The following is a 1,118,934-nucleotide window of genomic DNA, read 5'->3' on the forward strand; positions in this document are numbered from 1 at the left end:
CAGATGTGACACTGTGATGATAATAAAAGGATGCAGCCATCTTTATAAAGCCAAATCTCAGGTGAAATGTTAACCCTCCTCTACAAAACAATGGGTTACTAAGTCAACATACATCTTCGACATTTCATATTCTGGCGATATTTTGACTATTTATGTTTGTCTTTATACAGAAAAAAATATTAACAAGATATAAAATTTGTCCCGGGGCCCTCTGGTTGAGCTGACACGGGATGACCCGAATGTGTTTTCGCAGTGAAGCGTTCATCTATCTGCTGATGTCTGTCTGATAAATGATGCATATAAACAATGGGCTTTATGACTTAGATTACACAGCACAAAATATATCTTTTGTCCTCTATTGTGCATGCAAAGCTGACAGAAGAAGGAACAAAAGAACAAAACCCAAAGTGCCAGTTCCCTTCTGGCTATTGAGACGAATATAACGTCAGTAATAAAGACGTAGATATACAGTATATTACTCTGTACTGTACATAGCCAAAACCCACTCATGGGTATAAGTGGAAAAACATATCAAACAGCTGCCGGAAGAAAAATGATGGGACATGGCTCAAATTTTCCTACCATATTTATTTTAGCAAACTAATACACTCCAAAGTCATGCTCAGTGGTGTGTGTGTGCTCACCTTTAGTCGACTGAACCATCAACACAATACTGTTACTGACAATCATTCAGTTGCATTGTCCTTTGCCCACTTTTAGGCTCCTACCCAGGCACTCCCCATCATCCCGTCACCTTCTTCCGGCGCCATGGATGCATCAGGAGGATGCAGGGACAGCTGCCTGAACGAGGAGAACTTGCCGCAGATGGACGGCACGTGTGACGCGTGTGAACCGGACGAGCCTCAGCCGGCCGCTTGGGTTTGCACACACTGCCGCTTCGCCTTCTGCAGCAGCCATGCAGACAGACACTCCCAGAGCACCGGACATCAGCTCCACCCGTACTGCGCTCCGGAGCCTCAGCCGTCAGAGAGCGGAGCGGAGGCAGCCGCCGCACCGGAGGAGCCGCAGATCCACACCGGAGCAGGGAAGAGGGAAACCGTGACAGTGGAGAGACTGAGGTGTAAGGAGCACGATCAGGAGGGGTCGCTCTACTGTAAAAATGACCAGCGGATCATCTGTGTGGTGTGTGCGGTGCAGGGGGACCACAGAGAACACGAGATCATCACCCTCAGAGAGGCATACATGTGGCAGAAGGTCAGTCCTGACTCACACTTATGCACACTCACTCACTCACTCACTCTCACACACACACACACACTCACTCACAGTGTTGACACTGGTGTGTTTGTGTTTCAGAGCAGGGAAGGCATTGACCTGCTGGAGCACACGCATGAAATATCAGAGCGGATCAAGAACAAGTGGATCGGCCCAGACGTGAGTCCCTCCGTGTGCCTAACAAGATTTAAAATAGACGTGTGTATTTCAACGTCTTCAGTGGTGTGTCAGTAAAGCGTGAGCCTTAAAGGGATAGTTCACCCTAAAATGATGTGATGTTTATCTGCTCACCCCAGGGCGTCTGAGATGTAGGTGTGTTTGTTTCTTCAGGAGAACACAAATTAAGATTTTTAACTCCAACCATTGCTCGTATAATGCATGTCAATGGGGTGTATTTCTATGAGAATAAAACATTTCTATGGGTAGGGTTAGGGGTAGGGAGGGCTTTTATTGTCCCATTAAGGTGGCATCCATTTAATAATTTTAATAAATATAATCATTTACACTCTGTTATTATTGCATCCGGTTAATGTACAACAATACTGAGCTGAAAATATTATACATTTGTCAAAATAAAGTATAAATAGCATCTAATTACTATTTACACATATTGTGTGAATAGTATACATAATACATATAAATACATATAGTCTAAATATCATCTATCGCTAAGAAAATGTGTTATGTTCGCCTTTCAGTGCAAAATAGCCACTGCTATAATAAAATCAGAGGTGCAAATAGCTCACCTTATTGTCAGAGGCCATTTACACTAACTCCGCCCACTGACGTCTGACTGGGCCAGCAACTATTTACAGATATTGAAAAGAAAATGCTGCTGTTTTTTGTAAATAGAATGTATAACTATTAAATTAAGTGTAAATTAGGGATGCACAATATGCAGGTCCCGCCTATTTGGCCACCATACCATCCAATATATTTATAGACGTTGTACACCGACTCATGTGTCATTCCTATTTTGCACCCGCGCAAAGCGCGCTTTTCCCTCCACAGAAGCACGTCACTAAACTAGTGAATGAACTTGCGCTCCCTGGGCGGTTCAGCGCAAAAAAGGAGGCGTGTTCCGGCGCAAACAATCCCTGGTGCTATTTTGCTGTTCCATTAAACAATTGCGCCACTGACCAGAAAAAACCTGGTCTAAAGTCAGTGGCGTGTTGCACGTTGTTCGATATTTTAAGGGCGCATGCTTGACCATAATGTATAGCGTGCACAACGCGCATACACTTTGCTCATGTAATCTACACAGATGCAACAGTTATTTTTGCAAATCATAAATTGTTACGCTAAAAAAATATTAACACATGAGATGACGGAAATCATTGTGGTGTGCTGGCTTCAGGTCCTGAGTAGAGGCAGATCCACCTCCTGTTACACGGCGTGCCCGATTGATGCTGGCAAGCTTGGACTTTCCCCGTCTTCTGATGTCATTGTAGCGCTTGCGGCACTGGTGCGACGTCCTGGGGATGCCAGCTGATGAAACAATTGTGGCTATTTCCTCCCACGCCTGTTTAACCGACGCTCTTTTGGGTGGGTTTCACCCATCTGCATACAACACAACTCCTCTGTCTTTCACTGCTCTTCAAGAACATCAGTCTCCTCGGCTGTGAACCGCTCCTGGCGTGCGTCTGGTAAATACGCCATAATAATAGCGATCCATAATGGAACTTGCGCAGCTGCTTTTAAAGGGAATGTTGGATGACGCTCTGATTGGTTTATTCACGTTACGCCCAAACCACACCTATGAATAATGAAGCTACTTCAGACCAACCCATTTTAGATTTGCGCCGGGCGCGAGAGCCATTTATCCCGCCGGGAAAATAGCAACAGCGCCGAGACCCGCCCACAAAGTTACTTGCGCTTCAGGCTTTGACACTTGCATTTCAGATCGTTAAAATAGGGCCCTTAGTGTTATTGTTATCGCCCGATAAGACAATTTGGCCGATATATTAAATAATGTATTTATCTTTCAGCTGACACTTGGTGGCACCATGATGCTTATGAACTGCTTGAAATATGATTGAAATCATTTAAAAAATGAAAATACTGTTTGAAAAAACCTCTATTGCTTGTTTGCTCATAGAGGAGTTTGGAGGAGCTGGAGCAGTTTGTGAACGAGCAGTTCGATGAGCTGCACAAGCTGGTCCGGAGGGAGGAGTGGCGCGTCCTACACCTGGTGGATCTGAAGGAGGCCTTCCTCACCGCCCAGACCGGAGAGAAGATTTCTGAGATTAGTGCCCACACAGAAAAGCTTCAGGAGGAAATGGACTCCATCACGCAGCAGCTGAGTGCCCTGGATCAGATGGAGAAGGACGGAGTCGCGTCCATGTCCCTCGCCCCGCTGTTGGCCAGCGCACCTCCACCTCCACCTGAAGCTCTCCTGGACCCCGTTCCACTGGTCAGTCAAGTCGGCTTCACTCCTGTAGAGCGTTTCACAAACCCACATTCAGACGTCGCTTCAGTCGTAATGTGTGAAGAGGTTTGGGCTGGTTAGCTTGGATGAGTACATTTACACATTTGGCATATGTCTGCATTGCATTCAAGGTATGAACTACATTAACACAAGAACAAATTACATTTACAGATCAGGCATAACATTATGAGCACTGACAAGTGAAGTGAATAACACTGATGATCTCTTCATCAGCTGTTAGTGGGTAGAATATATTAGACAGCAAGTGAACATTTTGTCCTCAGAGTTGATGTGTGTGAAGCAGGAGAAATGGGCAAGCGTAAGGATTTGAGTGAGTTTGGCCAGATTGTGACGGCTAGACGACTGGGTCAGAGCATCTCCAAAACTGCAGCTCTTGTGGGCTGTTCCCGGTCTGCAGTGGTCAGTATCTATCAAAAGTGCTCCAAGGAAGGAACAGTGGAGAACCGGCCACAGGGTCATGGGCGGCCAAGGCTCATTGATGCACGTGTATTCACTGGTGACTGTGGCTCTCCCAGCAGAATAATGCTCCTGACACAAAAGCACAAATGCTTCAAGAATGGTTTGAGGAGCACAAGTTTAGCACGAGTTTAAGGCCAACTTGGCCTCCAAATTCCCCAGATCTCAATCCAATCGAGCATCTGTGGGATGAGCTGAACAAACAAGTCAGATCCATGGAGGCCTGACCTCACAACTTACAGGACTTAAAGGATCTGCTGCTAACATCTTGGTGCCAGATACCACAGCACGCCTTCAGGGGTCCAGAGGAGTCCATGCCTTGACAGGTCAGGGGGGAACAACACAATATTAGGTCATAATGTTATGCCTGATTGGTATATATGGATACTCAGCAGACATATTTGATAGTCAATGTATCCAAATAATGTTGGCTTTGGTGGAGAGAGGAGCAACTCTGGTCCTGCAGTGTTTAATCAAACACATCTGCCTCTGTTTGAAAGTTAGTGTGCATCTGCTAAATGGCTACCAAGCAACCAACGGTAACTGTCCAGGAACCACTGGAAGAAATCAAGAAGCCCTTAACGGGGAAGAAGAGTTTTAGATAAGGGCTGAAATCACAGAACAGGCATGACCAAAAGCTTCAGCATGGAGATAAGCTGTATGGCAGCTAGCTAATAACACATTACTGTATGATTACACACTTTTGAAACTCTTGTGATCGCAGAGCTGGTGTAAATAGAGTATTTTGAATATTGTAGGCAGGGAAACGCAGCTCTACTGGTCTCAATGCCATTGTCAGCCCTGGCACGCTGGTCCTTGTCTGGAGTGTGTGATATAGCTATCCTGACAAACCAGACCCACAACAAGATGTTGATCTGGGAACTCACCATTGGCAGGGCTCAATCCGAGGGGCGGGATAAAAGGTTGTCTTTGAGATTCCCTCTGCACACGATAGGAGAGCGCTACAACCAACCAGAGCAACAAAGAAGGTGAAGCGGAGCTAGTTGATAGATTTCCCTTTAACTGTATCCGGTCAGAAAAACTCTGAACACATCTTCCCTTCTTAAGAATGACTTCAGTGCCGTTCTTTGTTCTTTTCTCAGAGAAAAGCTGAACTCAAGTCTTCCAGAGTCGCGGTCAAAGCTGATTCGAAAGACCGCCGCCGTTCACCAGTTTCTATATTTACTAGAAGAACGCAAACGCAACTCGGCCGTCGTCATTATGTTAAGCCTGGCACACCGACTCTATACACGATGTGATTGGCCTGACCAGAGTTTGTTTTTTCTATTTCGCACGTCTATATGGAGAGTTGCTAGACGACACTCGAGGCAAATTATATTTGCTGCTGCTAGGGTGCGTCTAGATTTCTATGCTATGATATATAGCAGAAGAACAGGCATTTCACATGAATAACTTATTTTCTTCGCTCTGTTTTTCAGATTCCTGATTTGAGACTAAGGTAAGATATTTGAAATGATCTGTTTCTGTAACTGCCAGGTACCATTTAAAAATGTGTGTATATATATATATATATATACATATATATATATATATATATATATATATATATATATATATATATATATATATATATATATATATAAGGGACCCGTGCTGGCAAAATGAGTAGGAATGCACACAGGATAATTATGAGCTACAGGCAAAACAAGTGGAAAATGTCAATTTTGGTTGATTTGAGGTTTTCACAGTATCTTTATTTGTAAGTTTTCTGAAATGAGGACCTTTACCTTGTCCATGAAACGTTTTCTCTGCTTGCTTCTTGAAGACTGGCCCTTCCTCTCAACATAAGCACAGCTTTATGAATATTCATGGCGGATTCTAAGTGACATGAGATTTACAATCTCACGCTAATGTAAATGAACCAATCGAAGCGTGCGCACAAAGATGCCACAATCCAGATATACACAGAATAACAGCACTTCAGAATATCTGTCATGGCGAGTATTCACACACACACCATCCGTTGTGTCTTAAGTGAACGTTTGGGAAAAACATCTGATATGTAACATTATATTAGATCTGTGCATCGCAGTAGGTCTTATTATATAGGCTGTCTGTTTCATTAATGTTAATCCAACAATTGTGGCATCATGAATTACGTTGCATATATATTTCTCCTATAGATATGGGTATTGACCGGGTGTGTGTGCCAATTGTTAAGGTATGGTTGCTGGTGATTACGTATTGGGACCTTTAGAGAACTTTAACTCGACTTTTCTCAAAATGGACTTTGCTGACTCTATCGACTTCAAACAGGAGTCATATTTTGTCTGATTGCAACAAATCATGAATAATTTTGAAGTTTGAAAATAACAGTAACTCAATTGTGACTAGTTTTTCCAGCACGAGTTACATGTACAGAGAACTGGGCCTTGATGCTGATTGTAAATGGCCATGGTTTGCTCACAACATACCAACAGCTGGACATCATTTGTTGGATACTAACTGTGGGGTGATTGAAGACGGACACAGTGGGTGTGCAGGCTTTTAGAAATACTGAGGTCCCAAATTTGAGAATCTGAAGTCTTCCTTATTCTTTCAAGTTGACAGTCCTGTACATTTCTGAAAAGTTTGGAGCTCGTGAATGTTGCATTTGTAGACCTTCCCCTTCAGATCCTGGGGAACTCCAGAGAAGAGGATTTGGCAGGGAGTCAGACCGTGTTTAGTTTGGCAGTGGAGGAGAATCTGGCAGTGTGTGTGGCCATTATCTCACCAGAGTCCACCAGATCAGTCCCGGTTCTCCATCCCTAACCGCTGTTATAACAGCGCTCCGTGACTCCACATCACTTCTGGACAGTTCATTGGGAATTTTTGACCTCCGAGTTTGAAATTCCTCTGCCTGTTTCTGTGTTTTGTTAAAGTTTGACTGTAATTGTATAATTCATGAGTCTTCCTTCCTCTTACAGAGCAGTCAATCACAGAATGGACATGGAAGATCCTTCAGGAGATGAAAAGAGAGGAGACGCATATATCGGACATACCCCCTGATGAGTACCAAGTCTCCGGCTTTCTCCTCTCATGAGAAAACTATGCCTAGAGCTGAATGTAAATGTGCTCACCGTGTTTCTTTATTTCAGTTTTATCTTTAACCAATGTATTTCTTTTTATCGAAGGTAATAAAATAACATGGGAAGCTGAAACACTACATTTTAAATTTTTTGTACTTTGCATTGTTTTAAAGGAAAGAAATCTCTCTTGGTAACCTTTTATTTGCTGTATTTATCCTGATTTGACGAGGTGGTTCCTGAAGTACGGTCTCATATCATACACACTTCCCTTCACATCCTCATGCTCTGCTTTGACTCTGATCCAGCTTAAACAGACTGGGTTATATATTTGGCCAGTTCATTGTTTCTAGTCCATTTGTCGGCTCCTTTTTCCTTTATCAGAAAGAAATGTAAATTGTCCGGGGTCACGGATATATTCCAGCCCTGATCGTAAGCTTCTGCTGAACCACGTCTTGTGTTTGCAGGTCAGTGTGTTGGTCTGGAGTCGGATGGTGTGTGTTTTCCTCAGCAGTTTTGAGTGTATTTCTGGGTCTGTCAGTGCTGCATCTTCTCTCTTTAATAACTAAACGATGCTTTGCTTTGGGAAAAAATGGCATTATATATTTGATATGGTCAGTGTTTGATATGGACCCCGCGTTGTTTTTTAATGGAAAACTATGCCTTAACATTACTTCTGCTTTACTTTGCTTTTTTCCACCTGAGCTGGGCGTGCTTTTAATCTGTCTTTGAGGTTTAGATCCTCATTCACCCTGTGTATTTCCTGTTCTGTTCCTCGTCGGTTTTCGTTTGTGTGAACGTGTCCTAAACCATCTCTGTTTGTTATTTGGATTAAAGCTCTCCTTCGCTGTGTACTTTCTGCAGCCACCACCGCCTCACAAGGTGTATTTCACACCACAGGTGAATAACTTAAAGTTATAAGTAATGCGTTACTTGAAAAAAGTAATCTGATTGTGTTATGTGCATTGCTTGTAAATAATGTTTCCCCATGTGGTCTTGGATATTGAGTGCACTGACCTCTGCAACAGAATCTGTGAACCAAACTTCTGCGTTTGTTCCAGTAAAGAAATGAAGAAAAGAGTATTTTGACGTTTCAAGGCTAACGTGTGATTTTAATATTGCCATGAATGTGAGGTAAACTCCCAGAAAGCACACACACCATGTGGAAAGTCTGACTTCTGGCTTAGCATACACACATAACATGTTATGTTTGTGTCATTAATAGACTGATGATTTCATTACCTCGACACACACTGACTCTGAACTCCTGCCATCATGTGATCAAGCTGATGATGATAATGATATTACTGATTTCAAAATAAAAGCTTCAGTGCTTTTGTGGAAAGAATGCAAACGAGTCCCGCCTCCACTCACTCAGTCACTCATTCAGGCTACACCAGGGCTCTCAAGTCTCACGCATTGGGCGTGAGACACACGCATTTCAACCCGTTCACACGCTCACACGCCACACCTTGTATTTCTCACGCAGAGAAATCGCCAGGGTAACACGCGCGCTGTTAGAGGAATCAAGCGAGTTCCCCATAGAGTTCTGACGGCCCTGCCACTCACCAGTTAATCTAATAAAAATAGAGACCGAACAGCCAATCATAAAATAGATTTGCTGTATCTGGGTAAGATACAGATATTCCCTCCACCCAATAACGTTTACGTTCTGATTCCAACGTCACATTCTGTGATTCACGCACGGCCTCGCTCATTAAATCAAGTGCTCGCTGAAGTACTGTTAGTTGGCAACTACAAACCCCGATGACAGATGCAGAGACACAAAGATAACGGTGTCAAGTTAAGTTTCTGACAGCACTTTGTGTTTTCTGTTTTTAATCCCTCAACAAAACTTAAAGGAAGCTTGTCTCAATCATGATTTGCATGAAATGCATTTTGCTATACGTTATTCTCTCACTCAGTGAACATCTGTGCTCTTCTGCACTCGTGAATGCGGTGATGGACAGCTTGTTCTCATTCGACTGGTGTTTGGATGTGATTTTTTTTTTTTAACTCACTTTCATTAATTAATTTATTAAAAGTAACTCCATTTTGTAAGATCATTTTCATTTCAAACATCACGAGGCAGACGATATTAGTGATCAAATACAGTCGAGTTATTAACACGCTCCACAGCACCACCCAGTGGATTTAGTTATAACTGCGAGATTTAGAGGGATGTATAATGGATTCACTGCATTTAGGCCAGCGAAGCAATATAGTAAAATTTCAATATTATTTTTATTTTTCAAACATTAATTACAGATCGAATATATTCGTGCTCACCCCTATTTATGGAGGCTGAAGTGTAGCGATATAAAATTTGCAATGCAATATGTAAAATGGCAATGCATTTCAAAATTTACATTTTCCATACCATGTGTGCAACATTTGGAGCAAAATAATAATTCAAATTGAATAATATAATTTACATTTGCTATTTCCTACACTAGTTTTAACATAAAATTTAAATGTAAATTGTATATTGTAGGCTAATACTTTATATAAGTCGCAAAATTAAAATTAAAATGTATTACAGAAATAATTAGATGTGTTTAACATGTTCAAGCAATTCCAAAAATTATGCCACATCACCGCACTAGCCATTATTTTTAATGGAATGGAGACATAGGTGTTATTCAAGCAGTAATTCAATTTTCCATGGTGGCAAAACATTTTTTTTTTTACATTTTATTTTAACTGAATTCAGAAATGCTTTTGAAATTAAAAACTTTGCTTTTAATAAACAAAATACATATTTGAAATAAAGACTGTTTGGAGTTGTGTGCTCCGTCCCCTGAATCCACAGCCTTTGTTGGTATTTTGAGTGTACACAAATAAAAGTAGACTGTTTATAATTATGTCTTGTACTTAGCCTATCTGTATGGCAAAAAAAATGATGGGGTATTGGTGTGGGAGTTGTTTCCGCTGTCATAAAGAGAGGAAAAAATACAACCATACTGACATAGCAAACAATAATCATAGGCAGCTTGTCTAAGATTATTTGAGAGTAAAATAATCTCTGTTGTAAACCACAGCTCACTTCAGCGCGACCGTGCTCATGTTAAGGTGCCACCAACCTCTGGGCTGAAGGCCTCAAAAACCAACACCAATAAACAACACTAACCATTCTCTCTCACTCTCTCTCTCACAAATACACATACACACTAATTAAATACATATTTATTTTATTTGTACGAATTTGTCATTTTTCATATCAGACCCCCGTACCCAGCCAAACCCACGGCCGAAATCTCACTCTGAACTCAGTTCAAAACTTGAGAGCCCTGCTACACAACGACAAGTGCAAATACTGCTTTAATTCAGCCATATGACATTAAAACCACAGGCAGTTCCTGTGTGACATGCACAAACAATCTGAGAAAACTGCCCATGCTTTCTTGCATACTTTGTACGGACACAGACTGATAGTGATTTAATGAGAGAGAATAATTATGTGACTATCCCTATGAAATGAACAATTAGATGACAACAGTAGTGCCTCATCTTGAAGCTTTTAGACCTCACTTTTTGTTTTATAGCAGTCGTGTTCAATCTTGCATTAGCTAACATGACTTAACAAGGAGCAAAACATTTTTTAAGCATTTATTAATCTTGTAATTTAAGTAACTAAAAATCAAATTGTTTGTTGTTTGTTCTCGTACACCAGAAAACTTTGTATAATGTATAACACTAGATTCTTGAGGGTTTTGTGTCTACATCAGACATATAGGGTCAACTTGAAGCAGTACCTTTTCAGAATATGAGAATGGTATATGCATTTAACATATAAGATTAAAAACCTAAAAGTTATACGTGTCATAGTGATTGATGCAACAATAATGTTAATGCTGAATATGCAAGGGTTATTAGCAAAAAAGTAATTTCCTAGTCATAGTACCATCGCCATCTTGAGAGCCTAGCATTTGGTATCGAGCCTCATTTCATGCCATGTTTCGTGCCGTGCAGCTCTGCAGATATTTCCATAGCCCACACAATACAGACGGATTCAAAGCAGCTTCAACACACGTTAATGTTGAAAAATTCATATATAATAACACAAAGGTGAAGCGGTGTATCGCTCCTTCCGGACCCATCGCACCACAATCCAGACTAATGTGTGAATCCTCTCGCCGGTGTTATTTGGTGAGAGCAGTATTAAAATAGATGAATGAATGTGCGCTAACTGCCTTAGAGAAATGTTACAATATTAAACATTTAATTTATCTTAAACAGGAATGTGTTGACATAACTTTGGCATGAATGTGTAAATTACAAACATGTAAAATGACACAATAATGACTATATATTGACGAATGAATATGTAGATTGTGATGCGATTGGTCAGTTCTCACGCGGTCACTATTGGTCATGCGTGTTGGATTAATAAACGAGTTTAGATCAGTTTATCTCTTCTCCTGTCTCTGAACATGTCCAGATGTTGAAATCATACAGACCAGCACAAATATACATAACCAGAAGAATCGACACACTGCTAAAAAATGCATTTCTTACGTAGTATTTTGTGCTGTTTCTATTTCAAACATCAAAATATTCTGCCCCACTTTATATTAGGTGGCCTTAAGTACTATGTACTTACATCAAAAAATAGGTACAATGTACTTACTGTGTTCAAATTGTATTGCAAAACACCTTTGCTGATATTGAGGTGAGATACGGGTAGAGTTAGGGTCAGGTGAGGTGGTGTGTGTCAGTTTAAGGGTAGAGTTAGGGTCAGGTGTGGTGGTGTGGGTCAGTTTAAGGGTAGAGTTAGGGTCAGGTGTGGTGGTGTGGGTCAGTTTAAGGGTAGAGTTAGGGTCAGGTGTGGTGGTGTGGGTCAGTTTAAGGGTAGAGTTAGGGACAGGTGTGGTGGTGTGAGTCAGTTTAAGGATAGAGTTAGGGACAGGTGAGGTGGTGTGGGTCAGTTTAAGGGTAGAGTTAGGGTCAGGTGTGGTGGTGTGAGTCAGTTTAAGGATAGAGTTAGGGACAGGTGAGGTGGTGTGGGTCAGTTTAAGGGTAGAGTTAGGGTCAGGTGTGGTGGTGTGGGTCAGTTTAAGGGTAGAGTTAGGGTCAGGTGTGGTGGTGTGGGTCAGTTTAAGGGTAGAGTTAGGGTCAGGTGTGGTGGTGTGAGTCAGTTTAAGGATAGAGTTAGGGACAGGTGAGGTGGTGTGGGTCAGTTTAAGGGTAGAGTTAGGGTCAGGTGTGGTGGTGTGGGTCAGTTTAAGGGTAGAGTTAGGGTCAGGTGTGGTGGTGTGGGTCAGTTTAAGGGTAGAGTTAGGGTCAGGTGTGGTGGTGTGGGTCAGTTTAAGGGTAGAGTTAGGGTCAGGTGAGGTGGTGTGGGTCAGTTTAAGGGTAGAGTTAGGGTCAGGTGTGGTGGTGTGGGTCAGTTTAAGGGTAGAGTTAGGGTCAGGTGTGGTGGTGTGGGTCAGTTTAAGGGTAGAGTTAGGGTCAGGTGTGGTGGTGTGGGTCAGTTTAAGGGTAAAGTTAGGGACAGGTGTGGTGGTGTGGGTCAGTTTAAGGGTAGAGTTAGGGTCAGGTGTGGTGGTGTGGGTCAGTTTAAGGGTAGAGTTAGGGTCAGGTGTGGTGGTGTGGGTCAGTTTAAGGGTAAAGTTAGGGACAGGTGTGGTGGTGTGGGTCAGTTTAAGGGTAGAGTTAGGGACAGGTGTGGTGGTGAGGGTCAGTTTAAGGGTAGAGTTAGGGTCAGGTGTGGTGGTGTGGGTCAGTTTAAGGGTAAAGTTAGGGACAGGTGTGGTGGTGTGGGTCAGTTTAAGGGTAGAGTTAGGGACAGGTGTGGTGGTGTGGGTCAGTTTAAGGGTAGAGTTAGGGTCAGGTGTGGTGGTGTGGGTCAGTTTAAGGGTAGAGTTAGGGTCAGGTGTGGTGGTGTGGGTCAGTTTAAGGGTAGGGTTAGGGACAGGTGTGGTGGTGTGGGTCAGTTTAAGGGTAAAGTTAGGGTCAGGTGTGGTGGTGTGGGTCAGTTTAAGGGTAGAGTTAGGGTCAGGTGTGGTGGTGTGGGTCAGTTTAAGGGTAGGGTTAGGGACAGGTGTGGTGGTGTGGGTCAGTTTAAGGGTAGAGTTAGGGACAGGTGTGGTGGTGTGGGTCAGTTTAAGGGTAGAGTTAGGGACAGGTGTGGTGGTGTGGGTCAGTTTAAGGGTAAAGTTAGGGACAGGTGTGGTGGTGTGGGTCAGTTTAAGGGTAGAGTTAGGGACAGGTGTGGTGGTGTGGGTCAGTTTAAGGGTAGAGTTAGGGTCAGGTGTGGTGGTGTGGGTCAGTTTAAGGGTAGGGTTAGGGTCAGGTGTGGTGGTGTGGGTCAGTTTAAGGGTAGAGTTAGGGTCAGGTGTGGTGGTGTGGGTCAGTTTAAGGGTAGAGTTAGGGACAGGTGTGGTGGTGTGGGTCAGTTTAAGGGTAGAGTTAGGGACAGGTGAGGTGGTGTGGGTCAGTTTAAGGGCAGAGTTAGGGACAGGTGTGGTGGTGTGGGTCAGTTTAAGGGTAGAGTTAGGGACAGGTGTGGTGGTGTGGGTCAGTTTAAGGGTATAGTTAGGGTCAGGTGTGGTGGTGTGGGTCAGTTTAAGGGTAGAGTTAGGGTCAGGTGAGGTGGTGTGTGTGAGTTTAAAAGTGCCAACTGTGTAATTACAAATGTAACTACATTTTTAAAAATGTAAGTACAATGTAAAAACATGTATGTACTCAATAAGTGCATTGTATCAAATGATTAATTACAATGTTAGTACATAGTAGTTAAGGCCACCTAATATAAAGTGGGTCCAAATATTCTTTAAACGAGAAGTATTTTCTAAACAAGCAAAGATGAATGTCTTGTTATGGGGAAAATAACTCAAAATGAAAAGAGTTTACTTAAAATAAGCAAACCAATCTGCCAAAGGGGTGAGCAAAATAATCTAAATTCAAACAGAAATGATTAAGATTATTTTGCTTACTCATTGGCAGATTATATCTTATTTTAAACAAAACCCTCTTCATTTTGAGTTATCCCCAAAACAAGACAAAAAACGTTTGCTGGTCTAGTAAATGCTTCCTAATGTAAGAATTTTTAGATATTTGGACTAAAAACAAGAAAAATAATACTCAGTAAGAAAAGCATTTATTGAGGTGCGGTGTTCAATTACATCTGTTCAGTTAACTGTGACTCAGTTCAGATCAATAACTGTGTGTGTGTGTGTGTGTGTGTGTGTGTGTGTGTGTGTGTGTGTGTGTGTGTGTGTTATATTTATGTGCTTTTCTGTAATGGGCCGGTTTGTTGTAAGTGTTTCGTGTTGTAGTACTCAAGACCGGTCCTGGCCTTTTTGAAGGTCTTGTGTCAAAAATGTCACCAGAATTATTACAAATGCTCACAAAATTCAAGATATTGTTGCAAAAAGGTACTTGTATGAGATCTGAATTGTAGTATTATAACATGATATAACTATGCAATATCACAAGAGCAAGACAGCTGTTTTTACAAATTTGAGCATGACTGCAAACAAGATTGTTTTTATACAAACATTCAATAAAAATTATTGTCAACATCATTTATTAACGCTTTTATAATTTACCAATTCAGACGCATCTTCTGTAGCACTTCATTTGATTGGTGACAGCTCTGCATAGTGTCTTATTCTAATGAAGTCATTTCTCTGCAGTTATGTGGATCTGAACTTCAGGTGTGCTGGTCTTGACCCAGTCTCAGATTAGCTTAAAGGGGTTATAATCGCATAAACTTACAACAGATTCAATTAATCACAACAATTTGTTACATTTTTTAATGATCAAATCACACAAAAAAAGTACTCCAAAGCCTAAAAAGACTCGATTAATTGTCTGACTAATGTGGTACTGGTGGCAGCCCCGTCTACAGAAGGATATCTGCTGGTGTAGTGTGAGTGCAGTCAGACCAGTAATATTCCTGAAGTGTCCCCAGCTACACAAGCCCAAAGGTGCCTGAGCCCACACTCCATCAGTGACCGAATGGAGAAGAGAACGGTGTAATTATTTCGTTTTTTGCGCACTAACTCTATTCTGGCCTCTTCATCAATGATTGTAGAGCCGCTGTAGTGAGATGGGCTTTGTAACGACGTCTTTAGTGCCTTTATGGGTCTTGAGAGAGGAAATGACATTGGTGTCAATGAAGGCCTTTCTGAGCCATCGGATTGCAACACTAATATCTTCATCTGTGTGTGAAGATGAGCGGAGGTCTGACGGCTGGACAACCACAGGAGGAATTCATCACACAATTTTTCGGTGAACTATCCCTTGAAGGACAAAAAAAATTTCCCCACTGAAACCCATTTGAATGGAATTTTAATCCCTGAACTATAAAACGATGCCGTGGTAATAGGCTGTTGGCAAAGCTTCAAAATTAGACATTGTATTATTATTTACCAGATGGAGGCATTTGCTCAGGTTTGGCCTATAAAGCAAACACTCGCTTTATATTATAGAGCCAACTGGATAAATGATGCATAACTGTGTGTGTGTTGGTATGGATGTCATAGAGTGTGTGTGTGTCTGCGCGTGTGTGTTGGTATGGATGTCAGAGTGTGGTTTGGATGTGTAGTAAAACGCATTTGCGTGTGTGTGTGTGTGTGTGTGTGTGTGTGTGTGTGTGTTAGTTTCTGAGAGAGAGAAACTCTACTGCACATCTCAAACCTGATCCAATGGGAGAACCCAAACACTCAAGCTCACTTTCTGACATATCATCATGATATATGGAGCTCGTTAAGATTCAGGGCTTTGATTTTCTAGCAGTTTTAGAGTTCAACATGTTTAATAAAATACACATTTAATATAAAATAATGTATATAAACTCTTTAACACAACAATACTCTGCCAAGGGTCTTCTTTAAAATGAAACTAAGCTTAAGTAGAATATTATTATTATTATTATTATTATTTTTGACATGGATGTTTATGTCCTTTTTTGTAACTTTTTTAAATGGATGCACAAGTTGTCCTGGCTGAAATCACAGTCTCCGCCTTTACCGCTGCTCCACACCAGCCTGTCCTGACCTCCTCCTCCTCCTCCTCCTCCTCCTCCTCCTCCTCCTCCTCCTCCTCCTCCTGATCCAGGGCTGTCCCAACAGCTCGAGCCCACCTCCCGCTCTCAGCGCACGGACACACGGACACACCGACGCGCTGACGGCTTTGGGACAGACGCGTTAGATTCGGCGAGCTTTAGCCCCGCCGCGGGCCGGTCCGTCGGGGAATGATGTGGGTTTGGTACTTCCTGCTCGGTTCGGGCTCGGGCACGGGCTCTGGATCAGTCGGTGAGTCGCTGCCTTCATCCATTGTTTCTCCCGTAGCGCCATTAGTGCGGCAGTTGTTGTAGTGTTTCTTCGCAGCTGTTGCGTCTCCTACACTCGCTCTTACGGGACAGTCGTAACTTTTGTTGCGTTGAGTAACGGGTTAGTGGAGCCGGTATCAACGTGCGCGCGCCTGCTCGCTCCCGGGGACTTGGTTTTTTTTTCGTTGTGTGAACCGAGAGTTTGTGATTTACTGCGTGGACGCAGGAGTTGACATGCACGAGCTCGTTATAAAGAAACAGCCTTAGTGTTTCACATTAGTTTTAAAGCTCGCCAAATACTACGCGCTATCAATGATAGTGCTAACGTGTTCACCAACGCTCGATCGTGACGTGTCGGTACTCATTCTCACATCAGATGTAGTAAGTGCATGTGTGTGTGTGCGTGCGCGCGCGCGCTGAAGGTCAGCAACACCATGCAATGGTCCAAACACTAACAGAGCTACTGATTAAAAACTAATCGAGAAGACAAGGAGCTGAACACGTTTTAGGCTTTAACACACAGCTGAACTGAGTCAGAACTGCTTTATGGGAAATATTTTGGCATTTATTATTTTCTGCTGGAATTTGCTGTTGATGGAAACCCAACCCAATCTCCTGCCACTGCGCATCTGTAGTTCCTGCTTTCATTTCACAGCTCTTTACGCAAGAACACTTTTTTTAGGGATTTCTCCACACACACACACACACACACACACACACACACACACGCGCGCGCGTCTGATTTGCAGTGTCCAGTTACATGGCATTAATCGATTGGCAGGAAGTGGCAGAACTTCTAAACCCACTGAGACACTCAAATGAACCAAATGGATTTTAAATCAATATAGTGTGACGAATTATTATTCCTTGTTTATTTATTTGTCAAGGACTAAGCATAAAAAAATCTCACCAAAGAAATGCCTTGCACCAGGTTTAGGTGCACTATGTAATTTACAGGCAAGTAATCCAAAAACTAAGAGACAAGACAAGACACCAGGGAAAACACTCAGAAAGGCAGTTATACAGCAAACCAGACTGGCACTGAATGAATGCAATAACCTAGCCTGATGCCAGCCGAATTTAGCCCCGCCCATAAATGTTTTAGGTCGGGCAGTTCGGTCTGGCCTCAATCCATAGAGGAGTAATTATCCTCGAACAGAAACTGTTCGGACCAATGAGATCATCAGGGCGGGCTTTAGCCGATGACGGCTATATATCACATAATAGTCGCTTCAACCCGCGGACATAGAAAACAACCCGCGGGAAAAAACACGGATTTGGCAACACGGTGCAGTTGAGCTCTAGTGACATTTGACAATGCGTCGCTCCGTTGCTCTGATTGGTTGTCGGTCTATCCAATTGATGTCTTTCCTGGTTGGGTTGAAACACCCCATAATCACAGCCCAATGGAGCATCAGACTCATATTCTGACTAGAATTGAGTATGACCACGTCAGGCTAGCAATAACCAGGCTCAGTGGCGTAACTTAGTGATGGCGGGCCCCTGGGCAGGCTATCACGACGGGCCCCTGGGCTGCACAAGGCAGGCTCAGCCCCCAGTAAGGGGATGAAAAAAAACAACACTTTAGTTTAGGGTCCAATTCTATAAGGATATCAGCTGTTTAATATTACTTATTAATCAAATATTAAGACCTTATTCTGTATGACCATATTGTAGGGCCTACATCCCTTAATCATAATAAAGGTACTGTTTTATAATCACTGAGATTACAAACGTGAGGTCGTTAGGGGGGTTCGGGGAACAGTTTGATTTCTAAGATCTACATATGTGCACTTTAATATGTTCTAAAGGCCAACAAATGAGCTAACAATTGCTTAAAACCTTCTCAGTGACTGATATAGTTTGAATTTTTTTTTGCCAGAAAGTAAATCTGATGAACTGATATTTATGTTTTATGAATCATTTTCGTACATTTACATTTACATTTATGCATTTAGCAGCCGCTTTTATCCAAAGCGACTTACAACTCAGGAGAACAGGAAGCGATCCGTCAAGAAGAGGCAACGAAACACAAAAAGTGCCCTAAATACCAAGATTTGTACACTACTCAGAGTAGCAAAAACCAGAAAAGGGAAGAAGAAAGGAGAAATAGAGGAGGAAAGAGTTTTTTTATTTTTTATTTTTATTTTATTTTTTAAAGCCATGCTCATGGTAGCCATGGCACACACCCATTAGGCTACTAATCTAATGCCAAAACAGGCAGAAAAAGCTTTTTTAATTTACTGAAGGCTACAAATGGAATTGATTTAGACCAACTAAAACCAGTAGCTTAGGTTTGGTATAGTTGTTTTCCCGTGCGTCTCTCTGCAACACAAACATTTAAACATTTTAGTATATGAACAGTTTTAAACACACTTATCTTAGTTCACATTAATTGGTCAGCAATGATTTACATTCAATTGTATTGCTTTTTATTACAGACTTTAAATAAAGGTCCATCTGTCCATTTTGCTTTATTCGTATTATGTTCAATGTGATATTTGCACTTGTTTAGCACTGTTAAGGTTTTGCATTCAGGGATGAAGTTTGGCAACAGCGGCAATAAGACTGAGTCTTGCACATTTCCCAGCATTAGGGATTACTCCTCTACATTACACCAAAACTGTGTCTGATGCCTCTGAAAACATCATCCTCAAAGCCCTGTCTGAGGACCAATCTATCGGTCTCTCCTGGAGACTACCAGGAGTGCTCAAAAGGTGTCCTTATCCAGTCAAGTTCAGAAGTCTGAACCCCAATGTCTGGAAAGTATGACTTGCACTCGAGAGTAAAGTTTGTTCACATGTGTCTGTCCTGTCTGCAGTCTGTTTAAATGCACATGTTCATCTGAGGGAAACTATTGAAATTTCAAAGGTCAATGCTCTTATGAAAGCGGAAACTAGATCAGACAGTTGTAGGACAGGTGAGTCTTTGCCTAGTGCAGGTCATTGAGCCTGCTGGAAGCATCCGGCAGGTAAGTTCAGCTGTAGTCCTTCAGCAGGTCTGTGCTAAAAAACGAGTGCTCAGAGAGGAAACCGCAGACATGCTCCCGTAACTCAAACAGGGTCTGAAGAGTTGTTCCTCTCGAGAGCCAGCGTGCATCAGTACGTAACAGAGATTGCTGTTTATGGACTGCATTTATAGCGCTTTCAACAGACCCTATGGCCATCCAAAGGGCTATACATTTTCCTCTCACATTCACCAACAGCGATGTAAGCCATGTAAGGTGCCAAGGGTTAGGTGTCTTGCTCATGGAAAACTCAACAATAGTTCAGGTGGAACCGGGGATCGAACCACCAACCTTCTGGTTTGTAGACAACCTACATGAACCACCGAGCCACTGCCGCCCCTCAAACAGCCTGGCATTCAGTGGTCTTGGATTTGATGAGATTCATGATTTTAGCAGTGTCATTAAGGACTTGTTTGTTCGTTTTGAAGCTAAAGCCGCGCTGTGAATTACGCAGTTCATTACTTTAGTGCCGGGCGGGGTGTGCCTGTTCCACACGTGGGATTAATCCACAGAAAAGTATATGTTCATTGATATCATCCTTGTCCTTGTAGTGAACAAATGCAACCAATTGTGATTCGCCACTAAAGGAACAATAGTTCCTCAGCAGATGAATATGTTTTTTTAGATTGAGCAGGGATTCCTCATGACAGGCTGGACATTTGTCTGGACTCTTCTGGAGCCAGAATGTGTTCTGTGGCGATATCTACACATGAAGAAAGATGTGGATGGTTTCACTGCGTGGTTGGACAGACGTGGTTATGACTGTGCTGATATTGATGTGTCTTTGTGTTGTCCATTGTTCTGAGCGTTTCTGGTGGGCCGTAATTTTCTTGGCTCATGTCAGGCCAGCTCTGCATATTGGCTGCGCTGTTCTCGGCGAGCTGTTATGAGCTGCTCCTGTGAAAATATTTTTGCAGATATGAAAATGCATCTACAGTTACTTGAAATTTAACCTAATATTTTCTGATTTTGATCCTTATATTACTGTTAATATATGATAAAATTATGTGTCAGTTTGTGATAGTAAAATGTTAATTTTTTTAATGATTGTACGGCCGCTAGGGGTCTGCGTCCCCCGTTTGAGAAACACTGCCCTGAGACCATATACAGCTGTACCTTTACTTCACATGAGTGAGATCCTCTCTACTATTGCACATAGATTGCACAAAGATGGCAGAAGAACATACACAAGCATTTGCAAAGAAAAGAAAAACACTTTAGTTTAGTCAAATGAAGCACTAAAGAAACTCTGCCAGGCCAGAGGAAACAGTTCAACGTGCAGTGAATTATTTTCCTTGGCATTCACATTTGCTTCAAGTCATGTGACAAACCACCAGCCTTCAGAGCAGCAGGAGTACATGATACAACCTTTGCATTTTTCTTATGTCTGTGTATGGCTGGGTATTGACTAGCGATGGGCATACATTTTTCATTTCGAATGTTCATAGGTTTTAAAAACAATTAATCGAGTACTCGGGGGAGGCATATGTGGGGGCGGGGTATGGCCGTCATGGAGATAATGAAAATATCTGAAGACTGTAAGAATATAAAAATATGACATGAAAACCAGAACACGTGATTAGAACACTCTTAGATTATGATGCAGCAATTTTATTGATAAAGAAGCATCTGAAAAGGAATAGCTGTCCGAGGTGAAGAATGACTTTATGCCAATGAGAGAGTAAATTTCTATAAAGTTCTGTTTATGGCAGGTTTGTGATTTATTTTAATATAGGCCTACATTATTAGAGTATCTATTCTTGCCGTGACTGTTTTGCATGACGGGACATCGCTCAACACGATGCATGAAATCTTTAAATCCTACTCAGTCAACTAAACTAATGGGCAGCAAATCTTTCACTATCTTTTCAGCAATTAGCTGTGCCATCATGCCGGTTCTGCCTGCGTTGCATTTTGGTCTTACGGCAAATGATGCAATGCTTGTCTTACCGCTCTGTTATCCCCAGTCAGTTTATATACAAATGTTAGATGGTAGCTCACACTTGTTGTATATTTGTGTGACAGCTTGGCGCTGCACAGCTCGCACTGAACTGTAGATTCATCAACCTTTTCAAAGTGAAGCCAAACATCGCTACATGACTTCGAGGCCATTCTCTCTTTCTCATGTCTTTTGACGCATGCTGTGGCGAGCTAAACGATCAGAGCTTAGCTCGCCACCCAAAGTCCTGCTATAACCAGTCAGGAGAAGGAGGGAAAAAAACAGAAAAAAACCCATTACGCTGTCACGGTTGAGTAATCGAGTACTTGGTCACTGTTGCACATCCCTAGTATTGACACAAATTTCATGATTCGTTTGAATATTGGGTGTGTACCAAAATTCATACTACTAATTGAAGTTTTGTAGGTGGGACTATGGAGCCATTTTGCCACACCTAATACTGGAACCCATATCAGACTTACATTTTCACCACTTTTGACGCATGTGCAAAGTTTCTTGAGTTCTCGAGCATGTTTAGACCCTCAAAAATGCAATTAATTTCAGAGAAGAATAATAATAGACTATCCGATGACAAAACACAACAAGGCCAAACGTATGTGACTCTGACATTGAGGCTACTCAAATAACTTGAGAAAGGTTATTCCCTCAGTTCAACTGAGTAATGGGGGAATTGTTTAATTGAGTTTCCCTAAAATGATCTTGTTATTGAATTAACTCAAATATTTAAGTACAGATAACTTAAAAAGGCAAAGAGACTAAACTCAAGCTTTCCAGTTTATGTATTGTTGTTTATTTGTATTTAATAATCCATAAATCTTTAAAACAAGTATTGTTTTTCAAATCAACAGGTTTATTAGGTTTATACTACATTCACATTAATTTAACAGAAATAATGTTTATAACAGAAAGCTCATTTTTAACAGTAACATTTTCAAACGGCATGTTAACAGTCACCGAAATGTAAATCTGTTTGGAGAATAGACATTTGCACAGTAACAGTGAATGGTAGTGTGCAAAAATGAATGTTAACCAAACTGCTGGTTTGCCAAGGACTGTGTTTTATGCTGCAGGCCTTTCTGCCCCATGGGAAGTAGAGATTAGTTGGGGTAATTGAGGGGTAATGCATGAATTAGTCTGAACAGAAGCCACATTGCTTCAGGAAGGTCATGTATATTGTCCATCACCACTTTTCCCTCAATCACTATTCTAATCGAGGAGGGAGACAAATTCAGAGTCGAGAGAGTCGTCCCATCTTTAACCAATACAATCCACACCGGCACATAAACATGAATTAACATAAACAAATTAATTTGCATGCATGCAAGCTCATGCACATTTCAAGCACAGATTGAGATGGTGTGTGTGTGTGTGTGTGTGCAGTGTTTCCCACAGAATTAGATTTGATCTGTGGTAGTGTGGTGTCTAGGGGGGGGGGGGGGGGGTCAACAAAAAAGTGTTAAATATTTAGTAATTTTTATTGACACGCACATATTTAATTAGCAAAACAGAGTCAGATAACTTAACAGGCATTGCTTCGCTGAGTGCTCCACAGACTAGCGACAAATCTTGCACCCTTTGTTTGGACATTTAATTTTTCGTGGCTTTTTGAAAAAATACTCCAATACCCTATCATAAGGGAAGGCCTCAGGACAGGGTCCATTGATTGAGATCCTCAAACAAGCAGCCAGGTGTTCTCCTTGCAACTGATTTCTGAAGTCTGTTTTCACCTTAGGACAGAGCAAAAAACTATAATTTACCACAAAATGCACTAAAATAAATAAAATGAATAATTATTTGTTGTGCTTGTCAAATTGAAGTTCTTGCCCTGTTCATTGTTGAAAAATCGCGTTCACAGTTTACACTGGAAACTGGAATTACTAGTGCAATGCCTGCAAGAAGGCTCAGGCAGGGGTAGAGGTTGGCCCACTCATCAGTCTCACTCGCCAGCAGTCTTAGGATCTCCTCCTGGTCTTTGTTCTTGAAACAACATTTGGTTTACCATCGTGGCATTAGTGTGTTGTGTTGGTATTGTGAACCATAGTTTAATTTAGTAATCATTTTAATAGACCCACCTTGAATGCCCCAGTGAGAACATGATTCTTGAAAGAGAACCACTCTGTTCCTCTGTTCCTCTTACTGCAGTACCTCATTTTCCTGTTCAGGGCTAAATTTCCTGGCAAGAGTCTGCAGCTGAGAGATCTTTATTATATCATCTTCTGGAGTAGCTCTACCAAGCAGTCCCAAAACACTGAAGGCCCCAAGGATGTCCAGAGCATGGAACCGTCTGTCCAGGTGTGTTTCCAGGCCAGTGATGTAAGGGTGGATTGACCTACAATGAACAGACCATCAACATCTTTTTAGGGAGAGCCTGCACACAGTCATTAAAGGACCTCAAAATGAAAATTTCCTAAATATTTACTCACTCCAATGCCACCCAGATATCATGTCTTTCTTTCCTCAGTGGAAGAGAAATTAAGTTTTTTTAGGAAAGCATTTCTGGATGTTTCTCCACAGAATGGGCTTAAATGGCAACCAAATTGTAGAAGTCCAAATCAATGCAGTTTCAACGGGTCATGCAGAAATGTTTTCCTACAAAAATGTAATTTCTCTTTCACTCATATCTAGGTGGCATTGGGGTGATTAAATGTTTAGAAATGTTTTAATTTTGAGGTGGACTAATCCTTTAAGGGGCAGGCCATAGAGGACCATTTAGAAGAGGAAAAGGAAAATTCATTAGTTTTAAGGCATTTACCTCTCGCTGTAATCTGGCCCACAGCTCCTCCCTCGACACTTCGTGGACATCTTGCCCTCTCCTTTTCCTCTCCTCCTCATGCTTTATATTGAAGGCGCCAAGTCCTTGTGGATAATTGAGGTCCTGATGAAGTTGAGACAGGTGATATGTAGCTGCTCCTTGATATGTAGAAAGTTGACGTGCTTTTTGAAAGACTTTGGACAGGCATGTGAGGTGTGGTAAAGCATCAGTTTGGAGGTAAACTGCTGCCACAAATCTGTATGTAGCACAGAATGTGTAAAGGCCCTTTGCCCCTGGACATCTTCTCAGCTCTTCCTCCTCTGCCAATGCTCCATGGACTGCGCTGAGGTTCCTCTGTAGGGTCTCGATGGCTTTGTGCTGAGAGAGCCAGCGTGTGTCCTTCACTTCCTGGAAAGTTTGCAATTGAAGACTGATCATTGGTTATTAATTGACAGAAGATAACTACAATGGTATCAAATTACTATTACCTTTATTTTCAAATCACTGACTCCCAGGGTGGCGGATGCTGCTTTGAGTGTTGCAGTACGATTTGCACTGTTTCTAAAATATAAATGAAGTTCTTGGAGGTGGTCCCTGAAAGTGGCCATGTACCTTACATCATTTGATGAGTCCTTGCAGTCAATCTGTGGGCAGCACAAGCTACAGACACAATCTTTGGAAAACTGTCTTTAAGTTGCTTTGCAACTCCATTCACACGACCTGAATATAAATAAAATAATTTAGCGAAAATCATGGGATACAAAAAATAAAACAATCTCACATGAGCATCAAATAATTACCTGTCATAACGGCTGCCCCGTCAGTCCCGAGTCCATATAGTCTTTCTGTTGGGAGGCCTTTCTTCAAGATAACATTCTTGACAGCTGCGACAATAGTGTCTGCTTTGCCATCAGCAATAGGAACCAAATCCAGGAAGTGATTAAACACAAGTCCCTCTTTATCTATGGATCTGAAAGAAAGCATAGGCAAGTAGAATTCACAGTTCATTAACAGCACCCAGAATTTATGGGATTTACATCAAACTAAATAAATGTTCCCAAACCGGACATGCAAGTCAAGTTGCCTGCCGACTGACATCAGTAGTCTCATCAACTTCCAGGCTAATTCCCTGTGATGATTTAATTTGAGTTAGAATTGGCTCCTCTATGACCTCCGCTGAGACCTCAAGCATGTCGTCAATAATACGATGAGACCTATAGTTATTCCTCCTGTCAATCTTGACATTGAGAAAAGGGGAAAAAAGGACTGTAATTTTTATTTATTAATGTAAAGATTAAATTTAATCTTAAGTAATACCTAGGTGACCTTTACCTTTAATTTCCTGAAGTAGTCGCACCCTAGAAGCTCAGCAAGGCTCAAAAGTTTTGGATAATTTGTGTGGTGGGCTATTTCATTTTTTACAAGCCACTTGAACCCACCAATGACTGCGTCATGCTCCAAAACAATAGTGGGCTCAAACGAGTTTATGATGGAGATGCCTGTGACAAAATTATTATAAAACTATTTGAAAACTAAAAGTTTATACTTGTTTTTGAAATTGGAACCTTCCAGAGGCAAGAGATGCCTGGCATCTGAGACTGTCCTGCTGGTGCTCCATAGTGATGTGACGTTACAATAGTCTTTTCTGTATATAACGGCTCCAACCTCAACAAAAGCCCTATTTGCGCGGCCTGTCTTAGGTCTTGTCAAATCCAGGTCCTGTCTTGTGTTGTCTGCATAGTCGACAACACATTCCTAAAACAAACAAACAAACAAACACAGCAGTCAAAGAATTAAAAATGACTAAAATAATGAAATAAAAATATCATTTTCGTTATTGTTTCATGATTACACAAATGATGCAGTTTTTAAATTTACCATGCTGTGTGAGGTACCGCCAACTCTTAAATTGAGGCATCTTTAGCCACTCTGGATCAAATCCAGTGCCTCTGTGCTTGCTGTCCTGTCTACAAGTCACAGACAAATAGAAATGGGACTTATCTTCCTGAAAAATCTGCTTTTCTGACCTGCCCTGCTTCTACACCTCCCTGTGTTTGCTGTTAACCTCACCTGTTGCTTCAGCCCTACCGGGCTCACCCACAGCAGCAGCATGTTGGCTGCAGTCCTCCTCTCCTACATCTCTCTCTACAGCTAACGTTCCCTGCGCCTCTCTTGCTTCTTCAGCAGCGCTGTATGAAGCCTGGAAATATTCAAAATAAATTAACCGAATAGCTTATCACAAAGGTCGGAATAATGATCTTCCACATGTTTTTCTCTGCTTTGCTAATACCTCTGGTCCAGACTGTATTTGCTCCTCTGGACGAGCCTTTTTAAATCGTTTAAAATATTTTTCAATATTCGTCTGGATTGAGGGAGCAAACAGTCTGCGCTATGATTAAATACTTAAACATTAACGGTATGTAGTAAGGGCAGTCGATATTAACAGCTTACAGTGTGTTAACATTATGTATAACTTACATGTTGTACCTGTTATTCTCATGTAAACATAGCTAATTATTAGCTAGGCTCCTTAATGCTTGCTAATGTGTTTAGCAAGACTCTTCAGTTAATTCCACTATATCTTTTACCTCCTATCAGTTTTTCCCAAAACTTGGGAGGAAGTGTATATGGCCCACACACACACAGCTTAGTGGTGGCCACTACAGGAAGTACTGTAGACAAAGGGATGATCTCAGGAACTATGAGTCCCCCCGTGTATAGAAGTGTGGAGAAGGGGTGGTGGAGGGATGCTGATAAACTGCCAACGAACAGCGGTAAGACTGCTGTATTTACACCCCTCTGATCATTGATTGGCTAAATGCTCTCCTCTTATCTTAATTATCAGAATGTGCTCCTCCTGAACTTTGTTAATAAAACTTCATATGATGAACCAATCAGCAGAAGATCAATTTACTGAGCCAGAGTCTAGTGAGGGGTGTGGTTGTCACGTATCTGTCTGTTTCTGTTGTGTTTTTTGCTTTGGTCATATGTTCCTTTGTCTCAGTTTGCCTTCATTAGTCTAGTTCTGTGTCACCTGTGCCCCTCGTTAAATCAGTCATCTGGGTTTAAAGTTCCTCTTGTTCCCTCTGTCTTGGTCCGGTCACCGTTATGTTATACCACCCGCTATGCAATCCCTGTATGTGTTTTTGAACCTTCCCTCAGTAAACTTTGTTTGAGATACTCCTCTGCCTCTCCTTGTCTTCCTGCCTGAGCCAAACCGTAACAGTGGTGAGGCAATAAACGAGACATCTTTTCCTTTGATGCTATGAGTGTGTACGACGTAAAGACAGTGCTTTACCTGTTGAAAGTCACATCTTGAGCCTGAATGACGATGATACTGAACTAACATAGACAATGAAGATTACCATTCTCGATTACATCACTGCCAAATATCAGGATCCCACCACTGATGACCTGCTGGATATGTCTTCGCTTGTTGATCCCAGGTTCAAACTCCAACTCACTGACAGTAACAAGATAGAGGGAACACAAGGCTGAGCTGTGTCTGAGTCTTTGCTGACCATACAGATCACTGCCTAATGCAGAACAAACACCTCCCAAGAAAGCAAATAAATTGAAGGGCTACCTGTCCACACGAATGCAGATAGTGAGGTGCATCCTCTGGAAAGGAGGAAAGGCAAACTTTTCAAGAGTTAACCAACTTACTAGAAAGTATTTGTGAAACAAGTGTTCCCTCAGAAAGAGCCTTCAGCACTGGTGGTTGTATTGTCACATGCCAAATGGCGATTATCATGCCAGATAAAGTCAATCAACTGGATGATAAATACTTTGCATTATTTTATGAGGAGTTAATACGTAGGAAGGTTATGTTCTAAAGCGGCTAAGTTTCAGAAATATTTGTTCACCTTTGGTTGATTACGGAAGGTAGTTTATATTTTGTATTGGACTTTTTTTAGGCTGTTTATTTAGGGGTTTTACCTTTTAGGATTTATGCTAAAGTCTCTTTTATTTTACAAAACCAAGTTCAATTTTTATTTAATGTTAAAAATTTGTTGAAAATGTAGTGCAATGTTGTTGCAATCCAATTGCATTGTTGAAATGCAATTGTGCAGTTACATTTTTTATATATAACCTTTTTTTAAATAAATATATTGACAAATTTTAATTTAGTTTTTGCTGCATCTGTTTGTATATTTTATACTTCTCATGCTAGATGCTACCTCAAAAAAATAGAAAAGGGAAAATAAAGTGCTGACCCAGGTTTTGTGGAGGATCTGTGTCTAATAAGCTGACTGTTGCAGCTGTTGCCAATGTTCATTTTGTCATGGGAAGTCTTTGATTTTAATTGAATGCAAATCTTGTTAAATGTTCTTACTTTACAGAATTGCACTTGGTTAAAATATGTTTGAAAACATACTTTGGCCTAAATGGTCTGTCTTTCTTTTTTTGTACCTTGTAGGGCTATATGAAACTTATAAAAGTCTTAAAAACCAACATGAAGATGAGTTGAGATAAAATCGTGATATTTTAGTTCATCTAAAAGTCTGCAAAACCAACAACAAAAGTAATGAAACATCTTGAAATCAGCAGGTCCCTTCCTCCTCAAGTGCCTTTAGCGTCCTTTAAAAGGGGTGCAAATACTTTCACTTTTTGTAATTTGAGAACAGCTTTACTTGAAGTTCCCAATGGATTAGCAAATTCAAGATCACGAGTATAGAGAATTAGTGGTAATCTCTGTTTTCCATTTGAGAGAAGAGGATTCTCCTGACAGTAAGAACCATCTTGATAAGATGAATATTATTAAGGTTTCTCATGTTGTGGTGCTGTGAGTTTTATCTACAACATCTGTTTTCTTCAGCAACTCTCGCATGACAGGAAGGATAGGTGCATAAATGGTTTGCTGCTTCCATTATGTATTTGACAGGCTTTATGAATGGAATTATCTTCAAAATATGATTTTCTCCTTTTGGCAACTGACAAATGTGCTTCATGTGTGACTGATTGGTGAAGCACATTACATTCAGATACTGACAATCTCTCTGAAAACAGAGATTATATTGCAGTTGCTCCTGTAGTGATTAGCGCTTCAGCCAGGATGACTGACTGTCCTTCATAGGCTTTTCAAAATCTGAGTCAGTGTCACTATTCTGGAAATCATAGTCACACCTAACTGCAACGTGTGGATTGTAGTCTGATGCAGTCTGATGATATCTGCATTTGTGAGAATTGAATGTTGGGTATATGTTAGTTTTGAATGTGGTCAGTTGTGGTCAGAATTATTGGCACTCCTGGTAAATATGATCAAAGATGGCTGTAAAAATAAATCTGTTCTTCCAGTTCCACGGGAGTATTTTATGAGCAAACACAAAGGCCATCCATCACAATGAGTAAAACCATAGAATATAGTTCTGATGTTCAACAAAAGATTGAAGTGTCACAAAATAGAAAGTGGATGTAGGAAAATAGCTAAAGCATTGACAATCCCCATTTGCACCATCAGGGCAATAATTAAGAAGTTAACTACAGATGTTCTGAATCTGCCTGGAGGAAGATGCGTGTCTATATCGTCCTAATGCACAAGAGGAGAAGAGTTTAAGCGAACAAAGGCTCTCAAAGGGTCACAGATGGAGAATTGCAGAGATTAGTTCAGAGGTCGAAAATTCAAACAAGCCCTACATCACCACATGTGGTTTGTAAGGGTTTCAAGAAAAATCCTCGCTCATCCAGAAACAAACTAAATATACCGCTGGATCCTTAAAGTTTTGGCCTATAATTTTTTTTTGCTGGAGGTCCTGGACATCTTGTTCAGATACATGTCATGAATTCTAACAAACACCAACAGATAAACACAATCAAAACCTGACCTCTTCTGCTCGAAATCTTATAATGGGCCGTGGTTTAGTTTAGTTTAACTTTATTATACATTCTGTTTGTCACAAAGTGAAAATTTGTCTTTGACACCAGTGACATGGACATATCTACGTCAGTGTTAAGCACTATTTCCATCAATCCTTACACATTTAAAAAAATCCATAATTTTTCCATGAAATAATCAAATAAGCCTTGAAGTGAGTGTTATTTCTGTCCAGTGATCTAATATTACTTTCAAAATTACGTTTATTGTATATTATTGTTCCTAAGTATTTAAATTTTGAGACCTGCTCAACTTTGTCTTTTTATAATGGCTGGTTTGAAGAGTATGAGGAGCAGTTGATTTCTTTCTGCCATATCATCTTCATACTTTATGAGGGTTTGATCTTCTATCAGGACAACGATCCAAAACAAACATCAAAACAAAAATAGGTCACGGAGCACAAATGAAGCTTCTTCCATGGCCGTCCCAGTCCCCTGACCTGAACTCTATGGAGAATGAGTGATGAACTGAAGAGAAGAAAAGAGCTGGGAACTGATGGCCTAGAAATCTAGACGCACCCTAGCGTCAGCAAATTTAATTTCCTGCAAGTGTCGTCTAGGAACTCTCAATACCCATCTGAGCTGTATTCCTCAGAATCTGGACGGCCCAATCACATCGTGTATAGAGTCGGCGGGCGGGGCCATAATGACGACGGCCGAGTTGCGTTTGCGTGCTTCTAGTTAACACAGAAACTGGCGAACGGCGGCGGTCTTTCGAATCAGCTTTGACCGCGACTCTGGAAGACTTGAGCTAAGCTTTTCTCTGAGAAAAGAACAAAGAACGGCACTGAAGTCATTCTTAAGAAGGGAAGATGTGTTTGGAGTTTAGCCGACCGGATACGGCGAATGTTTAATCAGTCAGCGAGCTCTGCTTCACCTTCGTTGCTCTGGTTGGTGTAGAGCTATCCTATCGCGTGCAGAGGGAGTTTGAAAGAAAACCGTTTATCCTGCCCCTCGGATTGAGCCGTCAATGGTGAGTTTCCAGACCAAACATCTTGATGTGGGTCTGGCTTGTCAGGCTAGGGAACTGAAGGATCTGGAGAGATTCTGTATGAAGGAACTCAGAGCTGTTATCTTGGCAAAAGGAGGTTGCAGAAACTATTTAATAAAATGGGGCCAGTTATTATGGCCAACATGTTTTGGAGAGAAGCATTTATTTCATAATGTGACTTACCCCTTTACTTTCAATTATTTTACTTCTTTCAAAGGATAGATTTTGGGTATTTCTTTTATTTAATATCAAAAGGATAAACAATGCATATTTATTCTTACAGACATCTTTGATTATATTTACCAGGGATGCCAATAATTCTGACCACAACTACATGTCAAATGTCCTCTTAGCTGAAGAAACTCCGCAGATCAGTAAAACTGCACAGGGACAGTAAAAAGCAGAAACCTTTGCCATCTCCTGATGAGAATCAGCTCTTCACTTGAGTGAAAGCTTGTGAGGTGAATCATCAGGGAATTCAGAGTGTTAAATGTGCATGCACATGGGCCATTTAAGCATGGAAGAGGAGAAACTTGAGTACGGGCCATGCTTGAGCCGATAATATGCAGGTAAATTAACTTTACTGGAGCCTGTAAAATGGCAAAATTTACCTTTCCACATGTCTGGTTTGTGAAAGTGGAAATTTGTGGAATGGAACTTAATTTTACTGGTATGATTACTGCATTAACTGTTTGCTTCTCAAACAAGTGAAAACTATTTGGAAGCGCAATAACAATGCTATAACGTCAGAAGCGTAAACTTGTTATCTTTCAGCGACACAAGCAAAGCAGCTCTCTCCTACTAAACCAGGGGTGTCAAACTCAGGTATACATGTTGGGGTATACACCACATCGATGTAAAAATAATTGTTTTTCCATTGCGTTTTACTCGTTCTCCGTGAGAACGAGTAAAAATGCTGTATTCTTCTGCCCGGCCAGAAGGTGGCGATGTCTTTTTGTAAAGAAACACTATGGGCTCTATTTTAACGATCTGAAACGCAAGTGTCAAAGCGCAAAGCGCAAGTAACTTTGTGGGCGGGTCTCGGCGCTGTTGCTATTTTCCCGGCAGGATAAATGGCTCTTGCGCCATCTAAAATGGGTTGGTCTGAAGTAGCTTCATTATTCATAGGTGTGGTTTGGGCGTAACGCGAATAAACCAATCAGAGCGTCATCCAACATTCCCTTTAAAAGCGCACCTGCTTTTAAAGGGAATGTTGGATGACGCTCTGATTGGTTTATTGCGCACCTGCAAGTTCCATTATGGATTGCTATTATTATGGCTATATGCTATTATTTACCAGGCGCACGCCAGGAGCGGTTCACAGCCGACGTGACTGATGTTCTTGTAAGAGCAGTGAAAGACAGAAAAGTTGTGTTGGGGATGGGAGAAACACACCCAAAATAGCGTCGGTTAAACAGTTTTTCAGTCGATTTTTTTTCCTGGTTCTTGACGGACAAACCAATTTGTCAGATGTCCTTATATACATATATGTCTTGCCACTATTGGGCAAACAAGTCTGATCCTTAACTACAATTGAATAATTTGTAAGCTAGATTTATGCCTATTTTTTCACATCTTCGTCGCACACCACTATGATTTCTGTCATCTCATGTGTTAATATTTTTTTAGTGTAACAATTTATGATTTGCAAAAATAACTTGCATCTGTGTAGATTACATGAGCAAAGTGTATGCGCGTTGTGCACGCTATACATTATGGTCAAGCATGCGCCCTTAAAATATCATAATGAACAACGCGCCACTGACTTTAGACTAGGTTTTGAGGAAATGGAACAGCAAAATAGCACCAGGGATTGTTTGCGCCGGAACACGCCTCCTTTTTTGCGCTGAACCGCCCAGGGAGCGCAAGTTCATTCACTAGTTTAATGACGTGCTTCTGTGGAGGGAAAAGCGCGCTTTGCACGGGTGCAAAATAGGAATGACACATGCGTCGGTGTACAAAGTCAATTGCGCTGGGTGCAAGATAGGGCCCACTGTGTCTATAGACTGAACATGCAATATGCAAGCTTGGCGTCACGGTTTTCACAAATTCACATTTTTTTGTTTACACAGAGATGAAAATGGTATTGTTTTAAACTATAAACTGTAAAAACTTGCATGTGACCTAAGTTTTTTTTAACTAATTGTGTCTGGAATCTTGTTTCTAGTATCGTTTCATCAGTCATATAATTTACAATAGAAAGATTGTAAATAGAACTGTTTCTTTTCTTCAGATTGCCAGCTTCTTCCTGGAAATAACTTTACGACAGAGTGCAACATTCCAGGAAACTTTATGTGTGGGGACGGCGAGTGTATTCCTGGAGGCTGGCAGTGTGACGGCTTTCCAGACTGCTTCGACAAGAGCGACGAGAAGGGTTGCCGTAAGTCTTACTGTCTCTGCACACAGAGCTGGACAATTCTGGTAGTTTATGTCCACTTTGGCTCAAAAAATCATTGCTTATGTACCAATTAGTTCAAAGGGGATTATGTATAATTAACTGTGATAAATATTGGGATCAACTGTAAGAATTAACTAATGTAGACGTATTACTATTACAGTCAAATAGTGTGCTTGTTGCTTCAGTGTAATCAGTTATTCCCCAATAATGACTGTCATCAGTAGCAGTGGTGAATAATGACCACTCATCCAGGTATTTGAATTTGTGTCTCGTATCACACTGCAGACACACTCTCACTTTCCTGTTTCATTCAAACACAGCTGCTGTGTGTTGCGCATATGTTTTTGACTGGATTTAAAATGGATTTGGTGAATTTGGAGTAAAATGAAATCAGAGGATTTGGAGAAACTAGAGTATGAATAGTAGGCCTACGGTAATATTGTTGCACTATGCAAATTATTTAATATAACCTGCTCATGATTGAAATAAAATAAAGCAATTAATAAAAAGTTATCAAAAATGTCTTATTTCATGAACACATGGACCCTTTTCACAGCGTTTTAAAGCAATGATGAATCAGATACCAGGTGGATAGGGTTGGAGTCAATACCTCCTCACTGAAGTCCATCAGCCAGTCCTCGGTTTTTGTTCTCTCGGTCGCTGGTCTCTGGTCTCTGAGACTCCTCTTCCGGGGCGCTGGTCTCTGGGGCTCCTCTTCCGGGGCGCTGGTCTCTGGGGCTCCTCTTCCGGAGCGCTGGTGTCTGAGACTCCTCTTCCGGGGCGCTGGTCTCTGGGGCTCCCCTTACGGGGCGCTGGTCTCTGGGGCTCCTCTTCCGGAGCGCTGGTTTCTGAGACTCCTCTTCCGGGGCGCTGGTCTCTGGAGCTCCTCTTCCGGAGCGCTGGTTTCTGAGACTCCTCTTCCGGGGCGCTGGTCTCTGGGGCTCCTCTTCCGGGGCGCTGGTCTCTGGGGCTCCTCTTCCGGGGCGCTGGTTTCTGGGGCTCCTCTTCCGGAGCGCTGGTCTCTGGGGCTCCTCTTCCGGGGCGCTGGTCTCTGAGGCTCCTCTTCCGGGGCGCTGGTCTCTGGGGCTCCTCTTCCGGGGCGCTGGTCTCTGGGGCTCCTCTTCCGGGGCATTGGTCTTTGGGGCTCCTCTTCCGGGGCGCTGGTCTCTGGGGCTCCTCTTCCGGAGCGGTGGTCTCTGGGGCTCCTCTTCCGGGGGGCTGGTCTCTGGGGCTCCTCTTCCGGAGTGCTGGTCTCTTGGGCTCCTCTTCCGGGGCGCTGGTCTCTGGGGCTCCTCTTCCGGGGCGCTGGTCTCTGGGGCTCCTCTTCCGGAGCGCTGGTCTCTGGGGCTCCTCTTCCGGGGCGCTGGTCTCTGCGGCTCCTCTTCTGGGACGCTGGTCTCTGGGGCTCCTCTTCCGGAGCGCTGGTCTCTGGGGCTCCTCTTCCGGGGCGCTGGTCTCTGCGGCTCCTCTTCCGGGACGCTGGTCTCTGGGGCTCCTCTTCCGGGGCGCTGGTCTCTGGGGCTCCTCTTCCGGGGCGCTGGTCTCTGGGGCTCCTCTTCCGGGGCGCTGGTCTCTGGGGCTCCTCTTCCGGGACGCTGGTCTCTGGGGCTCCTCTTCCGGGGCGCTGGTCTCTGCGGCTCCTCTTCCGGGACGCTGGTCTCTGCGGCTCCTCTTCCGGGACGCTGGTCTCTGGGGCTCCTCTTCCGGGGCGCTGGTCTCTGCGGCTCCTCTTCCGGGACGCTGGTCTCTGGGGCTCCTCTTCCGGGGCGCTGGTCTCTGCGGCTCCTCTTCCGGGACGCTGGTCTCTGCGGCTCCTCTTCCGGGGCGCTGGTCTCTGGGGCTCCTCTTCCGGGGCGCTGGTCTCTGCGGCTCCTCTTCCGGGACGCTGGTCTCTGCGGCTCCTCTTCCGGGACGCTGGTCTCTGGGGCTCCTCTTCCGGGGCGCTGGGCTCCGGGGCTCCTCTTCCGGGGCGCTGGTCTCTGGGGCTCCTCTTCTGTGGCGCTGGTCTCTGAGACTCCTCTTCCAGGGAGCTGGTCTCTGGGGCTCCTCTTCTGGGGCGCCGGTCTCTGGGGCTCCTCTTCCGGGGCGCTGGTCTCTGGGGCTCCTCTTCTGTGGCGCTGGTCTCTGAGACTCCTCTTCCAGGGAGCTGGTCTCTGGGGCTCCTCTTCCGGGGCGCTGGTCTCTGGGGCTCCTCTTCCGGGGCGCTGGTCTCTGGGGCTCCTCTTCTGTGGCGCTGGTCTCTGAGACTCCTCTTCCAGGGAGCTGGTCTCTGGGGCTCCTCTTCTGGGGTGCTGGTCTTTGGGGCTCCTCTTCAAGGGCGCTGGTAAGCCCTGTTCTCTTATCCTCGAGCTCTGGCTCACTCGTCAGAGTCTGCGGGGGCTCATGCGAATTCCCTGCGATCGAAGGCGTTAAATCTGGCTCTGGGTCTGGCTGTTTGTGGTCCCATTGTGGATTCTGTATAAGGCAGAAATATTTATATGCAATACAAAAGACAATGTACGCAATAACCATTACCATAGTAAACATGGTAAATACAACCTCTTGAAGAAACCAAACAAATCATATAATCACAAATCACAATTGTGTATTTATTTTATCTGTCTGAAGTCCATATTTACCTTTGCATGTCATGAAATAACGTCCAGTTCAGTCAGTTTTTTCTGGAGCTTTATCTGTTTCTCTGACTAAATTCAACTGTATTGGAACTGTCACTGGAGAGAGTGCTAAAGCTCCTCAGGTCATATTTTGGTGGAACATTTGTAGAAATTATCATTATTTCTATATATGATGTAAAAATACTGTCCTGTACTGTCCTTCTGGCTCCTCCACAGTGGAAAGTGTGGTTTTGGGCTCTATGTTACAGGTCCATGGCTATTAGAAGCCCTGGCTCACACAGGCCAGACGGAGGAAAAGTGACTATTGGCTCATTGTTTGATTGTTCTCATGTGTTTCTTGTTTGGCATTAGTCCTTGTGTATATATAGCCTCATGTTACCATTGTTTCTGGTCTAGCTTTGTTTTGTGTAACTGTTTTTTGGTTAGTTTTGCCATGTTATGTCAAGCCATGTCTGGCCAAGTTAAGTTGCTCTTCCAAGTCTTTTGTTTATTTTATGTTTATTGTATTTGATTATGCGTTTTAAATAAACTGCACATGGGTTCAGTTAACTCGCCTACAGTGGACTTACTTACAGATAAGCAGTATCACATGAGCAAGAGTGCTGTTTTTCCCTAACATCAGCACAACTGCAAATGGGAACTTTATACAGCAAGTCAATACTGCGTGGCCTCTCAGCTGAATAAAAAAACTCAAACTTTAAATTGATTGCAGCGTTGCAGTAAAGTGAAGTAGATTGCATATTTATAGATGTATTATATGTTGCATTATGTTCATTAATATGACTGCTGTAGTCTTCATAGAAATTGCACGTCTTCATGTGCTTTGTTCCCTAATGAATCAGCCGTGTGAATGAATCTGTACAATATATAACTCAATCTCTCTCTCATTGAATTTATTTTCATATTTCAATATTTAAAAAATATATATAAATAATCTCATAGTACTATGTATGTGATTGTAATTGTAGTGTAAATACATTTAAATGCTGATTTGGTTCCACTTCTGCCATGCGAAAATTGATTTTCTTGATACAATTTTCATGTGTTTGGTTAAAGCCTATAGGGTCTTATTCTTCCTGAATTTGTTGATTAATTATCAGAATTGGCATAAAAGTTGATGCATACATCTAATAAGATTAGAAAAAAAATCCCTTGTAAAAATGCTCCTGTAAATAATTTTACGGTGGCAAATATCACCTCTTAATGTTCTATAATTCTACATTTCTGTAATTACTGACCAATGCGCAGAATATATGAAAAGCTTTGGGAGAGAGATGTACACAACAGGACTAGGCCAGCCAAGATACCAGCAAAAAATCATCAAAACATTGTCTAATAATTACTATTGACAAAATCACAGAATATAGAGATCAGTGGATGTGTTAGACTTTTAGACGGGGTCGTAAAAATTATGTCATTTATTATTACCCCATCTTTTTAATTGTTATATTTTAATAAGACATTTAATAGCTTTGTTTTTCTTCATGACCTTATAGGACGAGCATATAGGCTAGATCATGCATTTATTGATTTATGAACAGATGCACACAGAATGCAATTTTATGTTAACTGGCCTTTACACAACAGATCACTCAATAAGAAACCTGAGAAATCTGAAGCATTGAGCAAATGCTGTTTCATCGGTGAGAGTATTGGCTTGGGCCGTGAGCTCTGTGAGCGGAGAGTTCACTCAGACTCTATCTCCAGACTTAGATGCAGACAACTACAAACAATGGGTGCGTTTACATGCACACCAGTAAGATGATAACTCACAAATATCAGCTTATTGAAATAATCAGTTTTCCCCTTTTACATGCAACTGACAACGCAAGTAAACCGCGTTTACATGACTTTATTAATAAACCGGGTTATTTCCTTGTAGTGACTTCAAACATAATAACGTCCGTATCTGACTCTGAGCTTTTCAAATGTTATGTCAGTTGTGATTTTAAATAAATTGTGTACTGTGTCAGCGGGAGATTTACGGCTCATATTATCCCTCATCAGTTCCAGATGCAGCGTTCTGACTGAACCTCTTCTACTTCTGCTGACTGAGATGAGAACACATCTTTACAGTGTTCTGGGTCTTAAATGAGTCAGCGTTTGTGATATATGTCCTTATTTCATGCAAAACGCTAACTCGCTCTGTCTGGATGATAAACTGATTATTTCAATAAGCTGATATTTGTGAGTTATCATCTTACTGGTGTGCATGTAAAGGCACCCATTGTTTGTAGTTGTCTGCATGGATCATTGTTGGCTTATTAGGCATAATCGGCTTAAGAACGTGCATGTAAACACACCCACTAGTCTATAAAGTTAGAACAACAAAGGGGTAGTGTTTTTAGGAAGTCTTTGTAGAATGTCCTGTATGTATGGCTTGCTATTGCAGCTGTTTTCTGTAATGCAGGATCTTCAGTAGGAGGTTCTCACAGTATTGTATCTAATGTTTGACACATATTCTGTTTGACAAAAGTTACAGTATGTCTGTGGAACTGGTCAAACTTAATTATTTTATGTATTAGAAGACATCTTAAGACAATAGTGTGTCACCCAAATGACTGCTCAGCCAAATGCAAACCCACATTTTTATCTCTATTTCTCTCTCTCTCCGTCACAGTGAAGGTGAAGTCAAAGTGTGCACCCACATTCTTTGCTTGTGCAAACGGGGTCCACTGCATTATTGGCCGCTTCCAGTGTAATGGCTTCAGGGACTGTCCCGATGGCAGCGATGAAGACAACTGCAGTGAGTATCCAGTGCTCATGCTTATAATGCATACATTTGCACAGAAACATCAACCATGGTTTTAAATAAAGGAACAAAAAACATTTAAATGATTAGTTTAGGACTATACAATTATTATTATATCTATGAAATAATTCCAGTAACACTATAAGCTAATCTCTAAATCTCTCCCCCCACAGCTAACCCTCTGGTGTGTTCATCCGCACGCTTCCACTGTCACAACGGTCGGTGTGTAGATCGCAGTTTTCTCTGCAATGGACAGGATAACTGTCATGATAACAGTGATGAAGAGAACTGCCTTACAACAGCAGGTACAGTCATACCCTACAAAAACACGTCTGCACTCCGGACGCAATGCAGGATTTGAATCACCTTTAAGGTGATTTGTTAATACATGTTTATTTTAATGCCAACATTACGCTGTCACTTTAATTCAGCGCATCCAAGACAGCAACAAATAGACTCGTTGCGGAAACGATCGCCGCACTGCTCTATACGTACCGCTCCTGGAACGGTTCGCACCGCATACGCACTGCGAACAGAATGTGTGCAACGGGCATCATTGAAGCAGCGCTCCGGTCTTACTGTGCGTTCACACCGCCGGCGGCGAGAGCGTCAAGCTGGCCGGAAGTCATTCATTTTCAATGGGAGCCGGGCGGCGAGCTCCGGCGAGAGCGGCGCGGCGCGTCTTGGACGATTTGGGCGTCGAGGAGAGTTGAAATCAGCTCAACTTTATGGTAATGAGCTATGACACGGTTCGGCGGCAACAGGCGGCAACCAGTCAGAATGTAGAAGTGCTCCGCTTGAGAGAAATCCAGAGAACGCAGGCCTGTAAACTTTGGTTCCGACCACATTAGTTCCCAAGCAATTTGTAGGAGAGGTTGATCATTGCTGTGTGGGTTTCCTTATCATTTATGACAAGATCATTCATAGTGATGTGTAATTTGTTAAGAAGTCGCGCAACACTATTTTATAGGCGCTAGAACGCTCGTTGTTCAGCGGGTGTGCAATTAATTCTTACTTTCACATTTAAACGATTTCATGAAGTTAATTTATACCCTACTTGTGGTCAGTATATCCATCAACATGCTTGTTTGATTTGCGGCCTCTTTAAATACAGTTTAAAAAAAGAAAAAACATTCGATCTACGTCAGAGCGGCAGCACGTCCACGGAGCTTCCTACAGCGTCGTTGTCAGGGCGGCAAGAGCGAATTTTGACGCTCTCGCCGGCGGCGGTGTGAACGCACGGTTAGCGGTCTGAAAGCTGCCGCAGTTCACACCAATGCAACGAGACGGTGCGGTGCATCATCCTGATAGCACACGACTCTTTGTACTTTTGTCCAACTTACGACTTTTCAGCTACTTTTGGTAGCTTTTGGTAGCTGGATATATAAAATTTGTTGCTTCTAGATATGAATGAGGATACGGCTATTGATAAATCAAATGGTTATTGTTGTTCTTATCATTTAGGGGGGCTTAGGAACATTTTGGGGTAGCGTCAGCCCCCCTAAAATAGGTCCCATGACGTCCCTGCTTTATATGTGATATAAGTTGCTTTGAATGCAAGCTTCTCTAAATGTGTAACAATAGTCATGTGTTCACTGAAAGAATCATTTAATATTTACAGTATTCAGAGAAAGTTTAAACTGTAAGGACAAACTGTTGCAGTTTTATAGCCACTTTATTTTTATTTTTTTAAAGAAATGTAGCCTACACAAAAGCATATACGAAAAGATGAGGATTAGCATTGCATTCTGATAGATCGGGGTATATATCTTGAGAATTTACCCAAGGGTACTTCTTTATGGTATTTTTTTGTTTTTTTGTTTGCATGTATGTTCCAATTTATTTACTTGGCTATTTATCTAAAATAGTCTTTGAAATAATCTAAAATTATTCCCGATTCCTCCCAGAATACCCGGGACAGGACGTTGTGACTCTAGACTACCGGCTCCGCTATTACCCCAGCATCACATATGCAGTCATTGGCAGTGCCATCATCTTTGTCCTGGTAGTGGCTCTTCTGGCCCTCGTCCTGCACCACCAGAGAAAGCGAAGTGTCCTGCTGCCTCAGGGGGTCTACAGACGCGCCTGCCACCAATCGCTCCTGCTGTCCCGGCTTGTCATAGTGGACAGAGGACACGTCCGTCCTGGAGGCCTTGACCTTTCACCCCAGTGTCCGTCCCCATCAGAGGCGTTCAACTCAATCCACAGTCTCCAGCTGCACTCTCATTCACAGTATCCTCCAACCGCCATGGACCTGCCTCCTACATACTCACAGGCTGTGCTGGATGTTGGGTATGCTTATGAACACTACAAATTAAACATGTCAAATTTTTCTAGTTAAATGTCAAGCTTTTCCCACATTGCTGGGTATCAAATAGGGATTGAGTGATAGATTTTTGATGGCTGATGTCAGTGTCTTAAAAAGCAAGCCAGTGGCCAAACATAAAGCTGATACACTATATTGCCAAAAGTGTTGTGACGCCTGCTTCTACACACACATGAGCTCCCCATTGTTAACCCGTAGGGTTTAATCTGGCGTCGGCCCACCCTCTCTAACAGCTCCAGCTCTTCTGGGAAAGCTTTCCGAGTCTATATTAATTCATTCATTCATTTATATTAACATAAATTAATACGTTCCTTTGTTTTTTAATTATTCATTAAACTGATTAATCATAATTAACTGCCATTAAAAACACTTTTTTATATTACTTCCAAATTAATGTAGAAACAACATAAATATTTGTTAATTTAATTATTAATTCACACTTAAACAAAATAACACCTTAACATTTATTAAGCTTCAAAAAATATAACTTTTAATTTTTTAATTAAAATTAACAAATTTTTCAATTTAATTAACTCGCATAAACCCATGATACATTTCATTTGTACCAGTGCTCAAGAACTTAACAAGAATGAAAATATAGATAAATTGTTATCTGTTTGCACTGCATAAGTTATGCATTATATATAGATTAATCCTTATTAAAGGGACTAAAGTTATTAAGTGAGCAGAGCATATTTAGTGAGCAATTACTTGTGTTCTTTACATTGTCCTTATAAATGGTTACTGTCACTTTAAAAGATCTTCCACTGACGGCTGTCACACATAATGCGTATCTCACACACGTCTCATTTTCTCACACCTCTTTAAACTCATTTAAGACGTTATTTAACTTTTAAAAGGCTGTTAAGAAACTTAACAAAACTGGCATCTTGGCATAATTGTGTGTGTTATTGTTCGTTAAAGCGCGAAAGAGGACTTGAATCTGGGCGTTGTGTGAGTTTTTCATACAGCACGTTCTCTTTGTCTTGTCACTCTTAAATGGTTTAAAAGCATTTGCACGAAAAAGCTCATGATCATATAATGTAACACTAGTCAGGGAATTACGGTAGAGAGATTTACCAGTGGAGTCTTCTTCCGTTTCTACTAATGATGGTTGATACAACTTCCCGGGCCCTGCGCAGATATCAACAGCGCATCTAGGTTTCCAGGTCGAGGCCACTGGTTTAAATTTGTGTGATGTGTCGATTGTATGATTCGCCTTTTCATACAAGACCTGGCAACTGAACAACCTTGGAATAACATATGTGTGATTATTGAAAGAACGAGGTTTGGGCCATACAAATTACGGGAGATGTCCGGGAGAAATTACAAAACGGGAGGGGGGCGGGAGATGGGTGTGAAATACGGGAGACTCCCGGCAAAAACAGGAGTGTTGACAGGTGTGCTGTACAGTCGTTCTGGAGAAAACAGTGATGTTATCAGCTTATTTTAATTTATCATATAGCAACAATGTTGGCAGATCAGTATTATAGATTATAGAATTAAATAAGACCTAATTAATAAATTGTATTTGTATATTTAGTAAGAAGATAAACCTTATGGGGGAGGGGTTTCTGATCTGAATTAGAGTTTGGTGTATCTATATTGAAAGCTCTATGTTTGATCATTTTAAAGTATGGTGGTATATGGGTATGTCAAAATAACTGCAATAGTTACCTGAGAACAAACCTGTGAAGGTGATTTCATCTGTTTAATAATAACTTGCTCTGTCCTGCGACATAATCATATCTCATGTTATGAAGCTCTGTCTTTTCTTTGTTCCTCCAGTCGCCCCTCATGGTTTGACCTGCCACCTCCTCCTTACCCTCCAGAGACTGCAGCTCGGTCTGAGAGAGAACCGCCGGTCTATGAAGAGACAGTGGACTCCACAGAATCAGATCCGTCTCAAACCCGGAGCAACAACACCAGCACTGAGTCCAGCCGTGCACCGGAGCCTCCGCTGTAAATCCCGAGGACGTGGACGGCTTGTGCATTACGCAAATCTCTGAGCAAAGTGTTCAGAAAGACAAGCATTGAGGATGGCCATGCTCGCAGGATTCACAAAGCACTTGTAGGGCATGTCAGTGGCGCCATCTGGTGGCCAGTGAACTGCATTACGCTTATCGTTACCAATGACATGGCAGTCAAGAAAAAGCTCTATACAGATGGTACTCGTCCAGCTTTTTACAATTGCTGCAATGTACAAATGACACTCTAATGAGTAATGCTATAAGACTTTCACTTCGTGAGAGCTAAAGGTGTCAAAGGTTATTCCCATCACTGACAGTTTGAGATTGAGGCGTGTTCAATCATTTCCAAGTGGCAGTTGTTCTACTATTTAATTATTGTCCGTGTACATAGAGTTCAGTGTTTGCATTCCCTGTGAGTTTGATATTAATAGAGGAATGCAGGAATTGTTTTTGTGAGGAGGGCATTTCTTTAAGTGTATGGACATGTTGGATCAACTTCACTTATTATAATTTATGCTCTAATTCTGTTATGCTCTTCACACACAGCACTGGGAACAGTTGTTAAATGTAATGGCTGATCTCTTCTGTCTCTCATCCAGACAGATTTACAACCAACCTGCAGCCTTACTAAACACCCTGATTATTATAGCTTAATAAAACAGTAATAATAACAGTTATTTTATAAAACAGAATTATGGGATGAACCAATTAACCTTTTTCTGCGGCAGCAGTCAACTCAACGAACCGTCCTAAACAAAACATAAATGAGCTTCCCATCAGTGTATGCGACTGATGGCAGTGTGTGCCCTGCTCTACTCACATTCCTTTCTACACAACTGGCAGATTTGTGGTAAACTTTATAAACTTTCAAGCTTTCTTAGAGCCGACAAAACAGATCTAATACATTACAGAATTTAGAACTAAATTAAAATGTTTTTTTGCAAACCTTTAGCACATTCGTTCTCAAACTTTAAAAGCAAAGTCTCTTTAAACGCAAGCTTAAGGACATTACACTAAAAAACACACCAGATTTTGATAAATATCAATAACCCATTAGTAGAAGTGTTGTAGTCCAAAAACACATCATTTTACAAACTAACAGTGCACACTAATATCCAATAAATACATATATTTATAATTTTGACCATTTTTAATGTATCCCATCCTTTTAGAAGTGCTTAAACGACTGTGATTAGATTGATTATCAATACAATGCTCAACTGAGCGCTGAATCCTCTCTTAAAGCTCCTCTGTAGAAACTCGACCTCACGGACAGTAAGGGCAGAATATGTTCCCATTGCTGATTGCTCTTTTTTTTCTGCATGGGATTACATTTATTGTGAGCACTTGTAAAACCTTATCAGCTGTAAATGTCATGCAGATACATAAATATATTCTTACTGTAATCAGATATGATAAATAAAACAATCTGAATAAAATGATCTGAAATGAAATGTATTAATAATTGAATGGTCATCTTGCGTAGCAGAAGAAACACAGGCCTACACTCTTCGTGTGTTAAAGTCGTCTGTGATTTTTACCTTTGTATAGCATCCAAGGCTGACACTAAAAGTAAACTCGAAAAAGTTGCTTTTGATCGATTCAGATGTAAATATTTAGCCAGACAACAGAAGACTGGCATGAATTGAAAAATCTAATTCTACTTGATTTTTTGATATATACAAGTCATTGTACTATACACAGATCAGGCATAACATTATGATTGTGTTGGTCCCCCTTTTGCTGACCTGTTGAGGTATGGACTCCACTAGACCCCTGAAGGTGTGCTGTGGTATCTGACACTGTTAGCAGCAGATCCTTTGAGTCCTGTAAGTTGCGATGCTACCCCAAACTGAAATGCTCACGATGATCCTGGTTCAACATTAGCGAATCTACCCCAAACTGAAATGCTCACGATGATCCTGGATCAACATTAGCGAATCTACCCCAAACTGAAATGCTCACGATGATCCTGGATCAACATTAGCGAATCTACCCCAAACTGAAATGATCATGATGATCCTGGATCAACATTAGCGAATCTACCCCAAACTGAAATGCTCACGATGATCCTGGATCAACATTAGCGAATCTACCCCAAACTGAAATGCTCACGATGATCCTGGATCAACATTAGATAATCTACCCCAAACTGAAATGATCGTGATGATCCTGGATCAACATTAGCGAATCTACCCCAAACTGAAATGATCGTGATGATCCTGGATCAACATTAGCGAATCTACCCCAAACTGAAATGATCGTGATGATCCTGGATCAACATTAGCGAATCTACCCCAAACTGAAATGATCGTGATGATCCTGGATCAACATTAGCGAATCTACCGCAAACTGAAATGATCGTGATGATCCTGGATCAACATTAGCGAATCTACCCCAAACTGAAATGATCGTGATGATCCTGGATCAACATTAGCGAATCTACCCCAAACTGAAATGATCATGATGATCCTGGATCAACATTAGATAATCTACCCCAAACTGAAATGATCATGATGATCCTGGATCAACATTAGCGATGCTACCCCAAACTGAAATGCTCACGATGATCCTGGTTCAACATTAGTGAATCTACCCCAAACTGAAATGCTCACGATGATCCTGGATCAACATTAGCGAATCTACCCCAAACTGAAATGCTCACGATGATCCTGGATCAACATTAGCGAATCTACCCCAAACTGAAATGATCATGATGATCCTGGATCAACATTAGCGAATCTACCCCAAACTGAAATGCTCACGATGATCCTGGATCAACATTAGCGAATCTACCCCAAACTGAAATGCTCACGATGATCCTGGATCAACATTAGCGAATCTACCCCAAACTGAAATGATCGTGATGATCCTGGATCAACATTAGCGAATCTACCCCAAACTGAAATGATCGTGATGATCCTGGATCAACATTAGCGAATCTACCCCAAACTGAAATGATCGTGATGATCCTGGATCAACATTAGCGAATCTACCCCAAACTGAAATGATCGTGATGATCCTGGATCAACATTAGCGAATCTACCCCAAACTGAAATGATCGTGATGATCCTGGATCAACATTAGCGAATCTACCCCAAACTGAAATGATCGTGATGATCCTGGATCAACATTAGCGAATCTACCCCAAACTGAAATGATCGTGATGATCCTGGATCAACATTAGCGAATCTACCCCAAACTGAAATGATCGTGATGATCCTGGATCAACATTAGCGAATCTACCCCAAACTGAAATGATCATGATGATCCTGGATCAACATTAGCGAATCTACCCCAAACTGAAATGATCATGATGATCCTGGATCAACATTAGATAATCTACCCCAAACTGAAATGATCATGATGATCCTGGATCAACATTAGATAATCTACCCCAAACTGAAATGATCGTGATGATCCTGGATCAACATTAGCAAGGCAAGGCAAGGCAAGGCAAGTTTATTTGTATAGCACATTTCATACCCAATGGCAATTCAAAGTGCTTTACATAGAAATTAATTAAAATAGTGGTAGCAAATGCATGAGAAAAAAAACAATACCATATGGACGAATAAAGAATTAAAAACAAGCATAGTTAAAACAGTCGTAAAGATATAGTAATTAAAATAATAATAATAATTAAAAAAAAAAAAAAAAAAAAAAAAAAAAAAAGATAAAATAAAATAAAATGGTCAGATCCACAATAATGATCTGATATAAAAATAAACATTCTTCAGTTTACAGCCTACATACATGTACCATCTTAATTAGAACACCTCTCATTCATTTCTTTCTCAAACACGTTCATAACATCCATTTTAATCACTATTCCCTGATTTTTACTCAGGAACCTTCTTGTTAAAACCCTTACTCACTCATCATACCCTCCACAGATTTACACATACTCAAACCTTATTGTAAAACTTACTATTTCCATCAAACCCAGTTTTCACTCGTCATATTCAACTCAAAAGAACATATAAAATAAACAATAACCAGAGATAAGAACAAAGGTAAACTAAAATAATTATAAAAAGAATAAAGAGATAAGATAGGGTGCAATCAGTCGGACATACAGTGCTCAGAGCTCATTCAGTAAATGCACAGCTGAACAGATGTGTTTTGAGTCTGGATTTGAATGTGGCTACTGTTGGAGCACATCTGATCTGTTCAGGAAGCTGGTTCCAACTGCGGCTGGCATAATAGCTAAAGGCAGACTCTCCTTGCTTTGAGTGAACTCTTGGTATTTCTAACTGACTTGATCCTGCTGATCTGAGTGATCTGTTGGGTTTGTATTTAATCAGCATATCTGCGATGTATTGGGGTCCTAGCTCATTGAGTGATTTATAAACAAGTAATAGTACTTTAAAATCGATCCTAAATGTAACTGGAAGCCAGTGTAAAGACCTGAGGACTGGTGTGATATGGTCATATTTTCTGGTTCTACTCACAATCCTGGCAGCAGCGTTCTGTATGAGCTGCAGCTGTCTAATGGTCTTTTTAGGAAGGCCAGTGAGAAGGCCGTTACAATAGTCCACCCTACTGGTGATGAAAGCATGAACCAGTTTCTCTAAGTCTTGCCTGGAGACAAAACATCTAATCCTTGCAATATTTTTCAGATGATAGTATGCTGATTTAGTTATTGCTTTGACATGACTACTGAAACTCAGGTCGGACTGTAAAATCACTCCAAGATTCCTGACTTGATTTTTTGTTATCAGGCCTTTAGCCTCAAGATATGCGTTCACCTTGAGAATTTCATCTTTGTTTCCAAATGTAGTGATTTCGGTTTTGTCTTTGTTTAACTGAAGATAGTTTTGGCACATCCAGTTGTTAACTTCATCAATGCATTTGCACAGGGAGTCAATGGGGCTGTAGTCATTAGGTGATAGTGCTAAGTAGAGCTGGGTGTCGTCAGCATAGCTGTGGTAAGCAATATTGTTCTTTTTCATTATTTGGCTCAGTGGCAGCATATACAGGTTAAACAGGAGAGGTGCTAGAATTGACCCTTGTGGGACTCCGCATGTCATGGACGTCCACTCAGACTTATGGTCTCCTATACTCACATAATAACCTCTCCCTTCTAAGTATGATCTGAACCATTTGAGGACCATCCCAGAAAGCCCAACCCAGTTTTCCAGCCTGTCTAGAAGTATGTTGTGGTCAACAGTATCGAATGCGGCACTGAGATCCAGTTGTACCAGAATTGATGTTTTGCCTGTATCAGTGTTTAAGCGAATATCATTTATAATCTTTATGAGCGCTGTCTCTGTACTGTGATGTGGACGGAAACCAGATTGAAAATTGTCAAAGTATCCATTTGAGTGTAAGAATTTGTTCAACTGATTGAAAACAACTTTTTCAATGATTTTGCCTATGAAGGGGAGATTTGAGATTGGTCTGTAGTTGCTCAGTATGGAGTTATCCAGATTTCTCTTTTTCAGAAGAGGCTTAACTATTGCAGTTTTAAGGGCGGTTGGAAAAGTCCCATAGAGGAGTGAGGAGTTTACCACTTCTAGGAGATCTGCTTCTAAACAGTTAAACACACTTTTGAAGAAAGAAGTGGGGAGTGTGTCTAGGGCACAGGTTGATGTTTTAAGATGCTGTACTGTGTCTTCTAAAATTTTGCAGTCAATAGCGTCAAAATCTGACATGGTAATTTTCCGAGGGTTTGGTATGATCTGACTGACCCCAGAGCAACTAGAGGATGTGCTGATCGCCTTTCTGATATTATTGATTTTCTCTGAGAAGTAGGAAGCAAACTCACTGCATTTACTGTCTGAGAGCATTTCACTAGGAGTCTGACTCGGGGGGTTTGTTAGTCTCTCGACAGTAGCAAAAAGAGTGCGCGTGTTGTTTATGTTTCTGTTTATAATATTTGAGAAGAAGGTCTGTCTAGCTTTGCCTAGTTCAACATTGAAAGCATGAAGGGTGTCTTTATAGATGTTATAATGGACTACAAGTTTTGTCTTCCGCCACATGCGTTCAGATTTTCTGCATTGTCTTTTCATTATTTGAACTGCTGTTGAGTTTCTCCAAGGTGCTTTTTGTTTGGTACTCTTTTTCCTGACTTTTAGAGGAGCAATATCATCCATTACACTCTTAACTTTTGAGTTAAAGGAGTCAAGGAGAAAATCAACAGAGTCTGCAGATATGCTTGGTGTTAGAGATAAAGCCTTCATAAACAGCACATTAGTGTTCTCATTTAAGCATCGCTTTTTGACAGAGACAGATCCAGCTTCAATGGCAGGAGTGATTGATATATCAAAGAAAATACAGAAATGATCAGACAGTGCCACATCCTTAATAACAATTGATGAAATGTTTAGACCCTTACTGATAAGTAAATCTAGAGTGTGTCCACGATTGTGTGTGGGTCCATTTACATGCTGTGTCAAATCAAAAGTGTTAAGAACAGTCATGAGCTCTTTTGTTTTACTGGATTCAATATTGTCTATGTGAATGTTAAAATCCCCAGCAATAGCAAAACAGTCAAACTCTGAGGAAATTATTGATAACAGTTCTGTAAAGTCCTCAGTGAAGCCCGCAGAGTATTTCGGAGGCCTATAAATAATGATAAGCAGGATGCGTGGAGAACCTTTTAACACAATACCAAGATATTCTAGAGACAAATAGTCACCAAATGATACTTGCTTACATTGATAGAAATCTTTAAAAAGAGCAGCAACACCCCCACCTCTCCTAACAGATCTGCAAACACTCATAAAAGTAAAGTTAGGAGGGGCTGCTTCATTTAGGACTGTTGCACTACAGTTTTCTTCTAGCCACGTTTCATTTAGAAGCAGAAAGTCTAGGTTGTTAGTGGTTATTAAGTCATTGACTAGAAATGATTTGTTCTTAAGTGAACGGATGTTTAAAAGCGCTAACTTAACAGTAATAATTTTTTTCTCCACATTAATCCTATTTTGGCAGGTAACAGGCAGCAGATTATATTGGTTTGTTAAACGGCCTGACAAGGCCTTAGACTTTCTTTCACGTAACAGAACAGAGATAGAGAAAGAGGCAGGCACACTGGGTTCCCCCTTGTTTTGTAAACATTTGATAAAGTTACTGTTATCATAGCGGGGACCCAAAACACATCACTGAGAGCTGGAATCAGTTGTTTTTGGTTCACCTACAACAGATGGAGGCGGGTGTGGGCCCTGACGTTGTGACCGAAGAAATCTCACAGGAGGAGGGCGAGGACGAGCTGGGCCCACAGGCTTTGGTGTTTGTGGGGCTCCACGAGTTTTGGTCGATATTTGGGGGCTCATAGCGATCGAGTGTGATAGTCTGATTCCAGCATGAACCAAGTCCTCCATTTTCTCTGAGAAGCTCAGATGCGGGGATGCTGGAGAGAGGAATGACATGTCCGGTGAGAGGGGCTGTTTCTCTGGTGTTATCGGAAGCTGAAATATGTTGTCCTGGCTTCCCTGTCCATTTTCCAGAAAATCATCCTTGGGTGCTGAATCTTGGAGCAGATCTAATCCTTCACAGTCAGTCTGTGGTGAGCTCTGTGGGCAGGGCTCAGCTGGGAGTGTGTCCGTGAGCAATTGTTGTTGTGGGGGCGTGGTCTTATCATTGTCCTTGTGGGATGTGTCAGCCACATGTCCATTCAGCTGCTGAAAAGAAGTCCTGTGGTCGTCCATACTCTGTATCCGGTTGAGTTGGTTAGAACACACAGCTGAAGGATGATGAAGGGAAAAATAAATATTGTCCTTTAACACTCTTGCACCAAGTTTGTTTGGGTGGTGGCCATTTGATGTAAACAATTGTCTCTGGCTCCAGAAGAGATTAAAGTTGTCGATGAAATTCACTCCCTTCATCATGCAGGTTTTTTGCAGCCATGTATTAAGCCCAAGCAACCGTGAGAATCTATTTGTTCCTCTTGCTGGCAGTGGTCCACTGATGAACGGCTGAGCTTTCAGTTTGCTAAGTGTTTCAAAAAGTTCATTGAAATCCCTTTTAATGAGTTCTGACTGCTCTCTCTGAATATCGTTCTTTCCTACATGAATGATAAGTCGATTTGCTGTCTTGTGTTTTATCAGGATGTTCTGAATTTCCCTGTTTACATCAGAAATGGTTGCTTGTGGAAGGCAGCATGTAGTTGTATCTCTGCTGCTAATGTTTCTGACTGTGGAATCACCCACTATCAGAGTCCTTGGCTCGGCTGTGCTCTGAGCTGAGGGCCGCTGTCTGCTCGACCTTGAGCGCCTGTTAGCATTAGTGTTAGCTGTGGGCTGATGCAATCCGTGTTCGATCACATTCATCACGTTTGAGGATTCATCACCCTCATTCATTAATACTTCAAATCTGTTTTCAAGATGTATCGATGGTGGTCGGAAACTACTGTTTGCAATCCTTGTGTCTGGGGTAGAGCATGCTACTGCAGCAATATATGAAGCTCGTGACAATCTGACGTCTCGAGTGTGTTTGGGTCTTGCCCCCTGTTTGTGCCATCGATTAATGTGTTGATCAGTTACTTGTTTCTCTATCTGTTGAGTAGCACTAAATTTACGGGACTCACCAGCTGTGTGCAGAGGACGTTCGTGATGAAGCTCTGCTGTGTGATTCGTCCGGTTTGGTAGTTGCGCAAATAACTTTGTTTCAAGAACTGCAATCCGTTGTGAAAGTCTGTGGCAGTTTGTGCAGCAAGTAGATTCTTGAACTAAAAGAGGCATTTTCTTATCCTTTCGATAGTAGGCAGCTGTGTTTTCCCTTCCGGAATGTAAGCTGATGGAAGGGAGAGGCTGGTCGAATGAAGTGTTCGCTTTTTTGTAGTAATCCAGTCTCCAGAGTTTCAAGTTTTATCAAAAAAGTTAAGCTTTGCTGTTTGAGCGCTGTGTTGATTTGCTGAAGTTGAAGTTATGAGATAAAATATAGAAGCGATAGAGCAAAGCGCGGAGCAGTAAGCAAGAGCGTCCGAACAGTAGCGAAGCAGGAAGCAGGGAGCGAATCTACCCCAAACTGAAATGATCGTGATGATCCTGGATCAACATTAGATCATCTACCCCAAACTGAAATGATCGTGATGATCCTGGATCAACATTAGCGAATCTACCCCAAACTGAAATGATCGTGATGATCCTGGATCAACATTAGCGAATCTACCCCAAACTGAAATGATCGTGATGATCCTGGATCAACATTAGCGAATCTACCCCAAACTGAAATGCTCACGATGATCCTGGATCAACATTAGCGAATCTACCCCAAACTGAAATGATCGTGATGATCCTGGATCAACATTAGCGAATCTACCCCAAACTGAAATGATCGTGATGAACCTGGATCAACATTAGCGAATCTACCCCAAACTGAAATGATCGTGATGATCCTGGATCAACATTAGCGAATCTACCCCAAACTGAAATGATCGTGATGATCCTGGATCAACATTAGCGAATCTACCCCAAACTGAAATGCTCACGATGATCCTGGATCAACATTAGCGAATCTACCCCAAACTGAAATGATCGTGATGATCCTGGATCAACATTAGCGAATCTACCCCAAACTGAAATGATCGTGATGATCCTGGATCAACATTAGCGAATCTACCCCAAACTGAAATGATCGTGATGATCCTGGATCAACATTAGCGAATCTACCCCAAACTGAAATGATCGTGATGATCCTGGATCAACATTAGATAATCTACCCCAAACTGAAATGATCGTGATGATCCTGGATCAACATTAGCGAATCTACCCCAAACTGAAATGATCGTGATGATCCTGGATCAACATTAGCGAATCTACCCCAAACTGAAATGATCATGATGATCCTGGATCAACATTAGCGAATCTACCCCAAACTGAAATGATCATGATGATCCTGGATCAACATTAGATAATCTACCCCAAACTGAAATGATCATGATGATCCTGGATCAACATTAGATAATCTACCCCAAACTGAAATGATCATGATGATCCTGGATCAACATTAGCGAATCTACCCCAAACTGAAATGATCGTGATGATCCTGGATCAACATTAGCGAATCTACCCCAAACTGAAATGATCATGATGATCCTGGATCAACATTAGCGAAACTACCCCAAACTGAAATGATCATGATGATCCTGGATCAACATTAGATAATCTACCCCAAACTGAAATGATCATGATGATCCTGGATCAACATTAGATAATCTACCCCAAACTGAAATGATCATGATGATCCTGGATCAACATTAGCGAATCTACCCCAAACTGAAATGATCGTGATGATCCTGGATCAACATTAGCGAATCTACCCCAAACTGAAATGATCATGATGATCCTGGATCAACATTAGCGAATCTACCCCAAACTGAAATGATCGTGATGATCCTGGATCAACATTAGATCATCTACCCCAAACTGAAATGATCGTGATGATCCTGGATCAACATTAGCGAATCTACCCCAAACTGAAATGATCGTGATGATCCTGGATCAACATTAGCGAATCTACCCCAAACTGAAATGATCGTGATGATCCTGGATCAACATTAGCGAATCTACCCCAAACTGAAATGATCGTGATGATCCTGGATCAACATTAGAGAATCTACCCCAAACTGAAATGATCGTGATGATCCTGGATCAACATTAGAGAATCTACCCCAAACTGAAATGATCGTGATGATCCTGGATCAACATTAGCGAATCTACCCCAAACTGAAATGATCGTGATGATCCTGGATCAACATTTATGAATGAATCTACCCCAAACTGAAATGATCATGATGATCCTGTATCAACATTAGAGAATCTACCCCAAACTGAAATGATCGTGATGATCCTGGATCAACATTAGCGAATCTACCCCAAACTGAAATGATCGTGATGATCCTGGATCAACATTTATGAATGAATCTACCCCAAACTGAAATGATCGTGATGATCCTGGATCAACATTAGAGAATCTACCCCAAACTGAAATGATCATGATGATTCTGGATCAACATTAGCGAATCTACCCCAAACTGAAATGATCATGATGATTCTGGATCAACATTAGCGAATCTACCCCAAACTGAAATGATCGTGATGATCCTGGATCAACATTAGAGAATCTACCCCAAACTGAAATGATCGTGATGATCCTGGATCAACATTAGCGAATCTACCCCAAACTGAAATGATCGTGATGATCCTGGATCAACATTTATGAATGAATCTACCCCAAACTGAAATGATCATGATGATCCTGGATCAACATTAGAGAATCTACCCCAAACTGAAATGATCGTGATGATCCTGGATCAACATTAGCGAATCTACCCCAAACTGAAATGATCGTGATGATCCTGGATCAACATTTATGAATGAATCTACCCCAAACTGAAATGATCGTGATGATCCTGGATCAACATTAGCGAATCTACCCCAAACTGAAATGATCATGATGATCCTGGATCAATATTAGCGAATCTACCCCAAACTGAAATGATCGTGATGATCCTGGATCAACATTAGTGAATCTACCCCAAACTGAAATGATCGTGATGATCCTGGATCAACATTAGCGAATCTACCCCAAACTGAAATGATCATGATGATCCTGGATCAACATTAGTGAATCTACCCCAAACTGAAATGATCGTGATGATCCTGGATCAACATTAGCGAATCTACCCCAAACTGAAATGATCATGATGATCCTGGATCAACATTAGCGAATCTACCCCATACTGAAATGCTCACGATGATCCTGGATCAACATTAGCGAATCTACCCCAAACTGAAATGCTCACGATGATCCTGGATCAACATTAGCGAATCTACCCCAAACTGAAATGATCATGATGATCCTGGATCAACATTAGCGAATCTACCCCAAACTGAAATGCTCACGATGATCCTGGATCAACATTAGTGAATCTACCCCATACTGAAATGCTCACGATGATCCTGGATCAACATTAGCGAATCTACCCCAAACTGAAATGCTCACGATGATCCTGGATCAACATTAGATAATCTACCCTGTATTAAAAAGCAATTATCAAAATATTGATTACAGTCAGATTTTAAAAAGCAATTATTCTACTTTTTTTATTTTTATGTCATATTTTTTCACACTTTATTCAGACTAAAATAATAGCATACTGTTTTAAAGATCAGGAATTAATTACATTTTTAAACATTATAATTTTTTTTATAAAGTTGTTATACTAAATATGAAATGTGTATTTGTGTGTAAATGTAGGAGAGAAGGAATACCGTTAGGGGATTGGAGTAAAGTAAACTCAGCTTTTAGCTATTAGCTAAACGGCACATGGTTGTTGGGTGTGCTCTGGGTTGCATGACATTATGCCATTTAAGTGTTCTAATTGAAGACTTTGTAGTGAATAAATTACATTTACATTGCCATAGTTTTAGCTGCAGAGAGGGTCAAAGAAAGAGTACAGAAAAAGTCAAAAAGGGGTTACTTAAACTAAGAGACAATGCAGAATTTTTATTTATAGCATAGACAATGGATATCGTAACTACATAAAATGTAGTCAAACTATAGACATTGTTTCTGTTCTTTCTAATGATTATATACTCCACAATTTAATGTACAAAGAAAACTTAACTTCTGGAATCTGGCCTTATTCAGAAACAGAGAAACAAACAATATAATCCAAGAACTACACAGACTTGGATATATTTTATGGTTCTGGGCCCCACTAATAGTGAACAATAAATGTAATACAGTGATATGTAAAAGATCCAAAACAGGCTTATAACAGATCTTAAAAATGTGCATAAACAATTCATCACACATTTAAAAAATAAAAAATAAAAATTGGTTCCTTTCAGACATCAGGGGAGCCATATAAATGAAAGCAGTATCCTGGAAATCCACAGACCTAGCCTCTCTCCCATGGTATCCAGAATCACAGAGCTAAAAGAGAAAAAATACAACAATACATTAATTTATGCCATCAGATTATCCTTAACCAAAAGCAGAGGGCAGTCGAAACAAATATATAAACAAACAAGTGTTTTGTTTAAGTATGTATTGCAACCAAATATGACAATACTTAAATATTAATTGTTTTATCATTAAGTTTAAAAAAATAATATTTAGGAATCAACATTTATTCATACTTTGTTTACTGATCTATTTGGTTACACTTTATTTTGATAGTCCACTTTAAACATTCTACTAACTATAAGTAACTTTGCAACTATATGTCAGCTAACTCTCATTAGAGTATTACTAGACTATCAGTAGACTGGTAGGTTATGGTTAGGTGTTGGGGTTCGGGCTAATGGAATAAGTTGAATTGTAGTTTCCAAGTTACTTATAGTCAGTAGAATACCTGTTGGGGGACCAACAAAATAAAGTTTTAGTAAATATTAATCAGACAGTCTACAAATACTCTAATGACCGTTAGTTGACATGTAGTTGCAAAGTTACTTCTAGTTAGTAGAATATCTAAAGTGGACTATCAAAATAAAGTGTTACCCTATATTTAGTTGGGTATCACTTTAGTTTAGGGTCCAATTCTTACTATGAATGAGTTGCTCATATTAATATATATGCATATTACTAGGATATTGGCTGTATATTAATACATGTAAAACACATATTAATGCCTTATTGTTCATGACCTTATTCTAAATCACATAATCCTACCCAATACATAAACTTAACATCTACCTTCTATTAATAAGCAGTCATAATGAGTTTATTGAGTTTGTAGTTGCAAAGATAATGCAAAGCTGAATTTTCATCGGCCCTTACTCCAGTCTTCAGTGTCACATTATTCTAATAAGCTGATTTGCTGATCAAGAAACATTTATTATTATTATTATCAATGTTGAAATCAATGTTGTATTTTTTTGCTGTTGCCAGGATTATTTGATGAATAGAAAGTTCAAAAGACCAACATTTATCTACCATAGAAATCATTTGTAACATTATACAATGCTATTTGGGCTTCTTAAGAATTTATTAGGAAAGAAAAGAATACTTTTATTCAGCAAGGATGAATGACATTGATTAAAAGTGAGTGTATCAATATTTATAATGTTACAAAAGATCATATTTCGAATAAATGCTATTCCTTTTAACTTTTTATTCATCAAAGAATCCTGATATTATTATTTTTTTTTTTTTTACACAACTAACTGCCAATGTACAGAGCAAATGGGATGCAGTGGTGTAAAACACGCCGCCACTGGACCCTAGAGTAGTGGAGACATGTTCTCTGGAGTGATCAAACACATTTTTCTGTCTGCCAATCCCATAGACGAGTCTGGGTTTAAATAAACCCTCAGGGCCCGAACCGGACACGAGGAACAGTCTCCTTTCTTCCACCGTCACGTGGGGCGGGGGATGAAATGCCTGAAGGACCAAGGACCTGACCACACTGGACAGGACCTTAGGCACTTTGGACTAGGTCTAGGGTGCAGTATGGTTATGACTCCTCCAGGGGGCAAACTCCAGGCCGGTTGGCGTAATTGCCAAGGCCTGAAGATCCCCCACTCTCCTAAGAGAGGTAATAGCTAGGAGGAATACTACTTTAAGCATCAGATTCTTGGGTTCTGCCAATTCCAGTGGTTTGAAGGGGGCCTCAGCCAGACCCTCGAGCACCACTGCCAGATCCCATGTTGGTACTCTGTTACGGACTACAGGTCTCATCCTCCACGCTCCACAGAGGAAACGTACAACCAAATGGTGCCTACCCAGAGGCCCATCACTTAACGGAGTGTGGAAAGCTCCAATAGCTGCCATATACACCTTAAGTGTGGACGGGGTAAGCCCTGCAGAGAAACAATTTTGGAGGAACTCTAGGACTGAAGCCACTGGTCAGTTAACTGGGTCCACCTCACGTTCTCTACACCAAGTAGCAAAAACCCCAGCGGGGCTGGATGCGTGAGGGAGAACCACAGTGGACAGTGGGACGTCTCTTGTGACGTGAACAGATCCACTTCCACTGGGCCGAACATGCTGCATATTGACTCCACCAACTCTGGGTGGAGCCGCCATTCCCTGGGCCTCAGCCCCTGACAGTATGTCTGCCCCCTGATTCTGAATCCCCGGGATATACATTGCCCTGAGGGATAACAGTTTCCCTTGTGACCAACGGAGAATGAGATGCGCCAATTTGCATAGGGGGCGCGATCTCAACCCCCCCTGGCGGTTTAGGTACACCACGACTGCCATATTGTTCGTACGGACCAGAACGTGGTGCCCGCAAAGTTCCAGGAAGAAACTCCTCAGAGCTCTGTAGACCAACATCATTTCTAGGCAATTTATGTGCCAGGTGGAATGAAGGTCCTCCCATGGACCCCTCGCAAAGTGGCCTTCAATGACCGCACCCCAACCAGTGAGGGAGACATCTGTTGAAATGGTTTTCCGGCAAAACATGATGCTCCCAGCACTGGCCCTTGGGACAGAAACCAAATTTTCTTCCATATAAATAGAGCACGAAGCCATTTGCGCATTCCCCTGATCATACGGAACGGGTTCCCTCTGGGGGAAAACCCTTTGGTTTTTAGCCACCACTGTAGGGCCCTCATTTGTTGCAGGCTGAATGGAATGACGTTGGAAGCTGCTGCTAGATGCCCCAATACTTTCTGTTTTAGAGGGGAAAGAGCTAGACCGAACGGAAGCACCCGATATTGGTACGCTTTGCCCCCGAAAGCGAACCTCAGAAACTTCCTGTGGCAGGGAAGGATGGAGACATGAAAATAGGTATCTTTTAAATCTATCGTGACGAACCAGTCCTTGGGCTGGATCTGACTCATGATGGTGGGAATAGTTAACATCTTGAACCTGAATCTCCTTAGAGATCGGTTCAGATACCGCAGATCTAAAATTGGCCGAAGCCCTCCATCCTTTTTTGGAACTATAAAGTACCAGCTGTAGAACCCGGCCTCCCTCTCCAACGGTGGGACCCGTTCTATGGCTCCCTTTGTCAGCAAGGATTCTACTTCTTGTTCCATTACCCGAAGCCGCAGGACCCATGTGGATATATTCGGAAGGCATTTCCATGCGCCGAGATAATCTACTAATGGAATCAGCCTCTCAAGGCTGGTCTCGGGTATTAATTGAACCTCGTGTTTCGCTCCCTGAAGCGGATGCCCGGCAGAGAGCTGAATACGATTTTCGGTATGCAGACACACGTGCTGCCCAGTCGCAGGTCTTTCTCGAGGCGACTGGAGCCCCAACTGTCCATGGGAAAACGATGTGGCCCGTTACCACATCGGTTTGTCATCGAGAGTGCCGCGCGAGAGAGCTCTAGAGGCGACGCTCTCTTTTTGCACCTGATGGTGTGAGGAGCTGGCTGACAGCTGAGGCTGCCCACTAGTGGTAGCCTTTCCAGATTTAGGCCAACGAGGGAGGAAATGTCGAAAGGCCGCTGATTGTTTCTTCGCCTCCTGAAACCTGTCAACGACCTTAATTAACGGCATCGCCGAACAGACCAGAAGGCGAGATCGGGGAATCCAGGAGAAATGTTTTATCTTTCTCCTTCATCCCCAATAGACTAAGCCATAGGTGTTTCTTCGGGCCGTCTCCTTGGTGACGCGGAAAGACAAATCAGCAGCTTTTCTGAGTTCGAGGATATCTTCCAGAGAGGGACCCTCACCCTCGTCTAACTCTTTGAGGAGGTCAGCCTGGTAGACCTGCTAGATAGATAACGTGTGCAGAGAACTACCAGCCCGACTCGCCGCCATATATGCCCTGCCTACCAATGCCGATGTGTCCCTGTATGGTTTGGTGGGCAGTACCGGGACTTTCAGGGATGATGCCGATTCGGGTGACAGATAGCCAGCTAGAGCATCTTAGATAGAGATAGAGAGCTTGTGTCTTTCTTGTGGCCACTCGAAATTTAATTTGGCCACAGCACGGGTCAGCATCTCTATAAACTCCTCTTGGGTTCCCGCAATAAAGCGGGGACACGGGTGCACGGGTGCACACATCTCTTAAATTCGGTCGCCATATCTTTCTTTTTTATATATATATTTATATAGGGGACAAACAACAATAAATAGACAGACAGTTTCAAACACAGAGCGTTATGCTGAAGAGCCGGGCTCGTTATGCTGAAGAGCCGGACAATGCGCCGGGCTCCCCTATGTAGCTTCCGGGTGTGCCATCACATCTACGTCATGACGTAGCACCAATAAGGATTGGACTAATCTTATTCATACTTCAGATGCGTTGATGCTTAGGGAGCATCCCCAAATTTGTTGTTCCGATGCAGTGCGAAGTTCCCTCGATATAGGGAACATCCATCACACTATTACACCACCACCACCAGCCTGCACAGTGGTAACAAGGCATGATGGATCCATGTTCTCATTCTGCTTATACCAAATCGAGACTCAGCAGGCCAGGCAACATTTTTCCAGTCTTCAACTGTCCAATTTTGGTGAGCTTGTGCAAATTGTAGCCTATTTCTCCTATTTGTAGTGGAGATGAGTGGTATCCTTGTGCATGTTGTGGCTTCACAAATGCTTTGCTTTATACCTTGGTGGTTATTTCAGTCAAAGCTGCTCTTCTATCAGCTTGAATTAGTCTACCTATTCTCCTCTGACCTCTAGCATCAACAAGGCATTGTCGCCCACAGAACTGCCACATACTGGATGTTTTTTTCCTTTTCACACCATTCTTTGTCAACTCTAGAAATTGTTGTGCGTGAAAGTCCCAGTAACTGAACAGATTGTGAAATACTCAGACCGGCCCGTCTGTCACCAACAACCATGCCACGCTCTAAATTGCTTAAATCACCTTTGTTTCCCATTCTGACATTCAGTTTGGAGTTCAGGAGATTGTCTTGACCAGGACCACACACCTAAATGCATTGAAGCAACTGCCATGCGATTGGTTGATTAGATAATTGCTTTAATGAAAAATTGAACAGGTGTTCCTAATAATCCTTGCGGGTGAGTGTGTATATATATATATATATATATATATATATATATATATATATATATATATATATATATATATATATATATATATATATATAATTGAAGCATAACTGTTTTATAATTGGAAAACTTTTTTATGAAATTGAAAAAAATATATATTGTAATGATACACTGGTTATTTGAAGTGGATTTTGTGTGTTTTTTAGAATATGAAACACTGTTGCATTGCTAATGAGAAAATATACTGTACAATATCCCAAGTATACATCAGTTGTATAAATGTGTTTTACTCACCTTGACAGACAACTCCAGCATCTTCACCGTGCACACAGTTATGTGATCCCCATGCATTTGATGAACAGTTTGCCAGTGTAGATTCATTCCCACGACACTGGACATCATCCAGCCATATTTGTCCAGAACCTTGTCCAAAGTAAGCATTACTCTTTGCCTCTATAACACTCCCACAGCCCAGTTCTCGACACACCACTGCCGCGTCTGCAGAATCCCACAGATCATCACACACTGTTCCCCATGTTCCATTATGGAGAACCTCCACTCTTCCAGAACAGAGGTTGGATCCATTCACCAGCTTGACAGCTATTAGTCAAAAAATATTTAAGATAGAAAAACAGATTATTAGTTTTTTTTTAAATGTTTTTTTTGTTTGTTTGTATTTTTGATGAGACAACGTTTTAACAATATTGCACAAACGTTTTAACTCCTCAGCCTCATTACCTTTGACTTCTGGCTGCGAGACGGTCATGTCCAATGTCGCTTTTACAGGATAAAGAAATTACAAATACACAACAATGTTAGGTTCATATGAAGATGTTGATGTGTCAGATTGATCGCAGTGCGTGTCATGTTTTTCAGTGCAAGTTGTAAGAAAAGCAGATCTGGTTTTAATTCAGAGGTGTTTAATTACCTGTCTGTGGTGCTGCACTAGTCTACAAAAAATGTGGCCGCCTTCTCTTATTGTATTGGTCAAAAAGAAGGACGGTAGCCTCTGTATGTGTGTTGACTACTGTCGACTTAACTCGAAGATCCGCAAGGATGCTTTTTGAAAGCTGAGGGATTTAATGTAAAACTGGAAAAAAATGTCTACACCGTGTGATTCCGCGTGTATGTCTATGCCTAAATGAACCATCATCTCCACGTGTATGTCTACGCCATGTGATTCCGCCAACCTAATCTCACAGAATTAATATTTATAGCCTCATTTTATATTTTGGAGCAACTAACTACACTCCTACCCTAAACCTACCCACTCTTAACAATAAAAAACACGTAACAGGCAAATTAATGTACAGTCACATGTATTTATTGCAAAAACGGACCAAAAAATTATGATCGCGCCCCTTTGTGAACAGAACGCACACACACTCGTTAATATTTTTGATTCAAATAATACAGGGGGCTTCTACGTCATTCGTATAATTCGGGTTCGGACATTTCACGATTACCCCTTTGTTCTGGAACTTGCTGACCGCTCCTAAGCCACGCCCCCGTCCCACGGACCCGTTATTCGCCCGATTACCCGCTATTCCGGGCCAATGATCAGGTGACCCCCTGACCGCTCCTAAGCCATGCCCCCGTCCTGCGGAACAACTATTTGACCGATTACCCACTATATTGGTCGAATGAACAGGTGACCCCCCCTGACCGCTCCTAAGCCACGCCCCCATCCCACGGAACCCCTATTTGACTGATTACCCGCTATATTGGTCAAATGATTAGGTGACCCCCCTGACCGCTCCCAGGCCACGCCCCCATCCCACGGAACTGTTATTTGACCGATTACCCGCTATTTTTACGCGGCGCTCCCGTTCGGAGACGAAAGGTCGTGGGGACCCGGGACTCGGGATTCCGGCTCTCGGGGGGGGCCCCGTCATGGAAGTGCAAATCTCTACGGTGGTGTGATTTCTTTTTACAATAAGAGGGGGGGGGGCAGCGGCACCTTTACAGCAAGACCCCAGTGCCCCCTATAGGAACCCAAAGTTTCGAGCCTCTAGCGCCCCCACAGGCCGAGACACGGGGCCCAACAGAAAAGGGTGCACTTCAGAAGGAAGAGTCCCAGAGGCTTGTGACTCTGAGGTCCGAGAGGGCCCCTAGGGTCCCTGCACCACTCCTAAGGACGAACCGCTGGGACCTTCTCTTGCCGAGATAAAGGCCCTTTTCTCCAAAAGTCCCTTGTGTATAATTGGGATTATCTCGGAAGGAGAGCCGAGTTTGAGCTCCAAACTCCGGGCACTTGGAGGACTCTGGGGGCCCCTTCTAACCCCACCGTCCCCAGCTCTGGGGGCCTCCGGTTTCCGAGATACGGTCACTTCCGGTCCAGCTTTGAGGGGCCGTTTCTCAGAAACCAAACCGAGTTGGAGCTCCAAATTTCTGGTGCTGGGAGAATTCCTAAGGGACCTTCCAACCCCATCGTCCCCAGCTCCTGGGACCTTCGGTTTCCGAGATACGGTCACTTCCGGTCCAGCTTAGAGGGGCCGTTTCTTGGAAACCAAACCGAGTTGGAGCTCCAAATTTCTGGTGCTCGGAGAAGCCCTAGGGGCCCTTCCAACCCCACCGTCCCCAGCTCCCGGGACCACTGCGTTCCCGAGAAATAAGGCCAAGAATCCACATTTTTAACCGCCCATTACTCCCGAACCACGGGGCCCAGGAACTCGGGGGTAGGCTTGCTTGACACGGGGAGGGCTGCAGATTTCCAACAAGCCCCCACATGAGCATCGGGGCCTCTGCGTTCCCGAACAGGAGTCAAAAATACAAAGACGTACAGATTCCCAATTACGTAATGGCTGTCAAATAACTGACTCCAGGACATAGTGTTCATAGATGATATTGCACATTTAATATACATTTTTATGGATGAAAACCCCTCTACTGTACAGGGCACACTCAAACAAACACACTCATCTAACTTTTAGGTGTTTTGAGTGCTTCATTTGCATAGAAAAGGCAGGTCCGTGGACCCGTTATTTGGGGCCACAGCATAAATTTGAAAATGGACGTTTTTATGCTCGTGACAGCTCGTCGGCCGCCCGGTTGCGCACACCAGGGACATAAATGGCCCGAAGCGACCTCAGACACTTCTGACTCCAGAGGAGGAGATGGCGGGCGAGCTGCGACATGCAACGGGAGCGTAGACCACCTTGACGGTTGATGTACGCAATGGTCGCAGTGTTGCGTACGGACCAGTACATCTTTGCCCCGTAACCGGCCTTTGAGGCGGCTCAGTACACAATGTACTGCTAGCAACTCAAGGCAATTGATATGCCAATGCGAAGGAACCCGGTATCTGACCACGGGCTGAAGGTTTTGCGGCAGGACGGAGTGATGCTCACCCGGTAAGTGCCGCGTGTCCACGCCCATCTCGGGACTCGGTCGTGAAGCCAATGCTGAAGCGGTCTCATATGAAGCAAGCCGAGCGGAGTTACTGCCGCCGCGGCCACCATATGCCCCAGGAGCCTCTGAAATTTTTTCAGTGGAACCGCCATCCTGCCCTGAAACGTGTTCAGGCAGTTCAGCATTGAATGGACGCACTCCTTCGTGAGACGCGCGGTCTGCTTGACCGAATCCAACTCCATACCGAGAAAAGAGACCCTCTGCATGGGGGCGAGTTTGCTCTTTTCCCAGTTGACCTGAAGACCTAACTGGCTGAGGTGTCTGAGCACCAAGTCCCTGTGTTCGCACTACAGCTCCCGGGACTGTGCAAGGATGAGCCAGTCGTCGAGATAGTTAGAATGCGAACGCCCGGTTCTCTCATGGGCACAAGGGCCCCCTCCATGACCTTCGTAAAGACACGGGGGGACAGGGCCAGCCCAAAGGGTAGGACTTTGTACTGATATGCTCGCCCCTCGAACGCAAAGCGCAGGAACGGCCTGTGTTGGGGGAGAATCAAGACATGAAAGTACGCGTCCTTCAGGTCGATCGCTGCAAACCAATCTTGGGGACGGATGCACTCGTAAATGCGTTTCTGAGTGAGCATCTTGAACGCTAGGCTGTGAAGGCTCCGATTCAGTACTCGCAGGTCCAAGATTGGCCATAACCAATTGGTTTTCTTTGGGTACAATGAAGTACGGACTGTAGAAGCCTGTCTTCATATCGGCTGGAGGGACCGGCTCTATCGTGTCCTTCGCCAGTAGGACTGCGACCTCCACACACTGGACATGGGCGTCCGCAGTTTTCATAGCGGACTGAATCTTATAGCTGAGCCTGATGGTCTGAATGAGCCGGCGAGACAGACTGGGGAGCTCTAACCAGGCTCGCAGAGACCGAACAAGCGGGAACATCAGGACCACCGGCGTACCCACCATGGGGCAGCGAGGTGGAATACAGGCACCGGCCTGGGGCGGCTGTCTCGTGGAGGCGGCCCGCAGTGAGGTGTGAATGTGCTGTGCAACACATACCTGATTCCACGGAGAGCAGAGGGTCCGTGAGGAGGCTGTGGTGCATCCCTGCGTCATCCGCTGCTGCCTGCTGGCGAAACAGGAGGAGGATGAGTGTGGTCCGGCGTTTGACTAGCCACAACTCTCCAAGCCCCCTGAGGACCCAGAGATAGAGGAACTGCTTTATTTTTTTTTATTTTTTTGAGAATTTGGGTACCACTGGTTGTGACCAGCGGCAGACCAGAATTTAGACTCAAAACATTCTCCACCCGGCCCTCTTCCGGGGAAAAGCAGCCCCGCCCATCTCCAGGTCACCCGTCTCAGAGGTGATGTTTCACCGACCGCTTAAACAGCAGTAGAGACGGGTGGCGTCGTCCTCCTGCAGCGAACACAGTAGAGCAGACTGTGCCGAGGGCTTTTTTCCTCTTTTTTTTTTTTTTGAAGGGGCGACGCCCTTGGCGACAAGCAGACTGAGGGGCGGCCCATGAGGCGCTCTGATGGTACGTCAGGGGAAGCTCTTGATTTCCTCAGCCCACTACCAACTGCAAAGAACTGCTGGGCTCAGTTCTCAACAGTGTCGCCGAAATGGCCACCTTGTGAGATGGAAGCATCGTGAAGCGTACTTTGACGACCACTCGCATCTCAGCAAGGCAAGCCAGGGGGCGTTTCTGGACCACAGAGGTGGACATCGTCTGGCCGAGGGCCTGCGCCATGACCTGATCACGGTTAGTCAACATGCGCAGCTCAACCCCGACTCAGAACTACCCTCATGCATTAAGAGTGCAGGGCGGAGGTGGTCTGCGTACAGCCACCCCACCGAGGAGGGTAGTGAGGGAGGAAAAACTTATGCAGTGCTGGCCCCTTTGCCATTCCATATCCGAAGTAGTTCCATACTGCCAAGTTTTACATGCACATCTGGGATTGATCCCAGGAAGCATGGCTATTGACTCTGAATCTGATTCAGCAAAGCACACACCATTACAGTGGGCTCAGCATCATCTTCATTCCCAGAGCACAACAGCCCTCTCTCCGATGTAGCGATTGACATCTGATCCTCAGCTGGAGCCCTGATGCTAGGTTCCCCCCTAAGAAGGACCAGCAACTCCATCCAGAAGCTGCACAGCTTGCAGTGCGCTAGAGGGGGAGGGGCCCCAGGGGGTTGGATCCCCGAAGAAGCCCCACCCACCTCAGGTCACCCCAGCCATTACACCAAAGTAGACCTCTCCTGTTGGCCACCAGGGAGGGCGCTACAACGGGAAATCGGCCAGGGGACAGCGCACATAGAGCGGCAAACGAGCGCTGGGTTGCCGTGACAACGCGCGCTGCAGCTTAGCCGCTCGATGGCACACGACACGCAGAGAAGCGAGAGGTCCGTCCGGGTTTCCCCCGGCAGCAGCTCTCGCTGAACTCCACGGTCTCCCAGAGTGTCGAGCAGACCAACAACAAAGGGGACTCAAGCTTCCCGGAGAAAGAAGAGTCGCGACCGGCGTGCCGATGTGGTCATGTTCCCATTTGAAAACATGAACCACCCACGAACGCAGTCTCAGCATGCAGCCCAGACATGTGAAACAGTGCTCGTGGCCGTCAGTGAGGACAGGGAACAACTGTAACCAGAAACACACAGGTAGATTGTCATCTTTAAAAAGACGCAAGCTCTACCTGTGTAGCTCTTTTAGGGAAAATGCTCTCTGGTGTGCTGAAGCACACAGGGGATAGTCGCGGCGACACAGACAGGGAATTCATGCAGCCTGTCATGCATGCTCTCTTTCTCATAGAAGGCGATCTCTTACCAGCCGTGAAAACGGCCTTTCAGCGCTCTAAACAGCGCACCAGACCAGCTGTGAGAACAGCCTTTTGTTTTTGCTCAATAAAACAATCGAAAGTGAAAGAGAGAAAATCGACCCCGCTGCAATGCCGTCACTCCAACACCAAATGAGGAGAGATTCACCCGAAGAGCTTGACTCGTTATAATGTTAACACATTCTTGTAGAGAGTGATTTCAGGACGATCCATTCACCACTCGGCTCCGAAGCAAAAGGCTAATTTGATGCAAGCACCTGTGCCTCATTTATACCCGCGCTGCGTGGCATGAGCAGCTGGTGAAATCATTGCATGCCAATGTGCATTGGCTCGTTTAGTTACACTCGAAGTGGATTGGCTCTCGCTAGCGAGATTCCTATTCGTTGGTACTCCGACGTGGCGTCGAGAGTGACCGACTGAATGGGAACCGATGTTACGAAAGTAATCGAGTTTTCCCAGTTGGTCTCCCATCCAGGTACTAACCAGGCTCAGCCCTGCTTAGCTTCAGTGGGAAACCAGTCTTGAGCTACAGGGTGATATGGCTGCTGGCAAATGGGTAGGTTTAGGGAACAGTTTGAGTTACGCGTTCAAAATGTGTCTGAATATGTGTGTCTGTGTGTCCACAAGGTAACGTTAAATGGATTTATAAACATACTAAATTATGTTTTTTTTTGAAAATGTAAAAATGCAGAATGTTTCTTGTGATGGGTAGGTTTAGGGGCTGTGTGTGTGTGATGGGTAGGTTTAGGGTTAGGGGCAGTGTAGGAGGATATATTATTTATTCACAGTCACGAGTAACATCATCAGATTTCTGGCAAGGTGTGGGAGTGTTTGTGCATGTGGACTGAGAAATCCTGAATCTCTCCTCGTTTGGTGTTGGAGTGACGGCATTGCAGTGGGGACGAATTTCTCTCTTTCACTTTCGATTGTTTTATTGAACAAAAACAAAAGGCTGATCTCACAGCTGGTCTGGTGCGCTGTTTAGAGCGTTGAAAGGCCATTTTCACGGCTGGTAAGAGATCGCCTTCTATGAGAAAGAGAGCGTGCATGACAGGCTGCACGAATTCCCTGTTTGTGTTTCCGCGACTATCCCCTGTGTGCTTCAGCACCCCAGAGAGCATTTTCCCTAAAAGAGCTACACAGGTATTGGGTAGGTTTAAGGGCTGTGTGTGTGTGATGGGTAGGTTTAGGGTTAGGGGCAGTGTAGGAGGATAGAATGGAATGGCATTGATAAACACGCTAAAAAGCGATTATGCGTCTTGATAGCACGCCAAAATGGCATACAAATTGACGTGTCATACATACGCCATTTCATGAGATCAGTCTGAGTATTCTAGCCCCTGGTGTGGCACAGTCGGTTATCATTGGAGGTGTGGTTTAAGCCTACCCTCTGGGGATGGGTTATCTTTATGGGTAACTCCCCTCCCTGATATATCAAATTGTGGCGTGATTCCATGGGAGTGATTTTCTCTCTGCCACACATGGTCTTTCCCAGACAAAGTTCAAAATTAAGCTAAATGTACTCATAGCTTTGAATGACTTTTCCCAAGATCACCACCAGATCTGGGGTGCTTCCCAATTCTTATTTGTGCATCCTCGCTTCCTTTCCTAGCTTCCTTTCCTCGCGCCTTATCTCCGCCCCTTCAGGATGCGAGGGAAGGATGCAAGGAAAAGATGTGAGGACGGAGAAATTGAATCAAGTAAAATTATATATCCTTGCTCCCTTTAACGTAACTTCAAAGCACCGTCAGTTAATGATGACTCTACACCGCTGGATTAAGTCGGGATTCTTGAACATAAGAGATAACTATTTATATTGTGAGTTTCAGCCTCCACAAAATACCACATTTGTCCATATTTTAATTAATATTAAAAGGTTATTATTAACAATGAATTCCAGTTATTAACTGATTTTTATTTGTTGTATAGTATTAGTTTCTATTTGTTTCTCTATTTGTTTCTTTAATTTTCTTGTGCTTTAATATAATCCCGGAACTGTCAGGTTTTGTTATTTGACAAACATTTGTGTCTTATACATTTAAACATAATAATAATGATGAATAAACTGTGGCACAATATGAAGGGGGAGGATAATTAATGCTTGCGTCACGTTTAGTCGATAAAAAAATTCCGCAAAGGATACACCTGTGTATCCTCACTCAAGTGCAACTAGAGAATTGAGATCTTCCACAAGATGGCTGAGCTCCATCGGTTTCCAGCACATAGGATGGAGGAGAGAGCAAACGAGGAGGGATATTGAGAAGACCCCCTGGTTCTAATTCAAAGGTGTATAATTACCTGTCCGTGGTGCTGTACTAGTTCGTGTCTGGCCTATTACAGAAAGAGAGCGATGATTAGAGTCCATTACAGTTCGGGAAATGGATTTATTCCTTTGCATGGTCTTTCCTAGACAAAATTTCAAATTTCTAAATAAAGCTAAATGTACTCATAGATTTGATGGACTTTTACCAAAATCACCACCAGATCTGGTTCTAATTCAAAGGTATATAATTACCTGTCCGTGGTGCTGCACTAGTTGGTGTCTGGCCTATTACAGAAAGAGAGAGATGATTACATTCTATTACAGTTCCAGAAATGGTTTTGTTAATTTGCATGTGTAGCCAATAGTGATATTTTTCTTTAAAGGTTGGTGGAGTGATGGGGGCATGTGCTGCTCACATGTTTTATTTGGCCTATAAAGGCTGTGGTTGGCGTTAAAGATATGTGCGTTTCATAGTCACGAGTTACGTCATCAGATTTCTGGCAAGGTGTGGGTGTGTTTGTGCATGTGGACAGAGAAATCCTGTGGCACCTTGTTTGCATCCCGTAATTGTACTTGATTTTAATGCCTTGAAGTTTCCTGTGTAACGCAGGACATTCAAACCGTTAACCACGTAGGTGGAGGCAGAGGCACTGAGATGTTGCAGTGGGTTTGGCATTGGGGCTTCTGTGTCTGCATGCTCATATATTGTCATTACTGCCTCCCATGGAGCAGTGTGGTGCAGAGGACTTCTTTATGCAGCACCTTGTTTGACCAGCTGCCAGATCGGCTGTTTTGCACCTGTGGACTATTGAGTGTTCAGGAATCGGGCCTGCTTTATACTGTTGACATTGTACGTGTTTCAGTGACAGACACCGAGGAGTATCAGCCAAGCGGTAGTTTGGTGGGCCGCAAAATATTGCACTTCAACTAAATACCCCAGCCAACACGCCCATGTGGGGCCCAAAGGGATTGCATATGGGCTGATATCTGGGGCCCACCTGAGTCCCCACATGGATTAGCCCAGATGGGTTAATGTTGGGTCTCTTGATAGGCTAACACAATAATTAACCAAGGTAACACCCATTTGGGGCCTACATGGGTTAGCCCGGATGGCTTGATGATGGGCTCATACCTGGCCCATATAGGTAGCCCAGGTAGCACCTATTTGGGGCCTACATGGGACTACCCATATGGGTTGATGACGGGACCAAGATAGGTGTTATGTAGGGCTCTTATGGGCCACAACAGGTATATAGAGATTATGATTATATATAGGTTACCATATTTTCTGTTTGGGTTATCTTATAGTAAAACCCTAAATAATAACATGACATGTTATCCACTAACTACACAAACATGTTAAAGGTATTCAATGAACAGAAACCAGTATTTCATGCTTTAGTTTATCATGCAAGATCCATTTGGAAGTATTTGAAAATGACTTACTACATTTACAACTTTATAATACAAAAGTATCAAAAAGTATAGTCTAAGACAAATGTATTTCACAAACAAATCAAAGACAAACAGTGCAGCTCCTCACTCCTCTGTCAGTCAGCGCTCTCCCAACAGCCCTTTGAAAAAGACCAAACAAATGAATCAACCATTGTGCCACTTTTTTATTGCCTTTTTCATAGTTAAAGCCTTTTGGTACCCCACGTCAAGTTGATCTAGATTAAATACTGAGAAGGGACAGAAAAAAAACAGATGGCGAAGAAACGACACATACTAACTGCCAAATAATTAAGAATTAAGGTGAAGAATTAAGGGTGAGACCATCAGAAACCCTTTAGTCTCCAGTACCACAATTTTACAGAACTGCAACCTACCTGGAGTCTCCAGAAGTCCAAGATGTCAGGATCTCAGAGACTTCATTTAAAGAATCCTAAAAAAATGATCCCACTTAATAAGAATCACAAGCAGGTGTGTTGTAAAATACATGGTTATGGCGTCAAACCGGTCTTAGGCCCCGTTCACACCGCAAGTCCTAATGCTCAATTCTGATTTTTTGCTCAGATCTGATTGTTTGGCTGCTCACATTACCTTTTAAAATGTGGCCTAAATCTGATTCGAGTGTGAACTGTTTCAGGTTTCAAACTAACCCGCATGTGCAAAAGAACAATATTAATGACATCAGATGCAGCACGATGTTGCACTAAAGTTCGGGAGGTTCTGGAGGAAGTAAGCATTTTCGCTTTTATTTAAACATGTTTGTGTAATGGAGGCCATAACATTAAAATGAGCAGGTGCTGAAGAGGAGAAGAATGAAAAGAAAGAGAGCTAAATTGGTTATTTTGGCCTTTTGTCACCTTCCTTTGGCACTGAAGCCACGTTTTTCTGTGTCCCCGTTCTTCCATTTCGTGTGCTTTCAAAAACGGAGCGGTTACGGAAGGATCCTTCTAGTTTTGCTTGAACTGAAGTATCTCCCCATATACAAATTAGGTTTAACACCTCACTCTCCCTACACTGACTTGCTCCATCGCTGTTCTCCATGGGCTAACTCGCTGGTGCATAATTGTGACAAATGTCGACATAGATTTACGTAAAATACGCATCATATCCGCATCAAATCTGCTTTGGTTGTTCACACTGCGGCCGCATTGGAAAAAAATCAGATCTGGGTCTGATTCAGGACCACATATGTATGTGGTCTGAATCTGATTTGAAAAAATCAGATCTGGGCTAGATTTGAGTGTTCACACTACTGTCTGACCTGGTCACTTGACCCCCCAAAAAATTAGATTTGGGCCACTTTTGCCTGCAGTGTGAACGTGGCCTTAGAGTACCCCCAGCCCTGCAGATTTTGTATGTCTCCCTATATCTGACATGCCCAGGTTTTGCAGCCTCTACTTATTAGCTCATGAGTTGAATCAGGTGTGATAGATGAGGGAGACATACAAAATTATATAATTAATTATAAAGTGAAGATCCTGGTGTAACCTAATTATAAGGACTCAGTATATCCAAATCCTCCTAAAGACATTACAAATGATTTGGAACAGTACTCTAAAGCAGTGGTTTTCAAACCTGTCCTGGAGGCACCCCAGCCCTGCACATTTTGTATGTCTCCATTATCAGACACACCAATTTAGTTCTTGCAGTCTCTACTAAAGAGCTGATGAGTTGAATCAGGTGTGATAAATATGACCAGCAGCCATATCACCCTGTAGTCCAAGACTGGTTTACCACTGAAGCTAAGCAGGGCTGAGCCTGGTCAGTACCTGGATGGGAGACCAACTGGGAAAACCAGGTTGCTGCTGGTAGAGGTGTTAGTGAGGCCAGCAGGGGGTGCTCACCCCAGTATAGTGATGGGGACACTATACTGTCAAAGAGCTCAGTCCTTTGGATGAGACGTTAAACCGAGGTCCTGACTCTCTGTGGTCGTTAAAAATCCCAGGATGTCCTTCGATAAAGAGTAAGGGTGTAACCCCGGCATCCTGGCCAAATTTGCCCATTGGCCCCTGTCCATCATGGCCTCCTAATAATCCCCATATATAATGATTGGCTTCATCACTTCATTCTCCTCTCCACCAAAAGCTTGTGTTTTCTTGCGCAATATGGCTGCTGTCGCATCATCCAGGTTGGTGCTGCACATTAGTGGTGGTTGAGGAGATTCCCCCTTCTATGTAAAAGCGCTTTGAGTGCCTAGAAAAGCGCTATATGAATGTAACAAATTATTATTATGAGGGAGACGCAGGGCCGGTGTGCCTCTAGGGCAGGTGTGAAAACCACTGCTCTAAAGTGTTACTACACGTCCTTATAAAAAAAGTAGCATATTGTGACAAAGTTCATTATTTTCCATAATGCAATGATAAAAATTACAATTTCATATATTTTAGATTCATTGCACACCAACTGAAATATCCCAGGTCTTTTATTGTTTTAATACTGATGATTTTGGCATACAGCTAAAATGTTTTGGATATTTCATCCGACCAATAAAAGAAAAGTGTTTTTAATACAAAAAAAGTCAACCTTCAAATAATCATGTTATGCACTCAATACTTGGTGGGGAATCCTTTAGCAGAAATGACTGCTTCAATGCGGCGTGGCATGGAGGCGATCAGCCTGTGGCACTGCTGAGGTGTTCTGGAGGCCCAGGAGGCATGTGGCAGGTTGTGCTGAAAAACCAAAACTTCCTCTCCATAAAGCTTTTCAGCAGATGGAAGCATGAAGTGCTCCAAAATCTCCTGCTAGCTAGCTGCATTGACCCTGCCCTTGATAAAACACAGCGGACCAACACCAGCAGCTGACATGGCACCCCAGACCATCACTGACTGTGGGTACTTGACACTGGACTTCAGGCATTTTGGCATTTCCTTCTCCCCAGTCTTCCTCCAGACTCTGGCACCTTGATTTCCGAATGACATGCAAAATTTGCTTTCATCCGAAAAAAGTACTTTGGACCACTGAGCAACAGTCCAGTGCTGCTTCTCTGTAGCCCAAAAGTGGCTTGACCTGGGGAATGCGGCACCTGTAGCCCATTTCCTGCACATGCCTGTGCACGGTGGCTCTGGATGTTTCTACTCCAGACTCAGTCCACTGCTTCCGCAGGTCCCCTAAGGTCTGGAATCGGTCCTTCTCCACAATCTTCCTCAGGGTCCGCTCACCTCTTCTCGTTGTGCAGCCTTTTTTGCCACACTTTTTCCTTCCCACAGACTTCCCACTGAGGTGCCTTGATACAGCACTCTGGGAACAGCCTATTCGTTCAGAAATGTCTTTCTGTGTCTTCCCCTCTCGCTTGAGGGTGTCAATGATGGTCTTCTGGACAGCAGTCAGGTCGGCAGTCTTACCCATGATTGCGGTTTTTGAGTAATGAACCAAGCTGGGAGTTTTTAAAAGCCTCAGGAATCTTTTGCAGGTGTTTAGAGTTAATTAGTTGATAAAGATGATTAGGTTTATAGCTCGTTTAGAGAACCTTTTCATGATATGCACATTTTTTGAGACAGGAATTTTTCACGAGCTGCCAAAACCATCAGGATCTAAACAATAAAAGACCTGAAATATTTCAGTTGGTGTGCAATGAATCTAAAATATGTGAATGTTAAATTTTTATCATTACACTATGGAAAATAATGAACTTTATCCCAATATGCTAATTTTTTTAGAAGGACCTGTATATTGAATATCTTTTGTTTGCATTTGTTATTTAAATTAGCACAAAATAAAAAGGAAAAAAGCGCAGGCAGCTGAGTGAGGAGATGGATAAAGCTCCTCAGATCTCATTGCTCAGTGGAAACTAGTTGTTCTGTGAAAAAAATAAACATTTATTAAAGAGCTATGGAAAATTAAACATTTAAGAATGGAAATATTTCACTCAATGTGCAAACTTTTAGAGCTAAAATGGTTCTTTCATGGCTAGGGTTGGGAACCGAGAACTGGTTCTTATGCAGAACCGATACTGATTTTTGAAAAATACTGGAACCGCGCAAAATTCCTGAGTGTCGGTTCCGAAAACGGTTCTGGTGCAAGTGTGTGCCAAGCGCTGGGAGTATAGCCGCGAGCCGCGAGCCGTGCTCTCGCTCTCTCTGTCTCTCTCTCTCTCTCTCACACACACACACACACACACACACACACACACACACACACACACACACACACACACACACACACACACACACACACACACACACTCACACACTCACACACTCACACTGTCTTAGCGCTGCCACCTCCCTTCCCCTCATGTCACTTTTTTAAAATCCCCCACAGCGCGAGTCCCGCAAACGCGGCGCTGAGGAGCTTGTTTGTAATCTGAGGACAATGGCTCATTAGTTTCGAAATGGTTTGGGTACAAGCTGATCGCGTTGAAAATAAAGGCATTTGTCTAGCGTTAGAAGTTCATTTGAAACATTGCCGCGGCTCATTTAAGAAAATGACAGCTCTGAAGAGACGCCTCTTTAGTTCGAGGTAAGTTAGTGCTAACAATAATACAGAAAGACGATCAACACCTTATGTGTTACCACTGAAATATCGATGTAATATAATTCCAAATGTAAGCCCATCTTATGCGGAATGCACACTTCATACTGTTGTCTGCTCTGGCTCTAGCCTCGAGTGTTTTAGCCTGTTTACTTTTTGCAAACCTTGTGAGCACACAAACGCTGCAACCTCGCGCCAAATGTTTTTATTGGTTTATTAAATACAAACAGGAGAGTTATGAAAAATTGAGTGCGAAGGATATTTTCACTTCACACAAAAAGATTTTGGAATGAGACGGCTAACTGTAGTAGCGTTTAGTCCACTGTCTATAATAGCCTAATTTAGAGATCACTTTTTTTTTAAACCGACAACCGACAACTTTTAACGTTGATCAACCATGGGTCAAACGGTCATCGGTTAACTAAAACAGAGAGAGAAAATGTAATAAGTTCAGAGGTGTAAATTTGAACATGTTAATTTTAATTTCCATAAATTCCATATGGCTCGATTAATCCTGTAATATATGTATAGTACAGGACTTTTTTTTGTTGACATTGCCAACCTGTAAATTCATTTGAGAGCAAGTAATAAACACAAAAAAGGATTGTTTAAAGTTGCGTATTGTGCCTTTTTCCTTTACCACTATTTGTTTAATAATTTTAATGGAACCGGAATCGGAACCGGAATCGTTAGGCGGAATCGGAACCGGAACTGGAACCGGAACCGGAAAATTACTCACGATTCCCAACCCTATTCATGCCGCTGTTCTGCGATCACAAAATAAACTTTTTTTGCCTTTTTCTCTGCTCTTGATGCCTGTTACCACTATATGGCAGAATATTTAGTAAAATTGCAATTGTCCTGGCCTTTTAAGACTTTGATTAGATTGAAGTCACATTGTGTTTAAGTGTCAAAATAACAATACAAATTTATTTCAAAGGTGATATTTGTGTACTGTCTACCCATATAATCAACCTTTGGAATTTACTGTGTTTACACTTGTCTTGACTGTGAATGAGTTAGACCACTGAGTAGCCCATTTTCAACCCATGTACTAATTTTCCATTAGTGAACCAAGTAGGTCCCACATGGGGAGCCCAGCTGGTTCAACCAAGTGGGCCCCAGATAAAATGCCCATTTCGAGCACATGCCCACTCTGTACCCCTGTAGCCCATGTTTAACCCATGTGGGCCCCACATACACGTGTTGGCTGGGACTGTACATTGCCTTGTTGAAGGTTTCGAGAGATATAATTGTGTATGAATATTGTATTTGTTTATTGTTCTATATTATTTGATGGTTCTGATAAAGTAAAACATTTTGTGCTTTATTTCTGTTTCACGTCTTGACTCATCCGTAATCAAACCTGCGTGCCTTAGTTTTTCCTTGTAATGGGCAATTCCCCCGGTATTCTAGCCCCCTCCCTGATTAAAGGACATCTCCGGTGAGAAATGAACCTAGGGGTAATTAACACATGGTTACCAAGTAGATCGTAATCGAATGTAGCAAGTTTTATCCTCTTCCCTGCAGTGTCTCCCCTGCAGTGTTTGAACGATTTAAACCTGTGTCTTTATCACTCCTTTCTGAAGTGGTGCAGGGGATGTCGCCCACCAACTGCCCCCTCGATATTATTCCAACCAAGGTGCTCAAACAGGTCTTTGATACTGTCGGGCCATGCGTCCTCTCGCTCATTAACGGGGTTCTCCACTCAGGGATTGTCCCAACCATCTTCTAAAAAACAACAACCTGGATCCCGACATTTTGTCTAATTTTAGACCTGTCTCTCTTTGACCATTTTTATCAAAGGTCCTAGAAAAAGTTGTTCTATCACAGTTACAGCCTTTTTTTAGAAAATAACTCGATTTTAGAAAAGTTTCAATCTGGTCACGACATAGCACTGCATAACTCTGTGCTGCTGAAAGTCCACAACGACATCCTTTTATCCCTTGATGCCAAAAGATCTGTGCTGTTGGTGATGCTGGATCTAACAGCAGTTTTTGACACTGTGGACCATTCAGTCCTTATCGCCCGCCTTGCTCAACAGGTCGTTCTCAAGTGTTCAGTCCTGCAGTGGTTTTGCTCCTACTTGAACAACAGGAGCTTTTCTGTTATGATCGATTAATTTTTGCTGCTCCTCTGTCCTCTGGAGTGCCACAAGGATCCATTCTTGGCCCTGTTCTATTTTCACTGTACATATTGCCTCTTGGTTCCATCATTGCCAAGCACAATCTTTCTTTCCACCTAAAGACCTCCAGGTCTATATGCCTGTGCTTCCAAATGATGGTTCAGCTCTAGACTCCTTGCATAGTTGCCTGTCTGATAATAAACAATGGCTTTCACGAAACTTTCTTCATCTGAATGAGAGTAAAAAGGAATACATTATTTTTGGTTCCTCTGTTTTACACCCTGATACATCATCAAACACAACCCCTCAAGTTAGTGAGGCAATAAAGAATCTGGGGCTGATTTTTGACATCTGAATTTTAAAAAACAAATTAACTCTATAGTAAAAGCAAGCTTTTTCCAGCTGCAACTTTTATCCAAAGTAAAGCCTTTTCTGTGCCACAGTGATCTAGAAAAGGCAATTCATGCTTTTATCAGCTCACACATTGATTACTGTAACGCACTCTACATTGGCATCACACAGTCTTCACTCCATCGTCTCCAACTGGTACAGAATGCAGATGCTCGCCTTCTAACCAATACATCTAGACACAGCCACATTAGCCCAGTTCTCTGTTCTCTCCACTGGCTCCCAGTTCGTTTTTAATATTTTAATGTTTGCCTTTAAAGCTCTTAATGGCCTTGCGCCACCTTTTTTTTTCAGAGATTTTAAGTGTCCACCGTCCAAACAAAGGCTAGTTGTTCCGAGGTCCCGGTACAAGCAGTGGGGCGATCGTTCATTTGCTTTTGTTGCTCCAACACTTTAGAACACTTTACCTGTAGACCTGCATGCTCTTACTGACCTGGCCCTGTTCAAGTCCAGGTTAAAAACACATTTATTTAGACTGGCCTTTAACACACTGTAGCACTGTGTCACTGACTACGTTTACATGGACAACAATACTCTGATATAAATCTGATTAAGACAATACTCTGATTAAGAGGCTACCATGTAGACAGCGATTTCTAATTAACTTAATCTGATTAAAGTCATAATCTAACTAAACATAAATCGGATTAAGACATGTGGAGTATGCCTATTTTAGTCACATTATCGGAGACATGTACACACCTTAATCCAACTATTAATGTCGTGTCGGAGATTTCGCCGCATTTTGTGACAGGACACATAACGTTACGCACAACAGAGGAGTGCAGAGGGGGGGCTTTGTGGGTTCGAGCCTCTGCCCTTTTTGAAAATTAATCAAAAGTGCCCCTTTCAACAATCATCGATAATATTGTGGCCAATAAAACATAATTGGAATTACAATTAATATAACAAGGTCTACAAACCAGTAACAAATGGCGGAAAAGTCCCGTTTATCTTTATCGTATCTGTCAGTCTGAAATGTCGTTGCTATAACGTGTTGCTATGGGCGGTGTGTGTTTTACTTGACTGTTCGTTCTGAAAACTGCGTCCTCTCTCTATATTTTTATTTTTGTTGTAATTATTATGCTCATTGTAAAAGTAAAATACAATAATTTTGTATCTGTAATCGCGAACCAGATGGGTCATTCAGTGAACGCCTGTGGCTTGACGGCAGGAAAAACAATCCAAACAGTCACGAGTTTTAAACCTTTTTCATCATTAATCAAAGCTATTATTATAAATGTAGGAGGTCAATAATGAGGAAAGAGGGGCAGTGTCTCTTCAAAAGAACAGAAAGAGACAATACATAATATTACAAAAATAAATCAACATAAATATATATAAAACATTATAAAAACGCATGTTTTTTATACTTCATAATCTAAAGTAACCCTGTCCAACAGCGACACCCGCAGGTGAAGTTAGCGGGTTTCCTGAGCCCATTAAATTAACAGACCTGCCAAAGTCACGCTATGATTGGATGTTGGAGACCATAGCGTGGCATGGCGACGTAATGACGTGCCATAATCGATCTATGTTCTATCACATGTAAAACAGGAAGTACTCTAAAAGCAACTCATGTAAACACCTTAATCAGAATATTGTCTTATTTAGAATAAGGTCAATAATTAGATTACTGCTGTCCATGTAAACGTAGTCACTGTGTCGGCGCTGCTAGGGGAGGGGGTACTGTCACCGTTCATGAATTCATTGGTTCATTCTGTCTGTGTGTGTGTGTGTGTGTGTGTGTGGGTGGAGAGTAAGTGGGAGACATGGTTTCTGATTACCTGTTTATCAGATCACCACCACCACCTGCTGCACCTGATTACCGGGTCTACATTATGGCTTGCTAACCACCCTGTCTTTGTCAGATTGTTTGATGTTGTTCCATGGTCATGACCTGTTCTCCTCCCAATTTATCCGGTGTTTGCTGTTCTCGTGGATTCTGTTTGTGTTAAAAGCCTGTCTACATTGTCTGACTAACAAATTACTGACTGTGGTGATATAAGATGGAACCAGCCTAACGTCTGACCTCCTTCATATCTGCTATCTGTGCTCTGAGAAAATAAAGATCTTGTATTGCACTCGCTATTGAATCCGCTTCTGTTTCATGACAATAACAGTTCCAGAAATGGATTTCATCCTTTGCATGATCTTTCCCAGACAAAGTTATGAAGTTCTAAATGAAGCTAAATGTATCTACTAAATGTATGTAAACTTATAGCTTTTGATTGATTTTTCCGAAGATTACCACCAGATTTGGTCTAATTCAAAGGTGTATAATTACCCGTACGTGGTGCTGCACTAGTTGGTTTCTGGCCTATTATAGAAAGAGAGAGATGATTACAGTCTATTACAGTTCCAGAAATGGATTTCTTCATTTGCATGGTGAATTTCCCAGACAAAGTTATAATGTTCTAAATTAAGCTAAATTCATTCATAGCTCTGATTGACTTTTCCCAAGATCACCTCCAGATTTGGTTCTAATTCAAAGGTTATATAATTATGTAATTATTAATGTATAATTACCTGTCTGTGGTGCAGCACTAGTTGGTGTCTGGCCTATTACAGAAAGAGAGATGATTACAATCTATTTCAGTTCCAAAAATGGATTTCTTCCTTTCCATGGTCTTAACCAGACAAAGTTACAAAGTTCTAAATGAAGCTAAATGCACTCATAGCTTTAATTTACTTTTCCCAAGATCACCTCCAGATCTGGTTCTAATTTAAAGGTGTATAATTACCCGTCCGTGGTGCTGAACTAGTTGGTGTCTGGCCTATTACAGAAAGAGAGAGATGATTACAGTATATTACAGTTTCAGAAACAAATTTCGTCATTTGCATGTTCTTTTCCATTAAAAAAGTTACAAAGTCCTAAATTAAGCTACATGTACTCATAGCTTTAATTGACTTTTCTCAAGATCACCTCCAGATCTGGTTCTAATGCAAAGGTGTATAATTACCTGTCCGTGGTGCTGCACTAGTTGGTGTCTGGCCTATTATAGAAAGAGAGAGAGATGATTACAGTCTATAACAGTTCCAGAAATGGATTTCATCCTTTGCATGGTCTTTCCCAGACAAAGTTACGAAGTTCTAAATGAAGCTAAATGTACTCATAGCTTTTGATTGACTTTTCCCAAGATCACCACCAGATGTGAGGAGGTTGCTAGGCAACGTGGGGGAGAGGACGCTGGCGTTGTCTGTTCGCCGCTTCTCCACCCACAAATCATGTTAATGTACTATTAGATTTAGATTTTATTTTATTTCCTTATGTTTGTGACTAGTCTAACAGTCAGAGCTACAATTGGGACTGTTACTGATTGCTGGCAGCCACTGAGAGGACGTTGTTCGTCTCTTCACCGTTTTCCACCGCTTCTCTAATGTTTATGTTTGAATTGCTGCGGTTGGTTCTGGTTTGGAGGACATTTGATGTTTCTCGCCGCAGCTGCTGACTGGTGGTCTCCCTTGGGCTTAAGCTGCATGGTGGCTGAAGTTTGCACCGGGCTAGCGTCATCCGGGCTCTCGTCATCGGCGTCCGGCATGATGTTGGGATGTTCCGCTTCTCGGCTGCGCCGCTGTTCCGTCCTGCATTGCGGCTGTGGAGCGGCTTGGACTTCTGCGCCGACCCCGCTGTGTCCACAGAAGTGACCGGAAAAATGTTCTGCCTCCTGCATGGTGCTGCGGCGATCCCCATCGTTTGAATCGTCATGGAGACCCATCATCTGGTCTTCAGCTGTCGTGCCTCAACGATGTCATCGGGACACACTGCCGCTGGGGGAAATCTGAAACATGGAGTGGACCACAGTGTGCTGCGGAGCTAACAGAGACTTCCACCATCAGCTGTTTTCTGTTCACCATCAGCTCTGTTTCTGTTCACCATCAGCTCTGTTTCTGTTCACCATCAGCTCTGTTTCTGTTCACCATCAGCTGTGTTTCTGTTCTGTTTTTTGTGTTGGTTGATTGTTTGTAGTATTCTATATTTTTACTTGTTATTCATTTTTTTGTTATTTTTTCCCCCCTTTGTTGCACATTGAGATTCTTCGGAATGAAAAGTGCATTATAAATAAAATCTATTATTATTATTATTATTATTGTGTTCTAATGCAAAGGTGTATAATTACCCGTGCGTGGTGCTGCACTAGTTGGTTTCTGGCCTATTATAGAAAGAGAGAGATGATTACAGTCTATTACAGTCTATTACAGTACCAGAAATGGATTTCTTCATTTTCATGGTCTTACCCAGACAAAGTTACAAACTTATATTTTAAGCTAAATTCATTCATAGCTCTGATTGACTTTTCCCAAGATCACCACCAGATCTGGTTCTAATTCAAAGGTGTATAATTACCTGTCTGTGGTGCTGCACTAGTTGGTGTCTGGCCTATTACAGATAGAGACATGATTACAGTTTACTATAGTTCCAGAAACAAATTTCTTCATTTGTATGTTCTTTCCCAGACAAAGTTACAAATTTCTAAATGAAGCTAAATGTACTTATAGCTTTTGATTGACTTTTCCCAAGATTACCACCAGTTCTAATGTTCTTCACTATATGATAAATGAAAATAAGCTGATAACATCACTGTTTTCTCCAGAACGACTGTACAGCCAAATCTAATTTTGTTGCAATATTATCCTGTTTGACACTGTGAAGCTGCTTTGACACAATTGTGATCGTAAAAGCGCTATATAAATAAAGTTGATTGATTGATTGATTAATGCAAAGGTATATAATTACCCGTCCGTGGTGCTGAACTTGTTGGTGTCTGGCCTATTACAGAGAGAGAGAGAGAGAGAGAGAGAGAGAGAGAGAGAGAGAGAGAGAGAGAGAGAGAGAGAGAGAGAGAGAGAGATGATTACAGTCTATTACAGTTCCAGAAATGGATTTCATCCTGTGCATGATCTTTCCCAGACAAAGTTACAAAATTCTAAATGAAGCTAAATATACTTATAGCTTTTGAATGACTTTTCCCAAGATTACCACCAGATTTGTTCTAATTCAAAGGTGTATAATTACCCGTCCGTGGTGCTGAACTAGTTGGTGTCTGACCTATTACAGAAAGAGAGAGATGATTACAGTATATTACAGTTCCAGAAACAAATTTCTTACATTTTACATTTACATTTATGCATTTAGCAGACGCTTATATCCAAAGCCACTTACAACTCAGGAGAACAGGAAGCGATCCGTCAAGAAGAGACAACGAAACACAAAAAGTGCCCTAAATACCAAGATTTGTATACCGCTCAGAGTAGCAAAAACCAGCAAAGGGAAGAAGAAAGGAGAAATAGAGGAGGAAAGAGGGTTCCCTTTCGGGGAACTCGAGCTGCGTCGAAACGCTGTGAGAACGCCTCTGCATTAATGCGTCGTGAAGCGCCTGTAGAACCATTCCATCGGAAAAAAGATCGATCGTCGGCGTGATGACGTCATCGACCGGAAGCTATAAAACGTCCGTGAAAACAAACAGGAACTAGCTTCTGAGCCTTCAGCAAGCGATCTGTGTGAACCTGTCTGTCTATTTGGTGTTTTTGTCTGTCTATTACAAGAGTTTTTCCACCCTTTTTGTTAAATATTCCACATATATTAACAGATTTTCTAGACGAGTGGAAACGTCTATCAAATATATCTCGTTGGGTCCTGCAGATAATAGAAAGGGGGTACGCCATTCAATTCAAAAGTCGGCCACCTCCTTTCAGCGGTGTCCTACCTACAGAGGTGGGCCCGGAGCAGGCTCTGGTAATGGCACAGGAAGTACAGACACTCCTGCAAAAAGGGGCTATAGAGAGGGTTCCCCCTCCCAGCAGGGAGTCTGGGTTTTACAGCCGTTACTTCATCGTGCTGAAGAAGGATGGGGGCTTACGCCCGATATTAGATCTGCGTCTACTAAATCGCTCGGTGGCCAAGCTCAAGTTCAAGATGCTCACACTCAGACAGATTGTATCGCAGATCAAACTAGAGGATTGGTTTGTCACCATAGACCTCAAAGATGCGTATTTTCATGTCTCCATCCTTCCACATCACAGGAAGTTCCTCAGGTTTGCCTTCAGGGGAGAGGCATACCAATATCGAGTACTTCCTTTCGGTCTAGCACTGTCACCCCGCACATTCACCAAGTGTGTGGATGCAGCTCTGGCGCCGTTGCGTCTGCAGAGCATCCGCATACTGAATTATATCGACGACTGGCTGATTCTAGCGAATACAGAGCAGATGGCAGTTCAGCATCGAGATGCTGTTCTCGCGCATATGTCGAAATTGGGGTTGAGGCTGAACGCCAAGAAGAGTGTGCTTTCTCCGGCTCAGAGAACCACTTTTCTAGGTGTGAACTGGGATTCGGTAATAATGCGGGCGCAATTATCGCCAACACGCATAGCATTGATCATGGCAGCAGTCAAAGAACAGAAGCCGTCACTGTGAAACAGTTCCAGAAACTGTTAGGTCTCATGGCAGCAGCGTCCAACGTTTTACCCCTTGGCCTACTGTACATGAGGCCACTGCAGTGGTGGCTCAAAACAAAGGGATTCTCCCCGAGGGGAAATCCGCTCCGCACGATCACAGTCACGCGGCGATGCCTACGTGCTCTGGTCATGTGGAAAAACCCGGGGGTTTTATCTCAGGGTCCCGTGTTAGGGGCTCATGTTCGTCGCGTAACACTAATGACAGATGCCTCTCTCACGGGCTGGGGGGCGACCATGAGTGGTCGCTCATCCCAGGGTCTATGGCAGGAACATCAGGGGCACTGGCACATAAATCGGCTAGAGATGCTCGCAGTGTTTCTGGCATTGAAACAGTTCCTGCCCGACCTCAGGGGCCACCATGTGCTAGTCAGGTCAGACAACACATCGGTGGTCGCCTATATAAATCATCAGGGGGGTCTGAGGTCCCGTCCGTTGGACAAATTGGCACATCGGATCCTCCTGTGGGCCCAAGGGAAATTGCTGTCAATCAGGGCAGTATATATCCCGGGGGTCCTGAATCAGGAAGCAGACAGCCTGTCGAGGCAGGGGCCGAGGCCCGGGGAATGGAGACTCCACCCAGAGGTGGGGGAGCTCCTGTGGAAGGTTTATGGGAGAGCAGAAATAGACCTATTTGCTTCGGCGGAGAATTCCCACTGCCCGCAGTGGTTTTCTCTGACCCATCCAGCCCCGCTGGGGTTGGATGCCATGGTACAGGAGTGGCCGAGGCTACCCCTGTACGCCTTCCCCCCGATTGTCTTGCTTCCAGGAGTTCTGGAGAGGGTACGCCGGGACGGGACCCAGGTAATTCTAGTGGCTCCGTACTGGCCGACCAGAGTGTGGTTTTCGGACCTAATATCTCTCCTGGAAGGCTCTCCGATGGAGATTCCGACCAGGAGGGATCTACTCTCTCAGGCGGGCGGGAGATTCCTGCACCCACGCCCGGAGATGTGGAAACTATGGGCCTGGCCTCTGAGGGGGCTAGGCTCATAGAGGAAGGTCTCTCGGCCGAGGTCGTAGAGACCATCCTTCACTCCAGAGCTCCATCCACGAGGAAGCTGTACGCTCTGAAATGGAAACTTTTCTCAGCATGGTGCAGAGAACGCCAGTGGGCCGCCGTTCGAACCTTTAGAGGAGGTTTCGGACAAGTTCCTCACCCTAAAAACCATCTTTCTTTTGGCCATTTCATCTCTCAAAAGAATAGGAGATATTCAGTCCCTGTCTGTAGGGCCCTCATGTTTGGAGTTTGCGCCGGGGATGGTGAAAGCTTTTCTACATCCCAGGCCGGGTTATGTCCCCAAGGTTCCTACGAGCCCACGGGGCCCCATTACTCTCTAAGACTTCTGTCCTCCTCCATTCAAGACGTCAGACCAGGAAAGATTAAATCTGCTGTGCCCTGTGAGGGCGTTGGATACATATGTCCACAGAGCTGCCCTGTGGAGAAAATCTGATCAGTTATTTGTCTGTTTCGGACCCCCTAAGAAGGAAGCCCCAGTATCCAAGCAGAGGATGAGCAAGTGGGTGGTCGAGGCCATCTCACTTGCTTACGAGGCGGCCGGGCAGCCGTCTCCACTGGCTGTCCGGGCGCATTCTACCAGGGGTATGGCTGCTTCGAAAGCACTTTTGTCGGGGGCTTCCCTCCACGATATCTGCAACGCGGCCGGTTGGTCGTCTCCGCTAACCTTCGTCAGGTTCTTCGAACTAGACCTGGCATCTACTGTTGGGGCGCAGGTTCTCTCGTAACCGTGTGCGCTTCGGTTTCACACATACGAGACACTTGGTCCTATGGCGATGTGGGTATAAGCGTTCTCACAGCGTTTCGACGCAGCTCGAGTTCCCCGAAAGGGAACGTCTCGGTTACTTATGTAACCCTAGTTCCCTGAGGGAACGAGACGCTGCGTCGCTTTGCCATACTCCCGGCGTGTCCGTGATCACTTACTTCAGGCTTTATCAGAAGTTAGTTCCTGTTTGTTTTCACGGACGTTTTATAGCTTCCGGTCGATGACGTCATCACGCCGACGATCAATCTTTTTTCCGATGGAATGGTTCTACAGGCGCTTCACGACGCATTAACGCAGAGGCGTTCTCACAGCGTTTCGACGCAGCGTCTCGTTCCCTCAGGGAACTAGGGTTACATACGTAACCGAGACGTTTTTTTTATGTAAGGTTAAGTGCTCGTGGAAGAGATGAGTTTTTACCTGTCTTTTGAATGAAGCAAGTGATTCTGTCGTGCGTATGGAGGATGGAAGATCGTTCCACCAACCAGGAACAATGAAAGAAAAAGTTCTAGAGAGGGATTCCATGCCTCTCTGTGATGGTACCTCAGCTAATGAGCAAAGGCTTCTGGTGGGGGTGTAGAGTCGTAGGAGTGAGTCGAAGTATGCGGGTGCTGCGCTTGTGGAAGATCCATAAGCAAGAGTCAGGGCTTTGAATTTGATCCGGGCAGCGAGTGGTAGCCAATGCAGAGAGATGAATAGAGGTGTGACATGAGCCCTTTTGGGCTCATTGAATACAAGACGTGCTGCAGCGTTCTGGATCATTTGCAGCGGTTTGATTGCACGAGATGGAAGTCCAGCCAGAAGCGCATTGAAATAGTCAAGTCTAGAAATGACCAGGGCTTAAACAAGAAGCTGTGTTGCATGCTCCGTAAGGAACGGTCTGATTTTCCTGATGTTGTGCAATGCAAACCTGCATGACCGAGCTGTCTCTGAGATGTGGTCTTTGAAGGACAGCTGGTCATCAAAGATTACTCCAAGATTTCTGACCGACCCTGAAGGAGTAATCAAAGATGAACCTAGCTGGATGGTAAAATCGTGTTGTATGGTCAGATTACCAGGGAAAACAAGCAGCTTAGTCTTTGCTAGATTGAGCTGCAGGTGATGTTTTTTCATCAATGCCGAGATGTCCGCCAGACAGCTTGAGATTTGTGCAGCTACTGTAGGATCATCTGGTTGAAATGAGAGGTAGAGCTGTGTGTCATCAGCATAACAATGATATGAGAGACCATGTGCCTGAATGATGGGTCCCAATGATGTAGTGTAAATGGAGAAGGGGAGAGGTCCAAGCCCTGAGGAACCCCCGTGGTCAGTTGATGTGTTTTGGATACCTCTCCTCTAAAGGCAACCTTAAAAGACCTACCTGTGAGATAGGACTCAAACAAGTGGAGAGGAGTCCCTGTGATGCCCAGAGATGACAGAGATGAGAGGGTGGACAGAAGAATCTGATGATTCACAGTGTCAAAGCCAGCAGACAGATCAAGGAGGATGAGGACTGATGATTTAGCCAGCCGCAGGGCTTCAGTAACTGACAATAATGCCGTCTCAGTTGAGTGGCCCTTTTTGAAGCCTGACTGGTTTACGTCCAGTTGATTAGACTGTGAGAGGAAAGATGAGACCTGGTTGAACACAACTCTTTTAAAGTGTTTTCGCAATGAATGGTAGGAGAGAAATAGGTCTGTAGTTCTCTACAAGTGATGTGTCTAATGTGGGTTTTTTAAGCAGTGGGGTTACCCGAGCCTGCTTGAATGTGGTGGGGAAGATGCCAGTGGTGAGAGATGTGTTGATGATGTGTGTGAGTGCTGGTAAGAGTGTAGGGGAGATGGCTTGTAGAAGATGTGAGGGGATGGGATCTAGAGGGCAGGTAGTGGGATGGCTGGAGAGGAGAAGCTTAGATACTTCATCCTCAGTGAGTGTAGAGAAGGAGGAGAGAAGATGTTTGGCTGTGGATGTGGCTGATTCAAAAGTGTGTGTGTGGCGGTGTGAACTGACTGCTGATGAGTGTGGTTTTATCTGTGAAAAAATTGGCAAGATCGTCTGCAGATAGAGAGGTGGTGGAGGGGGACAGAGCAGGGAGTTGAAAGTTCTGAAAAGTGTGCGTGAGTCTGAGGTGCTGTTGATTTTGTTGTGAAAATGTGAGGATTTAGCTGTATGGGCGTCCTGTGAGAAGGAAATGAACAGAGATTGATACTTACTCAGGTCAGATGGGTCATTTGATTTGCACCATTTTCTCTCTGCTGCCCTAAGTTTGGTCTGGTGTTCACGAAGAACATCAGATAACCAAGGGTAAGAGGGAGTAGTGCGAGCTGGCCTAGAAGACAGAGGGCAGATAGTATCTAGACAAGAGGTTAAAGTAGAACATAAAGTGTCTGTTGCAGTGTTGACATCCATAGAGGAGAAATGTGTGGGTGACAGAAGAGAGGATGACACAACGGAGGAGAGGTGAGAGGGAGAAAGAGAACGCAGGTTTCCTCTGAAACTAACTGGTAGAGGAAGTGGGAGTGTATGAGTAGTAAGATGTAGATTAAATGTGATGAAGTAATGATCAGAGAAGTGTAAGGGTTTGACCAAAGTGTTTTCTGTAGTGCAGTTGCGTATGTAGACGAGGTCAAGTTGGTTGCCAGATTTGTGTGTGTGTGAGGTAGTAAGGAGTTTGAGATCGAATGAGGAGAGAAGGGAGAGAAAATCTGTAGCATACGGTTTGTCCAGGTGGATGTTAAAATCACCAAGGATTACAAGTGGGCTGCCATCCTCAGGGAATGAGGATAGCAGTACGTCTAGTTCCTCAACAAAGGTGCCCAATTGACCTGGAGGGTGGTAAATGACTACAAGATGGATTTTAGCAGGAGCTGTAACTGTAATAGCATGGTATTCAAATGAGTTGTTATTACAGAGAGAGGTGTGGGTTGAGTATTTCCAATTGTTTGTGATAAGAAAACCTGTGCCTCCACCTCTGCCAGTGTGGCGAGGGGTGTGTGAGAAAGAGAAATTGTTAGAGAGAGCAGCAGGAGTTGCTGAGTCTACTGGACGGATCCAGGTCTCAGTCAAGGCCAAGATATTCAGATTGGAATGAGTGGCAAAGGCTGGAATGAAGTCAGTTTTGTTTACAGCTGACTGACAATTCCATAGACCCAGAGAAAAGGAGGGAGGAATATTAGTAGAGGAAGGAATAGGACGCAGATTAGCAGTGTTGCGCTGCCGTCTGTGTCTGATAGGGTTAGAAATAGTGGGTATGTATTGAAAGCACATTGTGAGAAAAGAGAGAAGGAAAAAGAGGATAGAGAAATAAATACTTAAGTCCTTACTCTGTGTTCGTTCTACGGTCGAGTCGATTGTAGGTAGAATCAAAAAAAGATGTCTGTACACTTGTCGGTCTTCACACGAGGCGGCTGAACACGAGGGCTGAATGCTCCCGCTGACGCTACCGCGACAGCGCTGATACGTTTATTAAATACACACTGATCACTACTTCAGTGAGAACAGGTGTGGATGCTTTTATAATTATCCCAAAGATTAATCAACGCAACAGGCTGCCAATGACTCAAATCGAAACCACTCACTTCCTGTGCTAAAAGCCAACAATTATTATTTGATAACGGCTGACAACTGCGTACAGCACGCTTCAAACTGCCCTGGTTAAAGTGCAATTGTAAATAGCTCACGTAATAAAGTTATGAATAGAAGAAATAAGTGCAAAATCGAAATGTCCTAAATTAAGCTACATGTACTCATAGCTTTTGATTGACTTTTCCCAAGATCACCTCCAGATTTGTTCTAATTCAAAGGTGTATAGTTACCCGTACGTGGTGTTGCACTAGTTGGTGTCTGGCCTATTACAGAAAGAGAGAGAGAGATAATTACAGTCCATAACAGTTCCAGAAATTGATTTAATCCTTTCCATGGTCTTTCCCAGACAAAGTTACACATTTCTAAATGAAGCTAAATGTACTTATAGCTTTTGATTGACTTTTCCCAAGATTACCACCAGATTTGTTCTAATTCAAATGTGTATAATTACCCGTCCGTGGTGCTGCACTAGTTGGTGTCTGGCCTATTACAGAAAGAGAATGATGATTACAGTATATTACAGTTCCAGAAACAAATTTCTTCATTTGCATGGTCTTTCCCATACAAAGTTACAAAGTCCTAAATTAAGCTACATGTACTCATAGCTTTGATTGAATTTTCCCAAGATCACCTCCAGATCTGGTTTTAATTCAAAGGTGTATAATTACCTGTCCGTGGTGCTGCACTAGTTGGTGTCTGGCCTATTATAGAAAGAGAGAGAGATGATTACAGTCCATAACAGTTCCAGAAATGGATTTCATCCTTTGCATGGTCTTACCCAGACAAAGTTACAAAGTTCTAAATGAAGCTAAATGTACTCATAGCGTTTGAATGACTTTTCCCAAGATTACCACCAGATTTTTTCTAATGCAAATGTGTATAATTACCCGTACGTGGTGTTGTACTTGTTGGTGTCTGGCCTATTACAGAAAGAGAGAGATGATTACAGTTTATTACAGTTCCAAAAATTGATTTCTTCCATTCCATGGTCTTTCCCATACAAAGTTACAAAGTCCTAAATTAACCTACATGTACTCATAGCTTTTGATTGACTTTTCCCAAGATCACCTCCAGATTTGTTCTAATTCAAAGGTGTATAATTACCCGTACGTGGTGTTGTACTAGTTGGTGTCTGGCCTATTACAGAAAGAGAGAGATGATTTCAGTATATTACAGTTGCAGAAACAAATTTCTTCATCTGCATGGTCTTTCCCATACAAAGTTACAAAGTCCTAAATTAAGCTACATGTACTCATAGCTTTTGATTGACTTTTCCCAAGATCACCTCCAGATTTGTTCTAATTCAAAGGTGTATAATTACCCGTACGTGGTGTTGTACTAGTTGGTGTCTGGCCTATTACAGGGTGTGTATGTCTGTATATGTAAATGGATAGGAAGACCATTCACTCAAATCCTACACATTGGTAACTATAATGCTATGAATACTGTACGGATTACATATTTAGGATGTATGACAATTTAAACAATCACAACAGAGGGATGAAGGGTCTCACGTTTTCCAGCTGGAATGTACGCGGAGTAAATAATCCAGTCAAGAGGGGTAAAGTTCTGTCCCATCTAAAATCACTGACCTCAGACATTATGTTCCTACAGAAAACCCACTTGAAGAATGGGTCTCATTGCAGGTTAAAAGCAAATTGGATGGGGGAAGTTTACCACTCAAACTTTTCATCCAAAGCAAGAGGTGTGGCCATTCTACTGAGAAAAGGTGTGCCCTTTTTGCAGAAAAAAACAATTACTGATAAAGAGGGCCGTTATATTATAGTGATTGTTGAAATCCATAATATGTCCCTCACCCTAGTAAATATACAGTCTTGTTCAAAATAATAGCAGTACAATGTGACTAACCAGAATAATCAAGGTTTTTAGTATATTTTTTTATTGCTACGTGGCAAACAAGTTACCAGTAGGTTCAGTAGATTCTCAGAAAACAAATGAGACCCAGCATTCATGATATGCACGCTCTTAAGGCTGTGCAATTGGGCAATTGGTTGAATTAGTTGAAAGGGGTGTGTTCAAAAAAATAGCAGTGTGGCATTCAATCCCTGAGGTCATCAATTTTGTGAAGAAACAGGTGTGAATCAGGTGGCCCCTATTTAAGGATGAAGCCAACACTTGTTGAACATGCATTTGAAAGCTGAGGAAAATGGGTCGTTCAAGACATTGTTCAGAAGAACAGCGTACTTTGATTAAAAAGTTGATTAGAGAGGGGAAAACCTATAAAGAGGTGCAAAGAATGATAGGCTGTTCAGCTAAAATGATCTCCAATGCCTTAAAATGGAGAGCAAAACCAGAGAGACGTGGAAGAAAACGGAAGACAACCATCAAAATGGATAGAAGAATAACCAGAATGGCAAAGGCTCAGCCAATGATCACCTCCAGGATGATCAAAGACAGTCTGGAGTTACCTGTAAGTACTGTGACAGTTAGAAGACGTCTGTGTGAAGCTAATCTATTTTCAAGAATCCCCCGCAAAGTCCCTCTGTTAAAAAAAAGGCATGTGCAGAAGAGGTTACAATTTGCCAAAGAACACATCAACTGGCCTAAAGAGAAATGGAGGAACATTTTGTGGACTGATGAGAGTAAAATTGTTCTTTTTGGGTCCAAGGGCCACAGGCAGTTTGTGAGACGACCCCCAAACTCTGAATTCAAGCCACAGTACACAGTGAAGACAGTGAAGCATGGAGGTGCAAGCATCATGATATGGGCATGTTTCTCCTACTATGGTGTTGGGCCTATTTATCGCATACCAGGGATCATGGATCAGTTTGCATATGTTAAAATACTTGAAGAGGTCATGTTGCCCTATGCTGAAGAGGATATGCCCTTGAAACGGTTGTTTCAACAAGACAATGACCCAAAACACACTAGTAAACGGGCAAAGTCTCAACAAAATTAATGTTATGGAGTGGCCAGCCCAATCTCCAGACCTTAATCCAATTGAGAACTTGTGGGGTGATAACAAAAATGCTGTTTCTGAAGCAAAACCAAGAAATGTAAATGAATTGTGGAATGTTGTTAAAGAATCATGGAGTGGAATAACAGCTGAGAGGTGCCACAAGTTGGTTGACTCCATGCCACACAGATGTCAAGCAGTTTTAAAAAACTGTGGTCATACAACTAAATATTAGTTTAGTGATTCACAGGATTTAAAAAAAAATGTTTGTACAAAATAGTTTTGAGTTTGTACAGTCAAAGGTAGACACTGCTATTTTTTTGAACACACCCCTTTCAACTAATTGCCCAATTGCACAGCCTTAAGAGCGTGCATATCATGAATGCTGGGTCTTGTTTGTTTTCTGACAATCTACTGAACCTACTGGTAACTTGTTTGCCACGAAGCAATAAAAAATATAATGAAAACCTTGATTATTCTGGTTAGTCACATTGTACTGCTATTATTTTGAACAAGACTGTATATGCTCCCAACATAGATAACCCCATATTCTTTCAGAAAGTTTTTTCACTGATACCAGATATCTCACAAACACACTTGATAATAGGGGGTGACTTTAATACTGTCCTCGACACATATCTTGATAGGTCCTCCACGAAGAGACTCCCAAGAAACGCCCCCAGGGAATTTTTAAATACGATCATTAATAACACGAATGTACTGGATATATGGAGAGCGATGAACCCTACAGGCAGAGAATACTCATTTTATTCACCTGTACACAACTCCTACAGTAGGATAGACTACTTCCTAGTAGACTCCAGACTCATACCATCCACAATGAATGCTAGATATCACAGTATTGTGATTTAAGATCACAGCCCACTCACCTTTTCGGTGTGTTTCGACCACGTAGTTAAGCCACACACCTTTTGGAAATTGAACTCACATTTACTCACTGAAAATACATTTTGCGAATACTTGAAAGACCAGATTTTGTTATACTTTGAAGTAAACGATAACCCTGATACCTCTCCCCCCATCCTCTGGGAAGCATTAAAGGCTTATATAAGAGGTTGTATCATCTCGTTTGAAGCTTCTAGGCGAAAAGTAAATAAGACCAAATTAAAAGAGTTAGAAGATCAAATGAAATTACTTGACATAGAAAATGCACACTCCCCCTCTACTATATTGCACAGGAAAATAGCAACACTTAAGTATGAATATAACAAAATTATCTCTGCAAAACTAAGTAAAGCATTCCTCTATACTAAGCAAAAATATTTTGAATTTGGTGACAAACCGACACAAACTTCTAGCTAGACAACTCAGAAAAATGGAAAGCGACAGAACGATTCACAAGGTAAAAACCCAAAATAATACAATACTTACAAAGCCTAAAGATATCAATGACAGGTTTCTGGAATTTTATACTGATTTGTATACCTCAAAGAATACTTCAGCCTCTGTAACTATTAATGCATTTTTAGATAAATGTGAGCTTCCCAGATTGAGCGAGAAAGATTTTGATTCTTTGGATTCTGACCTTACATGTGCAGAGGTCCGGAGTGCCATTGCCTCCCTAAAGAGTAATAAGACACCCGGTCCTGATGGACTTCCAGGGGAACTATACAAAACATTCAGTGAAATTCTATCCCCTTATCTGTTGAAATTATATGAACATGCCCAGGTACAGGGTATTTTACCCCCCACCTTAACTGAGGCTGTGATTACATTAATTCACAAAAAAGGGAAGGACTCACAGGAAGTAGGTACTTATCGTCCGATCTCTCTCCTTAATGTTGATGGGAAATTATTTGCCAAAATACTGGCTAACAGGTTGAATCCTCTATTGGAAAAGCTAATTGATATAGACCAGACGGGTTTCATACCAAATATGAGTGCTACTTTCAATCTTAGACGTCTTTTTGATATTATATATACAAAGAGAGGTCCACCTACTGATCTAGTCATACTTACACTTGACGCCGAAAAGGCATTTGACCAGATTGAGTGGTGTTATTTATTTGAAGTTCTTAATAGGTTTAATTTCGGAAATAAGTTCCTGTCACTAATTAAACTAATTTACAAGAATCCTACAGCTCAAATCCTAACAATATCCTCCCCGTTTAGCTTACATAGAGGGACAAGGCAGGGTTGTCCACTATCCCCTTTGATTTTTGCGCTAGCTATTGAACCTCTAGCCCAATGTATCAGAATGGAACCCCAGATTTATGGATACTCGACTAAAGACACAAATCATAAGATATCATTATATGCAGATGACATCCTTTTACACATAAGGCAGCCTCAAATTACCATACCAAATCTTCTCGACAAAATCAATCTGTTTGGGACCTTTTCGGGTTATCGGATCAATTGGACTAAAAGCGTTTTAATGCCAGTCTATATGAATGACTTAGCACACTTAGATCACTTTCCATTTGCAGTCTCTCCCGAAAAATGTACCTATTTGGAGATAGAAGTGACAAGGCAATATTCATCTCTATTCCAGGCAAACTTCCCCCCTCTAATAGAGCGATTACAGACTAAAATGTAATTCTGGGACATGCTTCCAATCTCTTTAATTGGGAGAATTAATGCCCTAAAGATGATTTTCCTCCCGCAATTGCTATACCGATTTCAAAACATCCCAATATTTATAAAAAAAAATCATTTTTTAAACACCTAGATTCTTTAATAGTTCCTTTTCTGTTGGGACACAAAGTTCACAGAATAAGTAAAAAGCATCTGTGTAGGCCAAAGCCAAAGGGAGGATTGGCACTCCCAGACTTTTTGCTATATTACTGGGCTTCAGCGATTAAGATATTTACCTTTTGGTTGGACACATCAGTACCAATGTCTGATTGGCTATGGCTTGAGCGGGAAGACTGCCATCCGTATTCTATGGCCGCGATCCTACTAGCTCCGGCTGCGGTTAATAAGTCCCTATATAATAACAATCCCATAATACATAGCATGATCTGCACCTGGAAACGAATCAAGACCACCTTTAATCTTAAACCAATCTCTCTTCTGTTACCCATCACGAGAAATCCCACATTTGCCCCCTCCAATCTGGATGGAGCCTTTTCCACATGGAGTGAGAGGGGTGTCCACTGTATTGGTGACTTATACATAGGAGGCGTATTTGCTTCATTCACACAATTACAGAGGAAGTATGAGCTGGGGAATAATAACTTCTTTTGTTACCTACAAGTTAGGGACTACGTTCGGAAATACTTAAGAGAATTTGAGACTGAATCAAAATCTGAAATAGATGACTGTCTGAAATTGTCTCCTAACGAAAACAAACTAATATCCTGCATCTATAACAATCTCTTATTAATAAGCTCCCCATCGACTGAAAATTATAAACGTAAGTGGGAAGAGGAACTTGATGAAATTATTCCAGATGATTTATGGGAAGAAAGTCTTGAAAACATACATAATTGTTCAGATAACGCAAGACATTGTCTTGTCCAATTTAAAATTATACATAGGCTTCATTACTCAAAGGAGAAATTACATAACATATACCCAGAAGTATCACCTATGTGTGATAAGTGCCACTCTTCCAAAGCAACACTTCTCCATAGTTTTGCTCTATGCCCAAGGGTTCAAGTATTCTGGATTGATATATGCAACATTATGTCTGAGGTCATAAACACTTCAATTAAACCTGAGCCCCTGCTCATCATTCTTGGAATATCTGAGACATTCAGGAAATTGAGTGTATGTCAGCAGCGTTTTCTCTCTTATTGTTTCATAATAGCAAAGAGATTGATCCTCATCCTATGGAAGGGCGCAACTGTACCTACCTCAAAGATGTGGTTAGATGATTTAACTAACACACTTCACTTAGAAAGGATAAGGTATATGCTGAGGGACAGGCTCAACTTATTCAACAAAACATGGAAACCCCTCATATCATACCTAAAATTTACACAACAGTCAGCATCCTAGCACATGATATATGACAATTGTAGTGGTTTTTGAGTGAAGGTCTTCATGAGGAAGGGTGGGTAGGGAGTAGATAGATGGGAAAGGGATAGACGAGTGGATAAGGGGTGGGACGGCTTGGGTAATTGTGGTTAGCCTGATGATTTTTATTTTTATTTTTTTATTTTGTATTGCTGTTACTTGTTTAAATGTTTTAATGTTGTATTATTTAAGCTTACTGTTATTAGATATTTATTTATTTATTTTTAATATCTAATTTGTTATTATTATTGTTACTTACTTAACTTAAATTTATTTTTATTTTTGAATTATAAAAAAGTCTCAGAATGTATAAGTGAATTGTATGTTTAATTGTATGCTTTAATAAAAAGATGTTTGACAAAAATGGATTTCTTCCTTTCCATGGTCTTTCCCAGACAAAGTTACACATTTCTAAATGAAGCTAAATGTACTTATAGCTTTTGAATGACTTTTCCCAAGATTACCACCAGATTTTTTTCTAATTCAAATGTGTATAATTACCCGTACGTGGTGTTGTACTAGTTGGTGTCTGGCCTATTACAGAAAGAGAGAGATGATTTCAGTATATTACAGTTGCAGAAACAAATTTCTTCATCTGCATGGTCTTTCCCATACAAAGTTACAAAGTCCTAAATTAAGCTACATGTACTCATAGCTTTTGATTGACTTTTCCCAAGATCACCTCCAGATCTGGTTCTAATTCAAAGGTGTATAATTACCCGTACGTGGTGCGGCACTAGTTTGTGTCTGGCCTATTATAGAAAGAAAGAGATGATTATAGTCTATTACAGTTCAAAAAACAAATTTCTTCCTTTCCATGGTCTTTCCCATACAAAGTTACAAAGCCCTAAATTAAGCTACATGTACTCATAGCTTTTGATTGACTTTTCCCAAGATCACCTCCAGATCTGGTTCTAATGAAAAGGTGTATAATTACCCGTCCGTGGAGCTGAACTAGTTGGTGTCTGGCCTATTATAGAAAGAAAGAGATGATTATAGTCTATTACAGTTCAAGAAACAAATTTCTTCCTTTCCATGGTCTTTCCCATACAAAGTTACAAAGTCATAAATTAAGCTACATGTACTCATAGCTTTTGATTGACTTTTCCCAAGATCACCTCCAGATTTGTTCTAATTCAAAGGTGTATAATTACCCGTACGTGGTGTTGCACTAGTTGGTTTCTGGCCTATTATAGTAAGAGAGAGATGATTACAGTCTATTACAGTTCCAGAAATGGATTTCTTCATTTGCATGGTCTTACCCAGACAAAGATACAAAGTTATAAACTAAGTTAAATTCATTCATAGCTCTGATTGACTTTTCCCAAGATCCCCACCAGATCTGGTTCTAATTCAAAGGTGTATAATTACCTGTCTGTGGTGCTACGGTAGTTGGTGTCTGGCCTATTACAGAAAGAGAGAGATGATTACAGTTTATAACAGTTCCAAAAATGGATTTCTTCCTTTCCATGGACTTTCCCAGACAAAGTTACAAAGTTCTAAATTTAGCTAAATGTACTCATAGCCTTTAATTGACTTTTCCTAAGATAACCACCAGCTCTGGTTCTAATTCAAAGGTGTATTACCTGTCCGTGGTGCTGCACTAGTTGGTGTCTGGCCTATCACAGAAAGAGAGACATGATTACAGTCTATTACAGTTCCAGAAATTGATTTCTTCCTTTGCATGGTCTTACCCAGACATAGTTACAAAGTTCTAAATGAACTCATCGCTTTTGATTGACTTTTCTCAAGATCACCATCAGATCTGTTCTAATTCAAAGGTGTATAATTACCTGTCCATGGTGCTGCACTAGATGGAATCTGGCCTATTACAAAAAGAGAGAGATGAGTACAGTTTATAACAGTTCCAGAAATGGATTTCTTCATTTGCATGGTCTTTCCCAGACAAAGTTACAAAGTTCTAAATGAGGCTAAATACATTCATAGCTCTGATTGACTTTTCCCAAGATCACCACCAGATCTGGTTCTAATTTAAAGGTGTATAATTACCTGTCTGTGGTGCTGCACTAGTTGGTGTCTGGCCTATTACAGAAAGAGAGAGATTTCTCTGAATGTGCACAAAATTGAAATGGACATTGATGACATCAGAACAAAGTACACTTGGTTTTATCTGAAGTCAGCCATCTTGGATGGAATGTGCTTTTTTTCTACACTGTTTTGAGGGGTCTTACCGTGGCTAAAAACTCATGAAGGTAAACAGATACATTTGTCTTAGGATAGCTTTTGATTTGATACTGCATTTGAGGAGAGACATGCCTCATCTACTCCACATTGCCTCCCAATTAGGAAAATGCATATTGGATACCTTTGAGAAAAGAGAAGTATCATAGAAGCTTAGCAACATTTAGCAATTCTTTGGTTGTTTGTTTTAGGTGTGACCAGTGGACTCCATAGTGCCCTCTGACATTTTCAAATTAATTAATATAAATCCTTTGCCCGGACTCATTAGCACTCACTGTTTACACCTTTGTCTCCTTACCTTATTACCTCTGCCTATTTGTACCATGTTCACTCTGTCATTCACTAAGAAGTATTGGTTTGTTGTAATACTGCATTTCCGAGCATTTTCCCTGGTTTCTTGTCTGTTGGTTGGGATTACTTTAGCCTGGCTCTGCCCTCCTACGTACTTCCGCTCAATTTTCATTTTCCATCAGTATTACGTCTGGGACTGCTGTGTAGTAGTAGGTTTTCTCCGAAAAAAATTTTACCGGTCCAATCAGCGAACAGAGGGAGTGGCTGAGAACGATGACGTTCATGTTGAGTGCTAGTTTGAGATGTAGTTCAGTAATGGTGGCAGAGAAAGATGCAAACTAAACCATTCGTTGCATTGTGGCACCACTGCTGAATTTCCAGAATTTAAAGCCCTGAGCAATAACAGTCTTTGCTGGGGTTTGTTGGTGTAGATCGCTTCGTTAGTGATGAAGGAGTTGGCTAAAGCTATTCGGACGGTAACTGTTTCTTGTGGGGTCAGAAGATATTGCCATCATTTAAGTTACAGGGACTGGTCAGTTATTTTATTGCCGTCAGTCTCTCACCACCCGCCTAAAAATCCCCGGCCGAGTTACCAACTGCTTTTGACAAACGCAAGGTTGTGTTGATGTAATAGCTCTCCGAATCCACATCTCTGAGTTTTCGACAATATATAACTTCAAAATTCACAGTTTGTAATCATTTTTGAACACTGCAAAAGACCATACAGTTGCTTTGCTGTTATTAAGATGCATTTCTAGACTTGTATTTCCTTAAAATGCTGGCAAGTATTTAGAAGTGCAATATATTTCATCACCGCTCAAACAAATTAAAATAAAAGCACTTAAACATTTGAATTGGTCCATTACTTATTGCAGCATTTATTATCATTCCAAGCATATGACATTTTATTTACTGGATACAATGATGTTACGGACCACGTGAGCGTCGCATTCCCGATCACAAAACTCTCCTCTCCACCGTGGCATGAATAAATCACAATCCGAATGCACGAGTTTTAGGTTTTATCCTATAGTCATATTACTGAGGTATTACTGCACTTTTATTTTGTTGGAGTTCCATGAGTGAAACAGGCGAAGGGCGCATGACATACGTCACGATCAAACGTTAACAATTGGTTATGCAAATCCAGAGTGGCTCAGGGCAGATCCAATAGTTTTATACCTCAACAGGTTGCCGCCTTTGCGGAAATAAACCCTTGTCAATGGAGAGTGGCCAGACTCTATGTACAAATGAAATGTACGAAAGTCTGGTAAAACCAGGCTAGGATTACTTGCCCACTCCTTGGATTACCTGTTTGCCTGTCTCTCCTGTCTTGCTTGCCTTTTTGGACTGCTTGCCTGTGTATGACCTTTTGCCTGCTTTTGACTATGATTGTAGATTACCCTCTGAATAAATTCTGCATTTGGATCCTACCTTCTGTCTCAGAGCGGTTCATTACAGAAGACTTAACGATTAGGAATCCAGCAGCATGATTCCTGAGTGGTGACTATCTGAGCCACTCAGATTGATCATGCCTTTGCATGATCCTAATTGGTCTAAAATTACGCTGACATTGCATTGCAACTGAGCGGCTCTGCTTTCACAGTGGATGTCATGAAGGAGGATCATAACATTTCTACTGCATCTGCCAAGCCTGTGTCGTCAGACAAGATGTTTGTTATTCCAGAGTCTTGTCCTATCATTGCTGACCTTCCAGAGCCTCAGCAGACCTTTCAGGACCTTCAGCTGCCACAGACACTACACCAGAGTTACCAACCTTCATAGGGGCCTCACCACAGTCTTCAGCTGTCATGGACGCCCCATCTGTGTTCCCGGTGCACATAAGTTCTGCGCATGAAGACATTATGGCTTTCCCTAGGCTCTTGAGATTTGCTTCAAGTCTGGAGGATGCATCGCTTATGTCAGTGTGAGTAGCTGGCATCTATGCAGTAAAGCCAAGCCTTCGGGTCTCTGAGATGGTTCCGGCCCATGTGCCGAGTCCATGGCCTCCTGTCACGGGTCCAGAGAGGGCTCTGCCTCCAGTCACGAGTCCAGAGAGGGCTCTGTCTCCTGTCACGAGTCCAGAAAGGGCTCTGCCTTCTGTCATGAGTCCAGAGAGGGCTCCAGCCCCCGTCACGAGTCCAGAGAGGGCTCCGTCTCCTGTCACGAATCTAGAGAGGGCTGCGCCTCCTGTCACGAGTCCAGAGAGGACTCCGTCTCCTGTCATGAGTCCAGAGAGGGCTCTGGCCCCTGTCACAAGCCCAGAGAGGGCTCCGCCTCCTGTCACAAGTCCAGAGAGGACTCCGCCTCCTGTCACGAGTCCAGAGAGGACTCCGCCTCCTGGTCTTCAGCCTCGTCTGTGCTGCTGTGGTGGTCATCTGCTCCACCATGGAGGTCTTCAACCTCGCTTGCGCTGCTGTGGTGGTCGACTGCTTTGTCACAGGGGTCTTCAACCTCTCCTGCGCTGCTTTGGTGGTCATCTGCTCCACTGTGGGGATCTTCAACCTCACCTGCACTGCTGTTGTGGTCATCTACTCTGCAATGGGGGTCTTCAACCACGCCTGCGCTGCTGTGGTGGTCGTCTGCTCTGCCGTGGGGGTCTTCAACCTCTCCTGTGCTGCTGTTGTGGTCATGTCCTCTGCCGTGGGGGCCTTCAAGACCATCTGCACTTCCACCCTGTCATCTGTCCGGCCTTCCTCACCCTGGTCATCTGCCCAGCCTTCCTTGTTCTTGTCATCAGCCCAACATTCTCTACCCTGGGTGTTTGCTTTGCCTGAGTCTCCCGGCCCTCTTCCACTATGCGGTCCTGGCCCTTCATCCCGCCCCCGTGTCCGTCTCCATTCAACCTCCCTCCAGGACAATTTTAGGAGGGTCTGGAAGTCGCTCTTTTGAGGGGGACTTTTTTCACAATTCACCAGTGTGAGTGCCCGTGATCACAACAAGAGGACCCTTCAACCCAGACAAATTGTGACAGTCAGAAAGCGCTAGGTTGTGCCCCGTTCTCCCCTACTTGCAGTTTATTAACTAGTCTTTCACCTGCTTAATTCATACTCTATTGTTCCCGTTCAAGGAACTCAAGCTGCGTCTCCGCTCTGGAAATGCCTCTGCGTGATTGCGTCGTGAAGCACATATGTAATCAGTCCAATGGAGAGACGGAACGTCGTAGGCTGGTGACGTCATCGACCCAGAAACTATAAAGCCTGCCAGCAAACACACGCCCCCAGCTTCTGTTGCCCTCATCAACCGCTCTATGTTTCATTGTCCAAACTGTCTCTGTGTTGTGTCTGACTTCAGACTTTGTTTTGTTTTTCACAAAATACACACATTACTGACAGTGAGAGATTATGGTGAACGAACATTCGTTCAGAAGGTGTGTTCCTCCCTGCTCGCGCTTCCTTACGAGCGGGGATACACACCCGATGTGCGTTGTTTGTTTGGGTGAGCAGCACGCGCAGTCGGCACTCGAGGGTGCCGGCTGCGAACATTTTGAGGCTCTGCCTCTCCGCGTGCTGCGATCCCACCGGGCGCTCTTCGAGGAGGGCGTCCCGGGTTGTGTTCCCCGCGGCACGGGCCCCACTGCTGCCGAGGCACAGCGGAAGTTAATGTCATGGATGGATCTAATGGAGGGGTTTGAGACGAGCCCCACCCTTTCTCAGCCTTCACCTGTTATATCCACGGCTGTTTCTCCGGGTTCGGGAGCCCGCTCTGCGGTTTCTCCCGCCTAGGGTGCGGCCGCGGTGCTGCAGTTATCTTCCTCCGAGGAGGTTGATGTCTGCAGTATCGATGCAGGGGTTGAAGATTCGCCATTTCAAACCCCCGCGAGTGAGGAGCTAGTGGAGTTCTGAGCAGGGCTGTGGCTAGATTAAGTATTGACTGGCCAAATGAACAGCAGGAGCGCACCTCAGTAAAAAGCAGGGGGTGGAAGAGACGCTCACGAGCCATCTCTCTCCCGATTCGGCATCAGCCATTAAATCTCCCGCTTTGCCCACTAAGCCATTAAAGTCAACATCTGCTTTAGTGGGTAAAGCATACTCGGCAGCAGGTCAGGCCGCCACATGTCTGCATACAATGGCTATTATGCAGGCATACCAGGCTGACCTGCTGAAGGACCTGGGGAAATGTGATGAGATCGGGCTGATATAGTTCATGAGCTCTGATCCTCTGCAGATTTAGCCCTCCATGCCACTAAGGAGACGCCAAATGTATTGGCTGTTCTATGGCAGCCCTGGTGGCCTTCTTTGGTTAAATCTGACCAAGTTCAAGGAGAAGGACAAGATATTTTTGCTTGATGCACCGCTGTCTCCTGAGGGTCTGTTCGGTGACGTTACTACCATTACTACCGTCACCGACAGGTTCCAGGAGGCAAAAAGCAGGCAGCGGCGCTGAAGCAGTTCCTTCCCCGTAAACCCCAGGCCTCATCTGCTGCTGTGAGAGAGCCGCAGATGCAGAGTGCTAGCTCCTCCCATCGAGCGCAGCAAAAGCAGAGCGTCGCCACCCGCACACCCCTGCAGAAATCATACAGACTCTCCTACGGAAAGAGGCGATAGAAAGAGTCCCTCTGCCGGACAGAGAGTCAGGGTTTTACAGCCGGTTCTTCATAGTGCCAAAGAAGGATGGGGGGCTTCCTGAAGAGAGATTCAGGAAGTATCTTCACGTCCTGAACCACTCGGTGGCAAAACTCAAGTTCAGGATGCTCAAACTCAAACAAATTGAGTCACAGATCAGGTCCGAGGACTGGTTTGTGACCATAGATCTAAAATATGCATACTTTTCATGTCTCCATCCTTCCGCAGCACAGAAAGTATCTGAGGTTCGATTTCAGGGGAGAAGTGCACCAATATGGGGTACTTCTCTTCGGTCTAGCCCTCTCACCGCGCACGTTCACGAAGTGTGTGGACGTGGCATTAGTCCCTTTGTGGATGCAGGGGATTCGGATCCTCAATTACATCGACGATTGGTTGATTCTCGCTCATTCAGCTCGTGTGGCGGCCCAGCATCGAGATGCTGTGCTCGCTGATATGAGGGGGTTGGGGCTGAGGCTCAACTCCAAGAAGAGCGTGCTTTCCCCAGTCCAGAGGATCACGTATTTGGGGGTGTTTTGCAATTCAGTTTCTATGCAATTTATCATATAAATTGTCTAGAAATGTTGGCCGTTTTTCAGGCTCTGAAACACTTCTTGCCATATATCAGGGGTCACCATGTGCTAGTTCGCACAGACAACTCATCGGTGGTCTCCTACATCAACCATAGGGGGTCTGAGGTCTCGTACGGTATACAAACTGGCCCGTCAGATCCTCCTGTGGGCCCAAGGGAAACTGTGCTCGGTGAGGGCAGTTTACATCCCGGGGGACCTGAATGTGGAGGCAGACATCCTGTCGAGACAGGGGCCAAGGCCCAGGGAATGGAGACTCCACACCGAGGTGGTGGAGCTCTTATGGGAAAGTTCGGCAGGGCGCAGGTTGACCTGTTCGCTACTCAGGAGAATACACACTGTCATCTGTGGTTCTCCCTAGTGCAGCCAGCTCCTCTCGGTCTGGCTGCTCCTGTACGCTTTCCCCCCAATTGGTCTGCTTCCGGGAGTTCTAGAGAGGGTGCGCCGGGACGGGGTTCGTCTACTGCTAGTAGCCCCGTTTTGGCCGGCCCAAGCTTGGTTTTCAGACATAGTGTCTCTCCTTGATGGCTCTCCACTGGAGATTCAGCTCAGGAGGGACCTTCTCTCTTAGGCGGGCGGGGCCGTTCTGCACCCTCACCCAGAGCTGTGGAAACTGTGGGCTTGGCCTCTGAGGGGGCCCAGCTCATAAGTTCTGGTCTCTCAACGGAGGTTGTTGAGACCATTCTACACTCTAGAGCTCCCTCAAAGGGGAATCTTTATGCTTTAAAATGGAGACTCTTCACCTTATGGTGCAGAGATCGCCTGTGGGACCCAGTTAACTGCCCTGCGAGCGCAGTGCTGGAGTTCCTGCAGGAGAGATTCTCCTCCGGGCTAGCTTCCTCCACTTTTAAGGTGTATGTGGCAGCCCTAGCAGCCTACCACTCTCCTTTGGGTGGGGTGACTTTGGAGCGACACACTCTCATAACCCGCTTCCTCCATGGGATGTTGAGGTTAAGACCTGCAGTACGCACCAGGGTCCTGCAAGGCCTGTCAGGGGCTCCCTTTGAGCCCCTGGACTCAGTTTCTGAGTGGTTCCTCACCCTCAAAACTATTTTTCTTCTGGCTATTTCCTCCTTGAAGAGAATAGGAGATCTGCAAGCCCTCTCTGTGGCACCCTCGTGCTTGGAATTTGCGCCCGGTATGGCTAAGGCGTTCCTTCACCCGAGGCCGGGCTATATTCCTAAGGTTCCTTCAAATCCCATGTGACCTATCGTGCTCCAGGCCTTTTATCCTCCTCCATTTGTGACGTCAGACCAGGAAACACTTAATCTCCTTTGCCCGGTTTGGGCTCTTGATACGTCCATCGAGCTGCCCTGTGGAGGAAGTTCGAACAACTGTTTGTGTGCTACAGGCCACCCTCGAGGGGGGGTCCGCTGTCAAAGCAGAGGATGAGCAAGTGGGTGGTCGAGGCCATCTCACTCGCTTATGTGGCGGTCGGGCAGCCTTCTCCTTTGGCTGTGTGGGCCCACTCTACCCAGGGTATGGCGGCCTCTCAGGCTCTCTTGGCAGGGGCCTCCCTGCAAGATGTATGTGATGCGGCAGGGTGGTCTTCGCCTCATACCTTTGTCAGGTTCTAGGAACTAGACATAAATTCTACTCCTGGGGCTCGGGTGCTCGCTCCTTAGACAATTCAACAGGTGGGCACCTGGCTTGTATGGGGACGTGGGAATTCTCATTCCCAGAGCGGTGACGCAGCTCGAGTTCCTTGAACGGGAACGTCCCGGTTACGTCTGTAACCTTAGTTCCCAGAATAGGAACGAGACGCTGCGTCACCTGGCCATACTCCCCGCATGCCCTCTAGCAGCTTGTTTCAGGCCTTCTCAGAAGCTGGGTGTCTGTGTTTGCCGGCAGGCTTTATAGTTTCCAGGTCGATGACGTCACCCGCCTATGACGTTCTGTCTCTCCATTGGACTGATTACATACGTGCTTCACGACGCAATCACGCAGAGGCGTTCAGAACCAACTTGTGTCCTTACTTTCCATGATTGGTCACATATTCCTATTTAATAATTGTTTAATTGGCGCGTCATCCTCAATAAACATATCTCTTGCGTGATACCTCAAACTTTTGAATATTCTGATCTAATATGATTTCTGACCTGTAAGGTTGCCAGAATAATAATCATACACTGTTTGTAAATAGGCCAGAGGAGAACTGGCACCCTGACTGAGCCTGGTTTCTCCCAAGGTTTATTTTTTTCCATGATGCTCTGATTAAGTTTGGATTCCTTGCCAATACGGAAGCGGAAGTACCGCATATCGCTTTCAACTTCGGAGCCGAACATTGCTGTTACCAGCCTTTTGTTTTGTCTGATTTACGAGAGTGTTTACTGATGAGTCTGCTCAAGGAAAGGTTCCAGTGGTTGCTTCATTCGGCGCGGGTGTGATGGCATGTTACAGTGAATTGCCGCTGGATAGAAACAAAAGCTGTTTTCACAGCTCGCTGGTCATTCCATTGAGTGCTCACAGCAGGCTTGCACACACGAATCACTGTGAGCTGCAGCCACCTTCCCTGTGCGCTTCAGCACTAATTGAGCAGTTTTCCTTTCTAAAAGAGCTACACGACCCTGCGTCTTTTTCAAGATGTCATTCAAACCGTGTTTCTGGATGCCATCGTTTTCTGTCCCCAGTTGACGGACACGATCTCTGCCGTATCTCGGGATGGCCCGTGCTGGTTCTCAGCGCCCCGCCCCAGTACCATCCAGAAGTGCATCACGACCTCACAAAGCTTTGGATGGCGCCTTACAATGCTAGACACTGATTCGTCTGTCCTCACTACCCTCGATGGTGGCGCGACTAAGGGTTATGTGGAGATCCCCCCAGTGGAGCGGTCGGTAGCGATGCAGCTGTGTCCTAAGACCACTACTGACTGGCGGGGAAATCCGCATCTCCCCTCCCGGGTGTGTAAGTTCTCATCCGGTCTAACGGGCAAGGCTTACACAGCCTGTGGGGAAGCCACATCATATTTGCACGCCATGGCGCTCCTGCAGGTCTCAAGGAAATGCACAAGGGTAGTTCTGACCGGGGGGTTATGCAGGAACAGTGTACCACTACGGACCTCGCCCTCCGGGCGACAAAAGTCACCGCATGCACCCTGGGTTGGGCGATGTCCCCATGGTCCAAGAGGGCCACCTGTGGCTGAACCTGGCAGATATGCGTGAGACAAAGTGTGGTTTGCCGGCCTCTTCGGCGATGCCATTGAGAGCTTCGCCCAGCAGTTCTCGGTGGCCCAGAAGCAGACGGAGGCTATCAAAAACGGAGGCATCCTGCCCCGGCACCCGCTGCAGTCGCTGCCCACAAGCAGGGTTCTGGATGTAAGGGTGCCGCCCAAACTTGCTCAGGGTCCCGCGAAGTCTGCAGGCAAGCGCAGAGGCAAGCGGTCCTGATACAGGCAGCCCAGGGAGAAGAGGAGCTGTTCTAGGGGAGGTGGTGTCCACACCCCTCCTCCCCCTGGGCAACACCAACATCCTGCCACTGGCTCTCTGGAGTCCAGTGGTACCCACATTCTCAATAAATAAGCAGTTTCCTCCCACCCTGGGCCCCCAGAGGATCAGGTTGGCAGTGGCCTTGCCACTCATTTCCTTCCCTCTCCCCCTTGCCTGGGGGCAGCAGTATGGGCACCGAGAACGCCCCCGGGCCTTCTCACCCATGCTCTGCCCCACCGTGGAGTACTCCCGCAAAACTCCGGGCCGCCTCCAGGCCTCCCAAGTTGGGTCTGAGTACTCCACTTCGCTGCCTCACCCCTGGTACGTCAGTGGTGCCATTGGTCCCCCTTGTTCAGTTTTTGGTGGCCTGGCTAGATCTCCCCAGGCCGTCTCGATGGCACATCCGTACCATTGGACTCAGCTATGTGATTCAGTTCGCTCACCGGCCTCCCAAGTACAAGGGCATTCTTTTTACCACAGTGCGGAGCGGCGATGCCCATGTCTTGCAGTCAGAGATCGATGTTCTACTGGCAAAGGACGCGATTGAACCGGTTCCTCCAGCCAATATGAGGTCTGGGTTCTACAGCCCCTACTTCATTGTACCCAAGAAGGGGGTGGGTTAAGACCGATCTTGGACCTGCGCATTCTGAATCGGGCCCTGCACAAGCTCCCGTTCAGAATGTTAATGCAGAAACGCATTGTCGAATGCATCCGTCCCAAAAGATTGGTTTGCAGTGATCGACCTGAAGGACGTGTACTTTCATGTCTCTATCCTTCCTTGACACAGACCGTTCCTACACTTTGCGTTCGAGGAGAAGGCATATCAGTACAAAGTCCTTTGGGCTGTCCCTGTCGCCTCGCATCTTCACGAAAGTCACGGAGGAAGCCATTGTTCCGCTCAGAGAATGCGGTGTTTGCATCCTCAATATTATACTGGCCCAGTCTCGGGATCAGTCTCAGTGACTCCTACCTGTCGCCTAAGTAATGCATGAGGGACTTTTTTTCAATGACATTACTACATTTATTATCTTATTACATAGAATCATACAACGACTATACATAATCTTGAATATAATGTATAATATTGCAATGGGGGAATATTTGTGGGTCCTGATAATAATACACAAATAATATTATTATCTTATCTAAATAATATTATTATATTATTTAATAATATTATTATATTATTTATAATATTATTATAATTATCTAAATAATATTATTATCAAATAATATTATATATATATATATATATATATATATATATATATATATATATATATATATATATATAATTATATATATAATATATATATATATATATATATATATATATATATATATATATATATATAATAATAATAGATTTTATTTATAATGCACTTTTCATTCCGAAGAATCTCAAAGTGCAACAAAGGGGGGGGGGGGAAATAACAACAAAAAATGAATAACAAGTAAAACTAAATATAGAATACTACAGACAATCAACCAACACAGAAAACAGAACAGAAACAGAGCTGATGGTGAACAGAAACAGAGCTGATGGTGGACAGAAAACAGCTGATGGTGGAAGTCTCTGTTAGCTCCGCAGCACACTGTGGTCCACTCCATGTTTCAGATTTCTCCCAGCGGCAGTGTCCCGATGACATCGCCGAGGCACGACAGCTGAAGTCCAGATGATGGGTCTTCTTCATGATGATTCAAACGATGGGGATCGCTGCAGCACCATGCAGGAGGCAGAACATTCCTCCGGGCACTTCTGTGGACACACCGGGGCCGGCGCAGATGTCCAAGCCGCTCCACGGTCGCAATGCAGGACGGAACAGCGGCGCAGCCGAGAAGCAGAACATCCCAACATCATGCCGGACGCCGACGACGAGAGCCCGGATGACGCTAGCCCGGTGCAAACTTCAGCCACCATGCAGCCCAAGCCCAAGGGAGACCACCAGTGAGCACCCGCGGCGAGAAACATCAAATGTCCTCCAAACCAGAAACCAACCACAGCAATTCAAACGTAAACATTAGAGAAGCGGTTGAAAACGGCGAAACGACGAACAACGTCCTCTCAGTGGCTGCCAGCAATCAGCAACAGTCCCAATTGTAGCTCTGACTGTTAGACTAGTCACAAACATAAGGAAATAAAATAAAATGTAAATCTAATAGTACATTAACATGATTTGTTGTGGGTGGAGAAGCGGCGAACAGACAACGCCAGCGTCCTCTCCCGCACGTTGCCTAGCAACCTTCTATATATATATATATATATATATATATATATATATATATATATATATATATATCAGTGGCGGCTACTGGTCTGTCAGAGAGGGGAAGCTCATTTTCGGCCAATTGTCTTATTTATTTAAAAGTAAATTCTGCCCAACGTTCCTTTTCAAGAAAATTGTCTTTTACCCTGTGAATGAATGAAAGATCTAAAAAAATATTAAACTCTGTAAAACTGAAACAAGGAATGTGGTGTATAATTGTGTGAAATTTATGATGAAAATCAAGCAATTTCGGCAAACAAATATCAAAGAAACAGGTTGCAGCAGTTTTTATTTCGACTGAATTTGAGAAATCCGCGATGGGACTGAGAGTGAATAGCTTCAGTGATTCCTTATAGTACAGAATCGCTGTCAGTCAAAAGAAGACGCAGTCTCTCGACAGACCCTCCAATCATCACGCAGAAGCTCGGGCCAGCCCACTCCCCATTCACTCCCAGAGATGCTGAGCGTCCGTGGGCGGGACATAATCGCAGCGTTTATCCAATGACCATCTAGTTTCGAAGCGCTGAAAAAAACGTTCAAAGCAGCCCCATTGAAGTCAATGGACGCTGGGCTTCAATAGGGAAATGCACTGTGACGCTGCGGGAATGTATGAGAAGGAAATCGAGTCAGCCGACCTGCTATATGTAACTGATTCTGAACGAACTCGTCTTTGAGATGAACGTTTTCTAACGCATTTTTAGTCAATACAATGTTAATATAATAGTACATATTTGACCATTAATTTTGTGACATTATAAGGGAAGCCAAGCTTCCCTTGCAGTATTAAAGAAATCGCCACTGATATATATAGGGATACATATCGTATCGTGAGTTCAGTATCGAGATAGATATCGAATCGTGACAAGTGTATAATTATACCCCTAACGTTAATCCAAGCCGTAGTTGTAGCTGTTTTTGAAGTCCGTCAAATAACGTGCTCCACACGGCTCCGATGGGTTAATAGAGCCTTCTGATTCGAATCGATGCGTTTGTGTAAGAAAAATATCCATATTTAAAACTTTATAAAGGAAACCCGCCTTGAAGTCTTCATCTTGTGGCTGTTGAATACTTAACAGCCATGGGTTACAATTGGTGCCAGCGTTAAGCATAGAAGTAGTACCGGTCAAGATAACTCGTAGTACCCGGATGAGCGGTTGTTATCTGGGAATAACATACTGCTGCGCGCATTAACCAATCAGAATCAAGTTTTTCACAGAGCCAAGTAATAAGTTTACTGAATGTTTCAATGTTGATGGAAATGATTTGATTCTTAAAATCAAATGGGTTAGATCAAAATCAAATTCTTAAAATCAAACCCTAACCCTAACCCAAATGCTGTCAACTGAACTTAATTTGTACTGAACCTTGAACATTCTTTTAAAAAGGGATAATTCCTCCCAAAGCAAATCTGGTGGTGACGCTGAAATGTAAGTTTATACTGAAAACACAGTCTGAGTGGAAAATTACCTGGTGTCAAATACAGAATATATGCATTATAATTTAATAATATATCATGCTAACACCAGACTCTTGGTCACACTTCTTTATTTCTAGAGCTGTAAAACCCTCACCATTAATCAGCAGCAGTAGAGACACACACAATGAGATTAGACCCCTCATTATGAGAAACTTCACCTCCTGTACCTGCACATTTATATGAACACACACAAACACACACATAAATAATATATAAACACAAACATATATAATAAATAGTCTAAAAATACAACATTAATGTACATACACATTTTTGCAAAAAAAGTGCAATTACAACTTTTGGAAGCATTGGTATATATATATATATATATATATATATATACATATATATATATATATATATATATATATATATATATATATATATATATATATATATATATATATATATATACATACATTTAATAATAATAATAATTAAAGCTGCAAGCAGCATTTAGCGGGGTTCAAGCCTTTAAGGCCTTTAAAGCACATAGGCATTAAAGACATTAAGTTTTATTTAGCAAGATTTTAAACACTGAAATAATAGATGGAAAAGTCCATTCACAGCCAATATAGGCAATTTACCATAGGAAATGCATGGTTTTTAAAGCTTTTTAACAGTTATAGCGCCACCTATAGTCCGATCTCTTTAAAACTTTGCATGCTTCATCAGCATGTCATGCCACATATACCCAACAATTTTCGTGAATTTTTGAGCTTCCCTTTTTGGTTAGCGCCAACTAGTGGCCGATTTCTTTCAAAATTCTTACAGACCTCTAGGACCATGAGTCAAACATGCCCACCGAGTTTCGTTCCGATCGACCTCCGTTAACCCCATCTAATAGGTGCTCAAAATTAATTGGCTGATGGCGGCCATGTTTTTTGAGATACACCAATGTCCTCATAGACTTATATAGTAACTTGGGCCAAGACACTGCATACCAATTTTCAGGTCAATCGGACTAGCGGTCGTTGTTTTTTTCACATTATAGCGCCACCAACTGGTCAAACGTCGCGATTTTTTTATCGAGACCAAAAAATGAGCCCATACACATGTGTACCAAGTTTGGTGAAGATATCTCATTTCCGTCTTGAGTTATAGCCTTTTTAGTAAAATAGGCTCCGCCCACAACATTCTTTTCCCACCCCTTAGCAACCGTAAATCGAAATTTCTACTTTTCTCAATGAATATTGATATTCAGACTACAGAGAACATTTTGGCACTGGTTTGGTTCCGATTGGGCAAAAAACCAGAGACTAGTTCGCAAAAGTAGGTATTTAAAGCATTTGACGCCTTTTGCATGAAAGGTTTTTAAGCACTGAATGAATTTGAGAGATATCAGGTGAAATGAAGTGATAAACTGACAAAATGTGATTTTTAAATGTTATAATAGTGACTTTACAAAGTCTAAATATGAATTATAGAACAAAATGACTAATTTAACCAGTAGGGTGGCAGCAGAGAAACATTCATTGGCTCAGTTTCATTTACCATGATTCTATTATGATTTACCATAGTTTACCACAATTTACCACATTCTAGTATGATTAACCATGATTATTTTGTGATTTACTATAGTTTACCACAATCTAGTATGATTTACCATGATTTTATTGTGATTTACCATAGTTTACCATGTTGTATTATGATTTACCATGATTCTAGCATATTTTACCATGTTCTAGCATGGTTTACCATGATTTACCACGTTTTAGTATGATTTACTATGATTCTATTGTGATTTACCATAGTTTAACATGATTTACCACGTTCTAGAATGATGTACCATGATTCTATTGTGATTTACCATAGTTTACCATAATTTACCACGTTGTATTATGATTTACCATGATTCTAGCATATATTACCATGATTTACCACGTTCTAGCATGGTTTACCATGATTTACCACGTTCTAGAATGATATACCATGATTCTATTGTGATTTACCATAGTTTACCATGATTTACCATGATTTTATTGTGATTTACAATAGTTTACCATGGTGTATTATGATTTACCATGATTCTAGCATATTTTACCATGATTTACCATGTTCTAGCATGGTTTACCGTGATTTACCATAGTTTACCATGATTTACCACGTTGTATTATGATTTACCATGATTCTAGCATATATTACCATGATTTACCATGTTTTATTATGATTTACCATGATTCTATTGTGATTTACCATAGTTTACCATGATTTACCACGTTCTAGAATGATTTACCATGATTCTAGCATATATTACTATGATTTACCACGTTCTAGTATGATTTACCATGATTCTAGCATGGTTTACCATAGTTTAACATGATTTACCATGTTCTGGCATGGTTTACCATGATTTACCACGTTCTAGTATGATTTACTATGATTCTATAGTGATTTACCATAGTTTACCATGATTTACCACAATTTACCACATTGTAGTATGATTTACTATGATTCTATTGTGATTTACCACGTTCTAGTATGAACAAATTAATTGGTCAACATTGTCAAAATGTCATTTGCAATGTAGTTATAATGATTTTCTAAACTGGCTTACTGACCAGAATGAACCAATGAGTGGTCTTCTGCTGCCCTCTGGTGGCCGTTTATTATAGCAATTTTTGGGAACACACCATTTAAAGCAATGGTACCTCATCACATTTCTCACTTTTATAGAGGCATATATTGCCCGATCTCCATGAAATTTTTCATGCTTCTTTAGAGTAATATTCTGCACGTGCCCACCTATTTTTGTGAAGTTTGTAGTTTTCATTCAGGATTAATAGGTTTTTGAGCATGCTTTGCCAGGCCCCCTCTTTTTAAATGACCCTGTTATAGTCATCCAAATTCAAAAGTTCAACTTTTTTTCAATGAATATTTATCTAGAGCGTCTAGAGAATTGTCCTAGATTGGTTTGGTTCCGATCGGGGAAAAAACCAGGGACTAGTTTGCAAAAGTATGTTTTTAACATAGTTGCAAATATTTAATTAATGATATGATTGACAGCAATAGTTCTAGAGACAAAGTTGTTCAACATGAGGAGATCGATCAGGTGATATGCATATTTTGTGGATGGGTGCCACACCACGTGATTACAGAGCCATAAAACTCGTTAGCGCCAACTAGTGGCTGATTTCTTTCAAAATTCTTACAGACCTCTAAGGCCATGAGTCAAACATGCCAATCAAGTTTTGTTCCGATCAGCCTTCGTTACCCTTGTCTTATAGGTGCTCAAATTTCATTGGCCGATAGCGGCCATATTTTTTGAGATACTTCAATGTCCTCATAGACATACATGGTACCTTGGGCCAAGACACTGCATACCAATTTTCAGGTCAATCGGACTAGTGGTCGTGTGGTTATAGCTATTTTCATGTTTTTTTCACATTATAGCGCCACCAAGTGGTCAATCGTCGCAATTTTTTTATCGAGACCAAAAAATGATCCCATACACATGTGATCCAAGTTTGGTGAAGATATCTCATTTCATTTTTGAGTTATAGTTTTTTTAGTAAAATAGGCTCCGCCCTGAGCGTCCATTTTGAATCCACTTATCTTTCGTGAATCGAAATTTCAACTTTTTCTCAATGAATATTAATATTGAGACTACAGACAACATTTTGGCACTGGTTTGGTTCCGATCGGTCAAAAAACCAGGGACTAGTTCGCAAAAGTAGGTTTTTGACATAATTCAAAATGGCGGAAAATTTTTAATGACGGAAATGAAATCGGAGATATACGTTTTGTTCGTCATGGTCTCAGCTTTCCAATGATATAAGATACTTGACCCTTAGGAGCAACGGTTTAGGAGTTATGAGCTCTTTCGCGCTTTTGGTGGCTATAGCGCCACCTATGGGCCAATCTGGCTCATAATTTGATAACCTCTCCTCGATTTTTGTACTACCTATTGGCCAAGTTTCAAGTCTCTAGCCCTTACAGTTTGGTCTGCACGATGCGTTTTTCGGCTGAATAATAATAATAATAATTAAAGCTGCAAGCAGCATTTGAGCGGGGTTCAAGCATTTAAGGGCTTTTGAGCACATAGGCATTAAAGACATTACGTTTTATTTAGCAAGATTTTAAACACTGAAATAATAGATGGAAAAGTCCATTCACAGCCAATATAGGCAATTTACCATAGGAAATGCATGGTTTTTAAAGCTTTTTAACAGTTATAGCGCCACCTATAGTCCGATCTCTTTAAAACTTTGCATGCTTCATCAGCATGTCATGCCACATATACCCAACAATTTTCGTGAATTTTTGAGCTTCCCTTTTGGGTTAGCGCCAACTAGTGGCTGATTTCTTTCAAAATTCTTACAGACCTCTAGGACCATGAGTCAAACATGTCCACTGAGTTTCGTTCCGATCGACCTCCGTTAACCCCATCTAATAGGTGCTCAAAATTCATTGGCTGATGGCGGCCATGTTTTTTGAGATACACCAATGTCCTCATAGACTTATAAAGTAACTTGGGCCAAGACACTGCATATCAATTTTCAGGTCAATCGGACAAGCGGTCGTTGTTTTTTTCACATTATAGCGCCACCAACTGGTCAAACGTCGCGATTTTTTTATCGAGACCAATAATTGAGCCCATACACATGTGTTCCAAGATTGGTGTAGATATCTCATTTCCTTCTTAAGTTATAGCCTTTTTAGTAAAATAGGCTCCTCCCACAACATTCTTTTTCCACCCCTTAGCAACCGTAAATTGAAATTTCAACTTTTTCTCAATGAATATTGATTTTCAGACAACAGAGAACATTTTGGCACTGGTTTGGTTCTGATTGGGCAAAAAACCAGGGACTAGTTCGCAAAAGTAAGTTTTTAACATAATTGCAAATATTGAATTAATGATTTGACTGACAGCAATGGTTCTAGAGGCAAAGTTGTTCAGTATGAGGAGATCTATCACATGATATGCATATTTTGTGGATGGGTGCCACACCACGTGATTACAGAGCCATACAAATCTTTAGCGCCAACTAGTGGCCGATTTCTTTCAAAATTCTTACAGACCTCTAGGGCCATGAGTCAAACATGCCCATCAAGTTTTGTTCCGATCAGCCTCCGTTAACCTTGTCTTATAGGTGCTCAAACTTCATTGGCCGATAGCGGCCATGTTTTTTGAGATACGCCGATGTTCTCATAGACATACATGGGGCCTTGGACCAAGACACTGCTTTCCCATTTTCAAGTCAATAAGACTAACGGTCAGGTGGTTATACCCCTTTTTATGTTTTTTTCATGTTATAGCGCCACCATGTGGCCAATCGTCGCGATCTTTTTAACGTGACCAAGGACTGAGCTCATAAATATGTGTACCAAGTTTGGTAAAGATATCTCATTTCCTTCTTGAGTTATAGCCTTATTATTAAAATAGGCTCCGCCCTGAACGTCCATTTTGACGCCCTTTAGCAAACATGAATCGAAATTTCAACTTTTTTTCAATGAATATTGATATTCAGTCTCCAGAGAACATTTCTGCACTGGTTTGGTTCCGATTGGTCAAAAAACCAGGGACTAGTTCGCAAAAGTAGATTTTCGACAAAATTCAAAATGGCGGACAAATTTTCATGACGGAAATGAAATCGGAGATACACGTTTTGTTCGTCATGGTCTCAGCTTTCCAATGATATAAGACACTTGACCCTTAGGAGCAATGGTTTAGGAGTTATGAGCCCTTTCGCGCTTTTGGTTGCTATAGCGCCACCTATGGGCCAATCTGGCTCATAATTTGATAACCTCTCCTCGATTTTTGGACTACCTGTTGACAAAGTTTGAAGCCTCTAGCATTTACGGTTTGGTCTGCACGATCGCTTTTACGGCAGAAGAATAATAATAATAATAATAATAATTAAAGCTTTTTAACAGTTATAGCGCCACCTATAGTCCGATCTCTTTAAAACTTTGCATGCTTCATCAGCATGTCATGCCACATATACCCAACAATTTTCGTGAATTTTTGAGCTTCCCTTTTGGGTTAGCGCCAACTAGTGGCCGATTTCTTTCAAAATTCTTACACACCTCTAGGACCATGAGTCAAACATGTCCACTGAGTTTCGTTCCGATCGACCTCTGTTAATCCCATCTAATAGGTGCTCAAAATTCATTGACTGATGGCGGCCATGTTTTTTGAGATACACCAATGTCCTCATATACTTATATAGTACCTTGGGCCAAGACACTGCATACCAATTTTCAGGTCAATCGGACTAACGGTCGTTGTTTTTTTCACATTATAGCGCCACCAACTGGTCAAACGTCGCAATTTTTTTATCGAGACCAAAAAATGAGCCCATACACATGTGTACCAAGTTTGGTGAAGATATCTCATTTCCTTCTTAAGTTATAGTCTTTTTAGTAAAATAGGCTCCGCCCACAACATTCTTTTTCCACCCCTTAGCAACCGCATTAAAGACATTAAGTTTTATTTAGCAAGATTTTAAACACTGAAATAATAGATGGAAAAGTCCATTTACAGCCAATATAGGCAATTTACCATAGGAAATGCATGGTTTTTAAAGCTTTTTAACAGTTATAGCGCCACCTATAGTCCGATCTCTTTAAAACTTTGCATACTTCATCAGCATGTCATGCCACATATACCCAACAATTTTCGTGAATTTTTGAGCTTCCCTTTTGGGTTAGCGCCAACTAGTGGCCGATTTCTTTCAAAATTCTTACAGACCTCTAGGACCATGAGTCAAACATGTCCACTGAGTTTCGTTCCGATCGACCTCCGTTAACCCCATCTAATAGGTGCTCAAAATTCATTGGCTGATGGCGGCCATGTTTTTTGAGATACACCAATGTCCTCATAGACTTATATAGTACCTTGGGCCAAGACACTGCATACCAATTTTCAGGTCAATCGGACTAGCGGTCATGTGGTTATAGCTATTTTCATGTTTTTTTTCACATTATAGCGCCACCAAGTGGTCAATCGTCACGATTTTTTTATCGAGACCAAAGAATAATTCCACACACACATGTACCAAGTTTGGTGAAGATATCTCATTTCATTTTTGAGTTATAGTCTTTTTAGTAAAATAGGCTCCGCCCTGAGCGTCCATTTTGATCCCCTTATCTTTCGTGAATCGAAATTTCAACTTTTTCTCAATGAAAGTTGATATACAGACTACAGGCAACATTTTGGCACTGGTTTGGTTCCGATCGGTCAAAAAACCAGGGACTAGTTCGTAAAAGTAGGTTTTCAACAAAATTCAAAATGGCGGAAAATTTTTCATGACGGAAATAAAATCGGAGATATACGTTTTGTTCGCCAAGGTCTCAGCTTTCCAATGATATAAGACACTTGAGTGTGGACCAAACGGTTTAGGAGTTATGAGCCATTTTGCGCAATTGATTGCTATAGCGCCACCTATAGGCCAATCTGGCTCATAATTTGATAACCTTTCCTCGATTTTTGTACTACCTATTGACAAAGTTTCAAGTTTCCAGCCCTTACGGTTTGGTCTGCACGATGCGTTTTTCGGCTGAATAATAATAATAATAATAATTAAAGCTGCAAGCAGCATTTAGCGGGGTTCAAGCCTTTAAGGCTTTTTAAGCACATAGGCATTAAAGACATTAAGTTTTATTTAGCAAGATTTTAAACACTAAAATAATAGATGGAAAAGTCCATTTACAGCCAAAATAGGCAATTTACCATAGGAAATGCATGGTTTTTAAAGCTTTTTAACAGTTATAGCGCCACATATAGTCCGATCTTTGTAAAACTTTGCATGCTTCATCAGCATGGTATGCCACATATACCCAACAATTTTCGTGAAGTTTTGAGTTTTCCCTTAGGATTTATAGGCTTTTGAGTGTATTTTGCCACGCCTCTTTTCTAACTGGCCCTGTTATAGCCATCCAAATGCAAAAGTTCAACTTTTTTTCAATGAATATTTATCTAGACAGTCTAGAGAATTGACCTAGACTGGTTTGGTTCCGGTCGGGCAAAAAACCAGGGACTAGTTCGCAAAAGTAGGTTTTTAACATAATTGCAAATATTTAATTAATGATTTGATTGACAGCAATGGTTCTAGAGGCAAAGTTGTTCAGCATGAGGATATCTATCAAATGATATGCATATTTTGCCAATGTGTGCAACACCACGTGATTACAGCACCATAAAACTCGTTTGCGCCAACTAGTGGCCGATTTCTTTCAAAATTCTTACAGACCTCTAGGACCATGAGTAAAACATGCCCACCGCGTTTCGTTCCGATCGACCTCTGTTAACCCCATCTAATAGGTGCTTAAAATTCATTGGCCGATGGCGGCCATGTTTTTTTAGATACGCCAATGTCCTCATAGAAATACATGGGGCCTTGGGCCAAGACACTGCATACTAATTTTCAGGTCAATCGGACTAGCGGTCGTGTGGTTATAGCTTTTTTCATGTTTTTTTCACATTATAGCGCCACCAAGTGGCCAATCGTCGCAATTTTTTTATCGTGACCTCAAATTGAGCCGATACACATGTGTACCAAGTTTGGTGACGATATCTCATTTCCTTCTTGAGTTATAGCCTTTTTAGCAAAATAGGCTCCGCCCTGAATGTCCATTTTGAAGCCAATTAGCAAAAATGAATCGAAATTTCAACTTTTTTTCAATAACTATTGATAATTAGCCACCAGAGAACATTTTGACACTGGTTTGGTTCCGATCGGTCTAAAAACCAGGGACTAGTTCTCAAAAATAGGTTTCAGACATACTCCAAAATGGCGGACATTTTAAGACGAAACAAAAAAATTCCCGCTTACAGTTTTTTCGTCTTGGCCCAAGGATTTCAAAAGTATAAATCATTTGAGTCTACGACCACCGGTTTATGAGAAAAGCTCACAAATGTAAAATTTTTTGGTTTTTTGCGCTATAGCGCCACCTATTGGCCGATTGGGCTCATATTTTGATAACCTCTCCTCGATTTTTGGACTACCTTCGGGTAAATTTTCAAGTCTCTAGCCCTTACGGTTTGGGCTGCACAACGCGTTTTATCGGAGAATAATAATAATAATAATAAAAATCAGTACAATTACAATAGGGTTTCAGCACTTCGTGCTTGAACCCCTAATAATAATAAAAATCAGTACAATTACAATAGGGTTTCAGCACTTCGTGCTTGAACCCCTAATTAAAGCTGCAAGCAGCATTTAGCGGGGTTCAAGCCTTTAAGGCCTTTTAAGCACATAGGCATTAAAGACATTAAGTTTTATTTAGCAAGATTTTAAACACTAAAATAATAGATGGAAATGTCCATTTACAGCCAATATGGGCAATTTACCATAGGAAATGCATGGTTTTTAAAGCTTTTTAACACTTATAGCGCCACCTATACTCCGATCTTTGTAAAACGTTGCATGCTTCATTAGCATGGTATGCCACACATACCCAACAATTTTCGTGAAGTTTTGAGTTTTCCCTTAGGATTTATAGGCTTTTGAGTATATTTTGCCACGCCTCTTTTCTAATTGGCCCTGTTATAGCCTTTCAAATGCAAAAGTTCAACTTTTTTTCAATGAATATTTATCTAGAGAGTCTATAGAATTGTACTAGACTGGTTTTGTTCCGGTCGGGCAAAAAACCAGGGACTAGTTCGCAAAAGTAGGTTTTTAACATAATTGCAAATATTTAATTAACGATTTGATTGACAGCACTGGTTCTAGAGGCAAAGTTGTTCAGCATGAGGAGATCTATCAAATGATATGCATATTTTGCCGATGTGTGCAACACCACGTGATTACAGAGCCATAAAACTCGTTAGCGCCAACTAGTGGCCGATTTCTTTCAAAATTCTTACAGACCTCTAGGACCATTAGTCAAACATGTCCACTGAGTTTCGTTCCGATCGACCTCCGTTAACCCCATCTAATAGGTGCTCAAAATTCATTGGCTGATGGCGGCCATGTTTTTTGAGATACACCAATGTCCTCATAGACTTATATAGTAACTTCGGCCAAGACACTGCATATCAATTTTCAGGTCAATCGGACTAGCGGTCGTGTGGTTATAGCTATTTTCATGTTTTTTTCACATTATAGCGCCACCAAGTGGTCAATCGTCACGATTTTTTTACCGAGACCAAAGAATGAGCCCATACACACATGTACCAAGTTTGGTGAAGATATCTCATTTCGTTTTTGAGTTATAGTCTTTTTAGTAAAATAGGCTCCGCCCTGAGCGTCCATTTTGATACCCTTATCTTTCGTGAATCGAAATTTCAACTTTTTCTCAATGAATGTTGATATACAGACTACAGGCAACATTTTGGCACTGGTTTAGTTCCGATCGGTCAAAAAACCAGGGACTAGTTCGTAAAAGTAGGTTTTCAACAAAATTCAAAATGGCGGAAAATTTTTAATGACGGAAATGAAATCGGAGATATACGTTTTGTTCGCCAAGGGCTCAGCTTTCCAATGATATAAGACACTTGAGTGTGGACCAAACGGTTTAGGAGTTAGAAGCCATTTCGCGCAATTGATTGCTATAGCGCCACCTATAGGCCAATCTGGCTCATAATTTGATAACCTTTCCTCGATTTTTGTACTACCTATTGACAAAGTTTCAAGTTTCCAGCCCTCACGGTTTGGTCTGCACGATGCGTTTTTCGGCTGAATAATAATAATAATAATAATAATAATAAAAATCAGTACAAATACAATAGGTGTTCAGCACTTCGTGCTTGAACCCCTAATAATAATAATAATAAAAATCAGTACAAATACAATAGGTGTTCAGCACTTCGTGCTTGAACCCCTAATAAAAATCAATACAATTACAATAGGTGTTCAGCACTTCGTGCTTGAACCCCTAATAATAATAATAATAATTAAAGCTGCGAGCAGCATTTAGCGGGGTTCAAGCCATTTAAGGTCTTTAAGCATTTGACACCTTTTGCATGAAAGGCTTTTAAGCACTGAATGAATTTGAGAGATATCAGGTGAAATGAAGTAATAAACTGACAAAATGTGATTTTAAATATTATAATAGTGACTTTATAAAGTCTAAATATGAATTGATCAGGAGAGTGCAGATAATCATACTGCTGTGGTTTGGTTCCGATCAGGCAAAAAACCTAGGACTAGTTTAGAGGCAAAGTTGTTCAGTATGAGAAGATCTATCATAATATATGCATATTATGTGGCTGTTTTAACCCCACCTGATTACAGAGATGGAAAATACCATTTACAGGCAATTCACCATAGGGAATACATGGTTTTCAAAGCTTTTTAACACTTATAGCGCCCCCTATACTCCGATCTCCATAAAACTTTGCATGTGTCTTCAACATGTTATGCCACATATACCCAACAATTTTCGTGAAGTTTTGAGTTTCCTCTTAGGATTTATAGGCTTTTGAGTGTATTTTGCCACGCCTCTTTTCTAAATGGCTCTGTTATAGCCATCCAAATGCAAGAAATCAACTTTTTTTTGATAATTATTGATCTAGAGAGTCCAGAGAATTGTCCTAGACTGGTTTGGTTCTGATTGCGCAAAAAACCAGGGACTAGTTCGCAAAAGTAGGTTTTTAACATTATAGCAAATATTTATTTAACAATTTGATTGACCGAAATGGTTTTAGAGGCAAAGTTGTTCAACATGAGGAGATCTATCATATGATATGCATATTTTGCCGATGTGTGCAACACCACGTGATTGCAGAGCCATAAAACTCGTTAGCGCCAACTAGTGGCCGATTTCTTTCAAAATTTTTACAGACCTCTAGGACCATGAGTCAAACATGCCTACTGAGTTTTGTTCCGGTCGACCTCCGTTAACCCTGTCTAATAGGTGCTCAAATTTCATTGGCCGATGGCGGCCATGTTTTTTTAGATACGCCAATGTTCTCATAGACAAACATGGTACCTTGGGCCAAGACACTGCTTACCAATTTTCAAGTCAATCAGACTAGCGGTCGCGTGGTTATAGCCCTTTTTGTGTTTTTTCCATGTTATAGCGCCACCAAGTGGCCAATCGTCGCGATTTTTTTATCGTGACCAAAGACTGAGCCCATAAACATGTGTACCAAGTTTGGTGAAGATATCTCATTTCTTGCTGGAGTTATAGCCTCTTTAGTAAAATAGGCTCCGCCTTAAATGTACATTTCCACGCCCCTTTTCGTTCATGAGTCAAAATTTCAACTTTTTTTGATAATTATTGATACTCAGTCTAGAGAGAACATTTTGGCACTGGTTTGGTTCTGATATGTCAAAAAACCAGGGACTAGTTCGCAAAAGTAGGTTTTTGACAAAATTCAAAATGGCGGAAAAATTTGCATACCGGAAATGAAATCGGAGATATACGTTTTGTTCGCCAAGGTCTCAGCTTTCCAATGATATAAGACACTTGACCCTTAGGATGAACGGTTTAGGAGTTATGAGCCATTTCGCGTTTTTGGTTGCTGTAGCGCCACCTATTGGCCAATCTGGCTCATAATTTGATAACCTCTCCTCGATTTTTGGACTACCTATTGACAAAGTTTGAAGTCTCTAGCATTTACGGTTTGGTCTGCACGATGAGTTTTACGGCAGAATAATAATAATAATAATAATAATAATTAAAGCTGCAAGCAGCATTTAGCGGGGTTCAAGCTTTTAAGGCCTTTTAAGCACAGAGGCATTAAAGACATTAAGTTTTATTTAGCAAGATTTTAAACACTGAAATAATAGATGGAAAAGTCCATTTACAGCCAATATAGGCAATTTACCATAGGAAATGCATGGTTTTTAAAGCTTTTTCACAGTTATAGCGCCACCTATAGTCCGATTTCTTTAAAACTTTGCATGCTTTATCAGCATGTTATGCCACATGTACCCAACAATTTTCGTGAAGTTTTGAGTTTTCCCTTAGGATTTATAGGCTTTTGAGTGTATTTTGCCACACCTCTTTTATAAATGGCCCTGTTATAGCCATCCAAATGCAAAAGTTCAACTTTTTTTCAATGAATATTTATCTAGAGAGTCTAGAGACTTGTCCTAGACTGGTTTGGTTCCGATTGGGCAAAAAACAAGGGACTAGTTTGCAAAAGTAGGTTTTTAACATAATAGTGAATATTTAATTAACAATTTGATTGACAGAAATGATTCTAGAGGCAAAGTTGTTCAGCATGAGGAGTTCTATCAAATGATATGCATATTTTGCAGATGTGTGCAACACCACGTGATTACAGAGCCATAAAACTCATTAGCGCCAACTAGTGGCCGATTTCTTTCAAAATTCTTACAGACCTCTAGGACCATGAGTCAAACATGCCCATCAAGTTTCGTTCCGATCGGCCTTCGTTAACCCCATCTAATAGGTGCTCAAATGTAATTGGCCGATGGCGGCCATGTTTTTTGAGATACGCCAATGTCCTCATAGACATACATGGTACCTTGGGCGAAGACACTGCATGCCAATTTTCAGGTCAATCGGACTAGCGGTCTTGTGGTTATAGCTATTTTCATGTTTTTTTCACATTATAGCGCCACCCAGTGGCCAATCGTCGCGATTTTTTTATCGTGACCTCAAATTGAGCTGATACACATGTGTACCAAGTTTGGTGACGATATCTCATTTCCTTCTTGAGTTATAGCCTTTTTAGCAAAATAGGCTCCGCCCTGAATGTCCATTTTGAAGCCAATTAGCAAAAATGAATCGAAATTTCAACTTTTTTTCGATAACTATTGATAATTAGCCACCAGAGAACATTTTGACACTGGTTTGGTTCCGATCGGTCTAAAAACCAGGGACTAGTTCTCAAAAATAGGTTTCAGACATACTCCAAAATGGCGGACATTTTAAGACGAAACAAAAAAATTCCCGCTTACAGTTTTTTCGTCTTGGCCCAAGGATTTCAAAAGTATAAATCATTTGAGTCTACGACCACCGGTTTATGAGAAAAGCTCACAAATGTAAAAAAATTTGGTTTTTTGCGCTATAGCGCCACCTATTGGCCGATTGGGCTCATATTTTGATAACCTCTCCTCGATTTTTGGACTACCTTCGGGTAAATTTTCAAGTCTCTAGCCCTTACGGTTTGGGCTGCACAACGCGTTTTATCGGAGAATAATAATAATAATAATTAAAGCTGCGAGCAGCATTTAGCGGGGTTCAAGCCATTTAAGGTCTTTAAGCATTTGACACCTTTTGCATGAAAGGCTTTAAAGCACTGATTGAATTTGAGAGATATCAGGTGAAATGAAGTGATAAACTGACAAAATGTGATTTTAAATATTATAATAGTGACTTTATAAAGTCTAAATATGAATTGATCAGGAGAGTGCAGAGAATCATACTGCTGTGGTTTGGTTGCGATCAGGCAAAAAACCTAGGACTAGTTTGCAAAACGAGGTTTTTAACATAATTGTGAATATTTAAATAAAGATTTGATTGACAGTATCGGTTATAGAGGCAAAGTTGTTCAGTATGAGAAGATCTATCATAATATATGCATATTATGTGGCTGTTTTAACCCCACCTGTTTACAGAGATTCACCATAGGGAATACATGGTTTTCAAAGCTTTTTAACACTTATAGCGCCCCCTATACTCCGATCTCCATAAAACTTTGCATGTGTCTTCAACATGTTATGCCACATATACCCAACAATTTTCGTGAAGTTTTGAGTTTCCCCTTAGGATTTATAGGCTTTTGAGTGTATTTTGCCACGCCTCTTTTCTAAATGGCCCTGTTATAGCCATCCAAATGCAAAAAATCAACTTTTTTTGATAATTATTGATCTAGAGAGTCCAGAGAATTGTCCTAGACTGGTTTGGTTCTGATTGGGCAAAAAACCAGGGACTAGTTCGCAAAAGTAGGTTTTTAACATTATTGCAAATATTTATTTAACGATTTTATTGACAGAAATGGTTCTAGAGGCAAAGTTGTTCAACATGAGGAGATCTATCATATGATATGCATATTTTGCCGATGTGTGCAACATCACGTGATTGCAGAGCCATAAAACTCGTTAGCGTCAACTAGTGGCCGATTTCTTTCAAAATTCTTACAAACCTCTAGGACCAGGAGTCAAACATGCCTACTGAGTTTCGTTCCGATCGACCTCCGTTAACCCTGTCTAATAGGTGCTCAAATTTCACTGGCCGATGGCGGCCATGTTTTTTGAGATACACCAATGTTCTTATAGACAGACATGGTACCTTGGGCCAAGACACTGTTTACCAATTTTCAAGTCAATCGGACTAGCGGTCGCGTGGTTATAGCCCTTTTTGTGTTTTTTCCATGTTATAGCGCCACCAAGTGGCCAATCGTCGCGATTTTTTTATCGTGACCAAAGACTGAGCCAATAAACATGTGTACCAAGTTTGGTGAAGATATCTCATTTCTTGCTGGAGTTATAGCCTCTTTAATAAAATAGGCTCCGCCTTAAATGTACATTTCCACACCCCTTTTCGTTCATGAGTCAAAATTTCAACTTTTTTTTTGATAATTATTGATACTCAGACTAGAGAGAACATTTTGGCACTGGTTTGGTTCTGATATGTCAAAAAACCAGGGACTAGTTTGCAAAAGTAGGTTTTTGACAAAATTCAAAATGGCGGAAAAATTTGCATACCGGAAATGAAATCGGAGATATACGTTTTGTTCGTCATGGTCTCAGCTTTCCAATGATATAAGACACTTGACCCTTAGGATGAACGGTTTAGGAGTTATGAGCCATTTCGTGTTTTTGGTTGCTGTAGCGCCACCTATTGGCCAATCTGGCTCATAATTTGATAACCTCTCCTCGATTTTTGGACTACCTATTGACAAAGTTTGAAGTCTCTAGCATTTAGGTTTGGTCTGCACGATGAGTTTTACGACACACACACACACACACACACACACACACACACACACACACACACACACACACTTCTGTTTTACATATGAATAAATTAAATAATGCTTATATAGATATTTGAAATAAATGATAGATAACAAATTGCTTATTTCATGTTTTCCCCTTTAATTTCAGGTGTTATTTTATTTGTAATGTAATATTATTGTTAAAAAAAACATACATCAAACTGGTAACATTGAGAACCTTTTATTTGCAATATTATTTTAATAATTTTAAAACGTTTATTTATATGCTTTGTGAGCAGAATCAACCAATGAGTGGTCTTCTGCTGCCCTCTGGTGGTTTTGTAATTGTAAGGGATATGTAATAGTCACATTTTCCATGTTAACTCATTTAAACTTTAATTTAGTTGCAGATATATTTGAAATAAATTATTTTGACAAAATGTGATTGTAAATGTTGTAATAGTGACTTTATAATGTCTAAATAGGAATTATAGAACATGATAAGTAAATAGTATTACAAAATGACTATATGAGCCAGCAGGTGGCAGCAGAGCACCACTCATTGGCTCAGTTTCATTTTAAATGGGGTTTTTTTTATTTAATGGGCATATTTTCCAAGTTAATGCCATCAAACATGCTTTAGTCACATGCACATGTTGTTGAAGATATAGATATTTGAAATAAATGATAGGTAACAAATAGCTTATTCCAGGTTTTCCCATTTTAAAACATTTTCAGGCATTATTTTAATTGTAATATAATAATGATTTGTAAAACATAAATCAACTGAACAAATTAATTGGTAACACTGACAAAATGTCATTTGCAATGCTAATATAATGGGTTTTTTTTAAGTTAATGCTTAGTGGACAGAATGATTCAATGACTGGTCCTCTGCTGCCCTCTGGTGGCAATTTTAGGTAATATGCCATATACACATTTGCACTGTCACTTTTTTTACTGTTATAGAGGCATCTAATGCTCGATCTCCATGAGAAGTTGCATGCTTCTTTAGAGTCACATGTTGCATTTGCCCACCTATTTTTGTGAAGTTTTGAGTTTTTGTTCAGGATTAATAGGCTTGTGAGCATGTTTTACCACGGTTGGCTACCCAAAGTGTAAAGTTCAACATGTTTTTGATAACTATTGATCAGGAGAGTCCAGAGAATCATACTGCTGTGGTTTGGTTCCGATCAGGCAAAAAAACAAGGACTAGTTTGCAAAAGGAGGTTTTTTAACATAATTGTGAATATTTAAATAAAGATTTGATTGACAGTATTGGTTAATAATGATAATAATAATGCGTTCGATTTATATAGTGCTTTTCAAGGCACTCAAAGCGCTTTACATTGAAGGGGGGAATCTCCTCAACCACCACCATCTGGTTATAGAGGCAAAGTTGTTCAGTATGAGAAGATCTATCATAATATATGCATATTATGTGCCTGTTTTTATCCACACTTGATTACAGAGATGGAAAATACCATTTACAGCCAATACAGGCAATTGACCATAGAGAACGGGATACGAATAAGTGCATATTATAATACTTTTGCACAATTAGTTAATATTAATAGCATATTTTGTTTTGCCCTTTAATATGTTTTTGCTTCATTAGAAATATATATATATATATATATATGTGTGTGTGTGTGTGTGTGTGTGTGTGTGTGTATGTATGTATGTATGTATATATTTATATATATATATAATTCTAATATTCTGATTCATTTTCCAAGTTGGAAACTGCTTATTAATATTTTTTCATAAACTGTGATACTTTTTAATAATACTTTGATGAATTAAAAAAAAGAAGCAAATGTTATACAACTAGAAATCTTTTGTAACAACAATAAACACTACTGGTCAGTAATGTGGGGTCAGTCATTTTTTTTCTATCTTTTTTTGAAATAAATCAATAATTTTATTCAGCAAGGATGTATTAAATTGATAAAGATTGATAGTAAAGGAGATTTATATTATTTATATTGTTTTTATTTTGAATAAATGCAGTTCTTTTGAACCTTTTATTCATCAAATATATTAGGCAGCAGAAGTGCTCCAACACTCATAATGAATCCTCATCTGAGAATGATTTCTGAAGGATTATGATCACTGAAGACTGGAGGAACCATCCTGAACATTCAGCTTTGATCACAGAAATAAATGATCATTTAAAGTAGAATACATTGAAAACCAAATATTTTAAATTGTAATAATATCGTAATATTAAAAAAAATCTGTATTTTTGATCAAATAAATGCAGGCTCTATGAGCAGAAGAAACTTCTTTCAAAAACATTACAAATAGTAATGTGTCCAAACTTTTGGCCTGTACTGTATATGTTTGAAATAAATGACAGATAGCATAACAAAATGAATAATCTTGTTTTTAAAATCTCAAGTCTTGTTTTTATAAAATCATTTTGAGGTTTCATTGTATTTATAATGTGTGTAATTATAACTCCATCCACTAGAGGGTGTGTGTTTTGTTGTCAGAGAAAATGTCTTTCCGTTTTGTCAGGAAAGGAATCCATTTTATCTACTCGCTGGATGACAGGTAAGCTGAGCGATGTTACTGCTGTCTCTGCAATCTTAATCATCTGTTCATTAATGTTAGTCATCTATGATATTTAAGGCCAGTTTAAGTTGTTTTTACTCTGTTTGTATGTTTTGTGGTTGTATTTTGTAATTAATTAAATGTATAAAACCATTCGTTTTGTTTCAGTACTAGATTCGTGAAGTTCACCCGATCAGCATTTTGTTTAGGATTAATAAATTCAATTCGTCGTATTGAGAGGTTCGGAAAGTATGATTGTAATGGGTCATTGCTTCACATGAGTGGTAAAATCTGCATGAATGGTGCGGTGCGTGATATTAAAACTAGTTAAGCTGGGAAAGAAGTCAATACGTGCTCGCGATGATCATGACCAGCGCGTGACCCCGAATTCAGCTTGAAAGTTCAAATAAAAAAACATAGCTAGTATTGGCTAGTATTAAATACACTTATTGGCTAGTATTAAATACAGGTATTGGCTAGTAGTAAATACAGTCGTTTATGTCTTGAGTGAACAAACGGTTGAGAATGTACGTGTATCAGTAATTGTTTGCTTATTTGATCAGTGTACATTATGAGGTTTTAAAATGACAGCTCCAAAACATTTGCAGTTTTCTGTGTCCTTAAAGGGGTACTTCAGCGCTGGGAAGATTAATCTGTATTTAAACTGGATCATTAATGTATTAGAAATGTGAAATTATTTTTGAATTCGGTGCTTTCTTGACTGAGAAAACACAGAAAATTATTTTTTGTGTCATGGTGATGAAATATAACAATTTGCTTTGCTGCCCTATGAGGCCACGCCCAAAGCCACCTACTGAATCGCTGTGACTGGATTACTTTCCTGTGTTCATTTTCACAAAATCAGTTCAGTTAGAGAAGAGACACTACAATTAAAAGCTGAACCTGTCTGTTCATTAAAATGTGAGTTAGCCGCTGATGGAGTGTCAGAAACGCAGCAGGAGTCAATTACATTCATCGTGATGAATGAGCTGAATCATTTGAATATATTCCATGGTTTCTATTGATTGAAAGCTGTATGCTAATCGCTGAAGTAACCCTTTAACAGGTATTTAAAAAAAGTAGCTGCTCTTGATAGAATAAGTTTAGTAGCCTAAATAAGAATCAATGTATATTTATTCCATACATACAGAGAGTATGATTTTATTATTATTAATACATTTTTAGTTGCATACAGTATTTAGATTAACTTAAAGTTAAAGTAATGGTTAAATGTGTTGCTATTGATTGCCATTTATTTAGTTTGTAATTTGGTCGTGATCTAGAAAACTTAAATATATAAATGTATATTATTGTTGGGCAATGAAATTGCTCTTATTGTGGAATAAGATTTATTGTGGTAATATTAATCAGCCTTATTCAGAACACAAATTAAGAGTATTATATTTATTTTAATGCATGTTTATAATCACATCTATTGATTGAATGTGAAGTGTACTTCATAATTTGATATTTAGTTAAATGTAATGGATTTTATGTTGTTTTAATGTTTTCCCTTTTATGTTGCAGAAATCTCTAACCTGATTTAAGGTAAGATGTTATCTTGGTTTTGTTTGTGATGATATTGTAATGATAACATTGTGTTGAATAAGTGAATGTTTAACAATATTTTTAATAAAAAAGCATATTGTTAGGATTTGGGGACGAAATGAGCCCGGTGCTAAATTATGAAAGGCCGCAGTATTGATAAACTCTGATGCTATCGGTTCTGCTGTCAGTACTGGAGCAATGAAGAAAATACACTTAATATTTATAATTATTTGTGTGTTTGTTTTATTGTATATTTACTGTATTTATTGGACCATATGTTTGTACTTTGTTTCTTGTTCTTATATGCATATATAAAACAAAGAATGCATGTAAATGCACTGGTGATAGATGATTTATATTAGTTTTGTTTAAACATTGCTGTTTATTTTGCTATAGATATTTCACATGTTCAGATTTTAAAGCCCCTGCAACCCGTTCCTGACTTGAGAATCGTAGCAGTGTGTAAGTGCTGATCTGAGAAGAACTGCTGCAAGGTGAATATACAGTCTATACCAAAACTACTGTTTTGATCAACTTAGAAATTAAATAAGCTGTTCCTGAAAATATCATGCATTATTGATAATTCTTTTTTATTTTTAGTTCGACTGTTTTACAATCCATGCATTGTGTTTCCAAACTTGAGAATAATACAGTGAAGACAGCAATTATGTGATGAACATGTTTCAACGTGATTCATTTTATGAATCACAACCGCTGTACGTTCGGTCCGATTTGGTGAACTGGTTTGACAGGTTCACTAAAAAGAACTGGTTAAAAAGAACAATTGGTTTGCGAACTGGAAATCACTAGCAAGCTGCAGCACTGTCAGTCCAGAAAGAGGCGGAGAGCTGGGGAAAGATTGCTGAGAAAGTGTTATTGTATCGAGTTTTCGAGAGCGCTGTGAGCGCGAGTTTATTTTGTTTGTATCTGAGAGCTCTGAATATACACAAGTGAATTTTGCAACTTTATTTCTCTCACAAAATGCTTTCACCACAACTCACAACAAAAACGACATCGACATGAATACAGAAAGAGCTTCTGTTGTTTGTCATTCATTATAACGGCAGTTTGGACAAGTGTGCACTGCAGATATACGTGTGATTGACAGATCCAAACATTATAAAGAGTGTTCTCTGATTGCTCTCTGTAGTTGAATCATTTAAATAACAGATTTGTTTCATGCTACTAAAAGAAATGATGTGAAGTTGATGGTTTTAGTCACTGGCATGAGTCACTGATGCATCAAGACGGCCAGCAGCTGGACTGACAGTTTTAAATGATTTAGAAAGAAGTCTGTGTGAACTTGAATGATTAGCTACAGATCAGAAATCACTGATCCCAGATCAGGCATTAATGAACACTGTTACTCACTGTTTGTGGTGGTGCTGTCGAATCCATATGGTAAAGCCTAAGCTGCTGACATCGCGACTGATAAACTGAATCCATTTTCTACTAATTCTCTGGGCGGGCGAAGCAGAGGAAGGGGAGGTAACCTTTCCTGATGACGTCATAACAGGAGAATTCAAGGTCAAATCATCTCTCATTTTATCAAAGGCAGTGAAAGACAGCCAGAAGTCGCTTTACACCGATCAAAATTTCTAGCCACTTGGGGACAATATTCAAGCTAGCGGAACTCATATTAATGTTGAAAAACCTCATAAAATAAATTATTTTTTAAAATTTTATTACATTCAATGATTTTATTATTTATGATGATGTAAATAATAAATAAACATTTAAAGTGTGTATGCTGTTTAAAGTAAACATTGTTAATAAAAAAGATCAAGTGATACCAACTATCTAGGCATAATTATTATTATAAGGAGAAACATATTACATAGAGACATAGCTGAATTTGTACAACATTAGCCTAATATATTTCTGTTTATTTGTTCACGTTAATGGGTTTCTGTGAAGACCTGTGTTTTCTCAAATGAAACGATAAAATCTAATAAAAGACGGTTTTATGCGTTCATGTACTCATAAAGTGACACAGCAGATATTAAAAAGACTGAGTGAGTGTCGTGTGTGTGCGTTCATTACACCCGCTCATTAGCGCCCGTCATGCACATACAGACAGAACATGCAGCAGCGGGAGTAATATGTAAACAGTATTTTTCAATTTAATATTCCTGTACAACAGTATATATTCAGCTACAGTCTGGAGCTCTGCGTTTAGATAAAACATGGAAGCCACTGAAGAACAGAGCTGCAAGTACGCCTAAGTATAAAAATATATCGATACTTTGTTTTAAAGTATCAATAATGTCTCGTGGCCAGAAATGTCACGATAAATCAACATATCAATTTTTTTTTTAGCACCCGTACTGTCTTGTGTTTGTGAATTAATTCATTTGTGTCTTTGTTTTGTTTTTTTGTGTGTGTACAGATGCCGCGCACAAAGCAGTCTCAGCGATCCCAGGCAGCCAGGAAGAGGATGGCGGACCGGATGGCTGCTGATCCTGAAGAGGCTCTGCCACCTCTTAAAAAATTGGCAGAATTATCTGAACGTTGTGTACATCACAACGTGTTAAAAAAACAATCTAAACATGAATCTAAACATGAATCTAAACATGAATCTAAACATGAATCTAAACATGAATCTAAACATGAATCTAAACATGGTCTGAAAAACTTTGAAAAGCCAACGAAAAGTCTTAAAAATCCTCTGACAACTATGATTGACAAGTCATTTTCTGAATTTGTACCTGAAACGTCTGTACCATCCACCTCTACGTCTACAGATAATGAAAACATTACCTTGGAAGATGTTTCTGATTTATTTCCACAAACATCCTATTTAAGAGGGTCTTTCCATCAAGGCCATTACCGGTTTGGCTCCAATAGAAGCAAGCAATGTGCTACAAATAGTTTATGTGCAATCTTGATGTGTAAGGTTAAAAATGTGTTGAGATGGACCCAAAATGATCTGAATGCTGTTCTGATACAAGGAGATAAACTGTACAGTGCCATGAGAGATGCAAGCAAAATTAATGATCCGATACAAGGCTTTATACAAGTTTTGGAGCTTCCTGACACACACATGTTAAATAATTGTAGTTTTTCAATAAACTATGGTGAATCATTTTCAGGTTTGTTTGGTGTTGATTTCTATGACGAAGGTCTGCAAGGCTTTGCCATGTCATTTGATGAAGCTATAACTCGAGCATTCCAGAGGTTTGATGCCTGTTTGGTAAATATTAACCTAAACATATGTGCAGCTGTCAGAGAAGGATCGTGGTATGCAGTGATTGATCCACATTCACGACAATGTGATGGAACATGTACAGCTGATGGTAAAAGTATAGTGGCTTTCTATGCCAATATACAGTCTTTGCTTACTCATTTCAGGAAACTTGGTGTGTCTTTGAATGCAAATAATGTTCCATTTGAGGTTACTGGAGTCAATGCAAATAAGATAAATCAGCATGATTGCTTGGTTTACGATTCAGTGATGGAGGAAAATGCTGAAACAGAAAGAGTACGTAAACTTGTCAAATCAGAAGTTGATATTAGTTGCAGGCACTCTTTGCCTGATGCTATAACCACAGAGGGAATCCTTGTGAATGATACGTGTACAGAAAAGAAAACTGGAATATCTTTTGAATACTCAAGAAATGATAATGCAGATGATTTTGAATTTATTTCACAAACTGGCAGTGTTTCTTTTCAGTTTTGTCCATTAGCAGTGGAACAACAAAAAAGTATTTGTTTGAAGCTGAACATTGTACACGTTGTAAAAGAACAGAGTAAAATGAATGAGATTGCTGAAATGGTTGAACCTTGTGAAACCAAAGATATTGTGGCTGATGGTAACTGCTTTTTTAGAGCAATAGCTTATGCTGTTAGTGGAAGTGAACAAGAACATCGAAAAATGAGACTTGCTTTAGTAACGCACATACTACAGAATGAAGGACGATACATTCAGTATCTCAGACATGGACACACTTCTATTGCAAGCTATATTGCCACTTCAAGAATGAAATATGTTGGAACTTGGGCAACAGAGCTGGAAATACAAGCAGCCAGTGATTTAATTGGTGTGGACATATTTACTTATAGTCAAGATAAATGGCTTAAATATTCACCTTCACATTTGTCATCTAATAGACATAGATGTCAATACCACGGAATTTACTTGAAACATGTAAATAACTGTCACTATGAAGTTGTTGTATGTGTAAAAAGAACAGATGGTAGCTGTGCTTCCATTTGTAAATCATCATTTGAAGATTCAATGTTAAATGCTAACTCAGACCCACGTAAGCTATATAGACAAAAAGTCCAATACAATAATAACCAGGACTTAAAACACAGAAAAAAAAATTCTGTAAACAAAAGATATCATGATGATGAAACTTACAAAAAGAAACTAATGACATGCAGCACTGAAAAGTACAATAAAAATGAACAGCATCAAGAACAAGTAAAACAATATAGCACAGATAAATACAGAGATAATACCTCCCATAGGGAGTCAGTCAAAAAGTACAGTGTGGACAAATACAGTGACAATACCTCCCATAGGGAGTCAGTCAAAAAGTACAGTGTGGACAAATACAGTGACAATACCTCCCATAGGGAGTCAGTCAAAAAGTACAGTGTGGACAAATACAGTGACAATACCTCCCATAGGGAGTCAGTCAAAAAGTACAGTGTGGACAAATACAGTGACAATACCTCCCATAGGGAGTCAGTCAAAAAGTACAGTGTGGACAAATACAGTGACAATACCTCCCATAGGGAGTCAGTCAAAAAGTACAGTGTGGACAAATACAGTGACAATACCTCCCATAGGGAGTCAGTCAAAAAGTACAGTGTGGACAAATACAGTGACAATACCTCCCATAGGGAGTCAGTCAAAAAGTACAGTGTGGACAAATACAGTGACAATACCTCCCATAGGGAGTCAGTCAAAAAGTACAGTGTTGACAAATACAACGACAATGAAATACACAAAAACAAATTGATAGATTACAACAAACAGAAGTATAAACATGATATAAGATTTGCCAATAGTATTAAAATGAGAAATGCTGAAAGTCGAATTGAGGCAGAGATCAAAAGGAAAGAGATTGACTGTGTAATTGAACAATTTAAACAAAAAATATCTATAGGTCCTGAGTATGTATGTTCAGTTTGTCATCGTTGCTGCTTTAAAATGCAGGTGAAATACTGTAAAATAAATAAATATGTACAAAAATCGGTCCATGCTGGCTATATTGCAAACAAATGTATAACGCATAATTATTTGCATAACTGTAATAAAGGCTGCAGTGAACAATGTATTTATAAAAATACCCCAGCTGAATCTCTGTGGATTTGTCACACATGTGATAGAAAGATTAGTGAAGGTAAAATGCCTGCTGAAAGTGTAGCAAATAATCTTGCTCTGGATCCAATTCCTGTTGAATTGAGCCGTTTAAACTCTCTTGAGCAACATTTAATAGCGAAACATATCCCATTCATGAAGATGCTCGCGTTGCCACGCGGCGGACAAAATGGCGTACATGGCCCCATAACATGTGTTCCGTCTAATGTGACAGATGTGGTAAATGTATTACCAAGATCAGAAAATGATGATTTAATGATACGAGTAAAACTTAAGAGGAAATTAACGTACAAAGGACATTATGAATTTAAATTTGTGCACACTGATCATGTCAAAAATGCTTTGGAATACTTAAAAGAAAATAACAAATGGTATACAGATGTAGAATTTAATGAAACTTGGATTAATCCTCTGAGTAAAACTGAAGAACAGGTTAATGATACAACTGAAAACACTGAACATGATTTGGATGGATGTCAGGACACATGTGTCGATAAAGAGCAAAATATTGAGAATCAGGATGAAGAAATCACTGATGAAACACTTCATGATCGACAGCAACATGGTTTGTTTATGGATTCGTGTTTACAGCCAGTAGATATTGCACAAGAGGTTTTAGATCAACATTTTGATGGCATTATGTCACTTGCACCAGCAGAGGGCAATAATCCAGTGAGAATATTAATGGATGAAACCAATGAAGCCAAATGTTTTCCAGTTCTCTTCCCAAAAGGAACAGGAACATTTCATGATCAACGACCTGAAAAATTAACGCTGTCTAGATACTTAAATAATAGAATCCTAAATGCAGATGGACGGTTTGCTCAAAACCTAGATTACATCTTTTATGGACAATATTTGTCTGAGCTTAATCAAGTTATTTCAAATGTATCTATTGCTTTACGGAAAGGTCATGACACAAGCAACAAAACAAAAATTACTGCAGAAATGCTAACAAACAAAGAGTCACTGCAAAAGATTTTAAATTTTGATCAGGGGTATAAATTCTTGAAGCCAGTAAGAGGGAGTCCTGTTTTTTGGCAAAGCGTTCAAAAAGATTTGTTTGCAATGGTGAGACAATTAGGTATCCCAACATGGTTTTGCTCATTTTCATCAGCAGACTTGCGATGGACAGAACTAATGCAATCTATTATTAAACAAGAGGGTTGTCAAACTCCTATTGATGAATTGGACTGGTCTGATAGATGTGGGATGCTTAAACGCAATCCTGTAACTGCTGCCAGAATGTTTGATCATCGATTTCATTGCTTTCTAAAAGATGTGATCATGTCACCAGCACAGCCAATCGGAAAAATAATAGATTATTTCTATCGAATTGAATTTCAGCAGCGTGGATCTCCTCATACACATTGTCTTTTTTGGGTTGACAATGCACCTCAAGTAGACAGAGATGATGATGATGAAGTTGTAGCATTTGTTGATCAATATGTCACTTGTGAAATGCCACCTGAACAGCAAAAGGAAATGCATGAAATTGTGAGCACTGTCCAACAACACAGCAAAAGACATTCAAAAACATGTAAAAAGAAAGGAACTGTGTGTAGATTTAACTTTCCACGTCCACCTAGCAAAAATACATTCATTACAAGAAGCAGCAAAAGTGATAAAGATGAAAAAAAGACAGATGATGAAAAAAATGAAAGTAAATGCAAAAGGACAAACAACTGCCAAGAAATATCAAAAGAGTTAGCTGAAGCTATAATGAAAAGAGTGAGAGAATGTTTGTTAAATAGTGATGCTGTCTTTGACTCAGTTGATGCTATGTTTGCATCTATTGGTATAAATCAAGAGACATTTGAAATGGCTTATAATAAAATGACGAAGAAAACAAGTGTTGTGTTGAAAAGAAAGCCAAATGATGTATGGGTGAATCAATATAATCCAGATCTTTTACGATGCTGGAATGCAAACATGGACATACAATTTGTTGTTGATGCTTACTCTTGTATAGTCTATATAATTTCCTATATTTCTAAAGCAGAAAGAGAAATGGGATTGCTGCTGGCTAACGCTCAAAAAGAAGCACACAATCAAGGTAATATGGATGCAAAACAGGCTTTAAGAAAACTAGGAAGTGTGTTTTTACATAATCGAGAGGTCTCAGCTCAAGAGAGTGTGTATCGACTAACTAACATGAATCTAAAAGAAGGATCAAGAAAAGTGGTGTTTATTCCAACTGGTACTAATCAAATAAGAATGAGTTTACCCTTAAACACCATACATAAAAAAGCTGAATGTGGAGAACATGACGGTGATGGCATATGGATGAAAAGCATCTCAGACAGATACAGAGCCCGTCCACATACAGAAGAATTTAGTGGAATGTGTTTAGCAACCTTTGCATCAGACTACAGAGTTTTGACTGCTTCTGAAAAATGTCCAGACAGAGTAAGACTGGAACATGATATGGGGTTTGTGAGAAAAAGAACTCGTACAGACTCTGCCATTGTGCGATATGCTCGTTTTTCGCCAACTAAAAATTCAGAAAATTATCATCAAAGTATTTTAGAATTATTTTTGCCTCATTATGTGCGAGATCAATTGAAACCAACACATTTTAATACACATAAGGATTTTTATGAGACTGGATTTGTAACAATTTTAAATGATGAGCTTGAGTCAGTTAAAATGATAGTGGACACTAACATGGGAAAATTTGAAAAAGAAGCAGACACAATACAAAGAGCTCAAGAAGATTTAGAACAACATGGACCAATGGAAGATGCTTGGGCGCAAATCTGTCCAGAAGCAGAACTTGAACGTCTAGAATGTCTGGAGAGTAAGAAAGAACAGGTAGTAACAGAAGAAGGTGATGATATCATTCCTGATCTATTACCAAATGTAGGTACTTTCAAGGTAGAAAACAATCCATCAGCGATGACAAAGCAAGATGCCATGGGTTTACTGCGTTCTTTGAATGAAAAGCAGTCAGAAATATTTTACAAAGTGCGGCAATGGTGTTTAGCAAAAGTACAAGGTGAAAACCCAGATCCATTCCATGTGTTCATATCTGGTCCAGGAGGTGTTGGAAAGTCAGTACTGATTAAAGCCATCTATTATGAAGCCTCTCGAATTCTTTCGAAGTTAACAGACAACCCAGATGAGACACATGTGTTATTAACTGCCCCTACCGGTGTGTCAGCCTACCAGATTAATGGATCTACTATACATTCTAGTCTCTGCATCGGAATAAATGCTTCTCTGCCATATCAGCCACTTGGAGATGAAAAAATTAATTCCTTGAGAGTCAGATTTGGAAAACTACAAATATTAATAATTGATGAAATTTCAATGGTTGACCATAAACTTCTAGCATATATTCATGGAAGATTGAGACAAATCAAACAAACAGGAGATTACTCTGCATTTGGAAAAGTTTCTGTGATAGCAGTTGGAGATTTTTATCAGCTGTCTCCTGTAAAAGGAAAACCACTATACACTGAACCCATGAACAGTGTCAATCTTTGGGAAACTAACTTCAGTTTTATTGAACTTACAGAGATTATGCGCCAGAAGGACAAACAGTTTGCAGAATTATTAAATCGTTTAAGGCTACGTAAGAAAGATGAAGCAATGCTTGAAGAAGATATTGCAATGCTAAAAACATGTGAAACAGGTGATGGTGATGAGAGTACAGATATCCATATTTATGCAACTAATAGTGAGGTTGATGAACATAACCTTAAAATGGTGCACAAAATATGCTCTGACACGGTTACTGTTAATGCCCAAGATTTTGAAAGAAATGCTAAAACTGGCCGAATGGAAAAAAAGGATGGGTTTCATCTCAGAGTTCACAACAGTTCTTTGGAAAAATCCCTTGAATTAGCAATCGATGCTCGAGTAATGCTACTGAAAAATATCAACATATCAGATGGTTTGGTGAATGGAATTTTTGGAACACTTAAAGAGTTCTGTTATGAAAATGATGAAATATTTCCATCAAAAATATACATTGAATTTGACAATGAACGAGCTGGTAAAGAAGCTAGAGGTAGATATCCATGTTTGAGACCTGGACTGGAGAATAGCACACCAATTGAGCCTGAAGAAGAGAAAGTGACAAGCAGTGGTGGTGTCAGAAGACAGTTTCCTTTGAGATTGGCCTGGGCTTCCACAGTTCACAAAGTGCAAGGTCTGACAGTGAACAAAGCTGTTGTTTCATTGAAAAAGATATTTGCTCCAGGACAAGCATATGTAGCATTAAGTCGAGTTACCTCTCTTGATGGACTCATAATAGAAGATTTCAAAGAAAAAGCTATTTATGCAAAAGACAACATTCAGGAAGCTCTACAAAGAATGCCTCCGTTCATTGATCCATGTGAAACCATAGAAAATGTAATTTTTCAAATGATGTTACACAATGTCCAAGGGCTAATTCCACATATTTCAGATATTCGGCAAGACAATAGATATTGTAAAGCAGATATGATTTGTGTAACAGAGACGTGGCTAAAACCAAACTATTTTGAGAACGATATCAGTCTTTCTGGATTTAATTTCCATAGCAAATCACGAAGTGTTGCATATGACACAAGTGAAGATGTTTTTGATAAACTAAAAGAAGAAAATCATGGTGGTGTTGGCATATATCACAGAGAGAATGTAAAAGCTGCTTTAGTTAATTTACCATGTATTAACATTGAATGTCTAATGTGCAATATACAAGACGTCAACACAACTGTGGCAGTCGTATACAGACCACCATCATATACCATGGCATTATTTAGAGAGCACTTGATTACCTTAATTAATCAAATACACTGCTTATCAGGTGGCAAAATAATTCTAGGAGACTTCAATGAAAACATTTTCAATAAATCAACAATTCATGATGTTATGCAGCATTTTGGCTTCACACAAATAGTGGAAAATGCAACAACTGAAAATGGCACATTAATTGACCATGTATATATTAAAGATATTGACTTGGATAAAATAAAGATTAATATAATGCCCACATACTTCAGCTATCATGACTGTGTTGTGCTCAAGTGGCTATTATAATGAATCTTCCAATCAGATGGGGGGTGGGGGGTGGGGGAAGGGGGGTTGTTGGGATACAGAAATGGATGTTTAATACTGGACAGTCTCTCTGGGAATGCTGCTTTCACGTGCTATCGGAATTAGCGTAAATCAATTTACTTAGTTGGAAATTTAACATGAACAATGAACAAAACAAAAACAACAACAACAATATATATATATATATATATATATATATATATATATATATATATAATAAAAATCAACTACAAAATATTGCTCAAAAAGATTAACAAAATAAATAGGCAAAAATCACCTTGCTTTCCATCAAAAATCCTATTTTTCTTGCCAATAAAATGCATGAACATGCCAAAATAATAATCATGACTTAAGAAGTCAGAAATAGGACAATTCCGATAGCACGTGAAAGCAGCATTAGTCATGGGGATTGTTAGTGGGTGTTAAGGCCATGTACAGTACATTTCCATATTCATGTTACATTTTATAATGAACTGTTAATGTTTTATTATTTAAAAATACAATATATATATATAATTAAAAAAAGACATTTATTCATTGGCCTTAACACCTGAAACATTCTATTAGTTTCCTTTTTCATTGATACATTGATTGATTGATTAATTAATTAATTCATTCATTCGTTCATTTATTCATTCATTCATTCATTCATTCATTCATTCATTCATTCCTTCATCCTGTTTATTTCTTTCTTTTGTGGGTAATTGTTCAAAATGTTTATATATGTCCTTTTACAATAAATTTGTATGGAGACTTGCATCATACAGTTAGCACTAATGAAATTTACTTTAGCGTACTTTAAAAGGCGGTGTAAAAAAATTGAACCAATTATTTACAGCGAAACAATGAATGGGAAGATATGTTAAGAAGAAAGGAAAAAGAAAAATTATCTTTAAGAAATATTGGACTATCTTTGACTATCTGCCTCAACCATAAGAAAAATCCAGGCGACAGCTGCTTCAGGCAAATACTCCAAATCAGATGGCCAGTAAACATTAGTAACAGGGAATTGTGAGAGAGAACCAGACAGCAGCCTGTAGAGAAAAAATCCTCCAAAGAAGATGGGGCTGGATTGGCCAAACTCTCAAAAAACCTGCTAACAGCATTATTACATAAGTGTGGACCTGGAACCCTCAAGGCGAGAGAAAAAGTGGCCGCCCCCCAAACACCTGGTGACAAGACTTGAATTCCAAGGAAATGGGACTGTCATGGGGACAACTGGAGAAAGTAGCTCAGGACCAGAACTGTTGGAGAGCTTTTGTTGACAACCTATGTCCCAAATTGGAGTAGAGGCGAATGATGATGATGATGATGATGAGACTATCTTTACTCCTTCATTCTCCTCATATTCCAATACTTCAAATATTCATAAACAGGTAAGACAGTGTTTATCTTTTAAATTGGTTATAACATATATTAACATAATATGCCTCTATTTATATGTTTGTGTTATAAGAATATTGTATTAAATAAATGGTTGCTTTAACCATACACATACATATATTAATTACATCCTCATTGTCTATATGTACATCAAATGTCTTATGCTGCTTTGATGAACACTTTATTTTCATTATTAGGACAATATTTAACTAGAACCAGCTGAAGATTGTATTTTATGCAAATCAAGTAAACAGTTTGGCAGCAGAGAACAATGTCCAGATCCTTACACCATCACCATTGTGGATTGTTTATTCAAGGCAAGTCATGGATTCCTGCTGTCTTTATCAAATATGGACCCTACATCTGTAAGGCTCAGTTCAGCAGCAATTCAGATTCATCAGAGTACATGGTAAATTATTCCCAGTTCATTTTTGTGACTTTGAGTTCATTGCAGCTTTAGCTTTCTGTTCTTGTCTTTCAACAAAAGATCAACATAGTCTAGTAATTTTACATTAACATGTATTGAACATTCTGATATGCTGACCATTCTGAAATGTTTATCTCAGTTGTATCTGACCGACTTTTTGTGTTTGACAGAGGCCAATGTCATCTGTCATTGAGGGTCACACTGTCATCATTGAGGATTGTCTATGAGCTGAGCGGCCACTGAATAATTGTCATGGGATGAGCTGGATTATGCCACATTAAAAGATCTTCACTTTCCACTGGTTCCAACTTCCAATCTCCAAGTTACAGCATATCTTCATCTCTGCTGGTTCAGCCCAGTCATTAGATGTCTTCTTTGCCACTGCTTCAGTCCACTCCCAATTCATCTTCATCACCGCTATTCCTGCCCAGCTCCAAATGTATTTTGCTGCAGCTGATCAAGTCTCCTTTGTCATCATCTCAGCCTGGCTCTACACTGTTCACAACTACACCTATGTCAGTCTGGCTGCTGGTTCACCCTACCTCCTACGTCCATCAGTTCGGTCGTGTTCCATCATCTTCTCTTAGTCACTCTTTGCCTCCTCCCTCCATTGCATCCTGCCTGACTTCTTCCTCCATCATCTCTACTGTGATGTTTTATTTTGTCAGATCCTGGGTCTCATTGGTCATTGACTCCTCATTGCGAACCTGTTACTTCTATCCAGCATGAGCGCAACTTTTTTGGTACTGTGAGTTTTACGGTTATGTCACAATATTATTTGGTTTACTTACTCATGATCTCTAGTTTAACTTTGTCTGTCACCACTTGCCCAAATTCTTGTTTGTTGTTAGAGTTTTTTATTGTTATTTATTTATTTATTTATTTTTTTGTTTTTGTTTTAATGTAGGCATACCCTACCACACGACCTTACTTTCAGCTCTGCTGTTTCATGTGTATTTGCCTGAACACCTTAAATAACTTCTTAGACATAAGTATTAAAGATTCTCTTGAAGAATGTGGACTTTTCTTTTAATATTTATCGCTTTTAGATATACTTCATTGAATATGTTATTTTTGCTTTTAAAATGTAATTTCTCTTCAATGCACTTAAAAGGAATTAAATAATGGTTTATTTTTATTTTATTTGAGGGTTGTTTTTAATTAATTTGTGTATTTTGTACTATTTAACAAATATGCTTTTTAATTGAATGTGTTAATTTTGCTTTTAAAATGTGATTTTTCTTCAATGAATTGAAATGGAATGAATGAATGGTTTATTTTGTTATTGTTGATATTTGATATTGTTATTGTTGATGCAATATAGTTTTGAACATATACTGACACAAACTCTTTGCCACTTTCATATGTGCAAACAATTTAAATTGAATGAATGAATGATTGAATATACTACTGAACTTTTGAATATTTTTCAAATATTTTCTTAAATGTGTTTAAAATATATTATTCTTTAATTTTTGCTTTTTTTGGTTATTATTTGACATTTTTTAAATATTGATATGTACTATTTTACATTTTATTTCTAGATGCTCTCATTTCAAATCTTACTACTTCACAATTATGGATTTTCATTTAATATGTGATTAAAAACATTTTTAACACAAACATATACTTTAATATGCAAAATAATTAAATTGAATGAATTATTTATTTCTTATTATTTCATATTCTTATATTATGCATTTTGTTATTCTGTCTTTAAAATGTTAAATAAATTTTGGTTTCTTTGACTTTTTAAATTTTTTCTTCTTTTCATTCTATATACTTTATGGCACATTTTCCATATTACATCAAATACATGTGCTTACACACATTTTGTTGTAGATATAGATAGATTAAATAAATGATAGGTAAAAAAATGCTTATTACAGGTTTCTGTTTAAAAAATTATCTTCAGTTTTCATTGTAATCATGTAATATTATTGAAAAACATTCCTCAAATGAACAATAAATGAGATAAAGATTTGTAATGTTATTTATTGATTTTATAAACTTTCAATATTATTTGAAATAAAAACATGTAGTTACAATATTAATGAGCGCAATGAAAAAATTAAGTGATACTCTAAGCATTTGACACCTTTTGCATGAACGGCTTTTAAGCACTGAATGAATTTGAGAGATATCAGGTGAAATGAAGTGATAAACTGACAAAATGTGATTTTAAATATTATAATAGTGACTTTATAAAGTCTAAATATTAATTGATCAGGAGAGTGCAGAGAATCATACTGCTGTGGTTTGGTTCCGATCAGGCAGACTAGTTTGCAAAACGAGGTTTTTAACATAATTGTGAATATTTAAATAAAGATTTGATTGACAGTATTGGTTATAGAGGCAAAGTTGTTCAGTATGAGAAGATCTATCATAATATATGCATATTATGTGGCTGTTTTAACCCCACCTAATTACAGAGATGGAAAATACAATTAACAGGCAATTCACCATAGGGAATACATGGTTTTCAAAGCTTTTTAACACTTATAGCGCCCCCTATTCTCCGATCTCCATAAAACTTTGCATGTGTCTTCAACATGTTATGCCACATATACCCAACAATTTTCGTAAAGTTTTGAGTTTCCCCTCATGATTTATAGGCTTTTGAGTGTATTTTGCCACGCCTCTTTTCTAAATGGCCCTGTTATAGCCATCCAAATGCAAAAAATCAACTTTTTTTTGATAATTATTGATCTAGAGAGTCCAGAGAATTGTCCTAGACTGGTTTGGTTCTGATTGGGCAAAAAACCAGGGACTAGTTCGCAAAAGTAGGTTTTTAACATAATTGCAAATATTTATTTAACGATTTGATTGACAGCAATGGTTCTAGAGGCAAAGTTGTTCAACATGAGGAGATCTATCATATGATATGCATATTTTTCCGATGTGTGCAACACCACGTGATTGCAGAGCCATAAAACTCGTTAGCGCCAACTAGTGGCCGATTTCGTTCAAAATTCTTACAGACCTCTAGGACCATGAGTCAAACATGCCCACTGAGTTTCGTTTCGATCGACCTACGTTAACCCTGTCTAATAGGTGCTCAAATTTCATTGGCCGATGGCGGCCATGTTTTTTGAGATACGCCAATGTTCTCATAGAGAGACATGGTACCTTGGGCCAAGACACCACATACCAATTTTCAAGTCAATCGGACTAGCGGTCGCGTGGTTATAGCCCTTTTTGTGTTTTTTCGATGTTATAGCGCCACCAAGTGGCCAATCGTCGCGATTTTTTTATAGTGACCAAAGACTGAGCCCATAAACATGTGTACCAAGTTTGGTAATGATATCTCATTTCTTGCTGGAGTTATAGCCTCTTTAGTAAAATAGGCTCCGCCTTAAATGTACATTTCCACGCCCCTTTTCGTTCATGAGTCAAAATTTCAACTTTTTTTTGATAATTATTGATACTCAGACGAGAGAGAACATTTTGGCACTGGTTTGGTTCTGATATGTCAAAAAACCAGGGACTAGTTCGCAAAAGTAGGTTTTTGACAAAATTCAAAATGGCGGAAAAATTTGCATACCGGAAATGAAATCGGAGATATACGTTTTGTTCGCCAAGGTCTCAGCTTTCCAATGATATAAGACACTTGACCCTTAGGACAAACGGTTTAGGAGTTATGAGCCATTTCGCGTTTTTGGTTGCTGTAGCGCCACCTATTGGCCAATCTGGCTCATAATTTGATAACCTCTCCTCGATTTTTGGACTACCTATTGACAAAGTTTGAAGTCTCTAGCATTTACGGTTTGGTCTGCACAATGAGTTTTACGGCAGAATAATAATAATAATAATAATAATAATAATAATAATTAAAGCTGCAAGCAGCATTTAGCGGGGTTCAAGCCTTTAAGGCCTTTAAAGCACATAGGCATTATAGACATTAAGTTTTATTTAGCAAGATTTTAAACACTGAAATAATAGAAGGAAAAGTCCATTCACAGCCAATATAGGCAATTTACCATAGAAAATGCATGGTTTTTAAAGCTTTTTAACAGTTATAGCGCCACCTATAGTCCGATCTCTTTAAAACTTTGCATGCTTCATCAGCATGTCATGCCACATATACCCAACAATTTTCGTGAATTTTTGAGCTTCCCTTTTTGGTTAGCGCCAACTAGTGGCCGATTTCTTTCAAAATTCTTACAGACCTCTAGGACCATGATTCAAACATGCCCACCGAGTTTCGTTCCAATTGACCTCCGTTAACCCCATCTAATAGGTGCTCAAAATTCATTGGCTGATGGCGGCCATGTTTTTTGAGATACACCAATGTCCTCATAGACTTATATAGTAACTTGGGCCAAGACACTGCATACCAATTTTCAGGTCAATCGGACTAGCGGTCGTTGTTTTTTTCACATTATAGCGCCACCAACTGGTCAAACGTCGCGATTTTTTTATCGAGACCAAAAAATGAGCCCATACACATGTGTACCAAGTTTGGTGAAGATATCTCATTTCCTTCTTAAGTTATAGCCTTTTTAGTAAAATAGGCTCCGCCCACAACATTCTTTTTCCACCCCTTAGCAACCGTAAATCGAAATTTCAACTTTTCTCAATGAATATTGATATTCAGACTACAGAGAACATTTTGGCACTGGTTTGGTTCCGATTGGGCAAAAAACCAGGGACTAGTTTGCAAAAGTAGGTATTTAAAGCATTTGACGCCTTTTGCATGAAAGGTTTTTAAGCACTGAATGAATTTGAGAGATATCAGGTGAAATGAAGTGATAAACTGACAAAATGTGATTTTTAAATGTTATAATGGTGACTTTATAAAGTCTAAATATGAATTATAGAACAAAATGACTAATTTAACCAGTAGGGTGGCAGCAGAGAAACATTCATTGGCTCAGTTTCATTTACCATGATTCTATTATGATTTACCATAGTTTACCACAATTTACCACATTCTAGTATGATTAACCATGATTATTTTGTGATTTACTATAGTTTACCACAATCTAGTATGATTTACCATGATTTTATTGTGATTTACCATAGTTTACCATGTTGTATTATGATTTACCATGATTCTAGCACATTTTATCATGATTTACCATGTTCTAGCATGGTTTACCATGATTTACCACGTTTTAGTATGATTTACTATGATTCTATTGTGATTTACCATAGTTTACCATGATTTACCACGTTCTAGAATGATGTACCATGATTCTATTGTGATTTACCATAGTTTACCATGATTTACCACGTTGTATTATGATTTACCATGATTCTAGCATATATTACCATGGTTTACCACATTCTAGCATGGTTTACCATGATTTACCACATTCTAGCATGGTTTACCATGATTTACCACGTTCTAGAATGATGTACTATGATTCTATTGTGATTTACCATAGTTTACCATGATTTACCATGATTTTATTGTGATTTACCATAGTTTACCATGGTGTATTATGATTTACCATGATTCTAGCATATTTTACCATGATTTACCATGTTCTAGCATGGTTTACCGTGATTTACCATAGTTTACCATGATTTACCACGTTGTATTATGATTTACCATGATTCTAGCATATATTACCATGATTTACCATGTTTTATTATGATTTACCATGATTCTAGCATATATTACCATGATTTACCACATTCTAGAATGATTTTCCATGATTCTATTGTGATTTACCATAGTTTACCATGATTTACCACGTTGTATTATGATTTACCATGATTCTATAATATATTACCATGATTTACCACATTCTAGAATGATTTACCATGATTCTATTGTGATTTACCATAGTTTACCATGATTTACCACGTTCTAGAATGATTTACCATGATTCTAGCATATATTACTATGATTTACCACGTTCTAGTATGATTTACCATGATTCTAGCATATATTACCATGATTTACCACGTTCTAGTATGATTTACCAAGATTCTAGCGTATATTACTATGATTTACCATGTTCTAGTATGATTTACCATCATTCTAGCATATATTACTATGATTTACCACGTTCTAGTATGATTTACCATGATTCTAGCATATATTACTATGATTTACCATGTTCTAGTATGATTTACCATGATTCTAGCATGGTTTACCATAGTTTAACATGATTTACCATGTTCTGGCATGGTTTACCATGATTTACCACGTTCTAGTATGATTTACTATGATTCTATAGTGATTTACCATAGTTTACCATGATTTACCACAATTTACCACATTGTAGTATGATTTACCATGATTCTATGGTGATTTACCACGTTCTAGTATGAACAAATTAATTGGTCAACATTGTCAAAATGTCATTTGCAATGTAGTTATAATGATTTTCTAAACTGGCTTACTGACCAGAATGAACCAATGAGTGGTCTTCTGCTGCCCTCTGGTGGCCGTTTATTATAGCAATTTTTGGGAACACACCATTTAAAGCAATGGTACCTCATCACATTTCTCACTTTTATAGAGGCATATATTGCCCGATCGCCATGAAATTTTTCATGCTTCTTTAGAGTAATATTCTGCACGTGCCCACCTATTTTTGTGAAGTTTGTAGTTTTCATTCAGGATTAATAGGTTTTTGAGCATGCTTTGCCAGGCTCCCTCTTTTTAAATGACCCTGTTATAGTCATCCAAATTCAAAAGTTCAACTTTTTTTTCAATGAATATTTATCTAGAGAGTCTAGAGAATTGCCCTAGATTGGTTTGGTTCCGATCGGGGAAAAAACCAGGGACTAGTTTGCAAAAGTATGTTTTTAACATAGTTGCAAATATTTAATTAATGATATGATTGACAGCAATAGTTCTAGAGGCAAAGTTGTTCAACATGAGGAGATCTATCAGGTGATATGCATATTTTGTGGATGGGTGCCACACCACGTGATTACAGAGCCATAAAACTCGTTAGCGCCAACTAGTGGCCGATTTCTTTCAAAATTCTTACAGACCTCTAGGGCCATGAGTCAAACATGCCCATCAAGTTTTGTTTCGATCAGCCTTCGTTACCCTTGTCTTATAGGTGCTCAAATTTCATTGGCCAATAGCGGCCATATTTTTTGAGATACGCCAATGTCCTCATAGACATACATGGTACCTTGGGCCAAGACACTGCATACCAATTTTCAGGTCAATCGGACTAGCGGTCCTGTGGTTATAGCTATTTTCATGTTTTTTTCACATTATAGCGCCACCAAGTGGTCAATCGTCGCGATTTTTTTATCGAGACCAAAGAATGATCCCATACACATGTGATCCAAGTTTGGTGAAGATATCTCATTTCGTTTTTGAGTTATAGTTTTTTTAGTAAAATAGGCTCCGCCCTGAGCGTCCATTTTGAATCCACTTATCTTTCGTGAATCGAAATTTCAACTTTTTGTCAATGAATATTGATAGTCAGACTACAGACAACATTTCTGCACAGGTTTGGTTGCAATTGGTCAAAAAACCAGGGACTAGTTCGCAAAAGTAGGTTTTTGACAAAATTCAAAATGGCGGAAAATTTTTAATGACGGAAATGAAATCGGAGATATACGTTTTGTTCGTCATGGTCTCAGCTTTCCAATGATATAAGACACTTGACCCTTAGGAGCAACGGTTTAGGAGTTATGAGCCCTTTCGCGCTTTTGGTTGCTATAGCGCCACCTATGGGCCAATCTGGCTCATAATTTGATAACCTCTCCTCGATTTTTGGACTACCTATTGGCCAAGTTTCAAGTCTCTAGCCCTTACAGTTTGGTCTGCACGATGCGTTTTTCGGCTGAATAATAATAATAATAATAATAATTAAAGCTGCAAGCAGCATTTAGCGGGGTTCAAGCCTTTAAGGCCTTTAAAGCACATAGGCATTAAAGACATTAAGTTTTATTTAGCAAGTTTTTAAACACTGAAATAATAGATGGAAAAGTCCATTTACAGCCAATATAGGCAATTTACCATAGGAAATGCATGGTTTTTAAAGCTTTTTGACAGTTATAGCGCCACCTATAGTCCGATCTCTTTAAAACTTTGCATGCTTCATCAGCATGTTATGCCACATGTACCCAACAATTTTCGTGAAGTTTTGAGTTTCCCCTTAGGATTTATAGGTTTTTGAGCGTATTTTGCCACGCCTCTTTTTTAAACGGCCCTAGTATAGCCATCCAAATGTAAAAGTTCAATTTTTTTTCAATGATTATTGATCTAGAGAGTCCAGAAAATTATCCTAGACTAGTTTGGTTTCGATCGGGCAAAAAACCAGGGACTAGTTTGCAAAAGTAGGTTTTTAACATAATTACGAAAATTTAATTAATAATTTGATTGACAGCAACAGTTCTAGAGGCAAAGTTGTTCAGTATGAGGAGATCTATCATATGATATGCATATTTTGTGGATGGGTGCCACACCACGTGATAACAGAGCCATAAAACTCGTTAGCACCAACTAGTGGCCGATTTCTTTCAAAATTCTTACAGACCTCTAGGACCATGAGTCAAACATGTCCACTGAGTTTCATTCCGATCGGCCTCTGTTAACCCCGTCTAATAGGTGCTCGAATTCATTGGCCGATGGCGGCCATGTTTTTTGAGATACACCAATGTCCTCATAGACTTATATAGTACCTTGGGCCAAGACACTGCATACCAATTTTCAGGTCAATCGGACTAGTGGTCGTGTGGTTATAGCTATTTTCATGTTTTTTTCACATTATAGCGCCACCAAGTGGTCAATCGTCGCGATTTTTTTATCGAGACCAGAGAATGAGCCCATACACATGTGTACCAAGTTTGGTGAAGATATCTCATTTCATTTTTGAGTTATAGTCTTTTTAGTAAAATAGGCTCCGCCCTCAGCGTCCATTTTGATCCTCTTATCTTCCGTGAATCGAAATTTCAACTTTTTCTCAATGAATGTTCATACTCAGACTACAGACAACATTTTGGCACTGGTTTGGTTCCGATCGGTCAAAAAACCAGGGACTAGTTCGTAAAAGTAGGTTTTCAACAAAATTCAAAATGGCGGAAAATTTTTAATGACGGAAATGAAATCGGAGATATACGTTTTGTTTGCCAAGGTCTCAGCTTTCCAATGATATAAGACACTTGAGTGTGGACCAAACGGTTTAGGAGTTATGAGCCATTTTGCGCAATTGATTGCTATAGCGCCACCTATAGGCCAATCTGGCTCATAATTTGATAACCTTTCCTCGATTTTTGTACTACCTATTGACAAAGTTTCAAGTTTCCAGCCCTTACGGTTTGGTCTGCACGATGCGTTTTTCGGCTGAATAATAATAATAATAAAAATCAGTACAAATACAATAGGTGTTCAGCACTTCGTGCTTGAACCCCTAATAATAAAAATCAGTACAAATACAATAGGTGTTCAGCACTTCGTGCTTGAACCCCTAATAATAATAAAAATCAGCACAATTACAATAGGGTTTCAGCACTTCGTGCTTGAACCCCTAACTAGGACTAGTTTAGAGGCAAAGTTGTTCAGTATGAGAAGATCTATCATAATATATGCATATTATGTGGCTGTTTTAACCCCACTTGATTACAGAGATGGAAAATACCATTTACAGGCAATTCACCATAGGGAATACATGGTTTTCAAAGCTTTTTAACACTTATAGCGCCCCCTATACTCCGATCTCCATAAAACTTTGCATGTGTCTTCAACATGGTATGCCACATATACCCAACAATTTCCGTGAAGTTTTGAGTTTTCCCTTAGGATTTATAGGCTTTTGAGTGTATTTTGCCACGCCTCTTTTCTAAATGGCTCTGTTATAGCCATCCAAATGCAAAAAATCAACTTTTTTTTGATAATTATTGATCTAGAGAGTCCAGAGAATTGTCCTAGACTGGTTTGGTTCCGGTCGGGCAAAAAACCAGGGACTAGTTCGCAAAAGTAGGTTTTTAACATAATTGCAAATATTTATTTAATGATTTGATTGACAGCAATGGTTCTGGAGGCAAAGTTGTTCAACATGAGGAGATCTATCATATGATATGCATATTTTGCCGATGTGTGCAACGCCACGTGATTGCAGAGCCATAAAACTCGTTAGCGCCAGCTAGTGGCCGATTTCTTTCAAAATTCTTACAGACCTCTAGGACCATGAGTTAAACATGCCCACTGAGTTTTGTTCCGATCGACCTTCGTTAACCCTGTCTAATAGGTGCTCAAATTTCATTGGCTGATGGCGGCCATGTTTTTTGAGATACGCCAATGTTCTCATAGACAGACATGGTACCTTGGGCCAAGACATTGCATACCAATTTTCCAGTCAATCGGACTAGCGGTCGCGTGGTTATAGCCCTTTTTGTGTTTTTTCCATGTTATAGCGCCACCAAGTGGCCAATCGTCGCGATTTTTTTATCGTGACCAAAGACTGAGCCCATACACATGTGTACCAAGTTTGGTGAAGATATCTCATTTCTTGCTGGAGTTATAGCCTCTTTAGTAAAATAGGCTCCGCCTTAAATGTACATTTCCACGCCCCTTTTCGTTCATGAGTCAAAATTTCAACTTTTTTTGATAATTATTGATATTCAGACTAGAGAGAACATTTTGGCACTGGTTTGGTTCTGATATGTCAAAAAACCAGGGACTAGTTCGCAAAAGTAGGTTTTTGACAAAATTCAAAATGGCGGAAAAATTTGCATACCGGAAATGAAATCGGAGATATACGTTTTGTTCGTCATGGTCTCAGCTTTCCAATGATATAAGACACTTGACCCTTAGGATGAACGGTTTAGGAGTTATGAGCCATTTCGCGTTTTTGGTTGCTGTAGCGCCACCTATTGGCCAATCTGGCTCATAATTTGATAACCTCTCCTCGATTTTTGGACTACCTATTGACAAAGTTTGAAGTCTCTAGCATTTACGGTTTGGTCTGCACGATGAGTTTTACGGCAGAATAATAATAATAATAATAATAATAATAATAATAATAAAAATCAGCACAAATACAATAGGTGTTCAGCACTTCGTGCTTGAACCCCTAATAAAAATCAGTACAATTACAATAGGGTTTCAGCACTTCGTGCTTGAACCCCTAATAAAAATCAGTACAATTACAATAGGGTTTCAGCACTTCGTGCTTGAACCCCTAAAAATCAGTACAAATACAATAGGTGTTCAGCACTTCGTGCTTGAACCCCTAATAATAGTAATTAAAATGGGATGAAATACAGAAAAGTCTTTTTACCAGAGATAAATGCAGAGCAGATCAAACTCAAGGAGATTCTCTCTTCAGCAGCGTGCTCAGACACTAGTGATGTTGAACTGAAGGTGTCAGAGTCCGATCAGTGCCTTTATTTATAAATGTGGGCAGACCATGACTTAATCTAGAACGAACAAATCCTTTTGTATTGTCTCAATCACTCAACAATAACTCAAACCAGTTTTTCCATTCCATACTTATTGTGTTTGTCAGATGTTATGTTTCTCTATAGCTGACATTTAGGTGAAAAATGCTTTTTCACTTTATACTTGAATAGATGTGCATGTGATATGATATGAATACGAGATACTCAAGGGAATCAGAATCATAAAGAGACTCTGTCTCACAAGCGTATTGTCATCTTGAATGAATGAATGAATGAATGAGGCATTTATATAGCGCTTTCACAAGTGTTCTACACTCATGTCAGGGGTCTCTCCTCAACCACCACCAGTGTGCAGCATCAACTTGGATGATGCGATGGCAGCCACAGTACAATGGCGCCAATGCGCTCACCACACACCAGCGACAGGTGGAGAGGAAAGAGGGTGATAGAGCCAATTCAGTGGATGAGGACAGTTATTAGGAGGGAACGAGGGAATTTGGCCAGGACACCGGGGTTACACCCCTGTCCTTTTACGAGAAGTGCCATGGGAGATTTAATGACCACAGAGAGTCAGGACCTCGGTTTAACGTCTCATCCGAAGGACGGTGCTCTTTTGACAGTACAGTGTCCCATCACTATACTGGGGTGTTAGGACCCAAACAGACCACAGGGTGAGCACACCTCTACCAGCAGCTACCTAGTTTTCCCAGTTGGTCTCCCACCCTGCTTAGCTTCAGTGGGAAACCAGTCTTGGGCTATAGGGTGATATGCCTGCTGGCATACCTTATGACCTGATTGTCATATTCCTCATCGCAAGTTATCAGATGTTTTTTTCAGTTATTTAGCATTATAAAAGTCACCTTTATTCATATAGCGATTTTTAGAATGGAAATTGTTTCAAAGCAGCTTCCCAGTGGTAACAGGAAAATAATGCAACAGAATTTATTTCAGCTATACAGCCGTTTCAGACAAAATGGTGATGTCATCAGCTCCTTTGAACTATCATATAGTGTCAATGTAGGCAGATCAATAACATAGTTGAATATTTAATGTCCCCCAACTGAGCAAGTCAAAAGCGACGGTGACAAGGAAACAAAACTCTGTCAGGTCACAGAATAAAGAAAAAAACCTTGGGAGAAACCAGGCTCAGCTCACAAGGTGTCCTTTATTGTGAAGCACAATTGATGATTGGTCCAGTTCCATGTCCATCATAATGAATGATCTCAATCAGCAACTAATCACAGCACCTAAAACTGAATGACAGAGTAGAACAGAAAAGAGAGACAAGCAAACCATAGTGAAGGGTAGAAACACAACAACCAATAACAAAAGGGGGAGGAAAACCAATTAAATCACGTAACACTGCCTCAAGCGGATGGACGAGAGGACGGTGGGGGCCATCCGGTCCTGGCCCATCCCCATTAACATTAAACAGCTCCAACGATTCCTAGGATTTGCAAACTTCTACTGTCGCTTCATCCAGCACTACAGCTCCATCGCCAGTCCCCTCCCTCATTTCCTCTGAAACCAGCCCAAGTCTCTGTCCTGGACCCCGCAGCCACACAAGCCTTTGAAGCCCTCAAGACTGCCTTTACCACTACTCCCCTCCTAGTTCATCCAGATCCAGAGCTCCCATTTGTTGTGGAGGTGGACACTTCCAGCACCGGAGTGGGAGCTGTGTTATCACAGCAGCAGGGGAATGGGCCATGCGCCTTCTTCTCCCGCAAGCTTAGCCCGGTGGAGGTCCACTAAGACAGCGGGAACTGGGAGCTTCTTGCCATCAAGCTTGCCCTAGACGAGTGGAGGCATTGGTTGGAAGGTGCTCAACATTAATTCATCTTCCTCACCGACCATAAGAACTTGGTTTTATCTGAGAGATGCAAAAAGGTTGAACCCACGCCTAGCATGATGGGCACTCTAATTCAGCAGATTCCATTTCACCATTTTGTATCGCCCAGGATGCAAGGATGTTAAGGCACGCCCTGTCTCGCATCCATAGTCCAGAGGAAAAGGTAAAGGATCCTGAGCCCATCCTTCCTGACCACCTCTTCGTTAACCCCATCGTCTGGTCTGCAGAAACCCAGCCCTCTTCCAATGCCTTCACCCTACTCCAGCGGGCTTGCAATATGTTACCCACACTCGTCGCACTTCCCTCATTCACTCCTCGCATACTTCTCTGGGCATTGGCCACCCGGGGGTCAATTAAACCCTCTGGCTGCTTAAACAGTGCTTCTGGTGGCCTCGCATGGCATCCAACATCAGAAGGTACGTGCAGGGATGCCGAGACTGCTCTATATCCAAGAGCCCCCGCCATCTTCCCTTCGGTAAACCCATCCTCTGCATTTTCCTAACCGACCTTGTTCACACCTGGGAGTGGACTTAATCATGGACCTTCCTCCCTCTGAGAACAACACATGTATCCTGGAAGTGGTTGACCATTTCGCGAAGTCCTGCTGCCTGATTCACTTCCCAGGACTACCAACCACCATGGAGAAAGCTGAGATTATGTTCAACCACGTATTCAGATACTTCGGCATTCCAGAAGATATCGTCTTGGACCATGATCCCAAGATTGTGTCCAGGGACTGGAAGGCCTTTCCCCAACTCCTGGGTGTGACTATCAGCCTCTCCCCGGGATACCATCCTCAGTCGAATGGTCAGACAGATAGGAAGATCAAGGAGATTCCCAACTGCTACGCACCATTCCCCTGTCTCCATCTCCTTGGCTCCAACGTTCTGCTCTCCTGGTTCTCCTGCAAAGACATTACGTGTTATCTGGTTTGGTTATCTGCATTACCCTGCCATTCTGCTACTTCTCTGCTCATATGATTCACTCCGCTCACTGACATTTAATAAACTTTCTTAATACCATCATGTGCTATGCATGTATCTGTCCCGTAACAGTAAGAGGTAACTGTCCAGAAGGTATTTATCAGTGAATTACTGCTTTCAAGAACATCTAATAAAAAATATTTTTAATTGACAGAACTGTCTCAGTCCTCTCTGGGTAGAGCAAACCTATAAGCGTTTACATTTCCTTGGGTGAAAGTCCCAAGGTGGTATAGCTGGCTACGTAAGAGTTTATCTGAGATTTTGCTTACCGTTGACTTTTGTTTATTTTGGTTATTAGTCTTTATTCACCTTTCCATCTCGCCACATATATTTCCCATGAATTTTGTGGTCATGATAACATGCACTCTTCATCTCTGATGCAGATATTTAAAACTGCTGTCCGTAACTAATAAGTGTTTATATTGGGACTATTTCAGACCAGTCTGGTAGGACCCGCTGGAGAGGAGCACAGTTCCTGCATGACTCGCCATAGACATAAACAGATGTATTGTGGCAATTTGTCCTTAACTTAAATCAAAAAATTTAAGTGAGGCCTCTGACTCACCTAAAGATTGTATCTTACGCAGGATACAATAAATTCAATGTCCAGGCAAACATATTGTTCATGCGGTTAATTTCCATTTGAGGAAGCATACAAACAGGGTGTCTGCAGCCTCTCTTTCCCTAGTAAAAAACCAACAACCTTTCCCAGTGCCTGCTCGTCCTAAGTGTAATCACCAATTTACAAACAGGTGCTCAGTACTATCAAAATAAAAGTCCCCAAAAAATGGCTCAAATTGATAAAAATAATATCATTAACGTTCTGTATCTATATCAATAAAACAATCATGCAAATTAAAGCAAAACAAAAGTAAAACAAAATAACTGTAAAGACAAAAACAAAAACAATACTTAGTTAAAGTAAAACAAAATAAAGTAATTTAATTATTAACTTAATTATAAAACAAGAAAATAGCTCCAACAAGATATAAGATCAAATAACACAAATACGAGTCGGGACAATATGAATTACCAAACTCTATGAAAACAGGTCTTTTGGATAATTAACTTGCCAAACCAAAACTAACCCAGAAGGGTTTTGTTGTTGTTTAATGATTTGTATGAAAGGTGGTGTAAGTGTTTTTTTCAAAACATCTTTATAAAACTGACTCGGCAAGTACAAAAACAAACTGATAGCCAATCAGCAGAAAGCACTCAGTGCATGTCATTATTTAAAAATCATGACACTAGATGGACATTACAGAAACAGAGAGATGGCAGATAAAACAAAATGTCTGTGGAACAAAAGAAGGAATTCTTGCCTGATTTTTTGATCCGGCAAAAAGTGTTATTTTTTCAGCGCTGGAGAGAACTCAAGGAGCATATGAAGACCTGCAATCAGACGTAAAGGTACACAGTTGATAGACATAGTCGTTGCCTGTGTTACGTATATATGTGGGGCAGAGCTATCAACATAGGGGTGTGGTTGTTTTGATTATTTGAAATATCAACTGCAGTTACCAGAAAGCACTTACCCCACTTTGAAGATGTCAATTAAAGCAGTGGTTCCGTGTTTTTTTTTTCTAGGCTTGGTTGTGTTTATGGGATACAGTTTAACATATATTAATACTGCTTTTTTTTTGCTTTTTTTTAAAGCCGTATTTTTTCTTATATTTGTCTCCACTGTCCTTTGAATGGCACATTTGCTTCCTGCTTCTATGAAGCCCATCCCTCCGAAAAATGCAATGGTCTTAGATTGGTTAGATTGCCAAATGTAGTTTCCTGTATTTTTATTGGCTGAAGTGCCTAGAACAGGTTGTCCAGAAACGCCACGCCCCTTACCATTACGGGCTGAAGTCACATCTACGGTGACTAGCAAGGGTTTATGATGTCACCAACCCAGGAAGAAGCTCGTTGTAGTCCAAAACGGGCATTTTTGTAGGCAATAAACTGCCATAGCTTTAAAAGACAATATCTCTGTTTGCATTGAACTTTCAGCGCTGTAACTTTGCAGATTTTTTATGCTCAAGCAGCGACATTACACAGTTAACTACAGTTACAAAAGTGAAATTGCATGCAACCACCCCTTTAAGGTTATTGTTTGATTTTAATATTTTTGTTTGTTTGTTTGATTGGTTTTGTTTTTCATTCACAAAGGTAGAATTATCCCATGGGATCTTGATATTCAATATATACTTATAAAGATGGACACTGAATGGCATCAGGATCTTATTTTTCTTTTGTGAAAAGGTTGTTTGTAATTTCTTTTCTTTTGAAGTCTTAATTGTCTTTTGTATGATTATTCGTTTAAATTAAGTGTAAATTAAAGATTGGTCATGCACATTTTTTCATTTGATTGGAAAATCTGTTGAACATTTACAATACACATTTTGTATGTGACAGCGATGGACATAAATCAAAAGGCCTTTAGTTTGACCTAGCACCAGCCTCCTCATAATCTACTGGTAATAATGATTTAATCAAATCTAACATTTTATTTGTCAAGTAAAAAGGTATCATTCCATTTATAAAATTAAATATTTAGGTGCCATTAAGGATTAATAATTACATAAAATCAATTTCTCAAAGAATTAATCTAAGAGTAAGAAATGCATAAGCAATTTTGTGACAAACAAGACAGTTTTCTGAGTGTAAAAACCCAAGACAGCACAGTATGTGTGTGTGTGTGTGTGTGTGTGTATGTGTGTGTGTGTGTGTGTGTGTGTGTGTGTGTTCGTGTGTGTGTGTGTGTGTGTGTGTGGGGGGGGGGGGGGGGGGGGGGACTTTCCCATAAAAACCCAGATCAGAACAAAAGGGCTTTAAACATTTATTGCACAATCACCTGGTCTGTGGGAAGAGGTTTATCAGATATCTTGACAAGACACCACCCAAAAGGAGAACAGAATACTCCTAAGTTTTCAATCTTTCTCATAATGCCATTGACTGCAGTGAAATCGAGACAGTATTACCAAGTTCACCGACATTTAAAATGATACCAAACATAAAAGGGGAAAAAACAATAGATTTAAAAGACACGTCATGTATGAAATATATAGGCATTCTTAGTGAATGTTCAGGGGAAAAGGAAAGGGAGTAGGTAGATGGAGGTTTAACTACACAGTAACAAATGAGTAATGTATTATTAACACTCTAGTAACTACTATTAACTAATAAAAAACTGATTAATAAATGAGTAAGTAACAGTGATCAGTGGAATGTGGTTGTTCATTGAAACGCATTGTAGTTATATTGACCTACTGTTAAGAACTTTTACAAGTTGCTGCTCCAAAACACATTGGCCCTCATTTATCAATCTTGCGTAGAAACGGGTGTATATGTTGGCGTAAGATTATGCTTACACTCCTCTCACCGCCTGATTTATGAAGCTGTGCGTACCTCTGCAATCCAGGTGTACGCAATACTTGCCCTTGATAAATCCCACGGCTGAAAACGATCGTCATTAGAATAACACGCCCCTATATATTCAAGTCTCCGCCTCCCGCACGCCCTCATTTTACGCCATGGACAAACAGAAGACGGCAAAGAAACGAAACTTCTCCGACGTGGAGATCGGGCGCGCTCAATCATCTCTTTAGTCCACTTAGTCAGGGCACTGATTAGGACATAAGTCAACGGGCTGACTCCCTGATCAGTGCTCTGACTACTGAACTATTGAGATGATTGAGACGCGCCCATCGAGATCACCAGGGAAGTGGAAAAAAAAACCCGAAATTGTTTTATTTGGGAGTTTAAAGAGTGGAATTAAAGGCACCCACAAAAACAAAATATGGACCCAAATTACGAGTACTCTTAATAGTGTAGAGGTTGAGAAGCACACTCCAGCAGTTTAAATAGCTGTTTGGATGATAAATTACCATCACAATGCATTATTTTACAGCACGTTTTGAAACAATTAGCATTTAATTTCGTATCACGGCACATGTATTGGGGTGTACGACAGTGATGATGATGTGATGTGGAGTAAGATTCATTCACATTAATAATTACATGACAGTTTGTAAGATTCTTCTTCTTCTTCTTTTTATGATTATTATTCTTAATGACGCTTGTTATTTAGAAGAAAATGTCGTTATTATTGATTTTATTATTATTTAAAAGAAGAAGGCCATTTTTATTATTTTGTCAGTCTGAATTATTTTAGTCCCAGTGCGTGCGCAGCTGCCGGGCCAGGAACCGTCAGATAAAGCGCACAGGCTCGCGACTGGAGGAATACATATGCCTACAGATCAAACACTTTGGTAAAGTCACACAAATTAAACATTGACGTTCATGTTACACAAAAATAAACACTAAATGTTGTTGTTGTGGTTTTTAACAGTGGGTCATATAGCATATCTTGTCAGTGCGTTTTGTGGTGTTAGGAATTGTTTTTCTGCGCATTTTCCCACTAACTCAAACGTGCGTACACCACCTCCTGAGCTGGCGTAGGATTTGAGCGTGCCGTACGCCAACGTCCATATTGATAAATCTCAAAGTCACCGTGGGTTTGGGTGTACGCAAGGTGTACGCTGGAAATTTGGTGTACGCACTTTTGATAAATGAGGGCCAATGTAGAAACAAAATATTTTCCTTAAAGGTAGGGTAGGTAGGACTGATCTCAGGGGCGTAGCCATCTTTTCAGGAGTGAGGGGGACAGAAATGTCGTAATACCATTTTTTTTGGACCGATATAATTTATCGCATCTCTTGCTTTTAATTTGGTTAGATATAAAATACACTGCTGAACAATAATCTCTAATATCTCTAATATTTTTCTCCTATATTTTATGCCAATTTTATGATTGGTTTACTACAAACACTTGTGCATTAAGTCTCCATAGATTTTATGCAAAGTAAAAAAAAAAAAAAAAAAAATATATATATATATATATATATATATATATATATATATATATATATATATATATATATATATATATATATATATATATACAATGAGAATGTACAACATGAATCCACTTTCCAAACTGTTTTTGTGTTTTTGTCTTACCCTGAATCATTATGGTTCACTTATAATAAGTATTTATATTGGGACTATTTCAGGCCAGACTGGTAGGTACCGCTGCGGAGGAGCACAGTCCCTGCGTGATCCGCCAGAGAGAAGTAGCTCCGGCTGCAATGTTCTTCCGCAAGACGCATGCAGTTCTGTTTATTAACCACTAGAGCGCAAAAGGTTACGGACTGCAGCTTTAATGTAGGCTACATATATCATAAAATGTCAAAGTCTGCAAATACAGTCATGAAGCACAATCGCTACTCATCATCAGTCCTAGCTATTAACTATTACGGCGTTCATTACAAAACCGTCATGAAGAAGCATGTGTTCACTCTAACATTTTCATCTTAAATTTTCGCCTACAAATTAGAAGAATTAATGACATTTCATTTTCACTCCATTTCATATGTTATAACCACATTATCATGAAGATTAAATCCAACAGTGTTATTTGTAGTGGTTGTGTTAGGCTATATACATGTAGCAAAATTCAAAATGTATTTAAAAAAAATATATAGTAATAATGATCAGCACTCCCTTACAGTCACATCGTCCACAACAGGAGCGCAGAAGGAGATGGCGCAACTACATGTGATACAGAATAGCATGAAATACCCTTTTATTAGAGAACTGCACAAAACAGTGTAAAAACAAAATATTTACCTCAATGTAGGCTGCATATAGGCTATCATAAAATGTCAAAGTCTGCAAATACAGTCATGAAGCACAATCGCTCATCAGTCCTAACTATTACGGTGTTCATTACAAAACGGTAAATTTTTGCCTACAAATTAATTCTAAATTTATGGGTGGGATCAAGGATTGATTTGTGATTGTTTATTCATGATTATTGTCTACTCCATGACTGTACTTACACCATCACACTATTGTTTAATGTAAGTATGTTTTAAAGTTTATTTATTTATTTTTGATTTCCTTTCAGGAGCTGGGGTGCCACAGGTGAAGGATCTCTTGTGGTGGTGGGGCTCCTCCAACGTTTGCCATGTGACACTTTTGAAGAGTTTTGGTTGTATAGAGAGTGCTTTCGGATAACTAGCTTAGTGATGACTCCTCCTGTGGTGAACCTCAGCCCTGTAAGTTTGTGTTCTTGTGAGTTGTGCAAATATTAGTTATGTAAAGTGTTGTGTTTGTGTCTTTGTTGTTGTTCTCCTCTAAAAAGCCACCAGGCGATGCCCTTTGTACAACGGATCCTATTTTAATGTGATTTTTCTTCTTTGAATCAAACCTTATATAACAAAAAAATAAAATAAATAAATTATACAATACCAAGGTTTTCTGCCTAACTTCTCAAATAGGAGAGTCAAACCTGTGTGACCTAATAACAATCTTTTAGGTGTCATTAATATTTCCCTGGGTCAAATTCCCAAGGGTGGTGTAGTCAAAAGTCCTTGTGTCGGAAAACCTGTACCACCCCGTCACATTATGTCATGTTGCAGAGATGTACGTTAAGGATATCACACAAGTTGAAAGTGTGCTGCACATGATTTCGTTCTGATGAAAGTGAACATGCTGAACACGCTATGGCTATCTTATACTCACTTGAAAAAGGTTTAACAATTTTTTGGGCTGAGATAAATAATTCTGAAATTGAGGGGTATTGCATACTTAATTGTACAAGTAGTGAAATATATTGTATAAAACTGGAAAAATCTTGTCCCGTCTTTATTATACACTTTATCAAAACAACTGTTATTTGGTTAAGGAAAATTTGCTCATGAAGTCAAAGATGGGTTACGCAAACTAAGAGATGATGCAGAATATTTATTTATAGCATAGACAATGGATACATACATTGTAACTATATAATGTTATAAACCTGTAGACATTTGTTCTGTTCTTCCTAATGATTATACCCCACTCTATAATGTGAAAAGAAAACTTAACCTCTGGAATCTGTCCTTCTTCAGTAACAGAGAAACAAACAATATAATCCAGGAACTGCACAGACTTGGATATATTCTGTAGTTCTGGGCCCCAATAATAGTGAACAATAAATGTAATACAGTGATATGTAAAAGATCCAAAAGAGGCTTAGAAAAGATCTTAAAAATGTGCATAAACAATACATCACACACTTCTAAAATATTTTTTCTTTCTTTCCAGAAACCATCAGGGGATCCAAAGATATGAAAGCACTGTCATGGAAATCCACAGACCTGCCCTCTCTCCAGGTATCCAGAATCACAGAGCTATAAGAGAAAAAAAATACATGATAATGATCCCATTCTTAAAGGGGTACTGATGATGATGATGAATGTGTATTTAAATTAGGACATGTATGTAGTAGAAATATCAAATTATTTTAGAAGTTGGTGCCCTCTAAACTGAGAAATGCCAGGAAATGTATTGTTGGTTCATGTGGCTGATAGGCACTATCTGGCAGAATGTACTTGCTGCCATACGAGGCCACTCCCAAGCCAGGGCTACCGGTTACATCACTTGACCACCGCCGCACCGCCACCACCATAGATTACATTTTTATAGTAATAAAATGATTTAGTTCAGTTAGATGACAGACACTACCATTAAAAACTAGATATTTCTTTTCAATACAGTGTGAGCCGATCGAAAGTAGGGATGCACCGAATGTTCGGCAACCGAAATTATTTGGCCGAAAATAGCCAAAAAAAGCACTTTCGGTATTCGGCTGAATAAGTAAAAAGGCCGAATCATTTTTGCCGAACAATGACGTTTTTAATGACGCGATCAAATAGTAACCCACGTAGAGAGAGAGGCGGGCGCTTTATGCAGCAAACATGTCAGCAGTGTGGAAGCACTGTTTAGAGCTGCATCTCATGTACTCGATGAGAAGAGGAACCGACTTTCATGTGAGAAAGCAGAGAAGCTACTTTTCATAAAGAAGAACCTGCCACTTTTCCTGAAGAAGTAGGCTAAGTAGGCTTATGTCTAGGACAGTTATTTATTTGTTGTGGGTTCATCCACCTTTTTTGCACTATTCAATGCACATTTGATGTTGTAGACATACAGAGTGTATTTTTGTTATGTGATTTATTTCTCTGAAAAGCAACACAAAATAGTAAAAAGCAAATTTTTACTATTTAATTATTGTAATGGTAAAAAAATGGCCAAATAAATGGAAAAAATGCGAAACACCGCGTTCGGTATTCGGCCTTCGGCCAAGCATTTCATTATTATTCGGTTTCGGCTTCGGCCAAGCATTTCATTATTATTCGGTTTCGGCTTCGGCCAAGCATTTCATTATTATTCGGTTTCGGCTTCGAATTTCATTTCGGTGCATCCCTATTCGAAAGTCATAGCACAAACACAGCGGGAGGCAGCTTTTATTCATCACGAGAGTGAAGAGCTGAGCTAAGCACGGAATTCATTCACTGTTGCACAGTAATTCATGGTGCGTGTACAGTCTGGCACGCTTTCAGATCATGCCTATGGAAACTTAACTTAGGAATCCATTGAAAAACCCTGCTTTGCTCCACAACGCTAGGTTATGAATGCCCGAGTGGCTGTGCACATTCTGTGAGTGCGATCCCACCCCCTATGAAAACGGGATGAAAACATGCAGAACTAGCTACTTCTACTGGCTGTAGTCTTTAGCCTCTGGCCAAAAAAGCCCCGAGGACCCCCTAAATCTGAGGATTTTTTCGAGACATAAAATACATACATCTCTCATCTTAGGGGGATATAGCATGATCTAGCTAAGCAACCAAGTGTTTTGTGTTAGGACATACAGCAACAAAATATTAATTTAAGTTTTATCATTACATTTCAACGATTCAACATTTATTAATACCTTTTTTATTGATATGTTTAGTTGGATCTCAATATTGGGTAATGCTTTAGATTAGGGTCCAATTCTTACTATGAACGAGTTGCTTATTATCATGCATATTACTGTGATATTGGCTGTTTATTTATACATATAAAGCACATATTTATGCCTTATTCTCCATTACCATATACATAATCCTACCCAACACCTAAAGTTAATAAAGTACCTTACTATTAATAAGCAGTATTTATGAGCTAATTGATTTCATAGTTTATAGTTAGTTAATAGGGGTGCAACGATTCGTTTTAACAACAATTCGATTTCAAGTCACTGAATCGATTTCGGATCATATCGTTCTAAATGAAACAATATTGTCCTTAAATCGTATCGACAACCTCAAATCGCGATACGAATCGAATTGTTGTTAAAATGAATCGTTACACCCCTATTAATAGTGAGGACTGGGCCCTAATCTAAAGTGTGACCTGACATCAACATTAATTATTATTTACAAAATAATATGATAAAAGGGCTGACTCTCTCTCTCTCTCTCTCTCTCTCTCTCTCTCTCTCTCTCTCTCTCTCTCTCTCTATATATATATATATATATATATATATATATATATATATATATATATATATATATATATATATATATATATATAAATATATATGTGTGTGATCCTTCAGAAATTATTATAATATGCTGATTTGCTGCTTAAGAAACATACATTATCATCAATGTTGAAATCAATGTTGGAATTTATTTTTTTGCCAGGATTCTTTGATGAATAGAAAGTTCAAAAGAACAGCATTTATCTGAAATATAAACATTTTGTAGTCTTAAACACTATTGTTTCCAGTTTGGCAGCCGCCACTGGACTCTAGAGCAGTGAGACGTGTTCTCTGAGCGACCAATCATGGATCAGTCTGACAATCCCATGGACGAGTCTGGGTTTGGCGGTCGCCAGGAGAACGGGACTTGCCTAACTCCATTGTGCCAAGTGTAAAGCTTGGTAGAGGGGGAATTATGGAGTGCGGTGTTTTTCAGGGGTTGGGCTTGGCCATAGTTCCAGTGAAAGGAACTTTGTGGGAACAGTTTGGGGATGGCCCCTTCCTGTCCCAACATGACTGGACACCAGTTCACAAGGAAATGTCCATATATATATATATATATATATATATATATATATATATATATATATATATATATATATATATATATATATATATATATTAGGGGTGTAATGGTTCACAAAATTCACGGTTCGGTACGGTTCGGTATGTTTTAGATACAGCAAAAAGAAAAATTCTCGTCAGAATTCCAATTCTCTTTGTTTACTCTTTAATAGAAGTCAGGTAGCCTACTAGCCTACATTTAAACAACATTTTATTAAATTCATTTATTCATATTTATATACTTTAGATTTAGCTCACACAAGTGGCAAAACATTTAAACATAGGTTATAGCCTTAAATCACAAAATTTGAAATGAGAAACTTACAATAGTCTATTCAAAAACAGCCGACTCTAGTCTTTACTTTCGTTTTTACACCCTTTTAAAAGAAATCCTGCAGGTCAAAAATAACTTTGCTTTTCACCGCCAAGAAAGTATGAGTGCTCTCCATTATGGCACTTTTTTTTTTAACCTAAATGCCAGGAAAGGTGTCGTTTTGTATCTTTACTTGAAAAAAAGCCATGTGTTGACTTTGAAACAAGAGTATATTTTAAATGATATTCATCTGTGGTGAAATGACTAGATTTTCGCGTCAGTACATGTTTATTTTAATGCGAACAATGTTCTATCACTTTAATGCAGCAACGCAGCGCAGCAAAAAATAGACTCGGTACGAAAACGATCGCCGCACTGCTGCAGACGCAACGCTCCTGGAACGGACTGACGGACAGCACCCGCGTGCAGTGTAGCTGTCATCCGTTAACATGGGTACGGAAAAAAATACGCACCGCACACGCACTGCAGACGGAGTATGTGTGTGAAACGGGCGTTAGGTCTCATATCTGCGGCTATAAATGGACCACTCGCCGCGGTGATGTCTTTTGCCATTTAAATAAGTTGGAAATGTCTGTCTAAATGCTGCGGGGATAGTTTGTGGGATAGCTTGTGGCTGTTTCTTCTTTTTATCGTCTTATTGTCGGCGTAAATGAGTTGATTGACATGACATGAATTATTCCCGCTGCTGTAGCCTACCATCAGCAAATGCGACAAACTGTTGTTTTTTAATCCATCACTCTTGCCAACAACATCATAGCTTACAAAGAATCCAAAGTTCACCCAAACACACCAGACCTGTTGGTTATTGGAGGATCTTCTATTTCTGGTTTGTTAAACGCAATAGCCATTTTGCCACGAGCATTCAGCACGTAGCCTACTGAGTAAGCGAGCACCTGACTGAGCAGCCTAAAACATATTTGGTGTTTTTATTTTCTTTCACTTCGGCGGTGTCAGGGGCATTGGCTGTTATGTCGTTTTGGTTATTGGGCTACCTTGTTGAACCCATATTATTATATTTCACACACTTTTTTTATTTTCCAAATCTAATTAATTAGTCCAAGAACCGTTCGGTACATAATGCGTACCGCGTACCGAACCGAAAGCCTCTTACCGAACGGTTCAATACGAATACGCGTATCGTTACACCCCTAATATATATATATATATATATATATATGTATATATATATATATATATATATATATATATATATATATATATATATATATATATATAAGGAAGAATTTACAACAGACCATTGAATTGATGAAAATGAATGCACACCCAAGGTGGTAAGACTTCAGATATGCATGGTAAGTGGAAACAGTTTATTTATTCAGTACATTGGTTTTCTGTGTTTGTTTTGCCAATATTTATTTATGAAAATGAATCTGCATGCTTCTATTGATTGGGAAATTAACACTAAAAAACAACAGATCAATGTAACGTCACTCCAGCAGAGGGAGCCCTTGCCTTAGTACTGACAGTGCCGCCCCCTCTGCTTCTACTCTCATTTCCTGTTTGTGCTGTATTTAGGAAGAGGCCGTGCTTTTGGTTCAGTGTGAAGTTTTGCCAGTTTGACTGCCTTACCAAGCGTCTTCAAGAGTTACCTGGCTGATTGCTTGTGTATGATTCTGCCTCTTTCCTGACTTACGTTTGTTTGATTTTACCCTTGCATAGGTTGCCTAGTTTGGATTGATAACTGTGTTTGGACCTTTTGCCTGCCTACTCATCTCTGCCTTTTGGATCACCCTGGTGAATGTTACTGATCGGTCTGCTTTTGGGCCGTTTCTGTCCCTAATTCTTTCTGTTAATAAAATTCCGCAAATGGATTTGAATGCCAACTCAGCCTCTTTGTTAAAATCAAACACAAAATGGCTTGTAAGCAGGAGCCAGGACAAGATTCACAAAGGTGCATGTTTAATTCTGCAATTATCTAAAGTGTTAAAAATTCATTAACAACTTGGATTGTCTTTCAACCAATCAGAATTAAGCTGTAAACTTCAGTTAAACAGTTGTGACTCAGGCATGAGAGAGAGGCAGGTGTTTTTGTTTTGTTTTTTGTTTTGTTTAAATTTGCATCAAAAAATAATAATTATGATGGCGAAGAATGTGGCATTTGTGTTTTTATTAAATACTCTTGGTGTAAAAACTACACTGTAAAAGATACAGTATTTACTCCTGATGATTTCTTCATTTGCACTATATTTCCCACAGTGACAGTGATATTCAAACGGATGCTAAACAAGAAATCTAAATGTACTCATAGCCTTTGATCAACTGTTCCTAAGTTCACCACCGGTATAGCCAAACAAATGTACTCAACAGAATTATGTGCATGCCATTGGTGAGCTTGACCCCATAATTGAGGCATAAATGTTGTATAATTAAAAAACTTTGTTGTGCAATTGAAAAAAAACAACAACAAAAAACATTAAATACTATAATGATACACTGGTTCTTTTAAGTAGATAATGTTATTTAGAACATGAAACACTTTTGTATTGCTAATGAGAACATATTATATACAACATCCCAAGTATACAGTTGTATAAATGTGTTTGACTCACCTTGGCAGACGACTCCAGCATCTTCACCGTGCACACAGTCATGTGATCCCCATTCTCTTGATGAACAGTTTGCCAGTGTAGATTCATTCCCACTACACTGGACATCATCCAGCCATATTTGTCCAGAACCTTGTCCAAAGTAAGCATTACTCTTTGCCTCTATAACACTCCCACAGCCCAGTTCTCGACACACCACTGCCGCGTCTGCAGAATCCCACAGATCATCACACACTGTTCCCCATATTCCTTTATGAAGAATCTCCACTCTTCCAGAACAGAGGTTAGATCCATTCACCAACTTGACAGCTAGTAATCACAAAAAAATAAAAATAAATAGAAGAACAGTTTTTTTTTTTTTTTGATGCGATAACAGACAACGTGGTATTGACCGTGGAGTTTCATCCTCCTCAGCATCATTACCTTTAACTCCTGGCTGTGAGGCAGTCATGTTCAATGTCGCTGTTGCAGCAGAAAAAAAATTACACACAAATGCACAACAATGTTAGGTTTAAATTAAGATATTGATGCATCAGATTGATTGCAATGCTTCATGTTTTTCTATTCAAACAAATGTTTAAGGCTGTTTTACAAGTTGTGAGAAAAGCAGATCTGATTCGAATTCAAAGGTGTATAATTACCTGTCCGGGGTGTTGCACTAGTTTGTGTTGGGCCTATTACAGACAGAGAAAGATGACTAAAGTCTTTTACAGTTCCAGAAACGGATTTCTTCATTTGAATGGTCTTTTCCAGACAAAGTTACAAAGTTCTAAATGAGGCTAAATGTTCTCATAGCTTTTGATTGACTTTTCCCAAGATCACCTCCAAATCTGGTTCTAATTCAAAGGTGTATAATTACCTGTCCGTGGTGTTGCACGAGTTGGTGTCTGACCTATTACAAAAAAAGAGAAAGATGATTAAAGTCTATTACAGAAACAGAATGGAGTTCTTCATTTGCATAGTCTTTCCCAGTGTTGTGTTAAATGACTCGCCAAGTTCCCCATATGATATAGTGACTTCTCATGATAATTCCATGTCAAAAATTGTGATTGATATGAGTTATGACTTATATACTTATATTTGACTTGTATGTTCAAGACCTGCAGAAACAGCACAACAAAAAATCCAAGAAAGAGATCCGCAAAGAAAAGAAGAGGAATTGGAAAAAGAAGATCAAATGTGAACCAGGGTCAGGAAACCTTTCTACAGAGAGGAACACTTGGGGTTACTTGACTGTAACCCTGTTCCCTGATAAAGCGGAAACAAGATGCTGCATAAGTGTATGCATATGGGAAGTGTCTGATCACGACCAGCTTTGAAAATAGTGTGAAAACACATCAATGAAATTGACCTGGAGGTATTATAGCCTTGGTCGGTGACGTCATCAGCGCACCTGCCGGGGCTATAAATAGATGAGCTCCAGCTCTAGCCATCAGATCTCTTTAGTTTGAAGACCAGTCCTGGAGCATCATCAGCACGGGCTAGCGATACAGCATCTTGTTCTGCTTTATCAGGGAACCGGGTTACAGTCAAGTAACCCCAAGTGTTCCCTTTCAAAAGCTACACTCAATGCTGCATAAGCTTATGCATTTGGGAACGAGAATAGACACACCGCCGTGCTTGATGCTGACCCCTTACGGTTGTGTACGTGTGCAGAAGGATGCAAGAGGCCTTAGACATTAGCTTGTGATGTCGACTCAAGTACATGAGAGTCCAGAGTAGCATGAGTATCCAAGCTATAAAATGTTATGAATGTGTGCAGAGAGGACCAACCTGCTGCATCACAAACACTTTGTAAGGGAGCACCCCTTGCTAATGCATTAGAAGAGGCGACTCCCCTGGTGGAGTGAGTTCTTAATCCTATAGGTGAAGCTTGACCGTGTGCCTCATAGGCAAGAGCAATGGCATCCCTGACTCAATGTGACATTGTCTGTTTAGTGACGGCAGAACCTCTGTTATGGCCCCCATGGCAAACAAACAAATGCTCTGACTTAAGCTATTGGTTAATGCGGTGGATGTAGGCCTGAAGAGCACCAACTGGACAGTCTACGAAGTCTCTCCTGATCCGGCATTCCGAATGGCGGAGGGAAGAAGGTTTCAAGAGTGACAGGATGCACAGTCGAGAAAGGAACCTTAGGAAGGTAGTCAGGATGCCGATGCAAAAACACTTTCACCCTTCCTGGGGCAAAGTCTAAGCAGGGTGGCGATATTGACACACCCTGCATATCTCTGCATATCCCTGCATATCCCTGCATATTATTTTTAGAGAAGTTATTGCCATAAGAAAACCCATCTTTAGGGCGGTTCAAAGCAGGTCTCAACCAAACCCTCGAGGACTAAATAGCTAAGTCTTATGAAGGGATCTTGGTTCTTAAAGGGGGCTTCAACTGCCTGGCCTTTACGAATGAAGTGAGCAAGCAGAAGATGCCTCCCGAGCGGCACCCCATCCACCAGGGCATGGCAAGGCGATGGAGCAGCCACATAAACCCCAAGAGTGGAGGGACAAGAGCCTGACAACAATTTTTCTTGCAGAAAATCGAGAACTTAAGCAACCTGGTAGTTGACTGGGTCTGTATTATGTGACGCACACCACCTTTCAAAGACACCCCATTTATTGGCGTAAACCTTCCGAGTGGAGGAAGCCCTAGCACTTATAATGGTCTCAATAACCACAGGTGAAGGCCCAGTGTCACTCAGTTGGTGCCCATCAGGGGCCAAACATGAAGGTTACACAGGTCAAGCCTGGGATGGAAAATCATGCCCTCACAAGGTCCTTCCTCGCCGAAATCGCCCATTGCGAGCAGTTGAGGAGAGACATTATCTCCAAGAAGCGCACTCTGTTCAGCCAACGTGGCGCTATCAATAGGAGTCAAGACCCTTGTTGGCGAACCCTGGCTAGAACTCCTGGGAGCAGAGCGACTGGAGGGGCCATGTATGAACCATCGCATCCAAACCCAGTGGAGCTGGGTGACAAAGAGCACTGTCCGATAAGAGGCTTCCGCTCTGTAAAATCTGGTCCAGATCTGCTTGACTACTAGTTTCCATATCCCTATCTGTAAATTCTGTCTGGACTGTAAATCTGCACCCACATTCGACTGCCCCGGGATGTAAACTGCTCTGGGTGACATGAGCTTGTCCTGGGCCTAGAGAAGGATCTGTCTCACTATCCTGTTTAGATTGCGTGATCGCAGACCTCCCTGGTGATTTATATATGAGACTGTCGCTGTGTTGTCCAACCGCACTAGGACATAACAGCCCCTCAATTGGGGGAGAAAGTATTTCAGTGCCAGAAATACAGCCATCAACTCGAGGCAATTGATGTGCCAATTGAGCTGATGACCCTCCCGTTCCCCTTGTGCCCAGCCTGTCAGGGAAGCGTCCATCGTTAGCAGTTTGCGTCAACAAGGTACGCCTAGAGTGGGACCCAAGGTAAGGAATCGGGGTCTGAGCAACATAGTTAGTGTACAAAGCCGTCACCTTTATTAGCCTCTGGGGGTTGGCCCTTGGATGAAACCCCTTGGCTCTGAGCCACAACTGAAATGTGCAACAGCCCCATATGGATCACTGTGGATGACGAAGCCATGAAACCTACCAATCTTTGACAATGATGAATAGTAAGATCTTGACCAACCTGACTTTGCTTAGGATTTGTAGAATGGTCTCGACTCGAGTGGGAGACAGTTGTGCCCGCATCGTGATCGAATCCCAAACTATCCCCAGATAAGTCGTTCTCTAGACTGGAGAAAAAACACTTTTCTTGGCGTTAAATCTCAGCCCGAGAGAAACTAGATGAGCTAGCAAAATATAATAATAATAATAATAGTAGTAGTAGTAATAATAATAGTAATAATAATAATAGACTTAAAAAATCTATTTTTTTATAACGCACTTTTCATTCCAAAGAATCTAAAAGTTCAACAAAGGGAAAAATTCTCTCTCCCGCCGCCGATCGTCAAGCTTACTGCGTTTGGGGATATCTTGCTCAAGGGCCAGTCAATCTGCAACCTGGCCACTGTGTGAGTAACCACTTCCAATTATTCCTCGACAGCCTTGTTACCATGCGAGGAATGCTCAGAAAGTGGCTGCTTGAAGACCGCAGACCCAAGAGATAACTCTTCCTCATCCCGAGCATGAGCCAAAGAGGCACCGCAGTGCGCTTCAGGATCTTGTGGAGAGAGATGTGGATCTGGTAACCAAGCAGTCAAAAGGGACGGACCCATCTCCTGCTCTTTAGCCAAATCCATCCTAGAGCCACATGCTTGTAATGTGGGTGCGGACTGAAAGAAGCCAAGCCGAGCACGCAGCATCCTCACTGTGAACAGTTCACAATGCTGGCACTTGCCTGACTCCAGTGCAGCAACCGCGTGCTCTTCCCCCAACACACTAAGAAGTAATCGTGTGTCCACGTTCGCTATCGGGCGAGAGAATGGAGGCGCACAATGCTTCTGCTGACTCATTTCTCTTTACACTTGCTTCAGACAGAGAGGAAATAGAGACATTTCTGCACTCTATCAGTTGAAAAATAACTCCTGACAAGATCTCGAGTTGAGTTTTAAAGAGAAAAGAGAGAGATTTCAGAAAAAGATTTGTAGAGACTTGTTCACACAACAAAAACACAGAAATGCTCTGAAAACAAAAAGACCTGATAGCTAGAGCTGGAGCTCATCTATTTATAGCCTCGGCAGGTGAGCTGATGACGTCACCGACCGAGGCTATAATACCTCCTGGACAATTTCATTGACGTGTTTTCACACTATTTTCACAGTTGGTCATGATAAGACACTTCCCATATGTATAAGCTTATGCAGCATTGAGTGTAGCTTTTGAAAGGGAACACGAATAATGAGATTGCTAAGAAAGATTAAAAGATCTTACAGAGTGTTATCACTTTATTTAAATGATGTTGGTTCACGAAAAGTTTGGTGGGGAAATTAAACAGGTGGTGTGTAAAGTTGTCTGAAGATGTATCCGGTTAAAGCGATAGGGTTTTATATCATATAAGATAAGATAAGATCATATATGAGTGGGTATTTTTATAGTCTATACTACAAATTTTTAAGTAGGTGTTTTGCAGCTTTTGCAACAAGCTTTGAAGTGCATTAAGATGACGTATGTGTTACATGCTAGTGCAAGTGGGAGTTAAGCCTAGTTCAGACTGCATGATTTTCAAATTTTTCGGGTCACTGCTCTTTTCCCACTGCATGACTATCTGGGGTATAATTCAGTCACTGCTGTGTTTACACTGCATGATGGATCGGCGACAGTGCTTCACACTGTATGACTATACAAGAGGAAGAATCGCAGACAACTCTCTCTCTCAAAGTCATTTACTTATCCCTGAGACTATCGCCAGAATGGTCTCGACTTGTGCGGTGGATAATTGTGCCCTCATCGAAATCGAATCTCATAGTATCCCCAGAAAACTCATCTTCTGGGCTGGCGTCAACACACTCTTTTTCGTGTTGAGTCTCAGTCCCAAGAACCGAATGTGTGCCAGAACGACATCTCGATGCCGAACTGCCATTTCGTACGACTGTGCCAGTATTAACCAGTCGTCGATATAATTTAATACACGAATACCCTGAGGTCTCAGTGGAGCCAAAGCTACATCCATGCATTTGGTGAACATGCGAGGAGAAAGAGCTAGGTCAAACAGAAGTACTCTGTATTGGTATGCTTCGCCCCCGAAAGCGAACATCAGAAACTTCCTGTGACATGGAAGGATAGAAATGTGAAAATAGGCGTCTTTCAGATCTATCGTGACGAACCAGTCCTTGGGCTGGATTTGACTCACAATGGTGGGAATGGTCAACATCTTGAACCTGAATCTCCTCAGAGACCGGTTCAGATACCTTAGATCTAAAATCGGCCGAAGCCCTCCATCCTTTATGGGAACTATAAAGTACCCGGCCTCCCTCTCCGACGGCGAGACCCTTTCTATGGCTCCCTTTGTCAGCAAGGATATTACTTCTTGTTCCATTACCCGAACCCGCTCTGGCACCACTGCAGTCCATGTCACCCCATTGAATTTTGGAGGAGGGTGACCAAACTGCAGTCTGTACCCTATTTCTACAGTACGCAGGACCCATGTTGATATCGCCAATGTCACGTGATTTCAGCAGTTTGCTAGTTTGACACGCGATCCGAATCTTAAAACCTTGACCGTTTGATTTTTTATTTGAGGTTTGAAAACAAAACCTTCGTTCATCATCGGAACACAGTTTAAGATATCTTATATTTTAGTCCCAGAGCATAATGCAGTCAATGCACACTTTACTGTCCATGTCTAGAAAGCTAATAAAAACATCATCAAAGTAGTCCATATGTGACATCAGTTGGTTGATTAGAGTCTCTTGAAGCATCAAAAATACATTTTGGTCCAAAAATAACAAAAACTACGATTTTATTCAGCATTGTGTTTCTGTCCACCATAGACCGTAAACAATATGGACAAGTCATCTTCAATGCCTCCCACTGACGAAAAGTTAAGTGTTATTTGCTTATAGAAAAAAAGGATGAATTCCCACATATCTGCAATGCCTTTTGATTATTTGATCAAAACTTCTCTCATGGTACACTTACGCACCCACACATTCGAGAGAAGTGCCAATCATATGCATATTCCATTTTATCATAAGTGTGGGGACTTGCAATGGTCTGTCTTGTTCTTGGTCTTGACTTGGTCTCGACCCTTCAAAGTCTTGGTCTCATCATGGTCTCGGTTATGTGGTCTTGACTACAACACTAGCAGATCTTATGATTTTTACTGGTTTTGGAGATATGTGTTCTGTATAATTTAGTCATACTATATGGGTGAAAATACTACACCAGGCAAAGTTACAAAGTTCTAAATTAAGGTATGTAAATGTAATCATAACTTTTGATTGACTGTTCCCAAAATCACCACCCGATCTGGTTCTAATTCAAAGTTGTATAATTACCTGTCTGTGGTGCTGCACTAGTTTGTGTCTGGCCTATTACTGAAAGAGAAAGATGATTACAGTAACAGAATGGATTTTTTCATTTTCATGGTCTTTCCCACACTTAAAATTATATTCAAAATGTTTTTATTTTATTTATTATTCTTTAAACCATTGGCGTTCAACATGCTAAAAAAGTCAATTGCAAAGATGCCAAGCATGAATTCATTTAGCCCATGGTATCAACTGGGCAAGAGTTACAACGTTCTAAATGAAAGTAAATGTACTCATAGCCTGTCATGTGGTTGGTCATGACAAAGACACTGACAGGTTATGATGTATTGGTTTATGTCAAGTTGTCATAACAAAGACAACTCCGAAATGTCATCATTGCATTAAAAATTACGTAATTAAGCGAATGACACTTAATGACAGTTGTTATAAACATGCATAAAAACTCCTTCATATTCATGACACGTGTCATGTCATGATTATGAAGGTGTCATGTCAGTCTTATGCACACCCCTTCAAGTAAAGTGTTACCCAAGATGGATTGCTGCATCATCCTGATCTCTTCCGTGTCTCTGCTGAGAGACGCTTCAGCAGTGGATCATCTGTGTGGGCTCAGGCAGAACGTTCGCCCGCTGGAGAGGTATGTGAAGGAATTTGCTGAGCTGTCTAGGTTGGTTAACTGGCAAGATGCTCCTTTGACGTGTTTTTTTCTGATGGGTCTGGACAAGGACACTATTCGCTTTATTGAACCTGCCTGTTCCTTTTCCCTAGTTGAGTTGATGAATCGGATTCTGTTTTATTATTGTTCTGTTTTCGAAGTTGAAGAGGTTCAAGAAAGGAAGTGTTTTCCTCGTCCAGTCCCCTCAGAAAAGTCTCCCTGTATAGTCTTGCCTGCCCCAAAGCCCAAAAGGGGGAGGAAGAGGGCCACCATAATGCGCCTCTGCATGATTGCGTCGTGAAGCACGTGTGAATTCAGTCGAAAGATGGAACGTCATAGGCGGGTGTTGCCACTCGCACTTCCCCTCAGAAAGGTGGGGCGGTTGGCGGCAGCCTCGGGCGCAATCTCACTAAGGTAAGACGGATCTGAGGACCATCATTATCTCGAAGAAGGCTGTGTCTAAGAAGCTCTGACACCTTAGTGCCCAGGGCAGTTAGCCCAACCAACCCCCCCCCCCAATGTTATGCCTGATCAGTGTATACTGTACATCCTCCCAAGTATACATCAGTATAAATGTGTTTGACTCACCTTGGCAGACGACTCCAGCATCTTCATGGTGCCCACAGTTATGTGATCCCCATGCATTTGATGAGCAGTTTGTCAGTGTAGATTCATTCCCACGGCACTGGACATCATCCAGCCATATTTGTCCAGAACCTTGTCCAAAGTAAGCATTACTCTTTGCCTCTATAACACTCCCACAGCCCAGTTCTCGACACACCACTGCCGCGTCTGCAGAATCCCACAGATCATCACACACTGTTCCCCATATTCCATTATGGAGAATCTCCACTCTTCCAGAACAGCGGTTGGGTCCATTCACCAACTTTACAGCTATTGGTCACAAAACAAGTTAAGATACAAGAACAGATTATTAGATTTAAAAAAAAAAAAATAAATAATTTAATTTTAATAGATAACAAAGAAATAAAAGTGGAGTTTCATCCTCCTCACCATCATTGCCAATAGCATTTGTTTATTTGCATTCCTATTTATTGATATTCATTATTAGCATTGTTTTATTCTTGCTTAATAGGGGTGTAACGATACACTCGTGTCACAATTCAATATGTGTCTCGATACTGAACTCGCGTTACGATATGTATCCCAATATTTTAAGCAAAAATAAAGATTTTTTTTTAATTTATTTTATTTTTGTTATTATTATTATTATTATTATTTATTATTATTTGTGTTTTATTATCAGGACCCACAAATATTCCCACATTAAATTATTATACATATTCAACATTATGTATAGTTGTTGTATGATTGTATGTAATGTAATAAGATTAATAATGTAAATAACTTATTACATATTTTCCCCCTCATGCATTACTCACGTTTTCAATGCAGGCAGCATCTCTCCCCATGCCTGCTATACCCTGCCTCTCCCGCTATTAATGCAGTATGTAAGAATGAACCATTTGAAATGGTTTGAATAATCATAATACTAAAACTAAATGTGATCTGGTGATTTAAATGATGATTGCGCTTTGACTTCGAGGAGTGTCGCTGTTTGCGCTCTCACTGAGGAGCGCCGTTCCGCCAGCGCGTGCACTTCAGATGATCAATGCAATCCGTCACAGTTCTAATCGCAAAACAGCTCAACAGAATGACCGCTCTCAAACTGTAAACATTTAATTCATTACTCTCTCTAATGTTGTTATCGTGTGTCACGCAATAATTTGAACGTCCGTGTTTACTACAGTATGTGCGTCGTGTTAAATATATTCATCACATAAAGCCATTGTGTCTCTTCAGAGGACTTGAAGACTAAAGAAGATTTGGATTCGACACTCGTTAAATTATATTTACATACCTTTATGACATTCTTTGCATCTTTTAAGTTTGAGAGGAATGGACTTTAAAAATGTAGGGACAGAAATCCCTCAAGTTTCATAAAGAATATCTTCATTTGTGTTTGGAAATTAAATAAAAAACGACATGATGATGAGTACATGATGACAGAGTTTACATTTGTGGTAGCCTACATTTGCTAATTTGTGTTTGGGTGAATTATACCTTATAAATAGGCCTACTACAGCAAGTTGAGCCTTGGACAAAACAACTCTATATCACGAATGATATCGTTTCCATCAACGATACATATCATCATATTTTTATATTGTGGTATATCGTTTAAAGATATACCGTTACACCCCTATTGCTTAATCTGAGATTTTTATTGTTTGGTATTTTATTAGCTGTGCTTAGCTATAGGTCTTAATGTTTCACTTTGTCCCATGTTTACCTCAGTACTTTATTTCGTTTCTCTCATGTACTCATGTAATGAAATGACAACAAACAATCCTTTAATCCTTGAACCATTTTCAGAGACTTTGGTATTGTTGTATATTATCAGTATATGATTTTCAAACTTGAATTACAGGTAATTTAGCTGATGTTAGTTAATAACAACAAACCTTTCATTCATTTATTAGTTTGATACTACATAAGGTTCTTCGCTTTATTAGATTCAGAGGAACAACAATTTATCTTTCCATAAGATCATATAACTCTACCATAGCCAAAGCCTACTTAATCACTTTTATTTTTTTATGCCTTTAATGCACTTTATTCCTTTATAATTTTTGGTGTTAATTTAGTAGTCGTGCTGATTTACTCTTGTTTATCTTTCTGTTAATAAAATGTATTTTCCTACACTTGTGTCGTCCTTGTGTTGATAATACAGTAAAGAGGCTCTGCAAGTTAATAATGTCTCACCAATCTTTCAGATAATTCGGTTGACCAACTCCCTCCAGTTTACATTAATCCCAAATGATTGAACAGGCCCCTGATGGGAGTGTTCTCATACTGCTAAAGTAAAAATCCTTGACTGGGGCCTTGGACTAAGAGAGGGGCAATTGATCATAACTGGCCACACCATAAATTATGTGTGATCCATAAATTACAACATCTGTGGTGAAAAGAGCACCAATCACAACACACCAGTTATATAAATGTGTTTGACTCACCTTGGCAGACGACTCCAGCATCTTCATGGTGCCCACAGTTATGTGATCCCCATGCATTTGATGAACAGTTTGTCAGTGTAGATTCATTCCCACGGCACTGGACATCATCCAGCCATATTTGTCCAGAACCTTGTCCAAAGTAAGCATTACTCTTTGCCTCTATAACACTCCCACAGCCCAGTTCTCTACACACCACTGCCGCGTCTGCAGAATCCCACAGATCATCACACACTGTTCCCCATATTCCATTATGGAGAATCTCCACTCTTCCAGAACAGAGGTTGGGTCCATTCACCAACTTTACAGCTATTAGTCACAAAACAATTAAGATAGAAGAACAGATTATTAGTTTTTCATTGTTTATTATTTTTTTGTTTGGTTGTATATTCAATGAGATACAAACAAAGTGTTAACAATAGTGGAGTTTCATCCTCCTCAGCATCATTACCTTTGACACCTGGCTGCGAGGAAGTCATGTTCAATGTCGCTGTTGCAGCAGAAAAAAAATGAACACACAAATACACAACAATGATAGGTTTAGATAAAGATGTTGATGCATCAGATTGATTGCAGTGATTCATGTTTTTCAGTTCAAACAAATGTTGGGAGAAAAGCAGATCTGGTTCTAATTCAAAGGTGTATCATTACCTGTCCGTGGTGTTGCACTAGTTGGTGTCTGGCCTATTACAGAAAGAGAGAGAGAGGATTCAAGTCTTTTACAGTTCCAGAAACTGATTTCTTCATTTGAATGGTTTTTCCCAGACAAAGTTACAAAGTTCTAAATGAGGCTAAATGTTCTCATAGCTTTTGATTGACTTTTCCCAAGAACACCTCCAGGTCTGGTTCTAATTCAAAGGTGTATAATTACCTGTCCGTGGTGCTGCACTAGTTGATGTTTGGCCTACTACAAAAAGAGAAAGATGATTAAAGTCTATTACAGAAACAGAATGTAGTTCTTCATTTGCATAGTCTTTGTGTTAAATGACCCGCCATGTTCCCCAAATAATATAGTGACTTCTTATGATAATTCCATGTCAAAAATTGTGATTGATATGAGTGACTAGGATGTTCAAGACCTGCAGAAGCAGCATGACAAAAAGTCCAAGAAAGAGATCCGCAAAGAAAGGAATACACTTAAACCTCAGATTCAATAATATGAATAAATCCACCCAACGGTGCCCTAAATATATACTAAGGTATTGTGTACATTTTCATGTAACTTGTGAAGTTTCTCTGTACGCTAGACATGTATCACATATGAATCTTTACTATCTTCTACTCCCATCATGGGAATAGCAAGCTGTTTGATGTCTATGTGATGGATAAATTAATTCTCATCATTTTGATGCAAGGTAAATTTGTGTAAAATAGGAATGTTTTTTTTTTTTTTTTTAAGTGTTTAATTGGACATTAAGCTAATGATACGCATGAACAGAAGTGGGCAGGACACCCACCCACAAAAATATCTTGTTGGCCGGAGACGTCCCCAAGGAGGGACCTTGGGGCCTGTTTAAAACTCCCAGGCAAACAAGAAATCTTCTTTTTTGTTTGTTTGCTTCGTGCTTATACTGACTGCCGTGGTTGTGCGGTGACTTCTGCTTTCATCGTGCAGGCCTTTCCTGCCTGCACGCAGCGTCCTCCGAGCTACCCAGAGCTCTTCACCACCCTTCAAACCTCGTTTGAACCTCGCCGGAAAAAACTTCCTGGAGTCCGCACAGCCGACTCAGGGACCCCCGTCGCATAGCAACCAGCTAACGCTATCCAGGATCCAGCTTTTATCCTGCAAAACCAACTATCTGTCCCTCTGAACACAACAACTGACTACCAGCAAACTGATCGATTGTGTTACCTAAGCTCACAAACAGTGAACATAAAATTGATATTTTTGTAGTTGTAACGGGTAATATCCCGATTCAAGATTGATAATTGTGGTGTTGCAAGCAGCGGGGCGAGGGACTGCGAGAGCGGGCCGGTGATTAACGTTCACGAGTGCCAGCTGCGTGGCACACCGGTCTCGTCTGGCGGCCATGTGACGGGAGCATAAAAGGAGGAACGAAGGCAGCGCAAGACGAGAGAGGACCAGGCCTGGATTTTATGTTTAGTTTTGTTTATGTGTTTGTGGGCAGTTGTCCGTGAGGGGCTGCCCACGTTTTATTTTGTGTGTTCGTGGGCAGTCGTCCGTGAGGGGCTGCCCGCGGTTTTACTTTCATTTTGTTTATTTATTTTGAACAAATGTTTTTGAAACGTAAAAAAAAAAAAAAAAAATCTGGTACGGTTCCCAGACACACTGCCGTTCGGCCCTCCGCCCGCTGAGAGGCTCTTCCTCGCGGTGCTGTGCGATGGCACTGGACGCCTGGTGGGCAGCTCGATCCTCCTCCGCCCCCTGGCGGCTGGCGGTGACTCCTCCTTCTGAGGGACCCGGCGGCGAGCCCCGCGCTCCCTGCTTCTCCCCTCTCAGCCGGATGGCAGCAGGCTCCGGCCCACGGCAAGCGCGGCGACTCCTCCGCTCCCTCTCGGAAGGCAGCCACCCCACCTCGACCCAGGGGCACGGCAGCGAGTTCTCTGTCCCACCTTTCTCGCTCCAGCACCATCGCCTCGGGCAGCTCTCGCGGTCCCTCGCCCCGCTGCTTGCCACACCACAATAATGTACTCTAAATTCAACGTATCACTGGACGAATAGTTATTAAAGTGTTAAATATTAATTTTAAATCATTTAATATGTATTATGGTTCCTTTCACTGTAATTCCATACCCCTTTGAGTTATTTGATCCGAATCAATTCCTTACAAAGGTGCAAAGCATACCGGCAAACAGACGCCGCTAGCTTCTGTTGTCTTCAACAAGCACTCTGTGTAACATTGTCCTTTGTCAGCTCTGTGTTTGTGTCTGAGCTTAGACTTTTTTGTTTTCATATAACAAATTTGCAAAACTTACTGACAAACTAAAAGAGAGACACTAGGGCGACTGAATAGCATTACTGAAAGTGTGTTTCTCCCTAATCCCGTTATATCTCGCGTAGGGATACACATTTCATGTGCTTTGTGCCGTGGCTCACATTCTCTGTGGCTTAAGCCCCACTGTTGCTGAGGCGCGGCGGCAGCTTATGTTGTGGGGTTTTCAAAAGGACTTGTCAAAGGGCTTCGAGACAGGCCAGCCCTTTCTCTGCCTTCACCTGGAAGGTCTAGTGCTGCTTCTCTGGGTTCGGGAGCCCACACTGGGGTTTCTCTTGCCCAGGGGGTGTGGCTTCGGTGCTATTATTGTCTAGCTTTGAGTAGGTGGATGTCTGTAGCGTTGATGCAGTGCTTGAAGACTTGCCACTTCAAATACCTGCTAGTGAGAAACTCATGGAGGTTCTAAGCAGAGTGGTGGTCAAATATAATTAATATAGTGGTCTATATCAAAAAGAAGGGAAAAAAAGATAAAAGTTAAAAAGCAGGCTCAGTTACAGTTAAAAGCAGGCTTATGAGCGCTTCCTCTCAGTGCTCTGCTCAGTCTCAATGGGACTTGCTGTTTTCACTTCCCCACTGTGTTAATTCGCCATGCGGCGAGGGACCAGGAGAGTGGGCCGGTGGCTGATACTGAGCGCCAGCTGCGCGACACACTGGTCTCATCTCACCATGGTGGAGTGACAGGAGTATAAAAGGAGGAGCAAAGACAGTGGAAGACGAGAGAGGCCCAGGCCTGGACTTTATGTTGAGTTTTGTTATGTGTGTGGTTTACTTTTATTTTGTTTATTTATTTAATTAAAGCTATTGAACGTTCGCCGGTTCCCGCCTCCTTCTTTCCCATTTCTATGAACGTTATTGTGTTGGTGCCGAAGCCTGGGAGGAAGGAGGGACATGCTGTCGAAGAGCCCTTGCTGCTGAGGGGCATCGTGGTGCTGAGGAGTTCGGGCAGCGCGGATGGAGAAGGACCGCGAGTGGCTGCCCGAGGCGGTGGTGCTGAGTGAAGACAGTCTCGGGAGTACCCCTCGGCCTGCCCCTGATGGGGGTATGTGGCAAGCAGCGAGGCGAGGGACCATGAGAGCGGGCCGGTGGCGAGTGATAATGAGCGGCAGCAGCGCGACACACCGGTCTCGTCTCACCATGGTGGAGTGACGGGAGTATAAAAGGAGGAGCAAAGACAGTGGAAGACGAGAGAGGACCAGGCCTGGACTTTATGTTGAGTTCGCTATATCGAGGGAACTTCGCACTGCGTCGGAAGGACGAATTTGGGGATACTCCCTTAGCAACAGCGCATCTGAAGCCTGAATTAAACTATTCCAATCTTGATTGTTGTTGCGTCATGACGTAGATGTGATGGCATAAACGGAAGTTACATAAGGGGGGCCAGCACATAGTAACGTCAAAAAAAAAAAAAATAATAATAATAATAATAATAATAATAATATATATATATATATATATATATATATATATATATATATATATATATATATATATATATATATATATATATATGTATTGTGTGAGCCGCATGCGCAAAGAGGCCGGCCAGCCCCATCTGTCTCGCTTCTGTTTAGGCAGTGTGCGGCGACATAAATCAGTGGGCTCGCTAATGAACTTATCAGCGGGTCTTGGGACTGCTGAGGCACCATCTCAGTCCTCGCTGTTAATTCAGATGTTCTCCTTTCCCGTGTGGAAGCCCGCTATGTGGCTTCTTTCCCCGGGGTGGAGAACCCGATGCTTGAGCCCTCTGACCTGCACAGCATCGAGGCGGGTGAGGTTAAGCAACAAACACGCTACTTCATTCATAAAATAAGAGCACTCGGGCAGTTCTCGAGGGGGCTGCCTGTAGTGATTCTGTGTTCTCCGTCCCCGTGCGGAAGCCCGCGTTGCAGCTTCTTCCCCCGGATAGAGAACCAGATGCTTGAGTAGTTTAATTCCGAGGAATTAGACGTACTCAGCATCGAAGGAGTGAAGTAAATGAGAGCTTGCCACTTCATAATGCAAGGCTCGATCTTGCATTGCTGAGGCAGCGTGTAGATTACGGGTCTGCAATAAAATAAGTTTGAACTCACGCAAATGGTGTACATGTGATACTGTTTGGTGCGAGGCAGCAGTCAGCTCCTGAGGGTGCCGGCTGTGTTTATTGAGAAGTATCTTGACGCTTGCGCTTCTTGAAATGGTTGCGCATTTCAGCCTCGCTCCTGTGGTCATTTATCTCAAGGGATGAAAGCTAAATATGCTGTAGGCCTAATCGGATCGAATCTCACGTTTGTCGAGACAGCGTGTAGTTGACGATTCTGTATGAATAAATATTCGAACAGTATTGACTGGTGGTGATTATGGCCGAATTTTATTTCTGAGGAATTAAAATTAATTAAATGTTATCTGACTTTGAGGAGTTAGATATGTTTATTCAGTCTATCATTTAGATCATGTTCATTAATGGGTGATTATGGTGGCATTTAATTCTGAGGGATTAAATGGGATTTATCTGAAGTAGATATTTTATGTCTATCATCCAAATCGTGTTCACTTATCTAAATATTAATCTATCTATCTATCTATCTATCTATCTATCTATCTATCTATCTATCTATCTATCTATCTATCTATCTATCTATCTATATATATATATATATATATATATATATATATATAAGAAAATCTTCCGGAGAGTGATCGAGGTTGCTTCCTCTGTGGAGTTTTTTTGGAAGTCGATGCTGCGATCCACCATCCACGACGCTCAGACCACATCGATTTCCAGTGAATGCATGCTGCTCCAGCCGGCTCTAGAAGACTTGCAGCTGGGCAGCAAACGTGTTTGTACACCGAAAATCCTCCCCGACTAAGCTCTGCTGGGTGGCTACTTCAGGGGGTCGGGCAGGAGGCTCGGTGGGTACCGGAGGCCAGCATCGATTGACTGGATCCCCTAGTAGAGTATCTCGGGGCATGTTTATGCCTCCCGAATATATTTACTTTGGCTCTGTGTACCATGGACAAAAGGGTACAGACTGCAGTTCAGTGTTCCACCACTGAGGTTCATCGGTGTGGTTTGGACTGTGGTGTGCCCAGCTCAGTCCCTCTCCCATGGCGTGATCGAGGTCGCCTCTTCTGTGGCGTCTTATCGAAGTATATATATATACTTGGTAACACTTTACTTGAAGGGGTGTGCATAAGACTGACATGATACCTTCATAATCATGACATGACACGTGTCATGAATATGAAGGAGTTTTATGCATGTTTATGACAACTGTCATTAAGTGTCATTCGCTTAATTATGTCATTTTTAATGCAATGATGACATTTCGGAGTTGTCTTTGTTATGACAACTTGACATAAACCAATACATCACAACCTGTCAGTGTCTTTGTCATGACAACTTGACATTGCCAATACAACATAACCTGTCATAAACAGACATGAAATGACATAGCAGATTAATTATCAAATTTAAGAAACTACTTTGCTTTTTGGGTTTACATTACATTAGTTGCTAGGCAACGTGGGGGAGAGGATGCTGGCGTTGTCTGTTCGCCGCTTCTCCACCCACAAATCATGTTAACTTTACTATTAAATTTAGATTTTATTTTATTTTCTTATGTTTGTGACTAGTCTAACAGAGCTACTATTGGGACTGTTGCTGATTGCTGGCAGCCACTGAGAGGACGTTGTTTGGCGTTTTTTCACCGCTTCTCTTCTGTTTTTGTTTGAATTTGTGGTTGGTTTTGGTTTGAAGGACATTTGATGTTGCTCGCTGTGGCTGCTCTCTCTTCTGGGTGTCGGCTGCTCACTGGTGGTCTCCCTCGGGCTTGAGCTGCATGGTGGCTGAAGTTTGCACCGGGCTAGCGTCATCAGCGTCCGGCATGATGTTGAGATGTAATTTTGACTTGTTATTCATGTATTGTTATTTTTTCCCTTTGTCGCACTTTGAGATTCTTCGGAATGAAAAGTGCGTTATAAATAAAATCTATTATTATTATTATTATTAAACTGTCATGTGGTTGGTTTTGACGTTGGCTGTCATTAGGCTATTATAATGTCATGATTTTTTTATAAAATTAATTTGTCATTTACATGTCATTAAGTGTCAATACTCTGTCAAAATATTTTATAACATTGTCATGAATATATTTCTTGACCTAAACTACAGTGGTACAAGTTGAATTTGTCATTAACATGTCATTAAGTGTCAATACTCTGTCAAATTATTTTATAACAGTGTCATGAATATTTAGCTTGACCTGAAATATGGCATCATAGAGGAAATCATAAAGTCATTAAAAACTATTAATATAACTCAAAATGATAGAGTGGCATAGACATATACACCTATATGATGATGTCTATGGTGGCACCACTGGTTATGTGTACGCTGTAACAGTTGTTGACAGAGCCTCAGTCAGGTTAGTTTGTTTAGGTGTTTAATGTCAATTTAGTTTGCAGTAAGTAAAAACAATTCACAACAACGTTATTTTGGGTTTAATATACTTTATTTAAACTTTCGCTCACTCTTTAACGAATAGTTTGAGTTTATTCTTACCATTCCATTTGTTATGGTGGAGTCTCGTGTGCTGGTGCACCGTCAAAAGGGGTTCGGGCGGAAACGTTGGCCCTATATATAATGTTCCGGCCTAGGCTCTAGCCACAACCATTCCTTTGTTCAGCCCGGGGTGGGGCTCTAAATACTATTTCTCTTATTTTTATACATCGGAAGATAATTTATAAAGTGAAGTCATTTGACAAAGTGTTATTTTTCTGTGTTTGTTTATGTGTGTATATGATGTTGATCTATATATATGTTTATTTTGTGTAATGGCCAATATTTGTGTACGTGTTTTCCCCTTTTTGCGTTAATTGGTGCTGGTCACCTGTGTATAAATTCATGCCTTGTGTTTTTAAGAGTCAGTTCTGTGAGAGGGCAGGTCTTAAAAATTAAATGATTGATTTTATTTCTCGAAAAATAAAAATTGTCATCTTGGGTGAAATTGTCTATTATTTAACCTTCTGTTGAAGCTAGATGAGGAAACTTAAAAAATAAAATAAAACATTGTGAACTGAAAAATATTAATGATGCTGTTATTAAAAAATAATTTGACAGCGTATTAACACCTAATTACATTTTAATGACAAATTAAACTTTTGCCACTGAAAAAAATGTATGACATTATAATGGCCTCAGTCAACATCAAAACCAACCACATGGCAGTTTAAGGTTAACCCTATAAGCTAAGTAAGTTTCTTAAATTTGATAATCTGTTATGTCATGTTTATGACAGGTTATGTTGTCTTGGTAATGTCAAGTTGTCATGACAAAGACACTGACAGGTTATGATGTATTGGTTTATGTCAAGTTGTCATAACAAAGACAACTCCGAAATGTCATCATTGCATTAAAAATGACATAATTAAGCGAATGACACTTAATGACAGTTGTCATAAACATGCATAATAACTCCTTCATATTCTTGACACGTGTCATGTCATGATTATGAAGGTGTCATGTCAGTCTTATGCACACCCCTTCAAGTAAAGTGTTACCATACTTCGATAAGATGCCACGGAAGAGGCGTCTTATCGAATATATAAGGGATGCAACAAAACAGTTAATTGACGGTTCAATACATACCTCGTTTTTTTACCACAATTTTCGGTTCGGTTCGTTTTTTTCCTATTCTATTCTTAGGCGACAGGAACAGAAAGAGGTTAAGGAGAAAATGTTTTTATTGTAATACTCTTTATATATAATATAATAAATATAATAAAATATAATAAATCTTTATATATATATAAAGATTTACAGTGGCAGCTTAGAGATGTACAGTAGCATTTAAGAATGAAATTGAATGAATGTACGCTAAAATTAATGCTACATGGTCTTCAATTTACAATATACAGTTATTGAAAGCTACTGTATTATTACTTTATTTACAGTATTAGCGCAGTACGACTATATAGTCCAGTAATCACGTGCCTGACAGGCGCGTGCGCTCAGTGAATGTAAAATGCGAAAAATAAAGTGAGATAAATATTTCAAACGAAGAGAATAGAAATAATGATTTAAATGCAAAACCGAAAAAACGCGATTCATCAGCACGTATTGAACCATGAATGAACGTACTGAATGGTTCAATATTATATTGAGTATTGTGGCATCCCTAATATATATATATATATATATATATATATATATATATATATATATATATATATATATATATAGAGAGAGAGAGAGAGAGAGAGAGAGAGAGAGGAAGAGAGAGAGAGAGAGAGAGAGAGAGAGAGAGAATGTACTCAGCAGCAAGCTAAGCCGTTGCATTCCTGCACACTGTGGCTTTCGTGCAGGCCTATTAGGCTGGCCGATGTAAGAGCTGGGAAAAGGCCAGGGGATCAGAGTGAGCTCTGATCTCCCTCAGATTTAGCTACCGGGCACTAAAAGCAAAGTTCAAGTCTGTAGCCTCAGGTCTCCTCTGCTGCTGTGCGGGAGCAGAGGACAGCGAGTACGAGCTCCTCACACCAGACGCAGCAAAATTAGAATGTTGCCACTCGCACTTCCCCTCAGAAAGGTAGGGCGGTTGGTAGCGGCCTTGGGCGCAATCTTCCTAAGGTAAGACGGATCTGAGGACCGTCATTATCTCGAAGAAGGCTGTGTGTCTAAGAAGCCCTGACGCCTTATTGCCCAGGGCAGTAACGTTCATTCCCTATTTAAGGAACTAAGGTTAAAGTCATAACCGAGACGTTCTATTCACTTCACCAGTCATAATGTTATGCCTGATCAGTGTATACTGTACAACATCCCAAGTATACATCAGTATAAATGTGTTTGACTCACCTTGGCAGACGACTCCAGCATCTTCACCGTGCACACAGTTATGTGATCCCCATGCATTTGATGAACAGTTTGTCAGTGTAGATTCATTCCCACGGCACTGGACATCATCCAGCCATATTTGTCCAGAACCTTGTCCAAAGTAAGCATTACTCTTTGCCTCTATAACACTCCCACAGCCCAGTTCTCGACACACCACTGCTGCGTCTGCAGAATCCCACAGATCATCACACACTGTTCCCCATATTCCATTATGGAGAATCTCCACTCTTCCAGAACAGCGGTTGGGTCCATTCACCAACTTTACAGCTATTAGTCACAAAACAATTAAGAGAGAAGAACAGATTATTAGATTTTTTTTGTTGGTTATTTTTTTGTTGGTTATTTTTTATTTTTTAATAGATAAAGAAATAAAAGTGGAGTTTCATCCTCCTCACCATCATTGCCAATAGCATTTGTCTATTTACATTCCTATTTATTGATATTCATTATTAGCATTGTCTTATTCTTGCTTAATAGGGGTGTAACGATACACTCGTGTCACGATTCGATATTTATCTCGAGCCCAAGACTGGTTTCCCACTGAAGCTAAGCAGGGCTGAGCCTGGTCAGTACCTGGATGGGAGACCAAATGGGAAAACCAGGTAGCTGCTGGTAGAGGTGTTAGTGAGGCCAGCAGGGGGCGCTCACCCTGTGGTCTGTGTGGGTCCTAACACCCCAGTATAGTGATGGGGACACTATACTGTCAATGAGCACCATCTTTCGGATGAGACGTTAAACCGAGGTCCCGACTCTCTGTGGTCGTTAAATATCCCAGGATGTCCTGCGATAAAGAGTAGGGGTGTAACCCCGGCATCCTGGCCAAATTTGCCCATTGGCCCCTGTCCATCATGGCCTCATAATAATCCCCATATAATGATTGCCAAAAACACTCGGTCTCCGTTCCACCAATCAGCTGGTGTGTGGTGAGCGTTCTGGCGCAATATGGCTGCCGTCGCATCATCCAGGTGGGTGCTGCACATTGGTGGTGGCTGAGGAGATTCCCCCCTCTATATAAAGCACTTTGGGTGTCTAGAAAAGCACTATATAAATGTAATGAATTATACATTTTTTTTTTACACTTGTGTCACGATTCGCTATGTATCTTGATACTGAACTCACTTATTTATTAACTCACTTACTTATTAAGATATGTATCCCGATAGTTTAAGCCAAAATAAAGATTTTTTTTATATTATTATATATTATTATTTGTGTTTTATTATCAGGACCCACAGATATTCCCCCATTAAATAATTATACATATTCAACATTATGTATTGTTGTTGTATGATTGTATGTAATAAGATTAATAATGTAATAATGTAAATAACTCTGTCAACGTACATATTTTCCCCCTCATGCATTACTCACATTTTAAATGCAGGCAGCATCTCTCCCCATGCCTGCTATGCCCTGCCTCTCCCGCTATTAATGCAGTATGTAAGAATGAACCATCTGAAATGCTTTGAATAATCATAATACTAAAACTAAATGTGATCTGGTGATTTAAATGATGATTGCGCTTTGACTTCGAGGAGTGTCGCTGTTTGCGCTCTCACTGAGGAGCGCCGTTCCGCCAGCGCGTGCACTTCAGATGATCAATGCAATCCGTCACAGTTCTAGTCGCAAAACAGCTCAACAGAATGACCGCTCTCAAACTGTAAACATTTAATTCATACAAGAATTTTAATTCTGCAATTACTCCCTCTAATGTTGTTATTGCTTTGAGAGGAATGGACTTTAAAAAATGTAGGGACAGAAATCCCTCTGGTTTCATAAAGAATATCTTCATTTGTGTTTGGAAATTAAATAAAAAACGACATGATGATGAGTACATGATGACAGAGTTTACATTTGTGGTAGCCTACATTTGCTAATTTGTGTTTGGGTGAATTATACCTTATAAATAGGCCTACTACAGCAAGTTGAGCCTTGGACAAAACAACTCTATATCACGAATGATATCGTTTCCATCAACGATACATATCATCATATTTTTATATTGTGATATATCGTTTAAAGATATATCGTTACACCCCTATTGCTTAATCTGAGATTTTTATTGTTTGTTATTTTATTAGCTGTGCTTAGCTATAGGTCTTAGATCTTTTTTCTCGTTTCACTTTGTCCCATGTTCACCTCAGTACTTTATTTTGTTTCTCTCATGTACTCATGTAATGAAATGACAACAAACAATAATTTAATCCTTGAACCATTTTCAGAGACTTTGGTATTTTTGTATTTCCCTTTCGAAAGGGAACTCGAGCTGCGTCAGCTTCGGGGAAGACCTCCAGCGTGACCGGTGTCTGTGCTACTATCAAATCACAGCAATCCTATTGACCGGTGACAGCCTATGATGTCAAGGTGCGACCAGGAAGTATATAAGGGCGCCTTGCAAACATGACACCAGCTTCTTCATCTTCAGGGACTGTTTTTGTCTGAATGCTTCAAGTCAAAGGTAATCCAGATTCATTTATTTTCTGCCTGGGATTAAGAGCATGCACAATCAAGCTCTTGTGGAGTCATTTGTTCGATTGTGTGTAATGTGAGCGTGGTTTTCAATCCGAGATTGCTCCGTTCTCGTCATGCGCTCTTCCTGAGGGGAGAGCGTTTTTGCATCTGAGAGAAGTGATGTGGTCCCCGCTCACGCCGAGGCTGAGTGCGGATGCGCGTCACAGTCCCTCGGATGGGGTCGCCGATCGCCGCGAGGGGATGTTTCACTCCGGCGATCTAGCGACTGATGAGGTTAATCACAAATTCTCGTAGGGATGGCTGGGGAGAAGGGAAATAAATTTCTCGGCCATCCTGACCGTGTATGCTGAGCCGATGGCTGTTACGAGTGCGCTGCATGCGGGCTGCGGCCGTCATGCGGGCGCATTAAAGAAGAGATCACTCGTTTAAACGGAACGATCGATTTCTCCCCGGCCATAAAACCATCGGCTCAGTTGAGTTTTTCCATTCCTTCCTGATCTCCTGACTGAGATCGTGAGGGTATGGAAGAACCCATATTCAGTGTATTCACGGACATCAGCGGGTGGTAAACGCTGATGTTCGGAGGATGGGTGGATATGGGTATGTGTTCTCGCCCCGGATTGTCGTTAAGAATAATCTAGAAAGATCCGGGTAGGCGGGGACACTAAGAGCTCCAACCCTGCCATCTGAGCTTCTTTCAACTATGTTTCAAGAAGTTTAGATGGCGGGGCATACACGGCAGCGGGTCAGCCTGGTGCTACTTTTACGCCATGTCGGTGTTGCAAGTGTACTGGGAAGACCTGCTGAGGGATCTCAATCAGGGAAAATACCCTGACGCGCTGCGCAGCCGTGCGCCATATCAGCGATAGCAGGGCCTGAGGGCCAGTGTCGCAGAAGCGCGGGTGGTGGTATCCGAGGACCCGCACACCGCTGAGATCCGGGTCCCAGGCAGGCGGGAGGCGTCACAGTATACGGACCAGTGATGGGGCCTGAGTGCCAACATCACCTCTCGTGCTCCCCGCGGTTAAGGGTGGGGCGCAAAGAGGCGGACTCCCAGAGAAGAGGAATAGTATCACAACGCTGTTGGCGTGGATGAAATATCCCTCCCTTAGGTGGGTGAGTTAAGAATTACATCTAATTTACTGCTCTTCTTCATTGTCTCCTCAGGCACTTCTTACATCCGGCCCTGAGTGGGGCCGTGACAATGATACTCTAGATCCCGCCTGGCTGGGCTGTGAGAAGCGCACCCTCAGGCGGTTGCGCTCCTAAGCATACATACTGTGAGTAAAACTTATGCACGGATATTGTCGCGTGCAGGAGGCGAGCTGGTAAGTCCCCCTTATGAGGAAAACATTTATTCTTGATGTTGTGTGAGACTTCATGCTCCCTGCCGAGGGTTTGGGGATCACGGTATCGTGGAGGACACCATAGGGCCCTGTAGTTCCCCTGTCCAGTGGCTAGAACTATTTTCTAGATGCCATTATGTGGTATGTTTAGAGCTAGCTTTGCTAGGAGAGAATAGCCGCCGTTGTATGTACAGCTGTGCGAACAGTTTTTGCCTTCTCTCTGTGTGATGAAGCAGTAATTGAGGCAACCGCTCATTCTTGTGGGAATGTGCTGTTGTTTCAGGCGAGTGTGCTCTCCTAGTCAAACAGGAAGCTCTTGGCCACCCCAGGGTAAAGCGGTTAGCATTGCCCCTCGTGGAATTTCATAGACGGGCGGGTGAGTTCAGGCTGATGCACGAACTACAGATTTATATCTAGCCTCGCAGGGCTTGGACGGAGTACTATTGAGGTTTTTTCGCTCCCCCGAGCCGCGGATAATACTCTTATGCAGGCTGGCCCTCTCCGGGGCTTTTTCGGGATGTGGGGCATTTCTTTCCAAAGAAGGAAAGTAATTTTCGCCCGAGGCCCTCTGTTTGAAATATTGCAGGGCTTTTTATTTCGCATCCCTATTCAGCCTCCTCTTACATTAGAGTCGTCCGGCCAAGGCCCGCCCCCTTCTCAGTGTTTTGGTTTTTTTAGTAATGCAGGTTGGTGTGAAGCAGAATGAACAGCCACTTAGCCAGTGGTCGTGGAGCGGGGTTTGGCATCCCATGCTTGTACGTGGGTGGGCTAGTTTTGCAAAATAAACACTTTCCAGAGCTTGTTGTGGCCGCCACCTTCTGGCGGCACCTGGCCCCATCCTGGAGGATGTTGGGCTGGTGGGTAGCATATTTGTGAATTTGCCCTCTGCTCTGTGTCTTCTGCTCCACCTTTTAGGGCTCGGGTTGAGCTGCACTCGCAACCTGCGTGCTTCGTGATGGTTCGGTCGGATGCTGACCCTGGAAGCCGAAGCATTGCCATGGCTGACGCCCTAGCGTGAACGGCAGGCCGCTGCATGAAGGAAGAGCGGCCACCCCGACGCAGATGACGTAAGTTGTACTCCCCTCGCTTTGAGGGTCTAGGTACTTTCTGCTGAATACACTGCTTTTGGCAATGTCTTTAGGTCTATGTCTGTAGGCACTGCCGGATGGGACTGCGTTATCGCATGGAGGAGCCTCAGCAGGCCTCCTTGCGGGTGAGTCGCGACATCGGGCCAATGTGCGCCTGGGAGGAATATCCCTGACAATGTCGGCTTCAGCAGTACCTCGTCGACAAGCAGGCCCCTTATGGCCTCCCTGGGGATGAGTCCCCAGGTGGTAACTGGGTGTCTAGTTCTTCGTCAGCCAAGCAGACAGCCACTGTCAGCCCGACTTGGAGCGGCCAGCATTCATCCAACCTGCCAGCGAGCATTCGTCGCTGGCATGGCTACAAGCCCAGTTAGTAGGCCTCCCTAGGCCTCCCTGAGGGCCTGCTGGGGTGCAGCAGGCCTTGCCGGGCTTCCCTTGAGAGGGTATTCCCGTGCTTCAGGTGTTGGATGGCAGGTAGTAGGCCTCACCAGGCCTCCCTGAGGGCCTGCTGTGGTAGCAGTAGGCCTCGTCTGGCTTCCCCCGAGGGGGTGTTTCTGGGCTTCAGTCACTGGATGAAAGGTAGTAGGCCTCGCAGGGCCTCCCTGAGGGCCTTCTGGGATGCAGCAGGCCTCATCTGGCTTCCCCTGAGGGGGTACTCCAGGTTATCAGCACTAGATGACAGGTAGTAGGCCTCATCAGGCCTCCCTGAGGGCCTGCTGAGGTACAGCAGGCCTCCTCTGGCCTCCCCTGAGGGGGTGTCCCTGGGCTCCAGTCACCAGATGGCAGGTAGCAGGCCTCACCAGGCCTCCCGGAGGTTCTGCTGGGTTGCAGCAGGCCTCATCCGGCTTCACCTGAGGGGGTGATCCAGGGCCTCGGCCACTGGGTGACAGGAAGTAGGCCTCTCTAGGCCTCCCGGAGGGTGAGTCCCGGTTCCCAGTTCCTATGACAGTGAGCATGGTTGCTAGCCAGGGCAGCTAGCATGGTCTGCTATCAGGTAGCAGGCCTCACCAGGCCTCCCTGAGGTCATTCCCCGGCCTCAGTGCCGGCTACGAGTAGCCTGGCAGGTAGTAGGCCCTGTGGGGCCTCCCTGGGGGGAACGAGTTCCTTGGACGGAGACACATAACTGGCTCAAGATGACAGCTAGTGGTTCCTGCCATCAGGCTTCGGTCCTAGCCGGCAGCACCTTATGGCGGTCACATACTCTAGCATGACGAGATGACACTGCTGCTATGCGATCCCTACAGGACAGGGGTCTGCATAGGTTGCCTACAGCATGGTACCTACCAGGCAGGTTTAGGAGCTCCCCTCTCATGAGGGTCGTCTGTGAGCTCACGGCGGCCTGGACCTGATCAGTTGGTTGTAGGCCGCGGGGCCTCCCTGTGAGATCAGCCTGTAGGCCTTCTCAGGCCTCCTGAGCACCCCTGTAATGTATGTGTTCAGTAGATCCTAGGATCGAGCAGCTAACTCCCCTTGCTAGCAAGGGTCGGAAAGCACTACGCTGAGCACTGTTCTCCAGGATAGCCCGTCTCTGAAGTCCGGCCTGAGGCGGACACTGCCAGGTTGCAGTCCCTCAGCTGGATGCCTCTCCAGAGGTGAGTTTCCAGAGGCTCTGTATTTTAACAGATAGGACTGGCCGACGGAAGCGTCCCGCATAGTGACGCCAGGTCAGGCCTCCCTGGTGGCATTTGGTGAAGTTCTTCCCGAATAGTGACTGGCTGGGGCACCCTGGGGCCCCCTAGCCACATTCCCTTAAAGGAACCCCTTCTGTCGAACAGGTTGGTTCCAGGCCTTTAAGCGGCCGGGGTAGGCTCGGGCTCGGGCTATGACCGTAGGGAATGCTGTCACTGACAGCCTAATGTGACCAAAGGGGGAGTGTTTCAGGCATTTCAGTTGAATTTGCTTGTCCTGACAGTTGTCACTGCCAGTAGGCATGCACTCCCCTCGGCATGGCGGCGTGGGTATATCGTTCCCCATAGCATCAAGCTGACACAGCTCGAGTTCCCTTTCGAAAGGGAATGTCCCCGGTTACGATAGTAACCTTAGTTCCCTTAAAACAGGGAACGAGATGCTGCGTCACTTTGCCATGCCTCGGGGCCTGCCTGCGAACAGTCCCTTCAGACGAAGAAGCTGTTGTCATGTTTGCAAGGTGCCCTTATATACTTCCTGGTCGCACCTTGATGACATCATAGGCTGTCGCCGGTCAATAGGATTGCTGTGATTTGATAGTAGCTCAAACACCGGTCACGCGGGAGGTGTTCCCCGTAGCGTCAAGCTGATGCAGCGTCTCGTTCCCTGTTCTCAGGGAACTAAGTTTACAGTCGTAACCGGGGACAATTATCAGTATATGATTTTCAACTTTAATTACACGTAATTTAGCTGATGTTAGTTAATAACAACAAACCTTTCATTCATTTATTAGTTTGATACTACATACGGTTCTTTGCTTTATTAGATTCAGAGGAACAACAATTTATCTTTCCATAAGATCATATAACTCTTCCATAGCCAAGGCCTACTTAATCACTTTTATTTGTATGCCTTTAATGCACTTTATTCCTTATAATTTATGGTGTTAATTTAGTAGTCATGCTGATTTACTCTTGTTTATCTTTCTGTTAATAACATTTATTTTCTTACACTTGTGTTGTCCTTGTGTTGATAATACAGTAAAGAGACTCTGCAAGTTAATAATGTCTTACCAATCTTTCAGATAATTCGGTTGACCAACTCCCTCCAGTTTACATTAATCCCAAATGATTGAACAGGCCCCTGATGGGAGTGTTCTCATACTGCTAAAGTAAAAATCCTTGACTGGGGCCTTGGACTAAGCGAGGGGCAATTGATCATAACTGGCCACACCATAAATTATGTTTGATCCATAAAATACAATATCTGTGGTGAAAAGAGCACCAATCACAACACACCAGTTATATAAATGTGTTTGACTCACCTTGGCAGACGACTCCAGCATCTTCACCGTGCACACAGTCATGTGATCCCCATGCATTTGATGAACAGTTTGCTAGTGTAGATTCACTCCCACTACACTGGACATTATCCAACCATATTTGTCCAGAACCTTGTCCAAAGTAAGCATTACTCTTTGCCTCTATAACACTCCCACAGCCCAGTTCTCGACACACCACTGCCGCGTCTGCAGAATCCCACAGATCATCACACACTGTTCCCCATATTCCATTATGGAGAATCTCCACTCTTCCAGAACAGAGGTTGGGTCCATTCACCAACTTTACAGCTATTAGTCACAAAACAATTAAGATAGAAGAACCGATTATTCGTTTTTTGTTGTTTATTATTATTTTGTTTGTTTGTTTGTATATTTGATGAGATACAATCAAAGTGTTAACAATAGTAGAGTTTCATCCTCCTCAGCATCATTACCTTTGACACCTGGCTGCGAGGAAGTCATGTTCAATGTCGCTGTTGCAGCAGAAAAAAAATGAACACACAAATACACAACAATGGTAGGTTTAGATAAAGATGTTGATGCATCAGATTGATTGCAGTGATTCATGTTTTTCAGTTCAAACAAATGTTGGGAGAAAAGCAGATCTGGTTCTAATTCAAAGGTGTATAATTACCTGTCCGTGGTGTTGCACTAGTTGGTGTCTGGCCTATTACAGAAAGAGAGAGAGAGTATTTAAGTCTTTTAAAGTTCCAGAAACTGATTTCTTCATTTGATTGTTTTTTCCCAGACAAAGTTACAAAGTTCTAAATGAGGCTAAATGTTCTCATAGCTTTTGATTGACTTTTTCCAAGAACACCTCCAGATCTGGTTCTAATTCAAAGGTGTATAATTACCTGTCCGTGGTGCTGCACTAGTTGATGTTTGGCCTACTACAAAAAGAGAAAGATGATTAAAGTATATTACAGAAACAGAATGGAGTTCTTCATTTGCATAGTCTTTCCCAGTGTTGTGTTAAATGACCCGCCAAGTTCCCCATATGATATAGTGACTTCTCATGATAATTCCATGTCAAAAATTGTGATTGATATGAGTGACTCGTATGTTCAAGACCGGCAGAAGCAGCATGACAAAAAGTCTAAGAAAGAGATCCACAAAGAAAGGAATACACTTAAACCCTAGATTCAATAATATGAATAAATCCACCCATCGGTGCCCTAAGGTATCATGTACATTTTCATGTAACTTGTGAAGTTTCTCTGTACGCTAGATATGTATTACATATGAATCTTTACTATCTTCTACTCCCATCATGGGAATAGCAAGCTGTTTGATGTCTATGTGATGGATACATTTATTCTCATCATTTTGATGCAAGGTAAATTTGTCAGAGGTGGAGGCTTGAGTAGTTTAATTCCGAGGAATTAGACGTACTCAGCATCGAAGGAGTGAAGTAAATGAGAGCTCACCACTTCATAATGCAAGGCTCGATCTTGCGTTGCTGAGGCAGCGTGTAGATTACGGGTCTGCAATAAAATAAGTTTGAACTCACGCAAATGGTGTACATGTGATACTGTTTGGTGCGAGGCAGCAGTCAGCTCCTGAGGGTGCCGGCTGTGTTTATTGAGAAGTATCTTGACGCTTGCGCTTCTTGAAATGGTTGCGCATTTCAGCCTCGCTCCTGTGGTCATTTATCTCAAGGGATGAAAGCTAAATATGTTGTAGGCCTAATCGGATCGAATCTCACGTTTGCCGAGACAGCGTGTAGTTGACGATTCTGTATGAATAAATATTAAAACAGTATTGACTGGTGGTGATTATGGCCGAATTTTATTTCTGAGGAATTAAAATTAATTAAATGTTTTCTGACTTTGAGAAGATAGATATGTTTATTCAGTCTATCATTTAGATCATGTTCATTAATGGGTGATTATGGTGGCATTTAATTCTGAGGGATTAAATGGGATTTATCTGAAGTAGATATTTTATGTCTATCATCCAAATCGTGTTCACTTATCTATATATTAATATATATATATATATATATATATATATATATATATATATATATATATATATATATATATATATATATATATATATATACAGTATTGTATAATATAAAATATATATATATATATATATATATATATATATATATAAAGATTTACAGTGGCAGCTTAGAGATGTACAATAGCATTTAAGTATGAAATTGAATGAATGTAGGCTAAAATTAATACTACATGGTCTTCAATTTACAATATACAGTTATTTGAAAGCTACTGTATTATTATTTTATTCAAGAGCAGTGAGTGCTTTTTTTTCCCCTTGTCTATTTTAATACCACTAATACCGCTATAATTTTAAAGGTGAACTGTCCCTTTAAGGACAAGTGTTCACAATCACTAGCACTGCATGAAAAGTGGGATTTTCGTCAGTAAGCGGCACTGTAGATTGTCGTGGAAGATCAGGTTTACGACTGCACACGGCAGTTTGCAGGCGACACCGAAAACTGCCGTGAATTGTCAGAAATTGACGTGGGCCTTGCTTGGCAGTTGTCCCCCCCAAGACCCCCCTTCCCTTAACTCCAGGGGAGGCTTTAACATGTAAATGAACATGCTGTGAGCTATACAAATGCAAATCAGGGTAGCAGGAGTTTTAACCCATGTGACATTTTTCTAAAAGGTATTAACTTCCTTCTAAGAAAATCTCTTAGATAGATCAGGCTCAGTATAGCCTAATTGTAAAATCTTAAACTTAAGCTTGAATTTATATATTTGATGATAGTATTCTAGATTATTTATTGTGTGTCATTTGCAATCAGTCCCCGTGAATTCAGTGCGACTCGCAATTTTGACCAATCACCGCAACTTTTACCAATCATTGCGGTCTCCTGCTAATAAGCGGCGTCATACATCAGCAAACTTTATATATCATATATCAATGCCTGTCAAAATTAACGTGTTAACGCAAATTAATTTTAACAGCACTATATGTATATATATATATATATATATATATATATATATATATATATATATATATATATATATATATATATATATATATATATATATATATACAGGGGCGCACATTAACTTTTTTGCTCACCGGCCACTGTGGCTAGTGGTTTTCCAAAGTAACTAGCCACTCAGCATTTTCACTGACCACAATTTTGCTGTTTGGAAATTACATTGTATATGTTTAAAGTTGACTTTGGCATGTGTAAATTACTTGATTTTGAATCATTTTACTTTATTTAGAAGATTTAAAACCCTTTCAAACTTTCAAATGCAGAATGACCCCCCAAATCTTGTATATCAGCTGGGATGTGCAGGTGGGCAAGGGGTGGGCAATATAATAGATTATAATAGAATATAATAGGCTAATATGAGAAAGGTAATATGACAGGCTATGAGTTATTTTAGTTAGCATCTTAATTTAATCTTTGTTTTATTATTTTATTAGTTCATTAACTAATTGTTATTGCTTCACTCTGCTTCTTAGCAAGGCTTTCCTCCTCTTCAGTCACATACTCATCCTATGGAAATGTTAAGTACACATTTAAAACTCACGCAATGCCCATACTCATCACCTCAAACGGCCATACTTAGAGCATGAATATGTCCATTTGAGAGTGAAAAGACCATCATTATTATGGCTATTTGAGTATGAAAAGCCCACCATTAATATGGCCATTTAAGTATGAAAAGATTTTAAAACTGTAGTTCCCTTTCGAAAGGGAACTCGCGCTGCGTCAGCTGACGCTACGGGGAACGCCTTCAGCGTGACAGGTGTCTGAAATCGCTATCAAATCACAATCCTACTGACCGTCGGCAGCTGGTGATGTCATCACCGTGCGACCAGGAAGTATAAAAAGGCACCGTGCCAACATGACAACATCCTTTCGTCTTCAGGGACTGTTTTGTCTGGTTTGCTGGAAAGTCAGAATGAAGTGCACACGTAAAGTGAAGGGAGCGTACAGGAAGTGCGCTGATCCGTGTCCCAGGTTTCTTACGCCTGAGGACACACACACCCTTTGTGTGCTCTGCCTGGGGGAAGAGCACGCGCGGGAGGTTCTCGAGGGGGCCTCCTGCGCGAACTGCGAGCGTTTTCCGTTGAGGACGCTCCGCTCTCGCCTGGCCTTCTTCTCGAGGGAAGAAGAGCCAGCATCTGGGAGCGGTCCCGCTCAAGCTGAGGCTGAGCGGCACCGTCTGTCCTGGGGCTCCCAGATGGACCTGGCTCATCGTCTGGAGAGTACAGTTCTCGCGGATGATCAGCCAGGTCGCGAGAGCAGGCTGACGGAGGAGGAGTCGGATGGAGACTCCTCCTCGTCGTCAGCCAATGCTCTTCCGGTCGATCAGAGGATGGCTGTGGATGAGGGGGAAAATGAAGCTGAGGCTGAATCCTCCCAGCCATCCTGCCCCGTGTATGGGGAGCTGTACGATGTGATGGGGCGCACGGCGCTGAGACTTCAGCTGCCGTGGCAGAGAGCCAGGGGAGGGGCCGCCCGCCCTGACAGATTGGGCGATCGGTTTCTCCCCGACCATAGCCGCCCAGCTCCCGGGAGCCTTCCATTCCTCCCCGACCTTCACGAGCAGGTCGTGGGGGCATGGAAGAAACCCTACTCGGCGCGAATCCATCGGCATCAGCGGTTTAACTTCGCTGATGTCGAGGGATTGGCCGAGGCAGGGTATGTGTCGATGCCGCCCATCGATGAGACGTTCGCGAACTATCTCGCGTCTGGGCGGCCATCGACACTAAGAGCTCCTGCCCTGCCGTCTAAACCATTAAAGACGACCTCACGTCTTAACGGCAGGGCATACACGTCGGCGGGTCAGGCGGCGGCGGCCTTGCACACAATGGCAGTGTTGCAGGCCTATCAGGCCGATCTTGCTGAGGGACCTCGATCAGGGGGAGGGCCTACCCCCTGATGCGATGGCTGAGTTGCGCCGCACCACGGATCTCTCTCTCCGGGCGGCCAAACACACAGCAGTCGCCATCGGACGGTCGATGGCGGCTATGGTCGCCACGGAGAGGCATCTGTGGCTGAACCTGGCGGACATCGGGGGGAAAGAAAAGGCTTTTCTCCTTGATGCCCCGGTCTCGCCCTCTGAGCTTTTCGGCACCTCCGTCGAGGCGGTGGTGGGAAAGTTCAGAGAGGCGAGGGCGCGCTCAGCGGCATATAGAACGTGTATTCCGCTGAGGTCCGGGGCGGCGCCCAGGCAGGAGGGTGTCCCTGGCCCTTCGAGGTCCGAGGATCATCGATTGGGCCAACGCAGCAGCGTAGCCTCTCGGTCGCCCCCTCCGTGGAGGAGTAGGACGCAGAAGAGGCGGGACACCTGCAACAGGAGGAGGGACATCGGGGAGAAGAGCCGCTTCCAGCGCCGGAAGCGGGGTGGTGAGTCTCCGCCCCCGAGGGCGCGGAAGTGATGTAAATGTGTCCCCTCCTTTGTTTTTCTGTTGTGTTTCTTTTCTCTCCCCGGGCGCGCTTCACACCAGGCCACGCGGGCCGATGATGAGCGGATGTGAGACTCTGACGGCCTGCCAGGCCGGTGTGTGCTCTGCCCGCACACAGTGCATCGTCTCTGGGAATAGCGGGATTTCGCGGCCGCCTCCAAAATCGGCCTTGTTTGAGAATGAAGTACCCCACCCTCAGGTTAGTGCGCAGAAGCATGCATGTTACATGAAGCGATGAGGCACTGAAGACAGCGGGTGAGTCCCCTTTTAGGGCAAACATTCTTCTTTTAAATGCCGTATGTTTGGACTCTATGCTTCCCTGAGGGATATTTTGTCTACAAAAGATGAAGAAAAGTGTAACAGTGGGCCTGTAGTTCCCCGGTAAACGTGGCTAGAACGATGTTTTGTATAAACACAGTGTGTTTATGTAGGCTGTATGTTTGCTAATGTAGCAACAGTAGTTTATAGGGCTGTTTCTCTTCTGGATATGTGTAATATGAGCAGTTGAGGCCACCGCACATGCCGCGGGCAGGTAGCGGCGATATAAACTGACGTATGTTCTCCTGGCGAACGTTTTTAGCTGTAGCCACCTCTGGGTAGCGTTGGCACCTCTGCTAGTGAAATATCTAGATGAATTTGTGAGGTTAGGCTAGCGCATGAACTACAGGTCTGTCCCAGCCCTGTTTAGGGCCGTTGTGTGTGGGATTATCAGACCGATGCTAGTGCATCAAGTTGGCCTAGGCTGTTGATGGGATAACGGTGGCGTCTCGCGGTGGCATATCGCCCTGGCAGTTGCCCCGGGCTCCTGTCGGTAGTCCCGCAGGAGCTTTATATCCCTACCCGGCCTCCCTGCAGTAGGGTCGTCCGGCCAATGCTCACCCCCCTTCTGCATTTGGGGGTTATTATTTATGCATAAAGGTGTTAAGCAGAATGAATCGCGACTCAGCCAGTGGTCGTGGGGACGGGGTAGGCATCTCTTCGCGGTGCGCAGTTAGACTGGTTTTGCTAGCCCCGCCCCCCAGAGCTAGTGCGGCCGCCACTTCTGGGCGGCCCCCCGGCTTGGTTCAGGAAATGGCCGGTTATGTGTGTGTTCAATATCTTTCACTTTTTGCTCTGTGTCTTCTGCTTCACCTTTTAGGCTCGGGTCGAGCTGTACTTCGCAACCATCTGAAAGCATCGGTTGGTAGGATGCTCCCCTGGAGTCGAAACACTGTCACGGCTGACGCCCTTGCGCGGACGGCGGACCGCTGGACGGCCAGACGGCCGCCCTGGAGGCAGGTGGCGTAAGTTGTACTCCCCTCGCTTTAGAGGGTTCAAGGCGTTTTATGCTGAGTGCACTGCTGTGGGCATTGTGTTTTAGGTCCACGCTGGTAGGCGCTGCCTGAGAGACTGCGCCGTCGCAGAAGGCTGCTATGGGCCGCTGGGGCGGACCGACTATAGAAGGCTGGCTGGCGGGAGACGCCAGCCGAGGCAGTCCGGGCAGTTAACTCTGGGTCAGGTGGTAGGCCTCAGTAGGCCTCCCTGCGGGTGAGTTCCGACATCGTGGCCCATGTGAGCGGGGAGGGTTCTCCCCAACGATGTCGGCTGCAGCAGAAACCTCGTCATAAGTAGGCCCCTAACGGCCTCCCTGGGGATGAGTCCCCAGGTAGTGACTGGATACCCAGTCCTCATCAGCCAGCAGACAGCCACTGTCAGCCACTGTCACTGTCACTGTGAGGGGGTGACCTAGGGTTCCGACCATTGGTTGACAGGATCTAGGCCGCTTTAGGCCTCCTGTAGGGTGAGCCCCGGTTCCCAGGTCTTGCAACAGTGTGCGTGGGTGTTAGCCAGGCGGCTAGCATGGTCTGCTATCAGGGACGGGCCGCTTCAGGCCGTCCTATGGTCGTTTCCCGGCCCTGCGGGGTTTCCGGTGGGATTTGCCATCGGATAAGCACCGTCTGTCACCAATCTAATAGGGAGCTGCCATTCGGCAATAGGCCTCTCCAGGCCGCCCTAAAAGGACCGGACTGTACGTGGCATCAAACAGGCCTCCCTGGAGGCGAGCCCCGGGAACACAACAGCTCCCGACAGTTTGCACGTTGGCTGGCAGGAAGTACGCCGCTCTAGGCCGCCTGAGGGTGAGCCCCCGAGCTGGGACGCTCGGTAGGCCAGTGTATTATGCTGTCAGGCCTTTTTGGGCCTTTTTGGGGAGGGATTCCCGGACCAGGTCTCGGTGACAAGCTAGCTATTAGCATGGGTGGCTTCTGGCATTATAGCCTCATGAGCCCCCTGAGGAACCAGTAGAGCCACCTGCCTGCAGGCCGCCTGAGGGTGAGCCCCGAGCTGGGACGCTCGCTAGGCCAGTGTATTATGCTGTCAGGCCTTTTTGGACCTTTTTGGGAAAGGATTCCCGGACCAAAGGTCTCGGTGACAAGCTAGCCATTAGCATGGGTGGCTTCTGGCGTTATAGCCTCATGAGCCTCCTGAGGAACCAGTAAAGCCACCTTCCTGCGGCTCTTAACAGATAACAGCTAATAGCGAACACTAACGGTGCCAGGTAGAGGCGCCTCCTGGCCTCCCTGGGGGGGAAACGGTTCCCCTAAGCGGGAACGTAGAACTGGCTTTGGGCTGACAGCTAGCGGCTGCCTGCCGTTGAGTCCCGGCCTGGGCCGGTATAACTCAGTGGCGGGCTCGTGCCCTAGCACAACTAGACTCCGTTTCTGCTGCGCAGTCCCTTCAGGACAGGGAACTGGCTAGCCTACAGCATGGTTTACCTACCAAGCTGGCTTAAGAGCTCCCCTCATTGAGGGTCGTCTGCGAGCTTACGGCCGCTTGAGTCTGATCAGACGGGCAGGCCCCCCTCGGGGCCTCCCGGGTAGATCAGTTACCTCACATGTGATTGGAGGAGCCCGACGAGCCTTCTAACCCCCGTCCAATCACATGCGAGGGAATGGGCAGGACGACTCATACAGCAGTGGTTGCAAGACGAGCATAAACAGACGTTTTCACTCCTGTACTCAAACCCTTTCCTCCATTCCCTGTGTTTTTGCTACTTTGCTGTTTTGTGATCTACAATGGCTGGACGGCGTCTCCCCTTCAACTCCTCTGCATGGACGCGATCAACCCCTTTCAGCCAGTCAGCAGACCGGCGGGAAGAAACAGCTGAATGCTATCATTGAGCTATCTCGTCAGCTTGCACAGTTTGCTGCCGATTTTAACGAGCAGTTCACTTTAGCAATCCCCAGGTTGCTGTCCATAGATGATAGGTTGCTTGCTTTGGAGTCGAAAAACTGTGTGGAAGATACTAACTTTAAGAAGAGAAGACGAGTGCCCAGTCCTAAGATTGCGGTAAGACTGTTATCTAAGCTAAAGTAACCTAAAGCAAAGCTTTTTAAGTAGCACAAGCTGAAATTAGCCTTGTAAAAGAACAAATGTAAGTTGCTTTATAAAAGTGTTTTCTTTTTCTGGTCATTTTACAGGAAGCAGTACGCCGTCTTCACAACTTCGTCATAACACTCATTTAATTGTTTTCCAGCTGCATGTAAGACATAGAGACAGTACGCAGGAGCTTCAGGTACAAACATCCAGTTCTTGCATCGCAAGCAGAAGCTGTGAAGAGTTCAGCTTGGAGTTGATTGAGAAGAAAGAGGGTAAGATTTATTAGATTAGATCCGTTTTTGGTCAGTGTGACTATTTTTCAGGTGCATTTTACGCAGTACATCGCGCAATACTGATTGTCTTTATTGGTTGTTTTTACAGCTGCTACAAGCAAGAAAGAGTGTGTTAGCTGAGGATGAGGTGGGCCTTTGGAAGTGCGCTACCATAGACCTGATGTCTGATGAGGAAGACCGCATCGTTGGCCCGGTGTCTGGATGGACTGTTCGACCAGCCAGGAGCTCGCCGAGCTCTGTGCCACGCTGCAATCGAGATTAGAGGCGATTCCAAAGTACAGGGCAACGCACGACAGACGTCTGAAAAATGGACTGAAATCAGACAGAATGGCGCTAGTTACCTACAGCTCTGAAGCAGAAAACAGAGACTTCATGGTGCTGTAGGATTTTAGGCTTCTCGTGAGCTTCCTATTGTTGTGTGGGCAGATCTCAAACGTTTTGCATTTGGTTGTGTGTTTTTGTTCGTTCTAATAAAGCTCTTTCTTTGAATAAACTGCACGTCCCTGGCATATTTTCCTTTCCTCAATAAATGAATGTCCTTGATGGTTATAATAGCGTAGTCCATAGGATAACAATGACATGAATATAAAACATAATAGCATATCACATGAATATGAATATATAAAATTAAAAAATAATATGCAAATCATAATTTTACATATATATATATATATATATATATATATATATGTTTGTGTGTGTGTGTGTGTGTGTGTGTGTGTGTAAAATTATTATAATTTGGGGGTTTAAATGTATTAATTTATTACCCAGGTTGACCAATAGTAACAGATCTGCCAACCAATCACGAGTGATATTTCTTGTTTCAATGTAGTAGTTTCAACCAATATTGAGTGAGGAAATTCAAGCCATTCCGGCAAGGCGCCGCCCAGAGCTGCTATTCATATGCTAATTAGAGCCATTAACGCCGGGGCCAGCATGCCTCCGCAAGCTCCACATACGTCATGGTTCGTTTCCGTCAATATGTGGCACAGACGAACGCGATGGTCACAGACTATAAACTGACGTTAATTGTCGAAAATCAGGGAGACTGAAACTCCCCGATGCAGTGATGACCAGGCCGAGGTAAGTGTACTGCATCGTGTGCTGTATATATATATATATATATATATATATATACAGCACACGATGCAGCACACGATGCAGTACATATATATATATATACATATATATGTATATATATATGTATATATATATATATATATATATCAGGGTTTCCGTTGTCCGGTAATTACCGGACATTGGCCGGGAAAAAAAAAAAATGTCCGACAAAATGAAATCTTTTCGGTCAAATTGTCAGATTAAAACTGCCTCTTATCGATACCGTAAGCCTGCGGCGTGATGCCCTCGCTGTCATGACAGCGCTCCGTGGCTATGGAGGATTGCAATTCTCCACAGCCTGCGAAGCAGAGTAGGCCTATGTGAGCGGAGTGGAGTGAGGAGTGGAGCGGTGAGATTTTGAATGGAGTGAGGAGCGATTTTTTTAAAAGTCGGAGCGTTGAGGTTTTTACTCGCTCCGAGAGAGCTCCACTACCGCTCCATCACGAGAACAATTTATGACAACGGGCCGGCACAGCACTACATTTTTCGCCAGAACTAGAGCGTAGATCGGCTCAAAAAAATAAAGCCCAACCCTACCCGAGCCCATGCACCCAAGAGACCGGCCCTGCCCGTGTAAGTATCGAGAACGAGCCTGTAATGACTAATTAGCGGAGCGGAGCCGGTGTGATCAGCTTAGTCCGCAGGCGCGTGCTCATGAACCCGCCGGTAAAATGATGTTCGTTCAAATCCAGCTCAGACATGACATAAATCTGTAGCTTACTATACTTGTTTTAGCCATTAAACAATGTTTTTTTTTTTTCATATTTATGTTTAAATATTATAATATTATTTTTAGATTTCATCTGATTATGATATAGGCTATAAGTGCAAAGATGCAAGTGGGTCAGAAATGATTTTGGTGGTTATATTTAGTTTAATATTAAGTTTTGTTTTGTAAAAAGCCTTTCTTTCGTTTTGTACAAATTGTCTCTTAATTTTAATAAAGGTTTCTTCGGTTAATTGCATGTATTTAATAAATAGCCTAAGAAATAAATAAGTAGACTAGGTCCGGAAGCCATCGCTTTCATTGCTCATGAACTGAAGCGCGTCTCTAATAAACTGAAACACAGCAGGCTTGCCTCACAGACATGAGGAATATGTAGCCAAATATGTGTAGAAACGAAAAGATTTAAATAAGCATAGTGCAGTGTTCAGAACTCACGGTAAACAACCAGCTTGATACAGATGATCACGGCGATGGGCATGAGCGGGATGTTAAAGTTTAAGGGATTTTTTTTTTAACCTTCTACTGAATATGATCGGGTACAAGCAAATTTTAAACAGGTAGCCTAGCACTTATTCACACACGTAATTTTGTGAATAAGTAATTTTGTCGTTTTCTCTAATGATTTCAAAAACATCTTGTAGTGCTTACCTTACAGTTATCAGTACTGTTATATTCTATTATATGATTTTGTCATTTCACACGGTGGCCAATTTAAATGTTACCAACTAAATGAGACATACTGAGTTTATAATTAAATGTATTAATTGCGTTTAATTATTGCATCTAAACACAATAGTGTTGTGCCAAGATTTTTCACGTGAATAAAGGCAAATAGATTTGCACACTTTGCTTAATCACTGGTCTAGTCTGTTAAACTTGTCAGAAGTTCTCGTTTCTAATCTGCCCTCGTAGCCTATTTTTTCTCTCATCAAAACCGAATAGCCTACCATCAGTGGTTGTACATCAAGAGCAGGAACAGTTTTTGTGCATTTTGTTTCGCGATCTGACCGGAACAAACAGAAAGTCTCTGCAACGGCGTTAAGCGTTAGATTAAAGCACTCGCCTGTGTGAAGACTGCATGAGTCGCGAGAGAAATCTGCAGCACTGATAACAGCGGCAACGAGCGCCTGATCGCCTCTTATTTAACAAACGAATGAAATGATACTCTTCTAGTTAACCAGAGATGTTTTGTTTGTATTAGTTAGGTTAATTCGTGAAGCAAGATGTTTTAAAAAAAGTGGTGGGGACATGTCCCACCTGTGTCACATGCCTGTCCTGTCTTGTGTGCACATGTGGGTTTTGTCATGTCTCCGGTCTACTGTCAACCCCGCCCTTCTTGTTATCTGATTATTGGTTTATTTGCCCCACCTGTTCTCCCTCATTATCTGCCTTGTTTGTTCCCTTTATAATCTCCTTGTGTTTGTCAGTCTGTGTTGGATCCTTGTGTAATGTCTGCGTCTCCCGTTCCCCCAGTGACTTCTGTTGGTATGTTTTGAGTTTTAGTTTATGTTCTATTATGTGTTTTGCCCCCTCGTGGGTGTTTGTTTTGTATTTGTTTTATTTGTTATAAATAAATATATCCTTTTCTGCACTTGAGTCCTCGCACCATTTCCTTTGTGTGTACGTGACAGAAGGATCCAACCATACAATGAGGACTCAGCAGAGAAGTTCTCCCTCGGTGCCAGTTCCGGGTGTCCCGAGTCCGGGAATCCCGAGTCCGGACATGGCCTGGAGGGCCGTAATGGGAGGGTTTGTGGTGGCAGTCCTGCATGCTTGGGAAAAGCACAGGGTGTCATCCACCACTCCGGTGGTCCCAGTGCCGGTGGATCGTGTTCCGGTGGTCCCTGTGCCGGTGGATCATGTTCCGGTGGTCCCTGTGCCGGTGGACTCCGTTCCGGTGGTCCCGAGTCCGGAAACGGCCTGGAGGGCTGTGATGGGATGCTTTGTGGTGGCAGTCCTGCATGCGTGGAAGGAGCACAGGGCTTTATCCGAAGCCCCGGAGGCAGTTCCGGTGGTCCCAGTTCCGGTGGATCGTGTTCCGGTGGTCCCAGTTCCGGCAGATCATGTTCCGGTGGTCCCAATGCCAGCAGATCGTATTCCGGTGGTCCCAGTGCCGGTGGATACTGCTGGACTGGAGAAGTTTCCCCAACGCCCTGCCTGCGTCGCTGAGGCGCCCTGCTCTCCCTGCGCCGCTGAGGCGCCCTGCTCTCCCTGCGCCGCTGAGGCGCCCTGCTCTCCCTGCGCCGCTGAGGCGCCCTGCTCTCCCTGCGCCGCTGAGGCGCCCTGCTCTCCCTGCGCCGCTGAGGCGCCCTGCTCTCCCTGCGCCCCTGAGCAGTCCTGCTCTCCCTGCGCCCCTGAGCAGTCCTGCTCTCCCTGCGGCGTCCTGCTCTCCGTGCGCCGCTGAGGCGTCCTGCTCTCCGTGCGCCGCTGAGGCGTCCTGCTCTCCGTGCGCCGCTGAGGCGTCCTGCTCTCCGTGCGCCGCTGAGGCGTCCTGCTCTCCGTGCGCCGCTGAGGCGTCCTGCTCTCACCGCTCCTCCCTGGCGCCCCCTGCACTCACCGCGCCACCCAGGAGTCCTGCTCTCACCGCGCCGCCCTGGCCGCCTGAACTCGGTGGGCCTCCCGACCTCAGCGGGCCGTCCTGGCCATTCGAACTTTGTGTGCCACCGTGGCCTCTTGAACTTTTTGTTTTCCTTGTCCCTCCCTTGTTTACCCCTCCCTTGTCTGTTTCTTCCTGGTCAGTCCCTCCCGTGCCCCCCTGGTCAGTCCCTCCCGTGCCCCCCTGGTCTGTCCCTCCCGTGCCCCCCTGGTCTGTCCCTCCCGTGCCCCCCTGGTCTGTCCCTCCCGTGCCCCCCTGGTCTGTCCCTCCCGTGCCCCCCTGGTCTGTCCCTCCCGTGCCCCCCTGGTCTGTCCCTCCCGTCCCGCCCTGGTCTGTCCCGCCCGTCCCTAGTGGAGCGTCTGGTAGCCGCTCCTTAAGGAGGGGGTAATGTCACATGCCTGTCCTGTCTTGTGTGCACATGTGGGTTTTGTCATGTCTCCGGTCTACTGTCAACCCCGCCCTTCTTGTTATCTGATTATTGGTTTATTTGCCCCACCTGTTCTCCCTCATTATCTGCCTTGTTTGTTCCCTTTATAATCTCCTTGTGTTTGTCAGTCTGTGTTGGATCCTTGTGTAATGTCTGCGTCTCCCGTTCCCCCAGTGACTTCTGTTGGTATGTTTTGAGTTTTAGTTTATGTTCTATTATGTGTTTTGCCCCCTCGTGGGTGTTTGTTTTGTATTTGTTTTATTTGTTATAAATAAATATATCCTTTTCTGCACTTGAGTCCTCGCACCATTTCCTTTGTGTGTACGTGACAACCCGCAAATTACGCCTATGAGTTAATTGGTTGATTGACGCCAATCGGACGTTCATGTTTTTTTCCGTCTATTTGAAAGTTAGACTAATAAACATGTTGCATATACGGCCTGATTATGTCATTTTTTTAAAGTCACATAAACTGCTTTCACGAGTTTTTGACCGGCATATCATCAAAATGTCCGGAAAACGAAACCTCTGCCGGTCACTTTGACCGGCACCATTTTTTTCTAGCGGAAACTCTGATATATATATATATAGAGAGAGAGAGAGAGAGAGAACGAGAACTCAGCAACAAGCTAAGCCGTTGCATTCCTGCACACTGTGGCTTTCGTGCAGGCCTATTAGGCTGCCCGATGTAAGATCTGGGAAAAAGCCAGGGGATCAGAGTGAGCTCTGATCTCCCTCAGATTTAGCTACCGGGCACTAAAAGCAAAGTTCAAGTCTGTAGCCTCAGGTCTCCTCTGCTGCTGTGCGGGAGCAGAGGACAGCGAGTACGAGCTCCTCACACCAGACGCAGCAAAATTAGAATGTTGCCACTCGCACTTCCCCTGAGAAAGGTGGGGCGGTTGGTGGCAGCCTCGGGCGCAATCTTCCTAAGGTAAGATGGATCTGAGGACCGTCATTATCTCGAAGAAGGCTGTGTGTCTAAGAAGCCCTGACGCCTTAGTGCCCAGGGCAGTAACGTTCATTCCCTATTTAAAGGGGGGGTGAAACACTCAGTTTCAGTCAGTGTCATGTCAATCTTGAGTACCTATAGAGTAGCATTGCATCCTGCATATCTCCGAAAAGTCTTTATTTTTTAATAATTATATAAGAAAGATGTGCTGTTCCGAGTCTTTCCGAAAAAAGCCGAGCGGGTGGGGGCGTGTCGTGTGAGCGGAGCTAAATAATGACGTGTGCAGCAGCGCGCTGTGTGTTGAGTCGAGTGCGTCATCCCTAACAGCGGGAAAAAAACTTTATTCAAAATAAAAATATGGCTTTTAATCAGATACAGCCATACATCTATGATCCGGAATCAGACCCAGAGGCTGCAGTTGAACAGGAGCAGCAGCAAAAACGACTAGAGCAGGACGTCTCTATGTGGTACAAGTTATACACTAACTATATAATATGCTTAGCGGCTTGTGTTATTTACATATTTATACTTGAATTATATCGTCGTATTTTTGTCTTTGAAGGTGTACATGTGGGAAGTGCAGTTGTGCACGTGTGTTTGTGTGTTTACGCGTGGTTTGTGTAGACAGTAAGCGGACTAAAAAAAACACAGACATTTGAAGCAGTCTCACTCACCCTTCTAACGTTGGGACTGCTCCATCCTTCAGCATTAGGCGATTGGGAAAATCCGGCGTCGAGCTGGGCCTTGTTTATGAAACAGTCGGCACCGAAATGCAGCGAACAGATATAAACATTCGCGCAACTCAGTTGCTGATCCGGAAAAGCAAATTACATTCACTGTTGCCTTAACGCGGGGTTTTTGGCGAATCTGTGCAGGACTGTCTTGGTCTGGCAACCAAAAACGCACTTTTTTGGTGACATTGTTATGTGCTATGTGTAATTGTCACCTGTCCAGCATCCTACAAGCCAGCGCTTTGATGGGCGTAGGCTGTTGCTTTCGCTCTCTCCCTCGCTCTCTCTCACGCGCTTCCGGTAGAATTGTCCGTAAGGCCCATACAAGGAAATTCCGCCCCCATTAACGTCAAAGGGGACGCATGATCTCAAAAAACTTGCCGAAACTTATGACTAACCGGAAGTAGTATTTTTGACAAAGAAATACTCCCATCAAACGTCCACCTTAACTTTTGAAACTTTGTCTATGTTTAGTATGGGATTCCAAGTCTTTAACAGTGTAAAAAGATCAGTATGCATGAAACAGCATTTCACCCCCCCTTTAAGGAACTAAGGTTAAAGTCATAACCGAGACGTTCTATTCACTTCACCAGTCATAATGTTATGCCTGATCAGTGTATACTGTACAACATCCCAAGTATACATCAGTATAAATGTGTTTGACTCACCTTGGCAGACGACTCCAGCATCTTCACCGTGCACACAGTTATGTGATCCCCATGCATTTGATGAACAGTTTGTCAGTGTAGATTCATTCCCACGGCACTGGACATCATCCAGCCATATTTGTCCAGAACCTTGTCCAAAGTAAGCATTACTCTTTGCCTCTATAACACTCCCACAGCCCAGTTCTCGACACACCACTGCCGCGTCTGCAGAATCCCACAGATCATCACACACTGTTCCCCATATTCCATTATGGAGAATCTCCACTCTTCCAGAACAGCGGTTGGGTCCATTCACCAACTTTACAGCTATTAGTCACAAAACAAGTTAAGATACAAGAACAGATTATTAGATTTTTTTTTGTTGGTTATTTTTTTGTTAGTTATTTTTTATTTTTTAATAGATAAAGAAATAAAAGTGGAGTTTCATCCTCCTCACCATCATTGCCAAAAGAATTTGTCTATTTACGTTCCTATTTATTGATATTCATTATTAGCATTGTCTTATTCTTGCTTAATTGGGGTGTAACGATACACTCGTGTCACGATTCGATATTTATCTCGAGCCCAAGACTGGTTTCCCACTGAAGCTAAGCAGGGCTGAGCCTTGTCAGTACCTGGATGGGAGACCAAATGGGAAAACCAGGTTTCTGCCGGTAGAGGTGTTAGTGAGGCCAGCAGGGGGCGCTCACCCTGTGGTCTGTGTGGGTTCTAACACCCCAGTATAGTGATGGGGACACTATACTGTCAATGAGCACCATCTTTCGGATGAGACGTTAAACCGAGGTCCTGACTCTCTGTGGTCATTAAAAATCCCAGGATGTCCTTCGATAAAGAGTAGGGGTGTAACCCCGGCATCCTGGCCAAATTTGCCCACTGGCCCCTGTCCATCATGGCCTCCAAATAATCCCCATATAATGATTGCCGTAATCACTCGGCCTCCTTTCCACCAATCAGCTGGTGTGTGGTGAGCGTTCTGGCGCAATATGGCTGCCGTCGCATCATCCAGGTGGGTGCTGCACATTGGTGGTGGCTGAGGAGATTCCCCCCTCTATATAAAGCACTTTGGGTGTCTAGAAAAGCGTAAATGTAATGAATTATAAATTTATTTTTTTACACTCGTGTCACGATTCGATATGTATCTCGATACTGAACATACGTTAAGATATGTATCTCGATATTTTAAGCCAAAATAAAGATTTTTTGTTAATGTTTTTTATATATATTTTTATTTTATATTATTATATATTATTATTTGTGTTTTATTATCAGGACCCACAGATATTCCCCCATTAAATAATTATACATATTCAACATTATGTATAGTTGTTGTATGATTGTATGTAATAAGATTAATAATATAATAATGTAAATAACTCCGCAAAGGTACATATGTTCCCCCTCATGCATTACTCACGTTTTCAATGCAGGCAGCATCTCTCCCCATGCCTGCTATGCCCTGCCTCTCCCGCTATTAATGCAGTATGTAAGGATGAACCATCTGAAATGCTTTGAATAATCATTTTAGCGAGCAGCGGGGCGAGGGACCGCGAGAGCGGGCCGGTGACGAGTGGTAATGAGTACCAGCTGCGTGACACACCGGTCTCGTCTCGCGGCCAAGGGACGGGAGCATAAAAGGAGGAGCGAAGGCAGCGGAAATACGAGAGAGGACCAGCCCTGGATTTATGTTATGTTTTGTTTACGTTTTATTATGTGTGTGTGGGCAGTCGTCCGTGAGGGGCTGCCCACGTTTTATCTGTGTGTGTGTGTGGGCAGTCGTCTGTGAGGGGCTGCACACGTTTTATGTTTGTGTGTGTGTGGACAGTCGACCGTGAGGGGCTGCCCGTGGTTGTACTTTCGTTTTGTTTATTTATTTTTATATTAAAAAAGTTTGTTGAACGTTAAAAAAAATAAAAAATAAAAAAAAGATTCCCAGACACTCTGCCGTTCGGCCCTCCGCCCACCGAGAGGCTCTTCCTCGCGGTGCTGTGCGATGGCACTGGACGCTTGGTGGACAGCTCGATCCTCCTCCGCCCTCCCTGGCGGCCGGCGGTGACTCCTCCTTCTGAGGGACCCGGCAGCGAGCCCCGCGCTCCCTGCTCCTCCCTTATCCTGCGGACTGCAGTAGGCTCCGGCTCACATCAAGCGCAGCGACTCCTCCGCTCCCTTTTGGACGGCAGCCACCCCACCTTGATCCAGGGGCACGACAGCGAGGTCTCTGTCCCACCTTTCTCGCTCCAGCACCATCGCCCAGGTCAGCCCTCGTGGTCCTCATTCATCCACGCTGCCCGACCTCCTCAGCACCGCGATCCCCCTCAGCCCCTCAGCAGCGAGGGCTCTTCGACAGCATGTCCCTCCTTCCTCCCGGGTTTTAGCACCAGTGTAACGAGGTTCTTTGATGGAAGGAAGGAGGCGGGAACCGGCGAACGTTCAAAAACTTTAATTCAAAATAAATAAACAAAACGAAAGTAAAACCGTGGGCAGCCCCTCGCGGACTACTGTCCGCACATACAGACATAATTAAACATGTGCAGCCCCTCACGGACGACTGCCCACACACACATAATAAACCGTAAACAAAACTCAACATAAAATCCAAGCCTGGTCCTCTCTCGTCTTCCGCTGCTTTCGCTCCTCCTTTTATGCTCCCGTCCCTTGGCCGCGAGACGAGACCGGTGTGTCACGCAGCTGGTACTCATTACCACTCATCACAGGCCTGCTCTCGCGGTCCCTCGCCCCGCTGCTCGCCACAATCATACTACTAAAACTAAATGTGATCTGGTGATTTAAATGATGATTGCGCTTTGACCTTGAGGAGTGTCGCTGTTTGCGCTCTCACTGAGGAGCGCCGTTCCGCCAGCGCGTGCACTTCAGATGATCAATGCAATCCGTCACAGTTCTAATCGCAAAACAGCTCAACAGAATGACCGCTCTCAAACTGTAAACATTTAATTCATACAAGAATTTTAATTCTTCAATTACTCCCTCTAATGTTGTTATTGCTTTGAGAGGAATGGACTTTAAAAAATGTAGGGACAGAAATCCCTCTGGTTTCATAAATAATATCTTCATTTGTGTTTGGAAATTAAATAAAAAACGACATGATGATGAGTACATGATGACAGAGTTTACATTTGTGGTAGCCTACATTTGCTAATTTGTGTTTGGGTGAATTATACCTTATAAATAGGCCTACTACAGCAAGTTGAGCCTTGGATAAAACAACTCTATATCACGAATGATATCGTTTCCATCAACAATACATATCATCATATTTTTATATTGTGGTATATCGTTTAAAGATATATCGTTACACCCCTATTGCTTAATCTGAGATTTTTATTGTTTGTTATGGTATTTTATTAGCTGTGCTTAGCTATAGGTCTTAATGTTTCACTTTGTCCCATGTTTACCTCAGTACTTTATTTCGTTTCTCTCATGTACTCATGTAATGAAATGACAACAAACAATCTTTTAATCCTTGAACCATTTTCAGAGACTTGTTATTGGTATTGTTGTATATTATCAGTATATGATTTTCAAACTTGAATTACAGGTAATTTAGCTGATGTTAGTTAATAACAACAAACCTTTCATTCATTTATTAGTTTGATACTACATAAGGTTCTTCGCTTTATTAGATTCAGAGGAACAACAATTTATCCTTCCATACTTTATGCACTTTATTCCTTAATAATTTTTGGTGTTAATTTAGTAGTCGTGCTGATTTACTCTTGTTTATCTTTCTGTTAATAAAATGTATTTTCCTACACTTGTGTCGTCCTTGTGTTGATAATACAGTAAAGAGACTCTGCAAGTTAATAATGTCTCACCAATCTTTCAGATAATTCGGTTGACCAACTCCCTCCAGTTTACATTAATCCCAAATGATTGAACAGGCCCCTGATGGGAGTGTTCTCATACTGCTAAAGTAAAAATCCTTGACTGGGGCCTTGGACTAAGAGAGGGGCAATTGATCATAACTGGCCACACCTTAAATGATGTTTGATCCATAAATTACAATATCTGTGGTGAGATGAGCACCAATCACAACACACCAGTTGTATAAATGTGTTTGACTCACCTTGGCAGACGACTCCAGCATCTTCACCGTGCACACAGTTATGTGATCCCCATGCATTTGATGAACAGTTTGCCAGTGTAGATTCATTCCCACGGCACTGGACATCATCCAGCCATATTTGTCCAGAACCTTGTCCAAAGTAAGCATTACTCTTTGCCTCTATAACACTCCCACAGCCCAGTTCTCGACACACCACTGCCGCGTCTGCAGAATCCCACAGATCATCACACACTGTTCCCCATATTCCATTATGGAGAATCTCCACTCTTCCAGAACAGAGGTTGGGTCCATTCACCAACTTTACAGCTATTAGTCACAAAACAATTAAGATAGAGGAACAGATTATTTTTTTGTTGTTTATTATTTTTTTGTTTGTTTGTTTGTATATTTGATGAGATACAAAGTGTTAAATGGTCATGAAACCCCAAAACACTTTTTTTTAGATATAAACAGATATGTGTAGGAAGTGGAATTTAAGAGTTATAATGTTCTATGACTTTAAATAGGATGTGGGATAATATCGCGAGAATGCGCCCCGCGATTTAGATCGCGGGAGAAAATCAATCTGGGCAGTTGTGATAGTACAGGGGAAGAGATGAGTTGCACTCTTTAATCTGCTGCGGCCATTCTCTGAATTGTTCAATAAACAAGTTTTGTCATCACCGGAGCTCCTTGTCAGTGTCCTCCCTACAGTGGTGATAACCCAATAAAAGGAACGAAGCCAAGAACCCGCGGAACAGCGCTGGGTAAGAGAATTAAAGATAGAGGATACCACACGCGCGTTACACTGGTGGCAGCGGTGGTTGGCTTGTTTTCTGTTGGGACGCTTTTTTTTTCCCCCCCGTATTGAACGACGTGGATATCGCCGCATTAACCTGCAGAGCCGTTTAAATACTGTTTAATTTTTTTCACGTGCTCTCTTTTTTTGCAAGTTCGGATTACGTGCACACACATCCCCCCCCCCCCCGCGTTTAAAATGGCGGACGACGAGAATGACGCAGCTGCAGTGCAGAGAGACAGACACGCAGCAGATGAAGCAAGTTCACATTTGCCATTTAAAATTGATCTTCCTGCTCACTTTTCTGGAGATGGTAAAGAGCCTTTTAGTGCATGGATACAGAGATTTGAAGTAGCGCTAAATGTCTCAGCTGTACCACTGGATAAGGCCAAACTTCTCCCAGTAAAGCTTACTGGTTCAGCATTTGCATACTGGCAGTCCCTCTCTCCTGGGGTGAAAGCTGACTATAATTTGACTAAAGCTAGTTTGAGCACTGTTTTTGGACGTACAACTTTTTTGGCCACATTTCAGACTTTTTTGAATGCTCGTCCCCGTAAACCACAAGAACCTCTTGAAGTTTATGCTGCTGAGCTCACAAATCTAGTGATTGAAGCATTTCCTCAGTACGATACAGCAGCACGGAATTGTGAAATTTTTCGCAGATTTGTGACTGGCTTAGATCCATCACTTCAACTGAAAATTCATGAGCACGGGGCTGTAACTTTAGACAATGCCTTGAAAGTGGCCACTCAATGTGAACGTGCTCAGTTGGCCATTAGTGTTGCTAACCCGTCACCTGTAATGCCTGTGACAGTAAATTCACAACCATCGGCCAACACAGTGACTGCAACTCACATCGCTGAACTAGCATCAGCCATTGCTGAACTCCGAACTGACCTGCATTCCTTACGTCAGTCTCACCTGCGACGAACTGATGAGCGCATGGACCAGCTCTCGCGGCGGATTTCCAGCCTTCAGGATGATGTGACATCTTCCACACACTCTCCACGTCAGACATGCGCAGCTGTGGACTACGACATCACCGCACGCCATCGCCAGCCTGATTGGGACGATCATCATTACCGCCGGGAGGATCATCACTACCACCAGGACTGCTGCTGCTCTTCACAACGTACACAGCGAAGTCGACAACAACACCCTCAGGATGACTGCTGTCCTCCACGAAGCTACCATGGCCGTTCAGAAAATGATCGAGCACTTCCTAAGGATGACTTCTCCTGCCAAAGACAGTGCAGCTACTCCCCTTCCTCCCGCAGTCGTGAGTCACAAGTTTCTCACACTACACAATCTGACCAATACACCCCCCATAAACATCATTATGGTAGCTCTAGCTCTGACCGCTCGCCTACACGAGGCCGCCGGCCTGAATTAGAATATGAACACAGAACCCGTTATGCTCGTTCACCCTCACCAAGGCCACAGTACAGAACTTCCAGTTACCACAGACACAGCTCTCCATCGCCACCCCCCCATTCCCAAAGTTCTCCCAGATCACCTACACGACATGTACATTTCTCCCAATCTCACAAGGTGACGACCCCTTCCTCACCACATTGGGGAAACGAGTAGAAGCTGTCATTGGGGACCAAATGCCAGCTTCATCCCAAATAATGGTCCAATCTGGTACAGTCAGTCTTAAATCTACTCCACCTACACCATTCATTCAAATTGCACTGGCGGGTAACGAACTCCATGCTTTGGTTGATACTGGGTCAGGTCTGTCCCTCATTACTGATGACTGTCGGAGATCGATTCCAGTTTTGTCTACCCAGCCTATCGGTAAGTCATTTGTGTTAGCGTCATCTGTAACTGGACAGTTATTAGACATAATTGGCTCTGTGGTAGCTCCCATACATATTGGAGATGTAAAATTTTCTCATGTTTTCCATGTGGTACGCACAGCTACGCATCCTGTTCTAATAGGATGGGATTTCTTAATTGAACACACTGTCACTATTGACATACCACATGCACGTTTACAACTGTATAACACATCAGTTCCTCTTTCACCACCCCAATCACTGATTCCAGTACAAAGTTCTGCTGTCAGCGTCGCTCAGGTGACCATTCCGCCTATGTCAGAGATGGCAATCCCAATTTCTGTCAGAGACAATGGTGTAGCGAATCCTTTCACAGACATGTATGTTGGTATACTGGAACCTCAGCCCCCTCCAGTCGTGACTTTAGGCGTTGCTCGAACACTGACATCGGTTCAAAAGGGAAGGGGCATTGTTAGAGTGGTTAACCCGACTAACGAAACGGTCTCTCTTGAGGCTGGATGTCCATTAGGTCAGGTTTTCTCTGTCACTGGCAGTACACTTGATGAGTATGCATTAGTCTCAGCTGTGACTACTTCCACAGAAGCTGCCCATCCAGTGCCTGAGGTGCATTTGGAGGATACACACTTAAACACGGAAGAACAGGCACAGCTTAAAAGCCTGCTGACAGAGTTCGCTAACATTTTTAGCTCACATTCTCATGACTATGGGAAAACCAACCTGATTGCACATAGTATCAACACGGGTGACGCTACCCCAATAAAACTGCGCCCTTATAGAACGTCACCAGCTACTCAAGCAGTATTACAACAAGAGGTGTCGAGGCTTTTGGACCACAATATCATCGAGGAATCTCACAGTCCGTGGTCAGCTCCGGTTGTGCTTGTACGGAAAAAGGATGGCACACACCGGTTCTGTGTAGATTACAGACGTCTCAATGACGTCACGATCAAAGATTCACACCCTCTTCCTCGGGTGGATGATACCCTCGATAGACTTTCTGGGGCCAGAGTGTTTAGCACAATTGATTTAACTGCTGGGTACTGGCAAATACCACTCAATCCTGACGACAAAGAAAAAACGGCTTTCTCCACTGGTACAGGCCTATATCAATTCCGTATGATGCCAATGGGAATTTCAAATGCCCCGCCCAGTTTCCAGCGCTTAATGGAGCTTGTACTTCGGGGTCTGCACTGGAGTATTTGTTTAATCTACTTAGACGATATTATTGTCTACAGTGCTGATTTCCCACAACACCTTCAGCATCTGCGTGAAGTTTTTCAGCGATTCCGTACTTCTGGACTCAAACTTAAGCCGTCCAAGTGTCATCTGGCATGTTCTTCTGTTACTTTCCTGGGCCACCGTGTTTCGAGTGCTGGTGTTGAGCCAGACCCATCTAACATAGACAAAGTCAAGACATGGCCAATTCCAACATCAGCCACGCAGGTCAGGGCTTTCCTGGGTCTGTGCTCATACTATCGTCGATTCATTAGACAGTTTGCACGCACAGCTGAACCCTTGTACCATCTCACACACAAAGGAGTATCATTCTCTTGGTCGACAGAAGCAAACGAAGCTTTCAGTGTACTGAAGCAGGAACTGACGTCACAACCAATTATGGCATTTCCAAATTTTTCAAATCCCTTCATTCTTTACACTGATGCTTCCCTTCATTCACTGGGTTCTGTTCTTTCACAACAAGTGGAAGGAAAGGAGCATGTCATTGCATATGCCAGCCATGTGCTGTCTGCCTCTGAAAGAAAATGGTCTACCTTTGATCGGGAATTGTATGCCATTGTGTGGTCAGTCCGTCATTTCCGGCACTATCTTGCTTGTCACCCATTCACCATCGTTACTGATCATAAGCCTTTGGTCGGTCTCAAGAAACTTCCTTTAGATCATGACCCTACAGGTAGACGAGCGCGTTGGGCTATAGAATTGGAGCTTTATGACTGGCATGTCATTCACCGTAATGGAGCTAAACACCTTAATGCAGACGCTATGTCTAGGCGGCCAGAGACTGATCCTTTGGAACTGGACAGGTATCGTCAGAGCGATACATCTACTGTCTCGGCAGCAACTCAGACCACATCAATAGCTTTGGAGGCAAAACCGATGTCAGCACACTCCCAAACACTGCCCACGGACAAAAATGCCCCTTTGCCCATGCTTGTTCCAAACCACACAACATCAAATCTAGTTCAAATCCAAAGTGATTGGAACGTCATGGGACAACAAAAGTCAGACCCAGATTTAGCTGTAGTTCTCTCTTGGATGGAAACAGGACGTAGACCCCCCTTATGGAGGCTACGTGACGCCTCATCATACCTCAGAAAACTCTGGGCACAGTTTAGTCGCCTCGTCATTCATAATGGAGTGTTATGCAGACATTTACGCAATTCTTTAGGTGACAATGCCTTGCAAGTTGTCATTCCTACATTGCTGATTCCTGAGATCCTCAGTCATGTCCATGGACACCCTTCAGTGGGTCATTATGGTTTGGCCAAAACGTTGGACAGAGCCATGCGGTCCTTTTACTGGCCTTACATGTCGTCAGACATTGCTAAACATTGCTCCCAATGTGCTGCTTGTCAGTCAAGGCGTTCTCCTGTGCCCCGACCACAGGCACCACTCATTCCAATCTCTCCTGACCGTCCATTTCAAATAGTGGCCGCAGACATAACAGAGTTGCCAATTTCTACCAAGGGTAACCGTTATGTTCTAGTAATGATGGACCTGTACACAAAGTTTGTCAACCTCTACCCACTGAAGGATCAAACGGCTGTCTCAGTAGCAGGCTGCATCTTTGACCACTACATTCCACAACATGGTGTCCCTGAGGCCCTACACTCTGACCAGGGCAGACAGTTTGAATCCGACCTAATAAAGCACCTTTGTAATTTGCTATCAATCAAGAAGCTTCGTACGTCCCCTTATCACGCCCAATGCGACGGGGCCGTTGAGCGCTTTAATCGTACTCTGAAAGATGAACTTTCCAAACATCTATTTGCGTCGGGCACAGAGTGGGACGAACACCTCCCGCAGGTGGCATTGGCTTATAACACCACCAAGCACACTAGTACGGGATTGACACCCTTCTTTTTGGTTCATGGCCGTGAGGCACGCATTTCCCTGGACACACTGCTCCAGGATAATAATGCTCTTAGTACAGCGACAGCGGGCACGCCAGCAGCATATGCTAACAAGCTGCGCAAAAGATTGACCTCTGCTTACCGTTCTGCAACTGCTTACCGAGACAGGGCGCAAGAACAACAACGCCTGAACTACGATCGTCATTTAAAATACACTCCTTATAAACGTGGTGACTTGGTGCTAGTGGATGATCCTGCCCACCGACACAACAAACTGTGTCCACGTTGGGTGGGCCCCTATGAGATTTTACAACCAATATGCCCCTCTGGTATTTCCACCCCTGTTAATTTTGAAGTACGGGATGTATCCAGACCTTGTGCAAAAGCAAAAATCATTCATTACAATCGCATGAAACCTTACATCACAGACTCGAAGAACACACACGCCCTTACTCCCCCTTCCTGCCCTGTTAAGCCGAATACCCTGAATACATTATCAGGACTCCTCCCACCTCACACTACACCGGTGACACCGGGACTCCCTGCACCCCAGGTTCCATTGGAGTCCACACCATTTCCCCAGTTGCAACCTCACATTCAACAACCCAGCACCCCACAACCCTCCAGCTCTACTCAAAATGCACAGGACAGCCATGTTACCCTGAACCCTGAACTGCTTCCTCTAACACTGTGCACACCTGAAGCTGGACCATCAACAGGTGCTTATGAGGTTCCTGACACTCCAGTGTCTACTCGGGATCTGCTCCCCAGGACACGCCGGCTGCCTTACCATTTGAAGGACTTTGCACTTTACTGATTTGCTAAATGTTCTTTGTTATCATGTGTTCTTTATATCATGTGCAAAGTTGAATCAATGGGAATCTTTATTTAGAGCATGCTTATGTGTATATGTATGTATGTGTATATATATATATATATATGTATATGTGTATGTATATGTATATATATAAATATATATGTATATTGATGCTTTTAGGGGTCTATTCAAGTTATATGTTTTAGTATTGCTAAACATGTTTTTGTTAATTTCAACCCCCCTTTGATACAGATGTTGGAAAACATTTTATTAAGAAAAAGAAATGGTGGTTGTCTTAAGGACTATGTTATAGAAATGAGGACATTTCTTGTTGGGTAAGGGAGTATTATGTAGGAAGTGGAATTTAAGAGTTATAATGTTCTATGACTTTAAATAGGATGTGGGATAATATCGCGAGAATGCGCCCCGCGATTTAGATCGCGGGAGAAAATCAATCTGGGCAGTTGTGATAGTACAGGGGAAGAGATGAGATGCACTCTTTAATCTGCTGCGGCCATTCTCTGAATTGTTCAATAAACAAGTTTTGTCATCACCGGAGCTCCTTGTCAGTGTCCTCCCTACAGTGGTGATAACCCAATAAAAGGAACGAAGCCAAGAACCCGCGGAACAGCGCTGGGTAAGAGAATTAAAGATAGAGGATACCACACGCGCGTTACATATGTATAGGTTGTACATCATTGAAAAAACTAAAGGTACTCATTATTCTAATTCATAAGTGAAACATATTTATTTTTGCATTTTTCAGAACTGCAGATTTCTGTTTTCCAGTTTGAAAAGTTTAGTCGGAGCAACGTCACGGAATCAGACGTCAGCGCGGGCTTTCCGGTCCATGTATGAGCTGGTGGGGACATGCTGACATCGACCGCTCCGAGCGATTCTCGATATATATTCATGACATAAAGCTCATTCAGTCCAATCCCAGCGATGTAGTATGCATACAAGATAATTTAGTTAATATACATGAGATAGTCAAGAATTCTGTCAGGCTCCTCATCTTCCATCATTATTGTATTTTAGGAAAGTTTTGAAAGCAGCGTACGAAAAGTCAAGGAGGAAAGTGAGGCGTTGTGCTGATACGAAGTAACGTGGGCGCCGAGTGAGCTGTAACCGGGCGCCGTCTGCTGAAGCCTTTGCTACCAAAGGCTCGGTAAAGTAAAATTAACCTGAGGAATCGCACGCCGAACCTGCAAGTGTTGACCATCTCATTTATGTCAGGAGTGCAAAATAACCGATCTATAGGCTAATGAACAATATTTTCGATGAAATAACAAGAATCAAAAGCCACCTTTTCGTTTTATTTGTGGTCATAGCCATGCACTAAACCGCATGTGTTCGGGCTCTAAGTGAAACAGCATGCTGCATATTTGGACAAATATAGATTTAGCTGCCGAGTGATAGACAGCGCGGATCGTCAAGGCAACCGAGCGCGTCGCTCTGTGATTCAGATGCGCGGGAAAGACTATGAAACCTCAAACCCCTTCGCTTTTACCGATTTAGAATTATGCTGCCTTCACGTGCCATCGGAAATTGTATCATTCCGACTTCTGAAGTCGTGATTATGAAATCATTGCATTCAAGTTTCAAAATGTGAGAGCGTTCATGTGCAATTTTTACCTAGGAAACTCGTATTTACGATAACTCCGAGAGCACCTGAAGGCAGCATTACACCTCTATCGCATTGCAAGCATGTTTGTGAGTGGTTCATGTTCTCTTAGTCTTATCACGTCGGCGCGTTGTTCATCTCGCCAAACAGCGTGCATATTTGGACAAATATAGTTTAATTATCACGTTTGCAAAATATTTTGTCATACAGAATAACATTTATTTTCATTTCTCACTGAATGCTGATTTGAAGAGGTGAAAAACTTGTGTTCTCTGTTGCACGCCACTTAATGTCTCATAGATCTCTCATTCGCTGTACTCATCCCTCATTTAATCTCACTGTTGTAAACAATGCCAACTGCAACCAAGAACATGTCTCAGAACCGCTGTAACTGCTGCTGTTGGTATCGCTAATCTTAATGCACATAATGACACTCTCCTATTTATGCAAACCATTCCCTCTTTCCACACAATACCCATCCCACCTTTTCACAGTCGACCACTCCCCTTTTAACAAGCCTTTTCAAATCGAAGGTGTGAAAAAACACAGCTGCAGCAGGGGGGTTTCATGACCCTTTAACAATAGTAGAGTTTCATCCTCCTCAGCATCATTACCTTTGACACCTGGCTGCGAGGAAGTCATGTTCAATGTCGCTGTTTCAGCAGAAAAAAAAAAATGAACACACAAATACACACCAATGATAGGTTTAGATAAAGATGTTGATGCATCAGATTGATTGCAGTGCTTCATGTTTTTCAGTTCAAACAAATGTTGGGAGAAAAGCAGATCTGGTTCTAATTCAAAGGTGTATCATTACCTGTCCGTGGTGTTGCACTAGTTGGTGTCTGGCCTATTACAGAAAGAGAGAGAGAGTATTCAAGTCTTTTACAGTTCCAGAAACTGATTTCTTCATTTGAATGTTTTTTTTTCCCAGACAAAGTTACAAAGTTCTAAATGAGGCTAAATGTTCTCATAGCTTTTGATTGACTTTTCCCAAGAACACCTCCAGGTCTGGTTCTAATTCAAAGGTGTATAATTACCTGTCCGTGGTGCTGCACTAGTTGATGTTTGGCCTACTACAAAAAGAGAAAGATGATTAAAATTTATTATAGAAACAGAATGGAGCTCTTCATTTGCATAGTCTTTCCCAGTGTTGTGTTAAATGACCCGCTAACTTCCCCAAATGATATATTGACTTCTCATGATAATTACATGTCAGAAATTGTGATTAATATGCGTGACTTGTACTGTATGTTCAAGTCCTGCAGAAGCAGCACGACAAAAAGTCCAAGAAAGAGATCCGCAAAGAAAAGAAGAAGATCAAGCATGAACCAGGGCCAGGAGACCTTTCTACAGAGGGGAACACGAATGATGAGATTGCTAAGAAAGATTGAGATATTTATTACATATCACACCTGTCCCGGACTCCATTTCCCATGATCCTCCCTGACCCAAACCTGAACTTACTTCCTGTTCATCTCTCCCGCTCTCCCCGGATTCCCTGCATCTGGTCCTCATCATCTACGCTCCCTTAATATTGAACTCACTCCCAGCAATTCATGTGTGTTCTAATGTTAATCCTAATGTTGCTTTGTTCCTCAGTGTTGATAACGTGTGTGTTGTGGTCATTGTATTAATAAGGCCGTTTTTGTGGAAGCTCCGAATCTTCTCTTCCCTGCTGTATGACACATCCTTAACAGAAGAACGGACTAAACTGCCAGGACTTCCACTACAAGATGGATTGCTGCGTCACCCTGATCTCTTCCATGTCTCCACTGAGAGACTCTTCAGTGGTGGATCACCTGTGTGGGCTCAGGCAGGACGTACGCCCTCTGGAGAGGTACGTGGTGGAATTTGCTGAGCTGTCTAGGTTAATTGGCCAGATACTCCTTTGAAAAAGTTTTTTCTGATGGGCCTGGATGAGGACACTATTCGTTTTGTTGAACATGCCTGTTCCTTTTCCCAAGTCAAGTCGATAAATCTGATTCAGTTTTTAAATTGTTCTTAATTCAAAGTTGGAGAGGTTCAAGAAAGAAAGTGTCTATCTCGTCTGGTCCCCTCAGAAAAAACACACGGTCTAGTCAGTTCACCCACATCCATTTTCCTCCCCCTATCCCTCCAGTGTGTCTCCCTGTATAGTCTGGCCTGCCCCAAAGACCAAAAAGGGGAGGAGGAGGGCCACTGCAAAGCGCCTCTGCATGATTGCGTCATGAAACACGTGTGTAATCAGTCCAATGGAAAGATGTATAACTGGTGTGAAATTATTTATTGATTTGTTTTGACTTTTGTATTTTTTCTTCTATATTCGATTTTTTTATGGTTTATACTAATGTTTATTTATATCTTGTAAACAGAAGGGTTTAATGTACTTCACAAAATTAAATCCTGCGAAATCACTCACACTTCCCCTGAGAAAGGTGGGGAGGTTGGCGGCGGCCTCGGGCGCAATCTTCCTAAGGTAAGACGGATCTGAGGACCATCATTATCTCGAAGAAGGCACGCAGCCTAAGAAGCTCTTTTATAGAAGCCTATAAAATCTAAGAAGCTCTGACACCCCCCCGAGGCCAGGTCTTGCTTCAGCCTTTCTACAGAAGCTCGCAGCGTCTGTTTGCCAGTATGCTTTGTACCTTGCGGATCTATGATGTCACTCACCTATGGCGTTTCATCTCTCCATTGGACTGATTAAACACGTGCTTCACGATGCAATCACGCAGAGGCATTCACAAAGCGGTGACGCAGCGTCTCATTCCCTATTTAGGGAACTAAGGTTACAGTCATAACCGAGATGTTCTATTCACTTCACCATTTACATTTACATTTACATTTAATCATTTAGCAGACACACAAATACACACCAATGATAGGTTTAGATAAAGATGTTGATGCATCAGATTGATTGCAGTGCTTCATGTTTTTCAGTTCAAACAAATGTTGGGAGAAAAGCAGATCTGGTTCTAATTCAAAGGTGTATCATTACCTGTCCGTGGTGTTGCACTAGTTGGTGTCTGGCCTATTACAGAAAGAGAGAGAGAGTATTCAAGTCTTTTACAGTTCCAGAAACTGATTTCTTCATTTGAATCGTTTTTCCCAGACAAAGTTACAAAGTTCTAAATGAGGCTAAATGTTCTCATAGCTTTTGATTGACTTTTCCCAAGAACACCTTCAGGTCTGGTTCTAATTCAAAGGTGTATAATTACCTGTCCGTGGTGCTGCACTAGTTGATGTTTGGCCTACTACAAAAAGAGAAAGATGATTAAAATTTATTATAGAAACAGAATGGAGCTCTTCATTTGCATGGTCTTTCCCAGTGTTATGTTAAATGACCCGCTAACTTCCCCAAATGATATATTGACTTCTCATGATAATTACATGTCAGAAATTGTGATTAATATGCGTGACTTGTACTGTATGTTCAAGTCCTGCAGAAGCAGCACGACAAAAAGTCCAAGAAAGAGATCCGCAAAGAAAAGAAGAAGATCAAGCATGAACCAGGGCCAGGAGACCTTTCTACAGAGGGGAACACGAATGATGAGATTGCTAAGAAAGATTGAGATATTTATTACATATCACACCTGTCCCGGACTCCATTTCCCATGATCCTCCCTGACCCAAACCTGAACTCACTTCCTGTTCATCTCTCCCGCTCTCCCCGGATTCCCTGCATCTGGTCCTCATCATCTACGCTCCCTTAATATTGAACTCACTCCCAGCACTTCATGTGTGTTCTAATGTTAATCCTAATGTTGCTTTGTTCCTCAGTGTTGATAACGTGTGTGTTGTGGTCATTGTATTAATAAGGCCGTTTTTGTGGAAGCTCCGAATCTTCTCTTCCCTGCTGTATGACACATCCTTAACAGAAGAACGGACTAAACTGCCAGGACTTCCACTACAAGATGGATTGCTGCGTCACCCTGATCTCTTCCATGTCTCCACTGAGAGACTCTTCAGTGGTGGATCACCTGTGTGGGCTCAGGCAGGACGTACGCCCTCTGGAGAGGTACGTGGTGGAATTTGCTGAGCTGTCTAGGTTAATTGGCCAGATACTCCTTTGAAAAAGTTTTTTCTGATGGGCCTGGATGAGGACACTATTCGTTTTGTTGAACACGCCTGTTCCTTTTCCCAAGTCAAGTCGATAAATCTGATTCAGTTTTTAAATTGTTCTTAATTCAAAGTTGGAGAGGTTGAAGAAAGAAAGTGTCTATCTCGTCTGGTCCCCTCAGAAAAAACACACGGTCTAGTCAGTCCACCCACATCCATTTTCCTCCCCCTATCCCTCCAGTGTGTCTCCCTGTATAGTCTGGCCTGCCCCAAAGACCAAAAAGTGGAGGAGGAGGGCCACTGCAAAGCGCCTCTGCATGATTGCGTCATGAAACACGTGTGTAATCAGTCCAATGGAAAGATGTATAACTGGTGTGAAATTATTTATTGATTTGTTTTGACTTTTGTATTTTTTCTTCTATATTCTATTTTTTTATGGTTTATACTAATGTGTATTTATATCTTGTAAACAGAAGGGTTTAATGTACTTCATAAAATTAAATCCTGCGAAATCACTCACACTTCCCCTGAGAAAGGTGGGGAGGTTTGGTGGCGGCCTCGGGCGCAATCTTCCTAAGGTAAGACGGATCTGAGGACCATCATTATCTCGAAGAAGGCACGCAGCCTAAGAAGCTCTTTTATAGAAGCCTATAAAATCTAAGAAGCTCTGACACCCCCTCGAGTTCAGGTCTTGCTTCAGCCTTTCTACAGAAGCTAGCAGCGTCTGTTTGCCAGTATGCTTTGTACCTTGCGGATCTATGATGTCACTCACCTATGGCGTTTCATCTCTCCATTGGACTGATTAAACACGTGCTTCACGATGCAATCATGCAGAGGCATTCACAAAGCGGTGACGCAGCGTCTCATTCCCTATTTAGGGAACTAAGGTTACAGTCATAACCGAGACGTTCTATTCACTTCACCATTTACATTTACATTTACATTTAATCATTTAGCAGACGCTTTTATCCAAAGCGACTTACAAAAAAGGGGAGAGTAATAGAAGCAACGGAACAGACAAGGCCAAAAACCTGTAAGAGCTGTAAGAAATCTCAATTAATTAGCACAATACACAACAATTTTTATTTTTATTTTTATTTTTTTAAAGACAGACATCTACAACAAAAACTCACGTCCGCAAAGTGCCGAACACTGGATTTTGATAGCTATGATAACAACCCATTAGGACTAAGGCTGTTGCCCCAGCTGTTGTCGTTAATGCAGATTCAGTGGCCCAATGGGTTGGTTTTGTATTCTAGCTAAACGCGCAGCAATAGCCATCTACAACAAAAACTCACGTACGCAATATACAGAACACTGGATTCTGATAGTTATGATAACTATGTAACATACCCGCCTGAAGGCACAAATCCGGATGAGAGACGTAGATATGATCCAGGAGTGTGCGCTTTTGGTCGTTGCTGTGGTGATCAGTAAGTGCTATTCTGTATTGGTCAAGTGCAAATTGAAAAGATGTGTCTTAAGATGTTTTTTAAGAATGGCTACAGACTCGGCAGCACGAATTGAGATCGGCAGGTCATTCCACCAGGTGGGAACGGTCCAGGAAAATGTCCGTGAGAGCGATTTCATGCCTCTTTGGGATGGAACCACGAGGCGCCGCTCGCTCGCAGAACGCAAGCTTCTGGAGGGTGTGTAAGTCTGAGCAAGTGAATTTAGGTATATTGGTGCAGAGCCAGAGGTTGTTTTGTAGGCGATAACTAGTGCCTTGAATTTGATGCGAGCAGCCATTGGCAACCAGTGCAGTTTGATGAAGAGAGGCGTAACATGCGCTCTCTTCGGCTCATTAAAGACCACTCTCGCCGCTGCATTCTGGATCAGCTGCAAGGGTTTGATAGTGCATGCTGGAAGCCCAGCCAGAAGAGCATTACAATAATCCAGTCTGGAGAGAACAAGAGCTTGAACCAGGAGTTGTGCAGCCTGTTCTGATAGGAAGGGTCTAATCTTTCTAATGTTGTATAAAGCAAATCTGCAGGACCGGGCTGTTGCAGTTATGTGGTCAGTGAAGTTTAACTGGTCATCAATCACAACTCCAAGGTTTCTTGCTGTCCTTGATGGAGTTATGGTCGATGAACCAAGCTGAATGGAGAAATTTTGATGAAGTGCTGGGTTGGTTGAGAAAACAAGTAATTCTGTCTTTGCAAGATTGAGTTTAAGATGATGCTCTTTCATCCAGTCAGAAATGTCTGTCAGACAGGCAGCGATACGAACACTGACTGTAGGATCATCTGGTTGAAATGAGAAGTAGAGTTGAGTGTCATCAGCATAGCAGTGATAGGAGAAGCCGTGTTTCTGAATGACAGAACCTAATGATGACATGTAGATGGAGAAGAGATCCCCGTCCTCTTAAGTGTTGACAGGAGGATCTGGTGGTTAACTGTGTCAAAAGCAGCAGACAGATCCAGCAGAATGAGCACTGAGGATTTGGAAGCTGCTTTTGCCAGTCTCAGTGCCTCAGTTACCGAGAGCAAGGCAGTCTCGGTCGAATGGCCGCTTTTGAAGCCGGATTGGTTGTTGTCTAGGAGGTTGTCCCGTTCAAGAAACATAGAGAGTTGATTGAACACAACTCGCTCAAGGGTCTTTGCAATGAAAGGCAGAAGGGATACCGGTCGGTAGTTTTCTAAAAGTGCTGGATTCAGAGAGGGTTTCTTAAGCAGTGGGGTTACCCGAGCCTGCTTAAATGCTGTGGGAAAGGTGCCCGTGTGAAGAGAAGTGTTGACAATGTGAGTGAGTGCAGGAGTGATTGAAGAAGAAATAGCCTGAAGGAGGTGAGTGGGAATAGGATCAAGTGGACAGGTAGTAGGGTGATTGGAAAGGATGAGTTTAGAAATATCTGCCTCGGAGAGTGGAGAGAAGGATGGAAGCGTGTTCGTGTTAGTTGTTGAGATGTGCGTGTCAGTTAGTGATGAGGAGAACTGTTTGCTAATGAGAGCTGTTTTGTTGGTGAAAAATGATGCAAAGTCATCAGCTGTAAGAGTTGATGAAGGAGGGGAGTAGGAGGACAAAGGAGAGAGGAGAATGTTTTAAAGAGTTGGCGAGAGTCAGAGCAATTGTTGATTTTGTTGTGGTAGTATGTTGTTTTAGCAGTGGAGACATTTGTAGAGAAAGAAGAGAGAAGAGACTGATAAAAGGCAAGGTCAGTATTGTTTTTAGATTTATGCCATTTCCTCTCTGCCGCCCTGAGTCCAGAGCGATGTTCACGGAGAACTTCAGACAGCCAGGGGGCAGATGGGGTGGGGCGGGCTGGTCTGGATGAAAGGGGGCAAAAACTGTCTAAGGAGGATGTTAGAGTGGAGCAAAGAGTGTCGGTAGCACTGTTAGTGTCCAGTGCTGAGAACTGAGCAGGTGGAGAGAGTGAAGATGAAACCATAGTGGATCACCAGTCATAATGTTATGCCTGATCAGTGTATACTGTACAACATCCCAAGTATACATCAGTATAAATGTGTTTGACTCACCTTGGCAGACGACTCCAGCATCTTCACCGTGCCCACAGTCATGTGATCCCCATGCATTTGATGAGCAGTTTGTCAGTGTAGATTCATTCCCACGGCACTGGACATTATCCAGCCATATTTGTCCAGAACCTTGTCCAAAGTAAGCATTACTCTTTGCCTCTATAACACTCCCACAGCCCAGTTCTCGACACACCACTGCTGCGTCTGCAGAATCCCACAGATCATCACACACTGTTCCCCATATTCCATTATGGAGAATCTCCACTCTTCCAGAACAGCGGTTGGGTCCATTCACCAACTTTACAGCTATTAGTCAAAAAAACAATTAAGATAGAAGAACAGATTATTATATATTTTTTTGTTGGTTATTTTATTTTTATTTTTTCAAATTTTAATAGATAACAAAGAAATAAAAGTGGAGTTTCATCCTCCTCACCATCATTGCCAATAACATTTGTCTGTTTACATTCCTATTTATTGATATTCATTATTAGCATTGTTTTATTCTTGCTTAATCTGAGATTTTTATTGTTTGTTATGGTATTTTACTAGCTGTGCTTTGCTATAGGTCTTAATGTTTCACTTTGTCCCATGTTTACCTCAGTACTTTATTTCGTTTCTCTCATGTACTCATGTAATGAAATGACAATAAATAATCCTTTAATCCTTGAACCATTTTCAGAGACTTTGGCATTGTTGTATATTATCAGTATATGATTTTCAAACTTGAATTACAGGTAATTTAGCTGATGTTAGTTAATAACAACAAACCTTTCATTCATTTATTAGTTTGATACTACATAAGGTTCTTCGCTTTATTAGATTCAGAGGAACAACAATTTATCTTTCCATGAGATCATATAACTCTACCATAGCCAAAGCCTACTTAATCAATTTTATTTTTATGCCTTTAATGCACTTTATTCCTTATAATTTATGGTGTTAATTTAGTAGTCGTGCTGATTTACTCTTGTTTATCTTTCTGTTAATAACATTTATTTTCCTACACCTGTGTCGTCCTTGTGTCGACAATACAGTAAAGAGGCTCTGCAAGTTAATAATGTCTCACCAATCTTTCAGATAATTCGGTTGACCAACTCCCTCCAGTTTACATTAATCCCAAATGATTGAACAGGCCCTGATGAGAGTGTTCTCATACTGCTAAATCCTTGACTGGGGCCTTGGACTAAGAGAGGGGCAATTGATCATAACTGGCCACACCTTAAATTATGTGTGATCCATAAAATACAATTTGTGGTGAGATGAGCACCAATCACAACACACCAGTTATATAAATGTGTTTGACCCACCTTGGCAGACGACTCCAGCATCTTCACCGTGCACACAGTCATGTGATCCCCATGCATTTGATGAACAGTTCGCCAGTGTAGATTCACTCCCACTACACTGGACATTATCCAACCATATTTGTCCAGAACCTTGTCCAAAGTAAGCATTACTCTTTGCCTCTATAACACTCCCACAGCCCAGTTCTCGACACACCACTGCCGCGTCTGCAGAATCCCACTGATCATCACACACTGTTCCCCATATTCCATTATGGAGAATCTCCACTCTTCCAGAACAGAGGTTGGGTCCATTCACCAACTTTACAGCTATTAGTCACAAAACAATTAAGATAGAAGAACCGATTATTCGTTTTTCATTGTTTATTATTTTTTTGTTTGGTTGTATATTCAATGAGATACAAACAAAGTGTTAACAATAGTGGAGTTTCATCCTCCTCAGCATCATTACCTTTGACACCTGGCTGCGAGGCAGTCGTGCTCAATGTCGCTGTTGCAGCAGAAAAAAAAAATGAACACACAAATACACAACAATGATAGGTTTAGATAAAGATGTTGATGCATCAGATTGATTGCAGTGCTTCATGTTTTTCAGTTCAAACAAATGTTGGGAGAAAAGCAGATCTGGTTCTAATTCAAAGGTGTATCATTACCTGTCCGTGGTGTTGCACTAGTTGGTGTCTGGCCTATTACAGAAAGAGAGAGAGAGTATTCAAGTCTTTTAAAGTTCCAGAAACTGATTTCTTCATTTGAATGGTTTTTCCCAGACAAAGTTACAAAGTTCTAAATGAGGCTAAATGTTCTCATAGCTTTTGATTGACTTTTCCCAAGAACACCTCCAGGTCTGGTTCTAATTCAAAGGTGTATAATTACCTGTCCGTGGTGCTGCACTAGTTGATGTTTGGCCTACTACAAAAAGAGAAAGATGATTAAAATATATTATAGAAACAGAATGGAGCTCTTCATTTGCATGGTCTTTCCCAGTGTTGTGTTAAATGACCCGCTAACTTCCCCAAATGATATATTGACTTCTCATGATAATTACATGTCAGAAATTGTGATTAATATGCGTGACTTGTACTGTATGTTCAAGTCCTGCAGAAGCAGCACGACAAAAAGTCCAAGAAAGAGATCCGCAAAGAAAAGAAGAAGATCAAGCATGAACCAGGGCCAGGAGACCTTTCTACAGAGGGAAACACGAATGATGAGATTGCTAAGAAAGATTGAGATATTTATTACATATCACACCTGTCCCGGACTCCATTTCCCATGATCCTCCCTGACCCAAACCTGAACTCACTTCCTGTTCATCTCTCCCGCTCTCCACGGATTCCCTGCATCTGGTCCTCATCATCTACGCTCCCTTAATATTGAACTCACTCCCAGCACTTCATGTGTGTTCTAATGTTAATCCTAATGTTGCTTTGTTCCTCAGTGTTGATAACGTGTGTGTTGTGGTCATTGTATTAATAAGGCCGTTTTTGTGGAAGCTCCGAATCTTCTCTTCCCTGCTGTATGACACATCCTTAACAGAAGAACGGACTAAACTGCCAGGACTTCCACTATACAAGATGGATTGCTGCGTCACCCTGATCTCTTCCATGTCTCCACTGAGAGACTCTTCAGTTGTGGATCACCTGTGTGGGCTCAGGCAGGACGTACGCCCTCTGGAGAGGTATGTGGTGGAATTTGCTGAGCTGTCTAGGTTAAATGGCCAGATACTCCTTTGAAAAAGTTTTTTCTGATGGGCCTGGATGAGGACACTATTCGTTTTGTTGAACACGCCTGTTCCTTTTCCCAAGTCAAGTCGATAAATCTGATTCAGTTTTTAAATTGTTCTTAATTCAAAGTTGGAGAGTTTGAAGAAAGAAAGTGTCTATCTCGTCTGGTCCCCTCAGAAAAAACACACAGTCTAGTCAGTCCACCCACATCCTTTTTCCTCCCCCTATCCCTCCAGTGTGTCTCCCTGTATAGTCTGGCCTGCCCCAAAGACCAAAAAGGGGAGGAGGAGGGCCACTGCAAAGCGCCTCTGCATGATTGCGTCATGAAACACGTGTGTAATCAGTCCAATGGAAAGATGTATAACTGGTGTGAAATTATTTATTGATTTGTTTTGACTTTTGTATTTTTTCTTCTATATTCTATTTTTTTATGGTTTATACTAATGTTTATTTATATCTTGTAAACAGAAGGGTTTAATGTACTTCATAAAATTAAATCCTGCGAAATCACTCACACTTCCCCTGAGAAAGGTGGGGAGGTTGGCGGCGGCCTCGGGCCCAATCTTCCTAAGGTAAGACGGATCTGAGGACCATCATTATCTCGAAGAAGGCACGCAGCCTAAGAAGCTCTTTTATAGAAGCCTATAAAATCTAAGAAGCTCTGACACCCCCCCGAGGCCAGGTCTTGCTTCAGCCTTTCTACAGAAGCTAGCAGCGTCTGTTTGCCAGTATGCTTTGTACCTTGCGGATCTATGATGTCACTCACCTATGGCGTTTCATCTCTCCATTGGACTGATTAAACACGTGCTTCACGATGCAATCACGCAGAGGCATTCACAAAGCGGTGACGCAGCGTCTTATTCCCTATTTAGGGAACTAAGGTTACAGTCATAACCGAGACGTTCTATTCACTTCACCATTTACATGTACATTTACATTTAATCATTTAGCAGACGCTTTTATCCAAAGCGACTTACAAAAAAGGGGAGAGTAATAGAAGCAACGGAACAGACAAGGCCAAAAACCTGTAAGAGCTGTAAGAAATCTCAATTAATTAGCACAATATACAACAATTTTTTTTTTATTATTTTTTTTTTTTAAAGACAGACATCTACAACAAAAACTCACGTCCGCAAAGTGCCGAACACTGGATTTTGATAGCTATGATAACAACCCATTAGGACTAAGGCTGTTGCCCCAGCTGTTGTCGTTAATGCAGATTCAGTGGCCCAATGGGTTGGTTTTGTATTCTAGCTAAACGCGCAGCAATAGCCATCTACAACAAAAACTCACGTACGCAATATACAGAACACTGGATTCTGATAGTTATGATAACTATGTAACATACCCGCCTGAAGGCACAAATCCGGATGAGAGACATAGATATGATCCAGGAGTGTGCGCTTTTGGTCGTTGCTGTGGTGATCAGTAAGTGCTATTCTGTATTGGTCAAGTGCAAATTGAAAAGATGTGTCTTAAGATGTTTTTTAAGAATGGCTACAGACTCGGCAGCACGAATTGAGATCGGCAGGTCATTCCACCAGGTGGGAACGGTCCAGGAAAATGTCCGTGAGAGCGATTTCATGCCTCTTTGGGATGGAACCACGAGGCGCCGCTCGCTCGCAGAACGCAAGCTTCTGGAGGGTGTGTAAGTCTGAGCAAGTGAATTTAGGTATATTGGTGCAGAGCCAGAGGTTGTTTTGTAGGCGATAACTAGTGCCTTGAATTTGATGCGAGCAGCCATTGGCAACCAGTGCAGTTTGATGAAGAGAGGCGTAACATGCGCTCTCTTCGGCTCATTAAAGACCACTCTCGCCGCTGCATTCTGGATCAGCTGCAAGGGTTTGATAGTGCATGCTGGAAGCCCAGCCAGAAGAGCATTACAATAATCCAGTCTGGAGAGAACAAGAGCTTGAACCAGGAGTTGTGCAGCCTGTTCTGATAGGAAGGGTCTAATCTTTCTAATGTTGTATAAAGCAAATCTGCAGGACCGGGCTGTTGCAGTTATGTGGTCAGTGAAGTTTAACTGGTCATCAATCACAACTCCAAGGTTTCTTGCTGTCCTTGATGGAGTTATGGTCGATGAACCAAGCTGAATGGAGAAATTTTGATGAAGTGCTGGGTTGGTTGAGAAAACAAGTAATTCTGTCTTTGCAAGATTGAGTTTAAGATGATGCTCTTTCATCCAGTCAGAAATGTCTGTCAGACAGGCAGCGATACGAACACTGACTGTAGGATCATCTGGTTGAAATGAGAAGTAGAGTTGAGTGTCATCCGCATAGCAGTGATAGGAGAAGCCGTGTTTCTGAATGACAGAACCTAATGATGACATGTAGATGGAGAAGAGAAGTGGTCCAAGGACTGAGCCCTGTGGAACCCCAGTAGCTAGATGATGTGACTTAGACACTTCACCTCTCCATGACACCCTGTAGGACCTACCAGAGAGGTAAGACCTGAACCACTGGAGAGCAGATCCTGAGATCCCCGTCCTCTTAAGTGTTGACAGGAGGATCTGGTGGTTAACTGTGTCAAAAGCAGCAGACAGATCCAGCAGAATGAGCACTGAGGATTTGGAAGCTGCTTTTGCCAGTCTCAGTGCCTCAGTTACCGAGAGCAAGGCAGTCTCGGTCGAATGGCCGCTTTTGAAGCCGGATTGGTTGTTGTCTAGGAGGTTGTCCCGTTCAAGAAACATAGAGAGTTGATTGAACACAACTCGCTCAAGGGTCTTTGCAATGAAAGGCAGAAGGGATACCGGTCGGTAGTTTTCTAAAAGTGCTGGATTCAGAGAGGGTTTCTTAAGCAGTGGGGTTACCCGAGCCTGCTTAAATGCTGTGGGAAAGGTGCCCGTGTGAAGAGAAGTGTTGACAATGTGAGTGAGTGCAGGAGTGATTGAAGAAGAAATAGCCTGAAGGAGGTGAGTGGGAATAGGATCAAGTGGACAGGTAGTAGGGTGATTGGAAAGGATGAGTTTAGAAATATCTGCCTCGGAGAGTGGAGAGAAGGATGGAAGCGTGTTCGTGTTAGTTGTTGAGATGTGCGTGTCAGTTAGTGATGAGGAGAACTGTTTGCTAATGAGAGCTGTTTTGTTGGTGAAAAATGATGCAAAGTCATCAGCTGTAAGAGTTGATGAAGGAGGGGGAGTAGGAGGACAAAGGAGAGAGGAGAATGTTTTAAAGAGTTGGCGAGAGTCAGAGCAATTGTTGATTTTGTTGTGGTAGTATGTTGTTTTAGCAGTGGAGACATTTGTAGAGAAAGAAGAGAGAAGAGACTGATAAAAGGCAAGGTCAGTATTGTTTTTAGATTTATGCCATTTCCTCTCTGCCGCCCTGAGTCCAGAGCGATGTTCACGGAGAACTTCAGACAGCCAGGGGGCAGATGGGGTGGGGCGGGCTGGTCTGGATGAAAGGGGGCAAAAACTGTCTAAGGAGGATGTTAGAGTGGAGCAAAGAGTGTCGGTAGCACTGTTAGTGTCCAGTGCTGAGAACTGAGCAGGTGGAGGGAGTGAAGATGAAACCATAGTGGATCACCAGTCATAATGTTATGCCTGATCAGTGTATACTGTACAACATCCCAAGTATACATCAGTATAAATGTGTTTGACTCACCTTGGCAGACGACTCCAGCATCTTCACCGTGCCCACAGTCATGTGATCCCCATGCATTTGATGAGCAGTTTGTCAGTGTAGATTCGTTCCCACGGCACTGGACATTATCCAGCCATATTTGTCCAGAACCTTGTCCAAAGTAAGCATTACTCTTTGCCTCTATAACACTCCCACAGCCCAGTTCTCTACACACCACTGCCGCGTCTGCAGAATCCCACAGATCATCACACACTGTTCCCCATATTCCATTATGGAGAATCTCCACTCTTCCAGAACAGCGGTTGGGTCCATTCACCAACTTTACAGCTATTAGTCAAAAAAACAATTAAGATAGAAGAACAGATTATTATATATTTTTTTGTTGGTTATTTTATTTTTATTTTTTCAAATTTTAATAGATAACAAAGAAATAAAAGTGGAGTTTCATCCTCCTCACCATCATTGCCAATAACATTTGTCTGTTTACATTCCTATTTATTGATATTCATTATTAGCATTGTTTTATTCTTGCTTAATCTGAGATTTTTATTGTTTGTTATGGTATTTTATTAGCTGTGCTTAGCTATAGGTCTTAATGTTTCACTTTGTCCCATGTTTACCTCAGTACTTTATTTCGTTTCTCTCATGTACTCATGTAATGAAATGACAATAAATAATCCTTTAATCCTTGAACCATTTTCAGAGACTTTGGCATTGTTGTATATTATCAGTATATGATTTTCAAACTTGAATTACAGGTAATTTAGCTGATGTTAGTTAATAACAACAAACCTTTCATTCATTTATTAGTTTGATACTACATAAGCTTTATTAGATTCAGAGGAACAACAATTTATCTTTCCATGAGATCATATAACTCTACCATAGCCAAAGCCTACTTAATCAATTTTATTTTTATGCCTTTAATGCACTTTATTCCTTATAATTTATGGTGTTAATTTAGTAGTCGTGCTGATTTACTCTTGTTTATCTTTCTGTTAATAACATTTATTTTCCTACACCTGTGTCGTCCTTGTGTCGACAATACAGTAAAGAGGCTTTGCAAGTTAATAATGTCTCACCAATCTTTCAGATAATTCGGTTGACCAACTCCCTCCAGTTTACATTAATCCCAAATGATTGAACAGGCCCTGATGAGAGTGTTCTCATACTGCTAAATCCTTGACTGGGCAATTGATCATAACTGGCCACACCTTAAATTATGTGTGATCCATAAAATACAATTTGTGGTGAGATGAGCACCAATCACAACACACCAGTTATATAAATGTGTTTGACCCACCTTGGCAGACGACTCCAGCATCTTCACCGTGCACACAGTCATGTGATCCCCATGCATTTGATGAACAGTTCGCCAGTGTAGATTCACTCCCACTACACTGGACATTATCCAACCATATTTGTCCAGAACCTTGTCCAAAGTAAGCATTACTCTTTGCCTCTATAACACTCCCACAGCCCAGTTCTCGACACACCACTGCCGCGTCTGCAGAATCCCAAAGATCATCACACACTGTTCCCCATATTCCATTATGGAGAATCTCCACTCTTCCAGAACAGAGGTTGGGTCCATTCACCAACTTTACAGCTATTAGTCACAAAACAATTAAGATAGAAGAACAGATTATTAGTTTTTTGTTGTTTATTATTATTTTTTTGTTTGGTTGTATATTCAATGAGATACAAACAAAGTGTTAACAATAGTGGAGTTTCATCCTCCTCAGCATCATTACCTTTGATACCTGGCTGCGAGGCAGTCGTGCTCAATGTCGCTGTTGCAGCAGAAAAAAAAAATGAACACACAAATACACAACAATGATAGGTTTAGATAAAGATGTTGATGCATCAGATTGATTGCAGTGCTTCATGTTTTTCAGTTCAAACAAATGTTGGGAGAAAAGCAGATCTGGTTCTAATTCAAAGGTGTATCATTACCTGTCCGTGGTGCTGCACTAGTTGATGTTTGGCCTACTACAAAAAGAGAAAGATGATTAAAATATATTATAGAAACAGAATGGAGCTCTTCATTTGCATGGTCTTTCCCAGTGTTGTGTTAAATGACCCGCTAACTTCCCCAAATGATATATTGATTTCTCATGATAATTACATGTCAGAAATTGTGATTAATATGCGTGACTTGTACTGTATGTTCAAGTCCTGCAGAAGCAGCACGACAAAAAGTCCAAGAAAGAGATCCGCAAAGAAAAGAAGAAGATCAAGCATGAACCAGGGCCAGGAGACCTTTCTACAGAGGGGAACACGAATGATGAGATTGCTAAGAAAGATTGAGATATTTATTACATATCACACCTGTCCCGGACTCCATTTCCCATGATCCTCCCTGACCCAAACCTGAACTCACTTCCTGTTCATCTCTCCCGCTCTCCCCGGATTCCCTGCATCTGGTCCTCATCATCTACGCTCCCTTAATATTGAACTCACTCCCAGCACTTCATGTGTGTTCTAATGTTAATCCTAATGTTGCTTTGTTCCTCAGTGTTGATAACGTGTGTGTTGTGGTCATTGTATTAATAAGGCCGTTTTTGTGGAAGCTCCGAATCTTCTCTTCCCTGCTGTATGACACATCCTTAACAGAAGAACGGACTAAACTGCCAGGACTTCCACTACAAGTTGGATTGCTGCGTCACCCTGATCTCTTCCATGTCTCCACTGAGAGACTCTTCAGTGGTGGATCACCTGTGTGGGCTCAGGCAGGACGTACGCCCTCTGGAGAGGTACGTGGTGGAATTTGCTGAGCTGTCTAGGTTAATTGGCCAGATACTCCTTTGAAAAAGTTTTTTCTGATGGGCCTGGATGAGGACACTATTCGTTTTGTTGAACACGCCTGTTCCTTTTCCCAAGTCAAGTCGATAAATCTGATTCAGTTTTTAAATTGTTCTTAATTCAAAGTTGGAGAGGTTCAAGAAAGAAAGTGTCTATCTCGTCTGGTCCCCTCAGAAAAACACACGGTCTAGTCAGTTCACCCACATCCATTTTCCTCCCCCTATCCCTCCAGTGTGTCTCCCTGTATAGTCTGGCCTGCCCCAAAGACCAAAAAGGGGAGGAGGAGGGCCACTGCAAAGCGCCTCTGCATGATTGCGTCATGAAACACGTGTGTAATCAGTCCAATGGAAAGATGTATAACTGGTGTGAAATTATTTATTGATTTGTTTTGACTTTTGTATTTTTTCTTCTATATTATATTTTTTTATGGTTTATACTAATGTTTATTTATATCTTGTAAACAGAAGGGTTTAATGTACTTCACAAAATTAAATCCTGCGAAATCACTCACACTTCCCCTGAGAAAGGTGGGGAGGTTGGCGGCGGCCTCGGGCGCAATCTTCCTAAGGTAAGACGGATCTGAGGACCATCATTATCTCGAAGAAGGCACGCAGCCTAAGAAGCTCTTTTATAGAAGCCTATAAAATCTAAGAAGCTCTGACACCCCCCCGAGGCCAGGTCTTGCTTCAGCCTTTCTACAGAAGCTAGCAGCGTCTGTTTGCCAGTATGCTTTGTACCTTGCGGATCTATGATGTCACTCACCTATGGCGTTTCATCTCTCCATTGGACTGATTAAACACGTGCTTCACGATGCAATCATGCAGAGGCATTCACAAAGTGGTGACGCAGCGTCTCATTCCCTATTTAGGGAACTAAGTTTACAGTCATAACAGAGACGTTCTATTCACTTCACCAGTCATAATGTTATGCCTGATCAGTGTATACTGTACAACATCCCAAGTATACATCAGTATAAATGTGTTTGACTCACCTTGGCAGACGACTCCAGCATCTTCATGATGCCTACAGTCATGTGATCCCCATGCATTTGATGAGCAGTTTGTCAGTGTAGATTCATTCCCACGGCACTGGACATTATCCAACCATATTTGTCCAGAACCTTGTCCAAAGTAAGCATTACTCTTTGCCTCTATAACACTCCCACAGCCCAGTTCTCTACACACCACTGCCGCGTCTGCAGAATCCCACAGATCATCACACACTGTTCCCCATATTCCATTATGGAGAATCTCCACTCTTCCAGAACAGCGGTTGGGTCCATTCACCAACTTTACAGCTATTAGTCAAAAAAACAATTAAGAGAGAAGAACAGATTATTCGATTTTTTTTGTTGGTTATTTTTTTGTTAGTTATTTTTTATTTTTTAATAGATAAAGAAATAAAAGTGGAGTTTCATCCTCCTCACCATCATTGCCAATAACATTTGTCTGTTTACATTCCTATTTATTGATATTCATTATTAGCATTGTCTTATTCTTTCTTAATCTGAGATTTTTATTGTTTGTTATGGTATTTTATTAGCTGTGCTTAGCTATAGGTCTTAATGTTTCACTTTGTCCCATGTTTACCTCAGTACTTTATTTCGTTTCTCTCATGTACTCATGTAATGAAATGACAACAAACAATCCTTTAATCCTTGAACCATTTTCAGAGACTTTGGTATTGTTGTATATTATCAGTATATGATTTTCAAACTTGAATTACAGGTAATTTAGCTGATGTTAGTTAATAACAACAAACCTTTCATTCATTTATTAGTTTGATACTACATAAGGTTCTTCGCTTTATTAGATTCAGAGGAACAACAATGTATCTTTCCATAAGATCATATAACTCTACCATAGCCAAAGCCTACTTAATCAATTTTATTTTTATGCCTCTAATGAACTTTATTCCTTATAATTTATGGTGTTAATTTAGTAGTCGTGCTGATTTACTCTTGTTTATCTTTCTGTTAATAAAATGTATTTTCTTACACTTGTGTCGTCCTTGTGTTGATAATACAGTAAAGAGGCTCTGCAAGTTAATAATGTCTCACCAATCTTTCAGATAATTCGGTTGACCAACTCCCTCCAGTTTACATTAATCCCAAATGATTGAACAGGCCCCTGATGGGAGTGTTCTCATACTGCTAAATCCTTGACTGGGGCCTTGGACTAAGAGAGGGGCAATTGATCATAACTGATCACACCTTAAATTATGTGTGATCCATAAAATACAATATCTGTGGTGAGATGAGCACCAATCACAACACACCAGTTATATAAATGTGTTTGACCCACCTTGGCAGACGACTCCAGCATCTTCACCGTGCACACAGTCATGTGATCCCCATGCATTTGATGAACAGTTCGCCAGTGTAGATTCACTCCCACTACACTGGACATTATCCAACCATATTTGTCCAGAACCTTGTCCAAAGTAAGCATTACTCTTTGCCTCTATAACACTCCCACAGCCCAGTTCTCGACACACCACTGCCGCGTCTGCAGAATCCCACAGATCATCACACACTGTTCCCCATATTCCATTATGGAGAATCTCCACTCTTCCAGAACAGAGGTTGGGTCCATTCACCAACTTTACAGCTATTAGTCACAAAACAATTAAGATAGAAGAACCGATTATTCGTTTTTCATTGTTTATTATTTTTTTGTTTGGTTGTATATTCAATGAGATACAAACAAAGTGTTAACAATAGTGGAGTTTCATCCTCCTCAGCATCATTACCTTTGACACCTGCCTGCGAGGCAGTCGTGCTCAATGTCGCTGTTGCAGCAGAAAAAAAAAATGAACACACAAATACACACAAATGATAGGTTTAGATAAAGATGTTGATGCATCAGATTGATTGCAGTGCTTCATGTTTTTCAGTTCAAACAAATGTTGGGAGAAAAGCAGATCTGGTTCTAATTCAAAGGTGTATCATTACCTGTCCGTGGTGTTGCACTAGTTGGTGTCTGGCCTATTACAGAAAGAGAGAGAGAGAGTATTCAAGTCTTTTACAGTTCCAGAAACGGATTTCTTCATTTGAATGGTCTTTCCTAGACAAAGTTACAAAGTTCTAAATGAGGCTAAATGTTCTCTTAGCATTTGATTGACTTTTCCCAAGAACACCTCCAGGTCTGGTTCTAATTCAAAGGTGTATAATTACCTGTCCGTGGTGCGGCACTAGTTTGTGCTGGGCCTATTACAAAAAGAGAAAGATGATTAAAGTATATTACAGAAACAGAATGGAGCTCTTCATTTGCATGGTCTTTCCCAGTGTTGTGTTAAATGACCCGCCAAGTTCCCACAATTATATAGTGACTTCTCATGATAATTCCATGTCAAAAATTGTGATTGATATGAGTGACTCGTATGTTCAAGACCTGCAGAAGCAGCACAAGAAAAAGTCCAAGAAAGAGATCCGCAAAGAAAAGTAGTGGTATCGGAAAAGAAGATCAAGCATGAACCAGGGTCAGGAGACCTTTCTACAGAGGGGAACATGATGAGATTGCTAAGAAAGATTGAGAGATCTTACAGTTATCACTTTATTTAAATGATGTTGGTTCACAAAAAGTTTGATGGGGAAATTTAACAGGTAGTGTGTAAAGGAAGAGTGTTGCATCCGATTAAAGCGATAGGGTGTTTTTACAGATATGCTACAAGTTTTTTTGTGGGTGTTTTTCAGCTTTTTCAACAAGCTTTGAAGTGCATAAAGATGACATATGTGTTACATGCTAGTGCAGGTGGGAGTTAGACAAGCTTTTATTTTTACCTTTTAAGGTCCATAATGGAGGATCTTTTTTATCCTGTTTCAATAAAAGTGTGACACATATTCGTGTTCAAGGCCAAACTTCGTGGTGAAGACTACACGTGTTTATGTTGTAATTTTTAGGCTGAAACTTTGCTAAGTAAAGAAAAGCCTTGAATGGGGCAATTCTCTTTTCTACCTCAGGTAGAAGTAGCAAGTGAGTTCCCTTTATCGAGGGAACTTCACACTGCGTCGGAACGACGAAATGGGGATGCTCCCTAAGCATCAGCGGCTCTGAAGTCTGAATTGAAACTAGACCAATCCGATTGGCGTGCGTGATGACGTCATTGTGACGGCGTACCCGGAAGTATAAAAGGGGAGCCGGCGCATAATGGCGGCAGTCTTTGCTCTTCAGCAGACGCTCTCTGTTACATTGTCTGTCTATTTACTGTTGTTCTGTCCAGTTGCGATTGATTGTGTGATTGAGTAGTTTAAAAAGTGTGAAAGAGAAAGTATGGAAAGAGAGTTCAAGCAGTGTGTGCATCCTTGCCCTCGTTACATCTCGGGCTCGGATACACACATGCTTTGTGTGCAGTGTCTGGGTGTTCAGCACGCTCGGGCGGCTCTCGAGGGAGCCGCCTGTGAACATTGCGAGCAGCTGACACTCAGACTGCTCCGCTCTCGGCTGGCCGTGTTCGATGAGACCGGCCAGCCTCGGCGGCTCGGCGTCGCAGATCATGGGGCTCACAGCGGGACTTGTCAGAGGGTTTTGGGACTGCTGCGGCACCTTCCCAATCCTCCTCTGACAGTTCTGATGATCTTCCTCCCTGTGTGGAAGCCCGCTCTGTGGCATCTTCCCCCGGGGGGGAGGGTCAGATGCTTGTTCTCTCCGGTTCTGAGGAGCTGGAGGGCGCGGGCATCGAAGCGGGGGATGAAGCGGGAATCTGTACGTTTCATCCGCCCGCCCATGAGGAGCTGGTTGAGGTGTTGACCCGGGCGGTGGCCAAATTAAAGATCGAGTGGCCACAAGAAACGCAGGAAGTCCAGCCACCCAGCAGGCTGGACGACCGGTTTCTTTCGCACCGGGTCCAAACACCGCGCCGGGGCTTACCTTTCTTCCCAGATCTGCACGCTGAGGTGTGCAGATCGTGGAAGAAGCCCTACTCCTCGCGTGTTTCCAATCCCCCAGTGTTGGATTATTCCAATGTCCTGGGGGCACGCGAGGCGGGCTATGGGGCGATGCCGCGGGTGGAAAATGCTCTCGCGAGCTATCTTTCGCCCGAATCGGCATCGTCCCTGAAAGCTCCGGTGCTGCCCACCAAGCCATGTCGTGACACCTCGGCTTTGGTTGGCAAGGCTTATATGGCGGCTGGGCGGGCTGGTAGTTCCCTGCACACCCTTTCCATTCTGCAGGCCTACCAGGCCGACCTCCTGAAAGAGTTGGACGAGGGGGAAGGTCCCTCTCCGGAGGACATTTTAGAGCTGCGGAAGGCCACAGATTTGTCTCTCCGCATTACCAAGGAGACGGCCCGTGCCATTGGCCGCTCCTTAGCTGGCATGGTAACTGTGGAGAGACATCTCTGGCTGAATTTGTCGGGGATAAAGGAGAAAGATAGATCTTTTCTCCTTGACTCCCTGATCTCGCCTTCTGGTTTGTTTGGGGACGCGGTAAACGCTGTGGTCTCCAGACACCAGGAGGCGAAGAAGCAGTCAGCGACCTTCCAGCAATTCCTCCTTCGCCGCTTTAAACCAGGGAAGGCTGGCCCTAGCGGGCAGCCTCAGCCGTCTGCCAGCTCCTCGCATCGGCAGATGCAAAAGGAGAGTGTCCCCTCTAGAGCCCCTCCTCCGGGAGCCTGGCAACAGAGGCGGTGCTCTCACCAGCAGCCAACCGCTCCTAAGGGCGATCTACGGAACGTCCTTCAGGCGCGGAAGGCTGCCGGGAAGAAGTCCTAGCCACGGCAGGGCTTCTAAGTGCGGTCCCTCCCACGAAGAGACAACCGAGGTTGTTTTCTTCGGGGCGCCCTGGGGAAATCAATGTGGTAATCCCGCCGTCTATGACGCTTCGGGCCACATCGATTTCCCCCGAACGCATGCTGCCCCAACCGCCTCTGGAAAGACCTGCGGTGGGACAGCTTGCGCGTCCGCACATAGAGACTCATTCCCAGCTTCTCCCTGCCGGTCAGCCGCTTCAGGGGGTTGGGGACGAGCCTCGTGTAACACCCGACGCCAGCCTCGAGAGGGCTGGTTCCCTTAGTAGATTATCTCGGCGCATGGAAATGCCTTCCGAGTATTTCTACTTGGGTCCTGCGTACTGTAGAGAGAGGTTACAGACTGCAGTTCGGTCACCCTCCTCCGAAATTCAGGGGGTTAAACTGGACTGCAGTGGTACCAGAGCAGGCTCGGGTAATGGAGCTAGAAGTAAAAACCTTACTGGCGAAGGGAGCCATAGAACAGGTTCCTCCGCTGGAAAGGGAGTCCGGGTTCTACAGCCGGTACTTTATAGTTCCCAAAAAGGATGGGGGGTTACGTCCAATTCTAGATCTGCGGCATTTGAATCGGTCTCTAAGGAGGTTCAGATTCAAAATGCTCACGATCCCCACCATCGTGAGTCAGATCCAGTCCGAGGACTGGTTTGTCACGATAGATCTGAGGGACGCATATTTTCATATCCCCATCCTTCCGTGTCACAGGAAGTACCTGAGGTTCGCTTTCGGGGGCGAAGCATACCAATATCGAGTACTTCCCTTCGGCCTAGCCCTCTCCCCACGCACTTTCACGAAATGCATGGATGCAGCTCTAGCTCCGATGAGGCTTCTGGGCATCCGTGTACTGAATTACATCGACGACTGGCTCATATTGGCCCAGTCGTACGATATGGCAGTTCGGCATCGAGATGTCGTTCTGACCCATATAAAGTGCTTGGGGCTGAGACTCAACACGAAGAAGAGCGTGTTGACGCCATCCCAGAGGATTACGTTCCTAGGGATAGTATGGGATTCGACTACGATGCGGGCACAATTGTCTCCCGTGCGAGTCGAGACCGTACGGGCGATGGTCTTGGGAATAAGGCTAGGCCACAGCATCACTGTGAAGCGCTTTCAGAGAGTGCTGGGGCACATGGCGGCAGCGTCCAACGTGATACCGTTCGGCCTGCTGCACATGAGACCCCTCCAGTGGTGGCTGAAAACCAAGGGGTTTTCCCCCAGAGGGAATCCATTCCGTATGATCAGGGTAACGCGCAGATGCCTTCGTTCCCAAGTCATATGGAAGAAACCTTGGTTTCTGTCCCAGGGGCCAGTGTTGGGAGCGTCCTGTTGCCGGAGATCCGTTTCAACAGACGCCTCCCTCACTGGTTGGGGCGCGGTCATGGACGGCCGCTTTGCGAGGGGCCCGTGGGAGGGCCGTCATTCCTCCTGGCACATCAACTGCCTGGAGATGATGGCGGTCTACAAAGCTCTCAGGAGCTTTTTCCCGGACCTCCGCGGCCAACATGTCCTGGTACGGACAGACAATACGGCTGTCGTTGCGTACCTCAATCACCAGGGAGGGTTGAGATCGCGCCCTCTATGCAGACTGGCGCATCTGATTCTCCTATGGTCCCAAGGGAAACTGTTGTCCATCAGGGCAATGTTTGTCCCAGGGGTTCAAAATCAGGGAGCAGACATCCTGTCAAGGCAGGGGCTGAGGCCCGGGGAGTGTTGGCTCCACCCACATGTGGTGGGGGCCATATGCGAGAGGTTCGGCCCAGTGGAAGTGGACCTGTTTGCGTCTCGAGAGACGTCCCACTGTCCACTGTGGTTTTCCCTCACGCATCCAGCCCTGCTGGGGTTGGATGCCATGGTGCAGACGTGGCCGAGGCTGCGTCTGTACGCTTTTCCCCCGATCGCTCTGCTCCCGGGAGTCCTGGAGAGGGTTCGTCAACAGGGGGTCAGCCTACTTCTAGTGGCGCCCCGTTGGCCGACCCGAGTTTGGTTCTCAGACATCATAGTTCTGCTGGCAGGTCAACCATGGTAGATTCCTCTGAGGAGGGATCTCCTGTCTCAGGCGGCGGGCACAATATTTCACCCCCGACCAGAGATTTGGAACCTTTGGGTCTGGCCCCTGAAGGGGCCAGGTACCTAGAGGCTGGCCTGTCGGCAGGGGTGGTAGAGACCTTACTCAGCTCCAGGGCTCCATCTACTAGGAGACTGTACAGCCTCAAGTGGAATGTCTTTTCCACTTGGTGCGGGGAACGTGAGGTGGACCCAGTTAACTGCCCGGTGGCTTCAGTGCTGGAGTTCCTCCAAGATCGTTTCTCTGCGGGTCTGACCCCGTCCACACTCAAGGTGTACGTGGCTCCCATTGCGGCTTTCCACACACCTCTGGGTGATGGGCCTTTGGGTAGGCACCAGCTGGTTGTACAGTTCCTCCGTGGGGCTCGGAGGATGAGGCCTGTGGCTCAGTCCAGAGTTCCTACATGGGACTTGGCAGTGGTTCTCGGAGGGTTGGCTGAGGCCCCCTTCGAGCCACTGGAGCAGAACCAAAACACCTGACTTTTAAAGTAGCTTTTCTCCTCGCTATTACCTCTCTTAGGAGAGTGGGAGATCTCCAGGCCTTGGCGGTAACGCCAACTTGCCTGGAGTTTGCCCCGGGTGGAGTAAAAGCTATTTTACGTCCTAGGCCGGGTTACGTACCTAAGGTCCCATCAAGGGTCCCATCAGGTCACTGGTTCTGCAGGCATTTCATCCTCCGCCTCACGTGACAGCGGAAGAAGGGAGACTTCACCTACTCTGCCCGGTTAGGGCACTTAGAGTCTATTTGGAGAAGTCTGCACAATGGAGGAGATCTCAGCAGCTGTTAGTGTGTTTTGGTTCACCTAAGAAAGGGTTGCCTGCTTCTACTCAGACAATCAGTAATTGGATTGTCCAGGCAATAACCATGGCCTATCGGGTGCGCAGTTTGCCTTCACCCTTGGCCGTGAGGGCTCATTCCACCAGAGGCATGGCCTCTTCAGTGGCCCTCCTTTCTGGGGTCCCCTTGCAGGATATCTGTGAGGCGGCTGGGTGGGCCACCCCGCACACCTTTATCAGGTTTTACAGCCTGGATCTCCCTGCGACGCCTGGCGCTAGGGTGCTCCAGTCCTAGTTGTGCCTGGTCTCCGGCTTCACACTAGGGCAGGCGCTACCCTCGGTGTGGCCTAGTGGGTACTCATCCCCATTTCGTCGTTCCGACGCAGTGTGAAGTTCCCTCGATAAAGGGAACGGCTCGGGTTATGTATATAACCCTTGTTCCCTGAGAGGGAACGAGCACTGCGTCGCGCCGCCACACCTCGGCACGCCTGGAGCGCATGCTTCAGAGCAAATAACTGCCGCCATTATGCGCCGGCTCCCCTTTTATACTTCCGGGTACGCCGTCACAATGACGTCATCACGCACGCCAATCGGATTGGTCTAGTTTCTATTCAGAGCCGCTGATGCTTAGGGAGCATCCCCATTTCGTCGTTCCGACGCAGTGCTCGTTCCCTCTCAGGGAACAAGGGTTATATACATAACCCGAGCCGTTTTCTTGAGTGCTGTGACATATTTCCACATGAAATAGAACATTGAATAGAGGGCAGGGTTTGACTTCAGCACTCTTCCTCTCCATCTCTCATTCATAGCAGACTAACAGTTGGAGGGGAGTGGTTAAGCATTTTCAAACCTAAGCCATCAAACTGCCATCATCTGAGAAGGAATGCCATTTTCAGACCGGAAGTTACTTTTCAAATTTTGATTAAAGATTACAGCGACAAACAATATTTCACATGCACAGATTAATTGTTCACCCTAAGACCTTTAATATGTGCTAACAAAGTAAACAGGGTAAATTTTGATTTAATGAGGACTTTAAACATACCTATTACCTGAACCTGGATATTAAATTCCATCGTGCTTCATAGAGGACTGGACCTTGATTGAGCTTGGTACAGAATATCTCAGATATTTCTAACCATTGGGCAGCGCTCCTGAACTTAAAGGTAAGAGCAGATCTTATGATTTGTGCTGGTTTTGGAGATATATAATATATATAAGCTACTAAAGTTATTCAGTCAAGAACAACAAGTTTTCTTTTGTTGTTTGATTCATATTAACAGCATATATAGCAGTAGGTACTGTATATTGCACTGCTTTCACTTTAGTAACTTCACACATATCTAATATACACACAAGATTTCTGTAACTTGCTGCATATGTCCACAGTAGGGCTGAAACGATTCACAGAGTAACTCGCATTACTTGAATTCAAAAAATCCTCGAGGCAAAGTCATTCTTCAGGATGTGAAGCTGAACATTTATCTTTCATTTGCGGCAGTTTGCGCATCAGCTAAGGAGATATGAGATATACATGAACACGAATACATGAACACGATGGAGTTTGCAACTTTGAACATGGATCACTGTCATTGTGATGTTTGGAAATCTTTAATGAGACTATATATACTTGATAATATCTTCGAAATGCACCACTAAAATGTTCTTGATTTGTGTAATTTAAATATCACACTTTAATCATATTTATAGCTATTAACTTAAAGGGATACTTCACCGCTTTTTCATATTAAACTATGTTATTCCCTTAACTAAAACAAGTTGATAAGTACCTCTCTCATCTCAATGTGTGCTCTGACACGCGGTGAAATTCTGATAGCATTTAGCTTAGCCCACTAAGCCCAGTTCATTCACTATGATACCAAACAGAGATCAAGTAAGAAGTGACCAAATACCTCCACATTTTCCCTATTTAAATACAGTTACACAAATAGTTGAACCATCAAGTATGGTGACATGAAATAAAACGATGAAAAATCAACATTCTCAACATTGACATCTCAACATTGATTCAATGATATTTTAGTTGATGCATTAACATTGATTCAACGCTGATTCACTGTTTGTCTGCTATCTGGGATAGCACTTCTGAGAGTACTTCAACTCTGCGCAGTAAAAAGTCCCGGCTGAAACATCCTCCCTTACATCTCCCCCTCCCTCTCTCATTTCTGTCAATCGGGGGAGGGGTTTGCTGTATCAAGCTGTATCTACGAAGAGTGTCTCGAGGAGGATCGCTCTCTTACCTGGGTGCTGGTGTGACAGCGCGAGTCAGCGATTGGCCACTGCAACATTCCCTTGTTCCTGAGTTGGTTGGCTAGGCGCTTCCGATCTTTGAGTGCTCACACGCAGACTTGCAATTGGACTGCTGTGAGCTGTCTCACAGCTATCTCCCTGAGTGCACCAAAAGAGCATTTCCTTCTAAAAGACCAACACGGTTTAACCCTGCATCTTTTACAAGATGTCATTCAATCCGTGTGTTCCTGGTTGCGGTTGTTTCCTGTCCTCATTTGACGGCCACGATCTCTCTCATGTGTACACATGTGAGATTGCTTTTGTGTGTGGTCTGTGGTTGTCACAGCAACCCTGCTCATCAATCGGCGCTCTAGATGCACGGTCAAGATGATGAAACCTCAAATGTGGTTGAGTCCCTTTGCCTATTCCCCAATCTAGTTCCTTTTCTGGTTCATCAGAAAAGGGCTACTTTGGTTAATAAGCCATGGTGACCTGAGGATTACAGTGGGGCCGGGTACATCTCTGTGGGCCCCCAATCCTCCATCGCATCATTAGCATGTTGGGACTGTGTTTGTGGGTGGTTCATGTTCTCTCAGGAGAACATATCCATGTCGGGTGCTGTTTGTCTTTTTCATAGGAGCTTGAGCGTTCACTGTCTCACATGCCTGCTGGTAGCTTACAGATGAGATTGCTGGTCCTTAAAAAAAAAGGGGGACCTAGCGTTTCATTTGGGGCTCTGTCAGAGGTCAGATGTCAATTGCTGCATCGGAGAGGGGAAATATGGAACACCAAAAGGGCCATAATCTGTATAAGTGTTTTCCCTCTCTCACTACCCTCTGTCATGCATGCACGAGGGTAGTCCCGACCCAGGGGTTGTGCAGGAACTCTGTGGAGTGTTGGAACTCCCTGGGTCAGGCAATGTCCACACTAGTGGTCAAGGAATGTCACGTGGGGCTAAACCTGGCAGATATGCATGAGCCCAACAAAGTTCGGTTTCTCAATGCCCCTGTCTGTGGTGGGCCTCTTCGGCGACGCCATCAAAAACTTTGCGCATCAGTTCTTGTTGGCCCAGCAGCTGAAGAAGGCAAAAAAAAAAAAAAAAACATCCAGCCCCGACGACCAGCTGCTGCCTTCACCCAGTTGTCGGTTGCAGCGCCTTCTCAAGCTTGTCGCCGAGGGCATCCCACTGCATCCGCCTCCGCCCCTGCTAAAGCCAAGCAGCAGCCTCCACCTGGGCAGCAGGTGGCCGGGCACAGGTATGGCGCCCAAAGGTGGGACACTGCCCATCGCCCGGAGAGCGAGTTCCAACACTGCACAGTTCCTTCATAACCTCTGGGTCGGTACTACCCTTGTGCATGCATGACAGATGGTAGTGAGAGAGGGAAAACAACAGGCCTGCGCAAGCGGCCCTGAAATGGGTAGCCCAGTGAGAAGAGGATATGCTCTCGGGGAGGGGGTGTCCGCACCCCTCCTTCCCCCAGAAGAGGACTGGGGGAGCACACATTTTGGTTTCGGTCCTGCCACTGACTCTCCGGAGTCCAGTGGTACTCACATTCTTAATAGAAGAGCAGTTTTCCTCCCTCCCTGAGCTCCAAGAGGGTTAGGGTGGCAGTGTGCGACGCCTTCGGGCCTTGCCACTCCTTTCCTCCCCTCTTCTCGCCAGGGGGCAGCAGTGTGGGCACTGAGGATGCCACCAGGCCTTCTCACTCACACTCGGCCCCACCCTGGAATACTCAGACAAAATTCCAGGCAGCCTCTGGGCCACCGAGACGGGGCTCTATGACAGTACAGTGTCCCCATCGATATACTGGGGCACTAGGACCCACATGGAACACAATGTGAGCACCCCCTGCTGGCCTCACTAACACCTCTACCAGCAGCTACCTGGTTTTCCCAGTTGGTCTCCTATCCAGGTACTGACCTGGCTGCTGGTTTAATTATGTCTTGGCCCTGGACAGGACGTGGAGGTTCTAGTTGGCCTACCACAGGCAGTGGTAGACACCATCACTTCTGTTAGATCCCCCTCTATGAGGTGCCTCTATGCTCTGAAGTGGAACCTGTTTGTTGAGTGGTGCTCTTCCCGAGAAGTTCCCCGAAAGTGTTCGATTGGTGCTTTCCTTCCTGCAAGATGGGTTGGAGCAAAGTCTGTCTCCCACCATCCTCAAAATGTGCGTCGCAGCTATAGCAGCATATCACGACACTGTCGAAGGTAACTTCGTCATGTTCCTTAGAGGTGTAAGGACACTAAACCCACCTCGCCCAAACTCCATACCCTCTTGGGACTTAAATCTGGTGCTTATGGTACTTCAGAGTCCTCCCTTCAAGCTATTGCAGTCAGTCGAGTTGAACATCCTGTCCATGAAAACAGTGCTCCTTAACGCATTGCCCTCTGTCAAGAGAGTAAGGGATCTGCATGCACTGTCAGTCAGCGAATCATGCCTAGAGTTTGGCCCGGGTAATCCTCACATTATCCTGAGACCAGGATACGTGCCCAAGGTTCCCACCACTCCCTTCCGGGACCAGCTGGTGAACCTGCAAGCCTCGGAGGAGGCAGACCCAGCCCTAGCTTTGTTTTGTCCTGTCCGCACCCTGCACACTTATGTTGACCGGACTCAAAGCTTCAGGATCTCAGAGCAGCTCTTCATCTGTTATGGAGATCAGCAGAGGTAAAGAGAAAGAGCTGTCTCCAAGCAGAGGTTAACCCACTGGATAGTGGATGATATCATCTTAGCATACCAATTGCAAGACGTGCCTTGCCCGTTCATAGTGCAGGCACACTCAACTTGGAGTTCATCCTGGGCATTGGCTCAAGGCGCGTCGATTACAGGTATATGTAGAGCTGTGGGCTGGGTGACATCTGACACGTTCGCTAGATTTTATAGCCTCTGTGTAAATCTTTGAGCAAGAGCGCATTGAATCACTGCAAACAAAAGCCGAGCTGGTGTGCGAGTGCAAGTTCGGGGGCAACGTGGAGGCAGGGTGGGGAGTCAAAATGAGGTCAAAACCTCTGGTGCCTAAAGGGTTAATAGCTTACTCACAGACGCTGACATCCAGCTCTCTGTGCGCATGCGTCTGGTGTGTTTAAGTTCAGCGTGATAAGGCGCAATGTCACATGAGCATGTACACGATAGAGTTGATCGTTGAAACAAACAGATGTATCATGTTTCAGTTTTCATTTGTGTGTTCATGAGCTGTGAAGGTTCCGCCCTCTTTAAAGGAGACACACACAAAACTTTTTCTTCAACCCCAAAATTGGCAATTTCGAAATGGTATATTAAATGATCTGTTAAGAATTTTTATCTTAAACTTCACAGGCACAAAAAGGGGCATAATAGGTGCCCTTTAAACTATCCCCGTTGATCAAGTCTCTTGTGCAGTAGAAAATACAGAGCAGACTCCACAGACCAATGTTCAATCTTAAAAGATTGAGCTTGGTCTGGTGATAAGCAGACAAAATATCACCACCAAATCTGATTCTAATTCATAGGTGTGCAATTACCTGTCCGTGATGCTGAACTACTTTGTGTCTGGCCTATTACAGAAGGAGAGAGATGATTAAAGTCTATTACAGTTCCAGAAACAAATTTCTTCATTTGAATGGTCTTTCCCAGACAAAGTTGCACAGTTCTAAATTAAGCTAAATGTACATCAATAGCTTTTGATTGACTTTCCCCAATATCACCTATATCTGCCGATGATGATGAAATCAGTTTCTGAAACTCTAAAATACTTTAATCATCTCTCTCTTTTTTAAAAGGCCAGAAACAAACTAGTGCACCATCACAGACAGGTAATTATACACCTTTGAAAATCAGATTTGGTGGCGATCATTTGTCTGGCTAACACCAGACCAAGCTGAATCTTTTAAGATTGAACATTGGTATGGGGAGTCTGCTCTGTTTTTTCTGCTGGACAAGATGCGGCGTGATCAATGGGCATAGTTTAAATGATTCTGTACACAATTTCGCCATGTACCTCAGGCTAGATATAACCTGTGCATATTTCTATCCTGCTTCTATTACAAATTTGCGGGGACCAATCACAAACTGGCTTATCCACCTGGCGCACTATTGGCGGTTTTAACACAATGATGCATAGAGAAGAGATGGATCGTTGGTCCGATTGGTTAAAGGACTATCCAATTTTGTACAGAATCATTTGAACTATGCCTGTTGATCATGCCGCATCATGTGCAGTAGAAAATACAGAGCAGACTCCCCACACCAATGATTAATCTTAAAAGATTGAGCGTGGTCTGTTGATAACCAGACAAATGATTGTCACCAAATCTGATTTTAATTCAAAGGTGTATAATTACTTGTCTGTGATGGTACACTAGTTTGTGTATGGCTTTTTAAAGAAAGAGAGAGAAGATTCAATTATTTTAGAGTTTCAGAAACTAATTTCATCATTTGCATGTTCTTTCCCAGACAAAGTTTCAAAGTTATAAATGAAGCTAGATGTACTCATAGCTTTTGATTGACTTTTCCCAAAATCACCCAGACTTGGTAATTGCAGCCCTATCTGCAGACGATTTGATTTTGCCATGTACCTCAGGCTGGAAACCTGTACATATTTCTATCCTGCTTCTGTTACAAATTTGCAGGGACCAATCACAAACTGTACTATCCACCTGGTGCGCTATTAGCGGGTTTAACACAATGACGCATAGAGAAGCGATGGATCGTTGGTCCGGTTCGTTGAAGGACTATCTTATTGTGTACAGAGGCATTTGAACTATGGCCGCTAATCACGCCTCTTTTGCAGTAGAAAATACAGAGCAGATTCCCCAGACTAATGATCAATCTTAAAAGATTGATCTTGGTCTGGTGATAGCCAGACAAAAGAGTATCAGATCTGGTTCTATACAACAAATTTCTTAATTTTAATGAATTGTTTGTCCCAGATAGAGGTATGCGATACCGCTAGATTTGGTATCGATCCGATACCAAGTAAATACAGGGCCAGTATCGCCGATACCGATACCAATACCGATACTTTTTAATAATTAAGGTGAATGCATCTTCAACCTAAATCTATATTAATTTTCATGACTTTTAATTTGTTTTTGTGATTTGCATTTTGGGTTATTAATCAGTACTACAAAAACTTTTATTCAGAAACAACTTTTGGTTACTTCTGTTTTATTTAAATAAACAAAGTTACAAAATGATTACTTCACAAATATAAAAAATGTAAAAACAAATTCTCTTTTCAAGTAGCATGTTAACAAAAAATGTTTCTCCTCTTTAGTGCACTTCTTTACAAGATTTTTTTCTTAAATAAACAAAGTCACAAAGTTTTACTTCACAATAAATATAAAAAATGTAAAACAAATTCGCCTTGTAATACGATATAATGCTGAACATTAAAATGCGCGGCTGAGCGGCGCGCGTGCCTGACTGCTGGTGGTAGCGCTAGTGGTGAGTCACGTGACGGTACAAAACAGGAGAGGGGGAGGAGAGCAGTGTCGAGCACGAGCAGCACACTGTCTTGAGAGCTTGCTCTGCTCTGTGACAGCAGCAGCATTTTGACAAACACGGCCAGGTCGCAAAACGAGAGAAACTGACACTTAAGTATCGATATTTTCACGTTGGTATTGATCAATACCGATACCAACGTTGGTATCGATATTATCGATATTAGTATCGATCTGCCCACCTCTAGTCCCAGACAAAGTTACACAGTTCTAAATGAAGCTAAATGTACTCATAGTTTTTGATTTACTTTTCCCAAGATCACCTAGACTGGGTAAACCCAGCCTGATCTGCCAGCGATTTGATTTCGCCCTGCATATTTGTGCAAACCTGCAAACCTGTGCATATTTATACCCTGCTTTTTTACAAGATTGAGCTTGGCCTGGTGATAGCCAGAAAAAAGACCACCACCAGATCTGATTCTAATTCAAATGTGTGTAATTACCTGTACGTGGTGCTGCACTAGTTGGTGTCTGGCCTATTACAGAAAGAGAGAGATGATTAATGTATATTACAGTTCCAGAAACAGATTTATTAATTTGCATTGCCTCTCCCAGACAAAGCTATAAAGTTCTAAATGAAGCTAAATGTACCCATAGCTTTTGATGGACTTTTCCCAAGATCACCTAGACTGGGTAAATGCAGCCCGATATGCCGGCGATTTGATTTCACCCTGCAGCTCAGGCTGGAAACCTGTGCATATTCCTATCCTGCTTCTGTTACAAATTTGAGGAAACAATCACAAACTGGCTTATCCACGTGGCATTCTGTTGGCGGGCTTAACACAATGATGGTTAGAGAAACAATGGATCATTGGTCCAAGTAGAAAGGACTTTATTAGTCAAGGACTGCCCAAAGAGATTTTGACAGTCATGTAACGCAGCTGATTACATTTCAGCGAATGCTAACACTGCAGCTGCCAGTATGCAGGAAAGGAGAGAAGAGGCTGACTTTTTTGATGGATGTCAAAGTAGAAGACTCTTCACAACTCTGAATAAACCACTTTTATAAGGAAACAGTGGTAACACTTTACAATAAGGGTGCACTAATATGCATTAATTCATGCTTAATTAATGCACAGGTAGTCATGAGTTAGTGTATTACTAATGGTGAACTAACCCATTTATTAATGATTACTGCATCAGCAACCGATTAAGATTCTACATGATTAATAGATTAAGTAATCATTAAATTGTTATTAATTAAATATGTCATAATGTATTAATTCCTTAATAACATATTATATTAACTAATAATTTAAATTAACGTGTTATTTGATTTCTTCCCTTCTTAAGCTCCTTGTGTTTGTCAGTCCTGGTCGGATCGTTGTACTGTCTACGTGTCCCGTTTTCCCCGTGACCCTTCCTGGTATGTGTTTTGTATGTTATTATTCTGTTTATGTGTTCCCCCCCCCCCCCCCCCTTGTGGGTTTTTGCTTTAAGTTTGTTTTATTTGTTAATAAATATCTCCTTTTTTGCACTTGGATCCTCGCACCAGTTTTTCTTTGTATCACCTGTGACATAACGATCCAACCATAGAGGATTCAGCAAGAGGATTTTTTGTTGTTGTTTTCTTTGTTTGTTTGCTCTTTGGACTATGGAGCTAACCAGGCATGTACAGGTGATGCGGCAGGTGAACTCTAAATACATCCGCCAACAGGGGGCGGGTGTAAGAGAGTTCGCCTGCCAATTCCTTATTGAGGTGCATCACATGTACCTCAATGAGACAGAGAAGGCAGAGGTGTTTAACCTCTGCCTGGACATGCATCTCAGCCCCATGGAGGTTGAGAGAATGGGAACCCCGGACTTTTGGGAGTTTGTGGAACGGCTGGACTCCAGTCCCTTTAGGACCAGGGGCCGGATAGCTCCGGTGGTTCCTGTTCCGGTGGTCCCAGTACCAGTGGATCGTATGCCGGTGGTCCCTGTGCCGGTGGATCGTGTCTCGGTGGTCCCAATTCCGGTGGATTGTGTGCCGGTGGTGCCAGTTCCAATGGATTGTGTGTCGGTGGTCCCAGTGCCGGTGGATCATGTGCCGGTAGTCCCAGTGCCGGTGGACTCTGTGCCGGTCCCAGTTCCGGTGCTCCCAGTTCCAATGGACTCTGTGCCGGTCCCAGTTCTGGTGCTCCCAGTTCCGGTGGACTCTGTGCCGGACATGCTACTCAGGCGTCCTGCTCTGCCTGCGCCCTGGACACCTAAACTTTGCAGGCCATCATGCCCCCTTGAACTTTTTATTTTCCATATTCCTCCCTTGTTTACCCCTCCCTTGTCTGTTCCTTCCTTGTCTGTTTCCCCTGTCCCTCCCGTGCCCCCCTGGTCTGTCCCTCCCGTCCCGCCCTGGTCTGTCCCTCCCATCCCGTCCCGCCCTGGTCTGTCCCTCCCGTCTCGCCCTGGTCTGTCCCACCAGTCCCGCCCTGGTCAGTCCCTCCTGTCCCGCCCTGGTCTGTCCCACCAGTCCCGCCCTGGTCAGTCCCTCCTGTCCCGCCCTAGTCTGTCCCTCCTGTCCCCCCCTGGTCAGTCCCTCCTGTTCCGCCCTGGTCAGTCCCTCCTGTCCCGCCCTGGTCAGTCCCTCCTGTCCCACTCTGGTCTGTCCCTCCTGTCCCGCCCTGGTCAGTACCTCCTGTCCCGCCCTGGTCTGTTTCTCCCATCCCTGTCCCTAGTGGAGCGTCTGGTAATGTCACATGCCTGTCCTGTCTTGTGTGCACATGTGAGCATGTGCTCATGTCTGTTAGATCCCTCCCCCCTTGTTATCTCATTATTGGTTTCATTTGTCCCACCTGTTCCCTCTTGATTTCTTCCCTTCTTAAGCTCCTTGTGTTTGTCAGTCCTGGTCGGATCGTTGTACTGTCTACGTGTCCCGTTTTCCCCGTGACCCTTCCTGGTATGTGTTTTGTATGTTATTATTCTGTTTATGTGTTTCCCCCCTCGTGGGTTTTTGCTTTAAGTTTGTTTTAATTGTTAATAAATATCTCCTTTTTTGCACTTGGATCCTCGCACCAGTTTTTCTTTGTATCACCTGTGACAATAATGACAATTTTATAAATCATTAGCTAAGGATTAATTAAAGCAGACAACTGGAAGTTGAAATGCATGGCTTTTAAGCCTTGTGGTAATAAACACGTTAACTTAAATAATTAGTTAATTCAATTGTGGCAAGCAGTGGGGCGAGGGACCGTGAGACCGGGCCGGTGACGAGTGCTAATGAGTGCTAATGAGTGCCAGCTGCGCGCCACACCGGTCTCGTCTCGCGGCCGAGTGACGGGAGCATAAAAGGAGTAGCGAAGGCAGCGGAAGACGAGAGAGGACCAGGCCTGAATTTTATGTTATGTTTTATTTACGTTTTGTTGTGTGTGTGTGGGCAGTCGTCCGTTAGGGGCTGCACCCATATATTAGTGCACCCATATTGTAAAGTGTTACCGAAACAGCTTATTATTTAATAAATTGACTGCCTGTCTGCTAATCTTCAGCATGTTTTACAAGAAACATTGCATTTGTTGGGATATGTAGATTTTACTATGACAAACAGGTTATTTTTATAAGAGACAGCTGAGAAGGGAATATCTCGACAGACAGGATTTATTTATGGGGTTACCAGAGTTATATTGTCAAAAGAAAGTCAAAAATACAGATGTTTTCTTTCTTTAGTATTCAGGTTTTACCAGTTATCAGTTTTACCACATAAGAATAGCAGTGACTTTTATAACTGCATGTATGCACACAATACTGATATTAGGTATTTTAATGAATAAAGAGTAAATTAATTAAATCAAATTATTATGTTATACTGTATGATGTTTATTGGAAAAAAGTAGCCTATTTTGTCTATCACTGCCAGGTTAGTATTGTGTTGTTAACTTAAGTGACTGCTGTCTGCCTAATGATGATGATATAACACATTTTTGTTAGGTAAAACAATACATATAACAAACTGTCCTCCAAAAAACAACAACTCTATAGGTCATTCCCTTTCATTCAGTCACTCAGAGTAATGTCAGTGACTAACAAATGGGGATTTCGCTTAGAAGCCAATCATCTTCGAGACCTTAGAAACACCCAATGACAATGCCAATACCATGGGCATGCGAGATTTGCATGCGTAACTCCACCTACCCACATGGCTATATAAGGAAATAGCTGGCTTGATCGCATTATGTTTCTGCTTCGGAGCCACGAGCATCTCTTCACTCCTGCAAGCCTGAATTCGGAAGTCCTCTCTTCAGTCTCCGAGACGAGCGGTTCTCCAGGCTGTTGGTGTAACGGAACATTCCAGCAATCTCATATTGCTTGCCTGCTGATCTGTGCAGTGATCTGCAACAGCTGTGTGTGTTTTCCCTGGGTGCTTCGGCACTCTGCAGAGCTTTCCTCTCACAAAAGAGCTTTCATGTGGCACGTCTTTTTCAAGACGGTTGGCCCGCGCACTTCCGGATGCAATCAATATCTGTTGCTGTCTTTGGGCACATTTACTGCTCAACGTGTTTCGGCTTCAACACGTTTGGACAGTATTTGTGGATGTGCTGTGTTCCCTCTGTGGGAACATAACCATTGCGATGCTGTGGTCGGGACTCAATGATCTCTGTAAAGAGTGAGTCCCCTCTGCCACACCCCGATCTACCGTCTCTGAGACAGGTGGTACTTTGGCTGGTGGACAGGGTGACCTGAGGGCGGTGCTGTGGTATAAAGAACCCCGACAATCATTTCTCGAGCCACTCCTGCCCTCTTGCACATCGCTTCCCGTGAGTGTTAGACTGAAGTGGCGGGAACGTTCTACTGATGCCGCGTTTGTTTCGTTAACACTCCAGATAGCGGCGAGATGTTGATTGCCGCATCTCAAGGTGGGCTAGAGGAGGTGGGCTAGAGTCCTTTGGGGATGACGATTCGGCTATGCTCCGCCTCCGGGTGTGTAAGCACTGCTTGGATCTGACCTAGAGTTGACAGCCAAGTTATCTCGGGCAGCAGCGGGCCTCGGGCTAGTGTGTAACTCCACCCTGTCATGAGTGCTCGCAGTTGGGCGGTTGGGCACCTGACAGCTACAGGGCCCCAAACCAATGCCACTTTGCTTCCGAGATGCATGAGAAGCGCACACGGTCTAGGAGATCCTCGTGTCTTCCCGTGACCGTTCGGTGGCCTCCTCTGTCTCCTCTGCCCTCGATGGGGTCCCAGCCTAACACTAGATACACTGGGGTCCCTCCCCCTCAGTCGAACACTCTGTTGCGCACTACGGTGTCCATGGAGTGCTTTGACCTGACGCGGTGAGGCTATCCTAAGCACCCTCCCAAAGCCTGTCAGCTTGTTTATTTTGGTGGCGTATATCATCAGGGCTACGGGGTAAGCCGCCGGCCCTATGTGTATGCACGAGGACAGAGCTGATCCAGGGCTCATCAACGAGCTGCGTGCCAGCACCGATCCCGCCCCCGGGGCCGTAAAGGTGACCACACGCCACCTGGGTCAGGAGATGTCCACAGCTGTGGTCCGGTAAAGAGAAATGGCCTCACCTGGTCGATATGGGAAGGCTGAGTGAGCCCGACTCCTCAACTCGCCCATATCCCAGGCTGGCCTCTTTGGCGGTGCGGTCAGACTCAGGCGGTTAATACATACTGCCCGGGCGGCCAGTTGCTGCACCCAGCTGCCAGCTCAGTCACCTCAGCCTTCTCGCCGCTGAGCTATCTCACTGTCAGGCTATCTCTGTTCCCTCCCCTCCCCTCTCCCGCCCTGCCCCAACAGCAGTCTTCACCGGGGCCGTGCACTGGAGGTGGTTGCAGGATGTCGCCCAGTCCGCTCAAGTCCCGCAGCTGCCTAAACTCCAGTTGCAGTAGTATTGTTGACAAAAACAACTCAGAGATGGGTTCCAGTTCTTTCAGTGGATGGTAGCAGGGCCTCTCCTTCCCCCGGTGGAGGGTGGGGGGGAAATCCTTCCGCTGCTTGCCCCTAAGCTGGCTGCGCCTAGAAAAAGAACTCATGTCCCCATCTCTGAGCCCCAGAGAACTGTGACAGCAGTGTGTGCCGCCCATGGGACCCCTGAACGCATTGGCCTCCATTAAGAGGGTAGGGGACCTGCAGGCATTTTCGGTTGATGAAGCGTGCCTGGAATTCGGGCAGGGTGACTCTCATGTGATCTGGAGACCCCGGCCTGGATATGTGCCCAAGGTTCCCACCACTCTGTTCAGAGACCAGGTGGTGAACCTGCAAGCGCTGCCTTTGGAGGAGGCAGACCCAGCCTTGGCACTGCTCTGTCTAGTACGCTCTCTCTGTGCTTACGTAGACAGGATGTGGTCTGAAGTCCTCAGACCAGCTCTTTGTCTGTTATGGTGGCAAGCTGAAAGTGAAGGCTCTCTCAAAGCAAAGGTTGTCCCACTGGATAATGGACGCCATTGTTTTGGCTTACCAGACGCTGGGGCTTTCATGCCCCCTTGGGGTCAGGGCACACTCCACTCGGACATCGCTTCGCTAACAGACATTTGCAGAGCTGCAGGCTGGGCGACATCAAACACATTCGCCAGATTCTACAATCTCCGAGTGGAGCCTGTGTCCAACTAGGTATTTGCCTCTACAAATGGCTGGTAATGGACTAGGCTCAGGTGTCTTCGCTTGCTCACCATTCCACTCCACGGACTGGATACGTGCAATATTTTCCTCAGGTGAACTTTCCTGAAGCCCTGAGCTCCTCCAGCACTGACGATGCTGATGCCAGTAGTCTGCCCAATGTAGCCCAGACACTCGTGTCCGGCTATGTGCCTCCATGTGCATGGTTCCCCCTCCGGGCAACGCCCACATGTATGTTTCCACCGTAAGCCTCCCTGAGCGGGTGTCTTCCCTTGGCAAGCTTGCCGCCCCCTTGGGTTAAAAATGCACCTGTGGCTGGTACCCCAGTGATCTTCCATATGCAGCCCTTAGCGGGTCATATGTGTATTCCCTAAATCCTCCCTATGGGAGGCATTTTTTGCGCATATCTCCACCTGGAATATGCTTCCCAGTGTACCTTGGTATTCCTGTGATAAGTGGCAGTCCTTCGCACAGGGCACTGGAAGACAGCCAAATGGCGTGATTAAATTGGGACCCTCATTCGTCAGTCAATGATGTTACTCAGAGTGACTGAGCGAAAGGGTACGTCTCAGTTACGTATGTAACCCTCGTTCCCTGAGAAGGGAACGGAGACCTAACGTCCCTCTGCCACATCCGCTGTACTGCTGGAACGGCTGAGAGTTTAGTCTTGGCTCCTTAGCAGATAAACATAATGGGATCTTGCCAGCTACTTCCTTCCATGTGGGTAGGCGGAGTTACGCATGCAAATCTCACATGCCCATGGCATTGGCACTGCCAATGGGAGTTTTCTAAGATCTCGAAGATGATTTGCTTCTAAGCAAAACCCTCATTCGTCAGTCACTGACGTGACGTTTTTCAAGCCCCTTATTATGACCTATATTTATGTTTTAAAGTCATGCGCCTAACAAGATGTGTCTTGTTACATCTGACGTCATGAAATGACGTATGCCTGTCATTACCAATTAAAATGCATGTTCCATTTGTCAATTTTTCCATTTAGCAAACAACTATTATTTACAACTACACCCATCCCTAAGCCTAACCAGTGATTTATTTTGCATACACATTTTATGAGCACATGTGTTACCTGGGATTGAACTTACGATCGCATAATCACATTTTGTTGTATATTGCAACGCTTTACCAATTGCGCTATGCAAAACCTGATATATTATGCAGATAAAAGGTAAAAATGCTTTAAAATGAAAGTGTCCTTCTCTCAATAGGAGCACAACTTTAGAAAACGCACCTATCAGTCGTATTTCATGAATTATAATATTGTCAATAGGGGCGAAACTTTAGTAAACGCTCCTATGGGTCGTATTTCAAGGAAGTGACAAACGACCTATATAGGCGTATTGGTTGGAGGACATGTTGCATATAATGAATTAATTAAATATTTATAAAATTACAATTTTTTTTGGTGTACTCTTAAATGGGGTTTAATTCGCCCTGCAGTGAACTTTGACACTAATAGAGATATGTGTGCTCTTTTTCTGCTCAGTAAAGCTCAATTCACAAACAATGAAATCCTATTGTATGTTTACTAGCTATAAAACACCAGATGTAGAACATTATTCACAAGACCAACACGTTAATAAAGTAAACTGTAACAGACTGTCATAAAACTTATACTTAGCCATCACACTCAGTGTTCCCTCTAAAATATTTTCTTTATTGGGAAGACAGTTTGATTACCTGAGCAAAAACATTCTTACCCACTTTATATTAGGTGGCCTTAACTAAAATAATCATTTGATACAATGCACCTATTGTGTACTTACGTTTTTACATCGTACTTATATTTAAAAAAATACCTCCATGTATTTTCATTTATAAATATAGCTGCAAGCAGCCATTATCGGGGCCAAGCGCAAAGAAGAAGACATGCCAGCATGGCTGGAAGTCTCAAGCCAACTGCAACTATGAGCCATTAAAGACCTATTAAGTTGATTTGTGGCAAAATAGCAGTACAATTTTAAAAACAGTCAATAATAATGATTTAATGGTTTATCACTTTCGACCAATAGGTGGTACTGTTACGAAACTGATGTGGTGTAGTCAGATTGACGTGACAATGACACACGCAAAGTTTGGTGTCAATATGTCAAACCATTGCAGACACACAGCCTCAAGAGTAATTTTTGCATCATGGCTCAACTCTGTTGCAACTATAAACATTGGTTTACTTTTATTTGTAATGCTAAGAAAGAGTGAATCTCTCATGTATGATATATATTAAATGTGTGAAATACGGACTTTTCGCCTTCAAGCTCTTTATTTTCATGATTCAATTTAAGTAACTGGGGCAAAGCGCTATAACAGTCTGGGAGCAACAAGACAAGAAGTTATTAAGAATTGCTAGAGGTGTGCAGTTTCAACCATATGAAGAAGATTAAATATTATAATTAATAAGAGTCGAATAAATTACCTGGCATTAATCCATTGATTATTCCACCTGTTAAATAGAAAAATATATGTTTTATGTTTTAATAATAGCAAAGCATAGTTCGTTTATTTATTTAAAATGTGTGTCATTCTAACGCCAGACTCTTGGTCACACTTCTGTATTGCTCGAGCTGTAAAATCCTCACCATTAATCAGCAGCAGTAGAGACACACACAATGAGATTAGACCCCTCATTATGAGAAACTTCACCTCCTGTACCTTTACACACACACACACACACACACACACACACACACACACACACACACACACACACACACACACACATTTATATATATATATATATATATATATATATATATATATATATATATATATATATATATATATATATATATATATAGTGCAAATACATATATTTGGAACAAGCATTGACAAGATGAAATACAGAAAAGCCATTTTACCAGAGATGAGTGGTGAACAGAGCAAATTCAGGAAGATTCTCTATTGAACAGCTTCACTAGAACACAGTAATGTTTAACTGGAGGTGTCAGAATCTTATCTGTGCCTTTATTTATAAATGTGGGCAGACCATGACAAACTAGAATCAAAATACCTTAAACCAGTTTATACCTGTCAGATGGGTTTCCTTGTATAGCTGACCAGCAGTTGCTTAAACTTAGCCACTATGTTAAGACTGTGTCTTAAGCACTAATTCGTCCAACTTGCAATTATAAAATGTAATCAGTCTTACTTTTCTAATTCAAATAGAAAAGATCTACCATTTTATGTAAATGATTTTAAAAAGTTAGGACCAGTCTTAAAGAAAAAAAAGTGATGGCCTACTTTTAAGACTAAGTCTAAGTGGTTTATGCAACCGGCCCTATTGTCTATTATGATCTATTCACAATATATGTGAATAGATGTGCATGTAGATGGAATGATTGGTACTCAAGGAAATCAGAATCATAAAGAGACCTGTTCTCACATACACTAGTAGTTTGAAAGATTATATATATATATATACTGTAAAAAAAAATTGATTAACTTAAAAAAGTAAGTAACCTGGTTGCCTTAAAATTTGGAGTTTATTGAAATAAAAAATTTGAATTGATACAATGAAGGAACTTTGTTTAATAAATTGAAACTCAAAATATTATTGTATCTAAACCACATAAAAAAATATGATAAATCATACATCCTGCAATCATTTGGCATGTTTCACTGCGTCATCAGAAATAAAACACACACAATGACACAATATGCTTACAAAATCTGTTAATAATATTTTAATAACGGTTGTCGAATCTCAAAAAATGTTCATTGTATTAACTCAAAATTTTAATTTCAATGAACTTCAATGAATTTTAAGGCAACCAGGTAACTTTTTTTTAAATAATTTTTTACAGTATATATATATATATATATATATATATATATATATATATATATATATATATATATATATATATATATATATATATATATATATATATATAACTTTTTCTGAATAAGAGAGAGAGTGTAAGATGAATCATCGAATAATTTATTGATTCGGATCTTTGAATCTCGTTCAGCAAAATGAACAAATCTTTTTTTCTTTTCTTCATTTAATTTAGTTAATTTAAACAGAATCTAATTAAAATGTTACATGTTAAATTTTCCAACACATTAACTACTTTTGGAATAAAAAATAAACTATAAGTTAATGCAGCCATTGCCAAACTTTGAGAAAGAAATGATTCAATAGTTGCTTAGCTAGATCTTCAGGCTTTGTAGGCAGTCTGTTAGTTCACCTTGCCTGGTGATTCAACTCGTTCTTTCTTTTGTCCCTTCACATTTAATTACATCTGGAATTTAGTTTCCTGGAATTATAAGTTCACCTTTCGTGTCTTCGGGTTCGAGCTGTTAGTTCCGTCATCATGTCTGATCTGGGCCATGACTGCATCTTATGCATGACTGATTCCTGGTTAACTGTCTTGCAACATATACAACGTATTATCAGTGTTGGGCAGTAGCGGGCTACAAGTAGCAATGCTACTAGATTAACAAAAAATGTTCAGTAGCCTGTAAGTAGCGGAGCTGAGCGGTGTGACGGATGCTCAGCACAATAATGAACTCTATGCAGCTTCTCCAATCATGATCTGCCCACCGGTAAAACAACTCTCGCTCAAATCCACTCAGACATGACATGAAGGCTCTCTGTACTGTAGTTTCATATTTATGTTTAAATAGTATGTTATGGTAACACTTTACTTCAAGGGGTGTGCATAAGACTGACATGACACCTTCATAATCATAACATGACACGTTGTCTTTGTTATGACAACTTGACATAAACCAATATATCATGACCTCTCAGTGTCTTTGTCACGACAAATTGACATTACCAAGAAAACATAACCTGTCATTAACATGACATGAAAATGGCATTGCAGATTAATTATCAAATTTAAGAAACTACTTAGCTTTTTGGGTTTACATTACATTAGTTGCTAGGTAACGTGGGGGAGAGGACGCTGGCGTTGTCTGTTCGCCGCTTCTCCCACAAATCATGTTATCTGTACTATTAAATTTAGATTTTATTTTATTTTCTTATGTTTGTGACTAGTCTAACAGTCAAAGCTACAATTGGGACTGTTGCTGATTGCTGGCAGCCACTGAGAGGACGTTGTTCGCCGTTCGCCGTTTTCCACCGCTTCTCTGCTATTTTTGTTTGAATTGTTGTGGTTGGTTCTGGTTTGGAGTACGTTTCGTGTTGCTCGCTGCGGCTGCTCTCTCTTCTGGGTGTCGGCTGCTCACTGGTGGTCTCTCTCGGGCTTGAACTGCATGGTGGCTGAAGTTTGCAACGGGCTAGCGTCATCAGCGTCCGGCGTGATGTTGGGATGTTCTGCTTCTCGGCCGTTGAGTCTCAGCTGCGTCGCTGTTCTGTTTTGCTTTGCGGTCGTGGAACGGCTTGGACTACTCCGACGACCCCAGTGTGTCCACAGAGGTATCTGGAGAGCTTTATTTGCCTCCTGCATGGTGCTGCTGCGATCCCCATCATCTGGTCTTCAGCTGTCATGCCTTGACGACGTCATCAGGACAGCGCTGGGAGAAATGTAAAACATGGAGTGGACCCCAGTGTGCTGTGAAGCTTACAGAGACTTCCACCATCAGCTCTGTTTTCTGTCCAGAAAAGCTTTTAACTGTTATGTGTTGGTTGATTTTTTTTGTATTATTCTATATTTTTACTTGTTATTCATTTTTTGCAATTTTTCCCCTTTGTTGCACTTCGGAATAAAAAGTGTGTTATAAATAAAATCTATTATTATTATTATTATTATTATTATTAAACTGTCATGTGGTTGGTTTTGACGTTGGCTGTCATTAGGCTATTATAATGTCAGGATTTTTTTAATAAATTGAATTTGTCATTAACATGTCATTAAGTGTCAATACTGTGTCAAATTATTTCACAACGGTGTCATGAATATATTTCTTGACCTAAACTACAGTGGTACAAGTTGAATTTGTCATTAACATGTCATTAAGTGTCAATACTCTGTCAAATTATGTTATAACAGTGTCATGAATATTTAGCTTGACCTGAAATATGGCATCATAGAGGAAATCATAAAGTCATTAAAAACTATTAATATAACTCAAAATGATAGAGTGGCATAGACATATACACCTGATCAAGGTCAAGTCAAGGTCAAGGTAAACTTATTGTCCCACAAGGGGAAATTCATATGGTCATTAATTCATTACTATGATGTCTATTGTGGCACCACTGGTTATGTGTACGCTGTAACAGTTGTTGACAGAGCCTCAGTCAGGTTAGTTTGTTTAGGTGTTTTATGTCAATTTAGTTTGCAGTAAGTAAAAAAAATCACAACAACATTAGTTTGGGTTTAATATACTTTATTTAAACTTTCGCTCACTCTTTAACAAATAGTTTGAGTTGATTCTTACCATCTTTGTTTGTCTGTTTGTATATATTGTGACGAGCACTCCCAGAGGAATCAGCGTCGCCCTGGCAACCAACGGAGAACACCTGCACCTCCTCGTCACCGGCTGATCGGTCACAGCTGCTCCCCATCAGCCCGCATGCTCTTAAGGAGCACACGTTGCACTGAGAAGGGGCGCTTGAAGCAAATGCAACGCTGTGCTAATCTCTCTCTCATCTCTTCACAGAAAGCAGCGAGTGACCGACAGCCCAACCACTTTGGAGCACGTCTGGGCACCCACTTTCACTTTCCCAAGAGGCGGAGAGCACGACGAGCACACCGGAAGCACAGGCCACCTGAACCCGGAGCAGCACACTTTCACCAGGCACCTCACCACCCTCAATAAAACCACCCTCCGGGGCTTTGATTTTCACATACCTCTTGTCGAGTGATTCTTCACCCCGTGACAGTGGTGGAGAATGCGGGCAAGACAGTGAAGAATCACCGACGAGATCACCGCTCCAACACCAAAAAAAAAAATAAAAAAAAAAAAAAATTTCCCCTCTTTCTCTCTGTTTATTTCACCAGCACCACCGAAGGCGGCACGCGCGTCCCCGCGATGGAGGACGTCTTACAACGCCTCGCTGAAGTAAGCATCCGCCAGCAGCAAATAGCTGAACATCTCGCCACTCGCCTGGGTCGGACGGAGGATGAACTCGCCGCCATCCGGGCGACCGCAGCACAGCGGGTTCCGCTACCAGAGCCTCGGGCGCAGGCCATCCGCCTGTTACCCAAGATGACAGCTGATGACGACGTAGAGGCCTTCCTCCAGGTCTTCGAAAACACCGCCCACCGAGAGGGATGCGAGAGATCCTGGCGAGACTGGGCCTCTCCCCGGTGTGCGCGGCCCAACAGTTCCATGAGTGGGAATACAAGCCCCGGGTGCCAGCCCGTGCCCAGGCCGCCGAACTCAGCCGCATCGCTCAGCACTGGCTGTTAGACGGAGGTCCCACCGCAGCGCAAGTAGCGGAACGGGTGGTCGTCGATCGCCTCCTGCGCGCCCTGCCTCGCGCCCAACGACAAGCCGTCGGCATGAGGAACCCACGTGGCGTCCAGAAACTAGTGGACGCGATCGAGCTGGCGGATGCTGTCCATTCCAGCGGGGCCGGGGACCGCCTGCCGCCATTTCCCCGGAGGGTGGTCCAGGAGCGACGCCCGCTCGAAGGCACCGCGCGACCAATCAGCAGGCCGACGGTTCCCCCGCCACGAGACGAGCCCATGCCAAGTGCAGATACACCATCACCTCCGCGAGCCTGGCTGGCAGGCTGCATCCTCCATCAACGAGTGCCGGCGGGAGCCCCCGAAGCAGAGGTGAAGGTTGATGGGAAGCGGTTCCGGGCGCTGTTGGACTCAGGCAGCGCGGTCACCCTCATGCAGTCGCGTCTGTGTGCCCGTCGAAGCGGCCCGGAAAATTTCCTACCGATCACATGTGTGCACGGAGACACTCGCCAAGTACCGGCCCGGGAGATGGTCATTTCGTCCCCCCAGGGGACCTGGCCGGTGGAAGTAGGCCTGGTGAAGGACCTGCCGGTGGCTGTGCTGCTTGGAAGGGACTGGCCCGGCTTCGAGAAGCTACTGTCCGCCTCTACGCAGCCTGCCAGCCAAAAGGGGAATCGTCGAAGACCGAGGCGGCCGTCTGGACCCCGCCGCCGACCCGCCCTGCTCGTCTCCGACAGTGGGAGAGAAGGTGAGGCCCCCTCCCAATCTACTAATCTGTTTTATGATGTGTACCAACAGGCTGCTGGAGGGGGCTCTTTCGCCAAGGAACAGCGGGAGGACGACCGACTCAAGCACTGTTGGGGCCAGGTGCGAGTAGTAGATGGAGAAGACGTCCTCCCCCGGCCTCACCCTCTCCCACATTTTGTTGTCGAGAATGGCCTGCTGTATTGTGTCGCCCAGCGAAGGGGGGAGGAGAAAAAATTACTAGTTGTACCTCGGGCCAAGACTGAGACCATCCTGGAACTGGCCCATTCCCACCCCATGGCAGGCCACCTCGCGGCAGCCAATACCGCTCAACGCATCCGCGATCGCTTCCATTGGCCGGGCCTGGACGCCGAAGTAAAGCGGTTTTGCCAAGCCTGAACCCGGAGCAGCACACTTTCACCAGGCACCTCACCACCCTCAATAAAACCACCCTCCGGGGCTTTGATTTTCACATACCTCTTGTCGAGTGATTCTTCACCCCGTGACAATATATATATATATATATATATATATATATATATATATATATATATATATATATATATGTGTGTTTATTTTGTGTAAGGGCCATTATTTGTGTACGTGTTTTCCACTTTTTGCGTTAATTGGCACTGGTCACCAGTTTATAAATTCATGCCTTGTGTTTTTAAGAGTCAGTGATGTTCTGTGAGAATTAAATGATTGATTTTATTTCTCAAACTCCTGTTCATATTTGTTGAAGCTGGTGGAGGAAACTTAAAAAATAAAATAAAAAAAAACATTATTTAATACTAAAAAATATAGATGATAGCCTAGAAATCTAGACACACCCTAGCGGCAGCAAATCTAATCTGCCCACGAGTGTCGTCTAGCAACTCTCAATACCCTTCTGAGCTGTAAATGACAAACTCTTTCCAGGCCAATCACTTCGTGTATAGAGTCATGGTCATGATGGTGCCAGTGTGTGTTGCTTGCCGTCTGTCACTGCTCGCGCTGTGTGTTTGTGCTGTTTATATCGCTTGTTGTTCAAAATTTCAACTCTCTATTGGTGTATGATCACCAAACATTACTGGATCTTCGAGTCTTAGCCAAAGATTTAGGGAAGTTTGATAATGGTAGTCAAAAGACATTGCCCCCGCTCCTATCCGGGATCCCAGCTTACCTCTGCTGCCCCCCTGCCCTACATCCGTGGCGTAAGGGCCATCGCCGCAGAAGTAAATGTGTTGGTCGGCTGGTGAGGATGAACGTTTGCTTGGCACACTTTTCCATGGCTTCCTGGACTGAGTACCAAGCGGTGCCTCGCGCATTCTTTTTCTCAGCTTTAAAAAAAAATAAAAATAAAAGGGGGATTGGATTTCCTCTGTATGACTGCGACGTGACTGTGTGTTGGCGAGTCCAGTGCTTTCTCTGAACTAGTACCGCATGACTGCTGTTATTTGAACTCTCCGTGAACGTTGGGCCGAGGTGGCGGAATAGCAACTATTTATAAAAATGTTTAAAAATGTAAACGGCTATCGTTATAATCCTCGTTCGGCAGCTTTGAACTGAGCTTATTTGATCTGGCCCGTTCAATATAATAAGGACTTTATACATTATTTTTCTGTTTTCCTGTCTGAAATTATGCCAAAATACGACCGGGTCCTTATAGTTGTCCTGATAACTCATTAGCATAGGACTTTCTATACCTCATTGATCTTTTAATATTGTGCAGTCTATGTCTGGTCCTACACAGGAACGCGGACACACACTCAATCTTGTGTTTTCTTTTGGTTTGCCTGTTCTTAATCTAGAGATCTGTGACACACTGTTTTCTGACCATATGCCTGTAGTATTTGAGATTGATCTGGCTTGGAATGCAGTTGAACCTTGCACTGCTGCTCGGCGCTGTCATATTAGTAACCTTTTCCACTGCTGTTCAATTCTCGTTCATCTTCAGTCAGAACTGTGCCATACCGGAGTCTATATGTAATGATTCAGATAAGCTTAGCTCATGGTTGCACTCCACCTGCCAAACTGTTATAGAAACTGTGGCTCCTTTGAAAAACAGGCTGCCTAAAACTAAATCTGAGGCCTGGCTGAATGACATGGCTCGTGTTGTCAGATGTGAGTGCCGTAGAGCTGAGCGTAACTGGACAAACTGCATACATCGTTTCAAATGCTAAATAGTGATGTCCGGTTCGCGAACGAATCGTTCTTTTTAACCGGATCTTTATAGTGAACCGGTCGAACCAGTTCACCAAATCGGACTGAATCGTTCTAAACGGTTCGCGTCTCAAATCAGCGCTGATCCCACAAGTTACTGTAGATATTAACTTTCTGCCATCAGTGACAGTCTCTCAAACTAGAAATAAAACTAATATCTTGAAGTAGATGCCTTAACTCCAATCGTTAGCTGAACTGAGACATGTTTTGCTGAGAGATCTGATGAACTCACGAGCAGCTGATACTGAGCATGCGCGTGTAACCGAACGTACCGGTTCTCGGATCAGCCGTACAGAATCGAAAACCGTTTCTGTCGGACACGTTCGATACGGAGAACCGATGAGCCGCTGAGCTGCGCATGCGTGTTATTTGTTCAGAGGAACGAAATACAGTGTATTTAAAACTAATCACGTTTGGAAACATCATAACAAAGCTGTCACTGTATTATTTTAAAGTTTTGGAAACAATGGATTGTAAAACGGTCAAATTAAACATTTATTTGTTTTATCAATAATGCAGGATATTTTCAGGAACAGCTTTTATCTAATTTAATTTCTAAGTCGATACAGATTTTAAAATACATGTAATCAAAACAGTAGGTTTGATATAGACTATTCCGCTTGCAGCAGTTCGCAGCACACACACACACACACACGTGCACACACACACACACACACTGATACAGCGGTTCTCGAGTCAGCTCGACCGGTTGCAACGGATCACCGGTACAGAATCGAGAACCGTTTCTATCGGACACGTTCGATCTTTCGGATCACCGGTACAGAATCGAGAACCGTTTCTATCGGACACGTTCGATCTTTCGGATCACCGGTACAGAATCGAGAACCGTTTCTATCGGACACGTTTGATCTTTCGGATCACCGGTACAGAATCGAGAACTGTTTCTATCGGACACGTTCGATCTTTCGGACATGTTCGATTCTGAGAACCGATGAGCTGAGATACTGAGCATGCATGAGAGCGTTGTAACCGAACTGTTTCTCTCGGACAGCTGATGCTGATAATACATGAGCTCGGGTGAACTGAGGATTTGTTTAAGTAGGCCTATTATGTCAATGTATGTTTATTTAATCCGTGTAAAACATCAGTGTTTGCACGACAGTGACAGTCTCTCAAACTAGAAATAAAACTAATACCTTGAAGTAGATGTTGTAACAATCGATTCAGTTCGATTTGGTGAACTGTATTTAGTGCTGTTGCAAAACATAAATGAAAAAATGTTTCCAAGATGATGATGATGTCAATTATAATTATTACTATACTACGTTTTGATTACAAATACTTTATATGGATGTGTTTGAATGTATTTTCATCCGCCGGGATGATAGAAATGACGTCATTACGTAAAGACGTAAAAGAACCGGTGATCCGGTTTTTTTAACCGGATCATGGAAACGAACTGTCCGAAAGAACCGGTTCGCGGAAAAGAACCGAACTTCCCATCACTAATGCTAAAGGACTGCTGGAGTCATTATCAGACAACTGTGAAAGATGCCATTTATTTAAAAAAAAAATCTTAAAAAAAGATAGTTTACAGTCAATTACTGGCCTTTTTGAAATACCATAATATTCTCAAAGGTTTTCCAGTCTGGTTTTAAATTTTTGCACAGCACAGAATCCACTCTGGTTTTTTATTATATTTTTTTAGCTACTGACTCTGGTGATTGTGTTATTCTTGTACTTCTTTATTTAACTGCTATGTTTGACACAGTGGACCATGAAATCCTGATCTCTCATTTGGAACAGTGGGTGGGCATCAAGGGCATGGCGCTTAAATGGTTTAGGTCCTACTTGGAAGGTCGGACTTTCCATGTCAGCTGGGGTGACTGAATCCTCCTCTGCTCCTCTCTCTTGTGGGGTCCCACAGGGTTCGGTTTCAGGCCCTCTTCTCTTCTCTCTTTGCATGCTCCCGCTTGGCTCTATAATTAGGAAGCATGGCATTTTAATTCCACTGTTATGGGAATGATACTCAGGTTTATGTCTCTCTTTAAAAAAATGGCACTGGCAGAATGCTACTCGAGTGTCTTAATGACATAAAGGCCTGGATGTCTCTTAATTTTTTTAGTTATAACCCCATGCCTGTCAAAGATTGCAGACAGCCCCAGATTACTATAGTTCAATATTCACTGCTCGTTAAAGGGATTCCCTGGTGTTGAGACTTGTATGGCTTAATATAACATAAATTATGTCTCTTACTGAATTATGTAGTAGAAAACTCATGAAAGATCTACGTTATTTAAAAAAATGATTTTATATTTGGACTAAGGGCGGCGCCATTTTGTTTGCGTTCTAGGTTGATGACGTAGAATGGTTGAACTCCTCAATCAGCTGACGTTACCCGTAGCTATTTTTACCACAACGCAACTCGAAAATTGTTTCAGAGTTAAACAAAACCAATGAATTGCTTTGTAATTGTACTTAAAACACACTCAAACATACATGTGCACACAAACTCACCTACACAAGTCACAAACAGATCGGCGGCCGGGCACACACACCTGACAGACTGCGCTGTCTCAATTGAGATGTTGGGCTGCTCAGTCTCCACGACAGGGGCTGAATCTGAAATAATCATTTCTGTTTTTGCATTCAGCCTAGGGGAACTTGAACGAATGAATCAAACAAGAAGACTCAAGAGATTAACTTATCTTTTCTGTTTCTGCATTCAGCTTAGGGGGACTTAAACAAACGACTTAAACCTGAAGACTCGAGAGATGAACTAATTATTTATGTTTCTGCATTCAGCCTAGGGGGACTTGAACTAACGACTAGAACACGAAGACTTGAGAGATGAAATAATCTTTTCTGTTTCTGCATTCAGTCTAGGGGGACTTGAATGAACGACTTGAACACGAAGATTTGAGAAATCAACTAATCTTTCTGTTTCAGCATTCAGCTTAGGGGGACTTGAACAAACGACTCAAACCGAAGCCTCGAGAGATGAACTAATAATTTCTGTTTATGCATTCAGCCTAGGGGGACTTGAACGAACGACTCGAACCCGAAGACTTGAGAGATGAACTAATAATTTCTGTTTCTGCATTCAGCCTGGGGGGACTTGAACGAACAACTTGAACCCAAAGACTCGAGAGATGAACTAATATTTTCTGTTTCTGCATTCAGCCTAGGGGGACTTGAACGAACAACTTGAACCCAAAGACTCGAGAGATGAACTAATATTTTCTGTTTCTGCATTCAGCTTAGGGAGACTTAAACAAACAACTTAAACCTGAACACTTGAGAGATGAACTAATCATTTCTGTTTCTGCATTCAGTCTAGGGGGACTTGAACTAAGTCTGAACTGACTATAACCCAAAGACTCGAGAGATTAACTAATCTTTTCTGTTTCTGCCTTCAGTCTAGGGGGACTTGAATGAACGACTTGGACATGAAGATTTGAGAAATTAACTAATCTTTCTGTTTCAGCATTCAGCTTAGGGGGACTTGAACAAACGACTAGATGCCTGTGGCAAGGGGGGCGTGGTTCAGCGAGGTCTGCAGCGGGAGAGAGAGCCGCGGGACGAGCGGTAAGTGAGTGGGTTGGACACAGATTAATAACACCTGTATCTTGTTCCAGTAATGGGCGTGGAGAGGGGATAAAACGCCAGTGGAACCGGAGACCAGAGGGAGAGAGACGGACTGTTGATGCGAGACACCCAGAGACTGAGATATCCCGGAAGCCGGAAGTGCCGACCCGGAAGTGATCCTTGAGTTTATGAAAAGTCACACCATTGAGTGTGCTGCTGTGTTTGAGAGTTGAAAATAAAGTTAAAGCGTCAACAGTCCAGCCGACCCCCGTGTCCTCTTTCTTCCTCACAAACGAACTACACTGGTGCCGAAACCCGGGAAGGAAGCAGGACAGCGCCGCCGCCATGCAAACGCCCTCCGCCTCGCCGTTTGCGGACATCATCACATCCCTCGCGGCCCTCCACCAAGATCAACATCAGGCTATGCTGGACCTTAGGGCGGACCAAGAGCGCCGGTTCGCGGCCATCGTCCAAAGCCAGCAAGAGGACCGCGAGAGGTTCCGGAGCTGGATTGACCGGGAGGTTCGCGCCGAGGCCGCCGGGCTGGCCAGCGCACCGGTCCACGTGCCCCTGCACAAGATGGGGCCGCAGGACGACCCGGAGGCCTTCATCGATCTATTCCAGAAAGCCGCGGAGGCCTGCGGGTGGCCCCGGGCACAGTGGCCGGTGCGCCTGATACCACTGCTCTCTGGAGAAGCCCAGGCAGCCGCACAACAACTACCGGTGGCGAACCTCCTGGAGTATGAAGATCTCAAGAGGGCCATTATTCAGCGGGTCGGAATGGGGCAAGGCCGGCCGACCCTTCGCGATGGCCCAACAGCTCCGGGACTCGTGCTGCAAATGGCTCCTGGCCGACGGAAGCGACGGGGAACACATTATCGATCTGGTGGTACTGGAGCAGTTTATCGCTCGGCTCCCGAAGAAGACCACCGAGTGGGTCCAGTGCCACCGGCCCACGCCGCTGATGACGGCCATCAATCTGGCGGAGGACCATCTGGTGGCGTGCCCGGGGGTCGGCGAGCCCCTGTTAACCTCTCCCTCTCTCTCTCCCCCCTCTGTCTCTCCCTCTCGCCCTGTCCCTCTCCCTAGGCCCCCTCCGGGCCCTCCTCGCATTCCCCCCAGAGGTCGGGGTGGGATGGGCCCTGGACACTTCGGGAATTCGAGGGCCCCGCCCAGTGGGGCGGGGCTGTTGGGGCCGGGTGGGTATAATGGATCCGGTTCCACCTCCTCCCCACGCTCATTTTCCAACCCGCAGGGGCGGCGGGTAGGCCTGGGCTGGCCTGCTGGCGGTGCGGCGACCCGGAGCATTTTGTGGACCGATGTCCGATGATGGACGTCGGGACAATGATCCGGGTCCCGGACTTCCAGCGGACCACCCCCGATCAAGCAGGAGAGTACCAAATTCCTGTGAGTATCAAGGGGGGTACATATCAGGCCTTGGTGGATTCAGGATGTAACCAAACCTCGATCCATCAAAGCCTGATGCAGCCTGGGGCATTGGATACAGGCCGCGTGGTTAAGGTGCGGTGTGTGCACGGGGATGTGGTGGAGTATCCGCTTGTCCCAGTCATGATACAGTTTAGGGGAGAAAAACATAGTGCAGAGGTTGCGGTTAGTCCACACCTCCGGCATCCGCTAATTCTGGGCACGAATTGGCCCGCCTTTCCGGCTTTATTGGGGTCGTTATGTGCGGATGCCGCTTGGGAGAAAAAGGCTAGGATGGGGGTGGCGCGAGAACTGAAATGGGACCCTTGGGGACAGCTTCAGAGGAACCGAGCGGGATCGAGAGACTGATTCTCTCGGACCGCGATGACTTCCCTCTGGAGCAGTCGCAAGATGAGACCCTAAAAAATGCCTTCCAACAGGTCCGCTCTATCGACGGCCAGTCTCTTCAACCTGCCTTGCCCGTCACTTATCCTTATTTTGCCATAATAAATGATCGGTTGTATCGAGTGACCCAAGACACTCAGACAAAGGTGGATGCAACCCAATTGTTAGTACCAAAGAGCCGCCGGGAAATGCTTTTCCAGGCAGCTCACTCTAACCCGATGGCGGGCCACCTGGGACAGGCGGCCACGCTGAATGGCATTCATGACAACGTGCGCAGGTGGTGTGCGTCTTGTCCGGAATGTCAGTTGGTGAATCCACTGGCCGCCCCAAAAGCGCCGTTGCGCCCACTTCCATTAATGCAGGTCCCCTTCGAGAGAATTGCGATGGACCTCATCAGGCCATTAGAGCGATCCTCACGCGGCCATCGTTTTGCGTTAGTCATCGTGGACTACGCAACACGATATCCGGAAGCAGTGGCCCTCCGCAACATCTCCGCGAAGAGTGTTGCGGACGCACTGTTTCGACTAATTTCCCGGGTGGGGATTCCAAAAGAAATCCTCACTGATCAAGGCACAGCGTTTATGTCACGTACGTTAAGCGAACTATACGGATTATTGGGCATTAAGTCCATTCGAACAAGCGTTTATCACCCACAAACGGACGGCTTGGTTGAACGGTTTAATCGCACCCTTAAATCCATGATCCGTAAGTTCGTGCAGGAAGACAGCAAAAATTGGGATCGGTGGTTAGAACCCCTCTTATTTGCCGTGCGAGAGGTTCCCCAAGCCTCCACGGGGTTTTCCCCCTTTGAGCTTCTCTACGGGTGCCAGCCACGGGGGGTGCTGGACGTCCTGCGAGAAACTTGGGAGGAGGGACCTTCTTTGGCGAAAAATGAAATTCAATATGTGCTGGACTTGCGAACAAAACTCCACACCTTGGGGCGGCTATCCAGGGAGAATTTGTTACAAGCCCAGGACCGCCAGAGCCGGTCATATAACAGGGGTACGAAGCTACGCAAATTCACACCGGGAGAGAAAGTGCTCGTATTACTCCCTACTCGAAATTAATGTCAAAGTGGCAGGGGCCGTTTGAGGTCCCACGACAGATCGGGGATCTCGATTATGAAGTGATACGATCCGATAGGAACGGGGCGCGTCAAATATACCACCTCAACCTGCTTAAAAAAATGGAATGAGGTGGAATCAGTGTTGTTGGCAACGGTGATCGGGGGAGAGGATGATCTCGGGCCAGAAGCGAGCATCAAAGCACAATCGGTCGCGCTGGCCCCTGGTGGAGATCACCACGGTGCCATTGAGTGTTAAAACGTGAAAGTCGAAGCTTGAATTTATGGGTATGTCCCTCTTTGGCTACTGTACTTTCAAGATGAAGGGGCAACATAGCGACTGCCATTCGAACCCCTCACCCGTATGTATTTTCAATGGCATATTATAATATTACGAGAATACTTTATTACTTGAAAGAAGTAAATATACATTAATGAGCACATATATTTTTTAAAGAACTAAGTGTTTTTAGCTAAGAATAAACTGAAAAAGTTACACAGTGTAGCTTTAAAGTCTGTACTGTATAGACACTGCAAAATATTGTATTATTTTATTATAATAATTGTATTTGCCACTCCTGTAATCTAGTGCAATCCACTGGTACAATTTTATTTAGCAAAGTTTACACTTTACATAAGGCTTAGTTTCATTTGACTGCCGTTATGGTTTCTGGTGGTCTACAGGAATAATATTTTCTATGACATTGAAGAGGTTTAATTTAATTTTGATATTAAATCACTAGTTATACAGTCTCCATTTTTGCATTTTGAAATAAATGTTTCTATGTGCTATATTCCTCTGTGTTGTGTTTGTTTCCTTTTTCTGTTCAGAAGAAAACTGAGTCTTTATAAAAGCCTTATAAGGCATAAATAGTCCTCACTTTAGATGAGCTCACAGAAATAGTTAACTGACAACTACTAAATGTTTTATAATGACCTCAATTAATCATGAACTACAGTAGAAATACATGTTCATAAAGCATTTATTCACATACGGAGTAACTATTACTATATGTCTAAATAATTTGATGTATAAATGTACATTTAAATAGTTTATTAACCCTTTACTTACACTTTCTAAATGATCATATGAACCACTGACGAAAACTAAATAATTGCTCTGTAAATAATGTAATACTTAATTTAGGAATAATAAATTGTTCATTTATAAAGTAGGAAAATACAATTATTAAACACATAGATATGCTTATATCAAGAACAAAGCATTTATATCTGTATTTATAAACTACCTATTAATGTCTATTAATGCTTAATAAATGCTGAATTAATTATTTACTAATGCTTAACTAATGCTTCAAAGTGTGTAGTTATTATAAAGTGTTACCCCTGAAGGCAAACCTGTTTAATATTTTTTTATAGTCTCTACTAAGCACACATTCCAGTGAGGTCATCGTCAGGGATTCTGGGTGTGTTCGCCACACATACTTGTTCTCAGCGTGTGACTATGCAACATAGACAGTAGCTTTTGATAAGGAACAGGTTTTGCCAGAAGCTCAAACTGTGAATAAGAATTCAAAAAAATAACTTTAGTGCTAGGCCAGGCCAAAATAATTAATTTATATTTTAACACATTGCTTGTCAGGGACATGACAGTGGCATTAGATTAACATCAACAACAACAAAATTCACTGGAATCTTTTGTGAGTGAAATATTAATTTGGACAAAAAAGTGTAATGAAATGACACCATTTCAAAAGAAATTATCTGGAAAAAAGATCATGCAGGTCATGCAGAAGTTCTAGAGACTGAAATTAGGAAAAACACATATATTTTTTTAAACTGATGAATATAATGATTATTATGGTCACAGAGGCTTGTAGCCATCCCTGAGGGGTTCACCCAGTCAGAAGACATTCACAGCTTGTTCTTGTTTCATGAGAGAAATTTTGCCAAAGAACAATATGAATTACATCAAATGAATCTCTATGCTTTACAAATCATTAAAAAGTGCTAAAAAGGTTTATGACTGATGTCACAATATGGTGTAAATAGGACTGTTTAAGGCTCAGACTTATAAAATATAGCTTTTACTATGGTCTTATTTTGACTTTGAAATCACTGCAATCATGCATGTTTGTCCATGTCTCAAAAGAGAGTGGCAAAAATGAACAGACCCAAAACAAAAACAAACAAACAAACAATTTTTGTTTGCTCCCCAGATAGCAAAATTGCTCTGGCCCAGATCCGGCCCACACTTGACACTTTCATCTGGCCCACTACCCGCGTGGAATGATGGCACTTGGGCGGTCCGCTCCCGTTTGCCAGATTTAGGCCGCAATCAAGCCATAGCAACGCCGCATGTCAGCCATGAACAAAACGCATGAAGCAGAACTGGCCCACATCTGGCCCAGATAGCAAAATTGCTCTGGCCCAGATCCGGCCCACACTTGACACTTTCATCTGGCCCACTACCCGCGTGGAATGATGGCACTTGGGCGGTCCGCTCCCGTTTGCCAGATTTAGGCCGCAATCAAGCCATAGCAACGCCGCATGTCAGCCATGAACAAAACGCATGAAGCAGAACTGGCCCACATCTGGCCCAGATAGCAAAATTGCTCTGGCCCAGATCCGGCCCACACTTGACACTTTCATCTGGCCCACTACCCGCGTGGAATGATGGCACTTGGGCGGTCCGCTCCCGTTTGCCAGATTTAGGCCGCAATCAAGCCATAGCAACGCCGCATGTCAGCCATGAACAAAACGCATGAAGCAGAACTGGCCCACATCTGGCCCAGATAGCAAAATTGCTCTGGCCCAGATCCGGCCCACACTTGACACTTTCATCTGGCCCACTACCCGCGTGGAATGATGGCACTTGGGCGGTCCACTCCCGTTTGTCAGATTTAGGCCACAATCAAGCCATAGCAACGCCGCATGTCAGCCATGAACAAAACGCATGAAGCAGAACTGGCCCACATCTGGCCCAGATAGCAAAATTGCTCTGGCCCAGATCCGGCCCACATTTGACACTTTCATCTGGCCCACTACCCGCGTGGAATGATGGCACTTGGGCGGTCCACTCCCGTTTGTCAGATTTAGGCCACAATCAAGCCATAGCAACGCCGCATGTCAGCCATGAACAAAACGCATGAAGCAGAACTGGCCCACATCTGGCCCAGATAGCAAAATTGCTCTGGCCCAGATCCGGCCCACACTTGACACTTTCATCTGGCCCACTACCCGCGTGGAATGATGGCACTTGGGCGGTCCACTCCCGTTTGTCAGATTTAGGCCACAATCAAGCCATAACAACGCCGCATGTCAGCCATGAACAAAACGCATGAAGCAGAACTGGCCCACATCTGGCCCAGATAGCAAAGTTGCTCTGGCCCAGATCCGGCCCACACTTTACACTTTCATCTGGCCCACTACCCGCGTGGAATGATGGCACTTGGGCGGTCCGCTCCCGTTTGCCAGATTTAGGCCGCAATCAAGCCATAGCAACGCCGCATGTCAGCCATGAACAAAACGCATGAAGCAGAACTGGCCCACATCTGGCCCAGATAGCAAAATTGCTCTGGCCCAAATCCGGCCCACACTTGACACTTTCATCTGGCCCACTACCCGCGTGGAATGATGGCACTTGGGCGGTCCACTCCCGTTTGTCAGATTTAAGCCACAATCAAGCCATAGCAACGCCACATGTCAGCCATGAACAAAACGCATGAAGCAGAACTGGCCCACATCTGGGCAACAGTTCATTTGAATTCTGGCCCAGATCCGGCCCAGATTTAATACCTTGCTTTGGCCCACATACCACGTGGAATGATGGCACTTGGGTGGTCCGCTCCTGTTTGCCAGATCTAGGCCACAATCAAGCCATAGCAACGCCACATGTCAGCCATGAACAAAACGCATGAAGTAGAAATGGCCCACATCTGGGCAACAGTTTATTTTAATTCTGGCCCAGGTCCGGCCCATATCTAATACCTTGCTCTGGCCCACATACCGCGTGAAATGATGGCACTTGAGTGGTCCACTTTTGTTTCCCAGATTTGGGCCACAATCAAGCAATAGCAATGCCACATGTCAGCCATGAACAAAACACATGAAGCAGAAATGGCCCACATATGGCTCACAGTTAAATTTTATTCTGGCCCAGGTCCGGCCCAGATCTAATACCTTGCTTTGGCCGATATAAACCAGAACTGACCCTAATGTGGGCCACAGTTGGTCTTTTACACAATCCTCATGTGGCCCACAAGCTGTTTGCCCAATCTGGTCCACAATCAGGCCATTGCACAATTCAAGTTACCTTTCTTTGTTAATGCTTTATAAAGTTTCAAAGCAGATTTAAAGGAATAAACATGAAAATAATTATTTAATTATTCAAACAGCGTTAAATTCTGCAGTAAAGTCAGGTCAGTGTTGATTCAGTTCTGTTCAATAACTGTGTAAGGTTCATCAATTATTAAATCAGTTCAATTTGCTATAAAGCAGCTTTGCAGAAAACATGATGCAGCGCAGTTCAGTTCTCCTCCAATAGCATCAGTGCAATTAAATCAATATTATATAGACATTAGAAATACCATAGACATTTTGTAATTCTTGCTGCCAATGATACAAAAAAATTGTGCTTAGAAACAGTCTCTCTGACAGCGTGCACATGTCGTCAAATGAGGTGTCTTTCACTGCTTACTGCATGATGGTCCAAAATCAGTAGCAGTTGATACATTTCTACCAGTTAATCATATCTACCAGTATATAGCCCACCCCTATTGTAGAATATTAAGCGTCCCAAACTAAGCAAGCCTAAGGCGACAGTGGCAAGGAACCCAAAATCCATCAGGTGACAGAAATGGAGAAGAAAAAACCCTTGGTAGAAACCAGGCTGAGTTGGGGGACCAGTTGTCTCTGGCCAACGAACATGGTGTGAATATGATTCAGGCTGCATTACAAGTCAGACTATGGATTGCAATAATTCAGAATATTTCATCTAGATCCACCAGCTTGAAGATCAGGATACAACATGCTGACACGGAGTTTAAGCTGGCTTTAGGGGTCTGTGCAGAGGACAGAGGATCTGTGTTGATGGCTGTTAGCAAGTTCCTCACAGGGGATCCATCTCTAGGAGTTGTCTAGTTGACATTTAGGGCTGCGTTGATGTCTAGGTGCAGGTCCACCATCTGATCTGGATTTGGAGCAGATCCAGCTGACAATGGTAACCTCGGGATAAGAATGAAAGATTGTTAGCGAAGAATACACCAAATAAAACCATTACTGTACCTTATCGCTGCCATATTTATATAAAAATGTGTATGTCACTTTTATGTATATAGATTATAACATCCTAAACACTAAAATTAGGGTTTTATTGACATGATTTATTATTTTGTGCAAAAAATACTGAAAATTTGGCTTCCCAAACGTTGATTTTAATCGTGTCTGGATTTACTTTCAGTGCAGAAACAACTGCTGATCCTTGTATCATTTGGTTAATTTCTACAATTCAGAAAGATCAAACAGATCTTAATATTAATCTGCACAAGCGACAATCAGGTCAGTTTTGGGAAAGATCTTGGGACATGTGGTCTTCACCTCACAGCAGGTAGGAAAAAAATCGGGATAGGACTCAGAAATCATGTTCATGGAAGTGATTATTAACGTTTAGGGGTGTAACGATACACTCGTGCCACGATTAAATATGTATCTCGATACTGAACTCCCGACACAATATGTATCCCGATAAGCCGAAATAAAGTTTTTATTTTTATTTTGTACTTTTTTATTGTTATTATATTATTTGTGTATTATTATCATATAAATGTGTATAAAAAAAAATAAAAAAATAATTAAAAAAAACACAGTTGTGTACTGTGCTAATTAATTGAGATTTCTTACAGCTCTTACAGGTTGTTGGCTTTGTTTGTTTCGTTGCTTCTATTGCTCTACCCTTTTTTGTAAGTCGCTTTGGATAAAAGCGTCTGCTAAATGATTAAATGTAAATGTAAAATGTAAATTATCAGGACCCACAAATATTCTCCCATTGCATTATTATTAATTATATTTAACATTATGTTTTGTCATTGTATGATTCTATGTAATGAGATTATTAATGTAATAGTGTCACTGAAACACTATTCAAACGAAAATCCCTCACGAATTACTCGCACTTTCAATGCAGGCAGCATTGCTCATGCTCGCTATGTCCTGCTGTTCCTGCTATTAATGCAGTATAAGAATGAACCATCTAAACTGCTTTGAATAATCATACTACTAAAACTAAATGTGATCTGGTGATTTAAATGGTGTTTGCGCTTTGACTTTGGAGGAGTGCCACTTTAAATAATGTTTGCACTCTCACTTTGAAGAGGGTCATTCCAGCAGTGCATGCATTTCAGATGATCAATGCAATCAATCACAGTTCTAATCGCAAGAAAGTGTGTCAAAATGGCCGCTCTCAAACTGTAAATGTTTAGCTCATCCAAGAATTTTACCTCACTTTCATGTTGTTTTCGCACATCACACAATCATTTGAACGTCTGTGTTTACTACAGAATGTTCACTGTGTTAAAGCTACACTGTGTAACTTTTTTAGTTTATTCTTAGCTAAAAACACTTAGTTCTTTCAAAAATATGTGCTAATTAATGTATGTAATGTGATGTAATGCAATTCTTTCAAGTAATAAAGTATTTTCGTAAGTTTATAATATGCCATTGAAAATACATACGGGTGAGGGGTTCGAATGCCGGTCGCCATGTTGCTCCTCCATCTTAAAAGTACATTAGCCAAAGAGGGACATACCCGTAAATTCAAGCTTCGCCTTTCGCGTTTTAACACTCGATGGCACTCATGGACGAGGTTGAACTGGATGCCATGTTAATCTTGGACTAAATTGGCCACTGTAGGAGTTAAAACAAAATCGGAATTGAGAGGAACAGAAAATAATAATCACTGGTTGGTCAAATACCTTTTCACCACTAGATGGGGGAAATTATCACACAGTGTAGCTTTAAATATTTTCACCACATAAAGCCATTGTGTCTATTCAGAAGACTTGAAGATTTCAGAAGATTTGGATTAGACCACTTGATTACTTTATTTTTTGCATCGTTTAAGTTTGAGAGTAATGGACTTTAAAATGGGTTTCATAAAGAATATCTTCATTTGTGTTTGGAAGTTAAACGAAAAACGACATTATGGTGAGAATTATGACAGAATTTACATTTGAGGTACATTTGTAAATTTGTGTCTGGGTAAATTGTACCTTATAAATAGGCTTACTACAGCAAGTTGAGCCTTGGATAAAACAACTATATTGCAAATCATATCGTTTCCATCAACGATACATATAGTCACATTTTATTAATGCGATATAACAATTTATCATTACATCCCTATTAACGTTACTGCAGTGTGAAGCAGAGCAGGAGCGAGTGTTGTGGAGCTAAGCAAGGCTGCTGGAGTGATTGTTAATGAGATGAACAACACAAGCCTCACGAGCAGCGCGAAAAACTTTGATTATGCCATAGTCGCCGGCACTATTTCTGCTTTTCTGGTAATGAGTATGAGGTAACGCAGCTCTGTTTATCATATAACACATTTGAGTGAGTTTTAAATTATGTTATGACGTTACTCTGTGCGTTCACTCAGCGGCTGCTGTGACACTTGTTAACACTACAGTCGGAGTAAAGCGCATCAGCAGAATAAAACCAGAAACCGAGGGTTAAGAGATATGAAAAACATCGTTAGGCGACGCCCTCACACGTCCCAGTTCCTTGGTTAAAATAGCAATTTTCTCACGATTTACAAATAGTTGGAAACATTTGGGATATTGAAGGTTCTCAACTGAACAAAATATGTAGTATTGGCCTAGTGGTTTTGGGATATCTTACTGCAAATGTTACATAATGCTATTTTACAAATCTAGACGCACCCTAGCGGCAGCAAATCTAATTTGCCATGGGTTTAGTCTAGCAACTCTAAATACACTTCTGAGCTGTAAAAACCAAACTCTGGTCAGGCCAAACACATTGTGTGTAGAGCCAGTGGGTGGGGCTTAACATAATGACGGCAGAGAAGGTTCCGAGAAGGTTGGTTGTAGCGCTATCCTATCGTGTGCAGAGGTAGTTTGAAAGACAACCGTTTATCCCGCCCCTCGGACTGAGCCGTCAATGGTGAGTTCCCAGAGCTAACTTCCTGATGTGGCTCTGGCTTGTCAGGCTAACTTAATGCAGTTTTAAGTGAACATTTGGGGAGCAGTTGGGGAAATGATGTCTAACATTATATTAGATCTGTGAATTAGGTCTTTATATTTATGTTAATGAAACAATAAAAGAAAAAAGGTAATCACTCACTGTTCTTAACTGAACTACATTTGTAGCTTTAATAATGATCAATTCATTTGTAACAAACACACTAAAGACTAAACATTGATTTTTATTTTATTTGATTATTTGTTTTTCTTCCCTAAAAAGTTTAGATAAGTAAAACACTACAATATCTATACAGCTCTGGGAGAAAAAAAAATTAAGAGACCACTGCAATTTTTTTCTTAAATCAGCATCTCTACAAGTATCGAAGCCTACAAGTATATTCTGGCTTTACTGGCATAGGGATACAGTGAGCGTCGGGTTGCTTCCATTCTTAAAATTTTAAAGACGGCGGTTCATAAGAACAAGGTCAAGGAGCAGACATTGGGGACAACAAAGTTACAGACTGGCAGAGGGCGAAAACGACTCTACACTGACTGGAATGACCACCAACTCATTCGAATGTCACTCAACAACTATAGGATGACCTCAGGTGACCTACAAAAAGAATGCAAAAGGCAGCTGGGGTGAAGTTCACGGCGAGGACAGTTCGAAACAGGCTCCCAGTGGACAGGGCTGAAGTTGTGGAAAGCTAGAAAAAAGCCCTTCATCAATGAGAAGCAAAGAAGAGCCAGGCTGAGGTTTGCAAGAGACCATAAGGATTGGACTGTAGAGGACTGGAGTATGGTCATCTTCTCTGATGAGTCCAATTTTCAGCTTTGTCCAACACATGGTCTTCTGATGGTTAGACGGAGACCTGGAGAGGCCTACAAGCCACAGTGTCTCACACCCACTGTGAAACTTGGTGGAGGATCGGTGATGATCTGGGAGTGCTTCAGCAATGCTTGAATTGGGCAGACTTGTCTTTGTGAAGGACGCATGAATTAAACCACGAACAAGGTTGTCCTACAGTCTAAAAAATGCTGGGTTAATAACAACCCAAGTTGGGTTGAAAATGGACAAACCCACACATTGAGTTGTTTGAAAAGGTCCATTCACTGGGTTCAAACAACCTATTTCTGGGTTTGTCCATTTTCAACCCAACTTGGGTTGTTATTAACCCAGCGTGTTTAGAGTGTAGAAGAAAACATGCTTCCTTCTGCTCTGACAATGTTCCCCAACTCTGAGGACTAGTTTTTTTGCAGTGGTCTCTTAATTTTTTTTTCCAGAGCTGTATATACAGTCTTGTTCAAAATAATAGCAGTACAATGTGACTAACCAGAATAATCAAGGTTTTTCGTATATTTTTTTATTGCTACGTGGCAAACAAGTTACCAGTAGGTTCAGTAGATTCTCAGAAAACAAATGAGACCCAGCATTCATGATATGCACGCTCTTAAGGCTGTGCAATTGGGCAATTAGTTGAATTAGTTGAAAGGGGTGTGTTCAAAAAAATAGCAGTGTGGCATTCAATCACTGAGGTCATCAATTTTGTGAAGAAACAGGTGTGAATCAGGTGGCCCCTATTTAAGGATGAAGCCAACACTTGTTGAACATGCATTTGAAAGCTGAGGAAAATGGGTCGTTCAAGACATTGTTCAGAAGAACAGCGTACTTTGATTAAAAAGTTGATTAGAGAGGGGAAAACCTATAAAGAGGTGCAAAAAATGATAGGCTGTTCAGCTAAAATGATCTCCAATGCCTTAAAATGGAGAGCAAAACCAGAGAGACGTGGAAGAAAACGGAAGACAACCATCAAAATGGATAGAAGAATAACCAGAATGGCAAAGGCTCAGCCAATGATCACCTCCAGGATGATCAAAGACAGTCTGGAGTTACCTGTAAGTACTGTGACAGTTAGAAGACGTCTGTGTGAAGCTAATCTATTTTCAAGAATCCCCCGCAAAGTCCCTCTGTTAAAAAAAAGGCATGTGCAGAAGAGGTTACAATTTGCCAAAGAACACATCAACTGGCCTAAAGAGAAATGGAGGAACATTTTGTGGACTGATGAGAGTAAAATTGTTCTTTTTGGGTCCAAGGGCCACAGGCAGTTTGTGAGACGACCCCCAAACTCTGAATTCAAGCCACAGTACACAGTGAAGACAGTGAAGCATGGAGGTGCAAGCATCATGATATGGGCATGTTTCTCCTACTATGGTGTTGGGCCTATTTATCGCATACCAGGGATCATGGATCAGTTTGCATATGTTAAAATACTTGAAGAGGTCATGTTGCCCTATGCTGAAGAGGACATGCCCTTGAAACGGTTGTTTCAACAAGACAATGACCCAAAACACACTAGTAAACGGGCAAAGTCTTGGTTCCAAACCAACAAAATTAATGTTATGGAGTGGCCAGCCCAATCTCCAGACCTTAATCCAATTGAGAACTTGTGGGGTGATATCAAAAATGCTGTTTCTGAAGCAAAACCAAGAAATGTGAATGAATTGTGGAATGTTGTTAAAGAATCATGGAGTGGAATAACAGCTGAGAGGTGCCACAAGTTGGTTGACTCCATGCCACACAGATGTCAAGCAGTTTTAAAAAACTGTGGTCATACAACTAAATATTAGTTTAGTGATTCACAGGATTGCTAAATCCCAGAGAAAAAAAAATGTTTGTACAAAATAGTTTTGAGTTTGTACAGTCAAAGGTAGACACTGCTATTTTTTTGAACACACCCCTTTCAACTAATTGCCCAATTGCACAGCCTTAAGAGCGTGCATATCATGAATGCTGGGTCTTGTTTGTTTTCTGACAATCTACTGAACCTACTGGTAACTTGTTTGCCACGTAGTAATAAAAAATATACTAAAAACCTTGATTATTCTGGTTAGTCACATTGTACTGCTATTATTTTGAACAAGACTGTATATATATATATATATATATATATATATATATATATATATATATATATATATATATATATATATATATATATATATTAGGGATGCCACAATACTCAATATAATATTGAACCGTTAGGTACGCATTCATGGTTCAATATGCGCTGGTGAATTGTGTTTTTTTTTCCGGTTTTGCATTTAATTATTTATTTCCATTTCCCCCCGTTTGAAATATTCCCATAGACAGTAAAAGAAATGGACAGAGCTATCCCATTGACTTCAACGGAGGAAAAATTAGGCCAATCAGAGGCACTCACTTCCTGATGGCTGAGCGAACTGCGCAGACTCAGACTGAGCTTGAGGACGTAGATGTGACGTGAGCCTCCTGTCTGCTGTGAGTCTTCTAGTAGTTGTGGAAAGTGAAATCTGAATCACATTGTTTAAATATTTTCTCCCATTGCTTTTGGTTCTCTATGGGCTTCTCCCCATTCTTCTCCCTTGACTTTATCAGACTTTATGTCTCCACATCCCCCCGACTGCCTCATACAGTAAAGATTGCCTGCGAGCGTCTCCTCAGGTCTATACGGTAATTTCTCAACTGTGCGACGGAGTCGCGTTGGTTATGACGCAATCGTTAGCCTATTTCTACAAAAACAGCTTCTGCGGGGCGATAGTGTAAGATACAAGGTAATGGAGCCTTTTATGCATTGTCGAGTTTCTTTAGAAATAAACAATGGACAAATGGAGTCTTTAAACGTCTCAGATGTAAAGTTATTCACTGTCAAAGTGACGCCAAAATGAATGGGAGTCAATGGGATGCTAACAGCAGGTGATGGCTTGGTTAGCAATGGTCTGATCAAGTCAAGGGGGAAGAATGGGGAGAAGCCCATAGTGAGCCAAAAGCAACGGGGGAAAATATTTAAACACCCTATGGGTGGAACGCTTTCCGAGCGCTAGATTACCCCCTAGAATATTCCTCTTTATTTATTCTGCTCTTTTTTTAATGGTTTGCCTGAGTCTATGCGCTGATTTGAGCAAATATCCAATCATATGCACTAAAGTTAAGGGTGTTTACCCGCATTTACGTTTATACTCTACATTTATTCATTCAATTTCATACTTAAATGCTACTGTACATCTCTGAGCTGCCACTGTAAATCTTTATATATATTTATTTTATTTAATACAATACACTGGGAATGTGTATACATTTTTTTTATGTAAAGTTTTAAGTTTAAGTAAGGGTTTTCAAGTCTTTTAAGTAAAAAAAAAAAGAAAGAGTATTGCAATAAAAACCATTTTCTCCGTAACCTTTTTCTGTTCCTGTCACCCAAGAATAGAAGAGCAAAAAAAACCTGAACCGAACCGGAAAACCGTGGTTAAAAACCAAAGTAAGGTTATGTATTGAACCATGGACTAACTGTATTGTTGCATCCCTAAAATATATATATATATATACAGTTTCTATTACTGTTTTTTATTGCATATTTCTTCTAATTTTTATTAACAAAGATGAAATAGATGAGATAGACCTAACAAGTGAAGTGAAGTGCAGTCCCGGATTTACTCCAAATGATTACAAACAATTAGTAAAATAGACCGTGTAAATTACTTGCGTGTCCATTTTCGTTACTCCTTTTCTCTTCTCCTTCTCTCACTTGCAATTTGAAGCCATCTGTTGAAGTGGGATTCTACAGCTTACTCGCTTGCTCTGTGATCCTGTTGTTTCTGTAATACAAGTAATACAACTAGTTAGTGCAGTTTAATGTCAAATTTATACATAAATGAATTTCAAATTATACATTATAATTATAACATTATAATTGGGAAAATACGTTGACCATATAGAACTGACTGCAGGTTGGTATACAGTGAGTGAAAGTGAAATCATGCTGGTCTATGCTTTTTTTTCAGCAGAAGACAATGTGATTTTCAGTTCGAAGGACTTCTTTGTAACGTTAGTGATGGGAAGATCAGATCATTTTACTGACTTGGATCTTTAAATCATTTAGCAATCACGTCAAGTAGCGCAAACTTTGATAACAACTTCATATTTAAAATAAATAATAAAATAATGATAATAAAAACTATACATATTGCAGGCAAAATAACAAATTATGAGAAAAAGATGATTCATTTAGGTTATTCTGGTAACGTTAGGCCTTGTTCATACTTTTGTCACGTGAGAGCCGCATAGACTAACGTTAGTACAGCAATGAAACAGACAGATATTAATATTTTATCACCATTTATTTAGCAGTTAGTAATTATCAAAAATCACGTGACAAATGTATGAAAGAGAGGTGAACTAACGATAATCAACTTGAATTGCTAACGTTATCACTTACAAAATCCTTCAGGCAATGGCAAAAGTTTTGAATTGACAAAATAACTAATGTTTGATAGCTAACAATTGTAGCTTTCCTTAGCTAACGTTTTAATATCACATAACATGCAGTAAGTTACTCCAACTGAATATAACGAAGCAATCCCCAAAACGAAGCAATATTTTTTTTATTAAATCTTACCTTAACTTTCTTTGCCGTTTTCCACCGTCAAATCTCCAAACAATAATCCCCCTCTGCAGCTCCGTCTTTTGGGCGCCTTTTCCGCGGCTATTTTTTAAATTTAAAGGGCCGGAAATAGGAACTCGAACCAGTTGATTTTATATATATATATATATATATATATATATATATATATATATATATATATATATATATATATATATATATATATATATATATATATATATATATATATATATATATTCTAGCAAGGGATAAAAAATGTTTTTTGTAATGAAAGCATAACAAAAAAAAAGGGTTGAAAAAAGTTGGCTTCAAAATAACAATAAAATGTTCTCATAGCAGGTTTTGCTGATTTGTCATTCATTTAGCCTACTCTTAAATGCCTCAATCAATATACTGACAGTTTATTGGACAGGGCATATATGATACAGATAATATTCAATATTTAAGTCAATATTTAGCAAAAATGAAAGATAAATTGAGTATTTTATTTAAATAATTTAGAATATCAGGGTCACTTGAAGCGGTTTATAAGATGACACTGCCTTACAGTTCCATACATTTACAGGTGAATGTGATTTCAACAAGACTGTTTCTGGATATTTATAACATTGTTAATCCTGCATTCCAATCAACAAATCATATTTCAGTGACAAGCTTAAAGTTTATGTCAAGTTTATGTTTAAATGCAGGGTTTGGTGCTAGTTATTTACCTATCATTTCCCTCTGGGTTAGGTTAGGGTTAGGGGGTTAGGACTATTTTCATGACAGGAATTGTGTTCCAGGATAAATATATACATATGTTGACCCAGGAATATGTCCTACTTAAAATCATGACAAAGATTTTCACATACAGCAACTCAAAATGTATCTCAGCCAAATATTCAAGTCAGGACCATTAAAAACAGTTCACAAATTTGACCTGTTGCAAACAATTCATAATCAGACACACACACACACGCACGCACGCACGCACGCACGCACGCACACACACACACACACACACACACACACACACACACACACACACACACACACACACACATATTTTCAACCTACTGTAGCTGTCTGTGTGTACACAGTATACACACAAACATGATTTTTATACTGTAAAAACTGTATATTGTATCACCCTACACTAAACCTACCCCTAAAACTTCTACCCTTCACAGAGAAATCTAAACTTTTTTTTTAAATTTCAAAAAGCATAATTTTTAATTTAGTTTTCTTCATAGAGACCAAAAACATCCCCACATGGACAAGGATTTCAAATATTGCCAGTTTTGTGTCCCCATAACAGGGTTTACCTAGACCACACACACACACACACATTGTTTTTTGTGTGAATTGTGGGGACTTTCCATAAGCGTATGGATTTTACACTGTACATTATATCCCCCTACACTGCCCCTACCCCTAATCACAGGAAACATGCTGCAGTTTTACATTTTCAAAAAACATAGTATGTTTATGAATCCGTTTACATTGTGGGGACCGCTGGCTGGTGAGCTCAGGTTTATATTACATTGTTTGGTCCCTACAATATAATATAAACAAGTACACACACACACACACACACACACACACACACACACACACACACACACACACACACACACACACATTGCCCCTAAACCTACCCATCACAGGAAACATTCTGCAAAAAACTCATCCTGTATGATTTATAAGCATTTTGAAAAATGGGGTCATGGGTAATGTCCTCATATTTTACCCTCTCCCACATGTGTCATACCCATGTCATAATACACATTTAATCAGTGTCCTGATATTTAACAAAAACATGCCCACACACACACACCTCACACACACACACACAATTAAAGTTATGTACTTTTTTTATCACAAGGCAGGCCAATCCACAACTGATATAGTCTTTTTGTCCAGATTAAACTGTACAATTAAGAGTTGCATCCTATCAAACATAGCCCAATTTCGTTACAAAGTATTATGCCATATTTTCAAATGTGGGCATTTTTAGCTATACATCTAAATTAACTGTAATTATATTTATGGCATATTTTCCATGTCAACTAGCCTAGAAATCTAGACACACCCTAGCGGCAGCAAATCTAATCTGCCGCGAGTGTCGTCTAGCAACTCTCAATACCCTTCTGAGCTGTAAACGCCAAACTCTGGTCAGGCCAATCACATCGTGTATAGAGTTGGTGGGCAGGGCTTAAAATAATGACGCCAGAGTTGCGTTTGCGTGCTTCTAGTAAACACAGAAACTGGCGAACGGCGGTCTTTCGAATCAGCTTTGACCGCGACTCTGGAAGACTTGGAGTTAAGGTTTTCTCTGAGAAAAGAACAAAGAACAGCACTGAAGTCATTCTGAAGAAGGGATGATGTGTTCGGAGTTTAGCCGATCGGATACGGCGAATGTTTAATCTATCAACGAGCTCTGCTTCACCTTCGTTGCTCTGGTTGGTTGTAGCGATATCTTATCGCGTGCAGAGGGAGTTTGACAGACAGCCATTTATCCGCCCCTCTGATTGAGCCCCGTCAATGATGAGTTTCCAGACCAAACATCTTGATGTGGGTCTGGCTTGTCAGGCTACATGTCAACTGTACTGTATATTTGGCAAACATGGCTGTAAATGTTATTAACTATTAACAGGCTTACACCCTGGTTAGCCAGTGCTGACTTTGCTGTACATTTACCAAATGTGGCCCAAATTTGGTGTAATGTATTCGGGCCATATTTGCTATGCCATGTGTGGCCCACTTTAGGTTCACATTCAGATTTGCCAGTGATTACTGTCCCTCACCTTTGCCAAAACTGCCCCAGATATGTTTTAACATAATTGGGCCTCATTTGCTGCACTATTTATGGGCCAGTTTAGGTTTACAGCCTGGTTAGCCAGTGCTGACTTTGCCATATATTTGCCAAATGTGGCCTAAATTTGGTGTAATGTATTCTGGCCATATTGGCTATGCCATGTCTGGGCCACTTTAGGGTCACAATCAGATTTACTGTCCCTATTGGCCAAAACTGGCCCAGATATTTTTTAATAAAACTGGGCCACATTTGCTGCATAATATGTGGGCCAGTTTAGGCTCACGCTCTGGTTAGCCAGTGCTGACTTTGGCGTACTTTTGCCAAATGTGGCCCAAAGTTGGTGTATTATGTGCAGGCCATATTTGCTATGCCATGTATGGGCCACTTCAGGTTCATATTCAGATTCACGAGGGATTACTGTCCCTCACCTTTGCCAAAACTGGCCTGGATATGTTTTTAAGATAACTGGACCATATTTGCTGCATTATATGTGGGCCAGTTTAGGTTCACACCCTGGTTAGCCAGTGCTGGCTTTGCTGTACTTTTGCCAAATGTGGCCCAAATTTGGTGTAATGTATTCGGGCCATATTTGCTATGCCATGTGTGGGCCACCATAGGTTCACATTCAGATTTGTTAGTGATTACTGTCCCTCATCTTCTCCAAAACTGGCCCAGATATGTTTTTAAGAAAACTGGGCCACATTTGCTGCATTATATGTGGGCCAGTTTAGGCTCACATCCTGGTTAGCCAGTGCTGACTTTGCTGTACTTTTGCCAAATGTGGCCCAAATTTGGTGTAATGTATTCGGGCCATATTTGCTATGCCATGTGTGGCCCGCTTTAGGTTCATATTCAGATTTGCGAGTGATTTCTATCCCTCACCTTTGCCAAAACTGGCCCAGATATGTTTTAACATAATTGGGCCACATTTGCAGCACTTAATGTGGGCCAGTTTAGGTTCAAGCCCTGGTTGGCCAGTTTTGACTTTGCCATATATTTTCCAAATGTGGCCCAAATTTGGTGTTATGTATTCGGGCCATATTTGCTATGCCATGTCTGGGCCACCATAGGTTCAAATTCAGATTCACCATTAATTACTATCCCTCACCTTTGCCAAAACTGGCCCAGTTATGTTTTAACATAATTGGGCCACATTTGCAGCACTTAATGTGGGCCAGTTTAGGTTTACACCCTGGTTAGCCAGTGTTGACTTTGCCATATATTTTCCAAATCTGGCCCAAATTTGGTGTAATGTATTCGGCCCATATTTGTTATGCCATGTCAGGGCCACCATAGGTTCACATTCAGATTTGTTAGTGATTACTGTCCCTCACCTTCTCCAAAACTGGCCCAGATATGTTTATAAGAAAACTGGGCCACATTTTCTGCATTATATGTGGGCCAGTTTAGGCTCACATCCTGGTTAGCCAGTGCTGATATTGCTGTACTTTTGCCAAATGTGGCCCAAATTTGGTGTAATGTATTCAGGCCATATTTGCTATGCCATATGTGGCCCACTTTAGGTTCATATTCAGATTTGCGAGTGATTTCTATCCCTCACCTTTGCCAAAACTGGCCCAGATATTTTTTTAAGAAAACTGGGCCACATTTGCTGCATTATATGTGGGCCAGTTTAGGCTCACATCCTGGTTAGCCAGTGCTGACTTTGCTGTACTTTTGCCAAATGTGGCCCAAATTTGGTGTAATGTATTCGGGCCATATTTGCTATGCCATGTGTGGCCCACTTTAGGTTCATATTCAGATTTGCGAGGGATTTCTATCCCTCACCTTTACCAAAACTGGCCCAGATATGTTTTAACATAATTGGGCCACATTTGCAGCACTTAATGTGGGCCAGTTTAGGCTCACATCCTGGTTAGCCAGTGCTGACTTTGCTGTACTTTTGCCAAATGTGGCCCAAATTTGATGTAATGTATTCGGGCCATATTTGCTATGCCATGTGTGGCCCACTTTAGGTTCATATTCAGATTTGCGAGTGATTACTATCCCTCACCTTTGCCAAAACTGGCCCAGATATGTTTTAACATAATTGGGCCACATTTGCAGCACTTAATGTGGGCCAGTTTAGGTTCAAGCCCTGGTTGGCCAGTGTTGACTTTGCCATATATTTTCCAAATGTGGCCCAAATTGGGTGTAATGTATTCGGCCCATATTTGCTATGCCATGTGTGGGCCACCATAGGTTCACATTCAGATTTGTTAGTGATTACTGTCCCTCACCTTCTCCAAAACTGGCCCAGATATGTTTTTAAGAAAACTGGGCCACATTTGCTACATTATATGTGGGCCAGTTTAGGCTCACATCCTGGTTAGCCAGTGCTGACTTTGCTGTACTTTTGCCAAATGTGGCCCAAATTTGGTGTAATGTATTCGGCCCATATTTGCTATGCCATGTGTGGCCCACCTTAGGTTCATATTCAGATTTGCAAGTGATTTCTATCCCTCACCTTTGCCAAAACTGGCCTAGATATGTTTTTAAGAAAACTGGGCCACATTTGCTGCATTATATGTGGGCCAGTTTAGGCTCACATTCTGGTTAGCCAGTGTTGACTTTGCCATATATTTGCCAAATGTGGCCCAAATTTGATGTAATGTATTCAGGTCATATTTGCTATGCCATGTGTGGGCCACTTTAGGTTCACATTCAGATTGGTTAGTGATTACTGTCCCTCATCTGTCCCTCATCTTTGCCAAAACTGGCCCAGATATTTTTTAAGAAAACTGGTCCACATTTGTTGCATTATATGTGGGCCAGTTTAGGTTCACACCCTGGTTGGCCAGTGCTGACTTTGCCATAAATTTGCCAAATGTGGCCCAAATTTGGTGTAATGTGTTCGAGCCATATTTGCTATGCCATGTCTGGGCCACTTTAGGTTCACATTCAGATTTGCCAGTGATTACTGTCCCTCACCTTTGCCAAAACTGCCCCAGATATGTTTTAACATAATTGGGCCTCATTTGCTGCACTATTTATGGGCCAGTTTAGGTTTACAGCCTGGTTAGCCAGTGCTGACTTTGCCATATATTTGCCAAATGTGGCCTAAATTTGGTGTAATGTATTCTGGCCATATTGGCTATGCCATGTCTGGGCCACTTTAGGGTCACAATCAGATTTACTGTCCCTATTGGCCAAAACTGGCCCAGATATTTTTTAATAAAACTGGGCCACATTTGCTGCATAATATGTGGGCCAGTTTAGGCTCACGCTCTGGTTAGCCAGTGCTGACTTTGGCGTACTTTTGCCAAATGTGGCCCAAAGTTGGTGTATTATGTGCAGGCCATATTTGCTATGCCATGTATGGGCCACTTCAGGTTCATATTCAGATTCACGAGGGATTACTGTCCCTCACCTTTGCCAAAACTGGCCTGGATATGTTTTTAAGATAACTGGACCATATTTGCTGCATTATATGTGGGCCAGTTTAGGTTCACACCCTGGTTAGCCAGTGCTGGCTTTGCTGTACTTTTGCCAAATGTGGCCCAAATTTGGTGTAATGTATTCGGGCCATATTTGCTATGCCATGTGTGGGCCACCATAGGTTCACATTCAGATTTGTTAGTGATTACTGTCCCTCATCTTCTCCAAAACTGGCCCAGATATGTTTTTAAGAAAACTGGGCCACATTTGCTGCATTATATGTGGGCCAGTTTAGGCTCACATCCTGGTTAGCCAGTGCTGACTTTGCTGTACTTTTGCCAAATGTGGCCCAAATTTGGTGTAATGTATTCGGGCCATATTTGCTATGCCATGTGTGGCCCGCTTTAGGTTCATATTCAGATTTGCGAGTGATTTCTATCCCTCACCTTTGCCAAAACTGGCCCAGATATGTTTTAACATAATTGGGCCACATTTGCAGCACTTAATGTGGGCCAGTTTAGGTTCAAGCCCTGGTTGGCCAGTTTTGACTTTGCCATATATTTTCCAAATGTGGCCCAAATTTGGTGTTATGTATTCGGGCCATATTTGCTATGCCATGTCTGGGCCACCATAGGTTCAAATTCAGATTCACCATTAATTACTATCCCTCACCTTTGCCAAAACTGGCCCAGTTATGTTTTAACATAATTGGGCCACATTTGCAGCACTTAATGTGGGCCAGTTTAGGTTTACACCCTGGTTAGCCAGTGTTGACTTTGCCATATATTTTCCAAATCTGGCCCAAATTTGGTGTAATGTATTCGGCCCATATTTGTTATGCCATGTCAGGGCCACCATAGGTTCACATTCAGATTTGTTAGTGATTACTGTCCCTCACCTTCTCCAAAACTGGCCCAGATATGTTTATAAGAAAACTGGGCCACATTTTCTGCATTATATGTGGGCCAGTTTAGGCTCACATCCTGGTTAGCCAGTGCTGATATTGCTGTACTTTTGCCAAATGTGGCCCAAATTTGGTGTAATGTATTCAGGCCATATTTGCTATGCCATGTGTGGCCCACTTTAGGTTCATATTCAGATTTGCGAGTGATTTCTATCCCTCACCTTTGCCAAAACTGGCCCAGATATTTTTTTAAGAAAACTGGGCCACATTTGCTGCATTATATGTGGGCCAGTTTAGGCTCACATCCTGGTTAGCCAGTGCTGACTTTGCTGTACTTTTGCCAAATGTGGCCCAAATTTGGTGTAATGTATTCGGGCCATATTTGCTATGCCATGTGTGGCCCACTTTAGGTTCATATTCAGATTTGCGAGGGATTTCTATCCCTCACCTTTACCAAAACTGGCCCAGATATGTTTTAACATAATTGGGCCACATTTGCAGCACTTAATGTGGGCCAGTTTAGGCTCACATCCTGGTTAGCCAGTGCTGACTTTGCTGTACTTTTGCCAAATGTGGCCCAAATTTGATGTAATGTATTCGGGCCATATTTGCTATGCCATGTGTGGCCCACTTTAGGTTCATATTCAGATTTGCGAGTGATTACTATCCCTCACCTTTGCCAAAACTGGCCCAGATATGTTTTAACATAATTGGGCCACATTTGCAGCACTTAATGTGGGCCAGTTTAGGTTCAAGCCCTGGTTGGCCAGTGTTGACTTTGCCATATATTTTCCAAATGTGGCCCAAATTGGGTGTAATGTATTCGGCCCATATTTGCTATGCCATGTGTGGGCCACCATAGGTTCACATTCAGATTTGTTAGTGATTACGGTCCCTCACCTTCTCCAAAACTGGCCCAGATATGTTTTTAAGAAAACTGGGCCACATTTGCTACATTATATGTGGGCCAGTTTAGGCTCACATCCTGGTTAGCCAGTGCTGACTTTGCTGTACTTTTGCCAAATGTGGCCCAAATTTGGTGTAATGTATTCGGCCCATATTTGCTATGCCATGTGTGGCCCACCTTAGGTTCATATTCAGATTTGCGAGTGATTTCTATCCCTCACCTTTGCCAAAACTGGCCTAGATATGTTTTTAAGAAAACTGGGCCACATTTGCTGCATTATATGTGGGCCAGTTTAGGCTCACATTCTGGTTAGCCAGTGTTGACTTTGCCATATATTTGCCAAATGTGGCCCAAATTTGATGTAATGTATTCAGGTCATATTTGCTATGCCATGTGTGGGCCACTTTAGGTTCACATTCAGATTGGTTAGTGATTACTGTCCCTCATCTGTCCCTCATCTTTGCCAAAACTGGCCCAGATATTTTTTAAGAAAACTGGTCCACATTTGTTGCATTATATGTGGGCCAGTTTAGGTTCACACCCTGGTTGGCCAGTGCTGACTTTGCCATAAATTTGCCAAATGTGGCCCAAATTTGGTGTAATGTGTTCGAGCCATATTTGCTATGCCATATGTGGCCCACTTTAGGTTCACATTCAGATTTGAAAGTGATTACTATCCCTCACCTTTGCCAAAACTGGCCCAGATAGGTTTTACCATAATCGGGCCTCATCTGCTGCACTCAATGTGGGCCAGTTTAGGTGTACACCCTGGTTAGCCAGGTCTGGCTTTGCCATATATTTGCCAAATGTGGCCCAAATTTGATGTAATGTATTCGGGCCATATTTGCTATACCATGTGTGGGCCACCTTAGGTTCACATTCAGATTTGTTCGTGATTACTGTCCCTCACCTTTGCCAAAACTGGCCCAGATATGTTTTAACATAACTGGGCCTCATTTGCTGCACTTAATGTGGGCCAGTTTAGGTTCACTCCCTGGTTAGCCAGTGCTGACTTTGCCATACATTTTCCAAATGTGGCCCAAATTTGCTGTGATGTATTCGGCCCATATTTGCTCTGCCATGTGTGGGCCACAATAGGTTCACATTCAGATTCGTCAGTGATCAATGTCCCTCATCTTTGCCAAAACTGGGCCAGGTGTTTTTTACTTAATTGGGCCACATTTGCTGCATTATATGTGGGCCAGTTTAGGTTTACACCCTGGTTAGCCAGTGCTGACTTTGCCATACATTTGCCAAATGTGGCCCAAATTTTGTATAATGTATCCAGGCCATATTTGAAAATTCCATGTGTGGCCCACTTTAGGTTCATATTCAGATTCGCCAGTGATTACTGTCCCTCACCTTTGCCAAAAATGGCCCAGATATGTTTTAACATAATTGGGCCTTATTTGCTGCACTATGTGTGGGCCAGTTTAGGCTCACACCCTGGTTAGCCTGTGCTGACTTTGCCATATATTTGCCAAATGTGGCCCAAATTTGATGTAAAGTATTCGGGCCTTATTTTCTTTGCCAAGTGTGGGCCACTTTAGGTTCACATTCAGATTTGCCAGTGATTACTGTCCCTCATATGTGCCAAAACTGGCCCAGATATGTTATAACATAACTGGGCCACATTTGCTGCAACATATGCGGGCCATATTTGGTTTACACCCAGATTAGTCATTGTCGGTTTTGCCAGATTTTTCCCATAGGTGGCCCACATTTGGTTTGTGATATTTGGGCCATATTCATTAATTATCATATGGGCCACTTTAGGCTCATATTCAGATTACACATTGCCATGAGTGCCGCATCTTTGCCTAAAAAGGCCCACATGTGATTTAAAATATTTGGGCCATATTTGCCATTTTACTTGTGGGCCACATCAGGCTCACATACATTTTATCCGGGCCATAAGAAGGCCTGCAGTGCCGCATCATTGCCTGAAGTGGCCCACATCCGCTTGCTATCTGGGTCTGCATTAGAGCATCAGCCATGGGTTTGTCCAACCTTTGTTTTCATATTCGAAAATAATACTTATCTTAGCCCAAATAAAGGAAATTGTGTCCAATTTTATATTGTAGTCACACAAATCTTTAAATTGAGCAATGATTTGACTCTCAGTGCTTGCAATTCGTTGAATTTTCACAGCAGCAAAGTCTATAACTGGGTTCTCTACCAGCTCTACATATACAGTATCTGTCATGTGCGAGCGCACAGGAAGAGGCAACACTTCTGGTAGAGTGGGTTCTAAACATGAGCACGCAAGGTGGTAGGGGTAGGGTAGGGTAGGGTATGGTACACCAAGGCGATGGCATCTACTATCCAGTGGGCCATCCTCTGCTTGGAGACAGTCTTTCCCTTCTGCTGGCTTCTGTAACAGATAAAGGGCTGTTCTGAGGTCCTGAAGCTTTGCAATCTGATCATGTATAACAGCAGAGCGCAGACGGGACAGAGAAAAGTCAGGGATGGGTCTGCTTCCACTGAGGGCAGTGCTTACAGGTTCACTACCTGCTCCCGGAAGGGAGTGGTGGAAAACTTGGGCACATATCCAGGCACGATTCTTTAGAAAATGCCTGCAGTTCTCCTACCCTCTAACGTAAGCCAATGCAGTCAGGACAGAGACAAAATGTTCAACTCTGCGGACCTTGATGGTTCAAAGAGCGCCCTTTGCATTGCAGTCAGCACAGATTTTGTCTACTCGCTTCCCTCAGGAAAATGAAGATCAGATCATACTTCCCCAAGGACTTACTATCAAATACATCATGGAGAAAGAGAGGACAGAACTGATCAAATATCTTCGGGGGTCTTCTCATCGAGAGTAGGTTCCACTTAAGAGCATAGTGGCGTCTTGTAGAGGGAGCTCTAGCACCAGTGAAAGTGTTTTGTCTGTTTGTGGCAGATCACCTAGAACTGCGTCTTGTCTCTGCGATTTGTCTCTGCGTTTACCTACTATCTTATAAGATAGTAGGTAAACAGAAAACGAATGACCCGAGATCAACAACCTCAATGGAAAAAGTATTAATTTTTGATTATAATCCTAAAGTAAAGTATAATAAAGGTGAAAAGTGATAAGGTCAAGAAAATAAAGAATTATTACAAAATGTACAAGTAGACAGGATCAAGAAAAAATCAGCAAACGGGGAGAGAGGTGGGAGCAAATGAGTGGTGCTTTAAAAATAAAACAAAAATACATTAAACTTCTAGATTTAGGAACTAAACTAGCTAGCAACAAAATATGTAGAAAGAAACATCTTTAGCGCTCGAAAACACCATAATTAACCTAACCTGACTAACCAAACAAAACATACAAATATTAGCACCACTCCTAAACCTGGGGTGCCTAATACATGAGTTGAACTACGTGTTTAGAAATGTCTCGGTTACGTATGTAACCCTCGTTCCCTGAGGAGGGAACGGAGACGTAATGTCAGTGACTGATGAATGGGGGTTTCGCTTAGAAGCCAATCATCTTCGAGATCTTAGAAGACGCCCAATGGCTGTGCCAATGCCATGGGCATGCGAGATTTGGAGGATTAAGGATACGCATATGACCCACGAGGGCTGCATATGGAAGAACTCTGGGGTACCAGCCGAAGGTGGATTTTTAACCCCAGGAGTGGCAAGCTGCCAGTCTTGCCAAGGGAAAGACACCTGCTCAGGGAGGCTTGCGGTGGAAATACACATGTGGGGGTCACCCGGAGGGGGAACCATGCACAAGGCGGAACCTAGCCGGACACGAGGGTGTGGGTTCGATAGGGCAGATTTACTGGTGTCGGCGTTGACAGTGCTGGAGGAGCTCAGGGCTTCCGGGAAGCTCACCTGAGGAGAATATCGCACATATCCAGCCCGTAGAGTGGAATGGTGAGCAAGCAAAGACAACTGAGCCTAGCCCATTACCTTGTAGAGGCGAGTACATAGTCGGACACAGGCTCCACTCAGAGATTGTAAAATCTGGTGAATGTGTTTGGTGTGTGTCGCCCAGCCTGCAGGTCTGCAGATGTCTGTTAGCGGAGCACCATGCGCTAAAGCCCAAGAGGAGGCCACACTCCTCAGGCTGGAGTGTACACTGTCCCCAAGGGGGCATGGACGCCCCTGCTGCTGGTATACCAAAACAATGGTGTCCACTATCCAGTGAGACAACCTCTGCTTTGAGAAAGCCTTTCCCTTCAACTTCCCACCATAACAGACCAAGATCTGGTCTGCGGTCCTGAACACCGTGTTCTGTCTACGTAAGCGTACTGGACAGAGCAGTGCCAAGGCTGGGTCTGCCTCCTCCAAAGGCAGCGCTTGCAGGTTTACCACCTGGTCTCTGAACAGAGTGGTGGGAACCTTGGGCACATATCCAGGCCGGGGTCTCAGGATCATGTGAGAATTGCCCGACGGGTATTCCAGGCAAGCTTCGTCAAACAAAAATGCCTGCAGGTCCCCCACCCTCTTGATGGAGACCAAAGCAATCAGGAGCGCTCTCTTCATTGATAAGAACGTAAGATCAACTGACCACAAAGGCTCAATGGGAGGCCTCTGCAGAGCATCTAAAACTACTGCAAGGTCCCAAGAGGGTATGAGGGGGCCACGAGGAGGATTCAGTCTCCTTGCCCCCCTCAGGAACCTGATGATCAGGTCATACTGACTTACCTTTATGTTCTCCAAGAGATCGTGGTGGGCAGATATATTGGAAGGGGTGGAAGGAACAAGAGCACAGAACCGATCAGGCATTCCCAGGGATCTTCTTGGCAAGTAGAACACCAGGTGACGAAGAGGTTCCACTTTAACGCATAGGCATGTCTGGTAGACTCTGCCCTAGCGGAAGTGATGGTAGCCACCACCGCAGGTGGTAGCATACTCAAACCTGCTGTATCCCGTCCAGGAGCCACACCTGGTGGTTCCAAGGATCGGGACACGGGTGCCATAGGGTTCCCGTCTCTGAGATAGGAGGTCCTTCCTGAGAGGAATAGGCCAGGGAGGGGTTGTCGCAAGGTAGCATCATCAGGTTCATCAGGCCAGTGGGAACGAGGTCTGGGCATGCCAATATGGGGCCACCAGAAGGACCTACTCCTTGTCCTCCCTGATCTTGCACAGGAGCTGTGCGAGAAGGCTCACTGAGATGGGCGCATATTTGCACAGGCCCTGCGGCCAGCTGTGTGTGAACTGGAACCCATCTCAGATCTGTCCGTGTCAAGAATGCTACCGCGCCTGGTGTTTAGGCGGGCTGCAGGACTTGAGGGGACTGGGCAACATCCTGCAACCACCTCCAGCAGCATGTCCATTGCACATGGCACCCCAGCCTGTGGCAGAGGCATCTGTTGATACAACAACATGCCTGAAAACTCGTTTTAAGGGCACACCGGCCCGTAGAAAGCTGAGGTTCGACCACAGGGTGAAGGTCTGAGGGCAGGCCTGAGTCACTTGGACCCGGAGCATGCCCGACTGCCATGCCCATCTCGGGACTCGATTGCAAAGCCAGTGCTGAATCGGTCTCATATGAAGCATTTCAAGCAGTGTTACCGCAGCTGCAGATGCCATATGCCCCAGGAGCCTCTGAAATAATTCCAGGGGAACCACACTTTTGCTCTCGATCTGACGGAGGCAAGTGAGCAGTGACTACGCCCGTTTGCCAGTAAGCTGCGCACACATGGTGACAGAGTCGAACTCCTTACCGAGAAAAGAGATCATCTGCACTGGGCAGAGTTGCTCTTCTCCTAGTTGACCTGAAGGCCCAGACGGGCTAGTGGTGAAGAACCAGATCTCTGTGTTCGCACACCCATTCTCGAGAGTGGTCCAGTACGAGCCAGTCGTCGAGGTAGTTCAGGATGTGAACCCCTTGCTGCCTGAGTGGCACAAGGGCTGCCTCGACAATCTTTGTAAAGACGTGAGGGAGCAGAGATAGCCCGAATAGGAGAACCCTTATACTGATGTGCCCGTTCTTCGAAACGCAAACCGTAGGAACGGTCTGTGTAGCGGAAGACAGAGACATGAAATTAGGCGTCCTTCAGGTCGATTGCTGCAAACCAATCGGCTGGACAAATGCATTTGAAAAGGCGCTTCACTGGCAAAATCTGGAGTTGGGAATTTTTCCGTCTCTGGAGCCAGAGTCCAGAATATCTGAAACGAGACAGGGAGTCAGCAACATGGTTTCTGAACCAGGGACAGGTTTAGCAATTATGAATATATGTTATTTAATTTATAATTGATTGCAAAATAATATTATAATATTGATTGCAAGTGAGGCACCTTAAAGGTGGCATCATAGAAGATGCATGGGAACGGCTTTTATTTATGCATTGCACCATTGCGCTTTTAGTGGCCCTTTATTTCCCCCACAGGAAAGCCAGTACTATGATCGGTTAAAACTTGAATAGTGCTAGGGACTGTGTTATGTCCTGGAGCTGCGGTGGCCATGGAAAAAAGTGAACCAACTACCTTGATAAAAATCCCCCGAACCGATTGAGGGGGCAGCGTCTGTGAACAATTGGATATCAAAGGAGCACGAAACAAGATAGCTATAGAAAAATAGAGAAGCTGTTCCATGGATTTAAAATATTAACCATAACCTGAGTTCGTCACAACATGCTTGAGTTATGTAGATGGGATCTTCTAGCGAGTGGATGAAGGACGCAAGCGAGGAGAGATGCGATATGAAAGGGTGACCCTGCGGAATGATGAGCATTGCAAAGTTTAAATGGCCAAGCAGGGCTAGAAATTCACGTTTTGAACAGTTGGATTTGAACAGCGGGAGTGGAGGGAACAGCACTGCTTGTAGAGAAAATTAGCCAGAGAAACTAATCTCCTGTGGGAGAAAAAAAGAGAGAAAGTATTAGATGGACAAATGGGGAAACACGTTGTGTAACCAGATGAGACTCTTATTTTGAAATGTAGGCCTATATGCCTTATTATTGCAAGATACCCATTACATTTATATGAGGAACATGAAATACAGCCTTATAACTGTATACAACATATGACGATATAAATCATGTTAATAAAATATTGTGATTGTTAATAAGAAGTTTTGCATAAATGTGCAAATGCTCTGAAGCATTCTGAAGCACTGTTTTGCAAGCTAGTAGAACACAAAAGTGCCCCTAAATATATTGTATGGATCGCACACATCTGTTTATAGTTGTGAGAGTATGGTCATGCTTTGACCAAGCTTGTGAGTGTCAAGCGGAGAGTATTGAATCAAAGTAGTGATTATCAGCCGATTCCAACTAGTGGCTGATTGTTTGGCAAAACATGCGCTGTTACATTGACGTTATTTTAATGATTTAGCCTCGCGATACGTTTTGCTTTACCAGCAAGTTTGTTGTTTATCACCACGGCAACTGCATGCGCGTCCATGGTGTTCGCACTTCTCGTGTGTGAAAGTATCGGTCTTTACTGTAGTAACTTGTACAGAGGCAGCAAGATCGCAAGAAAAGCTTGATGCTGTACACATCATTTTAAGACAGGAACTGTTCTCCCTGTTGCAAGTCTGTGTTGCAACACTTGTTTTGCCAATCGGTTAGAAGACAGAAATGCGCTTGTGAGCATAACAAAGACACGATTACATGTCGAGAAAAGCAGAAGTTATTTTACCGTGAATGCTGATCGACGAGGCCCAAATACGGGGTTTGAGGTAGCTTATAAATTTGAAAGGAAAAGATTTTAGCATTGTAGAACTGCTTCGAGCGGTGTGTGGGCTGGCGGGCAGGGCGAATGGTCAGAAATGCCGCCCATGCTGATAAACTGTCAACAGAACAGAGGTAAGACTGCTACGTATATATATATATATATATTGTGACGAGCGTGCTCGGAAGAATCAGCGTCGCCCTGGCAACCAACACAAAACACCTGCACCTCCTCATCGTCGGCTGCTCCCAATCAGCCCACAGCCACATAAACAGCACAGACTGAGCAGACAAGATAGACTGAGGTCTTGAGCCGACAAAACTCTGGTCTAACCTTTGTTTCTCTGTTCTCCCCAGAAAGCAGCGAGTGACCGACAGCCCACCCCTTTGGAGCATGTCTGGGTCACCCACTTTTGGTTGGATTGAGCACTGAAGATCACTTAAAGCACCAGCCATCACGCACCGGCTTCCCTTCCTTCACCAGTTTGATTTCACTGTAAATAAATCTACCCTCCGGGGACACTTTCACGAAGCCTGCCTTGTCGAGTTGTTCTTCACCCTGTGACAATATATAGACACCTCTTTGTTGATTAGCTGAGTTCTCTCTACCTGTGTCAATTATCTGAAAGCCCTCCTCCTGAATCTTTGTTAATAAACACTGTTTATTTTCATGCCAGAACACTAGCCTGCTATGTCAGGCAATGTAAACTGGCCAAACATACTCATAAAGTTTATATGTACAATACTTAATTCTGTTAGAATTTTTCATTTTCCTCTGATTAAAAAGCTATAAACTATAGTAAACTATAAGAATGTGCTTGCTATACAAATAGATGGATGATCAGACTGGGTTCAGGAAGCTGCTGCAGATGACAGCAGAGGAGTTGATAACCTGCTGGGGATGGTCGGACCTCTTATAACAGAGCAACACACGCAAATGAGATGGGCAATATCCCCAATATCCCCAATAGAGCGCCTAGCTGTGACCATGCTGTTTTTGGCAACAGATGTGTCTGCCAGAGCAACTGATTCAGCAATAATACTTTTTTTAAACTGAATATTTTGTACTTTATTTATTGTGCAGGTGAATCGGTCAGTTCCCTCAGTTTCCAGGACAGGGTTGGGGTCAGCACTACTTCTGAGATAGTAATGGAAACCTGTGCTGCTCTGTACAAGGCCATGAAAAAAGACTTTCTGAAGGTATTCTCTGATTACCAAGATTTACTAAAATACTTTAAAGGGTTATTTCACCCAAAAATGAAATTTATGTTATGAATGGCTCAAGCTAATGTTGTTCCACACCTGTAAGACCTTCGTTCATCCTAACGGCCGAAGAGGCCAGCCTGGGATATGGGCGAGTTGAGGAGGCAGGCTCACTCAGCCTTCCCACATTGACCAGATGAGGCCAGTTGTTTTTCCCGAGACCACAGCTGTGGACATCTCCTGACCCAGGGGCGTGTGGTCACCTTCACCGCCCGGAGTACAATGAATCAGTAACTGGTGTCTCATGTTAGGGTCAGATCGTTGTGGTTCCCCGGTGTGTGTGTTCCTGCTCAGTTTCCTCACTGTTTCTGGTTCCTGGAGTTGTGCTTGTTATTCGTCATGTGCTGTCGTCTGGTTGTTCCACTCTGCACCCGGATATCGAGCACCATCACGAGGATCACCACACGGGATTGGAGCACCTTCCCCAGCTGTCCACCGAGGTCCCTGCATCTATTCCATTCTGGCTTGTGAACGTCTGACCCCCCTGTGTGTTGTCTGTTACCGGCTTCGGCCATGTGTAGTAATAAAGAGTGTCTTTTGCACTTGCATCCTGAGTCCATATCTGTTACAACCCTGGCCACCAGCCAAGGTACCACCTCTCTTGGAGACGGTAGATCGGGGTGTGGCAGAAGGGACTCTCTCTTTACAGAGATCATTGAGTCTCGATATACCTCGATCGTCATGTTCCTGCAGAGGGAACAAGGCACATCCACAAACACTGTCCAAACACATCGAACAGTGAATGCGCCCAAAGACAGCAACGGATATCGATCGACCTCAGAAGTGTGTGGGCGAACCGTCTTGAAAAAGACGTGCCACACGCAAGCGCTTTTGTGAGAGGAAAGCTCTGCAGAGTGCCGAAGTGCCCAGGGAAAACACACACAGCTGTGGCAGGTCACTGCACAGATCAGCAGGCAGGCAATGTGAGATCGCTGGGACGCACTGTAACACAAACACCCTGAAGAACTGCTCGTCTCGAAGACTGAAGAGAGAACTTCTGAATTTAGGCTTGCAGGAGTGAAGAGATGTTCTTGGCTCCGAAGAAGAAACATAATGCGATTACATGATGCCAGTGTACTTCCTTATATACCCACCTGGTGGGACGGAGTTCCCATGGCATTGGCACTGCCATTGGGCATTTTCTAGATCTCAAAGATGATTTGCTTCAAAGCGAAACTCCCCATTCAACTAACTAAAAGAGCTATTCCCATATTCATCAGACCAGCAACACCTGCAGCATGATACTGTATTTTTTGTGTATCTACAATGTCTTTAGAGCTAATATATATTTTATATAATATAATATATATTTTAAATTAGCTTTAGAGCTAATATATATAGAGAGACTAATATATATTTTGAAGACAGCTGAAGACCATGGCCTCATTTCTTTTAACCCTCTGGACCCTAAAGCCTAGTTCACACTGCCCGATTTTTGCCCCGATTTTGAGTCGCCGACAGGTTTTGTGAAATCGCCGACAAATCCCCGAGATCACAGGCAAATCGGTGCTCGTGCACGCGAGTGACAATCACGCAGTGTGAATAATCAAAGACGCGATCAGAGAGAATCGCCGACGAGTCGCCGACGCCGGTGAGATATTTGGCATGCTAAATATCTGGACCTGTCGGCGATTCAAACTCCTGCTGTGTGAACTGCGTACTGACTGAAAATTACACCGACAGCCAATGAGAGAGTGAGATACAGGGCAGCAGGAGGTTCAGGGAGGAGTTATAGAGCATAATTTCAGTATTTTAATAGATATATTTACAATTCTATCAAACAGAAACAAAGGGCAAACATTTGCACATCCAGCCACAGCAGCAGCACATTACAAAATTATTTATTTACCTCAAACTGTTTTTGCAGAACACAATCCTGGCTCCCTCTGTCTCTCCAACAATTTCTTCCGCCATAATCTTTTTTCTTTTTCTCCACAAATCAGCGCACATACAATTTGAAGCAAACTTTGTGCAGTTTATCATTTTTAATAACAATTCCAAGTCACGCGCGAGAACTCCGGTCTGACGCACGTGTGATCTCGCGTTGTTTACTTGTCACATCGCACGTGTGTTTGGGAAACGTAGTTTGCGCACGGGAGAGAGAGAGAGTTTTCGGCGATTCTTCCTCTTGTTCAGTCATGCAGTGTGAACTCCTCTGTCGTCAAACCATCGGTCAGTGTGAACACAGCAGTGACTGAATGATACCCCAGATAGTCATGCAGTGTGAATAGAGCAGTGACCCGACGAGTTTAAAAATCGTGCAGTCTGAACTAGGCTTAAGGCTATCGTTTATCCTTGAAGGAGTTTGACATGCTCTGACACTTTTTTTTTCAGTTGTTTTAAAGCATATTAATGGCTAAAGGTTGATTACACTGTATTCAGTACAAACAGGGCTACAGTAATATGTGAGCAACATATATACATACAAGTTTGTAGTTTTGAGAAAATAATGTTTATGCATAGTTTTTGAAATGGTGATCTAACACACTTTGAACATTTGATCACAAGGCTTTTCAGAAGTGGAGTTTTTTCTTCAAACAATGTTAAAATCATTTTAATCACTCATACATAATTCATACAAAACAATATGGTCATTTAACTTTTGTAAGACACTTACTGTCATAATAGCTGTATGCGGGGAAGGTGTGGATCTTCATGAATAATGCAGATTCACAGCTGAGGCATCAACAACTCCTCTGAATATTAATGAGGAATGTGGGGACACTAAAATTACGATCCAAATTATTCAACTAAATATAAAAATAAAATTAATAAATTAGGTCTTACTTAATTCTATAAACTATAATACTGATCTGCCCACATAGTCACTTTATGATAAATGAAAATAAGCTGATAACATCACTGTTTTCTCCAGAACGACTGTACAGCCAAATAAAATTGTGTTGCAATATTGTCCTGTTTAACACTGAAGCTGCTTTGAAACAATCGTCATTGTAAAAGTGCTATATAAATAAAGTTGATTGATTGATTGATTGATTGATTGATTGAATGTGACAGAAGGAACTATAGAAAATGTATGTGAGAAGACTTAATGATTGAATGCAGTGTTTGTAGCTTATTCATAAACTCACGTTTAATTTAAAAGAAGTAATCTGACTATAAGGCTGGAGACACACTGCAAGCGTGGCGTTTCTGCTGCGTGTCAGTCGCGGGGCGGCTGCCTGGCGTTTTCTCTGTCTTTGCACACCAGAAGCGTGTCGTGGGCGGCAAAATAGGCTACAGAACATTTTGTTCTGTATTGACAGGTTTAATATTTCAAAATCGAAAATTTTGTTTTTTATTATTACAATTAGGCCTATCTCTGCATTTATGTTAACCTACTGACTTTCAAACATGAAAATGTAATTTATTAATATGTATTCATGTCAAAATGGCATATAAACATATTTTCCTATGCTATTTTGGCTAGAAACGTTTCCAACACGCTCGCGTGTCGCGTGAAAAATAGGCGTCTCTTCTATTTGAAGCATGCACGCGTTTTCCGCTCGGCTCGGACCGCGCTGACGCAGGCAGTATGCAAGCTCTAATCGGTTAACATGGGAGACGAAATAAAAACGGACACGCCACGCAACCGAGACACTCACGGCAAGCTTGCAGTGTGTCCCGGCCTAAATTTACTTTACATAAAGAGTTTAGACCTACAGTACCTTTCAAATGGTTTAGATCTGTTTTTTATACCAACATAACCCAGCATATACCAACATAACCCAGCAAACCAACATAACCCAGATCGTGGGTTATGTTGGTTTGTAGTGTACATTTTCCTAATGGTGCAAGTTGTCAATTTGAATGCTATGTTGAATACTATGTTAACAAGCATTATGTTAACCAGGTTTTTATTTACTTATTTGTAGGCGGGACAGTGACATGTCTGCCATCTTGCTGCTGCTACATTTGCTACCACCATCTGCACAAGGTATGAAGAGGCCAGGAAAGCTGTCTGCATTTCAAGCTGTAGACCAGCTCATCAGATTTCAAAAGGTATGCTTAAAGGATTAGTTAAATTATAAAAAAATGTTTGCTGATTATTTACTAACCCCTGTGTCATCCAAGATGTCCATGTCTTTCTTTCTTCAGTCGAAAAGAAATTAAGGGTTTTGAAGAAAATATTCAATTTTTCTCTGTGATGGACTTCAATGGTGACCAAAGGTTTGAGGGTTCAAAGTCCGTCTCAATGCAGCTTCAAAGTCTCAACATGATCCCAGCAGAGAAATAAGGTCCTTATCTAGCAAAACGATCTGTCACTTTCAAAATAAAAATTATTTACTTTTTAACCACAATTGCACGTTGTAGAATCTCAGGATGCACCACTCATTACGTCATGACGTCGGAAAGGTCACGCAGGACATAGATGTAAGCCGGTTCAGAAAAGTTGGGAAGCGCGAAAAACTCAATCTCATTTTCTCCTTTACTTTCAAAATCGTCCGAAATCATTGTTATTTATTTTTATTTTTTAATTTATTAAATATTTATTAATATTTTTTTTGTTGGTAAAGGGCGTTTATATTACGCTTTGCCACCAGCGTCCGCGGATCTTGAGATTTACATTTACATTTAATCATTTAGCCGACGCTTTTATCCAAAGCGACTTACAAAAAAGGGGAGAGTAATAGAAGCAACGAAACAGACAAAGCCAACAACCGGTAAGAGCTGTAAGAAATCTCAATTAATTAGCACAGTACACAATTTATTATTATTATTTTTTTTATAGACATCTACAACAAAAACTCACGTACGCAAAATGCCGAACACTGGATTTTGATAGCTATGATAGCTACAACCCATTAGGACTAAGGCTGATGCCCCAGCTGTTGTCGTTAATGCAGATTCAGTGGCCCAATGGGTTGGTTTTGTATTCTAGCTAAACGCGCAGCAATAGCCATCTACAACAAAAACTCACGTACGCAATATACAGAACACTGGATTCTGATAGTTATGATAACTATGTAACATACCCGCCTGAAGGCACAAATCCGGATGAGAGACATGCAATTGTGATTAAAAAGTATATCATTTTAATTTTGAAAACAGCTGATTGTTTTGCTAGATAAGAACAATTCTATGCTGGGATCATGTTGAGACTTTGTAGCTGCATTGAGATGGACATTTGACCCCTCATTTGAACCTTCAAACCGTTGGTCACCATTGAAGTCCATTATATGGAGAAAAATCCTGGAAAGTTTTTCTCAAAAACCTTAATTTCTTTTCAACTGAAGAAAGAAAGATATGAACATCTTGGATGAAATGGGGTGAGTAAATTATCAGCAATATTTTTTAAAAATATATCTTCCATATATCTTCTATCACCTTAATCTTGTGCACCGTTTAAGGTGATCTGATATATTGTCAGAAATAAGTCACCAAAACAATTCTATTGAATGTGTTTTGTTGAAGGTCGGAACCAGTGTGCAGCAGCATCTAGACAACATCACCCAAAGCAGTCAGCCCTACCTTCTCGCCCAGGGATCCACACAGAGCACCATTCACTCCTACTTCATTGTGGTTGACAAGCATGCACTTCCATGCAAGACAAAAGGTTCAGTTGGAGCTTTTGATGAACTCTTTAAAGCCCATTACGTCTTTGGTACGTCATACAGTTCTTCCCTGAGCAGCTTTTTCACTTTTGTACAAACAACCGTCTATAACATAGACATGGGGGAAACAAAGGAGACTCCTAGAGTTGCAGAGTTGCGAGCAAGAATGGTGGGTTAGTCATAGCAACTATGAAGTGTTTTCTTTGCAAAAGTGACCATGAAAGTCCAAACAACCTTGTTAAGCACTTTAAGGTAATTCATTGGCTATGTACAGGCAGGACTCTTATTTTGAAGTGTGGTCAAGAAGGATGCTCACGTTCTTTTGGTAGTTTTTCTGGTTTAAGAAAGCATCTAAATAAGTGCCATGGAAGCAGTTTAGTTGATTCTGTAGAATATGACCTTTCATATCCTCAAAGTGCTGTCAATACAAGCATGAGTGGTTCTCATGTTGAAGAGTCGATTGAATATTTAGAGGCTGAGTCACAGTTATCTTCCCCATACATTGTAAATAGTTTTTCAGCAGGTGTTGGTCAAAGTACACTGAATTCTGTAGTGATTTCCATGGAAGAGATCGTTCAAGATATACATCAGCATGCTAAAGAGACCGTGATAAAGCATGTATTTAGTAATGAAAGAGAAACGGAAATGTGCAAGAAAGTTGAGTCGTGTTTTGAGGGGTTAGAGAATCCTTTCACAGTTCTAAATTCAGAATACAAGCGATCAAAATTTATGGCTGACAAGTGGGAAATAGTAGAACCAATTGAATGTGTGATTGGTTCAAGATTTGACACGAAACGAAATAAAGAGACTGGAACATATGATCAGGTAGTAGTTCAAGATAAATTCATGTATATTCCAATTTTATCCACACTGCAGTCAATATTTAAAAGTCAGTATGTTGCCGAAATGTTGCAAAGCTCAGCTACCAGCGACTTTAGACTGAGAGATATTTGTCTAATGATCTGGGTTTGAATGTAGTTCAGTCCTGGTGCTTACTTAGAAATGTTCCGCTTATCTTTGGAGATTTGATAACTTCTACTGACCAACCTGCTTCTTACGTAATTTACGTATATTTAAGAATAATTGCGTATATTTAAGTATAATTATGTTAATTTAAGTATAATTTACTTATAAATTATACATAATAATAATAAGTATATAAGTATATATAAGTATAATTACTTATAAATTATTTTACTTATTTATAAATCAAATAAGTAAAATAAATACAAAGCAGTACCAAGAAGCATGTTGACTAAATTCAAGCATTAAAGAGAAAACAGTGTCTGCACTTTTTATCTTTTTACATTTTCCCATATATAACTGAACAAGGAAAGGAAAAAACAAAAGTAGCAACAACAGACTGGCATGTTGACTAAGTTACTTGAACATAAATTTTGCTCTCCTTTCTTTCTGGCCAGCAAATTTCTCAATTACTCTCTGATTAAAGTCAGTCATCTCAGTGACAAGTCTCTTTTCCATGGAAAGCAATGCAAGTGCATTCAGCCTCTCCTGGGTCATGGTGTTTCTGAGAAAAGTTTTTATTCTTTTCAAGGTCGAAAAGCACCTCTCACTCACTTTGATATAATAGACAGTGAAAGCAAAAAAAGAGCATTGCTACCGTCACATCCAGTCAGCCAAATCCTTTTCTCATAACAAGCGCGGGTGAAGCTCCGAGTGTAGCTTCGTCCTCTGTCACTGGACTGCTGCTGAATTTGTAAATCGGGCTGGTCCGGTCCGAGATCCTTAATTCTTATTTTTTCTTCCAGCGAACGCCTTGTGAAAGGATTTTTTTGTAAATCAATCACAGAATTTAGTTTGACTGCTGCCATCTCTACGAATGTTTAGGCGGACGGGGTCGGAGTGACGTTGTCACCAACGCTCTCTCGCAGTAGTGGCCAAGAGCGTAACATTGAATGACAGTTGATGAGAACCAATCAGATTGGATCAAAAAACATGTATGCAATTCTGATTCGCCAGGGACGCAGCGATCTGTGCGACCAGCTTCAGGTCACATGCTGCCCGACGATTTATGGACTCAGATAGACATCCATTGGTCCGGCGTCCCTCGCCCATGAAACCGCATGAAACATTAAAAAACATATAAAATAGTTTTTTTTATTAAATGCTGAGGCTCCTAATTACCCGCTGGCACATCATATGAGTAAAATATTTTATTTTTATTTCATTTTTATATAATTTTTGTATACATGTATATTTCTGGAATTGTGATGGGGGCGGCACCCCAGCGCCCTCTATTGACAAGCCGCCACTGATATGAGGTGATCAGATCAAAGCAGGATTTAGTTTTTTTTTTTTATGTCGACAACCTGCCTTACCCTAGACCTTTTGACGTACAGATGTCATATGGAGGGAATAACACAACTCTCTTTGTCGTGCCATATTGCTTTCTCTGGTAAACATTTTAATGATGTTATACATGTTTCTGTCAGAGACAAGGCAATGGGTTTGCAATGTAAATTCACTGACACTGAAATGCTGTATTTTTTTTTTTTACAATAAATGGTGAGTGCTGTGATCTAGTGTTATTGTGCTTGTTTTCATTTTACAGTAGTTGATAGTTCTATAATTTAGTAACTGCATCTTATGATTTATATATTTTTAAAAAACACTATATGGACTTAAAAAGTAAATGTTACACTTAAAGTGTCATTTTAAAAAAAAGTTAAATTAACTCTATACAGTGTAATCATATTACTCTTAACAGTGTGATTAAACTACAGTGTTAAATAATTTTACACATTTCGTTGTTAATTTTTACAAAATACTGAGTAGAATTAACTCTAAAATCTTGACACTGACCAAAGAGAAAATTTGACACTGATTTCGAGTGGGACCAAATGTTATCTGAAAACTCTACAGGAGTTAAATTAACACTTCTGTTTTTACTGTCTAACAATAGGAGACTCCAAGTACCATACCAAACTAAATAGTGTGTTTAATGTCAAAGGTTAATATTATTTTGTATCACAAAATACAACCGTAGGTAATTTGCTTAGATCGTTCACTCTATCCTTCTAGCAAATGTCACCTTTTCCACCATATAAGTTAAAACGATAGTCATTTGACAAGGCTATTCAGTTTGTAAAAATATAAGTTATATATTTATATTTTTGAGAACTGAAGTATGGTGTTTCCTATGATGTTTTTGCCTATTTGTATTTCAGATTAGGCTACATCACAGTCACTGCGTAACGTTAGCCTACATTGTTAACGTTAAATAAACATGCAATATCATTGACGAAAAAAGACAAGTCTAAAATGTAGACTGAACGACACTTTAAGCAGAACATCTCAAATGGAGATTGATAAAATGCAGCCTATTTTTTATTGTTTTCAGATCATCCGCGCGCGAGAGAGAGCTTGCGTGCATATGGTTGCCAGATTGGACATGTTTAGGTAAAACACCGGATAGCATACAGGTTTTTTTCACAGAAAAGCTCTGTTTGGGGGATTTAATGACTGAAATCTGGCAACCTGGATTATCTGAAAACACCAATAAACAAGTAAGCTGCATTTTATCAATCTCCATTTGAGATGTTTAGCTTAAAATGTCATTTAGTCGGTCTGTGTTCTGCCAGGACTCACGAGCTGAACAGCTGAACTGCTGTGAGCTGCTGAAATAAGCCAATCACAGCAGAGCTCAACATTAATATGCATGACTCTTTCAAATAAGGCAAAAACAGAGCATTACATCCTAGGGACAATTTATAGGGTTGTAAATGGACCTGTAAAACTGTATATGGACAATTTTTGCCTTTAAATATGCCACATACCTCTATGTAGATATCAGAGAACATTTTAACATTGTTTCAAATCATTCTAGGCCACCTTCAATAGTAGTAGCTGTAAGTAAGTAAGTGTTTATGTACTATTACTCATTTGTACTGCATTACTTCCTGTATAGTTACCCATTAAGGACAGTAATTATTCCTGCAAAACTAAACCAACCTGTAAGAAATATTTGTGAGGTCATGTTCCTAATTAGGAAGTATGTGGTGGTGTCGAAATAAAATAGCTGGTGTACATGTTTTAAAAAATATAGTATTTTACACTAATATTATTATGCATAAATAAATACATAAATGAGCGGTATAGTGTCTTTTCCTTAATACAAATTATTCCTTTGACACCTATGCTTAATTTATGTAGCATCGAGAAGATATTCTTCAAACATTCTTTGACTCAGATCAGATATAAGGATATAGATATTTGTTCATGCTCTTGGCATTATAAGGGACTTTTGTTAAGGGTTAAAATAACTGGACCCACTTTATATTAGGTGGCCTTAACTACTATGTACTAACATTGTAATTAATCATTTGATACAATGCACTTATTATGTACATTCATGTTTTTACATTGTACTTACATTTGAAAAAATGCCTGCATGTAATTACATCTGTAATTAATAGGGGTGTAACGATTCGTTTTAACAACGATTTGATTCGACTGAAATAAAACTAATGAAATAAAATAACTTGTTTATTTCTACACCAGCACATACTTCCTTATTAGGAACATAAACCTTTAAAAAGTTTTTTATAAGTTGGTCTTGTTTTGCAGGAATAATAATGGTGTCATTAATAGGTAAGCATGCAGGAAGTAAAGTAGTACAAATGAGTAATACTACATAAACACTGCAGGTACTACTATTATATATATATATATATATATATATATATATATATATATATATATATATATAGAGAGAGAGAGAGAGAGAGAGAGAGAGAGAGAGAGAGAGAGAGAGAGAGAGAGAGATTTTATTTATAAAAAACTGAAAACAGAAAAAAACTTAAAACTGAACAGAAATAAAGCTGATGGTGAACAGAAAACAGAGCTGATGGTGAACAGAAAACAGAGCTGATGGTGAACAGAAACAGAGCTGATGGTGAACAGAAAACAGAGCTGATGGTGAACAGAAAACAGAGCTGATGGTGAACAGAAAACAGAGCTGATGGTGAACAGAAACAGAGCCGATGGTGAACAGAAAACAGAGCCGATGGTGAACAGAAAACAGAGCTGATGGTGAACAGAAAACAGAGCCGATGGTGAACAGAAAACAGAGCTGATGGTGAACAGAAAACAGAGCTGATGGTGAACAGAAAACAGAGCTGATGGTGAACAGAAAACAGAGCTGATGGTGAACAGAAAACAGAGCCGATGGTGAACAGAAACAGAGCCGATGGCAAACAGAAACAGAGCTGACGGTGAACAGAAACAGAGCCGATGGTGAACAGAAAACAGAGCTGAGGGTGAACAGAAATAAAGCTGATGGTGAACAGAAAACAGAGCTGATGGTGAACAGAAACAGAGCTGAGGGTGAACAGAAAACAGAGCCGATGGTGAACAGAAAACAGAGCCGACGGTGAACAGAAACAGAGCCGACGGTGAACAGAAACAGAGCCGACGGTGAACAGAAACAGAGCCGACCGTGAACAGAAAACAGAGCTGATGGTGAACAGAAACAGAGCTGATGGTGAACAGAAACAGAGCTGATGGTGAACAGAAACAGAGCTGATGGTGACCAGAAAACACAGCTGATGGTGAACAGAAAACACAGCTGATGGTGAACAGAAAACACAGCTGATGGTGAACAGAAAACAGCTGATGGTGACCAGAAAACACAGCTGATGGTGACCAGAAAACACAGCTGATGGTGAACAGAAAACACAGCTGATGGGGAACAGAAAACACAGCTGATGGTGAACAGAAAACACAGCTGATGGTGAACAGAAACAGAGCTGATGGTGAACAGAAAACAGAGCTGATGGTGAACAGAAAACAGAGCTGAGGGTGAACAGAAAAAAGAGCTGATGGTGAACAGAAACAGAGCCGATGGTGAACAGAAAACAGAGCTGATGGTGAACAGAAAACAGAGCCGATGGTGAACAGAAAACAGAGCCGATGGTGAACAGAAAACAGAGCTGATGGTGAACAGAAACAGAGCTGATGGTGATCAGAAACAGAGCTGATGGTGAACAGAAAACAGAGCTGATGGTGAACAGAAAACAGAGCTGATGGTGAACAGAAACAGAGCTGATGGTGAACAGAAACAGAGCTGATGGTGAACAGAAAACAGAGCTGATGGTGATCAGAAACAGAGCTGATGGTGAACAGAAAACAGAGCTGATGGTGAACAGAAAACAGAGCTGATGGTGAACAGAAACAGAGCCGATGGTGAACAGAAACAGAGCCGATGGTGAACAGAAAACACAGCTGATGGTGAACAGAAACAGAGCCGATGGTGAACAGAAAACAGAGCTGATGGTGAACAGAAAACAGAGCCGATGGTGAACAGAAAACAGAGCTGATGGTGAACAGAAACAGAGCTGATGGTGAACAGAAACAGAGCCGATGGTGAACAGAAAACAGAGCTGATGGTGAACAGAAACAGAGCTGATGGTGAACAGAAAACAGAGCTGATGGTGAACAGAAACAGAGCCGATGGTGAACAGAAAACAGAGCTGATGGTGAACAGAAACAGAGCTGATGGTGAACAGAAACAGAGCTGATGGTGAACAGAAACAGAGCTGATGGTGAACAGAAACAGAGCTGATGGTGAACAGAAAACAGAGCTGATGGTGAACAGAAAACAGAGCCGATGGTGAACAGAAACAGAGCCGATGGTGAACAGAAAACAGAGCTGATGGTGAACAGAAAACAGAGCTGATGCTGAACAGAAAACAGAGCCGATGGTGAACAGAAACAGAGCCGATGGTGAACAGAAAACACAGCTGATGGGGAACAGAAAACACAGCTGATGGTGAACAGAAAACACAGCTGATGGGGAACAGAAAACACAGCTGATGGTGAACAGAAAACACAGCTGATGGGGAACAGAAAACACAGCTGATGGGGAACAGAAACAGAGCTGATGGTGAACAGAAAACAGAGCGGATGGTGAACAGAAACAGAGCTGATGGTGAACAGAAACAGAGCTGATGGTGAACAGAAACAGAGCTGATGGTGAACAGAAAACAGAGCCGATGGTGAACAGAAAACACAGCTGATGGGGAACAGAAACAGAGCTGATGGTGAACAGAAAACAGAGCCGATGGTGAACAGAAACAGAGCTGATGGTGAACAGAAATCAGAGCCGATGGTGAACAGAAAACAGAGCTGATGGTGAACAGAAAACAGAGCTGATGATGAACAGAAACAGAGCTGATGGTGAACAGAAAACAGAGCTGATGGTGAACAGAAACAGAGCTGATGGTGAACAGAAAACAGAGCTGATGGTACTTTTGGGGTATCTACAATGTCTTTAGAGCTAATATATATATTTTATATAATATAATATATATTTTATATTAGCTTTAGAGCTAATATATATAGAGAGACTAACATATATTTTGAAAACAGCTTAAGACCATGGCCTCATTTCTTTTAACCCTCTGGACCCTAATTCCGGAGACACACTGCAAGTGGGGCGTTTCTGTTGCGTGTCAGCCGCGGGGCGGCTGCGTGGCGTTTTCTCCTTCTTTGCACACCAGAAGTGTGTCTGACGCGGCGCTGCTGCTGGTATTGATGTACAGGGAAGCCCTATACTTCATGTTAAATATAAATATATTGCTCATTGATACAGCAAAGACAACGTCGGCAGTGCACATCCTGATTCTGCCGAGTTAGACGAGTTCCTGGGACAACAAGGGAGGTGCTTAAGGTAAAATGGATCAACCAATCAGATTACTCATGTGACGTCATCTGCCAGCCAGCTTGCGCGCCACTTTTTGAATTTATCCCTTTGACATCGCCTTCATTTCACCGAGGTAAGAGCATTTTATTTACTCTGTATATGCATTATTAATTTCAATTTCATGATGGATTAATTTGCAACGTGAACATTTGCTAAACTGCTCAAATAAGGTGCAAATCACGGAACCCCTCTCCCATCGGTCAGGCGGTCACTCATGGTGTTTCCCCCGCGATCGCGCATCCGATCCGGTCACTCTGTGGTGTTTCCCCCGCGATCGCGCATCCGGTCACTCTGTGTGGTGTTTCCCCCGCGATCGCGCATCGGATCCGGTCACTCTGTGTGGTGTTTCCCCCGCGATCGCGCATCCGATCCGGTCACTCTGTGTGGTGTTTCCCCCGCGATCGCGCATCCGATCCGGTCACTCTGTGTGGTGTTTCCCCCGCGATCGCGCATCCGATCCGGTCACTCTGTGGTGTTTCCCCCGCGATCGCGCATCCGGTCACTCTGTGTGGTGTTTCCCCCGCGATCGCGCATCGGATCCGGTCACTCTGTGTGGTGTTTCCCCCGCGATCGCGCATCCGATCCGGTCACTCTGTGTGGTGTTTCCCCCGCGATCGCGCATCCGATCCGGTCACTCTGTGTGGTGTTTCCCCCGCGATCGCGCATCCGATCCGGTCACTCTGTGTGGTGTTTCCCCCGCGATCGCGCATCCGATCCGGTCACTCTGTGTGGTGTTTCCCCCGCGATCGCGCATTGGATCTTTTCCGATTATTTATATCACCTTTTTTATGTATTCGTTTAACAGACCTTATACTGACCCTTTTGTAAAAAAGAAGCTTAACACTTTCGCGGATGGATTATTAGGCTATTATATTAATAATAATAGCCTAATAATAATAATGAAATATATCGTGTGGACCCAGGGACATCATATTCTTATGTTGATCCAGGGACTTCATTCATTATTGTTTATCTAATATAAGACAAACATTAATTAATCACTGTATTTAAATAATAATAATAATAATCTAATAATAATAATAACCTAATAATAATACAAATAACAGCCTAATAATATTAATAGCCTAATAATAATGATAATAATAATAATAATAATAATAATGAAATATATCGTGTGGACCCAGGGACATCATATTCTTATGTTGATCCAGGGACTTCATTAATTATAGCTCATCTAATATAAGACAAACAGTAATTAATCACTGTATTTAAATAATAATAATAATAATAACCTAATAATAATAATAATAATAATAATAATGAAATATATCGTGTGGACCCAGGGACATCATATTCTTATGTTGATCCAGGGACTTCATTCATTATAGCTCATCTAATATAAGACAAACATTAATTATTCACTGTATTTAAATAATAATAATAATAATAGCATAATAATAATAACCTAATAATAATTATAATAGCCTAATAATAATAATAATAACCTAATAATAATAATAGCCTAATAATAATAACCTAATAATACAAATAATAGCCTAATAATAATAATAATAATAATAATAATAATAATAATAATGAAATATATTGTGTTGACCCAGGGACATCATATTCTTATGTTGATCCAGGGACTTCATTCATTATAGCTCATCTAATATAAGACAAACATTAATTAATCACTGTATTTAAATAATAATAATAATAAACTAATAATAATACAAATAACAGCCTAATAATATTAATAGCCTAATAATAATAATAATAATAATAATAATAATAATAATAATAATAATAATAATGAAATATATCGTGTGGACCCAGGGACATCATATTCTTATGTTGATCCAGGGACTTCATTAATTATAGCTCATCTAATATAAGACAAACAGTAATTAATCACTGTATTTAAATAATAATAATAATAATAACCTAATAATAATAATAATAATAATAATGAAATATATCGTGTGGACCCAGGGACATCATATTCTTATGTTGATCCAGGGACTTCATTCATTATAGCTCATCTAATATAAGACAAACATTAATTATTCACTGTATTTAAATAATAATAATAATAATAATAATAGCATAATAATAATAACCTAATAATAATAATAATAGCCTAATAATAATAATAATAACCTAATAATAATAATAATAATAGCCTAATAATAATAATAATAACCTAATAATACAAATAATAGCCTAATAATAATAATAATAATAATAATAATAATAATAATAATAATAATAATAATAATAATGAAATATATCGTGTGGACCCAGGGACATCATATTCTTATGTTGATCCAGGGACTTCATTCATTATAGCTCATCTAATATAAGACAAACATTAATTAATCACTGTATTTAAATAATAATAATAATAAACTAATAATAATACAAATAATAGCCTAATAATATTAATAATAATAATGAAATATATCGTGTGGACCCAGGGACATCATATTCTTATGTTGATCCAGGGACTTCATTCATTATAGCTCATCTAATATAAGACAAACATTAATTAATCACTGTATTTAAATAATAATAATAATAACCTAATAATAATAATAATAATAATAATAATAATAGCATAATAATAATAATAACCTAATAATAATAATAATAATAATAACCTAATAATAATAATAATAGCCTAATAATAATAATAACAACCTAATAATAATACAAATAATAGCCTAATAATAATAATAATAATAATAATAATGAAATATATCGTGTGGACCCAGGGACATCATATTCTTATGTTGATCCAGGGACTTCATTCATTATAGCTCATCTAATATAAGACAAACATTAATTATTCACTGTATTTAAATAATAATAATAATAATCTAATAATAATAATAACCTAATAATAATACAAATAACAGCCTAATAATAATAATAATAATAATGAAATATATCGTGTGGACCCAGGGACATCATATTCTTATGTTGATCCAGGGACTTCATTCATTATAGCAAATCTAATATAAGACAAACATTAATTAATCACTGTATTTAAATAATAATAATAATAATAATAATAATGAAATATATCGTGTGGACCCAGGGACATCATATTCTTATGTTGATCCAGGGACTTCATTCATTATAGCTCATCTAATTTAAGACAAACATTAATTAATCACTGTATTTAAATAATAATAATAATAACCTAATAATAATATTAATAATAATAATGAAATATATCGTGTTGACCCAGGGACATCACATTCTTATGTTAATCCAGGGACGTAAAATGAACTATTCAATTTTGCTTCCTTAATTGTACTTTAACTATTTATATAACTATTTTATATAAAATATTAATATGTATATTTTTCCATTTCTGTTAAAATAGCATCAAGATTTTAAATCAACTGCTGAGCAATTCCTCAAGAGGTTTGAAGATTTCCCAGCTCTTTGCTCATACTTCAAGTATCACTGGCTGGAAATAGGACACACATGGTCTGACTTTGTATGGTGCTATAACCATGCTGACTCCGATACAAACAATCTTCTTTAAAGGTAATATTTGAAATTAAACTTATGCAACTTCAGTTAATGAAAATTAATGTAATAGAATCATAATGCACTTGGAACGTATTTATATAAAAAATTAGACACTATCATATTAAACATGTATTGTGTTGTTTTTCTTTGCTTGTCCAATTAGATTTTCCCATCACCTCAAATATCAATTTTTGGGTGGCATGAGGAACCGCAGACTAGATGATCTTATCAGCATTCTCATCAAGAAGACAGTTGGATACTTCCTGGTCATTCATGATTTGCAGGCAGTTGGAAGAATGAAAAAGGCCTCTTTGAAGTCAGGAGAAATACTTAAGTCAGCTTGCAGATTGGTGGAAAAAGGTTGCATTAATCTTATATCCCATGCATACCTTTATGAAGTTCCATCAGAACAAACCCCTGGTCTAAAGATTGTCTTATTTTTGTATTATTTATTTATTTACTGTATATATTTACATGTATTGTTCCAAAACAAATCTGAAAAAAAAAAAAGATTTTCATCTTTAATTGTAAATTGAACGTTTAACATTACTCTGCTGTCTGAATGTGTTCTCTAACAGTGATATGTTGTATATTTAAATCAATTAACTGTAACATCACTTAATTAACTAAGATGACAATGTTTGTAACAATTTAACATTAATTTGATATTGTGCTCACTGGCTCAGTGTACATCTACTTAAACTGACTGATTAAAAATTAGATGACAACATCTACAACTTGTGGTCCAAATGTATGGGTCAGCAGACTAAAAGGTGGCTCCTCCCCCAGTTTTTCCCTCAGTAAGGTCTGGAGACTGCAGAGTGTATTTCTGTAAATATAAATGGACAGATTTGTAAGCAAGAAGCAAGTAAAATAAAAATAAAATCCAGATGTGGAAGAAACTTTCTTGGCAATTTGATTAATTAATGTTTGTCTTATATTAGATGCAGGGGTGGTAAGTAATCAAGTAAAAATACTTTGATACTTTACTTAAGTATTTTTTTCGGGGATCTGTACTTTACTTGAGTATATTTTATTTGCATCTACTTTTACTCTTACTCCACTACAATATTAAAGGCAAAGTTTACTTTTTACTCCAATACATTTCCCCATGCCCGCTCCAAGTATTAAGTATTTATCACACTTGATTTCCAAACCGGTCTGGTCGGTCATGGATGATCCAGTCGGGTATAGACTTGGAAAAGCTGACAAGTCAGGTTTGCCACACTAACGTTAGCTCAGTGTTTCCCCAACTTTTTTTTTGCGGCACACAATTTACTATGAAAACATCAGTAACATTTTACAATACAGGTGCAGTATTATAATTCATGCCTAACTAATGCACAGATAATCATGAGTTAATGTATTACTAATGAAGAATTAAACCATTTATTAATGATTATCAGCAACTAATGCACATTGTCTATGATTAATAGATTAAGTAATATATGAATTGCTATTAATTAAATATGCCATCATTAATTCCCTAATAACATATTACATTAACTAATCATGTAAATTCATGTATTCAAAGCCATGCATTCCGACTCTCAGTTGTGTTTAATTCATCATTAATCATAACAATTGGCAAAATTATAGTATGACTTTACTTGTTGAGGCACATGACTATTAACTAATTGTTACGTAATATGTCATTGTGGTTATGGCTTCTGAATTAATTTTGAATTAGTTTATAGTATCTTGCTCCTCATCTGTTTTATGGAGCTAATGTTATGGAACATGTCTATTTTAAGTTTAACCCCTATACTGCGTTAAGGTGCTTCATTGTCTCTTATTAATTGCAAATCTAACAAATTCTTAATTGCAGTATCTAATCTTATCTTTTGTTCAATTAAAGCATTGCATATCAGTCCCAAAAGATTTTATCTGCTTATTGATATTTACAGTTAATTTGAATATTTACTTTTTACTTTCGGTACTTGAGTTCGTTTTAAATCGGATACTTTTGTACTTTTACTCAAGTGATGTTTGAATGGAGGACTTTCTACTTTTACTGGAGTATAATTTTTATTTAGGTATATATACTTTCACTCGAGTATAACTTTTGAGTACTTTTACCACCTCTGGTTAGATGAGCTATAATGAATGAAGTCCCTGGATCAACATAAGAATATGATGTCCCTGGGTCCACACGATATATTTCATTATTACTATTATTATTATTATTATTAGGTTATTATTATTATTATTATTTAAATACAGTGAATAATTAATGTTTGTCTTATATTAGATGAGCTATAATGAATGAAGTCCCTGGATCAACATAAGAATATGATGTCCCTGGGTCCACACGATATATTTCATTATTACTATTATTATTATTATTATTATTAGGTTATTATTATTATTTAAATACAGTGATTAATTAATGTTTGTCTTATATTAGATGAGCTATAATGAATGAAGTCCCTGGATCAACATAAGAATATGATGTCCCTGGGTCCACACGATATATTTCATTATTATTATTAATATTATTATTATTATTATTAGGTTATTATTATTATTATTTAAATACAGTGATTAATTAATGTTTGTCTTATATTAGATGAGCTATAATGAATGAAGTCCCTGGATCAACATAAGAATATGATGTCCCTGGGTCCACACGATATATTTCATTATTATTATTAGGCTATTATTATTAATATAATAATAATCCATCCGCGAAAGTGTTAAGCTTCTCTTTTACAAAAGGGTCAGTATAAGGTCTGTTAAACGAATACATAAAAAAGGTGATATAAATAATCGGAAAAGATCCAATGCGCGATCGCGGGGGAAACACCACACAGAGTGACCGGATGCGCGATCGCGGGGGGAAACACCACAGAGTGACCGGATCGGATGCGCGATCGCGGGGGAAACACCACAGAGTGACCGCCTGGCCGATGGGAGAGGGGTTCCGTGATTTGCACCTTATTTGAGCAGTTTAGCAAATGTTCACGTTGCAAATTAATCCATCATGAAATTGAAATTAATAATGCATATACAGAGTAAATAAAATGCTCTTACCTCGGTGAAATGAAGGCGATGTCAAAGGGATAAATTCAAAAAGTGGCGCGCAAGCTGGCTGGCAGATGACGTCACATGAGTAATCTGATTGGTTGATCCATTTTACCTTAAGCACCTCCCTTGTTGTCCCAGGAACTCGTCTAACTCGGCAGAATCAGGATGTGCGTCGGCAGTAGCCTATTGACCATACATATCTAAGGTATGGACGGCAAAATAGGCTACAGAACATTTTGTTCTGTATTGACAGGTTTAATATTTCAAAATCGAAAGTTTTGTCGTTTTTTATTATTACAATTAGGCCTATATCTGCATTTATGTTAACCTACAGACTTTCAAACATGAATATGTCATTTTTTAATATGTATTCGTATTTGTATTCGTGTCAAAATGGCATATAAACATCTTTTCCTATGCTATTTTGCTTCCATTTTAGAAACGCTTCTAACACGCTCGCGTGTTGCGTGAAAAATGGGCGTCTCTTCTATTTGAAGCATGCACGCGTTTTCGAGCCGCGTGTGTGAAGCAGGCAGTATGCAAGCTCTAACCGGTTAACAAGGGAGCCAAAATAAAAATGGACACGCCACGCAGCCGAGACGCTCATGGCATGCTTGCAGTGTGTCCCCGGCCTAAGGCTATCGTTTGGCCTTGAAGGAGTTTGACATGCTCTGACACTTTTTTTTTAGTTGTTTTAAAGCATATTAATGGCTTAAAGCTTGATTACACTGTATTCAGTACAAACAGGGCTACAGTAATATGTGAGCAACATATATACATACAAGTTTGTAGTTTTGAAAAAATAATGTTTATGCATAGTTTTTGAAATGGCCATCTAACACACTTTGAACATTTGATCACAAGGCTTTTCAGAACTGGAGTTCCCTTTCGTTCAGTCACTTCGACGTAACGTCAGTGACTGACGAATGGGGGTTTCGCCTAGAAGCCAATCATCTTCGAGATCTAAGAAAACGGCCAATGGCAGTGCCATGGGTATGCGAGATTTGCATGTGTAACTCCGCCTACCCACATGGGTATATAAGGAAGTAGCTGGCATGATCGCATTTTGTTTCTGCTTCGGAGCCAAGAGCATCTCTTCACTCCTGCAAGCCTGAATTCTGAAGCCTGAATTCTGAATTTGCCTCTTCGAGACGAGCGGTTCTCCAGGGTGTTGGTGTAACGGCGCGTTCCAGCGATCTCACATTGCCTGCCTGGTGATCTGCAACAGCTGTGTGTGTTTTCCCTGGGCGCTTCAGCACTCTGCAGAGCTTCCTCTCACAAAAAGAGCTTGCGTGTGGCGCGTCTTTTTCAAGACGGTTTGCCCACGCACTTCCGGGTGCGGTCGATATCTGTTGCTGTCTTTCACTGCTCGACGTGCTTGGGCCCAGCACGTTACGTTCGGACAGTGTTTGTGGATGTGCTGTGTTCCCTCTGCAGGAACATGACCATCGCGATGTTGTGGTCAAGACTCAATGATCTCTGTAAAGAGAGAGAGTCCCCTCTGCCACACCCCGATCTACCATCTCCGAGAGAGGTGATACTTTGGCTGGTGGCCAGGGTGACCTGAGGGCGGTGCTGTGGTATTAAGAACCCCGACGATCATTCCTTGGGCCACTCCCGCCCTCACGCACATTGCTTCCAGCGAGTGTTGGATTGAAGCAGCGGGACCGTCTGCTGACGCCCCGTTCGTTTCTTTTACACTCCAGATAGCGGCGAGAGGTCGATTGCCGCATCTCAAGGTGGGCTAGATTCCTTTGGGGATGACGATTCGGCTATGCTCCGCCTCCGGGTGTGGTAGCACTGTAGAATCTGACCTAGAGTTGACAGCCATGTTATCTCGGGCAGCCGCGAGCCTCGGGCTGGTGTGGATGTCCGCCCTTTCACGAGTGCTTGCGGTTGGGCGATTGGTTTTTGGAGGTGGCACCCGACAGCTGCGGGCCCCGCCCCCAATACCATTTCGCTCCCGAGATACATGAGGAGTGCACGCGGTCCGGGAGATCCCTGTGTCTTCCCGCGACCGTTCGGTGGCCTCCTCCGCCTTCTCTGCCCTGGAGGGGTCGCGGCCTAAGGGTACACTGGGGTCCCTCCCCCCTCAACAGTCAGATGCTCTGTTGCGCACTACGGTGTCCACTGAGTGCTTTGACCTGACGCGGTGAGGCTATCCTAAGTGCTCTCCCAAGCCTGTTGGCTCGTCTACTTCGGTGGCGTAGTCCAGCAGTGCTACGGGGTAAGCTGCTGCCCCGATGCATGTGCACGAGGACAGAGCTGATCCAGGGCTTACGAGCTGCATGCTGCCACCGATCCCGCCCCCGGGCAGCTCGGTGACCACACGCCCCCTGAGTCAGGAGATGTCCACAGCTGTGGTCCGGGAAAGACAATTGGCCTTACTCGGTCGATGTGGGAAGGCTGAGTGAGCCCGCCTCCTCAGCTCGCCCATATCCCAGGCTGGCCTTATCGGCGGCACGGTCGAGGACTGTGCCCAACAGTTCTTGGCCGTCCACAGAGGCAGACTGAGGCCCTCAAACACTTACTGCCCAGTGGCCCGCTGCTGCACCTAAAGCGCCTCCGGCACAGTTGCCTCAGCCTCCTCGCTGCCAGGGTGACCTCCTGCGACCCCCCTCCCGCGTGGCCAGAGCAGCAGCCTTCACCCGGTCCACGCAGCGGAGCGCGCCGCAGGAAGCCGCCCCAGTCCGCGTTAGCCCCGCAGCCTGCTGAACACCAGGCTAAGCGGCCCTCCTGACGCGGACAGCTCTGGGATAGGCAGTTCTTTTCAGGGGACGGTGGCAGAACCACTACTTCCCCCGGTGGAGGGCCGGGGGAGAATCTTTTGTCCAGCTGCTGGCCCACAGGTCAGCAGCACCCTTTGTAAAGAAAGAACTGATTAACCCATCCCTGAGTACCCAGAGACCGGTGACGGCAGTCCGCGCCGCCCCCGGGCCATGCCGCTCTCGTCCCTCTCTGTCCCCAGCCCCCTCTCAGAGCAGACCCCAGTGGAATGCGAGTCCTTCCCTGGTCTCCTCTGTCAGGGCGCAGTCTTTACTAGTGCCCCGACACCGGGCCGCTATGCCCCCTGAGTCCGGGCCGGTAACACTGCCTCGCTGCCTCACTGAGGGTACGCCGGTGCTCTGTATCACCCCGTTGGTACACTCCCTGGGAGCGTGGCTTCAGCTGCCAGGACTGTCCCGCTGGGCCGCGCGGAACATCAGGCTTGGCTACGCGATTCAGTTCGCGCGAGCTCCTCCCCGCTTCCGGGGTGTCCGGTTCACCATGGTGGGGCCCTATGCCCCTGTCATGCGTGCGGAGATCGCTACCCTACTGGCGAAGGGCGCGATCCCTCGCCCCTCCAGCCGAGATGAAGTCCGGCTTCCCCAGCCCTTACTTCATTGTACCGAAGAAATCTGGTGGGTTACGGCCAATCCTGGACCTTCGCGTCCTGAACCGATCCCTTCACAGGCTTCCGTTCAGGATGTTGACTGCGTAACGCCTTTCGAATGCGTTCGTCCATATGATTGGTTGCAGCGATCGACCTGAAGGACGCATACTTCCATGTGTCCATCCTTCCGCGACACAGACCGTTCCTGTGGTTTGTGTTCGAGGGGCGGGCATATCAGTATGCTGTACTCCCATTCGGGCTAGCTCTGTCCCCTCGCGTCTTCGCGAAGATTGTCGAGGTAGCCCTTGTGCCACTCAGGCAGCAAGGGGTTCGCGTACTGAACTATCTCGACGACTGGCTCATACTGGGCCACTCTCGGGAGCGGGTGTGCGAACACAGAGACCTGGTTCTCCACCACTTAGCCCGTCTGGGCCTTCGGGTCAACTGGGAGAAGAGCAACTCTGCCCTGTGCCGAGGATCTCTTTTCTCGGTATGGAGATTGACTCGGTCACCATGTGCGCGCAGCTTACCAGCGAGCGCGCAGTCACTGCTGACTTGCCTCCGTCAGCTAGAGAGCAAGAGTGCGGTTCCACTGAATTGTTTCAGAGGCTCCTGGGGCATATGGCATCCGCAGCCGCGGTGACGCCGCTCGGATTGCTTCATATGAGACCGCTTCAGCACTGGCTTCGCGATAGAGTCCCGAGATGGGCATGGCAGTCTGGCACGCTCTGGGTCCCAGTGACTCGGGCCTGCAGACAGACACTCACCCAGTGGTTGAACCTCAGCTTCTACGGGCAGGTGTGCCCTTAGAACGAGTTTCCAGGCATGTTGTTGTGTACAGATGCTTCCACTTCGGGTTGGGGTGCCATGTGCAATGGACATGCTGCCGCGGGCTCCTGGACAGAGAGCCAGTGCCGCCTGCATGTCAATTGCCTCGAGTTGCTGGCAGTACGGTTCGCCCTGCACCGCTTCCTAGCGTTGCTGAAGGATCAACACGTACTAGTCAGGTCGGACAACACGGCCGTTGTAGCGTACATCAACCACCAGCGCGGTCTATGCTCCCGCCGCATGTCCCAACTCGCCCGCCATCTCGTATTATGGAGTCAAAAGCGCCTGAGATCCCTTCGTGCTGTCCATATCCCGGGATCCTGAACCGTGCAGCTGACGAGCTGTCACGGATTCAGCCAAATTCCTGGGGAGTGGAGACTACATCCCCAGTCGGTCCAGCTGATCTGGGATCAGTTTGGGGATGCACAGGTAGATCTGTTGCCTTCCACGACTCGTCCCATTGCAGCCTGTACTATTCCCTGACGGAGGGCACGCTTGGCACGGATGCACTGGTGCACAGCTGGCCGCAGGGCCTACGCAAATATGCGTTTCCCCCAGTGAGCCTTATTGCACGTGTTTTGTGCAAGGTCAGGGAGAACAAGGAGCAGGTCATGTTGGTCGCCCCGTATTGGCACGGCCGGACCTGGTTCCCTGAACTAGTACTCATTGCGACAGCCCCTCCCTGGCACGGCCGGACCTCTGAGACAGGATCTCCTCTCTCAGAGACGGGGCACCCTATGGCACCCGCATCCCCATCTTGGAACCTCCATGTGTGGCTCCTGGATGGGAGGCGGCAGGTTTGAGTACCCTACCACCTCCGGTGGTGGCTACTATAACTTCCGCTCAGGCCGAGTCCACGAGACAGGCCTATGCGTTGAAGTAGAACCTCTTCGTCAATTGGTGTTCTTCTCGCCAAGAAGACCCCTGGAAATGCGATTGGGTCTGTGCTCTCATTTCTCCAAGAAGGGTTGGATCGAAGGCTGTCTCCTTCCACCCTGAAGGTTTATGTGGCGCTATCAAAAAAGCGCCTGCCATGACCTCTTGGACGGTAAGCCGGTAAGTAAGCACGACCTGGTCATCAGGTTCCTGAGGGTGCGAGGAGACTACATCCTCCTAGTGCTCCTCTCGTACCCTCTTGGGACCTCTCAGTAGTTCTAAGTGCACTGCAGAGGGCCCCATTTGAGACTTTGCGGTCAGTAGATGTTAAGTTCTTGTCGATGAAGCCAGCGCTCCTAACTGCATTGGCCTCCATCAAGAGGGTAGGGGACCTGCAGGCATTTTCAGTTGACGAAGTGTGCCTGGAATTTGGGCCGGGTAACTCTCACGTGATCCTGAGACCCCGGCCTGGATATGTGCCCAAGGTTCCCACCACTCCGTACAGAGACCAGGTGGTGAACCTGCAAGCGTTCCTTTGGAGGAGGCAGACCCAGCCTTGGCACTGCTCTGTCCAGTACGCGCCCTTCGCGCTTACATAGACAGGACGCAGTGTTCAGGACCTCAGACCAGCTCTTTGTCTGTTATGGTGGGAAGCTGAAAGCGAAGGCTCTCTCAAAGCAAAGGTTGTCTCACTGGATAGTGGACACCATTGTTTTGGCTTACCAGCAGCAGGGGCGCCCATGCCCCCTTGGGGTCAGGGCACACTCCACTTGGAGTGTGGCCTCCTCTTGAGCTTTAGCGCATGCCGCTCCGCTGACAGACATCTGCAGAGCTGCAGGCTGGGCGACACCAAACACATTCGCCAGATTTTACGATCTCCGGGTGGAGCCTGTATCCGACTATGTACTCGCCTCTACAAGTGGCCGGTAATGAATTGGCTCAGGTGTCTTCGCTTGCTCGCCATTCCACTCCACGGACTGGATTCGTGCGATATTTTCTCAGGTGAGCTCCCCGAGAGCCCTGAGCTCCTCCAGCACTGATGACGCCGACGCCAGTAAGTCTGCCCTATTCAGCCCAGACACTCGTGTCCGGCCAGGTGCCCCATGTGCATGGTTCCCATCCGGCGACCCCCACATGTGTATTTCCACCGTAAGCCTCCCTGAGCGGGTGTATTCCCTTGGCAACCTTGCCACCCCTGGGGTTAAAAATCAATCTCCGGCTGGTACCCCAGTGATCTTCCGTATGCTGCCCTTAGCGGGTCATATGTGTTTCTTAAGTCCTCCCTACGGGCAAGGCAGTACGGCGCATATCTCCAACTGGAATATGCCTCCCAGTGTACCTTGGTATTCCTGCGTTAAGTAGAGGCCTTTGACCGTCCTATCTTGCATCAGGGCACTCACGCTTGCGCAGGGCACTGGAAGACAGCCGAGTGGCGTGATTACATTGGGACCCCCATTCGTCAGTCACTGACGTTACGTCGGAGTGACTGAACGAAAGGGAACGTCTCGGTTATGTATGTAACCCTCGTTCCCTGAGGAGGGAACGGAGACGTAACGTCCCGCTGCCACATCCGCTGTACCGCTGGAACGGCCGAGAGTTCAGTCTTGGCTCCTCAACAGGTAACATAATGCAATCATGCCAGCTACTTCCTTATATACCCATGTGGGTAGGCGGAGTTACGCATGCAAATCTCGCATGCCCATGGCATTGGCACTGCCATTGGGTGTTTTCTAAGATCTCGAAGATGATTGGCTTCTAGGCGAAACCCCCATTCGTCAGTCACTGACGTTACGTCTCCGTTCCCGCCTCAGGGAACGAGGGTTACATACGTAACCGAGACGTTTTTTCTTCAAACAATGTTAAAATCATTTTAATCACTCATACATAATTCATACAAAACAATATAGTCATTTAACTTTTGTAAGACACTTACTGTCATAATAGCTGTATGCGGGGAGGGTGTGGATCTTCATGAATAATGCAGATTCACAGCTGAGGCATCAACAACTCCTCTGAATATTAATGAGGAATGTGGGGACACTAAAATTATGATCCAAATTATTCAACTAAATATAAAAATAAAATTAATAAATTAGGTCTTACTTAATTCTATAAACTATAATACTGATCTGCCCACATTGTCACTCTATGATAAATTAAAATAAGCTGATAACATCACTGTTTTCTCCAGAACGACTGTACAGCCAAATAAAATTGTGTTGCAATATTGTCCTGTTTAACACTGAAGCTGCTCTGACACAATCGTCATTGTAAAAGTGCTATATAAATAAAGTTGATTGATTGATTGATTGATTGAATGTGACAGAAGGAACTATAGAAAATGTATGTGAGAAGACTTAATGATTGAATGCAGTGTTTGTAGCTTATTCATAAACTCACGTTTAATTTAAAAGAAGTAATCTGACAATAAATTTACTTTAAATAAAGAGTTTAGACCTACAGTACCTTTCAAATGGTTTAGATCTGTTTTTTTTCTGCAGAAGTCTCTTCTGCTCACCAAGGCTGGATTTATTCTATGCGCACACAGATGTCAAAATGTCCATTTTTGTGCAGTATCGCACATGAACAATGTCTGATGTGGCTTAAAGGGTTACTTCAGCGATTAGCGTATGGCTTTGTATCAGTAGAAACCCTGGAGTATATTCAAATGATCGTGCTTCCCCCCTCATATCCCCCTGAGACAAGAGATTTATGCATTTTATTTGTGGAAAAAATCCTCAGATGATGTAAATATCGTCAATTTGCATCCCCAGAGGAATTTTTGACCAGAGGCTAAAGACTACAGCCAGTAGAGGGAGCTATTTCTGCATGTTTTCAACCCACGCATGGGGAGTGGGATCTCACTCACAGCACTCGACGCGGGCAGCCGCAGGCATGTAAAAGGACCGGCGGAGCAACTTGTTTCTCGGTTTTAACTTGGTTTCAACTTCTCAAATAAATTCCTATGAAAGTGAAAGGAACATTAACGTGCCCTAGAAAAAAAAAAGGATTAACCTTGCCATGGTGAAATACAAGAGTTCAGTACATGGACATCACATACTGTGAGTCTCAAACATCATTGCCTCCTACTTCTTATGTAAATCTTGTGAATCCAAAACACCACAGTAAAAAAAAAAGTGCTTCTCAACATAAACCCAACCGTGACGCAAGCGTTGGGGATCATTTATATGCACGCCTCCAACATTTGCATCTGTCCAAACATGTGCATTGTCAGGCGGAAATGCGAGTGAATCATCAGGTAATCATCATCGCATGGACACACTTCATGTTCCAGGCTGTGCAGGAGACTTTTCTACCCTTCCCACAGAAAAAAAAAAGTCAAGTCATGGTTGATGTTTATAATCTGATACTACAACAATTTATTTCAAGATCGTTCGTTTGTTCAGCCCATTTCAAGCAAGCTTCGCTCAGCGTCTTAAACTGAAGAAAGTGGCGACTGTATTCCTGCAAGCAGTAAGTTAGCAATTTATCCACTTATTGACTGTTTAAGCAATTTCTGATTAAATTAAAAGTTTCTTAGGGAGACAGCATTGTCTAGATAATGCAAGATGCTAGTACAGTAACAATTGGAAACTCCAAGTACCATACTAAACTAAATAGTGTGTTAATGTCAAAGGTTAATATTATTTTGTATTACAAAATACAACCGTAGATACTTTGCTTAGATCGTTCACTCGATCCTTCTAGCAAACATCGCCTTTTCCACCATATAAGTTAAAACGATGACACAGCTATTCATTTTGTAAAAATATTATTTATGTATTTATATTTTTGAGAACTGAAGTATGGTGTTTCCTATGATGTTTATGCTTATTTGTATTTCAGATTAGGCTACATCACAGTCACTGCGTAACGTTAGCCTACATTGTGACTAACGTTATATAAACATGCAATATCGTTGATGAAGAGTCTAAAATGTAGACTGAACGACACACTTTAAGCAGAACATCTCAAATGGAGATTGATAAAATGCAGCTTACTTGTTTATTGGTGTTTTCAGATCATCCGCGCGCGAGAGAGAGCTCGCGTGCATATGGTTGCCAGATTGAACATGTTTAGGTAAAACACCGGATACCATACAGGTTTTTTTTCACAGAAAAGCTCTGTTTGGGGGATTTAATGACTGAAATCTGGCAACTGCACGAACACGTGCGGATTATCTGAAAACACCAATAAACAAGTAAGCTGCATTTTATCAATCTCCATTTGAGATGTTTAGCTTAAAATGTCATTTAGTCGGTCTGTGTTCTGCCACGACTCACGAGCTGAACAGCTGAACTGCTGTGAGCTGCTGAAATAAGCCAATCACAGCAGAGCTCAACATTAATATGCATGACTCTTTCAAATAAGGCAAAAACAGAGCATTACATCCTAGGGACAATTTATAGGGTTGTAAATGGACCTGTAAAACTGTATATGGACAATGTTTGCCTTTAAATATTCCACATACCTCTATGTAGATATCAGAGAACAATTTGACATTGTTTCAAATCATTCTAGGCCACCTTTAATAGTAGTAGCTGAAGTGTTTATCTACTATTACTCATTTGTACTGCATTACTTCCTGTATAGTTACCCATTAAGGACAGTAATTATTCCTGCAAAACTAAACCAACCTGTTAGAAATATTTGTGAGGTCATGTTCCTAATTAGGAAGTATGTGGTGGTGTCGAAATAAAATAGCTGGTGTACATGTTTTAAAATATATAGTATTTTAAAACATGTACACTAATATTATTATGCATAAATAAATACATAAATGAGCAGTATAGTGTCTTTTCCTTAATACAAAATTATTCCTTTGACACCTATGCTTAATTTATGTAGCATCGAGAAGATATTCTTCAAACATTCTTTGACTCAGATTAGATATAAGGATATAGATATGTGTTCATGCTCTTGGCATTATAAGGGACTTTTGTTAAGGGTTAAAATAACTGGACCCACTTTATATTAGGTGGCCTTAACTACTATGTACTAACATTGTAATTAATCATTTGATACAATGCACTTATTGTGTACATTCATGTTTTTACATTGTACTTACATTTGAAAAAAATGCCTGCATGTAATTACATCTGTAATTAATAGGGGTGTAACGATTCGTTTTAACAATGTTTTGATTCGACTGAAATAAAACTAATGAAATAAAATAACTTGTTTATTTCTACACCAGCACATACTTCCTTATTAGTAACATAACCTCAAAAAGTTTTTTATAGGTTGGTCTAGTTTTGCAAGAATAATAATGGTGTCATTAATAGGTAAGCATGCAGGAAGTAAAGTAGTACAAATGAGTAATACTACATAAACACTTCAGGTACTACTATATATGTGTAAAAATGAATAACAAGTAAAAATATAGAATAATACAAACAATCAACCAGCACAGAAAACTGAACAGAAATAAAGTTGATGGTGAACAGAAAAAAGAGCTGATGGTGAACAGAAAAAAGAGCTGATGGTGAACAGAAAAAAGAGCTGATGGTGAACAGAAAACAGAGCTGATGGTGAACAGAAAACAGAGCTGATGGTGAACAGAAAATAGAGCTGATGGTGAACAGAAAACAGAGCTGATGGTGAACAGAAAACAGAGCTGATGGTGAACAGAAATCAGAGCCGATGGTGAACAGAAACAGAGCCGATGGTGAACAGAAACAGAGCTGATGGTGAACAGAAACAGAGCTGATGGTGAACAGAAAACAGAGCCGATGGTGAACAGAAACAGAGCTGATGGTGAACAGAAACAGAGCTGATGGTGAACAGAAAACAGAGCCGATGGTGAACAGAAAACAGAGCCGATGGTGAACAGAAACAGAGCCGATGGTGAACAGAAACAGAGCCGATGGTGAACAGAAAAAAGAGCTGATGGTGAACAGAAACAGAGCCGATGGTGAACAGAAAACAGAGCCGATGGTGAACAGAAACAGAGCCGATGGTGAACAGAAACAGAGCCGATGGTGAACAGAAACAGAGCCGATGGTGAACAGAAACAGAGCTGATGGTGAACAGAAACAGAGCCGATGGTGAACAGAAAACAGAGCCGATGGTGAACAGAAAACAGAGCCGATGGTGAACAGAAACAGAGCTGATGGTGAACAGAAACAGAGCCGATGGTGAACAGAAAACAGAGCTGATGGTGAACAGAAAACAGAGCTGATGGTGAACAGAAAACAGATCTGATGAAAGTCTCTGTAAGCTCCAGTACACTGTGGTCCACTCCATGTTTTACATTTCTCCCAGCGCTAGAGGCTCTATTCCCACATATTCCCAATTCGGCAGTATCCTGATGACGTCGTCAAGGCATGACAGCTGAAGACCAGATGATGGGGATCACAGCACCATGCAGGAGGCAAACAAAGTTTTCTGGGCGCTTCTGTTGACACAGGTGGCGGTGCAGAAGTCCAAGCTGTTCCACCGCCGCAATGCAAGACAGAACAGCGACGCAGCCGAGACTCAGCAGCTGAGAAGCAGAACATCCCAACATCACGCCGGACGCTGATGACGCTGGCCCAGTGCAAACTTCAGCCACCATGCAGTTCAAGCCCGAGGGAGACCACCAGTGAGCAGCCGACACCCAGAAGAGAGAGCAGCCGCAGCGAGCAACATCAAATGTTCTTTGAACCAGAACCAACCCCAACAATTCAAACAAAAAAACAGCAGAGAAGCGGTGAAAAATGGCGAACGGTGAACAACATCCTCTCAGTGGCTGCCAGCAATCAGCAACAGTCCCAATTGTAGCTTTGACTGTTAGACCAGTTACAAACATAATAAAATAAAATCTAATCCAGTGTTTCTCAACCAGTGGGTCGCGACCCGCTAGTGGGTGGTGGATCATTCTATAGGGGGTCGCGAGACTTTCTATGCATTCTCCTATTTTCGAATTTCGTATGTTGAATCATTATTGCCGTAACTTTCTACCGCTGTTTCTAAACTGTCCTATCACAATACTGTGTCACTGCCACGAACGGCTCTTATTAAACAAGGTCCTACTCTCTTTACGCAAGCGTTTTACCCGTTGCTTGGTAACGACAGCGTGCTCGAGATGCCAGAATTCCTTCTGGATTCAAACCAGACACAAATATCCAGAACCCGCAGATCGCGCAATGAAGTTTTTCTTGCCATTCAGCACCACCTATCTTTGTGAGTCGGGATTTTCAACAGTGACTGCAATGAAAACAAAAAGCAAGAATAGACTGACAACAGCTAGTTAGAAAGCAACACTACGAGGGGCCCATTCCCCAAATCTACCGCGTCTGGATATCATCGTTTCAGAGCCGCAGTCTCAAATGTCACATTAATGTTAGTAAAAATAAATATATCAGTTTGCCTCATAGTCTGCCTAATTATTGGAGAAAAAAAAAGTGTTTTAGTGAAATTAATGGTAAAACTTTACAATATGGTTCATAACATGAACTAATAATGAACTGCACTTTCAATATTTAGTAATGCATTATTAAAATCTTGTTAACATTAGTTAATGCACTGTGAACTAACGTGAACACACCACGAACAGCTGCATTTTTATAAACTAGCCTAGGTCTAAAATGTATGTTATTTATTTCCAGCCTTAGTGGGTCGTATGACGGCATAAAAAAAAAATCATAAAGTGGGTCGCAGTAGGCAAAAGGTTGAGAAACCCTGATTTAATATAATAGTAGATATATAAATATACGCATACACACACACGTATACATTCTTGACAAATGAAAGGCACATTTTTATTGTTCCATTTATGATTAACTCTCCTCAGCAACTCGTTTGGCAACAATTTAAAGGAAGTAAAGGAGAAAAAACACATTTCTTCTAACTAATAGCATTAAAGGGGGGGTGAAACACTCAGTTTCAGTCAATCTCATGTCAATCTTGAGTACCTATAGAGTAGTATTGCATCCTTCATATCTCCGAAAAGTCTTTAGTTTTATCATATTTATAAAAGAAATATGGGCTGTACCGAGTCTTTCCGGAAAAAACCGAGCGCCTGGAGGCGTATCGTGTGGGCGGAGCTAAAGAATGACAAGAGCGCAAAGCGATGACGTCCTCAAGCGTGGAGAAACCCATCTATCTCAGCTAATACAGATAATGATCCACAATCAAATCTGAGGCTGAAATAAATTGAACAGGAGAAACGGCAACATCAGGACGTCCGTCTCTGTGGTATGGACTGTATTTAGGGGCCTTTGTGTGCAGTTTATGAGGACATGATTCGGTTTATGGACTATTGTATGTGACTAGACCTTAGAGGTAGCAAGCAAAACGGTTTTGCACGTCAGAGTCAGAATAGTGTAACGTTATACAGAACAACAATGGAGTAACCGTTAGCGCATTTGAATAACGAAGCACGCGATCGTATCGTTTACTGATGTTTACTCATGCGACGGTAGCCAATAGCAGAGACATTTGAAGTTGATTTACTCACCGGCATCTTCCAAAGCAGGACCGCTCTGTCAAAAACACACTTCTTTGGTATGATTTGGTGAAGTCCTGTGACAGCAGTGACCGTGGAAATCCACTTTGCGACGCGACTGAAGCGATACCTTGAAGCTTCCCGTCATTTCTGCGTTCAAATCGGTTCAAATGCAGCGCTGCCTTCCCGGAATGCTGTGCTGAAGCGCTGAAGTCGCTCGACGTCACCCATAGGAATAAAGTGGAGCGCGGCGCGGACGACTGGATCTGCACCCGAGAGAGTGTTTACAGCGTGCATTTCCTCTCTCTCCCTCTAGCCACGCGCGCGCGCACCCTTCCGGGAGAAGAGCCCATACGGCCCATACAAGGACCTTCCGCTCTTATTAACGTCAAATAGACCCATACTCGAAAAAAACTCGCCGAAACTTGTGAGAAACCGGAAGGAGTATTTTTAACACAGAAATACTCCATCAAACGTCCAACATTAGTTTTTGAAACTTTGTCTATGTTTAGGATGGGAATCCAAGTCTTTAACAGTGTAAAAAGCTCAGTATGCATGAAACAGCATTTCACCCCCCCTTTAATCTCACGAGAAGTACAGTTTGTTCGACTCTGTTCAAATGTGTTTGGAGTCAAGAGAGGATGCCAATGTACAATCATTCCCATAATTGATCATCATTCAAGTAGAAAACTCACAACAAGGGATAAGCAGATACAGATACTACGGAGCAATACACAAAACAACCACGCTTGAATTAATGAGAACGGACGTAGACTGAGGGAGAACACAGGGACTAAATACATGGAGTAAATGAACAGAACACAGATGAATGAAATTACTAAACAGATAGGGGAAAAACTAGGTCACAGGGACTGAACCACAAAAACAATGAAGAGAGGATCAGTACATACAGTCCATACATGTTACAATGCATCTACAGTAGTCATATCACCAGTATGAGAGGATGTGCAAACGTGCAAAATGTCAGCTTCCTCATCTGAATGAAAAGCTGTTTTTTTTATCTACATGAAAATAAAAGGCTAGTAGTAGGTGAAAGAATCCAAAATAATCAAAGATATTTTGATATTTTTCTTTGAACAAAGACATTTGTTTTACTGTGTTTCACCCCCTCTCTCTTATCAGTGGGGCTGTTTGGGATTCCTAAAGACAAAGAGATGTTGAGGGCCTGTAGGCCAAATGGTGCCACACCTGTAGTACAGTGGGGGAAGTCTGGTCTGACTGGTCAGTTTGAATGTCTCAGGGTTTCAGTCACATGGTCAAGGGATGTATAAAAGAAGATTGCAACTGTTGCTCGAGGTCTTTTCTCTGGGTCTTCTTCCTCTGAAGGTCTCTCTTTTCTCTGGGTCTTCTTCCTCTGAGGTCTCTCTTTTTCTCTGGGTCTTCTTCCTCTGAGGTCTCTCTTTTTCTCTGGGTCTTCTTCCTCTGAGTTCTCTCTTTTTCTCTGGGGGTCTCTTTCCTCTGACGCTGTCTTTTTCTCTGGCTGTCTCTTCTAGGGCCTTCTTTGGCTCTTCTCTTTGCTCTCTCTCTTTCTATCTTTCTATCTCTCTCTATCTCTCCCTATCTCTCAAGTAACATTCTACACATGCTGGGTACGATTAATGGTATAAGTTTTATCATCTCATTCATCTATTTTGTAACTGTTTTAAGTGTAACCATAAACGGATTTTGTCATTAAATTCTTTCAATTATAAATGATTTGCTAACTAGTTTTGGTTTGGTATTGACTTTGAAGTGCTCCCTATTGCAATACAATATAGTCACATTAAAGCAACGCTCTCCCACATATTGTGCTATTGTAACTGCGCTTATTTCCGTCGTTGGTATAAGTTGCAGTGGGTGGTTATAGACGAGAAATGTGCAGTTTTCTACCATCACGCTGATAACGTTTCTTTAGTCGTTCGGCAACCCTGCAGTCAGAACCACTGTAGGCGATCCACCCTTACATAGGCTTATAAAATTAATCTATATAATTAGGATACATAATAATGTTTGGGATAATTTTACATTAAGTGGAGGTTATTTTTGGCTGTTTCATTTCCTGTTATCATAGTACTGTCACATGTTGGTCGCTGCAGAAATGAAGCAGGATCTAAGTGTAGTAGTCTTTATTCAAAACACTCAAATACAGGATAGAACAACCAACTAAACACAACGTGGAGCTGAACATGAACTGAAAGACACACAGGGTTTAATTACACCAGAACCAATAAGACCAATTAACGAGACACACCTCAACTGAAACTCAAATAGTTACAATGGAAACCAAAGGGCTCATAAAGCATTCCTTTGTTCTCTGTTTACTGTTCACTCTGTTCACTGTTCGGTCTCGTTTGTATCCCGATCTGCCAAACTCCTACAACAGAGACGTATAGTATTACCCTTGTGTCAATCTTCTTGGATTCGACTAGCCATTATTCACCTCTTCCGCTCATATCCTGGTTGTGTTTAACCCCATGCCTTTCAAAGATCATATATGGCCTCAGATTACTATTGTTCAACATTCACTGCTCGTTAAACATCACACTATATTACTTTATCTGGACAAACTCAGTATCATCAGAAAGATTAAAGACTCCAGCTTCGATATTTGAACACTGTTCATGATAAAACTGGGTTGCAGTGACATTCATTTCTTAATTTATGTCAGGAGTGCATTATTATCGATCCGTTATGAATGATATTTTGAATAGATTATCGGACTAACATTCATTCTCTCTCGTCTGCACTGGCTCATTTGTGTTCACACTGAGATCGCAAAGAACAGCTTTCAGTTTAGCTCTTAGTTCAAAAGTGCTCATATTTGGAGAAATACTGACATATTATTACATGTTTGCAAAATATTTTGTCATACAGAATAGCATTTCTATTCATTTCTCACTGAATTATTCGATATAAAAGAGTTAAAACATGTGCAGACCTGGGTCTCTTCTTAATGATATGCATCAGATATGACTCATCAGGCGTTGATTTGCCCTCTGAGGTGTCATTCATCTTATTGCTCAACGCCGCCCTCAGCACGACTCTCTTCTCCTGTCTGTTTACTTCCTCGTTCTGTCTCTGTGAAGAATAGGGCTATTCTACATTTCTACACGTGAACTAAGAAGCTAATAAACACACGATAACTTTGGAATAAGGTTTTTGTGTGATTGTTCATGTGATTTTGGGTATTTTATATCAATAATGGATGTTTATATTATAACTTCTAACAGTTGTAGCGATTAGCTTCATGTAAAATGATACATATAACATATTTTAACATCACCGTTTGAATGAAAATCCCATTATATCGCGACAGGAAACTAATAAAAACACTCGATGGTGGTCTAAAGTGAGATAAAGAATGAAGGTGTAATTTTAATGTTTTAAATTGTGTTATGTAGCTTGATGCTAACTGAAGCTCTAATGCACCTGTTGCAACAAGAGCTTTGTCTATTTATGTTACAATAATTCACATAATGTGCTTTTTGTTTTGTTTTGTTTTCTTTTCTTTTAGAAAGAATCTAGATAATTGTATCTTACTGGATGATAATCTGCTGACAATGGGCCATTTAGGAAGGCATACATGTTATAATAGTTTGAATAATGGCTGTTACAAAACAAAAGATTCATAACAAAACAATAATGAGGATTACGCCTCAGACATTCAAAAGTGTGAAACGATCGGGTAGTGAGCACATTATAGCATTCATTGAGCTGTTCTCCTCGCCAGACATTAGACAAAAGACTGCAAACGTGTCTTCAGCCCAACAAACTTATTTGATAAAAAAAACATAAAAAACAATCCAGACATGGTCTTAGAAAATGTTTCATAAAATTCATAGTTTTGTACATAACAGCCTCAGATTTTAAATAAAGCATGAACACACTTGAGCGATTCGATTCGACTGAAATAAAACTAATGAAATTAAATAACTTGATTATTTCTGCAAAAAGTATAGGTTGTTTTATAGGTTGGTCTGGTTTTGCTGGAATAATCATGGTGTCATTAATAGGTAAGCATGCAGGAAGTAATGTAGTACAAATGAGTAATACAACATATATATATATATATATATATATATATATATATATATATATATATAGAGAGAGAGAGAGAGAGAGAGAGAGAGAGAGAGAGAGAGAGAGAGAGAGAGAGAGAGAGATTTTATAATGCACTTCTCATTCCGAAGAATCTCAAAGTGCAACAAAGGGAGAAAAAAAAGAATAACAAGTAAAAATATAGAATAATACAAACAATCAACCAACACAGAAAACTGAACAGAAATAAAGCTGATGGGGAACAGAAAACAGAGCCGATGGTGAACAGAAACAGAGCTGATGGTGAACAGAAAACAGAGCTGATGGTGAACAGAAACAAAGCTGATGGTGAACAGAAACAGAGCTGATGGTGAACAGAAAACAGAGCTGATGGTGAACAGAAACAGAGCTGATGGTGAACAGAAACAGAGCTGATGGTGAACAGAAACAGAGCTGATGGTGAACAGAAACAGAGCTGATGGTGAACAGAAACAGAGCTGATGGTGAACAGAAACAGAGCTGATGGTGAACAGAAAACAGAGCTGATGGTGAACAGAAACAGAGCTGATGGTGAACAGAAACAGAGCTGATGGTGAACAGAAACAGAGCTGATGGTGAACAGAAAACAGAGCCGATGGTGAACAGAAAACGGAGCTGATGGTGAACAGAAAACAGAGCTGATGGTGAACAGAAAACAGAGCTGATGGTGAACAGAAACAGAGCCGATGGTGAACAGAAAACAGAGCTGATGGTGAACAGAAACAGAGCTGATGGTGAACAGAAAACAGAGCTGATGGTGAACAGAAATAAAGCTGATAGTGAACAGAAAACAGAGCCGATGGGGAACAGAAAACAGAGCCGATGGTGAACAGAAACAGAGCCGATGGTGAACAGAAAACAGAGCCGATGGTGAACAGAAAACAGAGCTCATGGTGAACAGAAACAGAGCCGATGGTGAACAGAAACAGAGCTGATGGTGAACAGAAAACAGAGCTGATGGTGAACAGAAACAGAGCTGATGGTGAACAGAAACAGAGCTGATGGTGAACAGAAACAGAGCTGATGGTGAACAGAAACAGAGCTGATGGTGAACAGAAACAGAGCCGATGGTGAACAGAAACAGAGCCGATGGTGAACAGAAAACAGAGCTGATGGTGAACAGAAAACAGAGCTGATGGTGAACAGAAAAAAGAGCTGATGGTAAACAGAAACAGAGCTGATGGTGAACAGAAAACAGAGCTGATGGTGAACATAAATAGAGCTGATGGTAAATAGAAAACAGAGCTGATGGTAAACAGAAAACAGAGCTGATGGTGAACAGAAAACAGAGCTGATGGTGAACAGAAAAAAGAGCTGATGGTGAACAGAAACAGAGCTGATGGCAGGGCCGGATTGAGACTCATTTTCAGCCCTGGAGTTTCATGCCTTAGACCGGCCCACTTTAGTTCACGACAGACTATATAAAAATAATGTGATTCCAACCTCAGAATATAAGTCTGCATAAGGTACACTATTCTCTACAGCCTTATAATTCTTTGTATTTTTGAAAAATATAATTTTCAATACAATGCAAAAACAGCAGCTTAAGTTTTGTTTCACAGTGAAGATTTATTAGAACAGTAAATAACAGGACAGTATCAGAATCTCTCTCTTTTTTTTTTTTAAAGAATTAGTATTCCTAAATATCCCAAAATTGAAATGAAGAAAATATTATTTTTTTCTAATTCAGAAAACAAGTCAATTTCTTATGTCATTTCACTTGTCTAGTAAATGTATCTTGAATTAAGAATATTTAGATATTTAAACTGGAAACAAGTAAGATACTAAATCAGAAAAAAAAAAAAAATTCAGTGATAATGTTTGCTTATTCACACACTTCACAGTAAGAGCTAATCTCTTCACAACTGGGTCCTCGCTCGCTTTCTGACACTAAATGAAATTTGTTACATTTATTTATCACCACAAATACCCCCTTTTTACAAAGCTTTCAAATCAAGTCACTCAGTTTCATTAATGAATCTGAGTCATCAGGTATCATTATTATCTCAGGGCATTTTTCATTGAGCAGGGCTCTTCCTATTACTTATGAATGACAATCCTACCTACCCATTCGGGTGTGTTGGGCTCATGACTGGAGCTTGGTAACGTTACTGGGCGTTGCTCTTCACTATTAGCAGCAAAACGGACTAGAGGCGGCTGCTGCTGAAGAGCTAAGAAAAAGTTTGATGCATGAACGTGGTTTGCAGACAGCATTTTTTTGCGCGGTCGCATCTTGCACTGCTCCTAACTACCTTAACGGGATAATTACTTACCGGCCTCGTCGTCATCATTTGTTTTTTTGAGTAACATTGTGCACAGCTTAGAACATTTGGCTGCGTCAGTTTCCAGAGCCTTCTTATTTTTTTTTTATTCTGGCCTTTTCAGCGCCGCCTTTGCGCTTCGTATCACCCATTTTTATCTGACTTTTTTATTTTGAGCAACTTTTAAGGCGCTGTATCGGGGGCGGGGCCAGGGAGTCAAAATATAATCACGTCATCATTAACCTGCAGGCTGCACTCTGTGAGAAAAGTGCCATGACAACAACGGACCTCGCGGCCACAAAAACAGACCGGCCCACAGGGAATTTTCCCGGTGCTCCCGATTAGCCAATCCGGGCCTGGCTGATGGTGAACAGAAACAGAACCGATGGTGAACAGAAACAGAGCTGATGGTGAACAGAAAACAGAGCTGATGGTGAACATAAATAGAGCGGATGGTAAATAGAAAACAGAGCTGATGGTAAACAGAAAACAGAGCTGATGGTGAACAGAAAACAGATCTGATGGTGAACAGAAACAGATCCGATGGTGAACAGAAGCAGATCCGATGGTGAACAGAAGCAGATCCGATGGTGAACAGAAAACAGAGCTGATGGTGAACAGAAACAGAGCTGATGGTGAACAGAAACAGAGCCGATGGTGAACAGAAACAGAGCCGATGGTGAACAGAAAACAGAGCCGATGGTGAACAGAAACTGAGCCGATGGTGAACAGAAAACAGAACTCTCAACTCTTGGGCTTTAGCGCATGGCGCTCCGCTGACAGACATCTGCAGAGCTGCAGGCTGGGCGACACCAAACACATTTGCCAGATTTTACGATCTCCGGGTGGAGCCTGTATCCGACTATGTACTCGCCTCTACAAGTGGCCGGTAATGGATTGGCTCAGGTGTCTTCGCTTGCTCGCCATTCCACTCCACGGACTGGATACGTGCGATATTTTCTCAGGTGATCTCTCAGAGAGCCCTGTGCTCCTCCAGCACTGATGACGCCGACGCCAGTAAGTCTGCCCTATTCAGCCCAGACACTTGTGTCCGGCCAGGTGCCCCATGTGCATGGTTCCCATCCGGCGACCCCCACATGTGTATTTCCACTGTAAGCCTCCCTGAGCGGGTGTATTCCCTTGGCAACCTTGCCACCCCTGGGGTTAAAAATCAACCTCCGGCTGGTACCCCAGTGATCTTCCGTATGCAGCCCTTAGCGGGTCATATGTGTTTCTTAAGTCCTCCCTACGGGCAAGGCAGTACGGCGCATATCTCCAACTGGAATATGCCTCCCAGTGTACCTTGGTATTCCTGCGTTAAGTAGAGGCCTTTGACCGTCCTATCTTGCATCAGGGCACTCACGCTTGCGCAGGGCACTGGAAGACAGCCGAGTGACGTGATAACATTGGGACCCCCATTCGTCAGTCACTGACGTTACGTCGGAGTGACTAAACGAAAGGGAACGTCTCGGTTACGTATGTAACCCTCGTTCCCTGAGGAGGGAACGGAGACGTAACGTCCCGCTGCCACATCCGCTGTACCGCTGGAACGGCCGAGAGTTCAGTCTTGGCTCCTCAGCAGGTAACATAATGCAATCATGCCAGCTACTTCCTTATATACCCATGTGGGTAGGCGGAGTTACGCATGCAAATCTCGCATGCCCATGGCATTGGCACTGCCATTGGGCGTTTTCTAAGATCTCGAAGATGATTGGCTTCTAGGCGAAACCCCCATTCGTCAGTCACTGACGTTACATCTCCGTTCCCGCCTCAGGGAACGAGGGTTACATACGTAACCGAGACGTTTTTTCTTCAAACAATGTTAAAATCATTTTAATCACTCATACATAATTCATACAAAACAATATAGTCATTTAACTTTTGTAAGACACTTACTGTCATAATAGCTGTAGGGTGTGGATCTTCATGAATAATGCAGATTCACAGCTGAGGCATCAACAACTCCTCTGAATATTAATGAGGAATGTGGGGACACTAAAATTACGATCCAAATTATTCAACTAAATATAAAAATAAAATTAATAAATTAGGTCTTACTTAATTCTATAAACTATAATACTGATCTGCCCACATTGTCACTCTATGATAAATTAAAATAAGCTGATAACATCACTGTTTTCTCCAGAACGACTGTACAGCCAAATAAAATTGTGTTGCAATATTGTCCTGTTTAACACTGAAGCTGCTTTGAAACAATCGTCATTGTAAAAGTGCTATATAAATAAAGTTGATTGATTGATTGATTGATTGATTGAATGTGACAGAAGGAACTATAGAAAATGTATGTGAGAAGACTTAATGATTGAATGCAGTGTTTGTAGCTTATTCATAAACTCACGTTTAATTTAAAAGAAGTAATCTGACAATAAATTTACTTTAAAAAAAGAGTTTAGACCTACAGTACCTTTCAAATGGTCTAGATCTGTTTTTTTTCTGCAGAAGTCTCTTCTGCTCACCAAGCCTGGATTTATTCTATGCGCACACAGATGTCAAAATGTCCATTTTTGTGCAGTATCGCACATGAACAATGTCTGATGTGGCTTAAAGGGTTACTTCAGCGATTAGCGTATGGCTTTGTATCAGTAGAAACCCTGGAGTATATTTAAATGATCGTGCTTCCCCCCTCATATCCCCCTGAGACAAGAGATTTATGCATCTTATTTGTGGAAAAAATCCTCAGATGATGTAAATATCGTCAATTTGCGTCCCCAGAGGAATTTTTGACCAGAGGCTAAAGACTACAGCCAGCAGAGGGAGCTATTTCTGCATGTTTTCAACCCACGGATGGGGAGTGGGATCTCACTCACAGCACTCGCCTCGGACCGGCGGAGCAACTTGTTTCTCGGTTTTAACTTGGTTTCAACTTCTCAAATAAATTCCTATGAAAGTGAAAGGAACATTAACGTGCCCTAGAACAAAAAATGTATTAACCTTGCCATGGTGAAATACAAGAGTTCAGTACATGGACATCACATACTGTGAGTCTCAAACATCATTGCCTCCTACTTCTTATGTAAATCTCGTGAATCCAAAACACCACGGTAAAAAAAAAAGTGCTTCTCAACATAAACCCAACCGTGACGCAAGCGTTGGGGATCATTTATATGCACGCCTCCAACATTTGCATCTGTCCAAACATGTGCATTGTCAGGCGGAAATGCGAGTGAATCATCAGGTAATCATCATCGCATGGACACACTTCATGTTCCAGGCTGTGCAGGAGATTTTTCATATCCTTCCCACAGAAAAAAAAGTCAAGTCATGGTTGATGTTTATAATCCGATACTACAACAATTTATTTCAAGATCGTTCGTTTGTTCAGCCCATTTCAAGCAAGCTTCGCTCAGCGTCTTAAACTGAAGAAAGTGGCAATTACAAATGTATTCCTGCAAGCAGTAAGTTAGCAATTTATCCACTTATTGACTGTTTAAGCAATTTCTGATTAAATTAAAAGTTTCTTAGGGAGACAGCATTGTCTAGATAATGCAAGATGCTAGTACAGTAACAATTGGAAACTCCAAGTACCATATCAAACTAAATAGTGTGTTAATGTCAAAGGTTAATATCATTTTGTATTACAAAATACAACCGTAGATACTTTGCTTAGATCGTTCACTCGATCCTTCTAGCAAACGTCACCTTTTCCACCATATAAGTTAAAACGATGACACGGCTATTCATTTTGTAAAAATATAATTTATATATTTATATTTTTGAGAACTGAAGTATGGTGTTTCCTTTCATGTTTATGCTTATTTGTATTTCAGATTAGGCTACATCACAGTCACTGCGTAACGTTAGCCTACATTGTGACTAACGTTATAAACATGCAATATCGTTGATGAAAAAAAACAAGTCTAAAATGTAGACGGAACGACACACTTTAAGCAGAACATCTCAAATGGAGATTGATAAAATGCAGCTTACTTGTTTATTGGTGTTTTCAGATCATTCGCGCGCGCGAGAGAGAGCTCGCGTGCATATGGTTGCCAGATTGAACATGTTTAGGTAAAACACTGAATACCATACAGGTTTTTTTCACCTAAAAGCTCTGTTTGGGGGATTTAATGACTGAAATCTGGCAACCGCACGAACACGTGCGGATTATCTGAAAACACCAATAAACAAGTAAGCTGCATTTTATCAATCTCCATTTGAGATATTTAGCTTAAAATGTCATTTAGTCGGTCTGTGTTCTGCCAGGACTCACGAGCTGAACAGCTGAACTGCTGTGAGCTGCTGAAATAAGCCAATCACAGCAGAGCTCAACATTAATATGCATTACTCTTTCAAATAAGGCAAAAACAGAGCATTACATCCTAGGGACAATTTATAGGGTTGTAAATGGGCCTGTAAAACTGTATATGGACAATTTTTGCCTTTAAATATGCCACATACCTCTATGTAGATATCAGAGAACAATTTAACATATTGTTTCAAATCATTCTAGGCCATCTTTAATAATAGTAGCTGAAGTGTTTATGTACTATTACTCATTTGTACTGCATTACTTCCTGCATAGTTACCCATTAAGGACAGTAATTATTCCTGCAAAACTAAACCAACCTGTAAAAAATATTTGTGAGGTCATGTTCCTAATTAGGAAGTATGTGGTGGTGTCGAAATAAAATAGCTGGTGTACATGTTTTAAAATATATAGTATTTTAAAACATGTACACTAATATTATTATGCATAAATAAATACATAAATGAGCGGTATAGTGTCTTTTCCTTAATACAAAATTAGTCCTTTGACACCTATGCTTAATTTATGCAGCATCGAGGAAATATTCTTCAAACATTCTTTGACTCAGATCAGATATAAGGATATAGATATGTGTTCATGATCTTGACATATTAAGGGACTTTTGTTAAGGGTTAAAATAACTGGACCCACTTTATATTAGGTGGCCTTAACTACTATGTACTAACATTGTAATTAATCATTTAATACAATGCACTTATTATGTACAGAGCTGATGGTGAACAGAAAACAGAGCCGATGGTGAACAGAAACAGAGCCGATGGTGAACAGAAAACAGAGCCGATGGTGAACAGAAACAGAGCCGATGGTGAACAGAAACAGAGCCGATGGTGAACAGAAAAAAGAGCCGCTGGTGAACAGAAAACAGAGCCGATGGTGAACAGAAACAGAGCCGATGGTGAACAGAAACAGAGCCGATGGTGAACAGAAACAGAGCCGATGGTGAACAGAAAACAGAGCCGATGGTGAACAGAAACAGAGCCGATGGTGAACAGAAAACAGAGCCGATGGTGAACAGAAACAGAGCCGATGGTGAACAGAAAAAAGAGCAGATGGTGAACAGAAACAGAGCCGATGGTGAACAGAAAACAGAGCCGATGGTGAACAGAAAACAGAGCCGATGGTGAACAGAAAACAGCTGATGGTGAACAGAAACAGAGCTGATGGTGAACAGAAACAGAGCTGATGGTGAACAGAAAACAGAGCTGATGGTGAACAGAAACAGAGCTGATGGTGAACAGAAACAGAGCTGATGGTGAACAGAAACAGAGCCGATGGTGAACAGAAACAGAGCTGATGGTGAACAGAAACAGAGCCGATGGTGAACAGAAACAGAGCTGATGGTGAACAGAAACAGAGCTGATGGTGAACAGAAACAGAGCCGATGGTGAACAGAAACAGAGCCGATGGTGAACAGAAAACAGAGCCGATGGTGAACAGAAACAGAGCCGATGGTGAACAGAAACAGAGCCGATGGTGAACAGAAACAGAGCCGATGGTGAACAGAAACAGAGCCGATGGTGAACAGAAAAAAGAGCCGATGGTGAACAGAAACAGAGCCGATGGTGAACAGAAAACAGAGCTGATGGTGAACAGAAACAGAGCTGATGGTGAACAGAAACAGAGCTGATGGTGAAGAGAAACAGAGCGGATGGTGAACAGAAACAGAGCTGATGGTGAACAGAAAAAAGAGCTGATGGTGAACAGAAAACAGAGCCGATGGTGAACAGAAAAAAGAGCTGATGGTGAACAGAAAACAGAGCCGATGGTGAACAGAAAACAGAGCCGATGGTGAACAGAAAACAGAGCCGATGGTGAACAGAAAAAAGAGCTGATGGTGAACAGAAAACAGAGCTGATGGTGAACAGAAAACAGAGCCGATGGTGAACAGAAACAGAGCCGATGGTGAACAGAAAACAGAGCCGATGGTGAACAGAAACAGAGCTGATGGTGAACAGAAAACAGAGCCGATGGTGAACAGAAAACAGAGCTGATGGTGAACAGAAAACAGAGCCGATGGTGAACAGAAAAAAGAGCTGACGGTGAACAGAAAACAGAGCTGATGGTGAACAGAAAACAGAGCCGATGGTGAACAGAAAAAAGAGCTGATGGTGAACAGAAAAAAGAGCTGATGGTGAACAGAAAACAGAGCCGATGGTGAACAGAAAAAAGAGCTGATGGTGAACAGAAAACAGAGCTGATGGTGAACAGAAAACAGAGCTGATGGTGAACAGAAAACAGATCTGATGAAAGTCTCTGTAAGCTCCAGTACACTGTGGTCCATTCCATGTTTTACATTTCTCCCAGCGCTAGAGGCTCTATTCCCACATATTCCCAATTCTGCAGTATCCTGATGACATCGTCAAGGCATGACAGCTGAAGACCAGATGATGGGGATCACAGCACCATGCAGGAGGCAAACAAAGTTTTCTGGGCGCTTCTGTTGACACAGGTGGCGGTGCAGAAGTCCAAGGCGTTCCACCGCCGCAATGCAAGACAGAACAGCGACGCAGCCGAGACTCAGCAGCTGAGAAGCAGAACATCCCAACATCACGCCGGACGCTGATGACGCTGGCCCAGTGCAAACTTCAGTCCCCATGCAGTTCAAGCCTGAGGGAGACCACCAGTGAGCAGCCGACACACAGAAGAGAGAGCAGCCGCAGCGAGCAACATCAAATGTTCTTTGAACCAGAACCAACCCCAACAATTCAAACAAAAACAGCAGAGAAGCGGTGAAAAATGGCGAACGGTGAACAACATCCTCTCAGTGGCTGCCAGCAATCAGCAACAGTCCCAATTGTAGCTCTGACTGTTAGACCAGTTACAAACATAATAAAATAAAATCTAATCCAGTGTTTCTCAACCAGTGGGTCGCGACCCGCTAGTGGGTCGTGGATTATTCTATAGGGGGTCGCGAGACTTTCTATGCATTCTCCTATTTTCGAATTCCGTATGTTGAATCATTATTGCCGTAACTTTCTACCGCTGTTTCTAAACTGTCCTATCACAATACTGTGTCACTGCCACGAACGGCTCTTATTAAACAAGGTCCTACTCCCTTTACGCAAGCGTTTTACCCGTTGCTTGGTAACGACAGCGTGCTCGAGATGCCAGAATTCCTTCTGGATTCAAACCAGACACAAATATCCAGAACCCGCAGATCGCGCAATGAAGTTTTTCTTGCCATTCAGCACCACCTATCTTTCTGAGTCGGGATTTTCAACAGTGACTGCAATGAAAACAAAAAGCAGGAATAGACTGACAACAGCTAGTTAGAAAGCAACACTACGAGCGGCCCATTCCCCAAATCTAACGCGTCTGGATATCATCGTTTCAGAGCGGCAGTCTCAAATGTCACATTAATGTTAGTAAAAATAAATATATCAGTTTGCCTCATAGTCTGCCTAATTATTGGGGGGAAAAAAGTGTTTTAGTGAAATTAATGGTAAAACTTTACAATATGGTACATAACATGAACTAATAATGAACTGCACTTTCAATATTTTGTAATGCATTATTAAAATCTTGTTAACATTAGTTAATGCACTGTGAACTAACGTGAACACATCACGAACAGCTGCATTTTTATAAACTAGCCTAGGTCTAAAATGTATGTTATTTATTTCCAGCCTTAGTGGGTCGTATGACGGCATACAAAAAAAACATAAAGTGGGTCGCAGTAGGCAAAAGGTTGAGAAACCCTGATTTAATATAATAGTAGATATATAAATATACGCATACACACACACGTATACATTCTTGACAAATGAAAGGCACATTTTTATTGTTCCATTTATGATTAACTCTCCTCAGCAACTCGTTTGGCAACAATTTAAAGGAAGTAAAGGAGAAAAAAAACAATTTCTTCTAACTAATAGCATTAATCTCACGAGAACTACAGTTTGTTCGACTCTGTTCAAATATGTTTGGAGTCAAGAGAGGATGCCAATTTACAACCATTCCCATAATTGATCATCATTTGTTAGTAGAAAACAATACGTTTAGTAGAAAACTCACAACAAGGGATAAGCAGATACAGATACTCAGGAGCAATACACAAAACAACCACACTTGTATTAATGAGAACGGACGTAGACTGAGGGAGAACACAGGGACTAAATACATGGAGTAAATGAACAGAACACAGATGAATGAAATTACTAAACAGATAGGGGAAAAACTAGGTCACAGGGACTGAACCACAAAAACAATGAAGAGAGGATCAGTACATACAGTCCATACATGTTACAATGCATCTACAGTAGTCATATCACCAGTATGAGAGGATGTGCAAACGTGCAAAATGTCAGCTTCCTCATCTGAATGAAAAGCTGTTTTTTTTAATCTACATGAAAATAAAAGGCTAGTAGTAGGCTTATAAAATTAATCTATATAATTAGGATACATAATAATGTTTGGGATAATTTTATATTAAGTGGAGGTTATTTTTGGCTTTTTCATTTCCTGTTATCATAGTACTGTCACATGTTGGTCGCTGCAGAAATGAAGCAGGATCTAAGTGTAGTAGTCTTTATTCAAAACACTCAAATACAGGATAGAACAACCAACTAAACACAACGTGGAGCTGAACATGAACTGAAAGACACACAGGGTTTAATTACACCGGAACCAATAAGACCAATTAACGAGACACACGTCAACTGAAACTCAAATAGTTACAATGGAAACTGTGGCAAGGGGGGCGTGGTTCAGCGAGGTCTGCAGCGGGAGAGAGAGCCGCGGGACGAGTGGGTTGGAAGCAGATTAATAACACCTGTCTCTCGTTCCAGTAATGAGCGCGGAGAGGGGATAAAACCTCGGTGGAACCGGAGACCGAGGAGAGAGAGAGGGACTGCTGACGCGACACACACACACACCCACGGACATTGAGTTGTGAGACACGTTGACCCGGAAGCGGAACGTTTGACCGGAACCCGGAAGTGACTTAGAGAAATACACACTGGCAATAGCAGTGTGAAGAGACTGAGTTTTTGTTCAAATAAAGAGAAGCGTCAGCAGTCAAACCGACCCCCTTGTCCTCTTCCTTCCTTACACAAACGAACTTTATCACACTGGTGCCGAAACCCGGGAAGGAAGTAGGACCGAGCCGCCGCCATGCAGACGCCCTCCGCCTCGCCGTTTGCGGACATCATCACCTCCCTCGCGGCCCTCCACCAAGACCAACATCAGGCAATGCTGGACCTGCGGGCAGACCAATAGCGCCGCTTCGAGGCGATTGTCCGCGGCCAGCAAGAGGACCGCGAGAGGTTCCGGAGCTGGATGGATCGGGAGGTTCGCGCCGAAGCCGCCGGGCTGGCTAGCGCACCGGTCCACGTGCCCCTCCACAAGATGGGGCCAGAGGACGATCCGGAGGCCTTCATAGACCTCTTCCAGAAGACCGCGGAGGCCTCCGGCTGGCCCCGGGCACAGTGGCCGGTGCGCCTCATACCATTACTAACAGGAGAAGCCCAGGCGGCCGCCCAACATCTGCCGGTAGCGAACCTCCTGAAGTACGAAGATCTCAAGAGGGCCATCCTACAGCGGGTCGGTCGGACCCCGGAGCAACACCGCCAGAGGTTCCGCTCCCTGGAATGGGGCGAGGCCGGCCGACCCTTCGCAATGGCCCAACAGCTCCGGGACTCGTGCCGCAGATGGCTCTTGGCCGGCGGAAGCGACGTGGACCATATCGTCGATCTGGTGGTGCTGGAGCAATTCATCACTCGGCTCCCAAGAAAGACCGCCGAGTGGGTCCAGTGCCACCGGCCCACGTCGCTGGAGACGGCCATCCAGCTGGTGGAGGACCACCTAGTGGCGTGCCCGGGGGTCGGCGAGCCCTCACTAACCTCTCACTCTCTCTCTCCCCCCTCTGTCTCTCCCTCTTGCCCTGTCCCTCTCCCCAGGTCCCGTCCTCCAGGCCCTCCTCGCGTTCCCCCCAGAGGTCGGGGTGGGATGGGCCCAGGACCGTCCGGGAGTTCGCGGGCTCCGCCCAGGGGGGCGGGGCCGCTGGGGGCGGGTGGCGACAATGGCTCCGGTTTCACACCCTCCCCGCGCTCATTTTCCAACCCACTCCCCGCTGCAGGGGCGGCGGGCAGGCCTGGGCTGGCCTGTTGGCGGTGCGGTGATCCGGATCATTTTGTGGACCGGTGTCCGATGATGGACATCGGAACAATGATCCGGATCCCGAACGTCCCACGGGCCACCCCCGATCAAGCAGGAGAGTACCAAATTCCTGTGAGTATCAAGGGGGGTACATATCAAGCTTTGGTGGATTCAGGATGCAACCAAACCTCGATCCATCAAAGCCTGATGCAGCCTGGGGCATTGGATACAAGCCGCATGTTTAAGGTGCGGTGTGTGCACGGGGATGTGGTGGAATATCCGGTTGTCCCAGTCACGATACAGTTTAGGGGGAAAAAGCATAGTGTTGAGGTGGCGGTTAGTCCCCACCTCCGGCATCCGCTAATTCTGGGGACGAATTGGCCCGCCTTTTCGGCGTTATTGGGGTCGTTATGCGCGGATGCCGCTTGGGAAAACAAGGCTAGGAATGGGGCGGTGCGAGTGCAGGTTGGCGAGACTGATACGGGACCCTTGGGAACAGCTTCAGAGGAACCGAGCGGGGTCGAGAGACTGATTCTCTCGGACCGCGATGACTTCCCTCTGGAGCAGTCTCAAGATGAGACCCTAAAACATGCATTTCAGCAGGTCCGCTCTATCGACGGTCAGTCTCTTCAACCCGCATTGCCCGTCACGTATCCTTATTTTGCCATAATTAAGGATCGGTTGTATCGAGTGACCCAAGACACTCAGACAAAAGTGGATACAACCCAGTTATTAGTACCAAAGAGCCGCCGGGAAATGCTTTTCCAGGCGGCTCACTCAAACCCGATGGCGGGCCACCTGGGGCAGGCGGCCACACTGAATCGCTTAATGACCCGATTTTTTTTGGCCAGGCATTCATGACAATGTGCGCAGGTGGTGCGCGTCTTGCCCTGAATGTCAGTTGGTGAATCCACTGGCCGCCCCAAAAGCGCCATTGCGCCCCCTTCCATTAATGCAGGTCCCCTTCGAGAGAATTGCGATGGACCTCATCGGGCCATTAGAGCGATCCGCACGCGGACATCGTTTTGCGTTAGTCATCGTGGACTACGCAACACGATATCCGGAGGCAGTGGCTCTCCGCAACATCTCCGCGAAGAGTGTTGCGGACGCACTGTTTCGTCTGATCTCCCGAGTGGGGATTCCGAAAGAAATCCTCACTGATCAAGGCACGGCGTTTATGTCACGCACGTTGAGCGAACTCTACGGATTATTGGGCATTAAATCCATTCGAACAAGCGTCTATCACCCACAAACGGACGGCTTGGTCGAACGGTTTAATCGCACTCTTAAATCCATGATCCGTAAGTTCGTACAGGAAGACGCCAAAAATTGGGATCGGTGGTTAGAACCCCTCTTATTTGCCGTGCGGGAGGTTCCACAAGCCTCCACGGGGTTTTCCCCCTTCGAGCTTCTCTACGGACGACAGCCACGGGGGGTGCTGGACGTCCTACGAGAAACTTGGGAGGAGGGACCTTCTTTGGCCAAAAACGAAATTCAGTACGTCCTGGACCTGGACTGGAACAAAACTCCACACCTTGGGGCGGCTATCTAGGGAGAATTTGTTGCAAGCCCAGGACCGCCAGAGCCGGTCATATAACAGGGGTACGAAACTACGCAAATTCACACCGGGAGAGAAAGTGCTCGTATTACTCCCTACATCGAGCTCTAAATTAATGTCAAAGTGGCAGGGGCCGTTTGAGGTCGCACGACAGGTGGGAGATCTCGATTATGAAGTGATACGATCCGATAGGAATGGGGCACGTCAAATTTACCACCTCAATCTCCTGAAGAAATGGAATGAGGTGGAATCAGTGTTGTTGGTGACGGTGATCGGGGGAGAGGATGATCTCGGGCCAGAGGCGAGCATCAAAGCACAATCAGTCGCGCTGGCCCCTGGGGGAGATCACCTCTCACCGTCCCAACTCACTGATTTATCAAAACTACAGGCGGAGTTCGCCGACGTGTTCTCGCCCCTACCGGGACGTACCAATTTAATTCAGCACCATATCGAGACCGAGCCGGGCGTGGTAGTTCGCAGCTGGCCGTATCGCTTGCCTGAACACAAGAAAAAAGTAGTTCAGGAAGAATTAGGGGCAATGCTCGATATGGGAGTAATAGAGGAGTCCAACAGTGACTGGGCGAGCCCGATCGTTTTGGTCCCTAAGACCGACGGCTCGGTCAGGTTCTGTGTGGACTACCGCAAGGTGAATGCAGTGTCGAAATTCGACGCGTATCCAATGCCGCGGGTTGACGAGTTGCTTGATCGGCTGGGCACGGCTCGATTTTATTCGACATTGGACTTAACGAAGGGCTATTGGCAGATCCCCTTGTCTCCATTGTCCAACGAAAAGACAGCTTTCACCACGCCGTTTGGATTACACCAATTCGTCACGCTTCCCTTCGGGTTGTTCGGGGCGCCCGCTACCTTTCAGCGCCTCATGGACAGGATTTTGCGTCCCCATGCCGCATATGCTGCTGCCTATCTGGATGATATCGTGATTTACAGTCACGATTGGGAGCGGCATATGCAGCATGTCGGGGCGGTCTTGAGGTTGCTGAGGGGAGCGGGGCTCACGGCCAACCCGAAGAAGTGTGCGATTGGGCGGGTGGAAGTAAGGTATCTGGGCTTCCACTTGGGTCATGGACAGGTGCGTCCCCAAATTGATAAGACCGCCACAATTGCAATCTGTCTGAGACCCAAGACCAAAAAGGAGGTAAGGCAGTTCTTGGGGCTGGCGGGATATTATAGACGGTTTATACCAAATTATTCGGACCTCACCAGCCCTTTGACTGACCTTACTAGAAAGGGGCTACCAGATACGGTCCAATGGACGGAGCCGTGCCAGCAGGCCTTCACCCGAGTTAAGTTATGTGGCGGGCCGCTTTTACACTCCCCTGACTTTTCTCTCCCTTTTCTGTTGCAGACTGACGCGTCGGACAGGGGGCTGGGCGCAGTCCTGGCCCAGGAGGTGGAGGGGGGAGAGCGGCCGGTGCTGTACATTAGCCGCAAGCTCTCAAAGAGAGAGGCTAAGTACAGCACCATCGAAAAGGAGTGCCTTGCCATCAGGTGGGCCGTTCTCACCCTCCGCTACTACCTTCTGGGGCGGGAGTTCACCCTCTGTTCGGACCACGCTCCTCTCCAATGGCTCCACCGCATGAAGGATACCAACGCGCGGATCACCCGTTGGTATCTAGCTCTTCAGCCTTTTAAGTTCCAGGTGGTCCACAGGCCGGGTGCTCAGATGGCTGTGGCCGACTTCCTCTCCAGAAATGGGGGGGGGGGGGGGGGCTGTGGCAAGGGGGGCGTGGTTCAGCGAGGTCTGCAGCGGGAGAGAGAGCCGCGGGACGAGCGGTAAGTGAGTGGGTTGGAAGCAGATTAATAACACCTGTCTCTCGTTCCAGTAATGAGCGCGGAGAGGGGATAAAACATCGGTGGAACCGGAGACCGACGAGAGAGAGAGGGACTGCTGACGCGACACACACACACCCACGGACATTGAGTTGTGAGACACGTTGACCCGGAAGCGGAACGTTTGACCGGAACCCGGAAGTGACTGAGAGAAATACACACTGGCAATAGCAGTGTGGAGAGACTGAGTTTTTGTTCAAATAAAGAGAAGCGTCAGCAGTCAAACCGACCCCCTTGTCCTCTTCCTTCCTTACACAAACGAACTTTATCACAGAAACCAAAGGGCTCATTATGCATTCCTTTGTTCTCTGTTTACTGTTCACTCTGTTCACTGTCCGGTCTCGTTTGTATCCCGATCTGCCAAACTCCTACAACAGAGACGTATAGTATTACCCTTGTGTCAATCTTCTTGGATTCGACTAGCCATTATTCACCTCTTCCGCTCATATCCTGGTTGTGTTTAACCCCATGCCTTTCAAAGATCATATATGGCCTCAGATTACTATTGTTCAACATTCACTGCTCGTTAAACATCACACTATATTACTTTATCTGGACAAACTCAGTATCATCAGAAAGATTAAAGACTCCAGCTCTGATATTTGAACACTGTTCATGATAAAACTGGGTTGCAGTGACATTCATTTCTTAATTTATGTCAGGAGTGCATTATTATCGATCCGTTATGAATGATATTTTGAATAGATTATCGGACTAACATTCATTCTCTCTCGTCTGCACTGGCTCATTTGTGTTCACACTGAGATCGCAAAGAACAGCTTTCAGTTTAGCTCTTAGTTCAAAAGTGCTCATATTTGGAGAAATACTGACATATTATTACATGTTTGCAAAATATTTTGTCATACAGAATAGCATTTCTATTCATTTCTCACTGAATTATTCGATATAAAAGAGTTAAAACATGTGCAGACCTGGGTCTCTTCTTAATGATATGCATCAGATATGACTCATCAGGCGTTGATTTGCCCTCTGAGGTGTCATTCATCTTATTGCTCAACGCCGCCCTCAGCACGACTCTCTTCTCCTGTCTGTTTACTTCCTCGTTCTGTCTCTGTGAAGAATAGGGCTATTCTACATTTCTACACGTGAACTAAGAAGCTAATAAACACACGATAACTTTGGAATAAGGTTTTTGTGTGATTGTTCATGTGATTTTGGGTATTTTATATCAATAATGGATGTTTATATTATAACTTCTAACAGTTGTAGTGATTAGCTTCATGTAAAATGATACATATAACATATTTTAACATCACCGTTTGAATGAAAATCCCATTATATTGCGACAGGAAACGAATAAAAACACTTGATGGTGGTCTAAAGTGAGATAAAGAATGAAGGTGTAATTTTAATGTTTTAAATTGTGTTATGTAGCTTGATGCTAACTGAAGCTCTAATGCACCTGTTGCACCTGAGCTTTGTCTATTTATGTTACAATAATTCACATAATGTGCTTTTTGTTTTGTTTTGTTTTCTTTTCTTTTAGAAAGAATCTAGATAATTGTAGCTTACTGGATGATACTCTGCCGACAATGGGCCATTTAGGAAGGCATACATGTTATAATGGTTTAATAATGGCTGTTACAAAACAAAAGATTCATAACAAAACAATAATGAGGATTACGCCTCAGACATTCAAAAGTGTGAAACGATCAGGTAGTGAGCACATTATAGCATTCATTGAGCTGTTCTCCTCGCCAGACATTAGACAAAAGACTGCAAACGTGTCTTCAGCCCAACAAACTTATTTGATAAAAAAAAACATAAAAAACAATCCAGACATGGTCTTAGAAAATGTTTCATAAAATTCATAGTTTTGGACATAACAGCCTCAGATTTTAAATAAAGCATGAACACACTTGTGCCTTCAGCGATCCTCGCTGTTCACGGAACAGATTACCATCGAATCACGGCATGTTTTACTACTGCCGCTCTCTGGCCGCGGTGGTGGTCTGGCCTCTGTATTCAAGCACACATATAACTGTCGCATAATTCCATCAAATAACTGCAGTAGTTTTGAGCTGCAACTATTTCTTATTGAGATAGGGTCTCCTGTTCTATGTGCAGTTGTCTATCGTCCACCACAATTTAATAAGGCTTTTATTCAAGAATTTTCTGAGCTCCTAGCTGAGCTCCTAGCTGAGCTCATGCCGAATTATGACGATCTATTGATTTGTGGCTCATTATCTCCCATGGTCTCCCTGTGTCCCTCAGGAGGATATGCCATACTTCCATCTCGGACCACTTCCCTATTATATTTGATTTTGTAACCCCTCCCAGAACCACGCCTATTACTCCTGCCTGTCGCCGCCGTGTCATTACTCCATCCACGGCTGGGCAAATTACAGCTGCCTTCATGAACACTAGCTTATATACCCAGGTTGATCTGGCCTCTCCGCTATGTCCGGATGACCTGATTTCCATTTTTTGTTCTTCCTGTTCAGAGATTTTGGATTCTATTGCGCCTTTTAGGCGTAAACCCGCCAGCACTCCACCGGAACCCTGGCTAAATGACACCACCCGCACCTTTAGGCGCTGCTGCAGACAGGCCGAACACAGGTGGAGGAAAGATAGATTGCACGTGTCACTGGATATACTAAGAGACAGTTTGGCTAACTACCAAAAGGCTGTTAAAGAGGCCAAACGTCAATATCTGTCGAACATTATTTCCACCAGCTGCAATCGTCCAAGGACTTTATTTAAAACAATACAGTCTGTTATAAATCCACTTTGCAATGTCTTGAGCAAGGTGTCAGAATCCATCTGTGAAAACTTTTTGAATTATTTTGTTGAGAAAGTGTCCTCTGTTAGGCAGAATATGAACAGTACTTTTTACACCAATGCTGTCCCTCCTGTTGTCTCCCCTGCAGTGTTTGAACGATTTGAACCCGTGTCTTTATCACGCCTTTCTGAAGTGGTGCAGGGGATGTCGCCCACCAACTGCCCCCTCGATATTGTTCCAACCAAGGTGCTCAAACAGGTCTTTGATACTGTCGGGCCATGCGTCCTCTCGCTCATTAACAGCTGCCTCAGCTCAGGGACTGTCCCAACTGTCTTCAAGCACGCAGTGGTCAGACCACTTTTTAAAAAAAACCAACCTGGATCCCGACATTTTGTCTAATTTTAGACCTGTCTCTCATTTACCATTTTTATCAAAGGTCCTAGAAAAAGTTGTTCTATCACAGTTACAGCCTTTCTTAGAAAATAACTCAATTTTAGAAAAGTTTCAGTCTGGTTTTAGGTCACAACATAGCACTGAGTCTGCGCTGCTGAAAGTCCACAACGACATCCTTCTATCCCTTGATGCTAAAAGATCTGTGCTGTTGGTGATGCTGGATCTAACTGCAGCTTTCGACACTGTGGACCATTCAGTACTTATCGCCCGCCTTGCTCAACAGGTCTTTCTCAAGGGTTCAGTCCTGCAGTGGTTTCGCTCCTACATGAACAACAGGAGCTTTTCTGTTATGATAAATGAATTTTCGTCATCCACTGCTCCTCTGTCCTCTGGAGTGCCACAAGGATCCATTCTTGGCCCTGTTCTATTTTCACTTTACATGTTGCCTCTTGGTTCCATTATTGCCAAGCACAATCTTTCTTTCCACTTATATGCAGACGACCTCCAGGTCTATATGCCTGTGCTTCCAAATGATGGTTCAGCTCACGCATTGATTATTGTAACGCACTCTACACTGGCATCACACAGTCTTCACTCCATCGTCTCCAACTGGTACAGAATGCAGCTGCTTGCCTTCTAACAAATACATCTAGACTCAGCCATATTAGTCCAGTTCTCTGTTCCCTCCACTGGCTCCCGGTTTGGTACCGTGTTGATTTTAAAATTTTAATGTTTGCCTTTAAAGCTCTTAATGGCCTTGCGCCACCTTATTTATCAGAGATTCGGTCGGCTGACCAGATGAGGCTAGTTGTTCTGAGGTCCCGGTGCAAGCAGTGGGGCGATCGTTCATTTGCTTTTGTTGCTCCTAAACTTTGGAACACTTTACCTGTAGACCTGCATGTTCTTACAGACCTGGCCCTGTTCAAATCCAGGTTAAAAACGCCTTAATTTAGACTGGCTTTTAACACACAGTAGCACTGTGGCACTTTGAATTTTATTTTTGTATTCTGTGTAACTGTTCCTTTGGTTATTGCTTCATGTATTAATATATTATTTATTGTTGATGTTTTTCTGTTTTAAATGTAAAGCACCTTGGTCCTCCTTTTGGTTGTTGGAAGGTGCTATATAAATAAAGTTTGTTTGATTGATTGATTGATTTAGTTGTAGTTATAAGTTGTTATACTACATTCACATAATATTTTTATACATTAAGAAAAAAATATATATATATATTTATTATATAACTATTATAGTGCGATGTCATGTTCCTAATTAGGAAGTATGTGGTGGTGTCGAAATAAAATAGCTGGTGTACATGTTTTAAAAAAGATAGTATTTTAAAACATGTACACTAATATTATTATGCATAAATAAATACATAAATGAGCGGTATAGTGTCTTGTCCTTAATACAGAATTATTCCTTTGACACCTATGCTTAATTTATGCAGCATCGAGAAAATATTCTTCAAACATTCTTTGACTCAGATCAGATATAAGGATATAGATATGTGTTCATGCTCTTGACATTATAAGGGACTTTTGTTAAGGGTTAAAATAACTGGACCCACTATATTAGGTGGCGTTAACTACTATGTACTAACATTGTAATTAATCATTTGATACAATGCACTTATTGTGTATCTACATGTGTTTACATTGTACTTACATTATAAAAAATACCTGCATGTAATTACATCTGTAATTAATAGGGGTGTAACGATTCGTTTTAACAACGATTTGATTCGACTGAAATAAAACTAATGAAATAAAATAACTTGTTTATTTCAACACCAGCACATACTTCCTTATTAGTAACATAACCTCAAAAAGTTTTTTATAGGTTGGTCTAGTTTTGCAAGAATAATAATGGTGTCATTAATAGGTAAGCATGCAGGAAGTAAAGTAGTACAAATGAGTAATATTACATAAACACTTCAGGTACTACAATATATGTATAAAAATGAATAACAAGTAAAAATATAGAATAATACAAACAATCAACCAACACTGAAACCTGAAAACTGAACAGAAAACAGAGCTGATGGGGAACAGAAAACAGAGCTGATGGTGAACAGAAAACAGAGCTGATGGTGAACAGAAAACAGAGCTGATGGTGAACAGAAAACAGAGCTGATGGTGAACAGAAAACAGATCTGATGAAAGTCTCTGTAAGCTCCAGTACACGGTGATCCACTTCATGTTTTACATTTCTCCCAGCGCTAGAGGCTCTATTCCCACATATTCCCAATTCGGCAGTATCCTGATGACGTCGTCAAGGCATGACAGCTGAAGACCAGATGATGGGGATCGCAGCAACATGCAGGAGGCAAACAAAGTTTTCTGGGCACTTCTGTTGACACAGGTGGCGGCGCAGAAGTCCAAGCCGTTCCACCGCCGCAATGCAAGACAGAACAGCGACGCAGCCGAGACTCAGCAGCTGAGAAGCAGAACATCCCAACATCACGCCGGACGCTGATGACGCTGGCCCAGTGCAAACTTCAGCCACCATGCAGTTCAAGCCCGAGGGAGACCACCAGTGAGCAGCCGACACACAGAAGAGAGAGCAGCCGCAGCGAGCAACATCAAATGTTCTTTGAACCAGAACCAACCGCAACAATTCAAACAAAAAAAACAGCAGAGAAGCGGTGAAAAATGGCGAACGGTGAACAACATCCTCTCAGTGGCTGCCAGCAATCAGCAACAGTCCCAATTGTAGCTCTGACTGTTAGACCACTTACAAACATAATAAAAAAAAATCTAATCCAGTGTTTCTCAACCGGTGGGTCGCGACCCGCTAGTGGGTCGTGGATTATTCTATAGGGGGTCGCGAGACTTTCTATGCATTCTCTTATTTTCGAATTTCGTATGTTGAATCATTATTGCCGTAACTTTCTACCGCTGTTTCTAAACTGTCCTATCACAATACTGTGTCACTGCCACGAACGGCTCTTATTAAACAAGGTCCTACTCTCTTTACGCAAGCGTTTTACCCGTTGCTTGGTAACGACAGCGTGCTCGAGATGCCAGAATTCCTTCTGGATTCAAACCAGACACAAATATCCAGAACCCGCAGACCGCGCAATGAAGTTTCTCTTGCCATTCAGCACCACCTATCTTTGTGAGTCGGGATTTTCAACAGTGACTGCAATGAAAACAAAAAGCAGGAATAGACTGACAACAGCTAGTTAGAGAGCAACACTACGAGCGGCCCATTCCCCAAATCTAACGCGTCTGGATATCATCGTTTCAGAGCGGCAGTCTCAAATGTCACATTAATGTTAGTAAAAATAAATATATCAGTTTGCCTCATAGTCTGCCTAATTATTGAAAAAAAAAGTGTTTTAGTGAAATTAATGGTAAAACTTTACAATATGGTTCATAACATGAACTAATAATGAACTGCACTTTCAATATTTAGTAATGCATTATTAAAATCTGGTTAACATTAGTTAATGCACTGTGAACTAACGTGAACACACCACGAACAGCTGCATTTTTATAAACTAGCCTAGGTCTAAAATGTATGTTATTTATTTCCAGCCTTAGTGGGTCGTAAAAAACGGCATAAAAAAAATCATAAAGTGGGTCGCAGTAGGCAAAAGGTTGAGAAACCCTGATTTAATATAATAGTAGATATATAAATATACGCATACACACACACGTATACATTCTTCACAAATGAAAGGCACATTTTTATTGTTCCATTTATGATTAACTCTCCTCAGCAACTCGTTTGGCAACAATTTAAAGGAAGTAAAGGAGAAAAAAAAACAATTTCTTCTAACTAATAGCATTAATCTCACGAGAAGTACAGTTTGTTCGACTCTGTTCAAATATGTTTGGAGTCAAGAGAGGATGCCAATGTACAATCATTCCCATAATTGATCATCATTCGTTAGTAGAAAACAATACGTTTAGTAGAAAACTCACAACAAGGGATAAGCAGATACAGATTCTTAGGAGCAATACACAAAACAACCACACTTGTATTAACGGGAACGGACGTAGACTGAGGGAGAACACAGGGACTAAATACATGGAGTAAATGAACAGAACACAGATGAATGAAATTACTAAACAGATAGGGGAAAAACTAGGTCACAGGGACTGAACCACAAAAACAATGAAGAGAGGATCAGTACATACAGTCCATACATGTTACAATGCATCTACAGTAGTCATATCACCAGTATGAGAGGATGTGCAAACGTGCAAAATGTCAGCTTCCTCATCTGAATGAAAAGCTGTTTTTTTTAATCTACATGTAAATAAAAGGCTAGTAGTAGGCTTATAAAATTAATCTATATAATTAGGATACATAATAATGTTTGGTACAATTTTACATTAAGTGGAGGTTATTTTTGGCTGTTTCATTTCCTGTTATCATAGTACTGTCACATGTTGATCGCAGCAGAAATGAAGCAGGATCTAAGTGTAGTAGTCTTTATTCAAAACACTCAAATACAGGATAGAACAACCAACTAAACACAACGTGGAGCTGAACATGAACTGAAAGACACACAGGGTTTAATTACACCGGAACCAATAAGACCAATTAACGAGACACACCTCAACTGAAACTCAAATAGTTACAATGGAAACCAAAGGGCTCATTATGCATTCCTTTGTTCTCTGTTTACTGTTCACTCTGTTCACTGTCCGGTCTCGTTTGTATCCCGATCTGCCAAACTCCTACAACAGAGACGTATAGTATTACCCTTGTGTCAATCTTCTTGGATTCGACTAGCCATTATTCACATCTTCCGCTCATATCCTGGTTGTGTTTAACCCCATGCCTTTCAAAGATCATATACGGCCTCAGATTACTATTGTTCAACATTCACTGCTCGTTAAACATCACACTATATTACTTTATCTGGACAAACTCAGTATCATCAGAAAGATTAAAGACTCCAGCTCTGATATTTGAACACTGTTTATCATAAAACTGGGTTGCAGTGACATTAACTTCTTAATTTATGTCAGGAGTGCATTATTATCGATCCGTTATGAATGATATTTTGAATAGATTATCGGACTAACATTCATTCTCTCTCGTCTGCACTGGCTCATTTGTGTTCACACTGAGGTCGCAAAGAACAGCTTTCAGTTTAGCTCTTAGTTCAAAAGTGCTCATATTTGGAGAAATACTGACATATTATTACATGTTTGCAAAATATTTTGTCATACAGAATAGCATTTCTATTCATTTCTCACTGAATTATTCGATATAAAAGAGTTAAAACATGTGCAGACCTGGGTCTCTTCTTAATGATATGCATCAGATATGACTCATCAGGCGTTGATTTGCCCTCTGAGGTGTCATTCATCTTATTGCTCAACACCGCCCTCAGCACGACTCTCTTCTCCTGTCTGTTTACTTCCTCGTTCTGTCTCTGTGAAGAATAGGGCTATTCTACATTTCTACACGTGAACTAAGAAGCTAATGAACAGACGATAATTTTGGAATAAGGTTTTTGTGTGATTCATGTGTTCATGTGATTTTGGCTATTTTATATCAAAAATGGATGTTTACATTATAACTTCTAACAGTTGTAGCGATTAGCTCCATGTAAAATTATACATTTTAACATCACCGTTTGAAGGAAAATCCCATTATATTGCGACAGGAAACGAATTAAAACACTCGATGGTGGTCTAAAGTGAGATAAAAAATGAAGGTGTAATTTTAAGGTTTTAAATTGTGTTATGTAGCTTGATACTAACCCAAGCTCTAATGCACCTGTCTAATGCACCAACAAATGCTGTGTCTATTTATGTTACAATAATTCACAGAATGTGCTTTTGTTTTTTTGTTCTTTTAGAAAGACTCTAGATATTTTTAGCTTACTGGATGATACTCTGCTGACAATGGGCCATTTAGGAAGGCATACATGTTATAATGGTTTGAATAATGGCTGTTACAAAACAAAAGATTCATAACAAAACAATAATGAGGATTTTAAAACATGTACACTAATATTATTATGCATAAATAAATACATAAATGGGCGGTAAAGTGTCTTTTCCTTAATACAAAATTATTCCTTTGACACCTATGCTTAATTTATGCAGCATCGAGAAAATATTCTTCAAACATTCTTTGACTCAGATCAGATATAAGGATATAGATATGTGTTCATGCTCTTGGCATTATAAGGGACTTTTGTTAAGGGTTAAAATAACTGGAACCACTTTATATTAGGTGGCGTTAACTACTATATACTAACATTGTAATTAATAATTTGATACAATGCACTTATTGTGTACATACATGTTTTTACATTGTACTTACATTTGAAAAAAATGCCTGAATGTAATTACATCTGTAATTAATAGGGGTGTAACGATTCGTTTTAACAACGATTTGATTCGACTGAAATAAAACTAATGAAATAAAATAACTTGATTATTTCTACACCAGCACATACTTCCTTATTAGTAACATAACCTCAAAAAGTTTTTTATAGGTTGGTCTGGTTTTGCAAGAATAATAATGGTGTCATTAATAGGTAAGCATGCAGGAAGTAAAGTAGTACAAATGAGTAATATTACATAAACACTTCAGGTACTACTATATATATATATATATATATATATATATATATATATATATATATATATATATATATATATATAGAGAGAGAGAGAGAGAGAGAGAGAGAGAGAGAGAGAGAGATTTTATTTATAATGCACTTCTCATTCCGAAGAATCTCAAAGTGCAACAAAGGGAGGAAAAAAATAATAACAAGTAAAAATATAGAATAATGCAAACAATCAACCAACACAGAAAACTGAACAGAAATAAAGCTGATGGTGAACAGAAATAAAGCTGATGGTGAACAGAAATAAAGCTGATGGTGAACAGAAACAGAGCTGATGGTGAACAGATACAGAGCTGATGGTGAATAGAAACAGAGCTGATGGTGAACAGAAAAAGAGCTGATGGTGAACAGAAACAGAGCTTATGGTGAACAGAAAACAGAGCTGATGGTGGACAGAAACAGAGCTGATGGTGAACAGAAAACAGAGCTGATGGTGAACAGAAAACAGAGCTGATGGTGAACAGAAAACAGAGCTGATGGTGAACTGAAACAGAGCTGATGGTGAACAGAAACAGAGCTGATGGTGAACAGAAAAAGAGCTGATGGTGAACAGAAAACAGAGCTGATGGTGAACAGAAAACAGAGCTGATGGTGAACAGAAACAGAGCTGATGGTGAACAGAAACAGAGCTGATGGTGAACAGATACAGAGCTGATGGTGAACAGAAACAGAGCTGATGGTGAACAGAAACAGAGCTGATGGTGAACAGAAACAGAGCTGATGGTGAACAGAAAACAGAGCTGATGGTGGACAGAAACCGAGCTGATGGTGAACAGAAAACAGAGCTGATGGTGAACAGAAACAGAGCTGATGGTGAACAGAAACAGAGCTGATGATGAACAGATACAGAGCTGATGGTGAACAGAAACAGAGCTGATGGTGAACAGAAACAGAGCTGATGGTGAACAGAAACAGAGCGGATGGTGAACAGAAAACAGAGCTGATGGTGGACAGAAACAGAGCTGATGGTGAACAGAAACAGAGCTGATGGTGAACAGAAAACAGAGCTGATGGTGAACAGAAACAGAGCTGATGGTGAACAGAAACAGAGCTGATGGTGAACAGAAAACAGAGCTGATGGTGAACAGAAACAGAGTTGATGGTGAACAGAAAACAGATCTGATGGTGAACAGAAACAGAGCTGACGGTGAACAGAAACAGAGCTGATGGTGAACAGAAAACAGAGCTGATGGTAAACAGAAACAGAGCTGATGGTGAACAGAAACAGAGCTGATGGTGAACAGAAAACAGAGCTGACGGTGAACAGAAAACAGAGCTGACGGTGAACAGAAACAGATCTGACGGTGAACAGAAACAGAGCTGATGGTGTAGAAAAAAAGCGGATGGTGAACAGAAACAGAGCTGATGGTGAACAGAAACAGAGCTGATGGTGAACAGAAAACAGAGCTGATGGTGAACTGAAACAGAGCTGATGGTGAACAGAAACAGAGCTGATGGTGAACAGAAAAAGAGCTGATGGTGAACAGAAAACAGAGCTGATGGTGAACAGAAAACAGAGCTGATGGTGAACAGAAACAGAGCTGATGGTGAACAGAAACAGAGCTGATGGTGAACAGATACAGAGCTGATGGTGAACAGAAACAGAGCTGATGGTGAACAGAAACAGAGCTGATGGTGAACAGAAACAGAGCTGATGGTGAACAGAAAACAGAGCTGATGGTGGACAGAAACCGAGCTGATGGTGAACAGAAAACAGAGCTGATGGTGAACAGAAACAGAGCTGATGGTGAACAGAAACAGAGCTGATGGTGAACAGATACAGAGCTGATGGTGAACAGAAACAGAGCTGATGGTGAACAGAAACAGAGCTGATGGTGAACAGAAACAGAGCGGATGGTGAACAGAAAACAGAGCTGATGGTGAACAGAAACAGAGCTGACGGTGAACAGAAAACAGAGCTGATGTGAATAGAAACAGAGCCGATGGTGAACAGAAACAGAGCTGATGGTGAACAGAAAACAGAGCTGATGGTGAACTGAAACAGAGCTGATGGTGAACAGAAACAGAGCTGATGGTGAACAGAAAAAGAGCTGATGGTGAACAGAAAACAGAGCTGATGGTGAACAGAAAACAGAGCTGATGGTGGACAGAAACCGAGCTGATGGTGAACAGAAAACAGAGCTGATGGTGAACAGAAACAGAGCTGATGGTGAACAGAAACAGAGCTGATGGTGAACAGATACAGAGCTGATGGTGAACAGAAACAGAGCTGATGGTGAACAGAAACCGAGCTGATGGTGAACAGAAAACAGAGCTGATGGTGAACAGAAACAGAGCTGATGGTGAACAGAAACAGAGCTGATGGTGAACAGATACAGAGCTGATGGTGAACAGAAACAGAGCTGATGGTGAACAGAAACAGAGCTGATGGTGAACAGAAACAGAGCGGATGGTGAACAGAAAACAGAGCTGATGGTGGACAGAAACAGAGCTGATGGTGAACAGAAACAGAGCTGATGGTGAACAGAAAACAGAGCTGATGGTGAACAGAAACAGAGCTGATGGTGAACAGAAACAGAGCTGATGGTGAACAGAAAACAGAGCTGATGGTGAACAGAAACAGAGTTGATGGTGAACAGAAAACAGATCTGACGGTGAACAGAAACAGAGCTGACGGTGAACAGAAACAGAGCTGATGGTGAACAGAAAAAGAGCTGATGGTGAACAGAAAACAGAGCTGATGGTGAACAGAAAACAGAGCTGATGGTGAACAGAAACAGAGCTGATGGTGAACAGAAACAGAGCTGATGGTGAACAGATACAGAGCTGATGGTGAACAGAAACAGAGCTGATGGTGAACAGAAACAGAGCTGATGGTGAACAGAAACAGAGCTGATGGTGAACAGAAAACAGAGCTGATGGTGGACAGAAACCGAGCTGATGGTGAACAGAAAACAGAGCTGATGGTGAACAGAAACAGAGCTGATGGTGAACAGAAACAGAGCTGATGGTGAACAGATACAGAGCTGATGGTGAACAGAAACAGAGCTGATGGTGAACAGAAACAGAGCTGATGGTGAACAGAAACAGAGCTGATGGTGAACAGAAAACAGAGCTGATGGTGGACAGAAACAGAGCTGATGGTGAACAGAAACAGAGCTGATGGTGAACAGAAACAGAGCTGATGGTGAACAGAAAACAGAGCTGATGGTGAACAGAAACAGAGCTGATGGTGAACAGAAACAGAGCTGATGGTTAACAGAAAACTGAGCTGATGGTGAACAGAAACAGAGTTGATGGTGAACAGAAAACAGATATGATGGTGAACAGAAACAGAGCTGACGGTGAACAGAAACAGAGCTGATGGTGAACAGAAAACAGAGCTGATGGTGAACAGAAACAGAGCTGATGGTGAACAGAAACAGAGCTGATGGTGAACAGAAACAGAGCTGATGGTGAACAGAAAACAGATCTGACGGTGAACAGAAACAGAGCTGACGGTGAACAGAAACAGAGCTGATGGTGAACAGAAAAAGAGCTGATGGTGAACAGAAAACAGAGCTGATGGTGAACAGAAAACAGAGCTGATGGTGAACAGAAACAGAGCTGATGGTGAACAGAAACAGAGCTGATGGTGAACAGAAACAGAGCTGATGGTGAACAGAAACAGAGCTGATGGTGAACAGAAAACAGAGCTGATGGTGGACAGAAACCGAGCTGATGGTGAACAGAAAACAGAGCTGATGGTGAACAGAAACAGAGCTGATGGTGAACAGAAACAGAGCTGATGGTGAACAGATACAGAGCTGATGGTGAACAGAAACAGAGCTGATGGTGAACAGAAACAGAGCTGATGGTGAACAGAAACAGAGCTGATGGTGAACAGAAAACAGAGCTGATGGTGGACAGAAACAGAGCTGATGGTGAACAGAAACAGAGCTGATGGTGAACAGAAACAGAGCTGATGGTGAACAGAAAACAGAGCTGATGGTGAACAGAAACAGAGCTGATGGTGAACAGAAACAGAGCTGATGGTTAACAGAAAACTGAGCTGATGGTGAACAGAAACAGAGTTGATGGTGAACAGAAAACAGATATGATGGTGAACAGAAACAGAGCTGACGGTGAACAGAAACAGAGCTGATGGTGAACAGAAAACAGAGCTGATGGTGAACAGAAACAGAGCTGATGGTGAACAGAAACAGAGCTGATGGTGAACAGAAACAGAGCTGATGGTGAACAGAAAACAGAGCTGACGGTGAACAGAAAACAGAGCTGACGGTGAACAGAAACAGATCTGACGGTGAACAAAAACAGAGCTGATGGTGAACAGAAACAGAGCGGATGGTGAACAGAAACAGAGCTGATGGTGAACAGAAACAGAGCTGATGGTGAACAGAAAACAGAGCTGACGGTGAACAGAAAACAGAGCTGACGGTGAACAGAAACAGATCTGACGGTGAACAGAAACAGAGCTGATGGTGAACAGAAACAGAGCTGATGGTGAACAGAAAACAGAGCTGATGGTGAACAGAAAACAGAGCTGATGTGAACAGAAAACAGAGCTGATGTGAACAGAAACAGAGCTGATGGTGAACAGAAACAGAGCTGATGGTGAATAGAAAACAGAGCTGATGTGAACAGAAAACAGAGCTGATGTGAACAGAAACAGAGCTGATGGTGAACAGAAACAGAGCTGATGGTGAATAGAAAACAGAGCTGATGTGAACAGAAACAGAGCTGATGGTGAACAGAAACAGAGCTGATGGTGAACAGAAACAGAGCTAATGTTGAACAGATACAGAGCTGATAGTGAATAGAAACAGAGCTGATGGTGAACAGAAACAGAGCTGATGGTGAACAGAAACAGAGCTGATGGTGAACAGAAAACAGAGCTGATGGTGGACAAAAACCGAGCTGATGGTGAACAGAAAACAGAGCTGATGGTGAACAGAAACAGAGCTGATGGTGAACAGAAAACAGAGCTGATGGTGAACAGAAACAGAGCTGATGTGAACAGAAACAGAGCTGATGGTGAACAGAAACAGAGCTGATGGTGAACAGAAAACAGAGCTGATGGTGAACAGAAACAGAGCTGATGGTGAACAGAAACAGAGCTGATGGTGAACAGAAAAAGAGCTGATGGTGAACAGAAAACAGAGCCGATGGTGAACAGAAACAGAGGTGATGGTGAACAGAAAACAGAGCTGATGGTGAACAGAAACAGAGGTGATGGTGAACAGAAAACAGAGCTGATGGTAAACAGAAACAGAGCTGATGGGAGAAACAGAGCTGATGGTGAACAGAAACAGAGCTGATGGTGAAAAGAAACAGAGCTGATGGTGAACAGAAAACAGAGCTGATGGTGAACAGAAACAGAGTTGATGGTGAACAGAAAACAGATCTGATGGTGAACAGAAACAGAGCTGACGGTGAACAGAAACAGAGCTGATGGTGAACAGAAAACAGAGCTGATGGTGAACAGAAACAGAGTTGATGGTGAACAGAAACAGAGCTGATGGTGAACAGAAACAGAGCTGATGGTGAACAGAAAACAGAGCTGACGGTGAACAGAAAACAGAGCTGACGGTGAACAGAAACAGATCTGACGGTGAACAAAAACAGAGCTGATGGTGAACAGAAACAGAGCGGATGGTGAACAGAAACAGAGCTGATGGTGAACAGAAACAGAGCTGATGGTGAACAGAAAACAGAGCTAATGGTGAACTGAAACAGAGCTGATGGTGAAGAGAAACAGAGCTGATGGTGAACAGAAAAAGAGCTGATGGTGAACAGAAAACAGAGCTGATGGTGAACAGAAAACAGAGCTGATGGTGGACAGAAACCGAGCTGATGGTGAACAGAAAACAGAGCTGATGGTGGACAGAAACAGAGCTGATGGTGAACAGAAACAGAGCTGATGGTGAACAGAAAACAGAGCTGATGGTGAACTGAAACAGAGCTGATGGTGAACAGAAACAGAGCTGATGGTGAACAGAAACAGAGTTGATGGTGAACAGAAAACAGATCTGATGGTGAACAGAAACAGAGCTGACGGTGAACAGAAACAGAGCTGATGGTGAACAGAAAACAGAGATGATGGTGAACAGAAACAGAGCTGATGGTGAACAGAAACAGAGCTGATGGTGAACAGAAACAGAGCTGATGGTGAACAGAAAACAGAGCTGATGGTGGACAGAAACCGAGCTGATGGTGAACAGAAAACAGAGCTGATGGTGAACAGAAACAGAGCTGATGGTGAACAGAAACAGAGCTGATGGTGAACAGATACAGAGCTGATGGTGAACAGAAACAGAGCTGATGGTGAACAGAAACAGAGCTGATGGTGAACAGAAACAGAGCGGATGGTGAACAGAAAACAGAGCTGATGGTGGACAGAAACAGAGCTGATGGTGAACAGAAACAGAGCTGATGGTGAACAGAAAACAGAGCTGATGGTGAACAGAAACAGAGCTGATGGTGAACAGAAACAGAGCTGATGGTGAACAGAAAACAGAGCTGATGGTGAACAGAAACAGAGTTGATGGTGAACAGAAAACAGATCTGATGGTGAACAGAAACAGAGCTGACGGTGAACAGAAACAGAGCTGATGGTGAACAGAAAACAGAGCTGATGGTGAACAGAAACAGAGCTGATGGTGAACAGAAACAGAGCTGATGGTGAACAGAAACAGAGCTGATGGTGAACAGAAAACAGAGCTGACGGTGAACAGAAAACAGAGCTGACGGTGAACAGAAACAGATCTGACGGTGAACAAAAACAGAGCTGATGGTGAACAGAAACAGAGCGGATGGTGAACAGAAACAGAGCTGATGGTGAACAGAAACAGAGCTGATGGTGAACAGAAAACAGAGCTGACGGTGAACAGAAAACAGAGCTGACGGTGAACAGAAACAGATCTGACGGTGAACAGAAACAGAGCTGATGGTGAACAGAAACAGAGCTGACGGTGAACAGAAACAGAGCTGATGGTGAACAGAAAACAGAGCTGATGTGAACAGAAAACAGAGCTGATGTGAACAGAAACAGAGCTGATGGTGAACAGAAACAGAGCTGATGGTGAATAGAAAACAGAGCTGATGTGAACAGAAAACAGAGCTGATGTGAACAGAAACAGAGCTGATGGTGAACAGAAACAGAGCTGATGGTGAATAGAAAACAGAGCTGATGTGAACAGAAACAGAGCTGATGGTGAACAGAAACAGAGCTGATGGTGAACAGAAACAGAGCTGATGGTGAACAGAAACAGAGCTAATGTTGAACAGATACAGAGCTGATGGTGAACAGAAAACAGAGCTGATGGTGAACAGAAACAGAGTTGATGGTGAACAGAAAACAGATATGATGGTGAACAGAAACAGAGCTGACGGTGAACAGAAACAGAGCTGATGGTGAACAGAAAACAGAGCTGATGGTGAACAGAAACAGAGCTGATGGTGAACAGAAACAGAGCTGATGGTGAACAGAAACAGAGCTGATGGTGAACAGAAAACAGAGCTGACGGTGAACAGAAAACAGAGCTGACGGTGAACAGAAACAGATCTGACGGTGAACAAAAACAGAGCTGATGGTGAACAGAAACAGAGCGGATGGTGAACAGAAACAGAGCTGATGGTGAACAGAAACAGAGCTGATGGTGAACAGAAAACAGAGCTGACGATGAACAGAAAACAGAGCTGACGGTGAACAGAAACAGATCTGACGGTGAACAGAAACAGAGCTGATGGTGAACAGAAACAGAGCTGACGGTGAACAGAAACAGAGCTGATGGTGAACAGAAAACAGAGCTGATGTGAACAGAAAACAGAGCTGATGTGAACAGAAACAGAGCTGATGGTGAACAGAAACAGAGCTGATGGTGAATAGAAAACAGAGCTGATGTGAACAGAAAACAGAGCTGATGTGAACAGAAACAGAGCTGATGGTGAACAGAAACAGAGCTGATGGTGAATAGAAAACAGAGCTGATGTGAACAGAAACAGAGCTGATGGTGAACAGAAACAGAGCTGATGGTGAACAGAAACAGAGCTAATGTTGAACAGATACAGAGCTGATAGTGAATAGAAACAGAGCTGATGGTGAACAGAAACAGAGCTGATGGTGAACAGAAACAGAGCTGATGGTGAACAGAAAACAGAGCTGATGGTGGACAAAAACCGAGCTGATGGTGAACAGAAAACAGAGCTGATGGTGAACAGAAACAGAGCTGATGGTGAACAGAAAACAGAGCTGATGGTGAACAGAAACAGAGCTGATGTGAACAGAAACAGAGCTGATGGTGAACAGAAACAGAGCTGATGGTGAACAGAAAACAGAGCTGATGGTGAACAGAAACAGAGCTGATGGTGAACAGAAACAGAGCTGATGGTGAACAGAAAAAGAGCTGATGGTGAACAGAAAACAGAGCCGATGGTGAACAGAAACAGAGGTGATGGTGAACAGAAAACAGAGCTGATGGTGAACAGAAACAGAGGTGATGGTGAACAGAAAACAGAGCTGATGGTGAACAGAAACAGAGCTGATGGGAGAAACAGAGCTGATGGTGAACAGAAACAGAGCTGATGGTGAAAAGAAACAGAGCTGATGGTGAACAGAAAACAGAGCTGATGGTGAACAGAAACAGAGTTGATGGTGAACAGAAAACAGATCTGATGGTGAACAGAAACAGAGCTGACGGTGAACAGAAACAGAGCTGATGGTGAACAGAAAACAGAGCTGATGGTGAACAGAAACAGAGTTGATGGTGAACAGAAACAGAGCTGATGGTGAACAGAAACAGAGCTGATGGTGAACAGAAAACAGAGCTGACGGTGAACAGAAAACAGAGCTGACGGTGAACAGAAACAGATCTGACGGTGAACAAAAACAGAGCTGATGGTGAACAGAAACAGAGCGGATGGTGAACAGAAACAGAGCTGATGGTGAACAGAAACAGAGCTGATGGTGAACAGAAAACAGAGCTAATGGTGAACTGAAACAGAGCTGATGGTGAACAGAAACAGAGCTGATGGTGAACAGAAACAGAGCTGATGGTGAACAGAAAAAGAGCTGATGGTGAACAGAAAAAGAGCTGATGGTGAACAGAAAACAGAGCCGATGGTGAACAGAAACAGAGGTGATGGTGAACAGAAAACAGAGCTGATGGTGAACAGAAACAGAGGTGATGGTGAACAGAAAACAGAGCTGATGGTGAACAGAAACAGAGCTGATGGGAGAAACAGAGCTGATGGTGAACAGAAACAGAGCTGATGGTGAAAAGAAACAGAGCTGATGGTGAACAGAAAACAGAGCTGATGGTGAACAGAAACAGAGTTGATGGTGAACAGAAAACAGATCTGATGGTGAACAGAAACAGAGCTGACGGTGAACAGAAACAGAGCTGATGGTGAACAGAAAACAGAGCTGATGGTGAACAGAAACAGAGTTGATGGTGAACAGAAACAGAGCTGATGGTGAACAGAAAACAGAGCTGACGGTGAACAGAAAACAGAGCTGACGGTGAACAGAAACAGATCTGACGGTGAACAAAAACAGAGCTGATGGTGAACAGAAACAGAGCGGATGGTGAACAGAAACAGAGCTGATGGTGAACAGAAACAGAGCTGATGGTGAACAGAAAACAGAGCTAATGGTGAACTGAAACAGAGCTGATGGTGAACAGAAACAGAGCTGATGGTGAACAGAAAAAGAGCTGATGGTGAACAGAAAACAGAGCTGATGGTGAACAGAAAACAGAGCTGATGGTGGACAGAAACCGAGCTGATGGTGAACAGAAAACAGAGCTGATGGTGGACAGAAACAGAGCTGATGGTGAACAGAAACAGAGCTGATGGTGAACAGAAAACAGAGCTGATGGTGAACAGAAACAGAGCTGATGGTGAACAGAAACAGAGCTGATGGTGAACAGAAACAGAGTTGATGGTGAACAGAAAACAGATCTGATGGTGAACAGAAACAGAGCTGACGGTGAACAGAAACAGAGCTGATGGTGAACAGAAAACAGAGCTGATGGTGAACAGAAACAGAGCTGATGGTGAACAGAAACAGAGCTGATGGTGAACAGAAACAGAGCTGATGGTGAACAGAAAACAGAGCTGATGGTGGACAGAAACCGAGCTGATGGTGAACAGAAAACAGAGCTGATGGTGAACAGAAACAGAGCTGATGGTGAACAGAAACAGAGCTGATGGTGAACAGATACAGAGCTGATGGTGAACAGAAACAGAGCTGATGGTGAACAGAAACAGAGCTGATGGTGAACAGAAACAGAGCTGATGGTGAACAGAAAACAGAGCTGATGGTGAACAGAAACAGAGCTGATGGTGAACAGAAACAGAGCTGATGGTGAACAGAAAACAGAGCTGATGGTGAACAGAAACAGAGTTGATGGTGAACAGAAAACAGATCTGATGGTGAACAGAAACAGAGCTGACGGTGAACAGAAACAGAGCTGATGGTGAACAGAAAACAGAGCTGATGGTGAACAGAAACAGAGCTGATGGTGAACAGAAACAGAGCTGATGGTGAACAGAAACAGAGCTGACGGTGAACAGAAAACAGAGCTGACGGTGAACAGAAAACAGAGCTGACGGTGAACAGAAACAGATCTGACGGTGAACAAAAACAGAGCTGATGGTGAACAGAAACAGAGCGGATGATGAACAGAAACAGAGCTGATGGTGAACAGAAACAGAGCTGATGGTGAACAGAAAACAGAGCTGACGGTGAACAGAAAACAGAGCTGACGGTGAACAGAAACAGATCTGACGGTGAACAGAAACAGAGCTGATGGTGAACAGAAACAGAGCTGACGGTGAACAGAAACAGAGCTGATGCTGAACAGAAAACAGAGCTGATGTGAACAGAAAACAGAGCTGATGTGAACAGAAACAGAGCTGATGGTGAACAGAAACAGAGCTGATGGTGAATAGAAAACAGAGCTGATGTGAACAGAAAACAGAGCTGATGTGAACAGAAACAGAGCTGATGGTGAACAGAAACAGAGCTGATGGTGAATAGAAAACAGAGCTGATGTGAACAGAAACAGAGCTGATGGTGAACAGAAACAGAGCTGATGGTGAACAGAAACAGAGCTAATGTTGAACAGATACAGAGCTGATAGTGAATAGAAACAGAGCTGATGGTGAACAGAAACAGAGCTGATGGTGAACAGAAACAGAGCTGATGGTGAACAGAAAACAGAGCTGATGGTGGACAGAAACCGAGCTGATGGTGAACAGAAAACAGAGCTGATGGTGAACAGAAACAGAGCTGATGGTGAACAGAAAACAGAGCTGATGGTGAACAGAAACAGAGCTGATGTGAACAGAAACAGAGCTGATGGTGAACAGAAACAGAGCTGATGGTGAACAGAAAACAGAGCTGATGGTGAACAGAAACAGAGCTGATGGTGAACAGAAACAGAGCTGATGGTGAACAGAAAAAGAGCTGATGGTGAACAGAAAACAGAGCTGATGGTGAACAGAAACAGAGGTGATGGTGAACAGAAAACAGAGCTGATGGTGAACAGAAACAGAGGTGATGGTGAACAGAAAACAGAGCTGATGGTGAACAGAAACAGAGCTGATGGGAGAAACAGAGCTGATGGTGAACAGAAACAGAGCTGATGGTGAACAGAAACAGAGCTGATGGGAGAAACAGAGCTGATGGTGAACAGAAACAGAGCTGATGGTGAACAGAAAACAGAGCTGATGTGAACAGAAAACAGAGCTGATGGTGAACAGAAACAGAGCTGATGTGAACAGAAACAGAGCTGATGTGAACAGAAAACAGACCTGATGGTGAACAGAAAACAGAGCTGATGGTGCACAGATGGTGATTTGTCAAATCGTTTCCGTTAAACGCACAAACAAATTTTATTTAGCGCTTGCAAAAACAGACGTATGGCTGTATCTCTGCAACGCTTTATCATATTCAGACCAAACTTGGTACATGTTGGCACAACTATGTCCTGAGGCATCCTGCCGCGTTTCAGCGCAGCGCCACTTACTGCCCCAGAGGTAGGAAAAATGGCTATTTTTGCTTTTTTTTGCTGAACCGTTTGTCCAAAAATCATGAAAGTGGTCTCGTCAGATTCGAGACGTCATGCCGAGTCAACTGATATCCAATTTTATCATGTCGGCCAATTTGGCTGTCGGCCATCTTGAATTATGTACCAAAATGCTGTATTTTATGAACGCATGAAGGGATTGTTACGAAACTCGGTATGGGTCATCACCACGATGCCCTGAAGTAGCCTGAGAAGTTTCGAAACAGCCCCTCCCAGTGTCGATTTTTTTTAAAAAGTGCTTATAACTTTGGGTGTGGTTGACTTATTTTCACGGGACTCATCTCCTTAGACTCCTGAATCGTTGCCGAGTCCAGCGATACCACTCTTGCCAGGTTTCGGAGTATGGTTTGTGCACCGTTGAAATTTAGCGCTTTAAGAAAATTAGCCGAAATCTTCAAAACCACTGGTTCGATCGAGACAAAACCAGCGTCAGAAGTTCGGAAACATAGGTTTTGATAGAAAGGGGTAGTAAAATCCAATCAAAGTCAGGCGTCAGGCTGAAACCCTATTGGAACTGTTCATTTCCCCATGATGCATCATTTTCCAGCTAAAACTGCTCGGGCAGACCAAACCGTAAGTTGTAGAGACTTGAAACTTTCAGGGCTGGTAGTACTCACAACTGCAGACGTCACCGAAGCCCGCCCCGATCAGCCTGATGGGGGCGCTACAGCGATCAAAAGTACGAAACGGCGACCAAAAGTACGAAACGGCTCATAACTCCTCAACCATAAGGCGTAGCCTCGAGTGTCTTATATCGCTGGAATCCTTGGCTCGAGACGGACAAAATGTATGTCTCAGATTTGCTCACCCTTCGGACACCAATTTCGAGATATTTTAGGTTTTTTGTAAAACCTACTTTTGCAAATTACTTCCAGCTTATTTGACTGATCGGAACCAAATCACTACGGAAATGTTCTCTGGAGAGAGACTATCAATAATTATCCAAAAAAACAAAAACATTTTGATTTATGGTTGCTAAGGGGAGCCAAAATGTTTGATGTGACCGGGACCTTATTTAATAAAATGGCTATAACTTGTGAACAGAATTAGATATTTCCACCAAATTAAGGTCACATGTGAGTGAGATCAGTCTGAGATCACATGAAAAAAATCGCAATGATTGATCATTTGATGGCGCTATAACAGGGGAAAAACCTATGAAACTGGCAATATACGCACCCAAACATTAGTCAGATGAAAATGGGCATTCATTGTCTTTATCCTGGGTGCCATGATAGTCTATGAGGACACTGGCATATCGCAAACCCAGTATACTTCATTGGCGCAATGCCCTGAAGGAGCCTGAGAATTTTCAAGCCAGTGTTTTTCACAGTATTTACCTCCTTAGACTCCTGGATCCTTGCCGAGTCCAATAATACCAAACATTCCTGGTTTCACCTTATGGTTTGTAAAAAGGTGTACTTAAGCACCTAAAAAACCTTTGCGAATGTAGGAAACAGTTAGTCCAATCAAACCAAAACCACAATAGGAAATTCTGAATGCTTACATAGGTCAATAGCTAAACAATAATGACCAAAACAAAGCCAAAATTTTGGAAGAAGAAAAAAAAATCCAATCAATGCAGCCCATGCTCTCATAAAAATGTTTTGCTATACCTTTAAAAGAAAATTAGATATTTACAACAAATTTGACATATATTTATGGGCCCCGTTTGAGGACACCTAAAAAAGCTATGATATGTTATAACTGTCAAAAAACATATTTTTCCTTAGTTAAATTACCCGTGAATGCTCTTTCCCATCTCATTCCTATCTAAGTTTATTTGTTTATTTGGATCCCCATTAGCCAATAACTAGGCAGTGACTACTCTTCCTGAGGTCCCAAAAAGTAAAAAATACAAAACTACATTAAAGCTGCAAGAGGAATGAAAGGGTCCTCGCAACTGTGCCACCACTATCTTGTGGTTGAAGGAACACAGAGCACGGTGGGCAACATGCATTTAAGTATATAAACATAGGAGGACTATATCAATAATTTGTATTTGCCACACTTCCTGCTACTGGGCTGTATTCTGATCAGAGGGTGGACCTGTGCCAGGACATGACCAATGCATCCATGAAATGTCTGAAGAGAGTGTGTCAATTAAACTCTGGCCTGTTAATGCAGACTCGAAAAGACATCCTTATAAACCTGTCTCCGGCACGACATCTCCAATCTATCAAATAATATTACGAATATCTATTTATCTAATATGACTTCTGAACTGTAATGTTGCCAGTTTAAAAGGTAAAGAATAATCATACACTGTTATACGCAAAATAATAATCATATACTGTTTGTTCATCGGCCAGAGGAGAACTGGCACCCCGACTGAGCCTGGTTTCTGCCAAGATTTTTTTTTCAAGAATTTTAGTTCCTTGTCACCGTTGCCTTTGGCTTGGCTTGCTCACTTGGGGACACCTAAATTTCAACTATATTACCGATCTGCCCGCATTGACACTACATGATAATTAAAATTAGCTGGATAACATCACCGTTTTCAACAGAGCAGTTGTACAAAATCTGTTGCATTATTTTCCTGTTAACACTGTGAAACTGTTTTGAAACTGGACTTGTTAAAAGCGCTATATAAATAAAGGCGACTTGACTTGACCAGCTAGTGGCACTATGAATAACTAAAATTTTGCCGAAACATCAGACTTTGTTCAGGATACCACTGACACGACGTTCAACAAAACTCACGATCTTTAAAATTTAACATCACTAAGGCTATTAACTGTTAGAATGACCAAATATGATGTTGTTTTGGTTCAATCGTAATGAGCAGTTAATCACAGTTTACTCTTGCCCACAGGTGACAATATAACTGACTACATATTGACATGTAAACCACCATCAGTGCTCGGGCCCTTATTAAATCAACAACAATAAAATTAAACATACAAATCCCATTAAATGTCCCTTCCTTTTAAAACTCATTTTACTTATTAAAATATGTAATATCTAATAGTAGTTCATTCCATATTTTCATTCCGATCGAGACGAAACCAGCATCAGAAGTTCGGAAACATAGGTTGATAGCTATAAACTAATGCCCAAATGTCAAAATATTGATAGTAAGGGGTAGTAAAATACAATCAAAGTCAGGTGTCAGTCATTTTTTACATGTTTTTTTCATACAACTGTTTATAACTCCAAAACAAAATGAGATATTTTCACCAAAGAGATATTTTCACCATCAGTCTTAAGGGCCGGTCTACCAGCAGATGTGCAGCAGACAATCGCTAATGGCAGAGCCCACTCTACGAGGAAGCTTTACTCTTCCAAGTGGAAGGTTTTTCAGGCATGGTGTTTGGCTCAAAGTAGAAGTCCAGTCGACTGCCCTATTGACTAAGTGGAGTTTCAGCAGGAGAAGTTTGCAGCCGGGGTGGCAGCTACTACTCTCAGAGTGTATGTAGCAGCTATCGCTGCTCACAGGGAGTTGGAAGAGACCCCTTTGGGAAACATTCTTTAGTCTCATCTTTTATGAGAGGGGTCAAGTGCCTGACGCCAGTTTGCTCCCCTGTTGTACCCTCTTGGGACTTATCTACTGTCCTGGAGGGTTTGACGAGTGCTCCCTTTGAGCCATTGGAGTCAGCTCCAGAGCGGGTTCTGACTCTTAAAAGTTGCTCTTTTATTGGCTTTAACTTCTTTAAAGCGAGTGGGGGATTTGCAAGCCCTCTCTGTTAACTAGGCTTGATTGGGTTTGCTCCCGGCCTAGATAAGGTCTCTCTGAGACCCAGGCCGGGTTAAGGTTTTGTCCACATCCTTCCGCTCGCAGGTCACCATCCTCCATTCTTTCCACCCTCCACCTTTTGCGTCCTCGGAGGACGAGAGGTTACATTTGCTTTGCTCAGTTAGGGCATTGAAGCTATATGTTGATCGTTCGGGTGGTTGGAGGAAGTCTAACCAGTTGTTGGTGTGTTTCGGAGCCGGCTGCCCTGGACTTGACACGTCAAAGCAGATCATTTCACATTGAGTGACGAAGGCTATCTCTTTAGCTTATGAGGTGCGCGGAGTTCCTTCACCTCTGAGCATTAGAGCACACTCTACTAGAGGTGTGGCCTCTTCTTAGGCACTCTCTAAGGGGCTCTCTTGGAGGACATTTGTGTCGCGGCATGGTCCTCACTGCACACTTTTGTCAAATTGTATAGTTTAGATCTTGACACGGCTCCGGGTTCTGTCAGCTTAATCCAGCCGTTCAGCTCTACCTGACATTCGTGTCAGATGCGGCAGTGCTTTAGCTTGGCGTGTGTGGTATACCGTTCCCCATATGCATCATTACGCAGCGTCGAAGTGAACCTATGAAAGAGAACGTCTCAGGTTACTCACGTAACCTATGTTCTCTGAATAGGGAACGAGACGCTGCGCACGCTGCCAAGCTCCCCGCAATGCTGACAAGCCGTCTTGCTCGGCAGAGAAATCTGGGGAGAAGATGGCGCGTGCTAGAAGAGCTCAAAGGTGATGAGCTAGAGGGGCGGCACTGCGCCATCAGCCAATGAATTGGCGTGATTCTATAAGGGCTTCATACAATCGGCACGCCTAGGGGCGTACCCCATATGCGTCATTACGCAGTGTCTCCTTCCCTATTCAGAGAACATGAGTTACGTAAGACGTTCAACATTCACTTCTCGTTAAAACCTCACACGTACATTATCTGGACAAACTCAGTGGCCCTCATTTATCAATCTTACATAGAAATGGGCGTATATGTTGGCGTAAGATTATGCTTGCACTCCTCTCACCGCCTGATTTATGAAGCTGTGCGCACCTCTGCAATCCAGGTGTACGCAATACCTGCCCTTGATAAATACTGTGGCTGAAAACGATCGTCATTAGAATAATACTCCCCTATATATTCAAGTCTCTGCCTCCCCCACGCCCTCATTTTACGGCATGGACACAAGGAAGATGGCAAAGGAGCAAATCTTCTCCGACGTGGAGATCGAGACCATCACCAGGTGAAAAAAAACAAAAACGAATTATGAGTACTGTTAATAGTGTGGGGGTTGAGAAGCGCACTCCAGCAGTTAAAATAGCTGTTTGTATGAGAAATTACCTATCACAATGCATTATTTTACAGCACGTGTGTTGAAACAATTAGCATTTAATTTCATATCATGTCACATTTATCGGGGTGTACAATAGTGATGATGATGTGATGTGGAGTACCATTCATTTACATTAATAATTGCATGTGACGCAGGAGAAGCAAGACCCAACACTCTGGATGAGCTTAAGGCCGCTATCGAAGCATCCTGGGCCTCCAGAACACCTCAGCAGCGCCACATAATGATCGCCTCCATGCCACGCCGCATTGAAGCAGTCATTTCTGCTAAAGGATTCCCCACCAAGTGTTGAGTGCAGAACTGAACATAATTATTTGAAGGTTGACTTTTTTTGTATTAAAAACACTTTTCTTTTATGGTCGGATGAAATATGCTAATTTTTTGGAATTTTGGGTTTTCATGAGCTGTATGCCAAAACGTCTCGGTTACGTATGTAACCCTCGTTCCCTGAAGGAGGGAACGGAGACGTACGTCAGAACTGAACCGACGAATGGGATCTTACTTTAGAGACCAATCCTACTTCGAGCATCTAACAACGAGCCAATGAAATTTGGCATGCGATCACGCATTCCACGCTCCGCCCCGCAGCGCGGGTATAAATAGGAAGTGGAATGGTAGATCAGCGCTTTTTCTGCTGAGGAGCCGAAAGGTGACCGGACTCCCAGCGGAAGCACAGCATCTGGCGACGGGACGTACGTCTCCGTTCCCTCCTTCAGGGAACGAGGGTTACATACGTAACCGAGACGTTCCCTTTCAGTCGGTCACGTTCGACGTACGTCAGAACTGAACCGACGAATGGGATCCCTATGGAAAACGCCAGGATGCTGGCCCTTCCAGCGTCCTGCTTGAGCGCACTGCACCGTCTAGTATGGTACGGAAGTCAGGGCTCCAAGCAGGGAGTACAGTCACTGCTGTTTCTGCAAGACCCACTCAGAATGACTATTGGATAACGCTGGGAAAGCGTGCCTACCTCGTACTTGAGAGAGAGGGTACGCTGCGGGGCCACGTCCTTCAGGGAAGGAGAGGTGGCAGAATACACATAAGGACTAACCTGGCAGGGTAGTGCAACATATGGCAGTCTCTGGGGTGGTTCCAGCCTGACTGAAGGGGGGAAAGAACACGCCCAGAGACGACAGAGCGGGCTCTGTCGAGGGAAAGACACGGGGCTAGCCCGAAGGGTAGCTGGTACCGTGGAAGAATACACATATGGGGTTGCCGTGAGGGAACCGCTACATATGGAACCCAGCCTACAGCCACGTTTCACAAGCATACGGGTGCAGGCCTGGCGTCAGACGGTCCGCAACGTCTGACACCGGAGGGGTGACGGAGGAGCTCGACAGGGTTAGCCGGTTTCCCGGGGAACACAACTGGAGACAATAGACGCACGTATCCGGCCCAGAGGGCGGGAGTGGCGTTTCGCAAGCCGACACTTAGAACGGGCACTTAGCGCTCCTGGCCCCTGGGGGCGAGGATGCGGGAAGATACCGGCTCTACACGTAAGCTATAGAATCTAGCAAACGTGTTAGGTGTCGCCCAGCCCGCAGCTCTACATATGTCTGTCAGCGAGGCGCCTTGAGCCAGCGCCCAGGAAGAAGCAACACTCCGAGTGGAGTGAGCTCTTACACCGAACGGGCAAGGCACGTCTTGGGACTGGTAGGCCAAGACTATAGCATCCACTATCCAGCGGGCTAACCTCTGCTTGGAGACAGCCTTTCCCTTCTGCTGGCCTCCGTAACAGACGAAGAGTTGCTCTGAGGTCCGAAGGCTTTGGGTCCGGTCAACGTAAGCGCGAAGAGCGCGGACCGGACACAGCAAAGCCAGGGCTGGGTCTGCCTCCTCCGAAGGCAGCGCTTGCAGGTTCACCACCTGATCCCGGAAGGGAGTGGTAGGAACCTTGGGCACATATCCGGGCCGGGGTCTCAGGACAACGTGAGAGCTACCCGGCCCGAACTCTAGGCACGATTCGTTGACCGAAAGTGCATGCAGGTCCCCTACCCTCTTGATCGAGGCCAATGCCGTCAGGAGCACTGTCTTCATTGACAAGATTTTCAACTCACAAGACGCCAAAGGCTCGAAGGGAGGGCTCTGAAGTGCTCGGAGCACTAGAGCTAAGTCCCAAGAGGGTATCGAGGATGGACGAGGAGGATTTAGTCTCCTCGCACCTCTGAGGAACCTGACGACTAGGTCGTGCTTCCCCACGGACTTACCTTCTACTACATCATGGTACGCTGCTATTGCTGCAGCATATATCTTGAGGGTGGAGGGAGACAGCCTTCTCTCCAACCCATCTTGCAGGAAGGAAAGCACGACACTGATCGAACACCTTCGGGGGTCTTCCCGGCGGGAAGCGCACCACTCAACGAACAGGTTCCCCTTCAGAGCATAGAGGCGCCTCGTAGAGGGGGCTCTAGCTGAAGCGATGGTATCTACGACAGCTTGTGGTAGTCCATCTATAACCTCCGCGTCCCGTCCAGGGACCAGACATGAAGATTCCAGAGGTCTGGACGCGGGTGCCATAGTGTGCCCCGTCCCTGAGAAAGAAGGTCCTTCCTCAGGGGAATCGGCCAAGGAGGGGCTGTCGCGAGGAGTGTGAGTTCTGGGAACCAGGTCCGGTTGGGCCAATACGGCGCAACTAACAAGACCTGCTCCTCGTCCTCCCTGACCTTGCACAGAGTCTGTGCAAGAAGGCTCACTGGGGGAAACGCATACTTGCGTAGGTCCCGGGGCCAGCTGTGCGCCAGTGCATCTATGCCGAGGGTACCCCCGGTCAGGGAATAGTACCACTGGCAATGGGTCGAGTCCGGAGAGGCAAACAGGTCGACCTGTGCGGCTCCGAACTGGTCCCATATCAGCTGGACCGCCTGGGGGTGGAGTCGCCACTCTCCCGGAGGTGTCGGCTGACGAGAGAGCTCGTTGGCTGTCTGGTTCAGCACACCAGGGACATGAATGGCCTGAAGCGACCTCAGCTGCTTCTGACTCCACAGGAGGAGGTGGCGGGCGAGTTGGAGCAGACGACGGAAGCGTAGACCACCCTGACGGTTGATGTACGCAACGGCCGTGTTGCTGTCCGTACGGACCAGTACATGCTTGCCACGCAGCGGCCCCTTGAGGCGGCGGAGTGCCAGATGTACTGCCAGTAACTCGAGGCAATTGATATGCCAATGCAATTGCGGCCCCGTCCACAGACCAGCAACTGCATGCCCGTTGTACGTGGCCCCCCAGCCCGTGGTGGAGGCATCCGTGAATAGCACAGCATGCCTGGACACTTGTTCTAGGGGCCCCCCGGCCCGGAGAAACGAAGTGCTGGACCACGGGCTGAAGGTTTGGCGGCAGTAAGGAGTCACTGGGACCCGGTACTGCCCGCTCTGCCACGCCCACCTCGGGACTCGGCCATTGAGCCAGCGTTGAAGCGGTCTCATATGAAGCAATCCGAGCGGCGTGACCGCGGCTGCAGATGCCATATGCCCCAGGAGCCTCTGAAGGAATTTCAGTGGGACCGCTGTCCTGCTCTTGAACATATTCAAGCAGTTCAACACCGACTGGACTTGCTCCTCGGAGAGGCGCGCAGTCCGGTTGACCGAGTCCAGCTCCATACCGAGATAAGAGATCCTCTGTGTAGGACAGAGTTTGCTCTTCTCTCGGTTGACCCGAAGGCCCAACTGGCTGAGGTGACTGAGCACCAAGTCCCTGTGTTCGCACAACTGGTCCTTCGACTGGGCTAGGATCAGCCAATCGTCGAGGTAGTTGAGAATCCGAACGCCGCGTTCTCAGAACGGAACAATGGCTGCCTCCGCGACCTTCGTAAAGACGCGGGGCGACAGGGACAGCCCGAAGGGCAGGACCTTGTACTGATATGCTTTCCCCTCGAACGCCAAACGTAGGAACGGTCTGTGTTGAGGGAGAAAGACACACGGAAGTACGCATCCTTCAGGTCGATCGCTGCAAACCAATCCTGGGGACGGATGCATTGGAAAAATGCCTTTCTGCGTCAACATCCTGAACGGGAGCTTGTTTAGGGCCCGATTCAGAACTCGCAGGTCCAGGATTGGTCGTAACCCACCCCCTTCTTGGGCACAATGAAGTAGGGGCTGTAGAACCCCGTCTTCATATCGGCTGGAGGAACCGGCTCGATCGCGTCCTTCGCCAGTAGGACCTCGATCTCTGACCTCAAGACCTGAGCATCGCTGCTTCGCACGGAGGATGCCCCTGTACTTGGGCGGCCGGCGCGCGAACTGAATCGCGTAGCCGAGTCTGATGGTACGGATGAGCCAGCAAGACGGCCCGGGGACCTAGCCAGGCCCCCAGAGACCGTGCAAGCGGGACCAACCGCACCACAGACGTGCCCGGGGTGGGGCAGCGAAGCGGAGTACTCTGGCCCGACTCGGGAGGCCCGGAGGCAGCCCGAAGTGTTGCCTGAGCACTCCTGGTTTGGACAGAGAGTGGGTGAGAAGGCCCGGGGGCGTCCTCTGAGCCCACTCTGCTGCCCACTGCCCGGAGGCAGGAAAGTGAAGCACTCAGCCCCGACCCGGGAGGCCCGTGGGCGGCCCGGAGTGTTGACTGAGTGCTCACGAGAGAGGAAGTGTGTGGGTGAGAAGGCCCGGGGGCGTCCTCGAGGCCCACACAACTGCCCCCTGGCGACGGGAGGGTAGGAAAGGAGTGACAAGGCCCGTGGGCGTCGCACACTGCCAACCTGACCCTCTTGGGGCCCAGAGAGAGAGGAAACTGCTCTTAAAATGTGGGTACCGCTGGACTCCGGAGAGCCAGTGGCAGAACCGAAACCAGTCAGGGCCCCCCGGTCCTCCTCCGGGGGGGTGGGGGAGGGATGCGAACATCGTCTCCCCCGAGCAGCTCCTGTTCTCCCTAGCCGGCCCGTCTCAGGGCCGCGTCCCCTTGCGCTTGCCTGCCGGTTAGCGGGCCCTGGACGGGTTGGGCGTCCCTCGCGTCCGGCACCCTGCTCCTCCAGTGGAGGCTGCTGCTCGGCTCTAGCAGGGTGGAGGCGGACGCAGGAGGGGATGCCCTCGGCGACGAGCCGGCAGAGGCGCTGCGACCGACGAGCGAGCAGCTGGTCGTCGGCACCCTGGTGCAACGCCTCCGTCTGCTCTTGGGCCACCAAGAACTGCTGGGCAAAGTTCTCGATGGTGCCGCCGAGGAGGCCAGCCCGACAGACAGGCTTTTCTTGCGCATATCTGCCAGGTTAGCCCCCTATTCCTGGACCACTAGTGTGGACATCGCCTGACCCAGGGAGCGTGCAGTGATTTTCGTCGCCCATAGGGCGAGGTCCAACACCGCACGCAGTTCCTGCACAACCCCTGGGCTGGGACTACCCTCGTGCGTGCAGGGCAGAGGGCAGTGAGAGAGGGAAAACAATGATACTTTTTTTTTTTTTTTTGTCTCATTTTTGGCCCTTTTGACCCTCCATATTTCCCTCTCTCCGATGCAGCAATTGACATCTGTCCTCTGCCAGAGCCAAAAATGAAACGCTAGCCCTTTTTCTCTTTAGGATCAGCGATTCCACCTTCAACTACCAGCAGGCATGTGAGACAGTGAACGTGGCCGTCAGAACGGCACACAGCGCACTGAGCGCTCAAGCCTCTATGAAGAAGGCAAGGCGAACAATGCCCTGACGTGGTCGTGTTCTCATGAGAGAATCCGTACCACCCACGAACAGAGTCTCAGCATGCTTTTGATGCGATAGAGGAGTGGGGGCCCGAGGGGATTTACCCGGCGGGGAATCCCCACTGTAATCCTCAGGCCACCAGCGCTTATCAGCCAAAGTAGCCCTTTTCCAGTAACACTAGAAATGAACTAGATCGGGGGATAGGCGAAGGGACTCGACCCCATCTGAGGTTTCATAGTCTCGACCGCGCATCTAGAGCGCCGACTGACGCGCGCCGGTTGTCGTGACAACCACCGCTGTCAGCCGGCCGCTCGACGGCACACGGCGCGCTGAACACTCGAGCCCTTTATGAGAAGGGGGAGACGAACAACGCGCCGACGTGACCATGTTCTTTTACCAGAACATGAATCACCCACGATCGCAATCTCACATGCGCTCGTGGCCGTCAAGAGGACAGGAAACAGTTGCATACCAGGAATACACGGTTTGAATGACATCTCGAAAAAGACGCAGGGTCAAACCGTGTTGCTCTTTTGTGAATGGAAAGCTGCTCTTTTAGTGTGCTGAAGCACTCAGGGAGATGACCGCGGCTCCACACAGTTCGTTCTGGAAGCCTGTATGAGCTCTCAGTGATGTGTATTTGTGTGTGTGTAACGCCCAGCGAACCAACAGTTTGTATAGGAAACGCTCAGCGAACCAACAGTTTGTATGGGAAACGCTCAGCGAACCAACAAGCTCCTTTAGATCGCTTGATCACTGATCAGACGGTCTCTCACTGACGCGCCGTATCACCCGCACTGGCAGACTCTCTCACTCAACACTCTTTGACTCATAGTCAGACACTCTTCGTAGGAAACAGTAAGCACTGCTCGGCTCCGAAGTAGAAAGCGCTGATCTACCATTCCACTTCCTATTTATACCCGCGCTGCGGGGCGGAGCGTGGAATGCGTGATCGCATGCCAAATTTCATTGGCTCGTTGTTAGATGCTCGAAGTAGGATTGGTCTCTAAAGTAAGATCCCATTCGTCGGTTCAGTTCTGACGTATGTCGAACGTGACCGACTGAAAGGGAATCATCAGTATTAAAACAATAAAAGGCCTGAAATATTTCAGTTGGTGTGCATCTAAAATATATGAAAGTTTAATTTTTATCATTATATTATGGAAGGAGATCACGTGACGCTTCGTACGTGATGGCTGCCGATCTTTAGAGCTCCCAAACAATCTCCCTCTTTTATCAACATTTAACAGGTTAAACTTCACAATTCTAACAGCTTAAACACACCCTTAAACCAGATGAGTGCCAACAAGAAGGCTGCATCCTCACCTGCAAAAACCCCGACTGGAAAACGGATGAAATCTTCAACGTGCAGTGAAGACATGGTGGACGCCATTTCTCTGGCATTAACGAAACAACAAGATACGTTGGAAGAAGTTGTCCGGAACGCAGTGCATATTGCGATGAAAGACGTGACAGTGCATGCAGTCACTGACTACTGAATTTCAATCACAGATGGCCGTCGTACGAGGACTTGTCGACAAAATGGACAATATCCAACGTGAGACGAGAGGCCTGAAACAGGACGTAGTCGGTTGCAAAACAGATGTGTCTAAACTTAAAGCGAAGCTTGCAGAATTGGAAGATCGAGAAAGACGCAATAATGTTCGATTTTTTGGTCTCGCACCGAACCGTGAGGGTGGCGACGCGATACGCTTTCTCACAGAAATGCTTCCGAAGTGGATTCCCTCGCTCTCTAGCAGGCCGATAGAGATCGAAGGAGCCCACCGCATCTATGGACAGCGGAGGTCCACGGAGACGGGTCGCACTATGATTTTTAAAGTGCTGAGATATCAAGACCGTCAGTCTATCTTAGACGGGGCAAGAGAGATGAGCAAGAGAGGACCAATTCTGGATGGTGAGAATCATCTGAAATTCTTTGCTGACTACAGCGCGTACACTTCGCAAAGGCGGAAAAGCTTCGCTGACACACGGAAGGAGTTGCGAGCTTCAGGAATCCAGTCTTTTGTGATCTATCCAGCCATTCTACGCGTTATGCACAACAGTGAAAAACTGTCTTTCTCTTTGCAACAAGAAGCAGAGGAGTTCCTACTTCAGATCGCAGACAGCTCGCGGGCAAAACGGCAGCTGACTTTCGGCGATGTTAATCCATACGAAATGGACACGAATCAAACCGATAATTAACCAGCCATCGTTACTGGTAAGGCTGCCCATGTAACTGTACGCTTAAGGACACTCCACATTTACTTTAGATAAACATAGGCTACCAATAAGTAATGCCGTTTCATCCTTAATACTGTATTTTTACGTTTATGATTGTTTTTCTTGTTCCGGGCAGCGCCACATTTGAGAATTTACGCAGAAAGATGTGTTTTTAGTTGAACGTGCAATCGTTCTATTGTTCCGGTTAACCTTTGTTTTTGACGTCTACACACGGGAGGGAGCATGTGGCTTTTCAGATCAGTGGAACGTATGATTTTGTCATGGTTCTACACAAGTTGGGATAGCGGTCGGGGTGAGGGGGGAGGGGGAAGTGTCGTCCTGCCACGTATCTCTTTGTATATATTAGTAGCGAAATGTGCAATCAAACTAGTCTTGTCTAAGATAACTCAGTATTTATCCTTTAATATAGTCAAAGTTTACAGTCTCTTTGATTATGGTTAATATCTCAATGATTTCAGTAAACATCAGAGGTTTAAATAGTCCTGTAAAGAGTTTCTGTAAAGTTTCTGTATAGTTTAAACAGACACAACGTAGATGTGGCTTTAGTTCAAGAATCTCATCTAAAAACAATCGATGTTGCTCGTGTACAAAATACATTTTACAAAGTCATTGCTGCATCTAGTGATGGAACAAAAACCAAGGGTTCTATAATACTCATTAAAAGAAACCTTCGTCTTGTTATTGAATGATGTAGTAATGATAAATCTGGCAGGTTGAGCTATTTTTGCACAAGTATTCAAGGCAAGAAAATAGCTTTTATCTCTGTCTATGCCCCAGCAGTTTTTGACGTAATTTTTTTTCAGTGGTTAACTAATCAGTTGCTACTCTTGAATGAATATGCCCTTATTATTGGAGGGGACATGAATGCACTTGCTGACGTGTTGCTTGATAAATTCAACACTATGTTTTCCAAATCTCAAACACCAGTAAACTTTAAGTCCTTTATGCAAGCTTTCAATCTCATAGATGTATGGCGTGTTCAGAATCCCTTGGTTCGAGATTACACTTTCTTTTCTTCAAGGCATCAGACGCATTCTAGAATAGATTATATTTTATGTTCTCGGGAACTAAGGATGTGTTTTGAGAGCATCGCAATCCTTCCTGCTATAATATCTGACCATAACCCTCTTCTAACAAAGTTTATTTATTGCTCACATGAGAGGTCACCAAGATGGCAATTTAATATAAGTCTCCTACAAGATTCTGCATTTTTAACAGATTTTAGAAATAAACTGAAAGACTTTCTGAACATAAACATTAATAGTGTGAATAACCACATGATGGTATGGATGGCTACAAAAGGCTTTATTAGAGATTTTGTTATATCTTTCTCATCACATTTAAATAAAGTAAGAAAATCACAAATTGAGGATTTAGAACAAATCTGCCTCTCCCATGAGAAAGATTTGAAGAAGAAATTCTCAAGATCAGTTGAAAACGCTTTAAAGAGTGCCAGGTCCAAGCTAAATGATTTGCTTCGAAGAAAATTTGAATTCATAATGCATAGAGTCCAGCAGAAGTATTATTATAATGGACCAAGACCCAGCAGGTTACTAGCTTTACAACTCAGACAAAGTGAAGCTAGGGTTAATATCGATACCATTCACTCACCTACAAAAGGCCTAGTAACAAATCCTAGGGAGATAAATAATACTTTTGCAGAACATTTTAAAGAGCTATATCAGCCAAAGGATAGTACTGATAAGGTTGAATGTCATACATTTTTACATGGCATTGATTTACCACAATTAACGCATAGTGAATCGAAATTAATGAGCCAGCCTATAACTCTTGAGGAGTTGTATGCTGCACTAAAAACGGTAAAGAAAGGAAAATCCCCTGGGCCAGATGGGATCCCACCAGAATTCATTTTAACTTTTTGGGATATATTAGGACCAATTATGCATGCTGCAATAAATGCTGCAATCCAAAAGGGACACTTTGAAAAACAAATGAATACAGCTCTAATCTCTTTAATTCCAAAAAAAAAAAAAAGATAAGGACCATACTAAATGTTCAAATTTTAGACCAATTTCTTTAATTTATTCAGATTTAAAAAATATATGCCAGGGTTTTAGCTTTACGTCTTGGAAAATATATCTGTAAATTGGTTCACAATGATCAGTCTGGCTTTATCCCACATCGTTTGGCTGCAGAATATATACGCCGGCTGCTACATGTAATTCATGAAAGTAAAGATAGAAATTCCCCTTGTGCAGTTTTATCCTTGGACACAGATAAAGCTTTCGACAGATTAAACTGGGATTATTTATGGATAGTGTTAGATAAATTTGGTTTTGATAAGAAATTTATTAATATGGTACAAATAATTTATTATAATCCATCAGCGATTATAGCAACAAATGGCTTACATTCCCAACCTTCTGATATCTGGAGAGGGACAAGGCAGGGATGCCCCCTCTCGCCAATGTTATTTGCATTGTCTCTCGAACCTGTAGCACAAAAAAAAAAGACCAAATCTGTTCCATTTCAATTAAGGATACCCAACATGCAATATCTCTTTACGCAGATGACATTTAACTGTATTTTTCAGATTTTGACGCAATTAAAAACATACTTAAAACATTTAACTGTTTTGGGAAAATTTCCGGATTGGTCCAAATCATCTCTTCTACCTCTAAACAAAAAAGCTCAAAGTACCCAGATACCATCAGTTATCCCAATAATGAATCAGATAACTTACCTAGGGATACTTATACGGCCCTCTCTAAAAGAAATTGTACATATTAATTATGATGAAGTCTTTCAAAAGATTAAAAAAGATATTGACAGATGGAGGACACTCCCTGCATCACTGCAATCTAGAATCTCGACTGTGAAGATGAATATATTACCTAGGATTAATTTTCTTAGTGCCATGATTCCCTTGCCACCTCTTTTAAAATGGTGGAAAAGACTCTTTAATCCGCATTTTTCTTTGGAATGGCAACCAAAGTTAAAATTGGGGACGTTGCAACGTACTAAAATGGAGGGAGGTCTCTCCCTTCCCAATTTTGAGTTATATCATAAAGCATTCCAACTTCGTGCAGTTAAGACATGGTTCAACTCTATGGCCTCCACACCTTGCAGAGAAATAGAAGCAGAAATTGTCAGACCAATTAGACTTGAAGATGTACTTTTCTCTGGACTCTCTCTAAAGTATTGCAAACAATCCTTTGGTCCTATTGTAACAAACACCATTAATACTTTCATATCAGTGGAGAAATTATTAAGTTACAATAACAATTGGCACCTACAGACCCCTTATGGTGCAATAGGAATATTAAATGTGGTTCTGAACCGTTCACATCAGAACAGTGGTCAAAGCAGGGAATAAGGACTCCTGCTGACATTTGGAATGATAATGGGATGTTTAGCTTTCAAAATATAGTTGCATCTTTTAATGTACCGGCATCATCCTTTTTTTTTTTTTTTTTTACAACTGCGCTCAGCCCTCAGAGCATATGGCGTCCCATGGGGATCAGCTCTCGAAACACATCCAGGTTTACAGTTGGCTCTTTAATCCTTCTCAACAAAGGGTAGTGTCAGCTGTCTATCCTCACCTTCTTGAAGCTCAGCAAAAACAATTATCATTCCACACAATTTGGATAAAGGATTTATCTGTAGACCAGGTTGATTGGGAGACGGTATGGAAAAATATTTTTTGTGCATCAAAAAAATCCAAACCATCAATTAATTCATTTCAAATTCTGTCACAGACTATATTGGACACCAAAGAAACGCTTCCTCATTAAATGATCAGCAAACCCCTACTGCAACTTCTGTCCCAACCAACAAGAGGGTACATTCATGCATATGGTTTGGGAATGTAAGATGGTCTATATGAGTTTTGGGAAAAGATTTCTTTAATACTGTCTGATATGATAGGAAAAGTGATACCACTGAAACCATTTGTGTTCCTTCTAAACGACGACTCTAATTTAGGTTTCACAGAGCTAAAAAGGAAGATCTGGCTGGCAGGGCTAACATCTGCCAAAAAGATAATTGCGCAAAGATGGCTCCCTCCCAACTATTTATCAGTGCGACACTGGCTATTTCAGTTTGATGATATAGTAATGTTAGAACTTTCAACGGCCAGAATAAATAAAGCCAGAGCCTCAACCCTTGAAGCCTGGGAAGCAGCGGCAAATGAGTTGACAGAAAAGTTTCAAGATGGCAGAATCTAATTTGTGATACGGGTTGGACACTTAAACCTCTGATGATCTTGTTATACTACTTATCCTTACATAGTTTCTCATATTGCTGACTGTATCTGTATTTATTTATTCTGTTTGTTTAACGCTATGTTTTATTATTATTGTTTTTTATTTTATTTTTTATTTTATTTTTTTAATGCAGGTGTATACGTGAATATATATATATATATATATATATATATATATATATATATATATATATATATATATATATATATATATATATATATATATATATATATATATATATATGAATGTACAGCAGATGGATGTATATAGTTCAAATATTCATCAACAGTAGAATATAATAATAATAATAATAATAATAATAATAATAATAATAATAATAATAATAATAATAATAATAATAATATTGTCAGGGTCCTGCCCTGGCAGCCTTGTCTGTGTTTAATGTGTTTATAAAAGTAAAAAAAGAAAAATACACAATATATATAATGGAAAATGAACTTTATCACAATATGCTATTTTTTTGAGATGGACATGTTTTAGGAAGGTGGATATAATGATATGCCTGATCGATGTATTTACATCTGTATACTTCTCTCTGATCAATAAAATGAGCCTTTTTTTGATCCAGAAATATACAATACAACATGTGATGCTGTAGTAATTTATTCATGTATAAAGTAAAGATAAAAATAGATAGGAAAAAGATAGGTGCATTTTAAAAAGCATTTCAAACCTTTACTGAATGTGCACTGAAGCTATCTTTGACTATTGATGAAATATCCTTCATCTTAAGGATAAAACTATGAAAAAAGTGCACTTATTAGTATTGCTCAAAGCATTTTTTTTTGGCATTTTGCTTGAAGGATTAGTGGACTGTGATGTCACATCCTCTCATTCCACTTAATCTGGCAATGAAAACAGAACAACAAATCATTAAGGCAACACACACACATAGATTAAATAGTACAAATATCTACCCTTATGAAAGGAAATTATATTTACCAATATATTACTTGAAATATATTTTAATATATTGTAAATATATGGAATAATATATTGATGGTATTATAAAATACATTATATATTCATGTAATACTGTATATTGCAAAATATACAAATGATTGCCGCTTTCAATATATTGCAATATATAGGAAAATATAAATATTAATATTAAAAATAGTATCCCATATATGTGAATATACTGCCTAATGTATTGCATGATATTTTTGTTTGGTACACACCATGCCTCTCTCCTTTTATTGCTCACCTGCAAACACCTCGACTTCACACAGTGTGAGATATTCTCTGCGCCCAGGGATACAAATGGTGACATATCGGCCATTAATAGGGTTAAACCTAAATGTTTGTGTGTCTCCAAGTCGGATGGAATGAACCACTGCAGCCCTGTGAAGACACACAGTAACAGAGAAATAGAGAGGTGTGTATCAAACTGGCATCAAGCATTTAAATATACTTCTTTCAAAGGCAAGTTTGTATTAAAATAATTTATTAAAAGTAATTTCATCTTGTTTACTCATTTTCTAACCATTTTTAGAGAGAGACAATGCTTACAGCTCATTAAAGTTGCCATTATATCCCGTGCTGTTACTGATACGGATCTGAGCACCATTAATCCTCGATGCATAAGCATCTCCACGATTAGTGATGCTAACCCTGGTGACCGCGTAGACTTCCAGCAGGTCAACTGTCCACCAGGGGTTCCAGTCACGTTTAGTTGCACTGCATGACAAACCATGTTTGAAATTTGAATTCCTGTTGCCGTCGACAGCATTTTGAGCTTCTGATCGAGGGTATGTGGACGACTGGACAGCTCTGGCTCCAAGAGCAAGATTCTCTGTTTATCATACAATAATAAACAATATGTAAGGAATAATTGACAACGGGCCATTGAATTATTAGAAAAATAATGCAAACCAAAACAGAGTTCCGAAACTTCCTTTTAAAGCTGGTAACGAAGGCTTGAGCCGTTGATAGCAATCTACTGCAGTTATTAATGAAGTTATTAGAAAGAAAGCGAGAGGACAGAGAGAGAGAGAGAGAGAGAGAGAGAGAGAGAGAGAGAGAGAGAGAGAGAGAGAGAGAGAGAGAGAGAGAGAGAGAGAGAGAGAGAGAGAGAGAGAGAGCGCTTGTGTGAATTAGGCTACCTTGCATCTCTAAACAGCGTTATTACCTCGCTACTGAACAAATGTCATGTGTAGCCTTTAAGTTGCTTTATATTGTTTTTTTTAGTCCTGTAATTTCTGTTATTACAGTTAACTATGCGAAGTTATCTGGAACTGTAATGCGGTCATGAGAGCTGCCTGGAACTATGTTCGCTGTGCGTTTCCCAGAAAATAATTGCACACCTCAGAACGTTCATCAGCCAATCAGATTCAAGCATTCAACGGCCCTGTAGTGTGTATATATATATATATATTATAGGCAAAATGATCCAGATATTAAAAGTCAAAAATAGCATCTCTATACACTTAACAAAAAAAAGAAGGAACAAAAGTTGTCACCTTTTCAAAATGAACACGGATATTGGTAGATAAAAAGAACAATAGAGTCCCCAGAGAGAACTTTTGTACCTTTTTTTCTATAACCAGGTTTGCCAAACTCTCGCACATTTGGCGTGAGGCATATGCTTTGTCTCACACTCTAATTTTGTCCAAGAGTGATTTTGTGGCTGGAAACATTATCATTTTAATTTGTAATGCAATGGTTTACCCACTAGGTGCCTGTATGGCTCTTTAAGAAATGTGCTGTATCTAGTCTAGTTGCTCAAAAAAGTATTGCAAACCATAACTTCTAACTTATTTTTATATTTTGCATTTGAATAAATGTTACATTATAAAAATTATATAGTATATTTTTTAAAATGTGAAATTTTAAAACATTAATAACTTGCATCCTAATGTTAAATTATACTTACATAAGCACACACACACACACACAAGTAAATATTAATAAGTACAAGCAAATATTATCCCAAAGAAAAGTAATATAATTCCCCCTGCTCCCCCTTCTTTGATGTTTCTTCTGTCACACCGCTCTTGTTTCATACTAATTCAACTCGTGCCAGTTTCATCTCTGTAATAGTTCTGCTTGTATTGAAGTATTTTAGTACTATAGTGCTCATCTTGTTGCCCGAATTATGGTTTTTGTACACTAAAATGGATTCCAAGATAAACAGGTAAGAATTTCAAACCACTTAATCTCAAATCAATATGTCCATGTAATTATTTATTTGGTGTACTCGACTGTACATTATCCCCTTTAAATGTTTGTCTTGCAAGGAATATTTTTCTCTTGAAAAAATTTTTTTCTCAAGTGAGCTAATCAAATATTTCAACTCGAATCGATATTTCGTGTCCAAACTTGTTTATTTGTAATTAGCCCTGTAATAAGCCGGGTCCTGATCAGCCTCTTGTGGTTTATCTTGTGATAAATGTTATAGATATATGTTTATCTTAAATAAATAGTTATAGACTAACAATAACAAACTGGTGACTTTTTTTAGCCAAAGTCCAGGCGTTGGACAATGAATGTGTCCAAGGAGATGGAGATGTGTCTAAACTGCTGCATGCTTTAATTAACAGAAAAAAAAATAGCTTAATGATAATTTACCAGATTCTGCACTCCAGATTAGTGGGGTGCTACTCCACCGGGCCGACCGGAGTCAGTTCCCTTTATCGAGGGAACTTCACACTGCGTCGGAACGACGAAATGGGGATGCTCCCTAAGCATCAGCGGCTCTGAAGTCTGAATAGAAACTAGACCAATCCGATTGGCGTGCGTGATGACGTCATTGTGACGGCGTACCCGGAAGTATAAAAGGGGAGCCGGCGCATAATGGCGGCAGTCTTTGCTCTTCAGCAGGCGCTCTGTGTTACATTGTCTGTCTATTTACTGTTGTTTGTCCAGTTGCGATTGAAAGAGTGTGTTTGACTAGTTTAATAAAAGTGAGAATGGAGAGAGAATTCAAGCAGTGTGTGCATCCTTGCCCTCGTTACATCTCGGGCTCGGATACACACATGCTTTGTGTGCAGTGTCTGGGTGTTCAGCACGCTCGGGCGGCTCTCGAGGGAGCCGCCTGTGAATACTGTGAGCGGCTGACACTCAGACTGCTCCGCTCTCGGCTGGCCGTGTTCGATGAGACCGGCCAGCCTCGTGAGCCCCGTGGTTCTGGACCCGCGGTCGCTGAGGCGGCTCGGCGTCGCAGATCATGGGGCTCACAGCGGGACTTGTCAGAGGGTTTCGGGACTGCCACGGCACTTTCCCAATCCTCCTCTGACAGTTCCGACGATCTTCCTCCCCGTGTGGAAGCCCGCTTGGCGGCATCTTCCCCCGGGTTGGAGGGTCTGATGCTTGAGCTATCTGATTCTGAGGAATTAGATGTGCTCAGCATCGAGGCGGGTGACGTTAAAACACCATACACACTGCTTCATTCATAATAAGGTGCTCAGGCAGTCCCCGAGGGGGCTGCCTGTAGTAACCCCGTGTTCTCCGTTCCCGTGCGGAAGCCCGCGATGCGGCTCTTCCCCGGGAGGGAGAACCAGATGCTTGAGCAAACTGATTCCGAGGAATTAGATGTGCTCAGCGTCGACTGAGTGAAGCAAACGAGAGCTCGCCACCTTATAATACAGGCTCGATCTCGCGTTGCCGAGGCAGCGCGTGCATTAAGGGTCTGCAACAGAAAGTGAACACACGCTATATGTGTACATGTGATACTGTTTAGCGAGGGTTGCAGTCAGCTCCTGAGGGTGCTGGCTGGTCATTGAGAAATGCTCGTAGCGTACAGAATGTTTCAGCCACGCGCCTGTGGTCTTTCATCTCGAGGGATGAAAGCCAAATATGTTGGGAAGATTTTTGAATCTCGCGTTGCTGAGGCAGCGGGTAGATGACGAGTAGTTGAATACATATTTAAACAGTATGGTCTGGTGATTAGGGCTGCATTTAATTCTGAGAAAGAATTTAAATTAAACATTATCTGACTTTGAGGAGTTAGATATGTCTATTCAGCCTATCATTCAGCATGTTCACGTGATGGGTGATTATGGTGGCATTTATTTCTGAGGAAATAAATGGGATTTATCTAACTTTGAGGAGTTGGATTATCAGCCTATCATCCCAGTTGTGTTCACTATTTGGGTGTTTTGATGGCATTTAATTCTGTGCAATTAAATGAGATTTATCTGACTTTGAGGGGTTAGGTATTTCAACCTATCATCCAAATTGTGTTCGCTGGTATATTTATTGCTCCCGGGGAGCGATCGAGGTCGCCTCCTCTGTGGAGTCTTCTGGAAGTCGATGCTGCGATCCGCCGTCTACGACGCTCGGGCCCACATTGGCTTCCAGCGAACGCATGCTGCTCTAGCCGCCTCTAGAAAGACTGCAGCTGGGCAGCAAACGCGTTCGCACACCGAAAATCCTCCCGACTAAGCCCTGCCGGGTGGCCGCTTCAGGGGGTCGGGCAGGATCGGTGGGTACCAGAGACCAGCCTTGAGAGGGCTGGTTTCCCCTAGTAGGATATATCAGCGCATAGTCATTATGCTCCTAATATATCTGCTTGGGCCCTATGTACCATGGGCAAAGGGCGCAGACTGCAGTTCAGTGTTCCAATACCGAAGTCATCGGTGTGGTCTGAATGGTGGTATGCCCAGCCCAGTGGCCTGCTGGCCAGCCCCCTCTCCAGAGGAGCGATCGAGGTCGCCTCCTCTGTGGAGTTTTCTGGAAGTCGATGCTGCGATCCGCCGTCTATGACGCTCGGGCCACATTGACTTCCTGCGAACGCATGCTACTCTAGCCGCCTCTAGGGAGACTTCGGCTGGGCAGCGAACGCGTTCGCACACCGAAAATCCTCCCCGACTAAGCCCTGCCGGGTGGCCGCTTCAGGGGGTCGGGCACGAGGTTCGGTGGGTACCAGGGACCAGCCTTGAGAGGCTGGTTCCCCTAGTAGAATATCTCGGCGCATGGTTATGCTCCCGAATATATCTGCTGGGGCCCTGTGTACCTTGGGCAAAGGGTAGAGACTGCAGTTCAGCGTTCCACCACCGGGGTTCATCGGTGTGGCCTGAATAGTGGTGTGCCCAGCCCAGTGGCAGGTTAGGGAACAGGAAGTGTGCTCCCTGATGGTAAAGGAGGCTATATAGTGTATCCCTCCGCCAGACAGGGAGTCCGGCTTTACGGTCGCTACTTCATGGTTCCCAAAGAGGATGGAAGGGTGCGTCGGAGGTACTTGAACCGTTCTCTGAGGAGATTCAGGTTCAAGATGCTCACTATCCCATCGTGAGTCAGATCCAGTTCGAGGAACTGGTTCGTCACGATGTATCTAAAGACGCATATTTCATATCTCCATCCTTCCTGCCCACAGGAGGCCTGAGGTTCGCTTTCGGGGGCGAGGCGTACCAATATCGGGTTCTTCCCTTCGGCCTCACTGTTAAGCACTTTCAGAGAGTGCTGGGGCACATGGCAGCAGCGTCCAACGTGATACCGTTCGGCCTGCTACACATGAGACCCCTCCAGTGGTGGCTGAAAACCAAGGGGAATTCCCCCAGAGGGAATTCGTTCCGTATGATCAGGGTAACGCGCAGATGCCTTCGTTCCCCAGTCATATGGAGGAAACCTTGGTTTCTGCCCAGGGGCCAGTGTTTGGAGCGTCCTGTTGCCGGGAATCCGTTTCAACAGACGCCTCCCTCACTGGTTGAGGCGCGGTCATGGACGGCCGCTTGCGAGGGGCCCGTGGGAGGGCCGTCATTCCTCCTGGCACATAAACTGCCTGGAGATGATGGCGGTCTACAAAGCTCTAGGAGCTTTTTCCCGGATCTCCGCGGCCAACATGTCCTGGTACGGACAGACAATACGGCTGTCGTAGCGTACCTCAATCACCAGGGAGAGTTGAGATCGCGCCCTCTGTGCAGATTGGCGCATCTAATTCTCCTGTGGTCCCAAAGGAAACTGTTGTCCATTAGGGCAATGTATGTCCCGGGGTCCAAAATCAGGGAGCAGACATCCTGTCAAGGCAGGGGCTGAGGCCCGGGGAGTGGCGGCTCCACCCCGAGGTGGTGGAGGCCATGTGCGAGAGGTTCGGCCCAGTGGAAGTGGACCTGTTTGCGTCTCGAGAGACGTCCCACTGTCCACTGTGGTTTTCCCTCACGCATCCAGCCCCGCTGGGGTTGGATGCCATGGTGCAGACGTGGCCGAGGCTGCGTCTGTACGCATTTCCCCCGATCGCTCTGCTCCCGGGAGTCCTGGAGAGGGTTCGTCAACAGGGGGTCAGCCTACTTCTAGTGGCGCCCCGTTGGCCGACCCGAGTTTAGTTCTCAGATATCATAGCTCTGCTGGCAGGTCAACCATGGTAGATTCCTCTGAGGAGGGATCTCCTGTCTCAGGCGGCAGGCACGATATTTCACCCCCGACCGGAGATTTGGAACCTTTGGGTCTGGCCCCTGATGGGGCCAGGTACCTAGAGGCTGGCCTGTCGGCAGGGGTGGTAGAGACCTTACTCAGCTCCAGGGCTCCATCTACCAGGAGACTGTACAGCCTCAAGTGGAATGTCTTTTCCACTTGGTGCGGGGAACATGAGGTGGACCCAGTTAACTGCCCGGTGGCTTCAGTGCTGGAGTTCCTCCAAGATCGTTTCTCTGCGGGTCTGACCCCGTCCACACTCAAGGTGTACGTGGCTGCCATTGCGGCTTTCCACACACCTCTGGGTGATGGGCCTTTGGGTAGGCACCAGCTGGTTGTACAGTTCCTCCGTGGGGCTCGGAGGATGAGGCCTGTGGCTCAGTCCAGAGTTCCTACATGGGACTTGGCAGTGGTTCTCGGAGGTTTGGCTGAGGCCCCCTTCGAGCCATTGGAGCTGGCGGAACCAAAACACCTGACCTTTAAAGTAGCTTTTCTCCTCGCTATTACCTCTCTTAGGAGAGTGGGAGATCTCCAGGCCTTGGCGGTAACGCCAACTTGCCTGGAGTTTGCCCCGGGTGGAGTAAAGGCTATTTTACATCCTAGGCCGGGTTACGTACCTAAGGTCCCATCAAGGGTGGTCAGGTCACTGGTTCTACAGGCATTTCATCCTCCGCCTCATGTGACGGCGGAAGAAGGGAGACTTCACCTACTCTGCCCGGTTCGGGCACTTAGAGTTTATTTGGAGAAGTCTGCACAATGGAGGAGATCTCAGCAGCTGTTAGTGTGCTTCGGTTCACCTAAGAAAGGGTTGCCTGCTTCTACTCAGACAATCAGTAATTGGATTGTCCAGGCAATAACCATGGCCTATCGGGTGCGCAGTTTGCCTTCACCCTTGGCCGTGAGGGCTCATTCCACCATAGGCATGGCCTCTTCAGTGGCCCTCCTTTCTGGGGTCCCCTTGCAGGATATCTGTGAGGCGGCTGGGTGGGCCTCCCCGCACACTTTTATCAGATTTTACAGCCTAGATCTCCCTGCGACGTGGCGCTAGGGTGCTCCAGTCCTAGTTGTGCCCGGTCTCCGGCTTCACACTAGGGCAGGCGCTACCCTCGGTGTGGCCTAGTGGGTACTCATCCCCATTTCGTCGTTCCGACGCAGTGTGAAGTTCCCTCGATAAAGGGAACGGCTCGGGTTATGTATATAACCCTTGTTCCCTGAGAGGGAACGAGCACTGCGTCGCGCCGCCACACCTCGGCACGCCTGGAGCGCATGCTTCAGAGCAAAAAACTGCCGCCATTATGCGCCGGCTCCCCTTTTATACTTCCGGGTACGCCGTCACAATGACGTCATCACGCACGCCAATCGGATTGGTCTAGTTTCTATTCAGACTTCAGAGCCGCTGATGCTTAGGGAGCATCCCCATTTCGTCGTTCCGACGCAGTGCTCGTTCCCTCTCAGGGAACAAGGGTTATATACATAACCCGAGCCGTTTTCTGGGAAGACTCAGGGAAGTGGACTCTGCGTGTATATCAACAAAGGTTGGTGGACTAACTGTTCCATTGTTAGCACCCACTGCTCTGTAGCTGTTGAATATATGACCATCAAATCTCAGCCATACTAGGCCTACCTACCACGAGAGCTCACGGCAGTAGTCATCGTGGTTGTTTACATCCCAGCAAAAGCACCTGGATGTATTATATGTTATTTCTGGATATTTTAACCAAGTCAATCGGATGGATATTACACAAAGGTTTTACCAAAATGTCACTATTGCGACCTGGGAAAATAATACCCTCAATCGTGTGTACACAAATAGATGCTGAGCCTGCAGAGCAGACCCTTTTCCCAACATTGGACCCTCTGATCACATCTCCATTATGTTTGTTACTCAATCACACTGCCTCTGTGCTTCAACACTGCTTTGAGTGAACTGACTGGCAGGTCTTCAGGGAAGCAGCAGCAAATGCTGGAGAGTATGCATCCTCTGTCACCTGAATCATCAGTAAGTGTGTGGGCAATGTTACTGCTACAAGAACAATAATTATCCACCCTAACCAGAAGCCCTGAGATCTGAGGTCAGATCTCTTCTGAGAGCTCGAGATTCAGCCTTCAGCCAAAGCTGATTATGCTCTGAAAATACAGACTCACTTTCGATGAAGTGCTTTGATGGCTGGTCCTGACTCAAATCACTGAGAATATTCATACCACCATTGACCAGAATCGGCATGCATACAGAAAGAACAGGTCTTCTGCTGCTACATCTGGCTCTTTCCCACAGAAAATAAACATATGTAAGACTGCTTTTTTTTTTTTGATTGTTCTGCTTTTATTACTGCTGACATATGAGGTGGAAGTTGTCTCTATCTTCAAATACCTGGGAGTACACATCAATGCCAACCTCAATTGGAAAACCAGTTGCAGCAGACTGGTAAAAAAGGCGCACCAGAGGCTCTATTCTCTGAGGAGGCTTAAACGGCTGGCTTGGGAACTACCTTGCATCTCTTTATAGGTGTTTGTCGGAGAGCATTCTCACCTCATGTTTTACAGTGTGGTATGGGAAGTGCTCTGTTACAGATATTAAGACTCTGTAATGGGTGGTTAAGTCGGCAGAGAAAATTATTGGAGGCAGACTCCGGGCAATCAGTGGCACATACATCGACAGATGTAGGACTGAGGCTGCCAGCATTATGAAAGACCTAATTTAATTCCAGCTCATGTGCCATGTTTTTGAAATAACAATAGAAATCCTTAATCCTTGATATATCTATTAATGACAACATTAAAATGAATGAAGATTACTTACTTGGAACACAAATATACGATGGTGTGTACTTATCTGTTAATAAAATAATAACAGTTAGACACAAATTAATAAGTACATGAATTATATCACAGTCTCTCCGTCCCTTACCTCCAAACACCTCAACCTCACACAGTGAGAGATATTCATTACGCCCAGGTACCAAAATGTTGACATATCGGCCATTAATCGGCTTAAACTCAAATGTTTTTGTGTCTCCAAGAGGGATCGACTCAACAGTTGCAGCTCTGTGAAGACACACAGTAACAGAGAAATAGAGAGGGGTGGATCAAAACGGCATGAAGCATATTAAACATGCTTCTGTCAAAGGCAAGTTTGATTTAAAAAAATTATTCAAAGTAATTTGATCTTATTTACTCATTTTCTAACCATTTGTGTAAGTATGTTAGAGAGAGACAATGCTTACAGCTCATTATTGTTGCCATTATTTTCCAGGCTGTTGCCGATACGGATCTGAGCACCATTTATCCTCTCTTCACAACAATCTCCACGATTAGTGATGCTAACTCTGGTTACTGCGTAGACTTCCAGCAGGTCAACTCTCCACCAGGGGTTCATGTCATTATTAGTTTGACTGCATGACCCTCCACTGAACTTTGAATTCCTGTTGTCATCGACAGCATTTTGAGCTCCTGCTTCAGAGTATGTGGACGACTGGACAGCTTTGGCTCCAAGAGCAAGATTCCCTGTTTATCGTACAATAATAAACAATAAAAGTTTAAGTTAGGATATGCACATTTTTATAAGTTTAGACACATTGAAGTTAAATTTTTACTTTAATGTGTATATCACAAATTCTATCACAGAGTCTCCATAAATAAATAAATACATCAAAAGGTTTCATTTTCCATATTTCATCTTATAATTTCAATAAATTCAATAAATTGGACTGATATATAATGATACAAATGGTTACAGATTTTTAAAACAATTGACTTGTATTATTCTAAACGTACCTTTGGATTCAGCGACGCACAGCCCAGTAAAAAGTGTTAGCAACAAAATCACACGTATGGCCATCCTGATACAAGACACAACACATCACCTTATCTCAGCATATGAAGGAATCATTTTCCATTTCTCATTTAAACAAAGAAACATAATATAATGCTATTGTAATGATAAAATAGTACATCCCTACAAGATTGGTTCTGAAGAAAACATTTGAATGTAATGATTAACAAATATTTTAAGAATGTTTTCTCATTTAATTTTTTTTCCTATAGCGTTAAATGTAAACCAAGATATAACATTTTAACTGCAACACTCAAAGGATGTTTTAGGAATGTGTCTGAGGTAACAAGTTGTACAATGATTTAAAAAATATATATATTTTCCCAATGTTTCATAATAACAAAGGAAGAACATTCTCTCTGCCACATTAGGAAACTGTTTTGAGGATATAACTGAGCGATGAGATGTTGAATGTTCTTTATAAATGTTCTTCTAATGTGTCAAGGTAACAAAATTAGAACTTTTTACTTTCAACATTTCGAGTATATTTTGGGAATGCTCTTCAGCGATTAGCTTATGGCTTTGTATCCCCATATCCCCCTGAGACAAGAGATTTATGCTTTTTTTCTGGAAAAATTCCTCCCATGATGCAAAAATCGTCATTTTGCGCCATCTGAGGAATTTTTAGCCAGAGGCTAAAGACTACAGCCAGCAGAGGGAGCCATTTCCGCATGTTTTCAACTCGCGCGTGGGGTATAGAGATCACACTCACAGCGCTCGGCTCGCAGCTGCAGCCTCAGGCATTCATGTTTAAACGGTGCGATCAGCAGAGCAAAGTAAGTCTTTCAACTTATCAATTGCGTGATATTCGCTGCCTCATGTTCATCAATTAAAACGAGAAAGGAAAAAGAGAAAAAAAGAAGAAAAAAAGGACAACATGACATTGTGTCAAGATGGACAACGGTTCGCACTTCCCATCATAATAAGATTAATTAGACTAAATATTAATTAATAAATAAATAAAGTAAAACAAGCAGCCATAAATTAATGATAAACTAACTAAATTAATAAGCAGACTCATGACAAACTACGCACAATAAACCTGAAAATCAGCGTAACCCAAAAAAGAGTTGCACGAGTCAGAATTCGGCTCGAAATTGGACAAAAATCGCACCGTGTAGGCCCAGCTTTAGATTTTTGTGCCAAGAGTTTTGAAAATTCATTTTAAAGAACAGTTTAAAAACAGTATTACATTTCTTTCATTACAATTATAATTTCACTCTTTTGTAAAAAAGCATTAACATTCATCAATCACTCACCTGGATTTATCAATGTATCCGCCTCACAGAAGACCTTCACAATTCTGCAGTTATCTGCTTTTAAACAAATAATGTTTTTATATAATAAATAAATGGAATTAATACTTTTTTTTTTTTTTTTTTTTTTTACAAACAATTGCTACATTTATTTATCCATTTGAGATATTATTATTCATAGGAGGAATATTATGCCTTGTCAAAACACCTCAAACCTGTTAAATTTAGGTAGTCTCTGCAGTCTGGAAGCAGTTATCAGCTGGAAACAAGCCTCCACCCCTGTGATGTGTGACCTCAGTAAGGTGATCAGGCAGACACAGTTTCTCAAATGTATTAAAGAAAAAGGGTCATATTTATGCACAAGATAAAGCAGAATCATCCTGTTGTCCAGTCCATCCAATCACAGTACCCAAAGTTCAACCCCTACCATAAATGGCATATGAAGAAACATAATATCAAATAAGAGAGGTCAGATGTTCAAATGTATATGTAAGTCCTAAATTCCTGTTTAGGTGTGAGTTTATACATGTCCAATATCAAGTTCTTGTTTTGTCTAGGTGTGCCCATGATATGCACAAAACATAACGGAAAGACGTTACACAAATGCAGTCTTTCTTAATAATATTCACAAGTGAAGAAAAATAACAATTAACAAAACCAAAAATGTGCAATTAAACATAGACATGAATATGCACACCAGCAGTCTGTGAAGATCTAGTTTAAAAATATTGTGCACAGAAATTATGCTCTTTTTAGTGTTGAAGTAAGCCATTCTTAACCAAATAAGACCAAATAAGTCTCATCTGATATCATTTGAAAGCCACATTTCTAGCATCTGTAAAACTGAATTCTACCATCTTAAAAATATATCTAAATTACAGAACATGCTTTTAATGCAAAGCTGAACAGTTAGTCGATGCGTTCATGAGCTCAAGGCTAGATTATTGTAATGCTCTACTGGGTGGTTGCCCTGCTCGCTTAATAAACAAACTCCAGCTGGTCCAAAACGCAGCAGCTAGAGTTCTTACTAGAACCAGGAAGTATGATCATATTAGTCCAGTTCTGTCAACACTGCACTGGCTCCCTATTAAACATCGCCGAATTTTAAAATGTTGCTTATTACTTACAAAGCACTAAATGGTTTAGCTCCAGTACTTAAGTGAGCTCTTAACACATTATACTCCATCACGTCTATTGCGGTCTCAAAACTCTGGCCAGTTGATCATACCTAGAATATCTAAATCAACTGCAGGCGGTCGATCATTTTCCTATTTAGCTCCTAAACTCTGGAATAGTCTTCCTAGCATTGTTCGGGAAGCAGACACACTCTGTCAGTTTAAATCTAGACTAAAAACACATCTCTTTACTATGGCATACACACAGAACATTTTTAACTTTCATTATTCAGATCAATTGACTGATTGTTAGGCTGCATTAACTAGGTCAGCTGGAACCGGGAACACTTCCCATAACACCTGATGTACTCGTTACATCATAAAAAGAGTGGCATCTACGCTAATGTTAGTCTCTCTGTTTATCCCGAGGTTTACTGCAGTCGGCCGGATCCAGGCCGTGTCCTGATCGGATGGTGGACCTGCCTGGACATGACCAGCTCATCTTGGAGTGTCTGCTGAGCCGTGTCAATTGGTGTCTCCTCTGAATTTGCCTCACTGGCACATCATCCTCAATAACCCCGTTTCCGGCGCAATAATTCCGATCTTTCATGTATTCATACTCTTGTGTAATCGACGCGCCATCCTAAATGAACCCATCTTTGGCGTGATACCCAAAATTTTGAATATTCCCATCTAATATGATTTCTGACCTGTAAGGTTGCCAGAATAATAATCTTACACGGTGTGTTAATAGGCCAGAGGAGAACTGGCACCCCGACTGAGTCTGGTTTCTCCCAAGGTTTATTTTTCTCCATCATGCCCTGATGGAGTTTTGGTTCCTTCCCACTGTCGCCTTTGGCTTGGCTTGCTCAGTTGGGGACACAAAAATTCAGTGGTGGAAAGAGTACTGAAAAAGCATACTCAAGTAGAAGTACTGTTACTTGTCAACTTTTTTTATTTAAGTGGAGTAAAATTTCACTTTAATTTCAATGGACATTATCTCTGTAAAAATAATGGTTTTCATTTTTTTTCTTTTTTTTTAAATGTTTTTCACCATTGATTATTTTTGCTTGCAATTAAAAAACAAACCTGATTTAAATATAAATCTGATGTTTTATAAAAGTTATTTGCTATATACAGCACAGGCCAAACGTTTGGACACATTACTATTTGTAATGTTTTTGAAAGAAGTTTCTTCTGCTCATCAAGCCTGCATTTATTTGATCAAAAATACAGAAAAAAATCTAATATTGTGATATATTATTACAAATTAAAATAATTTGTTTTCAATGTATTATACTTTAAATGATCATTTATTTCTGTGATGCAAAGCTGAATTTTCAGGATCGTTACTCCAATCTTCAGTGATCATGACCCTTCAAAAATCATTCTAATATGATGATTAATTTTCAAAGTTGGAAACAGTTCTTCTGCTTAATAATTTTTCATAACCTGTGATACTTTTTTATAATAACTTGATGAATAAAAAGTTAAAAAAAGAAGAAGAAGAAGAAGTAAATGTTTAAAAAATAGAAATCTTTTGTAACAGCAATATACACTACTGGTCAGTAATTTGGGATCAGTCATTTTTTCTTTTCTTTCTTTTTTTGAAATAAATCAATAATTGTATTCAGCAAGGATGTGTTAAATGGATAAAAATTGATAGTAAAGGAGATTATATTATTTGAAAATGTTTTTATTTTGAATAAATGCAGTTATTTTGAAACTTTTTTTCATCAAATATATTAGGCAGCAGAATTGTTTCCAACACTCGTAATAAATCAGAATATTAAAATTATTTCTGAAGGATCATGATCACTGAAGACTGGAGTAACGATCCTGAAAATTCAGCTTTGCATCACAGAAATAAATGATAATTTAAAGTATAAAACATTGAAAACCAAATATTATAAATTGTAATAATATATTCCAATATTAAAAAAAAAATCTGTATTTTTGATCAAATAAATGCAGGCTTGATGAGCAGAAGAAACTTCTTTCAAAAACATTGCAAATAGTAAGTAGTGTCCAAACTTTCGGCCTGTACTGTAAATGGCATACAATTTTAAATCGCCATGAGAACACGTTACATTAAAATATGCACTTCGGTAAGCTGACAGAAAGCAGGTTTTATGCGTTTACGTGGGACAAAGATCTAGCAGTGATGATCGGTTAATGCCGAATGCACTTTGAAGCCTGGCAAACAATCGATCTAAATGAAGGGTTTCCAGCAGATGGCACCGCGAGCTTGTGCAGTGCTAACAGAATAAAATCAGACTATTTATGCATGTATTAGAAAATGTAATATTTTGCGGTCCGTTTGTAGTAATTGTTTAAGGCAATTTGACGATTGCAGTCATTCTACAGTAGCCAGCACTACCCCCTTTCATAAAACGCGTGTGCTCTCACTCTAGGCTGGTCGCTATGGTTGATTTGACGGGAGTCATGCGCATGATGCATGGACACACAGGACTGATTATGTCTTAGCCAATCTCGTTTACAGGAAAATAAATAAACAATGTAGCAATGGCAGGTTTAGGGAAAATAGCGCAGTAAAATTACAGATACAGTGCTTAAAATGTACTTTTTTTTAGTTTTTAAACTACTTAAAAAAGTTCAATTCCTGAGAAAAACTACTCAATTACTGATTATTTGTAATTCGTTACTTTACACCACTGCTAAAATTATGATCCAAGTTATTCAACTTAATATACAAATTAAATGTATTAATTTGGTCATATTTAATTCTATAAACTATCCAAATCAAACTAGCCAATCTAATTGTGTTGCAATATTGTCCTGTTTAACACTGTGAAGCTGCTTTGAAACAATTGTCATTGTAAAAGCGCTATGTAAATAAAGATGATTGATTGATTGATATGATGAAGGACAGGCAAGTGTATCTACAGGGTGATGGTCATTTAATTAGAATATCATCAAAAAGTTTCTTTATTTCACTAATTCCATTCAACTGTGAAACTTGTATAGTATATTCATTCATTACACACAGACTGATATACTTCAAATGTTTATTTCTTTTCATTTTGATGACTATAACTGACAACTAAGCACAATTCCAAACTCAGTGACTGTGTCCCAATTTAGGGGCTGCATCCTTCAAAGGCCGCATTTGAAGGCTGATTGCTTCACCGCAGCGCGTCGAAGACTGTCCCAATTCGAAGGAGCCTTCAAATGCGGCCTGCCGTCAGTGTTGCCAAGTTCGCGGTTTTCACTCCAGATTGGCCAACTTTTAAGTTGTTGCCGCAGGTACAAATTATTTCCTCGGGTTGATTTCCACCCCTGTAAGTACGATTTTGGCGCTCCAACATCCCCAAATGCAAAAATCCAGTAAAGAATTTGGCTGCTCGATGGAGAAAATCGCATTGGGCTTTTCGTTTTGGGTTACTTTTATTGCAGACACCTGGCAACCCGATCTCCCCGGAACGCGAAGGATAGAACGGATTCTTCACAGCCTAGCCCTTCCCATGGCCGAGGACTACAAATATAAATGTAAGTATTGTGTTTTAATTTAGTGAAATAACCAACGAAACATGTTAAAAGCCTGGGGTCTTTATTTCTTAACGTGAACTTGACCCCTTCATTACCACTACCCCTTCAACAACCCATTCCTTAGGTGTTCTGATGTAATAATTTGTTTGTTTTATGGAGCAAGTGACGTTAGCAGACAGCTTTATTAAAATAAGGGCAGCAAATTAGTATTTATTTATTTACGAAATGCTCGGCCAGTGTGGATTGGAGGTAACTACCCATTTGTAGTATTTCCACTAGGTTCATGTGTATTATAGCTCCCCGTGGGACAGGCATTCTAACAACCCCTCTGTCCTCATTGCCTCCACCCCTGAGGACACACCAGGGCCAAGTTCAGCAGTGGATGACCAGGATGAGGAGGAGCTTGCACCAGTCAAGAGGAAGCGAGACAGGATGAGCTGATCAAGGTACTGAGGGAGGACAAGAAGTTTCAGCGAGAGTCAGAGGAGAGTGGGAGAGAATGGACAGATTGTTTTCTCTTCTTGAGAGACTGGTAGAGAACGTCTCGGTTATGTATGTAACCCTCGTTCCCTGAGGAGAACGGAGATGTAACATCAGTGACTGCCGAATGGGGGTTTCTCTTAGAAGCCTATTAACTTCGAGATCTAGAATACGCCCAATGGCAGTGCCAATGCCATGGGCATGCGATATTTGCATGTGTGATTCCGCCTATCCAGGTGGGTATATAAGGAAGTAGCTAGCATGATCGCATTATGTTTACCTGCTGAGGAGCCAAGCTGAACTCCCATTCCAGCAGTACAGCAGATGTGGCAGAGGGACGTTACGTCTCCGTTTCCTCCTCAGGGAACGAGGGTTACAAACGTAACCGAGACGTTCCCTTTCGTTCAGTCACTCAGAGTAATGTCAGTGACTGATGAATGGGGGTCCCAATTTAATCACGCCACTCAGCTGTCTTCCAGTGCCCTTTGTAAGCTCAAGTGCCCTGGCGTAAGACTTGTACGGCTGAAGGCCTCCACTTATCACAGGAGTTACCAAGGGACACTGGGAGGCATATTCCAGGTGGAGATATGCACCATAATGCCTACCCGTAGGGAGAACTTAGGAATACACCTATGACCCGCTAAGGGCTGCTTAAGTAAGATCACTGGGGTACCAGCCGCAGGTGGATTTTTAACCCCAGGATGCGGCAAGCTTGCCAAGGGAAAACACCCGCTCAGGGAGGCTTACGGTGGAAATACACATGTGGAGGGCGCCGAAGGGGGAACCATGCACATGGAGGCCCCTGGCCAGACACGAGTGTCTGGGCTAGATAGGGCAGACTTACTGGCGTCGGCGGCGTCAGTGCTGGAGGAGCTCAGGGGTTTTGGAGAAGCTCACCTGAGAATATATTGCACGAATATATCCAGAATATATCTAGTCGTTGCAGTGAAATGGCAAGCAAGCGAAGACACTTGAGCCTAATCCATTACCAGCCACGTGTAGAGGCGAGTACATAGTCGGATACAGGCTCCACTCGGAGATTGTAAAATCTGGCGAATGTGTTCCAGGAGATTTACATTACATTTACATTTAATCATTTAGCAGACGCTTTTATCCAAAGCGACTTACAAAAAAGGGGAGAGTAATAGAAGCAACGGAACAGACAAGGCCAAAAACCTGTAAGAGCTGTAAGAAATCTCAATTAATTAGCACAATACACAACAATTTTTTTTTTTTTTTTTTAAAGACAGACATCTACAACAAAAACTCACGTACGCAAAGTGCCGAACACTGGATTTTGATAGCTATGATAACAACCCATTAGGACTAAGGCTGTTGCCCCAGCTGTTGTCGTTAATGCAGATTCAGTGGCCCAATGGGTTGGTTTTGTATTCTAGCTAAACGCGCAGCAATAGCCATCTACAACAAAAACTCACGTACGCAATATACAGAACACTGGATTCTGATAGTTATGATAACTATGTAACATACCCGCCTGAAGGCACAAATCCGGATGAGAGACGTAGATATGATCCAGGATTGTGCGCTTTTGGTCGTTGCTGTGGTGATCAGTAAGTGCTATTCTGTATTGGTCAAGTGCAAATGGAAAAGATGTGTCTTAGGATGTTTTTTAAGAATGGCTACAGACTCGGCAGCACGAATTGAGATCGGCAGGTCATTCCACCAGGTGGGAACGGTCCAGGAAAATGTCCGTGAGAGCGATTTCATGCCTCTTTGGGATGGAACCACGAGGCGCCGCTCACTCGCAGAACGCAAGCTTCTGGAGGGTGTGTAAGTCTGAACAAGTGAATTTAGGTATAAGATCCTGGAGATCTTATATCCTGGAGATCTTGTCTCAGAGGAATCGAACAGTGAGGGGCTGTCGCAAGAAGTAGCAGTTCTGGGAACCAGGTCCGGCTGTGGCAATACAGGGCGACCAAAATGACCTGCTCCTTGTCCTCCCTGACCTTGCACAGGACCTTGCACAGAACCAGGCTCACTGGGGGGAACGCATACTTGCGAAGGCCCCGTGGCCAGCTGTGCACCCGTGCATCCATGCCGAGCATGCCCTCGGTCAGGGATTAATACAGGCTGCAATGGGACGAGTCGTGGGAAGCAAACAGATCTACATGTGTGTCCCTGAACTGATCCCAGATCAGCTGAACCGACTGGGGATGGAGTCTCCATTCCCCAGGGAGTGGCTGTCGGCTGCACGTTTCAGGATCCCCGGGATATGGACAGCACGAAGGGACCTCAGGCGCTTCTGACTCCATAAAACGAGAAGACGAGCTAGTTGGGACATGTGGTTGGAGCGTAGACCACCCTGCTGGTTGATGTACACTACAATAGCCATATTGTCCGAACTAATGAGCACATGTTGACCCTTCAGCAATGCTCGGAAGCAGTGTAGGGCGAATCGTATTGCTAGCAACTCGAGGCAATTGACAGGCAGGTGGCGCTGGGGTCCTGTTCAGGAGCCCGCGGCAGCATGTCCATTGCACATGGCACCCCAACCCATAATGGAAGCATCTGTTGACACAACAACATGACTGGAAACTCGGTCTACGGGTATACCGGCCCTTAGAAAGCTGAGGTTTGACCATTGGTTGAGTGTCTGTCTGCAGGCCCGAGTCACTGGTACCCGGAGCGTGCCAGACTGCCATGCCCATCTCGGGATCTATATCGCCCCTCGTGCATGTTGCACATCAACTTGGCCTGGTAGGCCTGTAGGGTTGCCATGGCATGCAAAGAAGTGTCGGCCTGCCCCGCAGCTCTGTAGGATTTTGCCACCATTGAAGATGAGAATCTACATATGGATCACCACAGAGGCGCTCTGGGGACACACTTGCATCGCCACAGAGTGCCCCACCGGGGGAATCCCAGTGTACCCTTTAGCCACCACCCCATCGAGGACGGAGAAGGCGGAAGAGGTTGCCAAACGGTCGCGAAAGGACAAACGGGCCCTCCACGAATGCGCAATCTCTTCATGCACCTCTGGGAAGAAAGGAATTGGGGGCACGGCAAGACGGTTGACCTGACATGGTGCACCCAAAAACCAATAATCCAGCCGCGAACGCTCAGGTGGGGGCAGAGGGTTCCACTCCAACTAGAGGATGGATAACCGACCCGAGCCCGACGGGTTCCGACGGTACCCGACGGGTCGGGCCGGGTTCGGACAGATATTTAGAAATGACGTTCGGGTTCGGGTCGGGCTCGGTCACGTCAGCGCGATAAGGCATTGAACCTTTTAAATTTAAAACTGCTTATTATGCAAGTAGCCAATGGGTCTGTTTAACTTGATGCAATGGTTTGTTTTTGTGATTAAAATACATGCATAATATTACCCTAACATCCGTTTTCCTGCATGCGGAAATTTGTTTATGTCGCCGTGACAACAACGCGCAACACGTGCGTCCGCATTGCCCATCCTTATCATTCCAGTAAGCGCAACTTCAGCGCTGCTGGCAGCAGGACAGCCTTGAAGCCATCCACAGTTGATGCAATTCTTTTTCTGCATAAAACCTAGATTAGCCTAAACTTTGATGGATAGATTATGTAAATAGATCCCATGTTGCAGTTTAGGAAACATACAGTTTGAGAAAATTGGTAAGATGACTTTCATTTCAATAAGCATTTCAATTGTGTTACGTTAATGTTTTGTTCTGTTAGCTTGGGCCATTTTTAGCAGACCTTTGTTCATTTAATTTCAGTTGGCTATTTGATTGGGCTCTGTGTAACGTTTGATGCCCCGTGTGCGCGCTGATGCGCTCGTCTCTAAACATTTCAGAATGCCTTCCTACAGCTGCTTAATAAAAGCGGGCTTTCCACACAAACAAACGTACGTGTCATTAGTATATGAGGGGAAAACATTGATTTTAACTGTCGGGCTCGGGTCGGGCTCGGACATAAATATTTGAATGCCTGTCGGGCTCGGGTCGGGTTCGGCTACTGCTCTGTCAGACGTGGGTCGGGCTCGGACAGAAAAATGCGGCCCGATCCGCACTCTAACTCCAACCCAAGTGCCGCGGCTGCCCGGGCAAGCATGTCTGTCAGCTCCGGGTCCAACTCGGGCAATGCTGGCACACCCGAGGGCGGCAGCACAGCCAAATCATCATCCTCGGAGGACTCTAGCCCACCTTAAGATGCCCACCTCTAGCCCACCTTAAGATGATTTTAGTGTATATAAAATATTAATATTTTTTAAACTATATCAAAATCTAATGTCCATGTCCATTTAATGAAACAGTCAGTTTTTCATTAAACTACGATATTTGCCTCTAAGATGAAGTTGAATAAAAATCTAAAGTACTTCACATTTAAACTCAAATACAGAGTAAAATGTATTTTGTTACAGTATTTGTAATGTTTAGCAAATGTGACAGCTGCTGTTGAAGAGCAGTAACATTTATACTGGACTTAATTTAACTGCCTAAGAACAAAACAACTAAAGATATTCACTTTGGACCATTTATGTGCATAATAAAGAGTAGGCTATAAACTATATAAAATCGCATGTTGGTAACATATTAGTCAACACTGGAATCTTTATTGCATTTTTATTTGTCACAGAGCTCTGTGTCCAAGCACATTAATAGAGAGGCGAAGGGAAGGAAAAGATGTCGTAGAAAAAAGTGTACAAGAAATAAGGGATAACCGCGCCCTGGAGAGGAATGTGAAACAAAATCCATTTAAAAATGTGGGGGAGATTCACAGAGAGTGGATCGGCGTATTTTCTTCTGTACAGTTTAGAGAGTGGATGAAGAGGATTCCTTGCTCCTGCTTCCTTCCCAGAATCATGTGTTGATTTATATATATATTTTTCCCCTGAGTAATTAGGCTCAGGATTTTGTGATGCACTTAATGGAAAGATAATTAAATGTGTTTAACATGTTTTGACTCTCTTTGATATTTGATTTGTGTTGTAATTAGCTTGTTTCTGGGGAATATTTTCATTATTATTCTTTTTGATATTTATAATTCTGTTGCTATTGTTACTTTTACGCAATTTTCTTACTCTTTATAACAGACAATTAAAAGTTAATATAGGTTCAAATGGTGGTTGTTGGACATCCTCATTCTCTCTGTGGTTTCTTTCTCTTTTTTGTAAAATGCACTTCTTCTATACTTTGTTACCAGGTCCTCAACCATAGATGGGAGGCTGTAACACTGTTCATCTGCCTCATTGTAATTATTGGTTTCCTCGCCACTTCCCTATCTATGAGACGTGGCAGGGGAGGACACGGCGAATCAAAATGGGAATGAAAGACAGGATTTAATTTAGAAACATGAAATGCAGGATGAATCCTCCTGTACTTGGGAGGCAGTTTGAGGTGGACTGTCACCGGACTAATGATCTTAGTGACAGTGAACGGACCAATAAATTTGGGAGCCAGTTTATTACTCACGGAATGCAGAGGAATGTTCTTAGATGAAAGCCACACCTTTTGACTCACGACGTAGACGGGAAGCTTAGACTGGTGGTGGTGCATCTTCCCACCTGGAGGAGAGTCTTGCGGGCTATGCTCCATGTGTGATGACACCTCTGGACAAAAATAGGCCTGTAGCCGACACTGGTAAAAAGTTATGTGTGTACTCAACCCAAGAAATTTGTTGAGTCCAGGAGGAAGGGTTCTTGGACACCAAACATCGCAACACTCTTTCGAGATCCTGATTGCCCCTCTTGGTTTGACCATTGCTCTGGGGATGGAAACCCGAGGACAGACGAACCGTCGCCCCCAGTAATTAAAACAATTATCACTAAAATTTGGATACGAATTTGGGTCCCCTGTTGAAAACCGTCCATCGCAAGGCCATGTAAACGAAAGACATGATCTATGACAGCCACCGCTGTATCTTTGGCAGAGGGTAATTTGGGCAAGAAAATAAAAAAAAAACATTTTCGAGAACCTGTCCACCAAGGTCAAAACGACCATCTTGCCCTGGGAGGGCGATTATAAAATCTAGAGTGATGTGTGACAAGGGGCTCGAAGGAACAGACAGAGGTTGGAGTAACCCATCTGGAGGGCAATTTGAAGCCTTAACCATGGCACAAACCGAACACGCCAAGATGAATTCCCGAATGTTGCAAGCCATACCAGGCCACTAGAAACACTTAACCAAAAACTGGGTTCTATTAACTCCTGGATGACAAGCTACATTTGGAACCATGGCCCCAACTTATAATATCGGACCTAACCCCCTCAGGCACAAATAACTGACTCGGTGGGCTGCCAGGCGGAGGCATTACCCCTTCTAAAGCTTTTTCGACCTTCAATTTAATCTCTCATGTGAATGTGGAGATGATGAGTCTCTCTGGAAAAATACATTTGGGAGTAGACAAGCGCTCGGAACGGTCAAAAATACAAGACAAACCATCGGGTTTGATGTTTTTAGAACCTGGTTGATACGAAAGAGAAAAATCAAAATGTAAAACGAAAAAAAGAGCCCACTGAGTCTGCCTAGATTTGAGTCTTTTAGCAGATCTGATGTATTCAAGATCCTTATGGTCGGTCCATACATTAAAACGAGCCCCCAAACCTTCTAACCAGTGACGGCATTTTTCCAAAGCAAGCTTGATTGCCAACAATTGATTTTTTTTCCATTTCTTTTATTTATATATTTAAACAGGGACAGTGTAAAATATACATTAAACCTTAGGACAGCCACCAGAGACCCCCCAAATACTCATAGAAATGGTGGGCTGCCTGGTTACCTGGCCAGGAGGTCCCGTGTTGCCTTTGATGGGAGCAGCTCATGGCATTGGGCGGACGAGCCCTACTTGCTGAAGAATGGAAGCAGCCTTAGTTAAGAACAACTGGTCGGGAAAGCTCTTGCTTTCTTGTCAGGGTGGATGGGCTGTGATCGCTGAAACCTTTTGATCAGTAGGGAGGTTTGTGAATTCTCTGGGGAGGGAGGGCTGTAAATCAGCTCAAGTAGCCTTTGATACTCCTGTCATCCAGGAGTTATATATACCGTATTTTCCGGACTATAAGTCACACTTTTTTTCATAGTTTGGCTGGTCCTGCGACTTATAGTCAGGTGCTACTTATATATCAAATTTAATTCATACTGACTGACAAGAATAAACATATAGCCGCGAGAGGGCTCTCTATGTTGCTCCTGTAGCCTACCCCAGAAAAAAATAACTGAAAACAGAAAAAAAAACCTCTTAACTGAAATATTAACTTAAAGACAACAACTTAGAAAGACTGAACGCAAACAAAATACCCCCATAACGAAAATCTTATTCGGCAATTTAAAAACTGCATGTAGTAAACTGCAGCGGAGAATGAGTCACACAGCGTTCGTTTTGCGCGGCTGAGCCTCTCCCGGCAGAGATTTCAAGCATCTGTGGACTCGTTCCTTTCAGTTCTGGGCTGGCCATCTTGCTTACAGTCTGCAAGTAGCTTTCTTTTTTTTTTTCTTCATTACAGTTAGTAACCTCTGCTTTTCACCAGTCCCCTAAAAGTTTTTCACTCACTTCAAACTTTCTTTCTTTCGCTCGGTTATGCAGTGAGCGGGCGCGAGTGCACGCGAGCGGGTGCTCGCATGCGCGTGCGGCTCCCGCTCTGCCCTAATGCGACTTATAGTCCAGTGCGACTTATATATGTTTTTTTCCTCTTCAGGGCGCATTTTTTGACTTATGCGACTTATACTCCGGAGCGACTTATAGTCTGGAAAATACGGTATAGATATGTATATATATATATATATATATATATATATATATATAATTATAATAAAAAATATTTTTCTTCACGTATAAAAATATTATGTGAATGGAATATAAGGACTTATAACTACAATTAAATTGAAGGCACAAGTGTGGTCATGCTTTATTTAAAATCTGAGGCTGTTATGTCCAAAACTATGAATTTTATAAAACATTTTCTAAGACCATGTCTGGATTGTTTTTTTTTTTATCAAATAAGTTTGTTGGCCTGAAGACACGTTTGCAGTACTTTGTCTAATGTCTGGCGAGGAGAACAGCTCAATTAATGGTACAATGTGCTCACTCGATGACCGTTTCAGACTTTTGAATGTCTGAGGCGTAATCCTCATTATCCTTTTGTTATGAATCTTTTGTTGTTTTTTTAACAGCCATTATTCAACCATTATAACATGTATGCCTGCCTAAATTACCCATCAACAGCACTGTATTTCATTTAGTACTCCACATTAGCTTGTCTTTCTAAAAATAAAAATAAAAACTAAACTAAAAGCACATTATGTGAATTATTGTAACATAAATAGACAAAGCTCTGCTCCAACAGGTGTATCAGAGCTTCAGTAAGCATCAAGCTACATAACACAAATTAACCCTTTAGGCACCAGAGGTTTTTCCTAAAACATTCAATTTTGACATCTTACTTTCAAAAGGCTATATCTTAAAAGTGATAAAAGATAGAAACTTTCTGTAAATTAGAGAAATATTAAGGATAACCCAAAGTTTATGTTTTATGTAGTACATTTTCCCATATAATTGGCATATTATGACATCATAAGGTGGTGGCAATCTTGGATTATAGAATTTTCATGAAAAGCCACATGTTTAAATGATAAAATGCAGCATTTCTTTCCCCCCAAAATGTCTCTCACCTTCTGAGTGCTATATTGCACAATACTGAATGTTCAGGTAAATAGAAAATAGTAAAAAAAAAAACTGTGTAAATCATTACTAATAAATGGTGGAAACAAACCGAAGGTATGTAGCGGTTTGCCTTTTGCTGTAGAGATTTATGCTGTCTTACAACTGTGCGCAACAAATTATAAAAATCATGGCAAAAAATGAAACACTGTCATTTGTAATGGCCAAAACCTCTGTTTTTGCGTACATCACATTATTGTGCAGTGGCCCCTTTAAGAGACTGATCACTTGACTTATGACGTGCACTACGTGTTGGTGACATAGAATAGCGGTATCTTCAGTGTGATGTGCCACGGTAGATGATACATCTTGCTCTACCTTCTTGTGATAATATTTGATTACTTTTAATTGTGACGCTATGAAAGAGTGAATTCCTCATGTATAAGGCAGCGCGTGTCTGTGCACCTACCATTAAACGTGTGAAATACGGACTTTTTCGCCTTCATGCTCTTTATTTTCATGATTCAACGAGAGTTATCTGGGTCAAAGCGTTACACATTGATCATAAGAATTCACTTGGCTTTATAATGCACGCTATTCATTGACTGCACGCTGCTCTAAACTTAAACATTCTTAAGCATTGTAGTGTGCAGGCTGTAGAAAGCTCAGAATCTGAAACCTGAAGCTCACGTTTATTTAATGAAATCATGGCCTTTGAGGTTTGCAGAATCATGATATATACTTTTTCTCTGCCCAGGATATAAGATGGCTTGAAACAGTATAGCTAACTGTAAGGTATTGACGTTATATTTAAAAATGGGTTCTCTAAAATACATTTTACAGTTTGGTCTGGATTTCTGACTTTCGAGAAGAGCATGACATGACTTATACGTAATGAAGCCGTTAAATTTAAAAGAAGAAACTGTTCAAATATGAAAAAAAAAAATACAAACACACTTCAATTTTGTAAGGTAATCATTTAACTATCAGTCTGTGTTGTTACACTGTTTTCATTACAATGGTGAAGTGTATATTTCGCTCTTAGCTGCTGTGACGAAGAGACTGAGGCGTTCGGATCCATCCGCAGTAATTTATTGACACTGGTGAGTCAGCAGAGGAATGTAGACAAACAGTACAAACAGCATCAAAATAAGGGCAATCCAAGAAACGAGAGTCAAACAGACATAGTTCAGAGGCAGGCGGCTATGGTCCTCGGAAGCAAGGACCTGGCCGACGGCGGGGTCTACCACGGGGTCTTAGAGCTGGTCAGTCGGGGTGGTCTCGGTGAAAAGCAGCAGTCAATGTGGGATCCAGGATATCCTGAGACCTGACCCAGGAGCATTCCTCAGGGCCTTACCCCTCCCAGTCAATAAGATATTGCAACCCCCCGCCGTGACGCCTGGAGTTCAGGATCTCTTGCACCCGGAAAGCCTCTGGCCCGTTCTCCTCAATGGGGGGAGTCTGCACAGGAACGACCCCCTCCCAGCTCCTCTCTCTTGGGGGCAACCGCAGGTCTGAAAAGGGACACATGAAATGTGGGTAATGAGCAGGGAGTTCCAAACGAAAAGAAACAGGAGTTATCTGATGAAGGATCTTAAATGGTCTGACGAAACGAGGAGAAAGCTTCTTGCTCGGGAGCTTGAGCCGAAGATCTCGTGCAGAAAGCCACACCCATTGACCGGGTCGATACCGAGGACCCTCACGTCTCCTCCAATCTGCCTGATGCTGAAAATGGCTTATGGCGCACTACAAGTGAAAGTGAGCAGCATCCCAGGAAAGCCATGCATCTACTGCTGGGAGGTCGGATGGCTCCCCAGCCCACGGGAAGAGGGGAGGCTGGAACCCTAAAACACATTGAAAACGGGTTAGACCAGTGGCAGGTTTTAACAGAGAATTCTAGGCATACTCAGCCCAGGCTCGGAAACAACTCCAGTCCTGCTGATTCTGATGGCAGTAAGTCCTCAGAAATTGAATCAAATCCTGATTGAGACGTTCAACCTGCCCGTTGACCTGAGAATGGTAACTACACGTTAAACTGACGTTGATATTGAGTTTGCCGCACAACTCTCTCCGAACACGGGAGGTAAACTGAGGACCGCAGTCTGAGACAATGTCCTCGGGCAGACCAAAGAGCCTGAACCGACACATCCACTTCAATGATGAACTCCCTCTCAGGATCCGGGTGACGGAGAATGGGAGCAGAAGTGAATCTCTCCTTGAGCTGAGCAAAAGCTGCGGTGCAATCCGCTTTCCACTTAAAATATTTTTCCCCTCCTTAAAGCAGAGATGTGAGAGGCACTATAATTACACTGAAATTGCGGATAAATCTGCAGTAAAAATTGGCAAAGCCCAAAAAGCATTGCAGCTCTTTAACAGAGGTGGGTTGGGGCCAATTCACCACGGCTTTGACCTTGCTGTCATCCATCAGGACTCCGTCCGCACTGATGATGTAGCCCAGGAAGAAGATACGTGTCTGGTGAAACTCACATTTGGAGAGCTTAGCATAGAGCTGGTTCTCAATCAGGCGCGTGAGGACCGCCCGGACACCCTGGACATGCTCCTCGAGGGAATCAGAAAAAAATCACAATATCATCAATAATAACTCTCTGCTGTAACATGTCCCGGACAACCTCATTTACAAAAGCTTGAAAAACTGACGGACTATTGGAAAGGCCGAATGGCATTATCCGATATTTGTAGTGCCCAGATGTATTAGAGAACGCAGTTTTCCACTCATCACCCCTACGTATGCGAATCAGGTTGTATGCGTTCCTTAAGTTCAGCCTGGTGAAGTAGCGAGCAGTGCGGAGCATCTCCAGGGCTGCAGGAACTAACGGGAGAGGATAGCGATACATCACCGTCACTTCATTCAGGCCAAGATAATCAATACACGGCCAAAGACCCCCATTCTTCTTTTTGACAAAAAAGAATCCGGCAGAGGCCGGAGATGTAGAGGTAGTGATGAAACCTTTAGCCAGCTTTTCGTGGCCCTCATGGTCTCTGTTTCAGGTTGTGACAACGGGTAAACCCTTCCGCGTGGAGGCACCGCTCCAGGCAAAAGCTCATTACCACAGTCACCAGGGGGGAATTTTATGGTTTCAGAATGCTGCATCCCGACGCTGAGTGTGAGGGGTTGTGTGGTGTATTGTACCTCTCCTGACCCCAGAGGGCCTCCATCGAGCTCTTCCACGGTTACACTAGAGTCACGTGCGAGGAGAGAAACATGATGAGTTTTTGCGAATACAAGATCGATGAAGTTTAAGTTTCCAGCGGCACCAGAATCACTGTTTTTTGCTTATTTATCATTTGAGTCATTTGTACCGAGTTCATAATATCATTGTTTTGTTTTTTTCTTTCTTACTTCACCAAGCCAATTTATATTCAAATTACCCATTAATAGAGTTTCTTTTGTTTCATATTTTTTAAGTATTTCAGCAAAATCTAAATAGAATTAATTTATTGAATTTGGTAGTCGATAAAAACAATGAATGATATTTATGCTGAAATAGTTATAGTAACACCAAACACACTCCAAATTTTGCACTGGAATAAAATTGCTCGCCCACTGTCCAGCACATTAGAGTAGATTATATACTGGCTCCTCGGGTGGGTCTAGGGGAGCAATGAGCATTTTTGACACACCGTCAATTAAGGTTGAGCATTCATGAGCAGGTACCCAGCTCCCAAGCATTTGCATAATAGTAAGAACCATCAGGTAAAATAAATCTGTTAACACACTTAAGGCCCGGGCAGTCACGGCAGTTCGTATATCAGGCAGCTTCCCAGAAGTTTTTAGGATAGACGAAAAAACAGCATCTGCCAAGCTGCTGTTGCCTGTTGCTGCCATTTTGCTGCCATCTTTCCAACATCTATGCCCTCCATTTTAAAGGAGTGGTTGTTCAATATGTCCAGCCTGACTATCATTGCACTGATAATATTTTTCTCTGTAATCTCCTACAAAACTCAGTTGCTGGAGGGCCGCAGACCTGCAGAGTTTTGACCTACATTCCTTGTTACCAATGTCCTAATTGCGTTTGTCTGATGATAAATTATGGGAAAAAACACACATGGCTGCATCTTATCTTCCGAGGAAGAGCACTGGGAAAGAACTGCACCTACCCCCACCTCTGACGTGTCCACCTCCACCACGAACTGACGTGATGGATCAGGGGCAACAAGAATGGGAACCAAAACGAAGCAGCTCTTTAGTTTGGAAAATGTAGCCTCGGCTACACCAGACCACCTAAATGTCGTTCTGGGGGAAGTCAATGCTGTCAGAGGTGTGGCTAGTTGAATTTAAAAATTAAAACCTCGGTAAAAATTGGCAAACCCCAGAAACCTCTGCAGAGCCTTGCGGGAATCTGGACTTCCACCACAGCCTTAACCTTGTCGGGATCCATGCGAATTCCCTCGGATGACAGGATGTACCCCAGGAACGGAACTGACTGTGCATGAAACGTGCATTTCTCTGCCTTGACAAAAAGCCCATTCGCTCGCAAACTTTGGAGCACTAATCTGACGTGCTGAACATGTTCCTGTAGAGAAGAAGAAAATATTTGTCATCCAGGTAGACATAAAGGATCTGTTCTACCATGTCTCTCAGCACATCATTGACTGGTGCTTGAAAGGCGGAAAAGGAGTTAGACAGCACGAAAGGCATGACCAAGTATTCAAAAAGGCACCCTTGGGGTATAAAACAACGTCTTCCATGCATCCCCCTTTCTTATGCATACAAAATGATAAGCATTACGCATTACTGTAACCTCTCGAAGGCTGAAGACATCAACTACAATTGTGATGTTGTTCAGCCCCCGGTAATCAATGCAAGGTTGCAGAGACGCATCCTTCTTACACACAAAAAAGAACCCACCCCGCTGGAGAAGAGGAAGTGTGGATGAACTCGGAAGCTAGCGAATCAGAAATATATTGAGAACATGGAGAACATGGCCTACCTTGCTGGATTAGAAAGTTAATATAACTTGCTTAGGCGGAGACGTACCTGGCATAAGATCTATAGCACAGTCATAGGGACGATAAGGAGGAAGATAAGCAGCCTGGGACTTACTGAACACTTCCTTCATGTCGAAGTAATTCTATGGCACATTAGACAAATCCCCGATCTCCTCCTAAAACACAGATCTAGACACAGATGAACAAGCAGACACAAGACGTACTGATTTCTCTAGATGGAAACGGAACCCTGTCCCTAGTCAACCCTGGGGTTGTGCTTGATCAACCAGGGGTGCCCGAGAATGATGGGGCTGAGCGGAAGCTCTATGATGCTCTCTCTCCTCCCGGGAAAGCCAAGCTCTACCCATCTGTGTGGGCTCGGGATCGCTGGGTGGGCTGATCGTGTCTCCCGCTAAGAACTCAAGTGACTCGGGTTGCCTTCTAGCACGGGAGCACTGTTCCAGCCTCGAGTTGACCCGTAAAGCAAGTTCAATTAATCCATTCAAGTCTGTGGGAAGATCCAATGTATAAATCTCCTGTTGGACACAGTCAGCCAGCCCATGCATGAATCTGTCCCACTGAGCCTCCTCGTTCCAGTGACACTCGCCGGCCAGTGTGTGAAAATTTAATCATGTAGTCCGAGATTGGCTGCTTGCCTTGATAGAGATCATAAATTTGGCAGGCCGCCAACATCCGTCTCATATCCTCCTGAAGTGCCTGAAACAAGGAACAGCAAGGATCGTCATTCTCCCACACCGCCGTCTCCCAACATCACTTTGGATCTTTCTGCGGAGAATGTGACAGGTTGCAGTGAGAAGAATAGCGAGAATCTAGTCAAGAAAGGTTGACACAGGCTCTACCGCATATCTCTCCGGGGTTAGTATCTGGGGATCGTGTTGGCTGTTAGCGTTGATAGGGTTGAGAGGGATGGTTGATGGGGGTGGGCGGAGTGGGTGATCTCAGCTGTTGAATCTGGGTAGCGATCTCGGACACCTGCGTCACCAACTCCTGAACAGCCTTGAAACAAGCAAGAACCCAACTTATCTCCTCTGGACTGTAACCCTCCCAGTCCACCAAGTACTAAAATCCGTGTTCATAAACCATGACACAAACACAATCTCACACAGTGTGAGATATTCTCTGCGACCAGGTATAAAAAGGTTGACATATTCTTATAGGATGACATGGCCCTTAATTGGCTTAAACTTAATTGTTTGTCTGCCACCAAGTGGGATGGACTAAACCACTGCAGCCCTGTGAAGACACACATTAAAAGAGAAATAGAGAGGTGTGTATCAAAACGAAATGAAGCATTTTAAATATACTTCTGTCAAAGCCAAGTTTGTATTAAAAGGATTTATTCAAAGTAAGTGCATCTTTTTTAATCACTTGCTAACCATTTTATAAAGAGACAAAATACTTACAGCTCATTATGGTTGCCATTATTTTCCAGGCTGTTGCTGATACAGATCTGAACACCATATATCCTCTCTGGACAACAATCTCCATGATTAGTGATGGGTAACCCTGTAGACTTCCAGCAAGTCAACTCTCCACCAAGGGTTCATGTCTGCATTAGTTGAACTGCATGAAAAACCATGTTTGAAATTTGAATTCCTGTTGCCATCGACAGCATTTTGAGCTCCTGATTGAGGGTATGTGGACGACTGGACAGCTGTGGCTCCAAGAGCAAGATTCCCTGTTTAACATAAAATAGTAAACAATAACTTTCTTTTTACTTTAATGTGTATAAACCCATTATACTGGGCAAAAAAAAAAAATATGACTGTCATCAATAGCTGTACACTCTCGGTCACCAAGGCGGGTATCTTTTCAAAAGGTACACTTTTGTAACTAAATGGTGCATATTGGTACCTTTAAGGTACATATTACTACCTAAAAAGAGAAATATACGTTTTGAAAAAAAATTATTATAATAATATAAATAAAAATAATTAATTTATTTTGAAAAAAAAAATATTAATGAGTTTATAACAATAATAATAACAAATAACAATATTGTTATTTTTCTTACAAACACTTATCGTTTAACTTCAGAAGACATTGATTCATCCACTGGGATCGTATGGATTACTGTAGTTATTGCTGTATGTGCTGTTTGATGCCTTAACTCTTAGAAACCCAAATGAGTTTTAATTAGCAGAGATTATTTATTTATCTGTGTTCATCTGAGAAAATAAAGTCGCATACATCTCGGATTGCATGAGGGTAAAAGACGAGTAAACGGTGAGGATATTTCTGCGCGCACTGTATTTTCAGTGTAACAGTTACAGAATACTAGCTAGAGACATGTGGGATCCTTCTTAAGATTCAAAAAAGTTTTTATTTTTCATTTTTTAAATAAAGGTTTCCGAGTGATATCAGATTGTATTTGTGTTTTTATTGTACTTAGCCTGTAATTACATGAAACAAGAGGGGAACAAGAGCCACTTTAATTTACAGCCCGCACATCCATACTTACCCCGTAACTACACAGATAATTACCCCTTAATTAAAGAATACTTACAGTATAATTACCCCTTAATTAAAAATACTTACAGTATAATTACCCTTTAATTAAAAAATACTTACAGTATAATTACCCTTTAATTAAAAAATACTTACAGTATAAATAATTTGTAAATTTTCCTGATAGTTACCCCTTTATTCCCCCAATATTACATATTGTTCCCATATACTTACTTTATAGTTACACTATAATTACAGAAAGTTATGCTGTAAATTCACTTTAATTATACAGTACTTACCGGGCCGTAATCTTAAGCGTTACCAATTACCCCTTTTCTGTTTTGAACAAATGTACAAAAGTGACGTTCACAAATGTGATTGGTTTAGAGTTTTGTGCTTTGCTTAGTTTTGGAAATGTATCACTAATGAATGTGATAGCAAATTATTTTAAGAACTGTTTTCAATAAATTACATTTCTTTCATTTCAAGTATAATTTTACCCTGTTGTAGAAAGTGCATAAACATTCATCACTCTCTCACCTGGATTCATCAATATATCAGAAGACTTCACAGATCTGCAGTTCTCTGCTTTTAAAGAAAATCATGTTTTTATATAATAAATAAATGGAATTAATAATATTTGTCATAGACAATTGCTATATTTAATCATCCAATATATTATTCATATGAGTAATTGTGGAAACATTTCAAGCCTGTGATTTAAATATAGGTAGACTATTTGCCGTCTGGAAGCAGTTATCATATGGAAACAAGCCTCAACCCCTGTGATGTGTAGCAGCAGCAGCGCGAGACCTCAGCGAGATGATCAGGCAGACCATAGATTCTCAAATATATTAATGAAGAATAGTCATATTTATACACAAGATAAAGCAGAATCATCCTGCTGTCCAGTCTATCCAATCATAGAACTCAAAGGTCAACCCCTACCATTTATGGCATATGAAGAAATGTAGAAAACAGGAGGAAGACTCAAATATAGAGGAAATGATTTATTAAATAAACTGAACTACAAGACAAAAAACCCACAGGGGGAGAAATCAAACATAATAAAAACACACTGGGGGTCAGGAACGAGGAGCAGAGCAGTCAAAGACATCGGGACGCGACACCAACAGGAACAAAAGACAACGGACCAGCACAGGACAGAAAACACAGTGAGATTAAATAGGGGACACTGCAAAAAACAAAAAAAAACAAAAAACCTTTTCTTACTTAGTATTTTTGTCTTGTTTTAAGTCCAAACATCTAAAAATTCTTAAAACAAGAAGTATTTACTAGACGGAGTATAAAAGTAACGGCAAAAGTAAATGCCTTGTTTTAGGAAAAAAATACTCAAAATGAAGAGAGTTTTTGCTTAAAATAAGCAAAATAATCTGCCAGTGGGTAGTAAAATTGGGTAGTAAAAAGTAAAATAATCTTAAAACAGACTTCATACAGGATGAGCAGACCAATCGGCAGCTGACTAGAAGCAGTGCATGCCGTTTAGAAATGTTGACCGACTTGAGGCAGTATTGCAGAGACTGTGACATATTACAACCAAGTACCGTGAGAGCGATTCGAGAGCAGCCGGCTAATGCAGCCGGTGCAGATCATAGATATCCATAATAAAGGCTAGATGTCTTACGGCGGAGTCACCATCATCATCACCGGCGGCCATCTTGTCACAGGCAAGCTTTCTGTCGGGCTCTGTGGAACCTGATGTAAGGTGAGTGATCCTTACGAACATAAATACTCTTATCTCGCTGAAATCTTGACGGATTTACAAATGGTTTGGTTTCTTACAAACGTTATTAACATGGCTACAAATCTGGATGCTTTAACACGTTGAAATTTCAGCTTTTCATTTCGATAAACGACTTAATCGTGCAGCTCGTGTATCACGGCTAACTTACGTGCACTTTATCAAGGCTGAGACCACAATCGAGCTGTTCAATTATATAGGTTTATTGACACCAATAACGATTTTATGACAACCAATCTTTTGTCTAATTAAAATAAACTTAGTTTGCATGTTTTTTTTTTGTTTTAATTAAAAAAAAAAAATATATATATATATATATATATATATATATATATATATTTTATTATAATAGTGATATTCTTATTATATATATATATATATATATATATATATATATATATATATATATATATATATATATATATATATATATATATATGTATATATATATTAGCTATAGCTAGCCCTGGAAAAAAAATTCAGAGCTATATATGTGTGTGTGTGTATATATATATATATAATACATTTCTCATGTTGCCTTTCGGTACACAGTTTTAGTAGCCTATATATTGATTTAACATAAATACCTTTTTTATTGCACCTATCTGTTCTGTTCAATGTTACTTTCATATTGAAGTCCATGGTTATAATTATTCATAATTATGTAGTGTCATAACTACATCTCTGACGCTTATAACAAATGAAACAGTTTGAAAATCGGTTGAAAATTGAGCAAGTTATGGTTATTAAAAAGTACATGCACCATTAAAGCACTGTTATGAGTGAGCGAGCTGCCTGTGACAAGATGGCCGCCAGTTGCGGACGGCGACCTCCATTGGCCAACTCCATTGGTCTCCATTGGCACGAGACATATAGCCTTTATTATGGATATCTATGGTGCAGATTCTCAAGAGCGGCTGCACGATATGCTCTGATGACGACACAGTTGATCCACGATTGGCTCTGATGATGCCACAGCTGATCCACGATTGGCTCTGATGATGCCACAGCTTATCCACGATTGGCTCTGATCGTGGACACAGCCGATCCACGATTGGCCAGATTCACCGCACAACAGCGTTCACGTGTTTCGTGTTTATTCTGAAACCTTCTGCTCAACTAATGCTCACAAATCATTTATTTATACCAGTAAAACCTCTTTTCATGTAGTTGCGATTTTATATTGTCATGTTTTAAAACTCAAAACCGTAGACCCCACTTCATTGATAGTGTATGTTTATATGTTTGTGTGTGAGTGTATACGTGTCCAAAGACAAGTTCTTCTTTTGTCTAGGTGTGTGTAGCAAGTTCGATATAGTAAGGAAGGAAGAGGACACAGGGGTCGGCTGGACTGTTGATGCGTATCTTTATTTTCTCTTTCTCAATGTCAACAACCCACTTCTTCGTGTGTTCTCAGTCAAACTCATAAGCAACAATAACTTCCGGTTCGCGGCACTTCCGGCTTCCGGGTAAACTCAGTCTCTGTGTTCTCGCACCAACAGTCCGACTCTCTTTTCCTGGTCTCCGGTTCCGCTGGTGTTTTATCCCGTCTCCGCGCTCATTACTGGAACAAGAGACAGGTGTTATTGATCTGCGTCCAACCCACTCACTTACCGCTCGTCCCGCGGCCCTCTCTCCCGCTGCAGACCTCGCTGAACCACGCCCCCCTTGCCACATACCCCCACCGCCCGACTCAGGCCGGGGAGCCGTCCGGCCTGCAGCCCCCCCCCCCCCCCCCCCCCCCATTTCTGGAGAGGAAATCGGCCACAGCCATCTGAGCACCCGGCCTTTGGACCACCTTGAACTTAAACGGCTGAAGAGCCAGATACCAACGGGTGATCCGCGCGTTGGTATCCTTCATGCGGTGGAGCCATTGGAGAGGAGCGTGGTCCGAACAGAGAGTGAACTCCCGCCCCAGGAGGTAATAGCGGAGAGTGAGAACGGCCCATCTGATGGCCAAACACTCCTTTTCTATGGTGCTGTACTTAGCTTCCCTCTTGGAGAGCTTACGGCTAATGTACAGCACCGGCCGCTCTCCCCCCTCCACCTCCTGGGCCAGGACTGCGCCCAGCCCCCTGTCCGACGCGTCAGTCTGCAACAAGAAAGGGAGAGAAAAGTCAGGGGAGTGTAAGAGCGGCCCGCCACATAGAGCAGCTTTTACTTGGGTAAAAGCCTGTTGACACGGCTCCGTCCACTGGACCGTATCTGGTAGCCCCTTTCTAGTAAGATCAGTCAAAGGGCTGGTGAGGTCCGAATAATTTGGTATAAACCGTCTATAATATCCCGCCAGCCCCAAGAACTGTCTTACCTCCTTTTTGGTCTTGGGCCTCGGACAGGTTGCAATTGCGGCAGTCTTATCAATTTGGGGACGCACCTGCCCATGACCCAAGTGGAAGCCCAGATACCTTACTTCCACCCGCCCAATCGCACACTTCTTCGGATTGGCCGTGAGCCCCGCTCTCCTCAGCGACCTCAGGACCGCCCTCACATGCTGCATATGCCGCTGCCAATCGTGACTATAAATCACTATGTCATCCAGGTACGCAGCAGCATATGCAGCATGGGGACGCAAAATCCTATCCATGAGTCGCTGGAAGGTTGCGGGCGCCCCGAACAAGCCGAAAGGAAGCGTGACAAATTGGTGTAATCCAAACGGCGTGGTGAAAGCTGTTTTTTCTTTGGACAATGGAGACAAGGGGATCTGCCAATAGCCCTTTGTTAAGTCCAGTGTCGAATAAAATCGAGCCGTACCTAACCGATCAAGCAACTCGTCAACCCGCGGCATTGGATACGCGTCGAACTTCGACACAGCGTTCACCTTGCGGTAGTCCACACAGAACCTGACCGAGCCGTCTGTTTTGGGGACCAAAACTATCGGGCTCGCCCAGTCACTGTTGGACTCCTCGATTACTCCCATGTCGAGCATTGCGCCTAATTCGTCCTGAACTACTTTTTTCTTGTGCTCAGGCAAGCGATACGGCCGGCTGCGAACTACCACGCCCGGCTCGGTCTCGATATGGTGCTGAATCAAGTCGGTACGTCCCGGTAGGGGCGAGAACACGTCAGCGAATTCCGCCTGCAATTTCGCTAAGTCAGCGAGTTGTAACGGTGAGAGGTGATCTCCCCCAGGGGCCAACGCGACTGATTGTGCTTTAATGCTCGCCTCTGGCCCGAGATCATCCTCTCCCCCGATCACCGTTGCCAACAACACCGATTCCACCTCATTCCATTTTTTTAGCAGATTGAGGTGGTATATTTGACGTGCCCCGTTCCTATCGGATCGTATCACTTCATAATCGAGCTCTCCTATCTGCCGTGCGACCTCAAACGGCCCCTGCCACTTTGACATTAATTTTGAGCTCGACGTTGGGAGTAGAACGAGCACTTTCTCTCCCGGTGTGAATTTGCGTAGTTTAGTACCCCTGTTATATGACCGGCTCTGGCGGTCCTGGGCTTGCAACAAATTCTCCCTAGATAGCCGCCCCAATGTGTGGAGTTTTGTTCGCAAGTCCATGACGTACTGAATTTCGTTTTTGCCCAACGAAGGCCCCTCCTCCCAAGTTTCTCGTAGGACGTCCAGCACCCCCCGTGGCTGTCGACCGTAGAGAAGCTCGAAGGGGGAAAACCCCGTGGAGGCTTGCGGGACCTCGCGCACAGCAAATAAGAGGGGTTCTAACCACCGATCCCAATTTTTGGCGTCTTCCTGTACGAATTTACGGATCATGGATTTAAGAGTGCGATTAAACCGTTCGACCAAGCCGTCTGTTTGTGGGTGATAGACGCTGGTTCGAATGGATTTAATGCCCAATAATCCGTACAATTCGCTTAACGTGCGTGACATAAACGCCGTGCCTTGATCAGTGAGGATTTCTTTCGGAATCCCCACCCGGGAGATTAAACGAAACAGTGCGTCCGCAACACTCTTCGCCGAGATGTTGCGGAGAGCCACTGCTTCCGGATATCGTGTTGCGTAGTCCACGATAACTAGCGCAAAACGATGCCCGCGTGCGGATCGCTCTAATGGCCCGATGAGGTCCATCGCAATTCTCTCGAAGGGGACCTGCATTAATGGTAGGGGGCGCAATGGCGCTTTTGGGGCGGCCAGTGGGTTCACCAACTGACATTCAGGACAAGACGCGCACCACCTGCGCACATTGTCATGAATGCCTGGCCAAAAAAATCGGGTCATTAAACGATTCAGCGTGGCCGCCTGTCCCAGGTGGCCCGCCATCGGGTTAGAGTGAGCCGCCTGGAAAAGCATTTCCCGGCGGCTCTTTGGTACTAACAACTGGGTTGTATCTAGCTTTGTCTGAGTGTCTTGGGTCACTCGATACAACCGATCCTTAATTATGGCAAAATAAGGATACGTGACGGGCAATGCGGGTTGGAGGGACTGACCGTCGATAGTGCGGACCTGTTGGAAAGCATGTTTTAGAGTCTCATCTTGGGACTGCTCCAGAGGGAAGTCATCGCGGTCCGAGAGAATCAGTCTCTCAACCCCGCTCGGTTCCCCTGAAGCTGTTCCCAAGGGTCCCGTATCAGTCTCGCCAACCTGCACTCGCACCGCCCCGTTCCTAGCCTTGTTTCCCCAAGCGGCATCCGCGCATAACGACCCCAATAACGCCGAAAAGGCGGGCCAATTCGTCCCCAGAATTAGCGGATGCCGGAGGTGGGGACTAACCGCCACCTCAACATTATGCTTTTTCCCCCTAAACTGTATCGTGACTGGGACAACCGGATATTCCACCACATCCCCGTGCACACACCGCACCTTAACCATGCGGCTTGTATCCAATGCCCCAGGCTGCATCAGGCTTTGATGGATCGAGGTTTGGTTACATCCTGAATCCACCAAGGCCTGATATGTACCCCCCTTGATACTTACAGGAATTTGGTACTCTCCTGCTTGATCGGGGGTGGTCCGCTGGACGTCCGGGATCCGGATCATTGTCCCGATGTCCATCCTCGGACATCGGTCCACAAAATGATCCGGATCACCGCACTGCCAGCAGGCCAGCCCAGGCTTACCCGCCACCCCTGCGGCGGGGAGTGGGTTGGAGGATGAGCGCGGAGAGGGGGCGGAACCAGAGCCATTGTCACCACCAGCCCCCAGTGGCCCCGCCCCCCTGGGCAGGACCCGCGAACTCCCAGACGGTCCAAGGCCCATCCCACCCCGGCCTCTGGGGGGGACGCGAGGAGGGCCTGGAGGGCGGGACCTGGGGAGAGGGACAGGTCGAGAGAGAAAGAGAGAGGGGGGAGAGAGAGAGAGAGAAGTTAGTGGGGGTTTGCCGACCCCCGGGCACGCCACCAGGTGGTCCTCCGCCAGGTGGATGGCCGTCTCCAGCGACGTGGGCCGGTGGCACTGGACCCACTCGGCGGTCTTCCGGGGAAGCCGAGTGATGAACTGCTCCAGCACCACCAGATCGACAACATGGTCCACGTCGCTGCCGCCGGCCAGCAGCCATCTGCGGCACTCGTCCCGGAGCTGTTGGGCCAATGCGAAGGGTCGACCGGACTCACCCCACTCCAGGGAGCGGAAACGCTGGCGGTGTTGTTCTGGGGTCCGGCCGACCCGCTGAAGTATGGCCCGCTTCAGGTCGTCGTAGTCCAGGAGGTTCGCGACCGGTAGATGTTGCGCGGCCGCCTGGGCTTCGCCGGATAGAAGGGGGATGAGGCGCACCGGCCACTGTGCCCGGGGCCACCCGCAGGCCTCCGCGGCTTTTTGGAACAGATCCACGAAGGCCTCGGGGTCGTCTTCCGGCCCCATCTTCTGGAGGGGCACGTGCACCGGTGCGCTGGCCCGCCCAGCGGCCTCGGCGCGAACCTCCCGGTCCATCCAGCTCCGGAACCGCTCGCGGTCCTCTTGCTGGCCTTGGACGACGGCCTCGAAGCGGCGCTCCTGTTCGGTCCGAAGGTCCAGCAATGCCTTATGGTGTTCCTGGTGGAGGACCGCGAGGGAGTTGATGATCTCCGCAAATGGCGAGGCGGAGGGCGTTGTCATGGCGGCGGCTCTGTCCTGCTTCCTTCCCGGGTTTTCGGCACCAGTGTAGCAAGTTCGATATAGTAAGGAAGGAAGAGGACACAGGGGTCGGCTGGACTGTTGATGCGTATCTTTATTTTCTCTTTCTCAATGTCAACAACCCACTTCTTCGTGTGTTCTCAGTCAAACTCATAAGCAACAATAACTTCCGGTTCGCGGCACTTCCGGCTTCCGGGTAAACTCAGTCTCTGTGTTCTCGCACCAACAGTCCGACTCTCTTTTCCTGGTCTCCGGTTCCGCTGGTGTTTTATCCCGTCTCCGCGCTCATTACTGGAACAAGAGACAGGTGTTATTGATCTGCGTCCAACCCACTCACTTACCGCTCGTCCCGCGGCCCTCTCTCCCGCTGCAGACCTCGCTGAACCACGCCCCCCTTGCCACAGTGTGTTTCTGATGTTCACATAAGATAACGGAAAGACGTTACGGAAATGCAGTCTTTCACAAGAATAGTCCAAAGTGAAGCCTAAGAAATAAGAAATTATTAACAAAGATTAAAAATGTGCAATTAAATATAGATATGAATATTAATACACACCAGCAGTCTGTGAAGAGGGTCTAGTTGAATAATATTGCACTCAGAAAGTATGCTCTATTTATTGTTGAATTCAAGCCCTCCCAATCAAATGAGTCTCATCTGATATCTGATGAAGGCAAGGCAAGTTTATTTCCATAGCACATTTCATACACAAAGATCATTCAAAGTGCTTTACACTGAAAAGGAAAAGGGATAATCATAAAATAATCTCAGCAAATGCATTTGAAATAAAAATAAAAAATAAATAAAAACATTCTAAAGGTTAAAATACTGCCTGAATCACTGTCTGGGTACCCTCTGTGATGTGGAAGAGATTCAGAGTCAGGTTCACGATTTGACAGTAGTCGTGCCTCTTCTAGTGTCTCTTTATCTCGTGGGGGTGTTTACACACGATTCACTGCCTGTCCTGCCACAGTTTCACACCCGTTGCAGGTCTGATGTCTCTTCACTCAGTTATGAGTGTGAATCGTTATTGCTCTTCCTTCTCTCAACCTCTTCCATTTAGACAGCCCTATCTTAAACCAAAATCCAATAAAAGCAAGCATAATTCAAACAGATGATACTAAATTAAAGTGAGGATAAAAAAAAGAGGATACAAAATAACAATGATAATGTAATCGTTCGGAGGTAGTAGCTGTCACGGTCACCAGCTCAGTTACCATTGTGCACTACATTTCCCATCATCCTTCCTTCTGCTCACCTGCACACTTTCAGCAATCACCCAGTCTGTGTTTGAAACCGCGCAAAAAATTAAAATATATAAGCGACAGGTTTAATAAATCTATTTGTAAATATGTTGATATTGAGAAAACCTCCTCATTTTGTGGTCTTGTTAAAGAAACATCTGTCCATTTAGTTTGTAATTCAAGTATAACCAATACATTTTGGGTGAATTTAAGTTCTTATATTTTGAACCTTTCTGAAGTGATCCACAACTTAATCCTTAAAGATTTATTTTTGTATTACCTATTTCACACCGTGGTATAACTGGTGGTAACATAACGTGGTATTCTGACGAGTTATTATGTAAATATGATCCAGAACACCACCACCATCAGAATGTGCTGTAATGTAACTATACCCCACTTTTAAGAAAGATTGGAGAAGATTTAAACCGCTGGACTAACCTACCACTATCACTTATCGGCCGGATTGCTACAGTTAAAATGAAAATTTTACCACAAGTCAACTATCTCTTCTCAATGCTTCCAACAACACCCACTGGCAAATGGTTCAAATCACTCAATTCATTAACCTCTCACTTCTATTGGAAGAACAAAACACCAAAAATATCTCTGGAAAAACTACAAAGGACAAAGTCACAAGGTGGCCTAGAAGCCCCAAATTTTCAATATTACTTTTTAGCAAACCAGCTACAATATTTATATAAATGGATCAACAGAAACAATCACAATAATTTATGGATTGAATTGGAACAAAATCAATGTAAAAATACTTCTGTTTCAGACCTCGCTTTCCTACCAAAATCAATCACGAAAATGCACTATTTCAACAATATTACTATTGCATCAAATCTGACAGCCTGGTGGAAAGTAAACAAAATGAATCATTCACTACTAACACCATGTAGACACACCCCCATCTGGTCCAACCCTGATTTCCAACTATGCAATAAAACTATCTATTTTCCATCATGGCAACAAAAAGGAATTACTCACCTTCATCACTTGTTTGAAAATAACCAATTTGCATCATTTAAAATACTAACCCAGAGGTACGGTCTTGGGGGAGAGCAGTTTCTCCAATATCAACAAATAAAATCTATAGTTAAATCCAAAATAAACATAATCAATAACCCACTTTATCCCTCTCAGTTAATGGAAGACATAATGAAAATCCCTAACTCCAAAAAATTAACTTCCAAATTACATAAACTTATATCAAATAATGATGCAACACTTATAATACCCATGACCAAATGGGAACAAGATTTAGCCATTTCCCTCAACACGGACCTCTGGAAGTAAATCTGTAACAATACATTTTCAATGACCCACAACACAAACCTCCAACTCATACAGTTTAAGATTATTCACAGAACTCACATCACCGAAAGAAAGAAGTTTAAAATGGGCTTGAGGGACACAGATATTTGTTCACAGTGCACATTGGGGAGCACAGATGACTATTTTCATGCCACATGGACCTGCCAACCAGTTCACTCATTTTGGATATTAGTGACTACAAAACTCTCCATTATCATGGGCTGCAGAATCCCTCCATCTCCATCACTCTGTTTACTCAATCACAGCTTAGAAATCAATAATCTCCCAGTCAAATATAAAAAACCACTCCTCATTTCACTAACTATCGCCAAGAAAGTAATTCTGCTAAATTGGAAATCAAAAAATTGTATACATATCAATTACTGGACCAACCTTCTTACAGAATATATCACATTAGAAAAAATAACCTACACTAACAAAAATATTATATCTACATTTATTGATACTTGGAAACCATTCCTGACTCATCTTCACATAAATCACTTGGAAACTGACCCACGCACTCTCCCAACCACATGTTCACAAACTTATAATAAATAATCTATTATTGTATTACTATTGAATATGCTATTATTATTTGAATATTATTATTGAGTATCATTGAATGAATACATTACTCTACAATTATTTATTGATAAGATCTATATATGTAAAATCTATATATTACTATTCTACTTTTGTTTGTGATGATGGTAGTAGGGATGGTGGTATTGGTATTGACGTTATACATTTATCTGTCATATCTCCTTTGCTTAGTCTAAATAAATAACATTTCAGAAAACATATATAAATATTTACTATTTGTAAACCCTTTGTAAAATGGTCTGGGTCAGGCCTGTCCTAGATACTGTCAGTGGGTACAGCTAGCACATCCTGTAGGCATGATCATCACAGACTTGGCGATTGGGTTGGCTGGCCCCTCCCTCTTAGTGTCTTTGCCCCAATCCCTCCTCTCATGTAAAATTACATTTGATTGCTATCTGGGTTGGATATGGTGGCTCTAGCTGGGGAGCTAACTAGTGCACACTGCGTTCCAAAGCCACAGATAATAATAATAATAATTATAATAATTTAAAAATAATAATAATAAAAAGCTGCTGAGGGTTACCCAAACATATCTTCTGTTCTGACAGGTCACAACCAGACTAAGAGAGCTTGGTTTGGCGGTGCCTGTTGTGGTGCCCCAGCATACTTGGTGGAGGAAAACACAGCAATACATGAGAGGGTTAACTGCTGGGTTTGGGAGTCACCGGTGAGGAGGAAAGGGGCTGGGGGATGAGGAATGGAGAGAAGGGACCATGTCTATCTTAGGGATGTCTGTTGGTTGTACTCACTGGCAATTGTGGAGTCGTTCCCAGATCTATAAAATAAAATTAAATAGTGTATATCTACAATAACGTTACTGGCTATTCTGTTATTATTCTTATTATTATTATTATTAATATTACTGTTATTATATATTACTAGTACTACCACTACTGCTATTATTATAATCATGAATACTACTATACTTATACTTGTCATCACTACCTCTATCACAACAACTACAACAACTAATACTACAACTATTATTATTATTACTAATACTATTATCGTTATTATAATTCACAGATGATACAGCTACTATTACGATTGTTAACATGAATACTATTGCTATTACTACCACCTCTGCTACTATTATTTTTGTTGTTATATTTATTATTATGATGACTACTGCTACTAAAACTCTATTATTACTATTTTCTCCCCCCCTTTTTTTCTTTCTTTTTCTTTTTTTTTCTCCTCTCTTTCTCCTCTTCCGTAAGTGTATGTATATCATTGATGCCCTACCGTGTAAAAGTATTATTATTTTGTAAATTTGCAATTTTGCTCAAAAAAAAAAAAAAAAGAATGTGCTGTAATGCAGGATTTTCTCAAGAGAATTACCTTTACTGACCTTGGTTTTGAGAATATTATGCATATTATATGAAATAATACATTAATTAGGATATATGTTACAACTTCAGTTCAAACCTCAATGCCATGGTTATATTGACCCCCCCCCCCCCACACACACACACACACGTTGGTTGGATGGTGTTGTAACTGACAGGAAATCAGTGAGTTCAGCTGCAGAACAGTTGCAACAGAAATACGAGGTAATGATCTTGCAGTTTATTTGTATAGCACATTTCACACCCAATGGCAATTCAAAGTGCTTTACATAGAATTGAATTAAAATAGTGGTAACAAAGGCATGAGAAAAAAGAACACCATGTGTACAAATTAAACATTAAAAACAAGGATAGTTAAAACAGTTGGAAAGAAAATTTAAAAAATAAATAAAATAAAATAAATGTTCAGATCCACAATAGTGGTCTGAAATTAAAATAAAACATTCTTCAGTTTACAGTCCACATACATATCCCATCTTCATTAGAACACCTCTCCTTCATTTCTTTCTCAAACACGTCCATAACATCCATTTTAATCTCTATTCCCTGATTTTTACTCAGAAACCTTCTTGTTAAACCCATTCTCACTCATCATACCCTCCACAGATTTACACATACTCAAACCTTACTGTCAAACTTACTATTTCCATCAAACCCAGTTTCACTCATCATATTTAACTCAAATGAACATATAAAATAAACAATAACCAGAGATAAGAACAAAGGTAAACTAAAACATATTAAAAAACTATATAGCTGCAAGCAGCAATTGTCGGGGCCAAGTGAAATGAAGACAATAAGACATGTCAACTGCAACACATGAGCCATTAAAGACGTATTAGGATTTCATTTTAGGTCAAATAGCTGTAAATTTATAAATATAGTCAATAGTAATAATTTACTGGTTTATCACTTTCAAACAATAGGTGGCACAATTATGAAACTGGTCTGGTCAGAATAAGGGAACAATGACACATGCAAAGTTTGGTGTCAAAATGTCAAAACAGGGTGTCAGTATGGCGTCAATATGCCATTCCTAGAGATATAGCCTTAAGATATAGACTTATTGTTATAAGTATAGACCACATGGTGGCGCTGTCTCAAAACCTTTTAAATACCTTAAAGGCATGGTGTTGGTGACATACCAAGTTTTGTAATAATATACTAATGCATTCGTAAAGTATAGCATTACATTTGATATCATAATACTGAATTGTAGTAAATGTGAATTTCAAGTTTTCTTTTATTATAATACCACCAAGAGGCACAATCGTACCATTTCATAGATGTTCTTTGAGTGTGTGTCATACATGTGTGTGTCGATTTTGGTGAAAATATCTCATTTTCTTTTGGGGTCATAGACATTTATATAACAAACATTTGGACATTAGGAAATAGCTCGACCAATGTTTTTCGAACTACTCTTGGGTTTGTCTAGATCGGACTATTGGTTTCAAAGATGTCAGCTAATGTTATTTTAAGAGCTAATTTACACAACGCATGATGTCAGAAGTCAATAGAATTATACATATAAATTAGTATGTATTAAGTATGTATTTATGCTGTTTTTTTAATGTAATTAATTTGTTTTCTTCTAAGTTTTGAATTTTTAGGTCAATGTGACTGAACATTTAGCTGACTGAAAGTGACAGAAGATCGGGATAGTTTCACAAGGTGCCATCCAAAACTGAAGAAAAGAGTGTCTGATGAGGCAGACAAAACATGCAGCGTCTCTTTGTTTGTATTGGGAGGAGAAATTCTGGCAAATGGCAATTGGTACAACATGACAAATGATTCTGTGAGACAGGTCAGTGGTGAAACATGCAGATGCTCAACAGCTTAGTCAAGATGATCCCTATTGAAGACCTTAATATTGAGGTAGCTGCATTGTCGACAACTCAAAGGTGATTCAAGGCCAACTGGTAACAGCGTACTACTAGTGTTCAAAGCAACATGTTGTGCCTAATGTGAGCCTGTCAACATTTATCTCAAGATGCAGGGTGGAGTATTTTTCAAAACTGTTGCAGGTTTAGCTGTTTTGAGACGGATATCCTGGTCTCTAAGGTGCCTGGGGCTGAGGGCATGCAAGTGAAGTGCAGAGATAACCATATTATGGCAGAGACATTTTTGCCTTACTGCATCTACTAAACAGATGGATGAAGCAAAAGATTCAGTCCCAACTAGAAGTTGCAGAATCTGGAGTAAGTCAGTGGAAGATAGCCTCATGTTGGAGGACTTTTTATGAGTGAAAGTGGTGAAGACTTGAGTTCTTCTGACAGGTCTGACAGCGAGGCGCCACGTGCCAGCGCCCAGGAGGATGCAACACTTCTAGTAGAGTGTGCTCGCAGCCTGAGCGGGCAGGGCACGCCTTGTGCCTGATAAGCCAAGGTGATGGCATCCACTATCCAGTGGGCCATCCTCTGCTTGGAGACAGCCTTTCCCTTCTGCTGGCCTTCGTGACAGACAAAGAGCTGATCTGAGGTCCTGAAGCTTTGGGTTCTGTCCACGTAGATCCGCAGAGCGCGGACGGGACAGAGCAAAGCTAGGGCTGGGTCTGCCTCCTCCAGGGGCAGCGCTTGCAGGTTCACCACCTGGTCCCTGAAGGGAGTGGTGGGAACCTTGGGCACGTAGCCAGGCCGGGGTCTCAGTACCACGTGGGTGTCACCAGGCCCGAACTCCAGGCACGATTCGTCGACCGAAAATGCCTGCAGGTCCCCTACCCTCTTGATGGAGGCCAATGCAGCCAACAGCAAAGTTTTCATGGACAGAATCTTCAGCTCTGCTGACTGCAAAGGCTCAAATGGGGCATTCTGCAGTGCTCGGAGCACCAGAGCAAGATCCCAAGAGGGTATGGAGGGAGGACGAGGAGGATTTAACCGTCTCGCCCCCCTAAGGAACCTGCCGACCAGGTCGTGCTTCCCCACCGACTTACCCTCTACATGGTCATGATGGGCAGAAATAGCAGCAACGTAAACCTTGAGGGTGGAGGGCGACAGCCTCCGCTCCAACCCCTGCTGCAGGAAGGAAAGCACTGACGCGATCGAACATCTTCGGGGGTCCTCCCGGCGGAGAGAACACCAATCGACGAACACGTTCCACTTCAAGGCATAGGCCCGTCTCATAGACGGTGCTCTAGCTGAAGTGATGGTGTTAACTACCTCTTGAGGTAAGTCACCTAGAACCTCCGCGTCCCGTCCAGGGACCAGACATGAAGTTCCCAGAGGTCTGGACGCGGGTGCCAGAGGGTGCCCCGTCTCTGAGTTAGAAGATCCTTCCTCAGAGGAATCGGCCAAGGAGGGGCTGTTGCGAGGAGCATGAGTTCTGGGAACCAAGTCCGGTGGGGCCAATACGGGGCCACCAACAGGACCTGCTCCTTGTCCTCCCTGACCTTGCACAGTGTCTGTGCAAGTAGGCTCACTGGGGGAAACGCATATTTGCGTAGGCCCTGGGGCCAGCTGTGCGCAAGTGCATCCGTGCCGAGTGTGCCCTCGGTCAGCGAATAAAACCACTGGCAGTGGGACGTTTCTGGGGAGGCGAACAGGTCGACCTGTGCAACCCCGAACTGAACCCAGATCAGCCGGACCACCTGGGGGTGGAGCCGCCATTCTCCCGGAAGCGCAGCTCGTGACAGCTCGTCGGCCGCCCGGTTGCGCACCCCAGGGACATGAATGGCCCGAAGCGACCTCAGACACTTCTGACTCCAGAGGAGGAGATGGCGGGCGAGTTGCGACATGCGACGTGAGCGTAGACCACCTTGACGGTTGATGTACGCAACGGTCGCCGTGTTGTCCGTACGGACCAGTACATCTTTGCCCCGTAACCGGCCCTTGAGTCGGCTCAGTGCACGATGTACTGCTAGCAACTCGAGGCAATTGATATGCCACTGCAGGTGCGGGCCCGTCCAAACCCCTGACACTGCATGCCCGTTGTACGTGGCACCCCAGCCCATGGACGAGGCATCCGTGAAGACCACAGCATGCCTGGATACCTGTTCCAACGGCTCTCCGGCCCGAAGGAACCCGGGATCTGACCACGGGCTGAAGGTTTTGCGGCAGGACGTAGTGATGCTCACCCGATACGTGCCGCGTGTCCACGCCCATCTCGGGACTCGGCCGTGAAGCCAATGCTGAAGCGGTCTCATATGAAGCAGGCCGAGCGGTGTTACTGCCGCCGCAGCCGCCATATGCCCCAGGAGCCTCTGAAAATGTTTCAGTGGAACCGCCATCTTGCCCTGACACGTGTTCAGGCAGTTCAGCATCGACTGGACGCGCTCCTTCGTGAGACGCGCAGTCCGCTTGACCGAATCCAACTCCATACCGAGAAAAGAGATCCTCTGCACGGGGGCGAGTTTGCTCTTTTCCCAGTTGACCTGAAGACCCAACTGGCTGAGGTGTCTGAGCACCAAGTCCCTGTGTTCGCACAACTGCTCCCGGGACTGTGCAAGGATGAGCCAGTCGTCGAGATAGTTTAGGATGCGAACGCCCTGTTCTCTCATGGGCACAAGGGCTCCCTCCGTGACTTTCGTAAAGACACGGGGGGACAGGGCCAGCCCAAAGGGTAGGACTTTGTACTGATATGCTCGCCCCTCGAACGCAAAGCGCAGGAACGGCCTGTGTCGGGGGAGAATCGAGACATGAAAGTACGCGTCCTTCAGGTCGATCGCTGCAAACCAATCTTGGGGACGGATGCACTCGAAAATGCGTTTCTGCGTGAGCATCTTGAACGGTAGCTTGTGAAGGCTCCGGTTCAGTACTCGCAGGTCCAAGATTGGCCGTAACCCACCGGTTTTCTTGGGTACAATGAAGTACGGGCTGTAGAAGCTTGTCCTCATATCGGCTGGAGGGACCGGCTCTATCGCGTCCTTCGCCAGTAGGACTGCGATTTCCGCACGCAGGACACGGACGTCTGCAGCTTTCACCGAAGTGAAGCGGACGCCCGTGAACCTAGGGGGACGCCGGGCGAACTGAATCGCATAGCCGAGCCTGATGGTCCGAATGAGCCAGCGAGACGGACTGGGAAGCTCTAACCAGGCTCGCAGAGACCGAACAAGCGGGATCATCGGGACCACCGGCGTACCCACCGAGGGGCAGCGAGGTGGAATACAGGCACCGGTCTGGGGCAGCTGTCTCGTGCAGGCGGCCCGCAGAGAGGTGTAAGTGTGCCGTGCGACACCTACCTGATTCCACGGCTGGGCAGAGGGTCCGCACGGAGTTTGTGGGGTGTCCGTGCGTCGTCCGCTGCTGCCCACTGGTTGTGGCGACCCACAACTCTCCGAGCCCCCTGGGGACCCGGAGATGAAGGAAACTGCTCTTTTATTGAAAATTTGGGTACCGAATTGGGTGCGAACAGAAACAAAACGGAACACAAGATTCTCCCCCCGGCCCTCCTCCGGGGGAAGGAGCGCTGCGGTCACCGTCTCCTGGAGAGCAGTCCTCCTCATCTCCGGGTCGCCCGTCTCAGGACCGCTTCCCCTTGCCTTTGCCCCTCTTCGGGGCTGCCTGGACGGGCGGGACGGCCGGCTTGCGCCCGGCTCCACGACGCCGCTTGGGTGGAGGCTGCTGCTGCGACGCGGGAGCGGAGGCAGACGCAGACGGCCGCCCTCGGCGACGAGCTGGCTGAGGCGCTGCCGGCATGATGTGACTGATAGCCTCAGTCTGCTTCTGTGCGGCCGAGAACTGCTGGGCGAAGTTCTGCACCGCGTCGCCGAAGAGGCCAGTCTGGGACACGGGGGCATTAAGGAACCTGATCTTGTCGGTATCCCTCATGTCCGCCAGACACAGCCAGAGATGGCGCTCCTGGACCACCATAGTGGACATCGCACGTCCCACGGCACGCGCCGTAACCTTCGTCGCACAAAGCGCGAGGTCCGTCGCCGCCCTCAGCTCTTGTAGAACCGCGGGATCGTGACCACCCTCGTGCAGGTCCTTCAGTGCCTGGGCCTGATGAACCTGCAACAACGCCATAGCGTGTAGGGCGGAACCTGCCTCTCCACAAGCCTGGTAGGCCTTCCCGATCAGATCGGAGGAGTACCTACAGGCCCGGGAGGGGAGACACGGGTTCCCCCTTGATGTGGAGTTAGGGCACAGTTGCATAGCAACGGTCCATTCCACGGGAGGAACCTGCGTGTAACCCTTTGCAGGTCCGCCATCAAGGGTGGTGAGGGAGGAGGACCCACTGGGCCGGTTTCGGGCAGTAAAAGGTGCCGTCCATGACCTAGTGAGCTCCTCGTGCACCTCCGGGAAGAAAGGAACCGGGGTGGGGCGCTGAGAACCAGCACGGGCCACCCCGAGAAACCAATCGTCCAACCTCGACGGCTCGGGACATGGTGGAGGGTTCCACACGAGCCCGACCCTCTCGGCGGCCCGGGAAAGCATGGCCATCATCTCCGGATCGGTATCGGGCACAGCGGGTCTTCCCGAAGGAGCCCCCTGCGCCGACACGTCATCTCCAGACAACTCTGACCCTCCCTTCGATGCAGCGATGGACATTTCGTCATCGCGGGGAGCCCCGAAGGATACGGGTGGTGCGCATCTCGAGGACGGCCCACCTCGTTCCAACGGCAGCTCTACTGGCTGCGGAGCACGGGAGGAGTGAGGATTCCCCGCGGGTTGGTTCCCTGGAGGAAGCGCGCTCACCGTCACCCTCAAATCGGCCGCGCTACTACCGGAAGTAACCCTCTGTGGAGGGTTAGATCGCGGCAGAGGCACGGGGACTCCGCCTTTTGCAAGACGGAGCCGCGACCGCAACTCCGAGATGGTCATGTTCCCGCAGTAAGAACATGAGTCATCCATCAGCGCTGCCTCAGCGTGCTGCACGCCCAAACACGAGATACAGCGCTGATGACCATCCCGCGGTGAAATGAACCCACCGCACCCAGAAACACACAGATAGAATGTCATCTTTAAAAAGACGCAAGCTCTATCTGTGTTGCTCTTTTAGAATGATGCTCTCCTTGGTGCTGAAACACGCAGGGGGTGGGGCCGCGGCGACACAGACAGGAATGTAGTGCAGCCTGTCGTGCGCGCTCTCTCTCACAAGACGCCTTCAACAGCCGTGAGAAAGGCTTTTTAGCGCTCTCCACCTAGCGCACCGTACCAGCTGTGAAAACAGCCCTTGTGGTTGCTCTTATGGACAACGAAGAGAGAAGATCCGAAGAACACACGACCCGCTGCTGTGTTGTCACACCAACACCGACCGAAGAGATCTCTTCCAAAAGGCAGGCTCTTTCTCAGTCGAACTGCGAAGTGAGGAGTGATATCTGGCATACCACTCGGCTCCGAAGCAAAAGGATAATTTGATGCAATCACCTGTGTCTCATTTATACCCGCGTGGCGTGGCATGAGCACCTGGTGCAATCATTGCATGCCAATGTGCATTGGCTCGTTTAGTTAGACTCGAAGTAGATTGGCTCTCGCAAGCGAGATTCCTATTCGTCGGTACTCCGACGTGGCGTCGAGAGTGACCGACTGAATGGGAACGAGAGAGTGCTGTGATTAAAGGCAGGACGAGGATCAACATGTGACCAGCGTTTGCTCGTCGGCGTGAGCTGAAGGAGGCGTGCCCGACCGATGCTGTCCTGCTTGTTACGGTGATTACCTACCACTCAAACATTGAACTGAAGTATCATATAGATTCTGTAAAACGGTAACCAATAGACTACTATAATGACGCTGGCTTGTAAACGTGAGCATCGTGATTATTTGGCGTTTGAAAAAAATAAAACCCATGAAATTATATTCATATGACATGCTGAAACATATGCCACTGACTGTAACGTTACCTGGGATGAAGACATTTCACACGCGACGCCAGAAGAACTCCTCTTGCAGTGTTCAGGGGAACTGTTAGTGCTGCACCGACCCGTGGGACGCTTTTATGAAGTTATTCGGCCTGCACCGCACCACTGTATATATTTTTACAACCCGCCGCGCACCCGCGACCATTAAATAGACATAAGGGGTCCGCGGGTTATGAGACGACCCGCGCATCACTAGTTCAGGGCTATCAGGGTTGTCATGTCAACAAATGCACGCGCGATGGCATCCCCTGATGTAGGAGGACAGAGCTTACGACAGTAGTTGAGGACATTATTTTTTCCAAACTGTAGGGGGACCCCGAGAGCAAAAGTAGCCAAGTGCGGCTTTAAGTTCACTGCAGAATCATTTGTAAGCAAATCTCCGGTTGATGCTGGATTTGGAACCGACAGGAGGAATGGTGCAACACTCTGTAAGGGTGGATCGCCTACAGTGGTTCTGACTGCAGGGTTGCCGAATGACTAAAGAAACGTTATCAGCGTGATGGTAGAAAACTGTACATTTCTTGTCTATAACCACCCACTGCAACTTATACCAACGACGGAAATAAGCGCAGTTACAATAGCAAAATATGTGGGAGAGCGTTGCTTTAATGTGACTATATTGTATTGCAATAGGGAGCACTTCAAAGTCAATACCAAACCAAAACTAGTTAGCAAATCATTTATAATTGAAAGAATTTAATGACAAAATCCGGTTATGGTTACACTTAAAATAGTTACAAAATAGATGAATGAGATGATAAAACTTATACCATTAATCGTACCCAGCATGTGTAGAATGTTACCTGAGAGATAGAGAGTGATAGAAAGAGAGAAAAAGAGAGAAAAGAGAGAGCAAAGAGAAGAGCCAGAGAAGGCCCTAGAAGAGACAGCCAGAGAAAAAGACAGCGTCAGAGGAAAGAGACCCCCAGAGAAAAAGAGACCTAGAGCAAAAGTTGCAATCTTCTTTTATCCCTCCTGTGACCATGTGACTGAAACCCTGAGACATTCAAACTGACCAGTCAGACCAGACTTCCCCCACTGTACTACAGGTGTGGCACCATTTGGCCTACAGGCCCTCAACATCTCTTTGTCTTTAGGAATCCCAAACAGCCCCACTGATAAGAGAGAGGGGGGTGAAACACAGTAAAACAAATGTCTTTGTTCAAAGAAAAATATCAAATATCTTTGAATATTTTAGATTCTTTCAACACCATGTGAGTAAAACGTGTTTTTGTATGTGATAGTATTGCATTGTTATAGATCGTTTTGCTTATGTGTACGTGTCTGACAGAACATACCTTTAGCACGCTGGACTCAAACACGTATTTATTTATTTTAAATTACAAAAAAAAACAAAGCAATGTTAATTCTGTTCTCAATTTTTTCTTCTTTTCATTAAAAACACAAAGTACGGATAAGAATACCGTTAAAACCTTAACGATACCCATCCGAACTCAGGAGTCACAATACAAATAAAACTACTGAACTAACTCAAATAACATTAGTCAGAATGGAAATGATCATTGTGTAACTCTAGTGTGTGTGAGTGTGTTCTGAGCACAAGCTGTTGTAAATCCTGCCCACTTCTTTGCATTGTCAGCACATGCTTCAGTCTGAGAGTGTTTATAGTGCTGTGAGTTTAACACTTCATGACTGAGAGCAGAACAGAACACAATCTTCATCATCACACAAGACACAAGAACAACAATGAACACCATCATCATCTTCATCTGGACCATTTCACTCTTTATTCAAGGTGAGACAAACATGTTGACTCTGGTTTTGGTGTTCTTGTAAAAGTAGATGATGATAGTAGTTTTAAACACTGATTGATTTTCTTTTCTCTTCTTCAGGATCCAGAGGAGTCATTCTGACTCAACCTGAAGTTAAAACTGTCCAACAGGGTCAAACAGCTTCAATAGAGTGTCATATAGATGTAGGAATATACTCTAATGGCTTAGCCTGGTATCAGCAGAAACCTGCAGAAGCTCCTAAACTCCTGATTTATTACATAAACAGCCTTTATACAGGAACTCCATCTAGATTCAGTGCCAGTGGATCTGGCAGTGATTTCACTCTGACCATCAGTGGAGTCCAGACTGAAGATACAGGAGATTATTACTGTTTGAGTTACCACTGGATCAACAGTAAAGGTCTGTTCACACAGTGATAAAGAGTCGTACAAAAACCTGTGTCAGTCAGACGTCACAGTGACTGCACTGATACAGCTGAGAGATACTGCAGCTGCTGATGGACCATCACACACAACACAATGGGGTATCAGTGGTGACGGTGATGTAAGTAAGGATGTAACACAATCTTATATCTGTTTTGGAGGAAAAAATGTGAGTGGTAAGGATCAGAAAGAGCTTTATTTATCAACTATCCAGTGCAGGAGGAAAGTGCAGACATGCAGAGGTATTACACAAAATGAAATATAACACAATAATAATATTATAAGAAAATAAACAATAGAAAGAAAATATTGAGCTAGTTCTTCACAGACACAGACGAGCGCGTCAATCTATCGCTTAATGCCGTTGCGGAGAGAGACTTTCCAGTGAAATCACGAAACAAAATGTAGACCAACGTGCCCCTGCTTTTAATATACAATAATTACAATATACAATCATTGATGAACGTCTTTGATTTTAATGAAGAAGAAAAAAACTATATGGGGGCAGATAGAGACCACCAGACCACTAGGAACTCCAATATTAACTATCTAAAATATCAACATTAACATACGAGATCCATTCTGGGATACCGGTCTGGGGATTTTAACTGTACTTGTCCAGATGTGAACTTTGAATAGGAACAGGACTTGGGCAGCGACTTACCAGCCAACACGTCCATGTGGGGCCCAAAGGGGTTGCACATGGGCTGATATCTGGGGCCCACCTGGGCTACCCAACTGGGACCCAGTTTCCATAGAGGCCCCACATGGGTTAGCCCAGAAGGGTTGATGGTGGGTATCTTGATGGACTCGGGCCCATATGGGTAACCCAGGTCGCACCCATTTGGGGCCTAAATGGTTCTGCCCTTATGGGTTGATGACGAGACCCAGATAGGTGTTATGTAGGGCTCTTATGGGCCATAATGGGTATATATATATATATATATATATATATATATATATATATATATATATATATATATATATATATATATAGGCTAGCATGTAGTTTCTGTTTGGGTTACCTTATTTGACAGTAAACCCTGCAGTACAAACATTACTTGTAATGTACCAAACTACACTAAAATGTTAAAAGCATTCAACAAAACCCAGTAGTTCATGCTTTACTTTATCATGCAAGGATTATTTAGAATAATTTGAAAATGACTAAATTATATTTACAACTTTATATGACAAAAAAAAATCCCAGCAAAAAAAAACTGAATTTAAAGTGAAGCTACTTACACATCATTTGAAAAAACTTGTATTGTTTATATATTCATATCTGTACACTCAAAGTTTATGCATTTCACAAACGAAACAAAGAAAAAACAGTGCAGCTCCTCACTCCCCTGTCAGTCATCGCTCGCCCAACGGCCCTTTAAAAAAGATCAAATTAATCAACCATTGTCACAGTTAAAGCCTTTTGGTGCCCCACATCTAGTTGATCTAGATGAAATGCTGAGCAGGGTCAGACAAAAACAGATGGCGAAGAAACGATGCACGTTAATTGCAAAATAATTCAGAATTAAGGTGAAGAATTAAGTGTGAAACCATCAGAAACACTTTAGTCTCCAGCAGCACCATTTTCCAGAACTGCAGCCTACCTGGAGTCTCCAGAAGTGAAGGTGTCAGGATCTCAGAGACTTCAGTTAGCTAAAGAATCCTAAAAAATGACCCCACTTAATAAGAATCACCAGCAGATGTGTTGTAAAAGTCTTGGAGTATCACCAGCCCTGCAGATGTTGTATGTCTCCCTATATCTGACACACACATTTCAGGTTTTTCAGTCTGATGAGCTCATGAGTTGAATCAGGTGTGACAGATGAAGGAGACCTTATATAATTAATTATTAAATGAAGATCCTGGTGTAACCTACTAATAATGACTCAGTATTACCTAACCCATCAGAAGACATTACAACTGATTTGTAACAGTATTCTAAAGTGTTACTATATTTGGTATATTTTGTGCACTTGTTATTTGAATTAGCACTAAATAAAAAAGGGAAAAAGCACAGGCAGCCATTAATCGTTGGAAACTAGTGGTTATGTTCCTACATAAACATTTATTAAATATATATTTAAAATGAAACATTAGGCCACAGGCTCTTGAAACTTTTATATGGCAGGACATTTGGTAAATTATTGTGCTGGCATTTCTAGATTTTGATTAGATTGAAGTCACATTAATTGTGTTCAAGTGTCAAAATAACATTTCAAGGGTGATATTTGTGTGCTATCTACCCAATCCACCTCTGGAATTGACTGTTTGCCCTTGTCTTGACTGTGAATGAATTAGACCACTGAGTAGCCCATTTTCAACCCATGTACTCATTTCCCATTAGTGAACCATCTAGGGCCCTGTCCACACGAACACAGGTATTTTCAAAACCGCAGCTTTTTCTGCGCGGTTTGGCTGTTCGTCCACACGCAAACGCTGTATCCGGTTATTAAAACCGGACTTTTTTGAAAACTCCGGCCAGGGTGAAGATTTTTAGAAACTCCGGTTACAGCGTTGTCGTGTAGATGGTGAAACCGGAGATTTCGTTTTTTTAAATTGAAGTGCGCGCCGTTCTCTCCTTTGTTTGACGTCAGATTTTCCACATCTCCTTTTGATTTAGGTGAGTCGATTCTATGCGGTGGACTCCACTAACAGCGCTTATCACATGTAACATATCCTACAGATACATGTTCAGTTATTTCATTGTATTGAACAAAGGCGCCAGAATGCAATTAATACAAAATAGTAAAGCAAGTGTGTGAAGCTATTACAGTCCACTTCGGCCCTGCACCTGTGTATACAGTTACCTGTCACTGAGTCCAAAGTAAAGGAACTTGTAGAAGGGTTTCACTTGAGCCCATGGCATCCCTCAGTCAGTGCAATGTGCATCGGTGCAGTGAATGGGACCCATGTGGAAATCAGGCAGCCAATCATAGCGTAGTTTTGCGTTCTCATGTGGACAGATTTTTTTTAAAAAACATGCTTGTGTGGACGCGATTGTTTTTTAAAACGGAGGAGGAAAAACTCCGTTTAAAATACCCGTGTACGTGTGGACTAGGCCTAGGTCCCACATGAGGAGCCCAGCTGGGTTTGCCCATGTGGGACCTACTTAGTTCACCCAAGTGGGCCCCAGATAAGATGCCCATTTTGAGCCCATGCCCACTCTGTACCCCTGTAGCCCATGTTTAATCCACGTGGGCCCCACATACACGTGTTGGCTGCGTGATGACAATCCACAAGAACAACAGAACACGAGTACAGACAAGAAAACATATTGAGAAACGGTCACTGTCTCCACCTGTGTGTGTGTGTGTGTGTGTGTGTGTGTGTGTGTGTGTGTGTGTGTGTGTGTGTGTGTGTGTGTGTGTGTGTGTGTGTCTACTTTCGTCAGAAGTTCAGTGCTGATCTAACACACTTTAAACACTGAAATATCAACCTCAACCAAAATGATGGTTTGGATCAAAACTCAACATTGTATCAATGTCACCATGATATCAGGAACAACACAATCACACACAACACTGATCACAGCACACACACTAATAACACTATATCATTAAAGTTCAGCCCCTTCTGTAAATGTAAATGTGTAGCAGAAGTGAAAGTGGTCTGTTCCAGTCCAGATCCTGTAACCAATCAAAGAGTGAGACTGAAAATCCCATTTGCATTGTCAGGGTGGTGTGATTGTGATCCTCTCAGAATAGAGCAGCTCTGTCTCCAGAGACCATGTTCAAACCCCAAGAGCTTTATTTGACATTTACTGCTACATCAACCTTCTGAAAAGCACCTGCATCTTCATCTGTTAGTTGAATGATGTTGTCAGACACAAAGTGAACTTGTTGAGAAGCTTTATTGAATGTTGCAGCAAACACAGCAGATTGAAAGATCACACAGTGCTTTGACACACGCGAGCTCTCTTTCAGTATTGAGTTGTAAATCACTACAGCTGCAGCACTAGACTCATGTGAATCCTGCCTGACACAGGACACTCAGATACGGCTCATCTTCAGGAGAGAAACATCAGCACTCAGAGCTCTTGTGGAACGAGACCTCATGAGGAGGAGCTCCATCATGTGTTACTCTGCAGACGTACACCTCTCCCTCTTCCCAGCGTGCTTTGCTGAGGGTCAGGACGCTACTGCGGCTGTAGCGGCCATCGTCCTGCTGGCTCTCTGCGCTGGTCAGAACCCCCTCGGTGACCTCTGACCCGTCCAGTGTCCAGCTCACCAGCGCCCCCTGTGGAGAGTAAGAGCTGAGCAGGCAGAGCAGTGCGGCTGAGTCTCCAGAGATCTGCAGAGAAGAGGGCGGCAGCAGAGACACTGAGGGCTTCACTGTGGGACCAGCTGCAGGAGACAAACACAACACATTCACAAACACAAAGAACACACACTGCACTTTCATTCACAGCATTTCAACAGCAGGACAAATCACACTCACAATCTGATCCTTCATGTCCTTCAGCATCACTACAGCTGATATATATATATATATATATATATATATATACAAACTACACAATCACTATATACATTTACATCAAACCTCATCAATCAAACTGAACATTGTAATACACCGACTGATTTCATTACAGCAGTTTTTAACTCACAACATAAAGTTCTTACATTTTACTGAGATATTCAACTCAATTTCAAACAGAATTAAAAGTCACACATAAATTGTGTTTGTATTATAAAGCACTGAATTATAATCACAACATGAGCAAAAGAGATTCAGTATCATTGACTGAACTACAGAAAGTACAACATTTACATTCTGATGTCAAATCTCTTTTCTCCATGTATGATATCTACAATAAAAGATGAACTATATATGAACTCAGTGTAGAAATAAATGAAGGAAAACAAACCTGTAATAAACTCAATAAACTCATAGTGAGACGCTTTATGGAAATATGTTTAGATTTTGTTGTTGAAAGGAATAATGCCGTTCTTCTGAATGTATAAACATGACAATATCATTGATTCAGATTAAATAATTATTACACAATATCAGAAACACTTAAAGCCTTTATACACAATGCATTATAAAAGTATTAATGCATTAATTATGAATTGTTATTCACATTATAATGCATGTATGATCTCATGAATAATTGTAACCACAGTTATAACACATTATAATATTATCTATTCATTGTTACACCTTTAGAAATTATAATACATTAAAACTCACGACAAACAACCAATTTCAGACGCAACAAGGAATTTGCAAATATTATAATGCATTTTAACTTTGGCTACAATTATTTATGAAAAGATATAAGGCATTATAATCTCCATTATGAATATCTTTATAATGCATTATACATAAAGGCTTCAAGTAAAGTTTCAGCACAATATCTAATAATCATTATCATTAATAAATGTTGTTCTTGTTTCGACTGTAAAACACTTTCTGAAATCTAAACTGTATTTTTTTATTCGGTAATTAAATAGACAGACTTACCGATCACCAGTTTGGTTCCTCCACCGAATGTGTACCACAGTGATACAATCTAATGAAACGCTCGTACAAAAACCTCTATTCCACTCGAGTGAACACACACTCCAGCAGAGAGAGAGAAACAACACTTCAACACACTGATATTAGAAGCTCCTCAGCTCTTCTCAACACTCACTCATTCAGATTGACTCAATGATTTCTGATATAACACTGTTTAAAGAAATATATTTGATGAGCTGTGACCTCTGAGGTGACCTTTGACCTCTTTGATCATGGATGATGTTGTGGAGTTTCTCATAATGATGCTTCTGTTCTTCATCTGCAGCTCAATCTTCAGGATTGACAGAAAAATCAAATAAATAATCATTAATTCTGAACCTTTCAGATGCTCATTGTTTAATCTAGTCTCATATGATCTGATTATGAGTCCTGATGAACTTCAGACATGTGGGAAATAGGCAACATAAAAATATTCCCCAGATAGCGACACGTCAACATTGATTTCAAAGACCATAATGGACATTTTTTCTGGTTGACTCTAAATATAGTAAAATGGATTTATCTAGTTCATGATTTCTCATTGTTAGCGTGCTCTTAAAGGTGTAGCACATAACTGAACTCAAACAGAAATAATCATTATTGTGTTTGACAAATATGTTTAATCTACACTCATGATTCTCATCATTTCAGTGGCCTAGAAAAATCTTCTTCTGTCTCTCCGTATATTGGCCATCATGTTGAGATCACATGACCAGCTGAAATCGACTCACTTTATCTCGATAGCATCATATCATCATAAACATTCACTGGATATAAATGAAACTGCATGACAGCGAGTAGATTATTTCTACAGCGGCACTGAAAGCTGAAAATGCTTCATCCACTGATAGATGACAATATAAAGTCAAACTCTAGTGTCTCATCAGCCTGAAAAACATAAACTAAATATATCACAACTAATAAATGTGTAAAATTATTTATTATATTATATTAATCACTGATTATTCTGAAATGAAATATTCTGTTGAGTGTGTGAGTGTGTTCTGAGCACAAGCTGTTGTAAATCCTGCCCACTTCTTTGCATTGTCAGCACATGCTTCAGTCTGAGAGTGTTTATAGTGCTGTGAGTTTAACACTTCATGACTGAGAGCAGAACAGAACACAATCTTCATCATCACACAAGACACAAGAACAACAATGAACACCATCATCATCTTCATCTGGACCATTTCACTCTTTATTCAAGGTAAGACAAGCATGTTGACTCTGGTTTTGGTGTTCTTGTAAAAGTATATGATGATAATAGTTTTTAAACACTGATTGATTTTCTTTTCTCTTCTTCAGGATCCAGAGGAGTCACTCTGACTCAACCTGAAGTTAAAACTGTCCAACAGGGTCAAACAGCTTCAATAGAGTGTCATATAGATGTAGGAATATACGGCAGCAACTTAGCCTGGTATCAGCAGAAACCTGGAGAAGCTCCTAAACTCCTGATTTATGGCATAAACAGCCTTTATACTGGAACTCCATCTAGATTCAGTGGCAGTGGATCTGGCAGTGATTTCACTCTGACCATCATTGGAGTCCAGACTGAAGATACAGGAGATTATTACTGTCAGAGTTTACACTGTCCTAGTAGCTGTGATGTGTTCACACAGTGATAAAGAGTCGTACAAAAACCTGTGTCAGTCAGACGTCACAGTGACTGCACTGATACAGCTGAGAGATACTGCAGCTGCTGATGGACCATCACACACAACACAATGGCAGAGTTAAGCAAAAGTTTAAAAAATACTTTAAAAAATAATGAATGAATGAATTACTAACATCCTTTTGTCCAAACTTTAGTCTCATTTTTAAAACTCTAAACCCAATTAACTGAACATCCGTCAGTAACATACCATTAAAGGTCCCATGGCATGACATTTTCATTTTATGAGGTTTTTCAACATTAATATGAGTTCCCCTCGCCTGAATATTGTCCCCAAGTGGCTAGAAATTTAGATCGGTGTAAGCCGAGTTCTGGCTCTTTCTCTGCCTTTGAGAAAATGAGAGACGAGCTGATCTTTAATTCTCCTGTTATGACGTTATATCAGGAACGGTTTCCTACCCTTCCTCTGCCAATGCCAGCGCTATATGTCTCCTCGAGAGACCACGGCAGTGGCTCAGTGTTTGGATGTACAGATGAAAACAGAAGTCTTTTTTCAGATCCTTCATCTGAGTCTCAGAAGAACCAGTGGGTTAATCTTATTTTCTCTGGAAATAGCCTGATCTACGATCACTGATTTCTGATGTGTAGCTATTCAAGTTCACACAGACTTTCTTTCTAAATCGTTTAATGCATCCGTGAATCAAGCCAGTGACTAAACGATCAACTTCACTTCGTTTCTGTTAGTAGCATGAAACAAATCTGTTATTTAAATGATTAAACTACAGAGAGCGATCAAAGAACACTCTTAATAATGTTCGGATCTGTCAATCACACGTATATCTGCAGTGCACACTTGTCCAAACTGCCGTTATAATGAATGACGCTTTTATGCTCAACAGAAGCTCTTACTGTATTCATATCGATGTCGTGTTTGCTGTTAGCTGTGGTCAAAGCATTTTGTGAGAGAAATAGTGTTGCAATGACGAGATCGCTGCATTCACGCGATCAACAGACTGCCTGTGTACTCAATGCTCAAAGGAGGAAGAAGACGGGGTCTGCGTGACTGGGACTCGTGTTTATTCAGGACTCTCAGATACAAACTAAATAAACTCCCGGCAGCCTTCCACGCCTGAAGGTCGCTCCTCAGATCGCCCTTTGGAGCCGAAGGCTGCTGGTGAGAATGCCGCCCTTGTTGCCAAGCTCCCGGAGGAGGGGCTCTAGAGGTGACGCTCTCTTTCTGCATCTGACGATGCGAGGAGCTGGCAGACGGCTGAGGCTGCCCGCTAGGGCCAGCCTTCCCGGGCTTAGAGCGGCGAGGGAGATACTGCTGGAAGGCCGCTGACTGTTTCTTCGCCTCCTGGTGTCTGGAAACGACGGTGTTAACCGCGTCTCCAAACAACCCAGAAGGCGAGATCGGGGAGTCCAGGAGAAAGGCTCTATCCTTCTTCTTTATCCCCGATAAATTCAGCCAGAGTTGTCTCTCCACAGTTACCATAGCAGCCAAGGAGCGGCCGATGGCACGGGCCATCTCCTTGGTAATGCGGAGAGACAAATCTGCGGCCTTCCGCAGCTCTAAAATGATCCCTGGAGAGGGACCCTCGTCCTCATCATGCTCCTTTAGGAGGTCGGCCTGGTAGGCCTGCAAGATGGAAAGAGTATGCAGCGAACTACCAGCCCGCCCAGCCGCCATATAAGCCTTGCCCACCAAAGCTGAGGTATCCCGACAGGGTTTGGTGGGCAGCGCCAGGGCCTTTAGGGACGATGCTGATTCGGGCGAAAGATAGCTCGCGAGAGCATCCTCCACCCTCGGCATTGCCCCATAGCCCGCCTCGCATGCCCCCAGAACATTGGAAAAATCCACCCACCGGGGGATTGGAAACACGCGAGGAGTAGGGCTTTTTCCACGATCTGAACACCTCGGTGTGCTCCTCGGAACCAGAGAGAATGAGCATTGGACCCTCCAACCCGGGGGAAGATGCCGCAAAGCGGGCTTCCACACGGGGAGGAAGATCCTCGGAACTGTCAGAGGAGGATTGGGAAAGTGCCGCAGCAGTCCCAAAACCCTCTGACAAGTCCCGCTGTGAACCCCATGATCTGGAACGCCGAGCCGCCTCAGCGACTGCGGGTCCAGAACCATGGGGCTCACGAGGCTGGCCGGTCTCATCGAACACAGCCAGCCGAGAGCGGAGCAGTCTGAGTGTCAGCCGCTCACAATGTTCACAGGCAGCTCCCTCGAGAGCCGCCCGGGCGTGCTTAACACCCAGACACTGCACACACAGCAGGTGTGTATCCGAGCCCGAAATGTAGCGGGGACACGGACGCACATACTGCTTAAACTCTCTTTCCATATTTACTTTAGAAAACTCTCACACACTTTCGCAACTGGACAGAACAACAGTAAATAGACAGACAATAACAGAGCGCTAAGCTGAAGAGCAATAACTGCCGCCATTATGCGCTGGCTACCCTTTTATACTTCCGGGTATGCCGTCACAATGACGTCATCACGCACGCCAATCGGATTGGACTAGTGTCTATTCAGACTTCAGATTCGCTGATGCTTAGGGAGAATCCCCAAATTTGTCGTTCCGACGCAGTGGGAAGTTCCCTCGATAAGGAAACTCCTTTTAACTGATTAGCACAGTCTTTAAGAAGACTAGCTTTTAAGCCATCAGGGCCAGTGGTCTTATTTGGCTTCAGTTTACTAAGACTTGCCATATCATCAGCTTCATTGATGACTAATATTGATGTTTCTACTGGAAGATTATTGCATATTTCATTACATTCTGTTTTAGCGTCAACAGTGTCGAATCTGCCATAAAAATTATTCAAATCATTAATAAAAGTTTGCCTATTACTTACAGAACTATCATCTTCCATCATTAAGATGGAAGAATGCGGGTTTACAGATGCTAGAAATGTGGCTTTCAAATGAAAGATGTTGTGGTATCAAAGAGCACACCCAGGTTCCTCACTGACGACGAAGACTTGACAGAGCAGCCATCGAGAGTTATTTTACCAGGGTTTTGGTCCACTTATTAAAAACTTTAACAGCCTGTTTCGTCTCCATCTGATGATTTCAGACACACATGAGGCTTCATGATAGATGGAGTGACACCATGAACTCTGATTAGAGATTCACAATCAGTCATGATACTTTATGAACAGACTCATGATTCATGATCTGACTTTAGTGATGGCGGTTCATCTAGTGGAAGTGTAGCAGTGATGATGGTCACATGACTGAATATGGACACAGAGATGGACGTTCATCTGCACATCCTCAGTGTCTCAGGAGTCACAATACATTTACATTTACATTTACATTTAATCATTTAGCAGACGCTTTTATCCAAAGCGACTTACAAAAAAGGGGAAAATAATAGAAGCAACGGAACAGACAAGGCCAAAAACCTGTAAGAGCTGTAAGAAATCTCAATTAATTAGCACAATACACAACAATTTTTTTATTTTTTTTATTTTTATTTATTATTATTATTATTATTATTTTTTTTTTAAAGACAGACATCTACAACAAAAACTCACGTCCGCAAAGTGCCGAACACTGTATTTTGATAGCTATGATAACAACCCATTAGGACTAAGGCTGTTGCCCCAGCTGTTGTCATTAATGCAGATTCAGTGGCCCAATGGGTTGGTTTTGTATTCTAGCTAAATGCGCAGCAATAGCCATCTACAACAAAAACTCACGTACGCAATATACAGAACACTGGATTCTGATAGTTATGATAACTATGTAACATACCCACCTGAAGGCACAAATCCGGATGAGAGACGTCGATATGATCCAGGAGTGTGCGCTTTTGGTCGTTGCTGTGGTGATCAGTAAGTGCTATTCTGTATTGGTCAAGTGCAAAAGGAAAAGATGTGTCTTAAGATGTTTTTTAAGAATGGCTACAGACTCGGCAGCACGAATTGAGATCGGCAGGTCATTCCACCAGGTGGGAACGGTCCAGGAAAATGTCCGTGAGAGCGATTTCATGCCTCTTTGGGATGGAACCACGAGGCGCCGCTCGCTCGCAGAACGCAAGCTTCTGGAGGGTGTGTAAGTCTGAACAAGTGAATTTAGGTATATTGGTGCAGAGCCAGTGGTTGTTTTGTAGGCGATAACTAGTGCCTTGAATTTGATGCGAGCAGCCATTGGCAACCAGTGCAGTTTGATGAAGAGAGGCGTAACATGCGCTCTCTTCGGCTCATTAAAGACCACTCTCGCCGCTGCATTCTGGATCAGCTGCAAGGGTTTGATAGTGCATGCTGGAAGCCCAGCCAGAAGAGCATTACAATAATCCAGTCTGGAGAGAACAAGAGCTTGAACCAGGAGTTGTGCAGCCTGTTCTGATAGGAAGGGTCTAATCTTTCTAATGTTGTATAAAGCAAATCTGCAGGACCGGGCTGTTGCAGTAATGTGGTCAGTGAAGTTTAACTGGTCATCAATCACAACTCCAAGGTTTCTTGCTGTCCTTGATGGAGTTATGGTCGATGAACCAAGCTGAATGGAGAAATTTTGATGAAGTGCTGGGTTGGTTGAGAAAACAAGTAATTCTGTCTTTGCAAGATTGAGTTTAAGATGATGCTCTTTCATCCAGTCAGAAATGTCTGTCAGACAGGCAGCGATACGAACACTGACTGTAGGATCATCTGGTTGAAATGAGAAGTAGAGTTGAGTGTCATCAGCATAGCAGTGATAGGAGAAGCCGTGTTTCTGAATGACAGAACCTAATGATGACATGTAGATGGAGAAGAGAAGTGGTCCAAGGACTGAGCCCTGTGGAACCCCAGTAGCTAGATGATGTGACTTAGACACTTCACCTCTCCATGACACCCTGTATGACCTACCAGAGAGGTAAGACCTGAACCACTGGAGAGCAGATCCTGAGATCCCCGTCCTCTTAAGTGTTGACAGGAGGATCTGGTGGTTAACTGTGTCAAAAGCAGCAGACAGATCCAGCAAAATGAGCACTGAGGATTTGGAAGCTGCTTTTGCCAGTCTCAGTGCCTCAGTTACCGAGAGCAAGGCAGTCTCGGTCGAATGGCCGCTTTTGAAGCCGGATTGGTTGTTGTCTAGGAGGTTGTCCCGTTCAAGAAACATAGAGAGTTGATTGAACACAACTCGCTCAAGGGTCTTTGCAATGAAAGGCAGAAGGGATACCGGTCGGTAGTTTTCTAAAAGTGCTGCATTCAGAGAGGGTTTCTTAAGCAGTGGGGTTACCCGAGCCTGCTTAAATGCTGTGGGAAAGGTGCCCGTGTGAAGAGAAGTGTTGACAATGTGAGTGAGTGCAGGAGTGATTGAAGAAGAAATAGCCTGAAGGAGGTGAGTGGGAATAGGATCAAGTGGACAGGTAGTAGGGTGATTGGAAAGGATGAGTTTAGAAATATCTGCCTCGGAGAGTGGAGAGAAGGATGGAAGCGTGTTCGTGTTAGTTGTTGAGATGTGCGTGTCAGTTAGTGATGAGGAGAACTGTTTGCTAATGAGAGCTGTTTTGTTGGTGAAAAATGATGCAAAGTCATCAGCTGTAAGAGTTGATGAAGGAGGGGGAGGAGGTGGACAAAGGAGACAGGAGAATGTTTTAAAGAGTTGGCGAGAGTCAGAGCAATTGTTGATTTTGTTGTGGTAGTATGTTGTTTTAGCAGTGGAGACATTTGTAGAGAAAGAAGAGAGAAGAGACTGATAAAAGGCAAGGTCAGTATTGTTTTTAGATTTCTGCCATTTCCTCTCTGCCGCCCTGAGTCCAGAGCGATGTTCACGGAGAACTTCAGACAGCCAGGGGGCAGATGGGGTGGGGCGGGCTGGTCTGGATGAAAGGGGGCAAAAACTGTCTAAGGAGGATGTTAGAGTGGAGCAAAGAGTGTCAGTAGCACAGTTAGTGTCCAGTGATGAGAACTGAGCAGGTGGAGGGAGTGAAGATGAAACCATAGTGGATAGGCGAGAGGGAGAGTGAGTGTAGATTACGCCGAAAGGTAATCTGTGTAGGAGTACGTTTTGTATCAGGAGTCAGTATGAGGTTAAGAGTGATGAGAAAGTGGTCTGAGGTGTGTAATGGAGTAACTAAAGTGTTGTCCGTGGAGCAGTTGTGTGTGTAGACCAGGTCTAATTGATTACCTGATCTGTGAGTAGCCGTTGTAGATACTAACTTAAGGTCAAATGAAGTCAGTAGAGTGCTGAAGTCTGCAGCTAGGTGTTTATCAAGATGGATGTTGAAGTCACCAAGCAGAATCAGAGGAGTGCCATCCTTAGGGAAGCTAGAAAGTAACACATCCAACTCCTCCACAAAGTTACCGAGGTGACCTGGAGGACGATAGACCACTACCACATGGATTTTAACAGGGTGAGTAATAGTGATTGAGTGCGATTCAAATGAATTGGCCGGTAGAGACGGTAATGGATCAAATTTCCAATCATTTGAGATAAGCAAACCAGTACCCCCACCCCTCCCAATAGGCCGAGGAGTGTGTGAAAAAGTATAATTGCTTGAGAGGGCTGCAGGAGTGGCAGTGTCCTCTGGTTTGATCCAGGTCTCAGTTAGGGCCACGAGGCTAAGCTGAGAATGAGTCCCAATAGATGAAATAAAGTCTGCTTTGTTTACAGCCGACTGGCAATTCCAGAGACCAATTGGAATAAAGAGTAAAGTAGCAGAGGATGTTAGGATATAGCGCAAATTATTAGGATTACGGCGTCTCGTGCGTACGGAGCGTGATTTACGAGTGCTAGTAGTTATAGTTGAGATTTGAAAGCACATGGTAAATACAGATCAGAGAAAAGGCCAGATAGGAATTAGAGCCGAACACAAATAATGAAAAGGAAGATGATACTCAAGTGCCTTGCCGGGGTCCTTGCTCGGGCGGAGTTGCACAGGGAAGAGTTGAAGTCTTTACACTCGTCGGTCTTGCACAGGGAAGAGTTGAAGTCTTTACACTCGTCGGTCTTCACACAAGGAGGGCTTCACACTGCCGCTTCCGCTGCCGCGGACTATCACGCTATTTATACTCACTTGAGTATCGTTATTGAAAGCAGCTGGGAACGCCCCCAACAAACTCGCTCCCAACGTGGCAATGACCAAACAAATGCTAACTCAACAAATGCTAACTCCCACACACACCGAGAGAATATACCAAAACTAATAATACACACCTCTGCACTACACAGACACACTTATCCAACATCAAATGAACAAACAATCAAATGAGAAAAGTTACAAACACTTACAGAGCAGTTGTCTATCAGTCAATTGAATTGCTCCTCTCTAGCCAAAATGTTTCAAACACACAAGGCTTTTAATACCTCGCTGGCCACGCCCCCAACAAACTCGCTCCCAACGTGGCAATGACCAAACAAATGCTAACTCAACAAATGCTAACTCCCACACACACCGAGAGAATATACCAAAACTAATAATACACACCTCTGCACTACACAGACACACTTATCCAACAACAAATGAACAAACAATCAAATGAGAAAAGTTACAAACACTTACAGAGTAGTTGTCTATCAGTCAATTGAATTGCTCCTCTCAATACAAATACAAATACAATACAAATAAAACTACTGAACTAACTCAAATAACATTAGTCAGAATGGAAATGATCGTAACTCTAGTGTGTGTTACGATCATAACACACACTAGAGTTACGTAGTAAATATAGTGTGTGTTAAAAAAAAATACTTACAGCATAAATAATTTGTACATTTTCCTGATAGTTACCCCTTTATTCCCCCAATATTACATATTGTTCCCATATACACGCTTGACCCTTAAAGTTACGTCAAGCGTGAAATCAACCCTCGCATGCACACGCAGATAACTGCTGGTCGGATGCGATATATTGTTATTTTTCTTACAAACACTTATCCATTGGGATCGTATGGATTACTGTAGTTATTGCTGTATGTGCTGTTTGATGCCTTAACTCTTAGAAACCCAAATGAGTTTTAATTAGCAGAGATTATTTATTTATCTGTGCTCATCTGAGGAAATAAAGTCGCATACATCTCGGATTGCATGAGGGTAAAAGACGAGTAAACGGTGAGGATATTTCTGCAAGCACTGTATTTTCAGTGTAACAGTTACAGAATACTAGCTAGACACGTGTGGGATCCTTCTTAAGATTCATCTGTGGCAAGGAAGAAAAGAAGAGGAACATGAGGAGGATGAAGCCAAGCAAGAGAAATGAATGTGCTCTAAATCTGTTTTTTTTTAAGTTTTAATTTTTCATTTTTTAAATAAAGTTTTCTGAGTGATATCAGATTGTATTTGTGTTTTTATTGTACTTACCCCATAACTACGCGAAACAAGAGAAGAACAAGAGCCACTTTAATTTACAGCCCGCACATTCATACTTACCCCGTAACTACACGGATAATTACCCCTTAATTAAAAAATACTTACAGTATAATTACCCCTTAATTAAAGAATACTTACAGTATAATTACCCCTTAATTAAAGAATACTTACAGTATAATTACCCCTTAATTAAACAATACTTACAGTATAAGTACCCCTTAATTAAAGAATACTTACAGTATAATTACCCCTTAATTAAAGAATACTTACAGTATAAGTACCCCTTAATTAAAGAATACTTACAGTATAAGTACCCCTTAATTAAAGAATACTTACAGTATAATTACCCCTTAATTAAAAAATACTTACAGTATAATTACCCCTTAATTAAAAAATACTTACAGTATAATTACCACTTAATTAAAAAATACTTACAGTATAATTACCCCTTAAAGGGGGGGTGAAATGCTGTTTCATGCATACTGATCTTTTTACACTGTTAAAGACTTGGAATCCCATACTAAACATAGACAAAGTTTCAAAAGTTAAGGTGGCCATCAACGCGCTGGCTCGTAGGCTGCTGGACAGGTGATGTGCACATAACAATGTCACCAAAAAAGTGCGTTTTTGGTTGCCAGACCAAGACAGTCCTGCACAGATTCGCCAAAAACCCCGCGTTAAGGCAACAGTGGATGTAATTTGCTTTTCCGGATCAGCAACTGAGTTGCGCGGATGTTTATATCTGTTCGCTGCATTTCGGTGCCCACTGTTTCATAAACAAGGGCCAGCTTGACGCCGGATTTTCCCAATTGCCTAATGCTGAATGATGGAGCAGTCCCAACGTTAGAAGGGTGAGTGAGACTGCTTCAAATGTCTGTGTTTTTTTTTGTCCGCTTACTGTCTACACAAACCACGCGTAAACACACACACACACACGTGCACAACTGCACTTCCCACATGTACACCTTCAAAGACAAAAATACGACGATATAATTCAAGTATAAATATGTAAATAACACAAGCCGCTCAGCATATTATATAGTTAGTGTATAACTTGTACCACATAGAGACGTCCTGCTCTAGTCGTTTTTGCTGCTGCTCCTGTTCAACTGCAGCCTCTGGGTCTGATTCCGGATCATAGATGTATGGCTGTATCTGATTAAAAGCCATATTTTTATTTTGAATAAAGTTTTTTTCCCGCTGTTAGGGATGACACAGCTTTACGACGCACTCGACTCAACATAGCAGCAGCGAGCACACGTCATTATTTAGCTCCGCTCACACGACACGCCCCCACCCGCTCGGCTTTTTTCAGAAAGACTCGGAACAGCGCATCTTTCTTATATAATTATTAAAAAAATAAAGACTTTTCGGAGATATGCAGGATGCAATGCTACTCTATAGGTACTCAAGATTGACATGACACTGACTGAAACTGAGTGTTTCACCCCCCCCTTTAATTAAAGAATACTTACAGTATAATTACCACTTAATTAAAAAATACTTACAGTATAATTACCCCTTAATTAAAGAATACTTACAGTATAATTACCACTTAATTAAAAAATACTTACAGTATAATTACCACTTAATTAAAAAATACTTACAGTATAATTACCCCTTAATTAAAGAATACTTACAGTATAATTACCACTTAATTAAAAAATACTTACAGTATAATTACCCCTTAATTAAAGAATACTTACAGTATAATTACCCCTTAATTAAAGAATACTTACAGTATAATTACCCCTTAATTAAAAAAATACTTACAGTATAATTACCCCTTAATTAAAAAATACTTACAGTATAATTACCCCTTAATTAAAAAATACTTACAGTATAATTACCCCTTAATTAAAAAATACGGCCCCACTTTATATTAGGTGGCCTTAAGTACTATGTACTTACATCAAAAAATAAGTACAATGTACTTACTGTGTTCAAATTGTATTGTAAAGCACTTTTGCTGATATTGAGGTGGATATGGGTAGAGTTAGGGACAGGTGTGGTGGGATGGGTCAGTTTAAGGGTAGGGTTAGGTGTAAGGGAAGTGCCAACTGTGGAATTACAAATGTAACTACAGAAATTAATTACAGATGTAATTACATGCAGGTATTTTTTTAGATGTAAGTACAATGTAAAAACATGTATTCACACAATAAGTGCATTGTATCAAATGATTAATTACAATGTTAGTACATAGTAGTTAAGGCCACCTAATATAAAGTGGGTCCAAAAATACTTACAGCATAAATAATTTGTAAATTTTCCTGATAGTTACCCCTTTATTCCCCCAATATTACATATTGTTCCCATATACTTACTTTATAGTTACACTATAATTACAGAAAGTTATGCTGTAAATTCACTTTAATTATGCAGTACTTTCCGGGCCGTAATCTAAAGCGTTACCTCATCTTCAATAAAAATGAATGAGATGAATGAGATCATCTTACCAGTGCGCTTAGGTCGCGCTCTCTTATGTGGTCTTTGAATTTGAAATAAGCTGCTGAATAAAATGCATCTTGAATCTTTTGCTTCCGTTGCTGTAAACTCCGTTTAATGAGCATATACCCCGGGAATTGAAGATGGGATTTATATTCATTTGCTTAGGTGTAAGGTAGGCTATAAGACAACCTGCATGTGCTTTTTTTATTTTATTTGTTTAGCTCCGTTTGCGAGAGCCGCGAGCAGAATCAGCCTGCCTCAGCTCGTCAAAAATGCCTTTTAGGCTACTGGTGGTAATAGTTGGCGAAATTAACTAACATTGTGATGCTTGAAGTCTTTTATATCTATGGATTTTATTATAGGCAAGACAAGTCAAGAGTTGATTTGAGAGACTAAATTAATTAAATATGCAGTTAACTCACTGTCGGCCGCTGGCCGCTTTTGGTCGTCACTTAAAAAAATTAAAACTTTAATTTAACAAACAAAAAAATGCTCTAAACATTTTTCTAAATTAACTTAATAAAGAAACGAAACAAAATATAACTACTTTGACATTAAAAATACAACAGAACTATTTTAATGGCTGCAACAATGTAAAAAAAAAAAAAAAAAAAAAAACGGGCTCCAGTCGGACTCGGGCCGAGATTTTTGATAAGCTGTCGGACACGGGCCGGGCTAGGGCCTCAGCGTCTCGGACCAGGGCCGGGCTAGGGCCTCAGCATCTCGGACCAGGGCCGGGCTAGGGCCTCAGCGTCTCGGACCAGGGCCAGGCTAGGGCCTCAGCATCTCGGACCAGGGCCGGGCTAGGGCCTTAGCGTCTTGGACCAGGGCCGGGCTAGGGCCTCAGCGTCTCGGACCAGGGCCAGGCTAGGGCCTCAGCATCTCGGACCAGGGCCGGGCTAGGGCCTTAGCGTCTTGGACCAGGGCCGGGCTAGGGCCTCAGCGTCTCGGACCAGGGCCGGGCTAGGGCCTCAGCGTCTCGGACCAGGGCCAGGCTAGGGCCTCAGCATCTCGGACCAGGGCCGGGCTAGGGCCTTAGCGTCTTGGACCAGGGCCGGGCTAGGGCCTCAGCATCTCGGACCAGGGCCGGGCTAGGGCCTCAGCGTCTCGGACCAGGGCCGGGCTAGGGCCTCAGCGTCTCGGACCAGGGCCGGGCTAGGGCCTCAGCGTCTCGGACCAGGGCCGGGCTAGGGCCTCAGCGTCTCGGACCAGGGCCGGGCTAGGGCCTCAGCGTCTCGGACCAGGGCCGGGCTAGGGCCTCAGCGTCTCGGACCAGGGCCGGGCTAGGGCCTCAGCGTCTCGGACCAGGGCCGGGCTAGGGCCTCAGCGTCTCCGGCCAGGGCCGGGCTAGGGCCTCAGCGTCTCAGACCAGGGCCGGGCTAGGGCCTAGATTTGAGGCCCGTGCAGGGCTCTAATTCAAATGCAGAGTCAGCTCAGGTGAGATTCACAAATCAATAAAAAAAACATGTAAAACCTCTATTCCATGAAATATTCCATCACACTACAGAGAAAAGCTGTGAAGTTATTCATATTTATGTGCAAAAATTGGATAAATTGTTATTTTCAGTTAATTTCATGAATGACTGTAAAAGCCGAGTTTTGAGACACATCATGATTGATGCTGATCACTGCAGGTTCAATGGAGGTAATGGAGCCTTTTATGTTTCTTTAGAAATAAACAATGGACAAATGGAGTCTTTAAACGCCTCAGATGTAAAGTTATTCACTGTCAAAGTGACTCAAAAATGAATGGGAGTCAATGGGATGCTAACAGCAGGTGATGGCTTGGTTAGCAATCGCAGCCCCTATGGGTGGAGCGCTTTCCGAGTGCTAGATTAACCCTTTGGATTTATTGCAGTCGTTTTTTATGCAGATATTCAAGAATCTCCATGGTGATCATGTTGGTTGATGGTAGGTCAGGAAAACTTCTCATTTCATGGGTGAGTTGTTTTCCATCTATGTCTGATTGTTCACCATTATGCTTAGTGTTTCACACTGCTTCATCATTTTTTTATCTTAGGGTAGGTGACAAGTACACCAAACTTCTCCTTGACCTCTCCTCCAGTGACACAATGGCCATTAACACATGTAGTCCCCATCCTCTTCAGTACATCACTGATGGGCTCATCTAGACATTCATATGAGAACTGTCTATGTGTTGATCACAGGCTCTTCTCTTTGAGAACAGCATCCACATGAATTTCTTCACACATCTCTCTCTCTAGCTTGAGCCGAAGCCATTGCGTCAGTGGTCAGTCAAGAAAGTTTCTGTTTTGCAAAGCGGTCTACCTCCATATCCATCTGCACAGAAACAGACTGCATCAGTTAACTGATATCTTCAAATCTGTTAAGGATGTCATACCAGACATCTGAGAGGAAAAATGAACGGATCCAATTTCCTCTGCTAAGGATTGAGCCTCAATATTAAGATAGGATCTGCTGACATTTCTTTTACCTCCTGTAGGGCTTCTCACACTTGTAGGGCCTGGTATTTAATGACTTCTACACCGTTCATCATGACTTTACTGTGATCTTGACATCATTTTTTTAAGACCATCTCTGGGTGGAAGATGAGAACAGGGTGAATATCTTCTACAGGACACCAAAATAGTGAGTAGCATTCGTTCAGCATCAGCTACAACACACACGGCACAAACAGTTCTCTAGGGTTTATCACCAGCAATCTCGTCTGAACAGCTTTCCTTCTGCCCCTCATGCTTGCCCCATTGTCATATAACTGCCCCCTGCAGTCGTCAAAATCTATGTCCAGGTGTCACGTCCCTCATTAATCAGATGTTATATGTCTAATGTCAAGTTGGCCATAAATGCAACATGTTTTCTTATAAATGATATGGGTGTAATAAAAGTGCCAAAAATGAATAAGTTATCTATGGATGATCTTCTGGTGGAGTGAGACGAGAGAGTACGCCAGGCAGCTCAAGAAGACTGAGAAGAAAGAGAAACAAACTTTTAAAACGGCAAGAAAGAAGTTCTCCCGGAAGAGAATTGACCTGGAGAGGAAAACAAATGTTTAATCTCTTTCGACAAATGAAGAGACAGTTGATGAATGGGATTAAAAATCTTATGTTGGAAAGTGAATTTGAATGCTCAAATTGTGAAATGTTTAAGCTGCGAGAGAAGGGGAATATTTGTCCATTCTTCCTTGCAGAATTTCTCACGTTCAGTCAAATTCCACGGTGAAAATCAATGAACTGCTCTCTTCAAGTCCATCCTCAGATTTTCTATCAGGTTTAGGGCTCTGGCATGGCCACACAAGAACATACACCTTCCTCTCCTTAATTCATTATGTTGATCTTTTGGCGGTATGTTTAGGATCATTGTGGTGTTGAAAGGTGGAAGGTCTAGCAAAGGGACGCAGGTTTTCCTCAAGAATTGTAATACACTTGGCAGCATCCATTTTCCCTTCAGTTCAATCCTGACCAACCCCCCCGTCCCCACTGAAGAGAAACACCCCCACAACATTATGCTGCCACCAACATGCTTCACAGTAGGCATGGTTTGTTTTGGGTGGTGTGCTGTGTTTGCTCTTCGCCATAGCGCTTGGAGTTCAATCCAACAAGGTCAGTTTTGGTCTCATCAGATCATAGCACCTTTGGTCAGATGGCATCAGATTCTTCAAGCTGTGTTTTTGCATAGCGCAAATGAGATGAGTGTGGCACTTTTTCAGGAAAGGCTTCTTTATTTCAGCGCTATGTTTGGAGTAAAGCACACAACCCTGTGAAATATGGTGGTGGCAACATGATGTTCACTTTGATGATGAAGGATATAATGTGTACATACAGACTTATTTTATTTTCCAGGGTGTAATATGACAAAAGGTGAAGATTTTCCCAGAGTATGATGACTCTCTATAGGCACTGTAATTAAGCCCTCCCTTTATCAGACAGGGCAGGCCAGCCTGTAGGATCCAGGGGCGGTGGGCTGACAGACTCTCCAGCAAAGACAAAGATTGAAGACCAGCTGCAGTGGAAATGCTATTTCAGAAAAGTGCATATACATTAATGTCTGCCATTAAGAGTCATTAACGTGATTCGTACCTCTATATTGCTCTTTTTTTGTTTGTTTTTTGCTCCTGCCTCGTGCACCTGATCATATTTTCCACAATTTATTTGCAAATCAAGGATTGTTTAAGGTGAATATGTCCTTAAACAATCAACGCAGTTAACGCAGCCGTCTACAAGGACATTTTAGAGCACTTCATGCTTCCTTCAGCAGACAAGCTTTATGGAGATCCTTACTCAATTTTCCAGCAGGACACACTGCCAAAAGTACCAAAACAGGATTACTGTTTTTGATTGGCCGAGTTTGCTGGCCAGTCATCTTCCTCTTCATCATAAGTCCCATTTGTGGACTACATGTGCTCAGAGCGCCCTCAGGCTGCCAGTGTTCTGTGAACATTTAGTCCACAAATGGCACTTATGATGAAGAGGCATATCATGTGGCATTTGACTCCCTGACATAAAAAAGATTCCAGAAATCGCGATAACATACAGAGAGTACGGAGCCCCTAAAGGGACGTGGTGGTGGTTTGAACATCGAGGGAACAAATATTAGTAAATCGTGTGGATGATTTAGCAAATCAAGAGAATGAAAAAGCAAATTTCTACTTGGGATTTTTTCAGAAGCGGGGGTGCTGGCTAACAGGTTAAGTGACTCTGGGTCAGCCTGTCACTTGAGTGATCACAAACAGGAAACAGGAAGTAGACCAGCATAAAGGAGCAGCATGGCATTCAAACGGGGTCGCTAACACAATGGCCAATTGGTGATCACCAACCACCTGGACCGTGGAGTTCCCTTTTGAGGACTTGCCTTCTCAGAAAGCTCAATGAAGGTGGTGGATGTATGCCACTTCTTCTATTATATAATGAATTGGAAATCAGTCATATTTTATAGAAAGAGAAATGTGAGTTTAAACTACACTCCCCGGCCAGAGAATGAGTCAGTGTTTTAATATGATCATCATGTTTTAGGTGTAATATATGATCCCTGTCAATCAAACTGAACAGACTGCATTCAGTCACTTCTGCTGTCTGGACGAGATGCTTTCCATTTGACCACAGAAAGATTTACATTCTTACACAATTACTGTCACAGCGGCTGATTCTTGATTTGAGATCATGTTTTTTAATGATTTATATTATATTTTTATTATATATTAAAGTTCAGCCCCTTCTGTAAATGTAAATGTGTAGCAGAAGTGAAAGTGGTCTGTTCCAGTCCAGATCCTGTAACCAATCAAAGAGTGAGACTGAAAATCCCATTTGCATTGTCAGGGTGGTGTGATTGTGATCCTCTCAGAATAGAGCAGCTCTGTCTCCAGAGACCATGTTCAAACCCCAAGAGCTTTATTTGACATTTACTGCTACATCAACCTTCTGAAAAGCACCTGCATCTTCATCTGTTAGTTGAATGATGTTGTCAGACACAAAGTGAACTTGTTGAGAAGCTTTATTGAATGTTGCAGCAAACACAGCAGATTGAAAGATCACACAGTGCTTTGACACACGCGAGCTCTCTTTCAGTATTGAGTTGTAAATCACTACAGCTGCAGCACTAGACTCATGTGAATCCTGCCTGACACAGGACACTCAGATACGGCTCATCTTCAGGAGAGAAACATCAGCACTCAGAGCTCTTGTGGAACGAGACCTCATGAGGAGGAGCTCCATCATGTGTTACTCTGCAGACGTACACCTCTCCCTCTTCCCAGCGTGCTTTGCTGAGGGTCAGGACGCTACTGCGGCTGTAGCGGCCATCGTCCTGCTGGCTCTCTGCGCTGGTCAGAACCCCCTCGGTGACCTCTGACCCGTCCAGTGTCCAGCTCACCAGCGCCCCCTGTGGAGAGTAAGAGCTGAGCAGGCAGAGCAGTGCGGCTGAGTCTCCAGAGATCTGCAGAGAAGAGGGCGGCAGCAGAGACACTGAGGGCTTCACTGTGGGACCAGCTGCAGGAGACAAACACAACACATTCACAAACACAAAGAACACACACTGCACTTTCATTCACAGCATTTCAACAGCAGGACAAATCACACTCACAATCTGATCCTTCATGTCCTTCAGCATCACTACAGCTGATATATATATATATATATATATATATACAAACTACACAATCACTATATACATTTACATCAAACCTCATCAATCAAACTGAACATTGTAATACACCGACTGATTTCATTACAGCAGTTTTTAACTCACAACATAAAGTTCTTACATTTTACTGAGATATTCAACTCAATTTCAAACAGAATTAAAAGTCACACATAAATTGTGTTTGTATTATAAAGCACTGAATTAAAATCACAACATGAGCAAAAGAGATTCAGTATCATTGACTGAACGACAGAAAGTACAACATTTACATTCTGATGTCAAATCTCTTTTCTCCATGTATGATATCTACAATAAAAGATGAACTATATATGAACTCAGTGTAGAAATAAATGAAGGAAAACAAACCTGTAATAAACTCAATAAACTCATAGTGAGACGCTTTATGGAAATATGTTTAGATTTTGTTTTTGAAAGGAATAATGCCGTTCTTCTGAATGTATAAACATGACAATATCATTGATTCAGATTAAATAATTATTACACAATATCAGAAACACTTAAAGCCTTTATACACAATGCATTATAAAAGTATTTAATGCATTAATTATGAATTGTTACACACATTATAATGCATGTATGATCTCATGAATAATTGTAACCACAGTTATAACACATTATAATATTATCTATTCATTGTTACACCTTTAGAAATTATAATACATTAAAACTCATGACAAACAACCAATTTCAGACGCAACAAGGAATTTGCAAATATTATAATGCATTTTAACTTTGGCTACAATTATTTATGAAAAGATATAAGGCATTATAATCTCCATTATGAATATCTTTATAATGCATTATACATAAAGGCTTCAAGTAAAGTTTCAGCACAATATCTAATAATCATTATCATTAATAAATGTTGTTCTTGTTTCGACTGTAAAACACTTTCTGAAATCTAAACTGTATTTTTAAATAAGGAATTAAAAAGACTTACATTTAATCACCAGTTTGGTTCCTCCACCGAATGTCCACCACAGTGATACAATCTAATGAAACGCTCGTACAAAAACCTCTATTCCACTCGAGTGAACATACACTCCAGCAGAGAGAGAGAAACAACACTTCAACACACTGATATTAGAAGCTCCTCAGCTCTTCTCAACACTCACTCATTCAGATTGACTCAATGATTTCTGATATAACACTGTTTAAAGAAATATATTTGATGAGCTGTGACCTCTGAGGTGACCTTTGACCTCTTTGATCATGGATGATGTTGTGGAGTTTCTCATAATGATGCTTCTGTTCTTCATATGCAGCTCAATCTTCAGGATTGACAGAAAAACCTGCAGCTTCAGACTTCAATCTTCAGTGAAAATCTGCTCAAATCATGAGTTTATTGAATATTATAGCCAAAGTCAATAGAAAGTGTCAACAATGGAAATAGAAAAGGTATTTTGCATGTTCTCCACAGTCAAGCATGTTTTCATATTCAAGGTCTGTTCTAAAAGTATCTGGACTGGTTATGAATCTCCACACAAGATCATGAAACGTGAACAAGCTCTGGTAACACTTTGCGGTAAGGGTACATGAATTATCATGAGTTCATGCATTAATTAATGCATGACTTATGCATTACTACATGCATTAATATCTCATGAATCATCAGGAACTAACAGGAATTCAACGTCTTTCATTCATGACTTCATGGATGAACAACACCTTAATTAAAAAATTAACTAAGGTGAGTAAATCATCATACATTATGGTTTATTACTCATGATCATGATGTTTTCTATATTTAAAAATTGGTCTAATTCATGCATGTAAGACTACTTTCGAAACCGAATTTATGTATGTTTGAATGTATTTCTGTAATTGGTGTATATTTTACCTACTATGATGTAATGTTGTTGTTGTAGTTGCAATGTAACATTTTAGAATGGACCCCAGGAAGGCTGATTACATAGACTTTCAAGCTATCGGATCCATTCAAATAAACAAATAAATAAAAATAATAATAATACTTACTCTAGTTGTGTAATGTAAGTGTGAACTTGTGAATTATTAAAGGAATATTCGAAAATCAACGTAACTTATGCACAGGCTAGACCAGTAAGTTATATAAACTAATGTGATTAACTAAAGTTTTTTTATTAATCATGATCTCTGAGTTAGGCATGTTCATGTCTTCTTCATGGTAGCCTGCAGGTCAATGGTCAGACCCCAGAACTGGCCACAGGCTCAGCACATAGCACATGAATTCTGTTTACATTATAATACAGTAGTCATCATTAACATTATAATACAGTAGTCATCATTGACATTATAATACAGTAGTCATCATTAACTGAGCATTAGCTTCTCATGACTTCATCATGTTTGTGGCCCCTCAGGCTCTCTCTTCCTGCTTCGCTACTGTTCGGACGCTCCTGCTTACTGCTCCGCGCTTTGCTCTATCGCTTCTATATTTTATCTCATAACTTCAACTTCAGCAAATCAACACAGCGCTCAAACAACAAAGCTTGACTTCAACGATGTTGTACAGGACTTCTCCAGTAGCGGCAAGGCAGGTCACAAGAAAAGGGAAAAACTCTGAAGCCTTTTAAAGGATATTTAATTTTCTTGTCCGGGCATGCTCAAAACAGTGCAACCAGGTTCCATTCACCAAAATTCCATGAAATAAACATCAGAAAAATCAAAGTACAAACAAAAGTGGAAAAAAGGAAAACAAAACAAAATAAGATTTACATAATGAACGTTACCAAGTTGGCTACAGGCCCAACAGTCACACTTCGTCCTCCTTTGTTCTAATAATTAGCCTTTTTTATACTTAAGGCTCCTCCCCTTAAATTCAAACATACCAATGACAGGACAATTTCAATTACACTCTGCATAGCATTTTCAACGTTTAAACTCCTCCTCCTTTGGGATGGTATAAGTCAAGCTTCCTGTTCGCGGGCCCCTCCTATTAGGGAGTTCCAGGAAGAAGGTAAGACAAAGAAAATCATCATTAACAAACAAATCATTATTTGTCTATGTTTCAATTTGACCTTTTCTGATTTACAGGCAAAACAAGGATAAGACAGACGATCATGAGTCACAATGGAATGTGCACCTTCCATTTGACACATGTGTAAGACAAAACATTAAATAAAATTATCTTGGTAACAAAGCCCATTGTTTGGTTCTTTGCGTTGCATACCTCACTTTATCACATTCCCCCCCCCCCCCCCCCCCCCCCCCCCCCCCCGGATGGGATTACTCTGGTAGCCGGGACAAATAATCAGCAATGAGGTTTTTCTTACCTGGACAATGCTCAATTGTGAATTTATAGGGTTGCAGAGCCAGACACCAGCGCAGTATCCTCGAATTACTATTCTGCATTGTTTGCATCCACTTCAAGGCTCGATGGTCAGTTTGCAGGGTAAATTCCCGCCCAAGTAGGTAGTAGCGGAGAGAGTCAATAGCCCACTTAATTGCAAGGCCTTCCTTTTCAACCGTTGAATACTTTCTCTCTCTGTCGAAGAGTTTTCTGCTCAAGAACAGTACTGGCCTTTCACTCCCAGACTCTCCTTGGGCCAAAACTGCTCCCAGTCCAAAATCCGAGGCATCCACCTGCACAAGAAACCTCTTCAAGAAATCAGGACCCTGCAAAACTGGCTCTTGACATAACATCTCTTTAAGTGCTTTGAAAGCTCCTTCACACTCCTCTGTCCAGTTAAACTTAGAAGGGCTCTTTTTGATCAGATCAGTCAATGGGGTAGCCAGAGTTGCGAAATGAGGGACAAAACGACGGTACCACCCAACTAAACCAAGGAATGATCTCACTTGTTTCTTTGTCTGTGGCCTTTCAATGTTTTTAATACATTTAAGCTTCTCTACCTGTGGCTTAATCTGACCATGGCCAATGAGGTATCCCAAATACTTCACCTCTGTTTGTGCCCATGAGCATTTAGTTGTGTTAATAGTGAGTCCAGCTTTCTGAAGCCTTCGTAGGACATCACTAATATGATTTAGGTGTTCCTGCCATGTTCCACTATATATCACTACATCATCTAAATATGCAGCTGCATATTGGTCACACCCAGCAAGTACATTGTCCATAAGTCTCTGGAATGTTGCTGGTGCTCCGTGTAACCCAAAAGGCATTACAGTGTACTGATATAGTCCGGTGGGTGCACGGAAAGCAGTATATGGCTTACAAGAGGGTTCAAGGGGCACTTGCCAGTATCCTTTGCATAGGTCTAGGGTAGTCATGTAATGTGCTTTACCAAGCCTTTCAATCAGTTCGTCTATCCGAGGCATCGGGTAGGAATCGAAGCAGGATACGCTGTTCAGTTTTCTGAAATCTGTACTGAACCTCAGTCCACCGTCTTTCTTAGGAACCAGAAGTATCGGACTTGACCACTCACTTTGAGAAGGTTCGATGATTCCCATCTCCAACATCGTTTCAATCTCCCTCTTCAGATTCTCTACCATCCTCTCAGGGACTCGATATGGTTTCTGTCGAATTGGAGCTTCCTCCTTCAAGATGATGCGATGGGTGACCACTTCGGTACGACCTGGTCTTTCCTGGAAGAGAGATGGAAAAGATTGACGTACCTCTGCAAATTGTTGTTGTTGCTGTTCACTGAGGTGTGAATTAAGGACGGGATCATCCGTTGAAGGTCGAATTGGTTCCATCTCCAATTCATCCTCTTCCTCCACGACAGCCCGCACCATCAGTACCACTTGATCTTTAGGTTCAAGTCCCCTCTCCTTAAACTCTCTCAACAGATTGACATGAAGGATCTGTTTAGGACGCTTTCTTTCAGGACACAGAATCTCATATGTTACAGGGCCCAGCTTTCTGGTAACAACATATGGACCCTGCCATTTGGCCAACAATTTGCATGTACCTGAAGGTAGCAGTACTAGAACTTTCTGTCCAGGTTTTAGGTCTCTTTCTCTGGCATGAGTGTCGTACCATACCTTCTGTTTCTTCTGGGCATCTTGTAAATTGTCCTTGGCCAAAGTCCTGAACGTCTCCAGCTTGTCCCTCATCTGCAATACGTAAGAGATGACACTGCACTGGGCTGGCTTCTCTGCAGTCCACTCCTCTTTGAGCATGTCCAGGGGGCCTCGAACTTGCCTGCCATACAAAAGCTCAAAAGGAGAAAAACCAGTTGAACATTGGGGCACCTCTCTATATGCAAACAAAATAAATGGAATCCATTTATCCCAATCTCTACCTGTCTCAGCCACAAACTTTTTGAGCATATTTTTCAGTGTGCCATTAAAACGCTCAACTAACCCATCAGTTTGGGGATGAAATGGTGTAGTTCGGATACCTTTAATGCCCAATTGTTTATACAATAATTTCATCACATTAGCCATGAAATTAGTTCCTTGGTCCATAATAATCTCGGAAGGTACTCCAACCCTAGAGATCAAGTCAATCAAGCATCTCACAATATGTTTAACCTGAATGGATCTCAAGGGGTACACTTCAGGATATCTAGTGGCATAGTCGCAAATTACCAGTGCAAATTGGTTACCTGTACTACTCTTCACTAGAGGGCCAATTATGTCCATACCTATCCTATCAAATGGTGTGCCAATAATTGGTAAAGGCTGTAAATAACTTCGGTCTGCCTTCCGGACAGGAGCTACCAGCTGGCACTCAGAACAGGTCTTGCAGTAATCTTGTACATCCTGATACATTTTGGGCCAGTAGAATCGTTGACTAATTCGCCCATAAGTTTTCTGCTGACCTAAATGTCCAGACCAGGGTATAGTATGACCTAGATGTAGAATCAGCTTACGCAGTTCAGTAGGTACCACCAATCTGGGACTCTCTGCATTTGCTATGTACAAAAGATTGTCTTTTTGGATATACTGATCCCCACCAAACTGAGGTACACCCACAGGATTACCATCTACCTCACACACTTTCTGAAACAGATGTTGTAAGGAAACATCCGACCTCTGCAATTCTCCAAAATTGTCAGGCACCTGCCATTGAGAATCAATGAAATCACTCTCAGGACCAGGAAGACATGGTACATTGTCCTGGGCCTTAACTTTCCCCCTGTGTTTTTCTTGCCTTCGTTGTCTTTTAGTCTTTTTACTCTTCCCCCCAGTACTAAACAAATCTGCATGAACATTAGGAAGGGGTTGTAGACCTTTGGTTTGAGATCGAGTTACCACTGCACAAGTTTTGGGTGTTACATTGACAAGATCAGTTAGCGAAGGAAAATCCTCTCCTAACACCACATCATATGCCAGGTTGTCAATCACCCCCACCCTCAGCAAAAATGCCTGTTCATCGATAACCATGGATACATCAGCAGTTGGATATGTCTTTTCTTCCCCATGTACACATTTCAAACGTATTATATCCCCATAGTTTAACATTTCACATGCCAATAAATTAGAGTTCACCAAGGTTTGTGTACTCCCTGTGTCCACAAGCGCTTGAACAGGAAAACCATTGACAGTTACTGATATGACATGTCTATGTTTGTCAGTGGGTTTCAAAAGTTCACTGGACCACTCATCTCGGGGAACATAACACATGTTTGTAACCTTGGGTTTTCTTAATGGGCAAAGAGATGCCTTGTGCCCAGGCTGCTGGCAGTAAAAACAGATCAGGGGCCCCTTAGCAACAGGATAAGTTTTCCCCACTACTCCCACAGTCTGATCACTGGGTTCCTCAGTTTTACCCTTACCCACAGTACCTTTGTAAGTCCGTTGTGGTTCCCGATGTGCAGCCATATACCTCTCTGCCAGTCTCGCAGCTTCCTCTCCAGTCTGAGGTTGATTCTCTTTAACCCAAGTCCTTACATCTGGACGAAGAATCCTCAAGTACTGCTCAAGAATGATGATATCTCCTATCTGGTCCTTAGACTTGACTTCTGGTCGCATCCACACAACCCTTTGATTCGATTATAGGTCTCTCTGACACTCTCACCTGATGGCACTATAAGACTCCTGAAACGCTGGCGATAGGTCTCCTCCGTTACATTGTACTTAGCGAGTACAGCAGCCTTAATGTCTTCGTAGAAGCTGGATCTTTGTTCGTCCATCCCGGCATATGCTTCCAAGGCCTTGCCTGTCAACAGAGTAACGACTCGAGCCGCCCATTCATCCGTTAGCCATCCCCATGTTCTTGCAATGCGTTCAAAACGAATGAAAAAACTCTCTACATCTTCTCCCTCTATAAATTCTGGGATTCTTGGTTCATGATAACGTCTATAAGGTGCAGTCGGTGATTGATTTATAGCTTGTGCGCTATCAACACCAGGGTGAGCTTGAGTTGAATGTATCATACCTCTTAATGGTGGTGGGAAAGTCCTTGGTGTAGGTAAGGGGTGATGAGTATTTTGGCTGACTTGTTCTTCAAACCCCCATTCATTCCTAGGTTTCTGAAAAATTGTACTTTTTAAATCATGCAGTTCATCAAACAGAATTTTCTCATTTCTTTGTTGCTGTCGCATGAAATCCCTCATTTCCATCAAAAATTCCTGTCCCACAATAACATTGTCTTTACCATCTCGCGGAGTACTAGCTGTCCCAGTCTTGGATCTTACCACCGGGTCAGCCTCTTCGTCATGAATTTTGTCTACTTGATGAAACATGTTTGAAATAGCTTCCTCCTGTGCAGCCACACCCAGCTCGAAATCACCAACCTGAGCTTCCACTGTATCCTCTTCTCCCTCTGAGAACAAAACAGGATCTGCTCTGGTAGTCCGTTGAGGACCGCAATGTCCTTTAGACGTCATCTTATTACTTCCAGCTTTCCTCTTCTATTGCCAGTTCCCAGGGAGACGTCGATCCCACTTCTGACACCATTTGTTGTACAGGACTTCTCCAGTAGCGGCAAGGCAGGTCACAAGAAAAGGGAAAAACTCTGAAGCCTTTTAAAGGATATTTAATTTTCTTGTCCGGGCATGCTCAAAACAGTGCAACCAGGTTCCATTCACCAAAATTCCATGAAATAAACATCAGAAAAATCAAAGTACAAACAAAAGTGGAAAAAAGGAAAACAAAACAAAATAAGATTTACATAATGAACGTTACCAAGTTGGCTACAGGCCCAACAGTCACACTTCGTCCTCCTTTGTTCTAATAATTAGCCTTTTTTATACTTAAGGCTCCTCCCCTTAAATTCAAACATACCAATGACAGGACAATTTCAATTACACTCTGCATAGCATTTTCAACGTTTAAACTCCTCCTCCTTTGGGATGGTATAAGTCAAGCTTCCTGTTCGCGGGCCCCTCCTATTAGGGAGTTCCAGGAAGAAGGTAAGACAAAGAAAATCATCATTAACAAACAAATCATTATTTGTCTATGTTTCAATTTGACCTTTTCTGATTTACAGGCAAAACAAGGATAAGACAGACGATCATGAGTCACAATGGAATGTGCACCTTCCATTTGACACATGTGTAAGACAAAACATTAAATAAAATTATCTTGGTAACAAAGCCCATTGTTTGGTTCTTTGCGTTGCATACCTCACTTTATCACAAACGATAAAACTTGAAACTCTGGAGACTGGATTACTACAAAAAAGCGAAAACTTCATCCGACCAACCTCTCCCTGCCATCAGCTTACATTCCGGAAGGGAAAACACAGCTGCCTACTATCGAAAGGATAAGAAAATGCCTCTTTTAGTTCAAGAATCTACTTGCTGCACAAACTGCCACAGACTTTCACAACGGATTGAAGTTCTTGAAACAAAGTTATTTACGGAACTACCGAACCGGACGAATCACACAGCAGAGCTTCATCACGAACGTCCTCTGCACACAGCTGGTGAGTCCCATAAATTTAGTGCTACTCAACAAATAGAGAAACAAGTAACTGATCAACACATTAATCGATGGCACAAACAGGGGGCAAGACCCAAACGCTCTCGAGACGTCAGATTGTCACGAGCTTCATATATTGCTGCAGTAGCATGCTCTACCCCAGACACAAGGATTGCAAACACTACTTTCCGACCACCATCGATACATCTCGAAAACAGATTTGAAGTATTAATGAATGAGGGTGATGAATCCCAAAACGTGATGAATCTGATCGAACACAGATTGCATCAGCCCACAGCTAACACTAATGTTAACAGGCGCTCAAGGTCGAGCAGACAGCGGCCCTCAGCTCAGAGCGCAGCCGAGCCAAGGACTCTAAAAGTGGGTGATTGCACAGTCAGAAACATTAGCAGCAGAGATACAACTACATGCTGCCTTCCACAAGCAACCATTTCTGATGTAAACAGGGAAATTCAGAACATCCTGATAAAACATAAGACCGCAAATCGACTTATCATTCATGTAGGGAAGAACGATATTCAGAGAGAGCAGTCAGAACTCATTAAAGGGGATTTCAATGAACTTTTTGAAAGACTTAGCAAACTAAAGGTTCAGCCGTTCATCAGTGGACCACTGCCAGCAAGAGGAACAAATAGATTCTCACGGTTGCTTGGGCTTAATACATGACTGCAAAAAACCTGCATGATGAAGGGAGTGAATTTCATCGACAACTTTAATCTCTTCTGGAGCCAGAGACAATTGTTTACATCAAATGGCCACCACCCAAACAAACTTGGTGCAAGAGTGTTAAAGGACAATATTTATTTTTCCCTTCATCATCCTTCAGCTGTGTGTTTTAACCCACTCAACCTGATACAGAGTATGGATGACCCCAGGACTTCTTTTCAGCAGCTGAATGGACATGTGGCTGACACATCCCACAAGGACATTGATAAGACCACACTGCCACAACTAAAATTGCTCACGGACACACTCCCAGCTGAGCCCTGCCCACAGAGCTCACCACAGACTGACTGTGAAGGATCCAAGATTCAGCACCCAAGGATGATTTTGTGGGTAATGGACAGGGAAGCCAGGACAACATACTTCAGCATCCGATAACACCAGAGCAACAGCCCCTCTCACCGGACATGTCATTCCTCTCTCCAGCATCCCCGCATCTGAGCTTCTCAGAGAAAATGGAGGACCTGGTTCATGCTGGAATCAGACTATCACACTCGATCGCTATGAGCCCCCAAATATCGACCAAAAATCGTCGAGTCCCACAAACACCAAAGTCTGTGGGCCCAGCTCCCCCTCCTCCTGTGAGATTTCTTCGGTCACAACGCCAGGGCACACACCATCCTCCATCTGTTGTAGGTGAACCAAAAACAACTGATTCCAGCTCTCAGTGATGTGTTTTGGGTCCCCGCTATGATAACAGTAACTTTATCAAATGTTTACAAAACAAGGGGGAACCCAGTGTGCCTGTCTCTTTCTCTATCTCTGTTCTGTTACGTGAAAGAAAGTCTAAGGCCTTGTCAGGCCGTTTAACAAACCAATATAATCTGCTGCCTGTTTCCTGTCAAAATAGGATTAACCTGATAACCGTCACGAGGACGAGGACGCACTGAAGGTCTCTTTGTTTAAATTAGCTCAAAATTACTATCAGATGTAAGTAATTACCTTGACAAACTATACATCATTAAAAAGATCTAAGACTAAAGTTTAATTTTTTTACCTCTGTTTTATTCTCAAAGTCTTATAGTGACCGTAATGTGTTAATATGTTCCATGAGTTATGAATATGATCTTGGGCGTCGCTACCTTTTGATTGTAATATGGGCGTCATTTGCTCCCATTCATAAAAAAATCCTCCTTGGTCGTCATGAAGACACTCGACAAAACAACTTCCCTCAGGGCTTTTACTTCAAAAGTGTGCAGATGTGGAGAAATATTGATAGATTCTCACACGTTTGAGTCAAATTTCTATACAGAGAAGTATTATTTATTCAATCTTTATCCAAAATCCGCGGATGAATGATTATGAGAGCAGTAGGCTGTGATATGCTGTGTTTTCAATTCATTCTGGCAGCCGGAGGGCGCTGGAAAGCTGTACTACTGAAAATTCACCCCATGGGGAACACATGAAGAACAGACACACCATGTGACATTCAGGAAGTATCTGACATATGGACATATCCACACAGCTCCCTGGGATCGTCAGATCGCTATTTTATGCAGATAAACACGTTTTAAGACAATAAACACACAATCGCGGCAATATATGGTTGGTCTGTGTTCTTTATGCCATGTTGGGTGGTTTCATAATAGATGATATTTATAATGCAATGCTATTCCACATAGCTTTTAGCATTGTATATTTTCTGTCAGATTTTTTGACCCGAAGCTATATGAGATCACATATTGTTATATAAAACACTCTACATATAAAATATAAAGTGATATGAAGCAAGTTTTGAATAAAACATGATTTTAATCGTATAAATTGTTGTTTTGCTGGTGTGCTAAGCTAACATGCTAGCTTGCCCTAGATGCACCTGCCACTGAGTAAATACTTTATTTTTATGAACATTTTCTAAATGTAAAACTACTGAAATGCTTATTTGGACGAAATGCATTCAATAGAGTCTCAGTGAGGGTAAAGTGAGAGGTTTGATTTAGAAATGAGGTTTGAATAGAACAGTTTGAATAGAGAATCGTTAGTAATTATAATGCAGACAAAAGAATAATAATTGGAGCCATAACCAGTCCGCAGAAGTGTGAATGCCGGGGAGACAAACTGAATGGGGCAGTTTGCACCTCTAAACAATAGAGGCAATACAGCGACTGAAAGCTGAGAAGATGTGGCAATAAACATCACTTGATATTTCAGCGATATCTCAAAATAAAATCACATGAAACGATCTTGTAAAACGTTTAATAAAATGCAGAGTTTTAGACTGATCATCTTCAGATCTGAAATATAACATGGTCAGACTTGTGGCTTTAGCTGTAGTGCATTTCTAGATTTCTCCAAGGCCCACTTCAATTTTATTTTCATAAAGATATATCATACAAATAAATTTCTAATAACTTTACAAAACTTTGAAGCTTATTATAGCTTTTTTTTATTATAAAAATATTATCATTTTGACTTTACAGTAAACTGCCAGGTGTCTGCTTTCAAATGAGACCATAATTATGCTTTTAGTGCAAAGGATTCACAAACTGTATTTGTTTTAGTCTGAGTATACATTTCTTAGGATTTTTTCAAAATTTAGAAATCAGCTTAACAGGTTAATGTGGAGAAAAAAATTATTACTGTTAAGTTAGCACTTTTAAACATCTGTTCACTTAAGAACAAATCATTTCTAGTCAATAACTTAATAACCACTAACAACCTAGATTTTCTGCTTCTAAATGAAACGTGGCTAGAAGAAAACTGTAGTGCGACAGTCCTCAAGGAATCAGCCCCTCCTAACTTTACTTTTATGAGTGTTTGCAGAGCAGTTAGGAGAGGTGGGGGTGTTGCTGCTCTTTTTAAAGATTTCTATCAATGTAAGCAAGTATCATTTGGTGATTATTTGTCTCTAGAATATCTGGGTATTGTGTTAAAAGGTTCTCCACGCATCCTGCTTATCATTATTTACAGGCCTCCAAAGTACTCTCCAGCCTTTATTGAGGAATTTACAGAACTGCTATCAATAATTTCCTCAGAGTTCGACTGTTTTGCTATTGCTGGGGATTTTAACATTCACATAGACAATATTGAATCCAGTACAACAAAAGAGCTCATGACTGTTCTTAACACTTTTGATTTGACCCAGCATGTAAATGGACCCACACACAATCGTGGACACACCCTAGATTTACTTATCAGTAAGGGTCTAAACATTTCATCAATTGTTATTAAGGATGTGGCACTGTCTGATCATTTCTGTATTTTCTTTGATTTATCAATCTCTCCTGCCATTGAAGCTAGATCTGTCTCTGTCAAAAAGAGATGCTTAAATGAGAACACTAATGTGCTGTTTATGAAGGCTTTATCTCTAACACCAAGCATATCTGCAGACTCTGTTGATTTTCTCCTTGACTCCTTTAACTCAAAAGTTATAAATGTAATTGATGATATTGCTCCTCTAAAAGTCAGGAAAAAGAGTACCAAACAAAAAGCACCATGGAGAAACTCAACAGCAATACAAATAATGAAAAGACAATGCAGAAAATCTGAACGTATGTGGCGGAAGACAAAACTTGTAGTCCATTATAACATCTATAAAGACACCCTTCATGCTTTCAATGTTGAACTAGGCAAAGCTAGACAGACCTTCTTCTCAAACATTATAAACAGAAACATAAACAACACGCGCACTCTTTTTGCTACTGTCGAGAGACTAACAAACCCCCCGAGTCAGACTCCTAGTGAAATGCTCTCAGACAGTAAATGCAGTGAGTTTGCTTCCTACTTCTCCGAGAAAATCAATAATATCAGAAAGGCGATTAGCACATCCTCTAGTTGCTCTGGGGTCAGTCAGATCATACCAAACCCTCGGAAAATTACCATGTCAGATTTCGAAGCTATTGACTGCAAAATTTTAGAAGACACAGTACAGCATCTTAAAACATCAACCTGCGCCCTTGACATACTCCCCACTTCTTTTTTCAAAAGTGTGTTCAACTGTTTAGAAGCAGATCTCCTAGAAGTGGTAAACTCCTCACTTCTCTATGGGACATTTCCAACCGCCCTTAAAGCTGCAATAGTTAAGCCTCTTCTGAAAAAGAGAAATCTGGATAACTCCATACTGAGCAACTACAGACCAATCTCAAATCTCCCCTTCATAGGCAAAATCATTGAAAAAGTTGTTTTCAATCAGTTGAACAAATTCTTACACTCGAATGGATACTTTGACAATTTTCAATCTGGTTTCCGTCCACATCACAGTACAGAGACAGCGCTCATAAAGATTATAAATGATATTCGCTTAAACACTGATACAGGCAAAACATCAATTCTGGTTCTACTCGACCTCAGTGCTGCATTCGACACTGTTGACCACACCATACTTCTAGACAGGCTGGAAAACTGGGTCGGGCTTTCTGGGATGGTCCTCAAATGGTTCAAGTCATACTTAGAAGGGAGAGGTTATTATGTGAGTATAGGAGACCATAAGTCTGAGTGGACATCCATGACATGCGGAGTCCCACAAGGGTCCATTCTTGCACCACTCCTGTTTAACCTGTATATGCTGCCACTGAGCCAAATAATGAAAAATAACAATATTGCTTACCACAGCTATGCTGACGACACCCAGCTCTACTTAGCACTGTCACCTAATGACTACAGCCCCATTGACTCGCTGTGCAAATGCATTGATGAAGTTAACAACTGGATGTGCCAAAACTATCTTCAGTTAAACAAAGACAAAACCGAAATCAATACATTTGGAAACAAAGATGAAATTCTCAAGGTGAACGCATATCTTGAGGCTAAAGGCCTGATAACAAAAAATCAAGTCAGGAATCTTGGAGTGATTTTGGAGTCAGACCTGAGTTTCAGTAGTCATGTCAAAGCAATAACTAAATCAGCATACTATCATCTGAAAAATATTGCAAGGATTAGATGTTTTGTCTCCAGGCAAGACTTAGAGAAACTCGTTCATGCTTTCATCACCAGTAGGGTAGACTACTGTAACGGCCTTCTCACCGGCCTTCCCAAAAAGACCATTAGACAGCTGCAGCTCATACAGAACGCTGCTGCCAGGATTGTGAGCAGAACCAGAAAATATGACCATATCACACCAGTCCTCAGGTCTTTACACTGGCTTCCAGTTACATTTAGGATCAACTTTAAGGTACTATTACTTGTTTATAAATCACTCAATGAGCTAGGACCTCAATACATCGCAGATATGCTGATTAAATACAAACCCAACAGATCACTCAGATCAGCAGGATCAAATCAGTTAGAAATACCAAGAGTTCACTCAAAGCAAGGAGAGTCTGCTTTTAGCTATTATGCCAGCCGTAGTTGGAACCAGCTTCCTGATCAGATCAGATGTGCTCCAACAGTAGCCACATTCAGATCCAGACTCAAAACACATCTGTTCAGATGTGCATTTACTGAATGAGCTCTGAGCACTGTATGTCCGACTGATTGCACCCTATCTTATCTCTTTATTCTTTTTATAATTGTTTTAGTTTACCTTTGTTCTTATCTTTGGTTATTGTTTATTTTATATGTTCTTTTGAGTTAAATATGATGAGTGAAAACTGGGTTTGATGAAAATAGTAAGTTTGACAATAAGGTTTGAGTATGTGTAAATCTGTGGAGGGTATGATGAGTGAGAATGGGTTTAAGAAGAAGGTTCTTGAGTAAAAATCAGGGAATAGTGATTAAAATGGATGTTATGAAGGTGTTTGAGAAAGAAATGAATGAGAGGTGCTCTAATAAAGATGGTACATGTTTGTAGGCTGTAAACTGAAGAATGTTTATTTTTATAACAGGGATCTGACCTTTTTTTTACTTTTTTTTTAAAAAAAAAAATATATTTTTTATTTTTTATTTTTTTATTCTTATTACTGTCTTTACAACTGTTTTTAACTATGCTTGTTTTAAATTTTTATTCGTCCATATGGTACTCTTTTTTTTCTCATGCATTTGTTACCACTGTTTTAATTAATTTCTATGTAAAGCACTTTGAATTGCCATTGGGTATGAAATGTGCTATACAAATAAACTTGCCTTGCCTTGCCTTGCCATGCAGACATTCATGTTTCTTCTCCGACCACCCTAGTTGATGCCCAGGGTAATTTTCCATGCTACAGGTGTACCTCATGCACAAAATATGTGAAATGTCAATCATTTGTACATCCGTGTACACAAAAAACATATAAGATCAAACAATTGATAACTTGCAAGAGCACATATGTGATTTACATTATCATTTATCCATGTTCTCTGTTATATGTTGGTAAAACTAAACATGCTTTACGCACTAGGATGATCGAACATACAAGTGCAATTCGTAGACGGGATGATACATCTCCCATCTATCGTCACTTCAATCTCACTAAACATTCTTTGTCAGACATGAGGTTCCTGGGCATCGAGAGGATTTTACCTCATAGAAGAGGCGGAGATAGAGACAGGAAATTGCTGCAAAGGGAGGGGTTTTGGATTTTTGAACTTAAATCTTTATTTCCTGATGGCATGAATGAAGAACTTGAACTTTCTTGTTTCTTGTGATCCTCTACATTTAATGTTGTTTTCATTTCTTTGAGTGTATATTTCATGTAGTTTGTGGTGGACATTGCTTTTCAGACTCGTTTACTGTGACACTTGTGATAATCGATTGTGACTGGTGTTAATTGATGATTGTGATAATTGGATTAACCTGATGGCTTCTAATTGCTTGTCCTTCTAGAAAGGGAGTGACTGTCTGTTGCATTTTGAGCACTGAGGATAGCAACCTGCTGAAATGTTTGCTCATGCTCCTCTGTTTTTAACTCACTTGCACTTTGCGCTTTATTGCACCATGCAATTGAAAAAATAAAAATGATATAGTTTCTTAGACTTTTTAGTCTCTTTTGGATTCAGTGTGTGGTCAGCCATCTTTTTTGTTTTGCTTAAGTCTACCCTTGTCTGGCTCTACGCACCTGAAAGAAAAATAATCTTTCCTACTGAAGAGCGCAACAACCTTCTTTGCTTCCTCAGATTGAACAAATTTAATTCAGATCTGTGATGTCACTCTCCACCTCACTTTACCTATATCGTGTCTTTTGTTTGTGCAGGTTTAATCAAAACCAAAACACTAGCCATCACAATAACTTATTATAGCTGGGTTTTCCAAAAGATCGCAAATAACTCTCCGGAGGTTTATTGTAGATATATACCAGGCAAGTATAGGATATAGAAAAAGGAAAACCAAGGCACTCTTCTTCAAAATTACTAAAAAGACTTTATTTTACTGAATTTCATAATAGAAAATTCAAAAGACATGGGAAAAAGCAACCCACGTGTAGCAGCACAGACAGTCTTCTTCAGGGTTTGATGAATATTTGTATATATATATATATAGAGAGAGAGAGAGAGAGAGAGCACAGAATAAAAGCTATGTGAGAATTTAGAAACATCATAAAATACGATGCCCTCTATTTCTTCACCACCCAGCTGTTTAAAGAGAGATCTGTAGTCTCAAAAGAAGCTTGTCACTGGCTTTTGCTTAAAGGCAGGGGATGTCCTAGTTCTGATCTCAATGTTTTTCTTCTTTTCATTAAAAACACAACAGAAAGTATGAATAAGAATATCGTTAAAACCTTAACTATACCCATCCCTCCTCAGGAGTCACAATACAAATAAAACTACTGAACTAACTCAAATAACATTAGTCAGAATGGAAATGATCATTGTGTAACTCTAGTGTGTGTGAGTGTGTTCTGAGCACAAGCTGTTGTAAATCCTGCCCACTTCTTTGCATTGTCAGCACATGCTTCAGTCTGAGAGTGTTTATAGTGCTGTGAGTTTAACACTTCATGACTGAGAGCAGAACAGAACACAATCTTCATCATCACACAAGACACAAGAACAACAATGAACACCATCATCATCTTCATCTGGACCATTTCACTCTTTATTCAAGGTAAGACAAACATGTTGACTCTGGTTTTGGTGTTCTTGTAAAAGTAGATGATGATAGTAGTTTTAAACACGGATTGATTTTCTTTTCTCTTCATCAGGATCCAGAGGAGTCACTCTGACTCAACCTGAAGTTAAAACTGTCCAACAGGGTCAAACAGCTTCAATAGAGTGTCATATAGATGTGGGAATATACAGTGATCGTTTAGCCTGGTATCAGCAGAAACTTGGAGAAGCTCCTAAACTCCTGATTTATTGGATAAACAGCCGTTATACAGGAACTCCATCTAGACTCAGTGGCAGTGGAACAGCAAGTACTGGACGAGATTTCACTCTGACCATCAGTGGAGTCCAGACTGAAGATACAGGAGATTATTACTGTCAGAGTGAACACTATCCAAACAGTCAGTGGGTGTTCACACAGTGATAAAGAGTCGTACAAAAACCTGTGTCAGTCAGACGTCACAGTGACTGCACTGATACAGCTGAGAGATACTGCAGCTGCTGATGGACCATCACACACAACACAATGGGGTATCAAACCTTTCACACACTTTATTTAGGTATTATGATGTAAGTATCACAAAAACTATTTAGAAAAGTTTCTAAAGACTTTAAAAATCAATTAAAGGGGTCATATAATGGTACATGCACTTTTACAAGTGTTGCACACTGAGAATATGTCGAATGTGTTACAATGGTTTTTATTGTTTCTTTTTTTTTCTGAATGTGAATTTTAGTTTTGTAAGAGGACTATATCAAAACTGCATCTTAGTTTTGTGTTAAATTAGATTGACTTTGCTGTCGAGGTCAGAGGTGAGCAGAAGAGTGACGTCACCAGTGCGCGTGTCCGGAAGGGGAGAAAAAAAACAAGCGAACGTGCATGTAGTCAAGTGTGTGTGTAGCGAAATTCTCACGTGCAAAATACCATCTCCAACTGTAAACCGAGACAAATAAAGTTGTGAAAAGAAGACGGAGTCCTGTCTTCAGGGGTGCAACACAAGCTGATTGAGTGGAAATGTGTGTTGGCAGTGCCTGTACACAACCATCCTATAATGATAAAAATCCATCAAGTGTTTTTTTTTTTTTTTTTTAATCTCCTTATATGTTTTCCCCTGTCTCAAATCGAGCCGTTTGGCCGTGTTTTCTTACAATACTAATGAGAATTTTTTATTAAAGTTTATTACAAAGTTTTCATTTAGACACTAAAGAATCATATTAACTTGTACAAAAATGCCATTATATGACCCCTTTAATGAATAGAGTAAACTTATTTGTATGAAATATTGGTCAGTGCTGATATTGATTATATTAACTTGTACACCTCTGACCTCTGGGATGTTTTATTGTGTGTGTTCCAGATCACAGTATGAGAGCGATGCGAGTCGAGCAGAAATAGCAGTTGTTCTTCATGTGTTTTCTCTCACTCCAGGATTGCTCTCAGTGTTTTCTTTCACCAGTGCTCGTGGAAATAATCTGCAGACTAACTAATCAGATTTTGTCTGAAAGGAAAGTTAGAAAATTCTTGCTTATAGATCTGTTATATAAAGTGATATCTCATTCACAATCGTGCTGCTCTTCATGTCTATGGTAGAATCACAGCCGTGCTGATATTCAGTATAACTCACTCTCGATCCTGTGAAACTGATGCAATGTGTCAGGATGAAGGGAGAAGGAGAGGTAGAGGAGCGGAGGAAGAGTGTGTGCCGGACTGAGCATCTCTATGATTTCTCTCTTACACATGTGGAACCAAAGGCCATGGACTGTGTGTTGTATTTTTGTTGATGACTGGCAGCAATTTCATACTAATAAAGCTTTTACTGCAGTGACTCCAGTACCGTCGTTCTGTATATGCAGAATATGAGGTGTGTGTAGAGCACCAACTACCAAGGGGACACCATCCCACCCTCCATAGGGATCCATCGACACCCTTCACCTTCACCCTGAGGATACTCTAGAGTCTGGGGCGGGTTCCTTGATACTTCATTTGCATGCTTTTTTTCATCAAGGTCATCACTCATTTGCTTTGTCTCCTCTGCCCCCTAAAATAATTAAAGTTAGTTCAACCAAAAATGGTGTGCCATTAATTCCCCACACCCCAGTATAGTGATGGGGACACTATACTGTCAATGAGCACCGTCCTTCGGATGAAACGTTAAACCGAGGTCCTGACTCTCTGTGGTCGTTAAAAATCCCAGGATGTCCTTCGATAAAGAGTAGGGTGTAACCCCGGCATCCTGGCCACATTTAGCGTTCTGGCGCAATATGGCTGCCGTCGCATCATCCAGGTGGTGCTGCACTTTGGTGGTGGCTGAGGAGATTCCCCCTTCTATATGTAAAGTGCTTTGTCTAGAAAAGCGCTATATAAACGTAATGAATTATTAATTATTATTATTATTAATTAAATGAAGAGAGATTTGTTGAAATCTGAAGGCTCAGAAAGGCCTCCATTGACAGCAATGACATTTCTTCTCTCAAGATCCATTAATGTACTAAAACATATTAAATCAGTTCATGTGAGAACAGCGGTTCAATATTAACGGAGGTCTAACGGGTGTGGAACGACATGAGGGTAAGTCATAAATTACATTATTTTCATTTTTGGGTGAACTAACCCTTTAAGGTCATCACCAATGTGTGTCCCCGACCCCTAAAATCACTGTATACTTCCTTAGTATTGTGCATTTTGTAAACAGACAAAAGATGTTTTAAGTTGCAAAATAACTGCATTTATTTGTAAGATGATGCGTCAAAGCAGAAGCCGTCTCAAGCTGGTTTTGTGAGATCAAATCATGACAATCAGTTCAATGATCTTTAGTTGCCTTCAAGATCAGCAGATCTGAATCCAATGGGAAACCTTTGGTACAATGGGAGATCCGCAGATATGATGGGATTCAATCATGTCAACATGGAGCAGAAGCCACAAACCGTCTGGGAAAGCTGTTATCAGGCCTTCATCATTAGTTTCTGCTGCTGTGCAAATCTCTTCTTATATCTGAACTTTTTTCTCTCTTGTCCCAGACTCAAACGTTCAGACTAAGCCTGTGCAAATCCATCAAAGATAGCCTAATATTACTACATTTAAAATCTATGATGACCCAACTCAACAGAGAAATAAACTAAATCAAATATTCAAATGCTTACTGTGGCAAGGGGGGCGTGGTTCAGCGAGGTCTGCAGCGGGAGAGAGAGCCGCGGGACGAGCGGTAAGTGAGTGGGTTGGACGCAGATTAATAACACCTGTCTCTTGTTCCAGTAATGAGCGCGGAGAGGGGATAAAACGCCAGCGGAACCAGAGAACAGGGAGAGAGAGAGTCGGACTGTTGATGCGACCCACAAGAGACTGAATCTGACCCGGAAGCCGGAAGTGCTGTGAACCGGAAGTGATTATTGTTCATGAGTTTAGACTGAAGGCACACGTCTGAGTGTGTTATTTACGTTACTATAATAAAGAGAGCATCAACAGTCCAGCCGACCCCCGTGTCCTCTTCCTTCCTTCTATACGAACTTTGCTACACTGGTGCCGAAACCCGGGAAGGAAGTAGGACCGAGCCGCCGCCATGCAGACGCCCTCCGCCACGCCATTTGCGGACATTATCAACTCCCTCGCGGTCCTCCACCAAGACCAACATCAGGCGATGCTGGACCTTCGGGCGGACCAGGAGCGACGCTTCGCGGCGATAGTCCAAGGCCAGCAAGAGGACCGCGAGCGGTTCCGGAGCTGGATGGATCGGGAGGTTCGCCGAGGCCGCCGGGCTGGCCAGCGCACCGGTTCACGTGCCCCTCCATAAAATGGGGCCGGAAGACGACCCGGAGGCCTTCATAGATCTATTTCAGAAGGCCGCGGAGGCCTGCGGGTGGCCCCGGGCACAGTGGCCGGTGCGCCTCATACCGCTACTATCAGGAGAAGCCCAGGCGGCCGCGCAACAACTGCCGGTCGCGAACCTCCTGAAGTATGACGATCTGAAGAGGGCCATCCTTCAGCGGGTCGGCCGGACCCCGGGAACAACACAGACAGCGGTTCCGTTCCATGGAGTGGGGTGAGGCCGGCCGACCCTTCGCAATGGCCCAACAGCTCCGGGACGCGTACCGCAGATGGCTCCTGGCCGGCGGAAGCGACGTGGACCATATTGTCGATCTGGTGGTGCTGGAGCAGTTTATCGCTCGGCTCCCAAGGAAGACCGCCGAGTGGGTCCAGTGCCACCGGCCCACGTCGCTGGAGACGGCCATCAACTTGGCGGAGGACCACCTGGTGGCGTGCCCGGGGGTCGGCGAGCCCCCGTTAACTTCTCCCTCTCTCTCTCTCCCCTCTCTCTCTCTCTCTCGCCCTGTCCCTCTCCCCAGGTCCCGCCCTCCAGGCCCTCCTCGCGTCCCCCCCAGAGGCCGGGGTGGGATGGGCCTAGGACCGTCCGGGAGTTCGCGGGCTCCGCCCAGGGGGGCGGGGCCGCTGGGGGCTGGTAGTGACAATGGCTCTGGTTCCGCCCGCTCCCCGCGCTCATTCTCCAACCCACTCCCCGCCGCAGGGGCGGCGGGTAGGCCTGGGCTGGCCTGCTGGCGGTGCGGTGATCCGGATCATTTTGTGGACCGATGTCCGATGATGGACATCGGAACAATGATCCGGATCCCGAACGTCCAGCGGACCACCCCCGATCAAGCAGGAGAGTACCAAATTCCTGTGAGTATCAAGGGGGGTACATATCAGGCCTTGGTGGATTCAGGATGTAACCAAACCTCGATCCATCAAAGCCTGATGCAGCCTGGGGCATTGGATACAAGCCGCATGGTTAAGGTGCGGTGTGTGCACGGGGATGTGGTGGAATATCCGGTTGTCCCGGTCACGATACAGTTTCGGGGGAAAAAGCATAGTATAGAGGTGGCGGTTAGTCCACACCTCCGGCATCCGCTAATTCTGGGGACAAATTGGCCCGCCTTTCCGGCTTTATTGGGGTCGTTATGCGCGGATGCCGCTTGGGAGAAAAAGGCGAGGAGGGGGGCGGCGCGAGTGCAGCTTGGGGAGACTGAGACGGGACCCTTGGGGACAGCTTCAGAGGAACCGAGCGGGATCGAGAGACTGATTCTCTCGGACCGCGATGACTTTCCTCTGGAGCAGTCACAAGATGAGACCCTCAAAAATGCCTTCCAGCAGGTCCGATCGATTGACGGTCAGTCTCTCCAACCTGCCTTGCCTGTCTCGTATCCATATTTTGCCATAATAAAGGATCGGTTGTATCGAGTGACCCAAGACACTCAGACAAAGGTAGATACAACCCAGTTGTTAGTACCAAAGAGCCGCCGGGAAATGCTTTTCCAGGCGGCTCACTCTAATCCAATGGCGGGCCACCTGGGACAGGCGGCCACGCTGAATCGCCTCATGACCCAATTTTTTTGGCCAGGCATTCATGACAATGTGCGCAGGTGGTGCGCGTCTTGTCCTGAATGTCAGTTGGTGAATCCACTGGCCGCCCCAAAAGCGCCATTGCGCCCCCTTCCATTAATGCAGGTCCCCTTCGAGAGAATTGCGATGGACCTCATCGGGCCATTAGAGCGATCCGCACGCGGGCATCGTTTTGCGTTAGTTATCGTGGACTACGCAACACGGTATCCGGAAGCAGTGGCTCTCCGCAACATCTCCGCGAAGAGTGTTGCGGACGCACTGTTTCGTTTAATCTCCCGAGTGGGGATTCCGAAGGAAATCCTCACTGATCAAGGCACGGCGTTTATGTCACGCACGTTAAGCGAACTTTACGGGTTATTGGGCATTAAGTCTATTCGAACAAGCGTCTATCACCCACAAACAGACGGCTTGGTCGAACGATTTAATCGCACTCTTAAATCCATGATCCGTAAATTCGTACAGGAAGACGCCAAAAATTGGGATCGGTGGTTAGAACCCCTCTTATTTGCCGTGCGGGAGGTTCCGCAAGCCTCCACGGGGTTTTCCCCCTTCGAGCTTCTCTACGGACGGCAGCCCCGGGGGGTGCTGGACGTCCTACGAGAAACTTGGGAGGAGGGACCTTCTTTGGCCAAAAACGAAATTCAGTACGTGCTGGACTTGCGAACAAAACTCCACACCTTGGGGCGGCTATCGAGGGAGAATTTGTTGCAAGCCCAGGACCGCCAAAGCCGGTCATATAACAGGGGTACGAAGCTACGCAAATTCACACCGGGAGAGAAAGTGCTCGTTCTACTCCCTACGTCGAGCTCGAAATTAATGTCAAAGTGGCAGGGGCCGTTTGAGGTCGGGGGAGAGGATGATCTCGGGCCAGAGGCGAGCATTAAAGCACAATCGGTCGCGCTGGCCCCTGGGGGAGATCACCTCTCACCGTTCCAACTCACTGATTTATCCAAATTGCAGGCGGAGTTCGCTGACGTGTTCTCGCCCCTATCGGGACGTACCGACTTGATTCAGCACCATATCGAGACCGAGCCGGGCGTGGTAGTTCGCAGCCGGCCGTATCGTTTGCCTGAACACAAGAAAAAGGTAGTTCAGGAAGAATTAGGGGCAATGCTCGACATGGGAGTAATCGAGGAGTCCAACAGTGACTGGGCGAGCCCGATAGTTTTGGTCCCCAAAACCGACGGCTCGGTCAGGTTCTGTGTGGACTACCGCAAGGTGAACGCTGTGTCGAAATTCGACGCGTATCCAATGCCGCGGGTTGACGAGTTGCTTGATCGGTTGGGCACGGCTCGATTTTATTCGACACTGGACTTAACAAAGGGCTATTGGCAGATCCTCTTGTCTCCATTGTCCAAAGAAAAGACAGCTTTCACCACGCCGTTTGGATTACACCAATTTGTCACGCTTCCTTTCGGCTTGTTCGGGGCGCCCGCAACCTTCCAGCGACTCATGGATAGGATTTTGCGTCCCCATGCCGCATATGCTGCTGCGTATTTGGATGACATAGTGATTTATAGTCACGATTGGCAGCGGCATATGCAGCATGTGAGGGCGGTCCTGAGGTCGCTGAGGGGGGCGGGGCTCACGGCCAACCCAAAGAAGTGTGCGATTGGGCGGGTGGAAGTAAGGTATCTGGGCTTCCACTTGGGTCATGGACAGGTGCGTCCCCAAATTGATAAGACTGCCGCAATTGCAACCTGTCCGAGGCCCAAGACCAAAAAGGAGGTAAGACAGTTTTTGGGGCTGGCGGGATATTACAGACGGTTTATACCAAATTATTCGGACCTCACCAGCCCTTTGACTGATCTTACTAGAAAGGGGCTACCAGATACGGTCCAGTGGACGGAGCCGTGTCAACAGGCTTTTACCCAAGTGAAGGCTGCTCTATGTGGCGGGCCGCTTTTACACTCCCCTGACTTTTCTCTCCCTTTCTTGTTGCAGGTTGGGGCTGCAGGCCGAACGGCTCCCCGGCCTGAGTCGGGCGGTGGGGGTATATGGCAAGGGGGGCGTGGTTCAGCGAGGTCTGCAGCGGGAGAGAGAGCCGCGGGACGAGCGGTAAGTGAGTGGGTTGGACGCAGATTAATAACACCTGTCTCTTGTTCCAGTAATGAGCGCGGAGAGGGGATAAAACGCCAGCGGAACCAGAGAACAGGGAGAGAGAGAGTCGGACTGTTGATGCGACCCACAAGAGACTGAATCTGACCCGGAAGCCGGAAGTGCTGTGAACCGGAAGTGATTATTGTTCATGAGTTTAGACTGAAGGCACACGCCTGAGTGTGTTATTTACGTTACTATAATAAAGAGAGCATCAACAGTCCAGCCGACCCCCGTGTCCTCTTCCTTCCTTCTATACGAACTTTGCTACACTTACCATAGTTGTGCTCATTTCCAACTGTTTAATGAAGAGACGATAATGTCAGTGGAGATGCTAGAGATGAAATATGAGACATGAGGGCCTGGTTTCACAGACAGGGTTAGATTAAGCCAGGATTAGGCCTTAGTTCAATGAGGACATTTAAGACGCTTTTATAAATGAGCTTTAGAGGAAAAAACATTACTGATGTGCATCTTCAGACAAAACAACAGCACTGACATATTTTAAGATGTTTCAGTTAAAACAGCTCAAACATGAGTTTTAGTCTGGACTAGATTAACCCTCGTCTGTGAAAACTGACTTTTCCCTCCAGCGCTGTGAATGTTTAATGGGTGTGTTCAATAAAGATTAGGTGTGTGTGTGTGTGTGTGTGTGTGTGTTATCAGCTTAAGCACATTGTGTGTGTCTATTGTTGTGACTGAGATGAGGATCAGATCACATTAGATGGCAAATGACTGCAGAAAACCAGTGAATACCAAGAGTTCACACACTCGTTCTTGCCACTGTATGATTCCTGTCAATCAAACTGAACAGACTGCATTCAGTCACTTCTGCTGTCTGGACGAGATGCTTTCCATTTGACCACAGAAAGATTTACATTCTTACACAATTACTGTCACAACGGCTGATTCTAGATTTGAGATCATGTTTTTAATGATTTGTATTATATTGTTATATATGAAAGTTCAGCCCCTTCTGTAAATGTAAATGTGTAGCAGAAGTGAAAGTGGTCTGTTCCAGTCCAGATCCTGTAACCAATCAAAGAGTGAGACTGAAAATCCCATTTGCATTGTCAGGGTGGAGTGATTGTGATCCTCTCAGAATAGAGCAGCTCTGTCTCCAGAGACCATGTTCAAACCCCAAGAGCTTTATTTGACATTTACTGCTACATCAACCTTCTGAAAAGCACCTGCATCTTCATCTGTTAGTTGAATGATGTTGTCAGACACAAAGTGAACTTGTTGAGAAGCTTTATTGAATGTTGCAGCAAACACAGCAGATTGAAAGATCACACAGTGCTTTGACACACGCGAGCTCTCTTTCAGTATTGAGTTGTAAATCACTACAGCTGCAGCACTAGACTCATGTGAATCCTGCCTGACACAGGACACTCAGATACGGCTCATCTTCAGGAGAGAAACATCAGCACTCAGAGCTCTTGTGGAACGAGACCTCATGAGGAGGAGCTCCATCATGTGTTACTCTGCAGACGTACACCTCTCCCTCTTCCCAGCGTGCTTTGCTGAGGGTCAGGACGCTACTGCGGCTGTAGCGGCCATCGTCCTGCTGGCTCTCTGCGCTGGTCAGAACCCCCTCGGTGACCTCTGACCCGTCCAGTGTCCAGCTCACCAGCGCCCCCTGTGGAGAGTAAGAGCTGAGCAGGCAGAGCAGTGCGGCTGAGTCTCCAGAGATCTGCAGAGAAGAGGGCGGCAGCAGAGACACTGAGGGCTTCACTGTGGGACCAGCTGCAGGAGACAAACACAACACATTCACAAACACAAAGAACACACACTGCACTTTCATTCACAGCATTTCAACAGCAGGACAAATCACACTCACAATCTGATCCTTCATGTCCTTCAACAGCACTACAGCTGATATATATATATATATACAATATACAAACGACACAATCACTATATACATTTACATCAAACCTCATCAATCAAACTGAACATTGTAATACACCGACTGATTTCATTACAGCAGTTTTTAACTCACAACATAAAGTTCTTACATTTTACTGAGATATTCAACTCAATTTCAAACAGAATTAAAAGTCACACATAAATTTTGTTTGTATTATAAAGCACTGAATTATAATCACAACATGAGCAAAAGAGATTCAGTATCATTGACTGAACTACAGAAAGTACAACATTTACATTCTGATGTCAAATCTCTTTTCTCCATGTATGATATCTACAATAAAAGATGAACTATATATGAACTCAGTGTAGAAATAAATGAAGGAAAACAAACCTGTAATAAACTCAATAAACTCATAGTGAGACGCTTTATGGAAATATGTTTAGATTTTGTTGTTGAAAGGAATAATGCCGTTCTTCTGAATGTATAAACATGACAATATCATTGATTCAGATTAAATAATTATTACACAATATCAGAAACACTTAAAGCCTTTATACACAATGCATTATAAAAGTATTTAATGCATTAATTATGAATTGTTATTCACATTATAATGCATGTATGATCTCATGAATAATTGTAACCACAGTTATAACACATTATAATATTATCTATTCATTGTTACACCTTTAGAAATTATAACACATTAAAACTCACGACAAACAACCAATTTCAGACGCAACAAGGAAAATTTGCAAATATTATAATGCATTTTAACTTTGGCTACAATTATTTATGAAAAGATATAAGGCATTATAATCTCCATTATGAATATCTTTATAATGCATTATACATAAAGGCTTCAAGTAAAGTTTCAGCACAATATCTAATAATCATTATCATTAATAAATGTTGTTCTTGTTTCGACTGTAAAACACTTTCTGAAATCTAAACTGTATTTTTTTATTCGGTAATTAAATAGACAGACTTACCGATCACCAGTTTGGTTCCTCCACCGAATGTCCACCACAGTGATACAATCTAATGAAACGCTCGTACAAAAACCTCTATTCCACTCGAGTGAACACACACTCCAGCAGAGAGAGAGAAACAACACTTCAACACACTGATATTAGAAGCTCCTCAGCTCTTCTCAACACTCACTCATTCAGATTGACTCAATGATTTCTGATATAACACTGTTTAAAGAAATATATTTGATGAGCTGTGACCTCTGAGGTGACCTTTGACCTCTTTGATCATGGATGATGTTGTGGAGTTTCTCATAATGATGCTTCTGTTCTTCATATGCAGCTCAATTTTCAGGATTCACAGAAAAATCTAATAAATAATCAATAATTCTGAACCTTTCAGATGCTCATTGTTTAATCTAGTCTCATATGATCTGATTATGAGTCCTGATGAACTTCAGACATGTGGGAAATAGGCAACATAAAAATATTCCCCAGATAGCGACACGTCAACATTGATTTCAAAGACCATAATGGACATTTTTTCTGGATGACTCTAAATATAGTAAAATGGATTTATCTAGTTCATGATTTCTCATTGTTAGCCTGCTCTTAAAGGTGTAGCACATAACTGAACTCAAACAGAAATAATTATTATTGTGTTTGACAAATATGTTTAATCTACACTCATGATTCTCATCATTTCAGTGGCCTAGAAAAATCTTCTTCTGTCTCTCCGTATATTGGCCATCATGTTGAGATCACATGACCAGCTGAAATCGACTCACTTTATCTCGATAGCATCATATTGTGGAGTGCAGTAAGTGATGAGACAAGAGACGGAGATGCGTCGAGTCAGCTTTACTAACACTTCAACATAATTTTCCAAACTGTACAGCGAGCAATGTAAACAACTCTCACACAACGTGAAACCGGAACTTCTCTACCGGAAAAACCCGCTCCCTTAAAGGGGCCGCGTCTGGGTGAATGTCTCATACCGTTTAACTTGTAGGTCACCACACAGGCCCCCCCAGAATTCACCCCATATAACAGGCCCAGCCCGAACAGGTACCCCAAACCGAACAGTCCAGCTCCTCACAGTCCCTAAGAGTCAACGTATAGGGGGGCGGACCAGGCGGCCATACCGGCTGCGCTTAACAGGAGGGGGGCAAAGGGCCAGGGGCGGGGCAAGGACAGTGCTAGGGGCATGAGCAGGTGCCAAGGCTGCCGCCGGCGGGCGTCCTCTCCTTGGGGGTTGGCCCAGCTGAATGGGTTCACCAATATCCAGATGAGCAGGTTTGAGACGGTCTATAGCCACCCGCTCAGGCCTACCTCCCATATCCACAACAAAGTTCTTAGACCCTCCGGCCAGGACACGGAAAGGCCCGTCATAGGGGGGCTGCAATGGTGTGCGATGGCCGTCATGGCGGATAAAAACATACTTGGCTGATGGTAAGTCCTTAGGCACGTAGGGCTGGGGGAGGCCATGGTGAGACGTTGGAATAGGGACAAAGGCCTCTGCAATTTTCCGGGACACGGCACGATGGGAGGCAACCGACCACGGGCCCGTGGCATCTGGAAGGAACTCCCCTGGAACGCGCAGGGGCTGGCCATACACCAGCTCGGCCGAAGAGGCCTGAAGATCTTCCTTAGGGGCGGAGCGAAGGCCCAGCATGACCCACGGAAGACGGTCAGCCCAGTTGTTGTCCGTAAGGCTGGCCCTGAGCGCAGCCTTCATGTCCCGATGAAAGCGCTCACAAAGTCCATTGCTTTGTGGGTTGTAGGCTGTGGTACGATGGACCTTCACCCCCAGGACCTCGGCGAGCGCCGTCCAAAGCTCTGATGTAAACTGCGGACCTCTGTCCGAGGAGAGGTCTGACGGTGTGCCGAAACGGGCAACCCAAGACATAATGAACGCCCGGGCTACTTAAGCTGACGTAATGGAGGACAGGGGACACACTTCTGGCCACCTCGTGGTCCTGTCGACCATAGTGAGGAGGTAAGTATAACCACGGGAGGGGGGAAGCGGGCCCACCAGGTCCACATTCACATGATCAAAACGTCTCTCCGGCACTTTGAAGGGTGCCAAAGGGGCCTTGGTATGACGAGTCACCTTTGCGCGCTGGCATGCAACACAGGCAGCAGCCCAGGCCCTAACGTCCCTCCGTAGGCCTGGCCATACGAACTTGGCCCCCACCAGCTTGGTGGAGGCCTTCCCCCCGGGGTGGGAAAGGCTGTGGATGGCGTCAAAAACCTTTCGCCTCCAGCTAGCAGGTACCATGGGGCGCGGTTGGCCCGTGGAGACGTCACAGAGGAGTGTAGCGTTGGCCGTGTCAAACGCCACATCTTCCATGAGCAGCGCCGTAGGGGCTGTTCTGTAGGCTTGCACCTCAGAGTCCGCAGCCTGCTCCTCAGCCATGGCTGCGTAGTCAAGGCCCAAGTGGACAGACCCAGTGATCGCCCGGGAGAGGCAGTCTGCGACGAAATTGTCTTTGCCAGCCACATGCTGTATGTCAGTAGTGTATTCGGAGATGGCAGAGAGCTGGCGCTGCTGTCGACCAGACCATGGCTCCGAAGACTTGGCCATGGCGAACGTCAGCGGCTTGTGGTCAACGAAAGCCGTGAACTGCCGGCCCTCCAACAGGAAACGGAAATGCCGAGTGGCGAGGAAAATACCAAGGAGTTCCCTGTCGAAGGTGCTGTACTTCCTCTCATTGTCACGGAGCTTCCTGCTGAAAAAGGCTAGCGGCTGCCAGGCTCCGCCCACCCACTGTTCACACACAGCCCCCACGGCATAATCAGAGGCATCCGTGGTAAGAGCAATGGGGGCGGTTGGAGACGGGTGCGCCAGCAGAGCAGCGTTGGCCAGTGCAGTTTTGGCAGCCTGAAAAGACTCCGTCATCTCTGGGGACCACTCCAACACGTCTGCCGGTTTTCCACCCCGCAAGGCGTCGTACAAGGGTCGCATGAGTTGGGCTGCATAGGGGAGGAAACGGTTGTAGAAGTTCACCATGCCCAGAAACTCCTGCAGGGACTTTACAGTGCGCGGGCATGGGAAACTGGCTACGGCGTCCACCTTAGCCGGGTGGGGAACGGCCCCCTGTGGGGTGACATGGTGGCCGAGGAAAGTGATGGATGACCGGCCAAACTCGCACTTGGCCGGGTTGATGATGAGACCATGCTCACTGAGTCGGCCGAACAACTGCCTGAGATGCAACAGGTGGTCGTCTGCGGACGCGCTGGCCACGAGAATGTCATCCAAATAAACAAACAGGAAAGGCATGTCCCGCAGCACAGAGTCCATAAGGCGTTGAAACGTCTGCGCTGCCCCCTTGAGGCCGAAAGGCATCCGTAGAAACTCGAAAAGGCCAAAGGGCGTGATGACTGCTGTCTTGGGGACATCCTGCGGGTGGACTGGCACCTGGTGGTAACCACGAACCAGGTCCACCTTTGAAAAGATGGTGGCGCCGGCCAGGTGGGCGGAGAAGTCCTGTATGTGCGGCACAGGGTACCGATCGGGGGTGGTGGCGTTGTTCAGGCGACGGAAATCACCACAGGGACGCCAACTGCCATCAGCTTTGGTCACCATGTGCAGGGGGGAAGCCCACGGGCTGTTGGAGCGTCGCACAATGCCGAGGTGCTCCATAGTGGCGAACTCCTCCCTGGCGATCGCGAGCTTGGCAGAGTCGAGGCGTCGGGGCCGTGCGTAGACTGGGGGGCTCACCGTGGTGATGTAGTGCTCCACACCGTGCTTAGCCACAGCCGATGAGAATGTGGGCGTGGTGATGTCTGGGAACTCAGCCAGTAGGCGTTGATACAGGTCTCTGGTGGCCAGCGTATTCGACAGACAAAGTGCCCCCGGCCCTCCCAGCGTGCAGAGGTATGAAGCAAAAGAAAGTGCGTCGATAAGGCGGCAGTTTGTAACATCCACCAACAGTCTGTAAGCGCAGAGAAAATCTGCCCCCAGGAGAGACGTAGACACAGCGGCCATGACGAAATCCCAGCCGAAACGCCGCCCGCCGAAACATACTTCCACATACCTCGTGCCATAAGTACGAATGGGTGTGCCGTTAGCGGCATCCATCGGGGGGCCATGCCTGCCAGCCATAGTATCCACAATTTTCGCCGGCAGGATGCTGCGCTGAGCCCCAGAATCAACCAGCAGCCGCCGGCCAGACAAGGCGTCAGTGATGAATAACAGCTTGCAGTCACGGCCAGCACCCATAGCTGCTAATGAGCGCCGGCCCTGGCTTTTCCCTGGGCTCCAAAACTGCAAGGCTGACGACACTGTTTTGCCTTGGCCCCAAACCTGGAATGGTAATAACACCAGCCGTCCTCACGCTGTCGGCGGGCTGTCACAGCAGCTGCCGTGCCATGGTCGTCCCCCGGGGGCGGACATGGGGCAGACGTGTGATGAGGGGGCAACAGCGCATGCACAAACTGCTGCCGGTTAGCAAGGAAAATCCTGTCTGCTTCCACAGCCAGCGCCCGGTAGTCCCTGGAGGAAAGGAGGGAAGAACTGGCCAGTGCGGTGCGCACGGGTGCTGGAAGCTGCCGCAGGAAAATGTGGGCGAAGAGGAATGACGGATCCGCTGCTCCCAACACAGTCAGCATCCTCTCCATTAACTCTGACGGCTTGCTATCGCCAAGGCCATTCAGGGACAGCAGGCGTTCTGCTTTCTCAAGCTCTGACAGCTCAAAGAGGCGCAACAGGAATGCTTTAAGTGCATCGTACTTGCCGTCAGCCGGAGGAGCCTCTAATAGTGCCATAGCCCTGGCTGTCGTCGAGGCATCCAAAGCGGTTACCACATGGAAATACTTCGTAACGTCCTGTGTTATTCCTCTTAGCTGGAACTGGGCCTCGATGTGTTGAAACCATGGCCGTGGATTGTTCTGCCAAAAGTCCGGCAATTTGATGGTGGCCGCGTAGATCGCGCCGACATTAGCTGCGCCGACATTAGCCGTGCCGATAGCAGCGGCGGGCGCCGCAACGGCATAATTTTCACCACCGCCGTCGTGTAACATAATCCAACCTTATTCAACTCGCGTCGGGTCACCAATGTGGAGTGCAGTAAGTGATGAGACAAGAGACGGAGATGCGTCGAGTCAGCTTTACTAACACTTCAACATAATTTTCCAAACTGTACAGCGAGCAATGTAAACAACTCTCACACAACGTGAAACCGGAACTTCTCTACCGGAAAAACCCGCTCCCTTAAAGGGGCCGCGTCTGGGTGAATGTCTCATACCGTTTAACTTGTAGGTCACCACAATATCATCATAAACATTCACTGGATATAAATGAAACTGCATGACAGTGAGTAGATTATTTCTACAGCGGCACTGAAAGCTGAAAATGCTTCATCCACTGATAGATGACAATATAAAGTCAAACTCTAGTGTCTCATCAGCCTGAAAAACATAAACTAAATACATTTCTCACCTTTATTTAGCCAGGAAAGTACTCATTGAGATTAAAAATCTCTTTTTCTAGAGTGTCCTGGCCAAGATAGGCAGCAGTACAACCATACATACAACACATAATACACAATAACATAAGACAACTAAAAAAGCAGATACAACAACCACAAATCCTTAACAAATCATGCCGAACAACTACAGCCAGATGCGGCTGCTTCCAAGTCGGATAATATCCTCTTAAAAGTAACCAATGAGACAAGCTTACTAAGTTTCAAATGTAAAAACAGGGTCAAACAGCTTCAATAGAGTGTCATATAGATGTAGGAATATACAGTGACAACTTAGCCTGGTATCAGCAGAAACCTGGAGAAGCTCCTAAACTCCTGATTTATTGGATAAGAAGACGTTATACTGGAACTCCATCTAGATTCAGTGGCAGTGGAACAGCAAATACTGGACGAGATTTCACTCTGACCATCAGTGGAGTCCAGACTGAAGATACAGGAGATTATTACTGTCAGAGTTATCACAGTGGTTATGTGTTCACACAGTGATAAAGAGTCGTACAAAAACCTGTGTCAGTCAGACGTCACAGTGACTGCACTGATACAGCTGAGAGATACTGCAGCTGCTGATGGACCATCACACACAACACAATGGGGGATCAAACCTTTCACACACTTTATTTAGTTATTATGATGGAAGTGAACATGTAACACAATCTTATATCCCATAATTAGTCTCTGTTTCAGACTCTCTCCCCCTCATACATTCACACAAACACAGCTGCTCACAGACGTGACCTGTTTTCTGAATCCAGCGTATCATTAATAGTTTTGTGGATTGAACTCTTGGAGCTCTTCCTCTCTAACCGAGTCAAGGACGATCTCAGCAGTCCAGAGGCTTCAGACACTGACAGTGGACAATGTACTGTTTATCTGTTTCATATCCTTTACTTTATTTTTCTAAATAATAATAATTAATAATAATAAATCTTATTTTTCACTGCCCCAGGGACTGTCTGCACGCTCCCATTGGCCAGACATAGCTCCATCTTGATGGGCTAAAACACATGAATGAGCCTGTGACTAATGTGAAAAGTTATCATTATCATTAGTACACAACACATTATCAAGCTTCTTCAGTTGTCATCAGTACTCACACGTATTGAGCAACATGTTGTCCTCAATGGGCTGCAGCTTCCTTGGTGTAGTAGGGAAGGGTGGTAGCTTAACGCCTATACAGAGGAAATAATGTAAGACTAAGAATATCCATCTCCAAAAATATATAATCTTAAAGAATCTGATTCATTTAGAAACTGGAATTGTAAATTAATTAAGTGAAAACATTACCCCTGACACTCTCGTCCGAATCCGTTAATTCTGCAAACATTATTCATAGACATTGATGTCTCAAATTTCAGGCCCAATTTGAACCAATTTTATATTTCAAATGTATAACGTCTTTGAGAAACACATCATTTCTAACAAAACCCTTTTTTAGTGCGCTTCCTCGTCGATCTAATCTCCTCATCGTTCTCCTCCTCTGCCTGACTGGTCGGGTTTAGGTGTCACATTCAACACAAAATATTTCCACATGGTCATTTATTTCATTTTCTATTCGAAATTTTCCTGAAGTAATTTTTATATTGATTTATGTGAATGTCATCCAGTCATTCTGGGGGTTAATTTTGTCCTTTATAGCTTTGTTCTGTTTTTGTAATGCTCATTTTATGTGGCCATTGTTACATGTATGGTCTGTTTCGGTTGTGTTTTTCTCCCTGTGGTTCTTGCTTTGAGTTCTCACATGTTCCTTTGTTCTCCGTTTCCCGCCACTTGTCTGTTCCCATAGTTACCCTCATCAGTTTAGTTCCTGTCAGCTGTGTTTAGTTAATTGTCATCGTTGTCACCTGTCCCCCTCCTTTAGTTAGTCATCAGTGTTGGTATTTAGTTCTCCCCTGTTTAGTCACTCTTTGTCCGCTCTTATGTTATGTTACTCTAGGTTTAGTTACACGTTATATTATGGTGGGTGATGTTATGTTCTAAGTCTTTTTTAAATAAAGCCCGTTTTGTTGAAGTCCTGGATCTCCTCATCTCTGCTGCATCCAACACCCGTAACAGCCATCTGACACTTCTCATTTCTCTGTCGCTCCAGCTGTCAGGAACTACACCCTCCTCCTCTTGGGTTGATTTCAGCATCAGAGCACGCCAGTCTTTCTTTATCATCTCAACAGCTTCTCATTTATCAAGAAGAGTATAAGGATCACGTCAATGTTACAGCAAATGATTTACTTATGATGGTTGCTGCGGCTTTATCTCCATCAGCTCATCGTATCTATTGTTAATTAGAACATGTGTGTGTGTGTGTGTGTGTGTGTGTGTCTGTGTGTGTGTGTTTATGGTTGTAGTGTCTATTTCTTCTATTAACCTGTACAGGGTGAAAAGATGCTTTACAAATGTATTTCAGCTGATTTTATTAGCCCTTTTTCTCACTCTGGAGATGTAGAGCTCTTGGAGGTTGGGCAAGGGGGAAGCAATAATCCTCTCCACAGTCTGGACTGTTCGCTGTCGTCTCCTGATGTCTGATGTGGTTGCTGACCCAATCCAGAGAGTTACAGAAGTCATAGAAGAGACTCAATGACACTCGAGGAGAACTGAGCCAGAAGCTCCTGTGGGATGTTGAACTTCCTCTGCTGGGCCTTTTTCACTATAGAGTCAATGTGGGTGTCCCGCTTCAGGTCCTGAGAGATGGTGGTCTCCAGGAACCTGAATGACTGCTGCCACAGTGCTGTCCGTGAAGATGAGACCCTTCTCTGACTGCATTAGGATGTGTGAGTTAAACTGTTGGTGAGATGGGAAGAGAATAATGCACCGCTGATGTAAGCTACAGCACAACGACAGTTTCACAGATGTGTGTGTGTGTGTGTGTGTGTGTGTATGTCTGTGTGTGCTGGGAGTTGGGAAACGGTGAGAAAATGTCTGGTACCCGCTAACTTTATCAGTAATAATATTAATTTAGTTCTGTTTAACGGTTCCTGAACTCTGTAACTAACTGCTGCCAAGACTAAATCATCCATCAACACCGCCGTGTGTGATTTGTTCACATACGAGCAGCGGTAGGTCTATATTTTACGGTCGGTGGTCTAACGTTATATCTGTGGACGCTTGTGCAGAGAGATATTGAAAATAAGTGAGCGTCTCTCACACAAAGAAACTCAGTTAACATAAGCAGTTAAAACGACAAATTGTGGTGTTTTATATCTATACCATATGATACAGTTAAGCAACATCACACGAGTGCTGTTTTCCTGAATAGCTTACCGTCACGATTGAAAATGACACTGATTCAAAATGTATTTAACCAGGTTAGTCTCATTGAGATATAGAATCTCTTTTTCAAGAGAGACCTGGCCAAGATAGCAGTACAAATTAAATCACACAATCACAAAAACACACACAAACAAAGGCAAAGACAAGTGCATTTCAATTAAATCAAAATGACATTAATTAAAACATTTGCATGTGTGGATGGAGTCATGTTCTGTAGATTTAACATAACCTTTAAACTCATTTAAGGAAATTAGACGTCTGTAGTTTAAGTGTTTTCTGTAGGTCATTACAATTTGAAGGTGCAATGAACATGAAAGCTTTTTTGAACATCTCGGTCCTGGCTTTAGGTACATCAAATTAAATAATTTTCTGGGACTGTAAACCATAAGTACTCTGTGTAAAAGAAAATAAATCAGATATGTAACCTGGTAGCCTGCCTATGATACCCTTATATATAAAGATATAAAGGTGAGTAAGCCGGCGACTTGACAAAGAGGGCAAATTCACTGTGGAGTAAAGTGTACAGTGATGAGTGAGGGGTCTACAATTCGAAATAAATCTTAAAGTGCCACAAAACACAGAGTCCAACATCTTAAGACACTTTGATGGAGTATTCATATACAACAGATCACCATAATCAATCATAGATAGAAATGTGGCATCGACTAGCCTTTTTCTGGCAGAAAAAGTCAAACAAGATTTGTTTCTAAAGAAAAATACTAGTTTCAATTTCAACTTTTTCTAGATTCTGTAAATGAAGCTTAAAAAAAGGTCATCATCAATTGAAAATCCTAAATATTTATAAGATGGAACTACCCTGATCAGTAAAAATATTCAGGTCTGACTCATTTTCAAATTTCCTTGTGTTTGAAAAGACCATGACTTTGGTCTTCTCTGCATTAAGCACAAGCTTTAATTGATAAAGCTGAGCTCGCACTCTACTGAAAGCAGTTCATACGCCTTCTTAATGGTAGTTGCACAACAAAAAATAACTGCATCATCTGCATTAAAATGGAAAAATGAATGTTGGACATTTTCCCCTAAACAGTTTATATAAATGGTGAATAAAAGTGGCCCAAGAATGGAGCCCTGTGGGACCCCTTTACAGATTGATTCATATTTTGACGTTAGGCCATCAACTTGCGTAGTTCGAGTCCTGTCAGCAAGGCAGTTGATAAACCAGCCCACAGAGCGCTGAGACATGCCTATACTGCCGTGCAAAGGCAAAAGGCCGTAACTTCGTTTTTGGTCAAATGAGTTATTGACATTTTTGGGACATTCAAGACCTCCTTTATCATGTGGATAAATATCGTTAGTCAATTCTGTTGTTTTTTCGAGAAAATTATGGATTGTCTTAACAGTAACTTCCAAAAGCCCAGGAGAAGCCAAGGCAGAACACCGTAACAGCAGTTACCGCTCTTTGCCTTTGTTTTGGACCGCTCAAACTGAGTTACGGTACTCTGCCTTTGTTTAGCCATTTGTCCAAATTAAGTTACGGTACCGACATGCAGTTATGGTGTCCCGCCTTTGTTTTACTGTCTATTAAAGTTTGCCGCGTTTAAGTTACGGTGTAGTCTGTGTACTGTCATACGTGTTTTCATAATGCAGAATATTCAGTCAGCGCGCCTGTCAGACAGTCTGGGGCTGCCCACTGCACGAGTGTGTGTAGATGCTCGAATGCCGTGACAGCGTGCGATCACGCATACAATCAGTAGTAACAGTTCGCAATTATATCCATATATCCTACCTTTTCTTGTAAACCCGATAAAATCCATGGCAATGAACGTCATCAGAGATGTTTAATCCACAAGCATTCTGAGAATTATTCCTACTTGTCGTTCACATCAATCTAAAAGTTGTCCTTTTAGGCTATAGGCGATTTTCATTCAAAGATGTAAAAGTAATTAAAGGGTTACTTCAGCGATTAGCATATGGCTTTGTATCAGTAGAAACCCTGGAGTATATTCAAATGATCGTGCTCCCCCCTCTTATATCCCCCTGAGACAAGAGATTTATGCATTTTATTTCTGGAAAAATTCCTCTCGTGACGCAAATTGACGATATTTGCGTCACGAGAGGAATGATTGCCCAGAGGCTAAAGACTACAGCCAGCAGAGGGAGCCATTTCCGCATGTTTTCAACTCGTGCATGGGGAATGGAGACCACACTTACAGCACAGCTCAGCTGCAGGCATTAATTTAAACGGAAGCTAAGCAATGTAAGTGTTTTAACTTCTCAAATTAATTTCTATGAAAGTTAAGCTTCCAAAGGCATGAACTGAAAACGCGTTGTGAATGTATGCCGCGAACGTGGTCGCGATTACCTCAGCTCTCATCACGAGAGCTCATCAACTCATTTGTGACGTTAAATGTAATCTGACTCCTAATCTGAGTCTGCTGTGAGACTCACGCGGGAACTCGATCGTTATATTGAACACGCACGTTCAGTATTTATTTGTACTTTCTGAACTCAGTCGCTGTAATCCAGTAGGTGGCTTTGGGAATGGCCTCACAGGGCAGCGAAGCATTCTGGGAATTGTAGTCTTTCATCCCCATGAGACAAAAATACATTTTCTGTCTTTTCTCAGTCTAGAAGGCACCAAATTCAAAAATAATTTCACATTTCTACTACATTAATGACCCAGTTTAAATACAGATTCATCTTCCCAGCGCTGAAGTAGCCCTTTAAGCTATGTAGCCTATTGTATCATTTTTTTTTACCAGATAAAAACATTAAAAACATATTGCAATAAATAATTACTCTGTTTCCTTTGACTATATCATTAATTACTTTTATAGCAGCAGTGGTAGTGCTGTGTTTTTTCCTAAAACCAGATTGATACTTAGATCAAATTGACCGATTATTTAAATACTCCTTCACCTGTTCACCAACCAAAGATCCCAATACTCTGGCCAACACTGAGAGTTTGGAAATGGGTCTGTAATTATCTGGCAAGGTAGGGTCACCTCCTTTCAAAAGTGGTAAAACATATGCAGACTTCCAAACCATTGGCATTTTGTTTGTGACTTAGTGAACGATTAAAAAGATGAGTCAGAGGTTCAGCCTGAGTGGGGACTCAGGCCCTGTTTACACGAAGCCAACGCTTTCCAAATCCGATCTTTTTTTTTCCTCGTTTCAAGAAATATCTGCGTCCACACGAGATTACAAAAACGGACTAAAAACGATGTAGTTTGCATGCCAGGCCAGTGTGTGGCACTGTAATTCTGCCACAGAAATACTCTAAAAACAGAGAAGAAGAGTCGTGGCTAGCAGGGGTATAGCAGTGGTCGGAGGTGAGGCGAAATCTCACAATAAAATAACAATAAATACATTTGCTCCTTAACAGATGTGTTTTATTAAAGCCTACACCTACCCCAACCCAAAACATACCCTTACAACAATGCAGATACGGTCATTAAATGAGGCGATATTGATGTGCGCATGCCCAGTGCCCGTAGTTGTATCCCTTAACCCGGTTTCGAAAAATATCGGATGCATGCTTCTAAAACACCGGATCCGTGTGGACGAAACGCTGATACGGTACAAAATGTATACGTATACAGCTAAACGCGTCTCCGTGTGGACGGGGCCTCAGTCAAGATGAGTCCGATTTCAGCTAGGATATCTGCAGCTAATTTTAAAAAGAAAGGCTCTAAGTGATCTGGGCCAGCAGGTTTTCGAGGATTTAATTGTTTCAGGGCTTTATGAACACCAGCAACAGAGAACAGGTTAAAATTGAAAGTTTTGGCAGTAATAAAAGTATAATTTATCGACTCCGACACTATAGGGGCAACAGAATTAAACAAACACCCAGATGATACAAAACGCTCATTAAAACAATTTAACATTTCTACTTTGTCAGATATAGACACACCATTCTTAACTATAGATAATGGTAAACCTGTTGGTTTAGTCGTGTAGATAACGACTTAACAGTTTTCCAAAACTTTTAGGGGTCTTTTAGATTCTCTGTGGTTTCAGATAAATAAAATTCAGCCTTAGCTTTTCTGAAAAGTGAAGTAAATCTGTTTCGCAACCAACCTTCTGAAAACCAACCAGCATCATATGACCCTTCCTTAACAATTGATTAACATAAAGTCACTTACATTGTAGATGCAATATTGACTGTTTTTGTTCGATTTCAGCAGCGAAAATAGTTCCAAACAAAGATCACAGCAGAACCGTAAGGCCGGGGACACGCTGCAACCGTGTCGTGAGCGTCTCGGCTGCGTGGCGTGTCCATTTTTATTTCGGCTCCCATGTTAACCGGTTAGCTTCAAATAGAAGAGTCGCCTATTTTTCACGCGACACGCGAGCGTGTTGGAAGCGTTTCTAGGCAAAATAGCATAGGAAAAGATGTTTATATGCCATTTTGACACGAATACATATTAATAAATGACATTTTGATGTTTGAAAGTCTTTAGGTTAACATAAATGCAGATATAGGCCTAATTGCAATACTAAAAAACGACATAAACCTGTCAATACAGAATGAAATATTCTGTAGCCTATTTTGCCGTCAATACCATATGTATGGCCAATAGGCTACTGCCGACGTTGTCTTTGCTGTATCAAGAGGCAATATATTTATATTTAACATGAAGTATGGGGCTTCCCTGGACATTAATAGCAGCAGCACGCCGCGTCAGACACGCTTCTGGTGTGCAAAGACAGAGAAAACGCCGCGCAGCCGCCCCGCGGCTGACACGCAGCAGAAACGCCACGCTTGCAGTGTGGCTCCGGCCTAAGGCGTCTCACAGCAACAGTGTGTGTTACTGAATGATTCAGTGTTTGAATGAATCGGACCTATGACCTGTTCATAGACGACTGCCTCATTCTTGAATGAATCAGCCCTACTATAGTAAATTACGTGTTCTTTTTAGTTGTCTAATTCAGGTGTTTTCAAACTGGGGTCCGGGGACCCCCAGGGGTCCTCCAGAAGGTTCTAAGGGGTCCCCAGAAAATTTCACAGAATAAAGACAAAGCCAAAATGGATCAAGTCTACCGAATATTCTAATTGGTTCATTTCTAAATGTTTCTCTCTTTTCTTGCCGTATACAATCCAGAATTGTATATGCTTTCTGTATGAATTGTTTGCTTTGTGTCTCTAGTGACTTTTTCTCATAGTCCCCCTTTTTTATATATATTGTTTTCTTAACATAGTATGTACACATGCATGCATTTATTGTGAAAGTTGTATACAAATCATTTTTTAATTGAAAATGTTCTTCTTCAGGTTTATACATCAAACATTAATAACCAATTTAAGATGGAAAACAATATGTTGTATTTACCCTCAAAAAGGTTAATCATATTTGGGGGTCCTTGGCATTATAAAGTTTGAAAACCCCTGGTGTAATTTTTCTTCAGAATCATGGGAGATATGGATTATCAATTTATCATGGAGCTCTAACCACACAGAATTAACTAAATCAAGTGGACATGGGTCCATGATCAAATGTAAATATGTTCATCTTTCTCCAGAAGAATGGATAAACACTGTGTGTCCTTTTGCAGCCTTCCTGCATCCCCAGCCATGTTGCTCTACACCACTGTATGCTCTTTTACAGGACAATATTGTTCATTTCATTTGTTTTACATTCATTTGTTTTGTGTATAAGAGTAATTTGCTCAAACATGAGCAAGAGTTTATGAGTTTAACATGAGTTTATTTTACTACAAATAATTATTTTATTTATTTTACCTTACAAAAAAATAAAGCAATGTAAATTATGTTCTCAATTTTTTTCTTCTTTTCATTAAAAACAACACAAAGTACGGATAAGAATACCATTAAAACCCTCAGGAGTCATGTAAGGGTGGATCGCCTACAGTGGTTCTGACTGCAGGGTTGCCGAACGACTAAAGAAACGTTATCAGCGTGATGGTAGAAAACTGCACATTTCTTGTCTAAAACCACCCACTGCAACTTATACCAGCGACGGAAATAAGCGCAGTTACAATAGCAAAATATGTGGGAGAGCGTTGCTTTAATGTGACTATATTGTATTGCAAAAGGGAGCACTTCAAAGTCAATACCAAACCAAAACTAGTTAGCAAATCATTTATAATTGAAAGAATTTAATGACAAAATCCGGTTATGGTTACACTTAAAATAGTTACAAAATAGATGAATGAGATGATAAAACTTATACCATTAATCGTACCCAGCATGTGTAGAATGTTACCTGAGAGATAGAGAGTGATAGAAAGATAGAAAGAGAGAGAAAAAGAGAGAGCAAAGAGAAGAGCCAAAGAAGGCCCTAGAAGAGACAGTCAGAGAAAAAGACAGCGTCAGAGGAAAGAGACCACCAGGGGAAAAAAGAGACCGTCAGAGGAAGAAGACCTCGAGCAACAGTTGTAATCTTCTTTTATACATCCCGTGACCATGTGACTGAAACCCTGAGACATTCAAACTGACCAGTCAGACCAGACTTCCCCCGCTGTACTACAGGTGTGGCACCATTTGGCCTACAGGCCCTCAACATCTCTTTGTCTTTAGGAATCCCAAACAGCCCCACTGATAAGAGAGAGGGGGGTGAAACACAGTAAAACAAATGTCTTTGTTCAAAGAAAAATATCAAAAAAAATCTTTGATTATTTTGGATTCTTTCAGTCACAATACAAATAAAACTACTGAACTAACTCAAATAACATTAGTCAGAATGGAAATGATCATTGTGTAACTCTAGTGTGTGTGAGTGTGTTCTGAGCACAAGCTGTTGTAAATCCTGCCCACTTCTTTGCATTGTCAGCACATGCTTCAGTCTGAGAGTGTTTATAGTGCTGTGAGTTTAACACTTCATGACTGAGAGCAGAACAGAACACAATCTTCATCATCACACAAGACACAAGAACAACAATGAACACCATCATCATCTTCATCTGGACCATTTCACTCTTTATTCAAGGTTTGTACTAAACTATTCAGGATTAATCATTCCTTTAACTTGTAAAATATATGTAATTTTCATTTCTGTTTTCTTTCAGAGTGTAGAGGACAGATCACAGTAACTCAGAGTCCATCAATAACAGCTCAACCAGGACAAGACGTCAGAATAAACTGTAAAACCAGCAGTAGTGTGTATACTGATAGTTATGGTAATCGTTTAGCCTGGTATCAGCAGAAACCTGGAGAAGCTCCTAAACTCCTCATATATTACGCAACAACCCGTTATACTGGAACTCCATCTAGATTCAGTGGCAGTGGATCTGGCAGTGATTTCACTCTGACCATCAGTGGAGTCCAGACTGAAGATACAGGAGATTATTACTGTCAGAGTGAACACTATCCAAACAGTCAGTGGGTGTTCACACAGTGATAAAGAGTCGTACAAAAACCTGTGTCAGTCAGACGTCACAGTGACTGCACTGATACAGCTGAGAGATACTGCAGCTGCTGATGGACCATCACACACAACACAATGGGGGATCAAACCTTTCACACACTTTATTTAGTTATTATGATGTAAGTGAACATGTAACACAATCTTATATCTCTTACTAAAATGTGGAGAAAATGTGAGTGGTGAGGATCAGAAAGGGCTTTATTTTTCACCTATCCAGTGCAGGACACAATAACAGTAGGCTTAATAACTTGTGGCTCGTGCACAGTCTTCACACACACAGACGAGCACATCAATCTAACTCAGACGTGTCCCTGCTCTTAATATACAATCATTGATGAACATCTCTGATTTTAATGAAGAAGAAACAAACTATATAAGGGCAGATAGAGACCACCAGACCACTAGGAACTCCAATATTAACAGCGGATCAATGTATTTATTCACCAATGTGAGCAATCTTGGGACTAATAATAATATAATAGAGTTTAATTCACTGTTCAGTTTCTTTATTGGTCTCCCTAATGTTCAAGTCATGGTTACGGCCTTGCATTACGTGACACGATAACAGTAATATTTTCCACTGGATCTCACAACTCGGCAGATTAAATGTTCAAATAAGCGCTCTCTTTATCAATAAACGACAGATTTGAGCTTTAAACAACTACATTCTCACCTTAAATACTCTTAAAACTACATTTTGTGACACATTAACAGTAGTATTTTTAATTATGCAGGCTTTCTCATCCGCTATTGACGCTTGCTGGTTGGTGTGAGATGCATTCTGGGATACCGGTCCTTTATATTTAATTTCAATGTTGTAATTTCATTTTTAATTCAATTTGAAGCAGATTTGTTACGTGGCAGTATTAATTAAAGTTTCTTAACAGTTAAGATCAAATGATCTGCATCTCTTGAGCTGCATCCGCCATCCCATAATATCCGTCATCACTCACATTAATGCGCGACGCAGACTAACTGCACAATGTGTGTAAACCTCCAATACAACTATAAAGAAATTATTCCATCACAATTCACAAATAAATCTCTTAATCAAGTGACTGTGTCTATAGGATTATACGCAACTTTTACACAAAATTATAATATTATATTCAAATAAACTTTTATATTATTATTATTAATGCAATTATTATTGAACTGTTGATATTAAAGCAGTGGCTGGGACGGATTTTAAGTATCAGCTCAAGATGCATCTAATCCTGTTTACATGAAATAAGCCGTTGCTATGACAGCAAGTCCAGGATGAGCGTCAAAATATATGTAATATAATATGTAATATATGATCCCTGTCAATCAAACTGAACAGACTGCATTCAGTCACTTCTGCTGTCTGGACGAGATGCTTTCCATTTGACCACAGAAAGATTTACATTCTTACACAATTACTGTCACAACGGCTGATTCTTGATTAGGGATCATGTTTTTTTAATGATTTGTATGATATTGTTATATATTAAAGTTCAGCCCCTTCTGTGAATGTAAATGTGTAGCAGAAGTGAAAGTGGTCTGTTCCAGTCCAGATCCTGTAACCAATCAAAGAGTGAGACTGAAAATCCCATTTGCATTGTCAGGGTGGAGTGATTGTGATCCTCTCAGAATAGAGCAGCTCTGTCTCCAGAGACCATGTTCAAACCCCAAGAGCTTTATTTGACATTTACTGCTACATCAACCTTCTGAAAAGCACCTGCATCTTCATCTGTTAGTTGAATGATGTTGTCAGACACAAAGTGAACTTGTTGAGAAGCTTTATTGAATGTTGCAGCAAACACAGCAGATTGAAAGATCACACAGTGCTTTGACACACGCGAGCTCTCTTTCAGTATTGAGTTGTAAATCACTACAGCTGCAGCACTAGACTCATGTGAATCCTGCCTGACACAGGACACTCAGATACGGCTCATCTTCAGGAGAGAAACATCAGCACTCAGAGCTCTTGTGGAACGAGACCTCATGAGGAGGAGCTCCATCATGTGTTACTCTGCAGACGTACACCTCTCCCTCTTCCCAGCGTGCTTTGCTGAGGGTCAGGACGCTACTGCGGCTGTAGCGGCCATCGTCCTGCTGGCTCTCTGCGCTGGTCAGAACCCCCTCGGTGACCTCTGACCCGTCCAGTGTCCAGCTCACCAGCGCCCCCTGTGGAGAGTAAGAGCTGAGCAGGCAGAGCAGTGCGGCTGAGTCTCCAGAGATCTGCAGAGAAGAGGGCGGCAGCAGAGACACTGAGGGCTTCACTGTGGGACCAGCTGCAGGAGACAAGCACAACACATTCACAAACACAAAGAACACACACTGCACTTTCATTCACAGCATTTCAACAGCAGGACAAATCACACTCACAATCTGATCCTTCATGTCCTTCAACATCACTACAGCTGATATATATATATATATACAATATACAAACGACACAATCACTATATACATTTACATCAAACCTCATCAATCAAACTGAACATTGTAATACACCGACTGATTTCATTACAGCAGTTTTTAACTCACAACATAAAGTTCTTACATTTTACTGAGATATTCAACTCAATTTCAAACAGAATTAAAAGTCACACATAAATTGTGTTTGTATTATAAAGCACTGAATTATAATCACAACATGAGCAAAAGAGATTCAGTATCATTGACTGAACGACAGAAAGTACAACATTTACATTCTGATGTCAAATCTCTTTTCTCCATGTATGATATCTACAATAAAAGATGAACTATATATGAACTCAGTGTAGAAATAAATGAAGGAAAACAAACCTGTAATAAACTCAATAAACTCATAGTGAGACGCTTTATGGAAATATGTTTAGATTTTGTTGTTGAAAGGAATAATGCCGTTCTTCTGAATGTATAAACATGACAATATCATTGATTCAGATTAAATAATTATTACACAATATCAGAAACACTTAAAGCCTTTATACACAATGCATTATAAAAGTATTTAATGCATTAATTATGAATTGTTAAACACATTATAATGCATGTATGAGCTCATGAATAATTGTAACCACAGTTATAACACATTATAATATTATCTATTCATTGTTACACCTTTAGAAATTATAATACATTAAAACTCACGACAAACAACCAATTTCAGACGCAACAAGGAATTTGCAAATATTATAATGCATTTTAACTTTGGCTACAATTATTTATGAAAAGATATAAGGCATTATAATCTCCATTATGAATATCTTTATAATGCATTATACATAAAGGCTTCAAGTAAAGTTTCAGCACAATATCTAATAATCATTATCATTAATAAATGTTGTTCTTGTTTCGACTGTAAAACACTTTCTGAAATCTAAACTGTATTTTTTTATTCGGTAATTAAATAGACAGACTTACCGATCACCAGTTTGGTTCCTCCACCGAATGTCCACCACAGTGATACAATCTAATGAAACGCTCGTACAAAAACCTCTATTCCACTCGAGTGAACACACACTCCAGCAGAGAGAGAGAAACAACACTTCAACACACTGATATTAGAAGCTCCTCAGCTCTTCTCAACACTCACTCATTCAGATTGACTCAATGATTTCTGATATAACACTGTTTAAAGAAATATATTTGATGAGCTGTGACCTCTGAGGTGACCTTTGACCTCTTTGATCATGGATGATGTTGTGGAGTTTCTCATAATGATGCTTCTGTTCTTCATATGCAGCTCAATCTTCAGGATTGACAGAAAAACCTGCAGCTTCAGACTTCAATCTTCAGTGAAAATCTGCTCAAATCATGAGTTTATTGAATATTATAGCCAAAGTCAATAGAAAGTGTCAACAATGGAAATAGAAAAGGTATTTTGCATGTTCTCCACAGTCAAGCATGTTTTCATATTCAAGATCTGTTATAAAAGTATCTGGACTGGTTATGAATCTCCACACAAGATCATGAAACGTGAACAAGCTCTAATATGTCTCCATCTTTAACAGCCTGTTTCTTCTCCATCTGATGATTTCAGACACACATGAGGCTTCATGATAGATGGAGTGACACCATGAACTCTGATTAGAGATTCACAATCAGTCCTGATACTTTCTGAACAGACTCATGATTCATGATCTGACTTTAGTGATGGCGGTTCATCTAGTGGAAGTGTAGCAGTGATGATGGTCACATGACTGAATATGGACACAGAGATGGACGTTCATCTGCACATCCTCAGTGTCTCAGGAGTCACAATACAAATAAAACTACTGAACTAACTCAAATAACATTAGTCAGAATGGAAATGATCATTGTGTAACTCTAGTGTGTGTGAGTGTGTTCTGAGCTCAAGCTGTTGTAAATCCTGCCCACTTCTTTGCATTGTCAGCACATGCTTCAGTCTGAGAGTGTTTATAGTGCTGTGAGTTTAACACTTCATGACTGAGAGCAGAACAGAACACAATCTTCATCATCACACAAGACACAAGAACAACAATGAACACCATCATCATCTTCATCTGGACTCTCACTCGCTTTGCTCAAGGTTTGGATGCAATTTTTTTTTAACAATTATTAATTATTTAAAAATGTCAAATACTTATCATTTCTGTTTTCTTTCAGAGTGTAGAGGACAGATCACAGTAACTCAGAGTCCATCAATAACAGCTCAACCAGGACAAGACGTCAGAATAAACTGTAAAACCAGCAGTGGAGTGTACTGCTGTTGTTCAGGAACTGGATGTCTCAGCTGGTATCTACAAAAACCCGGAGACGCTCCTAAACTCCTTATTTATGGAGCAAATCAACGGCAGTCAGGAACTCCATCTAGATTCAGTGGCAGTGGATCTGGCAGTGATTTCACTCTGACCATCAGTGGAGTCCAGACTGAAGATACAGGAGATTATTACTGTCAGAGTGAACACTACATCAACAGTAAAGCTGTGTTCACACAGTGATAAAGAGTCGTACAAAAACCTGTGTCAGTCAGACGTCACAGTGACTGCACTGATACAGCTGAGAGATACTGCAGCTGCTGATGGACCATCACACACAACACAATGGCAGAGTTGAGCAAAATGTCTGACATTAATTAATACACATGGGGGGGGGGGGGCAAAGGCGTGGCAAGAGGTCTTGGCAGTTTGGCAGGGGTAGACGGTACATGGAAATCCCTATGTGTGAATTGCTTTAATAAAACAAACACAAAACCATCATGCCCTTACACACTACAACAGTGTAATTCACAACAAACAAAGCAGTATAAAGTTCAGCTGAATGAAAATATTAAAAATTACAATAATTGCGTCCAAGATGCAGTGGACTACAAATATACAACAGTGGACAATACTCAAGTTCTTATCATAATTAAAAACGTATAATTACTGTCCACATTGTATTACATTCCACTGCAGGGCCATACAATATAAACAAATATAAAATCAGAAAGATTTATCACATGCACACACCAGTCATCTTTAGACAACTTAATCCTATTGTATTTATTTCCCCAGGTCTAGCCTGGTTTCATTGCTGTGGTATCTGAGAGGAATTGGATTTAATAGGACTGATTAGCTCAATTAAATGTAAAAAAATAAATAAAATAAAAAAATTTGCATCACAATAAATGCATTGTGATTGTCACTTACATTTTAGTAACAACTGAATTGTATTAGGTTTAGTGACAACATGTTACAGTGTTGGTACAATTTTTTGTTATTTAAATTCAGTTGAATTATTGTGATTTGATTTAATATTGACTAATTTGGATAAATGTTAGGCACACAAGATGTACCTAATCTCAAGGAAAAACTACTCACCTAATGCTGTAAACATACAGAGAGCCCTATCAGCTGGCAGTGTTATTTAAGGTTAAAAATGCTATAAATAAAAGTATAATAAATATGTAATATGGTACACTACACATTTAGCAAAATATTTAGCTCTCTAGCCTTTTTTTCTTTCTAGCCAGCTAATGTGCTATAGCCTATTATTGTCATTAAGGGCTTTCCTGAGGTAAATGTTATGTGACATAATTGTTCTCCAGTTGTATTATTGACCCCTTTGTTAGATTGATTTCGTCGATATGAGGAAAATACATTCAGGTAAGTTGTAGGCTACTGTTTCTTTCAACATTGTTCATTCGTGTTTATTTATTAGTTAGATGATCAGTCCACGTGCAGCTATAGGGATCTGTCACGTAACATTTACAAAAACCAAAACGCCATTGTTTGAATTTCGTAATAAAAGTGATGGAATCTGAGAGCTGGGATTTTTTATATATATATCATAAGTAACCTGCTCTGTCGGTCTCGTTTCCTCTTTGCTTTGTGATTTTTCTGTGCGTGAGAAAACGGTGTGGGAGCGTGAAAAGTGTCAATTGCGCGTCTCACTGTGAATGCGGGAGAGTTGTCACTTATGGATAAATTTTTTTACATATTTTTTATTAAGCTGTTCTTGTCTTTAATAAAATCTAAATTAGGCTAATCAAAGGGAAGAGTGCTCTTACGAATCACAACCGCTGATTTTGGCTATTGAATAGACTCGCTGTTTTTGCTGATGCTGAATCGTCTTTAGTTTAGCATAGGCCTACAATATTCATTACAAATGTAATTTTAAGTTAAACGTGTGCTTAAACTACACCTGGGGAAACTCACTTCACCTTCAGGGGCTCTGGGGCATCAGTCTCTCCAGTCTTGGGCTTTGCACCGCAGCAGACTCGCTGTGTTTGTGTTTGTGTGTGTGTGTGTGTGTGTGTGTGTGTGTGTGTGTGTGTGTGTGTGTGTGTGTGTGTGTGTGTGTGTGTGTGTGTGTGTGTGTGTGAGCCAGATTGCGCGAATACCGCTCTGCACGTTTGAATCAGGGGCGTAGCTAAATATTTGAGGGGAGGTGGAGGGGTATTTTGTGTTTTAATTTTAATACATTTAAAATTAAAAATTAAATGGTTGATTTTTGGTAAATGTATTGGACATACTGGCAGTTGATTTTACAAGTACAGTTTTTGGATCATCAATTACAGTAATTAATAGAGTAAATCTAAATGTATATGTAGTGCTTTATTTGTCTCTGAAATATCGGTCAGTGCTGATATTGATTATGGCAGCTCTGGGATGTTTTATTGTGTGTGTTCCAGATCACAGTATGAGAGCGATGCGAGTCGAGCAGAAATAGCAGTTGTTCTTCATGTGTTTTCTCTCACTTCAGGATTGCTCTCAGTGTTTTCTTTCACCAGTGCTCGTGGAAATAATCTGCAGACTAACTAATCAGATTTTGTCTGAAAGGTAAGTTAGAAAGTTCTTGCTTATAGATCTGTTATATAAAGTAATATCTCATTCACAATCGTGCTGCTCTTCATGTCTATGGTAGAATCACAGCCGTGCTGATATTCAGTATAACTCACTCTCGATCCTGTGAAAATGATGAAATGAAACAGCACGACATCTTCCATAATAATCCCCATAACTATGCCATTAGTTTGTGCTGATTTGGTGTTCGAGATATTGAGCATTATTTTTTTGAACGCGTGTCATCATTCTCCACCCAACCCGATCACACATAAATGCGTATAAATAGTACGAGTGTGCAATGTCGTGGAATGTATACGCCAAAACTCATTTTGGTGTACATATGATACGCTGTTTTTAGCGTGCATATGACACACACTTTATGGCGTATATATGACACGCTCTTGGGTAGGTTTAGGATGGTGGGGCGTATATATGACACGCTCTTGGGTAGGTTTAGGGTGGTGGGGCGTATATATGACACGCTCTTGGGTAGGTTTAGGATGGTGGGGCGTATATATGACACGCTCTTGGGTAGGTTTAGGGTGGTGGGGCGTATATATGACACGCTCTTGGGTAGGTTTAGGATGGTGGGGTGGGGGGTTCGTATGTATAATACGCCATAAAATGCGTGTCATATGCACGCGAAAAACAGCAAAATCAGTTTTGGCGTATACATTCCACGACATTGCACACTCGTACTATTTATACGCATTTTTGTGAGAATAGCCTGCTCCACCCCACGTCATTAAAATCGCTCCAAACCGTTTGTGCCATTAAAACAAACACTGTAACTGTTTTCCTTCCTCAGATTTAAAGAAAAAGAAGAAGAAAGAAAAATAATCTTTCCAACTGAAGAGCGCAACAACCTTCTTGGATTCATACTTTTCATGTCTATGCTGCTCTACCTACAACTTAAGATGTCGTCTTTTGCTGAGATCAGCATAATCACAGATTCTAAAGCAACAACCTTCACCTACAATCTTGAAGATTCTGAAGATATCCTTTTTCCTAGAGCTGAAACCAGTTTTCTACATTCTGAAACAATTCAAAACTCTATGAATCATTACAAGTACCTCCTGGAGAAAGAGATCCGTTATACTTTTCAAGGTTCATCTCTTAGTGAATACTGGAGAGCAAGTCGAATTCCTAGAGGTCTGAGAGTCCAAAAGGCACCCACGATTGTTGGAGCAGATCCAGAGTTCTGCAAGAAGTGGTGTGAAATCATGAATAAAGCATCATTGGATCTTACTCTTCTTGTCATTGAATTCACACAGAAGGAACTCACAAAGGTGAGAATAGATATTGAAAGAACCAAGGCCTCCATTGTGACATCCCACAGTGAAGTTACTTTCAACAGACAAATGGAATCGCTGAATACCTCTTTAGCAAAATTCAAACAAGACCTGCAACAGCAGAAAATACGAAAATTTCGCAGAGATACACTGGATTACAAAGTTAACAGAGTCTATCCCTGGCTTAACCGCAACCGCACGTTCACCAGACCTTCACGCAAGGTCAGGTTTGAAGATGAGATTCCATTTACTTCTGCGTCAGGTGGAGACAGTGATGTTGATTTTTTATCCGATCACACAAGCGATACAGAAACCCATCGAAGAATGTCACGTCAATACCAACTTCACAGAAGACCACTCGATGGGGGAAGGGTGGGGGCAAGAGGAAACGCTCGACAACCAGTTCGGAAGAGATGAACCTGCCTAAAGACAATCTGATCTTTAATCTCACAGATCAAGAACTGCATCCACAAGAAGTAAGTCTGCTTAACAGGGTTTAAGTTTTGTTCCATATAAAGCCACTGACACTTTGTCACTAAGATTGAACTTTTTAAGTTTTTTCGGACACTAAGACTTAAATGCTTCTATAAAAATGTTCAAGTAGATCAAACAAATGCATATGTGAGCAATGTCCGAGCTAAATTTAAACCTACTAGTACCTTCTGTCCATTTGTATCTAATTCTTCCATTGATGCATATTGTAGGCTAGTGGAAAGGGATGTGATTAATTTATTTGATAAGTCTTTGTCATCTCAGAAAGAGTCTAATTTGACATTTTCTGAAAAAGAGGCTCTTGATAAATTGTGCCGAAATAAAGATATTGTAATCAAACCTGCAGATTAAGGAGGTGGATTGGTGATCCTTCCCCGAGCTCTTTATATACAGGAGGCTCTTCGTCATTTAGAAAATACTAGGTATTTTAAAATTTTACCTTCAGATCCAACGGCCCAGTTTCATTGAGATGTTTCTTCAGAAAGCACATGCTCTTCTATTGATCTCTGATAAAGAGATGCAATGTTTATTCAATCGTTCTCCAAGTAGGCCAATGTTCTACATTTTACCTAAGGTACACAAAAGCCTAACTAATCCACCAGGTCGGCCTAGTAGCTGGTAAACACAGTTTGACTGAACCACTCTCAAATTTTGTTGATTTTGTCCTGAGACCATTAGTCACATCCCTTCCTAGCTATCTGAAAGATACAACGGATTTCCTCTAATGTTGATCAACTATTCAAAATGTTGAGCAAGATGTTATACTGGCAACCATGGATGTGACCTCATTATATACCAATATTCCACATCATGAAGGCCTTTTGGCCCTCAAACATTTTCTTGATTTTATTGTGGAAGATGATGCCCTTCCATCCGAATTTATTATTGAAATGGCTGAAATGGTTCTGACTAAGAATTACTTTCTATTTGAAAACCAGTATTATTTACAGATTGTGGGCACTGCCATGGGGGCCACCATGGCTCCCGATTATGCCAATTTATATCTGGGCCCTTATTTATCAAACATCTTAGAATTACTCACAAGAACACTGCTAAGAATTGACTTAAGAGTAAAAACATTCTTGGCTCAAAGCTGCACTTAATGCTTAGTTATCAAGCATCCCAATCATACTTTAAGTAAAGTGTAGGACTAAATCTTAAGTGTCAGTCTTAGAGTGGATTTACGACACTTTGCTGTGCCACAAACGGGATTTTAGATGATGTCATAGGCATGAACCAATCACTGAAGAGATATTTAAGAATCCTTTATCCTTATTTAAGAATATCCTCAGATAAATTCACATTGAATGGTGAAATTTTCTAAGAGGAGTTTACATCCAACACACATTTGACAATAAAAAGTTTTCAAGAGAATTCATTATAATGTACACATTTTAAATGAAAGATAAACATGTTTTCATCCATGTCTTAATTAAAAAATTTAAACTGGTGTGCTGTTATCTGACCTGCCTATATATAGCCTAGATTTTTAATATATTATCAGCCACCATGGATTCCAAAAGAAAACCAAAATGGCAGGAGGAAGAAGCGATCGCTACTGCTGCTGAATTACTCAAACAGCGTTTTTTTATTTTTTTTTTATTTATAAAACCCAACATTAACCAGTGCCGAAAAAGATGATGCCTGCTCTGTCCAAATGATATCGTTTGATTAACTGCTCGTCGTCAAACATTTCGAACACATTCTCCCTCTATTGAAAGATTTGCGCACGTCTCTGTCTCCTCAGCGCCATCACCAGCCCCTACTGGGCACTCTTAACCACTGAGAGACCTCTCGAGCTGTCTTAAATAACTGGGAGAGGAAGAGTGATTCTTAGCTTTAAGAAATTTGATAACTTGCTTTTATACTTAAGTTTGAAAGTAGGAGTAAATTTCATGAAATCTCAGCACTAAAACAGCACTTTGAGAAGCTTGATAAATACGGGCCCTGGGCTTTTTGGAGGATAGGTATGTTTTTAATAACAATCCTTTCTTGGGTAATATCATTCTGTTTAAGAGGTACATTGATGATTGTTTTGTCATTTACAAAGGTTCTACAAAAGATTTTGAAGCATTTGTTCTATATTTGAACTGTCTAAGACCTTTCGATTAAATTTACACATGAGGTTGGGATTACAAATGTCAATTTTTTTTGGACACCTGTATATCAATTGTTAACAAACCAATTGTTTCTTCTCTTTATAGAAAGGATACAGCTAAGAACAGTCTCTTTCATGCCAGTAGTGCCCACCCCACTCCCTTAAAACGTGGGTTACCCTATAGTCAATTTTTAAGACTTCATCGAATTTGTTCTAGGAAGGAAGATTTTGATGTTAAAGCTCATAATCTATATGCAGATTTTAAATCACGTGGATATCCCAATAAGTGGATTGACAGCACACTTGAGAAGGTGCGTAGTTTACGAGAACGTGAAGAAGGTAACCTGATCGTAATTAAAAGCAAAAAAAAGCTTTTAAATCCACATTCAGTCCATTGAGTAATGACATCAGTAGGATTATCAAAGTCAGAGTCACTGGCATATCATTCAAAGTGATCCTCAGTTATTGAATGTATTTGATGATCCACCACTCTTTGTTTCTTCCAGGAGTTCTAGCCTGAGGGATAAGCTTGTTCATGCAGACATTCATGTTTCTTCTCCGACCACCCTAGTTGATGCCCAGGGTAATTTTCCATGCTACAGGTGTACCTCATGCACAAAATATGTGAAATGTCAATCATTTGTACATCCGTGTACACAAAAAACATAAGATCAAACAATTGATAACTTGCAAGAGCACAAATGTGATTTACATTATCATTTATCCATGTTCTCTGTTATATGTTGGTAAAACTAAACGTGCTTTACGCACTAGGATGATCGAACATACAAGTGCAATTCGTAGACGGGATGATACATCTCCCATCTATCGTCACTTCAATCTCACTAAACATTCTTTGTCAGACATGAGGTTCCTGGGCATCGAGAGGATTTTACCTCATAGAAGAGGCGGAGATAGAGACAGGAAATTGCTGCAAAGGGAGGCGTTTTGGATTTTTGAACTTAAATCTTTATTTCCTGATGGCATGAATGAAGAACTTGAACTTTCTTGTTTCTTGTGATCCTCTACATTTAATGTTGTTTTCATTTCTTTGAGTGTATATTTCATGTAGTTTGTGGTGGACATTGCTTTTCAGACTCGTTTACTGTGACACTTGTGATAATCGATTGTGACTGGTGTTAATTGATGATTGTGATAATTGGATTAACCTGATGGCTTCTAATTGCTTGTCCTTCTAGAAAGGGAGTGACTGTCTGTTGCATTTTGAGCACTGAGGATAGCAACCTGCTGAAATGTTTGCTCATGCTCCTCTGTTTTTAACGCACTTGCACTTTGCGCTTTATTGCGCCATGCAATTGAAAAAATAAAAATGATATAGTTTCTTAGACTTTTTAGTCTCTTTTGGATTCAGTGTGTGGTCAGCCATCTTTTTTGCTTAAGTCTACCCTTGTCTGGCACTACGCACCTGAAAGAAAAATAATCTTTCCTACTGAAGAGCGCAACAACCTTCTTTGCTTCCTCAGATTGAACAAATTTAATTCAGATCTGTGATGTCACTCTCCACCTCACTTTACCTATATCGTGTCTTTTGTTTGTGCAGGTTTAATCAAAACCAAAACACTAGCCATCACAATAACTTATTATAGCTGGGTTTTCCAAAAGATCGCAAATAACTCTCCGGAGGTTTATTGTAGATATATACCAGGCAAGTATAGGATATAGAAAAGGGAAAACCAAGGCACTCTTCTTCAAAATTACTAAAAAGACTTTATTTTACTGAATTTCATAATAGAAAATTCAAAAGCAACCCACGTGTAGCAGCACAGACAGCCTTCTTCAATTTCCCTTGGGCCCACAGGAGGATCCGATGTGCCAATTTGTCCAACGGACGGGACCTCAGACCCCCCTGGTGATTTATATAGGCGACCACCGATGTGTTGTCTGACCTGACTAGCACATGGTGGCCCCTGAGGTCGGGCAGGAACTGTTTCAATGCAAGAAACACTGCGAGCATCTCTAGCCGATTTATGTGCCAGTGCCGCTGATGTTCCTGCCATAGACCCTGGGATGAGCGACCACTCATGGTCGCCCCCCAGCCCGTGAGAGAGGCATCTGTCGTTAGCGTTACGCGACGAACATGAGCCCCTAACACGGGACCCTGAGATAAAAACCCCGGGTTTTTCCACATGACCAGAGCACGTAGGCATCGCCGCGTGACTGTGATCGTGCGGAGCGGATTTCCCCTCGGGGAGAATCCCTTTGTTTTGAGCCACCACTGCAGTGGCCTCATGTACAGTAGGCCAAGAAGTATTACGTTGGACGCTGCTGCCATGAGACCTAACAGTTTCTGGAACTGTTTCACAGTGACGGCCCGGCCTAGCTTCTGTTCTTTGACTGCTGCCAGGATCGATGCTATGCGTGTTGGCGATAATTGCGCCCGCATTATTACCGAGTCCCAGTTCACACCTAGAAAAGTGGTTCTCTGAGCCGGAGAAAGCACACTCTTCTTGGCGTTCAGCCTCAACCCCAACTTCGCCATATGAGCGAGAACAGCATCTCGATGCTGAACCGCCATCTGCTCTGTATTCGCTAGAATCAGCCTGTCGTCGATATAATTCAGTATGCGGATGCCCTGCAGACGCAACGGCGCCAGAGCTGCATCCACACACTTGGTGAATGTGCGGGGTGACAGTGCTAGACCGAAAGGAAGTACTCGATATTGGTATGCCTCTCCCCCGAAGGCAAACCTGAGGAACTTCCTGTGATGTGGAAGGATGGAGACATGAAAATACGCATCTTTGAGGTCTATGGTGACAAACCAATCCTATATATGTATATATATATATAGAGAGAGAGAGAGAGAGAGAGAGAGAGAGAGAGAGAGAGAGAGAGAGAGAGAGAGAGAGAGAGAGAGAGAGAGAGAGAGAGAGAGAGAGCACAGAATAAAAGCTATGTGAGAATTTAGAAACATCATAAAATACGATGCCCTCTATTTCTTCACCACCCAGCTGTTTAAAGAGAGATCTGTAGTCTCAAAAGAAGCTTGTCACTGGCTTTTGCTTAAAGGCAGGGGATGTCCTAGTTCTGATCTCAATGTTTTTCATCTTTTCATTAAAAACACAACAGAAAGTACGAATAAGAATACCGTTAAAACCTTAATGATACCCATCCCTCCTCAGGAGTCACAATACAAATAAAACTACTGAACTAACTCAAATAACATTAGTCAGAATGGAAATGATCATTGTGTAACTCTAGTGTGTGTGAGTGTGTTCTGAGCTCAAGCTGTTGTAAATCCTGCCCACTTCTTTGCATTGTCAGCACATGCTTCAGTCTGAGAGTGTTTATAGTGCTGTGAGTTTAACACTTCATGACTGAGAGCAGAACAGAACACAATCTTCATCATCACACAAGACACAAGAACAACAATGAACACCATCATCATCTTCATCTGGACCATTTCACTCTTTATTCAAGGTAAGACAAACATGTTGACTCTGGTTTTGGTGTTCTTGTAAAAGTATATGATGATAGTAGTTTTAAACACGGATTGATTTTCTTTTCTCTTCTTCAGGATCCAGAGGAGTCACTCTGACTCAACCTGAAGTTAAAACTGTCCAACAGGGTCAAACAGCTTCAATAGAGTGTCATATAGATGTAGGAATATACAGCAACTACTTAGCCTGGTATCAGCAGAAACCTGGAGAAGCTCCTAAACTCCTGATTTATTGGATAAGAAGCCGTTATACTGGAACTCCATCTAGATTCAGTGGCAGTGGAACAGCAAATACTGGACGAGATTTCACTCTGACCATCAGTGGAGTCCAGACTGAAGATACAGGAGATTATTACTGTCAGAGTTTACACTATCCAAACAGTCAGTGGGTGTTCACACAGTGATAAAGAGTCGTACAAAAACCTGTGTCAGTCAGACGTCACAGTGACTGCACTGATACAGCTGAGAGATACTGCAGCTGCTGATGGACCATCACACACAACACAATGGGGGATCAAACCTTTCACACACTTTATTTAGTTATTATGATGGAAGCATATAACACAATCTTATATCCCATAATTAGTCTTTGTTTCAGTCCCACTACCCTTCATTTTTTAAAGGCTAACAGGCTCTCTTTCCATTTGACCACAAAAAGATTTACATTCTTATGTGTGTGTGTGTGTGTGTATACACACACACACACACACACACACACACACACATATATATATATATATATATATATATATATATATTGTCTTCAGGTGCAAACATTTGTTGAAATAATAGCTTGACTATTTAATGGTTTGAATAATGAGTATCCACCCATAGCTGAGAGATACTGCAGCTGCTGATGGACCATCACACACAACACAATACAAAAATGAAATATAACACAATAATAATATTATAAGAAAACAAACAATAGAAAGAAAATATTGAGCTAGTTCTGTCATGAGCCTCTAGATGGCGCCGGTCTTTAACTCGTTTAGAAGCGATCGCATCATCATCTACAGAGCAGCTGATTGGTTAACTGCGTCGGGCTGAAACTAGCAAAACACACTTGTGTCGGGTGTGTGATGAGGCCCAAACAGTGTCTTGTATAAAAAATACATGTAAGTGTAGAAAATAGACAATATTAAATGAAATACTTAAATGATGACATAAAATGAACAGATTAGATGGACCTGTAAGAAGATAATAATAAATGTATTAACATTAACCCCTAGAGGTCGTCCTACTTTGAGAAAGTTCTGCATCGCCACCTGGTGTTACAGTGCAGTCCATCTGCAGAGCACTGATCACACACACCTTCAGCTCATCATCACCGCAGTCACTGCCAGCACTGAAGCTCACACACACTCTCAGTCACTGTCCGGTCTCGTTCACACCTCAAGCTTATGCTAACCTCAAGGACTCTTCCACGATACTCCAACTCTCCAGTGTGTCTCCTCATTCTGTCTCTAACGTCTCCTACGCTCCAATCCTCTGATCTCCATCTCCATCTGCAAGCAAGTCTAGTATTACCCATGATCCTCTGCATTAATCTGAACTCACCTGAACCGCTCACTACCTGGGGTCCGTTCTTCGTACCTCGCTTAACACATCTGAGATGATTTGACAGATCCCAGATCTAATCGTGATAACTGATCTCCGGCTAATATGGTTCTTTGAACGAATTTGCAGATTGGATTAAAATATCTAGATTAAGTTATCTGAGATAACTGCTCGTGCCTGTGTTCCCTGAGGGCAGATGATTGATCCTCGAAACCACGATCAGCAGCGATTGGCTGGCGTCAAGACAACGCAATGACATCATATTATTAAAAAAGCCACCTGGAAAAAAACTTGACAAATTAAAAAAAGAAAAAACACGATTTCTGGACCTTTATAAGGAAACAGCAAACGAACAAACCAACATAAAAGTTCCATTAATTAAATGTTTTGATGATCACCCTTCCCAATTATTTATATTCACGGTTTTGTAGTGTTTGTACATCCTTTATATTTAATTTCAATGTTGTAATTTCATTTTTAATTCAATTTGAAGCAGATTTGTTACGTGGCAATATTAATTAAAGTTTCTTAACAGTTAAGATCAAATTATCTGCATCTCTTGAGCTGCATCAGCCATCCCATAATATCCGTCATCACTCACATTAATGCGCGACGCAGACTAACTGCACAATGTGTGTAAACCTCCAATACAACTATAAAGAAATTATTCCATCACAATTCACAAATAAATCTCTCAATCAAGTGACTGTGTCTATAGGATTATACGCAACTTTTACACAACATTATATTATATTCAAATGAACTTTTATATTATTATTATTATTATTAATACAATTATTATTGAACTGTTGATATTAAAGCAGTGGCTGGGACAGATTTTAAGTATCAGCTCAAGATGCATCTAATCCTGTTTACATGAAATAAGCCGTTGCTATGACAGCAAGTCCAGGATGAGCGTCAAAGAACCAAACAATCGGAGATCGCCAACAATCAAATCCAGCGAACTGAGTTAGCCACGAACGAACAACGGACCCCTGGTTCTTCAATAAACGCTGATATTAGTCCATCATCTGTACACTTTAAACACGGAAATATCAACCTCAACCAAAATGATGGTTTGGATCAAAACTCAACATTGTATCAATGTCACCATGATATCAGGAACAACACAATCGCACACAACACTGATCACAGCACACACACTAATAACACTATATCATTACAATCAACATCAATCTGTGTTTATGAAGAGAATGAGTCAGTGTTTTAATATGATCATCATGTTTTAGGTGTAATATATGATCCCTGTCAATCAAACTGAACAGACTGCATTCAGTCACTTCTGCTGTCTGGACGAGATGCTTTCCATTTGACCACAGAAAGATTTACATTCTTACACAATTACTGTCACAACGGACGATTCTTGATTTGAGATCATGATTTATATTATATTTTTATTATATATTAAAGTTCAGCCCCTTCTGTAAATGTAAATGTGTAGCAGAAGTGAAAGTGGTCTGTTCCAGTCCAGATCCTGTAACCAATCAAAGAGTGAGACTGAAAATCCCATTTGCATTGTCAGGGTGGAGTGATTGTGATCCTCTCAGAATAGAGCAGCTCTGTCTCCAGAGACCATGTTCAAACCCCAAGAGCTTTATTTGACATTTACTGCTACATCAACCTTCTGAAAAGCACCTGCATCTTCATCTGTTAGTTGAATGATGTTGTCAGACACAAAGTGAACTTGTTGAGAAGCTTTATTGAATGTTGCAGCAAACACAGCAGATTGAAAGATCACACAGTGCTTTGACACACGCGAGCTCTCTTTCAGTATTGAGTTGTAAATCACTACAGCTGCAGCACTAGACTCATGTGAATCCTGCCTGACACAGGACACTCAGATACGGCTCATCTTCAGGAGAGAAACATCAGCACTCAGAGCTCTTGTGGAACGAGACCTCATGAGGAGGAGCTCCATCATGTGTTACTCTGCAGACGTACACCTCTCCCTCTTCCCAGCGTGCTTTGCTGAGGGTCAGGACGCTACTGCGGCTGTAGCGGCCATCGTCCTGCTGGCTCTCTGCGCTGGTCAGAACCCCCTCGGTGACCTCTGACCCGTCCAGTGTCCAGCTCACCAGCGCCCCCTGTGGAGAGTAAGAGCTGAGCAGGCAGAGCAGTGCGGCTGAGTCTCCAGAGATCTGCAGAGAAGAGGGCGGCAGCAGAGACACTGAGGGCTTCACTGTGGGACCAGCTGCAGGAGACAAACACAACACATTCACAAACACAAAGAACACACACTGCACTTTCATTCACAGCATTTCAACAGCAGGACAAATCACACTCACAATCTGATCCTTCATGTCCTTCAACATCACTACAGCTGATATATATATATATATATATATATATATATATATATATATATATATATATATATACAATATACAAACGACACAATCACTATATACATTTACATCAAACCTCATCAATCAAACTGAACATTGTAATACACCGACTGATTTCATTACAGCAGTTTTTAACTCACAACATAAAGTTCTTACATTTTACTGAGATATTCAACTCAATTTCAAACAGAATTAAAAGTCACACATAAATTGTGTTTGTATTATAAAGCACTGAATTATAATCACAACATGAGCAAAAGAGATTCAGTATCATTGACTGAACTACAGAAAGTACAACATTTACATTCTGATGTCAAATCTCTTTTCTCCATGTATGATATCTACAATAAAAGATGAACTATATATGAACTCAGTGTAGAAATAAATGAAGGAAAACAAACCTGTAATAAACTCAATAAACTCATAGTGAGACGCTTTATGGAAATATGTTTAGATTTTGTTGTTGAAAGAAATAATGCCGTTCTTCTGAATGTATAAACATGACAATATCATTGATTCAGATTAAATAATTATTACACAATATCAGAAACACTTAAAGCCTTTATACACAATGCATTATAAAAGTATTTAATGCATTAATTATGAATTGTTATACACATTATAATGCATGTATGATCTCATGAATAATTGTAACCACAGTTATAACACATTATAATATTATCTATTCATTGTTACACCTTTAGAAATTATAATACATTAAAACTCACGACAAACAACCAATTTCAGACGCAACAAGGAATTTGCAAATATTATAATGCATTTTAACTTTGGCTACAATTATTTATGAAAAGATATAAGGCATTATAATCTCCATTATGAATATCTTTATAATGCATTATACATAAAGGCTTCAAGTAAAGTTTCAGCACAATATCTAATAATCATTATCATTAATAAATGTTGTTCTTGTTTCGACTGTAAAACACTTTCTGAAATCTAAACTGTATTTTTTTATTCGGTAATTAAATAGACAGACTTACCGATCACCAGTTTGGTTCCTCCACCGAATGTCCACCACAGTGATACAATCTAATGAAACGCTCGTACAAAAACCTCTATTCCACTCGAGTGAACACACACTCCAGCAGAGAGAGAGAAACAACACTTCAACACACTGATATTAGAAGCTCCTCAGCTCTTCTCAACACTCACTCATTCAGATTGACTCAATGATTTCTGATATAACACTGTTTAAAGAAATATATTTGATGAGCTGTGACCTCTGAGGTGACCTTTGACCTCTTTGATCATGGATGATGTTGTGGAGTTTCTCATAATGATGCTTCTGTTCTTCATATGCAGCTCAATCTTCAGGATTGACAGAAAAACCTGCAGCTTCAGACTTCAATCTTCAGTGAAAATCTGCTCAAATCATGAGTTTATTGAAGATTATAGCCAAAGTCAATAGAAAGTGTCAACAATGGAAATAGAAAAGGTATTTTGCATGTTCTCCACAGTCAAGCATGTTTTCATATTCAAGGTCTGTTATAAAAGTATCTGGACTGGTTATGAATCTCCACACAAGATCCTGAAACGTGAACAAGCTCTAATATGTCTCCATCTTTAACAGCCTGTTTCTTCTCCATCTGATGATTTCAGACACACATGAGGCTTCATGATAGATGGAGTGACACCATGAACTCTGATTAGAGATTCACAATCAGTCCTGATACTTTCTGAACAGACTCATGAGTCATGATCTGACTTTAGTGATGGCGGTTCATCTAGTGGAAGTGTAGCAGTGATGATGGTCACATGACTGAATATGGACACAGAGATGGACGTTCATCTGCACATCCTCAGTGTCTCAGGAGTCACAATACAAATAAAACTACTGAACTAACTCAAATAACATTAGTCAGAATGGAAATGATCATTGTGTAACTCTAGTGTGTGTGAGTGTGTTCTGAGCTCAAGCTGTTGTAAATCCTGCCCACTTCTTTGCATTGTCAGCACATGCTTCAGTCTGAGAGTGTTTATAGTGCTGTGAGTTTAACACTTCATGACTGAGAGCAGAACAGAACACAATCTTCATCATCACACAAGACACAAGAACAACAATGCACACCATCATCATCTTCATCTGGACATTGCTCTGTATATCAGGTATATAGAGAAACACTGATTGGTTGGTTAATATTTTATAAATATAGCACAAATATTTATATTTCTATTTATTATTCAGTTGTTTATTTGTTTGTTTATTTGAATAGGGAGAAGTATGTCACATAAAAACATGTTACATACTACAACATTTTAGCCAAAGCTAATTCTCAATACCGTCCCGTTGTGTTAATGTTCTTCACATTTGAATCCTATGCATTTCTCTTCCAGCCTCCGGTGGACAGATCACAGTTACTCAAACTCCTGTAGTTCATTCAGTTTCACCAGGACAGACTGTAGAGATGAGATGCACCGCCAGCACTCCTTTAACAGGCTGCAGCACACCCTGTCTGTCCTGGTTCTTACAGAAACCTGGAGAAGCTCCTAAACTCCTCATATATTATACACGCAGCCTCCAGTCAGGAACTCCATCGAGATTCAGTGGCAGTGGATCTGGCAGTGATTTCACTCTGACCATCAGTGGAGTCCAGACTGAAGATACAGGAGATTATTACTGTCTGAGTTTTCACTATCCAAACAGTCAGTATGTGTTCACACAGTGATAAAGAGTCGTACAAAAACCTGTGTCAGTCAGACGTCACAGTGACTGCACTGATACAGCTGAGAGATACTGCAGCTGCTGATGGACCATCACACACAACACAATGGGGGATCAAACCTTTCACACACTTTATTTAGTTATTATGATGTCAGTAAACATGTAACACAATCTTTAAATCTCTTTCTGATGTAACGACAATGACTATGAGTTTAATGTCTCGGGGAATAATTAACTCAAAAGGGATATAATATTCAATATTCATGAATTTATGAATATAATTTGCTAGTCGTTCATTACGTATTAAAATTTTCCGATAGGGAAATATGTTTAATTAAATACAAGTAACCCTTTACGGAATTGCTTGAAATTATCCTACTAAGTTTGTCCTGCAAATTAGTTATAGACTCTCAAATCAATTCTCAATAATGGATTACTGCTTTACGAGCACATAAGAAACATTAACTTTACTGATCAGGACAAAATCAATATTTCAAGTGGTCGTACAGTTTACTTTACTAAAATAGTAGCATAAGCAGTTAGGTAATGTTAGATCGTAAGTTTCATTGACTTCGTGTATGTGGAAGAATAACAGATTCAACTCATTAAATGTCTTTTGGAGGTTTAATAAACACAGACTAAAAATAACACTACAATTCACACTGAAAGTACACACTAAATATGCATCAAGAGAGTAGAAATATAGATAGTAAACGAAAGAATACATAAACGAAGATAATGAATAGACTGAACTTATAGAGATAAAAAGAGAGAGAGAGAGAAAAAGAGAGTGGGGGGGGGGGGAACAGCTTCCTTCAGTTCATCAAATACAACCTTCACGGAGTTAACTTGTCCCAACGGGAAAATAACACACCCTCTTAACAGCAATTTGAATTTGGAAATAAGAATACTTGCTTTAGTTTTGGCTTCTCGCGTGTGTGCGTGTGTTCCGAGTTCAAATGTCCTGCGTGTCCGGCGGTTCTTTCCGAGGTCGGGGTGGAGCGGCTGGTTGCTCTAGAGATGCTCTGTGTTCTCCCTGAAGAAATGCCCTCGGGGCTAGGAATTTGATGAATCAGTAGGGAAGCGAGGAGAACCAGGGAAGAGGGGAAGAGGAAGAGTGTTGGGGCCTGCTTGGAGGGCCTGCATTGGTGGCTTGTTTGTTGGTTCAGTCAGAGAGAGAAGAGAGAGAGAGGGAGGGCATCCGAGCATCTCTTTTTAAGGTCTGGGAGTAGTCCCACCCTCCGGGGTTAGACTTAACCAATGAGATTGTTGGGATTTCCAAGCGGGAAATGCCTCTGGAGATTTTATGGCTCTTTGTTTCAAGCTTGAATCAGTGGGTCTCTGACCATTCATACTCTAATTAATGCAACAAACACACACTGCATTTTCTGAATAAGTGATATACATGGAAGTGTAAGTTGTGAAGTGAGCATTAATTTGATAGGAGACATGACATATATGAGGTTACCTGAACTAGTAAGTTGTTAAGACAAAGACAAAAAGATGCAAAATACCATACAGAAGAAACATTTTACAAGACAGTTATGTGTTTACATACAATGTCCTGGGGTGCATGTTCATTTATAGATGGTTGTCTATAATTTGAGGCAAAAAAGTGTGTTTTACAAGCTTCGTGTCTTAAACTCTTTCTGTCTAAGACACTTTTCCTGTGGCCAAATTCTTTTGGGCCATAAAACGTCTTATCAGATGGTTTCCAGGGTAACGGAGAATCTTTCTCTGTTGTGTTGGGGGAAGGTCTGTTACTAAGCACAAAGCATTCAAAACATATTTGTTAAATGTAACTGGCGATTGTGTGTTTGATTCGCCTGAGTCGCTACATAATCCCCCCTTTCGATAGTTGTTGCCCCTCCTATGGACAACAATGAGCGATATCAAAGGTTCAGGAAGATCAGACACACCATAGCAATGTTAGGCTCCAGTTGTTTGTGTCTCCTGGAGTGATGGTCGTTCCACGGCAGATAAGGCAGACAGTAGCCAAGTTCAGGTCTCTGTGCTTGTGCAGCAGATGTCGAGGCAGCAGGTGCCCTGACGGTGCGTCACCTGTCATCCAGAAGTCCGTTTGTGTGGTGCAGGTGTCTAGTTTCAGGAAGTGGTTAGGGGTCTGTGTGACCTGAAGAGGGTTTTAGAAGAACCTAGTGCTCGTAGCAGGAGGGCAGCAGGCTGTTGTTAGCCTCTCAGTCACGAGAAGTCCGAAGGATTGGAGCTCTGCTCTGCTCTGCTCTTGTGGCAGTACTGACAGGAGCTTGCCTGAGCTGTGTCGGGCAAGGAGTTGGAGGCTTGTTCATGGAGCTATTAACTCTAAGATAGTCGTATCCAGCTATCTTTGTTCAGCCTTCGCTTGACACGTGTGTAAAGGGTTTGGAAGAGGATGTTGTCATCGGCCGTGGGATGGCCTGTGGTGTGCGCAGGTTGAGGGTGCAGTCTTCCATGGCTTTGCCCAGTGTCTTGTACCTGGACGATTGCCATAGTGACAGTTCTGCACTGGCCCTGTGCTTGCTCTGTCCAGCTGCTCTCATTGTTCAGCAGCTGTCTGAGCCGTATAAAGTCTTGATTTTGGTTTCTCTGTTTCAAAGTTCAAAGTCATTGGGGTTTTGAGAATCCCTTCAGAGGCGGCCTTGTGTTCGTTAAAGGCCTTCTTTCTCAAATCACATGCATGACATAGTGTGGGGCTTGGCAATATTGCCTACAAGGTGACTAACTGGTGTTGGAGGAGAAGGTTCTTGAAGCTGGTGTCCTCCTTCCATTCCAGGTTTGTCTGAGTCTGTAGTAGAAACACAGGCAATTTTATGTCTGCCCTATTTAGTGTCTTAGGGCAGCGCTCAATCCACTTTCAGGGTCCGAAAAGTTCTCTATGTTGGCCTGTTTCAGCTGCGGGTGGTCCGAGCGGAGGTTTCCTGGCTGCCGAGCCAGAAAGCGTCGCATCTCTGGGCTGGATGTGATCCAGAGCAGATAGAGTCTATCTTGGTGGTTCACAGTCGCCGAAGACTGCAGGTGAAGGTCAATGTCTCATAGATAGGCATGGATGTTGTGGTCTCCTGCAATCTTTGGTGTGAGTGCAGGAAAGGGTCTGTCCATTTGCTTGAGGTCTTCAAGTGCCATTTCAGGGTTTGTCTGAATGCATCCTTTTCCTTCTGCGGCTGCAGGGGCTTTCAGGAAAATGGCTGGTGAAAGGTTAGGCAGAGGGCTTGGGCTCCTCCCCCCCTTTGCGTCTGTGTGCAGGGCTGGAGGAGCTTGCGCTGCTGATGTGAAGTTCAGGAGAGTACGTCTTTCTTTTGAGGATTCATTTGCAGTTGGTGATCAGGAGTCCAGGTTGCTCTCTCAGTACGATGCCCGAGGCTGGACCCGGTGTGATGATGTCTGGTGGTGGCTGGCCTCTGATAATCTGGAGGCACAGGAGCATGATCACGGCCGCGTTTCTTAGGCATTTCCAGATCTGTTGCATGGCCTCGGTAGTGAAGTGGATGCCTCTGTCTGAGTTGATTCTCAGTGGCAATCTTGACAGGAAAAAGATGTGATTCATCAGGGGGTATGCCGTGGTCTGGGCGGTGTCGTTGGGTACTGGTAGACACTCCACCCACTTGGTAAACTGGCACACCACTGTGAGAAAGTACTTTTTGCCTTTTGTTGACCTGGGCAGGGGTTCTACCCGGTCGATTTGTAGGTTTGACCATGGGAACGTGATCCCTCTGTGTTGCAGTGGGGCTCTGTGGTTCGGGTTTGCTGGTTGGAACTGGCAGCGAACTAGCCATTCTCTAACATACTCTGCCGCATCTTGATGCATTCCAGGCCAATATGCCACCTGTTTCAGTGTGTCATACGTGGCTCTGGTGCCGTGGTGTCCAGCACATGGTGTGTTGTGGGCGTACATTAGAATCACCCCCCTTTGCGACCGTGGCACCACAAGCCGTGACGCTGTGTTGCCATCGGGTGCAAACCAGAGAATGTTGTCCATAATACGCATCATGTGTCTGGGGTTATGTAGATGTCTGTGGCTAGAGTCATCAATGAGCTCAGAGTCAGTGATAGGGTGGTTGGAGGGGTCTGAGAGGTGGTCAAGAATTGTCTTTATTGCAGTGTCAGAGGCTTGCATATCTGCAATATCGTTGTTGGAAATCTGCGGAGTTAGCGATAGCAGCTGCAAGGCAGGCATTCTAGCTGGTGTCGATCGCTTGCTGTGGGTTAGCACTGCAACAATGGGGCTGGATGTGGGTTTTGGGGGTGCCCACATGTCGCCGTGTGGTGTGTTTTTACTGATTGCATTGCACAGTGAGAGACTTTTGGCTGAGTTGTCTGCCCACAGTGCAGGGATACTGTTCGTTGTGATAATGTCATTCAGCTGTAGGTCATTCTTGACCTGGGGGCAGAAGGCATCAGAGTCTTTGGATAGCTGAAATGTGCAGAGTAGCGAACTTGAACTTGGCTTTGGGGCTGAGGCTGTGTTGTCACAGTGTGCTGCAGGGGGTCCCGTGACCTTTGTGACCTGGCAGTCTGGTTCTGCGGGAGTTCCCGTGACCTCTGTGACTTGACAGTCTTGCTCAGACGATGTGTGTGCCTGAAGGGGCAGAGGGTTACGCACTTGAGCCCAGACTTTCAGCTGTTTGAAGTCCAGTACGGGTTCGAAGCGGTCCAGCAGGTCTTTTCCGATGAGAAATGGATAAGTGTTCATAGGGGAGACATAGACGGGGTGTATCAGGCTCATAGGTCCAATTGTCAGGTGGATGGAAGCTACGTGCTTGAGCTGGATGTCGTTTTGGCTATACGACTGCACATTTAGCTTACAAGTGTGAAGGTTAAGGGTGCGATTTTGCATCTGTGCTTCAAATCGGAGTTTTTCAAACAGTTGGGCGGATATAAGCGTGAGGTCGGAGCCAGTGTCAACTAGGGCTTCGAGCTTAAATTCCCTTTCCATAGTGATGGTCAGATAGAGTTTTCAAGCCATTCCCTTCTCGATCAGGTGTCCCATGAGTCTTGGTGTGGGGACCTGTGTGTTGCTTGGTAAGCCGTCGGGATATGTTTCGAGTGTCTCATTGTGAGTGCAGATAATCAAAACAGCGCTTTCTGGTACTCTGGGCTGCCCCATGATGCTGTCTTGATCAGAGGCTGTTGCTGTCAGCTGTAGTGAGTGTGTGCTGCTGATGTGTGGGGGTGCAACAGTTAGTACACTAGTCTGTGGTTGGGGAACAGTGTTCAGGGTGGAAGATTCAGTTGCAGGAGGGTCGGGAAGGTTGATCTCAGGTATCATGTCTAGTCCTGCTGTACCTGGTCCGTCCTTCTTGTCTTCCTTGTGAGGTTTCTGTCGGAGAAACTCTTTCAGGGTCTTTATGAGCTCTGTAACTTCAGAAGCAGCTGCACTTTCTTTGCCAGACGTGGGTTCAGGTCTGGGCCTACCATTGTTCCGTCGAGGGTAGCCTCTTCGCTGACTTTCTGGGCTGGGTGGTCCTGGAGGTTCGTTTCGGCTCCGTCTGGGTTGTCGGCCAGTTTCCCAGGTGCTCACCCCCTTTTGGTTGTGAAAGGGGCGAGGCGGGTCCCAGGATCCTTCAGAGCGATCGCTCTGGTACCGTGGACGGTCGCCATTATGACCACGCTGCCCACTGCTGGCTTGGAGTGGTTTGGACTCTCTGTTGACGGGTCGGTAACTGTGGTTCTGTTGGGCACCCTCTAGGGTTAGCTCTGGGCGGTGCTCAGAGACAGGGCAGATGGTGGGCTGTTTTACAGTCTTTTCAGAAATGGTTATCTGTTTGACGTAAGCTTTGTGAGCCAAGTCTCTTAACTGTTGCGTGTCCATGCTGCGCGGGCACGCCAGCACCCCCAGGTGGTGACTGATGGTAGGGTGCAGGTTTCGGAGGAAAAGAGTTTTGAAGTTGATGTCCTCCTCCATGCCTGGGTCGTTACGTGCCCCGAAGTAGGCACGTCGCAGTCTGTTGTAAAAGTTCTGTGAGGTCTCAAGTCGAGCTTGCTTGAGGTCCATGGCAGTGATGAGCCCCTGGTCGGACTCGGGATCGGAGTACTCACAAATTAGAGCTTGTCGTAGATGCCAGTAGTCCGCTTTGATGGCCTCTGGTTGTCGATCCAGAAAGCGCCGTACGTCACGATTAGACGTGGCCCTGAGCAAGAACAGTCTGTCCCAGTTGTTCGCGTGAGCGACAGTTTGCAAGTAAAAGTCTATGTCTTTTAAGTATGCGTGGACGTCGTGTCCTCCTGCCGGGTCTGGGCTGAAGGTAGGAATATTTCTGGCCAGTTTGTCAAGATTCTTTGAAGCTTCGTGGCTGTTGACCTTGACTTCCTGGAAGGGCGTCCTTTCCTCTGCTGCTGACGGGGATTCGTGGAGACTGGCGGGTGATCTTTTAAACAGGGGGCTGTCGTCCCCCTTCATAGCTCTTGCTTCGTGGCTAAAATGTGCGGAGTAACTGGTCAGGGGAAACTCTGTGTGTGTTTCCCCCTTCCGGTAACGTTGCACTATATATGATTGTCTCAGTTCTCTTTGCACCATGTCAAGTTCATCTTCGAGCTCCTGTCTTTGCTGGATGAGCTCGTCGATCTCGGCTTGTGCCGACTGCAAATGTTTTGCATAGACTTTAGCTTTAATGTCTCTGTCTTTAAGTTCATCATGGGCTCTCTCCAGGAGGGATTCGCCACGCCGAAGCTGTTCGTCGAGGTTTTTCCTGGCGTCTTTCTCTGACTGTACTCGTCGGTCGGCGTCACGACGGAGCTCCTCCAGGGTCTTTTGAAGTCTTTCTATTTCTTTTCTTTGTTCTTTCTCTGTTTCGTCATTTTCTCTGTGTCCAGAAGCTGATCTAGACGAAGCTGGGTGAGGGCTTGGTCTCTCCGGGCCTCCTCGGCTTGAAGCTTTAGCGTTGCTGCCTCCTGTTCCAGATTGGCGTAGCTCCCTTCGCTTAGACGTGCCTGTGCGATGAGGACGTGGGCGAGGCTTCCGAGGATCTTGGCCACTTCCTTGTTGGAGTAGCTTTGCGTGGGGTCGTGTGTCATCAGCTGGTCTAGCTCGGTGTCCAGTTGTTCCTGGCTCAGCTGCCCCAGACTTCCTTGACTGGTGGCCGTTAGCGCTTCCAGCCATGTCGTTAGGAGATCCCACGGGACGGCGGGACTGGATGACCGGGACATTACTGTGGACGAGAGAAACACAGCACACACACACACACACAGAGAGAGGCCAATGCAAGCTTGTTCTAAGCTGACGAGCTATCGTACGGATAGCTGGGAATTTTGGCTAACTGATGTAGACAGTTAGATAATTAGACAATTTAGACAATTAGGTGGGCGGTAGCCCTGGGGGGTCACTTGGTGAACCGCTGCTCGGTCGTCCCGGGACTATCTAATTCTCCTTGGGGTCTCTTGGTGAACTGAAAGAAACACAATCGTGATAGTCCAACAGTGAGGATAGGAAAGAGCGCAGTGGAAACAAACACAAGATGAATTGGTCTGTAATGAAAGGAATGTCAGCGTGCGCGCCGGGAGTGTTAGGGAAATTAATAGGCTAAATGCTCAAGATATACTAAAATTCAGCTTGTACTATGGGTTATCCCATTTAGCTCATCCGGGGTGAATTGAGGTCGCTCAAGTGGAAAACCCAGCGGTGTGGTCGGCCTTTCAGACGCTTCCAAACACCCACTGCCGTGTCCCCGGTCCCCTGCCACTCTGTGTCACGTTGCGCCCACTCAAACAGCTTATGACTTTAAACACAACCCGACACACCAGTCCATCAACCGCCAGCCCGCACAGCAAAATCGTTACGTTCCCCAGAACCCGGTGCTGAGCTGCGAACTGCTGCAAGCGGAATAGTCTATATCAAACCTACTGTTTTGATTACATGTTTTAAAATCTGTATCGACTTAGAAATTAAATAAGGTAAAAGCTGTTCCTGAAAATATCATGCATTATTGATAAAACAAATAATTGTTTAATTTGACCGTTTTACAATCCATTGTTTCCAAAACTTTAAAATAATAGTGACAGCTTTGTTATGATGTTTCCAAATGTGATTAGATTTAAATACACTTAACCTGCATTTCGTTCCTCTGAACAAATAACACGCATACGCAGCTCATCGGCTCGTCGGTTCTCCGTATCGAACGTGTCCGACAGAAATGGTTTTTGATTCTGTACTGCTGATCCGAGGATCCGACAACCGGTACGTTCGGTTACACGCGCACATCAGCTGCTCATGAGATCATCAGATCTCTCAGCAAAACATGTCTCACTTCAGCTAACGATAGGAGTTACAACATCTACTTCAAGATATTCGTTTTATTTCTAGTTTGAGAGACTGTCACTGATGGCAGAAAGTTAATAACTACAGTAACTTGTGGGATCAGCACTGATTTGAGATGCAAACCGTTTAGAACGATTCAGTTCGATTTGGTGAACTGGTTCGACCGGTTCACTATAAAGATCCGGTTAAAAAGAACGATTCGTTCACAAACCGGACATCACTATAATATATGATCCCTGTCAATCAAACTGAACAGACTGCATTCAGTCACTTCTGCTGTCTGGACGAGATGCTTTCCATTTGACCACAGAAAGATTTACATTCTTACACAATTACTGTCACAACGGACGATTCTTGATTTGGGATCATGTTTTTTTAATGATTTGTATTATATTTTTATATATTATAGTTCAGCCCCTTCTGTAAATGTAAATGTGTAGCAGAAGTGAAAGTGGTCTGTTCCAGTCCAGATCCTGTAACCAATCAAAGAGTGAGACTGAAAATCCCATTTGCATTGTCAGGGTGGAGTGATTGTGATCCTCTCAGAATAGAGCAGCTCTGTCTCCAGAGACCATGTTCAAACCCCAAGAGCTTTATTTGACATTTACTGCTACATCAACCTTCTGAACAGCACCTGCATCTTCATCTGTTAGTTGAATGATGTTGTCAGACACAAAGTGAACTTGTTGAGAAGCTTTATTGAATGTTGCAGCAAACACAGCAGATTGAAAGATCACACAGTGCTTTGACACACGCGAGCTCTCTTTCAGTATTGAGTTGTAAATCACTACAGCTGCAGCACTAGACTCATGTGAATCCTGCCTGACACAGGACACTCAGATACGGCTCATCTTCAGGAGAGAAACATCAGCACTCAGAGCTCTTGTGGAACGAGACCTCATGAGGAGGAGCTCCATCATGTGTTACTCTGCAGACGTACACCTCTCCCTCTTCCCAGCGTGCTTTGCTGAGGGTCAGGACGCTACTGCGGCTGTAGCGGCCATCGTCCTGCTGGCTCTCTGCGCTGGTCAGAACCCCCTCGGTGACCTCTGACCCGTCCAGTGTCCAGCTCACCAGCGCCCCCTGTGGAGAGTAAGAGCTGAGCAGGCAGAGCAGTGCGGCTGAGTCTCCAGAGATCTGCAGAGAAGAGGGCGGCAGCAGAGACACTGAGGGCTTCACTGTGGGACCAGCTGCAGGAGACAAACACAACACATTCACAAACACAAAGAACACACACTGCACTTTCATTCACAGCATTTCAACAGCAGGACAAATCACGCTCACAATCTGATCCTTCATGTCCTTCAACATCACTACAGCTGATATATATATATATATATATACAATATACAAACGACACAATCACTATATACATTTACATCAAACCTCATCAATCAAACTGAACATTGTAATACACCGACTGATTTCATTACAGCAGTTTTTAACTCACAACATAAAGTTCTTACATTTTACTGAGATATTCAACTCAATTTCAAACAGAATTAAAAGTCACACATAAATTGTGTTTGTATTATAAAGCACTGAATTATAATCACAACATGAGCAAAAGAGATTCAGTATCATTGACTGAACTACAGAAAGTACAACATTTACATTCTGATGTCAAATCTCTTTTCTCCATGTATGATATCTACAATAAAAGATGAACTATATATGAACTCAGTGTAGAAATAAATGAAGGAAAACAAACCTGTAATAAACTCAATAAACTCATAGTGAGACGCTTTATGGAAATATGTTTAGATTTTGTTGTTGAAAGAAATAATGCCGTTCTTCTGAATGTATAAACATGACAATATCATTGATTCAGATTAAATAATTATTACACAATATCAGAAACACTTAAAGCCTTTATACACAATGCATTATAAAAGTATTTAATGCATTAATTATGAATTGTTATACACATTATAATGCATGTATGATCTCATGAATAATTGTAACCACAGTTATAACACATTATAATATTATCTATTCATTGTTACACCTTTAGAAATTATAATACATTAAAACTCACGACAAACAACCAATTTCAGACGCAACAAGGAATTTGCAAATATTATAATGCATTTTAACTTTGGCTACAATTATTTATGAAAAGATATAAGGCATTATAATCTCCATTATGAATATCTTTATAATGCATTATACATAAAGGCTTCAAGTAAAGTTTCAGCACAATATCTAATAATCATTATCATTAATAAATGTTGTTCTTGTTTCGACTGTAAAACACTTTCTGAAATCTAAACTGTATTTTTTTATTCGGTAATTAAATAGACAGACTTACCGATCACCAGTTTGGTTCCTCCACCGAATGTCCACCACAGTGATACAATCTAATGAAACGCTCGTACAAAAACCTCTATTCCACTCGAGTGAACACACACTCCAGCAGAGAGAGAGAAACAACACTTCAACACACTGATATTAGAAGCTCCTCAGCTCTTCTCAACACTCACTCATTCAGATTGACTCAATGATTTCTGATATAACACTGTTTAAAGAAATATATTTGATGAGCTGTGACCTCTGAGGTGACCTTTGACCTCTTTGATCATGGATGATGTTGTGGAGTTTCTCATAATGATGCTTCTGTTCTTCATATGCAGCTCAATCTTCAGGATTGACAGAAAAACCTGCAGCTTCAGACTTCAATCTTCAGTGAAAATCTGCTCAAATCATGAGTTTATTGAAGATTATAGCCAAAGTCAATAGAAAGTGTCAACAATGGAAATAGAAAAGGTATTTTGCATGTTCTCCACAGTCAAGCATGTTTTCATATTCAAGGTCTGTTATAAAAGTATCTGGACTGGTTATGAATCTCCACACAAGATCCTGAAACGTGAACAAGCTCTAATATGTCTCCATCTTTAACAGCCTGTTTCTTCTCCATCTGATGATTTCAGACACACATGAGGCTTCATGATAGATGGAGTGACACCATGAACTCTGATTAGAGATTCACAATCAGTCCTGATACTTTCTGAACAGACTCATGAGTCATGATCTGACTTTAGTGATGGCGGTTCATCTAGTGGAAGTGTAGCAGTGATGATGGTCACATGACTGAATATGGACACAGAGATGGACGTTCATCTGCACATCCTCAGTGTCTCAGGAGTCACAATACAAATAAAACTACTGAACTAACTCAAATAACATTAGTCAGAATGGAAATGATCATTGTGTAACTCTAGTGTGTGTGAGTGTGTTCTGAGCTCAAGCTGTTGTAAATCCTGCCCACTTCTTTGCATTGTCAGCACATGCTTCAGTCTGAGAGTGTTTATAGTGCTGTGAGTTTAACACTTCATGACTGAGAGCAGAACAGAACACAATCTTCATCATCACACAAGACACAAGAACAACAATGCACACCATCATCATCTTCATCTGGACATTGCTCTGTATATCAGGTATATAGAGAAACACTGATTGGTTGGTTAATATTTTATAAATATAGCACAAATATTTATATTTCTATTTATTATTCAGTTGTTTATTTGTTTGTTTATTTGAATAGGGAGAAGTATGTCACATAAAAACATGTTACATACTACAACATTTTAGCCAAAGCTAATTCTCAATACCGTCCCGTTGTGTTAATGTTCTTCACATTTGAATCCTATGCATTTCTCTTCCAGCCTCCGGTGGACAGATCACAGTTACTCAAACTCCTGTAGTTCATTCAGTTTCACCAGGACAGACTGTAGAGATGAGATGCACCGCCAGCACTCCTTTAACAGGCTGCAGCACACCCTGTCTGTCCTGGTTCTTACAGAAACCTGGAGAAGCTCCTAAACTCCTCATATATTATACACGCAGCCTCCAGTCAGGAACTCCATCGAGATTCAGTGGCAGTGGATCTGGCAGTGATTTCACTCTGACCATCAGTGGAGTCCAGACTGAAGATACAGGAGATTATTACTGTCTGAGTTTTCACTATCCAAACAGTCAGTATGTGTTCACACAGTGATAAAGAGTCGTACAAAAACCTGTGTCAGTCAGACGTCACAGTGACTGCACTGATACAGCTGAGAGATACTGCAGCTGCTGATGGACCATCACACACAACACAATGGGGGATCAAACCTTTCACACACTTTATTTAGTTATTATGATGTCAGTAAACATGTAACACAATCTTTAAATCTCTTTCTGATGTAACGACAATGACTATGAGTTTAATGTCTCGGGGAATAATTAACTCAAAAGGGATATAATATTCAATATTCATGAATTTATGAATATAATTTGCTAGTCGTTCATTACGTATTAAAATTTTCCGATAGGGAAATATGTTTAATTAAATACAAGTAACCCTTTACGGAATTGCTTGAAATTATCCTACTAAGTTTGTCCTGCAAATTAGTTATAGACTCTCAAATCAATTCTCAATAATGGATTACTGCTTTACGAGCACATAAGAAACATTAACTTTACTGATCAGGACAAAATCAATATTTCAAGTGGTCGTACAGTTTACTTTACTAAAATAGTAGCATAAGCAGTTAGGTAATGTTAGATCGTAAGTTTCATTGACTTCGTGTATGTGGAAGAATAACAGATTCAACTCATTAAATGTCTTTTGGAGGTTTAATAAACACAGACTAAAAATAACACTACAATTCACACTGAAAGTACACACTAAATATGCATCAAGAGAGTAGAAATATAGATAGTAAACGAAAGAATACATAAACGAAGATAATGAATAGACTGAACTTATAGAGATAAAAAGAGAGAGAGAGAGAAAAAGAGAGTGGGGGGGGGGGGAACAGCTTCCTTCAGTTCATCAAATACAACCTTCACGGAGTTAACTTGTCCCAACGGGAAAATAACACACCCTCTTAACAGCAATTTGAATTTGGAAATAAGAATACTTGCTTTAGTTTTGGCTTCTCGCGTGTGTGCGTGTGTTCCGAGTTCAAATGTCCTGCGTGTCCGGCGGTTCTTTCCGAGGTCGGGGTGGAGCGGCTGGTTGCTCTAGAGATGCTCTGTGTTCTCCCTGAAGAAATGCCCTCGGGGCTAGGAATTTGATGAATCAGTAGGGAAGCGAGGAGAACCAGGGAAGAGGGGAAGAGGAAGAGTGTTGGGGCCTGCTTGGAGGGCCTGCATTGGTGGCTTGTTTGTTGGTTCAGTCAGAGAGAGAAGAGAGAGAGAGGGAGGGCATCCGAGCATCTCTTTTTAAGGTCTGGGAGTAGTCCCACCCTCCGGGGTTAGACTTAACCAATGAGATTGTTGGGATTTCCAAGCGGGAAATGCCTCTGGAGATTTTATGGCTCTTTGTTTCAAGCTTGAATCAGTGGGTCTCTGACCATTCATACTCTAATTAATGCAACAAACACACACTGCATTTTCTGAATAAGTGATATACATGGAAGTGTAAGTTGTGAAGTGAGCATTAATTTGATAGGAGACATGACATATATGAGGTTACCTGAACTAGTAAGTTGTTAAGACAAAGACAAAAAGATGCAAAATACCATACAGAAGAAACATTTTACAAGACAGTTATGTGTTTACATACAATGTCCTGGGGTGCATGTTCATTTATAGATGGTTGTCTATAATTTGAGGCAAAAAAGTGTGTTTTACAAGCTTCGTGTCTTAAACTCTTTCTGTCTAAGACACTTTTCCTGTGGCCAAATTCTTTTGGGCCATAAAACGTCTTATCAGATGGTTTCCAGGGTAACGGAGAATCTTTCTCTGTTGTGTTGGGGGAAGGTCTGTTACTAAGCACAAAGCATTCAAAACATATTTGTTAAATGTAACTGGCGATTGTGTGTTTGATTCGCCTGAGTCGCTACATAATCCCCCCTTTCGATAGTTGTTGCCCCTCCTATGGACAACAATGAGCGATATCAAAGGTTCAGGAAGATCAGACACACCATAGCAATGTTAGGCTCCAGTTGTTTGTGTCTCCTGGAGTGATGGTCGTTCCACGGCAGATAAGGCAGACAGTAGCCAAGTTCAGGTCTCTGTGCTTGTGCAGCAGATGTCGAGGCAGCAGGTGCCCTGACGGTGCGTCACCTGTCATCCAGAAGTCCGTTTGTGTGGTGCAGGTGTCTAGTTTCAGGAAGTGGTTAGGGGTCTGTGTGACCTGAAGAGGGTTTTAGAAGAACCTAGTGCTCGTAGCAGGAGGGCAGCAGGCTGTTGTTAGCCTCTCAGTCACGAGAAGTCCGAAGGATTGGAGCTCTGCTCTGCTCTGCTCTTGTGGCAGTACTGACAGGAGCTTGCCTGAGCTGTGTCGGGCAAGGAGTTGGAGGCTTGTTCATGGAGCTATTAACTCTAAGATAGTCGTATCCAGCTATCTTTGTTCAGCCTTCGCTTGACACGTGTGTAAAGGGTTTGGAAGAGGATGTTGTCATCGGCCGTGGGATGGCCTGTGGTGTGCGCAGGTTGAGGGTGCAGTCTTCCATGGCTTTGCCCAGTGTCTTGTACCTGGACGATTGCCATAGTGACAGTTCTGCACTGGCCCTGTGCTTGCTCTGTCCAGCTGCTCTCATTGTTCAGCAGCTGTCTGAGCCGTATAAAGTCTTGATTTTGGTTTCTCTGTTTCAAAGTTCAAAGTCATTGGGGTTTTGAGAATCCCTTCAGAGGCAGCCTTGTGTTCGTTAAAGGCCTTCTTTCTCAAATCACATGCATGACATAGTGTGGGGCTTGGCAATATTGCCTACAAGGTGACTAACTGGTGTTGGAGGAGAAGGTTCTTGAAGCTGGTGTCCTCCTTCCATTCCAGGTTTGTCTGAGTCTGTAGTAGAAACACAGGCAATTTTATGTCTGCCCTATTTAGTGTCTTAGGGCAGCGCTCAATCCACTTTCAGGGTCCGAAAAGTTCTCTATGTTGGCCTGTTTCAGCTGCGGGTGGTCCGAGCGGAGGTTTCCTGGCTGCCGAGCCAGAAAGCGTCGCATCTCTGGGCTGGATGTGATCCAGAGCAGATAGAGTCTATCTTGGTGGTTCACAGTCGCCGAAGACTGCAGGTGAAGGTCAATGTCTCATAGATAGGCATGGATGTTGTGGTCTCCTGCAATCTTTGGTGTGAGTGCAGGAAAGGGTCTGTCCATTTGCTTGAGGTCTTCAAGTGCCATTTCAGGGTTTGTCTGAATGCATCCTTTTCCTTCTGCGGCTGCAGGGGCTTTCAGGAAAATGGCTGGTGAAAGGTTAGGCAGAGGGCTTGGGCTCCTCCCCCCCTTTGCGTCTGTGTGCAGGGCTGGAGGAGCTTGCGCTGCTGATGTGAAGTTCAGGAGAGTACGTCTTTCTTTTGAGGATTCATTTGCAGTTGGTGATCAGGAGTCCAGGTTGCTCTCTCAGTACGATGCCCGAGGCTGGACCCGGTGTGATGATGTCTGGTGGTGGCTGGCCTCTGATAATCTGGAGGCACAGGAGCATGATCACGGCCGCGTTTCTTAGGCATTTCCAGATCTGTTGCATGGCCTCGGTAGTGAAGTGGATGCCTCTGTCTGAGTTGATTCTCAGTGGCAATCTTGACAGGAAAAAGATGTGATTCATCAGGGGGTATGCCGTGGTCTGGGCGGTGTCGTTGGGTACTGGTAGACACTCCACCCACTTGGTAAACTGGCACACCACTGTGAGAAAGTACTTTTTGCCTTTTGTTGACCTGGGCAGGGGTTCTACCCGGTCGATTTGTAGGTTTGACCATGGGAACGTGATCCCTCTGTGTTGCAGTGGGGCTCTGTGGTTCGGGTTTGCTGGTTGGAACTGGCAGCGAACTAGCCATTCTCTAACATACTCTGCCGCATCTTGATGCATTCCAGGCCAATATGCCACCTGTTTCAGTGTGTCATACGTGGCTCTGGTGCCGTGGTGTCCAGCACATGGTGTGTTGTGGGCGTACATTAGAATCACCCCCCTTTGCGACCGTGGCACCACAAGCCGTGACGCTGTGTTGCCATCGGGTGCAAACCAGAGAATGTTGTCCATAATACGCATCATGTGTCTGGGGTTATGTAGATGTCTGTGGCTAGAGTCATCAATGAGCTCAGAGTCAGTGATAGGGTGGTTGGAGGGGTCTGAGAGGTGGTCAAGAATTGTCTTTATTGCAGTGTCAGAGGCTTGCATATCTGCAATATCGTTGTTGGAAATCTGCGGAGTTAGCGATAGCAGCTGCAAGGCAGGCATTCTAGCTGGTGTCGATCGCTTGCTGTGGGTTAGCACTGCAACAATGGGGCTGGATGTGGGTTTTGGGGGTGCCCACATGTCGCCGTGTGGTGTGTTTTTACTGATTGCATTGCACAGTGAGAGACTTTTGGCTGAGTTGTCTGCCCACAGTGCAGGGATACTGTTCGTTGTGATAATGTCATTCAGCTGTAGGTCATTCTTGACCTGGGGGCAGAAGGCATCAGAGTCTTTGGATAGCTGAAATGTGCAGAGTAGCGAACTTGAACTTGGCTTTGGGGCTGAGGCTGTGTTGTCACAGTGTGCTGCAGGGGGTCCCGTGACCTTTGTGACCTGGCAGTCTGGTTCTGCGGGAGTTCCCGTGACCTCTGTGACTTGACAGTCTTGCTCAGACGATGTGTGTGCCTGAAGGGGCAGAGGGTTACGCACTTGAGCCCAGACTTTCAGCTGTTTGAAGTCCAGTACGGGTTCGAAGCGGTCCAGCAGGTCTTTTCCGATGAGAAATGGATAAGTGTTCATAGGGGAGACATAGACGGGGTGTATCAGGCTCATAGGTCCAATTGTCAGGTGGATGGAAGCTACGTGCTTGAGCTGGATGTCGTTTTGGCTATACGACTGCACATTTAGCTTACAAGTGTGAAGGTTAAGGGTGCGATTTTGCATCTGTGCTTCAAATCGGAGTTTTTCAAACAGTTGGGCGGATATAAGCGTGAGGTCGGAGCCAGTGTCAACTAGGGCTTCGAGCTTAAATTCCCTTTCCATAGTGATGGTCAGATAGAGTTTTCAAGCCATTCCCTTCTCGATCAGGTGTCCCATGAGTCTTGGTGTGGGGACCTGTGTGTTGCTTGGTAAGCCGTCGGGATATGTTTCGAGTGTCTCATTGTGAGTGCAGATAATCAAAACAGCGCTTTCTGGTACTCTGGGCTGCCCCATGATGCTGTCTTGATCAGAGGCTGTTGCTGTCAGCTGTAGTGAGTGTGTGCTGCTGATGTGTGGGGGTGCAACAGTTAGTACACTAGTCTGTGGTTGGGGAACAGTGTTCAGGGTGGAAGATTCAGTTGCAGGAGGGTCGGGAAGGTTGATCTCAGGTATCATGTCTAGTCCTGCTGTACCTGGTCCGTCCTTCTTGTCTTCCTTGTGAGGTTTCTGTCGGAGAAACTCTTTCAGGGTCTTTATGAGCTCTGTAACTTCAGAAGCAGCTGCACTTTCTTTGCCAGACGTGGGTTCAGGTCTGGGCCTACCATTGTTCCGTCGAGGGTAGCCTCTTCGCTGACTTTCTGGGCTGGGTGGTCCTGGAGGTTCGTTTCGGCTCCGTCTGGGTTGTCGGCCAGTTTCCCAGGTGCTCACCCCCTTTTGGTTGTGAAAGGGGCGAGGCGGGTCCCAGGATCCTTCAGAGCGATCGCTCTGGTACCGTGGACGGTCGCCATTATGACCACGCTGCCCACTGCTGGCTTGGAGTGGTTTGGACTCTCTGTTGACGGGTCGGTAACTGTGGTTCTGTTGGGCACCCTCTAGGGTTAGCTCTGGGCGGTGCTCAGAGACAGGGCAGATGGTGGGCTGTTTTACAGTCTTTTCAGAAATGGTTATCTGTTTGACGTAAGCTTTGTGAGCCAAGTCTCTTAACTGTTGCGTGTCCATGCTGCGCGGGCACGCCAGCACCCCCAGGTGGTGACTGATGGTAGGGTGCAGGTTTCGGAGGAAAAGAGTTTTGAAGTTGATGTCCTCCTCCATGCCTGGGTCGTTACGTGCCCCGAAGTAGGCACGTCGCAGTCTGTTGTAAAAGTTCTGTGAGGTCTCAAGTCGAGCTTGCTTGAGGTCCATGGCAGTGATGAGCCCCTGGTCGGACTCGGGATCGGAGTACTCACAAATTAGAGCTTGTCGTAGATGCCAGTAGTCCGCTTTGATGGCCTCTGGTTGTCGATCCAGAAAGCGCCGTACGTCACGATTAGACGTGGCCCTGAGCAAGAACAGTCTGTCCCAGTTGTTCGCGTGAGCGACAGTTTGCAAGTAAAAGTCTATGTCTTTTAAGTATGCGTGGACGTCGTGTCCTCCTGCCGGGTCTGGGCTGAAGGTAGGAATATTTCTGGCCAGTTTGTCAAGATTCTTTGAAGCTTCGTGGCTGTTGACCTTGACTTCCTGGAAGGGCGTCCTTTCCTCTGCTGCTGACGGGGATTCGTGGAGACTGGCGGGTGATCTTTTAAACAGGGGGCTGTCGTCCCCCTTCATAGCTCTTGCTTCGTGGCTAAAATGTGCGGAGTAACTGGTCAGGGGAAACTCTGTGTGTGTTTCCCCCTTCCGGTAACGTTGCACTATATATGATTGTCTCAGTTCTCTTTGCACCATGTCAAGTTCATCTTCGAGCTCCTGTCTTTGCTGGATGAGCTCGTCGATCTCGGCTTGTGCCGACTGCAAATGTTTTGCATAGACTTTAGCTTTAATGTCTCTGTCTTTAAGTTCATCATGGGCTCTCTCCAGGAGGGATTCGCCACGCCGAAGCTGTTCGTCGAGGTTTTTCCTGGCGTCTTTCTCTGACTGTACTCGTCGGTCGGCGTCACGACGGAGCTCCTCCAGGGTCTTTTGAAGTCTTTCTATTTCTTTTCTTTGTTCTTTCTCTGTTTCGTCATTTTCTCTGTGTCCAGAAGCTGATCTAGACGAAGCTGGGTGAGGGCTTGGTCTCTCCGGGCCTCCTCGGCTTGAAGCTTTAGCGTTGCTGCCTCCTGTTCCAGATTGGCGTAGCTCCCTTCGCTTAGACGTGCCTGTGCGATGAGGACGTGGGCGAGGCTTCCGAGGATCTTGGCCACTTCCTTGTTGGAGTAGCTTTGCGTGGGGTCGTGTGTCATCAGCTGGTCTAGCTCGGTGTCCAGTTGTTCCTGGCTCAGCTGCCCCAGACTTCCTTGACTGGTGGCCGTTAGCGCTTCCAGCCATGTCGTTAGGAGATCCCACGGGACGGCGGGACTGGATGACCGGGACATTACTGTGGACGAGAGAAACACAGCACACACACACACACACAGAGAGAGGCCAATGCAAGCTTGTTCTAAGCTGACGAGCTATCGTACGGATAGCTGGGAATTTTGGCTAACTGATGTAGACAGTTAGATAATTAGACAATTTAGACAATTAGGTGGGCGGTAGCCCTGGGGGGTCACTTGGTGAACCGCTGCTCGGTCGTCCCGGGACTATCTAATTCTCCTTGGGGTCTCTTGGTGAACTGAAAGAAACACAATCGTGATAGTCCAACAGTGAGGATAGGAAAGAGCGCAGTGGAAACAAACACAAGATGAATTGGTCTGTAATGAAAGGAATGTCAGCGTGCGCGCCGGGAGTGTTAGGGAAATTAATAGGCTAAATGCTCAAGATATACTAAAATTCAGCTTGTACTATGGGTTATCCCATTTAGCTCATCCGGGGTGAATTGAGGTCGCTCAAGTGGAAAACCCAGCGGTGTGGTCGGCCTTTCAGACGCTTCCAAACACCCACTGCCGTGTCCCCGGTCCCCTGCCACTCTGTGTCACGTTGCGCCCACTCAAACAGCTTATGACTTTAAACACAACCCGACACACCAGTCCATCAACCGCCAGCCCGCACAGCAAAATCGTTACGTTCCCCAGAACCCGGTGCTGAGCTGCGAACTGCTGCAAGCGGAATAGTCTATATCAAACCTACTGTTTTGATTACATGTTTTAAAATCTGTATCGACTTAGAAATTAAATAAGGTAAAAGCTGTTCCTGAAAATATCATGCATTATTGATAAAACAAATAATTGTTTAATTTGACCGTTTTACAATCCATTGTTTCCAAAACTTTAAAATAATAGTGACAGCTTTGTTATGATGTTTCCAAATGTGATTAGATTTAAATACACTTAACCTGCATTTCGTTCCTCTGAACAAATAACACGCATACGCAGCTCATCGGCTCGTCGGTTCTCCGTATCGAACGTGTCCGACAGAAATGGTTTTTGATTCTGTACTGCTGATCCGAGGATCCGACAACCGGTACGTTCGGTTACACGCGCACATCAGCTGCTCATGAGATCATCAGATCTCTCAGCAAAACATGTCTCACTTCAGCTAACGATAGGAGTTACAACATCTACTTCAAGATATTCGTTTTATTTCTAGTTTGAGAGACTGTCACTGATGGCAGAAAGTTAATAACTACAGTAACTTGTGGGATCAGCACTGATTTGAGATGCAAACCGTTTAGAACGATTCAGTTCGATTTGGTGAACTGGTTCGACCGGTTCACTATAAAGATCCGGTTAAAAAGAACGATTCGTTCACAAACCGGACATCACTATAATATATGATCCCTGTCAATCAAACTGAACAGACTGCATTCAGTCACTTCTGCTGTCTGGACGAGATGCTTTCCATTTGACCACAGAAAGATTTACATTCTTACACAATTACTGTCACAACGGACGATTCTTGATTTGGGATCATGTTTTTTTAATGATTTGTATTATATTTTTATATATTATAGTTCAGCCCCTTCTGTAAATGTAAATGTGTAGCAGAAGTGAAAGTGGTCTGTTCCAGTCCAGATCCTGTAACCAATCAAAGAGTGAGACTGAAAATCCCATTTGCATTGTCAGGGTGGAGTGATTGTGATCCTCTCAGAATAGAGCAGCTCTGTCTCCAGAGACCATGTTCAAACCCCAAGAGCTTTATTTGACATTTACTGCTACATCAACCTTCTGAACAGCACCTGCATCTTCATCTGTTAGTTGAATGATGTTGTCAGACACAAAGTGAACTTGTTGAGAAGCTTTATTGAATGTTGCAGCAAACACAGCAGATTGAAAGATCACACAGTGCTTTGACACACGCGAGCTATCTTTCAGTATTGAGTTGTAAATCACTACAGCTGCAGCACTAGACTCATGTGAATCCTGCCTGACACAGGACACTCAGATACGGCTCATCTTCAGGAGAGAAACATCAGCACTCAGAGCTCTTGTGGAACGAGACCTCATGAGGAGGAGCTCCATCATGTGTTACTCTGCAGACGTACACCTCTCCCTCTTCCCAGCGTGCTTTGCTGAGGGTCAGGACGCTACTGCGGCTGTAGCGGCCATCGTCCTGCTGGCTCTCTGCGCTGGTCAGAACCCCCTCGGTGACCTCTGACCCGTCCAGTGTCCAGCTCACCAGCGCCCCCTGTGGAGAGTAAGAGCTGAGCAGGCAGAGCAGTGCGGCTGAGTCTCCAGAGATCTGCAGAGAAGAGGGCGGCAGCAGAGACACTGAGGGCTTCACTGTGGGACCAGCTGCAGGAGACAAACACAACACATTCACAAACACAAAGAACACACACTGCACTTTCATTCACAGCATTTCAACAGCAGGACAAATCACGCTCACAATCTGATCCTTCATGTCCTTCAACATCACTACAGCTGATATATATATATATATATACAATATACAAACGACACAATCACTATATACATTTACATCAAACCTCATCAATCAAACTGAACATTGTAATACACCGACTGATTTCATTACAGCAGTTTTTAACTCACAACATAAAGTTCTTACATTTTACTGAGATATTCAACTCAATTTCAAACAGAATTAAAAGTCACACATAAATTGTGTTTGTATTATAAAGCACTGAATTATAATCACAACATGAGCAAAAGAGATTCAGTATCATTGACTGAACTACAGAAAGTACAACATTTACATTCTGTAATAAATAATAATAATAATAATAATAATAAAAGTATTAATGCATTAATTATAAATTGTTATACACATTATAATGCATGTATGATCTCATGAATAATTGTAACCACAGTTATAACACATTATAATATTATCTATTCATTGTTACACCTTTAGAAATTATAATACATTAAAACTCACGACAAACAACCAATTTCAGACGCAACAAGGAATTTGCAAATATTATAATGCATTTTAACTTTGGCTACAATTATTTATGAAAAGATATAAGGCATTATAATCTCCATTATGAATATCTTTATAATGCATTATACATAAAGGCTTCAAGTAAAGTTTCAGCACAATATCTAATAATCATTATCATTAATAAATGTTGTTCTTGTTTCGACTGTAAAACACTTTCTGAAATCTAAACTGTATTTTTTTATTCGGTAATTAAATAGACAGACTTACCGATCACCAGTTTGGTTCCTCCACCGAATGTCCACCACAGTGATACAATCTAATGAAACGCTCGTACAAAAACCTCTATTCCACTCGAGTGAACACACACTCCAGCAGAGAGAGAGAAACAACACTTCAACACACTGATATTAGAAGCTCCTCAGCTCTTCTCAACACTCACTCATTCAGATTGACTCAATGATTTCTGATATAACACTGTTTAAAGAAATATATTTGATGAGCTGTGACCTCTGAGGTGACCTTTGACCTCTTTGATCATGGATGATGTTGTGGAGTTTCTCATAATGATGCTTCTGTTCTTCATATGCAGCTCAATCTTCAGGATTGACAGAAAAACCTGCAGCTTCAGACTTCAATCTTCAGTGAAAATCTGCTCAAATCATGAGTTTATTGAATATTATAGCCAAAGTCAATAGAAAGTGTCAACAATGAAATAGAAAAGGTATTTTGCATGTTCTCCACAGTCAAGCATGTTTTCATATTCAAGGTCTGTTATAAAAGTATCTGGACTGGTTATGAATCTCCACACAAGATCATGAAACGTGAACAAGCTCTAATATGTCTCCATCTTTAACAGCCTGTTTCTTCTCCATCTGATGATTTCAGACACACATGAGGCTTCATGATAGATGGAGTGACACCATGAACTCTGATTAGAGATTCACAATCAGTCCTGATACTTTCTGAACAGACTCATGATTCATGATCTGACTTTAGTGATGGCGGTTCATCTAGTGGAAGTGTAGCAGTGATGATGGTCACATGACTGAATATGGACACAGAGATGGACGTTCATCTGCACATCCTCAGTGTCTCAGGAGTCACAATACAAATAAAACTACTGAACTAACTCAAATAACATTAGTCAGAATGGAAATGATCATTGTGTAACTCTAGTGTGTGTGAGTGTGTTCTGAGCACAAGCTGTTGTAAATCCTGCCCACTTCTTTGCATTGTCAGCACATGCTTCAGTCTGAGAGTGTTTATAGTGCTGTGAGTTTAACACTTCATGACTGAGAGCAGAACAGAACACAATCTTCATCATCACACAAGACACAAGAACAACAATGAACACCATCATCATCTTCATCTGGACATTGATCTGTATATCAGGTATTTAGAGAAACATTGATTAGTTGGTTCATATTTTATAAATATGACACATATTTCTATTTCTAATTATTATTATTATATTGTGTTAATGTTCTTCACATTTGAATCCTATGCATTTCTCTTCCAGCCTCCGGTGGACAGATCACAGTTACTCAAACTCCTGTAGTTCATTCAGTTTCACCAGGACAGACTGTAGAGATGAGATGCACCGCCAGCACTCCTTTAACAGGCTGCAGTCCACCCTGTCTGTCCTGGTACTCACAGAAACCTGGAGAAGCTCCTAAACTCCTGATATATAGAGTGAATAAACTGGAGGCTGGAACTCCATCTAGATTCAGTGGCAGTGGATCTGGCAGTGATTTCACTCTGACCATCAGTGGAGTCCAGACTGAAGATACAGGAGATTATTACTGTCAGAGTGAACACTGTCCTAGTAGCTGTGTGTTCACACAGTGATAAAGAGTCGTACAAAAACCTGTGTCAGTCAGACGTCACAGTGACTGCACTGATACAGCTGAGAGATACTGCAGCTGCTGATGGACCATCACACACAACACAATGACAGTGTTGAGAAAAGTTTCTAAAGTTTATATTAATTTATTTAATCTAAATTCGAATTTACCTCTCAAAACCTGAATATCGATGAATATTTTTCAATGCTCAAAAATTCAGATACAATAAAAATTTATCAATTTACAGAATTTCAGATCAAATATATTCAGGTTGACCAAACTGTATTGTTCAAATTTAGATCGAATTAATTCAAGTTAAATATTCACATGTTAGCCTCCGGTCTGCCCAGAATAAGAAAAACTCGTGATTAAAGAAGTGGATCTCAAAACTGATGACTTCAGGGAAACGGGTACGTTTGCTGTTCGGTCGGACTAATTATGTTTCCAACACATAGCTATGGTTTGTGTGAATATTCTCTCTATGTACGCACTGCAAAAAACACTTTTCTTATTTAGTATTTTTGTCTTGTTTCTACAGTAGTCCAAACATCTAAAAATTCTTAAAACAAGAAGTATTTACTAGACAAGCAAAAGTAATTTTCTTGTTTTGGGGAAAAAATAATGTTGTTTTAAGATTATTTTTCTTACCGCACTGGCAAATTATTTATCTTATTTTAAGCAAAAACTCTCTTCATTTAGAGTTGTTTTCCCCCAAAACAAGAAAATTACTTTTGCTTGTCTAGTAAATACTTCTTGTTTTAAGAATTTTTAGATGTCTGGACTCGAAACAAGACAAAAATACTGAGTGAATTGAGGAAACTATCTAGAAAGAAAAATCGGTTGTATCGTGAGTCTGTCACCAAGCCCACTCCGCATAGAAACATACAAACAATGTAGGACCCAATTCACAAGCTTAATTAAGGCGACTAAAAAAAAGTTTTATGCAGACCAGTTTAATCGTGTCTCTAATGACATTAAATCAACCTGGAACATTATAAATCAGGTGCTGTGTGGTAATAGGAAGCCCTCTGCACCCACAGAGATGAGGGATTATGATAGGTGTCTATCAGACCCCACTGATATAGCTGATGGCTTCAGTCATTGTTTTACCAAAATTGATTCTGATTTAGCACACAATATCCAGAAGTCTGATAATGATCCATGTAGCCTAATAAACGGGTGGTACTCTTCCCTCCCTAATCGTGATAACCCAACTACACAGGAGGGCTGAGATATTTTTTCTTTAGAAAACTCAGCCCGTGGCCACGATGGCATTAAGAGTATCCTCCTCAAGGAGACCATTGATCATATTATTCAACCTCTTACTTATGTAATCTCTTTATCATTTCAATCTGGAATTATTCCCCAAGCTCTGAAAATTGCAAAAGTCGACCGAACCGTTTATTCATTAACCCTTGTGTGGTGTTCATATTTTTGTTCTTCAGCCAGTGTTCGTGGGTCTGGTGGACCCGCTGCATTTCTGGGTATTTAATTCAACACAATCAAACTATTTCATGTCAAAATACTCAACAGATGTTAACTTCATCCCAATTACAAGCAATATAAACAGCATATGTGGTTAACATCCGCCCCTTACCTTTGTTAGATCACATTTAGGTATTAAAGTGCTACTTTTTTTAATTTTATTTTTTATAAAATGTGATAAACAAGAAAATCAACTATAATATTTAATAACATTTATAAAATGTAAGATATTTGTGGAAACAATTTAACAAATATACAAATGAAGCAATGTTTTTTTATAACTATTATTATTAACTACTATTATTATTATTTATTTGAAATTCATTAGAAATGTTACCCATTCAGGCCACACACACACACACACACACACACACACACACACACACACACACACACACACACACAGCAGGCCCAGACAGGAGGAGGACAGAGTGAAAGGTGAAGCTCTTCTTGGTTTTGGAACGAGCTGATGCTCAATCTCATCCTCTTCTTCAAACTCACTGTCAGACTCTGGGTGCGTCTCAATCAGCTCCCTAGTTCAGTAGTCAGGGCACTGATCAGGACACAAGTCAATGGGCTAACTTCCTGATCAGTGCCCTGACTACTGAACTAGGGAGCTGATTGAGACGCACCATCTGAATGTTCAGACATGTGATCCTCACGCTCTGAAAGCTCTTCCTCTACAGCCGGTCCTGGAGAGCCTCAGTCCTGAAGAGTTCAGCTCAACCCTGATCAAACTCACCTGCCTGTAGCTTTCTAGTAGCCCTTCAGGCCTTGCTTAGCTTGTTCAGGTGTGTTTGATTAGGGTTGAAGCAAAACTACGCAGGACTGTGGATCTCCAGGACCAGCGTTCGCCACCCCATCTCTTCATTCCCAAAAGCTTCACTCTCTTCCAAAATCAATTGCAATGCCCTCTGAGCAGCAAATCTTTTGGCCATCCGGATCAGTTGGGATAAAGAACCACACTGGCAAAGCTTTATGTATTCTGTCCTGCCTCCAATCTGCAGCTGGGATAGAGTATGAGAAAATAAAGACTGGTTCCTGCAAGACAGAGGGGAAAATGAGCAGGAAAGTGAGAGAAGACCATAAAAACATTGTGCGGGAACAGCAGAAACACAAAACTTACACTTACACTCACTCACACACACACACACACACACACACACACACACACACACACACACACACACACACACACACACACACACACACACACACACGTCTGGTTCACTATATTTGTGGGGACTCTCCGCAGACGTAATAGTTGTTATACTGTACAAACTGTATATTGAATAAGTGCCTGGTGGCAAGTTATTCAGAATCTAGTGCACACTACACAATTTGTGTTTGTTTCGTGATGTACCCAGGGGATTACACAGTTCAAATTCATCATAAAGTTAAACAAAATCACTACTCAACTGACAGGAGAGTGTTGTCCTTAAAGTCCACACTGTTACACACCATCTCTTAGAGATGCCGCTGCTTCTCTGACGGGTCTGAATAACCTTCCTGTGTTCTGTGGAGACTGATAATGTCATTTCACACGGCAGGACCAGTAGATGCTGCAAAGACTGCAGTAATGGTAAGACTGTACAGTAAGTAACTACAGTAAGACTGCCTGCTCTTTTTTGGTCCAGAATACACTTCACTGGCTTAATAATATTTAACAATTCCTTAAAGCATTATTTTCTCTTATATGCTGTAGCAAGGAGACCATCTTTCCCTATTGCTTTCAATAAAATAACTAGTTCCCTATCTCGAGGGAACTTCGAGCTGCGTCGAAACGCTAGGGGACGCCTCTGCGTACCATGTCATGAAGCACTTGTGTAATCAGTCCAATAGCGGGACGATACGTCACAGGCGGGTGACGTCATCGACCAGGAAGCTATAAAGCATGCCCGGACCAAACAGTTACTAGCTTCTGTGTCTTCACAAGCGCTCTGTGTGAATTGTATGTCCATTTATTGTGTGTGTGTTCAAAAAAAAAAAAAAAAAGAAAGAAAGAAATATGGCAAGTCCGTATAGGCGTTGTGTTCCTCCCTGTCCACGTTACATCACGGGTGGGGATACACACGACCTATGTGTGATGTGTTTGGGGCTCGAGCATGCCCAGTCAGCTCTCGAGGGGGTCGGCTGCGAGCATTGCGAGAGACTCCCAATGCGCATATTAAGATCACGCCGGGCACTCTTCGAGGAGAGTGCTTTGGCTCGCGGTCCTCAGGGCTCGGGTCCCGCTGTTGCCGAGGCGCAGCGAAGGATCGCGTCCTGGGGATCGCAGTTGGATCTAGTGGCGGGGTTTGAGATGGGTGATCCCCTATCTCTGCCCTTACTCACTGGATCTCATGCCTCAGTTAGCGAGCTGGAAGCACGCTCTGCGTTTTTCTTCTGCTCGCGCTGAGGCACAAACGCAGCAGCACTCCAGTTCCGAGGAACTGGATGTTGTTAGCGCTGATGATGATCTGCCAAAAGAAAACGACACACACACACTCATAAAAAGAGGAGCTATTGGTGTAACTCGCACTGTGTCCAGGTTAAGTTTAGACTGGCCGGCCGAGTGTCAAGAAGTTCGCCAAAAAATAAATAAATAAATAAATAAATTAAGAAAGAGAAAGAACAATATAATGGCGAGCAGACAGCATGTTTGAGATTACGAGGGGCTGAATCTAGTGGCTCGGATCTCGCGTTTGCCGAGGCAGCGTGTAGATCACGGGTCTACAATATAGATTCTATGACTCGATCGCGGATCTCGCGCTTGCCGAGGCAGCGTGTAGATTACGGGGTTGAGTCTAGTGGCTCAGATCGCGTGTTTGCAGAGGCATCGAGTAGATTATGGGTCTGCATCTATCATTCAGAGGCGACGATGTCTCGGGGGGAAGATGAGGGTCCGCGCCCACTCCACTAGCAGTATGGCTGCCTCTATGGCTCTTATTTCGGGAGTTTCATTGTCAGAGGTATGTGATGCGGCTGGGTGGTCCTCTCCGCATACATTTGTGAGGTTTTACAATCTAGATGTAGCCTCTACACCGGGGTCCCGGGTGTTTCTGGGTTGAATCACACATACAGACATTTGGGACTCTGGCGACGTGGGTATTGAGGTCCCCTAGCGTTTCGACGCAGCTCGAAGTTCCCTCGAGATAGGGAACGTCTCAGGTTACGTATGTAACCATGGTTCCCTGAGAGGGAACAAGACGCTGCGTCGCTATGCCATACTCCCGGCATGCCTGTGATCGACTTGTTCGGCTTTTTCCAGAAGCTAGTGACTGTTTGGTCCGGGCATGCTTTATAGCTTCCTGGTCGATGACGTCACCCGCCTGTGACGTATCGTCCCGCTATTGGACTGATTACACAAGTGCTTCATGACATGGTACGCAGAGGCGTCCCCTAGCGTTTCGACGCAGCGTCTCGTTCCCTCTCAGGGAACCATGGTTACATACGTAACCAGAGACGATTTGCACAGTATATCATCTACACTGTAAAAAAAAAAAAATTCAGGTCTCCAATTGAACATTTTCTAGTGACTGATCGCTTCTAAATATTTCAGTTGGCCAAATTTAATTTCTGTGATTTGATGCAATTTAATTCACAGAAATTCAATTTGGCCAACTAAAAAATGTAGATGTGATCAGTCACTAGAAAATGTTCCATTGGAGACCTGAATTTTGTTTACTGTGTAGTTTACGTAATATTTAAACTATCAACTTCTAGTCTTTTGTTTTTGAAAGATTTGAAAGACTGCTGCAAGTTACACACACACACACACACACACACACACACACACACACACACACACACACACACACACACACACACACACAGCACTTAAGAGGAAGTGTAGTTCATCAAGTAGTTCATCAATGGCTGTTGATGGCACATAAACATGTTTTCCAACTCCAGTAAAACTACAGCTATTGTTTTTTCTACTTTTGGAAGGTCTTCTGAAGTATCTATATCAATATCTATAACAATATCTGTGGCAGCAGAAAATGAGGGGACATCCTCTACAGGACTGTCAGATTCATCTGACCGAGCGAGAAGGTCTTCACTGCAGAATACAAGATCCAGATCCAACCAGAAGGATCCAGAAGTTGATTTGACTTCTTCACCAGGTAAAGAGGTTGCCCTGGTTCAGCTTGAGGAACTGACAGACTGCTGTCCTCTTGTGGCCTATACAGTTTGTTCCAAACGTATGGTAACCCTGAAGAGACACATCGTCATCAGACTTTATATGCTGTGCTTCTTCGTCAGGTGAACCAGCATGTTTGTGGAGTTGCAGTTGTGGTTGATGGTTGACGGCTGACCGTTGTATGTAGGACGAGGAAGAAGGGGGGAACTTTTTTTAATTATTAGTGAAGATGTCCACCCAGACTTCTGCAGCGAGTTCTGCCAAATCTGAGTGTTGTGTGCATGATGTAATGCCCTGGTAGATCTAAAAGTGTGAAAGGTTGAATGAGTGATTAATCTGTGTTGTGTTTTTTTCTTCTTATGTTCCGTGTTAAGTTTCCCTACTGTATTCAGTGTCTGTTTTACCTTGTGTGTTAATAAAGTTAGCTTCAACCTGCACATCTCTCCTGTGTTTTCCCGCAGTCGTTCCTGGGTGCTTCAGCACATTTAAGGGTTGAGTCCCTTCGCTTAAATCCTGATCTAGTTTCTTTTCTGGTGCTCCGGAAAAGGGCTACTTCGGCTGATGAGTCTGGGTGATCTGAGGATTACAGTGCGGCCACCCTGCCGAGTACATCTCCGTGGGCCCCCACTCCTCTAGCGCATCGCAGCATGCTGAGACTGTGTTCGTGGGTGGTTCATGTTCTCTCAGAGACTGACCCCGTCGGCGTGTTGTTCACTTGCCTTTTTCATAAGTGTTTGAGTGTTGAGAGCGTCTCATGGCCACACTTACTATCTCTCATGCTTGCTGGTAGCTTACAGACGAGATTGCTGGACCTTTAAAAAAAAAGGGGGACCTAACGTTTCATTTGGGGCTCTGGGAGAGGACAGATGTCAACCGCTGCATCAGAGAGAGGGCTGTTATGTGTGCTCATGCTGAATCAGATTCATACTTGACAGCCATACTTTCCCGGCTGGCGGAGGCGTGGTGCGACGCGTAAATTGTCTTGCCTTTTTCCCCTTGTGTTTATTCCAGGATTTGCATTGGGAAGGCTTTAACAGTGTGGAGCACCATTGGGGCCATAATCTGTGTAAAGTTTTTCCTCTCTCTCACTGCCCTCATCGGTGGTTATTTTATTTATTTTACATTACAAAAAAAATAAAGCAATGTTAATTCTGTTCTCAATTTTTTTCTTCTTTTCATTATCAACTCAAAGTACAGATAAGAATACCGTTAAAACCTTAACTATACCCATCCCTCCTCAGGAGTCACAATACAAATAAAACTACTGAACTAACTCAAATAACATTAGTCAGAATGGAAATGATCATTGTGTAACTCTAGTGTGTGTGAGTGTGTTCTGAGCTCAAGCTGTTGTAAATCCTGCCCACTTCTTTGCATTGTCAGCACATGCTTCAGTCTGAGAGTGTTTATAGTGCTGTGAGTTTAACACTTCATGACTGAGAGCAGAACAGAACACAATCTTCATCATCACACAAGACACAAGAACAACAATGAACACCATCATCATCTTCATCTGGACCATTTCACTCTTTATTCAAGGTAAGACAAACATGTTGACTCTGGTTTTGGTGTTCTTGTAAAAGTATATGATGATAATAGTTTTTAAACACTGATTGATTTTCTTTTCTCTTCTTCAGGATCCAGAGGAGTCACTCTGACTCAACCTGAAGTTAAAACTGTCCAACAGGGTCAAACAGCTTCAATAGAGTGTCATATAGATGTAGGACTAACCTCTAATGACTTAGCCTGGTATCAGCAGAAATCTGGAGAAGCTCCTAAACTCCTGATTCATGACATAAACAGCCTTTATACAGGAACTCCATCTAGATTCAGTGGCAGTGGATCAGACTATGGCAGTGATTTCACTCTGACCATCAGTGGAGTCCAGACTGAAGATACAGGAGATTATTACTGTCTGAGTTTACACTATCCAAACAGTCAGTATGTGTTCACACAGTGATAAAGAGTCGTACAAAAACCTGTGTCAGTCAGACGTCACAGTGACTGCACTGATACAGCTGAGAGATACTGCAGCTGCTGATGGACCATCACACACAACACAATGGGGTATCAAACCTTTCACACACTTTATTTAGTTATTATGATGTAAGTGAACATGTAACACAATCTTATATCCCATAATTAGTCTCTGTTTCAGACTCTCTCCCCCTCATACATTCACACAAACACAGCTGCTCACAGACGTGACCTGTTTTCTGAATCCAGCGTATCATTAATAGTTTTGTGGATTGAACTCTTGGAGCTCTTCCTCTCTAACCGAGTCAAGGACGATCTCAGCAGTCCAGAGGCTTCAGACACTGACAGTGTTTCATTATAAACTGATGAACATGAACAAACCTCATCTCTCCATTAGTCCAACTCTTCTGACTCATTTCAGAGAATAAAGTGTCAGACAGTGAAACTCATATTTGCATCATCAGGTGATTGTGTTCCTCTCAGAATAGAGCAGCTCCATCAGCAGATGTTCAGCGTCCTCACAGGAGCTTCATGTTACTGGAATCCACTACTTCTCTTCTTTCTGGAGATATACTGGCCTTACAATCTAGACAATAAACTGTAATTTTTCTGTGGAAGACACAAAATTACTCTAATTTTAATTTTGCTGAGAGTCATGAAAAACTTGAAATTGAAACATTAAAAGCAGATCACGTTACAGTAAGGATGTGTTTGTTGCGCTAGTTAAAGTTGTTCATTACCTCAATGAAGGACAATGTACTGTTTGTCTGTTTCATATCCTCTTCTTTATTTTTCTTCTCTTCTTCCTTTTGCTTCTCGATGTTGTCATGTAAGGGCCCTGTTCATGTTGGACAGACATTTTAATTGCATTTTGTGTCTGTTAAGAGGCACACAGACACCCGTTACGTTTATGCCCCATAACTGCCGCTTTAGCTGAGTGAGAGCTCTGGGCATTAACTGTTACAGCTCTGTGTTGCAAGCACCAATCCGGTTCGTTTTTTGAGAATTTACCCTTTCTATTCAAGTAACCCATAGCATTTGTGGATGGCTGTCTGATTCCACATGGGTCCCATCCACAGCACCGATGCACTGCGGGATGCCGTGGGCTCGGTGAAACCTGCTACAAGTTCCTCTACTTTTGACTCAGTGAAAGGTAACTGTATACACACAGGGCCCAAGTGGACTGTTATAGCTTCACACACTTGCCTTACTATTTTCTAGAGGTCCAACCGGGTCTTGTCCAAAAACCAGCGACGATGGCAGCAAAATCTGTGTTGTGGGAGTTTTGTCATAACCAGCGTCCTGCATATTATTGCATTCTAGCACCTCTCTTCTGCAATACAATAAGCTAACTGTGCATGTATCTGTATGTGGTAACTGCTGTTATCAGAGTAATTAAAAGCTATATTTTGTCTACGTTAGCCATTGCATTATCTTGACTCATGTAAAGAAAAGAGAAAAAGGCCACAATCTGACGTCAAACAAAGGAGAGAACGGCGCCACACTTCGACGTCACAAGCTGAAATCTCCGGTTTCACCATCTACACGACAACGCTGCACCTGGAGTTTCTAAAATCTTCACCCTGGCCGGAGTTTTCATTGAGGTACCGGATACAGCGTTTGCGTGTGGACGAGCAGCCGAACCGCGTAGAAAAAGTTGCGGTTTTGAAAATACCCGTGTTCATGTGGACAGGGCCTTAGAGGGTTAATGTGACTATGGTTACCATGATTATGAGCTTAATCGCATTAATTTGATCGAAGTATTGCGTTTACATGAGGTAAAGTTTAAAAGCAATATTGCCAAAGTCCCATTATAATCGCATTATGAGGGTGCAAACTAATCTAGAAACAGACATGAACACAAATCGTGACAGTCATAAGGTGAACTCATATCTAAACTTTATGCCAATGTATTATATTTAGATCTCACATTATGAAGAAGAGACTTGGTCACATGACTCAATATGGACACAGAGATGGACGTCCATCTGCACATCCTCAGTGTCTCAGGAGTCAGCTAGCATGTGATTGGTTGAAATGTGACCTGTAAAAATAAAATAAAAACCCTGATTGCATTTCAGTTTATACCCAGAGCTTGACATTAACTTTTTTTGCTCACCAGGCTAGTGGTTTTCCTAAGTTACTAGCCACTCAGCATTTCTGGCCACAATATTGTTGTTGGGAAACTTGTTTTTGGCTATATGTAAATGAGCACTGTGCACACCAACTTTATAACATGACATGTCATCAAATAGGTCTATTTAGCTCTGATATGGTTGTGTGTAGAGCTCCTAGAGAAAACAAGTGCTTGTCTGAAAAATATAAGACTTTTTGGTGTTATTATAATGTATTATATTATATATTAGCCTATATATGATATTTATTCTCAAGCAATATTCTCATCGGTGTTCTATCAGCCATAACATATTTAAATCTAGCATGTTTAGTGTATGAGCCCGTACAGTAGCCTAGTGAAATACATATTCATGTGATTTTATTTGATTAAATATCAAAATTCTACACTTTAAAATGAAATTGAACACTTTACAGTTGGTTTTATGACTGTAAGTCATTCTCTTAAAATGCTTTTGAAGTTAGAAACGTGTATGCCAATGTCGTATGAAACTTTAGAGATGGTCCCTAAATTCATTCATTTCTAACTTTATGCCAGTCACATCAGATGTTCTGTGGTTCTGCTGTGAGCTTTCTTTGAAAGTATTTTCGCTGCTGAACATAAACAGTAAATTACTGTATGATGAATGAATCTCCTACGTTCATCGCACATAGGCTACAGCTCTGCTTTGTGTTTTATGATGATAGTTATGATGTTATGCTGAAGTTATGATGATAGATATCAGCGAGTCAGAGCCGCTCTCAAACAAAAATAATTGTGTGTAATTGGTTATAAAGTCCAACACGATTATAACTGCCTTTTGAGAAGACTACAATAAAATTCAACCCACCAAAGTGGCTAGTGGAAGTGTGTGTGTTACACGCCACAGCTAAAATCCACCCGCAAATGACGGTGTAACAAGTTCGATAAGGTAAGGAAGGAAGAGGACACGGGGGTCGGCAGGACTGTTGATGCTTTTTATTCTTAACTCAAACACAAACGTGCACACTTCTTCGTGTGTCTGTTTTCTCATATATCGCTCAGTCTCTGTATCACTTCCGGGTCACGCACTTCCGGCTTCCGGTAAACTCAGTGTCTCGCACCAACAGTCCGACTCTCTCTCTCCTCGGTCTCCGGTTCCGCTGGTGTTTTATCCCGTCTCCGCGCTCATTACTAGAACAAGAGACAGGTGTTATTAATCTGCGTCCAACCCACTCACTTACCGCTCGTCCCCTGGCCCTCTCTCCCGCTGCAGACCTCGCTGAACCACGCCCCCCTTGCCACATACCCCCACCGCCCGACTCAGGCCCGAGGAAATCGGCCACAGCCATCTGAGCACCCGGCCTGTGGACCACCTTGAACTTAAACGGCTGAAGAGCCAGATACCAACGGGTGATCCGCGCGTTGGTATCCTTCATGCGGTGGAGCCATTGGAGAGGAGCGTGGTCCGAACAGAGAGTGAACTCCCGCCCCAGGAGGTAATAGCGGAGGGTGAGAACGGCCCATCTGATGGCCAAACACTCCTTTTCTATGGTGCTGTACTTAGCTTCTCTCTTGGAGAGCTTACGGCTAATGTACAGCACCGGCCGCTCTCCCCCCTCCACCTCCTGGGCCAGGACTGCGCCCAGCCCCCTGTCCGACGCGTCAGTCTGCAACAAGAAAGGGAGAGAAAAGTCAGGGGAGTGTAACAGCGGCCCGCCACATAGGGCAGCCTTTACTTGGGTAAAAGCCTGTTGACACGGCTCCGTCCACTGGACCGTATCTGGTAGCCCCTTTCTAGTAAGATCAGTCAAAGGGCTGGTGAGGTCCGAATAATTTGGTATAAACCGTCTATAATATCCCGCCAGCCCCAAGAACTGTCTTACCTCCTTTTTGGTCTTGGGCCTCGGACAGGTTGCAATTGCGGCAGTCTTATCAATTTGGGGACGCACCTGTCCATGACCCAAGTGGAAGCCCAGATACCTTACTTCCACCCGCCCAATCGCACACTTCTTCGGATTGGCCGTGAGCCCCGCTCTCCTCAGCGACCTCAGGACCGCCCTCACATGCTGCATATGCCGCTGCCAGTCGTGACTATAAATCACTATGTCATCTAGGTACGCAGCAGCATATGCAGCATGGGGGCGCAAAATCCTATCCATGAGTCGCTGGAAGGTTGCGGGCGCCCCGAACAAGCCGAAAGGAAGCGTGACAAATTGGTGTAATCCGAACGGCGTGGTGAAAGCTGTTTTTTCTTTGGACAATGGAGACAAGGGGATCTGCCAATAGCCCTTTGTTAAGTCCAGTGTCGAATAAAATCGAGCCGAGCCTAACCGATCAAGCAATTCGTCAACCCGTGGCATTGGATACGCGTCGAACTTCGACACAGCGTTCACCTTGCGGTAGTCCACACAGAACCTGACCGAGCCGTCCGTTTTGGGGACCAAAACTATCGGGCTCGCCCAGTCACTGTTGGACTCCTCGATTACTCCCATGTCGAGCATTGCGCCTAATTCGTCCTGAACTACTTTTTTCTTGTGTTCAGGCAAGCGATACGGCCGGCTGCGAACTACCACGCCCGGCTCGGTCTCGATATGGTGCTGAATCAAGTCGGTACGTCCCGGTAGGGGCGAGAACACGTCAGCGAACTCCGCTTGCAACTTCGATAAATCAGCGAGTTGTAACGGTGAGAGGTGATCTCCCCCAGGGGCCAGCGCGACTGATTGCGCTTTAATGCTCGCCTCTGGCCCGAGATCATCCTCTCCCCCGATCACCGTTGCCAACAACACCGATTCCACCTCATTCCATTTTTTCAGCAGATTGAGGTGGTATATTTGACGTGCCCCGTTCCTATCGGATCGTATCACTTCATAATCGAGCTCTCCTATCTGCCGTGCGACCTCAAACGGCCCCTGCCACTTCGACATTAATTTTGAGCTCGAGGTTGGGAGTAGAACGAGCACCTTCTCTCCCGGTGTGAATTTGCGCAGTTTAGTACCCCTGTTATATGACCGGCTCTGGCGGTCCTGGGCTTGCAACAAATTCTCCCTAGATAGCCGCCCCAATGTGTGGAGTTTTGTTCGCAAGTCCATGACGTACTGAATTTCGTTTTTGGCCAACGAAGGCCCCTCCTCCCAAGTTTCTCGTAGGACGTCCAGCACCCCCCGTGGCTGACGCCCGTAGAGAAGCTCGAAGGGGGAAAACCCCGTGGAGGCTTGCGCGACCTCGCGCACAGCAAATAAGAGGGGTTCTAACCACCGATCCCAATTTTTGGCGTCTTCTTGTACGAATTTACGGATCATGGATTTAAGAGTGCGATTAAATCGTTCGACCAAGCCGTCTGTTTGTGGGTGATAGACGCTGGTTCGAATGGATTTAATGCCCAATAATCCGTACAATTCGCTTAACGTGCGTGACATAAACGCCGTGCCTTGATCAGTGAGGATTTCTTTCGGAATCCCCACCCGGGAGATTAAACGAAACAGTGCGTCCGCAACACTCTTCGCCGAGATGTTGCGGAGAGCCACTGCTTCCGGGTATCGTGTTGCGTAGTCCACGATAACTAGCGCAAAACGATGCCCGCGTGCGGATCGTTCTAATGGCCCGATGAGGTCCATCGCAATTCTCTCGAAGGGGACCTGCATTAATGGTAGAGGGCGCAATGGCGCTTTTGGGGCGGCCAGTGGGTTCACCAACTGACATTCAGGACAAGACGCGCACCACCTGCGCACATTGTCATAAATGCCTGGCCAAAAGAATCGGGTCATTAAACGATTCAGCGTGGCCGCCTGTCCCAGGTGGCCCGCCATCGGGTTAGAATGAGCCGCCTGGAAAAGCATTTCCCGGCGGCTCTTTGGTACTAACAATTGGGTTGTATCCATTTTTGTCTGAGCGTCTTGGGTCACTCGATACAACCTATCCTTAATTATGGCAAAATAAGGATACGTGACGGGCAATGCGGGTTGGAGGGACTGACCGTCGATAGTGCGGACCTGTTGAAACGCATGTTTTAGCGTCTCGTCTTGGGACTGCTCCAGAGGGAAGTCATCGCGGTCCGAGAGAATCAGTCTCTCAACCCCGCTCGGTTCCTCTGAAGCTGTTCCCAAGGGCCCCGTGTCAGTCTCGCCAACCTGCACTCGCACCGCCCCGTTCCTAGCCTTGTTTCCCCAAGCGGCATCCGCGCACAACGATCCCAATAACGCCGAAAAGGCGGGCCAATTCGTCCCCAGAATTAGCGGATGCCGGAGGTGGGGACTAACCGCCACCTCAACACTATGCTTTTTCCCCCTAAACTGTATCGTGACTGGGACAACCGGATATTCCACCACATCCCCGTGCACACACCGCACCTTAACCACGCGGCTTGTATCCAACGCCCCAGGCTGAATCAGGCTTTGATGGATCGAGGTTTGGTTACATCCTGAATCCACCAAGGCCTGATATGTACCCCCCTTGATACTTACAGGAATTTGGTACTCTCCTGCTTGATCGGGGGTGGTCCGCTGGACGTCCGGGATCCGGATCATTGTTCCGATGTCCATCATCGGACATCGGTCCACAAAATGATCCGGATCACCGCACCGCCAGCAGGCCAGCCCAGGCCTACCCGCCGCCCCGGCGGCGGGGAGTGGGTTGGAGGCTGAGCGCGGAAAGGGGGCGGAACCGGATCCATAGTCACTACCCGTCCCCAGCGGCCCCGCCCCCCTGGGCGGGACCCGCGAACTCCCAGACGGTCCAAGGCCCATCCCACCCCGGCCTCTGGGGGGAACGCGAGGAGGGCCTGGAGGGCGGGACCTGGGGAGAGGGACAGGTCGAGAGAGAGAGAGAGAAGGGGGAGAGAGAGAGGGAGAAGTTAGTGGGGGTGCGCCGACCCCCGGGCACGCCACCAGGTGGTCCTCCGCCAAATTGATGGCCGTCTCCAGCGACGTGGGCCGGTGGCACTGGACCCACTCGGCGGTCTTCCTGGGGAGCCGAGTGATAAACTGCTCCAGCACCACCAGATCGACGACATGGTCCACGTCGCTGCCGCCGGCCAGCAGCCATCTGCGGCACTCGTCCCGGAGCTGTTGGGCCAATGCGAAGGGTCGACCGGACTCGCCCCACTCCAGGGAGCGGAAACGCTGGCGGTGTTGTTCTGGGGTCCGGCCGACCCGCTGAAGTATGGCCCGCTTCAGGTCGTCGTAGTCCAGGAGGTTCGCAACCGGTAGATGTTGCGCGGCCGCCTGGGCTTCGCCGGATAGAAGTGGGATGAGGCGCACCGGCCACTGTGCCCGGGGCCACCCGCAGGCCTCCGCGGCTTTTTGGAAGAGATCCACGAAGGCCTCGGGGTCGTCTTCCGGCCCCATCTTCTGTAGGGGCACGTGCACCGGTGCGCTGGCCCGCCCAGCGGCCTCGGCGCGAACCTCCCGGTCCATCCAGCTCCGGAACTGCTCGCGGTCCTCTTGCTGGCCTTGGACAATGGCCTCGAAGCGGCGCTCCTGTTCGGTCCGAAGGTCCAGCAATGCCTTATGATGTTCCTGGTGGAGGACCGCGAGGGAGGTGATGATCTCCGCAAATGGCGAGGCGGAGGGCGTTGTCATGGCGGCGGCTCTGTCCTGCTTCCTTCCCGGGTTTCGGCACCAGTGTAACAAGTTCGATAAGGTAAGGAAGGAAGAGGACACGGGGGTCGGCAGGACTGTTGATGCTTTTTATTCTTAACTCAAACACAAACGTGCACACTTCTTCGTGTGTCTGTTTTCTCATATATCGCTCAGTCTCTGTATCACTTCCGGGTCACGCACTTCCGGCTTCCGGTAAACTCAGTGTCTCGCACCAACAGTCCGACTCTCTCTCTCCTCGGTCTCCGGTTCCGCTGGTGTTTTATCCCGTCTCCGCGCTCATTACTAGAACAAGAGACAGGTGTTATTAATCTGCGTCCAACCCACTCACTTACCGCTCGTCCCGTGGCCCTCTCTCCCGCTGCAGACCTCGCTGAACCACGCCCCCCTTGCCACAGACGGGTTAGCAGGTGTTAATGTCAAGCCCTGTATAAGACCTGAGACCCTTAAACTGCTGCTGAATTTAATTATATTATTTTTGTTTTGAAATATCTGAAGAACTGCTACAAGTTACAGACATAAACATGTTTTCCAACTCCAGTAAAACTACAGCTATTTTTGGTTGTACTTTTGGAAGTTCTTCTGAAGTATCTATATCAATATCTATAACAATATCTGTGTCAGCAGAAGATGAGGGGACATCATCTACAGGACTGTCAGATTCATCTGACCGAGCGAGAAGGTCTTCACTGCAGAATACAAGATCCAGATCCAACCAGAAGGATCCAGAAGTTGATTTGACTTCTTCACCAGGTAAAGAGGTTGCCCTGGTTCAGCTTGAGGAACTGACAGACTGCTGTCCTCTTGTGGCCTATACAGTTTGTTCCAAACGTGTGGTAACCCTGAAGAGACACATCGTCATCAGACTTTATATGCTGTGCTTCTTCGTCAGGTGAACCAGCATGTTTTTGGAGTTGCAGTCGTGGTTGACGGTTGACATGATGTAATGCCCTGGTAGATTTGAACTGGCTTACAGATGGGATTGCTGGACCTTTAAAGAAAAAAAGGGGACCTAGCGTTTCATTCGGGGCTCTAGCAGAGGACAGATGTCAATCGCTGCATCGGAGAGAGGGCTGGTATGTGTTGAAAATGATGATGCTGAGATTCCCACTATAATAGAGGGAGCTCATGCTGAATCAGATTCATACCTGACAGCCATGCTTTTCCGGCTGGCAGAGGTGCAACGCGTAAATTGCCTTGCCTTTTTCCCAGATGTGCATTGGGAGCTTTGGCAGTGTGGAGACATTGGTGCCAGAATATGGAGCATCATTGGGGCCATAATCTATGTAAAGTTTTTCCTCTCTCTCACTGCCCTCATCAGATATTTTATTTATTTTACATTACAAAAAAAGCAAAGCAATGTTAATTCTGTTCTCAATGTTTTTCTTCTTTTCATTAAAAACGCAAAGTACGGATAAGAATACAGTTAAAACCTTAACGATACCCATCCCTACTCAGGAGTCACAATACAAATAAAACTACTGAACTAACTCAAATAACATTAGTCAGAATGGAAATGATCATTGTGTAACTCTAGTGTGTGTGAGTGTGTTCTGAGCACAAGCTGTTGTAAATCCTGCCCACTTCTTTGCATTGTCAGCACATGCTTCAGTCTGAGAGTGTTTATAGTGCTGTGAGTTTAACACTTCATGACTGAGAGCAGAACAGAACACAATCTTCATCATCACACAAGACACAAGAACAACAATGAACACCATCATCATCTTCATCTGGACTCTCACTCGGTTTGCTCAAGGTTTGTATAAAAATATTCAGGATTAATCATTCCTTTAACTTGTAAAATATATGTAATTTTCATTTCTGTTTTCTTTCAGAGTGTAGAGGACAGTACACATTAACTCAGAGTCCATCAATAACAGCTCAACCAGGACAAGACGTCAGAATAAACTGTAAAACCAGCAGTAGTGTCTATAATAATAATTACTTAGCCTGGTATCAGCAGAAACCTGGAGAAGCTCCTAAACTCCTCATATATTACGCAACAACCCGTTATACTGGAACTCCATCTAGATTCAGTGGCAGTGGATCTGGCAGTGATTTCACTCTGACCATCAGTGGAGTCCAGACTGAAGATACAGGAGATTATTACTGTCAGAGTTTTCATGTAATCAACAGTCAGTATGTGTTCACACAGTGATAAAGAGTCGTACAAAAACCTGTGTCAGTCAGACGTCACAGTGACTGCACTGATACAGCTGAGAGATACTGCAGCTGCTGATGGACCATCACACACAACACAATGGGGGATCAAACCTTTCACACACTTTATTTAGTTATTATGATGAAAGTAAACATGTAACACAATCTTATATCTCTTACTAAAATGTGGAAAAAATGTGAGTGGTGAGAATAAGAAAGAGGTTTATTTATCAACTATCCAGTGCAGGAGGAAAGTGCAGACATACAGAGGTATTACACAAAAATGAAATATAACACAATAATAATATTATAAGAAAACAAACAATATAAAGAAAATATTGCGCTAGTTCTGTCATGAGCCTCTAGATGGCGCCGGTCTTTAACTCGTTTAGAAGCGATCGCATCATCATCTACAGAGCAGCTGATTGGTTAACTGCGTCGGGCTGAAACTAGAAAAACACACTTGTGTCGGGTCTGTGATGAGGCACAAACAGTGTCTTGTATAAAAATACATGTAAGTGTCCAAAATAGAAAATAATAATAATCAGAAGTTGGCCATAAATGCAACATGTTTTGTTATAAATGATGTGGGTGTAATAAAAGTGCCAAAAATGAATGAGATATCTATGGATGATCTTCTGGTGGAGTGAGACGAGAGAGTACGCCAGGCAGCTCCGGAAGGCTGAGAAGAAAGAGAAACAAACTTTTAAAACGGCAAGAAAAGAGAAGTTCTCCCGGAAGAGAATTGACCAGGAGAGGAAATCAAATGTTTAATCTCTTTCGACAAATGAAGAGACAGTTGATGAATGGGATTAAAAATCTTATGTTGGAAAGTGAATTTGAATGCTTAAATTGTGAAATGTTTAAGCTGCGAGAGAAGGGGAATATTTGTCCATTCTTCCTTGCAGAATTTGTCAGGTTCAGTCAAATTCCACGGTGAAAATCAATGAACTGCTCTCTTCAAGTCCATCCTCAGATTTTCTATCAGATTTAGGGCTCTGGCATGGCCACACAAGAACATACACCTGTGTTGAAAGGTGGAACGTCTAGCAGAGGGACGCAGGTTTTCCATCCATTTTCCCTTCAATTCAATCCTGACCAATTGCCCCGTCCCCACTGAAGAGAAACACCCCCACAACATTATGCTGCCACCACCATGCTTCACAGTAGGCATGGTGTGTTTTGGGTGGTGTGCTGTGTTTGCTCTTCGCTAAACATAGCGCTTGGAGTTCAGTCCAACAAGGTCAGTTTTGGTCTCATCAGATCATAGCACCTTTGGTCAGATGGCATCAGATTCTTCAAGCTGTGTTTTTGCATAGCGCAAATGAGATGAGTGTGGCACTTTTTCAGGAAAGGCTTCTTTATTTCAGCGCTATGTTTGGAGAAAAGCACACAACCCTGTGAAATATGGTGGTGGCAACATGATGTTCACTTTGATGATGAAGGATATAATGTGTACATACAGACTTATTTTATTTTCCAGGGTGTAATATGACAAAAGGTGAAGATTTTCCCAGAGTATGATGACTCTCTATAGGCACTGTAATTAAGGATTGTTTAAGGTGAGTAAGTCCTTAAACAATCCACGCAGTTAACGCAACCGACTACAAGGACATTTTAGAGCACTTCATGCTTCCTTCAGCAGACAAGCTTTATGGAGATGCTTACTTAATTTTCCAGCAGGACACACTGCCAAAAGTACCAAAACAGGATTACTGTGCTTGATTGGCCGAGTTTGCTGGCCAGTCATCTTCCTCTTCATCCATAAGTGCCATTTGTGGACTAAATGTGCTCAGAGCGCCCTCAGGCTGCCAGTGTTCTGTGAACATTTAGTCCACAAATGGCACTTATGATGAAGAGGCATATCATGTGGCATTTGACTCCCTGACATTAAAAAGATTCCAGAAATCGCGATAACATACAGAGAGTACCGAGCCCCTAAAGGGACGTGGTGGTGGAAAAAAGTTAGGATGGGAGGAAAAAATGTTTTTTTCAAAACTTTTCCCTTACTGCAAAACCTGCTGTGAGTTAGGAGTGTAAACACTTCCTGTTTAATGTCCCGATGGCAGTGTGCGTTTTATTTTGAACTCCGACTACGAGCTACAACCTAATTTTCCTCAAAAAGATTCTTGAGAGACAAGACCGTAGGGACCTTCTGCAAAGAAATGTACCTCTTTGTACCTCTAAAACAATTGAACATTCCTACAGAGCCCCAAACATGACATGCAGGTAAAAAATAGTATGCTAAATCGGGCGCACAATTTGAACATCGAGGGAACAAATATTAGTAAATCGTGTGGATGATTTAGCAAATCAAGGGAATGAAAAAGCAAATTTCCACCTGGGATTTTTTCAGAAGCGGGGGTGCTGGCTAACAGGTTAAGTGACTCTGGGTCTGCCTGTCACTTGAGTGATCACAAACAGGAAACAGGAAGTAGACCAGCATAAAGGAGCAGCATGGCATTCAAACGGGGTCGCTAACACAATGGCCAATTGGTGATCACCAACCACCTGGACTGTGGAGTTCCCTTTGAGGACTTGCCTTCTCAGAAAGCTCAATGAAGGTGGTGGATGTATGCCTCTTCTTGTATTATATAATGAATTGGAAATCATAGTCATATTTTATAGAAAGAGAAATGTGAGTTTGAACTACACTCCCCGGCCAGAGAGTGAGTCAGTGTTTTAATATGATCATCATGTTTTAGGTGTAATATATGATCCCTGTCAATCAAACTGAACAGACTGCATTCAGTCACTTCTGCTGTCTGGACGAGATGCTTTCCATTTGACCACAGAAAGATTTACATTCTTACACAATTACTGTCACAACGGATGATTCTTGATTTGTATTATATTGTTATATATTAAAGTTCAGCCCGTTCTGTAAATGTAAATGTGTAGCAGAAGTGAAAGTGGTCTGTTCCAGTCCAGATCCTGTAACCAATCAAAGAGTGAGACTGAAAATCCCATTTGCATTGTCAGGGTGGAGTGATTGTGATCCTCTCAGAATAGAGCAGCTCTGTCTCCAGAGACCATGTTCAAACCCCAAGAGCTTTATTTGACATTTACTGCTACATCAACCTTCTGAAAAGCACCTGCATCTTCATCTGTTAGTTGAATGATGTTGTCAGACACAAAGTGAACTTGTTGAGAAGCTTTATTGAATGTTGCAGCAAACACAGCAGATTGAAAGATCACACAGTGCTTTGACACACGCGAGCTCTCTTTCAGTATTGAGTTGTAAATCACTACAGCTGCAGCACTAGACTCATGTGAATCCTGCCTGACACAGGACACTCAGATACGGCTCATCTTCAGGAGAGAAACATCAGCACTCAGAGCTCTTGTGGAACGAGACCTCATGAGGAGGAGCTCCATCATGTGTTACTCTGCAGACGTACACCTCTCCCTCTTCCCAGCGTGCTTTGCTGAGGGTCAGGACGCTACTGCGGCTGTAGCGGCCATCGTCCTGCTGGCTCTCTGCGCTGGTCAGAACCCCCTCGGTGACCTCTGACCCGTCCAGTGTCCAGCTCACCAGCGCCCCCTGTGGAGAGTAAGAGCTGAGCAGGCAGAGCAGTGCGGCTGAGTCTCCAGAGATCTGCAGAGAAGAGGGCGGCAGCAGAGACACTGAGGGCTTCACTGTGGGACCAGCTGCAGGAGACAAACACAACACATTCACAAACACAAAGAACACACACTGCACTTTCATTCACAGCATTTCAACAGCAGGACAAATCACACTCACAATCTGATCCTTCATGTCCTTCAACATCACTACAGCTGATATATATATATATATATATATATATATATACAATATACAAACGACACAATCACTATATACATTTACATCAAACCTCATCAATCAAACTGAACATTGTAATACACCGACTGATTTCATTACAGCAGTTTTTAACTCACAACATAAAGTTCTTACATTTTACTGAGATATTCAACTCAATTTCAAACAGAATTAAAAGTCACACATAAATTGTGTTTGTATTATAAAGCACTGAATTATAATCACAACATGAGCAAAAGAGATTCAGTATCATTGACTGAACTACAGAAAGTACAACATTTACATTCTGATGTCAAATCTCTTTTCTCCATGTATGATATCTACAATAAAAGATGAACTATATATGAACTCAGTGTAGAAATAAATGAAGGAAAACAAACCTGTAATAAACTCAATAAACTCATAGTGAGACGCTTTATGGAAATATGTTTAGATTTTGTTGTTGAAAGGAATAATGCCGTTCTTCTGAATGTATAAACATGACAATATCATTGATTCAGATTAAATAATTATTACACAATATCAGAAACACTTAAAGCCTTTATACACAATGCATTATAAAAGTATTTAATGCATTAATTATGAATTGTTATTCACATTATAATGCATGTATGATCTCATGAATAATTGTAACCACAGTTATAACACATTATAATATTATCTATTCATTGTTACACCTTTAGAAATTATAATACATTAAAACTCACGACAAACAACCAATTTCAGACGCAACAAGGAATTTGCAAATATTATAATGCATTTTAACTTTGGCTACAATTATTTATGAAAAGATATAAGGCATTATAATCTCCATTATGAATATCTTTATAATGCATTATACATAAAGGCTTCAAGTAAAGTTTCAGCACAATATCTAATAATCATTATCATTAATAAATGTTGTTCTTGTTTCGACTGTAAAACACTTTCTGAAATCTAAACTGTATTTTTTTATTCGGTAATTAAATAGACAGACTTACCGATCACCAGTTTGGTTCCTCCACCGAATGTCCACCACAGTGATACAATCTAATGAAACGCTCGTACAAAAACCTCTATTCCACTCGAGTGAACACACACTCCAGCAGAGAGAGAGAAACAACACTTCAACACACTGATATTAGAAGCTCCTCAGCTCTTCTCAACACTCACTCATTCAGATTGACTCAATGATTTCTGATATAACACTGTTTAAAGAAATATATTTGATGAGCTGTGACCTCTGAGGTGACCTTTGACCTCTTTGATCATGGATGATGTTGTGGAGTTTCTCATAATGATGCTTCTGTTCTTCATATGCAGCTCAATCTTCAGGATTGACAGAAAAACCTGCAGCTTCAGACTTCAATCTTCAGTGAAAATCTGCTCAAATCATGAGTTTATTGAATATTATAGCCAAAGTCAATAGAAAGTGTCAACAATGGAAATAGAAAAGGTATTTTGCATGTTCTCCACAGTCAAGCATGTTTTCATATTCAAGGTCTGTTCTAAAAGTATCTGGACTGGTTATGAATCTCCACACAAGATCATGAAACGTGAACAAGCTCTAATATGTCTCCATCTTTAACAGCCTGTTTCTTCTCCATCTGATGATTTCAGACACACATGAGGCTTCATGATAGATGGAGTGACACCATGAACTCTGATTAGAGATTCACAATCAGTCCTGATACTTTCTGAACAGACTCATGATTCATGATCTGACTTTAGTGATGGCGGTTCATCTAGTGGAAGTGTAGCAGTGATGATGGTCACATGACTGAATATGGACACAGAGATGGACGTTCATCTGCACATCCTCAGTGTCTCAGGAGTCACAATACAAATAAAACTACTGAACTAACTCAAATAACATTAGTCAGAATGGAAATGATCATTGTGTAACTCTAGTGTGTGTGAGTGTGTTCTGAGCTCAAGCTGTTGTAAATCCTGCCCACTTCTTTGCATTGTCAGCACATGCTTCAGTCTGAGAGTGTTTATAGTGCTGTGAGTTTAACACTTCATGACTGAGAGCAGAACAGAACACAATCTTCATCATCACACAAGACACAAGAACAACAATGAACACCATCATCATCTTCATCTGGACCATTTCACTCTTTATTCAAGGTGAGACAAACATGTTGACTCTGGTTTTGGTGTTCTTGTAAAAGTATATGATGATAGTAGTTTTAAACACTGATTGATTTTCTTTTCTCTTCTTCAGGATCCAGAGGAGTCACTCTGACTCAACCTGAAGTTAAAACTGTCCAACAGGGTCAAACAGCTTCAATAGAGTGTCATATAGATGTAGGAATATACAGCAACTACTTAGCCTGGTATCAGCAGAAACCTGGAGAAGCTCCTAAACTCCTGATTTATTATATAAACAGCCGTTATACTGGAACTCCATCTAGATTCAGTGGCAGTGGATCTGGCAGTGATTTCACTCTGACCATCAGTGGAGTCCAGACTGAAGATACAGGAGATTATTACTGTCAGAGTTTACACTATCCAAACAGTCAGTATGTGTTCACACAGTGATAAAGAGTCGTCCAAAAACCTGTGTCAGTCAGACGTCACAGTGACTGCACTGATACAGCTGAGAGATACTGCAGCTGCTGATGGACCATCACACACAACACAATGGGGGATCAAACCTTTCACACACTTTATTTAGTTATTATGATGTAAGTGAACATGTAACACAATCTTATACCTTACTAAAATGTGGAGAAAATGTGAGTAGTGTTTGTTCCTGTAAAACTTTCCACTACAATATTATCTAAATTATTTACTGTAGGAAAGTCAATTGCAGTTCCATACTTCACCACTAGAGGGTCACGTGTCTTTTACATCACTGAGATCTACACACCTTCACTTTGAGACCATGGGCCCTATCTTGCACCCAGCGCAATTGACTTTGTACACCGCCGCATGTGCCAATTTTGTATTTGTATGTTATGAAGAGTCTGTTGGTGGATTTTTTTATCTATTTGTAGATCTCGTTTCACATTTGCGGATCATGAGGAGTGTGTTTGCAGATTTTTAACTTATTTGTAGATCTTGTTTTGTGTTTACAAATTGTAATATGCAGTTTTGACTCATAGTCTCATCATTTTCAGTGATTATGGCATTATTTTGTCATAACAGACTTAAGCATAAATATGAAAGAAAGAAAGAAAGAAAGAAAGAAAGAAAGAAAGAAAGAAAGAAAGAAAGAAAGAAGGAAAAAACATTGTTTAATGGCTTCAACAAGTAGCCTATAGTAAGCTACAGATTTATGTCTGAGCTGGATTTGAACGAACATCCTTTTACCGTGAGCGGTTCATGAGCGCGTGCCAGCGGGTTATTGAGCTGATCACACCGGCTTCGCTCCGCTCATTAGTGAGGTCAGGCTTCACCTCGCCCACATATTAAAAATGGTCGAGTTTAAATCGGGCTCGGGCTCATAATTACAGTTAATGTGTCGGACAGGGCTGGTCTCTCAGGTGCAGTTGGGCTTGATTTTTTGAGACAATCTAAGCTCTAGTTCTGGCTAAAAATGTAGTTATTATGTGCTGGCCGGTTGGCATGAATTGTGCTCGTGATGGAGCGGTAGTGGAGCGCTCGCTCCGAGAAAAAAAAGTGTGTATGTTTGTTCGTTTCTCTGTGCTGGAGTTATTTTAAGAACTTAATGGCTTTATCCAGTTTGTTGTTAAATTTGTTATGAATTTTAAACTTGTGTCTTTATTACACACAAAATAGCTATTTTTAGTCGTCAAGCATATTGGTTTTAATTGTATTACCATTCATTTCGCATGGATAGGGACAATGCTGTCTTACTGTATGTCGATTCAGCATCTTAAACGTCTCTGGTGCAATCTAGTCCATATTTCAGGGCTTTTGTCATATTGTTTTTTACTCAAGGATAAACATGCCAATCATTTGTTACCAAGCATTTATTTTTATCATTAGGTTATGGGCTGCCATAGACTCCCATGGCGGAAGAAGAAACGGGAGAATATAATAAGAACGCTAACGATTTCAATTGGCCCCTAATAAATAGGACTGGGTTGCCCTGACAGATAAATATCTGGAAAACTAAGGTCCTTATTCCCTTTTGTTCTTCATATCATGACAGCACTCTTTTTTGCATTATATTACACCTCATATCGAATACCGTAGACATAACATAGCTACATTTAGCAGCTGTTAAAAGCCAGCACTACTCTGTGAGAAAATAAGATCGTCAGCATACATGAGATGATTAATTACAATATTGTCAAGCACACGTCTTAAAATCACTTAAATTCACATAAACATTAAAAAGGGCGGCCAAGCCAGCCGATAATGATAAACTAATCATTTACAAATCATGATTATACATTCATAAATGATTAATATGCTAACGATTTACAAATCTGTCATAAGATAGGCCTATCTTTAAAAAAATAGCATTTCATAAAATAATCAAACAGATCCTTAGTAAATGGTTAAGTTACTAGTTAATATATTATTAATCAACGAAATGCCAATATAGCATTACCTCAATAAATTGTAAATCAAACCATTAGTAAATGATGAGTAGCCCATATAATGTATTGATGCGTATCCCAGTGCATCAGATCAATACGCATTTAATTCTAGGCATTTGTTAAAGTAGACATGATTTTATAAATATAAATAGGCTTTTATTGCAAAAACTGACCAAAAACAGTATAAAAGTATTAGCTCATGTTGTATTCAACGTTTTCTGAAGTCATGCGATATCTTTATGTGAAGAACAGAGTTGATCTTAATGTTTTAATCATTGAAATGATCCCTTTATGAACGCATATTTCTATATTTCATGTATAACTCAAATAATACTCCTGTCCCGACTCTTTAGCAGGACGCAATCGGTCACATGACACATGAGAGCCAATGGCATTTTACAATCAAAGCTGACGTAATGACGCAATTGGTCACGAGACACACGACAGCCAATGCTGTCAAAGCTGACGTAATGACGCAATTGGTCACGAGACACACGACAGCCAATGCTGTCAAAGCTGACGTGACGTTTCTTCCGGAAGTTCCAGGCGGCAAATTTTAAAATGTGTTAATCATTAATCATCGGCCGGCTGATGGACTCGACGCTGCTGATCGCTTCTGCGGATTTACTTCACACAAACCAATCGTTTGGCCTCGGGACACTTGGAATATTTGTACTTTTTGAATAAATTGTTCCTGCAGTCGTATCTGCCTGTCTTTTTAATATAACACAAACGGGTAGGTTTAGGGAATGGATTGGTTATGTGACGAATAGGAGTTAAATGCTTACACTAATTAGATGAATTTTCACATTTCTATTGCAGCAGGTGAGGAATAGCAGAATTTAATTTTCACATTTAACGTTACATTTGTTGTAGCAATCAATGGACGCATTTGTAACGTTAACGGGTGAGAAATATCTACAAATGACGAGTAAAACATTTACAAGTGATGAATAGTCTACACTTTAGATTAGGGGACGGAGAAAGCGTTGTAAATGCTTTGTATATGTGTGCAGATCATTTGTAACGGGTGATACAGATTTGTAAATGATTTATTCATGCGTTTACATCATCTCTAACAGGTGATGAACACTTTGTAGTGTGTACTTTAATGTAAATGCTGACTGGTGAGGGTATAGACAGCTCTTCTCTAACACACATGGAGTCTTTAACGTGCACCTGATGCTTCACTGGAAGGTAAACCAGTTCACATTATCACTAGACCCCACACAGAACACAAGTCTGCACCATTGAGTAAAAGGATTTAACTTAACACTGCAATCCCCTGACTTCTAGTTTGCCTGCACTTTTTCACTCGTCCCCTCACTGCATCCGCCTAGTCTCACCTTCGTTTCAGGCGAGGCAAAGCGCATCTCGAACAAGCCCAATAGGATTGCAGTGATTCGATAGTATCTTCAGACAGCTGTCACGCTGAGGCATTCCCCGTAAGCATTCTAGGACGCAGTGCGACTTCCCTTTCAAAAGGGAACCGGATTTACAGGATTTACAGTCAATAAAAGTCGAAGCATTCATTCATTTCCCCATTCAGCATTAGAATATCTTTAGTCTTGAAGAAGTGCTCTCACTTTTGGACAGGGTAAGGTAATTGCCTTTAGGATCATTTGATCAAATATGCTGTTAATGGCAGTCATTTGAATTCTGCTTCTTTATATATCATTTTGAAAAATCACTTGTTTAATTTAAGCGTTTATATGTTATTGCTACAGTATGCAAACTATATTATAATTCTGAAATTATTTACTTTTCACTAAAATATAAAATATACAAGACTGAATTGAATTGATTAGTATGATTTTAGGTGGCAGTATTATTTAATAAAGAAAAGTATTATTTAAGATCAATAAACCAGGTAAATACAGTACCGTAGATAAGTGGTTCTCATCTCTGGTCATGGAGACCCACAGCTCTGCACATTTTGTATGTCTCTCTGATCTGACACACTCCTAGCGAGCTGATGAACTGAATCACATTTGCCAAATAAGGAGGAATTAGCAGTGGATCCCACGGAGCAGAGTTGAGAACCACTGCTGTTGATTACACTATCCGGTAGGAATAGCTACATTTTTAAAGTGTCTTAACTAAAAAAAAGTTTAAAGGGGGGGTGAAACACTCAGTTTCAGTCAGTGTCATGTCAATCTTGAGTACCTATAGAGTAGCATTGCATCCTGCATATCTCCGAAAAGTCTTTATTTTTTTTATAATTATATAAGAAAGATGCGCTGTTCCGAGTCTTTCCGAAAAAAGCCGAGCGGGTGGGGGCGTATCGTGTGAGCGGAGCTAAATAATGACGTGTGCAGCAGCGCGCTGCTATTAGGTGTGTTCGACATCGGCTGCGGCTGGATGGATGCGATCGGCGAGAGTAGCCGAGTGCAGGCGGGGAGGAGCTGCAAACGGAGACCTGAAGTCGTACACTTTCTGCTTCCCGTGGTGACGCTTGAGCTGTGTTTGCAAACTTTATCACAGCTGAAGTTAAATAAATGCAATATTTTTCAAATACACAGATGTTTCAAATGACATTTTCATTCAATACTTTATATACTGTTTAATAAAGCGTCTATTTGGACAAGATTAAAGTTCAACATATAAACCTACACTATCAATGAAGTGTTGTCAACGGTTTTTATCAGTTTTAGTTTGATAAACATGATGATATAACATCGCGGCTACATGAAAAGAGGTTTACTGTTATAAATAAATGATTTGTGAGCATTAGTGTAACATAAGGTTTTAGAATAAACACGAAACGCACGTGGTCGCTGTCATGCGGTGAATCGGCCAATCGTGGATCAGCTGTGTCGTCATCAGAGCTCGTGCAGCCTCCTGCAGCCACCCTTGAGAATCTGCACCGGCTGCATCAGCCGGCTGCTCTCGAATCGCTCTCGCGGTACTTTGTTGACATACGTCACAGTCACGTGCCGTCGGCGCTGTCTCAAGTCGGACAAAATTTCTAACCGGCATGCACTGCTTCAAGTCAGCCGCCGATCGGTCTGCGCATCGCTAGGGGAAGTCGAACAAGCCTATTGTGTTGAGTCGAGTGCGTCGTAAAGCTGTGTCATCCCTAACAACGGGAAAAAAACTTTATTCAAAATAAAAATATGGCTTTTAATCAGATACAGCCATACATCTATGATCCGGAATCAGACCCAGAGGCTGCAGTTGAACAGGAGCAGCAGCAAAAACGACTAGAGCAGGACGTCTCTATGTGGTACAAGTTATACACTAACTATATAATATGCTTAGCGGCTTGTGTTATTTACATATTTATACTTGAATTATATCGTCGTATTTTTGTCTTTGAAGGTGTACATGTGGGAAGTGCAGTTGTGCACGTGTGTGTGTGTGTGCTGATGACACCCAGCTCTACTTAGCACTATCACCTAATGACTACAGCCCCATTGACTCCCTGTGCAAATGCATTGATGAAGTTAACAACTGGATGTGCCAAAACTATCTTCAGTTAAACAAAGACAAAACCGAAATCACTTCATTTGGAAACAAAGATGAAATTCTCAAGGTGAACGCGTATCTTGAGGCTAAAGGCCTGATAACAAAAAATCAAGTCAGGAATCTTGGAGTGATTTTGGAGTCAGACCTGAGTTTCAGTAGTCATGTCAAAGCAATAACTAAATCAGCATACTATCATCTGAAAAATATTGCAAGGATTAGATGTTTTGTCTCCAGGCAAGACTTAGAGAAACTCGTTCATGCTTTCATCACCAGTAGGGTGGACTATTGTAACGGCCTTCTCACCGGCCTTCCCAAAAAGACCATTAGACAGCTGCAGCTCATACAGAACGCTGCTGCCAGGATTCTGAGCAGAACCAGAAAATATGACCATATCACACCAGTCCTCAGGTCTTTACACTGGCTTCCAGTTACATCTAGGATCGATTTTAAAGTACTATTACTTGTTTATAAATCACTCAATGAGCTAGGACCTAAATACATTGCAGATATGCTGATTAAATACAAACCCAACAGATCACTCAGATCAGCAGGATCAAGTCAGTTAGAAATACCAAGAGTTCACTCAAAGCAAGGAGAGTCTGCCTTTAGCTATTATGCCAGCCGCAGCTGAACCGGCTTCCTGAACAGATCAGATGTGCTCCAACAGTAGCCACATTCAAATCCAGACTCAAAACACATCTGTTCAGCTGTGCGTTTACTGAATGAGCTCCGAGCACTGTACGTCCGACTGATTGCACCCTATCTTATCTCTTTAGTCTTTTTATAATTATTTTAGTTTACCTTTGTTCTTATCTCTGGTTATTGGTTATTTTATATGTTCTTTTGAGTTGAATATGACGAGTGAAAACTGGGTTTGATGGAAATAGTAAGTTTGACAATAAGGTTTGAGTATGTGTAAATCTGTGGAGGGTATGATGAGTGAGTAAGGGTTTTAACAAGAAGGTTCCTGAGTAAAAATCAGGGAATAGTGATTAAAATGGATGTTATGAACGTGTTTGAGAAAGAAATGAATGAGAGGTGTTCTAATTAAGATGGTACATGTATGTAGGCTGTAAACTGAAGAATGTTTATTTTTATATCAGATCATTATTGTGGATCTGACCATTTTATTTTATTTTATCTTTTTTTTATTTTTTATTATTATTATTTTAATTACTATATCTTTACGACTGTTTTAACTATGCTTGTTTTTAATTCTTTATTCGTCCATATGGTATTCTTTTTTTTTCTCATGCATTTGTTACCACTATTTTAATTAATTTCTATGTAAAGCACTTTGAATTGCCATTGGGTATGAAATGTGCTATACAAATAAACTTGCCTTGCCTTGCCTTGCCTTGCCTTGTTTACGCGTTGTTTGTGTAGACAGGTTAAGTTAGTGTTTACATAGAAAGACACGGAATAGTAGCGCATTTGAATGAAGAAGCGCGCTTATTTAGTTCAACATATTTCCCCCCTCTTTGTGTATTGTTGTTTGGAGTGCTTTTACAATACACAAACATAAAGTTACACATATAGTGGCCAGCTAAACAAATGTACACGCACTACACATCGCATGCTCCATTGATCAATTAACTATACGTGATCATGTTTGGGCTACTTGATGAGCATAGGCAAAAACACAGACATTTGAAGCACTCTTACTCACCGCCCGCGGTTCTAACGTTGGGACCTTTATCGTTGGGACTGCTCCATCCTTCAGCATTAGGCGATCGGAAAATCCGGCGTCGAGCTGGGCCTTGTTTATGAAACAGTCGGCACCGAAATGCAGCGAACAGATATAAACATTCACGCAACTCAGTTGCTGATCCGGAAAAGCAAATTACATCCACTGTTGCCTTAACGCGGGGTTTTTGGGGAATCTGTGCAGGACTGTCTTGGTCTGGCAACCAAAAACGCACTTTTTGGTGACATTGTTATGTGCACATCACCTGTCCAGCATCCTACAAGCCAGCGCTTTGATGGGCGTAGGCTGTTGCTTTCGCTCTCTCCCTCTCTCTCTCTCACGCGCTTCCGGTAGAATTGTCCGTAAGGCCCATACAAGGAAATTCCGCCCCCATTAACGTCAAAGGGGACGCATGATCTCAAAAAACTTGCCGAAACGTATGACTAACCGGAAGTAGTATTTTTGACAAAGAAATACTCCCATCAAATGTCCACCTTAACTTTTGAAACTTTGTCTATGTTTAGTATGGGATTCCAAGTCTTTAACAGTGTAAAAAGATCAGTATGCATGAAACAGCATTTCACCCCCCCCTTTAAACTAAAGTTCTAAGGTCTATAAACTTAATAAACTTGCTTGCCATATAAAGATGTAAACTGCACTGATTTGAGGAATTGAACCAAACATTACCCATTACATTATTTGATCTTTTATGATATATCATTGTCAATATATAGATCCTCCCTTTTGTGTTTGTGTTACAGGAAAACCATGGGTGACCGATTCGACAGACACAAGTACGTTTTTTTTTTAATCTCATCTGCACAAATAATATTGAATTTTTTTTATTACAAATGATGATGTGTAAGTACTTTAATACATTTTAAATGCAGGGTAAAATTAACCATCCCACTGCATATAACATTAATAGGTTTTTGTTCTTTCTTTCTGTCTTGCTTTTTAAGGTACCGTAGTGCCCAAAGCTTTAGTACACACCGTGTTACTGCTTTGCAGTTTAAGTCAGTTTCTGGGTCTCTAAATGAAGGAATTGTCTCTCTCAGTAACATCTGTAAGTCCCTCTTGGAAGCACATGTAGATCCCATCACTGGCATGTGCTCCAATTACAAACAAATCAGGGGAAATATTGAATACTCTGATCAGTGCATGAAAAAGGCAGACACAATGATTAAAGAAAAGCTGGTACATTTGGATGAATACATGGAGGAGCTTACTGAAGAGCAACACTGTGCTGAGCAGCGGAAGAAACAAACATGCATGGCCATGGATAAATTACACATAGAGAAGAAGTCTGCTGAGGAATTATTACAGAATTACAAAGCAGCTTTGCAACAGGCTGAAAACAACCTAGAATCAGCTAAATATGCTCTAAAAGTAGCACAAGATAGGAGGACGAGCTCTTGCAATTAATGGTGGGACACTGCTTGCAGTACCATTTATCGGATTGATTGCTGGTGAGAAATTAATTTGTAGCATCCTCCTGAACAGTTATGCATTCAATCAAGACATTTCTGATTAGATAAGATTTCTTTCTTTGTAGGCCTCTAGGTTCCGTAATGCTAAGTGAGGGAATACAGGAAATAAACGAGGCTTTAAATGCCACCAGTGCTGCTGAAAAGGAGCAACAAACATATGAATTGAAAGTAAAGCAGAGCAACGATAAAGTGTCTGAATACCAGACTAACATATATTGTGCACAGAATGAAATTGAGAAGACCAGTGAAACACTGAAGAAGACTGAGGAAGAGATCAGAGGTGTTCAGAAGGACCTAGAGGAGGCTAGCAGTGTTCAGGAAAAGGTCAGGAGAGCTGTGACCCTTCTGGGTGTTCTTTGTGACAGAGTTACTGTACTGGAGAGGCAAAGTGAACGTTTCATCCTCTGGGAGCCTGTGGTAAAGATCATGGAAGACATTATGAAGGCAGTAGTAAACATTGCAGAGAGTCAGCTTTTCTATAGTTATGGTGTACCAGGGCTCATAAAAGCTTTGAGGGAGAATGTTGGAGGACTACGTGCTTTATGCAACTCTGCCGGTAATTCTGATCACGACAGCTATTACTGATCCTCTCAGTGTAACTTGCATAACAAATAATTATAAAAGGAAAAAAAGTTGATTGACGTTTTAGAAACCACTGCAAGCAAATCAGGAAACTGTTGAAAATGATATAGACAGCAAAAAGTGACATATCTGTCAATACAGAGAAAGTATAACATCTGACATGTATTATAATTATACTGGAAAAATATTGTGGTAAATTAACAAAATTATTAATAAATGCTGATTTTAATCACAATGCAAATGAGTTAAAATCTTATCCATTTGTGATGAAATGTTCTGTACTTTATTTTTAGGGGTTCAAGCACAAAGTGCTGAAAGCCTATTGTAATTGTACATATTTTTATTGTTGTTATAATTTGTACTATAAACAATTTATTCTATACATTTATTTTCTTGTTGTGTTAATGAAAATAAATTGATCTATACATTATTTAAAGTACCTTTGTACATCAGAAACAAATTGAAATTGAAATCAACAGCTAAAACAGATGAAAACATTTGTATGTACACTTTCATTGAGCTGAGCGGGAGACACTGGTGGCCTGGACCAGGATAGAGACCCTGGTAAGGCTCTGCCAGTGGCACATCTTCTGCATATTTCCACTGTCTGCAGGTTTGTGGGGCTGAATATGTTTTAAAAACTAAAAAAAAAAAATATTGTAACAATTACATTTAACATAAGAAAGTAACTGTTAACTTATAGTTGCTAATGTAACACTTCCCAGTGTGCAGTCAATTAATCACAGAGGGTGGTTGCACATTTAAAGTGGATTTATTCTGTAAAGCAGGAGGTTTTAGTTGCAGCACAAACCATCACACACTATAACTTGCGAGGAAATCTTGCTTTCAAACTCACGCGTGAGCACAGTGCTAAACATTGGTTTTTAACATGCAAATATCCTAATTTCAGCATGACATATTTGTAACAATATCTCTGATCTAGTCTCTTTAAACAACATTTGTGTTATTATGAACATTTAACACACATTCAAACTCAAATCAACGCATAGCACGATTAAGAGGACACATATAGGATCACACTATAGAGGAAATGCACGTGACGTCACGTTCAGCTGGAGCGACTGCGATTAGGCCCTACTGAGTGGCAAAAAGACTGAGGTAAATGACAGAATTTTCATTTTTGGGTGAACTATCCCTTTTAGAAGAACTGACTGCCTTGGATGAGAAACTTTCCAACCACTACAAAGCATCAATGAATATCTTGGTCACACTCTGTTGGAGAAAGAAAAATTAATTTAAAAAAATAAAAAATCCTCTTTAAACATTTTATCAATATTAAGAATTTACTTGCATGTGTGACTAAACTAAAGTTGCAAACTAAAGTTTTTGTTTTACCCTATATTGCAATATACATGGCTTTCTTTTGCTTATGCTGTTGAGAATTCATCCAGCTTGAAAACGAGCGCTATTTTATCATAGTATTCATGGTTATGACGTTCTCTTAACTTTACAAGAAAATTTCAAAAGTTGGAACATGAAAAACGTCTCAGGTTACGTATGTAACCATGGTTGCCTGAGAGGGAACGAGACACAGCATCGGAACGCTGCGAGAACGCTTCTGCATGACCGTGTCATGAAGCACTCGTGAAATCAGTCCAATGGCATGACGGGACCTCACAGGCGGGTGACGTCATTGAACAGGAAACTATAAAGCACCCCTGACCCAAACGATGTTAGCTTCTTAAATGTCGAAAGCAAGACGGTCACAGGCATGCCGGGAGTATGGCAAGGCGACGCAGTGTCTCATTCCCTCTCAGGGAACCATGGTTACATACGCAACCTGAGACGTTCCCTTACTGAGGGAACTCGCACTGCGTCAGAACGCAGCGAGAACTTAATACCCACGCCGCCATAAATACCAAGTGCCTGTCTGTGTGAAATCTTAGTGGACACTCTGTCACAAGCACTCGAGACCCCAGAGTCGAAGCCACACCCAGGTTGCAAACATACTACAAGTTGAATTAGGCTCGGATCCTTAATGAAGAAGGTTGACCGGCTGACTCATAAACCACTGAAATAGCCTCAGCTATCCATTTGCTCAAAGTCTGCTGAGATGCAGGCTTCCCCTTACTAGGGGACTTAAACCATACAAACAACTTGTTGGTTCTACACCACAAGGCAGTACTGTGGCTGTAAGCATTGTGACAAGTGTCCTGAGCGCTCATCAGCGTCGCCCTGGAAACAAGGCAGTCACACCTGCACCCGCTCATCACGGGCTGAGCCGTCACACCTGCGGATCATCAGCGGGCGGCTTCATAAACCCGCCAACCGACCAGAGAGGTGAGAGATGTCTCCAGAAGACTCGGCTAACTGTTGTCTCCGGTTTCCCCCTCAGAGAGCAGCGTGTGACGGCCAGCCCTCACCCAGGAAGAAGGAGCACGGACCCACATCACCGCGAGCACAAAGAAGGAGAGGAAGAGAGAGAGAAACACGCCGAGCACCCAGCACTCTACACGCCAAACTTTCACTTTCATTTTCACTTCTGTCACGAATAAAATCCACCCTTCGGGGGTTTCACCTGCCATCCTGTGTCGTGTGCTTCTTCACCCCATCACAGCATCTAATGCCCTTACTGAGCAGAGCAGATTTAATTTCTCCTAGTCTAGATTCTGAAACAGATGGAGCTCTGGAGTGAAGAATAGTATCTACCACCTCAGTGGAAGGACCTGGATCTATGAGCTGGGGCCCCTCAGAAGCCAAGCCCATAGTTTCCATAACTCTGGGTGGGGCTGAAATATTGACCCCATCCCTTGGAAAAGAAGGACCCTACTGACAGGAATCTCACCCGGAGGGCTGTCTAGGAGAGACACTATGTTCTGATGTATATCTGACCAGCACGGGGCTGTTAGTAGCAGACAAACCCCATCTCGGTGTCTCTCTCCAGAACTCCTGGAAGCAGAACCACCAGGGGAAAGGCATACAGACGCAGCCTCGGCCACATCTGCACCATGGCATCCAACCCTAAAGGGGCTGGATAAGCCAAAAGAGCTCCACCACCTCAGGGTGGAGTCTCTACTTCCCAGGTGTCAATACCTGCCTCGACAGGAAATCTGCTCTAATATTTCTCATGATTGCCCCCAGCCGGTGAGTGATGAATCTGCGTTTAGCCTCAACCCCGACACTTTCCTGTGAGCGAGAACATTACCTCGATGCTGAATCGCTAGTTCGAATTGTCAATTGTCTCTATAGTTCAGAACACGGATGCCCTGGAGTCTCAGAGGAGCCAGAGTTGCATCCACACACTTTGTAAACATGCGGGGAAATAAAGCTAGGCCGAATGGAAGAACTTGATACTGGTGAGCTTCGCCCCCGAAAGCAAACCTCTGGAACCTCCTGTGTTGAGGAAGGATAGAGACATGGAAGTATGCATCCTTTAGGTCTATTGTGACTAACCAGTCCTCAGAACTGATTTGATGCACAATCTGTTTCAGCATTAGCATTTCTTGAACTTCAGTTTCATTACCTGCAATTTACCTGACACAGATCTAGAACGAGACACAGCCCTGAATCCTTCTTCGGAACTATAAAGTACCGGCTGTAAACCCTTGATTCTCTGCTGTGGGGAGGGACCCTCTCTATAACATCTTTTTGCAGAAGAGTCTGTACTTCTTGTTCCATAACCAGAGCATGCTCGGGGCTGACCACTGTGGATACCACTCCGTTATATCTGCAGGACCCAATCAGAGATGTTTGGCAGAAGTTTCCATGCTGCCAGAAAATCTACTAAGTAGGGGTGACCCCTAATAGTCGAAGATTCGATGCATCGATATGCAGGACCGGATTCGACCACTGATCTCATGGTCGAATCTTCGCGGGTGTTATGAAATGAGGATCATACCATTTTGGCAATATGGGGTGCTCAATATTAGTGTTATAAAGACGTGTCACGGCGCTGAGCGATCCCCCCTTTAAGGGCACTGAGCTTCGCACCGGACGCACCGCACCTTTAAAATTCGAACACATATACACCGATGGCGGCATTCGACGCATGTCCATGGCGATTAAATGTATATTTCCCTCAAATCGTGAATGTACATACTGATTTCACCCTGTGCTAGAAGATAAACTCATCGTACAGCTCTTCGGTCAGAAGTCGATTCAAAATTGAGCTTGCGCGTATATAATGTTCACGTCTGCCAGGTGTGAGATACCTGAGACATGGCGCTGAGCTTCAGTCCGGTGTGAGATACCTGAGACACGGTGCTGAGCTTCAGTCCGGTGTGAGATACCTGAGACATGGCGCTGAGCTTCAGTCCGGTGTGAGATACCTGAGACACGGTGCTGAGCTTCAGTCCGGTGTGAGATACCTGAGACACGGTGCTGAGCTTCAGTCCGGTGTGAGACCCCCTTTAGGCACAATCGGCTTAAGAACGTGCATATAAACGCACTCAAAGTGTTCTTTTCCTCTCTAGGCAGGTATTTTTTTAGCTTTATTTATCAAAATGTTCTTTTATATATTTGTGTGATGTTCTGTGTTTCAATCACGGCTTTTAAATGTTATGAGAGAACGGTTAATTTACGGATGTGTAGTGTAGGCTAGTTTTGATCACTTTATTAAAAGTGGTGGCTGTGTGCCGTGTGTAAAGTAAAATAAAAATAGTTTTTTTTAAAAAAGCGGGCGGGGCCATAATGACGACGGCCGAGTTGCGTTTGCGTTCTTCTAGTAAACAGAAACTGGCGAGCAGCGGTCTTTCGAATCAGCTCTGACCGCGACTCTGGAAGACTTGGAGTTAAGCTTTTCTCTGAGAAAAGAACAAAAAACGGCACTGAAGTCGTTCTTAAAAAGGGAAGATGTGTTCGGAGTTTAGCCGACCGGATAGGGTGAATGTTTAATCTATCAACAAAGCTCTGCTTCACTTTCGTTGCTCTGGTTGGTGTAGCACTATCCTATCGCGTGCAGAGGGAGTTTCAAAGACAACCGTTTATCCTGCCCCTCGGATTGAGCCCTGTCTATGGTGAGTTTCCAGACCAAACATCTTGATGTGGCTATGTCAGGCTATGTTAAGATGTTTCTTCATACTTCAAACTATTATTTGGTTGTGTTTAAAAAAAATCTTGATAAATGTGTAATTTTCTAAATAAATATAGTTTTTTTTTTTCATATTTCTGGTCTTTGTTTTTATATAATTTGAAAAACAATTTTTGGATTAAAAAGTTTTAAGTTATGTTTGTCACAGGCCTGTCCTGTCTTGTGTGCACATGTGGGTTTTGTCAGTATGGCCATTTGTGCTTCTGTCATTGTCTGATCCCTCCCCCCCTGTTATCTGATTAGTGTTGATTTCTCCCACCAGTGTTCCCTCGGTCCTTGCCTCATTTTTTCCCTTTATAAGCTCCTTGTGTTTGTTAGTCTGTGTCGGATCCTTGTTATGTCTACGTCTTCCGTTTCCATGTGATTTCCCTGTTGGATACTCAAAAGTTTTAGTATAGGCTAAATGTTTTGTATCACATTATCCATTTGCTGTCATCTCAACACAAAAGTGGTATATAGGTTATTCAAGAAACATCAATAAATGTAGACATTTCATAATAACATGGCACAAATGAATCTGACTCTGACCACGCCTTACTGAAGGCCCAATTCCGGTTTAATTGCGGCAGCGTCGGCAGGTTAATGCTTCCGCATCTGGCCCAATTGATTTGGGCCGGAATCGGGCATTGAGTAAAAAGTCATACGACCCGAGTGCAGCAGACGGAAGCGGGCGGACAGGTAAGTATTCGGCAGGCGAGGATCAAACCGGAACTGGCCCGAGTGTATTTTGCTATCTGGGAGTCGTCTTCCGGAAGCTCAGGCCTCACCTGCAGCCTGTGTCCATCGAAGGCATCTTTGTGGATGGTTGTCCAGACCTTCAAGTACCTAAGTCTACAGCTGGACGACAAACTGGACTGGTCCAAGAACACGGATGCCTCTATGCCCCATTGGCTTGGTCTGTAATTCACCCATGCACTCTTCAAAAAAGTTTGATGCTTAAATAAAGCACAGCCATTGTTTCCAAACACATCAGTTTTTAACGTTCTTGTTTCATATCAATCAACAAGTAAACATCTGATTTTAATAATAATAAACAAACTCATTTTACTTTGTGGCCTACAATGAACTTCATATCTTGTTTTCAGGAAATAGATGGGTTTTTTTTCTAAGTGTTGTGGTGTGAAAGGTAGTTTCTCATTCCTCAAAAACAGGGAACTCAAAATGAGGAAGTAAAACTGTTCCTCATTACACTGTAGATTCCAACTCATCTCACATACTCCAAACCCTTTAAAAATATGAGAGGAATATTATGGTGTTTAAAGGTCAAAACACCAGCTAGACTGAATCCAGAGACCATTTAGAATTAGTTTAATAGCTGTAAAAGAACCAGCCCAACATGATTGTTAAACCTTGTTTTAAGAATGTTAAACATACGGGGATTTCCCCCCAACCCCGGAACGCAATCGCGAGTAGATGAGGGGGGCACCGTACAGTTAGTGCTTTAAGTGGGAGTTATCAAAAAATAAATAAAATAATAATAGAGTACCCGCACTTCTTTTGGGCCACTTAAAGCACTGTTCAGAATCAATATATTTATACCACCAGAAATGCCCCCATACATTGTACAGTACATACAATTTGCTATGTACTCAACCTGATAGGCCCGAAGTTAACCAATATCAAATCAAATGTGAAATTTGTGACAATGCCCAGCAGCGCTATAGTGTAAATGTTTTTTACTTAAAGCAAATGTTATCTTTTAGCTTTATTTTCTTGTTAGAGTTCACCAAAATGCTTCGTTTACATGTTAAAAAGAGATTTGGGCTAAGCCCAGAATATTTACATTGTCTGGCTCCGGGAAATCATTTTCAAATACTGTTGTTTTTTTTGTCCAAATAACCGTATTTGTCCACACCCGGAAAAAAAGTTCAGGCGCAGGATTATTTTTTTGCTTTAAACCCCTGTGATCATAATGACAAAACACATTCACTTACACATATTTAAAAATAAAAATATCGGATAGCTCATGACATAGGTAACAAGTTTGTGAATATTTTGAATAAAAAAATAAAAAATAGACCGATAAAGCTGAGCTCTGAGCTGTCATTCAGCTTTTGTGGCTGTTGTGTGTCATGTGAGAAGTAGACGTGTTGCCATTGAAACAACGTGATGCGTCCTCAGGCAGAGAATATGGTCATATTAATGCAAAATAATGCAGAGCTGAAGCTGGTTTGTAGCAGACCAAGACTACAGTCTACTCTGGTGTTATGAGTGCTGTAATATCACTAATATTAGGGCTGTTATTTAGTGTTAAATTAGGCCTATTGTTAGCCTGACGTGGTCATACTCAATTCTAGTCAGAATATGATTCTGAAACTGCTCCATTGGGCTGTGATTATGGGGTGTGTTTCAACCAAAGCAGGAAAGACATCAATTGGATAGACCTACAACCAATCAGATCAATGAAGCGACGCATTGTCAAATGTCAACATAGTTCAACTGCACTGTGTTGCCAAGTCCGCATTTTTTTCTAGCAGGTTGTTTTCTATGTCCGCGGGTTGAAGCGACTATTATGTGATAAATAGACCCATGAGTGCGAATTTTATTAGGCAATCTTGCCAAAATAACACACATTTTACCCCCCAAACACCATTTTTTTGTACAACTCTTTATCACTGTGTGAACACCCACTGACTGTTGATGTAGTGTAAACTCTGACAGTAATAATCTCCTGTATCTTCAGTCTGGACTCCACTGATGGTCAGAGTGAAATCACTGCCAGATCCACTGCCTCTGAATCTAGATGGAGTTCCAGTATAACGGGTTGTTGCGTAATATATGAGGAGTTTAGGAGCTTCTCCAGGTTTCTGTGAGTACCAGACCAAACGGTTTTTACCATTCACACTACTGCTGATTTTACAGTTTATTGTGACGTCTTGTCCTGGTTGAGCTGTTATTGATGGACTCTGAGTTACTGTGATCTGTCCTCTACACTCTGAAAGAAAACAGAAACAAAAAGTAAAAAAAATATAAACAGTATATTTGACATTTTAAAAGAATTAACAATTGCTGTAGCTATCACAAACCTTGAGCAAACCGAGTGAGAGTCCAGATGAAGATGATGATGGTGTTCATTGTTGTTCTTGTGTCTTGTGTGATGATGAAGATTGTGTTCTGTTCTGCTCTCAGTCATGAAGTGTTAAACTCACAGCACTATAAACACTCTCAGACTGAAGCATGTGCTGACAATGCAAAGAAGTGGGCAGGATTTACAACAGCTTGTGCTCATAACACACACACACACACTCTCGACATAGATTTTACTTTCAGTATGAAAATCATAATAAAGAGGTAGTGAATTTTTTTAACTTCTTAATCCGCACCGGATCGTGGGCGGGGCGTCTGACGCAAGTGGGCGTGTCTCTACTTATAATTACTTTTGTTTTATACAAACTGTTCAATCAACTATATCAAACTATGCATCATTTGAAAGCTAAAACACTCAAGATTCATGTTCTGAACTCGTTTTTGCAATAAATACACCAGAGAGGAAAGGGTTAAATTAAATGCTAAAGCAGTGGCTATTTAAACATTAGCATAATGAACGCGGTACTCATCTTTCATCTCCTGACGTTCAGATCAGATCGGACGAATCCACAAAACAACAGCATACATGTCTGTGTAAGAGTCCACTCTTCAAAATGCATCCCACTTTTAATCCAAAACAACGAAAAAATAAGGGGATAAAACTAAAAATCCTCCGTTGTTTGCATAAGCGTTTTGCGTTAAGAGTAATCAATCATGTCCATTTTCAATGAAATAGCGATTGTAAGCCTTATTTTGACAATCTCCCCTGTACTGTGGACTGTTCCGGTCATATTAAACCGTCCCATGTCTCTTTCCTTCAATCACAAGCCCGGTTAGGAAACTTGCTAGAAAGGGAGCGCGTCACTGGGTGATGCATCTGTCAGTCAAACTCGCCGGTCCTTAGTTGGATAAGCCAGTCAATGCCTAGCCAATGCATAGCCAGCATAGATTTGATTGATGGATGTAGTAACGAATCAAAAGACAATATTTTGCGTAGTTTATGTAAGAGATGTCGTAAGAAGCATTAGTGAATACCTCATGCTTACTTAGCGTCGTCTTCACAGTTTTCATTCATCGTATCCAGCGCCTGCCAGTGTGAGCGCACACACTTACACACAACGCGCAGACTAAATTAGAGACTGTTTTTATCAACTAAATGAGTTTTTTTACACTTGTAAATTCTGTAAATAGTTGTTTTAGTTATCAGGGACTGCAAATGCATTATAATTAGCAGTTTATTGCAGATTTATTTGAATAAAAAATACTCTTTACTATTACACAAATGTTCTAATATAATTGGACTTTATTGAAAGGACGCCCAGTGTTTTTTGACATAAAAGCTTACAGAAGCTACATTTTTGAGAGAATCGTCCTCAAATTTTAATCAAAGCATGATCAGACATTCAGTTTTATATTTAGGTTATTTCAGGGCATTAAAATTAAAATCTAATATTTTTTTCCATAAGGGATTAATAAAAAAATAAAAAAACGTGAGTCACTTACATGCATATTTCCCCTTGTTTTAATCTGTCCCTATACTACTTTGAGTTATTATGACTTTTGGGTAACATAATTTAAAGTATCTAGTTTAAAATAAGACCACATTTAAGGATATAGACCATAGGGTTTAAGAGCTGCAGACATTTTTATTTGGGGTATGTCATTTTTTTATTTATTTCTCAGGGCAGGGCGAGGGTTAAGAGGTTAAGGTGGTTTTATTGTTAGATTGACAATGAATGATCAAATCTGTCCAAAATCTGTCTCCGGTGTGTCTCCTCATTCTGTCTCCGGTGTGTCTCCTCTTTCTGTCTCCGGTGTGTCTCCTCGTTCTGTCTCCGGTGTGTCTCCTCGTTCTGTCTCCGGTGTGTCTCCTCGTTCTGTCTCCAGTGTGTCTCCTCGTTCTGTCTCCAGTGTGTCTCCTCGTTCTGTCTCCAGTGTGTCTCCTCGTTCTGTCTCCAGTGTGTATCCTCGTTCTGTCTCCAGTGTGTCTCCTCGTTCTGTCTCCAGTGTGTCTCCTCGTTCTGTCTCCAGTGTGTCTCCTCGTTCTGTCTCCAGTGTGTCTCCTCGTTCTGTCTCCGGTGTGTCTCCTCGTTCTGTCTCCAGTGTGTCTCCTCGTTCTGTCTCCGGTGTGTCTCCTCGTTCTGTCTCCGGTGTGTCTCCTCGTTCTGTCTCCGGTGTGTCTCCTCTTTCTGTCTCTGGTGTGTCTCCTCGTTCTGTCTCCGGTGTGTCTCCTCTTTCTGTCTCCAGTGTGTCTCCTCGTTCTGTCTCCAGTGTGTCTCCTCTTTCTGTCTCCAGTGTGTCTCCTCGTTCTGTCTCCGGTGTGTCTCCTCGTTCTGTCTCCAGTGTGTCTCCTCGTTCTGTCTCCAGTGTGTCTCCTCGTTCTGTCTCCGGTGTGTCTCCTCGTTCTGTCTCCGGTGTGTCTCCTCGTTCTGTCTCCGGTTTGTCTCCTCGTTCTGTCTCCGGTGTGTCTCCTCGTTCTGTCTCCGGTGTGTCTCCTCGTTCTGTCTCCGGTGTGTCTCCTCTTTCTGTCTCCGGTGTGTCTCCTCGTTCTGTCTCCGGTGTGTCTCCTCGTTCTGTCTCCGGTGTGTCTCCTCGTTCTGTCTCCGGTGTGTCTCCTCGTTCTGTCTCCGGTGTGTCTCCTCGTTCTGTCTCCAGTGTGTCTCCTCATTCTGTCTCCAGTGTGTCTCCTCGTTCTGTCTCTAACGTCTCCTTCGCTCCAATCCTCTGATCTCCATCGCCATCTGCAAGCAAGAAGTATAGTATTACCCAGTGATCCTCTGCATTCATCTGAAATCACCTGAGCCGCTCTCCACCTGTTTCTTCAATAAATGCTGTAATTATTCCATAATCTGTTCTCCGTGTCCCTCTGTGTGTAACACCTGGACACCAGCGTTGTTTTCAGGGACCGTTCTTCTCATTTGACCCGTCCAATGCCACTTCACTTTTCCCTCAGCCAGAACGATTAGCCAGGGAACAAATGATAGACTCACGAGACCAAAGTTTGGCAGTTAGATGTATCTCATGTTTAACCACTACAGAGACTTCAGTGCCAGCGGCAAACGCCAGAAGGACTAGCTTGTGGAATATGGACCTCCTCCAGGTATGGGGTGATAGCTAAACTAAACATTTCATATTAGGCAGCTGTTTTAGGATTGACATGTTAAACTACCGATAAAAATAATCAGGCAAACTAATAAACCTTTGTTTAATTTATAATGTATGTCACAGACACGCCAGGCTCCCACGTCACACTGCGATCACAATCACCTGAGTTCTAGTCACGCACACCTGCAGCCCATCATCACTCCGAACACCAGCAGCACAAAAGGCACACAAACGCACCCAGTCAATGTCCGGTCTCGTTTGCAATAAGGTACTAACCTCTTATGCTTACCTTAAGGACTCCCTCAAAGATACTTACCCTTCTCCAACGTCATCTCCCAAGTCTCCAGCGATCTCCTGTGTCCAGCGTGTGTGTGTGTGTGTTCCGTGTTCTCCATCGTTCCCCTCCTGCGCCTCTCCTACGACCTCCGAAGTGCACCCTGTGAACTCAAACCAAAGACATTCACCATCCTGTCAGCATTCCGTCAAGTTATCACTCTACTGGTTGCTCAATAAACCTGACTCACTAACATCTTGTCTCCGTAGAGTCTGTACCTCGTAACAGTATATCATTTGTGTTTTAATGTGATAATATGCTGTCAATGTGAAAGGACAAAAACATATATTAATGTTTTCTTCATATAATGCATACGATTAATAATGAATGTGTACATATTGTGAATTATTTAAAAAAAAAATCTTAGAAATTGTCTTAGAAAGTGATTAATAAAAAATATTCGGAATAAAAATTTACCCTATGTTTTGTTGAATGCTTTAGGAGGGGAAGAGACAAGGCAAAAGAAACAATTATGGAGATGAGGAGAGAGCTGAATGCAGGATTTGACAAATAATTGACAAATAAAAAAAGTTGACAAATAATTGACTGCCTACTGACTTAGTTTTAAAGCAATTTCTCATATTTTTTTGGCTTTCAAACGTCTTAAAATGCTCATATGTAGATCAGAAAATTAAAAAGAATTCTCAGGGGGAGCATGCCCCCGAACCCCCCTAACTGTATATATATATTAAAACTGAAATATTGATGTTTTCTTATATACAGTCAATATTTCTATTTAGTTATTGCTGTTAAAAAAGTTATGTTTAACCAAAATATGGTGGTGGGGGTGCTTGACAGGTATCAAACATTAAAAAGGGGTGCGTGCTACAAAATGTTTGGGAACCACTGTCTTAGGTCAATCAGTGACTTAAATCATCTGCAAGCTAGACTGAAATTGAGAGGAGATTGTGCTATTGCTGCACTAAACTTTGGAACAGCTTACCTGTTTTTATTAAAACTGGATCTACATAGCATGATTTTAGGGGGGGGGGGGTACTGTTTAATGCATACTGAGCTTTTTACACTGTTAAAGACTTGGATTCCCATCCTAAACATAGACAAAGTTTCAAAAACTACGTTGGATGTTTGATGGAGTATTTCTGTATCAAAAATACTCCTTCCAGTTTCTCACAAGTTTCGGAGAGTTTTTTTCGAGTATGGGTCCGCTTGACGTCGACAGAGCGGAAGGTCCTTGTATGGGCCGTACGGCTCTTCTCCCGGAATGCTAATGCTAACACGTCCGCATAGCATTCCGGGAAGGTAGCGCTGCATTTGAACCGATTTTAACGCAGAAATGGCAGGAAGCGTCACAACATCACGCTTCAGTCGTGTCGCAAAAGTGGATCTCCACGGTCACTGCTGGTACAGGCGGTGAGTAAAACTGCTTCAAATGTCTATGTTGTTGGCTATCGTCCCGTAAGTAAACATTAGTAAACAACACGATCGTGTAGCGTTACAGTAAATTTTATCAATGGAGCATGCGATCTATGGTGTGTGTTTAAATCTGTCACAGGTCGGAGCGGACCACAGATGTCGTGAGTCACGCCCCTTCCTAGTTTCCACATCAAGTAGGTCCCAAGAGCACCCCAATGACCAGACACACAAGAGGGTAAGTAAATACTAAAATGGATTAAATTACTAGGGGGATCTCAGGTGAGTCCTTCACTCCTCTTTCCTTCTGGCTATGTGGCGACAATCAGCTCTTTCACCCCTGGTTCTGACTTGCAGGACGACTGTCTAGGGCCTTCTCCTTTCTTGGACGTAACAGATACATGTGGTGAGTATTGAAAGTTTGAATGCATGATGAATACCTGCTGCTACTCGTGGCGAACTCCAAAGCGGCCCAGCGGGTTGGACTCCCGGTCGTCCAGATGCCGATGGAACTGCACAAGAACATACAGGTAAGTATAACAGGACTAGACACAGATGGTGGACAGAGGGACCACTGACTCTTCACTCGGGGCACAGGTAAGTCTGTAGACAAGACAACTGAGGCTTCACTTGGGCATGCAGGCGAGTGTACAACACAATATGCTAGCTTTGGCTTTCGACATAGGGTAAGTACATCAAAGGGAACTGGGGCCTCACTTGGGCATACAGGCGGGTGTACAACACAATATGCTAGCTTTGGCTTTCGACATAGGGTAAGTACATCAAAGGGAACTGGGGCTTCACTTGGGCATGCAGGCGAGTGTATAACACAATATGCTAGCTTTGGCTTTCGACATAGGGTAAGTACATCAAAGGTAACTGGTGCTTCACTTGGGCATGCAGGCGAGTGTACAACACAATATCCTAGCTTTGGCTTTCGACATAGGGAAAGTACATCAAAGGGAACTGAGGCTTCACTTGGGCATGCAGGCGAGTGTACAACACAATATGCTAGCTTTGGCTTTCGACATAGGGGTAAGTACATCAAAGGGAACTGGGGCTTCACTTGGGCATACAGGCGGGTGTACAACACAATATGCTAGCTTTGGCTTTCAACATAGGGTAAGCACATCAAAGGGAACTGGGGCTTCACTTGGGCATACAGGCGGGTGTACAACACAATATGCTGGCTTTAGCTTTGGGCATAAGGTAAATACATCAAAGGTAACTGGGGCTTCACTTGGGCATGCAGGCGAGTGTACAACACAATATGCTAGCTTTGGCTTTCGACATAGGGTAAGTACATCATAGGGAACTGGGGCTTCACTTGGGCATACAGGCGGGTGTACAACACAATATGCTGGCTTAAGCTTTGGGCAGACAGGGAAACAGGAAATAATGTAACTCACAGACCTTCGGGGAAATAGACCTCAGGCGTTCCTTTTCAGAGGCTTCAACCAACTGCTGATAGAGATACGGATCGAAAGCTGCTGCTGCGTTGGGCCGAACACGGCCTCCGCTGATGTTTACACACAGGTGAGCTGTTTCACCCGGGGTGTGGTACACTGGGTGGGTCGAACGCTTCCCGCCTCTTTCCTCCAAACGACAGGGCGAGAGATACAGACAGGGGCGAACCTTTGAAGAACTCCACAACAGGTAATAATACATGCACAGCTGTTTTTCTCCTACAGCAGCCAACTCCTCACCATTAGTGCTTCCCACTATATCCACACTGTTCTTACTTAAAATTGTTTCCCACCACCGTCACGTGGGGGCTGAAGGATCAGGATGTCATCAACGGCATATAATTGGAGATTATTTCTTTGCCCGCCTCAGTGCTTACTTCCTTCGCAGGATTTCGTCAGGCCTGAAAGTTGGTTGTTGACAACACAAACACAGCACCACACTGCAATTTTCAAGTGTATACACTCACAGCAAAGGACAAGGACTCACCCACTGAACTCCACACACTCTTGGTGAATTTAGGGTCAAAACCCCGTCTGACCAAGGACTCGTCCTGGAAATCGTAGAGACACTGACACAACAAATATTCAGGTTTAAACGTCGCCGCCACGACACCCCAACGTCTTCTCTCGCTAACTGGTCCCGGCTCACCCACAATCCTCCTGCACGGTGGGGCCGCTCACATACAATACCACAGACTCACCAAAAAGGCTCACAGATAGTTCACTCGAGATGATTATGCTACTGTACAATGGTTTGGGGGTACTCACACCATTACTAACACAAGGTCTCTTTTTCCTCCTCTTTCCAGCTCCTGGATATTTCTCCTGCTACCCGTGACCTGTCGAAAGGGCCTCCTTTGGTGATACTTCTGGTGAGTCTCCCTGTTTTCCATCACTCAGAATGTGTTACACATGTCCATAGAGCATTTCACAGTTAGGTATACATCCCAATATACTCAGCCCGGTTTCTGTTTCTACCAAATCCTTGTCTCCGTCTTCGCCCCGCCAACAATATCCTCCGCCTTCTTTCCGCTGCCCTCGCCCAACTTGCTCGCCGCATCGGCTCGAAAAAGACAACTCCCCAACTCTTCAGTTTCTGAGGCCCTCTTTATGCTCCCCCTTCACTTCACACTGCCCAATCCGCGATTGCCCCGCTCATCTATCCACCTATGATCAATGAAACCCTGATTTCCCTCCCCGGAGTTCCCGGAAGCGACCGGTGTTTGCGGAATCTACATTAATCCAATCTCCGTTACTTTTAGTTCCGCCCCTACAAGGTCACTCCGTGACGAATACATTTGTTTAGCTGACCAATATAGGTGTCAGTTTGTTTATTGTAAAACCACCCAAACATAAACCTAGCGTTCTCACAAAGCGTGCTTCTTCATTCAAATGTGCTAACGTTACTCTGTTGTTTTTTTTATACGCTGACGTGTAAAATCGTTTTGCTTGCTACTGCTAAGGTTTAGTCGCATACAATAGTCCATAAACCAAATAATGTCATTATAAACCAAGAGTAAACACACACAAATGTTGACAGGCCACTAAATACAGTCCATACCACAGAGACGGACATCCTGCTGTTGTTGCTTCTCCTGTTCAATTTATTTCAGCCTCCGAATGATTCTGGATCATATCTGAATTAGTTGAATCTGATTGATAGCCATGGTTTATTAGGGTAACGCTTTCTTCTCTACGCTTGAGGACGTCACCGCTTTGTGTGCGCTCGTCATTATTTAGCTCCGCCCACACGATATGCCTCCAGCAGCTCGTTTTTTTTCCGGAAAGACTCGGTACAGCCTATATTTATTTTATAAGTATAATAAAACTAAAGACTTTTTTGAGATATGAAGGATGCAATACTACTCTATAGGTACTCAAGATTGACATGAGATTGACTGAAACTGAGTGTTTCTCATCCCGCCCCCTAAAGCAAATCTCAAAACTTTTATTTCTTCTTTGGCTTTTAATTGTAGCTGATGTGTGCAGTGTTTGGTGTGCTCTTCATTCTAATGTATGCTGTATGTGGTGTTAAACATTGATGGTATTTGATATTGTATACATCACCTTGGTTAACAATTGTTATTTTTAATGGTGTTAAATAAACAAAATTGACACTGAGATTACAATCTGCAAAACAATATAGCTTTTTTTGCACACATATTCTTCTCCAATGTGGGATGTGGGTGAGGAAGGTATTATGTTGGCTGGTGTAGTTTCTGTTTTAAAGGACAACTCCGGTGAGAAATGAACCTAGGGGAAATTAACAGATGGTTACAAATATATAGATAGAAATCAGACTCAATCAGAATCTAATCGAGAGCTTGAATAGGATCTGGAGTCTGTATCGATATGGTCCTGGAATAATGTCTCAGAAGTTTTAAAATCGTATTGAAATCCCTTTTGATGTCACACAGGAACATTGAATCATTGCGGTAAGAAGAGAACAACTGCCTCATATGTGTCTTAAGATCTTAATGTTTTAATGCTACAAGAAAATTCCCAATAGGATCCTTTAGGATTGATTTCAAATAATATATTATAATGTAAAATGCATTTGTTTTACTGTTCCCAATTCTCTTAAAGGACAACTCCGGTGAGAAATGACCCTCGGGGTGATTAACAGATGGTTAGCGAGTAGATCGTTCTCTGGGATGCGTTATCATGGAAATCGAATGTAAAGAGTTTTATCTCATAAAAACAGATTCGCTTATAACACTAGTCTATGGGGGCAGAGGGTAGTGACATTAAATCGCTAGCTAATACCACTAACAAGGCTCAAAATAGCCTCACACTAACACGGCAGCATACTGAGGGTCCCTACATGCAAACCGAAGCATTGAGAACTTTATAAGAGTACAAACAGTTTAATAAGATGATATCGGGGGGGGGGGGGGGGGGGGGGGGGGGGCTGCTGTAGTTTCCGTTTTAAGTAAGGCAAAGGTAATGGAGGAAGTCTTAGGTAGAGTTCAGGGTTTTTTGTTTTTTGTTTTTGGCTGGTGTAGTTTCCGTTTTAAGTAAGGCGAAGGTGATGGAGGAAGTCTTAGGTAGGGGTCAGGTTTTTTGTTTTTTTGGGCTATAAATATTGAAACTGTTGTCTGCATCTGCCAACAGAACACCTTAACCTGTGACAAGACAAAAAGGTATCTCTTCTTTGGAAAGGGTAAGGCAACTGAATTTTAAATTTATATTTGTCATCTATGGTTGTCAAATTATTGACAATCTAATGAATTACATAATGTGCTTATTTATTAATCAGTAGCACTCTATAATAGTGTTCAGTTGTAAGTAATGTATGGCCCTGTTTGTTTTCTGGGCCCTGGCAGTTTTTTGACATTTCGGACATTTGTGATTTTTTTTCTTTTAATTGTAGCATTTTCATGGCTAAAGTCAAAAACAAAAAAGTCACTATCCTAACTGAAAAAAACACATAAACACATTCACACATGCAAAAGCACGTTAACAAGTAACATGTAAAATTTTACATTTAACATGATAAAAGCACATGTGAAATATGTGGATCACATGTGGACAGGGTTAGGAAGATTACTTTTAAAATGTCTTTCACTACAGATTACAAAATACATGCTTTAAAAAGTCATTTGTAATGTATTTCATTACAATATTTACACAAGTGTTGTAACTTAATCTAAATACTTTTGAATACTTTGGATTACTAATAAGGTATGTAACACAACGAGACTGCCATGGGGTTTTTCTCAGTGTTTCTGCATATTTTAAACAACATCAGTTTTTCAAAATATTTCTTGAAGCAAAAAATGCAGACAATCTTTAAAAAAAAATACTGACGTTCAAGAAGGCAACTCAGTGCATTAGGATCTGAGGTGTGTGAACTTTTTGCATTGGATGAACAGGGTAAATTTTACTCATTTTGTCTTCTGGGAAACATGTAGTTATTAGCTTCTGAAAAATTACACAATCCTGTTGAAAATATTTCACCCTGTTCTTAATGCATTGTGTTTTATGAACGCTTTTTTTCCACCACCTAAATGAAAAAATAAAATGGTAATTGTGACTCTCATAATTCTGACTTTTTTTTCTTTTTCTTTTTTTAATTGCAAGATTTAAACTCAGAATTGTGTGTTATAGAGTCAAGTCAGGGCAAGTCAACTTTATTTATATAGAGAATATTTATATTGTTTTAAATCAGCTTCACAGTGTTAGACAGGAAAATATGCCAACAAAATTTGATTTGCTGTACAGCCGCTCTGGAGAAAACAGTGATGTTATCAGCTCATTTAAATTATCATATAGCGACAATGTGGGCAGATCAGTGACAAAGTTGATATAGTTAATTTAGTAATTCATTTTATTTGGATATTTAGTTGAAAACTTAGATTGAAATTTTAGCGTCTCCAACTGAGCAAGCAAAGGCGACAGTGGCATGGGTCCAACACTCCATTAAGCCATGATGGAGAAAAATAAACCTTGGGAGAAACCAGGCTCAATCGGGGTGCCAGTTCTCATGCCATGAACACAGCAGGCTCCACGGGGTGCCATGAATCCCAATGTGTAGGTGTGTAGGATTAGAATCCCACCAAATGTACTGCAGTCATGCAATAAAAAATAATAAGTGTGAATCAAAATTTTAAACAAGCTTAAAATTATATTGCTCAAAACTGAATCATGAATTAAAAATTATCTGAATCGAACACAAAATCATGTTTTCTGCTCTTATTGTCATTTTTTTGTATGTCTGTGCTCTTTTCTCTTTTGCTCTTGTTTCCACATTCTGCACTTGCATTCGAGTTTCATGTAAATCAGGGGTGGGTCTTAGCATCACCATTGGTCCACTAGTTCTAGATTGACAGCTCATCCTGTAGCCAATCAATCGAAAAAGGAAGTGACATCACCAAAGCCGCATTCACACTGCACGTCGGACCCGCAATAGTCCCGGAACATTGCCGGGTCGCCTTCTGTGTGAAAGCAACCACATCCCGGGATTGATTACCGAATTGAACCCGGGTCGGGGACCTAGTAATATTGCGGTATTCGACCCGGGACGAGCGCTGTGTGAACAAAAGCCAAAACTAATGCCGCAACGTGTGCGTAGTTATCGCGCGACTCCTAGAGCTTGTTTTTTCAATAATACAACCAGGGCTTGACATTAACACCCGCCAAATGCGGGTAGATTTCAGCTGTGGCGGGTACGGCAGCCACTCCCACTAGCCACTTTGGCGGATTGAATATAATTTCAGCCTACAGTCAAATGAAATGCCAAGACCGTCGTATCACAAAATTACAATTTTATTACAATTCTTTATCGATCAACTTGCAGTAAGTGAAGGCGGGATAGGCAGAATCGCGCTGAATGACCAAAAACAGAAGCCTGCTCTCTCTGTCACACGTGCAATCAGTTCTCCAGTGTTGGGCATAGCGTCGCTACAAGTAGTAACGCTACTAGCTTAACTACATTTTTCGTTTGCACTTTCCCAAGCATTTCTGAAGATCACGCTCAAATTGGAAACACAACTGCCAAGTCGCTGATATACTTCACATTCTATGTTCCTTTCTGCCTCGCGCAGATGCGCACAGATGCGCGTGAGCCTTTGGCAGTGAGTGCGGAAAGACGGGTTCAGCGCGTCCACTGGATACGCGCACTATCTAGTTTACGTTTGTTTCCGAGCGCTCAGTTCGCTGTTGCACGCGCGTCATCCGCGTGGTGACAAAAGAGAAATCGTCTTCAGTGCAAAGTTTTAAAAGAATCTATTGTGTCTGTTGAATAAACACCTCTTATTAAAAGCGTAGGGGTCCAGCATGGCCACCCCTTGATATGAATGAATGATTTTTTTTCCCATGGAGATAGAACACACACGCACACACACACACACACAGAGAGAGAGATATAGGCACGTTTTGTTTTTTGCCATGTTGGTACTGTTTGCAGCAGGTCTTAATTCTTTTGCTACTGTACTTTGAGTTGAGTTGAATTGTAAATTAATTTATAGTTTCCTGCAAAAGTGCCCAAGTGTAAATTGAGCATAAACATGCAAACACAGGTGCGTATGCATATCATACACATACAGATGAACATACACACACTTTTGACACCTGGTTTTGTTAATATTATGGATCACATGTTTTTGTTGACAAATTGATTTCGGACAATTTTTGAATAATATGCATGTCTATCTGCTTGAATTATATTGATCACAGAGATAGCATTGATTGGAATGAAGGTGGTTCAATATAAAATGAAATAAATAAAAAATAGCAGATGTAGTAAACTACTTTTGCCAAGTTGCTGTAGCAGCTTGCTACATTTCCTAGCTACAACCCTGCAGTGCCAGAAGAGCTTGTCGGTGTTTTAAACGCAGAGAGTGTTCGTATACAAAAGAAACTAAAATTAAACAAGCAGAAATGAGCACAAACTGGACACAAGTCGAGACCACGGAGCTCCTTACTATCCGCGCGGAAGCTGAGATCGCTCGCCGTTATACGTCACATCAGGATGTCACGTGTCAGCTCGACCCGGGACCGTTACGGGTTGTGTGAAAAGTGCACATATTATGGTATTTCGCTGGCAGTGTGAATGGACCAAATCTAGCGGCCCGGGAACAAATGCCGGGTCGCATTATCCGTGTATTTGCCGGAATCGCAGTGTGAAAGGGGCTATATTAAGAAATGTCCAATGGCCCCCATATAATTGGGCTTTAATTGTCAGGGTTTGTTGAAGGGAAAGGAGCGAGGACTTCATTTGCAGGAGAAATGGGCTTTATTAAATAATGCTAATATAACATGCAGCTAATGAAAACTCATAAGCTGAATGTTCACACAAAACATGCACATTGTGTTGTACATGCTACACAACACAAGACAAAACAAAACATGAGGAGAATGAATGTCCGAATCCCAACACAAAACGAAACCCAACTAGACCGAAGTGCTGGGATCCAAACCCCACACAGAAAAAAGCATGCTCAAAGCTACGCGCTCACACAAGACAATACAAGACAAACAACATAGGAGTGTCAGGGCTCAGTCACAAATCCAAGAGAAAGCTAGACCGAAGTGACAGAACCCTGACAGTAACAGTGATTAAGCCCCAGGTTAATCTGGCTGGGGATAAGCACAACTTATAGCCTAGATAATGCATCCTATGCATTTTGAAATAATACAGCATATTTTATAAATGACCGTAGGCTATTTGCCAGGAAAATTGCAGTGAGTGTAATTCACACGACACCGGGTCATGAGAAACATGCGAATGTTGCAATATAAAAATCTGCATTTTATTATTAGCCTACATTCAAGTAGTGTAACACACCGGAAAATAAAATACAACATTAACATTATAATCACTGTTAACACTTAGGTTATGCACATTTTACTTATATAAAAATATTCTATATATTGTGCCATTTATGACAAACAACATTCAGTTTAAACACCAAGCCTACATGAATTTATTAGGGATTGAGCACAGATGGTGTGGGGACCCTATTGTAATTTTGTTTAGGCTATTATTATTCTTCTCACATTTTTGGGGACCTAAACCTGCTAAAAAAAACTCACAACTCACAGGTTTTCTACCTCTGAACGAAAAATTAAGCCAAATTCTCATTTTTCGGTTTTCTGAAAGTTTTCTAATTGTTCTACTAAACTGGGATATTTCCAATAAGGAAATACAGATTTAAAAAAAATTAAAAAGAAATCTGTATATCCTTATTGGAAATATCCCAGTTTAGTAGAACAATTAGAAAATATATTTATTTTTCAGAAATAGAAGCCATGAATACCATTTCTAAGACAACTCAAAGCCTTACCACTGCTGGGGAAATGAGGGACCAAACCAAACTCATGATGCAGCCGTATGCCAACTGGGAAGAGTATCTGGCTCCAGCACCTCTATCTATAGCCATCCTGGGAGAGCTGGTGTTCATCTCGGCCAAGGCAGATTTCTCTATCAATGATAAACCCCCTATAGGAGGCTATAAATTCATCAAACACCCTGATTCATTTCGTTCTTGCCTCATGCAAGTGTGTAACTCTGGTTGGTGGGCATTTAATGAGGCCCATAAGAACATGGATCTGATTCGTTTCCATACTGCCCGAGTTCCAGATTACATGAAGACAGCTGTGAAAATTCTGTTTCAAGGTGATGATGAAGTTGTTAAAGTGCATCTTCCTAAACAGCTAGAAAATATCATAGTCGTTGCAGATGAATGTGTGGTGTTATCTGAAGCAACTGTAAACCGTTTCGCTGAGGTCATAAACACCACCGGAGAGCTGCTACGTGTGTGTATGAGTGCACAGAACTCATATGAGGAAGAGTTGGAAGAAACCAAGAAGAAACTAGAAGAGGCTGAACTGAGAGAGAAGTCAGCTCAAGAAGCCAAGAAAAGGACAGCGAAGATAATGAGTGACATGGAGAAGGAAATGAAAGAGGCTCGTGGACAATATCAGAACGCTATGGATTCTATCCCTAGTGCATGGGAAATGATTGGCATGGATTTGGTGGGTGGGATTGCACAGGGCATTATAGGCAAATTTGATAGAATGACAAATGCTATTATTTCTCACCTAGAGGGAAACCCACATTCAGGAGATTTGGTTGATGCAATAGGTGCATACAGTAAGTCTGATGAAATTCTCAAATACGCCCAGGATATCCAGGAGCTAATGAAAGTGAAGTGTGAAAATGATGAAGTTGCCTGGACAAATCTGTTTGATCAGAAGAATAAGTTTACAAAAAGTGATATAATGAAGCTACAGTTCCAAAGAATCAAAGATGATCTAGATAAAAACCCTGACTGCCCAGCAAAGGACCAAGCTCAGGACATATGCAAAAATGGCATAGAAATATGCAACACGCTGGCAAAATATGCACCAGCTGGCAAATGTGACAAAGACAAAAGCAAAGAGATAATAGTTAGGGTCTTGGATCTGGTCAAGTCAGCTTTAAAGTTTGATTGCAAAAGCAAAAACTTAACAAATTCTTCAGCCATTTCTCCAAAGCCACCAAATATGCAAAATGTAGAAAGCAAGTCTATGAACATGAGTTTTTCTCAGAGGGCAGCAGATGATGCAAGACTGAAAGTAGAGCTGAACCGAGCTCAGATGAACAAGGCAAGGGAGACCTATGAGAAGTGTGTGGAGAAACTAGAGAAGAACCAGGAGGAACTAAATGAAGTCCTGGTCACTATGAGAAATTGTAAACTGGAAGAAAAAGACTTCAACACTACCATAGAGATGCTGGTCAAAGGAATGGATGCCATGGGGAGAGTGAAGGAACAGTGGGAGAAGATGGTTCGCTTCTTTCAGATGATTTCCAACATTGTGAAAACCAGCCTCAGCACCACTCTTAAAGACTTCGCCTTAACATCTGAGAAAACACAACATCTCTCCTACAATGCAAAGCTGTTCTCAAAAGATCTGCTTTACAAGCAAGCCTCTCAAGCCGGTAACATCGCTAGTCTGGTCCATACGATCTCGGGAACATACACAGAAATCTCCAGCAAGTATCTGATGGACCGTGTCATTTCACTGAGCAAACTGATGGCCATGGATAAGAGTAAACCAGAATTTAAGCATGCGCAAGAACAGCTCCGCAATGTCTGTGATACCGCACAGAAGGCCATCTTAAACTGTGTCCTGGAGAATAAAAAGGAGTTAGAGAGGAAGAGCAAAGCAAGAATAGAAAAGATCGATCGAGAGTTGCTTGCCATTCTGCCCGCTGCTCCTCCAGAGAAAACCAAGATGATTGAAGAGGCTATAAAAGCTGGATTCAGTGAGGAAGAAGAAGCATCATACTACTGAGAGACTGCACTGAAGAAACGTGTATTCTCCAGTTTTACATTGGTAAGAACCAGATTATAATATGGATTTAATTCTATTATATGACATTTGTTCTTCAATCTGAATTATGTTTTAATATTTCACTGAAGAAACATTAGGAAATTGTATTTTGTAACCTTAAAGTCACATTTAACCCTAATTTGATTTCAACCTGTTCTGTGTGATAGTTTTGTTGGTTATTAGTTTAGGATATCCAGATTTAAATAAATGTGCATCTCTGTTTCTTTTTAGAAAACATGAGAAGACAAAAGCAACAACCATTCCTGTCATCCCTCAATATCTGAAATGTTGTTAAGTTTGGGGAATTGGTGTATTTAAGGAATTTTGGGCACCAGTATTTAGTGTAATTTTACTTATGGTGTTTGCTTATAGATTTGGGTTTTTTGAGATGGGTTTTAGTGTTGCCTCTTTTTACTTTTCCAAAGTGTGTTTCTATTTATACAAGTACTCTATGCAAATATTATTATCACAATAAATAGCTATTTTAGTTCTGCTTTACATTTATTTTTTCTTATGTCTTCTGCTAATGATTTTAATTACTTGAGAAATGAAAATGATTACTTTTATAAATTTTTACGTAATTACTTAATTTAATTAGTTGAGAAAACGTAAATAATGTTAGGCAACTTGATACAGCAAGACATTTGAGTTGTCTTAAAAATTATTTTTTAATTCTTCCATTAAAAGATGATTTGTTTAGCCAACGTAAATCTGTTTGTTCATGCAATGTTGATTATCATATTTTGCTAATAAAAATGTTATTGTCACAGCAACTGAAACAACTATTACTGTTTTTGAGGTCATTTATTGTTTTCTGTTTTCTGAATGGAAAAAATAATAATTTGTAAAATAAAGACCTCATGATCTTTTCTACAATTTACATCATTTACAAATGACAAAAAAATAACTTCTTCCTTTAGCAGTATATTCCAGGTGTAAGCACATACATTTTAACAGCTGTAATAAGAATGTAATGAAATGTTATATACTTTTTTAAAGGGAGAGTTCACCCCAAAATTGAAAAATGTGTCACCATTAACTTACCCTAATTTTACTCACCCCACTTGTATGAGGGTCTTTCTTCTGTTGAACACAAAAGATGACATTTAGAAAAATGTTGGTAACGAAATAGTTGACAGCACGCATTGACTTCCATAACGGGGAAAATTATTACGTACAGTAATCAATGGCTACCGTTAGCGGTCCGGTTACCAATGTAGCAAATTACCTCTGAGGGGAAAAATTAATAAATATTCATAACTCATTATGATTATTCAATTATACATTATGATTAACTATGATTATTTGAATAAGTTAAATACACTGTAAACCCCAATAAGTTCATAGTACTCAAAACTTTTGTAGAAACTAATTACGTAATAACTTTTGAACTAACTAACTAACATTTTTTAAGTTAGGTTTTGTGGGATTACAAATTTATAAATTGTTATATCAAGGTTCCAATGTAATAGTATACTAACAGTTTGTTATGTACATAATGCTTTACAGTTTGGAGGTACAGACTGACTACATTGTAAGGAGATCAAGCTAATCAGTCTTTTGTCTTTATGCACTTCCTGATCTATAAGCAACATTGTCAGTGATCACATTTGCATCTATTTGTCTGATTGGTACTGTTATGCTGATAGGATTTGGATTGGTGGTCTGATTGGCACTATTATGATAGGATTAAGACTGGTGACATGGAAATGTATGAGGTGTGTCCCTTTTTACCTAAACAACATGTGCATTCCTTTGTTTAGATTGTCTCCTCCTCTACTGTGTAAATGCCTCCCCCTGAAATGTGGATAAATTACAATGTATACTTTTAAAATTAGACTTGGACGACTGCAGCCACAGACGGCACGTGTGTTTCTCAATAAAGAGGAACGCCTGCCCGAAAGATATACCCAAGCTCTCCTGGTCTTCACTCTGAGTTCCCAACAGTTTCTTTAAAAGTTACAATCTAATCAAACTTAAATGTTTGTATTTAATTTTTTTTTAAGTGCACTGAGCTTAAAAATATTGTTTAACACTTGCACAATTTTAGTTTCTCCATACTTAATTATTTTGATCCATTGGTACTTAATTAAATAGAAATCTAATAACTCAAAAGTTATACTTACGTATAACCCAAAAGTAAATGATATTTACAAGTTAAAACTATTAAAATAAATTACTTCAGCTGTACATTTTCTTTCTTTTTTTATTCAGTCTTTAAATCGTTTTATACAAACATGTCAGAACATCAACACCATTCATTGTGTAATGAATTCTAGCTCAGAGGTGTCTAACCATTTGCCATGATCCGCTAAGTGACTCAAGTCACACTAGTTTCACCTCCTACTTGTGTGTTAACCAGAGAAATTACCTGGTGAAGTAATTAGTTGGAATGAAAATCTACATAGCACAATTAAACACCTCTGCTCAAGCTACAATATAACTAACATCTTGTTTAACTCACTTAGTGTATGGTTGTGCATTTGTCTCTGTGTGTGTGTGTGTGTGTGTGTGTATACATATGTATCTCTACATATCAAACAGGAACAAGATAATCAGGAACTGAGCATCTTAAAGTGCTTAATATAAAACATATGGCCTGATTTCTTAAAATAGCATTAGTAACAGCTATGACCATAAAGTCTAAATGGAATTACAAAAAAAGGTTAAAAAAAAAAACACTTATCAAAACATCAAATCAAGACATCACATCTATCCTGTTTTAAAAACCTATGAAAACAAAATATAAAAAGTCACATTTCCCCCATCTTAAATTTCAGGCTCATTTTCCATCCGTACCATCCACTCACACTTCCAGACTCTTTAAAGGGTTACTTCACCGCTTTTTCATATTAAACTATGTTATTCCCTTAACTAAAACGAGTTGATACATACCTCTCTCGTCTCAGTGCGTGCTCTTAATCTCTCTGATGTGCGGTGACGATCTGATAGCATTTAGCTTAGCCCACTAAGCCCAGTTCATTCACTATGGAACCAAACAGAGATCAAGTTAGAAGTACCAAACACCTCCATCTTTTCCCTATTTAAATACAGTTACACGAATAGTCGAACGATCAAGTATGGTGACAAAATAAAACGATGTACTTCTCTAATCGGATTAAAAAGGAGAACTATAATGTATGGCGGATTAGCACTTCTGAGAGTACTTCGGCTCGGCGCAGTAAAAAGTCCCAGCCGAAACATCTTCCCTCACACCTCCCCCTCACTCTCATTTCTGTCAATAGGGAGATGTGAGGGAAGATGTTTCGGCCGGGACTTCTGACGCTGGCTTATGGGCAGAACAGCAAAGATGTCTGTATCAGAAGATGCACATGAGCTGGTATCACTTTCTGATCTGATAATTTTTAATGTTGGCCTCTCTGGTAACTCTTGAATATGAACTAGACAGCTGAGTTGTCCACCAAAGTCAGGATCCTCATAATGCAAGGTAAACTCAAAGTCCAGTCTTGGCTTGGCTTTTTCTCGCAGAATGTTGATTAGTTCTTTCACCGACTCTGGTCGCTCAGTCAAAGTTACCATTATAGCAACATCTGTGGTAACATAAACACGCAGCAGAAATTTTGGGGTTGCTGCCATCTTCTGAGAGACAAATCGATGTATGAAGATTGACATGGAAAAATAAGCAGATTTAGTAGTGCATACAAAAAGGTAACAGCTAATTATCACACTATAAATACTGGAAGTTTACCCTTGTGTTAAAATATGACTTAAGATCTACTATTTAGATTTTTTTTTAAATAAAAACAAATCAAAGATGTAAATGTACTTTCATTGCAACAGTATGAATCGTTTGGGCAACAACAGCAATTTTCCTTCCACACTGTATGCAGAAAGGGGTGAGTTTTCATTGAGCTCTGAAACACTGTGGACAGTAACATTGCCTGGTTAAGTTCATATGATCTCAGCTGTTCAATTTGTGTCTTTGGCAAAGAAAAGTGACATCATTGTTAACAGGAGGATCTGCTGTATTTTGCTAAACTGAGGCAGTCCCCCCTCCTGCCCTACAGATACAAACATCCCAACATCATAATCAGTACCATTGTAGCGTCTGTGGTCTCTTACAATGAGGATCAAAGATGAACTCAATGTTGATTGTAAAAGGGGGATAGCTTTTAGCCGCATGTAAATTAGGGGGCCGATGCCACAGAGTTTGGGGGAAGTGACACCTTCGACAGCATTAAGACCCAGTCAAAATAAAACAGGCAGTGATCGGGTCACATGACTCGAACCCTGTTCCCCCCCCTTTACATTCTCCCAGACAGAAAGGCGCCAAGATTCCTGTCAATACACACGGACTCACAAACACACACACACATTCCTTATGAAGCTTTAATTAAGACTATTCTAGACTGTATACGAGGTCTCTTGGTGTGTATATGCATGCTCCTTGACTCATGCCTACTCAATCATGGTGTAGAAACAATGTAAGTTCATTTTAAATGCTTGTATTTCTGTGTAAGAATGTATCTCTGTTTTAATATCTCCCAGCCATAAGGTGTTTGATATCTAAATATTCCTATTTCTTTGACTTACTCAACGATGCACAAAATGGGATTGTGAAATGTATCATTAATATGTTTAGCCAACTTGGGAGTAAAACCATACAAAATCAACACCCCTTTACGACACCTCAGAAACACGCAAAGCAGGTCGTAAACCAAGACAAAGAGAACTTTTCCCGCTCCGAATTCACCCTCTGGGTTGGGTAAACTAACCCAGAAGGGGGCGTGGATTAATTGTCTTAAAAGACCAGTGGAGATACCAATCTCTCTCTTCCAAAAAATCTTTTTCTACACTCCGCTTTTCCACAATCCTCTTCTCCTCGCTTCCCTACTGCCTCATCAACTTACTAGCCCCAAGGGCCTTCTTCAGGAGGAGAACACGAAGCATCGCTAGAGCAACCAGCTGCTTCCCCCTTGACCTCGGAAAGAACCGCCGGACACGCAGGACATTTGAACTCGGAACACACGCACACACGCGAGAAGCCAAAACAAAAGCAAGTATTCTTATTTTCCAAATTCAAACTGCTGTTAAGAGGGTGTGTTATTTTCCCGTCGGGACAAGTTAACTCCGTGAAGGTTGTATTTGATGAACTGAAGGAAAGCTGCTTCTTATCCCTAATTCTTTGTCCCATCTCTCTCTCTCTTTTATCTCTCTCTAATTTTAGTCTATTCATTATTCTCTTTTATGTATTCTTTCGTTACTATCTATATTTCTACTCTCTTGATGCATATTTAGTGTGTACTTTCTGTGTGAATCGTAGTGTTATTTTTAGTCTGTGTTTATTAAACCTCCAAAATACATTTAATGAGTTGAGTCTGTTGTTCTCCCACATACACAAAGTCAATGAAACTTATGATCTAACGTTACCTAATTGCTTATGCTACTATGTTAGTAAAGTAAACTGTATGACCATTTGAAATATTGAACTTGTCCTGATCAGTAAAGATAATGTTTCTTATGTGCTTGTAAAGCGGTAATCCCTTATTGAGAATTGATTTGAAAAGTCTATAACTAATTTGCAGGACAAACTTAGTAAGATAATTTCAAGCAATTCCGTAAAGGGTTACTTGTATTTAATTAAACAATTTTCCCTATCGGAAAATTTTAATACGTAATGAACGACTAGCAAATTATATTCATAAATTCATGAATATTGAATATTAAATCCCTTTTGAGTTAATTATTCCCGAGATATTAAACTCATAGTCATAGTCGTTACAGTGTATTTGGTGGAGAATGCGGGCAAGTTTCAAACGTTTGTGTATGTTTGAACGATATTCATATTCTGTTCATTGTGTATTTTTGGGGTATTAATAACCTGCACGCGCGTTTTTGTTTCGTTTTTGTTTTGGTGTTGTTTTGTGAATTGTGAGGTACCGCGCAAAGCGAACCCAAGCATAAACAGATGCTGAGAAATGTTGAAGTAGCCGGATTATATTAATGAAAGTATGAACGGTACGAAAATCCAATATTGATTTCCGAAAACCTCTGCAGCCGTAGGCGCAATAGGGTTTATCCGCATGATCTCCGAAAACCTCTGCAGCCGTAGGCGCAATAGGGTTATCCGCGTGATTGATATTACATGTTCCATTAAAATAACGATATTTTGATGATGACTGTAGACATGTACGCACATTATCCCGCTTGATCTGAACTACGGAAAGTTTCTATCGTTGCGGAAGATTGGGACAGGACGAGACTCTCCTGTACAATAAGAGGCCTAAGAATAATTATTATATCGTTAAGATAAACGATAACTTCTGGTTTAAGTCTGGCTTAGCTAACCAAAGACCTGAGACCTAAAACATTTGAATCAAAGATGCTGAAAACCGTCAGCCATATTGATAAATGTCTATTGGAGTCCATGTAAATGTCATTTTTGAGTGATTGCAAAAGCCAGTAAAGTGTAGAAAACGCCAGAGGGCGACTCAAAAATTGCAACGCCGCTTGCAGAACGCCAGAGGGCGACGCTAAAACCAGACAAAGCCATCTGGTGAGCATTTCCGCCTAACTAACTCTAGTCTAGGGCGGGCGCAACAGCGCCATCGTGTGGATAAATTCGGATAGTTTCACTCTCCGCTATTTGATTCTGCCTTAACAAAATAAGTTTGAGCCTATAAATTGTTTATTGCTTACTGTTGTACACAGTTTCATTTATACAATTTTTCTAGCAACAACCAAGTCTCCTTTCTCGCTGATTAAACACCCTTATTCGAATTTGAAGTTTAAAAAGAAACATAACTTCCTCTAACTCAAAGTGAAATTAGGTTTAAGTCACAGACAGTCCAATTGGAAGGAAAGACGCCACCGTGTAGCTATACCCTGTTAAGTCAGCGCAACACTAAATCCCTACGCCCTTCCTGATTAATTCTTTTATTTGGATAACTCCCACTTAGAGATTAATCCTTATAGGATAGGATTTTTGATTGGCTTTCTTTTATTTGATTTTCCTTACAGGCTTATTTAAATTTCATTTAAACTTGCTTTGAATGTAATTTGAATTAAGTTGAGCTTCTAAATTTTTTTATTTTATTCATAATTTTATTTAATCTTTAATATTTTTTTTTTAATATATATATATATTTTTTTAATTTCAATTAATTTTTTTTTAATAATTATTATTATTTTTTTTTTTATTTATAAATTTTTTTTTTCTCTGCAAAAGTTTTTCTTTTCCCCTCCCATTGGGAATAAAGCTCAGTCTGGTAATTACAAACGGTATCAAAAGTGCTTTTTGTTTTATCATTACTTGACAGAAACTTTTGCCTTTTTCTAAATTGCTCTTGATATTTAACCTTCCACTTCCTTCTCGCCTACAATCAAAAGGCCTTTGATCCGGTGAACAGGAGAGCTTTTAATTCATTTTAATTCCACCTGTTTACCCTCTTTGTGTATCCATTGTAGGGCTCACGCGTCCGTGGTGCATTGAGAATCGTCATAGGCTGGTCTCCAGAGGGGGGGTGGCCCGACCGACGTAACCGGCACCGGCTGTGTGTGAGTCTCGGTTCCTTGTATCTCTGTCCGCGGCTGCGGCACGCAGTGGCGACATCAGCAATTCGACACTCCAAAGAAGTCAACCAGTCCAGCTCACGCACGCAAGGCAATCTCTGGGACCAATCCCCAAACCAAGGCCTAAGTGGGGCCACTCTCGAAAGAGAGGGTTCTGGGGACGTACCGATTTTGCTGCGCGGGCTGGCGGTTGATGGACTGGTGTGTCGGGTTGTGTTTAAAGTCATAAGCTGTTTGAGTGGGCGCAACGCGACAAAGAGTGGCAGGGGACCGGGGACACGGCAGTGGGTGTTTGGAAGCGTTTGAAAGGCCGACCACACCGCTGGGTTTTCCACTTGAGCGACCTCAATTCACCCCGGATGAGCTAAATGGGATAACCCATAGTACAAGCTGCTCCCGACGAGCTGGATGGCGCCTTACATGGCTCACATCGCCGTCGGTGTATGAATGGGTGAATGTGAGGCGATATGTAAAGCGCTTTGGATGGCCATAGGGTCTGTTGAAAGCGCTATATAAATGCAGTCCATTTACCATTTACCATTTACAAGCCGAATTTTAGTATATCTTGAGGATTTAGCCTGTTAATTTCCCTAACACTCCCGGCACGCACGCTGACATTCCTTTCATTACAGACCAATTCATCTTGTGTGTGTTTCCACTGTGCTCTTTCCTATCCTCACTGTTGGACTATCACGTTCGTGTTTCCTTCAGTTCACCAAGAGACCCCAAGGAGAATTAGATAGTCCCGGGACGACCGAGCAGCGGTTCACCAAGTGACCCCCCCAGGGCTACCGCCCACCTAATTGTCTAAATTGTCTAATTATCTAACTGTCTACATCAGTTAGCCAAAATTCCCAGCTATCCGTACGATAGCTCGTCAGCTTAGAACAAGCTTGCATTGGCTCTCTGTGTGTGTGTGTGTGTGTGCTGTGTTTCTCTCGTCCGCAGTAATGTCCCGTGCACCCAGTCCTGCCGTCCCGTGGGATCGCCTAACGACATGGCTGGAAGCGCTAACGGCCACCAGTCAAGGAAGTCTGGGGCAGCTGAGCCAGGAACAACTGGACACCGAGCTAGACCAGCTGATGACACACGACCCCACGCAAAGCTACTCCAACAAGGAAGTGACCAAGATCCTCGGAAGCCTCGCCCACGTCCTCATCGCACAGGCACGGCTAAGCGAAGGGAGCTACGCCAACCTGGAACAGGAGGCAGCAACGCTAAAGCTTTAAGCCGAGGAGGCCCGGAGAGACCAAGCCCTCACCCAGCTTCGTCTAGATCAGCTTCTGGACACAGAGAAAGATGACGAAACAGACAAAGAACAAAGAAAAGAAATAGAAAGACTTCAAGAGACCCTGGAGGAGCTCCGTCGTGACGCCGACCGACGAATACAGTCAGAGAAAGACGCCAGGAAAAACCTCGACGAAAAGCTTCGGCGTGGCGAATCCCTCCTGGAGAGAGCCCATGATAAACTTAAAGACAGAGACATTAACGCTAAAGTCTGTGCAAAACATTTGCAGTCGGCACAAGCCGAGATCGACGAGCTCATCCAGCAAAGACACGAGCTCAAAGATGAACTTGACATGGTGCACAGAGAACTGAGACAATCATATAAAGTGCAACGTGACCGGAAGGGGGAAACACACAACACAGAGTTTCCCCTGACCGATTACTCCGCACCTTTGCATCAAGAAGCAAGAACTACGAAGGGGGGTGACAGCCCCCTGTTTAAAGGGGGGGTGAAACACTCAGTTTCAGTCAGTGTCATGTCAATCTTGAGTACCTATAGAGTAGCATTGCATCCTGCATATCTCCGAAAAGTCTTTATTTTTTTAATAATTATATAAGAAAGATGAGCTGTTCCGAGTCTTTCCGAAAAAAGCAGAGCGGGTGGGGGCGTGTCGTGTGAGCGGAGCTAAATAATGACGTATGCTCGCTGCTGCTATGTTGAGTCGAGCTGTGTCATCCCTAACAGCGGGAAAAAAACTTTATTCAAAATAAAAATATGGCTTTTAATCAGATACAGCCATACATCTATGATCCGGAATCAGACCCAGAGGCTGCAGTTGAACAGGAGCAGCAGCAAAAACGACTAGAGCAGGACGTCTGTATGTGGTACAAGTTATACACTAACTATATAATATGCTTAGCGGCTTGTGTTATTTACATATTTATACTTGAATTATATCGTCGTATTTTTGTCTTTGAAGGTGTACATGTGGGAAGTGCAGTTGTGCACGTGTGTTTGTGTGTTTACGCGTGGTTTGTGTAGACAGTAAGCGGACTAAAAAAAACACAGACATTTGAAGCAGTCTCACTCACCCTTCTAACGTTGGGACTGCTCCATCATTCAGCATTAGGCAATTGGGAAAATCCGGCGTCGAGCTGGGCCTTGTTTATGAAACAGTCGGCACCGAAATGCAGCGAACAGATATAAACATTCGCGCAACTCAGTTGCTGATCCGGAAAAGCAAATTACATCCACTGTTGCCTTAACGCAGGGGTTTTGGGGAATCTGTGCAGGACTGTCTTGGTCTGGCAACCAAAAACGCACTTTTTTGGTGACATTGTTATGTGCACATCACCTGTCCTACAAGCATCCTACAAGCCAGCGCTTTGATGGGCGTAGGCTGTTGCTTTCGCTCTCTCCTTCGCTCTCTCTCACGCGCTTCCGGTAGAATTGTCCGTAAGGCCCATACAAGGAAATTCCGCCCCCATTAACGTCAAAGGGGACGCATGATCTCAAAAAACTTGCCGAAACTTATGACTAACCGGAAGTAGTATTTTTGACAAAGAAATACTCCCATCAAACGTCCACCTTAACTTTTGAAACTTTGTCTATGTTTAGTATGGGATACCTAGTCTTTAACAGTGTAAAAAGATCAGTATGCATGAAACAGCATTTCACCCCCCCTTTAAAAGATCACCTGCCAGTCGCCACGAATCCCCGTCAGCAGCAGAGGAAAGGACGCCCTTCCAGGAAGTCAAGGTCAACAGCCACGAAGCTTCAAAGAACCTTGACAAGCTGGCCAGAAATATTCCTACCTTCAGCCCAGACCCGGCAGGAGGACACGATGTCCATGCATACTTAAAAGACATAGACTTTTTCTTGCAAACTGTCGCTCACGCGAACAACTGGGACAGACTGTACCTGCTCAGGGCCACGTCTAATCGTGACGTACGCAGCTTTCTGGATCGACAACCAGAGGCCATCAAAGCGGACTACTGGCATCTACGACAAGCTCTAATTCGTGAGTACTCCGATCCCGAGTCAGACCAGGGGCTCACCACTGCCATGGACCTCAAGCAAGCTCGACTTGAGACCTCACAGAACTTTTATAACAGACTGCGACGTGCCTACTTCGGGGCACGTAACGACCCAGGCATGGAGGAGGACATCAACTTCAAAACTCTTTTCCTCCGAAACCTGCACCCTACCATCAGTCACCACCTGGGGGTGCTGGCGTGCCCGCGCAGCATGGACATGCAACAGTTAAGAGACTTGGCTCACAAAGCTTACGTCAAATAGAAAACCATTTCTGAAAAGACTGTAAAACAGCCCACCATCTGCCCTGTCTCTGAGCACCACCCAGAGCTAACCCTAGAGGGCGCCCAACAGAACCACAGTTACCGACCCGTCAACAGAGAGTCCAAACCACTCCACGCCAGCAGAGGGCAGCGTGTTCATAATGACGACCGTCCACGGTACCAGAGCGATCGCTCTGAAGGATCCTGGGAACCACCTCGCCCCTTTCACAACCAAAAGGGGGTGGGCACCTGGGAAGCTGGCCGACAACCCAGACGGAGCCGAAACGAACCTCCGGGACCACCCAGCCCAGAAAGCCAGCGACGAGGCCACCCTCGACGGGACAATGGCAGGCCCAGACCTGAACCCACGTCTGGCAAAGAAAGTGCAGCTATTTCTGAGGTTACAGAGCTCATAAAAACCCTGAAAGAGTTCCTCTGACAGAAACCTCACAAGGAAGACAAGAAGGACGGACCAGGCACAGCATGACTAGACATGATACCTGAAATCAACCTGCCCGACCCTCCTGCAAATGAATCATCCACCCTGAACACTGTTCCCCAACCACAGACTAATGAACTAACTTTTGCACCCCCACACGTCAGCAGCACACCCACACGACAGCTGACAGCAACAGCCTCTAATCAAGACAGTATCATGGGGCAGCCCAGCGTACCAGAAAGTGCTGTTTTGATTATTTGCACACATAATGAGACACTTGACACATATCCAGACGGCTTATAAAGCAACACACAGGTCCCCACACCAAGACTCCTGGGAAACCTAATCGAGAAGGGGATGGCTCGAAAACTCTATCTGACTATCACTATGGAAAGGGAATTTAAGCTCGAAGCCCTAGTTGACACTGGCTCCGACCTCACGCTTATATCCGCCCAACTGTTTGAAAGACTCAGATTTGAAGCACAAAGGCAAAATCGCACCCTTAACCTTCACACTTGTAAGCTAAATGTGCAGTCGTATAGCCAAAACGACATCCAGCTCAAGCACGTAGCTTCCATCCACCTGACAATTGGACCTATGAGCCTGATACACCCCGTCTATGTCTCCCCTATAAGCACTTATCCATTTCTCATCGGAAAAGACCTGCTGGACCGCTTCGAACCCGTACTGGACTTCAAACAGCTGAAAGTCTGGGCTCAAGTGCGTGACCCTCTGCCCCTTCAGACACACACATCGTCTGAGCAAGACAGCCAAGTCACAGAGGTCACGGGAACTCCCACGGAGCCAGACTGCCAGGTCACAAAGGTCACGGGACCCCCTGCAGCACACTGTGACAACCCAGCCTCAGCCCCAAAGCCAAGTTCAAGTTCGCTACTCTGCACATTTCAGCTAACCAAAGACTCTGATGCCTTCTGCCCCCAGGTCATGAATGACCTACAGCTGAATGACATCACCACCACAAACAGTATTCTCGCAGCTGAGTTCAACATCTTCCTTAACAAAGCCTGCCCGGATGCCAGAGTCAGAGGCAACTTAATCTACGTAGACGACGTTCTCATGAAGAGCACCATGGTGGACGACCACCTGAAAGAAATAGACTATGTTTTGAACCAATTAGCCGCAGCCGGTGCCAAGATTGCCCTCCACAAGGGACAATGGTGCCGAACCAAGGTCAACTACGTTGGCCTGCTCATCGGATCCCAAGGCATTGAACCTCAATCTAACCGAATTCATGCCATTCAAAACATCAAGCCCCCTACTAATGTCTCTAAGCTACGCAGTTTTCTGGGGGTATGCAATTACTCCCGACAATTCATCGAGAACTATTCAGACATTGCCAGACCGCTCACAGCCCTGCTAAAGAAAGACTCCCCGTTTGTCTGGACCGAAGCTCAGGAACACGCCATGGCAGCACTAAAAAGACATTTATGCACAGCTCCATGCCTTGCTTACCCAGATCCACAGAAGGAATTCTACCTGGAAGCCGGGTTTTCCGACCACTGTCTTAGTGCTGGCCTATATCAACGACATGACCAAGACAGAAAGGTGGTCGCATATGCCAGCAAAACGCTTCTCCCACCGGAGTGCAAGTTCTCGGACTGTGAAAAAGCTCTGTTCTGCACGGTGTGGGCCATACAGCGGTTCTCCAACTACATTGGGGCACAGAAGGCTACCATAGAGACTTGCCACCAGCCCGTAATGTTCCTCAATAGCCAACGCATCCGAGATGGCGTAGTCACTAATGCACGTATCGCCACGTGGCTGATGGCCCTCCAAGGCCGCAACGTCGAGGCACGATATGCACAGAACCACAAGTCTGCGCTGGGTAATGGCCTGGCTGCATGCCAGAACTGCTCTGATGACACGCCTACAGCTGCCGCTGATGAACAAGAACCCCAACAACAACAACTCACCTGTCACAGGTACTTTGAACTGAACCCGTGCCAAGGCATGCCCACGGCCTACGTCGATGGGTGCTCCTACAACCACGACGGCACCCTCAAAGCAGGTGCAGGTGTGCTGTGGGTGAACGATCAGCCGTGCCCACCACGACACTTCATGCTGGGCCCCCAGTCATCGCAATATGCAGAAATAGCAGCCATTCTCATAGCCTGTCAGATCGCGTCAGCCCATAACTTCAAAGAACTACTCATCTGCTCAGACTCGAACTACGCCAGGCTCAGTTTCATTTGCCACCTTCCAACCTGGAAACAAAATGGTTTCAAGACCGCTAACAACAAGCCGGTCAAGCACCAACACCTGTTCCAGGAATGTGACAACATCACGAGTACACATGACCTAATGGTGTACTGGAAAAAGGTCAAAGGCCATTCGAAACTACCCGGCCCCGACAAGGACTTAAATGACCAAACCGATGCCCTCGCAAAGATGGGCGCACTACACGGCGAGATGTGGGAACCTCCAAACCCCACACCCAGCCCCGCCGTGGCAGTGCTAACCCGCAGCAAGCGACCAGCACCCGCCACGATGGCCGCCGCACAGTCACTAGCGCTCACGCCGCAGATTTCACACAACGACATTGCGGAAATGCAAGCCTCTGACACGGCAATTAAGACAATTTTCGACCACCTCTCTGACCCCTCCGACCACCCTATCTCTGAATCTGACCTCTCCGAGGATTCAAGCCTCAAGCAACTATACAACTCCAAACACATGATGTGTATACAGGACGGCATTCTGTGGTTTGCACCCGATGGCAGCACAACGCCACGGCTTGTGGTGCCACGATCGCAAAGGGGGGTGATGCTAATGTACGCCCACGACACACCATGTGTGGGACACCACGGCACCAGAGCCACGTATGACACACTGAAACAGGTGGCATATTGGCCCGGCATGCAACAAGATGTTGCGGAGTACGTCAGAGAGTGTCTGGTTTGCTGTCAGTTCCAACCGGCAAACCCGAACCACAGAGCCCCACTGCAACGCAGAGGAATCACGTTTCCGTGGTCAGACCTACAAATCAACTGGGTAGGACCCCTGCCCAGGTCCACAAGAGGCAACAAGTACTTTCTCACAGTGGTGTGCCAGTTTACCAAGTGGGTGGAGTGTCTACCAGCACCCAACGACACCGCCCAGACCACGGCATACCTCCTGTTAAACCATGTTTTCTCACGGTTCGGATTGCCACTGAAAGTCAACTCAGACAGAGGCACCCATTTCACTGCCGAGATCATGCAACAGATCTGGAAATGCCTGGGGATACAGGCTAGACTGCACGTCAGCTATCATCCAATCGCATCAGGGTAAGTCGAAAGATCGAACCGGACAGTAGTCGCCATGCTGAGAAAGTACGTGTCTGCTAACCAAAAAGACTGGGATATGAAACTCCCCCTCGTGCTGATGGCCCTCAGAGCCACCCCGCAGGAATCAACACGAGTATCCCCTTTTGAACTCATGACTGGGCGGCAGATGACTCTGCCACTACACCTGCTGTACCAACCCGGCGACTCCAACCTGGTCACCGCGTACACCACATTCCAGTACCTCGATGAGCTCCATAGACATTTAAAAACAATTTTTGCCTTTGCCCAGCAACACTTGCAAAAGAGCGCTGAAGGTCAGAAAGCCTATTCCAACCGCAAAGCCTCACACCAAGAACTGGAGGTGGGCGACAAGGTCTGGTATTACAACTTCAACCCGCCACCTTTGACAGGCCCCCGACGATTGTCAAAGAAATTTCTGCCCCACTGGACGGGACCTCATGAGATTATGAACAAACTCTCTCCCGTCGCATACCAGATTCAGCTAAACCAGGGACAAAGAGAACCAGTTCTCAAATGGGTTCACAGGAACCAGATCAAGAGACATGTGGCCACTAACAGAAAAAGAAAGTTAGGGGCCAATGCAAGCTGAACACAACCGCCGTCCCTGAAACGAGAAGACTGTCCCACCCACCTGGGACAAATCTCACTGACACACACTCTCTCTCTCTCTCTCTCTCTCTCTCTCTCTCTCTCTCTCTCTCTCTCTCCTCTCTCTCTCTCTCTCTCTCTCTTGCCTGTAACAGGATGCCACTGTGGATCCTGCTCCTGTGCCTCCAGACAATCAGAGGCCAGCCACCCCCAGACATCATCACACCGGGTCCAGCCTCGGGCATCGTACTGAGAGAGCAACCTGGACTCCTGATCACCAACTGCCGAACACACACTCAGAAGGTGTATGTCCGACTTGACCCCCGCAACGTCTACAACGCACACTACCCCCGTGCAGTAGCCCAGTACAGCTGGGCCGGTGCTCGCTGGACAGAGGACTCTCTCCGCCACGCCGATGCTGATGTCACGCACATGCTAAAACAACTAGAGAAGATGACCGTCACCCAGGCAGAATTAGGTGGACACAACCGCCGCCCCAAACGGTTCCTGGGAGCGCTGCTCGGAGCCGCTGCCGCTGCCGCCGTCGGAACTCTGTTTAACATTGGTATGTCCAGTGTCAACGCAGTAAACATCGCCACAGTAAGATGACATGTGGCTGAAATCCAAACTGAACTTCCACAGCTCAAAGAGCAACTCACCACACAGAGTGCCGCTCTACAGACTATCGGCAAGACGTTCAGAGGAACTGTGGTAATTCTAAACACCCACAGTGTCCTATTGAACCAGACCGTGAACTCCATGAAACAGTTATTCACCGTCTTCCAAAATGACTTTGCCCAAAGGCAGCTAGTTACCGCCTTAATGACGGACATGTTATGGGAAATAAGCTCGTCCATCGACAGCTTAGCCATGGGTAGAATCCCACCATACCTGATACCCTTAAGCCTGGTGCAAAACGTGTTGGCATCTGCGATCAACGCACCCACTGACCCGCTGCAGATACACCTGGCCTACTCATTGGGTAGCGCCATTCCCCTTTACGTGGATCCCGAGCAGAAAGAAATGTGTTTCCTCCTTAATTTACCCATCATCGAGTCGAGCCGAATCTACCGACTCAAAGACATTATTAATGTGGGCTTTTGGAAAGGTAACACTCACCTCAAGGTGCGCACTCCTCAGGTAGTCCCGTACCATGACAGCGACACACAGCTGTACCTAGCCCCAAATCTACACATGTGCACCCTGACCAAAGACATTCATTATCTCTGCCCAAGCAAACCTTTCCTCCGAGACAACACGGAGGGAATCTGCGGTTTGCAACCTATGCTCAGCAATACCCGCTGCCCCACCGATGCAACGCCCCGTACCCTAGTCACTGAGACGCAAGCAGAGATCGTAGGTGACAGGTGGCTCGTCAATACTCCCGTGCGCACCGCCACACTGATCTACGACCAACACGACACTGCGACTCGTATCAACCTGCTGGATCAGAGCATGTGGGTCCAGGTACCGCGAGGAGCCATCCTCCACCTGGACGACTTGGCCTTATACCACCTCCCAAGCGAAGAATACCAGTCGGAACTGGAAATCCCCGCCTTCTTCAAGGACCACAACTTCACCCTCGCTCCCGAGTTAGAATTGTAGATTGAGAAAGGGGGGCCCCAGCTCATTGACATTGCTCCCCTTGATACAGCCCTCCAAGCATTGTCCCGAATGCCCATCCTGAATAACTCTCCTGTGGTCCAAACCTGGACCGCAGCTGACACTGCGCTATGTGTCTCTATGATCTTCGGCAATACCCTAACACTGGGCATCGCTTTCCTCCTGTACAGAAAATTCAACCAGATGAGAACCTCCACAGCCAAGCTCACAACGGCCGTGTCCGGGGGTCTCCGATGGAAACCCCGGAGGGAAATTACAACGCCCGGAGCAGAGACGGACCTCATCGAGCTGGCTCCCCAGCCGTAACAAACACCTGCTCCCGACTGCCCGACTCACCTACCATCCGTCCATCGTGACCTCGCATAATGACCTCAGGAACCAAAGGCTGAAAAACAATTAGAAACCACTAGCCACTTGACCATCATGATCCACCTGTCATCCGACCAAAACGATAACTGTCATCCGACGATGTCATACGGACTTCGTCAGATGAAAAGGGGGAACTGTAGCGTCTGTGGTCTCTTACAATGAGGACAAAGATGAACTCAATGTTGATTGTAAAAGGGGGATAGCTTTTAGCCGCATGTAAATTAGGGGGCAGATGCCACAGAGTCTGGGGGAAGTGACACCTTCGACAGCTTTAAGACCCAGTCAAAATAAAACAGGCAGTGATCGGGTCACATGACTCGAACCCTGTTCCCCCCCCTTTACATTCTCCCAGACAGAAAGGCGCCAAGATTCCTGAAAATACATACGGACTCACAAACACACACACACACATTCCTTATGAAGCTTTAATTAAGACTATTCTAGACTGTATACGAGGTCTCTTGGTGTGTATATGCATGCTCCTTGACTCATGCCTACTCAATCATGGTGTAGAAACAATGTAAGTTCATTTTAAATGCTTGTATTTCTGTGTAAGAATGTATCTCTGTTTTAATATCTCCCAGCCATAAGGTGTTTGATATCTAAATATTCCTATTTCTTTGACTTGTGCACGATGCACAAAATGGGATTGTGAAATGTATCATTAATATGTTTAGCCAACTTGGGAGTAAAACCATACAAAATCAACACCCCTTTACGACACCTCAGAAACATGCAAAGCAGGTCGTAAACCAAGACAAAGAGAACTTTTCCTGCTCAGAATTCACCCTCTGGATTGGGTAAACTAACCCAGAAGGGGGCGTGGATTAATTGTCTTAAAAGACCAGTGGAGACACCAATCTCTCTCTTCCAAAAAAATCTTTTTCTACACTCCGCTTTTCCACAATCCTCTTCTCCTCGCTTCCCTACTGCCTCATCAACTTACTAGCCCCAAGGGCCTTCTTCAGGAGGAGAACACGAAGCATCGCTAGAGCAACCAGCTGCTTCCCCCTCGACCTCGGAAAGAACCGCCGGACACGCAGGACATTTGAACTCGGAACACGCACACACGCGAGAAGCCAAAACGAAAGCAAGTATTCTTATTTTCCAAATTCAAACTGCTGTTAAGAGGGTGTGTTATTTTCCCGTTGGGACAAGTTAACTCCGTGAAGGTTGTATTTGATGAACTGAAGGAAAGCTGCTTCTTATCCCTAATTCTTTGTCCCATCTCTCTCTCTCTTTTATCTCTCTCTAATTTTAGTCTATTCATTATTCTCTTTTATGTATTCTTTCGTTACTATCTATATTTCTACTCTCTTGATGCATATTTAGTGTGTACTTTCTATGTGAATCGTAGTGTTATTTTTAGTCTGTGTTTATTAAACCTCCAAAATACATTTAATGAGTTGAGTCTGTTGTTCTCCCACATACACAAAGTCAATGAAACTTATGATCTAACGTTACCTAATTGCTTATGCTACTATGTTAGTGTAGTGAAGCCCCTCATGGTGGTAAGAGTGACATGGCCCCTTTAAGAGCGTTCCTCCGTAGGCGGAAATGTGCACATTAGGACATTTCCGCGTGCTTTATAAGATTGGGAGAGCGGTAGTTCGGGGAGGCGATCAGTTTGATTCTCCGGTTGAGTTTGCAGATTACTACTCAAATAAGGTAATGATCATTGTTGCTTTCACTCTGCATCCTCTAACTTAGAAGCACCAACACAAATTTAGATTATCTTTTAATACAAGATAAGATATTTTAATATCTTTTTATCCTTTGTCTTTCTCTGTATAGGCTGTCAGGGGCGTGGGACTGGGGGGATAAAGGGTACTGAGTAACCAGGGCCCAAGGCAGGGAAGTCCGTTTTCTATACATACACATACATGGTACGGGGGCCCAGCAAGATGGTTTGTACCCAGGGCCCAAAATTTGGTGCTACGCCCCTGTAGGCTGTCTCCCTCGCGCTTGTGTGCGGGTGTTTGGTATTAGGTGCGAGGTAGGTTAGGTTGCTTCTGTTTGTTTGTATTTGGTGACCTGTTTTTAACGGTGTAGGCTTATTTTTAGGCTGATTTAGGTTTTCTTGTTGGTCGCGGGGCTGGTGAATGCATGGTTAAAGACCATTTGAAAATGGCGCTGTGTTGCCATCCCAACCATTAACGCACTGGTAGGGTTTCTTTTAATGTGTTTTGAGTGATTTTTGTTGGGGAATGGCAATATTTATAGGTTATGAGTAACATGTGTTTTTGTTTCCTTTAGGAATTGCCATTTAATTGCCACTGCTGTCTTTCCTCCCCCATTTATTGTTTTATTTTGTTATATGTACTCCTTTTTTTTGGTTTTGTTATTTTGCCTGGTGTTGTTACTGGTATGAGTCAAAAGGGGCTGCCTAAATCAGTAATGGTCAGTTTCTGAGCATTGTTTTATTTTGTGAGAACCAACTAATATCATTTTCTTCTTTTCTGTTTTTTTGTTTTAGCGGATCACTGAGGGGTGCTGGTTGGATCGTTGGTGTGGGCCCTTTGGGTGGATACTCTGGTTGCACTGCTTGTTCACTGTGTGTGTGTGTGTGTGTGGCTGTGTGTGTGTGTGTGTGGATGTGTGTGTGTGTGTGTGTGGCTGTGTGTTTTTGAATATTCCTTTCACAGGCACATTTATGGGTGATTTTTCCTTATAGAGGTCTTGGAGTGGGCGCGCTGGTGGCCGGTCAGTCCCCCTCAAGTGTCTGCTAGTTTTGAGTTTGTTTGTTTGTTTGTTTTCATAGTTGGTATTCTTTTTTTTAAAGGTACAGCTTACCGTGTTTTTAAACCATAAAGAACTAATATATGGCTCATACTTCGTGAAAGAAATGTTAATAAATTCAGTCTTGTTGTTATTTTTGAGAAACACGTCTCTGTTCCTTTTTTTGGGTGGTCCACAACGAATCTGTGCTTAAGTTTGTCTTACATTCCCTGAGGAGAGTTTCAGGGTGGCGTAGTCTGGCTATATCTTATGCCTCCCCCTCGCTACATTAGTAAAGTAAACTGTATGACCATTTGAAATATTAAACTTGTCCTGATCAGTAAAGATAATGTTTCTTATGCGCTCGTAAAGCAGTAATCCCTTATTGAGAATTGATTTGAAAAGTCTATAACTAATTTGCAGGACAAAATTAGTAGGATAATTTCAAGCAATTCCGTAAAGGGTTACTTGTATTTAATTAAACAATTTTCCCTATCGGAAAATTTTAATACGTAATGAACGACTAGCAAATTATATTCATAAATTCATGAATATTGAATATTAAATCCCTTTTGAGTTAATTATTCCCCGAGATATTAAACTCATAGTCATAGTCGTTACACCATCAATCATTTTTGATGTGCTGTAAATCAGGTTGCTGTCTGTTTTTTGCTTATTGTGTACTGTTGCAACCTCCGGAAGCTCTGAAACCAAGACAGAGAAGACATTTGATGTCTGCTGATGTGGTTTAAAGAATGATGGTGCACTGAGATAGTAACCCATCATGTGCTGATGCCTGCTAGTGTTTTCAAAACATTCTTAAAGTTTTGTGTGTCATGTACTACACGCTTGAAAAAGCGGCATTTGCCCTCAAACCGCATAGTCCACAAATGGACGAGAGGACGAGAGGACAAATGGACATTTTTTCATGGAAATTACATTTTTGATATTTTCCTCAGTTCTGCCAAGGCTAATTTAACACACAAATAAACCAGATTTTCATACTTTTCCACACAGCCTAATGATAAATGAAGCATACAAATTCTGATATTTGACTTTTCTTTATCTTCTTCACTCGTGTCTCAGATTTCATCTCGAGTATCTTCACGGACATCTGTTGTCTTCTTCTGATTGTTCTGTGTGTTGGAAATATGATATACTTTAAAAATATAAAGTCTCTTTCTGGTACAAGGGCAAAATAATTCAATCTCTGCATAAATGTTTTTGAAAATAAACCAACATTTTTTAAATAGGACCTTATTATAAAAAAGAGGAAAAATAAACCCATTGTACATTAGTACACGGGGTCAGTAATCAAATTGCCATCGAAGGTCCGAATCTTAGAAATAAAATTTTGAGCAGACTTTTCCTTTAACTGAAGTGCAAGAAGTTTACCTGACTTATCGCCGTGCTCAAAAAAGAGCTGTTTAGTCTTCAGCAATAACTTTTCAGCTTGATGGGTTGATAACATGTTAAAGTCAGATTGGAGCTTGAGTCTCTTTTTGTACAATCCAGGATCTGGAGAAGCTGCATAAGCCGAATCGAGCCGAATTATTTCAAGGGATAGTTCTTCTAGCTTCTTCCTTCTTTGTCTATTTGCACAAGCTGAGTATGAAATGACTTGACCCCGAGCATATGCTTTAAAAGATTCCCAAATTATGGAAGGGGAGGTCTCAGGGTTGGTATTTATCTCCTAAAATATATCTAATTGATATTTTAATGACTCACAAAATGCTTTATCAGAGAGCAGTAGAGAATTAAATTTCCAGCTTCGAGAACCCAACATCTTATCTTGAAGCAAAAGAGAAAGTGAAAGTGGAGCATGATCAGATATAACAATGCTGCAATATGAGCAGGCCTTTACCTTAGATAATAATTTCTTGTCTATGAAAAGGTAATCAATACGGGAATAATTATGGTGAACATGAGAGAAAAATGAGTATTGTCGTCCTGTGGGATATAAAAAGCGCCATACATTGGCTTGACCGCAAGTAGTTAAAAGCGATTGAAGCGTAATTGCCGTTTTAGAGGGTTGGGCAGGTTTAGTAGATGAACGGTCTAGAGAAGGGTTCAGAGAACAATTAAAATCACCTCCCATAATGAGATTTGTGAGTGTGAGTTTAGGTCAGGGAGCAACGAGAATTTTTTCTGAATAACATTTTCGTCATCGTAATTTGGTGCGTATATATTAGCCAGAGTCACAGATAAAACAAAAAAAAGGCCTGAAACAATTATATATCTTCCCCCAGAATCAGCTAAGGTTTGTGAAGGACAAAATGGTATACTTTTATTGACAACAATTGCCACCCCTCTAGATTTACTGAGAAATTTAGAATGAAATACTTGTCCGATCCATTTCTTACAAAGTCTAGCATGATCTGTATTTTTTAAGTGGGTCTCTTGCAAAAAAAACAATGTGAGTATTTAAATGTTTTAAGTGTGACAAGACCTTATTAAGTTTAATTACATTATTTAAACCTTTTACATTCCAACTGGTAAAATTGACTCATGAACCCCCAGACTGAGCTTTGTATAAGCTAGTACTCATTGGTTATAACAACAACAAAAATGGATAATGATAGTGTGGCCTTCTTCTGACTTGCTCCTGTATATGGTTTTACTTCAGCTATATGAAAAATAGCAGAGTTCCCTTTCAGTCGGTCACGTTCGACGTACGTCAGAACTGAACCGACGAATTGGGATCTGCCCTCAGAGACCTATCCACTTCGAGTGTGTAAAAACGAGCCAATCGGAGATTGGCATGTGATCCACACATTCCACGCTCCGCCCTGCAGCGCGGGTATAAATAGGAAGTGGAATGGTAGATCAAATGCTTTCAACTTCGGAGCCGAACAGTTCAGTACTGTTTCCACGAAGAGTGTTAAAGACTGAGTCTTGGAGAAGGAAGGAACTGCCAGTGCGGGTGTCATAGCGCTTCTCAGCGAGTGACCGTCTATTGTTGCAATCGTTTGCATTCACAAAGAGCTTCCACTGTTGGTTCGCTGGGCGTTTTTCCTAAAAACTTTGAGTGTCACACGCAGGCTTGCACTGTGGACTGCGTGCTGACCGCGGTCATCTCCCTGAGTGCTTCAGCACAACTAAAAGAGCAGTTTCCATCCTAAAAGAGCAACACGGTTTGACCCTGCGTCTTTTTCAAGATGTCATTCAAACCGTGTGTTACTGGGTGCGGTCGCTTTCTGTCCCCGCTTGACGGTCACGTTCGTTGTCTCTCGTGTCTGGGCACTCAGCACGCGGAGGCTGCGTTCGTGAATGACTCATGTTCCCACTGCGGGAACATGACCATCGCAGTGTTACGGTCCAGACTCCAATACCTCAAGGCAGGTGGAGCACCCTCGCGCATCCCCCGGTCTAGCGGTCCTTCTGCGCCTAAGCAGAGGGCTGCTACTCTGGCTGATGACTTGGGTGGGGACCTGAGGGTGACGGTCAGGGCAAACCCGCCGGGTCATATGGCTCCTCGGTGCCTTTCTTCCCGGAAGTGCATCAGGAGATCTCGAAGTCGTGGGCAGCGCCGTATAGCGCTCGCTCGCGATCGACGGACTCCTCCGTCCTCACCTCCCTCGATGGCGGTGCGGTGAAGGGTTACGTGGGAATCCCTCCGGTCGAGCGGTCAGTGGCGATGCATCTGTGTCCCAAGACCGCTGCGGACTGGCGTGGTGCCCCGCGCCTCCCCTCCCGGGCGTGTAAGTTCTCGTCCGGGCTAACCGGCAAGGCTTACACAGCCTGTGGAGAAGCCGCATCGGCATTGCATGCCATGGCGCTCCTGCAGGTCTACCAGGCCAAAGCGCTCATGGAACTGCACGAGGGAAGTTCCGACCAGGGCGTTATGCAGGAACTGCGTGCGGCGACGGACCTCGCTCTCCGAGCGACGAAAGTCACTGCACGCTCCCTGGGTCGGGCGATGACCACTCTGGTGGTCCAGGAACGCCACCTGTGGCTGAACCTGGCAGATATGCGTGAAGCGGACAAGGTGCGATTCCTGAACGCCCCTATCTGTCAGGCCGGCCTCTTAGGCGACGCCATCGAGGACTTTGCCCAGCAGTTCTCGGTGGCCCAGAAGCAGACGGAGGCTATCAGGAACATCCTGCCCCGGCGACCTGCTGCTGCCTCTACCCAGTCGCCGGCCGCAGCTCCCCCGCCTGCTCGTCGCCGAGGGCATCCCCCGGCGTCCGCCTCCGCCTCCGCCCCTGCCAAGCCAAAGCAGCAGCCTCCACAGGCCAAGCAGGGTGCCGGGCGCAAGGGTAGCGCCCAACCTGTCCAGACCGCTAAGCCTGCCGGCAAGCGCAAGGGGAAGCGGCCCTGAGACAGGCAGCCCAGGGAGGACAGGAGCTGCTCTTCGGGAGATGATGTCCGCATCCCTCCCACACCCCCCGGAGGAGGACCGGGGGGCCCCGACTGGTTTAGTACATCTGCCGCCAGCTCTCCGGAGCTCGGCGATACCCACATACTCACAAAAAGAGCAGTTTCCTATCCCCCTGGGCCCCAAGAGGGTCAGGGTGGCAGTTCACGACGCCTCCGGGCTTTGTCTCTCCCTCCCTCCCCTCCCCTCGCCAGGGGGCAGCAGAGTGGGCTCCGAGGACGCCTCCGGGCCTTCTCACCCACTCTCTGCCTCTCCCGGGAAAGCTCAGACAACACTCCGGGCCGCCCACGGGCCTCCCGAGTCGGGTCTGAGCATCCCACCTGTCTGCCTCCGGGCAGCGAGCAGTCGAGCGGGCTCAGAGGACCCCTCCGGGCCTTCTCACCCGCTCCCTGCCCGCACCAGGAGAGCTCGCGCGACACTCCGGGCCGCCTCCGGGCCTCCCGAGTCGAGCCAGAGCTCTCCGTTGCGCTGCCCCACCCCGGGCATGTCTGTGGTGCCGTTGGTCCCGCTGGTACGGTCCCTGGGAGCGTGGCTACAGCTCCCTCGACCGTCCCGTTGGCTCATCCGTACCATCAGACTGGGCTACGCGATTCAGTTCGCGCGTCGGCCACCCAAGTACAAGGGCATCCTCTTCACCGTAGTGCGAAGCAGCGATGCTCAAGTCTTGCGGTCAGAGATCGAGGTCCTACTGGCGAAGGACGCGATCGAGCCGGTTCCTCCAGCCGAGATGAAGACAGGGTTCTACAGCCCCTACTTCATCGTGCCCAAGAAAGGGGGTGGGCTCCGGCCAATCCTGGACCTGCGCGTCCTGAATCGGGCCCTGCACAAGCTCCCGTTCCGGATGTTAACGCAGAAACGCATTTTTCAATGCATCCGTCCCTGGGATTGGTTTGCAGCGATCGACCTGAAGGACGTGTACTTCCATGTCTCTATACTCCCTCGACACAGACCGTTCCTACGCTTTGCGTTCGAGGGGAAGGCATACCAGTACAAAGTCCTGCCCTTCGGGCTGTCCCTGTTGCCTCGCGTCTTTACGAAGGTCGCGGAGGCAGCCATTGTTCCACTCCGAGAACGCGGCGTTCGCATCCTCAACTATCTCGACGACTGGCTCATTCTCGCCCAGTCTCGGGAGCAGTTGTGCGAACACAGGGACATGGTGCTCAGTCACCTCAGCCTGTTGGGCCTTCGGGTCAACCGAGAGAAGAGCAAGCTCTGTCCTACGCAGAGAATCTCTTACCTCGGTATGGAGCTGGATTCGGTCAACCAGACTGCGCGCCTCACGGAGGAGCGAGTCAGGTCGGTGTTGAACTGCTTGAATATGTTCAAAGGCAGAACAGCGGTCCCACTGAAACTTTTTCAGAGGCTCCTGGGGCATATGGCATCCGTAGCCGCGGTCACGCCGCTCGGATTGCTTCATATGAGACCGCTCCAACACTGGCTTCATGGCCGAGTCCCGAGGTGGGCGTGGCAGAGCGGCCAGTACCGGGTCCCAGTGACTCCTTACTGCCGCCTAACCTTCAGCCCGTGGTCCAACGCTTCGTTTCTCCGGGCCGGGGTGCCCCTAGAACAAGTGTCCAGGCATGCTGTGCTGTTCACGGATGCCTCATCCACGGGTTGGGGGGCCACATACAACGGGCATGCAGTTGCGGGTCTGTGGACGGAACCGCAATTGCATTGGCATATCAATTGCCTCGAGTTGCTAGCAGTACACTTAGCACTGCGCCGCCTCAAGGGGCCGCTACGTGGCAAGCATGTACTGGTCTGTACGGACAGCACGGTGGCCGTTGCGTACATCAACCGTCAGGGTGGTCTACGCTCCCGTCGCCTGTTCCAACTCGCCCGCCACCTGCTCCTGTGGAGTCAGAAGCATCTGAGGTCGCTTCGGGCCATGCATGTCCCTGGTGCGCTGAACCAGACAGCCGACGAGCTCTCTCGGCAGCCAGCACCTCCGGCAGAATGGCGACTCCACCCCCAGGCGGTCCAGCTGATATGGGACCAGTTCGGAGCCGCACAGGTAGACCTGTTTGCCTCTCCGGACTCGACCCATTGCCAGTGGTACTATTCCCTGACCGGGGGTACCCTCGGCACAGATGCACTGGCGCACAGCTGGCCCCGGGACCTACGCAAGTATGCGTTTCCCCCAGTGAGCCTTCTTGCACAGACACTGTGCAAAGTCAGGGAGGACGAGGAGCAGGTCTTGCTAGTTGCGCCGTATTGGCCCAACCGGACCTGGTTCCCAGAACTTACTCTCCTCGCGACAGCCCCTCCTTGGCCCATTCCCCTGAGGAAGGACCTTCTTTCTCAGGGACGGGGCACTCTATGGCACCCGCGTCCAGACCTCTGGAATCTTCATGTCTGGTCCCTGGACGGTACGCGGAGGTTCTAGATGGACTACCACAAGCAGTCGTAGATACCATCTCTTCAGCTAGAGCCCCCTCTACGAGGCGCCTCTATGTACTGAAGTGGAACCTGTTCGTTGAGTGGTGTTCTTCCCGCCAGGAAGACCCCCGAAGGTGTTCGATTGGTGTTGTGCTTTCCTTCCTGCAAGACGGGTTGGAGCGAAGGCTGTCTCCCTCCACCCTCAAAGTGTACGTCGCCGCAATAGCGGCGTATCACGACGCAGTCGAAGGTAAGTCCGTCGGAAAGCACGACCTAATCGTCAGGTTCCTTAGAGGTTCGAGGAGACTAAATCCTCCTCGTCCATCCTCGATACCCTCTTGGGACTTGGCTCTAGTGCTCAGAGCAATTCAGAGCCCTCCCTTCGAGCCGTTGGAGTCCATTGAGATTAAAATCCTGTCAATGAAGACGGTGCTCTTGACTGCTTTGGCCTCGATCAAGAGGGTAGGGGACCTGCACGCACTTTCGGTCAGCGAATCGTGCCTAGAGTTCGGGCCTGGTAACTCTCACGTTGTCCTGAGACCCAGGCCCGGATACGTGCCCAAGGTTCCTACCACTCCCTTCCGGGACCAGGTGGTGAACCTGCAAGCGCTGCCTTCGGAGGAGGCAGACCCAGCCCTGGCTTTGTTGTGTCCGGTCCGCGCTCTTCGCGCTTACATTGACCGGACCCAAAGCTTTCGGACCTCAGAGCAACTCTTCGTCTGTTACGGAGGCCAGCAGAAGGGAAAGGCTGTCTCCAAGCAGAGGTTAGCCCACTGGATAGTGGATGCTATAGTCTTGGCTTACCAGTCCCAAGAAGTGCCTTGCCCGTTCGGTGTAAGAGCACACTCCACTAGGAGTGTTGCTTCTTCCTGGGCGCTGGCTCAAGGCGCCTCGCTGACAGACATTTGTAGAACTGCGGGCTGGGCGACACCTAACACGTTTGCTAGGTTTTATAGCTCACGTGTAGAGCCGGTATCTTCCCGCATCCTCGCCCCTGGTGGCCAGGAGCGCTAAGTGCCCGTTCTAAGTGTCGGCTTGCAACGCCACTCCCACCCTCTGGGCCGGATACGTGCATTTATTGTCTCCAGTTGTGTTCCCCGGGAAACCGGCTAACCCTGTCGAGCTCCTCCGTCACCCCATGCGGTGTCAGACGTTGCGGACCGTCTGACGCTAGGCCTGCACCCGTATGCTTGTGGAACGTGGTTGTAGGCTGGGTTCCATATGTAGCGGTTCCCTCACGGCAACCCCATATGTGTATTCGTCCATGGTATCAGCTACCCTTCGGGCTAGCCCCGTGTCTTTCCCTCGACAGAGCCCGCTCTGTCGTCTCTGGGAGTGTTCTTTCCCCCCTACAATTAGGTTGGAACCACCCCAGAGACTGCCATATGTTGCACTACCCTGCCAGGTTAGTCCTTATGTGTATTCCGCCACCACTCCTTCCCTGAAGGACGTGGCCCCGCAGCGTACCTTCTCCCGAGAAGAACACGCTTCCCAGCGGTCTATGGTCACTCTAAGTGGGTCTTGCAGAAACAGCAGTGACTGACCTCCCTGCTTGGAGCCCTGACTTCCGTACCATACTAGACGGTCCAGTGCGCTCAAGCAGGACGCTGGAAGGGCCAGCATCCTGGCGTTTTCCAAAGGGATTCCAATTCGTCGGTTCAGTTCTGACGTACGTCGAACGTGACCGACTGAAAGGGAACGTCTCGGTTACGTATGTAACCCTCGTTCCCTGAAGGAGGGAACGGAGACGTACGTCCCGTCGCCAGGAGCTGTGCTTCAGCTAGGAGCCCAGTCACGTATTCGGCTCCTCAGTTGGAAAAAGCATTTGATCTACCATTCCACTTCCTATTTATACCCGCGCTGCGGGGCGGAGCGTGGAATGTGTGGATCACATGCCAATCTCCGATTGGCTCGTTTTTACACACTCGAAGTGGATAGGTCTCTGAGGGCAGATCCCAATTCGTCGGTTCAGTTCTGACGTACGTCTCCGTTCCTTCCTTCAGGGAACGAGGGTTACATACGTAACCGAGACGTTTTCCACTTAGGAGACAAACCAATTCAACATAGAAACACATGAAACTTGAAATTGCTATACAATTCTCAAGTATTAACGTTATTCTAATTTTCACAACATGGTCTAGAATACATAGCATCTACAACCTTTATCCTAAGTGTTTCATACAACACTCGCATGACAGCGATCACGTGTGTTTCAAGTTTATTCGAAAACCTTATGTTATGCTAATGCTCACAAATCATTTATTTATAACAGTAAAACCTTGTTTCATGCAGTCGCGATGTTATATTGTCATGTTCATCAAACTAAAATCTATCATTGATAGTGTAGGTTTATATGTTGAACTTTAATCTTGTCCATATAGACACTTTATTAAGCAGTACATAAAGTATTAACTGAAAAAGTAATTTGAAACATCTGTGTATTTGAGAAATATTGCATTTATTTAACTTCAGCTGTGATAAAGTATGCAAACACAGCGCAAGCGTCACTGCGGGAAGCAGAAACGTCTCCGTTTGCAGCTCCTCCCTGCCTGCACGTGGCTGCTCTTGCCGATCGCATGCATCCAGCCGCAGCCGATGTCGAACACACCTTTAAGTCACACATTTTAGGACTGAGACTTGCTTGACAAATATTAATAAAAGACTCGACTTGACTTTGACTTGACATTCATGACTTGAGACTTGACTCGGACATGAGTTAAATGACTCGAAATAACTTGTTTTTGTAAATAAATATCGTTTTTTGAACACACCGCGACCTAACCTGCGTCACGCAGCAGGCAAGCAGAGAGCGCTAACGGAGACAGGCGTGAATGAACATGGAGGGCGCTGCTTACGCAAAGTTTCCATGGTAATCAGTTACGGATCACACCGCGCGCACATGCTCGCCTCGTACTTGCGCTCACAGTATTGCCAGATTGGGCGCGTTGAAAATGAAATGTAAAAAGCCTTTATTTCAACATGGCTTTAATATTTTAAAAAACAGGTGACAAGTACTGGACACCTACACGTGTTGTGGCTAATAAGCCTTCGTCAGGGTGTGAGCCACAAACACAATCTGAGTTCATTAAGTTTATTAATTATAGTATTAATCATCATCTGGTCATGCTGTACAGGACTAGGAGGAGGACTATCAAATAATACAAAGAGAATGCATCTCACCCAATATATTGACCTAATTTCAGTTACATTTCCATTTTAGGTTATGAAGTTTTAATTAATTTATTTTAAATTTTTAGATTTGTAAGGCAAGGCAAGGCAAGTTTATTTGTATAGCACATTTCATACCCAATGGCAATTCAAAGTGCTTTTCATAGAAATTTATTAAAACAGTGGTAACAAATGCATGAGAAAAAAGAATACCATATGGACGAATACAAAATTAAAAACATAGTTCAAACTGTTGTAAAGATAATAATAATAATAAAAAAAAAGATTAAATAAAATAAAATGGTCAGATCCACAATTATGGTCTGATATCAAAATAAAACATTCTTCAGTTTACAGTCCACATACATGACCCATCTTCATTAGATCCCCTCTCCTTCATTTCCTTCTCAAACACGTTCATAACATCCATTTTAATCACTATTCCCTGATTTTTACTCAGGAAACCTTCTTGTTAAACCCATTCTCACTCTTCATACCCTCCACAGATTTACACATACTCAAACCTTATTGTCAAACTTACTATTTCCATCAAACCCAGTTTTCACTCATCATATTTAACTCAAAAGAACATATAAAATAAATCAGTGGTGCAATCAGTCGGACATACAGTGCTCAGAGCTCATTCAGTAAACGCACAGCTAAACAGATCTGTTTTGAGTCTGGATTTGAATGTGGCTACTGTTGGAGCACATCTGATCTGTTCAGGAAGCTGGTTCCAACTATGGCTGGCATAATAGTTAAAACCAGACTCTCCTTGCTTTTCAGACATTATCAAGCATGTGAACCCATTCGCTCCCTCATCAGAGTGCCTTAAGCTGCTGGAATCTGTCTATGGTTAAGTAGAAGATGGGGATGAATTACTGGCTAAATTCATAAGCACTCTTCAAAATCCTGGCGAAAGGTCATCCGTCTCCCTCCACAGATTGCACGTTGTCCTGAGTGCTACGATTAGACGGGGCGGAGTTGCAGAAAACGAACGAGACCGCTGTCTGCTAAAGCAGTTCTGCCATGGCTGTTGGGACAACACGCTGATTGCTGACTTGCAGCTCGAAAAGAGAAAATCAGACCCACCTCCTTTTGCTGAATTAGCAATACTTATCCGTACAGCTGAAGAAAAGCAAACATCCAAGGAGGAGAGAATGAGAAAGCATCTTGGTGTAAGCAAAAACCCTCCGGCCCCAGTGAAACTGCAAACTGCAGCCCACCAACCGTCTGCTTATTCTTGCAACGTAGTAGAGGAGGACGTCAACAATTATTTAACCCATGCCACTCACAAACAGAAAGCCTAAAAGCAGAAAGTTAAAGCTCAGTGCCCTGAGATGTCTGAAGTAGGCATTCTGAAGAAGGAGATTGTAGCACTTCAAAGCCAAGTTGCAGCTATTAAAATAGGTACTAATCAGGAAGTGAGAGAGCATAGAGGGACACATGATCTTCAGGAACTAAAAGAACAGATAGCGGAGCTTAAAGTCCATGTTGCTGCTTCAGGAGCGCGGGAAAACCAATTTGAAAGATCCCTCGGTCAGCGAGAGAACCTGAGTAAACCTGGCACCAACGAAATCAGCAGAGACAGAAATGGGAGACCAAAGTACACAGAGAATAGAACCAATCGGCCTCGGCCATGGTATTGCTTCCGCTGTGGGGATGACGGCCACCTAGCCATCAACTGCGAAAGTCCCCCAAATCCATCTAGAGTTGAAGAAAAGAGAAGGAAGCTGAAGGAGAGGCAGGCTGAGTGGGATCTCCAACATGGATTCACCACAGAGTCTTTAAACTGAAGGCAGCCTCTGTCGCAGGGCTGACGGAGGCCGCGAAAAAAAGACAATGCCCTAAGTACAGAGTGTTTTACAAGCAAGCTGATGCCAGAAACTCCTTGAAGTTACCCACTGGACTAGTGGGAATGAAATGCACTGCGCAAATAAAAGTCGAAGGGAAGGAAGTAAACTGCTTGTTGGATACAGGATCCCAGGTAACGACAATTCCCCTGTCTTTCTATAACAGTCACTTGTCGCAGCATCCCATGCAGCCGTTAGACCACCTATTAGAAGTAGAAGGGGCAAACGGACAGGCAGTTCCCTATCTGGGATATGTTGAATTAACCTTGAAGTTTCCTCATGAGTTCCTAGGGATTGAAGCTGAAGTTCCAACGTTGGCCCTGATTGTCCCAGATCTGACTTACGCACCCCAAATCCTCATTGGCACCAATACTTTGGATGCCCTGTATGCTGATCATGTGACCGTGCCCCGAGTTAAGCCACATTACAATGGGTATCGAGCTGTAATAAGAGTCCTAGAAGCAAGACACCAACAAGCTGGTGCGAGTGTGTTGGGCCAAGTAAAAGTGAAGGGAGGCAGGCCTGAAGTTGTAACGGCTGGAAGCACTGTAGTTCTTGATGGCTGCGTCAACATCATTGGGCCGCTGACAGAGACCTGGGTGACAGTAGAACCATCAACATCATCTTTTCTGCCTAGTGGACTGCTAGTGGCCAATAGTCTGCACTCCTTACCTCCGAAACGCAATGTCCAGATACCAGTAGTACTGAAGAATGAGACGCAGACTGATTTAATAATACCCCCAAGAGCAGTAGTGGCTGAAGTTCATGCGGTTCAGCATGTGAGTGAAGGAAGACGCCCCATGAGTGCTCCAGAGTCTAAAGCTGTAAATCCTTCACAAGTTAAAGTTGTTCCTGATTTTGGTGACTCTCCCTTGTCATGTGAATGGAAGAAGAGGATAACGGACCTAGTTAGCTCCATGTCGGATGTTTTTGCACTACATGAGTTAGATTACGGCCACACTGAAAGTGAAACACCACATCAATCTCAATGACAACACACCCTTCAAGCAGCGTGCTAGGCCTATACATCCGCAGGACATGGATGCAGTAAGGAGGAACCTCAAAGAGCTCATCGATGCTGGTGTTATAAGACAATCAGAATCCCCATTTGCTTCTCCGATCGTGGTCGTGAGGAAGAAGAACAAGGATGTACGATTGTGTGTTGACTTCAGAAAGTTGAATTCCCAAACCATAAAGGATGCGTACGCTCTGCCAAATTTGGAGGAAGCCTTCTCAGTTCTAACTGGCTCCAAGTGGTTCTCTGTCCTCGATTTGAAATCAGGTTTCTATCAAATTGAGATGGAAGAAGCGGATAAACAGAAGACGGCATTTGTGAGCCCTTTGGGCTTTTGGGAATTCAACAGAATGCCGCAAGGGATCACCAATGCTCCAAGCACATTTCAAAGACTAATGGAGCAGTGCATGGGCGATCTTAACAGGAGAGAAGTGCTAGTCTTCATCGATGATCTTATTGTCTTCTCTAAGACCTTAGAAGAACATGAAGCCAGACTTTTGCAAGTCCTGAAGCGACTGAGAGACTACGGACTGAAGCTTTCCCTTGAAAAGTGCAGGCTCTTTCAAACATCAGTCAGATATCTAGGCCATATAGTGTCCGAAAACGGTGTTGAAACAGATCCATCCAAGATTGAAGCCCTCAAAACCTGGCCAAGTCCCAGAAACCTTAAAGAGCTTAAGTCCTTTCTTGGGTTTGCTGGATACTACAGAAGGTTCGTCCAAGATTTCTCCAAGATAACAAGACCTCTCAACGACCTTACTGTTGGTTACCCCCCTTTGCAGAAAAACCAGAAGCGAGACCCAAAGAAAAGTGCTCAGTATAGAGATCCCAAAGAGCAATTTGGGGATCGATGGACTCCAGAATGCCAGAAGGCTTTCAACACGATTATAGATAAGCTGACTTCAGCCCCAGTTCTCGGATTTGCAGATCCCAGCCTTCCCTATGTGCTAACTATGGATGCGAGCTCCACTGGACTTGGGGCTGTCCTTTATCAAGAACAAGAGGGCCAAATGAGAGCAATCGCCTTCGCCAGCAGAGGCTTAACCAAAAGTGAAACGAGATATCCAGAACATAAATTAGAGTTCCTTGCGCTCAAGTGGGCAGTTACAGCCAAATTCAGTGACTATTTGTATGGAGGAGATTTCACTGTAATAACGGACAGCAACCCGCTCACTTATATTCTGACATCTGCGAAGCTCGATGCAACCAGTTATAGGTGGCTGTCCAGCCTGTCAACATTTAATTTCAAAATCCAATATCGTGCAGGCAAGCGGAACCTAGATGCAGATGCACTCTCGAGGCGTCCTCATGATAGGCCTGTGGATGATTTTGTCTCTCAAAAAGAGTGCGAAAGAATCAAACAATTCACCCTTCACCATTTAGCAGAATCAGACCAACCAACAATTCTGCCAGCCGCTGTGAAAGCTCTTTGTGAAAGACACCAAGTCTATCAGAACTGCGCTGATCCTAACATGTCACAATTTCAACCTACAGTGTTTGAGTCACTGTCCCTTGGCGTTGGAGCAATACCCTTTGAGTTCCAGCGAGAGGATGCCCATGGTCTTCCAGTGCTTCCCCAAATGTCTGAGGATGAGCTAAAGAAACACCAAAGAGCTGATCCAGAACTCAAAGAAGTTATTAAATATCTTGAGTCTGCTAAGAAACCAGTTGGGAAAGTAGAGCCTGTAGAACTAGCACTATGGCTGAGAGAGTGAGCAAATTTGAATTCAAGAATGAGATGTTGTTCAGAAGGAAACAAGATCGAGGAGGTGTGTTGTATCAGTTAGCTTTACCTGTGGACCTCCGGGAGATGGCGTTGACAAGCCTGCACAACGATATGGGCCATCTAGGAATTGAGAGGACCCTGGACCTTGTTAGGTCCCGGTTCTACTGGCCAAAGATGACGATGACCGTGGAGGAGAAAATAAAGACCTGCAAGCGCTGTGTAAGGCGAAAGACCCCTCCTGAGCGAGCTGCACCCCTGGTGAACATAGTGACAAGCAGACCCCTCGAGCTAGTCTGCGTGGACTTTCTGATGCTTGAACCTGATAAGAGTAACACAAATGATATTCTAGTGATCACTGACCATTTCACCAGGTATGCTGTAGCACCAGAAACCAGAGAGCTGAAACCGTGGCCAAATGTCTGTGGGATAACTTTCTAATCCATTATGGATTACCGGAGAAACTCCATAGTGATCAGGGGCCTGACTTCGAATCAAAACTGATTAAAGAGCTTTGTGCCATGGCAGGGATTCGTAAAGTTAGAACAACGCCTTACCATCCTCGTGGCAACCCCGTGGAACGCTTTAATAGGACGTTACTTCAGATGTTGGGGACCCTGGATGATAAAGAAAAGACCTGCTGGAAGAATTTTGTAAAGCCGTTAGTCCACGCGTACAATTGTACTCGTAATGACTCGACTGGATTCTCCCCATATGAGTTAATGTTCAGGAGGCAGCCCCGACTACCAATCGATCTGGCCTTCAGTTTACCTGTCAATGAGTTCTCCCAGTCTCACTTTAGTTATGTGAGGAGTTTGAAGGATCGACTGAAAGAGAGCTACAGAGTAGCGAAGGAGAATGCTGCAAAAGTAGCAGTGAGAAACAAGCGGAGGTTCGATGAGCGAGTGGTTGCTTCATTCCTTGAAGTTGGCGACCGTGTTCTGGTGAGGAACGTCAGACTAAGAGGGAAGAAGAAGTTAGCAGATAAATGGGAGAAAGAAGTTTACATTGTGATCAAGAAAGCTGGCGACTTACCAGTCTACACTGTTCAACCTGAAGGCAAGGACGGACCGCATCGCACGTTGCACCGTGACCTGCTACTACCCTGTGGGTTTCTGCAAAAGAAAGATCAACCTGAGGAACCAGTAGGCCCAAATAAACCCTGCAAGCCTAGAACTCGAGTAAATCCCGTTTCAAGAGAGTCTGAAAGTGAAACCCAGAGTTCTGAGTCCGAAGATGACTTTACAAATTACATACCTGGGCACTTACCAAGTATTGAGAGCAGAATCCTCTCCAAACCTAGACTTGAGGAAGGAACAAAGACTGGAGTGACGGCAGAAGCTTCTCCTGAAATGGGAACTGCGATTAGTACAGACATCAAGCATCCTACCTCAGCGGAGTCACAAGGGATCTTACCTGATCTTCCTGAGGATGGCGTCGTATACCTGCTTGATGAACCTGAAAAAGAGAAGATACAGTTGAAAGATCCTGCAGAAACTGATGTTTCAAGTGACTTGCCTGTGCAGATTGGACTGCAGGACCAGGAGTTTGATAAGCCCCCATCTGGGACCCTCAATGGAGGAGATGAAAGGGATAATGGCCCAATACAGGGTGAATTTGTTAACTTGAGTTCTCAAGACGGCCCAACAGAGACTGGCCAGAGTTTAGAAGATGTCGCTCGACGTTCTCAGAGACATTGTGAGCCACCAAAGAGGCTGCAGTACCCTAAGTTGGGTAATCCCCTTTCAATGGTCGTACAGTCATTACTGCAAGGGCTCAGTGCTGCTTTCACTGTGTCATTGGAGGAGCCCGATTCTGTTGGAGGTACCCCACTGGAAGTGTGTAGTGGAAATCTTTCTGCCGTGACTTTGCAGCCTAAAGGATGCAGAGGGACCTGCATATCTTCAAGACAGAGAGTGTAACCCGGGTAATCAGGTTACCAGTTAAATATTAAAGATTATCTAAACATCAAGTTAAAGAAACTAAGAGAAGGAGGAAAGTTCCAGAACGAAAACTGTTTTGTTCAATGACAGCCCTCATTTCAGTGACTGACTCCTAAGAGCCAATGCTAGCAGCACTTTCATAAGTCCCGCCCACGGGCTGCTGCGCGGTCAGCTTGAGACGAGAGACAGAGAGAGAACGAGACAAATCGGTTGTACAGAGCGGTACTCCGAGACCCTCCGTAAAAGTTTGATATAGAGGAAAATAGATTCAAAGTAGAGACGAAAGATTGTATATATGAATGAAAACGGCTACATTTAGTTGTCATCTGGATGAGAAGACGACGAGACAAGGATTTGTGGAGGAAAGCTGACGCAAACAAACTGAGAATCTGCAAGTGTGCGAGTGTTGCAAATGAGCTTATTTCTTTGAATACGACGAGTTATTTCCTTGGTGAGTCACATTTTAAGTAATATACTACAATGTGTGAATATGAGAAGTAATGTACATGTAGGCCGCGCGAGTACAGCGTGCGCTGTAGTAATAGCACGAGGGCTAAAGCTAACTTACGTGTGAAAGTGCTAATATACTAATGAAGTGTCATTAAGTGTAAAGATTGTGTCAATAATTTCAAAGGTGTTTGAAATGATGAGTTAATGTGTTATTTGAAGTGTGTACATGATATTTGCTGTTTATGTTTGAACTGGACATTAATAGTTGTTCTGCCTTGTGTTATGCAAGGCTGGGTTTTTTCTGTTCTATGTTTATTCCTATGTGATGTTCTGCGAGAATCCTGTCTGTGCCACGTTTAATCCTCGCGGAGAAGTGTCCTCTGTATCGAACGTGATTGAATGTGCACAGTGGCGAGCTGCCCATCGGACCTGTTTCCACTTTGAACTGTGCTTTACGATCAATAACTGGTAGGGGAGTTCCAATTTTTCTTGTTTTTTGGACACGGAAGACTTTTATCCAACAAACTCATTTGACATTTTTGCTTCTAAAGAGGAGAAATTATAGTGAACGGATCAAAAGAGTCCAGCGAATCTGTGAACTGATTCATCTGATTCACGAACTTTGTTCAACTGAGTCGTTTGATCCGCAAACTTTGTTCAATTTAATAATTTAATGCATTTGTAAATTTTTCCAACTCATATTGCTGTAACACTTTTGAATTTGAAGAGAAAGTGATTTATTGCAAGGTATTCTGAATCACATTCAGTGTTTTGAATCAAATCTAATGTTCAATTGCATTTCTTTTGAGATACTGAATCTAATATCTTGCTGAGGGTTACATTAATGTGAAATACTTTACTTGAAGTGAAAGGGTTACAAAAACACATTGCTGTTTATTGACCATTTTCTTTATTTTTACATTCTGTGAAGAATGTGAAACATTGAATTGAATCTGTCAAGTTCTGATTCATTTAATTGAAACCAACTAAGAAAGAGATAATTTTCTATTCTAATACAATTTAATGAACCAAAACTGAACTTTGTTGATCATTACTCACCTGCTGCCTGATTTCCTCTCTCCAGTAGTCTTTCCTTTCTTCTGATACATATTGGCCCATACTGAATATCATTACTAGGTGTAGCGCATCAGTTACTTTGCATGCTACATGCTTCAATTGGCTTCTCTTCCGGTGTTTTTTTTTTTCAATCCTCAAACAAAGATTTGAACGGTTATGAATCAGCGTATAGATTCCTGATTCGGATCGCCAATGTCTTGTAATTTCAGCAGTTCGCACGCGATCCGAATCATGAACCTATACGCTGATTCATAACCGTTCTAATCTTTGTTTGTGGTTTGAAAACAAACGCAGAAGAGAAGACAATGCTGAATAAAGTCGTAGGTTTTGTTATTTTTGGACCAAAATGTATTTTTTTTTTTTAGTTTTTTCAGTTCAGTGACTATAGTACAACTAGTATTTGTAGATGCCCATGGTTACCACTACAAATAAACATATTTTAACCATGTGTAAACAACAATATGATCTAATAATGTGCAATTAAGGCATATTGAATGTTAAAAGGCCTTTCAAATGTGGGTATCTTTACCCATTTTACTCAAAGTAATTTAATAATTTAATACATTTAATAATTTAAAAGTTCACTTTAGAAGTATCGGTATGATGATACTTTACTTGAAAGTATATTGTATATGTATTGAAAACAAAACAAAGGCTATCACCCATTCCTACCGGACAAACATATCTGAAATCAAGCAACTTAAATGCAATGGCTAACAAGAATGATTAATTACACAAACCTAAACTGAATGACTACTGAAATCTATAACCATAGTAACAATTAAGGAACTCAATAAGACAGGGACATTTGAAGACAGAAAACAAAGTCCAAACACCAAAGAACTGTGACAAATAGACATTTATTATTATTTTTTAAAATCTTTAAATTATATTAACACAATTACGCATATGTCATATGCATCAAACGCATTCTTCCAAGCAAATGCTTGCAGATGGTGTTAACCAGTTACTGAGGTTAACAAACTACCACAGAGTGTTTTTAAAAAAATGATCCATAATATATATATTAAAAAAATGTTAGCATTCATTTGCAGAGGGCAGCATGGAGTGTGAGTGCGAAGATTGTTTAAGAAAGAAGTAACCTACAAACGAGGAGAACAATAGAAGCAATAAACCAACAAAAGGGCAACAATAAGTGTGTGACAAGCCCCAGTTAGTCTAGAACAGTACACATATAATTTTATTTTTAAGAATAAAAAGTATTAATACCTCATCATGGAATTTTAACATGTAATTTGTATGTTACTAATTTTGCATGCAATGTTTAAATCAGAAAGAAACTACACATGCTTTGAAGCCAAAAAATAAAATAAATGCTACTACAGATTTAATGCAATTTATGTATGTATTCATAAATCAACGATATAACTGTCATAAATGACATACAAGTGAATACATTGTTTTCAAAGCTCAGTTATAATTCAATTAATAGTTAGGTTTTTCATAAGTTTGTTTACATCGATTAACAGTTGCAGTTACATTTGCAGTTTCTTCCTTTGATAAAGAAGAGAGTTCCAGCAGCGACTCCCAACAACCCCAGAGTCAGACCCACTCCACACAACACTGCTGGACCAACACTTGGAATGACAACATCAACATCTGGAAAATACATTCATAGGAGAATGCATGAATATGATAAAAGTGGAACATACATACATACATACAAAAGAAATTGGGACACTGTACAAATTGTGAATTAAAAAATAATGCAATAATTTGCAAATCTCATAAAATTTATATTGTATTCACAATAGAATATAGATAACATATCAAGTGTCTGAAAGTGAGACATTTCAAAATGTCATGCCAAATATTGGCTCATTTTGGATTTCATGAGAGCTACACATTCCAAAAAAGTTGGGACAGGTAGCAATAAGAGGCCGGAAAAGTTAAATCTACAAATCTGATTCCCAAAAAGTTGGGTCACTGTACAAATAGTGAATAAAAACAGAATGCACCTCGCTAACGAGGTATTGTTAGCGAGGGGTTGATTGCTACAACCAATTTACATGTGGAAATTAAATTCTGCTATTCCTGACCTGCTGCAATAGAAATGTGTAAATTCATCTAAGTACTGTAAGCATTTAACTCCTATTTGTCACATAACCAATCCCTTCCTAAACCTACCCGTTTGTGTTTTATATATATAAAAAAATAAAATAAAATAAAAAACAGGCAGATACGACTGCAGGAACAATTTATTCAAAAAGTACAAATATTCCAAGTGTCTCGAGGCCAAACGATTGGTTTGTGTGAAGTAAATCCCCAGTAAAAAGTAAAAAGTGAAGTAAAAAGTAAGTGATCAGAGCGTCGAGCCCATCCACCGGCCGATGATTAATGATTAACACATTTCAAAATTTACCCTGGAAGAAACGTCAGCTTTGACAATGCTGTCCTGTGTTTCGTGACCAATTGCGTCATTACGTCAGCTTTGATTGTAAAATGCCATTGGCTCTCATGTGTCATGTGACTAGGGGTGTAATGATTCGTTTTAACAACGATTCGATTTGGTTGAAATAAAACTTTTACACTGATTTAAATTTTTGGCTAAAAAGTTACTGAATTGATTTCAAGTCACTGAATCGCTTCGGATCATATCGTTCTAAATGAACCAATATCGTCCTTAAATCGTATCGACAACCTCAAATTGTGATACAAATCGAATCGTTGTTAAACGAATTGTTACACCCCTACATGTGACCGATTGCGTCATGCTAAAGAGTCAGGAGTATTATTTGAATTATAAATACTAAAGACCATTTATGATTTTACAAAAAAAAAAAAAAAAAATTGAATTATAAATATAAGAAATATGCGTTCATAAAGGGATCATCATTTCAATGATTAAAACATTAAGATCAACTCTGTTCTTCACATAAAGATATCGTATGACTTCAGAAAACTTGGAATGCAACATGAGCTAATACTTTTACTGTTTTTGGTCAGTTTTTGCAATAAAAGCCTATTTATATTTATAAAATCATGTCTACTTTTACAAATGCAAATAATTAAATGCGTCTTGATCTGATGCATTGGGATATGAATCAATTCATTATATAGGCTACTCATCATCTACTAATGGTTTGATCATCATTTGTTCATGATTAACAATTTATTGAGATAATGCTATATTGGTATTTCACTGATTAATAATATATTAACTTGTAACTTAACCATTTACTAAGGATCTGTTTGATTATTTTATGAAATGCTATTTTTTTAAAGATAGGCCTAACTTATGACAGATTTGTAAATCGTTAGCATATTAATCATTTATGAATGTATAATTATGATTAGTAAATTATTAGTTTATCATTATCTACAAAACTGAATCTACAAAACATACAAAATATAACTTATGAAATGTATTGTCATGTTTTGTAAATCATTAGTTCATTATTAACTAATCAATTGTGAATTACTTATAACTGAATCTACTAAATATAAGTAAATGACTTGTAAATGACTTGTAACGGAATTTACAAAACGTTTATAAAATGTTAGCATATCACTTGTTTTGTAAATGATTAGTTCATCATTACCTAACCACTTATAAATGACTTACAACTGAACTTTATTATAAAGTGTTACTGATCTTTTTCATAATAATAGAGGACATTTCACAAATGCCAATCAGCAGGCGGTGGGCAAATGATGCTATGGGAACACTTGCGTGATGATGTCATGAAGCAAATGTGAAATCAGTCCAATAGGGTATGGAGATGCCAGAGGCAGGTGACGTCACGGACCAGGAAGCTATAAAGCCTCCCCAAAACAAAGCCGCGTTAGCTTCTGTGTCTTCAGTAGCGCACTATATGTGGTCTGTTCAAAGCGGTTTTCAGTGTTCCCTATTTCAGTAAAGTAATTCTAACACAAACACTAGGGCGAATGTGCAGCAGTTTAGGAGATGTGTGCACCCCTGCCCTCGGTTTATTACAGGAGGGGACACATGTTCTTTGTGTGGCACAGTCAGCACTCGAGGGCATTTGGCTGTGAGCACTGTTACGTGCTTCCCATGCGGACACTCCGATCAGGGCCGGCGCTCCGCACACGCACATCATGCACTGCGCGTAGGGCACCAAGTGCTTGGGGGGGCACCAAAAAATCTGGGTCGTGAAAAAATCATGACAATAGGCTACTAGTATAAATGACAAATAAAATATTTCTAAAAGCATGTTAATATACAAAAGCAATACAAAAGTAATATAGGCCTAGACCAAATTAGTCGAGAAAAAGGTGAATCTCTGTGCCAGTCTCCCTCTGGTGCCCCCCCCCCCCTCCCCACCTCCCAGTGGTCTGTTCGATTATGCCTCAATCAATGTCAAATTTGGCAGACACCGACCTCAGACATGGCCTCGAAAAGGCACCAAGAGTCGGGGGCGGAAAAAAGAAAAAAGAAGAGACAGCGGGATGATGCTCGCGGGTCGCTTGCAGGTAAGACAATAGCCACGTTTACATGCACGTTTTTGAAGTAAAAAGTGCTGGGACAAACGCTGTTAATATGAGAGGGTGTTGCCAAGCTGTCAGTGGCATTATGCCAACATTATCTTAATAACTTCTAACGAAATAAAAAGTTTACCCCTCAGAAAAATTAACTTTCCTCTCAACATTATAACCTGGTGTGAGCGCGCCGCGGCGCGCACTCTTCAGTGGTGAAGGCGCGCGCTGTGTATCGCGTCATATAAGGACGCACACTCAAAAGTAATCGGGTCAGGTCGTTTACATGGTGAAACTTTTCGTTTGATCAGTTCATGAAAAGGTTTATCCCACCCCTCTCAAACCGATTACAATTTCATTCGGTTTGGGCATTTTTATTCCGATTGAGGTGTTTATATGGAGCATTTAAGTGGTCTGGCTGTCATCAGCATCAATGGGGACGTGGCTCAGAAACTGTCATATGATGACCTGATAGCTGATTTTGCAGCTAGGAAATGTAGGCGTGTGCCTCTGTAGGGCCTCTGACAACTGATGGTAGTGAAAATGTTTAATATAGTTCTATAGAATAGCAGAATGGTCTCTTTATAGAGATGTAGTCCCTCTGTTGAGTAATTTCTACTGTGCAGTTATGCATGGTTATTTGCAGTTTAAAATGTGCACTTTAAAATTCATACTTCATAAAATTCATACACTTATACTGTTATTTGCACTAAACTTTTTTTGCACTTTTAACTTTGTGTTTACATTGTTCAGTTCCAATTATTCATTTGCAGCAGTTATTTTGGAAGTAAAGAGAACCTAACTAAGAAATTCTGAATGGTAGTTATTTCTTTGGTTGGTTGGTTGGTTGGTTGGGGGGTGGGGTGGGGTGGGGGGGTGGGGGGGGCACCGCCAAGCATTTGTGCTTAGGGCACCCAAATGGCTAGCGCCGGCCCTGACTCCGATCCCGCCTGGCGTCCTTTCGCAAGGGTGATCAGGCTTGTGTTCCTCAGGGGTCTGGTCCCACTGCTGCCGAGGCACAGCGGCGATTGCAGTCTTGGGGTTCACAAATGGATTTTTCAGCGGGGTTAGAGACAGGCGCAGCCCTATCTCTGCCTTTACCTGATAGGTCCAGTGCCTTCTCTCGGGGCTATGAAGCAAACAATGTGGTTACTTCTGTCCCCTATTATGTATCATAAAGATCATGGTTATGGGGAGATGCCTAAGATTGAAGATACACTAGCCAGTTATCTTTCCCCCGATTCGGCATCTTCCCTAAAAGCCCCTGCAATACTCACTAAGCCTGTTAGAACCACTTTAGCATTAGTGGGTAAGGCTTATTCAGCGGCTGGTCAGGCTGCGGCATGTCTCCACACCATGTCGCTGTTGCAAGCCTATCAAGCTGAGCTGTTAGAAGATTTTGATGAGGATGGGGGTATTGGGCCCGAAGTGGTCTGCGAACTGCATAGGGCCACAGATTTGTCTCTCAGGGCTGCTAAGGAGACGGCTAAATCCATCGGCCGCTCCATGGCAGCCTTGGTAACCACTGAGAGGCACCTCTTGCTTAATCTGAGCTCTATTAAGGAAAAGGACAAAAAAATATTTATGGACGTACCCCTGTCTCCCTCGGGCCTTTTCGGGGACGCCGTTAATTCGGTTGTTGATCGGTACAAGGAGGCATCTAAGGGTGCTTTCACATCTCTAGTTCGGTTCATTTGGTCCGAACCAAGGGCAAACAATTATACATTGTTGCATTTTTCAGCTTTTTTGGTTCCTTTTCACACCACACTGATTGCTTTGGTCCGAACCAGTTGAAACGAACCAAAACGCAAGCACGTGACAACATCCACATCACTCATTGGCCATTGCATATTTCCTAAACTGTTTTTTGATTGTTCAGAAATTACGTGTGGGAAAATTCCAACAGAAGAGGCAAAGCCAGCAAATCATTTTCTTGTTTCTTGTTTTCTTGTACACTATGAAGAGACGACTGCGCGGGCTGGTTTTGTCCCTGGCCATAATCTACCACACTGTGTGTATTTAAAGGGGTACTTCAGCGCCGGGAAGATGAATCTGTATTTAAACTGGGTCATCAATGTAGTAGAAATGTGAAATTATTTTTTAATTTGGTGCCTTCTAGACTGAGAAAAGACAGAAAATGTATTTTTGTCTCATGGGGATGAAAGACTACAATTCCCAGAGTGCTTCGCTGCCCTGTGAGGCCATTCCCAAAGCCACCAACTTGATTACAGTGACTGAGTTAGAGAAGACACTACAATTAAAAACTGAACTGTGTGTTCAATATAATGAGTGAGTCACAGCCCGAGTATCACAGCACTGAGCACTAACTGCAGGAGTAAAATAAACGAGCTGAAGAGGTCTCGTGATGAGAGCTGAGGTAATCGCGACTACAGTCGCGGCATACATTCACAACGCGAGTTCAGTCTGGCGCCTTTCAGTTCAGGCCTTTTCAAGCTTAACTTTCATAGAAATTAATTTGAGAAGTTAGAAGACTTACATTGCTCACCATAGCTCCGTTTAAATGAGTGCCTGCAGCTGAGCTGCACTCTCCCTGCGAGCTGAGTGTGATCTCCCATCCCCCATGCGCAGATTCAAAACATGCGGAAATAGCTCCCTCTGCTGGCTGTAGTCTTTAGCCTTTGGGCAAACATTCCTCCTATGATGCAAATATCGTCAATTTGCATCATAGGAGGAATTTTTCCAGAAATATAATGCATAAATCTCTTGTCTCAGGGGGATATCAAGGGGGAAAGCACAATCATTTGAATATACTCCAGGGTTTCTACTGATATAAAGCCATATGCTAATCGCTGAACTAACCCTTTAACACAGTATGCAAATAGCTTTCTATAATGAAGCGCGGATGCGAAGTGAAAACAACGTTCTAATGCACTGCAGACGGCGACCACACATCTCTTGTCACTACAAGAGGAGGCGTGCATTAATTATTAACTCTTGACATGCTCATCTTCCGAAAATATTGCCAACGATCTATCAGGTAATAATATCATGCACACAATGTCAGCACAGCTAACTATGGCAGCTGGTTCAGTCCAAAAATGATCAGTACTTTTGCAGTTGGTTCTGTTCGAGGTCGTATCACGTTCTCACCACAAACAAACCACTCCAGAGTTCGTTTGAAAGCGTACCGAGACCACCTCTTCAAGGAGGTCTCGGTACGCTTCTTTGGTCCGCTTTTGTTGCGCACCCGAGTGCGATTGCTGCTTTCACACCTGACCAAACGAACCGCACCAAAGAGGGAAACGAACTCTAGTATGATTCAACTAAATGAGGCAGGTGTGAAAACACCCTAAGCAGTTCCAGAAGCTCCACCCCCGCCGCTCACATTTCCCTGGTGCTGCTGCTAGTTGGGAAGCAGCCCCAAACATCAAAAGTGAAGGCCACTCAAAAATGTGCATTCCCGTGCCCCCCCCCCAGAAGGGCTGGGGACAGGGGAAACACAATCTGCTGCAGCCTTCGAGGGGTAAAACGGATCTGTGGACCATTATTATCACCAAGAAGGCTGCAGGGAAAAGGTCCTGATGCCCGAGGGGTCAGGCCTATGAGGGCAATCCCCCCTGAAGGGAAGCAGTACACACCGCATTATATGGTGCCTGCCTCTCCTCGGTGCCCTCAAGGGGCCGTTCTACCAACCCTGGTGTTACAGGGCACAGTGGTCCCCAGCGAGCAGAAATCTCAGGGTCCACACGAAAACATAGTGGCCCGGGGATGCCCGCTCCTCCAAGGAGGGTCCTAGAGCAGTCAGTTCAGCTGTTCCCTGCCGGTTAGCCGTTACATTGCACTGGAACAAAACCAGAAGCCATCCTCGAGAGGATGGTACCGTTAGAGACATTTTTGGCAGTGTGGAAACTTCTGCCAAATGTTTCTCGATGGGTCCTGCACATCATACAGAAAGGGTATTAAATTCAGATCAGGTCTCGCCCGCCCAGGTTTATGGGGGTCCTACCCACAGAGGTGGGCCCCAAGCTGGCTATGGTAATGGAACAGGAAGTGAAAGATCTGTTAGAGAAAGGGGCCATAGAACGTGTACCTCACTCAGACAGGGAAAACGGATTTTACAGCCAATATTTCATAGTTCCAAAGAAGGATGTGTGGTTGCGTCCCATTTTAGATCTTTGGGTGCTGTACAGTGCAGTTGAAGTTCAAAATGTTAACTCTGAGACAAATCGTGCCACAAATCAGGTCCAAGGACTGGTTTGTCACGATAGACCTCAAAGACGCATACTTCTATATTTCCATCCTTCCATATCACAGGAAGTTTCTAAAAGTTTGATTTTGGGTGAGAAGCATACCAATACAGAGTTCTTCCGTTTGGTCTAGATTTATCACCTCGCACCTTTATGAAATGCGTGGATGCAGCTCTGGCGCCCATGCGCCTACAAGGGATTCACATCTCGAACTATATAAACGATTGGTTGATCTTAGCTCAGTCACATAAGTTAGCGGTTCGGCATCGAGATGTCCAACTCGCGCACATGAAGGAGTTGGGGTTACGGCTGAACGCCAAGAAGAGTGTTCTCTCTCTCATATAGAGAACTACTTTTCTAGGCGTGGTGTGGGATTCAGTGTCGATGCAGGCGCACCTATCTCTGGCACACATAGAATCTATCCTGTCTACAGTCAAGAGAGTAAAGCTAGGCCAGTCAATCACTGTGAAGCAATTTCAAAGGAGATTGGGCCTGATGGCTGCAGCATCCAACGTGATTACTTTTGGGCTGCTGTACATGAGGCCTCTGCAGTGGTGGTTCAGGAAGGGTTTTCCCCATGTGGCAGCCCTTTTCGCATGATCAGGGTCACGCGGCGTTGCCTACGTGCTCTTGCTATGTGGAAAAAACGTGGTTCCTGTCCCAGGGTCCCGTGTTGGTGATGTTTGGTCATCGCAAAATGCTAACGAAAGATGATTCCCTCACGGGCTGGGGAGCGTTCCTAGACGGTCGCTCGGCTCAAGGTCTGTGGAGTCTACATCATGCCTTATGGCACATCAATCGCCTGGAGATGATGGCAGCGTTTCTGGCCCTCAATAACTTCCTCACATACCTCAGGTGCTATCATGTGTTAGTCCGTTCAGACAACACATCGGTGGTTGCCTATATAAATCACCAAGTGGGTCTGCACTCATAAATTACTCACGAGAAAAACAGATTATTAGTTTTTTTGTTAATTCGCATTTTTGATGAGATACAAACAAAATGTTAACAATAGTGGAGTTGCATCCTCCTCAGCATCATTACCTTTGACATCTGGCTGTGAGGCAGTCGCGCTCAATGTCGCTGCTGCAGCAGAAAAAAAAATTAACACACAAATAGACAACAATGTTATGTTTAGATGAAGATGTTAATGCATCAAATTGATTGCAATGCTTCATGTTTTTCAGTTCAAACAAATGTTTAAGGCTGTTTTACAAGAAAAGCAGATCTGGTTCTAATTTAAAGGTATATAATTACCTGTCTGTGGTGCAGCACTAGTTTGTGTCTGGCCTATTACCGAAAGAGAGAGATGATTAAAGTGTTTTAGAGTTCTAGAAAACGGATTTCTTCATTTTCATGGTCTTTCCTAGCCTGGATGCCAGCCGAACTTAGCCCCGCCCACAACATTTGAGGGACGTTCGGTCTTGACATTATCCCTTGTGGAGCAACTATGCCCGAACAGGAGCTGTTCGGACCAATCAAATTGTCAGGGTGGGCTTTATACGACGGTGGACAAATAACGCAACGTAATCATCCGCATCACCAAAGAGCGCTTGGGTTGAATTAATTCTAATCCTTAACAGAGAACTTGTTCGTATATGCATTCACCGTTACCATTTCTCTCAAAAAATGCACTTACACTCTTCTTCTTCTTCTACTTCTTTCAGCGTGCGTGCAGTTGAGTTCTGTTGACAACTTTAGTGATGTGTCGATTTGTTCTTTTTGAACTATTCTTAAATATGAACTCGGGAACAACAAGGTGTCTCAGAGAGCGATTCGTTCATTTTGTGTTGACCGTGCATACTCTACATGCCATCGGTTCTGTACAAGATCTTCTGCATTCAGCCGATGGGGCTGTGAGTTGGTGAACGAATGACTCAAGCCTGAAGACTCAAGAGGTGAACTAATCCATTCTGTTTCCGGGACGGCATGCATTGATGAGGCTGTCACGGCCCAGATCCGACATTGATGACGGAACGACTCGAGCCCAAAGACAGAAGCGGTGTAACATTACTAATCTTTCCAGGGAACAGACGTGATAAAATGTGAAGTGACAAAATAAAGAACGACTCAGATTCAGAGGTGATGTTAACTAACAGACTGCATAAACAGAACTTCCCACTAGTACTATGTGACACTTCAACATACATATCCTACTCCGTTGCTCTGATTGGTTTGTATAAGACTCATATTCTGACTAGAATTGACTATGATGACGTCAGGCTAGGTCTTTTCCTGACAAAGTTACAAAGTTCTAAATGAAGCTAAATGTTCTCATAGCTTTTGATTCACTTTTCCCAAGATCACCACTATATCTGTTTCTAAAATTCAAAGGTGTATAATTACCTGTCTGTGGTGCAGCACTAGTTTGTGTCTGGCCTATTACAGAAAGAGAGACACGATTAAAGTCTATTACAGTAACAGAATGGATTTCTTTATTTGCATGATCTTTCCCAGACAAAGTTAAAAAGTTCTAAATGAAGCTAAAAGTATTCATAGCTTTTGGTTAACTTTTCCCAAAATCACCTAGACTGGGTAAACCCGGCGATTTGATTTCGCCCTGCAGCTCAGGCTGGAACCCTGTACATGTTTGTTACCTGCTTCTGTTACAAATTTACGGGGACCAATCACAAACTGGGTTATCCACCTGGCTCGCTATTGGTGGGTTTAACACAATGACAGATAGAGATGCGATGGATAGTTGGTCTGACTGGTTAAAGGACTATCCAGTTACGTACAGAGTCATTTAAACTATGCCCGTTGATCACGTCACTTTCAGGCCGGAGACACACTGCAAGCATGGCGTGAGCGTGGCGTTTCTGTTGCGTTTCAGCCGCAGGACGGCTGCGTAGCGTTTTCTCCGTCATTGCACACCAGAAGCGTGTCTGACACAGCATTGCTGCTGCTATTGATGTACAGGGAAGGCCTATACTTCATGTTAAACATAAATACATAGCCTACTGATACAGCAAAGACAACATTGGCAGTAGCCTATTGACTATACCTACTATTTTGTTCTGTATTGACAGGTACAATGTTTTCAAAATAGCTAATAATGTTTTTATATTTATTATTACAATTAGGCCTGATGTGAACCTAGAGACTTTCAAGCATCAAAATGTCATTTATTAATATGTATTCGTGTCAAAATGGCGTCTCTTCTATTTCTAGCATGCACGGCGAGTTAACATGTTAACTCCAACCTGTTAACATGGGAGCCAAAATAATAACGGACACGCCACGCAGCCGAGATGCTCACATCACGCTTCCAGTCTGTCCCCGGCCTTATGCAGTAGAACATACAGAGCTGACTCCCCAGACCAATGTTCAATCTTAAAAGATTGAGCTTGGTCTGGTGATAGCCAGACAAAAGATCACCACCAGATCTGGTTCTAATTCAAAGGTGTATAATTACCTGTCTGTGGTGCTGCACTAGTTGGTGTCTGGCCTATTACAGAAAGAGAGAGATGATTGTAATAGACTTTAGTTCCAGAAACAGATTTCTTAAATTTCATGGTCTTTTCCAGACAAAGTTACAAAGTTCTAAATTAAGCTAAATATTCTAATAGTTTTTGATTGACCTTTCCAAGATCACCACCAGATCTGGTTCTAATTCAAAAGTGTATAATTACCTGTCTCTGGTGCTGCACTAGTTGGTGTATGGCCTATTACAGAAAGAGAGAGATGATTAATGTCTATTACAGTAACAGTCTTTATTTTCATAGTCTTTCTCACACTAAAAATAATATTCAAAAATGTTATTATTATTTTTTTTCCCTAAACCATTCGTCTTCAACATGCTAAGAAAGTAAATCACAAAGAAGCCAAGCATGAATGCATTTAGCCCATGACATCAACTGGGCAAAAGTTACAAAGTTATAAATGAAACTAAATGTACTCATAGTCTTTGATTGAGTGTTCCAAAATTCATTACCAGTATGGCCACACAAATGTACTTAACAGAATTATGTCCATGTCATTGGTGAGCTTGGCACAATAATTGAGGCATTAATGTTGTATAATAAAAATCCTTGTTGTGCAATAAAAAAAAATTACTATAAAAAAATACTATAATGATACACTGGTTCTTTCAAGTACAAGATGATGTTATTTAGTACAAAAAAACACTGTTGCATTGCTAATCAGAAAATACACCAAACAGGCATAATATTATGACATGCATCAAAGAGCCTTGGTCCCCCATGACCCTGTGGCCGGTTCACCACTGTTCCTTCCTTGGAGCAATTTTAATAGATTCTGACCACTGCAGACCGGGAACACCCCGCAAGAGCTGCAGTTTTGGAGATGGATATAATGTTTTTAGAGCTGATTTTATTAAAAAAGGAGAAGGGGTTGCAGTTTATGCTAAAGTAAATGTGAATTGTATTTGTAGTCAGTCAGTTGGTATATCAAAGTGTTTTGGATGTTTAGCTATTGTAAGGCCGCCCAAATCGTCCCAATGGAGGCTAACGATTGGTGGGTGAAGGTCGCTGCGTGTTCGGTCTTTTCAGCTGGGAAAAGGGATTTTATTCAAATTATATTTATATAGTCCATTTAATCATAATATCAAATTTAGGTTAGAATGCCATTTGGTTATTTGGTCATTTATATTTAATAGTTTAAACACACATTCAATTATTCTGTTTAACCCTTTGTTGAAATTATACCCGTTCATAACCTGAATAATTCCAGAGCAAGTCAGAATCAATCAAAGTGTAACAATATATTAACAGTCAGGTAAATTTATAATGCCAATTACATAATCAATTCAAAGGTAGCCTAATCCATATATAACATCAAATACTCTGAAGTAAAGAATGAAATATATAGGGATGAGATCTTTGTACCAGCCAAACTGAGGCATTTCAAACAATATCAAACGCATATAATACTGTATCAAGAGGATTGACATTGTAACAAAGAGATTTTGGGTGTTCCCTTTCAAAGGAACTCCTGTTGCATCGAATTACGCTATGGGAACGCTTGCGTGATGATGTCATGAAGCAAATGTGAAATCAGTCCAATAGGGTATGGAGATGCCAGAGGCGGGTGACGTCACGGACCAGGAAGCTATAAAGCCTCCCCAAAACAAAGCCGCGCTAGCTTCTGTGTCTTCAGTAGCGCACTATATGTGGTCTGTTCAAAGCGGTTTTCAGTGTTCCCTATTTCAGTAAAGTAATTCTAATTCAAACACTAGGGCGAATGTGCAGCAGTTTAGGAGATGTGTGCACCCCTGCCCTCGGTTTATTACGGGAGAGGACACATGAAGAGTTTGGTTGCAAAACGCGATAAACGCCATTTTTTGACATTTAGATTTTATTATTAGAAATCAGTGTTTAGATGTACCTTAATCTATGTGTGAATTGCTGCCATTAATAAGATTTAAAAATGTATATTTTAAGCCTCCTACAAAATGTATTTTTTCACAAAACGTGATATCCGCCAGCCCAGTTTCTTTACAAAGTGCGATAAAGAACGTTCAGGATGCTGCGCGAGCACAGGATGTCACGCGAGGAGAGAGTCACCGCCAGTGAAGTGTTCCGATTTTGCTCAGTGATTTCCCGATAAAAGCAAAACAAAAAACATATTTTTAAAAAGAGGATTTAATAGGCTAACTAAAAGAGGTTTACCATTTAATTGTTTTTACTGTAGGCGAGCTGTCAGACACATAACAGCTGTCTGTCAGTCAGAGAATCACAGTAGAATAATATAGCCTTTAGTGAATATATAGCGTTTTCCAAAAAAAAAAATGTTCTGTATGTTATGTATGTTCTGGCCAAAACTAACTCGGAATCTTATTATTATTAATCAATATTTGTATACACTATTCCATATATTTATGATGTATTGTTTTTTAACCAATTTAAGATGTTTGACAATGTTAAGATAAATATGTTGCATTTTGGCATGGTTTTTGACTTATTTATGAACTATTTATGGACATAAAATTAAATAAAAAATATCCTGGATTTGAAGAATATTGTGTCCCTGGCCTACACTGAGCTCAAGTAATAGTTTAATGTACAAAAAATTGTGAATGAACTTGACTGTTGATGTCTTAAATAATAATGTCAAATAACCAACATTTCTCAAAATGGATATATCTTGTTTTGCAACGAAACTCTTCACATGTTCTTTGTGTGGCATGTTTTGGAAAGGAGCATGCACAGTCAGCGCTCGAGGGCATCTGGCTGTGAGCACTGTTACGTGCTTCCCATGCGGACACTCCGATCCCGCCTGGCGTCCTTTCGCAAGGGTGATCAGGCTTGTGTTCCTCAGGGGTCTGGTCCCACTGCTGCCGAGGCACAGCGGCGATTGCAGTCTTGGGGTTCACAAATGGATTTTTCAGCGGGGTTAGAGACAGGCGCAGCCCTATCTCTGCCTTTACCTGATAGGTCCAGTGCCTTCTCTCGGGGCTATGAAGCAAACAATGTGGTTACTACTGTCCCCTATTATGTATCATAAAGATCATGGTTATGGGGAGATGCCTAAGATTGAAGATACACTAGCCAGTTATCTTTCCCCCGATTCGGCATCTTCCCTAAAAGCCCCTGCAATACTCACTAAGCCTGTTAGAACCACTTTAGCATTAGTGGGTAAGGCTTATTCAGCGGCTGGTCAGGCTGCGGCATGTCTCCACACCATGTCGCTGTTGCAAGCCTATCAAGCTGAGCTGTTAGAAGATTTTGATGAGGATGGGGGTATTGGGCCCGAAGTGGTCTGCGAACTGCATAGGGCCACAGATTTGTCTCTCAGGGCTGCTAAGGAGACGGCTAAATCCATCGGCCGCTCCATGGCAGCCTTGGTAACCACTGAGAGGCACCTCTTGCTTAATCTGAGCTCTATTAAGGAAAAGGACAAAAAAATATTTATGGACGTACCCCTGTCTCCCTCGGGCCTTTTCGGGGACGCCGTTAATTCGGTTGTTGATCGGTACAAGGAGGCATCTAAGGGTGCTTTCACATCTCTAGTTCGGTTCATTTGGTCCGAACCAAGGGCAAACAATTATACATTGTTGCATTTTTCAGCTTTTTTGGTTCCTTTTCACACCACACTGATTGCTTTGGTCCGAACCAGTTGAAACGAACCAAAACGCAAGCACGTGACAACATCCACATCACTCATTGGCCATTGCATATTTCCTAAACTGTTTTTTGATTGGTCAGAAATTACGTGTGGGAAAATTCCAACAGAAGAGGCAAAGCCAGCAAATCATTTTCTTGTTTCTTGTTTTCTTGTACACTATGAAGAGACGACTGCACGGGCTGGTTTTGTCCCTGGCCATAATCTACCACACTGTGTGTATTTAAAGGGGTACTTCAGCGCCGGGAAGATGAATCTGTATTTAAACTGGGTCATCAATGTAGTAGAAATGTGAAATTATTTTTTAATTTGGTGCCTTCTAGACTGAGAAAAGACAGAAAATGTATTTTTGTCTCATGGGGATGAAAGACTACAATTCCCAGAGTGCTTCGCTGCCCTGTGAGGCCATTCCCAAAGCCACCAACTTGATTACAGTGACTGAGTTAGAGAAGACACTACAATTAAAAACTGAACTGTGTGTTCAATATAATGAGTGAGTCACAGCGCGAGTATCACAGCACTGAGCACTAACTGCAGGAGTAAAATAAACGAGCTGAAGAGGTCTCGTGATGAGAGCTGAGGTAATCGCGACTACAGTCGCGGCATACATTCACAACGCGAGTTCAGTCTGGCGCCTTTCAGTTCAGGCCTTTTCAAGCTTAACTTTCATAGAAATTAATTTGAGAAGTTAGAAGACTTACATTGCTCACCATAGCTCCGTTTAAATGAGTGCCTGCAGCTGAGCTGCACTCTCCCTGCGAGCTGAGTGTGATCTCCCATCCCCCATGCGCAGATTCAAAACATGCGGAAATAGCTCCCTCTGCTGGCTGTAGTCTTTAGCCTTTGGGCAAACATTCCTCCTATGATGCAAATATCGTCAATTTGCATCATAGGAGGAATTTTTCCAGAAATATAATGCATAAATCTCTTGTCTCAGGGGGATATCAAGGGGGAAAGCACAATCATTTGAATATACTCCAGGGTTTCTACTGATATAAAGCCATATGCTAATCGCTGAACTAACCCTTTAACACAGTATGCAAATAGCTTTCTATAATGAAGCGCGGATGCGAAGTGAAAACAACGTTCTAAGGCACTGCAGACGGCGACCACACATCTCTTGTCACTACAAGAGGAGGCGTGCATTAATTATTAACTCTTGACATGCTCATCTTCCGAAAATATTGCCAACGATCTATCAGGTAATAATATCATGCACACAATGTCAGCACAGCTAACTATGGCAGCTGGTTCAGTCCAAAAATGATCAGTACTTTTGCAGTTGGTTCTGTTTGAGGTCGTATCACGTTCTCACCACAAACAAACCACTCCAGAGTTCGTTTGAAAGCGTACCGAGACCACCTCTTCAAGGAGGTCTCGGTACGCTTCTTTGGTCCGCTTTTGTTGCGCACCCGAGTGCGATTGCTGCTTTCACACCTGACCAAACGAACCGCACCAAAGAGGGAAACGAACTCTAGTATGATTCAACTAAATGAGGCAGGTGTGAAAACACCCTAAGCAGTTCCAGAAGCTCCACCCCCGCCGCTCACATTTCCCTGGTGCTGCTGCTAGTTGGGAAGCAGCCCCAAACATCAAAAGTGAAGGCCACTCAAAAATGTGCATTCCCGTGCTCCACCCCCCAGAAGGGCTGGGGACAGGGGAAACACAATCTGCTGCAGCCTTCGAGGGGTAAAACGGATCTGTGGACCATTATTATCACCAAGAAGGCTGCAGGGAAAAGGTCCTGATGCCCGAGGGGTCAGGCCTATGAGGGCAATCCCCCCTGAAGGGAAGCAGTACACACCGCATTATATGGTGCCTGCCTCTCCTCGGTGCCCTCAAGGGGCCGTTCTACCAACCCTGGTGTTACAGGGCACAGTGGTCCCCAGCGAGCAGAAATCTCAGGGTCCACACGAAAACATAGTGGCCCGGGGATGCCCGCTCCTCCAAGGAGGGTCCTAGAGCAGTCAGTTCAGCTGTTCCCTGCCGGTTAGCCGTTACATTGCACTGGAACAAAACCAGAAGCCATCCTCGAGAGGATGGTACCGTTAGAGACATTTTTGGCAGTGTGGAAACTTCTGCCAAATGTTTCTCGATGGGTCCTGCACATCATACAGAAAGGGTATTAAATTCAGATCAGGTCTCGCCCGCCCAGGTTTATGGGGGTCCTACCCACAGAGGTGGGCCCCGAGCAGGCTATGGTAATGGAACAGGAAGTGAAAGATCTGTTAGAGAAAGGGGCCATAGAACGTGTACCTCACTCAGACAGGGAAAACGGATTTTACAGCCAATATTTCATAGTTCCAAAGAAGGATGTGTGGTTGCGTCCCATTTTAGATCTTTGGGTGCTGTACAGTGCAGTTGAAGTTCAAAATGTTAACTCTGAGACAAATCGTGCCACAAATCAGGTCCAAGGACTGGTTTGTCACGATAGACCTCAAAGACGCATACTTCTATATTTCCATCCTTCCATATCACAGGAAGTTTCTAAAAGTTTGATTTTGGGTGAGAAGCATACCAATACAGAGTTCTTCCGTTTGGTCTAGATTTATCACCTCGCACCTTTATGAAATGCGTGGATGCAGCTCTGGCGCCCATGCGCCTACAAGGGATTCACATCTCGAACTATATAAATGATTGGTTGATCTTAGCTCAGTCACATAAGTTAGCGGTTCGGCATCGAGATGTCCAACTCGCGCACATGAAGGAGTTGGGGTTACGGCTGAACGCCAAGAAGAGTGTTCTCTCTCTCATATAGAGAACTACTTTTCTAGGCGTGGTGTGGGATTCAGTGTCGATGCAGGCGCACCTATCTCTGGCACACATAGAATCTATCCTGTCTACAGTCAAGAGAGTAAAGCTAGGCCAGTCAATCACTGTGAAGCAATTTCAAAGGAGATTGGGCCTGATGGCTGCAGCATCCAACGTGATTACTTTTGGGCTGCTGTACATGAGGCCTCTGCAGTGGTGGTTCAGGAAGGGTTTTCCCCATGTGGCAGCCCTTTTCGCATGATCAGGGTCACGTGGCGTTGCCTACGTGCTCTTGCTATGTGGAAAAAACGTGGTTCCTGTCCCATGGTCCCGTGTTGGTGATGTTTGGTCGTCGCAAAATGCTAACGAAAGATGATTCCCTCACGGGCTGGGGAGCGGTCCTAGACGGTCGCTCGGCTCAAGGTCTGTGGAGTCTACATCATCCCTTATGGCACATCAATCGCCTGGAGATGATGGCAGCGTTTCTGGCCCTCAATAACTTCCTCACATACCTCAGGTGCTATCATGTGTTAGTCCGTTCAGACAACACATCGGTGGTTGCCTATATAAATCACCAAGTGGGTCTGCACTCACAAATTACTCACGAGAAAAACAGATTATTAGTTTTTTTGTTAATTCGCATTTTTGATGAGATACAAACAAAATGTTAACAATAGTGGAGTTGCATCCTCCTCAGCATCATTACCTTTGACATCTGGCTGTGAGGCAGTCGCGCTCAATGTCGCTGCTGCAGCAGAAAAAAAAAATTAACACACAAATAGACAACAATGTTATGTTTAGATGAAGATGTTAATGCATCAAATTGATTGCAATGCTTCATGTTTTTCAGTTCAAACAAATGTTTAAGGCTGTTTTACAAGAAAAGCAGATCTGGTTCTAATTTAAAGGTATATAATTACCTGTCTGTGGTGCAGCACTAGTTTGTGTCTGGCCTATTACCGAAAGAGAGAGATGATTAAAGTGTTTAAGAGTTCTAGAAAACGGATTTCTTCATTTTCATGGTCTTTCCTAGCCTGGATGCCAGCCGAACTTAGCCCCGCCCACAACATTTGAGGGAAGTTCGGTCTGGACTTGATCCCTTGTGGAGCAACTATGCCCGAACAGGAGCTGTTCGGACCAATCAAATTGTCAGGGTGGGCTTTATACGACGGTGGACAAATAACGCAACGTAATCATCCGCGTCACCAAAGAGCGCTTGGGTTGAATTCATTCTAATCCTTAACAGAGAACTTGTTCGTATATGCATTCACCGTTACCATTTCTCTCAAAAAATGCACTTACACTCTTCTTCTTCTTCTACTTCTTCCAGCGTGCGTGCAGTTGAGTTCTGTTGACAACTTTAGTGATGTGTCGATTTGTTCTTTTTGAACTATTCTTAAATATGAACTCGGGAACAACAAGGTGTCTCAGAGAGCGATTCGTTCATTTTGTGTTGACCGTGCATACTCTACATGCCATCGGTTCTGTACAAGATCTTCTGCATTCAGCCGATGGGGCTGTGAGTTGGTGAACGAATGACTCAAGCCTGAAGACTCAAGAGGTGAACTAATCCATTCTGTTTCCGGGACGGCATGCATTGATGAGGCTGTCACGGCCCAGATCCGACATTGATGACGGAACGACTCGAGCCCAAAGACAGAAGCGGTGTAACATTACTAATCTTTCCAGGGAACAGACGTGATAAAATGTGAAGTGACAAAATAAAGAACGACTCAGATTCAGAGGTGATGTTAACTAACAGACTGCATAAACAGAACTTCCCACTAGTACTATGTGACACTCAACATACATATCCTACTCCATTGCTCTGATTGGTTTGTATAAGACTCATATTCTGACTAGAATTGACTATGATGACGTCAGGCTAGGTCTTTTCCAGACAAAGTTACAAAGTTCTAAATGAAGCTAAATGTTCTCATAGCTTTTGATTCACTTTTCCCAAGATCACCACTATATCTGTTTCTAAAATTCAAAGGTGTATAATTACCTGTCTGTGGTGCAGCACTAGTTTGTGTCTGGCCTATTACAGAAAGAGAGACACGATTAAAGTCTATTACAGTAACAGAATGGATTTCTTTATTTGCATGATCTTTCCCAGACAAAGTTAAAAAGTTCTAAATGAAGCTAAAAGTATTCATAGCTTTTGGTTAACTTTTCCCAAAATCACCTAGACTGGGTAAAACCGGCGATTTGATTTCGCCCTGCAGCTCAGGCTGGAACCCTGTACATGTTTGTTACCTGCTTCTGTTACAAATTTACGGGGACCAATCACAAACTGGGTTATCCACCTGGCTCGCTATTGGTGGGTTTAACACAATGACAGATAGAGATGCGATGGATAGTTGGTCTGACTGGTTAAAGGACTATCCAGTTACGTACAGAGTCATTTAAACTATGCCCGTTGATCACGTCACTTTCAGGCCGGAGACACACTGCAAGCATGGCGTGAGCGTGGCGTTTCTGTTGCGTGTCAGCCGCAGGACGGCTGCGTAGCGTTTTCTCCGTCATTGCACACCAGAAGCGTGTCTGACACAGCATTGCTGCTGCTATTGATGTACAGGGAAGGCCTATACTTCATGTTAAACATAAATACATAGCCTACTGATACAGCAAAGACAACATTGGCAGTAGCCTATTGACTATACCTACTATTTTGTTCTGTATTGACAGGTACAATGTTTTCAAAATAGCTAATAATGTTTTTATATTTATTATTACAATTGATGTGAACCTAGAGACTTTCAAGCATCAAAATGTCATTTATTAATATGTATTCGTGTCAAAATGGCGTCTCTTCTATTTCTAGCATGCACGGCGAGTTAACATGTTAACTCCAACCTGTTAACATGGGAGCCAAAATAATAACGGACACGCCACGCAGCCGAGATGCTCAAATCATGCTTCCAGTCTGTCCCCGGCCTTATGCAGTAGAACATACTGAGCTGACTCCCCAGACCAATGTTCAATCTTAAAAGATTGAGCTTGGTCTGGTGATAGCCAGACAAAAGATCACCACCAGATCTGGTTCTAATTCAAAGGTGTATAATTACCTGTCTGTGGTGCTGCACTAGTTGGTGTCTGGCCTATTACAGAAAGAGAGAGATGATTGTAATAGACTTTAGTTCCAGAAACAGATTTCTTAAATTTCATGGTCTTTTCCAGACAAAGTTACAAAGTTCTAAATTAAGCTAAATATTCTAATAGTTTTTGATTGACCTTTCCAAGATCACCACCAGATCTGGTTCTAATTCAAAAGTCTATAATTACCTGTCTCTGGTGCTGCACTAGTTGGTGTATGGCCTATTACAGAAAGAGAGAGATGATTAAAGTCTATTACAGTAACAGTCTTTATTTTCATAGTCTTTCTCACACTAAAAATAATATTCAAAAATGTTATTATTATTTTTTTTCCCTAAACCATTCGTCTTCAACATGCTAAGAAAGTAAATCACAAAGAAGCCAAGCATGAATGCATTTAGCCCATGGCATCAACTGGGCAAAAGTTACAAAGTTATAAATGAAACTAAATGTACTCATAGTCTTTGATTGAGTGTTCCAAAATTCATTACCAGTATGGCCACACAAATGTACTTAACAGAATTATGTCCATGTCATTGGTGAGCTTGGCACAATAATTGAGGCATTAATGTTGTATAATAAAAATCCTTGTTGTGCAATAAAAAAAAATTACTATAAAAAAATACTATAATGATACACTGGTTCTTTCAAGTACAAGATGATGTTATTTAGTACAAAAAAACACTGTTGCATTGCTAATCAGAAAATACACCAAACAGGCATAATATTATGACATGCATCAAAGAGCCTTGGTCCCCCATGACCCTGTGGCCGGTTCACCACTGTTCCTTCCTTGGAGCAATTTTGATAGATTCTGACCACTGCAGACCGGGAACACCCCGCAAGAGCTGCAGTTTTGGAGATGGATATAATGTTTTTAGAGCTGATTGTATTAAAAAAGGAGAAGGGGTTGCAGTTTATGCTAAAGTAAATGTGAATTGTATTTGTAGTCAGTCAGTTAGTATATCAACGTGTTTTGGATGTTTAGCTATTGTAAGGCCGCCCAAATCGTCCCAATGGAGGCTAACGATTGGTGGGTGAAGGTCGCTGCGTGTTCGGTCTTTTCAGCTGGGAAAAGGGATTTTATTCAAATTATATTTATATAGTCCATTTAATCATAATATCAAATTTAGGTTAGAATGCCATTTGGTTATTTGGTCATTTATATTTAATAGTTTAAACACACATTCAATTATTCTGTTTAACCCTTTGTTGAAATTATACCCGTTCATAACCTGAATAATTCCAGAGCAAGTCAGAATCAATCAAAGTGTAACAATATATTAACAGTCAGGTAAATTTATAATGCCAATTACATAATCAATTCAAAGGTAGCCTAATCCATATATAACATCAAATACTCTGAAGTAAAGAATGAAATATATAGGGATGAGATCTTTGTACCAGCCAAACTGAGGCATTTCAAACAATATCAAACGCATATAATACTGTATCAAGAGGATTGACATTGTAACAAAGAGATTTTGGGTGTTCCCTTTCAAAGGAACTCCTGTTGCATCGAATTACGCTATGGGAACGCTTGCGTGATGATGTCATGAAGCAAATGTGAAATCAGTCCAATAGGGTATGGAGATGCCAGAGGCGGGTGACGTCACGGACCAGGAAGCTATAAAGCCTCCCCAAAACAAAGCCGCGCTAGCTTCTGTGTCTTCAGTAGCGCACTATATGTGGTCTGTTCAAAGCGGTTTTCAGTGTTCCCTATTTCAGTAAAGTAATTCTAATTCAAACACTAGGGCGAATGTGCAGCAGTTTAGGAGATGTGTGCACCCCTGCCCTCGGTTTATTACGGGAGAGGACACATGAAGAGTTTGGTTGCAAAACGCGATAAACGCCATTTTTTGACATTTAGATTTTATTATTGGAAATCAGTGTTTAGATGTACCTTAATCTATGTGTGAATTGCTGCCATTAATAAGATTTAAAAATGTATATTTTAAGCCTCCTACAAAATGTATTTTTTCACAAAACGTGATATCCGCCAGCCCAGTTTCTTTACAAAGTGCGATAAAGAACGTTCAGGATGCTGCGCGAGCACAGGATGTCACGCGAGGAGAGAGTCACCGCCAGTGAAGTGTTCCGATTTTGCTCAGTGATTTAACGATAATAGCAAAACAAAAAACATATTTTTAAAAAGAGGATTCAATAGGCTAACTAAAAGAAGTTTACCATTTAATTGTTTTTACTGTAGGCGAGCTGTCAGACACATAACAGCTGTCTGTCAGTCAGAGAATCACAGTAGAATAATATAGCCTTTAGTGAATATATAGCGTTTTCCAAAAAAAAAAAAAGAAACAAAAAATGTATGTTATGTATGTTCTGGCCAAAACTAACTAGGAATCTTATTATTATTAATCAATATTTGTATATACTATTCCATATATTTATGATGTATTGTTTTTTAACCAATTTAAGATGTTTGACAATGTTAAGATAAATATGTTGCATTTTGGCATGGTTTTTGACTTATTTATGAACTATTTATGGACATAAAATTAAATAAAAAATATCCTGGATTTGAAGAATATTGTGTCCCTGGCCTACACTGAGCTCAAGTAATAGTTTAATGTACAAAAAATTGTGAATGAACTTGACTGTTGATGTCTTAAATAATAATGTCAAATAACCAACATTTCTCAAAATGGATATATCTTGTTTTGCAACGAAACTCTTCACATGTTCTTTGTGTGGCATGTTTTGGAAAGGAGCATGCACAGTCAGCGCTCGAGGGCATCTGGCTGTGAGCACTGTTACGTGCTTCCCATGCGGACACTCCGATCCCGCCTGGCGTCCTTTCGCAAGGGTGATCAGGCTTGTGTTCCTCAGGGGTCTGGTCCCACTGCTGCCGAGGCACAGCGGCGATTGCAGTCTTGGGGTTCACAAATGGATTTTTCAGCGGGGTTAGAGACAGGCGCAGCCCTATCTCTGCCTTTACCTGATAGGTCCAGTGCCTTCTCTCGGGGCTATGAAGCAAACAATGTGGTTACTACTGTCCCCTATTATGTATCATAAAGATCATGGTTATGGGGAGATGCCTAAGATTGAAGATACACTAGCCAGTTATCTTTCCCCCGATTCGGCATCTTCCCTAAAAGCCCCTGCAATACTCACTAAGCCTGTTAGAACCACTTTAGCATTAGTGGGTAAGGCTTATTCAGCGGCTGGTCAGGCTGCGGCATGTCTCCACACCATGTCGCTGTTGCAAGCCTATCAAGCTGAGCTGTTAGAAGATTTTGATGAGGATGGGGGTATTGGGCCCGAAGTGGTCTGCGAACTGCATAGGGCCACAGATTTGTCTCTCAGGGCTGCTAAGGAGACGGCTAAATCCATCGGCCGCTCCATGGCAGCCTTGGTAACCACTGAGAGGCACCTCTTGCTTAATCTGAGCTCTATTAAGGAAAAGGACAAAAAAATATTTATGGACGTACCCCTGTCTCCCTCGGGCCTTTTCGGGGACGCCGTTAATTCGGTTGTTGATCGGTACAAGGAGGCATCTAAGGGTGCTTTCACATCTCTAGTTCGGTTCATTTGGTCCGAACCAAGGGCAAACAATTATACATTGTTGCATTTTTCAGCTTTTTTGGTTCCTTTTCACACCACACTGATTGCTTTGGTCCGAACCAGTTGAAACGAACCAAAACGCAAGCACGTGACAACATCCACATCACTCATTGGCCATTGCATATTTCCTAAACTGTTTTTTGATTGGTCAGAAATTACGTGTGGGAAAATTCCAACAGAAGAGGCAAAGCCAGCAAATCATTTTCTTGTTTCTTGTTTTCTTGTACACTATGAAGAGACGACTGCACGGGCTGGTTTTGTCCCTGGCCATAATCTACCACACTGTGTGTATTTAAAGGGGTACTTCAGCGCCGGGAAGATGAATCTGTATTTAAACTGGGTCATCAATGTAGTAGAAATGTGAAATTATTTTTTAATTTGGTGCCTTCTAGACTGAGAAAAGACAGAAAATGTATTTTTGTCTCATGGGGATGAAAGACTACAATTCCCAGAGTGCTTCGCTGCCCTGTGAGGCCATTCCCAAAGCCACCAACTTGATTACAGTGACTGAGTTAGAGAAGACACTACAATTAAAAACTGAACTGTGTGTTCAATATAATGAGTGAGTCACAGCGCGAGTATCACAGCACTGAGCACTAACTGCAGGAGTGAAATAAACGAGCTGAAGAGGTCTCGTGATGAGAGCTGAGGTAATCGCGACTACAGTCGCGGCATACATTCACAACGCGAGTTCAGTCTGGCGCCTTTCAGTTCAGGCCTTTTCAAGCTTAACTTTCATAGAAATTAATTTGAGAAGTTAGAAGACTTACATTGCTCACCATAGCTCCGTTTAAATGAGTGCCTGCAGCTGAGCTGCACTCTCCCTGCGAGCTGAGTGTGATCTCCCATCCCCCATGCGCAGATTCAAAACATGCGGAAATAGCTCCCTCTGCTGGCTGTAGTCTTTAGCCTTTGGGCAAACATTCCTCCTATGATGCAAATATCGTCAATTTGCATCATAGGAGGAATTTTTCCAGAAATATAATGCATAAATCTCTTGTCTCAGGGGGATATCAAGGGGGAAAGCACAATCATTTGAATATACTCCAGGGTTTCTACTGATATAAAGCCATATGCTAATCGCTGAACTAACCCTTTAACACAGTATGCAAATAGCTTTCTATAATGAAGCGCGGATGCGAAGTGAAAACAACGTTCTAATGCACTGCAGACGGCGACCGCACATCTCTTGTCACTACAAGAGGAGGCGTGCATTAATTATTAACTCTTGACATGCTCATCTTCCGAAAATATTGCCAACGATCTATCAGGTAATAATATCATGCACACAATGTCAGCACAGCTAACTATGGCAGCTGGTTCAGTCCAAAAATGATCAGTACTTTTGCAGTTGGTTCTGTTCGAGGTCGTATCACGTTCTCACCACAAACAAACCACTCCAGAGTTCGTTTGAAAGCGTACCGAGACCACCTCTTCAAGGAGGTCTCGGTACGCTTCTTTGGTCCGCTTTTGGTGCGCACCCGAGTGCGATTGCTGCTTTCACACCTGACCAAACGAACCGCACCAAAGAGTGAAACGAACTCTAGTATGATTCAACTAAATGAGGCAGGTGTGAAAACACCCTAAGCAGTTCCAGAAGCTCCACCCCCGCCGCTCACATTTCCCTGGTGCTGCTGCTAGTTGGGAAGCAGCCCCAAACATCAAAAGTGAAGGCCACTCAAAAATGTGCATTCCCGTGCTCCCCCCCCAGAAGGGCTGGGGACAGGGGAAACACAATCTGCTGCAGCCTTCGAGGGGTAAAACGGATCTGTGGACCATTATTATCACCAAGAAGGCTGCAGGGAAAAGGTCCTGATGCCCGAGGGGTCAGGCCTATGAGGGCAATCCCCCCTGAAGGGAAGCAGTACACACCGCATTATATGGTGCCTGCCTCTCCTCGGTGCCCTCAAGGGGCCGTTCTACCAACCCTGGTGTTACAGGGCACAGTGGTCCCCAGCGAGCAGAAATCTCAGGGTCCACACGAAAACATAGTGGCCCGGGGATGCCCGCTCCTCCAAGGAGGGTCCTAGAGCAGTCAGTTCAGCTGTTCCCTGCCGGTTAGCCGTTACATTGCACTGGAACAAAACCAGAAGCCATCCTCGAGAGGATGGTACCGTTAGAGACATTTTTGGCAGTGTGGAAACTTCTGCCAAATGTTTCTCGATGGGTCCTGCACATCATACAGAAAGGGTATTAAATTCAGATCAGGTCTCGCCCGCCCAGGTTTATGGGGGTCCTACCCACAGAGGTGGGCCCCGAGCAGGCTATGGTAATGGAACAGGAAGTGAAAGATCTGTTAGAGAAAGGGGCCATAGAACGTGTACCTCACTCAGACAGGGAAAACGGATTTTACAGCCAATATTTCATAGTTCCAAAGAAGGATGTGTGGTTGCGTCCCATTTTAGATCTTTGGGTGCTGTACAGTGCAGTTGAAGTTCAAAATGTTAACTCTGAGACAAATCGTGCCACAAATCAGGTCCAAGGACTGGTTTGTCACGATAGACCTCAAAGACGCATACTTCTATATTTCCATCCTTCCATATCACAGGAAGTTTCTAAAAGTTTGATTTTGGGTGAGAAGCATACCAATACAGAGTTCTTCCGTTTGGTCTAGATTTATCACCTCGCACCTTTATGAAATGCGTGGATGCAGCTCTGGCGCCCATGCGCCTACAAGGGATTCACATCTCGAACTATATAAACGATTGGTTGATCTTAGCTCAGTCACATAAGTTAGCGGTTCGGCATCGAGATGTCAAACTCGCGCACATGAAGGAGTTGGGGTTACGGCTGAACGCCAAGAAGAGTGTTCTCTCTCTCATATAGAGAACTACTTTTCTAGGCGTGGTGTGGGATTCAGTGTCGATGCAGGCGCACCTATCTCTGGCACACATAGAATCTATCCTGTCTACAGTCAAGAGAGTAAAGCTAAGCCAGTCAATCACTGTGAAGCAATTTCAAAGGAGATTGGGCCTGATGGCTGCAGCATCCAACGTGATTACTTTTGGGCTGCTGTACATGAGGCCTCTGCAGTGGTGGTTCAGGAAGGGTTTTCCCCATGTGGCAGCCCTTTTCGCATGATCAGGGTCACGCGGCGTTGCCTACGTGCTCTTGCTATGTGGAAAAAACGTGGTTCCTGTCCCAGGGTCCCGTGTTGGTGATGTTTGGTCGTCGCAAAATGCTAACGAAAGATGATTCCCTCACGGGCTGGGGAGCGGTCCTAGACGGTCGCTCGGCTCAAGGTCTGTGGAGTCTACATCATCCCTTATGGCACATCAATCGCCTGGAGATGATGGCAGCGTTTCTGGCCCTCAATAACTTCCTCACATACCTCAGGTGCTATCATGTGTTAGTCCGTTCAGACAACACATCGGTGGTTGCCTATATAAATCACCAAGTGGGTCTGCACTCACAAATTACTCACGAGAAAAACAGATTATTAGTTTTTTTGTTAATTCGCATTTTTGATGAGATACAAACAAAATGTTAACAATAGTGGAGTTGCATCCTCCTCAGCATCATTACCTTTGACATCTGGCTGTGAGGCAGTCGCGCTCAATGTCGCTGCTGCAGCAGAAAAAAAAAATTAACACACAAATAGACAACAATGTTATGTTTAGATGAAGATGTTAATGCATCAAATTGATTGCAATGCTTCATGTTTTTCAGTTCAAACAAATGTTTAAGGCTGTTTTACAAGAAAAGCAGATCTGGTTCTAATTTAAAGGTATATAATTACCTGTCTGTGGTGCAGCACTAGTTTGTGTCTGGCCTATTACCGAAAGAGAGAGATGATTAAAGTGTTTAAGAGTTCTAGAAAACGGATTTCTTCATTTTCATGGTCTTTCCTAGCCTGGATGCCAGCCGAACTTAGCCCCGCCCACAACATTTGAGGGAAGTTCGGTCTGGACTTGATCCCTTGTGGAGCAACTATGCCCGAACAGGAGCTGTTCGGACCAATCAAATTGTCAGGGTGGGCTTTATACGACGGTGGACAAATAACGCAACGTAATCATCCGCGTCACCAAAGAGCGCTTGGGTTGAATTCATTCTAATCCTTAACAGAGAACTTGTTCGTATATGCATTCACCGTTACCATTTCTCTCAAAAAATGCACTTACACTCTTCTTCTTCTTCTACTTCTTCCAGCGTGCGTGCAGTTGAGTTCTGTTGACAACTTTAGTGATGTGTCGATTTGTTCTTTTTGAACTATTCTTAAATATGAACTCGGGAACAACAAGGTGTCTCAGAGAGCGATTCGTTCATTTTGTGTTGACCGTGCATACTCTACATGCCATCGGTTCTGTACAAGATCTTCTGCATTCAGCCGATGGGGCTGTGAGTTGGTGAACGAATGACTCAAGCCTGAAGACTCAAGAGGTGAACTAATCCATTCTGTTTCCGGGACGGCATGCATTGATGAGGCTGTCACGGCCCAGATCCGACATTGATGACGGAACGACTCGAGCCCAAAGACAGAAGCGGTGTAACATTACTAATCTTTCCAGGGAACAGACGTGATAAAATGTGAAGTGACAAAATAAAGAACGACTCAGATTCAGAGGTGATGTTAACTAACAGACTGCATAAACAGAACTTCCCACTAGTACTATGTGACACTCAACATACATATCCTACTCCATTGCTCTGATTGGTTTGTATAAGACTCATATTCTGACTAGAATTGACTATGATGACGTCAGGCTAGGTCTTTTCCAGACAAAGTTACAAAGTTCTAAATGAAGCTAAATGTTCTCATAGCTTTTGATTCACTTTTCCCAAGATCACCACTATATCTGTTTCTAAAATTCAAAGGTGTATAATTACCTGTCTGTGGTGCAGCACTAGTTTGTGTCTGGCCTATTACAGAAAGAGAGACACGATTAAAGTCTATTACAGTAACAGAATGGATTTCTTTATTTGCATGATCTTTCCCAGACAAAGTTAAAAAGTTCTAAATGAAGCTAAAAGTATTCATAGCTTTTGGTTAACTTTTCCCAAAATCACCTAGACTGGGTAAAACCGGCGATTTGATTTCGCCCTGCAGCTCAGGCTGGAACCCTGTACATGTTTGTTACCTGCTTCTGTTACAAATTTACGGGGACCAATCACAAACTGGGTTATCCACCTGGCTCGCTATTGGTGGGTTTAACACAATGACAGATAGAGATGCGATGGATAGTTGGTCTGACTGGTTAAAGGACTATCCAGTTACGTACAGAGTCATTTAAACTATGCCCGTTGATCACGTCACTTTCAGGCCGGAGACACACTGCAAGCATGGCGTGAGCGTGGCGTTTCTGTTGCGTGTCAGCCGCAGGACGGCTGCGTAGCGTTTTCTCCGTCATTGCACACCAGAAGCGTGTCTGACACAGCATTGCTGCTGCTATTGATGTACAGGGAAGGCCTATACTTCATGTTAAACATAAATACATAGCCTACTGATACAGCAAAGACAACATTGGCAGTAGCCTATTGACTATACCTACTATTTTGTTCTGTATTGACAGGTACAATGTTTTCAAAATAGCTAATAATGTTTTTATATTTATTATTACAATTGATGTGAACCTAGAGACTTTCAAGCATCAAAATGTCATTTATTAATATGTATTCGTGTCAAAATGGCGTCTCTTCTATTTCTAGCATGCACGGCGAGTTAACATGTTAACTCCAACCTGTTAACATGGGAGCCAAAATAATAACGGACACGCCACGCAGCCGAGATGCTCAAATCATGCTTCCAGTCTGTCCCCGGCCTTATGCAGTAGAACATACTGAGCTGACTCCCCAGACCAATGTTCAATCTTAAAAGATTGAGCTTGGTCTGGTGATAGCCAGACAAAAGATCACCACCAGATCTGGTTCTAATTCAAAGGTGTATAATTACCTGTCTGTGGTGCTGCACTAGTTGGTGTCTGGCCTATTACAGAAAGAGAGAGATGATTGTAATAGACTTTAGTTCCAGAAACAGATTTCTTAAATTTCATGGTCTTTTCCAGACAAAGTTACAAAGTTCTAAATTAAGCTAAATATTCTAATAGTTTTTGATTGACCTTTCCAAGATCACCACCAGATCTGGTTCTAATTCAAAAGTCTATAATTACCTGTCTCTGGTGCTGCACTAGTTGGTGTATGGCCTATTACAGAAAGAGAGAGATGATTAAAGTCTATTACAGTAACAGTCTTTATTTTCATAGTCTTTCTCACACTAAAAATAATATTCAAAAATGTTATTATTATTTTTTTTCCCTAAACCATTCGTCTTCAACATGCTAAGAAAGTAAATCACAAAGAAGCCAAGCATGAATGCATTTAGCCCATGGCATCAACTGGGCAAAAGTTACAAAGTTATAAATGAAACTAAATGTACTCATAGTCTTTGATTGAGTGTTCCAAAATTCATTACCAGTATGGCCACACAAATGTACTTAACAGAATTATGTCCATGTCATTGGTGAGCTTGGCACAATAATTGAGGCATTAATGTTGTATAATAAAAATCCTTGTTGTGCAATAAAAAAAAATTACTATAAAAAAATACTATAATGATACACTGGTTCTTTCAAGTACAAGATGATGTTATTTAGTACAAAAAAACACTGTTGCATTGCTAATCAGAAAATACACCAAACAGGCATAATATTATGACATGCATCAAAGAGCCTTGGTCCCCCATGACCCTGTGGCCGGTTCACCACTGTTCCTTCCTTGGAGCAATTTTGATAGATTCTGACCACTGCAGACCGGGAACACCCCGCAAGAGCTGCAGTTTTGGAGATGGATATAATGTTTTTAGAGCTGATTGTATTAAAAAAGGAGAAGGGGTTGCAGTTTATGCTAAAGTAAATGTGAATTGTATTTGTAGTCAGTCAGTTAGTATATCAACGTGTTTTGGATGTTTAGCTATTGTAAGGCCGCCCAAATCGTCCCAATGGAGGCTAACGATTGGTGGGTGAAGGTCGCTGCGTGTTCGGTCTTTTCAGCTGGGAAAAGGGATTTTATTCAAATTATATTTATATAGTCCATTTAATCATAATATCAAATTTAGGTTAGAATGCCATTTGGTTATTTGGTCATTTATATTTAATAGTTTAAACACACATTCAATTATTCTGTTTAACCCTTTGTTGAAATTATACCCGTTCATAACCTGAATAATTCCAGAGCAAGTCAGAATCAATCAAAGTGTAACAATATATTAACAGTCAGGTAAATTTATAATGCCAATTACATAATCAATTCAAAGGTAGCCTAATCCATATATAACATCAAATACTCTGAAGTAAAGAATGAAATATATAGGGATGAGATCTTTGTACCAGCCAAACTGAGGCATTTCAAACAATATCAAACGCATATAATACTGTATCAAGAGGATTGACATTGTAACAAAGAGATTTTGGGTGTTCCCTTTCAAAGGAACTCCTGTTGCATCGAATTACGCTATGGGAACGCTTGCGTGATGATGTCATGAAGCAAATGTGAAATCAGTCCAATAGGGTATGGAGATGCCAGAGGCGGGTGACGTCACGGACCAGGAAGCTATAAAGCCTCCCCAAAACAAAGCCGCGCTAGCTTCTGTGTCTTCAGTAGCGCACTATATGTGGTCTGTTCAAAGCGGTTTTCAGTGTTCCCTATTTCAGTAAAGTAATTCTAATTCAAACACTAGGGCGAATGTGCAGCAGTTTAGGAGATGTGTGCACCCCTGCCCTCGGTTTATTACGGGAGAGGACACATGAAGAGTTTGGTTGCAAAACGCGATAAACGCCATTTTTTGACATTTAGATTTTATTATTGGAAATCAGTGTTTAGATGTACCTTAATCTATGTGTGAATTGCTGCCATTAATAAGATTTAAAAATGTATATTTTAAGCCTCCTACAAAATGTATTTTTTCACAAAACGTGATATCCGCCAGCCCAGTTTCTTTACAAAGTGCGATAAAGAACGTTCAGGATGCTGCGCGAGCACAGGATGTCACGCGAGGAGAGAGTCACCGCCAGTGAAGTGTTCCGATTTTGCTCAGTGATTTAACGATAATAGCAAAACAAAAAACATATTTTTAAAAAGAGGATTCAATAGGCTAACTAAAAGAAGTTTACCATTTAATTGTTTTTACTGTAGGCGAGCTGTCAGACACATAACAGCTGTCTGTCAGTCAGAGAATCACAGTAGAATAATATAGCCTTTAGTGAATATATAGCGTTTTCCAAAAAAAAAAAAAGAAACAAAAAATGTATGTTATGTATGTTCTGGCCAAAACTAACTAGGAATCTTATTATTATTAATCAATATTTGTATATACTATTCCATATATTTATGATGTATTGTTTTTTAACCAATTTAAGATGTTTGACAATGTTAAGATAAATATGTTGCATTTTGGCATGGTTTTTGACTTATTTATGAACTATTTATGGACATAAAATTAAATAAAAAATATCCTGGATTTGAAGAATATTGTGTCCCTGGCCTACACTGAGCTCAAGTAATAGTTTAATGTACAAAAAATTGTGAATGAACTTGACTGTTGATGTCTTAAATAATAATGTCAAATAACCAACATTTCTCAAAATGGATATATCTTGTTTTGCAACGAAACTCTTCACATGTTCTTTGTGTGGCATGTTTTGGAAAGGAGCATGCACAGTCAGCGCTCGAGGGCATCTGGCTGTGAGCACTGTTACGTGCTTCCCATGCGGACACTCCGATCCCGCCTGGCGTCCTTTCGCAAGGGTGATCAGGCTTGTGTTCCTCAGGGGTCTGGTCCCACTGCTGCCGAGGCACAGCGGCGATTGCAGTCTTGGGGTTCACAAATGGATTTTTCAGCGGGGTTAGAGACAGGCGCAGCCCTATCTCTGCCTTTACCTGATAGGTCCAGTGCCTTCTCTCGGGGCTATGAAGCAAACAATGTGGTTACTACTGTCCCCTATTATGTATCATAAAGATCATGGTTATGGGGAGATGCCTAAGATTGAAGATACACTAGCCAGTTATCTTTCCCCCGATTCGGCATCTTCCCTAAAAGCCCCTGCAATACTCACTAAGCCTGTTAGAACCACTTTAGCATTAGTGGGTAAGGCTTATTCAGCGGCTGGTCAGGCTGCGGCATGTCTCCACACCATGTCGCTGTTGCAAGCCTATCAAGCTGAGCTGTTAGAAGATTTTGATGAGGATGGGGGTATTGGGCCCGAAGTGGTCTGCGAACTGCATAGGGCCACAGATTTGTCTCTCAGGGCTGCTAAGGAGACGGCTAAATCCATCGGCCGCTCCATGGCAGCCTTGGTAACCACTGAGAGGCACCTCTTGCTTAATCTGAGCTCTATTAAGGAAAAGGACAAAAAAATATTTATGGACGTACCCCTGTCTCCCTCGGGCCTTTTCGGGGACGCCGTTAATTCGGTTGTTGATCGGTACAAGGAGGCATCTAAGGGTGCTTTCACATCTCTAGTTCGGTTCATTTGGTCCGAACCAAGGGCAAACAATTATACATTGTTGCATTTTTCAGCTTTTTTGGTTCCTTTTCACACCACACTGATTGCTTTGGTCCGAACCAGTTGAAACGAACCAAAACGCAAGCACGTGACAACATCCACATCACTCATTGGCCATTGCATATTTCCTAAACTGTTTTTTGATTGGTCAGAAATTACGTGTGGGAAAATTCCAACAGAAGAGGCAAAGCCAGCAAATCATTTTCTTGTTTCTTGTTTTCTTGTACACTATGAAGAGACGACTGCACGGGCTGGTTTTGTCCCTGGCCATAATCTACCACACTGTGTGTATTTAAAGGGGTACTTCAGCGCCGGGAAGATGAATCTGTATTTAAACTGGGTCATCAATGTAGTAGAAATGTGAAATTATTTTTTAATTTGGTGCCTTCTAGACTGAGAAAAGACAGAAAATGTATTTTTGTCTCATGGGGATGAAAGACTACAATTCCCAGAGTGCTTCGCTGCCCTGTGAGGCCATTCCCAAAGCCACCAACTTGATTACAGTGACTGAGTTAGAGAAGACACTACAATTAAAAACTGAACTGTGTGTTCAATATAATGAGTGAGTCACAGCGCGAGTATCACAGCACTGAGCACTAACTGCAGGAGTGAAATAAACGAGCTGAAGAGGTCTCGTGATGAGAGCTGAGGTAATCGCGACTACAGTCGCGGCATACATTCTCAACGCGAGTTCAGTCTGGCGCCTTTCAGTTCAGGCCTTTTCAAGCTTAACTTTCATAGAAATTAATTTGAGAAGTTAGAAGACTTACATTGCTCACCATAGCTCCGTTTAAATGAGTGCCTGCAGCTGAGCTGCACTCTCCCTGCGAGCTGAGTGTGATCTCCCATCCCCCATGCGCAGATTCAAAACATGCGGAAATAGCTCCCTCTGCTGGCTGTAGTCTTTAGCCTTTGGGCAAACATTCCTCCTATGATGCAAATATCGTCAATTTGCATCATAGGAGGAATTTTTCCAGAAATATAATGCATAAATCTCTTGTCTCAGGGGGATATCAAGGGGGAAAGCACAATCATTTGAATATACTCCAGGGTTTCTACTGATATAAAGCCATATGCTAATCGCTGAACTAACCCTTTAACACAGTATGCAAATAGCTTTCTATAATGAAGCGCGGATGCGAAGTGAAAACAACGTTCTAATGCACTGCAGACGGCGACCGCACATCTCTTGTCACTACAAGAGGAGGCGTGCATTAATTATTAACTCTTGACATGCTCATCTTCCGAAAATATTGCCAACGATCTATCAGGTAATAATATCATGCACACAATGTCAGCACAGCTAACTATGGCAGCTGGTTCAGTCCAAAAATGATCAGTACTTTTGCAGTTGGTTCTGTTCGAGGTCGTATCACGTTCTCACCACAAACAAACCACTCCAGAGTTCGTTTGAAAGCGTACCGAGACCACCTCTTCAAGGAGGTCTCGGTACGCTTCTTTGGTCCGCTTTTGGTGCGCACCCGAGTGCGATTGCTGCTTTCACACCTGACCAAACGAACCGCACCAAAGAGTGAAACGAACTCTAGTATGATTCAACTAAATGAGGCAGGTGTGAAAACACCCTAAGCAGTTCCAGAAGCTCCACCCCCGCCGCTCACATTTCCCTGGTGCTGCTGCTAGTTGGGAAGCAGCCCCAAACATCAAAAGTGAAGGCCACTCAAAAATGTGCATTCCCGTGCTCCCCCCCCAGAAGGGCTGGGGACAGGGGAAACACAATCTGCTGCAGCCTTCGAGGGGTAAAACGGATCTGTGGACCATTATTATCACCAAGAAGGCTGCAGGGAAAAGGTCCTGATGCCCGAGGGGTCAGGCCTATGAGGGCAATCCCCCCTGAAGGGAAGCAGTACACACCGCATTATATGGTGCCTGCCTCTCCTCGGTGCCCTCAAGGGGCCGTTCTACCAACCCTGGTGTTACAGGGCACAGTGGTCCCCAGCGAGCAGAAATCTCAGGGTCCACACGAAAACATAGTGGCCCGGGGATGCCCGCTCCTCCAAGGAGGGTCCTAGAGCAGTCAGTTCAGCTGTTCCCTGCCGGTTAGCCGTTACATTGCACTGGAACAAAACCAGAAGCCATCCTCGAGAGGATGGTACCGTTAGAGACATTTTTGGCAGTGTGGAAACTTCTGCCAAATGTTTCTCGATGGGTCCTGCACATCATACAGAAAGGGTATTAAATTCAGATCAGGTCTCGCCCGCCCAGGTTTATGGGGGTCCTACCCACAGAGGTGGGCCCCGAGCAGGCTATGGTAATGGAACAGGAAGTGAAAGATCTGTTAGAGAAAGGGGCCATAGAACGTGTACCTCACTCAGACAGGGAAAACGGATTTTACAGCCAATATTTCATAGTTCCAAAGAAGGATGTGTGGTTGCGTCCCATTTTAGATCTTTGGGTGCTGTACAGTGCAGTTGAAGTTCAAAATGTTAACTCTGAGACAAATCGTGCCACAAATCAGGTCCAAGGACTGGTTTGTCACGATAGACCTCAAAGACGCATACTTCTATATTTCCATCCTTCCATATCACAGGAAGTTTCTAAAAGTTTGATTTTGGGTGAGAAGCATACCAATACAGAGTTCTTCCGTTTGGTCTAGATTTATCACCTCGCACCTTTATGAAATGCGTGGATGCAGCTCTGGCGCCCATGCGCCTACAAGGGATTCACATCTCGAACTATATAAACGATTGGTTGATCTTAGCTCAGTCACATAAGTTAGCGGTTCGGCATCGAGATGTCCAACTCGCGCACATGAAGGAGTTGGGGTTACGGCTGAACGCCAAGAAGAGTGTTCTCTCTCTCATATAGAGAACTACTTTTCTAGGCGTGGTGTGGGATTCAGTGTCGATGCAGGCGCACCTATCTCTGGCACACATAGAATCTATCCTGTCTACAGTCAAGAGAGTAAAGCTAAGCCAGTCAATCACTGTGAAGCAATTTCAAAGGAGATTGGGCCTGATGGCTGCAGCATCCAACGTGATTACTTTTGGGCTGCTGTACATGAGGCCTCTGCAGTGGTGGTTCAGGAAGGGTTTTCCCCATGTGGCAGCCCTTTTCGCATGATCAGGGTCACGCGGCGTTGCCTACGTGCTCTTGCTATGTGGAAAAAACGTGGTTCCTGTCCCAGGGTCCCGTGTTGGTGATGTTTGGTCGTCGCAAAATGCTAACGAAAGATGATTCCCTCACGGGCTGGGGAGCGGTCCTAGACGGTCGCTCGGCTCAAGGTCTGTGGAGTCTACATCATCCCTTATGGCACATCAATCGCCTGGAGATGATGGCAGCGTTTCTGGCCCTCAATAACTTCCTCACATACCTCAGGTGCTATCATGTGTTAGTCCGTTCAGACAACACATCGGTGGTTGCCTATATAAATCACCAAGTGGGTCTGCACTCACAAATTACTCACGAGAAAAACGTCTCGGTTACGTATGTAACCCTCGTTCCCTGAGGAGGGAACGGAGACGTAACGTCAGTGACTGACGAATGGGGGTTTCGCCTAGAAGCCAATCATCTTCGAGATCTTAGAAAGCGCCCAATGGCAGTGCCAATGCCATGGGCATGCGAATTTGCATGCGTAACTCCGCCTACCCACCTGGGTATATAAGGAAGTAGCTGGCATGAATCGCATTATGTTACCTGCTGAGGAGCCAAGACTGAACTCTCGGCCGTTCCAGCGGTACAGCGGAAGTGGCAGTGGGACGTTACGTCTCCGTTCCCTCCTCAGGGAACGAGGGTTACATACGTAACCGAGACGTTCCCTTTCGTTCAGTCACTCCGACGTAACGTCAGTGACTGACGAATGGGGGTCCCAATACAATCACGCCACTCGGCTGTCTTCCAGTGCCCTGCGCAAGCGTGAGAACCCTGATGCAAGCAGAACGGTCAAAGGCCTCTACTTAACGCAGGAATACCAAGGTACACTGGGAGGCATATTCCAGGAGGAGATATGCGTCAAGATGCCTACCCGTAGGGAGGACTTAGGGAAACACGTATGACCCCGGGGGGCTGCATACGGAAGATCACTGGGGTACCAGCCGAAGGTGGATTTTTTAACCCCAGGAGGTGGCAAGGTTGCCAAGGGAATACACCCGCTCAGGGAGGCTTACGGTGGAAATACACATGTGGGGGTCGCCGGAGGGGAACCATGCACATGGGGCACCTGGCCGGACACGAGTGTCTGGGCTAAGGGCAGACTTACTGGCGTCGGCGTCGTCAGTGCTGGAGGAGCTCAGGGCTCTCGGGGAACTCACCTGAGAAGAATATCGCACGTATCCAGTCCGTGGAGTGGAATGGCGAGCAAGCGAAGACACCTGAGCCAATCCATTACCGGCCATTTGTAGAGGCGAGTACATAGTTGGATACAGGCTCCACTCGGAGGTTATAAAACCTGGCGAATGTGTTTGGTGTCGCCCAGCCTGCAGCTCTGCAGATGTCTGTCAGCGGAGCGCCATGTGCTAAAGCCCAAGAGGAGGCCACACTCCGGGTGGAATGGGCCCTGAACCCAAGGGGACATGGGCGTCCCTGCTGCTGGTAAGCCAAAACAATGGTGTCCACTATCCAGTGAGACAGCCTTTGCTTTGAGAGAGCCTTCCCTTCAGCTTCCCACCATAACAGACAAAGAGCTGGTCTGAGGTCCTGAAACACTGCGTCCTGTCTACGTAAGCGCGAAGGGCGCGTACTGGACAGAGCAATGCCGAGGCTGGGTCTGCCTCCTCCAAAGGCAGCGCTTGCAGGTTCACCACCTGGTCTCTGAACAGAGTGGTGGGAACCTTGGGCATATATCCAGGCCGGGGTCTCAGGATCACGTGAGAGTCAGCCGGCCCGAATTCCAGGCACGTTTCGTCAACCGAAAATGCCTGCAGGTCCCCTACCCTCTTGATGGAGGCCAATGCGGTCAGGAGTGCTGTCTTCATAGACAAGAACTTAACATCTACTGACCGCAAAGGCTCAAATGGGGCCCTCTGCAGAGCACTTAGAACTACTGAGAGGTCCCAAGAGGGTATGAGAGGAGCACGAAGAGGAAGTAGTCTCCTCGCACCCCTCAGGAACCTGATGACCAGGTTGTGCTTACTTACCGTTTTCCCGTCCAAGAGGTCATGGTAGGCGGCGATAGCGGCCACATAAACCTTCAGGGTGGATGGAGACAGCCTTCGATCCAACCCTTCCTGGAGGAAAGAGAGCACGGACCCGATCGGGCATTTCCAGGGGTCTTCTTGGCGAGAAGAGCACCAATTGACGAAGAGGTTCCACTTCAACGCATAGGCCTGTCTCGTGGACTCGGCCCGAGCGGAAGTGATGGTAGCCACCACCGGAGGTGGTAGGTTACTCAAACCTGCCGCGTCCCGTCCAGGAGCCACACGTGGAGGTTCCAAAGATCGGGACGCAGGTGCCACAGGGTGCCCCGTCTCTGAGAGAGTAGGTCCTGTCTCAGAGGGATTGGCCAGGGAGGGGCTGTCGCAAGGAGCACTAGTTCTGGGAACCAGGTCCGGCCGTGCCAGTGCGGGGCGACCAAGATGACCTGCTCCTTGTCCTCCCTGACCTTGCACAGAAAACGTGCAAGAAGGCTCACTGGGGGAAACGCATACTTGCGTAGGCCCCGCGGCCAGCTGTGCGCCAGTGCATCCGTGCCGAGCGTGCCCTCGGTCAGGGAATAGTACAGGCTGCAGTGGGACGAGTCGTGAGAGGCAAACAGAACTACCTCTGCGTCCCCGAACTGATCCCAATCAGCTGGACCGACTGGGGATGGAGTCTCCACTCCCCAGGGATTGGCTGAACCCGTGAGAGCTCGTCGGCTGCACGGTTCAGGATCCCCGGGATATGGACAGCACGAAGGGACCTCAGGCGCTTCTGACTCCATAAAACGAGATGGCGGGCGAGTTGAGACATGCGGCGGGAGCGTAGACCGCCCTGGCGGTTGAAGTACGCTACTACGGCCGTGTTGTCCGATCTGACTAGTACGTGTTGACCCTTCAGCAACGCTCGGAAGCGGTGCAGGGCGAACCGTACTGCCAGCAACTCGAGGCAATTGATATGCAGGCGGCTCTGGCTCTCTGACCAAGAACCGGCGGCTGCATGTCCATTGCACATGGCACCCCAACCCGCGGTGGACGCATCTGTTGACACAACAACATGCCGGGAAACTCGTTCTAAGGGCACTCCTGCCCGTAGAAAGCTGAGGTTCGACCACTGGGTGAGTGTCTGTCTGCAGGCCTGAGTCACTGGGACCCGGAGCGTGCCAGACTGCCATGCCCATCTCGGGACTCGATCGCGAAGCCAGTGCTGAAGCGGTCTCATATGAAGCAATCCGAGCGGCGTCACCGCGGCTGCAGATGCCATATGCCCCAGGAGCCTCTGAAATAGTTTCAGTGGAACCGCACTCTTGCTCTCTATCTGCCTGAGGCAAGTCAGCAGCGACTGCGCGCGCAAGCCGGTAAGCTGCGCGCACATGGCGACCGAGTCGATCTCCAACCGAGAAAAGAGATCCTCTGCACGGGGCAGAGTAAGCTCTTCTCCCAGTTGACCCGAAGGCCCAAACGAGCTAAGTGGTGGAGAACCAGGTCTCTGTGTTCGCACACCCGGTCCCGAGAGTGGCCCAGTATGAGCCAGTCGTCGAGATAGTTCAGGATGCGAACCCCTTGTTGCCTGAGTGGCGCAAGGGCTGCCTCGACAATCTTCGTGAAGACGCGAGGGGACAGAGCTAGCCCGAATGGTAGTACGGCATACTGATATGCCCGCCCTTCGAACGCAAACCGCAGGAACGGTCTGTGTCGCGGAAGGATGGACACATGGAAGTACGCGTCCTTCAGGTCGATCGCTGCAAACCAATCGCATGGACGAACGCATTCGAAAAGGCGTTTCGCAGTCAACATCCTGAACGGAAGCCTGAACAGGGATCGGTTCAGGACGCGAAGGTCCAGGATCGGTCGTAACCCACCGGATTCTTTGGTACAATGAAGTAAGGGCTGTAGGAGCCGGACTTCATCTCGGCTGGAGGGACGAGCTCGACCGCAACCTTCGCCAGTAGGGTCGCGATCTCCGCACGCATGACTGGGGCATTGGACCCCACCACGGTGTACCGGACACCCCGGAAGCGGGGAGGAGCTCGCGCGAACTGAATCGCGTAGCCGAGCCGGATGGTCCGTGCGACCCAGCGGGACAGACCGGGCAGCTGTAGCCACGCTCTCAGGGAGTGTACCAACGGGGTCACGCGGAGCACCGGCGTACCCTCGGTGGGGCAGCGAGGCAGCGTTACCGGCCCGGACTCGGGTGGCGTAGTGGCCCGGTGTCGGGGCGGCGGTAACGGCTGCGCCCTGACAGAGGAGACCAGGGAAGGACTCGCGTTCCACTGGGGTCTGCTCTGAGAGGGGGCTGGCGACAGAGAGGGACGAGAGCGGCGTGGCCCGGGGGCGGCGCACACTGCCGTCACCGGTCTCTGGGTGCTCAGGGATGGGTTAATCAGTTCTTTCTACAAAGGTTGCTGCTGACCCGTGGGCCAGCAGCTGGACAAAGGATTCTCCCCCGGCCCTCCACCGGGGGAAGGGGCGGACCTGCCACCGTCCCATGAAAGATCTGCCCATCCCAGAGCTGTCCGCGTCCGGAGCGCCGCTGGTCTATTTTCAGCAGGCTGCGGGGCTGGCGCGGACTGGGACGGCTTCCTGCAGCGCGCCCTGTGGCGTGGCCAGGGTGAAGGCTGCTGCTGTGGCCACACGGGAGGGGGTCGCAGGAAGTCGCCCAGGCGGCGAGGAGGCTGAGGCAACTGTGCCGGCGGCGCTTAGGTGCAGCAGCGGGCCGCCGGGGCAGATGGCCTCAGTCTGCCTCTGGGGACAGCCAAGAACTGTTGGGCGCAGTCCCTGACTGTGCCGCCGATAAGGCCGGCCTGGGATATGGGCGAGCTGAGGAGGCGGGCTCACTCAGCCGTCCCACATCGACCAAGTAAGGCCAGTTGTCTTTCCCGGACCACAGCTGTGGACATCTCCTGACCCAGGGGGCGTGTGGTCACCTATGCCGCGCTGGGCGGGATCGGTGGCGGCACGCCTTCCTCGAGGCAGTGTTACCGGCCCGGACTCGGGTGGCATAGCGGCCCGGTGTCGAGGCACTGGTAACGACTGCGCCCTGACAGAGGAGACCAGGGAAGGACTCGCGTTCCACTGGGGTCTGCTCTGCGAGGGGGCTCGTAAGCCCTGGATCAGCTCTGTCCTCGTGCATACGCATCGGGGCGGCAGCTTACCCCATAACACTGCTGGACTACGCCACCGAAGTAGACGAGCCAGCAGGCTTGGGAGGGCGCTTAGGATAGCCTCACCGCGTCAAGTCAAAGCACTCAGTGGACACCGAAGTGCGCAACAGAGCACCTGACCGAGGGGGAGGGACCCCAGTGTACCCTTAGGCCGCGACCCCTCGAGGGCAGAGAAGGCGGAGGAGGCCACCAAACGGTCGCGGGAAGACCCGGAGATCTCCCGGACCGCGTGCACTCCTCATGCATCTCGGGAGCGAAATGGCATTGGGGGCGGGGCCCGCAGCTGTCGGGTGCCACCTCCAAAAACCAATCGCCCAACCGCGAGCACTCGTGACAGGGCGGAGATTCACACCAGCCCGAGGCTCGCGGCTGCCCGAGATAACATGGCTGTCAACTCTAGGTCAGATTCTACAGTGCTACCACACCCGGAGGCGGAGCATAGCCGAATCGTCATCCCCAAAGGACTCTAGCCCACCTTGAGATGCGGCAATCGACCTCTCGCCGCTATCTGGAGTATGAACTAAACGAACGGGGCGTCAGCAGACGGTCCCGCTGTTTCAGTCCAACACTCACTGGAAGCGATGTGCAAGAGGGCGGGAGTGGCCCGAGGAATGATCGTCGGGGTTCTTAATACCACAGCACCGCCCTCAGGTCACCCTGGCCACCAGCCAAAGTACCACCTCTCTCGGAGATGGTAGATCGGGGTGTGGCAGAGGGGACTCTCTCTCTTGACAGAGATCATTGAGTCTCGACCACAACATCGCGATGGTCATGTTCCCACAGAGGGAACACAGCACATCCACAAACACTGTCCGAACGTGCTGGGCCCAAACACGTCGAGCAGTGAATGCGTCCCAAAGACAGCAACAGATATCGACCGCACCCGGAAGTGCGCGGGCAACCCGTCTTGAAAAAGACGTGCCACACGCAAGCTCTTTTTGTGAGAGGAAGCTCTGCAGAGTGCCGAAGCGCCCAGGGAAAACACACACAGCTGTTGCAGATCACTGCACAGATCAGCAGGCAGGCAATGTGAGATCGCTGGAACGCGCCGTTACACCAACACCCTGGAGAACCGCTCGTCTCGAAGACTGAAGAGAGGACTTCAGAATTCAGGCTTGCCGGAGTGAAGAGATGCTCTTGGCTCCGAAGCAGAAACATAATGCGATTCATGCCAGCTACTTCCTTATATACCCAGGTGGGTAGGCGGAGTTACGCATGCAAATTCGCATGCCCATGGCATTGGCACTGCCATTGGGCGCTTTCTAAGATCTCGAAGATGATTGGCTTCTAGGCGAAACCCCCATTCGTCAGTCACTGACATTACGTCGGAGTGACTGAACGAAAGGGAACAGATTATTAGTTTTTTTGTTAATTCGCATTTTTGATGAGATACAAACAAAATGTTAACAATAGTGGAGTTGCATCCTCCTCAGCATCATTACCTTTGACATCTGGCTGTGAGGCAGTCGCGCTCAATGTCGCTGCTGCAGCAGAAAAAAAAAATTAACACACAAATAGACAACAATGTTATGTTTAGATGAAGATGTTAATGCATCAAATTGATTGCAATGCTTCATGTTTTTCAGTTCAAACAAATGTTTAAGGCTGTTTTACAAGAAAAGCAGATCTGGTTCTAATTTAAAGGTATATAATTACCTGTCTGTGGTGCAGCACTAGTTTGTGTCTGGCCTATTACCGAAAGAGAGAGATGATTAAAGTGTTTTAGAGTTCTAGAAAACGGATTTCTTCATTTTCATGGTCTTTCCTAGCCTGGATGCCAGCCGAACTTAGCCCCGCCCACAACATTTGAGGGAAGTTCGGTCTGGACTTGATCCCTTGTGGAGCAACTATGCTCCAACAGGAGCTGTTCGGACCAATCAAATTGTCAGGGTGGGCTTTATACGACGGTGGACAAATAACGCAACGTAATCATCCGCGTCACCAAAGAGCGCTTGGGTTGAATTCATTCTAATCCTTAACAGAGAACTTGTTCGTATATGCATTCACCGTTACCATTTCTCTCAAAAAATGCACTTACACTCTTCTTCTTCTTCTACTTCTTCCAGCGTGCGTGCAGTTGAGTTCTGTTGACAACTTTAGTGATGTGTCGATTTGTTCTTTTTGAACTATTCTTAAATATGAACTCGGGAACAACAAGGTGTCTCAGAGAGCGATTCGTTCATTTTGTGTTGACCGTGCATACTCTACATGCCATCGGTTCTGTACAAGATCTTCTGCATTCAGCCGATGGGGCTGTGAGTTGGTGAACGAATGACTCAAGCCTGAAGACTCAAGAGGTGAACTAATCCATTCTGTTTCCGGGACGGCATGCATTGATGAGGCTGTCACGGCCCAGATCCGACATTGATGACGGAACGACTCGAGCCCAAAGACAGAAGCGGTGTAACATTACTAATCTTTCCAGGGAACAGACGTGATAAAATGTGAAGTGACAAAATAAAGAACGACTCAGATTCAGAGGTGATGTTAACTAACAGACTGCATAAACAGAACTTCCCACTAGTACTATGTGACACTCAACATACATATCCTACTCCGTTGCTCTGATTGGTTTGTATAAGACTCATATTCTGACTAGAATTGACTATGATGACGTCAGGCTAGGTCTTTTCCAGACAAAGTTACAAAGTTCTAAATGAAGCTAAATGTTCTCATAGCTTTTGATTCACTTTTCCCAAGATCACCACTATATCTGTTTCTAAAATTCAAAGGTGTATAATTACCTGTCTGTGGTGCAGCACTAGTTTGTGTCTGGCCTATTACAGAAAGAGAGACACGATTAAAGTCTATTACAGTAACAGAATGGATTTCTTTATTTGCATGATCTTTCCCAGACAAAGTTAAAAAGTTCTAAATGAAGCTAAAAGTATTCATAGCTTTTGGTTAACTTTTCCCAAAATCACCTAGACTGGGTAAACCCGGCGATTTGATTTCGCCCTGCAGCTCAGGCTGGAACCCTGTACATGTTTGTTACCTGCTTCTGTTACAAATTTACGGGGACCAATCACAAACTGGGTTATCAACCTGGCTCGCTATTGGTGGGTTTAACACAATGACAGATAGAGATGCGATGGATAGTTGGTCTGACTGGTTAAAGGACTATCCAGTTACGTACAGAGTCATTTAAACTATGCCCGTTGATCACGTCACTTTCAGGCCGGAGACACACTGCAAGCATGGCGTGAGCGTGGCGTTTCTGTTGCGTGTCAGCCGCAGGACGGCTGCGTAGCGTTTTCTCCGTCATTGCACACCAGAAGCGTGTCTGACACAGCATTGCTGCTGCTATTGATGTACAGGGAAGGCCTATACTTCATGTTAAACATAAATACATAGCCTACTGATACAGCAAAGACAACATTGGCAGTAGCCTATTGACTATACCTACTATTTTGTTCTGTATTGACAGGTACAATGTTTTCAAAATAGCTAATAATGTTTTTATATTTATTATTACAATTGATGTGAACCTAGAGACTTTCAAGCATCAAAATGTCATTTATTAATATGTATTCGTGTCAAAATGGCGTCTCTTCTATTTCTAGCATGCACGGCGAGTTAACATGTTAACTCCAACCTGTTAACATGGGAGCCAAAATAATAACGGACACGCCACGCAGCCGAGATGCTCAAATCATGCTTCCAGTCTGTCTCCGGCCTTATGCAGTAGAACATACAGAGCTGACTCCCCAGACCAATGTTCAATCTTAAAAGATTGAGCTTGGTCTGGTGATAGCCAGACAAAAGATCACCACCAGATCTGGTTCTAATTCAAAGGTGTATAATTACCTGTCTGTGGTGCTGCACTAGTTGGTGTCTGGCCTATTACAGAAAGAGAGAGATGATTGTAATAGACTTTAGTTCCAGAAACAGATTTCTTAAATTTCATGGTCTTTTCCAGACAAAGTTACAAAGTTCTAAATTAAGCTAAATATTCTAATAGTTTTTGATTGACCTTTCCAAGATCACCACCAGATCTGGTTCTAATTCAAAAGTGTATAATTACCTGTCTCTGGTGCTGCACTAGTTGGTGTATGGCCTATTACAGAAAGAGAGAGATGATTAATGTCTATTACAGTAACAGTCTTTATTTTCATAGTCTTTCTCACACTAAAAATAATATTCAAAAATGTTATTATTATTTTTTTTCCCTAAACCATTCGTCTTCAACATGCTAAGAAAGTAAATCACAAAGAAGCCAAGCATGAATGCATTTAGCCCATGACATCAACTGGGCAAAAGTTACAAAGTTATAAATGAAACTAAATGTACTCATAGTCTTTGATTGAGTGTTCCAAAATTCATTACCAGTATGGCCACACAAATGTACTTAACAGAATTATGTCCATGTCATTGGTGAGCTTGGCACAATATTTGAGGCATTAATGTTGTATAATAAAAATCCTTGTTGTGCAATAAAAAAAAATTACTATAAAAAAATACTATAATGATACACTGGTTCTTTCAAGTACAAGATGATGTTATTTAGTACAAAAAAACACTGTTGCATTGCTAATCAGAAAATACACCAAACAGGCATAATATTATGACATGCATCAAAGAGCCTTGGTCCCCCATGACCCTGTGGCCGGTTCACCACTGTTCCTTCCTTGGAGCAATTTTGATAGATTCTGACCACTGCAGACCGGGAACACCCCACAAGAGCTGCAGTTTTGGAGATGGATATAATGTTTTTAGAGCTGATTGTATTAAAAAAGGAGAAGGGGTTGCAGTTTATGCTAAAGTAAATGTGAATTGTATTTGTAGTCAGTCAGTTAGTATATCAACGTGTTTTGGATGTTTAGCTATTGTAAGGCCGCCCAAATCGTCCCAATGGAGGCTAACGATTGGTGGGTGAAGGTCGCTGCGTGTTCGGTCTTTTCAGCTGGGAAAAGGGATTTTATTCAAATTATATTTATATAGTCCATTTAATCATAATATCAAATTTAGGTTAGAATGCCATTTGGTTATTTGGTCATTTATATTTAATAGTTTAAACACACATTCAATTATTCTGTTTAACCCTTTGTTGAAATTATACCCGTTCATAACCTGAATAATTCCAGAGCAAGTCAGAATCAATCAAAGTGTAACAATATATTAACAGTCAGGTAAATTTATAATGCCAATTACATAATCAATTCAAAGGTAGCCTAATCCATATATAACATCAAATACTCTGAAGTAAAGAATGAAATATATAGGGATGAGATCTTTGTACCAGCCAAACTGAGGCATTTCAAACAATATCAAACGCATATAATACTGTATCAAGAGGATTGACATTGTAACAAAGAGATTTTGGGTGTTCCCTTTCAAAGGAACTCCTGTTGCATCGAATTACGCTATGGGAACGCTTGCGTGATGATGTCATGAAGCAAATGTGAAATCAGTCCAATAGGGTATGGAGATGCCAGAGGCGGGTGACGTCACGGACCAGGAAGCTATAAAGCCTCCCCAAAACAAAGCCGCGCTAGCTTCTGTGTCTTCAGTAGCGCACTATATGTGGTATGTTCAAAGCGGTTTTCAGTGTTCCCTATTTCAGTAAAGTAATTCTAATTCAAACACTAAGGCGAATGTGCAGCAGTTTAGGAGATGTGTGCACCCCTGCCCTCGTTTTATTACGGGAGAGGACACATGAAGAGTTTGGTTGCAAAACGCGATAAACGCCATTTTTTGACATTTAGATTTTATTATTGGAAATCAGTGTTTAGATGTACCTTAATCTATGTGTGTGTTGGGGATTGCCCCACTGATTGCCGATTCTTTAATAGTGTTTACCACTTCAGCACTCTGATCAGAGAGGAGGAGTCATCAGATAGTTTCCACCTTTTATTAGTGCAAGTTAACCATGTACACGTGGCAGTATACAACTGAGGTAGTTTCTGTAACAAACAAATTAAACAGAATAAATAACTGAATGTCAAACTTAAACGTCCACTTACGGTTGTGATAAAACAGCAAACTACAAAATAAACAATATTGACAGCTCTCTCATACTCCGTTTAGCAGAATAAGGACAAGGAAATAAACTCCATATAAACAGAGCATATAATCAACTTAATATACATCACACCATCCTCATTATGGTATTAAAGTATAACAGATATAGAATATCTGATGATCTTTCTCATAACGGGTTATAACAATATCAATAGGTTAAGACGCGATGCTAGCGGCACTTCCATGTGCGTCTCACGTGGCAAACTAATAATCATAAAGATCGCGAAACACCCGCGAATAAGAGGCTTAATACTAGAGACAGTCTCAGCAGTATAAACATCTAGCTAGCATTACCAATACTACAGTCAGGAAATGAACTTACGGCGTCAATAACTTTGTCCTGCACTCAGAGATGCTGCACAGGTGGAAAATGCGTCATATATTTACAGCTCCGTGCACGTAACAGAGAACGCATCACTTACGCCAAAAACGGTATCCACTAAAAATTGCGTAGTACGTTCCTAACTTATGTATTAAGTAGTTTACATAACAACCCTGAATATATCAAATATAGCTGTATATAATACTGAAACCCATATAAGTAAAGAATTCACAACAGCCGCCCCCACATTTGAGCAGCAAATGTGCCAGTTAAGAGAATTCTTTAAGAGTCTTTGTTGTCTTTCTCAAGAGCAGGCAACAGAATGAGGCGGGCAACCGGCCTGGTGTACACGTTGCCCCTGACAAGGACATCTGCTGAACTTACACATCCATCCTTACTGACCACGGTCTTAACCACTTTCCCAATAGGCCACTGGGCTCTGGGAAGTTGTGGATCAATAATTAAGACCACTGAGCCTACTGTCAGATTGTCCGATGGTTTGTGCCATTTCTGGCGTGTCTGGAGCGTGGGTAAGTAGTTCCTTGTAAATTGAGACCAAAACTGATCCACCAGGTTTTGACAATGTCGCCATCTGCGTCGTCCAATTTCTCCTGAGGCATATGCCACCTGTGGAAGTGATGCATCCCGCCGCCCCATGAGGAGAAGGTTTGGTGTAATGGCGTCGAGGTCTGCAATGTCTGATGAGATGTATCCTAGGGGTTTTGAATTTAAAATACCCTCTACTTCTACCAAGACTGTAGACAGGACATCTTCAGAGATGGACTGACTTCCCACTGCTACCTGGAGAGCAGCTTTAATAGAGCGGACCTCTCGCTCCCAAACACCACCAAAATGAGGAGCATTAGGTGGATTGAACTTAAAGAGGATCTGGTAATCTGCTAACTGCTCCTTTAATTGGGATTCCGTCGCTGCAAAGGCTTCTCGCAGTTCTCGTTCAGCACCACGAAAGTTTGTACCACAATCCGATCTGATCTCCTTTGGTCTGCCACGTCTGGCTATGAATCGCCTAAGAGCCAGCAGAAAAGCGTCCACATCCATGGAATTGAGAAGCTCTATGTGAACAGCTCTTGTGGTGAGGCATTTGAAAATGACACCCCAACGTTTCTCAATCCTTCTGCCTATTTTGACATGATACGGGCCGAAACAGTCCACTCCTGTCGAATAAAATGGTGGGCAGAGAAGTCTGAGCCGCTCTGGTGGCAAATCTGCCATCTGTGGTACCTTGGGCTGAGCTCGCCATCGCTGACAGGATACACAGTTAATCTGGTGGTGTTTAACAGCTTGGCGTCCCCGCAAGATCCAGAATTGTCTCCGTATTTCCGCATACACTCTTTCAGTACCTGGGTGCAACAAGCGCTCGTCAAAGTCTTTAATGAGTAACTTTGTTGCTGGATGCTGTGGATCTAGCACTATTGGATGAATTTGTTCAACATCTGGGCTTTCCAGTCTCCATAATCGTCCTCCAACTCTGAGTACACTCGTCCCTGGATCCCACTCTGGAGCTAGACACATCAGTCGACTGTGGCTTGGTAGAAGTTTGTGTGTTCTGAGGGCTGCTATTTCCTCAGGAAAACTCTGAGCTTGACACTCTCTCAATATGACCAATTCTGCTTCGCGATGATCGATGAGCTGAGTGTTTGACGAATCCTCTGTCACCTTTTGACATGCTTGTCTAGTTGCTTCCACTAACTCTTTCCATGTGCTGAACTGAGAGGCATCTAGACGGGTTCGATCTGGTTCCGTAGTGGTTAAGCAGCAGATAGTGAGACTCTTCAGATCAGGTAACTCTTCTGTTTTTGTCCGTTCAGGTCTCTTTGGCCAGTGCTCAGAACCCAGTTTTAGAAATGATGGTCCCTGACTCCAGCGACCAGGCACTGTAAAACTTAAGAGTGGTTTACCCCTGGTAATATCATCTGCTGAGTTCTGCTGTGTGTCCACGTACCGCCACGCACTGTGTTCTGTCAACTCCTGTATTTCTGAGACTCGTGTCCCAACGAAGACTTTAAACCTACAAGAGTCTGACTGAAGCCACTCCAGCACAGTTGTGGAATCTGTCCAGAGAATTGTCTGCTGGATAGTGAGTGTTATCTCATCATTCAAAAGCTTTGCTAGCTGGGCTCCCGCCAATGCTGCACACAGTTCCAAGCGAGGCATGGACTGCTGCCTCTTGGGAGCAACTCTCGATCTAGCCATGACAAACGAAGTATGCACGTCATCTTCTGTGTATTCTACTAAGTAAGCCACAGCCCCATACGCCCTCTCGGATGCGTCGCAAAACACATGGAGGTCATATTTCCGTTGCATATCCTCAGGGACTGATGAGTAACAGCGAGGAATGGTTATAGCACTAAGATGCTTTAACTCTTTTTCCCAGGAGTTCCAGGCAGCATGGAGATCTGGCGGCAAGTTTGGGTCATCCCAATCTCTTTTCTTGGACCACAGCTGTTGGACTTTTGCTCGCGTGGTGAAAGGCACAATGAAGCCTAAGGGATCATACTGCGTTGCTAGCACTTGATAAGCTGTTCTCATCGTTAATGCGGCATGTTCAATGGGACGATAGTGGTATCCTAGGGTATCAGCAGCACAATTCCATCTTAGACCCAAAGTTGGCTCCATTGGATCAGTCTTGTTCTGCACCAGCCATTGTTCTGCAGCTAAGGACCTTGCTTCCGTAGGTCAATGTGCTATCACTGATGGCTGATTGCTAGCCCATTGTCTGAGGTCAAATCCACCCTCTGACAGCAGATTGCGCAGTTGATCGATTGTGAGCTTGGCCTCAGATGCCGCTGGAAAGCTTGCCAGATAGTTGTCCACATAAAAACTCTGCTGCACTGTTTGTAGAGCCCCTGGATAACTCTCTTGGTTATTGCGAGCATGCTGTTGAACAGCAAAAATGGCACAACATGGGCTACTGGTTGTACCAAATGGCAAGACCTGCCACTCATAGACGTCTGGACAGTTCTCACAATGTAAATCTCGCCAGATGAAGCGGAGTAGCGGTCTGTCCTCAGGCAACAGGCGAACCTGATGGAACATTCCGCGAATGTCTGCACTTACAGCCACTGTGTGTTGCCTGAATCTTAAAAGGACCCCCAACAATGATGGGCCGAGTGCAGGGCCTGGCAGAAGCTGATCATTCGGAGAAAGACCTTGATACCTGAATGAACAATTAAAGACCAGTCTTGATTTAGCATTGTGGCACACCAGGTGGTGGGGAATGTACCAGGTTTCCTCCGACTTGGTAACCTCTTCAGGTTGGAGCTTAGTAACATAACCTGCCTTGATGAGCTTATTAATCTCACCAGAGTATACAGCAGCTTTCTCTGGGTCTCTCTGAAGTTTCCGCTCTGTGCTCCTCAGACTAGGCATGACGGACTGAATCGTGCTTATGAGTTTTGGAGCACCAGGCCTGCGCAGGAGGGGGGTGGTATAGCGTTTGACTTCTTCAACCTTAATTCTCTGCGCTCGGCATTCAAGAAGTTTGATTGCCTCTTGGTCTTCTTTGGAGCGAATCACCAGTTTCTCATTTCGATAAGGCAGTACGTCAAGTTGCCATAACTTCTCAACATTACGACAGAGCAAGTCATTGGAGCAGCCAGTTGACACAAAAAGACACTGCTGCACTGAGTGTTGGCTTGGTGTGCTCTCCTCAGCCCCTTGTAGGGCCCATCCCAAGGCTGTGTGCACTGCAACCGGACCACCTTTCGTTCCTTGGCGGACTGGCCTATCTGCTGTGATAAGATGGACATGGTCTGATCCTATCAGGACCAGTGGACGTACGTTGTGGAACGACTGTAACGGAAGCTCCCGGAGGTGCGCATACCGTTTCTGAAGTCTCTGCACTGGGTATGATTGCTCTACTAAGTCCAGACCTGAAGCTGTGAAGGCCCCAAGTAGTTGGAAGCGCCTCTTCGGTTCACTCTTTGGAGAGATTTCCAAGTTAATCTTGGACCCAGAAAGGTGAGTGATGTCGGATCTTACTGTGCGTAGAGCCAGTGTTTCAGGTTCACCCTCCAACTGAAGCTCATGCATGGCTATCGGCAGGATCATGGTTCGCTGCGCTCCATCGTCCAGCACAGCGTAAGTCTCCACTGACCTGAACTTGCTGTGCAACAACACTGGTACCACCTTAAGAAGCACTCTGCTCGTATTAGCAGGTGTGAGGTAAATACGACTCTCTGACGTACCTGATGTACCGTTCGTTGGATCATCATGGGCTATACGGTGAAGAACCTGGAGATGTATTCCACCACAGTCACTGCATGGCTTTTTGAGGTTGCATAGATCAGGTATGTGAAACCGTGCACATCGCCAGCATCGCTTCCCATCAGTAACCCACTTCTGCAGGTCAGCAACCGTCTGCTCTTTGATGTTGTCACAGCGTGTAATGTAGTGCTCTTTACTGTTGCAAAAGAGGCAATGTACCTTGAATGGTTTCTTCAGCTTGAGCTCTCTGGGACGGGTAGAGAGCACAGTCTCAGCAGGGGATGCACCATGATAAACAACTAGACTTGGTCCCTTTGGTTTAGATTGGGCTTTCTCTTTACCAACCCCCGGAAGTCTCTCGTGCTGGTATCGCTGCATTAACCGAATAGAAAGTCTCTGCTGCTGTGCCTTGACTTGCAGCCATCCAGCAAAGTCCTGTAGATTATAAGGGTTAAGACTAATGGAGTTGAGCTTTCCCTGCTGTTGAAGGGACTCAATGAAGCCATCCCGTAAATACTTTGGTAGCTTGCTAAGCAGGCGGTCTACATGTGAGCAGCAATTAAGCTCCATCCCCCTGGGTCCCTCTAGTGACAGCAGCATACTGACTAGGAGGTGAACTCGCAAAGCAAAGCTCTGAAAGCTGTGGCTATCATTGGGCTTGACATCTGGTGATGTGAGGATGGCTGCTATCTCACTTTGAGCCAATTGATGTGGCTGACCGTACTGTAATTGAAGTGCTTGCATAGCTGCTGAATACGGATATGGGTGATGCCGGCAAGACTGTGCGATCATCTGAGCTTCAGGCAGTTTAAGATGTTCCAACAGTACATGATACTTATATTTCTCTGTTAGCTCGGGGTAAGGCTCAAGCAAATTGTCCAGTGCCAGCTTCATATTTGCAAATTCCCTTTCACTGTCACTTACGAAGTCAGGAATTTTAGGTTTAGGGGGGCTATACATTGTCCGCTGAGATATGCTACCACCCGGTGGAGCTGCAGTCTGAGATGGTACCAGATGTGGAGGAATGACAACTGCAGCAGGGCTCACTGAAGGGAGTAAACCAGGAATCATGGTTTGAGAGGGTAATGCGGAAGGCATCATTGTGCGGCAAGGAGGGATATAATTGAATGAAGTTGATGCATTCACTGGCTGTATCTTTGAATGTGGTGTTGCAAGATAGCCATAAGGTGTCGTGGGATGCTGATAGACTGGTACTGGTGACATCAGCTGCTGCTCAAGGGGCTGGAATAATCGTTCAGCTTCGTTTACTACAGTTCGTTCATAAAGGGGAAGAAATCTGGCAGAATGAGATGGACCAGGCTCAGATAGTGGTAGTGGTGGTGACAGATGCGAGGCGGGTGATGCTGTGCCAGAGGAGATGGGAGAATACAGTATGCCTGTAGGTTTTGATTGATTTGGTTGGATTGGAGTGAATCCAAGACTGTGACTCTCTACCTCTGCTTTAGAACCAGTATCTGTCCTCTGTGTCTTTTCTTCATGTCTCACCGTTGTGCCTACAGCAGGCTGTTTGCTGACATGTGACATTGTGTCACGTGTATGTGAGGGTATGGGCGGAGGGCTTGATGAACTAGATGTTGGTGAAGGTTCATTTTCCTCATTTTCCTCTTCTTCTCTCAAGAATAATCTGATGTGTTCCCTCATCTCGTTTCGACGGTGCTTACGTTTTTTAAGCTGATCTAATTTTCTGAGAAGTTTGTCCATTTCAACTGTCTCCTCTTCCTCCCTCGCATTCATGGATTCCATTAGTTGTGTCAATGAGTCCATATTTAGTATGTCTGCTTGACTCGGACTGGGCGTGTCTCGATGTCCACCTGGACTGTGGGTTGCATCCGCTTGACTAGTATACACTGCGGCTGCTGCTCCTCTCTGCTCCTCTGACTCCCTCTGAACAGGACTGGAGGAAAGGGCAGGTCGGTGATGAAAGTCAAGGATGTAATCCTCAAGGCGCTTGGGGGTCTGACATCGTCGTGCTGGTCTTGCTCGTGTTTCAGCAAGGGGAGGGGAGGTTGGTTTGCCATCTGATGACATTCTGAAGCAGTAAAGCTCCGGCTCGAAGGACCATTTGTTGGGGATTGCCCCACTGATTGCCGATTCTTTAATAGTGTTTACCACTTCAGCACTCTGATCAGAGAGGAGGAGTCATCAGATAGTTTCCACCTTTTATTAGTGCAAGTTAACCATGTACACGTGGCAGTATACAACTGAGGTAGTTTCTGTAACAAACAAATTAAACAGAATAAATAACTGAATGTCAAACTTAAACGTCCACTTACGGTTGTGATAAAACAGCAAACTACAAAATAAACAATATTGACAGCTCTCTCATACTCCGTTTAGCAGAATAAGGACAAGGAAATAAACTCCATATAAACAGAGCATATAATCAACTTAATATACATCACACCATCCTCATTATGGTATTAAAGTATAACAGATATAGAATATCTGATGATCTTTCTCATAACGGGTTATAACAATATCAATAGGTTAAGACGCGATGCTAGCGGCACTTCCATGTGCGTCTCACGTGGCAAACTAATAATCATAACATTTAACATTTAATCATTTAGCAGACGCTTTTATCCAAAGCGACTTACAAAAAAGGGGAGAGTAATAGAAGCAACGGAACAGACAAGGCCAAAAACCTGTAAGAGCTGTAAGAAATCTCAATTAATTAGCACAATACACAATTTTTTTTTTTTTTTTTTTTTTTTTTTTTTTTTTTAAAGACAGACATCTACAACAAAAACTCACGTCCGCACAGTGCCGAACACTGGATTTTGATAGCTAAGATAGCTACAACCCATTAGGACTAAGGCTGTTGCCCCAGCTGTTGTCGTTAATGCAGATTCAGTGGCCCAATGGGTTGGTTTTGTATTCTAGCTAAACGCGCAGCAATAGCCATCTACAACAAAAACTCACGTACGCAATATACAGAACACTGGATTCTGATAGTTATGATTACTATGTAACATACCCGCCTGAAGGCGCAAATCCATAAAGATCGCGAAACACCCGCGAATAAGAGGCTTAATACTAGAGACAGTCTCAGCAGTATAAACATCTAGCTAGCATTACCAATACTACAGTCAGGAAATGAACTTACGGCGTCAATAACTTTGTCCTGCACTCAGAGATGCTGCACAGGTGGAAAATGCGTCATATATTTACAGCTCCGTGCACGTAACAGAGAACGCATCACTTACGCCAAAAACGGTATCCACTAAAAATTGCGTAGTACGTTCCTAACTTATGTATTAAGTAGTTTACATAACAACCCTGAATATATCAAATATAGCTGTATATAATACTGAAACCCATATAAGTAAAGAATTCACAACAGTGTGAATTGCTGCCATTAATAAGATTTAAAAATGTATATTTTAAGCCTCCTACAAAATGTATTTTTTCACAAAACGTGATATCCGCCAGCCCAGTTTCTTTACAAAGTGCGATAAAGAACGTTCAGGATGCTGCGTGAGCACAGGATGTCACGCGAGGAGAGAGTCACCGCCAGTGAAGTGTTCCGATTTTGCTCAGTGATTTAACGATAATAGCAAAACAAAAAACATATTTTTAAAAAGAGGATTCAATAGGCTAACTAAAAGAGGTTTACCATTTAATTGTTTTTACTGTAGGCGAGCTGTCAGTCACATAGGCTACGTCACTGATCAACAGCTGTCTGTCAGTCAGAGAATCACAGTAGAATAATATAGCCTTTAGTGAATATATAGCGTTTTCCAAAAAAACAAAAAGAAACAAAAAATGTATGTTATGTATGTTCTGGCCAAAACTAACTCGGAATCTTATTATTATTAATCAATATTTGTATATACTATTCCATATATTTATGATGTATTGTTTTTTAACCAATTTAAGATGTTTGACAATGTTAAGATAAATATGTTGCATTTTGGCATGGTTTTTGACTTATTTATGAACTATTTATGGACATAAAATTAAATAAAAAATATCCTGGATTTGAAGAATATTGTGTCCCTGGCCTACACTGAGCTCAAGTAATAGTTTAATGTACAAAAAATTGTGAATGAACTTGACTGTTGATGTCTTAAATAATAATGTCAAATAACCAACATTTCTCAAAATGGATATATCTTGTTTTGCAACGAAACTCTTCACATGTTCTTTGTGTGGCATGTTTTGAAAAGGAGCATGCACAGTCAGCGCTCGAGGGCATCTGGCTGTGAGCACTGTTACGTGCTTCCCATGCGGACACTCCGATCCCGCCTGGCGTCCTTTCGCAAGGGTGATCAGGCTTGTGTTCCTCAGGGGTCTGGTCCCACTGCTGCCGAGGCACAGCGGCGATTGCAGTCTTGGGGTTCACAAATGGATTTTTCAGCGGGGTTAGAGACAGGCGCAGCCCTATCTCTGCCTTTACCTGATAGGTCCAGTGCCTTCTCTCGGGGCTATGAAGCAAACAATGTGGTTACTTCTGTCCCCTATTATGTATCATAAAGATCATGGTTATGGGGAGATGCCTAAGATTGAAGATACACTAGCCAGTTATCTTTCCCCCGATTCGGCATCTTCCCTAAAAGCCCCTGCAATACTCACTAAGCCTGTTAGAACCACTTTAGCATTAGTGGGTAAGGCTTATTCAGCGGCTGGTCAGGCTGCGGCATGTCTCCACACCATGTCGCTGTTGCAAGCCTATCAAGCTGAGCTGTTAGAAGATTTTGATGAGGATGGGGGTATTGGGCCCGAAGTGGTCTGCGAACTGCATAGGGCCACAGATTTGTCTCTCAGGGCTGCTAAGGAGACGGCTAAATCCATCGGCCGCTCCATGGCAGCCTTGGTAACCACTGAGAGGCACCTCTTGCTTAATCTGAGCTCTATTAAGGAAAAGGACAAAAAAATATTTATGGACGTACCCCTGTCTCCCTCGGGCCTTTTCGGGGACGCCGTTAATTCGGTTGTTGATCGGTACAAGGAGGCATCTAAGGGTGCTTTCACATCTCTAGTTCGGTTCATTTGGTCCGAACCAAGGGCAAACAATTATACATTGTTGCATTTTTCAGCTTTTTTGGTTCCTTTTCACACCACAGTGATTGCTTTGGTCCGAACCAGTTGAAACGAACCAAAACGCAAGCACGTGACAACATCCACATCACTCATTGGCCATTGCATATTTCCTAAACTGTTTTTTGATTGGTCAGAAATTACGTGTGGGAAAATTCCAACAGAAGAGGCAAAGCCAGCAAATCATTTTCTTGTTTCTTGTTTTCTTGTACACTATGAAGAGACGACTGCGCGGGCTGGTTTTGTCCCTGGCCATAATCTACCACACTGTGTGTATTTAAAGGGGTACTTCAGCGCCGGGAAGATGAATCTGTATTTAAACTGGGTCATCAATGTAGTAGAAATGTGAAATTATTTTTTAATTTGGTGCCTTCTAGACTGAGAAAAGACAGAAAATGTATTTTTGTCTCATGGGGATGAAAGACTACAATTCCCAGAGTGCTTCGCTGCCCTGTGAGGCCATTCCCAAAGCCACCAACTTGATTACAGTGACTGAGTTAGAGAAGACACTACAATTAAAAACTGAACTGTGTGTTCAATATAATGAGTGAGTCACAGCGCGAGTATCACAGCACTGAGCACTAACTGCAGGAGTGAAATAAACGAGCTGAAGAGGTCTCGTGATGAGAGCTGAGGTAATCGCATCTACAGTCGCGGCATACATTCACAACGCGAGTTCAGTCTGGCGCCTTTCAGTTCAGGCCTTTTCAAGCTTAACTTTCATAGAAATTAATTTGAGAAGTTAGAAGACTTACATTGCTCACCATAGCTCCGTTTAAATGAGTGCCTGCAGCTGAGCTGCACTCTCCCTGCGAGCTGAGTGTGATCTCCCATCCCCCATGCGCAGATTCAAAACATGCGGAAATAGCTCCCTCTGCTGGCTGTAGTCTTTAGCCTTTGGGCAAACATTCCTCCTATGATGCAAATATCGTCAATTTGCATCATAGGAGGAATTTTTCCAGAAATATAATGCATAAATCTCTTGTCTCAGGGGGATATCAAGGGGGAAAGCACAATCATTTGAATATACTCCAGGGTTTCTACTGATATAAAGCCATATGCTATTCGCTGAAGTAACCCTTTAACACAGTATGCAAATAGCTTTCTATAATGAAGCGCGGATGCGAAGTGAAAACAACGTTCTAATGCACTGCAGACGGCGACCGCACATCGCTTGTCACTACAAGAGGAGGCGTGCATTAATTATTAACTCTTGACATGCTCATCTTCCGAAAATATTGCCAACGATCTATCAGGTAATAATATCATGCACACAATGTCAGCACAGCTAACTATGGCAGCTGGTTCAGTCCAAAAATGATCAGTACTTTTGCAGTTGGTTCTGTTCGAGGTCGTATCACGTTCTCACCACAAACAAACCACTCCAGAGTTCGTTTGAAAGCGTACCGAGACCACCTCTTCAAGGAGGTCTCGGTACGCTTCTTTGGTCCGCTTTTGGTGCGCACCCGAGTGCGATTGCTGCTTTCACACCTGACCAAACGAACCGCACCAAAGAGGGAAACGAACTCTAGTATGATTCAACTAAATGAGGCAGGTGTGAAAACACCCTAAGCAGTTCCAGAAGCTCCACCCCCGCCGCTCACATTTCCCTGGTGCTGCTGCTAGTTGGGAAGCAGCCCCAAACATCAAAAGTGAAGGCCACTCAAAAATGTGCATTCCCGTGCTCCCCCCCCAGAAGGGCTGGGGACAGGGGAAACACAATCTGCTGCAGCCTTCGAGGGGTAAAACGGATCTGTGGACCATTATTATCACCAAGAAGGCTGCAGGGAAAAGGTCCTGATGCCCGAGGGGTCAGGCCTATGAGGGCAATCCCCCCTGAAGGGAAGCAGTACACACCGCATTATATGGTGCCTGCCTCTCCTCGGTGCCCTCAAGGGGCCGTTCTACCAACCCTGGTGTTACAGGGCACAGTGGTCCCCAGCGAGCAGAAATCTCAGGGTCCACCCGAAAACATAGTGGCCCGGGGATGCCCGCTCCTCCAAGGAGGGTCCTAGAGCAGTCAGTTCAGCTGTTCCCTGCCGGTTAGCCGTTACATTGCACTGGAACAAAACCAGAAGCCATCCTCGAGAGGATGGTACCATTAGAGACATTTTTGGCAGTGTGGAAACTTCTGCCAAATGTTTCTCGATGGGTCCTGCACATCATACAGAAAGGGTATTAAATTCAGATCAGGTCTCGCCCGCCCAGGTTTATGGGGGTCCTACCCACAGAGGTGGGCCCCGAGCAGGCTATGGTAATGGAACAGGAAGTGAAAGATCTGTTAGAGAAAGGGGCCATAGAACGTGTATCTCACTCAGACAGGGAAAACGGATTTTACAGCCAATATTTCATAGTTCCAAAGAAGGATGTGTGGTTGCGTCCCATTTTAGATCTTTGGGTGCTGTACAGTGCAGTTGAAGTTCAAAATGTTAACTCTGAGACAAATCGTGCCACAAATCAGGTCCAAGGACTGGTTTGTCACGATAGACCTCAAAGACGCATACTTCTATATTTCCATCCTTCCATATCACAGGAAGTTTCTAAAAGTTTAATTTTGGGTGAGAAGCATACCAATACAGAGTTCTTCCGTTTGGTCTAGATTTATCACCTCGCACCTTTATGAAATGCGTGGATGCAGCTCTGGCGCCCATGCGCCTACAAGGGATTCACATCTCGAACTATATAAACGATTGGTTGATCTTAGCTCAGTCACATAAGTTAGCGGTTCGGCATAGAGATGTCAAACTCGCGCACATGAAGGAGTTGGGGTTACGGCTGAACACCAAGAAGAGTGTTCTCTCTCTCATATAGAGAACTACTTTTCTAGGCGTGGTGTGGGATTCAGTGTCGATGCAGGCGTACCTATCTCTGGCACACATAGAATCTATCCTGTCTACAGTCAAGAGAGTAAAGCTAGGCCAGTCAATCACTGTGAAGCAATTTCAAAGGAGATTGGGCCTGATGGCTGCAGCATCCAACGTGATTACTTTTGGGCTGCTGTACATGAGGCCTCTGCAGTGGTGGTTCAGGAAGGGTTTTCCCCATGTGGCAGCCCTTTTCGCATGATCAGGGTCACGCGGCGTTGCCTACGTGCTCTTGCTATGTGGAAAAAACGTGGTTCCTGTCCCAGGGTCCCGTGTTGGGGATGTTTGGTCGTCGCAAAATGCTAACGAAAGATGATTCCCTCACGGGCTGGGGAGCGGTCCTAGACGGTCGCTCGGCTTAAGGTCTGTGGAGTCTACATCATCCCTTATGGCACATCAATCGCCTGGAGATGATGGCAGCGTTTCTGGCCCTCAATAACTTCCTCACATACCTCAGGTGCTATCATGTGTTAGTCCGTTCAGACAACACATCGGTGGTTGCCTATATAAATCACCAAGTGGGTCTGCACTCACAAATTACTCACGAGAAAAACAGATTATTAGTTTTTTTGTTAATTCGCATTTTTGATGAGATACAAACAAAATGTTAACAATAGTGGAGTTGCATCCTCCTCAGCATCATTACCTTTGACATCTGGCTGTGAGGCAGTCGCGCTCAATGTCGCTGCTGCAGCAGAAAAAAAAATTAACACACAAATAGACAACAATGTTATGTTTAGATGAAGATGTTAATGCATCAAATTGATTGCAATGCTTCATGTTTTTCAGTTCAAACAAATGTTTAAGGCAAGAAAAGCAGATCTGGTTCTAATTTAAAGGTATATAATTACCTGTCTGTGGTGCAGCACTAGTTTGTGTCTGGCCTATTACCGAAAGAGAGAGATGATTAAAGTGTTTTAGAGTTCTAGAAAACGGATTTCTTCATTTTCATGGTCTTTCCTAGCCTGGATGCCAGCCGAACTTAGCCCCGCCCACAACATTTGAGGGAAGTTCGGTCTGGACTTGATCCCTTGTGGAGCAACTATGCCCGAACAGGAGCTGTTCGGACCAATCAAATTGTCAGGGTGGGCTTTATACGACGGTGGACAAATAACGCAACGTAATCATCCGCGTCACCAAAGAGCGCTTGGGTTGAATTCATTCTAATCCTTAACAGAGAACTTGTTCGTATATGCATTCACCGTTACCATTTCTCTCAAAAAATGCACTTACACTCTTCTTCTTCTTCTACTTCTTCCAGCGTGCGTGCAGTTGAGTTCTGTTGACAACTTTAGTGATGTGTCGATTTGTTCTTTTTGAACTATTCCTAAATATGAACTCGGGAACAACAAGGTGTCTCAGAGAGCGATTCGTTCATTTTGTGTTGACCGTGCATACTCTACATGCCATCGGTTCTGTACAAGATCTTCTGCATTCAGCCGATGGGGCTGTGAGTTGGTGAACGAATGACTCAAGCCTGAAGACTCAAGAGGTGAACTAATCCATTCTGTTTCCGGGACGGCATGCATTGATGAGGCTGTCACGGCCCAGATCCGACATTGATGACGGAACGACTCGAGCCCAAAGACAGAAGCGGTGTAACGTTACTAATCTTTCCAGGGAACAGACGTGATAAAATGTGAAGTGACAAAATAAAGAACGACTCAGATTCAGAGGTGATGTTAACTAACAGACTGCATAAACAGAACTTCCCACTAGTACTATGTGACACTTCAACATACATATCCTACTCCGTTGCTCTGATTGGTTTGTATAAGACTCATATTCTGACTAGAATTGACTATGATGACGTCAGGCTAGGTCTTTTCCAGACAAAGTTACAAAGTTCTAAATGAAGCTAAATGTTCTCATAGCTTTTGATTCACTTTTCCCAAGATCACCACTATATCTGTTTCTAAAATTCAAAGGTGTATAATTACCTGTCTGTGGTGCAGCACTAGTTTGTGTCTGGCCTATTACAGAAAGAGAGACACGATTAAAGTCTATTACAGTAACAGAATGGATTTCTTTATTTGCATGATCTTTCCCAGACAAAGTTAAAAAGTTCTAAATGAAGCTAAAAGTATTCATAGCTTTTGGTTAACTTTTCCCAAAATCACCTAGACTGGGTAAACCCGGCGATTTGATTTCGCCCTGCAGCTCAGGCTGGAACCCTGTACATGTTTGTTACCTGCTTCTGTTACAAATTTACGGGGACCAATCACAAACTGGGTTATCCACCTGGTTCGCTATTGGTGGGTTTAACACAATGACAGATAGAGATGCGATGGATAGTTGGTCTGACTGGTTAAAGGACTATCCAGTTGCGTACAGAGTCATTTAAACTATGCCCGTTGATCACGTCACTTTCAGGCCGGAGACACACTGCAAGCATGGCGTGAGCGTGGCGTTTCTGTTGCGTGTCAGCCGCAGGACGGCTGCGTAGCGTTTTCTCCGTCATTGCACACCAGAAGCGTGTCTGACACAGCATTGCTGCTGCTATTGATGTACAGGGAAGGCCTATACTTCATGTTAAACATAAATACATAGCCTACTGATACAGCAAAGACAACATTGGCAGTAGCCTATTGACTATACCTACTATTTTGTTCTGTATTGACAGGTACAATGTTTTCAAAATAGCTAATAATGTTTTTATATTTATTATTACAATTAGGCCTGATGTGAACCTAGAGACTTTCAAGCATCAAAATGTCATTTATTAATATGTATTCGTGTCAAAATGGCGTCTCTTCTATTTCTAGCATGCACGGCGAGTTAACATGTTAACTCCAACCTGTTAACATGGGAGCCAAAATAATAACGGACACGCCACGCAGCCGAGATGCTCACATCACGCTTCCAGTCTGTCCCCGGCCTTATGCAGTAGAACATACAGAGCTGACTCCCCAGACCAATGTTCAATCTTGAAAGATTGAGCTTGGTCTGGTGATAGCCAGACAAAAGATCACCACCAGATCTGGTTCTAATTCAAAGGTGTATAATTACCTGTCTGTGGTGCTGCACTAGTTGGTGTCTGGCCTATTACAGAAAGAGAGAGATGATTGTAATAGACTTTAGTTCCAGAAACAGATTTCTTAAATTTCATGGTCTTTTCCAGACAAAGTTACAAAGTTCTAAATTAAGCTAAATATTCTAATAGTTTTTGATTGACCTTTCCAAGATCACCACCAGATCTGGTTCTAATTCAAAAGTGTATAATTACCTGTCTCTGGTGCTGCACTAGTTGGTGTATGGCCTATTACAGAAAGAGAGAGATGATTAAAGTCTATTACAGTAACAGTCTTTATTTTCATAGTCTTTCTCACACTAAAAATAATATTCAAAAATGTTATTATTATTTTTTTTTTTCCTAAACCATTCGTCTTCAACATGCTAAGAAAGTAAATCACAAAGAAGCCAAGCATGAATGCATTTAGCCCATGGCATCAACTGGGCAAAAGTTACAAAGTTATAAATGAAACTAAATGTACTCATAGTCTTTGATTGAGTGTTCCAAAATTCATTACCAGTATGGCCACACAAATGTACTTAACAGAATTATGTCCATGTCATTGGTGAGCTTGGCACAATAATTGAGGCATTAATGTTGTATAATAAAAATCCTTGTTGTGCAATAAAAAAAAATTATTATAAAAAAATACTATAATGATACACTGGTTCTTTCAAGTACAAGATGATGTTATTTAGTACAAAAAAACACTGTTGCATTGCTAATCAGAAAATACACTAAACAGGCATAATATTATGACATGCATCAAAGAGCCTTGGTCCCCCATGACCCTGTGGCCGGTTCACCACTGTTCCTTCCTTGGAGCAATTTTGATAGATTCTGACCACTGCAGACCGGGAACACCCCACAAGAGCTGCAGTTTTGGAGATGGATATAATGTTTTTAGAGCTGATTGTATTAAAAAAGGAGAAGGGGTTGCAGTTTATGCTAAAGTAAATGTGAATTGTATTTGTAGTCAGTCAGTTAGTATATCAAAGTGTTTTGGATGTTTAGCTATTGTAAGGCCGCCCAAATCGTCCCAATGGAGGCTAACGATTGGTGGGTGAAGGTCGCTGCGTGTTCGGTCTTTTCAGCTGGGAAAAGGGATTTTATTCAAATTATATTTATATAGTCCATTTAATCATAATATCAAATTTAGGTTAGAATGCCATTTGGTTATTTGGTCATTTATATTTAATAGTTTAAACACACATTCAATTATTCTGTTTAACCCTTTGTTGAAATTATACCCGTTCATAACCTGAATAATTCCAGAGCAAGTCAGAATCAATCAAAGTGTAACAATATATTAACAGTCAGGTAAATTTATAATGCCAATTACATAATCAATTCAAAGGTAGCCTAATCCATATATAACATCAAATACTCTGAAGTAAAGAATGAAATATATAGGGATGAGATCTTTGTACCAGCCAAACTGAGGCATTTCAAACAATATCAAACGCATATAATACTGTATCAAGAGGATTGACATTGTAACAAAGAGATTTTGAGTGTTCCCTTTCAAAGGAACTCCTGTTGCATCGAATTACGCTATGGGAACGCTTGCGTGATGATGTCATGAAGCAAATGTGAAATCAGTCCAATAGGGTATGGAGATGCCAGAGGCGGGTGACGTCACGGACCAGGAAGCTATAAAGCCTCCCCAAAACAAAGCCGCGCTAGCTTCTGTGTCTTCAGTAGCGCACTATATGTGGTCTGTTCAAAGCGGTTTTCAGTGTTCCCCATTTCAGTAAAGTAATTCTAATTCAAACACTATTTTTAAAAAGAGGATTCAATAGGCTAACTAAAAGAGGTTTACCATTTAATTGTTTTTACTGTAAGCGAGCTGTCAGTCACATAGGCTACGTCACTGATCAACAGCTGTCTGTCAGTCAGAGAATCACAGTAGAATAATATAGCCTTTAGTGAATATATAGCGTTTTCCACAAAAAAAAAAGAAACAAAAAATGTATGTTATGTATGTTCTGGCCAAAACTAACTCGGAATCTTATTATTATTAATCAATATTTGTATATACTATTCCATATATTTATGATGTATTGTTTTTTAACCAATTTAAGATGTTTGACAATGTTAAGATAAATATGTTGCATTTTGGCATGGTTTTTGACTTATTTATGAACTATTTATGGACATAAAATTAAATAAAAAATATCCTGGATTTGAAGAATATTGTGTCCCTGGCCTACACTGAGCTCAAGTAATAGTTTAATGTACAAAAAATTGTGAATGAACTTGACTGTTGATGTCTTAAATAATAATGTCAAATAACCAACATTTCTCAAAATGGATATATCTTGTTTTGCAACGAAACTCTTCACATGTTCTTTGTGTGGCATGTTTTGGAAAGGAGCATGCACAGTCAGCGCTCGAGGGCATCTGGCTGTGAGCACTGTTACGTGCTTCCCATGCGGACACTCCGATCCCGCCTGGCTTCCTTTCGCAAGGGTGATCAGGCTTGTGTTCCTCAGGGGTCTGGTCCCACTGCTGCCGAGGCACAGCGGCGATTGCAGTCTTGGGGTTCACAAATGGATTTTTCAGCGGGGTTAGAGACAGGCGCAGCCCTATCTCTGCCTTTACCTGATAGGTCCAGTGCCTTCTCTCGGGGCTATGAAGCAAACAATGTGGTTACTTCTGTCCCCTATTATGTATTATAAAGATTATGGTTATGGGGAGATGCCTAAGATTGAAGATACACTAGCCAGTTATCTTTCCCCCGATTCGGCATCTTCCCTAAAAGCCCCTGCAATACTCACTAAGCCTGTTAGAACCACTTTAGCATTAGTGGGTAAGGCTTATTCAGCGGCTGGTCAGGCTGCGGCATGTCTCCACACCATGTCGCTGTTGCAAGGCTATCAAGCTGAGCTGTTAGAAGATTTTGATGAGGATGGGGGTATTGGGCCCGAAGTGGTCTGCGAACTGCATAGGGCCACAGATTTGTCTCTCAGGGCTGCTAAGGAGACGGCTAAATCCATCGGCCGCTCCATGGCAGCCTTGGTAACCACTGAGAGGCACCTCTTGCTTAATCTGAGCTCTATTAAGGAAAAGGACAAAAAAATATTTATGGACGTACCCCTGTCTCCCTCGGGCCTTTTCGGGGACGCCGTTAATTCGGTTGTTGATCGGTACAAGGAGGCATCTAAGGGTGCTTTCACATCTCTAGTTCGGTTCATTTGGTCCGAACCAAGGGCAAACAATTATACATTGTTGCATTTTTCAGCTTTTTTGGTTCCTTTTCACACCACAGTGATTGCTTTGGTCCGAACCAGTTGAAACGAACCAAAACGCAAGCACGTGACAACATCCACATCACTCATTGGCCATTGCATATTTCCTAAACTGTTTTTTGATTGGTCAGAAATTACGTGTGGGAAAATTCCAACAGAAGAGGCAAAGCCAGCAAATCATTTTCTTGTTTCTTGTTTTCTTGTACACTATGAAGAGACGACTGCGCGGGCTGGTTTTGTCCCTGGCCATAATCTACCACACTGTGTGTATTTAAAGGGGTACTTCAGCGCCGGGAAGATGAATCTGTATTTAAACTGGGTCATCAATGTAGTAGACATGTGAAATTATTTTTTAATTTGGTGCCTTCTAGACTGAGAAAAGACAGAAAATGTATTTTTGTCTCATGGGGATGAAAGACTACAATTCCCAGAGTGCTTCGCTGCCCTGTGAGGCCATTCCCAAAGCCACCAACTTGATTACAGTGACTGAGTTAGAGAAGACACTACAATTAAAAACTGAACTGTGTGTTCAATATAATGAGTGAGTCACAGCGCGAGTATCACAGCACTGAGCACTAACTGCAGGAGTGAAATAAACGAGCTGAAGAGGTCTCGTGATGAGAGCTGAGGTAATTGCGACTACAGTCGCGGCATACATTCACAACGCGAGTTCAGTCTGGCGCGTTTCAGTTCAGGCCTTTTCAAGCTTAACTTTCATAGAAATTAATTTGAGAAGTTAGAAGACTTACATTGCTCACCATAGCTCCATTTAAATGAGTGCCTGTAGCTGAGCTGCACTCTCCCTGCGAGCTGAGTGTGATCTCCCATCCCCCATGCGCAGATTCAAAACATGCGGAAATAGCTCCCTCTGCTGGCTGTAGTCTTTAGCCTTTGGGCAAACATTCCTCCAATGATGCAAATATCGTCAATTTGCATCATAGGAGGAATTTTTCCAGAAATATAATGCATAAATCTCTTGTCTCAGGGGGATATCAAGGGGGAAAGCACAATCATTTGAATATACTCCAGGGTTTCTACTGATATAAAGCCATATGCTAATCGCTGAAGTAACCCTTTAACACAGTATGCAAATAGCTTTCTATAATGAAGCGCGGATGCGAAGTGAAAACAATGTTCTAATGCACTGCAGACGGCGACCGCACATCGCTTGTCACTACAAGAGGAGGCGTGGATTAATTATTAACTCTTGACATGCTCATCTTCCGAAAATATTGCCAACGATCTATCAGGTAATAATATCATGCACACAATGTCAGCACAGCTAACTATGGCAGCTGGTTCAGTCCAAAAATGATCAGTACTTTTGCAGTTGGTTCTGTTTGAGGTCGTATCACGTTCTCACCACAAACAAACCACTCCAGAGTTCGTTTGAAAGCGTACCAAGACCACCTCTTCAAGGAGGTCTCGGTACGCTTCTTTGGTCCGCTTTTGGTGCGCACCCGAGTGCGATTGCTGCTTTCACACCTGACCAAACGAACCGCACCAAAGAGGGAAACGAACTCTAGTATGATTCAACTAAATGAGGCAGGTGTGAAAACACCCTAAGCAGTTCCAGAAGCTCCACCCCCGCCGCTCACATTTCCCTGGTGCTGCTGCTAGTTGGGAAGCAGCCCCAAACATCAAAAGTGAAGGCCACTCAAAAATGTGCATTCCCGTGCTCCCCCCCAGAAGGGCTGGGGACAGGGGAAACACAATCTGCTGCAGCCTTCGAGGGGTAAAACGGATCTGTGGACCATTATTATCACCAAGAAGGCTGCAGGGAAAAGGTCCTGATGCCCGAGGGGTCAGGCCTATGAGGGCAATCCCCCCTGAAGGGAAGCAGTACACACCGCATTATATGGTGCCTGCCTCTCCTCGGTGCCCTCAAGGGGCCGTTCTACCAACCCTGGTGTTACAGGGCACAGTGGTCCCCAGCGAGCAGAAATCTCAGGGTCCACCCGAAAACATAGTGGCCCGGGGATGCCCGCTCCTCCAAGGAGGGTCCTAGAGCAGTCAGTTCAGCTGTTCCCTGCCGGTAAGCCGTTACATTGCACTGGAACAAAACCAGAAGCCATCCTCGAGAGGATGGTACCGTTAGAGACATTTTTGGCAGTGTGGAAACTTCTGCCAAATGTTTCTCGATGGGTCCTGCACATCATACAGAAAGGGTATTAAATTCAGATCAGGTCTCGCCCGCCCAGGTTTATGGGGGTCCTACCCACAGAGGTGGGCCCCGAGCAGGCTATGGTAATGGAACAGGAAGTGAAAGATCTTTTAGAGAAAGGGGCCATAGAACGTGTACCTCGCTCAGACAGGGAAAACGGATTTTACAGCCAATATTTCATAGTTCCAAAGAAGGATGTGTGGTTGCGTCCCATTTTAGATCTTTGGGTGCTGTACAGTGCAGTTGAAGTTCAAAATGTTAACTCTGAGACAAATCGTGCCACAAATCAGGTCCAAGGACTGGTTTGTCACGATAGACCTCAAAGACGCATACTTCTATATTTCCATCCTTCCATATCACAGGAAGTTTCTAAAAGTTTAATTTTGGGTGAGAAGCATACCAATACAGAGTTCTTCCGTTTGGTCTAGATTTATCACCTCGCACCTTTATGAAATGCGTGGATGCAGCTCTGGCGCCCATGCGCCTACAAGGGATTCACATCTCGAACTATATAAACGATTGGTTGATCTTAGCTCAGTCACATAAGTTAGCGGTTCGGCATCGAGATGTCAAACTCGCGCACATGAAGGAGTTGGGGTTACGGCTGAACACCAAGAAGAGTGTTCTCTCTCTCATATAGAGAACTACTTTTCTAGGTGTGGTGTGGGATTCAGTGTCGATGCAGGCGTACCTATCTCTGTCACACATAGAATCTATCCTGTCTACAGTCAAGAGAGTAAAGCTAGGCCAGTCAATCACTGTGAAGCAATTTCAAAGGAGATTGGGCCTGATGGCTGCAGCATCCAACGTGATTACTTTTGGGCTGCTGTACATGAGGCCTCTGCAGTGGTGGTTCAGGAAGGGTTTTCCCCATGTGGCAGCCCTTTTCGCATGATCAGGGTCACGCGGCGTTGCCTACGTGCTCTTGCTATGTGGAAAAAACGTGGTTCCTGTCCCAGGGTCCCGTGTTGGGGATGTTTGGTCGTCGCAAAATGCTAACGAAAGATGATTCCCTCACGGGCTGGGGAGCGGTCCTAGACGGTCGCTCGGCTCAAGGTCTGTGGAGTCTACATCATCCCTTATGGCACATCAATCGCCTGGAGATGATGGCAGCGTTTCTGGCCCTCAATAACTTCCTCACATACCTCAGGTGCTATCATGTGTTAGTCCGTTCAGACAACACATCGGTGGTTGCCTATATAAATCACCAAGTGGGTCTGCACTCACAAATTACTCACGAGAAAAACAGATTATTAGTTTTTTTGTTAATTCGCATTTTTGATGAGATACAAACAAAATGTTAACAATAGTGGAGTCCTCAGCATCCTCCTCAGCATCATTACCTTTGACATCTGGCTGTGAGGCAGTCGCGCTCAATGTCGCTGCTGCAGCAGAAAAAAAAATTAACACACAAATAGACAACAATGTTATGTTTAGATGAAGATGTTAATGCATCAAATTGATTGCAATGCTTCATGTTTTTCAGTTCAAACAAATGTTTAAGGCTGTTTTACAAGAAAAGCAGATCTGGTTCTAATTTAAAGGTATATAATTACCTGTCTGTGGTGCAGCACTAGTTTGTGTCTGGCCTATTACCAAAAGAGAGAGATGATTAAAGTGTTTTAGAGTTCTAGAAAACGGATTTCTTCATTTTCATGGTCTTTCCTAGCCTGGATGCCAGCCGAACTTAGCCCCGCCCACAACATTTGAGGGAAGTTCGGTCTGAACTTGATCCCTTGTGGAGAAACTATGCCCGAACAGGAGCTGTTCGGACCAATCAAATTGTCAGGGTGGGCTTTATACGACGGTGGACAAATAACGCAACGTAATCATCCGCGTCACCAAAGAGCGCTTGGGTTGAATTCATTCTAATCCTTAACAGAGAACTTGTTCGTATATGCATTCACCGTTACCATTTCTCTCAAAAAATGCACTTACACTCTTCTTCTTCTTCTACTTCTTCCAGCGTGCGTGCAGTTGAGTTCTGTTGACAACTTTAGTGATGTGTCGATTTGTTCTTTTTGAACTATTCCTAAATATGAACTCGGGAACAACAAGGTGTCTCAGAGAGCGATTCGTTCATTTTGTGTTGACCGTGCATACTCTACATGCCATCGGTTCTGTACAAGATCTTCTGCATTCAGCCGATGGGGCTGTGAGTTGGTGAACGAATGACTCAAGCCTGAAGACTCAAGAGGTGAACTAATCCATTCTGTTTCCGGGACGGCATGCATTGATGAGGCTGTCACGGCCCAGATCCGACACTGATGACGGAACGACTCGAGCCCAAAGACAGAAGCGGTGTAACGTTACTAATCTTTCCAGGGAACAGACGTGATAAAATGTGAAGTGACAAAATAAAGAACGACTCAGATTCAGAGGTGATGTTAACTAACAGACTGCATAAACAGAACTTCCCACTAGTACTATGTGACACTTCAACATACATATCCTACTCCGTTGCTCTGATTGGTTTGTATAAGACTCATATTGTGACTAGAATTGACTATGATGACGTCAGGCTAGGTCTTTTCCAGACAAAGTTACAAAGTTCTAAATAAAGCTAAATGTTCTCATAGCTTTTGATTCACTTTTCCCAAGATCACCACTATATCTGTTTCTAAAATTCAAAGGTGTATAATTACCTGTCTGTGGTGCAGCACTAGTTTGTGTCTGGCCTATTACAGAAAGAGAGACACGATTAAAGTCTATTACAGTAACAGAATGAATTTCTTTATTTGCATGATCTTTCCCAGACAAAGTTAAAAAGTTCTAAATGAAGCTAAAAGTATTCATAGCTTTTGGTTAACTTTTCCCAAAATCACCTAGACTGGGTAAACCCGGCGATTTGATTTCGCCCTGCAGCTCAGGCTGGAACCCTGTACATGTTTGTTACCTGCTTCTGTTACAAATTTACGGGGACCAATCACAAACTGGGTTATCCACCTGGCTCGCTATTGGTGGGTTTAACACAATGACAGATAGAGATGCGATGGATAGTTGGTCTGACTGGTTAAAGGACTATCCAGTTGCGTACAGAGTCATTTAAACTATGCCCGTTGATCACGTCACTTTCAGGCCGGAGACACACTGCAAGCATGGCGTGAGCGTGGCGTTTCTGTTGCGTGTCAGCCGCAGGACGGCTGCGTAGCGTTTTCTCCGTCATTGCACACCAGAAGCGTGTCTGACACAGCATTGCTGCTGCTATTGATCAAGCCTGCAGTCTCCCTCTCATTTACTGAAGCTTTCGCGCCTCGATCGCCCCCCGGTGACCGGTCCCAGTATAGCCGCCCCTCTGTGATTTCTAATGGACGCGAGGCAAACTAAATAATAAAATTACACATAAAAAAATTTCCCCCAAAGTTAGTTTATGTCACTGAAGGCAGTTATCATCACGATGTTTTCATTTCAGGTGTTCGTTTTAAAAATAAGTTTAGTTTGAGTTAGTTATTTGATGCTATAAAAACGGGGGGTGTGACGTCATGATTGACAGCTGAGACTGACGGCTTCTCTGAGTGAAGTTGTCACTGAGGCACTAACAGACTTTTTTTGAAATTTTTGGGAGCAGATTAGAGCTTTAGCTTTAATTTCTACATTTCCATAACTGTTTATTTCACACCAACATAATTAATTGTTCTACATCTGCGAGAGTGTGGGCGTGCTTTTGATATCGCGACTGTACTTCCTGCTCTACTTCCTGCGCTCTACTGCGCAACTCCGGTCCCGAAATCGCTACTGCGCAGACTCGGTCCCAAGATGTCCGCGCCGTGCAAGGCTGCCTGAAAGCTTCAAATATGACAAGCGGAAACGGATGATGTCGAGTCGTCCATATTTTTTTACGGTCTATGCTATTGATGTACAGGGAAGGCCTATACTTCATGTTAAACATAAATACATAGCCTACTGATACAGCAAAGACAACATTGGCAGTAGCCTATTGACTATACCTACTATTTTGTTCTGTATTGACAGGTACAATGTTTTCAAAATAGCTAATAATGTTTTTATATTTATTATTACAATTAGGCCTGATGTGAACCTAGAGACTTTCAAGCATCAAAATGTCATTTATTAATATGTATTCGTGTCAAAATGGCGTCTCTTCTATTTCTAGCATGCACGGCGAGTTAACATGTTAACTCCAACCTGTTAACATGGGAGCCAAAATAATAACGGACACGCCACGCAGCCGAGATGCTCACATCACGCTTCCAGTCTGTCCCCGGCCTTATGCAGTAGAACATACAGAGCTGACTCCCCAGACCAATGTTCAATCTTAAAAGATTGAGCTTGGTCTGGTGATAGCCAGACAAAAGATCACCACCAGATCTGGTTCTAATTCAAAGGTGTATAATTACCTGTCTGTGGTGCTGCACTAGTTGGTGTCTGGCCTATTACAGAAAGAGAGAGATGATTGTAATAGACTTTAGTTCCAGAAACAGATTTCTTAAATTTCATGGTCTTTTCCAGACAAAGTTACAAAGTTCTAAATTAAGCTAAATATTCTAATAGTTTTTGATTGACCTTTCCAAGATCACCACCAGATCTGGTTCTAATTCAAAAGTGTATAATTACCTGTCTCTGGTGCTGCACTAGTTGGTGTATGGCCTATTACAGAAAGAGAGAGATGATTAAAGTCTATTACAGTAACAGTCTTTATTTTCATAGTCTTTCTCACACTAAAAATAATATTCAAAAATGTTATTATTATTTTTTTTCCCTAAACCATTCGTCTTCAACATGCTAAGAAAGTAAATCACAAAGAAGCCAAGCATGAATGCATTTAGCCCATGACATCAACTGGGCAAAAGTTACAAAGTTATAAATGAAACTAAATGTACTCATAGTCTTTGATTGAGTGTTCCAAAATTCATTACCAGTATGGCCACACAAATGTACTTAACAGAATTATGTCCATGTCATTGGTGAGCTTGGCACAATAATTGAGGCATTAATGTTGTATAATAAAAATCCTTGTTGTGCAATAAAAAAAAATTACTATAAAAAAATACTATAATGATACACTGGTTCTTTCAAGTACAAGATGATGTTATTTAGTACAAAAAAACACTGTTGCATTGCTAATCAGAAAATACACTAAACAGGCATAATATTATGACATGCATCAAAGAGCCTTGGTCCCCCATGACCCTGTGGCCGGTTCACCACTGTTCCTTCCTTGGAGCAATTTTGATAGATTCTGACCACTGCAGACCGGGAACACCCCACAAGAGCTGCAGTTTTGGAGATGGATATAATGTTTTTAGAGCTGATTGTATTAAAAAAGGAGAAGGGGTTGCAGTTTATGCTAAAGTAAATGTGAATTGTATTTGTAGTCAGTCAGTTGGTATATCAAAGTGTTTTGGATGTTTAGCTATTGTAAGGCCGCCCAAATCGTCCCAATGGAGGCTAACGATTGGTGGGTGAAGGTCGCTGCGTGTTCGGTCTTTTCAGCTGGGAAAAGGGATTTTATTCAAATTATATTTATATAGTCCATTTAATCATAATATCAAATTTAGGTTAGAATGCCATTTGGTTATTTGGTCATTTATATTTAATAGTTTAAACACACATTCAATTATTCTGTTTAACCCTTTGTTGAAATTATACCCGTTCATAACCTGAATAATTCCAGAGCAAGTCAGAATCAATCAAAGTGTAACAATATATTAACCAGTGGCGATTTCTTTAAGACTGCAAGGGAAGCTCGGCTTCCCTTATAATGTCACAAAATTAATGGTCAAATATGTACTATTATATTAACATTGTATTGACTAAAAATGCGTTAGAAAACGTTCATCTCAAAGACGAGTTTGTTCAGAATCAGTTACATATAGCAGGTCGGCTGACTCGATTTCCTTCTCATACATTCCCGCAGCGTCACAGTGCATTTCGCTATTGAAGCCCAGCGTCCATTGACTTCAATGGGGCTGCTTTGAACGGTTTTTTTCAGCGCTTCGAAACTAGACGGTCATTGGATAAACGCTGCGATTATGTCCCGCCCACGGACGCTCAGCGTCTCTGGGAGTGAATGGGGAGTGGGGTGGCCCGGACTCCGAGCTTCTGCGTGATGATTGGAGGGTCTGCATCTCCGTTTGACTGACAGCGATTCTGTACTATAAGGAATCACTGAAGCTAGCCTATTCGTGCTCAGTCCCATCGCGAATTTCTCAAGTTCAGTCGAAATAAAAACTGCTGCAACCTATTTCTTTGATATTTGCTTGGCGAAATTGCTTCATTTTCATCATACATTTCACACAATTATACACCACATTCCTTGTTTCAGTTTTACAGAGTTTAATATTTTTTTAGATCGTTCATTCATTCACAGGGTAAAAGACCATTTTCTTGAAAAGGACCGTAGTGCAGAATTTACTTTTAAATAAATAAGACAATTGGCCGAAAATGAGCTTCCCCTCTCTGACAGACCAGTAGCCGCCACTGATATTAACAGTCAGGTAAATTTATAATGCCAATTACATAATCAATTCAAAGGTAGCCTAATCCATATATAACATCAAATACTCTGAAGTAAAGAATGAAATATATAGGGATGAGATCTTTGTACCAGCCAAACTGAGGCATTTCAAACAATATCAAACGCATATAATACTGTATCAAGAGGATTGACATTGTAACAAAGAGATTTTGGGTGTTCCCTTTCAAAGGAACTCCTGTTGCATCGAATTACGCTATGGGAACGCTTGCGTGATGATGTCATGAAGCAAATGTGAAATCAGTCCAATAGGGTATGGAGATGCCAGAGGCGGGTGACGTCACGGACCAGGAAGCTATAAAGCCTCCCCAAAACAAAGCCGCGCTAGCTTCTGTGTCTTCAGTAGCGCACTATATGTGGTCTGTTCAAAGCGGTTTTCAGTGTTCCCCATTTCAGTAAAGTAATTCTAATTCAAACACTATTTTTAAAAAGAGGATTCAATAGGCTAACTAAAAGAGGTTTACCATTTAATTGTTTTTACTGTAAGCGAGCTGTCAGTCACATAGGCTACGTCACTGATCAACAGCTGTCTGTCAGTCAGAGAATCACAGTAGAATAATATAGCCTTTAGTGAATATATAGCGTTTTCCACAAAAAAAAAAGAAACAAAAAATGTATGTTATGTATGTTCTGGCCAAAACTAACTCGGAATCTTATTATTATTAATCAATATTTGTATATACTATTCCATATATTTATGATGTATTGTTTTTTAACCAATTTAAGATGTTTGACAATGTTAAGATAAATATGTTGCATTTTGGCATGGTTTTTGACTTATTTATGAACTATTTATGGACATAAAATTAAATAAAAAATATCCTGGATTTGAAGAATATTGTGTCCCTGGCCTACACTGAGCTCAAGTAATAGTTTAATGTACAAAAAATTGTGAATGAACTTGACTGTTGATGTCTTAAATAATAATGTCAAATAACCAACATTTCTCAAAATGGATATATCTTGTTTTGCAACGAAACTCTTCACATGTTCTTTGTGTGGCATGTTTTGGAAAGGAGCATGCACAGTCAGCGCTCGAGGGCATCTGGCTGTGAGCACTGTTACGTGCTTCCCATGCGGACACTCCGATCCCGCCTGGCTTCCTTTCGCAAGGGTGATCAGGCTTGTGTTCCTCAGGGGTCTGGTCCCACTGCTGCCGAGGCACAGCGGCGATTGCAGTCTTGGGGTTCACAAATGGATTTTTCAGCGGGGTTAGAGACAGGCGCAGCCCTATCTCTGCCTTTACCTGATAGGTCCAGTGCCTTCTCTCGGGGCTATGAAGCAAACAATGTGGTTACTTCTGTCCCCTATTATGTATTATAAAGATTATGGTTATGGGGAGATGCCTAAGATTGAAGATACACTAGCCAGTTATCTTTCCCCCGATTCGGCATCTTCCCTAAAAGCCCCTGCAATACTCACTAAGCCTGTTAGAACCACTTTAGCATTAGTGGGTAAGGCTTATTCAGCGGCTGGTCAGGCTGCGGCATGTCTCCACACCATGTCGCTGTTGCAAGGCTATCAAGCTGAGCTGTTAGAAGATTTTGATGAGGATGGGGGTATTGGGCCCGAAGTGGTCTGCGAACTGCATAGGGCCACAGATTTGTCTCTCAGGGCTGCTAAGGAGACGGCTAAATCCATCGGCCGCTCCATGGCAGCCTTGGTAACCACTGAGAGGCACCTCTTGCTTAATCTGAGCTCTATTAAGGAAAAGGACAAAAAAATATTTATGGACGTACCCCTGTCTCCCTCGGGCCTTTTCGGGGACGCCGTTAATTCGGTTGTTGATCGGTACAAGGAGGCATCTAAGGGTGCTTTCACATCTCTAGTTCGGTTCATTTGGTCCGAACCAAGGGCAAACAATTATACATTGTTGCATTTTTCAGCTTTTTTGGTTCCTTTTCACACCACAGTGATTGCTTTGGTCCGAACCAGTTGAAACGAACCAAAACGCAAGCACGTGACAACATCCACATCACTCATTGGCCATTGCATATTTCCTAAACTGTTTTTTGATTGGTCAGAAATTACGTGTGGGAAAATTCCAACAGAAGAGGCAAAGCCAGCAAATCATTTTCTTGTTTCTTGTTTTCTTGTACACTATGAAGAGACGACTGCGCGGGCTGGTTTTGTCCCTGGCCATAATCTACCACACTGTGTGTATTTAAAGGGGTACTTCAGCGCCGGGAAGATGAATCTGTATTTAAACTGGGTCATCAATGTAGTAGACATGTGAAATTATTTTTTAATTTGGTGCCTTCTAGACTGAGAAAAGACAGAAAATGTATTTTTGTCTCATGGGGATGAAAGACTACAATTCCCAGAGTGCTTCGCTGCCCTGTGAGGCCATTCCCAAAGCCACCAACTTGATTACAGTGACTGAGTTAGAGAAGACACTACAATTAAAAACTGAACTGTGTGTTCAATATAATGAGTGAGTCACAGCGCGAGTATCACAGCACTGAGCACTAACTGCAGGAGTGAAATAAACGAGCTGAAGAGGTCTCGTGATGAGAGCTGAGGTAATTGCGACTACAGTCGCGGCATACATTCACAACGCGAGTTCAGTCTGGCGCGTTTCAGTTCAGGCCTTTTCAAGCTTAACTTTCATAGAAATTAATTTGAGAAGTTAGAAGACTTACATTGCTCACCATAGCTCCGTTTAAATGAGTGCCTGTAGCTGAGCTGCACTCTCCCTGCGAGCTGAGTGTGATCTCCCATCCCCCATGCGCAGATTCAAAACATGCGGAAATAGCTCCCTCTGCTGGCTGTAGTCTTTAGCCTTTGGGCAAACATTCCTCCTATGATGCAAATATCGTCAATTTGCATCATAGGAGGAATTTTTCCAGAAATATAATGCATAAATCTCTTGTCTCAGGGGGATATCAAGGGGGAAAGCACAATCATTTGAATATACTCCAGGGTTTCTACTGATATAAAGCCATATGCTAATCGCTGAAGTAACCCTTTAACACAGTATGCAAATAGCTTTCTATAATGAAGCGCGGATGCGAAGTGAAAACAATGTTCTAATGCACTGCAGACGGCGACCGCACATCGCTTGTCACTACAAGAGGAGGCGTGGATTAATTATTAACTCTTGACATGCTCATCTTCCGAAAATATTGCCAACGATCTATCAGGTAATAATATCATGCACACAATGTCAGCACAGCTAACTATGGCAGCTGGTTCAGTCCAAAAATGATCAGTACTTTTGCAGTTGGTTCTGTTTGAGGTCGTATCACGTTCTCACCACAAACAAACCACTCCAGAGTTCGTTTGAAAGCGTACCAAGACCACCTCTTCAAGGAGGTCTCGGTACGCTTCTTTGGTCCGCTTTTGGTGCGCACCCGAGTGCGATTGCTGCTTTCACACCTGACCAAACGAACCGCACCAAAGAGGGAAACGAACTCTAGTATGATTCAACTAAATGAGGCAGGTGTGAAAACACCCTAAGCAGTTCCAGAAGCTCCACCCCCGCCGCTCACATTTCCCTGGTGCTGCTGCTAGTTGGGAAGCAGCCCCAAACATCAAAAGTGAAGGCCACTCAAAAATGTGCATTCCCGTGCTCCCCCCCAGAAGGGCTGGGGACAGGGGAAACACAATCTGCTGCAGCCTTCGAGGGGTAAAACGGATCTGTGGACCATTATTATCACCAAGAAGGCTGCAGGGAAAAGGTCCTGATGCCCGAGGGGTCAGGCCTATGAGGGCAATCCCCCCTGAAGGGAAGCAGTACACACCGCATTATATGGTGCCTGCCTCTCCTCGGTGCCCTCAAGGGGCCGTTCTACCAACCCTGGTGTTACAGGGCACAGTGGTCCCCAGCGAGCAGAAATCTCAGGGTCCACCCGAAAACATAGTGGCCCGGGGATGCCCGCTCCTCCAAGGAGGGTCCTAGAGCAGTCAGTTCAGCTGTTCCCTGCCGGTAAGCCGTTACATTGCACTGGAACAAAACCAGAAGCCATCCTCGAGAGGATGGTACCGTTAGAGACATTTTTGGCAGTGTGGAAACTTCTGCCAAATGTTTCTCGATGGGTCCTGCACATCATACAGAAAGGGTATTAAATTCAGATCAGGTCTCGCCCGCCCAGGTTTATGGGGGTCCTACCCACAGAGGTGGGCCCCGAGCAGGCTATGGTAATGGAACAGGAAGTGAAAGATCTTTTAGAGAAAGGGGCCATAGAACGTGTACCTCGCTCAGACAGGGAAAACGGATTTTACAGCCAATATTTCATAGTTCCAAAGAAGGATGTGTGGTTGCGTCCCATTTTAGATCTTTGGGTGCTGTACAGTGCAGTTGAAGTTCAAAATGTTAACTCTGAGACAAATCGTGCCACAAATCAGGTCCAAGGACTGGTTTGTCACGATAGACCTCAAAGACGCATACTTCTATATTTCCATCCTTCCATATCACAGGAAGTTTCTAAAAGTTTAATTTTGGGTGAGAAGCATACCAATACAGAGTTCTTCCGTTTGGTCTAGATTTATCACCTCGCACCTTTATGAAATGCGTGGATGCAGCTCTGGCGCCCATGCGCCTACAAGGGATTCACATCTCGAACTATATAAACGATTGGTTGATCTTAGCTCAGTCACATAAGTTAGCGGTTCGGCATCGAGATGTCAAACTCGCGCACATGAAGGAGTTGGGGTTACGGCTGAACACCAAGAAGAGTGTTCTCTCTCTCATATAGAGAACTACTTTTCTAGGTGTGGTGTGGGATTCAGTGTCGATGCAGGCGTACCTATCTCTGTCACACATAGAATCTATCCTGTCTACAGTCAAGAGAGTAAAGCTAGGCCAGTCAATCACTGTGAAGCAATTTCAAAGGAGATTGGGCCTGATGGCTGCAGCATCCAACGTGATTACTTTTGGGCTGCTGTACATGAGGCCTCTGCAGTGGTGGTTCAGGAAGGGTTTTCCCCATGTGGCAGCCCTTTTCGCATGATCAGGGTCACGCGGCGTTGCCTACGTGCTCTTGCTATGTGGAAAAAACGTGGTTCCTGTCCCAGGGTCCCGTGTTGGGGATGTTTGGTCGTCGCAAAATGCTAACGAAAGATGATTCCCTCACGGGCTGGGGAGCGGTCCTAGACGGTCGCTCGGCTCAAGGTCTGTGGAGTCTACATCATCCCTTATGGCACATCAATCGCCTGGAGATGATGGCAGCGTTTCTGGCCCTCAATAACTTCCTCACATACCTCAGGTGCTATCATGTGTTAGTCCGTTCAGACAACACATCGGTGGTTGCCTATATAAATCACCAAGTGGGTCTGCACTCACAAATTACTCACGAGAAAAACAGATTATTAGTTTTTTTGTTAATTCGCATTTTTGATGAGATACAAACAAAATGTTAACAATAGTGGAGTCCTCAGCATCCTCCTCAGCATCATTACCTTTGACATCTGGCTGTGAGGCAGTCGCGCTCAATGTCGCTGCTGCAGCAGAAAAAAAAATTAACACACAAATAGACAACAATGTTATGTTTAGATGAAGATGTTAATGCATCAAATTGATTGCAATGCTTCATGTTTTTCAGTTCAAACAAATGTTTAAGGCTGTTTTACAAGAAAAGCAGATCTGGTTCTAATTTAAAGGTATATAATTACCTGTCTGTGGTGCAGCACTAGTTTGTGTCTGGCCTATTACCGAAAGAGAGAGATGATTAAAGTGTTTTAGAGTTCTAGAAAACGGATTTCTTCATTTTCATGGTCTTTCCTAGCCTGGATGCCAGCCGAACTTAGCCCCGCCCACAACATTTGAGGGAAGTTCGGTCTGAACTTGATCCCTTGTGGAGAAACTATGCCCGAACAGGAGCTGTTCGGACCAATCAAATTGTCAGGGTGGGCTTTATACGACGGTGGACAAATAACGCAACGTAATCATCCGCGTCACCAAAGAGCGCTTGGGTTGAATTCATTCTAATCCTTAACAGAGAACTTGTTCGTATATGCATTCACCGTTACCATTTCTCTCAAAAAATGCACTTACACTCTTCTTCTTCTTCTACTTCTTCCAGCGTGCGTGCAGTTGAGTTCTGTTGACAACTTTAGTGATGTGTCGATTTGTTCTTTTTGAACTATTCCTAAATATGAACTCGGGAACAACAAGGTGTCTCAGAGAGCGATTCGTTCATTTTGTGTTGACCGTGCATACTCTACATGCCATCGGTTCTGTACAAGATCTTCTGCATTCAGCCGATGGGGCTGTGAGTTGGTGAACGAATGACTCAAGCCTGAAGACTCAAGAGGTGAACTAATCCATTCTGTTTCCGGGACGGCATGCATTGATGAGGCTGTCACGGCCCAGATCCGACACTGATGACGGAACGACTCGAGCCCAAAGACAGAAGCGGTGTAACGTTACTAATCTTTCCAGGGAACAGACGTGATAAAATGTGAAGTGACAAAATAAAGAACGACTCAGATTCAGAGGTGATGTTAACTAACAGACTGCATAAACAGAACTTCCCACTAGTACTATGTGACACTTCAACATACATATCCTACTCCGTTGCTCTGATTGGTTTGTATAAGACTCATATTGTGACTAGAATTGACTATGATGACGTCAGGCTAGGTCTTTTCCAGACAAAGTTACAAAGTTCTAAATAAAGCTAAATGTTCTCATAGCTTTTGATTCACTTTTCCCAAGATCACCACTATATCTGTTTCTAAAATTCAAAGGTGTATAATTACCTGTCTGTGGTGCAGCACTAGTTTGTGTCTGGCCTATTACAGAAAGAGAGACACGATTAAAGTCTATTACAGTAACAGAATGAATTTCTTTATTTGCATGATCTTTCCCAGACAAAGTTAAAAAGTTCTAAATGAAGCTAAAAGTATTCATAGCTTTTGGTTAACTTTTCCCAAAATCACCTAGACTGGGTAAACCCGGCGATTTGATTTCGCCCTGCAGCTCAGGCTGGAACCCTGTACATGTTTGTTACCTGCTTCTGTTACAAATTTACGGGGACCAATCACAAACTGGGTTATCCACCTGGCTCGCTATTGGTGGGTTTAACACAATGACAGATAGAGATGCGATGGATAGTTGGTCTGACTGGTTAAAGGACTATCCAGTTGCGTACAGAGTCATTTAAACTATGCCCGTTGATCACGTCACTTTCAGGCCGGAGACACACTGCAAGCATGGCGTGAGCGTGGCGTTTCTGTTGCGTGTCAGCCGCAGGACGGCTGCGTAGCGTTTTCTCCGTCATTGCACACCAGAAGCGTGTCTGACACAGCATTGCTGCTGCTATTGATCAAGCCTGCAGTCTCCCTCTCATTTACTGAAGCTTTCGCGCCTCGATCGCCCCCCGGTGACCGGTCCCAGTATAGCCGCCCCTCTGTGATTTCTAATGGACGCGAGGCAAACTAAATAATAAAATTACACATAAAAAAATTTCCCCCAAAGTTAGTTTATGTCACTGAAGGCAGTTATCATCACGATGTTTTCATTTCAGGTGTTCGTTTTAAAAATAAGTTTAGTTTGAGTTAGTTATTTGATTCTATAAAAACGGGGGGTGTGACGTCATGATTGACAGCTGAGACTGACGGCTTCTCTGAGTGAAGTTGTCACTGAGGCACTAACAGACTTTTTTTGAAATTTTTGGGAGCAGATTAGAGCTTTAGCTTTAATTTCTACATTTCCATAACTGTTTATTTCACACCAACATAATTAATTGTTCTACATCTGCGAGAGTGTGGGCGTGCTTTTGATATCGCGACTGTACTTCCTGCTCTACTTCCTGCGCTCTACTGCGCAACTCCGGTCCCGAAATCGCTACTGCGCAGACTCGGTCCCAAGATGTCCGCGCCGTGCAAGGCTGCCTGAAAGCTTCAAATATGACAAGCGGAAACGGATGATGTCGAGTCGTCCATATTTTTTTACGGTCTATGCTATTGATGTACAGGGAAGGCCTATACTTCATGTTAAACATAAATACATAGCCTACTGATACAGCAAAGACAACATTGGCAGTAGCCTATTGACTATACCTACTATTTTGTTCTGTATTGACAGGTACAATGTTTTCAAAATAGCTAATAATGTTTTTATATTTATTATTACAATTAGGCCTGATGTGAACCTAGAGACTTTCAAGCATCAAAATGTCATTTATTAATATGTATTCGTGTCAAAATGGCGTCTCTTCTATTTCTAGCATGCACGGCGAGTTAACATGTTAACTCCAACCTGTTAACATGGGAGCCAAAATAATAACGGACACGCCACGCAGCCGAGATGCTCACATCACGCTTCCAGTCTGTCCCCGGCCTTATGCAGTAGAACATACAGAGCTGACTCCCCAGACCAATGTTCAATCTTAAAAGATTGAGCTTGGTCTGGTGATAGCCAGACAAAAGATCACCACCAGATCTGGTTCTAATTCAAAGGTGTATAATTACCTGTCTGTGGTGCTGCACTAGTTGGTGTCTGGCCTATTACAGAAAGAGAGAGATGATTGTAATAGACTTTAGTTCCAGAAACAGATTTCTTAAATTTCATGGTCTTTTCCAGACAAAGTTACAAAGTTCTAAATTAAGCTAAATATTCTAATAGTTTTTGATTGACCTTTCCAAGATCACCACCAGATCTGGTTCTAATTCAAAAGTGTATAATTACCTGTCTCTGGTGCTGCACTAGTTGGTGTATGGCCTATTACAGAAAGAGAGAGATGATTAAAGTCTATTACAGTAACAGTCTTTATTTTCATAGTCTTTCTCACACTAAAAATAATATTCAAAAATGTTATTATTATTTTTTTTCCCTAAACCATTCGTCTTCAACATGCTAAGAAAGTAAATCACAAAGAAGCCAAGCATGAATGCATTTAGCCCATGACATCAACTGGGCAAAAGTTACAAAGTTATAAATGAAACTAAATGTACTCATAGTCTTTGATTGAGTGTTCCAAAATTCATTACCAGTATGGCCACACAAATGTACTTAACAGAATTATGTCCATGTCATTGGTGAGCTTGGCACAATAATTGAGGCATTAATGTTGTATAATAAAAATCCTTGTTGTGCAATAAAAAAAAATTACTATAAAAAAATACTATAATGATACACTGGTTCTTTCAAGTACAAGATGATGTTATTTAGTACAAAAAAACACTGTTGCATTGCTAATCAGAAAATACACTAAACAGGCATAATATTATGACATGCATCAAAGAGCCTTGGTCCCCCATGACCCTGTGGCCGGTTCACCACTGTTCCTTCCTTGGAGCAATTTTGATAGATTCTGACCACTGCAGACCGGGAACACCCCACAAGAGCTGCAGTTTTGGAGATGGATATAATGTTTTTAGAGCTGATTGTATTAAAAAAGGAGAAGGGGTTGCAGTTTATGCTAAAGTAAATGTGAATTGTATTTGTAGTCAGTCAGTTGGTATATCAAAGTGTTTTGGATGTTTAGCTATTGTAAGGCCGCCCAAATCGTCCCAATGGAGGCTAACGATTGGTGGGTGAAGGTCGCTGCGTGTTCGGTCTTTTCAGCTGGGAAAAGGGATTTTATTCAAATTATATTTATATAGTCCATTTAATCATAATATCAAATTTTGGTTAGAATGCCATTTGGTTATTTGGTCATTTATATTTAATAGTTTAAACACACATTCAATTATTCTGTTTAACCCTTTGTTGAAATTATACCCGTTCATAACCTGAATAATTCCAGAGCAAGTCAGAATCAATCAAAGTGTAACAATATATTAACCAGTGGCGATTTCTTTAAGACTGCAAGGGAAGCTCGGCTTCCCTTATAATGTCACAAAATTAATGGTCAAATATGTACTATTATATTAACATTGTATTGACTAAAAATGCGTTAGAAAACGTTCATCTCAAAGACGAGTTTGTTCAGAATCAGTTACATATAGCAGGTCGGCTGACTCGATTTCCTTCTCATACATTCCCGCAGCGTCACAGTGCATTTCGCTATTGAAGCCCAGCGTCCATTGACTTCAATGGGGCTGCTTTGAACGGTTTTTTTCAGCGCTTCGAAACTAGACGGTCATTGGATAAACGCTGCGATTATGTCCCGCCCACGGACGCTCAGCGTCTCTGGGAGTGAATGGGGAGTGGGGTGGCCCGGACTCCGAGCTTCTGCGTGATGATTGGAGGGTCTGCATCTCCGTTTGACTGACAGCGATTCTGTACTATAAGGAATCACTGAAGCTAGCCTATTCGTGCTCAGTCCCATCGCGAATTTCTCAAGTTCAGTCGAAATAAAAACTGCTGCAACCTATTTCTTTGATATTTGCTTGGCGAAATTGCTTCATTTTCATCATACATTTCACACAATTATACACCACATTCCTTGTTTCAGTTTTACAGAGTTTAATATTTTTTTAGATCGTTCATTCATTCACAGGGTAAAAGACCATTTTCTTGAAAAGGACCGTAGTGCAGAATTTACTTTTAAATAAATAAGACAATTGGCCGAAAATGAGCTTCCCCTCTCTGACAGACCAGTAGCCGCCACTGATATTAACAGTCAGGTAAATTTATAATGCCAATTACATAATCAATTCAAAGGTAGCCTAATCCATATATAACATCAAATACTCTGAAGTAAAGAATGAAATATATAGGGATGAGATCTTTGTACCAGCCAAACTGAGGCATTTCAAACAATATCAAACGCATATAATACTGTATCAAGAGGATTGACATTGTAACAAAGAGATTTTGGGTGTTCCCTTTCAAAGGAACTCCTGTTGCATCGAATTACGCTATGGGAACGCTTGCGTGATGATGTCATGAAGCAAATGTGAAATCAGTCCAATAGGGTATGGAGATGCCAGAGGCGGGTGACGTCACGGACCAGGAAGCTATAAAGCCTCCCCAAAACAAAGCCGCGCTAGCTTCTGTGTCTTCAGTAGCGCACTATATGTGGTCTGTTCAAAGCGGTTTTCAGTGTTCCCCATTTCAGTAAAGTAATTCTAATTCAAACACTATTTTTAAAAAGAGGATTCAATAGGCTAACTAAAAGAGGTTTACCATTTAATTGTTTTTACTGTAAGCGAGCTGTCAGTCACATAGGCTACGTCACTGATCAACAGCTGTCTGTCAGTCAGAGAATCACAGTAGAATAATATAGCCTTTAGTGAATATATAGCGTTTTCCACAAAAAAAAAAGAAACAAAAAATGTATGTTATGTATGTTCTGGCCAAAACTAACTCGGAATCTTATTATTATTAATCAATATTTGTATATACTATTCCATATATTTATGATGTATTGTTTTTTAACCAATTTAAGATGTTTGACAATGTTAAGATAAATATGTTGCATTTTGGCATGGTTTTTGACTTATTTATGAACTATTTATAGACATAAAATTAAATAAAAAATATCCTGGATTTGAAGAATATTGTGTCCCTGGCCTACACTGAGCTCAAGTAATAGTTTAATGTACAAAAAATTGTGAATGAACTTGACTGTTGATGTCTTAAATAATAATGTCAAATAAACAACATTTCTCAAAATGGATATATCTTGTTTTGCAACGAAACTCTTCACATGTTCTTTGTGTGGCATGTTTTGGAAAGGAGCATGCACAGTCAGCGCTCGAGGGCATCTGGCTGTGAGCACTGTTACGTGCTTCCCATGCGGACACTCCGATCCCGCCTGGCGTCCTTTCGCAAGGGTGATCAGGCTTGTGTTCCTCAGGGGTCTGGTCCCACTGCTGCCGAGGCACAGCGGCGATTGCAGTCTTGGGGTTCACAAATGGATTTTTCAGCGGGGTTAGAGACAGGCGCAGCCCTATCTCTGCCTTTACCTGATAGGTCCAGTGCCTTCTCTCGGGGCTATGAAGCAAACAATGTGGTTACTTCTGTCCCCTATTATGTATTATAAAGATCATGGTTATGGGGAGATGCCTAAGATTGAAGATACACTAGCCAGTTATCTTTTCCCCGATTCGGCATCTTCCCTAAAAGCCCCTGCAATACTCACTAAGCCTGTTAGAACCACTTTAGCATTAGTGGGTAAGGCTTATTCAGCGGCTGGTCAGGCTGCGGCAGGTCTCCACACCATGTCGCTGTTGCAAGCCTATCAAGCTGAGCTGTTAGAAGATTTTGATGAGGGTGGGGGAATTGGGCCCGAAGTGGTCTGCGAACTGCATAGGGCCACAGATTTGTCTCTCAGGGCTGCTAAGGAGACGGCTAAATCCATCGGCCGCTCTATGGCAGCCTTGGTAACCCTCGGGCATCTAATAGGGTGGTTGCGTTCCAGAAGCTCCTCCCCGCCGCTCACATTTCTATGGGGCTGCTGCTAGTGAACAGCCCCAAACAACAATCAATCAATCAATCAACTTTATTTATAAAGCGCTTTTACAATCACGATTGTGTCAAAGCAGCTTCACAGTGTCAAACAGGATAATATTGCAACAAAATGAAATTTGTCTGTACAGTCGTTCTGGAGAAAACAGTGATGTTATCAGCTTATTTTAATTTATCATATAGCGACAATGTTGGCAGATCAGTATTATAGTTTATAGAATTAATTAAAACCTAAATCATAAATTTTATTTGTATAATTAGTTGAATAACTTTGATCATATTTTTAGTGTCCCCAACTGAGCAAGCCAAGCCAAAGGCGACAGTGGCAAGGAACCAAAACTCCATCAGGGCGTGATGGAGAAAAATAAACCTTGGGAGAAACCAGACTCAGTCGGGGTGCCAGTTCTCCTCTGGCCTATTAACACACCGTGTAAGATTATTATTCTGGCAACCTTACAGGTCAGAAATCATATTAGATCAGAATATTCAAAATTTCAGGGTATCACCGAAGAGACAGGTTCATTTAGGATGGGCCGTCGATTACACAAGAGTATTAATACATGAAAGATCGGTATTTTTGCGCCGGAGATGTATGGAGCTAAATCAGTCTCAATAAAGATAAATACACACTACATTCACATATGCACACACAGGATTCATAAATACACAAACGATTCATAAACGCACACACAGGATACACAAATGCACAAAAAATTCACAAATGCACACGCACAATTTAAAAAGTGCAGAAGATTCACAAATGCATACAAAATTCATAAATACACACAACATTCAGAAATGCAAAGAAAATGTAAAAATGCGCTCAAGATTCAGAAATGCACAGGGCAAGATTCAGAAATGTATTTCTGATGCACACACAAATATACCTTGATTTACAAACTGCTTATGGTCTGTGAACTTCACTGCATTTGTGTGTGAATTTTGAGACTCCCCTGACTTGGCTCGACACACAAATGCCCTTTTTAAACAGGGAATGATCAGCAACCAATCAGATATTGCCCTTGTTTTAGCCAATCACAAGAACGCACCCCACGTGGGAGATTGGTAACTTATAAGCCAATCACATGAACGCGTTCACACATCACGATATAGCCTACCCTCCTCATGTCCATGTCCACGGAAAAAAATAAATAAATGAATCAATCGATCAATAAATGTAAAAATAAATACATGTGGGAAAAATAAATGTAAATAATAAATGGACACATAATTATAAAAAAAAAGTAAAAAAAAATATATATATATAAAAAAATGTTAAAACCAATTAACAAATAAATAAACATTAAAAATATATACTTTTATAAAATCAGAAAACAATATATTAAAGGAAAGATAATACAACATTTTATTTGATAAAAAAGTTATCATATTTATTTTATCTAGTCGTTTATTCTGTTATTTATTTTCATATTATCACATTTATTTATTCATGTGCAGTGTTGCCACAGTTACTTTGAAAAAGTAATCTGATTACTGATTACTCCTTTAAAAAGTAACTTAGTTACTTTACAGATTACTTGATTTTAAAAGTAACTAAGTTAGATTACAAGTTACTTTATTAGTTACATTCAGCAGTTGCCGACAACACCCCTGCCGCCTCAAAATAGAAATGACAACCGTTTTTGGCAACACACTTTATTGCATTTATGCCCGAGCCTGACGACCCCGACTTTTTTACGCCCCTTTTTTAGGCTTCTCCTTTGTTTTATATTTATTTTAATAATTAAAATGAACAATAAGATGTGCTGGTGGAAGCAACATGAGACCATGATAGCTTGGGCCACTGTCAAGATATGGCTCGCGCAGGGTTAAAGAGTCTGTTTCTTCAGTGCAGCTGCTAGAGTTATGTCCTTTTTACAACTGGTTCCTTCATTCATTTTCTCTGACCAGGTAGGACTATCTATCTGATTGCGAAATGACCAGGAGTAGCCTAGGCCTAAATGCCTTGAGAGTCTTTCGAGAGGTATTTAATTCCGATCACTCAAACAAACCAATTCAGAAGCTGCATGAAAGCATTTCAAACTAAACCAGACAAATGTAAATGTATCTGGTTGTTTAAACCACATGTGTAAATTTTACTCCTGGCAAATAATTAAAAAATAAATGTGTGAGAGTGTGTTATGTTGTAGTCAGATAGATATGATGATGCTACTGCAACATCGCTGCAAATGAGTAAAGCAAGCCAACGCAAATGGCCGTAAATGAAACTTTAAAATAAGTCACACAAAACACAATCATCTTCAATATAAATTAATGAGACTAATGATCTTACCAGTGCTTAGGTCGCTCTCTCTCTTATATTGCGATCTTTGAATTTGAAATGGGCTGCTGAATAAAATGCTGTAATCTTTTGCTTTGATGTGAACTCCGTTAAATGAGCATACTGCGGGAATTGAAGATCGGATTTATATTAATTTTGCTGAAGTCTAAGGTAGGCTGTAAGACAACCTGCATGTACTTTTTTTTTTCTTTAGATTGTGTAGCCCGTTTCGTTGTTTTGAGCGCCGTTGCGAGCAGTAGGCTAATCTATCAGCCTGCCTCAGCTCGTCAAAAATGCATTTGTGGTGGTATAATAACTAGCCTACTTTGTTTTTAATGTCAAAGTAGTTATATTTCATTTCGTTTTTTTATTAAGTTCATTTAGAAAAAATGTTTAGAGCAATTTTTTGTTTGTTAAATTAAAGTTTTAATTTTTTTATGTGACGACCCAGTGAGTTAACCGCATGTTTAACAGCCTAGCCTCTCAAACCAACTCTTGAATTGTCTTGCCTATATAAACTTTAATTTAACAAACAAAAAATTGCTCTGAACATTTTTCTAAATTAGGTTAATAAAGAAACGAAACGAAAAATAACTACTTTGACATTAAAAACAAAACTGAACTATTTTAATGACTGCAACAATGTAAAAATAAATAAATAAATAAATAAAAACCAGGCTCCAGCCGAACTCGGGCTGAGAATGTTGATAAGCTGCCGGTTTTTACTAAGGAAAATGACTAAAAAAGTAACTCACAGTGACTTGGATAAGTAACTTTAATCTGATTACTGGTTTGGAAATAGTAACGCGTTACTCGTTACTGGAAAAAAGTTGTCAGATTAGAGTAACGCTACTATGTAACGCGTTACTGGCATCACTGTTCATGTGTTTAACCAATTTAATTTACATTTGTGTATATTTATTTATTTATTTATTTATTTATTTATTTATTTAATTACTTATTCATTCATTCATTTCTTTATTTTAAATGTGTGCAGGGTTGGTCCTCCATACAAGGCTGCATTTATTTAATTAAAAATGCAGTAAAAATGTAGAAAAGCGAAATATTCTTCCAGTGTAAATCAGCTGTTTTCTGTGTGAATATATAGTAATGTGTAATTTATTCATGTGATTAAATCTGAATTTATCATCATTATCCCAGTCTTCAGTGTCACATGCCTTGCTTCGTTGCTCTGATTGGTTGAAGGTCTATCCAATTGATGTCTTTCCTGGTTTGGTTGAAACACGCCTCATAATCACAGTCCAATTGAGCATTTTCAGAATAATATTCTGACTAGAGTTGAGTATGACCACGTCAGGCTAGTGGAAACCATTATTAAACTACAGGGCTTGACATGTCCATGTGCTTTTCCTTTGGACAAGTAAATCTGTCACTCACTTGCTGCTTTTACATATTTATATATTTTTGTCTTTTCACTCTAACAGCTGCAGTAATGAAAAGGAGTAAGGATGCAACTGAGGAGATGATAAACATGTCTCGGAGCACCTCAAGCATGCACCAACAAGGAAGGGAGGAGGAGCAGGACCCACACAATAAATATTTTTTTAAAAAGGGATGTAATGGATTGTTGTTATTTGTGTATTTTTTAAATGTTATGCAAGATGTTTTAAAGGTATTTTTTTCTCATTATTTACAATCATAAATGGACTTTACATTGAAATATATTAGTTACAATACAAAGTGTGACTTTATTTGGCCCAGCTTTTAAGAAACAAAAAGATATTGTAGTATATTGGAAAATATCATGTAATAAATCGATTCTTCCCACTAGTGGTACGCGGAGGAATCACTGAATTAAATATAGCTGTGATGGGAAGAGGTGGAGGTGGATAAATTATGAAAAGCTCTCTCGCAGCGCGCGTTCCGTGGTGCTGTAGTTCTTTCTTTCGCTAGTCCAACTATTGTTCGTTCTATTACAACTACAAATTAGACCAGAATGCATCTTGTATTGCAGCCAATCAGCTTTCGTGTTATTGGCACAAGCCTCTTTCTGATCGTACCCCACAGGCATAAAACAGATTTTATTCTTCAGCTGACCGTTCTTACAGTTCCGCGATAGTGAAAGCAAAGGCGAATCTTTCTCACCATCTTGCATAAAGACCAAATAAAAGTATAATATAGCCGATTGCACTAAAAGAGTTAATAACAGTGATGTAAACGACGAACTCCGATGTCAGACTGCGTTTGCTGCCTGTCAGCGCTCGCGCGAGTGTATTGGATGTGTTGTTTTTTTGGGGGGCTTATTAGCATACTCTTGAACGATCAAATACACACATTATGCATATGTCTATATCTGACTTGAGTAAAAAAGTTTGGTACGTGTGAGGAAGTTCTGGATCTGGGCATTAGTAAGTTCTCAAAGTGAAAGCAAACTAATATAGCTTAATAACGACACAAACGGGGAAAATAGCACACTTCAAGCACTGTTTGTAGATATGTATCTTTATGTTTTATTGATTTGTCCTATTCTGACAATAGCCTATTGTCATTTGTTAATAAGAAGGCCCTATATATTTTATTAGTATTACTCACCAGTTTACTTGATTACTTAGTTACTTGAAAACTTTTTACTTCTATTAAGCAATTGCTTATTGCTGTGGTTTACTTGTAAGATTTTAATCATATTTCTGAAGGTGGACTTTGAATCAGGGTATCTGCAGGTTTCACCAAGTCAAATGTAAGACTTTTTTGACCTTTTCAAGACCATTATGAATGGTCTTAAAAGGCTGGTTGATGTTAAAACTGTGCATTTACAGTTTAACAATAATAAATATACTTATTTGGAATAAACTGCCTCGTTTTTTAACTTTATCTAAATAGTTAGGCCTACTACGCTACTGTTTTTAAATGTTGGTCATTATGGTGGTACTTGGACAGAAAAATATTTTATGAGGTGGTACTTAGTGTAAAAAGTTTGAGAGCCACTGATGCAATACATTAGGCAATATATTCACATATATGGGATTTAATATTTATATTTTCCAATATATTGCAATATATTGAAAGTGGCAATCATTTGTATATTTTGCAATACATTACAGGAATATATATAATATATTGTATAATACCATCAATATATTATTCCATGTATTTGCAATATATTATAATATATTTCAAGTAATATTGGTAAATATATTTTCCTTTCGTAAGGGAGAAACAGTATAATTGATGTCTAAAGTTTGCAGTTGACATTTTGAGACGTTGAAAATACATCCACAATGACCACATTTTAACTAAAATATAAACTTCTAGAAACATCCTATGGACGTCGACATTGGACGTCCAAAACACGTCATGAAAAGACCCAAAAACTTTAATTCTGGCTCTTTAAGGGACGTCCGTTCAACGTCTGATAAGGATGTCCAAACGACGTCATAAAAAAGACGTCATAAAAAGACATCGTAAAAACTTTCATTCTGGCTCTTTAAGGGACGTCCGTTCAACGTCCGATAATGACGTCCAAACGACGTCGAAAAAAGACGTCCAAACGACGTCATAAAAATACGTTGTAAAAACTTTTATTCTGGCTCTAATAGGGACGTCTTTTCAACGTCCGACAACGACGTTGAAATGACATCTTTTGGACGTCCCTTTGCTCAGTGGGTTACTAGTAAAGAAGTTCATAAAGTCATTACTGCTGTGTTGTTTACAAACGTCAGAAGTTGAAGTGTTATTTTTTGTTAATTTAGCCACTGTATTGAATAAATACCTAGGGTTGTGTTTGTTTTCTTCTAAAAGAGTTGAGAAATAAGCAGATCTAGCAGTTTTTATGGCGTTTCTATATGCAATCATGCTCTCTTTCCACAAATTGCGAAAAACCTCCATGTGGTGTGACAGGCAGCGGGGCGAGGGACCGCGAGAGCGGGCCGGTGATTAAGGTTCACAAGTGCCAGCTGCGTGGCACACCGGTCTCGTCTCGCGGCCATGTGACGGGAGCATAAAAGGAGGAACAAGAGCTGCGGAAGACGAGAAAGGACCAGGCCTGGATTGTATGTTATGTTTTGTTTGTGTGTTTGTGTGCAGTCGTCCGTGAGGGGCTGCCCATGTTTTATTTTGTGTGTTTGCAGGCAGTCGTCCGTGAGGGGCTGCCCGCGGTTTTACTTTCATTTTGTTTATTTATTTTTAATAAATGTTGTTAAACGTTCGCCGGTTCCCGCCTCCTTCCTTCCCATCTACGAACTTCATTACAGTCAAGTTTTGTTTACTTCCAGCTGCGCTCCATTTTTCTGGCTGCTGTTTTAAGGGCCAGAGTGTGCTCGTTGTACCACATCGAAAGTGAAGGTCAGTTCATCACACTGTGCCACTCAAAAACAGAGTGTGGCTTCTCGTGCTCCCCCCCAGAAGGGCTGGGGACAGGGGAAACACAAAATCCGCTGCAGCCTTCGAGGGGTAAAATGGATTTGAGGACCATTATTATCTCCAAGAAGGCTGAGGGGAAAAGGTCCTGATGCCCGAGGGGTCAGGCCTTTGAGGGCAATCCCCCCCGAAGGGAAGCAGTACACACCTCATTATATGGTGCCTGCCTCTCCTCAGTGCCCTCAATGGGCTGTTCTGCCAACCCTGCCACCTCTGGTGTTACAGGGCGCAGTGGTCACCCGGTGATCAGAAATCTCTGGGTCCACCCGGAAACATAGTGGCCCGGGGATGTCCGCTCCTCCAAGGAAGGTCCTAGAGCAGTCAGTTCAGCTGTTCCCTGCCGGTTAGCCATTACAGTGCACTGGACTGACAGCGCAACAAAAACCAGAAGCTATCCTCGAGAGGATGGAACCGTTAGAGACATTTTTGGAAACTACTGCCGAATGTTTCTCGATGGGTCCTGCAAATAAGGTCTCGCCCGCCCAGGTTTATGGGGGTCCTACCCACAGTGGTGGGCCCCGAGCAGGCTATGGTAATGAAACAGGAAGTGAAAGCTCTGTTAGAGAAAGGGGCCATAGAACGTGTACCTCACTCAGACAGGAAAAAAGGATTTTACAGCCAATATTTCAATATTCCATAGTTCCAAAGAAGGGGGGGGGGGGGTTGCTTTCCATTTTAGATCTTCAGGTAATGAACAGTGCAGTTGAAGTTCAAAATGTTAACTCTGAGACAAATCATGCCACAAATCAGGTCCGAGGACTGGTTTGTCACGATAGACATCAATGATGCATACTTCCATATTTCCATCCTTCCATATCACAGGAAGTTTCTAAAAGTTTGCTTTTGGGGGAGAATCATACCAATACAGAGTTCTTCCATTTGGTCTAGCTTTATCACCTTGCACCTTTAAGAAATGTGTGGTTGCAGCTTGGTGCCCATGTGCCTACAAGGGATTCGCATCTTGAACTACATAGACGATTGGTTGATCTTAGCTCAGTCGCATCAGTTAGCAGTTCGGCATCGAGATGTCGTACTCGCGCACATGAAGGAGTTGGGGTTACGGCTGAACACCAAGAAGACTGTGTTCTCTCTCCCGTACAGAGAACAACTTTTCTAGGCGTGGTATGGGATTTAGTGACGATGCAGGCGCGCCTGTCTCCGTCACGCATAGAATCTATCCTGTCTACAGTCAAGAAAAGTCAAGCTAGGCCAGTCAATAACTGTGAAGCAATTTCAAAGGATATTGGGCATGATGGCTGCAGCATCCAACCTGATTACTTTTGGACTGCTGTACATGAGGCTTCTGCAGTGGTGGCTCAGGAAGGGTTTTCCCCGTGTGGCAGCCCTTTTCGCCTGATCAGGGTCACGCGGCCTGCCTATGTGCTCTGGCTATGCGGAAAAAAGCGTGGTTCCTGTCCCAGTGTCCCATGTTGATGATGTTTGGTCGTCCCAAAATGCTAACAACAGAAGCTTCCCTCATGGGCTGGGGAACGGTCCTAGACAGTCACTCCTGGTTGATTGCTCCTGGACAGGTACTGACAGGTATTGCCAGGTACTCCTGGTTGATTGCTCCTGGCTGATTGATTGTTCCTGATCGATTGCTCCTGTCTGTCTGCCTGCTGCTGCTGCCTGCCTCAGTGTTTGTAGCTCTGTATAGCTGTCCCTGCGTCCCAATTCGCATACTATCCATCCTAAATAGTATTCGAAAATAGAATTAATACGGATGTGCGAGTTCGACGGTTAAGTAGAGAAGTTTAGATAAAGGGGTTTGAGTGACCAACTATCAATATTTAACCTGACAAAAATATATTTATTCAGTGTTGTCCACATTATATTTCACATGCAGCAGCATTGTGAACTTTTGCAATGACACATTTGGCCATTAACCTTTAAATGCATCATTATATTTAAACTGCAAACACATGAGGAGAGTCTCTGCATTAAAGATCCACAAATGGCAGATCAACGAGCGGATACATTTCTCTCCGATAAGGTAAGAGATTAAACTGAATGTGAAGGATTTGAACTGTGATGAGTACATACTAAAAAAGAGTACATACTTTTAGGACGTAGTATAAGTAGGCGAATTGGGACGCAGCATGTGTTTGAATCTCTATTTGATATATTTTCTTTGTTATTTACACTGCTAAATATAACTTACTAATCACCATATATTTTTATATAGCCTATCAATTTAAATTTGACATTACTAGCTTTTAATCTAAATCACTACCACACGTTAGCTTTTCGCTAGCCTGGTAGCTTTCCATTCCAGCATCCAGGTCTCCTGTTTTCTGAATTCTTTAGACAACTGTGGTGATTTGGATTATTAAAAAGACTCCATCAGACAACTGTGGTAAGTTTTGGATTCATCAACAAATACGGTAAGCCATGTCTTCTTCTCCTGTCATTGTCACTTGCACTGCATGCTACATGTTTAACATATCTATCTCCGTTGGCGAACAGGGCTTCACATGTGATAAATGTAAGTAATTAATCAGGCTGACGGAGAAGATTTCAGATTTAGAGACACGCATCCAAGCTTTATGTGAGAGTAGTGAGAATGTAACAGCTTTAGCTACTGCTTTGGATGCGACTAGCTTAGTGAACACTCATTGTTTGGTTCCGGCTGAGCCCGCGCAGCAGGGCTAGGTGACGATGAGAAAGCATAGTCGCAGATCAAAAAACCACTCTTCCGTTCCGATTAGAACATCAAACAGGTTCTCCCCACTCAGTGACGCACCCACTGAGGATCCTCTTGAAAGTGCCCTAGTTATTGGCGATTCTATTACACGGAACGTGAAAATAGTGACACCAGCCACCATAGTCACATGTTTACCGGGAGCCAGAGCGCCTGACATCAAAGCAAATTTAAAAGTGCTGGCTAAAGCTAATCGTAAATTCTCTAAGATTATTATTCACGTTGGCACTAATGATGTTCGAGATCACAGTCGGAGATCACCAAAATTAACATTAAAGAGGTGTGTAAACTCGCAAGTACGATGACAAAGGCCGCATTTTTCTCTGGTCCCCTCCCTGCTAAACGGAGTGATGAAATAGTTAGTAGATTATCATCACTCAATGGCTGGTTGTCTAAGTGGTGTCTGCAAAATAACATAGGGTTCATAGACAATTGGAAAAGTTTTTGGGGCAGACCTGACCTGTTGAAGATAGACGGCATTCATCCCTCCTGGGCTGGTTCTGCTCTTCTCTCTAGTAATTTGGCACATAGTCTTAGAGCTAAACATTGACTCACTGGGGCCCAGGTCAGGAAGCAGACAAACTGGCTAAACCAACTGTCTGCTAGCTGTCTCACTTCACCAAAGTCAGCTAAATCCCAGCACATAGAGATTCTTTCACCTAGATATTATCACATAGAGACTGTCTGTTCCCCGAATTAGTAAATGCAAAAAACCATTAAAACCATTCAACAGTAAAAATTGAATTGATGTCCAACAAATAAACAACAGATATAATACAGATGAACAATTGATAAAGCTTGGGTTGCTGAACATTCGATCCCTTTTCCAAAAACGCTTATTGTCAATGATATGATTATAGATCATAACTTAGATGTGCTGTGTTTGACAGAAACCTGGCTAAAATCTGACGATTACATTACTTTAAATGAGTGCACCCCCCAAGATTATTGTTACAAACATGAGCCACATCTGAAAGGTAAAGGGGGAGGTGTTGCTGTAATTTATAATAATATTTTCAGTATTACTCAGAAGTCTAGTTTCAAATATAATTCCTTTGAAGTTTTGGTGCTTTATGTAACGCTGTGTAGTGTAAATGATAAATCCCATTTGACATTTGTGTTGGCTACTGTCTACAGGCTACCAGGGCACAATGCAGACTTTATCAAAGAATTTGCTGGTTTTGTATCAGAGTTAGTATTAGCTGTAGATAAAGTACTAATTGTTGGTGATTTTAATATCCACGTAGACAATGAAAAAGACGCATTGGGATTGGCATTTAGAGACATTCTAAACTCTATTGGAGTTAGACAACACGTATCGGGACCCACTCATCGCCTTAATCATACTTTAGATCTAATAATGTCACATGGAATAAATGTTGATACTGTTAAAATTCTGCAGCAGAGCGATGACATCTCAGATCATTACCTAATATCATGTATACTTAATTTACCTAAGGCTGCAAAGCCATCCCCTCGCTTCAAATATGGCAGGACGATAACCGCTGCGACTAAAGATTGCTTTGTACATAATCTTCCTCATCCGTTCCATCTCCTCAGCATTACAGATAGCCAAGAGGAACTTGATGCTGCAACAGAAACTATTGACTCTCTCTTTACTAGCACTTTAGACATAGTGGCTCCCCGGCGCTTAAAGAAGATTAAAGCAAATAATCCAACGCCGTGGTACAACGAGCACACTCGGGCCCTTAAAACAGCAGCCAGAAAAATGGAGCGCAGCTGGAAGAAAACAAAACTGGAGGTTTTTCGCAATTTGTGGAAAGAGAGCATGATGGCATATAGAAAGGCCATAAAAACTGCTAGATCTGCTTATTTCTCAACTCTTTTAGAAGAAAACAAACACAACCCTAAGTATTTATTCGATACAGTGGCTAAATTATCAAAAAATAAAGCTTCAACTTCTGATGTTTGTAAACAAAACAGCAGTAATGACTTTATGAACTTCTTTACTAGTAAGATTGATAATATTAGGAATAAAATTATAACCATGCAGCCGTCTACTACATTATCACTTCAGACAGAGCATTGTAGTGTCACTGAGGAAAAATTACACTCATTCACTACTATAGGAGGAGATGAATTGGCTAAACTTGTTAAATCATCAAAATCAACAACATGTATGCTTGACCCTATACCGACTAGGCTATTAAAAGAGATACTTCCAGAGGTCATAGATCCTCTGCTTAATATCATTAATTCATCCTTGACATTAGGATATGTACCGAAAACTTTTAAGTTGGCTATAATTAAACCACTTATTAAAAAAACGCAACTTGATCCTAAATAATTAGTCAATTACATGCCAATCTCGAATCTACCGTTTCTATCAAAAATACTAGAAAAGGCTGTGTCTTCACAATTATGCTCCTTTTTAGAAAGAAATGGTATTTGTGAGGATTTCCAGTCAGGATTTATACCGTATCATAGTACTGAGACTGCTCTCATTAGAGATACAAATGATTTACTCTTATCATCTGATGCATAGCTGATATAAAAAAATCGGATGAATAGTAATTTCCTGCAACTTAATTCAGATAAAACTGAATTTTTAATTATTGGACAGAAAAGCTCCACAAGTAGTAACCGAGAATACTGTCCAACACTCGATGACTGCTCTGTCAAGCCCTCGTCGTCAGTGAGGAACCTGGGTGTGCTCTTTGATACCAATCTTTCATTTGAAAGCCACGTTTCTAGCATCTGTAAAACCACATTCTATCATCTTAAAAATATATCTAAATTACGACACATGCTTTCATTGCAAAATGCTGAACATTTAGTACATGCGTTCATGAGCTCAAGGCTAGATAATTGTAATGCTCTACTGTGTGGTTGCCCTGCTCGCTTAATAAAAAACTACAGCTAGTCCAAAATGCAGCAGCTAGAGTTCTTTCTAGAACCAGGAAGTATGATCTTATTAGTCCAGTTCTGTCAACACTGCACTGGATCCCTATTAAACATCGCATATATTTTAAAATCTTGTTTATTACTTACAAAGCACTAAATGGTTTAGCTCCCCGGTACTTAATCGAGCTTTTAACACATTATACTCCATCACGTCTATTGCGGTCTCAAAACTCTGGCCAGTTGATAATACCTAGAATATCTAAATCAACTGCAGGCGGTCGATCCTTTTCCTATTTAGCTCCTAAACTCTGGAATATTCTTCCTAGCATTGTTCGGGAAGCAGACACAGTCTGTCAGTTTAAATCTAGACTAAAAACACATCTCTTTACTATGGCATACACATAGAACATTTTTAACTTTCATTATTCAAATCAATTGACTGATTGTTAGGCTGCATTAACTAGGTCAGCCGGAACTGGGAACACTTCTCATAACACCTGATGTACTCGTTACATCATAAAAAGAGTGGCATCTACGCTAATGTTAGTCTTTCTGTTTATCCCGAGGTTTATCCCGGATCTGGGCCCTGTCCGGATCGGATGGTGGACCTGCCTGGACATGACCAACGCATCCTGGAGTGTCTGCTGAGCCGTGTCAATTTGTGTCTCCTCTGAATTTGCCTCACCGGCACGTCATGCTCAAAAAACCCGTCTCCGGCGCAATAATTCCGATCTTTCATGTATTCATACTCTTGTGTAATCGATGCCCCATCCTAAATAAATCCGTCTCTTCCGTGATACCCTGAAATTTTGAATATTCCAATCTAATATGATTTCTGACCTGTAAGGTTGCCAGAATAATAATCTTACACGGTGTGTTAATAGCCCAGAGGAGAACTGGCACCCCGACTGAGTCTGGTTTCTCCCAAGGTTTATTTTTCTCCATCATGCCCTGATGGAGTTTTGGTTCCTTAGCACTGTCGCCTTTGGCTTGGCTTGCTCAGTTGGGGACACTAAAATTATGATTAAAGTTATTCAACTAATTATACAAATAAAATTTATGAATTAGGTTTTATTTAATTCTATAAACTATAATACTGATATGCCAACACTGTAGCTATATGATAAATGAAAATAAGCTGATAACATCACAGTTTTCTCCAGAACGACTGTACAGCCAAATCTAATTTTGTTGCAATATTATCCTGTTTGACACTGTGAAGCTGCTTTGACACAATCGTGATTGTAAAAGCGCTATATAAATAAAGTTGATTGATTGATTGACTCGGCTCAAGGTCTGTGGAGGGTACATCCTCTTTTATGGCACATCAATCGCCTGGAGATGATGGCAGCGTTTCTGGCCCTCAAGAACTTCTTCACAGACCACAGGGGCCATCATGTGTTAGTCCGGTCAGACAACAGATCGGTGGTTGCCTATATAAATCACCAAGTGGGTCTAAACTCACGTCAGCTGTGCAAACTGGCACACCGGATCCTCTTGTCCCAGTGGAAGTGTCTCTCTCTCAGATCAGCTTTTATCCCTGGGACCCAGAATATAGGACCAGACATGCTGTCAAGACAGGGGCTGATGCCAGGGGAATGGAGGCTCCACCCAGATGTGGTGGAACAGATCTGGAGGGTGTTTGGTCGGGCACAAGTGGATCTGTCTGCGTCTCGAGAGACGTCTCACTGTCCACTCTAGTTCTCCCTCACACATCCAGCCCCGTTAGGACTAGATGCTATGGTACGGATGTGGCCAAGGCTAAGTCTGTACACACGTCCTCCTATTGCTCTGCTCCCAGGAGTACTGGATATAGTTCGAAGGGACCATGTGCAACTCATTTTGAAAGCCCCTCTCCTTGATGGGTCACCACTACAGTTACCGGTCAGGAAGGACCTTCTGTCTCAAGCAGGGGGTGCCATTCTACACCCCTGCCCTGAGCTGTGGAACCTGTGGGCTTGGCCCTCTGAGGGGGACCCCCTGGTGTCTCGTTTCCTTCGTGGTACTTTGAGGCTGAGACCTGTAGCTCGCACTAGGGTGCCGACGTGGAGTTTTCACCAGGTGCCTACTAACGTAGCTAGATCCATTGTGCTGCAGGCCTTCTGTCCTCCACCTTTCTTCAATGCGGATCAGAAGAAAAGTTATTTGCTCTGCCCTGTCAGGGCTTTAGACATTTATGTCCACAGAGCTGCCCTGTGGCATAAGTCCGAGCAATTGTTTGTGTGCTTTGGGGCACCTAGCAAAGTGGCCTCGGCTTCTAAGCAAAGGATGAGCAAGTGGGTGGTTGAGACCATTTCACTGGCTTATGAGTCGGTCGGACAGCCATAACCTTTGGCGGTCCGGTCACATTCTACCAGGGGTATGACGACATCTAAGGCCTTTATGTCAGGAGTGGCTCTTTAAGATATTTGTGATGCGGCAGGGTGGTCCTCACCGCACACATTTGTAAGATTCTACACTTTGGACGTAAGGTGTACCCCGGGGTTGTCGGTGCTTTCCTCCTAGTGTGCTTTATTTCACATAGGACAGGCACTTCTCGTTATGGTGGCGTTGGTATAGATGTTCCCATAGCGATGCAACGGGTGTTTCCTTGAAAGGGAACGCCTAGGTTACAACTGTAACCTCGGTTCCCTGAAGAGGGAACGAGTGTTGCATCGGCCTGCCATACCTCCTACATGCCTGTCAGAGTGGCTACTTCAGACTTTTGAAGCTAGAGCGGCTTTGTTTTGGGCAGGCTTTATAGCTTCCTGGTCCATGAAGTCACCCGCCTCTGACCCTATTGGACTGATCTTACATGTGCTTCATGACATCACGCAAGTGTTGACATAGCGTCATTCGATGCAATGCTAGTTCCCTCTTCAGGGAACCAAGGTTACAGTCGTAACCTAGCCGTTTTTCAGTGCTCTCAGCATGAGGGGTGTATGGTGGAAGGAATGGTGGTCGGTAGCTAGCGCCAGCCTTCAACTTCAAGTGAGGCAATTTCCTTACTTATGGACATGCTTCCCATTGGGACTAACTCTGATTTAGTTTTAATTGGATATTTAAACTGGGACTGGATGCCTCCTTCATCAGACTCTATTAAGGACATTTGTAATTCCTTATGTCTGGATCAACTGATAAATTCACTGACTCGCCTAAATGGAGAGGATATGAGCAAATCATCTTTGATTGGGGTAATTTGAACTAATATGAACCCATGTTTGCTCTGCAATAGGTTTTTTTTGTAATGATATCATTGTGCAATATCTTGTGTGAAAAATTGTAAGATGCATAAAAGTTCATCCAGATTTATATTACAATGTAAAAAAAAAAAAAATGTAATGTACAAGCTTTTTGTATAATAGTAATTTACAGTTTGTTTCGATTATACTATATGTGGTTGATGCTTGGATATTATTTTAATGATGTGATATCATGCTCCTTTACGCAGATTTCGGGTGAGTGGAAGAAATAATACTTGGTTCAATGAATTTGTCTATAATCCTATTAAGAATATAAATGTGGCTTAGTCTAAAGCAAAGAAAACAAATAGTGATGAGGACTGTCCCCAAAAGAGATTATTACGGAATAAATGTACAAAATTGAAAAAAAGTTCAAAAAGTCAGTATTATTTAAATCTGATTAACAATAACATGAACACTGAACTAAAGATTAATTACAGACAGGGCTAATATTGTTCATAAGTTTGATAGTGGTTTTATATCAGCTAGTTCGGTAACAGACTCCAGTAATTTGTTGGTCATTGACGAACAGTGACTTGACGAGTCGACTAACAGTGAATCAGATTTATTTTCCTTTACCCCTATATTGCTCACCAAAGTTCATAAACTACTCTCCATTTTCAACTGTAAGAAATCAGGTGGGTCTGACAAAATTGAACAATTTTTTTGAGAAGTGTCTGCTGATAATATTGCCGAACCTATTGCACCGATATTTAATCTGAGTCTATCCACTAATGTAATACCGCCATCCTGAAAATCAGCTGTGGTTATGCCATTACTAAAAGGAGGTGATCCTTCAGATTTAAATAATTATCGCCCTGTTTCTAAACTACCGGTTTTAACAAACCTTTTTTAATCTATGGTAAATGATCAAATTACAGAATACCTATTTAATCATTATATTTTAAACGCATCTCAGTCAAGTCAGCTTTATTTATAGAGCGCTTTTTACAATGTCGATTGTTTCAGAGCAGCTTCACAGTGTTAAACAGGAAAATAATGCAACATAATTTGATTCGGCTCTACAGCCGCTCTGGAGGAAATGGTGATGTCATCCAGCTAATTTCAATTATCATAGTGACAATGTGGGCAGATCAGTAATTTAGCTGAAAATGTATTTGAATATTTAGTTGAAAATGTAGTATTCCCACCTGAGCAAGCTGAGCAAGCATCTCTCTCAGGATTTAGAGCGGGCTATAGTTTAATCATAGCTTCTACACTAGTTACTAATTATTTAGTCACTGCTCTCGTGATTTTCCTTTGGAACTAGAAAAAGAATTATACAGAGTTCTTATTTTACCCATTTTAGACTATGGTGATGTTAATTATATGCATACTTCTACATATTTATTGAAAAGGCTGGATGGTGTTTATCATGCTGCACTGTGTTTTATAACACAGGGGGGTTGGGTGGTGCCAACAGTATTAAGAGATAGCACATCTTAGCAGGGGGGGGGGTATTTTATTAAATAAACCTTTAAAACTATAATTGGCTAATGTTTGTCTCTTATTCAGTAAAGCAACAGAGTTAATAATTTTGCCATTACAATTTGGTGTCAGATAGTGGGATTCCTTGGATCTGCCGTCTGGACCCCGTGAGTGGACGGTGACTGATCATCCTGGACATTAGAGTCACAGCTGAAGGGGGGATTCTGAAATCCACTGCCGCTTCAATATACCTGTATATATTTATATCCTAAATAATTTCATAATCAAAACCATAATTAATATTTATCTTCCTATATTACCTATATTATTATAATGATTCTTTCCAGTTATCATTTTTCTTTGTTTCTTGTTTTCTAAAGTGTATATTTGGTCTCTGAGGAGTGACTGAGGGTCTGGCCTAGAGATGTGTGATGTGTCACTAAACACTTGCAACAAGGTCATGTGTTTGGATTTTGGAGGTATCACACACCCCTAACATGTCAGGAGTGCAGTAACAGTGTTTGCTCACTTAGCCCGGCTTCCAGAGATGAAATATGGATTTGTCTTTCATTTAATTTATTATATTTTATTCCTTTTATATTTCCTTTTACTGAAACACTAAAGACTCAAGATGAATATTGCCTGTACTATTGTCTGTACCTCTCAATGCGAGAAAGCACATGCTATCAGCATGCTTTGGAGAAAGGTTTTTTTATAATTAGTTAAGATGTTCCCAACCATGGAGAGACTGTGTATCTGTGTATGTGCGCAATATTCTATGTTACAGATCAGTGTTGGGAATGGTGTACAATAGGCACCCTTAGAGATGGGTGGACTTGTTCTGGGCAAGCTGGTGCCTGCTCCAGATCTGGAAGGTCACTATGGGCCTGATTCTGGGGTGAAAGCGTCAACAAGTGACACGTCAGTGGAAACGTGCATCAGATTAACTGACATGAGTGGAAATTTACCATGACTGTGCATTGTCTCTGAGCAAATCAGAAGCATCCACATTGCAGTAATGACGTGGATAGACCTTGAAAGCGGTATAACTGTTGGGACAATTGTATGTACGATAGGGCGAGGCAACGAGACGGTGAGAGAGGGAGCGCGGCCTACGAACTCCTTGTGAGACTTCAAGCTGGCTTCTGCTTTTGAAACTGCAAACTATTCTAAGTACATTTTTCTTTTAATTAATTGCAATCCTGACTCTGTCTTAATTTCTTCACTATTGGTCCTGGGTCATAAGCTGTTAACCCCTAACACAGCCTTACCCCGACATGATTGAGGGAGAAGGACTGACCGCTCAGGGTGGTCCGGAGGGTCCAACCACTGGAATCAGAGAAAACGAACCCGAGGTGGCAACGGGAAGCTTCTGGTAAGAGACAAACTTAAAATTCAGGGGAATTTGAATGTGTTTAAATTAGAGTTTTAATTTGAGAACTTGGGTTAAATTGAGAATTTTGAGAAAAAACATGTTGAGATCCTGACTCTGTGATCATCGTGACTAAGATATTCTGGCAAACTGAGATCATGGAACGTGATCAAGAAGTTTTGGGAGAATTGAGGTTACGCGGGTGATTAAAAAACTCTGGGGAGAATTGAGACCACGCAACCCAGATAGCAAGCATGTTTGGGCCACATGTGGGTATTATCTGGCACATATGGCCCAGATATGGCATGGCTGATAACAGATATGGGCCAGAATGTCTAAAAAGAGGAGGAGGAGCTGGAAAGCGATAAGGTGGCTAGGACGTTTCGCGGTGCTGCTGACGACACACACCGCCGTTAAGGTCGCAGAAAGAGCGACATGGGTACATGCGAGCAATTGCAGAAAGGTCCCAACGGTGACCGAGGAGGAGGAGCCGAGAGGAGAGCAACAGGAAGCACATGCTGGCAGAGGTCAAACATAAACATCACCTGCCATGATCGATACAGGAGCAGGGACATCTGCCAAGAGTGGTACTGAGAGAGCCAACATTCAAGTTAGAGCCTATTGAAAGATATTAAGCGACTGTTTTTGTGGAAAGTTGAAACCAGAGACAATTTCAAGAGCTAGTGATAAGAGATCCGAGCATCCTTGATGTGTGCTCAAAAGTAGCCCACACATTCCAAACGGGAACAGCAGTGACTATAAACAAAATGAATGGGTTGGCGTGGACTGTACTAGCAATAGCTAACAGCACTAAATATGTTTTAACAATGGTGAATGAGGAAGTGAAACAGTTAGACGTGAACAGCAGAAAAAGGTGGGATGGAAACATTGGTTAGGATACACTGTATTGCCAAACATGGCTGTAATTGTTTGATATTGATATGCTTACCATGTGTTTTTCAATGTGTGGCAGGACTGGTGAGGAGACTGGTGACATCAATAGTGTCACCTCAAATGGCTAAGGTGACGATATATGACAAATATGATAAATGGATGGACGATTTTTATGATATGACTGACGACTTAGATGGGCCTAATGACGAGAACCCTAAGGAACCCTAAGGGGGGGGGGGGGGGGGTAGCATAAAGAGATAGCACTACTGTTGTGACTTCAGTGTGCACTTGGTGTGGCCTTGTGGTTGCATGAACCGTACCTCTTTCTTGCAAGAAACTTTTTTATTAAATAAACCTTTATAATTATAATTGGCTAATGTTTGTCTCTTATTCAGTAACGCGACGGAGTTAATTATTTTGCCATTACAATTTGGTGTCAGAAGTGGGATTCCCGTGAGCGGACGGTGACTGATCATCCTGGACGTTAGAATCACAGCCTTACCCCGAGGTGATTGAGGGAGAAGAGCTGTCCGCTCAGGGAGGTCCGGAGGGTCCGACCACTGGAATCAGAGACCAGAGAAAACGAACCCGAGGTGGCAACGGGACGCTTCTGGTAAGAGACAAACTTAAAATTCAGGGGAATTTTAAAGTGTTTAAATGAGAGTTTTAATTTGAGAACTTGGTTTAATTTGAGAATTTGGATTAAAAGATTTGAGGAAACCTTAACCCTCTTGGCTCCATGGTCGAGTTTACTCGACAAGATGCGTCACTGAATAAAACGGCCGATTTTGACAAATAGGGTGTCAAATTTCATTCAACCTCCCCTCCACTAGATGGTAGACATGTTGTACTTCATCCCTGACTCATACAAACATCATTATTCTATACAAAATATAAGAGCAAGAGCGCATTGTATCAGTATAAACAAAAGCGGAGCAGACGTGCGAGTGAGCTCTTTTATCAGAGCATTGTCAACGTCAGCGAGTATTTGCATTAGATTATTATTACTATTATTATTTTGTAATGGCATCAATAAAGCTTACCCGCAATGATGTGTTGGGTCTTCTATTCGCGGACCCTGATTCTGAAGGGAAATATGAGATGACGGTGATTCTGAAAGTGAAACTAAACCTAACGTTACACTAAGCACAAATGGTGAATCATTTGCCCAATGTAGATGGTCCTTTGCCCAATGTCAGTGGTGGGAATAATGTTTCCTGGGGTCCGAGTGTTCATCGCGAAGTTAGCAGGTGTGTTAGTTTTGGAAATGAGGCGGCCATGGGAGATTTTTGCCGTGCTCACCATGAAGCGCGCGTCTTCTCACCGCGCGCCTCTTCGCGATCGCGGCAACAGTATTGCGGTGGAGACTTTATCTAACGCCACTGGGTATGTTAGAAGAGGTCAAAGTATTCATAAGCAAGTTCGAGGGCAACGTGGAGGCAGGGTGGGGAGTCAAAATGACAATAAGAGTGGCCGTGCACACTCGCTGGCCGCGCGAGGCAGATCTGGACGCGAGCAGACACGCTGTGACACGAGGCAGAGGGGCTATTATGCATAATATATAATATATATGTGCCCTATATATGGAATCAGAGTGCTTACTGTATGTAGTAAATGGAAAATCTCCACAGCAAAAGGCAAACTGCTACATGCATTCGGTTTGTTTCTACCATTTATTAGTAATGATTTACACAGTTTGTTTACTATTTACCTGAACAATCAGTATTGTGCAATATAGCATACAGAAGGTGAGGGACATTTTGGGGGGAAAGAAGTGCTGCATTTTATCATTTAAACATGTGGCTTTTCATGAAAATTCTATAATCCAAGATTAACCCAACATTATGACGTCATAATATGCAAATTAGATGGGAAAATGTAATCTCAACATAAACTTAGGGTCCTCCTTAATATTTCTCTAATTGACAGAAAGTGTCCATCTTTTATCACTTTTAAGATATAGCCTTTTGAAATTAAGATGTCAAAATCGAACGTTTTAGGAAAAAACCTCTGGCGCCTAAAGGGTTAATGATAAAAGAGAAAACCATAGTGAGAGTCTGACACTGTGATCATCGTGAAGATATTCTGGGAAAACTGAGATCATGGAACGTGATCAAGAAGTTTTGGGAGAATTGAGGTTACTTGGTTGATGAAGATATTCTGGGAGAATTGAGACCATGCAAGTGGGTAAGAAATTTGGGAGGAGTTAAAATTAATGCCAGTGGTTAAGATATTTCTGGGAGGATTGAGACTACATTAGTTGGGGAGGATTGATATTTGAGGATTTAAACTTGGAACGAGTTTTGGAGAATTCATATGCGAGGAAGAAACTAAGGGGTTAAGACATCCGGGAGAAATTGAGATCAAATAGAGGGCGCTTGGAAAAGCGTCCGACCCATCTGTCCTGGGTGAAGGATCAGATCTGTGACAGACGTTCTACAGATTAATAGCGTGCACATGAAAGATCATAGAGACAGACTCGCTATATTCCGGAAATCTCAAAACAAGCTAGCAGAATATACACCAGTATTTTGACAAATGAGAAATTATATGGCCAAAAAAAAATGCATGCAAGGTATAGTATAGTAATTTTATAGAAGTTAAAATTATTTGATGATCATTCCCAGAAGAGGGAATGGTGTGAGAAATGTGCTATGTGAAGATACATGGAAAGTGAAAGCATTGTCTCGTCACACAGAAGCCCCAGCTGTTTAAAGATCGCTGGTGAGTATGAACTTTGATTAAGCTATGGATAACAATTTGTGTTAACTAGATTAGAGCTAACAGTTTGAGTGACATGATCAGTAACGTGATCAGTCCAGTAAAAGTTTGAGACTAGAGAGAGCAAATACTGTAAGCAGCTCTGCTCTGAAGCCCACAATTTAAAGATATAAGCAGAATGTATTAAGGAAATGGGCAGCAATGTTTTAATTTTGTTTAATCACATAAACGTCGCACACCTGTGTGTGATAGGTGCGTAGGAGAGCAGGACAAATAAGTCCTATTATCATCAATTGGAAAGGAGAAGTCCCGCACACTATCAACTTGCAATTAAAAAGATTTATTGTTTCATAGCAACGTTTCGATCTTGCGATCTTCCTCAGGCATGAAAAAAACATAAGAAACTTTCATTTCTTTTAAAGGGTACCGTTGACCAATCACAATCTTAAGGTCAACGTAAACCAATCACAATAAATGATGGAACACATTAGCGTAAGATCATCACATCACAATCGTGCGCTTCTCTTAAACCCATCACATTACAATGCATCAATAATGGCACAATGAATGATAGAACACCTCATCATAAACTCATCACATCACCATGAATATTAAAAAACATAATAGACTCGTCACATCACACTGAATGATAGAACACATCATCATAGACTCGTCACATAACAATGAATGGTAGAAGACATCATAGACTCGTCACTTCACAATGAATGATAGAACACATCATCATAAACTTATTACATCACAATGACTGGTAGAAAACATCATAAACTCGTCACATCCCACTGAATGATTGAACACATCATATACTCGTCTCATCACAATGAATATTAGAAAACATAATAAACTCGTCACATCACACTGAAAGATAGAACACATCATCATAAACTCATCACATCACAATGAATGGTAGCAGACATATCATCATAAACTCATCACATCACAATGAATGGTAAAAAACATCATAGACTCATCACATCACAGTGAATGGTAGAACACATTATCATAAACTCATCACATCACGATGGATGGCAGAACACATCGTCATAGACTCGTCACAGCACAAAAAATGATAAAAATTGATCACATCTGAATGGTAAAAAACATCATCCTACATTAGTCTCCATCACAATTAAGTAGTATTTTGTAACAGTATGAGATTATAACATTACATTATATAATGCTTCATCATTCATACCCAAAGGAGATAAAGTGTTTAAAGTAAAAATCCAAAATAACTCACGTCTCTGTAGGAGCAGTTCAATGTTTCCGCCTCTAGGTGGCATTCTGACTTCCTCTATCCCACAGAAACGTAAGGTTGACACATCATGATTATGTAATAAAAAATGTGCTGCCACTGGATAATTTAAATCTTTTCTCCTGATGGTGCTCTTATGTTCACTAATTCTTTGTTTTAACTGACGTGAAGTTTTTCCAACATACCCCAGTCCACAAGGACAACGAATCAAATACACAACATGTGTAGATGCACAGGTTATCACGGATTTAATCCAGAATTTTTTTCCTGTTCTAGGATGACAGAAGAAAGATGTTTTTGTAGTATTGTTACATTGAGCACAATTGCCACACCGATAATTTCCACTTGGTAATGGACTCAATAATCTCTGCGACGGACTAGGAGTGTGACCCTGAAATCGTGCATGGACTAGAAGATCTTTTAAATTCTTCGCTCGTTTATATGCGATCAGTGGAGGATGTTGAAAGACCGTACTCAATTCGGGATCTGAAGATAACAAATGCCAATGTTTTTTAAAAATAGATCTTATGGCAAAAGAATAGAATTAGAAGAATAGGTTGTAATAAATGAGAGAATGTTTCTTAGCTTTTTTTGTTCTCTTTTTCAATAGTTCAGCACGTGTCTTTTGTGATGTAATATTAAAAGCCTCCTCAATCCATTCAACAGGATAACCTCTTTCTAAGAATCTCTTCTTCATAATTGTCGATTTTTCAATGAAATCTGTATCTGAATGGCAGATTCTTCTTAATCTAAAAAATTGACTCTTGGGTAGACCTTTTTTAAGAGAGGTGGGATGAAAGCTGGTCGCAAGTAACAACGTGTTACGATCGGTTTCCTTAGTGAATAAAGTGGTGCTCAAACCTCTATTATTCTTTTGTATCCACATGTCTAGAAAATGTACTTTCGAATCATTAACCTCTATAGTGAATTCTAAATCCTCAACAAAACTATTCAGAACAGACACAAACTCACAAACCTCGTCTTTTTTTCCAACAAAGATACAGAATATGTCATCAATGTACCTGTACCATTTAACAATACGTGAATGGAAAGGATTGGTTACAGGATTAAAGACATAACATCTCTCAAAAAAACCAATATATAAATTGGCATAATTCGGAGCAAAAATTGAGCCCATTGCCGTGCCACTGATCTGGAGATAGAAATCTTTATCAAAACTGAAATAATTATATTTCAGCACATAAGAGGCCATCTCAAGTAGAAAATCGGTGGGATGTGTAGTATCACTTCGCCTGGAAAGGTAGTATTTGAGGGCATCGAGACCTCTCTCATGTGAGATGTTGGTATATAAGCTCGTAATGTCCAGAGTCAATAAAAGGGCTTCGTCAGGCAGATCGCCTATCTCAGTAATCTTGTTCACAAAATCTGTGGAATCTCTAATATAAGTGGGTAACGTCTGTACCATCGGTTTAATGAAAAAATCCACATATTGGGACAGAGGAGATAACAGAGAGTTTGTCTGTGCCACTATAGGTCGACCAGGAGGATCGACCAGTGTTTTATGTATTTTAGGAAGAGTATAGAAAACCGGTCTGATGGGATATTGACAATTCAGAAACAGAAACTCTGGCTGAGAAATCCAACCTTGTTCTTTGGCATTCTCTAAAAAGGCAAGAATATCAATTTTATATCCACTGGTCGGATCATTTGGCAGTTTCTTATAAAACTTCGGGTTTTGTAGTTGTAAAATAATTTCTTGCTGATATTTACTCTTGTCCTGTACTACAATGGCACCTCCTTTGTCCGCTGGTTTTATAATAATATCTGGATCGTTAATTAACTCCGTCAAAGCTTTTTTCTCATTTAGTGAGAGGTTCTGTGGGCTATGTGTAGTCAAGGAGCAAGTCTTCATAACGTCTTGTTCGACCAAACGACAGAATGTATGCATCGTATGGTTAGAGACTTGTGGACAAAAAGTACTTTTTGGTCTAAAGGGGGTGTAAGTTGAACCAGACTCAGATTTTGAAAAGAAATACCGTAATTTCATTTGTCTAAAACACTTAAATAAATCCACCTTTAAAGCAAAGGCATTGACACCACTATTAGGAACAAATGACAATCCCTTAGACAACACATTAATCTGTTCATCAGAAAGTTCTTTTGCCGAAATGTTAATTACCGTTTTCCGGAGAAGCTCCGTGTCGATGGGCGTGAGTTTCGTAGATGCTCTGGAACCTCGGCGGCATTTCTTTTTCTGTATCGACTGTGTGTTGGAGTGTGCTTGCCCAAAAAAGAAGTGGTAGAACCACGAGCACTAGAGTCACTGTCCATGGTCAGCTCACTTTCTGTGGAGTCACTCATTACATGCCGAGAGTCTCTCGTAAATTTCTGAACCCGAGACATACCTCCAGTGCGTCCATAAGCTGCTCGGCCAGTGTGATGAGAGGCTCTCAAATGAGAAGCTCTATTTTGAGAAACATTGGTGCCAGTGGATGTGCCAGTATCCCAAGAGTAAACCTCATTACGGAGATAGTCCTCTATATCACGCTTGTATTTCTTCAGTTTCATCTCCTTCAGGTATTCTCTATATTTATCAGTAGAAGACTTGATGAACGAGAGAGTCGTGTCAAAATCAATTTGCGGAGTAGATTTGATCTTATCCTCTAATTCAACAATATTTGCATGGGTCTCATTTACATCGGCTGATACTTGTTCAATAATTAGGAGCATCAAGTCCATGGAGCACTTGTTAAGAATCTCGCTCCATCTGGTTAAAAATACCTTATTCTCTTTACACAACGTAGGGGGCTTTTGGATTCTTAACCCTCGTGGAATTTTCTTGTTCCTCCAATATTCACTCAAGGTCGAGCCATGCATTTTCAGGCGTGTTTCCTTGTGGTATAGTTTTTCAAGTTGTACTGTGTGTTCATCCTGTGAGAGGTTAAAATCGAAATCTGAGGCAGGAAAAAGAATCTTTTCCGCATCTTCTAATGAAAATGCCAATGTATTAGCGCAATTTTCGGTCAAATTGTTAATTTCTTGGAACGAAGACATGATCTCTTGATAGCAAGCCAGAGGGTGCGTAACCGTGTAGTTCTCAATGAGTGAACCAAAATCAATCCTGCTCTCCTACGCACCTATCACACACAGGTGTGCAACGTTTATGTGATTGATTTTGGTTCACTCAAAATCCTGAAGAAGGAGATGAAACTGAAGAAATACAAGCGTGATATAGAGGACTATCTCCGTAATGAGGTTTACTCTTGGGATACTGGCACATCCACTGGCACCAATGTTTCTCAAAATAGAGCTTCTCATTTGAGAGCCTCTCATCACACTGGCCGAGCAGCTTATGGACGCACTGGAGGTATGTCTCGGGTTCAGAAATTTACGAGAGACTCTCGGCATGTAATGAGTGACTCCACAGAAAGTGAGCTGACCATGGACAGTGACTCTAGTGCTCGTGGTTCTACCACTTCTTTTTTGGGCAAGCACACTCCAACACACAGTCGATACAGAAAAAGAAATGCCGCCGAGGTTCCAGAGCATCTACGAAACTCACGCCCATCGACACGGAGCTTCTCCGGAAAACGGTAATTAACATTTCGGCAAAAGAACTTTCTGATGAACAGATTAATGTGTTGTCTAAGGGATTGTCATTTGTTCCTAATAGTGGTGTCAATGCCTTTGCTTTAAAGGTGGATTTATTTAAGTGTTTTAGACAAATGAAATTACGGTATTTCTTTTCAAAATCTGAGTCTGGTTCAACTTACACCCCCTTTAGACCAAAAAGTACTTTTTGTCCACAAGTCTCTAACCATACGATGCATACATTCTGTCGTTTGGTCGAACAAGACGTTATGAAGACTTGCTCCTTGACTACACATAGCCCACAGAACCTCTCACTAAATGAGAAAAAAGCTTTGACGGAGTTAATTAACGATCCAGATATTATTATAAAACCAGCGGACAAAGGAGGTGCCATTGTAGTACAGGACAAGAGTAAATATCAGCAAGATATTCTTTTACAACTACAAAACCCAAAGTTTTATAAGAAACTGCCAAATGATCCGACCAGTGGATATAAAATTGATATTCTTGCCTTTTTAGAGAATGCCAAAGAACAAGGTTGGATTTCTCAGCCAGAGTTTCTGTTTCTGAATTGTCAATATCCCATCAGACCGGTTTTCTATACTCTTCCTAAAATACATAAAACACTGGTCGATTCTCCTGGTCGACCTATAGTGGCACAGACAAACTCTCTGTTATCTCCTCTGTCCCAATATGTGGATTTTTTCATTAAACCGATGGTACAGACGTTACCCACTTATATTAGAGATTCCACAGATTTTGTGAACAAGATTACTGAGATAGGCGATCTGCCTGACGAAGCCCTTTTATTGACTCTGGACATTACGAGCTTATATACCAACATCTCACATGAGAGAGGTCTCGATGCCCTCAAATACTACCTTTCCAGGCGAAGTGATACTACACCTCCCACCGATTTTCTACTTGAGATGGCCTCTTATGTGCTGAAATATAATTATTTCAGTTTTGATAAAGATTTCTATCTCCAGATCAGTGGCACGGCAATGGGCTCAATTTTTGCTCCGAATTATGCCAATTTATATATTGGTTTTTTTGAGAGATGTTATGTCTTTAATCCTGTAACCAATCCTTTCCATTCACGTATTGTTAAATGGTACAGGTACATTGATGACATATTCTGTATCTTTGTTGGAAAAAAAAAAAGACGAGGTTTGTGAGTTTGTGTCTGTTCTGAATAGTTTTGTTGAGGATTTAGAATTCACTATAGAGGTTAATGATTCGAAAGTACATTTTCTAGACATGTGGATACAAAAGAATAATAGAGGTTTGAGCACCACTTTATTCACTAAGGAAACCGATCGTAACACGTTGTTACTTGCGACCAGCTTTCATCCCACCTCTCTTAAAAAAGGTCTACCCAAGAGTCAATTTTTTAGATTAAGAAGAATCTGCCATTCAGATACAGATTTCATTGAAAAATCGACAATTATGAAGAAGAGATTCTTAGAAAGAGGTTATCCTGTTGAATGGATTGAGGAGGCTTTTAATATTACATCACAAAAGACACGTGCTGAACTATTGAAAAAGAGAACAAAAAAAGCTAAGAAACATTCTTTCTCATTTATTACGACCTATTCTTCTAATTCTTTTGCCATAAGATCTATTTTTAAAAAACATTGGCATTTGTTATCTTCAGATCCGCGAATTGAGTACGGTCTTTCAACATCCTCCACTGATCGCATATAAACGAGCGAAGAATTTAAAAGATCTTCTAGTCCATGCACGATTTCAGGGTCACACTCCTAGTCCGTCGCAGAGATTATTGAGTCCATTACCAAGTGGAAATTATCGGTGTGGCAATTGTGCTCAATGTAACAATACTACAAAAACATCTTTCTTCTGTCATCCTAGAACAGGAAAAAAATTCTGGATTAAATCCGTGATAACCTGTGCATCTACACATGTTGTGTATTTGATTCGTTGTCCTTGTGGACTGGGGTATGTTGGAAAAACTTCACGTCAGTTAAAACAAAGAATTAGTGAACATAAGAGCACCATCAGGAGAAAAGATTTAAATTATCCAGTGGCAGCACATTTTTTATTACATAATCATGATGTGTCAACCTTACGTTTCTGTGGGATAGAGGAAGTCAGAATGCCACCTAGAGGCGGAAACATTGAACTGCTCCTACAGAGACGTGAGTTATTTTGGATTTTTACTTTAAACACTTTATCTCCTTTGGGTATGAATGATGAAGCATTATATAATGTAATGTTATAATCTCATACTGTTACAAAATACTACTTAATTGTGATGGAGACTAATGTAGGATGATGTTTTTTACCATTCAGATGTGATCAATTTTTATCATTTTTTGTGCTGTGACGAGTCTATGACGATGTGTTCTGCCATCCATCGTGATGTGATGAGTTTATGATAATGTGTTCTACCATTCACTGTGATGTGATGAGTCTATGATGTTTTTTACCATTCATTGTGATGTGATGAGTTTATGATGATATGTCTGCTACCATTCATTGTGATGTGATGAGTTTATAATGATGTGTTCTATCTTTCAGTGTGATGTGACGAGTTTATTATGTTTTCTAATATTCATTGTGATGAGACGAGTATATGATGTGTTCAATCATTCAGTGGGATGTGACGAGTTTATGATGTTTTCTACCAGTCATTGTGATGTAATAAGTTTATGATGATGTGTTCTATCATTCATTGTGAAGTGACGAGTCTATGATGTCTTCTACCATTCATTGTTATGTGACGAGTCTATGATGATGTGTTCTATCATTCAGTGTGATGTGACGAGTCTATTATGTTTTTTAATATTCATGGTGATGTGATGAGTTTATGATGAGGTGTTCTATCATTCATTGTGCCATTATTGATGCATTGTAATGTGATGGGTTTAAGAGAAGCGCACGATTGTGATGTGATGATCTTACGCTAATGTGTTCCATCATTTATTGTGATTGGTTTACGTTGACCTTAAGATTGTGATTGGTCAACGGTACCCTTTAAAAGAAATGAAAGTTTCTTAATTTTGTTTAAAAAATGTAAACAGAACAGGTTAAAAATAAATTGAGAACAAGAGTAATTCAAATTTCTAGATATTAGAGCTTATTCATGGATTTTAAAATGGCTGGGGTGTCATTAAACCCCGGAGGAAAATTCCAGTAACTGAGGGATTATATAATTGGAAAACCAAATGTGATATTACATTTTGAAAAAAGCAGATGCAAGATATAATTAATTGCAAGGTATTGCATGTTTTATTGGACCAGAGCTCTCTTCTCAGACAGTCCGAGCAATCTCCGCTTTAGTTGTGGTAAATTTTAATATATGACCATGCCTAGGTCAAAGGTCTTGGACCATCTGGCCTGATGTTGGAGGTAGACTCCTTCCCTTGGTGGATTATATCTTGAACTGATGGGTTGACTATGTTAGATATATGGTCTACGTGACATCCCGACTTAAACAACAGCCTGTATAGAAAAGTACTGGGGGGGTATCAATTACATTGATAGTCTCTGCCAAAAATCCCAACATCAGCGGTGAAATGAGTATCAATCACTACACATCAGTATAAATGTGTTTGACTCACCTTGGCAGACGACTCCAGCATCTTCACCGTGCCCACAGTCATGTGATCCCCATTCTTTTGATAAACAGTTTGCCAGTGTAGATTCACTCCCACTACACTGGACATTATCCAGCCATATTTGTCCAGAACCTTGTCCAAAATAAGCATCACTCTTTGCCTCTATAACACTCCCACAGCCCAGTTCTTGACACACCACTGCTGCGTCTGCAGAATCCCACAGATCATCACACACTGTTCCCCATATTCCATTATGGAGAATCTCCAATCTTCCAGAACAGAGGTTGGGTCCATTCACCAACTTGACAGCTATTAGTCACAAAACAATTAAGATGGAAAAACAGATAATTAGGTTTTTTGTTTACTTGTATTTTTGATGAGATACAAACAAAATGTTAACAATAGTGGAGTTGCATCCTCCTCAGCATCATTACCTTTGACTTCTGGCTGTGAGGCAGTCGCGCTCAATGTCGCTGTTGCAGCAGAGAAAAAAAAATTAACACGCAAATACACAACAATGTTATATTTAGATGAAGATGTTGATGCATCAAATTGATTGCAATGCTTCATGTTTTTCAGTTCAAACAAATGTTTAAGGCTGTTTTACAAGAAAAGCAGATCTAGTTCTAATTTAAAGGTGTATAATTACCTGGCTGTGGTGCAGCACTAGTTTGTGTCTGGCCTATTACCGAAAGAAAGAGATGATTAAAGTCTATTACAGTTCTAGAAAACGGATTTCTTCATTTTCATGGTATTTCCTAGCCTGGATGCCAGCCGAACTTAGCCCCGCCCAAAACATTTGAGGGAAGTTCGGTCTGGACTTGATCCATTGTGGAGCAACTATGCCCGAACAGGAGATGTTCGGACCAATCAAATTGTCAGGGTGGGCTTTATACATTTACATTTTACATTTAATCATTTAGCAGATGCTTTTATCCAAAGCGACTTACAAAAAGGGGAGAGCAATAGAAGCAACGAAACAAACAAGGGCAACAACCTGCAAGAGCTGTAAGAATTCTCAGTTTATCGAGCACAGTACACAAACAAATTTTTTTTTTAGACAAACAAACAGAAAATGTAATTGGATAGTTAAGTGGTAGTCTTTATTGGTCAGGTGCAATGGGAAAAGATGTGTCTTGAGATGTTTTTTTAAAGATGGCTACAGACTCGGCTGCACGAATTGATGGAACCATGAGGCGCCGTTTACTCGCAGAACGCAAGCTTCTGGAGGGTGTGTAAGTCTGAACGAGCGAGTCTAGGTATATTGGTGCAGAGCCAGTGGTTGCTTTTTAGGCGAGAACCAGTGCCTTGAATTTGATGCGAGCAGCAATTGCCAACCAGTGAAGTCTGATGAAGAGAGGCCAGCTAGAAGAACATTACAATAGTCCAGTCTGGAGAGAACAAGAGCTTGGACCAGGAGTTGTGCGGCCTGTTCTGATAGGAAGAGTCTAATCTTTCTAATGTCGTATAAGGCAAATCTGCAGGACCGGGCTGTTGCAGTGATGTTAAGCAATAGTTATACGACGATGGACAAATAACGCAACGTAATCATCCATGTCACCAAAGAGCGCTTGGGTTGAATTCATTCTAATCCTTAACAGAGAACTTGTTCATATATGCATTCACCTTTACTATTTCTCTCAAAAAATGCACTTACACTCATTTTCTTCTTCTACTTCTTCCAGCGTGCGTGCAGTTGAGTTCAGTGACAACTTTAGTGATGTGTCATTCATGAACGATTTATTCTTTTTGAACTATTCTTAAATATTAACTCAGGAACAACGAGTTGTCTCAGAGAGCGATTCGTTCATTTCGTGTTGACCGTGCATGCTCTACATGCCATCGGTTCTGTACAAGATCTTCAGCAGTCAGCCGATGGCTGTGAGCTGGTGAATGATTGACTCAAACCCGAACACTCAAGAGGTGAACTAATCCATTCTGTTTCCGGGACGGCGCTCAATTGCAAATGAGTCTGGCACGGCCCAGATCAGACACTGATGACGGAACTAACAAATCGAACACAAAGACAGAAGCGGTGTAACGTTACTAATCTTTCCAGGGAACAGACGTGATTAAATCTAAAGTGACAAAAGAAAGAACGACTCAGGTTTAGAGGTGATGTTAACTAACAGACTGCATAAACAGAAGACCCAGCTAAGCAATTAATGAATATTTTCTTTCTTAAAGTTTGGCCTTGGCTGCATTAGTTTATCATTTTATTTTTTTATTCCAAATGTGATCAGCGTTTGCATAGGTACAAGATGTGTTGGGAAATTTAACATATGACATTTTAATTATTCTGCTGAAATGACTTATGAATTTTGCTGAACGAGATTCAAAGATCCAAGTCCGTAAAATTATCCGAACTTCCCACTACTACTATGCGATGCTCAACATACATCACTTACTCCGTTGCTCTGATTGGTTTGTATCAGACTCATATTCTGACTAGAATTCACTATGACTACGCGAGGCTAAGTCTTTTCCAGACAAAGTTACACAGTTCTAAATGAAGCTAAATGTACTCATAGCTTTTGATTGACTTTTCCCAAGATCACCACTATATCTGGTTCTAAAATTCAAAGGTGTATAATTACCTGTCTGTGGTGCTGCACTAGTTTGTGTCTGGCCTATTACAGAAAGAGAGATATGATTAAAATCTATTACAGTAACAGAATGGATTTCTTCATTTTTCATGATCTTTCCCAGACAAAGTTACAAAGTTCTCTTGAGCACAGCAGTCGAGCCCTATCAGTAGAACATACAGAGCTGACTCCCCAGACCAATGTTCAATCTGAAAAGATTGAGCTTGGTCTGGTGATAGCCAGACAAAAGATCCCCACCCGATCTGGTTCTAATTCAAAGGTGTATAATTACCTGTCTGTGGTGCTGGACCAGTTGGTGTATGGCCTATTACAGAAAGAGAGAGAAGATTATAGTCTATTACAGTTCCAGAAAAATATTTCCTCATTTGCATGGTCTTTCCCAGACAAAGTTACAAAGTTCTAAATTAAGCTAAATGTACTCATAGCGTTTGGTTGACTTTTACCAAGATCACCTAGACTGGGTAAACCCAGCCCGATTTGCTTGCAATTTGATTTCGCCCTGCAGCTGAGGCTGGAAACATGTACATATGTCTATCCTGCTTCTGTTACAAATTTACAGGGACCAATCACAAACTGGCTTATCTACCTGGCTCGCAATTGGTGGGTTTAACACAATGATGGATAGAGATGCAATGGATCGTTGGTCTAATTGTTTGAAGAACTATCCAGTTGCGTACAGAGTCATTTGAACTATACCCGTTGAACTATACCCGTTATGCAATAGAACAGTGTTTCCCAACCTTTTTTCAGTCATGGCACTGAAGAATATTTTCATTTATTTCAAGGATATGTTCATTATTTTCAGTAGTCGCATATTATGATATGGAGAATTAGTCATGTGGCATATTATGATTCACAGTATAAAGTATTGAGTATACAGTATTAATTGTGTTTTTCACCATGAAGTATTAATGATTGAGTGATGAGGATCAAGAAGAAGGGGACAAAGAACAAGAATATAAAATATGCATGATAAAGTTGTGAATTCATTCAAGAGCAGCCATAGTGAAGCCATCAGGACTTTCCTGATTCTGGTCTTTGCTGGTCTGGATCCTGAGCTCAGAAACCTTTTTTACTCGCTGTTACTTTAATAAATGTATACTTTTGATTGATAACTCGACTCCTGGCCGATCATTGAACTTGGAGGAGGACTTTGGGGAAAAAAAGTCCAACAGCAACCTTTGAAATTGTTCTAAATTTTGTGGCATCCCCTCGCATAACTTATGCTAGTGGGGGTAATGGTACAGATTGTTCACGGTTCGGTTTGTATCAAGGTTTCAGGTTTACGGTTTCGGTATGGTTCGGCATTTGCTATGTTCAGGGAAAACAGGACTACTGTCAAATAAAAATCAAGAAAATAAGAACTAATAACTTAAATACAAGCAGCAGCACAAATAAATACTATCGAGCAAAGATACTAATAAAATAAACAATACTTTTCAGGTTTTTTCAGGCAGGTCTAACATTAGTTCCCTTATTGAGGGAACTTCCCACTGCGTCGGAATGACGAAATGGGGGTGAGTACCCACTAGGCCACACCGAGGGTAGCACCTGCCCTAGTGTGAAGCCGGAAACCGGGCACAACTAGGACTGGATAGGCCATGGTTATTGCCTGGACAATCCAGTTACTGATTGTCTGAGTAGATGCAGGCAACCCTTTCTTGGGTGAGCTGAAACACACTAACAGCTGCTGAGATCTCCTCCATTGTGCAGACTTCTCCAAATAGACTCTAAGTGCCCTAACCAGGCAGAGTAGGTGAAGCCTCCCTTCTTCCGCCGTCACATAAGGCGTAGGATGAAATGCCTGCAGAACCAATGACCTGACCACCCTTGATGGGACCTTAGGCACAAAGCCCGGCCTAGGATGTAAGATGGCCTTTACTCCACCCGGGCAAACTCCAGGCAAGTTGGCGTTACCGCCAAGGCCTGGGGATCTCCCACTCTCGTAAGAGAGGTAATGGCGAGGAGAAAAGCCACCCTAAGTGTCAGGTTCCTTGGTTCTGCCAGCTCCAGTGGCTCGAAGAGGGCCTCAGCCAACCCTCCGAGAACCACTGCCAGATCCCAGGTTGGAACTCTGGACCGAGCCGCAGGCCTCATCCTCCAAGCCCCACGGAGGAACTGTACAACCAGCTGGTGCCTACCCAAAGGCCCATCCCCCAAAGGTGTGTGGAAAGCCACAATGGCAGCAACTTACACCTTGAGTGTGGACAGGGTTAGACCCGCAGAGAAGCGATCTTGGAGGAACTCCAGCACTGAAGCCACTGGGCAGTTAACTGGGTCCACCTCACATTCCCTGCACCAAGTGGAAAAGACATTCCACTTGAGGCTGTACAGTCTCCTTGTAGACGGAGCCCTGGAACTGAGTAAGGTCTCTACCACCTCTGCCGACAGGCCAGCCTCTAGGTACCTGGCCCCCTCAGGGGCCAGACCCAAAGGTTCCAAATATCCGGTGGGGGGTGAAATATTGTGCCCGCCGCCTGAGACAGGAGATCCCTCCTCAGAGGAATCTGCTATGGGTGACCTGCCAGCAGAGCTATGATATCTGAGAACCAGATATCTGAGAGGGAATGAGCACTGCGTCACGCCGCCACACCTCGGCACGCCTGGAGCGCATGCTTCAGAGCAATAACTGCCGCCATTATGCGCCGGCTCCCCTTTTATACTTCCGGGTACGCCGTCACAATGACGTCATCAAGCACGCCAATCGGATTGGACTAGTTTCTATTCGGACTTCAGATTCGCTGATGCTTAGGGAGCATCCCCATTTCGTCGTTCCGACGCAGTGCTCGTTCCCACTCAGGGAACAAGGGTTATATACATAACCCGAGCCGTTTTCAGGTACAGAAATTTAAGTAATCAAATGTAAAATAACTGCATAAGTAACTGTTTAAATTAAAGATTAAACTTTATTAAACTTACAAAAGCTATTCAGTCAAGAGCAGTGGGTGATGTCCTTGTCTTTTTTTTGATATTAAAGAGACAGCAGTAAAGTCTACTGCCCCTTTATGACCTAATGCATGGATATGAGTCGTCTTTCTCGACTGTATAAAGTTTACTTAAGGCATACAAAGACTATGTCTGCTTGGATACTCATCAAGATGGACATGTTGACATACTTTTTGGGAGTTTGTCCATTCAAGCTCAAGACTTGAAAGAGAACTCAAGATCTGCGCGCTGTGAGACGTGAGCACGCTTTCGGATGAGTGCACAGAGCCAAATCTTCTCACAGCGCACGCGAGTTCTCATTCACGTCTTCTGACTGTACACCCGGGTGTACAGCGGTGAAAATGACCGGTCATATTCGAATATACGGCAGCACTCGCATGCATTTGAACAAAGTTTACAAAGAGAGATCGTTTTGCTCACGTTTTTCGTTTATTGTCACTGTTGTATCACTGAGGAGCCAGCACGTGTATCCATCAACAGAAACATACATAAAGCATTATTGTCAAGTTACAATCCATATTATAGATGAGTCATCAGATGTGAGCTGAACCACGGTGCAAGTGCGTGTCGATCCGTGGGTGGAGAACCATATGATTTGATTTTTTTACTGAGAACCGTTTCACCCCTAATACAGATGTTGACGTCAGACATTAGATTTGTTATTTCAGACATTAGGTATTCATCATATATATTAATTATTTTATTCACCTTTTATTTATTTTTTTAATTATTTGAAAGACTTTTACACGACACCAATGCTCTCGTCAGACGGCACCCCGGTTGGGAAACACTGCATTAGAACATACAGAGCTGATGTTCAATCTTAAAAGCTTGAGCTTGGTCTGGTGATAACCAGACAAAAGATCACCACCAGATATGGTTCTAATTCAAAGGTGTATAATTACCTGTCTGTGGCGCTGCACTAGTTGGTGTCTGGCCTATTACAGAAAGAGAGAGATGATTATAGATAGTCTATTACAGTTCCAGAAACAGGTTGTTTGATCTCCCCAGGACAAAGGAAGAGTCTAAACAGACCTCCTTCTTCTTCTCATCAACCTTTGTATGAACTCTCACTGACAGAGGTACAATCCACAGGACAAATCCACAGAAACTCTTGTCACACACAAACTGCACCAAATCATTGATTGTTGGACTTACAATCAAACAGCCTTCTACTGTATAATTATATATAGTTGTAGTGGACAGCAGAATTCCAGGGCCCAGTTTATGGCCGGGCCCCTCTTTGCCCATAACAGTGGACAAAGGTTTGCTCCATTTTGATTGGATCTTGTTGGACTAGCACAAACAAGATGTCCAACCCATCAGATAAAGATGCTTGGACAACATCCAGACACCTCTTTGAGGGCAAGAAGAAGACCTCTAGTACCAAGCCCAGGAAGGACAGGACTTCTCATTGGTCCACATGCAGTTTCTGCCCTTCACCCATCTAGAGATGGATCCCTAATGACCTGATTTGTGACGGCCATAAACATTCCTCGGGACCTCAGCAGTAGTGGGTGAAACAAAGAAAGACCTAAATTGATCCATCCGAATCCATTCACAACTATGTTTGGAAACCTTAAGACTGATGTAAACTACACACATCCATCTCATACTTATTCAGAGAAATAAGTATTCTCAGTGACAGCTATTTGTAATGCAACATCTTCCACAAATGCAGCTGTTAATGAACAAATGAATGAACACATGGCAGTTCAATCTTTTTCCATCATGTTTGGTGTCTATTTGTTTAGTATATTGCCAAGGGTATTCTGATTGTGGTATGGAAAGTGAGAAATGCATTATATGAACTTTAAAGACACTTTAAAGACTTCTAACTGTGTACAGTATGCAAATGAGTTCCACAGGGGAAAGAAGGGTGGGCCACACTGTGTGCCCTCTCTGATGCCAGCAGCCAATAGCAACACTGGAATGGAGAAGCGCCAAATTGCAATCTCCTCCTATTCAGAAAAGGATAAAGGTACCCTTTCAATAGACACACCTTGTTCTGAGTCTGTCCGTTGAGGATTAGACTGTGACAGAGCAATCAGGTTCTGAGTCTCCACATCCGAGAGACAAACAGTTCACCAAGTTCTGAGTCTGTCCGCCGAGGATTAGACTTTGACAGAGCAACCAAGTTCTGAGCCTCTGGTTTAACCAGAGAGACAACACAAGATCCGAGGATCTGAATCTACAGCTTGTGAGGCAGCAACAGATACGACAACGTTCTGAGCCTCCAGCCTGTGAGGAAAGAGACATTAACCAACACTACGTTCAGAGTTTTAGTCCAGCGAGACGACTACAGCACGTCCCGAGTCTCCATGCTAAAGAGAACAGAGCAGATTGACCAACTTCTGAGTGTCTGGTCCAAAGAGGCAGAAGACACACAGAGACATTTGCAACAAGGTTAAGCTCAGGAGAGCAAACCTTTACTTCAAGGTTCCTTGGTCTGCGTGTTCCAGATTAAGGACCTTCTGCACCTACTTCAGGGCCTCATCTGCGTGTTCCAGATTTTAGGACCCTTTGGTGCCCCAGGAGATCCGCATCCCACAGATCTTCGTGTTCAAGGCTGTTGAAACAGATTCCAGCTCCTTTCTTCACTGTATTGTCTCCCAGCAAAACCATTGGAAGAAGTCATCACCATCGGACTGCTTACTCAACCCCGTGGAACGTAAATATCACTTAACCAAACCTCTTTCTAGAGACCTTGGCATTGTTGTATATTATCAGTATATGATTTTCTAATTTACATTAGAGGTAATATAACTGATGCTAGTTAATAACAAATAATCTGTCGTTTATTTGTTTAATGCATAATAAGGTTCTTCACCTTAATTTCAGAGAAACAACAGTTTATCTTTCCATAAGATAACGTAACTCTTCTATAGCAACAAATAACTTACTCACATGTATTTTATGCATTTTACGCACTTTATTCCATTATCATTCATTGTATTCATTTAGTAGTTGTGTTAATTGTTCTGTTTATCTTTTGTTAATAAAATCTATTTTATTACAATTGTGTCTTCCTTGTGCTGATAAGGCAGAAAAGGCTCTACAAGTTAGAAATCTCACCAATCTTTCAGATAAATCAGCTGACCAACTCTCCCCCCCTTTTCATTCATTATAAATGACTGGGCAGCCTCCTGTGCGGAGTGTTCTCATACACCCAAGGTAAAAGACCTTGACTAGTGTCCCAAACTAACAGGGGGGAAGGTGGTCATCTGATGTACTCATAACCACACCTTAAGTGACGTGTGATCCAAATTCACAACGTCAGCGGTGACGTGAGTACCAATCACTCTCTTACTTAGTGTCCTTGGGTGGACAAAAGTAAAAATCACTACATAGTGTTCAATACCAATACATGTGACCATTATGCATATATACTATATATCACTCATAATTCATGTAAATGTATAGATATTGAATGACTGTTTGAAGGTGTGTCTTGGTTGGTACCCTTATGTTGGTATTTTTTTAATTCAGAAGATGGTTTGACTGAATTTTGTAAACAGTCAACCTTGAACCAAGACGACCCCTGATTGGTCAGAATCCATCTAAGGGGATGTGCAACAAATTTGAGTTTTAATCTCAGAACATGAACAAAGAATTACGTTCTAGTGAAGTCAGTTCAAGCAGTTCGGGAGAGCAGTTGGAGTGGGGTCAGAGAGCAGCTGGAGAACTCCAAGGGTAGACGATCATGGCAGACCCAGATTTGAGAAAATGGGTTAAATTCATTATAGCCATCTCAGATCTGGTTCTTATTCAAAGGTGTATAATTACCTGTCTGTGGTGCTGCATTAGTTTGTGTCTGGCCTATTACAGAAAGAGAGAGATGATTAAAGTCTATTACAGTTACAGAATGGATTTCTTCATTTTCATGATCTTTCCCAGACAAAGTTCTAAATAAAGCTAAATGTACTCATAGCTTTTGATTGACTTTTCCCAAGATCACCACCAGATCTGGATCTATTTAAAAGGTGTATAATTACCTGTCTCTGGTGCTGCACTAGTTGGTGTATGGCCTATTACAGAAAGAGAGAGATGATTAAAGTGTATTACAGTAACAGTCTTTATTTTCATAGTCTTTCTCACACTAAAAATAATATTAAAAAATGTTTTGTTTTTTTTCTAAACTATTCGCCTTCAAAATGCTAAGAAAGTAAATCGCAAAGATGCCAAGCATGAATGCATTTAGCCCATGGCATCAACTGGGCAAAAGATACAAAGTTATAAATTAAACTAGAGGAGTAATTATGCCCAAACAGAAACTGTGACAATGAAATCATCAGGGCGGGCTTTAGACGATGAAGGACAGATGATCAACAGTAACGTAATCATACACGTCATCATTGGCGCTTGGATTATATTTGTTCAATCCTAAATGGAGAGCTTGTTCGTATATGCATTCACCTTCACGATTTCTCTCTGAAATGATGATCATGTTGGTAAGTGCTCTGCGTATCCTTGAAATCTTTTTTTTTTCATACAAGCAAAAAACATAAGCAAAGATCGTTTATTCCAGTGTGCGTGCAGACAGGGTTGCCAAGTTTTTACAACAAAACGCGCCAACTACTAGCCCTAAACAATAGCTTCTCTGGAGGGTTCTCCGGGAAAAATTGCAGTCTTGGGGTTCACAAATGGATATATCAGCGGGGTTAGGCACCTTCACCTGATAGGTCCAGTGCCTTCTCTCGGGGCTATGAAGCACGCGATGTGGTTACTTCTGTCCCCATTGAGGCACAAGAAGATACACTAGCCATTTATCTTTCCCCCGATTCGGCATCTTCCCTAAAAGGCCCTGCATTACCCACTAAGCTTATAGTTTACCCACTATAACTGGCGCATAATGGCGGCAGTTATTGCTCTGAAGCATGCGCTCCAGGCGTGCCGAGGTGTGGCGGCGTGACGCAGTGCTCGTTCCCTCTCAGATATCTGGTTTTCAGATATCATAGCTCTGCTGGCAGGTCACCCGTGGCAGATTCCTCTGAGGAGGGATCTCCTGTCTCAGGCGGCGGGCACAATATTTCACCCCCCGCCGGAGAACCACTTCAGCATTAGTGGGTAAGGCTTATTCAGCGGCTGGTCAGGCTGCGGCATGTCTCCGCACCATGTTGCTGTTGCAAGCCTATCAAGCTGAGCTGTTAGGAGATTTTGATGAGGGTCCGAAGTGGTCAGCGAACTGCTTAGTGCCACAGATTTGTCTCTCAGGCCTGCTAAGGAGACGGCTAAATCTATCGGCCGCTCTATGGCAGCCTTGGTAGCCACTGAGAGGCACCTTTTGCTTAATCTGAGCTCTATTAAGAAAAAGGACAACAATTTTCTTATGGACGTACCCGTCTCCCTCTGGCCTTATCGGCGAAGCCATTAATTCGGGCGTCGATCGGTACCAGGAGGCATCTAAGCAGGCGGTTGCGTTCCAGAAGCTCCTTGCCCGCCGCTCACATTTCTCCAGGGCTGCTGCTAGTGAGCAGCCCCAATCATCGAAAGTGAAGGCCAGTTCATCACACCGTGCCACTCAAAAACAGAGTGTGGCTTCCCGTGCTCCCCCGCAGAAGGGCTGGCCTGACAGTGCAACAAAAACCAGAAGCCTTTCTCGAGAGGATGGTACCGTTAAGAGACTTTTTTGGCAGCGTGGAAACTACTGCCGAATGTGTCTCGATGGGTCCTGCACATAATATAGAATGGGTATCAAATTCAGATCAGGTCTCGCCCGCCCAGGTTTATGGGGGTCCTTCCCACAGAGGTGGGCCCCGAGCAGGCTATGGTAATGGAACAGGAAGTGGACGCTCTGTTAGAGAAAGGGGCCATAGAATGTGTACCTCACTCAGACAGGGAAAACCTAAGACTATACAGCAATCACAGACGTAGTACTGAAGGAAAATGAAAACTGAGCGGAAGTACGTAGGAGGGCAGAGCCAGGCTATGATAAATCTAGACCAAACAGAAGAACTCTGTATTGGTATGCTTCTCCCACGAAAGCAAACTTTTAGAAACTTCCTGTGATATGGAAGGATGGAAATATGGAAGTATGCATCTTTGAGGTTTATCATGACAAACGAGTCCAAGGACCAGATTTCTGGCACGATTTGCCCAGAGTTAACATTTTGAACTTCAACTGCACTGTACAGCACCCGAAGATCTAAAATGGGACCCATCCTTCTTTGGAACTATGAAATATTTAATTATTGGCTGTAAAATCCGTTTTCTCCGAACACATTTTTACTGGTCCAATCAGTGAACAGAGGGAGTGGCTGAGAACGATGACGTTGATGTCGAGCTCTAGTTTGAGATGTAGTTCAGTAATGGCGGCGGAGAAAGATGCAAACAAAACCATTCATTGCATTGTGGCACCGCTGCCGAATTTCTAGAAGTTAAAGCCCCGAGCAATAACAGTCTTTGCTGGGGTTTGTTGGTGGCCCTCCAACAGGGTAAATTCGATAAAAGTTTGATTTTCCAGATCGCTTCGTTAGTGATGAAGGAGTTGGCGGAAGCTATTCGGACAGTAATTGTTTCTCGTGGGGTCGGAAGGTATTGCCATCATTTAAGTTACAGGGACTAGTCAGTTATTTTATTGCCGTCCGTCTCTCACCACCCTTGTAAAAATCCCTGGCCGTGTTACCTACAGCTTTTGACAAACGCAATGTCGTATTGATGTAAGCTGTCCGAATCCACATCTCTGAGTTTTCAACAATATATCACTTCAAAATTCACTCTTTGTAATAATTTTTGACCACTGCAGAACACCATACGTTTGCTTTGCTGTTATTAGGATGCATTTATAGACTTGTATTTTCTTAAAATCCTTAAAATTATTTAGAAGAGCAATATATTTCATTAACCGCTCAAACTATTTAAAATAAAAGCACTTAAACATTTGAATTGGTCTGTTATTTATAGCAGCAATGATGTTACGGACCACGTGAGCGCCGCGTTCCCCATAACAAAACTCTCCTCTCCACCATGGCGTGAATAAATCACAACCCGAATGCACGAGTTTTAGGTTTTATCCTATAGTTTTATTACTGAGGTGGCATGCACATGTGTACTTTTATTTGGTCGGATTTCCATGAGTGAAACAGGCGAAGGGCGCATGACATACGTCACGACCAAACGTCAGCGATTGGTTATGGCAGATCCAGAGTGGCTCAGGGCAGATCCAATAGTTTTAAACCTCAACAGCGGAAATAAACCATTGTCAATGGAGAGTGGCCAGACTCTATGTACAAATGAAATGTACAAAAGTCTGGTAAAACCAGGCTAGATTTTTCGCCTCGCACCTTTACGAAATGCGAGGATGCAGCTCTGGCGCTCATTGGCCTAAAAGGGATTTGCATCTTGAATTACATAGGCGACTTGTTGATCTTAGCCCAGTCGCATCAGTTAGCGGTTCGGCATCGAGATGCAGTCCTCGCGCACATGAAGCAGTTGGGGTTATGGCTGAACGCCAAGAAGAGTGTTCTCTCTCCCGTACAGAGAACTACTTTTCTAGGCATGGTATGGGATTCAGTGTCGATGCAGGCATGCCTGTCTCCGGCACGGATAGAATCTATCCTGTCTACAGTCAAGAGAGTAAAGCTAGGCCAGTCAATCACTGTGAAGCAATTTCAAAGGATATTGGGCCTGATGGCTGCAGCATCCAAAGTGATTACTTTTGGACTGCTGTACATGAGGCATCTGCAGTGGTGGTTCAGGAAGGGTTTTCCCTGTGGGGAAGGCCTTTTCGCATGATCAGGGTCACGCGGCGTTGCCTACGTGCTCTGGTTATGTGGAAAAAATGTGGTTCCTGTCCCAGGGTCCCGTGTTGGGGATGTTTGGTCGTCGCAAAATGCTAACGACAGATGATTCCCTCATGGGCTGGGGAGTGGTCCTAGACGGTCTGTGGAGGCTACATCATCTCTTATGGCACGTCAATCGCCTGGAGATGACGGCAGTGTTTCTGGTCCTCAAGAACTTCCTCACATACCTCAGCGACCATCATGTGTTAGTCCGGTCAGACAACACATCGTTGGTTGCCTATATAAATCACCAAGGGGGTCTGCACTCAGGTCAGCTGTGCAAACTGGCACACCGGATCCTCTTGCGGCCCCAGGGGAATTTTATCTCTCTCTGAGCAGCATTTTTCCCTGTGACTCAGAATATAGGAGCATACATGCTGTCAAGACAGGGGCTGAGGCCAGGGAAATGGAGGCTCCACCCCGATGTGGTGGATCAGATCTGGAGTGTGTTCGGACGGGCACCAGTGGATCTGTTTGCCTCTCAAGAGACGTCTCACTGTCCACTCTAGTTCTCCCTCACACATCCAGCCCCATTAGGACTAGATGCTATGGTACAGATGTGGCCGAGGCAAACGTCTGTACGCATTTCCTCCTATTGCTCTGCTCCCAGGAGTACTGGATATAGTTTGAAGGGACCAAGTGCAACTCGTTTTGATAGCCCCTCTCCTCGATGGGTCACCACTACAGTTACCGGTCAGGAAGGACCTTCTGTCTCAAGCAGGGGGTGCCATTCTACACCCCCGGTCTGACCTGTGGAACCTGTGGGCTTGGCCTCTAAGTGGGCCCAGCTCGTGAGTTCTGTTCTCTCACCTGAGGTTGTGGAGACCATTCTTCAGTCCAGAGCTCTGTCCACTAGGAAACTGTACAATTTGAAGTGAAAGGTTTTCACATCATGGTGTTTAGTCGCCAGCAGGATCCAGTGAACTGCCCGGTCAGTACAGTGCTGGACTTCCTGCAGGATCCGTCCACCCTTAAAGTGTATGTGGCGGCAATTGGTGCTTACCACAGCCTGTTGGGTGTAATGACGGTGGGTAAAGACCCCCTGGTGTCTCATTTCCTTCGTGGTACTTTGAGGCTGAGGCTTGTAGCTCGCACTAGGGTGCCGACGTGGGACTTGGCCACGGTCCTGCAGGGCCTATGCCAGGCCGCATTTGAGCCTCTGGAGAAGGTTCCTGCCAAGTTTTTAACTTTAAAAGTATTGTTCCTCCTTGCTATCCCGTCTTTAAAGATAATTGGATATCTTTAGCCCTTTCTGTGGCTCCCTCGTGCTTGGAGATTTCACCAGGTGCCTACTAACGTAGCTAGATCCATTGTGCTGCAGGCATTCTGTCCTCCACCTTTCCTCAGTGCGGATCTGGAGAAAAGTAATTTGCTCTGCCCTGTCAGGGCTTTAGACGCTCATGTCCACAGAGCTGCCCTGTGGCATGAGTCCGAGCAATTGTGTGTGCTTTGGGGCACCTAGCAAAGGGGCCTCAGCTTCTAAACAGAGGATGAGCAAGTGGGTGGTTGAGACCATTTCACTTGCTTATGAGTCGGTCAGACAGCATCAACTTTGGTGGTCCGGTCACATTCTAACAGGGGTATGTCGGCATTTAAGGCCTTTATGTCAGGGGTGGCTCTTCAAGATATTTGTGGTGTGGCAGGGTGGTCCTCACCGCACACATTTGTGAGGTTCTACGCTTTGGATGTATGGCCTACCCCGGGGTTTGTCGGTGCTTTTTGTCCTATTGTGCTTTCTTTCACATTGGACAGGCACTTCTCGTTATGGTGGCATTGGTATAGATGTTCCCATAGCTTCATTCGATGCAACGGGTGTTCCCTTGAAAGGGAACGCCTAGGTTACTACTGTAACCTCGGTTCCCTGAAGAAGGAACGAGCTTTGCATCGCCCTGCCATACCTCCTACATGCCTGTCAGAGCAGCTACTTCAGATTTTCGAAGCTAGAGCAGCTTTGTTTCGTGCAGGCTTTATAGCTTCCTGGTCTGTGACGTCACCCGCCTCTGACGTCTCCGTACCCTATTTGACTGATTTCACAAGTGTTTCATGACATCACCCAAGAATTCCCATAGCATCATTCAATGCAACACTCGTTACCTCTTCAATTCAATTCAATTCAATTCAATTCAATTCAATTCAATTCAATACATTTATTGCCATGTCAACAAGTTGACAGGAATTTGTCTTGGTTCAACTCTCAGACTTAAATGACTTAAAGGACATACATCATAAGTACAAAAACAGACAATGTTCCCCAACAATACCCAGAAAACAGTAGGACTTTAGACCAAAACCCTGCAGACATTAAAAGGACAATAACCCTTGCCAAGAAAAAGAAAGTGCACAGTGCATACAGTTGACAGTGCAGCTAGCTGTCAGTGCAAATTCAGATGTCTAATAGCCAGAGAGTCCAGAAAGCTCAGAATCGGGCCGGGAGTGTCCGGACGGTCAACGGCGAGCGGGTTCGCAGACGCGGGGTCGCGGTCGCTGCGCGCCGGTCAGCGGAAATTTTTTTGGGGGCGGCCGACGCGCTCCCCTGGCCCTCCGTGGTCGGCCGAAGCAGCTAGGCCAGGTCCAGCGCCCCTGTCCCCGCCGGGGGTCGGACGGGAGCGCCCCCTAGTTTGAGGGCCCCAGATGCAATACTGCCTTCGCCCAGGGTGTGGCTGAACACACCGTCCCAGTCCCGTATTACTCCCAAGGGGCTTCTACGCCATACGTATAATTCGGGTTCGGACGTTTCTCGATTACCCCTTTGTTTCCGGACCTTGCTGACCGCTCCTAAGCCACGCCCCCGTCCCACGGACCCGTTATCCGCCCGATTACCCGCTATTCCAGGCCAATGATCAGGTGACCCCCTGACCGCTCCTAGGCCACGCCCCGTCCCGCGGAACCATTATTTGACCGATTACCCGCTATATTAATTAATTATTATTAACTTATAATTAACTTACATTAATTCCTTATGTCTGGATCAACTGAAAAATTCACTGACTCGCCTAAATGGAAAGAATATGAGCAAATCATCTTTGAATGGGTTTATTTGAAATAATTTGAACCCATGTTTGCTCTGCAATAGGATTTTTTGTAATGATATTAGCGATCATTGTGCAATATCTTGCGTAATACATTTTAAGATAACTAAGAGTTCACCCAGATTTATATTAAAATGTCAAATGTACAAGCTTTTTGAAAAATGTGTATAATAGTAATTTACAGTTAGTTTCGATTATACTGGATGTGGTTGATGCTTGGGAATATTTTAAATGAAATTTAAATGTTGGGGAATATTTTTCTGGAAATGTGTGATAAACATGCTCCTTTACGCAGATTTCGGGTGAGTGGAAGAAAATAATCCTTGGTTCAATGAATCCGTCTTTAGTCTGATTAAGAAAATAAATGTGGCTTGGTCTAAAGCAAAGAAAACAAATAGTGATGAGGACTGGGCACAATATAGACTATTACGGAACAAATGTACAACATTTTTAATGTTTAGCAGTTGCTGTCGCTGTGGCATTCTTTGTATTTTATTGCGTGTAAATGTTTTGTTTTATTAGTTGTATTATTATTTTTATTGGAAAGCACTTTGGTTCACTTTGTGTATTGTAAAGGGCTGTATAAATAAATATTGATTGATTGATTGATTGATTGATTGATTGATTGATTGATTGATTGATTTATAAAAAGTTCAAAAAGTCAGTATTATTTACATTGGATTATCTATAACATGAGCGGTCCTTCTAAATTTTTGGAAATGACCAAAATCTTTTGATGGGTCATATTAATCTACTGATTTCCAAAAGCTTTAAAACTGAACCAAAGACTAATTACAGACAAGGCTAATATTGTTAATATGTTTGATAGTCGTTTTATATCAGCTAGTTCGGTAACAGACTCCAGTAATTTGTTGGTCATTGACGAACAGTGAATTGACGAGTCGACTAACAGTGAATCAGATTTATTTTCCTTTTCCCCTAAATTGCTCACCAAAGTTAATAAACTGCTCTCCAATTTCAACTGTAAGAAATCAAGTGGGTCTGACAAAATTGAGCCAATTTTTTTAAAAGTGTCTGCAGATATTATTGCCGAACCTATTGCATCGAGTCTATCCACTAATGTAATACCGCCATCCTGAAAATCAGCTGTGGTTATGCCATTACTAAAAGGAGGTGATCCTTCAGATTTAAATAATTATCGCCCTGTTTCTAAACTACCGGTTTTAGCCAACGTTTTTGAATCTATGGTAAATGATCAAATGACAGAATACCTATTTACCTGTTTAATCATTATATTTTAAACGCATCTCAGTCAAGTCACCCTTATTTATAAAGCGCTTTTTACAATGCCGATTGTTTCAGAGCAGCTTCACAGTGTAAAACAGGAAAATAATGCAACAGAATTTGATTCGGCTCTACAGCCGCTCTGGAGGAAACGGTGATGTCATCCAGCTAATTTCAATTATCATAGTGACAATGTGGGCAGATCAGTAATTTAGTTAAAAATGTATTTGAATATTTAGTTGAAAATGTAGTGTTACCAACTGAGCAAGCCAGGCAAGCATCTCGGTCAGGATTTAGAGCGGGCCATAGTTCAATCATAGCTTCTACACTAGTTACTAATGATTTAGTCACTGCTCTCGTGCTTTTCCTTTGGAACCAGAAAGAGAATTATACAGAGTCCTTTTTTTACCAATTTTAGACTATGGTGATGTTATTTATATGTATGCTTCTACATATTTATTGAAAAGGCTGGATGATGTTTATCATGCTGCACTGTGTTTTATAACAAATGCTTGTTCACGTACTCATCACTGTTTGCTGTACAACTATGTAAGTTGGTCCTCTTTATATCAAAGGAAAAAATCATGTGTCAGCATATATTGTAAAGACATTGTTAGGTATGTTTCCAAATTGGATTGACAGTCTTTTATGCTTACGTCGAAAGAGCTATTGTTGCCTTTGGCTTGGCTTGCTCAGTTGGGGACACTAAAATTATGATCAAAGTTATTCAACTAATTATACAAATAAAATTAATGAATTAGGTTTTATTTAATTCTATAAACTATAATACTGATATGCCAACATTGTCGCTATATGATAAATTAAAATAAGCTGATAACATCACTATTTTCTTCAGAACGACTGTACACCCAAATCATCTCGGTTACGTGTGTAACCCTAGTTCCCTGAGGGGAACGAGACGCTGCGTTGAAACGCTGTGAGAACGCCTCGGCGTGATTGTGTCGTGAAGCGCGTGTAGAACCAGTCCAATCAGGAAATCGAACGTCATAGGCGGGTGATGTCATCGACCAGAAACTATTAAGCATCCGCGAACACAAACAGAAACTAGCTTCTGAAACAGCCTGAAGTGATCACGGTCTTGCCGGGAATATGGCCGGGCGACGCAGCGTCTCGTTCCCCTCAGGGAACTAGGGTTACGTACTTAACCGAGACGTTCCCTATCTGGGAACTCGAGCTGCGTCGAAACGCTGTGAGAACGCTTATACCCACATCGCTATGGGACCAAGTGCTCGTATGTGTGAAACCGTAGCGCGCACGACTACAACAACACCTGTGCTCCAACTGTAGATGCTACATCAGGATCGTAGAATCTTACGAAAGTCAGCGGCGAGGACCACCCTACTGCGTTACATATATCTTGGAGGGAAGCCCCCGACAGAAGTGCTTTAGAAGCAGCCATGCCCCTAGTAGAATGCGCCTGGACAGCCAGGGGAGACGGCTGTCCGGCCGCTTCATAACCAAGTGAGATGGCCTCGACCAGCCACTTGCTCATTCTCTGCTTAGATACTGGTGCCCCCCTTTTTGGGGCTCCGAAAAAGACAAACAACTGATCAGTCTTTCTCCACAGGGCAGCTCTGTGGACATAAGGATCAAGCGCCCTAACTGGGCAGAGCAGATTTAATCTTTCCTGGTCTGACGTCACAAAAGGAGGAGGACAGAAGGCTTGAAGAGTAATAGGACCCCTCGGGCTCATAGGAACCTTGGGGATTATATCCTGGTCTGGAGTGAAGAAAAGCCTTCACCATGCCAGGCACAAACTCCAAACATGAGGGCCCTACCGACAGGGACTGAATGTCCCCAATGCTTTTAAGGGACGAAATGGCCAGTAAAAAGATGGTCTTGAGTGTCAGAAACTTGTCTGGCACTTCTTCAATGGGTTTCGAAGGGGGCCTCAGATAAGCCCTGAAGAACAATGGCCAAATCCCAGGTCGGGACCCTCGAATGTACCACCGGCCTCAACCTTAAAGTGCCACGGAGGAAACGTGTAACTAGACTTAGACTTTAGACTTTAGACTTTATTTGTCCCCATAGGGCAATTGGTTTTGCAGCAAGATAAACACAGAACAGTTCACAGATGCAAAAATACAAGACAAGAACACATAAGAAATAATTAATATGACTGGCCGTTATTAGAGTAAAATCTGATAATTTCATAATACAGCAACAATTCCATAACCAACCCCCTTTCAGCAACAACATCAACAAAAACAAGCAATACTATACATATTATAATAATAATAATAATAATAATAATAATAATAATAATAATAATAATAATAACAACCCCATCTCTATTTAATAGTTATAGAGTGTCTACTCCTCTGGGCTGAATTCATAATCAAGATGGCTGTCGGGACGAATGAATGCTTATATCTGTTATTCTTCACTAGAGGTAAACTGTACCGAGACCCGGAGGGCAATATCTGGAACTCAGAATGAAGGGGGTGGGAGCTATCAGACAGAACTGCGTTGGCCTTCCTAACTACCTGTCTATCATACAGGACAGAAAGGCTACTCTGCTGGACACCTATAATTTTACTACTGACCTTCACTATATTGGAAAGGGCAGTTTTGGCCTTGACAGTGAGACTACCATACCAACAAATTAATGAGAATGTTAAAATAGACTCAATATATGATTTATAAAAAAGGGTCATGAGAGTCTTATCAACACGAAATTTCGACAGTTTGCGAAGACAGAACAGTCTTTGTTGGCCTCTTTTGCAAAGCATTTCAGTGTTGGAGATAAAAGTTAACTTTTTAAACGACTTTAACGATTAAACTGCCTAAATACTTGTATGTTTCTACGAATTCAACCATCTTCCCATTTATAAACGTGGTCTGTGGAGACATTTAGTTGAAGGAATGCCCTATCACACCAAAGTGAAAAATCATCCACAACAGGACCATGGTCATTTTCCTCATTAGAGAGGAGACTGACAATAGCAGAGTCATCGGCAAATTTTAAAATATATCTATTTTCATGCTGACTGCGGCAATCATCAGAATAAAGAATATAAAGGAGAGGTGAGGTGAGAGGACACACCCCTGAGGAGACCCAGTGGATGATGACATCTCCTCAGACAAGCAACCGTTTACCCTCACTCTCTGAGTTCTGTTGGTTAAAAAATCAAGAATCCATCCCACAATATTAGGAGGAATCAAAATTCTTTAAGAGCTTATCAACTAAAATATGTGGTTGTATTGTATTAAAAGCCGATGAAAAATCCACAAAAAAAATCCTTGCGTGTGTTTTACTACCTTCCAGATGTTACAATAGTAAGTTTAACAAGGTAATGGTGGCATCATCTACCCCTCGCTTAGCCCTATAAGCGAACTGTAGCGGATCTAAGAGATTCTCTGTTTTTGTAAGTATGACTTTTTTAACCAATTTTTCAAAACACTTCATGACTAAGGAGGTCAGAGCTACTGGCCTAAAGTCATTTAATAATTTTGGATGATTTAGTTTGGCCACTGGAACCACTATTGACTGTTTCCATATGTTCGGCACTCACTGTTGCTCTAGGGACATCTGGAAAATATGATGACAAATTGGACCTAACTGCTGTGCACAAGAAATGAGCAGGCGACTACTTATATTGTCAGGCCCCAGGCTTTTTCCTGATCTAGAGTGCTTAAACATATTGACCACAGCTTGTTCGTCAAAAAAGGGGACAACACCATTTCCAGATAAATGTGATTGCTGTTCTAAAATAACATTACTAAAATTTGTGGTATCAAACCTCAAATAAAATTTGTTGAGCTCAGTTGTCAGCAAACTGTCACCACTAAACCCTTCTAATACTACCTTGACATTATTTTCTCTCCTAGTGCCGATAACAGTTCTCATACCATCCCAGGCTGAACGTAAATTCCTACCACCAAAGTCTTTCTCTATTTTTTCTTTGTTTCTTTGTTTTTTCTTTCCTCTGCTTTGCCCTCCTTATTTCACTTCTTATTTTCTTTTTCAATTCTTTTAATTTTAAAAAGTTTCCTTCCCTAAATGCCTGCCTCTTTTTGTTTAGTAACAGCTTTAGTGTTCCCTTTCGAAAGGGAACTCGCGCTGCGTCAGCTGACGCTACGGGGAACGCCTTCAGCGTGACAGGTGTCTGAAATCGCTATCAAATCACAATCCTACTGACCGTCAGCAGCTGGTGATGTCATCACCGTGCGACCAGGAAGTATAAAAAGGCACCGTGCCAACATCCTTTCGTCTTCAGGGACTGTTTTGTCTGGTTCGCTGGAAAGTCTAAAAATGAAGTGCACACGTAAAGTGAAGGGAGCGTACAGGAAGTGCGCTGATCCGTGTCCCAGTTTTCTCACGCCTGAGGACACACACACCCTTTGTGTGCTTTGCCTGGGGGAAGAGCACGCGCGGGAGGTTCTCGAGGGGGCTTCCTGCGCAAACTGCGAGCGTTTTCCGTTAAGGACGCTCCGCTCTCGCCTGGCCTTCTTCTCGAGGGAAGAAGAGCCAGCATCTGGGAGCGGTCCCGCTCACGCTGAGGCGGAGTGGCGCCGTCTGTCCTGGGGCTCCCAGATGGACCTGGCTCATCGTCTGGAGAGTACAGTTCTCGCGGACGATCAGCCAGGTCACGAGAGCAGGCTGACGGAGGAGGAGTCGGATGGAGACTCCTCCTCATCGTCAGCCCATGCTCTTCCGGTCGATCAGAGGATGGCTGTGGATGAGGAGGAAAATGAAGCTGAGGCTGAATCCTCCCAGCCATCCTGCCCTGTGTATGGGGAGCTGTTATATGTGATGGGGCGCGCGGCGCTGAGACTTCAGCTGCCGTGGCAGAGAGCCAGGGGAGAGGCCGCACGCCCTGACAGATTGGGCGATCGGTTTCTCCCCGACCATAGCCGCCCAGCTCCCGGGAGCCTTCCATTCCTCCCCGACCTTCACGAGCAGGTCGTGGGGGCATGGAAGAAACCCTACTCGGCGCGAATCCATCGACATCAGCGTTTTAACTTCGCTGATGTCGAGGGATTGGCCGAGGCAGGGTATGTGTCGATGCCGCCCATCGACGAGACGTTCGCGAACTATCTCGCGTCCGGGCGGCCATCGACACGAAGAGCTCCAGCCCTGCCGTCTAAACCATTAAAGACGACTTAGCGTCTGAACGGCAGGGCATACACGGGTCAGGCGGCGGCGGCCTTGCACACAATGGCGGTGTTGCAGGCCTATCAAGCCGATCTGCTGAGGGACCTCGATCAGGGGAAGGGCCTACCCCCTGATGCGATGGCTGAGTTGCGCCGCACCACAGATCTCTCTCTCCGGACGGCCAAACACACAGCAGTCGCCATCGGACGGTCGATGGCGGCTATGGTCGTCACGGAGAGGCATCTGTGGCTGAACCTGGCGGAAATCGGGGGGAAAGAAAAGGCTTTTCTCCTCGATGCCCCGGTCTCGCCCTCTGAGCTTTTCGGCACCTCCGTCGAGGCGGTGGTGGGAAAGTTCAGAGAGGCGAGGGCGCGCTCAGCGGCATATAGAAAGTGTATTCCGCTGAGGTCCGGGGCGGCGCCCAGGCAGGAGGGTGTCCCTGGCCCTTCGAGATCCGAGGATCATCGATTGGGCCAACGCAGCAGCGTGGCCTCTCGGGCGACCCCTCCGTTGAGGAGTAGGACGCAGAAGAGGCGGGACACCCGCAACAGGAGGAGGGACATCGGGGAGAAGAGCCGCTTCCAGCACCGGAAGCGAGGTGGTGAGTCTCCGCCCCCGAGGGCGTGGAAGTGATGTAAATGTGTCCCCTCCTTTGTTTTTCTGTTCTGTTTCTTTTCTCTCCCCGGGCGCGCTTCACACCAGGCCGCGCGGGCCGATGATGAGCGGATGTGAGACTCTGACGGCCTGCTAGGCCGGTGTGTGCTCTGCCCGCACACAGTGCATCGTCTCTGGGAAAAGCGGGATTTCGCGGCCGCCTCCTCGGCCTTACATTTGAGAATAAAGCGCCCCACCCTCAGGTTAGTGCGCCGAAGCATGCATGTTACATGAAGCGATGAGGCACTGAAGACAGCGGGTGAGTCCCCTTTTAGGGCAAACATTCTTCTTTTTAATGCCGTATGTTTGGACTCTATGCTTCCCTGGGGGATATTTTGTCTACAAAAGATGAAGAAAAGTGTAACAGTTGGAGAAGTGGGCCTGTAGTTCCCCGGTAAAGGTGGCTAGAACGATGTTTGGATAAACACAGTGTGTTTATGTAGGCTGTATGTTTGCTAGTGTAGCAACAGTAGTTTATAAGGCTGTTTTCTCTTCTGGATATGTGTAATATGAGCAGTTGAGGCCACCGCACATGCCGCGGGCATGTAGCGGCGGTATAAACTTACGTATGTTCTCCTGGCGAACTTTTTTAGCTGTAGCCACCTCTGGGTAGCGTTGGCACCTCTGCTAGTGAAATACCTAGATGAATTTGTGAGGTTAGGCTAGCGCATGAACTGCAGTAAGGTCTGTCCCAGTCCTTTTTAGGGCCGTTGTTGTGGGATTATCAGACCGATGCTAGTGCATCAAGTTGGCCTAGGCTTTTGATGGGATGACGGTGGCGTCTCGCGGTGGCATATCGCCCTGGCAGTTGCCCCGGGCTCCTGTCGGTATCCCCGCAGGAGCTTTGTATCCCTACCGGGCCTCCCCGCAGTAGGGTCGTCCGGCCAATGCCCACCCCCCTTCTGCATTTGGGGGTTGTTATTAATGCAAAAAGGTGTATAGCAGAATGAATCGCGACTCAGCCAGTGGTCGTGGGGACGGGGTAGGCGTCTCTTCGCGGTGCGCAGTCAGACTGGTTGTGCTAGCCCCGCCCCCCAGAGCTAGTGCGGCCGCCACTTCTGGGCGGCCCCTCGGCTTGGTTCAGGAAATGGCCGGTTGTGTGTGTTCAATATCTTTCACTTTTGCTCTGTGTCTTCTGCTTCACCTTTTAGGGCTCGGGTCGAGCTGTACTTCGCAACCATCTGAAAGCATCGGTTGGTAGGATGCTCCCCTGGAGTCGAAACACTGTCATGGCTGACGCCCTTGCGCGGACGGCGGACTGCTGGACGACCAGACGGCCGCCCTGGAGGCAGGTGGCGTAAGTTGTACTCCCCTCGCTTTAGAGGGTTCAAGGCGTTTTATGCTGAGTGCACTGCTGTGGGCATTGTGTTTTAGGTCCACGCTGGTAGGCGCTGCCTGAGAGACTGCGCCGTCGCAGAAGGCTGCTATGGGCCGCTGGGGCAGACTGACTATAGAAGGCTGGCTGGCGGGAGACGCCAGCCGAGGCAGTCCGGGCAGTTAACTCTGGGTCAGGTGGTAGGCCTCAGTAGGCCTCCCTGCGGGTGAGTTCCGGCTGCAGTAGAAACCTTGTCATAAGTAGGCCCCTAACGGCCTCCCTGGGGATGAGTCCCCAGGTAGTGACTGGATACCCAGTCCTCATCAGCCAGCAGACAGCCACTGTCAGCCCGACTTTAAGGGCTCGCTGAGTTTCAGCACGCCTCACATGGTGTCCCCTGAGGGGGTGACCTAGGGTTCCGACTATTGGTTGACAGGATCTAGGCTGCTTTAGGCCTCCTGTAGGGTGAGCCCTGGTTTGCAGGTCTTGCAACAGTGTGCGTGGGTGCTAGCCAGGCGGCTAGCATAGTCTGCTATCAGGGACAGGCCGCTTCAGGCCGTCCTATGATCGTTTCCCGGCCCTGCTGGGTTTCCGGTGGGATTTGCCATCGGATAAGCACCGTATGTCACCAATCTAATAGGGAACTGCCATTCGGCAATAGGCCTCTCCGCGCCGCCCTAAAAAGACCGGACTGTACGTAGGCATCAAACAGGCCTCCCTGGAGGCGAGCCCTGGGGACACAACAGCTCCCGACAGTTTGCACGTTGGCTGGCAGGAAGTAGGCCGCTCTAGGCTGCCTGAGGGTGAGCCCCCGAGCTGGGACGCTCGGTAGGCCAGTGTATTATGCTGTCAGGCCTTTTTGGGAGGGATTCCCGGACCAGGTCTCGGTGACAAGCTAGCTATTAGCATGGGTGGCTTCTGGCGTTATAGCCTCATGAGCCCCCTGAGGAACCAGTAAAGCCACCTGCCTGCAGGCGGCCTGAGGGTGAGCCCCGAGCTGGGACGCTCGTTAGGCCAGTGTATTATGCTGTCAGGCCTCTTTGGGCCTTTTTGGGAGAGGATTCCCGGACCAAAGGTCTCGGTGACAAGCTAGCCATTAGCGTGGGTGGCTTCTGGCGTTATAGCCTCATGAGCCCCCTGAGGAACCAGTAAAGCCACCTTCCTGCGGCTCTTAACAGCTAACAGCTAACAGCTAACACTATCGGTGCCGGGTGGAGGCGCCTCATGGCCTCCCTGGAGGGGAAACGGTTCCTTGGAACGGGAACGTATAACTGGCTTTGGGCTGACAGCTAGCGGCTGCCCGCCGGTGTGTCCCGGCCTGGGCCGGTATAACTCAAGGGCGGGCTCATGCCCTAGCACAACGAGACTCCGTTTCTGCTGCGCAGTCCCTTCAGGACAGGGGACTGGCTAGCCTACAGCATGGGTTACCTACCAAGCTGGCTTAAGAGCTCCCCTCATTGAGGGTCGTCTGCGAGCTTACGGCCGCTTGAGACTGATCAGACGGGCAGGCCCCCCTCGGGGGAAAGATGTTTCGGCCGGGACTTTTTACTTTTTAGAAACACAGCCAGCATCTCTAGCCGATTTATGTGCCATAGCCGCTGATGATCCTGCCATAGACCCTGGGACGAGCGACCACTCATGGTCGCCCTCCATCCTGTGAGGGAAGCATCTGTCGTTAGTGTGAGGTGACGAACATGAGCCCCCAACACAGGTCCCTGGGCCAGAAACCCAGGATCTTTCCACATGACCAGAGCACGAAGGCATCGCCGCGTGACTTTGATCGTGTGGAGTGGATTTCCCCTCGGGGAGAACCCTTTGGTTCTGAGCCACCACTGCAACGGCCTCATGTTCAGCAGGCCAAAAGGTATCACGTTGGACGCAGCTGCCATGAGGACTAACAGTTTCTGGAACTGCTTTACAATGACAGCACGGTCTAGCTTCAGTTCTTTCACTGCTACCAGGATCGATCCTATGCGTGTCGGTGATAATTGCGCCCGCATAATTACCGAGTCCTAATTCACGCCTAGAAAAGTGGTCCTCTGAGCCGGAGAAAGCACACTTTTCTTTGCGTTTAATCTCAACCCCAACCTCGACCTGTGCGCGAGAACAGCATCTCGATGCTGAACCGCCATCTGCTCGGAGTGAGCTAAGATCAACCAATCGTCGATATAATTGAGTATGCGGATGCCCTGCAGACACAATGGCACCAGAGCTGCATCCACACACTTGGTGAAGGTGCGGGGTGACAGTGCTAGACCGAAGGGAAGTACTCGATATTAGTATGCCTCTCCCCCGAAGGCAAACCTCAGAAACTTTGTGTGATGTGGAAGGATGGAGACATGGAAATATGCGTCTTTGAGGTCTATGGTCACAAACCAATCCTCCAGTTTGATCTGTGACACGATGTTTCTGAGTGTAAGCATCTTGAACTTGAGCTTTGCCACAGAGCGATTTAATAGACGCAGATCTAATATCGGGTGCACGCAGCTCTACCCAGGTCACACAGTACGCTGACGCCCCGGCCGGCTCCACGGTGGAGATCGGGAGCTCCAGCCGATCCAGCCGCCGGCTACCAGCCGTCAGCGAGAGGAGGGGGAGGAGCTCAGGATCCCGGTCTGCCGGCTTCCCGACACCCACTCTCTCCACGCCAATTCATGACCCCACTGCCAGTCACTAGGGCCGCGGGGAAACCTGGGCCGGCGTGCTGGCGTTGCAGGGACCTCGGACAGTTTATTGATCAGTGTCCGGGGATGGAGGTGGGGACACTGGTCCGGATCCCCGACGCACTGCACGCTGCCCCCGATCAGTCTGGCCTGTACCAAATACCTGTGAGTATCAAGGGGGGTACTTATCAAACTGTAGCGACTCAGGCGAATCAAACACACAATCGCCAGTTACATTTAACAAATATGTTTTGAATGCTTTGTGCTTAGTAACAGACCTTCCCCCAAAACAACAGAGAAAGATTCTCCGTTACCCTGGAAACCATCTGATAAGATGTTTTATGGCCCAAAAGAATTTGGCCACAGAAAAGTGTCTTAGACACAAAAAGTTTAAGACACGAAGCTTGTAAAACACACATCTTTGCCTCAAATTATAGACAACCATCTATAAATGAACATGCACCCCAGGACATTGTATGTAAACACATAACTGTCTTGTAAAATGTTTCTTCTGTATGTTATTTTGCATCTTTTTGTCTTTGTCTTAACAACTTACTAGTTCAGGTAACCTCATATATGTCATGTCTCCTATCAAATTAATGCTCACTTCACGACTTACACTTCCATGTATATCACTTCTTCAGAGAATGCAGTGTGTGTTTGTTGCATTAATTAGAGTATGAATGGGCAGAGACCAATCGATTCGAGCTTGAAACAAAGAGCCATAAAATCTCCGGAGGCATTTCCCGCCTGGAAATCCCAACAATCTCATTGGTTAAGTCTAACCCCGGAGGGTGGGACTACCCCCAGACTTTAAAAGGAGGTGCTCGGATGCCCTCCCCTCTCTTCGCTCTCTCTCTCTTCTCTCTCTGGCTGAACTAACACGTCCCTCCAAGCAGGAAGGGCCTCCATATACAGAGCCATGTGCTGTGTGGGACCAGAAACCGAGGCCCACACACACTATTGGGCCAGCAGGCCCCAGCTCTTCCCCTCTTCCCCTCTTCCCTGGTTCTCCTCGCTTCCCTACTGATTCATCAAATTCCTAGCCCCGAGGGCATTTCTTCAGGGAGAACACAGAGCATCTCTAGAGCAACCAGCCGCTCCACCCCGACCTCGGAAAGAACCGCCGGACACGCAGGACATTTGAACTCGGAACACATGCACACACGCGAGAAGCCAAAACTAAAGCAAGTATTCTTATTTCCAAATTCAAACTGCTGTGTGTTATTTTCCCGTTGGGACAAGTTAACTCCGTGAAGGTTGTATTTGATGAACTGAAGGAAGCTGTTTCCCCCCCCCCCCACTCTCTTTCTCTCTCTCTCTCTCTCTCTCTCTCTCTCTCTCTTTTTATCTCTCTAATTTTAGTCTATTCATTATTCTCGTTTATGTATTATTTCGTTACTATCTATATTTCTACTCTCTTGATGCATATTTAGTGTGTACTTTCTGTGTGAATCGTAGTGTTATTTTTAGTCTGTGTTTATTAAACTTCCAAAAGACATTTAATGAGTTGAATCTGTTATTCTTCCACATACACGAAGTCAGTGAAACTTACGATCTAACGTTACCTAACTGCTTATGCTACTATTTTAGTAAAGTGAACTGTACGACCACTTGAAATATTGATTTTGTCCTGATCAGTAAAGTTAATGTTTCTTATGTGCTCGTAAAGCAGTAATCCCATATTGAGAATTGATTTGAGAGTCTATAACTAATTTGCAGGACAAACTTAGTAGGATAATTTCAAGCAATTCCGTAAAGGGTTACTTGTATTTAATTAAACATTTTTCCCTATCGGAAAATTTTAATATGTAATGAACGACTAGCAAATTATATTCATAAATTCATAAATATTGAATATTAAATCCCTTTTGAGTTAATTATTCCCCGAGACATTAAACTCATAGTCATTGTCGTTACATGTATTTGGTGGAGAATGCGGGCAAGTTTCAAACGTTTGTGTATGTGTGAATGATATTCATATTCTATTCATTGTGTATTTTTGGGGTATTAATAAACTGCACGCGCGTTTTTGTTTTGTTTTTGTTTTGTGAATTGTGAGGTACCACGCAAAGCGAACCCAAGCATAAACAGATGCTGAGAAATGTTGAAGTAGCCGGGTTATATTAATGAAAGTATAAACGGTGGTAAATCCAATATTGATCTCCGAAAACCTCTGCAGCCGTAGGCGCAATAAGGTGTATCCGCGTGATTTCCAAACAAATGTATTGTAGAAAACCAATACATTTGACTCGAGCAATATATTACGTGTTCCATCAAAATAATGAGATTTTGATGTAGTCTGTAGACACGTACGTTGCGGTATCCCGCTTGATCTGAACTACGGAAAGTTTCTATCATTGCGGAAGATTGGGACAGGGCGAGACTCTCCTGTACAATAAGAGGCCTAAGAATAATTATTATATCGTTAAGATAAACGATAACTCCTGGTTTAAGTCTGGCTTAGCTAACCAAAGACCTGAGACCTAAAACATTTGAATCAAAGATGCTGAAAACCGTCAGCCATATTGATAAATGTCTATTGGAGTCCGTGTAAATGCGTGAATAGGCAGGCGGTAAATTCCTGTCTTCACCCGCTTTGTTCTCGTGCCTTTACAGCACCGAAGGGCACCAAAATCATTTTGAGTGATTGTAATTGCAACGCCACTTGCAGAACGCCAGAGGGCGACTCTAAAACCAGACAAAGCCATCTGGTGAGCATTTCCGCCTAACTAACTCTAGTCTAGGGTGGGCGCAACAGCGCCATCGTGTGGATAAATTCGGATAGTTTCACTCTCCGCTATTTGATTCTGCCTTAACAAAATAAGTTTGAGCCTATAAATTGTTTATTGCTTACTGTTGTACACAGTTTCATTTATACAATTTTTCTAGCAACAACCAAGTCTCCTTTCCCGCTGATTAAACACCCTTATTCGAATTTGAAGTGTAGCGACTCAGGCGAATCAAACACACAATCGCCAGTTACATTTAATAAATATGTTTTGAATGCTTTGTGCTTAGTAACAGACCTTCCCCCAACACAACAGAGAAAGATTCTCCGTTACCCTGGAAACCATCTGATAAGAAGTTTTACGGCCCAAAAGAATTTGGCCACATGAAAAGTTCCATACACAGAGAGTTAAAGCTTGTAAAACACACGCTTTTACCTCAAATTATAGACAAACCATCTATAAATGAACATGCACCCCAGGACATTATATGTAAACACATAACTGTCTTGTAAAATGTTTCTTCTGTATGGTATTTTGCATCTTTTTGTCTTTGTCTTAACAAATTACTAGTTCAGATAACCTCATATATGTCATGTCTCCTATCAAATTAATGCTCACTTCACGACTTACACTTCCATGTATATCACTTATTCAGAGAATGCAGTGTGTGTTTGTTGCATTAACTGAGTCAAGCTTTGGAACAAAGAGCCATAATGTATTTGATATCTAAATATTCCTATTTCTCTGACTTACTCAACGATGCACAAAATGGGATTATGAAATGTATCATTAATATGTTTAGCAAACTTGGGAGTAAAACCATACAAAATCAACACCCCTTTACGACACCTCATAAACATGCAAAGCAGGTCGTAAACCAAGACAAAGAGAACTTTTCCCGCTCAGAATTCACCCTCTGGATTGGGTAAACTAACCCAGAAGGGGGCGTGGATTAATGGTCTTAAAAGACCAGTGGAGACAACTCCTTCTTCTCTTCCTCTTCCAAAATCCTGTTCCCTTCTCTCGCTGGCTGAACCAACACGTCCCTCCAAGCAGGGAGGGCCTCCATATACAGAGCCATGTGCTGTGTGGGACCAGAAACCGAGGCCCACCACACTGGGCCAGCAGGCCTCAGCTCTTCTACACTCTTCTAGTCCAGCCTCTCTTCCGAAATCTTCTCTTCTCCAATCCGGTCTTCAACAATCCTTTTCTCCTCGCTTCATCAACTTACTAGCCCCAAGGGCCTTCTTCAGGAGGAGAACACGAAGCATCGCTAGAGCAAACAGCCGCTTCCCTCCCAACCTCGGAAAGAACCGCCGGACACGCAGGACATTTGAACTCGGAACACACGCACACACGCGAGAAGCCAAAACGAAACCAAAACGAAAGCAAGTATTCTTATTTTCCAAATTCAAACTGCTGTTAAGAGGGTGTGTTAGTTTCCCGTTGGGACAAGTTAACTCCGTGAAGGTTGTATTTGATGAACTGAAGGAAAGCTGCTTCTTATCCCTAATTCTTTGTCCCATCTCTCTCTCTCTCTCTCTCTCTCTCTCTCTCTCTCTCTCTCTCTCTTTTATCTCTCTCTAATTTTAGTCTATTCATTATTCTCTTTTATGTATTCTTTCGTTAATATCTATATTTCTACTCTCTTGATGCATATTTAGTGTGTACTTTCTGTGTGAATCGTAGTGTTATTTTTAGTCTGTGTTTATTAAAACTCCAAAAGACATTTAATGAGTTGAGTCTGTTGTTCTCCCACATACACAAAGTCAATGAAACTTACGATCTAACGTTACCTAACTGCTTTTGCTACTATTTTAGTAAAGTAAACTGTATGACCATTTGAAATATTGAACTTGTCCTGATCAGTAAAGTTAATGTTTCTTATGCGCTCGTAAAGCATTAATCCCTTATTGAGAATTGATTTGAAAAGTCTATAACTAATTTGGTGGACAAACTTAGTAGGATAATTTCAAGCAATTCTGTAAAGGGTTACTTGTATTTAATTAAACATTTTTCCCTATCGGAAAATCTTAATACGTAATGAACAACTGGCAAATTATATTCATAAATTCATGAATATTGAATATTAAATCCCTTTTGAGTTAATTATTCCCCGAGATATTAAACTCAGTCATTGTTGTTACAGAAGTTTAAAAAAGAAACATAACTTCCTCTAACTCAAAGTGAAATTAGGTTTAAATCACAGACAGTCCAATTGGAAGGAAGGACGCCACCGTGTGGCTATACCCTGTTAAGTCAGCGCAACACTAAATCCCTACGCCCTTCCTGATTAATTATTTTATTTGGATAACTCCCACTTAGAGATTAATCGTTATAGGATAGGATTTTTGATTGGCTTTCTTTTATTTGATTTTCCTTACAGGCTTATTTAAATTTCATTTAAACTTGCTTTGAATGTAATTTGAATTAAGTTGAGCTTCTAATTTTTTTTATTTTTTTTTATTTTATTTATAATTTTATTTTTAATTTTTTTAATTTTATTTGTAATTTTAATTTCAATTAAATTTTTATTTTTAATTAATTAAATGTTTATTTTTTAATTAATTTAAAAAAATATATTTTATAAAAAAATATTTTTCTCTGCAAAAGTTTTTCTTTTCCCCTCCCGTTGGGAATAAAGCTCAGTCTGGTAATTACAAACGGTATCAAAAGTGCTTTTTTTATCATTACTTGACAGAAACTTTTGCCTTTTTCTAAATTGCTCTTGATATTTAATCTTCCACTTGAGCGACCTCAATTCACCCCGGATGAGCTAAATGGGATAACCCATAGTACAAGCCGAATTTTAGTATATCTTGAGCATTTAGCCTATTAATTTCCCTAACACTCCCGGCGCGCACGCTGACATTCCTTTCATTACAGACCAATTCATCTTGCGTTTGTTTCCACTGTGCTCTTTCCTATCCTCACTGTTGGACTATCATGATTGTGTTTCTTTCAGTTCACCAAGAGACCCCAAGGAGAATTAGATAGTCCCGGGACGACCGAGCAGCAGTTCACCAAGTGACCCCCCAGAGCTACCGCCCACCTAATTGTCTAAATTGTCTAATTAGCTAACTGTCTACATCAGTTAGCCAAAATTCCCAGCTATCCGTACGATAGCTCGTCAGCTTAGAACAAGCTTTCATTGGCCTCTCTCTGTGTGTGTGTGTGTGTTGTGTTTCTCTCGTCCACAGTAAGCCGGCATGTCCCGTGCATCCAGTTCCGCCGTCCAGTGGGATCGCCTAACGACATGGCTGGAAGCGCTAACGGCCGCCAGTCAAGGAAGTCTGGGGCAGCCGAGCCAGGAGCAACTGGACACCGAGCTAGACCAGCTGATGACACACGACCCCACGCACAGCTACTCCAACAAGGAAGTGGCCAAGATCCTCGGAAGCCTCACCCACGTCCTCATCGCACAGGCACGTCTAAGCGAAGGGAGCTACGCCAACCTGGAACAGGAGGCAGCAACGCTAAAGCTTCAAGCCGAGGAGGCCCGGAGAGACCAAGCCCTCACCCAGCTTCGTCTAGATCAGCTTCTAGACACAGAGAAAGATGACGAAACAGACAAAGAACAAAGAAAAGAAATAGAAAGACTTCAAAAGACCCTGGAGGAGCTCCGTCGTGACGCCGACCGACGAGTACAGTCAGAGAAAGACGCCAGGAAAAACCTCGACGAAAAGCTTCGGCGTGGCGAATCCCTCCTGGAGAGAGCCACTGATGAACTTAAAGACAGAGACATTAAAGCTAAAGTCTATGCAAAACATTTGCAGCTCGACGAGCTCATCCAGCAAAGACAGGAGCTCGAAGATGAACTTGACATGGTGCAAAGAGAACTGAGACAATCATATATAGTGCAACGTTACCGGAAGGGGGAAACACACAACACAGAGTTTCCCCTGACCAGTTACTCCGCACATTTTAGCCACGAAGCAAGAGCTACGAAGGGGGATGACAGCCCCTGTTTAAAAGATCACCTGCCAGTCTCCACGAATCCCCGTCAGCAGCAGAGGAAAGGACGCCCTTCCAGGAAGTCAAGGTCAACAGCCACGAAGCTTCAAAGAACCTTGACAAGCTGGCCAGAAATATTCCTACCTTCAGCCCAGACCCGGCAGGAGGACACGACGTCCACGCATACTTAAAAGACATAGACTTTTACTTGCAAACTGTCGCTCACGCGAACAACTGGGACAGACTGTACCTGCTCAGGGCCACGTCTAATCGTGACGTACGCAGCTTTCTGGATCGACAACCAGAGGCCATCAAAGCGGACTACTGGCATCTACGACAAGCTCTAATTCGTGAGTACTCTGATCCCGAGTCAGACCAGGGGCTCATCACTGCCATGGACCTCAAGCAAGCTCGACTTGAGACCTCACAGAACTTTTATAACAGACTGCGACGTGCCTACTTCGGGGCACGTAACGACCCAGGCATGGAGGAGGACATCAACTTCAAAACTCTTTTCCTCCGAAACCTGCACCCTACCATCAGTAACCACCTGGGGGTGCTGGCGTGTCCACACAGCATGGACACGCAACAGTTAAGAGACTTGGCTCACAAAGCTTACGTCAAACAGAAAACACATTTCTGAAAAGACTGTAAAACAGCCCACCATCTGCCCTGTCTCTGAGCACCGCCCAGAGCTAACCCTAGAGGGCGCCCAACAGAACCACAGTTACCGACCCGTCAACAGAGAGTCCAAACCACTCCAAGCCAGCAGAGGGCAGCGTGGTCATAATGGCGACCGCCCACGGTACCAGAGCGATCGCTCTGAAGGGTCGTGGGACCCGCCTCGCCCCTTTCACAACCAAAAGGGGGCGAGCACCTGGGAAGCTGGCCGACAACCCAGACGGAGCCGAAACGAACCTCCGGGACCACCCAGCCCAGAAAGTCAGCGAAGAGGCTACCCTCGACGGAACAATGGTAGGCCCAGACCTGAACCCACGTCTGGCAAAGAAAGTGCAGCTGCTTCTGAAGTTACAGAGCTCATAAAAACCCTGAAAAAATTCCTCCGACAGAAACCTCACAAGGAAGATAAGAAGGACGGACCAGGTACAGCAGGACTAGACATGATACCTGAGATCAACCTTCCCGACCCTCCTGCAACTGAATCATCCACCCTGAACACTGTTCCCCAACCACAGACTAGTGTACTATCTGTTGCACCCCCACACGTCAGCAGCACACACTCACTACAGCTGACAGCAACGGCCTCTGATCAAGACAGCATCATGGGGCAGCCCAGCGTACCAGAAAGCGCTGTTTTGATTATTTGCACGCACAATGAGACACTCGAAACATATCCCAACGGCTTATCAAGCAACACACAGGTCCCCACACCAAGACTCCTGGGAAACCTAATCGAGAAGGGGATGCCTCGAAAACTCTATCTGACTTTCACTATGGAAAGGGAATTTAAGCTCGAAGCCCTAGTTGACACTGGCTCCGACCTCACACTTATATCCGCCCAACAGTTTGAAAAACTCAGATTTGAAGCACAGAGGCAAAATCGCACCCTTAACCTTCACACTTGTAAGCTAAATGTGCAGTCGTATAGCCAAAACGACATCCCGCTCAAGCACGTAGCTTCCATCCACCTGACAATTGGACCTATGAGCCTGATACACCCCGTCTATGTCTCCCCTATGAACACTTATCCATTTCTCATCGGAAAAGACCTGCTGGACCGCTTCGAAACCGTACTGGACTTCAAACTGATGAAAGTCTGGGCTCAAGTGCGTGACCCTCTGCCCCTTCAGACACACACATCGTCTGAGCAAGACTGTCAAGTCACAGAGGTCACGGGAACTCCCACAGAGCCAGACTGCCAGGTCACAAAGGTCACGGGAACTCCCGCAGAGCCAGACTGCCAGGTCACAAAGGCCACGGGACCCCCTGCAGCACACTGTGACAACACAGCCTCAGCCCCAAAGCCAAGTTCAAGTTCGCTTCTCTGCACATTTCAGCTATCCAAAGACTCTGATGCCTTCTGCCCCCAGGTCATGAATGACCTACAGCTGAATGACATTATCACAACGAACAGTATCCCTGCACTGTGGGCAGACAACTCAACCAAAAGTCTCTCACTGTGCAATGCAATCAGTAAAAACACACCACACGGCGACATGTGGGCACCCCCAAACCCCACATCCAGCCCCATTGTTGCAGTGCTAACCCACAGCAAGCGATCGACACCGGCTACAATGCCTGCCTTGCAGCTGCTATCGCTAACTCCGCAGATTTCCAACAACAATATTGCAGATATGCAAGCCTCTGACACTGCAATAAAGACAATTCTTGACCACCTCTCAGACCCCTCCAACCACCCTATCACTGACTCTGAGCTCATTGATGACTCTAGCCACAGACATCTACATAACTCCAGACAAATGATCCGTATTCTGGACAACATTCTCTGGTTTGCACCCGATGGCAACACAGCGCCACAGCTTGTGGTGCCACGGTCGCAAAGGGGGGTGATGCTAATGTACGCCCACAACACACCATGTGCTGGACACCACGGCACCAGAGCCACGTATGACACACTGAAACAGGTGGCATATTGGCCTGGAATGCATCAAGATGTGGCAGAGTATGTTAGAGAATGGCTAGTTCGCTGCCAGTTCCAACCAACAAACCCGAACCACAGAACCCCACTGCAACACAGAGAGATCACGTCCCCATGGTCAAACCTACAAATCGACCGGGTAGAACCCCTGCCCAGGTCCACAAAAGGCAAAAAGTACTCTCTCACAGCGGTGTACCAGTTTACCAAGTGGGTTGAGTGTCTACCAGCACCCAACGACACCGCCCAGACCACGGCATACCCCCTGATGAATCACATCTTTTTCCTGTCAAGATTGCCACTGAGAATCCACTCAGACAGAGGCATCCACTTCACTACCGAGGTCATGCAACAGATCTGGAAATGCCTAAGAAACGCGGCCGTGATCATGCTCCTGTGCCTCCAGACAATCAGAGGCCAGCCACCACCAGACATCATCACACCGGGTCCAGCCTCGGGCATCGTACTGAGAGAGCAACCTGGACTCCTGATCACCAACTGCAAATGAATCCTCAAAAGAAAGACGTACTCTCCTGAACTTCACATCAGCAGCGCAAGCTCCTCCAGCCCTGCACACAGACGCAAAGGGGGGGAGGAGCCCAAGCCCTCTGCTTAACCTTTCACCAGCCATTTTCCTGAAAGCCCCTGCAGCCGCAGAAGGAAAAGGATGCATTCAGACAAACCTGGAATGGAAGGAGGACACCAGCTTCAAGAACCTTCTCCTCCACCACCAGTTAGTCACCTTGTAGGCAATACTGCCAAGCCCCACACTGTCATGCATGTGATTTGAGAAGAAGGCCTTTAACGAACACAAGGCCGCCTCTGAAGGGATTCTCGAAACCCCAATGACTTTGAACTTTGAAACAGAGAAACCAAAGTGGATCACCAGAAGGCACCCAGCCTGGCCACAATGCGAGGCACCCTCTGGAAAAGTTCCTAGTCAGCATAGGACATAAAAGTGTCAAGATGCACAGTCCATCTTCCTAGGCAGGAGACCTAAAGGACTGACTGGCCATTGTGAGTAACATGGTTCCATCCAGGGCTGCAGAAAGCCCACAGCATACCTGCACCACACAAACGGACTTCTGGATGACAGGTGACGCACCGTCAGAGCACCTGCTGCCTCGGCACCTGCTGCACAAGCACAGAGACCTGAACTTGGCTACTGTCTGCCTTATCTGCCGTGGAACGACCATCACTTCAGGAGACAGAAACAACTGGAGCCTAACATTGCTATGGTGTGTCTGATCTTCCTGAACCTTTGATATCGCTCGTTGTTGTCCATAGGAGGGGCAACAACTATCGAAAGGGGGGATTATGTAGCGACTCAGGCGAATCAAACACACAATCGCCAGTTAAATTTAACAAATATGTTTTGAATGCTTTGTGCTTAGTAACAGACCTTCCCCCAACACAACAGAGAAAGATTCTCCGTTACCCTGGAAACCATCTGATAAGATGTTTTATGGCCCAAAAGAATTTGGCCACAGAAAAGTGTCTTAGACACAAAGAGTTTAAGACACGAAGCTTGTAAAACACACATCTTTGCCTCAAATTATAGACAACCATCTATAAATGAACATGCACCCCAGGACATTGTATGTAAACACATAACTGTCTTGTAAAATGTTTCTTCTGTATGGTATTTTGCATCTTTTTGTCTTTGTCTTAACAACTTACTAGTTCAGGTAACCTCATATATGTCATGTCTCCTGTGGGATTACAAATTTATAAATTGTTATATCAAGGTTCCAATGTAATAGTATACTAACAGTTTATATGTACATAATGCTTTACAGTTTGGAGTTACAGACTGACTACATTCTAAGGAGATCAAGCTAATCAGTCTTTTGTCTTTATGCACTTCCTGATCTATAAGCAACATTGTTAGAGTGATCAAATTTGCATCTATTCGTCTGATTGGTACTGTTATGCTGATAGGATTTGGATTGGTGGTCTGATTGGCACTGTTATGCTGATAGGATTAGGACTGGTGACATGGAAATGTATGGGGTGTGCCCCTTTTACCTAAACAACATGTGCATTCCTTTGTTTAGATTGTCTCCTCCACTACTGTGTAAATCCCTCCCCCTGAAATGTGGATAAATTACAATGTATACTGTTTAAAATTAGACTTGGACGACTGCAGCCACAGACGGCACGTGTGTTTCTCAATAAAGAGGAACGCCTGCCCGAAAGATATACCCAAGCTCTCCTGGTCTTCACTTCTGAGTTTCCAACAGTTTTGGTGCCGTGACCCGGATAGAGATCCTCACCTGAATCCAGCTCAACAAAGATTCTGACTTCGTTCCAGACTGAATCCAGCTCAGCAAAGATTCTGACCTTGTTCTAGACTGAATCCAGCTCAACAAAGATTCTGACTTCGTTCCAGACTGAATCCAGCTCAGCAAAGATTCTGACCTTGTTCCAGACTGAATCCAGCTCAACAAAGATTCTGACTTCGTTCCAAACTGAACCCAGCTGAATTGTTCTGTACAACCAAGGGTTGGTGAGTCACTCTATCCAAAAGAACCATTAAGACCAGTACAAATTTGTTATCCTCTGCACAGCCAGAGAAGAGTTATCAGACAGTTGTAGGGTTTGATTAACTAAGTTATCCTCTAAAAAATGTGTTTTAGAGATGAAAGTTATCCTCTGTTTTCCAGGCAGGGAAGGTTAGCATCACAAGCTAATAGTTTGTAAGCCTCTGTTTCGGCAGGGAAGAATTGTTTAAGCCTCTGTTTCGGCAGGGAAGAATTGTTTAAGCCTCTGTTTTTCAAGCAGGGAAGAATAGTTTATAAGCCTCTGTTTCAGGCAGGGAAGAATTGTTTAAGCCTCTGTTTTTCAAGCAGGGAAGAATTGTTTTGCCTCTGTTCCAGACAGGGAAAAATTAGCATCACCAGCTAATAGTTGTTCAGCCTCTGTTTTTCAGCAGGGAAGATTAGCATTGCAGGCTAATATTTGTGTTGTCCTCTGTTTTACCAAGGAAGGTTAACAGTAGTTGATCTATGTTAACAAGTATACCCTCTGTTAACTAGAATTTTAGTGTTTTGATTGTGTGGTTACAAAGAAACATGTTTAGAAAGAATGCTAGACTGTTCTCCACAATTGAAAAATGTGGTCTTGCGACGCCTTTGTGGTCAGATAGTGAATTTAAGTCATTGTTAGGAGAGCACATGGACTCAATTGTGACTGAGTCAGTCAGATTGTATTTGACAAAGAAATATGAGATCCATCCAGACAAGACTTGGTCAATTGATGAATGTAAAAAAGTTTTAGGAGCATGTATTCGCAAGAACAATGTGAAAGGCATTATTTATTGTCACAGAGAATTTGGTTTAGCGCTAGCTAGACAACAGTCTCAGCGTATCTCAGAGCTAGAGAAACAGAACAAAGAGTTCAATCCTAGGGTAGCATCTTTGACAAAGAAATTGAACCGCAACAAAGCTGCAGAGAAAACTGATGTGAATGAAGTTAGTCAGACTAATAACACTTATCCTGACTTATGCCCCGTTTCCACCAAAATTACCCGGAACAATTTGTACCAGGAACTTTTTTACAGGAACTTTTCTCCCCCCCAGACCTGCAGCTGTCTGCGTTTCGACCGCGATAAAGTTGCGAGAAGATTAGGCAAATTAGTCTGGTGATGTAGGACTGCACGCGACTGTTCCTCCAAGCCAGTAACGGACAAGGGCTGTCACTTTTCGATATGCATTCGAAGATGACGTGAAATATCCGTAATCGAACTATAAATAAACTATCCGGTTTTTAAAGTGCCATGTAGCTCAATTATTTTTTTTAATGCCGGTGCGTTTACATGGAGCACTGTAATCAGTTTAAAAGTCCAATCTGAAGGAAAATGCTCCATATAAACACCTCAATCGTAATAAAAATGCCCAAACTGAATGAAATTGTAATCGTTTTGAGATGGGTGGATAAACCTTTTCATGAATCGATCAAACGAAACATTTCACCATGTAAATGACCTGACCGGATTACTTTTGAGTGTGCGTCCTTATGTGATGTACACAGCGCGCGCCTTCACCACTGAAGAGCACACGTCGCGCTCATGCACCAAGCATGACAAGAGAGGAAATTACATTTTTCTGAGGGATAAACGTTTTATTTCATAAGACGTTCTGAAGATGTTGGCATAATGACACTGTCCCTACGCCTATGTAAGCAAACAATCATTAAGTACTTCAACTGCGCCTGACATTAGAATTTATTTTTTCTGAGTTGATTATTACACTTTACAACAAATGAATAGCTTTTATAAAACCGTATAAGTCCTGGTGGTGGCCGTTGAGAGTTGCTATGGCATCCGTAAACACATTCCAGCTGCTGGAGATGACGGCGTTGTAGATAATTGAATATATTCGAATGCATTGCTTGATATTTTAATTCCGTTCGAATTAGATTTTTTTTCAAAAAGGACAGGACTAACGGACAGTAATCATTTTTGTGTGTACCGATTGAAAGATTTAGTGAACTGTTTACATGAGATGTTATCTAAACCGATCTGGTGTTTACATGTGATGACTTTCAATCGCAATCATTTTGTCACATAAGCAGTTTGTCTGCCACATCAAAAATGTCAACGCTGTTTTCTCCAGCAGCTGTGTTAACTGAAGCCATAGCAACTCTTAGCGGCCACCAGGACTAATACAGTATTATATTATAAGCTATTTATTTGTTTAAATAATCATCTGAGAAAAAAAAATAATCTTCTGTCAGGCGCAGTTAAAGTAAAAACTGGCAATATACGCTGTGTCATTACTCCAACATTATCTTCATAACTAACGAAATAAAAAGTTAACCCCCTTAGAAAAATTAACTTTCCTCTCTTGTCAACATGAGCGCAGCGTGTAAGACTGATTATTACTGAACGTAGACCGAACCTCGCAAAAGACTTTTAAAAATGCCGAGTTGAAATAAAATGCTGCGTCAGCTCAACCAATCAGCACGTTCAGCGCCCAAGTCCCGCCCTCGAAAGTTCCTGAACTTTGAAAAAGTACTACCTCGCGAGCAGGGCCGTTTGGAGGGGGAAATATTTACCCGGAACTTCATTTAGACCCTGGTTCCTGCGGTCTAAACACACGAAGTACCACCCAAAGTTCCTGGTTCCTGGGTAAAGTTCCTGTGGTGGAAACGGGGCTTTACAAACTTTGTTTGAAACAGATGTAGCTATCCAAACAGTAACTGATGTGCCTGTCGATTCAGTGAAGGTATGCGGTGTAAGGAAAAGATCTGGGATTGAAAGTGTTCCTCATAACTCTGTTGAACAAGTACAAACTGTAGCTAAAGGACTAGCACCTAAAGACATAGAAAGATTATCCCAGAGCTTACCCTCAGCACGCACACATTTTTCTGAATTTAGAAGGACATTGTTATGCAAAATGCGTCTCTACGACATGTCGTTAACAGAAGTCACACAGCTGATGTCACAAATTCTAACTGAATCTGAATTCAACAGTTTTGAGTCTGCTGTTACTTCTGAACTACGACATGTCAGTAAAGGCGATATGAGAGAAGGTGTTTTGAAAATTCTAAAGAATATCATGGGACCCAAAGTAGACTGGTCCAAAATCACTAACTGTGTGCAAAGGAAAGAAGAAACTGTCAGCGAATACACTGAAAGATTCTGTCAGTCAGCTGTAACTTACAGTGGAATAGTTGATGATTCTGAATGTGTTTTAGATGACCAGGGAGCTTTTGTTCGCGTCTGGTCAGATGGTCTTTTAGCCGAGTACAGAAAAGCATTGCCATTCCTAGATCTAACCTGGTCTAACAATACTCTCAGAAGTAACCTAGAAAGGTTAGCTACATGGGAAAGAGATGCGGATGCTAAGGCAAAAGTAAGAGTAGCAGCAGCTACGTTTAGCACAAGAAATCAAGACAACAGATGGCCTAAGAGAGAAGGCAAATGTAACTACTGTGAAAAATCAGGTCACTGGGAGAAAGAGTGTAGGAAGAAGTTGCAAGATAGGAAAAGAAATGCTATGCATAATTCTGTTCCTTCTCAGCCAGAGTACAATCCTGAAGTAGTTCCGCCAGGGTACACTGAAACTTTAAGACAGCTTGCTCAGGCTCTTCTAAAAGCACAAAAAGAACAGGCAAAAAACTAATTGTTGGGGCTGTGAGTAGCTACCTTTCCCCTGTAATCCATCACAATGACAAGAAAATATTTGTGAAAGGTAGCATAAAAGAGAAAGAGATAGACTTTTTGCTTGATACAGGTGCAGAAATTACAGTAATTCCTACAAAATTGGCTAAAGGTTTAAACATTCCGTACAAGAAAACTAAACTTTGTTTAACTGGTGTAATAGGTGAAGATTCGGTTTTGTATGAAACACCATCGATAGAGGTACAGTTCGGTCCAAAGACTCTGACTACAAAATTGCTATGTGCTCCATTACATACAGGTTCAATTCTAGGCATGGGTCTACACAGACAAGTACATCTAACTTTAGACATGTCCTCAGAATCTACTAGCATAAAAATTTCCTCAGCACAAGTTTCTAGCAATGGTTCAACCCCTCCTGAGTATGCTTTCTTACAGAATCACCCAATTTGGGCTAAAGATAAGGATGATTGTGGGTTTTTCACAGGCGTAGAACCAGTCAAATTGACAGGAACTCCACCTCCTGTAACCAAACAATATCCAATCAATAAGGAGGCTATACAAGGGAATCAAACCTACTGTAGAAAAGTTGTTGCAGCAAGGAGTGCTAGCTAAAACCAACAGTCCCTGTAACTCACCTGTATGGCCCATAAAAAAATCCAATGGGACATGGAGACTCACCATAGACTACAGAGTAGCCAATAAACATATTGATAATATCACCCCTCTTGTAGCAGATCCATCTACAATTTGTAATGGCTTACCATTAGATTGTAAAGTTTTTTCAGTAATTGATATGTCTAATGGATTCTTTTCTGTACCCTTGCACTCTGACAGCCAGGCATGGTTAGCTTTCACAGTTGACTATGAACAATTCAAGTGGACACGGTTGCCACAGGGATTTCAGAATTCCCCAACCATATACCATCAGGCTGTCAGACGTGATTTGTGTGACCCAGAATGTCCAGTCAAACAGTCCACCATGATTCAATATGTCGATGATATTTTGATTGCCTCTACCGATCACAAGGTACATCAAACTGAATTGAAAGCATTGTTGGACTATTTGCAGAGAAAAGGACACAAATGTAGCTTTCACAAAGCTCAAATTGCTAAAAACCAAGTCACATTTCTGGGTCAAACAATTAGTGCAGGAAATAGATCTATTACACAGGATCGAGCTGCTTCTGTCAAAGCTATACCTCCGCCTAATACTATTAAATCACTCCGATCTTTTTTAGGAACAGCAGGTTACTGTAGACCTTGGATTGAAGAATATGCCTCAATTGCACAACCTCTCTATGACTTGTTGAAAGGCCAAGTTAAAGATTCTGATACAGTTTGTATGGAAGAAATTCAGCTCAAAGCGTTCAATGATTTGAAGAGAGCACTATGTCAAGCACCAGCATTAGGAATTGCCCAATCTGACAGGCCCTTTGTGCTTTATGTCCATGAACACTTAGGCTTTATGACTGCATGTCTAATGCAAGATCATGGGGGCATTTTGCGCCCAATTCATTACTATTCTGGTAAACTGGACATAGTCGCTCAAGGGATGGGCCCTTGTCTTAGAGCAGTGCAGGCAGTTAATTTGGCCCTTCAGGCTTCATCAGGAATGGTGTTAGGACAGACTGTAAATGTAAGATGCCCTCATGCAGTGTCCGCACTATTGAATCAGGCAAAGGTCACCTCTGTCACCTCTTCTCGTTGGGGAAATTGGTTAACAACCCTCACAGCCCCGAACATTGTTTTACAGCGTGCACCTGTCACAAACCCATCCTCATGTATGATGTCTGCAATGACTGAAGTTTTGTTAGAGGATGAAGGAGAAATGACTCACGATTGTGTTACGCTTACATACGCAGCTACAAGTGAAATAGCAGAAACTCCCATTGAGAATGCAGATTTGGAGTTGTTTGTTGATGGTTCAGCTCAAGTGATTGTAGGTAACAGAAGAGCAGGTTATGCAGTCACTTCCACCACTGAAGTGGTAGCTTCAGGACATCTTCCAGATCATTTTTCAGCTCAAGCTGCAGAACTAGTAGCCTTAACTAGGGCATGCACGCTAGCTTCAGGATCGGTTGCAAATATCTACACTGATTCCAGGTATGCTTTTGGGGTAATTCATGATTTTGGTGTCATTTGGCAAAGTAGACAGTTTCTAACTTCTGCTGGATCCCCCATTAAGCATGCTGGATTAGTAAAAGATCTAATGTTTGCCATGAAACTTCCAAAGAAATTAGCGGTGATCAAAGTGAAAGCACATCTCACAACTAATACTATGGAAGCTAAAGGTAATGCTCTTGCTGATGTAGCTGCTAAACAAGCTTGTTCCTATGCAACTGTACAAGTATGTTCAGGTAGTACAGCACAGAAGACGATTCTGCCTCCTGAATCAATAATTGACCTGTACAAAGATGTTCCTCTATATGAAGCATGGACATGGTTAGACAAAGGAGCCACAGTGGATTCATCTGGCTGCTGGACCAAGGAGGGAAAGTATGTTGCCCCAGAATCACTGCTTCCATATTTGGCTCAACAAATACACAATTTGGGTCACAGTGGTCCAGCAGCAATGAATCACAGGTTCTCAAATCAATGGTGGAATTCAAAATTCAGAAATGTAGCTAACGAAACAGTCAAAAGATGCGTTACATGTCAGAAAAATAATGTCAGAAAAATAATGATGTGCCAGCAGCAATTACAGCAGCAACACATACACCAGCTCCACCAGGACCATTTCGTCACCTGCAAGTTGATTACATATCGTTGCCTCCTTGTAAGGGTAAAACTGACGTTTTGGTTGTGATAGACAAGTTCTCAAGATGGATAGAAGCTTATCCAACAGGGCGTGCTACAGCTGCACATACCGCTAAATGTCTTGTCACTGATTTCATTCCTAGATGGGGATTACCAGATTCCATTGACTCAGATCAAGGTACACACTTCACAGGACAGGTAGTCAAGGAAGTGTCTAAAATGTTGAAAGTTAAGTGGAATCTTCACTGCCCCTACAGGCCACAAGCATCAGGACAGGTTGAACTTGCCAACAGAACAATCAAAACCAGACTAAGCAAAATGCATCAGGAAGGAGTATCATGGGTTGAGGCGCTGCCAGCAGTTCTGTGTAGTATGAGAGCGTCACCTAACAGATCCGTAGGACTGAGCCCTCATGAGATTATTACAGGACGGCCAATGCAGATGCCAGGCGTGATTGATCTTAGAAATGCTGATGTTCACATTGCCTCAGATGCCCTGATCACTTACTGTGAAAACCTCACAAAGGCAGAATAGAGTGCCCGAGAGAGAGTTGAGTCATGTTGGCAGACGCCACCAGAAGGTGGACACACGATCATCCCAGGTCAGTGGGTGATGATAAAGTCATTCAAAATGAAGCCCTTAGAGCCTAAAGGGCATGGACCACATCAAGTGATGTTGATTACAGCAGCTGCAGTGTTGTGTCAGGGAAGGAAAGCTTGGACGCACGTGTTACACTGTAAAGTTGTTCCTCCAACGACAGGGATAGGTTAGGACACACGGACCAGTGAGGAGCCCAGGAAAGAACCGAATGCAACAGGCATCGGGGGCCAATCCTGCGGTGAAGATTCCCTCATAGGCCTTCCCCTACCCACTAGTCCATCCTTACCTCACTGTTCTTTAGGTGTCGCAGGAATTAAGACATTGGGAAAGAAGGAACAACAATAGCAGACTCAGATTGAACAAAGGAAACAACCCCAATGTTTGCAGTCTTTTAGAATAATAGTAATAAATACTGCTCTGCTGTCTTTTGTTTTCTTTCTTACTCTGTGCAGATACCACTTGATGGCTGTCCCCAGACCTATACGCACCGACTTCCTCACCTGCGTATGAAGCCACAACCTCTAGAGGACAACTAGACCCACTACCGAGCCAATTGTCATGAAAAAAATTAAAATAAAAAATACACTTTAAATACACAATATGATTTGAGAGTCTATAACTAATTTGCAGGACAAACTTAGTAGGATAATTTCAAGCAATTCCGTAAAGGGTTACTTGTATTTAATTAAACATTTTTCCCTATCGGAAAATTTTAATACGTAATGAACGACTAGCAAATTACATTCATAAATTCATGAATATTGAATATTAAATCCCTTTTGGGTTAATTATTCCCCGAGACATTAAACTCATAGTCATTGTCGTTACAAAGCTTTGGTGGATTCAGGTTGTAACCAGACCTTCATACACCAAAGCCTGATTCAATCCGGGGCATGGGATAAGCGCCGCATGGTTATGGTGAGGTGTGTGCACGGGGAGGTGAGAGAATACCCTTTAGTCCCGATGGATTTTCTATTCAGGGGTCAAAAACATAGAGTTGAGGTGGCCGTTAACCAGCACCTCCGGCATCCACTGATTTTGGGGACAAATTGGCCAGGTTTTAATAAGTTATTGGGATGTTTGTGTGTGGATGCCTCTTGGGGGAAAAAAGAGAAAGGGAAGGTGGCGGTCGCTCAGGCGGGGGAGGTGGAACATAGACCACTGGGCACTGATCCGGGGGAACCGAGCGCTCCGGAAACGCCAGTGTTTTCGGAATGCGATGACTTTCCCCTGGAACAGTCCCAGGATGAAACGCTCAAAAATGCGTTCAATCAGATCTGTGCCATCGACGGCCATCCCCTCCGTCCTGATCAACCGCTCACCTTTCCTTATTTTACTCTGATAAAGGACAGGTTGTATCGGGTGACCCAAGATGCTCAGACAAAACAGACTACAACCCAGTTGTTAATTCCTAAAAGCCGTCGGGAAATGATTTTCCCGGTGGCTCATCACAATCCGATGGCCGGGCATTTATTGCAAACAGCGACACTAAATCGCCTCATGGCCCTATTCTTTTGGCCGGGCATTCACGAGAATGTACGCCGGTGGTGTGCGTCTTGTCGTGAATGTCAGTTGGTAAACCCACCGGCCCAACCAAAAGCACCATTGTGCCCCCTCCCGTTGATGCAGGTCCCCTTCGAAAGAATTGGTATGGACCTCATCGGGCCATTAGAGTGGTCAGCCCGCGGACATCGCTTTGCATTAGTCCTAGTGGATTATGCAACACGATATCCCGAGGCAGTGCCACTGCGTAACATTTTGGCGAAAAGTGTTGGGAGTGCACTGTTCTCCCTAATCTCCCGGGTGGGAATCCCAAAAGAGATTCTCACTGATCAAGGCACGGCGTTCATGTCACGGACAATCCGCGAACTTTACGAATTATTGGGCATTAAATCTATTCGGACCAGCATCTATCACCCACAAACAGACGGGCTGGTAGAAAGATTTAATCGCACGTTGAAACCAATGATTCGTAAGTTTGTTCACGAAGACGGCAAAAATTGGGACAAATGGCTAGAACCTCTCTTGTTCGCTGTCCGCGAGGTCCCCCAAGCCTCCACGGGGTTTTCCCCCTTCGAGCTTCTCTATGGCCGCCAACCCCGAGGGGTTTTGGATGTCATTAGGGAAGCTTGGGAGGACGGACCATCCGCTAGTAAAAACGAAATTCAGTTTGTATTAGACCTGAGAAAATGGGTTGAGGCAGAGGCTGTGATGCTGGCGACGGTAGTGAGTGGAGAGGATGATCTCGGACCACAGGCGGTTCAAAAGTCACAATCTCCCACTCTGGTCCCGGGGGGAGATCACCTCTCACCCTCCCAGCTCATAGACCTCAAACAATTACAGGCGGATTTCGCCGACGTGTTCTCGCCCCTACCGGGTCGGACAGACCTCATCCAAAACCACGTTGAGACCGAGCCGGGCGTGGTTGTACGCAGCCGACCATATAGATTGCCTGAACACAAGAAAAAAGTGGTTCAGGCAGAATTAGAGGCAATGTTAGAGATGGGGGTTATAGAAGAATCCAACAGTGACTGGGCGAGCCCGATTGTTTTGGTTCCAAAACCTGACGGCTCGGTCCGTTTCTGCGTGGATTACAGAAAAGTCAATGCGGTGTCGAAATTTGATGCATATCCCATGCCACGGATTGACGAATTGCTTGATCGGCTAGGTACTGCTCGTTTTTATTCGACACTGGACTTGACAAAGGGTTACTGGCAGATCCCCTTGTCTCCAGTAACCAAAGAAAAAAACGCTTTTACCACGCCGTTTGGATTACACCAATTCGTTACGCTTCCTTTCGGGCTGCTCGGGGCACCCGCGACTTTTCAGCGTCTGATGGACCGAATTCTTCGGCCGCATGCTGCATTTGCCGCCGCCTATCTGGATGATATCATCATTTATAGTGGTGACTGGCAGCGTCATATGCAGGATTTGCGAGCAGTCCTCAGGTCGCTGAGAAGGGCGGGGCTCACGGCCAACACAAAGAAGTGTGCAATTGGGCGGGTGGAAGTAAGATATCTGGGCTTCCACTTGGGTCATGGGCAGGTGCGTCCCCAAATTAATAAGACCGCAGCGGTTGCGGCCTGCCCAAGACCCAAGACCAAAAAGGAGGTTAGACAGTTCCTGGGGCTGGCGGGATATTATAGGAGGTTTGTACCTAATTATTCGGACCTCGCCAGCCCGCTGACTGATCTAACTAAAAAGGAAGAACCAGATACAGTTCGGTGGACGGAGCAGTGCCAGCAGGCTTTCACTCAGTTAAAGGCGGCTCTGTGTGGTGGGCTGCTCCTACAAGCTCCTAACTTTTCTCTCCCTTTTTCTCTGCAGACTGACGCCTCGGACAGGGGGCTGGGCGCGGTTCTGTCCCAGGAGGTGGAGGGGGAGGAACGGCCGGTGCTGTACATCAGTCGAAAGCTCTCTAAGAGAGAGACGATGTACAGCACCATAGAGAAGGAGTGTTTGGCCATCAGGTGGGCCGTCCTCACCCTTCACTATTACCTCCTGGGACGGGAGTTCACCCTCTGTTCGGATCACGCCCCCTTGCAGTGGCTCCACCGCATGAAGGATACCAATGCGCGGATCACCCGTTGGTATCTAGCTTTACAGCCTTTTAAGTTCAAGGTGATCCACAGGCCGGGTGTTCAGATGGCTGTGGCTGACTTCCTCTCCCGTAGGCGGGGGGGGGGGGGGGGGGGGGGGGGGGGGTGCCCAACAGAAGTGGGCATCTTTACAATGTCAGTAAAGATTACAGAGACTTTTACCTTCTGTAAAAAGGTATGGGAAAATCCCATAATTTCCTGTTTAAAAGTTTAAAAAAGTGCCTTTTGCAAGCATGGAGGCGCTTGCAGCATTTGGTTGTGTTGCAGATGGTGGGACAACTCTGTGGCAAATGTCCAGATATTTTCCGCGTATTATTTAAAGCAAAAAGAAGATCAAAATCACTTATTAGAGGCACAACACTTATTTTAGCTCTAGGAAAGTGTCTTTCATCAACACAATCCAATCAGAATCAGAATAGTTAGACTGGACCTTACTGTTTTATAAAACACACACACACACACACACACACACACACACACACACATATATATTTATACTCGCGCATGTTGTGATAACAGCAAAGTCTTACACACATGACGACAAGGAAGTTACCGTGGTGCGTAAAGCGAGTTACTCCTCCCACTTCTGCTAGTTTTACTGAAATGTCTTATCCCGTGCGAATTGGCCAATAATATTACAAACATCCTGAGGTAAAATTACTTTACCCTCACCTCTCCAAGTTAAACAAATCCAATCCGAATAGGGCTTAAGAGAGGGGATATTGGTCATAACTGGCCACACCGTAAGTGACGTGTGATCCAAAAATCCCAACATCAGCAGTGAAATGAGTATCAATCACTACACATCAGTATAAATGTGTTTGACTCACCTTGGCAGACGACTCCAGCATCTTCACCGTGCCCACAGTTATGTGATCCCCATGCATTTGATGAACAGTTTGCCAGTGTAGATTCACTCCCACTACACTGGACATCATCCAGCCATATTTGTCCAGAACCTTGTCCAAAATAAGCATCACTCTTTGCCTCTATAACACTCCCACAGCCCAGTTCTCGACACACCACTGCCGCGTCTGCAGAATCCCAATGATCATCACACACTGTTCCCCATATTCCATTATGGAGAACCTCCACTCTTCCAGAACAGAGGTTGGATCCATTCACCAACTTGACAGCTATTAGTCACAAAACAATTAAGATAGAAAAACAGATTATTAGGTTTTTTGTTTATTTGTATTTTTGATGAGATACAAACAAAGTGTTAACAATAGTGGAGTTTCATCCTCGTCAGCATCATTACCTTTGACTTCTGGCTGTGAGGCAGTTGCGCTCAATGTCGCTGTTGCAGCAGAAAAAAAATTAACACCCAAATACACAACAATGTTATATTTAGATAAAGATGTCGATGCATCAAATTGATTGCAGTTCAAACAAATGTCTAAGGCTGTTTTACAAGAAAAGCAAATCTGGTTCTAATTTAAAGGTGTATAATTACCTGTCTGTGGTGCTGCACTAGTTTGTGTCTGGCCTATTACCGAAAGAGAGAGATGATTAAAGTCTATTACAGTTCTAGACAACGGATTTCTTCATTTTCATGGTCTTTCCTAGCCTGGATGCCAGCCGAACTTAGCCCCACCCACAACATTTGAGGGAAGTGTAAGTGTCATTGAAAAGGATACATGCATAAAGTTGATTTTTGTTCAGAAAAAAGGGGATTTTTTTTGTTGAATCTTATTATTATTTCTCTCACTGATAAAATGTCTTTATTTTTCTTAAGATGCAGTATGTTTTATTATACAGTTACACCAGTTATTGTCTTCTGGTTTTTACCGCTAGTATTGCGAGATTTAACGAGGTCTTGAGAGACTATCGGGCTAAAGGTACAATAGACACACCCTCACATGCTCAAGACTTTCAGAGCGAGAGCCACGTTTAAGGCAGCTTCCAAAGGCTAGCTATCCAGCTGCATAAGCTAGAAAATGCACAAATCGATATTCGTCTTAAGACCTCTGAAGTGACAGGCGGCCACGAGGTAGTTACATTTATTTTACAATTGTGTGTTAGCAAACCAAAATGGAGTGTCTAATTGCACTGTTTACTCTGTCCTGTAGTTTTCACGGCGTTTCATCGCATCTGAGAAAGATAATAAATGTGCCCGTACTCGAGAAACCGTGTGCAGTGTTGTCATTGAGGAGTTACAGTGAAAACTCGCCCAGCCCAGCGCCGGTGAGAAGCTCGAGTTAAAGACGGCAGCTACAGTGGTTCGCAGTACCGAGATATACCACAATATATGGTGGCACCTTTACACCAGTTCATTGCTCCCCATCAACAGAGCACCGTCGATAAAAGTAAATCAAAATGAAGTAACGTAGAAAATATGTAAAAGATTGTGCTAAATGGACGTAAGAGTGGTTTAAGCCAAGTTAAACTTAACTAAAGTTATTTCATAGTACATTTGCTTAAAGGGTCTTGATATCTACTTCATTTTATGGTTATCTTTTGTTTTCATTACTGAAGTTTTCGTGCATTTTGTTTGAAGATAAAACTATTGAAAGTTTATTCAAGCTATAAGTTAACAGCCTGCTGATTAAGAAGTTCATTATAATCAAAGGTTTACACAAAACAATAGCAATCTTAATGCAATATTTAAGGCACATATACACTAATCTACATACCACTGCATATTTAAATATACACTGAGTTAAAACAATTACATCTGACTAGACATAAAAATGAGCGATGAACCCAATGAAAAGTACTGCTCTGAACCAACTACTCAACCTGAAGCAAAGACTCGCAAGAGCGAAAGAACAAGAACATTAACCGAAAAGGGAAAAGAGCTTCAAGAAGACAAGCTCAAAGCTCTCAAGCGCAGATACAAGGTTGTTTATGAAAAATGGAGATATGAGGCAAGATTAAGTAAAATAATACTGACTGATACAGCCATTGAGAGTGAGTTAAGCGAGTTGATAGATAATGTTAATATCTCTTGCCAGAATGTACAAGCCATATACAATGAGATCCGTCAGATACAAGCTCCTGATCCAGATATGAGATACAAAGTAGATGCATGTACGTCCCTTTCAGATTTCATTTTTAAAAGGGCTAAAAGATGGCTAGAGGGGCATGCTGAAGAAGACGAAGAGCCCTGGCCAGATGTTGGATCATTCTTGGAGTCAGAAAGATCCAAATCAAAGTCGGAGTCAGAAAGATCTGAATCAAAGTCAAAGTCACAAAGGTCAAATTGTAACTCAGTTCTCTCAAGTGTGCAGTCAATTAAAAGAGTAGAAGCAGCAGCCGATGCAGCAGCATCTCAAGAGATATTGGCTGTTATGAAGGAACAAGAGAGACAAGCAAGTACACTACAAAAATTAGAAGTTGAAACCAAACGATGCAGTACCTGTCACACCACTCACACTCTTCCAAGCTCCAAATGCCACAAGTTCTGCATTTACCCCACTCGCTAATACAGCAATCACAAGTCAAGCTCTCAAAGCCTCAAGTCCACCATTCATTCCTCAAGCAACACCAGTCCCAACAGCTGTCACACAACTTCAGCAAAACTCAGATTTGGTCAGCATATTGGCAGAAGCTATAAGTGCTAATCGTCTTCCAACTCCAGAACCAGCATTGTTCAGTGGAGATCCGTTAAAGTTTAAGGACTGGCAATCGTCATTCGAAACCTTAATCGACAGAAAAAACATTTCCAAAAAAGAGAGACTCTACTGACAGGCGGCCACGAGGTAGTTACATTTATTTTACAATTGTGTGTTAGCAAACCAAAATGGAGTGTCTAATTGCACTGTTTACTCTGTCCTGTAGTTTTCACGGCATTTCATCGCATCTGAGAAAGATAATAAATGCGCCCGTACTCGAGAAACCGTGTGCAGTGTTGTCATTGAGGAGTTACAGGAAGTTCGGTCTGGACTTAATCCATTGTGGAGCAACTATGCCCGAACAGGAGCTGTTCGGACCAATCAAATTGTCAGGGTGGGCTTTATACATTTACATTTTACATTTAATCATTTAGCAAATGCTCTTATCCAAAGCGACAAAAAGGGGACAGCAATAGAAGCAACGAAACAAACAAGATCAACAACCTGCAAGAGCTGTAAGAATTCTCAGTTAATCGAGAACAGTACAAACAATATATTTTTTTTAAGACAAACAAACAGAACATTTTATTAGATAGTTAAGTGCTAGTCTTTATTGGTCAGTTGCAATGGGAAAATATGTGTCTTGAGATGTTTTTTTAAAGATGGCTACAGACTCGGCTGCACGAATTGAGATTGGCAGGTCATTCCACCAGGTGGGAACAGTCCAGGAAAATGTCTGTGAGAGAGATTTCATGCCCCTTTGGGATGGAACCACGAGGCGCCGCTCACTCGCAGAACGCAAGCTTCTGGAGGGTGTGTAAGTCTGAACAAGCGAGTCTAGGTATATTGGTGCAGAGCCAGTGGTTGCTTTGTAGGCGAGAACCAGTGCCTTGAATTTGATGCGAGCAGCCATTGCCAACGAGTGAAGTCTGATGAAGAGAGGAGTAACGTGCACTCTCTTCGGCTCATTAAAAAACACTCTCTACGCTGCATTCTGGATTAGTTGCAAGGGTTTGATAGTGCATGCTGGAAGGCCAGCTAGAAGAGCATTACAATAGTCCAGTCTGGAGAGAACAAGAGCTTGGACCAGGAGTTGTGCGGCCTGTTCTGATAGGAAGAGTCCAATCTTTCTGATGTTGTATAAGGCAAATCTGCAGGACCGGGCTGTTGCAGTTAAGCAATAATTATATGTCGAAGGACAAATAACGCAACGTAATCATCCACGTCACCAAGGAGCGCTTGGGTTGAATTCATTCTAATCCTTAACAGAGAACTTGTTCATATATGCATTCACCTTTACTATTTCTCTCAAAAACTGCACTTACACTCATTTTCTTCTTCTACTTCTTCCAGCATGTGTGCAGTTGAGTTCAGTGACAACTTTAGTGATGTGTCATTCATGAACGATTCATTCTTTTTGAACTATTCTTAAATATGAACTCGGGAACAACGAGTTGTCTCAGAGAGCGATTCGTTCATTTCGTGTTGACCGTGCATACTCTACATGCCATCGGTTCTGTGCAAGATCTTCAGCAATCAGTCGATGGGGCTGTGAGCTGGTGAACGATTGACTCAATCCCGAACACTCAAGAGGTGAACTAATCCATTCTGTTTCCGGGACGGCACTTGATTACAAATGAGGCTGGCACGGCCCAGATCAGACACTGATGATGGAACTAACAAATTGAACCCAAAGACAGAAGCGGTGTAACGTTACTAATCTTTCCGGGGAACAGACATGATTAAATGTAAAGTGACAAAAGAAAGAACGACTCAGGTTTAGAGGTGATGTTAACTAACAGACTGCATAAACAGAAGACCCAGCTAAGCAATTAATGAATAATTTCTTTCTTAAAGTTTGGCCTTGGCTGCATTAGTTTATAATTTTATTTTTTATTCTGAATGTGATCAGTGTTTGCATAGGTACAAGATGTGTTGGGGAATTTGGGGAATGTGAAATTTTAATTATTCTGCTGAAATGAGCGAAATGACTTATGAATTTTGCTGAACGAGATTCAAAGATCCGAGTCTGTAAAATTATCCGAACTTCCCACTACTACTATGCGACACTCAACATACATCACTCACTCCGTTGCTCTGATTGGTTTGTATCAGACTCATATTCTGACTAGAATTCACTATGACGACGTGAGGCTAGGTCTTTTCCAGACAAAGATACAAAGTTCTAAATTAAGCTAAATGTACTCATAGCTTTTGATTGACTTTTCACAAGATCACCACTATATCTGGTTCTAAAATTCAAAGGTGTATAATTACCTGTCTCTGGTGCTGCACTAGTTTGTGTCTGGCCTATTACAGAAAGAGAAATATGATTAAAATCTATTACAGTAACAGAATGAATTTCTTCATTTGCATGATCTTTCCCAGACAAAGTTACAAAGTTCTAAATGAAGCTAAATGTATTCATAGCTTTTGGTTAACTTTTTCCAAGATCACCTAGACTGGGTAGACCCGGCAATTTGATTTTGGCAAACTTGAGCACAGCAGTCGGGCCTTATGCAGTAGAACATACAGAGCTGACTCCCCAGACCAATGTTCAATATGAAAAGATTGAGTAAGCCTTGCCCGTCAAGCCGGACGAGAACTTACACGCCCGGGAGGGGAGACGCGGGGCGTGCCTCCAGTCCGCAGCGGTCTTAGGACACAGGTGCATCGCAACCGACCGCTCGACTGGAGGGATCTCCTCGTAGCCCTTAGCTGCATCACCATCGAGAGTGGTGAGGATGGAGGAGTCAGTTGATCGCTGGCGAGCGCTATACGGCGCCACCCACGACTTCGTGAGCTCCTGATGCACCTCCGGGAAGAATGGCACCGGGGCGGGATGCTGAGAACCAGCGCGACCCGTCCCGAGAAACCAATCATCCAACCGCGAAGGTTCGGGACGTGGTGGAGGGTCCACTCAAGCCCGACACTTGCGGCGGCCCGGGCAAGCATAGCCGTAAGTTTCCGGGTCAGACTCGGGCAACGCTGTCACACCCGAAGGGGGCAACGCAGCCGAGTCTTCATCCTCGGAACCCATTAGCTCATCCCCCGATGCAGCAACCGACATCTGGTCCTCCGCCGGAGCCCCAAAAGAGACGACTGGCGCTCCACGTGGGAGGTCAGCGCGCCCTTCCGGAAACTCCACCGGTACAGTGGAGGGGGGAGGGGCCCGAGGAGCCGTGAGACCCGTCGGGTTTACCCTGACCGACACCCTCAGGTCCCCACCAAGGTCATCAGCCAAAGTAGTAGCCCTCTGCTTTGCAGCTGGAGGACCACTAGATCGGGGGATGGACGATGGCGTTCCACCTCTTCTGAGGTACTGGAGACGCAACACTGCAATGGACATATTCCCGCAATGGGAACATGTCTCATCCACGAACGCAGCCTCAGCGTGCTGTGCGCCCAGACACGAGAGACAACGAACATGTCCGTCAAGCGGAGACAGAAATCGACCGCACCCAGAAACACACGGCTTGAATGACATCTTGAAAAAGACGCAGGGTCAAACCGTGTTGCTCTTTTGTGAATGGAAGTTGCTCTTTTAGTGCTGAAGCACTCAGGGAGATGACCGCGGCTCCACGCAGTTCGTTTGTGCAAGCCTGCGTGAGCTCTCAGTGATATGTATGTGTGTGTAGCGCCCAGCGAACCAACTGTAATGTGTGTAAGGAAACGCTCAGCGAACCAACAGCTCTTTGTACACTCAATCACTGATGTGGACGGTCTCTCGCTGACGCGCCGTATCACCCGCACTGGCAAACTCTCAAACACCTTGTAGACTCGTAGTCAGAAAGCTCTTCGTAGAAACAGCAAATAGCACTGTTCGGCTCCGAAGTAGAAAGCGCTGATCTACCATTCCACTTCCTATTTATACCCGCGCTGCGGGGCGGAGCGTGGAATGCGTGATCGCATGCCAAATTTCATTGGCTCGTTGTTAGATGCTCGAAGTAGGATTGGTCTCTAAAGTAAGATCCCATTCGTCGGTTCAGTTCTGACGTACGTCGAACGTGACCGACTGAAAGGGAACCATAGTAACTCTTGTCACACACAAACTGCACCAAATCATTGATTGTTGGACTTACAATCAGTCTTCTACTGTATAATTCTATATAGTGTTCAATACTAAATCATGTGACCATCATGCATATATATTATATACTATATATATCACTCTTAATTCATGTAAATGTATAGATATTAAATTACTGTTTGAAATTGTATCTTGGTTGGTACCCTTATGTTGGTATTTTTTTATAATTCAGAAGATGGTTTGACTGAATTTCGTAAACAGCCAACCTTGAACCAAGACGACCCCTGATTGGTCAGAATCCATCTAAGAGGATGTGCAACAAATTTGAGTTTTAATCTCAGAACACGAACAAAGAATTATTTTCTAGTGAAGTCAGTTCAAGCAGTTCGGGAGAGCAGTTGGAGTGGGGTCAGAGAGCAGCTGGAGAACTCCAAGGGTAGACGATCATGGCAGACCCAGATTTGAGAAAATGGGTTAAATTCATTTTGGCCATCTCAGATCTGGTTCTTATTCAAAGGCGTATAATTACCTGTCTGTGGTGCTGCATTAGTTTGTGTCTGGCCTATTACAGAAAGAGAGAGATGATTAAAGTCTATTACAGTTACAGAATGGATTTCTTCATTTTCATGATCTTTTCCAGACGAAGTTGTAAATAAAGCTAAATGTACTCATAGTTTTTTATTGACTTTTCCCAAGATCACCACCAGATCTGGATCTAATTCAAAGGTGTATAATTACCTGTCTCTGGTGCTGCACTAGTTGGTGTATGGCCTATTACAGAAAGAGAGAGATGATTAAAGTGTATTACAGTAACAGTCTTCATTTACATAGTATTTCTCACACTAAAAATAATATTAAAAAATGTTTTGTTTTTTTCTAAACTATTCGCCTTCAACATGCTAAGAAAGTAAATCGCAAAGATGCCAAGCATAAATGCATTTAGCCCATGGCATTAACGGGGCAAAAGCTACAAAGTTATAAATGAAACTAAGTGTACTCATAGTCTTTGATTGAGTGTTCCTAAATTCATTACCAGTATGGCCACAAAAATGTACTTGACCCTATAATTGAGGCATTAATGTTGTATAATAAAAAATCCTTGTTGTGTGCAATAAAAAAAAATTCTATAAAAAAAAAACTAAAATTATACACTGGTTCTTTGAAGTACTAGATGATGTTATTTAGTATACAAAACACTGTTGCATTAGCCTGGATGCCAGCCGAACTCAGCCCCGCCCACAACATTTGAGCTCAGGCGGTTCGGTCTGGACTGGACCCATAGAGGAGTAATTATGCCCAAACAGAAACTGTTCGGACCAATGAAATCATCAGGGCGGGCTTTAGATGATGATGGACAGATAATCAGCAGTAACGTAATCATGCACGTCATCATTGGCGCTTGAATTATATTTGTTCAAATCCTAAATGGAGAGCTAGTTCGTATATGCATTCACCTTCACGATTTCTCTCTGAAATGATGATCATGTTGGTAAGTGCTCTGCGTATCCTTGAAATATTTTTTTTCATACAGGCAAAAAACAGCGGCAAAGATCGTTTATTCCAGTGTGCGTGCAGACAGGGTTGCCAAGTTTTTGCAACAAAACACGACAACTACTAGCCCTAAACAATAGCTTATCGGGGGGGGGGGGGGGTTCTCTGGAAAAAATGGCGTTTGGGGGGTAAAATGTGTGTTCTTTTGGCAAAGTTGCCTGATAAAATTCTCATTCATGGGTCTATATACCACATAATAGTCCCTTCAACCCGCGGACATGGAAAACAACCCGCGGAAAAAAACGCGGACTTGGCAACACGTGTAGTTGAGCTCTGTTGACGTTTGACAACTAACGTAATGCGTCACTTCGGTGCTCTGATTGCTTGTAGGTCTATCCAATTGAGGTCTTTCCTGGTTCGGTTGAAACACACCCCATAATCACAGCCCAATGGAGCAGTTTCAGACTCATATTCTGACTAGAATTGAGTATGAACACGTCAGGCTACTGTTGCATTGCTAATCAGAAAATACACCAAACAGGCATAATATTTTGACATGCATCAATGAGCCTTGGCCCCCCATGACCCTGTGGCCGGTTCACCACTGTTCCTTCCTTGGAGCAATTTTGATAGATACTGACCAATGCAGACCAGGAACACCCCACAAGAGCTGCAGGTTTGGAGAAGGATATAATTTTTTTTAGAGCTGATTGTACTAAAAAAGGAGAAGGGGTTGCAGTTTATACTAAAGTAAATATGATTTGTATCTGTAGTCAGTCAGTAAGTATTTCAAAGTGTTTTGGATGTTTAGCTATTGTAACGCCGCCCAAATCGTCCCAATGGAGGCTAACGATTGGTGGGTGAAGGTTGCTGCGAGTTCGATCTTTTCAGCTGGGAAAAGGGATTTTATTCCAATTCTATTCATCTGACTCCTTTTAATAATAATTTCGAATTTAGGTAAAAATGACAAATGGTTATTTGGTCATTCATATTTAATAGATTAACCACACATTTAATTATTCTGTTAAACACTTTGTTGAAATTATACCCGTTCATTACCTGAATAATTCCAGAGCACATCAGAATCAATTGCAGTGGCGATTGCAGTCTTGGGGTTCACAAATGGATTAATCAGCGGGGTTAGGCACCTTCACCTGATAGGTCCAGTGCCTTCTCTCTGGGCTATGAAGCACACGATGTGGTTACTTCTGTCCTCTTTGAGGCACCACTGATGCAGCTCTCTAGTTCAGTGTCAGAGAAAGTGAGGATTCACCCTTGAACTCCCTTGAGGATTCGCCCTTGAATTTACTCCTTGAACGAACGTTTTCTGCCATCCCGTTCACAACCTCAGCGCAGGGGCTTACCATTTTTCCCCGATCTCCACGCTGAGGTGGCGAGATTGTGGTAGAAACCAGTTTCATATAGAGTTTACAACACACAAACATCCCAGTATTCTTATATTATGTATTATAAATATCATGGTTATGGGGAGATGCCTAAGATTGAAGATACACTAGCCAGTTATCTGTCCCCTGATTCAGCATCTTCCCTAAAAGGCCCTGCAGTACCCACTAAGCTCGTTAGAACCACTTCAGGATTAGTGGGTAAGGCTTATTCAGCGGCTGGTCAGGATGCGGCATGTCTCTGCACCATGTTGCTGTTGCAAGCCTATCAAACTGAGCTGTTAGGAGATTTTGATGAGGTTCCGAAGTGGTCTGCGAACTGCGTAGGGCCACAGATTCACAGATTTGTCTCTCAGGGCTGCTAAGGAGACGGCTAAATCCATCGGCCGCTCTATGGCAGCCTTGGTAGCCACTGAGAGGCACCTTTGGCTTAATCTGAGCTCAATTAAGGAAAAGGACAACAATTTTCTTATGGACGCACCCGTCTCCCTCTGGCCTTTTCGGCGAAGCCATTAATTCGGGCGTCGATCGGTACCAGGAGGCATCTAAGCAGGTGGTTGCGTTCCAGAAGCTCCTTCCCCGCCGCTCACATTTCTCCAAGGATGCTGCTAGTGAGCAGCCCCAAACATCAAAAGTGAAGCCCAGTTCATCACACTGTGCCACTCAAAAACAGAGTGTGGCTTCCCGTGCTCCCCCGCAGAAGGGCTGGGGACAGGGGAAACACAATCTGCCAGAGCCTTCGAGGTGTAAAACGGATCTGAGGACCATTATTATCTCCAGGGGGGTTGCAGAGAAAAGGTCCTGATGCCCGAGGGGTCAGGCCTTTGAGGGCAATCCCCCCCGAAGGGAAGCAGTACACACCACATTATACGGTGCCTGCCATTCCTCGGTTCTGCCAACCCTGCCACCTCTGGTATTACAGGGCGCAGTGGTCCCCAGCGAGCAGAAATCTCAGGGTCCACCCGGAAACATAGTGGGCCGGGGATGCCCGCTCCTCCAATGAGGGTCCTAGAGCAGTCAGTTAAGCTGTTCCCTACCGGTTAGCCGTTACAGTGCACTGGACTGACAGCGCAACAAAAACCAGAAGCCATCCTCGAGAGGATGGTACCATTAAGAGACATTTTTGGCAGCGTGGACACTACTGCCGAATGTTCCTCGATGGGTCCTGCACATAATACAGAACGGGTATCAAATTCAGATCAGGTCTCGCCCGCCCAGGTTTATGGGGGTCTTTCCCACATTGGTGGGCCCCGAGCAGGCTATGGTAATGGAACAGGAAGTGAAAGCTCTTTTAGAGAAAGGGGTCATAGAATGTGTACCTCACTCAGACAGGAAAATCGGATTTTACAGCCAACATTTAAATATTTCTTAGTTCCAAAGAAGGATGGGGGGTTGTGTCCAATTTTAGAACTTCGGGTGCTGTACAGTGCAGTTGAAGTTCTAAATGTTAACTCTGAGACAAATCGTGCCAGAAATCAGGTCCTTGGACTCGTTTGTCATGATAAACCTCAAAGACGCGTACTTCCATATTTCCATCCTTCCATATCGCAGGAAGTTTCTAAAAGTTTGCTTTCGTGGGAGAAGCATACCAATACAGAGTTCTACCGTTTGGTCAAAATGTATCGCCTCCCACCTTTACGAAATGCGTGGATGCATCTCTGGCGCTCATTGGCCTACAAGGGATTCGCATCTTGAACTACATAGACGACTGGTTGATCTTAGCTTAGTCGCATCAGTTAGCGGATCGGCATCGAGATGTAGTCCTCACGCACATGAAGCAGTTGGGGTTACGGCTGAACGCCAAGAAGAGTGTTCTCTCTCCCATACAGATAACTACTTTTCTAGGCATGGTATGGGATTCAGTGTCGATGCAGGCGCGCCTGTCTCCGGCACGCATTGAATCTATCCTGTCTACAGTCAAGAGAGTAAAGCTAGGCCAGTCAATCACTGTGAAGCAATTTCAAAGGATATTGGGCCTGATGGCTGCAGCATCCAACATGATTACTTTTGGACTGCTGTATATGAGGCCTCTGCTGTGGTGGTTCAGGAAGGGTTTTCCCTGTGGGGAAGCCATTTTCGCATGATCAGGGTCACGCGGCGTTGCCTACGTGCTCTGGTTATGTGGAAAAAAATGTGGTTCCTGTGCCAGGGTCCCGTGTTGGGGATGTTTGGTCGTCGCAAAATGCTAACGACTGATGATTCCCTCACGGGCTGGGGAGCGGTCCTAGACGGTTGCTGAAGGTCTGTGGAGGCTACATCATCTCTTATGGCACATCAATCACCTGGAGATGACAGCAGCGTTTCTGGTCCTCAAGAACTTCCTCACATACCTCAGAGGCTATCATGTGTTAGTCCGGTCAGACAACACATCGGTGGTTGCCTATATAAATCACCAAGGGGGTCTGCACTCACGTCAGCTGTGCAAACTGGCACACCGGATCCTCTTGTGGTCCCATGGGAATTTTATCTCTCTCTGAGCAGCTTTTATCCCTGGGACTCAGAATATAGGAGCATACATGCTGTCAAGACAGGTGCTGAGGCCAGGGAAATGGAGGCTCCACCCCTATGTGGTGGATCAGATCTGGAGGGTGTTCGGTCGGGCACCAGTGGATCTGTTTGCCTCTCGAGAGACGTCTCACTGTCCACTCTAGTTCTCCCTCACACATCCAGCCCCATTAGGACTAGATGCTATGGTAGAGATGTGGCCGAGGCTACGTCTGTACGCATTTCCTCCTATTGCTCTGCTCCCAGGAGTACTGGATATAGTTCGAAGCGACCAAGTGCAACTCGTTTTGATAGCCCCTCTCCTCGATGGGTCGCCACTACAGTTACCGGTCAGGAAGGACCTTCTGTCTCAAGCAGGGGGTGCCATTCTACACCCCCGGTCTGAGCTGTGGAACCTTTGGGCTTGGCCTCTGAGTGGGGCCAGCTTGTGAGTTCAGTTCTCTCAACTGAGGTTGTGGAGTCCATTCATCAGTCCAGAGCCTCTTCCACTAGGAAACTGTACAATTTGAAGTGAAAGGTTTTCACATCATGGTGTTTAGTCACCAGCAGGATCCAGTGAACTGCCCGGTCGGTACAGTGCTGGACTTCCTGCAGGATCGGTTCACTGCAGGGTTATCCCCGTCCACCCTTAAAGTGTATTTGGCTGCTATTGGGGCTTACCACAGCTTGTTGGGTGTGATGATGGTGGGTAAAGACCCCCTGGTGTATAATTTCCTTCATGGTACTTTGAGGCTGAGGCTTGTAGCTCGCACTAGGGTGCCGACGTGGGACTTGGCCACAGTCCTGCAGGGCCTATACCATTTGAGCCTCTGTAGGAGGTTCCTGCCAAGTTTTTAACTTTAAAAGTATTGTTCCTCCTTGCTATCCTATCTTTAAAGATAATTGGATATCTTCAGGGTCTTTCTGTGGCTCCCTCGTGCTTGGAGTTTTCACCAGGTGCCTACTAACGTAGCTGGATCCATTGTGCTGCAGGCCTTCTGTCCTCCACCTTTCCTCAATGCGGATCAGGAGAAAAGTAATTTGCTCTGCCCTGTCAGGGCTTTCAGGGCTCAAGTCCACAGAGCTGCCCTGTGGCGTAAGTCCGAGCAATTGTTTGTATGCTTTGGGGCAACTAGCAAAGGGGCCTCGGCTCGTAAACAAAGGATGAGCAAGTGGGTGTTTGAGACCATTTCACTGGCTTATGAGTCGGTCAGACAGCCATCACCTTTGGTGGTCTGGTCACATTCTACCAGGGGTATGTTGGCATCTAAGGCCTTTATGTCAGGGGTGACTCTTCAAGATATTTGTGATGCGGCAGGGTGGTCCTCACCGCACACATTTGTGAGGTTCTACGCTTTGGACGAATAGCCTACCCCGGGGTTGTCGGTGCTTTTCTCCTAGAGTGCTTTCTTTCACATGGGACAGGCACTTCTCGTTATGAGAAGTACTTCTCGTTGGTATAGATGTTCACATAGCTTCATTCGATTGAGCGGGTGTTCCCTTGAAAGGGAACGGCTAGGTTACTACTGTAACCTCGGTTCCCTGAAGAGGGAACGAGCTTTGCATCACTCTGCCATACCTCCTACATGCCTGTCAGAGCAGCTACTTCAGACTTTCGAAGCTAGAGCGGCTTTGTTTTGGGCAGGCTTTATAGCTTCCTGGTCCGTGACGTCTCCGTACCCTATTGGACTGATTTCACAAGTGCTTCATGACATCAACCAAGAATTCCCATAGCATCATTCGATGCAACGCTCGTTACCTTTTCAATTCAATTCAATTCAATTCAAATCAATTCAATAAATGTATTGCCATGTCAACAATTTGACAGGAATTTGTCTTGGTACAACTCTCAGACTTAAATGACATAAAGGACATACATCATAAGTACAAAAACAGACAATGTTCCCCAACAATACCCAACAAACAGTAGGACTTTAGACCAAAACCCTGCAGACATTAAAAGGACAATAACCCTTGCCAAGAAAAAGAAAGTGCACAGTGCATACAGTTGACTGTGCAGCTAGCTGTCAGTGCAAATTCAGATGTCTAATAGCCAGAGGGCAAGTACTGTCTCTGAAACGTGAAGTAGAAGTCTTAATGCTGCTATATCTTCTTCCTGATGGGAGGAGATTAAAGACGTGGTGAGCAGGGTGAGAGTCGTCCGCTATGAATTTTTTTTTGCCTTTCTAATTATTCTGGAGGAGAAAAGTGAAGAAAGTGATGGGAGGCTACAGCCTATAATTTTTTATGCTCTGGGTAATGCTTCAGGGAACAGTCGTAACCTAGGCGTTTTTCAGTGCTCTCAGCATGAGGGGAAGTAGGAGTTGGGGGAGAGGGGGTCAACAGATAAAGATGTAGATTAGCTGATACTGAGGTGAGACTTACCTTCAATGGTGCATGAGGGACAGTTCAGATGTTAATTTTCTTTGTTTTCTCATGGAGTCCCTATTCCTCGATTAGACATTTCAGCCTCTGCTAGTTTTTTTCCAGCCTTACACTATTAAAGTATTTTTTCCTAATGGTGGTCGGTAGCTACCGCCTGCCTTCAACTTCAAGTGAGGCAATTTCCTTGCTTATGGACATGCTTCACAGTTGGACTAACTCTGATTTAGTTTTAATTGGATATTTAAACTGGGACTGCTTGCCTCCATCATCAGACTCTTTTAAGGACATTTGTAATTCCTTATGTCTGGATCAACTGATAAATTCACTGACTCGCCTAAATGGAAAGAATATGAGCAAATCATCTTTGAATGGGGTTATTTGAACTAATTTGAACCCATGTTTGCTCTGCAATAGGATTGTTTTGTAATGATATTAGCGATCATTGTGCAATAACTTGCGTGATAAATTTTAAGGTAACTAATAGTTCACCCAGATTTATATTAAAATGTCAAATGTACAAGCTTTTTGCACAATGTGTATAATCGTAATTTACAGTTAGTTTCGATTATACTTGTATGTTTTTGTAGAACCAATAACAAGAAACAGTCTTGATCCGTACAGTCATTTATTTATGTTTAACACTTGCGCCCCCACAGAGCACAGCCACAGACCTCCTTCATCGGGCGCTCTCTCTCCTACATCATATATCCGGGGGCTGGCACTTAAAGGAGAATACCACCTAACTCTACAATACTGGATGTGGTTGATGCTTGGGAAAATTTTAAATGAAATTTAAATGTTGGGGAATATTTTTCTGGAAATGTGTGATAAACATGCTCCTTTTCGCAGATTTCGGGTGCGTGGAAGAAAACAATCCTTGGTTCATTCAATCCATCGCTAATCTTATTAAGAAAGTAAGTGTGGCTTGGTCTAAAACAAAGAAAAAAAAATAGTGATGAGGACCGGGCCCAATATAGACAATTACGAAACAAATGTACAACATTTATAAACAGTTCAAAAAGTCAGTATTATTTACATCGGATTATCTATAACATGAGCGGTCCTTCTAAATTTTTGGAAATTACCAAAAACTTTTGTTGGGTCATATTAATCTGCTGATCTTCCAAAAGCTTTAAAACTGAACCAAAGATTAATTACAGACAAGGCTAATATTGTTACTATGTTTGATAGTCGTTTTATATCAGCTAGTTCGATAACAGACTCCAGTAATTTGTTGGTCATTGACGAACAGTGAATTGACGAGTCGACTAACAGTGAATCAGAATTATTTTCCTTTTCCCCTAAATTACTCACTAAAGTTAATAAATTATTCTCCAATTTCAACTGTAAGAAATCAGGTGGGTCTGACAAAATGGAGGCAATTTTTTGAAAAGTGTCTGCAGATATTATTGCCGAACCTATTGCATCGAGTCTATCCACTAATGTAATACCGCCATCCTGAAAATCAGCTGTGGTTATGCCATTACTAAAAGGAGACGATCCTTCAGATTTAAATAATTATCGCCCTGTTTCTAAACTACCGGTTTTAGCCAACGTTTTTGAATCTATGGTAAATGATCAAATGACAGAATACCTATTTAATCATTATATTTTAAACGCATCTCAGTCAAGTCACCTTTATTTATAGACTGATTTTTACAATGCCGATTGTTTCAGAGCAGCTTTACAGTGTTAAACAGCAAAATAATGCAACAGAATTTGATTCGGCTCTACAGCCGCTCTGGAGGAAACGGTGATGTCATCCAGCTAATTCCAATTATAATAGTGACAATCTGGGCAGATCAGTAATTTAGTTAAAAATGTATTTGAATATTTAGTTGAAAATGTTCTGTTACCAACTGAGCAAGCATCTCAGTCAGGATTTAGAGTGGGCCATAGTTCAATCATAGCTACTAGGCAAGGCAAGACAACGCAAGTTTATTTATATAGCACATTTCATACACAATGGCAATTCAAAGTGCTTTACATAGAAAGGAATTAAAATAGGGATAACAAATGCATAAGAAAAAGAATAAAATGTAAAGAGAATTAAAAATAATAAAATTATGATGACCAAAGAAAAGAACAAAGGTAAACTAAAACAGTTATAAAAATATTTAAAAGGATGATGCATAGATAAGGTGCAGTCAGTCGGACGTACAGTGGCTCAGTGCTCATTCAGTAAATGCACAGCTAAACAGATGTGTTTTGAGTCTGGATCTGAATGTGGCTACTGTTGGAGCACATCTGATCTGTTCAGGAAGCTAGTTCCAACTGCGGCTGGCGTAATAGCTGAAAGCAGACTCTCCTTGCTTAGAGTGAACTCTTGGTATTTCTAACTGACTTGATCCTGCTGATCTGAGCGATCTGTTGGGTTTGTATTTAATCAGCATATCTGCAATGCATTTAGGTCCTAGCTCATTGAGAGATTTATAAACAAGTAGTAGTACTTTAAAATCGATCCTAAATGTAACTGGAAGCCAGTGTAAAGTCCTGAGGACTGGTGTGATATGGTCATATTTTCTGGTTCTGCTCAGAATCCTGGCAGCAGCGTTCTGTATGAGCTGCAGCTGTCTAATGGTCTTTTTGTGAAGGCCGGTGAGAAGGCCATTACAATAGTCCACCCTACTGGTGATGAAAGCATGAACCAGTTTCTCTAAGTCTTGCCTGGAGACAAAGCATCTAATTCTTGCAATATTTTTCAGATGATAGTATGCTGATTTAGTTATTGCTTTTACATGACTACTGAAACTCAGGTCTGACTCCAAAATCACACCAAGATTCCTGACTTGATTTTTTGTTATCAGACCTTTAGCCTCAAGATATGCGTTCACCTTGAGAATTTCATCTTTGTTTCCAAATGTAGTGATTTCAGTTTTGTCTTTGTTTAACTGAAGATAATTTTGGCACATCCAGTTGTTAACTTCATCAATGCATTTGCACAGGGAGTCAATGGGGCTGTAGTCATTAGGTGACTGTGCTAAGTAGAGCTGGGTGTCGTCAGCATAGCTGTGGTAAGCAATATTGTTCTTTTTCATTATTTGGCTGAGTGGCAGCATATACAGGTTAAACAGGAGTGGTGCTAGAATTGACCCTTGTGACCCTTGTAAACTATTTTAATGGCTGCAACAATGTAAATAAATAAATAAAAAACACGGGCTCCAGCTGGACTCGGGCTAAGAATTTTGATAAGCTGCCGGTTTTTACTAAGGAAAATGACTAAAATAGTTACTCACAGTGACTTGGATAAGTAACTTTAATCTGATTACTGGTTTGGAAATAGTAACGCGTTAGATTACTCGTTACTGGAAAAAAGTTGTCAGATTAGAGTAACTGAGTTACTCTAGAGTTACTGGCATCACTGTTGTTAGGTGTGTTTCCAAATTGCATTGACAGTCTTTTAAGCTTACGTCGAAAGAGATATTGCATTACATTAATAGTACCTAGGGTACACTCAGAATATGGAAAATCATCTTTCTCTTATTATGCTCCATGGCTGTGGAATGAATTTCAAGCTACTCCTCCACTAGAAACAATTCCTCCTTTGAATGTGTTCAAAAATGTATTGCGGTGTAATATAAATGAGTCATGCTGCTGTTTTAATTAATTAGTTGATTTATGATTAATGTTTTAGCTGTGACTGTTTAGAATTTATCATGAGTGTTATAGGTTTATGTTAAATTTTACTATGGCCATCTAGATTTATTTTAATCTCAATGGGACCTTCCTAAAAAAAAATAAAGGATAAATAAAATAAAACAAAAATCGGTTGACCAACTCCCTCCAGTTTACATAAATCCCAAATTATTGAACAGCCCCCTGATGGAAGTGTTCTCACACTGCTAAGGTAAAATTCATCGACTGGGGCCTTGGACTAAAGCCCTATTCGGACTGGATTAGTTTAACATTTTGACGTGATTTAATTATTATCAGAGGTTCTCTGTGATTTTTGTCCCGTCCAAAAGTGCCATCTCGGTAATCATCACGGACAATGTCAGCAAAGATTACAGAGACTTTTACCTTCTGTAAAAAGGTCCGGAAAAATGACCTCGGGTAAAACTAATCCTGTTCGAATAGACCCACTGTAAAAATGTATGGGAAAATCCCATAATTTCCTGTTTAAAAGTTTAAAAAAGCGGCTTTTGCGAGCATGGACAACTGGGACAACTCTGTGGCAAACATCCAGCTATTTTCCGCGCATTATTTAAAGCAAAAAGATCAAAATCACTTAGAGGCACAACACTTATTTTAGCTCTAGGAAAGTGTCTATTATCAACACAATCCAATCAGAATAGCTAGACTGGACCTTACTGTTTTATAAAACACACACACACACACACACACACACACACACACACATATATATATATATATATACTCGCGCATGTTGTGTGTTTGCTCACGTGATAACAGCACCGTCTTACACACGACAAGGAGGTTACCGTGGTGCGTAAAGCGAGTTACTCCTCCCACTTCTGCTAGTTTTACTGAGATGTCTTATCCTGTGTGAATTGGCCAATAATATTACAGACGTCCTGAGGTAAAATTACTTTACCCCCACCTCCCCATGTTAAACTAATCCCATCTGAATAGGGCTTAAGAGAGGGGATATTGGTCATAACTGGCCACACCGTAAGTGACGTGTGATCCAAAAATCCCAACATCAGCGGTGAAATGAGTATCAATCACTACACATCAGTATAAATGTGTTTGACTCACCTTGGCAGACGACTCCAGCATCTTCACCGTGCCTACAGTCATGTGATCCCCATGCATTTGATGAGCAGTTTGTCAGTGTAGATTCACTCCCACTACACTGGACATCATCCAGCCATATTTTTCCAGAACCTTGTCCAAAATAAGCATTACTCTTTGCCTCTATAACACTCCCACAGCCCAGTTCTTGACACACCACTGCCGCGTCTGCAGAATCCCACAGATCATCACACACTGTTCCCCATATTCCATTATGGAGAATCTCCACTCTTCCAGAACAGAGGTTGGATCCATTCACCAACTTGACAGCTATTAGTCACAAAACAATTAAGATAGAAAAACAGATTATTAGGGTTTTTGTTTATTTGTATTTTTGATGAGATACAAAAAAAGTGTTAACAATAGTGTCCATGCCTCCCTGGAATAAGAGACCTATTTTAATCTCAATGGGCCCTTCCTAAAAAAATTAAGGATAAATAAAAATAATTAATCGGTTGACCAACTCCCTCCAGTTTACATAAATCCCAAATGATTGAACAGCCCCCTGATGGAAGTGTTCTCCTACAGCTGTAGTGGACAGCACATTCCAGGGCCCAGTTTATGGCCGGGCCCCTCTGTGCCCGTAACAGTGGACAGAGGTTTGCTCCATTTTGATTGGATCCTGTTGGACTAGCACAAACAAAATGTCCAACGGCATCAGATAAAGATGCTTGGACAACATCCAGACACCTCTTTGAGGGCAAGAAGAAGACCTCTAGTACCAAGCCCAGGAATGACAGGACTTCTCATTGGTCCACATGCAGTTTCTGTCCTTCACCCATCTAGAGACGGATCCCTAATGTCCTGATTTGTGACGGCCATAAACATTCCTCGGGACCTCAGCAGTAGTGGGTGAAACAAAGAAAGACCAAAATGATCCATCCAAATCCATCCTGAACTATGTTTGAAAACCTTAAGACTGATGTAAACTACACATATCCATCTCATACTTATTCAGAGAAATAAGTATTCTCAGTGACAGCTATTTGTAATGCAACATCTTCCACAAATTCAGCTGTTAATGAACAAATTAATGAACACATGACAGATCAATCTTTTTCAATCATGTTTGGTGTCTATTTGTTTAGTATATTGCCAAGGGTATTCTGATGGTGGTTTGTAAAGTGAGAAATGCATTGATGAACTTTAAAGACCCTTTAAAGACTTCTAACTGTGTACAGTATGCAAATGAGTTCCAAAGGGGAAAGAAGGGTGGGCCACACTGTGTGCCCTCTCTGATGCCAGCAGCCAATAGCAACACTGGAATGGAGAAGCGCCAAATTGCAATCTCCTCCTATTCGGAAAAGGATAAAGGTACCCTTTCAATAGACACTCCTTGTTCTGAGTCTCCTCCATGCGAGAGACAAACAGTTAACCAAGTTCTGAGTCTGTCCGCTGAGGATTAGACTGTGACAGAGCAACCAAGTTCTGAGCCTCTGGTTTAACCAGAGAGACAATACAAGATCCGAGGATCTGAATCTACAGTTTGTGAGGCAGTGACAGATACGACAATGTTCTGAGCCTCCAGCCTGTGAGGAAAGAGACATTAACCAACACTACGTTCAGAGTTTTAGTTAAGCGAGACGACTACAGCACGTCCAGAGTCTACATGCTAAAGAGACCAGAGGAGATTGACCAACTTCTGAGTGTCTGGTCCAAAGAGGCAGAAGACACAGAGAGACATTTGCAACAAGGTTAAGCTCAGGAGAGCAAACCTTCACTTCAAGGTTCATTCGTCTGCGTGTTCTAGATTAAGGACCTTCTGCACCTACTTCAGGGCCTCATCTGCGTGTTCCAGATTTTAGGACCCTTTGGTGCCCCAGGAGATCAGCATCCCACAGATCTTCGTGTTCAAGGCTGTTGAAACAGATTCCAGCTCCTTTCTTCACTGCACTGTCTCCCAGCAAAACCAGTGGAAGATGTCATCACCAACGGACTGCTTACTCAACCACGTGGAACGTAAATATCACTTAACCAAACCTCTTTCTAGAGACCTTGGCATTGTTGTATATTATCAGGATATGATTTTCTAATTTACATTACACGTAATATAACTGATGCTAGTTCATAACAAATAATATTTTGTTTATTTGTTTAATGCATAATAAGGTTCTTCACCTTAATTTCAGAGAAACAACAGTTTATCTTTCCATAAGATAACGTAACTCTCCTATAGCCACACTTAACTTACTCACATGTATTTTATGCATTTTACGCACTTTATTCCTTTATCATTCATTGTATTCATTTAGTAGTTGTGTTAATTGTTCTGTTTATCTTTTGTTAATAAAATCTATTTTATTGCAATTGTGTCTTCCTTGTGCTGATAAAGCAGAAAAGGCTCTACAAGTTAGAAATCTCACCAAGCTTTCAGATAAATCAGCTGACCAACACTCCCCCCTTTACATTCATTATAAATTACTGGTTAGCCTCCTGTTCGGAGTGCTCTCATACAGCCAAGGTAAAAGGCCTTGACTAGTGTCCCAAACTAAGAGGGGGGAAGGTGGTCATCTGATGTACTCATAACCACACCTTAAGTGATGTGTGATCCAATTTCACAACGTCAGCTGTGACGTGAGTACCAATCACTCTCTTACTTAGTGTCCTTGGGTGGACAAAAGTAAAAATCACTACACAGCTAAGGTAAAAGTCCTCGGCTGGGGCCTTGGACTAAGAGAGGTGATATTGGTCATAACTGGCCACACCGTAAGTGACATGTGATCCAAAAATCCCAACATCAGCGGTGACATGAGTATCAATCACTACACATCAGTATAATGTGTTTGACTCACCTTGGCAGACGACTCCAGCATCTTCACCGTGCCCACAGTTATGTGATCCCCATGCATTTGATGAGCAGTTTGCCAGTGTAGATTCACTCCCACTACACTGGACATTATCCAGCCATATTTGTCCAGAACCTTGTCCAAAATAAGCATTACTCTTTGCCTCTATAACACTCTCACAGCCCAGTTCTCGACACATCACTGCCGCGTCTGCAGAATCCCACAGATCATCACACACTGTTCCCCATATTCCATTATGGAGAATCTCCACTCTTCCAGAACAGAGGTTGGATCCATTCACCAACTTGACAGCTATTAGTCACAAAACAATTAAGATAGAAAAACAGATTATTAGGTTTTTTGTTTATTTGTATTTTTGATGAGATACAAAAAAAGTGTTAACAATAGTGTCCATGCCTCCCTGGAATAAGAGACCTATTTTAATCTCAATGGGCCCTTCCTAAAAAAATTAAGGATAAATAAAAATAATTAATCGGTTGACCAACTCCCTCCAGTTTACATAAATCCCAAATGATTGAACAGCCCCCTGATGGAAGTGTTCTCCTACAGCTGTAGTGGACAGCACATTCCAGGGCCCAGTTTATGGCCGGGCCCCTCTTTGCCCGTAACAGTGGACAGAGGTTTGCTCCATTTTGATTGGATCCTGTTGGACTAGCACAAACAAAATGTCCAACGGCATCAGATAAAGATGCTTGGACAACATCCAGACACCTCTTTGAGGGCAAGAAGAAGACCTCTAGTACCAAGCCCAGGAAGGACAGGACTTCTCATTGGTCCACATGCAGTTTCTGTCCTTCACCCATCTAGAGACGGATCCCTAATGTCCTGATTTGTGACGGCCATAAACATTCCTCGGGACCTCAGCAGTAGTGGGTGAAACAAAGAAAGACCAAAATGATCCATCCAAATCCATCCTGAACTATGTTTGAAAACCTTAAGACTGATGTAAACTACACATATCCATCTCATACTTATTCAGAGAAATAAGTATTCTCAGTGACAGCTATTTGTAATGCAACATCTTCCACAAATTCAGCTGTTAATGAACAAATTAATGAACACATGACAGATCAATCTTTTTCAATCATGTTTGGTGTCTATTTGTTTAGTATATTGCCAAGGGTATTCTGATGGTGGTTTGTAAAGTGAGAAATGCATTGATGAACTTTAAAGACCCTTTAAAGACTTCTAACTGTGTACAGTATGCAAATGAGTTCCAAATGGGAAAGAAGGGTGGGCCACACTGTGTGCCCTCTCTGATGCCAGCAGCCAATAGCAACACTGGAATGGAGAAGCGCCAAATTGCAATCTCCTCCTATTCAGAAAAGGATAAAGGTACCCTTTCAATAGACACTCCTTGTTCTGAGTCTCCTCCATGCGAGAGACAAACAGTTAACCAAGTTCTGAGTCTGTCCGCTGAGGATTAGACTGTGACAGAGCAACCAAGTTCTGAGCCTCTGGTTTAACCAGAGAGACAATACAAGATCCGAGGATCTGAATCTACAGTTTGTGAGGCAGTGACAGATACGACAATGTTCTGAGCCTCCAGCCTGTGAGGAAAGAGACATTAACCAACACTACGTTCAGAGTTTTAGTTCAGCGAGACGACTACAGCACGTCCAGAGTCTCCATGCTAAAGAGACCAGAGCAGATTGACCAACTTCTGAGTGTCTGGTCCAAAGAGGCAGAAGACACACAGAGACATTTGCAACAAGGTTAAGCTCAGGAGAGCAAACCTTCACTTCAAGGTTCATTTGTCTGCGTGTTCTAGATTAAGGACCTTCTGCACCTACTTCAGGGCCTCATCTGCGTGTTCCAGATTTTAGGACCCTTTGGTGCCCCAGGAGATCAGCATCCCACAGATCTTCGTGTTCAAGGCTGTTGAAACAGATTCCAGCTCCTTTCTTCACTGCACTGTCTCCCAGCAAAACCAGTGGAAGATGTCATCACCAACGGACTGCTTACTCAACCACGTGGAACGTAAATATCACTTAACCAAACCTCTTTCTAGAGACCTTGGCATTGTTGTATATTATCAGGAAATGATTTTCTAATTTACATTACACGTAATATAACTGATGCTAGTTCATAACAAATAATATTTTGTTTATTTGTTTAATGCATAATAAGGTTCTTCACCTTAATTTCAGAGAAACAACAGTTTATCTTTCCATAAGATAACGTAACTATCCTATAGCCACACTTAACTTACTCACATGTATTTTATGCATTTTACGCACTTTATTCCTTTATCATTCATTGTATTATGGTAAATGGACTGCATTTATATAGCGCTTTTATCCAAAGCGCTTTACATTTTTGCCTCACATTCACCCATTCATACACCGACGGCGATGTCAGCCATGTAAGGCGCCATCCAGCTCGTCGGGAGCAGCTGGGGTTAGGTGTCTTGCTCATGGACACTTCGACACTTGGTCAGGTGGAACCGGGGATTGAACCACCAACCTTTCGGTTTGTAGACAACCTACATGAACCACTGAGCCACTGCCGCCCCATTAATTTAGTTATTAATTTAGTAGTTGTGTTAATTGTTCTGTTTATCTTTTGTTAATAAAATCTATTTTATTGCAATTGTGTCTTCCTTGTGCTGATAAAGCAGAAAAGGCTCTACAAGTTAGACATCTCACCAAGCTTTCAGATAAATCAGCTGACCAACACTCCCCCCTTTACATTCATTATAAATTACTGGGTAGCCTCCTGTTCGGAGTGCTTTCATACAGCCAAGGTAAAAGGCCTTGACTAGTGTCCCAAACTAAGAGGGGGGAAGGTGGTCATCTGATGTACTCATAACCACACCTTAAGTGATGTGTGATCCAATTTCACAACGTCAGCTGTGACGTGAGTACCAATCACTCTCTTACTTAGTGTCCTTGGGTGGACAAAAGTAAAAATCACTACACAGCTAAGGTAAAAGTCCTCGACTGGGGCCTTGGACTAAGAGAGGTGATATTGGTCATAACTGACATGTGATCCAAAAATCCCAACATCAGCGGTGACATGAGTATCAATCACTACACATCAGTATAATGTGTTTGACTCACCTTGGCAGACGACTCCAGCATCTTCACCGTGCCCACAGTTATGTGATCCCCATGCATTTGATGAGCAGTTTGCCAGTGTAGATTCACTCCCACTACACTGGACATTATCCAGCCATATTTGTCCAGAACCTTGTCCAAAATAAGCATTACTCTTTGCCTCTATAACACTCCCACAGCCCAGTTCTTGACACACCACTGCCGCGTCTGCAGAATCCCACTGATCATCACACACTGTTCCCCATATTCCATTATGGAGAATCTCCACTCTTCCAGAACAGAGGTTGGATCCATTCACCAACTTGACAGCTATTAGTCACAAAACAATTAAGATAGAAAAACAGATTATTAGTTTAATTTTTTATTTTTGATGAGATACAAACAAAGTGTTAACAATAGTGGAGTCTCATCCTCCTCAGCATCATTACCTTTGACTTCTGGCTGTGAGGCAGTTGCGCTCAATGTCGCTGTTGCAGCAGAAACAAATTAACACCCAAATACACAACAATGTTATATTTAGATAAAGATGTCGATGCATCAGATTGATTGCAATGCTTCATGTTTTTCAGTTCAAACAAATGTTTAAGGTTGTTTTACAAGAAAAGCAGATATGGTTCTAATTTAAAGGTGTATAATTACCTGTCTGTGGTGCTGCACTAGTTTGTGTCTGGCCTATTACCGAAAGAGAGAGATGATTAAAGTCTATTACAGTTCTAGACAACGGATTTCTTCATTTTCATGGTCTTTCTTAGCCTGGATGCCAGCCGAACTTAGCCCCGCCCACAACATTTGAGGGAAGCTCAGTCTGGACTTGATCCGTTGTGGAGCAACTATGGCCGAACAGGAGCTGTTCGGACCAATCAAATTGTCAGGGTGGGCTTTATACATTTACATTTTACATTTAATCATTTAGCAGATGCTTTTATCCAAAGCGACTTACAAAAAGGGGAGAGCAATAGAAGCAACGAAACAAACAAGGGCAACAACCTGCAAGAGCTGTAAGAATTCTCAGTTAATCGAGCACAGTACACAAGCAAGTGGGGTTTTTTTTAAGACAAAAAAAAAAAAACAGAAAATTTAATTGGATAGTTAAGTGCTAGTCTTTATTGGTCAGGTGCAATGGGAAAAGATGTGTCTTAAGATGTTTTTTTTTTTAAATGGCTAAAGACTCGGCTGCACGAATTGAGATCGGCAGGTCATTCCACCAGGTGGGAAAAGTCCAGGAAAATGTCCGCGAGAGAGATTTCATGCCCCTTTGGGATGGTACGGTGGCCCAGTAGTGCAGGGCCACCCTTTCCCTTGCCATTGCTCTATAGATTTGCCAGTCTTACAAAGATTTAAACACTACGGTCATTTTTAAGTGTGTAACCATTGTATATCAACATGAAATATCAACTCAAAATCACCTACAGGCATTATAGCTGTATATTTATACTCGAAAACGCTTTTACAAGCTGCCATGGCGCTTGATGCCCAAGGGAACGTCTGCCAATTCCACCATGCAGTTGAAACATGTAATTTGTATAAATTAAAATTACTTTTAGCATTCAAAAACAGACATGTTAAAATCCCACAGCTTTTTGTATTCTAAAAAACTGACTCAATGCATTACGTTAGAATTTGAACATTTAAACAAAACAAAAAAAAAAGTAATTTTAATTAATAAAATTATACGGTTCCAATACTTGATGGAATTGGCAGACGTTCCCTTAGGCATCAAGCTCCGTGATCGCGAGTAAAAACGTTTTTGAGTATAAATATGCAGCTATAATGCATGTAGGTGATTTTGAGTTGATATTTCATGTCGATATACAATAGTTACACACTTAAAACTGATCGTAGTGTTTATATATTTGTAAGACTGGCCAATCTATAGAGCAATGGCAAGGAAAACGAACTTTATTGCACTCCGAGAGCCCCCTCGTGGATGGGAGCATTTCCGTTGTGTTGTGGCGATTCCGTTGTGCTGTGGTGATTTCGTTGTGTTGTGGCTCGTTTCCGTTGTGTTGTGGCGATTCTGTCGTGTTGTGGTGATTTCGTTGTGTTGTGGCTCGTTTCCATTGTGTTGTGGCTCGTTTCCATTGTGTTGTGGCAAATTCGTTGTGTTGTGGTTTAATTTAGTACGGCTGCACCACTGGGCCACCGTAGGATGGAACCACGAGGCACCGTTTACTCGCAGAATGCAAGCTTCTGGAGGGTTTGTAAGTCTGAACAAGCGAGTCTAGGTACATTGGTGCAGAGCCAGTGGTTGCTTTGTAGGCGAGAACCAGTGCCTTGAATTTGATGTGAGCGGCCATTGCCAACCAGTGAAGTCTGATGAAGAGAGGCGTAACGTGCACTCTCTTCGGTTCATTAAAGACCACTCTCTACGCTGCATTCTGGATTAGTTGCAAGGGTTTGATAGTGCATGCTGGAAGGCCAGCTAGAAGAGCATTACAATAGTCCAGTCTGGAGAGAACAAGAGCTTGGACCAGGAGTTGTGCGGCCTGTTCTGATAGGAAGAGTCAAATCTTTCTAATGTCGTATAAGGCAAATCTGCAGGACCGGGCTGTTGCAGTGATGTTAAGCAATAATTATACGTCAATGGACAAATAATGCAACGTAATCATCCACGTCACCAAAGAGCGTTTGGGTTGAATTCATTCTAATCCTTAACAGAGAACTTGTTCGTATATGCATTCACCTTTACTATTTCTCTCAAAAAATTCACTTACACTCATTTTCTTCTTCTACTTCTACCAGCGTGCGTGCAGTTGAGTTCGGTGACAACTTTAGTGATGTGTCATTCATGAACGATTCATTCTTTTTGAACTATTCTTAAATATGAACTCGGGAAACCCGAGTTGTCTCAGAGAGTGATTCGTTCATTTCGTGTTGACCGTGCATGCTCTACATGCCATCGGTTCTGTACAAGATCTTCTGCATTCAGCCGATGGGGCTGTGAGCTGGTGAACGATTGACTCAATCCCGAAGACTCAAGAGGTGAACGTCCCGGTTACGTCTGTAACCTTAGTTCCCGGAATAGGAATGAGACGCTGCGTCACCGCTATGGGAACGCCTCTGCGTGATTGCGTCGTGAAGCACGTATGTAATCAGTCCAATGGAGAGACGGAACGTCATAGGCGGGTGACGTCATCGACCCGGAAACTAAAAAGCCTTCTGGCAAACACACGCCCCCAGCTTCTGAGAAGGCCTGAAACAAGCCGCTAGAGGGCATGGCCGGGTGATGCAGCGTCTCGTTCCTATTCCGGGAACAAAGGTTACAGACGTAACCGGGACGTTCCCGTTCAAGGAACTCGAGCTGCGTCACCGCTATGGGAATCTCCCCGAGAATCTCCCCTGCAGGAACTCCAGCACCGCGCTCGCAGGGCAGTTAACTGGATCCCACAGGCGATCTCTGCACCATAAGGTGAAGAGCCTCCACTTCAGTGTGTGCAGTTTCCTTGTGGAAGGAGCTCTAGAGCGTAGAATGGTCACAACAACCTCAGTTGAGAGACCAGAATTTATGAGCTGGACCACCTCAGAGGCCAAGCCCATGGTTTCCACAACTCCTGGCGAGAGAGAATGTCCCTCCTGATCGGAATCTCCAGGGGAGAGCCGTCGAGGAGAGACACAAGGTCCGAGAACCATACTCGGCCTGGCCAGAATGGGGCTACTAACAGAAGATGGGCCCCGTCCCGACACACTCTCTCTAGAACTCCCGGAAGCAGAGCAATCGGGGGAAAGATGTGAAGAGGCAACCTCGGCCACTCCTGTACCATAGCATCCAGTCCGAGAGGAACTGGAGACACTAGGGAGAACCAAAGACGACAATGCATATTCTCGTGAGTGGCAAGCAGGTCACTTGAGCCCTGCCAAATCTCTCCCAAAGGAGCACCACCACCTCGGTGTGGAGTCTCCACTCCCCGGGCCTCGACAGGATGTCTGCTTCCACATTCAACTGCCCAGGAATGTACATAGCCCGCACTGAGAGCAATTCCACTGGGACCTGAGGGGAATAAGGCGCGCCAGCTGTACAACTGGCGTGACCTCGGACCTCCCTGATGGTTGATATAGGAGACCACCGATGTTCTGTCTGTATGAACCAGCACATGATGGCCCCTGAGATACGGCAGGAAGTGTTTCAGCACCTGAAATCCTGCCAGGATTCTAGACAATTATGCCACGAATGATGGTGTTCCTGCCATAGGCCCTGGACCCAGCGACCACTCATGGTCGCCCCTCCCAGCCCATAAGGGAGGCATCCATGCTCAGAGATACCCGCTGGCATAGTGCCCCCAGTAACGGGCCTTGGCCTAGAAAGCAAGGGTCCCTCCGCATGACCAAGGAGCGGAGACACCGCCGCGTAACCTTGATCACACAGAAAGGATTTCCCCTCGGGGAAAGCCCTTGATTTTGAGTCACCACTGTAGCGGTCTCATGTACAACAGGCCGCACGGAATGATATTGGACGCTGCTGCCATGAGACCCAACAGCCTCTGAAACTGTTTCACAGTGAGCGACTGGCCTAGTTTCACCCCTCTTGAGGCCTCTGATGTACTCTGCACCGCGAGTGCAGCGCCCTGAAACGGCTGACCGGCAGGGAACAACTGACTCGACAGCACCACCTCCCTCCTTGGAGGGCTCTCCACGCCCCGGCACTCGGGCGGGGTTGGTGGATTGACCCTGTGAGGATGCCGAGGACAGACGAGTACCGTGTACTGAGGTAACACCGTCTGCCCCTGGAGGAGAGCCGGTCGACCCTATGCGAAGCTCTGACCGGGCCTGCATAGAGACCGACCTAGATACGTTACTCTCTGCTCTTCTTGGAGTTGAGCCTCAGCCCAACTCCCTCGTGTGGGCGAGAACAACATCTCGATGTTGAACCGCGAGACGAGCTGACTGTGCCATGGAAGGATGGAGATATGAAAATATGCATCTTTGTGATCTATCGTGACAAACCAGTCCTCCTGATCTGAAACACGATCTGTTTGCGTAAAAGCATCCTGAACTTGAGCTTGCTACACAGCGGTTCAGAACGCAAAAGATCTAAGATGGGCGCAACCCTCCATCCTTCTTAGGCACGATGAAGTACCGGCCGTAAACCTGACTCCCTGCCGGGCGGGGGAACCCTGCAGCAGAGCCTGTACTTCTTGAGACATAATCTGAGCCTGCTCGGGGCCCGCCACCGTGGGCAGAACCCCGTAGAAACTGGGTGGACGACATCAAAACTGAATGGCGTACCCTTCTTAAAAAGTGCAGGACCCACTGAGATATATATGGCCTAATTAGCCACGCCCCGGCGCTCGGGCGGAGTTGGTGGATTGACTCTATGAGTGTGCCGAGGACAGACGGGTACCATGTAATGAGGTAACCACCGCCTGCCCCCGGAGGGGATGACCCTCACAGCCCTGAACGCCGTAGCGTACAGACTTCTTCGACGCAGCCTTCCTTAAATAATAACTGTCCTCAGATCAGTTTTACCCTTAGAAGGCTGCGCCTGAGATAGCCGACCATTAGCCGGCGACGCTCTGTTTTTGTTGCGCCACATGCGAGGAGCTCGTAAGGAAGCGTGAGCAGGGAGGAACACACCTTCTGAACGACTGTTTGTTCGCCATAATCTCTCACTGTCAGTAATGTGTGTATTTTGTGAAAAAACAACAAAGTCTGAACTCAGACACAACACATAGACAGTTTGGACAATGAAACATAGAGCGCTTGTTGAAGGCAACAGAAGCTGGGGGCGTGTGTTTGCCGGCAGGCTTTATAGTTTCCGGGTCGATGACGTCACCCGCCTACGACGTTCCGTCTCTCCATTGGACTGATTACATACGTGCTTCACGACGCAATCACGCAGAGGCGTTCCCATAGCGGTGACGCAGCTCGAGTTCCTTGAACGGGAACTAATCCATTCTGTTTCCGGGACAGCACTCGATTGCAAATGAGGCTGGCACGGCCCAGATCAGACACTGATGACGGAACTAACAAATCGAACCCAAAGACAGAAGCGGTGTAACGTTACTAATCTTTCCAGGGAACAGACATGATTAAATGTAAAGTGACAAAAGAAAGAACGACTCAGGTTTAGTGATGTTAACTAACAGACTCTATAAACAGAAGACCCAGCTAAGCAATTAATGAATCATTTCTTTCTTAAAGTTTGGCCTTGGCTGCATTAGTTTATAATTTTATTTTTATTCCAAATGTGATCAGCGTTTGCATAGGTACAAGATGTGTTGGGGAATTTAACATGTGACATTTTAATTATTCTGCTGAAATGAACAAAATGACTTATGAATTTTGCTGATCGAGAATCAAAGATCCAAGTCCGAACTTCCCACTACTACTATGCGACACTCAACATACATCACTTACTCCGTTGCTCTGATTGGTTTGTATCAGACTCATATTCTTACTAGAATTGACTATGACGACGTCAGGCTAGGTCTTTTCCAGACAAAGTTACACAGTTCTAAATGAAGCTAAATGTACTCATAGCTTTTGATTGACTTTTCCCAAGATCACCACTATATCTGGTTCTAAAATTCAAAGGTGTATAATTACCTGTCTGTGGTGCTGCACTAGTTTGTATCTGGCCTATTACAGAAAGAGAAATATGATTAAAATCTATTACAGTAACAGAATGGATTTCTTCATTTGCATGATCTTTCCCAGACAAAGTTACAAAGTTCTAAATGAAGCTAAATGTATTCATAGTTTTTGGTTAACTTTTCCCAAGAGCACATAGACTGGGTAAACCTGGCGATTTGATTTTGCCCTGCAGCTCAGGCCGGAAACCTGTAAATATTTATACCCTACTTCTGTTACGAATTTACGGGGACCAATCACAAACTGTCATCAGAATAGCAATGAAAAGATAGTCCATGTCTGCTGATGACAGGACCGGACTGAGGGGAAGCATGTAGAGAATGAATAAGATTGGGCCGAGAACTGACCCCTTGTGAAACACCACATGTAACAGCCTGGACTCACATTCTCCCAATATAACAGTCAGAATCCTGTCAGAAAGGTAGAACTGAAACCACTGCAGTGCTGCTCCAGATAGGCCAACTGTATTGTGGAGGCGCTCCATGAGGATGGTATGGTCCACGGTGTCAAATCCCGCTGATAGGTCAAGGAGAATGAGCAGTGATGGTGATCCTGAATCAGCTGTCATTAGAAGGTCATTTGTCACCCTAAGCAGACCTGTTTCGGTGCTGTGGGCCAAGCGAAAGCCTGATTGAAATATCTCTAAAAAGTTGTTGTTTTTTAGATTGTGGTGGAGCTGAGAGGTGGCTTCCTTCTCTAAAACTTTTGACAGGCAGGTGAGGTTGGAGATCGGCCTATAATTATCAAGGACCTCCGGGTCTAGGGTTGGTTTCTTAAGTATAGGACGGATGACAGCAGCTTTAAAGGCAAAGGGGACGTGACCAGTTTTGAGAGAGAGATTAAAAAACTGGGTGATAATTGGGCTGAAAATGGGAATGAACAACTTGAGCACAACAGTCGGGCCTTATGCATTAGAACATACAGAGCTGACTCCCCAGACCAATGTTCAATCTGAAAAGATTTAGCTTGGTCTGGTGATAGCCAGACAAAAGATCACCACCAAATCTGATTCTAATTCAAAGGTGTAAACCTGTCTGTGGTGCTGCACTGTTTGGTTTCTGGCCTATTACAGAAAGAGAGAGATGATTGTAATAGACTTTAGTTCCAGAAACAGATTTCTTTACTTTTCTTTTCTTTTCCAGACAAAGTTACAAAGTTCTAAATTAAGCTAAATATTCTAATAATTTTTGATTGACCTTTCCAAGATCACCACCAGATCTGGTTCTAATTCAAAGGTGTATAATTACCTGTCTGTAGTGCTGGACCAGTTGGTGTATGGCCTATTACAGAAAGAGAAAGATGATTAAAGTCTATTACAGTTCCAGAAAAATATTTCCTCATTTGCATGGTCTTTCCCAGACAAAGTTACAAAGTTCTAAATTAAGCTAAATGTACTCATAGCATTTGGTTGACTTTTCCCAAGATCACCTAGACTGGGTAAACCAAGGCCGATCTGCCGGCGATTTTTTTTCGCCCTGCAGCTCAGGCTGGAAACATGTACATATGTCTATCCTGCTTCTGTTACAAATTTACGGGGACCAATCACAAACTGGCTTATCTACCTGGCTCGCAATAGGTGGGTTTAACACAGTAACGGATAGAGATGCAATGGATCGTTGGTCTGATTGTTTGAAGAACTATCCAGTTGCGTACAGAGGCAGAAAGAATCGGGGGGGGGGGGGGGTAAGTGCTCAAGAGGGAAATGGCCTGTGGGAAGAAACTGTTCCTATGCCTAGATGTTCTAGTAGCCAGTGATCGGAGTCGCCGTCCTGATGGTAACAGTTCAAACAGGAGGTGTCCGGGGTGAGTGGAGTCTGTGATGATTTTACCCGCTCTCTTCCTCACTCTGGAAGAGTACAGGTCCTGGAGGGTTGGCATGTGGACACCAATAATCCTCTCTGCAGTCCGGATGGTACGTTGCAGTCTCCTGATGTCTGATTTGGTAGCTAAACCAAACCAGACAGTGATGGTGGTCCATATAACAGACTCAATGACAGCTGAGTAGAACTGAATCAGCAGGTCCTGTGGCAGGTTGAACTTCCTCAACTGATGAAGGAAGTACAGTTTCTGCTGAGCCCTTTTCACATTGGAGTCAATGTGATTGTCCCACTTCAGGTCCTGAGAGATGGTAGTTTCCAGGAACCTGAATGACTCCACTGCGTCCACAGTGCTGTTCATGATGGTGAGAGGGGGGAGTGCTGGGCTGTTCCTACTGAAGTCCACTATCATCTCCACTGTTTTGAGCGCATTCAGCTCAAGGTTGTTATAACTGCACCAGACAGCCAGCTGTTCAACCTCCAGTCTGTAAGCAGACTCGTCACCGTTCTGGATAAGGCCGATGACAGTGGTGTCATCTGCAAATTTCAGAAGCTTGACAGAGGAGTCTTTAGAAGTGCAGTCATTGGTGTACAGGGAGAAGAGCAGTGGGGAGAGAACGCACCCCTGGGGGGTTCCAGTGCTGATTGTAAGAGTGCTGGATGTGAGTTTACCCAGTCTCACTCGCTGCTGCCGGTCTGTCAGGAAGCTAGAGATCCATTGACAGATTGAGGATGGTATGGAGAGCAGGGTCAGTTTGGCTGTGAAGAGATCAGGCATGATGGTATTAAAGGCCACAAATAGGATCCTTGCATAAGTCCCAGGTCTGTCGAGATGTTGCAGGATATAATGCAGTCCAATGTTGACTGCATCATCCACAGACCTGTTTGCTCTGTAGGCAAATTGAAGAGGATCCAGCAAGGGTCCAGTTATGTCCTTTAGGTGGGCCAACACCAGTCTTTCAAATTACTTTGTGACAACAGACGTGAGAGCAACAGGTCTGTAGTCATTTAGTCCAGTGATTTTGGGTTTTGGGGGGATGGGAATGATAGTGGAGCATTTGAAGCAGCTGGGAATTTCACACTGCTCCAATTATCTGTTGAAGATCTGCGTGATGACTGGGGCCAGTTGGGCAGCGCAGGCTTTCAAATAAGCAGATGAGATGCCGTCTGGGCCTGAAGCTTTCTTGGTCTTCTGTTTTTTGAAGACTCGGCTCACGTCCTCCACACAGACCTTAAGCTCATGTTGGATGGCAGGAGGGGGGAGGAGAGGGGGTGCAGGAGGTGATGGTGTGAAGTGCAGATCAGGGTGGGTGTGAGGTGTGACACTGGGCTTTTCAAACCTGAAGTAGAATGCATTCAGATCGTCAGCGAGTTGTGGATTCTCTACAGCTCGGGGGGATGGTGACTTGTAGTTGGTGATATTCCTCAGGCCTTTCCAGACGGATGCAGGGTCGTTGGCTGAAAACTGTTTTTTCAGCTTTTCAGAGTAGCTTGTTTAATCAACTCTGATCTCCTTTGTCAGTCTGTTCCTGGCTTGGTTATACAAGATCTTATCCCCACTTCTGTAAGCATCCTCTTTGGCATGACGAAGCTGTTTAAGTTTCCCAGTAAACCATGGTTTATCATTTGTGAATGCTAAGAATGACCGGGTAGGAATGCATGTATCCTCACAGAAACTGATGTTTGATGTTACAGTATCTGTGAGCTCATCCAGATCGGTGGTAGCTGTCAGGGTACACTGAAAGAGGACTCAAATGCAGGAATGAGTGATCAGGAGGTTTATTAAATAAAATAAAACAAGACAAACAAAAACAACCCAGAGGGGGAAAAACAAGACTTGACTTGACTTGAGGAGCAGGGAAACATGAGGTAAGTTTGACGACGATCCAGCACAAGACTGCAAACACAAGGAGATTAAATGGGGAGCAAACAAACGAGGGTAATGAGAGAAGACAGGTGGGGCAAATAAACCAATAATCAGGAAACAAGGTGGATGGGGTTAGACAAATGACATGAGAGCACATGGGACAAAGAAACACATGAACATATACTCACACCAAACGTGATATGAACATGCAGCAAATGAAAAATCATAAACCGCATGTTCACACGAAACATGACAACAAGAAAGCATGCAGCAAGTAAAACACCAGCTGCATGCTACACAACACAAAACACACAGACAGGACAGCGCACACACACATGAAAACACAGAGTGCACAAGAATGAGCGAATGCTCATTCTGCGCACTCACAACAGAAGAAAAAACACAAGGAGCATGAATGTCCGAATCCCAACACAAAACCGAAACCCAACTAGACAGAAGTGCTGGAACCCGAACGCCCACGTCCCAGACAGAAAACTACAGAGACAGAAGAGCACGCAGCTCGAACATGCTCAAAGCTGCGTGCTCACACAAGACAAGACAAAATACAGGAGTCTCAGGAATCTGTCACAAAACCAAGAGAAAGCTAGACCGAAGTGACAGAACCCTGACAGTAGCAGCTTCAAAAACAGTCCAATCAGTGCAATCGAAGCAGGCTTGTAAGTCCTGCTCTGCTTCATTAGTCCATCTTTTTACAGTCCTTATTACAGGTTTAGCTGATTTCAGTTTCTGCCTATAGGTCGGTATAAGATGAACCACACAGTGACCCGACAACCCCAAAGCTGCCCGTGGGACGGAGTGATATGCATCTTTTATTGTTGTATAACAGTGGTCCAGTATATTACTGTCTCTGGTGGGACATGTAACGTGCTGTCTGTATTTTGGCAGTTCACGGGAGAGATTTGCTTTGTTAAAATCTCCAAGAATGATTAAAAGAGAGTCTGGGTAACTTTGTTCTGTTTCAGCTATTTGTTCAGCCAGCTGTTGCAGTGCCGCGTTCACACACGCATCTGGAGGAATGCAAACATTCACGAGAACGAACGAGGAAAACTCTCATGGCGAGTAGAAAGGTTTACAGTTTATGAAGAGCGCCTCTAAATTAGGAGATGAATGGGTTTCTTATGTTTTCACTTTAGAATACTGTTCCAGGTTCTAAGTAACTCCGTGAGAACTATTTGGTAATTATTCATTAATTATGAAAGGGTTCCTTATGTTTTCACTTTAGAATACTGTTCCAGGTTCTAAGTAATTCCTTGAGAACTATTTGGTAATTCTTTTTTAATGACTCATAGGTTCCCTGTATTCTCATTTTCCCCTCAGTCATTGACTTAACACTCTACGGATCTTAGGGACAAAACTGTCCAAAAGCATTTTTTTATTTATTTTTAAAAATACTTCCCTTAATCTGAGTGGTACAAGACTTGGCTACTTTTTCTAAGTTTGTCACCTGAACATAAAAAAAAAATACATTGACTTGATTTTACAATGTTAAGTGGTTGAAAAAAAAAACTCCTTAATTGGGCCTTCGTGGACAAAAATGTCCACCCATAGGAATTAATGGGAATTTAATAGATTTCAGAGCTTTTTCATTTTTATTTGTCCAAAAAAAAAAAAAAAAAAATCCAACACAATGATGATCATACATACACAGAAATGAAGGTGTGAGTCTGTACAACATTCTGAATGTGGCAAACACTCACACATGCATGCACACACACACACACACACACACACACACACACACACACACACACACGATCTCCTACTTTGTCATTTTCTTATTGCATGGTTAGATTTTTCAATGTTTTGGCATATTTTTATAGTCTAAAACAACAAAAAAAAATATTATTATTTTTTTAATTTACAATTTTAACTTGTGATAAAATGTAAAATTTAAGAGGTTAAATTCATTAAAACATTGGTTTATAGAGTTCAGCCTTCATGCAGCTATGCATATTGCAGCCATTGGGTACTATTATTGCCATCTAGTGGCTACTGAAAATTATTAATTTTATACCAACATAGGTCACCAGATGTCACCAAAGTCATCACATTTTTAGGGTTTGGCTCTCTGAACATACTGGAATTGTTTGTTTCACTAAAATTAAGTTACTAATAAATATATAAAAATAAATATATAAAATAGATATGTTTTACATAAAAATGGTACTTTTAGTGGTAAATAAATTAAAAAATTAAAAAAAAAAAAAAAACTGCATCAATGGATAGTTTTTATATTATTGAAGATATTGATATAACAATTATTTAAAAACATTTTTTGAGGTCACACCTCAGACCCCCGTGGACAAAAGTGTCCACTAAGGACCAATTAAGGGCAGTTAAGTGAAGGTCTTTTGGTTGCAGACAACACTTTTTTTTTTTTTTTAAATCATCAACATCATCATTAATGTAGTATTAATATTGTACCACGAGAGCACATCAAGTTTACAAGCGACGAATCTCTGCTTACAAGCGGAATCTCAATCCATTCTCTCGCACAAAACTGGACTCACAGAAATTGCGTGTGCGCTCACATTTTGTGCACTCTGCATGTGCACTCATGGATCTCTGTGTACTCTTTCACTGGAATTGTTTTCTCTGATTTAATGCTGCAAGTACTGCAACATTATAGTGTTGGGACACACACAGACAGAAAAATTAATCGGCACATTTGCGAGTGAATGTAAATTAATATTTACATATAGCACACATAACAGTAGTAAATTTATCTAACAACATTAGTACTAAAGAAGAAGAAAGGGCCTCTATCTAATACTGTGCATCACTGTTAATTAGTAGTTATTTAATAATTATTCCTTGTGAAGCTGAATTAGTAGTTACTTAATAGTAGTTCTTAAGGAGGCATGACTGAATTGAATAGTTACTGATTAACTAATTGATACTTAACACAATTAAAAAATGCTATTACATATTGATTAGTTAACACGCATTCCTTAGTAGTTAATATTAGTGACTTGAGTGTTAATGAAGAATTATTCATTAGTACTGCAGTAACTCTTTATTAGTTATGCATTAAGTAAGAAACAGTATTCACATCAAGATAAGGAAAGAGGTTGTTTGATCTCCCCAGGACAAAGGAAGAGTCTTAACAGACCTCCTTCTTCTTCTCATCAACCTTTGTATGAACTCTCACTAACAGAGGTACAATCCACAGGACAAATCCATAGAAACATCTCGGTTACATATGTAACCCTCGTTCCCTGAGGAGGGAACGGAGACGTAACGTCAGTGACTGACGAATGGGGGTTTCGCCTAGAAGCCAATCATCTTCGAGATCTTAGAAAACACCCAATGGCAGTGCCAATGCCATGGGCATGCGAGATTTGCATGCGTAACTCCGCCTACCCACCTGGGTATATAAGGAAGTAGCTGGCATGTATTACATTATGTTACCTGTTGAGGAGCCAAGACTGAACTCTCGGCCGTTCCAGCGGTACAGCAGAAGTGGCAGCGGGACGTTACGTCTCCGTTCCCTCTCAGGGAACGAGGGTTACATACGTAACCGAGACGTTCCCTTTCGTTCAGTCACTCCGACGTAACTTCAGTGACTGACGAATGGGGGTCTCAATGTAATCACGCCACTCGGCTGTCTTCCAGTGCCCTGCGCAAGCGTGAGAGCCCTGATGCAAGTTAGGACGGTCAAAGGCCTCTACTTAACGCAGGAATACCAAGGTACACTGGGAGGCATATCCAAGTAGGAGATATGCGCCAAGATGCCTACCCGTAGGGAGGACTTAAGGATACACGTATGACCCGAGGGGCTGCATACGGAAGATCACTGGGGTACCAGCCGCAGGTGGATTTTTAACCCCAGGGGGTGGCAAGGTTGCCAAGGGAATACACCCGCTCAGGGAGGCTTATGGTGGAAATACACATGTGGGGGTCGCTGGAGGGGAACCATGCACATGGGGCACCTGGCCGGACACAAGTGTCTGGGCAAAGGGCAGACTTACTGGCGTCAGCGTCGTCAGTGCTCGAGGAGCTCAGGGCTCTGGTGGAGCTCACCTGAGAAGAATACCGCACATATCCAGTCCGTGGAGTGGAATGGCGAGCAAGCGAAGACACCTGAGCCAATCCATTACCGGCCTTACTTGTAGAGGCGAGTACATAGTCGGATACAGGCTCCACTCGGAGATTATAGAATCTGGCGAATGTGTTTGGTGTCGCCCAGCCTGCAGCTCTGCAGATGTCTGTCAGCGGAGCGCGATGCGCTAAAGCCCAAGAGGAGGCCACACTCCGAGTGGAGTGTGCCCTGACCCCAAGGGGGCATGGACGCCCTGGCTGCTGGTAAGCCAAAACAATGGTGTCCACTATCCAGTGAGACAGCCTTTGCTTTGAGAGAGCCTTCCCTTTCAGCTTCCCACCATAACAGACAAAGAGCTGGTCTGAGGTCCTGAAACACTGCGTCCTGTCTACGTAAACGCGGAGGGTGCGTACTGGACAGAGCAGTGCCAAGGCTATGTCTGCCTCCTCCAAAGGCAGCGCTTGCAGGTTCACCACCTGGTCTCTGCGGAGTAGTGGGAACCTTGGGCACATATCCAGGCCGGGGTCTCAGGATCACGTGAGAGTCAGTCAGCCCGAATTCCAGGCACGCTTCGTCAACCGAAAATGCCTGCAGGTCCCTTACCCTCTTGATGGAGGCCAATGCGGTCAGGAGCGCTGTCTTCATAGACAAGAACTTAACATCTACTGACCGTAAAGGCTCAACTGGGGCCCTCTGCAGAGCACTGAGAACTACTGAGATGTCCCAAGAGGGTACGAGAGGAGCACGAGGAGGATGTAGTCTCCTCGCACCCCTCAGGAACCTGATGACCAGGTCGTGCTTACTTACCGGTTTGCCGTGCAAGAGGTCATGGTAAGCGGTGATAGCGGCCACATAAACCTTCAGGGTGGAAGGAGACAACCTTCGATCCAACCCTTCTTGGAGAAATGAGAGCATGGACCCGATAGGGCATTTCCAGGGGTCTTTCTGGCGGGAAGAACACCAACTGATGAGTAGGTTCCACTTCAATGCATAGGCCTGTCTCGAGGACTCGGCCCGAGCGGAAGTGATGGTAGCCACCACCAGTTCGTGCGGTGGTGGGGTACACCACCAGGTGGTAGGGTACTCAAACCTGCCGCGTCCCGTCTAGGAGCCACACGTGGAGGTTCCAAAGATCGGGACGCGGGTGCCACAGGGTGCCGCGTCTCTGAGAGAGGAGATACTGTCTCAGAGGAATCGGCCAGGGAGGGGCTGTCCCAAGGAGTACTAGTTCTGGGAACCAGGTCCAGCCGTGCCAGAACGGGGTGACCAAAATGACCTGCTCCTTGTCCTCCCTGACCTTGCACAAAACACGTGCAAGAAGGCTCACTGGGTGGAATGCATACTTGCGTAGGCCCTGCGGCCAGCTGTGCGCCAGTGCATCCGTGCCGAGCGTGCCCTCGGTCAGGGAAAAATACAGGCTGCAATGGGACACTTCATGAGAGGCAAAAGGTCTACCTGTGCGTCCCCGAACTGATCCCAGATCAGCTGGACCGACTGGGGATAGAGTCTCCACTCCCCAGGGATTGGCTGAATCCGTGAGAGCTCGTCGGCTGCACGGTTTCAGGATCCCCGGGATATGGACAGCACGAAGGACTTCATAAACCGAGATGGCGAGCGAGTTGGGACATGCGGCGGGAGCGTAGACCGCCCTGGTGGTTGATGAACGCTACTACGGCCGTGCTGTCCGACCTGACTAGAACGTGTTGACCCTTCAGCAATGCTAGGAAGCGGTCCAGGGCGAACCGTACTGCCAGCAACTCGAGGCAATTGATATGCAGGCGGCGCTGGCTCTCTGACCTGGAGCCGGCGGCAGCATGTCCATTGCACATGGCACCCCAACCCGTGATGGACGCATCTGTCGAAACAACAACATGCCTGGAAACTCGTTCTAAGGGCACACCTGCCCGTAGAAAGCTGAGGTTCGACCACTGGGTGAGTGTCTGTCTCCAGGCCCGAGTCACTTGGACCCGGAGCGTGCTAGACTGCCATGCCCATCTCGGGACTCGATCGCGAAGCCAGTGCTGAAGCGGTCTCATATGAAGCAATCCGAGTGGCGACACCGTGGCTGCAGATGCCATATGCCCCAGGAGCCTCTGAACAGTTCAGTGGAACCGCACACTTGCTCTCTAACTGACGGAAGCAAGTCAGCAGTGACTGCGCGCGCTCGCCGGTAAGGTGCGCGCACATGGCGACCGAGTCGATCTCCATACCGAAAAAAGAGATCCTCTGCACTGGGCAGAGTTTGCTCTTCTCCCAGTTGACCCGAAGGCCCAGACGAGCTAAGTGGTGGAGAACCAGGTCTCTGTGTTCGCACACCCGGTCCCGAGAGTGGCCCAGTATGAGCCAGTCGTCGAGATAGTTCAGGATGCGAACCCCTTGTTGCCTGAGTGGTGCAAAGGCTACCTCGACAATCTTCATGAAGACGCGAGGGGGCAGAGCTAGCCCGAATGGGAGTACGGCATACTGATATGCCCACCCTTCGAACGCAAACCGTAGGAACGGTCTGTGTCGCGGAAGGATGGACACATGGAAGTACGCGTCCTTCAGGTCAATCGCTGCAACCAATCGCATGGACGAACGCATTCGAAAAGGCATTTCGCTGTCAACATCCTGAACGGAAGCCTGTAAAGGGATCGGTTCAGGACGCGAAGGTCTAGGATCGGCCGTAACCCACCGGAATTCTTCGGTACAATGAAGTAGGGGCTGTAGAAGCCGGACTTCATCTCGGCTGGAGGGATGAGCTCGACCGCGCCCTTCGCCAGTAGGGCAAGGCAAGGCAAGGCAAGGCAAGGCAAGTTTATTAATATAGCACATTTCATACACAGTGGCAATTCAAAGTGCTTTATATGTAAAGAGAATTAAAAATAACAAAATGATGATAACCAAAGAAAAGAACAGATAAACTAAAACTGTTATAAAAAGAATTTAAAAAATGATGCATAGATAAGGTGCAATCAGTCGGACGTACAGTGGCTCAGTGCTCATTCAGTAAATGCACAGCTAAACAGATGTGTTTTGAGTCTGGATTTGAATGTGGCTACTGTTGGAGCACATCTGATCTGTTCAGAAAAAAGGTTCAGCTCCTCAGCATTACAGATAGCCAAGAGGAACTTGATGCTGCAACAGAAACTATTGACTCTCTCTTTACTAGCACTTTAGACATAGTTGCTCCCCGGCGCTTAAAGAAGATTAAAGCAAATAATCTAACGCCGTGGTACAACGAGCACACTCTGGCCCTTAAAACAGCAGCCAGAAAAATGGAGTGCAGCTGGAAGAAAACAAAACTGGAGGTTTTTCGCAATTTGTGGAAAGAGAGCATGATGGCATATAGAAAGACCATAAAAACTGCTAGATCTGTTTATTTCTCAACTCTTTTAGAAGAAAACAAACACAACCCTAAGTATTTATTCGATACAGTGGCTAAATTATCAAAAAATAAAGCTTCAGCTTCTGATGTTTGTAAACAACACAGCAGTAATGACATTATGAACTTCTTTACTAGTAAGATTGATAATATTAGGAATAAAATTATAACCATGTGTGGCAGGAGGAGTGGTCCTGTTCTCATCAGTTATTTGCCTCAAGCCTATTGTCTTTAACACTGGGCTATATAACTTAAACGAAAGTGCTGCCTGGGATGCGTCATCATTTGGGGAACTGCTGCGTCGTTAACGCGCTTGCGTCATTCCTTCCTGGAATCCGGATGAGTGCTCGTCACGGTAAGGAGATTGCGCTGCTAGTTTTATTAGTTATCACGTGTGTTTCAGTTATGAGAAGTGCGTTTTTTTATTATTGTATATTTTAGAGACCGAGTGTCTGGAGAGCTTGTTTCTGCTGTTAATTACATAAGCTTGGTGCTGTTGGTATTAACTGGATGTGGACAGAGGAAAATAGAGTGCATCGTTAACCTCCTATTTATAAGAGGTACGCATTTGGTAAGTGTCCGCTCTTGCGTTTTAAAACGTTGTCTAAATCTATCTTCTTCTTTAGCCGTGGAAAACCTGTCTTAGTTGCTGAATGTGCGGTTGTTTCTCTGCTTTGGTCCTCGCCAAGGACAATACGGTTCTGTTGCATTTTGATTTAACACTGACGCCCTTTTCTCAACGATCGGTACGTATTTATGCATCTATTAGATCTTGAGTGAATTTAACAGAGTAACAGTCTCATTTTGTGTATGTAGGTTTTGAAGGCCCGTAACTACATTCCAGGGTGCTCCACGTTCGTTCACGCCCGCAGTGCTGCTCTGTTTCCAACATTTATTAATTCAACTTTGTTGTTGTATTTTGTTTGTTAATATTGTTTCCTAGTTCTGCTTTATTTAATTGTTTTCTTATTTTTGATTTCTATTGCTTTTGCAGCCTGATTGGCTTGGTTGTTTCTTCTATTAATTATTTCTTTGCTAGATTTCCTCTGATTGTCTTTATTTTGTTTTGGATTAATTTGTTGCAGCTTCAGTTTATTTTTCCCTTCAATTTATTGTCTTTTCGTATTTTTTTGGTATTCTAGTATTGTGATTTTTGTTTTGAATAACTGTTTACTTACTGACACGTTAGTTGCAAAGTATAAATTGCAACGTGTTTCTTTAAATCTTTATTTTTGGGTTTTGTACAATTATTTGATTGTTTCAACAAACATTTTAAGTGATTATCTTTATTTGTATATTTTCTTTGTTTTTGACAGGGCCTGAGCACTAGGGGCAGAGGGACTGGATCTATTTAGGTGGTGGTATCTTCCTCACCGTGTGTTGCAACCGCCTCACCGTGTGTGATTTTTGGTCACTCGTGTGTGTGTGTGTGTGTGTGTGTGTGTGTGTGTGTGTGTGTGTGTGTGTGTGTGTGTGTGTGTGTGTGTGTGTGAGCACAACAAATTGTAGTGATTCTTCCTCTTTAGGTGACGTAGTCTGACTTTCTGCCTCTATTGGTAAGCTCTAGCCCTGGCCTTGATTTCTATATTCCTTTTTTTGAAAACAAATGTCGCAGTATCCATTTTAATGTCCTTTTAAGATTGTCAATAAAGATTTTGTATGATGAATAATGTCTCTGACTCTTATCGGTGATACAAACTTGTGTATGCCTTTTGTAGGGACACATTTTAAATTATTTGGGTGAAATTCCCATAGTGGCGTAGTCGGAGTCGAATTAGTATAATCTTATTTATTTGTTATAATTCATTAAGAATTTCCTGTCCACCACCTTATTGTCGCCACACATGCAGCCATCTACTACATCATCACTTCAGACAGAGCATTGTAGTGTCACTGAGGAAAAATTACACTCATTCACTACTATAGGAGGAGAAGAATTGGCTAAACTTGTAAAATCATCAAAATCAACAACATGTATGCTTGACCCTATACCGACTAGGCTATTAAAAGAGATACTTCCAGAGGTCATAGATCCTCTGCTTAATATCATTAATTCATCTTTGACATTAGGATATGTACCGAAAACTTTTAAGTTGGCTATAATTAAACCACTTATTAAAAAAACGCAACTTGATCCTAAAGAATTAGTCAATTACAGGCCAATCTCGAATCTACCGTTCCTATCAAAAATACTAGAAAAGGCAGTGTCTTTACAATTATGTTCCTTTTTAGAAAGAAATGGTATATGTGAGGATTTCCAGTCAGGATTTAGACCGTATCATAGTACTGAGACTGCTCTAATTAGAGTTACAAATGATTTACTCTTATCATCTGATCGTGATTGTATCTCTCTATTAGTGTTACTCGATCTTAGCGCTGCATTTGATACTATCGATCACAATATTCTTCTGAATAGAATCGAAAATTATGTTGGCGTTAGTGGAACTGCTTTGGCATGGTTTAAATCGTACTTATCTGACCGTTATCAGTTTGTAGCAGTAAATGAAGAGATATCACACCGATCACAAGTTCAGTATGGGGTACCGCAAGGCTCAGTGTTAGGACCGTTGCTTTTCACCCTGTATATGCTACCACTGGGAGATATCATTAGGAAGCATGGCGTTAGTTTTCATTGTTATGCTGACGATACTCAGCTCTATATTTCCTCACGCCCTGACGAAACTTACCAATTCACAAAATTAACGGAATGCATAGCTGATATAAAAAATTGGATGAATAGTAATTTCCTGCAACTTAATTCAGATAAAACTGAATTTTTAATTATTGGACAGAAAAGCTCCACAAGTAGTAACCGAGAATACTGTCTAACACTTGATGACTGCTCTGTCATGCCCTCGTCGTCAGTGAGGAACCTGGGTGTTCTCTTTGATACCAATCTTTCATTTGAAAGCCACATTTCTAGCATCTGTAAAACCGCATTCTATCATCTTAAAAATATATCCAAATTACGGCACATGCTTTCAATGCAAAATGCTGAACAGTTAGTACATGCGTTCATGAGCTCAAGGCTAGATTATTGTAATGCTCTACTGGGTGGTTGCCCTGCTCGCTTAATAAACAAACTCCAGCTGGTCCAAAATGCAGCAGCTAGAGTTCTTACTAGAACCAGGAAGTATGATCATATTAGTCCAGTTCTGTCAACACTGCACTGGCTCCCTATTAAACATCGCATACATTTTAAAATCTTGCTTATTACTTACAAAGCACTAAATAGTGTAGCTCCCCGGTACTTAAGCGAGCTCTTAACGCATTATACTCCATCACGTTTATTGCGGTCTCAAAACTCTGGCCAGTTGATCATACCTAGAATATCTAAATCAACTGCAGGCGGGCGATCATTTTCCTATTTAGCTCCTAAACTGTGGAATAGTCTTCCTAGCATTGTTCGGGAGTCAGACACACTCTGTCAGTTTAAATCTAGACTAAAAACACATGTCTTTACTATGGCATACACATAGAACATTTTTAACTTTCATTATTCAAATCAATTGACTGATTGTTAGGCTGCATTAACTAGGTCAGCCGGAACCGGGAACACTTCCCATAACACCTGATGTACTCGTTACATCATAAAAAGAGTGGCATCTACGCTAATGTTAGTCTCTCTGTTTATCCCGAGGTTTATCCCGGATCTGGGCCCTGTCCGGATCGGATGGTGGACCTGCCTGGACATGACCAACGCATCCTGGAGTGTCTGCTGAGCCGTGTCAAATGGTGTCTCCTCCGAATTTGCCTCACTGGCACGACATGCTCAAAACCCGTCTTCGGCGCAATAATTCCGATCCGGTATTTTATAATTCCGGTATTTTTATAATTCAGAAGATGGTTTCACTGAATTTCGTAAACATTCAACCTTGAACCAAGACGACCCCTGATTGGTCAGAATCCATCTAAGAGGATGTGCAACAAACGTGAGTTTTAATCTCAGAACACGAACAAAGAATTACGTTCTAGTGAAGTCAGTTCAAGCAGTTCGGGAGAGCAGTTGGAGTGGGGTCAGAGAGCAGCTGGAGAACTCCAAGGGTAGACGATCATGGCAGACCCAGATTTGAGAAAATGGGTTAAATTCATTATAGCCATCTCAGATCTGGTTCTTATTCAAAGGTGTATAATTACCTGTCTGTGGTGCTGCATTAGTTTGTGTCTGGCCTATTACAGAAAGAGAGAGATGATTAAAGTCTATTACAGTAACAGAATGGATTTCTTCATTTTCATGGTCTTTTCCAGACAAAGTTCTAAATAAAGCTAAATGTACTCATAGCTTTTGATTGACTTTTTCCAAGATCACCACCAGATCTGGTTCTAATTCAACGGTGTATAATTACCTGTCTCTGGTGCTGCACTAGTTGGTGTATGGCCTATTACAGAAAGAGAGAGATGATTAAAGTCTATTACAGTAACAGTCTTCATTTTCATAGTCTTTCTCACACTAAAAATAATATACTTTTTTTTTTTTTTTTTTTTTTCTAAACTAAACGCCTTCAACATGCTAAGAAAGTAAATCGCAAAGATGCCAAGCATGAATGCATTTAGCCCATGGCATCAACTGGGCAAAACTTACAAAGTTATAAATGAAACTAAATGTACTCATAGTCTTTGATTGACTATTGACTGTTCCAAAATTCATTACCAGTATGACCACACAAATGTACTTAACAGAATTATGTCCATGTCATTGGTGAGCTTGACCCCATAATTGAGGCATTAATGTTGTACAATAAAAAATCCTTGTTGTGCAATAAAAATAAAAAACATCTATAAAAATACTAAAATGATACACTGGTTCTTTCAAGTACTAGATTATGTTATTTAGTATACAAAACACTCTTGCATCAGCCTGGATGCCAGCCGAACTCAGCCCCGCCCACAACATTTGAGCTCAGGCGGTTCGGTCTGGACTCGATCTATATAGGAGTAATTATGCCCAAACAGAAACTGTTCGGACCAATGAAATCATCAGGGCGGGCTTTAGACAATGATGGACAGATGATCAACAGTAACGTAATCATGCACGTCATCATAGGCGCTTGGATTATAATTGTTCAAATCCTAAATGGAGAGCTTGTTTGTATATGCATTCACCTTCACGATATCTCTCTGAAATGATGATCATGTTTGTAAGTGCTCTGCGTATCTTTGAAATCTTTTTTTTTCATACAGGCAAAAAACACTGGCAACGATTGTTTATTCCAGTGTGCGTGCAGACAGGGTTGCCAAGGTTTTACAACAAAACGCACCAACTACTAGCGCTAAGCAATAGCTTCTCGTGGGGGTTCTCCGGAAAAAAATGGCGTTTGGGGGGTAAAATGTGTTATTTTGGCAAGGTTGCCAAATCACATAATCGCTTCAACCCGTGGACATGGAAAACAACCCGCGGAAAAAAAACGCGGACTTGGCAACACGTGTAGTTGAGTTCTGTTGACGTTTGACAACTAATGTAATGCGTCACTTCGTTGCTCTGATTGCTTGTAGGTCTATCCAATTGAGGTCTTTCCTGTTCAGTTGAAACACACCCCATAATCACAGCCCAATGGAGCAATTTCAGACTCATATCCTGACTAGAATTGAGTATGACCACGTCAGGCTACTTTTGCATTGCTAATCAGAAAATACACCAAACAGGCATAATATTATGACATGCATCAATGAGCCTTGGCCCCCCATGACCCTGTGGCCGGTTCACCACTGTTCCATCCTTGGAGCAATTTTGATAGATACTGACCAATGCAGACTGGGTACACCCCACAAGAGCTGCAGTTTTGGAGATTAATATAATTTTTTTAGAGCTGATTGTACTAAAAAAGGAGAAGGGGTTGCAGTTTATACTAAATTAAATATGAATTGTATCTGTAGTCAGTCAGTTAGTATTTCAAAGTGTTTTGGATGTTTAGCTATTGTAAGGCCGCCCAAATCGTCCCAATGGAGGCTAACGATTGGTGGGTAAAGGTCGCTGCGTGTTCGATCTTTTCAGCTGGGAAAAGGGATTTTATTCCAATTCTATTCATCTGACTCCATTTAATCATAATTTTCAAATTTAGGTTAGAATGCCAAATGGTTATTTGGTCATTCATATTTAAAGGATTAACCACACACTTAATTATTCTGTTTAACCCTTTGTTGAAATTATACCCGTTCATAACCTGAATAATTCCAGAGCAGAAGTCAGAATCAATTGTAGTGGCGATTGCAGTCTTGGGGTTCACAAATGGATTTATCAGCAGGGTTAGGCACCTTCACCTGATAGGTCCAGTGCCTTCTCTCGGGGCTATGAAGCAGGCAATGTGGTTACTTCTGTCCCCATTGAGGCACCACTGATGCGGCTCTCTAGTTCTGAGGAGCTGGAAAGCGTCAGTGTCAGAGAAAGTCAGGATTCGCCCCCTCTTTCGCATGCATATGATAAACTGGTTGAGGTAGTGACACGGGCAGTTGAAAGATTAAATACTGAGTGGCCAGCAGGTCAGCAGGAGGTTGTGAATGGGATGGCAGAAAACGTTCGTCTAATTTACTCCTTGAACAACCTTCCCTTTTTCTGCCATCCCGTTCACAACCTCAGCAGAGGGGCTTACCATTTTTCCCCGATCTCCACGCTGAGGTGGCGAGATTGTGGGAGAAACCAGTTTCATATTGAAGGGGGGATTTTGAAATCCACTGCCGCTTCAATATACCTGTATATATTTATATCCTAATTAACTTCATAATCAAAACTTTAATCAATATTTATCCTATATTATTATAATGATTCTATCCAGTTTTGATTTTATTTTAGTTTCTTGTTTTCTAAAGTGTGTATTTGGTCTCTGAGGAGTGACTGAGGGTCTGGCCTAGAGATGTGTGATGTGTCACTAAACACTGGCAACAAGGTCGTGTGTTTGGATTTGAGGTATCACACACCCCTAACATGTCAGGAGTGCAGTAACAGCGTTTGCTCACTTAGCCCGGCTTCCAGAGATGAAATATGGATTTGTCTTTCATTTAATTTATTATGTTTTATTCCTTTTATATTTCCTTTTACTGAAACACTAAAGACTCAAGATGAATATTGCCTGTACTATTGTGTGTCCCTCTCACTAAAGGAAAGCACATTTTATCAGTATGTTTTGGTAAGAACTTGTTAGAACTGGAGCTTAATCAGCTCCAACCTTGGAGAGACTGTGTATCTGTGTATGTGCACAATATTCTATGCTCCAGATCAGAATGGTGTTCAATGGGCACCCTAAGAGATGGGTGGACTTGTTGTTCTGGGCAAGCTGGTGCCTGCTCCAGATCTGGAAGGTCACTACAGGCCTAATTCTGGGTGAGAGCATCAACAAGTGACACGTCAGTGGAAACGTGCATCAGATTAACTGACTCGAGTGGAAATTTACCATGACTGTGCATTGTCTCTGAGCCAATCAGAACCATCCACATTGCAGTAATGACGTGGATAAGACCTTGAAAATGGTATAACTGTTGGGACAATTGTATGTACGATAGGGCGAGGCAACGAGACGGTGAGAGAGGGAGCGCGGCCTGCGAACTCCTTGTGAGACTTGAAGCTGGCTTCGGCTTTTGAAACTGCAAACTATTCTTAAGTAAATTTTTCTTTTATTTAATTGCAATCCTGACTCTGTCTTCATTTCTTCACTACTGGTCCTGGGTCATAAGCTGTTAACCCCTAACAGTTTAGAGTTTACACCACATAAACACCCCAGTATTCTTCTATTATGTATTATAAAGATCATGGTTATGGTTAGATGCCTAAGATTGAAGATACACTAGCCAGTAATCTTTCCCCCGAATCGGCATCTTCCCTAAAAGGCCCTGCATTACCCACTAAGCTCGTTAGAACCACTTCAGCATTAGTGGGTAAGGCTTATTCAGCAGCTGGTCAGGCTGCGGCATGTCTCCGCACCATGTCGCTGTTGCAAGCCTATCAAGCTGAGCTGTTAGGAGATTTTGATGAGGGTCCGAAGTGGTCTGCGAACTGCGCAGGGCCACAGCTTCGTTTCTCAGGGCTGCTAAGGAGACGGCTAAATCCATTGGCCGCTCTATGGCAGCCTTAAGGAAAAGGACAACAATTTTCTTATGGACGCACCCATCTCCCTCTGGCCTTTTCGGCAAAGCCATTAATTCGGGGCATCGATCGGTATCAGGAGGCATCTAAGCAGGCGGTTGCGTTCCAGAAGCTCCATCCCTGCCGCTCATATTTGTCCGGGGCTGCTCCAAACATCGAAAGTGAAGGCCAGTTCATCACACCGTGCCACTCAAAAACAGAGTGTGGCTTCCCGTTCCCCCCTGCAGAAGGGCTGGGGACAGGGGAAACACAATCTGCCACAGCCTTCGAGGTGTAAAACGGATATGAGGACCATTATTATCCCCAGGGGGGTTGCAGAGAAAAGGTCCTGATGCCCGAGGGGTCAGGCCTTTGAGGGCAATCCCCCCTGAAGGGAAGCAGTACACACCACATCATGCCACCTCTGGTATTACAGGGTGCAGTGGTCCCCAGCGAGCAGAAATCTCAGGGTCCACACGGAAACATAGTGGCCCGGGGTTCCCCGCTCCTCCAAGGAGGGTCCTAGAGCAGTCAATTCAGCTGTTCCCTGCCGGTTAGCCATTACAGTGCACTGGACTGTCAGCGCAACAAAAACCAGAAGCCATCCTCGAGATTTTTGGCAGCGTGGACACTACTGCCGAATGTTCCTCAATGGGTCCTGCACATAATACAGAACGGGTATCAAATTCAGATCAGGTCTCGCCCGCCCAGGTTTATGGGGGTCTTTCCCACAGTGGTAGGCCCCGAGCAGGCTAGTGTAATGGAACAGGAAGTGAAAGCTCTGTTAGAGAAAGGGGCCATAGAACGTGTACCTCACTCAGACAGGAAAAACAGATTTTACAGCCAATATTTAAATATTTCATAGTCCCAAAGAAGGATGGGGGGTTGTGTCCAATTTTAGAACTTCGGGTGCTGTACAGTGCAGTTGAAGTTCAAAATGTTAACTCTGAGACAAATCGTGCCAGAAATCAGGTCCTTGGACTCGTTTGTCATGATAAACCTCAAAGACGCATACTATTATTTTTCCATCCTTCCATATTGCAGGAAGTTCCTAAAAGTTTGCTTTCGTGGGAGAAGCATACCAACACAGAGTTCCTACGTTTGGTCTAGATTTATCGCCCCGCACCTTTACGAAATGCTTGGATGGAACTCTGGCCCTCATTGTCCTACAAGGGATTCGCATCTTGAACTACATAGACCACTACAACTACATAGGTTGATCTTAGCTCAGTCGCATCAGTTAGCGGTTCGGCATCGAGATGAAGCACATGAAGCAGTTGGGGTTACAGCTGAACACCAAGAAGAGTGTTCTCTCTCCCGTACAGAGAACTACTTTTCTAGGCGTGGTATGGCATTCAGTGTCGATGCAGGCGCGCCTGTCTTCGGCACAGATAGAATCTATGCTGTCTACAGTCAAGAGAGTAAAGCTAGGCCAGTCAATCACTGTGAAGCAATTTCAAAGGATATTGGTTCTAATGGCTGCAGCATCCAACGTGATTACTTTTGGACTGCTGTACATGAGGCCTCTGCAGTGGTGGTTCAGGAAGGGTTTTCGCTGTGGGAAGCCCTTTTTGCATGATCGGGGTCACGCGGCATTGCCTACGTGCTATGGTTATGTGCAAAAAAATGCGGTTCCTGTCCCAGGGTCCCATGTTAGGGATGTTTGGTCGTCGCAAAATGCTAACGATGATTACCTCACGGGCTGGGGAGCGGTCCTAGACAGTCGCTCGGCTCAAGGTCTGTGGAGGCTACATCATCTCTTATGGCACATCAATCGCCTGGAGATGACGGCAGCGTTTCTGGTCCTCAAGAACTTCCTCACATACCTCAGGGGTCATCATGTGTTAGTCCGGTCAGACAACACATCGGTGGTTGCCTATATAAATAACCAAGGGGTCTGCACTCACGTCAGCTGTGCAAACTGGCACACCGGATCCTCTTGTGGTCCCAGGGGATTTTATCTCTAATTTTATCTCTCTCTGAGCAGCTTTTATCCCTGGGACTCAGAATACAGGAGCATACATGCTGTCAAGACAGGGGCTGAGGCCAGGGAAATGGAGGCTCCACCCCGATGTGGTGGAATAGATCTGGAGGGTGTTCGGACGGGCACCAGTGGATCTGTTTGCCTCTCGAGAGACGTCTCACTGTCCACTCTAGTTCTCCCTCACACATCCAGCCCCATTAGGACTAAATGCTATGGTACAGATGTGGCCGAGGCTACGTCTGTATGCATTTCCTCCTATTGCTCTGCTCCCAGGAGTACTGGATATAGTTTGAAGAGACCAAGTGCACCTGGTTTTGATAGCCCCTCTCCTCGATGGGTCGCCACTACAGTTACCGGTCAGGAAGGGCCTTCTGTCTCAAGCAGGGGGTGCCATGCTACACCCCCGGTCCGAACTGTGGAACCTGTGGGCTTGGCCTCTGAGTGGGCCCAGCTCGTGAGTTCAGTTCTCTCAGCTGAGGTTGTGGAGAACATTCTTCAGTCCATAGCTCCGTCCAATAGGAAACTGTACAATTTGAAGTGAAAGGTTTTCACATCATGGTGTTTAGTCGCCAGCAGGATCCAGTGAACTGCCCGGTCGGTACAGTGCTGGACTTCCTGCAGGATCGGTTCACTGCAGGGTTATCCCCGTCCACCCTTAAAGTGTATGTGGCGGCCATGGGGGCTTACCACAGCCTGTTGGCTGTAATGACGGTCGGTAAAGACCCACTGGTGTCTCATTTCCTTCGTGGTTCTTTGAGGCTGAGGCTTGTAGCTCGCACTGGGGTGCTGATGTGTGACTTGGCCACTGTTCTGCAGGGCCTATACCAGGCCCCATTTGAGCCTCTGTAGGAGGTTCCTGCCAAGTTTTTAACTTTAAAATATTGTTCCTCCTTGCTATCCCGTCTTTAAAGATAATTGGAGATCTTCAGGCCCTTTCTGTGGCTCCCTCGTGCTTGGAGATTTCACCAGATGCCTACTAACGTAGCTAGATCCATTGTGCTGCACGCCTTCTGTCCTCCATCTTTCCTCAATGCGGATATGGAGAAAAGTAATTTGCTCTGCCCTGTCAGGGCTTTAGACACTCATGTCCATAGAGCTGCCCTGTGGCATGAGTCCGAGCAATTGTTTGTGTGCTTTGGGGCACCTAGCAAAGGGGCCTCGGATTCTAAACAAAGGATGAGCAAGTGGGTGGTTGAGACCATTTCACTGGTGTGACGACCCTGAGTCTCCTGTCATCCCTAATTGGGCAAAGTGGGAGGAGTTTCTGATTAGTCTCCTGTGCTAATTGTTAATTGCGTGGTGTATATAAGAGTGATGTGTATCATTATCAGTAGCTTCCTCTGTGTGATAGACCTTCTAAGAGGTGGCTCTGTGAATGATGTAAGCTCTTATTTTCTCATTCATGTTTGTTTGTAATTTCCTAAGTCATGTAGTGTATTCATATATTATATTATGTTTATTGTTTCTTTGATCCCTAGACTTCTGTTTGTTTATATTCATTCTTTGTGGTGTTCTTTACTTTAATAAACTAGTTTTCATTAACTAGAAGTGTTGTCCGTTTTCCCCTTTTTATGTTGCGACTTTCAACGAGCGGGTCGTAACACTGGCTTGTGAGTTGGTCAGACAGCCATCACCTTTGGCGGTCTGGTCACATTCTACCAGGGGTATGTCGGCATTTAAGGCCTTCATGTAAGGGTTGGCTCCTCAAGATATTTGTGATGCAGCAGGGTGGTCCTCACCGCACACATTTGTGAGGTTCTACGCTTTGGACGTATGGCCTAACCCGGGGTTGTTGGTGCTTTTTGTCCTAGTGTGCTTTCTTTCACATTGGACAGGCACTTCTCGTTATGGTGGCATTGGTATAGATGTTCCCATAGATATGGCCAGCAGCCATATCACCCTGTAGCCCAAGACTGGTTTCCCACTGAAGCTAAGCAGTGCTGAGCCTGGTCAGTACCTGGATGGGAGACCAACTGGGAAAAACCAGGTAACTGCTGGTAGAGGTGTTAGTGAGGCCAGCAGGTGGTGCTCACCCTGTGGTCTGTGTGGGTCCTAACACCCCAGTATAGCGATGGGGACACTATACTGACAAAGAGCACCGTCTTTCAGATGAGACGTTAAACCGAGGTCCTGACTCTCTGTGGTCATTAAAAATCCCAGGATGTCTTTCGGAAAAAGAGTAGGGGTGTAACCCCGGCATCCTGGCCAAATTTGCCCATTGGCCGCTGTCAATCATGGCCTCCTAATAATCCTGATATCCTGTTTGGCTTCATCACTCGGTCTCCTCTCCACCAATCAGCTGGTGTGTGGTGAGCGTTCTGGCACAAAATGGCTGCCGTCGCATCATCCAGGTGGATGCTGTACATTGGTGGTGGCTGAGGAGATTCCCCCCTTCTATGTAAAGCGCTTTGAGTGCCTTGAAAAGCGCTATATAAATCGAACGCATTATTATTATTATTATTATTACAGCTTCATTTGATGCAACGGGTGTTCCCCTGAAAGGGAATGCCTAGGTTACTACTGTAACTTCGGTTCCCTGAAGAGGATACGAGCTTTGCATCGCCCTGCCATACCTCCTACATGCCTGTCAGAGCAGCTACTTCAGATTTTCGAAGCTAGCGCGGCTTTGTTTCAGGCAGGCTTTATAGCTTCCTGGTCTGTGACGTCACCCGCCTCTGACGTCTCCGTACCCTATTGGACTGATTTCACAAGTGCTTCATGACATCACCCAAGAATTCCCATAGCATCCTTCGATGCAACACTCGTTACCTCTTCAATTCAATTCAATTCAATAAATGTATTGCCATGTCAACAAGTTGACAGGAATTTGTCTTGGTACAACTCTCAGACTTAAATGACATAAAGGACATACATCATAATTACAAAAGCAGACAATGTTCCCCAACAATACCCAGCAAACAGTAGGACTTTAGACCAAAACCCCGCAGACATTAAAAGGACAATAACCCTTGCCAAGAAAAAGAAAGTGCACAGTGCATACAGTTGACAGTGCAGCTAGCTGTCAGTGCAAATTCAGATGTCTAATAGCCAGAGGGTAAGTACTGTCTCTAAAACGTGAATTAGAAGTCTTAATGCTCCTATATCTTCTTCCTGATGGGAGGAGATTAAAGAGGTGGTGAGCAGGGTGAGAGTCGTCCGCTATGATTTTTTTTTGCGAAGAAAAGTGAAGAAAGTGATGGGAGGCTACAGCCTATAATGTTTTATGCTCTGGGTAATCCTTCAGGGAACAGTCATAACCTAGGCGTTTTTCAGTGCTCTCAGAATGAGGGGAGGTAGGAGTTGGGGGAGAGGGGGTCAACAGAGAAAGATGTAGATTAGCTGATGAGGTGAGACTTACATCTTCAATGGTGCGTGAGGGACAGTTCAGATGTTAATTTTCTTTGTTTTCTCATGGAGTCCCTATTCCTCGATTAGAAATTTCAGCCTCTGCTAGTTTTTTTTTCAACCTTACACTATTGAAGTATTTTTGCCTAATGGTGGTCGGTAGCTACCGCCTGCCTTCAACTTCAAGTGAGGCAATTTCCTTGCTTATGGACATGCTTCACAGTTGGACCAACTCTGATTTAGTTTTAATTAGATATTTAAGCTGGGACTGGATGCCTCCATCATCAGACTCTTTTAAGGACATTTGTAATTGCTTATGTCTGGATCAACTGATAAATTCACTGACTCGCCTAAATGGAAAGAATATGAGCAAATCATCTTTGAATGGGGTTATTTGAACTAATTTTAACCCATGTTTGCTCTGCAATAGGATTTTTTTGTAATGATATTAGCGATCATTGTGCAATATATTGCGTGATAAATTTTAAGATAACTAAGAGTTCACCAAGATTTATATTAAAATGTCAAATGTACAAGCTTTTTGAACAATGTGTATAATAGTAATTTACAGTTAGTTTCGATTATACTGGATGTGGTTGATGCTTGGGAATATTTTAAATGAAATTTAAATGTTGGGGAATATTTTTCTGGAAATGTGTGATAAACATGCTCTTTTACGCAGATTTCGGGTGCGTGGAAGAAAATAATCCTTGGTTCATTGAATCCATCGCTAATCTTATTAAGAAAGTAAATGTGGCTTGATCTAAAACAAAGAAAACAAAAAATGATGAGTACCGGGCCCAATATAGTCTATTACGAAACAAATGTACAACATTTATAAAAAGTTCAAAAAGTCAGTATTATTTACATCAGATTATCTATAACATGAGCGGTCCTTCTAAATTTTTGGAAATTACCAAAATCTTTTGTTGGGTCATATTAATCTACTGATCTTCCACCGAACAGTGAATTGACGAGTCGACTAACAGTGAATCAGATTTATTTTCCTTTTCCCCTAAATTGCTCACCAAAATTAATAAACTATTCTCCAATTTCAACTGTAAGAAATCAGGTGGGTCTGACAAAATTGAGGCAATTTTTTGAAAAGTGTCTGCAGATATTATTGCCGAACCTATTGCATCGAGTCTATCCACTAATGTAATACCGCCATCCTGAAAATCAGCTGTGGTTATGCCATTACTAAAAGGAGGCGATCCTTCAGATTTAAATAATTATCGCCCTGTTTCTAAACTACCGGTTTTAGCCAACGTTTTTGAATCTATGGTAAATGATCAAATGAAAGAATACCTATTTAATCATTATATTTTAAATGCATCTCAGTCAAGTCACCTTTATTTATAAAGTGCTTTTTACAATGCCGATTGTTTCAGAGCAGCTTTACAGTGTTAAACAGGAAAATAATGCAACAGAATTTGATTTGGCTCTACAGCCGCTCTGGAGGAAACGGTGATGTCATCCAGCTAATTCCAATTATAATAGTGACAATCTGGGCAGATCAGTAATTTAGTTAAAAATGTATTTGAATATTTAGTTGAAAATGTAGTGTTACCAACTGAGCAAGCATCTCAGTCAGGATTTAGAGTGGGCCATAGTTCAATCATAGCTACTAGGCAAGGCAAGGCAAGGCAAGTTTGTTTATATAGCACATTTCATACACAATGGCAATTCAAAGTGCTTTACATAGAATGGAATTAAAATAGGGATTACAAATGCATAAGAAAAAGAATAAAATGTAAAGAGAATTAAAAATAATAAAATGATGATAACCAAAGAAAAGAACAAAGGTAAACTAAAACAGTTATAAAAAGATTTAAAAGGATGATGCATAGATAAGGTGCAGTCAGTCGGACGTACAGTGGCTCAGTGCTCATTCAGTATGCACAGCTAAACAGATGTGTTTTGAGTCTGGATTTAAATGTGGCTACTGTTGGAGCACATCTGATCTGTTCAGGAAGCTGATTCCAACTGCGGCTGGCGTAATAGCTGAAAGCAGACTCTCCTTGCTTAGAGTGAACTCTTGGTATTTCTAACTGATTTGATCCTGCTGATCTGAGTGATCTGTTGGGTTTGTATTTAATCAGCATATCTGCAATGTATTTAGGTCCTAGCTCATTGAGAGATTTATAAACAAGTAGTAGTACTTTAAAATCGATCCTAAATGCAACTGGAAGCCAGTGTAAAGACCTGAGGACTGGTGTGATTTGGGCATATTTTCTGGTTCTGCTCACAATCCTGGCAGCAGCGTTCTGTATAAGCTGCAGCTGTCTAATGGTCTTTTTGGGAAAGCCGGTGAGAAGGCCATTACAATAGTCCACCCTACTGGTGATGAAAGCATGAACCAGTTTCTCTAAGTCTTGCCTGGAAACAAAGCATCTAATTCTTGCAATATTTTTCAGATGATAGTAAGCTGATTTAGTTATTGCTTTGACATGACTACTGAAACTCAGGTCTGACTCCAAAATCACTCCAAGATTCCTGACTTGATTTTTTGTTATCAGACTTTTAGCCTAATATATGCGTTCACCTTGCAAATTTCATCACAATGTAGTGATTTCAGTTTTGTCTTTGTTTAACTAAAGATAATTTTGGCACATCCAGTTGTTGACTTCATCAATGCATTTGCACAGGGAGTCAATGGGGCTGTAGTCATTAGGTGACTGTGCTAAGTAGAGCTGGGTGTCATCAGCATAGCTGTGGTAAGCAATATTGTTATTTTTCATTATTTGGCTCAGTAGCAGCATATACAGGTTAAACAGGAGTGGTGCTAGAATTGACCCTTGTGGGACTCCGCATGTCATGAATGTCCACTCAGACTTATGGTCACCTATACTCACATAATAACCTCTCCCTTCTAAGTATGATCTGAACCATTTGAGGACCATCCCAGAAAGCCCGACCCAGTTTTCCAGCCTGTCAAGAAGTATGTTGTGGTCAACAGTGTCGAATGCAGCACTGAGGTCGAGTAGAAACAGAATTGATGTTTTGCCTGTATCAGTATTTAAGCGAATATCATTTATAATCTTTATGAGCGCTGTGATGCGGTCGGAAACCAGATTGAAAATTGTCAAAGAATCCGTTTGAGTTTAAGAGTTTGTTTAGTTGATTGAAAACAACTTTTTCAATGATCTTGCCAATGAAAGGGAGATTTGAGATTGGTCTGTCGTTGCTCAATATCGAGTTATCCAGATTTCTCTTTTTCAGAAGAGGCTTAACTATTGCAGTTTTAAGGGCTGTTGGAAAAGTCCCATAGAAAAGTGAGGAGTTTACCACTTCTAGGAGATCTGCTTCTAAACAGTTAAACACACTTTTGAAAAAAGAAGTGGAGAGTGCATCAAGGGCGCAGGTTGATGTTTTATGTATTGTCTTCTAAAATTTTACCGTCAATTGTTTCGAAATCAGACATAGTAATCTTCTAAGGTTTTGGTCGGATCTGTCTGACCCCAGAGCAACTCAAAGATGTGCTGATCGCCTTTCTGATATTTTTGATTTTCTCTGAGAAGAAGGAAGCAAACTCGCTGCATTTGCTGTCTGAGAGTTTTTCTCTTGAAAATCGGAGTGCGTGTGTTGTTAATGTTTCTGTTTATAATATTTGAAAAGAAGGTCTTTCTAGCTTTGCCTAGTTCAACATTGAAAGCATGAAGGCTGTCTTTATAGATGTTATAATGGGCAACGAGTTTTGTCTCCCACCACTTTCGTTCAGATTATCTGCATTGTCTTTTCATTATTTAAACTGCTGTTGAGTTTCTCCATGTTGACTTTTGTTTGCCACTCTTTTTCCAGACTTTCAGAGGAGCAATATCATCAATTACACTCTTAACTTTTGAGTTAAAGGAGTCAAGGAGAAAATCAACAGAGTCTGCAGATATACTTGGTGTTAGAGATAAAGCCTTCATAAACAGCACATTACTACACTAGTTACTAATGATTTAGTCACTTTTTCCGTGCTTTTCCTTTGGAACCAGAAAGAGAATTATACAGAGTCCTTTTTTACTCATTTTAGACTATGGTGATGCTAGCTTCTACATATTTATTGAAAAGGCTGGATGGGGCACTGTGTTTTATAACAAATGCTTGTTGACGTACTCATCACTGTTTGCAGTACAACTATGTAAGTTTGTCCTCTTTATATCAAAGGAAATATCCTGTGTATCCTATATATTGTACAGACATTGTTAGGTATGTTTCCAAATGGCATTGACAGTCTTTTAAGCTTACGTCGAAAGAGCTATTGGATTACATTAGTAGTACCCAGAGTACACTCAGAATATGGAAAATCATCTTTCTCTTATTATGCTCCATGGCTGTGGAATGAATTTCAAGCTACTCCTCCACTAGAAACAATTCCTCCTTTGAATATGTTCAAAAATGTATTGCAGTGTAATATAAATGAATCACGTTGCTGTTTTAATTAATTAGTTGATTTATGATTAATGTTTTAGCTGTGACTGTTTAGAATTTATCATGAGTGTTATATGTTTATGTTAAATTTTACTATGGCCATCTAGATTTATTTTAATCTCAATGGGACCTTCCTAAAAAAATAAAGGCTGAATAAAATAAATAAAAAATCGGTTGACCAACTCCCTCCAGTTTACATAAATCCCAAATTATTGAACAGCCCCCTGATGGAAGTGTTCTCACACTGCTAAGGTAAAAGTCCTCGACTGGGGCCTTGGACTAAAGCCCTATTCGGACTGGATTAGTTTAACATTTTGACGTGATTTAATTATTATCAGAGGTTCTCTGTGATTTTTGTCCCGTCCGAATGTGCCATCTCGGTAATCATCACGGACAATGTCAGTAAAGATTACAGAGACTTTTACCTTCTGTAAAAAGGTCCAGAAAAATGACCTCGGGTAATACTAATCCTGTTTGAATAGACCCGCTGTAACAAATGTATGGGAAAATCCCATCATTTCCTGTTTAAAAGTTTAAAAAAGCGCCTTTTGCGAGCATGGAGGCGCTTGCAGCATTTGGTTGTGTTGCAGATGGTGGGACCACTCTGTGGCAAACGTCCAGCTATTTTCCTCCTATTATTTAAAGCAAAAAGATCAAAATCACTTATTAGAGGCACAACACTTATTTTAGCTCTAGGAAAGTGTCTATTATCAACACAATCCAATCAGAATAGTTAGACTGGACCTTACTGTTTTATAAGACACACACACACACACACACACACACACACACACACACACACACACACACACACACACACACACACACACATATATATATATATATATATATATATATATATATATATATATATATATATATATATATATATATACTCGCGCATGTTGTGTTTGCTCACGTGATAACAGCAACGTCTTTAACACGACAAGGAGGCGCGTAAAGCGAGTTACTCCTCCCACTTCTGCTAGTTTTACTGAGATGTCTTATCCCGTGCGAATTGGCCATTAATATTACATACGTCCTGAGGTAAAATTACTTTACCCCCACCTCCCCATGTTAAACTAATCCCATCTGAATAGGGCTTAAGAGAGGGGATATTGGTCATAACTGGCCACACCGTAAGTGACGTGTGATACAAAAATCCCAACATCAGCGGTGAAATGAGTATCAATCACTACACATCAGTATAAATGTGTTTGACTCACCTTGGCAGACGACTCCAGCATCTTCACCGTGCCCACAGTCATGTGATCCCCATGCATTTGATGAACAGTTTACCAGTATAGATTCACTCCCACTACACTGGACATTATCCAGCCATATTTGTCCAGAACCTTGTCCAAAATAAGCATTACTCTTTGCCTCTTTAACACTCTCACAGCCCAGTTCTTGACACACCACTGCTGCGTCTGCAGAATCCCACTGATCATCACACACTGTTCCCCATATTCCATTATGGAGAATCTCCACTCTTCCAGAACAGAGGTTGGGTCCATTCACCAACTTGACAGCTATTAGTCACAAAACAATTAAGATAGAAAAACAGATTATTAGGTATTTTGTTTATTTGTATTTTTGATGAGATACAAACAAAATGTTATCAATAATGTCCAGGACTCCCTGGAATAAGAGATCTATTTTAATCTCAATGGGCCCTTCCTAAAAAAATAAAGAATAAATAAAATAATTAATCGGTTGACCAACTCCCTCCAGTTTATATAAATCCCAAATGATTGAACAGCCCCCTGATGGAAGTGTTCTCACACAGCTAAGGTAAAAGTCCTCGACTGGGGCCTTGGACTAAGAGAGGGGATATTGGTCATAACTGGCCACACCGTAAGTGACGTGTGATCCAAAAATCCCAACATCAGCGGTGAAATGAGTATCAATCACTACACATCATTATAAATGTATTTGACTCACCTTGGCAGATGACTCCAGCATCTTCACCGTGCCCACAGTCATGTGATCCCCATGCATTTGATGAGCAGTTTGCCAGTGTAGATTCACTCCCACTACACTGGACATTATCCAGCCATATTTGTCCAGAACCTTGTCCAAAATAAGCATTACTCTTTGCCTCTATAACACTCCCACAGCCCAGTTCTTGACACACCACTGCCGCGTCTGCAGAATCCCACTGATCATCACACACTGTTCCCCATATTCCATTATGGAGAATCTCCACTCTTCCAGAACAGAGGTTGGATCCATTCACCAACTTGACAGCTATTAGTCACAAAACAATTAAGATAGAAAAACAGATTATTAGTTTTTCTGTTTATTTGTATTTTTGATGAGATATATAACAAAGTGTTAACAATAGTGCTCAGGACTCCCTGGAATAAGAGATCTATTTTAATCTCAATGGGCCCTTCCTAAAAAAATAAAGGATAAATAAAAATAATTAATCGGTTGACCAACTCCCTCCAGTTTACATAAATCCCAAATGATTGAACAGCCCCCTGATGGAAGTGTTCTCACACAGCTAAGGTAAAAGTCCTCGACTGGGGCCTTGGACTAAGAGAGGGTATATTGGTCATAACTGACCACACTGTAAGTGACGTGTGATCCAAAAATCCCAACATCAGCGGTGAAATGAGTATCAATCACTAAACATCATTATAAATGTATTTGACTCACCTTGGCAGATGACTCCAGCATCTTCACCGTGCCCACAGTCATGTGATCCCCATGCATTTGATGAGCAGTTTGCCAGTGTAGATTCACTCCCACTACACTGGACATCATCCAGCCATATTTGTCCAGAACCTTGTCCAAAATAAGCATTACTCTTTGCCTCTATAATACTCGTACAGCCCAGTTCTCGACACACCACTGCCGCGTCTGCAGAATCCCACTGATCATCACACACTGTTCCCCATATTCCATTATGGAGAACCTCCACTCTTCCAGAACAGCGGTTGGATCCATTCACCAACTTGACAGCTATTAGTCACAAAACAATTAAGATAGAAAAACAGATTATTAGTTTTTCTGTTTATTTGTATTTTTGATGAGATACAAACAAAGTGTTAACAATAGTGTCCATGACTCCCTGGAATAAGAGATCTATTTTAATCTCAATGGGCCCTTCCTAAAAAAATAAAGGATAAATAAAAATAATTAATCGGTTGACCAACTCCCTCCAGTTTACATAAATCCCAAATGATTGAACAGCCCCCTGATGGAAGTGTTCTCACACAGCTAAGGTAAAAGTCCTCAACTGGGGCCTTGGACTAAGAGAGGGTATATTGGTCATAACTGGCCACACCGTAAGTGACGTGTGATCCAAAAATCCCAACATCAGAGGTGAAATGAGTATCAATCACTACACATCAGTATACATGTGTTTGACTCACCTTGGCAGACGACTCCAGCATCTTCATGATGCCCACAGTCATGTGATCCCCATGCATTTGATGAACAGTTTACCAGTGTAGATTCACTCCCACTACACTGGACATTATCCAGCCATATTTGTCCAGAACCTTGTCCAAAATAAGCATTACTCTTTGCCTCTATAACACTCCCACAGCCCAGTTCTTGACACACCACTGCCGCGTCTGCAGAATCCCAATGATCATCACACACTGTTCCCCATATTCCATTATGGAGAACCTCCACTCTTCCAGAACAGAGGTTGGATCCATTCACCAACTTGATAGCTATTAGTCACAAAACAATTAAGATAGAAAAACAGATTATTAGTTTTTTTTTTTTTTTTTTTGTATTTTTGATGAGATACAAACAAAGTGTTAACAATAGTGGAGTTTCATCCTCCTCAGCATCATTACCTTTGACTTCTGGCTGTGAGGCAGTTGCGCTCAATGTCGCTGTTGCAGCAGAAAAAAAATTAACACTCAAATACACAACAATGTTATATTTAGATGAAGATGTTGATCCATCAGATTGATTGCAATGCTTCATGTTTTTCAGTTCAAACTAATGTTTAAGGCTGTTTTACAAGAAAAGCAGATATGGTTCTAATTTAAAGGTGTATAATTACCTGTCTGTGGTGCTGCACTAGTTTGTGTCTGGCCTATTACAGAAAGAGAGAGATGATTAAAGTCTATTACAGTTCTAGAAAACTGATTTCTTCATTTTCATGGTCTTTCCTAGCCTGGATGCCAGCCGAACTTAGCCCCGCCCACAACATTTGAGGGAAGTTCGTTCTGGACTTGATCCGTTGTGGAGCAACTATGCCCGAACAGGAGCTGTTCGGACCAATCAAATTGTCAGGGTGGGCTTTATACATTTACATTTTACATTTAATCATTTAGCAGATGCTTTTATCCAAAGCGATTTACAAAAAGGGGAGAGCAATAGAAGCAACGAAACAAACAAGGGCAACAACCTGCAAGAGCTGTAAGAATTCTCAGTTAATCGAGCACAGTACACAAACAATTTTTGACGAGGTTGTTTACTCACAGAACGCAAGCTTCTGGAGGGTGTGTAAGTCTGAACAAGCGAGTCTAGGTATATTGGTGCAGAGCCAGTGGTTGCTTTGTAGGCGAGAACCAGCGCCTTGAATTTGATGCGAGCAGCCATTGCCAACCAGTGAAGTCTGATGAAGAGAGGCGTAACGTGCACTCTCTTCGGCTCGTTAAAGACCACTCTCGCCGCTGCATTCTGGATTAGTTACAAGGGGTTGATAGTGCATGCTGGAAGGCCAGCTAGAAGAACATTACAATAGTCCAGTCTGGAGAGAACAAGAGCTTGGACCAGGAGTTGTGCGGCCTGTTCTGATAGGAAGAGTCTAATCTTTCTAATGTCGTATAAGGCAAATCTGCAGGACCGGGCTGTTGCAGTGATGTTAAACAATAATTATACAACGATGGACAAATAACGCAATGTAATCATCCACGTCACCAAAGAGCGCTTGGGTTGAATTCATTCTAATCCTTAACAGAGAACTTGTTCGTATATGCATTCACCTTTACTATTTCTTTCAAAAAATGCACTTACACTCATTTTCTTCTTCTACTTATTCCAGCGTGCGTGCAGTTGAGTTTGGTGACAACTTTAGTGATTTATCATTCATGAAACGATTCATTCTTTTTGAACTATTCTTAAATACGAACTCGGGAACAACAAGTTGTCTCAGAGAGCGATTCTTTCAGTTTGTGTTGACCGTGCATACTCTACATGCCATCGGTTCTGTACAAGATCTTCAGCAGTCAGTCGATGGGGCTGTGAGCTGGTGAACGATTGACTCAAATCCGAACACTCAAGAGGTGAACTAATCCATTCTGTTTCCGGGACGGCACTCGATTGCAAATGAGGCTGGCACGGCCCAGATCAGACACTGATGACGGAACTAACGACTTGAACCCAAAGACAGAAGCGGTGTAACGTTACTAATCTTTCCGGGGAACAGACATGATTAAATGTAAAGTGACAAAAGAAAGAACGACTCAGGTTTAGAGGTGATGTTAACTAACAGACTGCATAAACAGAAGACCCAGCTAAGCAATTAATGTTTTATTTCTTAAAGTTTGGCCTTGGCTTTATTAGTTTATAATTTTATTTTTTATTCAAAATGTGATCAGCATTTGCATAGGTACAAGATGTGTTGGGGAATTTAACATGTGACATTTTAATTATATTCTGCTGAAATTAACGAAACGACTTATGAATTTTGCTCAGCGAGATTCAAAGATCCAAGTCCGTAAAATTATCCAAACTTTCCACTACTACTATGCGACACTCAACATACATCACTTACTCCGTTGCTCTGATTGGTTTGTATCAGACTCATATTCTAGAACTGTACTAGAACTGATTATGACGACGTCAGGCTAGGTCTTTTCCAGACAAAGTTACAAAGTTCTAAATTAAGCTAAATGTATTCATAGCTTTTGATTGACTTTTCCCATGATCACCACTATATCTGGTTCTAAAATTCAAAGGTGTATAACAGAGCTGCCAACTTTTCAAAAAAACTTAGAGTGAGATTTGGTGGGGCCAACCAAAATGTTGCCGTACAAATCAAAAATGGCAAAAATAAATAAACAAATAAATAATAATAATAGCTCTCTCTATATATGCATCAGCATTTGAATGGGGTACTATTGTTTGTTTGTTTTTTGCATCTAAATGACGGTTTGTATATACATCCTATAGACACACACAATTTTAAAGCACTATAGAGACAGTGGCGTAACTTAGTAATGACGGGGCCCAGTGAGGCCAGTGAGGGTATGACAAAAAAGGTAACACTTAAGTTTACGGTCCAATTCTATATTAGGATATTGGCTGTTTATTGTTACTTATAAATCAAATATTAAGGCCTTATTCTGTATAGGTCCTACATCCCTTAATCATAATAAAGGCACGGTTTTGTAATCACTGAGATTCCAAATGTGAGGTAGTTAGGGGGGTTCGGGGGCATGCACCCCCGAGAAAAATTTGATTTCTATGATCTACATATGTGCATTTTAATATGTTCTGAAGACCAAAAAAAAATGATAACAATAGATTAAAAACCATGTCAGGGACAATTTTCGTCAGTGATGAAAGTAAATCCGGTTAACTGATATTTATGTTTTATGAATCATTTTCATAGACACGTTAATTTATTGAAGGCTACTGGGAAAGGTAGCTATGTTTATTAAATTAATTCACAATATGCACACATTCATTAAGCTACTAATCTTATGCCCAATACAGGCAGAAAAAAAACTGAGCTATTTAATTTACTGAAGGCTACAAATGGAATTGATTTAGACCATTTTAGTTGGCCGCTCATGATTTAGACCAACTAAAATCAGTAGCTTAGTTTGGTATAGTTCTTTTTGCGTGCATCTCTCTCTCCAACACACACTCGTATTCTTGATCATACTTTGCTTTGGGGTTAAAAAAAAACTGCCTACCTTCACAGCGTTATACGGTTAATGAACATCCTGACGCCGTTTAGATGAATCGCCTATATGTGAATATGTGCTGTGCAATTATTTTTTTTAAAACAACAATAAAAAACAACAACAAATACGACATTTTAAAGAGAAAGCGTCTGATCTGATCATATCAATATGGATACGTTTGCATCAGCTCTGCAATTTAGCACTCCAGACAAGTTACATTTATTACACTTTATAAAATATAGCATAGCCTATTGCTTTAAAGGCACACATATAATAACTATCTATAGGCCTAATTAAAACATGTATTCAAGAAATGTATTAAAAACGGACAGACTTAGCCTATCATTTCAGCTTTACTGGAAGGCCCCGGAAACAGGCAAGAGGTTTCGTTACGCACGTCAATCGCGCCGGCGAGTTCTGATGTGTTTTTTTCCTCACTAGTCATGATAGCGGATATCATTTTTGGTCATACAGATAAATGTGAGACATAATTTATAATAAACTTACAATAACAACAAAACTTTGTGCTTTTGTAAAATAAATAAAAACGGTGCATTTCTGTCTGCGAGAGAATCTGAAACTCACTGAAGACTTAACACATGACATAAACATGAAACATACGTCTAAAGAAAGCTTAAAATTGCTACTTTTAAATCAAACAATTCACATTTTAGAGGGAAGTGTGAGTGGAGCGCACTAGCATACAACGGAATATCTAGTGCAGCGTCACACCAGTCTGCGTCGCTCACATGCTCTGAAGAAAAGGTGGTCAGTATCCTAAGCGTGGCGGTTGAGTGCGAATGCCGTGTGATTTTCCAATCTGAAACCAGTGCATTTTATTTGAAATGTGAGTGTCACAATATCATGTGGAGTCACTTTGTCGCCAGTGGCCCGTTTGCGATGTGGGTAGGGTTGCACTGAAGTTACGCCCCCTGACTAGAGGCATGATTTTCTCTGAATAGAACAAATTAATTATACATCATCAACCTACAGCATACTTTTACAAGGAAGAAAAATGAAAAAATCTGTCTGTCCTGTCTGTTGTGCGGCTCTTTTTTTGCTGTGGCTGATCTAAAAAAAAAGTTTTGTAGTAAAATTATTTTAAGTAGTTAAGTTACATTCAAGCTACCCTTATGAAAAAGTAGCTACACTACTATCAAAAAAGTTGCTATTGAAACTACTTTCTTCTTCTTCTTTTTTACAATGAGATTGTTACAAATTACTGAATAACTGTTAATGAAGAATGTTGTAAAATTTGGGGTTCCAAGCAACATAATGCAATGTAATTATGATTTCAAAGAGTATTGGGTGAATTCGGGTTTATTGGGACACTTGGGAAAAACTGTCAGAATTATTGCACAGAATTCTGAAATATAGCCTATATCTCAAACTGGCTGTCAAAGTGCAAAATGGCTACAAATTTAACATCAGTGCAAGAACAAAATGTATGCAACTTAAATGAGACACTCAGGAGTCAGGATTAGGCTAAAGATGCAGGTTACTCACAGCACATGCAGTGATGAAGCACGAACAGAACCGCTCTGAAACTCAAGTCATGAGCTGCTCGCATGCGGATTGCTTGACTATTTATTTTCGTTAAGAATTGTTTCGTTAAAAAAATGGACATTTAAGTCCACCTCTCATGAAACCAAGAAATTCTGCTTCTAATCACAGGTCGAGAGCTGTCATTCCAATAAACTTTGTGATGCAGTTTGCAAACGTTTGTTGGAACAATGTTTCGGGAAACACCGACTCGGTTAACGTTAATGATGGAACCGTCTCGGTTACGTATGTAACCCTAGTTCCCTGAGGGAACGAGACGCTGCGTCGAAACGCTGTGAGAACGCCTCTGCGTTAATGTGTCGTGAAGCGCCTGTAGAACCATTCCATCGGAAAAAAGATCGATCGTCGGCGTGATGACGTCATCGACCGGAAGCTATAAAGCGTCCGTGAAAACAAACAGGAACTAACTTCTGATAAAGCCTGAAGTAAGTGATCACGGACACGCCGGGAGTATGGCAGAGCAACGCAGCGTCTCGTTCCCTCAGGGAACTAGGGTTACATACGTAACCGAGAAGTTCCCTTTCGGGGAACTCGAGCTGCGTCGAAACGCTGTGAGAACGCTTATACCCACATCGCCATAGGACCAAGTGTCTCGTATGTGTGAAGCCGAAGCGCACACGCTTACGAGAGTACCTGCACCCCAACAGTAGATGCCAGGTCTAGTTCGTAGAACCTGACGAAGGTTAGCTGAGACGACCACCCGGCCGCATTGCAAATATCATGGAGGGAAGCCCCCGACAAAAGTGCTTTCGAAGCAGCCATACCCCTGGTAGAATGAGCCCGGACAGCCAGTGGAGACGGCTGCCCGGCCGCCTCGTAAGCAAGTGAGATGGCCTCGACCACCCACTTGCTCATCCTCTGCTTAGATACTGGGGCCCCCTTCTTAGGGGGTCTGAAACAGACCAATAACTGATCAGTTTTTCTCCACAGGGCAGCTCTGTGGACATAAGTATCCAACGCCCTAACAGGGCACAGCAGATTTAATCTTTCCTGGTCTGACGTCGTGAAAGGAGGAGGACAGAAGGCTTTGAGAGTAATGGGGCCCCGTGGGCTCGTAGGAACGTTGGGGACATAACCCGGCCTGGGATGTAGAAAGGCTTTCACCATCCCCGGCGCAAACTCTAGACATGAGGGCCCTACTGACAGGGACTGAATATCTCCTATTCTTTTGAGAGACGATATGGCCAAAAGAAAGATGGTTTTTAGGGTGAGGAACTTGTCTGAAACCTCCTCTAAGGGTTCGAACGGCAGCCCAGACAAGCCCCTCAAAACAATGGCCAAGTCCCATGCTGGGACCCTCGAGTGCATAGCCGGCCTCAACCTTAAAGTACCACGGAGGAAGCGTGTAATCAGAGGGTGTCTTCCCAAAGACACTCCACCCAAAGGGAGGTGGAAGGCACCCAAGGCCGCCACGTAGACCTTTATTGTGGAGGGGGTCAACCCTGCCGAGAACCTTGCCTGCAGGAACTCCAGCACTGTACCAACCGGGCAGTTAACTGGGTCCCACTGGTGTTCTCTGCACCATGCTGAGAAAAGTTTCCATTTCAGAGCGTACAGCTTCCTCGTGGATGGAGCTCTGGAGTGGAGGATGGTCTCTACGACCTCGGCCGAGAGACCTTCCTCTATGAGCCTAGTCCCCTCAGAGGCCAGGCCCATAGTTTCCACATCTCCGGGCATGGGTGCAGGAATCTCCCGCCCGCCTGAGAGAGTAGATCCCTCCTGGTCGGAATCTCCATTGGAGAGCCTTCCAGGAGAGATATCAGGTCCGAAAAACCACACTCTGGTCGGCCAGTACGGAGCCACTAGAAGTACTTGGGCCCCGTCCTGGCGTACCCTCTCCAGAACTCCTGGAAGCAAGACAATCGGGGGGAAGGCGTACAGGGCCTCGGCCACTCCTGTACCATGGCATCCAACCCCAGCGGGGCTGGATGGGACAGAGAAAACCACTGCCGGCAGTGGGAATTCTCCGCCGAAGCAAATAGGTCTATTTCTGCCTTCCCATATTTCTTCCATAGGAGCTCCACCACCTCGGGGTGGAGTCTCCACTCCCCGGGCCTCTGCCCCTGCCTCGACAGGCTGTCTGCTTCCTGATTCAGGACCCCCGGGATATATACTGCCCTGATTGACAGCAATTTCCCTTGGGCCCACAGGAGGATCCGATGCGCCAATTTGTCCAGTGGACGGGACCTCAGACCCCCCTGGTGATTTATATAGGCGACCACCGATGTTTTGTCTGACCTGACCAGCACATGGTGGCCCCTGAGGTCGGGCAGGAACTGTTTCAATGCAAGAAACACTGCGAGCATCTCTAGCCGATTTATGTGCCAGTGCCGCTGATGTTCCTGCCATAGACCCTGGGATGAGCGACCACTCATGGTCGCCCCCCAGCCCGTGAGAGAGGCATCTGTCGTTAGCGTTACGCGACGAACATGAGCCCCTAACACGGGACCCTGAGATAGAAACCCCGGGTTTTTCCACATGACCAGAGCACGTAGGCATCGCCGCGTTACTGTGATCGTGCGGAGCGGATTTCCCCTCGGGGAGAATCCCTTTTTTTTGAGCCACCACTGCAGTGGCCTCATGTACAGTAGGCCAAGAGGTATTACGTTGGATGCTGCTGCCATGAGACCTAACAGTTTCTGGAACTGTTTCACAGTGACGGCCCGGCCTAGCTTCTGTTCTTTGACTGCTGCCAGGATCGATGCTATGCGTGTTGGCGATAATTGCGCCCGCATTATTACCGAATCCCAGTTCACACCTAGAAAAGTGGTTCTCTGAGCCGGAGAAAGCACACTCTTCTTGGCGTTCAGCCTCAACCCCAACTTCGACATATGCGTGAGAACAGCATCTCGATGCTGAACCGCCATCTGCTCTGTATTCGCTAGAATCAGACAGTCGTCGATGTAATTCAGTATGCGGATGCCCTGCAGACGCAACGGCGCCAGAGCTGCATCCACACACTTGGTGAATGTGCGGGGTGACAGTGCTAGACCGAAAGGAAGTACTCGATATTGGTATGCCTCTCCCCCGAAGGCAAACCTGAGGAACTTCCTGTGATGTGGAAGGATGGAGACATGAAAATACGCATCTTTGAGGTCTATGGTGACAAACCAATCCTCCAGTTTGATCTGCGACACAATCTGTCTGAGTGTGAGCATCTTGAACTTGAGCTTGGCAACTGAGCGATTTAATAGACGCAGATCTAATATCGGGCGTAAGCCCCCATCCTTCTTCGGCATGATGAAGTAACGGCTGTAAAACCCAGACTCCCTGCTGGGAGGGGGAACCCTTTCTATAGCCCCTTTTTGCAGGAGTGTCTCTACTTCCTGTGCCATTACCAGAGCCTGCTCCGGGCCCACCTCTGTAGGTAGGACACCGCTGAAAGGTGGTGGCCGACTTTTGAATTGAATGGCGTACCCCTTTTCGACTATCTGCAGGACCCAACGAGATATATTTGATAGACGTTTCCACTCGTCTAGAAAATCTACTAAGGAAACCAGCCTCTCGAGGCTGGCCTCTGGTGTGCTTTGAGCAACAAGCACAGTGCCCTGAAGCGGCGAACCGGCAGGGAACGACTGACTTGACTGCTCGGGGGCCCCCCAACGGGGGCGCGGACCACCCTCGGGTGGCCCGCGGAGACCGACTGCGCCCCGGCATTGCGGCGGGGATGGCAGCGCGGCCCCCAGAGGGTGCCGCAGGGAAACGGGTACCGTTGGCAGGGGTAAACACCATTTCCCTACGGGGGGAACCCCCCTCAGCGTCCTGACGCTTCTGGCGTCAGGAACGCTTCGACGAGGCCTTCTTGGCGATCAGGACTGTCCTCAGATCAGCCCTGCCCCTCGAAGGCCTCGTCTGAGAGCGCCGCCCCTCGTCCCCGCGCTGAGGGGGAGTTCGGGTGGCGACGCTCTGTTTTTGCTTTGCCCTGTGCGAGGCGCTCGTACTCGGGTTGGGCTGCTTGATGTCAGCAGCAGCCCCAGGGACCTGGACCCGGAGAGGGAGGAACTGCTTGAGCGCCGCAGCTTGCTTTTTGGACTCCTGGAACCTCTCGGTGACCGTATGGACTGCGTCACCGAAGAGGCCTCCAGGAGAAAGCGGCGAATCAAGCAAAAAGGCTTTCTCCCTCTCTTTGATGTCAGTGGGGTTCAACCAGAGATGCCTCTCCGTGGCCACCAGGGCTGCCATAGAGCGGCCCACACATCTGGCCGTCTCCTTGGTGGCCCGGAGAGCTAGATCAGCTGACGAACGCAACTCGGTGATAATATCTCCCCCCACGACATCACTACTGTCCATATCCCTCAGCAGGTCAGCCTTATATGCCTGCACGATTGCCATAGTGTGCAGGCATGCAGCCGCCTGACCCGCTGCCGAGTACGCATTGCCCACCAGCGCAAAGACGGGGCTGGTGGGCAAAGACGGGGCTTTAAGGGACAATGCCGAGGAAGGCGAGAGATGGCTCGCGAGCGTCTCCTCAACCTTTGGCATCGCCCCATAGCCATACTGTTTCAGCCCAGCGATGTTACTACAGACCGAAGTCTGTGGGCTGAAAACACGATATGACGCCAGTCTCTTCCACGACCTTGCCACCTCAGTGTGCAAGTCGTGAAGGAACGGCAAGCCCCGTCGCTGAGGTTCTGAGGCGTGAGAAGGCAGGAATCTCTCGTCTAGTTTACTTGTACGTTTTCTTCCTGCCTCATATCTCTCAGTTGGCCAGTCGATGTTAAGCCTGGCCACCGCTCGCGTCAGAACCTCAACGAGCTCCTCGCATGCAGGGGACTGAAGTGGCGAGTCTTCAGTCTCGATACTTTCAACGTCCACCTCCTCAGAGCTGGACAGTTGAAGCACCGGCGACTCTCTCGGGGGGGAAGAAACCGCCATGCGTGCTTCCATGCCCCGAGAAGAGCCGCTGGATGGTGCAGGTGAGGGCAGAGATAAGGCAACGCCCGTCTCTAACCACTCTGCAACATCCAATTGTGATCCCCACGACTGCAGCCTCCGCTCCGCCTCGGCTCAGAAGCTAGTTCCTGTTTGTTTTCACGGACGCTTTATAGCTTCCGGTCGATGACGTCATCATGCCGACGATCAATCTTTTTTCCGATGGAATGGTTCTACAGGCGCTTCACGACGCATTAACGTAGAGGCGTTCTCACAGCGTTTCGACGCAGCTCGAGTTACCCGAAAGGGAATTATAGTTAGCTAGCGACGCTTTCGCGCTTCGCTCATTGCGCGTTCTCGTCAGAACTCAAAACGGAATGTAGCTTTTGGTCATGCTACACTTATTTATTTGCACATTTATCTTGAACCCCCTCACCAAAAGCATAACTAATCGATTACGAGTGGCTCATCAGGTAGATCTATAGATAAACTTATCTTTCAGGCATTTGACCGACAAGGTTGACACTTCAGCGTGAGAAATCAGGGGTGTGGCGTGTGAGCGTGTGAAACCAATCAAATGCGTGTGTCTCACGGCCAATGCGTGAGAGTTGGCAGCTCTGGTATAATTACCTGTCTGTGGTGCTGCACTAGTTTGTGTCTGGCTTTTTACAGAAAGAGAAATATTACAGTAACAGAATGGATTTCTTCATTTGCATGATCTTTCCCAGACAAAGTTACAAAGTTCTAAATGAAGCTAAATGTATTCATAGCTTTTGGTTAACTTTTCTCAAGATCACCTAGACTGGGTAAACCCGGCGATTTGATTTTGCCCTGCAGCTCAGGCTGGAACCCTGTACATATTTATATCCTGCTTCTGTTACAAATTTACAGGGACCAATCACAAACTGTCATCAGCATAACAATGAAAAGATAGTTCATGTCTGCTGATGACAGGACTGGACTGAGGGGAAACATGTAGAGAATGAATAAGATTGGGCCGAGAACTGACTCCTTGTGGAACACAACATGTAACAGGGAGCACCCTGGACTCAAATTCTCTCAATATAACACGCTCAGTCCTGTCAGAAAGGTAGGACTGAAACCACTGCAGTGCTGCTCCAGATAGTCCAACTGTATTGTGGAGGCGCTTCAGGAGGATGGTATGGTCCATGGTGTCAAATCCCGCTGATAGGTCAAGGAGAATGAGCAGTGATGGTGATCCTGAATCAGCTGTCATTAGAAGGTCATTTGTCACCCTAAGCAGAGCTGTTTCGGTGCTGTGGGCCGAGCAAAAGCCTGATTGAAATATCTCTAAAAAGTTGTTGTTTTTTAGATGGTTGTGGAGCTGAGAGGCGGCTTCCTTCTCTAGAACCTTTGACAGGCAGGTGTGGTTGGAGATCGGCCTATAATTATCAAGGACCTCAGGGTCTAGGGTTGGTTTCTTAAGTATAAGACGGATGACAGAAGCTTTAAGGGCAAAAGGGACGTGACCAGTTTTGAGAGAGAGATTAACAAACTGGTTGATTATTGGGCTGACAATGGGAATGAACAACTTGAGCACAACAGTCAGGCCTTATGCAGTAGAACATACAGAGCTGACTCCCCAGACCAATGTTCAATCTGAAAAGATTGAGCTTGTTCTGGTGATAGCCAGACAAAAGATCACCACCAGATCTGATTTTAATTCAAAGGTGTATCATTACCTGTCTGTGGTGCTGCACCATTTGGTGTCTGGCCTATTACAGAAAGAGAGAGATGATTGTAATAGACTTTAGTTCCAGAAACAGATTTCTTAAATTTCATGGTCTTTTCCAGACAAAGTTACAAAGTTCTAAATTAAGCTAAATATTCTAATAGTTTTTGATTGACCTTTCCAAGATCACCACCAGATCTGGTTCTAATTCAAAGGTGTATAATTACCTGTCTGTGGTTCTGGACCAGTTGGTGTATGGCCTATTACAGAAAGAGCAAGATGATTAAAGTCTATTACAGTTCCAGAAAAATATTTCCTCATTTTCATGGTCTTTCCCAGACAAAGTTACAAAGTTCTAAATGGAGCTAAATGTACTCATAGCATTTGGTTGACTTTTCCCAAGATCACCTAGACTGGATAAACTCAGCCCGATCTGCCGGCGATTTGATTTCGCCCTGCAGCTCAGGATGGAAACGTACATATTTCTATCCTGTGTAGGAATTGTGGGCGCAGACACAAATTAATCTTCCAGATGATTCGTTCAAACATAATTCCACACATAAAAACAGATCAACACTCCAGACCACCAGAGTTTGTGGCCATTTCCGACGTGGGCTCCTGTCAGTCTAGGCCTAAAAAAAAAATCACTTTATGGCTTCGCAAGATTGGGGGCGCATCAAGATTAGGAAAGAGGTTGTTTGATCTCCCCAGGACAAAGGAAGAGTCTAAACAGACCTCCTTCTTCTTCTCATCATTGTTGGACTTACAATCAAACAGCCTTCTACTGCGTAATTCTATATAGTGTTCAATACTAATACATGAGACCATTATGCATATATATTATATACTATATACAGGGAGTGCAGAATTATTAGGCAAGTTGTATTTTTGAGGATTAATTTTATCGTTGAACAACAACCATGTTCTCAATGAACACAAAAAAACTCATTAATATCAAAGCTGAATATTTTTGGAAGTTTTAGTTTTAGCTATTTTAGGGGGATATCTGTGTGTGCAGGTGACTATTACTGTGCATAATTATTAGGCAACTTAACAAAAAACAAATTTATACCCATTTTAATTATTTATTTTTTACCAGTGAAACCAATATAACATCTCAACATTCACAAATATACATTTCTGACATTCAAAAACCAAACAAAAACAAATCAGTGACCAATATAGCCACATGCAAGGACACTCAAAAGCCTGCCATCCATGGATTCTGTCAGTGTTTTGATCTGTTCACCATCAACATTGCGTGCAGCAGCAACCACAGCCTCCCAGACACTGTTCAGAGAGGTGTACTGTTTTCCCTCCTTGTAAATCGCACATTTGATGATGGACCACAGGTTCTCAATGGGGTTCAGATCAGGTGAACAAGGAGGCCATATCATTAGATTTTCTTCTTTTATACCCTTTCTTGCCAGCCACGCTGTGGAGTACTTGGACGCGTGTGATGGAGCATTGTCCTGCATGAAAATCATGTTTTTCTAGAAGAATGCAGACTTATTCCTGTACCACTGCTTAAAGAAGGTGTCTTCCAGAAACTGGCAGTAGGACTGGGAGTTGAGCTTGACTCTATCCTCAACCCGAAAAGGCCCCACAAGCTCATCTTTGATGATACCAGCCCAAACCAGTACTCCACCTCCACCTTGCTTGCGTCTGAGTTGGACTGGAGCTCTCTGCCCTTTACCAATCCAGCCACGGGCCCATTCATCTGGCCCATCAAGACTCACTCTCATTTCATCAGTCCATAAAACCTTAGAAAAATCAGTCTTGAGATATTTCTTGGCCCAGTCTTGATGTTTCAGCTTGTGTGTCTTGTTCAGTGGTGGTCGACTTTCTGCCTTTCTTACCTTGGCCATGTCTCTGAGTATTGCACACCTTGTGCTTTTGGGCACTCCAGTGATGTTGCAGCTCTGAAATATGGCCAAACTGGTGGCAAGTGGCATCTTGGCAGCTGCATGCTTGACTTTTCTCAGTTCACGGGCAGTTGACAATTTTGAATGAAACGCTTGATTGTTCGATGATCACGCTTCAGAAGCTTGGCTATTTTAAGACTGCTGCATCCCTCTGCAATATATCTCACCATTTTTGACTTTTCTGAGCCTGTCAAGTCCTTCTTTTGACCCATTTTGCCAAAGGAAAGGAAGTTGCCTAATAATTATGCACACCTGATATAGGGTGTTGATGTCATTAGACCACACCCCTTCTCATTACAGAGATGCACATCACCTAATATGCTTAATTGGTAGTAGGCTTTCCAGCCTATACAGCTTGGAGTAAGACAACATGCATAACGAGGATGATGTGGTCAAAATACTCATTTGCCTAATAATTCTGCACTCCCTGTATATCACTCATAATTCATGTAAATGTAAAGATACTGAATGACTGTTTGAAAGTGTATCTTGGTTGGTACCCTTATGTTGGTATTTTTATAATTCAGAAGATGTTTTGACTGAATTTCGTAAACAGTCAACTTTGAACCAAGACAACCCCTGATTGGTCAGAATCCATCTAAGAGGATGTGCAACAAATTTGAGTTTTAATCTCAGAACACAAACACAGAATTAAGTTCTAGTGAAGTCAGTTCAAGCAGTCCGGGAGAGCAGTTGGAGTGGGGTAAGAGAGCAGCTGGAGAACTCCAAGGGTAGACGATCGTGGCAGACCCAGATTTGAGAAAATGGGTTAAATTCATTTATAGCCATCTCAGATCTGGTTCTTATTCAAAGGTGTATAATTACCTGTCTGTGGTGCTGCATTCGTTTGTGTCTGGCCTATTACAGAAAGAGAGATATTATTAAAGTCTATTACAGTTACAGAATGGATTTCTTCATTTTCATGATTTTTTCCAGACAAAGTTCTAAATAAAGCTAAATGTACTCATAGCTTTTGATTGACTTTTCCCAAGATCACCACCAGATCTGGATCTAATTCAAAGGTGTATAATTACCTGTCTCTGGTGCTGCACTAGTTGGTGTATGGCCTATTACAGAAAGAGAGAGATGATTAAAGTCTATTACAAAAACAGTCTTCATTTTCATAGTCTTTCTCACACTAAAAATAATGGCATCAACTGGGCAAAAGTTACAAAGTTATAAATTAAACTAAATGTACTCATAGTCTTTGATTGACTGTTCCAAAAATTCATTACCAGTATGCCCACACAAATGTACTTGACCCCATAATTGAGGCATTAATGTTGTATAATAAAAAATCCTTGTTGTGCAATAAAAAAAAAAATTCTAATAAAAAAAAATACAAAAATTATACACTGGTTCTTTCAAGTACTAGATGATGTTGTTTAGTATACAAAACACTTTTGCATTAGCCTGGATGCCAGCCGAACTCAGCCCCGCCCACAACATTTGAGCTCAGGCGGTTCGGTCTGGACTCGATCCATAGAGGAGTAATTATGCCCAAACAGAAACTGTTCGGACCAATGAAATCATCAGGGCGAGCTGTAGACGATGATGGACAGATGATCAACAGTAACTTAATCATGCACATCATCATAGGCGCTTGGATTATATTTGTTCAAATCCTAAATGGAGAACATATTCGTATATGCATTCACCTTCACGATTTCTCTCTGAAATGATGATCATGTTGGTAAGTGCTCTGCGTATCCTTGAAATCTTTTTTTTCATACAAGCAAAAAACACAAGCAAAGATCGTTTATTGCAGTGTGCGTGCAGACAGGGTTGCCAAGTTTTTACAACAAAAGGCGCCAACTACTAGCCCTAAACAATAGCTTCTCGGGGGGGTTCTCCGGAAAAAAATGGCGTTTGGGGGGTAAAATGTGTGTTCTTTTGGCAAGGTTGCCTGATAAAATTCACATTTATGGGTCTATATATCACATAATAGTCGCTTCAACCCGCGGACATGGAAAACAACCCGCGGAAAAAAACGCGGACTTGGCAACACGTGCAGTTGAGCTCTGTTGACGTTTGACAGCTAACGTAATGCGTCACTTCGTTGCTCTGATTGCTTGTAGGTCTATCCAATTGAGGTCTTTCCTGGTTCGGTTGAAACACACCCCATAATCACAGCCCAATGGAGCAGTTTCAGACTCATATTCTGACTAGAATTGAGTATGACCACGTCAGGCTACTGTTGCATTGCTAATCAGAAAATACACCAAACAGGCATAATATTTTGACATGCATCAATGAGCCTTGGCCCCCCCATGACCCTGTGGCCGGTTCACCACTGTTCTTTCCTTGGAGCATTTTTGATAGATTCTGACCAATGCAGACCGGGAACACCCCACAAGAGCTGCAGTTTTGGAGATGGATATTATTTTTTTTAGAGCTGATTGTACTAAAAAAGGAGAAGGGGTTGCAGTTTATACTAAAGTAAATATGAATTGTAACTGTAGTCAGTCAGTTAGTATTTCAAAGTGGTTTGGATGTTTAGCTATTGTAAGGCCGCCCAAATCGTCCCAATGGAGGCTAACGATTGGTGGGTGAAGGTCGCTGCGTGTTCGGTCTTTTCAGCTGGGAAAAGGGATTTTATTCCAGTTCTATTCATCTGACTCCTTTTCATCATAATTTCAAATTTAGGTTAGAATGCCAAATAGTTATTTGGTCATTCATATTTAATAGATTAACCACACATTTAATTATTCTGTTTAACCCTTTGTTGAAATTATACCCGTTCATAACCTGAATAATTACAGAGCACGTCAGAATCAATTGCAGTGGCGATTGCAGTCTTGGGGTTCACAAATGGATTTATCAGCGGGGTTAGGTATAGTGATAGGTCCAGTGCCTTCTCGCGGGGCTATGAAGCACGCGATGTGGTTACTTCTGTCCCCTTTGAGGCACCACTGATGCAGCTCTCTAGTTCTGAGGAGCTGGAAAGCGTCAGTGTCAGAGAAAGTGAGGATTCGCCACCTCTTTCGCATGCATATGATAAACTGGTTGAGCTTGTGACACGGGCAGTTGAACGATTAAATATTGATTGTCGAGCAGATCAGCAGGAGGTTGTGAATGGGATGGCAGAAAACGTTCATCCAATTTACTCCTTAAACGAAAGTTTTCTGCCATCCCGTTCACAACCTCAGCACAGGGGCTTACCATTTTTCCCCGATCTCCGCGCTGAGGTGGCGAGATTGTGGGAGAAACCAGTTTCATATAAAGTTTACAACACACTAACATCCCAGTATTCTTCTATTATGTATTTTAAAGATCATGGTTATGGGGAGATGCCTAAGATTGAAGATACACTAGCCAGTTATCTTTCCCCCGATTCGGCATCTTCCCTAAAAGGCCCTGCATTACCGACTAAGCTCGTTAGAACCACTTCAGCATTAGTGGGTAAGGCTTATTCAGCGGCTGGTCAGGCTGCGGCATGTCTCTGCACCATGTTGCTGTTGCAAACCTATCAAGCTGAGCTGTTAGGAGATTCTGATGAGGGTCCGAAGTGGTCTGCGAACTGAGTAGGGTCACAGATTTGTCTCTCAGGGCTGCTAAGGAGACGGCTAAATCCATCGGCCGCTCTATGGCAGCCTTGGTAGCCACTGAGAGGCACCTTTGGCTTAATCTGAGCTCTATTAAGGAAAAGGACAACGATTTTCTTATGGACGCACCCGTCTCCCTCTGGCCTTTTCGGCGAAGCCGTTAATTTGGTCGTCGATCGGTACCAGGAGGCATCTACGCAGGTGGTTGCGTTCCAGAAGCTCCTTCCCCACCGCTCATATTTCTCCAGGGGGCCTGCTAGTGAGCAGCCCCAAACATCGAAAGTGAAGGCCAGTTCATCACACTGTGCCACTCAAAAACAGAGTGTGGCTTCCCGTGCTCCCCCGCAGAAGGGCTGGGGACAGGGGAAACACTATCTGCCACAGCCTTCGAGGTGTAAAACGGATCTGAGGACCATTATTATCTCCAGGGGGGCTGCAGAGAAAAGGTCCTGATGCCCGAGGGGTCAGGCCTTTGAGGGCAATCCCCCCCAGCCCCCCCCCCCCCCCCCCCCCCCGAAGGGAAGCAGTACACACCACATTATACGGTGCCTGCCACTCCTCGGTTCTGCCAACCCTGCCACCTCTGTTATTACAGGGCTCAGTGGTCCCCAGCGAGCAGAAATCTCAGGGTTCACCCGGAAACATAGAGGCCCGGGGATGCCCACTCCTCCAAGGAGGGTCCTAGAGCAGTCAGTTCAGCTGTTCCCTGCCGGTTAGCCGTTACAGTGCACTGGACTGACAGCGCAACAAAAACAAGAAGCCATCCTCGAGAGGATGGTACCGTTAAGAGACATTTTTGGCAGCGTGGAAACTACTGCCGAATGTTTCCCGATGGGTCCTGCACATAATATAGAACGGGTATCAAATTCAGATCAGGTCTCGCCCGCCCAGGTTTATGGGGGTCCTTCCCACAGAGGTGGGCCCTGAGCAGGCTTTGGTAATGGAAAAGGAAGTGGACGCTCTGTTAGACAAAGGGGCCAAAGAATGTGTACCTCACTCAGACAGGGAAAACTGATTTTACAGCCAATATTTAAATATTTCATAGTTCCAAAGAAGGATGGGTCCCATTTTAGATCTTTGGTTGCTGTACAGTGCAGTTGAAGTTCAAAATGTTAACTCTGGGCAAATCGTGCCAGAAATCAGGTCCTTGGACTTGTTTGTCATGATAAACCTCAAAGATGCATACTTCCATATTTCTTTCATATCCTTCCATATCACAGGAAGTTTCTAAAAGTTTGCTTTCGTGGGAGAAACATACCAATACAGAGTTCTTCCGTTTGGTCTATATGTATCGCCTCGCACCTTTATGAAATGCGTGGATGCAGCTCTGGCGCTCATTGGCCTACAAGGGATTTGCATCTTGAATTACATAGACGACTGGTTGATCTTAGCTCAGTCGCATCAGTTAGCGGTTCGGCATCGAGATGTAGTCCTCGCGCACATGAAGCATTTGGGGTTATGGCTGAACGCCAAGAAGAGCTTTCTCTCTCCCGTACAGAGAACTACTTTTCTAGGCGTGGTATGGGATTCAGTGTCAATGCAGGCACGCCTGTCTCCGGCACGGATAGAATCTATCCTGTCTACAGTCAAGAGAGTAAAGCTAGGCCAGTCAATCACTGTGAAGCAATTTCAAAGGATATTGGGCCTGATGGCTGCAGCATCCAACGTGATTACTTTTGGGCTGCTGTACATGAGGCCTCTGCAATGGTGGTTCAGGAAAGGTTTACCCTGTGGGAAAGCCCTTTTCACATGATCAGGGTCACGCGGCGTTGGCTACGTGCTCTGGTTATGTGGAAAAAAATGTTTTTCCTGTCCCAGGGTCCCGTGTTGGGGATGTTTGGTCGTCACAAAATGCTAACGACAAATGATTCCCTCACGGTCCTAGACGGTCGCTCGGCTGAAGGTCTGTGGAGGCTACATCATCTCTTATGGCACATCAATCGCCTGGAGATGACGGCAGCGTTTCTGGTCCTCAAGAACTTCCTCATATACCTCAGGGGCCATCATGTGTAAGTCCGGTCAGACAACACATCTGGGAAACAGGGAAAGGGAGGCTCCACCCCGATGTGGTGGAACAGATCTGGGGGGTGTTCGGACGGGCACAAGTGGATCTGTTTGCCTCTCGAGAGATGTCTCACTGTCCACTCGAGTTCTCCCTCACACACCTAGCCCCATTAGGACTAGATGCTATGGTACAGATGTGGCCGAGGCTATGTATGTACGCATTTCCTCCTATTGCTCTGCTCCCAGGAGTACTGGATATACTTCGAAGGGACCAAGTGCAACTCGTTTTGATAGCCCCTCTCCTCGATGGGTCGCCACTACAGTTAACGGTCAGGAAGGAGCTTCTGTTTTAAGCAGGGGGTGCCATTCTACACCCCCGGTCCGAGCTGTTGAACCTGTGGGCTTGGCCTCTGAGTGGGCCCAGCTCGTGAGTTCAGTTCTCTCAGCTGAGGTTGTGGAGACCATTCTTCAGTCCATAGCTCCGTCCAATAGGAAACTGTACAATTTGAAGTGAAAGGTTTTCACATCATGGTGTTTAGTCGCCAGCAGGATCCAGTGAACTGCCTGGTCGGTACAGTGCTGGACTTCCTGCAGGATCGGTTCACTGCAGGGTTATCCCCGTCCCCCCTTAAAGTTTATGTGGCGGCCATTGGGGCTTACCACAGCCTGTTGGCTGTAATGACGGTCGGTAAAGACCCACTGGTGTCTCATTTCCTGCGTGGTTCTTTGAGGCTGAGGCTTGTAGCTCGCATTAGGGTGCCGACGTGGGACTTGGCCACGGTCTATGCCAGGCCCCATTTGAGCCTCTGTAGGAGGTTCCTGCCAAGTTTTTAACTTTAAAAGTATTGTTCCTCCTTGCTATCCCATCTTTAAAGATAATTGGATATCTTCAGGCCCTTTCTGTGGCTCCCTTGTGCTTGGAGTTTTCACCAGGTGCCTACTAACGTAGCTAGATCCATTGTGCTGCAGGCGTTCTGTCCTCCACCTTTCCTCAATGTGGATGGAACAAAGGATAAGCAAGTGGGTGTTTGAGACCATTTCACTGGCTTATGAGTGGGTCAGACAGCCATCAACTTTGGTGGTCTGGTCACATTCTACCAGGGGTATTTCGGCATCTAAGGCCTTTATGTCGGGTGGCTCTTCAAGATATTTGTGATGCGGCAGGTTGGTCCTCACCGCACACATTTGTGAGGTTCTATGCTTTGGACATATGGCCTACCCCGGGGTTGTCGGTACTTTCGTCCTAGTGTGTTTTCTTTCACATGGGACAGGCACTTTTCGTTATGGTGCCGTTGGTATAGATGTTCACATAGCTTCATTCGATGGAGCGGGTGTTCCCTTGAAAGGGAACGCCTATGGTTACTACTGTAACCTCGGTTCCCTGAAGAGGGAACGAGTTTTGCATCGCTCTGCCATACCTCCTACATGCCTGTCAGAGCAGCTACTTCAGACTTTCGAAGCTAGAGCGGCTTTTTTTTTCGGCAGGCTTTATAGCTTCCTGTTCCGTGACATCTCCGTACCCTATTGGACTGATTTCACAAGTGCTTCATGACATCACCCAAGAATTCCCATAGCATCATTCGATGCAACACTCGTTACCTCTTCAATTCAATTCAATAAATGTATTGCCATGTCAACAAGTTGACAGGAATTTGTCTGGGTACAACTCTCAGACTTAAATGACATAAAGGACATACATCATAAGTACAAAAATAGACAATGTTCCCCAACAATACCCAGCAAACAGTAGGACTTTAGACCAAAACCCTGCAGACATTAAAAGGACAATAACCCTTGACAAGAAAAAGAAAGTGCACAGTGCATACAGTTGATAGTGCAGCTAGCTGTCAGTGCAAATTCAGATGTCTAATAGCCAGAGGGTAAGTACTGTCTTTGAAACGTGAAGTAGAAGTCTTAACGCTCCTATATCTTCTTCCTGATGGGAGGAGATTAAAGAGGTGGTGAGCAGGGTGAGAGTCGTCCGCTATGATTTTTTTTTGCCTTTCTAATTATTCTAGTGATGCTCTGCGTACTACTTCAGGGAACAGTCGAAACCTAGGCATTTTTCAGTGCTCTCAGCATGAGGGGTAGTAAGAGTTGGTGGAGAGGGGGTCAACAGAGAAAGATGTAGATTAGCTGATACTGAGGTGAGACTTACATCTTCAATGATGCGTGAGGGACAGTTCAGATGTTAATTTTCTTTGTTTTCTCATGGAGTCCCTATTCCTCGATTAGACATTTCAGCCTCTGCTAGTTTTTTTCCAGCCTTACACTATTGAAGTATTTTTGCCTAATGGTGGTCGGTAGCTACCGCCTGCCTTCAACTTCAAGTGAGGCAATTTCCTTGCTTATGGACATGCTTCATAGTTGGACTAACTCTGATTTAGTTTTAATTGGATATTTAAACTGGGACTGGCTGCCTCCATCATCAGACTCTTTTAAGGACATTTGTAATTCCTTATGTCTGGATCAACTGATAAATTCACTGACTTGCCTAAATGGAAAGAATATGAGCAAATCATCTTTGAATGGGGTTATTTGAACTAATTTGAACCCATGTTTGCTCTGCAATTGGATTTTTTTGTAATGATATTAGCGATCATAGTGCAATATATTGCGTGATACATTTTAAGATAACTAAGAGTTCACCAAGATTTATATTAAAATGTCAATTTAAAAATTTTTATGTACAAGCTTTTTTGCCCAATGTGTATAATAGTAATTTACAGTTAGTTTCGATTATACTGGATGTGGTTGATGCTTGGGAATATTTTAAATGAAATTTAAATGTTGGGAAATATTTTTCTGGAAATGTGTGATAAACATGCTCCTTTAAGCAGATTTCAGGTGAGTGGAAGAAAATAATACTTGGTTCATTGAATCTGTCTCTAATCTTATTAAGAAAATAAATGTGGCTTGGTCTAAAGCAAAGAAAACAAATAGTGATGTGGACTGGGCCCAATATAGACTATTACGGAACAAATTTTACAGAACTATTACGGTACAACATTTATAAAAAGTTCAAAAAGTCAGTATTATTTACATCGAATTATCAATAAATGAGCGGTCCTTTTAAATTTTTGAAAATTACCAAAATCTTTTGTTGGGTCATATTAATCTACTGATCTGTCACAGGGTGTTTTGGTGTAGGTTTCATATTTTAAGGTTTTCATGTTCACTGTCATGTTGTCATGCACTTCCTGTTTTTTTCATGTGGTCTATTGTCATGTGATTCCATGCCCTCATGTGGTCCTGTCTCGTGTTCCTTTGTCTTGTTTTCATTGGTTTATAGGTTAATCATTGACTACATTAACATGGACAGCAGTAATCTAATTCTTGACCTTATTCTAAATAAGACAATATTCTGATTAAGGTGTTTACATGAGTTGCTTTTAGAGTACTCTGTTCATGTTCCCGTTTTACATGTTATAGAACATATATTTGATTATGGCACGTCTTTACGTCCCCATGCTATGCTATGTTCTCCAACATCTAATCATAGCGTGACTTTGCCAGGTCTGTTAATTTTATGGGCACAGGAAACCTGCTGTAACTTCACCTGCGGGTGTCGCTGTTGGACAGTGTTACTTTACATTAAGAAGTATAAAACACATGCGTTTTTATAATGTTTATATACATTTACGTTGATTTATTTTTGTAATATTATGTATTGTCTCTTTCTTTTTTTTTTTGAAGAGACACTACACTTCTTTCCTCCTTATTAACAGCCTACATTTAGAATAGCTTTGATTAATGATGTAAAAGGTTTAAAAATCGTGACTGTTTGGATTGTTTTTCCTGCCGTCGAGCCACAGGCATTCGCTGAATGACCCGTCTGGTTTGCGATTACAGATACAAACTTATTGTATTTTACTTTTACAATGAGCATAATAATTACAACAAAAATATAGAGGACGCAGTGTTCAGAATGAACAGTCAAGTAAAACACACACCGCCCATAGCAACGCATTATGGCACTGACATTTCAGACTGACAGATACGTAAAAGATAAACGGGACTTTTCCGCCATTTGTTACTGGTTTGTAGACGTTGTTATATTAATTATAATTCCAATTCTGTTTTATTGGCCACAATATTATTGATGATTGTTGAGAGGGGCACTTTTGATTCATTTTCAAAAAGGGCAGAGGCTCGAACCCAAGTCTTTTGTTTATGTTTGGATTTATGTTAAGCTTTAAATAAAGACTGCACTTGGGTTCTTAACCTCGCCTCTTCAGTGGACTATACGTTACAGAATAACTGACCTCTAATATGAACCCAGCAGTTTGCCTGTTGCGTCTCCGCCAGGGCCACCGCTGCCTTGAAGACTGTGCAGGAGTATTGTTGACTTTGCTGCCAGGTGGAATTTAATGATGTGGCACTGAAGGACATTTTTAGATTTGGTTTAAAGGTCCCGTTCTTCGCGATTCCATCTTTCAAACTATAGTCAGTGTGTAATGTTGCTGTTAGAGCATAAATAATACCTGTAAAATTATAAAGCTCAAAGTTCAATGCCAAGCGAGATATTTTATTTAACAGAAGATCCCTTTCAAAGCCTACAGTGAACGGCCGGTTTGGACTACAGCAGGAAGTGCAAGGATGTAATGACATCACTAGAACCGTTTGTTGACTAACCCTCCACTCACAAGAACACGCAAAATAGGGGGCCTGGTCTCGTTGCTCTCCCACGTAGAGAAGAGCGCGCATTCAGCGCTTGCATCTCCCAGTTATGGTAAGAGGCGGGACCTTTCCGGGCAAAGTGCTCTAAGCTGCTGTCCAATCACAACACGGGAAGCGCTGGCCTAATCAGAACTTGTTACGTGTTTCTGAAGGAGAGACTTCATAGAACAAGGAAATCATCAGGCCGTTTTTAGGACAGAGGAAACAGCGCTGTACAGATAAGTAAATTGTGTGAAAAATACTGTTTTTTTTACATGCAAAACATGAACTCGTTATATTGCACACTGTAAACATAATCAAAGCTTCGAAAACACGTGAAGAACGGGACCTTTAAATTAACCTCTGCGCTCCCATCTCCCAGGAGGGAAAATCCACTGGTCCCTAGAGGGATACATTGACCATGCCCTCCTGGTTAGTGGGTCTCCGTTTACTGTGGGAACTATGGAGGAGGAGCCCCACGCTCCGGCTCCAGTCTCAGTCCAGGCTCCAGCCCATGAGCCCACGTCCAGGCTCCAGCCCACAAGCCCATAGCTTCCCCCAATACATTTTTTTTGGGGGGGCAAGGGGCACATGGAGGCCACGCCGCCGGGTCTGCCTAGGCCAGAGGGTTTGGGTCCACCCACGCCTCATGGTCCGGGTCCGCCCACGCTCCCAGGCCCATCTCAGCTACACCAGGGTCCATGTCTGGTGCCTTGATACGGGCCTGGCCCACCATCCCTCCCCCAAGTCCGCCCCCCAAGACTGTTATTAATGTTTTGATTTATGTATGGGCGTTAGGGGCCGCCCATAGAGGAGGGGATCTGTCACAGGGTGTTTTGGTGTAGGTTTCATGGTTTTCATGTTCACTGTCATGTTGTCATGCACTTCCTGGTTTTGTCATGTGGTCAATTGTCATGTGATTCCATGCCCTCATGTGATCCTGCCTCGTGTTCCTGCCTCGTTTTCCTGTGTCTTGTTTTCATTGGTTTATGGCTTAATCATTGTTCACAGGTGTCCCTCGCTTTGTCATTAGCCCTTGTGTATTTAAGCCCTCATGTTTGCCATAGTCTTTGTCAGTTATTGTATGTTGTAACCTGCTGTTGGTGAGTGTAGTATGTTTGATAGTCGTTTTATATCAGCTAGTTCGATAACAGATTCCAGTAATTTGTTGGTCATTGACGAACAGTGAATTGACGAGTCGACTAACAGTGAATCAGATTTATTTTCCTTTCTTCCCTATATTGCTCACCAAAGTTAATAAACTGCTCTCCAATTTCAACTGTAAGATATCAAGTGGGTCTGACAAAATTGTGGCAATTTTTTGAAAAGTGTCTGCAGATATTATTGCCGAACCTATTGCATCGAGTCTATCCACTAATGTAATACCGCCATCCTGAAAATCAGCTGTGGTTATGCCATTACTAAAAGGACGTGATCCTTCAGATTATCGCCCTGTTTCTAAACTACCGGTTTTAGCCAACGTTTTTGAATCTATGGTAAATGATCAAATGACAGAATACCTATTTAATCATTATATTTTAAATGCATCTCAGTCAAGTCACCTTTACTTAAAGAGCGCTTTTTACAGTGCCAATTGTTTCAGAGCAGCTTTACAGTAGCTGCGTTTCCATTACAGATTTGCGAAAAACTTTTGCGATATTTCTTAAATGTCGATAAAAAAACTGTTGCGAAATGACAGCGTTTCCATAGCTGCAGTTATGCGACTAAAACGTTACTTTCCTCTCGCGATAGGTCATTCCAAAATGATGGCACTTGGTAGGTTTGTATATCCCATCCACCGCACTAGCCATTATTATTATTGGAAGGAGACATATGTGTTATCCAAGCATTAATGGCAAGGAAAGCCCCTTAGGTTACTTAAGCGGCACGGATATGAGGTGTGTGTGTGTGTGTGTGTGTGTGTGTGTCAGATCTGCTTCAAGGTCTTCATGAGGTCTAATGTAGCATTTCTGTGTTTAGCATCCAGTATTACTGTAATCCTATTGTCTTTTATGAGATTAATAAAAAACTCCGTCTTGTCTTCTCTCCAAACCGAACCATCATCTGTAAAGAATGATCGACTTTTACGCGCGCCAGGTAGACGCATATAGAGTAGAGCGAAATGTTTGAATTTGCATGGTAACTCAAATGTTTTATTTTATTTTTTATTTTATTTTTTTTACCACTTTCGTTATTTTGGCCAGATATTTCGTTTGATGGGCATGTGAATTGAATTTAGAAATGCTTTGGAAAAGAAAAAAAAAGGCATTTAATAAACGAAATAATTTTTTTTAAATGAAGACCACGTTTGGAGTGAGTGCATGCAAAATAATTAGTTCCCTGAGTCCACAAATAAAAATAGACAGTTTATAGTTTATAATTAAGTCTTGAACTCATCTGTAGAGCTAAAAATGACAAGAGTACTGTAAATTGTTTAATCTCTCTTAAAGGAAGAAGGAAAAAATGAGAACGTCGGCGCTTTTATCGGCCGTGGGTTAAATAAAACATAGCCTATCTACGAAAATAAATAGGCTACGTTTAGGACTAAACATTAGCCTGTGATATTATTATTTTAATTTATATGTTGATTATGAAAAGTGAGCAGCACGAGTAAGAATCGCAATATGTTTGAGACCTGGGGAGTCACATGATTTTGATCACCTCGAGTTTTATTTTCTAGAAAGTCTTTCTTAATTTTTTATTCGTTTTGTATAAATTGTATTTTTATTTTGATCGATGTTTCATAAATTAATTGCCTGTTTATTAAATAAGAAGCAAACTAAGATCGTCTGGAATGGATTGACGTGCGTAACTGGCCTGTGTCCTCGGCCTTTGAGTAAGGCTGAAACTATAGGCTAGCTCTTTCTGTTTTAATACATTTCTTGAATATATGTCTTAATTACAGTATATATAGCCTGTGGTCCTTATTAGGAGAAAATATATGTCCTTTTAACTACATTATCTTGTTATTACGGCACAATTGAGTGGAAAATATAATATATAGGCCCTATGTTGCAGCAATGCGTCACCGCAACAGGTGACATGAAATGCGAAAAAAACGTTTCCATTGCAGTTTTGCGAAAATGTCCTTTTTCTAATTGCCTGAAAAACCACCTCATGAGAGCCTAAAAACTTTTTTGCGATATATGGGAGTTTTTGCGAAATTGCCGCGTTTCCATTAGGCGTGTTTTCAATTCGCAATTTCAATATGCGCAATTTGAAGGGTAATGGAAACGCGCCTAGTGTTAACCAGGAAAATAATGTAACAGAATTTGATTCGGCTCTACAGCCGCTCTGGAGGAAACGGTGATGTCATCCAGCTAATTCCAATTATCATGGTGACAATGTGGGCAGATCAGTAATTTAGTTGAAAATTATTTTAATATTTAGTTGAAAATTTAGTGTTCCCACCTGAGCAAGCTGAGCAAGCATCTCGGTCAGGATTTAGAGCGGGCCATAGTTCAATCATAGCTTAGTCCAGCTATTTTCCGCGTATTATTTAAAGCAAAAAGAAATTCAAAATCACTTATTAGAGGCACAACACTTATTTTAGCTCTAGGAAAGTGTCTTTCATCAACACAATCCAATCAGATTAGTTAGACTGTACCTAACGGTTTTATAAAACACACATATTTTGTGAGGTAAAATTACTTTACCCCCACCTCCATGTTAAACTAATCCCGTCCGAATAGGGCTTAAGAGAGGGGATATTGGTAGGGGTGGGAATCTTTTACCATCTCACAATTCAATTCAATTCCGATTATTGAGGCCACGATTCGATTCATAATCGATTTTCGATTCAAAAAGATTTTCGATTCAAAACTATTCGATTTTGAAAATATCAAAATTAAATCCGCCCAGATCCGTTAATATTTGGCCCGTTACCCGACCCGTGATAAATCACACGCTAAAATCATTCAAATTAAAATGCTTTATTTTTTATCTTGGACCTCTTGTTGTCAACAATTTCATATACTCCACTCATCAACTTTACTTTTACTCAGGGCTGGCCCTGACCAATTTGCTGCCCTAGGCAAGATTTTACTTGGTGCCCCTTGTATCAAGGTTTTTGTTGGTTGTGTATTTAATAATAAAAATAATTTAAAAAAACACACACGCACACATAAACACACGTCTGGTTCACTATCTTTGTGGGGACTCTCCATAGACGTAATGGTTTTTATACGGTACAAACACGTATTTTCTATCCCCCTACACTGCCCCTAAACCTAACCCTACCCATCACAGGAAACATTCTGCATTTTTACATTCTCAAAAAAACATATCCTGTATGATTTATAAGTATTTTGAAAAGTGGGGACTGGCTCACTTTTCAATGAGCCGGTTGAAAAGTGACTACTATCAGCTATTACTATCCTTATGGGGATATTTGGTCCCCACAATATAAACAAGGACACACACACACACACACACACACACACACACACACACGCACGCACGTCTATATTACCAAGAGGGGACCTGTGTTTGTGACCGATGTCTACCTATCCAACAGGGGACCTCCATAGACTGCAGTGGAGCTCTGTGTGTGTGTGTGAAGTGAGCTGGCAGTCAAGTCTGTCTTCATTATATATATTTCCCTTTCGGGGAACTCGAGCTGCGTCGAAACGCTGTGAGAACGCCTCTGCGTTAATGCGTCGTGAAGCGCCTGTAGAACCATTCCATCGGAAAAAAGATCGATCGTCGCCGACGTGATGACGTCGCCGACGTGATGACGTCGCCGACGTGATGACGTCGCCGACGTGATGACGTCATCAACCGGAGACTATAAAAGGTCCGCGAACACAAACAGGAACTAGCTTCTGTGCCTTCAGTAAGCGATCTGTGTGAACCTGTCTGTCTATTTGGTGTTTTTGTCTGTCTATTATCAGAGATTTTCCACCCTTTTGTTAAATATTTCATATATTAACAGAAAAAAGAGAAAATAAAATAGATAGAAATGGCGAGTGAAAGCAGCAATTTCAGAAAGTGTGTTCCTCCCTGCCCACGCTACATCACGGGCGGGGACACACATCTTCTCTGTGTTGCATGCTTGGGAGCGCAGCATGCCCAGGCAGCCCTCGAGGGGGCTGCTTGCGAGCACTGTGAGCGTATGCCACTGAGAACGCTGCGCTCCCGCCGGGCACTCTTCGAGGAGGGTGCCTCGGCTCGTGTTCCCCGCGGCTCTGGTCCCGCTGCTGCCGAGGCAGAGCGGAGGCTGCAGTCGTGGGGTTCACAATTGGATGTTGCAGAGGGGTTTGAGACGGGCCCGGCCTTATCTCAGCCCTCACCTGTATCGTCCAGTGTCTCGTCTCGGGGTTTGGAAGCCCGCTCTGCGGTCTCTTCCTCCCTGGGCGGGGCACCGGTGCTCCAACTATCCAGCTCTGAGGAGGTGGACGTTGAGAGCATCGCGACTGAAGACTCGCCACTTCAGTCACCCGCTAGTGAGTTGAGGTTCTCACGAGAGCTGTGGCCAGGTTAAATATAAAAATAAGAAATGACTGGCTGGCTGAAATATCTGAATCCCATCGAAATCAGAGAGAACGAAATTAGATGAGCGATTCCTGCCCTCTCGTGCAAAGCATCAACGTCCTGCCATTCTTCCCTGACCTGCACACCGAGGTGTCTAGGTCATGGAGGAAACAAGCGGTATCATATAGAGTGTTCAGCCCACATACATCTGCATATAGTAATATATTTGGGCTGAGACACTATGGTTATGGGGCGATGCCGAAGATCGAAGAGACGCTTGCGAGCTATCTCTCGCCTTCAGCTGCATCGTCCCTGGCATTTCCCCTCCGAAGGAAATCGGTGCTTACCTCAGCACACGGTACCCGTCTTCCTTCGGTGCCCACAGGGGGCCGCGCTGCTAACCCCGCCGCAATGTCAGGGCGCAGAGGGTCTCCGCGGGCCACCTGAGGGTGGTCCGCCCCCTCCTCGGAGGGCATGCGAGCAGTCAGGTCAGGTGTTCCCTGCCGGTTCGCCGTTTCAGGGCACTGCACTCGCTGCTCAAATTACACCAGAGGCCAGCCTCGAGAGGCTGGTTCCCTTAGTTTCCCCTCCGTGGGAAGACGGTGCTTACCTCAGCATACGGTACCCGTCTTCCTTCGGTACCCTCAAGGGGCCGCGCTGCCAACCCCGCCGCAATGTCGGGGCGCAGAGGGTCTCCGCGGGCCACCTGAGGGTGGTCCGCCCCCTCCTCGGAGGGCAGGGGAAACAAAAGGACGCTGAGGGTAGTCCCCTCCGAAGGGAAACGGTGTTTACCTCTGCCTACGGTACCCGTTGTCCTGCAGCGCCCTCTGGGGGCCGCGCTGCCAACCCCGCCGCAATGCCGGGGCGCAGACGGTCCCCGCGGGCCACTCGAGGGTGGTCCGCTCCCCCTTCGGGGGGCTCCCGAGCAGTCAAGTCAGTCGTTCCCTGCCGGTCCGCCGCTTCAGGGCACTGTGCTTGTTGCTCAAAATACACCAGAGGCCAGCCTCGAGTGGCTGGTTCCCTTAGTAGATTTTCTAGACGAGTGGAAACGTCTATCGAATATATCTCAGTGGGTCCTGCAGATAATAGAAAAGGGGTACGCCATTCAGTTCAGAAGTCGGCCACCTCCTTTCTGCGGTGTCCTACCTACAGAGGTGGGCCCGGAGCAGGCTCTGGTAATGGCACAGGAAGTAGAGACACTCCTGCAAAAAGGGGCTATAGAGAGGGTTCCCCCTCCCAGCAGGGAGTCTGGCTTTTATAGCCGTTACTTCATCGTGCCGAAGAAGGATGGGGGCTTACGCCCGATATTAGATCTGCGGCTATTGAATCGCTCGGTGGCCAAGCTCAAATTCAAGATGCTTACACTCAGACAGATTGTAGCGCAGGTCAAATCGGAGGATTGGTTTGTCACCATAGACCTCAAAGATGCGTATTTTCATGTCTCCATCCTTCCACATCACAGGAAGTTCCTGAGGTTTGCCTTCGGGGGAGAGGCATACCAATATCGTGTACTTCCCTTCGGTCTAGCACTGTCACCCCGCACGTTCACCAAGTGTGTGGATGCAGCTCTGGCGCCGCTGCGTCTACAGGGCATCCGCATACTGAACTATATCGACGACTGGCTGAGCCGGTTCAGCATCGAGATGCTGTTCTCGCCCATATGTCGAAGCTGGGGTTGAGGCTGAACGCCAAGAAGAGTGTGCTTTCTCCGGCTCAGAGAACCACTTTTCTAGGTGTGAACTGGGACTCGGTAATTATGCGGGCGCAATTATCGCCAACACGCATAGCATCGATCCTGGCAGCCGCCAAAGAACAGAAGCTAGGCCGAGCCGTCACTGTGAAACGGTTCCAGAAACTGTTAGGTCTCATGGCAGCAGCGTCCAACGTGATATCTTTTGGCCTACTGTACATGAGGCCACTGCAGTGGTGGCTCAAAACAAAAGGGTTCTCCCCGAGGGGAAATCCGCTCCGCACGATCAAAGTCACGCGGCGATGCCTACGTGCTCTGGTCATGTGGAAAAACCCGCTCAGGGTCCCGTGTTGGGGGCTCATGTTCGTCGCGTAACGCTAACGACAGATGCCTCTCTCACGGGCTGGGGGGGCGACCATGAGTGGTCGCTCATCCCAGGGTCTATGGCAGGAACATCAGCGGCACTGGCACGTAAATCGGCTAGAGATGCTCGCAGTGTTTCTTGCATTGAAACAGTTCCTGCCCGACCTCAAGGGGCCACCATGTGCAGACAACACATCGGTGGTCGTCTATATAAATCACCAGGGGGGTCTGAGGTCCCGTCCGTTGGACAATTGGCACATCGGATCCTCCTGTGGGCCCAAGGGAAATTGCTGTCAGTCAGAGCAGTATATATCCCGGGGGTCCTGAATCAGGAAGCAGACAGCCTGTCGAGGCAGGGGCCGAGGCCCGGGGAATGGAGACTCCACCCAGAAGTGGTGGAGCTCCTATGGAAGGTATATGGGAGCTATTTGCTTCGGCGGAGAGTTCTCACTGCCCGCAGTAGTTTCTCTGACCCATCCAGCCCCGCTGGGGTGGATGCCATGGTACAGGGGTGGCCGAGGCTACCTCTGTACGCCTTCCCCCCGATTGTCTTGCTTCCAGGAGTTCTGGAGAGGGTACGCCGGGACGGGGCCCAGGTACTCCTAGTGGCTCCGTACTGGCCGACCCGAGTATGGTTTTCGGACCTGATATCTTTCCTGGAAGGCTCTCCGATGGAGATTCCGACCAGGAGGGATCTACTCTCTCAGGCGGGCGGGAGATTCCTGCACCCACGCCCAGAGATGTGGAAACTGTGGGCCTGGCCTCTGAGGGGGCTAGGCTCATAGAGGAAGGTCTCTCGGCCGAGGTCGTAGAGACCATCCTTCACTCCAGAGCTCCGTCCACGAGGAAACTGTACGCTCTGAAAGGGAAACTTTTCTCAGCATGGTGCAGAGAACGCCAGTGGGACCCAGTTAACTGCCCGGTTGGTACAGTGCTGGAGTTTCTGCAGGCGAGGTTCTCGGCAGGGTTGACCCCCTCCACAATAGAGGCGTACGTGGCGGCCTTGGGTGCCGTCCACGTCCCTTTGGGTGGAGTGTCTTGGGAAGACACCCTCTGATTACACGTTTCCTCCGTGGCACTTTAAGGTTGAGGCCTGTTATGCACTCATGTCTAGAGTTTGCGCCGGGGTTTTCTCATCCCAGGCCGGGTTATGTCCCCAAGGTTCCTACGAGCCCACGGGGCCCCATTACTCTTCAAGCATTCTGTCCTCCTCCTTTCACGACGTCAGACCAGGAAGATTAATCTGCTGTGCCCTGTTAGAGCACTAGATACTATGTCCACAGAGCTGCACTGTGGAGGAAAACTGATCAGCTGTTTGTCTGTTTCGGGCCCCCTAAGAAGGGGCCCCAGTATCTAAGCAGAGGATGAACAAGTGAGTGGTCGAGGCCATCTCACTTGCTTATGAGGCGGCCGGGCAGCAGTCTCCTCTGGCTGTCCGGACGCATTCAACCAGGGGTATGGCTGCTTCTTAAGCACTTTTGTCGGGGGCATCCCTCCACGATATTTGTAAACGCGGCCGGATGGTCGTCTCCTTTAACTTTCGTCAGGTTCTATGAACTAGACCTGGCATCTACAGTTGGGGCACAGGTACTCTCGTAACCGTGTGCGCTTCGGCTTCACACATACGAGACACTTGGTCCTATGGCGATGTGGGTATAAGCGTTCTCACAGCGTTTCGACGCAGCTCGAGTTCCCCGAAAGGGAACGTCTCAGGTTACGTATGTAACCCTAGTTCCCTGAGGGAACGAGACGCTGCGTCGCTCTGCCATACTCCCGGCGTGTCCGTGATCACTTACTTCAGGCTTTATCAGAAGCTAGTTCCTGTTTGTGTTCGCGGACCTTTTATAGTCTGCGGTTGATGACGTCATCACGTCGGCGACGTCATCACGTCGGCGACGATCGATCTTTTTTCCGATGGAATGGTTCTACAGGCGCTTCACGACGCATTAACGCAGAGGCGTTCTCACAGCGTTTCGACGCAGCGTCTCGTTCCCTCAGGGAACTAGGGTTACATACGTAACCTGAGACGATATATATATATATATATATATATATATATATATATATATATATATATATATATATATATATATATATATATATATATGCCATCTCCACCATTACATGTCATTTACAAATAAATAAATAACATTGTTTTTTAATTATATTAAATGCAGTTAAGCTTAGTACAAACTATATAATGTGCATTTATATATGTCTTTTTATAATAACTGTGTTCTTTTGAATGTACTGACAAGTATTTATTTGTAAACTAAAATATACTTTAATGCCATTTATTTTGACGCTTATATTTAAATATATTTATTACACAGTTGCAATAAAGTTACAAGATGTAACATCAAGTAACACACTACACTTAGTTAGTCCACAAGTCTTCTTGTGCTTTAGTATGTTAGTCAACACATTAAAATAAGTTAACTTGTTTACACAGGCATCTGGTATCACAATAGGCACACACACACACACACACACACACACACACTCACACACACACACACACACACACACACACACACACACACACACACACACACACACACACACACACACACACACACACACACACACACACACACACACACACACAATATACCTTAGACATAACACCTAATACATTACAGAAAAGTCATTTCTTCATAATTACAGTATATGATCAGTCCACATCTCTCATTTAAGATTAGTGTCAAGTACTCCAACTTATTTACATTTGTGCCTGATTGTATTAGCTGCCTATTCAAATATAGTTTCTGCTCTCTAAAATCCCCCCCCTCAGGTCCCCTGTTAGATAGTAAATCACGACGCCTGTGTGTTTGCTGTGACATTTCTTATCATCACAAACACACTGCAAAGATTCAGAGTTTTTACAACAATACCTGAGTTTAAAGGGTTAAATCAAGCAGAAATAGCTCTCTAATGTATTAATTGCAGGTCATTATTGAATAGTGATTACGTTACGCACACACTGACTCAGGTCCCCTGTTAGATAGTAAATCACGACGCCTGTGTGTTTCTCTCCTCAACCCCCACAACCCCCCACTCCCAATTTACATTTTAACAAGGGAAGACTTGAAAACCCAGTTTGTGAACCGCAGGCCAATAGAGCTCAAACTACCAATGTGGCAGAACCCTTCTCAAATAAACTAGAGAAGATGCTGGGATTTGACCTGCCAAATTAAACTAAATTACAGTTTTTAAGATCGCTAGGCCACATTTCTCAATATTTCTCAAAATTTTTCAAAACTCTTCAAACAGTTCTCCAAACCAACTTTCTGCTTCACAGCAGTTATTTCACATTCAAAATCCACAAAAACCAACAAAACACTTAATTCATGTCTCAAATCAAGTGCCAATGATCCACAGTTTAGCTTGCACAGACTGAAGTTGTGATCACTGTGTGAAGAGTTTTGAAAAAGTGACTTTAGTATTGAGAAATGTTTTATAAAAGAAAATTTTATATCTCAGCTTAACTGTGGATCAACATTGCTTTAGCACAAAATGCATCCAATGGTCACAGCTTTCAATTTACCTGAATTCTTTTCTCACTTTGACACAAACACAATGAAAAATGTGTTCTAAACAGGCCAATGTGTCTTTATAATTACAGGATATGATCAGTCCACATCTCTCATTTAAGATTATTTTCAAGTACACCAATGTATTTACATTTGTGCCTGATTGTATTAGCTGCCTATTCAAATATAATGTCTGCTCTCTAAAATCCCCCCCAAAAATCCTTTGTCTTTGAGATTTTAAGAGTGAGATTTGATTGCTTGCACCAATATAAAAAATAAAATAAATCAAGGACTGGACAAGCAGAAATAGTTCTTTAGGGTAATAAGGTCCCCTATTAAGCCCCGTTTCCACCAAAATTACCCGGAACAATTTGTACCAGGAACTTTTTTACAGGAACTTTTCTCCCCTCAGACCTGCAGCTTTCTGCGTTTCCACCGCGATAAAGTTCCGAGAAGATTAGGCAGATTAGTCCGGTGATGTAGGACTGCACGCGACTGTTCCTCCAAGCCAGTGACGGACAAGGGCTGTCGCTTTTCGATATGCATTCGAAGATGACGTGAAATATCGGTAATCGAACTATAAATAAACTATCCGGTTTTTAAAGTGCCATGTAGCGCAATTTTTATTTTTTTTTTACTGCCGGTGCGTTTACATGGAGCACTGTAATCAGTTTAAAAGTCCAATCTGAAGGAAAATGCTCCATATAAACACCTCAATCGTAATAAAAATGCCCAAACTGAATGAAATTGTAATCGTTTTGAGATGGGTGGATAAACCTTTTCATTAATCGATCAAATGAAACATTTCACCATGTAAATGACCTGACCGGATTACTTTTGAGTGTGCGTCCTCATGTGATGTACACAGTGCGCGCCTTCACCACTGAAGAGCACACGTCGCGCTCATGCACCAAGCATGACAAGAGAGGAAATTACATTTTTCTGAGGGATAAACGTTTTATTTCATAAGACGTTATGAAGATAATGTTGGCATAATGACACTGTCCCTACGCCTATGTAAGCAAACAATAGCTTTTATAAAACCGTATAAGTCCTGGTGGCCGTTGAGAGTTGCTATGGCATCCGTAAACACATTCCAGCTGCTGGAGATGACGGCGTTGTAGATCATTGAATATATTCGAAAGCATTGCTTGATATTTTAATTGCGTTCAATTAGATTTTTTTTTTTAAATGACAGCCCTAACGGAAAGTAATCATTTTTGTGTGTACCGATTGAAAGATTTAGTGAACTGTTTACATGAGACGTTATCTAAACCGATCTGGTGTTCACATGTGGTGACTTTCAATCGCAATCATTTTGTCATAAGCAGTTTGTCTGCCACATCAGAAATGTCACCGCTGTTTTCTCCAGCAGCTGGAATGTGTTAACTGAAGCCATAGCAACTCTTAGCGGCCACCAGGACTAATACAGTATTATATTATAAGCTATTTATTTGTTTAAATAATCATCTGAGAAAAAAAATAATCTTCTGTCAGGCGCAGTTAAAGTAAAAACTGCCTGGGGCAATATACGCTGTCTCATTACTCCAACATTATCTTCATAACTTACGAAATAAAAAGTTAACCCCTCAGAAAAATTAACTTTCCTCTCTTGTCAACATGAGCGCGGCATGTAAGACTGATTATTACTGAACGTAGACCGAACCTCGCAAAAGACTTTTAAAAATGCCGAGTTGAAGTAAAATGCTGCGTCAGCTCTACCAATCAGCATGTTCAGCGCCCAAGTCCCGCCCTCGAAAGTTCCTGAACTTTGAAAAAGTACTACCTCGCGAGCAGGGCCGTTTGGAGGGGAAAATATTTACCCGGAACTTCATTTAGACCCTGGTTCCTGCGGTCTAAACACACGAAGTACCACCCAAAGTTCCTGGTTCCTGGGTAAAGTTCCTGTGGTGGAAACGGGGCTTTAGATAGCAAATCACGACGCCTGTGTGTTTCTCTCCACAACCCCCCACACACAATTTACATTTTAATAAGGGAAGACTTGAAAAACCAGTTTGTGAACCACAGGCCAATAGAGCTCAAACTACCAATGTGGCAGAACCCTTCTCAAATAAACTAGAGAAGATGCTGGGATTTGCTCTGCCAAATTAAACTAATTACAGTTTTTACGATCGCTAGGCCACATTTCTCAATATTTCTCAAAAATTTTCAAAACTCTTCACACAGTTCTCCAAACCAACTTTCTGCTTCACAGCAGTTATTTCACATTCAAAATCCACAAAAACCAACAAAACACTTCATTCATGTCTCAAATCAAGTGCCAATGATCCACAGTTTAGCTTGCACAGGCTGAAGTTGTGATCACTGTGTGAAGAGTTTTGAAAAAGTGACTTTAGTATTGAGAAATGTTTTATCGAAGAAAATTTTATATCACAGCTTAATTGTGGATCAACATTGCTTTAGCACGTTGCAGCGTCACAGCTTTCAATTTACCTGAATATCTCACTTTGACACAAACCCAATCAAAACTTTGTTCTACAGGCCAACTCGCACATCCTTACATGCTTTTTTCAAAAGTGTTTAACTTATGGACAAAACAATAACATAACACAAAACTGAATGAGACAGCCATTTGCAACATTTATACAGTAATACTGTAATGCAATTTATCCTGCTAATCAAACACTATCAAAGCAACTTTGATGAAACTGAACACCAACACCAGTGTTAGACCATTACCATCCATTCAAAAGAGGAAACTTAGGAATAATGTTGTACTGTAATGTAAGTATGCAGTGAATTATAAGCAGCAGAGAGTGTCATTCTAGTTTTGTAAAGACATTTTAATTGTATAATGTTCCTGATGTTAGTGTTGATGTAAACCTGCGCTGCCAGTGCTCTGGAACAATGAGTTGATTTGTAAATGTAAAATTAACTGCTGTGAAGCTGAAAGTTGGTTAGTAAATTTATAAACTCCTCACTCAGTTCTTCTATTGAGAAATGTGTCCTAGTGATTGTAATTTAATTTAATTTATTTTGGTGGGGTATTTGGTCTAGGATGTAGGTAACAGCTTTGGTAGTGACCTTTGTCTCACCTGCGAGAGTCTTCATGCATTGAAATGTAAATTACTGGTGGGGGGGTTGAGCAGCAAACTCAACACACACTAGTAATGAGAGAACTCTGTATTAGGGGTGGGAATCTTAAGGCACTTAAAGATCCGATCCGATTCTGATACTGGGAGTAACGATACGATTCCCAAAACGATTCTTAACATGCTTTTTTGGTAATTATACATTAACATTTGGTAATGCATTAACTTTACATTTTAACCTAAATTGGAGTTACTATGCTTTTTGTTCATAGATAGAATATCTGTTTCGCAGTATTGCCATATTAAAAATGATTATGAAGATTTCTTTCAATATTTTTATTTTATTAACAAAGTAATATCAGGATTAAAAGGCTCTGAATGAAACATGGCAAGCCATACAATTGCAAAGAACAATCATTAAGAATAAACAGTTCTAAATTTACAACTAAGTATGACTAATTTTCAGTTTCTTTAGAACATTACATACACAATTTACATTTCAATAAGGGAAGACTTGAAAACCCAGTTTGTGAACCACAGGCCAATAGAGCTCAAACTACCAATGTGGCAGAACCCTTCTCAGATAAACTAGAGAAGATGCTGGGATTTGCTCTGCCAAATTAAACTAAATTACAGTTTTTACAATCGCTAGGACACATTTCTCAATACTTTGATCATTTTTCAAAACTCTTCACACAGTTCTCCAAACCAACTTTCTGCTTCACAGCAGTTATTTCAAATTCAAAATCCACAAAAACCAACAAAACACTTAATTCATGTCTCAAATCAAGTGCCAATGATCCATAGTTTAGCTTGCACAGACTGAAGTTGTGATCACTGTGTGAAGAGTTTTGAAAAAGTGACTTTAGTATTGAGAAATGTGTAAAGATGTATTTGTGTTTGAAATAATCAATTGTTTAATTTAATTGTAAATATTCTACTAAGATTATATATTTCAATATTATTCCTGCAGAAATGCACAGTTTGTCTTCAGCTAGTGAAACAGTACTTGATGCGCTAGTTTATAATCAAATCAGAAACAAATGCCAAACGTGGTGTCTTGAGAGAAACTGCAGATCATAAGCAAACTTAAGACGCTGCGGAGACATTACATGACACAATGATGTCCAGTGTTCACACGGATTCTTTACAGGATGTGTGTGAACGCACGAAACGATTTCAGAAATTCGACATTTTAACATTCGACACTCAACATTTTTCAATTTACATGAATTATGTTCTCACTTAAACACAAACAACAACAGAACTTTGTTCTATACAAGCTAATTTAGGCGTGCTTAAATAATCTTACATATTTAACTTTTATATGTTCAAAACCTAACACAACAAAAAATGAATGAGACCGATATTTGCAACATTTCTACAATACCATTTAAATATTTTCAGAATCTACAAAAATCAAATACTTTTAAAACTATTAGATGTAGCTGAACACGTTGCAACCACACAATTATTAGTCTTTCAATGACGTCAAAAGGGGAACCCTATAGGAATAATTTTGTACAGTAATGGAAACATGGATTATAAACAGTAGATAGTGTCATTCTTGTTTTGTAAAGACATTGTGAAGAATGATTTGGTTTGAGACATGAATTACAGCTGTTGTTTTTTACCATCGCAATGTTCACATCTGTCAAAACTTCGTTATTTTTTTCAAAACTCTTCTGCACAACAGAAATCTATGTGAGCTAAACTGTGGATGATTATTGCTCATCATTGCATCGTTACTTTTTCTCAAAGTGTATGTTCACTTAACTGACCCTACTATGACATAACCAACTATGTTTACTGGGATACTTCCTATTTTTTGACATAATTTTGTATTAATGTGTCCACTTAAGAGCAAAAAGTCATGAACAATAGCTCAGTTTAGCATTCGTGCACTGTCAGAGATACAGCTTTTAGGGCGTGTGCTTCAGATGTTTATGCATATAGCGCGTGAGTAATGAAATGGGCTCCCTATTTTGTCTTCTTGCACTTAACTGTTTAAAATGGTCAAGGCTTACGCCCGTTTCACACATACTCTGTTTGCTGTGCATATGCATTGCATATTTTTTTTACCGTACCCATGTTAACAGACTAGAGCGTTCACACTACACGTGGATGCGGTCCGGCAATCCATTAGAGGAACGGTGCATATACTGTAAAATTTTAAAAAATAAAATAAGTTACCTGGTTGCCTTAAAATTTAGATTTCATTGAAATAAAAAAAAATTGTTAATACAATGAACATTTTAAAGAATTGACAACATAACATTAAAACACAGTGAATTTATAAAAAATTTAATGTGGTTCAGATAAATAATATTTTGAGTTTCTATTTATTAAACCAATATCCTTTATTGTATCAACTCAAATTGTGAATTTCAATAAATTAAACCAACACATTTTTTACTCGAGTCTGTGTGTGTGGAACATAATCACTATTCAATAATGACCTGCAATTAATACATTAGAGAGCTATTTCTGCTTGATTTAACCCTTTAAACTCAGTTATTGCTGTAAAAACTCTAAATCTTTACAGTGTGTTTGTGATGATAAGAAATGTCACAGCAAACACACAGGCGTCGTGATTTACTATCTAACAGGGGACCCGAGTTATTTTGTAAATCATATATAAATCAAAAGTGGTTAGTTTAAAAAACTAATAAATGGATAAGGTGGTAAGATGGGCCTTTTAAATGGGCCAAAAGTCACACATCATTTTTTACAAATACTTGGCTAAAATAAAATGTTTTTAATAATGTCTATGTTAACACTTGTTAAAAAGAACTTTAGATGCAAAGTTTGTACCATTTACCGTACCGTTGATTTTGATAAAAAAACATTATTTTTCAATAAATATAAGTTACTATCAATAAAAAGTTATATATATATGTTATATATATATATATATATATATATATATATATATATATATATATATATATATATATATATATATATATATATATATATATATATATAACAGAAACAAAAAAATATTTACAAAAGCATTGAATGAGATCCCTTAATAATTTAATAAAGTTTTACGGTCTCTCCACGGCCATGATGGATGGTATTTACTATATTTATTTGTAGAAACTGAGGACACACACATTTTGATGGCAGATGTATTTCTAATTACATCCTGGTTGTTTAGATTTTTTAATAGTTTTTTCTTGGATCCTGTAGTATTTAATTTTAAAGTAATGCAAAGTTTGAAACTAGTCAGGGTATTTAGTAAAGAGATATAATCTATATGATGTTTGTTCCTTTAGTCAGCAGTCTGTTAAACAGCAGCTCTAGAGTCAGAGGACAGCAGGCCATTCAAACAATAGAGGAGTGTGTGTGTGTGTGTGAACGACGTGTGTTTAAGGGCTATTACAGTTCCTGCTCCAGCCTACAGGGGAGCTGCTGAGCATGGCCTTAAACACTCACACACTCTTAGGTCCCCACTTGGTCAAAATTTTTAAAAATTCACCAGTGTGGCTTCCGGTGTGGCGATGTAGGAGAACGCAGCAGAACGGACGGTCTCCCGATCTTTTCCTTTCATACTCACCTTTTGTAGTGAATATCACTATAAAATAAGCTTTAAAACCTTATTAAACAACTAAGGAAGAGTTTACCAACGAATTTTTGCACAATGAGCAATCCTAAACAGAGAAACGCAGCATCGCAGTCAAAAAAGGCTAGCGTGGCTAGCAAACTAGCGTCCATGGTAGCTGCTTCGTCTCAAGATGAAAATCAAGATCTGGAGGAAACCATGGATGACTCTCTGTCCATGGCACAACTTATTGCTGAACTATCTAAACAGCGGGAAGCTCTGAGAGAGGACATGGCCACCCTGATACTAGACTCTGTGAAACCACTCCAAACCTCGGTGGATGCGCTACGCGAAACCGTCAACTCCTTTCAGCGGCGACTGACATCGACAGAAACTATTGCAGGTGAAAACTTTGAGCGTCTTGTGGCAGCGGAATCTACAATTAGCTCCCTTAAGACTCAAAACACTCTACTACTGGAGCGTATGGACGACCTGGAGAATAGATCACGTCGATCTAATCTGCGTATACTCAATGTACCCGAGGGAAGCGAGAATGGCAAAGACCCCACAGTTTTTGTTTCAGAATTGCTGGCGGAAGCAATGGCCGAGGTATTTACAAGCCCACCACCGCTTGACAGAGCGCACCGCTCTCTCGGTCCCAAGCCCTCAGCGGGTAAACCCGCGCATGCCTTCGTGCTATGTTTTCACCGCTACAGCGACCGGGAGCTTGCGTTCAGATGGTCCAGGCAACATGAGGTGAAGTATAAGGGGAATATGCTGAGGATCTATCCTGACCTGAGTACCGCCCTTGCTAAAAAGCGTGCCACGTTTAACCCGGTGAAACGAGCTCTGTATCAGGAGGGCATCCAATTTCGACTGCTGTACCCCGCACGTCTCAAAGTCATGTTCAAGGGAGATAACCGCATTTTTGAGACTCCAGAAGAAGCAAATGACTTTTATGAGAAACAGGTCCGTGCTCAGAAGGAAAATTGAGATAAATGACGGTGCATAAATGACGGATATTGTCTATTCGAGAGACTTCATAAAATAGACACGTAACATTCCGTCATCAGGGGAACGTTCATGACAACAACTGTTCAGGAGTTTTATTTTTGTTGAATTCGTTGTGTCTCTCCCCCCTATTTGCATTGCATGGGATCTGTAATATACAGGTTTTTCGGAGAATATTTTCCAAAGATGGTTAATGGGTTGTAATACCAGCAGCTCAAATGAGCTGGGTTTTACCATCTCTTTGTTTTGTATTCACCATCTATTTTCGTTTCTAAGTTCACTATTATGTTTGATATCCGGGAGACCCCCACAGACTATCGCGAGATCAACGTAATGAAGGAGCCAACATATCGGATGCATAATGGTACAGGGACACAGCCTCCTTGGAAGGATTGGGCTGTGGAAGGGTTTATTTTTTATTTTTTGTTCCTTTTTATTTTTTTGGGTTGATATTTTGTTTGTCATCACTTACTGCGTGCATATTGCAGGTTCTTGCTTAGACTTTACAACATACAGAAAACATAACTATGTGGACGGAGACATCACACTGTGTAAGATCTATATTGAATATTCCATATATATGACTAAAAATCCATAAATAAGATATATATTATGGGATACACAAAAATTATTTCATGGAACATATCGGGATGTAACCACGTAATTAAGCGTAAGAAAATCCTCACTTATCTCAAGCAAAACAAATCGGACATAGCATTGCTGCAAGAAACCCATCTAAGTGCTGAGGAATCTGAGAAATTCAAAAGGGGATGGATTGAGCAAGTGTACTCAAGTACATTTAACACTAGGAGTAGGGGTGTTGCTATCTTGATTAGAAAAGGTTTAAACTTCAAAGTCCACAAAACATATAATGACCAGGAAGGCAGATGGATAGCTCTGGATTCTAGCTTAGAAGGACAGAAAATTACGATTATGAATATTTATGCCCCCAATGTGACATCCCCTGACTTCTTTAACGTAATTTGCAATACTATTAGAAATATTGGTAATAATAATATAATACTTGGTGGTGATTTTAACCAAGTTAGAAATGTGCAGCTTGATAAATCAAACCACAAACAGGCCACACCTGTAATGTGCGCAGCAATTGATACTATGGTAGATGAATGTGGCCTAATAGATATATGGCGTACACTTCATCCTCTAGAGAAAGATTTTACATTCTTCTCCCATCCCCATGGGTCATACTCTAGGATTGATTATATTCTAATCTCTAAACAGTTGGTGAGTCAGGTCCAGTCAGCGTCAATTGGGAATATTGTTCTCTCTGATCATGCCCCAGTAGATGTGGTCCTTACCACATCAAACTATACAAAAAACACAAGGTGGCGTTTTAACAATTCACTATTGCAAAGTGAGGCCTCATGTTCCTTTATACAAGCGACAATAGATGAGTATTGGCTTTTCAATGATGGCTCTGTCCCTGATCCTGGTGTAACTTGGGATGCCTTTAAGGCTTTTCTGAGGGGACGGCTTATCCAACACTGCTCGCTACGTAAACGCATAGAACGTGAAAAACTAGTTAAGTTAGAAGAAAAAATTAGGACCCTGAAAAAACAACACATTAATCATCCAGACCCGGTAACCCTTAACAATTTAAACAGCCTGAAATTGGAATTAAATGACATAATACAAAAAAAAGCTGAATTCGCTCTATTCTGCACAAAACAAAATTATTATGAAAAAGGTGAGAGAGCAGGTAAATACTTAGCCCATAGAGTGAAACAGCTTAGTACGCAAAACTTAATCCCCTCTATTTTTGATGATGAAAATAAACTGACCACAGAGGCGAAGGTTATCAATAAAACTTTTAAATGTTTTTACCAAGATTTATATACATCTCAAGGGGAAGTAACAACAGAACAGTATGACAGATTCTTCTCTTCCCTACAGATCCCATGTCTATCAACACAAGATAGAGACTCATTAGAAAATGACATCACATTAGAAGAAATTAAGGGTGCCATCCAGGACCTTAAATCAGGTCGTGCCCCTGGGGAGGACGGCTTTCCCTCTGATTTCTATAAAAAAAATTCGAACATATTAGCTCCCAAATTGCTGTATGTCTTTCAGAATGCCCTGATAAAAGGTAAACTCCCAGAGAGTATGAGAACCAGCATTATCACTCTCATTCATAAAAAGGGAAAGACCCTCAACAATGTGCAAGCTATAGACCCATTTCACTTGGCAATGTTGATGGGAAAATATTAGCCAAAATACTTGCAAAAAGATTAGATAAACTACTTCCTACTATTATACATCCCGACCAGGTCGGCTTCATTAGGGCTAGGTCTTCAGCAGACAATATGAGACGATTATTACACCTTATTTGGACCGCTAGAAATAACAGTGATCCTATCATGGCCTTCTCCCTAGACTCCCTAACCTGTATGAGGGTGAACATGTGGTCTCATTTAATCGCTTGAAACAAATATACAAACTATCGAACACAGACTTTTGGAAATACCTCCAAATAAGACACTGCCTCCATGCAACCCTTAAAGATGGTCCTGACCCACCAACGGATGTACAACTTCTGTCTACTTCTATTGGCAACAAAAAAGGGGGGGGCTCAGGTTTCTATGCCTATATTAGAGATGCTAATGCACCTAATTTAATTGGTCTTAAAATGTCTTGGGAAAGAGATTTAGGAGGGATGATCAAGGAAGAAACATGGAATCAGACTATATTAAAATGGCATAAAAATGTTCGTGAAACTCAATCCCAGCTGATCAATTATAAAATTCTTAACAGATGCTACTGGACTCCAAGCAGATTGGCTAGACTTAATCTAAGGGATACTGCAATATGCTGGCGGTGTAACAAAGATACAGGAACTATGGTTCATATGTTATATGAATGTGACATGGTAGAGGAAATGTGTGAGAAAGTTGTGCAGTTTGTTAATAATATTTTCAACCTGTCATTGTGTAAAAATCCCGCCTTGTGTATGTTGGGTATTATACCGGAGGACATACATATATCTCGACAACAGTTGCAATGGTGCCGCTTAGCTATGGCTTCTGGGTGTAGAATCATTCTGAGACATTGGAAATCAGTCACTCCTTCCTCATATGACGAATGGATGGAACTTATGTCCAATATTGCTAGTTATGAGCGTGTGATATTTAGAGCCTCAGGACGTCATGATTTGTTTATGAAAATGTGGGGTCCCTTTCTTTCCCGAAATGAGAACGTATCATAAAAAGAGGATGAACCTTGTCCAGATATGACCTTTACCTCAGTGTTGTAACATACTATTCCTGTAAAGTCTAAACTCTGTTTATTTAATCTCTCCACTGTAACCTATCTTTTTAATGATCTGAGTATTTGTTAATTACTTTTCTGTTATATGTGCTATTTTGTATTGGGTTTTTTATTTTTATTTTTTTTATTTATTTTTGTGGGATTATATTTTGTTGGAAAAAATTTAAAACATGTCACTGCTAACACTTAATTTCTGACTTATGTTCATGTTCAAAAAAGCACAAAAAAAAGCAAAAAAAAAAAAAATTCACCAGTGTTTTTTCTTGATTTTAACATGATTTAAACACACACACCTGTAGGTCCCTACTTGGTCAAATATTTAAAAAATCACCAGAGCGTTTCTTTAGTGTTTTACTTCATTTTTACATGATTTAATGCATGACCAACAGGGGACTTGAAAAATGTCCCCTCTTGGTTCAGAGGTCCCCTGTTGTTGAGTGTGTAACGACGCCAAGGTCCCCTGTTAGATAGGTAGACAAGTACACACACACACACACACACACACACACACACACACACACACACACACACAAATGTGTGTATACGTATATCCTCCACTAAACTACGCATGCTCATGTTTTCACCATGAATGAAATTTTTATATTTAGTGTGCATTTTATTTTATTTTTTAGCTATTTTAGATAAACCTGTATATAAATATCATTACTAATTTCAGAAAATAAATTTTACAAACGCCATATATCCCCTTACAATTGCACAACTGAGTAAAAACATTAGGCTATTAAATTTTTTTTAATATATGTTTATAAACAATTGACATGATTTTTTTCAGATTCTGATTATCCAGAACAGTTGCTTAGCTACAGTTTAAGATAAAATTAACTGGAATTAATTAGCAAACATTTATATTTAGATAATGCATTTAGATAAACTGTTTATTCCTTTCATCACTTTACCTCTGTCTTTATCCCCTTATTCCTTATCTTTCCTGTATCAGAGGGCTTCTGTCTTTTAGACACATTGGCCATCCGTCATAAATAATTAGGCAACTTTCGAACTTTCACTGGCGCGAGCAAACAAGCACATTCATGTCTGTTAGATGCATGAGAGGCCGGTGGTCTGGGAAGAGTCTGGGGATTTGTTTAAGTTTAGTTTTTTTTTTTGGTAATATTTTGAATTAATATTAATAAAAAGTAGCAGTAATAAAACCAGAAAAATCACTCCTTTTGGCGCCCCTATGGACGAGTGGCGCCCCTAGCATTTGCCTATTCCGCCTATGCCACGGGCCGGCCCTGCTTTTACTTCATCCATTGCTACTCCTGCAACGCTCGCTCCGACTGGGCTACGAGAGTTATCAACAAAAGTTGCTCTATAGTGGTGGTGACGTAATGGTTTGAATGGCAAATCATTGTTGCGTGTATGTGTAATGATAATTTGGACATAGAAATTGCAATACAGTATGTTCGAGGGGGAAGAAGGAGGTGGAAACCGGGGAAGACTTTAAACAAATAAATTGAAAGTAACGTGGGCAGCACCTCACACGTAAACACAACTCTACGTTAAATACAGGTCTGGGGATCTCTCGTCCTTATTTGCCTCCGAGCTCCCTCAGAGGACTCGGTGTGGCTCGCAGGTGACGCTCATTCACAATCACGCCCCGGTCTCGTTCACTCTCTCGCTCATCCACCTCGCCAAAGAAATATTGCACATATTTTTCATCCGCACTACTACCCGCCCGCACAGAGTTAATTATCCGCCCGCATCCCCGCCCATGATTTTTATAAGTGTCACAATTTGCCACTTTTATGCCATTGCAGGACTCTACGTCGCGTATAGGCTAGTTACAAAATGGAGACGAAAAGCCAGCTGATTTTATTAATTTATTAAATCGATTCTTGGACATTTCAGATCGATTCTGATTCGTTGCAAATGAGAATCTAGATTCTTCTGTGAATCGATTTTTTTGGCACACCCCTAGATATTGGTCATAACTGGCCACACCGTAAGTGACGTGTGATCCAAAAATCCCAACATCAGCGGTGAAATGAGTATCAATCACTAAACATCATTATAAATGTATTTGACTCACCTTGGCAGACGACTCCAGCATCTTCACCGTGCCCACAGTTATGTGATCCCCATGCATTTGATGAACAGTTCGCCAGTGTAGATTCACTCCCACTACACTGGACATCATCCAACCATATTTGTCCAGAACCTTGTCCAAAATAAGCATTACTCTTTGCCTCTATAACACTCTCACAGCCCAGTTCTTGACACACCACTGCCGCGTCTGCAGAATCCCAATGATCATCACACACTGTTCCCCATATTCCATTATGGAGAACCTCCACTCTTCCAGAACAGAGGTTGGGTCCATTCACCAACTTGATAGCTATTAGTCACAAAACAATTAAGATAGAAAAACAGATTATTAGGTTTTTTGTTTATTTGTAATTTTGATAAGATACAAACAAAGTGTTAACAATAGTGTCCATGACTCCCTGGAATAAGAGATCTATTTTAATCTCAATGGGCCCTTCCTAAAAAAATAAAGGATAAATAAAAATAATTAATCGGTTGACCAACTCCCTCCAGTTTACATAAATCCCAAATGATTGGACAGCCCCCTGATGGAAGTGTTCTCACACAGCTAAGGTAAAAGTCCTCGACTGGGGCCTTGGACTAAGAGGGGGGATATTGGTCATAACTGGCCACACCGTAAGTGATGTAAGGCTGGAAAAACCTAGTAGATGCCGAAATGTCTAATCGCTCTGAGAAAACAAAGGAAATTAGCATCTGAACTCATTCATACAGTTAGTGTCTCTGTCCGAGACGACATCACACTGAGTGAATCATCTATGAATGACACTAATTTACATGCCTTTCCCTACACATGAAACATCCCCCAAACTCCTGCTCTCCCTCATATTGAGATCACCTGAAATGCACCAGAAATCTCTTTGCTACAATGTCAATCCTCACGATACAGTATTATATGTGTTTGATATCATTTGAAATGTCTCAGTGCGATTGGTACAAATATCTCAACTCCACAGAAGTAAACTAGAACATCATAGATGTTTTAAGAAGTTTAACGATATCTTTCCTTGGTGTATGGTGCGTAGACATGTGCCGATTTTCGATAATGCGATTTATCACGATAATGAATATGCACGATATTGTTATCGTGGGCACTTTAAAATATCGTAAATAATAATTTATTAACAATTTATATATTTTTTTATAATGCAGTCAAGAATACTTTGCCAATCAACCGTATAAATGCTCAACACCGCTGTATTTTGCGTCAAAGGGACACGCGCTCAGATATAAACAAGCCCAACGTGCGTTTGCACATGACTGAATGGGTGAAGGAGACGCGCTGCTGAAGTGCCGCTCAGTGACAGCAGAGGGCGCTGCTGAACTGCAGAATGCGGCTGTTACCCCGGGAACCCCGCAAAAAAACAAAAACCGCGTGTAGTTTTTAAAACATCCATTCGTTTTTGTAATGTCAATGTTGTTAATCAAGCACCAAATACTTAATAGGCTATTTATTTTCAAACTTAAACATTTTTATGTTTTAATCTGGACTACAACATGCCCTAATAATTAGAACGTTCGGTAACACTTTACTTGAAGGGGTGTGCATAAGACTGACATGACACCTTCATAATCATGACATGACACGTGTCATGAATATGAAGGAGTTTTTATGCATGTTTATGACAACTGTCATTAAGTGTCATTCGCTTAATTATGTCATTTTTAATGCAATGATGACATTTCAGAGTTGTCTTTGTTATGACAACTTGACATAAACCAATACATCATAACCTGTCAGTGTCTTTGTCATGACAACTTGACATTACCAAGACAACATAACCTGTCATAAAAATGACATTACAGATTATCAAATTTAAGAAACTTACTTAGCTTATAGGGTTAACCTTAAACTGCCATGTGGTTGGTTTTGATGTTGACTGAGGCCATTATAATGTCATACATTTTTTTCAGTGGCACAAGTTTAATTTGTCATTAAAATGTAATTAGGTGTTAATACGCTGTCAAATTATTTTTTAATAACAGCATCATTAATATTTTTCAGTTCATAATGTTTTATTTTATTTTTTAAGTTTCCTCCACCAGCTTCAACAGAAGGTTCGAGAAATAAAATCAATCATATAATTTTTAAGACCTGCCCTCTCACAGAACTGACTCTTAAAAACACAAGGCATGAATTTATACACAGGTGACCAGCACCAATTAACGCAAAAAGGGGAAAACACGTACACAAATAATGGTCATTACACAAAATAAACATATATATATATTAGGGATGCGCGATATACCGGTACTGGAAAAATACCGGTATATATTTTATTTAAAACGGTACGATATCATGATTTGGCACATTTCGGTATATGCTGCTTTTCCGAAGTTCACCGCTAGATGGCAGCGCTCTACCCAAACTGACCCGAAACAACCGGCAAATGTGACAACAACATAGACGGACAAAATGGATAAAGCAGTTGAATCTCACTCAAGATGCCCAAAACGAATTAATAAAGAGAGGAGTAGAAGTGACATTTGTAATGACTTTGCTTATAAAACTGATGAAGAACCATCAAACCTAGCCAAGAAGCATCTGTCACTATCCTGACTTTAAGACTTTTTTAAGAGATCAACAGGTCAGTGAATAGTTCAAACCATCTCATTTAGACATTTATTTTCTTTTAACACTGATCAACGCACATACATAGCCTAACATAAGATCGAATATCACAATCTCCAGCGTTTGTTTCAACCAATGACATTTAGATCTCATTATATTTGCACGCGTACTATTGCACTATTTACATTCGCGTTAGACACAACCGCCTGTGTTTATGTGAATACTCACTAAAGACGGACATTTGTACATAATTCTGTGTATTTAACTGTTTTAAGGAAACTTAATGTGTAATGTGCGAGCGTGACTAAGTGACAGGTGTGTGTGTGTGTGTGTGTGTGTGTGTGTGTGTGTGTGTGTGTGTGTGTGTGTGTGTGTCGTATGAGCTCATATCTCCTGTAACTTACGAAATGCTATAAAATCTCTTGCGTGTTCAAATGATTTCCGTTCTCCATCCCGAGACGAGCGTGAAATGTTGAATCGGATTATGCAGATTGCTTTAGTGTAGTGCGATGTCTTTTGAAACCAGAAGCAATTTGCTAATTTTGAGAGATTTTTGCTGAAATTATTTCTCACAAGAAAGTTTTCAAATGACTGATTTGATGTGATAAGCTTTGCTAATTAATTTACTAATAAACATTTGTGGTAATTTCCCACTTTATAAACTCAAAACGTGCATAATTGTTCTCATTCGCGTGCAATAAACCCGCGCTAATATCAGACCTTGTGGTATCGATTTAATATCGGTAATTCGGTATTAGATTGTGGTACCGTACCGAAGCCAAAATTGTGGTATCGAGCCATCCCTAATATATATATATATATATATATATATATATATATATATATATATATATATATATATATATATATCAACATCATATACACACATAAACAAACACAGAAAAATAACACTTTGTCAAATGACTTCACTTTATAAATTATCTTCCGATGTATAAAAATAAGAGGAATAGTCTTTAGAGCCCCACACCGGACTGAACAATGGTTGCGACTAGAGCCTAGGCCGGAACATTATATATAGGGCCAACGTTTCCGCCCGCGCCCCTTTTGACGGTGCACCAGGACACGGGACTCCGCCATAACAAACAGACAAACAAAGAAATGGTAAGAATAAACTCAAACTATTCGTTAAAGAGTGAGCGAAAGTTTAAATAAAGTATATTAAACCCAAAATAACGTTGTTGTGAATTGTTTTTACTTACTGCAGACTAAATTGACATTAAACACCTAAACAAACTAACCTGACTGAGGCTCTGCCAACAACTGTTACAGCGTACACATAACCAGTGGTGCCACCATAGACATCATCATATAGGTGTATATGTCTATGCCACTCTATCATTTTGAGTTATATTAATAGTTTTTAATGACTCTGTACGATTTCCTCTATGATGCCATATTTCAGGTCAAGCTAAATATTCATGACACTATTATACAATAATTTGACAGAGTATTGACACTTAATGACATGTTAATGACAAATTCAACTTGTACCACTGTAGTTTAGGTCAAGAAATATATTCATGACACTGTTATAAAATAATTTGACAGAGTATTGACACTTAATGACATGTTAATGACAAATTAAATTTATAAAAAAATCATGACATTATAATAGCCTAATGACAGCCAACGTTAAAACCAACCACATGACAGTTTAATAATAATAATAATAATAATAATTATAACAATAATAGATTTTATTTATAACGCACTTTTCATTCCGAAGAATCTCAAAGTGCAACAAAGGGAAAAAATAACAATACATGAATAACAAGTAAAAATTACATCTCAACATCATGCCGGACGCTGATGACGCTAGCCCGGTGCAAACTTCAGCCACCATGCAGTTCAAGCCCGAGAGAGACCACCAGTGAGCAGCCGACACCCAGAAGAGAGAGCAGCCGCAGCGAGCAACATCAAATGTCCTTCAAACCAAAACCAACCACAAATTCAAACAAAAACAGAAGAGAAACGGTGAAAAAACGGCAAACAACGTCCTCTCAGTGGCTGCCAGCAATCAGCAACAGTCCCAATAGTAGCTCTGACTGTTAGACTAGTCACAAACATAAGAAAATATAATAAAATCTAAATTTAATAGTAAAGTTAACATGATTTGTGGGTGGAGAAGCGGCGAACAGACAACGCCAGCGTCCTCTCCCCCACGTTGCATAGCAACTAATGTAATGTAAACCCAAAAAGCTAAGTAGTTTCTTAAATTTGATAATTAATCTGCTATGTCATTTCATGTCTGTTTATGACAGGTTATGTTGTCTTGGTAATGTCAAGTTGTCATGACAAAGACACTGACAGGTTATGATGTATTGGTTTATGTCAGGTTGTCATAACAAAGACAACTCTGAAATGTCATCATTGCATTAAAAATGACATAATTAAGCGAATGACACTTAATGACAGTTGTTATAAACATGCATAAAAACTCCTTCATATTCATGACAAGTGTCATGTCATGATTATGAAGGTGTCATGTCAGTCTTATGCACACCCCTTCAAGTAAAGTGTTACCGAACGTTCTGTTATTGTTCAGTAAAACTTTGAGACATACAACTTCATTAGTTAACATGTTAATTCATTATTACCAAACTAACAATGAAAAATACTTATAAAGAATGAATCATTCTATGTTAATTTCTTAGTTACTGTTTAATAACATTAAAATCAAAATAACTTGTTAATGGACCTAAGATAAAACTAACAATGATCAGTATTTCTTAACTAACATTACCAAAAATATTATACATTTTCTGTACCAAATGTAGCTATTGCTCAATCTTAGTGAATGCATTAAATAATGAGACCTTATTGTAATTTGTAAGCCTACCTGTTGTTCTTTATAGCCTAATTTTTTTGCAATTTAATCTGTTTGAAAATTGTACTTCTACGGCTCTGAAAAATATTAAGAGACCACATAACATTGATTTCTCAATGAGGGGTCTCTTAATTTTTTTCCAGAGCTGTATATATTTTGGTGCATTATTGTATTTAAACATTCAGTTATTTTTGTTCTTATAAAAATAGTTCTTAAAGCTGTTATGCTATGGCAACACTTTTTTTTTGCAACTTATTTCAATATCGTGATAATATCGTATATCGTGATAAAACTTCATCAATTAATCGCAACATGAAAAATTGATATCGGCACATGCCTAATGGTGGGTGTGGCTTTCAGCCATTTGGGCTCTCTTCTTCTCAAGTCTATTGGACTTGATTAATGCAAATTCCTATTGTGAACTCGTGTTTCCCTTTGAAAGAGTTTCAAATGGTTCTGGGTATGTATCTGGTTCTGGGTATTTAAGGGAATGTTGCAAAGAGCTCAGGGCTCGATTCTGTAGTCAGGTCCGCCCGTAATGCTGGACGTTTCAAGATAGCCAGCATTATGCAGTTTTCAGAAGTCAGGTATACATTTCAATCTTTACTTCAGAGTTTTTGATGTTATGTATGGATTAAGCTACCTTTGAATTGATTATGTAATTGGCATTATACATTTACCTGACTGTTAATAAATTGTTACACTTTGATTGATTCTGACTTGCTCTGGAATTATTCAGGTTACGAACGGGCATCATTTCAACAAAGGGTTAAACGGAATAATTAAATGTGTACATAAACTATTAAATATAAATGACTAAATAACCAAATGGCCTTCTAACCTAAGTTCTAAATTATGATTAAATTGAGTCAGATAACGAGGAATTGGAATAAAATCCCTTTTACCCGGTGAAAAGACCGAATGGGCATCGACTTTCACCCGCCATCGTTAGCCTCCGTTGGGACGATTTGGGCGGCCTTACAGTGACGTGTGATCCAAAAATCCCAACATCAGCGGTGACTTGAGTATCAATCACTACACATCAGTATAAATGTGTTTGACTCACCTTGGCAGACGACTCCAGCATCTTCACCGTGCCCACAGTCATGTGATCCCCATGCATTTGATGAGCAGTTTGCCAGTGTAGATTCACTCCCACTACACTGTACATCATCCAGCCATATTTGTCCAGAACCTTGTCCAAAATAAGCATTACTCTTTGCCTCTATAACACTCCCACAACCCAGTTCTTGACACACCACTGCCGCGTCTGCAGAATCCCAATGATCATCACACACTGTTCCCCATATTCCATTATGGAGAACCTCCACTCTTCCAGAACAGAGGTTGGGTCCATTCACCAACTTGACAGCTATTAGTCACAAAACAATTAAGATAGAAAAACAGATTATTAGGTTTTTTGTTTATTTGTAATTTTGATGAGATACAAACAAAGTGTTAACAATAGTGTCCATGACTCCCTGGAATAAGAGATCTATTTTAATCTCAATGCACCCTTCCTAAAAAAAATAAAGGATAAATTAAAATAATTAATCGGTTGACCAACTCCCTCCAGTTTACATAAATCCCAAATGATTGGACAGCCCCCTGATGGAAGTGTTCTCACACAGCTAAGGTAAAAGTCCTCGACTGGGGCCTTGGACTAAGAGAGGGGATATTGGTCATAACTGGCCACACTGTAAGTGACGTGTGATCCAAAAAACCCAACATCAGCGGTGAAATGAGTATCAATCACTACACATCAGTATAAATTTATTTGTATTTTTGATGAGATACAAACAAAGTGTTAACAATAGTGGAGTCTCATCCTCCTCAGCATCATTACCTTTGACTTCTGGCTGTGAGGTAGTTGCGCTCAATGTCGCTGTTGCAGCAGAAAAAAATTAAAACACAAATACACAACAATGTTATATTTAGATGAAGATGTTGATGCATCAAATTGATTGCAGTTCAAATAAATGTTTAAGGCTGTTTTACAAGAAAAGCAGATCTGGTTCTAATTCAAAGGTGTATAATTACCTGTCTGTGGTGCTGCACTAGTTTGTGTCTGGCCTATTACCGAAAAAGAGAGATGATTAAAGTCTATTACAGTTCTAGACAACGGATTTCTTCATTTTCATGGTCTTTCCTAGCCTGGATGCCAGCCGAACTTAGCCCTGCCCACAACATTTGAGGCAAGTTCGCTCTGGACTTGATCCATTGTGGAGCAACTATGCCCGAACAGGAGCTGTTCGGACCAATCAAATTGTCAGGGTGGGCTTTATACATTTACATTTTACATTTAATCATTTAGCAGACGCTTTTATCCAAAGCGACTTACAAAAAGGGGAGAGCAATAGAAGCAACAAAACAAACAAGGGCAACAACCTGCAAGAGCTGTAAGAATTCTCAGTTAATCGAGCACAGTACACAAACAATTTTTTTTTAGACAAACAAACAGAAAATGTAATTGGATAGTTAAGTGCTAGTCTTTATTGGTCAGGTGCAATGGGAAAAGATGTGTCTTGAGATGTTTTTTTAAAAATGGCAACAGACTCGGTCATTCCCGGTCATTCCACCAGGTGGGAACAGTCCAGGAAAATGTCCGTGAGAGAGATTTCATGCCCCTTTGGGATGGAACCACGAGGTCGTTTACTCACAGAACGCAAGCTTCTGGAGGGTGTGTAAGTCTGAACAAGCGAGTCTAGGTATATTGGTGCAGAGCCAGTGGTTGCTTTGTAGGTGAGAACCAGTGCCTTGAATTTGATGTGAGCGGCCATTGCCAACCAGTGAAGTCTGATGAAGAGAGGCGTAACGTGCACTCTCTTCGGCTCGTTAAAGACCACTCTCTACGCTGCACTCTGGATTAGTTGCAAGGGTTTGATAGTGCATGCTGGAAGGCCAGCTAGAAGAACATTACAATAGTCCAGTCTGGAGAGAACAAGGGCTTGGACCAGGAGTTGTGCGGCCTGTTCTGATAGGAAGAGTCTAATCTTTCTAATGTTGTATAAGGCAAATCTGCAGGACCAGGCTGTTGCAGTGATGTTAAGCAATAATTATACGATGATGGACAAATAACGCAACGGAATCATCCACGTCACCAAAGAGTGCTTTGGTTGAATTCATTCTAATCCTTAACAGAGAACTTGTTCGTATATGCATTCACCTTTACTATTTCTCTCAAAAAATGCACTTACACTCATTTTCTTCTTCTATTTCTTCCAGTGTGCGTGCAGTTGAGTTCGGTGACAACTTTAGTGATGTGTCATTCATGAACGATTCATTCTTTTTGAACTATTCTTAAATATGAACTCAGGAACAACGAGTTGTTTCAGGGAGTGATTCGTTCATTTTGTGTTGACCGTGCATGCTCTACATGCCATCGGGGTTCTGTACAAGATCTTCAGCAGTCAGTCGATGGGGCTGTGAGCTGGTGAACGATTGACTCAATCCCGAACACTCAAGAGGTGAACTAATCCATTCTGTTTCCGGGACGGCACTCGATTGCAAATGAGGCTGGCACGGCCCAGATCAGACACTGATGACGGAACTAACGACTTGAACCCAAAGACAGAAGTGGTGTAACGTTACTAATCTTTCCAGGGAACAGACATGATTAAATGTAAAGTGACAAAAGAAAGAACGACTCAGGTTTAGAGGTGATGTTAACTAACAGACTGCATAAACAGAAGACCCAGCTAAGCAATTAATGAATCATTTATTTCTTAAAGTTTGGCCTTTTATTTTTTATTCCAAATGTGATCAGCGTTTGCATAGGTACAAGATGTGTTGGGGAATTTAACATGTGACATTTTAATTATTCTGCTGAAATGAACGAAATGACTTATGAATTTTGCTGAACGAGATTCAAAGTCCAAGTCCGTAAAATTATCAGAACTTCCCACTACTACTATGCGACACTCAACATACATCACTTACTCCGTTGCTCTGATTGGTTTGTATCAGACTCATATTCTGACTAGAATTCACTATGACGACGTCAGGCTAGGTCTTTTCCAGACAAAGTTACACAGTTCTAAATGAAGCTAAATGTACTCATAGCTTTTGATTGACTTTTCCCAAGATCACCACTAGATTCAAAAATTCAAAGGTGTATAATTACCTGTCTCTGGTGCTGCACTAGTTTGTGTCTGGCCTATTACAGAAAGAGATATATGATTAAAATCTATTACAGTAACAGAATGGATTTCTTCATTTGCATGATCTTTCCCAGACAAAGTTACAAAGTTCTAAATGAAGCTAAATGTATTCATAGCTTTTGGTTAACTTTCTCAAGATCACCTAGACTGGGTAAACCCGGCGATTTGATTTTGCCCTGCAGCTCAGGCTGGAACCCTGTATGTATTTGTATCCTGCTTCTGTTACAAATTTACATGGACCAATCACAAACTGTCATCAGCATAGCAATGAAAAGATAGTTCATGTCTGCTGATGACAGGACCGGACCGAGGGGAAACATGTAGAGAATGAATAAGATTGGGCCGAGAACTGACCCCTTGTGAAACACCACATGTAACAGGGAGCCCCCTGGACTCACATTCTCCCAATATAACACGCTCAGTCCTGTCAGAAAGGTAGGACTGAAACCACTGCAGTGCTGCTCCCGATAGTCCAACTGTATTGTGGAGGCGCTCCAGGAGGATGGTATGGTCCACGGTGTCAAATCCCGCTGATAGGTCAAGGAGAATGAGTGATGGTGATCCTGAATCAGCTGTCATTAGAAGGTCATTTGTCACCCTAAGCAGAGCTGTTTCGGTGCTGTGGGCCGAGCGAAAGCCTGATTGAAATATCTCTAAAAAGTTGTTGTTTTTTAGATGGTTGTGGAGCTGAGAGGCGGCTTCATTCTCTAGAACCTTTGACAGGAAGGTGAGGTTGGAGATCAGCCTGTAATTATCAAGGACCTCCGGGTCTAGGGTTGGTTTCTTAAGTATAGGACGGATGACAGCAGCTTTAAGGGCAAAAGGGACGTGACCAGTTTCGGGAGAGAGATTAACAAACTGGGTGATAATTAAATATTCTAATAATTTTTGATTGACCTTTCCAAGATCACTACCAGAACTGGTTCTAATTCAAAGGTGTATAATTACCTGTCTGTGGTGCTGCACTAGTTGGTGTCTGGCCTATTACAGAAAGAGAGAGATGATTAAAGTGTATTACAGTAACAGTCTTTATTTTCATATTTACTTTCATTTTACAGAAAGAGAGAGATGATTATAGATAGTCTATTACAGTTCCAGAAACAGATTTCCTAATTTTCATGGTCTTTCCCAGACAAAGTTACAAAGTTCTAAATGGAGCTAAATGTACTCATAGCATTTGGTTGACTTTTTCCAAGATCACCTAGACTTGAAACCCAGCCCGATCTGCCGGCGATTTGATTTCACCCTGCAGCTCAGGCTGGAAACGAACATATTTCTATCCTGTGTAGGAATGGTGGGCACAGACACAAATGAATCTTCCAGATGATTTGTTCAAACATAATTCCACACATAAAAACAGATCAACACTCCAGCCCACCAGAGTTTGTGGCCTAATAACAAACAATCACTTTATAGTTTCGCAAGTTTGGGGGCACATCAACATAAGGAAAGAGAGCTTGTTTGATCTCCCCAGGACAAAGGAAGAGTCTAAACAGACCTCCTTCTTCTTCTCATCAACCTTTGTATGAACTCTCACTGACAGAGGTACAATCCACAGGACAAATCCATTGAAACTCTTGTCACACACAAACTGCACCAAATCATTGATTGTTGGACTTACAATCAAACAGCCTTCTACTGTATAATTCTATACTAATACATTTAGTGTTCAATACTAATACATGTGACCATTATGCATATATATTATATACTATATATATCACTTGTAATTCATGTAAATGTATAGATATTGAATGACTGTTTGAAAGTGCATCTTGGTTGGTACCCTTACGTTGGTATTTTTATAATTCAGAAGATGGTTTGAATGAATTTTGTAAACAGTCAACCTTTGAACCAAGACGACCCCTGATTGGTCAGAATCCATCTAAGAGGATGTGCAACAAATTTGAGTTTTAATCTCAGAACATGGACAAAGAATTACGTTCTAGTGAAGTCAGTTCAAGCAGTTCGGGAGAGCAGTTGGAGTGGGGTCAGAGAGCAGCTGGAGAACTCCAAGGGTAGACGATCGTGGCAGACCCAGATTTGAGAAAATGGGCTAAATTCATTATGGATATTTCAGATCTGGTTCTTATTCAAAGGTGTATAATTACCTGTCTGTGGTGCTGCATTAGTTTGTGTCTGGCCTATTACAGAAAGAGAGAGAGATGATTAAAGTCTATTACAGTAACAGCATGGATTTCTTCATTTTCATGATCTTTTCCAGACAAAGTTCTAAATAAAGCTAAATGTACTCATAGCTTTTGATTGACTTTTTCCAAGATCACCACCAGATCTGGATCTAATTCAAAGGTGTATAATTACCTGTCTCTGGTGCTGCACTAGTTGGTGTATGGCCTATTACAGAAAGAGAGAGATGATTAAAGTCTATTACAGTAACAGTCTTCATTTTCATAGTCTTTCTCACACTAAAAATAATATTCAAATTTTTTTTTTTTTTTGGTAAATGGACTGCATTTATATAGCGCTTTTATCCAAAGCGCTTTACATTTTTGCCTCACATTCACCCATTCATACACCGACGGCGATGTCAGCCATGTAAGGCGCCGTCCAGCTCGACGGGAGCAGCTGGGGTTAGGTGTCATGGACACTTCGACACTTGGTCAGGTGGAACCGGGGATTGAACCACCAACCTTCTGGTTTGTAGACAACCTACATGAACCACTGCCGCCCCGGTTTAGTTTTTTCTAAACTAAACGCCTTCAACATGCTAAGAAAGTAAATCGCAAAGATGCCAAGCATGAATGCATTTAGCCCATAGCATCAACTGGGCAAAAGTTACAAAGTTATAAATGAAACTAAATGTACTCATAGTCTTTGATTGACTGTTCCTAAATGCATTACCAGTATGGCCACACAAATGTAATTAACAGAATTATGTCCATGTCATTGGTGAGCTTGACCCCATAATTGGGGCATTAATGTTGTATAATAAAAAAATCCTTGTTGTGCAATTAATAAAAAAATAATTAAAAAAAATACTAAAATTATACACTGTTTCAAGTACTGGATGATGTTGTTTAGTATACGAAACACTGCTGCATTAGCCTGGAGGCCAGCTGAGCTCAGCCCCGCCCACAACATTTGAGCTCAGGTGGTTCGGTCTGGACTCGATCCATAGAGGAGTAATTATGCCCAAACAGGAACTGTTCGGACCAATGAAATCATCAGGGCGGGCTTTAGACGATGAAGGACAGATGATCAACAGTAACGTAATCATACACGTCATCATTGGCGCTTGGATTATATTTGTTCAAATTCTAAATGGAGAGCTTGTTCGTATATGCATTCACCTTCACGATTTTTTCTCTGAAATGATGATCATGTTGGTAAGTGCTCTGCGTATCCTTGAAATCTTTTTTTTCATACAAGCAAAAAAACCCAGCAAAGATCGTTTATTGCAGTGTGCGTGCAGACAGGGTTGCCAAGTTTTTACAACAAAACGCGCCAACTACTAGCCCTAAACAATAGCTTCTCGGGAGGGTTCTCCGGAAAAAAATGGCGTTTGGGGGGTAAAATGTGTGTTCTTTTGGCAAGGTTGCCTGCTAAAATTCGCAATCATGGGTCTATATACCACATAATAGTCGCTTCAACCCGCGGACATAGAAAACAACCCGCGGAAAAAAACACAGACTTGGCAACACGTACAGTTGAGCTCTGTTGACGTTTGACAACTAACGTAATGCGTCACTTCGGTGCTCTGATTGCTTGTAGGTCTATCCAATTGAGGTCTGTCCTGGTTCGGTTGAAACACACCCCATAATCACAGCCCAATGGAGCAGTTTCAGACTCATATTCTGACTAAAATTGAGTATGACCACGTCAGGCTACTGTTTCATTGCTAATCAGAAAATACACCAAGCAGGCATAATATTATGACATGCATCAATGAGCCTTGGCCCCCCATGACCCTGTGGCCGGTTCACCACTGTTCCTTCCTTGGAGCATTTTGATAGATACTGACCAATGCAGACCGGGAACACCCCACAAGAGCTGCAGTTTTGAAGATGGATATAATTTTTTTTAAAGCTGATTGTACTAAAAAAGGAGGAGGGGTTGCAGTTTATACTAAAATAAATATGAATTGTATCTGTAGTCAGTCAGTTAGTATTTCAAAGTGTTTTGGATGTTTAGCTATTGTAAGGCCACCCAAATCGTCCCAATGGAGGCTAACGATTGGTGGGTGAAGGTCGCTGCGTGTTCGATCTTTTCAGCTGGGAAAAGGGATTTTATTCAAATTCTATTCATCTGACTCCATTTAATCATAATTTCGAATTTAGGTTAGAATAGATATTTAAGGACATTTCATATTTAATAGATTAACCACACATTTAGTTATTCTGTTTAACCCTTTGTTGAAATTATACCCGTTCATAACCTGAATAATTCCAGAGCACGTCAGAATCAATTGCAGTGGCGATTGCAGTTCACAAATGGATTTATCAGCGGGGTTAGGCACCTTCACCTAATAGGTCCAGTGCCTTCTCTTGGGGCTATGAAGCACGCGATGTGGTTACTTCTGTCCCCATTGAGGCTCAAGAAGATACACTAGCCAGTTATCTTTCCCCCGATTCGGCATCTTCCCTAAAAGGCCCTGCATTACCCACTAAGCTCGTTAGAACCACTTCAGCATTAGTGGGTAAGGCTTATTCAGCGGCTGGTCAGGCTGCGGCATGTCTCCACACCATGTCGCTGTTGCAAGTCTATCAAGCTGAGCTGTTAGGAGATTTTGATGAGGATCCGAAGTGGTCAGCGAACTGCGTAGGGCCACAGATTTGTCTCTCAGAGCTGCTAAGGAGACGGCTAAATCCATCAGCCGCTCGATGGCAACATTGGTAGCCACTAAAAGGCACCTTTGGCTTAATCTGAGCCCTATTTAGGAAAAGGACAACAATTTTCTTATGGACGCACCCGTCTCCCTCTGGCCTTTTCGGCGAAGCCGTTAATTCGGGCGTCGATCGGTACCAGGAGGCATTTAAGCAGGCGGTTGCGTTCCAGAAGCTCCTTCCACACCGCTCACATTTCTCCAGGGCTGCTGCTTGTGAGCAGCCCAAACATTGAAAGTGAAGGCCAGTTCATCACACCGTGCCACTCAAAAACAGAGTGTGGCTTCCTGTGCTCCCCCACTATCTGCCACAGCCTTCGAGGTGTAAAACGGATCTGAGGACCATTATTATCTCCAGGGGGGCTGCGGAGAAAAGGTCCTGATGCCCGAGGGGTCAGGCCATTGAGGGCAATCCCCCCCAAAGGGAAGCAGTACACACCACATTATATGGTGCCTGCCACTCCTCGGTTCTGCCAACCCTGCCACCTCTGGTATTACAGGGCTCATTGGTCCCCAGCGAGAAGAAATCTCAGGGTCCACCCGGAAACAAAGTGGCCCGGGGATGCCCGCTCCTCCAAGGAGGGTCCTAGAGCAGTCAGTTCAGCTGTTCCCTGCCGGTTAGCCGTTACAGTGCACTGGACTGACAGCGCAACAAAAACCAGAAGCCATCCTCGAGAGGATGGTACCGTTAAGAGACATTTTTGGCAGCGTCGATCGATGGGGTCCTGCACATAATATATAATATGGGTATCAAATTCAGATCAGGTCTCGCCCGCCCAGGTCTGGGCCCCGAGCAGGCTATGATAATGGAACAGGAAGTGGAAGCTCTGTTAGAGAAAGGGGCCATAGAACGTGTACCTCACTCAGACAGGGAAAACAGATTTTACAGCCAATATTTAAATATTTCATAGTTCCAAAGAAGGATGGGTCCCATTTTAGATCTTCGGGTGCTGTACAGTGCAGTTGAAGTTCAAAATGTTAACTCTGGGCAAATCGTGCCAGAAATCAGGTCCTTGGACTTGTTTGTCATGATAAATCTCAAAGATGCATACTTCCATATTTCCATCCTTCCATATCACAGGAAGTTTCTAAAAGTTTGCTTTCATTGGGAAAAACATACCAATACAGAGTTATTCCGTTTGGTCTAGATTTATCAACTCGCACATGTACCTCTTCTGAGAGAGCACGCTTCCCAGCGGTCTATGGTCACTCTAAGTGGGTCTTGCAGAAACAGCAGTGACTGACCTCCCTGCTTGGAGCCCTGACTTCCGTACCATACTAGACGGTCCAGTGCGCTCAAGCAGGACGCTGGAAGGGCCAGCATCCTGGTGTAGTGGACAGCAGAATTCCAGGGCCCAGTTTATGGCCAGGCCCCTCTTTGCCCATAACAGTGGACAAAGGTTTGCTACATTTTGATTGGATCTTGTTGGACTAGCACAAACAAGATGTCCAACGCCATCAGATAGAGATGCTTGGACAACAGCCAGACACCGCTTTGAGGGCAAGAAGAAGACCTCTAGTTCCAAGCCCAGGAAGGACAGGACTTCTCATTGGTCCACATGCAGTTTCTGCCCTTCACCCATCTAGAGATGGATCCCTTATGACCTGATTTGTGACGGCCATAAACATTCCTCAGGACCTCAGCAGTAGTGGGTGAAACAAAGAAAAACTGATCCATCCAAATCCATTCACAACTATGTTTGGAAACATTAGAACTGATGTAAACTACACACATCCATTTCATACTTATTCAGAGAAATAAGTATTCTCAGTGACAGCTATTTTTAATGCAACATCTTCCACAAATTCAGCTGTTAATGAACAAATGAATGAACACATGACAGTTCAATCTTTTTCCATCATGTTTGGTGTCTATGTGTTTAGTATATTGCCAAGGGTATTCTGATGGTGGTTTGGAAAGTGAGAAATGCATTGATGAACTTTAAAGACCCTTTAAAGACTTCTAACTGTGTACAGTATGCAAATGAGTTCCACAGGGGAAAGAAGGGTGGGCCACACTGTGTGCCCTCTCTGATGCCAGCAGCCAATAGCAACACTGGAATGGAGAAGCACCAAATTGCATTCTCCTCCTATTCGGAAAAGGATAAAGGTACCCTTTCAATAGACACTCCTTGTTCTGAGTCTGTCCGCTGAGGATTAGACTGTGACAGAGCAACCAGGTTCTGAGTCTCCACACGAGAGACAAACAGTTCACCAAGTTCTGAGTCTCCATGCGAGAGAAAAACAGTTCACCAGGTTCTGAGTCTGTCTGCCGAGGATTAGACTGTGACAGAGCAACCAGGTTCTGAGTCTCCTCCACGCGAGAGACAAACAGTTCATCAAGTTCTGACTCTCCACATCCGAGAGACAAACAGTTCACCAAGTTCTGAGTCTGTCCCTTGAGGATTAGACTGTGACAGAGCAACCAAGTTCTGAGTCTCCACATCCGAGAGACAAACAGTTCACCAAGTTCTTAGTCTGTCCGCCGAGGATTAGACTTTGACAGAGCAACCAAGTTCTGAGCCTCTGGTTTAACCAGGGAGACAACACAAGATCCGAGGATCTGAATCTACAGCTTGTGAGGCAGCAACAGATACGACAACGTTCTGAGCCTCCAGCCTGTGAGGAAAGAGACATTAACCAACACTACGTTCAGAGTTTTAGTCCAGCGAGACGACTACAGCACGTCCAGAGTCTCCATGCTAAAGAGACCAGAGCAGATTGACCAACTTCCGAGTGTCTGTTCCAAAGAGGCAGAAGACACAGAGACATTTGCAACAAGGTTAAGCTCAGGAGAGCAAACCTTTACTTCAAGGTTCCTTTGTCTGCGTGTTCCAGATTAAGGACCTTCTGCACCTACTTCAGGGCCTCATCTGCGTGTTCCAGATTTTAGGACCCTTTGGTGCCCCAGAAGATCCGCATCCCACAGATCTTCGTGTTCAAGGCTGTTGAAACAGATTCCAGCTCCTTTCTTCACTGCACTGTCTCCCAGCAAAACCAGTGGAAGAAGTCATCACCATCGGACTGCTTACTCAACAACGTGGAACGTAAATATCACTTAACCAAACCTCTTTCTAGAGACCTTGGCATTGTTGATTATTATCAGTATATGATTTTCTAATTTAAATTAGAGGTAATATAACTGATGCTAGTTAATAACAAATAATCTTTCGTTTTTTTGTTTAATGCATAATAAGGTTCTTCACCTTAGTTTCAGAGAAACAACAGTTTATCTTTCCGTAAGATAACGTATCTCTTCTATAGCCACACTTAACTTACTCACATGTATTTTACGCATTTTACGCACTTTATTCCTTTATCATTCATTGTACTCATTTAGTAGTTGTGTTAATTGTTCTGTTTATCTTTTGTTAATAAAATCTATTTTATTACAATTGTGTCTTCCTTGTGCTGATAAAGCAGAAAAGGCTCTACAAGTTAGAAATCTCACCAATCTTTCAGATAAATCAGCTGACCAACTCTACCCCCTTTACATTCATTATAAATGACTGGGCAGCCTCCTGTGTGGAGTGTTCTCATACAGCCAAGGTAAAAGGCCTTGACTAGTGTCCCAAACTAAGAGGGGGGAAGGTGGTCATCTGATGTACTCATAACCACACATTAAGTGACGTGTGATCCAAAATTCACAACGTCAGCGGTGACATGAGTACCAATCACTCTATTACTTAGTGTCCTTGGGTCGACAAAAGTAAAAATCACTACACTGGCGTTTTCCAGAGGGATCCCAATTCGTCGGTTCAGTTCTGACGTACGTCGAACGTGACCGACTGAAAGGGAACGTCTCGGTTATGTATGTAACCCTCGTTCCCTGAAGGAGGGAACGGAGACGTACGTCCCGTCGCCAGGTGCTGTGCTTCAGCTAGGAGCCCAGTCAAGTATTCGGCTCCTCAGTTGAAAAAAGCATTTGATCTACCATTCCACTTCCTATTTATACCCGCGCTGCCAATCTCAATCACATGCCAATCTCCGATTGGCTCGTTTTTATACACTCGAAGTGGATAGGTCTCTGAGGTCAGATCCCAATTCGTCGGTTCAGTTCTGACGTACGTCTCCGTTCCCTCCTTCAGGGAACGAGGGTTACATACGTAACCGAGACGGTCCTTCTCCAAAAATTAGCATATTTTGATAAAGTTCATTATTTTCCATAATGTAATGATAAAAATTAAACTTTCATATATTTTAGATTCATTGCACACCAACTGAAATATGTCAGGTCTTTTATTGTTTTAATATTGATGGTTTTGGCATACAGCGCATGAAAACCCAAAATTCCATCTAAAAAAATTAGCATATTTCATTCGACCAATAAAAGAAAAGTGTTTTTAATACAAAAAAAGTCAACCTTCAAATAATTATGTTCAGTTTTGCACTCAATACTTGGTCGGGAATCCTTTTGCAGAAATGAGGACTTCTCATTGGTCCACATGCAGTTTCTGCCCTTCACCCACCTAGAGACTGATCTCTAATGTCCTGGTTTGTGACGGCCATAAACATTCCTCAGGACCTCAGCAGTAGTGGGTGAAACAAAGAAAGACCAAAACTGATCCATCCAAATCCATTCACAACTATGTTTGGAAACCTTAAGACTGGTGTAAGCTACACACATCCATCTCATACATATTCAGAGAAATAAGTATTCTCAGTGACAGCTATTTGCAATGCAACATCTTACACAGAATCAGCTGTTAATGAACAAATGAATGAACGCGTAACAGTTCAATATTTTTCCATCATGTTTGGTGACTATTTGTTTAGTATATCGCCAAGGGTATTCTGATGGTGGTTTGGAAAGTGAGAAATGCATTGATAAACTGTAAAGATACTTTAAAGACTTCTAACTGTGTACAGTAAGCAAATGTCTGAGCCTCCAGCCTGTGAGGAAAGAGACATTAACCAACACTACGTTCAGAGTTTAATCCAGCGAGACGACTACAGCACATCCCGAGTCTCCATGCTAATGAGATCAGAGCAGATTGACCAACTTCTGAGTGTCTGGTCCAAAGAGGCAGAAGACACACAGAGACATTTGCAACAAGGTTAAGCTCAGGAGAGCAAACCTTCACTTCAAGGTTCCTTCGTCTGCGTGCTCCAGATTTTAGGACCCTTTGGTGCCCCAGGAGATCAGCATCCCACAAACCTTCGTGTTCAAGGCTGTTGAAACAGATTCCAGCTTCTTTCTTCTCTGCATTGTCTCCCAGTAAAACCAGTGGAAGAAGTCATCCCCATCGGACTGCTTACTCAACCACGTGGAACGTAAATATCACTTAACCAAACCTCTTTCTAGAGACCTTGGCATTGTTGATTATTATCAGTATATTATTTTTTAATTTACATTAGAGGTAATATAACTGATGCTAGTTCATAACAAATAATATTTCGTTTATTTGTTTAATGCATAATAAGGTTCTTCACCTTAATTTCAGAGAAACGACAGATATCTTATCTTTCATAAGATAACTTAACTTACTCACATGTATTTTATGCATTTTACACACTTTATTCCTTTATAATTCATTGTATTAATTTAGTAGTTGTGTTAATTGTTATGTTTGTCTTTTGTTAATAAAATCTATTTTATTACAATTGTGTCTTCCTTGTGCTGATAAAGCAGAAAAGGCTCTACAAGTTAGAAATCTCACCAAGCTTTTAGATAAATCAGCTGACCAACTCTACCCCCTTTACATTCATTATAAATGACTGGGCAGCCTCCTGTAAGGAGTGTTCTCATACAGCCAAGGTAAAAGGCCTTGACTAGTGTCCCAAACTAAGAGGGGGGAAGGTGGTCATCTGATGTACTCATAACCACACCTTAAGTGACGTGTGATCCAAAAATCACAACGTCAGCGGTGACCTGAGTACCAATCACTACCTTACTTAGTGTTCTTGGGTGGACAAAAGTAAAAATCACTACAGGTGTTATGGAGGCCCAGGATGTTTATATAACGGCCTTAAGCTCATCCAGAGTGTTGTGTCTTGCGTCTCTCAACTTTCTTTTCACAATATCCCACAGATTCTCTATGGGGTTCAGGTCAGCAATTTTCTCACAATTTACAAATAGTTGGATACATTTGGGATATTGTAGGTACTCAACTGTACAAAATATATAACACTGGCCTAGTGGTTTTTGGATATTTTACTGCAAAAATACTACATAGTGCACCTTTCACCTACTGATCTTCCAAAAGCTTTAAAACTGATCCAAAGATTAATTACAGACAAGGCTAAAATTGTTAATATGTTTGATAGTCGTTTTATATCAGCTAGTTCAATAACAGACTCCAGTAATTTGTTGGTCATTGACGAACAGTGAATTGACGAGTCGACTAACAGTGAATCAGATTTATTTTCCTTTTCCCCTAAATTGCTCACCAAAGTTAATAAACTGCTCTCCAATTTCAACTGTAAGATATCAAGTGGGTCTGACAAAATTGAGGCAATTTTTTGAAAAGTGTCTGCAGATATTATTGCCGAACCTATTGCATCGAGTCTATCCACTAATGTAATACCGCCATCCTGAAAATCAGCTGTGGTTATGCCATGACTAAAAGGAGGTGATCCTTCAGATTTAAATAATTATCGCCCTGTTTCTAAACTACCGGTTTTAGCCAACGTTTTTGAATCTATGGTAAATGATCAAATGACAGAATACCTATTTAATCATTATATTTTAAACGCATCTCAGTCAAGTCACCTTTATTTATAGAGTGCTTTTTACAATGCCGATTGTTTCAGAGCAGCTTTACAGTGTTAAACAGGAAAATAATGCAACAGAATTTGCAGAATTGCAGCCGCTCTGGAGGAAACGGTGATGTCATCCAGCTAAATCCAATTATCATAGTGACAATGTGGGCAGATCAGTAATTTAGCTGAAAATGTATTTGAATATTTAGTTGAAAATGTAGTGTTACCAACTGAGCAAGCATCTCAGTCCGGATTTAGAGCGGGCCATAGTTCAATCATAGCTTCTACACTAGTTACTAATGATTTAGTCACTGCTCTCGTGCTTTTCCTTTGGAACCAGAAAGAGAATTATACAGAGTCCTTTTTTTACCCATTTTGGACTATGGTGACGTTATTTATATGCATGCTTCTACATATTTATTTAAAAAGGCTGGATGGCGTTTATCATGATGCACTGTGTTTTATAACAAATGCTTGTTCACTGTAGGCTGAAAAAACTAGTAGATACCGAAATGTCTGAATGAGGAACAAGGACTCACTGAGAAAATAAAGGAAATTAACATCTGAACTGTCCCTCACACACCACTGGAGAAGCAAGTCTCACCTAACTATCAGCTAATCTACATCTTTCCCTTTTGACCCCCTCTCCCTGAAAATACACCCAAAATCTCTATATTACAATGTCAATCCACACAATACAGTATTATATGTGTTTGATATCGTTTGAAATGTCTCAGTGCGACTGGTACAAAGATCTCATCCCCACAGGAGTTAACCAAAAGATAATCAATGTTTTAAAAGTTTAGAGATATCTTGTCTTAGTATGGTGGGTGTGGCGTTCAGCCATTTGGCCTTTGCATCAAAGTCTATAGGACTTGGTTAACACAAATTCCCATTGTTAACTCGTGTTTACATTTGAAAAAGTTTGTACATTTGTTTCTGGGTATTTAAGGGAATGTTGCAAAGAGATCAGGGCTTGACACTTTAAACAGGTCAGCCCGTAATGCTGGACGTCTTAAAGATAACCCAGCATTATGTTATTTTCAGAAGTCAGGTATACATTTCATTCTTTACTTCAGAGTATTTGATGTTATATATGGATAACCTTTGAATTGATTATGTAATTGGCATTATACATTTACCTGACTGTTAATAAATTGTTACACTTTGATTGATTCTGACTTGCTCTGGAATTTTTCAGGTTACGAACGGGCATAATTTCAACAAAGGGTTAAACGGAATAATTAAATGTGTAGTTAAACTATTATATATAAATGACCAAATAACCAAATGGCATTCTAACCTAAATTCTAAATTATGATTAAATGGAGTCAGATAAAGAGAAATTGGAATAAAATCCCTTTGCCCCGCTGAAAAGGCCGAACGCGCATCGACCTTCACCCGCCATCGTTAGCCTCCATTGGGACGATTTGGGCGGCCTTACATCACGTACTCATCATTGTTTGCTGTACAACTATGTAAGTTGGTCCTCTTTATATCAAAGAAGGAAATCATGCGTCAGTATATATTGTAAAGACATTGTTAAGTATGCTTCCAAATTGATTTATGATGAATGTTTTAGCTGTGACTGTTTAGAATTTATCATGAGTGTTATATGTTTATGTGAAATTTTACTACGGCCATCTTGGCAATGACTCCCTGGAAGAAGAGATTTATTTTAATCTCAATGGGCCCTTCCTAAAAAAATAAAGGATAAATAAAATAAAATAAAACAATCGGTTGACCAACTCCCTCCAGTTTACATAAATCCCAAATGATTGAACAGCCCCCTAATGAAAGTGTTCTCCTACAGCTAAGGTAAAAGTCCTCGACTGGGGCCTTGGACTAAGAGAGGGGATATTGGTCATAACTGACCACACCGTAAGTGATTTGTGATCCAAAAATCCCAACATCAGCGGTGAAATGAGTATCAATCACTACACATCATTATAAATGTGTTTGACTCACCTTGGCAGACGACTCCAGCATCTTCATGGTGCCTACAGTCATGTGATCCCCATGCATTTGATGAACAGTTTACCAGTGCAGATTCACTCCCACTACACTGGACATCATCCAGCCATATTTGTCCAGAACCTTGTCCAAAGTAAGCATTACTCTTTGCCTCTATAACACTCCCACAGCCCAGTTCTCGACACACCACTGCCGCGTCTGCAGAATTCCAATAATCATCACACACTGTTCCCCATATTCCATTATGGAGAATCTCCACTCTTCCAGAACAGAGGTTGGGTCCATTCACCAACTTGACAGCTATTAGTCACAAAACAATTAAGATAGAAGAACAGATTATTAGCACATAAATATGCAACAATGTCATGTTTAGATGAAGATGTTGATGCGGCAGATTGATTGCAGTGCTTTATGTTCCCTATCTAGGAACTCGAGCTGCGTCGAAACGCTGTGAGAACGCCTCTGCGTGATTGCGTTGTGAAGCGCGTGTAGAACCAGTCCATTCGGGAGATCGGTCGTCATCGACGTGGTGACGTCATCGACCGGAAACTATAAAGCGTCCGCGAACACAAACAGGAACTAGCTTCTGTGCCTTCAGTAAGCGATCTGTGTGAACCTGTCTGTCTATTTGGTGTTTTTGTCTGTCCATTGACTATGGCCATCATGCAGGCGTACCAGGTTGACCTGCTGCGAGACTTGGATGGTAGAGATGAGGTGGGGGGCGACGTCATAAATGAGCTTAGACAGTCTGCCGATCTCGCTCTCTGGGCCACGAAGGAGACAGCAGATGTGTGGGCCGCTCTATGGCAGCCTTGGTGGCCACGGAGAGGCATCTATGGCTTAACCCCACAGAAATCAAGGAGAGGGAGAAGAGCTTTTTGCTCGATGCGCCGCTGTCCCCTGCGGGCCTCTTCTGTCACGCAGTACAATCTGTCACCGAAAGGTTCCAGGAGTCAAAGAAACAGGCAGCGGCGCTAAAGCAGTTTCTCCCTCTCCGGATCCAAGTCCCTGGGGCTGCAGCTGACAAACAGCAGCCCAACCCGAGTACAAGCTCTTCACACAGGGCACAACAGCGGCAGAGCGTCGCCACCCGTACTCCCCCGCAAAGAGACTGGGAGGCGGGGCGGCGCGGCGCTCTCAGACGAGGCCTTCGAGGGGTAGGGCTGATCTGAGGACAGTCCTTATCGCCAAGAAGGCCTCGTCGAAGCGTTCCTGACCCCAGAAGGGTAGGACGCTGAGGGTAGTCCCCTCCGCAGGAAGACGGTGTTTACCTCAGTACACGGTACCCGTCTTCCTGCAGCGCCCTCTGGGGGCCGCGCTGCCAACCCCGCCGCAATGCCAGGGCGCAGACGGTCCCCAGGGGCCACCGCTTCCCTGCCGGTCCGCCGCTTCAGGGCACTGTGCTTGTTGCTCAAAATACACCAGAGGCCAGCCTCGAGAGGCTGGTTCCCTTAGTAGATTTTCTAGACGAGTGGAAACGTCTATCAAATATATCTCGCTGGGTCCTGCAGATAATAGAAAGGGGGTACGCGAATCAAATCAAAAGGCGGCCACCTCCGTTCAGCGGTGTCCTACCCACAGAGGTGGGCCCGGAGCAGGCTCTGGTAATGACACAAGAAGTAGAGACACTCCTGCGAAAGGGGACTATAGAAAGGGTTCCTCCTCCCGGCAGGGAGTCAGGGTTTTACAGCCGTTACTTCATCGTGCCAAAGAAGGATGGGGGGTTGAGCCCGATATTAGACCTACGTCTACTAAATCGCTCTGTGGCGAGGCTCAAATTCAAGATGCTTACACTCAGACAGATTGTATCTCAGATCAATTCAGAGGATTGGTTTGTGACCATAGACCTCAAAGACGCATTTTTCCATGTCTCCATCCTTCCACATCACAGGAAGTTTCTGAGGTTTGCCTTCGGGGGAGAGGCATCCTAATATCGAGTACTTCCCTTCGGTCTAGCACTGTCACCCCGCACCTTCACCAAGTGTGTGGATGCAGCTCTGGCACCGTTGCGTCTGCAGGGCATCCGCATACTCAATTATATCGACGATTGGTTGATTTTAGCTCACACCAAGCAGATGGCGGTTCGGCATCGAGATGCTGTTGTCGCGCACATGTTGAGGTTGGGGTTGAGATTGAACGCCAAGAAGAGTGTGCTTTCTCCGGCTCAGAGAACCACTTTTCTAGGCGTGAACAGGGATTCGGTAATTATGCGGATGCAATTATCGCCGACACGCATAGCATCGATCCTGGGAGTAGTCAAAGAACTGAAGCTAGACCTTGCTGTCACTGTAAAACAGTTCCAGAAACTGTTAGGCCTCATGGCAGCTGCATCCAACGTAATACCTCTTGGCCTGTTGAACTTGAGGCCATTACAGTGGTGGCTCAGAACAAAAGGGTTCTCCCCGAGGGGAAATCCACTCTGCACGATCAAAGTCACGGGGCGATGCCTTCGTGCTCTGGTCGTGTGGAAAGAACCCGGGTTTCTGGCCCAGGGACCTGTGCTGGGAGCTCATGTTCGTCGCGTCACGCTAACGACAGATGCTTCCCTCATGGGGTGGGGTGCGACCATGAGTGGTCATTCGTCCCAGGGTCTATGGCAGGAACATCAGTGGCTATGGCACTTAAATCGGCTAGAGATGCTCGCTGTGTTTCTTGCATTGAAACAGTTTCTGCCCGACCTCAGGGCCATCATGTACTAGTCAGGACAGACAACACATCGGTGGTCGCCTATATAAACCATCAGGGGGGTCTAAGGTCCCGTCCCTTATACAAACTGGCACGTCAGATCCTCCTGTGGGCCCAAGGGAAACTGCTTTCCATCAGGGCAGTTTATATTCCTAAATCAGGAAGCGGACATCCTGTCGAGGCAGGGGCCGAGGCCCGGGGAATGGAGACTCAACCCCGAGGTGGTGGAGCTCCTGTGGCAAAGATTCGGGAAAGCAGAAATAGACCTGTTTGCTTCGGCAGAGAATTCCCACTGTCCTCAGTGTTTTTGTTCCCACTGGGGCTGGATGCCATGGTACATGAGTGGCCGAGGCTGCCCCTGTACGCTTTTCCCCTGATTGCTCTGCTTCCGGGAGTTCTGGAGAGGGTACGCCGGCACAGAGTCCGTGTACTACTAGTGGCTCCGTACTGGCCGACCAGAATCTGGTTCTCGGACCTAATATCTCTCCTGGAAGGCCCTCCCATGAAGATTCCGACCAGGAGGGTTCTCCTCTCTCAAGCGGGCGGGAGATTCCTTCATCCCTGCCCAGAGTTATGGAAACTGTGGGCCTGGCCTCTTAGGGGGCTAGGCTCCTAGAGGAGGGTCTCTCGACTGAGGTCGTAGAGACCATCCTTCACTCCAGAGCTCCATGCACGAGGAAACTGTATGCTCTGAAATGGAGATTGTTCTCAGCATGGTGCAGAGAACGTCAGTTGGACCCAGATAACTGCCCGGTTGGTACAGTGCTGGAGTTCCTGCAGGCGAGATTCTCGGCAGGGTTGACCCCCCTCACAATAAAGGTGTACGTGGCGGCCTTAGCTGCTTTCCACACTCCTTTGGGTGGAGTGTCTTTGGGAAGACACCCATTAGTTACACGCTTCCTCTGTGACACTTTAAGGTTGAGGCCAGTGGTACACTCGAGGGTCCCGACCTGGGATTTGGCCATTGTTTTACGGGGCCTGTCTGAGCCTCCGTTTGAACCTATTGAGGAAATATCAGAGAAATTCCTCACTCTTAAGACCATCTTTTTACTGGCCATCTCGCCCCTTAAAAGAATTGGGGATATTCAGTCCCTGTCGGTAGGGCCCTCACGTTTAAACTTTGCGCCTGGCATGGTAAAGGCTTTCCTTCACTCCAGACCAGGTTATATCCCCAAGGTTCCTACGAGCCCTAGGGGTCCCATCACTCTGCAAGCCTTCTGTCCTCCTCCTTTCGTGACGTCAGACCAGGAAAAGTTAAATCTGCTTTGCCCAGTTAGGGCACTTGACGCATATGTCCACAGAGCTGCCCTGTGGAGAAAGACTGATCAATTATTTGTCTGTTTCGGAGCTCCTAAAAAAGGAGCACCAGTGTCTAAGCAGAGAATGAGCAAGTGGCTGGTCGAGGCCATTTGCTTATGAAGCGGTCGGACAGCCATCTCCTCTGGCAGTCCGGGCGCACTCTACCAGGGGTATGGCTGCTTCTAAAGCACTTCTGTCGGGGGCTTCCCTCCAAGACATTTGTAACGCGGCAGGTTGGTCTTCGCCACTAACTTTCGTAAGATTCTACGAATTGGATGTTGCATCTACAATTGGGGCACAGGTGTTATCGTAGTCGATTGCGCTACGGATTCACACATACGAGCACTTGGTCTTATGGCGATGTGGGTATAAGCGTTCTCACAGCGTTTCGACGCAGCTCGAGTTCCCAGATAGGGAACGTCTCGGTTACGTATGTAACCCTAGTTCCCTGAGGGGAACGAGACGCTGCGTCGCCCGGCCATACTCCCGGCATGCCCGTGATCACTTACTTCAGGCTGTTTCAGAAGTTAGTTTCTGTTTGTGTTCGCGTATGCTTTATAGTTTCCGGTCGATGACGTCACCACGTCGATGACGTTCGATCTCCTGAATGGACTGGTGCTACACGCGCTTCACAACGCAATCACACAGAGGCGTTCTCACAGCATTTCGACGCAGCGTCTCGTTCCCCTCAGGGAACTAGGGTTACATACGTAACCGAGACGTTTTCCCTGTAGGCATCTAGCAACACAATACTTGTTCTCAGGGAACCGAGGTTACGTTAGTAACCGAGTACGTTTCCTTTAGTTTGGCAGTTTGACTCTTGGATTTTTATGACTGTGTTGCCTTTGTAACAGTGTTTGCAATCAGATTAGAGAATCATTATTCTTTATGATGATTAAAATTACATCCCCTGATCACCTGTGTGTGGGTGCATTTACTAAACGTTTTAATGTTAATGGAAATGGCAAAGTCATTTGATTCGATTCATACCACAAATGCTGTCAGTGTCAACTAGACATATAATAGCCAGATAGTATACAGACTGAAGTGTGACAACAGGGAACAATTGTGAGAATGGATGTCCATGGGGATATATATATTTTTTTTCATCAAGCAGACATAGTAAAAAAAAAAGGATTTTAAAATACAATTTCAATCACTTTACTCACACATACACCTATCAGGCACAACATTATGACCACTGACAGGTAAATTTGAATAGCATTGATTATATCTTTATCTCAGCACCTGTTAGGAGGTGGGATTTTATGAGTTCACAGTTACAAATAAGTCAGATAGATTTATAGATTTATCAGGGAGAGGGCTCTGAGCTTGGTAATTTGGCCCAAACGCAGAATATTCCCCCAAAAATGCAAAATTAGCTTCAGACAGCAGCCAGGAACTGTACCCCCTGTAGGAATATGTATATTCCAGCAGCGATTCTACACAACAAAGCATTCCAGAGACCCCCTCTCAGAACCCTGAACCGATCGTAAAACTAATCAAGGATGCCCAAACAGCCCAGAGACAACATCTCTCCCCCTTTACCTGCGTTATCTCAAAACCAGCACAAGGACAAGATGAGTCACGTGACATGATCCCCCTTTGTTCTACAAGCGTAACAGCGGGCATTACCTCACGAAGAAGGGACTCGTTTATTACCAACAGACATACATTTAAATCGTTATCGGGACACAGAGTCTCTAAGAGCTTTTCGAAGGCTTAAAAGCATTAAAACCGATCATGGGGTCCCCGAGCGCGCCTAGAGGGGAGGAGCGGGCCGACCGGGAGCAGTCCTCTGATCCTGTAACCCCTATCTCTCCACGCCAATTCCTTGACCCCCTTCCATCCACTGGGGCGGCGGGGACATCTGGGCCGGCCTGTTGGCGGTGCGGGGATCCAGGTCATTTTATAGATTGGTGTCCGGTCATGGAGGTGGGGACACTGATCCGGATCCCCGCTGCCCCTGATCGAGCCGGGCTGTACCAGATACCAGTGAGTATCCAGGGGGGTACCTATCCAGCTTTGGTGGATTCAGGGTGTAACCAAACCTCCATCCATCAAAGCCTGATACAGCCGTTGGCATTGGATAAGAGCCGCTTGATTAAGGTACGGTGTGTGCACGGGATGTGGTGAAATACCCCTTAGTGACTGCTGTCATTCATTTTCGGGGACAAAATCAGGTAGAGGTGGCGGTTAGCCCACACCTCAGACATCCGCTGATTTTTGGAACAAATAGGCCAGCGTTTCGTAATTTATTGGGGTATCTATGCGCAGATATCTCTTGGGAGAAAACAGGGTGGGGAGAGAGAGTGGTTGTGCAGGTAGGAGAAACTGAGCCAGGACCACTGGGGACTGATGCAGAGGAACCGAGCGTTGTGGAGAGGCTGAACCTCACCGAATGCGATGACTTTCCTCTGGAACAGTCCCAGGATGAGTCATTAAAAAATGCTTTTGCTCAGGTCCGCTCGATCGACGGACAGTTTATCTGCCCTGAACAACCAATTTCTTATCCTTATTTTGCCATAATAAAAGATAGGTTGTATCGAGTGACCCAAGACACTCAAACAAAGCAGGATGCAACCCAGTTATTAGTTCAGAAAAGCCACCGGGAAATGCTTTTCCAGGCGGCTCATTGTAATCCGATGGCAGGGCATCTAGGGCAAGCAGCAACACTTAATTGTCTAATGGTTCGGTTCTATTGGCCGGACATTCACGAGAATGTGCGCAGATGGTGCGCGGCTTGTTGTGAATGTCAGCTGGTAAACCCACCGGCCCTTTCAAAAGCGCCTTTGCGCCCTCTACCACTCATGCAGGCTCCCTTCGAAAGAATTGGCATGTACCTCATCGGACCATTAGAGCGATCAGCCAGAGGGCATCATTTTGCATTAGTTCTGGTGGATTATGCAACACAATACCCAAAAGCAATTGCCCTACGCAGCATTTCGGCAAAAATTGTTGCGGACGCATTGTTTCGGTTAATATCCCGAGCGGGGATCCCGAAAGAGATCCTCACCTATCAGGGCACGGCGTTTATGTCACATACATTACGCAAACTCTACGAATTGTTGGGCATTAAATCGATTCGCACCAGCGTCTATCACCCACAAACAGATGGCTTGGTGGAATGATTTAATTGCACTTTGAAAACAATGATTCGAAAGTTTGTGCAAGACGGCAAAAATTAGGATAAGTGGTTGGAACCCCTGTTGTTTGCTGTACGCGAGGTCCCGCAAGACTCCACCGGGTTTTCCCCGTTCGAGGTTCTCTACAGATGTCAGCCCCGTGGGGTATTAGTAATTGCCATGGAGAGACAGGATAAAAGCCTGTAGGAAAGGAGGATCGAGAGAGAGAGAACCATTCCGGCTCTGGGACTCGGGGACGCACAAGCAGAGAGGAACTGCCAAAAACCGACGAATGAACATGAGAGGAACCTTTTGTTGATTTATGTTTAGATGCGATGTGCACCCTGTTTTGTTGACAAAAAGGGACCAAAAGTGTGTACCTAAACAACCTATTATTATTCGATTGAAACGTTCCTTTAAACATTTTAATGAGCATGCTTTTCTATGTGATTTAATGATTGCGTATCTGTAGAAGGTTATTTTAATTCCTACTGTCGAAGAAGCCTGGTTATATTTTTGCCTTTTTCATATATCTTTTATTGTTGTCATTGATAAATATACCCCTTTAAAATCAATTCGGCATAAAAATATGTCTAGTCCATGGATAGACCGTGATCTAGTAACACTACTGCATAAGAAAAATGTGCTATGGAGTAAAGTACGCTTTTCAAAATCTGAGACAGATTGGACTTCTTTTAGACGGCTTTGTAACTTGTGCATTCAAGCCTTCCGTAAAGCAATAGCAGAATATTAATATTAAAAGCAGTTCGCAAATACTACCTCAAATTCAAGATTATTTTGGAAAAGTGTACAAGAACTAGAGAATACATTTATAACTATACAAGGACCTAATTCGATTAAAAACGAAGATGTTATTATTACGGACAAGAATAAATTAGCTGATTTTTTAAACAAACATTTTATTAAAACAAGTAATTTATTTGAAAATCAGGTTGCTAGAAAGAACATAAATAGGAAAAAAATAAGTGTAAAAACTACGTTACCCTTTAGCTTTACCTTACAACCAGTTAGTAAATCACAGGTATTGTTTTAATTGTATAAAATTAATTAATAGGCCTTGATGATTTTAGCATAATTTCTTATGCTTAGTCTGGTTTTCGTTCATCATTAAGTTGCATCACAGCAGCTCTAAAAGTTATAAATTATATCTAAGATGCTTTAGATACACAGCAATTATGCGCAGTTATTTTAATTGATCTGGCTAAAGTCTTTGATACAGTTGACCATTCTATACTGTTATCCAGATTATATAGTATTGGGGCATCTAAGTAAACTCTATTGTGGCAAGGTGGACGAGCGAGAGACGTGGGAGGAGCGACCGAGACCGGGGATGTGAAAGAGCATCACCTGCTAGGCACACCAGTCTCGAGTCCTCTCATGAGGGAGCTCGGAGGCATATAAGCACGGGTGACTCCAGTGAAGGACGAGAGAGGACCAGGCCTGGATGTTACGTTGAGTTTTGTTTATGTTTTGTTTTGTTATGTTATGTGTGTGCGGGCAGTCGTCAGTGAGGGGCTGCCCATGTACTTTCATTTTGTTTAATATTTCATTAAAAGTCTTTGAAAGTTCGCCGGTTCCCGACTCCTTCCTTCCCATATTTACGAACGTTGTTACATTTATCATGGTTTTCTAACTATCTTTATAATAGATCACAACATATAAAAGTTGATCAAGAACTATCTAAGTCCCTAACTATTAACAAAGGTGTTCCTCAATTTTTATGTGTTGGCGTCTACCTTATTTTTAATCTATATAAATAATATATTGCAAGCTATCTGCAGTGATAAAACTTTTATTCATTTATATGCTGATGACACGATTATTTACTCCATAGGATCATCAGATGATGAAGTTTTAAAACAGATACAGGATAGTTTTAATAGTATTCAAGAAGCTTTTTATGATTTACACTTGGTTCTGAATAGCACAAAAACAAACATAATGTGGGTTGGAAAGAATCTGTGTTACATCCTCATATCCTCATATAAATATCTCGGAATATGGCTTGATAGCTCTTTAACTTTCACTGATCACATAATGAATCTTCATAAAAAAGTTAAATCAAGGCTTGGTTTCTTATAATGAAATAGATCTGTGTTTACTCAGTCATCCAAGAAATATCTTGTTAAAACTACAGTCTTACTGTGCGTTCACACCGCCGGCGGCGAGAGCGGCAAGCTGGCCGGAAGTCATTCATTTTCAATGGGACCCGGGCGGTGAGCTCCGGCAAGAGCGGCGCGGCGCGTCTTGGACGATTTGGGCATCGAGGAGAGTTGAAATCAGCTCAACTTTATGGTAATGAGCTATGACGCGGTTCGGCGGCCACAGGAACGCAGGCCTGTAAACTTTGGTTCCAACCACATTAGTTCCCAAGCAATTTGTAGGAGAGGTTGATCATTGCTGTGCGGGTTTCCCTATCATTTATGACAAGATCATTCATAGTGATGTGTAATTTGTTAAGAAGTCGCGCAACACTATTTTATAGGCGCTAGAGCGCTCGTTGTTCAGCGGGTGTGCAATTAATTCCTACTTTCACATTTAAATGATTTCATGAAGTTAATTTATACCCTGCTTGTGGTCAGTCTATCCATCAACATGCTTGTTTGATTTGCGGCCTCTTTAAATACAGTTTAAAAAAAGAAAAAACATTCGATCTACGTCAGAGCGGCAGCACGTCCACGGAGCTTTCTACAGTGTCGTTGTCAGGCCGGCAAGAGCGAATTTTGACGCTCTCGCCAGCGGCGGTGTGAACGCATGGTTACTGCTATTTTGACCTATTTGAACATAGTTTATAGAAATGCTTGTAAAGGGACTCTTGAACAATTAGATGTATTGTACCATACAGCCATTCGATTTATTACCACTGCACCATACAGAACACATCACTGTGAGCTTTATTCCCTTTTAAATTGGACATCATTACTCATCAGACGGGAAATACACTGGTATGATTTCACTTATAAAGTCCTGTTAGGTTTATTACCAAAATATCTTCAAGAATTGCTTCAACCTCATATTAGTACATATACAACCAGATCATCTCATCAAATTCTTTTAACTATCCCAAAAAAGAAAACCGCTTATGGTCGTTCAGCTTTTTGTTTTGCTGCTCCTAATGACTGGAATTTGGTACAAAAGTCACTGAAATTGGAATCATATATTTCAATCTCAGCGTTCAAAAAACTATTAAGGAGTGTTTTTATTACAGAATGTAAATGTTTTACATGAATGTTTTATATGTATGTACTGTAGAATATGTTTGTATGTCTTTCAGGAGATCTAATTCTCCTGCCAGGCTGTTGTTGAAAATAAGAACTTGCTCTTAAATAACTTGACTGGTTAAACAAAGGTTAAATTAAGTATAATTTATTCTGGCTGACCTGCTAGTATATTGATTATCAGGTTGTGGCTAAGAAATAATGTCTGAACATGACATTGGGACTTCACTTCTTCCCATTAACAAACATCCCTTTCCCAGTAACTGTATGAATGTGTGTGTGGCAAGGGGGGCGTGGTTCAGCGAGGTCTGCAGCGGGAGAGAGAGCCGCGGGACGAGCGGTAAGTGAGTGGGTTAGACGCAGATTAATAACACCTGTATCTTGTTCCAGTAATGAGCGCGGAGAGGGGATAAAACGCCAGTGGAACCGGAGACCAGGGAGAGAGAGAGGGACTGTTGACGTGAGACACCCAGAGACTGAGATATCCCGGAAGCCGGAAGTGCCGACCCGGAAGTGATCCTTGAGTTTATGAAAAGTCACACCATTGAGTGTGTTGCTGTGTTGAGAGTTGAAAATAAAGTTAAAACGTCAACAGTCCAGCCGACCCCCGTGTCCTCTTCCTTCCTCACAAACGAACTTTGCTACACTGGTGCCGAAACCCGGGAAGGAAGCAGGACCGCGCCGCCGCCATGCAGACGCCCTCCGCCACGCCATTTGCGGACATTATCACCTCCCTCGCGGCCCTCCACCAAGATCAACACCAGGCGATGCTGGACCTTCGGGCAGATCAAGAGCGCCGCTTTGCGGCGATCGTCCAAGGCCAGCAAGAGGACCGCGAGAGGTTCCGGAGCTGGATTGATCGGGAGGTTCGCACCGAGGCCGCCTTGCTGGCCAGCGCACCGGTGCACGTGCCCCTCCACAAGATGGGGCCACAAGACGACCCGGAGGCCTTTATTGACTTTTTCCAAAAGGCCGCGGAGGCCTGCGGGTGGCCCCGGGCACAGTGGCCGGTGCGCCTAATTCCACTGCTGTCAGGAGAAGCCCAGGCGGCCGCACAACAGCTACCGGTGGCGAACCTCCTAAAATACGACGACTTGAAGAGGGCCATCATCCAGCGGGTCGGCCGGACCCCGGAGCAGCACCGACAGAGGTTCCACTCCCTGGAATGGGGCGAGGCCGGCTGACCCTTCGCGATGATTGGAACACCAAGCTCGGAAAAAACTTTTTGAACTGTGATGAGTTGTGCTGCTTGAATGGCATCAGGAGGCAATACAATTAAGAAATCATTGTGCAGGTGAATGAGGTAGGGAATTGAGTAGTTTTTGGAAAGAATCCAGCAAATGTCTTACCAAAGTAAATATGCATAAAAAATACGTGTAAAAATGTGATCCCCCATAGCATAACGCGAGCTCTGCAACTATTGCGAGATAGTCATTGCGCTTGGGCCTCATATGAGAAAAGACCGCTGTATATCTGGCGAAAGCAATGCAAAATTCAGGAAATGACAGGTTAGGGAATGATGTGTTGTTTGGAGATTTTTAAGGGATGACTGAGATGTTGCCGCAATCAATTTGTCAATTGGAATTGGAAGGGGGAAGCAGAGGAAGGAGACACGATAGGTCAATATTTGCACCTGATAGAATCTGCGCTCGGATGTTGCTGGCAACAGGGGGTGGTTCCAAAGTGATGGCATTTGGAAGTATGGGCATCTGGGTTGCTGTAAACATAATGAATGGTGATTTTGTTTTGGGGGAGACAACCCGGGGCCGACGTAGAAAACGGAGGTGGTCTTGTGGCCCCTGGGAAGCAAATGTGAAGGAGAGAGAAAGCTGAGGTGGAACATAAGAAGACTAGGTCTGTGCCCCTAGTGGATGCATCCTCATGCTAGGTTTTGCTGTAGGCCCCAGCTGGGGAAAAAGGTTAGTGGTAGCCAGCGGGGAAGGACAGGGGAAAGTTGTCCAGGCCCACGATTCTAGCGGAGGCAGCCTCACATCAGTAGAACAATCGAATGGGGCAAGAACAATAGAGAGGATTTGGGATGGTAACTACAGGTTGCGCCTGCCCTGCTATATATATATATATATATATATAGATTTACCATAAACTGACATCTCAACCGTATGGTAGAGTTTTATATCTTTTAGATAAAAACAAACATTTTGACAAAAACAGCCTGAGGTCCTTTTTTATATGTTCAATAATAAGAATTTTAAGAAGAAAAAAAAATCCTCAATATTTTTTGAGGATTTTTTTAGCGTATTTTTGAGGAATTTGAGTTTACTGAGCACACAGTCTGAGGGCAAAAAGACAAGAAGCTATTAGGAATTGCTAGAGGCGTGTAGTTTCAAACATAGGAGGAAGATTACATATCATAATGATAGAGTGGAAAAATTACCTGGCATTAATCCATTGATTATTCCACCTGTTAAATACAAAATATAAGTCTTATGTTTTAATAATAGCAAAGCATAGTTAGTATACTTATTTAAAATAGGTGTCATTCTAACACCAGACTCTTGGTCACACTTCTGTATTGCTAGAGAATTAAAACCCCTTACCATTTATCAGCAGCAGTAGAGACACACACAATGAGATTAGAACCCTCATTATGAGAAACTTCACCTCCTGTACCTTTATACACAAACACACACACACACACACACACACACACACACACACACACACACACACACACACACACACACACACACACACATATTTGTAATAGAGAAATTAAAAACTTAGTACATCAGATTCCTCTCTTCATTCCGATCACATTCGACATCTTACATTAAGACTCCGCCCATTACAGTAACGGCCATTTTGAAAAGTACAGTATTCTGTTTTTCGCTACTCCTCCTTCAAAATTTGTCCAATTCTCACAAACCTTGGCAGAGATTATCTTTGGACCAAGCTGCACAGAAATGATTGAACATCATTTGTTGTTCTTGTAAAAAAAAAATAAGTTATGATCTCACAAACTTACCGAGGTCGATCCAAAATTGGTTCAGAGGCTGTATCTCGGCCAAACTTTGATCAATCAAAACGAAAATTGGTACGCTTCATCAGACCAATGATCTGAGGGACCATGCCAAAGTTGGGAACAGCGCCTCCTACAAGTCATGAGATATGAAAAATGTATATTTTGAAAATCATCATGATCAAATCAATCAATCTTGTTGTCTATGGATTCCTCGTGTCATGCAGAATCTGTGGATACCGGATATGTGAGGATCAGATGAACCATGTGACCGCTATTTTGAATTTTGTCATAAAATGCTATATCTTTTGAGATATTTGACATATCTGCACAAAATTTGGTATGCATGACCGACAGAAGTTACAAAAATAGTTTTTTGCAAAAACGCTTATAACTTTTGAAAACATTTTCCAAATGTTGTGTAATTTATTACATTAATTATTACTAATTGGTTAACATATCCAGTTGGTTATCAAGTTGGCATTCTTTCTAATGTGGCTTTTCGCTATCAGGTTAACCATAAGCTACATTAGCTTAACATGCTTATCTATTTAAAATGCTAAATAATTTTGTCTGCTCACTCTCACACTGAAAGCTCTCCTCTACAGCCCGTTGAATGTGCCTGAGCTCAATGTGTTGCGCCACGGACCCCGATGCATTGCATCGTGGGTTCTCCACATGCCCAGACCACAAGAGGTATTGTGGCTTGTTTTCACAAAACAAACACGCCCTCTGTCAGTATCAGTTTGGTGTTTGTGTCCACCATAGACCTAAACACTATGGACATGTTGTCTTCAATGCCTCCCACTGACGAAAAGTTAAGTAATATTTGCTTATAGAAGAAAAAGATGAATTCCCACATATCTGCAATGCCTTTTGATTATTTGATCAAAACTTCTCTAATGGAACACTTACACACCCACACAAACGAGAGAAGTGCCAATCATATGGATATTCCACATTTTATCATAAGTGTGGTGTAAGAATGCAAAATAATCAAAGATATTTGACATTTGACTTTGAACAAAGACATTCATTTTATTGTTTTCCACTCACTCTCTCTTATCAGTGGGGTCGTTTGGGATTCCTAAAGACGAAGAGATTTTGAGGGCCTGTAGGCCAAATGGTGCCACACCTGTAGTACAATGGGGGAAGTTTGGTCTGATTGGTCAGTTTGAATGTCTCAGGGTTTCAGTCACATGGTCAAGGGATGGATAAAAGAAGATTTCAACTGTTGCTTGGGGTCTTTTTCCTCTGACGTTGTCTTTTGCTCTGGCTGGCGCTTCTAGGGGCCTTCTTTGGCTCTTCTCTTTGCTCTCTCTCTTTCTATCTTTCTATCTCTCTATCTCTCTCTATCTCTCCCTATCTCTCAGGTAACATTCTATACATGCTGGGTACAATTAATGGTATAAGTTTTTATCATCTCATTCATCTATTTTGTAACTATTTTAAGTGTAACCATAACCGGATTTTGTCATTAAATTCTTTCAATTATAAATGATTTGCTAACTAGGTTTTGATTTGGTATTGACTTTGAAGTGCTCCCTTTGCAATACAATATAGTCATATTAAAGCAACGCTCTCCCACATATTTTGCCATTGTAACTGCGCTTATTTCCGTCGTTGGTATAAGTTGCAGTGGGTGGTTATAAACAAGAAATGTGCAGTTTTCTACCATCACGCTGATAACGTTTCTTTAGTCGTTCGGCAACCCTGCAGTCAGAACCACTGTAGGCGATCCACCCTTACATAGGGACTTGCACTGGTCTTGGTCTTGACTCTGTCTCGGCCCTTCAAAGTCTTGGTCTTGTCTTGGTCTCGGTTTAGACTTGCTGTGCTGTTGTACTTGCTGTGCTGCTGTACTTACTGTGCTGTTGTACTTGTTCTACTGCTGTACTTTCTGTCCTGCTGTACTTACTGTGCTGCTGTACTTACTGTGCTGCTGTACTTGCTGTACTGCTGTACTTACTGTGCTGCTGTACTTACTGTGCTGCTGTACTTGCTGTACTGCTGTACTTACTGTGCTGCTGTACTTACTGTGCTGCTGTACTTGCTGTGCTGTTCTACTTGTTCTACTGCTGTACTTGCTGTGCTGCTGTACTTTCTCTGCTGCTGTACTTACTGTGCTGCTGTACTTGCTGTGCTGCTGTACTTCCTGTGCTGTTGTACTTGCTGTGCTGCTGTACTTGTTCTACTGCTATACTTTCTGTGCTGCTGTACTTACTGTGCTGCTGTATTTGCTGTACTGCTGTACTTACTGTGCTGCTGTACTTGCTGTGCTGTTGTGCTTGTTCTACTGCTGTATTTGCTGTGCTGCTGTACTTCCTCTGCTGCTGTACTTACTGTGCTGTTGTACTTGCTCTACTGCTGTAATTTCTGTGCTGTTGTACTTGCTCTACTGCTGTACTTACTGTGCTGTTGTACTTGCTCTACTGCTGTAATTGCTGTGCTGCTGTACTTGCTCTACTGCTGTACTTCCTCTGCTGCTGTAATTGCTGTGCTGTTGTGCTTGCTCTACTGCTGTACTTCCTCTGCTGCTGTAATTGCTGTGCTGTTGTACTTCCTCTGCTACTGTAATTGCTGTGCTGTTGTACTTCCTCTGCTACTGTAATTGCTGTGCTGTTTTGCTTGCTCTACTGCTGTAATTGCTGTGCTGTTGTACTTTTTCTGCTTCTGTACTTACTGTGCTGTTTTACTTGCTGTGCTGCTGTACTTGTTCTGCTGCTGTTCTGCTGCTGGGCTAGAGGTGAAGCATTGATTGACTGATAGACAACTACTCTGTAAGTGTTTGTAACTTTTCTCATTTGATTGTTTGTTCATTTGTTGTTGGATAAGTGTGTCTGTGTAGTGCAGTGGTGTGTATTATTAGTTTTGGTGTATTCTTGCGGTGTGTGTGGGAGTTAGCATTTGTTTGGCCCTTGCCACGTTGAGTGAGCGTTTGTTGGGGGCGTGGCCAGCGAGGTATTAAAAGCCTCGTGTGTTTGTTAGCAGTTGGCTAGAGGTGAAGCATTGATTGACTGATAGACAACTACTCTGTAAGTGTTTGTAACTTTTCTCATTTGATTGTTTGTTCATTTGTTGTTGGATAAGTGTGTCTGTGTAGTGCAGTGGTGTGTATTATTAGTTTTGGTGTATTCTTGTGGTGTGTGTGGGAGTTAGCATTTGTTTGGTCATTGCCACGTTGAGTGAGCGTTTGTTGGGGGCGTTCCCAGCTGCTTTCAGTAACGATACTCAGGTGAGTATAAATAGCGTGATAGTCCATGGCAGCAGAAGCGGCAGAGTGAAGCCCTCCTCGTGTGAAGACCGACGAGAGTAAAGACTTCAACTCTTCCCTGTGCAAGACCGACGAGTGTAAAGACTTCAACTCTTCCCTGTGCAAGACCGATGAGTGTAAAGACTTCAACTCTTTCCTGTGCAAGACCGACGAGTGTAAATACTTCAACTCTTCCCTGTGCAAGACCAACGAGTGTAAAGACTTCAACTCTTCCCTGTGCAAGACCGACGAATGTAAAGACTTCAACTCTTCCCTGTGCAACTCCTCCCGAGCAAGGACCCCGGCAAGGCACTTGAGTATCATCTTCCTTTTCATTATTTGTGTTTGGTTCTTTTCTAATTCTTATCCAGCCTTTTCTCAGATCTGTATTCACCATGTGCTTTCAAATCTCAACTATTACTACTAGCACTCGTAAATCACGCTCTATACGCACGAGACGCCGCAATCCTAATAATTTGCGCTATATCCTAATATCCACTGCTACTTTCCTCTCTATTCCAATTGGTCTCTGGAATTGCCAGTCTGCTGTAAACAAAGCAGACTTTATTTCATCTATTGGGACTCATTCTCAGCTCAGCCTCATGGCCCTAACTGAGACCTGGATCAAACAAGATTTGACCTTAAGTTAGAATCTACTACGGCTACTCACAGATCAGGTAATCAATTAGACCTCGTCTACACACGCAACTGCTCCACGGACAACACTTTAGTTACTCCGTTACACACCTCAGACCACTTTCTCATCACTCTTAACCTCATACTGACGCCTGATACAACACTTACTCCTACACAGATTACCTTTCGGCGTAATCTACGCTCACACTCTCCCTCTCGCCTATCCACTATGGTTTCATCTTCACTCCCTCCACCTGCTCAGTTCTCAGCACTGGATGCTAACAGTGCTACTGACACTCTTTGCTCCACTCTAACATCCTCCTTAGACAGTTTTTGCCCCCTTTCATCCAGACCAGCTCACCCTGCCCCATCCGCCCCTGGCTGTCTGATGTTCTCCGTGAACATTGCTCTGGACTCAGGGCGGCAGAGAGGAAATGACGGAAATCTAAAAACTATACAGACCTTACCTTGTATCAGTCTCTTCTCTCTTCTTTCTCTACAAATGTCTCCAGTGCTAAAACAACATACTACCACAACAAAATCAACAATTGCTCTGACTCTCGTAAACTCTTTAAAACATTCTCCTCTCTCCTTTGTCCTCCTCCTCCCCCTCCTTCATCAACTCTTACAGCTGATGACTTTGCATCATTTTTCACAAACAAAACATCTCTCATCAGCAACCAGTTCTCCTCACCACAAACTGACACGCACATCTCAACAACTAACACAAACACTCTTCCATCCTTCTCTCCGTTCTCCGAGGCAGATATTTCTAAACTCATCCTTTCCAATCACCCTACTACCTGTCCACTTGATCCTATACCCACTCACCTCCTTCAGGCCATTTCTTCTTCAATAACTCCTGCACTCACTCACATTGTCAACACTTCTCTTCACACGGGAACCTTTCCCACAGCATTTAAGCAGGCTCGGGTAACCCCACTGCTTAAGAAACCCTCTCTGAATCCGGCACTTTTAGAAAACTACCGACCGGTATCCCTTCTGCCTTTCATTGCAAAGACCCTTGAGCGAGTTGTGTTCAATCAACTCTCTATGCTTCTTGAACAGGACAACCTCCTAGACAAAAACCAATCCGGCTTCAAAAGCGGCCATTCGACTGAGACTGCCTTGCTCTCGGTAACTGAGGCACTGAGACTGGCAAAAGCAGCTTCCAAATCCTCAGTGCTCATTCTGCTGGCTCTGTCTGCTGCTTTTGACACAGTTTACCACCAGATCCTCCTGTCAACACTTAAGAAGACGGGGATCTCAGGAACTGCTCTCCAGTGGTTCAGGTCTTACCTCTCTGGTAGGTCCTACAGGGTGTCATGGAGAGGTGTAGTGTCTAAGTCACATCATCTAGCTACTGGGGTTCCCCAGGGCTCAGTGCTTGGACCACTTCTCTTCTCCATCTACATGTCATCATTAGGTTCTGTCATTCAGAAACACGGCTTCTCCTATCACTGCTATGCTGATGACACTCAACTCTACTTCTAATTTCAACCAGATGATCCTACAGTCATTGTTCGTATCGCTGCCTGTCTGACAGACATTTCTGACTGGATAAAGGAGCATCACCTTAAACTCAATCTTGCAAAGACAGAATTACTTGTTTTCTCAACCAACCCAGCACTTCATCAAAATTTCTCCATTCAGCTTGGTTCATCGACCATTACTCCATCAAGGACAGCCAGGAACCTTGGAGTTGTGATTGATGACCAGTTAAACTTCACTGACCACATTACTGCAACAGTCCGGTTCTGCAGATATGATTTATACAACATTAGAAAGATTAGACCCTTCCTCTAATAAATCAGAACAGTCTGCACAACTCCTGGTCCAAGCTCTTGTTCTGTCCAGACTGGACTATTGTAATGCTCTCCTGGCTGGGCTTCCAGCATGCACTATCAAACCCTTGCAGCTGATCCAGAATGCAGCAGCGAGAGTGGTCTTTAATGAGCCGAAGAGAGCGCATGTTACGCCTCTCTTCATCAGACTGCACTGGTTGCCAATGGCTGCTCGCATCAAATTCAAGGCACTAGTTCTCGCCTACAAAACAACCACTGGCTCTGCACCAATATACTTAAACTCACTTGTTCAGACTTACACACCCTCCAGAAGCTTGCGTTCTGCGAGTGAGCGGTGCCTCGTGGTTCCATCCCAAAGAGGAATGAATTCGCTCTCACGGACATTTTCCTGGACCGTTCCCACCTGGTGAAATGACCTGCCGATCTCAATTCGTGCTGCCGTGTCAGTAGCCGTTTTTAAAAGACATCTTAAGACACATCTTTTCCAATTGCACCTGACCAATACAGAATAGCACTTACTGATCACCACAGCAACGACCAAAAAGCGCACACTCCCGGATCAAATCTCATCCGGATTTGTGCCTTCAGGCCTAGTTATCATAGGTATCATAATCCGGTGTACTGTATTTTGCGTACGTGAGTTTTTGTTGTAGATGGCTATTGCTGCGCGTTTAGCTAGAATGCCATACAAAACCAACCCATTGGGCCACTGAATCTGCATTAATGACAACAGTTGGGGCAACAGCCTTAGTCCTAATGGGTTGTTATCATGGCTATCAAAATCCAGTGTTCTGTATTTTGCGTACGTGAGTTTTTGTTGTAGGTGGCTATTGTAGATGGCTATTGTAGATGGCTATTAAAAAAAAAAAAAACTTAAAAAAAAAAAAAACTTGTGTACTGTGCTAATTAATTGAGACTTCTTACAGCTCTTACAGGTTGTTGGCCTTGTTTGTTTCGTTGCTTCTATTGCTCTCCCCTTTTTTGTATGTCGCTTTGGATAAAAGCATCTGCTAAATGATTAAATGTAAATGTAAATGTAAATGCTGTACTTGCTGTGCTGTTGTACTTCCTCTGCTGCTGTACTTACTGTGCTGCTGTACTTGCTGAGCTGCTGTACTTGCTGTGCTGTTGTACTTCCTCTGCTGCTGTACTTACTGTGCTGCTGTACTTGCTGAGCTGCTGTACTTGCTGTGCTGTTGTACTTCCTCTGCTGCTGTACTTACTGTGCTGCTGTACTTGTTCTGCTGCTGTTCTTACTGTGCTGTTGTACTTGCTGAGCTGTTGTACTTGCTGTGCTGCTGTACTTGTTCTGCTGCTGTACTTACTGTACTGTTGTACTTGCTGTGATGCTTTACTTGATGTGCTGCTCTACTTGCTGTGCTTACAGTCCTTCCTCTGCTGCTGTACTTGCTGTGCTATTGTAATTGCTCTGCTTCTGTACTTGCTGTGCTGTTGTACTTGCTGTGCTGCTGTACTTGCTGTGCTATTGTACTTGCTGTGATGTTGTACTTGATGTGCTGTTGTACTTGCTGTGCTGTTGTACTTGCTGTGCTGCTGTACTTGCTGTGCTGTTGTACTTGCTCTGCTTCTGTACTTGCTGTGCTGTTGTACTTGCTGTGCTGTTGTACTTGCTGTGCTGCTGTACTTGCTGTGCTATTGTACTTGCTGTGCTGCTGTATTTGCTGTGCTATTGTACTTGCTGTGCTATTGTACTTACTGTGCTCCTGTACTTGCTGTGCTGCCGTACTTGCAGTGCTGCTGTACTTGCAGTGCTGCTGTACTTGCTGTGCTGCTGTACTTGCTCTGCTGTTGTTCTTGCTCTGCTGCTGTACTTGCAGTGCTGTTGTACTTGCTGTGCTATTGTACTTACTGTACTGCTGTACTGCTCTGCTGCTCTGCTGCTGTACTTGCTCTGCTGCTGTACTTGCTCTGCTGCTCTGCAGCTGTACTTGCTCTGCTGCTGTACTTGCTCTGCTGCTCTGCAGCTGTACTTGCTCTGCTGCTGTACTTTCTCTGCTGCTCTGCTGCTGAACTTGCTCTGCTGCAAAATATTCCTGAGGCTTTTAAAAACTCCCAGCATTGTTCATTACTCAAAACCGCAACCATGGGTAAGACTGCCGACCTGAGTGCTGGCCAGAAGGCCATCATTGACACCCTCAAGTGAGAGGGTAAGACACAGAAAGAAATTTCTGAAGGAATAGGCTGTTCCCAGAGTGCTGCATCAAGGCACCTCAGTGGGAAGTCTGTGGGAAGGAAAAAGTGTGGCAATAAACGCTGCACAACAAGAAGAGGTGACCGGACCCTGAGGAAGATTGTGGAGAAGGACCGATTCCAGACCTTGGGGGACCTGCGGAAGCAGTGGACTGAGTCTGGAGTAGAAACATCCAGAGCCACCATGCACAGGCGTGTGCAGGAAATGGGCTACAGGTGCCACATTCCCAAGGTCAAGCCATTTTTGGGCTACAGAGAAGCAGCACTGGACTGTTGCTCAGTGGTCCAAAGTACTTTTTTCGGATGAAAGCAAATTTTGCATGTCATTCGGAGATCAAGGTGCCAGAGTCTGGAGGAAGACTGGGGAGAAGGAAATGCCAAATGCCTGAAGTTCAGTGTCAAGTACCCACAGTCAGTGATGGTCTGGGGTGCCATGTCAGCTGCTGGTGTTGGTCCACTGTGTTTTATCAAGGGCAGGGTCAATGCAGTTAGCTATCAGGAGATTTTGGAGCACTTCATGCTTCCATCTGCTGAAAAGCTTTATGGAGATGAAGATTTGGTTTTTCAACATGACCTGGCACATGCTCACAGTGCCAAAATTATTGTATTACTGTGCTCAATTGGCCTGCCAACTCTCCTGACCTGAAACCCATAGAGAATCTGTGGGATATTGTGAAGGAAAAGAACGTTGAAGAAAGTTGAGAGACGCAAGATCCAACACTCTGGATGAGCTTAAGGCCGCTATCGAAGCATCCTGGGCCTCCATAACACCTCAGCAGTGCCACAGGCTGATTGCCTCCATGCCACGCCACATTGAAGCAGTCATTTCTGCTAAAGGATTCCCCACCAAGTATTGAGTGCATAACCAAACATAATTATTTGAAGGTTGACTTTTTTTGTATTAAAAACTATTTTCTTTTATTTTTTGGATGAATTTTGGGTTTTCATGAGTTTTATGTGCTAAGCGCCTACAGAGGCGTCGCTAGGAATTTTGGGTCCTAGAAAGAATATCCCTGCGTCCCAATTTGCATACTATCCATACTAAATAGTGTTCGAAAATAGTCTGTCCCAAAACGTAGTATGTTGAAAAGTATTTCAAAGATACCCGGATGGTTTACTATTTCCGGTCAGAATTCGAAGTACAGATCGATGCACACTCTAATGGCTGATATTGCCCACAACCCACTGCGAGTTGGACGAGGATTCGATTAGAACTACAAATGCGGATGAAAAGTGTTAAAAAACTACAAACATGACGGATGCGCAAGTCAGGCGGTTAAGTAGAGAGGTTTAGATAAAGGTTTGAGTGATCAATTATCAGTATTTAACCTGACGAAAATATATGTATTCAGTATTGTCCACAATATATTTCACCTTCAGCAGCATTGAGAAATTTTGTAATGACATCATTATATTTAACCTGCAAACACACAAGGAGAGTCTCTACATTAAAGACACACGAAGGGCAAATCGATGTGCGACTACATTTCTCTCCGATACGGTAGGAAATTAAACTGAATGTGGAGGATTTGAACTGTGACGAACCTGACGATGATTGACAGGGCAGTTAAACGGTGACGGGATGCCTGCAACTAAGCGTCAGAGTCCGTTAAAGATGACAAAGTAGTATGTCCCAAAAGCTTGCATACTTTTCTGCTACACACACAAAAGTATGTACTTTTTCTTCACAAAAAGAGTACATACTTTTAGGATGTAATATAAGAAGGCGAATTGGGACACAGCATATGAGTTTGGGCCCCCTATCGTACCAAACATACAGGCCAACCTATAGCGATCCAAAATCTTTGTCAGCCATTTAATTATATGTACACTACTCAAACAAAAGTTTGAGAACGGTATGATTTTTAAAATGTTTTTAAAGAAGTCTCTTCTGCTCACCAAGGCTGCATTTATGTCACTAAAATACAAAAAGGCTGTAATATTGTGAAATATTATTCAAATGTAAATCAGCTGTTCTCTATGTGAATATATAGTAAAGTGTAATTTATTCCTGTGATCAAAGCTGAATTTATCATTATTCCTCCAGTCTTCAGTGTCACATGATCCTTCACTAATCATTCTAATATGATGATTTGATGATCAAGAAGCATTAATGATTATTATCAATGTTGAAAGCAGTTGTGTAAAACATTTTTTTAGAATTATTTGATGAATAGAAAGTTCAAAAGAACAGCATTTTTTAAATAGACAGCATTTGTAACACTGTACTAACATTCAGTTAAACGTGTTCTAAACATGAAAACATGAAACACTCAGTTTCATTCAATCTCATGTCAAACTTGAGTACCTATAGAGTAGTATTGCATCCTTCATATCTCCGAAAAGTCTTTAGTTTTATTATATTTATAAAAGAAATATGGGCTGTACCGAGTCTTTCCGGAAAAAAAACCCGCGCTTGGAGGCGTATCGTGTGGGCGGAGCTAAAGAATGACGAGAGCGCAAAGCGATGACGTCCTCAAGCGTGGAGAAACCCTTGCTATCGATCTCAGCTAATACAGATAAAAATCCGGAGGCTGAAATAAATTGAACAGGAGAAGCAACAACAGGCCGTCCGTCTCTGTGGTATGTACTGTATTTTGTGGCCTGTCAACATTTGTGTGTCTTTACTCGCAGTTTATGAGGACATGATTCGGTTTATGGACTATTGTATGCGACTAAACCTTAGCAGTAGCTAGCAAAACGGTTTTGCACGTCAGACTAGTGTAATGTTATATATAGAACGTCTTGGTTACGTATGTAACCCTCGTTCCCTGAGGAGGGAACGGAGACGTAACGTCAGTGACTGACGAATTGAGTTTTCGCCTAGAAGCCAATCATCTTCGAGATCTTAGAAAACGCCCAATGGCAGTGCCAATGCCATGGGCATGCGAGATTAGCATGCTTAACTCCGCCTACCCACCTGGGTATATAAGGAAGTAGCTGGCATGATTGCATTATGTTTACCTGCTGAGGAGCCAAGACTGAACTATCGGCCGTTCCAGCGGTACAGCGGATGTGGCAGCGGGACGTTACGTCTCCGTTCCCTCTTCAGGGAACGAGGGTTACATACGTAACCGAGACGTTCCCTTTCGTTCAGTCACTCCGATGTAACGTCAGTGACTGACGAATGGGGGTCCCAATGTAATCACGCCACTCGGCTGTCTTCCAGTGCCCTGCGCAAGCGTGAGTGCCCTGATGCAAGATAGGATGGTCAAAGGCCTCTACTTAATGCAGGAATACCAAGGTACACAGGGAGGCATATTCCAGTTGGAGATATGCGCCAAAATGCCTACACGTAAGGAGGACTTAAGGATACACGTATGACCCGAGGGGCTGCATATGGAGAACACTGGGGTACCAGCCGCAGGTGGATTTTTAACCCCAGGGGGTGGCAAGGTTGCCAAGGGAATACTCCCGCTCAGGGAGGCTTACGGTGGAAATACACGTGGGGGTCGCCGGAGGGGAAACATGCACATGGGGCACCTGGCTGGACACGAGTGTCTGGGCTAAGGGCAGACTTACTGGTGTCGGCGTCGTCAGTGCTGGAGGAGCTCAGGGCTCTCGGGGAGCTCACCTGAGAAGAATATTGCACGTATCCAGTCCGTGGAGTGGAATGGCGAGCAAGCAGAGACACCTGAGCCAATCCATTACCGGCCACTTGTATAGGGGAGTACATAGTCGGATACAGGCTCCACTCGGAGATTGTAAATCTTGCGAATGTGTGTGGTGTCGCCCAGCCTGCAACTCTGCAGATGTCTGTCAGCAGAGCGCCATGCGCTAAAGCCCAAGAGGAGGCCACACTCCGAGAGGATTGTGCCCTGGCTCCAAGGGGGCATAGGCGCCCCTGCTGCTGGTAGCTTAAACAATGGTGTCCACTATCCATTGAGACAACCTTTGCTTTGAGAGAGCCTTTCCTTTCAGCTTCCCACCATTACAGACAACCGACATTGGTCTATGTTAGTCTATGTTTAGAATGGGAACCCAAGTCTTTAACAGTGTAAAAAGCTCAGTATGCATGAAACAGCATTTCACCCCCCCTGGTCTGAGGTCCTGAAACACTGCATCCTGTTTACGTAAGCGCGGAGGGCGCGTACTGGACAGAGCAGTGCCAAGGCTGGGTCTGCCCCCTCCAAGGGCAGCGCTTGCAGGTTTTTTTTTTTTTTTTTTGTAAGCTGCGCGCACATGGTGACCGAGTCGATCTCCATACCGAGAAAAGAGATCATCTGCATGGGGCAGCTTAGCTCTTCTCCCAGTTGACCCGAAGGCCCAGACAGGCTAAGTGGTGGAGAACCAGGTCTCTGTGTTCACACACCCACTCCTGAGAGTGGCCCAGTATGAGCCAGTCATCGAGAGAGTTCAAGACGCGAACTCCTTGCTGCCTGAGTGGCGCAAGGGCTGCCTCGACAATCTTTATGAAGACGCGAGGGGACAGAGCTAGCCCAAATGGGAGTACAGCATACTGATATGCGGGCCCCTCGACCCAAACCGCAGGAACGGTCTGAAGAAGGATGGACACATGGAAGTACGCATCCTTCAGGTCGATCGCTGCAAACCAATCCTATGCAAACGCATTCGAAAAGGCGTTTCGCAGTCAACATCCCGAACGGAAGCCTGAGAAGGGATCGTTTAAGGATGCGAAGGTCCATGATTGGCCGTAACCCACCGGATTTCTTCGGCACAATGAAGTAAGTGCTGTAGAAGCCGGACTTCATCTCGGCTGGAGGGACGAGCTCGATCGCGCCTTTCGCCAGTAGGGTAGCGATCGCCGCACGCATGAAGCCCCTACCATGGTGAACCAGACACCCCGGGAACGGGGAGGAGCTCACGCAAACTGGATCATGTAGCCGAGCCTGATGGTCCGCGCGACCCAGCGGGACAGTCCCGGCAGCTGAAGCCATGCTCCCAGGGAGTGTACCAACTGGGTCATACGGAGCACCGGCGTACCCTCGGTGAGGCAGCGAGGCAGTGTTACCGGCCCGGACTCGGGTGGCATAGCGGCCCGGTGTCGGGGCACTGGTAACGACTGTAAGAGTGGCGTGGCCCGGGGGCAGCGCGCACTGCCGTCACCGGTCTCTGGGTGCTCAGTGATGGGTTAACAGTTCTTTCTTTACAAAGGGTGCTGCTGACCCGTGGGCCAGCAGCTGGACAAAAGATTCTCCCCCGGCCCTCCACTGGGGGAAGGGGCGGACCTGCCACCATTCCCTGAAAAGAACTGCCCATCCCAAAGCTGTCCGCGTCAGGAGCGCCGCTTAGCCTGGTGTTCAGCAGGTTGCGGGGCTGGCGCGGACTGGGACGGCTTCCTGCAAAAACCAATCGCCCAACCGCGAGCACTCGTGACAGGGCAGAGTTCCACACCAGCCCGAGGCTCGCGGCTGCCCGAGATAACATGGCTATCAACTCTAGGTCAGATTCTACAGTGCTACCACACCCGGAGGCGGAGCATAGCCGAATCGTCATCCCCAAAGGACTCTAGCCCACCTTGAGATGCGGCAATCGACCTCTCGACGCTATCTGGAGTGTGAACGAAATGAACGGGGTGTCAGCAGACAGTCCCGCTGCTTCTGTCCAACACTCGCTGGAAGCGATGTGCGAGAGGGCGGGAGTAGCCCGAGGAATGATCATCGGGGTTCTTAATACCACAGCACCGCCCTCAGGTCACCCTGGCCACCAGCCAAAGTACCACCTCTCTCGGAGATGGTAGATCGGGGTGTGGCAGAGGGGACTCTCTCTCTTTACAGAGATCATTGAGTCTTGACCATAACATCGCGATGGTCATGTTCCCGCAGAGGGAACACAGCACATCCACAAACACTGTCCGAACGTGCTGGGCCCAAACACGTCGAGCAGTGAATGCGTCCCAAAGACAGCAGCAGATATCGACCGCACCCGGAAGTGCGCGGGCAAACCGTCTTGAAAAATATGTGCCACACGCAAGCTCTTTTTGTGAGAGGAAACTCTGCAGAGTGCCAAAGCGCCCAGGAAAAACACACACAGCTGTTGCAGATCACTGCACAGATCAGCAGGCAGGCAATGTGAGATCGCTCAAACGCGCTATTACACCAACACCCTGGAGAACCGCTCGTCTCGAAGACTGAAGAGAGGACTTCAGAATTCAGGCTTGCAGGAGTGAAGAGATGCTCTTGGCTCCGAAGCAGAAACATAATGCGATCATGCCAGCTACTTCCTTATATACCCAGGTGGGTAGGCAGAGTTATGCATGCTAATCTTGCACTGCCATTGGGCATTTTCTAAGATCTCGAAGATGATTGGCTTCTAGGCGAAACCCCCATTCGTCAGTCACTGACGTTACGTCGGAGTGACTGAACGAAAGGGAACAATGGAGTCCGTTGGAGTCCGCGCATTTGAATGACGAAGCACATGATCGTGTCGTTTCCTGATGTTTACTCACGCGACGATAAGCAACAGCATAGACATTTGAAGCAGTTTTACTCACCGGCTGCTTCCAAAGCAGGACAGAAACTTTATCGCTGGGACCGCACCGTCAAAAACACACTTCTTGGAGTGTGGAGATCCACTTTGCGTTGCGACTGAAGCGATGTTGTGAAGCTTCCCATCATTTCTGCATTCAAATGCAGCGCTGCCTTCCCAGAATGCTGTGCTGAAGCGTTGAAGTCGCTTGATGTCAAAGTGGAGGAATGAAGTGGAGCGCGCCGCGATGCGGCGCGGACTATAACCGACATTGGTCTATGTTAGTATATGTTTAGAATGGGAACCCAAGTCTTTAACAGTGTAAAAAGCTCAGTATGCATGAAACAGCATTTCACCCCCCCCCCCCTTTAAATAAATGAATACATTTATTCAACAAGGATGCATTAAACTGATCAAGTGACACTATAGACATTTATAATGTTGCAAAAGCTTTATATTTCGGATAAATGCTGTTCTTTTGAACTTTCTATTCAATAAATTATCCTGGGAAAACTGTTTTCAACACAGATAATAATCATAAATATTTGTTGATCATCAAATCCGAATGATTTCTGACGGATTATGTGACTCTTGAGACTGGAGTAATGAGGATAAATTCTCCAATTCTTTGATCACAGGTGTAAAATAATTTTTAAATATATTCAAATAGAAAAAAAAGTTATTTTACATTGTAAAAATATTACACAATAATAATGTTTTTGCTGTATTTTGGATCAAATAAATGCAGCCTTGGTGAGCAGAAGATACTTCTTACAAAAACATTTGAAAAATCTTACCATTCTCAAACTTTTGACCGGTAGAATCTGTGTTAAAGAGCACAATACCTGCATTTAAACTCCATCATCTTCTTCTTCCTTCCTGACCCTTCTCAAAGCTGAGCTTTGGTTGATACAGGCTTTGCAAACTGATTGTTTCTGTCGCTCGTTTAACTTCTATCGTAACTCAGCTGTTTAGTTTAGCTAACTTACACATCTCATCTTGCACTTTGTGACTGCTAACTGAAGCGTTGCGCTGGAATTTGCGCTGAGTATCTGTGAACATAAAGCCCACAGAACATTGTGGGTTTTTTTTTTAGATTATTTGACGTTAAATGCATTATATGAGTCATATTTACAAAAGCCAAAATACAATTGTTTTATTTTCTGTGGTGAAAAACGTAACCTATTGAATAGACTATCGATGTAGCCTCAGTTTTGATGACCGGACTTATAGTTCTTTGTGGAACCCGAAGACATCTCTAATTTTACAGTTTACCATCTGATCCCACTCAGTGATTGTAGGCTACACAGAACAGGACAGAACCATGCAGTGAATGGGGGAAGGGGAGATTTTTTGCCAGAAATGCAGAAATAAGACATAATTTTGTTTTATTTGTTACTCTGGTAGATTATACATTTACAATTTATATTACTTTACTAATTGTACTGTTACTACTGTTAAAACCAATCTCTGGGGGCCCCAAAAGTGCGTGGGCCCTAAGAATCCCCCTAACTTCCCCCCCTTAGTTATGCCCCTGACCGCCTATGCAAATGTTTGTAGATCGGTAAGTTATCACAGGCTGTGGGCGGAGCGCCGCCATTACATGTTTTCAATACTGACTCGGAGTCGGAGCTTGCTGGATTTACAACACAAGATCATCCACTTTTATGGAAGGATATCGCGGGCAATTTTCAAAAGGAATTGCAAATTGTATTTGCAATTGCGTTTTTAATTTGTGCACGCATAAAATGTGACATAATCCAAACGTAACTGCAAATCCCGCATTTTCGTTTGCATTTTCGTTTGCATTTTCGTTAGCATTTCCGTTTACGCGAACGCTCAAGGACTGCCATATTTCAAATGGAAAAGCAAAGTCTGTTTGCAATTGCATTTCCAATGTCTTACAAGTAATGACCCTGCCATTTTGAAATAGTAATAGAAAATCACCTATTTAATATTTAATTTCCTCCGTTTCCTGCAACAACATGCACAAAATTAAAAATGGAATCGCAACCCCCTTTGCGTTTGCATTTCCAATGTCTAACACAGTCATTACTTCTTTGTACCCAAGAAAGGCGGTGGGTTACGACCAATCCTGGACCTGCGTATCTTGAACCGAACCCTCCACAGGCTTCCGTTCAAGATGTTGACAGCCAAACGCATTTTCGAAAGTGTTCGTCCACGCAATTGGTTTGCAGCGATCGTCCTGAAGAACGCGTACTTTAATTTCTACATACTTCCTCAACACAGACCGTCTCTTTGGTTTGCCTTCGAGCGGCGGGCATACCAGTACACCCATCTCCTATTCGGGCTAGCCCTGTCTCCTTGCGTCTTCATGAAGGTCGTCGAGGCAGCCCCTATGCCACTCAGGCAGCTCGGGGTTCGCATCCTGAACTATCTCGACGACTGGCTGATCCTCAGCCACTCTCGGGAGCAGGTTTGCAAACACAGGGACTTGGTTCTCCACCATCTTGCCCGTCTGGGCCTTCGGGTCAACTGGCAGAAGAGCAAACTCTGCCCAGTGCAGAGGATCTCTCTTCTCGGTATGGAGATTGACTCGGTCGCCATGTCCACGCAGTCTCTGCTGACCTGCCTTCGTCAGATCGAAAGCAGGAACGTGGTCCCACTGAAACTATTTCAGAGGATCCTGGGGCATATGGCATCCGCAGCCACAGTAACGCCGCTCGGTTTGCTCCATATGAGACCGCTTCAGCATTGGCCTCGCGACCAAGTCCCGAGGTGGGTATGGCAACGCGGCACGTTCCGGGTCCAAGTGACCCCGGCCTGCTGTCAGACCTTCACCCCGTCGAGGAACCTTCAGTTTCTACGGACAGGAGTTCCCTTAGAACGAGTTTCCAGGCATGTTGTGGTAACCACGGATGCCTCTGCCACTGGCTGGGGTGCCATGTGCAATGGCCATGACACCGCTGGGGCCTGGAAGGAACCTCAGCGAGCTTAGCATCGCCTCAAGTTGCTAGCCGTACGTCTTGCCCTGCACCGCTTCCGAGCCCTGCTCAAGGACAGGCACAAATTGGTCCGGTCAGACAATACAGCGACAGTAGCGTACATCAACCGTCAGGGTGGTCTACGCTCCCGCCGAAAGTCACAACTCGCCCGACACCTCTTGTTATGGAGTCAGAAGCATCTGAGGTCGCTTCATGCTATTTACATTCCCGGGGACCTGAACCGTGCGGCCGATGAGCTGTCACGGTTTCAGCCTCTTTGGGGGGGAATGGAGACTCCATCCCCAAGCGGTTCAGCTGATATGGGACCAGTTTGGCCGACGAGCTGTCACGGTTTCAGCCTCTTTCGGGGGGAATGGAGACTCCATCCCCAAGCGGTTCAGCTGATATGGGACCAGTTAGACGATACACAGAAAGATCTGTTTGCCTCCCATGACTCCTCCCATTGCCGCTGGTACTATTCCCTGACCGAGGTCCAGCTCTTTGTCTGTTACGGAGGGAAGCAGAAAGGGAAGGCTCTCTCCAAGCAGAGGTTGTCTCACTGGAAAGTGGACGCCATTGTCCTGGCTTACTAGGTTCAGGGCTTGCCATGCCGCCTTGGGGTCAAAGCATACTCCTCTAGGAGCGTATCTGACTCTTGGGCTCTAGCGCGTGGTGCCTCGCTGACAGACATTTGTAGAGCTGCAGGCTGGGCGACACTGAACACATTCGCCAGATTCTATAATCTGTGAGTAGAGCTTGTATCCTCTCGTGTACTCGCCCCAGTAGGCCTGTAACTGGACGGGTTCAGGTGTCTTCGCTTGCTGTGCCATTCCACTCTGAGGTCTGGATAAATGAGCTTATTCACTCAGGTGAGCCTCTCCGAAGGCCCTGAGTTCCTCCAGTGCCAATGACGCCGGCACCAGAGTTATTGCCCGAATTGTCCCAGCCCTCGTGTCTGGCTAGGTGCCCCATGTGCATGGTTCCCCCGCAGGCCAACCATCACGTGTATTCTCCACGGTAAGTCTCCTTGAGCTTGTGTCTTCCCTTGGCAAGACCCTTGCCACCCCTGGGGTTGAAAAATGTTCCACCTGTGGCTGTTCACTCCAGGTTCTTTCGTATGCAGCCCATACGTTGATCATACGTGTATTCGTAAGTCCTCCCTTCGGGCAGGCATTGTGTTGCATTTCTCCAAGTGGGATATGCTGCCCAGTGTACCTTGGTAGCTGAGCCCGCCCCTCGTCATATAAATTCCGAGGCAGGGTGCTCAGGTCAGCCCAATGCTGGAAGCAGCCGCTGTGGCGTAACTCGTAGTGTACTGACTGAAAGGGAAGTTAGAAACCTCACCCATCGTTCAGATAACGCAGCAGACCAATTTACATTAATTCTAAATGACTGGGCAGCCTCCTGTTCGGAGTGTTCTCATACAGCCAAGGTAAAAGACCTTGACTAGTGTCCCAAACTAAGAGGGGGGAGGGTGGTCCTCTGATGTACTAATAACCACACCTTAAGCCTAGTTCAGACTGCACGATTTTCAAACTCGTTGTGTCACTGCTCTTTTCACACTGCATGACTATCTGGGGTAGCATTCAGTCACTGCTGTGTTCACACTGAGCGATGGATCGGCGACAGAGGGTTTCACACTGCAAGACTATACAGGAGGAACAATCGCTGACAATTCTCTCTCTCCAGTGCGCAAACTACGTTTCCCAACATTCCCAACCAAAACACGTGTGATGTAACAAGTAAACAACGCGAGATCACACGTGCGTCAGACCGGAGTTCTCGCATAAGACTTGGAATTGTTATTAATAATAATAAACTGCACAAAGTTTGCTCCAAATTGTCTGTGTGCTGATTTGTGGAGAAAAAGAAAAAGTATATTGTGGAGAAAATTGTTGGAGAGATAAAGGAAGCAAGGATTGTGTTCTGCAAAGAGAGTTTGAGGTAAATAAATAATTTTGTAAAGCGCTGCTGCCATGGCTGGACGTGCAAATGTTGGCCTTCGTTTCTGTTTTATAGAATTGTAAATATATCTATAAAAAAATAATATTCTGTCTATAACTCCTCTCTGAACCTCCCGTTGCCCTGTATCTCATTCTCTCATTGGCTGTCGTCGCCAATGTGATTTTCAGGCAGAACTCATTTCCCAGATCAGGAGTTTGAATCGCCGACAGGTCCAGATATTCAGCATGCCATATATCTCACGGCCGTAGGAAACTCGTCTGCGATTCTCTCTGATCGCGTCGTTGATTATTCACACTGCTTGATTGTCACTCGCGTGCATGAGCACCGATTTGCCTATGATCTCGGGCATTTGACGGCGATTTCGCAAAACCAAAATCGGCAAATCAAAATCGGGGCTAAAATCGGGCAGTGTGAAATAGGCTTTAAGTGACATGTGATCCCAAAATCACAATGTCAGCGGTGATGTGAGTACTAATCACTACCTTACTTAGCATCCTTGGATGGACGAAAGTAAAAATCACTACAATATATATATATATATATATATATATATATATATATATATATATATATATATACACGACTAAATATATAATGTTGAATATAATGATGCAATGGGGGAATATTTGTGGGTTCTAATAATAATAATAACAATAATAATAATACACAAATAATAATGCACAAACAACAATAATAATATTATTATTTTAACAATAAAATGTAAAAAAAAAATATATTTTTGATATTTTTGGCTTAAAATATCGGGATACATATCGTATCGTGAGTTCAGTATTGTGATATTTATTGAATCGTCACACATGTGTATTGTTACACCCCTACATGGCACAAAGAAACACATGACAAGCCATGTGCTCACACAAAACTTGACAATATAGCAGTGCCAGGGCTCTGTCACAAACCCAAGAGCAAAACTAGACCAAAATGACAGAATCCTGCCTAACAGTGGCTAAAGGTTACATTTTGATTGGATCTTGGTGGACTAACACAAACAAACTATTCAATGCCTTCATTTAAAGGTGCTAGGGCAGTAGCCAGACACGTCTTAGAGTCCAACAAGAAGACTTCTGATAACAAGTCCAGGAAGGACAGGACTTCTCATTGGTCCAAATGCAGTTTCTGCTCTTCATCCATCTAGAGTCTAACCACTAATGTCCTGGTCTGTGACTGCCATAAAAATTCATCAGGACCGCAGCAGTAGTGGGTGAAACAGAGAAAGACCACAATGATCCATCCAAATTCATTCATTACTGTAGTATTCTTTTGTTTTGCCATGAACCAATCACATACCAGAGGCAACGTATGCTGTGTTCTTATTGGCTATAACACATGCCAGAGGCAATGTATGCTGTGTTCTAATTGGCTATAGCACTTGTCAGTACAGTTTATGCAAGTTAGCCATAGAGAGTTCAATTGTGTGCTTGCTGCCAGAGAGTTAACACTCATGTCACCGACATTAAAGAGTTTAATAAATCCTAATATAAAATTACATTTTGCATGCACCTAGAGCCTCCTTGTGCTCTTTATCAATCGCTATTTGCGTGCACTGTATGTTCACGTGAAGTACTCATGCTGCTTGAAATGGTTTTTAACTCTGCGTGTGGCAACTCATGAGGAAACAATCTTTACGACAATCACTCTCACTGTCCTGCAAAAGGAAAGGTGTGCAAAATATGTGTGTGGCAAGGGGGGCGTGGTTCAGCGAGGTCTGCAGCGGGAGAGAGAGCCGCGGGACAAGCGGTACGTGAGTGGGTTGGAAGCAGATTAATAACACCTGTCTCTTGTTCTAGTAATGAGCGCGGAGAGGGGATAAAGCAGCAGTGGAACCGGAGTTCGAAAAGAGAGAGAACCCGGACGGTTGATGCGAAACCCCCTGTTCAGAGACTGAGTAACCGGAAGCCGGAAGTGCCGACCCGGAAGTGATCGAGAGATCGTGTTTATGAGATTTCACACTTTACTGTGTGTGTTGACAAGTTATTGAGAAAATAAAGAGACAAGCATCAACCGTCCAGCCGACCCCGTGTCCTCTTCCTTCCTCCTTATATCGAACTTTACTACAGTGGTGCCGAAAACCCGGGAGGAAGTAGGACCGCGCCGCCGCCATGACTACACCAACGCCCTCCGCCACGCCGTTTGCGGACATTATCACCTCTCTCGCGGCCCTCCACCAGGAACAACATCAGTCCATGCTGGAGCTGCGGGCGGACCAGGAGCGCCGATTCGAGGCCATCGTCCGCGGCCAGCAAGAGGACCGCGAGAGGTTCCGGAGCTGGATAGACCGGGAGGTTCGCACCGAAGCCGCCGGGCTCGCCAGCGCACCGGTCCACGTGCCCCTACACAAGATGGGGCCACAAGACGATCCCGAGGCCTTCATTGATCTGTTTCAAAAAGCAGCGGAGGCCTGCGGGTGGCCCCGGGCACAGTGGCCGGTGCGCCTTATTCCACTGCTCACCGGAGAAGCCCAGGCGGCCGCCCAACAACTGCCGGTGGCGAACCTCCTGGATTACGAAGATCTGAAGAGGGCCATCATCCAGCGGGTCGGTCGGACCCCCGAACAGCACCGTCAGCGGTTCCGCTCGCTGGAGTGGGGGGAGACCGGCCGGCCCTTCGCGATGGCCCACCAGCTCCGGGACGCCTGCCGCAAATGGCTATTGGCCGGTGGAAGCGACGTGGACCACATCGTCGATCTGGTGGTACTGGAGCAGTTCATCACTCGGCTACCTAAGAAGACCGCCGAGTGGGTCCAGTGCCACCGGCCCACGTCGCTGACGACGGCCATCAACCTGGCGGAGGACCATCTGGTGGCGTGCCCGGGGGTCGGCGAACCCCGACTAACCTCTCCCTCTCTCTCTCCCCCCTCTGTCTCTACTTCTCACCCTGTCCCTCTCCCTAGGTCCCGCCCTCCAGGGCCCCCTCGCATTCCCCCCAATGGGCCCAGGGCAGTACGGGAGTTCGAGGGCCCCGCCCAGGGGGGCGGGGCTGCTGGGGTCGGGCGGGGATAACGGTTCCGGTTCCACCCCCCCTCCGCGCTCATATTCCAACCCACTCCCCGCCGCAGGGGCGGCGGGCAGGCCTGGGCTGGCCTGCTGGCGGTGCGGCGACCCGGACCATTTTGTGGACAGATGTCCAATGATGGACATCGGGACAATGATCCGGGTCCCGGACGTTCAGCGGACCACCCCTGATCAAGCAGGAGAGTACCAAGTTCCTGTGAGTATCAAGGGGGGTACATATCAGGCCTTGGTGGATTCAGGCTGTAACCAAACCTCGATCCATCAAAGCCTGATGCAGCCTGGGGCATTGGATACAAGCCGCATGGTTAAGGTGCGGTGTGTGCACGGGGATGTGGTGGAATATCCGGTTGTCCCAGTCACGATACAGTTTAGGGGAGAAAATCATAGTGTTGAGGTGGCGGTTAGTCCCCACCTCCGGCATCTGCTAATTCTGGGGACGAATTGGCCCGCCTTTCCGGCGTTATTGGGGTCGATATGCGCGGATGCCGCTTGGGGGAACAAGGCTAGGAACGGGGCGGTGCGAGTGCAGGTTGGCGAGACTGATACGGGACCCTCGGGAACTGCTTCAGAGGAACCGAGCGGGGTCGAGAGACTGATTCTCTCGGACCGCGATGACTTCCCTCTGGAGCAGTCTCAAGACGATACCCTAAAACATGCTTTCCAACAGGTCCGCACGATCGACGGTCAGTCCCTTCAACCCGCCTTGCCCGTCACGTATCCTTATTTTGCCATAATTAAGGATAGGTTGTATCGAGTGACCCAAGACGCTCAGACAAAAGTGGATACAACCCAGTTGTTAGTACCAAAGAGCCGCCGGGAAATGCTTTTCCAGGCGGCTCACTCTAACCCAATGGCGGGCCACCTGGGACAGGCGGCCACGCTGAATCGTTTAATGACCCGATTTTTTTGGCCAGGCATTCACGACAATGTGCGCAGGTGGTGCGCGTCTTGTCCTGAATGTCAGTTGGTGAATCCCCTGGCCTCCCCAAAAGCGCCATTGCGCCCCCTTCCATTAATGCAGGTCCCCTTCGAGAGAATTGCGATGGACCTCATCGGGCCATTAGAGCGATCCGCACGCGGACATCGTTTTGCGCTAGTTATCGTGGACTACGCAACACGATATCCGGAAGCAGTGGCTCTCCGCAACATCTCGGCGAAGAGTGTTGCGGACGCACTGTTTCGTTTAATCTCCCGAGTGGGGATTCCGAAGGAAATCCTCACTGATCAAGGCACGGCGTTTATGTCACGCACGTTAAGCGAATTATACGGGTTATTGGGCATCAAATCGATTCGGACAAGCGTCTATCACCCACAAACAGACGGCTTGGTCGAACGATTTAATCGCACTCTTAAATCCATGATCCGTAAATTCGTACAGGAAGACGCCAAAAATTGGGATCGGTGGTTAGAACCCCTCTTATTCGCTGTGCGGGAGGTCCCGCAAGCCTCCACGGGGTTTTCCCCCTTCGAGCTTCTCTACGGACGACAGCCCCGGGGGGTGCTGGACGTCCTACGAGAAACTTGGGAGGAGGGGCCTTCTTTGGCCAAAAACGAAATTCAATATGTGCTGGACTTGCGAACAAAACTCCACACCTTGGGGCGGCTATCTAGGGAGAATTTGTTGCAAGCCCAGGACCGCCAAAGCCGGTCGTATAACAGGGGTACGAGACTACGCAAATTCACACCGGGAGAGAAAGTGCTCGTATTACTCCCTACATCGAGCTCTAAATTAATGTCGAAGTGGCAGGGGCCGTTTGAGGTCGCACGACAGGTTGGAGACCTCGATTATGAAGTGATACGGTCCGATAGGAACGGGGCACGGCAAATATATCACCTCAATCTCCTGAAGAAATGGAATGAGGTCGAATCAGTGTTGTTGGCGACGGTGATCGGGGGAGAGGATGATCTCGGGCCAGAGGCGAGCATCAAAGCACAATCGGTCGCACTGGCCCCTGGGGGAGATCACCTCTCACCGTCCCAACTCACTGATCTCTCAAAACTACAGGCGGAATTCGCCGACGTGTTCTCGCCCCTACCGGGACGTACCGACTTAATTCAGCACCATATCGAGACCGAGCCGGGCGTGGTAGTTCGCAGCCGGCCGTATCGTTTACCTGAACACAAAAAAAAAGTAGTTCAGGAAGAATTAGGGGCAATGCTCGATATGGGAGTAATAGAGGAGTCCAACAGTGACTGGGCGAGCCCGATCGTTTTGGTCCCTAAAACCGACGGCTCGGTCAGGTTCTGTGTGGACTACCGCAAGGTGAACGCAGTGTCGAAATTCGACGCGTATCCAATGCCGCGGGTTGACGAGTTGCTTGATCGGCTGGGCACGGCTCGATTTTATTCGACATTGGACTTAACGAAGGGCTATTGGCAGATCCCCTTGTCTCCATTGTCCAAAGAAAAAACAGCCTTCACCACGCCGTTCGGATTGCACCAATTCGTCACGCTTCCCTTCGGCTTGTTCGGGGCACCCGCTACCTTTCAGCGCCTCATGGACAGGATTTTGCGTCCCCATGCCGCATATGCTGCTGCCTACCTGGACGACATCGTGATTTACAGTCACGATTGGCAGCGGCATATGCAGCATGTCCGGGCGGTCTTGAGGTCGTTGAGGGGAGCGGGGCTCACGGCCAACCCGAAGAAGTGTGCAATTGGGCGGGTGGAGGTAAGGTATCTGGGCTTCCACTTGGGTCATGGGCAGGTGCGTCCCCAAATTGATAAGACCGCCGCAATTGCGACCTGCCCGAGGCCCAAGACCAAAAAGGAGGTAAGGCAGTTCTTGGGGCTGGCGGGATATTATAGACGGTTTATACCAAATTATTCGGACCTCACCAGCCCTCTGACTGACCTTACTAAAAAGGGGCTACCAGATACGGTCCAATGGACGGAGCCGTGCCAGCAGGCCTTCACCCGAGTTAAGGCTGCTCTATGTGGCGGGCCGCTTTTACACTCCCCTGACTTTTCTCTCCCTTTTCTGTTGCAGACTGACGCGTCGGACAGGGGGCTGGGCGCAGTCCTGGCCCAGGAGCTGGAGGGGGGAGAGCGGCCGGTGCTGTACATTAGCCGTAAGCTCTCGAAGAGAGAGGCTAAGTACAGCACCATCGAAAAAGAGTGCCTTGCCATCAGGTGGGCCGTTCTCACCCTCCGCTATTACCTTCTGGGGCGGGAGTTCACCCTCTGTTCGGACCACGCTCCTCTCCAGTGGCTCCACCGCATGAAGGATACCAACGCGCGGATCACCCGTTGGTATCTAGCTCTTCAGCCTTTTAAGTTCCAGGTGGTCCACAGGCCGGGTGCTCAGATGGCTGTGGCCGACTTCCTCTCCAGAAATGGGGGGGGGGGGGGCTGCAGGCCGGACGGCTCCCCGGCCTGAGTCGGGCGGTGGGGGTATGTGGCAAGGGGGGCGTGGTTCAGCGAGGTCTGCAGCGGGAGAGAGAGCCGCGGGACAAGCGGTACGTGAGTGGGTTGGAAGCAGATTAATAACACCTGTCTCTTGTTCTAGTAATGAGCGCGGAGAGGGGATAAAACAGCAGTGGAACCGGAGTTCGAAAAGAGAGAGAACCCGGACGGTTGATGCGAAACCCCCTGTTCAGAGACTGAGTAACCGGAAGCCGGAAGTGCCGACCCGGAAGTGATCGAGAGATCGTGTTTATGAGATTTCACACTTTACTGTGTGTGTTGACAAGTTATTGAGAAAATAAAGAGACAAGCATCAACCGTCCAGCCGACCCCGTGTCCTCTTCCTTCCTCCTTATTTCGAACTTTACTACAATGTGGTAAACTAAACAATTTTGCAAAATGGCTGTTGCTCCAGCTGTGAGAAAACTGTCCATGCAATAAGCAATGAAAGTACAGACTAGGTTGAGGAGTGTGATGAGCATTTTATTGACTCGCTGACACAGGGCAAACAGAGCTCAGACACAGAAAAAGTCTTTGTGTACATTAAAATAGGTCCCGATGTAGTTTGTACACCGCCGCATGTGTCATTCCTATTTTGCACCCGCACAAAGCGCGCTTTTCCCTCCACAGAAGCACGTCGCTAAACTAGTGAATGAACTTGCGCTCCCTGGGCGGTTCAGCGCAAAAAAGGAGGCGTGTTCCGGCGCAAACAATCCCTGGAGCTATTTTGCTGTTCCATTAAACAATTGCGCCACTGACCAGAAAAAACCTAGTCTAAAGTCAGTGGCGCGTTGCGCGTTGTTCATTATGCTATTTTAAGGGCGCATGCTTGACCATAATAGCGTGCACAACGCGCATACAATTTGCTCATGTAATCTACACAGATGCAACAGTTATTTTTGCAAATCATAAATTGTTACACTAAAAAAATATTAACACATGAGATGACGGAAATCATTGTGGTGTGCCACGAAGATGTGAAAAAATAGGCATACATCTAGCTTACAAATTATTCAGGCTACTTGTAGTAATTAAGGATCAGACCTGTTTGTCCAATAGTGGCAAGACATAGATGTATATAAGGACATCTGATAGATTGGTTTGTCCGTCAAGAACCAGGAAAAAAAAAATCGACTGAAAAACTGTTTAACCGACGCTATTTTGGGTGGGTTTCTCCCATCCCCATACAACACAACTTCTCTGTCTTTCACTGCTCTTACAAGAACATCCGTCTCCTCGGCTGTGAACCGCTCCTGGCGTGCGGCTGGTTAATACGCCATAATAATAGCGATCCATAATGGAACTTGTGCAGCTGCTTTTAAAGGGAATGTTGGATGACGCTCTGATTGGTTTATTCACGTTACGCCCAAACCACACCTATGAATAATGAAGCTACTTCAGACCAACCCATTTTAGATTTGCTCCGGGTGCAAGAGCCATTTATCCCGCCGGGAAAACAGCAACAGCACCGAGACCCGCCCACAAAGTTACTTGCGCTTCGCGCTTTGACACTTGCGTTTCAGATCATTAAAATAGGGTCCCTAAAGTGAAGTCACAATTGTGGTCATGCTTCATTTTGCTGTTATATTCAAAACTATACATTTTATGAAACAATTTCTAAGACCTTGTTGGGATTTTTTTAGAGAAGATGCTATCAAATATGTTGGCATTCAGACACCCATTTGAAGTCTTTTGTCTAATGTTTGGTAAGGAGAACAGATCAATTAATGCTACACTGCAAAAAAAAAAAATGCTTTTCTTACTTACAAAAACTCTCTTAATTGTGAGTTATTTTTTCCCAAAACAAGACAATAATTTTTACTTGTCTAGTAAATGTAAGAATTTTTTGAAATTTTGACTAGAAACAAGACAAAAATACTAAGTAAGAAAGCATTTTTTGCAGTGTACAATGTGCTCACTTGACGATCGTTTTACACTTTTGAGTGTACGAGACATAATCCTCATTATTCTTCTAAAATGTTCCAGGTCTTTCAGATCAGATAATTCAGTGAGAAATGAATAGAAATGGTATTCTGTATGACGAAATATTTTGCAATAAAAATCAATTAAAAAAATCAATATTTCTCCAAATATGATCATTTTTGAACTAAGAGCTGAACTGAAAGCTGTTCTTTGCGAGCTGCGTGGACACAACTGAACCTCTCCAGATTAGAGAGAATGAATTTGCGTGTTATAATCCATTAAAAATATTGTTCATTACAGATCGATTATTTTGCACTCCTGACATAAATTAAGATATTAATGTCACTGCAACCCAGTTTTATCATAAACAGTGTTCAAATATCAAAGCTGGAGCCGTTAATCTCTCGAATGATACTGATTTTGTCCAGATAAAGTTAGAGTGTGATGTTTTAAGGAGCATTGAATGTTGAACAATAGTAATCTGGGCCGTCTGCGATCTTTGACACGCAAGGGGTTAACACCACGAAACAGGAAATTGTTATAACTCAGGCATTCAATGTCCGATCTGCCCCAAATGTTCATGTTTAATAATAGTCCTGGTCTGAAGACATCAGACGCCACCTTCTGGCAGTAGGAAGTATGGCACATTAAAATGATTTTGCCATATTTCTCCTATATTTACCTAGCCTGACGTTGTCATAGTCAATTCTAGTCAGAATATGAGTCTGATTCTGCTCCATTGGGCTGTAATTATGGGGCGTGTTTCAACTGAACCAGGAAAAACATCAATTGGATAGACCTTCAACCAATGAGACCAACGGAGCGACGCATAACGTTAGTTGTCAAATGTCAACAGAACTCAACTGCACTGTGTTGCCAAGTCCGCGTTTTTTTCCGCTGGTTGTTTTCTATGTCCGCGGGTTGAAGTGACCTCAGTGTGATATATAGACCCAGGAATGCAAATTTTTTCGCAGGCAACCTTGCCAAAATAACACACATTTTACCCCCAAAACAATTTTTTTTTTCGGAGAACCCTCCAGAGAAGCTATTGTTCTGGCTAGAAGTTGGCGGGTTTTGTTGTAAAAACTTGCCAACCCTGTCTGCACGTGCGCTGGAATTAACAATTTTTGCCGGTGTGCTAAAAAAAGAATTGAAGGATACACAGTTACTTACCTACATGATCAAAATTTCAGAGATAAATAGTGAAGGTGAACGCATGTACAAACAAGTTCTCCATTTAGGATTTGAACAAATTCAGCCCAAGCGCCTTTAATGACGTGGATGATTACTTTACTATTGATCATCTGTCCATCATTGTCTAAAGCCCGCCCTGATGATTTCATTGGTCAGAACAGTTTCTGTTCAGGCATAATTACTCCTCTATGGATCATGTCTAGACCAAACTGCCCGAGCTCAGATGTTGTGGGCGGGGCTGAGTTCGGCTGGTATCCAGTCTAATATTTACCAACTTAAATGCATGTCGCCCACTATTCGCTGTTTTCCTGAGGCCACCGGGTAGCATTGCTCCCATGTGCAAGGGCCCTTTCATCACTGCTTGCAGCTTTATTTTCATTATTTTTAGGGCCGGGACTCGATTAAAAAAATTAATCTAATTAATTAGAGGCTTTGTAATTAATTAATCGAAATTAATCGCATTTTAATCGCATATAAATATTTGACCTGAGAACAATGAGAAGTAATTTTTCACATGTATTTTTAGTATACCATTGAATAATGACTGAATACATAAGCTTAATCAACAAAATATTGTTTATTTATTTCAGTCCAACAGACCAGCGCAATGTTTGCCATTAAGTTGAGCAAAAGCATATTTGTGATATTTGAGGCTCGATGTGCTGCGGTGATACGCTAATTCCTTGTTGTATAACGTTAGCTTGCACACAACCCTGCTCTTGACGACGCTTCCATTCTTTCGTTTTTTAAAACAAAATTTCCCATCCACGGGGCCAAGCAAAGCAGTCTCATCAGCTTCTTCGTTCATGTTCACTCATGCCCTGCATCTCAATCAGCTCCCTAGTTCCCTAGTCGGGGCACTGATCAAGACATAAGTCAATGGGCTGACTCCCTGATCAGTGCCCTGACTACTGAACTAGGGAGCGGATTGAGACGCACCCATGTTGTTGTCGTGACTCCGGAGCGCTAGTTGGTGTTCCAGTAAAATCGGTCCGTCGAAACTGATTTTTTGAAAAACGTTCCGCGGTGCAAAAATAAATGCGGTTAAATTTTTTATTTTTTTTGCGTAATTAATTAACGCGTTAAAGTCACGTAATTAATTAATCTTAATTAACGCGTTAAAGTCCCGGCCCTAATTATTTTTTAATTCTTGAATAAATGTGAATAAATATGCAATAAGTCCGTTTTAGCAAATCAGCACGCGGTATTCACTATAGTCACTTAGAAAACATGTGATAACTGAGGGAAGTTTCATTAAAGCTGACTAAAAGTGGCAGAGGATTTATAATTTCAACTCTTTTAACTCTTTTGTACACCATACACTTCTTACATGCTGAAAGTTGGGTTGAGAATCCAACGTAAAGTCTTAATATTCTTAATTTTCCAGAGCTATATATATATATATATATATATATATATATATATATATATATATATATATATATATATATATATATATATATATATATATATATTCTCAGAAAAGATGTCGTTAAAATGACATTTCATTATTGTGAGAAATGATGTCGTTAAAATGACAAGATCTCATTATTAGGAGAAATTATATTGTTAAAACGACACAATATCTCGTTATTATGAGAAAAGATTGGGGTTACAATGACATACAATCTCTTTATTATAAGAAAATATATAGGCAATATAATTATTATTTCTTTTTTATTAATAGGTCTATAATATATTCATAATTTTAATAAAACTTTTGTTTTCCATTCTTAACAAGCGTCCACATACACGCTTCAATACACTGACCCATCTGCATATACATGCAGGATTCACTCAAAAAATGTGATGAATGACAGTTATTAATCTGCAAAATCAGACTCATAAATGTCAGGAAAACACGATTCCTGGCTGCATGTCATTATACATGGATTACTGAATCTTTGGTTAGTTGTAAGGACCCCTATATCGAGCCCAACCTTTAATCTGATAATCGTTTGCTCTCAACGTCTGTCATTATCTGGATCCACAACTGTTTTCATGTTAAAGTCATTTGTTTAGGTAATTCTGACTTTTTCCTCACAATTGCAAAATTATATCTCACAATTACATATTTTACATGTGCTTTTACCATGTTAAATTTTACATGTGCAAAATTATTTGTGCGTGTGTTCACATGTTTTTGGTACGTGTGAAATTTGTGTGGTTTTTCTGTTAGGCCAGTGAATTTTGTTTGTTGTTGTTGTTGATGAGTTTAGTACGGAAGAAGATTAGAATTAAAAATGATTTTTTTTAAAAAGCATCTCGTGATTAAAGTCATTATAATGCGAGATTAAACTGGTTAAATTTGAGAAAAAAAGGAGAGATACAATCTCGAGAATAAACTCATTAAATATTGAGAATAAAGTCATTGTGTTTCGAGAAAAAATATATATATATTTTGGGGGGAAAAGTCGAAATAAAATCTTGAGAATAAATAATTAAATATTGAGAATAAAGTCGTTGTGTTTTGAGAAAAAACTCTTTATATTTTGGGAAAAAAGTCGAAATAAAATCTTGAGAATTACGCATTCGATCAGTGTTCTTTGCATAGCCTATACTGATAGAGGACATGACAGAATTGGATCACTTAGTCAAGCTATAGTAGTGCTACGCATTGGTCCTGCTTTACTTAGTTGTCTATTAATAACAGACCATTATTCTAAACTGTTACCCTTTATGGAAAAAGCACAGCAGACCAAAGAATCGAGGGTTGGTGGGGCCAGTGATAACCTTGCATTTGTCCACTGGTTGTCATTTGTACAAAAGCGAGTACATCACGCAAATTGGACTGATTTTTTATTCTAAAAAGACCTAGCCGCTTGCAAATTCTCTTTAAAGTTCAAATGCTAATTATAATTATAATGTCATAATTAGCAAAAGTACTGAAAGAAAGTCTGAAATTTAGCTTGACTAAGTGATCCAACTCTGCCATGTCCTCTATCAGTATATGCTATTCAATGAACACTGATCGAATGCGTTATTCTCAAGATTTTATTGCACATTTTTTTCTCTAAATATAACGAGTATTTTTTCGAAACACAACTAATTTATTCTCCATATTTAATGAGTTTATTCTCAAGATTATATTTCGACTTTTTTCTCGAAACACAACAAATTTATTCTCCATATTTAATGAGTTTATTCTCAAGATTGTATCTCTACTTTTTTCTCGAAATTTAACGAGTTTAATCTTGCATTATAATGACTTTAATCTTGAGATGCTTTTTTTTTTTTTTTTTTTAGCTTCGCTCTAATCCTCTTCCGTACTTTAGCCATGAAAATGATATAAGTAACAGAAATAAGCACACATGTCAGGGCATGTCAAAACCCAGAAACCAAGCAGGTAATTCGATTTTAACATTTGCAATCATTTGACAGTCATAGATGACTATATATATATATATATATATATATATATATATATATATATATATATATATATATATATATATATATATATATATATATAATTTAAAATTAAGTTGCCTTACCCTTTGGTTGTGGAAATTTTAACTCTTTAGTGGTGAGATTGTAATGAAAACCAAACCCACTTGTCTTCGAAGGATTTTATTCTTGCAAGAAGGTAATTCATATACAGATAAAGTTTCTGCAGAGAAGGACAGCCTCATCCAGTGCAGGGTTCCTTATTTATATCTTACCCCTCATCATGCTGTTATACAAACAGGAACTGAAGATATATACCATATAAGGAAAAAACATTTCTCATAACCATTTCTCAAAACCATTTCTCATATCGCACAGAGGAGCCACTTCTAAAAAAAAAGATTCAGTTAATCGAAACACAATTTAATTTAGTCTTAATTAGTAATTAAGTAATTTAGTAATTTTATCTGAGACATGAGAAACATACACAGTAATTTTCCACTAAGATCAGTTGTCTGTTATGCAAACATATACGTAATATATAAATTAAATACAATCTGCATAAAGCAAAATTAATTTCCACTACACTCCTTCCTTTTGATTATTATCAATCAATGTAAAAGTGTTTTACAAAACATTAAATTCTTTTAAAAAGAAAAGAATACAACAAGACATCCCTGTTGGATTATCAACCTCTAACAAAATCAATCTTTTCAATTTCATTGTCCAACATAGACAGTGACCTGCTTCAAACCTTCAACTAGACATAATCATCTTCTCCTAACATTATATTTTCAATCAATGAAAGTAAAAACTAAACACCACATAGTACACTGCCCTTTAACTTTAAAAGACCTTGGGTCATTTTTTTGTATCATCTTTTGCTGACCTTTTAAGAAATCAACACGCTCATATTGCTGCAAAGGAAGTTATACATGTGCATATGTCAAATCCTTCCCTCAAACCAAGTTTAACCCAGGTTACTAGGGGTTAGTGACATAAATTTAATTGAACAGCAGCTTACAACATCTGGCCAATGCCATGGGTATAGATGGATTCACCAAAAATGCTTGAATGGAATAATAACTGACAGGGAAACTGAAGCCATTTGGAATTGGAATAAGTGGATGTATAGATGGATATTCCAGGAGATGATATGGCTTGAGGCATACAAGACCAACAATGATCCAATATTTATTGCTGGATACTTCATGGAAGCAGTATTAAAAGCTAGGGGTTGTCCTGCTAGAGTAAGGCTAGATTTAGGAATGAAAAATGTTCATATGGCTGAGTTTTTCTTTTTCTGGGGATCAACTAGAAACAGACTGTGTTACTTTAGGCGCCTGACATGGAGAGCAGCACATTGAAAGATGGTGGCTCACTTTGCGAAGTGAATGTGTCCAATTTTGGATAGAACTCTTTGACAAGCTGAGAGAGGACTGACACTTTGCAGACACTTTTTTGGACAAATCCTTGGTCCAATTCGGTTTCCTTAAGAAAATTCTGCTGGTCAGAACAATGTAAATGCAACACAAAACCAGGCCAAACATGCTTAAAAACACCTTTTACAAATCCATTGCAAATGTTTTATTGAACTACTATTAATAGCTACTATTTTTCCTTTTAATTATAATATTGTCTAATTAAACTGTCTACAAATGTGTAAAACTGATCCGAGATCTGGCATAACCGAGTATAACCCACAGACACTTGTTCAATGGTTGTCAGTAGGCTTGTTTTAGATGAGCCTTGCCTCGCCTGAAATAAAGGTGAGACTAAACGGAGTGGAGGAGTGAAAAAAGTGCAGGCAAGCCGGACAGTTCTCTCCTCTCGTAGTGTATCAGACACCTGCGAGATCAGTTGCGGATATCGTGGGATTCACACTCGAGCGCTGTGTTGCTGATAAACTGGATGTAATTTAAGTTCTGTTGCTTTTATATGAAAATAAATATAATGAACAAGACACCCAAAGTTTTTGTTATTTATTTCCATTCGAAAGACCTGTTTATCAAGCATTTTTACTTTAATCACACACGTTTTATATGTTTTTATAAATATGACAGCAATCACATAACCCACAGAGAGATCGCACTGTCCGAGAGTTTGAATTTATAATAATAATAATAATAATGCGTTCGATTTATATAGCGCTTTTCAAGGCACTCAAAGCGCTTTACATAGAAGGGGGAATCTCCTCAACCACCACCAATGTGCAGCATCCACCTGGATGTTGCGACGGCAGCCATATTGCGCCAGAACACTCACCACACACCAGCTGATTGGTGGAGAGGAGACCGAGTGATGAAGCCAATCAGGATATGGGGATTATCAGGAGGCCATGATGGACAGAGGCCAATGGGCAAATTTGGCCAGGATGCCGGGGTTACACCCCTACTCTTTTTCCGAAAGACATCCTGGGATTTTTAATGACCACAGAGAGTCAGGACCTCGGTTTAACGTCTCTTCCGAAAGACGGTGCTCTTTGTCAGTATAGTGTCCCCATCACTATACTGGGGTGTTAGGACCCACACAGACCACAGGGTGAGCACCCCCTACTGGCCTCACTAACACCTCTACCAGCAGCTACCTGGTTTTTCCCAGTTGGTCTCCCATCCAGGTACTGACCAGGCTCAGCCCTGCTTAGCTTCAGTGGGAAACCAGTCTTGGGCTACAGGATGATATGGCTGCTATTTATTTATACACATAAAAACAGGATATCAGAGTTTTAAAATCAAACATTTTAAAAAAGAACCATACATCACGTTTTTTTAAACCAATGAGCATTAAGTTGTGTCATCAGTAAGTCATTTCTCATCATGTCAGAGAGCAACTGCGCTCGACTGCAGAATCCGACACATACGCCTTTCGCTCGCGGGAGATTTTTGACACACGTCAGCTCATCTCAAACAAGCCCAATGACTGCTCGTTATTCATAGGTTCACAAAGATCATCACCCCTAGCTGTGAACCATTGACATTTCGAAGTGTTTCGAAGCAGTGATGACATAACGAAACCTTGTTTACTGAAATCACGTGACTTTGGCAGTTTGATATGAGCCTCGAACCAAATCATTCAAAACAGAAGATTCATGAAGCAGAGTGATGGTAATTTCAAAACAAAGTCAAGTCAAATCATCGTTTGTTTTGTATCTGTTCATGGTTTGCTCTTTTTGGATTTATTAATAAACTGCACTTGGGTTTATCAAGCTTGCCACAAGTGAATAAATATACATTACACATACATATTACTTTAGCCTAGTGTAATCAAACGTTACAGTTTAATCAAACTTTTTTTTAGCCGTTTTTTTAAGCAATGGAACTTCTGACATTATGAAATTATGACAAAAATATAGCATATACAAATATAGCTGTTAATCTAATCCATAATACATTATTAAACTTAATTGATTAGACACATTTTTTTATTTTATTTTTATTATTGTTTTGGTGGTCTCAGATGAACCGCGCAAAGAAAGAAATCCTTAGAAAGACTTTCACTATAACTCGAAACACAAACAAGAAAATATACATTCACTTCAACTAAAACAGGAACAATCCAGGACAGAGGAGAACAAAAAACGGAAGGATTAATGTGTTTGGTGGGAGGGGAGAGAGGGAGGGAGGGATTTCCAGACAATAAAAGTTGACACATTCATTAATTTCCCCATTCAGCATTAAAAGATCTTGTGACTTCAGGAAACTGCTCTCACTTTTGGACAGGTTAAGGCAATTGCATTTAGGGTCATTTGATCAAATATGCTATTGATGGCAGTCATATGAATTCTGCTTTAGTCTTCTCTTTATATACATTTTTAAAATATCATTTGTTTAATTTAAGTGACTGTTATTGTTACATTATACAAAGTTTATTGTAATTCTGAAATAATACAATTTTTAATAAAATATAAAATAGACCCAACTGGGGAAAAAATGTCAACCTGAATAAGCTTTGAGAGGTAACATCTTAATACCTCTCAAATATTTAGATGTTACCTCTCAAAGCTTAATATGATGCAAATAAATATTTGCATCATATTACAGGTTTTGTGTAACTCAATTGGTAGAAATTTGTAAAATACAACATCATGTAATCATGTGATCATCCAATCGTGGGTTTGAGCCCAGGGAATAAGTTCTCATATAGTGTACATGCGCTATAAATCACTGGACGGGGTGGGTTTAGTTGTTAATAAAAAAATATTTTTGCTAAATGGAAATGTGAAAAATGATGGTAAAAACATATTGCATTTAAGTTGACATTAATTTTGATTAGTAACAACAGTCTTATGCAGGGATGGGTATTGTTAAGGTTTTAACGGTATTACTACTCTTACCGATACTGCTTATCGATACAGTACTTTAACAGTATTCTTATCAGTTCTTTTTGTTATATTTTTTATAATAAACAGAAAATTAAGAACATTATTAACATTGCTTTATGATCTGAAAATGTAAAAAATCTATAGCATAAACAGCATAATAATAAAAGGTTGTTATTTTTAAGCCAGCTAGAGGGCGCATGCCTTTAAAACTTTGTCGTAATAAGGTGCTTAAAGGGGTCATGAACTGGCTTTTTTGTTTTAGGGTGACAGGCAAGGGGTTAAGCAAGAACTCACTTCATTTTGATTTTATTTTCAACAAAATAAGAAAAAAATATCTCTTATCTAATAAATGCATCTCGATTTAAGATTTTTTATGTATTTATACTAAACAAGACAAAAAAAGAAGTTTCTAACTTTTTTTCAGTGTACTATTGTTGTACTTTTTCTCCCCAAAGTCCTCCCCAAGTTCAATGATTGGCCAGTAGTCGAATTTTCAATCAAAGTATTTTTTATCATGAATTACAGCGAGTAAAAAAAGTTAACTGATATCAGGATTCTGAACAGCAGGATTCTAGACAGTCCAGAATGCTTTTACAACTGTCTCATTGATTTTTATATTCTTGTTCTTCCGTCTCCTCCCCACATCACATTTCCTCCAATCAGGGGTCCTGTAACGTCAGTCTCCAGGCAGCAATCTATATAGAGAAAGTTTAACACACAAGAAACAAAAGGCACCCAGTATTTTTCAATTTCATAAGACATACCCTTCTATTGCCTTTGTTTATTCAGTTTCAAGTCCTGTAGAAGTGGTTATGCTTTCCTCAGAAACCCTCCACCTAACCTTTTCACCTCTAACCACAGACATGTAAAATCATCAAACCTTTATCTACAGCAATCATCCATATATCATCAGTAATTTTAATCATAATAAAAAGCAACATTAGCAACTTAAATCATAATAAGCAACATCATGAAATTAACTAGACACTTCCTTCAATTCCATCTCTTGATCTCTTATCAAGAGATCACATCTCCTCCGTTTCACTCTCCATGTCATCACCATCCACTTCTACTCCCAGCAGTGGCCTTTTGTAGGCTGGAGGCCTATCATCATTCTTTTCAATGGCTGTCACTATCATCCTATTAAAAAGCGATGCATGGTATACAACAACATCCACGTTACAATGATCCCTAGAAATATCCCTAGAGAAGTGATTATTGAAATAATTACCCCCTTCCAATTTCCAAACATGTTAGTGATCCACTTGTCCACTATATTATCTATACCTGAAACAATCAATTGGGATCCAAGATGGCCGCCAGGGTGCAGCCACATGGTTTGGCAGGTCCTGTTTGTTCGCAACAAAAGTACATCAAAAACCCTTGGACTTTGCTATGTTTGTCTGGTCTTCTCCTGTCCTTTTACATCCTCTTGAGCTTAACATATCCAAGGAAAATGGATAACTTAACTCTCTATCCAGCAAAGAGGAGCCAACATCTTTTGTATTCAAGAATCCTGGATTGTGGACATGCTAGACCGCCCCCAGGTAAACTTGTTCAAACAGCATCTAGATCATTCCCTGGGGTTGTGAATCTTTTGATGATACTACTTCTGGCAGGTGATGTTGAGCAAAATCCTGGTCCTGTTTTAAGTCCTGTGACACAACTACAGCTGTTCTCTTGGCTAACACCACCTTTGCTACCTGGGCTACAGCAGTTCTTTGTGCTAACACCATCACAGCTACCTGGATTACACCAGTCACCTGGCCTATTACCATCACTGCTACCTGGTTTACACCAGCTACCTGGACTAATACCACCTCTTTTACCTGGGTTACAGCAGCTACCTCGACTAATACCACCTCTGTTACCTGGGTTACAGCAGCTACCTGGGCTAATACCATCACTGCTACCTGGATTACAACAGTTCTCCGGGCAAATTTATTCTCCGATACCTGGGTTACAGCAGCCACCTGGGCTATTACCATCACTGCTACCTGGTTTACAGCAGCTACCTGAGCTAATACCATCACTGCTACCTGGATTACAACAGTTCTCTGGGCAAATTCATTCTCCGCTTCCTGGGTTACAGCAGCTACCTGGGCTATTACCATCACTGCTACCTGGTTTACAGCAACGACCTGGGCTAATGCCACCTCTGCTACCTGGGTTACAGCAACTATCTGGGCTAATTCCACCACTACAGGATTCTGTTACATCTAAGTCTAGTATAGCTTCACAACGCATCATATCCATGTGCACACAAAGGAACACGGTATTTAAAAAACATTGATCAAGTAAGTTATTTCAGACTCTTAATCAAGCCAGGGCTATATGGGACCCACAGTGTAAAAATAAAGGGCTCTTAGGAGGCCATCTGAATATATGGAGTATGGCCCCTAAGAGGGAACAATTAGACCATCTTCTCTTTAACTCAAATGTGGATTTCTTAGGACTTTCAGAAACTTGGCTTAAACCCTCTTCCCCACAAGCAGTGGTATCATTACAGGGCTACAAAGTCTTTAGAAAAGATAGGCATCAAGGGAAGGGAGGAGGGGTGTTAATTTATATGAAGGATTCTTTAAAATGTACACAAATAATTTGGCCTAATGAAATATCAATTGAATGTGTTGAAGTTAAAGTGTCACTTTCAACAGAAATGTCATTTACTATTCTATGTCTTTATCGTCCGCCGTCAGCAAAAGTAGATTTTTATGATCAATTTAAAGCACTTCTGAGTTGTTGTGACTTTAATAATGAGGTTATTCTAATGGGAGACAAATGTAAATTGGGACAGCAAAAGTGACAGAAAGAAACTGAAAGAAATTACGGATAATTTTGGATTAACACAAATGATCAGTGATCCCACTAGAATAACAAATCGTTCTTAAACTTTGATAGACCTGGTGTTTTCTAACAAACCAGATAGAATAATAAAAACTTACAATTTCCTAACTGGCTTGTTTGCCACAATGCCATATTCTTTTCTAGAAAGCTGACTAAAAAACGATTGAGAAGTGTCAGTAAAAACATTAATATAAAACAAACGTTTATTCCAAAGAGCCAAGAACAATGCTTGACTGCAGCTCTAAATACTTTTGATTGGTCTAGTATAGTATTATGTGATGACACTAATCAATGTTGTGATTTAATATACTCTACTATTACAATGGTTCTGTCTCAATTTCAGAAAGTGGGTCATTTAAAGAAACGAGTTTATTCCTTGCCTTGGATCAATAATGAGTGTAAACAGCTTATGATACTCAGAGATAAATTACAAAAAAAATCATTACAATCTGGATTAACTACTGATCGATTACATGTTGTATCCGCAAGAAATAAAGTCACACAAACCTTGAGAATGGCAAAAGCAAATTTCTTCATGTCTGTAATTAATGGTGCCAAAGGAAATTGTAAGTTGATTTGGGAAAATATTAACAAACTCCTGGGTGCAAGTAAACATATTGCTGATAAAGACTTTGAACTCAAATTTGCTAATGATTTGGTATCAGAGCCTCTCAACCTAGCAACTAAATTAAACTATTATTTTCAAAATTACCATTGATGAGATTGCTCAATTGTTTTCTAGCTCTAGTGACTCTCAACAAAATATGGCCCACATTGACCTTAATATGGATGCCGTAACTCTAAATTCTAAGTTTAATATTCAAACAATTACAGAAGTAGACAACATAATCTCTAAATTAAAAAATTCTAAAGCAAGGGATGTGTTTGGATTTGATACCAATCTTCTGAAGCTTTTTAAATCTTGAATTTAGTGCCTGTGACCCATCTAATTAATTTGTCGATTACGCAGGCAGTCGTTCCCTTGAGTTGGAAGGTTGCAAATGTCATACCAATATACAAATCGGGTGATAAACTAGACCCTGCTAATTATCGACCTATTAGCATACTTCCTATCTTTTCTAAGATTGCAGAGAAGTGGGTCGCCAACTCTATCATTGTACATCTTAATGATTCCAACCCGGGTCTGCACCCTATGCAATTTGGATTTCGATCTTTTCACTCAACTGAAACAGCTATTTGTGTTTTTGTCGAGAAGGTGAAGTTATATTTAGATAAAGATAAAACAGTTATGTTGCTTCTGTTTTTGTTGATCTTAAGCGTGCGTTTGATACTGTGAATCACTTAAAGCTTTTGTCTAGACTGATAACATTTGGCTTTAGTAATCAAACAGTTAAATGGCTACAATCTTATTTATCGGATAGAAAACAATGTGTGCAAATAAAGAATTGTAAGTCACCCTATCTTCAATATACAGGGAGCGCAGAATTTTTAGGCAAATGAGTATTTTGACCACATCATCCTCGTTATGCATGTTGTCTTACTCCAAGCTGTATAGGCTGGAAAGCCTACTACCAATTAAGCATATTAGGTGATGTGCATCTCTGTAATGAGAAGGGGTGTGGTCTAATGACATCAACACCCTATATCAGGTGTGCATAATTATTAGGCAACTTCCTTTCCTTTGGCAAAATGGGTCAAAAGAAGGACTTGACAGGCTCAGAAAAGTCAAAAATAGTGAGATAAATTGCAGAGGGATGCAGCAGTCTTACAATAGCCAAGCTTCTGAAGCGTGATCATCGAACAATCAAGCGTTTCATTAAAAATAGTCAACAGGGTCGCAAGAAGCGTGTGGAAAAACCAAGGCGCAAAATAACTGCCCGTGAACTGAGAAGAGTCAAGCGTGCAGCTGCCAAGATGCCACTTGCCACCAGTTTGGCCACATTTCAGAGCTGCAACATAACTGGAGTGCCCAAAAGTACAAGGTGTGCAATACTCAGAGACATGGCCAAGGTAAGAAAGGCAGAAAGTCGACCACCACTGAACAAGACACACAAGCTGAAACGTCAAGACTGGACCAAGAAATATCTCAAGACTGATTTTTCTAAGGTTTTATGGACTGATGAAATGAGAGTGAGTCTTGATGGGCCAGATGGATGGGCCCGTGGCTGGATTGGTAAAGGGCAGAGAGCTCCAGTCCGACTCAGACGCCAGCAAGGTGGAGGTGGAGTACTGGTTTGGGCTGGTATCATCAAAGATGAGCTTGTGGGGCCTTTTCGGGTTGAGGGTGGAGTCAAGCTCAACTCCCAGTCCTACTGCCAGTTTCTGGAAGACACCTTCTTCAAGCAGTGGTACAGGAAGAAGTCTGCATCCTTCAAGAAAAACATGATTTTCATGCAGGACAATGCTCCATCACACGCGTCCAAGTACTCCACAGCGTGGCTGGCAAGAAAGGGTATAAAAGAAGAAAATCTAATGATATGGCCTCCTTGTTCACCTGATCTGAACCCCATTGAGAACCTGTGGTCCATCATCAAATGTGCGATTTACAAGGAGGGAAAACGTCCCCGGTCACGTATGTAACCTTAGTTCCCTGAGAACAGGGAACGAGATGCTGCGTCAGCTGACGCTACGGGGAACGCCTTCAGCGTGACAGGTGCCTGAAATCGCTATCAAATCACAATCCTACTGACCGTCGGCAGCTGGTGATGTCATCACCGTGCGACCAGGAAGTATAAAAGGGCACCGTGCCAACATGACAATATCCGCCTCGTCTGAAGGGACTGTGGGCAGGCACACCTTGAAGCATGGCCATGTGACGCAGCGTCTCGTTCCCTGTTCTCAGGGAACTAAGGTTACATACGTAACCTGGGACGTTCCCTGTCGAAAGGGAACTCGCGCTGCGTCAGCTGACGCTACGGGGAACGATATACCAACGCCGCCATGCTGAGGGGAGTGCACGCCCCTTACTGGCAGTGAGAACTGCCTGGACGAGTGTTCGCAGGAAGTCTGAACCACTCCCCCTCTAGCCACACAGGCTGCCAGTGACATCATTCCCTACGGTCATAGCCCAAGCTATATGCCTAAGAGAGAACCTAAACAAGTTTTAACTGAGGTTTCCTACTCTCAGCTTGCTCGAGGGCCTGGGACCTACTACTTCGGAGGAAGGAGTCCCTTGAGGGAATGTGGCTAGGGGACCCGAGGGCGCCCCACCCCGTCACTTTATTCAGGAAAACCTTTACCGAACGCCACCAGGGAGGCCTCACCTGGCATCACTTCTGTGGACACCCCAGCTTGGCCAACCCTGTCTGTCAAAACAGAGCCTCCGGACATCGCTCTTACTCATGAGCATCCAGACTGAGGGACTGCAAACTGGCAATGTCCTCCTCAGACCGGAACTCGGAGACGGGAATCCTGGAGAGCAGTACTCAGCTTAGTGCTTCTTACCCTTGCCATCGAGGGGAGTCTCTTCTGCTTGATCCTAGAATCTACTGAACACATTTATTACAGGGGTGCTCAGGAGGCCTAAAAAAGGCCTATGGACTGATCTACCCGGGAGGCCCCGAGGGGGGCCTGCCCGTCTGATCAGACTCAAGCGGCCGTAAGCTCGCAGACGACCCTCAATGAGGGGAGCTCTTAAGCCAGCTTGGTAGGTAACCCATGCTGTAGGCTAGCCAGTCCCTGTCCTGAAGGGACTGCGCAGCAGAAACGGAGTCTCGTTGTGCTAGGGCATGAGCCCGCCCTTGAGTTATACCGGCCCAGGCCGGGACCCACCGGCGGGCAGCCGCTAGCTGTCAGCCCAAAGCCAGTTATACGTTCCCACTCCAGGGAACCGTTTCCCCTCCAGGGAGGCCATGAGGCGCCTCCACCCGGCACCGTTAGTGTTAGCTGTTAGCTGTTAAGAGCCACAGGAAGGTGGCTTTACTGGTTACTCAGGGGGCTCATGAGGCTATAACGCCAGAAGCCACCCATGCTACTGGCTAGCTTGTCACCGAGACCTTTGGTCCGGGAATCCTTTCCCAAAAAGGCCCAAAAAGGCCTGACAGCATAATACACTGGCCTAGCGAGCGTCCCAGCTCGGGGCTCACCCTCAGGCGGCCTGCAGGCAGGTGGCTCTACTGGTTCCTCAGGGGGCTCATGAGGCTATAACGCCAGAAGCCACCCATGCTAATAGCTAGCTTGTCACCGAGACCTGGTCCGGGAATCCCTTCCCAAAAAGGCCCAAAAAGGCCTGATAGCATAATACACTGGCCTACCGAACGTCCCAGCTCAGGGGCTCACCCTCAGGCGGCCTAGAGCGGCCTACTTCCTGCCAGCCAACGTGCAAACTGTCGGGAGCTGTTGTGTTCCCGGGGCTCGCCTCCAGGGAGGCCTGTTTGATGCCTACGTACAGTCCGGTCTTTTTAGGGCGGCCAGGAGAGGCCTATTGCCGAATGGCAGTTCCCTATTAGATTGGTGACAGACGGTGCTTATCCGATGGAAACCCCGCAGGGCCGGGAAATGACCATAGGACGGCCTGAAGCGGCCCGTCCCTGATAGCACACCATGCTAACCGCCTGGCTAGCACCCACGCACACTGTTGCAAGACCTGGGAACTGGGGCTCACCCTAAAGGAGGCCTAAAGCGGCCTAGATCCTGTCAACCAATGGTCGGAACCCTAGGTCACCCCCTCAGGGGACGCCATGTGAGGCGTGCTGAAACTCAGCGAGCCCTCAAAGTTGGGCTGACAGTGGCTGTCTGGTGGCTGATGAGGACTGGGTATCCAGTCACTACCTGGGGACTCATCCCCAGGGAGGCCGTTAGGGGCCTACTTATGACGAGGTTTCTGCTGCATCCGACATCGTTGGGGAGAACCCTCCCCGCTCACATGGGCCACGATGAGGAACTCACCCGCAGGGAGGCCTACTGAGGCCTACCACCTGACCCAGGGTTAACTGCCCGGACTGCCTCGGCTGGCGTCTCCCGCCAGCCAGCCTTCTATAGTCGGTCCGCCCCAGCGGCCCATAGAAGCCTTCTGCGACGGCGCAGTCTCCCAGGCAGCGCCTATCAGCGTGGACCTAAAACACAATGCCCACAGCAGTGCACTCAGCATAAAACGCCTTGAACCCTCTAAAGCGAGGGGAGTACAACTTACGCCACCTGCCTCCAGGGCGGCCGTCTGGTCGTCCAGCGGTCCGCCGTCTGCGCAAGGGCGTCAGCCGTGACAGTGTTTCGGCTCCAGGGGAGCATCCTACCAACCCATGCTTTCCGATGGTTGCAAAGTACAGCTCGACCCGAGCCCTAAAGGTGAAGCAGAAGACACAGAGCAAAAAGTTAAAGATATTGAACACACACAACCGGCCATTTCCTGAACCAAGCCGGGGGGCCGCCCAGAAGTGGCGGCCACACTAGCTCTGGGGGGCGGGGCTAGCAAAACCAGTCTAACTGCGCACCGCAAAGAGACGCCTACCCCGTCCCCACGACCACTGGCTGAGTCGCGACTCATTCTGCTATACACCTTTTTGCATTAATAACAAGCCCCAAATGCAGAAGGGGGGGTGGGCATTGGCCGGACGACCCTAACTGCGGGGAGGCCGGATAGGAATACAAAGCTCCTGCGGGACTACCGACAGGAGCCCGGGGCAACTGCCAGGGCGATATGCCACCGAGAGACGCCACCGCCATCCCATCAACAGCCTAGGCCAACCTGATGCACTAGCATCGGTCTGATAATCCCACAAACAACGGCCCTAAAAAGGACTGGGACAGACCTTACTGTAGTTCATGCGCTAGCCTAACCTCACATATTCATCTAGATATTTTACTAGCAGAGGTGCCAACGCTACCCAGAGGTGGCTACAGCTAAAAAAGTTCGCCAGGAGAACATACATCAGTTTATATCGCCGCTACATGCCCGCGGCATGTGCGGTGGCCTCTACTGCTCATATTACACAAATCCAGAAGAGAAAACAGCCTTATAAACTACTGTTGCTACACTAGCAAACATACAGCCTACATAAACACACTGTGTTTATACAAACATCGTTCTAGCCACCTTTACCGGGGAACTACAGGCCCACTTCTCCAACTGTTACACTTTTCTTAATCTTTTGTAGATAAAATATCCCTCAGGGAAGCATAGAGTCAAAACATACAGCATTGAAAAGAAGAATGTTTGCCCTAAAAGGGCACTCACCCGCTGTCTTCAGTGCCTCATCGCTTCATGTAACATTAACCTGAGGGTGGGGCGCTTTATTCTCAAATGTAAGGCCGAGGAGGCGGCCGCGAAATCCCGCTTTTCCCAGAGATGATGCACTGTGTGCGGGCAGAGCACACACCGGCCTGGCAGGCCGTCAGAGTCTCACATCCGCTCATCATCGGCCCGCGCGGCCTGGTGTAAAGCGCGCCCGGGGGAGAAAAGAAAAACTACAGAAAAACAAAGGAGGGGACACAACATCACTTCCGCGCCCTCGGGGGCGGAGACTCACCACCTCGCTTCCGGCGCTGGAAGCGGTTCTTCTCCCCGATGTCCCTCTTCCTGTTGCGGGTGTCCCGCCTCTTCTGCGTCCTACTCCTCCACGGAGGGGGCGCACGAGAGGCCACGCTGCTGCGTTGGCCCAGTCAATGATCCTCGAATCTCGAAGGGCCAGGGACACCCTCCTGCCTGGGCGCCGCCCCGGACCTCATCGGAATACACGTTCTATATGCCGCTGAGCGCGCCCTCGCCTCTCTGAACTTTCCCACCACCGCCTCGACGGAGGTGCCGAAAAGTTCAGAGGGCGAGACCGGGGCATCAAGGAGAAAAGCCTTTTCTTTCCCCCCGATGTCCGCCAGGTTCAGCCACAGATGCCTCTCCGTGGCAAACCATAGCCGTCATCGACCGTCCGATGGCGACTGCTGTGTGTTTGGCCGCCCGGAGAGAGAGATCTGTGGTGCGGCTCAACTCAGCCATCGCATCAGGGGCTAGGCCCTCCCCCTGATCGAGGTCCCTCAGCAGATCGGCTTGATAGGCCTGCAACCCCACCATTGTGTGCAAGGCCGCCGCCGCCTGACCCGCCGACGTGTATGCCCTGCCGTTAAGACGTGAAGTCGTCTTTAATGGTTTAGACGGCAGGGCTGGAGCTCTTAGTGTTGATAGCCGCCCGGACGCGAGATAGTTCGCGAGTGTCTCGTCGATGGGCGGCATCGACACATACCCTGCCTCGGCCAATCCCTCGACATCAGCGAAGTTAAAACACTGATGTCGATGGATTCGCGCCGAGTAGGGTTTCTTCCATGCCCCCACGACCTGCTCGTGAAGGTCGGGGAGGAATGGAAGGCTCCCGGGAGCTGGGCGGCTATGGTCGGGGAGAAACCGATCGCCCAATCTGTCAGGGCGGGCGGTCTCTCCCCTGGCTCTCTGCCACGACAACTGAAGTCTCAGCGCCGCGTGCCCCATTACATCTAACAGCTCCCCATACACGGGGCAGGATGGCTGGGAGGATTCAGCCTCAGCTTCATTTTCCTCCTCATCCACAGCCATCCTCTGATCGACCGGAAGAGCATGGGCTGACGACGAGGAGGAGTCTCCATCCGACTCCTCCTCCGTCAGCCTGCTCTCGCGACCTGGCTGATCGTACGCGAGAACTGTACTCCCCAGACGATGAGCCAGGTCCATCTGGGAGCCCCAGGACAGACGGCGCCGCTCAGCCTCAGCGTGAGCGGGACCGCTCCCAGATGCTAGCTCTTCTTCCCTCGAAAAGAAGGCCAGGCGAGAGCGGAGCGTCCTCAATGGAAAACGCTCGCAGTTTGTGCAGGAAGCCCCCTCGAGAACCTCTCGCGCGTGCTCTTCCCCCGGGCAGAGCACACAAAGGGTGTGTGTGTCCTCAGGCGTGAGAAACCTGGGACACGGATCAGCGCACTTCCTGTACGCTCCCTTCACTTTACGTGTGCACTTCATTATTAGATTTTCCAGCGAACCAGACAAAACAGTCCCTGAAGATGAAAGGATATTGTCATGTTGGCACGGTGCCCTTTTATACTTCCTGGTCGCACGGTGATGACATCACCAGCTGCCAACGCTCAGTAGGATTGTGATTTGATAGCGATTTCAGGCACCTGTCACGCTGAAGGCGTTCCCCGTAGCGTCAGCTGACGCAGCGCGAGTTCCCTTTCGAAAGGGAACAGTACACCTCTCTGAACAGTGTCTGGGAGGCTGTGGTTGCTGCTTCACGCAATGTTGATGGTGAACAGATCAAAACACTGACAGAATCCATGGATGGCAGGCTTTTGAGTGTCCTTGCAAAGAAAGGTGGCTATATTGGTCACTGATTTGTTTTTGTTTGGTTTTTGAATGTCAGAAATGTATATTTGTGATTGTTGAGATGTTATATTGGTTTCACTGGTAAAAATAAATAATAGAAATGGGTATAAATTTGTTTTTTGTTAAGTTGCCTAATAATTATGCACAGTAATAGTCACCTGCACACACAGATATCCCCCTAAAATAGCTAAAACTAAAAACTAAAACTTCCAAAAATATTCAGCTTTGATATTAATGAGTTTTTTGTGTTCATTGAGAACATGGTTGTTGTTCAATAATAAAATTAATCCTCAAAAATACAACTTGCCTAATAATTCTGCACTCTCTGTACACAGGGTGTTCCTCAGGGATCAATTTTAGGACCTCTGCTATTTTCACTGTATGTGAATAGTTTGCCCAATATATGCAAAAATGTTGACACGATTATGTATGCTGATGATACGGTAATTTTTACACATGCCAAAAGTGCTGAGGATGCAGCCCATCAGCTCTCATTAGCTTTAAATGATTTGCAAAAATGCATGGCTGAATGATTCATGCTTGTGTCTTAATGTTAAAAAGACTGTATCAATGTTTTTTTAGTAAACCTAAAACAACTGTGGCCACAGTAAAAGTTTGCTTGGGTGGACAAGAATTAACAAATGTTGAGGAATTTAGGTATCTGGGAGTTCTGATAGACTCAAAATTATCTTTTAAAAAACATATCAAAAAGTTGTGAATACTGTAAATGTTAATTTACAGAATTTTGAACAAATTCGTACATCATTAACGGATACAGCAGCGATTACGTTCTTGCACTCTATGATACTGGCTCATATTGAGTACTGTGTCACAAGTTGGTCTTATACGAGTTATGCTGCAATTGGGCCAATTGAGGTATGCTACAAAAGAGCATTGAAAATATTAGATAAGAAACCTTCATCATACCATCATTGTAATATTTTAGATAAATATAAGTTTTTAAATTTTGCGAATTTCAAATTATTTAAATCAGCCTGTCTAATTTATAAAGTTATACATGGTCTGGCGCCTCCACCATTGAGTGATTTTATTAAACAAAAGTCTATCAGGGCTGTCGGGTCTCGAGTGACTAGAGCCAATATGAGAGGTGACTGTGTCTTGGCGTTTAGGCGGACATCTTTTTCACAGAACGCTCTATTGTATCAGGGGGTGAGCTTTTGGAATAGTATCCCTCACTCAGTGAGGGAAAGCACAAGTTTGCCTATTTTTAGGAATCGTTTAAAGGTATGGTTGAGGGACACACAAATATGTGAGCATGTTTAGTAATCATTTGTATACCAGATGTAAAACAGAGTTAGTGTTTTATAAAAATAAAGGGGATAGAACTATCAGTGTGATATGGGTTGTGTAATAGGAGTTAGTATAGCATGCATTATGGACTTGTATGTTGTGATCACTGTTATTGTCCTTTCTTCTCTGTAGCCTGTGCATAGTGTGTCTGTATGTAGTTATGTGAATTTATTTGTAACATCTACCTGTTTGAGGGTCTGCAGATGGAAAATAGCCTTTGGCTATAATCTGGCATATTTACATTTGTGAAAAATGTTCATTAATATGTATTGTCCCTTTTGTCTTTTATTTCTAAAAATTAAATAAATAAATAAATAAAAACAATTGTACTCCTTTAGGATGACCCACCTCCTGGCCTGGGTCACCTTATCTCTTTTCTGTGTATCTCCATTCTCCTCATAGTATTTTTCTATAATGCCAAATATGGTCCCGACTGTAATTATGACCAGAATCATAACTATCCCTGACACCTTCCAATTTTCTTAATGTCTCATTGTTTTCTCTGATTGAAGGATAGCTTTTAGGAAACTCCAGAACACTCTGGTTATGGTAAGCACAGAAAAAAATGCTGAGCGATATACTTAAAAAATGGGTAACTAGGAGATATTCTAGGAGATACTCAGAACTAGGAGATATTCATTTTGACGGGTACTCCGCGGGAAAGGTCCCATAATGTCCATGCCAAGCATGTATCCTGGTTCAACGATGGTCACACTTTGGAGACCTCCTGCTGGTTTCAGGTTCATTGGCTTATGCTGCTGACATTTTTCACACTGTTTACAGTGTTGCCATACGTCACTACGCATGGATGGCCAATAAGCAAATTCTAGGAGTCTCATTAAAGTTTTAAATCTGCCTAAATGTCCACTGAGGGGGCTGTCGTGGGCATAAGTTAAAAATGCTTCCTTTAAGTCAGCAGGCACTACAATCTGGAATCTTTGACCTCCTTTGGAGGCTGGGACACTCCTAAATTAGACATCATTTTTAAAAACATAGTGAGTTCGCATAAAATCAGTAGTAACTTGATTTTTGACCTTCCCCATGATCTCTTGGCCCTCTATGTCTTTCTTCTGCTCTGCAGCAATTTGAGACAAATCTGTTGGTAGATCACAAGTGATAGGATTAAAAGCAGGTTTTGCTGGGGTATGCATCAGGATTGCTGTTGGTTCCGCTACATATCTCCTTGACAAAACATCAGGAACCACATTGCATTGACCTTTTCTATAGCGAACTGTGAAGTGGTAGCCCTGAAGTCTGATAGTCCATCTTTCCAACCTAGATGAAGGTTTTGGATGTTGAAAAAGCCAAACCAGGGAAGCATGGTCAGTGATTACCTCAAATTTTCTGCCTTCAAGATAATGATGCCACTTTTCCACAGCCCAGACTACTGCTAGACATTCTTTCTCTGATGTAGAATATGATCTCTCAGCCCCTCTCAACAACCTGGATGCATAAGCAATCACCTTCTCTTGTCCTTCCACTTCCTGTGTCAGCACTGCTCCTGAACCAACGTCGCTGGCATCTGTTTGCACTTTGAAAGAAGAATCAAAATTAGGTGTTGTTAACACTGGAGCTTTAGTCAGATCATCTTTGATGACATCAAACGATCTCTGGCACTCATCTGTCCATATCCATTTAGCTCCCTTTTTCTTAAGTGCATGTAAGGGTGCTGCTTTAGTGGAGAAATCTGAAATGAAACGGTGGTACCAAGCCGCAAGCCCTAGGAACCGTTGTAATTCTTTAATGGACATTGGTGTGGGGAAAGATTTGACTGCCTCTACTTTGTCAGAGTTTACTTTGACTCCATCAGCAGTGATTGTGTGGCCCAAGTAGTCCAGGGATGAACAGATGAATTTACACTTATTGAGATTGAGAGTGAGACCAGCAGAGTGCAAACTGTTGAATACTTGTTTAAGATGTTGCAGATGTGTTTGAATGTCTGTTGAGTACACAATGATGTCATCTATGTATACCATACAACACCGGTTTTTGTGTTCTCTAAGAACTTGTTCCATTAAACGTTGGAAAGAGGCAGCAGCATTTTTGAGGCCAAATGGAAGACACAAAAATTCATATAACCCTGATGCGGTTATGAATGCAGTCTTTTCCACACTGGCAGGATCCATCTCTACTTGTGTTACATTCTGCCTATTCCAGGCTATGTAAACAGAGAGGGAAGACCACGCGGAGTGTTCATTTAAAGAAATATATTTATTAAAGATAAATAAAGAACAACGCAAGATAAATAAAGTCAGTGTATATGTTAGGTTGAGAAATAAAACATGTAAGCAATAGATGATTTGAAGTGTCATGCAAAAGGAAACAAAAATGTCAAAATGGTGCGGGAGAGAAGAAGAAGCGGCGGCCCTTCAACCAGCTCTGGAGAGATCTTTAAAGCCCAAGATACTGGAATCAATCACACGCGATCCTTGAGGCTGTAGCGACTCAGGCGAATCAAACACACAATCGCCAGTTACATTTAACAAATATGCTTTGAAAGTTGTGCTGATGGACAGACCTTCCCCCAACACAACAGCTACCCTGGAAACCATCTGATAAGATGTTTTACGACCGGAAAGAATGTGGAGAAAGTCTTATACACAAAGAGCTTAAGACACAGAGCTTTTGCCTCAAATTATAGACAAACCATCTATAGATGAACATGCACCCCAGGACATTATATGTAAACACATAATTGTTTTGTAAAATGTTTCTTCTGTATGGTATTTTGCATCTTTTTGTCTGTGTCTTAACAAAGTACTAGTTCAGATAACCTCATATATGTCATGTCTCCTATCAAATTAATGCTCACTTCACGACTTACACTTCCATGTATATCACTTATTCAGAAAATGCAATGTGTGTTTGTTGCATTAATTATAGTATGAAGACTCAGAGACCCACTGAGTCGAACTTTCAAACAAAGAGCCATAAATCTGCTGAGGAATTTCCCGCCGGGAAATCCCAACACTCTCATTGGTTAAGTTTAACCCCAGAGGGTGGGACTACTCCCAGACCTTAAAAGAGGTGCTCGGATGCCCTCCCTCTCTCTCTCTTCTCTCTCTGGCTGAACCAACACGTCATCGTGGCTGGCCCTTGAGCCAGGCCACCAATGCAGGCCCTCCAAGCAGGCCCCAACTCTTCTCTTCTCCGAAACTCTCTGGCTTTTACTTCTTCAACTCTCTCCTGTGGGAGCCAACACCCACGGGGGGGGGCTGGCACTTAAGCCATGCCACCAATGCAGGCCCTCCAAGCAGGCCTCATCTCTTCCAAAAATCTTCTCTTCTACAATCCGATCTTCAAGAACACGAAGCATCGCTAAAGCAAACAGCCGCTTCCCTCCCAACCTCGGAAAGGACCGCCGGACCGCCGGACCGCCGGACACGCAGACACACATGCACACAAGCGAGAAGCCAAAACGAAACCAAAAAGAATGCAAGTATTCTATTTCTTACTGCTGTAAAGAGGGTGTGTTATTCTCCCGTTGGGATAAATTAACTCCGTGAAGGTCGTATTTGGTTGAACTAAAGGAAAGCTGTTTCTTACCCTCCCCCACTCTCTTTGTCTCTCTCTCTCACTCTCTTTGTCTCTCTCTCTCTCTCTTTTATCTCTCTCTAACTTCAGTCTATTCATTATTCTCTTTTATGTATTCTTTCGTTAATATCTATACTTCTACTCTCTTGTTGCATATTTAGTATGTACTTTCTGTGTGAATTGTAGTGTTATTTTTAGTCTGTGTTTATTAAACCTTCAAAAGACATTTAATGAGTTGAATCTGTTATTCTGCCACATACACAAAGTCAATGAAACTTGCGATCTAAACGTTACCTAACTGCTTATGCTACTATGTTAGTAAAGTAAACTGTATGACCATTTGAAATATTGAACTTATCCTGATCAGTAAAGTTAATGTTTCTTATGCGCTCGTAAAGCAGTAATCCCTTTATTGAGAATTGATTTGAAAAGTCTATAACTAATTTGCAGGACAAACTTAGTAGGATAATTTCAAGCAATTTCATAAAGGGTTACTTGTATTTAATTAAACAATTTTCCCTATCGGAAAATTTTAATACGTAATGAACAACTGGCAAATTATATTCATAAATTCATGAATATTGAATATTAAATCCCTTTTGAGTTAATTATTCCCCGAGACATTAAACTCATCAGTATTCTCGCACTATGTATTTGGTGGAGAAAAATGCGAGCAAGTTTCAAACGTTTGTGTATGTGTGAATGATATTCATATTCTATTCATTGTGTATTTTTGAGGTATTAATAACCTGCACGCGCGTTTTTGTTTCGTTTTGTTTTGGTGTTGTTTTGTGAATTGAACGGTACGCGCAAGGCGAACCCAAGCATAAACAGATGCTGAGAAATGTTGAAGTAGCCGGATTATATTAATGAAATATGAACGGTACGAAAATCTCCGCGTGATCTCCGAAAAACCCTGCAGCCGTAGGCGCAATAGGTTTTATCCGCGTGATTTCCAAACAAATGTATTGTAGGAAACCCATACATTTGACTCGAGCAATATATTATGTGTTCCATCAAAATAATGAGATTTTGATGATGTCTGTAGACACGTACGTTGCGTTATCCCGCTTGATCTGAACTACGGAAAGTTTCTATCATTGCGGAAGATTGGGACAGGGCGAGACTCTCCTGTACAATATAAGGGGCCTCAGAATAATTATTATATCGTTAAGATAAACGATAACTCCTGGTTTAAGTCTGGCTTAGCTAACCAAAGACTTGAGACCTAAAACATTTGAATCAGAGATGCTGAAAACCGTCAGCCATATTGATAAATGTCTATTGGAGTCCATGTAAAATGCGTGAATAGGCAGAAGATAAATTCCTGTTCGTCACCCGTTTCGTTGCTCGTGCATATAAAGTGCAGTCATTTTTAAATGAGTGCAAAAGCCAGTAGAGTGTAGGGAACGCCGCTTGCAAACCGCCAGAGGGCGACTCAAGAATTGCAACACCGCTTGCAAACCGCCAGAGGGCGACTCAAGAATTGCAACGCCGCTTGCAACCCGCCAGAGGGCGACTCAAGAATTGCAACGCCGCTTGCAAACCGCCAGAGGGCGACTCAAGAATTGCAACGCCGCTTGCAACCCGCCAGAGGGCGACTCTAGAACCAGACAAAGCCATCTGGTGAGCATTTCCGCCTAACTAACTCTAGTCTAGGGCGGGCGCAACAGCGCCATCGTGTGGATAAATTCGGATAGTTTCACTCTCCGTTATTTGATTCTGCCTTAACAAAATAAGTTTGAGCCTATAAATTGTTTATTGCTTACTGTTGTACACAGTTTCATTTATACAATTTTTCTAGCAACAACCAAGTCTCCTTTCTCGCTGATTAAACACCCTTATTCGAATTTGAAGTTTAAAAAGAAACATAACTTCCTCTAACTCAAAGTGAAATTAGGTTTAAGTCACAGACAGTCCAATTGGAAGGAAGGACGCCACCGTGTGGCTATACCCTGTTAAGTCAGCGCAACACTAAATCCCTACTCCCTTTCTGATTAATTATTTTGTTTGGATAACTCCCACTTAGAGATTAATCGTTATAGGATAAGATTTTTGATTGGCTTTCTTTTATTTGATTTCCCTTACAGGCTTATTTAAATTTCATTTAAACTTGCTTTGAATTTAATTTGAATTAAGTTGAGCTTCTAATTCTTTTATTTTATTTTATTTTATTTATAATTTTATTTTAATTTTTAATTTTAATTTTTAATTTTAATTAAATGTTTTTTTATTAAATTTTTATTTTTATTTTTATTTTTATTTTTATTTTTCTCTGCAAAAGTTTTTCTTTTCCCCTCCCATTGGGAATAAAGCTCAGTCTGGTAATTACAAACGGTATCAAAAGTGCTTTTTGTTTTATCATTACTTGACAGAAACTTTTGCCTTTTTCTAAATTGCTCTTGATATTTAATCTTCCACGTAAGCGACCTCAATTCACCCCGGATGAGCTAAATGGGATAACCCATAGTACAAGCCGAATTTTAGTATATCTTGAGCATTTAGCCAATTAATTTCCCTAACACTCCCGGCGCGCACGCTGACATTCCTTTCATTACAGACCAATTCATCTTGTGTTTGTTTCCACTGTGCTCTTTCCTATCCTCACTGTTGGACTATCACGATTGTGTTTCTTTCAGTTCACCAAGAGACCCCAAGGAGAATTAGATAGTCCCGGGACGACCGAGCAGCAGTTCACCAAGTGACCCCCCAGGGCTACCGCCCACCTAATTGTCTGAATTGTCTAATTATCTAACTGTCTAGATCAGTTAGCCAAAATTCCCTGCTATCCGTACGATAGCTCGTTAGCTTAGAACAAGCTTGCATTGGCTCTCTCTCTGTGTGTGTGTGTGTGCTGTGTTTCTTTCGTCCGCAGTAATGTTCCGTGCACCCAGTTCCGCCGTCCCGTGGGATCGCCTAACGACATGGCTGGAAGCGCTAACGGCCACCAGTCAAGGAAGTCTGGGGCAGCCAAGCGAGGAGCAACTGGACACCGAGCTAGACCAGCTGATGACACACGACCCCACACACAGCTACTCCAACAAGGAAGTGGCCAAGATCCTCGGAAGCCTCGCCCACGTCCTCATCGCACAGGCACGTCTAAGCGAAGGGAGCTACGACAACCTGGAACAGGAGGCAGCAACGCTAAAGCTTCAAGCCAAGGAGGCCCGGAGAGACCAAGCCCTCACCCAGCTTCGTCTAGATCAGCTTCTAGACACAGAGAAAGACGACGAAACAGACAAAGAACAAAGAAAAGAAATAGAAAGACTTCAAAAGACCCTGAAGGAGCTCCGTCGTGACACCGACCGACGAATACAGTCAGAGAAAGACGCCAGAAAAAACCTCGACGAAAAGCTTCGGCGTGGCGAATCCCTCCTGGAGAGAGCCACTGATGAACTTAAAGACAGAGACATTAAAGCTAAAGTCTATGCAAAACATTTGCAGTCGGCACAAGCCGAGATCGACGAGCTCATCCAGCAAAGACACGAGCTCAAAAATGAACTTGACATGGTGCAAAGAGAACTGAGACAATCATATATAGTGCAACGTTACCGGAAGGGGGAAACACACAACACACAGTTTCCCCTGACCAGTTACTCCGCACATTTTAGCCACGAAGCAAGAGCTACGAGGGGGGACGACAGCCCCCTGTTTAAAAGATCACCCGCCAGTCTCCACGAATCCCCGTCAGCAGCAAAGGAAAGGACGCCCTTCCAGGAAGTCAAGGTCAACAGCCACGAAGCTTCAAAGAACCTTGACAAGCTGGCCAGAAATATTCCTACCTTCAGCCCAGACCCGGCAGGAGGACACGACGTCCACGCATACTTAAAAGACATAGACTTTTATTTGCAAACTGTCGCTCACGCGAACAACTGGGACAGACTGTACCTGCTCAGGGCCACGTCTAATCGTGACGTACGCAGCTTTCTGGATCGACAACCAGAGGCCATCAAAGCGGACTACTGGCATCTACGACAAGCTCTAATTCGTGAGTACTCCGACCCCGAGTCAGACCAGGGGTTCATCACTGCCATGGACCTCAAGCAAGCTCGACGTGAGACCTCACAGAACTATTATAACAGACTGCGACGTGCCTACTTTGGGGCACGTAACGACCCAGGCATGGAGGAGGACATCAACTTCAAAACTCTTTTCCTCCGAAACCTGCACCCTACCATCAGTTACCACCTGGGGGTGCTGGCGTGCCCGCGCAGCATGGGCACGCAACAGTTAAGAGACTTGGCTCACAAAGCTTACGTCAAACAGAAAACCATTTCTGAAAAGACTGTAAAACAGCCCACCATCTGCCCTGTCTCTGTGCACCACCCAGAGCTAACCCTAGAGGGCGCCAAACAGAACCACAGTTACCGACCCGTCAACAGAGAGTCCAAACCACTCCAAGCCAGCAGAGGGCAGCGTGGTCATAATGGCAACCGTCCACGGTACCAGAGCGATCGCTCTGAAGGATCCTGGGACCCGCCTCGCCCAAAAAGCCAGCGAAGAGGCCACTCTCGACGGGACAATGGTAGGCCCAGACCTGAACCCACGTCTGGCAAAGAAAGTGTAGCTGCTTCTGAAGTTACAGAGCTCATAAAGATCCTGAAAGAGCTCCTCCGACAGAAACCTCACAAGGAAGACAAGAAGGACGGACCAGGTACAGCACGACTAGACATGATACCTGAAATCAACCTTCCCGCCCTTCCTGCAACTGAATCATCCACCCTGAACACTGTTCCCCAACCACGGACTAGTGTACTAACTGTTGCACCCCCACACGTCAGCAGCACACACTCACTACAGCTGACAGCAACAGCCTCTAATCAAGACAGCATCATGGGACAGCCCAGCGTACCAGAAAGCGCTGCTTTGATTGTTTGCACGCATAATGAGACACCTGACACATATCCAGACGGCTTATCAAGCAACACACAGGTCCCCACACCAAGACTCCTGGGAAACCTAATCGAGAAGGGGATGGCTCGAAAACTCTATCTGACTATCACTATGGAAAGGGAATTTAAGCTCGAAGCCCTAGTTGACACTGGCTCTGACCTCACGCTTATATCCGCCCAACTGTTTGAAAGTCTCAGATTTGAAGCACAGAGGAAAAATCGCACCCTTAACCTTCACACTTGTAAGCTAAATGTGCAGTCGTATAGCCAAAACGACATCCAGCTCAAGCACGTAGCTTCCATCCACCTGACAATTGGACCTATGAGGCTGATACACCCAGTCTATATCTCCCCTATGAACACTTATCCGTTTCTCATCGGAAAAGACCTGCTGGACCGCTTCGAACCCGTACTGGACTTCAAACAGCTGAAAGTCTGGGCTCAAGTGCGTGACCCTCTGCCCCTTCAGACACACACATCGTCTGAGCAAGACTGTCAAGTCACAGAGGTCACGGGAACTCCCACAGAGCCAGACTGCCATGTCACAAAGGCCACGGGACCCCCTGCAGCACACTGTGACAACACAGCCTCAGCCCCAAAACCAAGTTCAAGTCCGCTACTTTGCACATTTCAGCTATCCAAAGACTCTGATGCCTTCTGCCCCCAGGTCATGAATGACCTACAGCTGAATGACATTGTCACAACGAACAGTATCCCTGCACTGTGGGCAGACAACTCAACAAAAAGTCTACCACTGTGCAATACAATCAGTAAAAACACACCACACGGCGACATGTGGGCACCCCCGCACCCCACATCCAGCCCCATTGTTGCAGTGCTAACCCACAGCAAGCGATCGACACCGGCTACAATGCCGGCCTTGCAGCTGCTATCGCTAACTCCGCAAATTTCCAACAACGATATTGCGGATATGCAAACCTCTGACACTGCAATAAAGACAATTCTTGACCACCTCTCAGACCCCTCCAACCACCCTATCACTGACTCTGAGCTCATTGATGACTCTAGCCACAAGCATCTACATAACTCCAGACACATGATGCGTATTATGGACAACATTCTCTGGTGTGCACCCGATGGCAACACAGCGCCACAGCTTGTAGTGCCACGGTCGCAAAGGGGGGTGATGCTAATGTACGCCCACAACACACCATGTGCGGGACACCACGGCACCAGAACCACGTATGACACACTGAAACAGGTGGCATATGGGCCTGGGATGCATCAAGATGCAGCAGAGTATGTTAGAGAAGGGCTAGTTCGCTGCCGGTTCCAACCAGCAAACCCGAACCACAGAGCCCCACTACAACACAGAGGGACCACGTTCCCATGGTCAAACCTACAAATCGACCGGGTAGAACCCCTGCCCAGGTCCACAAAAGGCAAAAAGTACTTTCTCACAGTGGTGTGCCAGTTTACCAAGTGGGTGGAGTGTCAACCAGCACCCAACGACACCGCCCAGACCACGGCATACCACCTGATGAATCACATCTTTTTCCTGTCAAGATTGCCACTGAGAATCAACTCAGACAGAGGCATCCACTTCACTACTGAGGCCATGCAACAGATCTGGAAATGCCTAAGAAACGCGGCCGTGATCATGCTCCTGTGCCTCCAGACAATCAGAGGCCAGCCACCACCAGACATCATCACACCGGGTCCAGCCTCGGGCATCGTACTGAGAGAGCAACCTGGACTGCTGATCACCAACTGCAAATGAATCCTCAAAAGAAAGACGTACTCTCCTGAACTTCACATCAGCAGCGCAAGCTCCTCCAGCCCTGCACACAAACACAAAGGGGGGGAGGAGCCCAAGCCCTCTGAATAACCTTATACCAGCTTCAAGAACCTTCTCCTCCAACACCAGGTAGTCACCTTGTAGGCCATACTGCCAAGCCCCACACTATGTCATGCATGTGATTTGAGAAAGAAGGCCTTTAACGAACACAAGGCCGCCTCTGAAGGGATTCTCAAAACCCCAATGACTTTGAACTTTGAAACAGAGAAACCAAAGTGGATCACCAGAAGGCACCCAGCCTGGCCACAATGCGAGGCACCCTCTGGAAAAGTTCCTAGTCAGCATAGGACATAAAAGTGTCAAGATGCACAGTCCATCTTCCTAGGCAGGAGACCTAAAGGACTGACTTGCCATTGCGAGGAACATGGTTCCACCCAGGGCTGCAGAAAGCCCACAGCACACCTGCACCACACAAACAGACTTCTGGATGACAGGTGACGCACCGTCAGGGCACCTGCTGCCTCGACACCTGCTGCACAAGCACAGAGACCTGAACTGGCTACTGTCTGCCTTATCTGCCGTGGAACGAACATCACTTCAGGAGACACAAACAACTGGAGCCTAACATGGCTATGGTGTGTCTGATCTTCCTGAACTTTTGATATCGCTCGTCGTTGTCCATAGGAGGGACAACAACTAGCGAAAGGGGGGATTATGTAGCGACTCAGGCGAATCAAACACACAATCGCCAGTTACATTTAACAAATATGCTTTGAAAGTTGTGCTGATGGACAGACCTTCCCCCAACACAACAGCTACCCTGGAAACCATCTGATAAGATGTTTTACGACCGGAAAGAATGTGGAGAAAGTCTTATACACAAAGAGCTTAAGACACAGAGCTTTTGCCTCAAATTATAGACAAACCATCTATAGATGAACATGCACCCCAGGACATTATATGTAAACACATAATTGTTTTGTAAAATGTTTCTTCTGTATGGTATTTTGCATCTTTTTGTCTGTGTCTTAACAAAGTACTAGTTCAGATAACCTCATATATGTCATGTCTCCTATCAAATTAATGCTCACTTCACGACTTACACTTCCATGTATATCACTTATTCAGAAAATGCAATGTGTGTTTGTTGCATTAATTATAGTATGAAGACTCAGAGACCCACTGAGTCGAACTTTCAAACAAAGAGCCATAAATCTGCTGAGGAATTTCCCGCCGGGAAATCCCAACACTCTCATTGGTTAAGTTTAACCCCAGAGGGTGGGACTACTCCCAGACCTTAAAAGAGGTGCTCGGATGCCCTCCCTCTCTCTCTCTTCTCTCTCTGGCTGAACCAACACGTCATCGTGGCTGGCCCTTGAGCCAGGCCACCAATGCAGGCCCTCCAAGCAGGCCCCAACTCTTCTCTTCTCCGAAACTCTCTGGCTTTTACTTCTTCAACTCTCTCCTGTGGGAGCCAACACCCACGGGGGGGGGCTGGCACTTAAGCCATGCCACCAATGCAGGCCCTCCAAGCAGGCCTCATCTCTTCCAAAAATCTTCTCTTCTACAATCCGATCTTCAAGAACACGAAGCATCGCTAAAGCAAACAGCCGCTTCCCTCCCAACCTCGGAAAGGACCGCCGGACCGCCGGACCGCCGGACACGCAGACACACATGCACACAAGCGAGAAGCCAAAACGAAACCAAAAAGAATGCAAGTATTCTATTTCTTACTGCTGTAAAGAGGGTGTGTTATTCTCCCGTTGGGATAAATTAACTCCGTGAAGGTCGTATTTGGTTGAACTAAAGGAAAGCTGTTTCTTACCCTCCCCCACTCTCTTTGTCTCTCTCTCTCACTCTCTTTGTCTCTCTCTCTCTCTCTTTTATCTCTCTCTAACTTCAGTCTATTCATTATTCTCTTTTATGTATTCTTTCGTTAATATCTATACTTCTACTCTCTTGTTGCATATTTAGTATGTACTTTCTGTGTGAATTGTAGTGTTATTTTTAGTCTGTGTTTATTAAACCTTCAAAAGACATTTAATGAGTTGAATCTGTTATTCTGCCACATACACAAAGTCAATGAAACTTGCGATCTAAACGTTACCTAACTGCTTATGCTACTATGTTAGTAAAGTAAACTGTATGACCATTTGAAATATTGAACTTATCCTGATCAGTAAAGTTAATGTTTCTTATGCGCTCGTAAAGCAGTAATCCCTTTATTGAGAATTGATTTGAAAAGTCTATAACTAATTTGCAGGACAAACTTAGTAGGATAATTTCAAGCAATTTCATAAAGGGTTACTTGTATTTAATTAAACAATTTTCCCTATCGGAAAATTTTAATACGTAATGAACAACTGGCAAATTATATTCATAAATTCATGAATATTGAATATTAAATCCCTTTTGAGTTAATTATTCCCCGAGACATTAAACTCATGAGTCGTTGTTGTTACAAGGCAATCACCAGCACAACACACCACACCTGTGCTCCATTACCTGTAGGGGAGACGTAATGAACAGGAAAGAGCAAAGAGGAGGAGCCCAGCAGATCCGTGACACCCCCTCCCTTAAAACAGAGGCTCTTACAAAGCCTCTGTAACAGTCTTCAAAACCCCCCTACACACAACAAAATAAGCAATTTATTATTTCTAATTTTTAAAACAACTTCCGTAAAGTGAGCACTTAACTTTGGTCCAGGAGTGTTGACAGCCCATATACATGAACTGGACAGAAGGACACTTGTCCACAGGCCCTGATCCCCTCTCCCTCCAGCAGCTTCAATCGCCCCCCCCCCCCCCCATACCAAAACTCCAGCAAGTCCCGGTACCTGGAAAGCTATATTTAAGGAGACCAGGCAGAAGAAGAGAGTGGAGAAACAGGAAGAGAAAGAGACAGAGACCAGACAAAAACACTCACTCCAGCCCACCTGGGGCACGGGACAAAGCGTCAGCCATGACATTGTCCACGCCCCGAATGTGCCGTATCTGTAAATTGTATGGCTGTAAAAATAAAGCCCAACGCATAAGGCGCTGACAAGGACTCTTTAATGAATGAAGGAATGTAAGTGGATTGTGATCCGAATAAATGGTAATAGGAACAGCGCCCCCAGCTAAATACACGTCAAACTGTTGCAGACCACACACTAATGCCAATGTTTCCTTCTCAATAGTGGAATAATTCAACTGATGACAATTAAACTTTCTAGAGAAGATACACGTTGGCCTATCCACCCCCTGCTCATCACTCTGCAGGAGCACAGCACCAGCACCCACATGACTTGCATCAACCTGCATCTGGAAAGGCTGATCTAAACGGGGTGCCATCAAAACTGGGGACGAGGTCAACAGCAACTTAACATTATCAAACGCAGCCTGAGAGGTCACAGTCCATTCAAACTTCACTTTAGCTTTTAACAGATTAGTCAAAGGGGCTACTACCGTAGAAAAGTTGGAACAAAAACTACGATAATATCCTACCATCCCCAAAAAGCGCCGCAACTCAGGTTTGGTGGTAGGAACAGGGAAATTATCAATAGCCATGACCTTAGCATGGACCGGCTTCACTTGTCCCTGCCCTACGATCTTCCCCAAGTATACGACAGTGGCCTGGGCAAACTCACACTTAGCTAGATTTACAGTGAGGCGAGCGTCCACAAGCCTAGTAAAGAGAGCCCGAATGCAGTCCACATGTTCAGACCAATCGTCGCTGTACACAACCACATCATCGAGGTACACCGCGCACCCCTGCAAACCAGAAACGACACGATTCATAAGTCGTTGAAATGTGGCTGGTGCATTTTCGTAACCCAAAACTCATAACAGAGTAGGAATATAAACCAGAGGGTGTTATGAAGGCTGAAACCTCCTGAGCCCGAGCTGACAAAGGGACTTGGTAATAACCTTTGAGCAAATCAAATTTACTCACAAACTTTGCAGATCCTACCTGATCAACACAATCTTCAACCCTTTGTGTCTGTGTGTGTCTGAAAACAAGGAGGGAAAAGCAGACAACAAAGACATCATTTCTGATGCCCGTTCATCTGACAAATGCCTAAACAAAATATTCAAGTTCGCCAACTTCTCAGAATTCCTCAAACGAGGTTGCAAAACACTGCTATCAGGACCTACTTCCTCACCACTACTTGCTGCCACCATGTAGGGAGAGGCCCCAGGAGTCTCAACAGCCACGGCTAAAGAAACAGGCATAACCAGGTTCCCAGACTCTGCTGCCCCAGAGGCCGAAGACCTGCTGTAATAGGACTTCAAAAGATTAATGTGACAGAGCTGTGTACAACGCCTACGATTTGGTGTAGAAAGTAAATAATTCAGGTCTGACACCTGCCGAAGAACCCTATATGGACCTGTGTATTTTGCCAAGAAAGGGGAATTGGCTATCGGCAATAATGCCAAAACCTGATCACCAGGACTGAACACTGTAACTGCTCAAGCACCTCTTTAAACATACGTGATGTAAAGTTAGATCCTTGATCACTCTGTATAGTGTGAGGGATACCAAAGATGGAAATAAATTGTGAAAGTGCTTTCACTACAGCTCTAGTAGATGTTGTACGCAAAGCATAGGCAGCAGGGTATCGGGTAGACTGACACATCACCGTCAGCAGGTAAACACACCCGGACTTAGATGGAGGCAACGGTCCCACACAATCAATTAACAAATGTTCAAATGGTTTTCCTATAGCTGGTATAGGGTAAAGTGGAGCAGGCTTTAACACCTGATTAGGCTTTCCTGTTAACTGGCAAACATGACACGTCTTAATGAAGCATGCCACCTCCTTCTTTAGGCGAGGCCAGTAGAAGTACTTCATAAGCCGGTCATAGGTCTTTTTAACCCCCAAGTGCCCCGCTACATCCCCATGAGCTGTCTGAAGGACCAGTTCTCTAAACTTAGCTGGCACTACCACTTGAAACACTGGGTCCTCAACTCCTTCGTCAGTGTGAGAAGACCACTTCCGGATCAACAAGCCCTCCTGAACAAAATAACCCCTTGCTGCACTGTGCAACTCCTCAGGTGGCAACACCCCAACAAACTGATCTTTTAATGTCGCATCCTCCTTCTGAGCTGCCACAAAATCACTATGAGAGAGAGAAGAAGGTAAATTAGGCAAAACAACAGATTTTAACTCCCTAGTCTGTGAAACGTCATTAGTGGCACGGCTCATAGCCCGTGTCACTGCACAAGCGGTAAAGACAGACAAATTCTGATCACTAACACCACTGTCAGCTGGAATGGAGGGAATATTCCTAACAATTACAGGGGGCGGTACATCACCCCAAACACGCTCTCCAGCCAGATTATTACCCAACAGGAGATGTATGCCCTCTACAGGTAAAGAGGGACGGACTGCTATTGCTACTTCCCCCTGTACCAAATCGGACTGCAGATTAATCCTATGCAGTGGAACAGAGACAACCTGTAACCCAATTCCTCGGACTAAAACATTGTTCCCAGTGCTCGAGTCAGTAGAAAAAGGCAAAACGGACTCCAATATAAACGACTCGGACGCCCCTGTGTCCCTAAGTATCTTAACTGGCACCTGGCTGGAACTACCCACCAGTGAAACTAAACCATCTGTAACAAAAGGAAAAAAAACACTTCCACCTGTTTCAACTGAATCAGCCCTAACATTACTCTCACTAGCCCCAGCAGATCTCAGGCCTGATAGGGAATATGAAGCCAGAAACTCTTCAGGTTTAGCCTCATTCTCAGCCATCAAAACGTTAGAAGGTATAACTGACTCTGATACAGCAAGCGTGACCCCCCTAACAACATCAGTACCATTTCTCAGATTTTGCCCCTTTAAAACAGGACAGTCTTTCTTCCAGTGCCCCTTGTCCAAGCAGTAGCGGCACACATCCGCATCCTTCTTAGCCTGACTAGCAGGTGTAAAAGCAGAAAACCTAGACTCTCTGTGAAAACCCACAGTACCCTTGTGTGACCGATTAACATGTGAATCTATTCTACTCTGAGCAGGTGGCAAATATGAACCTGACGAAGAAGGCCTCAAAACTTTATGGAAACGTCCAAAATGTTCCTGAGAAACATTAACAGCACCGATTTCCTTTAAACTATACTTATGTGTCAAAGTGAAAGCATCAGCCACAACTGCAGCTTCTGCTGCTGTTTTCATCTTATGCTCAGATATATGTATAGCAATTCGCTCCGGAAGGATGTTCCTAAACTGTTCTAAAACAATCAAATTAGACAATTCTCCAAAAGTAGCGACCCCCACTGCAGAGCACCAACGATTGAAGTGACTATTCAGCTCTCTTGCTACCTCTGTATACGTCTGTTTGTCTCCCTTTCTCCAGCTACGAAACCGCAAACGATAAGCTTCAGGAACTAATTCATAAATTTTAAGCACTGCCTCTTTTACTTTTACATAATTTTTCCTGTCTGGCACAGGCAACGCAATAAATGCTTCTTGCGCTCTACCGACAAAAACACTTTGGAGTAACAACGTTCTCTCAGAGTCAGACCAGCCACGGTCATCAGCCACACTCTCAAATAAAGAAAAGAAAATATCTGGATCCTTCTCATTGAACTTTGGAAGCAACCTAACCATGTGGGATATATCAGGGGGACGCACCGACCCCCTAGGAGCCATATCCTCATTCCCATCAGATAAAAGCCTACCTTCAGCGACCAGTCTCAGACGTGCTAAAGCCACTTCACGTTCACTTCTTATTCTTTCCATTTCTAATTGACGCTCGGCTTCCCTTTCACTCTGCTCTGCTTTACGTTGAGCTTCTCTCTCTTTCTGTTGCATTTCTATTAACACTTTCTGTTGCTCAAACGTAAGTGACATTTTGGAAAACTCTGCCGAAAGAGGTGTCGACGTTGCTTCTCCTAGCGCTAATTCCTCCATAATTAGAGATGCAGGTGATGAAAGAATATTCCTAACAACCAATTCCGCCTGAACTGACACTTTTATCTGGGCCAATTTCGCTGTTCTAGGTAAACCCAAATCAAAATTATAATGTTCACAAACTTGACGTAGCTGATCCTTTGTCAAACAATTCAAAACCTCCACTGATGGAGCTACGAAAAAATCCTCTAAACTAGCCATACAAATGAAATGAACTCTACAGCATACAATCTTTACAGACTACCAAAGGAAAAAAAAACAAGCTCACCTTTTACAATGCAAGTGTGGCCACAACACTGCGCATCAAGACGAGACAAAAGGAAGTGCCCTAAAAGAAAAAAAACAACAACAAAAAACAACGATCCTCTTCATGCATACCCCAAGGACAGAGATTTTTATTACACTATATCAGCGGCGCCTAAACTCCCCCGACAAAATGTCGTTAAAGCAGGCTTCCACGACTGTGCCCTCTGCCCAGGATAGCACAAAAACAAAAAACTAAAACAATAAATCAAAATAACAAACAAGCTGTTAATACTTAATGGGCACTCGCAACTTCCACTCAATCTTTTAAATGCGCAGTGCAGATCCACACCTGCCAAACAATAGCCCACCGCCAATTCTTCAACCTGGCTCACTTCAAAAACAGCCCAGGCACTAATTAACAAAATATTCTCCTTCTCTCACGCACCAACAACGAAAACAAAAACAAATCTGAATTACTCCCCATGCGTCTTCCCAACGATTCAAAACAACGTATTTAGTTCAATGAACTGTATCGGTTCTTTTACAAGATCCGTATACAGCGCTTTCCAAATCAAACGCAACTAAACAAAACGAATCTGCATTTAACACTTTAAACAACAAGGCTACTCAAAACCTTGTTATAAGCATTAAAAGAAAAAGAAGAGAGAAAAAAAAAATATTTACCAATGTCGTTTAGATCTCTGACGAGCCCCCAATCTGTTACATTCTGCCTATTCCTGGCTTTGTAAACAGAGAGGGAAGACCACGCAGAGTGTTCATTTAAAGAAATATATTTATTAAAGATAAATAAAGAACAACGCAAGATAAATAAAGTCAGTGTATATGTTAGGTTGAGAAATAAAACATGTAAGCAATAAGTGATTTGAAGTGTCATGCAAAAGGAAACAAAAATGTCAAAATGGTGCGGGAGAGAAGAAGAAGCGGCGGCCCTTCAACCAGCTCTGGAGAGATCTTTAAAGCCCAAGATACTGGAATCAATCACACGCGATCCTTGAGGCAATCACCAGCACAACACACCACACCTGTGCTCCATTACCTGTAGGGGAGACGTAATGAACAGGAAAGAGCAAAGAGGAGGAGCCCAGCAGATCCGTGACACTTGCCAGTAGCCACTCTTCAAATCCAATGTGCTAAACACCTTAGCTCCTTGCAAAGAATCCAGTATATCTGTAATCTGGGGCATAGGATATGCATCAAGGTGAATTTTAGAATTAAGACCACGATAATCAATGCATAACCGGGATCCACCATCTTTCTTATCAACTACCACAACAGGTGAGGCCCATGGTGAAGTAGATGGTCTAATGATTTTTTGTTGAAGTAATTCCTTGATTTGTTCTTCAATAAAATCATTTTTGACTCTCAAGACTCGGTAAGGTCTCTTTCTTAGGGGAAGCTCATCAATTGTTTTTATTTCGTGTCTGATGCAGTTTGTCCGTCCTAACTCCTGCGTGCAAACTGATGACCAATCATACATGAGAGATTTCAACTGATTCTTTACCTTGACGGAGGAATGAGAATTTTCCACCACTTGATCAATGAGCTTCTGGTCTTCTTTTTTAGAGATAATTTCAACATCACCTTGTACAGCATAAAACTGGAGGGCAGCTTTTCCCGGAAGTTCGTTAACACAAATGGGGTGACTGAAGCTGGAATCTGGTAAGAAAATACGTGAAGAGTTAAAATCAATGGTTACTTTGGCTTCTTTTAGGAAATCTAGACCCAGAATAACAGGTACAGCCAAGTCTTCATCATTCATCACGTAGAATGTGACCGCAAGTGTTACTCCATATATTTCACATTCCCAGAGAACCTTTCCCTCTGACCATTAGCGAGCACAAAACTTTGAGTACTTTTGGTCAGATACTCATCATTTCTTCTCAACCTCTGCCAAACTTTCTGCTGAACCAAAGAGAAGGTGCTTCCTGTGTCAATTACAGCATTAAAGTAAACATGCTTCAAAATTATTGGAGTTTGCAGCACATTATTAAATTGAGAGCTGAATGTTGGATCAATGAGCATGAGGTGATTTTGCTGTCCTCTTCCACCAGAAGATTTCTTCCTCTGTTCCTCATCTTTTACTTGACTCCATCTCTTTTTATTCTCAACCCAATCCTTCTCTATCTGTGTACCAAGTCGGACCAGATCATCAACCGTCTTCACTGTTCCCCTTAACAATGAAGCTAATCGGGGATTGCAGTTTCTTAAAGTCGCTTGGATCATCTCAGTTTCAGCCATTTCAGGATTATTCTTCAGGCACAATGCTCTGTAATTAAAAACAAAATCCCTAATATCCTCATTAACCCTTTGACAGTAGTTTGCTAACTTTTGGGCAGCCACTTCTTTATGATCTTCATTTAAAAATGAAAAGAGAAACTTTTCTTTGAAAGAAGCCCAGTCTCTAATGTTTTGCTTCTCCGCTCTCCACCAGCTCTTAGCAGTACCTTTCAGACTCACAGACAATGACGCTAAAAGTTCTTCAGGATACAAAGGTCTCAGTTCATTATATTCCTCAAATCTATCAACAAAATCAATTGGATCTTCTGAATCAAGATTACTGAAGGTTGGCAGTTCAAGTTTAACAGGAGGATTAGGAGAGGAAGAAAGATACGTTACTTGCTTTGTGTGGTTTTGTGTAGCTGGGTCAATCTTGGAGGGAGTTTGAGACATCCTATGAGTAGTAGAAGTCCTGATATGCACTGGAGTAGACATGAGAGGTTTGAACATTTTAAATTGTTGCTCTATTTGTCCATCTCGACGCTTTAAGCAATCCACAATGCTTTGACTCAGATCCTCAATTTCAGAATGGAACAGTTGCTTAACGTGGTCCAACTCTCTTTGCAAACAATAGTTAATTTTGTCTTCTTAATTTTCCTTTAAACTTTGCATTCATAGCTTCTGTGGTAATAAGTTCACTGACACGATGCTCCAGATCAGCAAGATGCTCTTCGATACTACCCATACGCTGGTTAGCTTCTTCATTATGAACTTGTAGTCCGTCTTCATGCAACTCAAGTGGTGGAGGAAATAACAAATCATCAGATTCAGCAACATGATCATCTCTCTGACTAATGGACGTCTCTCTACATTGTCTCTCTTCCTCTGAGTCTAAATATAACTCACTAAAGGTATCAATGAGATTAGCTACAGGGTCTCTGCGTTGAACAAAAGCTTTATCTGCGAAGTCCGTGCTGCTTGCTCTTTCTTCCATTGCAGATTAGGATTTCTAATATTGGTTTGTGAAGATTAATCAGTACAGTCAAAATTTTTATTTTACAAAAAAGGACTCCATAAACTTTAATTAAGTCCCTGTTCGGGCGCCATTCTGTAACACCTCTTTTAGTTTGTTAGATGTTACTCTGAGGGGTTCAACATAATTCTGACGTGTACTGATAAATAAACCTCTTCACAAACCAAATGATCTTTTTAAACTCTATTTATTTGCTTCACCAGTGCTTATATCCCAATGCAAAACACTCACTGCATACCAGGAATCAACCCCCAAAAGTCTTTGTCTCTCAAATGAGTCAAATGGATGAAGTGAACTTATCATTTGAAATGCTTAGTCTTTCCTTGAGATGAAGTGATGATGCAATGATTGTGATCCACAACATATGGAATGATGGCAGTTAATGATGGTACACGTAGACCTCAGGATTGGGTTGGTTAAGATCACATGCTGTAGCTTCCTTGCGCTAGAATGTAACACCTCTAGTATCCAGTGGAGGAATTAATCTGCTCAGTGCTTATGTGGGAAATTCGTGACAAACGACATGAAGACATTAAAAAGTCCTCAACAAAGGACTTTAGAAGAGGACGAAGGCAGAGAGAGTTCACAATGTGATTTTCTACCAAACGAACTGACTTCCTCTATGGTAGCTGAGCTTATATCCTGTTACCTCCAGGCAATAGTGCCCCCTAGCTGCTCCTATTGGAACTACATGGGACTTATATAAATCAGTTTGACTGTTACAATGTTATGCACTGTTGAATGTGAAATATCCCAATCTCTTCCTATCTTTCTTTGAGGAACATTGTTTTTAAACATTTCAATAATTTTTTCAAGTATTTGTTGGCAAACTGGTGATCCTCGGCCCATCTTTGCTCCTAAAGGATTAGATCTTTCTTGGATGCTGCTTTTTTACCAAATCATAATTTCAATCACCTGTTGACATCACCTGTTTCAAATCACATCATTATTTAACCCTTTTACCTCATTACTAGCCCTAAATTGCTCCTGTCCCAACTTTTTTTGAAATGTGTTGCAGGTCTGAATGACAGGAAAGGATGCATATTTACAAATGACATGAAGTTGACCAGACAAAACATGAAATATTTTGTGTTCATATTGTCTGCAATGAAATACAAGTCAAAGTAAATTTAGAAATCACTACTTTCTTTTTTTATTTGCGTTTTCCAAACTGTCCCAACTTTTTCTGATTTGGGGTTGTAGTTCACTATTATGAGATCTATTGAGTGTCAGTTCAATATGTCTCAGACTCCAAATACCTACCTTTATGTTACAGTAGCCGCCTAAGGAGGACTTCTCTTAAGGATATGAATATAAAAATTGAAGATCTTGTCATGAACAATTTGCATCCTCAATAAAGACAGCTGTATTTGTTCCAATAAGCTCAAAACCACATGCTCCAGATTACAATGTTTGTTAGAATATCACTAGTGCCTCACAGAAATGTATGCCTGTACAGTATGTTTCAAATAAAAAATTAAATAACATCATATTACTTGTGAAAAACATGTTAACTCCTCACTAATTACTCATGTGTTACCTTGTCAACCCGCAGGAACTACTAGTGATGTGGCCCATTATTTTAAAGTGAAAGACTAACTCCTCATTAATACTTCACCCTGCAAGACCTATATACAACATAAACAACTGCTGTGATTGGGTCTAACTTTTTTATTATTTTTATTATATGCACTGGAAGATTTCCATGAAATCCATCCATCCATCATCCATCCATCATCTTCCGCTTATCCGGGGCCGGGTCACGGGGGCAACAGTCTAAGCAGAGACGCCCAGACTTCCTTCTCTCTGGCCACTTCCTCCAGCTCCTCCGGGGGTACCCCGAGGCGTTCCCAGGCCAGCCTGGAGACATAATCCCTCCAGCGTGTCCTGGGTCTTCCCCGTGGCCTCCTCACGTAGGGACGTGCCCGGAACACCTCCCTGGGAAGGCGTCCAAGAGGCATCCGAAATAGATGCCCGAGCCACCTCAGCTGGCTCCTCTCAATGTGAAGGAGCAACGGCTCTACTCTGAGCTCCTCCTGAGTGACCAAGCTTCTCACCCTATCTCTAAGGGAGTGCCCAGCCACCCTGCGGAGAAAGCTCATTTCAGCCGCCTGTATCCGGGATCTTGTCCTTTCGGTCGTGACCCACAGCTCATGACCATAGGTGAGAGTAGGAACGTAGATTGACCGGCAAATCGAGAGCTTCGCCTTACGGCTCAGCTCCTTCTTCACCACGACAGACCGGTACAACGCCCGCATTACTGCAGATGCTGCACCGATCCGTCTGTCAATCTCCCGTTCCATCCTTCCCTCACTCGTGAACAAGACCCCAAGATACTTAAACTCCTCCACTTGAGGCAAGAACTCTCCACCAACCTGAAGTGAGCAAGCTACCCTTTTCCGACAGAGAACCAGGGCCTCGGACTTGGAGGTGCTGATTCTCATCCCAGCCGCTTCACACTCGGCTGCAAACCATCCCAGTGCATGTTGAAGGTCCCGGTTTGAGGTTGCCAACATGACAACATCATCTGCAAAGAGCAGTGATGAAATCGCGTGGTCCCCAAACCGGACACTCTCCGGCCCTTGGTTGCGTCTAGAAATTCTGTCCATAAAAATTATGAACAGAACCGGTGACAAAGGGCAGCCCTGCCGGAGACCAACATGCACTGGTTAAAAAATTGACCTACTGCCGGCAATACGAACCAAGCTCCTGCTATGGTCGTAAAGGGACCGTACTGCCCTAAGCAAGGGGCCCCGGACCCCATACTCCCAGAGCACCCCCCACAGGGTGCCACGAGGAAAACGGTCGAATGCCTTCTCCAAATCCACAAAGCACATGTGGACTGGTTGAGCAAACTCCCATGAACCCTCCAGCACCCTGTGAAGGATATAGAGCTGGTCCAGCGTACCACGACCGGGACGAAAACCACACTGCTCCTCTTGAATCCGAGGTTACACTATCGGCCGAATTCTCCTCTCCAGTACCCTGGCATAGACTTTCCCAGGGAGGCTGAGAAGTGTGATCCCCCTGTAGTTGGAACACACTCTCCGGTCCCCCTTCTTGAAAAGAGGGACCACCACCCTGGTCTGCCAGTCCATAGGCACTGTCCCCAACCGCCACGCGACGCTGCAGAGGCGAGTCAGCCAAGACAGCCCCACAACATCCAGAGACTTAAGGTACTCAGGGCGAATCTCATCCAACCCGGCGCCTTGCCACCAAGGAGCTTATTAACTACCTTGATGACTTCACCCCGGGTGATGGACGAGTCCCCCTCCGAGCCCTCAGCCCCTGCTTCCTCAAAGGAAGACGTGTCGGTGGGATTGAGGAGATCCTCAAAGTATTCCTTCCACCGTCCAACAATATCCCCAGTTGAGGTCAGCAGCTGCCCATCTCCACTGTAGACAGTGTTGGTAGGGCACCGCTTCCCCCTCCTGAGGCGTCGAATGGTTTGCCAGAATCTCTTCGAGGCCAACCGATAGTCTTTCTCCATGGCCTCACCGAACTCCTCCCAGGCCCGAGTTTTTGCCTCCACCACAACCCGGGCTGCTGTCCGCTTGGCCTGCCGGTACCTGTCCGCTGCCGCAGGAGCCCCACAAGCCAGCCAGGCCTGATAGGACTCCTTCTTCAGCTTGACGGCATTCCTTACTTCCGGTGTCCACCACCGGGTTCGGGGATTACCGCCTCGACCGGCACCGGAGACCGTACGGCCACAGCTCCGAGCTGCCGCGTCGACAATGGAGGTGGAGAACATGGTCCATTCGGACTCAATATCTCCAGACTCCCTCGGGATCTGGTCGAAGCTCTGCCGGAGGTGGGAGTTGAAGATCTCTCTGACAGGGGGTTCAGCCAAACGTTCCCAACAGACCCTCACAGTATGTTTGGGTCTGCCGAGTCTGTTCAGCTTCTTCCCCCGCCATCGGATCCAACTCACCACCAGGTAGTGATCGGTCCTGGTGCCATGTGCACTGATGGACACCCTTATGCTTGAACATGGTGTTCGTTATGGACAAGCCATGGTTAGCACAGAAGTCCAATAACAGAACACCACTTGGGTTCAGATCAGGGGGGCCGTTCCTCCCAATCACGCTCCTCCAGGTGTCTCTGTCACTGCCCACATGGGCATTGAAGTCCCCCAGTAGAACGATGGAGTCTCCAGTCGGAGCACTTTCTAGCACCCCTGCCAGAGACCCCAAGAGGGCCGGGTACTCTGCACTGCCATTCGGCCCGTAGGCACAAATGACAGTTAGAGACCTATCCCCGACTCGAAGGCGCGGGGAAGCGACCCTCTCGCTCACCGGGGTGAACTCCAACACATGGCAACTGAGCTGGGGGGCTATAAGCAAACCCACTCCAGCTCGCCGCCTCTCGCCATGGGCAACTCCAGAGTGGTGAAGAGTCCAGCCTCTCTCGAGAAGTGTGGAACTCGCAAGACTGTCCCGACACTGGCTGCTCGAGGGTACACCCACCGCGGGTCAGGTGGCGGAGCGCGTGGCGGTTGACCGCTTGCTCCGAGCTCTCCCACCGCCCGCCTAGTGGGAATAGGCGGGCGGTGGGAATGACGAACCCAACCACCATCGGCGAGCTCGTCGAGGCCATCGAATTGGCGGAGGCGGCGATGCACCGCGACCCTGGGGAGCGAGCGCCGTCCTTCCCCCGGAGGGTGGTCCAGGAACAACGCGTCGGAAGGTACCCAGCGCGCAGTACACAGGCCTGCGGCTCCCGGCCCAATGGATGAGCCGCTGCCCACGGAGGAACCAGCCCCACCGGTACGCACATGGTTGGCTGGCTGTACCGTCCATCAGGAACCGCCCCGCGGAGCCCCATGAACGGAGGTGAAAATCAATGGGCGGCCGGTTCTGGCCCTTCTCGATTCGGGGAGCTCGGTCAGTCTCGTCCAGGCCGCCATCCTACCACCCCAGAAGAACTCCAAAGCCCAGCTGCCTATCACCTGTGTGCACGGCGACACTCATCACGTCACGGCCCGCCGAGTGACGATCTCCGCTGGCTCGGGCACCTGGCCGGTTGAAGTGGGAATTATGAAGGACCTCCCTGTGGCCGTACTCCTTGGACGGGACTGGACGGGTTTTGAAGAGAGCTGCCCCCGAGAGCGGCACGGTCGGAGAAGGAGGACGACCCAGGCCACTCTATTGGCGTCGGACAGCGGGAGAGATGGTGAGTCCCCCTCCCAACCTCCTAACGTCTTCTTTGATGTGTTCCAACAGGTCCAGGGAGGGGGCTCCTTCGCGAAGGCCCAGCTGGAAGATGACCGCCTCAAGAACTGCTGGGCTCAGGTCCGGACAGTCGACGGCCAGGACCATCAACCAGCGCCCCATCCTCTCCCGCATTTCATCGTACGGAACGGCCTGTTGTACTGTGTCGCCCAGAGGAGGGAGGAGGTCAAAGAGCTCCTAGTGGTGCCAAGGATAAAGACTGAGAGGATTATGGAGCTAGCTCACGGCCATCCGATCGCCGGCCACCTGGGAGTCACCAACACCATCGTATCCGGGAGCGTTTCCACTGGGCAGGTTTGGACGGAGAAGTGAAGCGCTTCTGTCAGGCCTGTCCGACCTGCCAACGAACCGCACCACGAGCTCCTCCCCCCAGCCCGCTCATTCCGCTTCCCATCATCGGGGTACCTTTCGAGCGAATCGGAATGGACCTGGTGGGGCCGTGGCCTAAGTCTGCCAGAGGACATGAACACATCCTGGTGATCGTTGACTACGCCACCCGGTATCCAGAGGCAGTTCCCCTGAGGAAGGCCACGGCCAAAAACATTGCCCAAGAGCTGTTCCTACTCTGCACCCGAGTCGGCATCCCAGCGGAGATACTAACGGACCAAGGGACCCCTTTCATGTCCCAGCTGATGGCGGACCTCTGCTGGCTGCTGCAGGTAAAGCAACTCCGCACCACGGTGTACCACCCACAGACGGACGGCCTCGTCGAATGCTTTAATCAGACCCTGAAACAGATGCTCCGGCGTGTGGCAGCGGAAGACAAGAGAGACAGGGACTTGATGCTCCCATGCGTCCTGTTTGGCATTAGAGAAGTGCCTCAAGCATCCACGGGGTTCACCCCATTCGAAATGCTCTTTGGCCGTCAGCCGAGGGGTTTCCTGGACGTGGCCCGTAAAGCCTGGGAACAGCAGCAGCCGGCACCTCTCCGCTCCGCCATTGAACGTGAGGGAAATGCGTGAGCGGATCGAGAGGGTCATGCCATTGGTCCGGGAACACCTCACCAAGGCGCAGCAGTCCCAACAGCAACAGTACGACCGGGCGGCCCAGCCACGAGAGTTTCAACCAGGGGATCGAGTCCTGGTGCTGGTCCCCACCTCCACATGCAAGTTCCTCGCGATCTGGCAAGGTCCGTTCACCGTCGTGGAACGACGGGGGTCTGTCAACTATCGGCTGCGCCAGCCGGGTCGCCGGCAAGAAGAGCAGCTATACCATGTTAACCTGCGGAAGAGGTGGGTGGGGACCCGGGAACAGCTCACCGCGTTGGCCTCCGTCGATCCCCTGGTTGTAGACGTCGGTGACCACCTGGCGGCCGCCCAGAAAACGGAGTTGAACCATCTGGTCCGTCAGTTCTGTGATGTGTTCTCCACCCACTCTCAGAGGCTCGGAGACAGGCCATCGAGGATGAGATTTGTGAGATGCTCAAGTTAGGGGTAATCGAACCGTACCGCAGCGCCTGGTCCAGCCCAATCGTCATGGTACCGAAGCCGGATGGCACCCTCCGGTTCTGTAACGATTTCCGCCGGCTCAACGAGGTCTCGCAGTTTGATGGCTATCCGATGCCCCATGTCGACGAGCTACTGGAACGTCTGGGAAGGGCCCGGTACATCACGACACTCGACCTCACCAAAGGATACTGTCAAGTCCCCCTCACAAACTCCGCTAAGGAGAAGACTGCGTTCTCCACTCCAAATGGGCACTGGCAATACTGGACCCTCCCCTTCGGCCTCCACGGGGCATAGGCCACGTTTCAGAGGATGATGGACATCCTCCTGCGTCCTCACCAAGCCTACGCCGCAGCCTACCTCGACGACGTGGTCATCCACTCCGAGACCTGGCAGGACCATCTGGAGCGGCTCCGGAGGGTGCTCCTGGAACTCCGGCGGGCTGGGCTGACCGCCAACCCCCGGAAATGTCATCTAGCCCTCGCCGAGGCTAAGTAACCTGGGGTTCCGGGTGGGTAGAGGACTGATCCAGCCTCAACAGAAAAAGGTAGACGCCATCCTGACAGCGCCCCGCCCGGAGACCAAGACCCAGGTACAAGCCTTTTTGGGGTTGGCGGGCTACTATCGCTGTTTTATCCCTAACTCCTCTTTAGCATCTTCCCTGACAGACAGGGAAGGGGCAGCCTGAGAAGGTGAAGTGGGATGACGCGCTGGAGAAGACCTTCCGGGACATCAAGACCTCGCTGACCACGGAACCGGTCTTGAGGGTGCCCGACTTCAACTGCCCCTTCCTGCTGCAGACGGACGCCTCCGACACGGGCCTCGGAGTGGTCCTCTCCCAAGTCCAGGAGGGTGAAGAGCACCCCGTCACATACATCAGCCGTAAGCTGACCCCGGCCCAAACCAGGTATGTGGCGGTGGAGAAGGAAGCCCTGGCCATTAAGTGGGCAGTCCTGGAGCTCCGCTACTACCTGCTGGGAAGCCGCTTCACTCTGATGACGGATCACGCCACGCTACAGTGGATGGCCCGCGCTAAGGACACCAACGCCAGAGTGACGCAGTGGTTCCTAGCGCTCCAGGACTTCCACTTCACAGTGGAACATCGGGCCGGGACGGCCAACTCCAACGGCGACGGACTCTCCAGGATGTGGTCAGCTTACGTAGGTCTGTCAGGGCGCACTCCCCGCCCACCCCTATGTTCCCCAATTTCTGCCACTAACTATCGTTACAGGACCAGCGCGGCGCTTTGGGGGGGAGTGTGACAAGTCTCCTGAGCTCTCATCAGCGTCGCCCTGGCAACGAACTAAAAACACCTGCACACAATCAGCACGGGCCGGACCGTCACAGCTGCAGGCCATCAGGACACGGCATAAAAGCCTTCCCTCTGGGACACCAGTTTGAGCACGATCTCCATGCAGCACTACACTAACGCTTGTCTCTCTCTCTCACCCAGACAGCAGCCTGTGACGCTCCAGCCACCTCGCAGCACCCACGTCACCGCTAGCACCAGGGCACCCGGAAGGAGGACACCCACAGCGCACCTGCACCACTATTTCACAACGTTTGTCACTGGTTCCCCAATAAATCCACCCTCTGGGGGTTTTGCACCAATTTCATTGTTGCGTGATCCTTCACCCTGCCACAATATATATATATATATATATATATATATATATATATATATATATATATATATATATATATATATATATATATATATATATATATATATATATATATATATCCACTCTAAAAAATGCTGGGTTAAAAACAACCCAAGTTGGGTTGAAAATGCCCCGACCCAACAATTGGGTTGTTTTAACCCAATGGTTGAGTTGTTCTTACCCAGCAATTGGGTTGTCTTAAGCAACATTTAACCCAACCACTGGGTTAAAACAACTCAACCACTGGGTTAAAACAACTCAACCATTGGGTTAAAACAACTCAATTGTTGGGTCATTGCATTTTCAACCCAACTTGGGTTGTTTTTAACCCAGCATTTTTTAGAGTGGATATATATATATATATATATATATATATATATATATATATATATATATATATATATATATATATATATATATATATAAATATAAATAAAATACTGTTCAGTTTCTTGCACAAACCGATCATTTCGTGTCTTAAGACATCAATGTGTTGTCACTAGGAACAGATTCCAGATTACTAGGCACCGAATCCAGATTTTTGAGGTTCGGCCGAATACCGAATCCACTGGTTAAAGGGGGGGGTGAAATGCTGTTTCATGCATACTGAGCTTTTTACACTGTTAAAGACTTGGATTCCCATCCTAAACATAGACAAAGTTTCAAAAACTAATGTTGGACGTTTGATGGAGTATTTCTGTGTCAAAAATACTCCTTCCGGTTTCTCACAAGTTTCGGCGAGTTTTTTTCGAGTATGGGTCTACTTGACGTTAATAGATCGGAAGGTCCTTGTATGGGCCGTACGGGCTCTTCTCCCGGTAGGGTGCGCACGCGCGTGACTAGAGCACGCAGTAAACAGTCTCTCAGATGCAGATCCAGTCGTCCGTGAACACTTATGTGGCGCCGCGCTTCTCTTTATTCCTATGGGTGACGTCGAGCGACTTCAACGCTTCAGCACAGCATTCCGGGAAGGCAGCGCTGCATTTGAACCGATTTGAACGCAGAAATGACGGGAAGCTTCACAACATCGTTTCAGTCGCGTCTCAAAATGGATTTACACGCCACTGCTGTCAGGACTTTACCAAATCATACCAAAGAAGTGTGTTTTTGACGGAGCAGTCCCAGCGATAAAGGTTCGGTCCTGCTTTGGAAGCAGCCGGTGAGTTAAACTGCTTCAAATGTCTCTGCTTTTGGCTACGGACGCATGAGTAAACATCAGTAAACGACACGATCGCGTGCTTCGTCATTCAAATGCGCTAACTGTTAACGGTTACTCCATTGTTGTTCTGTATAATGTTACAGTATTCTGACGTGCAAAACCGTTTTGCTTGCTACTTCTAAGGTCTAGTTGCATACAATAGTCCATAAACCGAATCATGTCCTCATACACTGCGAGTAAAGACACAGAAATGTGGAGAGGCCATTAAATACAGTAACTTACATACCACAGAGACGGACGTCCTGATGTTGCCGTTTCTCCTGTTAATTTATTTCTCCCTCAGATTTGATTCTGGATCATTATCTGTATTAGCTGAGATAGCCAAGGGTTTCTCCACGCTTGAGGACGTCACCGCTTTGCGCGCTTGTCACTCTTTAGCTCCGCCCACACGATACGCCTCCAGGCGCTCGGTTTTTTCCGGAAAGACTCGGTACAGCCTATATTTCTTTTATAAATATGATAAAACTAAAGACTTTTCGGAGATATGAAGGATGCAATACTACTCTATAGGTACTCAAGATTGACATGAGATTGACTGAAACTGAGTGTTTCACCCCCCCTTTAAGATTCTACTGAATCCGAAACCGAATCCAACTCCCATCCTCAGTCCATTATCACAGTAAACACATTAATGACATAAACAACGTCCACAGCAGTGTATTTTTTATTTAATTTTAATAAAATAAAAAAAAGGCAACATTATGCCAGGATGACTGTGCCGTATTGCTGTCTGTAGCACTTCCTTCATGCACAAAAAAACTGGATCACCGCTTCTTTTACATCATTCCGTAATGACGTCATTTCTATCATATCGGCGGATGAAAATACATTCAAACACATTCATATAAAGTATTTGTAATTAAAACTTAGTATAGTAATAAGTAATTAGTAAAATTAGAAAAAATAAGTTTTTCTAGAGAAACCGCAGCCGTCCCACTCCGAGAGAAACAGTTCAGTTCAAGACGATGCTATCACGCATGCAGTATCTCAGCTCACCGGTTCTCACAGCAAAACATGTCTCAGTTCAGTGAACTGTTGGAGTTACAACATATACTGCAAGATATTAGTTTATTTCTAGTCTGAGGGACTGTCACTCATGTCAGAAAGTGAGAAACTATAGTTACTTGTGGGATCAGCGCTGATTTGAGACGCGAACCGTTTAGAACGATTAAGTCCGTTTTGGTGAACTGGTTTGACCGGATCACTAAAAAGATCCGGTTAAAAAGAACAATTTGTTAGCGAACCGGACATCCAGCGGCTATTGTTCAGGGTTCTTGCCACCACGAGATAAATCGGCATTGCAAATTGAGCATATCACTTGAAAATCATTTATGAATGTTTTGTAAATGATTAGTTCATCATTAACTAACCACTTATAAATGACTTACAACTGAACGTTATTATAAAGTGTTACCCAGAGTGGTACACCTCAAGACTGCCTGAGAAACCAAAATAAACAATGAACAATAATTACATAGCAAATATTAAAATGTTTTATTAAAAATGTTTGTTTTTTTTGCAAGTAACTTGCCTGTGTGCTTGAATAAGGCCATTTGTCTCAGCTCCTTCAGGAGACTTGGATTTAATACTAGTGTTGGCAGCGTGCGGAATGAAGGAGATTCCTTTTCCAGCCAACGTTTTCGTCGCTGTTGGTCAGGACTAAGGTCATCGTGATCACATTCTTTTCGCCGTCCATCTTCTGTCCATCTGTGTACACCCCAAATGTGGTGGACAAGGGATTTCCATTTCTCAGTTAAAATCTGGAGACAAAAGAGAAAAGAAATTACATACATTTATTTATTCCCAAATGTATATTTACTGTAAAATATTGCAGATAACTTACATGGGGATTACCGCCACAGGATGCACAAGCATACCACAAATGGTTGGATATACTTTTTATCCAAGGCTGTAGGTCTTGATTCTCTCTTTTTTTTTTTTTTTTGTGCAATTGACAGAATTTTTTTGAAGAACCCTTTAAAAAATTATTTTGTTTAATTATTTCAGATCAATAGGTTTTTGGGTCAAAACACAGCATGTAGACACTATTTTCAGTACTTCAATAATACTGTGAACCTGTTGTTTCCACAACACCACTAATCTAAGCTGCATTTTAAATAGTATATGTAACATTCATGTAATACTACTCTAAAAGAACAATGATAAATTGTAAAGCAAGCTATACATACCCTTTACAATATGCCAGATATCAAACTCGTGTTGTATACGAGGGTAATCGACCCTCATAGTCTTTCTTATTGAGGGGGATCTGTCCGTGGGGATCACATCTATTTTTAATCCACTGTCCAAAAGAAAGTCTAAGCACCTTTTGATCGCTTCTGGCTCCATGGCAACAGAGCTTGTTGCTTCAGTAACTTGTACTAAAAAATAAAATAAAAAATACATATCCTAATTTAAAATACAGATTATATTTGGGGAATAGGTAAAAAAAAAAAAAAAAAAAAGAATATGCTCACTAACCTGCACCAACTCAAAGTGGACAACATTTTTTTTCACATCATCCATCATACTGTATGTGCAGTATTTGGCAGAGAATCCAGGACTAAAAAGACAATTGAATTAAGATGTAATTTTAGAAATCTCACAATACTTTAACAGTGTAGATCTTTTAAATACTTTTTATTTTTGCTTACCTATCACATCTTCCATCACCTGAAAAAATTTGCACCTTCTTGCAAAACATTCTGCAACCTCAAGTCTTCAAGTAGTTTTGCCTGTTGCTCCTTGTAAAAAACATCGACAACAAGGATTAAATACGAGGACTGGATTGGATAGAAGGTGGTTTTCTGCGGGATTTGTACATTGAGGCAGGCAGCCCAATCTGCGATTTTAACATAAGTTACACCAGTGAATAGAGTTGACACTGCCACAAGAAGGTTGTTGTCTGCCATTCCGCGAGTTTCATTGCATGAGTTCCAAGACCCTTCGTGGCCGTTTAAACATTCCCATCTGACACGAAGGAGGCTACCAAATGAAAACTGTTTAGTGTCATTGACAACTTGTCCACATTGAGGGCATCTGGTAAACAACTGCATCAAATTTGACTCATTGACTATCCATTTTCTTTCTTTGTATGTTCCACTTTCTCCTTCCTCTGTATTTGGAGTTAATGTAGACGTAGTGGAACTTAGTGGAGCAAAACTCAAGTCCTTCTTTTCTGATGGAGGATCCACAGAAAGCATGCTGACATCCATCCAAAGAAAGCTCTTCAGAAATATTTTCATCTAATGCTTTTTCATCCTACAATTAGGACAAAAAATGTAAAGAAAAACAATGATTACAATTTTAGCACTTCAGTTAAAAAAATAAGTTTTAACAACATATTGTTCTGATATACAGTCCCTGACAAAAGTCTTGTCGCTTGTGTACAAATTGACCTAAAGTGCCGCTAAAATATATTTCTAATCGAGATTTTTTTACAAGAAATGGCTAATTTTAATCCCACCAGCTTTTGTGATAATGTTTCAGTGAAAAACTAAACTTTCAAAAAGTATTCTAATATTCACAGCTTGCTAAAGCCCATTGAGTCAATTTTTGCAAAGACATAAGTGTTGTCACCTTGTCATATGAGCTTAACCTGTGACTAATAATGGATCAATTAGGTCTCAAGTGTGTATAAAAAGAACCCCAGTACGCTAGACCTTAACATCAACTGCAACTAGAACTCTGCAAACATGCCTAAGATTCACCCTGAGACTAAAGTTTTGATTATCAAGAGGCTGAAGACCAGATCCACTGCTGATGTGGCAGACACCTTCAATGTGTCTCAACGTCAAGTACAGAGGATAAAAAAAAGATTTGAAGAGACTGGAGACATTTTTGACAAGCCCAGGTCAGGCAGACCCCACAAGACAACTGCTCGAGAGGACCATTTGTTGGCTCGAAAATCCAAGGCCAGCCCATTTTCCACTGCAGCAGAGCTCCACGAGACCTGGTCTCCTGAAGTCCCTGTGTCAACCAGAACTGTCTGTCGGATTCTGTCTCGAAATGGCCTCCACGGTCGAATCAGTGCCTAGAAGCCAGCACTAAACAAAAGACAATTGAAAAACCGTGTGGCATTTGCCAAGGCCCACAGCCTGCTAAAAGGATGGATGCTGGAAAAGTGGCAGAAGGTGGATTTTTCAGATGAATCTTCTGTTGAATTACACCACAGTCGCCGCAAATATTGCAGGAGACCTACTGGAGCCAGAATGGATCTGAGATTCACCCAGAAAACAGTTAAGTTTGGTGGCGGAAAATTCATGGTCTAAGGTTACATCCAGTATGGGGGTGTGCGAGAGATCTGCAGGCTGGAAGGCAACATCAATAGTCTAAAATACCAAGAAATCTTAGCTACCTCTTATATTCCCAACCATAAAAGAGGCCAAATTCTACAGCAGGACGGTGCTCCATCGCATACTTCCATCTCCACATCAAAGTTCCTCAAGGCAAAGAAGATCAAGATGCTCCAGGATTGGCCAGCCCAGTCACCAGACATGAACATCATTGAGCATATGTGGGGTAGGATGAAAGAGGACGCATGGAAGACGAAACCAAAGAATATTGATGAACTCTGGGAGGCATGCAAGACTGCTTTCTTAGCTATTCCTGATGACTTCATCAATAAATTGTATGAATCCTTGCCAAACCGCATGGATGCAGTCCTTCAAGCTCATGGAAGTCATACAAGATATTAAATTTGGATCTCACAGCACCACAACTTAATTTGCTGACATATTTTTGTATTTGCAGTAAATTTGTTCAATTTCTGTATAGACGACAAAACTTTTGTCTTTGCGGTGTGACAGGCAGCGGGGCGGGGGACCGCGAGAGCGGGCCGGTGATTAATGTTGACGAGTGCCAGCTGCGTGGCACACCGGTCTTGTCTCGCGGCCATGTGACGGGAGCATAAAAGGAGGCAAAAAAAGGCAAAAACCAGGCCTGGACTTTATGTTAGTTTTGTTTTACGTGTTATTATGTGTTTGTGGGCAGTCGTCCGTGAGGGGCTGCCCACGTTTTATTTAGAGGGTATTTGCGGGCAGTCGTCCGTGAGGGGCTGCCCGCGGTTTTACTTTCGTTTTGTTTATTTATTTTGAATAAAAGTTTGGAAACGTTCGCCGGTTCCCGCCTCCTTCCTTCCCATCTACAAACCTTATTACAGTGGTGCCGAAGCCCGGGGGGAAGGAGGGACATGCTGTCGAAGAGCCCTCGGTGCTGAGGGGGATCGCGATGCTGAGGAGGTCGGGTGGTGCTGAATTAAGTCGGTGCGTCCCGGTAGGGGCGAGAACACGTCGGCAAACTCCGCCTGTAACTTTGACAAATCAGTGAGTTGGGACGGTGAGAGGTGATCTCCACAAGGGGCCAGCCCAACTGATTGTGCCTTGATGCTCACCTCTGGCCCGAGATCATCCTCCCCCCCCGATCACCGTTGCCAACAACACTGTTTCGACCTCATTCCATTTTTTTAGGAGATTGAGTCGATAGATTTGACGCGCCCCGTTCCTATCGGATCGTATCACTTCATAATCGAGATCCCCGACCTGTCGTGCGACCTCAAACGGCCCCTGCCACTTTGACATTAATCACCGGCCCCCGCCCCGCTGCCTGTCACACCACAGTCTTGCCAAAATTTGACCTTTCTGTCTTGATTAAATTATAAATATTTTTTCTGTGAACATTATTTATTTCAGTGCATTAAACATCATTTGGGAGGGTTTTAGCTTTTCATATGAGCTATTTCTAACACCAATTAATTAATTAAAAGTCAGGTTAATATCAGGTATTTCTAGAAAATAGATAAGCGACAAGACTTTTGTCGGGGACTGTATATACTTACAGATGCATAGGACTTTATTACAGGCATGGCATAGTATGTCCCTGATGTTGACAGATGGGATGGGTTTCTTTGCTAACTCTGGAGTTGATAGCACCAACGGAAGTTTTGACACAGAATCCTTAGCTTCTTGCACAGAAATGGTTTCAGTGGGGTTGACTGGGGAACACCAGCTAAAACTGTGGTTACAAATTCCTCCGTGTCTCCCTCTTCCTCAGCTGCTACTGGAAGCAGACTGGTAGAAGGTGTAGCTGCTGCCTGAGATTGCTGTGATTGTGACTCTGCACCCTGTACAGGGGTAGGGCCTTCTGACTTGGTGTCCTGTCTTAGCTGCAGTGAATAATTCGGAGTCTCCTAAAACATTTAATTGTACAGTTTTATTGTGGATGTAATTTACAATTTAATCCAAAGCATAGCATTTCAAAACTTTTAATAACCGTTTTTAATAAAAGTCAAGCTATTTGAATAAATTATATAGTAACCGTAACACTCCACAATCTCACTGCTTACATATACATATCTCTGTGTGTGGTAAACACAGGCTGGGCACAGCTGTATTTTTCAGTTTTCAACGCTTCTTTCCAGTACCCGGTCTGAAGTCTTCTGGTGAAAAATGCTCATTGCACAATGTCAGTTGACGGACTAAATGAAGAGGTAAATCAACATTGCGCTGAACACATAGCAGCCATAGCTTTAGTAGCTCTGGATCGTTCACAGGGAAAGCAAAAAAGTTAATCCTATCATCTGTCGGCGTTGGAAATTTATTCTTACGTCGTCGTGTTCTTTTTTGCCGATTAGGGCCCAATATGAAAAAAAACCTATATGGTTCATATATAGCGACCATATATGTTCCTTACTTAAATCAGTCAGAATTATCTTATATGTTTAATGTAAGTCCCATATATGTCATACACAGAATCAGGCCGTTTATGGCCCATTTCATACAAGCACACAGAAAACTTTTGGGTCATGTATGAATACTGCAAAAATCTTATATGAGTTTTACATGTAAACAGTATGCAATGGTATATGGTATAAGTAGAAAATACATGATATTCATATACAAATCATATAAAGTTCTTATACTGAATCATATGCTAGTCATATTAAAGTCATATAGGATTTATTTATATTTTGTGTCATTTGTTTATATGCTTTTTATACAGATTTCATATTTTTTTAATAGGGAAATGGTGTGTTAGCTCTTCAAGTTTATATAATATACTGTGACGGGTCGGAGCACAAGAGAGACACAGGGGGTGTGGCGTCAGCCCTCGAGGAGGCATTTATTCACATCAAACACATAACTTGTTCACAAACAGGGAATTAACAGACACTAAACAGGGGATCTGGTGTCCTCGGGGCAACATTACATCGTCTCGGAAGGGTAGTGAGTGGACAGAATGGGTCCAGGAAAGGGACGGGGTCCGGCGGTCGCACACGCTTCACCCTGGTCCGAGGCGCGAGGGGCAGCGGCTTCGATGCGGCGGCTCATCCTCTTCAGCTGCGGACATCGAGGGGAAGAGCGGCTCGGCATACTAGCCCGTCAGCGGCATTACGTGAGCACTTCCATCCTGGACGGCAGGGGAGTCCCTCCGCGCTCCCTTCATGGACCTCCGAGGACACCAGCGTGCATGCACAAGGGGAGAGGCCGGCCTCCTGGAGAGAGGCACGCTCAGCACTTAAAGCCCCACTTGGCTACTTTTGCTCTCGGGGTCCCCCTACAGTTTGGAAAAAATAATGTCCTCAACTACTGTCTTAAGAGCTGTCCTCCTACAACAGGGGATGCCATCGCGCGTGCATTTGTTGACATGACAACCCTGATAGCCCTGAACTAGTGATGCGCGGTTCGTCTCATAACCCGCGGACCCCGTATGTCTATTTAATGGTCGCGGGTGCGCGGCGGGTTGTAAAAATATATACAGTGGTGCGGTGCGGGCCAAATAACTTCATAAAAGCGTCCCGCGGGTCGGTGCAGCACTAACAGTTCCCCTGAACACTGCAAGAGGAGTTCTTCTGGCGTCGCGTGTGAAATGTCTTCATCCCAGGTAACGTTAGAGTCAGTGGCATATGCTTCAGCATGTCATATGAATATAATTTCATGGGTTTTATTTTTTTCAAACGCCAAATAATCACGATGCTCACGTTTACAAGCCAGCGTCATTATAGTAGTCTATTGGTTACCGTTTTACAGAATCTATATGATACTTCAATTCAATGTTTGAGTGGTAGGTAATCACCATAACAAGCAGGACCGCATCGGTCGGGCACGCCTCCTTCAGCTCACGCAGACGAGCAAACCCTGGTCACATTTTGATCCTTGTCCTGCCTTTAATCACAGCACTCTCTCGTTTCCTCTTATTGCTTTCCTCCAACAAAACCTTTTCTTTCTTATTTGTCTCTGCTGCTTCGGACATGACTATATTATCCGACGAACAAAGTTGGGCTCGCACGTCCGAATGTAAGGAAGTGTGTGTGTTGGTGGAAGTGACGTATATGCCGTAAAGCAGTCGAATTTTGTAGTTCTTTTTGTTCTCGGGTTACTACCCGAAACCCGAAGTTTAAAAGTACGATTAAAAACGATACAGACCCCATCAGGCTATGGCAGACGTGTCATTCAACCTATTGTAAGTCGATTTATCATCACAAGAGTCTTAAAAAATATATTATGAAGGTTGAAAAGTTACCTAGTTCTGCTTTAACAGTGGCGGTGATGAGGCTTCATGATACTCAGGTGTGCCTCATCACTCACAGCCATTTCTCATTTCTCAGTAATTTCAGCTCCCCTCCTCTCTCTATTACCCTCACCAGTCGCCCTGATCATGTGGGAGAGGCAGTCGCTTCGTCACAATACATATAACTACATATAATAATCATACATGATTTCAGTCAATATTACAACATCTCTGCATATACTAACCATATATGATTTCAATCAATCACATACACACATTTATGATGGAAAAACTTTTATTTCAACACAAAATGAAACACTCAAATTATTCTCCACATGAGTAATTTACAATTCCAACTTGATAGCCAACTGAACTTTGCTCAGGAAAAAAAACAAAACCCAAAAAACAACAACAAAATACACTGAACACAGTGTCATGGCCATCAATCAAAGATAATGAACGGATTAGTTCACCACAAAATGAAAATTGACTGATAATTTACTCACCCCCATCTCATCCAAGATGTTCATGTCTTTATTTCTTCAGTGGAAAAGAAATCAAGTTTCTTGAAGAAAACATTCCAGGATTGTTCATCATATAATGCTTTTCAGTTACAACCAAAATGTTGAAGATCCAAATCAACGCCGTTTCAAAGGGCTTCATAGCCTCTGCGTGATCCCAGATGAGGAATAGGGTCTTATCTAGTCAAACGATCAGTCATTTAAAAAAATGAATATACATTTCAACCTTAATTGTTCAACTTGCTCAGCTCTGCGAAGTGCCAAGGATGACGTAATCACCTGTAAATGGTCACATAGACGGGCAGAAGTCCCGCCCTCGTGTTTACAAAGCGCTCGTGTGAAGACTAATAAACGCCCTTTAGCAAAAAACACTCAATTTTCAACTTCAAAATCATCCAGTATCGTTGTTTTATCTTTTTTTTATTTGCTAGAGGGCATTTGTATTAGTCTTCACATGAGTGCTTTGTAAACACGAAGGCGGAACTGCATTGATTTGGACCTTCAGTATTTTGGTTGCAACAAAAAACCATTATATGATGAATCCTGGAATTTTTTCTTCAAAAAACTTTATTTCTTTTCGCCTGAAAAAAAGAAAGACATGAACATCTTGGATGACATGGGGTTGAGTAAATTATCAGGCAATTTAAAAAAAATCATTTAAAAAAGGCCTTCTGAAGAGAAGCTATGCATTTTTTATTTGAAAAATATCATATTTTTGACTTTAGACTAAAATATCTATCTTCCGGCAGTCAACCGTGCGTGTCTACTTACGCCAAATGAGTGACCTCTGACCTGAAGCATGATGTATTGATGAATGCGGTTTTGCAGAGAATAGAGGAAAACAAAACACTGGTCACGAATTTGAATTTAAAGAGGATTCAATAAATGAGAAGCGCTTGATTTTGTTGCCCAGAGAGACGTCAAAGCTTACGCTACTCCTACATCGCATCACTCAGGTCACTCTCTGGTCGCAAGTCATCTGCCATGAGCTGGTTATTTTAGTCAATACGGTTATAAATATGGATATCTATATCAGTATCTATATCAATTACTATATTAACTTATTTCACATAGTAATTATAGTACACATATTAAAGCTTTATTTGTTGTGTTCTGAAAATAAATGAACGTCTTATGGGTTTGGAACGACATGAGGGTCATTTTAACAACATACATTTTTGGGTGAACTAAACGTTAAAAATTGACAAAGTTTAATAAATACTGTAATAATGTATTGCTCATTGTGAGTTCATGTTAGTTAATACATTACAATAAAGTCTCATTTGTTAACATTAGTTCAAGTCTTACAACTCACATTACATAAACGTCTTCAACACTTCCCCTTCAGAACTGAACCAGTCCTCATGGGATGAACCAGTCTGCGGCTGAACCTGTTCTTCTTGCGTGGTCTTCAAATGTTTTCATGAAGATTTTTCTGAGGAAGAAAAAGAAAATCTTCTTGACCACCCCATTTACATACAGGAATATTAGAAACACGTTTCAATATAATGTTTTTTTCAGTATAACAATATATTCTTATACAGTTACTAACTTTCTATTACAAAATTGTAATATTGTACATCATTTAGATTCATATATGTTGCAGTTACATGAATGCAAATTATAGAAGTTTATATTTTAGCTATATTTTAACTACATTAGAGCAATCGGCAAACTCAAGTTCACTAAAACATTAACTCTTTTAAAGTGAATTGGCACAAAACAGACTATTAATGATGACAAAAGGAACATACCGGTAAACAAATCACATTACATTTATTCTAACTTTTGATTTTTGTCAGTGTCACACAGCTTTCACTGTGTCACACAATCGTTGTATAACGTTATCTATGCAAACCATGAGCTTTAGGGTTTAACTTAGGGCGTTTTCACACCTGAAAGTCCGCACCAAGGTCCAAACCAAAGTTTGTGTTTGGACATTTGGTTCTTTTTGGTTTGCTTTCACATTGCAGTTATGTCAGCGCACCAAAGAACTTTACATGACGCACTGGCGTCCTGTCGTCATCATCTATGTGGGCTGCATCTTAACATTGATTGGTTTGTTAGCGGACGTGCGTCTGACGTCAGTGTGTTGTCAATTCAGCGGGTAACTTTGACAAGAATAAAAAAAAAAAAAAAAAAAAAAAAACTTTGACAAGAATGAATGAACAGACGCATCGTTGCCAATAATGTTAATATTATGGCATTACTATCTGCAGCACCAACTATACTCGAGGCAAATTCACCAAATGAACGTCCTCGCTGTGCAAACATTTTATCGGCGCCGACAGGAAAGGAGGAGCTCCTAGAAGATAGGCTTTTTAACCAAACAATGTATTTTATTTTATAGCCTAGTTATGTTTAAATATTATAATGTTATTTTAAAATTTCATCTAGGCTATATTGATTATGAAACGTGCACAGATGTGCAAAGACATCGAGTCAGAAATTATTTTGACCACTTCATTAGATTTGTTTTGTAGAAAGCTTTATTTTGTATCTTAATTTTAATAAATGTTTCATCATTTGCCTGAATTTAATAAATAAGCTTAAATAAATAATATAGCAGACATCCCGTGACGGAGTGATGATTTGTGTTGCACATGAACTGGAGCGGTCTCATAAATAAACCGAAAGTCATATAGTCAAGCAGAGCACGCTGTTCACGCGAGCTGACATGAGTACACAAGCGGTTCTGGATAAAATGCTGCGCGATCACTGCTGCTTACATGTGCTGTGAGTTTAATCTGTGTTTTTTCACTAATCCTACACCAGAACTTCCTGTAAATGGTCTGAAAGTCCGAACTATACAGAAAATGCTTTCACACAAGAAACGAACCGAACCTTTGTTCTGTTTGGTCCGGACCGAGACTACCTCTTGATGTCGGACCAAATTTCGTCTGTTTGGTCCGGACCATGATCCGAGGGAGGTTTCACACCTGTAATTTTGGTTCGTACCAAACTGAAAAGTCCGAAAATCCGGACCAAACAAGGTAGGTGTGAAAGCACCCTTAGTTACCAAATTACAGTTAAACAACTAGAATAGTTGTGTTTTACATTTGATCATTTAGCAGACGGTTTTATTCAAAGGGACTAACAAATGATGAGACCAATCATATAGTTTAATAACTTTAATACAAATATAAGCATTTTTCACTTGTTTTTGCACATTATATACTTGTAATTTAATTTTTGCACGTGCGCGCCGCATAATTAGGCTTAACGTTACCTAACACTAAGGCTGTGGCACCGACATGATAACAGAAACGAACAATTTACAAATCTTTTAGCAAATCTTGCCATTAAATAAGTTATCATTTGCATTGAGAACGACATGACAAACACAAATCTTACCTGGAGCTCGACACTTCGCGGTCCCGCTGGGAGGCAATCATATCACGGAGACAACAAGAACCCGCGATTGATTTCCAGCTGGCCGCTGCGCGGTGACGCATGCGCAGTTTGCGATGACAGAACTAAGGCTATTTTTGAGTGTTTAATTATTATTTTTTTAATATTGTTGATATTGCTGTTAACAAATAGTTTGTATGGGTAGAACATTACGAAACAAATATATGGGAATATACTGCAATTATATACAAAATAGCCTATATTAAAGGAAATATAAAGGAATAAAGGAAACTAAAGCCTTTTTTAATATAGCTACTGCAATGTATGCATATTGACTATATTTATAAAATATGGCTATATTTTAACACATACAAAATTAGTAATTAAGATATAAATAGCATTACATGTAATATCCATTAAGTTGTATCCTATATTGTGTAGCCTTACTGTATATTCCCATATTAATGTGAATGCATGTACACACACATAAACACTTTTACAGAATGAGTTACAACAAATTTCTACTTCCCATCATGCTTTACTTCTGATTTAAAGGAGGTTAAATGTTAAAATTAATTGTTATTTCATGTGTTTTTGCTCAATTTAAAAACCTGCAAAACTGTTACTTTTATTAACAATAATGTCGGTGCACTGTTCAGCAGTTACAGCTCTTTGCTAAATATGTAGGAACATGCCAGTGTGCTTGACTTGTGTTATTGTTAACTGTATGTATATATATATATATATATATATATATATATATATATATATATATATATATATATATATTTTTTTTTTTTTTTTTTAGGGTTACCCATTTTAATCGTTTTACTTGCAAATTAATTTACTAAAGTAAAATCTAACTGATTTGCAGGGGTTGTATTTAACACAATCCAGCATATATATATATTTTTTCAGTGTGGACATATATGATTGAAAATACATGAATATTGTACAATTTGTATATGTGGTTTTTGCAGCATATATGATCCTTATAGTTTTCTGTTGGAACATATAAGAATCACACATGTTTTTAGCGAGACTTTTCCATGTGGGCAGAGCCAAAACCACTGGTAAATGCTTTACTGACCATGGTATTGCTGTGCTCAACTGGCCTGCCAACTCTCCTGACCTGAACCCCATAGAGAATCTGTGGGATATTGTGAAGAGAAAGTTGAGAGACGCGAGACCCAACACTCTGGATGAGCTTAAGGCCGCTCTCGAAGCATCCTGGGCCTCCAGAACACCTCAGCAGTGCCACAGGCTGATCGCCTCCACGCCACGCCGCACTGAAGCAGTCATTTCTGCTAAAGGATTCCCCACCAAGTATTGAGTGCATAACTGAACATAATTTTTTGAAGGTTGACTTTTTTTGTATTAAAAACACTTTTCTTTTATTGGTCGGATGAAATATGCTAATTTTTTGAGACAGGAATTTTGGGTTTTCATGAGCTGTATGCCAAAATCATCAGTATTAAAACAATAAAAGACCTGACATATTTCAGTTGGTGTGCAATGAATCTAAAATATATGAAAGTTTAATTTTTATCATTACATTATGCAGTCTTTTTTGAGCACAAATTCTTTGTATGAAACATTTCAATCAGGTTTTAGAAAACTGCATAGCACTGAATCTGCTTTACTAAAAGTTGCCAATGATATTTTGTTGGCGACTGATAATAGGAATGTTGTTGCTTTGGTCCTTTTAGATCTTAGCTCAGCATTTGATATGGTTGACCATAAAATACTCTTCTCTCGATTGGAAAACTATGTAGGCATCCATGGTACTGTTTTAAATTGGTTTAAATCTTATTTAACTGATAGGAAATTCTCGGTATGTATTGGTAAACATACTTCCTCGGCAGTACATCTTTTCTGTGGTGTTCCACAGGGATCAATTCTTGCTCCAACACTCTTTTCACTATACATGCTTCCGTTGGGATCAATCTTTCGTAAATATGGTGTGTCTTTTCACTTATATGCAGATGACACTCAATTGTACATACCTTTTAAGCGTAATGATTTAAATGCTTCTTCGGTATTACTAGGGTGTCTACAGGAAACGAAATTATGGCTTGCGCAAAACTTCTTGGCTTTAAATGACAGTAAAACTGAAGTGATAATATTCGGTCCAAGTGATTTTTATGACCATGAGAACTTGGACCTTGGTGAACTAAGCTCCCATGTTACTCCCTATGCAAAAAAAACTTGGTGTTTTGTTTGACTCAGGAATTCGGTTTGATAAACAAATTCATTCTGTTGTTAAATCCTGTTTCTACCATTTACGACGCCTTGCCAAAGTTAAGTCGTTTCTCTCTGTCAAAAATGTTGAAATAGTGATTCATGCATTCATCACATCACGTCTCGATTATTGTAACTCACTGTATTATGGAGTTAACCATTCTTCCATTGAGCGACTTCAAATGGTTCAGAATGCTGCGGCCAGGCTGTTGACAGGTGGTCGAAAATTTGATCATATTAGTCCAATTCTTTCTTACTTGCATTGGCTACCAGTTAATTTGAGAATACATTTTAAGATTTTAGTTCTTGTTTTAAAAGCTTTAAACGGCCTAGCACCTGGTTATCTTTCTGAAATGCTAAATATGCATATTCCATCAAGGTCACTTAGGTCCGGGGATCTTGGACTTCTCACGGTTCGCAGGTCTAAATTGAAACATAGAGGGGACAGAGCATTTGGAATAGCAGGCCAAAACCTTTGGAATAGCCTACCGATTTCGATCAGAATGGTGTCATTGCTCTCTAATTTTAAATCAGTACTTAAAGAACACTTATTTACTATAGCATTTAACACTTGAGTGTTTTTGTCTTGTATCTTTTCTTTATTTATTTCTTTTTAACATTTCTCTTGTTTTTGTGTATTGCTTTGTACAGCACTTTGGTCAGCCTTGGTTATTTTAAATATAAGTTCTGTTGTAATGGAGCCCATAGGCTTTAGGAGAGGTCTAAACTCTATTTTGGAAAAGGGAATTGACATAGAAGTCGTGACTACGGACCGATCGCCGCCTATATGAAAGTTGATGAGGGTTGATTATCCACAAATTCTAGTCGGAATCTCTGTCTGGCTGTCAGCCCGGGACATCAGGCTGCGTCTGCCCTGCCAGAAGTTGAGTCCCAGGTTAATTGGACCCTTCCCAATCCTTCAACTGATCAACCCTGTCACCTACAGACTCCAGCTCCCTCCACAGTATTGCATTTACCCCACTTTCCATGTATCCCTTCTGAAACCTCACCACCCTTCTGTCCTTGTTCCCACAGATCCTGGCGACTCCCCAGAAGGAATCACCTGCCTACCTGCATAATCTTCATCCTCATAGTCTCCTGTGTTCTCCGAGTTCAGTCTCCTAGTCTCCGTGTCTCCAGTGTCTGCTCAGTTCCCTCCGGCTGTGTTCCCCAACATCATCTACAAGTCTAAGAGTATAATATCAATCCAGTTATCTGGTACATTCATCTGCCATTGCACTTACCTGTCCCGCTCCTCTCTGGTGTCTCAATAAAGACTCTGTGAACTTACCATCTGTTCTCTGTGTCAGCCTGTTTGTAACACAAATGTGAATAATCACAAATAATAGTTTTGAAGGCCCTAGTTTAATTATTTGTTTGTGTTTATTTTTTTTGTTCAGTGACCACAACGGATGGAATCATCCGCCGCTACAAGAATGCCCTCAAGAGAGTCACCAATTTTGGATCCATGAAAAAGGCCTTCACCAAGATTAATGTTGACCCCAACACAATTGCAAGAACAGCTATAATTGCTGAGATAGCAATCACATATCCAGACAGATTTAAGGAGCTGCTCCCCACAGATGAAGTAAATGAGAAGATCTCCGAGTTTGCAGAGCGCTGCAGGAGGGCTCTAACAAAAGAGATGGCTGAAACGATCACAGCAAAGAAAAAAGAGGACAACACCTCCCAATAATGTAAAAGTACACCTATTTTTTTTTAATAAACAAGTTATTCTCTTGTTTTGCCTCCAAAACACTAAATATATGTGTTGAGATTATTTTGTAATCCTCTGTTTGAGGAAGCACAGGGAAATATTTTTATTTATTTTTTCTCTCTGAAAAAGTCAGAACCCTTTGATTTTTTTTAATGTATTGTGCACATACATAAAGTTGAGTAAAATCTTTTGATGTGTTGCATTTTGTTAAGATAGTTAAAATAATTTGACAGAGTATTGACACTTAATGACAAATTCAATTTGTACAACTGAAAAAGTGGTCATAAAAAAATTCATGACTGTGGCGAGGGGGGGTGGTTTAGCCTCTAGTCAGAGGACGAGTGGCATGTAAGTGAAAGAAGCTGGAGACACACCGCACTGGGACTCGAGCGGGAACGCTGCAGAGAGGAACTGCGTCAAGAAACCGGAGAACTATTTTGAGAGACTGAGTTTGTTTGATTTGTGCGAAGTGCACCTTGTTTTACTACCTGAGTTATTGAGTAAATAAACCGTCTCGAGTTCCAGCCAGCCGACCCCTTTGTCTTCTTCCTCACCCACACACAAACTTCACTACAATGACATTATAATGGCCTCATGACAACCAACGTCAAAGCCAACCACATGACAGTTTAATGTAATGTTAACCCATAAATATAAGTAGTTTCTTAAGTTTGATGATTAATCTGCTATGTCATGTTTATGACAGGTTATGTTGTCTTGGTAATGTCAAGTTGTCATGACAAATACATCTCAAATAATGTCATCTTTGTATTAAAAATGACATAATTGAGCAAATGACAGTTAATGACAGTTGTCATAAACATGCATAAAAACTCCTTCATATTCATGACGTGTTATGTCAGTCTTATGCACACCCCTTAAAGAAAAGTGTTACCGATATGCTTTCAGTTAAAACAGCTCAAACATGAGTTTTAATCTGGGACTAGATTAAGCGTTGTCTGTGAAAACATTCATTTAGCTATAGCGCTGTGAATGTGTAATGTGTGCGTTCAATAAAGATTAGGATTGTGTGTGTGTTATCAGAGGTTATCACATTGTGTGCGTCTATTGTTGTGACTGTGGCCTAGTCCACACGTATTTTTATAACCAAAGTTTTTCCTCCTCCGTTTTAAAACACAATCGCGTCCACACAAGCACGCTTTGAAAAAAATCTCTGTCCACATGAAAACACAAAACCACGCTATGATTGGCTGCCTGATTTCCACATGGGTCTCATCCACGGCACTGATGTACAGAGGGATGCCATGGGCTCGGTGAAACCCTTCTACAAGTTCCTTTACTTTGGACTCTTGCTTTCACTTCTGCTGTCTGGACGAGATGCTTTCCATTTGACCACAGAAAGATTGACATTCTTACACAATTACTGTCACAACGGCTGATTCTTGATTTGAGATCATGTTTTTTTAATGATTTGTATTATATTTGTATATATTAAAGTTCAGCCCCTTCTGTAAATGTAAATGTGTAGCAGAAGTGAAAGTGGTCTGTTCCAGTCCAGATCCTGTAACCAATCAAAGAGTGAGACTGAAAATCCCATTTGCATTGTCAGGGTGGAGTGATTGTGATCCTCTCAGAATAGAGCAGCTCTGTCTCCAGAGACCATGTTCAAACCCCAAGAGCTTTATTTGACATTTACTGCTACATCAACCTTCTGAAAAGCACCTGCATCTTCATCTGTTAGCTGAATGATGTTGTCAGACACAAAGTGAACTTGTTGAGAAGCTTTATTGAATGTTGCAGCAAACACAGCAGATTGAAAGATCACACAGTGCTTTGACACACGCGAGCTCTCTTTCAGTATTGAGTTGTAAATCACTACAGCTGCAGCACTAGACTCATGTGAATCCTGCCTGACACAGGACACTCAGATACGGCTCATCTTCAGGAGAGAAACATCAGCACTCAGAGCTCTTGTGGAACGAGACCTCATGAGGAGGAGCTCCATCATGTGTTACTCTGCAGACGTACACCTCTCCCTCTTCCCAGCGTGCTTTGCTGAGGGTCAGGACGCTACTGCGGCTGTAGCGGCCATCGTCCTGCTGGCTCTCTGCGCTGGTCAGAACCCCCTCGGTGACCTCTGACCCGTCCAGTGTCCAGCTCACCAGCGCCCCCTGTGGAGAGTAAGAGCTGAGCAGGCAGAGCAGTGCGGCTGAGTCTCCAGAGATCTGCAGAGAAGAGGGCGGCAGCAGAGACACTGAGGGCTTCACTGTGGGACCAGCTGCAGGAGACAAACACAACACATTCACAAACACAAAGAACACACACTGCACTTTCATTCACAGCATTTCAACAGCAGGACAAATCACACTCACAATCTGATCCTTCATGTCCTTCAACATCACTACAGCTGATATATATATATATATATACAATATACAAACGACACAATCACTATATACATTTACATCAAACCTCATCAATCAAACTGAACATTGTAATACACCGACTGATTTCATTACAGCAGTTTTTAACTCACAACATAAAGTTCTTACATTTTACTGAGATATTCAACTCAATTTCAAACAGAATTAAAAGTCACACATAAATTGTGTTTGTATTATAAAGCACTGAATTATAATCACAACATGAGCAAAAGAGATTCAGTATCATTTACTGAACGACAGAAAGTACAACATTTACATTCTGATGTCAAATCTCTTTTCTCCATGTATGATATCTACAATAAAAGATGAACTATATATGAACTCAGTGTAGAAATAAATGAAGGAAAACAAACCTGTAATAAACTCAATAAACTCATAGTGAGACGCTTTATGGAAATATGTTTAGATTTTGTTGTTGAAAGGAATAATGCCGTTCTTCTGAATGTATAAACATGACAATATCATTGATTCAGATTAAATAATTATTACACAATATCAGAAACACTTAAAGCCTTTATACCCAATGCATTATAAAAGTATTTAATGCATTAATTATGAATTGTTATACACATTATAATGCATGTATGATCTCATGAATAATTGTAACCACAGTTATAACACATTATAATATTATCTATTCATCGTTACACCTTTAGAAATTATAATACATTAAAACTCACGACAAACAACCAATTTCAGACGCAACAAGGAATTTGCAAATAATGCATTTTAACTTTGGTTACAATTATTTATGAAAAGATATAAGGCATTATAATCTCCATTATGAATATCTTTATAATGCATTATACATAAAGGCTTCAAGTAAAGTTTCAGCACAATATCTAATAATCATTATCATTAATAAATGTTGTTCTTGTTTCGACTGTAAAACACTTTCTGAAATCTAAACTGTATTTTTTTATTCGGTAATTAAATAGACAGACTTACCGATCACCAGTTTGGTTCCTCCACCGAATGTCCACCACAGTGATACAATCTAATGAAACGCTCGTACAAAAACCTCTATTCCACTCGAGTGAACACACACTCCAGCAGAGAGAGAGAAACAACACTTCAACACACTGATATTAGAAGCTCCTCAGCTCTTCTCAACACTCACTCATTCAGATTGACTCAATGATTTCTGATATAACACTGTTTAAAGAAATATATTTGATGAGCTGTGACCTCTGAGGTGACCTTTGACCTCTTTGATCATGGATGATGTTGTGGAGTTTCTCATAATGATGCTTCTGTTCTTCATATGCAGCTCAATCTTCAGGATTGACAAAAAAACCTGCAGCTTCAGACTTCAATCTTCAGTGAAAATCTGCTCAAATCATGAGTTTATTGAATATTATAGCCAAAGTCAATAGAAAGTGTCAACAATGGAAATAGAAAAGGTATTTTGCATGTTCTCCACAGTCAAGCATGTTTTCATATTCAAGGTCTGTTATAAAAGTATCTGGACTGGTTATGAATCTCCACACAAGATCATGAAACGTGAACAAGCTCTAATATGTCTCCATCTTTAACAGCCTGTTTCTTCTCCATCTGATGATTTCAGACACACATGAGGCTTCATGATAGATGGAGTGACACCATGAACTCTGATTAGAGATTCACAATCAGTCCTGATACTTTCTGAACAGACTCATGATTCATGATCTGACTTTAGTGATGGCGGTTCATCTAGTGGAAGTGTAGCAGTGATGATGGTCACATGACTGAATATGGACACAGAGATGGACGTTCATCTGCACATCCTCAGTGTCTCAGGAGTCACAATACAAATAAAACTACTGAACTAACTAAAATAACATTAGTCAGAATGGAAATGATCATTGTGTAACTCTAGTGTGTGTGAGTGTGTTCTGAGCACAAGCTGTTGTAAATCCTGCCCACTTCTTTGCATTGTCAGCACATGCTTCAGTCTGAGAGTGTTTATAGTGCTGTGAGTTTAACACTTCATGACTGAGAGCAGAACAGAACACAATCTTCATCATCACACAAGACACAAGAACAACAATGAACACCATCATCATCTTCATCTGGACTCTCACTCGGTTTGCTCAAGGTTTGTGATAGCTACAGTTTTACAGCAATTTTTAATTCTTTTAAAATGTCAAATATACTGTTTATAATTTGTACTTTTTGTTTCTGATTTCTTTCAGAGTGTAGAGGACAGTACACATTAACTCAGAGTCCATCAATAACAGCTCAACCAGGACAAGACGTCAGAATAAACTGTAAAATCAGCAGTAGTGTGTATACTGATAGTAATGGTAATCGTTTAGCCTGGTACTCACAGAAACCTGGAGAAGCTCCTAAATTCCTCATATATTACGCAACAACCCGTAATACTGGAACTCCATCTAGATTCAGTGGCAGTGGATCTGGCAGTGATTTCACTCTGACCATCAGTGGAGTCCAGACTGAAGATACAGGAGATTATTACTGTCAGAGTGTACACTATATCAGGAACTGGTTGTTCACACAGTAATAAAGAGTCGTACAAAAACCTGTGTCAGTCAGACGTCACAGTGACTGCACTGATACAGCTGAGAGATACTGCAGCTGCTGATGGACCATCACACACAACACAATATGCTTTCAAATCTCTACTATTACTACTAGCACTTGTAAATCACGCTCTGTACGTGTGAGACACCGCAATCCTAATAATTTGCGCAGTCTACAGACATCCGCTGCTACTTTACTCTCTATTCCAATTGGTCTCTGGAATTCCCAGTCGGCTGTAAACAAAGCAGACTTTATTTCATCTATTGGGACTCATTCTCAGCTTAGCCTCATGGCCCTAACTGAGACCTGGATCAAACCAGAGGACACTGTCACTCCTGCAGCCCTCTCAAGCAATTGTACTTTTTCACACACTCCTCGGCCTATTGGGAGGGGTGGGGGTACTGGTTTGCTTATCTCAAATGATTGGAAATTTGATCCCTTACCATCTCTACCGGCCAATTCATTTGAATCGCACTCAATCACTATTACTCACCCTGTTAAAATCCATGTGGTAGTGGTCTATCGTCCTCAAGGTCACCTCGGTAACTTTGTGGAGGAGTTGGATGTGTTACTTTCTAGCTTCCCTGAGGATGGCACTCCACTGATTCTGCTTGGTGACTTCAACATCCATCTTGATAAACACCTAGCTGCAGACTTCAGCACTCTACTGACTTCATTTGACCTTAAGTTAGTATCTACTACGGCTACTCACAGATCAGGTAACCAATTAGACCTTGTCTACACACGCAACTGCTCCATGGACAACACTTTATTTACTCCATTACACACCTCAGACCACTTTCTCATCCCTCTTAACCTCATACGGACTCCTTACACAACACGTACTCCTACACAGATTAGCTTTCGGCATAATCTACGCTCACTCTCTCCCTCTCGCCTATCCACTATGGTTTCATCTTCACTCCCTCCACCTGCTCAGTTCTCAGTACTGGACACTAACTGTGCTACTGACACTCTTTGCTCCACTCTAACATCCTCCTTAGACAGTTTTTTCCCCCTTTCATCCAGACCAGCCCGCCCCACCCCATCTGCCCCCTGGCTGTCTGATGTTCTCCGTGAACATCACTATGGACTCAGGGCGGCAGAGACGAAATGGCGGAAATCTAAAAACTATACTGACCTTACCTTGTATCAGTCTCTTCTCTCTTCTTTCTCTACAAATGTCTCCACTGATAAAACAACATACTACCACAACAAAATCAACAATTGCTCTGACTCTCGTAAACTCTTTAAAACATTCTCCTCTCTCCTTTGTCCTCCTCCTCCCCCTCCTTCATCAACTCTTACAGCTGATGACTTTGCATCATTTTTCACAAACAAAACATCTCTCATCAGCAAACAGTTCTCCTCATCACAAACTGACACGCACATCTCAACAACTAACACGAACACGCTTCCATCCTTCTCTCCGCTCTGCAAGGCAGATATTTCTAAACTCATCCTTTCCAATCACCCTACTACCTGTCCACTTGATCCTATTCCCACTCACCTCCTTCAGGCCATTTCTTCTTCAATCACTCCTGCACTCACTCACATTGTCAACACTTCTCTTCACACGGGAACCTTTCCCACAGCATTTAAGCAGGCTCGGGTAACCCCACTGCTTAAGAAACCCTCTCTGAATCCAGCACTTTTAGAAAACTACAGACCGGTATCCCTTCTGCCTTTAATTGCAAAGACACTTAAGCGAGTTGTGTTCAATCAACTCTCTGTTTCTTGAACAGAACAACCTCATGGACAACAACCAATCCCGCTTCAAAAGCGGCCATTCGACCGAGACTGCCTTGCTCTCGGTAACTGAGGCACTGAGACTGGCAAAAGCAGCTTCTAAATCCTCAGTACTCATCCTGCTGGAACTGTCTGCTGCTTTTGACACAGTTAACCACCAGATCCTCCTGTCAACACTTAAGAGGACGGGGATCTCAGGAACTGCTCTCCAGTCGTTCAGGTCTTACCTCTCTGGTAGGTCCTACAGGGTGTCTTGGAGAGGTGAAGTGTCTAAGTCACATCATCTAGCTGCTAGGGTTCCCCAGGGCTCAGTGCTTGGACCACTTCTCTTCTCCATCTACATGTCATCATTAGGTTCTGTCATTCAGAAACATGAATCACTTCTCCTATCACTGCTATGCTGATGACACTCAACTCTACTTCTCATTTCAACCAGATGATCCTAGAGTCAGTGTTCGTATCGCTGCCTGTCTGACAGACATTTCTGGCTGGATGAAGGAGCATCACCTTCAACTCAGTCTTGCAAAGACAGAATTACTTGTTGTCTCAACCAACCCAGCACTTCATCAAAATTTCTCCATTCAGCTCAGTTCATCGACCGATGACCTTTTGATTGATGACCTTTTAAACTTCACTGACCACATTACTGCAACAGCCCGGTCCTGCAGATTTGCTTTATACAACATTAGAAAGATTAGACCCTTCCTATCAGAACAGGCTGCACAACTCCTGGTTCAAGCTCTTGTTCTCTCCAGACTGGACTATTGTAATGCTCTTCTGGCTGGGCTTCCAGCATGCACTATCAAACCCTTGCAGCTGATCCAGAATGCAGTGGCGAGAGTGGTCTTTAATGAGCCGAAGAGAGCGCATGTTACGCCTCTCTTCATCAAACTGCACTGGTTGCCAATGGCTGCTGGCATCAAATTCAAGGCACTGGTTCTCGCCTACAAAACAACCACTGGCTCTGCACCAATATACCTAAACTCGCTTGCTCAGACTAACACACCCTCCAGAAGCTTGCGTTCTGTGAGTGAGCGACGCCTCGTGTTTCCATCTCAAAGGGGCATGAAATCTCTCTCACTGACATTTTCCTGGACCGTTCCCACCTGCTGGAATGACCTGCCGATCTCAATTCGTGCTGCTGAGTCTGTAGCCATTTTTAAAAAAACATCTTAAGACACATCTTTTTCAATTGCACCTGACCAATAAAGAATAGCACTTAACTATCCATTTAAATTTAGTTTGTTTGTCCAAAAAAAAAAAAAAAAGTGTACTGTGCTTAAATAACTGAGACTTCTTACAGCTCTTACAGGTTGTTGGCCTTATTTGTTTCGTTGCTTCTATTGCTCTCCCCTTTTTTGTAAGTCGCTTTGGATAAAAGCGTCTGCTAAATGATTACATTTTAAATGTTAAGAATCATCTATAATAGAGGGAGTAAACATGTGATTTCTTACTATGGGGGCATAAACTGATACATCATTAAGTGAAAAATGTCTTCTAAACTGTCCCCATATTTTGAAGGAATGCTTAACCACTGGATTCAAAAAGTATTTATATATTGGATGAGGTGATGGCAATGATGAGCAGAGCAATGCATGTAGAGAAGCAGGAAGGCATGACAAATTTTCAAGGGACAGCCACTTAGGACCATCAGCATGTGAATTAAACCAATATAACATAGAACGAGCATTGGCTGCCCAATAGTATTACTGAAAATTGGGTAATGATAGTCCTCCATGTTCTCTGTGTTGCTGCAGCACACTTTTACAGATGTGTGCATTTTTACCATTCCATATAAAAGCTGATACCAGCTTGTCTATCAGTAGGAAAAACGATTTAGTTAAAAATATTGGGATACACTGGAACAGATATAGATATCTGGGTAGATGTTCATCTTGACAGTATTTATCCTGCCTCCTAGTGATAGCGGTAGTGTACCCCAGCGCTCAAAATCTTCTTATATAGAATCTATCAATGGAATAAAATTTGTTTTATAGAGGTTCTTGTAAATATTAGTTATCCATATACCTAAATGTGATAAGCCTGGCTGCAGTGTTAATCAACATAAGTTCACTTTTTTGCATATTTATTTTATAGCCTGATATTTTCCCAAAACTACCAAGTAATGACAGTAGACAAGGCAGTGTCTTAAGCGGATCAGACACATATAAGAGAGTATCATCCACATAAAGGGACACTTTATGTTCAGACTCACCCCTCAGTATGCCTTTATTAGTATTATCGGACCGTATTGCCACTGCCAGGGGCTCAAGCATCAGTGCAAATAATGAGGGGGATAATGGGCAACCCTGCCAAGTCCCGCGGACTAGGCAGGATGATATGTTATTATTCAGGCTATTCTCACAAAAATGCTTATAAATAGTACGAGTGTGCAATGTCGTGGAATGTATACGCCAAAACTGATTTTGGCGTATCTATGGCACACTGTTTTTCGCGTGCATATGACACGCATTTTATATGATCAATTTGCAAGATATCACTTTCTATCTTTTTAAGACCATCCTGTTGTTTTTTCTTTACACGGGCACTATACGATATGATTTGGCCTCTGAGATAGGCTTTTAACGTTTCCCAAATTAGACAGTAGGACACTCCTGGGGTCCTGTTATGCTCTAAAAACTCCAAATTCTGAATCTGAGAGTAGTAATGTATTAAATCGCTCCGGTCGATATCCCCTGCTTGCATTAGGCAAGTTTAAAGGGGGGGGTGAAATGCTGTTTCATGCATACTGAGCTTTTTACACCTTTAAAGACTTGGATTCCCATCCTAAACATAGACAAAGTTTCAAAAAATAATGTTGGACGTTTGATGGAGTATTTCTGTGTTAAAAATACTCCTTCCGGTTTCTAATAAGTTTCGGCAAGTGTTTTTTGAGTATGGGTCGGCTTGACGTTAAATAGATCGGAAGGTCCTTGTATGGGCCGTACGGGCTCTTCTCCCGGTAGGGTGCGCGCGCGCGTGACTAGAGGGAGAGAGAGGAAATGCACGCTGTAAACAGTCTCTCAGGTGCAGATCCAGTCGTCCGTGAACACTTATGACGCGCCGCGCTTCTCTTTATTCCTATGGGTGACGTCGAGCGACTTCAACGCTTCAGCACAGCATTCCGGGAAGGCAGCGCTGCATTTGAACCGATTTGAACGCAGAAATGACGGTAAGCTTCAAGGCATCGCTTCAGTCGCGTCGCAAAGTGGATTTCCACGGTCACTGCTGTCACAGGACTTCACCAAATCATACCAAAGAAGTGTGTTTTTGACAGAGCGGTCCCAGTGATAAAGCTTCGGTCCTTGGAAGCAGCCGGTGAGTAGATCAACTTCAAATGTCTCTGCTATTGGCTACCTTCGCATGAGTAAACATCAGTAAACGACACGATCGCGTGCTTCGTCATTCAAATGCGCTAACAGTTACTCCATTATTGTTCTGTATAACGTTACAAAATTCTGACTCTGACGTGCAAAACCGTTTTGCTTGCTACCTCTAAGGTCTAACGTTAGTCACATACAATAGTCCATAAACCAAATCATGTCCTCATAAACTGCGCGTAAAGACACACAAAGGCCCCTAAATACAGTACATACCACAGAGACGGACATCCTGATGTTGCCGTTTCTCCTGTTCAATTTATTTCTGCCTCAGATTTGATTGTGGATCATTATCTGTATTAGCTGAGATAGATGGGTTTCTCCACGCTTGAGGACATCACCGCTTTGTGCACATTCGTCATTCTTTAGCTCCGCCCACACGATACGCCTCCAGGCGCTCGGTTTTTTCCGGAAAGACTCGGTACAGCCCATATTTCTTTTATAAATATGATAAAACTAAAGACTTTTCGGAGATATGAAGGATGCAATACTACTCTATAGGTACTCAAGATTGACATGAGATTGACTGAAACTGAGTGTTTCACCCCCCCTTTAAAGTAATTAACAGCGGCGCATGGTCTGATATCACTATTGCCTGGTATTCACATTTACTGACTAATGAAAGTAAACTATTATCAACAAAAAAATTATCAATTCGAGAATATGTTTTGTGAACCGGTGAATAGAAAGAGTAGAATCTGCGCCCAGGATTCTGAAAGCGCCAAACCTCAGTCATTCCGTAAGTTTTAAGAAGCTGATTGAGTTCTACCGTTGAGCGAGTTAGTTGCATGGTCTTGAGTGAGCTACGGTCCAGTGAGGGCGACAGCACACAGTTAATATCTCCTCCCAATATGACTTGATGTGTATCTATATCAGGTATTTTAGAGAAGAGGCTGATCATCCCAGTTGGGTGCCTACACAGTCGCTAGAACTACTGGGGTACTGTTCAGTCTGGCTGTTACTATTATATAACGGCCAGCAGAGTCAGCATCAACTTTTGACACTACAAACGGGATAGTCTTTTTGATCAAAATAGCTGTTCCCCTAGATTTGGAATGAAAAATAGGGTGAAAAATTCTGTCCTACCCATCCCCCTATAAGTCTAAAGTGGTTGGATGTGTTCAAATGGGTTTCTTGCAAGAAGGCAATATCTGCCTTCATTTCCTTAAGATGTGAGAATACTTTTCGGCGTTTCACTGAGTGATTTAGAGATTTAACATTCCAACTAACAAAGTTTATCTGGCAAGTTCTTGATACATCAATATGAGCGTTCATTTCTATAAGTGTTAAGTACGTAAACAGAAGAGAGTCCCTCCACTAACCCAGAATTAGCTAAACCAGAAATAGGAGCAATTCATTAAGTGCAACAGAAACTTCCCCAGTCACCAACTAGAGCATGGTGAAAAAATAACCCCTCACAAATAACACATCCACACAAAAAGTGCTTTTTTTTAAGGAACTCTAGCTCTGCGGCTTGCTCTGCACAGACATGTTCACAACATATTTTAAAATAACCCCGATATTCCAAATTAAATAGAAAAATAAAAGAGTGGCGCTTTTTAAAGAATTACAACTTTACATATAACCATATCAGTAACTGTTTTTTAAGGCCTTTAAAAGAAATTAACTTAACTGTAGTCCCACATCAATAGGCAAAGCTAAACCACCTCACGCAGAATGTTGCCCTTAACGTAAGCCATAGCCTCCGCTGCATCTAGAAACAGCTTATCCGTCCCCCTATACATGATCCGAAATCGGGCTGGATGTAGAAGACCATAGCGGACCCCCTCTCATCCTCGAAGTAGTTTACGGACCTCGTTAAACGCCAACCTGGCACGGGCTACTCTCGGTGGATAATCAGGAAAGATAAGTATGGTTGAGCCGTTGTGTTGTAGAGGACCAGATTCCCATGCGATGCGGAGGATTTCGACACAGTCTTGATGGTAGTGTAATTTTGCTATAATCACTCTTGGTTTGCTATCCAGCCGTTTCGCCTGTAAAGTGCGGTGGGATCTGTCAGTCAGCACGTCTTCCATTTTAAGGACTTTTTTAATCAGCCTTGAAACAGAAGCAGGAGTGCTGGAGCCATCTTCCTCAGGTACATTCATAATACGGATATTTGACCTCCGCATTCAACCTTCCATGTCCAAACATGTCTCCTGTAGATTTTGAACATTTTCCTCCAGCTTGTGCACAGAGTTTTGTAACTCTGTGATGTCATCCGAGCATCCTGAGAGTCCTCTTTCCATGTCCAGCACAGTTGTTTTAATCACTTCCAGTTCTGATCGAAAATCTGATGTGTTGTTTGCTATCTCCTGCATAACTGCTTGTTACTCTGATATAACTCCGTCAAATTCTTTAACCATGAATGACTTTAACTCGGTTTGGAAAAGCGTGGTCATCTCATATCAGAGTTTTAATCAGAGTTGGGAGTAACGGATTACAAAAGTAATACATTACAGTAACTTATTACTTTTTGCTGTAACGCAGTAGTGTAAGGCATTACTAATCAATTTTCAGTAATATTTTACTCGGTACATTTCCAGTAACGCGTGCGTCCCCCCCCCCCCCCCCAAAAAAAAAAGAAATACAATAAAACGGAAAAGGAAAAAAAGGCGTGATACATTAACGCATGAAAAATGCAAGTTATTACCTGTTCGTGGTCATTCAATAGCCTTAGGTTAGTAATTAAATACTAAATGACAGCTTCTGATATATTTTTGTATAGCGATTTACTTCATTTTCCTTCAATTCAGTACTTCAATTCATCTCCCTCTTGCTGGTGTACTTTTGGATATTGTGTGACATAGTCCAGTGAAGGCGTACGTGTTTATTGCGGATTTTACAGAAGTGCCGCAGGCATGATCTCAGTCTCTGTGCTCGCAATGGCCAGTGGAAAAGTGGCTAAAGAAGGTTTAAAGGCTCTGTCGTTTCAAAGAATAGCACAACGGCGAGCGCGTCGAAGAACGGACGAAAGACAAGGCGCGCGCTGCTGAGCCAAACTATAGGCCTATAATGCCTTTAAACAACACTTGGGTGAAGATGACAGAATAAGACTACTGCACACCGTGACACCGTCGTTTAGATTTTTTATAGTAATACAGTCATTTAGTTCAGTTAGAGAACAGGCCGTTCAAATAAAAACGGAAGCATGAACCGAAAATGTGATCTTGAGCTGACAGATGATCGCGGAAGATTTGGTTTCAAAGTAAAATGTAAAAGAGCCTATTAAAGGGGGTTTGTCATTGTGTTGTGTATTTCATTAAGAATAATAGGCTAATTTTAAACCAAAAATAAAAATCTGCTTGGCCGCACACAGAGCGCGCATTTACTAACGAGCTGTCATTCACGGTGTGCGCGCACTGGCGCGTTTTCAGTTCATATGGAAGCATAACTTTTATAGGAATTCATTGAAAGCACTCGCTTTGCCTCCGCTCCCCTTATTAATGACCAAGCGACAGTGCGCATGTTCCTTTCGGTTAAATAGAATAGTGATTTAAAAGCCCAGATACCGGTGATGTCATCACACTTTGATTAACCGGTGGGAAAATGTCCCCACCGTCTCATCCCTTCTGTACATTCGCGAGATGGATGCGCATTGCTTAGTTTATCAGAGATGAGGACAAGAACGTAGGCTAGTCAAATGCAAATGCAGTCAAATACAACCTTTTTCTAAAACCGAAATAACTAGGCTATCTCGCAACTATGTCGCAACAATAAGAAAATAACAAATGCGCATATTGTCATAACTTAGAGTTTACACAGTTCTGTTGTGTCTATGAACAGAAGCTATTCCCAGATATTGCCAGATAATCACTTTACCTCTAAAATAATACTTATAACAGAGTTGGATCGCCATGATTTCTTGCATTGTCTTGAGCATTCACTTTTTTGCCAATTCTCTATTGTTAGCCTGGATAGCCCATGTCATTATTCTACATCATATCGCCTTCTACTGGATGTAAAATGCTCTCTGTCTACATCTTAGAATGTTAAGAGCTACTTCTGTAGTTATTTTGGTGAAAGTAACTCAAAAGTAAAACAGGAGTAATGTAACGCATTACAATTCTGAGACAGTAATATTGTAGTGTAATGAATTACTTTTAAATAGCAGTAGTAAGTAATCTATAATATATTACAGTTTGGAAGTAACTTGCACAACACTGGTTTTAATAGAGGACAATAACTCTTCCTTCATCTCCGCCGTCATATCAATCCTTTCTCCAGTTTGTTGAGCTTGTTCAGCCATCTCAAGTGTTGTGTTAGCTCCGTTGTTAACGCTAGGTGTGTCGGTGCTCATCAACGCAAGTTGCTCGCCATTTACATTTATTAGGCAACAAATTGTCTTTGAAGATTCAGGACAATCTTGGATAGCCTTTTTGTACCACACAGTCAATTAAAACACCATTTAGAAGAGTAAAAAAATATAAGTTTGTGCAGAGCTCTCTAAACGATGTTAATTAACAAAGATTCGGGAGGAGGGCTTTCAGATAATTGACACAGGTGGATAGCACTCAGCTAATCAACGAGAGGTGCATATATATACACAGCAGTCTTACCTCCATTCTGTTGACAGTTTATCAGCACGGGCGGCATTTCCGACCATTCGCCCCGCCTGCCAGCCCCCTCACGCTGTCTACGGCTCCGCACGCCTCTTGAAGCAGTTCCACAAAGCTAAAATCTTTTTCTTTCAAAATTATAAGCTACCTCAAACCCCCTATTTGGGCCGCGTCGATCAGCATTCACGGTAAAAATAAACTTATGCTTTTCACGAGATGTAATCATTTCTTCGTCACGTTCACAAGCGCGTCTCTGTCTTCTAACCGACTGACAAAATAAGCTATGTTCTATTAATAACGTGGTGTGTTTAGAGCAGTACTCGGACAGCGTAAAGAGTGTACATCGCACAGACTTTCAACAGGGACAACAACAGTTCCTGTCTTTAAATGATGTGTACAGCAGCAAGCTTTTCTTGCGATCTCGCCGCCTCTTTATAAGTTACTACAGTACAGACGGTCACTTTCACACATGAGAAGTGTAAACACCATGGACGCGCATGCAGTTGCCGTGGTGATGAACAACAAACTTGCTGGTAAAGCAAAACGTATCGCGAGGCTAAATCGTTAAAATAACGGCAACGTAAACAACGCTTATTTTGCCAAACAAATCAGCCACTATTGGAATCAGCTGATAATCATTGCTTTGATTCAATACTTCCCAGCTTGATGCTCACAAGCTCGGTCACAGCGTGACCATACGCTCGTTTGCGACTATGAACAGATGTGTGCGATCCATACAATGTAATTAGTGGGCACTTGAGCGTTCACGTTTAAAAAAACTGAACGTGGCACTGTTGTGTGTTCTACTAGCTTGCAAGTTTTTCAGAATGCTTCAGAGCACTTTGGATATTTATGCAAATCTCCTTATGAACAATTACATTATTTTATTAACATGATTTATATCGTCATATTTTGTATACAGTTGTAAGGCTGTATTCCATGTCCCTCATGAATTTTAATGAGTATCTTGCAATATAAGGCATATAGGCCTACATTTCAAATTAAGAGTCTCATCTTTTAGCCAAATCAAATTCCGATGCAGTATTGTCCCGTTTAACACCGTGAAGCTGCTTTGAAACAATCGTCATCGTAAAAGTGCTAAATAAATAAAGTTGATTTATCGATTGATTGATCTGGTTACACAACGTGTTTCCCATTTGTCCATCTAATTTTTTCTCTCATTTTTCTCCTACAGGAGATCAGTTTTTCTGGCTAATTTTCTCCACCAGCAGTGCTGTTCCTCTGCTCCCACAGGAATTAAGTTTCTAACTAATTTTCTCCATTGCAGCAGCAGTGCTGTTTCCTCTGCTCCCGCAGGAGCTTCGTTTCTCTGAATGATTTTCTCCACCAGATCAGCAGTGCTGTTTCCTCTGCTCCCGCAGGAGCTCAGTTTCTCTGAATAATTTTCTCCACTGCACCAGCAGTGCTGTTCCCTCTGCTCCCATAGGAGCTCAGTTTCTCTGGTTATTTTTATCCGCGGCTACAGCAGTGCTGTTCCTTCCGCTCCCGCAGGAGCTCAGTTTCTCTAACTAATTTTCTCCACTGCACCAGCAGTGCTGTTCCCTCTGCTTCCGCAGGAGCTCAGTTTCTCTAACTAATTTTCTCCACTGCACCAGCAGTGCTGTTTCCTCTGCTCCCGCAGGAGCTCAGTTTCTCTGGTTATTTTCTCCACGGCTACAGCAGAGCTGTTCCCTCTGCTCCCGCAGGAGCTCAGTTTCTCTGGTTATTTTCTCCACGGCTACAGCAGTGCTGTTCCCTCTGCTCCCGCAGGAGCTCAGTTTCTCTGGTTATTTTCTCCACGGCTACAGCAGTGCTGTTTCCTCTGCTCCCGCAGGAGCTCAGTTTCTCTGGTTATTTTCTCCACGGCTACAGCAGAGCTGTTCCCTCTGCTCCCGCAGGAGCTCAGTTTCTCTAACTAACTTTCTCCACTGCACCAGCAGTGCTGTTCCCTCTGCTCCCGCAGGAGCTCAGTTTCTCTAACTAATTTTCTCCACTGCACCAGCAGTGCTGTTCCCTCTGCTCCCGCAGGAGCTCAGTTTCTCTAACTAATTTTCTCCACTGCACCAGCAGTGCTGTTCCCTTTGCTCCCGCAGTAGCTCAGTTTCTCTGAATAACTTTCTCCACTGCACCAGCAGTGCTGTTCCCTCTGCTCCCATAGAAGCCCAGTTTTCTCTGGCTAACTCGTGTCTTTGAGAGCAGAGGAGACACAACATAAAATCCAACAGTTCAAAACGTGAATTTCTAGCCCTGCTTGGCCATTTAAACTTTGCAATGCACATCGTTCCGCAGGGTCGCCCCTTCATATCGCATCTCCTCTCGCTCGCGTCCTCCGTCCAAGCGCTAGAAGATCCCATCTCCATAACCCAAGCATGTCATGGCGAACTCAGGTTATGGTTAATATTTCTAATTCATTGGAAAGCCTTCTCTATTTTGCTATAGCTATCTCGTTTCGTGCCCCATCGATATATAATCGTTCACAAACGCTACCCCCTCAATCGGTTTGGGGGATTTTATCAAGGTAGTTGGTTCGCTTCTCCATGGTCACCGGAGCTCAGGACATGACAGTCCTTAGCACTATTCAAGCTTTAACAGCTCATAGTACCAGCTTTCCCGTGGGAGAAATAATGGGCCACTAAAAGCATTTTTAGGGGCATTGCAACAACGACACAATGGTGCATTACATAAATTAAATCCATTCCTATGCATCTGCTATGATGCCATTTTTTAAGGTGCCTCGTTTGTGATCAATGTTATAATATTATTATATTGCGAACATTTATAATATATTTAGTAACATATATGCATAATTGCTAAACACGTCCCTGGATCAGAAACTATGTTGCTGACTCCCTGTCTTGCTTTCTATTTCAGAAATTCAGGACGTTGGCTCCAGAGGCAGACAAATTCCCAACTCCAGTACCTCACTATTCGCAACTAATATTCCCGTAACCCACCCGCTAAGACCCCTCCTCAATGCATCGCTCGATGCCATCCTCCAAGTGATGTCTCCTAGGACCCTCCAATCCTATGTGACCGCTTGGAGAAATTTTAGAGCATTCCACATCTCCTACAACATACCGTTCCCCGATTTTACTCTCCTTTTAATCACCTCGGTTATTTCCCACCTCAATACTATAAAAGGTCTCTGTCGGGTCCATTAAAGGTTACCTGAGCGGCATTCAGTTTTCCACAAACTGATGTATGGCGCTCCTTCTCAGGAGATAAATAACTCTCAAACCTCCCTCGTGATCAAGGGATTCAAAAATCTCAGCCCACCTGTCCCGACACCAGACAACCTATAACATTAGACATCCTCAACAAATGTATCCGTACCCTATGCACAGGCTACCAACCTCTCAATACCCCCCGGACACTCGATTCCAAATTTATCCTTGCCTTTTCTCGGGTTTTTCAGATGCTCAGAACTCGCTATCACTTCAAAATTCGACCCTAAAAGCCATCTCACCATCTCAGACTTATCAGTACTAGATGGAGAAACAATCTCCAATGGAGAAATTCCCAAGCTGCCGAAGCAATTAATCTCCCAGTCAAACACTCATGCTGTTCTTCCATGTTTTTCAGTGAGTCCCCGGGAAGTTCCCACGCAGCACAAAAGAGAGTGGAATGTTCCCACGCAGCACAAAAGAGAGTGGAATGTTTCCACGCAGCACGAAAGAGTGGAATGTTTCCACGCAGCACGAAAGAGTGGAATGTTTCCACGCAGCACGAAAGAGTGGAATGTTTCCACGCAGCACGAAAGAGTGGAATGTTTCCGAGCAGCACGAAAGAGTGGAATGTTTCCGAGCAGCACGAAAGAGTGGAATGTTTCCGAGCAGCACGAAAGAGTGGAAAGTTTCCACGAAGCGTGAAAGAGTGGAAAGTTTCCACGAAGCGTGAAAGAGTGGAAAGTTTCCACGAAGCATGAAAGAGTGGAAAGTTTCCACGAAGCGTGAAAGAGTGGAAAGTTTCCACGAAGCGAGAAAGAGTGGAAAGTTTCCACGTAGCGTGAAAGAGTGGAAAGTTTCCACGTAGCGTGAAAGAGTGGAAAGTTTCCACGTAGCGTGAAAGAGTGGAAAGTTTCCACGTAGCGTGAAAGAGTGGAAAGTTTCCACGTAGCGTGAAAGAGTGGAAAGTTTCCACGTAGCGTGAAAGAGTGGAAAGTTTCCACGTAGCGTGAAAGAGTGGAAAGTTTCCACGTAGCGTGAAAGAGTGGAAAGTTTCCACGTAGCGTGAAAGAGTGGAAAGTTTCCACGTAGCGTGAAAGAGTGGAAAGTTTCCACATAGCGTGAAAGAGTGGAAAGTTTCCACGTAGCGTGAAAGAGTGGAAAGTTTCCACGTAGCGTGAAAGAGTGGAAAGTTTCCACGTAGCGTGAAAGAGTGGAAAGTTTCCACGCAGTAAGGAAATGTTTTTATTGTTGTTGTTTCTCTCATATTTCTCTTTTCCCATTTTTCTTCTTTTAGACAATCTACCACCTACGCACACCAAACCAACATCAGGGGCCCCCTGGTCAAGCAACCGGGCCCTTTCCCGAATGCCAGCCCGCCAAGCTCAGCTTTTTGGGGGGTAATTAGCCAGGCGGCTGTCCTATGCTCTCTGCATTTTGGGGGGTACTCTGGGTTCGGGCCAAGTTCGAGCTCGAATCCCTCCCCCCGGACAGCACGCCAAATACGCATTTATATTACTCTATATAATTATATGTAAGTGTGAACTCGTGAAACGATGTTAATTAACAAAGATTCGGGAGGAGGGCTTTCAGATAATTGACACAGGTGGATAGCACTCAGCTAATCAACGAGAGGTGCATATATATACACTGCAGTCTTACCTCCATTCTGTTGACAGTTTATCAGCATCCCTCCTCCACCCCTTCTCCACATTTTGCTCTTTTAGTTCTAACCACTTACACGAAGGGGGGGGTACTCTGGGTTCGGGCCAAGTTCGAGCTCAAATCCCTCCCCCCGGACAGCACGCCAAATACGCATTTATATTACTCTATATAATTATATGTAAGTGTGAACTCGTGAAACTCACAACCTACTCCATTGTCTGCTCGCTAGCGCCTCCCCCGACTGTTTATTTTACTACTAATAATTGTTTTATTTATTTTACATTACAAAAAATAAAGCAATGTTAATTCTGATCTCAATGTTTTTCTTCTTTTTATTAAAAACACAACACAAAGTACGAATAAGAATATCGTTAAAAGCTTAACGATACCCATCCCTACTCAGGAGTCACAATACAAATAAAACTACTGAACTAACTCAAATAACATTAGTCAGAATGGAAATGATCATTGTGTAACTCTAGTGTGTGTGAGTGTGTTCTGAGCTCAAGCTGTTGTAAATCCTGCCCACTTCTTTGCATTGTCAGCACATGCTTCAGTCTGAGAGTGTTTATAGTGCTGTGAGTTTAACACTTCATGACTGAGAGCAGAACAGAACACAATCTTCATCATCACACAAGACACAAGAACAACAATGAACACCATCATCATCTTCATCTGGACTCTCACTCGGTTTGCTCAAGGTTTGTGATAGCTACAGTTTTACAGCAATTGTTAATTCTTTTAAAATTTCAAATATACTGTTTATAATTACTTTTTGTTTCTGTTTTCTTTCAGAGTGTAGAGGACAGATCACAGTAACTCAGAGTCCATCAATAACAGCTCAACCAGGACAAGACGTCAGAATAAACTGTAAAACCAGCAGTAGTGTGTATTGTAATGATCGTTTAGCCTGGTACTCACAGAAACCTGGAGAAGCTCCTAAACTCCTCATATATCACGCAACAGGCCTTTCTACTGGAACTCCATCTAGATTCAGTGGCAGTGGATCTGGCAGTGATTTCACTCTGACCATCAGTGGAGTCCAGACTGAAGATACAGGAGATTATTACTGTCTGAGTAGACACAGTTATCACAGTGGTTATGTGTTCACACAGTGATAAAGAGTCGTACAAAAACCTGTGTCAGTCAGACGTCACAGTGACTGCACTGATACAGCTGAGAGATACTGCAGCTGCTGATGGACCATCACACACAACACAATGGGGGATCAAACCTTTCACACACTTTATTTACTAATTATGATGTAAGTAAACATGTAACACAATCTAAAATCTCTTTTATGGCGCAGGTCTTTAACTCATTTAGAAGCGATCGCATCATCATCTAGAGAGCAGCTGATTGGTTAACTGCGTCGGGCTGAAACTAGCAAAACACACTTGTGTCGGGTGTGTGATGAGGCCCAAACAATATCTTGTATAAAAAATACATGGAAGTGTAGAAAATAGACAATATTAATTCAAATGTTCAAATAGGCGCTCTCTTTATAAATAAACCACAGATTTGAGCTTTAAACAACTACATTTCTCGCCACATTTTATAGTCTGGTGTGAGATGCATTCTGGGATACCGGTCTGTCTGAAGTCCACACAAGTCTCCTCTCAATGGGTCCTCGATAAAAGGGACGGATCAAGAACTCCTCCGGGGATTTGAACTGAACTTGTCCAGATGTGAACTTTGAACAGGAACAGGACTTGGGCAGCGACTGATGACGATCCACAAGAACACCAGAACACGAGTCCAGACAAGAACACACGTTCGATACTGAGAACCGATGAGCCGATGAGCTGGGCATGCGTGTTATTTGTTCAGGAACGAAATGCAGGTTTTGCTGATGACGATCCACAAGAACACCAGAACATGAGTAGTGATGTCCAGTTCACGAACGAATCGTTCTTTTTAACTGGTTCTTTTTAGTGTACCAGTCGAACCAGTTCACCAAATCAGACTGAATCGTTCTAAACGGTTCGCATCTCAAATCAGTGCTGGTCCCACAAGTTACTTTAGTTACTCACTTTCTGACATGAGTGACAGTCTTTCTGACTAGAAATAAACTAATATCTTGAAGTAGATGTTGTAACTCCAACAGTTCACTGAACTGAGACAAGTTTTGCTGAGAGATCTGATGAACTCACGAGCAGCTGATACTGAGCATGCGCAAGTAACCGAACATACGGCTGTTCTCAGATCAGCCGTACAGAATCGAAAACCGTTTCTTTCGGAGACACTCAAAACTGAGAACCGATGAGCCAATGAGCTGCGCATGCGTGTAATTTGTACAGAGGAATGAATTGCAGGTTTTAAGAGTATAAAATGAATCACGTTTGGAAACATCATCACACACACACACTGATACAGCGGTTCTCGGATCACCAGTACAGAATCGAGAACCGTTTCTATCGGACACGTCCGATCTTTCGGATCACCAGTACAGAATCGAGAACCGTTTCTATCGGACACGTTCGATCTTTCGGATCACCAGTACAGAATCGAGAACCGTTTCTATCGGACACGTCCGATCTTTCGGATCACCAGTACAGAATCGAGAACCGTTTCTATCGGACACGTTCGATCTTTCAGATCAGCAGTACAGAATCGAGAACCGTTTCTATCGGACACGTTCGATCTTTCGGATCACCAGTACAGAATCGAGAACCGTTTCTATCGGACACTTTCGATCTTTCGGATCACCGGTACAGAATCGAGAACCGTTTCTATCGGACACGTCCGATCTTTCGGATCACCATTACAGAATCGAAAACCGTTTCTATCCAACACGTTCGATCTTTCGGATCACCATTACAGAATCGAGAACCGTTTCTATCGGACACGTTCGATCTTTCGGATCAGCAGTACAGAATTACGAACCGTTTCTATCGGACACGTTCGATCTTTCGGATCACCAGTACAGAATCGAGAACCGTTTCTATCGGACACGTTCGATCTTTCGGATCAGCAGTACAGAATCAAGGACCGTTTCTATCGGACACGTTCAATCTTTCGGATCAGCAGTACAGAATCGAGAACCGTTTCTATCGAACACGTTCGATCTTTCAGATCAGCAGTACAGAATCGAGAACCATTTCTATCGGACCCGTTCGATCTTTCGGATCACCGGTACAGAATCGAGAACCGTTTCTATCGGACACGTCCGATCTTTCGGATCACCATTACAGAATCGAAAACCGTTTCTATCCAACACGTTCGATCTTTCGGATCACCATTACAGAATCGAGAACCGTTTCTATCGGACACGTTCGATCTTTCGGATCAGCAGTACAGAATTACGAACCGTTTCTATCGGACACGTTCGATCTTTCGGATCACCAGTACAGAATCGAGAACCGTTTCTATCGGACACGTTCGATCTTTCGGATCAGCAGTACAGAATCAAGGACCGTTTCTATCGGACACGTTCAATCTTTCGGATCACCAGTACAGAATCGAGAACCGTTTCTATCGGACACGTTCGATCTTTCGGATCACCAGTACAGAATCGAGAACCGTTTCTATCGGACACGTTCGATCTTTCAGATCACCAGTACAGAATCGAGAACCGTTTCTATCGGACACGTTCGATCTTTCGAATCACCAGTACAGAATCGAGAACCATGTCTATCGGACTCGTTTGATCTTTCAGATCACCAGTACAGAATCGAGAACCGTTTCTATCGGACACCTTCGAACTTTCGAATCACCAGTACAGAATCGAGAACCGTTTCTATTGGACACGTTCGATCTTTCGAATCACCAGTACAGAATCGAGAACCATTTCTATCGGACATGTTTGATCTTTCAGAATGATGGTTTGGATCAAAACTCAACATTGTATCAATGTCACCATGATATCAGGAACAACACAATCACACACAACACTGATCACAGCACACACACTAATAACACTATATCATTACAATCAACATCAATCTGTGTTTATGAAGAGAATGAGTCAGTGTTTTAATATGATCATCATGTTTTAGGTGTAATATATGATCCCTGTCAATCAAACTGAACAGACTGCATTCAGTCACTTCTGCTGTCTGGACGAGATGCTTTCCATTTGACCACAGAAAGATTTACATTCTTACACAATTACTGTCACAACGGACGATTCTTGATTTGAGATCATGTTTTTAATGATTTGTATGATATTTGTATATATTAAAGTTCAGCCCCTTCTGTAAATGTAAATGTGTAGCAGAAGTGAAAGTGGTCTGTTCCAGTCCAGATCCTGTAACCAATCAAAGAGTGAGACTGAAAATCCCATTTGCATTGTCAGGGTGGAGTGATTGTGATCCTCTCAGAATAGAGCAGCTCTGTCTCCAGAGACCATGTTCAAACCCCAAGAGCTTTATTTGACATTTACTGCTACATCAACCTTCTGAAAAGCACCTGCATCTTCATCTGTTAGTTGAATGATGTTGTCAGACACAAAGTGAACTTGTTGAGAAGCTTTATTGAATGTTGCAGCAAACACAGCAGATTGAAAGATCACACAGTGCTTTGACACACGCGAGCTCTCTTTCAGTATTGAGTTGTAAATCACTACAGCTGCAGCACTAGACTCATGTGAATCCTGCCTGACACAGGACACTCAGATACGGCTCATCTTCAGGAGAGAAACATCAGCACTCAGAGCTCTTGTGGAACGAGACCTCATGAGGAGGAGCTCCATCATGTGTTACTCTGCAGACGTACACCTCTCCCTCTTCCCAGCGTGCTTTGCTGAGGGTCAGGACGCTACTGCGGCTGTAGCGGCCATCGTCCTGCTGGCTCTCTGCGCTGGTCAGAACCCCCTCGGTGACCTCTGACCCGTCCAGTGTCCAGCTCACCAGCGCCCCCTGTGGAGAGTAAGAGCTGAGCAGGCAGAGCAGTGCGGCTGAGTCTCCAGAGATCTGCAGAGAAGAGGGCGGCAGCAGAGACACTGAGGGCTTCACTGTGGGACCAGCTGCAGGAGACAAACACAACACATTCACAAACACAAAGAACACACACTGCACTTTCATTCACAGCATTTCAACAGCAGGACAAATCACACTCACAATCTGATCCTTCATGTTCTTCAACATCACTACAGCTGATATATATATATATATATACAATATACAAACGACACAATCACTATATACATTTACATCAAACCTCATCAATCAAACTGAACATTGTAATACACCGACTGATTTCATTACAGCAGTTTTTAACTCACAACATAAAGTTCTTACATTTTACTGAGATATTCAACTCAATTTCAAACAGAATTAAAAGTCACACATAAATTGTGTTTGTATTATAAAGCACTGAATTATAATCACAACATGAGCAAAAGAGATTCAGTATCATTGACTGAACGACAGAAAGTACAACATTTACATTCTGATGTCAAATCTCTTTTCTCCATGTATGATATCTACAATAAAAGATGAACTATATATGAACTCAGTGTAGAAATAAATGAAGGAAAACAAACCTGTAATAAACTCAATAAACTCATAGTGAGACACTTTATGGAAATATGTTTAGATTTTGTTGTTGAAAGGAATAATGCCGTTCTTCTGAATGTATAAACATGACAATATCATTGATTCAGATTAAATAATTATTACACAATATCAGAAACACTTAAAGCCTTTATACACAATGCATTATAAAAGTATTTAATGCATTAATTATGAATTGTTATACACATTATAATGCATGTATGATCTCATGAATAATTGTAACCACAGTTATAACACATTATAATATTATCTATTCATTGTTACACCTTTAGAAATTATAATACATTAAAACTCACGACAAACAACCAATTTCAGACGCAACAAGGAATTTGCAAATATTATAATGCATTTTAACTTTGGCTACAATTATTTATGAAAAGATATAAGGCATTATAATCTCCATTATGAATATCTTTATAATGCATTATACATAAAGGCTTCAAGTAAAGTTTCAGCACAATATCTAATAATCATTATCATTAATAAATGTTGTTCTTGTTTCGACTGTAAAACACTTTCTGAAATCTAAACTGTATTTTTTTATTCGGTAATTAAATAGACAGACTTACCGATCACCAGTTTGGTTCCTCCACCGAATGTCCACCACAGTGATACAATCTAATGAAACGCTCGTACAAAAACCTCTATTCCACTCGAGTGAACACACACTCCAGCAGAGAGAGAGAAACAACACTTCAACACACTGATATTAGAAGCTCCTCAGCTCTTCTCAACACTCACTCATTCAGATTGACTCAATGATTTCTGATATAACACTGTTTAAAGAAATATATTTGATGAGCTGTGACCTCTGAGGTGACCTTTGACCTCTTTGATCATGGATGATGTTGTGGAGTTTCTCATAATGATGCTTCTGTTCTTCATATGCAGCTCAATCTTCAGGATTCACAGAAAAATCTAATAAATAATCAATAATTCTGAACCTTTCAGATGCTCATTGTTTAATCTAGTCTCATATGATCTGATTATGAGTCCTGATGAACTTCAGACGTGTGGGAAATAGGCAACATAAAAATATTCCCCAGATAGCGACACGTCAACATTGATTTCAAAGACCATAATGGACATTTTTTCTGGTTGACTCTAAATATAGTAAAATGGATTTATCTAGTTCATGATTTCTCATTGTTAGCGTGATCTTAAAGGTGTAGCACATAACTGAACTCAAACAGAAATAATTATTATTGTGTTTGACAAATATGTTTAATCTACACTCATGATTCTCATCATTTCAGTGGCCTAGAAAAATCTTCTTCTGTCTCTCCGTATATTGGCCATCATGTTGAGATCACATGACCAGCTGAAATCGACTCACTTTATCTCGATAGCATCATATCATCATAAACATTCACTGGATATAAATGAAACTGCATGACAGTGAGTAGATTATTTCTACAGCGGCACTGAAAGCTGAAAATGCTTCATCCACTGATAGATGACAATATAAAGTCAAACTCTAGTGTCTCATCAGCCTGAAAAACATAAACTAAATATATCACAACTAATAAATGTGTAAAATTATTTATTATATTATATTAATCACTGATTATTCTGAAATGAAATATTCTGTTGAGTGTGTGAGTGTGTTCTGAGCACAAGCTGTTGTAAATCCTGCCCACTTCTTTGCATTGTCAGCACATGCTTCAGTCTGAGAGTGTTTATAGTGCTGTGAGTTTAACACTTCATGACTGAGAGCAGAACAGAACACAATCTTCATCATCACACAAGACACAAGAACAACAATGAACACCATCATCATCTTCATCTGGACCATTTCACTCTTTATTCAAGGTAAATGTTTCAATATAATTTCACATAAAAACTATAATATCCTCAACAGTGAATGTTACACATATATCCTGCTTTTTCTAACTCTGTATTTCTAACAGGTTTCAGTGGACAGGTGACTGTGACTCAGACTCCTTCTGTAAAAATGGTTCAGATCGGAGAATCAGTGACGATAACCTGCAAAACAAACACAGTAGTGAGCAATGTCTGTACAGGTTCATATACATGTATGGCCTGGTACTCACAGAAACCTGGAGAAGCTCCTAAACTCCTGATTCAATCAGCAAACCAAAGAGTTTCAAACACTCCATCTAGATTCAGTGGCAGTGGATCCAGAACTGATTTTACTCTGACCATCAGTGGAGTCCAGACTGAAGATACAGGAGATTATTACTGTCAGAGTTATCACAATGATCCAGTGTTCACACAGTGATAAAGAGTCGTACAAAAACCTGTGTCAGTCAGACGTCACAGTGACTGCACTGATACAGCTGAGAGATACTGCAGCTGCTGATGGACCATCACACACAACACAATGACAGTGCTGAGCAAAGTTTTCTAAAGACTTATTATTAATTAATTAATAGAGTAAATATAAATGTATATGTAGTGCTTTATTTCAACATGTCCTCCAACCAATACTTCCTTGAAATACGACCCATAGGAGCGTTTACTAATGTTGTGCCTCTATCGACAATATTTTAATTTTTTAAATATAACGCACAGGTGCATTTTCTAAAGTTGTTCTCTTATTTACAGCAGGACACTTTCATTTTAAAGCATTTTTCCCTTTTATCTGCTTAATATTTCAGGTTTTGCATAGCTCAGTTGGTAAAGCATTGCACTACACACCAACAACAAGTGTTCATAAAGTGTGTATGATCTATAAATCACTGGGTAGGTTTAGGGATGGGGTGGGTGTAGTTGTAAATTTAAAAAAAAATATTTTTGCTAAATGGAAATGGTGGTAAGTGTTAAAAAGTCCACACATTGCATTAAAATGAACACCCATTTTGAGTAGTAAAGACAGTCATACGTCATTTCACGAGTTCACACTTACATCAATTAAATAGAGTAAAGATTATGCGTATTTGGCGTGCTGTCCGGGGAGGGCTCCGGGCTCGGAGAATTTGCCCGAACCCAGAGTCGCTCATGGCATCGGTGGACCAGCCTACTGGCTGAAAATTTGGAAGCATTCTTAGTTTAGAACACCTGGCCGGGAGGGCTCTTTCAACATCCGATGGGAGGCCAATGCTCACTGTATCCGATGGAAAAACTCTACCGGCCAGTAACTGGGAAGATAGATGGTTTTGAACGCCTGGCTGGGAGGGCTCTTTCAACATCCGATGGGAGGCCAATGCTCACTGTATCAGATGGAAAAACCCTACCAGCCGATCGCTGAGAAGCAGGATGGTTTTAAACGCCTGGCCGGGAGGGCTCTTTCAACATCTGATGGGAGGCCAATGCTCACTGTATCAGATGGAAAAACCCTACCAGCCAGTAACTGGGAAGCAAGATGATTTGAACGCCGGGCCGGAAGGGCTCTTTCAACATCCAATGGGAGGCCAACGCTCACTGTATCGGATGGAAGAACCCAACCAGCCAATGACCGAGAAGCGGGGTTTTTTTTTTTTTTTTTTTTTTTCAACATTAGATGGGAGGCCAATGCTCACTGTATCAGATGGAAAAAAAACCTACCGGTCAGAAAGGGGAGCACATGATTTAGTCCGTCCAGCTCAGCCGGGAGCGTCCCGGCTGGTGGACAGGGGGCGCGCTGTTTGGGACGGCCGATCGGGAAGGCTCAGCCCTCATCTGAGAGGAGATCAATACTCGTGATGTCAGGTGGGTGAGTCCTACCGACCAAAAGACGGGACGACGCAATTAAAAGAAACGACTGACCGAGGGGGCCCACCCAGCCTCTGCCAGGAAGAGAGGAGTGGGTGAGTGGGTCCTATCGGCCAACGGTACGGTGGAACACCCGGCCAGGAAGCTCTTGCCGAACATCTGATGGGAGGTCAATACTCGCTTTATCTGATGGGTAAGCTTCGCTGGCAGCAGGGTGGAAGGTAAAGCTTAAATGATCGTCCAGGAGAGGTTTTGCAAGCATCCGAAAGGAGATCAATACTCACGGTATCGGGTAAGCATCGCTGGACGATGAAAAGAAAAGGGATAGGTATAGATCTGGAGAGCTCTGTGGTGTCCAAAGGGAGATCAAGACTCACTGTATCGGACGAGCGAGCCTCGCTGAATGGAAAATGAAAAAAGGATTGACAGCAACCTCGAGGGCCCTCGCGGCATCCGATGGGAGAACAATTCTCAAGGCATCGGAAAGGGAATCCTTTACCGGTCAGAAAAAGAGAGGGAAGAGTGCTGGCCTAGAGGGTTTCACAGCATCTGACGGGAGAGCAAGCTTAGGGCGCCGGATGAGTGAGCCTCGCCAGACGAAGGAGGAGGGGGAAAAAATATGGTCCCGGAGAGCTCTTGCAAAATTCGACAGGAGATTGAACTCGCTGTATTGGATGGGTGAGCTTCGTTGGATGGAAAAAGAGAATATAAAGTTTTTTTTTTTTTTTCTTCCTCTTGCAATGAGGGTTGTTAATTTATAAGGGTTTGGTGAGCTCTCTTGATGTGATACCGGTCGGTCTTGATGTAGCTTTGGAAAGCTTGAGAAGACCATCTGCCGAGAGCTTGGATCTGCTGCTGGGAGAGGCCTTTTTGCGCTGCTGTTGTTGCTGCCCCTATGCGGAAGGAGTGGCTTGAGAAGTTTTGCGCTGAAGTGCCTGATAGCTGGAGAACAGATTTGAGTTGTTTTTGGAACCAGAAGCGTGTAATGGGTTTGTTAGACGCGTCTATGAAAAGAGGTTCAGAAAGAGATTTGGCCTGAAACTTCCTCATTTGGAGGTATGCGAGGACAGTTTGGAATGGTTGAATTGGGGAGGAGATGTTGAAAATGTAGGTTAGATGGCCTTTTTTAGCTTGGTCTGTCTTGCTTTGTTTGATTCGGTATGATATGGTTTCACCATCGAGAACTGAAAGGTCTGAGATGGTGGGGTGGGCTTTAGGGTCGAATTTGGAGGTAATCGTGATTTCTGAGCATCTAAGGAAGCCGAAGAAAGCTAAGATGAACATGGTATCGAGTGTGCGGGCTATATTAGGGGGCTGGTAGTTTGTACGAAGGGTGTGAATGCATTTTGTGAGTATATCTAGTGTTAGGGGTTACAGTTTTGACCCATAGACCAGATATGCGAAATGAAGACCAGGAGTCAGGATGTTCAATCATCAGAGAGAATTTTACTGAAGAATAGTTTGCAGTTTCATCAGTAGAGTCAGCTTCAGAGTCTCTCAGGGCGGTGTCAGGCCAGACTCTACTCTACACAAAATTACCACACCAGTTATACCAATTTCAAGGGCATGATTTACATCATTACAAACACGTGGAATATTACTGATTGGCATAAAGTCTAAACAATGTGTCACGCGAGAATAGATAGGAGATGTTGTTGTTGTTAATCAGGATGTATACATCAGACAGTCCCAAGATTGGGGTAGTGTTGACTTCAGGGGAGTCCTAGAAAGACGCCAAGAGGTCTAGGGTGTGAGAAAAGCGGTCCAATCCATTCCATAGACCTGCACAGAACATGTAACACACACACACACAAGACTCTAGGGCACATCTCTCCTCCAAGGTTAGCGCAGCAGTGAGCTTATCAACAGGACAAGATATCAACACCACATGACAAACACATCTCCAGAAAGAAAAGTATGACTAATATCATCTACTCATTCTATAAAGAAATATAAAGACAAAAATGTACTTCTATCAATGGGAAAAATCACTATATAAATGGGAAGAAATCACAATTGGGAGACTCAAATCCTCCCACCCCTTCCTGTCCTGGGGTTACCAACAACAGGCAGGATTCACCTCTTGGAAGTTCTAACTTTCTCTCCAAGGTCCTGTTGGTCAGGACCCAGAGATAGAGGTCAGGCTATCTATGTCAGGGCACATAGATAGGGTTCAGACTGTCTTTGTCAGACCGTCTCTGGAAAGCAAATTAGACACCATACAGCAGACATAGAGTCAAAATCATATTAAATAATAGTTAAATGTATTAATGATCACATAACATTGATTGTCAATAATTCATTATTTTGAAAGGATAATAACTGATTATTTAATTCATGAGGTTATTAAAAATCATTCAAAAGGATAAGATGCATATGATGAAGATGCATATGATGAAGAGGCAAGGGTGTCGGCCCACTCCCCCCTTCACTAGTGTTATGGGTTGTCTACTGTCAGGGCGAGTGGGCTGGGATCGCTGAATACCTTTGATCAATAGGGAGGTTTGGGAGTTATTTATCTCTGGAGATGGAGTGCCATAAATTAATTTGTGGAAGAATTGAATACCGCTCAGGTAGCCTTTGATGGACCCCACTTGTAAGGTCTTAATATTATTGAGATAGGAGACAAAAGAGGTGATTGAGAGGAGAGAAAAATCGGGGAACTGTAAGCTATATGAGGAGTGGAAAGACTTGAAACATCTCCAATCTGTCACATAGGATTGGATTGTTCTGGGGGAAACTGCTTGAAGGATAATGTTGAGTGATGCATCGAGAAGGGGTTTTAATGGGTGGTTTATGGAAATATCAGTTCTGAATAATGAGGAACTGGAGTTGGGAAAAGATCCGCTTCTGGAGCCAATGTCCTGAATTTCTGCCAGAATCTGTGCCCGGATGTTTTGAGCTACTGGAGGCGGCTCCGAGGCAACAGCGTTTGTGGGACGGGCATCTGAGTTGCTGTGAGGAGAGAGAATGAGGATTTAGTCTGCAGAAGGGGGTTACAAGATTGAAGAGCCTGGACTGTTTCTGGAGCTTGGAGAGAAAAGTTATTGAGAGCATGAGGAAGAGAAGAATGCATTTGGGGATTATATGCTTGCGCTGTCGGTAGGGGCGGTATTGTGTTTGCTGGTGCTGTAGGCCACTGGAAGGAAGAAGAAGAGTTAGCGAAAGGTGGTTTGGACTGATGGTAACCTTGCGCTTGGGCTGCTAGCGAGCTCGTGCTAGCTTCTGCATAGGGAGCTGGAGGCCACTGCAAGAAAGGGTTAGTAGCTGTAGGAGGAACAAAATGAGAGGCTGGAGGTGGGCCGGTGGACCCAGCAACCAGTGCCCCTGCAGCGGGAGAAGCCACGGTGTGAGGTAGGCCCTCGTTTGGAAGGGGGTGGGGCCTTGCTGCCGTGAAGTCTCGGGCACGTCCTAGGCTTGCTGATGGCCTGTTGTTGCGGCTCGTCGTTTGAATCAAGTTGGATCTTGTGCGGCGAGGAGAAGGTGTCGAGGGAGGCGATTCCGGAGCCCTGCGTGCTCGGTTATGCCTGTTGGCTGTTTTGGGAGCGGGAGTTGATTTTTTGGAGCGGCTGACTGGCTGCAAGCTGACATAGAGGTTGTACAGTTCTGCTTTCGTTAGCTTCCGCGAAAACTGCACTTCAGAGCTTGCCAGCGCTTGCCTTAGGCCTGCCACCGTCCACTTCCCGATGGCTGGGATCGTCGGAACAGCCAAGCTGTAAGAAGACGCCAGGGAGGAAGTTGGCCTTCTCTCTGGTGGAGGCGAGGGCTGGCCTCGACGTCTTGGTGAGCGTGGGGTTAGTCGAGTAGGCCGGCGACCACGCTGGGAAGCCTGGGATTCAGGTGCAATGTCTGGCGGCGGAGGAGTGGGCCTGGGCCTGGCAGATTGCAGCGGAGAGTCCCAGGGAGAGCTGGTATCACTGATAGGAGAATCTTGGAGTTTGGCCATCATAGCAGACAGTCAAAACCACAATGCTGAGAAACTGTCAATGACAGGAAGGTAAATTGGCTGTCTATATACACCTCCTATCATTGATTAACTGATTAGTTTAATGTGCTCCTCTTGTGTTCCAAATGGGTTAATTATCTGAGCCTGCTCCACCTGTGTTTAATTAGATTTAATTGTTTGCACGTGCTTCTCCCGAAATTAGTTTGTGAAACTTCAATTCATGACATCAGACGTAACACGACACTGTCATTATTTTTACGCCAGCTAGAAGGCGCATGACTTTAAAACGTCAATATAGGTCGTAATAAGGTGCTTGAAAAACGACCTATAGAGTCTTTATTTTATTGGAGGACAGGTTGCTTTATTTGTCCCTGAAATATCGGTCAGTGCTGATATTGATTATGGCAGCTCTGGGATGTTTTATTGTGTGTGTTCCAGATCACAGTATGAGAGCGATGCGAGTCGAGCAGAAATAGCAGTTGTTCTTCATGTGTTTTCTCTCACTCCAGGATTGCTCTCAGTGTTTTCTCTCACCAGTGCTCGTGGAAATAATCTGCAGACTAACTAATCAGATTTTGTCTGAAAGGTAAGACAGAAAGTTCTTGTGGTAACGCTTTAGATTACGATTCCTCAGCACACCTTGTGTGGTCTAGTGGAGTCCATGGCTCGACGGGTCAGGGCTGTTTTGCCAGCAAAATGGGAACCAACACAATATAGGAAGGTGGTCATAATTTTATGCCTGATTGGTTGTATATATAGTACAATAAATATATACTTTACTAACATTGTTACAAGTTTCATTCAACATTCAAAAAACATCATAAACTATTGTTAATGTAAAATAGGATTTACCATAAACTGACATCTCAACCGTACGGTAGAGTTTAAAATCTTATAGTTAAAGTTTTTTTTTTTTTTTTTTACAAAAAATCCTTTTTCATATGTTCAGTAATAAGAATTTTAAGAAAACATTTTTTTTCATTAGCTACTTCTAGGGTAATTATCTGCAGACATGGGGACTTGAGACTTGGTGACTTGGACTCGAGTCGACTTGAGTCGCTATTTTTATGACTTTGACTTGACTTGGCAAAATAGAAAATACTTGAGACTTGACTCGGACTTGGAAGTTAAAGACTCGGGACTTGACTTGACTTGAGACACGATGACTTGAATGACTTGAGTGTTAATCACATCATGTTGTCAGTTTGAATATAAAATATATAAATTATTTAATAAACATAAAGTTGGCCCAGCTGGAGCGCAGACTGAGAACAGCGCTGTCATGACTGGATCACGACACTATCATCAGTCAAGCCCTCTCGTACCTTACGCACACCACGCCCACTTATCAGATATCACATCAACATGTCAGCCGGAGGGAAACCATGTGGGGGTCATCATCTCTTTCGGCTTCAACAATTATTCGCAAGATGGCAAAAGTCTAATGTTACACACACGAGCGTTGCAAGACATGCAACATTAAAATCACGGACGGACAGCCAGACGACAACCTCCAATATCATCCGTCATTTGAAGAGCCAGTCTGCCCAAAAAGGTTAGTTGGTAGTCAGCTAATGTATAGCTAAAGTAACCACTAGCCATTAACCCTCGATTTATTTTTATAAAATACTCCCCCTGATCTGAGCGGGAGAGTTTGCCACCTGAACACACACACATCAAAAAATACCCGATTCTAACGTTACAATGTTAAGTGAGTGGGAAAAGTCACGTGTGCGAGTGTGTGTGTGTGTGTGTGTGTGTGTGTGTGTGTGTGTGTGTGTGTGTGTGTGTGTGTGGACTTTCGTCAGAAGTTCAGTGCTAATCCAAAACACTTTAAACACTGAAATATCAACCTCAACCAAAATGATGGTTTGGATCAAAACTCAACATTGTATCAATGTCACCATGATATCAGGAACAACACAATCACACACAACACTGATCACAGCACACACACTAATAACACTATATCATTACAATCAACATCAATCTGTGTTTATGAAGAGAATGAGTCAGTGTTTTAATATGATCATCATGTTTTAGGTGTAATATATGATCCCTGTCAATCAAACTGAACAGACTGCATTCAGTCACTTCTGCTGTCTGGACGAGATGCTTTCCATTTGACCACAGAAAGATTTACATTCTTACACAATTACTCTCACAGCGGCTGATCCTTGATTTGAGATCGTGATTTTTAATGATTTGTATTATATTTGTATATATTATAGTTCAGCCCCTTCTGTAAATGTAAATGTGTAGCAGAAGTGAAAGTGGTCTGTTCCAGTCCAGATCCTGTAACCAATCAAAGAGTGAGACTGAAAATCCCATTTGCATTGTCAGGGTGGAGTGATTGTGATCCTCTCAGAATAG

General features: G+C 43.0%; 11 protein-coding genes, 3 long non-coding RNA genes, 1 pseudogene and 5 gene segments (V, D, J or C); 9 read left to right on the plus strand and 11 right to left on the minus strand.

Moving 5' to 3' along the window:
• trim44 (tripartite motif containing 44) overlaps positions 1-8,046 on the plus strand; it is a 13,342-nt gene extending 5,296 nt beyond the window's left edge. Inside the window, exons 2-6 of the mRNA XM_067436504.1 lie at positions 721-1,215; positions 1,318-1,395; positions 3,335-3,649; positions 5,581-5,600; positions 7,069-8,046. Coding sequence (XP_067292605.1) covers positions 769-1,215; positions 1,318-1,395; positions 3,335-3,649; positions 5,581-5,600; positions 7,069-7,150 — 942 coding nt within the window. The 5' untranslated portion in view covers positions 721-768 and the 3' untranslated portion in view covers positions 7,151-8,046. The remainder of the gene's footprint in view (positions 1-720; positions 1,216-1,317; positions 1,396-3,334; positions 3,650-5,580; positions 5,601-7,068) is intronic.
• Positions 8,047-16,234: 8,188 nt separating this feature from the next.
• ldlrad3 (low density lipoprotein receptor class A domain containing 3) lies at positions 16,235-44,489 on the plus strand. The gene is made up of 6 exons (XM_067435980.1): positions 16,235-16,430; positions 33,265-33,411; positions 38,665-38,790; positions 38,970-39,101; positions 40,704-41,088; positions 42,911-44,489. The coding sequence occupies exons 1-6, from the start codon at positions 16,370-16,372 to the stop codon at positions 43,086-43,088; spliced, it is 1,029 nt and encodes a 342-aa protein (XP_067292081.1). The 5' UTR covers positions 16,235-16,369; the 3' UTR covers positions 43,089-44,489.
• Positions 44,490-72,568: 28,079 nt separating this feature from the next.
• Positions 72,569-72,685, plus strand: LOC137065621 (5S ribosomal RNA; annotated as a pseudogene).
• A 58,143-nt stretch (positions 72,686-130,828) lies between these two features.
• On the plus strand, positions 130,829-134,383 carry LOC137065336 (uncharacterized). Its single transcript, XR_010901623.1, has 3 exons — positions 130,829-131,296; positions 131,693-131,790; positions 133,686-134,383. It is a non-coding gene; the product is annotated as an uncharacterized lncRNA (long non-coding RNA).
• Positions 134,384-164,419: 30,036 nt separating this feature from the next.
• LOC137064348 (scavenger receptor cysteine-rich domain-containing group B protein-like) lies at positions 164,420-193,821 on the minus strand. The gene is given in 11 exon segments (XM_067435705.1): positions 164,420-164,867; positions 170,510-170,815; positions 170,930-170,968; positions 171,148-171,180; positions 171,366-171,398; positions 177,448-177,486; positions 178,685-178,990; positions 181,102-181,440; positions 182,617-182,640; positions 190,915-191,220; positions 193,764-193,821. Coding segments are annotated over 11 exon segments (1,491 nt in total). The 3' UTR covers positions 164,420-164,859.
• A 15,390-nt stretch (positions 193,822-209,211) lies between these two features.
• On the minus strand, positions 209,212-243,860 carry LOC137064349 (deleted in malignant brain tumors 1 protein-like). The gene is made up of 8 exons (XM_067435706.1): positions 243,758-243,860; positions 242,730-243,035; positions 241,448-241,753; positions 236,125-236,430; positions 234,815-235,120; positions 219,191-219,496; positions 215,110-215,415; positions 209,212-209,309 (listed from the first exon to the last, which is right to left on the minus strand). The coding sequence occupies exons 1-8, from the start codon at positions 243,858-243,860 to the stop codon at positions 209,212-209,214; spliced, it is 2,037 nt and encodes a 678-aa protein (XP_067291807.1).
• A 1,187-nt stretch (positions 243,861-245,047) lies between these two features.
• Positions 245,048-860,391, minus strand: LOC137064350 (deleted in malignant brain tumors 1 protein-like). Its single transcript, XM_067435707.1, has 16 exons — positions 860,364-860,391; positions 859,606-859,911; positions 840,367-840,672; positions 839,241-839,355; positions 838,326-838,389; positions 811,865-812,096; positions 796,324-796,417; positions 794,806-794,940; positions 794,593-794,691; positions 794,316-794,496; positions 793,950-794,202; positions 790,227-790,265; positions 789,796-790,101; positions 246,535-246,840; positions 245,223-245,528; positions 245,048-245,091 (listed from the first exon to the last, which is right to left on the minus strand). Exons 1-16 carry the CDS (start codon positions 860,389-860,391, stop codon positions 245,048-245,050), a joined length of 2,814 nt encoding a protein of 937 aa, XP_067291808.1.
• LOC137065338 (uncharacterized) lies at positions 327,560-331,461 on the plus strand. Its single transcript, XR_010901625.1, has 3 exons — positions 327,560-327,615; positions 330,898-331,064; positions 331,213-331,461. It is a non-coding gene; the product is annotated as an uncharacterized lncRNA (long non-coding RNA).
• Positions 407,281-419,388, minus strand: LOC137065332 (fucolectin-1-like). 2 transcript variants are annotated; one of them, XM_067436950.1, is made up of 9 exons: positions 419,336-419,388; positions 419,124-419,180; positions 417,807-417,871; positions 417,257-417,536; positions 416,941-417,077; positions 416,833-416,865; positions 408,195-408,477; positions 407,890-408,026; positions 407,281-407,527 (listed from the first exon to the last, which is right to left on the minus strand). In XM_067436950.1, the coding sequence occupies exons 3-9, from the start codon at positions 417,868-417,870 to the stop codon at positions 407,523-407,525; spliced, it is 939 nt and encodes a 312-aa protein (XP_067293051.1). In that variant the 5' UTR covers position 417,871; positions 419,124-419,180; positions 419,336-419,388; the 3' UTR covers positions 407,281-407,522. The 2 variants fall into 2 exon arrangements, with proteins under 2 accessions (XP_067293051.1, XP_067293052.1); XM_067436951.1 differs by having other exon boundaries at positions 419,124-419,177; positions 419,336-419,348.
• On the plus strand, positions 469,130-469,630 carry LOC137065311 (immunoglobulin kappa variable 1D-13-like). The segment is given in 2 exon segments: positions 469,130-469,215; positions 469,314-469,630. Coding segments are annotated over 2 exon segments (366 nt in total).
• Positions 586,283-591,321, minus strand: LOC137065331 (uncharacterized). The gene is made up of 2 exons (XM_067436949.1): positions 589,798-591,321; positions 586,283-586,528 (listed from the first exon to the last, which is right to left on the minus strand). Exons 1-2 carry the CDS (start codon positions 590,911-590,913, stop codon positions 586,526-586,528), a joined length of 1,119 nt encoding a protein of 372 aa, XP_067293050.1. The 5' UTR covers positions 590,914-591,321; the 3' UTR covers positions 586,283-586,525.
• Positions 596,387-616,867, minus strand: LOC137065334 (Ig kappa chain V-III region MOPC 321-like). The segment is given in 4 exon segments: positions 596,387-596,742; positions 597,874-597,922; positions 616,294-616,601; positions 616,693-616,867. Coding segments are annotated over 4 exon segments (729 nt in total).
• On the plus strand, positions 598,915-599,416 carry LOC137065335 (immunoglobulin kappa variable 3-20-like). The segment is given in 2 exon segments: positions 598,915-599,002; positions 599,100-599,416. Coding segments are annotated over 2 exon segments (366 nt in total).
• Positions 630,722-632,749, plus strand: LOC137064325 (uncharacterized). The gene has a single exon (XM_067435683.1). The coding sequence runs from the start codon at positions 630,722-630,724 to the stop codon at positions 632,747-632,749; it is 2,028 nt and encodes a 675-aa protein (XP_067291784.1).
• Positions 860,392-861,120: 729 nt separating the features above from the next.
• On the minus strand, positions 861,121-867,804 carry LOC137064351 (scavenger receptor cysteine-rich domain-containing group B protein-like). The gene is made up of 6 exons (XM_067435708.1): positions 867,681-867,804; positions 866,147-866,179; positions 865,936-865,974; positions 865,511-865,816; positions 862,434-862,739; positions 861,121-861,170 (listed from the first exon to the last, which is right to left on the minus strand). Exons 1-6 carry the CDS (start codon positions 867,802-867,804, stop codon positions 861,121-861,123), a joined length of 858 nt encoding a protein of 285 aa, XP_067291809.1.
• Positions 867,805-900,539: 32,735 nt separating this feature from the next.
• On the minus strand, positions 900,540-917,742 carry LOC137064360 (scavenger receptor cysteine-rich domain-containing group B protein-like). Its single transcript, XM_067435718.1, has 8 exons — positions 917,650-917,742; positions 913,654-914,230; positions 904,826-904,864; positions 904,391-904,696; positions 903,672-903,977; positions 902,952-903,257; positions 902,234-902,539; positions 900,540-900,559 (listed from the first exon to the last, which is right to left on the minus strand). The coding sequence occupies exons 1-8, from the start codon at positions 917,740-917,742 to the stop codon at positions 900,540-900,542; spliced, it is 1,953 nt and encodes a 650-aa protein (XP_067291819.1).
• A 57,583-nt stretch (positions 917,743-975,325) lies between these two features.
• LOC137065337 (uncharacterized) lies at positions 975,326-1,021,015 on the minus strand. The gene is made up of 5 exons (XR_010901624.1): positions 1,020,896-1,021,015; positions 988,610-988,736; positions 988,182-988,254; positions 988,019-988,045; positions 975,326-975,575 (listed from the first exon to the last, which is right to left on the minus strand). It is a non-coding gene; the product is annotated as an uncharacterized lncRNA (long non-coding RNA).
• Positions 1,021,016-1,085,888: 64,873 nt separating this feature from the next.
• On the minus strand, positions 1,085,889-1,096,165 carry LOC137064361 (immunoglobulin lambda-like polypeptide 5). The gene is made up of 3 exons (XM_067435719.1): positions 1,095,872-1,096,165; positions 1,087,354-1,087,402; positions 1,085,889-1,086,239 (listed from the first exon to the last, which is right to left on the minus strand). The coding sequence occupies exons 1-3, from the start codon at positions 1,096,163-1,096,165 to the stop codon at positions 1,085,917-1,085,919; spliced, it is 666 nt and encodes a 221-aa protein (XP_067291820.1). The 3' UTR covers positions 1,085,889-1,085,916.
• Positions 1,096,166-1,104,097: 7,932 nt separating this feature from the next.
• Positions 1,104,098-1,104,563, plus strand: LOC137064362 (Ig kappa chain V region K29-213-like). The segment is given in 2 exon segments: positions 1,104,098-1,104,146; positions 1,104,241-1,104,563. Coding segments are annotated over 2 exon segments (372 nt in total).
• A 3,497-nt stretch (positions 1,104,564-1,108,060) lies between these two features.
• On the minus strand, positions 1,108,061-1,109,825 carry LOC137064363 (immunoglobulin lambda constant 7-like). The segment is given in 3 exon segments: positions 1,108,061-1,108,411; positions 1,109,531-1,109,579; positions 1,109,790-1,109,825. Coding segments are annotated over 3 exon segments (408 nt in total).
• Positions 1,109,826-1,118,934: the final 9,109 nt, after the last annotated feature.

The sequence above is a fragment of the Pseudorasbora parva genome, chromosome 25 (genome assembly GCF_024679245.1).
Source record: "Pseudorasbora parva isolate DD20220531a chromosome 25, ASM2467924v1, whole genome shotgun sequence".
NCBI lineage: Eukaryota > Metazoa > Chordata > Actinopteri > Cypriniformes > Gobionidae > Pseudorasbora > Pseudorasbora parva.

Excerpts from the sequence above, each read along its gene's own strand:
- ldlrad3 (XM_067435980.1), top strand. The coding sequence starts at position 16,370 with ATGATGTGGGTTTGGTACTTCCTGCTCGGTTCGGGCTCGGGCACGGGC. Across the intron at positions 16,431-33,264 it reads CACGGGCTCTGGATCAGTCG|ATTGCCAGCTTCTTCCTGGA; the intron begins GTGAGTCGCTGC and ends TCTTTTCTTCAG. Across the intron at positions 41,089-42,910 it reads CAGGCTGTGCTGGATGTTGG|TCGCCCCTCATGGTTTGACC; the intron begins GTATGCTTATGA and ends TTGTTCCTCCAG.
- LOC137064351 (XM_067435708.1), bottom strand. The coding sequence starts at position 867,804 with ATGGCCGCTCACATCAAATTCAAGGCACTGGTTCTCGCCTACAAAGCA. Across the intron at positions 865,975-866,146 it reads TAGTGCAGCACCACAGACAG|CGACATTGAGCGCAACTGCC; the intron begins GTAATTATACAC and ends CTGCTGCAACAG. Across the intron at positions 862,740-865,510 it reads TGCTGGAGTCGTCTGCCAAG|CTGTCAAGTTGGTGAATGGA; the intron begins GTGAGTCAAACA and ends TGTGACTAATAG.
- LOC137064361 (XM_067435719.1), bottom strand. The coding sequence starts at position 1,096,165 with ATGAATGTACCTGAGGAAGATGGCTCCAGCACTCCTGCTTCTGTTTCA. Across the intron at positions 1,087,403-1,095,871 it reads CCAGGTTGGCGTTTAACGAG|ATTGTATCACTGTGGTGGAC; the intron begins GTCCGTAAACTA and ends GCGTTTCATTAG. Across the intron at positions 1,086,240-1,087,353 it reads AGGAACCAAACTGGTGATCG|CTGGTCCCACAGTGAAGCCC; the intron begins GTAAGTCTGTCT and ends TGTCTCCTGCAG.
- LOC137064360 (XM_067435718.1), bottom strand. The coding sequence starts at position 917,742 with ATGAATGGGCCCGTGGCTGGATTGGTAAAGGGCAGAGAGCTCCAGTCC. Across the intron at positions 904,865-913,653 it reads CACCAAGGAGACGGCCAGAT|CGACATTGAGCGCAACTGCC; the intron begins GTGTGGGCCGCT and ends CTGCTGCAACAG. Across the intron at positions 904,697-904,825 it reads CTCACAGCCAGAAGTCAAAG|CTATCAAGTTGGTGAATGGA; the intron begins GTAATGATGCTG and ends TGTGACTAATAG.
- LOC137064350 (XM_067435707.1), bottom strand. The coding sequence starts at position 860,391 with ATGAGAAGTCCTGTCATTCCTGGGCTTG. Across the intron at positions 859,912-860,363 it reads TCCTGTCATTCCTGGGCTTG|CTGTCAAGTTGGTGAATGGA; the intron begins GTACTAGAGGTC and ends TGTGACTAATAG. Across the intron at positions 794,203-794,315 it reads GAGATCCCCAGGCCTTGGCG|GCATTTCATCCTACGCCTTA; the intron begins GTAACGCCAACT and ends TTGGTTCTGCAG.
- LOC137064325 (XM_067435683.1), top strand. The coding sequence starts at position 630,722 with ATGAATACCATTTCTAAGACAACTCAAAGCCTTACCACTGCTGGGGAA.
- LOC137065331 (XM_067436949.1), bottom strand. The coding sequence starts at position 590,913 with ATGACAACGCCCTCCGCCTCGCCATTTGCGGAGATCATCACCTCCCTC.
- LOC137064349 (XM_067435706.1), bottom strand. The coding sequence starts at position 243,860 with ATGAGGACCAGATGCAGGGAATCCGGGGAGAGCGGGAGAGATGAACAG. Across the intron at positions 241,754-242,729 it reads TGCTGGAGTCGTCTGCCAAG|CTGTAAAGTTGGTGAATGGA; the intron begins GTGGGTCAAACA and ends TTTGACTAATAG. Across the intron at positions 235,121-236,124 it reads TGCTGGAGTCGTCTGCCAAG|CTGTAAAGTTGGTGAATGGA; the intron begins GTGGGTCAAACA and ends TTTGACTAATAG.
- LOC137065332 (XM_067436950.1), bottom strand. The coding sequence starts at position 417,870 with ATGGCCATACGTGTGATTTTGTTGCTAACACTTTTTACTGGGCTGTGC. Across the intron at positions 417,537-417,806 it reads GTGCGTCGCTGAATCCAAAG|GGAATCTTGCTCTTGGAGCC; the intron begins GTACGTTTAGAA and ends TACGATAAACAG. Across the intron at positions 408,478-416,832 it reads ATCGTATATTTGTGTTCCAA|AGAATCTTGCTCTTGGAGCC; the intron begins GTAAGTAATCTT and ends TATGATAAACAG.